Source organism: Anomaloglossus baeobatrachus, chromosome 1, assembly GCF_048569485.1.
Source record: "Anomaloglossus baeobatrachus isolate aAnoBae1 chromosome 1, aAnoBae1.hap1, whole genome shotgun sequence".
Classification (NCBI taxonomy): domain Eukaryota; kingdom Metazoa; phylum Chordata; class Amphibia; order Anura; family Aromobatidae; genus Anomaloglossus; species Anomaloglossus baeobatrachus.
In genome coordinates, this window is record NC_134353.1 from 341,445,952 (window position 1) to 342,599,384 (window position 1,153,433).

The following is a 1,153,433-nucleotide window of genomic DNA, read 5'->3' on the forward strand; positions in this document are numbered from 1 at the left end:
ATCAAGGTGCCTTCCTAAAAGTTGAGTCCTCCCTTGAATCAGTCCCTTCGAGGTGCTCCAGTTGATTAACGAGGTGTCCTACAAGTTGAAGCTACTAGCTTCCCTATGCATCCCCAATTCATCCCATTTGTCTTTTCTCAAACTTGTCATCCTCAGCTGTTACTACAGGGATCCAGGTACCTCACATCTGGTCAGTGATAAAGACACCTTTGAGGTAAAAGCCATCCTTGCTGTTAAAAAGGTCAGCAGTAAAACAGTCTACTTGGTAGACTGGAAAGGGTTCGGTCCTGAGGAGAGGTCATGGGAGCCAAGGATGAATATTAATGCTCCTCTTTTCCTTAAGAGATTCTTGCAAAAAAGGGGAGGTGCGTAAAGGAGGTACTGTAATGCCCATACTGGCATCTCTGTGCTGTCCTGCCCCCCTCGCCCAGCAAGGATGTAATTTCTCTCACCTGCCCAGCTGCCCTGCGGTGGCTGCCCTTTCCTTTATTCATGCTGCTCTCTCCCAGGTCCTGCATACACCACAAAGGACACCTGGAAATACTTGTAGGGTGAATGCATGGTCATGCCCCTTTTCTTAAAGGGCCAGTGTGACCTGACCCAGAAGTGCCTCTCAGGTCAGCTGAGAGAATTGAGGTATTTAAGGCACCTTTACCTTTAGGTAAGTGCCTGGAAAATCAGTGCCTAACATTGCTAGTTCTCAGGTTCCATTGTGCTGCTGCGGTTATTATGCTGTATTCTGCTTCTGATTCGTGTCTGTGTTTCAGTGCATTACCATCTTGCTCCTGATTAGACCATCTACTCTGGCCAGCTATCACAATATCCTCTGCCGCAAATATCCACGCCAGCCACCTTCCACAATACCCGCTATTACAAGTATCCACATTGGCCACTGCTACTGCATCCATCCCTCCATCCTAGTTGAATCAACGACACAGACTGTTGCTGCTATCGCTACAACCACAGTCCATATTGTATCTGTGGCGCCAACTACCAAGGTGCCGCCAATCCCCTGGGGCTGCCCTCTGCCGGCTGCTTACCAGCTCTGGTGGCTTTAGTGAAGACTTGGCGACTGGTACAGTTTGCTCCTCCAGGCAAGTGAATGGTATCGTTGGTGTAGTGGACTCACGAATCCTGTGCTTGCCCAATGAGCATAACAGCTGGTAGAGACAGACCTGAAGAGACTTGCTACAGTAATTTCAGAGAAAAATGGTCTTACAAATTATTGACTAAAGGGGGCTGAAGACAAATGAATGTCACAATTTTCAAATTTAAGTTTTTAAAATATTTAGAAAACCAATCATTCTTTTACATATGAAAAATATTTGCTACATAACATGCCAATAAAATACATTTAATTTGTGGGTTAACCATGGAAAAATGTGGAAAAGGAAAGTTCACAAGATTTGAATACTTTTTCAACATACTGTATTCATATACGAAATTTCTTTATTGTTTTTTTTAAAAAAAGTTACTTAAATTTGTAATTTATCAGGTTGCTGCCAGAGTTACAGTTATTAAGGTTCTGTAATATCTGTGACATTACTTTTAAAGTCAACTAAAGAGATAGAGAGCGCAATAGGGTTTTAACTGATTAAAAAGTAAGGTACATGTGAAGAGAAACTCACCTGGCTGGGTTATGAAAGGCAGAACTCCTCTGTAAGCCTAAAAGATAATGGCGGCTGCCGCAGTCCCACATGGAAATTCTTGGATATTGAAAAAAAGAGAACGAGTATAATACCGCGCTTCCACCAATGTTGATAATTAATGTTGAGTTTATTTATTTCAGGTCGACGCGTTTCTGGGATCAACGTCTCCTTCCTCAGGACCAAAGGATTACAATGTAATTCTTTGGTCCTGAGGAAGGGGACGTTGATCCCAGAAACGCGTCGACCTGAAATAAATAAACTCAACATTAATTTTCAACATTGGTGAAAGTGCGGTATTATACCCGTTCTCTTTTTTTCAATATCCAAGAATTTCTTTTGAAGTGACAGACATTACATACTGAGCATAGTGGGTTACAATGACTATTATCTGAGCTAAGCATATTTCTAATTCTATAGATTTGACGCATACTGGGATTTTTAAGTGGTTAATTTTATTGTAAATTGGTAATTGATCCTACATAAAAGATGTGACTTCGTTGTTTGTTACATTGGTTTATATGTGTTCGGCAGTCACATTTCTAAATTTTAAATTTCTTACAATAAAACATTACAATACATTTACAGGAATAAGAACTCTCTAGCGATTACATTCTGACTACAGAGACCGCCTAATCATATTGACAATGAATGGATTACAGCGTCTATTATTGCTTTCATGGGAATGTTTTGCTCATTGCTTTTTTGATCGCCTTCTTCCAAAGAGCAAATCCTATATTCCATGGCTATTGATTCTTTATAATGTGATCAGTGTTTATTTGTAATGCTAACATTTAATGAAAATCGGCAGAGAAAAGCAGCATTTATTCCCTTCAGTATATTAAATCGTTCTTTACAATATTCTTTACAATGTCATTTCACCCCACCGCATCTCTATTTTACTCTGGCTTTTTAGTGGTTTGGAAACAAATTTTCAGAGCTAGATTACAGTTACAGCTTTAGCTGGGAATGGCAGGAGAACAGGGGAAATCTGACTTCTGCGGTTCCGTCTAAAGTATTGCCAGTGATAAGTACGGGCTCATGGTGTTGATCAATGGGGTATATGGATTAAACAATATGGAAGAATTTTCAAGTCAAAGGAAAGTGAAGAAATCCTCAGAAATATGCTTTATTTAAGATAAAAGTGCAAACAAAACTTTTTTTTTGTTCGAATTTTCTAATTTGGTTTATTAAGCCAGATTTGTGCTTCCTGCTGGAATTTGAAATATCACCCCAGTGTGCATTTCCACAGATAGACCCATGATTCAATGGACAAATGTAAATGAAAAAGCATGTATTTAAGTCCTCTTTATTCAGGGGATTATAAGGCATTTTTTTAATAGAAATTGATTTTGTAAGATTTAAGGTATTATTTTATACAGATGAGATTTATAAGTAAGTAGACGCATTAATTTTTATTAAGGATGGCAATAAGCTTCTATATGATGGCTGTCCAAGATTCCAAGGTAGTTGAATAAAATCATGAATAATGGAGATCACACCAGCCTGCTGTAATGGTACCTGGTTTCTCACCACCCTTATGTTTACTAACAATTTAGTTCCTGTGGAAAACGTATCCTTCATTTGTTTTCCCACCTACTGTGTTTACCTGTAAATAAGACCTTGTCTTACATTAATTTTTGCCCCGAAAAATACGGTAGGTCTTATTTTTGGAGTAGGTCTTATTCTCGGAAAAACACAGATTGGGGGTAAGTTTACCCCACAAAAAAAGCACATATATTAGAAAAAAGCTCCAAAAAGCCCAACGTAAATTTTTGTGGGGACAACAGGACATAAAACCCCACAATTGGCACAAACTCAAAGGCATAATATATAGAGACGAGGACAAAGAGTTTTTGCGTGCAAAAAGTAGACAATTTTTATTAAATACAGTTGGTGAACATCCGTATTAAAAACACATAAAATCAGCAGAGTGACAGGACCATGGACTGGATTCCATATTGCCTCAGTATAAGTGACAATCAGTGTATATATATATAAAGCTACACATTCAAGCAGGTACATGTTTTTCAAGTACATTCTATCTCAATGCCAGCAGTAAAAGGAACCCTTCAGGGTCACAACCACATTTCAGCATATATACAGGGTCACAAAATATCTACCCAGAATGGATGGCAGCAAGGAGCCAGGCCAGGACACAGGAGCAACCTCCAAACGCAGACGTACGTTTCAAAAAAGATTTCTTTATGTCTTCAGCAGGGCAGAGGCGTTCTAACCTTCTATCCCAACAAACCGGATTTTAAATGTTCGCGCCGATCAGCTGTCCGGAGGCTCCGGAACGGCGCATGCGCGGACTCCCAGGCAAGTCCCGCGAGACCACCGCCGTCACGTCAAACCGCGCATGCGCGGGAGCAGGGACGCGTCACCATGGCTCCTGCGCAGGCGCGGGACGGCAAGACGGCAGTGATCCAGCAAGGACGAGCATGAGAGGCAGCGCGCGCGCACGGGAACCACCGGAACTCGCTGAAATTGTGACAGTACATAACAGTACAACAATGCAGGTAACTGATCCTTAATTTTCAAAGAGAGCGACGCTCTATATGGGAGTCGGGGTGTTTTCATGTGATGGGGGAGTCCATTGTATCTTTATTCATCCATGTGGACCACATATCACGCTCCCAATAACGGTGGATAATAACAGTTTAACCTATGAACTCAAAGAGAGTGGATAAGTATCTCCGGTGTCAGGGATAGATGGGTAAACAAAAAGTGCATTATGTTAAGACCATTTAAAAGAGTCACGGATGCAGGTGGTCAAAGAAGAGAGACAGTGCCACAGTCAAATATAGAGAACGAGAGCAAGACATGTGCAACAATTACATCAGTATATGGCTATATTAATACTGCGCGGGTATATATATACATGTGCACGATACATGTATATTATGATGTTATAAAAAAGGTGAATAACTGACGGCCTCGTTGAGACCCCTAGGGACCAGAGTGTCCAAGGTGACAATCCACTTAGTCTCGCATTGTGCTAGTTTTTTTTTTGAGGTCACCACCTCTGATTCCCCCCACTATGGCCTCAATACCCCTAATTCTGAGTTTGGCTGGGTCACAGGAGTGGTGAGATCGAAAATGTCTAGGTAATGTTTTCAAAACATTTGGATCTACTTCCGATTTTGCTGCAGCAATGTCCCTAACATGCTCACTGACCCTAATGTGGAGCTCACGAGAGGTGAGCCCCACATAGGTCAGGGGGCATGTACACGTATGCATGCAGCAGTGCATTTACGGACGTCTCCTTGCAGACCCCCAAGGAGCATCATACTTATCAGACTTCGGACATCTGCTTTGCTCCCAGATTCTCCTGCGATCCTCGGTGGGCGCTCCCAGCTGGTGTGCTCCATACCGGTCCTCCCCTGCTTCCAGCCAGCACTCACATATACATCACATTGCGCACACACACACACACACACACACACACACACATCATATTGCACAGACAATCAAACATCAGATCGCACACACACACACAACATCCGGTGATACTGTGTGTCACAGGTGAAAGGCAGTCCTGTGGTGTTCGTCAATAGAAGGTCACAGAGTTTGGCTGTGCAAAATACTCCCTGACTTTCTATTATTCCTGCTGTTAGCATTCAGTGTACTAGGTATCCCCTCTGCTGGGTTTCTTCATTTTCCCTTTAGGACTCTGGGGAGCTCCTCTTCCCTTCAGCTGCTAATCATGTGTATTTCCCCTTGGGTTTAAATACTTTCATTTTCTCTGGACTTGTGCTGGTGATATTTAGTTCCTTCCCAAGATCTGGTTGCAAGCAGTGACGGCTTTCACTGATCTGTAGGATTGTTGCTGCTCTTTTTTTCAATTTGTCCTTGTATAACAGAAATACAACAGGTACAGAATAAAGGTGAATATAATATACATTTACAGAGTTGTAGCAGATTTCAATGCTAAGGAATTGCATAATCCAGATACCTTGGGTGTCAAGACAAAACTAAACAAAATTCCAAGAACAAGAGGCACAAACCTAACATACATGTCACTGTGACCGTTTCTATTTTAGGCACCAACCTGCAAGAAATTAACTCCGGAGATATGACGATAAATCATGATATTCAAGTTATGTCAGGAAGCCCTCTCCTGGTGTCACCCCCCCTTTCCTTCACACAACTCCTTCAATCAGAAAATTTACCACAGGGATAAACGGTTTGTTTAGCAGATAGGTGTCAAAGGAACTGGTCTGTGTTCCACTTACACCTCCAACAGCCATCTCCTCTGATATGGAGATTAGTGTTCTCTTCGGCCTCTAAAACAAAGAGAGAGAGGAAGAGCCCCTGGGAGCTGTGTCCACTCATCAAAGAAAGTGGACAGTGACCTGGCAAAACCAAAAGGAAGCTAATCACCACAGGAGAGCATACTGCTGGCTCCGTAATATCATACCCAGTTATGATATTACCGTGCGTCTCAGCCATACACCCCCTACATCGTTAGAATCGGGACTTCGAGCCGAATCTGTGCATATCCTCGGAGTGTATATGGCACCCTGGGGCGGCGAGATATAGAGAACTGCTAGTAGGAGTCCGGTAAATGAGTCGTGCTTGGACTCAAAATGCAGAGGGGACCCGGGCGGATCTGATGGCACCAGAACCGTCCCGATCGGACCTCCCAGTCCGGAGTTGCAGGTAATAGCCCCTTCTGGGATATTACTCTGACTCCATGCAGGGGGAGTGGCAGTGCTTCCCTGTGAGGTCACTAAGGTAGGAGGGGACCTGGATTTGCCCAGGTTGATAACCCTACTGCGGCCATTTTCCAGGGTTCTTTCGCCGGGGGTCACGTGTAGGAAACATCTGTGGGAAGGATCCTAGAAACCTGGTCTACAGCGCCCCCCTGTGGCCAGACGCACAAGGTAACTGCTGGAACTGTGTATGCCTGTTTGTAAACCATGCTTTATCTGTAACTGTACTCTGACATATGTATATTCTGTAGATTCCCTATTGTATATATTGTAGTTTCTAGTGTGCTTTAGGCTGATTAAATTATATAATTAATCTTGGGCTGTTCTGTTATCTCGATCTTGAATCCCACGTCTGTGTGTTCGGCTAATAGTTACCGTGAAGCGGTTGGTGGCAGCGAGTTGTGCCAAGGATTATTGTGGGGAGGCCAGTGAGATTCGGGGAGGTTTTATATATTCCGCCCGCGGAGGTCGGGGGAATATATACCCTACTCTCACCGGGGACCCTTCAATAATCGGCATAAGTAGTATAGCGGCCTCCTTGCTTATTGTCGGGCAATTCCATAATTGGCCTGACTATAAGAGGGGCGCTAGAGAGCGCGTCATGTGCTCTGTCTGTCGGTCGGGAGGTATAAAGGAGGGGTGACCCCCACTTGTTACCCCCCGATTGTGACGTACTGGTAGCCAGCGCGGGGGATTTCTGAGTGACCCCCCCGGTGGTTCGTGACATATTGGTGGCAAGCGGTGGGATCGAGATAATAGTGTGTGTGAGTGTGAGACCCATACTCCCAGACACTAAAGACTGCCTGCAGCAGCTGTGGCTGCTGGGGTCTTCAGACTAGCTCAACACTAGAGTGTCAGAGTGCAGATACTGTAAGGTGTGTGGGTGCATCAGGTGTCAGTTCTGTGTCAGTGACCAAAAGTCTGCAAGAATGGCTGATGGCACCAGGAGCAGAGCTATGCAACTGGCCAATGCTAAAGCAGGAGCCGAAGAGAGGGAGGACGGTGCTGTGGACAGTAATGAGGAGGTTGCCCACGAGTCCTCCAGGAGCTCGACGCCAGAAAACCGTTCTGCAGAGGACAGCGCACAACCTGGCAATTATGGACAAGATGAGGAGCAGCTCACCCAAGGGTCCTCAACGAGCCAGATGCCAGCCCTCCGCTCTGCAATGGACAGTGAATCACCAGGCTCCGCAGCGGGCCGCAGATCACCACGTGCCATTCCACCGAGCCTGGGAGGCTCGGATAGCCTTCTTCAAATGGCTATGGCCCTTCTCCAGGCTGGAGACCAGGAGGGCTACAAGGAACTCCTGGCAGAGCGCAGGGCAGAGCGGCAGGCAGCGCGTGAAGAGCGCCAGGCAGAGCGTGAGGCTGCGGAGCGACGGCAACAGGCAGACCGTGACCACCAGCTGCAGCTAGCTCAGCTCCGGCCCTCATCAGCCACACGTGACCTTCAAGACACCAAACTTCCAAAGGTCCGTGTTGAGGACTTCCCAGTGCTGGAGAAGGATGGAGACTTGGACTCTTTCTTGACTGCTTTTGAACGGACTTGCCTGCAGCACCATCTGGACAAGGACCAGTGGGCCAAATACCTGACCCCCCGTTTAAGGGGTAAGGCCCTGGATATCCTTGGGGACTTGCCTGCTGAGGCAGATCAGGGCTACGACACCATCAAGCGGGCCCTGATCCAACAGTACAACCTCACTCCAGAGTCCTACCGCAAGAAGTTCCGGAGCCTACAGAAGGGACCAAAGGACTCCTGGGCTGACCACAGGCGGGCACTTGCCCGAGCTGCCGACCACTGGACCCAAGGCCTGCAGCTTTCCACCGGACCGGAGATCCTGGACTTGTTCATCACGGAGCAACTCTTGTGGAACTGCCCTGAGGATCTCCGCCAGTTCATCCGAGACCAGAAGCCAAAGGGGTCCACGGCTACAGCTGCCCTGGCCGATGACTACACCAACAATCGGGCTCCTGAGGCCAGGAGAGCAGCCACCAGCAGCACCTGGAGAGGGGGTAAGATGAACTCTGCGACTGCCCCACCTGCCCCTAGACTGCAGGGGGTGTCCCCCTCAACTCCCCTCTCCAGGCCCGTGGCAGAACCAAGACGGTGCCACCAGTGCAACCTACCTGGACACTTCAAGGCCATGTGCCCTCAGCGTCCCAAGGCCCCGGCTCCGTCCCCGTCCCAAGGGCCGCCCAAGGTGTATTGTGTGGGTGGGGGTGGTGGTAGGTCCCTGGACAGCTTCCAACCTGTCACCGTCGGCCGGTCTGTGACCATAGGACTGCGAGACAGCGCCTCGGAGGTGACTCTGGTGCGGCCTGAGATGGTGTCCCCCCAAGACTTGATCCCTGGAAAAACCCTCGCTGTCTCCGGGATTGGAGGCATTGACCCGGCGCTGCCTGTTGCTGGCATTTATGTGGACTGGGGCGCAGGGCGAGGGGTGAGAAAGGTGGGGGTAACTGATCGGATCCCTGCAAACGTGCTACTTGGGACAGATTTGGGGCAGATAACCTCCCAGTTTGGGCCCCCCCCAAGGGCTGAACCTTCAGCCAGTACTGACATGCCTCCTGACAATGTTAATGTGTTCTCTATGAATGATGTAAGGGAGGAGGGAGTGAACTCTGATATTTCTGCTTGCACAGACACCATAGACACACACACAGCGGCAGCTGTGACAGGGGAGGGGGTCAGAGAAAGGTGTGACAATGCCTCTACAAGTGATCAGCCAGTGAGCTGGGATCTGTTGCCCTCTGCAGGGATAAGCAGAGAGCAGGGTGCTGCAGGGGGAGAACCAGTGTGTGGGGTGGGGGCTACCACAGCAAATGTGGGGTCCCCAGAGATTTCACAGCGGGGTTCTGTTGCTGCAGGGGGGGAACAGGCAGGTGAGATTGGGGCCGGTCCCGGAGCGGAAGTGCTCCCAGGTAAGATCTCGGTGCAGGGTTCCCCCACAACCGGGGTGTCAGGAAGCCAGGTAGGTCTGCCTGAACCGGCGACTTGGTCAGGAACGGAGGAGGAGCAGGCACGACCCATGGTCGCAGCGGCTGTGGCCGCTGTCACCCGCAGTGGGAGTGCTGGAAGCCAAGGGGCCTCCCGGAGGTCCGATAGCTCTTCCCCTTCTGACCAAGTGGCAGCCGAGTCAGGTGGAGGCCAGGACACAGGTCCCGGGGTACTGACTGAAGATGTGACAGTCTCGTCGATTCTGGCCACATCTAGTCAGGGGTTTCAGGCAGCGTTAGAAGCTGACGACAGCCTGAAAGCTCTAAAGGTGCAGGCGGCACAGCCTCCCTCGGACTCGGACCCGGAGCGAGTGGTCTGGGACCAAGGACGGCTGTACCGGGTCACGGTCCAGCAGGGTTCACCGGAGGCGTGGCCCAGGGACCGACAGTTGGTGGTACCCTATCCGTTCCGGACGGAGTTGTTGCGGATCGCACATGAGATTCCGATGGCCGGACACCTAGGGATCGCTAAGACCAAGGCCAGGTTAAACCAGCATTTCTACTGGCCAAAAATGGGGGCCGATGTGGCTGCCTACTGCCGTTCGTGTGAAACCTGTCAGAGAGTGGGGAAGGCGGGGCCACACCCCAAAGCCCCACTGGTATCTCTGCCCATCATCGATGAGCCTTTCAGGAGGGTGGCTGTGGATCTGGTCGGCCCGCTGGCCATCCCCAGCAGCTCCGGGAAACGCTTCATACTGACGGTAGTGGACTATGCCACCCGGTACCCTGAAGCGGTAGCCTTGTCGTCCATTCGGGCTGACAAGGTGGCCACCGCATTGCTGGAGATTTTCTCCCGAGTGGGTTTTCCCCAGGAAATGCTCACTGACCGGGGGACCCAATTCATGTCCCAGCTGATGGAGGCCCTCTGTAAGCAAGTCCAGGTGCGACATCTGGTGGCCAGCCCGTACCATCCACAGACTAATGGCCTGTGCGAGCGGTTTAATGGCACCTTAAAGCAGATGCTTAAGATGTTGGTCGACTCCCATGGGCGTGACTGGGAGCGGTATCTCCCACACCTGTTATTTGCTTACCGGGAGGTTCCACAGGCCTCAACAGGATTCTCACCGTTTGAGCTCCTGTACGGGCGACGTGTGCGGGGCCCCCTGGCTCTGGTGAAAGAGGCTTGGGAAGGGGATTTGGCCATCCCTGGAGTGTCGGTTATCGAGTATGTCATGCGCTTTCGGGACAAAATGCAGGCCTTGACGCAACTGGTACACGACAATATGGCTCAAGCCCAGGCCGATCAGAAGCGTTGGTACGACCAGAACGCTTGTGAGAGGACCTACCAAGTGGGTCAAAAGGTGTGGGTACTGGTCCCCGTACCACAGGACAAGCTTCAGGCAGCCTGGGAAGGCCCATACCTCGTGTACCAGCAGCTCAACCCTGTAACGTACCTGGTCACCCTGGACCCTGCCCGTGGAAGGCGGAAGCCCTTCCATGTGAACATGATGAAGGCACATCAGGAGCGGGAGGCATGTGCGCTCCCCGTGTGCAACCTGCCCGAGGAGGGAGAAGCGGAAACCCTCTTGGATATGCTAGCCCAGGTTAGGGCAGGCGGATCCATTGAGGATGTGGAGGTTGGCCACCAGCTCTTGGAGGACCAACGGTCCCAGCTGTGGGCCACCCTACACCCCTTCCGGGGGTTGTTTACCAACCAGCCCGGAAGGACTGACTTGGCTGTCCATCACGTGGACACTGGGGATCATCCCCCGATCCGGCGTTCAGCATATCGGGTCTCCCTGGAGGTGCAGCAACACATGCGCCAGGAGATTGACGAGATGCTGAAGCTGGGGGTGATCCAGGCATCCAACAGCGCTTGGGCCTCGCCTGTAGTCCTCGTCCCTAAGAAGGACCGAACCACTCGGTTCTGCGTGGACTACAGGGGGCTCAATGCTGTCACGGTCGCCGATGCGTACCCAATGCCACGCATCGATGACCTGCTCGATCAGTTGGCCGGGGCTCAGTACCTGACCATCATGGATCTGAGCCGGGGATATTGGCAGATCCCCCTGACTCGCAAGGCCAGGGAACGCTCTGCCTTTATTACCCCATTTGGACTGTACGAGTCCACGGTGATGCCATTCGGGATGAGGAATGCCCCTGCCACTTTCCAGCGGATGGTCAACACCCTGCTCAAGGGACTTGAAGGGTACGCGGCCGCGTACCTGGATGACATTGCCGTCTTCAGTCCCACCTGGGAAGATCACCTAGAGCATCTAGCACAGGTGCTCAGGCGGGTCCACCATGCAGGTTTGACCATCAAGCCGGGAAAGTGTCAGCTGGCCATGAGCGAGGTCCAGTACCTCGGTCACCGGGTAGGCGGGAGAACACTGAAGCCCGAGCCTGAGAAAGTGGAGGCCATCGCATCCTGGCCCACCCCCAGGACCAAGAAGCAGGTGATGTCCTTCTTGGGGACCGCTGGGTACTATAGGAGGTTTGTTCCATGCTATAGTAGCCTGGCAAAGCCCTTGACGGACCTCACCAAGAAGAAGCTGCCCTCTGCAGTCGATTGGACAATGGACTGCGAGACAGCCTTCCGGGCCCTAAAGGACGCCCTGTCCAGCCCGCCCGTGCTACAGGCAGCCGACTTCACGCGGCCGTTTGTAGTACAGACCGACGCCAGTGACTTCGGCCTCGGTGCGGTGCTCAGCCAGGTGGACTCTGCGAGCCAAGAGCACCCAGTCTTGTACCTGAGCAGGAAGCTGTTACCAAGGGAAGTGGCCTATTCCACGATGGAAAAGGAGTGCCTGGCCATAGTGTGGGCCCTGCAGCATCTGCAACCCTATCTATACGGGCGCCACTTCATCGTGGAGACGGACCACAATCCCCTCAGCTGGTTGCACACCGTCTCTGGGACGAATGGACGGTTGTTGCGATGGAGCCTTGCGCTCCAGCAATACAACTTCACCATTTGCCACAAAAGGGGCCGGGACCACGGTAACGCAGACGGGCTGTCCCGACAAGGAGAGGTCGCGGACGGGCGCACGGGGGAACACCGGAGTGTGCTGCCCCCTAGCGCCCTCAAAAGGGGGGAGGTGTGAGGTAAATCCGGAGATATGACGATAATTCATGATATTCAAGTTATGTCAGGAAGCCCTCTCCTGGTGTCACCCCCCCTTTCCTTCACACAACTCCTTCAATCAGAAAATTTACCACAGGGATAAACGGTTTGTTTAGCAGATAGGTGTCAAAGGAACTGGTCTGTGTTCCACTTACACCTCCAACAGCCATCTCCTCTGATATGGAGATTAGTGTTCTCTCCGGCCTCTAAAACAAAGTGAGAGAGGAAGAGCCCCTGGGAGCTGTGTCCACTCATCAAAGAAAGTGGACAGTGACCTGGCAAAACCAAAAGGAAGCTAATCACCACAGGAGAGCATACTGCTGGCTCCGTAATATCATACCCAGTTATGATATTACCGTGCGTCTCAGCCATACACCCCCTACATCGTTAGAATCGGGACTTCGAGCCGAATCTGTGCATATCCTCGGAGTGTATATGGCACCCTGGGGCGGCGAGATATAGAGAACTGCTAGTAGGAGTCCGGTAAATGAGTCGTGCTTGGACTCAAAATGCAGAGGGGACCCGGGCGGATCTGATGGCACCAGAACCGTCCCGATCGGACCTCCCAGTCCGGAGTTGCAGGTAATAGCCCCTTCTGGGATATTATTCTGACTCCATGCAGGGGGAGTGGCAGTGCTTCCCTGTGAGGTCACTAAGGTAGGAGGGGACCTGGATTTGCCCAGGTTGATAACCCTACTGCGGCCATTTTCCAGGGTTCTTTCGCCGGGGGTCACGTGTAGGAAACATCTGTGGGAAGGATCCTAGAAACCTGGTCTACAGCGCCCCCCTGTGGCCAGACGCACAAGGTAACTGCTGGAACTGTGTATGCCTGTTTGTAAACCATGCTTTATCTGTAACTGTACTCTGACATATGTATATTCTGTAGATTCCCTATTGTATATATTGTAGTTTCTAGTGTGCTTTAGGCTGATTAAATTATATAATTAATCTTGGGCTGTTCTGTTATCTCAATCTTGAATCCCACGTCTGTGTGTTCGGCTAATAGTTACCGTGAAGCGGTTGGTGGCAGCGAGTTGTGCCAAGGATTATTGTGGGGAGGCCAGTGAGATTCGGGGAGGTTTTATATATTCCGCCCGCGGAGGTCGGGGGAATATATACCCTACTCTCACCGGGGACCCTTCAATAATTGGCATAAGTAGTATAGCGGCCTCCTTGCTTATTGTCGGGCAATTCCATAATTGGCCTGACTATAAGAGGGGCGCTAGAGAGCGCGTCATGTGCTCTGTCTGTCGGTCGGGAGGTATAAAGGAGGGGTGACCCCCACTTGTTACCCCCCGATTGTGACGTACTGGTAGCCAGCGCGGGGGATTTCTGAGTGACCCCCCCGGTGGTTCGTGACAGCTAAGGAATTGCATAATCCAGATACCTTGGGTGTCAAGACAAAACTAAACAAAATTCCAAGAACAAGAGGCACAAACCTAACATACATGTCACTGTGACCGTTTCTATTTTAGGCACCAACCTGCAAGAAATTAACTCGGTAAAGTACCAGTCCTTAATATACTTAACATAATACAACCGAGAATAAATAGCCCTAAAGTGATCACCCTGACGTTGATAATGTCAAGGGTGAAGAGTCCCACATTTCCCAAACTTTGTTATATTTTTCAGGGCAACCTCTATTCTGATACTGTCTGCTCATAGTGAAGCATTGCATTGACTAGTTCTATCCATGTACATATGGTCAAGGGAGAGCTGTCCATCCACTGCAAGTCAATAAGATTTCTGGCCATAAAGAGGGATTCCCGCAAAAAAATTTGATGGTGATGAGACCAAGTTCCCTCATCCAAGACACCAAATAAACAGGGTAGTGGGTCGAGAGGTATAGGGAAGGAGGATAGGAGTGCAACAACCTCACTCCAAAAAGATGCGATTACCGGTCTGCTCCAAATCATGTGGACAAAGTCTACGTCTTCCCCGTAAGAATGCGGGCACTCTGACATCTCCCGGTGCTGTATCTTGAATAATCTCAGTGGGGTAAGATACACCTGGTGTACTATAAATATTTGGATCATTTTATTATTGATTGACGGGGAGACCTTAGTAGGCGATTCCAAAACCGACTTTCCTTTGACTGGCAAAGGTTGGGATCCTTAGATTGTGACCCCCACCTTAGATTGTGAGCCCCAATGGGGACAATGTTCCTGATGTATGTAAAGCGCTGCGGAATATGTTAGCGCTATATAAAAATAAAGATTTGATTTTTTTTTTTTATTTGTTGCCCACAGACAGCAGGTATGTGTACAATGAGGAGATCAGCCCTTTTGGTCCCTGAGACCGAAGTATCCCTATTAAAGGAAAAGCGGAAATTAGAACGGTCCCGTGTGTACATCTCATATGATGTTGGATTGCTGTTCTGAGCTGCAAATATCTAAAGTGTCGTCTAGTCACATTAAACCTGGATTGGACCTGTTCAAAGGATAATAAAACATTATAATCATATATCTTACCAAGCGAGGAACCACCGTGCAAACTCCAGAATGTGGAGGATGGGTGGTTTATCAGGGTGGAAAAATATACATTTTGCAATAGGGGCATTTCAGCTATAATACTGGAAAAGTACACGACTCTTTTAGCTTGTCTCCATACCTGTCGCCCCAGTCTATGAAGGGGCAGCAATCTTCACGGTCCCAGTTCCTCTACTTCAAGGAGGCCAAGCAGACAGCCCCTACTAGCTGCGTGGGCTAAGTGGTTCTCAGAGTTAGGCAATGGAGAGCCAGGCATCCATGAGGATATTGCCTTTAACTGACCTGCTAAATAGTAATATAAAAAATCTGGTAACGCCTTCCCTTCCATTTGTTTGGACCTATGCAGGGTGGTCAGTATTAATTTGGGTTTCGTATTGCCCCACACAAACCTGGTTTATGACGTATTTAGGGACGAGAAGATAGATTTAGGGACTATTACCGCGCTATGTTGGAGAAAATAACTGAATTTGGGAAGTAATATCATCTTTACTAGATTAATACGTCCCAGGACTGATAAGGGAAGCTTGCTCCATAGTAGAAATTTTTTCTTAGTTCCAAGAGAGGATATATAAAATTAACAATGTTTATTCAAAAAAAAAATCAATCAATTGCCCAAATGTTTTTGGGGAAAAACAACCTTTAAAAACCAATAAAGGTTCTGTTCCCATCATCACATCGCTCTTTTATCACATCCTAACAGACATGAACCTTTCTTTTAGTATGTGAAAAGGCATTACATCTTGGGATTATGGCTCCCACTGTCTAACTGCATTCAACTCCCACTGCTAGAAAAAAATATAGCAGAGTTGATTGACTCCCATCAGTTTTCCATCTCCTCAATTAACACCTTACATGATGTGGTCAATAGCGACTGCTACATGTAATGAGTGTGAGAGATGAAATTGCTTCCTATTCTCAGTCTATTAGGTACTTACAGTAGGATTGTAGAGACCAATTGCTGCTATGGGAACTGGAAGCCTAAAAGTCATCTTCAGTAGAGATGAGACAACTTGTTTGTTTCGTGTTCATCAATTTCAAATTTGGTACAAGCATTTCCCTTCCGTTTCTAGGTTGTGTACCCGAGCATTTTTGGGAAAACCAGGTAATGATCGACTATGTTCATTTTCCAAAATGCTTTTCTAATAACATGGGATGTTTTTGGTTAGGATTGTGGTGCTATATGATGAACTGGATGATGTATTTAAAATTTGTCAGTGAACCATCTCAATATGTATTGCTACATTTTAGTGGCTGCTAAAAATTTGCTAATTAGGTCTTGGTACTTCTTTGGGCCATGCCAATATTGCCATCTCAGCCAAGAAATATAGAATTTTACTTTTGTGTCAGGTGTCTGACAGGTGTGGGCCTAGAGTTGTGAATCATCTGTTTCAAAAGGGAAGGGTACATCAAACATGAGTGGTAAATCATGATGTCGTGGTAGAAGGGAGAATAGGCGGGGTGTTCGAGGTGTATGTGGGGGATGTTCTAATGTTAGTCAAAGCTCTACTGAGCAAACACTGGCTCACCCAACCCAAGAGACCTGTGCTCAGATTTAAAAAAAAAAAGAAAAAAAAGAATAATCTGCACATGCGACAATGCCTAACATAATCTTCACCACAGTATTTTCAATAAAATGGCACTGGGAATCGCAGTACCGCAGGGCCAAACTCTGGTGCCATTTAATGGAGAATGAAATACAATGGCAATGCTCATTCAACACCAACAACAGCAATGGCGGCAAAATATTCAACTTGAAAAAAGGGGCAAGCCAGAAGGACACTGGAGGAAGAATAAACGTTGAGGACCCGACTCACAAAGGCCCACCCCCATTAATCAAAGAGCAGTGCATATCTGCAACTTTAATTAAAGATATTTAATCAACCAACAATCCAATCTTTCTACAACAGGTATGCCTGGATTCAGCATCTTAGTGTTGCACTGCTTTTAGTTCATATCGCAAAATACTGGTAGATGGCTCTTTTTAAAGGGAACCTGTCAGGTCCCCTATGCCCTGCAACCCAACAGCATTCACATCGTTATGCCCACATTTTCTGCCTAACCAGCCCTGTATAATACTATTCACTAATATGAATGTTTGAAAAAATACATAAGCTATGCTATCCCTATGCTAATAAGGACCTTGACTAGTCGAAGGGGCGTTAGTTCCCCATACCAGTTGGGCCCTCTTTGCATGTTATCAGATCCCTGGGGGCTTGATAATATGATTTCCATGAGCTGGCATCCCATCTTGTTTGTACTTGCATATAATTGTTTGTACAAATGAACGAGGCACCTTCAGGTGTCTGGAATTTGCACCCAAGGATGAACCAGATTTGTGCAAGTCCACAATTCTTTTTCTGAGATATTGGCTGATTTATTTTGACTTTTCCATGATGTTACACAAATAAGCAGTGTGTTTCAGGTGTGCATTAAAATACATCCACAGGTGTGTCTCTAATTGCCAGTAGACCTATCAGAATCTTCCAAACATATAACATCATCATATGGGATGTCCTGTATTGTTTAAAGGCCTAGTACTCTTAGTGTATGTAAACTATTGACTTTGCAAAAAATAATAAAAATGCCTTAAAACATTCTCTCTCATTATTTTGGCATTTGGCAAATATAAATAATTTTGTTAATCCTAATTGACCTAAAACGGTAAAGGTGTATTCTGATTTCATGTCAGATAGTGAGAAAAACATGCACATGTGTCTTTTTAAATAGCGTCTGTGAACTCCTGGCTTCAACTATATATTGTATATATATATATATATATATATATATATATATATATATATATATATATATATATATATACAGCTCTGCCAAAAATTAAGAGACCACTGAACATTTTTATAAAAATCAGCTTCTCTACATGTCTGACAGCCATTCCATTTCAGTGTCAGTTGCATTTCAACCAGAGTACAGACTGGCAGAAGGCAATAGTGACTCTCCACTGACCAAGATGACCGTCAACTTATTCAAATGTCATTCAGCAACCGCAGGATGACATCAAGGGACCTACAAAAAGAATAGCAAATGGCAGCTGGGGTGAAGTGCATGGCAAGAACAGTTCGTAATAGGCTCCTACAGACAGGGCTCAAGTCGTGTAAAGCTAGACAAAAGCCTTTCATCAATGAGAAACAAAGAAGAGCCAGGCTAAAGTGTGCCAAAGACCATAAGGATTGGACCATAAAGGACTGTAGTAAGGTAATCTTCTTTGATGAGTCTTATTTTCAGCTTCGCCCAAAACCTGGTCGTCTAATGGTTAGACGGAGGCATGAGGAAGCATACATGCCACAGTGTCTTGGACCCACTGTTAAATTTGGTGGAGGATCGGTGATGATCTAGGGATGCTTCAGCAAGGCTGGAATTGGGCAGATTGAACTTTGCAAAGGACGTATGAATCAAGCCGCATACAAGGTTATGCTAACATGCTAAGATGGAGGAATGAGTACAGGAACTAACGCCCTTGTGACTAGTCCCTGCGCTCATTAGCATATCATAAAGGATCTTTTGAAATACTTTTTCTAAAGATCTCTTTATCTATGCTAATGTATACAGGGACAGATAGGCAAGGATTAAAATATGCACCCAGAACTGCTCCTGGTTGTGGGTAAATATTGCACCTGACAGGTTCCCTTTAATATTTTTCCTTTAATGTATATAAATAAAAAGACTCTAAAATTCACATTCAGCATATTTGTTACAGAATTTATTTTGTTGATCCTATTCAACTGAATGGAGCTTTAAGAAATGTGTTTACTGATAAAATATCCCCATTCATATGAATGAATTTTATTTTCAGAGAATTCTCAAGCAAAAAATCCACAGTCCACCTAACTTATCTGCAAGTTTTTGTATGTACCAATTGAAGTCCAATCAGTTCACTTTCCTTTTAGCGCCACAAAAAAATCTAGTCTATCTTTTTCTATTGATTCAAGCTGAGAAGTTTGAGACAGTAAATCTAATTTTAAGTTGTCTGATTTCTATGAATATATAATAACAAGACCTTACCTCTTGAATAAGGTTGTCTTCAGATAGAAGCAAACACAGCTGACAGCGAGGTGTTGTATGAAGAAAATAAATCATCTGGAGTTTTCTATCACAATTCACACGTACCACATCAACAGAATATTAATAAGTTAGCTTTTGAGATTTGTACTAGAATTTGACGGCTAAGAAATACATAGCTGCATATACAACTAAATGACATTTTTTTGGTCTCTTTCTAGCTGTAGAAATAATTTAATGTTTGTTACATAAAAGTCAAAATATTGAGAATTTTGGCCTAAATCGGGAGTTTTAAATTAAAAAAGTTTTCTTTATAAGCAGTTACAAGGCTCATTACATGTAATAAATAGGAATGATCGAATACCTCAATTATTCGGCTTCACGAATATCCGACGAATAGTTCGCCGCTATGTGAATATTCGTTGCGCAATGTAAGTCTATGGGAAGCGCGAATAGTTCCGAAAGGTTGCTAGTCGAATTTCCCATAGACTTACATTGCGCATCGAATATTCACATAGTGGCAACCTATTCGGCAAATATTCGCAAAGCCAAATATTTGAGGTATTCAATCATCCCTAGTAATAAACTGAAGTCTTTTATAAGGCAGAGACACTTTTGTGCCCCCTTAGGTGTGAATATTTGGGTTCAACTGCAACTTATCAACCTTCACAGCTGACCTGCATGCATAGACATTAACTGATCAATGTAATGGTCTTAGTAGCCTAGAACGGCACCAGTATAGCATCATCAAAATATTGCTGAAAACCACTGACAAGTTAAGTAAAAAAAAAAAATTGATCTTATTATGGTACCTGTCAAAGGGTTGTAAGAGCAAGTGATCAATCAGTTCAAGAAGTTCATGTGCTAGAAGCAAAAAACAGGACTCTGAAGAGGGACAAATCTGATGGTAAGATAACTAGGTCAGATTATCTGAAAAATGACAGGTCTGTTCAAGTATTTCCATTATTTGGTGATTAGAGCCAAGGGAGTGCAACTGCTGAAATACCAAAAGGATCATATAAAAACTCAAGGTTCACTGATGCACATGCAGAGGGAAGGTTAACCCTTGAAGTCTATTACCGCTTAAGGGCTCATGCGCATGTAACTGCTGAATATTCTGCAGCGATTTGACAGCACATGTGCGCGTCAAATCGCTGCAGAAACACTGCATAATGGATGCAGTTTTTCTGTACAAAAAAAGCCGTTTTCATGTGCTCGGGATGCTGCTCCCACCATAGACAGAGTGGAAGCTGCATCCAAAGCGCACAAATTAATTGACATGTTTGTTTTATGAACGCATGGATTTGGGTAAAAAATGTAGCACCCAAATCGCTGCTTTCATAAAAGCATCATGCGCACGTGTCATGCACATAGATTGTGCAGGGGATGCAAGACGCATGCATTTCCGCTGCAGTGCAAAATGCAGCGTAAATGCATGTGTCGCGGGCGGGGAGGACGCCGTCGCTGCTGCACTCTCGCTAACACTCGGGTTCGGCGCTGCTGCGGCTGCTCGGTGGCTCGAGCGGTGGGCCGGATCCGGGGACTCGAGCGGCGCTCCTCGCCCGTGAGTGAAAAGGGTGGTTGGTTTGGGGGATTTAGTCTGTGACACCACCCATGGGTCGTGGTGAAGATAGGCACCACCGCTGCTGATGACGGGGATCCCGGGAGCGATGGTAAGGAGCAGCTGGGATGTTGTTTTCCCCCTCCGTGGGTAGGGGTCGGTGGTCCCGGGGCCCGGTGATGTCATGACGGGGAGGCAGGGTCGGTGAGGTGCAGGGTTGCAGGGACAGCGCGGCGCGGTGTCGGATGGCACGGGTGTACTCACTCAGCAAGAAAGGTACAAAGTCCTCGGTAAACCAAACGGCTGGATGGACGGGTCCCGCAGCCGGCTGCAGTGCTTCTCCCCGGACAGGTGATGGCGGCTGTCTTTCCCTGCACCTTGATGTTCTCTTTCAGACTACTATGGATTCCCAGCGGTAGTCCGCTCCCCAGTGTATGGGTAGCGGAGGAGCCCGTTTGCCCGCAGACGCTGGCCCTTGGGTCTCTAGCCTTAGGCGGTAGCTGTATACCCTCACAGTGTGGGCTGTTGCCTTCAATCGGGACTTTTGCTGTTGTGAAACCCCTGGGGTTCCAGTCACATTCGGATCTGACTATTGTCGGCGGCTCCAAGCCTGGTCGGGGTCCGATGGCCCTGCCTGTGTGTGCTGGCTTCACTTCGCTCCCCGGTCGGTACCAGCGGGCCGTCACCCATCCCCGGTCCTACGGTTCCATGTTGCTCCACCACTCCTGCAGACGGCCACCACCGTCTGCCAACCTTGCTGTCAGTGCCTGGGCCACAAACCCAGACACCCAAGTGCTTACTCCTCACTAGAGTTGAGCGCGGTTCGCGGTTCGAGGTTCTCCAGTTCTAAGCTCGAGTGATTTTTGGGGCTGTTCGAGATCGAACTAGAACTCGAGCTTTTTGCAAAAGCTCGATAGTTCTAGATACGTTCGAGAACGGTTCTAGCAGCAAAAAGCAGGGCTTTTTACAGCTACAGTGTGCAGGAGCCATCGCTGGCAGCCTGCCACAAGCTGGTAACCAAGATAAACATCGGGTATCCAAGCAAAGCGCTTTGGTTAGTAACCCGATGTTTATCTTAGTTACGTGCAGGAAGCCCACACTTCCCGCTCAGCTCACTCCGCCCCCTCCTGCCCGCGGCATGTACACATATACACACACACACGTACACATACATACACACACACACACACACATCCCCCCCCCCCGCTCGGCTTACCTGCGGTGATGAAGTCCCGCCATCCCGACCTCAGCGCTGTCACTGTCCTCCATGGCCGCCGCTTGTCACATCACCTTCTCTCGCTTCCGACCCGAGACTGACTAGCGGTGACGTCACGGGCCTCCCGTGATACTTGGCTGTGAAGGCGGCAGTCATTGAAGTCAGTGACAGGTGCTGTCAGTGTGCTGGAGATCAGTGCAGGTAATGTACCTCGCTGACAGCAGCACTTGTCATGCCCTGCAGTGACCTGGGCTGACCCATTGATGTTAGCTCAGGTCACTGCACTGCTCTCCCAGCCAATGGGGAACATCCTGCTCTTCATTGACTGGGACAGTGTGGATCGTCATGGCAACCCCTTGGATTACACCAGACCTGGATTTGTTTTTCTTTCTAATAAATTGGTTAAAGAGGGAATGTTTTGGGGAGTGTTTTTTCAAATAAAAATGTGTTTGTCACCTATTTTTTTTTATTACTGACTGGGTTGGTGATGTCGGGTATCTGATAGACGCCTGACCTCACCAACCCCAGGGCTTGATGCCAGGTGACATTACACATCTGGTATTAACCCCATATATTACCCCATTTGCCACTGCACCAGGGCGCGGGATGAGCTGGGGCGAAGCACCAGGATTGGCCCATCTAATGGATGCGCCACTTCTGGGGCGGCTGCGGCCTGCTATTTTTAGGCTGGGGAGAGTCCAATAACCATGGACCTCCCTAGTCTGAGAATATCAGGCCCCAGCTGTCTGCTTTACCTTGGCTGGTGATCCAATTTTGGGGGACCCCTACGTTTTTTTTTTTTTAAATTATTTATTTAATTTAAAATAACAGCGTGGGGTGCCCTCAGTTTTGGATTACCAGCCAAGGTGAGGTTGCCAGCTGTGGTCTGCAGGCTGCAGCCGTCTGCTTTACCCTAGCTGGCTACAAAACTAGGGGGAACCCTACGTCATTTTTTTTTTCATTTTTTTGGCAAAATACAAAGCTAAGCACCCCTTAGTGCCACATGAAAGGCACCAAAGGGTGCTCCACTTTTTCTCCACTTTTTCTCCATTTTTGCTCCACTTTGTCTCCACTTTTTCTCCACTTTTTCTCCACTTATTCTCCATTTATTCTCCACTTTTTCTCCACTTTTTCTCCATTTTTTTTCTCCACTTTTTCTCCACTTTTTCTCCACTTTTTCTCCACTTATTCTCCACTTTTTCTCCACTTTTTCTCCACTTATTCTCCACTTTTTCTCCACTTTTTCTCCATTTATTCTCCACTTTTTCTTTACTTTTTCTCCATTTTTTTCTCCACTTTTTCTCCACTTTTTCTCCATTTATTCTCCACTTTTTATTCTCCACTTTTTCTCCATTTTTTTCTCCACTTTTTCTCCACTTCTTCTCCACTTTTTCTCCACTTTTTCTCCATTTTTTTCTCCACTTTTTCTCCACTTTTTCTCCACTTTTTCTCCACTTTTTCTCCACTTTTTCTCCATTTTTTTCTCCACTTTTTCTCCACTTTTTCTCCACTTTTTCTCCACTTATTCTCCACTTATTCTCCACTTTTTCTCCACTTATTCTCCACTTTTTCTCCACTTATTCTCCACTTTTTATCCACTTTTTCTCCATTTTTTCTCCACTTATTCTCCACTTTTTCTCCACTTTTTCTCCACTTATTCTCCACATTTTATCCACTTTTTCTCCATTTTTTCTCCACTTATTCTCCACTTTTTCTCCACTTTTTCTCCATTTTTTTCTCCACTTTTTCTCCACTTTTTCTCCACTTTTTCTCCACTTTTTCTCCACTTTTTCTCCATTTTTTTCTCCACTTTTTATCCACTTTTTCTCCATTTTTTCTCCACTTATTCTCCATTTTTTCTCCACTTTTTCTCCATTTTTTTCTTCACTTTTTCTCCACTTTTTCTCCACTTTTTCTCCACTTTTTCTCCACTTTTTCTCCATTTTTTTCTCCACTTTTTCTCCACTTTTTCTCCACTTTTTCTCCACTTTTTCTCCATTTTTTTCTCCACTTTTTCTCCACTTTTTCTCCACTTTTTCTCCACTTTTTCTCCACTTTTTCTCCACTTATTCTCCACTTATTCTCCACTTATTCTCCACTTTTTCTCCACTTTTTCTCCACTTTTTCTCCACTTTTTCTCCACTTTTTCTCCACTTTTTCTCCACTTATTCTCCACTTTTTCTCCACTTTTTCTCCATTTTTTTTCTCCACTTTTTCTCCACTTTTTCTCCACTTTTTCTCCACTTTTTCTCCACTTATTCTCCACTTTTTCTCCACTTTTTCTCCGTTCTTTTTCTATGGTCGGTCTACCCATTAGCTCTGCCATGCATACTGTAGCTCTACACCTACTGCACATGTTACTTTATGATTGACATCTTTTTCGTACCAGAGCTGTCTAAGTCTACTCTGACCCCATATTTGTCATTACTATATTGTCATTGTACTGTATTATGACATTTGTATCATGTGTTTCATTTCTTGCTGTGTTGCAATTTTTTTGCTGCATCCCAATTGTACCTCTACATTGTTCGAGTTTATGTTATTGTTCTCTCACTCTTATGTGATACTGATTATTGTCATTTTTCATGATTACATGCAGATAAGTCCAATCTGACGAAGGCTCAGGCCGAAACGTCATTTGTAACTTGTTTTGGACAAAAACATATATGCTTATGAAAAAAAAAATGTTCTTAATACGGACCAATAAAGAGTGATTTTGCATTACTATCCATTGTGACTTACTGACTTAGTCTGGGAGATTTAGAGTGCCGAGGTTACTCACTAATTTTATCTATTATTACCTCTGAGCACCTATATACCAGTGAGCAGAGCTTCCTCTACAGTAGTTCTCCTGATTAGGCATGCCCTTACCTCATGAGCAGGGCATTGCAGCTTTGGTAGCAACCATTACGACATGGACTCTGCTGCTGTGGACCCGGGGAGAGTGAGTGCAGATTCATTGCACCCACACTCCTCACATGAAGGGTCCGCACTCCTAGAAAATGGGGGATACGTTCCCTGAGTGTTTCCCCCCCATATTCTAGACGGTCCAGAGTCGTCGTGGGACCCCTTTATTTTTTTTCTTACAATAAATTGGTGAAAGAGGAAATGTTTTGGGGACTGTTTTTTCAAATAAATTTCTTTTGTCGATTTTTTGTTTTTGTTAGTACTGACAGTTTATGATGTTGGGTATCTAATAGACGCCATGACATCACAAACTGCTGGGCTTGATCTCAGGTGACTTTACAGCTGGTATCAACCCGATTTATTACCCCGTTTGCCACTGCACCAGGGCACGGGATGAGCTGGGGTGAAGTGCCAGGATTGGCGCATCTAGTGGATGCGCCACGTCTGGGGTGCCTGCGGCCTGCTATTTTTAGGCTGTGAAGGCCCAATAACTATGGACCTTCCCACCCTGAGAATACCAGACCACAGCTGTCCGCTTTACCTTGGCTGGTGATCCAATTTGGAGGGGACCCTACTTTTTTTGTGTAATTATTAATATTTATAAAATAATTATAAAAAAGAGCCTGAGGGGACCTCCACATTGGATCCCCAACCACGGTAAAGCTGCCAGCTGTGGTTTTCAGGCTACAGCCGTCTGCTTTACCCTAGCTGGCTATCAAAAATGGGGGGACCCAACGTCATTTTTTTTTTTTAACTATTTTTTAAATAGAAAAAAATTAATGGGCTTCCCTGTATTTTGATTGCCAACCAAGGTAACGGCAGGCAGATGGGGGTGGCAACCCATAGCTGTCTGCTTTATCTGCGCTGAGAATCAAAAATACCGCGGAGCGCTACGTCATTTTTTTAAAGATTTATTTTTACAGCACTGTGATGTCCAGCAATCAAAATACAGGGAAGCCCATTTTATTTTTAGTTATTTATATAAATAATTAAAAAAAATAAATATGGGCTCCCGCTGCATTGTTTGTATTGCTAGCTAAGGGTAATCCAAGCAGCTACTGGCTGCTAACCCCCACTGCTTGGTGTTACCTTCACTGGCAATGGAAAATCCAGGGAAGCATTTTTTATTTTTTTTTGCCAAAAAACTACAAAAAAAGGACGTGAGTTTCGCCATATTTTTGTATGCTAGCCAGGTATAGCAGAAAGGTGCTGGAAGAGTTGGATACAGCGCCAGAAGATGGCGCTTCTATGAAAATGCCATTTTCTGAGGCGGCTGCAGACTGCAATTCGCAGCAGTGGGGCCCAGAAAGCTCAGGCCAACCTGTGGTGCGGATTCCAATCCCCAGCTGCCTAGTTGTACCTGGCTGGACACAAAAATGGGGCGAAGCCTACGTCATTTGTTTTCTAATTATTTCATGAAATTCATGAAATAATAAAAAAAGGGCTTCCCTTTATTTTTGGTTCCCAGCCGGGTACAAATAGGCAACTGGGGGTTGGGGGCAGCCGTACCTGCCTGCTGTACCTGGCTAGCATACAAAAATATGGTGAAGCCCACATAATTTTTTCAGGGGGCAAAAAACTTCTGCATACAGTCCTGGATGGAGTATGCTGAGTCTTATAGTTCTGCAGCTGCTGTCTGTCTGTATGGAGAAGAGCAGACAGCAGCTGCAGAACTACAAGGCTCAGCATACTCCATCCAGGACTGTATGCAGAATTTTTTTGCCCACCAAAAAAATGATGTGGGCTTCGCCATATTTTTGTATGCTAGCCAGGTACAGCAGGCAGCCACGGGCTGCCTCCAACCCCCAGTTGCCTATTTGTACCCGGCTGGGAACCAAAAATATAGGGAAGCCCGTTTTTTTTTAATTATTTCACTTATTTCATGAAATAATTAAAAAACAAATGACGTGGGATTCGCCCCATTTTTGTGTTTAGCCGGGTACAACTAGGCAGCTGGGGATTGGAATCCGCAGCACAGGTTAGCCCGAGGTTTCTGGGCGCCTCTGCTGCGGATTTCAGTCCGCAGCCGTCCCAGAAAATGGCGCTCTCATAGAAGCGCCATCATCTGGCGCTGTATCCAACTCTTCCAACAGCCCTGGAGCCGGGTGGCTTGTTGGGTAATCATGAGTTAATACTGGCTTTGTTTTACTAGCCAGTATTAAGCCAGAGATTCTTAATGTCAGGCACGTTTGACCCGGCCATTAAGAATCTCCAATAAAGGGTTAAAAAAAAGACACCACACAGAGAAAAAATACTTTAATAGAAATAAATACACAGACACATTAGAGACTCCATCTTTATTACCCCCTGTCAGCCCTCCACGATCCTGCTCTTCTGTCTTCTTTCTTTCTAGTGTAGTAGTAGTGACGATTGTAGTGAGGATTAGATTCACCAGCTCATCACTTGGGGCTGGGGAACCTCATACTCACTACAATCATCACTACAATCGTGAAGCAGCGTGCAGCCTTCACTCCGTGAGTGATCAGTGCTGGCTGCTAGCGGTAACGCTGACAGACGCGTTACCATAGCAACGGTGCTCTCGGAGCCGCGGTTAGCGGTGACGTCACCGCTAACTGCGTTGCTATGGCAACGGTGATCTCCGTTAATGACCGGCTGTGTCAGCCGGTCCCTAACGGAACGGGGAGTCGACCGTGTGCTAGAGCATGTCGCCGGTACACGGCGATACACATATGTGCACCGTGTACCGGAGAGATGCACTCGCAGGTCCTACATGACGTGTCATAGTCATGTGACCAGTCTGTAGCCAATGAGATAATAGCCACGTGACTGGTCACATGGCTATTTTGACGTCACGATAGGTCCTGCATCTCTGCTGGCAGTGCAGGTCACCGGGAGGATTCAGCGATCATCGGATGGAATAGCGGCAGGAGACAGAGTGCAGAAGGGATCGCGAGGACCGGCAAGTGTTATGGCAATGTTTATTAACTGTTTGTGTACATTTATAATGCATTTTTATGTGTTTGTGATTGCCTCCCATTATAGCCTATACATTCGAGTTCGGTTCGTCGAACGTTCGACGAACCGAACTCGAACGGGACCCCCGTTCGGCGAGCCGACCTCGAGCCGAACCGGGACCGGTTCGCTCATCTCTACTCCTCACTGCTCAACACTGAACTGTCACTTTTCCCGCCTCCAGGCCTGTAAACTCCTCGGTGGGTGGGGACAACCGCTTGGCTCCGCCCCACCTGGTGTGGACATCAGACACTGGAGGGAGGCAACAAGGATTTTGTGTTTGGCTGGTGTCCCTGTCTAATGGGGGTGGGGGGTGTTTGTATGTTATCTGTGACGACCTGGCTAGGCCAGGGCGCCACACATGCAATTACACAACGTGCGCATGAGCCCTAAGAGCTATAGTAGAACAAGTGAAACATATGCGCAGGAAAAGAATGTCTGAAAGCATCACCAACCTTGCAACCAACCTAATTTAAAAGGTAATGATTAAGGATGATCGAATACCTCAAATATTCTGCTTTGCGAATATTTTCCGAATAGGTCACCGCTATGCGAATATTCGATGCACAATGTAAGACTATGGGAAGCCTGAATAGTTCCGAATAGTTGTTATTCGGGTTTTCATAGACTTACATTGCACATCGAATATTCACGAATAGTCGAACAGCGGCGACCTATTCGGAAAATATTTGCAAAGCCGAATATTTGAGGTATTCAATCAACCCTGGTAATGATCAGTAAAACAATTATTTATATTTTATAGTGGATGCTACACTACAGTTCAAAAGTTTGGGGTCACCCATACAATTTTGCCTTTTCCATGAAAAATCATACTTTTATTTATGAAATGAGTTGCATAATGAATAGAAAATATAGTCCAGACATTGACTAGGTTAGAAATAATGATTTTTAACATGAAATAATATTTTTCTCCTTCATACTTTGCTTTCATCACAGAATCACAGAATGCTCCACTTGCAGCAATTCCATCTTTGCAGACCTTTGTCATTCTAGCTGTTAATTTGATGAGGTAATCTGCAGATATTTCACCCCATGCTCTCCCCCATCCCACAAGTTGGATTGGCTTGATGGGCACTTTTTGCATACCATACGGTCAAGCTGCTACCACAAGAGCTCAATAGGGTTGAGATCTGGTGACTGGACTGGCCACTCCATTAGAGATAGAATACCAGCTGCCTGCTTCTTCCCTAAATAGTTCATGCATACTTTGGAGGTGTGCTTTGGGTCATTGTCCTGTTGTAGGATGAAATTGGCTCACATTACCTCCACCGACTTGACCGATGGTGTCCGGCACTCTTACAGCATCTTTTCAGTTGTTCTGCATCTCACAATGTTCTTCTGTGTGATACAAACACCTCAAACTTCGATTCATCTGTCCATAACATTTTTTCCAATTTTCCTCTGTCCAATATCTGTGTTCTTTCACCCATAGCAATCTTTTCCTTTTATTATCCAGTCTCAGATATAGCTTTTTCTTTGCCACTCAGCCCTGAAGGCCAGCATCCCGGAGTCGCCTCTTCACTGTAGACGTTGACACTGGCATTTTGTGGGGACTATCTAATGAAGCTGTCAGTGGAGGACCTGTGAGGCGTTGATTTCTCAAACTAGAGACTCTAATGTACTTGTAGACTATCGTGTTTCACATGTTAGTTCTCTTATTCTGGCCATTTTGAGAGCTTATTGGAACCAACAAATGTAATGCCATAGATCCTCAACTAGCGCAAAGGAAGGTCAGTTTTATAGCTTCACTAATCAGCAAAACTGTTTTCAGCTGTGCTCACATACTTGCACAAGGGTTTTCAAGGGATTTCTAAACATCCATTAGCCTTTTAACACAGTTAGCAAACACAATTTACCATTAGGACACTGGAGTGGTGGTTGTTGGAAATGGGCCTCTATACACCTATGTATATATTGCATTAAAACCAGACGTTTGCAGATAAGATAGTAATTTACCACATTAAGAATGTATAGAGTGTATTTCTGTTTAATTTAATGTTAGCTTCATTTAAAAAAATGTGCTTTTCTTTCAAAAATTAGGAATATATCTAAGTGACCCTAAACTTTAGAACTGTAGTGTATGTGCTCCCAATCGATGGCAGTCTGGGACAAAAGAGCTCTACTAATAGGTTGCTGTAAAGTTAGCTGTTCCTGCATGAAATCCCCATACAGATGGGTTTAAAGACTGAAAAGTAATTCTATGTTCACAACGAATACACTACTCTAAATACAAAGTTGGAGCAGCACATTTCATAAAGCAGCACATAGCATTTTCTATTAATGCCGCTTTTAGGTGCATTTAGTGTAAGGCAAGCTAGTGAAGTAGAGATTGTGTATTAGAGGCCTGTAGGCAGTAAGGCTAGCCTTAGATTGCTCTGCTGATACCTCAAAAATGTCATTTATTCTCTAATATTATCACTGTTAGCTGCATATAGTGTAGGACAAGCTTCTCGAGTAGGGGTAGTGTATTGAAGGCATGTAGGCAGGGATTCTAGCCTTAGAAACTATGCTGCTGTAATCTATTCTCTAATAATACCATTGTTAATTGCATTTAGTGTAGGGCAAGCTGATGAAGCAGGGATTATGTATTGCAGGCTGGTAGGCAGTGATTCTAGCCTTACAGACCATGCTGCTGATACTTCAAAAATTTCCATTATGCTTTAATATTGCCGCTCTTAGCTGCATTTATGGGGAGCATGGTGGCTCAGTGGTTAGCACTGCAGCCTTGCAGCGCTGGGGTCTTGGGTTCAATTCCCACCAAGGACAACATCTGCAAGCAGTTTGTATGTTCTCTTCGTGTTTGCTTGGGTTTCCTCCGGGTACTCCGGTTTCCTCCCACATTCCAAAAAACCCCATACAGATAGGGAATAAACTTTGTACTTTGCATTTATATGTTGTGAGCCGCTCTGAGTCTTTGGAGAGGGGCGGCATACAAGTTTGACAAATAAATAAAATAAATAAATTTAGTATAGAGCAAACGTCTGGAGTAGGGTAGCGTATTAGAGGCATGTAGGCAGAGATTCTAGCCGTAAAAGAGAAAATACTCTAACTTCGCACTATAACACATGGACTGAATAACAGAACTCCAGGAGGAACAGAAGATGACAGTTGGTGCTCAGCTGATGATCTCAATCCAGGAGAGCAAACCAATCTTCAAAGGAAAAGAATATCTGTCGCACTCACCTTCTTCTGGTGAAAAGAGCTTATATTGCATTAATCTAAAAACATGTCTTTGAATACAGACTGCAGCAGTGGGATCAGGTACAGAGGTGCAGGAGCTCATCAGATGACGGCTGTTTCACGCACCCTTGCGTTTCTATGGATCTGAATGGGAAATTACATGGATCAAAATGTCTCTTACTTGGTGTTACATGTTGCTCAGTCCCCTGTCAAACTCTCAGGTGCGGATACCTCCCGCCTTGAGCCTGTCTTTGTACATTCACAAACACCTTCAACAATCCACTTCCAGCTGTCTTTACCACAGTCCTTGGAGCACTAGCGTTAATATGCTGCCACCCACCTTCAGGCAAAAACAGTAAACGGCCACATTTCTAGATCGCTTTCCCTACAAATGTCGATGTTTAGGCTTGCCGACAGTGATTATTTCTGCAACCTGACAGCGGAAGCTATCTATTGGTACTTGATCCCCAGCTCTCACTATTTTCCTGGTATGTCGTCCCCGCCTTACTCAAGTATGTGTCACATAACATAACATCATGCGTGCCTCATGGTCATTTTGACTAGGCCTCTCACTGCCTGCATCTCCTTTGGCAGTTTAAGAGTCAATCATTTTGTGTTTCAAAAACTGATCTCAAACTGGGATCACGATGTATTCTGCACGTCTTTTGCTCACTGTATTGCCATTCTTCCTACCCATTTTGACTAGACTTTGCACTGTCTGCATCTCTGTTGCCTGTTTGAGAGTTGAGAATTAAGTGTTTTCAAAATTGATCTCAAACTGGGATCAGAGTGTTTTCTGAACATCTACTGCTGGCTGTATTGCCATTACTCCTGTCCATTTTGGATAGGCCTCACGCTCACTTTAGAGACTTACCAGTTTACCAATTAATACCGCAATTAGTTGTCTGCTTCGGCAAGGCTCGGCAAAATGTTTGCTCCTCTCTGCTAACTAACAATATCTAGAAATGTGGTTCACTGCAAAATTTTGAGCAGGCACTGAAAAGTACCAAGACTTTTTTAGCTAGTTCACTAGCAAATTTACAGCACGCACTACTAACAATACCTAGAGATGTGAGTGAATGCATAATTTGTGCCAGACACTCAAAAGTGCCAATAACTACTTAGCTAGTTCATTTTCAAATTTACAGCAGGCAATACTAACAATACCTAGATATGTGTTTCACTGCCTAATTTGGGGCAGGCAGTAATAAGTAGCTACACGCATTTAGATTGTTCACTAGCAACTCTTTAGCAAGGACTCACAAAAAGAGATGAGTGAACCTTTGGAGGTTTGGTTTGCAGGGTACATTAAAACCTTAGATAAAGTTCGGTTTGTTACCCTGACTTGAACCGAACCTCAAAGGAAGTCAGTAATTGGGCAGTTCATGTCTCCGCCCACATGCAGCCAGCCATAAGCAGATCACTTCTGGGGGCAGGGTTTTTCATTTTTTTTTTGTTTGTGTGCGCACACAACATCAGATCATGCTGATTTTTAATTTTAACCCCAGTGTGAGCTGTTCAAACACTGGACGCAGCTTGCACAGGGCTGAGCATCAATCATACCCAAGCTTCTCAGCTTAGTAGATGATGTTCCGGATCAGTCAAAGGTTCTGGGTTTGTCCCCTCTTCCCCCTCTCTCCTTCTCCAAAGGGGTATAATCCAATTTTTATTCTCCTACCTCACCAGGTAACCTGATTGATGTCTTTCAGGACGCTGTCCTGAAGGACGTTGATGCGTTGCTATACCCCGAGTCCCCTCACAATCTCAGTAAAACTGAGTGGTCAGCGATTCAGACAATGAAACAATGGGGAGACACCATTTTCCGCGAGGCGGACAAAGGGGGCAACGTGGTCCTGCTGAGCCAGGCGTACTATATTGAGGAAGCTAATCGTCAGCTGTGGGATACTACTACGTAAACCCCCCTCCTTGCTAACCCCACACATGGGTTTAAAAAGCAACTTAAGTGGCTTTTGGACAAGTTCTTACAGTTAGAGTTTTTGACTCCCAAACTGGCAGAGAGGCTCTTTCCCATTTTTCCCACGAAACCCCACTGGTACTTTATCCCCAAGGTCCATAAAAACAAGGAGAGACCTCCGGGCCGTCCCACAGTGGTGGGCATAGGTTCCTTAACGGAGCCTCTAGCCCACTATGTTGATTGGTTGTTGCGCCCGGTTTTGACTAGTATACCGTCTTACATCAAGGACACCGGAGAATTTGTTTCCTTTGTAAAGGGTATCACCTGGCAGGAAAGTTTCTCACTCGCGTCAATTGACGTAGAGAGTCTGCATACTCGTATTCCGCAAGCCATGGGGGTAGATGCTGTGAAAAGTGTTTTGAAAAGGTGTGGGAAGAGTTCTCTCTTTTGTCAGTTTATGGGAGAAGCTTTGGACTTCATCCTAAGCAAGAATGCGTTCACGTTTGGGGACAGGTGGTTCTTGCAGTTTGGGGGCACAGCAATGGGTACGCCCGTTGCTTGTGCCCTCGCAAACATTTTTTTGGGCATCTTTGAAAGTAAGTATGTCTTTGCCGCTTCTAATCCTTTCCTCCGGTTCATCAAATTTTATCTGAGATATGTGGACGACATATTCGTTGTGTGGGATGGCTCCCCTGAACAATTTTATGAATTTGTTAGTTACCTCAATACTAGTAACACAATGAATATGTTGTTCACCTCAGATTATGGGGGTCAGTCTTTAAATTTCTTGGATGTTGCTGTCACTATCAAGGAGGGGCGTGTACAAACTAAAGTATACCATAAGCCGACTGCTTCCAATGCCCTGTTGCATTTTGGTAGTGCTCACCCGGTACATACAAAAAATGCACTTCCATATAGTTAGTTTGTGAGACTGAGCCGCATCAATAACAACAATGCGTTTTTTTTTGCAGCAATCGGAGGACTTAAAGGGAAGATTGAGGGCAAGAGGATACCCAGAACATGTTATATGATCTGCTTTTGATAAATGCGTATTAAAACACGCTGAACGTGATGTTTCTGGCACCGCGGACCGGCCCCCAAGAAGAGTGCAGCCACGTAGATTTCTTTTTAATTTTAAATTTGGTCCACTCGAGTCTGTGATAAAAACTACCCTACACAGAAATTGGCACATCTTGGAGCAGGATACTGATCTCAGCGAAATGACTGCTAAAAAAACCCTGGTAACTTACAGAAGGGGCAGTAATCTGAAAGATGTACTGGTTAGAAATAGGCTATCGCAGCCATCTACTTGGTTAGAAAGGGACAGCCCCGTCGGCAATTATAGGTGTGGGAACTGCAGGTTCTGCAGTTCACACATAACAGGTAAATCGATCACTGTTGGATCCTCTGTGCATAACGTCAATCGTTTTATTTCATGAAAAACAAATTTTGTCGTGTACGTGGTCTCTTGTGGCTGCGGATGATTTTACATCGGAAAAACCATCAGGCCGATGTATGTCAGGTTTAAAGAACATTATAATTCTGTGAAATCTGGTAAAGGCTCCCCTCGGCTTATTGAGCATGTGCGCAGTTCACACAATGGAGATCCTAATGTCCTGCGGTTTGCAGGCCTAGAGAGGATCAGTTTACCTCCACAAGGGGGCGACCTGCATAAGATGCTGTTGCAAGCCGAGGCGAGGCTTATTATCAAGTACAGAGCCCAAGGTAATTTGGGTTTAAATGACAAAATGATCTTTCAGTTTTTCTGTAAAAAATGTTTGGACGGTTCTTTTGGATTGTCCACTTGATGTTATTTGCAAGTTGTACTTGCTTGATGTGTTACACTTCTAAGCTGTTTTTAATTGGGCAGTGATGTAGACTGGACGTAATCCCCTCATAAGGCGGCGGTCTATGCCTGTCCCATATGGACCCGAGGAAGCGTGAGTACACGCGAAACGGCTGTCGTCCATGAGGGGGCCCTGCTGTCAACTCTGCTCCTGCTTTTTTACCTGCACCATGAATAAATAAAGTATTTTTTACTGGACGCTGATGAGTGCTGCCCTATCTCTATTGTTGGACTCTATCCAGGAACTTTTTTTTGCTTGGGGGATAAGCACCACTTGCCCAGTGTATGTGGAGGATTACCGTCTGCCGTCTACATAAGCAACACGGCTGATACCCAGGGGTGGGTAGCTGCGGCAATTTCTGTTGATTGATCAATCATACCCAAGCACAGCAGTTTGCACTCGTAACTCACTCGAACTTCAAACCCGATCTTTCTTTATTTGTTTTTTTTTAGAAGTCTGTTTCCTTACCCGAACCTCAAACCTCAGGTTCGCTCATCTCTACTCACAAGTGGTAATCCCTAATTCTATCATGAAATGGTGATTTGTTGCACCCACCTTGCTCTACACTGAACGTCCATATTCTATACTATTGCTCTCCTATCTATCTTAACTACCTATCATTATACCCCTAGTTAAGCTATGTGTCTAGCAGCACCGGCGCTAGCAACTTCCCTCATGTTTAACATTCACAAAGTGGTGCCTACGCCACATGTCCGCATTTTATATGCAAATACTAATATATAAAGACTGACCAACACATCCTTTAGGTGTGTACAGGTGGACGTAGAAAATTCAACAAAATTAAAAAAAATGTACACAGCAGCACTCAGAAAAGCTAAAATATGTAAACATTGAATATAGGAATTTTAGCACTGCATTACTGCTATTGGAAAAAATGAGATTGTTTACAAATTGGCCAATTCGTGTAAGCCAGAGAGCTGACGACAAGGCATACCTCATGTTGCTGGCACCCTATCCTAATTCACCTTTATCTGGGTTAAAAAACCTACATGTAACCCAGATAGAGGTGTATTAACCCCTTCAGCCCCCGGGCACTTTCCGTTTTTGCGTTTTTGTTTTTTGCTCCCCTTCTTCCGAGAGGCGTAACTTTTTTATTTTTCCATCAATCTTGCCATATGAGGGCTTGTTTTTTGCGGGACGAGTTGTACTTTTAAATGAAACCATAAGTTTTACCATATAGTGTACTGGAAAATGGCAAAAAAATTCCAAGTGCGGAAAAATTGCAAAAAAACTGGGATTGTACAATAGTTTTTGGGATATTTTATTCACCGTGTTCACTATATGGTAAAACTGATGTGTGGGTATGATGCCTCAGGTCGGTGCGAGTTTGTAGACACCAAACATGTATAGGTTTACTTGTATCTAAGGGGTTAAAAAAAATTCACAAGCTTGTCCGAAAAACGTGGCGCACGTTTTGCGCCATTTTTCAAAACCCGTAGCGTTCTCATTTTTCAGGATCTGAGGCTCAGTGATGGCTTATTTTTTGCGTCTTGACCTGACGTTCTTAACGGTACCATTTTTGCGCAGATGCTACGTTTTGATCGCCTGTTATTGCATTTTGCGCAAAATTTGCGGCGACCAAAAAACGTAATTTTGACGTTTGGAATTTTTTTGCCGCTACGCCGTTTACTGATCAGATTCATTGATTTTATATTTTGATATATCGGGCATTTCTGAACGTGGCGATACCAAATATGTGTGTATTTTTTATTTTTTTAACCCTTTAATTTTCAATGGGGTGAAAGGGGGGTGATTTGAACTTTTAGGTTTTTTTATTTTTTTTTAATTTTTTAAAACTTTTTTTTTTACTTTTTTTTTTATTTTACTAGTCCCCCTAGGGGGCTATAGCGATCAGCAATCTGATCGCTTTGCACAATCTGCAGATCTCAGCTACAGAGCTGAGAACTGCAGATTTGCTGCTTCACTTTCAATGCCGGCTGTATTCCGGCATTGAGAGGAAGTGACTCATGTTAGCCACAGGCGTCATCACATGACCCTGTGCTACCATGGCAACCGCCGAAAGTCACGTGATCATGTCACGTGACTTCCGGCGGGGGCGGGGTAAGTCACTGTAATGGCGGCGCCCATATACATATCGCTGCCAAGACTTTGGCAGCGAAATGTAAGGGGTTAATGGCCGCGGGTGGAAGCGATTCCACCCGCGGCTAGCAGGCACACATATCAGCTGTTGATAACAGCTGATATGTGCGCCGATCGCCGCCGCCCGCCGGCGGCAGGGGGCGGGGCTTACCGGAAAACGATCCATGACGTATCTAGTACGTCATGGGTCGTTAAGGGGTTAAGATAGGGTCCTGCAATTCTTTCTGACTGAGCACTCCACCCTCCAACCAGAGTGTGTTCATTTAGCTGGATCCTATCTGTCCATTACATGTAGGTTTTTTAACCCAGTTAGAGGCATATTAGGATAGGATCTCGGCAAATAAAGGTACGCCTTGTCATCAGCTGTCGGGCTTACACTAATTGGACAATTTGTAAACTAAATATTTCAATTTTCCAATATCAGTAATGCATTGTCAAATTTTCTATATTCAGTGTTTACATATTTTAGCTTTTCTGAGCGCTGCTGTACATATTTTTTGTAACTTTGTTGAATTTTCAGCTTGCACCTATTCACACCTAGTAGATGTGCTTTTTATATTAGTATTACATTCCTTTCTGACTCAGCACTCCGCCCTCCAGCCAGAACGTGATTATTAGATAGATTCAACCTGCCCATTTCATGTAGGGTTTTTTTTTTAACTCAGATAGAGATGTATTAGGATAGGGTCCCAGCAATTGGCTGTTGGGCTTATAATAATTGACCAATTTGTTAACTAAGTATCTCATTTTTTCCAATAGCAATAATGCAGTGCCAAAACTCCTATATTCAATGTATTTTATATGCCAACGGAATTGTGACTTAGCCAGCCAATGACACAAGGCCTTGTATCTGAATCTTGAGGATGTTTTCTGCACCGTGATTGGCTGCAGGAACATCAACAAATAAAGTTAAAGGGAAAAAAAGTGCGCCTCTCCTCTGGTTTCTCCCGAGTCCCCACCCCCTCCACTCATTAAACACATCCCTCCATTCATCATACAGGACCACAATCCTATCCAAAAGCATATCATGTTATTAGAAAAACATTTTTGGACAACATGATCAGTGATCGAACAAAATTGAACATTGCTGACTTTTAGGGAAAATTCAATGTTACCAAGCCCAAGCCAAACAGGCTAAGGCTCATGCCAAATTTCAGATTGGCGAACCTTTATCAAACAGTTTTGCTCATCTTTATTTATCAATATGTTTATTTAACTTTATATTTTGATAGATCAGACTTATATGCATGTTGAGATACTAAAAATATTTAGGTTAACAATATTATTTAACTGCTTTAATTGTAATGGCTGAAAAGGGCTTTATTTATATGCTTGTTAACTATATATATATATAGTTGCATGGTGGTCTTCATAGGAGTACCATTATGGCAGGCATGGGGGTCTTCATAGGATCCCTGGCTTCCATAAAATTTCATCTGCAGCCCATGACCATACTGTAGGGGTGGTGATGGGCATGTGCATGGTGCCTCTTGGACCCTGCTCTGTATATCCGCTGTCAGAGATTGATAGGGGCTTAACCGCTGTCAGAGATTAATAGGGGCTTATCCGCTGTCAGAGATTGATATGGGCTTTTAAGTAGTTAACAGCAGCAGTTATAGGCTGTTAGAAACAGATGAATAATGCAGCCATCATGTGCTGGCAATCATTTAATCTCAGCTTCTTAGCCTGCTTTAAATATAGGGTCCTGACATGTGACATTTTGGTACATCATATGTTGGGAATGGGTTAATTCAGCTACTTGCCTGGTCATCTTAACCCACTTTTCCAGTTAACAATGTGCTCATCTCAAGATTTTCAATCACTCTCTGTGTTGTACACTGTGTGCAGAATTATTAGGCAAGTTGTATTTTAGAGGATTTTTTTTTATTATTGATCAGCAATTATGTTCTCAATTAACCCAAAAGACATAAATATCAAAGATTAATATTTTTGGAAGTTGGAGTGTTTTTTTTTTAGATTTGGCTATCTTAGGAGGATATCTGTTTGTGCAGGTAACTACTGTGCAGAATTATTAGGCAATTTAATAAAAAACAAATATATTCCCATCTCACTTGTATATTTTCACTAAGTAAACCCATATAACTGCACAAAATTTAGAAATAAACATTTCTGACATGCAAAAACAAAACCCCAAAAAATGAGTGACCAATATAGCCACCTTTCTTTATGATGACACTCAACAACCTACCATCCATAGATGCTGTCAGTTGCTTGATCTGTTTACGATCAATTGCATGCAACAGCCACCACAGCCTCCCAGACACTTCTGAGAGGTGTACTGTTTTCCCTCCCTAAAAACAGGAGAAACACGAGTAAATGCTTGAAAGAATGATTTTATTGATAACAGAGGCAATTAAAAAACCCCCCAGAAGGGGTAGAGGAGTGAGAAAAAGAGTGAGAAGAAAGGACCAGGAAAAATGGTTAACAAGCCAATCAGGGGTATCTGTATGTCCGACCAATACAGGGACAATAAATACAATAAATACAATAAATTGCACAAAGCCCAAGTACAATATTAAAACGGACGGACACACATTGAAATAAATAACATATATAAAGTGCCTGTGTGTAAAGGGAGGTAAACATAGACTGAATGTGCGTGCCGGAGCTAAAGTGCTATTAGTATAACCGGCGCCTCCAAATAAAGGTGCACAATTCAATAGTCAAAAAATCTCACAGGGCACAGGGGACCATCAAAAAAGATCAGCAAACCATAGATCCTGGAACCAAGAGAAAACACCTACGTACGTTTCACAAGAGTGAGGTAACCACCAGCTTCATCAGGGTGAGAAAGAAAAGTGATCCCAGGATGCGGTATGCCCTGTTTTAAACCCTCCTTCAAGTGCCATAATAGTATTCAGCTGTGCATATTACTCTGACACTGCTGGGGCGGCGCGTGCGCACAAGGTCCCCCCTTCCCCATCCACCGAATCCAGCCGCCCGGACACAGTGCGCAGGTGCGGGCGGCACGGCAACAGCCATGACGCCCGCGCATGCGCAGAGGCCCCCAGGAAGCCGAGGACGGAGGGCGGGGGGAGAGGAACATGAACGCACGCCATAGTAGTAGTCAGCTGTGCATATTACTCTGACACTGCTAAGGCGGCGCGTGCGTACAAGGTACCCCCCTCCCCACCCACCGGATCCAGCCGTCCGGACACAGTGCGCACGCGCGGGCGGCACGGCAACAGCCATGACGCCCGCGCATGCGCAGAGGCCCCCAGGACGCCGAAGGCGGAGGGCGGGGGGAGAGGAGCATGAACGCACGCGCACAAGCAATGTGAGGTAATAGGAGCCGGGACATGCAGAGGGAGATATATAGAGATGACTGCGATGCCAAAAGTAACATTATTGATAATAACGGCGCATGTAAAAAGGCAGCAGGTGGTCCAAGGCCATATTGTATAGCATGTCCAATATCTTCGGGCTCTCAAGGACAGCCGATGCCATGACATGATGAGGGTCTAGGCAAAAAAGTCGTCAGGAGAAGTACAGAGGGTAAACTAAATCTGAAAGGAAAATAGAGAAAATATAACCGTGAGAAGCAAATAGTAAAGTCAAAAACACATCCAGGGAGGGAAAATGGAAAAGTGACAAGAGGAAAAAATTAATAAATAGAAAAACACTCCCGGGGGAAAAAAAAAAAAAAAAAAAAAAAAACTGAAGACCAAAACAAAAATATACTCAAAAAGTGGACTCATAAAAAGGATGAGAAACTAATGTTCTCATTAAGACCATTTGGAGTAAGGGTCCCCAGAACAGCAATCCACCTCGCTTCGCAGCGGGCCAAAAGTTTTTTGAGGTTTCCACCTCTGTTGCCGCCGTGGATAACATCAATACCCCTCACCTTCAAAGAACTAGGGTCACAGTTATGGTGGTTCAAAAAGTGACGTGGCAGTGTCTTTAAGAGGGAGACATCTTCCACTGACCTGGCTGCCCCAATGTCCCTCACATGCTCCCTCACCCGTACCCGGAGCTCACGGGACGTGAGACCAACGTAGATGAGGGAGCATGCACAAGTGGCAAAATAAACCACATGAGTTGTGCCACATGAGATATGATGTCTAATCCTGAAGTCACGTCCGCCATCTGCGGAGTGAAACGTGGTACAACGAAGGACATTGGGACACGCCACGCAGTGGCCACATGGAAAACAGCCATGATTAGGTCCCCGACTACCAAAGGGATTCCTAATGGGGGGGATGTAATGGCTATGGACTAATACATCTCGTAGATTCGGTGCTCTTCTAGAGGTCATTGAGGGAGAATCAGTAAGGAGACTAGACAAAATAGGGTCCGTTCTAAGCACCGGCCAATGCCGCTTGAGAACAGAACGCATCGTGTCCCACTGTGCGTTGTAAGTACTGATAAATCTGATCACCGGATCCTGAACAGAGGTTTTCTTTTTGTACCGCAAAAGCTCATTACGAGGAGTGTTTTTAGCTCTTAAATATCCATGTTTGATGTTGCGTTTGCTATAACCTCTCTCCTGGTCTTAATGAGAACATTAGTTTCTCATCCTTTTTATGAGTCCACTTTTTGAGTATATTTTTGTTTTGGTCTTCAGTTTTTTTTTTTTTTTTTTTTTTTTTTTTTTTTTTCCCCCGGGAGTGTTTTTCTATTTATTAATTTTTTCCTCTTGTCACTTTTCCATTTTCCCTCCCTGGATGTGTTTTTGACTTTACTATTTGCTTCTCACGGTTATATTTTCTCTATTTTCCTTTCAGATTTAGTTTACCCTCTGTACTTCTCCTGACGACTTTTTTGCCTAGACCCTCATCATGTCATGGCATCGGCTGTCCTTGAGAGCCCGAAGATATTGGACATGCTATACAATATGGCCTTGGACCACCTGCTGCCTTTTTACATGCGCCGTTATTATCAATAATGTTACTTTTGGCATCGCAGTCATCTCTATATATCTCCCTCTGCATGTCCCGGCTCCTATTACCTCACATTGCTTGTGCGCGTGCGTTCATGCTCCTCTCCCCCCGCCCTCCGCCTTCGGCGTCCTGGGGGCCTCTGCGCATGCGCGGGCGTCATGGCTGTTGCCGTGCCACCCGCGCGTGCGCACTGTGTCCGGACGGCTGGATCCGGTGGGTGGGGAGGGGGGGACCTTGTACGCACGCGCCGCCTTAGCAGTGTCAGAGTAATATGCACAGCTGACTACTACTATGGCGTGCGTTCATGTTCCTCTCCCCCCGCCCTCCGTCCTCGGCTTCCTGGGGGCCTCTGCGCATGCGCGGGCGTCATGGCTGTTGCCGTGCCGCCCGCGCCTGCGCACTGTGTCCGGGCGGCTGGATTCGGTGGATGGGGAAGGGGGGACCTTGTGCGCACGCGCCGCCCCAGCAGTGTCAGAGTAATATGCACAGCTGAATACTATTATGGCACTTGAAGGAGGGTTTAAAACAGGGCATACCGCATCCTGGGATCACTTTTCTTTCTCACCCTGATGAAGCTGGTGGTTACCTCACTCTTGTGAAACGTACGTAGGTGTTTTCTCTTGGTTCCAGGATCTATGGTTTGCTGATCTTTTTTGATGGTCCCCTGTGCCCTGTGAGATTTTTTGACTATTGAATTGTGCACCTTTATTTGGAGGCGCCGGTTATACTAATAGCACTTTAGCTCCGGCACGCACATTCAGTCTATGTTTACCTCCCTTTACACACAGGCACTTTATATATGTTATTTATTTCAATGTGTGTCCGTCCGTTTTAATCTTGTACTTGGGCTTTGTACAATTTATTGTATTTATTGTATTTATTGTCCCTGTATTGGTCGGACATACAGATACCCCTGATTGGCTTGTTAACCATTTTTCCTGGTCCTTTCTTCTCACTCTTTTTCTCACTCCTCTACCCCTTCTGGGGGTTTTTTTAATTGCCTCTGTTATCAATAAAATCATTCTTTCAAGCATTTACTCGTGTTTCTCCTGTTTTTATTGAATTTGAGTATGCTATATGCCCCTTGATTTTAAGGGACATACTATATGTAATCCGTATGGAATTTGTTATTTATTTTTGTTTTCCCTCCCTGTAGATCTCACATTTTATGAGGGTTCACAAGTTCTCTATGGGGTTCAGATCAGACCTTTACTGGCCAGCCACTCTGTGGAGTAGTTGGATGCATGTGATGAAGCATTGTCCTGCATGAAAATCATGTTTTTCTTAAATGATACCGACTTCTTCCTGTACCACTGCTTGGAGAAGTTGTCTTTCAGAAACTGGCAGGAGGTCTGGGAGTTGAGCTTTACTCCATCCTCAACCTGAAAAGGTCCCACAAATTCATCTTTGATGATACCAGCCCATACCAGTACCCCACCTCCACCTTGCTGGCGTCTGAGTCGGAGTGGAGCTCTCTGCCCATTACTGATTCAGCCTCTGGCCCATCCATCTGGCCCATCAAGAGTCACTCTCATTTCATCAGTCCATAAAACCTTTGAAAAATCAGTCTTCGGATATTTCTTGGCCCAGTCTTGATGTTTTATCTTATGTTTCTTGTTTAAAGGTGGTCGGTTTTCAGCCTTCTTTACCTTGGCCATGTCCCTGAGTATGGCACATATTGTGCTTTTTGATACTCCAGTAACGTTGCAGCTCTGAAATATGGCCAAACTGGTGGCAAATGGCATCTTGGCAGCTTCATGCTTGATTGTCCTCAATTCGTGGGCAGTTATTTTGCGCCTTTTTTTGCCCAACACACTTCTTGCAACCCTGTTGGCTATTTGCCATTAAACACTTGATTGTTCAGTGGTCACAATTCAAAAGTTTGGCAATTTCAAGACTGCTGCATCCCTCTGCAAGACGTCTCACAATTTTGGACATTTCAGAGCCCGTCAAATCTCTCTTCTGACCCATTTTGGCAAAGGAAAGGAAGTTGCCTAATAATTAAGCACACCTTATATAGGGTGTAGATGTCATTACACCATACCCCTCCTCATTACAGAGATGCACATCACTTGATTTACTTAACTGGTAGTTGGCTCTCAAGACTATACAGCTTGGAGTAGTACAACATGTATAAAAATTATCATGTGATAAAAAATACTCATTTGACTAATAATTCTGCACACAATGAATTTTGCTCTATAAATATGGTCAAAATACTCACATCTGGTACAACAGTATTCAACTTCATACTCCTGTATATATGTTGAGTATACATATGGCAAACATTAGGAAAACAGGAAAAGAAAACTTCAATTCTACTATTCATTATCCAAACGAAAAAATAGGAAGAAATAATAAAAGTCTGGATGTAAGTACGGTACTTACAGCAGGTCTTGACTCTTTCTTGCATTTCCTGTTTTTTAACAACTCTTGTTTTCTAGCCCCTTATTGATCAAACATGTGACTGAGCAATAGGTCCATGAAGTTCAGTTGCTTTTTTCAAGTTTATAAGCAAATTATCAATACTTTTTAATTCTAAGACAGTGCAAACTTAGGGGGATATTTAATACTGATTTTATTTTATTTTTTTTAGGGGGGAGAGTGTTTTGTCAGCTTTGGACTAATATCTTTCCCTTTTGTCAAATGTGTTACATTAATTTATACATTTTTTTTCTGGTTTTGCCCCTTCCATTATTTTAAAGTTAATATATGCAAATAACTGTTCTGTTTGTTTTATTTTCAGTTGAATGTCTGTTTTTTTTATTTAGACATTTAGAAAGTCTTAAAACAAAGTTGCAAATTCACTATAAGTGACATAAAATAGGTCCCAAAAAACATTGAATATAATATCAGATTTATTATTTAAATTTACCCCGTTTTCAATTTTCAATATTTTTTAATAAACATATTAGAAACTAAAAATAACAGCAATGACTATATTTACAAAAGTGTGATATGCTGTACCCCAGGAAATGTACTTTCTCAACCAGAAATTCACACTTTTCAAGTTTAGCAAATAACGAATTGTTTCTGAGTCTTTGTAGAACAGCACCTACATGTTGGATATGTAACATAAGATCAAGTGAATAAACTAAGATTTAATCCAGATAGACAATCCTACATTGACCACTTATATCTCTGAAGATATCATTAAAATAATTTTGAAAAAAGCATCAAGAGATATTCATAGTGACACACTGGTATGTTAAATCCTGTCTTCCACACATCTCCTTCTCTTTTACGGATCAGGTTTTACGCACCTTTGAGATCATGTTTCGTGAACCAACGACCTCCTAACATTTAGTAATAGGGATTGGGGGTATGTGGCAAAGGGTACTGATTCTTTTCAGTAATTTTGTTAAGATCTCGATAGTCAATACATGGTTTTAAACTACCATCTTTTTATCAACCAAAGAAGGAACCTGTAGCTGCTGATGACGTGGAAGGTCTGATGAACCTTTTTTTTCAGGCTGTCTACTATATAATCTTTCGTGGCCTGATGTTTTGGACCAGAAAATGATATACTTTACTTTTGGGTTGAAAAAAAATCAGAGTAGGTATTGCATGCAGGACCAGATTTTGTATTCAATCCAACAGTGCTTGGATGAAATCTAAAAAATTGTTTAAAAGAACTGAAGTCCTCAGTGGTTGATACCTTTTAATGGCTAACTGAAAAGATGGTAATAATAGCAAGCTTTCGAGACTACTCAGTTCTCTTCATCAGGCATGGTATAACACAAAATCTGAAGAGTCACATATTTATACACAACAGGACATAGAATAGTGCAGTAAAACAAATGTACCTCATCTTTATGGAACTAATTTTTTTTTTTTTACTGCCCCATTCTAAGTCCTGTTGTGTATAAATATGTGACTCTTCAGATTTTGTGTTATACCATGCCTGATGAAGAGACCTGAGTAGTCTCGAAAGCTTGCTAATATTACCATCTTTTCAGTTAGCCATTAAAAGGTATCAACCACTGAGGACTTCAGTTCTTTTAAACAATTTTTTATCTCTACTGGCTAACACGGTACAAAGATATATCTTACCTGGATGGAATCTGTAATTAATTTGTTACGCCTGGTAGTCTGTTAAATATGTCAGAGGAAATAGGCTCAAAATTAATACATTGGACAGATTTGGACGCCATTCCACGTGGGTACCCTGAACCAGTCTCCAAGGTGACCGTTTGTCTCCTAAATAGGTTAAAATACAAATAATTTAATCTATCTGGTGAGCGATTGTCTCCTAAATAGGTTTAGTCATACATTATCCAAACCTGCTGGTGGTTACCTTGTATGTGGCATTTCCATGTTTTTTTTACTGGTGGTTGGTATGGGGCATTGTACACCATATAACATTGGGGGCCACTATACAATTGAATTGATACATTGATTTGCATGTTCCCTGCCTATTATGGCAATGTGTTGGGAATTAATGTAGGTTGTTTGCCCAGCTTTCCATCTTTTGTGACCCCCCCTGTACATGATGTACCCTGGATACCTTGTACTGTGCATTTATATGTTCAAAAAGATTTCCCAAAAAAATATTTTTTTTTTTGGAATGAAAATGTACATCTTGTATTAGGTATTAACTACTTTCTTTCAACAAGGTATGTCATATGATTTTATTATGATATCTTGGGTCTCTCCCTGGAATGTGCGCCCCAATCTTACCTTTTTGTCTTTTTTTTATCTCTAACTGTAAAGGGTTCTTTACAGTTAGAGCAGTCAGACTGTGGAATACACTACCACAAGAGGTAGTAATGGCAGATACTATAACAGCTTTAAAAAAAGTCCTGGATGATTTCCTCAGTACACACAACATTGTTGGTTATAAATGACTTAGTGACCAAATGTAGAACTGGTGGAGGAAGGTTGAACTAGATGGACCTAGGTCTTTTTTCAACCTTAGTAACTATGTAACTATGTAACTATGTGTCAAACGCCATCATCCATTTTTTTCACCTGACTAATAACGTTTTTTCAATTTCATTATTTGGCTATTTGATCGCATTTTTCTTTTCCTTGGTTCATATATGCATAGCGATTTGCCCTGGTCCATCTTTTATCATTATCTGATTGTTAATTTATTGCATTTATTCTGAATGATTGTCATACAATAGGTTGGTTTCAGTTTCCAGAAGAACCCTGGGCCTTTACTATTTAACTCCATATACAGGGATGTGGTCTATCAATGGGGTTCACTGGATTGCTAAATTCCCACATGCTGTCGAAATTGCACAGTAACCGCGATATTAGTGAGACACCATCTAGCAGTCAGGGCCGGGGTTGCAGCAATATATTAAGACATAGATTTCACAAAACTGTTAAGGTCACCTCATCTTGGCCCTTTGCAGATCTATCCCACTTCTGCTACTCTTCTTTCTTCTTCCTATTGGGTCTTCTTCCTTCTTCTACCTTCAGACTCCCGCTAAGCCCAACGTCATAAAGTGGGGAATAAAGCACATCAATGACGTGTGGTATGCCTCATGGGATCACATGGTTAGTGAGTGGTGATGCCAGCAGGGAGACTGGAAAGGGAAAAGGGAAGCAGAAGGTAGAAGAGATAAGCAGAAGAAAACAGGATTCAGGCCTTAGAGAAATTTGTGTATGAGTTTATTATTTTTTTAAACCCTTCCCAGATCCCAAAATGTAGCAAAATGATGACATCACAGAATCTTTTTCTATATTTGTACAAATTGAGTTAGTCATCTATATTTATTATCAATTAAAATATCTAGTACATAACACTCAATGGTAAACTTATTGTACTTGTAATGGTAATTACTTGATCATTTTTTCTGCTAAAGGTGTTTTGTTCTGTTTTTATTTTTTTTACAGCGAGTTGATGATGCTGGTGTAAATACTTTGAAAATTTAGGTAAAATCCAGCGGATATTAGGATTGACCTAAATTTTGTATGAACAGCATTATACAACTATTCTAACCAGCCTCATCATGCCTAAAATCTATCCTGAAAGATACACTTTTAAATGCTCCTGCGATCCAATCTGACAGTGGGCATAGAGGAACACTAGTGTATAGTTGACGGCATAGTTGCCAGAACAAAAATGCAACTCATCACTTTATAATAATGTGGGTTTTTTTATTTTTCATATTCCATAAATCTATATGAAAATTGGCTTTTTATGACCTGTGATGAGCTTTAAAGAAGATGCTTACATTTGAATACATAATCTAAAAGGTTAAAGAGCCCTAGTGCTGTGTAATATGACACAAGGAAGATTGCTGTTCATTGATTTGCAGTGGATAATTTCTGCTGATTCTGTGAAAGTGTCTTTTCAGATAATTCTGCAGAAGATGTGAAAATCAATGCAGGTTCCCAATTTCTGAGAGGACTAGATTATTCTGCTTATATTCTGCCAACATTGATCTACTCATATTAGCTGTCTTCACGCTGATGTTCCACAAAGCGTGTTACACAATGTCTCTTACAGTCTATCAAATCCTGTTTAATAGGTACAGAATTTAAAAAGCAACACTAAAACCCTGAAAAGGTTTTAATTTCAGACATTTTTTCTATGTACATTTTTCTAGAAAAATCTTGCTCAGTAACATATTGGAAATATGTAAAAATAGATATCTGGACATAATTTTATAGTTTGTAACGAAATATACAATATACACACTTTACCCTATTCCCCTTATAAAAAAAACCTGTTAAAGGCAGGGCCACCATCAGTGCATTAGAACCATAACTGGTGTATGGGGCCCAGTGAAGAGGTAATTATTTAGCTTTATTAAGCTCCAGGCCTTGGCCGTTTCCCCCTATTCACTGGGCCCCAGTCACAGCTGCAGCACACAGGCCCAGCTGTGTCACTTCAGTCACTTCACACCCAGCTAAATTGCATGCGAAGCCCTTCTAGGGCATGGCATGCAAATTAGCCATGTGGCCAAAGGCAAGGTGAGTGGAGCAGAGCAGAGTGCAGCAGCGTGATGAGGTTATCACTCTGCGACCTCATCACACTGCCGCTGCTGCAGGCAACGTGGAGGTGACAAGGACGCTGCATCTCATGGAGAAGGTAGGTGCTCCGTGAGCTGGAGATTTCCGGGGATGGTGGGAGGGCCCGCCATCCCCAGCCTCTGCCTTGCTTCAGCTGGATGTGCGTCAGAGGGTGCACATCTAGCTGAAATGCATCGTGGCTCAGAAAGGACGCTGTGCAACATGGGAGCCGGCGAGGGTGAGTAAAAAGACAAATATAAAAAGGAGAGCCTCAGGAAGGTGACAAATATAAGAAGGAGGACATATATATACCAGGAAGGAGACAAAAACGAGGATGGAGACATTATACCAGAATGTGCCCATGAGGGGGGCATATATACAACAGGAAGGGACCTGGAAGGGGACATATATACAAGAAGGAGGACATACAGTATATACCAGGAAGGGGACAAAAACCAGGATTGGACATATATACCAGAATGTGCCCGGGGGGGATATCCTGTACATACCAGGATGGGGCCAGGATGCGGACATATATACCAGGAGGGTCACAGGATGGAGACATATATACCAGGAGGAGGACAGATATACACATGGTCAAAATTGTTGGTACACCTCATTTAATGAAAGAAAAACCCACAATGGTCACTGAAATAACTTGAGTGTGACAAAAGTAATAATAAATAACAGAAATCTATGAAAATGAACAAATGAAAGTCACACATTGTTTTTCAACCATGCTTTCACAGAAATTAAAAAAAAATCTCATGAAATAGGCCTGGACAGAAAAGATGGTATCCTTAACTTAATATTTTGTTGCACAACATTTTGAGGCAATCACTGCATTCAAACAATTACTGTAACTGTCAATGAGACTTCTGCACCTCTCAACAGGTATTTTGGCCCACTCTTCAAGAGCAAACTGCTCCAGTTGTCTCGTGTATGAAGGGTGCCTTTTCCAGATGGCTTGTTTCAGCGGTTGCCAAAGATGCTCAATAGGTTTTAGGTCAGGGCTCATAGAAGGCCACTTCAGAATAGTCCAATGTTTTCCTCTTAGCCATTCTTGGGTGTTTTTAGCAGTGTGTTTTGGGTAATTATCCTGGTGCAAGACCCATGACCTGTGACTGAGACCAAGCTTTCTGACCCTGGGCAGCACAATTCTCTCTAGAATCCCTTGATAGTCTTGAGATTTCGTTTTACCCTGCACAAATTCAAAACACCCTGTGCTAGAAGCAGCAAAGCACCCCAGAACATAATAGAACCTCCTCCATGTTTCACAGCAGATACAGTGTTCTTTTCTTGATATGCTTCATTTTTTCATCTGTGAATAGAGAGCTGATGTGGTTTGCCAAAAAGTTCCATTTTTGTCTCATTTGTCCAAAGGACATTCTCCTAGAAGCTTTGTGGCTTGTCAATATGTAGTTTGGCAAATTCCAGTCTGACTTTATTATGATTCTTTTTCAACAATGGTGTCCTCCTTGGTCGTCTCCGATGAAGTCCACTTTGGCTCAAACAACAATAACAGATGGTGCGATCTGACAGTGATGTTTCTTGAGCTTCAAGTTCACCTTTAATATTTTTAGAAGTTTTTCTGTGCTCTTTTGTTACCATTCGTATTATCCGTCTCTTTGATTTGTCATCAGTTTTCCTCCTGTGGCCACATTCAGGGAGGTTGGCTACAGTCCCATGGATCTTGAATTTCTGAAAAATGTGTAATTGTAGTCACAGGAACATCAATCTGCTCCAAGCAGATTGATGGTCTTATAACATTTACTTTTAACATGCTTGTCCATAATTTTCTTTTTAATCTCCTGAGACAACTCTTTCCTTTGCTTCCTCTGGTCAATGTTGAGTGTGGTACACACTATATCACCAAACAGCACAGTAAGTATCTGTAGCTCAATATACAGGCCCACTGACTGATTACAAAAATGTAGACACCTGTGATGCTAATTAGTGGACACACCTTAATTTAACATGTCCTTTTTGTCACATTATTTTCAGGGGTACCGTCATTTCTGTCCAGGCCTATTTGATGAGTTTTATTTTTTTTTAAATTCTGTGGAAGCATGGTTAAAAAGCAATATTTGACTTTCATTTGTTCATTTTCATAGATATTTTTTATTTATTATTACTTTTGTCAGATTCATGTTATTTCTGTGACAATTGTGGGTTTTTTCCATTAGATGAGGGGTACCAACAATTTTGACCACGTGTGTATGCTAGGAAGGGAACAATAAACCAGGATGGGGACATACATACCAGGAGGGGCCCCCAGTAGGGGGATATATATACCAGGAGGATATTATTACAGTAGGGCAATGTGTGTGTGTGTGTGTGTGTGTGTGTGGTGGAAGGAGATAGTATACAGAGGGGCAGTGTGTGAGGATATATATAGAAAGGGGCAGTTTATGTAAGAGGATAGTATACAAACGGGCAGCATACTTGAGGGATATTATACAGAGGGGCAGTGTGTGTGGGAATATTATACAAAGGAGCAGTTTATGGGGGACATTATAGAAAGGTGCAGTGTGTGTAGGGAGATATTATACAAAGGAGCAGTGCATGTGGGGGGATATTATACAGAAGGGCAGTTTGTGTGGGGCTATTATACATGAGGTATCGTGTGTGGGTATACTATACAGAGTGGCAGTGTGTGTGGGGATATTATGGAGTGTATTAATTTTCTGAGGGAAATGCTTCATTTTCTGAAACAACTTCAAGGGGGCTAGTACTTTTGGCAATTAATGTGAAAATATATATATATATATATATATATATAATATATATATATATATATATATGCACACATAGACAGACACAAACAGTGAGTATATATACAGTGGGTATGGGAAGTATTCAGACCCCTTTACATTTTTCACTCTTTGTTTCTTTGCGCCATTTTGTAAATTCAAAAAAGTTCATTTTTTTCTCATTAATGTACACTGCACCCCATCTTGACAGAAAAAAACCAGAAATGTAGAAATTTGCTCAGATGTTCATATTTAAGTCACAAACTGTCCATTTCCATGTGATCCTCCTGGAGATGGTTCTACTCCTTCATTTGATTCCAGCTGTGTTTAATTAAACTGATAGGACTTGATTTGGAAAGGCGCACACCTGTCTATATAAGACCTCACAGCTCACAGTGCATGTCAGACCAAATGAGAATCATGGGGTCAAAGCAACTGCCCAAGGAAGTCAGAGACAGAATTGTGGCAAGGTATAGATCTGGCTAAGGTTACAAAAGAATTTCTGCAGTACTCAAGGTTCTTAAGAGCACAGTGGCTTCCATAATCCTTAAATGGAAGAAGTTTTTGACCACCAGATTTCTTCCTAGACCTGGCCATCCAGCCAAACTGAGCAATCAAGAGAGAAGAGCCTTGGTGAGAGAAGTAAAGAAGAACCCCAAGATCACTGTGGCTGAGCTCCAGAGATGCAGTAGGGAGATGTGAGAAAGTTCCACAAAGTCAACTATCTCTGCAGCCCTCCACCAGTCGGACCTTTATGGCAGAGTGGCCTGATGGAAGCCTCTCCTCAGTGCAAGACATATGAACGCCTGCATAGAGCTTGCAAAAAACACATGAAGGACTCTCAGACTATGAGAAATAAGATTCTCTGGTCTGATGAGACGTAGATAGAACTTTTTGCTAATAATTCTAGGTAGTATGTGTGGAGAAAACCAAGCACTGCTCATCACCTGCCCAATACAATCCCAACAGTGAAACATGGTAGTGGCAGTGTCGCGGGCGGGGAGGAGGGTGTCAGCACACTACGCTCACCCCCTTCTGCTCGGGTCCGGCGGCCGCTGCTCAGTGGTGGCTCGAGCTGTAGGCCGGATCCCAGGGGTCTCTCGAGCGGCACTCCTCGCCCGTGAGTGAAAGGGGTTGTTTGGGTGTGGGGATTGTTTATAGTCCGTGACGCCACCCACGGTTGTGGTGAGTTCACCACCGCTGCTCACTACGGGGGTCCCGGGGATGGTGATGCGGAGCAGCCAGGTGTTGTGTTGCCCCTCCGTGGGTAGGGGTCGGTGATCCCGGGGCCCGGTGACGGTTTGTGAGGTGCAGGGCCTGGTGGGCGCAGGGACGCGGGGGCAGCACTGTGCCTTGCGGCACTGTGGTACTCACTCAGCCTGAGACGTTGACACAGTTTGTACGGTAAACCAAACGGCTGGTAAGACGGTCCCACGGACGGCTGCAATTGCTCTCCCAGTAGGTGACGGTGATGTCCCTCTTCCTTGCACCTTGTGTACTCGTTGGTTGCGATGGGTCCCCACCGGTAACCCGCTCCCCGGCTTCAAGCTGGACCGGGGGAGCTCTACTCTTTGCCCGCAGGCGCTGGCCCTCAGAAACTGGTGCCCTGGCGGTGGCGGTGTCTCTGTTGTACAGGTTGGGCTGTTGCCTTCACTCGGGTCTTGGTTGTTGGGGGATCTACGTCCCCTTCACTGACGGATTCGGCAATTTACGGCGACTCCAAGCCTTGCCGGGGTCCGAGAGGCCCCTGCCCTGGTGCTGACTGTCCTTCGGAACACTGCTCCAGACCACCGGGCACACAGCCTACGAGGTCCTTCCAGGAACTTCCAAACGGTCCCCCTCCAGACAGTCACCGCCGTTGCTGACCTTTCTGACCTGCCCTGCACTTAGCTGGACTCTTCAGGCTTTTCTCTCTCTCTGTCACCACTCTTGCTTTCCTCCGTTTCTCCTTTACTTTCCTCACTTTCACTTGCTGTTTACTTTAGCCCTGTCTGGGCTACTCCTCCACTCCTTCCACTTCCTCCTCCCTGACTCAACTGCCTGGTACTTCCCATATCCAGAGCTGTGATCTCCTTGGTGGGCGGAGCCAACCGCCTGGCCCACCCCCTGGTGTGAATCATCAGCCTCTGGAGGAAGGCAACAAGGATTTTTGGTTCGGCTTAGATGTGCCTACCTGGGATGTAGGGTGTGGTGGTGTGTGTCCTGTGTCCCCTGGCTTGCCCAGGGCGACACATTCCCCCTTAGCAAAATGCAGACCGTCCGCGGGCTGCCGTCCTACACCGGATTTATTTTTCTGCAAAAGATAACATTTGGAAATTAACATATATACATTTTTAATAACTCTTCCCAAGACGGGAGGCACATTTACTTTAACATTGCAACGGTTTACGGTTACGGTTTCTACTCTCTCCCACCCAAGCAACCTGGCCCTGATGCTACCCCTAAAGCCCAGGCAGCACCCCTTGACCCACAGTCCAGCACACGGTACCCGAGCGGGATCTGTCCTTCCCTCCAGTGGGTAGCCACCGGTTCCTTTGGTGGCTGGGCCCCTGCCTGCTCTGCTGAGGGCCCTCCCTCCAATCTGCCTCTCCGGAGGTGGCATTGCGGAAAACGGTAACGGTAACCAACATATTTACAAGCCACTAACGTCTGTGGTTGCCCTGCAAGTTCACGGGCTTGTCCATGGATAGTTCCCATGCATTTTTAAACGGTCCCCACGGGGACAACGGTGCCGGCTCCAGCCGGTTGCAAATCACACGGTGAATCAGGTGAAACTTCGGTCATCATGTTTTCATCATCTTTCAAAACTTTTCAACTTTTTCAACAACAAAGTGGTGGTCCCAACGGGGACGGTGCTGCGGGCATCCGCTGCCCTACTCCGGACTTCCAGGCTCCAGTGCTCCTTCCAAGGGAGGGGGCGCGGCGCTTGCTGGGGCCTCTGGGCTGCCCTTCAATCTAGCGTCCAGCGCAAACCACCCTCGCTCCCCAAAGAACCGAGTGTACTGGACGATATCACCCGGCATCAGATTACGGCCAGGATGCTCCTCAGGCAGGTGGGCATTCACATCCCGCCGGGCTACAAAAACTTCGGCCTCCAGGCCCGGCTCGTAGATGAACCCGTAGCCCCGGCGGACATCAAACCGCCTCACCTGCCCCACGTACAACGGTCCTCGGGCACGGGAGGTTGCCTGCCGGAGGTGTTCCTTCTCCCGGATCGCTCTGGCCACCAGTTCGGCCTTCTTCCGCTCCCTCTCGGCGATCTCCAGGCCCAGCGGTACCGGCTCCCTATCCCAATACGGCGCTGCTGCCAGCGCCGGCGCACGGGTCCGGCCCCGCGGGACATCCTGGACATTGCCCACTGTCAGGACTATGGGCGGCATGTCCCGCGGTGTCTTGGCCTTGGGCGCTGCCTTGCAACAACAACCCGGCTCTACCTAAGCCGAGGTGTGGGGGATGGGCATAGGGGCTTTCCGCTGCCGGGCCTTCGGCTCGGAACGGGTCATCTGCTCCGGCTCGGGGGATGTTTCATGGGATGCCTCCGGTTCCACTTTCGGCGTCTTCCACGGTAACACCTCCGGTGTGCCGCGGGCTCCGGCTACAGGTCGGCCCGCTTGGGCGGGGACGCTGGGTACTGCTACCGGTTGCGGTGGTAGCAGGCCTAGTGGCGGGGTCACGGCCTCCGGGACGGGTGGCGAGGGAGGCAACGGGGGGAGAGGGCTTGGACCGGGCCCCACAGCCGCGAAGACCGGCCCTTCAAGGGCATCGGGACGTGGGTCACTCACCCTCCCTTTCTCCTCCTCCTCCTCGCCTCTCCGCACGGTGGCTACAACGTCCGCCATGTCGGCCTCCCACTCCTCCATGAGGAGCTGCATCCTGACCTGCAGCCTTTGGTAGAGCTGCGCGGTTCGGATCTCCACCCACGCCGCGGTTCCAGGTGCGGGGGCTACGGTGTCGCGGGACGGCATCCACATGATGGCTTCTTCTTTTGCTTCCAGGAACGGTATGTTTGCAGAGTCCTGGCGTCCCTGCTTTTATAGCCGCAGCTACATGCGGCCAGCCGCCATCGCGTCCCCCTTAGCTCTTTCCGGCCCCTCCTCTCTCGGGGCGGGGTTTTTGCCTTCGCGCCTCTACTGCTCGAGAAGACGCTCGAGCGGGAACTTTTCGCGCCAAAGATGGCGACTTCTGAAATTTTTCTGCCGGATACCTCCGGCGGTAACAAGGCGCACCTCTACCAGACGGCAGAGCGGTAAGATCCTGTTCGTGACGCCAAGTTGTCGCGGGCGGGGAGGAGGGTGTCAGCACACTACGCTCACCCCCTTCTGCTCGGGTCCGGCGGCCGCTGCTCAGTGGTGGCTCGAGCTGTAGGCCGGATCCCGGGGGTCTCTCGAGCGGCACTCCTCGCCCGTGAGTGAAAGGGGTTGTTTGGGTGTGGGGATTGTTTATAGTCCGTGACGCCACCCACGGTTGTGGTGAGTTCACCACCGCTGCTCACTACGGGGGTCCCGGGGATGGTGATGCGGAGCAGCCAGGTGTTGTGTTGCCCCTCCGTGGGTAGGGGTCGGTGATCCCGGGGCCCGGTGACGGTTTGTGAGGTGCAGGGCCTGGTGGGCGCAGGGACGCGGGGGCAGCGCTGTGCCTTGCGGCACTGTGGTACTCACTCAGCCTGAGACGTTGACACAGTTTGTACGGTAAACCAAACGGCTGGTAAGACGGTCCCACGGACGGCTGCAATTGCTCTCCCAGTAGGTGACGGTGATGTCCCTCTTCCTTGCACCTTGTGTACTCGTTGGTTGCGATGGGTCCCCACCGGTAACCCGCTCCCCGGCTTCAAGCTGGACCGGGGGAGCTCTACTCTTTGCCCGCAGGCGCTGGCCCTCAGAAACTGGTGCCCTGACGGTGGCGGTGTCTCTGTTGTACAGGTTGGGCTGTTGCCTTCACTCGGGTCTTGGTTGTTGGGGGATCTACGTCCCCTTCACTGACGGATTCGGCAATTTACGGCGACTCCAAGCCTTGCCGGGGTCCGAGAGGCCCCTGCCCTGGTGCTGACTGTCCTTCGGAACACTGCTCCAGACCACCAGGCACACAGCCTACGGAGTCCTTCCAGGAACTTCCAAACGGTCCCCCTCCAGACAGTCACCGCCGTTGCTGACCTTGCTGACCTGCCCTGCACTTAGCTGGACTCTTCAGGCTTTTCTCTCTCTCTGTCACCACTCTTTCTTTCCTCCGTTTCTCCTTTACTTTCCTCACTTTCACTTGCTGTTTACTTTAGCCCTGTCTGGGCTACTCCTCCACTCCTTCCACTTCCTCCTCCCTGACTCAACTGCCTGGTACTTCCCACCTCCAGAGCTGTGATCTCCTTGGTGGGCGGAGCCAACCGCCTGGCCCACCCCCTGGTGTGAATCATCAGCCTCTGGAGGAAGGCAACAAGGATTTTTGGTTCGGCTTAGATGTGCCTACCTGGGATGTAGGGTGTGGTGGTGTGTGTCCTGTGTCCCCTGGCTTGCCCAGGGCGACACAGCAGCATCATGCTATGGGGGTGTTTTTCAGCTGCAGGGACAGGACGACTGGTTGCAATTGAAGGAAAGATGAATCCGGCCAAGTACAGAGATATCCTGGAAGAAAACCTCTTCAAGAGTGCTCTGGACCCCAGACTTGACTGAAGGTTCACCTTTCAATAAGACAATGACCCTAAGCACACAGCTAAAATAACAAAGGAGTGGCTTCAAACATCTCTGTGACCATTCTTGACTGGCCCAGCGAGAGCCCTGACCTAAGCCCAATTGACCATCTTGGGAGAGACTTGAAAATGGCTGTCCACCAACATTCACCATCCAGCCTGGGACTGGAGAGGATCTGCAAAGAAGAATGACAGAAGATCCGCAAATTAAGGTGTGAAAAACTTGTTGCATCATTCCCAAGAAGACTCATGGCTGTAATAGGTGAAAAGGGTGCTTCTACTCAATACTGAGCAAAGGGTCTGAATACTTATGACTAGTGATGGGCGATTCCAAACTGTAGAGTTCGGGGTTCGTACTGACCACATAGTGATTGTGTACATGATCCCGATCACGAGCTTTCCTGGGAAGTTAGTGTTACAGTTCGGGTCCAGGGGCTGTAAAAAAATAGCACATCATTAAAAAACATTATGATCATACTTACAGGTCCTGCGACACATCCTGCAGACTCTGTGTCCTGTCTGCTTCTGCTTTCACGTCCGATCATTGCTGTGCCGGATCACATACATCAGTTCAGGAAGAGAGACGGCATCTCTCTGTGAGTGACCCGTCGGCAGGACTTGAGGCACACATCAGATGCCATCTTCCACTGCTCCATCCCGCAAGCTGGATGCAAGCTCAGCAGCTCCTTCGGTCAAAACCATGTGCTCTGCCAGGGTGAGCTGCCGGGGACCAAGGTCAGTACATTCTGTGGTAAATGGTGATTAGAGCCTGCCATCTGCTGTAAGCTTGGGATGTCACAGCAGCTCCTCCTGTCAGAGCTGTGTGCTCTGCCAGGAGGAGCTGCTAAAGACCAATGTCAGTACATGCTCCGGCGAGCGGTGATCACAGCCTGCCATCTGCTGTCAGCCTGGGGTGTCTTGGTAGCTCCTCCTGGCAGAGCAAACAGCTATGACAGGAGGAGCTGCAGGGGGCTGAGGTCAGTACATTCTGCGGTGAGCGTAGATCAAAGCCTGCCGTCTGCTGGCAGCCTGGGGTGTCTCAGCAGCTCCTCCTGTCAGAGCTGTGTGCTCTGACAGGAGGAGCTGCCGGAGATCGAGGTCAGTACATGCTATGGTGAATGGTGATCACAGCCTGCCATATTTTGTCAGCCTGGGGTGTCTCGACAGCTCTTCTTGTCAGAACTGTGTGCTCTGACAGGAGGAGCTGCCGAAAGACACCAGGCTGACAGCAGATGCCAGGCTGTGATCACCGCAACATGTACTAACCTCAGTCCCTGGAAGCTCCTCCTGTCATAGCTGTTTTCTCTGCCAGTAGGAGCCGAGAGACACCAGGCTGACAGCAAATGGCAGGCTGTGATCACCACTGGCCGCAGCATTTCCTGACCTCGGTCCCTGTCAGCTCCTCGTGTCAGAGCACATAGCTCTGCCAGGAGGAGCTGTCGAGAGACACCAGGCTGAGAGCAGATGGCAGGCTGTGATCACCGCTCGCCAGAGCATGTACTGACCTCAGTCCCTGGCAGCTCCTCATGTCATAGCTGTTTTCTCTGCCAGGAGGAGCTGCCGAGAGACACCCCAGGCTGACAGCAGATGGCAGGCTGTGATCACTGCAGCATGTACTGACCTCAGTCCTTGGCAGCTCCTCCTGTCAAAGCACAGAGCTCTGACAAGAGGAGTTGCTGAGACACCCCAGGCTGACAGCAGATGGCAGGCTGGGATCACCACTCACCGCAGCATGTATTGACCTCGGTCCCCGGCAGCTCCTACTGTCATAGCTGTTTTCTCTGCCAGGAGGAGATACCAACAGACAACCCAGGTTTACAGCAGATGGCAGGCTGTAATCACTACTCTCTCCGGATGGCATTGTCAGTGTTGAAGGGCTGTCAGGGAGTGGGACACAGCCCCGCAATTTAATACTGATAATGCCATGCGGGGAGTGCGGGGCAGCCCATAACTCCATGCCAGCATTGTCACTGTTAAAATACTGGCAGGGTGCAGGGGACGGCCCCACATTTTAAGCCAGAGTGCTTCAGGTCACCAGAGGTCAAACCGTGGGAATCCGGGTATGACCGCCGATGAACTGAGTGACGTCACTGCTGCCAGACGGAATCCTTCTTGTCAGTGTTTCTCGGAGCCCGGAGAGATCGAACATGTTTTTGGTCTCTCCAGGCGCAGATGTAGCAGAGCCAGGATCGTCGTGGGACCTCATGTGGATTACATCGGACTTTGGTGTTTTGGGGTTAATAAAGTGCTGAAAGAGGGTGGTTTTGTATTTTATTCCAAATAAAGTATATGTGTATTTCTTTTTACTTATAGGATTATTGATAGGGAGGTCTCATAGAAGACCCCCTTCCCATCATTAATTTTGGGCTTGAAGACAGCTGTGTGCTGTTATTAACTTCTCATTACCCCGATTGCCACCACATCAGGGCAATCGAGATGAGCCAGGTAAAGTCCCGAGACTGTCGCATCTAATGGATGCAGGAGACCCACCCACCGGTGACTGTGTTTGGGTGCAGTCAGACAGCTGTCAACCAGCCTGGGGGAAGGTCTGACTGCAACCAATCACAGATACCGCTGGTTGGGAGAAGCAGTGAATATGTATGAGCCTAATAAGTGGGAGCAGTGAATATGTAATGAGCCTAATGAGTTGTGAAGAAGAATGAGAGGAGCGAGAGCACTATGACAGCCATGCCGCAATCGGTGACTATGAAGCACTTGGAGAAAGAGAGAGAGACATAGAGAGACAGAGAGAGAGAGAGAGAGAGAGAGAGAGAGAGAGAGAATGAGTGGTGTAATATTGTGACATCCTCATTCCCAGAATCCATATGTGAGTCAGAAATGTATGCAGGAAAATTCTCCAGGCTCTCCCCATTCAGTTTCATCACTTTCCCATCCATTTCAGCTCTCAACTTTGTTGAGTCCAGCAGAAAATTACTTGCATTTCCCATTGACATGCATTGTACTCGCTATTCGTAACGAATATGTGAATATTACAATGTATTCGTTATGAGTATAATGAATATTACGTTACTTGCTCATCTCTACTTATCCACAATCTGTGTGAAAAGATCCAGTAATACTTTTTATGTGACTTATACTGATGTACAATAAAAAAAAATGTTCTCTGAAGACTTATCAGTAATCTTGACAACTTATTGATAGCTAACTTTGCATACAAACATACTGGAAAGACTGTCAAGAAAGAGACTTGAGGTGCATTGAGCAGCTGCTGCTATATATATATATATATATATATATATATATATATATATATATATGTATATATATATATATATATATATATACATACATGTATGTATATATATATATATATATATATACATACATGTATGTGTGTGTGTCCAGTTGCATATTGCAATGTGAAAAGTAAAGGATTAGCATCATTTACAGTAGCACCACATTCTCTTTAAACAGGTGCAGTCAATGAGATCCCCACAGATTTCATAATAATGGACTATTCTAAAGGGGGCTTTACACGCTATGATATCGTTAATGCTTTATCGTCGGGGTCACGTTGTTAGCGTCATTAACGATATCGCAGCGAGTGACACTTACCAGCGTCCTTAAGCGACCTCAAAAATGGTGAAAATCGTTCACCATGGAGAGGTCATCCCAAACTCAAAAATTGGTAAGGGTTGTTTATCCATGTTGTTCATCGCTCATGCGGCAGCATACATCGCTGTGTGTGACACCGCAGGAGCGAGGAACGTCTCCTTACCTGCCGCCGGCCACAATACGGAAGGAAGGAGGTGAGCGGGATGTTACGTCCCGCTCATCTCCGCCCCTCCACTTTGGCCGGCCGCTTAGTGACGTCGCGGTGACGCCAAACGTCCCTCCCCCTTGAGGGAGGGATTGTTTGGCAGTCACAGCGACGCCGCCGACCAGGTAAGTGCGTGTAACGCTGCCGTAGCGATAATGTTCGCTGCGGCAGCGATCACACGATATAGCATGTGCGACGGGGGCGGGTACTTACACGCTCAATATCGCTAGAAATTGCTAGCAATATCGTAGCGTGTAAAGCCCTCTTAAGGGTAGATCAACAATATTATAGTTCTGCAAACCCTTTATAGTTTCTCTTAGAGTAACGCAATTGATTGTATATTGCACACATTGCCACAAAGTGGTCACTCCTGCTTTGAAAATGATCCAAATAAACTCTATTCAAGCAATACAATTTATTGTACTGACATTAGTAACCTTTGCAAACCTTTCTTTTGTTAAAATGACACAAACCTCAACAGCCATCCAAACAAAGAAACATGCTTAGTTTTTGAAAATTACTTTCCATTTAATCAATTTCCAGCACTTACTCCATCTTCCTGCCAGTTGACCTTTTTATTTTATTCTTCAACAGCATTATCATTTTTTATCTGTTACAAATGTGCATTGCAAGTTCCATTTTAACCTTTATACAACTACATTGAGAAAAGTTTGTTTACTGAAAGAGAACCTGTCACATTTTAGGAAATATCACTAAGTAAAAAAGAAATAACAAAACATAAGCCTTTTTCAAATACATATTAGAAAAAGTTAAAAAAAAAATCTTAAATTTGCACCTTTAAGAGAGGAATACAGAAGTTGTCTTAAGCGAATCTCTTCACTCTCATCTCGATAGCTGTGTGAAACTTTTTGCTTTTGAGCCAGGTAAAGCCACTGATTAGAGGGAGACAGGGAATATACAGCTTTTAAGATAAATTAAATACCAATAGCATCTAGTTCCTTTTCTCGTAGATTAACATTTTAGAAGCAGCTTTGTCCTCCTCTTGCAGCTTAAGGCTATGTGCGCACAGTGCGTTTTTCGCGGCGTTTTTGCGCGTTTTTCGGGTGCGTTTTTGGCCTCAAAACTGCAGGACTTTGCTTCCCCAGCAAAGTCTATGAGTTTTCAATTTTGCTGTCCGCACACAACTGTTTTTTTAAGCTGCGTTTTTGAGCTTGAAAAAAAAAATGGACATGTCAATTCTTTCCTGCGTTTTTCTGCGTTTTCCCCCCATGCAATGCATTGGAAAAACGCAGCAAAACGCAGAGATCAAAAACGCAGCAAAACACAGCCAAAAACGCACCAAATCGCGGTAAAAACGCATGCATTTTTTGACGCGTTTTTTCGACGCAGGTGCGTTTTTTTGCGTTTTTAGCGGCCAAAAACGCACAAAAACGCAGCGTCAAAAAACACAGTGTGCGAACCTAGCCTTACCGTTAATAAGCATCTGTATCCTTGTCCTTTATCTCGGCTGCTTAATAAAGAAAGACAAGTTTTTACATGTCTGTCTTGGATGATAAAAATATTCTCTGTACTTCACTTAGTGATGGGAATAAGGACTTTTTTTCTATGAATTATTTTTACTGATTTGCAAAACATATTGGTATGCAGTAGTGAAATAATTTACAATGTATATACTTACTTTTGATTTGATGAGAAAAATAGGTCAATTGATTTTAATTTAGTATTGCTTGGGACAAATATGTGACAATATGGCAAAACTGAATAATTAATTTATTGACAAAATCAATGTCCCTCTCCTCCCTATTGGTAACTCCCAGAGGAATGAATCTCACCAACTTTTGTGCTCACTTTGACAAAATCTGAATACAAGGGAAATTATTTGATTTTTTGATTACTTGTATTTGAGAACATTCGCGATTTCATCCACGATCTGTCACATTTTGTGTTTTTTTCCTCAGAAGTGATAGGTTCTCTTTAAATACTGTTAACAGGTCTGTCTTTTTTGTTCCTGTATTAGTTCTATTACTGCTTGTACAACATTTGTATTCTTGATAATTTTACTACAATGTAAACCTAGGTCCTTTTCCTCCCACAGTAACCTTTGACAATTTTACTGGGAACTCCGGTGACCTCCTAAACGTCACTGCATACACACTGCTTGCTTTGTGAATACTCACCTGTCCCTGCGATGCTATCCTCAGCAATGCTGTACCCAGCACTGTCACCGCGATGCTCCGGCTTCCAGCTCCTCAGTGCAGTGAATAATCAATGAATATAATGAGTGGCAGTCAGGAGCGGGAGAGAGCAGAGCCAAAGAAAACAACGCTGGATACAGGTGAATATAGAAAATTTGTTTATTTCAGAGACCTGTGTTTTCTCCGGTATGTGTCACACTGATGTCACACGGATCACATCAGTTTGCGATCCGCGTGACACCCTTGCTGCCGGAGAAAAAAACGGACATGTCTCGGGGACATGAAGGGAAGGGGGTGTCACACGGTCCATGTGAAAACACGGCCGTGTGAATAACATGGGAACGTGTGGCATTCGTGTTAAAAACGGATGTGACACGTAACTGAAACATGAACGTCTGAAACTGGCCTAAGGCCTATTCAAATGTCCATGGATCAAAATCACCCATATAAGTCTTTTGGCTCCATGGAAGTTACTGATAGTACAATTGATGGCATCCATGTGCAATGCATGTGCTGTCTATGAATAACATTGTAATAAATGGAAGCTATGCTATTTATTTTTTAGAAGTGGAACACTAATTGTACAAAAAAAATATATAAAATGACGAAACGTTGATGAAAATTGGGTCCACTGTTGAAACTTGAAAAATATTTTGCCATTGGGAAAAATCACAAGTCTAAATGAAGCCTATAGTCAGCTCGGACATTTTCTGCATTCCCTGCCTATAGAGGTTCAGAGCCTAATTGATGCAATCTTCTTCAATATATAAAACAGTGTTGTACATTTTTGGGACGATTCCCTACATCAAAATGTAAATTGTTCCCATTTCTCGGACTCAAAATTTTCTAAAATTTTACATAAATTTGTTTTGCTTTGTTTTAATTTGCTAATTTTTAGAAACTACAAGCGAAAAAGATTCTAAAAAAAAAAAGTCAAAAAGACAAACAATAAACATTGGACTTTGAAAACAAAATATTTTCTTATTGGTCCCGCTTGACCCCAAAAATATTTTATTGGTTGCTGTAAATATTGAGTCAAATGGTTAATTGTAGTTATTGAAGCTATTTACATATTTTTATGTCAAGTTTGAGAAAATCACAAGTGAACATCTTAGTTTGCCAATATATACTCATTAATATGTACATAGCATTAAAAATCTGTGAAGATATTCTCATCAGTACATGACAATGGCATTCAGTGAACCAGATTCTGAAGTGTGCATAATCTTCGCCATCTGCTGCAATCAGATGTTATCTTTTCTTTCATCTATCCCACATCTTTGTCTCCTCTGAATTAGCTGAATCAACAAAGTTAAGTTCTTTGTGTTTTGACTTTGCTCGCCTTTACAATGATCAACTGGGCCTCACTACACCACACAAGTGATCATTTCATTTGAAACAAGTACATGATTATGCACCATATGTTACATTGTATATATTGATGGCGCAGCTTATAGTTTTACAGTATTTAAGAAATGACAGCAATTAACACATCTAATGACAGGAAGACCTTAGAGCACCATCATGTGCCTCGTTCCACATCTGGAACATTCAGGTAGCCATTAATCACACACTTCCAAGTTTTAATTACTATCTCTCAACTTCAGTACATCCATTATTGTCTGTATTGATAAAGCAAGTGTTATGCAAGTATTGTCTTGCAACTGAGACACTTTTTCTTTCTTCTCCCTCTTTTTCTCATGTGCATATAACTATTGTGACGCTGCATTCACTGAATGTATTGGGGGACACTCACTTGGCTGCTATAACTGAGCACACAGGAACACTTTTCCATTTAAAAGTCCATTGGTTTATTTAAAGTCACATAAACCACACTTGCAACTTAAACATAAAAGCCTATTCTGGCTTAAAGGAAAATACATGGTGTTACAGTCCATTTAACTGAGGTATCACACACATTGATTTGGATACAGTCCTTCACATTAGCGCAGTAGTAACTGACCTGGCCAGTATTCACTCATGGCTTTCAAGGCTGTTACCTTTTACAAAGGTTTCCATCAGCATTTAAGAAGCTTGAGCAGGGCTTCTCTGAGATCACCAACCGGTAACTGTAACTTGCTCTCAGCCATGGATGTCTGTTAGTCCAGATCCCCAGGAGGACTCCAGCTTCCTAAGTGCAGACCAACCACAGGTTCAATACACCTGGCCTCCTAGCCGGTGACATCAGGGGAAACTGCAGCCGGCTCTAAAACACATGTACTCCTTCTAGGGCGCCTATAGGAAGTGAAGTCCTTCCAAGCACCCAGAGATCGGACACACCCATGGGTGGAGGTATGTGATTATCCAGACCTGTCCAGCACACAGGCTATTGTTAAAGAGAATCTGACCTTTAAATACAATACCAAGACTTGTGGAACTACAGGTCCATTAGTAACATATGCAGGTTCATTTCGCAGGGGACCTTCTCCACCATACCATTTACAACATCGGTGGTCTCTACCTCACACTATTTTAAGTAAAAATACCTTTAATGTTGGTTTTTTTCTATTTTCTGACAACTGAAAAAATGTTGTAAAGTCGTGATTTAAGTTTTCATCAATTCTCTGATTAGATGAAAAGTAACAAAACAGTCTTTACATCCATAAAGCTTCATTCACACATCTGTGAAATGGTACCAGAGTCAGTGTTTTGGATCAGTGTGTCATCGGTGTAGGGTCCGTGTGTTCATTTTTACCATCAATGTTTTTATGACTGGATAAATAAATAGATGACAAAGATTCTCCTATCCTTTGTAATGTTAAACGGACAGCGCACAAAGGACACATGGATGCTCTCCGTGAGCTCTGCGTGTTTTTCACTGCCCGTTAGACTTGTATTGGTTTATTTAATTCATGATACCAAAAAAAACTGGACATGACTCTTTGTAAAACACACGGACACATGATCCATCAAAAAACACAGATGTCAATGGCACCATGGATTATAATGGGTATGTGACAGCTAATGATTACATCACGGAGGTGTGAATTAGGCCCAATAACAAGTGAATATTTGTAAAATGTATTGTCTGTTAGCTCTCAAACACGTAAGTCAGAATAGTTTGTTAAGAATCTTTAACCTGAGGGATTCAAATGTATTGTATATGATAAAATATGACAGCTCCAAGAAAACAAATATAAACAGTATAGATCAGTTTCATTATAAATGTAAAAATATTAATATATATATATACTAATTATTATATGCACTTGTGAAAAGATGAAATGGAAGTGTGAATAGCACTACTTAGCACCAGTTTAGGATTATCCACTCATATGATGCATGATACAGTCCTATCCAAGTCAGTGTATTTTCATTCTTACATTATTCCCACCTTTGCAGATTTTTATCAATATACAATTTAGCACTGTGTGCTTCCCAAAAAATGTTGATATTCTGTGTTTGCAATTTTTTTTTCCTTCTGTGACAATTAAAGGGAATCTGACAGGTTAAAAATAAACGCTATTAACCGGCAGATATGGGACTAATCTGCAGCTTAATAAAGTTGTGACGCTGCCTGACTTCAGCACTAAGAGCTTCGCTGCTGAGAGGAAATTAACTTAATTCTTCTCGGCAGCCATGATGGTTGGTCATAGGGGTGGCTTGGCTTAGTTTCAGTCAATGTTCATTGCATAATGACCAGTGCCAGTAACCATACCCATGGCACTGACTGACAGCCAGTTGGGAAAAAATGGCCCCCTTTTTTCTATGATCTTTTTAAAATTATATTTCCTTTTTGGTGGGTTACAAAATAAAAACCCATATCTCTGGAACTTTATAATGGATAAAAGATATGACAAAAAATGGCATACCCATGGGAGCAGGAAGAATAAAATATGATTAAAAACTGGCCTCTTTTGACCTGGTGACAAGGCCTTTTTTAGTGCAGTTCTGTGCTTTACAATTGCAATGTTCATGAACATCTTTAATCAATGCCTAAAGGGGTGGTCTGCCATACAAAGCAATTTTCATCCTCAATTTCTATCTATTCAATACAATAAAATAAACTATTCTCCAATATATTTTAATTAAAAATGTCCTCCTTCCTTACCTACACTATCTAACTGGCTTTCTTCTTTTAGTGATGACACTTCATTTGAGAATACCAATGCATACTTGGATAGTCAAAACAAAGCGTCATCAGAAGGCAGAGGCTGCGGTCACTACCACAGCCTATGCCCCCTCCCTGAAACAAAGCATCATCAGTGATACTCAATTAATGCGCTGGGCTAGTCTCAGAACGCTGTGCATAGGGCAATGTGTTCTATGAAAGCAAACTTTGTTGCCAGCTCAGATCAGCACCAGAGTGAAGCCTTGTTTCAAAATCACTAGCATTCTCAGTTTTTGGAAGCTTGGGTTGCGTGAGCTAATTTTTTAGTCCTGAGCTGACTTTTTTATTATACTGTTTTTTGGTAGATGAGATATTTTGATCGCCTCTTACTGCATTTTGTTGAAATTTTGCAGCAATCAAAATAAAATGTAATTCTGGGGGTTTGTGTTTTTCTTTTTCATTACTCCCTTCGTTAATCAGATTAATTTACTTTATAAATTGAAAAAATAGGCATTCCTGAACTCAGTCATACCAAATATGTGTGTATATATATATACATATATATATATATATATATATATATATATATATATATATATATACATATATATATATACAGTACAGACCAAAAGTTGGACACACCTTCTCATTCAAAGAGTTTTCTTTATTTTCATGACTCTGAAAATTGTAGATTCACATTGAAGGCATCAAAACTTTGAATTAACACGTCGAATTAAATACTTAACAAAAAAGTGTGAAACAACTGAAAATATGTCTTATATTCTAGGTTCTTCAAAGTAGCCACATTTTGCTTTGATTACTGCTTTGCATACTCTTGGCATTCTCTTGATGAGCTTCAAGAGGTAGTCACCGGAAATGGTCTTCCAATAGTCTTGAAGGAGTTCCCAGAGATGCTTAGCACTTGTTGGCCCTTTTGCCTTCACTCTGCGGTCCAGCTCACTCCAAACCATCTCAATTGGGTTCAGGTCTGGTGACTGTGGAGGCCAGGTCATCTGGCGTAGCACCCCATCACTCTCCTTCTTAGTCAAATAGCCCTTACACAACCTGGAGGTGTGTTTGGGGTCATTGTCCTGTTGAAAAATAAATGATGGTTCAACTAAACGCAAACCGGATGGAATAGCATGCCGCTGCAAGATGCTGTGGTAGCCATGCTGGTTGTGTGCCTTCAATTTTTAATAAATCCCCAACAGTGTCACCAGTAAAGCACCCCCACACCATCACACCTCCTCCTCCATGCCTCACGGTGGGAACCAGGTATGTAGAGTCCATCCGTTCACCTTTTCTGAGTCGCACAAAGACACGGTGGTTGGATCCAAAGATCTCAAATTTGGACACATCAGACCAAAGCACAGATCTCCACTGGTCTAATGTCCATTCCTTGTGTTCTTTAGCCCAAACAAGTCTCTTCTGCGTGGTGCCTGTCCTTAGCAGTGGTTTCCTAGCAGCTATTTTACCATGAAGGCCTGCTGCACAAAGTCTCCTCTTAACAGTTGTTCTAGTGATGTGTCTGCTGCTAGAACTCTGTGTGGCATTGATCTGGTCTCTAATCGGAGCTGCTGTTAACTTGTGATTTCTGAGGCTGGTCACTCGGATAAACTTATTTATTGGTTGGTGACTGTTCACATTAAGTCATCAGGCTTTGTCCACAGGCTATTTACTTCATGCAGCATTTGCTTGGACCTGTCCCGCCCACAGCCATGACTCAGTCATGGGTACGGGATGGAAATAGACCAGGTGAGTGCTGCTAAGAGCAGTTCTACTATTCATATGTGAGGCCGTATGGCACATTTTATAAAAATATTTTAGTGTAGGACTGCTTCAAATGAGATTTGCCGTGACGTGGCGAAGCAGCTCAAGAAATTGCAATTTTTTGCCAAAAATCTCAAAATTTTTTTAAAATAAGTACAGTTTGGAATGTTTAGTGCCGCAGTGCACATTTGGTGCTGGCTTTTTGTTTTTTCTTCATTGAATTGGTCGGTGGTTGACCTCCACCTTGCTATGCACCCCAATTTGGGATGTATTCCATCTGTCTGGATTTTGGCGGTTGGTGACTGTTCACATTAAGTCATCAGGCTTTGTCCACAGGCTATTTACTTCATGCAGCATTTGCTTGGACCTGTCCCGCCCACAGCCATGACTCAGTCATGGGTACGGGATTGAAATAGACCAGGTGAGTGCTGCTAAGAGCAGTTCTACTATTCATATGTGAGGCCGTATGGCACATTTTATAAAAATATTTTAGTGTAGGACTGCTTCAAATGAGATTTGCCGTGACGTGGCGAAGCAGCTCAAGAAATTGCAATTTTTTGCCAAAAATCTCAAAATTTTTTTAAAATAAGTACAGTTTGGAATGTTTAGTGCCGCAGTGCACATTTGGTGCTGGCTTTTTGTTTTTTCTTCATTGAATTGGTCGGTGGTTGACCTCCACCTTGCTATGCACCCCAATTTGGGATGTATTCCATCTGTCTGGATTTTGGCGGTTGGTGACTGTTCACATTAAGTCATCAGGCTTTGTCCACAGGCTATTTACTTCATGCAGCATTTGCTTGGACCTGTCCCGCCCACAGCCATGACTCAGTCATGGGTACGGGATTGAAATAGACCAGGTGAGTGCTGCTAAGAGCAGTTCTACTATTCATATGTGAGGCCGTATGGCACATTTTATAAAAATATTTTAGTGTAGGACTGCTTCAAATGAGATTTGCCGTGACGTGGCGAAGCAGCTCAAGAAATTGCAATTTTTTGCCAAAAATCTCAAATTTTTTTTAAAATAAGTACAGTTTGGAATGTTTAGTGCCGCAGTGCACATTTGGTGCTGGCTTTTTGTTTTTTCTTCATTGAATTGGTCGGTGGTTGACCTCCACCTTGCTATGCACCCCAATTTGGGATGTATTCCATCTGTTTGGATTTTGGCGGTTGGTGACTGTTCACATTAAGTCATCAGGCTTTGTCCACAGGCTATTTACTTCATGCAGCATTTGCTTGGACCTGTCCCGCCCACAGCCATGACTCAGTCATGGGTACGGGATTGAAATAGACCAGGTGAGTGCTGCTAAGAGCAGTTCTACTATTCATATGTGAGGCCGTATGGCACATTTTATAAAAATATTTTAGTGTAGGACTGCTTCAAATGAGATTTGCCGTGACGTGGCGAAGCAGCTCAAGAAATTGCAATTTTTTGCCAAAAATCTCAAATTTTTTTTAAAATAAGTACAGTTTGGAATGTTTAGTGCCGCAGTGCACATTTGGTGCTGGCTTTTTGTTTTTTCTTCATTGAATTGGTCGGTGGTTGACCTCCACCTTGTTATGCACCCCAATTTGGGATGTATTCCATCTGTCTGGATTTTGGCGGTTGGTGACTGTTCACATTAAGTCATCAGGCTTTGTCCACAGGCTATTTACTTCATGCAGCATTTGCTTGGACCTGTCCCGCCCACAGCCATGACTCAGTCATGGGTACGGGATTGAAATAGACCAGGTGAGTGCTGCTAAGAGCAGTTCTACTATTCATATGTGAGGCCGTATGGCACATTTTATAAAAATATTTTAGTGTAGGACTGCTTCAAATGAGATTTGCCGTGACGTGGCGAAGCAGCTCAAGAAATTGCAATTTTTTGCCAAAAATCTCAAAATTTTTTTAAAATAAGTACAGTTTGGAATGTTTAGTGCCGCAGTGCACATTTGGTGCTGGCTTTTTGTTTTTTCTTCATTGAATTGGTCGGTGGTTGACCTCCACCTTGCTATGCACCCCAATTTGGGATGTATTCCATCTGTCTGGATTTTGGCGGTTGGTGACTGTTCACATTAAGTCATCAGGCTTTGTCCACAGGCTATTTACTTCATGCAGCATTTGCTTGGACCTGTCCCGCCCACAGCCATGACTCAGTCATGGGTACGGGATTGAAATAGACCAGGTGAGTGCTGCTAAGAGCAGTTCTACTATTCATATGTGAGGCCGTATGGCACATTTTATAAAAATATTTTAGTGTAGGACTGCTTCAAATGAGATTTGCCGTGACGTGGCGAAGCAGCTCAAGAAATTGCAATTTTTTGCCAAAAATCTCAAATTTTTTTTAAAATAAGTACAGTTTGGAATGTTTAGTGCCGCAGTGCACATTTGGTGCTGGCTTTTTGTTTTTTTCTTCATTGAATTGGTCGGTGGTTGACCTCCACCTTGCAATGCACCCCAATTTGGGATGTATTCCATCTGTCTGGATTTTGGCGGTTGGTGACTGTTCACATTAAGTCATCAGGCTTTGTCCACAGGCTATTTACTTCATGCAGCATTTGCTTGGACCTGTCCCGCCCACAGCCATGACTCAGTCATGGGTACGGGATTGAAATAGACCAGGTGAGTGCTGCTAAGAGCAGTTCTACTATTCATATGTGAGGCCGTATGGCACATTTTATAAAAATATTTTAGTGTAGGACTGCTTCAAATGAGATTTGCCGTGACGTGGCGAAGCAGCTCAAGAAATTGCAATTTTTTGCCAAAAATCTCAAAATTTTTTTAAAATAAGTACAGTTTGGAATGTTTAGTGCCGCAGTGCACATTTGGTGCTGGCTTTTTGTTTTTTCTTCATTGAATTGGTCGGTGGTTGACCTCCACCTTGCTATGCACCCCAATTTGGGATGTATTCCATCTGTCTGGATTTTGGCGGTTGGTGACTGTTCACATTAAGTCATCAGGCTTTGTCCACAGGCTATTTACTTCATGCAGCATTTGCTTGGACCTGTCCCGCCCACAGCCATGACTCAGTCATGGGTACGGGATTGAAATAGACCAGGTGAGTGCTGCTAAGAGCAGTTCTACTATTCATATGTGAGGCCGTATGGCACATTTTATAAAAATATTTTAGTGTAGGACTGCTTCAAATGAGATTTGCCGTGACGTGGCGAAGCAGCTCAAGAAATTGCAATTTTTTGCCAAAAATCTCAAATTTTTTTTAAAATAAGTACAGTTTGGAATGTTTAGTGCCGCAGTGCACATTTGGTGCTGGCTTTTTGTTTTTTCTTCATTGAATTGGTCGGTGGTTGACCTCCACCTTGCTATGCACCCCAATTTGGGATGTATTCCATCTGTCTGGATTTTGGCGGTTGGTGACTGTTCACATTAAGTCATCAGGCTTTGTCCACAGGCTATTTACTTCATGCAGCATTTGCTTGGACCTGTCCCGCCCACAGCCATGACTCAGTCATGGGTACGGGATTGAAATAGACCAGGTGAGTGCTGCTAAGAGCAGTTCTACTATTCATATGTGAGGCCGTATGGCACATTTTATAAAAATATTTTAGTGTAGGACTGCTTCAAATGAGATTTGCCGTGACGTGGCGAAGCAGCTCAAGAAATTGCAATTTTTTGCCAAAAATCTCAAATTTTTTTTAAAATAAGTACAGTTTGGAATGTTTAGTGCCGCAGTGCACATTTGGTGCTGGCTTTTTGTTTTTTCTTCATTGAATTGGTCGGTGGTTGACCTCCACCTTGTTATGCACCCCAATTTGGGATGTATTCCATCTGTCTGGATTTTGGCGGTTGGTGACTGTTCACATTAAGTCATCAGGCTTTGTCCACAGGCTATTTACTTCATGCAGCATTTGCTTGGACCTGTCCCGCCCACAGCCATGACTCAGTCATGGGTACGGGATTGAAATAGACCAGGTGAGTGCTGCTAAGAGCAGTTCTACTATTCATATGTGAGGCCGTATGGCACATTTTCTAAAAATATTTTAGTGTAGGACTGCTTCAAATGAGATTTGCCGTGACGTGGCGAAGCAGCTCAAGAAATTGCAATTTTTTGCCAAAAATCTCAAAATTTTTTTAAAATAAGTACAGTTTGGAATGTTTAGTGCCGCAGTGCACATTTGGTGCTGGCTTTTTGTTTTTGCTTCATTGAATTGGTCGGTGGTTGACCTCCAGCTTGCTATGCACCCCAATTTGGGATGTATTCCATCTGTCTGGATTTTGGCGGTTGGTGACTGTTCACATTAAGTCATCAGGCTTTGTCCACAGGCTATTTACTTCATGCAGCATTTGCTTGGACCTGTCCCGCCCACAGCCATGACTCAGTCATGGGTACGGGATTGAAATAGACCAGGTGAGTGCTGCTAAGAGCAGTTCTACTATTCATATGTGAGGCCGTATGGCACATTTTATAAAAATATTTTAGTGTAGGACTGCTTCAAATGAGATTTGCCGTGACGTGGCGAAGCAGCTCAAGAAATTGCAATTTTTTGCCAAAAATCTCAAAATTTTTTTAAAATAAGTACAGTTTGGAATGTTTAGTGCCGCAGTGCACATTTGGTGCTGGCTTTTTGTTTTTTCTTCATTGAATTGGTCGGTGGTTGACCTCCACCTTGCTATGCACCCCAATTTGGGATGTATTCCATCTGTCTGGATTTTGGCGGTTGGTGACTGTTCACATTAAGTCATCAGGCTTTGTCCACAGGCTATTTACTTCATGCAGCATTTGCTTGGACCTGTCCCGCCCACAGCCATGACTCAGTCATGGGTACGGGATTGAAATAGACCAGGTGAGTGCTGCTAAGAGCAGTTCTACTATTCATATGTGAGGCCGTATGGCACATTTTATAAAAATATTTTAGTGTAGGACTGCTTCAAATGAGATTTGCCGTGACGTGGCGAAGCAGCTCAAGAAATTGCAATTTTTTGCCAAAAATCTCAAATTTTTTTTAAAATAAGTACAGTTTGGAATGTTTAGTGCCGCAGTGCACATTTGGTGCTGGCTTTTTGTTTTTTCTTCATTGAATTGGTCGGTGGTTGACCTCCACCTTGCTATGCACCCCAATTTGGGATGTATTCCATCTGTCTGGATTTTGGCGGTTGGTGACTGTTCACATTAAGTCATCAGGCTTTGTCCACAGGCTATTTACTTCATGCAGCATTTGCTTGGACCTGTCCCGCCCACAGCCATGACTCAGTCATGGGTACGGGATTGAAATAGACCAGGTGAGTGCTGCTAAGAGCAGTTCTACTATTCATATGTGAGGCCGTATGGCACATTTTATAAAAATATTTTAGTGTAGGACTGCTTCAAATGAGATTTGCCGTGACGTGGCGAAGCAGCTCAAGAAATTGCAATTTTTTGCCAAAAATCTCAAAAATTTTTTAAAATAAGTACAGTTTGGAATGTTTAGTGCCGCAGTGCACATTTGGTGCTGGCTTTTTGTTTTTTCTTCATTGAATTGGTCGGTGGTTGACCTCCACCTTGCTATGCACCCCAATTTGGGATGTATTCCATCTGTCTGGATTTTGGCGGTTGGTGACTGTTCACATTAAGTCATCAGGCTTTGTCCACAGGCTATTTACTTCATGCAGCATTTGCTTGGACCTGTCCCGCCCACAGCCATGACTCAGTCATGGGTACGGGATTGAAATAGACCAGGTGAGTGCTGCTAAGAGCAGTTCTACTATTCATATGTGAGGCCGTATGGCACATTTTATAAAAATATTTTAGTGTAGGACTGCTTCAAATGAGATTTGCCGTGACGTGGCGAAGCAGCTCAAGAAATTGCAATTTTTTGCCAAAAATCTCAAAATTTTTTTAAAATAAGTACAGTTTGGAATGTTTAGTGCCGCAGTGCACATTTGGTGCTGGCTTTTTGTTTTTTCTTCATTGAATTGGTCGGTGGTTGACCTCCACCTTGCTATGCACCCCAATTTGGGATGTATTCCATCTGTCTGGATTTTGGCGGTTGATGACTGTTCACATTAAGAAGTCATCAGGCTTTGTCCACAGGCTATTTACTTCATGCAGCATTTGCTTGGACCTGTCCCGCCCACAGCCATGACTCAATCATGGGTACGGGATTGAAATAGAACAGGTGAGTGCTGCTAAGAGCAGTTCTACTATTCATATGTGAGGCCGTATGGCACATTTTATAAAAATATTTTAGTGTAGGACTGCTTCAAATGAGATTTGCCGTGACGTGGCGAAGCAGCTCAAGAAATTGCAATTTTTTGCCAAAAATCTCAAAATTTTTTTAAAATAAGTACAGTTTGGAATGTTTAGTGCCGCAGTGCACATTTGGTGCTGGCTTTTTGTTTTTTCTTCATTTTACCATGAAGGCCTGCTGCACAAAGTCTCCTCTTAACAGTTGTTCTAGTGATGTGTCTGCTGCTAGAACTCTGTGTGGCATTGATCTGGTCTCTAATCGGAGCTGCTGTTAACTTGTGATTTCTGAGGCTGGTCACTCGGATAAACTTATCCTCCGCAGCAGAGGTGACTCTTGGTCTTCCTTTCCTGGGGCGGTCCTCATGTGAGCCAGTTTATTTGAAGCATTTGATGGTTTTTGCCACTGTACTTGGGGACACTTTCAAAGTTTTCCCAATTTTTTGGACTGACTGACTTTCATTTCTTAAAGTAATGATGGCCACTCATTTTTCTTTACTTAGCTGCTTTTTTCTTGCCATAATCCAAATTCTAACAGTCTATTCAGTAGGACTATTAGCTGTGTATCCACCAGACTTCTGCACAACACAACTGATGGTCCCAACCCCATTTATAAGGCAAGAAATCACACTTATTAAATCTGACCGGGCACACCTGTGAAGTGAAAACCATTTCCGGTGACTACTTCTTGAAGGTAATCAAGAGAATGCCAAGAGTGTGGATAGCAGTAATCAAAGCAAAAGGTGGCTACTTTGAAGGACCTAGAACATAAGACATATTTTCAGTTGTTTCACACTTTTTTTAATAAGTATTTCATTCCACATGTGTTAATTCATAGTTTTGATGGCTTCAGAGTCATGAAAATAAAGAAAACTCTTTGAATGAGAAGGTGTGTTCAAACTTTTGGGTCTGTACTGTATATATATCTATATATCTACATATCTATATCTATACCTATATATATATATATATATATATATATATACATATATACACACACCGTGTTTTTCCAAAATGAGACACTGTCTTATATTTTTTTTGGCCCCCAAAAAAGCACTAGGGCTTATTTTTGGAGGAGGTCTTATTCTTGGAGAAACACAGTTAGGTGTAAGTTTACCCCCCAAAAAAGCAGACCCCCCACTTCCCAGGAGACTCTTACTCACCAGACCCGGACGTCTGCGTGGCTCCCAGGTCCTCCCTGTGATCTCCGGTCGGTGCTGCACGCCGTCCTACCCTGCTGCTGGCTGACACACACAGCCTGATCGCAGCCACAAATAAGGAATAACGTTTGGAACACCATTCTAAGTCTGAACTGGGTGCAAAATCTATATCATATTGCCAATCCATATCATACGCATAAATAGCCTGGGTCTCAGCTTCCCATATACGGTAAGTTTTTTAACTGCATGAGAGGACACACACAAGCTAGGGACCCCAACGTAGAGAAATACTTTGGCGTAGTGTTGGGGCTCTATTGCATTGATCAATTCAGTAGCTAAATTTCTCTTGATTCATATGTTCATGGCAGTAATGCAGATTCCATTTTTCACATTTTCACTCTTACATATAGCTATTGGATTTTTAAAGTCAGTATTCACACAGCAGTTTCTGCTATTTCATGTATTCCCCTTACATAGTCACTGGTGTGCATACCTTATCTCCCCATAGTGATGTTTTTTAGGTTTTTGCACCCAGTTCAGACTTAGAATGGTGTTCCAAACGTTATTCCTTATTTGTTAGTAGTTTTTCGTTTGTGAACCCTCCCCAACCACACCTATTGCCAATCCATATCATACGCATAAATAGCCTGGGTCTCAGCTTCCCATACACGGTAAGTTTTTTAACTGCATGAGAGGACACACACAAGCTTGGGACCCCAACGTAGAGAAATACTTTGGCGTAGTGTTGGGGCTCAATTGCATTGATCAATTCAGTAGCTAAATTTCTTTTGATTCATATGTTCATGGCAGTAATGCAGATTCCATTTTTCACATTTTCACTCTTACATATAGCTATTGGATTTTTCAAGTCAGTATTCACACAGCAGTTTCTGCTATTTCATGTATTCCCCTTACATAGTCACTGGTGTGCATACCTTATCTCCCCATAGTGATGTTTTTTAGGTTTTTGCACCCAGTTCAGACTTAGAATGGTGTTCCAAACGTTATTCCTTATTTGTTAGTAGTTTTTCGTTTGTGAACCCTCCCCAACCACACCTATTGCCAATCCATATCATACGCATAAATAGCCTGGGTCTCAGCTTCCCATACACGGTAAGTTTTTTAACTGCATGAGAGGACACACACAAGCTTGGGACCCCAACGTAGAGAAATACTTTGGCGTAGTGTTGGGGCTCTATTGCATTGATCAATTCAGTAGCTAAATTTCTCTTGATTCATATGTTCATGGCAGTAATGCAGATTCCATTTTTCACATTTTCACTCTTACATATAGCTATTGGATTTTTCAAGTCAGTATTCACACAGCAGTTTCTGCTATTTCATGTATTCCCCTTACATAGTCACTGGTGTGCATACCTCATCTCCCCATAGTGATCACAGCCACACACAGCAAATCACACACACAGCAGATAGCAAGCAGACACACACAGCCAATCACAGGCACACACAGCCGATAGCAGACACACACAGCAAATCACACACACAGCCGATCGCATGCACACACAGCCGATCGCAGGCACACACAGCCGATCACAGATACACACAGCCGATCGCAGGCACACACAGCTGATCACAGATACACACAGCTGATCGCAGGGACACACAGCCGATCACAGATACACACAGCTGAACGCCGACACACACAGCCGATCGCAGAAAAACACAGCCGATCGCAGACACACACACAGCCGATCCCAGACACACACAGCAGATCACTGACACACAGCCGATCGCACATACACACAGCCGATAGCACATACACACAGCCGATCGCACACACACACAGCCGATCGCACACACACACAGCCGATCGCACACATTACATCACATCCAGCGCTTACGGCCGCAGAGAATTATGAGAGCAAGTCACGTGTTCGGCCACAGGTCCTGTTCGTCGCACTGCACTGCACTGCCTCTCAGGATTCTGCCGGCGAGAAGAGATCGGTGTCGCTGGATGAGGTGACTGTGTAGGCGATCCGACGTGTGTGCGATCCGATGTTTGTGTGTGTGATTTAATGTTTGAGTGTGATCCGATGTTTGTGTGTGCGATCTGATTATGTGTGTGATCTAACTGTGTGTGCGATCCGATGTCTGTGTGTGAGATCTGGTGTGTGAGTGAGATCTGATTGTATGTGTGTGTGTGTGTGTCTGTGTGTGTGTGAGAGAGAGAGATCTGATGTGTGCGAGTGTGTGATCACTGCATGTCCTGCCGCTCAGCATCGGGTGAGTGTAATTGCCGGGTACCGCTGTCTATAGTGAAGTGTCCTGCAGTATTTGTAACCTTTTTTAGCTGCACGGACACTTCATTATTGATCCGGGACTAGGGCTCATTTTCGGGGGAGAGCTTATATTTAAGCCTTGCTCCGAAAATGCTGAAGATCCCTGCTAGGGCTTATTTTTGGGGGAGGGCTTATTTTTGGAAAAACACGGTATATATATAAAATTGTTGTTGTATTTTCAATGGCACAAAAAGGAGGTGATTTTAACTTTTGAGGTTTTTTAATTTTTTCATATTTTTTCAAACTTTTTTTACACTCTTTATACCCTGCATGTAGCGACTCATGGAAAAAGACGGTCAAAAGGTCCAAGTAACTGGGCACAGTGGTTATGTACCGGCCTGTCCTGGACCACATGCGGGGTATTTAACCCTTCACTATTGAATTCACTTACTCTTGATGAATCACCCATAGAACTTTATTCTGTGCTGGATATGACTATGTACTGATACTTCATATTGAAGCACTATATTTACATATATAAGACGGTCTCCTTTATTAACCATCTTTATATCCAGTACTGGACACATGGTTACTCCCCCCTCTTTTAGGAGTCCCCTAAAACAATCATTTCTTGTAACATGATAATGTTTGTAAGTGTCATTTTGTTCGTCAATTTTTTGTAATTAATAAAACATTTATATATTTGAATATAGCACTCCTTGTGTGTGTACTTTATTGCACGCATTTTTTCATAAATGTATTAATGTAGTTTATTCTAATTCACCTTATCCACTATATGGTGAGGGAATAATAGATATAGATATGATCTTACTTAATATTTTCCCTGTCTTAAATCTGTGTTTTTTTGCAAGATACAGAAAGTAGTAACTCTGTGGATTGGCAGCAAGTGCTGCAGCCCACTACTCTGTGCTGCAGCACGCACTTGCTACCAATTCACAGCTTCACTACTTTATATTTCTCTACTGCAATCTGCATTACTATTGAAGGTCAAGTGTGGACCGAAACATCTACATGTTTATTTTTGACTGCTTGCACTTAATAAATTGACTCTCTATAGAATTTTGAGTGTCAAGTTCTAATTATGATTCAAGTCTATGGGTCCGTGAAAAAAACTGGACCACAATTGGATGGCATCCGGACAGACAAAATGCAGGAGAACCTTTTTATTTATATTCTCCACCTCTGAGAGAAATGGATCCTATTCTGATCAGTTTCTGGTCAAATTCTGAACAGAATTGGACCATTTTCTCTATGGAGAACATACGGTCCTGTGAACTTGGTCTTTGTGATATTTTCTTATGATATTTAACTTCTAATGAAACCAGATGAGATGTACATTCCTCAACAGAATAGTGGACAATTATCACCAAATTGTTTGAGTAGAAGATGGACGGCTCTGCATGGGTGAGTTAGATTTTAACACTGACTCCTTCTCATCTGTGTTTCTTCTTAGAGAACTAGTACCTATAAATAGTGAGATGGGGTAAGTGATTCGGAACACGACAAGTTATAGTAGGAAAATGAAAGTTCACCTACTGTTTACAAAATTCAGTGGAATTCATTTGAGAAATATTACAGATGCTATTTGAAAATTAAAGATACCTATACACAAATTTTGTGTCCATGTAAAAAAAACTCTACAGTCTTGGAAGCTCTGAAAATCTACTGGGGGCAGTGTGCAAATTGTATAACATTTTGAGAGTGTCCATATGTAGTGATGAGCGAGTATGCTTGTTACTACTCGGTACTCGCACGAGTATCAATGTACTCGGGCTACTCGGCGGGGACCGAGTAATCTCGCGATACTCGTGCTGTACTCGTGGTCTTCATGTTGGCGCTCTTTTTACAGCCATCCCTTATGCAGGGATTGGCTGGCAGACCACTGCAATGCCACAGCCCTGTTGTGGAATTGCAGTGATTGGCCAGCCCGCACAGCGTGACCGTGCCTTTAGCCCGACACTTCCCCGCTCGGCTACGGCCCCTCCCGCACTCCACTCCGCGTGTATATATATATGCACGCTTACACACACACGCACGTTTTTTTTTTTAATTTACAGTTTTCTGGTTTCTACATGCTGCCGGGAGTGATTTCACAAAAATACTCGGGTCTCCCATAGGATAACATTGGGCTCGGTGCTCGGGCCGAGTACACGAGTATCTTGGGATGCTCGGCCCGAGCCTCGAGCACCCGAGCTTTTTGGTACTCGCTCATCACTATCCATATGGTAAACAAACGTTATTTTCTGGATTTAAAAGAACTTACTTACTATAATTTATGTACTTTGAGGCTAATAAAATTTTCCTTCCTGGAATAATTGACAGTTTGGACCAATGGAATAGTCACATTGCTGGTTCGAACTTTTCTCTATTCAATGCTGCATTCACAGACAGCTTTGCTTCTGCACTATTGGAGTAGTACTGGGGCACTTAAGGCTACTTTCACACATCCGGTTTGAGCAGTGCGGCTCAATCCGGCTGTGAAACCTATGCAACGGATGCGACGAAAACACCGCATCCTTTGCATAAGTTTTTACATGCGGCTGGTCCAGTTTTTTCCGGTTGCGGCATGCTACTGAGCATGCGCAGTGGAAGAAACCGCATGCGGCGGCTGGATGCGTTTTTTTCCGCATCGCGCCGCATCTGGCGTCCATAGGCATGCATTGAAAAATGCGCCGCAGCGGCCAGATGCGGCGTGATGCGTTTTTTTTGCCAGAGCAAAAAACGTTGCAGGCAACGTTCCATCCGGCCGCGGCATCGGCTAAATCTGCCGCATGCGGCAAAAACCGGACCGAACGCAAGCCCATGCGGCACAATACGGCACTAATGTAAGTCTATGCAAAAAATACCGCAACCGGCGGCAAAAAAAACGGTTGCGGTTTTTCTGCAGAGCGCCGTATTGTGCCGCAGAGCAAAAACCGGAGGTGTGAAAGTAGCCTAAGCCAGGTGTGAGCTTGGCTGGGGAGAGGAATGCCAATGCCAATGTCAATCAGACGATCCACCATGCTGCTGTTCAGGATTACCTGTTGTCTAGGACCATCACTGTACATTAACTGTGAATGAATGCTGGTTTTGGCCGGCCTCATTACAGTAGTGCAAACATGCTAAAGACGATGCTGTTTGAGGCTGTGTCTGCCGGAGTCATGTAAGGCAGCACACCTGGTGCTGTTTCCACCTGCTGGAGAGGTACTGCAGCGTTTTATCAGGACAGGAGACCAAACATCATTGTATTATTAATTTGGCATGATTCAGGATAGTGCCACAGGCAGGGCCGTATTTGCCACTAGGCACCCGTGGTCCCGTGCCTAGGGCGGGTACGTTGCGGGGGGCGGCACTTTCTGGCAGCAAGAAAAAAAAAAAAAAAAAAAAATATATATAAATTTTTTTTTTTTTTTTTTACATCCCCGCCCCCCGTCCCTCCCTCCGTTACACTCGGCTGTGTTGGGGGGGGGTTGGGGGCGCTTTGGGAGGGAGGAGAGGCGCAGTTCTGTCTATTTAAATACACGGCGGGCGCCAGGCATAGTGAGCTGATTAACCCCGGAAGTTCCATCGCCTGCACTTCCGGGGTCAGAGGCGCGCGGGCGCGACAATCAGCTCACTACCCCGTGCTGCAGCATCCAATGCTGCAGACAACACACGCCGCGGAGGAGGACGCGTCTGAAGCTGGAGCCAGCCGGCAGAAGAGGATAATCACCAGAGCAGAGAAGCCGGCAGCTGAGCAGATAAGGCAGAGCCTAGAATGTATGGGCACCTGACAGGTTAGTTGATGATGGTTGCGATGCCTCTTTTTGTGCACTATAATCATGAAAGGGGAGGCTGGGGGGAGAGAGGCTGGGGGAGGCTGGGAAGAGAGGGAGGCTGGGAAGAGAGAGAGAGGCTGGGGGGAGGCTGGGAAGAGAGAGAGGCTGAGGCTGGGGGGATGCTGGGAAGAGAGAGGCTGGGGGGAGGCTGGGAAGAGAGAGGCTGGGGGGAGGCTGGGAAGAGGGAGGCTGGGGGGAGGCTGGGAAGAGGGAGGCTGAGGCTGGGGGGAGGCTGGGAAGAGGGAGGCTGAGGCTGGGGGGAGGCTGGGAAGAGGGAGGCTGAGGCTGGGGGGAGGCTGGGAAGAGAGAGGCTGAGGCTGGGAAGAGAGAGGCTGAAGCTGGGGGGGAGGCTGGGAAGAGAAAGGCTGAAGCTGGGGGGGAGGTTGGGGGGAGAGAGAGGCTGAGGTTGGGGGGGAGGGTGGGGAGAGAGAGAGGCTGGGGGGAGAGAGAGGCTGAGAGGAGAGAGGCTGATGCTGGGGGAAGAGGGAGGCTGGGGGAGAGAGAGGCTGAGGCTGGGAGGAGAGAGGCTGATTCTGGTGGAGGCTGATTCTGGTGGAGGCTGATTCTGGTGGAGGCTGATTCTGGTGGAGGCTGATGCTGAGGGAGGCTGATGCTGAGGGAGGCTGATGCTGGGGGAGGCTGGGAGGGGGAGGGTGAGGCTTGGAGGAGGGAAGCTGATGCTGAGGGAGGAGTGAGGCTGATGCTGAGGGAGGCTGATGCTGGGGGAGGCTGGGAGGAGGGAGGCTGATGCTGGGGGAGGCTAGGAGGAGGGAGGCTGATGCTGGGGGAGGCTAGGAGGAGGGAGGCTGATGCTGGGGGAGGGTGGGAGAAGGGAGGCTGATGCTGGGGGAGGGTGGGAGAAGGGAGGCTGATGCTGGGGGAGGTTGGGAGGAGGGAGGCTGATGCTGGGGGAGGTTGGGAGGAGGGAGGCTGATGCTGAGGGTTGTTGGGAGGAGGGAGGCTGATGCTGGGGGAGGCTGGGAGGAGGGAGGCTGAGGCTGGGGGAGGCAGAGGCTGAGACTGGAGGGAGGCAGAGGCTGAGACTGGGGGGAGGCTGGAGGGAGGCAGAGGCTGAGACTGGGGGGAGGCAGAGGCTGAGACTGGAGGGAGGCTGGAGGGAGGCTGAGACTGGGGGGAGGCTGGGGGGAGGCTGAGACTTGGGGGAGGCTGGAGGGAGGCAGAGGCTGAGACTGAGGGAGGCTGGGAGGAGGCAGAGGCTGGGACTGGAGGGAGGCTGAGACTGGGGGGAGGCTGGAGGGAGGCTGAGACTGGGGGGAGGCTGGAGGGAGGCTGAGACTGGAGGGAGGCTGAGACTGGGGGGAGGCTGGAGGGAGGCTGAGACTGGGGGGGAGGCTGGAGGGAGGCTGAGACTGGGGGGAGGCTGGAGGGAGGCTGAGGCTGGAGGGAGGCTGGAGGGAGGCAGAGGCTGAGGCTGGAGGGAGGCGGAGGCTGGGACTGGGGTGAGGCTGGAGGGAGGCTGAGACTGGGGTGAGGCTGGAGGGAGGCTGAGGCTGGAGGGAGGCAGAGGCTGAGGCTGGAGGGAGGCTGGAGGGAGGCTGGGACTGGGGTGAGGCTGGAGGGAGGCTGAGACTGGAGGGAGGCTGAGACTGGGGTGAGGCTGGAGGGAGGCTGAGACTGGGGTGAGGCTGGAGGGAGGCTGAGACTTGGGGGAGGCTGGAGGGAGGCAGAGGCTGAGACTGAGGGAGGCTGGGAGGAGGCAGAGGCTGGGACTGGAGGGAGGCTGAGACTGGAGGGAGGCTGAGACGGGGAAGGCTGGAGGGAGGCTGAGACTGGGGGGAGGCTGGAGGGAGGCTGAGACTTGGGGGAGGCTGGAGGGAGGCAGAGACTGAGACTGAGGGAGGCTGGGAGGAGGCAGAGGCTGGGACTGCAGGGAGGCTGAGACTGGGGGGAGGCTGGAGGGAGGCTGGAGGGAGGCTGAGACTGGGGGGAGGCTGGGGGGAGGCTGAGACTGGGGGGAGGCTGGAGGGAGGCTGAGACTGGGGGGAGGCTTGAGGGAGGCAGAGGCTGAGGCTGGAGGGAGGCTGGAGGGAGGCAGAGGCTGGGACTGGGGGGAGGCTGGAGGGAGGCTGAGACTGGGGGGAGGCTGGAGGGAGGCTGAGACTGGGGTGAGGCTGGAGGGAGGCTGAGACTGGGGTGAGGCTGGAGGGAGGCTGAGACTGGGGTGAGGCTGGAGGGAGGCTGAGACTGGGGTGAGGCTGGAGGGAGGCTGAGACTGGGGTGAGGCTGGAGGGAGGCTGAGACTGGGGGGAGGCTGGAGGGAGGCTGAGACTGGTGGGAGGCTGGAGGGAGGCAGAGGCTGAGACTGGGGGGAGGCTGGAGGGAGGCAGAGACTGAGACTGGGGGGAGGCTGGAGGGAGGCAGAGGCTGAGACTGGGGGGAGGCTGGAGGGAAACTGAGGCTGAGACTGGGGGGAGGCTGGAGGGAGGCTGAGACTGGAGGGAGGCTGAGGCGGAGACTGGGGGAGGCTGGAGGGAGGCTGAGACTGGAGGGAGGCTGAGGCGGAGACTGGGGGAGGCTGGAGGGAGGCTGAGGTGGAGACTGGGGGGAGACTGGAAGGAGGCTGAGGCGGAGACTGGGGCAGGCTGAGGCTGGGGGGAGGCTGAGGCGGAGACTGGGGAAGGCTGAGGCTGGGGGGAGGCAAAGGCTGAGACTGGGGGAGAGAGGCTGATGCTGAGGGAAGATAGAGGCTGATGCTGGGGGAGAGAGGCTGATGCTGGGGGGGAGTGGGAGAGAGGGGCTAATGCTAGAGACAGAGGACAAGGGATGAGGGATAGTGCAATGACAAAATCGATTGGGTGGGGGGAGTGTAAGGACTCAGAATAAGAGGGGGGCAGCATTGGGAGCTCATTATGGAGAAGGGGCGGCATGTGTGGGATCAGTTTGGAGTGGAGCAATGTAGGGGAGTCAGTATCAAGAGTGGGGTAGTGTGTGGGGGGGGTCTCAGCATAAGCGTTAGTGTGGTGGTCTTAGCATGAGTGGGGCAACATGAAGGTCTCATTATGGAAAAGAGGAAGGCAGCATGCATGGGACATTGTGAGGAGGGGGCAGCATGCATGGTACACTGTGAGGAGGGAGCAGCATGCATGGGACATTGTGAGGAGGGGGCAGCATGCATGGTACACTGTGAGGAGGGGGCAGCATGCATGGTACACTGTGAGGAGGGGGCAGCATGCATGGTACACTGTGAGGAGGGGGCAGCATGCATGGGACATTGTGAGGAGGGGGCAGCATGCATGGGACATTGTGAGGAGGGAGCAGCATGCATGGGACACTGTGAGGAGGGGGCAGCATGCATGGGACACTGTGAGGAGGGGGCAGCATGCATGGGACACTGTGAGGATGGAGCAGCATGCATGGGACACTGTGAGGAGGGGGCGGCATGCATGGGACACTGTGAGGAGGGGGCGGCATGCATGGGACACTGAGGAGGGGGCAGCATGCATGGGACACTGTGAGGAGGGGGCAGCATGCATGGGACATTGTGAGGAGGGAGCAGCATGCATGGGACATTGTGAGGAGGGAGCAGCATGCATGGGACATTGTGAGGAGGGAGCAGCATGCATGGGACACTGTGAGGAGGGGGCAGCATGCATGGGACACTGTGAGGAGGGGGCAGCATGCATGGGACACTGTGAGGAGGGGACAGCATGCATGGGACATTTTGAGGAGGGGGCAGCATGCATGGGACATTGTGAGGAGGGAGCAGCATGCATGGGACACTGTGAGGAGGGGAGAGCATGCATGGGACACTGTGAGGAGGGGACAGCATGCATGGGACACTGTGAGGAGGGGACAGCATGCATGGGACACTGTGAGGTGGGGACAGCATGCATGGGACACTGTGAGGATGGTACAGCATGCATGGGACACTGTGAGGAGGGGACAGCATGCATGGGACACTGAGGAGGGAGCAGCATGCATGGGACACTGTGAGGAGGGAGCAGCATGCATGGGACATTGTGAGGAGGGGGCAACATGCATGGGACATTGTGAGGAGGGGGCAGCATGCATGGGACATTGTGAGGAGGGGGCAGCATGCATGGGACATTGTGAGGAAGGGGCAGCATGCATGGGACACTGTGAGGAGGGGGCAGCATGCATGGGACATTGTGAGGAGGGGGCAGCATGCATGGGACATTGTGAAGAGGGGGCAGCATGCATGGGACATTGTGAGGAGGTGGCAGCATGCATGGGACATTGTGAGGAGGGGGCAGCATGCATGGGACACTGTGAGGAGGGGGCAGCATGCATGGGACACTGTGAGGAGGGAGCAGCATGCATGGGACACTGTGAGGAGGGAGCAGCATGCATGGGACACTGTGAGGAGGGAGCAGCATGCATAGGACACTGTGAGGAGGGAGCAGCATGCATGGGACATTGTGAGGAAGGGGCAGCATGCATAGGACACTGTGAGGAGGGAGCAGCATGCATGGGACACTGTGAGGAGGGAGCAGCATGCATGGGACACTGTGAGGAGGGAGCAGCATGCATGGGACACTGTGAGGAGGGAGCAGCATGCATGGGACATTGTGAGGAGGGAGCAGCATGCATGGGACATTGTGAGGAGGGAGCAGCATGCATGGGACATTGTGAGGAGGGGGCAGCATGCATGGGACATTGTGAGGAGGGGGCAGCATGCATGGGACATTGTGAGGAGGGGGCAGCATGCATGGGACACTGTGAGGAGGGGGCAGCATGCATGGGACACTGTGAGGAGGGAGCAGCATGCATGGGACACTGTGAGGAGGGAGCAGCATGCATGGGACATTGTGAGGAGGGAGCAGCATGCATGGGACATTGTGAGGAGGGAGCAGCATGCATGGGACATTGTGAGGAGGGAGCAGCATGCATGGGACATTGTGAGGAGGGAGCAGCATGCATGGGACACTTTGAGGAGGGGGCAGCATGCATGGGACACTGAGGAAGGGGCAGCATGCATGGGACACTGTGAGGAGGAGGCAGCATGCATGGAACACTGTGAGGAGGGGGCAGCATGCATGGGACACTGTGAGGAGGGGGCAGCATGCATGGGACACTGTGAGGAGGGGGCAGCATGCATGGGACATTGTGAGGAGGGGGCAGCATGCATGGGACATTGTGAGGAGGGGGCAGCATGCATGGGACATTGTGAGGAGGGGGCAGCATGCATGGGACATTGTGAGGAGGGGGCAGCATGCATGGGACATTGTGAGGAGGGGGAAGCATGCATGGGACATTGTGAGGAGGGGGAAGCATGCATGGGACATTGTGAGGAGGGGGAAGCATGCATGGGACATTGTGAGGAGGGGGCAGCATGCATGGGACATTGTCCTCACATCATGCTGCTCCCTCCTCACAATGTGCAGATCATATTTCATAATTGAGCAAGGTGTGGTGGGTATAATTTATAAGGGAGGGCAGTGTGGTGTTTATTAGGGGCAGTGTGACAGTCACAGTATATAAGTGGGGACGGTGTGGTGGGAGTATTTTATACTCATGCTATGTTTTGATGTGCCCGTGGTGATCCCCATTGGGGGGGGGGTTAGTACCCTTCGTTTCTTGATACTTTTTAAAGTGTGCTACAGAGTAGATCTGCCTTGAACAGATGTCGTGTGCGAAAACTCAGTTTTACGTTGTCTCTAAGGGGCGCGACCACTCAAAGTGCCTAGGGCAGCACGAAGGCAAAATACAGCACTGGCCACAGGGAGAATGTTTCTTCTGCTTATACAAGTAGTGAGAAGAAGTGGTATGGCACTGCACTCTAATAAGATCAGGGACAAATTGGGAAGTGTGTCCATGGACCATGTGATTTATTGCAGCAGTTTGAACTTTGATGCTGATCACGGACACTGTTAGTGTGAGTTCATTGGCATCACAGTCACCCAATCTGCATGAATATGAGCTGAAGCAATAAATTACACCATGCCCTAGATAGAGCAATTGCAGACCTGACTACACAGATTCCTACACTGGACTGATCGTAACTTAAAGGGAATTTGTCACCAATATTTTGCTTTTTGTTATGTAATTAGAGAACAGCATGATGTAGGGGTTAAGACCCTGATTCGAAGAAAAAAAAAAGTGTGTCACTTGCTGGTCTGCTTGCTGTACTTTTGATACAATCACTGTTTCCTCTACTTCAGAATTAGCAGTGCTCAATATGCTGAGGCCTATATAATACAACCCACAATGCTGATTGGCAGCTTTTTGTGCACACTGTACATTGATAGAAAGCTGCTCATCAGTGTTGGGGGCGGAGATACACAGACCAGTAGACTAGAGGCACAAGACAACTAGTCCTGTAGTGAAACTCTCCTGCTGATAAAACACTGCTTGTATGGAAACAGCACCTTATAGCCTAGAAAGTTACACATTACACATATGTGGCTCTCAACACCTATATCATGCTGCTTTCAAGCAATATCCTGGGAACCAAATAAATATAATAAAAAATATTTATTGAACACTTCATATAAAAACAGTACACTACAGATATACGGTAATATACACTGACTAATTAAAATTGGTGAGTGAGCATTAAATTACCCATACACACCAAGCCAGCACATCTGGTCATAAGTCGGCATCTCAATGCAACTGATATTGGTGTCTCCCTGTATATAAAGTTTGCGCTGATGAATTACACTTGTAAATGTTCGTTCCACATCCCCATCAACCACACCTGATGAAGCATTGAGTGTTTGGTTTGGAGAGTATACGACTATTTTTTAAATTCAATAACTTCTTAAATATTTCTAATCAATTGTGGCTTATACTTATTTATACACCTAACAATATTTATAGATATACTATATATGTATATATATAAATATATATATATATATATATATATATATATATATATATATATATATATATATGTATACTAGCTGTACTACCCGGCTTTGCCCGGGTTAATAACTGCTGTTAACAAAATAGAATGTATTAACAAAAATGTATTCTGCACACAAAACCACAAAACAAATAGATAGAAATGTAAATATTAAAAGGCAAAAACTAAGCTAATAGAAGCATTTCACAATATATATTTCAACACCATAGATATTCCACACAGATTTAACTAAATTGACCAAGTAATGTGCTCCGTCTGTCTCTTTCCAGGTCTGTCTCTTTCCAGGTCTGTCTCTTTCCCCGTCTGTCTCTTTCCCCGTCTGTCTCTTTCCCCATCTGTCCATATCTGTCTCATTCCTCATCTGTCTCCTTCCCCGTCTGTCTCTTTCTCCGTCTGTCTCTTTCCCTGTCTGCCTGTCTCTGTCTGTCTCTTTCTTTGTCTGTCTCTATCTCTCTGTGTTCGTTCCCCATCTGTCTCTTTCCCAGGTAGATATATCTAACATATAAAGCTGAATATGTGTGTGTATGTATGTACGTCCGGGATTGGCATCTGCATCGTCGCAGTTACAGCCACAAAATTGTGCACACTCAAACGTCTGGACCCCAAGAGCGTCATAGGCTATGTTGTGAGGCAAAATTTTAACCCTGCATGTTCCAATTTACCTATCAATTTTGCCCCTATCTACATAATGGGGAAAAAGTGAAACGAAAAGTGTATCCGCACCGTTGCATTTACAATCACGAAATTTTGCACAGACACCTCATGTGACCCAGGGAACGTCGTAGACTATGTTTCAACAGGAAAATGTAACCCTGCGCTTTACAGTTACTCTCCAAAAAACATGCCTCCATTAAAGTAAATGGAGCCTGGAACTACAGGTTATTAGTAGGTGCTGTGATTGGTTGCTATAGGAACAAAGGACATTCATAGTATAAGAAGCTTATATGTGAGGTAATAAGATGTTGGTGGGGGGACGGATAGAGAGAAACAGAGAGAGACAGAGAGACAGACAGAGACTGACAGGGAAAGAGACAGACAGACAAACAGTGAAAGAGACAGAAAGAGACAGACCTGGAAAGAGACAGATGGGGAAAGAGACAGATGGGGAAAGAGACAGATGGGAAAAGAGACAGACAGACATGCAGACAGGGACAGAGAAAGGCAGACAGGGATGGAGGAGACAGCCAGAGAGACAGACAAAGATAAATGGCGAAAGACACAGACCTTGATAGAGACAGACGGGGAAAGAGACAGAGAAATAGAGACAGACAAGGAAAGAGACAGACAGAGATAGGCAGACAGGGAAAGAGACAGACAGGAAAAGACACAGACAAAGAGACGGGGAGACAGACGGGGAAAGAGACAGACCTGGGAAAGAGACAGACCTGGAAAGAGACAGATGGAGAAATAAACAGAGAGATAGAGAAAGACAAAGAAAGAGACAGACAGAGACAGGCAGACGGGGAAAGAGACAGATGGAGAAAGAGACAGATGGGGAAAGAGACAGACGGGGTACGAGACAGAAAGAGACAGATGGGGAAAGAGACAGATGGGGAAAGAGACAGACGGGGAAAGAGACAGACCTAGAAAGAGACAGACGGAGCACATTACTTGGCCAATTTAGTTAAATCTGTGTGGAATATCTGTGGTGTTGAAATATATGTTGTGAAATTCTTCTATTAGCTTAGTTTTTGCCTATAATAATTACATTTCTATCTATTTGTTTTGTGTTTTTTGTGTGCAGAATACATTTTTGTTAATACTTTCTATTTTGTTAACAGCAGTTATTAACCCGGGCGAAGCCGGGTAGTACAGCTAGTATATAATATATATATATGTAAGTATATATGTAAATATATATATATATATATACTGTAAGTGTATATATAAATAAATACGGTATATATGTATATATATATATATATATATATATATATATATATATATATATATATATATATACATATAATATCTCTATTTAGAGAAAATAAACACCCATGAGCTAGGACGCAGAACCAGCTTTCTGAAACTAAGGACTATATTGCAACCCAAAATACTTTAGTAATGTTCAGATTTCATGATGCCTTGCACACAGTCTAGGCATCCAGTGCCAGAGATAGCTAAACAACCCCAAAACATCTTTGAACCTGCATCAATTTTGACTGTAGGTATTGTGTTCTTTTCTTTTTAGGTCGCATTCCTTTTTAGCTAAATAGTAGAATGATGTCCTTTAGCAAAAAGCTGTATCTTGGTCTCATCTGTAGACAAGATGCTTTCCTAAAAGTATTTTGGCTTACTCACGTACATTTTGGCAAATTGCAGTCTGTCTTTTTTATGTCTGTGTCAACAGTGGAGTGCTCCTGGTTCTACTGCAGTAGCCTTTCATTTTATTCGAATGTCGATGGATAGTTTGTGCTAACACTGATTTACCCAGAGCCTGCAGGATGGCTTAAATTTCTTTGGAACGTGATTGGGGCTGCTTATCCACCATCGGAACTATCCTGCATTTGAACTATTCATCAATTTTTCTCTGCAGTCCACATCCAGGGTGATTAGTTACAGCTTTATGAGTTGTAAATTTCTTAAATTATGTTGCACACAATAGACAAAGGAACATTAAGATATCTGAAAATGGACTTGTAACCTTGAGATTGTTGATATTTTTCAACAATTTTTGTTCTTAAGTCCTCAGACAGTTCTGTTCTCTTTCTGTTCTCCATGCTTTGTGTGACACACAGCAGACACAAGATGTAACGATTGTGTCAACTTTTCCCCTTTTTATTTGGTGTCAGGTGTGACTTCCATATTGCCCACACCGGTTACTTACCACAAGTGTTAAGCTCACAAGGCAAGCAAGGGATTAGCAGAGCTACTGGGCCACAGCACACAGAAAACCCAGAGGGGCTTGACTATGATACTACACCTGATTTTCCTAAGAGCCCCTAATGGTAAGGGTGTTGTGCTGCAGGTGTGAGACCAAGTGCCGCTCAGCAAGACTAATGCTGCAATGGCTGGCCCCAGTGGTAGGGATACAGACAGCCCCTGAAGATAAGAACAGCAGCAGCAGCTGGGGTTGTGGATTTGGCAGGCATGGATGGATGGATGCAGTAGCAGCGACCAATGAGGATACTTGCAGCAGTGAATATTGTAAGAGCCGGCCAGCGTTGATAATTGCAGCAAAAGTCTGGCGATGCACTGAAAGACAGATATGAATCAGCAGGAAAACACAGCACAAAGACAGTAGCAACACAATGGGACCTGACAACTAGTTGCCCAGGCACCTATCTATAAAATACCTGAAACCTCTCAGCTGACCTGAGAGTCACTTTTGGGTCAGGGTACACTGGCCCCTTAAGAAAAGAGGCGTTGCCACTCTTGCACTCTACGAGCATTCCCAGGAGGCCTGTTTAGTGTGTGCAGGCCCTGGGAGACAGCAGCATGAACCGAGGACGGGGCAGCCACCGTAGGATGGACGGGCAGGTGAGAGAATTTACATCCTCACTGTGGGAGAGCGGCAGGATAGTATGGGGACGCCAGTATGGGCGTTACAACATGCTTAAAACAAGGATGTTTGTTTTGTTTGTTTCTTTTCCACAAGGTACTTTCATATATATTTACAGTATGTACACATTTGCTATACGTTGGTCCATGAATCTATATACTTTTTCATGTCTTTTATTATTCATGTGTGAATTGTGCCTTACACTATAGTGATTCCCTCAGTTGCTCACCCACCTATCTATTTTAATTATTCGTTGTCTGTTATGTCTGTATTGTACTGTTTTCTATGAATTGCTCAACTAAGATAATTTTTTAATTATTATTAGTTTTTGAGGGGCTCTAGAACAATTTTTTGTTTCTGTCAGTTTTCTTATAATGTTTTTCAGGTACATCTAAATCTGCTGGAATATCAATCCTTGTTAGTTATATATTACATAGAGGCATATATTATAATTAGAGATTAACTAACCTCCCGAGTAGAGATGAGCAATCTTGATAGAAAAAGATCAAAAAATTTCAAAATCATAAAATCCTTGGTGGGATTGGGTCGGGATGAGAAAACTGAACATCTCACTAAATAGTCGGAAATGTTTGATTTGAATCGGTACATGTTCGGTTTGCAGAAACAATCCTCTCCTGGCCCCATCACAGCCATGTCAAGTATTGGCAAGGCTGTGATTGGCTAGGGAAATCACTGTAAAAAAAGTAAGTAAAATGGTTAAAGCAGGACATGCTTACCGACTTTCCTCGTGACTGTAACTCTACTTCCAGGGCCGCTCATTATCTCTCATACATATTCACTGTTTACCCTGCCCACCGGCATCTCTGATTTGCTGCAGTCAGACCATGCCCTCACCATCTCTGACAGTGTCTGTGATTCGTTGGAATCACACAATCTGTCCCACGACGATTCCAGCTCTACAATATCTGAACTGACAGCGTGTGGCCATAGAACATGACTGCACACTATAACCTTAGGGAGAGACTAAGGCGGGCTTTGCACGTTGCGACATCGCAAGCCGATGCTGCGATGTCGCACGCGATAGTCCCCGCCCCCGTCGCAGGTACGATATCGTGTGATAGCTGGCGCAGCAAAAATTATCGCTACGCCAGCTTCACACGCACTCACCTGCCCTGCGACCGTTGCTGTGGCCGGTGACCCGCCTCCTTCCTAAGGGGGCGGGTCGTGCGGCATCATAGCGACGTCACACGGCAGGCGGCCAATAGCGGCGGAGGGGCAGAGATGAGCAGGATGTAAACATCCCGCCCACCTCCTTCCTTCCGCATATCTACGGAAGCCGCAGTGACGCCGGTAGGAGATGTTCCTCGCTCCTGCGACTTCACACACAGCGATGTGTGCTGCCGCAGGAGCGAGGAACAACATCGGACCGTCGCGTCAGCATAATTATGGATTACGCCAACGCTGCACCGATGATACGATTACGACGATTTTGCGCTCGTTAATCGTATCATCTAGGCTTTACACAGTACGATGTTGCATGCGATGCCGGATGTGCGTCACTTTCAATTTGATCCCACCGACATTGCACCTGCGATGTTGTAGTGTGCAAAGCCCGCCTAAGCCTCAGCGATCAAATGAATGGAGCAATCCTGGGTTGCTGCAGGCTGCTTTTATTAGGCTGTGGGGCCCAATAAGAATGTGTCTCCTCAGCCTGAAATTACCAGCCCCAAGCTGTAAGGCTTTATCTTGGATTTGTATTAAAAAAAAATTTGGAAAGGGGGACCGCACGCCGTTTTTAAAAATTATTTGTTTATTTAACTTTTTTTTTTGTTTGTTTTTTAAAAAGTCGCATGTGGTTTCTCTTATTTTGATACAGAGTCAAGACAAGTGCTCGGCTGGTGGCTGCATTCTGTAGCTGTGGACTTTATGTGTGCTAGTATCAATATATGGGAGGACCGCACGCATTTTTAAATTTATTTTTTAAATTTATTTTTTTATTTTACGTCTAAGGATGCAGACAGTATGTGTGATTCCAGGTGTTGTCAGAGAGAGTGAGGATGTGGTCTAACTGCAGCCAATCAGAGACGCCATTGGGTACGGACGCAGAGAATATGTATGAGGGATATGAGCGAACCTAGAAGTAGCATTACAGCCATGGGGATACTCAGTAAATATGTCCTGCTTTATTCCTTCATTATTTTTTTTCTTTTGAAGCTCTCCTACACCATTTTGTAGCCTCCCCTATATCATTTTCTTACACATATGTTTTGCCTCCCTTTGAAGTCAATGGGTTTGGCTAGGATTGTCTATCGGCTCGGTGACCTGATCAGTGAACCCAGGCAGGTTTGGCGATCCCAACCTCATCCGATGCTCGGCAGGATCACTTATCTCTACTCCTGAGGTTCGGTTCGTGTTTGACGAATTCACCTGCGTTTTCTGAACGGTTTGACGAACGGTTCGACAAACATATTTGAACCCAATGAAGTCAATGTGAGGCACAAAAAGCATAGATAACACCTTTAGGGAGGCCCAAAAGCTGCCAAAACAGCTGAAACCATTTTACACTGGAGCCACACTGTTGTAGCACAGTCATTAACCTTCTAGACTATTAACATAAGAAATATTAGATGAGTAACTAGAGTAGGCCTGTTGCTCTGAGAACCATGCTACTACAGACAAGATACAACTTGAAAATCCATCTTGAAGTCTCCACATTTCCAAAAATTAGAGGCAGACAGCAGGACAGTGGCAACAATTGGCCCAGAGTACCCATAGTGTCTTAGTGCTTCAGTCAGGTATGTACCATACATGACACAGGGTCTGGCCCATCATTTACAAATTTCAAATCAAGAGGTGGGTGGAAGGATGAGTGACAGGTGTAGGTCTGTTACTCTGAGAACCCCGCCACTAGAGAGAAGATAGAATTTGTAGACTCATCCTGGAGTTTCCGAATTTCCAAAAATTAGAGGCAGACAGCAGAACAATGGCATCCATTGGCCCGGAGTACCAATAGTGTTTTAGTGCTGCAGTCAGGCATGGACCATACATGACACAGGGTCTGATTCAGCATTTACAGCTTTCAAATCAAGAAGTGGGTAGGTGGATGGATGAATGACAGTTGTAGCCTTGTTGCTCTGAGAACCCTGCCACTACAGACAAGTTAAAATTTGGAGACCCATCTTGGAGTCTCCACATTTACAAAAATTAGAGTCAGACAGCAAGACAAGTTCATCAATTGCCCCACAGTACCCATAGTGTCTGGCGGAGGCAAGCTTCTATTATTAGGCTTGGGGTCCCAATAACCATGGGCCTTCCTAGGCTGAGAATAGCAGCCCCCAGCTGTCAGTTTTATCATGACTGGGTATAAAAATTAGGGGACCACATGTCGTTTTTTTAAATTATTTATTTAAATAATTTATTAAAAAAAAGCCGCATGGGGACACTTATTTTCATACACAGCCAAGATAAGGACAAGGCTGGGGGCTGTAGACTGTAGTCGTATGCTTTATCTATGCTGGGCATCATAGAATTTTTTTTAATTACCCAATTTGCCAGATCCGGAGAGGTACTTAGAGTTCCCTGAGAACTCTGTGCCCTGGGTCGGTGCATTTGTAGTTCTTTTACAGTCTGGGTCCACCCATCACTACTGCTGACCAGTGTATAAGTGAGTCATCCATATATATACCCCAGATTTGATTAAATCGATTATGGGATTATGATCTGAATAAACGTATTCCTCTTCCTAAAGGGCTAAGCACAAGTTTTCTATGTCCAGGGCTACATTATTAATCATTAATTGGCAAAACAAAATCCTTTATGTCCCTATACAAAATTTAGAGCTTTTCAGATCTACCCCTTTCTCACTTATTCTAACTTTTTAAGTGTTTGTATACTGTCCACAAAACATATTGTATCCTTAACTAACAGTGTTTTTCTAAATTTTACAGCATCCTGTGGATAGTGCTGGTTAACTTATTCTCCTCTTACATATTACAAGATAAAAATATGTGTCATTCTTTACATTTAGTTATGGCTGGACATATCCTTAGATCTGTGGCTTAAGATGACAATCTTTGAAAAAATGCAATATGTACTGTATGTCATCATGAGCTTCCCAGTGACTATTATTTGGTACCTGTCGAAGTAAATTTATACATTTCACATTGTTATTGGTTCTTTAGATTATATTATCAAACTATTTTGTTAGTTCTTCATGACTGGGCTAATTTGAATAACTCATGGGTACCTGAAATATAAGATTGATAAGATAGGTAATGTAATAGCGAAAACTACAGTGCCGAATTACAAAGACAATATAAGTCCTCTTTGATGTATGAGCTTTGACATGTTATAAGTGAAAGCATTTGAAAACGAATCTTCATTTGCATTACTGTGCTATACACTAATGCCCATTAGTTACTTGATTATGTAAAACACTTTCATAAAGGTCTACTGAAAATTGATATGAGCTACAGATCTTGACAGCTGCTCCTGGTGCCACAATCATTGTTGATTTGCTGTGACTTTCTTAATATGAAAAGTCTAAGTTTCTCAGATACAGACTACTTAGAAGAATTAACATAATGACAACTAGTCCATTTGGTATGTTTCCCCCTGTTAAAGAGCAATTCCTTCCAGGTTTCGCCTTAGTTCCAGCTCCTTCTAAAAGATTCATAGCAATGATAGCCAAGTCACTTTCAGCCCATCTGTGCTGTATAAGACATCTGGACTCCCTTGGCCTCATCCCCTTATCAGTGTAAAGCATTGCAGATTTGTTTTGTCAACTGTTCACACTCCATTGATCCAAGAAATCAGATCCACCACAACATACCTTTTTGAAGACAATTAGGCTAGAATTAACGAACTTCATTGGTATTTTTGTTATCACAAAGAACTTATAAACTTAGTAGTATTTGTCAACTGATAGGTAATACAATTTTTTACTGAAAAGAAGATATGCAATGACCTATAAAATTCACCATATATTAAATTAAATACATGAATTCTGTTAAGAAACTAATGTTCTAATGCAAAGTCTAAATATTGGATAGCAAGATCCTCAGTTGAAACATTTTATGAAATTAAATCCTGACCTTCTTCAAACCCACTGGAGTATTAGAATGATATTTACTGTTAGTGTAAAAGTAATAGAAAGTATTAATATATTGTACGTAAACCTGTATTATAGAAGTTAAATCTTCCTAACTGATATCAAACTACAGATTTTAATTATACAGTGCCTAAAAACTGTACTCATACTATGTGAACTTTGCCACAGCTTTTCATGTTACACCACAAACTTAAAGGGGTGGTTCACCCATATTTTTTAATTTCCAGATCGATATTATATTGAGAAACTATGTTTCTCTCAAATACCTAATGTTGGCAATAATGCCTGTGAGAGGCGCTATTGTAGAACGCTGTTCCCCGCTAAATGACCCCTGGCCTCCATGACCTCGGGGTTCCGGTGACGTCACATCAGGTTGCTGTCACCGCGGCAGGCCGCAGTGTCCGTGAGTGACTGGGTATTGGGTGGCGTGTCACCGCTCGTCACAGCCCATCAGCTCCCTCCACCCTCCACCCTCATAGCAGAGTGCTGCAAGCAGGAGACATGCTGAGCTGTTACAAGCGGTGAAACACCACCCACAGCCCAGTGAGTCAAAAAGGCTGCGGCCAGCCACAGGGATGTGACGTGTTCAGAACTTGACGTGACGTCACCGGATCCCTGAGGTCATGGAGCCCGGGGGTCACGGAGCGGGGAACAGCGGTCTGCAATGGCGCCTCTCACAGGCACTATTGCCAACATAAGGTATTTGAGAGAAACATTTTTTCTCAATATATCGATCTAGAAAATAAAAAATATGGGTGAACCTGACTTTTAAATATACTTTATTTGGATTTTATGTGATATACCAACGCAAAGAAGTATTTCTGAAGCTTAAAAGAAATTATTCAAAGCTTTGTAATTTTGTAAATATTTAAAAAAATTTAAATCTGAAAATTGTGAAGTACCTTTTTGTGTACAGTTCCGAGTAGTGTAAAACCCCTAAATAAAATTGTGAGTGACCAATTGCCTCCACCTAATCAGTTAATTGATTAAGCAGAAAAAACGACCAATGGTCTATATTAATGTCCTAAGCATGTCATGTTGAAAAACCAAACAAAGATGATTAAGACTCATAAAAGACCATAGGACAGGCACTCTCCATCAATTGAATGCAAGGTTCAAGAAGATCAGCAGTAGAGTTATTTGTGTAAAAAATAGATAATCTTTATTAGAACAATACAACAATGAATGCAGGAAAGAAAAAGTATGAATCTAAAGGGGGTGATATTTTTTTTTTATTTTTTTTTTATTGCCCCATTCTATGTCCTGTTGTGTATAAATATGTGACTCTTCAGATTTTGTGTTATACCATGCCTGATGAAGAGACCTGAGTAGTCTCGAAAGCTTGCAATTATTACCATCTTTTCAGTTAGCCATTAAAAGGTATCAACCACTGAGGACTCTCAGTTCTTTTAAACAATTTTTTTTTATCTCAACTGGCTAACACGGTACAAAGATATATTTTACTTATAGCTCACCAAGTAAGGAAGCCCTGTGTAATACAATATGGACTAGTAAGCATATGTTCAGGAAAGAGTCCAGCAGCTGACCAGCAGTACTCAATGTCAAGCAGCAACTGCTAAAGCAAACAGGATTTTAGGGTATATAAAAAGAGAGATTGGATCCCGAGATCCCAATGTATTGTTACCCCTCTATAAATCACTTGTAAGGCCACATCTAGAAAATAGGATCCAGTTTTGGGCTCCACATTTTAAAAAGGACATTGAGAAGTTAGAGTCAGTTCAAAGGCAGGCAACTAGACTACTACAAGGAATGGAAGGCCTCCCATATGATGACAGGTTGAAAAAGTTAGATATGTTTAGCTTAGAAAAAAGACATCTCAGAGGTGATCACTTTTATATGTAGAAATACATGTGTGGTCAATATAAAGGACTGCCACATGACTTATTGCTTCCAAAGACAGTACTAAGGACCAGGGGGCACTCACTGCGAGTGGAAGAAAAGCGATTCAGGCAGCTAAATAGGAAAGGGTTCTTTACAGTTAGAGCAGTCAGACTGTGGAATGCCCTACCACAAGAGGTAGTAATGGCAGATACTATAACAGCTTTTAAAAAAGGGCTGGATGATTTCCTCAGTACACAAAACATTGTTGGTTATAAATGACTTAGGGTCAAAATGTAGAACTGATGGAGGAAGATTGAACTAGATGGACGTAGGTCTTTTTTTCAACCTATGTAACTATGTAGCTGAAACAAAAAGTGCATCAATAGTCTACAGGTGCATAAACCTCACAATAAAACTGCTGCTGAAAACTTACCAACACAATTCAATAGTGGGGTAAAGGCACATAAAGAGACCTTAAAGCCTAGACAACCATTTTGCGAGTATTATGCCCGCTTCTTCATGGAGGAGGATGTCTCCGTTTCACCTGCTTGTGATTCTGAAATAGCTTTTTTTATGACATATTGCACATCATGTTAGTAGTACATTTAGGATGAAATTTCTTGCGAAAAAATTTGTGGAAAAATTGGAAATTTGTGAAAAGTTTGAAAATTTTTCAATTTTCAAACTGAATTTTGATGCCCTAAAACCAGAGTTATCTCACACAAAATAGTTAAAAAAAATAACATTTTGCACATGTCTACTTTACATCAACACAATTTTTTAAACATATTTTTTTGTTAGGAAGTTAGAAGGGTTCAAAATTTATCAGCAATTTTTCCAACAAAATTACAAAAAACATTTTTTTAGGGACCATATCCCATTTCAAGAGACTTTGAGATATGAATGTGACAGAAAATACCCAAAAGTGATAACATTCTAACAACTGCCCCCCTCAAAATGCTCAAAACCCTGTAGGTGCTTCACATGAATGAAAGCGATGCTTTTCCCTCTAGAAATATTACTTTATCCCCAAATTTTGCATTTTCACTAGGTTAGCAAGAGTAAATGCACCATATAATTTATTGTGCAATTTGTCCTGAGTTTACTGATACCAAATATGTGGGGGAAATCTACTGTTTGGTTTGCACGGCAGGGATCAGGAGGGAAGGAGCGCCATTTGAGTTTTTTAACCCAAAATTGTCCGGAACATATGGTTGCCATGTCATGTCTGGAGAGCCCCTGATGTGCCTAAACAGTTAAGCTCCCCCACAAGTGACCCCATTCTTGAATCTAGACCCCTCAAGGTATTTATGTAAGTTTAGTGAGCACCTTTTACCTCCAGGTGCTTTACAGAATTTTATAACTTTGATCTGTGAAAATAAAAAATACTTTTTTACCACAAAACTTTGGTGCTTTATCACCAAATGTTTTATTTTCATAAGGATAAAAGGAAAAATTGCACCATAGAAGTTATGGTGCAATTTCTCCTGACTACGGTTGTACCTTATATGTTGTGGAAATCAACTGTTTCGGTGCACATCAGGACTAGGAAGGGAAGGAGATTTTTTTAAAGCAAAATTGTCTGGATTAGATAGCGGATGCCATGTCTCATTTAGAGAGCACCTGGTGTGCCTAAAGAGTGGAGTTCCACTTCAAGTAGCCCCATTTTGGAAACAAAACACCTCATGAAATTTTTTTAGATATTTGTTGAGCACCTTGAATCTCCAGGTGCTACACAGAATTTTATAATGTTGAGCCGTAAAAATGAAAAAAAAAATTTTTATCACAAAATTATGTTATCACTAAATATTTTATTTTCACAAGGGTAGCAGATGAAAATGCACCATACAAATTTGTTGTCCAATTTTTACATGCAGGGAAAGTAATAATCAGCAACAGCAGCAGTATTGTTCTAGGCCATATGATTGTTAAATTTGTGTCTAGTAAAACAGTTGTAAAATCTTAACCATTTTTTATGAGAGAGAGAGAGAGAGAGAATATGTTTTAAGGCATTTTATTTACTTTCTCCAAAGTAAAAAGTTTACATACATTTTATTAGTATTTGGTACCATTGCCCTTAAACTGTATGACTTGGATCAAACGTTTTGGATACCTTTCCATAAACGTCTCACAATAGTTGGTAGGAATTTGAGCTAATTCCTCCTGACAGAACTTATGTAACTGAGCCATGTTTGTAGGTCGCCTTGCTCACACCTGCCTTTTCAGCTTTGCCCATACATTTTCAATAGAATTGAGATCAAGGATTTGTAATAGCCACTCCAAAATATTGACTTTGTTATACTTAAGCCACTTTGTAACCTGTTTGGCAGTATGCTTTGGGTAATTTTCCACTTGGAAGACTTATTTGCACCCAAGCTTTAAGTTCCTGGCTGATGTCTTGAGATTTTGCTTCAGTAATCTTCTTTCCTCATGATGCCATCTATTTTATGAAGTGCACCAGCCCCTCCTGCAGCAAAACAACCCCACAACATGATGCTGCCACCCCCGTGTTTCACAGTTGGGATAGTCTCCTTAGGCTTCAAAGCTTCTCCCTTTCTCCTCCATACATAACGATGGTCATTATGGCCAAATAGTTCAATTTTAGTTTTTTAGCCCACAGGACATGTCTCCAAAAACTAAGGTCCTTGTTCCTGTGCATTTGTTGTTGTGCATTTGCCAAAATTAAACTGTCTTTTATATGTTTCTTTTAGACTAATGGCTTCTTTCTAGCAGAGTGGCCTTTCAGCCCATGGTGATAAAGTATTCGTTTCACTGTTGATAATAACACAATCTTACCAGCTTCCACCAGCATCTTCACAAGTTCTTTTTCTTTTGTTCTTTGGTTGATATGTACATGTCTAAACAAAGCACGTTCATCTTTGGTGCACAGAACTCGTCTCCTTCCTGATGGACATTGCCGTCTTGTTTGTACTTCCATATAATTGTTTGTCCAGATGAAAAAGGCACTTTTAGGTATCTGGAAATTGCACCCAAGGATAAATGAGACTTGTGTAAGCTCACAATTTTTTCTGAGATCTTGACTGATTTCTTTTGTTTTCCCATGATGCTGCACAAAGAAGCAGTGTGTTTCAGGTGTGCATTAAAATATATCCACAGGTGTGTGTCTATCAGAAGCTTCCAAAGACATGACATCATCATATGGGATGTCCCATATCATTTAAAGGCATAGTACTCTTAGTGTACATAAACTTTTGACTTTGTAGAAAGTAATAAACATGCCATAAAACATTCTCTCTCTCATTATTCTGGCATTTGGCAAATGTAAATAATTTTGGTAATCCTAATTGACCTAAAAAGAGAAAGATATTATTCTGATTTCATAGGGCATTTGGTTAACACAGATCAAAGAGCTTAAAAGACAATCCACTGCAACTTGGTATACCCAATCAGGACAGCCCTACTATTATTAAAACCTTACCTTCAGTAAGTGACATCAATGTGAATAAGGGGAATTAATCCTTTTTTCTTTAAGTATGCGATGCAGACACAACGCACACGCATGGCAGACAGAGTGCTTTTCTTTACTGAGCATGTAGCAATTGCACTTTTTAAATAATTTTACATGATATGTTTGGAGACCACGTTTTGAAAAAGGGAAACTCAATTGAAACCATTAGGATAACATTGCACATCCCATTGACCAAGATTAGTGATGGGCAAACCCAGATTTTAAAAGTCTGGATCCATATGGTTTCAAAAGTATCTCGATCCAGAATTCTTAGGGAACGCCAGATAATGAACACGAGAAATAAGAAAAAAAATAAAGCAAACATGCTTTGGCGTGGCTGTAACTGCTCTTGTGGCCACTCACTCTTCTTCTGGGGCCACTTATTAGCGTCACACATATTCACTGTTTCCCCCGCCCACCGATAGGGTCCCCCCGTATTATGATATCCAGCACAGGTAAGTTGGCTATCTGCAATCTTGTTACCAGATAAAGCATACAGCTACAGGCTGCAGCCCCCAGCCGTGTGCTTATCTTCGCTGTGTATCAAAAGAAGAGGAACTGCATGTAGGTTTTATTTGTTATTATTGAAATAAATAATTTTAAAAAACAGCGTTCTATTTCTCTTATTTTTATACACAGCCAAGATAAGCTGCAGCCTGTACCTGTATGCTTTATCTGTGATGGGTATCATAATACGGGCGGAACCTATGACAATATGCTAATTTTTATACCACGATAGCGACCCGCAGACATGGTCTGTGATTGCAAGCAGTTAAACGCTGTTACACAGAATGGGGGTGTGGGCTGACTGCAGCCAACCACAGATGCCAGGACTGTTTATGGGCAGGAAAAGCAGTGAATAGACATGAAGGTAAATGAGCAGCCCTGGAAAAAAGTAAGTGGCCCGAAAGCAGTTACAGCCACAGACACTCGGTAAGTATAGTTTGCTTGACTCTAATCCCCTATCACTTCTACCACCATTTTTAAGCGCCAGATTCTGGTCCCTACAGTCTTATATGCGGACTGGCGTTCCACCAGATAACAGGGATCAATTCTGGACTGGAACTGAGTTTTCTTCAATGTTCGGTTAGTCCCACCGATCCCAGATTTCTGCGCGTTCTCCCATCACTAACCAAGATCAAATTAGTTAATTTACCCTTTTTTGTACCATGATGTCTCAATACTGTCAGGATAACCTTTGCTAGATCTGTATATTGATGAGCGTAATACCTGTGCTAGAAAGAACCTTTAAGAAGACACAGTCACAGTTTGAATTGATCCAATGTGCTCTAAATCAAGCAACTTCATGAAAACGTAAAACATTTTCCACTACACGAAGAGTATAAACTAAGATACTGCAATGCCCTACAGCACTCACTTTTATAGATATGTTCATTCACAGCTTACAACAGTGGAAATTAATTTTATGTACAGATTCCCCAAGATAACACTTTTCTTGTCCAGAATGCATGAACATTTACAAAAGGCTCACTTGTAATAAAAGCATGTGCCTGGCAGCATGGAGTGTTGGGAGCTCTTTAATATACATCATAAAGAGCATTTACCAGCTAAAATCATAAAAGTATACCTAAAAATATCAGTCGCAGAGTTTTCCTCTTGTGACAAGCCTTTTATTAGTCCATTCAGCTGTTTCTCAGTTCTCTTCTATTGCTAACACATGCTTAGTCCCCATTACTTTGTAATTGATTGGCTGAGTGAAGTGTGCGTTCCCTCGCTTTTTTTGGAGGGAAAATTATTAAACTATTAAATAGTTCTGAAAATAGATGTAATAAACATCTCAGACAGGGGTGCATATATCATTGGTTCAACCTGTGCAGCTGCACAGGGGCCGAAGAGGCAAGGGGTCCAAATCTACCTCCAGAACAGTTGGAATTTTGCATTGTGATTAGGGATGAGCGAGTAGTGAAATACTCGGACTCGCTATACTCATAATGAGTAGGTCCTAATACTCGGATACTCATTATGAGTAGCGAGTCCAATGCAAGTGTGCCGCCCTGTGCTCGGCAGCCGAGCCGCTCGGGTCCGGACCTTCAGTGGGTGGTTTGAGCGTCTCCGGACCTGGGGGTCCTGCGGTCACTGCGATCAAAAAGGGATTTGTGGCTCGGGGATGTAGGTGTACGTTAAGTTCGTGACGCCACCCACGGGATGTGGTGAAGGTGGACACCACCGCTGCAGTTACGGGGTACCCGGAGGAGATGTTGCGCAGCAAGTTATTAACCCCAGGGATGGGCAGGGATGGTGGCCCCAGGACCCGTTGGGGAAGTTGGGCGGTGCAGGGAGATGGGCGGCCGGAGGGCACTGATGTACTCACTATTAGTAAACACACAAGTCTCTGGTAAACCAAGGTGATGGTGGTCGGTGCCCGCAGCCAGCTGCAGTCTGGTCCCCCACCCGGTTGGTGGTCTCCGTCTTTCTCCCGCACCTGCTTTGTGATGGTGGACTACCTGCGCTTGCAACTTTCAGGAGTCCGCTCCCCGGCTTGCGGTTGCCTGAGGAGCCCTTTGCCCGCAGACGCTGGCCCGTAGGATCTCTCTACCGTGGCGGTGGCTTTCTATCCCCCTCGTTGGGCTGTTGCCTTCAGTCGGGACTTTGGGTGGGACAGGACCTATAGTCCTGGCCACAATCAGTTAATTAGCTAGCCCCCAGTAGCTTCTGGACCTAGCTTCAGGGTCTGAGTACCCCCCTTTGTGCTCAGGTTTCCGAGTCGGTTCCCCGGGTCGGTACCGGTGGGCCACTACCCTGCCCCAGTCCACCTTGGTTCCACCGAGCCGTCTTCCCGGCTCCTGCAGACGGAGACTGCCGTCTGCCACCTAGCCAGCAGTACCAGGACTCCTACCCTGGCACTGGTTCAGGTTTTGGTTCTCACCTCTGCTCGAGCTGCGAACAGCTCCAGCCCACACACCTCTCCACCTTGAACTCTAACACTTGTCTCTCCTCTGACTGAACTTTCCCACCCCAGTCCATCTGAACTCCTCGGTGGGCATGCACAAACCGCCTGGCTCCGCCCCCTGGTGTGTCCATCAAGCACTGAGGGAGGTGACTAGGGTTTTAAATGTTTGACTGCTGTCACCTTGTTAGGGGACTAGTGTAGTGCAGGGCCCTATCTGTGACTACCTGGCACGGCCAGGGCGTCACACAAGTCAATGGGAAATGCGAGTAAGTGTTTGCTAGACCCTACAAAGCGGTCTGGGGGCTGAGTAAAAGGCTGAAATGGATGCATGATTGTTTAAAAGCTCGTCGGTAAAAAGCCGCTGGCTTTTTGTAAACAATCAGCTGATGTTCGCTCCCCGCCCGGGTCCTTCGTTCCATAGTGCTGTGCTCCCCGCTGCCCTGTGCTTCGCTTCCCACTGCCCAGTGATTTGCTCCCCGCTACCCTGTGCTTTGCTCCCCTTGCTCTGTGCTTCGCTCCCCACTGCCGCTGCCTTGTGCTTCACTCTCCGTTGCCCCGTGCTTCGCTCCCCGTTGCCCTGTGCTTCGCTCCTTGCTGCCCTTTGCTTCACTCCCCGCTTCCTGGTGCAGCACCCCCGCTGCCCTGTGCTTCACTCCCCGCTGCCCTGTGCTTCGCTCCACATTGCCCTGTGCTTCGCTCCCCGCTGCCCTGTGCTTCGCTCCCCGCTGCCCTGTGCTTCGCTCCCCGTTGCCCTGTGCTTCGCTCCCCGTTTCCATGTGCTTCGCTCCCCGCTGCCCTGTGCTTCGCTCTCCGCTCCCTAGTGCTGCACTCCCTGCCCGGTCCTAACTTAGGATCAGGCGGGGAGGTGGCAGGGGAGCAAAGCACTGAGCAGCGGGGAGGCAACAACAAGGCGGGGGAGCGAGGCAGCGGGGAGTGAAGCATCTGATGGGAAAGCCATCAGTGAAGTCTTAACTGTCTCCCCGCTACTGTCTGCGGTGCTGTTCCTCTACTTAATACACCTAATGTAATATGCACTGCATCGCCCTGCCCATTCCATGTGATAGCTGAGTGTGTAAATAAATAAATAAAAAGAACGGCGTAGGCAGGGGCGTACACAGAAATTATGGGGCCCCATAGCAAAAGTCTGAATGGGACCCCCCCACCCAATAAAAAATATACAATAAAATCTTAACATAAACAGCATAAACGTTACTGGGAGCGGCTTACATGTTACTGGGGGAAATACAAGTTACTGAGGGCCGGCATACAAGTTACTAGGGGCGTACAGTATACAGTGATGTCACAGCACAGAAGTCATATACACAGTAATGTCACAGCACAGAGATAACATAAACAGTAATGTCACAGCACAGGAATCACATACAGAGTAATGTCACAGCACAGGAATCACATACACAGTAATGTCACAGCACAGGAATCACATACACAGTAATGTCAGCACAGGGATGACATACAGAGTGATGTCACAGCACAGAGACCACATACAGAGTAATGTCACAGCACAGGAATCACATACACAGTAATGTCACAGCACAGGAATCACATACAGAGTAATGTCACAGCACAGGAATCACATACACAGTAATGTCACAGCACAGGAATTACATACACAGTAATGTCACAGCACAGGAATCACATACACAGTAATGTCACAGCACAGGAATCACATACACAGTAATGTCACAGCACAGGAATCACATACACAGTAATGTCACAGCACAGGGATAACATACACAGTAATGTCACAGCACAGGAATCACATACACAGTAATGTCACAGCACAGGGATCACATACACAGTAATGTCACAGCACAGGGATCACATACACAGTAATGTCACAGCACAGGGATCACATACACAGTAATGTCACAGCACAGGGATCACATACACAGTAATGTCACAGCACAGGGATAACATACACAGTAATGTCACAGCACAGGGATCACATACACAGTAATGTCACAGCACAGGGATCACATACACAGTAATGTCACAGCACAGGAATCACATACACAGTAATGTCACAGCACAGGGATAACATACACAGTAATGTCACAGCACAGGAATCACATACACAGTAATGTCACAGCACAGGGATCACATACACAGTAATGTCACAGCACAGGGATAACATACACAGTAATGTCAGCACAGGGATGACATACAGAGTGATGTCACAGCACAGAGACCACATACAGAGTAATGTCACAGCACAGGAATCACATACACTGTGATGTCACAGCACAGGGATCACATACAGAGTAATGTCACAGCACAGGGATCACATACAGAGTAATGTCACAGTACAGGGACCACATACAGAGCAATGTCACAGCACAGGAATCACATACAGAGCAATGTAACAGCACAGGGACCACATACAGAGCAATGTCACAGCACAGGGACGACATACACAGTAATGTCACAGCACAGGGACCACATACAGAGCAATGTAACAGCACAGGGACCACATACAGAGCAATGTCACAGCACTGGGACCACATACACAGTAATGTCACAGCGCAGGGACCACATACAGAGCAATGTAACAGCACAGGGACCACATACAGAGCAATGTAACAGCACAGGGACCACATACAGAGCAATGTCACAGCACAGGAACCACATACAGAGCAATGTAACAGCACAGGGATCCCATACAGAGCAATGTAACAGCACAAGGATCACATACAGAGCAATGTAACAGCACAGGGATCACATACAGAGTAATGTCACAGCACAGGGACCACATACACAGTAATGTCACAGCACGGGGACCACATACAGAACAATGTAACAGCACAGGGACCACATACAGAGCAATGTAACAGCACAGGGACCACATACAGCGTAATGTCATAGCACAGGGACCACATACAGAGCAATGTAGCAACACAGGGATCCCATACAGAGCAATGTAACAGCACAGGGATCACATACAGAGCAATGTAACAGCACAGGGATAAAATACAGAGCAATGTAACAGCACAGGGATCACATACAGAGTAATGTCACAGCACAGGAACCACATACACAGTAATGTCACAGCACAGGGACCACATACAGAGCAATGTAACAGCACAGGGACCACATACAGAGCAATGTAACAGCACAGGGACCACATACAGAGTAATGTCACAGCACAGGGACAATATACACAGTAATGTCACAGCACAGGGACCACATACACAGTAATGTCACAGCACAGGGACCACATACAGAGCAATGTCACAGCACAGGGATAATACATAGTGATGTCACAGCACAGGGATAATACATAGTGATGTCACAGCACAGGGATAATACATAGGGATGTCACAGGGCAGGTGCTTTCTATAGTGTTACAGGAAGACATTTACACATTATATTACTCACCTCTTCCTGTGAGAGATCATGTAGCAGCCTCTGGCCTCTCTGCTGCACTTCCTGTTCTGGCTGTGGTCAGATCCTGCCTTCTGCTTTTTCTTCTGGGTCTTTTCTTGATGCTTGCTTAGCTCTCTGTTTCCTCTGCTTATTCTGCTCTGTGGTCTCTGCTTGTCACCAGGTTTCTGCTCCTTCTGCACTGTTTTATTTCAAGAATGTTTTTCTCCAGCGCTTTACTGAAGAAGCCTCGCCCCCTCTCCTGATTGGCTGTTCTCCTTGCATCTCTCTCAGCTTTCTGACTTGAAGAAGAGGCTGCCCGGCCACTCCCTCCTCTTCAGCAGAGGCCGCAGTGTGTGCAGTGTGGGGGTGTCTGCACCACTGTGTTGCGGCCGCCTGCTGCTATTCAAACAATGCAGGATCCCCCTAATCAGCTGCTTGATCACTGTCCTGGGGAAGGCCACCCGTGCTGGGAAAGATGGAAAGGGAAAACGCAAGCAGCTGGCACGGGCCCCCTTACGTCAGAGGCCCCATAGCAGTGGCGTGGCCTGCCTCTATGGACGGTACCCCACTGGGCATAGGGTCCTCCCAATTTTGATAGTCATGCAAGATAAAATAGACAGCTGGGGGTTGGTATTCTCCCTCTGGGGGGGCCATAGTTATTGCCCCCTCCCAGGGTAAGAGTAGCAACCGGCAGCCTCCCCAGATTTGGCGCATCCATTAGATGCGCCATATCTGGCGTTTATCCTGGCTCATCCCAATTACTCTGGTGCAGTGGCAATTGGGGTAATTGAAGGGGTTAATGAAAGGTGATAATTGACACCTGTAATTAAGCACTGGATTGGTAATATTTAGGTTTCGATAAGACCTCCATATTACCAATCCTGTAAATAAATAGTTAATAAAACACACACACACACATAGAAATCCTTTATTTAAAAATAAACACAAAGACGCCCTCTTTAACCTATTTATTAACCCTAAACATACCCAGCTCCAACGTAAATCCCCAACCAAGATCCAATGCCGACTCTGCTGTATCCAGTCCTTGTACTGAACGGTGACATGAAGCTGCCACTTAGAGGGAGAACCAGCACAGAATGACAGCTCTGAAGCCCGCTGTTATTGGAATGATGATGTCAGAGCTGTCATTCTGCGGCTTGGCGTCTCCCTGCTAATGCTAAACTACGTGGGGCACACTGTCAGACCTGCCTAATCCCCACCGCATGAACTCTAGTAACCCAGTCATTCTGTTGTTAGCAGCAGTAGAGAGAGGATTACCCTCACTACCATCACTAACATGGAGCTGAGCTGAAGACTGCGTGGGACCTCGTATTGGACAACTTTAGAGGGATTTTGGGGATTTAATAAAATGGTAAATGAGGGTTTGTCTGAATTTATTTACAATAAAAGTTTGTTGTCTGTGTTTCATTTTGAATAAAGGTGTTTTGAGTGTGTGTTATTTACTTTACTACAAGTGAATTAATAAAGTCCGGTTTCAAGCAAAGCTGAACTTTATTAATTCAGGGCTTAATGTCACCTGGTAAAATTCAGGTGACATTAACCCCTTATTACCCAGTTTACCAACGCACCAGGGCAATTGAGATGAGCCGGGATAAATGCCAGATATCTAATGGATGCACCAAATGTGGGGCGGCTGCCGGTTGCTATTCTTACCTTGGGGGGGGCAACAACTATGTGCCCCCCGAGGGGGAGAATACCAACCCCCAGCTGTATGTTTTATCTTGGCTGGCTATCAAAATTGGGGGGGAGCCTACGTTGTTTTTTTAATTAATTAATTTATTTACTCACTCGGCTGTCACATGGCATGGCATGGCAATGCATATTACATTAGGTGTATTGAGCAGCTCCGTAAGTAGAGAAACAGCACTGTGGAGAGCAGCGGGGAGCCAGATAAGTCTTCACTGACGGCTTTCCCATCCGATGCTTCCCTCCCCGCTGCCTCGCTCCCCCGCCTTGTGTTTCCCTCCCCTCTGCCCGGTGCTTCGCTCCCCCGCTGCCTCCCTGCCCAATCCTAAGCTAGGACTGAGTAGGGAGTGCAGCACCAGGGAGCTGGGGGTGAAGCACAGGGCATCGGGGAGAGAAGGCCCAGGGAGGGGAGCGTGCATTAGCTGATTGTTTAAAAAAGCCGGCGGCTTTTTACTGGCGGGCTTTTGAACAATCATGCATCCATTTCAGCCTTTTAGTCAGCTTCCAGACCACTTTGTTGGGTCCAGCAGACAATTAATCACATTTCCCATTGACTTATATTGGACTCGCTACTCCTAACGAGTAATTAGAAGGATACTTGCGGAGTAACGAGTTGCCAAAATACCGTACTACTCGGCGAGTACAGAGTAGTAACGAGTATACTCGCTCATCCCTAATTGGGATGATCTTCTGGAATTCAAGGTGCCCACATACTCTTCTTGCACAGGTACCCGTTTCTGTCTATGTCCGTTAGTGATCTTAGATGCTGCAGATCTTCTCTGTGAGGATGAGAGAGTTTTCCCATTTTTTTCGGGAGGTTTTCTCTACAGCTGGTTTACAGTGCTTTAAGGAAGTATTTATAACCCCAAACTTTTCCACCTTTTTTCAAATTAGACCCACAAAATGTCTGCATAACCTTAGGTTAGTCAAAGTCCCCCTGATGACCCCAGTCCACCACTGAAAAAAACTTACCATTGGACATGTGAGCATCAGAATTGCACTATAGAATAATGGAAAAAGATTACATGTGATAAATCATATATTATTTAATCTTATGTGGACAGTCATGTACATATTTAGATTTGAATGAATTTGAAAGGCGAGGATTAGAGAATTCTCTAATCAAGGCTGTTAAAGTAGATGTCTGGATTTCAATCACTATGAAACAGATCCAACAAAGTATTACATCCAAACATTGCAATCATGAACTTTACACAAGTGTTTGTAGCTTTTTTAATACTTTTGAATAACATTTATTAATAAAATACTCAGGGGATTTATATTATTAAAAGACCATAGAAACTTAATATAGGGGGTAATCACAAATTTTAGACCAAAAGAAGAAAAAAATCCCTTAAAAATGCAATTTTATTTAGGAACCTTGCCCAAGGTTTTGTCTTTTGGTGACCTCACTTTGTTGTCAGGTCTATAGAAGGGTCCTACCGGACGTTGGCAAATCTGGGATTATTTGTCCTCTTTATGTGTGTTTGTCTGGTGATTGTTTTAATTGGACTAAATAAAATTGCATTTTTAAGGGTTTTTTTTCTTCTTTTGGTCTAAGATTTATATTATTAATATTATTATTATTATTTATTATTATAGCGCCATTTATTCCATGGCGCTTTACAAGTGAAAGAGAGTATACGTACAACAATCATTAACAATACAAAACAGACTGGTAAAGGAGGAGAGAGGACCCTGCCCGCGAGAGCTCACAGTCTACAGGGAATGGGTGATGGTACAATAGGTGAGGACAGATATCCTCGCTTATATCTCGCTGGATTTTCTTTGTATTTTATCTTGACATCAGAACTGCTCTATTCGCCAGTGGAAATTAATAACATTGTCTAATGAATCTCATATTAATTGATATTATGTGGATAGGTATGTACTTAATAGATGTGAAGGGATTTGAATGGCCAAGGTTATAGAATTCGCTAATCCAGGCTGTTAGAGTAGATGTCTGTCTGCTGTAATACACATGAAGTCCAGCTCACCATTATATCTTTGCTGTTGTTGTTTGGAGCACAGGAACATTTCTGTCAGAATTCAATATAAAGGATTACGAGATCCAGCTTCACAAACAAATCTTTAAAGAATAAAAGTGATAAAAACCATGCCTAAAAAATATAAGGACTGTGCATTCTGTCTTCTATACGGTTCAAGTGATAAAGCATCATGCCTAAAAGTGCTTCGTCACTCAAAACACGTGGAAGAAAAGATGCTCATTATTTATATTTTTAGGTATGGTTTTTGTCTGATTTACTCAGTATAGAAGACTGTGATTATGGAGCTGGATATCCTCCTTTATATTACTTCTCAGCATTCAGGCCTTGAACTTTAGACATCTAATTTTATGTCTGTTTCTTGTTTTTTTTTAAATACTTTAGGGTATTATTTAAGAATAAAATACCCTGGGAATTTATATCCCACTGGATCCATTTTTCATTGCATCCGGACTTCCACAAACAGCTGGACCCAAATCTCAGTCTTCAGTTAATTTACTTTTTATTTCTTTCTTCAGCCAGCCCAATCACATGGAAAGTCTAGCTATGTTTCAGCATCATCAACTATATTAATCTGATCCTTCAGTACTAAAGGCTCCAATCTTTCCAATACTGCTTGCTGTTTGGCATTAGTATACATACAGTGCCTTGCGAAAGCATTCGGCCCCCTTGAATTTTTCAACCTTTTCCCACATTTCAGGCTTCAAACATAAAGATAAAAATTTTAATGCTATGGTGAAGAATCATCAACAAGTGGGACACAAATGTGAAGTTGAACGACATTTATTGCTTATTTTAAACTTTTTAAAAAAATAAATAACTGAAAATTGGGGCGTGCAATATTATTCGTCCCCTTTACTTTCAGTGCAGCAAACTCAATCCAGAAGTTCATTGAGGATCTCTGAATTATCTAATGTCCTAAATGAGGTTTTTGCGACCTCATCTGAGAGCAGCATAATGTAGGGAAAGAGACTCTGAATCCAACAATGTATCAGTTTACTGAATGAAGCCATTGGGACACAATTAGAGGTTTTAGATTTAGCAATACATCAGAGCTGAGAAATCTAACCACACCCACACAAGTCTTTATATATACAAGGTATAAAGTCAGAGAGGTGCTAATCAGAGGGGGAGACATTGGTTGGACTAGTGTAGTCTGAACAATGAAAATTCCAGGTGATAAAATCTTTACTATAAGTAAACAACAGAACAGTGAGGTAATAAATGACACATAGGAATGCATAGCATTTGTGCCACAATCAGTTCTGACATTTTTGTAATTCACTTTAAAATAAAGATTTTTCAACACAAACACAACACAAAATAAGATTGTTCAACTATGTCTAGGGGGGGCTATAAAACTGTGTAACCACACTATTTTCCTACCTGAGAAAATATTGGTAAAATTCACAAGGATTCCAATATGTACCGTATTTTTCGGACCATAAGACGCACTTTTTCCCCCCAAATGTTGGGGGAAAGTGGGGAGTGCGTCTTATGGTCTGAATGTGGCTGCGGGGAATGTGGGTGCTGCGGTGGAGCGGGTCATCGGGGGCACGAGCAGGTTGTAGCAGCCTGCCGTGACCACGTGGACCCGCTCATTTAATACGCACGCCCATCCCCTGCCCATCATCCCTCAGCGCTGAAGCAGGCACTGACAGGTGGGCGGGATGATGGGCGGGGGATAAACAGCCGGCCCGCATGATCACCCCTGGCAACTACGGCCTGGAGTGATCATGTGTGGCTGTATTCACTGCTCCACGCACATCATCATCAGCGCGGAGTGCAGTGAATCAGTGTACAGTACTCACTGTTCCCCTGCAGCATCACTCGTCCTCCCGTCTGTGTCAGCGGCAGCGCCGCTGAGTGGAGCCGTCCCCGTTACCCTGCTGCATCGCGATCATCTCCTGTGTCTGTGCCGGCGGCTGGGTGGAGACTAGCGGCGCGCACAGCGATGACATCATCGCTGTGCGCACGTGTCCAAATGCAGCCGCCGGCACAGACACAGGAGATGATCGCGATGCTGCAAGGGAACGGGGACGGCTCCACTCAGCAGCGCTTCCGCTGACACAGACGGGAGGACGAGCGATGCTGCAGGGAGGGAGGTAAGGTGAGGTGAGTATGAACGTTTATTTTTTTATGTGCCACAGGATGCAGCCATACACCAGGATGGGGGTATATTATGAGCAGGATGGGGTCATATGAGCAGGATGGGGTCATATGAGCTGGATGGGGTCATATGAGCAGGATGGGGTCATATGAGCAGGATGGGGTCATATGAGCAGGATGGGGGGTCATATGAGCAGGATGGGGTCATATGAGCAGCATGGGGGTATATGAGCAGGATGGGGTCATATGAGCAGGATGGGGTCATATGACCAGGATGGGGGCATATTAGCAGGATGGGGGCATATGAGCAGGATGGGGTCATATGAGCAGGATGGGGTCATATGAGCAGGATGGGAGTATATGAGCAGGATGGGGTTATATTATGAGCCGGATGGGGTATATTATGAGCAGGATGGGGGTATATGAGCAGGATGGGGGTATATTATGAGCAGGATGGGGGTATATGAGCAGGATGGGAGTATATAGCAGGATGGGGCCATATGCCATGATGGGTTATATAGCAGGATGCGGCCATATGCCAGTATATAGCAGGATACGGCCATATGGCAGGATGATGGTATATAGAAGGATGAGGGACATATACTGTATATACAAGGCAGGAGGATCATTACCAGGATGCGGCACCTTAGTAGAGAATTTGGGGACATTACCCCCATAACAGTGTCAGCAGCAGATCCTTGCCCCATAACAGTGTGTCATGACCACATTTTTTGCTTAAAATTTTATTTTCCTATTTTTCTCCTCTAAAACCAGGGTGCGTCTTATAGTCCGGTGTGTCTTATAGTCCGAAAAATACGGTAACTTTGCTTCATGCAGAGATAAACCTAAGTTCTACAACCATCTCATCACCAAACACTTTTGCTCATTAACACCTCTAATCTATCATTGTTATTTAAATCATAGAATCATAGAACGATAGAGTTGGAAGCGACCTCAAGAGCCATCGGATCCAACCCTCTACGAGTGCAGGCTTTCCTAAATCATCCCGGCTATATGTTTATCCAGTTTCCGCTTGAAGATTTCCATTGATGGAGAGCTCACTACCTCCCGTGGTAGCCTGTTCCACTCCTTGACTGCCCTCACTGTCAGAAAGTTTTTGAGATTTCAGGACCTCTTTAGTCTATGGCCACTTTTATGGCTTGTGAAGAATTTATATTTCAAAATGTCAGACCTCCAAAGATATTCATCCTATTGTAAAGGAGAATTAAATTGAAAGCAGAATGCCCTTGGTATCAACAATTCAAAGTCATCACCGACCCTCAGGAGAACTAACGGAATGTGGTCCTCCCACTGCCGTGTGTGCAAATCTATTAAAATTCCAAAATAGATTGTGGATATTTCTTTATTTTTAGACATCCCTACATTCATCATTTTACTGCTCTAATGGCTTCCCTCAGGAGCTGATACCCAAGCGATCTTGTGGTCTGTGCTAATTAATAGTAATGATCTTTTCAGGAGTTCTAAAATATAAAGTGCAATATGCAAAGCAATGACTAAATCCTACCACAACGCTATGTCTGCCTAACCACTAAAGTCTTATTGAATGGGAAAACAATCAGTGTCTTGATGAAAAAGATGGGAAGAAAGAAAATAAAATAAAACTGGTAATATGCATTTAACATTTCTTAACAATGTAGGCCTCGTCTAGCGTAGGATGTAAATTTTAGCAGCTGAGAGAACTGACATTTACCAAATGAAATTTTGTTATTTGACCTCTCTCTGTAAACATTGACATTGCACTCACATTTATAATAGATTTCTGTCTGTTTTTCCACAGCTGAATGTTTCCAAGGGGAATGTTAGTACTTATTATAGCTAGGAATTCACCTGCGCCAGCTGTGAGGCCAACACATAAAGCACACGCCAGCCCCCAAATCCCGCAGTCTCTTAACAGACCTCTGCTTCATGATTGCCATTAAGTAAACATTCATCCTGGTATGGCAGGCGCAATGTCTTTCATTTGTTTCGCTTGGAAAGGAAAAAAAAAGATTTTTTTATTTTTTATTTTTTACAGGAAAGATCCTGTACACGTGGTTGGAACGGAATACAATTTACTTGGTGCAATGGAATTTCATTATTTTCGTCTATGTTTATTAAAGCCCTTTTTAATCTTCTCATTGTTAAGTTGATATCCAAATTGTTTGCTGAAATTACTTTTATTACATATAGTTTATATTGATTTTTCTATTATGCTTCCACACACAATACATGATAGCTGTGGGTCACATTAATCACAAGGACAGGGGCTTCATTCCCTATTCCTTCTTAATGGGCATGTGATTCGATAGTATGCTTGGGTCATTCATGATTGCCTGTGGCATAAACTGAATATAGTGGGCCCTAAAAGAAAATTTCCAACAGGTGCCCGAAAAATCACTGATTTAAAGCAGTATTGATTTGTCATATAGTCCAAAAGGACCCTTTCGCATCCCTGGGCTTCAGGGCCCCCAATGCAACTGCAAACCCTGCACCCACTATGGTTAAGTCCCTGATAACTGTTGCTGCCTTATTCATGTCTGTCAAATTGATAATGATAGCTGATCATTGACTCAGAAACAAATGCACTCACATGATGCCGCAAAACCCCTTAATAAAGATGGAGGCAACAGGTGCAAACACTGATGGAGTAACCACTCACACACTGACACTCCATGGAGGGGGTGATTTTTAGCATTAAAATTGCACACAAATGGTTTGTATGCTCCAGGCACCATTCACACTTGTAGGTGCACAGTGTCTGGCTTACAGCCCATTGATGACACTCATACTATTAGATTAGGCGGGCTGATCAAAACTATATAAGTGCCCCACACAGAAATGGAGACCCTAGTTTACAAGGCCTACATTAATGGGCCTGGCTGCATTCAGTACAAAGATATGATAAGAACAAAAAAAAATAAAATAAAAATATATATATATACATAAAAGGTATTAGTTAATATTTAATACAGATGCTCACAACCCACATCAAGGGTCCTCATGTTTGTGAGTCCTGGTTAGTCATATAGTCCAAATGGACAATTTTTGCATCCCATGGCTTCAGGGCCCCTGATGCAACTGCAAACCCAGCACCCACTATGGTTAGATTCTTGATAACTGCTGCTGCTTCATTCATGTCTGTCGAATTGATAATGACAGCTGATCATTGACTCTGCTACCTTTGTCAGTCTGTTAAAGCCCTGTTACACGCAACATCGCTAATGAGATATCGCTGTGGTCACGGAATTTGTGAGGCACATCCTGCGTCGTTAGCGATGTCGTTACGTATGACACCTACGAGCGACCGCTAACGATCTGAAATGAGGGATAAATCATTGAATGTTGACACGTCGTTCATTTTAAAAAAATCATTGATCTTTTAGGGCACAGGTTGTTCGTCGTTCCTGAGGCAGCACACATTGCTACGTGTGACACCCCGGGAACGACGAATAACAGGGTTCCTGCGTCCTCCGGCAACGGGGTGGGAGTGACGATAATGCGGCTGCTCTCCGCCTCTCCGCTTCTATTAGTGGCCCGCTTTGCGACGTCACTGTAACGCCACACGAACCTCCCCCTTAAACAAGAGTTTATTCGGCGGCCTGAGCGACGTTGTTTGCGTCACGGGCAGCGATTTTCCAAAGAAGCACGCACGACGGGGGCGGGTGCGATCTCTAGCGACATTACTAGCAATATCGCTGCGTGTAAAGTGGCCTTTAGACTCTGAAGTGTATTAACCCCCTTTTTTTGCATTGATTCTATCAGTGAACTTTCACTGAATTTTAGGAGTGTCTGACAAATTTTGTCTATCTTCAGTGCTGGAGAGGGAGAACGGGGTTAATGCCGCACTGCTGCCAAATTATTAAACTGTTGATATATTAAAATATTCTTCTTTTATTTCATAGGTCTACTCTTTTCAGGGATCAAAGTCCCCTTCTTCAGGACAAAGGAAGAAAATCAAAATGTGAGGTACTTAACGCACAGGCTGGCCAATCCACAACAGCCCAACAGCCAGAGACAAGGTGTACCCATTTCTTGGGACCCTAACTTTACATGACTTTACCCAGGCTGAAAGCATACAATTTTAAGGGCAGTCAGGATCCAGCTCTAATTAATTCCTTAAGAACCACTGATATGCCTTTTCATGATGACCATTGGGGGTCCTTATTTCTCAGTGCTGATTTTTAGTGGAGCTGAGAAATAAGTGTATAACGCAACCCTGAGCATAGAAATCCCACAGGTGTCAGATGTACATGACAGCTGACATTCACGGGCATCGGCCCGAACAGGTGATAAACTAATCGCGACAGTGGTATCTAAGTGTTTAAAAAGGTGCTAAAAGCCCCTTTAAGGCAGGATCGGCCCCCGATGATGATAATTGCCGATGACGTGGGGTCATCTGATGACTCCATGGTACACTGGTCTGTAAGATCCAGCTATGAGCTAGGTCTTACAGGCTGTGAGTCACTGACACTGATCCCGTGCTGCTGTACACGAGTACAGCAGTACATCAGATCAGTGATGAAAGTGAGAAACAATTATGACCCACAGTAGGACTAAGTGAAAAATAAAAAAAAGTTAAAAAAACAACTCTGTGACCATTCTTGACTGGCCAGAGCCCTGACCTAAATCCAATTGAGCATCTCTGGAGAGACCTGAAAATGGCTCTCCACCAATGTTCACCATCCAACCTGATGAAAGTGGAGAGGATCTGCAAAGAAGAATAGTAGAGGATCCCCAAATCCAGGTGTGAAAAACTTGTTGCATCATTCCCAAGAAGACTCATGGCTGTAATAACTCAAAAGGATGCTTCTACTCAATACTGAGTAAAGGGCCTGAATACTTATAAACCATGTGATATTTCAGTTTTTCTTGTTTAATAAATTTGAAAAAATGTCTATATTTCTGTTTTTTTCTGTCAAGATGGGGTGCAGAGTATACATTAATGAGCACAAAACTGAGTGAAAAATATAAAAGGGTCTGAATAATTTCCGTACTGCAAATAGTAGCATACAACCACATATGGGGTACTGACATGTTCGGTAAAAATATAATAAAAAGCAAAAAATAAATAAAATAAAAAATAAATAAAAATAAAAACGTTTAAAAAAAAACATAAAAATTTTAGGCTAGAGTCAAATTTTAGAGGGAAAAACTATATAATTTTCATTTTCACGGCCCGATCTAATAAAATTCTTTGTCATTTGTGGCTTAAAAATACCATTCCACTAGAATAATTTATTATAGGGTTTAGTTTGTCAAATGAGGTTACATGTGGGTGTCTAGATTTTTGCCACCTCAGGGGCTCTACAAATGCAACATGTTTAAATTTGCATTCCAAGAATCAAATAGCGTTGTTGCCATGCCATGTGCCCTAGGCCATGTGCGCACGTTGCGTTTTTTTCTGCGTTTTGGCTGCGTTTACAACTGCACTGTGTCATTGACAAAATGCATGCGTTGTGCTTCCCCAGCAAAGTCTATGAGAATCATGCAAAATCTGTGCGCACAATGCTTTTTGAAACGCAGCGTTTTGATTGTCAAAATCTCTGCGATTAGAAAAGCAGCATGTCAATTGTATTGTCCGTTTTGGCAGCGTTCTACACCCATTCAAATCAATGAGTTGAAGAAAAACGCTGCCAAAATGTTAAGCAGCGCGTTTGCACTGCATTTTTGTTGTGATCCACGTTTTTTTGACATAACAAAGGCAGGTCTTTCGGTCTCTCTCTCTCTGTCAGTCGGTTTGTCCTTCGGTCTCTCTCTCTGTCTCTATCTCTCTCTCTGTTCATGTCGGTCTGTCCCTCACACCCCCTCTCTCATACTCACCGATCCACGATCACCGACATGGCGCTGCACGGTGTTCACACTGTGGCAGCTTCGTCTCTTTTGAAAATGCCGGCTGCTCATTAATCCATCTCATATTACCTGCTTCCCTTGCCCACCGGCGCCTATAATTGTTTGCAGTCAGACACGCCCCCACGCTGACAGCTGTCTCAATGCAACCAATCACAGCCGCTGGTGGGCGTCTATATCGAGCAGTAAAAAAAATTAATAAATAATTTAAAAAAAAAATGATGTGCGGTCCCCCCCAATTTGGATACTAGCCAGGGTAAAGCTACACGGCTGAAGGCTGGTATTCTCAGGATGGGGAGCTCCACGTTATGGGGAGCCCCCAGCCTAACAATATCATCCAGCAGCCGCCCGGAATTTCCGCATCCATTAGATGCGACAGTCCCGGGACTCTACCCGGCTCATCCCGAATTGCCCTGGTGCGGTGGCAAACGGGGTCATAAGGAGTTAATGGCAGCCCATAGCTGCCACTATGTCCTAGGTTAATCATGGCAGGCATCTCCCCGAGATACCTTTCATGATTAACCTGTAAGTTAAAGAAAATAAACACACACATCCAAAAAATCCTTTATTTGTAATGAAAGACAAAAAAAATCCTGTTTCACCACTTTATTAACCCCTCAAAAACACCTCCAGGTCCAACGTAATCCACGCAAGATCCCACGACGATTTCAGCTCTGCTACATCGGAAGCTGAGAGGAGCGGCAGTGGAACACCGCCGCTCCTGTGAGCTCCATGCAGCAACTGAAGTGAGTCGCGCGATCAGCTGTGCTGTCCCTGAGGTTACTCGCGCCCACTGCTCTCAGGTGGATGACTGCAGCTGTGGCCGCGAGTAACCTGAGTGAAAGCACAGCTTATCATGCGTCTCACTGTAGTCACTCAGGGGATTTGCGATCACAGGTGAGTCCTTCACGTGTGACCGCAAATCAAACCGCGGGACACGCACAGAGCTGCGCGATCACAATGAAGTCGGGTGAAGTTCATGCGAGTTCATTCTGATCGCGCGGCTCTGTCTCGCAGCCAGCCATGCTCTTTTTGACAGTGCAGTCCCACTTGGCTCTGCTGCAAGTCTATGGTGATGCTGCAGAGCCGAGTGGGACCGCACTGTCAAAAATGTGCGTTCTGGATGCTTGCTTTATCACAGACAGAGTGGGAAAAGCCATGAATTCTCCAGGAATGTGCGCACCTTGCGTTCTGCTGAATGCGTCTCAGAGCGCAGCTTTTTTGGCTGCATTCTGAGACGCACATGCAGTGACTTACACGCTGTGGAATAGAACGCAACGTGCACACATGGCCTAAACATTTGGTTTTGACCATGTATTGGGTATCACTGTGTTCAGGAGAAATTGTGTAATTATGTGGTCCATTTTTTCCTAATATCCATTGTTAAAATTACAAATCTCGGGCTAAAATAACATTTTAGTGGAAAAAACCTAACCATCATTTTTACATCCACGTTTTAAAAAGATCTGTGAAGCGCCTATGGGTTCAAAATGCTCATCTTACTGCTAAATAAAGTTTTTGATGGGTTTAGCTTCCAAAATGGGGTCATTTTTGATGAGTTTCTGATGTTTTGATACCTCAAGGGCCATGCAAGTGCAAAATGGTGCCCGCAATCTATTTCAGACAAATTTTCTTTCCAAAATTCCAATAATGCTCCTTCTGTTCTCATCCCTCCCATTTGTTCAAACAGAACTTTTTGACTACATGTTGGTTATATCTGCATTCATAACAATCAATCTGTGGGGTCCACTTTTTTGTGTTACTTCTTGTAAAAGTGCAAAATTTGGTGATACAGCAACATATTTGTAAAAAAAATAAAAAATTTCAATATGACGACCTAGTGTAATCAAATATTGTAAAGTACCTTTGGGTTCAAAACGCTCACTATATCACTGGATAAAACCATTGAGGAGTCTAGTTTCCAAAATGGGGCTACTTTTGGGGGGTTTCTGCTGTTTACGTAATTCAGGGGCCCTGCAAATGCAACATGATGCCACACTAGCTTGTCGCAGACAACATCACTCAGTCTTTAAAAATCTGTGTCTGACAGAGTGCATTTCACCGCTGACACCTGGACAATCAAGCATCGCCAGGGGTATTACATTTCCCTGACTGAGCACTGGGTGACTGCTGGTGGCTGCAGGATCAGAGGGGCAAGGAGCTGCTTCACAATTCTTGAAATCCCTAAGTCATTCAGGACAAAACTCTGTATGTACCAATTCCTCCACTGATTCTGCCTCCTCCAACTCTTAGCCAAGGAAGGATGTGTGCGATAACGGTGCGATCTGGTGGCGTCACTATGACGGGGCAATCTCACACACGTGACTTGTATGGCTTATGTACTTAACCTTGTTGTACAGCAATTTATAGACCAATATCCTGGACTGGATGTGCTGCTGCAGATGGTACAGTCACAATGTGCACTCTTCCGTTGTTCAAACACTATGACTAATTGACCTGCATCGCTACAGAGGTCTTTCGGCCTACCAATTAACTGGTTAATATGCAAATTCCTCTGGAAGGGAGGAAGAGGAAGGAACACCCCTCCTTTCCACCAGGACAGACCGAGCACGTGACTCGCTCTCTAGCGCCCCTCTTACAGTCAGGTCAAGTATGAAATTGCCCGACGATAAGCAAGGAGGCCGCTATTCTACTATGCCAATGATTGAAGGGTTCCCGGTGAGGGTAAGGTATATATTCCCCCGACTCCTGCGAGCAGGAAATATCTAAACCTCCCCTGATCTCACTGAATGCCCCACAATGGACCTTGGCATAAACTAGCTGCCACCAATCAATTACGATAACTATTACGCTGAGCTCACAGACGTGGAATTCAGGATCGCGATAACAGAACAGATAACAGAACAGCCCAAGATTAACTGGCAGGTTGCACACGGGGAGTGCACAGGTCTCCCGCTCATGATGTGCATTCATCATGTTCACATGGAAGGCCTTCCGCCTTCCATGGGCGGAGTCCAGGGTGACCAGGTGCGTTACAGAGTTGAGCTGCTGGCACACGAGGTATGGGCCTTCCCAGGCTGCCTGAAGCTTATCCTGTGGTACAGGGACCAGCACCCACACCTTTTGACCCACTTGGTAGGTCCTCTCACAAGCATTCTGGTCGTACCAATCCTTCTGATCCACCTGGGCTTGAGCCATATTGTCGTGCACCAGCTGCAACAAGGCCTGCATTTTGTCCCGGAAGCGCACAACATATTTGATGACCGACAATCCAGGGGTGGCCAAATCCCCTTCCCAAACCTCTTTCACCAGAGCCAGGGGTCCCCGCACACGTCGCCAGTACAGGAGCTCAAAAGGTGAGAATCCCGTTGAGGCCTGGTGAACCTCCCGATAAGCAAATAACAGGTGTGGGAGATACCGCTCAACGTCACGCCCATGGGAGTCGACCAACATCTTAAGCATCTGCTTTAAAATGCCATTGAACCACTCGCACAGACTATTAGTCTGTGGATGGTACAGGCTGGTCACCAGATGTTGCACCTGGATTTGCTTACAGAGGGACTCCATCAGCTGTGACAGGAATTGTGTCCCCCCGGTCAGTGAGCATTTCCTGGGGAAAACCCACTCGGAAGAAAATCTCCAGCAATGCGGTGGCCACCTTGTCGGCCCGAATGGATGACAAGGCTACCGCTTCAGGGTACCGGGTGGAATAATCTACTACCATCAGTATGAAGCGTTTCCCGAAGCTGCTGGGGATGGCCAGCGGGTCGACCAGATCTACAGCCACCTTTCTGAAAGGCTCATCAATGATGGGCAAAGATACCAGTGGGGCTTTAGGGTGTGGCCCCGCCTTCCTCACTCTCTGACAGGTGTCACACAAACGGCAGTAGGCAACCACACCGGCCCCCATTTTTGCCCAGTAGAAATGCTGGGTTAACCTGGCCTTGGTCTTAGCGATCCCTAGGTGTCCGGCCATCGGAATCTCATGTGCAATCCGCAACAACTCTGTCCGGAATGGATAGGGTACCACCAACTGTCGGTCCCTGGGCCACGCCTCTGGTGAACCCTGCTGGACCGTGACTCGGTACAGCCATCCTTGGTCCCAGACCACTCGCTCCGGGTCTGAGTCTGAGGGAGGCTGTGCCGCCTGCTCCCTAAGAGCTTTCAGGCTGTCATCAGCTTCTAACGCTGCCTGAAACCCCTGACTAGATGTGTCCAGAATCGACGAGACTGCCACACCTTCGGTCAGTACCCCGGGACCTGTGTCCTGGCCTCCGCCTGACTCGGCTGCCACTTGGTCAGAACGGGAAGAGCTATCGACCTCTTGGGTTCCAGCACTCCCACTGCTGGTGACAGCGGCCACGGACGCTGTTACTGTGGGTCGTGCCTGCTTCCCCTCCGTTCCTGACCAAGTCGCCAATCCTGGCAGACCTATCTGGCTTCCTGACACCCCGGTTGTGGGGGAACCCTGCACTGAGATCTTACCTGGGAGCATTTCCGCTCCTGGGCCAGCCCCAATCTCACCTGCCTGTTTCCCCCCTGCAGTAGCAGAACCCCGCTGTGAAATCTCCGGGGACCTTGCATTTGCTGTGGTAGCCCCCACCTCACACACTGGCTCTCTCTCTGCAGTATCCTGCTCTCTGCTTATCCCCGCAGAGGGCAGGAGGTCCAAGCACACTGGCTGATCACCTGTAAAGGCAAGTTAACACCTTTCTGCGACCCCCTCCCCTGTCACAGCTGCAGCTGTGTATTCGTCTGTGGTGTCAGTGTAAACAGAAGACTCAGAGCTCACTCCCTCCTCCCCTACCGCAGGTAGAGATAACACATAGACACACAGATAAACATCACCAGGGGGTAGGTCAGCACTGGCTGAAAGATCAGCCCTTGGGGTTTCAGTGGCCACATAGTGGGACACTAGCCGCCCCAAATCGGTCACAAGCAGCACCTTGGCAGGATTATTATCAGTTATTCCCACCTCCCTCACCCCTCATCCTGCACCCCAATCCAAATAAACCTTCGCGACAGGAAGCGCCAGTTCAATGCCTCCAATCCCAGAGACAGCGATGGTTTTTCCAGGTACCAAGTCTTGGGGGGACACCATCTCAGGCCGTACGAGGGTCATCTCAGCAGCTTTGTCTCTCAGTCCCATCGTCATAGACCGGCTTTCGGTGAAAGGTTGGAAGTTGTCCAGGGACCTACCACCACCCCCACGCACACACATCACTATGGACGGCTTTGGGACGGGGATGGGGCCTTGGGACGCTGAGGGCACATGGCCTTGAAGTGTCCAGTTTGGTTGCACTGGTGGCACCGTCTTGGTTCTGCCACTGGCCTGGAGAGGGGAGTCGAGGGGGTCACCCCTTGTAGTCTAGAGGCAGGTGGGGCAGTCACAAGATTCATCTTACCCCCTCTCCAGGTGCTGCTGGAGGCCGCCCTCTTGGCCTCAGGGGCCCGATTGTTGGTGTAGTCATCCGCCAGGGCAGCTGTAGCAGTGGACCCCTTTGGCTTCTGGTCTCGGATGAACTGGTGGAGATCCTCAGGGCAGTTCCACAAGAGTTGTTCTGTGGTAAACAAATCCACGATCTCCGGTCCGGTGGTAAGCTGCAGGCCTTGGGTCCAGTGGTCGGCAGCTCTCACAAGGGCCCGCCGGTGGTCAGCCGGGGTGTCCTTTGGTCCCTTCTGCAGGCTCCGGAACTTCTTGCGGTAGGACTCCAGAGTAAGGTTATACTGTTGGATCAGGGCCCGCTTGAAGGTGTCATAGCCCTGAACCGCCTCAGTAGGCCAGTCCCCAAGGATATCCAGGGCCTTATCCCTTAAACGGGGGGTCAGGTACTTGGCCCACTGGTCCTTGTCCAGATGGTGCTGCAGGCAAGTCCGTTGAAAGGCCATCAGAAAAGAGTCAAAGTATCCATCCTTCTCCAGCACTGGGAAGTCCTCAACACGGACCTTTGGAGGCTTGGTGTCTCGATTGTCCTGGGTGGATGACGAGAGCTGGAGCTGAGCTAGCTGCAGCTAGTGGTCACACTCTGCCTGTCGCTCCACAACCTCACGCTCTGCCTGTCGATGACGTTCCACAGCCTCACGCTCTGCCTGTTGACCTTACTCTGCAGCCTCACGCACTGCCAGATGCCTATGTTCTGCCATGAGCATCTTGTAGGTGTTCTGGTCTTCAGTTGTAAGACTGGCCACAGCAGCTTGAAGGAGGGCCTCTGAACCTCTCGGGCTGGAGGGATTGGCAAGTGGCGATCTGCGGCACGCTGCAGAGCCAGGTGATGAGCGACCGCTGCAGAGACTGGTGATTCACTGTCCACTGCAGAGTGGAGGACTGGCACCTGGCTCCTTGAGGACCCTTGGGTGGGCTCCTCCTCGCCGTGTCCATAATGGCCAGGTTGTGCACTGTCCCCTGCAGAGCGTTTCTCTGGCATCGGGCTCCTGGAGGGCTCATTGATAAGCTCCTCATTGCGGCACACCGCACCGTCCTCCACCTCTTCGGCTCCGGCCATAGCATTGGCCAGTTGCATAGCTATGTGGCCCCTGGTGCCCTCAGCCATTCTTGCAGACTTTGGTCACTGACACAGAACTGCCACCTAATGCCTCCAAACACCTTACAGTATCTGCACTCTGACACTCTAGTGTTGAGCTGATCTTAAGACCCCAGCAGCCACAGCTGCTACTGGCAGTCCTTAGTGTCTGGGAGTATGGTTCTCACACTCACACACACTATTATCTCAATCCCACCGCTACCACCAATATGTCAGGGAAAGGGAGGAGGAAGAGGAAGGAACACCCCCCCTTTCCACCAGGACAGACCGAGCATGTGACTCGCTCTCTAGCGCCCCTCTTACACTCAGGTCAATTATGTAATTGCCCGACGATAAGCAAGGAGTCCACTAATCTACTATGCCGATGATTGAAGGGTTCCCGGTGAGAGTAAGGTATATATTCCCCCGACTTCTGCGAGTGGAATATATCTAAACCTCCCCTGATCTCACTGAATGCCCAACAATGATCCGTGGCATAAACTCGCTGCCACCAATCAATTTCGATAACTATTACGCCGAGCTCACAGACGTGGAATTCAGGATTGAGATAACAGAACAGCCCAAGATTAAATTATATATATTTAATCACCTTAAGGGCACACTAGATACTACAATATATGCAATATGGAATTTACAATATATATATATATATATATATATATATATATATATGTCAGAGTACATTTACTGGTAAGTTATGGATCACAAGCAGATATCAGTTGTATCAATTACCTTATTCTCTAGCGGACACAGGCGGGCACTGTGTGGCTACACGGTTCCTGGATCTTCCCCCACGTTCACCACACAAGACCGCCCGAAGAGTAACATCCAAAAATGTCTGTTCTGTGTTTATCAAACTGGCTACAATCCATGTCCCCTCCCACCTTGTGACCTCACTGGGCTGGTCTTCTACCTAACCAGGGAAAGTATGGATTTCCAATTTTTGTTCATAACTCTGCCCCTGAGCTTCTCACACGGAAGATATGACCCTCATTTTTGTTATTGTGAATTGATCTCCATTTTGATAGGAAATATGAGAGTCATGCGGGCTTCCTGCTACGCACATCATACATTTTTGCCAAAATGAGTGTTACGTGCGTCTGGCCCTCAGAAATATGAAACTGTGCCTATACAATTTGTTTGGGTTGACGCACTGCCCAATAATGAAACTTTTCTAACGGTATCGAAAAGCTGCGGGGTTCTGACTGAAGTTAGGTTATAAATCTGGCAGATCCCCTCCCACTTCCTGTGTAGGGCAATTCACTCTGCAGTGGGTGTGCTTGATCAAGACCTGGCCTAATTGGATTTTGACACCTTGAGTTTACATTTACTGGGTCTCGAAGCAGTAGGAAAGGAGGGGGTGACATCACGGAGTAGCTGACTGACATGAATAACTGTCATAATTCTCATCATCATTTCAGCATAATCCTCACACCTTCTTTCTGCACTACATTATTCCCAAATTGTTAGGATTATAAATATTGCTTACTACTGGGTTGCCACTCTGTTAGATCCATGGTATAAGAGTCAATTTTGCCAGATGTTTCACCCACTGAAAAGGGACACACGAATGCTGGACCATCAAAACCAACTTGTATACATGTGCCGCCCCAGCAGCGGATCGAACTGCTCAAGTCTGAGGTGATTATTCGTGGCTTGAGGGTCTTCAGACCCGGGGGCTAGGGGCCGCAATAAAGAAAGGGGCATTTACAGGGGAGATATAGTTCGTGATGCCACCCGTGGTTTAGGGTAATTGGAAGTACTGCCGCTGCCGTTGGGAGTACCCGGGATGATGGAGTGGGGCAGCTAGATGTCGTCACCCTCCACGGGTAGGAGAAGCCCCCTGGACTCGGTGGAATGCCGTGGGATGCAGGGGTCACTCAGGTACTCACTCAGTCAATAAGCAGACGCTGACAACCAGGTGAACCAAATCTCGGGATATCGCTGCCGCTTGAGGGGAGCTTGTCCAGGTCCCATCCCCTATAGTGTTGCCTGGTGATACATGACCTTCCTCCTAGCACTAAGTTTAACCTATATGTGGTGGCCCAGTAGTCTGAAACTCGCCAGGCCCCGCTCCCCACTGTGGCTAAGGGTGGGAGCCTGCTCTCAGGGCTCACGCTTGGGATTTTCTGGACCGTTTGGAAGGCCCTATCCCCCTCGTTGCACTAGTGCCCTGATTCTGGAGCGGGTGGGAACAGATCATAAAGGCTCCATTCTCCTCAAGTTAATTGCCGGGTTGCCTGAAGCTTCTCCTCGACCTAGGGTCCATTTACCCCGCTGTGCCTTCGGTCCGGGACTAGTGACCATGCCAGGCTGCTGACTGTCCTCCTTGACAGGTACAGTCACCTAGCCGCAATCCCCTGTGACCGGGAGACCGACTCCTCTAGGTCCAGACCACCATCTGCAACCTAGACAGCTTCTCTTTGGAGCCACTACACGCAACCTACTCTGAGCTCCTCACAGCTTGAGGGCTACTCACAGACTGACTACACTCCTCACCTCCCCTCCCTGACCCACCAGGTGGGCGACTCTATTCCACTCAAGCTGTCCACTGGTGTGCCTGGTGGGTGTGGTGCAGTGTGTATCTAGGATTTGATTTGCTGTTGGAGGCAACACCATAAGATAGGGACCCAGAACTATGAGGGACTTGGAATACTGCATGGAAGGGCACTTTGTGCAGTACCCTGTGACGACCTGAAAGTCCACGGGCATCACATTCAATTTTAAGAATGGCTTTCTCAAAGTCAGTAATGAGGCACACAGTGTGCATTGCTGTTTTAGACTTACAAATCTGGTAAAGATTAGTCATTATCACAGAAACAATAGCAGCAGCAGTTTAAGTGGTAAAAGCAATATACAGTTAGGTCCAGAAATATTTGGACAGGGACACAATTTTCGCGAGTTGGGCTCTGCATGCCACCACATTGGATTTGAAATGAAACCTCTACAACAGAATTCAAGTGCAGATTGTAATGTTTAATTTGAAGGTTTGAACAAAAATATCTGATAGAAATTGTAGGAATTGTACACATTTCTTTACAAACACTCCACATTTTAGGAGGTCAAAAGTAATTGGACAAATAAACCAAACCCAAACAAAATATTTTTATTTTCAATATTTTGTTGCGAATCCTTTGGAGGCAATCACTGACTTAAGTCTGGAACCCATGGACATCACCAAACGCTGGGTTTCCTCCTTCTTAATGCTTTGCCAGGCCTTTACAGCCGCAGCCTTCAGGTCTTGCTTGTTTGTGGGTCTTTCCATCTTAAGTCTGGATTTGAGCAAGTGAAATGCATGCTCAATTGGGTTAAGATCTGGTGATTGACTTGGCCATTGCAGAATGTTCCACTTTTTTGCACTCATGAACTCCTGGGTAGCTTTGGCTGTATGCTTGGGGTCATTGTCCATCTATACTATGAAGCGCCGTCCGATCAACTTTGCGGCATTTGGTTGAATCTGGGCTGAAAGTATATCCCGGTACACTTCAGAATTCATCCGGCTACTCTTGTCTGCTGTTATGTCATCAATAAACACAAGTGACCCAGTGCCATTGAAAGCCATGCATGCCCATGCCATCACGTTACCTCCACCATGTTTTACAGAGGATGTGGTGTGCCTTGGATCATGTGCCGTTCCCTTTCTTCTCCAAACTTTTTTCTTCCCATCATTCTGGTACAGGTTGATCTTGGTCTCATCTGTTCATAGAATACTTTTCCAGAACTGAGCTGGCTTCATGAGGTGTTTTTCAGCAAATTTAACTCTGGCCTGTCTATTTTTGGAATTGATGAATGGTTTGCATCTAGATGTGAACCCTTTGTATTTACTTTCATGGAGTCTTCTCTTTACTGTTGACTTAGAGACAGATACACCTACTTCACTGAGAGTGTTCTGGACTTCAGTTGATGTTGTGAACGGGTTCTTCTTCACCAAAGAAAGTATGCGGCGATCATCCACCCCTGTTGTCATCCGTGGACGCCCAGGCCTTTTTGAGTTCCCAAGCTCACCAGTCAATTCCTTTTTTCTCAGAATGTACCCGACTGTTGATTTTGCTACTCCAAGCATGTTTGCTATCTCTCTGATGGATTTTTTCTTTTTTTTCAGCCTCAGGATGTTCTGCTTCACCTCAATTGAGAGTTCCTTAGACCGCATGTTGTCTGGTCACAGCAACAGCTTCCAAATGCAAAACCACACACCTGTAATCAACCCCAGACCTTTTAACTACTTCATTGATTACATGTTAACGAGGGAGATGCCTTCAGAGTTAATTGCAGCCCTTAGAGTCCCTTGTCCAATTACTTTTGGTCCCTTGAAAAAGAGGAGGCTATGCATTACAGAGCTATGATTCCTAAACCCTTTCTCCGATTTGGATGTGAAAACTCTCCTATTGCAGCTGGGAGTGTGCACTTTCAGCCCATATTATATATATAATTGTATTTCTGAACATGTTTTTGTAAACAGCTAAAATAACAAAACTTGTGTCACTGTCCAAATATTTCTGGACCTAACTGTATGTGAGTTGTTGGACACATTTTTTAGACTACAAAATGCACCAGCAAAGCAGAGTACAAGTCTGACACATTGTGAACGACTGGAGAGGATGGTGCAGGGGTATCTGGAGCTCAATATCGATGCCATCAGGGGGAGTTTGCATCCTTTTTCAATTTGGTCTTCAAAAATGGAAGAGTGGTCTGAGCTTGCCAGTCACACCTTGGAAGTTTTGTCATGCCTGGCAGCCAGTGTTCTGTCAGAACGCGTCTTTGGCGCTGTTGGTGGTGTCCTGGCAGATAAGTGCATCCGGCTGTCCCCTGAAAGTGTAGACTGCCTAATATTCACCAAGATGAGGACGTCATGGATCTCCATTGACTTTTCCACCCCTGTTGCAGAATACACAATGTTCTACTTTTCAGTGTACTTCATTGATATTATCTCTGACATCCTTTTCATGGCTTATGTTTCTACTGGTGCTGATGTTAATAACAAGTGCTCTGGTGGTACAACAATGAAGCGGTGTGTCCACCACTGTTACTTTAAGACCTTGATTTTTTGTCCTGTATGAAGCATGCCTCTGTTTTTCCTTCCATTAAATTCAATGCACTTCAGTAAGTTTGTCGTATCATTGTCCATCTGTTCCGCGAACACAGGTGAATTTGGTGAACATGAATCAAATTGAACCTTGGGAGGTTCATTCATCTCTAGTATTTAGCACACAAATTGGCCAATTCATGAGAACTCAATAGCCAGTGACAAGGCGTTCCTCTTTGTTGGGACACTAACCGTATAACCTTATTTTTTGGTATTTATCTACAATATTAGACATTTATAAAGTTGACTTACTAAGCTTTCATGAACTTCATTTTACTTTTGCAATTCCCTGAGGTAAAGGGCTTTCAAATCTCATTGCATTAAAAATATATTTTAATTATGTAAAATTATATTTAAAGAGTATCACAAAAAGTAATAGACTATTAATATAATGTGCCAACACTTTCTGATCAGTACCGTATTTTTCGGATTATAAGACGCACCGGACCATAAGATGCACTCTGGTTTTAGAGGAGGAAAATAGGAAAATAAAATTTTAAGCAAAAAATGTGGTCATGACACACTGTTATGGGGCGAGGATCTGCTGCCTACACTGTTATGGGGGTAATGTCCCCAAACTCTCTGCTAAGGTACCCCATCCTGGTATGATCCTCCTGCCTTGTATATGTACCCCATCCTGGTATATGCCCTTATCCTGCTATATACTGGCATCCTGCTATATACCCCCATCCTGCTATATACCCCCATCCTGCTATATACTGCCATCCTGCTATATGCCCTTATCCTGCTATATACCCCCATCCATCCTGCTATATGGCCCCATCATGCTATATGGCCCAATCCTGCTGTATGGCATGTATCCTGTATCACACAAAAAATAAATGTTTATACTTACCTTTCCTCGCTCCATGCAGCATCGCTCCTCCCCCTGTCTGTGGCAGCAGCAGCACTGCTGACCTATGTGGAGCCGTCACTGTTCCCTGCAGCATCGCTCGTCCTGCTGTCTGTCAGTCAGCTGACCTGCGTGACTAACGGCGCACACAGCGATGACATCATCTCTGTGCTCACCGTTCGCTACATAGATCAGCTGGCCGGCAGACAGGAGGAGATCGCGGTGCTGCAGGGGAACGGTGACGGGTAAGTGTACTGATTCACTGCCCCCGGCGCTGACCTGTGTGGAGCCGTTCCCTTGCAGCATCGCAATGTCCTCCTGTCTGCCGGCTGATGTGTGTGGAGAGCACGCACAGAGATGACGGCATCTCTGTGCTCACCGCTCGCTACACAGATCAGCTGGCCGGCAGACAGGAGGAGATCGTGGTGCTGCAGGGGAATGGTGACGGGTGAGTGTTCCGTACTTATTTACTGCCCCCCGCGCTTATGATGATGCGCGGGGGGTAGTGAATAAAGCTGCACATTATCACTCCAGGTGTAGTTGCCAGGGGTGATCACGGCTGGCTGTTTAATATGTGCGCACCCCCCACCCATCATTCCGCCCACCTGTCAGCGCTGGCTTCAGTGCTGAGAGATGATGGGCGGGACGATGGGCGTGCATATTTAATGAGCGGGCCCACATGGTCACGGCAGGCGCTGCCACAGCCTGCTCGAGCCGCCGACAACCCGCTCCACCGCAGCACCCTCATTCCCGCCCGCAGCCTTATAATCAGACCATAAGACACACCCCCTATTTTCCCCCAACATTTGGGGGAAAAAAAGTGCGTCTTATGGTCCGAAAAATACGGTAAGAGTCTCACTGTTAAACCCCTTGTGATTTTCAAAATGAAGAGGCAAAAGTCCAGTTTAGTGCTTTGATTGTGTGCATTTTTTTATACACAGTGATGCTCGTAACCTCATATGTAAAAAAATGTAGCACTCCCAAATCAATTGAAAAATAAGTATTTTATGAAGACTTTTCTTAAATTGTGCCCGTATAATAATAGTGAGACTATACTTCCATAGGGAAATTCATTAAAAATCAACCTGATAAAACCTTTTGGCTTAATGCCCACTATTCTTTTATAAAAATCATCCAATATTCAGTCCCGACCTTGACACTGAATGCTGGACCTCATCGAAGTGAATGGATACAAAAACTTGTGTGCTGTAAAATGACTGTAAATTGGTCAGAGTAAGGGCTAAGGGGCTACCAAATAAAGCAAGACAGGGATGATTGCCCTGCAAACAAACGCATTTAGGGGATACATGAAAATAAATCAAATGTGCAGTCCCACCTATTTTTGATAATCAGAGCAGGTAAAGTAGCAACCCTCAGCTGGCAGCTTTACCATAGCTGGTTATCAAAAATAGAGGGGATCCCACACTATTTTTAAAATGATTTAAATAAATAATTTAAACTAACGGTATGGGGTCTGACCTATTTTTGATACAAAAACATGGTGAAGCAAACAGCTGGGGGCTACTATTATCGGGGTGGGAAACCCCATGGTTATTTGGCTCCTCCCTGCCTGAAAATAGCAGCCCAGAACTGCTCCAGAAAAGGAGCATCCATTAGATGAGCCAATTCTGGAACTTTTCCTGGCACTTCCTAATTACGGTTTGCAATTGGGGTAATACTTTGGAGCTGCATTCCAAGAACTTTCTCAGAACGAGGTTCCATGGATTACTGCCAGTTAGCGCTAGGTACGGAATTTCTCATGAGCTCTTATGGTCAGCAGGGTCTTCTCTGTCCTTTAGAGTATAAGCTCTTACAGTCAGCAGGGTTATCTCTTCTGTAGAGTATAAGCTCTTATGGTGTATGTAAGATATTATGGTCAGCAGGGTCCTGACTAGAGTTGAGCGTGGTTCGCGGTTCGAGGTTCTCCAGTTCGCGGCTCGAGTGATTTTGGGGGCTGTTCTAGATCGAACTAGAACTCGAGCTTTTTGCTAAAGTTCGATAGTTCTAGTTACGTTCGAGAACGGTTCTAGCAGCAAAAATCAGGGCTTTTTACAGCTACAGTGTGCAGGAGCCATCGCTGGCAGCCTGCCAGAAGCTGGTAACCAAGATAAACATCGGGTATCCAAGCAAAGCGCTTTGGTTAGTAACCCGATGTTTATCCTAGTTACGTGCAGGAAGCCCACACTTCCCCGCTCAGCTCACTCTGCCCCCTCCTGCATGCGGCATGTACACACACACACACACACACTCACACTCACCTGTCCCAAGCCAAGCAGTCCACGACACTGACGTCCTCAGCGCCACTCACTTTGCACTCCGCCGCCAGCACACATGGCTCCGCCCACCTGCACTCTGCACACATGGTCCCTCTAGGCTCCGCCCACCTGACACTCTGCACACATGGTCCCGCTAGGCTCCACCCACCTGGCACGCTGCACACATTACCCCGCTAGGCTCTGCCCACCTGGCACTCTGCACACCTGGCACTCTGCACACATTACCCCGCTAGGCTCCGCCCACCTGGCACTCTGCACACCTGGCACTCTTCACACATTACCCCGCTAGGCTCCACCCACCTGGCACTCTGCACACATGGTCCCGCTCGGCTTACCTGCGGTGATGAAGTCCCGACCTCAGCGCTGTCACTGTCCTCCATGGCCGCCGCTTGTCACATCACCTTTTCTCGCTTCTGACCCGAGACTGACTAGCGGTGACATCACGGGCCGCTCGCGATACTTGGCTATGAAGGCGGCGGTCATTGAACTCAGTGACAGGTGCTGTCAGCAGTGCAGGAGATCAGTGCAGGTAATGTACCTCGCTGACAGCAGCACTTGTCATCCCCTGCAGTGACCTGGGCTGACTCATTGATGTTAGCTCAGGTCACTGCACTGCTCTCCCAGCCAATGGGGAACATCCTGCTCTTCATTGACTGGGACAGTGTGGATCGTCATGGCAACCCCTTGGATTACACCAGACCTGGATTTGTTTTTCTTTCTAATAAATTGGTTAAAGAGGGAATGTATTGGGGAGTGTTTTTTCAAATAAAAATGTGTTTGTCGTCTATTTTTTTTTATTACTGACAGGGTTGGTGATGTCGGGTATCTGATAGACGCCTGACCTCACCAACCCCAGGGCTTGATGCCAGGTGACATTACACATCTGGTATTAACCCCATATATTACCCCGTTTGCCACCGCACCAGGGCGCGGGATGAGCTGGGGCGAAGCACCAGGATTGGCGCATCTAATGGATGCGCCACTTCTGGGGAGGCTGCGGCCTGCTATTTTTAGGCTGGGGAGAGTCCAATAACCATGGACCTCCCTAGTCTGAGAATATAAGACCCCAGCTGTCTGCTTTACCTTGGCTGGTGATCCAATTTTGGGGGGACCCCTACGTGTTTTTTTTTAAATTATTTATTTAATTTAAAATAACAGCGTTGGGTGCCCTCAGTTTTAGATTACCAGCCAAGGTGAGGCTGCCAGCTGTGGTCTGCAGGCTGCAGCCGTCTGCTTCACCCTAGCTGGCTACAAAAATAGGGGGAACCCTACGTCGGTTTTTTTTCCATTTTTTTGGCTAAATCCAAAGCTAAGCACCCCTTAGTGCCACATGAAAGGCACCAAAGGGTGCAAAATTACAAAATGCAGGAGAGTGGGACATTATGTGTCTTTCTGCCATTATAATGACAGAAAAGACTGATATGAAGTGCACAAGCCAAGAAAATCACCTGAGCGCTCTACGCTGTGAAAAGCAGTAGAAAATGGCACTGGAGTGAAGATGTGACCGCCTCATGTAGGATGAAGCTATGGATCCTGGGTAAATTTATGTATTTTCCCTCCTTCAGTTTTTTTGCAGTACACAAAAAAAACTGAAGGCACACGGATGACAAACAGATGACATACGGACCGTCTACGGAACGGAAACGGATGCCACACGGATGCACCTGTGAAAAAAACCAGACTGTTTTTTGCAGACCGCAAAAATGGATCAGTCGTGTTAATGTAGCCTTATTCTGATCTGCCGTTTATAAACAGCAGGCAGGAATAAGTGAATAACGCCCCCCAGGATCTGGCCGTCAGTCCAGACTGACTGACGGCCAGATCCTGGGAAGGTGGCGTGCAGAAGGAAAATATCCACCCCACCAATGTCTTAAACCTCCTCCTCCATATGAGAAAAGTCTGCAGGAGCCTCTATCAGATGGTGTTTATCTACATGTCCTCTTACAACCACCCAAACTTCTATGTGATTCACATGAATATATAAAGATAAAAGCTAGAAATCTCTTCCATTGGAATACATGTACACTAATTCCTTCCAGCCAAAGGAAATCTAACCTGCTTCTAGACTTCATCCTCTGGAAAATCTTGTATCATAAACTGTTCTTGGTGGTACTCCTTCCATCCTGCTCCATTATTTTGTTTTCTTCTGAAACAGCCCTCTTGTGGAGCGACAATATGTGATAAAGGCCGTTGGGCCGAAACGTCCACCATCTTTTGTCGCCATCAAATAAATAATCACTTTTTTGCAAAGAAAAAAACTTTTTGTCTTCATTTTATCAACAAGAGAGTGCAGTGTCTATTATATAATACATCCAGGTACAGCAGGCAGCCACGGGCTGCCTCCAACCCCCAGTTGCCTATTTGTACCCGGCTGGGAACCAAAAATATAGGGAAGCCTGTTTTTTTTTAATTATTTCACTTATTTCATGAAATAATTAAAAAACAAATGACGTGGGCTTCGCCCCATTTTTGTGTCCAGCCAGGTACAACTAGGCAGCTGGGGATTGGAATCCGCAGCACAGGTTAGCCCGAGGTTTCTGGGTGCCTCTGCTGCGAATTGCAGTCCGCAGCCGCCCCAGGAAATGGCGCTTTCATAGAAGCGCCATCATCTGGCGCTGTATTCAACTCTTCCAACAGCCCTGAAGCCGGGTGGCTTGCTGGGTAATAATGAGTTAATACTAGCTTTGTTTTACTAGCTAGTATTAAGCCAGAGATTCTTAATGTCAGGCACGTTTGACCCGGCCATTAAGAATCTCCAATAAAGGGTTAAAAAAAAGACACCACACAGAGAAAAAATACTTTAATAGAAATAAATACACAGACACATTAGAGACTCCATCTTTGTTACCCCCTATTAGCCCTCCACGATCCATGGTCTTCTGTCTTTCTCGTTCAACAAATGCAGCTCTGCTCCATCACTGCTGCATGGGGGAAGACCCTGCTTCCCGTGCAGCCTTCACTCCGTGAGAGATCAGTGCTGCTGGCTGTTAGCGGTAACAGCGGTAACGCTGACAGACGCATTACCATAGCAACGGTGCTCTGATGATGTGATTCCCGGAACCGCGGTTAGCGGTGACATCACTGCTAAATGCGTTGCTATGGCAACGATGATCTCCGTTAATGACCGGCTGTGTCAGCCGGTCCCTAACGGAACGGGGAGTCGACCGTGTGCTAGAGCATGTCGCCGGTACACGGCGATACACAAATGTGCACCGTGTACCGGAGAGTGCAATGACAGGACCTAGGACAGGACATGACATCAAAGCCATGTGACCAGTCTGTAGCCAATGAGATAATAGCCACATGACTGGTCACATGGCTATTTTGACGTCACGATAGATCCTGCATCACTGCTGGCAGTGCTGGTCACCGGGAGGATTCAGCGATCATCGGATGGAATAGTGGCAGGAGACAGAGTGCAGGAGGGATCGCGGGGACCGGTAAGTGTTATGGCAATGTTTATTAACTGTATGTGTACATTTATAATGCGTTTTTATGTGTTTGTGATTGCCTCCCATTATTTCCTATTGGTTCGAGTTCGGTTCGTCGAACGTTCGCCAAACTGAACTCGAACGAGACCTCCGTTCGACGAACCGAACTCGAGCCGAACCACGGCCGGTTCGCTCATCTCTAGTCCTGACCTCTCTCTATCTTTTAGAGTGTAAGTTCTAATAGTCAGTGGGGTTCTCTCTCTCCCTCACGTAAACTGTATAAGTAAATATAAGCTTTCTAGTGCTGAGAATAGAGTGCAAACAATAGATTTTTATTTCTTGTGCAAAAGTGGTAAAATATTTGTATTGCTTTTTATCAATCTTAAACAAGCTTGGGGAATATATACTGAACCAAAATAAAAATGCAACACTTTTATTTTTGCTCCCATTTTTCATAGATGGATGGATGGAGTATCTCAGCAAAGGAGACAAGCTCACAAACTCAGATTTAGATGAATTTGTGAAAAGTATTTGAGAGAAAAAGGCCTTTTTGTGTACATAGAAGAAGTCTTAGTTCTTTGAGTTCAGCTTGTGAAAAATGGGAGCAAAAATAAAAGTGTTATTTTCATATTTTTGTTCAGTATACATAATGGGGGATAAGGAAAGAAGTGAAAAATAGGTTAACAAGGAAACTTTAGGAGGAAGAAGATATTAGTCAAGGCATTTCATATTACTTAACTGTATTTCAACTTAAACATCTTATACTAAGGCTCTTTACATAACTGGTTCTTATAAACATTATATAAAATTGTTAAATTGTAGTTTAAGTAAAAACCTTATACAGTTAGATTCAAAAATATTTGGACAGTGACAAAAATTTTGGCATTTTCCCTGTTTACCAAAACATTTTCAATATACAGGTATGTATTCAATATGTGTTTTTAAGTGCATATTCTCAGCTTTAATTTGAGGGTATTCACATCCTAATTGGAGTAAGGGTTTAGGAATTACAGTTCTTCAACATGCAGCTGCTCTTTTTCAGAGATACCAAAATCTCTTTAATGGGCTGTGTGGGCTATTCCTTCATTAATCTATCATCAATTAAGCAGTTAAAAGGTGTGGAGCTGATTCCAGATGTGGCATGTGCATTTCGGAGCTGTTGTCGTAAATCCACAACATGCAGGCAAAATAGTTCTCAATGGAGGAGAAACAGCACATCATTGCGCTGAAAAAAAGAAGAAATCCATCCAAATGCAGCAAGGATAATTGAATGGCACTTCACAGTAGAGATGGACAATGACCCAATATATGCTGCGAAAGCAACCCAGGATATTTTAAAGGCAAAGAAGTGGAATTATCTTCATTGGTTGTGTCAATCACCAGATCTCAACCCCATCGAGCATGTATTTCACATACTTAACACAAAACTTAAGGAAGACAGACCCACAAACAACTGAAATCAGCTGCAGTAAAGGCCTATAAAAGCATCACACAGGAGGAAATCCAGTATTTGGTGATGTCCATGACTTGCAGACGTCAGGTAGCCATTGCCTGTAAAGGATTCTCTCTGAAGAAATAAAAATGAACATTTTGTTTATGATAAAGTAAATTTGGCCAATAACTAGGGCTGAGCAGATCCGAACTGTAAAAGCCCGGATCCGTGCGGTTTCAAAGATTTCAGGGTGCCGGATCCGGAATTCCGGGTGCACAATCTGGATCCAGCACTAGGGAAAATAATTGAAAAATACAGAAAAAGAGAAACAAAACAGTGTTTCATACTTACCGAGACTCAGACTCATGGCGGCACACTGCTTTCAGGTCGCGCATGCACTTCCTGTACTATGCAATGTATACACACAGCTTTCTGTGTTTTCCCTGCCCACCGGCTGTCCTCTCATCAGCGATTGGCTGTAGGCTGTGACAGTATTTACCTGCCATGCAGTCATCGCGGCTGCCATTGTCTGCACAGCCAGCGGTCGTGCTCTATGGCCACTGACTATGTAGCAGAGCTGAAGCAGCGTGGGACCTCGTGTGGATTATGCCGGACCTGCAAGGTGTTGGGGGTTAATAAAGAGGTAAAGGAAGATGTGTGTTTTGTACTTTATTCCAAATAAAGGATTTTTTTCTGTGTCTGTGTTTATTTACATTCACAGGTTAGTGTGATGCAGGTATCTCATAGATGCCTGTGCTATCACACTAACCCAGGGCTTATTAGCAGCTGCGTTCTCCTATTAACCCCTTATTACCCCAAATGCCACCACTCCAAAGCAATCGAGAAGAGTCGGTATTGCATCGGTATTGTCACATCTAATAGATGTGGCAATAACGGGTGGCTGTGGGCTGAGACTACCAGCCCCCAGCCGGCATTATCATGGCTGAGTATCAAAATTAGGGGGGACTGCATGTCGTTTTTTAAAAATTATTTATTTAAATAATATTTAAAAAAAGCCGCATCACCGACACAGCCGCGCACTTCTGACAGGAGCGTGCATGTGTTTTTCTGTGTACATGCACGCTCATGTTCAGAGAGCGTCAGGCCGTGCCGGCTGATGTCATGTCAGACTTGTACGAGTCTGACATGACACCGTATGACAACGTATCACCGGCCTAGCTGCACACTTCTGACAGGAATATGCATGTGTTTCTGAAACAAGTGCACATTCACCATACTGACTCGCAGACACTTGCACTGCTTTCCTCGCCAACCGGCCGTCCTGCCACCTGTAATTGGTTGCAGTCAGCTGACATGCTGACACTCAAGGTGGGGGCACATCTAGCTGCAACCAATTACATGCACCGGTGGGCGGGCAAAACAATGAATATTGAATTGTCTGCTCCGGAAGGGAAAAGCGTGACCCAGAAGAAGTTTGCTGCTATGACACAGCATTGGGTGAGTACACCGCACACGCTCCTACCCCCGTATTCCTTCAACAAACATTTTTAATTTATGGATTCTGGTCCCCATAGACTTATATGGGCACCAGAATCTGGAGCGGATCCGGATTTTTTTTTCAATCTGGTAGGGATTTACCGGTCCCGGATTTTGGCAGATTTCATCAGCCCTACCAATATCTTTTGAGTCTCTGTAATGAGGAGTTTTGTAGAAAAATGGCTGCAATTCCTAAACGTTTCACAGAATATTTGTGTTCATTAAAGCTGAAACTTCTCACTTCAATTGCATTTCAGTTTCATTTTAAACCAAAAATAGCAGCACGCATAGGCCGAATCAGGAAGATTCAGTCACTGTTAAAATATTTTTGGACCTAAATGTATCATGGCATCCAACTTAGTACATATCTTTTAAAACTCTTTCCTTGAGCTTTAAGGTTTTAGCTGATGGTATGGTATACATGTAAAGTGATGCTTTTAATGGATATTTATTAAAACAGGTCATTCACTAAGGGCCAATTAGTTTTTTTTTATTGTTTGTAAATTTTTACACTAACACATAGCCTGTTAGACACTGGTGTGGCAGACTTCAGCAGGCCACCAAAACTGACAGATACCGATGTCATTATTCATCTTGAGGTTTCCATAACAAGCATCAGGACTCTAAAATTGTATTCTGGGGGTGCCATTGGGGTAAAGGTGAGAGTTCTCTTCCTCTGTTAACCATTTAAACGTTGCTTTTGCTATTGGTCATCGTACCATTCCTAGCTACTGAAGACCACAGAATACAGATGATAAGCTCTCCAACCTTGTATAATGGTGGAGTGCACTACTGCTTTACTTCTCTTCAAGGCTGCTATAATATGGCACATTGTCAGTCATTAACAGGTTAAACAGGTTTGGTAAAAAAAAAAAAAAAATATATATATATATATATATATATATATATATATATATATATATATATATTACACTTTATTAGTAATCATTTTGAAGGGAATTTGTCAGGTCCAATATATCCAATAACCTCGAGCAGTTCTGGGTGCATAGTGCTAATCCCTGCCTAACCGTCCCTGTATACACTGTATACATTTAAAAAGTATTTTTAAAGATTCTTTATGATATACTAATAAGCACAGGTACAAGTAGCAAGGGTGTTAGTTCCTGTGCTCATTCCGCCCTCTTAGCATGCCCACAGGGACGTGCTAACATGCTATTCAATGCCCATGGCCAAGCATCATCATTGATGGTGACGTACGTATCCGTGTCCGATGCACTGCCTCAGATGTTGCGCTTAGGGTCAGTGCACATGGATCAGGAGCCAACGCACTTCTGGTCATGCGCACTAGACCTCTCCAAAGCCCGGACACGTACACTCGGCATCTTAGTGCACATGATCAGAAGTGCAAGGCATTCTGATCCATGCGTATTGCGCAACGACCCTAAGCCTAGTGTTCTGAAGAGGCGTAATGGACACAAGCATGTGCGTCACTGCTGATGATGACGCTGGGCAATGGGCATGAAATAGCAGTGTGAGTGTGCTACGATGCTAAGAGGGCGTAATGAGCACAGGAACTAACGCTCTTGTGACTAGTCCCTGCGCTCATTAGTATATCACAAAAGATCTTTATAAATACTTTTTCTAAAGATCTCTTTATCTATGCTACTGTATAAAGGGACGGTTAGGCAGGGAATAGCAATATACACCCAGAACTGCTCATGGTTCTGGGTGCATTCTTTAATATCACAGCAAAAATGCAGCAGAATATCTCTCATAAAGGTAGAAAAAGTGTTAGTGAATTAATATTAAAAAACGTATGACTAGAGTTGAGCGCGGTTCGCGGTTCGTGGTTCTCCAGTTCTAGGCTCGAGTGATTTTTGGGCTGTTCGAGATCGAACTAGAACTCGAGCTTTTTGCTAAAAGCTCGATAGTTCTAGATACGTTCGAGAACGGTTCTAGCAGCAAAAAGCAGGGCTTTTTACAGCTACAGTGAGCAGGAGCTATCGCTGGCAGCCTGCCACAAGCTGGTAACCAAGATAAACATCGGGTATCCAAGCAAAGCGCTTTGGTTAGTAACCCGATGTTTATCTTAGTTACGTGCAGGAAGCCCACACTTTCCCGCTCAGCTTGCTCCGCCCCCTCCTGCCCGCGGCATGTACACACACACACACACACACACACACACAAACATCCACCACCCCCCCCCCGCCCGCTCGCTCGCTCGGCTTACCTGCGGTGATGAAGTCCCGCCATCCCGACCTCAGCGCTGTCACTGTCCTCCATGGCCGCCGCTTGTCACATCACCTCTCGCTTCCGACCCGAGACTGACACTGGCGGTGACGTCACGGACCTCTCGCGATACTTGGTGTGAAGCCGGTCATTGAGCTCAGTGACAGGGGCTGTCGGCAGTGCTGGAGATCAGCGCAGGTAATGTACCTCGCTGACAGCAGCACTTGTCATCCCCTGCAGTGACCTGGGCTGACCCATTGATGTTAGCTCAGGTCACTGCACTGCTCTCCCAGCCAATGGGGAACATCCTGCTCTTCATTGACTGGGACAGTGTGGATCGTCATGGCAACCCCTTGGATTACACCAGACCTGGATTTGTTTTTCAATCTAATAAATTGGTTAAAGAGGGAATGTTTTGGGGAGTGTTTTTTCAAATAAAAATGTGTTTGTCGTCTATTTTTTTTTATTACTGACTGGGTTGGTGATGTCGGGTATCTGATAGACGCCTGACCTCACCAACCCCAGGGCTTGATGCCAGGTGACATTACACATCTGGTATTAACCCCATATATTACCCCGTTTGCCACCGCACCAGGGCGCGGGATGAGCTGGGGCGAAGCACCAGGATTGGCGCATCTAATGGATGTGCCACTTCTGGGGCGGCTGCGGCCTGCTATTTTTAGGCTGGGGAGATTCCAATAACCATGGACCTCCCTAGTCTGAGAATATCAGGCCCCAGCTGTCTGCTTTACCTTGGCTGGTGATCCAATTTTGGGGGACCCCTACGTGTTTTTTTTTTTAATTATTTATTTAATTTAAAATAACAGCGTGGGGTGCCCTCAGTTTTGGATTACCAGCCAAGGTGAGGTTGCCAGCTGTGGTCTGCAGGCTGCAGCCGTCTGCTTTACCCTAGCTGGCTACAAAACTAGGGGGAACCCTACGTCATTTTTTTTTCATTTTTTTGGCTAAATACAAAGCTAAGCACCCCTTAGTGCCACATGAAAGGTACCAAAGGGTGTTTCACTTTTTCTCCATTTTTTTCTCCACTTTTTCTCCACTTTTTCTCCACTTTTTCTCCTCTTATGCTCCACTTTTTCTCCACTTTTTCTCCTCTTATGCTCCACTTTTTCTCCACTTTTTCTCCACTTTTTCTCCTCTTATGCTCCACTTTTTCTCCACTTTTTCTCCACTTTTTTCTCCACTTTTTTCTCCACTTTTTCTCCACTTTTTCTCCTCTTATGCTCCACTTTTTCTCCACTTTTTCTCCTCTTATGCTCCACTTTTTCTCCACTTTTTCTCCTCTTAATCTCCACTTTTTCTCCTCTTATGCTCCACTTTTTCTCCTCTTATGCTCCACTTTTTCTCCACTTTTTTCTCCACTTTTTTCTCCACTTTTTTCTCCACTTTTTTCTCCACTTTTTTCTCCACTTTTTTCTCCACTTTTTCTCCTCTTATGCTCCACTTTTTCTCCTCTTATGCTCCACTTTTTCTCCACTTTTTCTCCTCTTAATCTCCACTTTTTCTCCTCTTATGCTCCACTTTTTCTCCATTTTTTTCTCCACTTTTTCTCCACTTTTTCTCCACTTTTTCTCCACTTTTTCTCCTCTTATGCTCCACTTTTTCTCCACTTTTTCTCCTCTTATGCTCCACTTTTTCTCCACTTTTTCTCCACTTTTTCTCCTCTTATGCTCCACTTTTTCTCCACTTTTTCTCCACTTTTTTCTCCACTTTTTTCTCCACTTTTTCTCCACTTTTTCTCCTCTTATGCTCCACTTTTTCTCCACTTTTTCTCCTCTTATGCTCCACTTTTTCTCCACTTTTTCTCCTCTTAATCTCCACTTTTTCTCCTCTTATGCTCCACTTTTTCTCCTCTTATGCTCCACTTTTTCTCCACTTTTTTCTCCACTTTTTTCTCCACTTTTTTCTCCACTTTTTTCTCCACTTTTTTCTCCACTTTTTCTCCTCTTATGCTCCACTTTTTCTCCTCTTATGCTCCACTTTTTCTCCACTTTTTCTCCTCTTAATCTCCACTTTTTCTCCTCTTATGCTCCACTTTTTCTCCATTTTTTTCTCCACTTTTTCTCCACTTTTTCTCCACTTTTTCTCCACTTTTTCTCCACTTTTTCTCCACTTTTTCTCCTCTTATGCTCCACTTTTTCTCCTCTTATGCTCCACTTTTTCTCCACTTTTTTCTCCACTTTTTTCTCCACTTTTTTCTCCACTTTTTTCTCCACTTTTTCTCCTCTTATGCTCCACTTTTTCTCCTCTTATGCTCCACTTTTTCTCCACTTTTTCTCCTCTTAATCTCCACTTTTTCTCCTCTTATGCTCCACTTTTTCTCCACTTTTTCTCCTCTTATGCTCCACTTTTTCTCCACTTTTTTCTCCACTTTTTCTCCACTTTTTCTCCTCTTATGCTCCACTTTTTCTCCACTTTTTCTCCACTTTTTCTCCACTTTTTCTCCACTTTTTCTCCGTTCTTTTTCTATGGTCAGTCTACCCATTAGCTCTGCCATGCATACTGTAGCTCTACACCTACTGCACATGTTACTTTATGATTGACATCTCTTTCGTACCAGAGCTGTCTAAGCCTACTCTGACCCCATATTTGTCATTACTATATTGTCCTTGTACTGTATTATGACATTTGTATCATGTGTTTCATTTCTTGCTGTGTTGCAATTTTTTTGCTGCATCCCAATTGTACCTCTACATTGTTCGAGTTTATGTTATTGTTCTCTCACTCTTATGTGATACTGATTATTGTCATTTTTCATGATTACATGCAGATAAGTCCAATCTGACGAAGGCTCAGGCCGAAACGTCATTTGTAACTTGTTTTGGACAAAAACATATATGCTTATGAAAAAATTTTTTTCTTAATACGGACCAATAAAGAGTGATTTTGCATTACTATTCATTGTGACTTACTGACTTAGTCTGGGAGATATAGAGTGCAGAGGTTACTCACTAATTTTATCTATTATTACCTCTGAGCACCTATATACCAGTGAGCAGAGCTTCCTCTACAGTAGTTCTCCTGATTAGGCATGCCCTTACCTCATGAGCAGGGCATTGCAGCTTTGGTAGCAACCATTACGACATGGACTCTGCTGCTGTGGACCCGGGGAGAGTGAGTGCAGATTCATTGCACCCACACTCCTCACATGAAGGGTCCGCACTCCTAGAAAATGGGGGATACGTTCCCTGAGTGTCTCCCCCCCCATATTCTAGACGGTCCAGAGTCGTCATGGGACCCCTTTATTTTTTTTCTTACAATAAATTGGTGAAAGAGGAAATGTTTTGGGGACTGTTTTTTCAAATAAATTTCTTTTGTCGATTTTTTGTTTTTGTTAGTACTGACAGTTTATGATGTTGGGTATCTAATAGACGCCATGACATCACAAACTGCTGGGCTTGATCTCAGGTGACTTTACAGCTAGTATCAACCCGATTTATTACCCCGTTTGCCACTGCACCAGGGCACGGGATGAGCTGGGGTGAAGCGCCAGGATTGGCGCATCTAGTGGATGCGCCACGTCTGGGGTGCCTGCGGCCTGCTATTTTTAGGCTGTGAAGGCCCAATAACTATGGACCTTCCCACCCTGAGAATACCAGACCACAGCTGTCCGCTTTACCTTGGCTGGTGATCCAATTTGGGGGGGACCCTACTTTTATTGTGTAATTATTAATATTTATAAAATAATTATAAAAAAGAGCCTGAGGGGACCTCCACATTGGATCCCCAACCACGGTAAAGCTGCCAGCTGTGGTTTTCAGGCTACAGCCGTCTGCTTTACCCTAGCTGGCTATCAAAAATGGGGGGACCCAACGTAATTTTTTTTTTTTAACTATTTTTTAAATAGAAAAAATTAATGGGCTTCCCTGTATTTTGATTGCCAACCAAGGTAACGGCAGGCAGATGGGGGTGGCAACCCATAGCTGTCTGCTTTATCTGCGCTGAGAATCAAAAATACCGCGGAGCGCTACGTCATTTTTTTAAAGATTTATTTTTACAGCACTGTGATGTCCAGCAATCAAAATACAGGGAAGCCCATTTTATTTTTAGTTATTTAAATAAATAATTAAAAAAAATATATATGGGCTCCCGCTGCATTTTTTGTATTGCTAGCTAAGGGTAATCCAAGCAGCTACTGGCTGCTAACCCCCACTGCTTGGTGTTACCTTCACTGGCAATGGAAAATCCAGGGAAGCATTTTTTATTTTTTTTGCCAAAAAACTACAAAAAAAGGACGTGAGCTTCGCCATATTTTTGTATGCTAGCCAGGTATAGCAGGCAGGTGCTGGAAGAGTTGGATACAGCGCCAGAAGATGGCGCTTCTATGAAAATGCCATTTTCTGAGGCGGCTGCAGACTGCAATTCGCAGCAGTTGGGCCCAGAAAGCTCAGGCCAGCCGGTGGTGCGGATTCCAATCCCCAGCTGCCTAGTTGTACCTGGCTGGACACAAAAATGGGGCAAAGCTGTTACGAGGGGGACCCGGGGAAGCGTGCCAAGATGGGAAATGGACAGCTTCCGCCGGTCAAGGTCCACTGTGCGGTGTAAGGGACCGCTGCTATGGTCAGGAAAGAGTGAGCGGGTTGCTACTAGTGATCGTCTGGAACGTCACAGACGATCTATGTACACCGGTACGCCCTAACCCGTGAGGGTTGTATGGCTCGGGGCTTCTCGTACGGTGTACCTGTTGCACGGGGACGCACAGAGGTGCCTACGCACGTGTGCCAGCGGGAGTCACAGGATATGGCACGAGGGTAGCACATAGGTGCCCACGCACGTGTGCTTTCAATAACCAGGTGAGTCCGGTGGAGACTCGAGGAGCTCACCTGGGACAGGAACACGGCCTGTTGAAGGAGATACTGCCGGAGCAGCAAGGCAGGAACACGGCCTGCAAACCAGGTGCTGCCTGAGCAGCAAGGGCAAAGCCCACGAAAGACAATGACGTCTGTACAGTGGCGTGGCAGCACGCTGCCAGACATCCAAACATAGAAGGACGGTCGCGCGCCGCCATGATGGCAGGAGGGGTTTTTATGGAGATGTAGCTCCAGCCAAGGGCGGGCGCGAGACGGATGTGACCCAATCATGATCTGTGACGTCCTGGCCCGGCCAGTCAGGATTCAGCACATCACCAGCCTCGTTATCTGGCCGTGTGATACCAGTGAGCGAATCAGAAGACGTCACGTGGGGCACATGCTCAACCTCCTGCCTCTGGGTCATAAAGGCGGGATCTTCGGTTTCACAATGTGCAGAGCTAAGGGAAGTCTTGCTGCTTCCCTGAGCATCTATCCTTTGCACACTGTTCAACCACTCCGACCCTCTGCGATGCTGAGCAGGAGGACACGTGGCAGGCAAGGGATGGGAGACCACTCCATTCCTTACAAGGAGTAAACCACTAGGTGTCACCCTTCTGCTGCATCTAGGAGGAGGAAACTCCTGCAGTCTCCCAGGCCTTTGGCGCTGCTGAGCAAGAGGGCTCGCGGCAGGCAAGGAATGGGGGACCACCTCATTCCTTGCAAGAGGAGAGCCACGAGATGTAACATTACCCCCCCGTCTAGGGCCCCCCCACCGCCTGTGCTCAAAGGCTGCTACCAAACCCAGAGCGTGGACATGATCCTCCAATTCCCAGGTCCTATGCTTCGGTCCACGACCGACCCACTCCACGAGGAAGTACCTCTTGCCCTGAACGATTTTTGTTTTAACCAACCTCGCTACTTCAGGGTTGTCGGACGAGGAGTCGGCCGTCAGCCACCAATCATGCCTGGCCTCTAGAACTCTAGTCCTTTTGGACCTGAAGAGGCCCACGACCTTGGAGGTATGGTCCCAGGAAAGTACATCGTTCCGTAACCTAGGGGGAACAAGGGTCTGGCCAGGTAGCACCAGGTCTAGGGGAGTGGGTGACCCGGTGGTCCCGAGGTGTTCTTTACATGACCCTGCCCAGGACGAGATCTCCCCTGTTGTCCAGTTGAGTATCGGAGCATGCCGTTTCAACCAGGGGAGTCCTAGTAGGATCTCATCCGTCCCTTCTGGAAGCACCAGAAAGGACACCTGCTCATGGTGGCCTGGTGGTACATCCATCCTGAGAGGGACGGTGATCTGGGTAATGGGTTTGGCAAGTAGGGACCCGTTGACTACCTGGACACTGATTGGTTTATGCAACAGGACCAGGGGAACAGAGTACCTAGTTGCCAGGGAGGCTGAAATGAAATTGCCGTCAGCGCCAGTGTCTAAGCAAGCCAGGGCAGGGAAGACAGTGGTGCCGAACTGCAACTGGGCGCTGAGGGTTAATTTAGAAGGAGAGGCAGCGTCTAGGGCTCCTCCTCTGATGGAAACCAGACTTTGTCTCTTTTCCGATGGTTTTGAACATCGGGTAGCTACATGTCCCCTCTGCCCACAGGCAAAGCAAACGACCGGCGGCCGAGAGCCTGTGGTAGAGGAGACCACCTTGGAGACTTCCATGGGCTCCACAGAGTCATCAACAGAACTGGCTGGGAGACTGGTCTGGTGGGGAAGTAGAGTCAGAGGCTCTGTAGGCCAGGTAGACGTGGGTGCTGAAGAGACCTCGAGCCTCCGCTCCGCGTGGCGGATGTCTATGCGAGAAGCAAGCCGTATCAAGGCCTCTAAGGTGGTCGGCACATCACGCGTGGCCAGTGCGTCTTTGACGAACCCTGCCAGACCCTCCCAGAACACAGGGACAAGGACTTTATCTCGCCAGTCCAGCTCTGCGGCGAGTGTCCTGAACTGCACCGCAAAGTCCCCGACTGAAGTGGACTTTTGCCGAAGGCGTAGGAGTCGCAGCGCGGAGTCGTGGGTGACTTGAGGCCCGAGGAACACCTTTCTCATGGCCTCAAGATAAACTGGAAGGTGATTCACCACCCGATCTCCGCGCTCCCACAACGGCGTGGACCATTTTAGCGCTCTCCCTGTGAGCAGGGACTGGACGAATGCTACTTTCGCCTTCTCAGTAGCATAAAGAGTGGCGGACATCTCCAAGTAGGTGGTAACCTGGTTTATGAAACCACGGCACTCGGAGCTGTCCCCGTTGAAGCGCTCTGGGAGCGCAAGGCGAGGCGACTTTCCGCTCAATTCCACAGCCTGAGTAGCCGCTTGGGTGGCAATTGTCGCTAGAGCAGCCTTATCGGGGGAAGACCGCTCCACAGCTGCCAATCGTGACTCCAACTGCTGCACATAACGCAGCAACTGCTGCTGCTCTTCTGCCATAGCCAGACCTTTGGCGCGACCGTAATGTTACGAGGGGGACCCGGGGAAGCGTGCCAAGATGGGAAATGGACAGCTTCCGCCGGTCAAGGTCCACTGTGCGGTGTAAGGGACCGCTGCTATGGTCAGGAAAGAGTGAGCGGGTTGCTACTAGTGATCGTCTGGAACGTCACAGACGATCTATGTACACCGGTACGCCCTAACCCGTGAGGGTTGTATGGCTCGGGGCTTCTCGTACGGTGTACCTGTTGCACGGGGACGCACAGAGGTGCCTACGCACGTGTGCCAGCGGGAGTCACAGGATATGGCACGAGGGTAGCACAGAGGTGCCCACGCACGTGTGCTTTCAATAACCAGGTGAGTCCGGTGGAGACTCGAGGAGCTCACCTGGGACAGGAACACGGCCTGTTGAAGGAGATACTGCCGGAGCAGCAAGGCAGGAACACGGCCTGCAAACCAGGTGCTGCCTGAGCAGCAAAGGCAAAGCCCACGAAAGACAATAACGCCTGTACAGTGGCGTGGCAGCACGCTGCCAGACATCCAAACATAGAAGGACGGTCGCGCGCCGCCATGATGGCAGGAGGGGTTTTTATGGAGATGTAGCTCCAGCCAAGGGCGGGCGCGAGACGGATGTGACCCAATCATGATCTGTGACGTCCTGGCCCGGCCAGTCAGGATTCAGCACATCACCAGCCTCGTTATCTGGCCGTGTGATACCAGTGAGCGAATCAGAAGACGTCACGTGGGGCACATGCTCAACCTCCTGCCTCTGGGTCATAAAGGCGGGATCTTCGGTTTCACAATGTGCAGAGCTAAGGGAAGTCTTGCTGCTTCCCTAAGCATCTATCCTTTGCACACTGTGCAACCACTCCGACCCTCTGCGATGCTGAGCAGGAGGACACGTGGCAGGCAAGGGATGGGAGACCACTCCATTCCTTACAAGGAGTAAACCACTAGGTGTCACCCTTCTGCTGCATCTTGGAGGAGGAAACTCCTGCAGTCTCCCAGGCCTTTGGCGCTGCTGAGCAAGAGGGCTCGCGGCAGGCAAGGAATGGGGGACCACCTCATTCCTTGCAAGAGGAGAGCCACGAGATGTAACACAAAGCCTACGTCATTTGTTTTCTAATTATTTCATGAAATTCATGAAATAATAAAAAAAGGGCTTCCCTTTATTTTTGGTTCCCAGCCGGGTACAAATAGGCAACTGGGGGTTGGGGGCAGCCGTACCTGCCTGCTGTACCTGGCTAGCATACAAAAATATGGCGAAGCCCACATAATTTTTTCAGGGGGCAAAAAACTTCTGCATACAGTCCTGGATGGAGTATGCTGAGCCTTGTAGTTCTGCAGCTGCTGTCTGTCTGTATGGAGAAGAGCAGACAGCAGCTGCAGAACTACAAGGCTCAGCATACTCCATCCAGGACTGTATGCAGAAGTTTTTTGCCCACCAAAAAAATGACGTGGGCTTCGCCATATTTTTGTATGCTAGCCAGGTACAGCTGGCAGCCACGGGCTGCCTCCAACCCCCAGTTGCCTATTTGTACCCGGCTGGGAACCAAAAATATAGGGAAGCCCGTTTTTTTTAATTATTTCACTTATTTCATGAAATAATTAAAAAACAAATGACGTGGGCTTCGCCCTATTTTTGTGTCCAGCCGGGTACAACTAGGCAGCTGGGGATTGGAATCCGCAGCACAGGTTAGCCCGAGGTTTGTGGGCGCCTCTGCTGCGGATTTCAGTCCGCAGCCGTCCCAGAAAATGGCGCTCTCATAGAAGCGCCATCATCTGGCGCTGTATCCAACTCTTCCAACAGCCCTGGAGCCGGGTGGCTTGTTGGGTAATCATGAGTTTATACTGGCTTTGTTTTACCAGCCAGTATTAAGCCAGAGATTCTTAATGTCAGGCACGTTTGACCCGGCCATTAAGAATCTCCAATAAAGGGTTAAAAAAAAGACACCACACAGAGAAAAAATACTTTAATAGAAATAAATACACAGACACATTAGAGACTCCATCTTTATTACCCCTGTCAGCCCTCCACGATCCTGCTCTTCTGTCTTCTTTCTTTCTAGTGTAGTAGTAGTGACGATTGTAGTGAGGAAGGATGAGGTTCACCAGCTCATCACTTGGGGCTGGGGAACCTCCATCCTCACTACAATGCTCACTACAATCGGGAAGCAGCGTACAGCCTTCACTCTGTGAGTGATCAGTGCTGGCTGCTAGCGGTAACGCTGACAGACGCGTTACCATAGCAACGGTGCTCTCGGAGCCGCGGTTAGCGGTGACGTCACCGCTAACTGCGTTGCTATGGCAACGGTGATCTCCGTTAATGACCGGCTGTGTCAGCCGGTCCCTAACGGAACAGGGAGTCGACCGTGTGCTAGAGCATGTCGCTGGTACACGGCGATACACATATGTGCACCGTGTACCGGAGAGATGCACTCGCAGGTCCTACATGACGTGTCATAGTCATGTGACCAGTCTGTAGCCAATGAGATAATAGCCACGTGACTGGTCACATGGCTATTTTGACGTCACGATAGGTCCTGCTTCTCTGCTGGCAGTGCAGGTCACCGGGAGGATTCAGCGATCATCGGATGGAATAGCGGCAGGAGACAGAGTGCAGAAGGGATCGCGAGGACCGGTAAGTGTTATGGCAATGTTTATTAACTGTTTGTGTACATTTATAATGCATTTTTATGTGTTTGTGATTGCCTCCCATTATAGCCTATACGTTCGAGTTCGGTTCGTCGAACGTTCGACGAACCGAACTCGAACGGGACCCCCGTTCGTCGAGCCGACCTCGAGCCGAACCGGGACCGGTTCGCTCATCTCTACTTATGACAGAGAAATTGACAGGACTATTGTACAGATAGATTTTTTTTACAAACTTGTTTTTACATTAGTGCTTAATTTATTACGTGCCATTTTTGTAGTTGGCAGAAATCAAGGCCTTATCAACAATTAGAAGAGCAAAAATCAAGATTTTACAGTAATTTAATAGAAAATTTCCTTTCTATGAATTAGGGTCTGGCATTATAATATCCTTACTGTACAATGCTGGCTGCAGAACAAGTTAAGATGTCAGAGATCCCTATACTGAATTTGATATGACAGGTTTTATGAGCAAGAAGCAATAGTTAACATATGAAAACGTTATAAATATACTTAGTCTTCTATTTCTACTAGCCTTAGGAAATAAAGGTGCTAAAGAACGAAAAACATTTGGAGCTTTAAAATGCTAAAGTCTTTCCCGATGTTTTTTGGATGATTGATCTAAATGTAGTTCATCATTGATTTCTCTCAGGGCAGTACCACCCTGTGAGCACTAGATCAGGAACTGCTTCTCTTGATGGATTACACTAATATATCATCCAAACGTAGTCAGGGTCATGATATGTTCGACTAATGCATCTTCCCAGTGAGGACACTATTAAGATTTATTATACGGAAGGTTGCTACATTTGGAACAAGTTGGCCTAATTGGAAATGAAATGTCCGTGAGGTGACATATTTAAAGGTATATGTCTTGATATACAAGTATCATTTAGATTCATGAGGAAAATATGACAACCACCACAAATTTATGGTTTATCTTTCATTTTCATTTGATGATTAACAATAAGTAAACATCTGTATCAAAGAAAGCTGAAGTTGACTGCAACTATTCACAAATAAACTCTATGTTCCTGAGAACTCATACTTTGAAACTTTGAAGGCCCTTAACCACTTTGTGATGGTGTTTAAACTACCCGGTTCCCAATGACATTACTGGACTCCAACGTGTTACTTTGCTGATCAGGTTCATTTTGCACACTTCAAGGTCCAGAGAACCTTTTGGTTGAAAGTGTGTAGACAGTTGGTCAGAACTGGTTGGGGCTCTTTAGTTATATATTTATTTTAGGCCCAACTTGCATCAAAGAAGTTCTTGAAATACAAACAGTGTTGAGAATAAAAAGAATAGTGTTAAGTATAAAGTACAAAGTATGCAGTGCTGGCCAAAAGTATTGGCACCCCTGCAATTCTTTCAGATAATGCTCAGTTTCTTCTTGAAAATGATTGCAATCACAAATTCTTTGGTATTATTAACTTCATTTAATTTGTCTTCAATGAAAAAAAAAAAATTGTCATAAAGCCAAATTGGATATAATTCCACACCAAACATAAAAAAGGGGGTGGACAAAAGTATTGGCACTGTTTGAAAAATCATATGATGCTTCTCTAATTTGTGTAATTAACAGCACCTGTAACTTACCTGTGGCACCTAACAGGTGTTGGAAATAACTAAATCACACTTGCAGCCAGTTGACATGGATTAAAGTTGACTCAACCTCTGTCCTGTGTCCTTGTGTGTAGAGATGAGCCACCTCCCTGGCGTTTGAGTTTGGTTCGGTTCGTCGAACGGAGGCCACGTTCGACGAACATTCAACGAACCACTCAAACCCCATTGAAAATATTGGGAGGCAAACACAAACACATAAAAACACATAGAAAACACCTTCAAAGGTGTCCAAAAGGTGACAACCAACTCCCAAGACACCACAAACACATGGGAAAGTGACAAGGACATATACTCATTCAAAAACAAAAGAGCTGGACGAGTAAAAAGAGGAGGAGACACAGATATAGGCATTATATGGAGAGAAGGTATGCACACCAGTGACTATGCAAAGGGAATACATGTAATAGCAGTAACTGCTGTGTGAATACTAGCCTGAAAAATACAATGCTACATGGAAAAATTACTATGGAATCTCCTTTACTGCCATGAAATATGAATAAACAGAAATATAGCTATTGAATTGATCAATGCAACAGAGCCCCAAAACCTCTTCACGGTATTCTCTTATTTTTGGGGTCCCAAGCTAATGTGTGTCCTCTCATGCAGTTAAAAAACTTACCAAGTATGCGAAGCTGAGATCCAGGCTATATATGTATGATATGGACTGGCAAGGTATGGGTGGGGTCGGGTTCACAAACAAAAAACTACTATCAAATAAAGAATTAACGTTTGGAACACCATTCTAAGTCTGAACTGGGTGCAAAAACCTAAAATAACATCACTATATGGAGAGAAGGTATGCACACCAGTGACTATGCAAGGGGAATACATGTAATAGCAGTAACTGCTGTGTAAATACTGGCCTGAAAAATACAATAGCTACATGGAAAAATGAAAAAATGACTATGGAATCTGTATTACTGCCATGAAATATGAATAAAGAGAAATATAGCTATTGAATTTATCAATGCAACAGAGCCCCAAAACCTTTTCACGGTATTCTCTTATTTTTGTGGTCCCTCGCTAATGTGTGTCCTCTCATGCAGTTAAAAAACTTACCAGGTATGGGAAGCTGAGACCCAGGCTATATATGTATGATGTGGACTGGCAAGGTATGGGTGGGGTCGGGTTCACAAACGAAAAACTACTATCAAATAAAGAAAAAACGTTTGGAACACCATTCTAAGTCTGCTGAACTGGGTGCAAAAACCTAAAAAAAAAAAATCACTATATGGAGAGAAGGTATGCACACCAGTGACTATGCAAGGGGAATACATGTAATAGCAGTAACTGCTGTGTGAATACTGGCCTGAAAAATACATATATAGCCTGGGTCTCAGCTACCCATACCTGGTAAGTTTTTTAACTGCATGAGAGGACACACATTAGCTTGGGACCCCAAAAATAAGAGAATACCGTGAAGAGGTTTTGGGGCTCTGTTGCATTGATCAATTCAATAGCTATATTTCTGTTTATTCATATGTCATGGCAGGAATGCAGATTCCATAGTCATTTTTCCATAATGATGATGATTTTATTCATTTATATAGCGCTATTAATTCCACAGCGCTTTACACACATTTTCCATGTGGCTATTGTATTTTTCAGGCCAGTATTCACACAGCAGTTACTGCTATTATATGTATTCCCCTTGCATATGCACTGGTGTGCATACCTTCTCTCCATATAGTGAGTTTTTTTAGGTTTTTGCACCCAGTTCAGACTTAGAATGGTGTTCCAAACGTTATTTTTTTATTTGATAGTAGTTTTTCGTTTGTGAACCCGACCCCACCCATACCTTGCTGGTCCACATCATACATATATAGCCTGGGTCTCAGCTTCCCATACCTGGTAAGTTTTTTAACTGCATGAGAGGACACACATTAGCTAGGGACCCCAAAAATAAGAGAATACCGTGAAGAGGTTTTGGGGCTCTGTTGCATTGATCAATTCAATAGCTATATTTCTTTTTATTCATTTTTCATGGCAGTAATGCAGATTCCATAGTCATTTTTCCATTTTTCCATGTAGCTATTGTATTTTTCAGGCCAGTATTCACACAGCAGTTACTGCTATTACATGTATTCCCCTTGCATAGTCACTGGTGTGCATACCTTCTCTCCATATAGTGATGTTATTTTAGGTTTTTTAGGTTTTAGGTTATTTTTGCACCCAGTTCAGACTTAGAATGGTGTTCCAAACGTTATTTCTTTATTTGACAGATATAGGCATGTCATGCCCTTCTAAAATCATGTAAAACACAGCAAGGGGACTCCAAGCAGAGTCTCCCTTTTTTCCAAACATTGGGCCACACAAACTACTTCATGCCACTTGTGCCCCAGTTGCAAACTGAACATGTTGATTAGCATCAAGCACATTCAAAAATACACCAGCCTTAACTGTCCCCAGGATGACACCGGGGTAGGTAGCAAAGGCCTTGCTGAACCATGACTTTTTCATTTTGGCTCATTGTTAAAAACACTGCAAGGGGACTCCAAGCAGAGTCTCCCTTTTTTCGAAAAATTGGGCCACACACACCACTTCAGTGGCATCACTTGTGCCCCAGTTGCAAACTGGAAATGTTAATTAGCATCAAGCACATTCAAAAATACTCCAGCCTTAACTGTCCCCAGGATGACACCGGGGTAGGTAGCAAAGTCCTTGCTGAACCATGACTTGTTCATCTTGGCTCATTGTTAAAACACAGCAAGGGGACTCCAAGCAAAGTCTCCCTTTTTTCCAAAAATTGGGCCACACAAACCACTTCAGTGGCATCACTTGTACCCCAGTTGCAAACTTGACAGGTTGATTTGCATCGAGCACATTCCAAAATATGCCAGCCTTTACTCTCCCCAGGATGACACAGGGGTAGTAAAGTCCTTGCGGATCCATGACTTGTTCATCTTGATGAACGTTAGTCTGTCCACATTGTCACTGGACAGAAGCATGCGCTTATCTGTCAGCACACACCCAGCAGCACTGAAGACACATTCAGAGACAACGCTGGCAGCTGGACACGACAAAATCTCCAAGGCGTAAGTGGAGAGCTCTGGCCATTGTTCAAGATTTGAAGCCCAAAATGAGCAAGGCTCCGTTTGCAAAGTCATGGCATCAATGTTCATTTGGAGATACTCCTGTATCATCCTCTCCAGCCGTTGACTATGTGTCAGACTTCTTGTCCCTTGTGGCCTTGCATTGGATGGTCTAAAAAAATTATGAAACGATTCCATAAAATTGCTGTTACCAGCACCAGATACGGTGTTGCTGGTACGGTTTGACTGATGATGACGAGACAGTCCCATGCTTGGCATGTTACAACTGGGAGATTCACTCCGTGCACCACTGGTGTTTGGTGGAAAAGCCGAGCTAAGATTGAGTAACAGCTTCTGCTGATACTCCTGCATACGTGCGTCCCTTTCTATGGCTGGAATTATTTCGCCAAATTTGGACTTGTAGCGGGGATCTAATAATGTGGCAACCCAGTAGTCATCATTACTTCTAATTCGGACAATCCAAGGGTCATGTTTTAGGTAGTGCAGCAAGAAGGCGCTCAGGTGTCTTGCGCATCCATGCGGACCAAGTCCTTGCTGTGTTTGTGGTGGCTAGGTGATAACCGTGCTTCCTTCGTCTGACATCTCCCCCCAACCTCATTCAACCGAAATTAGACCAAGGTCTCCCTCATCTGCTGAGTCTTCCATGCCCATCGACAGTTTGTCCTCCATTTCTTTCTGGTCTCCTGCACCTTCCTCAACAGTTTGGCTGCTACCATGCGCCCTTGTTAATCCCTCTCCCCCACCGTACTATGCCTGCCGCCTTGGTGATGCTGAACGTCTGGACCTTGTAGATGTTGGTATCCCTTCCGCATATGAATCCTCCTGTACTTCCTCCCCTTCCTCTTGTCCCACCCCCTGACTCTGAATAGTGTTTAGAGTCTGTTCCAGCATGTAAATGACTGGAATTGTCATGCTGATAATGGCATTGTCAGCGCTAAACATATTTGTCGCCATGTCAAAACTTTGCAGAAGGGTGCATAGGTCCTTGATCTGAGACCACTCCAGCAGCGTGATCTGCCCCACCTCTGCATCTCGTTGGCCCAGGCTATACGTCATAACGTATCACAGCAGGGGTTGGCGGTGCTGCCACAGTCGCTGCAACATGTGGAGAGTCGAATTCCAGCGTGTCGGCACATAACATTTAAGGCGATGAACCGGCAGGCCAAAAGACTTCTGGAGTGATGCTAGTCGGTCAGCTGCGCCGGTTGAACGGCGGAAGTGAGCAGAGAGTGATCGTGCCCTGTGCAGAAGACCATCTAGGCCAGGATAGTGAGTTAAAAATTGCTGGACAACAAGGTTCAACACGTGATCCATACAAGGCACGTGTGTCCCCTTACCCCGGCGTAGGGCCGCACCCAGGTTTGCAGCATTGTCGCACACGGCCTTTCCTGGCAGTAGGTTGAGTGGAGACAACCATTTACTAAACTCGTTCTCCAGAGCTGACCACAACTCCTCAGCTGTGTGACTCTTATTTCCCAGACATTTCAACGTAAAGACCGCCTGATGCCGTTGAGCTCTGCTGCCAGCATAGTAAGGAGGTGTGCGGGAATCCTTGTGCACAGTTAAAACACGGGTGGCCTGACCAGGCAGGCTTGCGGCGGAGGTGGAGGACCCAGACGAGGTTGAGGAGGCAGAAGCAGTGGAGGAACTTCCACATACAGAGGATTGACGCACAAGTCGTAGGGACTGCAAGACTTGTACAGCAGACACTTCTCCATCTCGCACCATAGTTACCCAGTGCCCAGTCAGCGACATGAACGCCCCTGTCCATGCTTACTTGTCCAAGTATCGGTGGTGAAATGCACCCTGTCACACACAGAGTTTCTCAAGGAAGCGGTGATGTTGTGTGCGACATGCTGGTGTAACGAAGGCACACCTTTCTTGGAGAAGTAGTGGTGACTAGGCATCTGGTACTGGGGCACTGCGACAGACATAAGGTCTCGAAAATCCTCTAGTGTCCACCAGGCGGAAAGGCAGCATTTCTGTAGCCAACAGATTGCAGAGGGTGAAAGTCAACCTCTTAGCTTTGTCATGGCTTGTAGGAAATGGCCTTTTAATTGTCCACATCTGAGGGACCGAGATATGGCTGCTGTGCAGAGACGGTGTTGAGTAGGATGTCCCTGGAAAACTGCTGGTCTGTGAGGAAACTGCAGGCGGAGACATGATATTGCCTTCATCCAAAGTTGGTGCTCTCGATGTCTGAGAGAGCTCTACAACAGCACCTGTTTCCCCTCCCAAAACAACTGATAATGACCTGCCAAGTAAACTGCCTGTTGCGGTTAAAGAGGTGGAAAGTCTGCGTAGAAAAATATGTATGACAGCTGTCCCCACAGTCATAGAGGATGAAGAGCGCGCGGATGCAGTTGAAGGGGCAGACGGTGGTTGGCCCGCTTCGCTAAGCCGCATTGTAGCACAGTGAGATTCCCACTGGGACTTATGCTTGTTATTCATGTGGCGGTTCATGGACGAAGTAGTCAAACTAGTGAGTTTTTGGCCCCTACTTACAGATTGCCGACAAAGCCTACAGATCACATTAGTTGGATGATTCTTTGCGATGTCAAAAAAGGACCAGGCAATGCAACTATTAGAGCCCATGCGACTTGCAGATCCACCCCGAATTGTGCTCAGAGGCAGAGTTGTGGCTGAGGATGCAGTTGTTGACGTGCTTCCAGTACTCCGTCTTTGTCCAGGAAGGCGCAAGCTAACCTCGTTGTCAGTCTCATCCGCCTCTGCTGACCTCCTCGAGTGCCTGACTGTGGGTTGACAATAAGTGGGATCTAGAACTTCATCATCAACCGTTGTGTTTGCACTCCCCTCACCCTCAGACCTAAGCTCTTCCTGCCCTGACTGAATAGTTAAGTTGTCATTCCAATCTGGTATCTGAGTCTCATCGTCATCAGTATGTTCCTCATTATCTCCACCAAGAGGTGTTATAGTTTGTGAATGAGGGTCTACATTATGCTCAGAAACTTGGTCATCAGGGCCTGAATCAGACTCACAAAGCTTCTGGGTATCACTGCAGACCATTTCCTGGTCTGTACTCACTGTAGCTTGGGAGCAGACCTCTGATTCCCAGCCTATAGTGTGACTGAACAGCTCTGCAGAGTCACCCATCTCTGGTACACCATACTCTGCAGGGCGGGTGGAGACTTGAGAGTTGGGAGAAAGCAAGTGCAATTGGGGTGACAACTCAGAGGACTGTTGTTTTTTGGATCTTGAAGTTTAGGTGGAGGAGAGGCCACTTGTTGGAGCACTTGAATTCCATTCAAGCATGTTCTTTTTTTGTGCATCATCTACCTTTGTTACAGTAGTTCGGTTCGGTAAAAAAGGGAGCACATCGGATGGTCCACGGAAAGTAATAGACATCTTACTTTTTGCTTGAAGATGGCCTTTTTTCAGCAGATGTTACTGTAGCTGTACCACCTCCCCCACGGACACAAACTTTTTTTCCCTTTCCAACACGCCTGTTCCCCTTTCCACCAGCATCTGTCCTTTTGCCACTCATTTTGTTTGTGACCAGATTGGACACTTAAAATGTCGTAGCAAAAATGGAGAGGTAGTGTACAATTCAGAGGTGGTCTAGCTTTATTGACAGCTGAAGAACCAACACTGACTATCCCTGACAATGAAACTATGGCCCTAAAACTGGCAGCACTGTTTGCTATAAAAATTGCGTAGTAAGAATGGCCAGGTGTGTACAATGCAGAGGTGGTGTACCTTGCGTGGCACCAGAGGAACACTAAGTTAGTATCCCAGACACTTTTAGTATGCCACTAAGTGTCAGCACTGTTTGCTATAAAAATTGCGTAGCAAAAATGGGCAGGTGTGTAGAATGCAGAGGTGGTGTACTTTACTTGGCTCCAGAGGAACACTAAGTTAGTATCCCAGACACTTTTAGTATGCCACTAAGTGTCAGCACTGTTTGCTATAAAAATTGCGTAGCAAAAATGGGCAGGTGTGTAGAATGCAGAGGTGGTGTACCTTGCTTGGCACCAGAGGCACACTAAGTTAGTATCCCAGACACTTTTAGTATGCCACTAAGTGTCAGCACTGTTTGCTATAAAAAATGCGTAGCAAAAATGGGCAGGTGTGTAGAATGCAGAGGGGGTGTACCTTGCGTGGCACCAGAGGAACACTAGTTAGTATCCCAGACACTTTTAGTATGCTACTAAGTGTCAGCACTGTTTGCTATAAAAAATGCGTAGCAAAAATGGGCAGGTGTGTAGAATGCAGAGGTGGTGTACCTTGCTTGGCACCAGAGGAACACTAAGGTAGTATCCCAGACACTTTTAGTATGCCACTAAGTGTCAGCACTGTTTGCTATACAAATTGCATAGCAAAAATTTGAAGGTGTTTACAATGCAGAGGTGCTGTAGGTAGCAGGACAGCAAAGGTAGCCTCAGTTTCTATCCCTGCAAGTGAAAAAATGCAGCAAGTAATTGCCTGAGCTGATGTAGCCAGACGCTGTTATCTAAAGCCCAGCACAGCGTTGGCACGGACCTGCCTAGCAACAATGCCTATGAACGGCTGTAATGTAGCCCTGAAAATGGCTGAATTTACAAGTAGTCCCTAATCCCTAAAGCGCTGTGTAGATTGCACTGTATGTCTATAGCGCACACAGCAGCAGCAGCAGAAGCAGTGACTGTCACCCACCCACAGCAGAGAGATAATGGCGGCGACGGGGAAAATGGCCGGATCTTATAGGGAAAGAACATGTGATATGCACAGCCTATGACACATACCCTTGCTTGTCTGGCAAAAATCCACTTTGCTGTGTGTGTGTCTGTGATTTGCTGACAGCCTGGACCGCCCCACTGTACGCGCGGTTAGAAAAAAAAAAATGGCATTCTTTTAGCACTCAGCAGCAGCACTGATCTAAACCCTGTCCCCCTCGCACACTATACATTGTGTTTTGATAATATCATCATTCACAGTGACTCACACTTTTACAGTGAGAAGTCAGCTGGTAACTAGCTACGCTTTTTGTTGATTGAACCGTTCTCGAACGTAACTCGAACTATCGAACTTTTACCAAATTGTTCGAGTTCGTCGAACGACTCAAACACCCATCAAAATCACTCGAACATGAAATTGGCGAACCTCAAACATCGCTCATCTCTCTTGTGTGTACCACATTGAGCATGGAGAAAAGAAAGAAGACCAAAGAACTGTCTGAGGACTTGAGAATCCAAATTGTGAGGAAGCATGAGCAATCTCAAGGCTACAATTCCATCTCCAAAGACCTGAAAGTTCCTGTGTCTACGGTGCGCAGTGTCATCAAGAAGTTTAAAGCCCATGGCACTGTGGCTAACCTCCCTAGATGTGGAAGGAAAAGAAAAATTGAAGAGAGATTTCAACGCAAGGTTGTGCGGATGGTGAATAAAGAACCTCGACTAACATCCAAACAAGATCAAGCTGCCCTGCAGTCCGAGGGTACAACAGTGTCAACCTGTACTATCCGTCGGCATCTGAATGAAAAGGTACTGTATGGTAGGATACCCAGGAAGACCCCACTTCTTACCCCGAGACATAAAAAAGCCAGGCTGGAGTTTGCCAAAACTTACCTGAGAAAGCCTAAAATGTTTGGGAAGAATGTTCTCTGGTCATATGAGACAAAAGTAGAGCTTTTTGGGAAAAGCCATCAACATAGAGTTTACAGGAAAAAAAAGAGGCATTCAAAGAAAAGAACACTGTCCCTACAGTCAAACATGGCGGAGGTTCCCTGATGTTTTGGGGTTGCTTTGCTGCCTCTGGCACTGGACTGCTTGACCGTGTGCATGGCATTATGAAGTCTGAAGACTACCAACAAATTTTGCAGCATAATGTAGGGCCCAGTGTGAGAAAGCTGGGTCTCCCTCAGAGGTCATGGGTCTTCCAGCAGGACAATGACCCAAAACACACTTCAAAAAGCATTAGAAAATGGTTTGAGAGAAAGCACTGGAGACAACTAAAGTGGCAAGCAATGAGTCCAGACCTGAATCCCATAGAACACCTGTGGAGAGATCTCAAAATGGCAGTTTGGAGAAGGCACCCTTCAAATCTCAGGGACCCGGAGCAGTTTGCCAAAGAAGAATGGTCTAAAATTCCAGCAGAGCATTGTAAGAAACTCATTGATGGTTACCGGAAGCGCTTGTTCGTAGTTATTTTGGCTAAAGGTTGTGCAACCAAGTATTAGGCTAAGAGTGCCAATACTTTTGTCTGGCCCAGTTTTGTGTGAAATGATCAATGATTTGATTTTTGTTTCATTCAACTAATTGCCCGTGATGCACAAACGACGGGGGCGGGTACGATCGCTTGTGCGATCGCACGATAGATCGTACCGTGTGACGCCAGCATCAGAATTTGGATTACTGAAGCCATATTCTGTCATTTGATGAAACCAAGGGAAAGTTATTTGATTCATTTGGTGCCAAGTGTGTGCAGTGGCAACCAGAGGAGAAGTACAAAGACAAGTGTGTGTTGTCGACAGTCAAGCATGGTGGTGGGAGTGTCATGATTTGTGGCTGCATGAGTGCTTCGCTACTGTGGGGGGCTACAGTTCATTGAGGAAACCATGAATGTCAACATGTTCTGTGACATACTGAAGCAGACCGTGATTTCTTCCCTCCAGAATCTGGGCCACAAGTCAGTAGTCCAACATGATTATGACCCCAAACAGACCTCTAAGAAGACCACTGCCTTGCTAAAGAAACTGAGGGTAAAGGTTCTGGACTGGCCAAACAGGTCTCCAGACACAAACCCTATTGGACAACTGTAGGGCATCCTCAAATTAAAGGATGGAGCAGTGCAAAGTCTCTAACATGCACGAGTTCTGTGATGTTGTAAATCAGTAGTGTAAGAGGAATCCAGTGGCAACCTGTGAAACTGTAATGAACTTCATGCCCAAGAGAGCTAAGTCTGTGCTTAAAAATAATGGTGACCACACAAAATATTAACACTTTGGGCACAATTTGGCTATTTTCACTTAGGGGTGTACTCACTTTTGTTGACAGTGCTTTTGACATTAATGCCTGTGTTTTGAGTTGTTTAGAGGGCACACCAAATTTGTACAAGCTGCACACTGACTACTTTACATTTTATCACAGTGTCATATCTTCATATCTTCAGTGTTGTCCCATAAAAAGACATAATAAAATAAGTAAAAAATATATATATATTCAGATCAACTGATGAACGTCTATGCAGGTTTAGATTTTGTATGAGATTTTTTCATTGTAGGATGTGATTGCAATCAGGGCGGTAGGCGTAAGACTTTTATTCTTGGTCTGATTAGCCTATCTGACTATAAATTTACAAATTCACATATGATTTTACAAAATGTCAAAGGAAAAGGCTGTAGCTGTAGTTCAGCAATTGTCATCAACATTTACACTAAGGATATTTGAACATGTTCTCTTTAAGATGGTGGCATAGTTTTAAAGAAGAAAATGCTTTATGAATAGGGATGAGCAAACACGTTGAAGTCCAGTTTGGGGTGTTAAGCCGAACTTTTGAAAAAGTTCGATTTGGGACCCAGACTTGACCTGATTTTCACTTGAAGTCACTGATTGGCAGTTAGGGTCTCTGCTCACATGCAGAGATCCATGAACAGAACACTTCTTGCGGTGGGTGGGCAGGCTTTTTCCAGTTCCATTTTTTCTTTTTTGGTATCCACTACATCCAATCTCGCTGTTGTTACCCCCTGTGTGCGCCGTTCAAGCACTGCAAGTGTAGCGCCCCTGAATACATCAGGGTGCTACAGGGAACTGCATCCTTTTCCAAGGGTGCAGGATCTACCCCCCCATGGTTATAGGTTCCCAGAAACCGGTGTCACCTCCATCAGCTCTACAAATCCCAACCAACGCGTTACATCATGACCTGTCAGACACACCAGTGGGTTGGTCTAGCTTGAACAGGGCCACCCACCTAGGGGTCAGGCAGACTGGTAAGAGGGACGAAGTGAGTCTAGAGAGAGTCCTTCAAGTAAGAGGAGCTGGATGGTTAGCTCCCGGGGAGCTAGAATGACTGAGGTTGGGTCGCAGACAGTGGTCCGGGACCAGAGGAGTCAGGGACCGGTAGCAGTGACATTGGACAAGGGTGTGACGGACATAGTCTTGGAGGACTGTCGGCACCAGAAAGCCCAAAAGAACTGACCGGTACCAAGCACGACGGGGTACAAGACCCTAGGTCAGGAGCCGATTCAACGCCCTGACAATTGACCTGCAGAGGAAGGGGACCTTCAGGGACCTTCCCAGAGAACTCAGAGACTGAGGGCATCAGCACACCATGGGGGACAGGGTTTTTCAGAAAAAGCAACCCACTGAAGTCCCAAGTGCCAGTCTTTAGGAGCAAGACTTCACTTAAAAACTGAAGAACGGGACCTTGCAGCTTCAAGCTATAGGGACCCACATGGACATGAAACTGTGCACAGAGGCAGGCTCCGGATTACTTTGTGGCACCGTTGGGACCAGGTGCTTGGACGGGCTCCCCCCGCAGTGGCAGCGGCACACAGAGACTTTGGTTTAACTACAGGATGCGTGTCGCCTTTATAAACCTCATCCAGCACCACGACTACCCAAAGTGAGTAACCTGGTTCCCTGCACCCTGTTCTCCCAAATAACTACCAACACACTAAGCCCGGGGCCTTCCCTACCTGTGGAGGGACTAACATCCGATGCTTAACTCCATCTGCCCCGGTACTCCTTACAGCAGCAGCAGTACTCCCATTATCGCAACCCACAGGTGGCGTCGCAAAGTTATCTCCTGTAAATACGTTGACATTAACATATGTTAATGTTTTACCTGAAAATAAAAAAAAGCTGTAACCAGTTTACCTTGCAGCCCGAGGACGTGCTGGAATTAACCAAGGGGGAATGTAGCGCCCCTGAACCCATCAGGGTGCTACAAAGTTCTGCATCCCCACCTGGATGCAGGGCCTACCCCCTTAGGGATGCAGCACCCCAGTGCCGGTAACACAAAAAAACAGGTAATCCCAGTTTTCCCCAACAATCCCCCATACAATGGTATCCAGCTAGGGTGGGACCATGGATGGCCACTTAGAGGTGGAGCCACTCCAGTCCACTAGTTGACCAGGTGGGAGGGGCAGACTGTGGAGAGTAGTCAGTTGAGTAGTGACTGTAGAGGTGTGAAGGTGGAAGTGAAATGACACTTTGACTCGGGTTAACAGTGACCTGGTACCCAGGAGAGGTGGTTGCCGGTGGAGTATGGTGGAGAACTCCCGGCACTACGCACTGACTGTGTACAGGACCCTAGGACAGGAAAGAGCTTCAAACCGACCTGTTAACCCCTGCACAGCAAAGGGGAGCATCAAGTACCTTGCTGACTCTAACAAATCCGAAGACTCAGTAGCAAAGGGAGAACCGGGGACAGGACCAGACACTCCAACCCCACAGGGTTCACGCTACCGTCAGGTGAACAAAAGTGGACAAACCACAGAATAGGGACCCCCAGTGTTCTATACCACAAGGACTCACTTACCAGAGACAGGCGCAGGAGAAAAAGGTACCAGAGAAACCAGACTGGCACTAGGACGAAGGGAACCTGGAGGCAAAACCAGCCAGCCTCGGGGCCCCCCGTTACCAACTCAAAACAAGTGAGTAAACCAGTTGCACTGAATACCTGTGTGGACTCCCTTCTTCCGACGCCCACTACACCATACACCTGCTGGAGAAAATCCCTACTTGTGGAGGGAAAACCATACTAGCTGCCAATACCATCGGTCCCAGTAGAGACATTCTTTAGCGGCGGCTCCCTACACTTAACCGCAACACCGCAAGTGGCATCACATATAGACTTTATTCATCAATCCCCTGTAAATATTCCCACTACAAAAAAAGGCCCAGGGCTCAGAACCGGGCAACAGCCACCACTGTGATATTCCCAAGAGAGACACTGCCCAAAACCGAGTACCCCATATCCCTGGGTGCTACATTATCATAAGGTATTTGTTTTTGTGTACAAGCTTTTTGTCACAATTATCTATTGCCGTGAAGTGATTGGTGACTGTTCTTCTATTTCAGCTTTTCTCTGGAGACATATTAAATGGACTTTGCTTTCTGTTGGCACAGCAAGGGTTAATGTAAGTTTTCCCTTGCTGCAAGCTTGCTGAATTGAAACTCAGCTGCAGCCTTTTGTGGCCACTTCCATCTTCCTTGAAAGGCTCATCAGCCATCTCTTCCTTGCAGTTGATAGAAACCCTTTTAATATAATAATAATAATAATAATAATATATTTATAGTTCTGTCGTGGAGAGAGGGAGTTGCCTTGCAGCTGCTCGTGCAAGTTTTGCTGTATGCTTTTGGTTGTTGTGGAGTTATCCCTTGTGTTGTATTTTCTTCCTTGCTTTGGTTTTCCCTTTTACCATTTGTTGTTTTATACAGTTAGGTCCAGAAATATTTGGACAGTGACACACGACACGACACGAGTTGGGCTCTGCATGCCACCACATTGGATTTGAAATGAAACCTCTACAACAGAATTCAAGTGCAGATTGTAACGTTTAATTTGAAGGTTTGAACAAAAATATCTGATAGAAATTGTAGGAATTGTGCACATTTCTTTACAAACACTCCACATTTTAGGAGGTCAAAAGTAATTGGACAAATAAACCAAACCCAAACAAAATATTTTTATTTTCAATATTTTGTTGCGAATCCTTTGGAGGCAATCACTGCCTTAAATCTGGAACCCATGGACATCACCAAACGCTGGGTTTCCTCCTTCTTAATGCTTTGCCAGTCCTTTACAGCCGCAGCCTTCAGGTCTTGCTTGTTTGTGGGTCTTTCCGTCTTAAGTCTGGATTTGAGCAAGTGAAATGCATGCTCAATTGGGTTAAGATCTGGTGATTGACTTGGCCATTGCAGAATGTTCCACTTTTTTCCACTCATGAACTCCTGGGTAGCTTTGGCTGTATGCTTGGGGTCATTGTCCATCTGTACTATGAAGCGCCGTCTGATCAACTTTGCGGCATTTGGCTGAATCTGGGCTGAAAGTATATCCCGGTACACTTCAGAATTCATCCGGCTACTCTTGTCTGCTGTTATGTCATCAATAAAAACAAGTGACCCAGTGCCATTGAAAGCCATGCATGCCCATGCCATCACGTTGCCTCCACCATGTTTTACAGAGGATGTGGTGTGCCTTGGATCATGTGCCGTTCCCTTTCTTCTCCAAACTTTTTCTTCCCATCATTCTGGTACAGGTTGATCTTTGTCTCATCTGTCCATAGAATACTTTTCCAGAACTGAGCTGGCTTCATGAGGTGTTTTTCAGCAAATTTAACTCTGGCCTGTCTATTTTTGGAATTGATGAATGGTTTGCATCTAGATGTGAACCCTTTGTATTTACTTTCATGGAGTCTTCTCTTTACTGTTGACTTAGAGACAGATACATAGCAATGGAAATTCCTTTCCTAATCCAGCAACAACGTCCAAAAAGTGTAATAATTTTTTTTAAAAAACTCATTTTATTTGAAAAAAATGTTAAAACTAACATGCGTTAGAGGGACATCCAAGGTTAAAAGGCAACGTCTTACGCGTTTCAGGCCAGTGTGGCCCTTAGTCATAGACTATGACTAAGGGCCACACTGGCCTGAAACGCGTAAGACGTTGCCTTTTAACCTTGGATGTCCCTCTAACGCATGTTAGTTTTAACATTTTTTTCAAATAAAATGAGTTTTTAAAAAAAATTATTACACTTTTTGGACGTTGTTGCTGGATTAGGAATGGAATTTCCATTGCTATCTATCCCACTTCTCTGAACACGGAGTTCATGTCCTTGCACCGTCCTGAAGTCTGGAGCCAGATGGAATAATCATGTGGGTGAGCGGAAAAAAAACTTTTTCTACTATTAGAGACAGATACACCTACTTCACTGAGAGTGTTCTGGACTTCAGTTGATGTTGTGAACGGGTTCTTCTTCACCAAAGAAAGTATGCGGCGATCATCCATCACTGTTGTCATCCGTGGACGCCCAGGCCTTTTTGAGTTCCCAAGCTCACCAGTCAATTCCTTTTTTCTCAGAATGTACCCGACTGTTGATTTTGCTACTCCAAGCATGTCTGCTATCTCTCTGATGGATTTTTTCTTTTTTTTCAGCCTCAGGATGTTCTGCTTCACCTCAATTGAGAGTTCCTTAGACCGCATGTTGTCTGGTCACAGCAACAGCTTCCAAATGCAAAACTACACACCTGGAATCAAACCCAGACCTTTTAACTACTTCATTGATTACAGGTTAACGAGGGAGACGCCTTCAGAGTTAATTGCAGCCCTTAGAGTCCCTTGTCCAATTACTTTTGGTCCCTTTAAAAAGAGGAGGCTATGCATTACAGAGCTATGATTCCTAAACCCTTTCTCCGATTTGGATGTGAAAACTCTCATATTGCAGCTGGGAGTGTGCACTTTCAGCCCATATTATATATATAATTGTATTTCTGAACATGTTTTTGTAAACAGCTAAAATAACAAAACTTGTGTCACTGACCAAATATTTCTGGACCTAACTGTATCTCTGTGTTTTGGTGCAGTATGACTGAGTTTTGATTTCTCCACTGTTTGTTTTCTGTGTGGTTATCTCTCTGATCCTGGTCCCCCCTTGGGTGGTGTGGGAGGGGGCACTAGATCAGGGCTGGTTAGAAGCAGGGCCAGGGTGGCGACCCAGACATCCTCATCTTCAGAGGTAATTCTGGGATCAGGGATAACTAGGGCCCCGCAGGATGTCACAGACCTGCAAGCTCAGGTTGTGCAACAGCTGTAACATGTCTCAGGTCTGTGGTGGCAGCCCACGTCCAGCCGGAGCTCAAGATATCTCTCCCTGATAGGTTTTCTGGAGGAAGGTATACATTTCTTACTTTCAGAGAGGCTTGCAAACTGTATTTTAAGCTTTACTCTCGTTCATTAGGAAGCGAGAAACAGCGTGTGGGGATCATTGTCTCTTTGTTGCATGGAGATCCCCAGTCCTGGGCCTTCTTTCTGTGATCGACTCAGTTGTTGCAGTCGGTGGATGATTTCTTTATTGCGTTGGCTCTTGCATATGGCGACTGCCCCCAGATGGGATCTCCCTGGCAGAGTCTAAACTTCATAAGCTTCAAAAGAATTTGCGGCTGGCTGAGGAATACTGCTCAGAGTTTTGTAGATGGGCCATTGACATCCAATGGAATGACCCTGCCCTTAGGTATTATTTCATTCAGGGGTTCTCTGCTAGGCTTCAAAACTGTTTGGTCCAGTATTCCACTCCGGAGTCGTTAGAGGCCGCCATGGCCCTGGTTATATGGGTTGACAGACGCCTCAGGGAGAGACCCGCCATGATCTAATCCCCTATGGTTATCCTAGGGAAGAGATTCTGCAGATGATTGACGATCAACCTGTGCACCTGGGGGGTGCTTTCCTCCATGCAAAGCCTCCTGTGGTTCATCGGGGTACTGGGGCATGCTTCTATTGCGGAAATAAGGGTTCTTACATTGGGGCCTTCCATTGAGACCCAAGCAGATTACATCTTGTGATAAGCGACACACCCCTGGTCTTGTGGAGAGAAACGACCAGAGAGTGTATATTTCCTCCATTTAAACATCTCAGTTCACTATAAAGGCTGATTTGGTGATAGTGCTGAGACAGTTTCTATCCTGGGGGACAGTGGTGCAGGTGCCAACCTGGTGGATTCTCATTTCACTCAGACTCTGGGTCTGACTCATAGTGCGTTAGCGAGATCCATCACTCTTCAGGTCATTGATTTAGTCGCCCTCAACCAGAAGGAGTTTATCCAGCTGTACATGGTATAAACTTGCGAGTAGGCGCTCTTCATAATGAGAGTCTAACCTGTTATCTCTTGGGGGATTTACCCACTCCCATTGTTTTGGGCCTTCCCTGATTGAAAAAACATAACCTGGTGATTGATTGGCAGTCAGGGGAAGTAGTCACTTGGGGCAGTTCTTGTGGAAGAAAGTGCCTGAATGCTACCATTTCAACTGTCCTTATAAAAGGCACACCCCCCTGTCAGCTAGAGGATACTGCAGAAATTCCTAAGAAAAAGGACAATGTGTCATCCCCATTCCAGGGGAAGGTGCGCTACCTGTAGAGGTGGCTGAGGGAGGATGATCGTTTCCACTCCAGGTGTCCAGGTCCGGAGGGGAAGGTGTTGAATAGACGGTGAAATACTTCTATTGTTTGTTTTTTTTCTCTGCTACAAGACACATGCATGGAAATAAACGTCCACGTCCAGACCTGTATCGGAATGAATACATATGGGTGTCCACTAAAAAGCTCAGGTGGAGGAGTGCATCTGGGGCTCCAGGCTTGAGGTTATTAATCCTTTGGCCATTTGGCTGGAGCTACCCTCAGTACTTAATGCTCATAGTGTATTTAACAGGTCATAGTTGAGGCAATTTGTCGCATCTCCTGAACCTAGTTTATTTCGGCCATCTTCAGTTTTTGTTGATAATGATCTGGAGGATCAGGTGACAGCAGTGAAGAACTCTTGTGTGTTGGCTCATATTTCCAATAAGTCACGTCCGGACAAGTCCACTTTTGAGGGTCCAGAGGCCCCTTGTAGAAAGGGGGATACTGTCATGATTATTTCCTGCTGTGGAGTGATTAGTGACAGTTCTACTCATGGCCGCCACTAGGAATTTTAGGGCCCCATACTGGCAAAATTATGGGGTCCCCCTGAGTCTCCACCCAGGCTCCGCCTTCAAATCGCAAACCTTCTACAGTCCGCCACAACTCTTGGAAATATATATATATATATATATATATATATAATTGATACAAAGGACCGGCACTCCAAATCTTCTAAAATATTTTTGTAGTTTATTCCATCATAATATACGCCTGTATATTATGATGGAATAAACTACAAAAATATTTCAGAAGATTTGGAGTGCCGGTCCTTTGTATCAATTATACTGTGGATGCCTTCCTTGGACACGTGCACCTTGAAGGATTGTGTGCCGCCTGGAACTTCTGTTTCTATATATATATATATATGTATATATATTATACACACACACACACTCACGGCCAAAAGTCTTAGCACCCTTGAAGTTGTTCTAGAAAATGAAGTATTTCCCTCAGAAAAGTAATATTACACTGTCTACATCGCCTGCCCCTCTCCATAATACACGCTCTACACCGCCCCGCTCCATAACACCCTCTATAACGCCCCGCTCCATAACACCCTCTACACCGCCCCGCTCCATAACGCCCCTCCACCACCCCCGGCGATCGTCCCGCTCCTGTCTTTGGCTCACAGAGCGATTATCTGTCTCCTTAGGACAGATCACCAATGTCTGATTGGTCGGTTCTGGCAACCCAGCCAATTGCCTGTCCTAAGTGCCGTGCCAGTGGTGGCCAGAAGTGCTCAGTTCCAGATCTGCTCCGTCTTCTGATAGTGGCAGCAGCCTACTATTAAAATCAATGAGGTGGATGGATGTGCAGTACCCGGCCACGGACACTATCAGAGGACAGAGCAGATCCAGAAATAACCATTTCTGGCCACCTGCACCATAATCAGCTGATCAGTTACTATTGCGCTCTCATAAGAAGCAATGCACAAGTGGGACCAAGGCCTAATGATGACACACAGTCAGTATCACAAATAAGCATTTACATTCAGGTACCTTATAGATGACGTTGTCTCTAGTCATTTCTTTCTATTCTTCATCTTGTCCTGACGCCATGATGTCTTTTCACATTCACATCTCGTCTCTGTAGATGTCCATCTTCTCCGGTCTTCTGCAGCACATCCCGACACGATGCCCCTTCATTTTGAACTACTCACTCACGAACTACCCATCACTAATAGAAACCCTATTCTACCAAGTTCTGCCATGGAGAGAGGGAGTTGCTTTGCAGCTGCTCGTGTAGTTTTTGCTGTATATTTGTGGTGGTTGTGGGGATACCCCTTGTCTTGTATTTTTTTCATTGCTTTGGTTTTCTCCTCTACCACTTGTTGTCTTATACCTCTGTCTTTGGGGGCAGAGTGACTGAGTTTTGATTTCCCCCATTTGTCTATTTTCTGTGTGGCCACCGCTCTGATCCCAGTTCCCCCCTTGCGTGGTGGGAGAGGGGGGACTAGATTAGGGCTGCTTAGGAGCAGGGCCAGGGTGGCAGCCAAGACATCCTCACCTACAAGGGAATTCTGGGAAAAGGGTTAATTAGGGCCCCCATAGCTTAAGAGTCAGTCCAGCAGCCCTTATTCCCTGGTTACCTCCATTCCTTCCCATGACACTTTTTTTCTGTAAGACAAACATGGAAATTAGGCAGCACATGGACGCAACTGATATACTAAGATGTCATTTCTACCGTCACATTTTTTCATGGGCCCATAAACTTGCATTGGTGAGTTTGATCTGCGACACAGATCAAAATCGGACATATTTTTAGTCCACAAAAAAGCCCCATAATCACAATGGGTACAAATTCCGTCTTTGAAACACATGAACAGATCACATACAGTAAGTGAAAAATTGATGTCTAATAGAACCCTATTAGTAGAGTAAGATCTGCTGATTAAACATACTTAGAAATTAAATTATAATAGCATATCCTCTCTTTATAACTTTTCTATAAAACTAAATATTAATCTCTTAATCAGCACACAAAAATCATTAAATAGTTAATCTACATTTTTACAGAGATTTGCTTTCCCATCCCACTGCTCCTTCCCAGAGAATTGTTCTATAAAATTATACTAATGAGTTTTTAATGAAGTCTCCAATGTGCCCTAATTTTGGCAAATAGAGTTGTCATGACCTTACCACACTGACAGTGCTGGAATTAAAACAACTCTTTAACATCAGTGGAAAACTGCCAGAATATATTGTTAGAGATAGCCATTTTTTAATAACTTTTATGTAGAAAACCCATAGTAAGTAAACTTTGTTTTAATATATGTTTTGTAAATAGATAAAGTAGCTATCAGATTTCATCAGAAGACTAGTCTGCGAATAAACCTAAATTTATGGAATTAAAGTTAACCCGTTTTTATCCCAAACAATTATTGATTAGAGATGAGCAGTACAGCAGTAGCGACGATGATAACTTTCTGCAACCCCACTCCATGATCTAGGTCAATTTTCTATTGCCATGGACAGGAGATGCACAAATTTCCTTACTTTCTGGGATCTAAGGCTTGGCTTATGATATGCTGGACTGGTGCCTCATAATCTTAAGGGGGCTTTACACGCAGCGACATCGCTAGCGATGTCGCTCGTGAAAGCACCCGCCCTCGTCGTTTGTGCATCACGGGCAAATTACTGCCCATAGCGTACAATATCACTAGTACCCTTCACATATACTTACCTTCCTAGCGATATCGCTGTGGCCGGCGAACAGCCTCTTTTCTAAGGGGGTGGTTTGTGCAGCGTCACAGCGACGTCGCATGGCAGGTGTCCAATATAAGCGGAAGGGCGGAGAGCCGCATGAAAGTCACGCCCACCTTGTTGCCAGAGGACGCAGGTACGGTATTGTTCGTCGTTCCTGGGGTATCACACATAGCGATGTGTGCTACCTCAGGAACGATGAACAATCTGCGCCTTAAACAAGCAACGACATTTGGGAAATGAACAACGTGTCAACAACCAACGATTTGGTAAGTATTTTGCATCGTTAGTGGTCGATGGTACGAGTCACATGTAACGATGTCGCTAACGAGGCCGGATGTGCGTCACGAATTCCGTGACCCCCAACGACATCTCGCTAGCGATGTTGTTGCATGTAACGGGGCCTTTAGTGTCGCACCTATGTCGTCGGCTGGCAAATTTGAGGTCGCGCTATGAATCCCAGAATCTCTTTGAATTTGAGCAGTTCCAATCTATGGCCAAAGAGCATTGGTCTGGACGATGGATAAGGGTACTGCAAACCAATCTGCTTATCACTGCTACTGAGAGTTGAAAAACTACTCTCAGAATTGAAAGTCCTTAGGGTATAAGGAATAAATTACTGGTCTATGGGGGTCTGGCTGTTGGGACTCCAGTGATCCTAAAAATGCAGCTCTGGACCCTGAGATAGGGGTTCTGAGTACTTTCTTTAATAGAACTGCCCTAAAGATAATAAATACACAGGAGGCATGGCATGCATAACCACACTGCATTCACAACAGGACTGTGCAGAGCTCACTTCTTGACATTCAGAGACCAATTCTTACTACCTCTGAATATCCAGAGATCGGCCTCCAGCTATCAGAATTCTTTTAATTCTGGAAACACCTTTTAAATGAGTCTTCTAAAGATATATATAGTCTGATCAGTATATAATTTATCTTGGATCACAGACTTGTCTTTGTAGCTATGTCCAGCACTGCAGCTTGCCCACATTAGTGAAAAAACAAACTGGTGCACCATGGCTTCTTTACTCTGTTAATCAAAAGAGTTCAATGGGTTCAGATCTTCATTAACTATTAGAGATGAGCGAATACCATAATATTCGTATTCACTATACTCGTAACAAGTACTTTGTAATATTCGTGTATTCGTTACAAATAGCAAGTACAATGCAAGTTAATGGAAAATGCAAGTAATTTTCTGCTGGACCCAACAAAGAGGTCTGGGGGCATGAGGAAAAGGCTGAAATGGATGGGAAAGTTATGAAACTTATGAAACTGAATGGGGAGAGTCTGGAGAATATGCCTGCATGCATTTCTGACTCACATATGGTTTCTGGGAATAAGGATGTCACAGTATTACGCCACTTATTCTTTCTCTCTGTCTCTCTCTCTCTCCAAGCGCTTCATACTCACCGATCAATGGCACGGCGTGGCTGTCACACTGCTTTTGCTGCCTTTTATTCTTCTTCCCTACCCACTCATTAGGCTCATATATATATATATATATATATACACTTCAACCATTCATTTAGCTCATACATATTCACTGCTTCTCCTGACCACCGGTGTCTGTGATTGGTTGCAGTCAGACCCGCCCTCACGCTGAGTGACAGCTGTCTGACTGCAACCAATGACAGCCGCTGTTGGGCGGGTCTATATTGTATTGTAAAATATATAAATAATTCTAAAAAACGGCATGCGGTTCCCCCAAATTTTCATACCCAGCCAAGATAAAGCCCTGCAGCTGAGGGCTGGTATTCTCAGGCTTGGGAGACCCACATTATTGGGAGCCCTCAATCTTAAAATATCAGCCAGCAGCCCCCCGGAATTGCCATATTTCAATAGATGTGACAGTCCCAGCACTTTACCGGCTCTTCCCGTTGCCCTGGTGTAGTGGCAATTGGGGCAATGAGGGAGGGAATGGCAGCTCACAGCAGCAAGTCATAGATTAATTATGACAGGCATCTATGAGACACTCCCCATTATTAATCAGTAAGTGAAAGTAAATAAACACAGACACCCAAAAAATCCTATATTTGAAATAAAAGACAAAAAAGCACCCTCTTTCACGACTTTATTAACACCCATACACCCCTGCAGGTCCGAAATCCACACAAGGCGTCACAAAGGTCCTGGCTCTGCTACATCCAAGTGAAAAGCGTACCTCTGGCACACCCAAACAAGAAAGAAACAGATATGGTGGTCCAAAAATTATTTTTATTATTATTTTTATTATTATAATAATTCTTCACTCATTTGCAAAATATCGAGTTGTAACCTTCATTCATTTCATGAATGTTTTCGGCATTAAATAGCCTTTATCAAAAAATTAGATCTCCATAAACAAAATAACAGAATTAACAATCAGTATATATGTATTTTTTAATATCCATATATAGCATCATTTTAATTACAATAACAGTCGCCACTGGATCATAATAATATAATAGAACGAAAAAGTATAGGTGTATCATGAAAAATGACTGTAAGCGCCCATGTACCTAGGTTTACTGGATCACAGAGTGTGGGCACCCATAGAGGTCTGTATAACCGGTAAGGCTGTAAAACAAAAGAAAAAACCATGTGACAGGCCGATTAGGAATGTAAGGAATGAAAAAAAAATAAATAAATAAAACAAAACACAAAAACCAAAGTAAAATCAGGAAAGAGAAAAAAAAAGGAAAAAATGAAAGCAAAAGGGAAAAAAAAGAAAAAAATAAGAAGATAAAAAAGAAACAGAAAGACAACAATAAATGTTAAAAAAGGCTAAGATTGAATAGAATAGACACAAAAGTAAATCAGTGAGAACAAGAGAGAGAGACATGAAGACACAGGAAAAAGCAGGTGTGCAGGAGCCAGATAAAACACCGGTGTAATCTAACAGGTAAAACCATATGAAGAAAAACCTGGTAAAACTGGGAATCGGCATATAAATAGAGGCAAAACACCTATACAAAGAATAAGTGAGTTAGCACTACGTGTCACAAATAGAAACATAAGATCTAAGGCCCTATAAACCATACCTTATGTGATACAAGAAATACAAGCAGGGCCGTGCTCCAGCGTGGTGCAATCAGGACACCATGCTACATCCAAACCTGGAGAGACCGAAACCATGTTCGATCTGACCAGGCTCCTGGATACACTGACAAGAATGACCCAGCTGGCAGCAGTGATGTCACTCAGTTCATCGCAGGTCATACCCGGGTTCTCACGGCATGACCTCTGGTGACCTGAAGCACTCTGGCTTAAAGTGCGGGGCCATGTCCCACTTTCCGTTAGGCCTTCAACACTGACAATGCCATGCAGGGCAGCCTGCACATCCATGCCGGCACTGCCACTGTTAAATTTCGGGGCTGTGTCCTGCTCCCCACCAGGCCTTCAACACTGACAATGCCGTGCGGGGCAGCCCGCACATCCATGCCGGCACTGCCACTATTAAAGTGCAGGTGGGGAGCGGGAGACGGCCCCACATATTAAGAGTGACAGTGTCAGCATAGAGGGGTGGGCTGCCCCGCACTCCCTGTACGGCATTGTCAGTGTTGAAGGGCTGGCAGGGAACAGGACATGGCCCTGCATTTTAACACTAACAATGCCGTCTGTGGAGTGAGGGGCAGCCCGCACCTCCATACCGGAACTGTCACTGGGCCGGCAGGAAGTGGGACACGACCTACATATTAAGAGTGGCAATGCCAGCATGGAGGTGCAGGCTGCCTTGCACTCCCCGGGTGGCATTGTCAGTGTTGAAGGGCAGGTGGGGAGCGGGACGCAACCCCGCACTTTAACACTGAGAATGCTGTCTGGGGAGTGTGGGGCAGCCCACACCTCCATGCCGGCACTGTTACTGTTAAAGTATTGGTAGGGAGTGGGACATGGCCCCGCACTTTCAGAGTGGCAGTGTCGGCATGGAGGTGCGGGCTGCCCCACACTCCCAGGATGGCATTGACAGTGTTGAAGTGCAGGGCCATGTCCCGCTCCCCACCAGCCCTTCAACACTGACAATGCCATCCGGGGAGTGCAAGGCAGCCGCACATCCATGCCGGCACTGCCACTGTTTAAATGCTGGTGGGGAGCGGGACACGGCCCCATACTTTCAGCCAGAGTGCTTGAAGTCACCAGAGTTCATACAGTGGGAAGCCGGGTATGACCTCCGATGAAATGAGTGATGTCACTGCTGCCAGCTGGGTCCTTTATGTCAGTGTTTCCCGGAGCCTGGAGAGATCGGACATGTTTTCAGTATCTCCAGGCTTAGATGTAGCAGAGCCAGGGCTGTCGTGGGACCTCATGTGGATTACATCAGACCTGGGTGTTTTGGGGTTAAAAAGTGGTGAAAGAGGGTGGTTTTGTATTTTTTTCCAAATAAAGGATTTTTCTCAGTGTATGTATATTTCTTTTACTCATTGGATTAGTAATGGATGGGTCTCAAAAAAGACTCCTTCCCATCACTAATTGTTGGCTTGATGACAGCCGTGCACTATTATTAACCCCTCATTACCCCAATTGCCACTGCACCAGGTAAATCGAGAAGAGCTGAATAAAGTGCCAAGACTGTTGCATCTAAAGGATGCAGCAATTCCGGGTGGCTGCTGGTTGATATTTTTAGGCTAAGGAGAGCCTAATAACCATAAGCCTCCCCAGTCTGAGAATACCAGCCCCCAGTTATGCAGGCTTTGTCTTGGCTAGGTATCAAAATTGGAAGAGACTGCACGCCGTTTTTTTTTAAACTATTTATTTATTTATTTATTTAATTTACTGTATGATATAGACCTGCCCATTAGCAGCTGTGATTGGTTGCAGTCAGACAGCAGTAACTCAGCGTGGGGGAGCATCTGACGGCAACCAATCACAGACGGGGGAAGCTGAGAATATGTATGAGCCTAATGAGCGGGTGCAGTGAATATGTATGAGCCTAATGAGCGGGTAAGGAAGAAGAATGAGATGCAGCGGGAGCAGTGTGACAGCAGCGCCGCACCGGTGATCGGTGAGTATGAAGCACTTGGAGAGAGACGCTGGCAATGTAATGTGTGCAAAATGGCGTTGGAAGGGCTTTTATAGATCCTATAACGCTGCGTTGCCAGCCAATCACACTAGTGCCACAACCATGATGTCTGCGGCATTACTATCATACGCTGCTGGCTTCTACACGCCACCATGTCAAAGACCATTTTCTATGTTTACACTATACACATATTGATATAGTTGCCTCTTGTTCACAAATTGTTCCCCATTACCACGTGTCTCTCATAGACTGCTCGTCATGGCTACTTCCCTCTGACACTGCTTACCATGGTTACTCTCTGTTGCAGACAGCTCATATAGTTCCTCCTTTTTCACACATTACACCGTAGTAACTCATATCTTATTAAATTTATTATGTCTGACTTGCTGTCCAGAGTAAACATACAGTAAACAACTTTTAACATTGAAAGAAAGAATAAAAAAAATCATAAAATGCATTTTTCATAATCAGCATGGAGTCCTTCAAGGGTCAAGGGGCATAGCGTGAACTGAATTATATTGGACTGGCTTAAAAATGTATAAAATCCATCCAGTCACTAGAGATGATTTTAAGCCAATCCAGTTTACTACAAATATCCTAAAAAAAAATTGAAATGCAAATAATGCTAATTTTTGAGGCTTTGATTTTCCTGAAATCAGTATAATAATAGCCACTACTTCTTTCCCTATGGGTCATGATACACGTCAACTGCACATGAGCGTGTGGAACAAAGTCAGTGGTGGAACTTTCCAAAAAAACAGATCAAAGAAGGAATATTAAACCCTAAAAGAGAGAAGAGGCTACAATCAGAATTAGGATGTTAAGGTTTTACTTGGTTAGGTGTATTCTTAAGGCCTGAAACACACATCCGTGAAAACCACGTCCGTGTAAAAGGGGCCGTTTTTTGGGTCCGTTTTCCGTTTTTTAGGTCCGTTTTTATGGTATGTGTGGCCTGCGTGTGTATCCCGTATGCTAGCCGTATGTGCGTGTGGAATGTCCGTGTGTGCATGAGTGAAATAACTGACATGTGTGTGTGTTGTCCGTGTGAAATGTACATGTGTGATGCAAAATGTCGTTACTACATGTCGGAAGACAGAGTAGCGGGATGAGAATGAACTCGGGTGAACTTCACCCGACTTCGTTGTCATGCCGCGGCTCTGTCTGTGTGCCGTGTACTGATTAGCGGTCACCTGTGAAGGATTCACCGGTGACCGCTAATCCCCCGAGTGACTGAAGTGTCCCCCCCGTCTCTCATACTCACCGATCCCCGATCACCGGCGCTGCACGGCATTCACACTGCTCCGGCGGCTTTTTCTAATTTGAAAAAGCCGGCCGCTCATTAAACAATCTCATATTCCCTGCTTTCTCTCCCACCGGCGCCTGTTATTGGTTGCAGTGAGACACGCCCACCACGCTGAGTGACAGCTGTATCACTGCACCCAATCACAGCAGCCGGTGGGCGTGTCTATACTGTGCAGTAAAATAAATAAATAAATAATTAAAAAAAACGGCGTGCGGTCCCCCCCCATTTTAATACCAGCCAGATAAAGCCATACGGCTGAAGGCTGGTATTCTCAGGATGGGGAGCTCCACGTTATGGGGAGCCCCCCAGCCTAACAATATCAGTCAGCAGCCGCCCAGAATTGCCGCATACATTATATGCGACAGTTCTGGGACTGTACCCAGCTCTTCCCGATTTGCCCTGGTGCGTTGGCAAATCGGGGTAATAAGGAGTTATTGGCAGCCCATAGCTGCCAATAAGTCCTAGATTAATCATGTCAGGCGTCTCCCCGAGAAACCTTCCATGATTAATCTGTAAATTACAGTAAATAAACACACACACCCGAAAAAATCATTTATTAGAAATAAAAAACACAAACAAATTCCCTCATTACCAATTTATTAACCCTGACAAAGCCCTCCATGTCCGGCGTAATCCACGGACCTCCAGCGTCACTTCCAGCTCTGCTGCATGCAGGTGACAGGAACAGCAGAAGACACCGCCGTTCTTGTCACCTCCACGCAGCTAATGAGGTGAGTAGCGCGATCAGCTGCTGTCACTGAGGTTACCCGCGGCCACCGCTGGATGCAGCGGTGGCCGCGAGTTACCTGACTGACAGCAGCTGATCGCGCTACTTACCTCAGTTGCTGTGTGAAGCTGACAGGAGCGGCGGTGTCTTCTGCTGCTCCTGTCACCTGCATGCAGCAGAGCTGGAAGCGACGCTGGAGGTCCGTGGATTACGCCAGACATGGAGGGCTTTGTCGGGGTTAATAAATTGGTAATGAGGGAATTTGTTTGTGTTTTTTATTTCTAATAAATGATTTTTTCGGGTGTGTGTGTTTATTTACTGTAATTTACAGATTAATCATGGAAGGTTTCTCGGGGAGACGCCTGACATGATTAATCTAGGACTTATTGGCAGCTATGGGCTGCCAATAACTCCTTATTACCCTGATTTGCCAACGCACCAGGGCAAATCGGGAAGAGCCGGGTACAGTCCCAGAACTGTCGCATATAATGTATGCGGCAATTCTGGGCGGCTGCTGACTGATATTGTTAGGCTGGGGGGCTCCCCATAACGTAGAGCTCCCCATCCTGAGAATACCAGCCTTCAGCCATATGGCTTTATCTGGCTGGTATTAAAATGAGGGGGGACCGCACGGCGTTTTTTTTAATTATTTATTTATTTATTTATTTCACTGCACAGTATAGACACGCCCACCGGCTGCTGTGATTGGGTGCAATGAGACAGCTGTCACTCAGCGTGGTGGGCGTGTCTGACTGCAATCAATCACAGGCGCCGGTGGGCGGGTAAAGCAGGGAATACGAGATTGATTAATGGGCGGCCGGCTTTTTCAAAATAGTAAAAGCCGCCGAAGTTTTTATAACAGCCGTGCAGCGCCGCGCCGGAGATCGGGGAACGGTAAGTATGAGAGAGGGGGGGGGAACTGACCGACAGACAGCTAGAGGGACAGATAAGACAGAGAGACCGACCGACAGACATAGAGACCGACCGACGGACTGAGGGAGAGAACGAAGCAGAAAAAGAAAAAAGACCGACATCACATGAAAAAAGCACAAAACGTACAGGGAGCAAACAGAGATGCGTCCATGTCACTTGGACATGCGCACAGACCCATTGACTTTCATTGAGTCCGTGCTGCGTGCAGAAAACGGACATGCTGCCGTGCAAAACGCACACAGGTACGGATCACGGACACGGACAAACGGACATGCATCAAAAACGCACGTGGAGCTTTTATCATACAATAACATTGGTGCACGTTTGGCCGTTTCTCCAGTATACACGGAAACGGACCAAACACGCACGTGTTTCACGGATGTGTGTTTCAGGCCTAAAGTTGTATGTCAGGGTGCACAACACCGGCTAGATGCTATTGTGCAATACGACTAGCAACAAATGACATACGCATTAGTAAGAACCATGATGGTAGGGTACACAGGACAGCAGACAATCAAGCGGAGAAGATAGCACAAATGAAACAGAGCCAGATATGCACAGAAACAATATCTATAGCATAAACTGGTATCTTTCAGCAGAGAAGCAGTTGATCACAAGAATGAAGTAAAAAAATCTTCCAGTCGGGCAAATGTTAAACACAGGAGGTAACTGTGAAGTAAATGAAGACTCGTATCTTCAAGCAAGGCCGTGGTTCATAGCAGCAATGTATGCAAACTGGGACGTGTAGCAAGGAAGTAGTTAACAGCAGTAAAACAGCAAAGTACAGGTACACTAGAGACTCACTTTAAAATATGCATTACCTCGATTACTAAGGTGAGGTGTAAACAGGACAGAAGAACAGTTGTGAGGCGTTGGTAACTTCCATGCAGAGAATTATGTGTGGAAAAAACCTAATTTACTAGAAGTGAGGCAGAAGCAACCTCCTGACAAACTTGAGACCACTTAAATCTATGTCACTTAAAGGGAATCTGTCTCAAGATTTTGCTATTGCATCTGTGAACAACCTGTTGTAGGAGCAGAGACCCTCATTCAAGCAACTGTCATTTTGATGAAATCACTATTTTAACTTCTGCAGATTTAGTAGTTATCTGAATGTTGAGCTCTATTTAACCTCAACCCCACAGGGCACCTTTCTGCCCTTGTACAGTGTACACTGCAAACTGCCAATCAGTAATGGTGGGGCTATAAGAGAGCTCATAAATATGGAGGACTATCTAGCAGCAGGTTTACTAGTTCTTTAGTGATAATCTCCTGCTGATAAAACAATGATTTTATAAAAATAAATACACAAGGCAGCCCAGTAATTGACACATCACTGAAACCATGATATCCTCTACTACATTATGCTGCTCTCAGTTTAGGTGGCAAAAACCTATTGACAGATTCCTTTTAATACCCAAGTATCTGACCTCTGCCTAGGCCAGTCTTAAAAAGCTGTCCTACCTAGAAGCAATGCTTTACTGCTAGAATATCCTCATACTAAGACAAAAGTGAATGCTTTGTACAATTTATTTCAATATTACATATTTTTATAGAATGTCTTAATAATCATATTTCATTATTGCATATGTTATTACTTCTGCTCCAGTGTGCCTGCTCATCTGTATGCTAATATATTATATTAAATATACATGCATTATTAATTCTTTCTAAAGTATCTACAGAAAATATTAGAATAACATGGGATGTTAAAACATGTGGAGGCCCCGTCGTCTTCTTATTGTAAACAGTTATTTAGTAAATTCCAAAAATATAAATAACACGAGAATAATGGGGACAGGTAGCTCCAGTATTTGCACAGCAACTTGCTTGTTAAAATACAAAGAGGATGTTTGGAAACATAGAAGAAGAGAAAACAGTTACTTATTAGGAATGATCGAATACTTCAAATATTCGGCTTTGCAAATATCCGACGAATATGTCGCCGCTATACGAATATTCGATGCGCAATATAAGTCTATGGGAAGACCGAATAGTTCCGAATAACTGTTATTCGGGTTTCCCATAGACTTACATTGCGCATCGAATATTCACGAAGCCAAATATTTGAGGTATTCGATTATCGCTATTACTTATTTGAAAACAGTACACATCATAAAATACTAAATTTTAAGCAACATTTATAGAACTGAAATCAGCTTCATCTAAGATAAAATCTCTTAAGCAGCATTTTACTCTAATAAAGGCGATAATGTGATAATGTGAAAGCAGATCACTAAGAAAATGAGAAACCCAGAGTGCAGAGACAACTGGACTATTTTGCGCAACCCCGGTGTATGGTCAAGGTCAGTGTTCTCTGGCTGGAGTTGCAGAAATTTCTTCTACCTCCAGAATCTTAAGCTTGGTTTATGATTAGACGGGCTGGTGATGTGCCGCCCTGGCAAAACCAGGGTGTCACAAAGGTCTGCATCCATGTTTTTGGTGCAGATCTCACACTCCCTTGGGAAGCTTCCCACACACAGAAACACACCATCCAATTAGGTCCCACTCACCCCCTCCCCAGGAAAAGGGAGGGGCGGGAGGAGCTTAGAAAGAGCAGAGCAGAGTTGAGTTTGCAGTCAGTCTGCAGGAGGAGAGAGTTCTGGTAGCAGCTCCGTTGGGAGCAGAGGAGAAGTGATAGTAAGGGCCTCAAGAGCAGGCCAGCCATTTGTGGGGACCCAGAGTGGATTGAAGGAGGGTAGTGCCCCCCCTCGGTGCCAGCTGTCGGGACCCAGTCCGGACCAGTGTGCAAAGCAGACACAATCCTCGGGCAGGAAAAGATCACCTGAATCAAACACACGGGTGTGGGACCCGTCCTCACAGCAACCGGCCGTGGGTACTCGTTACCAGCAACTTGGTTAAATTCTGGACTCGTGTCAATTATTGCTTATACTGTGAGTACTCCTGCACCACCCGGTCCAAGACGTGCCACCACCTTATCACCACAACCCACGGGTGGCGTCACGGACAATTTCCCCTACTTATTTCCTTTTTATTGTGGAGCCTGGGATCACAGACCAGGTCGCGCTACTGTGATACTTACTGAAGTGACCCTTGGCCTGGATCCGAGTACCCCTGGGCGACACAGTGACATGTCATCTGTGATGATACGCCAAGCCATGGACTCAAATGCTGCTTTGGGAACCTGGAATATCAGAAATTTAGTGTATCTCCTTTCCACAGCCATAGAGCACTGTAGTGAATTGTGAATAGGGGCTTGTGTGAAGCAATTTATTCATCTGTACTGGGGTGTAGTACTGCAAAGGCAGGAGAAGGTAGCAAGGTCTGGAACCAGGGAGGTGGCATAACAGTATCCCCTTTTTAAAGACTCTGTAACAGAAGAAAGATGATGCTTTGCATTTCTTGAGTTATTTTGGAACATTAACATCCTTTTTATTTAGTTAGGACTGCCCATATAATTTAAATGTCCTGGCAGAATTTCTGCACTGACGCTCTAAAATGTCACTGCAGTCTAATTAGCTTTCACAAGATGAAAAAGCTGTGGTGGAGGGAAGGTGACTATTACACACAGCCATACTTCCCAAAGAGAAGGCACGCCAATGTCAGCTGCTGGCCACTACAGCGGCTACAGAGGAGGATGCCATGTGACCTGGGAGCTGGGAAAGGGGCCCAGGATAAGGATATATACCAGGATGGGGACATATACACCAGGATGAGGACATATATACCAGCAAGAGGCCCAAGATAAGGACATATACACTAGGATGGGGCAGACATGCATACCAGGATGGGGATATATATATATATAATATATGGGAACAAATATACTGGGACAAAGGAGGAGGATCCAGCTTCCGGAATATAATAAAGTCTTCAAGCTTTATTTCAAGAATCAATATAAAATATGAACATCAAAAAATGGATAGGGTCTGGGAGCCCAGGTGAGCCTGGCTTGATAAAGAACGCAAGTAGCCACACCTGGGCTTTCTGACCCTATCCATTTTTTGATGTTCATATTTTATATTGATACTTGAAATACAGGTTGAAGATTTTATTATATTCTGGAAGCTGGATCCTCCTCCTTTATCTTCGTACCTCCTGCACTTTTAGAGTGTTTAATCCATGCATGCTGGATCTCACCACAGTTGAGCTGCATTACTCCTCCTTTCCTCCACCACAAATATACTAGTATTGTTCTAGGAGTGAATATACAGTATATACCTGGATCGGGACCTATATACTAGGATGGGGAGGGACATATATAACTGAATGAGGGACATATATACCAGGCTGGGGCCCAAGATGGAGGTGATATATACCAGGATGGAGACATATATATCAGGACGGGGGATATACATACCAGGATGGGCCGAGAATGAAGACATATTTACCAGGATGGGGACATACAGTCCCTGGAAGAAGTTCTGTCACTTATCCATGTTACGTAAATAAAAGCTTATAACCTATCATCCATTGGTTTCATAAATTACTCTTTTGAAAGCTGAAACGCTCCCAAATTTGGTTTAGGTTATGAAAATAAAGTTGCTGCAAAGCTGAGAGCAACAAAAAAGAGGAATAGATAGCATTACTTACAGCAAAGATGGAACTGCAGCTGTACATTACCTAGGCCAAAAACTACTACTTTAGCAGCATACAGTTAAGCCCCAACTAGGTGGAGGCATCACAGGTGCAGGAGGAGCAAATCACACACACCCTTCCAAAACATGGAGGGGGTGATTGCTGGTTGGTAAAACTGTACACAGATGGCTTGCATAGAGCGCTGTTCACACTTGCAGATGCACAGTCACAAACCCGCAGCCTATTAAGCAACGCCCATACTATTAGATCAGGTAGGCTGCCTAGCCGTACTCCATCTTTTTGTTAGGCCTTGCATATTAGAGTTCCTGTCCCTGTATGATGCACAGATGGAGTACGGCTTGGCTGAGATAAAGACATATATACCAGGATGGGGGACATACATATTAGAATGGGCTCAGGATGAGGACATATATACTAGGACGGGGATCATATATATATATATATATATATATATATATATATATATATATATATATATATATAATATATATATATACGGATAGGGACATATATACCAGGATGGGCCCAGTATGAAGACATTTACATCAGGACATGGGTCATACATACCAGGATGTGCCCAGGAGGGCAGACATATTTACCTGAATGGAGCCTAGAATGGGAGCCATATATTCCAGGATGGTGGACATAAATACCAGAAAGGGGAACATATATATTAGGATTAGGGACATACTTACTAGGATGGGGAACATATTTACCAGGAAGGGGCCTAGGATGGGGTACATAAATAATGAATGAGAGACATTACTTCATGATGAAGTGGGAGTGGGGGTCAATTCATATGTCTTGATAGGATTTAGCAAAACAAGAATGCCGCAGAGACACCATCACATGTTTCTCAACGCTGGCAGGAGACTAGCCAGGTCTTTCACTGGGAAGGAACAACCACGGGAAGGGCAGTCTCCAGTCAAGGAAACCGCCTATACCAAAACATGGTATCCATCCACAGACAGCTGTTTCGGGGTATTTGCCCCTCATCCGTGTGGAGTAGGAAACTGGCTAGTGGGAGCAATGCCTAGTAGAAGACTACATAGGTAAGGATGGTTGACCTCGGGGAGATCAACATCCAACACCACAGAGACACCATCACGTGTTTCTCAACGCAGTGACACTAGAACAAGACCCCCTGGGAAAATATGCAAAACAAGTATAGGCGGTTTCCTTGACTGGAAACTGCCCTTCCCGTGGTTGTTCCTTCCCAGTGAAAGACCTGGCTAGTTTCCTGCCAACGTTGAGAAACCTGTGATGGTGTCTCCGCGGCATTCTTGTTTTGCATATTTTCCCAGGGGCCCTTGTTCTAGTTTCACTGAGTTGAGAAACACGTGATGGTGTCTCCGTGGTGTTTGATGTTGATCTCCTCGAGGTCAACCATCCTTACCTTTTATAGGATTTAGAACACTAAAAGGGCCAATACATATGACTAATATGCGGGGGGAGGGAGTGGAGGCTCAGCCTATAGGCATACTGAAGATACCCTGTGTAGATGGTCACTGGATTTCTAGCTATTTCAAATAGATGTCACCATTTCTCCAAGAGTTAGTTTTATGGATAAGAGCTCACGATCACCAGTGGAGTAATTATTTAATGCTAGAGAGAATTTCTTGGAGAAGTAACTGCAGGAAAATGTTTATATTCTGAAGAATTTTGTGAGCTGTTCCTAAATTTATATACCAGCAATGAGCTTCAACAATTAAAATCAGAGAAGCTGCCACTTCAGAGTGTTTTTTGTTTCTTGGGAACATTTGAAAGGTTTTAAAACCAAGGCTTGTGACCAATTAAAAATATCAGAAAATGTCTATTAATCCATACACAGACCTCATGAAAATATGATGTAACCAAAAGATGGCTGCTCGGGATGCTCAAAGAGACATTTTTCCCACATGTCAAAAAGATGGTTTTGTCGGAGACTCTTCAACTCAGAGTAGACATGAAGATGATGTGAGTGCATGTCTCTGGAAATGATTAGGATGTCATCCAGATAGACTAACTGGTACATAAGGAGAGATGTAACTATAACTAACTCAGTTCTGGAATGCAGCCAATGCATTGCATATAATCTGAAAGGCATTAATAGATACACATTATAACCATCACGGATGATGAACACTGTCTTCCGCTCATCCTCTACTTTAAAGTAATTTGGGTTATAAGCTCCATGCATGTTTTACTTTCTGAAGATGGTAGCACCTTTAATCTGATCAAACAGCCCAGAGATGATGAGTAATGGATAATGGTCTTTAAGAGTGATTTTATTCAGAAGCCAACAGTCTCTATTCAGAGATCCATCCTTTTTTTTCTTCTGTATAACGAGGATGCCTGAATCAGTCAGAGATGTAGAATTTCAGAGCAAACCAGATTCTCTTTCATATAAGCAAGACATTTTAGGGAGAGAAATACCATTAACTCTCACTCTGAGTGTCTCAGAGGTTCAGCACCTTGAAGAATATGTATGGTGCTATCAAATGGATGATTGGAAGATATTGTTTCAGCCTACTGTTTGGAAAAGACATTTGCAAAACCCTGGTAAGAAGAAGGCAAATTGGAGGAAATGGAGGTATGCAGAGTATAAGAGATGGAGGTTGAGGTTAAAATTTGAGGCAATTTTGAAAGCAAGGTGATTCTTCCAATGTTAGCTGGTTTGAAGATCAATGAACAACAGGATTGTGTGGTCTTATCCACAGAAGTCTCATAATAACCAGTGCATTTACAGTTAGGTCCAGAAATATTTGGACAGTGACACAATTTTCGCGAGTTGGGCTCTGCATGCCACCACATTGGATTTGAAATGAAACCTCTACAACAGAATTCAAGTGCAGATTGTAACGTTTAATTTGAACGGTTGAACAAAAATATCTGATAGAAATTGTAGGAATTGTACACATTTCTTTACAAACACTCCACATTTTAGGAGGTCAAAAGTAATTGGACAAATAAACCAAACCCAAACAAAATATTTTTATTTTCAATATTTTGTTGCGAATCCTTTGGAGGCAATCACTGCCTTAAGTCTGGAACCCATGGACATCACCAAACGCTGTGTTTCCCCCTTCTTAATGCTTTGCCAGGCCTTTACAGCCACAGCCTTCAGGTCTTGCTTGTTTGTGGGTCTTTCCGTCTTAAGTCTGGATTTGAGCAAATGAAATGCATGCTCAATTGGGTTAAGATCTGGTGATTGACTTGGCCATTGCAGAATGTTCCACTTTTTTGCACTCATGAACTCCTGGGTAGCTTTGGCTGTATGCTTGGGGTCATTGTCCATCTGTACTATGAAGCGCCGTCCGATCAACTTTGCGGCATTTGGCTGAATCTGGGCTGAAAGTATATCCCGGTACACTTCAGAATTCATCCGGCTACTCTTGTCTGCTGTTATGTCATCAATAAACACAAGTGACCCAGTGCCATTGAAAGCCATGCATGCCCATGCCATCACGTTGCCTCCACCATGTTTTACAGAGGATGTGGTGTGCCTTGGATTATGTGCCGTTCCCTTTCTTCTCCAAACTTTTTTCTTCCCATCATTCTAGTACAGGTTGATCTTTGTCTCATCTGTCCATAGAATACTTTTCCAGAACTGAGCTGTTTTCATGAAGTGTTTTTCAGCAAATTTAACTCTGGCCTGTCTATTTTTGGAATTGATGAATGGTTTGCATCTAGATGTGAACCCTTGGTATTTACTTTCATGGAGTCTTCTCTTTACTGTTGACTTAGAGACAAATACACCTACTTCACTGAGAGTGTTCTGGACTTCAGTTGATGTTGTGAACAGGTTCTTCTTCACCAAAGAAAGTATGCAGCGATCATCCACCACTGTTGTCATCCGTGGACGCCCAGGCCTTTTTGAGTTCCCAAGCTCACCAGTCAATTCCTTTTTTCTCAGAATGTACCCGACTGTTGATTTTGCTACTCCAAGCATGTCTGCTATCTCTCTGATGGATTTTTTCTTTTTTTTCAGCCTCAGGATGTTCTGCTTCACCTCAATTGAGAGTTCCTTAGACCGCATGTTGTCTGGTCACAGCAACAGCTTCCAAATGCAAAACCACACACCTGTAATCAACCCCAGACCTTTTAACTACTTCATTGATTACAGGTTAACGAGGGAGACGCCTTCAGAGTTAATTGCAGCCCTTAGAGTCCCTTGTCCAATTACTTTTGGTCCCTTGAAAAAGAGGAGGCTATGCATTACAGAGCTATGATTCCTAAACCATTTCTCCGATTTGGATGTGAAAACTCTCATATTGCAGCTGGGAGTGTGCACTTTCAGCCCATATTATATATATAATTGTATTTCTGAACATGTTTTTGTAAACAACTAAAATAACAAAACTTGTGTCACTGTCCAAATATTTCTGGACTTAACTGTATGTCAAACATAAAAAACAAATATCCTCAATATGAAATGCTCCAAACTGAAGCGTTAACTTCTGTATCCAAAATTGGATATAGTTACCATGAATTGCAGATCCATTTGTGGAGACTAGTTCCAGAGACTTTGGATATAGTCACTGATAGATACAGTAAATCATATACAAGGCACATGTATGAACTTCATTATAATTTAACCTGGAAATATTACGCAACAGGAAGTTACAAAATTCAGATCAAGTGACATGGACTCTTATTGGTGCAGTGACCATGGTAGAGATATGCTGATAATAGAAATGGGATTCAATAGTGATGTGCTATTCTAAACGAAAAGGGGGATTAGCATACGGGAGAACATCTATAATTATTATTATTATTATTTATTATTATAGCACCATTTATTCCATGGCGCTTTACAAGTAAAATAGGGTATGCGTACAACAATCATTAACAGTACAAAACAGACTGGTATACGAGGAGAGAGGACCCTGCCCACGAGGGCTCACAGTCTACAATGACGCCCTTTCATTCCCTCTCATTATTGGTAAGGTTATATGTCTAAAGAGATTCTGACTGGTTGACATAAGAGAGTGCATATGGCCCCCCAAAAAAGGAAACAAGCACTTACTTATCTTTCCCGGTATCCTGATGAACCCATACAAGAGGGGAAACGCGTTAGAGAAATGCAGTGATTGCACATAACCAAATGCTTCTTTTTGTTTTCTAGGTCATATATTATGTACCACAGCAGTCATTATAGTTTAATTTAATATTGACCCTACAATTGTATCTCTGGTGGCTTTAATATAAACTGATCACTACAGATAGGTTTTCCCTCATCCTTGATATCAATATTTTGGCATATTGGGTTCATCCTCTGTGTATATTTATTTGAACAGTCCCAGTTGCAAAATATAATTCTTCACATTAAGTTTGAAATAGCTGTATTTTTATTGGTTAACTGTAGCTGTTTCATTTTTCCATATGTTTATCATTTTTTGTCATATAAGGACATTTTAGAGTTTTAACAGGGTAAGACAACTTGGAGCGGGGGCACCATTTGTGTTTACTACTAGGGCGCCAACCTTCACTGTCAAATAGGGTCAATACAGGGGTATTGAGGACTCAATTGTGAAGTATCATTTTTTCCATACTCATATAACCTTGAACCAATACCTTTCATAAAGTCTACTTTGATTGTGTTGCCTTTGCACCCTAGCTGATATATTTCACTCAATGGTAGCAATTTTATTGCATTACTATATGTTTGGCCTTTTTGATTAAATCATGATTTTAATGCATATTTAATAAAATGTTGAACTTTGGATTGGAATTTATTTACTTGTTAAACTAATTTCTGTATCCATACTGAATGATATTTGGTAGATTGCTATTCTTGTTATCATATATATGGCTGCCCTGATGCCTGCCTGTCCCTAATCAATTTATGAAATAATCTAAAATTTAAAGCATTTAATTTGAATTTTCTTGCTTTTCGGGGAAGTATTATAACAGTGTAATTAGCATGCACAGAAGGCATTACATCAAGCCTATAACCTCCAGTGGTTCTGTTCAATTTCACAGCACAACGCATGACTTTCTGTGGATAGACTAAGAATCAAAGAAATTAATATAGGAGAAATAAAATTGACAGATAAAAAAAATACATTCTGTTTTACAAAATATGTTTATATTAGAGTCTTGCACAACATACTGTCAATTGTAGAAGATAAATACATCAAATGCTGAAATATTCATCAGTTTCCAGCAGATGGTGCTAATGAGAGAACGTGATTAAGATTGAAACCTCAAAGTCTTCCATAGAGAAATTACAGTATTTTATCTCTGGAAATGTGAAGTGCATATTACTTATTAAGTTTAAGGAATTGAGTATTTGTATCGACTTTAGACTCTTTATAATAATCTTCCAAACTTTATACTCCAACACTCTTTTGAATAAACATTGAAAATCAATAGTGAAATCAAGTTCTAGTAGCATCTTGAACGTTACATGAAAGCTAACATTCATAGTAGAAAACATCATGAATTATCTTCTTTAAATTTAATATAAAAAGTAAAATATTTTGCATGTCAAATTTTCCTTAGCTCTTGAGTGGGTACATAACTTGTCATACCCCCAAAGCCATCAGGCTACCCAGAACTGTACTAAATCTAGATCTTCCTGATGAGTAGGTAAAGTCTTTATTAGGCAGGGATGTAACTATAGTATGTACAGATGTTGTAGTCATGTGACACCCTGGCCAGCCAGGTAGTCACAGATAGGGCCCCGCATTACACCTGTCCCTCATATGTAACATACAACCAAACACATAAACCCTAGTCACCCCCTCAGAGCTTGATGGACACACCAGGGGGTGGAACCAGGCGGTTGGAAGACGCCCACCGAGGAGTTCAGACAGCCTGCAGCGGGAAAGTAAACAGTTCAGGTTTCAGAGTCAAGTTGGAGAGGTGTGTGGGCTGGAGTTGTGTGCAGCTCCAGCGGAGGCGAGAAACCAATTTGAGCAGGTGCCAGGGTAGGAGCCCTGGTACCTCAGGCTAGAAGGCAGATGGAGGCCTCTGTCTGCAGGAGCCGGGAAGACGGCTTGGTGGAACTGAGGTGGACCGGGACAGGGTAGTGGCCCGCCGGTACCGACCCGGGGAACCGACTCGGAAACCGGAGCACAAATGGGGGGTACTCAGACCCTGAAGCTAGGTCCAGAAGCTACTGGGGGCTAGCTAATTAACTGATTGCGGCCAGGAGTAGAGGTCCTGTTCCACCCAAAGTCCAGACTGAAGGCAACAGCCCAACAAGGGGGATAGAAAGCCACCGCCACGGCTCAGAGATCCCACGGGCCAGCGTCTGTGGGCAAAGGGCTCCTCAGGCAACCATAAGTCAGGAGCGGACTCCTGAAGTTGCAAGCGCAGGTAGTCCACCATCACAAACAGGTGCGGGAGAAAGACAGAGACCACCAGCCGGGTGGGGGAAAAGATTGCAGCTGGCTGCAAGCACCGACCACCATCACCTTGGTTTACCAGAGACTCGTGTGTTTACTAATAGTGAGTACATCAGTGCCCTCCAGCCGCCCATCTCCCTGCACCGCCAAGCTCTCTCCCAACGGGTCCCGGGGCCACCATCCCTGCCCACGGAGGGGTTAACAACTTGCAGCCAAACATCTACCCCGGGTGCCCCGTAACTGCAGCGGTGGTGTCCACCTTCACCACATCCCGTGGGTGGGGTCTCGAACTTAACACAGCTCTGGCCGTACACCTATGTCCCCAAAACACAAAACCCCTTTTGATTGGAGTGACCGCAGGACCCCCGGGTCCAGAGACTCTCGAGCCACCCACTGAAGGTCCGGATCCGAGTGGCTCGGCTACCAAGCACAGGGAAGTACAGTCACACAATGCACTAGAGTCTTGGGGACGGAGTGGGGGATCAAAAGGTATCTTTGGCCTGTATAAATAGTCAAAATTTTATTAACACCTGTGATGGTACAAGCAGCCTTTTGGGAATTTAGCTCAAACTCTTAAAATGATTGCTCAGTTTTCTCCTACATCATTTCTCATGTCGCTTTCAGTGTCATTTTCTAATAGGAAAACAAAATGATTGAACCTCAGTTTTATTGCTATTGATCTCTAAATGTAGTGTACATGCTTAATTTTCAGATATGCAACCAAAGTACTATATAAAGGGGCATTTCTCAATGCTTACCGGGTTTTCACCAGAGCCTCTGAAAGTGAGGATGGGCTGGGCTGCTGGTAGATTCCAAATATCGTTCCGGCGGTTCCAAGTAATGCAGCAGCTGACCCAATGGACAGGGACACAGGTATGTAGAGCAGGCAGGACAGAGTAGCTACACAAGATTGACTTGATGGCCAAGTTCAGGAACAGGATGCAGGCAGGTCCATTTTTTTTCAGTGGGCATATGGTAGAAAAGATTTTCGGTCTTAATAAGCGCTAATGATAGATTGACAGGCTCCGTCAGTAGATAAATTTTATTAATAAAATATTAGAGAGCTCCTGTTGGTTACATACAACGCGTTTCAGCAAATAGTCTGTTGCTTTCCTCAGGTATAACAGGAGTAGTTGGCATACAATAAATTTATAAGAGCCCCACAGGTGGAATCTGTGGGTGTGCCGTACAATTAAATCATTGGTTCATTGAATGAATGAACCAATGATTTAATTGGTATGGGACACAAGTAAGACTGCAGAAGCAATCAGACAGGAGATGGAAATCATGACAGCCAAAATGGAATACAGACTAGAGTACTGACAGGAACAGCAATGCTAGGAACTTAATTGCTCTGGCACCTCCCTACCATGGAAGATGAAAATACTCTCAGCCTATGTCTCCCAGCCTATGTGTGCATCCTACCCCTAGAGGCAGGTTGCATGTGCTCTCACACCCTGAGGACATTGCCAGGAGCAGGTGAGCGATGAGTCTGGCCCCGGCAGTGAGTTTGGCGGAGTCACTGTCGAGGAGAGAGGGGGACAGTGGGAGGATGCTGGTGTTACAAGTAGCTTAACAGTGGCTGCAGATTGACTCAAATGTATGATATAAAGTCATACAAACGCAGAGACACAGAGTTAGCCATCGGAGGACCGGCACCAGTTTTTATTTTATGATGAACATTGGGATCATTCACAAGTGACCTTCACGCTTAGGTAATTTAATTTTTGAGCTGTTGCTTTTTGCTCCTCTTATTATAAAAGCTATTATGGTGGTTCCGATGATGAATTCATGTACTGATTGTGTTTTTAGTGATGTATTCACATGCAAATAATTTTTCTGCCATTTTATTCATGTACTGGTGATTGTTCTTGTGTTTTATTTATGTACTAATGTGAGTTCTGGTTCTGTATTTATGTACTGATGATGGTTCTGATGCTGTAGTCATATACTGACGTTCTGATGATGTATTCATGTAGTATTAATGGCTTTGGTGTTGTATTCTGGTGATCTAGTTCAGATAAATCAAAATTTGAAACTAATTTTGGAAACTGTGGACACCCTGTACTGCAGACTCAAGCTTGTTTTCAGTGAAAAATTCAAAATCCAGCATATCTGATGGTGTGAGGTTCCAATAATGCCTGTGGCATGAGCAGCTTACACATCTTGAAAGGCACAGTCAATGCTGAGCATTATATAGAGGTGTTAGAGAAACATATGCTCCCGCTCAGACAAGTTTTATTTCAGTAAAGGCCACCAAGACAATGCTAAACCATATACTGCAGGAGAAACTTAGATTTCTGTATATGACACATAGAATACATTGAGTTTTTTTGTATATATTACATAGGATACACAAGACTGCTGTATATACATAACACAGAAGACATGAAGATTGCTGTTCACAGCAAATAGAATACACTGATACTGCAGTCCACACACATAAGATAGTGGGTCTCTGATCAATATATTATGTAGGATAAACTGATGCTGCTGTAAATGCAATACATAGGAGATGCAAGACTACTGTATATTCATCACTTACGAGACACTAAAACTGCTGTATATATGGTGCTCAGGATAAATGCATACATCCCCTTTGAAACCCTTAAAAAATGTCCCAAATTTTGACAAAGTTGAGTGCTAAAAAATATGTTGTAACAAAAAACATTAAAATAAGGTTATCTTCTTAAGGACGAAGCCAGTTTTGTACTGAATGCCCAGGCCATTTTTTTGCAATTCTGACCAGTGTAACTTTATGAGGTCATAACTCTGGAACACTTCAGCGTATTCCGGTGATTCTGAGATTATTTTTTCATGACATATTGTACTTCATGATATTGGTAAATGTAGGACAATATTTGTTGCTTTTATTTGTGAAAAAATCGGAAATTTGATGAAAATTTTAAATATTTTGCAATTTTTAAACTTTTAATTTTTATGCCGTTAAACCAGAGAGTAATGTAAAAAAAATAGTGAATAAATATCAATTTCCATACGGCTACTTAACATCAGCACAATTTTTGAAACAACATTTTTCGGGGTTAGGAAGTTAGATGGGTTCAAAGTTCATCAGCAATTTCTAATTTTTTTCAACAAAATTTACAAAATAATTTTTTTAGGGACCACATTACATTTCAAGTGACTTTAAGAGGCCTAGGTGACAGAAAATACCCAAAAGTGAAACCGTTCTAAAAACTGCACCCCTCAAGGTGCTCAAAACCGCATCCAAGAAGTTTATTAACCCTTCAGGTGCTTCACAGGAACTAAAGAGATGTGGTAGGGAAAAAAAAATTAGCATTTTACCTAAAAATGTTGCTCTAGCCCCAATTTAGAAAAAATAAAACAACAAAATGGACCCTAAAATTTGTTACCCAGTTTCTTCTGAGAATGCTGATACCCCATATTTGGTCAGAAACCTCTGTTTTGACAAATGGGAGGGCCCAGAATAGAAGGAGCAATATTTGAATTTTGGAACACACATTTAGCTGAAATAGACTGTGGGCACCATGTCACATTTGTAGGGCCTCTAAGGTACCTAAACAGCAGAAACCCCCCACAAGTTACCCCATTTTGGAAATTAGACAGTACAAGGAGTTTATCTAGATGTCTGGAAAGCACCTTGAACCCCCGGGTGCCTCACGGAAGTTTATAACATGGAGTCATGAAAATAAAAAAATACATTTTCACCACAAAATTGTTACTTCAACCCGGTAGCTTTTTTTTTCACAAGAGTAACAGGAAAAAATGCACCTAAAATGTATTGTGCAATTTCTCCTGAGTACGCTGATACCTCATATGTGGTGGAAATTAACTGTTTGAGCCCATGGCCAAACTCGGAAGGGAAGGAGCGTCATTTGACTGCAAAATTGGCTGGACTCTTTAGCGGACACCATTTCACATTTGGAGAGCCCCTAAGGGGCCTAAACAGTGGAGCTCCCCCACAAGTGACTCCATTCTGGAAACTAGACACCTGATGGATTTTATCCAGGGGTATGGTGAACATTTTAAATCCACAGGTACTTCACAGAATTTGATAACCTTAGGTTGCCATATTGAAAATTGTCATTTTTTTTTTCTACAAAAATGTTGCTTTATCAACAAATTTCTCACTTTTTCAAGAAGCAACAGCAAAAAGTAGATCCCCAGTTTGCTGTCCAATTTTTTTTATGAGCGCAGGGATACACCACATGGGGCTCATGCGGCAGATATCAGAGAAGAAACATGAATGCGGCTGGTGCGCTGCTGTGCGCGCCACCATCTTGGATTATGGATAGGGGGGTGGGGGTCGGGGGGTACTTTGGTGACACCAGGGGACCGGGGAAGAGATCTATCTCCCATCTGATATGTTTGATCATGCCAGATGGGAAATAAATCATTTTAACAGGTGCTGTCATTTACTGTAACGTGATCATCATTATATGGTGTATACCGGTGATCACATGAGTGGGGACCTGAAAAAACGGCCCGAATTGTGATCTCCAGGGTCTCTGCTACCCCTAGTAGCTGAAACCCCGAAGATATTCCGACGCTGGGGGCGCTATTCACTTTTCTTTTGCTGCCGTTTTAATACGCAAGGCTGTCGTTAAGGAGTTAAGGAAGGTTAGAAGAGTGGATCCAGGCAACTACAGTGTGGAAAGTCTGACATCAGTGGTGTGCAAAGTTTTTGAGGGTATTTTAAAAGGTGACATGCAAAAATATATTGCAGAGAATAATATATAATAACTGACAGACAGCATAGATTTACGAAAGGTAAGTTGTGTCTAACCATCATATTGAGTTTCTATGAGGAGGTAAGTAGATATGAGCAAACTTGCTTGAAAAAAGTTTTCCAATCTCAGATTTGGCATAAGCCTTGCCCATTCATAATTGGGTTCAGAAGTCCGAGCACTTTACTCAAAAATCGGCAATGTTCAGCTTTGTTCGGTAACTGTTCACAGCTGCACTAGTGCTTTTCTTCAACATTGTTATGACTTCAGCTAGGATTGTGGTGCTGTATGATGAGTTGGGGGAGGTGTTTGATGAGGGGAGGGGGTGAGGAGAGGTTAAGAAATTGGCGGACTGCTTTTTGTTTGTTTTTGTTTGTTAACTTAATGTGTAGATATACCGGCTGCCAATCATCCCTCAGAAACCATTCACAAGGTTCAGACACAAGAATTTGTGTCATTGGCTGCCTAAGTTACATGTCCCTCTGCATATAAGAAGCAAACATGCGACGGAAATGCCATTTTGAGACTGCTACAGATTGGGGATAGTGCTGCTACTGCATATAAATGCAGATAAATACAAAATTATAATAACTCTGTGCTTATGTTGCCAATTGATATTTCAGCATCTAAATCCAGATAGCTAATTCTGTGGTCCTCTGAGCAATTTAAATTTCAGCATCTAAATTCTGATTCCTTAATCTGAGGTCTTGTAGCCGACCCAAATCGACATTTGAGCATCTAAATAGTTATTGCTACTTGATGGGTGTACCCCTCTATAAATCACTTGTAAGGCTATGTGCGCACTAGAAAGTGACAATATCTTAAGAAAGAAACGGACTCTCTTAAAGAATCCCGCAACCGCGGTAAAAAAGCGCACGAAAACTGCAGCGAAATCCGCATGCGGATTTACCGTGGATTTTCCGCAGGTTGGTCCCTGCGGATTTTTACCATTTATCTATGGCAAAAACCACAGGTTCCTGCAGAAAAAAAGTGACATGCTTATTAATTCTGCAGCGGAAAATCCGCAGGTAAATCTGAGGGTATATAAAAATGCAGTGTGCACACAGCATTTTTAAAACGCATAGGTTTGCTGGGGAATGACTGCAGCAATGTTAGACACATTTTCTGAAGCAATTCCGCGGTAAATCTGCAGCGTGCGCACAGGGCCTAAGGCCATATCTAGCATATGGGATAAAATTTTGGTCTCGAGATTTTAAAAAGAATATTCAGAAGTTAAAACCAGGGCAACCCAATGATTACAAGTAATGGAAGGCCTCTCTTATGATGAGAGGTTGAAAACGTTGGGCTTGTTTAGCTTGGAAAAAAGATGTGTTAGAGGAGATCACATTTCTATGTATAAATACAAAGGACTGACACATGACTTATTCCTTCCAAAGACAATACTAAGGACCAGGGGGCACTCACTGCGAGTGGAAGAAAAGCGATTCCGGCAGCTAAATAGGAAAGGGTTCTTTACAGTTAGAGCAGTCAGACTGTGGAATGCCCTACCACAAGATTCAGTAATGGCAGAAACCATAATAGCTTTTTAAAAAAGTGCTGTATGATTTCTTCAGTACACATAACCTTGTGAGTTATATATATATTAGTGATAAAATTAGTATAATTGGTGGAAAAAGGTTGATCTTTATTAACCTAGGTATTTTTTCAACCTAAGTAACTATGTGCATATTTCTCCAGGATGACAATTTTAACAGGCAGAAATCATACTTAAATAATTTGAATTGTTGTAATAACTTGTTGGCAAATTTCAGATTGAAGAATATTAAGGCTATGTGCCCACGGGGAGAGTGTCCTGCAGTTATATCCGCAGGAGCTGGCAGAAATTCGCCGCACAACTTTTGTCTGTTTACATGCTGCGGTTGTACAGCGGAATGTCCTGCGGATATGCTGCGGTGTCCTGCATTGAGGATACAGTACCATGGCTTCGGCACTGCATCCTCAATGCAGAACAAGTGCTGAGTGATCGGGGAGTTCATACATACCTCCATCACGTAGCACTTCACTTTCCGGCCGTATCTGTGCACTGTGCAGGAGAAGGTGGGTGGGCCTGCACTAGCTCTGGCTGTCACATGACCAGAGCTTGTGCAGGCCCCACCCACCTCCTCCTTCCTGCTCCTAGCTCCACTGCACTCCAGTCTGTACCGCTGCTATCAAGGCAGATAAGTATGGGACCCTGCGGAGAAATCCGCAGGAATAATTCACATGCTGCAGATTTTTCCGCAGGGAAATTCGCATTATTTCCGCTGCGGAAAAAAATGCAGCATGGGCACAGCACTCCCCAAATGCGATAGAAATGGCTGGGGACTCGCGGTACTGCGGATTTTTGAAAAATCCGCGGAATTTCCGTGAAAAAATCGCGGCATATTCCGCGAATTTTCCGCAGCGTGGGCACATAGCCCAATTCTCCATGACCAAAAATGAGCATAAAAAGCACATTTCAGAAGGTAGGAATAATGCCTAAAAATTCTGTAACAGACAACAGTATAGTTCTGTGGTGTACCGTTGTCAAACTAGACTATTAAAATAGGTAAGCAAATAGTAAAATGTATGTAACTATGCATAGTTTAAAATTATATATTTTTGGGAGGGTTAGATATTTTTTGTTTTAATGTCTCTCCTTCTTAACAAAAATATCTTTACCCTCAAAAACCTTGGTCGCTACATGCAGGGAACATACTGAAAATTAAACTTACTTACGGTAAACTTAAAATTAAACTTAAAATTAAACTTAAAATTAAAATTTTGCCTGATCTGCTCATCTAGTGGGGCTCTTCCTAAATGTCCCAGATAGACTTTTTAGGATTTCAGTGACGTTTTGCAGCTTTCCTTCACTTGCATTATTTTTAATGCATGCTTTATTTTTTCATGATCTATAATTTTGGGTGGAATCCATCTTATCATAACTGTTGATAGCTTTTAGGCTATGTGCACAAGACGTCTTTGTCAGATGGATTCTGCTTTGAAAACTTTGTGAAAAGTGCTAACTAGACACTCAATAAAATGAGAACCATTTCTCTCTAAGCAACTTGCTGTTCATATAGCCATGGCTGAAAGTCTTGGCACCCCAGAAAATGAAGCATTTCTCCAAGTATTGCAATTACACATATTCTGTTATACACATGTTTATTTCCATTGTGTATATTGGAACACCACAAAGAAACAGAGAGAAAAGGCAAATTAGACATAATTTTACATAAACCCTCACAAATGGACCGTACAAGATTGTCACTCTCAACTAAATATTTGGTTGTACACCCTTTGGAATAAATAACTGCAATCGCTTTCCTATAACCATAAACAAGCTTCTTACACCTCTCTACAGGAATTTTGAGCCACTCTTTTATTGTATTTTCCCTGGAAATCTTATTTAAGGAGCTTCTCATACAGCCAGATCAGATCTTATAGTTTGCACTGATGAGGGACAATCATCCCGAAACACTGTGTCTGCAAATTGAGGTTATGATCTGGCATAAATCCTAGATCATATGAAAAGGCTCGTTGGAGAGCTACTTTTGACTCTTAGGATTGCTGCTTCCAATAGGTGGCACTAGAGTTAGTCAACTTCCTCCCTGAAGAGACAATTTGAATATTTAAGAAGTAGTTATTCTACTCCAAGTTAATGTTCCTAATTCTGTTCTAGAGTCTCTCCAGATCCCCGAGCATAATATACATATTGTGTAAAAATTAAAAAAAGTACTTAAACCCACCTCATCACTCACCTCTCCGATCCTTCAACATCATGATGTCATGGTATGCACGCATATGCACAGAACCGTCCCAACTGCCATGCAACCTAACAGTCCAGCACAAAGATTTCATCAGGATTGTTGGTGAATCAGAAGATGCGGCAATGGTCGTACGGGTGGCAGTGAGCAATAGGGGGGTGGAGAGGTGAGCAGTGAGGTGAGTATAACAATTTTTACTTTTTATTATCTTTTGGCCCATTATGGTTCATAAAAATTGTCAGTGCCATTTTCCTGAATCCGCACAGAACAAATGACAGAAAATCTGTATTTTGGCTCATGCATATTTTTGTAAAGTTTGAACAGAATTCAGTTCCACTCAAATTTATTCCCTCATCTATAGGTCCCAAATAAGTTGTCTGCTATTAAAAAATCACATATTTTTCAGAAAATCATTTTTGGCCCCTTTTCTGCTGTCTTATAAAACCTTTTAGAAGTATGTGGCATTTAGTGGAAAGGATGGGACCTAATGAGGCCCAGTAAATAATTTATGGTAGAAATTAGAGTTAATTTGAACTGAAAACTATGTCAACTCATAGCTACAATACATTTTAGCTGGTGACACACGAAAGACATTAATAGATCTGATTATTTTTACTCCAAAAACCCTTCATGTTGCCTTGTTCTTTTTATGCATCATATTTTCAGTAATCAATAAGTAACAATATTAAACTAAAAACTGGAGTGACAGCAGTGTTGTTATTCTTGGCAATAAAGATGAGCGGACCAATGGAACTTCAGGTTCACCGGGTTCATCCAGACTTTAGATAATGTTCACTTCAGGATCTGCACTTGACCTGAACCTGATCTCGGAGCCCGAAACCTATTGGAAGTCACTGGATGGGCAGTTTGGTATCTTCCCCATACAGCCAGCTATAAACAAGGCATTTCTGGTGATCGGATGGTGGTTTTTTTTTGGGAGGGACACACTACATCTGAAAACATTGTTTTTACCCCCAGTGAGAGCCACTCAGAGCCTAAAAGCGGCTCGTATTGGGATGAGCACCAAGTATACCCGAGCACACCAATCCTCAATTAAGTAGTTAGCATACGTACAGCATTCAATTCCTAACTCAGAGACTGAGTTTTTAAAGTCCATGTTCGGTACGAACTCTGAACTTTACAGTTTGGGTTTGCTCATCTTTTCTTGGTAGTAATTATGCCCCATTTTATTAACCCTTTGTCATCAATTTTAATTTTGTAAAATGAAAATAAATAGCAACATCACCTTAAAACATCGCAAATGCTTTTCCTCTTAAAGGGAATCCATTATCAGGCTTTTGCTATGGAGTCTGAGATCAGCATAATGTAGAGGGCAGAGCCTTGGTGCAGGCATGCTAGAATCTTTGATTTCTCTGTTGTAGCTGTAGCAGTGCTTAAATTGCTGAGCTGTTTTCAACCAACTACAATTCTGACTGCCAGGCCCTGTGTACACTGTGCTTTGTGAGCAAACTGCCAATCAGTGGTGGAGGCGGGATTATAGAGATTAGCCTGTCTGCATTACAGACCTAGCCCTGCAGTCATCATCTCATGCTGATAAAACATTGATTGTATTCAAACTACAGCACACAGCCTGGTAAGTGAAATATTCCTGGAATCAGGGTCTTAATGCTTATATTATTCTGTTCTTTGATTAAATAGCAAAAACTTGCTGACAGATTCCTTTTAATTATTAGTCTATTTTAATCTGTTTCTGTAGCCTTTTCTCATGTTTTTTGTGCACTCTTCATCACTAAGCTGTAATATTTAGCTCTATTATTTACAAGAATATAACACCGACAAGCTTATAATTACCGTATACATGATATGAAGCATTGGGGAGGAAACTTCTGGCCTTCAAGACAGATCGAAAAAAGAAAACAAATGTAATTTTTAACTTTGATGTGACCTTTCATCCTGCATTAAATTATTCTTTGTTTGTTTTTGTGTTATTTTAATTATTCCTATTCTCTTCCTCTTAAGAGTCTGATTTCTGGAACATTTATGTTCATTTTGTTCCAATAGGATGTACATTGTTTTAGTTTAATAAACGCCAAGTCGATCTTGGCCGGAAATCAGCTGTACCACCATCCTGATTGATGGACCTTTTCTCAAGGAGACGTTAATATGCACATGAAATGTCAATTCCCTGAAATAATTTGCAGAAGATTAGCTCCATGGTGATTCTATTTGATAAGAATAGGTATTAACATTACCTCAGTGGGCCTATTTGTAGCCTTACCCGCTGTATTGGTCATTTCCATAAAGATCAGTGAAGTGTGAATGATAAAATAGCGGAAGAAAGGACTCTATTGCTAATACCAGCTGTGACTGAATTCTGGATTTCAATGTGTTCTGGTCCCTTAATTTATTTCTCCATTACATTTACGACCTAGGACCTGGCTTTGCAGCTATCATTGTCAGCCTTTTGGCCTCCTAATTATGGTAGGCACAGCACTGGAATATTAATTATATCTACCATATTTCACCTCCACATGTAACAAAGAAACTATCTGATAGCTTATGTCTGCTAAGGGAGGAGTAGATTAACACATCATATCCCTTTTGAGAAGATACAAGCGATTTAAAACTATACTGACTAAATAGTACCTCAATGAAAATCACTGGAAAGCAACCAAATGGCTTGGTGGTTTGTAAAAATATCTTTGATGAAATTTAGTTAACAGGGTTTAACTGCTGAGTAATCTAGCAGAAGATTCCACGTGAACTTCCCTTTCATTCCATTATCTTTTATAAATTAATATAAATTATTGTAAACTGGGTTTTAACCACTGAGTATGTAAAGATAATTGTCACACCCATTACTCACGTGGCTAGTAAGAGCCACTCTGCTCCCCCTAGTGTCAGTGTCACGATCATAACTTACGCGACTAGTATGTGCCATTCTGCTCCCTCTAGTGTCAGTGTCACACTCAGACCCGGGGACTGCCCTGGAGTGGTAGATGGGGACTACCTGTGGCCCAGCCTATCCTCACTGTCAGAGGCCTTAATTAAAACCCTGTAGTTGCATATTTACATCTCTTCAGGGTATCTTCGGCCCGTGGCACAGTGGGTCCACATCCACCAGCTATTACAATAAAAAAAGCTAAATCAACAACTTATAATACTCCTTTGATAAACTTCCTATTTTTATGGCCTGATTCAGATATTCATGATTCTTTATATACATTAAAAATGGTATGCGGGTCATCATCATATTGAGCTTGAGTTTCACTATTGTTTGGACAGTGTGTCAGTTTTTACCATCAATATTAGATTAGTGATTTTTCTATATAACAAAAAAAACAAAAACAAATTGTAGACCTATCTATTGCAGATTTAACCATGAACAGCACATGGATGCCATTGGTGTGATGTTTGTGAATTTCATAGACTTAAGGCCCCGTCACACACAGAGATAAATCTTTGGCAGATCTGTGGTTGCAGTGAAATCATGGACATATTGTTCCATTTGTGCACAGCCACAAACCTGGCACTGATTGTCCACAATTTCACTGCAACCACAGATCTGCCGCAGATTTATCTTTGTGTGTGACAGGGCCTTCATAGATATTCATGATGCTCATAAAAAATGGACATGAATCTGTGATTTATTTTTTGGACACATGGGCCACAAAAAACACAGACATGGTAACAGTCCTATACAATATAAGGGCATGTGTGCACGTTGCGTAATTTCATGCATTTACGCTGCGTTTAGCACTGCAGTAAAATGCATGCATCCTGCGTCCCCTGCACAATCTATGTAGATTGTGCATAATCCGTGCGCACAATGCTTTTTTGAATGCAGCGATTTGGGTGCTAAAATTTTGACCCAAATCGGTGTGTTCAAAAATGCAGCATGTCAATTCTTTTGTGCGCTTTGGATGCAGCTCCCACTCTGTCTATGGGAGAGCCAGCATCCATAGGGCATGAAATCGGCTTCTATTCTGCTGAAACACTGCATCCATTACACAGTGTTTCTGCAGCAATTTGAAGCACACATGTGGTGACAAATCGCTGCAGAAATTTCAGCATGTACGTGCGATCAAGCCCTTATGAGTACTTGATGTATCCATTTATAAGAATGCGTATGTGATAATGAGTCCTAAAGAGTGTTCAATTAGGAAATGCTATTTTATAGCTTGGAAGACTATCACAATTTAGTATTACATTGTTGTTATCATGTTTTTGTTCTTTTTTGCAAAAACACAATGTAAATGCTTTATTTTAGGCCCAAGAGAAAAGAAAACACAGCCTTAGCAATAATGGATACTGTTTTATTTTGAAAAATGTCACAAAGTTAATTCGTAATCAACAATCAGAAATGCAGATGTAACGACTGTGAATAGCAATAAAGTACGGGTATTCACAGGCGCTGGGTAGTGACTTCACCACTCATCAGTATTGTGGGTTGTTACAAGTGCAGCATTGAGCCGGCAGTTCTCATGAGCATTATCGCCCTACCTGGCACCTGAGAATAGCTGTACTTTTCTGCTGTTCACAGTTGCCAAAGCTGCATTGGTGGATCGTGGACTATGAATCAGCATTTTTCATAATAAACAACTTCCTGCATGTGAAAGTACAAAGAAAGTACCCTTTTCTGTAAGAAATATTAGGAGCTTGGTATCTTGCAGAGGAGTTGAGTTCACACAATAATTTACAGAAAATCAGTAGAATCTTACCAGGTGGGAGTTGAGTTGGCAGAAAAGCTGAGGACTGGTTGTATGTTGCTGTTCCCTTGTCAAACATGAAGAGATAATGGAATGAGTCATAGAGAAATAGAAGGAAGAATTGGAGTACGACAAACAGTAGAAGATGATGGAGATGATTAGGTTGACTACATTGACTTGAGGAAGGGGCCAGGCTACCAAAACAACAGAATCGCAAGGAAAAGGAAAAAGGACAGCTTGGGCCTTGCTCAACTTGTTGGCCACTTTCTCAATTAAGAAGGTGATGCTGCTTTATTTGTTCACAGAGAGCAATAGTCCCTAATCAATTTGCTCAACGACATCCACAGCTTATTTTTCTTTTGCTGAGCCTGTACACTTAAAAATAGCTGGCACCTACATGGGCTATAAGGCCTAGGACACACGGCGAGAAAAACAGTGCGAATGGAATGCAATAAAAAATCCCATTCCACTCGGACCAATATCACTCTATTGGCCCGCTCCCATGAGCAATTATTTTCTCAGCCCTAATCGGACAAGAAAACAGTCGCAACATGCTGTGGGTGTAATGAGATCCTGTTCCACTCGCACCCATACAAGTCTATGGGGTGAGAGAAACATCGCGAGAGCAGTGCGATTCTCACATCTGCAATAAAATGCAATAATAGCCAACCAAAACACTGCATCTACACCAAAATGGTATCACTAAAAATGTTAGCATAGGGGCCCAAAGATAAGCCATAACTTAATCTCAAGTCTCAGAAATTGAGGTTGTTACAAGTCTTAGAAAATGACGCAAAAGTGCAATTTTTTAAAAAATTTCAGATTCTTTTCTCCATTACAAATAAAATATATATACATGTTTGGTATACACAATCAAATTTCCAGATCAGTTTTACTAAATAGTGAACATGGTAAATAAAAAAAACCTCAAAAACATTATGGAATTTAACTTTTTTGCAATTTCAACGCACTTGAACTTTTTTTTAAATATTTTCCTGTACACTTTGCGGCTGAATGAATGACCATGGTGACAGAAAAAGAAAAGTTATTGCTCTTGGAAGAAGGGAAGGAAAAACGAAAGTGCAAAAATGTAAAATGATCCCAGCATGAAAGGGTTAATTTTTATTTTTGTATCTTACATACATAAAGTTGCTGTATATTAACTTTGTCTATAAAATACACATTAGTTGGTGAATAGGAATCTCAGTAGAATTACTAATTTCTATACAACAAAAAAAGAATAATATAACCCTATTGGCAAAACTCATCATGTTCATGTGTAGCTTTGTTTGCCCACTGCATCAAAAGGGCACTTACCAATGTTTTATTTTCCCTTACGGGTGCTGCACTGTAATTGAATATTTACAGATGGATTTCACTCAATATTAGGGCTCATTATCACATACAAGAAAAACGGACCAGAGTTTAGTCCGCGTTTGGTCCAAGTATGGTCCGAGTGTCATCCATTTTTCTCCTATGTGGAGCAATAAAAAACAAAAAGTTTCTTCATCTTCTCCATTCTGACAGTCCTTGAAAATCGGACCACACTTGGATGTCATCACAGTGTAGTCCAATTTATTAATCATTAATTTGCATTGCGGATTTTGATCCTCAGATCAAAATGAGATGTCTCTGTGATTTTCGGTAGACTGGATGGTCCACGAAAAATCACAGACATGTGGATGGCCTCATAGACACATTTACAAGTGCTATTCGTGAAACACACGGATATCACTCATCCGCATAATCAGATTTGTGAACGAGCACTAAGAGTTGATTGCAGAGGATCTCAGTGCTGTAGCTAACTGGGATGAACGTATTTTTGGTGAAAGCTACTATTATATTGACATATGGATAAACCCTAAATTATTAAAGGTTAAAAACACATATAGTATTGATCTACAGGGTGGGCGATTTATATGGATACACCAAAATAAAATGGGAATGGTTGGTGATATCAACTTCCTGTTTGTGGCTCATTAGTATATGGGAGGGGGGAAACTTTTCAAGATGTGTTACATGACCCTCTTCCCATTAGAAAAAATAAAGTAAGATCCAAAATGGCAGACTTCAAAATGGCCGCCATGAGCACCACCCATCTTGAAAAGTTTCCCCCCTCCAATATACTAATGAGCCACAAAACAGGAAGTTGATATCACCAATAGGGATGAGCGAATGTATTCGCCACTATTCGGTATTCGACGGATAACAGGCTATTCACACCATTTGGTATCTGACGAATAAAACAACATCCACTCCTATACTTTAATTTTCATTTCTGACTTGCTAGAGCCTGTTTTCCAGCTAATTAACACATCTGATGTTGCTTGCTCTCACAGTAACGCCGCAGCCATCTTTGTTGTGGTGTCACTGTGATTGGCTTGGCCGCACAGCGTCATCTACACACATGTTGCTGCAGCTTCTGGGAACGATACATACGAGTATAGACCCTGCGGCTCTGGCTTACAGCTCCACAGATGAGAGTGAGAGAGAGAGAAGAGAGAAAGAGAGAGAGAGATATTCTGCCTTTTCCCATCCATTTCGACCTTTTCCTAAGGCCCGTTTCACACGTCAGTTAAAAACACAGACGTTTTTCACTGGCGTGTAAAACACGCACATGTCCCTGCGTGTACCGAAAATCACAGCACACGTGGGTTGTCTAAGTGCAATCCGGGCTCCGTTCTCCGTGGCCCGTGATTGCACTTAGAGATTCACTCACCTGTGCCCGCTCCCGCTGTCCATGGTGCTGAATCCTCCCGTGACGCAGCATCCGGCTGGCGGTGACCCCTGCAGGAGCTGCTTCCGGGTCGGCTGTGTCGCGCATAATGAATATGCGCGACAGTAATCAGCCGGCACAGAAGGAGCAGGGAGAATGGGCTGCAGAGGACATCGCTGGACGCCGGGTGAGTTAAAATGTTTTTTTATTTTAAAAGCACGTTTTTTTCTGGCACGTGTTTCACGGACCACACCACTGCGTGGTCCGTGGAACATCAGTGATGCCAGAAAAAAATGGACATGTCTCCATGCAGCAATCACGCACACGCGGGTACGCTGCACGGAGACACGTGCAGTGACAAATCACTGACGTGTGAGCAGACCCATTGATTATAATGGGTCTGTGTATGTCAGTGATTCTGGGACGTTTAAAAAAAAGCACAAACGTCCCAGAATCACTGATGTGTGAAAGGGGCCTAAGTCACCACAGCTCACCGTTAGGTCCAACGTGAAATTATTCGGGTTTCCCATAAACTTACATTGCACGTCGAGTATTCGCGAATAGTCGAATAGCGGCAACCTATTCGTCGGATATCCATCGAAGCGAATATTAGGGTATTTGATCATCCCTAATCACCAACCATTTTCATTTTATTTAGGTGTATCCATATAAATGGCCCACCCTGTAATTATAACAAATATACCACCTATGAAAAAATTCTTTGCATTGAAATACAAAAATTAATAATGTGAACTTAAATTAAATTTATATGAAAGTCATAAAATAACAAATAATGAAAGTTTTAATCAGACTATTACTTTACCCAATGTCATCAAAATGCACAAGATAAAAGTTTCATAATGCAAAGTATCCACATTAAAATGCACTAAGGTGCATTATTGCTGGAGAGTTAATATACTATCTGTAGCTTGTAGACTCATTTCAAAGTTTAATATTTTTTCTTGATGCAAAGCTTTCATCTGAAAGTTACTAAGTAAATAGTTTTTCCTTGTGCACTGCAATTTCTATATTGAAGTTCTATCAAAATTAGTCAGATTACACATTTGTTTTACCTAGCCGTGCCCTGCAGGATGTAATTATGGAAGATTTTATGACAGTTGTGGGAGGTAATTATATTTGTTCCTTAAAATCACTTTTTTCTTAGTGATATCAGATTATATTAGGATTGTATTAGAAAACAAGAGTTTGGAGAAAAGAGAAATAAAAAGATAAATGTATTTATGCCTTTGCATCAGTGAGTATAAGGTACGTCTGATGGCTAATGCTGGTCAATTTAGTTTTTTAGGGTATAATTTGGTGACGGAGATGACCTCCATTTTGCCAGACTGCTTTGACCAGGGATGGTTTTAAACTTCTAGACCAAAGCTCAAGAGAGATGAGTCTGTTAGCGTAGGTTCTCTAATGGAGAAGTCTCTTTGTCTTTGGCAGATGGGCTCAAAAAATGTGATTAAAAGGCACAGTAAGCAATTCAATTTTATAATCATAATCTATAAAGCAGAAAGCAGTTAAAAATTCATGTATTCATAGTTCATAAATACCTGATGACCCCGAATGTGGATGTATTCTTTTGTATGTTTATTATTGTAGAGCACTAAGATGATACATGGCACTTCTGGGGTGGTGCTCAAGTAGGGTCCTAAACCGTCTCAAGTAGATGTAGAAACTTGTCCCTCAAGATAATTGTGAATAGTGGTCTTTTATTGACATTTGAAGGAGGACTTACAGCTTGGGACCATTTCCTACATCCGGCTTTTCGCCGGATTGACGGATTCGGCGCACGCCAGTACATTGTATACAGTACAATGGCAGTGCAAGAAGCGCCGGTCACATGCTGCCATGTGACCCAGAGGTTGCGGCGCTGGCATTGTACTGTATACACTGTACTGGCGTTCGCCGAATCCGGCAAACCGGCGAAAAGCCGGATGTGTGAATCCAGCCTTAATTCTATTAACCCCTTCGCGACCGCGGGCAGTAAAATTACGTCCTATTTTAACGTGACTTAACGACCAGGGACGTAATTTTACGGCTTAAACTTCATTTGATTGCCGTGGCCATAGCAACGGCTTTCAAATGATGTCCCTTGCTGTTTCTTACAGCAGGGGATTTTTGCTTGACCCCAGGGGGGTGGCATCGCCACCCCCTATCGACGATCGATGTGATTGGCTGTTCAAACCTGAACCGCCAACCACATCGCTCGCACTAATTTTGGCAAAAATAATGCCAGAATTACTGCGATACTGTAAGATCCGGCTATGATCTGCTCTAGCAGCTTCAAAAAATCATAGCCGGAGCTCTAAAATGTCGCCCCCAGCCCCTGCAGCACTGATTGGAGCGATCATGCTATGACGCGCAATCGCTCCAATCAGTGTGCAGTGGGGCGGTCTGATCTGCCAGTGGCCGCCCTCCCCAGGCCTGTGCTGGCCTGCAAGCCCTCCCCCAACATGTCTGCAGCGTGCAGTGGCTGGTACTTGTGGTACCACGCCACCGCCGCTGCTGCTGCCGCCGCCGCCGTAGCTGAGGTCACCGCTCCTGCTGCACGTGAGTACTGTGCTCACCTTGCAGCCCGTGCCCGCTCCCGTGGTGTCCCCTGCGTGCTCCCGTGATGGCCCCTGCCCGTGCTCCCCTGCGATCTGCCCCCCCCGACATCCCGATCTGCTCCCCCCACGATCTGACTGCCTCCCCCATTATCTCTATTCTGCTTCTGCATCTCCCTCTCTGGTCTCCCCCTCTGCTCTCCCCCCCTCCACTCCCCCTCTGCTCTCGCAACCCCTTCCCCTCTGCTCTCCCCCTCTGCTCTCTTACCTGTCTTTACCGGGTCGTCCGAGGTCTTAACTGGCCCGATCACATCTGCCTCCATCGCTGGGTCCTTCCTGGGCATTCTGCTGATCTGCCCAACGTCCTGCCTGCTGCTCCTGTAAAGCTGTCCATCTCTCTGCCATCTGTTCCTCCTGCAGCTCTTCTGGTCAGTGATCCTCTGGGTACTGTGAGTATAACTTTTTTTTTTCTGTATCCCCTGTCCATTTTTACACCTCATCCGTCCGTGCGTCCTGCCGAGTGCTGATCAGGGATGCAGATAACGTATCTGCATCCCTGCTCAATTTTTGGCGTGACTTTTTTTTCCGTATCCCCGACGCTTTTTGTATCGCATCCGTCCGTGCGTCCCGCCAAGCGCTGATCAGGGATGCACATAACGTATCTGCATCCCTGCTCAATTTTTGGCGTGACTTTTTTCCGTATCCCCAACCCTTTTTGTATCGCATCCGTCCATGCGTCCCGCCAAGCGCTGATCAGGGATGCACATAACGGATCGGCATCCCTGCTCAATTTTTGGCGTGACTTTTTTCCGTATTCGCGACGCTTTTTGTATTGCATCCGTCCGTGCGTCCCGTCGAGCGCTGATCAGGGATGTACATAACGGATCGGCATCCCTGCTCAATTTTTGGCGTGACTTTTTTCCGTATCTGCGACGCTTTTGGTATCTCATCCGTCCGTGCATCCCGCCAAGTACTGATCAGGGATGCACATAACGTATCTACATCCATGGTCAATTTTTGGCGTGACTTTTTTTCCGCATCGCTGACGCTTTTTGTATCGCATCCGTCCGTGCGTCCTGCAGCGGCCGATCAGTGAACCGCGTCTGTGCGTTTGAAAAGTCAAATGGCGTTCCTTCTCTTCTGAGCCCTGCCATGCGCCCAAACAATTACTTTCCACCACATATGAGGTATCTACGTACTCAGGAAAAATTGCACAATACGTTTTATGGTGCAGTTTTTCCTGATACCGTTTTAAAAAAAAAACTACCTGATTGATGCAAAAAATTTGTTAAAAAAAAAATAATAATTTTCACGGTTCAACGTTATCAACTTCTGTGGAGCCCCTGGGGGTACAAAGGGCTCACCAAATATCTAGATAAATTCCTTGAGGGGGTCTAGTTCCAAAATGGGGTAATTTGTGGCGGAGCTCCACTGTTTAGGCACCATAGGGGGTCTCCAAACGTGACATGGCGTCCACTAATGATTCCAACCAATTTTGCTGTCAAATGGTGCTCCTTCTCTTCTGAGCCCCACCATGCGCCCAAACAATTACTTTCCACCACATATGAGGTATCTGCGTACTCAGGAGAAATTGCACAATACGTTTTATGGTGCATTTTTTCCTGATACCCTTGTGGAAAAAAAAGCTACCTGGTTCAAGTGACAGTTTTGTGGTGAAAAAAAAAATTGTATTCCTGGCTCAACAATATCAACTTATGTGGAGCCTCTTGGGGCTTGCTAAACATCTAGATAAACTCCTTGAGGGGTCTAGTTTCCAAAATGGGGTCACTTGTGGGGGAGCTCCACTGTTTAGGCACCATAGGGGGTCTCCAAACGTGACATGGCGTCCGCTAATGATTCCAACCAATTTTGCTGTCAAATGGCATTCCTTCTCTTCTGAGTCCCGCCATGCACCCAAACAATTACTTTCCACCACATATGAGGTATCGCCGTACTCAGGAAAAATTGCACTATAAATTTCATGGTGCATTTTTTCCTGATACCCTTGTGAAAAGAAAATCTACCTAGTTGAAGCAACCGTTTTGTCGTAAAAAAATTTTTTTTTCTTTTCACGGCTCAACGATATAAACTTCTGTGAAGCCCCCAGGTGTTCAAAGTGCTTACGAAACATCTAGAAAAATTATTTGTGGGCTCTAGTTTCCAAACTGGGGTCACCTGTGGGGGAGCTACATTGTTTAGGCACCTCAGGTGGTCTTCAAACCCGACATGGCGTCCGCTAATGAGTGCAGCTAATTTTGCACTCAAAAATTCAAATGGTGCTCTTTGCCTTCCGAGCCCTGCCGTGTGTCCAAACATTTGATTTCTACCACATATGAGGTATCTGCGTACTCAGGAGAAAATGCTCAATACATTTTATGGTGCAATTTTTCCTGATACCCTTGTGAAAAAAAAATCTACCTAGTTGAAGCAACCGTTTTGTGGTAAAAAAAATGTTTTTTTCTTTTCACGGCTCAACGATATAAAGTTCTGTGAAGCCCCCAGGTGTTCAAAGTGCTCACCAAACAACTAGAAAAATTATTTGAGGGCTCTAGTTTCCAAAATGGGGTCACTTGTGGGGGAGCTCCATTGTTTAGGCACCTCAGGGGGTCTTCAAACCCGACATGGCGTCCACTAATGAGTGCAGCTAATTTTGCGTTCAAAAATTCAAATGGCGCTCCTTCCCTTTTGACCTCTGCCATGCGCCCAAACAATTGATTTTTACCACATATGGGGTATCAGCGTACTCAAGAGAAAATGCACAATAAATTGTAGGGTGCACTTTCTCATTTCTCCCTTGTAAAAATGAAAATTTTATGGCTAAAGTAACATTTTTGTGTTAAAAAGTAAAATTTTCATTTTTTCCTTCCACATTGCTTTGGTTCCTGTGAAGCACCTAAAGGGTTAATAAACTTCTTGGTTGTGGTTTTGAGCAGTGTGAGGGGTGCAGTTTTTAGAATGCGGTCACTTTTGGGTATTTTCTGTCACCTCGGCCTCTCAAAGTCACTTCAAATGTGATGAGGTCCCTAAAAAAAATTCTTTTGTAAATTTTGTTGGAAAAATTAGAAATTGCTGATGACCTTTGACCCCTTCTAACTTCCTAACGAAAAAATTTTTTCATAATTTTCGCAAAATTTCCTAAATTTTCACAAATAAACGCAAAAAATATCGGCCTAAATTTACCACTGACATAAAGTACAATATGTCACGAAAAAACAATGCCGGAATCGCCAGGATACGTTGAAGCGTTCCAGAGTACCTGTCAAAGTGACACTGGTCAGAATTGCAAAAAATGGCCCGGTCATTAGGGTGTTTTAGTGGCCAGGGGTGAAGGGGTTAAAGTAACTGAGTTGTAATATCACACACAACCTGTAGACACGCGTGGCGCTGTTTTGCAATAAATCATGTTTTTCTTACTCTACAAGCACAATGTCATATGGATCACAAGTGATTATTATGATTAATATGTCTAGGGGGTGAAAAAAATCCATATAACAAGAACAGAACAGAAATGTAATTATCAATTTTGTATTGCTTGTAGTAAAATACACATTATAAAAATCTGACCAGAAATAAGAAACCAGAGGTAAAACACTTGACTTTGTCTTTCCTGTCACATATAATGATTTCAAACCATATCTCCTAATAATAACGATGACTTCTGCATTTCACATTTGAAATATGATTTCCTCCTCAAAATCATTAGAACTGAACGTCTCATAGGATATGAGAAGCAATATTTTTCTTGTGGGAAATCTAGGTTTTCTGCAGAAGTGACATAAATATTGAACTGCAGAGAGATTTTTTTTTATCATTTAAATGAAGATGGCTTCCAGTCTGATCAGTAAACTGATACCAATAACATATACAAATAACCATTTTTTCACTGGGATATCCATTTTTTTTCATCTGCCAGGTTGTCTGAAATACATCTATTCCTTGGAATGGTGCAGGTGGTCTTTGTAAAAAGAAAATGAAATCCTATCAATGCAAAGAAAATGTTTTATTTTTATATATAATTGAAGATTGACTTTTTCTATCCTTTTACATTGAAATGTCTATGATTTCAAGGTTATAATTTATATGCAAATAGCGAACTTATTAGTGAACACACAGCTTTCCCCTCTTCACCTCCAGAAGACTTTCAATGTATTATCAGTAAACATAAAACTAGTGACATGACCAAAAATTAGATATCAAACCCTTCTCATCATAATGCGCACGTGGTCAGAATTGTTGGTACCCCTCGTTTAATGAAAGAAAACCCCACAATGGTCACAGAAATACCTTGAATCTGACAAAAGTAATAAAAAATCTATGAAAATGAACAAATGAAAGTCAGATATTGCTTTTCTGCTTCCACAGAATTTAAAAAAAAAAAAATAAACCCATGAAATAGGTCTGGACAGAATTCATGGTTCCCTCCTTAACTTAATATTTTGTTGCACAACCTTTTGAGACAATCAAACGACTCCTGTATCTGATAGGTATTTTGGCCACTACAGCTACAGTGGTCTGTTGAGATTTGCCATAAGCATGGCTTAAATAGCATGTTACCAGTGATACACTGACAGATCCAATGCATTTCAATGCATGTGTATTGCAAAGCATTAGAGCAGTAATCAAGAAAATAAAAGTTAAAATGCCATAGACTGACTGGGTCATAATGTTTAAAAAAATTAAGAAAAAAATATCCCTCACAACTCTGAGAGCCAGGAGATGGAAATATAGGCCTTCTAATATGGTGATTCAAAAACATTTTTGCTTGTTATTAGCAAAACCGAAAAAAATCTGTATAAATTTAGAAACACTGTGATCACAATGATATGTGGAATGAAGTTGTCTTACCACCACAAAATGAACAGTGTAAAAGTAAATGAAAACAATTATTGAAATGTTGCTGATTTGTTTATTCTTCCTCCCAAAGAACAGAGGCCAGATGTAATAAAGAGTAAAGGGGGCTTTACACGCAACTACATCACTAACGAACTACATCACTAACGAGATGTCGTTGGGGGTCACGGAATTCGTGACGCACATCCTGCCTTGATAGCGATGTCGTTGCGTGTGAAACGTATGAACGACTGCTAACGATCAAAATTACTCACCTAATCATTGATCGTTGACACGTCATTCTAATCCCAAATATCATTGCTGTGGCAGGACGCAGGTTGTTCGTCGTTCCTGAGGCAGCACACATCACTACGTGTGACACCCCAGGAATGATGAACAGCACCGTACTTGCGTTCTTCGTCAACGAGGTGGGCGTGTCTTTCTTTCGGCTGCTCTGCACCCCTCCGTTTCTATTGGATGGCTGCCGTGTGACGTCACTGTGATGCCGCACAAACCGTCCCCTTATAAAGGAGGTGGTTTGCCGGCCACAGCGACCTCGCTAGGCAGGTAAGTATGTGTGACAGGGACTAAAGATATTGTGTGCCACGGGCAGCGATTTGCCTGTGACGCAAAACCGACGTGGGCGGGTGCTTTCACCAGCGACATCGCCACATTACCACTATCAGAAGAAATTGTGCAACCCATTATGATGCCATAGTACCTATATCTCATTGTGTAAAGGAAAACCTGGGGCTAAAATAACATTTTAGTTATAAAATATAATTTGTTTTTCTTCATCACCCAATGGTATAAAATTTAGTGAAGCACCTGCGATGTCAATATGCTCACTGCACTCGTAGATGAAATAATTTAAGGGTATAGTTAGTAAAATGCGGTAATGTATATTAAGGTCCTGCTAATATGGCACCTGAGTTTTTATCGCAATGTGGCATGATACCCACAACCCATTCCAGCAAAATATGTGTACATTTTCTCCTTTTAAGAAAAACCTGGTTTGGGCCCGAAATTAATTCAGAGTAGAAAGAAGAAATGGCACTTCCTTGTAGGGATATCAAGAGAAATAGGAGTGCTCTTCAGGTTCCAAAGCTGTACAATGTAATTTAACAAGGCACTTCCGAACTTGAAAGTGATGCAAGTTTATTTAATGTGCATGAAAAAAACAACGGACCTTCCTCAGTTGCACATTAGTGGAGTGAACTGGAGGCACAGGATGGCGTGAAGCTCGGTATCCACCGCTGCATGGGGGCTGAAATTAATTCAGAAATCTGGCTGAATGCTGATCTACATATAAGTCTATGGGGACCCAAATCATGCTCTTTAAAATAACAGTAAAAGGGCTAGATGGATTAGAGAAAGCGCATTATACTTACCAGTTTCCGTGCAGCTGTAACACTACTTCTGGAGCCGTTCATTAACTTTATGCACATGCACTGCTTACTCCGCCAACCGGCAGTCTCGGCGTATGTGATTGGTTGCAGTCAGACCACTACCCCTCCCTGTGTGACAGCGTGTCTGACTGTTTGGAATAGCAGACACTGTCTTTGTCCCTATAGTGGTGTAAAAATAAATAAATAAAAAAATTGGCATAGGGACCCCCCATACAATAATACACAACATAGATAAGGCATTTGGCTACAGGCTGCAGCCTCCAGCCATGTTCTTATCTTAGCTGTGTATCAAAATAAGAGGGACCCCATGCTGCTTTATTTGAAATTATTTAAATAAATAATTAAATAATTAAAAAAATAGCATATTGTCACCACAATTTTAATACTCAGCCATGATAAAGCAGACAGCTGACGGCTGGTGTTCTCAGGCTGGGGAGGCTCATGGTTATTGGACCCCCCAGCCTAAAAATGGCAGCCTGCAGCCACCCAAAATTGTCGCATCAATTAGAAGTGACAATCTCAGCACTTCACATGGCTCATCCCGATTGTCCAAGTGCCACGGCAATCAGGGTAATAAGGGGTTAATGACAGCTCCCAGCTGCCACTAAATACTAGATTAGTAATAGGAGGCATCTATCAACTCCTATTACTAATCTATAAGAGAAAAGAAATAAACACAATCAGCAAAAAAAATCCTTTATTTTAAATAAAATAAAAAAAAAAAACACCTTCTTCCATTCCTTTATTAACCCCAAATGCCCAGTTCCAACGTAATTCACATGAGGTCCCATGATGATTCCAGCTCTGTTACATACTGAAGTCACAGCACGTGGGTACAGAACATATCCATACAATGCTGCTTCAGGCAGAGACTGACTGAGCCTCAGCTGTCAGCGGTGATGTCACTCAGTTTATTTGCGGTCAAAGCTGGAAGATCCCACATTATCCCATCTGTGACCGAAGGTGATCTGACTTCAGGTGACCTAATTTAACTCAGTGATCTCATTTCAGTTCAGGGCACTGAGTTCACAGACCTGGCAGAAAACTACATTTTTTTTACTAAGGCCCCTTTCACACATCAGTTTTTTGCCATCAGTCACAATCTGTTTTCTCGATGGATCGATGGATCCATCGCAGATTGTATCTAAACTAATGCGACTGATAAATTTTCTACAGATCCGACTAGCTGAAGACTACATAATATATTGGAGCATGCCAAGTTAAAAAAACCCGGAATCTGTCGCTGGATTCTGTCATTTGACGAATGACGACGGATCCTGCGCCCATAGGCTTCCATTCTACCTGGCAACGGATTTGTCGCTGTCCTTTTTTTGACGTACACAAAAAACATTACTTTGGCCACGATCATTTTTCTTTTTTTTTTTTTGTGCAGGTTTCTGCCAGGAGATGCAAATTTGGTGGTGCAGAAATTTGGTGCCTACATTTTAACACCAAATTTGCATGTTGTGGCAGAAAACCGCACCAAAACAGCATCAAAACAGGTTTTTTTGCAAGAGATGCCAATTTGGTACTGAAATTTGAACACCAAATTTCGTCACCAAATCTGTATCTCCTATCAAAAAATCGCATCAAAATCGCATCATGCTTTGATGCTTTTTTTAGCCAGAAGATACAGTTTTAGTGCAGGAAAATGGTGTATAAATTTTAGCACGAAAACCTCATCTCTTTGCAAAGAACGCGAACTCAGTGACCTCAACTGAGCTGAGATCATTGAGCTGAATGAGATCACCTGAGGTCAGTTTACCTGCTGTAACAGGTGGGGTACTATGGGAATCTCCAGCTTTGACCGCAAATAAACTGACGTCATCACTCATCGCTGTGGCTACATCAGTTTGTGCCTGAAGCCCACAGCATCTGGACATGTTCTGTGCCCACACTCTGTGACTTCAGTATATACTGTATGTAGCAGAGTCAGAATCGTCATGAGACCTCGTGTGAATTACATCAGAACTAGGTGTTTGGGATTAAAGTATATTTTCATGCAGCCAGGATGTGATTCATGTAACCTGTGGTTTAGGCAGCATTATGTAAAATGCTGTGAAATTATTGACGCTATATAAGTGAATAAATATTATTATTGTTTTTAGGATCATCATTAATTAGTTGAAAAGTTTCCTTTAAATAATGCTTTCCTGCAATAAAAAAAGAACAATGATCATACATCTACACTGTCAAAAGGTACTAGGTAGAAAAGTGGATGGCCGACCAAAGGTTAGAAAGAAAAAAAAACAACTAATCTCTCTGATGACCACCACTGGTCACTGTACACAATGGTCCGGCACATGATACATACTAATTCATTATTATATTTAAATATAATTATATTTAAAAAAAAAATTGATAATACCTATGATTATATTGCTAATTGAATTATTTGACATGTGTGCCTCGCTGATGTGTACTCTGATGTGTTGATGTGACATTCTACAGTCCCCATGTCTTTTTGCATCCAAAGGGGCTTTTTTGTTCACGAACTTTGCACAATTTTCACCTATTTCCATGCGGATCTTCTGTACGCATGCGTGCCTCCTCGCTCGTGGCCTCCTCCCAGCCGCTGTGTTTATATGGACGGGTGCTGCCGGATCATGTGATATGATCTGACGTCACCCACACTTGACGCGACGGTTGGTGGTCATCGCGGGTTGCCGGGGTAACGCATGCGTCACGGGAGGTGATGCCAGATCATGATTGGTGCGTGCCCCCCTTATTAGAGCCTGCTACCTAGCAATACTCCACCCCCTGACGAAGGTGGTTGCCGAAACGGCCGTCGAGTAGAAGGAGTTTCCGGCTGTTCTCTTCACATTACCTCTAATCATCATGCAGTAAGTTTTACCTTGTGGCATTGTGCATATGCATTCCACCATCACCTGGGAGCATGGCGAGGGCCGTTAGCTCTGCTGACACTCACTTAAGTGGCACATATGAGCTTTTACCTGCTCAATTCTATTGTGGTGTGATTAATCTGCACTCCCTGCCCAGTAGACTAAAATAATTACCCCACGTGGCTTATTGTTTGACTTTGCCAGCACTATTGTTGTCTATACTGGTTGTTATCTGTGTCTGGACATTATACGATGAGTGGAATATAACAACTAGTGTGTTCCTGGCTCTCTCATTTTTTATGTGACATCTAATAAGCTATAAATAATATAATGCAGTAGTCCAATATATAATTTGTATAGCAGTTCTTTAATCTTCCACATGATTAGCTTATTATAGCTTTATGTGACCTCTTTTCTCCAAACAGTTATATATACATATATAGTGCTTGTATAAGTCAAATATTATACATCTGTGACTGTTACACTGACGGTTGTTCCTGATTGTTGTCTTTTAATATTTTTATCTTGATATGTCCACCTTTTGCACTGATCAATAAAATTTATATACCTCACATATAAACTGGACGTTTGATCATTTTTTTCTTCTTCCTTTATTTGAGATTCCACCCTGATTCCTGAAACCTGTGACCTTCTTGCTTCCCAAAACCTTGGTCTAGAGTAGTGTTGAGCGAACCCGGATCTGAAAAATTCGAATCCGCACGGTTCGAGGTTCCGATACGAGTCCGACCAGTACCTGGGATCCGGGGTGCACGATCCGGATCCGTTTTTTTTTTTTCGTTTTTTTTTCTCTCTCTCTCTCTCTCGTCCCGGATCTGACTCCCCATTCATTTACATAGCCGCGGATTCCGGATCGGATCTGGACTTCGGCGGCAACCCGATCCGGATCCGTCGGACCCGGATTATAGCCGATCCGCTCAACTCTAGTCTAGAGTGAAAACTGGACTAAAGATGCGGTGCAAAGGATGTATGTTTTCTGTTTCTTGTTTTTATTGTTAGCTCTCATCAGAGTAATATATAGAATGCATGGTTTTATGTTGGAGGAAAAGGGGAGTAATAGCAAAATAGGAAAAACTTGCTGACAGTGACGGCAGTCAGAGAGTGGAACAGGCTACCACGGGAGGTGGTGAGATCTCCATCAATGGAAATCTTCAAGCGGAAACTGGAAAAACATATAGCTGGGATGATTTAGGAATGCCTGCACTCGTAGAGGGTTGGACCCGATGGCCCTTGAGGTCTCTTCCAACTCTACCATTCTATAATTCTATGATTCTATGATTCTATGACATTTGGAAGGTAAAAACAGTAAATAAAGTTGAGTGGATCTCAGTACCCGGTATCTGCAAAAAGACTGCCGTCAGACATCTGTTCACAGGGATTCCAATTGGAAACAAAGCTGCTCCAGCTAGACATTTTTTTTTCTAAGGCTGGAAACACATCTATGCGAGTAAAATCGGTCCGACTGGGCTGAAAAAAACTCGGCTGATTTTATTTCACGTTAGGTGCGAGTGCAACGCAAGTGCGATGCTATTTCTGAATAAATTAATGATTTTACTAGCGTGTGTAATGCGTGTGTAATGCGTGTGTAATGCGTATTTTTTACTATGTCATCTGCCATTCAGCGCTGCTACATGGCCGCTGACAGCAGACACAGACAGCCATGTAGCAGAGCTGAATGGCAGATGACAGCAGACACAGACAGAGCCGCACAATCAGAATGAACTCGGGTGAACTTCACCCGACTTCATTGTCATGCTGCGGCTCTGTCTGTGCCGCGTCCTGATTAGCGGTCACCAGTGAAGGGTTCACCGTTGACCACTAATCCCCCGAGTGACTGAAGTTAGCAGCCCTCTCTCATACTCACCGATCCCCGGCGCCGCGCTGCACGGCATTCACACTGCTCCGGCGGCTTTTACTATTTTGAAAAAGCCGGCCGCCCATTAAACAATCTCGTATTCCCTGCTTTCCCCGCCCACAGGCGCCTATGATTGGTTGCATTGAGACACGCCCCCACGCTGAGTGACAGGTGTCACACTGCACCCAATCACAGCAGCCGGTGGGCGGGTCTATACTGTGCAGTGAAATAAATAATTAAATAATAAAAAAAAATGGCGTGCGGTCCCCCCCAATTTTAATACCAGCCAGATAAAGCCATACGGCTGAAGGCTGGTATTCTCAGGATGGGGAGCTCCACGTTATGGGGAGCCCCCTAGCCTAACAATATCAGCCAGCAGCCGCCCAGAATTGCCACATACATTATATGCGACAATTCTGGGACTGTACCCGGCTTTTCCCGATTTGCCCTGGTGCGTTGGCAAATCTGGGTAATAAGGAGTTAATGGCAGCCCATAGCTGCCACTAAATCCTAGATTAATCATGTCAGGAGTCTATGAGACACCCTCCATGATTAATCTGTAAGTGACAGTAAATAAACACACACACACATGAAAAAATCCTTTATTAGAAATAAAAAACACAAACACATTCCCTCATTACCAATTTAATCAGCCCCAAAAAAGCCCTCCATATCCGGCGTACTCCACGGACCTCCAGCGTCGCTTCCAGCATGAAGGTGACAGGAGCTGCAGAAGACACCGCCGCTCCGGTCACCTCCAAGCAGCAACTGAGGTGAGTAGCGCGATCGGTTGAGCTGTCACTGTTGGAGGATCCAGCGGTGGCCGCGATTAACCTCAGTGACAGGTCAGCTGATCGCGCTACTGACTCGCCCACCCCAGGGCTGTGGGACACCCGGTGCCGGGCCGGACTAGTCCGGTGGTAGTCAGTGGTGGCTGGGCCCGGCTCCGTGGCCCTGGTGGGTGTCAGTAGAATATGTGGCTTGATGAATAAAGTTTGTGTTCGTGACGCCACCTGCGGTCTGCGGCTATTAAGCCGCCGCTGCTGTGTGAGGCCTGTGAATATAGCAACATGTGACATTAAAACTTAACTTTTAATTGGGATCAATAATATCGATTACAAAAGTGAAAAACCGTGATCCAAACACCAATTTAAAAACCTGAAAATGATGAGGCCAATCTAGGATTATAGCGCCATCACCTTCATTCACAAAGGGTAAAATTTTAATTCACCCATACCTTATAACACAGGTGAAAACGGAGAGTGAGATGTCCTCTATATGTGTCCCCTCCAAAGTTAATAGCTGGGGGGATATTGGATATAACTGACCTATACCAATGTAGGAGGTCTATGTCAAAAACCCCAGACAAGGTCTATCATAAATGATTGTATAAATACCTGCACAGCTTAAAGATCACACACTGTGAATTCCCAAACCGGGGGACACCTAACTAGACAAATAACAATACAATTGCGGTATCCAATAAGTGGTAGCTTATGGTGGAAATAATACATGCAGTAACCACTAGATCGATTCATCAACCGGAATTATGGATTATGCAATGATGTTAATAACACATAATTGGAACAATCTCACCCAGATCTTGTATCCCAGCAGGGGTCAAGGTTCTCCTGTGTTGCTGAGATCCATATGTCAGGACGACGGGAGAAGTGGCTTGGTCACTGACCCTGTTAGGGATTAAGCTGACCCTTTTTCCACATAAAAACTCCCGCCCTGACAAGGGCAGTCCACAGCTGGCCCTGTTGTGGCTAGCCCTAAAGTCCAGACCAAGTGCCTCCCGACGCGTTTCACATCATATGCTCATCAGGGGAGACATATGGCACTTAAGAATAGTGGTGATGGCTCGATGTAGAGCTCAACCCTGCGTGGCCTGGTATCATTGAGGATGTACAGAATAATGGGGCTATAAAAAGGAGCCTTCAACCCACCCCCTGTTGTGCGATCCGCCTCTGTCAATTATGCAGATGGTACGGCGGTGACAAGGAAAACCCGGATATTCGGGGTTTAGACCGGAGTTATTACATATAGTATTAAAGAAATTTAAGATACATGTCTCAAAAGCACTGTATGAGGGTGCGCCCCCTTAGCTTAGTACATGAGGTTATTACCGGATAGTCAGAATGTATGTTTAGTTCATAAAACCATAGATGCAAACATACACTTCCTGGTTCCGGGGTCACATGACGCGTCACGTGGTTCGCGGCGCGTCACTGGAAATGAATGAATGTACCACGTCATAGGATGCGACGCGCACACCACCGGATGAGGGAGGACACACCTCCTATTTCCGGGGTCACATGACAAATCACGAGGTGCGCGACGTGTCATGATAGAGGGAGGGGCGTGCTACGTCACAAAACGTGACGTGCACACCCTCCAACAGTGACGGCCTGGTGGAACGCATGATCGACCGGTCAGGTGGCCTATGAGTAATCAGGCACGAGACTTATATGGACGAATAGTAGTTCACTAGAAACGAACATAGTGCAATTCACCAATTGTAAGCCGCAGTAAAATACATAGAGATCATACAAGGATAATAAATAAACATATGATCTGATACTGACAATAAGGGGGCACGAGAACTGCCTGTACTACGCATGTTCCCAGATCATGAAGATATTCATCCCATATAATAGGAGACATGTATACTGATATCAAACCATTTTGTGTTCCAATGAGAACAATTTAAAGAGTAAAATCGCGTTTCAGTTAGGAAACACAATTGTAGCTTATATATATACTATATCAACTCCAAACCAATAGTATATTGAGTCGCTCCGTCAAAACCTGTTAGTCATGTAGAGGCATTAGAGCGATGCATATCAGAGAAAAAGAGAATTATAAGTACAGTTGAGTGCTAATAATGCATCACCAATTGGGTGAGGGGAATTGGAAGGGGGGGGGGAAGGAAGGATCAGGGATCATTAACCTCCTGAGGAGAGGACAATAAATATATGTAATATATCTCGCATGATCAAACCTAGATCCCAATCAAATATCCGGACAAGGTGTCCAGATATATGAGTTCAGGTGGCATGTACCAGAATAGCTAAATGGAAAACAAAAACACAAGACAAGCGGAAAGGAATAGATAGAAACATATCAAGAAGATCGCTATTAGATAAAACACCCATAGTTCAGTTGTTCATTAAGGCCGGAGGGGGAGACCGTATTTAACCGGAAAATCCACCTTGCCTCTTTTTGCAAGATGAGCCGGTCCCAGTCTCCCCCTCTGATGGGTTTAGCTATTTTCTCGATGCCGATAAATTTAACGACATCTTTTCTCCCACCATGGGAGACATTGACATGACGCGCCAAAGAGGTGTCTCTGTCATGCTCAATGTCCCCCATGTGGTCCCCAATCCGCCTTCGAAACTCTCTTCTTGTCTTACCGACATATTCGAGCCTGCAGACGCAGGTTGCCTTATAAACAACGCCTTTTGTGCGACAGTTGATGAAATCATGAATGACAAAAGATTCTTGAGTGACATTTGCCACAAAGGACCTGCCGGGAGAGATAGATGAGCACGACACACAATCCCCGCATCTGTGGCATCCTTTCAGGTTAGATCTAAGCCAGGTTTCTTGTATTGGTGCTATAAAATGACTGTGGACCAACCTATCCCCCAGGGATTTGCCTCTTCGGAAGGTTACCTGGGGATAGGGGCCCACCGATGTTCTCAGGTCATTATCCATTGTAAGAATCGACCAATATTTATTAAGCGTGTTTCTGACTAAGTTGGCCCCATTAGAGAAGGTGGTGATGAATCTTGAAATGGATTCATCAGATTCTTTCTTAGAAGGTTTTAAGAGGTCAGCTCTACTTGTGGACTTAGCCTCTTTGAAAGCCTGACTCAGAACTCTACGGGGGTAACCGCGATCAAGGAACAGTTGTCTCAGGTCATCCGCTTGTGTCAAAAATGACAAATCATCGGAACAATTACGACGAATTCTATAGTATTGTCCCTTAGGGATACCCCTTCTGAGTGGGGCCAGATGGCTACTGTCCCACCTCAGGAAGGAATTCGTGGAAGTTGGTTTCCTGTAAGTGGAGGTATTCAAATTACCTTCCTTGGTTTTGCTGATGAGAACATCAAGAAATGGCAAAGTGGTGGAATCTGCCTCGTAGGTAAATCGAAGACCTATCTCGTTGTCATTTAGGCCCATAACAAATCTGTCCAGATCGGCCCTGGTGCCCCGCCATATGATGAATATGTCGTCAATATAGCGAGCCCATAGGTCGATCTGGTCAGGCAGACGTCCATCACCACCCTCCTCGGAGAAGACAATAGTCTCCTCCCACCAGCCCAGGAGCAAGTTTGCGTACGAGGGAGCACAAGGGCTCCCCATCGCAGTGCCCCTGAGCTGGTGAAAGAACCTACCATTGAAGGTAAAGACATTGTTTCTCAGACAGAATTCTAGAGCTTGTAACACGAATTCATTATGGAGATGATATTGGCAGCCTCTCATAGAGAGATAGTATTTGGCCGCCTTCAGTCCCATGTGATGCGGGATAGAGGAATAGAGCGCCTCAACATCAATGCTGACTAATATATCATCGCCTTGCACTGAAACACCATCTAATTGCAAGAGTAGATCTGTAGTATCTCTCGTGTAAGAGGGAAGTGATTCCACAAATGGTCTTAGGACAACATCCACATATGACCCAAGGTTCTGACATATTCCTCCAATACCGGAGACGATCGGCCTACCCTTCAGTGGACTAAGCCCTTTGTGGACCTTGGGTAGGCCATAAAATGTAGCCATAATGGGGTGGTCCGGCAGTAAGAATTCGTGTTCCTTTTTGTCTATCACTTTATCGGCAAGGCCCTTGTCCAAAAGTTTCTTCAATTCAGACATCAGGGGAGCCATAGGATTCTCTTTCAGGATGGCATATCCTTCCTTATTAAGGAGAAGGTCATGGCACATTGTGATGTACTGCGTCTGGTCCAGGACAACCACGTTGCCACCTTTATCAGATGGTTTGATGACAACGTGGCGGTCCTGTTCCAGAGCGCGAATGGCCATGATCTCCTCCCTGGTACAATTGTATTGTGTAAAGATGTTTTTTTCACTCATCTCTTTCAAATCTCTGGATACCAGGTTGACAAAAATATCTATTGTCGACATATCACTCTGCACAGGTGGCATTTTGGTGCTTTTCTTTTTGAAACAGGAAAAAGGGCCTTGTCCGGCAAGATTAGGGTTCGTGTTAGAAAGGCCTTCTAATAATCTGACATCCGGTAACATATCAGGTGGAATGCCTAATTCATCACTGAGCTTATTGTCCTTTGCTTGGAAGAATTTCCTCCACTTCAATTTGCGTGCGAATAGATTCAAATCTTTTATACATGAAAAAAGATCAAAATCCGTCGTAGGCACGAAGGACAGTCCTTTTTCGAGGACCGTCATTTCAGTACCACTGAGGGGTCGAGATGACAGGTTAATAACCTTAGGGCCTATACCTGCTCTAGGCCCCTGGTTGCACCTATTCGGTTCCTCAGAGGATAGACGTTGTCTAAAAAAGAGGGGCTATGAGTAGGTTGAGCTCTGCCTCTGCCTCTCTGTCCACGGCCTCTCCCCCTGTTCTTATTCTTGCCACGGTAATTGTAACCCCCACCTCCTACTTCACCATCGGATATCTCCGTATCGGTGGAGGAGATATCAATATGTTGTTGGGGTTGCAATGTTTTATTTGTCAAAAAGAGGTACGCCTTATTTTCCCGGAAATCCTGTATATCTCTCATGTACTGTTTATGTTTTCTATCTTTAATTAAGTACTGAAAGTGCTCGATGGTATTTTGAAGGTTCGTCTCTTTCTTGGAGAATTCGACCTCACCGGAGTATTTTTTTATCAAGGTGATCTGCTCTCTCAGATTGTCATTTAAACCTAATAGGTTTTGTTTCTCCTCTTCTAGAAGGAGCCTCATCAATCGGAGAGAGCAGTCAGTTGCCTCTCTCTCCCATTTCTTAATAAACTCGGGCTCTAAACCTGTTTCCCGGATTAAGAGTGATCCGCAGACCTCTGGGTACTATGCCTTCTTTGATGTAATTTTCGAGACTCTGTACCTCCCACCAAGATGCTACCTGATCTTTATATATCTTGGTGAGATCTCGAAAAGCACCGTTTAAGGTGGGTGTGTATTTCTTTGGAATTGTACCCTTATCCGAGAAGACCCCCTTTGCGTCTTCAAGCCACTGATCAGTGTTGAATTCCCCAGATAGAAAACTGGCCATGAACGTGAAATAATAATAGAAATAGCAAGGATATCAAGGATAGCCAGCTGCTCTCCCTCTGAGTCGGACATCTTCCTCCCCCTTAGTGGACCTTACCAGGCTCCGTTCACTTTTCAAATTCACTTCTGGGTCGCGCGGGGTTAACGGCGCTCTGCTCTGATGGCGCGCTCCCTTCGCGCTCTTTGTCAGGCACGCCCCCTTTCCTCCTGCGCTCGGCGAGGCTAATGGCGGCGGCAGTTTGCAAACAGTAAAACACACAGTCTTTTTAAAGGCGCACAGTACCCGGTGGGCGCCGAGCACGAGATCCTGTTCGTGACGCCAAATGTTGACTTGCCCACCCCAGGGCTGTGGGACACCCGGTGCCGGGCCGGACTAGTCCGGTGGTAGTCAGTGGTGGCTGGGCCCGGCTCCGTGGCCCTGGTGGGTGTCAGTAGAATATGTGGCTTGATGAATAAAGTTTGTGTTCGTGACGCCACCTGCGGTCTGCGGCTATTAAGCCGCCGCTGCTGTGTGAGGCCTCCGGGGTGATGTTATGGCAGCAATGGTGGTACTGCTCCCCACAGGTGGAGCGGAGCCCCGGGGACACTGTTAGTGCTCGTGAAAGTCTATGGTGTTGTGTGGCTAACACGGTGCAGGGCCGACAGGCAATGAAAGAACCATGCACAAACAACAGTCTCTTTACCTTTTCCTCTTTTCCTTTGGGAACAGTCCAGTCCTGGGAGACCGTTACAGGTGGTGATGGGGATCCGGTCTTCCTGGAAGTACTTGGGGTGATCTTTCTGGCCAGCTGAGTATGAGGCCTACTCCTGTGCTAGGACCCTGCTTCTCTGAATCCAGCAATGGCCCTCTTTGCTGCTGGGACTGATGGTACGTCCCTTTCCCTCTGTAGCAGGCTGCGCAGGCCCTCTCTGGTGCTTCTCTGCTGGAGTCCACACCGGGCCCTGATGCTGCAGCTGTACCTTTGGGATGTTTATGGGCCAAGTGCTTGCAGCTCTCCTGCCCTTCGGATTCGGCTACCAGGGAGTATTTTAAACCCTGGTGGCCACAGACTCCGATGTCCGAGTCTCTCCGCTGCCTCTCTGCTACTCCTGCTTCCCTGGGCCAAGCTACTCTAGCTCTAGGCCCCAGATCCACAGGACAGCTCATTCTGCGTCTGCTTCCTTCCACTTCTCTCTACAGACTGACCACTACTTCCTCCCTCAGGCCAGACTTGAGGAAAGCTCCCTGGAATTCCAGGTTCAGAGCTCCCCCTGCTGGCCGGAGGGAGAACTGCGTTGGGTGTTAAACTTGCTGGCCAATGGACCTCCCCATTACCTCCAGGCTCAGCATTAACCCTTTGGAAGGGCAATGCTGTTGTGGCGACCAGGTCCTGGGGCGCCACACTCCCCCTTAGTTAAATTCAGTACTCCCGGACTGTAGAAACAAAAACAAAACAGGTTACAACATTTCATCCCATTGTGGGAGGTGCATTACTTAAACATTACAACTTAAACACTACTATAGAGTCCAGTGTGGCTCCCCGCCGGGTGTCCATTACACTGCTCCATGGGGGACCCGCCGCGATCAAACCCCCAACGTAGGCTCTGGGCGTGCGTCAGAGCATTGATGACCCCACTCTATGCACGCCGGACGGGTTTTTCTTCAGGGGTGTTGAGCACACTGGTGCTAACTATGAACAATTTAGGTGTTGGCCACCCATAGTCCAGTGACCCAATTGTCCATTTACTTAATCACCTAAGACAAAAAGCATTTTATACACAACATGACAGACATTTCACATAACTATTTACATTCTGTTAGGTATTTTATTTTCTATGTTCTATACCTTGGAGGGGGCTGTCCCCGAGTGCTACGTTGGGACCGGCGTAGCTCTGGGGTTTGTCCCTGACTACTTGGAGTGTCTGTTCCCCCCGTGTTATTGGTAGGCCTAACCCTGACAGGGATGCATGTTGGTTGCCTACGGGATCTCAGATTCGCCAAGGGTACGGCAGGTTCGCCACTGGCAGGGGGTTGAACCTCCTGTTCCACTGCTGGCGTGTCCTCTTGTGTTGGAGCGGATGGTTCTTTAGGTGGATCTGGAACCTCTTCTGTTTCTGGCTCGACCAACTTCGGGAACGTCAAAACCGGTACCACTATGGCATTGTTTATTCGAGTCCAAGTTTTGGGGAATTTTCCAAGGATTGTTTGGATCATCTCCTCCTCTTTTTCTTGACTTTGGGGACTTTCTTGTACTTCTTCCCCTTCCCTTTGGATCCTGCACCGTTCAGGGCACGCTTTCAGGCGGTCTCGAGAAACTGCTTGATAAGTCTTGCCTTCATCCTTGCTTATGAGGCATACCTTACTATTGTCAAAATTGGAGGGGATAATGGTGTAGGGTTCATTCTCCCACTGATCATCCAATTTATGCGCCCTCCACTTCTTCTTGAGGACTTGTTCTCCAGGTGCTAAGGGAGTTGCTGGGGCTGTTTGATTGTAATGCTGCTCTTGTCTCCTTCTTGCTTGAGATAGGCTCCTTTCTACGCATTCCTGGACCTTACGGTACTGCTGCTGCCGCTCTGTATCCCAATCCTCTATTTCCTGAACCGCCTCAGGTGACACAGTCCCCATCTCAAAGTCTACAGGTAACTTGCCAGGTCTGGCTCGCATCAGGTAAGCAGGGCTGCAGTTGGTCGAATTTACCGGGATATGGTTGTACAAGTCTACCAGATCTGGTAACTTTTCTGGCCATTGGTTTCTTTCTTCCAAAGGTAGAGTCTTGAGCATATCAATAACCACATGGTTCATCTTCTCGCACAATCCATTGGTTTGGGGGTGGTACGGTGTGGTTCTGATTTTCTTACAACCATACATGTTACAGAACTCTTGGAACACTTCTGCCTCGAATGCAGGACCCTGATCAGTCAGTACCCTTTCAGGGTAACCGTGAGGTCGACAAAAGTAGGCCTGAAATGCTCTCGCTGCTGTTCTGGCTGTCTGGTCCTTCACGGACACTACTACCAGGAAACGAGAGTAATGGTCCACAATGGTGAGGGCGTACACATAGCCTGACCGGCTTGGTGTTAACTTCACGTGGTCCAGGGCCACCAACTCCAGGGGCTGCTTCGTGACAATTGGCTGTAGGGGAGACCTCTGGCTGGCATCATCTTTCCGCCTCAGGTTACACGGACCACAGTCTTGGCACCACTTCTCGACTGTCTTTCTCATGTGCACCCAGTAGAACCGATCACAGAGTAGGGTCTCCAACTTCTTCCACCCGAAGTGTCCTGCATTATCATGATAAGCTGCTAGGACCATTGGAGCATCCCTCTGCGGGACCACTATCTGCCAGACGAGTTCATTCGTTCGCCAGTTGACATATCTCTTGCAGAGCTTGCCTTGATAGGTGAACAGTTGTCCCCTCTCCTTCCACAGCTGCTGGGCTTCTTCTGGAGCATCTGGGCCAAGATGGGTCTCAGCTTGTGCTAGCTTTTCTTTGACCAATCGCACGGCCGGGTCACCGTTCTGTGTCTCTTCCCAATTATGGTGGAGTAATGGGTTGACCGAGACCTCGTGCTGGCTCGAGCGCTTCACTCCTACAGCATGCTCACACTGGGAAACACCTTGGTGATGGAAAGCCGGTAACTCTATCTCTTCGAGTTCATCCAGGTCTTCTCCAGACTCGGGTAAGTGAGGCATTCTGGACAGCGCATCAGCATTGTTATTCTTCTTGCCAGCCCGGTACTTGATGGTAAAGTCGAAGTTAGACAGCCGGGCCATCCACCGCTGTTCCAACGCACCTAACTTGGCTGTTGCCAGATGTGTCAACGGATTGTTGTCTGTGAAGATGGTGAACTTGGCCGATGCCAGATAGTGCTTGAAGCGTTCAGTCACCACCCAAACAATAGCGAGGAACTCCAGCTTGAAGGAACTGTAGTTTTCTGGATTCCTTTCTGTGGGCCGCAGCTTCCTACTGGCGTAAGCTATTACCTTCTGTCTGCCTCCCTGCACCTGGGACAGAACTGCTCCCAGTCCCACGTTGCTGGCGTCTGTATACAGTAAAAACGGCTGGCTGTAGTCAGGGTAGGCCAGAATTTCTTCTCCCGTGAGAGCCCCTTTCAGCCGGACAAAGGATGTTTCTATTTGGCTGCTCCATTCAAATGGAGGGCTCTGCTTCTTAGCCTGCTTTGGCTGGCCCACCAGGAGATCTTGAAGGGGCGCTGCTATCTTTGTGAAACCATCAATGAACCTTCGGTAGTAGCCCGCCAGCCCAAGGAACTGCCGCACCTCTTTTACCGTCGTGGGTCTTGGCCAGTCCTTGATCACGGTGACTTTCTCCGGATCAGGTGCCACACCTTCTGCGCTGACCACATGACCCAGGTACTGTACCTTTGGCTTCAAGAGGTGACATTTGGACGGCTTGATCTTCAGGCCATATTTCGACAAAGACTCAAACACTTCTGCTAAGTGCCTCAGGTGGTCTTCATAAGTCTTGGAGTAGACTATGATGTCATCCAGGTACAACAGCACGGTTTCAAAGTTGTGGTGGCCCAAGCAGCACTCCATCAACCTTTGGAATGTCCCTGGGGCGTTGCAGAGCCCGAATGGCATACAGTTGAACTCGCAGAGGCCCATTGGTGTCATGAATGCAGTCTTCTCCTTGTCCGCCTCTGCCACGGGAACCTGCCAATACCCACTGGTGAGATCCAAGGTGGAGAAATAGTTAGCTGACTTTAAGGCTGTTAGTGACTCCTCTATTCTGGGTAGTGGATAAGCATCTTTATGTGTAATGCGGTTAATTTGCCTGCAATCTACGCACATTCTCATGGTACCATCTTTTTTCTTTACGAGCACTAGTGGAGCTGCCCAGGGGCTACAACTATCTCTGATAACCCCAGCCTCCTTCATTTCCCGTAACATCTCTTTGGCACGCTGATACTGTGCGGGGGGTACAGGGCGGTATCTCTCTTTAATGGGATGATGATCACCCGTGGGGATTTGATGTTTAACCCCTTTCACCTGCCCTAAATATAGGGGGTGTTTGCTGAAGACCCGCTCGTACTCCTGTACCACCCGGTAAACCCCATGCTTTTGGTGTGAGGGGGTGGAGTCGGTGCCCACATGTAATTTTTGGCACCAGTCTTCCAGCTGCCCCTTGGAGCCATTGTCTTCCGCCTGGTCGGACGGGATCAAGGGTTCCACTGCTTTGATGGTATTGTTGCTGACAGTGTACAGTTTTGCTACAGTGGCGTACCGGGGCAATTTGGCCTCCTCCTCCCCACAATTCAGGACACGGATGGGCACTCTCCCCTTGCGGAGGTCTGCTACCCCTCGGGCTACCAGGACTCCAGGCCTACTGTCTGAATACACCGGTTCTACCAAGGCATGGTAATCCTGACCCTTGAGGCCTATTGCTGCCCGACACCATATCAACATTTCACTTCTTGGGGGTATTGCAATGGGGACGGGGTCACTTACCCTCACACTGCCAATTTCTCCTCTGGCCAGCTCTACCTGCTGCCTCCTCATCAGGGCTCTGATCTCCCTCTGTAGGGCACGCTGCTGCCCGGAGCTGGCAGTTTCAGACGCCTGTTGCAACAAAATTATCACTTCGGCAATACAATTTTCTATCACATTTGTACCAATGGTTAGCAGCGGGTCAGGTTCTTTGCGATCAATATCTACAATTATCATCCCCTGACATGGCAATTCTACCCGCCCCACTTTAATGGTTACTTCTTTGTACCCAATTTGAGGTAAGGGCTGACCATTACTGGCCACAATTGTTAAATCATCATCTGGGCCATGGTCAATGTCTGAATCAGCCCAATATCTTTTGTACAGTTTGTAAGGGATGGTTGTTACCTGGGACCCCGTATCCAGGAGGGCATTCAAAGGGATCCCATCCAGCACAATAGGAAGGACCGGGCGTCCTCCCACATACTTGCTGCGGCTGGGGGTTGAGCCGGGCTTCCTTACACCTGGGGGTTGGCTCCTGGTCCCAGGCTCGGCCCATTTAAAGGACAGTGTCGTGCAATGTGGCCCGCCTGGCTGCAGCGGCGGCAGATCGGTTGTCCTGTTGAATCATACCGGTCTGTGTCTTTTCCTCGGGTCGGCGGAATCCTCCTCTGTCGCATCCATGGGACGTCATCTGGGCTGGAGGCCAACTCGATTCTTGCAGGCGATGGGGTCACTTGTAGAGACTGCACGGTCTTGGCAAGGGCAGCTACAGTCTTGGTCAGCTCCTGGACCTGCTGTCTGAGCTCTGCAGTGGGATCCTTATCCAGGGACTGCGCCTCAGCCCCTACAGCGGCTCGTGTTGCAGGCACCACCCCGGGGTACGTGATAGCAAGAGGCCGGAGGGGTACTGGGTCGTTCGGTGTAGATTCTCTCAGTATCCGGATGGCCTGGTCCTTAAACTTTGCAAAGTCCAGAGCAGGGTTCTGCAGGACCATGATACGCAGCTGTGTCCTTTGGGCATCTGACAGGAGCCCCTCTATGAACTGCTCAGTTAGGAGTTTGTCTTCTTCACGTACACTCTCTGGGTCCACCTGTTTAACTGCTTTCAGGGCCTCCTGCAAGTTTAAGGCATAGTCCCGTATGCTGTCTGTGGCCCGCTGCTTGCACCCAAAGAATCTCATCTTTATTTCCGCTGCGGTGCGGGTGTCAAAAGTACTCTTTAGCTTGGCCAGTATCTGTGTCGCTGTCCCTTTATCTGTATCAGGCCAGGACTTCACTTCACGCTGGGCCGCGCCGGCTAGCTGCCCCATTAATATGCCCACCTTCTGGCTCTCAGTCAGCGGATACACCCGGAACAAGCTGTGCAGCCTTTCTCTGAAGTCGCTCAAGGTATGTGACTCCCCGAAGTACTGCGGCAGCCATTCTGCTCCCGGGATGTACGGCATTGTGATCGGCATTACCGGCGCTACAGCGGGGGCTGGGGCGGCGGCGACTGGGATTGCTTCGGCCGGTGCTGCGGCGCCTCGGGCTATGGCAGCCAGCTGCTCTCCCTCTGAGTCGGACATCTTCCTCCCCCTTAGTGGACCTTACCAGGCTCCGTTCACTTTTCAAATTCACTTCTGGGTCGCGCGGGGTTAACGGCGCTCTGCTCTGATGGCGCGCTCCCTTCGCGCTCTTTGTCAGGCACGTCCCCTTTCCTCCTGCGCTCAGCGAGGCTAATGGCGGCGGCAGTTTGCAAACAGTAAAACACACAGTCTTTTTAAAGGCGCACAGTACCCAGGTTCAGAGCTCCCCCTGCTGGCCGGAGGGAGAACTGCGTTGGGTGTTAAACTTGCTGGCCAATGGACCTCCCCATTACCTCCAGGCTCAGCATTAACCCTTTGGAAGGGCAATGCTGTTGTGGCGACCAGGTCCTGGGGTGCCACACTACTCACCTCAGTTGCTGCTTGGAGGTGACCGGAGCGGCGGTGTCTTCTGCAGCTCCTGTCACCTTCATGCTGGAAGCGACACTGGAGGTCCGTGGAGTACGCCGGATATGGATGGCTTTTTGGGGCTTATTAAATTGGTAATGAGGGAATGTGTTTGTGTTTTTTATTTCTAATAAAGGATTTTTTCGGGTGTGTGTGTTTATTTACTGTAACTTACAGATTAATCATGGAGGGTGTCTCATAGACGCCTGACATGATTAATCTAGGATATAGTGGCAGCTATGGGCTGCCATTAACTCCTTATTACCCCGATTTGCCAACGCACCAGGGCCAATCGGGAAGAGCCGGGTACAGTCCCAGAACTGTCGCATATAATGTATGCGGCAATTCTGGGCGGCTGCTGACTCATATTGTTAGGCTGGGGGGCTCCCCATAACGTGGAGCTCCCCATCCTGAGAATACCAGCCTTCAGCCGTATGGCTTTATCTGGCTGGTATTAAAATTGGGGGGGACCGCACGCCATTTTTTTTAATTATTTATTTATTTATTTCACTGCACAGTATAGACCCGCCCACCGGCTGCTGTGATTGGGTGCAGTAAGACACCTGTCACTCAGCGTGGGGGCGTGTCTCACTGCAACCAATCATAGGCGCCTGTGGGCGGGGAAAGCAGGGAATACGAGATTGTTTAATGAGCGGCCGGCTTTTTCAAAATAGTAAAAGCCGCCGCAGCAGTGAGAAAGCCCTGCAGCGCGGCGCCGGGGATCGGGGAACGGTGAGTATGAGAGAGGAGGGGAAAATGACCGACAGACTGTGAGAGAGGGACAGAGATAGTGACGGACTGACAGAGAGAGAATAGAGACCGAGAGGGAGAGACCGACTGACAGAGAATAGTGATTGACAAACATTGGGAGACATCGCTCGTTTCCATTGTTTTAGGAAACATGCGAGAAATGTATTTAGAAAATCGGATGTCACTAGGATGGTGTGAGTGCCGTCCCGTGACATCCGATTTTTTACACGCTCCCATAGTCTTGCATTGGAGAAACTCGCAGTAGAAACTCGCAAAAAAGCAGCATGCTGCGATTTTTTTCTCAGTCCGATTTGGACTGAGAAAAAAATCGCAGATGAGAGCTGAATCATTCACTAACATGTGTCCGATTCCAATGCGAGATTTTCTCGCATTGCTCTACTGCGAGAAACTCCCAAGTGAGAAGCAGCCCTAAGTGTAGGTTCCCTACTACTAATATCAAAATGTCTACCTCACACAGGAGAACATCAAAGTGCAAGAAAGTCAGTCTTACAAACTACTTTCATTTATCAAAAGAAAGGGTACAAAATGAGTTTGATTCTTTTAATGTCAAGTTAATGTCACAGCATCTGTAATTCATCTCAGGTGGGTTTGTTGTTCTGTGGTTATTGAGATGAAACCTCAATTCTGCAGCCTTCAAAATTTTAATAGAAACTTACACATTAAATCAGCATTCCAGCAGTCAAAAATGTAAGTATAAATGTTTGTGTGGGATTTTGTAATAGCACTGAAAATACAGCATAGAAAACGGTAATGTTTTAGAGATTTTATTTTACTAATGTAAAAATCTGAAATTAAAGTCTACTCTGAGATAAAAATTAAAATTCAGTTCAGATTTTTTTCCTGTATGAGGACATTGTAGACATCGCCTAGTGTTTCAGCATAATGATTGAGAGAAATATCAAAAAAGCAAAAAGGGAAATTTGAGTCTTAAATGTAAAGCATTAGAATACAAACTATAAGCGTAATCAGAATTTTTAAAATATGTAAAAATTGAAAAATACCATTAGGAATAAAAGAAATGGAAGTATAATGGATTGCTTAAGTCTGTTACATCCCCAGACAATTCTGGCAATGTTATATTAGGAGTAAAATTAATGTTATTTTTAGTTTTTAAAACATTATTTTTTTACCTTAAACTTCACTTAGAAACAAAGATACAATAATCTATATTGATCTGTGACTATTTTGATAAGAAAAGAATGAGTGAGTTTCTGGAAATTCAATTCAGATTTTATTCACCAAGCAAAAAATTGAATTGTAATCTAAAGCCTCCAAATGCTGGAAAGATAGGTATAGTAAGACCAAGGTCTCCTGGCACTGTAACCAACCATTTCAGGATCTTTAGACAGCCTTAGTAGCATCAAAGTGGTGCTCTTTGCGCAGGCGTGGCACTTCAAATGTGGCAATTAACTCATCTCTGACCCTTTGCGCATGCGCGTACCTGTTAATATGGTGCTACCCACGGTTATTGCTTTGCGCATGCACGGGCATTCAATGATGGCGATATGGCCATCCAGGATCTTCCGCGCATGTGCGGACGTTCCAAGATGGTGGCGCGCATCCTGCAATTCTTTGCCACTACAACCCACACTCCTCCATGAGTCTAATTGGTCCGGAGCAATCACCACAACATATACAGGTGATTTATATGTTTTCTGTTCATTGAAGCTTATATATCCACCCTTTGTTGTCAGAACAGCACGCACTCTCCCTGAAGATGTCGCTCACTGCGGTGATATGCATGGGTGTCCTCCACGTGTTCCCTTGTTTCCCCTCCCCTCCTTCTGGCTCTTATCTCCTTGTTTGTCTGGCTGCTTGCTGAAGGAGGTGTTTGTCCTATGGACCCTGGCTGGTATGTTACAGGACAATTTCTGGGTATGGATCCTTTTTGTTAGGATACTTTGGACCTGTGTAGTCCCCTGTAACTGTTACAATCATATTCCCTCTGTGAGTGGTGTTGTCCCTAACGCATATGAAAGTTACTATAATCATGTTTGATTATTATCTATATATATAATTGCCTTATTCTATCTGTCTGTCTGTCTGTCTTGCTCCAAAATTGTGTCGTTACAGTGACAGTGTCGTTACAGTGACAACCGTCGGATTGGCCGCTGGGCTCGGCCAGGCCCTGTCCCCCTCACGCATTGGACGCTCGACCTGGCCCCGCCCCCCCACGCATTCTTAGAACCCCCAAAGAGCCCCGACTCCAAAGTGACTGCTGCAGCCCCGGAAGCCCACACCGGCAGGACAAAGTGGGAAAAAAGGCCGAATGTGTTAAACCACTAGCTTACCCCAGCTCCCGGCACATGTGTGCCAGAGCCGGCGTAGGCTGGTAACTATAGTACACATCGGGTAGCTCTAGAAACCGCTTTCCTTAGTTACTCGATGTAACTAGCTTACCCCGGCACACGTCAGCACTGTCGCTTTTAATACTTACCTTTTCTCCACTTTGTCAGATCCGGCGCGATCCCGTGCACTGTGTACACTACAGTGGCCGCGCAACAACCTTCGATCACGTGTTGTCATGTGACCAGGAAGTTGCGGCGCTGCCAGTGTACTGTACACAGTGTACGGGAGCACGCCGGATGTGTGAAATCACTAGCTTACCCCGGCTCCCAGCACACGTGTGCCAGAGCCGGCGTAGGCTGGTAACCATAGTACACATCGGGTAACTATAGAAACCACTTTCCTTAGTTACCCGATGTAACTAGCTTACCCCGGCTCCCAGCACATGTGTGCCAGAGCCGGCGTAGGCTGGTAACCATAGCACACATCGGGTAACTATAGAAACCACTTTTCTTAGTTACCCGATGTAACTAGCTTACCCCGGCTCCCAGCACACGTGTGCCAGAGCCAGCATAGGCTGGTAACCATAGTACACATCGGGTAGCTATAGAAACCGCTTTCCTTAGTTACCCGATGTAACTAGCTTACCCCGGCTCCCAGCACACATGTGCCAGAGCCGGCGTAGGCTGGTAACCATACTACACATCGGGTAACTATAGAAACCGCTTTCCTTAGCTACCCGATGTGTAACATGGTTAATACCGTGTTTTTCCAAAAATAAGACACTGTCTTATATTTTTTTTGCCCCCCAAAAAAGCACTAGGGCTTATTTTTGGAGGAGGTGTTATTCTTGGAGAAACACGGTTGGGGGTAAGTTTACCCCCCAAAAAAGCAGACCCCCCCACTTCCCAGGAGACTCATACTCACCAGACCAGGACGTCTGCATGGTTCCCAGGTCCTCCTGTGATCCCCGGTCGGTGCTGCATGCCGTCCTAGCCTGCTGCTAGCTGACACGCGGACACACACAGCAGATCGCAGGCACACACAGCAGATCATACACACAGCAGATCGCAGATATACACAGCAGATCACACACAGCAGATCGCAGGCACACACAGCTGATCACAGATACACACAGCCGATCACAGATACACACATCCGATCGCAGGCACACACAGCCGATCACAGATACACACATCCGATCACAGGCACACACAGCCGATCACACGCATACACAGCTGAATGCAGACCTACACAGCTGATCGCAGAGAAACACAGCCGATCGCAGACACACACACAGCAGATCACACACACACAAACACACACACACACATCACATCCAGCACTTACGGCAGCAGGGAATGAGAGCAAGTCACGTGTCCGGCCGCAGGTCCTGTTCCTTGCGGTCCACTGCACTGCCTCTCCGGATTCTCCCGGTGAGAAGACATCGATGTCGCTGGATGAGGTGAGTGTGTATGCGATCCAATGTGTGTGCGATCCGATGTTTGTGTGTGTGATTTGATGTTTGCGTGTGATCCAATGTTTGTGTGTGCGATCTGATTATGTGTGCGATCCGATGTTTGTGTGTGAGATCTGATTGTGTCTTTGTGTGTGTGTGTGTGTGTGATCTGATGTGTGCGGGAGTGTGATCACTGCAGGTCCTGCCGCTCAGTGTCGGGTGAGTGTAATTGCCGGGTGCCGCTGTCTATAATGAAGTGTCCTGCAGTATCTGTAACTTTTTTAGCTGCAGGGACACTTCATTATTGATCCATGACTAGGGCTTATTTTCGGGGGAGGGCTTATATTTAAGCCTTTCACCAAAAATGCTGAAAATCCCTGCTAGAGCTTATTTTTGGGGGAGGTCTTATTTTGGGAGCCGGCGTATGCTGGTAACCATGGTACACATCGGGTAACTATGGAAACCACTTTTCATAGTTACCTGAGCCACGCCCCCGCACAGATTAGCCGCTCGGCCAGGACCCGCCCCCTGCACGCATTGGCCGTTTAGACAGACCCCGCCCCCTGCATGAATTAAATGTTCGGCCTGGTACCACCCCCTCACACATTGGACGCTCGACCTGGCCCCGCCCCCCGCACGCATTCCCAGAAGACTCCCAGGTGACTGCTACACCCCCTGAAGCCCACACCGGCAAGCCAGCCGAGACATACCGTTGCGTTGCTGGGATCGTGTCGGAGCCAGCGTACGCTGGTAAACATGGTACATATCAGGCAACCATGGAAACCACTTTGCTTACTTACCCGATTGTGTACCATGGTTACCAGCGCATGCCGGCTCCCTGCCCATTAAGATCGTTGCTCTCCCGCTGTTAAACACGCCGATGCGTGCTGCACAGCAGAAGACCAACAAACAAAAAATGAACCAGCACTGTCGCTTTGAATAGTTACCCGAGGTGTACCATGGTTACTAGCTTACCCCGACTCCCGGCACACGTGTACCGGAGCTGGCGTACACTCTTAACCAGTGTACACATTAGGTAACCCATCCAATCCATTTATTAATTTATTTATTTATTGTCAAAGGTCTCCAAGGAGATAAAAAAAGTTTTGAAGCACCTGCTTCAATCTTTTTGAAATCTTGGGTCTGTCTGATGCCCTGAGTTGGCACAGGAAGAACTGCACCCACCTTAACTGGAGCAAAATCGGAGTCAGATATCTGAAGGTCCTTGTTGAGCCAGTTGTACCCTGAGTAGTGGCCTCAAATCCAGGACTCCTTGTTGTTGACCACAAAGTCCTACTCCTTCTAAATGTAAATGTTTTCTGAGGCCCCACTCTATGTGTTTTCAAGGGTGTATTGGATTTACTCCTTATACTTTTAGGCAGCCATTACATATAGTGTATAACCGTTAACAGTCTAGGAGTTCCACTCCTTCCAAATGGTTAAAAAAAAAAATTGAGACCCTTCTCTATGTGTATTCCAGGGTGTATTGCAATCCCTCCATTCAATTTTTGATAGGCCTTGCACTTAATGAATAAGCTTCACCAGGGTAGGAGTCCCATTCCTTACAAATGGGAAAAAAATCTGAAATCTCTTGCACATTATTCCTTTTCTTTCATGACTGAAATAGAAAACTGTTGCATTTTTGAAAGATAACAGAGAGAGGTAGTGGAACGGGGCTTTAAAAACCGCGCCAAAGATCCCAGATGTAATCTTGAATTAATGTATTTTTATTTTGGCATAGGTCTACGCATTTCAGGAGGCTCAGCTCCCTTCCTCAGGACCAGCAAGCACAAGATACATCAAATCAGATTTGATGTATCTTGTGCTTGCTGGTCCTGAGGAAGGGAGCTGAGCCTCCTGAAATGCGTAGACCTATGCCAAAATAAAAATACATTAATTCAAGATTACATCTGGGATCTTTGGCGCGGTTTTTAAAGCCCCATTCCACTACCTCTCTCTGTTATCTGCCGCTTGGGGTACTGCTGCCGCGATCCACACACATGCTGCTACAGGAGTTGTGCCTGTCACAACCCTGATTGGTGAGTAGGATTACTCTTCTTTACCCCCTGTTTGTCAGGGTAAGACCCTATGCGCTTTCTTTTCCACAGGTTCTTTTTGCCTTTGCATTTTTGAAAGAAGGAGCATGTCACTTCTTTCATCTTTTGCTGAGTTTTTGTAACGTTTTTGTCATCTTTGAAATCAATGATAAAGTTCAAAAAGCAGCAAATCTAATGTGTAAACATAGCCTAAGGGGTGGAGGAGGTGTTTTTTTTTTCTTTTTTTAAATTTGCCTTATATACAAATCATTTCACAGGGAAGAATGTTTCCTAACATTTTTTCCTGTAAAATCCATGGTATCTTCGGTTTTATATATTTTATTGTCAGTTGGTAATAGTGACGCACTACCCTGGCAACTCTGTTAGCAGTATTGACCTGGAAGTCAGAGATATGTCCAAGCATCCTATGTATGCTATTACCATTCCATTTTAACACTGTTTCCATCCATTTAAGTGATTTTCCTGCCTTCCCAGACCTCCTGGGGGGTCTACTGGAAAAATGTTTGAGTTTCCCTTCACTTCCATTATACTCATTACTTAAATTGAGCAGCAAAGCAGAATGGTGTGCAGACTCTGCTCCACCCTCTCACTTTGACTGCTACAGTGAAGACAGGGAAGACAGTGTGAAATTTTACACCCTTGCTCCCCTGCACACATTCCATGCGCTTATCATCAGGGCCACTCCTGCAAATCGCTTTCTGGGGCTATAGTTATCATATTATCATTTTAATCGCATTGAACTTTGTGCAGTTTCCACTCCTGCACTCCTTTCACCGTGGCTCTTGGAAGGCACAATGTGCACACTGTACTTCCACCATGCTAAGAAATTGCCATTCATACTCAATGTTGGTAGATCTGTACACCAGGCGCACCATAGTTGTATGAATTAAGCAGTTGGTACAGTACAATCAGCATCTGTTTTCTACAGGAAGGTAGCAAAATAGTGTAATTAACCCTATTTCAATAGTTTTGCAAATTAACCATAGCCACACCCATTTGGCAGTACGGGTCATTGAGCAGATGGCCCGGACTGTTCATTCATAGTCATAGTGTCAAGTTGCCACCAGGGGGAGCCAGAGCTCTGCAGCAGAAGACACTAAATGGAGCAATGAGAACCAGGCAGTAGATACAGTGTTCTTGCACATTGCCTCACAACACAGCTGGGGAGTAGAGCTGCGGGGCATGCAAGGAATAGTCGGGCAGTAGGAGGACTGGAAAAAAGAGCACAAGTGGAGTCAAGGTCAGGATAAGGACACTACTAGAGGAAGCAACCGAGTAGGGAGGTAGGAGAGGGGACAGAGGACTGGAGGGATGACCAGGGGATGGAACACAGACAAGGGCACAGGGGCACAGGAACAGACGAATCAGGATATCACTCACAGGACCAGCAATCACAGGCAAAGCAGCACTAAGCTTATAGCCAGCGATGGTTCATTGAAAATGTCAGCTTTTAAGGCATCCAGGTTCCGGAAGTGAGGCCCGGGAGAAGGCTCCGCCCCCTAGCCATGTGGACGGAGAGGCGAATTATGACAGATAGCAGCCAGAATTTTCTTATATTTATATGTGTCACTATATGACATTTTGCCTATAAAGCAGTGTTCACACTTTGCATAAATTCTGTTTCCTTTTGTTTCTGCGGCTATCTGCAATAAACTACACAATCCATTTTTGCTGAATTTTTTCTGCCATTCCTCCATTATTTAATGCGTTTTTGCTTCAGATGTGAATCTGCATTTTAAAGTGTTTTTATTGTACAGAGAAGCTTTTTCCTGTGTTTTTTTAAGCTCAACAAAGAAACCTCTAGAGGAAAAAAAAGCACCAAAACCACAGAGTTCGGCGGCGTCTTTTCATGGAATAACATCCACTTTGCTTGGACAATTAAACAAAGCAGAATAAATGTGCAAAAAAACAGCAGAAATAATGCAGCATTTATACTACATGTGAACACGGACTAAATGTCTAAGCAAAGTGGATGAGACGTCATGAAATCTCCACCCCTTTTGCGTGTAAAGACGCTGCTGAACTGTGCGGTTTTGGTGGGTTTTTTTCTTTATAAGCTTCAGGATTTACATCTGCACCAAACATGTATCAAATAAGGGGGACAATGCATAAAAAATACCGCACACACGCAATAATCAGAAAAGATGGTTATTACGCTCGTGGTGTGGACACCTGCAGAAAAAACGCAGCATTTACGCTACATATGAACACAGCCTCAGGGATACATTTTATTACATTTTTATGGGTTTTAATAAAGAAAAATAATAAATTGTGTCTTTTTTTACGCCATTTACCGATACCCATAAATAATCTGATCGATGTGTTGTTTAGGTCGTTACGATTACAGGGACACCAAATATGTCCATGTTATTTGCTGATTTGTGATGTTTATTATTTTATAAAAAAAAAAGTGTAATAAAATAATATTATTCTATTTTATTATTGTTTTTAGTAATTTTATTAGAAGAAAAGAAACCTCTTTTCCTCTCCCTATAGAACACAGAACACAGAGACGCTGCTCTGTACAATGGAGCTCTGTGTCCTGTGTAATCTGAAGAAGGGAGAACAGGAAGTCAAAGAGCACAAAAACAGTGAATAGCAATTTGTTAGAAAATTACAAAATTGATTTTTATTAATAAAATGCAGATAAAATCAAAACATGATGTATTGATCCATTAATACAAGAAAGAGACAAAGAGTGGCCGGTGTCCACAAAAATGATTACAATTTGATGGTGAAAAATGCACACAATAAAAGTGTACTATTTAATGAAAAGTTAAATCATCAAAAATGGTGAGTGCCAAAAAGTTCAATTGGTCTGATTACTAGTCAGAATTAAACCTAAACCAAAAATATTTTTTACCTAAGCCCAGCAAGAATACAGGGGTCATTAAACTACTTTAGAATGTATACAATCATTGTAACATTGTGACATGTATATGCAGCTTCCTCAGAGGTCATCATAATGTGATCACTGTGTTGTTTGGGTCATTACAATTACAGGGACACCAGATATGTCCATGTGATTTGTGATATTTATTATTTTATAAAAAAAAGTTTAATAAAATTACAATATTCTATTTTTTTATTATTTTTAGTATTTTTATTAGAAGAAAAAAACCTCTTTTCCTCTCCCTGTAGAACACAGGACATAGAGATGCTGCTCTGTACAATGGAGCTCTATGTCCTGTGTAATCTGCTGTGTAATCAGAGCCTGCATTGTAGGTTCATCTATATAAAATCCTCCCTCTGACATTATCATTCCTAGTGGTTTAACAACTAGATAAGTTAGGAGGGCTGCTGGGCACATGTTTGAAAGTTGCTGGTTTGAATCCAAGGTGGGGAAAACATTTTTAATATATGTATTTGTATTTTTTTTCTTATTTCTTTATAGTAGTTTTATGGGAACAAATGAATCTGACTCTTTCCTTCACCTACAAAGAGATGCAATATCTATCTATTATATATATATCCCTCTGTCCATTATCTATCTATCTATCTATCTATCTATCTATCATGTAACTATCCCTCTGTCTATTATCCATCTGTCATGTGTGTATCCATCCATCTATCCATCTATTTATCTATCTCTCTATCCATGTATCTATCTATCTAGCTAGCTATATATCTATCCATCTATCCATCTATCAGTCTATCTGTCCTTCCATCCATCCATCTATCCATCCATCCATCCGAATAATCTGCTTCTGGTTTCTCTACTGCAATATAGAGGTCAAGATTACCAAATCTATGTTTTTCAATACAGGCAGTGGCTCAATGGTAGAGCTGCTCCTTATGGACAATGAGTTCACAAGTTCTAGTCCCAGCCGTTGACAATTTAATTTAATTTATTCACTGCACTGACGGGTGGAACTGGGACAACAGCTGTGAGCCGCGGGACTGTGGGAGAGAGCCCGCAGAATCCGGGATAGTAGGGAGGTATGGGGAAGAAGCCTGGATGCTTTTCTGACTAAAATCTAGTTTCTGGGCATAATGTTGTTAGAGATTAATGGCAATTAAAGCAGAAGTATACTTACAGTTCCCTGCAGCTATCACACTGTTTCCTGGTCCAATCATTAAAGTTCATGAGTAAGCACTGCTTCCCCACCCACCCTCTGTAACACTGTATGTGATTAGTTGTAGTTCTGCTTCCCACACTCATCATCTGTGCTGGAATCTGTGATTGGTTCCCCTTACATTGGCACAACCACTTAGATATCAAAATTCTGGGGCAGCTGCAAGCTGCTATATTTAGGCTGGAAAGGGTCCAATAACCATGGGCCTCCAGCTGTGTGCTTTATGTTGGCTAGGTGTCAAAATTGTGGGGATCTCACAATATTTTTTTTAAATTTTCTATTTAAATAATTTTTTCAAAGATGCATGAGATCCCTTGCATTTTGATACACAGCCAAGAAAATATGCACAGCTGGGGGCTGCAGCCTGTGGCTGTCTGGTTTATCTGTGCTGGGTATCAAAATACGAGGAACCCTGCAACATTTTTTTCAAATTATTTATTTATTTTTACCCTCTACTTCCTGATCCAGACAGCTAGTGTGAGGGCAACCAATCACAGTTGCCAACACAGAAGGTGAGTGGGGGTAAGAGGGGGAAGCAGTGCATATTCATAAACTATAATGATCGGACCAGGAAGCAGTGTGACAGCCGCAGAGAGCTCAGTATCATTTTGTGCTTCCATGGATTAGTTTGTCCTACTTTAAGTCGGCCTACAGGGCATTCGGAGACCTTGCTGGCCGGGACCAGATCACTTTATTTTTAGTCAGTTTAGTGGTTAGGTACTTCACATGGAATGCATAATGTTAGTGTCGATGGGAAGCAAATATCCTTTCTGTAGAAGAGGTCTTTAGTAACTTTCTGGATGACCTGGTGAAGATGTGTTCTTTGGAGTATGAATGGCTGGGCGCACAGAGAGCCTCTCCTTTTTGGTGAGGCTTCTCCTTTTGGGTGCACTAGCCTTGTTATACTCCAATTTCCTGGTGACGGGTTAATCCTTTTCATGATTAGATTTTACTTTTTGTAATAGATGTGGTAAAAAGGCACAAAACGTGCGCAAGGTTTGATGTTATGTTTTACACTCTTTTGTGTCTTCCCTTGGCCAGGAGAAGTGGTATGTTCAGACAAGGTTTCAACTGATAGGTATTGCTTCCCCAAGATCCAATATTGATTATTTTTTCATCAATAAGTTAGTCACCAACAAACACGTCACTTTAAGTTCTGAATAAAAAAATCTGGATTTGATAAGTTTATTTTAATAAATTCATATAAAGATGAAAACATGATGATATCCCAAAAAGTAGCAAAACCTGAGGTTACTAGCTTTCGTTTTTCAAAATTATAGTGCACATAAAAAATTATCATGCTTAATCGGTGTGTTCTAAAGGGATTATCTCAATCAGGAGTATGGCTTATTCAAAATGTTTTGTCTATTTTAAATGATAATGGCCAACAAAACCATTCATAAAACAGTGTGCGAAGCAAGGTAAATGGCATTACTAGAATCCAAATCATTCTACATAAGCCTGTAAATTATCTGAAATTCAATATTCTACCAATCTGGTGTAACAACTAGTGATGGACAAGCACTAAAATGCTTGTGTGCTCGTTACTAGATCCAAGCAATTTCTAATGCTTGGGTGCTCATCTACTGTAATGAACATAAAGGAAGACAATGGGAAACTTTTTCCAGCAGACACCCTGAGAGATCTGAGGTCGACCTGGAAATCACTGAAATGGATGAAAACACCACTGAAATTAAATGGTAACAGCATGGTAAATATACCTGGACACATTTCTGACTCCTAGGTCATAGTAAAACGCCACTTTATGTACTGACAATAAAATATAAAAAAAATGAAGCTAAAATGGATTTAAATAGAAAAAAAAAAAATTAAGAAACATTCTTTTCTGGATAATGACTTGTATGTAAGGCAAAATAAAAAAGAGAAGATAAAAAATACCTACACTCACTGCAAGGCCTATTACAAATTTAATAGAGGGATTGCAATACACCCTGAAATACACGTAGAGGATGGCCTGAGAAATCATTTTTTCCCCATTTAGAAAGAGTGCAATTCCTAGACTGGTAAAGCATAAGTACTATGTGCAAGGGCTGCCATAAATTACAAGGAGGAATACCAAATAATCGTGGAAAACACAGAGAGTAGGGCCTCTAAAACATTTACATTTAGGAGTGGGACTTTTTTCGCCAACAATGAGTCCTGGATTCGAGGCCACTACTCAGAGTACAATTAGCACAACAAGGACCTTCAGTTCAGGCATCCATATCCGATTTTGCTCCAGCTAAAATGGGCATTAGTTGCTCGTAATAGATTAAAGCAGGAGTTTCAAAACTTTTTTTTATCTCCTTGGAAATCTTTGCCATTGAAAATATATGAACCATGTGGGAAGATTTTGTCTAACCCATTCTAGAGGAAAGAGAACAACAAGTCCTTTATTAATTCATTCACACAAATGGTGCATTTATGCCTTTCTCCAATTGTATGAATGCATCTTTATTCTTTTTTTTACATGGAGTTGAGGCAAATCTGAGGCTCATAGACCGCAGTCACTGCTCCCTCCCTGCTTAAGTTCACTCAGTGGGATTTTAGTTCCACAGGGGGCATAATAAAAAATAGGCGCATCCATCTGTCAAATGAAAATGGTGACAGCCTGACTCATCTCAAAATGATCAAGGGCTAGAATGGCACCAAATTCTCAACCCCAGCAGATGACAACAGTGGAACATAAAGCCAATTCAAATGTTTTTTATTTCTACTGTATTGCCATGCACCCCTTCCCAACTCAAAAAAGTATACGTTCACTCGCTCATAACTGTTAGAGGCCAACGGCCGGCCCATGCTCATAATTTTTAGATGGCAAACAGTCTGCCTGTTCCCAAAATTTTTAGAGGACCAGCAGCCAACCCTTTCCCATAATTTTTACAGGATCAGCAGGCAATTATGACACATAATTTTAGAGGGCCAGCAGCTGGCTCGTTCTTATAATTTTTAGATGGCCAACAGCCGACCCTCAGTCATAATTTTTAGAGGACCAGCAGCCAGCCCATTGTCATATTTTTAGAGAGCCAGCAGCTGGCCAATTCTCATAATTTTTAGAGGACCAGCAGTCAGCCCTCACTCATATTTTTTACAGGGCTGGCAGCTGACCAAATTTTAAAATTATTAAAGGGCCATCAGCTGGCGCTCGCTCTTAATTTTTATAGCACCAGCAACCAGCACATACTCATCATTTTGAGAATGCAAAGAGCAGGTCCGTCTCATAATTTTTAGCAGGCCAACAGCTGGCCTTTACACAGTTTTTAGAGGGCCATCTGTCGGCTGTCACTCATACTTGTACTCGTATATGGAATTCAGCTAAGGCTGCATTCACTTCTTCACTTCACTACCTTCATAAGTTGATTCTGTGTGTTTTCAGTGACATGGGGGGGACATCATTTCTAATAGGCTCATCTGCCTACCTGTTCACTGAAAATGCTGATAGGCTGACTGTTCTCAAAATGAACAAGGCCTGAATTGGCTGAGACTTCTCAACCTCACCAGATGACAACAGCACTACATAAAGCCAATTCAAATGTAGCTTTCTTTCTGGTGTATTCCCATGCATCCTTTTCAACCCCAAAAGGTTATACAGTTCATGTTTTTTTTTGTTTTCTTGTTCTCCACCTTCTCCCCCTCAGCAATATAAACATGGTCATCATGTATCACTCGCTTCAACTTTTTATAGGGCAAGCAGGCATCCCTCACTCTTTATTACTAGAGGGCCATAAGACAGGTCCTCAGTCATAATATTTTTTTAGATGACTAGCAGCTGACCCTTAGTCAACTTAAAAAACTTTGAGGAAGCAACCAAGGTGGTGAGCGGCTTTGAACCCATAATGAGCATCACCATCTTGCTTCTGTGAATACTGATACACTCGTTCCTCATAACTAAAGAGGAAGATTTGCATGTGGACTTTGAAGAGATGGAATAAGTACATAGGGTGTTACAAGCTTGCATATTCTGACTGCTTGCCTGGAAATGATGCTGTTTAAGCTTGTGGCCTCTGAAGTGTACCGCAACCTGATGGCGATGGCCGTCCTGCGGTAATCAGTCCCCAGCTGCTCATATATTTCCAGGTGTGCATTCTATGACTTACACCTGCACTTCTCCAAAAAATCCAGATAGGGAATTTAGATTGTGAGCCCCGATGGGGACAGTGTTCCTGATGTATGTAAAAGCGCTGCGGAATATGTTAGTGCTATATAGAAATAAAGATTGATTTATTTTTAATGTACTTCTCCTATGACAACACCCATACCCTGACCAGTGCAGTAAGGTTGCAGCAACAGTATATCTATAGAAGGACTGTAAAACTATATATTCTGACTTTATGCCTCTAAAGTGGGCTTTACACTCAACGACATCACTAATGAGATGTCGTTGGGGTCACGGAATTTGTGACGCACATCCGGCCTCGTTAGCAACGTCATTGCGTGTGAAATGCAGGAATGACCGCTAACGATCAAAATTACTTACCAAATCGTTGATCGTTGGCCAGTCGTTCCTATCCCAATTATCATTGCTGTTGCAGGACGCAGGTTGTTTGTCGTTCCTGTGGCAGCACACAACGCTATGTGTGACACCGCAGGAATGAGTAACAACACCGTACCTGTGGCCACCCGCAATGAGGAAGGAAGGAGGTGGGCGGAATGTCGGGTCCGCTCATCTCCACCCCTCTGCTTCTATTGGGTGGCTGCTTAGTGACGTCGCTGTGACGCCGAACGAACCGCCCCCTTAGAAAGGAGGCGGTTCGCCGGCCACAGCGATGTCGCTACTCAGGTAAGTATGTGTGACAGGTGTAAGCGATGTTGTGCGCGACTGGCAGCGATTAGCCGGTGACGCACAACCGACGGAGGTGGGTGCTTTCACCAGCGACATTGCTAGCGATGTCGCTGTGTGTAAAGCCCGCTAAAGCCAAAACAATCCCTTTTCCAGCAGCTATCCCTACTAGAAATGAGCAATGTTCGAATCGAACCATTCGCCAATTTCAAATTCGAGTTGTTTTGGGCGATGTTTGAGTCATTCGACGAACTCGAACGATTTGCTTCACGTTCGACAGTTCGAGTTAGGCTGCTTTCACACTACGTTTTTTTTAACATGCGTCATGAACATTTTTTGCTGTAAAAGCGGATCCTGCTTTTACAGCAAAAAAAACGCATGCAAAGGCACGTGTTATTTTGCAGGATCCTGTCACTTTAAGTTTATGGGCGGGCAATGGAGTCATGTGATCGGGAGTCAGTGGAACTGAACGTGATAGACTGGGAGCCGGCTCGTAACCAAGGTAAACATCGGGTAACTTGCTTGGATACCCAATATTTATCTTTGTTACGAGCGTCTGCAGCTGCTAGGAGCAGGGCTGCCTGCTCCCTGCACACGTAACCAATGTAAACATCGGGTAACTAAGAGAAGCGCTTTCCTTGGTTACCCGATATTTATCTTGGTTACGAGTGTCTGCAGCTCTCAGGCGGGGGAGAGAGAGGAGAGGGAGAGGGAGGGGAGAGAGGGAGGTGGGGAGAGACAGAGAGGGAGGGGGAGAGAGAGACTGATCACCCGAGGCTGGTTTCTGGCCATCCTCAGTAGAGCAAGCAGGATCCTGTCTATCAGCATGCCAGCGTTCACATGCGTTTGCATGCAATATAGCCAGGATCCAGCAATTTGCAGTATTTGGACGCAGCTCAAAAACGCTACAAGTAGCGTTTTTGAAAAATGTTAAAAAACTGCAACTCGCTGGATCCTCACTACAACGCACGCAAACGCATGTGAACACATGTTGACGCAAGTCCATTGCAAATGCATTGAAATGAAAACGCATGTGCACTGGATCCGTTTTTGCGTTAAAAAAACGTTCATGACGGATGTTAAAAAAACGTAGTGTGAAAGCAGCCTTAACGTTCGATAACGGTTCGATCACCAAAAGCGTGGCTTTTCACAGTAAGGCTATGTGCGCATGTTGCGTATTTGCATGTGTCCTGCATCCCCAGCACAATCCCTCTCTCTTTCCTACTCACCAATCAGCTGCACGGCTGTCACAAAGCTCCGGCGGCTTTTCCTCTTTTGAAAATGGCTGCCGCTCATTATTTAATCTCGTATTCCCTGCTTTCCCCGCCCACCGGCACCCATGATTGCTTACAGTCAGACACGCCCCCACTCTGAGTGACAGCTGTCTCACTGCAACTAATCACAACCGCCGGTGGGCGGGTCTACATCGTGCAGGAAAATAAATAAATAAATAATTAAAAAAAACAATAACCTGCGGTCCCTCCAATTTTGATACCAGCCAAGATAAAGCCACACGGCTGGAGCTGGTATTGTCAGGATGGGAAGCGCCACGTTAGGGGAAGCCCACCACCCTAACAATATCAGCCAGCAGCCGCCCGGAATTGCCGCATACATTAGATGTGACAGTCCCAGGACTCTATCCGGCTCATCCCGAATTGCCCTGGTGCGGTGGCAATCAGGGTAATAAGGAGTTAAATGGCAACTTATAGCTGCCACTAAGTCCTAGATTAATCAAGGCAGGTGTCTCCCCAAGATACCTTCCATGATTAACCTGTAAGTGAAAGTAAATAAACACACACAACGGAAAATCCTTTATTTGGAATAAAAGACAAAAAAAGCCTCTCATTTACCGCGCCATCTTCTGGCGCTGTATCCAACTCTTCCAGCTGACCTGGTGAAGGGTGGTTTGCTGGGTAATAATGGGGTTAGGGCTAGCTGTATATTATCAACTGAAATCATTATTACCCAGCGAGCAACCGGCATCAGGGCAGCTGGAAGAGTTGGATACAGCGCCAGATGATGGCACTTCTATGAGAGCGCCATTTTCTGGGGTGGCTGCGGACTGCAATTCACAGCAGAGGGGCACAAAAAGCTCAGGCTAACCTGTGCTGCGGATCCAATCCCCAGCTGCCTAGTTGTACCCGGCTAGACACAAAAATGGGGCGAAGCCTACATCAGGGTTTTTTTTAATTATTTCATGAAATTCATGAAATAATTAAAAAAAGGGCTTCCCTATATTTGTAGTTCCCAGCCGGGTACAAATAGGCAGCTGAGCTGGGGGTTGGGGGCAGCCGTTCCTGCCTGCTGTACCTGGCTAACATACAAAAATATGGCGAAGCGCACGTCATTTTTTTTGTAGTTTTTTGGCAAAAAAATTAAAAAATGCTTCCCTGGATTTTCCATTGCCAGTGAAGGTAACACTAAGCAGTGGCGGTTAGCAGCCAGTAGCTGCTTGGATTACCCTCAGTTAGCAATGCAAAAATGCAGCGGGAGCCCATATATATTTTTTTTAAATTATTTATTTAAATAACTAAAAACAAAACGGGCTTCCCTGTATTTTGATTGCTGGACATCACAGTGCTGCAAAAATAAATCATTAAAAAAATGACATAGCGCTCCGCGGTATTTTGGATTCTCAATGCAGATAAAGCAGACAGCTATGGGTTGCCACCCCCATCTGCCTGGCGTTACCTTGGCTGGCAATCAAAATACAGGGAAGCCCATTCATTTTTTTTATTTAAAAAAATAGTTAAAAAAAAATGACGTTGGGTCCCCCCATTTTTGATAGCCAGCTAGGGTAAAGCAGATGGCTGTATCCTGAAAACCACAACTGGCAGCTTTACCCTGGTTGGGGATCCAATGTGGAGGTCACCCCAGGCTCTTTTTTTTATAATTATTTTATAAATATTAATAATTACAAAAAAATAGTAGGGTTCCCCCCCAAATTGGATCACCAGCCATGGTAAAGCGGACAGCTGTGGTCTGGTATTCTCAGGGTGGGAAGGTCCATAGTTATTGGGCATTCACAGCCTAAAAATAGCAGGCCGCAGGCGCCCCAGAAGTGGCGCATGCACTAGATGCGCCACTCCTGGCGCTTGACCCCAGCTCATCCCGTGCCCTGGAGCACTGGCAAACGGGGTAATAAATGAGGTTAATACTAGGTGTAAGGTCACCTGACATCAAGCCCAGCAGTTTGTGATGTCAATGAATCTGCACCCACTCTCCCCGGGTCCACAGCAGCAGAGTTCATGTCGTAACTGTTGCTACCAAAGCTGCAATGCCCTGCTCATGAGGTAAGGGCATGCCTAATCAGGAGAACTATTCTACATTTCCAAATGTTGGTATTTGCTGATATTATTGCTATTCCACCTACTATATATTGGGGATAGGATCTTGGAGATGGAATACCCATTTAAGTCCAGTTATCCAGCTGAATGAATACTAAACAATAGAGCTCGCTATTTAGACATGTTTTCTTGTGGCGTATAACGGACTCTCATGGTAGTCGTTCAGCAGGGCAACAGAAATAGCAAATCCCTCCATTTGTAAATGTAGTATAGCTCTCCTGATCAACTATGTTCCTTACCTTATGAGCAGGGCATTCCAGTAGCTTACAGATGCATGGTTACCACCACTCACTGTGTCTGAACACAGGAAGCTGAGGTGACAGCCGCTCTGTGCATTCGGCAGCGTCTATTGTGAAGGAGGGGGCCGCGGGGGATCAATGCTGCACAGGTACCGTGGGACACCGGGGAACACCAGTAGGTTATAGGGGTTGACCTGGCAGGGCCTGGGGAGGAGTTTTCTGTCGCATGTGTCATGGCACATGCAACAGAAATCAGAGGAGTAGGGGGAATGCGGCCTGCGCCATCTTGGATTTCTGGGAGGTGGTCGGGGGGGCACTTTGACGACACTGGGGGACCGGAGGGGACCGGGGAGGAGATTCATCTCCCATCTGACATGTTTGTTCATGCCAGATGGGAGATAAATAATTTTTTACCGGCGCTGTCATTTACTGTAACGTGATCACCGGTATACGGTGTATACCGGTGATCACGTGAGCGGGGATCGGAAAAACTGGCCTGAATCATGATCTCCAGGGTCTCAGCTACCCCTAAAACCCCGGAGATTTTCTGACGCTGGGGGGCACTGTTCACTTATTTCTGCCTGCTGTTTATAAATGGCAGATCAGAATAAGGCTACATTCACACAACCGATCCGTTTTTGCGGTCCACAAAAAACGGTCTGTTTTTTTCACGGGTGCATCCGTGTGGCATCCGTTTCTGTTCCGTATTGTTAGGTCCGGGTGGTGGATCCACTGGGCCGTGCACCCCACTGGAGGCCTCGGTGCACGATAGCCAGAGCACTAGCGTTGCAGGGACTGCGTCCCACAGGGGATGGGTAGAACAGTCACCGGGGCTTCAGAGTTCCTGGAGACAGTGCAGGAATCTGGCACAGGTGCCGGGTAGGAATGTTAGGCAATAGTATTGATCACAGGACACAGCACAAGGGGGACCTGAGCACCTAGCTTTCAAGACAAGGCTTACAAGACAAGTTGATCAGGCCCCGCCCACATGGCAAGGCCAGTCTTATATACCCAGCACAGCCTCATGTCTTATCCTGCTGCAGCAGTGCTGGGCCCATAAGACCAGGTGAGTGGGCACGGCCCGACCCTATACAGAAGCATGAGTCAGACACATGAGACTGGGGACAGGACACAGGAAAGCATGAGCGGGAGCGGCAGCTGTGACCGATGGACACGTGGACCGGATCAGTGGGTAAGGAGCAGTGCTGTGCAGGTGCAACCGGATCAGTGGGTAAGGAGCGGTGCCAAGGCATCGGGAGCGTGAAACGTATACGGTCCATATGTCACCCGTTTGTCATCCGTGCGCCTTCCATTTTTTTGGCGTACTGCCAAAAAACTGAAGGAGGGAAAATACATAAATTTGTACACTTCATATCAGTCTTTTCTGTCATTATAATGGCAGAAAGACACATAATGTCCCACTCTCCTGCATTTTGTAACTTTGCACCCTTTGTGTCCTTTCATGTGGCACTAAGGTGTGCTTAGCCTTGTATTTACCAACAAAAAAAAATAAATTTAAAAAAGAGGTTCCCTCTTTTTTTGTAGCCAGCTAGAGTAAAGCAGATGGCTGCAGCCTGTAGACCACAGGTGGCAGCTTCACCTTGGCTGGTAATCCAAAACTGAGGGCACCCCACGCTGTTATTTTAAATTAAATAAATAATTTAAAAAAAACACGTTGGGGTCCCCCCAAAATTGGATTACCAGCCAAGCTAAAGCGGACAGCTGGGGTCTGATATTCTCAGACTAGGGAGGTCCATGGTTATTGGACTCTCCCCAGCCTAAAAATAGCAGTGCGCAGCCGCCCCAGAAGTGGCGCATCCATTAGATGTGCCAATCCTGGTGCTTCGCCCCAGCTCATCCCGTGCCCTGGTGTGGTGGCAAACGGTGTAATATATGGGGTTAATACCAGATGTGTAATGTCACCTGGCATCAAGCCCTGGGGTTGGTGAGGTCAGGCGTCTATCAGACAACCCGACATCACCAACCCAGTCAGTAATGAAAAAAAAAAATAGACGACAAACACATTTTTATTTGAAAAAACACTCCCCAATACATTCCCTCTTTCACCAATTTATTAGAAAGAAAAACAAATCCAGGTCTGCTGTAATCCAAGGGGTTCCCATGACGATCCAGGCCATAGTCACTGTCCCAGTCCATGAAGAACAGAATGTTCCCCATTGGCTGGGAGAGCAATGCAGTGACCTGAGCTAACATCAATAGGTCATCCCAGGTCACTGCAGGGCATGACAAGTGTTGCTGTCAGGAGCGAGGTACATTACCTGCGGTGACGATCTCCTGCACTGCTGACAGCAGACCTTCACAGCCAAGTATCGCGAGAGCCTGTAACGTCACCGCTAGTGACAGTCTTGGGCCGCAGTGACAGACGTGAAGTGGCAGCCATGGAGGACAGTGACAGCGCTGAGGTCGGGAGGGCGGGACTTCATCACCGCAGGTAAGCCGAGCGGGGTAATGTGTGCGGAGTGCGAGGTGGGCGGACCCTAGCGGGGTAATGTGCGCAGAGTGCCAGGTGGACGTAGCCTAGCGGGGCCATGTGTGCAGAGTGTCAGGTGGGCGGAGCCTAGTGGGGCCATCTGTGCAGAGTTCCAGGTGGGCGGAGCCTAGCCGGGCCATGTGTGCAGAGTGCCAGGTGGGCGGAGACTAGCAGGGTCATGTGTGCAGATTACCAGGTGGGCGGAGCCTAGCGGGGTAATGTGTTCAGAGTGCCAGGTGGGCAGAGCATAGCAGGGCCATGTGTGCAGAGTGCCAGGTGGGCGGAGCCTAGCGGGGCCATGTGCGAAGAGTGCCAGGTGGGTGGAGCCTAGCGGGATCATGTGTGCAGAGTGCCAGGTGGACGGAGCCTAGCGGGGCCATGTGTGCGGGCGGCGGAGTGCGAAGTAGGTGGAGCCTAGCAGGGCCATGTGGCACTAAGGATGTCAGTGTCGTGGACTGCATGGCTGGGGACAGGTGAGTGTGAGTGTGTGTACATGCCGCGTGCAGGAGGGGGGCGGAGCGAGCTGAGCGGGGAAGTATCGGCTTCCTGCACACGTAACTAGGATAAATATTTGGTTACTAAACAAAGCACTTTGCTTGGCTACCCGATGTTTATCTTGGTTACCAGCTTACCGCAGGCTGCCAGCGATGGCTCCCTGCACACTGTTGCTGTAAAAAGCCACGCTTTTGCTGATAGAACCGTTCTCAAACGTAACTCGATCTATCAAGCTTTTAACAAAAAGCTTGAGTTCGAGTTCTAACTAGAACATCCCCCAAAATCACTCGAACCGCGAACTGAAGAACCGCGAACCGCGCTCATCTCTACTCCTAATCACTGATACCGCATGATGAACAATGCAAAAAAAATAACATAAAGCCAAGTCTTCAACTGCTGCTGATTTGTTCATTCTGCCTTTCAAAGATCACAGTATGGCGTGGCTCATAAGTATCACGCAGTCTACACTACATCGGGGATTACATGTCAGGGTGCATGCCCATGATCAGGAATGGCAGTGTTTTGGATGCCACTAGAGTTGAGCGCGGTGCGTGGTTCGTGGTTCTCCAGTTCGCGGTTCTAGTGATTTTGGGGGCTGTTCTAGATCGAACTAGAACTCGAACTTTTTGCTAAAGCTCGATAGTTGTAGTTACGTTCGAGAACGGTTCTAGCAGCAAAAAGCCAAGCTAATTACTAGCTGGCTTTCCTCTGTAATAGTGTAAGTCACTCTGTGACTCACACTATTATGAAATTTTAGCGTATAGTGTGCGGGAACAGCGCATTCAGATCACTGCTGCTGGGATAATGGCGATCGCCATTTTTTTTTTTTTCCTTGTCTTCCTTCCCTAAGCGCGCACGTGTAGTGGGGAGGGCCAGCATGTCAGCCAATCCCAGACACACACACAGCTAAGTGGATTTTTAGCCAGAGAAGCAACGGCATGTGTGATAGGATGTCCATGTCACATATCCCTGCATTATAAAAACGGGTATCTGCCCGTCAGGACGCCATTATCTGCCTTCTGCGTCTGGGTGTCAGTCACCGCTGGCATAGCTCCTGTCTCCGATACTGCTGTGTACGCTCTACACACAGCGCTATACAGAATAGGGATAGAATTATGTATTAGCCCTTGTAAGGGCTAATAACAGCAGGCTCAGAGCCATAGGTGACAGTCAGGTCCGTGGAAACAGATTTTAACAGCTACAGATAAGAGCGTCTGTGTAGCTAAGGTCAGGGACTTCCTCGCTGCATTTCCCCATTAGGAGGGATATAAAGTGAGGCTTCCTTTCCTCTACACAGACCCACAACCCTTCCACTGTATCCTCCTGCCCTTCGCACACTCAAGCTCATTGTTACTAAGCCATTACACTAGCAAACACTGAGGAAACTTAGAGGCATCCTAAAAGTGGCTGTTGTACTCCATTTGAGCCCCACTGGTGCAAATCTATTTGCGGCACCTCTGCATTGCACACTCAAACTCATTTTTACTAAGCCATTATACTAGTAAACACTGAGGAAACTTAGTGGCATCCTGAAAGTGGCTGTTGGACTTCATTATTGTCCCACTGGTGCAAAGATATCTGCAGCACCACTGCATTGCACACTCAAACTCATTGTTACTAAGCCATTATACTAGCAAACACTGAGGAAACTTAGTGGCATCCTAAAAGTGGCTGTTGGACTTCATTATTGTCCCACTGGTGCAAAGCACTTCTGCATTGCACACTCAAACTCATTGTTACTAAGCCATTCTAATAGCAAACTATGCTGCCAGTTTAAGGGCCGTAGTTGCATTGTCAGGGATAGTTATTGTTGTTTATTCTGCTGTTAATAAAGCTAGACCACCGCTGCAATCTACACCACCTTTCAATTTTTACTACCACATTTTAAGTGTACAATCCTATCGCAATCAAAATGAGTAGCAAAATGACAGATGCTGGTGGAAAGGGGAAGAGGCGTGTTGGAAAAGGAAAAAAAGGGTTTGTCCGTGGGGAAGGTGGCAAAGCTCCATTAACATCTGCTGAAGATAGACCATCTTCCAGCAAAAGTAAGATGTCTACTACTTACCGTGGATAATCCGATGTACTCCCTTTTTTACGGACACGAACAACTGGAACAAAGGTAGATGATGGAAAAAAAAAGAAAATGCTTGAATGGAACTCAAGTGGTCCAACAAGTGCCCTCTCCGCCACCTCAACTAACGCATCCAAAAAACACCAGTCCTCTGAGTTGTCATCCCAATCACACTTGCTTTCTCCCAGCTCTGAAGTCTCCATCCGCCCTGCACAGTATGGTGGAACTGAGATGGCTGAGTCTGCAGAGCTGTTCAGTCACACTATAGCCTGGGAATCAGAGGTCTGCTCCCAAGCTACAGTGAGTACAGACCAGGAAATGGTCTGCAGTGATGCCCAGAACCTTTGTGACTCTGATTCAGGCCGTGAGGACCAAGTTTCTGAGCAGAATGTTGACCCTTATTCACAAACTGTATCACCTGTTGTTTTAGACAATGAGGAACATACTGATGACGATGAAACGCAGATACCAGATTGGGATGACAACTTAAATATTTGGTCAGGGCAAGAAGAGGCTCGGTCTGAGGGTGGAGGGAGTGCAAACACAACAATTGATGAGGAGGTTCTAGATCCCACCTACTGTCAACCCACAGTCAGGCCCTCGAGGAGGTCAACAGAGGCGGTGGAGGAGGATGCAACTGATGACGAAGTTACCTTGCGCCTTCCTGGACAGATTCGAAGTACTGGTAGCACGTCTACAACTGTATCCTCAGCCACCACTCTGCCTCTGAGCACTAGTCGGGGTGGATCAGCAGGTCGCATGCCCTCTAAGCCTTGCCTGGTCCTTTTTTGACATAGCAAAAGATCGCCCAAATCATGTCATGTGTAAAATTTGTCTTGATTCTGTTAGTAGAGGGCAAAACCTCAGCAGTTTGACAACTTCTTCCATGAATCGTCACATGAATAAATATCATATGTCCCAGTGGGAAGCTGACCATGCTGCAATGTGGCCGAGAGGAGCGAACCATCCACCGCCTGCCCCTTCCAGTGCATTTGCGCGCTCTTTATCTTCTAGGACTGTGGGGACAGCTGTCACAGCTGGTTTTCCACGCACAACTTCCACCACTGTAACCGCAACAGGCAGTTTGCTTGGTAGGTCGTCAGTTGGTTTGGAAGGGGAAACAAGTGCGTGTGTACAGCTCTCTAAGACATCAATAGCACCAACGTTGGATGAAGGCAACATCATGTCTACGCCTGCACTTTCCTCACAAACCTGCATTTTTCCAGGGACACCCTACTCAACACCGTCTACACACAGCAGCCAGATCTCTGCCCTCAGATATGGACAAATAAAAGGCCATTTCCGGCGACCCATGACAAAGCTAAGAGGTTGACTGTATCCCTCTGTAAGCTCTTGGCTACCGAAATGCTGCCTTTCCGCCTGGTGGACACACAGGATTTTAGAGACCTTATGTCTGTCGCTGTGCCCCAGTACCAGATGCCCAATCGCCACTACTTCTCTAAGAAAGGTGTGCCTATGCTACACCAGCATGTCGCACACAACATCACCGCTTCCTTGAGAAACTCTGTGTGTGAACGGGTGCATTTCACCACCGATACTTGGACCAGTAAGCATGGACAGGGATGTTACATGTCGCTGACTGGGCACTGGGTAACTATGGTGATAGATGGTGAAGGGTCTGCTGCACAAGTCTTGCCATCCCCACGACTTGTGTGTCAATCCTCTGTCTGTCCAAGTTCCGCCACTGCTTCTGCCTCCTCCACCTCGTCTGGGTCCTCCACCTCCACCCCAAGCCTGCCTAGTCAGGCCTCCAGTGTTCTAACTGCGCAGAAGGAATCACGCACCCCTCATTACTATGCTGGCAGCAGAGCGCAACGGCATCAGGTGGTCTTTAGCTTGAAATGTCTTGGAAATAAGAGTCACACAGCGGCTGAGTTGTGGGCAGCTCTGGAGACTGAGTTTGGTAAATGGTTGTCTCCACTCAACCTGCAGCCTGGTAAGGCCATGTGCGACAATGCTGCAAACCTGGGTGCGGCCCTTCGCCTGGGCAATGTGACACACGTGCCTTGCATGGCTCACGTGTTGAACCTTGTTGTCCATCAATTTTTAACAGACTATCCCGGCCTAGATGGCCTTCTGAACAGGGCACGAAAACTGTCTGCTCACTTCTGCCGTTCAACCGCCGCTGCTGAGCGACTTGCATCACTCCAGAAGTCTTTCGGCCTGCCGGTTCATCGCCTGAAATTCGATGTGCCGACACGCTGGAATTCAACTCTCCACATGTTACAGCGACTGTGGCAGCACCGTTGAGCCCTGGTGCAATACGTCATGACGTATAGCCTGGGCCAATGAGATGCAGAGGTGGGGCAGATCACCCTGATGGAGTATTCTCAGATCAAGGACCTATGCACCCTTTTGCACAGTTTCGACATGGCGACGAATATGTTTAGCGCTGACAATGCCATTATCAGCATGACAATTCCAGTCATTTACATGCTGGAGCACATGCTAAACACTATTCAGAGTCAGGGGGTGGGACAACAGGAAGGGGAGGAACTACAGGAGGATTCATATGCGCAAGAGACAACAACATCACCAAGATCCAGACTTTCATCATCACCAACGCGGTAGGCATGGGACCATGGGGGACAGGGATCAACAAGGGCGCATGGTAGCAGGCGAAATGTTGAGGAAGGTGCAGGAGAACATGAAGAAATGGAGGACGAACTGTCCATGGACATGGAAGACTCAGCGGAAATGGGAGACCTTGGTCAAATTTCAGTTAAAAAAGGTTGGGGGGAGATGTCAGAGGAAGAAAGAACGGTTAGCACCTCTATGCCACAAACACAGCGTGGACTTGGTCCGCATGACTGCGCAAGACACATGAGCGCCTTCTTGCTGCACTACCTCCAACATGACCCTCGTATTGTCAAAATTAGAAGTGATGATGACTACTGGCTTGCCACACTATTAGATCCCCGGTACAAGTCCAAATCTGGTGACATAATTCCAGCCATAGAAAGGGACGCACGTATGCAGGAGTATCAGCAAAAGCTGTTACTCGATCTTAGCTCGGCTTTTCCACCAAACAACCGTGCTGCAGGGAGTGAATCTCCCAGTTGTAACTTGACAAACATGGGACGGTCTCGTCATCTTCAACAGTCTACCCGTACCAGCAGCACCGTATCTTGTGCTGGTAACAGCAATTTTATTGAATCTTTTCATAATTTGTTTAGACCATCCTTTGCAAGGCCACCAGAGACAACAAGTCTGACATAAAGTCAACGGCTGGAGAGGATGATACAGGAGTATCTCCAAATGAACATCGATGCCATGACTTTGCAAATGGAGCCTTGCTCATTTTGGGCTTCAAATCTTGAAAAATGGCTAGAGCTCTCCACTTACGCCTTGGAGATTTGGTCGTGTCCAGCTGCCAGCATTGTCTCTGAACGTGTCTTCAGTGCTGCTGGGTGTGTGCTGACAGATAAGCTCACGCGTCTGTCCAGTGACAATGTGGACAGACTAACGTTCATCAAAATGAACAAGTCATGGATCCACAAGGAAATTACTACCCCTGTGTCATCCTGGGGAGAGTAAATGCTTGTAGATTTGGAATGTGCTTGATGCAAATCTACCTGTGAAGTGTACAACTGGGGCACAAGTGCTGCCACTGAAGTGGTGGGTGTGTGTGTGGCCCAATTTTTGGAAAAAAGGGAGACTCCACTTGGAGTAACCCTTGCTTACAGTGCTTTTAAAAATGATCCAAGATGAACAGATCTGGGATCAACAAAGATTTAGCTACTTACCCCGGTGTCATCCTGGGGACGGTTAAGTATGGCGTATTTTTGAGAGTGCTTGATGCAAATCTACCTGTGAAGTGTACAACTGGGGCACAAGTGCTGCCACTGAAGGGGTGGGTGTGTGTGTGGCCCATTTTTTGGAAAAAAGGGAGACTCCGCTTGGAGTAACCCTTGCTTACAGTGTTTTTAAAAATGATCCAAGATGAACAGAGCTGGGATCAGCAAATACTTTGCTACCTACCCCGGTGTCATCCTGGGGACGGTTAAGTATGGCATATTTTTGAATGTGCTTGATGCAAATCTACCTGTGAAGTGTACAACTGGGGCACAAGTGCTGCCACTGAAGAGGTGGGTGTGTGTGTGGCCCAATTTTTGGAAAAAAGGGAGACTCCGCTTGGAGTAACCCTTGCTTGCTGTGTTCTTTAAAAGGAGCCAAGATGAACAAGTCATGGTTCAGCAAAGACTTTGCTACTTACCCCGGGGTCATCCTGGGAACGGTTAAGGATGGCGTAATTTTGAATGTTCTTGATGCAAATCTACCTGTGAAGTGTACAACTGGGGCACAAGTGCTGCCACTGAAGGGGTGGGTGTGTGTGTGGCCCAATTTTTAGAAAAAAGGGAGACTCCGCTTGGAGTAACCCTTGCTTACAGTGTTTTTAAAAATGATGCAAGATGAACATATCTGGGATCAACAAAGACTTAGCTACCTACCCCGGTTTCATCCTGGGACGGTTAAGTATGGCGTATTTTTGAATGTGCTTGATGCAAATCTACCTGTGAAGTGTACAACTGGGGCACAAGTGCTGCCACTGAAGGGGTGGGTGTGTGTGTGGCCCACTTTTTCGAAAAAAGGGAGACTCCGCTTGAAGTAACCCTTGCTTACAGTGTTTTTAAAAATGATCCAAGATGAAAAGAGCTGGGATCAGCAAATACTTTGCTACCTACCCCGGTGTCATCCTGGGGATGGTTAAGTATGGCGTATTTTTGAATGTGCTTGATGCAAATCTACCTGTGAAGTGTACAACTGGGGCACAAGTGCTGCCACTGAAATGGTGGGTGTGTGTGTGGCCCAATTTTTGGAAAAAAGGGAGACTCCACTTGGAGTAACCCTTGCTTACAGTGCTTTTAAAAATGATCCAAGATGAACAGATCTGGGATCAACAAAGACTTAGCTACTTACCCCGGTGTCATCCTGGGGATGGTTAAGTATGGCATATTTTTGAGAGTGCTTGATGCAAATCTACCTGTGAAGTGTACAACTGGGGCACAAGTGCTGCCACTGAAGGGGTGGGTGTGTGTGTGGCCCATTTTTTGGAAAAAAGGGAGACTCCGCTTGGAGTAACCCTTGCTTGCTGTGTTCTTTAAAAGGAGCCAAGATGAACAAGTCATGGTTCAGCAAAGACTTTGCTACTTACCCCGGGGTCATCCTGGGAACGGTTAAGGATGGCGTAATTTTGAATGTTCTTGATGCAAATCTACCTGTGAAGTGTACAACTGGGGCAGAAGTGCTGCCACTGAAGGGGTGGGTGTGTGTGGGGCACAATTTTTGGAAAAAAGGGAGACTCCGCTTGGAGTAACCCTTGTTTGCAGTGTTTTTAAAAATGATCCAAGATGAACAGAGCTGGAATCAACCTACCACGGTGTCATCCTGGGGACGGTTAAGTATGGCGTGTTTTTGAATGTGCTTGATGCAAATCTACCTGTGAATTGTACAACTGGGACACAAGTGCTGCCACTGAAGGGATGAGTGTGTGTGGCCCAATTTTTGGAAAAAAGGGAGACTCCGCTTGGAGTAACCCTTGCTTACAGTGTTTTTAAAAATGATCCAAGATGAACAGAGCTGGGATCAGCAAATACTTTGCTACCTACCCCGGTGTCATCCTGGGGACGGTTAAGTATGGCGTATTTTTGAATGTGCTTGATGCAAATCTACCTGTGAAGTGTACAACTGGGGCACAAGTGCTGCCACTGAAGGGGTGGGTGTGTGTGGCCCAATTTTTGGAAAAAAGGGAGACTTCGCTTGGAGTAACCCTTGCTTGCTGTGTTTTTTAAAAGGAGCCAAGATGAACAAGTCATGGTTCAGCAAAGACTTTGCTACCTACCCCGGGGTCATCCTGGGAACGGTTAAGGATGGCATAATTTTGAATGTTCTTGATGCAAATCTACCTGTGAAGTGTACAACTGGGGCACAAGTGCTGCCACTGAAGGGGTGGGTGTCTGTGGGCCCAATTTTTTGAAAAAAAAGGGAGACTCCGCTTGGAGTAACCCTTGCTTGCTGTGTTTTTTAAAAGGAGCCAAGATGAACAAGTCATGGTTCAGCAAAGACTTTGTTACTTACCCCGGGGTCATCCTGGGAACGGTTAAGTATGGCGTAATTTTGAATGTTCTTGATGCAAATCTACCTGTGAAGTGTACAACTGGGGCACAAGTGCTGCCACTGAAGGGGTGGGTGTGTGTGTAGCCCAATTTTTGGAAAAAATGGAGACTCCGCTTGGAGTAACCCTTGCTTACAGTGTTTTTAAAAATGATCCAAGATGAACAGATCTGGTATCAACAAGGACTTAGCTACCGACCCCGGTGTCATCCTGTGGACGGTTAAGTATGGCGTATTTTTGAATGTGCTTGATGCAAATCTACCTGTGAAGTGTACAACTGGGGCACAAGTGCTGCCACTGAAGGGGTGGGTGTGTGTGGCCCAATTTTTGGAAAAAAAGGGAGACTTCGCTTGGAGTAACCCTTGCTTGCTGTGTTTTTTAAAAGGAGCCAAGATGAACAAGTCATGGTTCAGCAAAGACTTTGCTACCTACCCCGGGGTCATCCTGGGAACGGTTAAGGATGGCATAATTTTGAATGTTCTTGATGCAAATCTACCTGTGAAGTGTACAACTGGGGCACAAGTGCTGCCACTGAAGGGGTGGGTGTCTGTGGGCCCAATTTTTTGAAAAAAAGGGAAACTCCGCTTGGAGTAACCTTGCGGTGTTTTACTGATTTTAGAAGGGCATGCCATGCCTATATCTGTGTCTCATCCTCTTTTCCTTGTAACGCTGTTTTGTTTTCGCATGAGAATTTGTTCTTGTCACTTTCCCATGTGTTTGTGTTGTGTTGTGAGTTGTTTGTCACCTTTTGGACACCTTTGAAGGTGTTTTCTAGGTGTTTTTATGTGTTTGTGATTGCCTCCCATTGTTTCCTATGCGGTTCGAGTGGTTTGCCGAACTGGTTCGTCGAACCGAACTCGAACGAAACCTCCGTTCGGCGAATCGAACTCGAGCCGAACCACGGCCGGTTTGCTGATCTCTAGATGCCACATGTTTTCAGTGCATCCAAAATGCTGGATTGTACATTAGAAGTACAGTGGATGTGATTTCTAGACATCTCATGCCCACTCTTTTTCTTTTCTTTACAGCATAAACTGAAATCTAACACGGCTTCTTGAACTGCAGCATGTCAATTTATAATTGTGGAGATGCAAGTAATGTACACAGGAAGGTCAGAGCGCCCTGAACCCTGATCATTGGCACAGTCAGCTGTGGTCTACTGTGGAGAAGACATGCTGTGTCCAGGACTCAGCATGTTCACATCGTTTGCACTTACCCCAAATCTCTGAAAAATATGATTTAGACAAAATTCCCAACAGAAAATTTACTGTAATAAGGCAGAGGAGGCCACTTTAATCTCCAGTCTGGCCTGTAATGTGGTGGTGTCCTTCTTTATACACATCTTTTTAGGCGTGCACAAAAGTGTGATCAGCAACAGTTTTCTTAACCTTTAGAAAGACATCGCTCAACAGAGGCCAAATAGAGTCCAAAATAACTCTGCTGCCTCAATATAGTGAAACGATGCATCAGGGGTTTCACCGGAATTACGTATTTTAGAGATGTAGATGGAAATGCCAATATTAGTGCTCAATATAGAGCACAGAATAAATGTGAAATAATCCAAAAATTTTCTGTACCAAAATCGTCACCATATAGTATTCACCTTAGGCCACAAAATACTCCTCTCACTCAGGTCTATCATTAATGAAAATAAAAGAAGCTGCCTTGTTACTGGTAACACAAAGGCTCTCAAAAAAAACTATGGCTCTTACCCTCAATTAATAAATCCAACAAAATTTGTGCTTCCAAATCCAAATTCTCCTACCTTCTAAGCACCACAATTTGCCAAAACCACAGTTATCATCCACATGTTTGGCATTATGCTAGTCCGAAAGGCTCACTTAATTCATGGGGTGCAGGTTACCAGTAGTATGAGCTGGACACAATGTATGAGCACTAAAATGTACTGAGCACAACAAGGATTTGCAATTTTTAATTCTGCAACATTCACTGCGTTTGACACCATGGGTGTTTTCCAGAGACTATATAATCACTACACCCATAGATAAATTACCAGAAGGGTGTAATTTCCAAATTTGGCCACAGGAACGGATTATTTCTATTCTGGCACTTTGTGGCTCTGCAAATTGAGTCCACAAACTATACTAGGAAAATCTATGCTCCAAAAATCAAATGGCATTCCTTCCATTCTGGGAAGCACCTGGAGGTTCAAAGTGCTTACCAAACATCTAATTAAATTTCTTGAGGGGTCTAGTTTCTAAAAGGGGTAATTTTTGGGGAAGCTCCACTATTTAGGCACATCAAGTGCTCTCCAAACATGACATCGCGTTCACTCTCTATTTCAGACAATTTTTGCGCTCTAAAATTCAAATGGGGCAACTTTTCTTTCCCAGCCCTGCTGTGCAACCAAACAGTGGATTTCCACCGCAAATTGGGGTATCAGCGTACTCCGGAGAAATTGCACAACAAATTTTATGGTGCATTTTCTCCTATTAGCCTTGTGAAAAGTAAAGATTTGGGGTTAAAGCAATAGTTTTTTTTATTTCATGGCTCAACGTTAGAAAATCTGTGAAGCACCTGAGGGTTCAAGGTGCCCAACAAACATCTAAAATAATTGAGAAGTCTAGTTTCCAAAATGTGTTCACTTGTGGGGAAGCTCCACTGTTTAGGCACATCAGGGGCTCTCCAAACGGAACATGGCGTCCGCTAATGATTCCACACAATTTTGCGTTCTAAAATTCAAATGGCCTTCATCTTCTCCTTCCCTTCTGAGCTCTGCTGTGCACCCAAACGGTTGATTTCCACCACATATGGGGTATCAGCATCCTTAGGAAAAATTGAACAATAAATTGTATGGTGCTTTTTTTCTTGTTACCCTTGAGGAAATGCTAAATTTGGGGCTAAAGTAACATTTTTTTCTGGTGAAAAAGTAAAATTTTCATTTTTTTCCTTCCACGTTGCTTTAGTTCCTTAAAGGGTTAATGAACTTCTTGGATGTGATTTTGAGTACTTTAAAGAGTGCAGTTTTTAAAATGGTGTTACTTTGGGGTATTTTCTATCACCTAGATCTCTTAAAGTCACTTAAAATGTGATGTGATCCCTACAAAATGGTTTTGCACATTTTGTTGGAAAAATTAGAAATTGCTGATAAACTTTGTGCCCTTTGAACTTCCTAACAAAATAAAATTGCATTTCAAACATTGTGCTGATGTAAAGTAGACATGTGGGAAATGTTATTTAATAACTACTTTGTGTGAAATACTCTGGTTTAAGGGCATATAAATTCAAAATTTGAAAAGTTTGATTTTTCCAAAAATAAATGCAAGAAGTATTGTTCTAAATTTACTGCTATCATGAAGTACAATATGTCATGAAAAAAAATCTCAAAATCACTGTGAACTATTGAAGCATTCCAGAGTTATTACCTCATAAAGTGACACTGGTCAGAATTGGGAAAAAATGGCCTGTAATGAAGATGAAAAAGGCTGAGGGGTGAAGTGGTAAAATTAATTAAATTGCATTTTATTGCATAAAATAAGTTTTTTTATTACCTATCAACCAGCAAGAATTCTGGCTCTCACAGACCTGTTATTTTTTTTTTCTTTAAGAAGCCCTCCTACTCTGTACACATTAATTGTATTAATTGCACCTGTCTCAACTTGTTCCCTGTATAAAAGACACCTGTCACCACACAATCAATCTCTCCACCATGGGACACAATTGTAGACCTGCATAAGACTGGGATGAGCTACAGGACAATAGGCAAGTAGCTTGGTGAGAAGGCAACAATTGTTGGCGCATTTATTAGAAAATGGAAGAAGCGCAAGATGACTGTCAATTTTACTCAGTCTGGGTCTCTATGCAAGATCTTGCCTCGTGGTGTATGGATGATTCTGAGAAAGGTCAGAAATAAGCCCAGAACTACATGGGAGGACCTGGTCAATGACCTGAAGAGAGCTAGGACCACACACTCAAAGATTAACATTAGTAAAACACTACGCCATCATTTATTAAAATCCTGCAGGAGATCCAGCATCCCCCTGACCACACCAGCACATGTTCAGGCTCATTTTAAGTTCACCAATGACCAGCTGGATGATCCAGAGGAGACATGGAGAAAGGTCATGTGGTCAGGTGAGACCTAAGTAGAACATTTTTGTATGAACTCCACTCACCGTGTTTGGAGAAAAAAGAAGAAGGATAAGTACAACACCAAGAACACTGTCCAAATCATGGAGCATGGGGTGAAAACATCATACTTTGATTATACTTTTCTGTATAGAGGACATGACTGCACATTATTGAATGGAGGATGTGTGGGGTCATGTGTTTCCAGCATGACAATGACCTGAAACACACAGCTAGGGTAACTAAGAAGTGGCTTCATAAAAAGCCTTTTAAGGTCCTGGAGTGGCCTAGCGAGTCTCCAGACCTGAAACCAATAGAAAAATCTTGGTGGGAGTAGAGACTCAATGCTGCCAAGTGATAGTCTTGAAACCTGAAAGATCTGGAGAAGATCTGTATGGAGGAGTGTGTGCAAACTTTTTCAAGGACTACAGGAAATGTCTAATCTTTATAATTGCAAACAAAGATTTCTGTTACAAATATTAAGTTCTGTTTCTCTGTTGTATCAAATATTTATTTCATGCAATAAAATACAAATTAAATATTTAAATATCATACAATGTGATTTTTTGGATTTTTTTTTTATTCTGTCACAGCTCAACAATTCTTTGAATTCAGAATGAATGCTTCAATGGTATCAGTACACGGAACCAAAGGCCGGCTCTTGAATAGACTGATCCAAAATTTGTAATGAAATCCAGCAGCCACAGTGGGAACTGAGTTAATCATCAATGAAAGCATAAACATCTGGCAGGTCTATGCGTTTCGAGTGAGTACCGCTCTTAATCATGACTAACAGCGGCACTCGCTCGATACACGTAGACTGGTGAGCTGTCTATGTTGTTATCATTCTGTATTAATGAAATAATAAATGTGGTGTTGTAACTCACTTCCCGCTGTGGCTGCTGGATTTTGTAACAAATTGTGTAAGAGTTGAAGTGTACCTATGATAAAAATTACAGATCTCTCTATTTTTTGTAGGTGGGAAAACATTCAAAATCCACATTTTATCAAAATCTTATTTTCCCACTCAGAACAAGAACATTTTTTTAAACACATACAATTGTGGAAATTATTATTATTTCTAGATCTATTGATTAAAATGTAGTTTGCTCATGGGAAAACCTCTTAACAGGCGTATTCCAACAAGAAAAAGTTATTACCTTTTTCAAAAGATTGGTGATAACTATAGACCTAAAGCGCCCCATGCATATTAGAATAATGTATAATGCACATTATATTCTTGTAATAATATAAATAATATAACAACAACAACAACAACAACAATAATAATAATAATAATAAAAAACATTGACAAAGTCTGTTATTGAAAGTTTTTATTTTTTGTAAAAATATAAAATTTCATATCTTACACTACAAAAAAAAATGTTCACAACCGAAATGCACATATAGCATCAGCAGAGGGAAAATTGAAAGGGATATTCACAGCAATGCTAACCTAGTCTATATATGCTAGATGATGACAGTCAACACTTTATCCAGGGGCATCCTATTAAAGGTAACATAGCCTTGTTCATCAATGCAAATGAGGAAATGCTGTTTCTACTATACTCCCAAATACGTGGTTCGTTGCTGGTTGTGCAAGGATAACATACATAATATCATGGTGTCTAGTATTGTAATCATACATTTGTACTTTCCATCAATGATGATCATGGAGTGGTAATGTTATGACCAGTAAAGGTTTTTATCAGAATTTGTCTTCTAATAAGTGGAAGATTTCAACGAAGTTCATAAATTTTACACAATCACTTATGTGTAAGTCAATGCATAAATGTAATACCAAACAATATCGGCACTAAGAACAGAACCCATGAATAGTGGCTCGACAGCATTAATGTAATATCAGACAATATGAGCACTAAGTACAGTACCAATGGATAGTGGCTCAACAGCATTAAGAACAAATGCTTTAACACTAGAAGTCCCAGAAATTTCGAGCTCCCCCCTGAAGTACCGAAAGAGGGTCAAATGACAAATACAATAAACTGAATAGAACTAACTAGAAACTAAATGGCTAAACTCAATGGAAAACAACAACCTCCTGTGGTGCGACAGTAATGGCCTTAATTACAGAACAAAAGACCATGAACAAAAGACCATGATTATAGGATGTTAGCTAAAATCCTTCAGGTCATTCGACCCGTCTCTGGGTTCCAAAGGTAGGAATGTTAAATGACCCCTCTCTGGGACTTCTAGTGTTAAGACTCTATACCAAAATACATCCATTTTGAAGCTGGAAAACAGGAAGAAGGTGGCACTTCATCTTAAGAACCCAGTGCTATAATAGTGATTTTTGGAGAACTTCCATACTGATAGTGTATTTCATGTTACCAAACATATGATAGTATGGAATGAATCTACTGTAACCAGTAGTGTACATCAAAGGAACCTCATAATACTGTATATTGTAGTACAAGCCAAAACATCATGTACATTATGGTGAGGAGCCAATGAACATCTTTATACCATATGCAATGCAGAATAAAGTAAGTAAACTTCATCATACCCTATAACTTGCATTATGATGGGATAGTAACATATATAATGTAAAACTGTCTGCTGTGTTTGTGTTTCTAAACCTTTCATTTTTACATGTTGATAAGAACATAGAGCACAGTACCTGCACAGTAATCAATAGTAAACTGTTTATTCTCCAGCATCATGACAGTGGGATTTCATTTACAGTACGATAAGGTATAAAACATCCGTAATATGGTGTAAATTGGATAAAGAGATTCTAGTCCTACCAATCATTTCCGAACGACATTACCCATGATACTCATCGAAGAGATGCAGCTCACTATTTGTTCATGAACTATGACTAAGGTTACGTTCCCATGATTAGTTTTTGAAGGGTTTTTTATGTTCTATATATTCGCTGCTCAAAAAGCATAGTTCCAGAAAAGTGGTTTGAACTTATAGAAATCTCATACCTATTGTACTTTTTTATGCTGCATAAACTGAACTCCATTGTGTTAATTTCTTTTCCAAAAATAGTAAATGAGCAAACTGGATATAGCTGCAAAAAAAGGAGATGATAGCAGCACTATCTGAGAGTAGTATTATCTGATATTACAAGTAAGGTAAGGCCAGAGTCACACTTGCGAGTGCCTCGTATATAACTCGTGCGAGTCTCTCATTGAATCACCCATCACGGACTCACACTCTCTGGACAGTAGGGTCTCAGCTGCATAGAGATACATGCAACCGACTCACTCCTGTCAAGAGCATGTGAAGCCGTGCCGGGTGATTCAGTGAGAGACTCGTGCAAGTTACACACGAGGCACTCACAAGTGTGACTCCAACCTAAGTGTATTATTTGCACTCACCTATGCTGAAGACAAAGAAGCAGGGAATATCTTCAAATGATCTGCAAGGAATGCTGCTCCTCTGGTGGCTGAAGATGTATCCCGTGGAACCTTGCTAGTAAAGTACAATGATCCAAAGGACCGGATCCGGGCGCTCTACCAGTAGGCATAAGAATCAGATATTACTTTTTTTATTAGTTCAAATAGGAGTGTTTATTTGACTCACAGAATTGTCAGAAACAATTACAAAAAAATAAAATATATTTTAATAAATTAAAAAAATGCATTTTCACTATGGAATATGTCTTCTTCAGGTATACATAGATAAAATAAGATAAAAAGATTATTATCGCATTTGATTTTGATACATTCAAATTGATCATAGTATAAATATTTTTTTATCTAAATTTTTTACCTGTTACTTTCTATTGCAAAAAGATTTATTTGCTCTGAAGGTAATGTGGGATATTGGATTAGAAGTAAGTATCCCAAATACCCCACCTTCATTTCCACACCCTAATATGTTAGATGTTAAAGAGACAAGGTTTATGGTAGCAGCATCTCTGTATACCTGAAGAAGGCTTATTCCAAAGCCAAAACACATTGTATTTTAATGTATTAAAACATTTTTAATTGTTGCTGACACTTCTGTGCTTCAAATAAAAATTCCTATTAGAACATAATTATTTTTTTTTTAATTACTTGCACCTACTGGGAGAGCTTCATGTTCCAGTCCTTTAGATCATTGATTTCTGTTCCAGGTATGTTGGGTTTTGTGCATGGATTTTCTGCATAAAATTGCATTAGATGCAGAAAATCCGCAGGTAAAAAATGCATACATAGTTTTTTGCATTTCTGCTGTTGAAATGCATTAAAAATGCATAAAATCTGCACATGGCTGTATCAGTAAAGTTTTATCGAGACCAAATACCAGAAACTATCAAAAAACAAAAAACTTTATTTTAAATGAGATAAAAACACAAAGTAAACTAATATGCGTAATAGGTGCAGAAAATCTGCAACATTAAAAACTCAGCGAAAGCTCATTGTGGCAACGCAGCCTAAAAGTAGAGGTAATGGAGGTTAGATGAGAGAAATAAAATTCACATAATAAGCTCCAATAGGGGTGATATACATCTTTGAGGTTCCTTGTCAAAGTCAACAGGTAATAGTCACGGTCATATTTTCATTTTACATGGGAATATGTCTGAACCACCGATATCTGGTGCTAGATTTAAAGGGAACCTGTCACCAGGTTTTTACCTTACAAGCTGCGGCCAGCACCAGTAAGCTCTTATATACATCATTCTAGAATACTGTATATAGCAGCCCAGTCCACTCTGTATAAAGTAAGAAACACTTTTATTATACTCATATGGGGTGGACGGTCGGGTCTGATGGGCGTTGCTGCTCTCGATCCGGTCCCACCTCTCTTCCGTCTATCGCTGTCCTTCTTCCCAGCCCCGTGGGGATGATGCTTTCTACGTCATCTACACAGAGGTCTTCATTTCGCTTCTGCACATGTGCACTTTGATCTGCCTTGCTGATGGCAGAGCAAGTACTGTAATGCTCAGTCATGAGGAAATGTAAAAGACTGCCCTTGCAAGCGCGAGGAAAGGTTTAAGATTGCCCGCACATGTGCACTACAATACCTTGATCTGCTCTCGGCAGGGCAGATCAAAGTGTGCAATGGTGGGCTCTGTGTGGTTGATTTAGGACATATCATCCACACTGGGCTGGGAAGGAGGACAGCGACTGCACAAGATGGAGGAGGCACCCGACCCAAGAACAGCATCGCCCAAGGGACGTGACCGCCCCTAGTGTATATAAGGGTTCACTGGTGGTGGCCGCAGCTTATAAGGGAAAATCCTGCTGACAGGTTCCCTTTCATATCAATTCTGGTATTTTTAATATCCTGTTTTAAAGTAGTTACCAATCTTTTGTATTACAAAACATGTCTAACACCATCACCTATGCATTATACTAAACGGAATTTGAAAACTATTAGATATCCACTAGGGGTGCAGATATAGTGCGTGCAACGGTTGCACTCACACCTTGGCCCTGTAAGCTAAATGGACCAAAAAGATTGCTATGGACCATATAGGAAGGTAAAGACCTGTGATAGTTGGGGGCCATATTTGAGATTTTGCATATGGACCCATGAGCTTCACGTTACGCCACTGATGTCCAATAAGTTCAATTCAGTAGAACTGAAATACTGCAACATATTTCTTTATTTGTCATTTTAACTGTTAATTCTACTGCAACATGAACATAAGGCATGACTGGTTGAGAATAGAAATCTGTAAAAAAATAAATATGAGATGAGGGTCTTTGAATAAAAACATATATCATAGTCCATGAAAGTTATTTCTCATGAAATTATTGTCTTCAAATAAAGTCTGAATAAATTGGCAGTAGCGAATATGGGAATATTTCACAAGCATCTTATTGTACATTCATCCATTGTGCATTGTCTTTATATAAAAGGACAATCAGGAAATAACATTATATCTTAAGTAATGCTACCGTTGTAATGGAATACAATACTTTATCCCAGCTTCGCTGTTAATTCCATTTCAGTAAGTTACTATGAGATAAATTGATTATGTTGATAATAAATTGTTGCATTTTCTAACTATACAGAGTACTAAATACTTTAATAAAATAATTAGATCAGTGTGTACTTGTATTTTAGGCATCCTTCACATGTAAGTGATTCCGGTATGACATCATTTTTATACAATCCGGAAACGTGGACATATGCAGATCCAGTAAAATCGATGGGTCTGCGCAAACATCAGTGATTTCTCATGGACCATGTGTCCGTGTGTTCCACGCGGAGACAATTCCCTTTTTCTCCGGAAGCACTAATGTCATATTGACCACACAGTGGTGTGATCCGTGTGACACATACCGGAGAAGACACGTGTCTTTGAAATAAAATTAATTTCTATACTCAGCTGTCTCCAGCCCTGCTGTCTTCGGTGCTGCTGTCTCTTGCTTCAGGGCCGGCTCAATATGCTCATTGCATACTCACTGCATTGCGGACCCGGAAGCAACTGTGACCACAGCGCCAGAGACAGGTGAGTAAAAAGTTCCTGCTCTCCATGTGTTATCACAGACATCACATGGAGAACACATGTGTGCCAAAATTATAGCACATGGAGGGCCATGCGCACCTTCAACACGTCCGTGAAAAACGTTTGTGTTTTTTACTGACATGGGAAAGAGGCCTTAGAGAGATGATGGTTTCTAATATGTTATTTTATATCTATGCTGTCTAGTATATTAAAATATACTGCATATAATTACCATCAATGGCTTCTCTTTGCTTAACCCCTTCACACAAATTTGTATTTTGAGATTTTCAGCTTTTTCTTCCCTTTTCCAAAAGACATAACTTTTTTATTTTTCATTCACATAGGCCTAAGGGAGCGTTTTTGTGGGACGAGTCGTGGTTTTCAATAACTCCATTCATTTTACCCTATAATTTACTTGAAAATGTAAAAAAAATATAAAAACTGTAAAAATTGCAAAAAAAAGTAATTTCTGAAATTGTTTTGGGGTTTGTTTTTATGGTGTTAATCGTGTGGTAACTATAAGCTGACAACATAATTCTCCATAAAGGTACATTGATACCAAACTAGTCCACTTTTTTATTATTATTATTTTAATGATTAAATAAAATTCTGCAATTTGTAAAAATAAAAAAATATTTTTGTTGTTTTCTGAGACCTGTAACCTCTTTTTATTTTTCCATCATTTTGAGCGGTGTGATGACTTATTTGTTTGCAGGGCAAGCTGACGTTTTTACTGATTCCATTTATGGGTACAAGTTAGGTCTGGATTGCCTATATTGCATTTTTTGATGACATACAATGATCAAGAAAATAACAATTCTGGAGTTTTGATTTTTTTGGGGGGGGACATTAATGTATTTACTGTATATGTATTAAATAATTTTAAATTTACGCAGATAAGATGTGATGACACCAAATATATTTTTTTCTTGTATATTTTTTTAAGTATGGAAAAGGAGGGCGTTTTGGATGTTTAGCTTCAATTTTTTAAAAAATATTTAAAAAACATTTTTTTGTTTGATTCACCATAGAGAACTTGAATCTGCTATCCTCTGATTGCTTAATTTGAATACCTTACAGTAGATACAGATATTAACGCCCTCCTATGAAGCCCAGTCACAGGCTAGTCTTCACAGGAACATTGTCATGGTAGGCAAAAGGGCCTTCAGCAGGCCCTCAGCTGCTATGTGAACCTATTGGCATCCTGTTATCAGATCGCAGGGGAACAATGGGAAAGTGGAGTAACACACTTCCAGATCTGAGATTGACAGCATCATCTAAGGGGTGCTTCACACATAGCGAGATCGCTACCGAAATCGCTGCTATGTCACGGTTTTGGTGACGCAACAGTGACCTCATTAGCGATCTCGCTGTGTGTGACACTGAGCAGCGATCTGGCCCCTGCTGTGAGATCGCTGCTCGTTACACACAGCCCTGGTTCGTTTTCTTCAAAGGCGCTCTCCCGCTGTGACGCACACATCGGTGTGTGACAGCGAGAGAGCGACGAAATGAAGCGAGCAGGGAGCAGGAGCCAGCATCTGGCAGCTGCGGTAAGCTGTAACCAAGATAAACATCGGGTAACCAAGGGAAGCCCTTTCCCTAGTTACCCAATATTTACCTTCGTTACCAGCCTCCGCCGCTCTCGCTGCCAGTGCCGGCTCCTTGCTTTCTGCACATGTAGCTGCAGTGCACATCGGGTTAATTAACCCGATGTGTACTGTAGCTAGGAGAGCAAGGAGCCAGCGCTAAGCAGTGTGTGCGGCTCCCTGCTCTCTGCACATGTAGCTGCAGTACACATCGGGTTAATTAACCCGATGTGTACTGTAGCTAGGAGAGCAAGGAGCCAGCGCTAAGCAGTGTGCGCGGCTCCCTGCTCTCTGCACATGTAGCGACGTTATGATCTTTGCTGCGTCGCTGTGTTTGACAGCTAAGCAGCGATCATAACAGCGACTTACAAGGTCGATGTTACGTCACAGAAAATGGTGACGTAACAGCGACGTCGTTATCGCTGTTGCTATGTGTGAACCCAGCCTAAGGGTTTAATAGAAGCAACTGGAGATGAGGTACAATGGCTTCTGCTACAGCCAGAGGCTTCTGGCTATGGTGGGAGCTCAGCTCCTGATTATGCTCCATACATGGGGATACATGGATGACGGAAGTCAAGAAGATGTTGATAGATCTGTTACCAGATTTCACAATACAAACTTCATGCTTTAATGAATACATTTCTTAGACTGATGTACTTAGTCACTTTGAAAATACATTTCACAATTGATGTATATCCCTGACATTAAGATGAGCATTGTAAGTAGTAGTTTGAATGACACCATCCATTTCGCTATATATTGTACTGAGAAAGAGGAAACATTCCAAATACAAAAAATACAATTTTGAAATCTGTTTAGGGGGCTTTGTTATTTTCCAAATTCATTCTGTACTAAAAATGACCTGGAAATAGGATTCTCCAGGTCTGTATACCTACCGTGATACCAAACTTGCATAGTATTTTTTCTTCTCTAAAGTGTTAGAAAAAACTTCTGAAAAAAAAAGTTTAGTTGTGATATCACTTTCCGAGACCAGTAATGTTTTTAGTTTTCATCAATTGAGCTACATAAGGGCTTGTTATTTTATTGATTTATTGACTGACTTTGGTCGTTCTTCCTTTCATCTTTTTAGGTAGGAGTTGTGATTGAAAAATGTTTAGATTTTTTTTTCTCTTTACAATTTTGCACACTGGATTAATTAATTTTATTTCTTTAAAGACTGTACTTTTATGATCGCAACAATACCAAATATATTTATTTTTTAGATTATTTTTTAATGGAAGGTGTATTTTTATATTTTAAAAAAAAAATGTTATCCTTTTTGCTTTGGCTTTAACAGGCCATGGCAACCAATTATATTGTGAAGAGGGTCAATGGGAGCTGGTGCAAATGAGCACCACAATGTGTTAATAGCAGCTCAACTTTGGCCACTGCTGTTAGACACAGATGCCGGCTGTGTAAGGGCAGAGTCACACTGCCGTCGCACGAGTGCAGTTAAAAAATCTCGCATTGCACTCAGCTCCATGTAAGACAATGCTGAAGCTCACATCCCAGAGTTTTTCCTCAGCCCTAATCCGACTGAGGAAAAAAATTGCTGCATGCTGCAATTGTCTGTGAGAGCTGTGTAACTCGCACCCATACAAGTCTATGGATGAAAGAGAAACATCGGACGGCACTCAGATGTCATCCACGTACAGGGCGATATACGCACAGACTGACAATGGAGGACATAGGGGGATTAATCTCGCTCTCTCCTCCGGAGCTGTGATCCTATCTCAAGATCGGGTCACAGTCACATAACACTCGGCACACGCTCACAGCAGAGTCTTAGCTGAGGGTCATTAGCATATCGCATCCGATACTCTCGCATCAAAAGCGATATGCAAGTGTGACTCTGTGTGAATCTATGGTATGTGAAGAGCAAAAGCTGGTTATCGATCCATAATACTTGTCCCAAAATGGAAGCCATCCAGATTCATAATCAAGCTTTTAAAAGATCATTGGGGTGGAATTGACACATACTTGGTAAATAAAACCTATGGTTTTAAAGTGTAAACGGCATTCTTAATTTTATTTCAGAAATCAATAGTATCAATAGTACACATGAAAATAAAAAAAAAATATTTCTTATCATTGAAATCTGCTTCTTTTTCCACCTGGAAAAGAAAAGTCAAAAAAAGTTTCAAAATTATTTACTTAGTGAAGTCATATTTTCCCATTATCGGGATAGGATATGGCAATCACCACTGATAAGATTCCATGTAGGGGGAGGGGAAAGAGGAAGGAGCTCTGCCAGTAGCTCCTCCCCTCTCCATAGAATCTTATCAGTAGTGCCTGCCATCCCCTATCCCAGTAATGTAAAAATGCAAATGTAAGTTTTCAAAGTTTTTCCATCAGAATTCATAAAACCTTTGATGAATTGGGGTCAGAGTGTCTATAATCATAGAGGTCACATGTAGCTCATTTAATGAAATTGTTCTGTAGTACGAGGGTAGACTGGTACCTACCACTGTATGATGGTATTATACAATAGTTCACCACTGTATTTACATGCATAATTTATTATCATAAGCCCACCCAGAAAGAGCAAGACAGAAATCTCCTTTGCCTTCAGCTTTGTTGATACCTCCAATCAAGCTGTCCTAGACCCTTTAACCCTCTCCCCATTTTTGGGGGCAGAAAAATCTGATAGGAAAGAAGTACTTTTTAATTTGGGCCAATATACATTATACAAACACAAATTATTCTGTTGATAATACATCTTGGATTAAAAATAGAATTACATTTTTTCCATTCATTTATTAAATCTACCTTCTACGGAATGTTTATTATCTGTAGGACACAAACATGGAAGATAATGTACATTTTAATTTGTGCTTTACCATACATGATTAGATAAAGAAAATCTATAAACTGCCAGTATCAGTCAATGCATATTTAAATTCTAGTATTTAGGAAGACTCTATAAATATACATTAAGAACATTTTTTCCCAAGAACACATGTATGGAATATCAACAAGATATTCTCAACCAATAAAGATTCCACTGATCGTGAAAATGTGTGGTCATTCTCCATCGAAGTCTATGTAGGTTACTGAAATAGTCAAGTCTTATCAACATTGCAATTGTTACTTTTGGGTTGCTGTATCTAATGTTGTTCTAGCCATTAAGAAAAACTTTGTTGGGTAATGCAAAGAAAGTTGTTTCAGTAAGGTTTCCCTGTAGTCAATCAAATTTCCGTTCTTTTCATCCAGCCCTCATTTGTAGTTATCATTTATGAGTTGCCAAGGGATCATATGTGTTATTTTGTTCTAATTGTTATGCATGAATAAATGGTAAAAATGCAAAAATAATCTTTCTGAAGATCATCGGTGAGTGCTAATTTACAATCAAAAACGTCAGCAGAAAAGAACAGAAGGGGCCTTTTACAGGGCTAAAGCCACACATCAAACAGCTGAATTAAGTCAGACATTAAATCAGTCATTAAATCATTAAATGCTTAAAGCGAATGTATCATCAGAAAATTATAGATTGTTTAAATCAAGTTTTTGTGTTAAATGTATTTTTCAAAAATTATTTAGCAATTTTTTTTTTCATATCACAAGCTGCATTAAAGAAGCACTCCATCAAAGTTTTTATCCTCTGAATATATCGCAATCATGATATTATATAGCCGGGGCCGGTTTTAGACAAAGTCGGGGAACTGAGAAAAATATTACAGTGGGGCCCAAAATGGTAACATATTTCACCATCACACTCAAACATTTAAGTTGCATTTATTTATGCCATTAAACGAGCATGATCGACAATGTTAAAGTTATTCTGGGATTGTTTCCCGGCCACCTTACACAGGTTGACGAAGATTGATAGGCACAGAACGATCACTAGAAGAGCAATCTTTCCCCACACAGTGTCATGTAGTTTGTATAGGGTGATATGCTGTGAGAACAAGGATTTTTGTTCCACTATAAACAATCCAATTACACAATTAATGAACAGGATTTTGGTCATTCGTTGGGTGTATTGTACCATGTTTACACCTATCAGTTCCTATATGTGCATGTGGGATTTATAAATTGATGCTACATACACACAGTATGTGACACAAACTCTGTACTTTTCTTAATAATCCCCTTAAAGGACTTGAAGTTGCAATTGACTGATTGCTTGTGCTATATACAGCAATGCCATAACTTTGCTTCATATAGTGAAAATCACAGTCTCCTTTAAAGCCCGGTAGCAGGCAGGTTTTCAAAGGAGCGCTGCTACGACAAGCACGGAGGTCGTCAGCAGACCCTGTACTGCCATAGCTTACAATTGCACGCCACCATGACGGCACATATTAAATGTGGTGTCAGAGTTTGCCAGAAGGATTGGTTAACTATAACAGGTTTAACAGGTTAAAAGGAATCTGTCAGGTGATTTTGTAGTACAATACTAATGTTATCTTTAAATAGCGCCTAAGGAGTAAAGGTACCGTCACACTAAGCAACGCTCCAGCGATCCTACCAGCAACCCGACCTAGCAGGGATCGCTGGAGCGTCGCTACACGGGTTGCTGTTGAGCTGTCACACAGGCAGATCTCACCAGCAACCAGTGAACAGCCCCCAGCCAGCAGCAACGCGTGGAAGCGATGCTGCGCTTGGTAACTAAGGTAAATATCGGGTAACCAACCCAATATTTACTTTGGTTACCAGCGCACACCGCTTAGCGCTGGCTCCCTGCACTCCTAGCCAGAGTACACATCGGGTTAATTACCCGATGTGTAGTCTGGCTATGTGTGCAGGGAGCAGAAAGCCGGCATTGGCAGCATGAGAGTGGCGGACGCCGGTAACGAAGGTAAATATCGGGTAACCAAGGAAAGGGCTTCTTGGTTACCCGATATTTACATTGGGTACCAGCGTCCGCAGAAGCCGGCTCCCTGCTCACTGCACATTCAGTTGTTGCTCTCTCGCTGTCACACACAGCGATGTGTGCTTCACAGCAGGAGAGCAACAACTAAAAAATGGTCCAGGACATTCAGCAACAACCAGTGACCTCACAGCAGGGGCCAGGTTGTTGCTAGATGTCACACACAGCAACATCACTAGCAAGTCGTGCCTCAGCAGCGATGTTGCTAGCGATGTTGCTTAGTGTGATGTGGCCTTTAGGAGACCTTTCAGGATCAGTAAGTTTTAATGTTTTACGTTATACTGTTATCCAGCTGTATGTATCCTAGAATTCAGTTTCTCCTCCAAACTAGTCAAGTGTATGAAAATACAATTTGCAAATTCACTGCTCCCCCCACCAACCTCCCAGTGCATTTACTATCACTGCTGGGAGGTGAGAGGGAGTATGGGTGTGAACAGCAGTGCATATTCAGTTCATATTAACGTTTACTGATGCTAGCACTGAGAAGTGGAAGGGGGGAGTAGAACATATGCAGTTTGTATTTACATTGGCTTGACTTGTTATTATGTCACACAGAATTCTACAGAGCTTAAGGCCACGTCACACTAAGCAACATCGCTGCTAATGAACAACTTTTGTGACGTAGCAGCGATGTTGCTAGTGATGTTGCTGTGTGTGTGTGAATGTCCTGGGCCATTTTTTAGTTGTTGCTCTCCCGCTGTGAAGCACACATCGCTGTGTGTGACAGCGACAGAGCAACAACTAAATGTGCAGACAGCAGGAGCCGGCTTCTGCGGAGGCTGGTAACCACGGTAAACATCGGGTAACCAAGAAGCCCTTACCTTGGTTACCCGATATTTACCTTCGTTACCAGCGTCTCCGCTCTCACGCTGCCAGTGCCGGCTCCCTGCTCTCTGCACACGTAGCTACAGTACACATCGGGTTAATTACCCGATGTGCTTCTGTGCTTCTTGATTACCCGATGTTTACCGTGGTTACCAGCCTCCGCAGAAGCCGGCTTCTGCTGCCTGCACACATAGCAGAGTACACATCGGGAAAATAACCCAATGTGTACTGTGGCTAGGTGTCCAGGGAGCCAGCGCTAAGCGGTGTGCGCTGGTAACCAAGGTAAATATCAGGTTTGTTACCCGATATTTACCTTAGTTACCAAGCGCAGCATCTTCCACGCGGTGCTGCTGGCTGGGGGCTGGTCACTGGTTGCTGGTGAGCTCACCAGCAACTCCTGTAGCGATGCTCCAGCGATCCCTGCCAGGTCAGGTTGCTGGTGGGATCGCTGGAGTGTCGCTAGTGTGACATCTCACCAGCGACCTCCTAGCAACTTACCAGCGATCCCTATCAGGTTGGATCGTTGTTGGGATCGCTGGTAAGTTGTTTAGTGTGACTGGGCCTTTACAGCAAGTTAACAGGATAAGAAAGAGCAATAAAACTTACTGATCCTGAAAGGTCTCCTTAAGGCCTATTTAAAGATAACATTAGTATTGTACTAGAAAATCATGTGATAGATTCCCTTTAACAATTGTTATAGGCGGGTCCTGGCTGTAATACATAGCCATTACCTGCTGAGTTTGGGGAGAGCTCACCCCTTGAGCCCACTCCATACACTTTTGACTTGTACCATACATATATGGTGGATGTGATGAAGTGGTTCATATATACCACGCTGAGCACATACATTCTAGACATATATACCATTAGGAGCCCATACATTGTAGACATTTATATGATTAGGAGCCCACAGATTCTAGACACTCACAAACAGTTGACATCATAGTCACATGACTAGTCACGTTATCATGATGTCACCAAAAGTCCTGAAGTCCTGCAGAGTACAAGACCTGTGGTGACATCATGATCACCAATTACATGATTGTGATGTTACCAAAGATCCATAAGCAGTCTCTACATCAGAAGCTACACTGATTACACAGGTCTGCAAGAGTAAAAATGTTTGAAAAGTAAGAGGTGATTTTTAGATACTTTATATCGCTGAATTATTCAGTAACAATATAATAAAAAAAATCCATCACATAGTTTTTGCACAGATACTGATGTCATAGGCTTTTTTTGACCCCTTTGTGAGATCTTTGGTGGATGGTTTTGGTGTCTTTAGATTAGTTAATAATTACCTGGTACCTGTTTTTCATCATACAGAAGCAGGGAAAAGATTTTCTTTCCATACTTACCTCAAGACGGTGCTCTAGTGTATTGCAGTGATGTTCCTAGGCTGAAGGAAAAATTTAACCTTGAGTACAATGTGAGCAAGTGGAGACACTTTATTGATTCCTCCAAAACAAAGTCTGAAAGCTGTGCTATGGGACACTAGCAGCAAGTATGCTTTAGTGCCTGTAGAGAATTCTGTGCACTTGAAGGAAAGCTATGAGAATTTAAACTTTATTCTTTAGAAACTTAACTATGAGGATCAAGGATTGTCAATATGGGCTGATCTGAAAGTTTCCTCTTTGCTCCTTGGGCAGCAAGAAGGATACATGAAGCACAGATACTTTTTTGCATGTATGAGACAGCCGGGATAGGACTCATCACTGGAGCCTATTAAGTTGGCCAACGAGAACATCTTTGCAACCTGGTCTAAAGAACATAGTTTAGTTGATCCCACTAAGGTTCTCTTTCCACCAGTCCACATTAAGCTTAGATATAGGAAGTAGTTTATGAAAGCCCTACCAAAAGGAGAGACTTTTAAGTACCTGTGTGCCAAGTTTCAGGGACTAGCCAAAGCAAAACTGAAGGAAGACATTTTTGTGCTTCTGGATATTCAGAACGACATGTTCGAAACAAAAATGAAAGTTGTTGAGAAAAGGGCTGAGATTCTTTTAAAGAAGTTGTGACAAACTTTCTAAGTAACAGCTAAGATGCAAAATTTAAGTCCATTGTGGAGAACATGCTGAAAAGTTTCAAAGCCTTGGGTTGTCTGATGATTTGAAAAGACTTTTTACAATCCCATTTGGACAACTTTCCTGAAAAGCGTGGTGCTGTTAGCAAAGAGAATGGGGAAAGATTTCATCAGGAGAACAAGCAGTTAAAACGACTATACCAAAGTGGATGGAACGTGATCATGATGGAGGACTACTGCTGGATGCTTCACAGAGAACATATGCAGGACTTCTATAAGAGAAAATGTATCAAGAGAAGTGTTGAAGAGAAAAGGGAAAGTCTCAAGAATTACTTTCCAATAAAGTTGCAGAATGAATGTTCGAGGAATTTTTATAAATAATATTGTGTGTATTTTTGGATACAATAAATATTTTTCTTGTTCATCTCACTTGTATGTAATTTCATGCACATTTTGTGCAAAATCCATGCGCAATGGTTAAAATTAGAAGTGTTTTTTATTGTTTGTTTGTTTTTTAAAATCAGGGCATAAGAAAACATAAAAAACAGTAATTAGATTTGAAGCAATTTTCATAAACCAAAATTTTGCATACCTGTAGTATTAGTGTAGCTTCTGCTGTAGATGCGGGGAACCCAAATGGAGTGGGGGCCACATGCATTTGCCCAGTTTGCCCTGCTCTAACACTGCCCTTCTCTAACACTGGCCCTGTCTATAGCACTGTGTACTTACACTTGAATATTTTGCCCTTCTATTCAGTCAATTTTTTTTATTAGGTCTATGACATCACATGATTAAAAACAGACTAGCCAAAATCTTCTAATCTCTGTGTAGAAACAGGGAGTCTCTTTTCCTTGCATGAGTCCTCATTAGAACTGCAAATTGTTTTCAGTGACCTAGATTTATAGATCTAATGGTAACTCATAGAGGGAAAAGAGATTTCCAGTCTCTACATAGAAGGATTCAGCTAGTCTTTTTTTAATCAGGTGATGACATAGACTTAGTAGAAAACAGAACATTTAACTTAGTAGAAAGGCAAAATGAGCAATTGTAAGCATACAGTAATGTTTAATATGATGACTGCAATATATTAAGAGGATAAAAACTTATATTGCGAGTACTTCTTTAATTAAATACAGAAATATTGCAATTTGTACACTGTGCACTAGTGTTATTTTAGGCTAATACTTCTTGTTCATTACAAATAAAAATGGCTTTTCAGAATTCTCATTATCATCGTAGGCAGGATTATAATGACAGGCAACACCATGAACAGATGAAGACACATGATTCACCATTCTCAATTAGTGATGTCATAGCTGACCCTGCTCCCCCTTCCCAATTACCTTTTCTTATACTCAATAGAGGCTTTAATACAATGATATAGAGTCTGAGTCAGTCAATTGCTGTTAATGTACATATTGATTTCTTGAAAGAACAGGAAGTATAAGTCTAGGATAACCATGGTAGCTAGTGTGAATATTGAAATATTTCTATTTTTTTTTTAAAATATAGATGGTGATATAAAAAACAAAAATACCAAAAACATATAAAAAACAAACCATGTAGCATAAAAAGTTGATTTAAACAGCAGGTCATATTATGATGACAATGTTCTTTAAAAGGCCTGGCCTATTGCTCTTAAATGATACAGTCACACGTGATGGCAATCATTCTATAAGCAACTATGACATGACACATCACTATTAGATATGTAATGTATGCAATATAAACAATAGAGATTTTTTGTATCCTGTAGAGACATTTATTGGTTACAAAATTGGTAATTCTTATCGGCCTCATGTACCAAAACCGGGGAGGGAAAAATATCCATGTTGCTCACAACCAATCAGTTTCCCTTTTTCTGCAAAAATTCCAGAATTTCGATTGGCTGCTTGCTATGGGTAATAACTAGGGATGATCGAATACTTCGATTATTCGGCTTCGCGAATATTTTCCGAATACCTCGCCGCTATTCGACTATTCGCGAATATTCGATGCACAATGTAAATCTATGGGATACCCGAATAACAACTATTCAGAACTATTCGGGCTTCCCATAGACTTACATTGCGCATCGAATAGTCGAATAGCGGCAAGGTATTCGGAAAATGATCGCGAAGCCGAATAATCGAAGTATTCGATCATTCCTAGTAATAACTTAATTTTTTCAGGAAAGACTTTACTACATGAGGTCTAAGAACACAATAAGTAATGTTTTACTCCTTGAAAATATTTAAATACAAACCACAAAATGAAGACTTAATGTTATTTTTTGTCTTTATACATTTACCCTGTTGTTATTATAGTTTTTTGTTTTTTTTAATAAAGCACGACGGCCTTAGACATGACAGTATTTAGCTGAAGTTTGCAAAGAAGATATTTTAATATCTTTTTTAAAATTTTGAAACTCATCACGATCGTCATACGAAAAGGACAACAACACTCAGACGTATGTGGCAGCACAATAAATGTACCTGGGAGTGTAGCAAACTGTACAATATATACATATTCATTATTGAATGCATTAACCTTGCCAGAGAGCAAACTAAAACTTATAACACAAAAAATAAATATATTGTATTTGCAGTTGATCAAGCATTTTGTTTGTACACACGCTTTCATACCTTAATACTGTGTAACAGCATTTTTTTTTTCAATTTACAAAAAAAAAGATAACTATCAAGAAAATCTAGACATATTGCTCTTCAATACACCTTTTGTAGACAATTGAGACTTAGTAAACGTCAGTAAACTGCAGCTTTTTTTTTCCTAGGCCATACAGGGCTACAAAAACGTTGTTTTAAATGATCCATTCAAGTAAGTCCTTGGAAGTATTTAGCGTGCTGCTACAATAAAAGCACTATCAAGATGCTATATACAATTCCTGTACAAAGCATCATGGGAAGTCCTTTGTTACAGAAGCCAAAGAACAGGCTAACTTTACTTTACACTTCTACATCCAGCTTTAAGGTCCCATGCATGTTACAATTAATCATGACGGACGATGACACAAACAGAATAAAAAATAAATGGAAGTTTGAGTCAAATACTGATTTTTGAGTTATCTGTTGTATGTTCATTGTGTTGTTTTCAGTTTTCTATAGCAGTATACTTCCCTTTTTCATTTCAGGTTTCTCTGTGTCTATAAATCTCTGGGCAGGTTACAAAGTGCAGACTTGCTTGGTTGTGGAATGGCACAATTACAACGGCACCATTCCGTTCAATAACTGGGCTCTCATTTCTTGGATGCTATTCATTATCTTCTTCTGATGACCAGCCAGAGTCACTCCAAACCTTCTCAGATCGCTGAAGAGTAGAAAATACACAAAGGCATTAAATAACTAGGAAAATAGTAATAATTCTTCACTAGGAACACAATATACACACAATAAAATTGTGACATATGGGTTTTCCAGCACTCTTTCCAGTACTGTATATATAACATATATATATGTATATATATACACATGTGTATATATATATATATATATATATATATATATACATATATATATATATATATATATATATATATATATATATATATATATATATATATGTATATATATATATATATATATATATATATATATATATATATATATATATATATACACAGTGCCTACAAGTAGTATTCAACCCCCTGCAGATTTAGCAGGTTTACACATTCGGAATTAACTTGGCATTGTGACATTTGGACTGTAGATCAGCCTGGAAGTGTGAAATGCACTGCAGCAAAAAAGAATGTTATTTCTTTTTTTTTTTTTTTTAAATTGTGAAAAGTTTATTCAGAGTGTCATTTATTATTCAACCCCTCAATCCACCAGAATTCTGTTTGGTTCCCCTAAAGTATTAAGAAGTATTTCAGGCACAAAGAACAATGAGCTTCACATGTTTGGATTAATTATCTCTTTTTCCAGCCTTTTCTGACTAATTAAGACCCTCCCCAAACTTGTGAACAGCACTCATACTTGGTCAACATGGGAAAGACAAAGGAGCATTCCAAGGCCATCAGAGACAAGATCGTGGAGGGTCACAAGGCTGGCAAGGGGTACAAAACCCTTTCCAAGGAGTTGGGCCTACCTGTCTCCACTGTTGGGAGCATCATCCGGAAGTGGAAGGCTTATGGAACTACTGTTAGCCTTCCACGGCCTGGACAGCCTTTGACAGTTTCCACCCGTGCCAAGGCCAGGCTTGTCCGAAGAGTCAAGGCTAACCCAAGGACAACAAGGAAGGAGCTCCGGGAAGATCTCATGGCAGTGGGGACATTGGTTTCAGTCAATACCATAAGTAACGTACTCCACCACAATGGTCTCCGTTCCAGACGAGCCCGTAAGGTACCTTTACTTTCAAAGCGTCATGTCAAGGCTCATCTACAGTTTGCTCATGATCACTTGGAGGACTCTGAGACAGACTGGTTCAAGGTTCTCTGGTCTGATGAGACCAAGATCGAGATCTTTGGTGCCAACCACACACGTGACGTTTGGAGACTGGATGGCACTGCATACGACCCCAAGAATACCATCCCTACAGTAAAGCATGGTGGTGGCAGCATCATGCTGTGGGGCTGTTTCTCAGCCAAGGGGCCTGGCCATCTGGTCCGCATCCATGGGAAGATGGATAGCACGGCCTACCTGGAGATTTTGGCCAAGAACCTCCGCTCCTCCATCAAGGATCTTAAGATGGGTCATCATTTCATCTTCCAACAAGACAACGACCCAAAGCACACAGCCAAGAAAACCAAGGCCTGGTTCAAGAGGGAAAAAAATCAAGGTGTTGCAGTGGCCTAGTCAGTCTCCTGACCTTAACCCAATTGAAAACTTGTGGAAGGAGCTCAAGATTAAAGTCCACATGAGACACCCATAGAACCTAGATAACTTGGAGAAGATCTGCATGGAGGAGTGGGCCAAGATAACTCCAGAGACCTGTGCCGGCCTGATCAGGTCTTATAAAAAACGATTATTAGCTGTAATTGCAAACAAGGGTTATTCCACAAAATATTAAACCTAGGGGTTGAATAATAATTGACCCACACTTTTATGTTGAAAATTTATTAAAATTTAACTGAGCAACATAACTTGTCGGTTTGTAAGATTTATGCATCTGTTAATGAATCCTGCTCTTGTTTGAAGTTTGCAGGCTCTAACTTATTTGCATCTTATCAAACCTGCTAAATCTGCAGGGGGTTGAATACTACTTATAGGCACTGTATATATATATATATATATATATATATATATATACTATAAATATATATATATATATATATATACACAGTGGGGAAAATACATTTTTGGTACACTGCTAATTTTGCACGTTTTCCCACCTACAAAGAATGGAGAGGTCTGTATTTTTTATCATAAGTATACCTCAACTGTGACAGTCCATATCCCTCCCCAAAATCAAGAAAATCACATTGTATCATTTCCCTTTTATTGCGTGAAATAAAAATTTGAACACCTACCAAACAGCAAGAATTCTGGCTCTCACAGACCTGATATTTTTTTCTTTAAGAAACCCTCCTTCTCTGCACTCATTACCTGTATTAATTTCACCTGTTTGAACCTCTTGCCTGAAGAAATGACACCTGTCCACACACTCAATCACACTCCAATTTTTCCACCAATGCCAAGACCAAAGAGCTGTCTAAAGAAACCAGGCACAAAACTGTAGACGTGCACAAGGCTGGGATGGGATACTCAACATATTTGAGAGATGAAGCATGAGTACAACCCCAAGAACACTGTTCCAACTGTGATGCATGGGGGTGTAAACATCATACTTTGGGAGTGCTTTTATGCAAAGGGGATAGGATGACGGTGCCATATTGAAAGGAGCATGGATGGGGTCATGTATCGCGAGATTTTAGCCAACAACCTCCTTCCCTCAGTAAGTGCATTGAAGATTGGCCGTGACTGGATCTTCCCACATGGCACAGCCATGGCAACTAAGGAGTGGCTCCGTAAGGAGCATTTCAAGGTCCTGGAGTGGCCTAGCCAGTCTCCAGACCTGAGTCAGATAGAAAACCTTTGGAGGGAGCTGAAACTCTTACAGTAGTGTGGTTGTATCTACATATGGGCATTCTATGGCAAAGCAGTCACAATTGCTTAGATATATAATTCATTTACTACTAAAAAGAAAGAAGCAATGATGAGGTCTATGATGTGATTTGGGAAGAACTGAGTCAAAATTTCAGGTGACAAAGAAATATTATCTTTCCAATAGAACTGTGTAAGAAACACTATTAGTTTGTATTGAGATTATATTTGCAATGACACATATTAAACAATAAGTAACTACTCTTTCCCTGTTTAATGTCAAATACTGAATATAATAAGTAGTTGGTTTCTGTATTTTGGTGAAAATATGATGTTAAAGAGGTTGTCCCATAAACAGCATACATGACCTATGCAAAAAACAAGTGATATGATCTTTTTGAATCCAAGTATTAAGACCTCCATTGATCATGAGAATGGGGTTCCCAAAGCCTTCTGTATGAATGAAGCAGTAGGGAGCATGTGCAATCACTGCTCCAATGACTATTTAAAGTATCAGTGACAACACATGCTCACTCTAGCTCCATTCACACAGGACACTTTTAGCTATTCTATTCTCAGAATTGGTGGGGGTCTCAGCAATCATTATTTTAACATCTATGCGGAAATGTTGTTTATGGGACAACCCTATTAATGTAGATATCCGAAGGTTGTAAAATATAAAGTTGACTATTGACCTGCAATCTGTTTATTTTTATAAGTTTGAGTTAGAATAAGAGTGTAATGTGGGCATATATTTTCCAACGGTATTCCATATCATAAAATTCTGTAGAGCAAAGTATGATCTAGTGGCTCACTTTGCTGCAAGGCTCTTAAGCCCTATCCAATTGTCAAGTTTATTTTTTATGTGGAACTTCAATACTAAGGTTCCACCAAATGAAAAGTGGAATCAGGCTCAGGAACACAGGACATAGATGAGTGCCCATGGTAGTTCCTCTACTTTCATATTTAGATGAAAAATATTCAGCATGAAGTTTTAAGTGGAATTAGGAACACTACAGCTAAGAATACATGTTTTTCCATATTGAGACACCTTGTTACTTACTCCAACGTCATTTGGGTTACTGTATCCATTGAAGTGTATCCATTCTCCACAAACGTATCAGCATACCTTCCCATCTTTATGGCCTCTAGCCACTCATTTACTGATCTGTATGCAGCACTTCCAACTGTATTTTGTTCAACCAGTAAATTTGATACCCTGCAATGCATATATATAATAAGTAGAAAAACATACAGTAAAACTATACTATACTAACCCTCTATGAAACACCATAGCTTAATAATTGTATGTATCCAAGCAAACTTCATGCTAAATGTCTTCCATAAGTCATCATTTATAAGGCATGTGGGGATAGCATGGGTTCTTTTATGATTTTATTCACTATATTTTGCTTTCAAGCAGAGAAGCTTAGAATAACTATTTATTCTGTTTAAAGGAAAGCTGCTCCTGTAATTTGCATGTAATAAATGAAGTTTCAGTCAGCACATATTTGTATCTTCCCAGTAATTTACAGGTAGCAAGGCAATTTTTCATAATTAATGTAATTCAATTTCTTGATGTGACCTTGAGTGTCAGCCAAAGCCATCATTATTATCTTATTACAGCTCTTTTCTCATCAAGTCCCCCGTATTTATAATGCTGAGCTATGAGTTATGTGTTTATTTATGGCTTCTTTTTCAGAATGCCATCTTCTAGGTTATGCAGATGGGTCAACTTCTCCCTGTGCTTTGTAATGACCATGTCTCCCCTATGGACTGTTGCGTTAGAGTTAACATAGTATTGGGAATATTATTAAGTTGACTGTTTAACTACCATTTTTATGTCAAGTTTTATTATATTTTATGCTATTATTTTTATTATTATTATTATTATTATTATTATTATTAATAAATTGCCCTATTACTTTGGCAAGATAATATGTGTTCCTCTACAACATTTTCTCTTTGGTCACCAACCTTCTCCCCCAGTCCTCGAAAATCTGGTGGCTTCTTGGATTTTGTTATACTACAGATAATAGGACATGCCATAAATGTGTTATTGCAGGAGAGGTCCACCAAACAGGACAATCTACCATTTCTGAGACTATGGTATTAAGTCTCAGAATATGTTGTTATATATAGATCCTCTATTATAGTTAAAGATTGCACATAACATTGGCGAGGTTCCAAATGTTGGTGCCCAGTCAATCAGACATTTAAAGCATATGTATGCAATATTTCACAAATTTAGAACCACATTAAAATGGGTTTTCCAGGATTAGAAAAGCATGGCCTCCTTCTCTCAAAAGAACTGTGTACAGGTTGTATCTGGTATTGAAGACTCGCTCCATTGAAGAAAATGAAGTGAGGCTGCAATATCACTAACATTTAGAGATGTACAAATTTGAGTAAAATTGAATTTTCCACATATCTTACAAACATTAGTATTCTCCAGAATGTTGATTTTTTTTTGTAATTCGCTTCACACAAGCTTAGCAAAATTCAGGCCAGTTGTGATCACAATTTTTCTCAACAAGGCAAGGTAAACAATCAGCAAAAAATTATACATTAGCTACCGCTCACCTTTCCCACCATCCCCGTAGCCTGCCACCTGGTTCTCAGTGACTCTTCCTTTTTCCTTTTCCTGTTTTATGGATACTCTTCAGCCTCTTCACTCCAAGTCAGGAATTCCAGCATGACCAGACTTGACATTTGCCTGGGCAGTGCACATAGTGATGTAACAATCTTATGATGCACATTGTCCAAATAACAGAACATTGTGCAATACTGTCTTAGTCCTGGTTGTGCCAAAATTCCTGACTTGGAGGAGCAAAATAATTCACGCAACAATGTAAGAAAAATTGAAGAGATGATAGAGAACCAGACAGCGTGGTGCCGAGACGATGGGACAGGTGAAGGATGAGATCTTGAAAGATCCCTAAGCAAAATAATAAGCATTCAATTCACAAAGAATACCTTTGCTGTAACTCAACTTTAGCTATAAAATCTGTGTGATTTGCTGATTTGAAATCATGATAAATTTGTTCATCTCTACCCATAACCTGTAGTTGTTGGTACTGTTGCGAGATGAAGTCCCTTTTTTAATCTTGGACATAAAGATAAAAATAATGTAAAGAAATGGAATGATTGGAATTGAAAACTTTAATGTGACAGGAAGTGAAATGAAAAAAAAAATGTTATGGCTGCACAGTGATATAGCCATCTTATCTGCAATGTAGGGCATTGAGTTCAGTACATGCCATTAGGCATAGACTTGGTATAGTATCAGTCAATTCATGAACATATTGTAGACATGTGGTTTCTTGCTGTAAATTGTACATTCAAGAGTGCACTTTAGTACTATTTATAAGCCATGAGACAGAAATAAAGCAATATTACTATAACTATTGATTATCTCGTTAAACATTTGAATAATAATCATTGCAACCTTTGTATTCATATTGTCAACTGAGCTTAATCTCAAAATATATGTTTACCTGTTAGATGAATTAACAAGTGTCTTCAAGCTGCTTGGGTTACGGATCAACTTGTCCAACATACTGACAATCTCTTCAAACTTGGGCCTGCTGTTGCGATCTTTCTGCCAGCAATCCAGCATGAGCTGATAAAGAGCAGCCGGGCAATCCATGGGACTTGGCAACCGGTAACCTTCCTCAACAGCTTTAATTACCTAACAAAGACAAATTGATTTGTTGTAGCAGTTCACATTTCAAATAGCATATGAACTATTTCAGCCAAATTTGGGATTACTATTGTTTATTTATAGCTACAATGATGGAGTAAAAACGCATTGTTAAATTATTTGCATGTGTAATTGATAGCCTTTTTTAGGATGAAGCTCCTGTTTGGAGCCTCTTTAATTGCTAGTTTGGCAGCCATATGTTTAGTAACTCTCAAATACTTTATGATAAGAAATACATTATATGGAAAGGGAAAATGTGTATAATAGAACAGTGCCACATTAGTGATTATAAATTCCCCTGCCATTGTATTTAGTTGATATTGTGAGAATGCAGATAAGCTTCTACTAAGGTCCAGGGCCAGTCTTAGACAAAGTGAGACCCTCAGCAAAAGTTTAAAGTGGGGCCCTAAATGTTCACATATTGCACCATCACACTCACTCATTTAGGTTGCATTTACAAGCACTGACTTCAGACTGGTAAATGAGTGTAATCAACAATATGTCCTTCCGTGCTTGTTTACGGCCTCTTTTCACAGGAACAGGAAGAATGATGAAGGCATAACAATCACTAAAAGCTCAACCTGTCTCCACACAGTATCATGTTGTGAAGCCAGCATCCTGCACTGTCCGATCTCCCTTTGTCAGCAGGGATGCCGACGTACCAGTCCGCTTGCGTCCCTGCTCCTTCTACAGTCCATACCCTCCAGGGCCTGCGCACATCATACAGGTCTCCTGAAAAATGTCCATAGGTCATTACCAGGCAAGGTCTTCACCTCTTAAAGAGCAGTGCACACACTCAGTAGTGTTCCCCAGCCTATGGCTGGGGGGCACAGAGTGTTTAAGGCACCTTCCCCTGTAGGGTGGTGCCTAGGCAATTAGGTTCTTAGGGTTCCTCTTCCTGTCAGTACTCTAGAAGGTATCCCATCAAGTCAGTCTTTAGTTCCATCTCCTGTGTGATTGCTCTGGTCCTGCCCTGTCAGTCTCACCTATTTTCCATACCTGAAACTGACCCAATGTCTCGTGAACCTGAGCCTGACCCGCCTGCCTCCTGAACTTGAACCAGACCCCCTGCCTTTTGCATCTGAACCTGTCTATCCAGTCAGTTTCCTGTACCTTATCTTTCCTGCCTGCCTTCCATACCTGTTTCCAGACTTTTGGGTCAGCTGCTGCAGTACCAAGGACTTGCCTGGAGTGGTACTTGATGTCTACTGGCAGCCAAGTCCATCCTCACCATCAGAGGATCTTGTGAAAACCCAGTAAGCACTTAAACACGCACATTAAGGGTAAGGTTGGTCCATGGGGCAGTGGATCCACACCCACTATTGTGACACTTTCATCAGCAACATTGCTGCAGTTTGCAATGGGTGATGTGCTGCCGAAAACAATGATTTTTTTCCATTGTAAACAATCTAATAACATGATGAATGAATAGCATTTTTTGCTCATTTGTTGTTTACTCCTATGAACTCTAGTCTGCGCTACTAGAATTTGTAAATGTGGATGCTACATACACATAGTATTTGACACAAACACTGTATGTTATACACATATGTATACACACACATGTATTCCTACCTCCCAACTTTTCAAGAACAGAAAGAGGTAAACACTACACAGCTTGCCCCTATCAACATTCAGTAGATACCCAGGACTGAAGGGCATAGACCTAAATTTAGGACTGTCTCTTTGGATCTTGGATGATTGAGACTAGAAATGAGCTGATCAACTTACAGGACTCTGGTCCAGCATCCATTTCAGAGGTACCTGGCGGCTGGACGAGAGACTCTTCTCCTTTGGTGGCTTTCGATTAGCCAGAAAATGGTGACTTGGTAGTCTCAATTTGCTACAAAACACCTTGAAAAATCTTACAGTATGCCCTATCCTGATCAATGCTGAAAATAGGCAATTATCCGGTAAATATTGGTGTACATTCAAACATCGGCAAAATGAATCATTCAATAACACCTGAATTGTTACATGTACATTCACTGCTGCATTAATACCTTCAAACTTTATTTATTGTCACTCCCCCCTAATAATCTCCATACGCCAATTATTTTTAGTCCCTAACGCTCTCCTCAGGGTCTCCAAATTATTATATCAATGGTTGACACATTATAACTTTATGAAACCTGTATTCCAAAGCAGAATCATAATGGCCAATGATTTCTTCCTCTTTAGAAATAATAAACCATTATCTTGTAAGAATCTTCAATCAGTAATGATAGTTTTACCAACAGTTGCCATGAAGTTAAAGACTCATCCATTGCCCTACATTAATTACTTTTTTTGCCTTAAGTGCTTAAAGACTTAAGGATCCTGCTCCTAGAGATCCCCTTATACTTTTTTTTATACTAAGATTCATTTTCTTTTAAGCATATCTGCGTTTCTTCCTGTTCTGGGTTATTAAATATCCAGAAATTCCAGAACAATCCATAATAATAGGGCATTTTTTTGCTGTGTCTGTAAAAAAAAGTCAGGCGTCCGTGATTTTTTTGAAGCTGGAGCAACTTATACACATTTTTTTGACTGAAATTGTCATCATTGTCCATTACAGTGAATACAACGGATGTCTTCATATCATAATTAAGGGATGTAGGCATGTATCTCTTCTAATCATAAATTCTTAGTATGGTTTTCCAATGTATCCATAAAAAAAATCTTGTCTGGCTGTGAATTTTTGATAAGCCGTTCAGACAAAATAAAAAGGTCAGGTTGGCAAGTGTGTTTCTATTGCCTGGAACCAGCTCTGTTATCATAGTGATCACTTCCTCTACAGGATCCTGTGCTCCCTTACTACATTTCCTTTCATTCCTTGTGCTGGGCTGCAATCAAGCAGTGAGCAAAGACCTGTAACTCCTCCTGATCTCTTCACACTCCTCCCTCAGCATTATACACAGAATCAGCATGATCTCCTGTGCTGGACACTGTTAGGCCCATTTCACACGTCAGTGAAAAACGCTGACATTCTTCACTGACGTGTAAAACACGCACATGTCCCTCCGTGTTCCGTGATTCACGGCACACGTGGGTTGTCCATGTGCAATCCATGATCCGTGATTGCAAATGGACATTAATCACCTGTCCCGTTCCTGATGTCCATGGTGCTGAACTCCTCGGCTCTGCAGCATCCGCCCACCGCTCTCTGCAGCTACTTCCGGGTGGGCTGTTCCTGCTTTCATGAATATTCATGAGGCGGGCAGGAGCTGCAGAGAGTGGAGGCTGCACAGCAAATCGCTGGAAAGGTTAGTTGAAAATGTTTATTATTTAATATGTCAGTGTTTTTCTGGTACGTGTTTCACGGATCACACACGGATCCCACCATAGTGTGGTCCATGGGTCATCAGTGATGTCAGAAAAAAAACAGACTTGTCTCCTTGCAGAATCACGGACACGCGTGTACGCTGCACGGAGACACGTTCAGTGAAAAATCACTGATGTGTTAGCAAACCCATTGATTATAATGGGTCTGCGTATGTCAGTGATTCTGTTTGGTTTAAAAAAAAGCACATACGTACCAGAATCACTGACGTGTGAAGGTGGCCTTACACTGTGAAAGACTATGTCCTATTCCCATGAAGTAGAATAGGGAGATAGATATGAATTTATTCATACAATATAGATTATACAGCAGAGTGTGTATACATTTATGTGGTACACAGCAGTGTGTGTACAAGTACAGTATATACATTCTGCTATATGCATACAGATACAAGGGGGTGCTGGGTCTGCAGGGTGAGCTGTATCTGCAGCAGTATGCACACAGTAATGCAGATAGGCCCACCCACACAGCAAGTCTCACCTACCTACATGTAAGCCACGCTCACCTATCAGTTTCAAGAGCCCAAAACTGAGGGAGATTTTGATGTGCCCCCACAGGAAGCAGGAGATTCTCAGCCAGTAGTGATGGGCAGTCTGGCTCTTTTTGGTGATCTGGTTCCCATAGGTCTTTTCACCAAAAAGAGCCATCTCTTTTGGATCATTCATGGCTCCCTATTAAATATGTATTCACCGACATATTTAAGCTTGTGTTAATGCCACCAAAACATGCCCTCCCAATGCTAAACCCTGCCCACTCACCACTGGCCAATTAATTTGCTGAGTGGTTTTGTTCAGGTGGGTGGGGTTTCGTCCACCAAACACCAAAATTTTATGCCCAGTGAGAGCTGTTAAGAGAATTTAGTGGCTCTCACTGTGGATCCGGCTCCTGTCAGTCACAGCAGATCTTTGTATTGGATTGTTCGCGACCTACACATCACTATCAGCCAGAGATCATGTGACCAGAAGAGCAGCACAGGTTACAGTAGGATTTGATAAAGCAAGATATTTAGTGAAATGATTATCTATGGCAGTTAGTTTACATTCAAGGGACATATAAAGCAGTGGTCAATTCCATTAAATTTACCGTAATTCAATGGTGACAACCAATGTGACTTCACCTTCCAAGGTATGCCACTAAATGAAATCAGAATTTATTAAACTTTGTTTGGAGCGCTATCTTATATTTGCTAACATATTGACATAAATGTGTTTCCAAAGTGAAAGTTGTACTGTAATTGAAATGTAATCACTTATTAAACCTTAGCTGCCCGAACTGCAGGCAGTGTGAATCAGAATCTGGCGTCATCATTTCTGGACATTTATGTTTTATTCTATAGTGTTTCAGAGAAAAAAAAATCAAACATTTTAAGAGAATGTGTCAGCAGGATTTCCCACTCAAAAATATTTATATACAGTGCTGGCCAAAAGTATTGGCACCCCTGCAATTCTGTCAGAGAATACTCAGTTTCTTCCTGAAAATGATTGCAATCACAAATTCTTTGGTATTAACAACTTCATTTATTTTGCTTCCATTGAAAAAACACAAAAGAGAATGAAACAAAAATCAAATCATTGATCATTTCAGACAAAACTCCAAAAATGGGCCAGACAAAAGTATTAGCACCCTTAGCCTAATACTTGGTTGCACAACCTTTAGCCAAAATAACTGCGAACAACCACTTCCGGTAACTATCAATGAGTTTCTTACAATGCTCTGCTGGAATTTTAGACTATTTTTCTTTGGCAAACTGCTCCAGGTCCCTGAGACGTGAAGGGTGCCTTCTCGAAACTGCCATTTTGAGATCTCTCCACAGGTGTTCTATGGGATTCAGGTCTGGACTCATTGCTGGCCACTTTAGTAGTCTCCAGTGCTTTCTCTCAAATCATTTTCTAGCGCTTTTTGAAGTGTATTTTGGGTCATTGTCCTGCTGGAAGACCCATGACCTCTGAGGGAGACCCAGCTTTCTCACACTGGGCCTTACATTATGCTGGAAAATTTGTTGGTAGTCTTCAGACTTCATAATGTCATGCACACAGTTAAGCAGTCCAGTGCCAGAAGCAGCAAAGCAACCCCAAAACATCAGGAAACCTCCGCCATGTTTGACTGTAGGGACCGTGTTCTTTTCTTTGAATGCCTCTTTTTTTTTTCCTGTAAACTCTATGTTGATGGCTTTTCCCAAAAGGCTCTACTTTTGTCTCATCTGACCAGAGAACATTCTTCCAAAACGTTTTAGGCTTTCTCAGGTACAGTCATATGAAAAAGTTTGGGCACCCCTTTTAATGTTAACCTTTTTTCTTTATAACAATTTGGGTTTTTGCAACAGCTATTTCAGTTTCATATATCTAATAACTGATGGACTGAGTAATATTTCTGGATTGAAATGAGGTTTATTGTACTAACAGAAAATGCGCAATCCGCATTTAAACAAAATTTGACCTGTGCAAAAGTATGGGCACCTCAACATAAAAGTGACATTAATATTTTGTAGATCCTCCTTTTGCAAAAATAGCCTCTAGTCGCTTCCTGTAGCTTTTAATGAGTTCCTGGATCCTGGATGAAGGTATATTTGACCATTCCTGTTTACAAAACAATTCCAGTTCAGTTAAGTTCGATGGTCGCCGAGCATGGACAGCACGCTTCAAATCATCCCACAGATTTTCAATGATATTCAGGTCTGGGGACTGCGATGGCCATTCCAGAAAATTGTAATTGTTCCTCTGCATGAATGCCCGAGTAGATTTGGAGCGGAGTTTTGGATCATTGTCTTGCTGAAATATACATCCCCTGCGTAACTTCAACTTCGTCACTGATTCTTGCACATTATTGTCAAGAATCTGCTGATACTGAGTTGAATCCATGCGGCCCTCAACTTTACCAAGATTCCTGATACCGGCATTGGCCACAAAGCCCCAAAGCATGATGGAACTTCCACCAAATTTTACTGTGGGTATCAAGTGCTTTTCTTGGAATGCCGTGTTTTTTTGCCTCCATGCATAGCGCCTTTTTGTATGACCAAACAACTCAATCTTTGCTTCATCAGTCCACAGGACCTTCTTCCAAAATGTAACTGGCTTGTCCAAATGTGCTTTTGCATACCTTAGGCGACTCTGTTTGTGGCGTGCTTGCAGAAACGGCTTCTTTCGCATCACTCTCCCATACAGCTTCTTCTTGTGCAAAGTGCGCTGTATTGTTGACCGATGCACATTGACACCATCTGCAGCAAGATGATGCTGCAGGTCTTTGGAGGTGGTCTATGGATTGTCCTTGACTGTTTTCAGCATTCTTCTTCTCTGCCTTTCTCCTATTTTTCTTGGCCTGCCACTTCTGGGCTTAACAAGAACTGTACCTGTGTTCTTCCATTTTCTTACTATGTTCCTCACAGTGGAAACCGACAGTTTAAATCTCTGAGACAACTTTTTGTATCCTTCCCCTGAATAACTATGTTGAATAATCTTTGTTTTCAGATCATTTGAGAGTTGTTTTGAGGAGCCCATGATGCCACTCTTCATAGGTGATTCAAATAGTTGAACAACTTGCAAGTGGCCACCTTAAATACCTTTTCTCATGATTGGATACCACTGCCTATGAAGTTCAAAGCTCAATGAGGTTACAAAACCAATTTAGTGCTTTAGTAAGTCATTATAAAGTAGTTAGGAGTGTTCAAATCAAGAAATTGATAAGATTGGCCATACTTTTGCACCGGTCAAATTTTGTTTAAATGCGGATTGCACATTTTCTGTTTGTACAATAAACCTCATTTCAATCCAGAAATATCACTCAGTCCATTAGTTATTAGATATATGAAACTGAAATAGCTGTTGCAAAAACCCAATTTGTTATAAAGAAAAAAGGTCAACATTAATAGGGGTGCCCAAACTTTTTCATATGACTGTATGTTTTGGCAAACTTCAGCCTGGCTTTTTTGTGTCTCGGGGTAAGAAGTGGGGTCTTCCTTGGTATCCTACCATACAGACCCTTTTCATTCTGACGCCGACGGATAGTACGGGTTGACGCTGTTGTACCCGCGGACTGAAGGGCAGCTTTAACTTGTTTGGATGTTAGTCGAGGTTCTTTATCCAAGATCCGCACTATCTTGCGTTGAAATCTCTCGTCAATTTTTCTTTTCCTTCCACATCTAGGGAGGTTAGCCACAGTGCCATGGGCTTTAAACTTCTTGATGACACTGCTCACCGTAGACACAGGAACTTTCAGGTCTTTGAAGATGGACTTGTAGCCTTGAGATTGTTCATATTTCCTCACAATTTGGATTTTCAAGTCCTCAGACAGTTCTTTGGTCTTCTTTCTTTTCTCCATGCTCAATGTGGTACACACAAGGACACAGGACAGAGGTTGAGTCAACTTTAATCCATGTCAACTGGCTGCAAGTGTGATTTAGTTATTGCCCACACCTGTTAGGTGCCACAGGTAAGTTACAGGTGCTGTTAATTACACAAATTAGAGAAGCATCACATGATTTTTCAAACAGTGCCAATACTTTTGTCCACCCCCTTTTTTATGTTTGGTGTGGAATTATATCAAATTTGGCTTTATGACTAGAGTTGAGTGCGGTTCGAGGTTCGAGGTTCTCCAGTTCTAGGCTCGAGTGATTTTGGGGGCTGTTCAAGATCGAACTAGAACTCGAGCTTTTTGCAAAAGCTCGATAGTTCTAGATACGTTCGAGAATGGTTCTAGCAGCAAAAAGCAGGGCTTTTTACAGCTACAGTGTGCAGGAGCCATCGCTGGCAGCCTGCCAGAAGCTGGTAACCACGCTAAACATCGGGTATCCAACCAAAGCGCTTTGGTTAGTAACCCGATGTTTATCCTAGTTACGTGCAGGAAGCCCACACTTCCCCGCTCAGCTCGCTCCACCCCCTCCTGCCCGCGGCATGTACACATACATACATACACACACACACACACACACACACACACACACACACACACATGGTCCCGCTCGGCTTACCCGCCATCCCGACCTCAGTGCTGTCACTGTCCTCCATGGCCGCCGCTTGTCACATCACCTTCTCGAGCTTCCGACCGGAGACTGACTAGCGGTGACGTCACGGGCCTCTCGCGATACTTGGCGTGAAGGCGCCGGTCATTGAACTCAGTGACAGGGGCTGTCAGTATGCTGGAGATCAGCGCAGGTAATGTACCTCGCTGACAGCAGCACTTGTCATGCCCTGCAGTGACCTGGGCTGACCCATTGATGTTAGCTCAGGTCACTGCACTGCTCTCCCAGCCAATGGGGAACATCCTGCTCTTCATTGACTGGGACAGTGTGGATCGTCATGGCAACCCCTTGGATTACACCAGACCTGGATTTGTTTTTCATTCTAATAAATTGGTTAAAGAGGGAATGTATTGGGGAGTGTTTTTTCAAATAAAAATGTGGTTGTCGTCTATTTTTTTTTATTACTGACTGGGTTGGTGATGTCGGGTATCTGATAGACGCCTGACCTCACCAACCCCAGGGCTTGATGCCAGGTGACATTACACATCTGGTATTAACCCCATATATTACCCCGTTTGCCACCGCACCAGGGCGCGAGATGAGCTGGGGCGAAGCACCAGGATTGGCGCATCTAATGGATGCGCCACTTCTGGGGCGGCTGCGGCCTGCTATTTTTAGGCTGGGGAGAGTCCAATAACCATGGACCTCCCTAGTCTGAGAATATCAGGCCCCAGCTGTCTGCTTTACCTTGGCTGGTGATCCAATTTTGGGGGACCCCTACGTGTTTTTTTTTTAATTATTTATTTAATGTAAAATAACAGCGTGGGGTGCCCTCAGTTTTGGATTACCAGCCAAGGTGAGGTTGCCAGCTGTGGTCTGCAGGCTGCAGCCGTCTGCTTTACCCTAGCTGGCTGCAAAACTAGGGGGAACCCTACGTCATTTTTTTTTCATTTTTTTGGCTAAATACAAAGCTAAGCACCCCTTAGTGCCACATGAAAGGCACCAAAGGGTGATCCACTTTTTCTCCACTTTTTCTCCACTTTTTCTCCACTTTTTCTCCATTTTTTTCTCCACTTTTTCTCCACTTTTTCTCCACTTTTTCTCCACTTTTTCTCCACTTTTTCTCCATTTTTTTCTCCACTTTTTCTCCACTTTTTCTCCACTTTTTCTCCACTTTTTCTCCACTTTTTCTCCATTTTTTTCTCCACTTTTTCTCCATTTTTTTCTCCATTTTTTCTCCACTTTTTTTCTCCACTTTTTCTCCACCTTTTCTCCATTTTTTCTCCACTTTTTCTCCATTTTTTTCTCCACTTTTTCTCCATTTTTTCTCCACTTATTCTCCATTTTTTTCTCCACTTTTTCTCCACTTTTTCTCCACTTTTTCTCCACTTTTTCTCCACTTTTTCTCCATTTTTTTCTCCATTTTTTCTCCACTTTTTCTCCACTTTTTCTCCACTTTTTCTCCATTTTTTCTCCACTTTTTCTCCACTTTTTCTCCACTTTTTCTCCATTTTTTCTCCATTTTTTTCTCCACTTTTCTCCATTTTTTTCTCCATTTTTTTCTCCACTTTTTCTCCATTTTTTTCTCCACTTTTTCTCCATTTTTTTCTCCACTTTTTCTCCACTTCTCCACTTTTTCTCCGTTCTTTTTTTATGGTCGGTCTACCCATTAGCTCTGCCATGCATACTGTAGCTCTACACCTACTGCACATGTTACTTTATGATTGACATCTCTTTCGTACCAGAGCTGTCTAAGTCTACTCTGACCCCATATTTGTCATTACTATATTGTCCTTGTACTGTATTATGACATTTGTATCATGTGTTTCATTTCTTGCTGTGTTGCAATTTTTTTGCTGCATCCCAATTGTACCTCTACATTGTTCGAGTTTATGTTATTGTTCTCTCACTCTTATGTGATACTGATTATTGTCATTTTTCATGATTACATGCAGATAAGTCCAATCTGACGAAGGCTCAGGCCGAAACGTAATTTGTAACTTGTTTTGGACAAAAACATATATGCTTATGAAAAAATTTTTTTTCTTAATACGGACCAATAAAGAGTGATTTTGCATTAATATCCGTTGTGACTTACTGACTTAGTCTGGGAGATTTAGAGTGCCGAGGTTACTCACTAATTTTATCTATTATTACCTCTGAGCACCTATATACCAGTGAGCAGAGCTTCCTCTACAGTAGTTCTCCTGATTAGGCATGCCCTTACCTCATGAGCAGGGCATTGCAGCTTTGGTAGCAACCATTACGGCATGGACTCTGCTGCTGTGGACCCGAGAAGAGTGAGTGCAGATTCATTGCACCCACACTCCTCACATGAAGGGTCCGCACTCCTAGAAAATGGGGGATACGTTCCCTGAGTGTCTCCCCCCCATATTCTAGACGGTCCAGAGTCGTCGTGGGACCCCTTTATTTTTTTTCTTACAATAAATTGGTGAAAGAGGAAATGTTTTGGGGACTGTTTTTTCAAATAAATTTCTTTTGTCGATTTTTTATTTTTGTTAGTACTGACAGTTTATGATGTTGAGTATTTAATAGACGCCATGACATCACAAACTGCTGGGCTTGATCTCAGGTTACTTTACAGCTAGTATCAACCCGATTTATTACCCCGTTTGCCACTGCACCAGGGCACGGGATGAGCTGGGGTGAAGCGCCAGGATTGGCGCATCTAGTGGATGCGCCACATCTGGGGTGCCTGCGGCCTGCTATTTTTAGGCTGTGAAGGCCCAATAACTATGGACCTTCCCACCCTGAGAATACCAGACCACAGCTGTCCGCTTTACCTTGGCTGGTGATCCAATTTGGGGGGATCCTACTTTTATTGTGTAATTATTAATATTTATAAAATAATTATAAAAAAGAGCCTGAGGGGACCTCCACATTGGATCCCCAACCACGGTAAAGCTGCCAGCTGTGGTTTTCAGGCTACAGCCGTCTGCTTTACCCTAGCTGGCTATCAAAAATGGGGGGACCCAACGTCATTTTTTTTTTAACTATTTTTTAAATAGAAAAAATTATTGGGCTTCCCTGTATTTTGATTGCCAACCAAGGTAACGGCAGGCAGATGGGGGTGGCAACCCATAGCTGTCTGCTTTATCTGCGCTGAGAATCAAAAATACCGCGGAGCGCTACGTCATTTTTTTAAAGATTTATTTTTACAGCACTGTGATGTCCAGCAATGAAAATACAGGGAAGCCCATTTTATTTTTAGTTATTTAAATAAATAATTAAAAAAAATATATATGGGCTCCCGCTGCATTTTTTGTATTGCTAGCTAAGGGTAATCCAAGCAGCTACTGGCTGCTAACCCCCACTGCTTGGTGTTACCTTCACTGGCAATGGAAAATCCAGGGAAGCATTTTTTATTTTTTTTGCCAAAAAACTACAAAAAAAGCACGTGAGCTTCGCCATATTTTTGTATGCTAGCCAGGTATAGCAGGCAGGTGCTGGAAGAGTTGGATACAGCGCCAGAAGATGGCGCTTCTATGAAAATGCCATTTTCTGAGGCGGCTGCAAACTGCAATTCACAGCAGTGGGGCCCAGAAAGCTCAGGCCAACCTGTGCTGCGGATTCCAATCCCCAGCTGCCTAGTTGTACCTGGCTGGACACAAAAATGGGGCGAAGCCTACGTCATTTGTTTTCTAATTATTTCATGAAATTCATGAAATAATAAAAAAAGGGCTTCCCTTTATTTTTGGTTCCCAGCCGGGTACAAATAGGCAACTGGGGGTTGGGGGCAGCCGTACCTGCCTGCTGTACCTGGCTAGCATACAAAAATATGGCGAAGCCCACATAATTTTTTCAGGGGGCAAAAAACTTCTGCATACAGTCCTGGATGGAGTATGCTGAGCCTTGTAGTTCTGCAGCTGCTGTCTGTCTGTATGGAGAAGAGCAGACAGCAGCTGCAGAACTACAAGGCTCAGCATACTCCATCCAGGACTGTATGCAGAATTTTTTTGCCCACCAAAAAAATGACGTGGGCTTCGCCATATTTTTGTATGCTAGCCAGGTACAGCAGGCAGCCACGGGCAGCCTCCAACCCCCAGTTGCCTATTTGTACCCGGCTGGGAACCAAAAATATATGGAAGCCCGTTTTTTTTTAATTATTTCACTTATTTCATGAAATAATTAAAAAACAAATGACGTGGGCTTCGCCCCATTTTTGTGTCCAGCCGGGTACAACTAGGCAGCTGGGGATTGGAATCCGCAGCACAGGTTAGCCCGAGGTTTCTGGGCGCCTCTGCTGCGGATTTCAGTCCGCAGCCGTCCCAGAAAATGGTGCTCTCATAGAAGCGCCATCATCTGGCGCTGTATCCAACTCTTCCAACAGCCCTGGAGCCGGGTGGCTTGTTGGGTAATCATGAGTTAATACTGGCTTTGTTTTACTAGCCAGAATTAAGCCAGAGATTCTTAATGTCAGGCACGCTTGACCCGGCCATTAAGAATCTCCAATAAAGGGTTAAAAAAAACACCACACAGAGAAAAAATACTTTAATAGAAATAAATACACAGACACATTAGAGACTCCATCTCTATTACCCCCTGTCAGCCCTCCATGATCCTGCTCTTCTGTCTTCTTTCTTTCTAGTGTAGTAGTAGTGACGATTGTAGTGAGGATGAGGTTCCCCAGCTCATCACTTGGGGCTGGGGAACCTCATCCTCACTACAATCCTCACTAGTGTAGTAGTAGTGACGATTGTAGTGAGGATGAGGTTCACCAGCTCATCACTTGGGGCTGGGGAACCTCATCCTCACTACAATCCTCACTAGTGTAGTAGTAGTGACGATTGTAGTGAGGATGAGGTGCACCAGCCCATCACTTGATGGGCTGGGGCACCTCATCCTCACTACAGTCCTCACTACAATCGGGAATCAGCGTGCAGCCTTTACTCTGTGAGTGATCAGTGCTGGCTGTCAGCGGTAACAGCGGTAACGCTGACAGACGCGTTGCCATAGCAATGGTGCTCTCTGAGCCGCGGTTAGCGGTGACGTCACCGCTAACTGCGTTGCTATTGCAACGGTGAGCTCCGTTAATGACCGGCTGTGTCAGCCGGTCCCTAACGGAACGGGGAGTCGACCGTGTGCTAGAGCATGTCGCCGGTACACGGCGATACACATATGTGCACCGTGTACCGGAGAGATGCACTCGCAGGTCCTACATGACGCGTCATAGTCATGTGACCAGTCTGTAGCCAATGAGATAATAGCCACGTGACTGGTCACATGGCTATTTTGACGTCACGATAGGTCCTGCATCTCTGCTGGCAGTGCCGTCACCGGGAGGATTCAGCGATCATCGGATGGAATAGCGGCAGGAGACAGAGTGCAGAAGGGATCGCGAGGACCGGTAAGTGTTATTACAATGTTTATTAACTGTTTGTGTACATTTATAATGCATTTTTATGTGTTTGTGATTGCCTCCCATTATAGCCTATTGGTTCTAGTTCGGTTCGTCGAACGTTCGACGAACCGAACTCGAACGGGACCCCTGTTCGGCGAACCGACCTCGAGCCGAACCGCGACCGGTTCGCTCATCTCTATTTATGACAAATTTTTTATTTTTTTTCCATTGAAGACAAATGAAATGAAGATAATAATACCAAAGAATTTGTGATTGCAATCATTTTCATGAAGAAACTGAATATTCTCTGACAGAATTGCAGGGGTGCCAATACTTTTGGCCATCACTGTATGCCTGTAGTTCTTTTTAAGACAAGTCCAGCAATACCTTTACATGGCCAGTCTCCCTTAGTGAGAAATCACGAAGAAGAGCTATAGTAGATATGGACCTTCTGTCACTCCAGCTCTATTCTCCGCCTTCTCTGCCACCTCCTGATTTGCATATAAATTGAAATACTGATATCTCATTAACAGAAGAATGGACTAGCAATATAAAAGTACTGCTGGCTTGTCTTTAATGGAGCTATATGCTGGCTGGGGATAATGCCACTCAATCTCCTACATTTCCTCCCAAACCCAGTCCCTTTGAGTCACAGGTCTCTCACTACATGTAGGCATAAGCTAGAAAAGAGAAGCGCTGATAGGGTTTTACCAGATTAAACACACGGTTAGCAAATGGTAAATGCACTCACCGATTGAGGTTGTGAGAGGTCACAACCACCACAGATAGCATGCGATAATGGTGGCTGCTGCGGCCCCACGTGTTTTAGACTTCAAAGTGGAGAGGGAGAAAGGGTTAAACCCACGCAATCCGCCAGTAATCCAGAAGGAGATGTTGGTAAATTAAACAATCTTTTATTCCATGGGTCTACGCGTTTCAAGGTCTAAGACCTGTGTTGATTTTCTGGTCCTGAAGAAGAGGTCTTAGACCTTGAAACGCGTAGACCCATGGAATAAAAGATTGTTTAATTTATCAACATCTCCTTCTGGATTACTGGCGGATTGCGCGGGTTTAACCCCTTCTCCCTCTCCACTTTGAAGTCTACATATAGGCATAGGGAGTGACCGGACACTTAAGGAAAGCGGGTTAAGAACATCCTGAGGGAACCAGACTGAGCAGCATGGTCCTTACTAGAGATGAGCGATGTTCAAGGCTCGAGGTTTGCCAATTTCATGTTCGAGTGATTTTGATTTTGGTTCGAGCACCAAAAACGTGGCTTTTCACAGTAAGGCTATGTGCACACATTGCTATCTGCATGCGTCCTGTGTCCCCAGCACAATCCCTCTCTCTTTCCTATTCACCGATCATGGGCGTCTCGCTGCACGGCTGTCACAAATCTCCAGCGGCATTTCCTCTTTTGAAAATGGCTGCTGCTTCATTATTCAATTAGTTATTCCGTGCTTTCCCCGCCCACCGGCGCCCATGATTGGTTGCAGTTAGATATGCCCCCACGATGAATGACAGCTGTCTCACTGCAATGAATCACAGCCGCCAGCGGGCGGGTCTATATTGTGCAGTAAAATAAATAAATAAATAATAATAAAAAAAAAAAATGCGGTTCCCCCATATTTCATACCAGCCAGGATAAAGCTGCAGGGCTGGAGGCTGGTATTGTCAGGATGGGGAGCTCCAAGTTATGGGGAGCCCACCACCCTAACAATATCACCCAGCAGCCGCCCGGAATTGCTGCATCTATTAGATGCGACAGTCCCGGGACTCCACCCAGCTCATCCCGAATTGCCCTGGTGCGGTGGCAATCAGGGTAATAATGAGTTAATCATGCCAGGCGTCTCCTGGAGATACCTTCCATGATTAAACTGTAAGTGAAAGTAAATAAACACACACAGCGAAAAATCCTTTATTTGGAAAAAAAGATAAAAAACACCTCATTTACCTCTTTATTAATACCAAAACAACAATCCAGGTTCGAAGTAATCCACACAACACTGTCAGCTCTGCTACATGAAGATGTAGAGAGTGATCTGTGTCCTCTCCATGTAGCACCTGAACTGAACCGTGCTGTAATCTGACTTCAGTCTGCAATGCAGAAGTGAAGATTACCAAATCTGCGTATGTTTTTAATTGGTTAGAGTGCTTGACTCAGAAGCATTAGTTCACGAGTTCTAGTCCCAGTAAAAAATTTAATTTATTTTTAATTGTAAATTAGAATTGTTTATTTATAATTATAATTTGATTTAATTTAATTATGCACTGAGGGGAGGGGCCGGACATCAGCTGTGAGCCACACCTCTAAAATCGGAGCAGTTCACGGAATGAGGCTTCATTGCTCTCTTTCTCTCTTTGTCTCTCAGTCTCAGTCTCTCTCAGTCTCTCTCTCTTTTTCTCTCTCTTTTTCTCAGTCTGTCTTTTTCTCCTCTCTCTCTCCTCTCTCTCTCTCCTCTCTCTTCTCTCTCTCTGTTATCTCTCTCCTCTCTCTCTTCTCTCTCTTCTCTCTCTCTCCCTGTCTCTCTGTCTCAGTCTCTCTCTCTTTTTCTCTCTTTTTCTCAGTCTCTCTTTTTCTCTTTTTCCCTCTCACTCTCTCTCTCTTCTCTCTCTCCTCTCTCTTCTCTCTCTCTCTCCTCTCTCTCTTTTCTCTCTCTCCTCTCTCTCTTCTCTCTCTCCTCTCTCAGTCTCTCAGTCTCTCTCTCACAGTCTCTCGGTCTCTCTCTCTGTCTCTCTCTGTCTCTCTGTCTCTCTCTTTCTCGCTCTCTCTCTTTGTCTCAGTTGCTCGCTCTCTTTTTCTCTCTCTTTTTCTCAGTCTCTCTTTTTCTCTTTTTCCCTCTCTCTCTCCTCTCTCTTCTCTCTCTCTGCTCTCTCTTCTCTTACTCTCTTTCCTCTCTCTCTTTCTCTCTCAGTCTCTCAGTCTCTCTCTCAGTCTCTCAGTCTCTCTCTCTCTCTGGCTCTCTCTCTCTCTTTTTCTCTCTCTCTTTTTCTCAGTCACTCTTTTTCTCTTTTTCCCTCTCTCTCCTCTCTCTCCTCTCTCTCTTTTTCTCCTCTATCTCTCCTCTCTCTCTCCTCTCTCTCTTCTTTCTCTCTCTCTTTTCTCTCTCTTTCTCTTCGCTCTCCTTTCTCTCTTCTCTCTCTTCTCTCCCTGCCTCTCTTTTCTCTCTCTTTGCTCTATCTTTTCTCTCTCTCTTTTTCTCTCTCTTCTCTCTCTTTTTTTCTCTCTTCTTTCTCTCTCTCTCAGACCTGGCGATGATCAGCTGATGCGGTCACCTGACAGAATCAGCTTACACTATAGGTCGAGCGGTGAGGCCGGCTTAAACGATCAGCTGATGCTGTCGGACAAGGAGTCTGCACAGAAGTATGTAGTTTGTTGGGGTTTTTTTCCACCGATGCATCATCTGATTGTATAAAAGCCGTTTATACAATAAGCTGCTGTGTCATGTGATTCAGGCCCTTGAACCTGACACATCATCTGATCGCTTTGCCTTCCAGCAAACTGATCAGATGATATTGGATCCAAATTGGACGGCGCGGGACAATTGACCCAGGATTACTGCGGAGGGGGGTTCTTTATTTCAATAAAGAAGGAGTCACTAATTGTGTTGTGTTTTATTTCTAATAAAAATATTTTTCTGTGTGTTATGTTTTTTTATCTGTACTAGAAATTCATGGTGGCCATGTCTAATATTGGCATGACATCATGAATTTCGGGCTTAGGGCCAGTTGATAATATACAGCTAGCCCTAACCCCATTATTACCCAGCGAGCCCCCCCATCACCAGGGCAGCTGGAAAAGTTGGATACAGCGCCAGAGGATGGCGCTTCTATGAAAGCACCCTTTTCTGGGGCAGCTGCAGACTGCAATTCGCAGCAGGGGTGCCCAGAAAGCTTGGGCACCTTGAGCTGCGGATTCCAATCCCCAGGTGCCTAGTTGTAGCTGGCTGGACACAAAAATTGGGCGAAGCCCACGTCATTTTTTTTTTAATTATTTCATGAAATTCATGAAATAATTAAAAAAAAAAAAAAAAAAAAGGGCTTCCCTATATTTTTGGTTCCCAGCTGGGTACAAATAGGCAGCTGGGGGTTGGGAGCAGCCCATAGCTGCCTGCTGTACCTGGCTAGCATACAAAAACATGGCGAAGCCCACGTAATTTTTTGGGGGGGGGCAAAAAACTCATGCATACAGTCCTGGATGAAGCATGCTGAGCCTTGTAGTTCTGTAGCTGCTGTCTGTCTGTATGGAGGAGAGAAGACAGCAGCTGCAGAACTACAAGGCTCAGCATGCTCCATTCACTAGTGTATGCAGGTGAGCAGACAGCAGCTGCAGAACTACAAGACTCAGCATACTCCATCCAGGACTGTATGCAAGAGTTTTTTGCCCACCAAAAAAATGACGTGGGCTTTGCCATATTTTTGTATGCTAGCCAGGTACAGCAGGCAGGTATGGCTGCCCCCAACCCCCAGCTGCCTATTTGTACCCGGCTGGGAACTAAAAAATAGGAAAGCCTTTTTTTTAATTATTTCATAAATTTCATGAAATAATTAAAAAAAAAAAAATTGAAATGAGCTTTGCCCCATTTTTATGTCCAGCCAGGTACAACTAGGCAGCTGGGGATTGGAATCCGCAGCACAGGTTAGCCCGGGCTTTATGGGCCCCTCTGCTGCGAATTGCAGTCCGCAGCCGCCCCAGAAAATGGCGAGTTCATAGAAACGCCATCATCTGGCGCTGTATCCAACTCTTCCAGCTGCCCTGAAGTGGCTCGCTGGGTAATAATGAGTTAATACTAGCTTTGTTTTACTAGCTAGTATTAAGCCAGAGATTCTTAATGTCAGGCAAGTTTGACCCGGCCATTAAGAATCTCCAATAAAGGGTTAAAAAAAAAAAGACACCACACAGAGAAAAAAATACTTTAATAGAAATAAATACACAGACACACTTAGAGACTCCATGTTTATTACTCCCTCTCACCCCTCCATGATCCATGGTCTTCTGTCCTCTTTCTCCTTCAACCCATGCAGCTCTGCTACATCAGACAGCGCTGCATGGGAGGAAAATGCTGCTGCTCCCCGTGCAGTCTATTCACTCAGTGAGAGTGAGCAGAGGCTGCAGGCTGTAAGCAGTGACGTCACCGCTGACAGACAGGTTACCATAGCAATGGTGCTCCGATCACGTGACTCCCGATGCTGCTATTTACCGGCTGTGACAGCTAGTCCTTGCATGTGGGCTGACTCTGTAAAGAGCGCCCACATGCAGGAACGGGGAGTCAACCATGTGTCAGAGCATTTCGCCAGTACACGGACATGCTGGAACGATCACCGCGTATCGGAGAGATGCACTGACAGGACCTAGCATGACGTCATAGCCATGTGACCAGTCAGTAGCCATTGAGATAATAGACACGTGACTGGTCACATGCTATTTTGACGTCACGATAGGTCCTACCATCAGTGCTGGTTACCGGGAGGACGCAGCGATTATCGAAAGGAAAAGCGGCGGGAGACAGAATGCAGGATGCGTCGCGGCGACCTGTAAGTGTAATAGCAATGTTTATTAACTGTATGTGTACATTTATAATGTGTTTTTATGTGTTTGCCTCCCATAGTTTTCAATGGTGTTCGAGAGGTTCGTCGAATGGTTCATCAAACCGAACTCAAATGGGGCCTCCGTTCAACGAACCAAACTCGAGCCTTCAGAGGCTCGCTCATCTCTAGTCCTTGCCCAGCTATTTAGCGTAAAACATACCTGACTGAAATGACAGATATACACTCTGAATCATGTGCCCATAGCTAGGACAGCATGAATCAGTTGTCAGGTACTCTGTAAGTGTGAATATGATTTTTTGATGATGTTTTTGGAGAAATGTGTGGGTCACACTGAGCTTGTAACTTCCCAAATATGAAAAAATCATGACGGTCAAGCTAATAATTCTAGGCTGAAAGCCTCAACCTAATCAAAAGCTGTGCATATGACTGAGCATAAAGTATTTGAAAGAAAATGTTTAGTAATTTACATATACAGTTCAAAGAAATGCATTGGTGTTACTGGCAAGAAGATGAAATCACCATAAGTATCAGTAAAATCATAATTCAATATTTCTGAGAAGGACTGATTCTGCAGTACTGTGTTCATTCTTGCTCTACAAAGGGGCTTGCTGTTTTCTTTTCCTCTTGTTTTTAATCCCTTAAGACCCATTGAGGTGCATGTCATCTTTCAGCACCTTTGGATACATCCAAATTCATACACAATCTTTGCCTAATACGACCAAAATACTATGTCATGCCCTATCACATATTGATTTAGCAAGCTGTTCTATGCTGAAAGGCATTGTTCCAAGAAGAGAACATCCCGCACATGGCACTCAACAGAGCATGGTAAAACCGCACATTGAGTTCTCTGTGGCTCCGCACCACCAAGCCACAGGGAGCTCAAGATGCCATGTGCATATAGTTATTGCAATAAGTAATATCTTAGCTAAAACGATAAATGGGTGTATGAGATTAGAAACACTTGGGTTCAGCTGCAATAACCAGAGCTCACATATGTAGGAGATATATGAAACATAAACGAAAATGCAGCAACAGGATCCTCTTTATTATATAAATGCAAATCAAGGGCATGTGTTGCCTCCATGAAGAAATTAATTTGAGTAAAAACTAGAAAGTCCAGGTGATCATTGAGAAATGAGCATGAATAATCCTATTGCTACAGGCCACTGAATGTAGCAATCCTTGTAGCAATCAATACAGCAGCTAAATCTCATATTGTACAGTTGCCAAACATCATGAATAGATATTTTATTCCATTCCATAGAGAATGAGAGGAAAACACAATGCATTATCACTGCAGTTTCTGGGAATTCTGCTTTGCGTAAACAGTTTTCTCAATTGATTCCAACATCCACTTGCAATCAGCTTTAGCATCTGATTGGGTGATCAGTTTTGCTATCATTGAAGCATAAAGGTGCGTTCTTTTCTGGATAAGCTAATTATAGTTAGGAACACGTTTCGGCATTTTTAATTGCAGTTTGATTTTTCATTCTGAGTTCACACAGCATGTAATAAAGTGTTGTCCTGATTGATGTGCCGCGTTATAGCCTGCAATAAAATATGATTATGAGATGTTCTGCACCAGCTGTTAACCCAGCTATTGTCCGTAATCATATGTTTAATATATAGTCATTAGGAGAAATATTGGGGTTCAACAATATATATGTGTTATAATATATATATTTAAGATATATTGGCGTTCTATTCTTTGCTTTATAGAGAATGGAACTTGTTACTGTGGAACATCATAGTTACAATTTTGACTTATTAGTATTGAGGTTCTATTCACACCGGCCAATTCCATTGTTTATGGCAGCACAATAGAACAATATAAAATGTTTTTCTAGACCTCAAATATACCAAAGAAATTTGATGGACTCCATTAGAAGTCAAGGGGTTTCTTCATGATTGACACTAGTGTGAACCCAGTCTGATAAGTGAGTGATATCCACATTTGTTTATATTATTGTAGAGATTCCCTTTAACATAATGGTTAACGTAATGATGTATATTGTGTACCCTTGCTTCATATATGGCTTTGCAAAGTTAGGTTATTGAACCTGCCGTAACCCTCAGTCTGATACAGCGCTGCACAATTAGCTTTACCCTAACCTACTGTATCCTCACCTATCCCCTATAGACTGTGAGCTCTCGCGGGCAGGGACCTCTATCCTCCTGTACCTGTCTGTGTCTTGTATTGTTTATGATTATTGTACTCGTCCCTATTATGCATACCCCTTTCACATGTAAAGCGCCATGGAATTGATGGCGCTATAATAATAAATAATAATAATAATAATAATAATAATAATAATAATGTTCCCTTTTTTCATCAAAGCCTCTGTTTCGAGTCTCCATCCTAGATTCCCTCATATTTATGTAGCCCTATTTTTGCCAGTAGGGGATCATGTGGTCTTTCTGATGCCAGTAGTATCGTGCTAAATCCAGCTACCCCTCGCCGTTTCCATTAGTAATATAAACCAAGTGTGAAGAGAACCCAATATTTTTATACTATACTACCATGCAGGAATAAAATGTATTTCTTAGCGGCTTCATTGACTCATGCTAAGGTCATTGTCATCCTAACATCAATATCCAAAATATCTTTGACTCAATCTTCTTTCTCTATTACACTTTTCCAATTATTTGGGAGACTGTGTGTTAGGATCTAGCTGTCTATTGTGCTGTTCTTTTGGGAATCTAAAGTGGCTTGGCACAAGGATATATTAGTGATGAGTGAGCGTGCATGCCAGAGCTCGTTACTCGATAGAGCCTCGAGCATCTGAGTTTGAACATGCTTGAGTTACCCATTGAATTCTATTATACTCAGTACTCGAGTCGGGTTAGAGCACTCGATTGAGTATCAAGCAATGTGGAGAACACTTTCCCATCACTAATATTGATATAAACATTTTTAGGGATTTGCAAATATTGGACTTGTGTGGGTGAGAATTACAGGGTGGAATTCAACCTTTTAGAAAAGTAGCAGAACAGATTTTAGCAGACTTTGTTATTGCTGATGTTATTCTTTTAAAGGTCCTAATACTTTTTGACCACAGAGGTAGCAAAGCTATTATGGCTGTTTTTTGTTGTTGAAATTGAGTTTTGATGAACCACATAAGTCAGTAAAATTCAAAATAATTAATTACATTTTTTCAAAACTTGATCCTTAAAGGGAATCTGTCACCGTTTTTTTGGACTATAAGCTGCGGCCACCACCAGTGGGCTCTTAAATACAGCATTCTAACATGCTGTATGTAAGAGTCCAGGCTGCTGTGTAGAATGTAAAAAACACTTAATAATAATTACCTAATGGTTGCGCTGCAGTGGAGTTGGGCCATATGGGCGTCTCTGTTGTCCGGTGCCGGCGACGCCTCTTTCAGCCATCTTCATCCTCCTTCTGAAGCCTGTGTGCACATGACGCATCCTACATTATACACACTGCTCAGGGCAGATCAAAGTGCGCCTGCACAGGACCTCAATGGCAGCAAGTGTGGATGGCGTTGGATGCGTCATGCACCTCGGCTACAGAAGAAGGAGGACGAAGATGGCTGAAAGAGGCGGCATCGGACAACAGAGACGCCCAACTGTTTCAAATCCACCACGGCACGACCGTTAGGTAAGCATTATAAATTGTTTTTTATATTCTACACAGCGGTCTGGGCTCTTATATACAGCATGTTAGAATGCTGTATATAAGAACCCACTGGTGGTGGCCGCAGCTCATAGGCCAAAAAACTGCTGACAGGTTCCCTTTAATAGCTGATAAGTGTCAATACAACCTTATTTTTTTAAGCATGTTTTTATGGCGGAGAATATGTCATGTCTCATAAACATTGAACATTTTATAAAAATGTTACAAATTTTTATATAAAAACAAAGAATTTGATGATTATTTGTTTTACTACTTACATCTTGGTTTGTCATTTCCCAGTAAGGTCTCTCTCCGTATGACATGACTTCCCACATCACAATTCCATAGCTCCACACATCACTCGCAGAGGTGAACTTACGGAAAGCAATGGCTTCAGGGGCAGTCCATCGGATTGGTATTTTTCCTCCCTGTGAACATCATATCATGTGGTTAAGTGCTAATGTGAATGCCCTTTCTGTTCAAGAAGTGATAAATGAGATGAAGCAAATAAGGTGAAACAAGCCTCACAACCATGAACACACATATCATCGATGCTCAGACAGTGTAATGCAGAAAATAAAATGTTCACTTCCAACAACTGGTAATGATTTTGTCTCTGGAGAAAAATAAAAGTCATGAGTCACATGATGTATTTCTAAACAATGAATTGAACTCCATTTACAGATAATTCAAGAGCAGTGTTGTAATCTTCCTTCCTGAACAGTTATTACAGTCCGGCATGAAAGTAATAAACAGTACAATAGTATCAGAAGAATGGGGCATGGTCCTGAATGTCAAGCACAATACATATCCTGGATGGGAAGATCAAACCTGACCTCTGGAGTCCCAATACTGGCTACAAATGTGCAATGTGTCAACTATACTAGCTCAATAGTAAGCCAAATAATGAAATAGACAAGGTCTGGTGTACAGATGTAAAAGAGTTAGGGAAATGTCCTTTGTTGCAATATGAAAGTTGTAAAACTTGACAGTGAAATAGGAAGAAGTGTGAGGCATACCAGAATTGCTAAAATAACTTACTTCACATTATAAACCATCTGATTTCCCATATGGGTTGGAGAATGAAGTAATTCACATTCACAATACTGGTGAAATGCTATTAAACACCAGTACTGTGTTTCTAGGAGCTGTAGAAAATAAATGACTCTACTGTGGATAATTTAGTTTAATATTCTAAATAATCTGGTATTTTGGTGGCTGCTATTCCCATCTGTAGGATAAAAAAGCAGCAATTGTGTGTTGACAACATTTGTGACCACTGCAGCCAATCACTGATAAAAACAAAGAACTTAGTTGAATTTAAACTTATGGCTACCAATTGGAAGTTGTGGTAACTCACAAGTCCTTCTAACACAGCATCACTAAAATTGAAAGAATAAAGATCAATAATGGATTATTTAATTATTACAGGAGAATCAACTACTAGTGATCAGAAAGCATGCTCGGCACTGCTTGTTACTCAATCAAGCATCAGGCTGCTCGGGTACAATCATCACATGGCCGAGTATAGTGGGTGCACAAGCGCCATGCTCAAGTCCCTCCTCCGCATGTTTTACGGCTGTTAAACAGCCAAGAAACATATGGTGATTGCCTGCCACTCATGTTAATGCTGTAGCCATGTTGGCCACTGGCATTACAGTGATTGACTGGCTGCATCAAATCATCGAATCGTATATGAGATCCCAGGGCGCGACGCTCGGCACACTGTCTTCTGGAAGCAGTTTAGGGAGAGTTGATCTAGGAAGGAGTATAAGGTTTGTACAATTTCCCCCTTTAGTGCCTTTCATGTGGCACTAAAGGATGTTTTTAGCCACGATTAACCTAATAAGTTAAGACATTATTTAAAAACAATGTGGGGTCCCCCTTATTTTTGATAACCATCCAAGGTAAACCAGACAGCTGGGTGCTGGTATTATCAGGCTGTGAAAGCCCAGGTTATTTAGCTTTACCCAGCCTAAAAATATCAGCCCGTTGCCACTCCGAATTGGTGCATTCATTAGATAAGCCAGTTCTGGCTCTTTGCCCTGCTCTTCCTAATTGCACTGGTGCAGTGGCAATTGGGGTATATTTTTGGGCTTAATGTCAGCTGTGTAAAATCAGCTAACAGCAAACCCAGGAGCTAGTAATGGAAAGGCGTCTATCAGACACCCCTACTACTAACCCAGTAACCCCCCAAAAATATACACACTATCCCTCATTCACAAAATAACAATCAAAAATGTTCTAATGAAGTTCCATCATAGTCCTGATTTTACGAATGCAGCTCCTTCAACTGTGAGTAGCAGTAAAGCACAGCTATTCACAAGCACCAAATAATAATGACCACTCTCATAAGAGCCGCCGGCTCAACACTGCGCTCAGGGAGACTCGGCAATGCTGATGAGAGTTGTCATCACTACATGGCATCTGATGAGTTTTTAGCATTACCTGGCACATGTGAATAGCTGTACTTTACTGCTATTCACAGTCACCGCATCTGCATTCGGGGATCGTGGACTACAACAGAGGAGCATTGTGGGAACATTTTTATAATAAATTGGTGAAAGCGGGATAGTGTGAGGGAGTTTTTATTCATTTTATTCAAATAAACTATTTCTTCCTGCATGTGTTTTTTTGAGAGGATTACTGGGTTTGTAATGGGAGTGCCTGATAGATGCCTCTCCATTACCAACACCAGGGTTTGATGCTATCTGACATTAAACAGCTGATATCAACCCCCCAAAATATTACCCCACTTGCCACCACACCAGGGTAAATGGGAAGAGCCGGACAAAGCACCAGCATTGGTGCATCTAATGTGATGCACCAATTCTGGGGCAGCTGCGGGCTGGTATTTTTAGGCTGGGAAGGGCACAATTACTATGAATCTTCCCAGGCTGATAATCTCAGTGCCTAGCTTTCTCATTATCAAAAATAGGGGGAACCCCAAGTAATTTTTAAAATGCATTTATTTATTTAGTTCCCAGCAGTGACCCAGGAGTCAGAGATACATCCAGGTAACTTTCCCATGCTGTTCCTATTGCATTTGAGTATTGATTCCATCCATTTCAGCAATTTCCCAGCCCCCACAGCCTTCCCGTTAGGGTCTTCTGGAAAAATGTTTGCAATTCCAATTAACTTCTATTATACTTTTTAATCGAGTCAAGCCCATCCGAGTGTCCAACCTGCTCGGTTCAAGTACCAAGCACTCGAGCATTTTAGTGCTCGCTCATCCCTAGTGGCAACAGATTAGTAAGGTAAGTATTGCTGTTTTCATTATGTTATAGTATTCTATGCTGTTTTTTCTTGTATTCTTTTATTTGTTTAACTTAAGGTTTGACCCCATAATAGCTGAGCTCTAGTTATGCACATTTTACGAAATGTAGTCTTTACTGTGAAGAATAAGGCCCTGTGCACACACTGCATTTTTATACGAGTTTTTTTTGCGTTTTTGCTGCAGAAATTTCTTGAGAAAATGGTTGTAATCTTCTGCAGACATTTCCCAGAAAGACCTATGGGAAAAAAAATTAGCTGTGCCCACACTGCGTTTTTTTCTCAAGATCATTCTTTCTGCAGAATTTCTTGAGAAGAAGAATGAGCATGTCACTTCTTTTCTGCAGGTACCTGCGTTTTTTGCCATCGATAATGACAAAAATTGCAGGGACCAACCTGCAGGAAATAACGAATCAATAACGCTTAAAAAAAGCATAAAAAAACACACAAAAACGCGGTAAAAACGCAGGTACATTATTGGTACATATTTTTAATGCAAGTTCTCTAATCTTTCAGAGTCAAGAAATTTCTTGAGAAAAATACTTTTTCTAGTGCACACAAGGCCTAATATATAAATGTGATCTCCTTGTATGGCTACATTGTGAAAAAGGAGCTTTCACCAATGTTTTCACGTTGAACTGGAAATAGAATGTAATAGTGGCTGCAGAACTAAATTTTTATTTTGCTTCTCCACTGAAGAGATATTAGTAATATCATAGTATTTTTCCCCTAATGAGTTAATATTTTTTAACCAAGTGGGTATTGTCAGATAGTTTTCACTGGGAGGGTGTCATTTTTGCCCTTGTATGATGCTGACCAATCATAAGCAGGTATCATCACTCAAAAAAAAGAAGAACACGCCCCCTCAATAGCTTGGAGCAAGTTTTTTAGTGTGTGCCATGTAATCACACTAATGTCTGCTGTGCTCAAACACCTTTTACTTGCTCTGCAGTGAGAACAGGCTGTCATTGCATCTAACACAGGAGCAGTCTGTTCTGGGCTACTCCTGTGTGAGATGTAAAGAGACATTGATCTGACTTAAATGCAGCGTGGTCCTCTTTAAGCATGAGCCTGTTGCCAAGTTTGATGATGATGTCAAATTCATGTAGAAGAAATATGCAATTGGTGCTCGAATTATGCAAACATTGGAAACAAATTTGAAAGTAAAGAACATAATATATAATTTTAACATTAACAGTAAAATGTTGCTCTAATCTGATTGATAGCATTTACCAATTCAATGACCACTAGGGATGATCGAATACCTCAAATATTCAGCTTCGCGAATATTTGCCTAATAGGTTGCCGCAATTCGACTATTTGCGAATATTCTATGCGCAATGTAAGTTTTTGGTAAACCTGAAAAACAACTATTCGTAACTATTTGGGCTTCCCATAGACTTACATTGCGCGTTGAATATTCGCATAGCGGCGACCTATTCGTCGGATATTCGCGAAGCCGAATATTTGAGGCATTCGATCATCCCTAATGACCACATCACTAAAGTGGCTGTTAACATACTTTGTATTAAAATTTCCATGCTATAGAAATAGGGTGGTACCGCTCCATGCACTAAATAATAGAGTATCCTGCAGTCAATTGCTTTTACCACGGCTACATCTGTGCTTTACTTCCTAAACTGGGAAAAATTACCAAAAGCTTGGTAAAAGTATATAGAAATAAACAGATTGCCATGTATACTTAAATATATTACAAAATCTCCCCAAAGATACCTATTAATAATAAAAGACTTAAATTACAAATTGTGATTTCCTGAAAAGATAAATGTTTTTAGTGATGTTGAAAGAAAAATGTTTGGAAAGGAGAAAATTAGAAAGTTTACATTGATATAAGCAGTCCAGTTTGGCTTTTTTTCAGGCAAATATATTTGTGAATATATGACGTACTATATTAAATACTGCAGGTACATAGGAAATAGCTCTAAATTGTAACGTGTTCATGTAAGACCTACCTAGTCCTCTTCTCATGTTTTCTGTAATGAATATGCACATTACATGTTCTAGTCAATAAATCTCGTGGCAGCCAATGTAATATCAAAATGACTATTTTCATAGCAGGGAATGTTTAATGCACTGTTTAATACAATCAATAGTTGTAAAGTAGCGCTAGGGATTAATTTTATCCTCGGTGTGGAGAATTTTATTACAGAGTATGTCACACAGAACACAAAGCTTGAGAGATATCCACTTAACTCCTTGACTACCTTCTCAAACCACAAACCAAATGTTCAGCGTTTTACAATGGTTGTAAATTTTTGTTAGCGTAAGAAATGGTTTAATATTTTCAGGTCTGCCAAATTTTACAAGGTGTGGTAGCACTGGTGATAACTGTTTGGAACAACGAAATGTTGAGGGACGTGACTAAACTGGGTGGATATAGGGAGGGTCTTTAACTTATTATGCAGCTATAAATTTCTCTATTTGCTATTATGTATGACCCGCCTAAAATTTATGCACAGAACACTTAAATTCATGCACATCTTATATCTTCACAGAATAGACAATTGCCTTCAGATGACCCCAAAGATAAAAGTTTAAGGGGGTTAGATCAGGAGTTCTGGATGGCCATTCAACTGGCCCATGATGACCAATCCACTGGCCCATGATCACCAATCCACTTTCCAGGACACTGTTCATGTAGGAATGCTCGAACCTGACACCCATAATGTGGTGGTGCACCATCACATTATGGGTGTCAGGTCCGAGCATTCCTACATGAACAGTGTCCTGGAAAGTGGATTGGTCATCGTGGGCCAGTTGAATGGCCACCAAGGTCTGAAAGCAATTGTCTATTTCTTCTGCGGTGTTGCTATCAGTGTGTCAAGAATGGGAGAAGAGGGTTACATTGACAATCCAACACAATGGGCAGCACTTTGAACACATTTTATAAGTGGCCATAAAATTGTAAATAACTAATGAATGAATAAAGTTACATTACAACCAAGAACAAAATTGTATTTCTTGTGAAATTCTTAATAAGTTTGATGTGTTATATGACCCTTTTCCCATTGGAAAAAATAAAGTTGGACCCAAAAAGACGGAGTTCAAAATGGCCGCCATGGTCACCACCCATCTTGAAAAGTTTCCCCCCTACCACATACTAATGAGCCCCAAACAGGAAGTTGATATCACCAACCATTTCCATTTTATTTAGGTGTATCCATATAAATGGCCCACCCTGTACTTTGGAGTTAGGTCAATTATAACACTTTGTATTCAACAATACACAAGACTGTATTATAAGGTATAAAAATGGTCTAATAGTAGGACTTAAACACAATTAGAGATGAGCAGACCTGTGGAAGTTTGGGTTCTGCGGGCTCAGACAGACATTCTGTTCTGGACCCAAGCCTCATTGGAAGTCACTGATTGGGCAGTTCAGCTCTCTGCCCAAATGCAGCCAGTCATAAACAGAGCTCTTCCAGGGGAGAGAGGGCAAGGTTTTTATATGTATTTTTTTTTAACACACTGGATCAGATATCGCTGATTTTACCCCCAATGCAAGCCATTAAAACACTGCAAGCGGTTTGCCCCGGGTCAAGCAGTTTGCATATGTAAAGCGCCTGAACTCCAATACTGATTTTTTCCTAAAGTCTGTGTTCGGTATGAACACCAAACTTTAAAGTTCAGGTTCGCTCATCTCTAAACATAATTTATCTGTATTTATTAGCTAGCTTACTCTTGTGGTATATGCGGCTTCAGGATCATCTTCTAGAACCCGAGAGAGACCAAAGTCTGAAACTTTGCAGACCAGATTGCTGTTAATGAGTATGTTCCTTGCTGCAAGGTCTCTGTGTACATAGCCCATGTCTGAAAGGTACTTCATTCCAGAAGCAATGCCCCTCAGCATACCCACTAGCTGAATGACAGTGAACTGGCCATCATTTTTCTGCAGGAAAAAGGAAAAATGTAATTAATTCATACACAATATTTGTGTCAAGCGTAGATTACCTTATGCTATACAAGTTTCTGCTGTAAATTTTATTACAAAAATCTATTCACAAAAATATATTAGAATGCATCCGAAAAGAAACTCACAGCTGTCTATAAAATGCATAGCATCATACGCAATAGATCAAAGATATATTTATTTATGTGTTTTGTAACATTAAAGAGATGGTGCAAAAGCTAAAGAAATTTTTATCTAAATCCCTATTTATTTAGGGCCATAATATAAGCTAATTTGTAATATGCTTAGATTACAAATTCCCTATCCTTCCCTAATTACACTATCTACCTGCTACTATATTTTTTTCCCTATTTCCTGTATAATGATGCTTTATTTGTGAATCCCAGTGCATCCTAGGATACTCAAATGAAGCATAATCAGGGAGCATAGTCTGCAGTCACAGACTCTGCGCCCTCCCTGAAAGAAAGCATTATCAGTGACGCTCATTTCAGGGGCTGCGCTAGTCCTTGCTCTTTTCCTGTGCTATCATTGGATTATATGTACAATGACAGCAAATTCTGTATGTCTGGCTTAGATCAGTAGTAACGTGGCAGTAACAGAGCAGAGCACAATAAGAGTGCACATTGTTAGGATGCCTGGTGTTTGGAGACCAGTGCCACTTCCGCCAGTGATGTCACTTATGTGGATGGTTCTGGTCTTTGAACGACAGGTAACCTGTCAATGCACACTGACACTGTGCTCTGTTCTGTTACCAGCTTGCTACTACTGATCTGAGCTGGAAACACAGAGTTTGCTGTCATTGTACACATTGCACAAAGATAGTGTGCAGGGATCAGACCAGTCCTTGAAACAAGCTTCACTGATGATGTTTTGTTTGAGTATCCCAGGATGAACTAGGATTCACAGACGCAGTAGGGAAAAATATAATAACAGTTAGGGAATGTTTAATGCAACCACATTACAAATTAGTTTAGATTACGGCACTAAGTAGATAGGGATGTAGATGAAACTTATTTTGGCCTTCAGAACATGCCTTTAAGATTATGAACCATGCACTGAAGGTTTTCTTTTTGTTATTCAAAGCTATACTACCACTCTACTAACGAACTATTAATGCACACTACAGGGCATGACAAGTGCTGCTGTCAGGAGCAAGGTACATTACCTGCGGTGACGATCTCCTGCACTGCTGATAGCAGAGCTGTCACTGACTTCAATGACCGCCGCCTTCATAGCCAAGTATCGCAGGCGCTTGTGACGTCACCGCTACTCACAGTCTCGGGTCGGCAGCGAGAGGAGGAGATGTGACAAGCGGCGGCCATGGAAGACAGTGACAGCGCTGAGGTCCGGAGGGCGGGACTTCATCACCGCAGGTAAGCCGAGCAGGGTAATGTGTGCGGAGTGCGAGGTGGGTGGAACCAAGCGGGGTAATGTGTACAGGCGGCGGAGTGCGAAGTGTGTGAAGGCTAGCGGAACCATGTGGCACTGAGGACGTCAGTGCCGGGGACTGCATGGCTGAGGACAGGTGAATGTGAGTGTGTGTGTGTGTACATGCCGAGTGCAGGAGGGGGCGGAGCCGAGCGGTGAAGTGTCGGCTTCCTGCACACGTAACCAGGGTAAATATCGGGTTACCAAGCAAAGCGCTTTGCTTGGATACCCGATATTTACATTGGTTACCAGCTTACCGCAGGCTGCCAGCGATGGCTCCCTGCACACTGTAGCTGTAAAAAGCACTGCTTTTGGGGATCGAACTGTTCTCGAACGTAACTCGAACTGTCGAGCTTTTAGCAAAAAGCTCGAGTTCGAGTTTGATCTCAAGCACCCCCCAAAAATCAATCGAACATGAAATTGGCAAACCTCGAACATTGCTCAACTCTACTAACTAACATACAGATATTTTTTTCCAAAACTTTTCAAATGTATGGCGTACATTTGTATTTTATTATTCAACAGAGTTGTACAGATTTACAATATTACCATATGGAAAAAGTACTTTTATAAATATGCAAACCAAACTCTACAAGGAAAAAGTGAGTGGAGTTTCAAAGTCACAGTTTTGCTACCTTTACTAATGTGACTCATTTATAAACATTTTCTAGCCCTATTGAAATGTAATGATGTAAAATATAGAATATTATCATTTTAAGCTGAAAAAAAATCTTGCGTTTTAATGTTGCGCATATATTACTCTTAACTACAGTATGTATAAACCTGCAGAAAAAAAATAATAATGCCACCTTTAAAATTCTGTTACATCTGAAAAACGGAGCTCATAATTTTCTTCAATTCTGACAGAAGCAGAATAGCACATAATGGCAATCATTAGGCTACAAGCGATAATACAATATTTACAGTGAACTTTAGCTATGTGATAGCATGAGCCATTAATGAAGGCTTCCTGGGAGACACATCACAGACTTTCCATGCTTGCCACATTGTAACAATTACAGCACAAAGTGTAAAAAAACCATTGATGGAAAAAAAGTGCTGCAAAATTCATATTATGTTATACTAAAGTTGCATTAAACCCTAATTGAAATATAAGCATAAACTCCATTACCTAGAGAATTCATGGCCTCCCACTGAGCAAGACTAAATAGTTAGTAACTGCTAAGAAGAATATTAAATAAAACATGTTTCCCTTCATAAGACTTGTAAGGATTTTAAGGAGAGGTTAATCTGGGACAATGTCTACAGCAATAAATTTAGCACAAGCAATGCTTGCCAGCCACAAACTGGAAGGGAGCCCCACACATTGTTTCTGTGCATGAGATTTGTGCATTGCAATCAAATGTTACAAAATTGCCTTGGAAATAAAGCAAGCTGATTTTATTTTTTCCTGTATACAACTATAGATAAAAAAAGATATGTTGTAACAATCAAAGACTTCAAATGTGATTTGACTAGTCACATTGGCACTATTTTTTATTCAAAGCCATGTGTTTGCTTAGATATGTTGTTGGGTGCTATGCAATAAAGTTGGTGCATACTAATAGCCCACTGCAGTTAAGCAGCTTAAAATTCTCTGCAAACGTTTCCTCTTTTGGAAGACCACCCGTGATCTAGAATAGAACTTTTGTGAAAGATTTTACATTTCCATTTTACTTTATATATCGGACCTTTGAAAGGACTAATCCTCAAAATGACTATTTTTCATGGCAAATTCAGGCGGTCGTTTCAAAGAGGTTTTATTGGACATTATGCGTAATTATAAATGAAATGTATGCTATCTTAGAGAACCAATTTATATACTGTGTAGCAAATCTAAAAAGTAAATTAAAAATCTCCTTAAAGATTGTCTATACATCTTTAAAGTAATATAACCATGTGTAAAATATTCACAAAATAAGGAAATTGCGTAATTTTCCAACCTGGGCTATTCTAGTTCTTGATGCACCATTACAAATTTATGGAGGTGGATAAAAATATATCTGGCATGATTTAGGAAAATCTACACTCGCAAGGGGTTGGACCCGATGGCTCTTGAGGTGCCTTCCAACTCTACATTTCTATGATTCTATAGCGGAAGCTGGATAAACATATAGCTGGGATGATTTAGGAAAACCAGCACTCCTAGGGGTTTGGACCTGATGGCTCTTGAGGTCCCTTCCAACTCTACCTTTCTATGATTCTATAGTAGAAGCTGGATAAACATATAGCTGGGATGATTTAGGAAAACCTGCACTCCCAGGGGGTTGGACCCGATGGCCCTTGAGGTCCCTTCCAACTCTACCATTCTTTGATTCTATAGTGGAAGCTGGATAAAAATATAGCTGGGATGATTTAGGAAAACCTGAAGTCGCAGGGGGTTGGACCCAATAGCCCTTGATTTCCCTTCCAACTCTACTATTCTATGATTTATAAATTCTATGATTCTATATGCAAAATTATTTTTTTTCCTAAATCAAACAGCATCCTATAAAAGTGCCAGACACTCATTCCTGGTAAATGAACATTTATGTAAAATATAACAATTATATAGCATATATTAGTAATTATTTATAGATCTACCTTTAGGAAAGTGTCCAAAGAGCCATTTTCCATGTATTCTGTTACAATCATTACAGGTTTGCCTTCAATACACAATGAATAAATATTAAATAATGATAATACACAAAACAATAAGTGAAGAAATATAAATAATCTATAAACATAACTTACAAAATGATACTGTTCAATAACCTAGGATAATCAATACTACACGATGTAGGCTTTTATATGCACACATATAAAATTGTGCTGAACACATGTAATATTTTCAGATGGATGCCTTTTACTGTCACACACTGATGACAATGTAAGGGTCTACTACACCTATAAAATGCATCACATACCAAACTCATAAACTAGTGGTTTTCTTATTTAATATGTAATTAAAGTTATATTTGAACTATGAGACCCCAGTAATATTACTCATTGTATTTATGTTTCTCACGTGGCAGCAGAACTGGGCAGAAATATTTGGGGTATACAGTAGAAAGCCAATATAAATGACCCATTATATATATATATATATAGTTTGTCAGGTCTCCGTAGGAGGAGAATAGTCTTCCTCCGTGATCTTCACAAAGCTTCTCATGAGCCAGATTACCCACACTTTGTACTGATGAGGGGCAATCACCCCAAAACACAATGTCTGCAAATTGGGATTCGGATGTGGTATATATCCTAGGTCATATGAAAAGGCTTGTTAAAAGGCCACATTTGACTTTTAGGATTGATACGTCTAATAGGTGGCGCTAGAGTTTGTCTCTTTTCCTGGGGAGACAATTATATATATATATATATATATATATATATATACACTGTATGTGCGTATATATATATATATATATATATATATATATATATATATATATGCAAACTTATTGTTTATGAGAAATGAAATATATATATATATATATATATATATATATATATATATATATATACACATACTAGAGATAAAAAAAGGAAAAAAAATGGCGTCCATCTTATAAACCAGAATTGTCTTACCGATGGGGGAACATCAGCGGTGGTGGAGTTGAGTCACTTGAAGCAGGAGAAGTGCTGGTGGGGTCTGTGATGGCCGTGATGGGGTTTGGGCTGGCAGCAGTGGGGTCTGTGCTGGCAGCGGAAGCTGCGGTAGCTGTGTGGAGCAGGTCGGTGCCGTGGGTGTCCCAGATGTCCCAGGGTGTCCATGAGGCGGTCCGGGCTTCAAAGAAATGGTGCTCAGAGTGGCACGTGCGCAGATAGAACTCTCAGCCAAGAGCGCCATTTGTGCACGCGCTGACTCTTGGAACCATCATTTGAACCCAGAGCATCTGGGACACCCACCGCACAAACATTGCAGCTTCTGCTGCCAGCACAGCCACTGTAGCCTGCATAGCCAGCCTGCTGCCTGTACAGAGAGGCAGCCAGCCTGCCGCCTGCACAGAGAGGCAGCCAGCTGGCCGCCGGCACAGAGAGGCAGCCAGGCAGCCACCGGCACAGAGAGGCAGCAAGCTGGCCACCGGCATAGAGGCAGCCAACCGGCCGTACCCACAGAGAGGCAGGCAGCCATCCGGCCGCTCGCACAGAGAGGCAGCCAGCCAGCCACCCACACAGAGAGGCAGCCAGCTGGCTGCTGGCACAAAGAAGCAGGCAGCTGGCCGCCAGCACAGAGAGGCAGCAGGCCGCCCACAGAGAGAGGCACCTGGCCACCTGCACAGACAGCCAGCCGCACAGAGAGCCACCCGCACAGAGAGGCAGCCAGCCACCGCACAGACAGCCCCTACGCCAATTCTCCACCTCCCTGTAAGATATATTCAGATTTTAAGATGCACCCTACATTTTCCTCCCAAATTTTTGGGAAGAAAGGTGCATCTTATAATCCAAAAATATGGTATACACATTACTGTTGATATAGAATGGAATATCTATGTGTGTGTGTGTGTGTATATATATATATATTTCATTCCATTTTTATAGTATGAAAATGATATGATGAATGATGAATAACGTGGAAAATTAGAACTCATATTAGGAAGCCTAGTGGCTGTCTTTATAATATCACAAAGAAAGTAGTGCTATAAAATCAAACTGAATTAATTTAAGATCATGAAAAGAATTGAAAATCATATATAATATGTAACAGAATTGCAGGCATTGAGATTTTATGCTTGAGGATTGCATTTTCATTTATTTATATTATTTTAGATTAAAATAACTCCAAATATAGAGATAGGGGGACATAAGGATATTTTATTCCCTGCAGCAAGTTAGTAGGTTGAAATAAGCTACCCAATGTAATTTCATTAGCATTTCTTCCCTTTCTATTGGGGTCAAGTGTTTGTGATTACCAGTGTAATAATAAGGTGTTACTTGTCGGACTCCTTTAAAGGGAACCTGTCAGCAGAAATTTCGACTAAAACCTAACAGATTCCCCCTCTGCAGCTCCTGGGCTGCATTCTAGAAAGGTCCCTGTTATTATAGTGCCCCCTTTCTGACCCAAAAAAAGAGTTTATATCGAGGTACCTTTTTGGATTCTGATTCTCTAAATGTGTCACGGGGGTGGGCAGCCTGATGGCCGTTATTCTGCCCCCTGTTCCTGTATGCCGCCCCCATCGCCGATTTCTATACTTCTGGACGCCGCCCACTGCTCCAGCCATCCCCGCGCATGCCCAGTGCTCATCTCTCGTGGATGAGCACTGTGCCCAGTGTCACCGGTGGTGACGTGCGCGCAGGGTTTAGATTATGGGCGGTGCTGTGATGTTAATTACCAAGCAACCGCCCATAATCGCGGGACCGCGCATTCCCCCTCGGCCTGCTTCTTTCTGCGCAAGCGCGCTGCAGCTGAACTCCTCCTGATCGGTGTAGTCACTGCTCCGCGCTCCTCCCATCTATTTCCTGCCTCAGGGCAAGATGGGAAGGAGGTGACGTGAGTTCAGCTGCAGCGCGCTTGCGCAGAAAGAAGCAGGCCGAGGGGGAATGCGCGGTCCCGCGATTATGGGCGGTTGCTTGGTAATTAACATCACAGCACCGCCCATAATCTAAACCCTGCGCGCACGTCACCACCGGTGACACTGGGCACAGTGCTCATCCACGAGAGATGAGCACTGGGCATGCGCGGGGATGGCTGGAGCAGTGGGCGGCGTCCAGAAGTATAGAAATCGGCGATGGGGGCGGCATACAGGAACAGGGGGCAGAATAACGGCCATCAGGCAGCCCGCCCCCGTGACACATTTTGAGAATCAGAAGCCAAAAAGGTACCTCGATATAAGCTCTTTTTTTGGGTCAGAAAGGGGGCACTATAATAACAGGGACCTTTCTAGAATGCAGCCCAGGAGCTGCAGAGGGGGAATCTGATAGGTTTTAGTCGAAATTTCTGCTGACAGGTTCCCTTTAAGTGGAGCCTGCAACATTGTGTGGCATGAAAAATGACTTCCTGTGATTTACTTGACTCTGTTTGAGCATAGAAAAAAATGATTTTTTTCCACAAAGAGAAAAACAGTACTAGTGAAGACAATAAAGAGTAGTTTCCTATGGAGATAGGGATAGCTGTAAGGTTAATGCCCTGAGGTTTGATTAATGAGAAATGGGTGAATAGTCCAGCAATCCGGCTGTCTGGTAATCCGGCAATGGGTTCACTGGCGGTCACACATGGTACCGTGTGTACTTCGGGAACCTGACTGACGTCACTGCTTCTCACAGCTGCGTCACTGCTGCTCTCAGTGTGTCCCAGAAGCTGTACTGAGTGGTCGCGTTTTATATCACTGCACCTTCTGGGTGCAACAAAGCTGGGATTGTTGTGGGACGTTGTGTGGATTATGTCGGACCTGCGTAGGTGTTTTTGGGGTTAATAAATTGTCAAAAGGGGTGTGTTATTTTTTCATTTATTTAAAATAAAGGATTTTTATGTGTTTGTGTTTTTTTTTCTTCTTACAGAATTGGTGATAGGGGAGTCTCATAGACTCATAGACACTGCTCCATTACCAATCCAGGGCTTGATGACAGTTGTGATTTTTTTGACAAAGAACAGCTATCATTAACCCATTATATGACCCTGATTGCAACCGGATCAGGACAATCAAGATAAGCCGGAAAAATTGCCATAATTGGTGCTTTTAATGGATGCGCCAATTGTCGTGTAGCTAAGGGCTGCTATTTTTAGGCTAGAGAGGGTCCAATAATCATGGACCACTCCAGCTTCAGAATACCAACCCCTAACTGTCTGCTTTATCTTTGCTGGGTATCAAACATGGAGGGACCACCCGCTTTTTAAAATTATTTAGGTAATTAAAAAAAGCCATATGAGGTTCCTTGTATTTTGATACACAACCAAGATAATGCACACAGCTGGGGGTTGCACCCTGTAGCCATCTGCTTTATTTGCACTAGGAAATACGGGGAATCCTACATCATTTTTTCCATTTACTTATTTCATTTTACATTCCTTTTCAGGACCCACACAGATAGTGCGGAAGCAACCAATTACAGATGTCGGCACAGAGGGAGGGCAGGGAAAGCAGTGCATATTTATAAGGCTTAATGAGCGGACCAGGAAGTAGTGTGACAGCTGCAGGAAATTGGTCAGTGCAATTCTCCTGCTTTTATGATCACAAGTCTTTTCTTTTTCACTGCACCTCCCAATCACAGTAATACTAGTAGCAAAGATGGCTATGGCACTACTGTAAGTAGCAAACAATCCCAATATGTTTAGTGGCTGAAAATCAGACGTGAAACATGATAGGAGGTGACTCGAAACTCATGAGGCGAATACCAAAATACTCGACGAGTAAAGTATCTTGCAAATACATTAATATTTGTGCAAGCAATGAATAGTGCTGCATATATTCGCTCATTGCTAGATAACATGCTATGGTGAAGAATGCCAGAGTACCCATCAAGGAGAGCTAATTTAGTTCTAAGCAAGGTACTTCTATACTAGAGTCTGGGAGTTAGAGAAGAATGCAGTGATAGAGGAAGAGAGCCAAATAAGAGTTCTAAGGCTGATAGGACCTAAATGAGGAGCATGCAAATCCACATAGCAGTTGGATGAGTGCACAATGGGTCAATCCACTCATTCCAATAGAATGAAAATGCCTGTGTATGAGACCATTGACAACTATCTGGTAAAAGTATGGGCCTCACTGAGACTCACAAAGAAAGATACAACAATGTTTGGAAGACTAAATATGATAGTACAAGCCCATGCAACCAATTAGATTAGTAGGAGGCTGCTTAAGTGTTTTTTAGAAGTTCATATACTCAAACATAGTCAAATAGTAATAATATGCGTGTATGTTTGAAAACTGGAACATAAATTAGGCTGTGTATATAAATGCTGCATTGAGAAGTATCTTGTGTGTGATTCCTTTGCTCTACTGAACTAGTTGTTCATGTGCCAGTGTCTCCTTAAACTTTCATTGTACACATTTATTTTTAACAGTGTAGCTGATGGATCACTCATCTGTTCCTTCCCACCCAGGTAGCTTCAACCCATCTACTTCATCTCATACAGGCTAGAATCAAAGACTTCTTCTTTTGTATAGGGAAAGACTAGTCAATCAAACAGAACATGTAAATGTCCCCCACCCCACCAAGTTCATAAATGTCTTCCTCCCTGTCTAAGTTTTCTCTAAAATGCCATCTAAAACATACATGTCTTTAATGAGGGAGACAGTTACTGACTTATGCTGCCTGTGGTTTAAGCAGCATGATTTCCCTGATAAGCTCCATTTTAGAAAACACATCAGTATCTGAAAATTTTTATGATAGGGCAGCATTTTTTTTTAAGATTCAGATACAATTTTGTACTTACTTTTTGTAACAACTCCCTCCAAGTGGATGATATTTGGATGGTCAAACTGTCCCATTATACTGGCTTCACCCAAGAAGTCTCTTCTTTGCTTGTCAGTATATCCAACTTTGAGAGTCTTTATAGCAACTGGAAGCTCCCTTTTCCCTGGAAGCTTATTGCGGCCACTACAAACTTCTCCAAACTCACCTACAAAATGAAGACATATTTAGTCATTTGCTGTTTGGTTCTTTTTCCCTAAAATGTATATAGCCCCTTTAACACTGGGTGATAAAATGCAGTTTCAGGCCATAACATGTATCTGCATGGGAGTTCTATATTTTGTATCAAAAATGGACTCAGGTTCAATCAGAACAAAACAAAAAAAATATTTAAATCTTTGTTGTGATAAATTGTGATCTGGCGATATGCTACATACCTTTCATGTTGAGACACATGACGAGTGTCTGACAGTAGCCATACATATGTTTTATTTAAGGCTGCTTTACACGCAGCGATATCGCTAGCGATGTCGCTCGTGAAAGCACCTGTCCCCGTCGTTTGTGCGTCACAGGCAAATCGCTGCCCGTGGAGCACAATATCGCTAACACCGGTCACACGAACTTACCTTCCTAGCGACGTCGCTGTGGCTGGCAAACAGCCTTTTTTCTTAGGGGGCGGTTTGTGTGGCGTCACAGTGACGTCACACAGCAGGCGGCCAATAGAAGAGGAGGGGCAGAGAGCAGCCGAAGGAAATACACGCCCACCTCGTTGCCGGAGGACGCAGGTACGGTGTTGTTCGTCGTTCCTGGGGTGTCACATGTAGTGATGTGTACTGCCTCAGGAACAACCTGCGTCCTGCACCAGCACCAGCAATGATATTTGGGATTTGAACAATGTGTCAATGATCAGCGATTAGGTGAGTATTTTTGATCGTTAGCGGTCGCTCGTACATGTCACACGCAACGACGTCACTAACGAGGCCAGATGTGCATCACGAATTCCGTGACCTCATCGACATCTCGTTGTGTATAAAGCCCCCTTTAGTGGAAACCAGGAAAGGATCATTAAAGTTGGCAAAGTGAAAATAAAAAACATTTTAAGTCATCTCTACTTTAGATCTTCTTCCAATCACATGAAAAACTAATGCTATAATATTTTTGTTATAAGGCTCTTAGCAAGAAATGACCCTGAAATAAGCATGAACATATAACCATAAGCTTTTTTAAATACAGGCTCTAAAACTACGGTACAAAAGCTAATAAAATATATTATGTAAATGAGATGTTTTCTTATGCTACAAGGCAAAATAAACAGAAATAAGAGATACGAAAACATAAAACCAGATCCTGCAAACACAATATTACGCGGTGGAGCATGCCTACAGTCTAATAGCTGTGATGTTACACTTTAAAGCCGGTACCTAATGCCTTTCTAGGGGAAAGTAATATTTTGCCTTGGACAAAACAATTAATGGCAGCATACAAATCCATTTGGCTGAAGTGTTAGTAGGAGCTCGTGTAGAACAGTTCAGTGCTCCCAGCTCCCCACTAAAAATAACATAACATTCTCCTTGCTGTGACTTTTAGCTGCTCCAAAAATATAGACAGAATCTGTTCAAGAGTCACTAGGAATTTCAGCACCAGAGATTCATGGGGAATTTCTTTGCCGCAAATACAATTTTTGAAAAATTTTACTAAACCTTGCGAACTCGAATCTTAAAAGGATTGATTATCTCTATCTAAAAGTAATGGCTACATTTCTAAGCATTATTTAGTTAAATGAAAACTCTTCAATATCATAGAAACAAGAGATGATTGACATCTTTTATTGTGATATCTGCGCTCAGCACATAAAATCGTTAATAAATGGCATGTGTCACGCTGTGCAAAGGCTAGTAAGATGTAGTACAGCGTATTCCCCACTAGGTGGCAGCAGAGTAGTGAAACACTGTAACAAAAAGGCAGCTGAAGTATAGCAGAGTAACTTCAGCAGGCAGTTAACAGGCAAATCACCAGGGGGCAATAGAGTAGTCAAACAGTCAGGGTCTAGCCAAGAGAGTCAAGTCACTGCAAAGGGAGGATCAATATCAAGTCAGAAAACAGAACCGAGTCGGAAGCCGGGAGATCAGGAATGCAGAGGGAAACACAAACAACAGACAGGAGCGGGAAGTTAGGGACCGGGACAGGCAGACAAACGGGGGAGAGTACAAGTCAGGACACAGTATCAGGGAGGCAGGACAGATCGGGAACACTCACCAGAACTAGTATACAAGCTGCAAGGAAGAAATATCACTGGCACTGAGTCATAGGTAGAAAGGCAATATATAGTGTCCTAGGATCCCGAACGAGGCAAGGGAAGTTAACCCCTGACATGATCAGGCCAGAGCTGAGTATAACCAGCAGCAGGGAAAAGCCAGCCTGGATCATGACAGTTATAGTTCGTTTGTGAACCAGAAATTTTGTAGACCCGTGTTTTACGACAGTGTTATAAGCTTCATGTCACTGTTGACGTATATACTGAGAACAGCATAAAGTAGAGACAGAGATCATGATTCCAGCGATGATTTATTTACTTTAATTAATAATAGAAGATTATTAGTAGAAGACAAGTAAATATACTGCTATGTAGCCATTCATATTTTTGAGCTCTGTATAACCTCCCCCATGCCACTGATTGGCAGCTTTCTGCTCATTGTAGATGGAAAGCTGCCAATCATTGGTGTGGGTAGAGTTATACAGAGCTCAGCATTCAGAAACCTGATAGACCTGCAAAATATAAAACAACAATGTTATCAAAACTTCAGCAAGCAATCCAGCTAAGTGATATATCGCTAGAATCAGAGTCTCTTCCCCTACATTATGCTGCTCTCAGATGGGGTAGCAAAAACCTGGTGACAGATTCCTTTTAATAATATGCCTGGGTTTATACTTAAAATATAAATTTGCTATTAAAAGGTTTAAGACAACCATGCTCATTTGATAACATGATCAAATAGATACTTGTGACGTCCATTCTGGTACCTGTTCCCTCTACTCTTGTTCCCCTTGTCAGCCGAGGCAGACTGTTTAGTAGCCCTATTTTATTTCTGGGACTTGTGGCTCTGGCCAGTATGGAAGCAACAGAGTTAATCCTGTTGGTATGGTTTTCTTTCTTTTGTCAGCACTGGTTGGGGCTGCTCACTATATAAATCCCTTAGAGTCAGTTCCCACATCCAGTCAGTTGTTGTGGTACCTGGCTTACATTTACACTGTGCTTCTGTTGATGCCTCCTGATTTATCCCGTTCCCTGATCTTGGGTAGTTTTTTGACATTTCTCCTATCTTACTATTTTGTACCCCTCATACCTCCTGGTTCTGACCTGGCTGTCTGACTATTCTTCTTGTACCACTGAACAGCAGATGTCTCCATGGCCCAGCCAATGGGCCTCTGTGTAAGTCCATATCCATTTATATGAGTTAAAGAGTGAAGGTCAGGGCAAACCCTAGGATCTGGAAAATGAAGTATCTATCTCCAAGCCTGTTCATGCTAGCCATTTTGAAGCTGCCAGGTGACCACGAACACTTCTCCCATTATAATACTAACCTAAAATAATGTAAAGCACAGATATAGGGATCAATCTTTGTCCGCAGATAATATGGTGTTCTGTGAGATTCATCGCTAAATGCTTCTATATGTCAGGGTGTATATTCTACTGGATAGTGCTTCAGAGTAAGAACATAGAATGTGAAATTCCTCATAATTTTCTGTAAAAAATGTCATTCTCCTGTAAGAGAGTAAAGGGTATTTTACACGCTGCAACATCGTTAGCAATTGCTAGCAATGTTGCGCGCGATAGCACCCACCCCGTCGTGTGTGCGATATTGTGTGATCGCTCGTCACACGCACATACCTGGTCCTTCAAGGGGGAGGTGCTTTCGGCGTCACAGCGTCATCACTGCGGCATCACTAAGCGGCCGGCCAATGGAAGCGGAGGGGCGGAGATGAGCGGGACGTAACATCCCGCCTACCTCCATCCTTCCGCATTGCCGGTGGACGCAGGTAAGGAGATGTTCGTCGCTTCTGCGGTGTCACACATAGCGATGTGTGCTGCCGCAGGATGACGAACAACATCGCTACTAAGCAGAAAATGATTTTTTGTTTCAGAGCGACCTCTCCGTTTCAAATGATTTTTACCACTTTTGTGATTGTTTAAGATCGCTCGTACGTGTCACACACTGCGATGTCGCTAACAGCGCCTGATGTGCATCACAAACACCGTGACCCCGACGATAAATTGTTAGCGATATCGTGTCGGGGGCCAGCTTCCCCGTCGCGGGGGCTGCTCGGGGAGATTGCGCTTGGATCCGGTGCCTTCTCCTCTGTGACTTGAGCGGGCCGGACCCAAGGCTCGAGCAGCGCTCCTCGCCCACGAGTGAAAAGGGGAGGAATTTGGATTTGGGATATATACAGAATTTGTGACACCACCCACGGGTTGTGGTGATGGGGTTCCCGGGAGAGATGGCGGGAAGCAGCTAGGTGTTGACCCCTCCGTGGGTAGGGGCTGTTGGTCCCGGGGCCCGGTAGGAGGTTGGGTTCCTGTAGGATGGGGTTCGCAGGGTGCAGGATTGCGGTGCAGCGCAGTGCGGTGCCAGATGGCACTGGTGTACTCACTCACACACAGATGGACAGAGTCTCTGGTAAACCAAACGGCTGGATGGACGGGGCCCGCAGCCGACTGCGGTGTTCTCCCTGGATGGGTTGATGGTGGCTGTCGTTTCCCTGCACCTGTGTTTTGTGTCTTGACTCCAATGCCTGAGCACCGGGAGTCCGCTCCCCGATGTATACGTGCCGGAGGAGCCCTATTGCCCGCAGACGCTGGCCCCATGGATCTCTGGCCTTTGGCGGTGGCACTTATCCGGAACGGTTGGGCTGTTGCCTTCAATCGGAATTTGGGTGGGAATGAACCCCTGAGGTCCAGACCGCAATCAGAAAATTTGACTAGAGGTTGGCTTTAAGCCTAGTCGGGGTCTGAGTACCCTGCCTGGTGCTTGGCTCCAATCGGCTCCCCGGTTCAGTACCGGTGGGCCACCGCCCGACCCCAGTCCTACGGTTCCGCTGACCTTCACCAACTCCTGCAGACGGTCACCACCATCTGCCGACCTGGCTGGAAGTGCCTGGGCTCCAACCCAGACACCAACAGTTTTCACTCCTCACTCACTACTGCCCACAACTGAACTGACTACTGTGTTTTTCCACCTCCAGCCTGTGAACTCCTCGATGGGCGGGGCCAACCGCTTGGCTCCGCCCCACCTGGTGTGGACATGAGACCCTGGAGGGAGGCAACAAGGGTTTAATGTGTGACTGGTGTGACTTGTCCAGGGAAGGGGGTGTATGATGTTGTGTATTAACCTGTGACCCCTGGGGTCAAGGGCGTCACAATTGCAGTGTATAAAGCACCCTTAACTCTGTCCAATCATCTATTTTGTTTTCAATTTTAAAAAAATAATGGAACTGTTCATTTTATGGTGGCACCAAAACAAATACATTATGATTTACATTAGCACATGCTGAAAAATAGAAATGAATCATGCAATTTTGTTTTAACATTTACAATTAAATAAAAAGGTAAAAAAACCCTCTACAAACACACAGTAAAATACAGAATACTCCTATTATTCATTCCACCCACATGCAGCACAAGTTATACTTAAATATTAAAAAGCCAAATATTCTAAAACTTATGTATTTAAAGTCAGTACAATTAAAAATGGATTTTCCAGTTCATTGTCTGAAAGTAGAGAAATTACAAACCTGCTCCAATAACCCGTTCAATAGTTATACAGGAAGCATCGATTTCTTTGGCAAACTCATGTACTGCTTGGCTAGGGTCCTCGTAGGTATGAGGATCAATGTATGTCTTTATTCCTGGAAGTTTCACTGTAGTGGAACAGAAAACTAACTTCTTATTAGTTGTCACAGTTCTATACAAGCACCATTACAACATTATATATAATAAAAATAAAAAAGACAATAAAAAATAAACCTATAGTACAATCAATTAGAACTTCCATTATTAATATTGTATGAAGAGCAAGTGGAATGTAGCTGTAAGTTGTGCAAATACCAGTTCCGCTATGCTAGAATACTATTGATTATGGCGCTACTCATTTCTGTAGCTACATTTGCAGACGGTGAGTTTAGAAAAATATAACAGTGCCGTACAGTTTTATCCAGCAGGTACAACACTAATGCCAGCAACCCATGTATTATAATTAAGTATGAATTATAAATTATTACAGGGGCAAAGTGTATTTTATAGTTAATTTTTTTGGGCACAGTGCATATTATATTTCATTTACTGGGGCAGAGTATGTGTTACACGGAGTGGGCCATAAGTATAGATACACCCTTGGTGGGCCATAAGTATGGATACACCCTGATAAAAAAAGAGTAAAGTTGAATTCAAAATGGCGGCTTTGCAGATGGCCACCATGGGCGTCACCGGCCTGAAATGTTTTGCCCACACCACTTCCATTTTATCAGGGTGTATCCATACTTATGGCCCACCCAGGGTGTATCCATACTTATGGCACACCCTGTATAATTCAAAATATAGGGCACAGCAAATAACTAATTTAGCCATAAAGGTGTGCACTAGAACATATATTGGGGGCACAGTGCATATTATAAATATTATTAGGCAGCATTTGGAGCATATATTTCTGGGGGCACAGTTGATTAAAGAGAAGCTGTCATTAGGTTCATGCTGCCTAAACTATGAGCATCGTGAACAAGAGTATGGCCTCTTTCACACGTTTGTGTAAAACACACACGTGTTTCACAGTCTGTGGTGAAGGTACGTATCTGTTTATGTGTGTAAGTGTCTATGTTTTACATGTGCTGTCCTTGTGCTATCCGTGTGACATCTGGATAGCACATGGACAGCATGAGCTGGTATACTTACCTGTCTCTGGCTCTGCTGTCTCCCACGCTGCTGTTACTTCTGGGTCAGTGTTGAGTGCAGTGAATATGCAATGAGCACAATGAGCGGGACCCGGAAGTAGCAGCATAGGGAGACACAGCAGCTGTGATGACAGGTATCTATAAAAATACTTTATTTTTATGTGACATATGTTTTCTCTGATACGTGTCACACTGATGTCACATGAATCACATCAGTGTGTGGTCCGTGTGACATCCATGATGCCAGAGAAAAATGTACATGTCGCTGTGTGGAGCACACAAACATGTGTGTGTTTCACACGGACACACAGCCCATGGGCTGTCTCCTGTAGCGTTCCTGCCACGTGTCTGATCAGCTGTCCTGGTATGCTTATCACTATGTTTCCGTTGATTACTTACTATTTCAGTAAGGGCTAACAAGTGGGTGAGTCTTGATTGGGCCCACTGCTACCGCTCAGCTGCGCAGTACATGAGGGATACATATGCACTTCCTATTTAGGGTAACATCATATGCCATATATGTGGCTGTCATTATTACATGGCTTAATTTTCATGGATGAGTCCTTTTTGGGCTCCCTGCTACCGTTCAGCTGCTTAATGTATGTGGGATATATATGTACTTCCTACTAAGAGTAACATCATATGCCGTATGTGTGTTTGCCATTATTAATTGTATTGTTGGTATATGGCCTATTTTTTATAGGGTGAGTCTTTTTTTTGGGCCCCCTGCTACCGTTCAGCGGCTTAGTGCATGTGGGATACATATATATTTCCTATTAAGGGTTACATCATATGCTGTATATGTGTTTACCATTATTAATCACATTTAGTATATGGCCTATTATTCACAGGCAGTTTTGTTGTAATAAGCATAAGATCATATACGACTTCACTGTATCATTCTTGCAATATACTTCTGGCCTATGCAATTTATTGATAAATATATTTGACATTTGTGATTGGTAACATGATCTTTGCGTATAGTCAATCTAACTGTAATTGAAATATGATTCTGGCTTATGCAGTTTTCTGACTGATATATTTGATATCCAGAGTAGAGTTGAGCGCGGTTCGTGGTTCTCCAGTTCGCGGCTCGAGTGATTTTGGGGCATGTTCTAGATCGAACTAGAACTCGAGCTTTTTGCAAAAGCTCGATAGTTCTAGAAACGTTCGAGAACGGTTCTAGCAGCCAAAAAACAGCTAAATCCTAGCTTGGTTTCTGCTGTAATAGTGTAAGTCACTCTGTGAATCAAACTATTATCACATTTCAGTGTATAGTGTGCGTGAACAGCGCCTTCAGATCACTGCTGTTTCTATAATGGCGATCGCCATTTTTTTTTTTTTTTTCTTGTCTTCCTTCCCTAAGCGCGCGCGTCTTGTGGGGCGGGCCAGCATGTCAGCCAATCACAGACACACACACACCTAAGTGGACTTTGAGCCAGAGAAGCAACGGCATGTGTGATAGGATCTGCATGTCACATGTCCCTGCATTATAAAACCGGACATTTTCTTCACGAACGCCATTATCTGCCTTCTGCGTCTTTGGTGTCAGACATCAGTGTCGCAGCTCCGTCCTCCTGAGTCCTATAGCCGATACAGCTGTATGCGCTGCATACACAGCGTTAGACAGCTTAGGGAGAGCACATTCTAGCAGTCCTTTTAAGGGCTCAAAGCGGCAGGGTCAGAGAGCCATAAGTGACAGGTCCTGCAAACAGCAACAGCGTCTGTGTAGCCCAGGTCAGGGATTTCCTCCCTGCATTTCACCATTAGGAGGGAATAGAAAGGCAGGCTTCCATTCCTCTACCCAGAGCACCACAATCCTGCCACTGTACCCTCTTGTCCTCTGCACACTCCAACTCATTCTAAGTAAGCCATTATACTAGCAAACACTCAGTGTACCTAGTGGCATCCTATCTGTGGCTATTGGACTTTGCTATAGTCCCACTACTGCAAAGACATTTGCAGAGCACGTCTGCCTGCATTGCACACTACAACTTTTTTAAACTAAGCAATTTTACTAGCAAACACTCAGTGTACCTAGTGGCATCCTATACGTGGCTATTGGACTTTGCTATAGTCCCACTAGTGCCAAGACATTTGCAGAGCGCATCTGCCTGCGTTGCACACTCCAACGAATTATAACGAAGCCATTATACTAGCACACACTCAGTGTACCTAGTGGCATCCTATACGTGGCTATTGGACTTTGCTATAGTCCCACTAGTGCAAAGACATTAGCAGAGCACATCTGCCTGCATTGCACACTCCAAGTTTTTTAAACTAAGCAATTTTACTAGCAAACACTCAGTGTACCTAGTGGCATCCTATACGTGGCTATTGGACTTTGCTATAGTCCCACTAGTGCAAAGACATTTGCAGAGCACGTCTGCCTGCATTGCACACTACAACTTTTTTAAACTAAGCAATTTTACTAGCAAACACTCAGTGTACCTAGTGGCATCCTATACGTGGCTATTGGACTTTGCTATAGTCCCACTAGTGCCAAGACATTTGCAGAGCGCATCTGCCTGCGTTGCACACTCCAACTAATTATAACTAAGCCATTATACTTGCACACACTAAGTGTTTTTTAGTGGCATCCTATACGTGGCTATTGGACTTTGCTATAGTCCTACTAGTGCCAAGACATTTGCAGAGCGCATCTGCCTGCGTTGCACACTCCAACTAATTATAACTAAGCCATTATACTAGCACACACTCAGTGAACCTAGTGGCATCCTATACGTGGCTATTGGACTTTGCTATAGTCCCACTAGTGCCAAGACATTTGCAGCACGTCTGCCTGCGTTGCACACTCCAACTAATTATAACTAAGCCATTATACTAGCACACACTCAGTGTACCTAGTGGCATCCTATACGTGGCTATTGGACTTTGCTATAGTCCCACTAGTGCCAAGACATTTGCAGCACGTCTGCCTGCGTTGCACACTCCAACTAATTATAACTAAGCCATTATACTAGCACACACTCAGTGTACCTAGTGGCATCCTATACGTGGCTATTGGACTTTGCTATAGTCCCACTAGTGCCAAGACATTTGCAGCACGTCTGCCTGCGTTGCACACTCCAACTAATTATAACTAAGCCATTATACTAGCACACACTCAGTGTACCTAGTGGCATCCTATACGTGGCTATTGGACTTTGCTATAGTCCCACTAGTGCCAAGACATTTGCAGCACGTCTGCCTGCGTTGCACACTCCAACTAATTATAACTAAGCCATTATACTAGCACACACTCAGTGTACCTAGTGGCATCCTATACGTGGCTATTGGACTTTGCTATAGTCCCACTAGTGCCAAGACATTTGCAGCACGTCTGCCTGCGTTGCACACTCCAACTAATTATAACTAAGCCATTATACTAGCACACACTCAGTGTACCTAGTGGCATCCTATACGTGGCTATTGGACTTTGCTATAGTCCTACTAGTGCCAAGACATTTGCAGAGCGCATCTGCCTGCGTTGCACACTCCAACTAATTATAACTAAGTGTCACAAACCACCGGGGGGTCACTCAGAAATCCCCCGCGCTGGCTACCAGTACGTCACAATCGGGGGGTAGCAAGGGGGGGTCACCCCTCCTTTATACCTCCCGACCGACAGACAGAGCACGTGACGCGCTCTCTAGCGCCCCTCTTATAGTCAGGCCAATTATGGAATTGCCCGACAATAAGCAAGGAGGCCGCTATACTACTTATGCCGATTATTGAAGGGTCCCCGGTGAGAGGAGGGTATATATTCCCCCGACCTCCGCGGGCGGAATATATAATATCTTCCCGGATCTCACTGGCCTCCCCACAATAATCCTTGGCACAACTCGCTGCCACCAACCGATTTACGGTAACTATTAGCCGAACACACAGACGTGGGATTCAAGATCGAGATAACAGAACAGCCCAAGATTAATTATATAATTTAATCGCCTAAAGCACACTAGAAACTACAATATATACAATAGGGAATCTACAGAATATACATATGTCAGAGTACAGTTACAGATAAAGCATGGGTTACAAACAGGTATACAATTACATCAGTTACCTTGTGTGTCTGGCCACAGGGGGGCGCTGTAGACCAGGTTTCCAGGAACTCTCTCACAGGTCTGTCCCAACCAGGCCCCCGAGCAGAAGAACACTGGAAAATGGCCGAAGTAGGGTTATCAACCTGGCCAAATCCAGGTCCCCTCCTACCTTCGTGACCTCACAGGGAGCACTGCTCCACCCCTGGCTTGAGTTATGGACAATATCCCAACATGGAATATGGGCCATAACTTTGCCTGGGAGCGTCGTAGGCGGACGCCAATGCTCTCATTGTGACAGTTATGAATTTAGCTACAGAACGAGGGGACTCATGACCTGTCTGCCAGTTCCCCATCGGCTGATATCACGCCTGGGGCATTTCCCGATGTCCTGCTCCCATAAAAAGGGTGTGCCGGCATCGTCTGCATGCGGAGACACCATTTTTATGGTTGCCATATTTATCGGAAATATGGCTTGCGAGATATGAACCATTTTTTACTGGAGTCGTTCTGTCTGGCTATTTCCATAGCCTTGCTAATGAGATACAGCTCTTGTTACAGGGTGACGGCAGGGAGTCATCCTGTGTCCTTTGTCCTAAAGCCACCTAATTTCCATATCACAGGACATGGCCATGGAGTTTGTTGCTCAACCAGTTGTGTGAAGGAAAGGGGGGGGGGGGGGGGGACACCAGGAGAGGGCTTCCTGACATACTTGAATATCATGATTTATCGTCATATCTCCGGATTTACCTCACACCTCCCCCCTTTTGAGGGCGCTAGGGGGCAGCACACTCCGGTGTTCCCCCGTGCGCCCGTCCGCGACCTCTCCTTGTCGGGACAGCCCGTCTGCGTTACCGTGGTCACGGCCCCTTTTGTGGCGAATGGTGAAGTTGTATTGCTGGAGCGCAAGGCTCCATCGCAACAATCGCCCATTCGTCCCAGAGACGGTGTGCAACCAGCTGAGGGGATTGTGGTCCGTCTCCACGATGAAGTGGCGCCCGTATAGATAGGGTTGCAGACGCTGCAGGGCCCACACTATGGCCAGGCACTCCTTCTCCATCGTGGAATAGGCAACTTCCCTTGGTAACAGCTTCCTGCTCAGGTACAAGACTGGGTGCTCTTGGCTCGCAGAGTCCACCTGGCTGAGCACCGCACCGAGGCCGAAGTCACTGGCGTCGGTCTGTACTACAAACGGCCGCGTGAAGTCGGCTGCCTGTAGCACGGGCGGGCTGGACAGGGCGTCCTTTAGGGCCCGGAAGGCTGTCTCGCAGTCCATTGTCCAATCGACTGCAGAGGGCAGCTTCTTCTTGGTGAGGTCCGTCAAGGGCTTTGCCAGGCTACTATAGCATGGAACAAACCTCCTATAGTACCCAGCGGTCCCCAAGAAGGACATCACCTGCTTCTTGGTCCTGGGGGTGGGCCAGGATGCGATGGCCTCCACTTTCTCAGGCTCGGGCTTCAGTGTTCTCCCGCCTACCCGGTGACCGAGGTACTGGACCTCGCTCATGGCCAGCTGACACTTTCCCGGCTTGATGGTCAAACCTGCCCGGTGGATCCGCCTGAGCACCTGTGCTAGATGCTCTAGGTGGTCCTCCCAGGTGGGACTGAAGACGGCAATGTCATCTAGGTACGCGGCCGCGTACCCTTCAAGTCCCTTGAGCAGGGTGTTGACCATCCGCTGGAAAGTGGCAGGGGCATTCCTCATCCCGAATGGCATCACCGTGGACTCGTACAGTCCAAATGGGGTAATAAAGGCAGAGCGTTTCCTGGCCTTGCGAGTCAGGGGGATCTGCCAATATCCCCGGCTCAGATCCATGATGGTCAGGTACTGAGCCCCGGCCAACTGATCGAGCAGGTCATCGATGCGTGGCATTGGGTACGCATCGGCGACCGTGACCGCATTGAGCCCCCTGTAGTCCACGCAGAACCGAGTGGTTCGGTCCTTCTTAGGGACGAGGACTACAGGCGAGGCCCAAGCGCTGTTGGATGCCTGGATCACCCCCAGCTTCAGCATCTCGTCAATCTCCTGGCGCATGTGTTGCTGCACCTCCAGGGAGACCCGATATGCTGAACGCCGGATCGGGGGATGATCCCCAGTGTCCACGTGATGGACAGCCAAGTCAGTCCTTCCGGGCTGGTTGGTAAACAACCCCCGGAAGGGGTGTAGGGTGGCCCACAGCTGGGACCGTTGGTCCTCCAAGAGCTGGTGGCCAACCCCCACATCCTCAATGGATCCGCCTGCCCTAACCTGGGCTAGCATATCCAAGAGGGTTTCCGCTTCTCCCTCCTCGGGCAGGTTGCACACAGGGAGTGCACATGCCTCCCGCTCATGATGTGCCTTCATCATGTTCACATGGAAGGGCTTCCGCCTTCCACGGGCAGGGTCCAGGGTGACCAGGTACGTCACAGGGTTGAGCTGCTGGTACACGAGGTATGGGCCTTCCCAGGCTGCCTGAAGCTTGTCCTGTGGTACGGGGACCAGTACCCACACCTTTTGACCCACTTGGTAGGTCCTCTCACAAGCGTTCTGGTCGTACCAACGCTTCTGATCAGCCTGGGCTTGAGCCATATTGTCATGTACCAGTTGCGTCAAGGCCTGCATTTTGTCCCGGAAGCGCATGACATACTCGATAACCGACACTCCAGGGGTGGCCAAATCCCCTTCCCAAGCCTCTTTCACCAGAGCCAGGGGGCCCCGCACACGTCGCCCGTACAGGAGCTCAAACGGTGAGAATCCTGTTGAGGCCTGTGGAACCTCCCGGTAAGCAAATAACAGGTGTGGGAGATACCGCTCCCAGTCACGCCCATGGGAGTCGACCAACATCTTAAGCATCTGCTTTAAGGTGCCATTGAACCGCTCGCACAGGCCATTAGTCTGTGGATGGTACGGGCTGGCCACCAGATGTCGCACCTGGACTTGCTTACAGAGGGCCTCCATCAGCTGGGACATGAATTGGGTCCCCCGGTCGGTGAGCATTTCCTGGGGAAAACCCACTCGGGAGAAAATCTCCAGCAATGCGGTGGCCACCTTGTCAGCCCGAATGGACGACAAGGCCACTGCTTCTGGGTACCGGGTGGCATAGTCCACTACCGTCAGTATGAAGCGTTTCCCGGAGCTGCTGGGGATGGCCAGCGGGCCGACCAGATCCACAGCCACCCTCCTGAAAGGCTCATCGATGATGGGCAGAGATACCAGTGGGGCTTTGGGGCGTGGCCCCGCCTTCCCCACTCTCTGACAGGTTTCACACGAACGGCAGTAGGCAGCCACATCGGCCCCCATTTTTGGCCAGTAGAAATGCTGGTTTAACCTGGCCTTGGTCTTAGCGATCCCTAGGTGTCCGGCCATCGGAATCTCATGTGCGATCCGCAACAACTCCGTCCGGAACGGATAGGGTACCACCAACTGTCGGTCCCTGGGCCACGCCTCTGGTGAACCCTGCTGGACCGTGGCCCGGTACAGCCGTCCTTGGTCCCAGACCACTCGCTCCGGGTCCGAGTCCGAGGGAGGCTGTGCCGCCTGCTCCTTTAGAGCTTTCAGGCTGTCGTCAGCTTCTAACGCTGCCTGAAACCCCTGACTAGATGTGGCCAGAATCGACGAGACTGTCACATCTTCGGTCAGTACCCCGGGACCTGTGTCCTGGCCTCCACCTGACTCGGCTGCCACTTGGTCAGAAGGGGAAGAGCTATCGGACCTCCGGGAGGCCCCTTGGCTTCCAGCACTCCCACTGCGGGTGACAGCGGCCACAGCCGCTGCGACCGTGGGTCGTGCCTGCTCCTCCTCCGTTCCTGACCAAGTCGCCGGTTCAGGCAGACCTACCTGGCTTCCTGACACCCCGGTTGTGGGGGAACCATGCACCGAGATCTTACCTGGGAGCACTTCCGCTCCTGGACCGGCCCCAATCTCACCTGCCTGTTCCCCTCCTGCAGCAACAGAACCCCGGTGTGAAATCTCTGGGGACCCCACATTTGCTGTGGTAGCCCCCACCCCACACACTGGTCCTCCCCCTGCAGCACCCTGCTCTCTGCTTATCCCTGCAGAGGGCAACAGATCCCAGCTCACAGGCTGGTTACTTGTAGAGGCATTGTCACACCTTTCTCTGACCCCCTCCCCTGTCACAGCTGCAGCTGTGTGTGTGTCTATGGTGTCTGTGCAAGCAGAAATATCAGAGTTCACTCCCTCCTCCCTTACATCATTCATAGATAACACATTAACATTGTCAGGAGTCATGTCAGCACTGGCTGAAGGTTCAGCCTTTGGGGCGGGGCCAAACTGGGAGGTTATTTGCCCCAAATCTGTCCCAAGTAGCACGTTTGCAGGGATCCGATCAGTTACCCCCACCTCCCTCACCCCTCGCCCTGCGCCCCAGTCCACATAAATGTCAGCAACAGGCAGCGCCAGGTCAATGCCTCCAATCCCGGAGACAGCGAGGGTTTTTCCAGGGATCAAGTCTTGGGGGGACACCATCTCAGGCCGCACCAGAGTCACCTCCGAGGCGCTGTCTCGCAGTCCTATGGTCACAGACTGGCCGACGGTGACAGGTTGGAAGCTGTCCAGGGACCTACCACCACCCCCACCCACACAATACACCTTGGGCGGCCCTTGGGACGGGGACGGAGCCGGGGCCTTGGGACGCTGAGGGCACATGGCCTTGAAGTGTCCAGATAGGTTGCACTGGTGGCACCGTCTTGGTTCTGCCACGGGCCTGGAGAGGGGAGTTGAGGGGGACACCCCCTGCAGTCTAGGGGCAGGTGGGGCAGTCGCAGAGTTCATCTTACCCCCTCTCCAGGTGCTGCTGGTGGCTGCTCTCCTGGCTTCAGGAGCCCGATTGTTGGTGTAGTCATCTGCCAGGGCAGCTGTAGCCGTGGATCCCTTTGGCTTCTGGTCTCGGATGAACTGGCGGAGATCCTCAGGGCAGTTCCACAAGAGTTGCTCCGTGATGAACAAGTCCAGGATCTCCGGTCCGGTGGAAAGCTGCAGGCCTTGGGTCCAGTGGTCGGCAGCTCGGGCAAGTGCCCGCCGGTGGTCAGCCCAGGAGTCCTTTGGTCCCTTCTGCAGCGTCCGGAACTTCTTGCGGTAGGACTCCGGGGTGAGGTTGTACTGTTGGATCAGGGCCCGCTTGATGGTGTCGTAGCCCTGATCCGCCTCAGCAGGCAAGTCCCCAAGGATATCCAGGGCCTTACCCCTTAAACGGGGGGTCAGGTATTTGGCCCACTGGTCCTTGTTCAGATGATGCTGCAAGCAAGTCCGTTCAAAAGCAGTCAAGAAAGAGTCCAAGTCTCCATCCTTCTCCAGCACTGGGAAGTCCTCAACACGGACCTTTGGAAGTTTGGTGTCTGGAAGGTCACGGGTGGCTGATGAGGGCCGGAGCTGAGCTAGCTGCAGCTGGTAGTTACGCTCTGCCTGGCGCTCTTCACGCGCTGCTTGCCGCTCACGCTCGGCCATGAGTTCCTTGTAGCCCTCCCGGTCTCCAGCCTGGCGTAGGGCCATAGCCATTTGAAGAAGGCTATCCGAGCCTCCCAGGCTCGGTGGAATGGCACGTGGTGATCTGCGGCCCGCTGCGGAGCCTGGTGATTCACTGTCCATTGCAGAGCGGAGGGCTGGCATCTGGCTCGTTGAGGACCCTTGGGCGAGCTGCTCCTCATCTTGTCCAGCAGTGCCCGGTTGTGCAATGTCCTCTGCAGAGCTGTTTTCTGGCGTCGAGCTCCTGGAGGACTCGTGGGCAACCTCCTCATTGCTGTCCACAGCACCGTCCTCCCTCTCTTCGGCTCCTGCTTTAGCATTGGCCAGTTGCATAGCTCTGCTCCTGGTGCCATCAGCCATTCTTGCAGACTTTTGGTCACTGACACAGAACTGACACCTGATGCCTCCACACACCTTACAGTATCTGCACTCTGACACTCTAGTGTTGAGCTGGTCTGAAGACCCCAGCAGCCACAGCTGCTGCAGGCAGTCTTTAGTGTCTGGGAGTATGGGTCTCACACTCACACACACTATTATCTCGATCCCACCGCTATGCCACCAATATGTCACAAACCACCGGGGGGTCACTCAGAAATCCCCCGCGCTGGCTACCAGTACGTCACAATCGGGGGGTAGCAAGGGGGGGTCACCCCTCCTTTATACCTCCCGACCGACAGACAGAGCACGTGACGCGCTCTCTAGCGCCCCTCTTATAGTCAGGCCAATTATGGAATTGCCCGACAATAAGCAAGGAGGCCGCTATACTACTTATGCCGATTATTGAAGGGTCCCCGGTGAGAGGAGGGTATATATTCCCCCGACCTCCGCGGGCGGAATATATAATATCTTCCCGGATCTCACTGGCCTCCCCACAATAATCCTTGGCACAACTCGCTGCCACCAACCGATTTACGGTAACTATTAGCCGAACACACAGACGTGGGATTCAAGATCGAGATAACAGAACAGCCCAAGATTAATTATATAATTTAATCGCCTAAAGCACACTAGAAACTACAATATATACAATAGGGAATCTACAGAATATACATATGTCAGAGTACAGTTACAGATAAAGCATGGGTTACAAACAGGTATACAATTACATCAGTTACCTTGTGTGTCTGGCCACAGGGGGGCGCTGTAGACCAGGTTTCCAGGAACTCTCTCACAGGTCTGTCCCAACCAGGCCCCCGAGCAGAAGAACACTGGAAAATGGCCGAAGTAGGGTTATCAACCTGGCCAAATCCAGGTCCCCTCCTACCTTCGTGACCTCACAGGGAGCACTGCTCCACCCCTGGCTTGAGTTATGGACAATATCCCAACATGGAATATGGGCCATAACTTTGCCTGGGAGCGTCGTAGGCGGACGCCAATGCTCTCATTGTGACAGTTATGAATTTAGCTACAGAACGAGGGGACTCATGACCTGTCTGCCAGTTCCCCATCGGCTGATATCACGCCTGGGGCATTTCCCGATGTCCTGCTCCCATAAAAAGGGTGTGCCGGCATCGTCTGCATGCGGAGACACCATTTTTATGGTTGCCATATTTATCGGAAATATGGCTTGCGAGATATGAACCATTTTTTACTGGAGTCGTTCTGTCTGGCTATTTCCATAGCCTTGCTAATGAGATACAGCTCTTGTTACAGGGTGACGGCAGGGAGTCATCCTGTGTCCTTTGTCCTAAAGCCACCTAATTTCCATATCACAGGACATGGCCATGGAGTTTGTTGCTCAACCAGTTGTGTGAAGGAAAGGGGGGGGGGGGGTGACACCAGGAGAGGGCTTCCTGACATACTTGAATATCATGATTTATCGTCATATCTCCGGATTTACCTCACACTAAGCCATTATACTAGCACACACTCAGTGAACCTAGTGGCATCCTATACGTGGATATTGGACTTTGCTATAGTCCCACTAGTGCCAAGACATTTGCAGCACGTCTGCCTGCGTTGCACACTCCAACTAATTATAACTAAGCCATTATACTAGCACACACTCAGTGTACCTAGTGGCATCCTATACGTGGCTATTGGACTTTGCTATAGTCCCACTAGTGCCAAGACATTTGCAGCACGTCTGCCTGCGTTGCACACTCCAACTAATTATAACTAAGCCATTATACTAGCACACACTCAGTGTACCTAGTGGCATCCTATACGTGGCTATTGGACTTTGCTATAGTCCCACTAGTGCCAAGACATTTGCAGCACGTCTGCCTGCGTTGCACACTCCAACTAATTATAACTAAGCCATTATACTAGCACACACTCAGTGTACCTAGTGGCATCCTATACGTGGCTATTGGACTTTGCTATAGTCCCACTAGTGCCAAGACATTTGCAGCACGTCTGCCTGCGTTGCACACTCCAACTAATTATAACTAAGCCATTATACTAGCACACACTCAGTGTACCTAGTGGCATCCTATACGTGGCTATTGGACTTTGCTATAGTCCTACTAGTGCCAAGACATTTGCAGAGCGCATCTGCCTGCGTTGCACACTCCAACTAATTATAACTAAGCCATTATACTAGCACACACTCAGTGAACCTAGTGGCATCCTATACGTGGATATTGGACTTTGCTATAGTCCCACTAGTGCCAAGACATTTGCAGCACGTCTGCCTGCGTTGCACACTCCAACTAATTATAACTAAGCCATTATACTAGCACACACTCAGTGTACCTAGTGGCATCCTATACGTGGCTATTGGACTTTGCTATAGTCCCACTAGTGCCAAGACATTTGCAGCACGTCTGCCTGCGTTGCACACTCCAACTAATTATAACTAAGCCATTATACTAGCACACACTCAGTGTACCTAGTGGCATCCTATACGTGGCTATTGGACTTTGCTATAGTCCCACTAGTGCCAAGACATTTGCAGCACGTCTGCCTGCGTTGCACACTCCAACTAATTATAACTAAGCCATTATACTAGCACACACTCAGTGTACCTAGTGGCATCCTATACGTGGCTATTGGACTTTGCTATAGTCCCACTAGTGCCAAGACATTTGCAGCACGTCTGCCTGCGTTGCACACTCCAACTAATTATAACTAAGCCATTATACTAGCACACACTCAGTGTACCTAGTGGCATCCTATACGTGGCTATTGGACTTTGCTATAGTCCCACTAGTGCCAAGACATTTGCAGCACGTCTGCCTGCGTTGCACACTCCAACTAATTATAACTAAGCCATTATACTAGCACACACTCAGTGTACCTAGTGGCATCCTATACGTGGCTATTGGACTTTGCTATAGTCCCACTAGTGCCAAGACATTTGCAGCACGTCTGCCTGCGTTGCACACTCCAACTAATTATAACTAAGCCATTATACTAGCACACACTCAGTGTACCTAGTGGCATCCTATACGTGGCTATTGGACTTTGCTATAGTCCCACTAGTGCCAAGACATTTGCAGCACGTCTGCCTGCGTTGCACACTCCAACTAATTATAACTAAGCCATTATACTAGCACACACTCAGTGTACCTAGTGGCATCCTATACGTGGCTATTGGACTTTGCTATAGTCCCACTAGTGCCAAGACATTTGCAGCACGTCTGCCTGCGTTGCACACTCCAACTAATTATAACTAAGCCATTATACTAGCACACACTCAGTGTACCTAGTGGCATCCTATACGTGGCTATTGGACTTTGCTATAGTCCCACTAGTGCCAAGACATTTGCAGCACGTCTGCCTGCGTTGCACACTCCAACTAATTATAACTAAGCCATTATACTAGCACACACTCAGTGTACCTAGTGGCATCCTATACGTGGCTATTGGACTTTGCTATAGTCCCACTAGTGCCAAGACATTTGCAGCACGTCTGCCTGCGTTGCACACTCCAACTAATTATAACTAAGCCATTATACTAGCACACACTCAGTGTACCTAGTGGCATCCTATACGTGGCTATTGGACTTTGCTATAGTCCCACTAGTGCCAAGACATTTGCAGCACGTCTGCCTGCGTTGCACACTCCAACTAATTATAACTAAGCCATTATACTAGCACACACTCAGTGTACCTAGTGGCATCCTATACGTGGCTATTGGACTTTGCTATAGTCCCACTAGTGCCAAGACATTTGCAGCACGTCTGCCTGCGTTGCACACTCCAACTAATTATAACTAAGCCATTATACTAGCACACACTCAGTGTACCTAGTGGCATCCTATACGTGGCTATTGGACTTTGCTATAGTCCCACTAGTGCCAAGACATTTGCAGCACGTCTGCCTGCGTTGCACACTCCAACTAATTATAACTAAGCCATTATACTAGCACACACTCAGTGTACCTAGTGGCATCCTATACGTGGCTATTGGACTTTGCTATAGTCCCACTAGTGCCAAGACATTTGCAGCACGTCTGCCTGCGTTGCACACTCCAACTAATTATAACTAAGCCATTATACTAGCACACACTCAGTGTACCTAGTGGCATCCTATACGTGGCTATTGGACTTTGCTATAGTCCCACTAGTGCCAAGACATTTGCAGCACGTCTGCCTGCGTTGCACACTCCAACTAATTATAACTAAGCCATTATACTAGCACACACTCAGTGTACCTAGTGGCATCCTATACGTGGCTATTGGACTTTGCTATAGTCCCACTAGTGCCAAGACATTTGCAGCACGTCTGCCTGCGTTGCACACTCCAACTAATTATAACTAAGCCATTATACTAGCACACACTCAGTGTACCTAGTGGCATCCTATACGTGGCTATTGGACTTTGCTATAGTCCCACTAGTGCCAAGACATTTGCAGCACGTCTGCCTGCGTTGCACACTCCAACGAATTATAACTAAGTTACATTGTCAGGGATATTTATTCTTTATTATTCTGCTGTTAATAAAGCTAGACCACCACTGCAATCTTCACCACCTCTCAATTTTTACTACCACATTTTCAGTCCACAATCTTGTCGCAATCAACATGAGTGGCAAAATGACAGATGCTGGTGGAAAGGGGAAGAGGCGTGGTGGAAAAGGCAAAAAAGGTTTTGTCAGTGGGGAAGGTGCCAAAGCTCCATTATCATCTGCTGAAGATAGACCATCTACTAGCAAAAGTAAGATGTCTACTACTTATTGTGGACAATCCGATGTGCTCCCTTTTTTACGGACACGAACAAGAGGAACAAAGGTAGATGATGGGCAAAAAAGGAAAATGCTTGAATGGATCTCAAGTGGTCCAACAAGTGCCCTCTCAGCCACTTCAAGTACCGCATCCAAAAAACACCATTCCTCTGAGTTGTCATCCCAATCACACTTGATTTCTCCCAGCTCTGAAGTCTCCATCAGCCCTGCACAGTATGGTGGAACTGAGATGGCTGAGTCTGCAGAGCTGTTCAGTCACACTATAGCCTGGGAATCAGAGGTCTGCTCCCAAGCTACAGTGAGTACAGAACAGGAAATGGTCTGCAGTGATGCCCAGAACCTTTGTGACTCAGATTCAGGCCGTGAGGACCAAGTTTCTGAGCATAATGTTGACCCTTTGTCACAAACTGTAACACCTGTGGTTATAGACAATGAGGAACATACTGATGAAGATGAGACGCAGATACCCGATTGGGATGACAACTTAAATATTCGGTCAGGGCAAGAAGAGGCTCGGTCTGAGGGGGAGGGGAGTGCGAACACAACAATTGATGATGACGTTCTAGATCCCACCTACTGTCAACCCCCAGTCAGGCACTCGAGGAGGTCAACAGAGGCGGTGGAGGAGGATGCAACCGACGACGAAGTTACCTTGCGCCTTCCTGGACAGAGTCGGAGCACTGGTAGCACGTCTACAACTGCATCCTCAGCCACCACTCTGCCTATGAGCATTATTCGGGGTGGATCAACAGGTCGCATGGCCTCTAAGCCTTGCCTAGCCTGGGCCTTTTTTCACATCGAAAAAGATCGCCCAACTCATGTGATATGTAACATTTGTCATGATTCTGTTAGTAGAGGTCAAAACCTCAGCAGTTTGACAACTTCTTCCATGAATCGTCACATGAATAAATATCATAAGTCCCGGTGGGAAGCTCACCGTGCTGCAATGCCGGCTAGCGGAGCGAACCATCCACCGCCCGCCCCTTCCAGTGCATCCGCGCGCTCTTCATCTTCTAGGACTGTGGGGACAGCTGTCACACCTGTTTTTCCACGCAAAACTTCCACCACTGTAACCGCAACAGGCAGTTTGCTTGTAAGGTCGTCAGTTGGTTTGGAAGGGGAAACAAGTGAGTGTGTACAGCTCTCTCAGACATCGATAGCACCAACGTTGGATGAAGGCAACATCATGTCTCCGCCTGCACTTTCCTCACAAACCTGCATTTTTCCAGGGACACCCTACTCAACACCGTCTACACACAGCAGCCAGATCTCTGTCCCTCAGATGTGGTCAAATAAAAGGCCACTTCCTCCGACCCATGACAAAGCTAAGAGGTTGACTCTATCCCTCTGTAAGCTGTTGGCTACCGAAATGCTGCCTTTCCGCCTAGTGGACACACAGGATTTTAGAGACCTTATGTCTGTCGCTGTGCCCCAGTACCAGATGCCTAGTCGCCACTACTTCTCTAAGAAAGGTGTGCCCGCGCTACACCAGCATGTCGCACACAACATCACCGCTTCCTTGAGAAACTCTGTGTGTGAACGGGTGCATTTCACCACCGATACTTGGACCAGTAAGCATGGACAGGGACGTTACATGTCGCTGACTGGGCACTGGGTAACTATGGTGATAGATGGTGAAGGGTCTGCTGCACAAGTCTTGCCGTCCCCACGACTTGTGTGTCAATCCTCTGTCTGTCCAAGTTCCGCCACAGCTTCTGCATCCTCCACCTCATCTGGGTCCTCCACCTCCGCCCCAAGCCTGCCTGGTCAGGCCACCAGCGTTCTCACTGCGCAGAAGGAATCACGCACGCCTCATTACTATGCTGGCAGCCGAGCGCAACGGCATCAGGCGGTTTTTAGCTTGACATGTCTTGGTAATAAGAGTCACACAGCTGAGGAGTTGTGGTCAGCTCTGCGGTCCGAGTTTAATAAATGGTTGTCTCCACTCAACCTGCAGCCTGGTAAGGCCGTGTGCGACAATGCTGCAAACCTGGGTGCGGCCCTTCGCCTGGGCAAGGTGACACACGTACCTTGTATGGCTCACGTGTTGAACCTTGTCGTGCAGCAATTTTTAACACACTATCCCGGCCTAGATGGCCTTCTGAACAGGGCACGAAAACTGTCTGCTCACTTCCGGCGTTCAAGCGCCGCAGCTGAGCGACTTGCATCGCTACAGAAGTCTTTCGGCCTGCCGGTTCATCGCCTGAAATGCGATGTGGCGACACGCTGGAATTCAACTCTCCACATGTTACAGCGACTGTGGCAGCACCGCAGAGCCCTGGTGCAATACGTCATGACGTATAGCCTGGGCCAACGAGATGCAGAGGTGGGGCAGATCACCCTGATGGAGTGGTCTCAGATCAAGGACCTATGCACCCTTCTGCACAGTTTCGACATGGCGACGAATATGTTTAGCTCTGACAATGCCATTATCAGCATGACGATTCCAGTCATTTACATGCTGGAGCACACGCTAAACACTATTCGGAGTCAGGGGGTGGGACAACATGAAGGGGAGGAACTACAGGAGGATTCATATGTGCAAGGGACAACAACATCACCAAGGTCCAGACGTTCATCATCACCAACGCAGCAGGCATGGGACCATGGGGAACAGGGATCGACAAGGGCGCATAGTAGCAGGCGAAATGTTGAGCAAGGTGCAGGAGAACATGAAGAAATGGAGGACGAACTGTCCATGGACATGGAAGACTCAGCGGATGAGGGAGACCTTGGTCAAATTTCAGTTGAAAGAGGTTGGGGGGAGATGTCAGAGGAAGAAAGAACGGGTAGCACCTCTATGCCACAAACACAGCGTGGACTTGGTCCGCATGGCTGCGCAAGACACATGAGTGCCTTTTTGTTGCACTACCTCCAACATGACAGTCGTATTGTCAAAATTAGAAGTGATGATGACTACTGGATTGCCACACTATTAGATCCCCGGTACAAGTCCAAATTTTGTGACATAATTCCAGCCATAGAAAGGGACGCACGTATGCAGGAGTATCAGCAGAAGCTGTTACTCGATCTTAGCTCGGCTTTTCCACCAAACAACCATGCAGGTGCAGGGAGGGAATCTCCCAGTTGTAACTTGACAAACATGGGACGGTCTCGTCATCTTCACCAGTCTACCCGTACCAGTAGGACCGTATCTGGTGCCGGTAACAGCAATTTTATGGAATCTTTTCATAATTTTTTTAGACCCTCTTTTGCAAGGCCACCAGAGACAACAAGTCTGACACATATTCAACGGCTGGAGAGGATGATACAGGAGTATCTCCAAATGAACATCGATGCCATGACTGTGCAACTGGAGCCTTGCTCCTTTTGGGCTTCAAACATAGAAAAATGGCCAGAGCTCTCCAGTTACGCCTTGGAGATTTTGTCGTGTCCAGCTGCCAGCGTTGTCTCTGAACGTGTATTCAGTGCTGCTGGGTGTGTGCTGACAGATAAGCGCACGCGTCTGTCCAGTGACAATGTGGACAGACTGACGTTCATCAAAATGAACAAGTCATGGATCCAGAAGGAATTTACTACCCCTGTGTCATCCTGGGGAGAGTAAATGCTTGTGGATTTGGAATGTGCTTGATGCAAATCAAAACATCCTGTTTGCAACTAGGGCCCAAGTGCTGCCACTGATGGGGTGGGTGTCTGTGTGGCCCAATTTTTGGAAAAAAGGGAGACTCCGCTTGGAGTAACCCTTGCTTACATTGTTTTTAAAAGAAGCCAAGATGAACAAGTCATGGGTCAGCAAAGACTTTGCTACCTACCCCGGTGTCATCCTGGGGACGGTTAATTATGGGGTATTTTTGAATGTGATTGATGCAAATGTAGCTGTGAAGTGTACAACTAGGGCCCAAGTGCTGCCACTGATGGGGTGGGTGTCTGTGTGGCCCAATTTTTGGAAAAAAAGGGAGACTCCGCTTGGAGTAACCCTTGCTTGATGTGTTTTTAAAAGAAGCCAAGATGAACAGAGCTGGGATCAGGAAAGACTTTGCTACCTACCCCGGTGTCATCCTGGGGACGGATAAGAATGGCGTATTTTTGAATGTGCTTGATGCAAATCAAAACATCCTGTTTGCAACTAGGGCCCAAGTGCTGCCACTGATGGGGTGGGTGTCTGTGTGGCCCAATTTTTGGAAAAAAAGGGAGACTCCGCTTGGAGTAACCCTTGCTTGATGTGTTTTTAAAAGAAGCCAAGATGAACAGAGCTGGGATCAGCAAAGACTTTGCTACCTACCCCGGTGTCATCCTGGGGACGGATAAGAATGGCGTATTTTTGAATGTGCTTGATGCAAATCAAAACATCCTGTTTGCAACTAGGGCCCAAGTGCTGCCACTGATGGGGTGGGTGTCTGTGTGGCCCAATTTTTGGAAAAAAAGGGAGACTCCGCTTGGAGTAACCCTTGCTTGATGTGTTTTTAAAAGAAGCCAAGATGAACAGAGCTGGGATCAGCAAAGACTTTGCTACCTACCCCGGTGTCATCCTGGGGACGGATAAGAATGGCGTATTTTTGAATGTGCTTGATGCAAATCAAAACATCCTGTTTGCAACTAGGGCCCAAGTGCTGCCACTGATGGGGTGGGTGTCTGTGTGGCCCAATTTTTGGAAAAAAAGGGAGACTCCGCTTGGAGTAACCCTTGCTTGATGTGTTTTTAAAAGAAGCCAAGATGAACAGAGCTGGGATCAGCAAAGACTTTGCTACCTACCCCGGTGTCATCCTGGGGACGGATAAGAATGGCGTATTTTTGAATGTGCTTGATGCAAATCAAAACATCCTGTTTGCAACTAGGGCCCAAGTGCTGCCACTGATGGGGTGGGTGTCTGTGTGGCCCAATTTTTGGAAAAAAGGGAGACTCCGCTTGGAGTAACCCTTGCTTGATGTGTTTTTAAAAGAAGCCAAGATGAACAGAGCTGGGATCAGGAAATACTTTGCTACCTACCCCGGTGTCATCCTGGCGACGGATAAGAATGGCGTATTTTTGAATGTGCTTGATGCAAATCAAAACATCCTGTTTGCAACTAGGGCCCAAGTGCTGCCACTGATGGGGTGGGTGTCTGTGTGGCCCAATTTTTGGAAAAAAAGGGAGACTCCGCTTGGAGTAACCCTTGCTTGATGTGTTTTTAAAAGAAGCCAAGATGAACAGAGCTGGGATCAGCAAAGACTTTGCTACCTACCCCGGTGTCATCCTGGGGACGGATAAGAATGGCGTATTTTTGAATGTGCTTGATGCAAATCAAAACATCCTGTTTGCAACTAGGGCCCAAGTGCTGCCACTGATGGGGTGGGTGTCTGTGTGGCCCAATTTTTGGAAAAAAAGGGAGACTCCGCTTGGAGTAACCCTTGCTTGATGTGTTTTTAAAAGAAGCCAAGATGAACAGAGCTGGGATCAGCAAAGACTTTGCTACCTACCCCGGTGTCATCCTGGGGACGGATAAGAATGGCGTATTTTTGAATGTGCTTGATGCAAATCAAAACATCCTGTTTGCAACTAGGGCCCAAGTGCTGCCACTGATGGGGTGGGTGTCTGTGTGGCCCAATTTTTGGAAAAAAGGGAGACTCCGCTTGGAGTAACCCTTGCTTGATGTGTTTTTAAAAGAAGCCAAGATGAACAGAGCTGGGATCAGGAAATACTTTGCTACCTACCCCGGTGTCATCCTGGGGACGGATAAGAATGGCGTATTTTTGAATGTGCTTGATGCAAATCAAAACATCCTGTTTGCAACTAGGGCCCAAGTGCTGCCACTGATGGGGTGGGTGTCTGTGTGGGCCAATTTTTGGAAAAAAAGGGAGACTCCGCTTGGAGTAACCCTTGCTTGATGTGTTTTTAAAAGAAGCCAAGATGAACAGAGCTGGGATCAGCAAAGACTTTGCTACCTACCCCGGTGTCATCCTGGGGACGGATAAGAATGGCGTATTTTTGAATGTGCTTGATGCAAATCAAAACATCCTGTTTGCAACTAGGGCCCAAGTGCTGCCACTGATGGGGTGGGTGTCTGTGTGGCCCAATTTTTGGAAAAAAAGGGAGACTCCGCTTGGAGTAACCCTTGCTTGATGTGTTTTTAAAAGAAGCCAAGATGAACAGAGCTGGGATCAGCAAAGACTTTGCTACCTACCCCGGTGTCATCCTGGGGACGGATAAGAATGGCGTATTTTTGAATGTGCTTGATGCAAATCAAAACATCCTGTTTGCAACTAGGGCCCAAGTGCTGCCACTGATGGGGTGGGTGTCTGTGTGGCCCAATTTTTGGAAAAAAGGGAGACTCCGCTTGGAGTAACCCTTGCTTGATGTGTTTTTAAAAGAAGCCAAGATGAACAGAGCTGGGATCAGGAAATACTTTGCTACCTACCCCGGTGTCATCCTGGGGACGGATAAGAATGGCGTATTTTTGAATGTGCTTGATGCAAATCAAAACATCCTGTTTGCAACTAGGGCCCAAGTGCTGCCACTGATGGGGTGGGTGTCTGTGTGGCCCAATTTTTGGAAAAAAAGGGAGACTCCGCTTGGAGTAACCCTTGCTTGATGTGTTTTTAAAAGAAGCCAAGATGAACAGAGCTGGGATCAGCAAAGACTTTGCTACCTACCCCGGTGTCATCCTGGGGACGGATAAGAATGGCGTATTTTTGAATGTGCTTGATGCAAATCAAAACATCCTGTTTGCAACTAGGGCCCAAGTGCTGCCACTGATGGGGTGGGTGTCTGTGTGGCCCAATTTTTGGAAAAAAGGGAGACTCCGCTTGGAGTAACCCTTGCTTGATGTGTTTTTAAAAGAAGCCAAGATGAACAGAGCTGGGATCAGGAAATACTTTGCTACCTACCCCGGTGTCATCCTGGGGACGGATAAGAATGGCGTATTTTTGAATGTGCTTGATGCAAATCAAAACATCCTGTTTGCAACTAGGGCCCAAGTGCTGCCACTGATGGGGTGGGTGTCTGTGTGGCCCAATTTTTGGAAAAAAAGGGAGACTCCGCTTGGAGTAACCCTTGCTTGATGTGTTTTTAAAAGAAGCCAAGATGAACAGAGCTGGGATCAGGAAAGACTTTGCTACCTACCCCGGTGTCATCCTGGGGACGGATAAGAATGGCGTATTTTTGAATGTGCTTGATGCAAATCAAAACATCCTGTTTGCAACTAGGGCCCAAGTGCTGCCACTGATGGGGTGGGTGTCTGTGTGGCCCAATTTTTGGAAAAAAGGGAGACTCCGCTTGGAGTAACCCTTGCTTACATTGTTTTTAAAAGAAGCCAAGATGAACAAGTCATGGGTCAGCAAAGACTTTGCTACCTACCCCGGTGTCATCCTGGGGATGGATAAGAATGGCGTATTTTTGAATGTGCTTGATGCAAATGTAGCTGTGAAGTGTACAACTGGGGCACAACTGCTGCCACTGAAGGGGTGGGTGTGTGTGTGGCCCAATTTTTGGAAAAAATGGAGACTCCACTTGGAGTCACCTTGCAGTGTTTTACATGATTTTAGAAGGGCGTGCCATGCCTATATCTGTGTGTCCTCCTCTTTTTCCTTGTCCAGCTGTTTTGTTTTCGCATGAGTATATGTCCTTGTCACTTTCCAATGTGTTTGAGTTGTTTGTCACCTTTAGGACACCTTTGAGGGTGTTTTCTAGGTGTTTTTCTGTGTTTGTGATTGCCTGCCATTGTTTCCTATGCAGTTCGAGTTCGGTTCGTCGAACGTTCGACGAACCGAACTCGAACGGGAGGTCCGTTCGGCGAACCAACCTCGAGCCGAACCGCGACCGGTTTGCTCATCTCTAATCCAGAGTGTTTTTTTTCTATCACTATATGTGGCTGGCAATACAAATTTTTGCAATTATATGAGCTCCTATTGGATATTATATTTATATTACAAGCTCTTTTTTGCCCCACATTGGTGTTTCTGCAAAGACTCTTGGGATGCACAATATGACATGCCACTGTTTGTACGGTTATATATGCATATTAGTCCCTATGCTGTATCCTTCTTTTTATTGATTATGATGGGCGTGATACTCTGCAGGTTTTTGCCTATTGGTCACCACTGAATTTTATTAAGTGCTCTCATTCGCTGCTCCTGAATGACTTATTGTTCAGATTGATTTTGTTATAAATAAACACTTTTGCATATAAATATTGGACTTTGTTCGCCTTTTTCTTCCTTTTTCTCTTTATGGCACACCCTGTATAATTCAAAATATAGGGCACAGCAAATAACTAATTTAGCCATAAAGGTGTGCACTAGAACATATATTGGGGGCACAGTGCATATTATAAATATTATTAGGCAGCATTTGGAGCATATATTTCTGGGGGCACAGTTGATTAAAGAGAAGCTGTCATTAGGTTCATGCTGCCTAAACCATGAGCATCGTGAACAAGAGTATGGCCTCTTTCACACGTTTGTGTAAAACACACATGTGTTTCACAGTCTGTGGTGAAGGTACGTATCTGTTTATGTGTGTAAGTGTCTATGTTTTACATGTGCTGTCCTTGTGCTATCTGTGCGACATCTGGATAGCACATGGACAGCATGAGCTGGTATACTTACCTGTCTCTGGCTCTGCTGTCTCCCACGCTGCTGTTACTTCTGGGTCAGCGTTGAGTGCAGTGAATATGCAATGAGCACAATGAGTGGGACCCGGAAGTAACAGCATAGGGAGACACAGCAGCTGTGATGACAGGTATCTATAAAAATACTTTATTTTTATGTGACATATGTTTTCTCTGATACGTGTCACACTGATGTCACATGAATCACATCAGTGTGTGGTCCGTGTGACATCCATGATGCCAGAGAAAAATGTACATGTCGCTGTGTGGAGCACACAAACATGTGTGTGTTTCACACGGACACACAGCCCATGTCAAAACATGGATGTGTGCACAGAAAAAATTGAATTTAATGGGTCTACGTGTGTCCATGTCTCTGGTCTGTTATGTGTGAAAACGAATGTCACATGTACCGGGAACACAAAGTGTGAAAAAGGCCTATAACTGCGTGAGCGTACACAGGTATGGTTTTCTATGAAACTCTCTGGAGTTTCAAAGAAAATATAGTTTAAGGAGAGGGACAGACCTGACTAGTCCTGCCCTTCCCCAGTCAGATTCTCTCTGACCTGCTTCAGCTGACTGTGTGCGATCAACTAGCTGATCAGGGAGAGGCAGGCAGGGGGCAGGGCAGGACTAGTCAGATATTATTCTTATTATTTATTATTATAGCGCCATTTATTCAATGGCGCTTTACAAGTGAGAGAGGGTATACGTACAACAATCAACAGTACAAGACAGACTGGTATAAGAGGAGAGAGGACCCTGCCCGTGAGGGCTCACAGTCTACAGGGAATGGGTGATGGTACAATAGGTGAGGACAGAGCTGGTTGCGCAGTGGTCTACTGGACTGAGGGCTATTGTAGGTTGTAGGCTTGTTGGAAGAGGTGGGTCTTGAGGTTCCTCTTGAAGCTTTCCACGGTAGTGGAGAGTCTGATGTGCTGAGGTAGAGCGTTCCAGAGTATGGGGGATGCACGGGAGAAATCTTGTACGCGATTATGGGAAGAGGAGATAAGAGAGGAGCAGAGAAGGAGATCTTGTAAGGATCTGAGGTTGCGTGCAGGTAGGTACCGGGAGACTAGGTCACAGATGTAGGGAGGAGACAGGTTGTGCATGGCTTTGTATGTCATGGTTAATGTTTTGAACTGGAGTCGTTGGGCGATGGGAAACCAGTGAAGGGATTGGCAGAGTGGCGAAGCTGGGGAGTAGCAAGGGGAGAGGTGGATTAAGCGGGCCGCAGAGTTTAGGATAGATTGGAGGGGTGCAAGAGTGTTGTAAGGGAGGCCAGAGAGCAGGAGGTTGCAGTAGTCGAGGCGGGAGATGATGAGGGCATGCACTAATGTTTTTGCAGATTCTTGGTTAAGGAAAGCACAGATCTGGGAGATATTTTTGAGTTGTAATCGGCATGAGTTGAAGAGGGCTTGGATGTGTGGCTAAGATATCTTCCTATGTAGCCGGCTGGCTCCTCAAACTATGTTTTCCTCTGAAATGGTTCTACATTTCTGGGTCGCAGGTGGGAGCCGTATGTGACTTGTCTGGTCCTCCCCTAAAAACCTTGCCTACTATGCAAACTATGTTTTTCTCTGAAATGCCTCATCATCTCAGCATTAATCTAATGACAAGTTAGTTTAATATTTATTTCGGGTTGGAAAGTTTGTGATGCAAAAGGTGAAGTTGTCTGTGAAGCTATTACAAGGGGGACAATGTGATCTGTAGAGTAGATATGACGTCCGCAGGCATCCCTTCTCACACAAGGTAGAGAACATGTTGGTAAACATTTGTCTCCCACTCCTGACCCTACAACATGGGCTTTGTGGCTGATCCTATAGTGGCAATACTGATGTGACTGCTAAGTGCATGTAACCCTCAGCCCTCCAAAATTTAGTCTATTCCTCATAATTGGGGTATAATTGTTTCAGAATGATAGATTTTGCTTCAAATACTTTTACAAAAGTCTATATTTTAAGGGGCTGAAATCATACAGTCATTACAGTCATTTTCAGATCTACAGGTCCGGGAGCACTTGGGCACCAGCGATCATAATACGGTAAGCTTCGACATAATATTCAATAGAACATTTCAAAGGGGGAATGCTAAAACCTGGAATTTTAGGAAAGCTGATTTCAACAAATTAAGGGAAGAGCTTAAATGTGTAGATTGGGACAGAGTCATGGTAACTGGGGATACCGAACATAAATGGGGTAAGTTTAAGGATATACTACTAGAGTCCTGTAAAAAACGTATACCCTCTGGTAATAAAATGTCCAGGAATAAAAAGAAACCACTATGGATAAATAAGACTGTACAAAGTATAATAAAACAAAAACAAAGGGCGTTTAAAATCTTAAAGGCTGAGAATACAGAAATAGCATTGCAGGAGTATAAAGATATCAATAGGGAATGCAAAAAAGAAATCAAACAAGCAAAACTAGCTACTGAAACAAAAATCGCCAATGACATTAAAATAAATCCCAAAATCTTTTATAAATACATTAATGCCAAAAGGAAAACAAAGGATAGTATCGGACCCTTAAAATATAATAACAAGTTAGTTATAGAGGACAAACAAAAGACTGAGATATAAAATAGGCATTTCTCATCTGTATTCACCAAGGAACTGACTGTACCAGGGATCATTCAACAAGTGAAAAATCAAAGTCCACCACCCGATATAATTAATTTAACACAAGATGAAGTACGCCTACGTCTGAGTAAATTAAACATTGACAAATCCCCAGGGCCAGATGGCATTCATCCACGAATATTGAGGGAATTGAGCTCCGTAATCGACAGACCGCTGTATCTCATCTTTTTAGACTCACTTGTAACAGGGTTGGTGCCTCAGGATTGGAGGATTGCTGATGTGGTACCGATATTTAAGAAAGGTAAGAGGGTAGATCCAGGCAACTACCGTCCAGTAAGCCTGACATCAGTAGTATGCAAAGTTTTTGAGGGCATTTTAAGGGATGACATGCAAAAATATATTGCAGAAAATAATATGATAACTGACAAACAGCATGGATTCATGAAAGATAAGTCGTGTCTAACCAACCTGTTGGGGTTCTATGAGGGGGTAAGTTCAAACCTGGATATTGGTAATGCAGCTGATGTGATTTATTTGGACTTTGCAAAGGCATTTGATACTGTACCACATAATAGCCTTATACTAAAGCTCCAGAAGCAAGGACTAGGGGACACAATATGCAACTGGGTAAGGAATTGGCTAAAAGATAGGAAACAAAGAGTAGTCATAAATGGTACATTCTCTAAATGGGCTATAGTCAGCAGTGGGGTGCCGCAGGGATCTGTGCTTGGACCGATTCTTTTTACTCTCTTTATTAATGACCTTGTGGATGGGATTGATAGTACAGTGTCAGTCTTTGCCGATGACACCAAACTATGTAGGATATTAAAAACTGACCTGGATAGTACAATATTACAAAAAGATCTGGATAAGATGTCAGAATGGGCAGATACTTGGCAAATGAGATTTAATGTTGATAAATGTAAAGTAATGCACCTAGGACGGAGTAATCCTATAGCTGCGTATACATTAAATGGAAGTAAACTCGGGACTACAGAACAGGAGAAGGACTTGGGTATTCTCATTACAAATAAGCTGAGCAGCAGCACTCAATGTCAAGCAGCAGCTGCTAAAGCAAACAAGATTTTAGGGTGTATAAAAAGAGAGATTAGATCCCGTGATCCCAATGTATTGTTACCCCTCTATAAATCACTTGTAAGGCCACATCTGGAATATGGGATCCAGTTTTGGGCTCCACATTTTAAAAAGGACATTCAGAAGTTAGAGTCAGTTCAAAGGCGGGCAACTAGACTATTACAAGGAATGGAAGGCCTCCCATATGATGACAGGTTGAAAAAGTTAGATATGTTTAGCTTAGAAAAAAGACGTCTCAGAGGAGATCTCATTTATATGTATAAATACATGTGTGGTCAATATAAAGGACTGGCACAAGACTTATTTCTTCCGAAAACAATACTAAGGACCAGGGGGCACTCACTGCGAGTGGAAGAAAAGCGATTCCGACACCTAAATAGGAAAGGGTTCTTTACAGTTAGAGCAGTCAGACTGTGGAATGCCCTACCACAAGAGGTAGTAATGGCAGATACTATAACAGCTTTTAAAAAAGGGCTGGATGATTTCCTCAGTACACAAAACATTGTTGGTTATAAATGACTTAGTGACTTAATGTAGAACTGGTGGAGGAAGGTTGAACTAGATGGACCTAGGTCTTTTTTCAACCTAAGTAACTATGTAACTATGTAACTAATTAGTTATTCTACATTTTAAAGCATAAACCACAAAGCCTATAATACTTACTGTGTCCATTGTGAAAATGCATCTTTTCCTCTTCCGGATCTTGTTTAGCTTTACTGTAGCCACATCGTCTACAACAAAGAAAATCTCATGGTTATCATGCTATATATATATGAATTGGTAATATTAAGCATTATATATGCACTTTTACACATATTATTGTACAGAAGCAATTCCATTTTTATTCTTTTGCCTCTTTTGACTAGTGAAAAGTGGTAAGAACACATTTTCACTAATTTTCACTGTAATAACAAAATTACGTCATCAAAATTTAGACATATTGTTTGTTCACATGATCCAATGCAACTGAATACTATACCAGCAACAACGATAAAGCTGTATTTACACAAATACTTTTTAAGCATTTTTCACATGATCCAATACCAGTGAATACTGTAGCAGCAACAATGCTACAGCTTTGTCCACACAAATAGTTTTTTATGCAACAATATTGCATAAAATAGTATTGATAATACTTTTATTTACACTTGTTTGCTGTGAGGACAAGGCCTAATGCGGGATCAGAATTGCATTAAAAAAAAATTTATATATATATATATATATATATATATATTTTGAACGTCACCAATTTTCTAAGAGAAAATGTTTCTAGAGGTGCTATTGACATGAATTTCTCACCAGATGTCAGTAACAACACATCAAATCCACACAGGCAAAGGAATCAAACCATAGATATCCATATATTAAAGACATTTTCTTACAAAGTTAATTTTAAAGTTCACTTTAATCAATAAATCTTGGAATAATAATAAGTTCCACAATTTGATGTGTTTAAAAAAATGTCCCTGTGCTGAGATAATATTACATATGTGCCCGTGCTATGTACTGTATAATGGCTATTTCTGACCATACAGGGACATGGCCTGATCATACATCTCCTGGGTATGTAGTAAAGAAGTATAAAGACATTACAGCACAAGATCACAAATAATTCTGTCTTTGAGGTTAATCATTTTCTAAAGACTGGCAGGGAAATGTTTTACCTCACAAAAAGAATCATCTATGATCCCATGCTATTATGGTCAGACCATGATGTGGTATGGTCAGACACAGAAAATACACAGTACACAGCAGGGGCACATATAAAAAATTATTTCAGCACAGGAATATTTTTTTTTAAACACATCCAATTGTGGAACTTATTACAATTCTAAGATTTATTGATTAAAATGAACTTTGTTCATTGGGAAAACCCTTTTAAGTTATGTGTAATAATGAGAAAAGATACAAGAAAAAAGTATTGAACATGCTTAAATATATTTAATACTTTATACAGAAGCCTTTATTGGTGATGACAGCTTCAAGATGCCTCCTGTATGGACAAATTAGTCGCATGCATTGCTCGGGTGTGATTTTGACCCGTTCTTCCAGACAAACACTCTTCAAATCCTAAAAGTTCTTTGGGCTCCTTCCATAAACTCTGAGCTTTAATTCCTTTCATAAATTTTCTATTGGATTCAGGCCAGATGATTGGCTGGGCCATGTTAGCAGCTTTTTTTTTGTCTGAAAATAATTGAGTTTCCCTAGATGTGTGTTTGGGATCATTGTCTTGTTGAAATGTCCACATTAATTTCTTCTACACAATCCTGGTAGATGGTAGTTGATTTTTATCGAGAATGTATTGGCAATACCGCATGCTGAAAAACAGCCCTACATCATGATGTTCCCACCAACAAACTTCTCTGTTGGATGGTGTTAAAAGCCTAGAAACATGGTGTGTATTATGGCACCCAAATCCATTCTGATGTCATCTGAGCAGACTATATTCTTCCTGTATTTTACAGGCTTGTCGAAATATTTTTGAGCAAAATTTAAACGTGCTTGAATATGCTTTATCTTCAGCAATGGAGATTTGTGTGGTGAGCATGCATACAGGCCATGGAGGTTGAGTGCACTACTTTTTGTTTTCTTTGAAAGAAATGTACCTGCTAATTGCAGGGCTTTCTGTAGCTCTCAGCAGGTGATCTTTGGCTCTTGGACAACTCTAATGATTCTATTTTGACTAAAATTTTACAAGGATCACTGGTTGTGGCTAGGTAATGGTGAAATTATGTTCTTTCCACTTTCGGATTATGGCTCCAGCAGTGCTCACTGGAACCTTCAGCAGCTTACAAATTTGTTAACCAATGTCATCAGTATGTTTTGCCACAATAAGGTTCTGAAGGTCATGAGACAGCTCACTGGTTTTACTCATCGTGGGAAATTTCTTGTGTTCTTGTATGACATTTTGGTAATTAGATGCCATCTTATAAGCCATCAGTTAAACCAGCTGATATTATTTTTCACTAAGTGGCAGGATTTCTTTTTAATTACTGATAGATTTAACTTGGTGTCATGGCTGAAGCACAGTAGCTGCGAAACGCGCAGCAGTGTTTGTGGGGGGCGCCGCACCTATACCTTGGTTGGACATATTATAACTGGTAATAAGATGTGTGGCTTATATACTATATTCAGCTGTCTCTATATATAATTATTTACACCTGATTATATATATATATATATATATATATATATATATATATATATATTACCTATATATATATATATATATATATATATATAAAAACAGTATAGAGACTGTGGATTCTGCTATTAGCCATATACTTGATAATACTATTTTGTCTTCCTTGGTATATAGTGGTGTGACATTTTCACCATAGGTGCCGCGTCCCCATGTGAATTTTTTTCCATCCATCACTTTAGTGGTCCATTTGATTGTCTTTTTTTATATAAATAAACAATTATTGTTAATAAAGAATTTTTGAGGAAAAACCTTTGAAAATGTTCTTGCTTTCGGTGTTGTGTTGGTGTTAACTCATGGCTTTTCATGTCTTTTTTTCCACCTCTTTTACTTCAGCATGTCTTTAATACTTTTTCCCGGTGTAAATTCTCATTATTACACATACCTTAATATATTGACATCTAGATTTGATCTCTTTGTCTGTATGGACTCAATTTTTAGTTACCCACATCTGGTGAGAGACTCATGTTAATAGTACCTTTACAAATATATTTACTCAGAAACTTGGTGATGTCTTCAATACTGATTTAACTGTCTCTCTCTCTCGCTCTCTCTCTCTCTGTGTATATATATATATATATATATATATATATATATATATATATATATATATATATATATATACACTGTATATGCAATATTGTGCAAAAACCCAGGTGGGTAAGGTAAAATGCTACAATTTATTAATGCAAAGATAATCAATAAAGTAGAAATCTAACTCCAATTAGTTTTTGGTGTTACTACACTTTGCCTTCAAAACAGCATGAATTTTTCTACATAAAACCTTTACACATTTTATGAATAAACTCAGCACGAGGGTTGTTCCAAAAATCTTGGAGAACTAACCCCGGATCTTCTGTGGATATAGGCTTGAGCAAATCCTTCTGTTTCTTTATGTAATTACAGACATACTCAATGATGTAGAGATCATGAGCTCTGTTGAAGACATAGTATCACTTGCACGACTCCTCGTTCTTTTTCACATTGATGATAATTCTCAATATCATTGGCTTTAGTTTTGGGTTCGTTGTTCTGCTACAGAATAAATTTGGAGCTACTCAGATGCCTCCCTGATAGGATTGCATAACATAAGTATCTGCATATATTTTCCAACTCCATTTGCGGAAATACAATCTTGACAAGAACTTCCACCATGCTTCATTGTTGCCTGCAATATTCATTATTGTACCTCTTGCTGCCAAATATTTAAATTTCGACTTATCCAGATCAACTGCTGTCATTTTTCATTATCCCAATAAAAAAATTGATTTGATTCAGATTTCTGTTTTAAACGTTCACTTTGCTAACTGATAAAAATAAACTAACACAAACAAATTCTTATTTTGCAGCAGTTTTTCCACAACTGCCTAAATATTTGAACAGTTTTCTGTATTCTTCCAATGATAATATTTTAAATTACAGTAGGACACAATATCTGGAGTATACCTACATGATCCAGCAATTGCCAAGGTTGTAAAAAGGACTGTCATTGCTAAATAGCTCATGGTATATTATCTAAAGTGAGATTAAAAAGCTGATAAAGGCAGCTTATTTTTCATTGTGAATTTCTCTAGAGGTCTATAAATTTATACGGCAGCATGTTGAATTAACATAGAAGATGAAGTCGTGAAAACCCCCCATGTGTCATAAAAATATGTCTCAACATGATGCATTGTATAATACTATAAGGCTATTGCAGGTTTATGTTGGCATCACAGCAATAGTTCAGCTTCACTAATAATGCATGGCAGGAAACCTGTCCATGAAACATTATCTACCATAGAGCTTCCAGATGTACTAAATTTACTGATCAGATAAACAGGCTATAAATTTGTCACTTAGTGAACAAATTATGCCCTGTAACGTCTGGCATGGAAATGCAGGATTGCTGGAAAACAGATGCACTGTGGTTTGAGCTACGGTCGGTGGCTTCAGTCCCAAAATCCAGCCCTTACTAAAGGGAACGGTCAGATAATATTTCTTACTTAAAAACTAGGAAAATAACTATTTCTCATTGAAAGTAGGGATCTTTTTCTAACTACATCCTTATTATTAATTGTAAATATGACCCAAATTATCCTTTTTTGGATTATATTTCCATTATATTTATTTTTGGTAGTACAGGTTCAGAACATCATCCTTTATCTTTCAGCTACGTGTTCAAAAAATATCCAAATGCATATACATACCATATATATATATACACATGCCTATACAGGACACGTACACAGAGATAAAGATGTATATAGTCAAATTTATTTTTAGCTTTTTTTCTGATCCTTTGAGGTAGATGTGAAGAGATATCACAAGGATCTTTAATTACCCAAGCTAAACCATTTGTAATTTTTTTATAATTAACCATCATGCCTGTGTACAGGAGGAATAATATTAATATTGGCCAGTATATGACTCATATCCTTTGCCAGTTTTCTCCTCTGAAAACTCTATCTTTTTATTTGCAATTAACTCTGAGCTGGTGAAGGAAACTGGAGGTCATGATGTCTTCCATACACAGGACAGCTCACAGCAGAGAGGGTTTTTTTCATTCTTAAGTTTGGACATGAACAGAAGCAGAAAAGGCATGGGATAAATTATACAGCAATAATAATCCATGTAAATCCAGCTTTGGGTTGAGGTAAAAGACTTGTTACAAAGCTCAGCACATTTGGTCTGTGTCTCCCTCTGCCTCTTTACTCTAATCCTCACTAGTCTTCCTTCCCTTTCCATAGAGTATAACAGGACGTGTAACCTGACACCACACTGTGCTAGCAGCCTGTCTTGTCTTTTGCAAGGGGTCCTCTAGCGAGTCTGAGACCAGAAGGTCACAACGCCTTATTGTGCACAGGTCTGAAGCTTGTGATTAATTTGCTTTCCTATGTTGCTGTAGGGGTTAAGGACTCTTTCCTATATGGCTATCCTTTGGAACCTTAGTCTCAGGTGCAGCTCTTTGTGACCACTCATCTTTGCTGTAAATAATCACAGGTTTTAACATATGATGTTGGTTAAAGATACTCATATCAAAGCTATCCACTTTGGAAGAAGCCAGTTTCTGGAGGAAACCTAACGTTTTGTGACTATTGCAGCTGTGGGGTTAGCTGCACTGGAGTTGCTTTGAGTGTTTTCCTTTTTGCATATTTTTTTCCCTATCCTTGTGTTGGATTTTTGCACTGGTGAGACTAGTGCTTTTACTAGCTTTCTCACTAGCCAGAATGAATTGAGGTCAAGCGAGGGCCTAGGCATGTGATTAGTGATGGGGTGAAAGAACCCATATACAGGAGTTAGGGAGTGCAAAGATCAGCCTCTGGTGAGTGTAGGTGACCCTGCTCACCTCTCCCTAGCATCAGGGCCCACCATTGTATCGTATACCCTGTTCGTTGCAGCGCTTCCTGGGGGTTCCCTTATTCCTGGAAGAACCTTGGTAGTCACAGCGTGACATGAACTGTTTTTTTCAGAGTGGCTAGTGATCTATTGAGCCAAGGGTAGAGCAAGAAGTTGCTCATAAGTGGAGAAAAGGCAGCATTCTCTGATAAGATATATAATGTATATATCTTATTCTCACATATATTACTGATTTATACAAAGGCTTGTTGAAAGTACAGTTACTTTTTAAAATTTCTAGTTTGTTGTAATCCTAACAATAGCACATTTTGTAAGATTAAGGATATGTGCAGAAAATATTATGTAAACTCACACTGTTGATTGCATTGTATTGTACAACAGATAGGGCATATTGTGGATTTAAAAATGTGCAGCCTACTATGAAATCTGATGCAGATTTTTGCACTATGGGTGCAAAATACTTAAAAAGGAAGGTGTTGTCCAAATAAAAAAAAAATCAGTAACTGAAAAAATGTAAAGTATTAATCTTTTTACGCTGTGGGCTCCACAAAGATGGCGGTGATCTCTTCCCTCTGCTGTGATCTGGACAGCCCAGGGGCGCGTCCATTTCACAGGAAACGCCTTCTCAATGTTACAGTATAGAGTCAGAGTCCGACACTGGTCTTCTATGCCCAGGGGGCTGCCATAAAGGAGGTGAGTAACTGTCTTTACTCACAGCAAATACAAGATGGCAGCCCCCAGTGCTTCAGTAAAACTAGAATTAAATAAAAAATAAATAATGCATTTAATTTTGTATTAAAAATACTTGATTTCAAAATGACTATTATTAATACAAAATGCGGCACCTTACCTTTAAAGTCTTATTCACTAACATTGTACTGCAGTTTGGTGCAACATTTTGATACAGATTCCACAACCGAAATTCCGCAACATGTAGGTCATGCGTGGATCCATCCAATGTTCAGGCATTTTGGATTTGCTTGCAGATTTATAGTACAATGAATGTAGCTATCAAAAATATCTTTATGCAACACAAGGGTTTGCACATGAACAAATGCTGCAAATGTTCATATCTGAAACATGCTTGTTTTCTATATAGTTTTTTCCAATGACTTTAATTACTTTGTAAAACAGGGAAATCTGTGGTCAAATATGGGAGAAAATCTGCAGTTAGAGCATGAGGATTTTACTATTGATTTGTTGTAGATTTCTAAAACATTCCACACATATTGTATTTGCTATGTTGATGGGAGGCAGGAAATCTGAATTTTTGGTAAAAAAAAAATGCATAAAAAATTTATGGAAAATATTAAGTAAAAAACTCCAGCTCGGATGGATAAAGTACTACTAATACTACTACATAATAGTACTGGAAGTGCTGATGTCACATCTGTATGTGAAATCTAAATTATTCATTTGGATTTATAAAAAATCAACCTAAATGCAAATATCAAACAGTATAAGCAGACTACCATGAGGATCTCTGAGCCTGTCCATGACCTGCTCTGGCTATTTTCATAAATTAGCTTTCTTCAGCAATGTGTTCTGCATTTTTATATTGTCTGGTTGCCTAGAAACCACATGTCTTCACGTCTTAGTGTCCATCTTTTAATTACATGCGGCTAAACAATGAAGTCACAAGTTCTTACTGCTGTTCGGAAGAATATCACTTCATGTTACGAAGATTTTCTAAAGAGATGGTCTTCAGAAGTGGTGATAACCTATAGATCTGTGGGGTTCTGGCCACTTGGTTCTGAACCAATCAGTAGATGAGCCAGTCCACTTAGAATAGGATGGCAATGCACATGTCTGCTTTTCCGGACCTCAGCTTTTTCTGGTAGCTCTATAGAGCAATGTTCCTCAACTCTAGTCCTAAAGGCCCAACAATAGATCCGGTTTTCACAATTTCCTCAGTATTTCAGAGGTGATGGGTTTTCAGGATTTTCTCAATATTGCAAAAGGAATAATCTATCACCAGAGCAATACTAAGAAAATCCTGAAACCTGATCTGTTGGTGGGTCTTGATAACACTGCCGTAGAGAATAAATGGAGCAGCAGTCAAGCATGTGTCCAATATAATAGGCATAAAAGTGCCCTTTTAGTTGATCGGTGTGGATCCAAGAAATTGGTCCCTTTCTTATCAATATATTTGCATGTGACCAAACGGGCCGCATGATGGCTCAGTGGTTTGCCTTACAGTGCTGGGGTTCAGGGTTCAATTTCCACCAAAGACATCTACAAAGAGATTGTATGTTCTCCATGTGTTTTTTGGGTTTTCTTTGGATACCCCAATTTCTTCCCAGACGCCAAAACAAATGTGTCTGGAATATACTTTGTGAGTCCCAATGGGGACAGTAATGATGAAGTCTGTAAAGTGCTGCGGAATATGATGACACTATATAAGTGAATACAATAAATAAAAACAGAATGGAGAAGAGGGTCTTTTACAAAGCAAATGGACCAATCTTGAGTGGGACATCTTTCTTCAGGGGTCCCATAAGGACTGCATCAATGCCCATGTTTATTGGATAGATCAGCAAAGTATTAGGGTAAATGTATATATGACAGAATATTTAGAAATACATATTTAGAAATTTTGCTTATTAACAATTAACATTATTTAATTTTCAGCAATTTCAGCATCCCTAAACAAAAAATAAACTGAACAATCAAGAAGAGATATATAAAGTCATTTCCTAACGGTGAACATGCAATTAGATTTCAATCATTAATGTCTGTGATTTCCTGCAAGTCAAGACCTAATAGTTGCAATTTATGCAAATACATTTCTATTTTGTCTTGCTCTGGCCCCAATTATCCAGATAATTACTGGAAACTTTCTGGAAAGACAAATTAACCATCTAGAGAGATTGTCAATACAGCTCGGTTGACTCTTGTAAAGGCAAACTTTGCTAGGACTGGGTTAATAAATAATCCTGTTATTTTGGTCAAAAAACTATGTGACAGCAATTTAATAGGAAACCTCAATGTATTATCCAGTTGATTGTAAAATACAAATATTTTAAGTAATAAAATGGCATAATAATGGGTATTTGTGTTGATGAAATTTAGTTTACTGGAAGTTTCAGACTTTACAATACAATCCAGATAGGAGGTGGAATATGTTCTATTAACAGGTATGCAGGAAATTCTGGAAATCATTAAAATATATCATTTACATCTAAATCTACAAAAACTATTGCTGAAATATACTGTATATAATGTAAATAGCTAATCGTTCCCTATAGTGCGATGCTGCATATTTTCAAGACTTCAAGGCTATGTGCTATGTATTGCTTGTGATAATATACTGTATATGTGTGACGCCCCTGGACTAGTCAGGGCGTCACAGGGTACTGCGTGCTCTTTATCTCTTAGTGCAGGACTCAACCCCCCCATGGTTCTGGGTTCCCAACCTATGGTACTGCCTCCATCCGCATCCAAATCCCAACCACACTTCATACAACACCCTGTCAGACACACCAGTGGGCTGCTGAGCTGGAATAGGGCCGCCCACCTAGTGGTCAGGCAGACTGGTTGGAGGGAGTAGAGGAGAGTAGTCAGCTCCAGGGGAGCAAAGGGAGAGGAAGCAGAGTTGAGGTAGCCCTCGAGTAGTGAGGAGCTAGGGGAGTGTGTGGCTCCTGGGGAGTTACAGGTTGGGTCGCAGACAGTGATCTGAGACTGGAGGAGTCAGAGACCCAGTCACAGGGGATTGAGGCTGGGTGCCTAGACCTGGTCTTGGAGGACGATTAGCAGCTCGAGTCTAATCGCCGGTCTGGGACCGAAAGACGGCGGGGTACTGGACCCTAGGTCGGGTGTAGCTTGAGGCAACTTGGCAATTAACCTGCGGAGGATAGTGACTTTATGGATTGTCCCCAAGAAGCTCAGAGATCTGGGGCACTAGCGCAACAAGGGGGATAGGGATTTCCAACCCAAGCAGCCCACGGAAATCCCAACCGTGAGCCCTAGAGAGCACAGCTTGACTATGAACAGTACAGAGCGGGGCCTGGACAGCTTTACGCCAATGGGCCACCAGGACACAGGGATGGATACCCGGACGGACTCCCCCAAGAGGGCAGGGGCACCCAGAGACTTGGATTACCTTGTTGTAAGAGTCTGCTTTTCATCACCGATGCTGCCTGAGTGAGTACATGGACCTCCCTTTCTTTCCACTAGCCCTGCGCTCCCCTGCACCAGCGTCCCAGCATCTAGAGTCCCGGGGCCTCCTCTACCCATGGAGGAAACGTCATCTGGCTGCCCCACTCCATCTCCCCCGGGTACTCCCATCGGCTGTGGCGGTACTCCCCTTACCGCGAACCACGGGTGGTATCACGGACTCTTATCCCTTGTAAATACCCCCCTTTACATTTGAGTGGCCGCAAGCCCCCGGGTCCGGAGACCCTCGAGCCACAGCAACCCCCGGATCTGAGCGGTTCGACAAATGCAGGGGCGGCACATATGCGATTGTGATCAAAATTATTCAACCCCCCTTTGCAAATTCAGTTTATTAGAAACATTTACAAACTTTCTGCTGTTTGCAATTAACCAATAAAACGAACAATTGAATATCTCAACACAAGTAATATAAGAGGTTTGACCAAATTCATCACAAAATGACAATAATACTGACTACTGCAGTCTCAGAACTATTCACGCCTTCACTATAAACATGTATACTATGGCTGTTATGACCTGCTGCAAACATGATGCATAGCCAAACACAAGCTTCTGGCAACGTTCCGGAGATATTTTAGCCCATTCTTCATGGGCAATGACTTCTAGTTCACTAATATTCTTGGGTTGTCAAGAAAGTGGCTCAAGAGAAAAAATCATTTCCTCCATACATGGAAAAGGATGCAAAGTGATAGCAAAGGCATTGAGTCCTCCTAGAGAAAAGTGCTACATTTTACACCACAGGTCACATTTTAACTAACTGACACTTTCTCACATTTTTCCTCTTATCGTTAATAAAACAGTGCATGCTACTTTTACACAACAGTTTAAAGGTCTTTACTTTGTAAAACATAAATCTGAAAGAAAATGTTAGAATAAATGAATTATTATTCACCCCCCATCTCTCATAACCTGGAATTTCACTTTTTTTTTTTGAGGGTGTGCATCAGTTCATGGAAAGAACATTCCCACAACTATGAACACTTAATTTTCCTTTTATTGAGAAATGAAGAACAAATAGGACAAGATAACTGAAAACTTCAGTGTGGTGAACTATTCACCACCCTAAAGTCAGTACTTTGTAGCACCTCATTTTGTCACAATTACACCTGCAAGTTGCTTTGGATAAGTCTCTATGAGCTTTCCACATCTTGCCCTGGGGTCTTTTGCCCATTCCTGAAGGCAACACTGCTCCAGCTCCTTCAAGTTAGAAGGTTTCCTGGTGAACAGAAATCTTCAAGTCTGACCACGGATTGTCAATTAGACTAAGGTCTGAGCTTTTACTAGGCCATGGCAATGCATTTACATATTTCCACTAAAACCACTTGTGTGTTTAGCAATATGCTTTGGGTCATGTTTGTCTTGTTGGAGGGTTAACCGCCATCCCAGTCTCAAATCACTGACAGACTGAAACAGGTTTTTCTCAAGAATATCCCTGTATTTTGCATCATTCATCTTCTCGATTTGGACCATTTTACCTGTTCCTGCTGCCAAAAATATCCCCACAACATGATGCTGCCACCACCATGTTTCACTGTAGAGATGGTATTCCTGGCGTGATTAGCTGTGTTGGTTTGGTGCCAGACATAGCGTCTACTTTGGTGGGCAAAAAAAATCAATTTTGCTCTCATCTGACCCCAGTACCTTCCTCCATACATTTGGTGAGTCTCCCACATGTCTTTTGGCAAAATCAAAACAAGCCTTCCAATGTTTGGATGTAAGTAAAGGCTTATTACTGGTCACTCTTGCAGAAAGGCCAGCTCAATGGAGTGTACAGCTCAGTGTGGTCATATGGACAGATGCTCCTGTCTTTGCTGGGGAACTCTGCAGCTTCTTCAAGGTTACATTTGGTCTCTGTGCTATGTCTCTGATTAATGCCCTCCTTGCCTGGGCTGAGAGTTTTGGTGGGTGGCCTTATCTTGTCAGGTTTGCTTTTGTACATGTTCTTTCCGTTTGATGATAATGGATTTGATGATGCTCCAGGGTATCATCAGAGATTGGGATATTTTTTTAGATTCCAACCTTGACTTGTACTTCTCATCAACTTTGTCTCTGACTTGTTTGGAGGTCTTCTTGGTCTTCATAGTGTTGTTTTGTTAGTGGTGCCTTTTGCTTTTTAGTGTTGTAGCCTCTGTGACCTCCCAGAGGAGATATGTATATACTGACAGACCACGGGACACTTAGATTGTGCACAGGTGGCCTTCCTTTCACTAAGCATGTGACTTATCAAGGTAATTGCTTGCATCAGAAATTTTTGGTGGCTTCATAGCAAAAGGGGTGACTATATATGCACATGGCAATTTTTAGTTATTTTGTCCCATAAATTTAATGTTTGCCTATATTTTTCTCACTTCCCTTCCCCAACTTAGACTATTTAGTGCTGATACATCACACACAGACATCAAATTACAAAAATATTTAAGCACAAGTTGTAATGTAACAAAATAGGTAAAAAACCAAGGTGTTGAATACTTTTGCAATGGACAAAAATATCAGTTTGTTATTTTTAAAGCTTTAGCACAAGTTCACTCACCTTCCACTGAGGAGAAAACCAACCATTCCAGCCAGAAGAATAATTCCCACAGTGACCGATACAGCTATGAGAGGAATCTGACTCTGGTCCCCGGTTGCTGCAAAGGCTGAGCACATAGATCGAAAACACAGATTATGATTTAGTTATATAAAAATCAGGGAGCCGGCAATTGTTACAATTCAAATGTAAGTCAAATAAAAATCTTTGCTGAATTTTCCTTTTCTCCCTAATCTCCCTTATCTGTGTAGATGAAAACAAACAGTCCTCCAAGTAAAAATGAATCAAATATATATTTTAATCACGACTAGAGATGAGCAAAACTGTGGAAGTTTGGTTCAGCGGGTTCAGCCAGACTTTAGATGAAGTTTAGTTTGGGACCCGGACTTGACCTTAACCCCAATGGAAGTCACTAATTAGGCAGTTTGGGTCTCCACTCACATGGAGCCAGCATAAACAGAACACTTCCGTGGGGGGACGGGTGGACAGGGTTTTAAAATATTTTTGGGGGGGGGGAACACTACATCCGATAATGCTGTTGTTACCCAGAGTGCGAGTCGTTCAAGCACTGCAAGTTGCTCACACTGGGCCGAGCACTGAGAGCACCTGAGCACAGCGATACTCGTGCGAGTGGTCAGCATACCTAAAGCACCTGACTGTGTTTGGTATGAACACAGAACTCCAGACCTCAGGTTTGCTCATATCTACACAAGACGTATTCCTATTAATATTACTATTTCAGTATTACAGCTTTCCATATTTGTGAAAATAAGTAAATCTTTGATAGCAAATTACAGAGATGAGCAAATAATTTCTAGCGGAATTGAATACTACTCAAATTTTACATAAATCCACATTCACCAAAATGTTAATTTTTTTGCAATTTGCTTCTGTTCTGAATGGTTTCTGCTGTCACCATTTTTCTGAACCATAAAAGACCATCAAAATGTTAAAAAACAATTAAAATTCCCTTATACTCACTTCTCCAGCCCCTCCGCTACTCCCCGTCACCCATCTGGTCATTGTCACATCTTCGGATGAGCATAATCAGCACTGAAATCCCCGGAGCCTTGATCGCTACTTCAAGGCTTCCAGGTTTGCAGGCCTGTGAGGGCTTGTGCATGCGCCTGCAAACAGCACAACGCAGGAAAATGTGGCGAGGACTGGACGAATGGCCACGAGGAGTAGAAGGACTAGAAAGGTGAGCAGTGAGGTGAGTATAACGATTTTTAATATTTTTACAGTTATATGTAGAGAATAACTTCTTCATAAATCAAATTTTCCAGGAAAAAAAATGCATGAACAGGCAATTTCAAATTTTTCCTGATCCACTCATCTTTCATTGTCAACCATATAACCTCTCATAACATTGCTTCTTGTTACCAGTATTTTTCTTTAAAGCACCAGTTTTTAATATTTCACTGCTTTAGTGGTGCTTTCATTGTAAATTCCCTGCCCCCTGTCATCTACCCATCATATTCTATTGCTGCCGCTCTGATCGGTCTCCAGCAGTTTCTGACCTGCTGGCAGCTCCAGTGTTTCATGGAGTGCGCTGGAGGTCACAAATCAATATAAATCTATGAGAGCCTCGTTCTGGCTCTCATAGAATTGCATTGGGAGGTTGTAATGTAACTCCTGACTTCCTGCCACTCAGAAGTTACAGTCACAAGATGGCACCATGAGACCATTGCGGCATCAGTAAAAGGTGAGGTCACTGGAAGGTGAGTATATGACAGGGAGCTTACATTTAAAGCGCCACTCCAGCGCTGAAAAAAAAAGCTGTGATGGTGCTGTAGTCTATTTGAATGCTTATCAAAGGATATCACCATCACTTAAAAGTACTAACTACTATATTTTCAAATTTTATATAGAACTTAGCCTTTGATTCCACTAGGGTTTGCTGTGGGCAGGATCACTGATATGAAGAAGTACAGTTCCTTCAATTTCCTACTCAAAGATACTGGCCCATATATATTAAAAATGGGTTGTCTTGAAAGTTAGACATCTTTTTTTAATCTTTTATACAGAAAGGTTTTCTTACTTGATGCCAAAAGGTAACTACACTATTTTTCTCCTTGTTCTTGTTTTTGGGATAGTACTACCAAATGGTATAATATATGGAGTAAAACATTCATGCATTTGATGTATGTATGTACAACATGGCAGTTTGTAAGTTGTGTATGAGTTTGGGTGCAGAAAGCACAATGATAATTACAGTTAGGTCCAGAAATATTTGGACAGTGACACAAGTTTTGTTATTTTAGCTGTTTACAAAAACATGTTCAGAAATACAATTATATATATAATATGGGCTGAAAGTGCACACTCCCAGCTGCAATATGAGAGTTTTCACATCCAAATCGGAGAAAGGGTTTAGGAATCATAGCTCTGTAATGCATAGCCTCCTCTTTTTCAAGGGACCAAAAGTAATTGGACAAGGGACTCTAAGGGCTGCAATTAACTCTGAAGGCGTCTCCCTCGTTAACCTGTAATCAATGAAGTAGTTAAAAGGTCCGGGGTTGATTACAAGTGTGTGGTTTTGCATTTGGAAGCTGTTGCTGTGACCAGACAACATGCGGTCTAAGGAACTCTCAATTGAGGTGAAGCAAAACATCCTGAAGGCTGAAAAAAAAGAAAAAAATCCATCAGAGAGATAGCAGACATGCTTGGAGTAGCAAAATCAACAGTCGGGTACATTCTGAGAAAAAAGGAATTGACTGGTGAGCTTGGGAACTCAAAAAGGCCTGGGCGTCCACGGATGACAACAGTGGTGGATGATCGCCGCATACTTTCTTTGGTGAAGAAGAACCCGTTCACAACATCAACTGAAGTCCAGAACACTCTCAGTGAAGTAGGTGTATCTGTCTCTAAGTCAACTGTAAAGAGAAGACTCCATGAAAGTAAATACAACGGGTTCACATCTAGATGCAAACCATTCATCAATTCCAAAAATAGACAGGCCAGAGTTAAATTTGCTGAAAAACACCTCATGAAGCCAGCTCAGTTCTGGAAAAGTATTCTATGGACAGATGAGACAAAGATCAACCTGTACCAGAATGATGGGAAGAAAAAAGTTTGGAGAAGAAAGGGAACGGCACATGATCCAAAGCACACCACATCCTCTGTAAAACATGGTGGAGGCAATGTGATGGCATGGGCATGCATGGCTTTCAATGGCACTGGGTCACTTGTGTTTATTGATGACATAACAGCAGACAAGAGTAGCCGGATGAATTCTGAAGTGTACCGGGATATACTTTCAGCCCAGATTCAGCCAAATGCCGCAAAGTTGATCGGACGGCGCTTCATAGTACTGATGGACAATGACCCCCATACAGCCATACAGCCATACAGCCAAAGCTACCCAGGAGTTCATGAGTGCAAAAAAGTGGAACATTCTTCAATGGCCAAGTCAATCACCAGATCTTAACCCAATTGAGCATGCATTTCACTTGCTCAAATCCAGACTTAAGAGGGAAAGACCCACAAACAAGCAAGACCTGAAGGCTGCGGCTGTAAAGGCCTGGCAAAGCATTAAGAAGGAGGAAACCCAGCGTTTGGTGATGTCCATGGGTTCCAGACTTAAGGCAGTGATTGCCTCCAAAGGATTCGCAACAAAATATTGAAAATAAAAATATTTTGTTTGGGTTTGGTTTATTTGTCCAATTACTTTTGACCTCCTAAAATGTGGAGTGTTTGTAAAGAAATGTGTACAATTCCTACAATTTCTATCAGATACTTTTGTGCAAACCTTCAAATTAAACGTTACAATCTGCACTTGAATTCTGTTGTAGAGGTTTCATTTCAAATCCAATGTGGTGGCATGCAGAGCCCAACTCGCGAAAATTGTGTCACTGTCCAAATATTTCTGGACCTAACTGTATGTCTCCAATTGCTTACTCTTACTCTTGTAACTTTCTGCCTAAAGAGTAACCATTGTTTTATTTATTTTTTCCATAAATCAGTAATACCTGTGAAAATAAGAAACTTTAGAATAATATATGTTATTATAGAAACCTGTAACTTTCTCTGCAAGGACTGATCATTCATTCTGAAAATTCTCAAATCTGAAATAAAATCTGTATTCAGAGAGACTTTCCCGTTATGGAGATGGCAGTTGGTGCTCAAAGTTTTATGAAGAGCTGAGATGGTCATTCAAGGACAGCTAGCAGCAGAATGTCTGTGTCTTCCTCAACCTCATCTCTTTCTCTTTTTCCATAGAATTTTACAAGCACCAATTGTCATCTCCTATCTCAATAAGGGGAAAACATATCTTCATTGAATACAGACTTATTTTACCTATGAATTGAGAGAGAAAGATAATCCAGGAGGAGGGAAATGCGAACTTGTTGGATAAGATCTGTTCCTAAGTTTTTATAATTTTTTATGTGCACTATTGATTTATGAAATAAAAATTTAAATCAGGGTTACTCTTTAATGTCTTCACACTCATTGTTCTGCAATTCCCCTATTCAGGGACAATAAACACATGACTAGCCTAAAGCGGGCTTTACACGCTACAATATATCTAACGATGTGTCGGCGGGGTCACGTCGTAAGTGACACACATCCGGCATCGTTAGAGATATCGTAGCGTGTGACACCTATGTGCGACCCTGATTGTGCGTTAAAACGTTGATCACATACACGTCGTTCATTTTCTTAAAATTGAACGTCCGATTGTTCAATGTTCCCAAGGCAGCACACATCGCTCCATGTGACACCCCAGGAACGATGAACACAGCTTACTTGCATCCCGACGGCAATGCTGAAGGAACGAGGTGGGCGGGATGTTTACGTCCCGCTCTTCTCCGCCCCTCCGCTTCTATTGGCCGGCCGCTGTGTGACGTCGCTGTGACGCTGAACGTCCCTCCCCCTTCAGGAAGTGGATGTTCGCTGGCCACAGCCAGGTCGTATGGAAGGTAAGTACGTGTGACGAGGTGTATTCGTTTGTGCGACATGGGCAACAAATTGACCGTGCCGCAAATACAATGGGGGCGGGTGCGATCGCATACGAGATCGCATATGAAATTGTAACGTGTAAAGCAGGCTTAAGGCAGAAGGTAATGCAAAGTACAAGACATCTCACAAGCTAGAAATAAATATGGTGCTGTGACTGCAAGGGGAATCGTGTTATATAGGCATTTCAGTTAAAGGCAACCTGTCATGTAAAAAAAAATTTATTACTTGCAGCTATAGGGTTAATCTGTAGGTTAATAGCATTCGGATGCGGCCCGCTTCCTGCACTTAATTGCCTCCCAGCAATGAGGCTTTAACTTCTTTCCTCCAGGCAGCCTTGGACTCTTAGTCATTGGAGTAGTAGTGGTAGAGCATCAGTCACCACTTTGTGTGCATAGTGGGCGACAGCTATAACTGCACCCTCAATACTCACTGAAGCTCTCGCTAATCATGAGGTGGGTGTCAGTCAGTGTTGAGGATGTGGTTACAGCCCCTGCTCACTATGCAGAGAGCAGTGAAGCCACGCCACCATTACCTCTATGACCTGAAACCTGAGGTTGCCAGGAGGACTAAAGTTAATTTCCTCCTGGCAGCGGGGCTCTCAGTGCGGTGGCCACACGTCCCAGAACTATTAACTGATTATTAACAGTATTTGTTTTCATGACAAATTCCCTTTAATACATTAGGATGTAAATGATCTTAGGGGTACTTTGCACATTGCGACATCGCTACTGCGATATCGTCGGGGTCAAATCGAAAGTGACGCACATCCGGCGCCGGTAACGATGTTGCAACGTGTAAAGCCTAGATGCGCCGATAAACGATCGCAAAAGCGTCAAAAATCGGTGATCTGTGTAGTGTCGGACATTTTCATAATGTCGCACCAATAGGAGATACGATGTTGTTCCTCGTTCCTGCGGCAGCACACATCGCTGTGTGTGAAGCCGCAGGAGCAAGGAACATCTCCTTACCTGCCTCCACTGCCCCTCCGCTTCTATTGGCCACCTGCCGTGTGATGTCGCTGTGACACCGCATGACCGGCCCCCTTAGGAAGGAGACGGGTCGCCGGCCAGTGCGACGTCGCAGGGCAGGTAAGTGCGTGTGACACTGCCATAGCAATAATGTTCACTACGGCAGCTATCACAAGATATCGCATGTGCGACGGGGGCGGGTACTATCACGCTGGACATCGCTAGCCGATGCTAGCGATGTCGCAACATGCAAAGTACCCCTTACTGAATGTAAACCCTTTGGTGATAATTTTAAAAATGGTAAACTGTTACGAGGGGGACCCGGGGAAGCGTGCCAAGATGGGAAATGGACTGCTTCCGCCGGTCAAGGTCCACTGTGCGGTGTAAGGGACCGCCGCTATGGTGGGTGAAGAGTGAGCGGGTTGCTGCTAGTGATCGTCTGGAATGTCACAGACGATCTATGTACACCGATCTGCCCTAACCCGTGAGGGTTGTATGGCACAGATCTCACGGCTCGGTGTACCTGTTGCACGGGGAAGCACAGAGGTGCCCACGCACGTGTGCCAGTGGAAGTCACGAGAATATGGCACGAGGGTAGCACAGAGGTGCCCACGCACGTGTGCTTTCAATAACCAGGTGAGTCCAATGGAGACTTGAGGAGCTCACCTGGGACAGGAACACGGCCTGTTGACGGGGGTACTGCCGGAGCAGCAAGGCAGGAACACGGCCTGCAAACGAGGTACTGCCGGAGCAGCAAGGGCCAAGCCCACAAGAGACAGTAATGCCTGAGCAGTGGCGTGGCAGCACGCTGCCAGACATCCAAACATAGAAGGACGGTCGCGCGCCGCCATGATGGCAGGGGGAGCTTTTAAGGAGGTGCAGCTCCACCCGAGGGCGGGCGCGAGGCGGAGATGACGGACTTGACCCAATCAGGGTCCACGACGTCCCAGCCTGGCCAGTCAGGATTCACCACGTCACCAGCCTTGTCATCAAGCCGTGTGACGTCAGTGAGCGAATCAGGACCCACCACTCATTGCACATGTTCACCCTCCTGCCTCTGGGAAATAGAGGCGGGATCCTCGGTCTCACAATGTGGAGAGATAACGGGAATCTCACTGCTTCACTGAGCAGTAAACCTCTGCACATTGCGCAGCCTCGCAGACCTTCGGGGCCGCTGAGCAGGAGAGTCTGCGGCAGGCCAGGAATGGGAGACCGCTTCACTCCTTGTAACAGGAGAACCACTAGGTGTCACCCTTCTGCTGCCTCTCTGAGAAGGTATCTCCTGCACACTGCGCAGTCTGGCAGACCTTCGGCGCTGCTGAGCAGGAGTGCTCGTGGCAGGCAAGGAATGGGAGACTGCCTCAGTCCTTGCCTCAGGAGAGCCACGAGATGTAACATTACCCCCCCGTCTAGGCCCCCCCCTGTCCGTGCTCGAAGGCCGCTATCAAACCCGGGGCGCGGATATGATCCTCCAACTCCCAGGATCTATGCTCCGGACCACGGCTGGCCCACTCCACGAGGTAGTACCTCTTGCCCTGTATGACTTTTGTCTCCACAAGTTTTGCCACCTCAGGGTCGTCGGACGGGGAGTCGGTTTGAGCCGGCAGGGACCCCGAGAATTTATTAAGTCGTACGGGTTTCAGGAGGGACACGTGAAAGGTGTTGGCTATAGCCCAGCGTGGAGGGAGCTGGAGTCGATATGCCACTGGGTTTACCTGCTGTAGTACTTTAAACGGACCCAGAAACCTAGGGGCGAATTTGGCTGCCTGTACCCGTAGGTTAACATTCTTAGAGGACAGCCATACTAGGTCACCAGGGGTGAAGGATGGTGCAGGGCGGCGGCGAACATCAGCCGTTGTCACCATCCGGTCTTTAGCCCTTTTAAGAGCCTCTTGGGTGTCATCCCAGATCTCCCGGGCCTTGATCGCCCAATCCTCCACTCTAGTATCGGGTGACGTAATGGGCATCGGAACCGGGATTCTGGGATGTTGTCCGTTATTGAGTAGGAACGGAGTCTGGCCAGAGGATTCATGGACCAAATTGTTAATGGCAAATTCGGCCCAAGGAAGGAGGTTAGCCCAGTTGTCGTGGTGCGCGGATATAAAATGGCGGAGGTAAGTTACCAAGGTCTGATTAGTCCTCTCCACTAGTCCATTGGTCTCGGGATGGTATGCGGAGGAGATGTTCAGCTCTATCTGCAGGAGCTTACAGAGCTCTCTCCAGAAGCGAGACGCGAACTGGGGACCCCGGTCGCTCACCACCTTGTCAGGCATGCCATGCAACCTAAATACATGCCGAATGAACAAGGTGGCGAGAGCACGTGACGTCGGGAGTCGTGGGAGAGGCACCAAGTGGACCATTTTAGAGAAGTGGTCCGTGATGACCCATACGACCCTGTGCCCTGCTGACTTGGGCAGATCTCCCAGGAAGTCCATCCCCACCACTTCCCAGGAACGATCCGGCACTGGCAGTGGGTGAAGAAGACCTGCCGGTCTCTGCCGGGACGGCTTATTCCGAGCACACGACATACAGGCTCCCACATATTCCTGTATGTCCTGGGGTAGTCTCGGCCACCAATAATGCCTGGTCACCAGGTCTCTGGTCCTTTTGACCCCGAAGTGACCCCCGACCTTGGAGGCATGGGCCCACGATAGCACCTCGTTCCGTAGTTCAGGGGGAACGAGGGTTTTGCCAGGTGGCACCTGGTCCAAAGAAGTGGGAGTGACCATCCTCAAGCTGTCCGGGGGTAGTATAAGACGAGGCTCCTCCTCGTCCTCCTCCAACACAACCATACAACGTGACAAGGCATCGGCCCGTACGTTCTTCTCACCGGCCAGGTGGCGGATAATAAAGCGGAACCGGGAGAAGAATAAAGACCAACGGGCCTGCCTTGGGTTCAGGCGTTGTGCTGTCTGGAGGTATGTGAGGTTTTTGTGGTCAGAAAATACCTCAAATGGATGCTTCGCACCCTCCAGGAGATGCCGCCATTCCTGGAATGCTAGTTTCATCGCCAGTAACTCCTTATCCCCTATGGAGTAGTTCCTCTCGGCCGGAGAAAAGGTCTTGGAGAAAAAGAAACACGGATGTTTCCTTCCTCGTTCGTTTTTCTGGTACAGGACTGCACCTGCACCGACCGAAGAGGCGTCTACCTCCAGTAGGAAGGGTTTGGAGATGTCTGGACGATGAAGGATGGGAGCTCTGGAGAAGTGAGTTTTGAGAGTGTGAAATGCCTCTACCGTTTCCCGTGTCCATGCTTTGGGATTAGCGCCCTTGCGGGTAAGGGCAATGATGGGTGCTGCCACCGTCGAGAAGTTGGGAATGAACTGGCGATAATAATTGATAAACCCCAAGAATCGCTGGATCGCCTTCAGCGAGCGGGGCTCAGGCCAGTTCATCACTGTCTCCAACTTCCCCGGATCCATTGCTAACCCCTGACTGGACACTATGTACCCCAGGAACGGCAAGGATTCCTGTTCAAAAACGCACTTTTCCAGCTTAGCATATAACGAATGGGTGCGGAGCCTCTTAAGTACTCGGATGACATCCCTCCGATGGGTGGTAAGATCGGGGGAGAAGATAAGAATGTCATCCAGGTATGCAACCACGGAAAGATACAAATCCCGGAAAATGTCATTCACAAAGTCTTGAAATACGGCGGGGGCATTGCAGAGTCCGAAGGGCATTACTAGATACTCGTAGTGACTGTCCCTGGTGTTAAAGGCGGTCTTCCACTCATCGCCCTTTCGGACTCGCACTAGATTATACGCCCCGCGTAGATCCAGCTTTGTGAAGACCTTTGCCCCGCGGAATCGATCAAATAGCTCAGTAATGAGGGGCAAAGGGTATTTGTTCTTGATTGTGATTGCATTTAATCCCCTGTAATCGATACAGGGGCGCAGATCCCCTTCCTTCTTCTGCACAAAAAAGAACCCTGCACCAGCCGGTGAGATAGACTTGCGAATGAACCCCTTCGCCAGGCTGTCCTGAATATATTTGGACATAGCCTCTGTCTCTGGAGCAGAGAGTGGATACACTCTGCCCCTAGGGGGCTCGGAGCCTGGCTTCAGGTCTATTCGGCAATCATATGGCCGGTGGGCAGGAAGAGTATCTGCGGCCCTTTTGGAAAAGACATCCCTGTAGGCCTCATAAGGTGTCGGTAAACCCGGCCCCTCAGTATTCCCTGAGGACCCAACCGACCTAATGGTAGCGGGTGGTTCGGTAGTCACGAGGTGCTCTCTACAGGATCCTGCCCAGGATGAGATCTCCCCTGTTGCCCAGTTGAGTATAGGAGCATGCTGTCTCAACCAGGGAAGGCCCAGTAGAATCTCATCCGTCCCCCCTGGAAGCACCAGGAAGGACACCTGCTCATGGTGTCCCGGTGGTACATCCATCCTGAGAGGGATGGTGATCTGGGTGATAGGATCGAGTAGTATGGACCCGTCGACTACCCGGACCCTGAGTGGCTTGGGCAACAGAACCAGGGGAACTGAGTATCGGGTTGCCAGGGAGGTCGAGATGAAATTGCCTTCAGCGCCTGAGTCCAAGCAAGCCAGAGCAGAGAAGAGAGTAGTGCCGAACTGCAACTGGGCGCTGATAGTCAACCTAGAGGGAGAACCTGGGGCAGAGGAGACCACCTTGGACACCTCCATTGACTCCACGGAGTCGCCTACAGGACTGGCTGGGGGACCTGTCTGATGGAAGACGGGAGTCAGATGCTTTTTAGGCCGAGAAGACGTGGGTGCTGAAGAGACCTCGAGCCTTCGCTCCGCCTGGCGGATGTCTATGCGAGAGGCAACCTGAATCAAGGACTCTAAAGTGGCAGGCACCTCACGTGTGGCCAGTGCGTCTTTGACAAACCCTGCCAGGCCCTCCCAAAACACAGGGACAAGGACCTTATCCGGCCAGTCCAGCTCTGCGGCCAGTGTCCTAAAGTGTACAGCAAAGTCCCCGACTGAAGCAGACGCTTGCCGAAGTCGTAGGAGGCGCAGCGTGGAATCGTGGGTGACTTGAGGCCCGAGGAACACCATTCTCATGGCCCCAAGATAAGCTACTAAGTTATTCACCACACGATCTCCGCGCTCCCACAACGGCGTGGACCACTTCAGCGCTCTCCCTGTGAGCAGGGACTGGACGAAGGCTACCTTCGCCTTCTCGGTAGCGTAAAGAGTCGCGGACAGCTCTAAGTAGGTGGTAACCTGGTTTATAAAACCACGGCACTCAGAGCTGTTGCCGCTAAAGCGCTCTGGAAGCGCAAGGCGAGGAGACCTTCCGCCCAATAGCACAGCCTGGGTAGCCGCCTGGGTGGCGACTGTCGTCAGAGTAGTCTTATCGGAGGAAGACTGCTCCACTGCTGCCAATCGTGACTCCAACTGCTGCACATAACGCAGCAACTGCTGCTGCTCTTCAGCCATAGCCAGACCTTTGGCGTGACCGTAATGTTACGAGGGGGACCCGGGGAAGCGTGCCAAGATGGGAAATGGACTGCTTCCGCCGGTCAAGGTCCACTGTGCGGTGTAAGGGACCGCCGCTATGGTGGGTGAAGAGTGAGCGGGTTGCTGCTAGCGATCGTCTGGAATGTCACAGACGATCTATGTACACCGATCTGCCCTAACCCGTGAGGGTTGTATGGCACAGATCTCACGGCTCGGTGTACCTGTTGCACGGGGAAGCACAGAGGTGCCCACGCACGTGTGCCAGTGGAAGTCACGAGAATATGACACGAGGGTAGCACAGAGGTGCCCACGCACGTGTGCTTTCAATAACCAGGTGAGTCCAATGGAGACTTGAGGAGCTCACCTGGGACAGGAACACGGCCTGTTGACGGGGGTACTGCCGGAGCAGCAAGGCAGGAACACGGCCTGCAAACGAGGTACTGCCGGAGCAGCAAGGGCCAAGCCCACAAGAGACAGTAATGCCTGAGCAGTGGCGTGGCAGCACGCTGCCAGACATCCAAACATAGAAGGACGGTCGCGCGCCGCCATGATGGCAGGGGGAGCTTTTAAGGAGGTGCAGCTCCACCCGAGGGCGGGCGCGAGGCGGAGATGACGGACTTGACCCAATCAGGGTCCACGACGTCCCAGCCTGGCCAGTCAGGATTCACCACGTCACCAGCCTTGTCATCAAGCCGTGTGACGTCAGTGAGCGAATCAGGACCCACCACTCATTGCACATGTTCACCCTCCTGCCTCTGGGAAATAGAGGCGGGATCCTCGGTCTCACAATGTGGAGAGATAACGAGAATCTCACTGCTTCCCTGAGCAGTAAACCTCTGCACATTGCGCAGCCTCGCAGACCTTCGGGGCCGCTGAGCAGGAGAGTCTGCGGCAGGCCAGGAATGGGAGACCGCTTCACTCCTTGTAACAGGAGAACCACTAGGTGTCACCCTTCTGCTGCCTCTCTGAGAAGGTATCTCCTGCACACTGCGCAGTCTGGCAGACCTTCGGCGCTGCTGAGCAGGAGTGCTCGTGGCAGGCAAGGAATGGGAGACTGCCTCAGTCCTTGCCTCAGGAGAGCCACGAGATGTAACAGTAAACACTATATAGTTTTGCCTGAAATCAATTTGCTAATATACAAGGTCTTAAAATTTCAAAGGGCACCTTATGTAAAGGGTCATTACAAACACTCTACATACAAGCAATGAAATGTACATCGGAGTTTTCTATAAATATTCCCCATAAAGACCAGCCTGAAATGTACACCCCATAGCCCCAGATGAAACAAGCAGAGAAAGCAAGATCCAACATGTTAACTTATCCAAGTGAGTGACACGAATGAGGCCTCTCCACTTAATGCATGGAGCCTGGGAGAGGAAATCTGGAGCAGTCTAAGAATGACAGTTCACTGTTATGGTATTGATCCGCTGACTCTTTCCACTAACTATTACATGGACATGAGCTGACAGTAATTAAAATGACTTACACACTGGGCTGGTTTCAAACTCAAATCTGCGACTGAAGGCACCGTACCCTGCGGCCGTGCGTGCCCGAATCTGGAATATGTAGGACGACGCAGCCTTTAGACTTTCTGATGTGATTTCTGTTTCCTTGGACTTGATAATTGTGTAGCTAGTTTCCTGGTCCTTGGTTTATATACAGAGACAAAAACAAAAATATGGTATTTCTTACTACAACAGAACGGAATAGAGAAAGGGTTAATTGCACAGCAACATTTCCCTCCTTATTACTAAATCCCATCCAGAAACTAGCTGTAATGCTTTAATTATAACCATAATATCCAGAATTTAGTATGCTTGTACCATGTAGATTAATTTCAGACAGCTTTATTGTGAGCCCATTTTAGCTCATATTGGGCTGGGCTCTGGGGGGATCTAGGTTGACCTGCAGGGTGTCTGGGTCTTGCTGTCAAAATTAGACTTCTAACATTTGAAAGATTATATTAAAAAATGTGAATTATATTTAAAAGATTACCCCTCCGAACGCCCATCATAATGCATACTAATTATTTACTAATTACTACATATTTATAAATATTAATCCAGGTGGAATTTGTTAAAAGAAAACTGAATTTTCAAAGTCCCATTCATAAGGTTTTTTTAACAGTCCTGTAAAAAAAATAAACTCCATATCTGGCAATAAAATAGATCATAAATAGATAACAAATGCACAAAAGGCGTCACTTTTTAAAGTATTTTTTTCTGGTTTCCTATTACTTCTCTGTAAAAATCCAATAATCTGATAATTAGCAATTGACAGTTCACAGGCACTTGCTGATTACCTTTGAGCAGAATTGCTCAAAATGTGACCAATGTAAGCTGTTTATTTGTAGAGATGTATTATGGACTCATGTTAAACAGTTCTGTAATATATCAATCATGGCTGACTCTTTGCCATCGCAGGCAAACCATTTTTGGTTCATTTTATGCCGTATATCAATTCTTCCTGGGTAAAACACTGTACCACACAGCACAGAGTCTAAAGGCCCCATTACACGCAGTGACATTGCTAACGAGATATCGTTGGGGTCACGGAATTCGTGACGCACATCCGGCCTCGTTAGCGACGTCGTTGCGTGTGACACCTAGGAACAAGTGTTAACAATCAAAAATACTCCCCTAATTGTTGATCGTTGACACGTCGTTCATTTCCCAAATATCGTTGCTGGTGCTGGACGCAGGTTGTTTGTCGTTCCTAAGGCAGCACACATCGCTACGTGTGACACCCCGGGAACGACGAACAACAATGTACCTGCGTCCTGCCGGCAATGAGGTGGGCGTGTTGTTAATGCGGCTTGTCTCCTCCCCTCCACTTCTTTTGGTGGGCTGCTGTGTGACATCACTGTGACGGCGCACGAATCTCCCCCTTAAAAAAGAGGTTGTTCGCCGCCCACAGCGACGTCGCTACGAAGGTAAGTATGTGTGACGCGTAATAGCGATATTGTGTGCCACGGGCAGCGATTAGCCCTTGACGCACAAACAACGGGGGCGGGTGCTTTCACGAGCAACATAGCTAGCGAAAACTTTTCTCCTTGCGGAGACTGACAAACCAATCTGGCTGCCAGTGAGGAGACTTATAGCTGCAATGTCCTCTGGGAAATATGTAAGTTGTCTCTTCAGGGAGGAAGGAGACAAACTCTAGCGCCACCTATTGCTATGTCCAATAGGTTGTGCTAGAGTTCATCTCCTTCCTCCATGAAGAGACAATTTACACAGTATAGAAGAACATGCTATGCTTATTGGTCCATAATAGGACTTTATTATGTTCGGAAGCCCTTAATGTTTTTACTCTTGTCTTTTTGCATGATTGATGTCATACAATATATTAAGACACCGTAACGATCTGTATTTTTCGAATTCGCCATGTATTAAGCCTAATGCCAATTTCTATTTATTTATTTTCCTTTGCTCACTTCTAACGTAACAGTTTATATCACTTCTTTGTTAGTAAGACTCTGTCTTATCACATCACATAATTGCTTTTGCCTGTGGCACAGTACAGGACTAGGAGAGAAAAATTACAGCCGCACGTGCTGTTAGGAAGTGGAAGATTTCAGACGTGCTTTCATTTCCTGGGCTTTGTTTCCATCTTTATCCAAGTAATCAATGACTTACAGTCGGCATTTTAAGTCAATTATGTACATGCAAAATGATTTCCAGCACTTGCTGGATGAGCTGGTATCACAATGTGTTATACCAACTTATAATGCATATACGCAGTACTATATATTCTATACTAATTCATTGGGGTGACCTTTCTTCAGATGAGCAATGTCTGCCAGCCTGAACTTTTAATGTGTTTTCCCAAGCCGACCTGCCACACTAATGAAAAACACACACTGGAAGTCACCCTGCTAATTTACTGCAGACACAATCAATTAGTAATCAATTTCCCTACGTAGTTGACGGAGGCTCCCCAACCAAGAAGAGTGCGTGAGAGCAAATAACACAAAGATATAATTGTACATTACAGAAGGTCAGACCTTTTCAAAGTATTTGATCTCATATTCCAGGATGATGCCGTTGGGTCGCTCTGGTTCCTGCCAAGACAAGGAAATGCTATTTCTGGAGATTTTTCCTTTCTTCACATGAGTGACTGGAGATGGAGCTGCAGATACAAAGGGAAAAATCATTAGCAGCTGAGAGAGTTTCCTTTCTTGCTTTTAGATATAGCTAAAAGATGAAAGCTTAATATCATCTATCCCCTATTCTCTCCATCTATATGTGTATATCTACCCATATGTCTGTCAATCTAATTCTATCTCTGCCGCAACTAACTGTTTATCTATAGAACAAAAATGGAGGCAGAACTCCAATTAAGAAGAGCGTAAAAAGACTGCATTTAATAGCCCATAAGGGCCATGTTTCAGTTCATAGTGTGAACCTTTCTTGACAAAGGATAGCACGATGTACCGACATGCCCCCATTATGGGCTATAAAAAGGCCGTTTTTTTACTTTCTTCTTATTTGGTGTTCTGTCTCCATTTTTTATATATATTTGGAGAATTTGTCTCAGGTTGGGAGGCTTGGCATCCTATATTTATATATTTGCTGTTGCAGTATCCGTTTTCATTTTTCCATCCTCCATCCATCCATCTATCATCTGTTTATTATCTCTCATCTATTTGTTTATAAATCTATCATCTATCTATTTATCTATTGATCTACAGTATCTTTATCTATCTATTTATCTATCTGTTTATAATCTATTTATTTATAATTTATTATCTATCTATCTATTTCATATCTAGCCATCTATTATTTATCCATCATCAATTATCTCTCTATATCTAGCTATTTCATATTCATCTATCTATATCTATCTATCTATCTATTATTTATCCATCATCTATCTATCTGTATCTATCTATTTCATAGCCATCTATCTATCTATCTATCTATCTATCTATCTATCTATCTATCTATCTATCTACAGTCATATGAAAACGTTTGGGCACCCCTATTAATGTTAACCTTTTTTCTTTATAACAATTTGGGTTTTTGCAACAACTATTTCAGTTTCATATATCTAATAACTCATGGACTGAGTAATATTTCTGGATTGAAATGAGGTTTATTGTATTAACAGAAAATGTGCAATCCGCAACTAAACTAAATAAAATTTAAACTAAATTTGACCGGTGCAAAAGTATGGGCACCCTTCTCAATTTCTTGATTTGAACACTCCTAACTACTTTTTACTGACTTACTAAAGCACTAAATTGATTTTGTAACCTCATTGAGCTTTGAACTTCATAGGCAGGTGTATCCAATCATGAGAAAAGGTATTTAAGGTGGCCACTTGCAAGTTGTTCTCCTATTTGAATTTCCTATGAAGAGTGGCATCATGGGCTCCTCAAAACAACTCTCAAATGATCTGAAAACAAAGATTATTCAACATAGTTGTTCAGGGGAAGGATACAAAAAGTTGCCTCAGAGATTTAAACTGTCAGTTTCCACAGTGAGGAACATAGTAAGGAAATGGAAAAACACAGGTACAGTTCTTGTTAAGCCCAGAAGTGGCAGGTCAAGAAAAATATCAGAAAGGCAGAGAAGAAGAATGGTGAGAACAGTCAAGGACAATCCACAGACCACCTCCAAAGACCTGCAGCATCATCTTGCTGCAGATGGTGTCAATGTGCATTGGTCAACAATACAGCGCACGTTGCAGGAGAAGCTGTATGGGAGAGTGATGCGAAAGAAGCCGTTTCTGCAAGCACGCCACAAACAGAGTCGCCTGAGGTATGCAAAAGCACATTTGGGCAAGCCAGTTACATTTTGGAAGAAGGTCCTGTGGACTGATGAAACAAAGATTGAGTTGTTTGGTCATACAAAAAGGCGTTATGCATGGTGGCAAAAAAACATGGCATTCCAAGAAAAGCACTTGCTACCCACAGTAAAATTTGGTGGAGGTTCCATCATGCTTTGGGGCTGTGTGGCCCATGCCGGCACCGGGATTCTTATTAAAGTTGAGGGTCGCATGGATTCAACTCACTATCAGCAGATTCTTGACAATAATGTGCAAGAATCAGTGACGAAGTTGAAGTTATGCAGGGGATGGATATTTCAGCAAGACAATGATCCAAAACACTGCTCCAAATCTACTCAGGCATTCATGCAGAGGAACAATTCCAATGTTCTGGAATGGCCATCCCAGTTCCCAGACCTGAATATCATTGAAAATCTGTGGGATGATTTGAAGCATGCTGTCCATACTCGGTGACTATCAAACTTAACTGAACTGGAATTGTTTTGTAAACCGGAATGGTCAAATATACCTTCATCGAGGATCCAGGAACTCATTAAAAGCTACAGGAAGCGACTAGAGGCTGTTATTTTTGCAAAAGGAGGATCTACAAAATATTAATGTCACTTTTATGTTGAGGTGCCCATACTTTTCACCGGTCAAATTTTGTTTAAATGCGGATTGCACATTTTCTGTTAGTACAATAAACCTCATTTCAATCCAGAAATATTACTCAGTGCATCAGTTATTAGATATATGAAACTGAAATAGCTGATGCAAAAACCCAAATTGTTACAAAGAAAAAAGGTTAACATTAATAGGGGTGCCCAAACTTTTTCATATGACTGTATCTATAAGTCTATATATTATCTATTTATCTATCTATCTTTCTAGTATCTATCTATCTATAAGTCTGTCTAGTATCTCTCTATCTAGTCTATTGTCCTTTTGAGGTAATTGAATTGCTACTTATTTGAGAAGTCTTCATCTCCTATCTCTACTGGCCACTGTTATGAGCACTGTCAATCACAGTTATCATCTTGGACTTAAGGACTCTTCAGTAGGCGCTGTACATGACTTTATTGTTAAATTGTCAATGATGTCTTTCAGTTACAGCTGGCCTAGTAATCAGCCAATCACTGGGAGTGGAGCTACAGGAACCCACAGAAATCAAGTGTTAATGCCAATGGAACATCCACTAGTCATACATTTGTATTATTACATAATAATCATTCAAATAAACAGTGAATTAAGAAATATATGGTCCAGTCTGTCAGAGGAAAAGCCACACTCTACAGTGGTTTAAGTTTAAGAGGGTGCTGAGTAATGGGCCTCTCCATATAAAGCCTAAAGCAGTGTTTCTCAACTTCAGTCCTCAAGGCCCACCAACACATCATGTTTTTAGGTTTTCCTCAATGTTAGACAGGGAATAATTCCATCACCTGTGCAACATTAAGTAAATCCTGAAAACCTGATTGAGGAAAACCTGAATACATGATCTGTTGGTTGGTCTTGAGGACTGGAGTTGAGAAACACTGGCCTAAAGGCTTATGGCAAGAGGTTTTTTAGAAAAGACAAACCCTTTAAAATGAAATATTTTTCACATTATTTGCAAGATATAAGTGTGATATGATGGTGTCCATTCTAATCCTCAAACGATGTATGTTATACACTATAGTACAGTATATTTATAAAATATATTGTAGGGGTTTTCTGGGACTTTACCATTGATGACCTATCCTTAGCATGGATCACCAATGTCTGATTGATTGAGGTGTGACATCCGGCACATCCGCCGATCAGCTGTTTCCGGTGTGTAGCAGAACAGCTCTGTTGATGGAATAGTTGCGGCTGTCAGGTACTGCACATGCGCCAACTAATGATTTGAATAGAGGCGGATATGCAGTATTCAGCCATGGCCACTATACAGCTCATGGAGCTGTGAATAGCTCTGGCCAGCAACAACGTGAACAGCCAATCACCGGGGGTGTTGGTTGTTGCACCCCCACTGATCAGACATTGATGACCTAGGCTAAGTACAGATTATCAATGTCTAAGTCCCGGACAACCCCTTCAAGATATGTTTATTATACTGTAAGTTATTTCTTGCTAATATTTAGGTCTGCATACACATTATCACACATGAAACAAATACACAAAAAATTTAGACCATATTTTTAGCCAAACTGAATTAAATTTGGACTAATAACCAAAATCATCATTACTGTGCAGGTGCAGAGAAAATGTCCAAAAAATAAATTTATCATTTTCAATTCAGTTACAGTTAATATCTACTTGGTATGTTATTTTACTTAGGAGTACCTAAAAAACCCTATGAATGAAGACATCCCATAACCAGTTCTAATAAATCGTGGAAAATAAACACCATATGGCTAGATAAACAGCAGAACTATCCTCCATATTCCTGCAGACCAGCTCTGAATAAAGCAGAGATAAAAAGAAGAAATAGAATACGCAGAGTAGATGATAAAGCCGGTAATTTTACCCCTTTGAGCTTTCTTTAATAGAAGTGTTAAAGTGTAACTGTGCGATAAAGACCAATTAAGTATATCAAATCGATCCCCAAGGTATTCAGATGATAGTGTCTTTGTATCCGGAGCACATCTGCGTTACAATGCACTGCGCTGGAGCAGAAAGGTGGAAGTATTCTGGAGTTTTCTTTCTCAAACAAAACGTAATTTAATCTCAGCATCTACACAAAGCCTGCAATCATTCCATCCTAAAAGTCTGCAACTAGATACTGCACTGTATGATTTAAAAGGAAAAGTGCAATTGCACAGGAACCTGTTTTTAGAGGTCACTATTAATGCAAGGGCAGCTCTCTCAGAATACCGGAGGGTTGCGCCACAGTGACACTAAACTGTGCTCTAACGCATTTCGGAAAACAAAACAACATAAACCGTCCCTTTCTGTCTGAAAGATATGTTATTATTATGACACGGACATCATACTAGGCTTTTTCTGCAAGCACAGGCTACGCTTAACTTCAGATTTATTTTTCTATATAGTATAATAGAGTGGAATAAATAGATTGTAGAAACATATAGGGCTGGCATCAACACCCAGCGAACCCCGGTAAGTGTTGGGACCACTGTACTTGAGTAGGCATCTTGGCCCAGATTTTCATCAGCGACATCTACTGTACATGCTCCAACCAAATCAGGCATTGCCTGTGTGAGGGTGACCCAGGTCGAGGCTTGGACCCCAGGTGCCCCATTCTCCAGCAGCTAAACACAGCTGATAGTATTATTTGAGAATAGAATAGATTTTATACATTGCAGCAGCAAGGTCTATAAGGCAATAATCACTATCACTTCTACAGCAGCTCTCCTTACACTGTCTCCGAGGTAGAGTTGGTGATTGTCACATCTAAAGGTCTTAAGGCCCTGTTACACATAGCGATGTTGCTAGCGAGATCGCTGAAACATCACAGGTTTTGTGACGCAACAGCGACCTCGCTAGCGCTCTTGCTATGTGTGGCACATAGCAGCGACCGGCCCCCCGCTGTGCTATCGCCGATCGTACCTGAATGTCCTGGTTCATGTTTTGATTGTTGGTGCCCCACTGGGCAGCACGCATCGCTGTGTTTAATGCCATAACAACGACAAGCGACCTCATTGGCATGCCTGGGTGGAAACACTATGCCTCTATCGAGGTCTGAGTTGTCAGAATAGCTGCTGTGTGATAGGGTCCCAATGACCACTGAGGTCGTTATACGGATCGCCGTATCATTGCTGCGTCGTTAATTAGATGTCTGTTTGCCAGCTCACTAGCGACCATGTAGCGATGTACCAGCGGTCCTGACCAAGTCGTATCGTTGTCAGGATCGCTGGAACATCGCTACGTGTAACGGGACCCTTATACAGACCTGATGATGTGATATGGCCGGCTAATCACAGTATACCAGTAGCCAACATGGCTACAGCATAACTGTGATTGGCAGGCAATCCCCACTTGTTTAGTGGCTGAAAAACAGCAACAAAAAATGTAGGGCAGAGATTTGAGCATAGCGCTCAAGAACCAGGGATACTCGATTGAGTATCAAGAGTGCCCAAGCATCCCGATGCTCGATCGAGTATCAAGCAGTGGCGAGCATACTCACCCATCGCTAATCATGAACTAAATAATATATAATAAAGCGAAAAGAGCTAAAAAATGAGTTATGAAAAAGTGTTATCGTGCTCTACCTGAACAAGTAATCTAAGTTAAGATACAACTTAAGTATAGATACGCATATAAGAAAAAAATAGTCAATGTAGATTAGAGGTTCAAGTCCCTTAGAAGGAACATTGTCCAAACGTGCGTTTCGCCTTAGCTTTGACAAGGTATATAGTGTCCCTATAGTAGATCTAGCACATCTTTATGTGCTAGTCATCCATTACATATTATGGCATTGTTATTATGCTTGTGGTACATTACCTTACCCACAAATTACTTTTTCTAACTTACTTATACATCTAAAATCACACTATGTATTTTATTTTTTGTATATATACAGTCATGGCCAAAAGTATTGTCTCCCTTGAAATTGTTCCAGAAAATTAAGTGTTTCTCCCAGAAAAGTATTGCAATTACACATGTTTTGTTATACACATTTATTTCCTTTGTGTGTATTGGAATAACACACAGACAAACTGACAATAAGGGCAGATTAGACATAATTTCACTGATAGCTACAAAAATAGTCTGAACAAAATTGTTGGTACCCTCAACTAAATAATTGGTTGCGCACCCTTTGAAATAAATAATTGCTATCAATCATTTCCTATAACCATCAACAAGCTTCTTACACCATGTAGCTGGAATTTTGGACCACTCTTCTTTTGCAAACTGCTCCAGGTCTCTCAAATTTGAAGGGTGCCTTCTCCCAACAGCAATTTTAAGATCTCATTATAGGTGTTCAATGGGATTTAGATTCTGACTCATTGCTGCCACTTCATTACTCTCTAGAGCACTTATTTTTTCCATCCATTTCTGGATGTTTCTTGAAATACATTTGGGGTCATTGTTCTGCTGGAAGACCCATGACCTAGAATGCAAATCCAGCTTTCTGACACTGGGCATTACATTGCAACACAAAATCATTTGGTAATCTTCAGATTTTATGATGTCTTCCACACAGTCAAGGCACCCAGTATCAGAGGCAGCAAATCAACCCAAAACATCTTTGAACCTCCACCATCTCTGACTGTAGGTACATTGTTACTTACTTTGTAAGTCTCATTTCATTTTTCATAAACAGTAGAATGATGTGAAAAACGTCCAGCTCCCCCACATCTGGTCTCACCGTGCCTCAGTCTCGGATATTGGCCCTGCCCTGGCCGCACAGCAATAGAAAGGAAGATTAATCCAGCTGAGTGTTCACGGTGATTTATTAGTGCAATACAGACTGTGCACAGAAGACGTTAACGTGTAAATGGCTTGACGCTCTTAATCATCACCATGTTATGATTAAGAGCGTCAAGCCAGAAACGCGTTAACGTCTTCTGTGCACTGTCTGTATTGCACTAAGAAATCACCGTGAACACTCAGCTGGATTACTCTTCCTTTCTAGTAGAATGATGTACTTTACCAAAAAGCTCTTTCTTGGTCTCATCTGTCCACAGGATGCTTTCCTAGAAAGATTTTGGCTTACTCACGTGCATTTTGGTAATCTGCCGTCTAGATTTTTTATGTCTGTGTCATCAGCAGTGGGATCCTCCTGGGTCTCCTGTCTTAGCATTTCATTTCATTCAAATTTCTATTGATAGTTCACACTGACACTGATGCACCCTGAGCCTGCAGGACAGTTTGAATTTCTTTGGAACTTGATTGGGACTGCTTATCCACCAGCTGGACTATTCTGTATTGCAACCTGTCATCAATTTTTCTCCCCTGTCCATGCCCAGGCAGATTAGCTACAGTGCTTGCGCTATGGGTTGTAAACTTCTTGAATATGTTGAATACCATGGACAAAATAACTTTACATCAGGACTTGTAACCTTGAGATTGTTGATATTTTTCAAGAATTTTGGTTCTCTACTAATCAGACAGTTCTCTTCTCTTTGTGTTCTCCATGTTTTGAGTGAACATCTTCCCTTATTATCTGATTTAATCCCTTAACGACCGCCGATATGCCTTTTAACGCCTTTTTCCGATCCACCGCTTTTTAACGGCGGTCGGAAAAAAGGGTATAGCGTCCCCCAGAGTCAGAAAATCTCCGGGATTTCAGCTGCCGGGGTTAACTGAGACCCTGAAGATCATGATCAGGGTCAGTTTTTACGGTCCCAATTAATGTGATCACCGTTACAAACCGTGAAACAGCGACGACGTGAAAGTTAATGTCACGCTGGAAAAAAAATGATTCTTCTCCCATCTGGCATGATCAAACATGTCAGATGGGAGATGAATGTCCTCCCTTGGTCCCCGGTGTGGCCAATATCTCACCCCCACCCGGTCCCCGTCCACGTCCCTATCCCCCTTCCGATGATCTAAAATGGCCGCCACCGCACGAGTCATGTCCCGCCGCATTGATCCTTCTTCTTTGATTTCTGTGCCATCTGACATCTCAGATGGCACAGAAAGATCCTCCCAGGTCACCCCCTGTTAGGCTATCACCCTAGTCTCCCCCAGTCTTCCTCGGTCTCCCTAGTTACCTCCTGAAGTGTCGTTTCCCCGCGCCCCTCCTTCTCCTTGTCTTCAGGGAAATGCTGGCCGCATGTGCAGAGCGCCTGTCAGCCGGCTCTCTGCACGCAGGGACACAGCTTACTGCAGGTTCACACTGCTGAGCTGTGGCCCCGTGGAGCGTGTTGGGGAGCGTGAGTGCAGTTCACTGCACTCACACTCCTTACATGGAGTGCCTGCATTTCCAGAAAATGGTGAATACGTTCCCTTAGCTTATCCCCATATCCTGGAACATAGAGTCGTCGTGGCACCTCCAAAATGGATTACGGCGGACCAGATTTTTTTTTTTCAATAAATTGGTGAAAGAGGGAATGGGTTGGGGAGTGTTTTTTCAAATACATTTTTTTGTCTTTTTTTTATTATTGACTGGGTGTGTGATGTCGGGGTATCTGATAGACACCGTGACATCACACACCCCAGGGCTTGATACAGGGTGACATTAAACAGCTGGTATGAACCTCATATATTACCTTTCTTGCCACAGTACCAGGACAATGGGATGAGCTGGGGAAAAGCACCAGGATTTGCGCATCTAATGGATGCGCCACTTCCTGGGGCAGCTGCAGCCTGCTATTTTTAGGCTGGGAAGGGCCAATAACTATGGACCTTCCCATCCAGAGAATACCAGACCACAGCTGTCCGCTTTACTTTAGCTGGTGATCCAATTTGGGGGGCACCCCATGGGGTTTTTTTGTATTATTTATTTATAAATAATTATAAAAAAGAACCTGGGGACCCTCCAAATTGGATCAGCAACCAAGGTGAAGCTGCCAGCTGTGGTTTGCAGGCTGCAGCCGTCTGCTTTACCTGAGCTGGCTATCAAAAATGGAGGGACCCCATATTTTTTTTTTTTTTAATTATTTATTTTTTGGCTAAATACACGTCAAGGCACCCTTTAGTGCCACATGAAAGTCACTAAAGGGTGCCAGCTTAGAATATGTAGGGGGGTGGGACATTATATATGTGATTGACATCTGTCTGTCCATCCATCCATCCTAGCTTTTTAGGCTGCGTGACCGCAATTAGGGTTTCAATCGTTTTTGAAGCTGAGTTTTTGCTGTGTCCATAATGCTGCGTTGTACAGTAGATGTGCATTGGGAGGATTTTTAGAAATCTACTGCTCACGGTGCTTATTTTCTCCACAGCATACACTGACATTTGGTGCTGCAACATGTCAATTTATGCCGTGGAGACTAGAGTTCTCTGCGAAGAGAATAGAGCTAAAGTCAGCAGCAGCCCGAACCTGGACCATGATCATGGACATTACTCACATCTCCGCAGACTCAGTATCGCTGGATCGTGAGCACATAGCCAAAAAGTGAGAAATTTGCTGGTAAAGCAACATTTTTGTGATGCCCCCGAGTGGTCAATGCTCACTATACTCCTGAATAAAACCCTTGGGGGGTTTAGCTTCCAAATTGGGGTCACTTGTGGAGGGTTTCTGCTGTATAGGTACCCTAGGGGCCTGAAAATGCAACATAGTGCTCACAATCTATTTCATCTTTATCAAATTCAAATGGTGCTCCGTCCATTCCAAGCCCTCCTGTTTGTCCAAACAGAGGTTTTTGTCCACATGTGGCGTATCCCTGCACTCATAAGAAATTGGATAACAAACTGTGTGGTCCACTTTTGGTGTTTCTTCTTGAAAAAGTGATAAATTTGATGCTAAAGCAAGATTTTTGTGAAAATAGTGTAGATTTTCGATATGATGACCAAAGGTTATCAAAATCTGTGAAGTACCTGTGGGTTTAAAATGCTCACTATACCACTAGATTAAATCCTTAAGGGGTCTAGTTTCCAGAATGGGGTAACTTGTGGGGGAGCTCCACTGTTTAGGCCCCTCAGGAGCTCTCCAAATGCGACATGGCGCCCACTAATGATTCCAGCCAATTTTGCAGTCTAATGGCGCACCTTCCCATCCGAGCCCTGCTGTGCACCCAAGCATTTGATTTCCAGCACATATGAGGTATTCGCATACTCAGGAGAAATTGCACAATACATTTTTGCTGCATTTTTCCTGATACTCTTGTAAAAAAAAAAAGCTACTTGGTTGAACTAACAATTTTGTGGTAAAATGTATTTGTTTTATTTTCACAGCTCAACGTTATAAAATTCTGTGATGCCCCCAGGGGTTAAAAGTTCTCACCCAACATCTAGATAAATTCCTTGAGGGGTCTAGTTTCCAAAATGGGGTCACTTATGGGAGGTTTCTGCTGTTTAGGTACCTCAGGGACCCTACAAATTCAACATGGTACCCGCAATCTTTTTTAGCCAAATTTGCTTTCCAAAATTCAAATATTGCTCCTTCTGTTCTGAGCCCTCCCTTGTGTCCAAACAGAGGTTTCTGACCACATGTGGGGTATCAGCATGCTTACAAGAAATTGTGTAACAAATTTTGAGTTCCATTTTGTTGTGTTACTTTTTAAAAAAGTGTATAAATTGGCGCAAGAGCAACATTTTTAGGTTGCTTTTGTTCTGGTGAGGCAAATGAAGGGTTAATATACTTCTTGAATGTGGTTTTGAGTACTTTGAGGGGTGCAGTTTTTAGAATGGGGTCACTTTTGGGTATTTTCTGTCACCTAGGCCTATCAAAGTCACTTCAAATGTGATGTAGTCCCTATAAAAATGGTTTTGTTAATTTTGTTGAAAAAATGGGAAATTGCTGGTGAACTATGAACCCTTCTAACTTCCTAACCCCAAAAAAATTTGTTTCAGAAATTGCGCTGATGTAAAGTAGAGATGTGGGAATTGTTATTTATTATCTATTTTATGTGACATAACTCTCTGGTTTAAGGGCATAAAAATTAAAAGTTTGAAAATTGCTAAATTTTCAAAATTTTCACCAAATTTCCAATTTTTTCACAAATAAAAGCAAAAAATATCGTTCTAAATTTATAACTATCATGAAGTACAATATGTCATGAAAAAACGAATTCAGAATCACGGGGATCCGTTGAAGCGTTCCAGAGTATAACCTCATAAAGTGACACTGGTCAAAATTGCAAAAAATGGCCTGGTCATTAAGTACAAAACAGGCTTCGTCCTTAAGGGGTTAAGGTGGGATTTTCATATTGCCAACACTTGTTACTTGAAACAAAATAGTTTACCCACAATTTTGTAAAGGTGTCAGCAATTTTGTCAGGGCCATTTTTGTTGTTTTGTGTAAAATTATGTGTTTTGTTTGTGTTGATCCAAAAGTGTAATTGCTATAATTTTCTTGGAGAAATACTTTATTTTCAGGGACTATTTCAAGGGTGCTAACACTTTCAAAAAGGTATCACCCTCACACACCCTCGTTCTGGTGCTCCAGGAAGGTTACTGAATTGACGATTGACCTCCTGGACCTGTCTCCTGATGATTCCCTGATATTCTTGGGAGGAAACGCGTCGGGAGCCTCTTTCAGATAAGTCTCCATCTTATCTTCATGGGGCTTTCTTGCTAACTGTATGGTGTTAGTATTGACCTGTGCAGGGTTTATTAGGGTCAATTAGGGTCTCCCGTCAGTGAATGGGGGCGCCACAACCCTAGGGCGTCATACCCTCCATTGCTAGGTAGGGAGAGCCTGATTAAGGCAACTTAGGGATAGTTTATCCTTCTCCCTCCTAGCATTTGTTACTAAAACATACCCTGCATTGTCATGTTTTGTGTTTGTTATTGTGGTTTTTGACCTCTTAATGATATTAGATTCAAAGTTATTTTTTAATGGGCTATGGTATTTCTGCAAACACTTTCGGCCATGACTGTGTATATCCTATATACTGTACATGTAAATATATATATATATATATATATATATATATACACAGTCATATGAAAAAGTTTGGGCACCCCTAATAATGTTAACCTTTTTTCTTTATAACAATTTGGGTTTTTGCAACAGCTATTTCAGTTTCATATATCTAATAACTGATGGACTGAGTAATATTTCTGGATTGAAATGAGGTTTATTGTACTAACAGAAAATGTGCAATCCGCATTTAAACAAAATTTGACCGGTGCAAAAGTATGGGCACCTCAACATAAAAGTGACATTAATATTTTGTAGTTCCTCCTTTTGCAAAAATAACAGCCTATAGTCGCTTCCTGTAGCTTTTAATGAGATCCTGGATGAAGGTATATTTGACCATTCCTGTTTATAAAACAATTCCAGTTCAGTTGAGTTGGATGGTCGCCGAGTATGGACAGCACGCTTCAAATCATCCCACCGATTTTCAATGATATTCAGGTCTGGGGACTGGGATGGCCATTCCAGAACATTGTAATTGTTCCTCTGCATGAATGCCTGAGTAGATTTGGAGCGGTGTTTTGGATCATTGTCTTGCTGAAATATCCATGCCCTGCATAACTTCAACTTCATCACTGATTCTTGCACATTATTGTCAAGAATCTGCTGATACTGAGTTGAATTCATGCAACCCTCAACTTTAACAAGAATCCCGGTGCCGGCATTGGCCACACAGCCCCAAAGCATGATGGAACCTCCACCAAATTTTACTGTGGGTAGCAAGTACGTTTCTTGGAATGCCGTGTTTTTTTGCCTCCATGCATAACGCCTTTTTGCATGACCAAACAACTCAATCTTTGTTTCATCAGTCCACAGGACCTTCTTCCAAAATGTAACTGGCTTGTCCAAATGTGCTTTTGCATACCTCAGGCGACTCTGTTTGTGGCGTGCTTGCAGAAACTGCTTCTTTCGCATCACTCTCCCATACAGCTTCTCCTTGTGCAACGTGCGCTGTATTGTTGACCGATGCACATTGACACCATCTGCAGCAAGATGAAGCTGCAGGTCTTTGGAGGTGGTCTGTGGATTGTCCTTGACTGTTCTCACCATTCTTCTCTGCCTTTCTGATATTTTTCTTGGCCTGCCACTTCTGGGCTTAACAAGAACTGTACCTGTGTTCTTCCATTTCCTTACTATGTTCCTCACAGTGGAAACTGACCGTTTAAATCTCTGAGACAACGTTTTGTATCCTTCCCCTGAACAACTATGGTGAATAATCTTTGTTTTCAGATCATTTGAGAGTTGTTTTGAGGAGCCCATGATGCCACTCTTCATAGGAGATTCAAATAGGAGAACAACTTGCAAGTGGCCACCTTAAATACCTTTTCTCGTGATTGGATACACCTGCCTATGAAGTTCAAAGCTCAATGAGGTTACTAAACCAATTTAGTGCTTTAGTAAGTCAGTAAAAAGTAGTTAGGAGTGTTCAAATCAAGAAATTGATAAGGGTGCCCATACTTTTGCACCGGTCAAATTTTGTTTAAATGCGGATTGCACATTTTCTGTTAGTACAATAAACCTCATTTCAATCTAGAAATATTACGCAATCCATCAGTTATTAGATATATGAAACTGAAATAGCTGTTGCAAAAACCCAAATTGTTATAAAGAAAAAAGGTTAACATTAATAGGGGTGCCCAAACTTTTTCATATGACTGTAGCACTATTAATTCCACCACACTTTATGGAAGTGGTCATCACTGTCTCCATTGGGGCTCACAATCTAAATTCCCTATCAGTATGTCTTTGGAGAGTGGGAGGAAACCAGAGAAAACCCACGCAAACAAGGAGAGAACATACAAACTTCTTGCAGAAGGTGTATTTGTTGGGTTTTTAACACAGGACCCCGACATTGCAAGACTTCAGTGCTAAACACTGAGCCACCATGCTGCCCAGATTCACATGTGCATTTAAAAAATTGGTCCGATTTTTATTAAGCAAAGTAAGATGATTTTATTTCTCACTTGTCATCCATGAGCAACATTTTTTTTCCAGTAGCATAATTTACAAGACCCTTTACAGTTTCCATGCTATGGCCTCCATTTTTTTTTCGCACCCATGGAGGAAGATCAAGCATGTCCCAATTTTTTCCCATTTTTTTTATTTTCTCAGTATTTTCATCTACATTTTTTCATTTAATAACATTTGTCTGAGTGAGATCCGTTTTTTTTCACAGATAGCACTTAGACTGAGAATACAGTTGTGAGAACGATCCCTTATTGGCAATATGGAATACATTAAACCTTCCTAATCAGTAAGTTAATCGACACTGCAACAGAGGTACAATCTGCAACCACAATATACTGTATATTATAGCAGAATCTTTTTATTCAACTAGTTTTAGACTATTTTTTGCCTTATTGTCATTTTTAAAGCTTTGTTTAGAGGAACTAGGAATGAATATTTACTATTTCTGAAATTCAATTCATTTATTACTCTTAAGCCTCCTGCTCACAATAATCCCACATTAAATTACACATAGCAATCTATCATATATTATAGATTTTGAGCTTGTATACACGTTCAGATTTACATTAAAATGTTTAGCCCAGCATATAAAATATCTTCTTAAAATAACTTCAATTTATCAAAATTCAAAGATTATTAAAGTATAAATATTGAAATCTATTTTCCAAGCTATTTTTTCTTTAAGTAAGTGAAAGCCATTTATTCTGTAGGCCATGATTCAGCTACTATGTTAAAAATTGGCTGCGGTATTAGGGCATTCATCAAGAAGACTGATTGCTGTATCATGTAGACTGGCAGGCTTGGCACCAAAGGACATTTCCCACACAGCCCAAACAGGTCTGGGTGATTGGTGTACTTATTTTTCTATGAATTTAATAGTAGCCCAGGGAAGGATGCTGTGGTTCCTGTTGAAGGAAAATACTGAATTGGAGATTAGAAAAGAAAACATGTGGGCTGTTTCCTTTAACACTGTACAAATTCTATTTTTTTTAACTTATATGAAAAGGTTTAGCAAAACAGGTAGGCTTTGTGTCACAACCTAGCTGACATGATCAGTTGTTATACAGAGGTAGGACACTTTCTGATGGTTGTGATGATATGCGTATATACCGTATTTTTTATGTCCACAGCATCCGTGACACACCGCAGTTTTACTGAATCAGACATAGACCAACATAGGCTGTGGTGTAACTAGAGTTCATTGGGCCCCGATGGAAAATTTAAACCTGGGCCTCTCCCCTGTCACAACTCACCTACCCCCTCAGAGTACAGGAAAATTAAGCTGATGCTTGGCTCTTTCCTTCATCACCCAGCTTTCCATGCTCTGATATCCCTCTTCGACTCAGCTCCCAGCTTTCCTATGTACTGATATTCATCTTGCCTTCCCCACCCAGCTTTCCCCTGCTCTGCTATACATCATTCCCTCAGCACCCAGCTTGCCCTTGATATCAGAGCATGGGAAAGCTGGGTGCTAAGGGAAAGATGTATAGCAGAGCATGGGAAAGCTGTTATACATCTAACTCTTTTCTAGATCAGGTGCTAATGCAACCAGCTGGCAAGCAGCCGCAAGCCAAACATCATGGGCCCACAAACCACATGTGGCTTCCAAGCCGTAGGCTGGAGACCCCTGCCTTAGACCAATGTTCCACAACCCCAGTCATCATGAGCCTCCAACACTGTATGTTTTCAGGTTTCGCCTATTCCTGATGAAGCTGGAGCCACTGTGATTCTGTTATCAAGAGAAACGTACATTGAAGGATGGCTTTAGGGCAGGTTGGGTGGTACAATACCTCTGGGAGCTCTCCTTGTCCTTGATGACACTTATCCTACCAGGGCAATTGCCCTATTACCACTTTCATGATATCTACGATTATTGTGATTTATCACATGCACTTTAACCCCTTCAGCCCCCGGGCACTTTCCGTTTTTGCGTTTTTGTTTTTTGCTCCTTTTCTTCCAAGAGCTGTAACTTTTTTATTATTCCGTCAATCTTGCCATATGAGGGCTTGTTTTTTGCGGGACGAATTGTACTTTTAAATGAAATCATAAGTTTTACCATATAGTGTACTGGAAAACGGCAAAAAAATTCCAAGTGCGGAAAAATTGCAAAAAAAGTGGGATCGTACAATAGTTTTTGGGATATTTTATTCACGGTGTTCACTATATGGTAAAACTGATGTCTGGGTGTGATGCCTCAGGTCGGTGCGAGTTTGTAGACACCAAACATGTATAGGTTTACTTGTATCTAAGGGGTTAAAAAAAATTCACAAGTTTGTCCAATAAAAGTGGCGCACGTTTTGCGCCATTTTCCGAAACACGTAGAGTTCTTATTTTTTGGGATCAATGGCTCAGTGATGGCTTATTTTTTGCGTCTCGAGCTGACGTTTATAATGGTACCATTTTTGCGCAGATGCTACGTTTTGATCGCCTGTTATTGCATTTTGCGCAAAACTTGCGGCGACCAAAAAACGTAATTTTGGCGTTTGGAATTTTTTTGCCACTACGCCGTTTACCAATCAGAATAATTGATTTTATATTTTGATAGATCGGGCATTTCTGAACGCGGCGATACCAAATATGTGTATATTTATTTATTTTTTAACCCTTTAATTTTCAATGGGGGGAAAGGGGGGTGATTTGAACTTTTAGGTTTTTTGTTTTTTTTTTTATTTTTTAAAACTTTTTTTTTTACTTTTTTTTTATTTTACTAGTCCCCCTAGGGGGCTATAGCAATCAGCAATCCGATCGCTGATCGCTATCTGCTGATCACAGCAATACCGCTGTAATCAGCAGATTCACTCACTTTGGTTTTCCCTCTGCTCTCGGCCGAGGGAAAATGAAAGTGAAAGATCATAGCAGCAGGCGTCATCACATGACCCTGTGCTACGATGGCAACCACCGATAGTCACGTGATAACACACGTGACTTCCGGTGGGGGCGGCGGTGAGTAACAAACATGGCCGCGCGCATTTAAATCTTGCTGCCAGACTTTGGCAGCAAGATTTAAGGGGTTAATGGCCGCGGGTGGAAGCGATTCCACCCGCGGCTAGCAGGCACACATGTCAGCTGTTGAAAACAGCTGATATGTGTGCCGATCCACGCCGCCTGCCCGCGGCAGGGGGCGGGGCTTAACGGGACACGATCTATGACGGATAGATCCGTCCAAGGTCGTGAAGGGGTTAAATAGTTATTAATGTTGGGTCACCATTTATAATATTTACTTCTGGTGTATCTTAATGAACTACGACCGTTTTGTATTGAATATTATCATACCTCATGAGTTACTCCATGCTCTCCATGATCCCATAATTAGTGTTTGTTCAAGGCACCTTGAGCCCCATAGAACATTTACCCTTCCATGTGGTCTTAATCTTGTTTTTTAATCATGGCCCTGATTGTTTGTGTATCATTTTATCATGTACCTTAATAAACTTTGTTATATCCCTGCACCATATATACTCCGTTCCTCCTGTCATTTCATGTATTCTAAGGAGTAGGTGTTTTCCACAGAGCAGAGCAGAGCAGGTTGTCTCTGATGGTTATACAGCATTTTATTGGTTATGAGGTCTCTTGTTTTTCTCATGTTTTCAGGATTTCCTTATCATTGCCAAGGTGAAAATATTAGGGAAAATCTGAAACCATGCAATGTTGGTAACTCTTGAAGACTAAAGCTGGGAAACACTATCTTAGACTTTAAAGGGAACATGTCAGGTCCAATATGCACCCAGCACCACGAGCAGTTCTGGGTGCATATTGCTTATCCCTGCCTAACTGTCCTGTATACACTAGCATAGATAAAGAGATCTTTAGAAAAAGTATTTCTAAAGATCTTATATCTTATGCTAATAAGCGAGGGGACTAGTCCACTGGGCGTTAGTTCCCCGGCCAGTCTGTTCCATTACCATGTTAGTATGCCCCTGTGGGTGTGCTAACATGCTAATGAATATGCAGTGTCACAAGATGATCTCAATCACCTCTCCGCTGCCATTGCATCTGACACTGCATTTCGGCTCAGTGCGCATGACCGTGGAGTTTGGGCATGCGCACTACTTCTGATTGAAGCCAGAACGCGTACACCTCGCTTCATAGTACGCATGACCCAAACTCCGGGGTCATGCACACTGAGCCAAAATCCCCCGTCGGACGTGATGGTGGCAGAGAGTTGAATGAGATCATCCCTTAACTCTACGCATTCATTAGAATGGTAGCATGCCCATAGGGGTGTGCTAACATGCTAATGGGGGCGACTGGCCGGGGAACTAACACCCAGGGTGCCAGTGCTCTCGCTCATTAGCATATGGTAAAAGATCTTTAGAAATACTTTTTCTAAACATCTGTGTTTCTATGTTAGTGTGTACAGGGATGGTTAGGCAGGGATTAGCAATATGCACCCAGGACTGCTCGTGGTCCTGGATGTATATTGCACCTGTCAGGTTCATTTTAAAATACCAAACATAATCCCACATAGCTCCCGTTCCTACTCTCGACTGCTCCCGTCTTGTCTTTTTCCTAGCCCCATCCTCAGTACAACAAAAATAGGTAAAAATGGGCTAGTGACTGAATAGGCAAGCATGTCCAGCCATTTCCAGTGTGTGGAGGATGGTACTAGGAAGTAGAGTGCAGTGAGGATCAGGCGAGTGTCGTAATGGGAGATGTGGGGGATTAGAGAAAGGTGAATAAATAACGTTGATTTTATTATTTTTAAACAGTCCGATATTTTAACAAAACATTAACCCTAGAATGTCTGTTAAAGGATGTTAAAGGAACAGTATAAACATTCTAGCAGTAATTGCACACATTCAACATGTGCTAAAATACGAAGTCTACTAATAGGTTTCAATGGGTACAATTCTTGATAAATATTTTTATTACATTGTTAATCGTAATTAATATTCCTACTGGACACAGGAAAGGCGAGTACCAATTGTTTCTATTATTTTTAATATGAGCATGCTGATGACATGCAGAATGCTGAAAAGGGAAAACCACTAGAAGTGTTAAAAATACCTTTTAGCTACGCAGCAGCACTCAGCGCCAAGCAGAAGCTGCAAAAGCAAATATTTTAGTTTATTAAAAATAAAGATAAAACTTAACTAAACCATAATTAATTTAATGAAGGTAATGGATGAAATTTAATGAAGGTAACCTGTTAAGTAGTTCATCATGTAGAAGGCATCTCAAATGAGACTTTATGGACTTCCATTAGTAGAACTGATTAGAAATGTAGATACTGTATATAAAGATACTAAATACTATACAGTAGATAAATAGTGAAAGAAAGATAAATATACACACAGCACTTCTGCACGCACAGTAGGTGCATATACGCAGATTTGTGAACACTATACTTGACACTGCTGCACACTTAGAACTCTACTGCATTCAAAAATTAACCCCTTCATGATTAGGCAATTTTCCGTTTTTAGTTTTTGTTTTTTGCTCCCCATCTTCCAAGAGCCATAACTTTTTTACTTTTCCGTTAATCTTGTCATATGAGGGCTTATTTTTTGCATGATGATTCATACTTTTAAATGAAATCATGAGTTTTACCGAGCTCTACCATACTGTAGAACAGTAAAAAAAATTCCAAGTGCGGAAAAATTGCAAAAGTGCAATTGCACGATAGTTTTTAGGGTATTTTATTCACCATGTTCAAGATATAGTAAATCTGATGTATGAGTGTGATGCCTCACATTAATACGAGTTCGTAGATACCAAATATGTATAAGTTTACTTTTATGTAAGGAGTTAAAAAAAAAATCAGAAGTTTGTCCCAAAAAAGTGGCACCATATTCTGCAACCCGTAGCGTCCTCATTTTTCAGGAAATGGGGCTCAATGATTGCTTATTTTTTGCATCTCTAGCTGATGTTTTTAATGGTATCCATTTTGCGCAGATGCTATGTTTTTTATTGCCTGTTATTGCATTTTGCACAAAATTTGTGACGAACTAAAAATTTAATTTTAGCACTTGGAATTTTTTTTGCTGCTATACCGTTTACCGATCAGATTAATTAATTTTATATTTTTATAGATTGGACATTTCTGATTGCAACATTACCAAATGGACCACATCTACACCCTGCACAGTCTCATTCAGAGCCACGTCCATAATACAAAGCATGGGAAGATATACGCCTGCTTTGTAGACTTTAAAAAGGCCTTTGACTCAGTGTGGCACCCGGGCTTGTTCTTGAAACTGCTGGAAAGGGGAATAGGAGGAAAGACCTACGATGTCATCAAAAGCTCCTACACCGAGAACCTCTGCAGTGTGAGTGTGAATGGTAGAAGAACGGCTTATTTCCAGCAGAGCCGAGGAGTCAGACAGGGCTGCAGCCTAAGTCCAATGCTCTTCAATATTTATATCAATGAGCTGGCTACTGCTCTAGAATCTTCAACTACTCCATGTCTCACACTCCATGATGCCCAGGTGAAGTTCTTGCTCTATGCAGATGACCTACTGCTGGTGTCACCAACCGAGAAAGGTCTCCAAGACAACCTACAAATTTTGGAGAAATTCAGCTCCACATGGGCACTACCGATCAATCTAAAGAAAACCAACATCATGGTGTTCCAGAAGAGAAAAAGAAGATTTGACCAGCATCCTTCATTTGTCCTAAACGGCTGCACTCTAACAGGAACAGACAAATACACCTACTTGGGCCTGAAAATTCACCAGTCAGGGAGCTTCAGACAAGCCATAGAGATCCTGAAAAACAAGTCCTGCAAAACCTTTTATGCCATCCGAAGGAAATTGTATCATCTGAAGCCACCAGTGAGGGTCTGGCTAAAAATCTTCAATTCCATCATTGCCCCAATCCTCCTGTATTGCAGCGAAGTCTGGGGCCCTCACACTTACCCAGATTGGTCAAGATGGGATTCCAGCCCAACAGAAATATTCCACCTGGAATTCTGTAAGCACCTTCTCCAGGTCCATCGAAGCACCTCCAACAGTGCCTGTCGAGCTGAGCTGGGCAGATTCCCTCTACACCTAGCAGCTCTGAAGAGGTCACTATCATTTCAGGCTCACCTACAGAATAGCAATCTAAGCTCCCATCACCACAAAGCTCTGATATATATACGTGGGCCAGATGAACCAAGACCCCTGGCACAGCTCTCCCAAACCCAACTGGACAAAATAACCAATCACAGCAGCCTGACAAGAACTAGAATCAGGAAGATGGTAGACGAGGGCCAGGAGAGGTATGTCAATGACTGGGGGACCGACATCAACACCTCACAGAAACTGACCACGTGCCAGAGACTACAGAGAGACTATAGACTGGCCCCATATCTGGAAAAACTCCCGGATCCCAGAGACTGCAGGACCCTGAGCCAATATAGACTCAGTGCCCACAGTCCAGCCATCGAATCTGGCCGACACAAGCAGAGCTACAAGCCCAGGGAGGACAGACTGTGCCAACACTGTGACCTGGAGGCCCTGGAGGATGAAACCCACTTCCTGCTACACTGCACCAAGTACTCAGCAGTGAGGGACACTCACTTCAGGAGACTCTCCCATCTCTTCCCGGATTTCAGCTCCATGAAGGAGGAAGAGAAAAAAAATATATCCTGCTGGGGGAAGAAGAGAGCGCAGTGGAGATAGCAGCGCGGTATGTGAGCGAATGTCATAGACTTCGAGAAAGAGAACTATGATAAGTCATGGACTTCCATAGCCCCCCATCCCAGATGTGGCCCCCCAATCACCTTCCTGGATATGCCCAATCCACCATTACTACAGTCCCCACCCTGGATATGCCCCATCATAAGCCATGTACTTCCATAGCCCCCATCCTAGAAGTGCCCCCCACAGTCCCCACCCTGGATGTGCCCCATCCATCCTTCCTACAGTCCCCACCCACCATCCCCACAGCCCCAGTCCCTAATGTACACTTGCTTTGGCAAAACTAATTTGTATTTGGTCCTGCCAATAAAGCTTATTTGATTTGATTGATTTGATAGATAGATAGATTAGATAGAGGGATAGATAGATAGAGGGATAGATGGATAGATAGATAGCTGGATAGATAGATAGATAGATAGATAGATAGATAGATAGATAGATAGATAGATAGATAGATAGATAGATAGATGAATAGGTAGATATGTGTCAGTGCCAAGACAGATTCAGAATACATTGCAAATCCAGCAAATGTAAACAGTGTCCTAATTTGGTACAGGGTAAAAAAGCTTAATTGCTCAAGAGGTCATTTTTGCACATAAGTATTTCTATTTACAAAGCCCAAGCTTAACTAGCTGAGTACTAGTATGCCTAAACATACTTATTAGGTAAATACTATGCACAGGTCTCCAGATTCACAGAACTTCACTGTGTTTTCTGGTCCAATGTTTGACAACTCCAATATATCACAGAATAACTTGTACATATTGGGTTTATTAAAGCAAGACACGTTTTTAAAATAGAGGGCTATATAATAATATTGCACACTGTAAAAAAAAACAAAAAAACATGCGCCAAATTAATTCCAAATATAATATAACTATGGGTAAAGGCAATCAGTGCTTCTCAATGGCACATGCTCAGTGCAAATTTCAAATATATAGCCCTTTCATAAATCTTATGCATCAGCATAGTTTGTTTTAAAAAAAATATCAAACTACTTTACAAATTTTTTCCTGAGTCCAATGCAGAGTCTCTGCCACTTTTCCAAGAGTCTATTATCATCGTCAGCACTGTTGTTATTTCAACAGCACTGTTGTCAATCAGTGAACTCAGCGTCTCTAACTTTTTCTTGCTGGGTACTGAGGTAAAGCTGCTGAAGTCATTTATTTGCTGCAGAAGTGTCGATGTGATGTCAGTGCCAAAGACAACAGCAGACACATGGAGCCGAGTTGGACACTCAGTGCTGGACCCAAGGAGGGTAAGTAAAGCACAATATGTTTGTTTTTCAAACAAACTATGCCTGGAGGTGCGTTTTCTGAAACCAGATAATCCACTCTGAGGGCTGGTTCTCTACATGAATAATATATTGCAATGCATGCATTGAGCAGAATTGAAAGATGGCTGAAAATGGCTATGGGGTGTAAGAAAAGATTTTAAAACTTTGGGTATGGTGACATGAACTTGCAAAGTAGCATTAATTTATCCTAGATTAGAACAGAAATCATTTTACGGACTACACATCAGAGCATCAGGATGTAGCACTGTGTGGACAAATGTGCAGAAAAAGAAAAGGTGAAAATGGCAATGGACAGGATAATGCAGAAGAAAAAAAAACAGGTACCAGCATCTGGCAATAAAAATGTTGGAGCCGCAAGCATCAGCACATTATGGACTGCATGGCTCACTACTCATCTCAGTCACAGTAGGATAACGTTACCTCTGACATTGACATAGTCAGTTTCAGTGTACTGCACATTTCTTCTTTACCTCTGTAAGGAGGTGAACTATCTGTCTTTGTTCTGTGTTCTGGAGAAGAACAGATGAAGATATTGGGTTAATTAATATTATATCGTGTATTTCATTGTGTATTTGTATCTTCCAGATATCCTCATGGTTGAGGATGACCATCATTAAAAAGGGGTGGAATATAAGTAGGTGGATGTTGGCTGTTATGTTCCCCCTGAAGACATCAATTATATTGAAGTAATGTGTTTTTGCATAATGTATGCTGTAATAGAGTTATGTATAGCAGTGATAGGAATATATAATATAGTATATAGTAATGTATAAGATCTAGCAGTGTTGGTAACGTAATATTTGCGTATCAGGCTAAGGTGTAAAGCATAGCAGTGTTGGTAAGTTATTATAATATTTGATTAGAACTGGGTGAAAGGTTAAGTCTGGCCAACAACAGACTGCAGGGACAGAGACAGTTAACAATTGGGGTTAGCCCACAGCCCAGTCACTTACAAAGACTGGGTCCCACCTTGGTAATGCCAGGTCAACTTCAAATTCCGGAAGTTGATGTAACATCACCGGACATAAGAGGTCAATACAGCCCAGGTCACGTGATGGGGATGAATGGACCATTTTACATAGATGTGGCCACTTTGCTTTGTAGTGTACCACCTCTTCAAAGCTATTGCTGATCCAAAAAAGGATATTTTTATTTTTTAACTCTTACTGAGAAGCCATTGCTTCTTAATTTATTTCTGATCTCTGAAAAAAGGAATAATTTCTGCACAACTAGAATACACATTTGTTTCTTCATTTTGTAAATAGAAAACCTCTGATGAATCCCAAACTAAGGGTAATTTTTATATGGCTTGTTAACATTTGCCATGGCACAGCTAACATGTTGCTGTCTGCTACTCCCAAAACAGAGATTATTTTTGGACAGCATGTGGAAAAAGCTTTTGTCTATTCATTTAGTGATTGGTGAATAACAAACCTCTTGACAATACAAACAGGGATACTCGCCAGTATATATAGACATGCAAGTCAAGCATCAGCCTCCAAAAAGGGCCATTACAATTAAAAAAGACTAAACTGTTCATAAGTTACCAAATTGTCTCTCGAGGAAAGAAGACAAATTCTAGCGCCACCTATTGGAAGTAGCAAGCCTAAAAGTCAAAAGTAGCCTTTTAACAAGCCTTTTCATGTGACCATATGACATTAGTTACCATCAATTTATATGGTAAGGTCACTCTGAGATTTCTAAGGCTGTTTTTGTATTAAAGAGCGCAAAAGTGTTCAATACAGTCCTATATGACTTCTGAGTGTTACACATCTTTCCTGGACAATTAAAGCCTTAGCACTAGTGAAATTGTGTGCAAATTGATTTGTTAATAATTGAATTTTCTTTAAAAATGTGTAAAACCTGGCGATTTTGAATTTCAAAAGATATGATCATCTTTAACATTAACTGAATTTTATATATTCTTTCTGTTAACAGCAGAATAAAAGTTTACATTGCTTAACTTGCTACAAAGCTAAAATATATAGACTACAAAGCTAAAATGCCATCCAAATTCTAACTTAATGGACCACAGTAAAGATTGTAGGGACATCTATAAGTTCCTTTGTGAATAAACTCCCTTTTATAACCAAATGCTGCAAAAATGTAATTCATAAGTCAATGGTGGTTTCAAACGACAGCTAAAATTCCAACCTCTGCAGTATGAATCATTACTTTTTAGATTGGCTCGCTGTTTAAAATTAATAGGTAATAGAATTTTCCCGAATACACACTAGGGACCTTATAGAAGCAAATAATGAGCGAAGAGTGAAAACACATATTTCTGTGTTCAAAACCCAATTGCTTGATATGATTTATTTCTCTAACAACGCTTTTATATGTTTCTGGTTGTAAAGCAAGCTGAATGTAATGCTGCGAGCAGACAGTTTAGGTGGGTACAAAGGGCGAGCCGTACAATGTGTCTACACATTCCAGGTTATCTGATACAGAATGTGTGTAAGTCATTCTTACTACGTCTGACAGATAAAGAAATAAACATTATTTCCTTTTGTAGGACCTGTCTCAAGCCTGTTGAAGCAGATAACAGTATAATGGGACAGTTCAATAAATAAGTATTTTTTTTTATCCCTATGCCTTCTCCCTATGCCATTATGTGGAATGCTCCACATGTATGTAACAACAGATAGATAAAAAATAAACCTTGCTGTAACAAGATTTTATGCAACGTGGAAGAAGGTAGAATAGTAAAATTTAACTTGTAACCGTTGTTTTAATTTTTATTTCCTAAATCAATAGTACACATGAAAATAAGCGACTATGTAAAATGTCTTATCAGGGAAATCTGCTTCTTTCTCTTCCTGGATTGATCAGTCATTGCCATCATTTTCATTTCATCGGTAAAATCTGTATTCAGTGAATAGAAGCATTCCCATTACTAAGATAGGATATGACAGTTGTTACTGATGAGAGTCTATGTAGATGGGGGGAGCTAGATATAAAAGGAGGAGCTAGAGACAGAGCTCCTCCCTTCTTCCCCCTCCCATCTACATATAATCTATATATGTAATGGTTTGAAATAAACACAGAAATTTGTATCCCATGGTGAGTGCCATTTCTTTCTTCTTTGATTTTGGAAAAAAGAGACTATTTCTCAGATAACCATTACTAACCTCACTGATAGCAGACCAAGCAAGTCAAAGTATTTCATTCTGACTCGATACAAAGTAAATCAAGATGTTTTGAAACTTTGTTTCCATTGTTTCATCATTTAAATATCATTACCAGCTTTATCTATCTTATGATTTCCATGACTCAACAACTTTTCCTTCTTGATGTTGCAATTTCTATACTGAAGAGTGTATTTCTTCATGGCTACAAGAGCAATCTGATCCTGCTTTGATGTGTTAAGTCCCTCCCTCTTCCCTTTCTTCCTTCTTCATAGAAATAGGACTAGAGTGCAGGCCTGAAAGGTTATATGTGAAGGAACTAAATAAAAACAATTGTTAGAAGGGACAGGGAGAGGAGAAAAATGAGGAGATGGGAGGTTTTGAGTCATGGCAGTGATCAAGACCAACATTGCTGCTTAGTGAACAGCAGGTAAAATCCCACCCTACCACTCCTAAATCTATGGTGCATGGTCTGAGTCCACTTGTCATTTTCTAAAATTGGAAGTTTTTTTTACAGTGGGTTATGATTTACTATGTAATTAACTTAGTGTTTAATGGGTCAATATGACTGTTGGTGGTTGGGGATCTTTGGAGTTGGAGGTAAATTGATGGAGATGGATTTATCATGGGTATGATTCATAGAATCATGGAATTGTAGAGTTGAAGAGACCTCAAGGGCCATCGGGTCCAATCCCCTGCGAGTGCAGGCTTTCCTAAATTATCCCTAAGTCTTTGAGGAACAATTTGTAGTAATTGAAAAAATTGGGGCTCTTGATAGGTTGGTGTCCCTCAGAGTTAGTAAAAATAGTTAATGTTCCTCTATGCTTGCTTCCAAAGGGTTCCTTTGGCAACCAAACACATCTGACATCTTTATCCAAGACCTTTTAAGGCTAACCCAGGCAATTTGCTGTTGAGAACTAAGAAATTATAACAACTTGACACCGTGTGCTATTGCAGGAGCAGCTCTTATCTTCAAGTAGTTTCTGCTATATTCATGTGGCTATTGCCTACCCTGCAACTTAAGTCAGGAGGTAGGGTGTGGAATAAAAATGTCAACAGACTTTATCAAGGTGTGGAAAATTATTAGGCAACTTGTTTTCCTTAGGTAAAATAGGCCCCAAAAAAACAGATTTGACTGACAGAAAAGTAAAAAAATATTTAAATTATTAAAAAAGGATGCTGCTGAGAACATATATGTCAGGGCCGGGAGTACTGGTGGGCCCAGGAGGTGGATCCACTGGACCTTGCACCCCACCGGAGGGCAGTGCACATGGCAGCCGGAGCACTGACGTGGCAGGGACAAGTATAAGCAGGTCACCAGAGTCACAGAGTTCTTTAGGACAATAATGTAAACAGGCACAGGTACCAGAGTGCAAGGACAAGAAGTCAGTAGGACACGGTACCAGGGGACCTGAGCACCTAGCTCATAAGACTAGCTACAAGACACGTTGATCAGGCCCCGCCCACATGGAAAGGCAAGTCTTATACACCCAGCACAGCCTCATGTCATTTCCTGCTGCAGGTGTGCTGGGCCTATAAGACCAGGAGAGTGGGCGCGGCCCGGTCCTATACAGAACCATGAGGGCAAGACTCAGTCAGACTCCTAAGACCAGGACTCAGGGGAGCAAGAGCGGGAGCGGCAGCCATGACTGGTGAACACATGGACTGGAACAGTGGGTAAGAAGCGGTGCTGGGACACGGGGAGCGTGACAGTACCCCCCCTTGAAGCCCCCCTCCCCGCGGCCGGGACATGTAGGCGTGCCGAAGAGGAGCAGCAACGTACTTCCGGGACAACCAGGACCGGGCCTCAGGACCACAATCCACCCAATCGACCAGGAAGGATTGCTTACCCTGGACTGTTTTCATGGCCACTATGTCCCGTATCGGAGAACCCAAGTCAGCAGCAACGGAGGCAACGGAAAGGGGAAGACAGTCAGAAGCAGGACTGGAGTCTTGGACGACCAGATCGGGCGTCTCGGACCGGGTACAGGACAATGTCTCTTCCTCAGTAGCCGGTGGCAACACAGTCTCAATTGTCAGGGACGGTGGAACGTCGCTGGAGTGCGTCGTCTACTCTGGTTCCGGTGGCACCACAGTCTCAATTGTCAGGGACGGTGGAACGTCGCTGGAGTGCGTCGTCTACTCTGGTTCCGGTGGCACCACAGTCTCAATTGTCAGGGACGGTGGAACGTCGCTGGAGTGTGTCGTCTCCTCTGGTTCTGATGGCACCACAGGTACAAGTGACAAGAGTTGTGGCACGGCACTGGACTGCGTCGTCACCTCTTCCTCTTCCTGCGGCATAACAGGTTCAGGTGACAGGGGCCGAGGAACGGGCTGTAGGCAGTGGTCATGACACAAGGGCCCCCAGCGAGTAATAGCGCCAGAGCGCCAACTAATGGCATGGTCATGGAGTTGAAGCCAGGGCAGACCCAGCAGGAGCTCAGGAGCCATTCTTGGGATGACATAGAAGGCAATGGTCTCAGTATGCAAAGTGCCAACCTGGAGTCTCACGGGTTCAGTGGTATACCGGACAGGTTCGTATAGTGGTTTACCATCCACGGAGGCGAACCAGAGGGGCTTGGCAAGCAGGATCACAGGTACCTGGTATCGATTCACTGCAGACTGGTGTATGAAATTACCCGCTGCCCCAGAATCAATGTGGACCTCTGCTGTGAACCTGATCTTCTCCGTCGTCACCTGGACAGTCTGCGTAACTGGAACGGAGGGGATTCCGGTGCCAAGGGTGGCGGTTCCCACCTCCCCTTGGACCTGGGGTCTACCAGGTTTCTCCGGGCAAGAACGTAGCATATGTGACCCGTCTCCGCAATAGAAGCACAGGCCCCGGGCGAGCCGTTCTGCACGGCGTTGCTTGGCCTGGGTCAGACGGTCCACCTGCATGGGTTCTGGCGATAAGTCACGGAAAGGCAGGGACGAGGGAACGGTAGGTCTCTGCGAGGGCAAGGCATGGCAAGGTGGTCGCTTCTCCCGGACTCTCTCTTTGGTACGCTCCTGAAAGCGAAGATCAATCCGGGTGGCCAGGGAAATCAAAGCGTCCAGGGTGTGAGGGACATCACGGCCGGTTAGTTCGTCTTTAATACGACCAGAGAGACCCTCCCAAAAGGCCGCTGTTAAGGCCTCATTATTCCAACCCAGCTCCGAAGCGAGCGTGCGGAACTGGATGGCGTATTGGCCGACTGTTTGGGTCCCTTGGCGTAGCCGGAGAAGCGTAGAGGTCACTGCGGTAGTTCGTCCGGGTTCGTCGAAGGTGCCTCTGAAGGCTCGCAGGAACTCCTGGATGTCGGTGATCATTGGATCCTCGTTTTCCCACAGGGGGTTAATCCAGGCCAGGGCTTCGCCTTCCAGGTGTTACATCAGGAACGCCACCTTGGCCTGGTCTGAGGCAAACAAGTGCGGGAGCAACTGGAAGTGCAGAGAGCACTGGTTCAGGAAACCGCGGCAGGACTTGGGATCCCCTGCATAGCGAGGCGGAGCAGCGAGGCGAAGTTGCGAGGCCGTGGAAGAAACTGGTTCGGACCTGGAGAGTGGTTGCTGCGTGGACGAGACGGCAGTCTGCAGCGTATACAACCGGTGGTTCACGGACATCATGAATTTCAGCATCCGGGTCAGGGTTTCACGCTGTTGTGCCAGCTCCTGGCGCAGCTCAGCCAGCTCTGATGTTTGTGCTCCAGCGGGATCCATGGCCTGATCAATCTGTCAAGGCCGGGAGTACTGGTGGGCCCAGGAGGTGGATCCACTGGACCTTGCACCCCACCGGAGGGCAGGGCACACGGCAGCCGGAGCACTGACGTGGCAGGGACAAGTATAAGCAGGTCACCAGAGTCACAGAGTTCTTTAGGACAATAATGTAAACAGGCACAGGTACCAGAGTGCAAGGACAAGAAGTCAGTAGGACACGGTACCAGGGGACCTGAGCACCTAGCTCATAAGACTAGCTACAAGACACGTTGATCAGGCCCCGCCCACATGGAAAGGCAAGTCTTATATACCCAGCACAGCCTCATGTCATTTCCTGCTGCAGGTGTGCTGGGCCTATAAGACCAGGAGAGTGGGCGCGGCCCAGTCCTATACAGAACCATGAGGCCAAGACTCAGTCAGACTCCTGAGACCAGGACTCAGGGGAGCAAGAGCGGGAGCGGCAGCCATGACTGGTGAACACATGGACTGGAACAGTGGGTAAGGAGCGGTGCTGGGACACGGGGAGCGTGACAATATAGTATTGAACTTTGACTGCCTCTCCATTTAGCTAATGGTGCAGCCAATAGGACCACCACCAATTAAACATTGATAGCTTATTTTAAATATATGTTGCCAATATCGCAGTACCAAAAAAACCTTTATGCTAACAAGCCATCAATATTTTATTTTTATAGAAAACATTTTTGGCATTGAAGAAATATTTTAGCAGTAATGAGCTTTCTACAGACTAGATTCACTAATTCCACCTCTTTCTTCATAGTAGTATAACATATTGCTAATTTATAGATTTTTTTTTCCAAAATATTGTTCCTGTCTGTTGAACACATAGTCATAACACATATAGCTTGTGATACAATATCCAATCTGCCAGTCTAATATGCTAGAACAAATGTAACATTTGAGCCAACAGCTTGTTCAAAAGAAGAAAAATACACAATAGAGTTTCTGAAAATGATGCCATTCTCCAAGGGCACTGGTATAATGTGGGGCACATTTATTTGTAGAAAACAAGGAATATAAAATTTTGTTATTCCATCAAATATTAAAGTTTTAGGTATAGTCTTATTATTATATATAATATTATAAGTATCTTTAGAACAATTGTATGATTTCATTAGATTGCACCCTCTTTTAGGCCACAAATAAATCCTTGTGAATTTTTGGTTTGTTGTCTGATATTTTATTGTCCTATTCTGATAGTCAAAATCATATAATAATATGATATTCTCTTAGACTCACAAACTTATATTTAGATCTGTGATTTTCATGGACATATGAATGTCTATGAAACGCTATGGGGCCATTTCATATGGTTGTGTAAATGTAGCCTAAAGGGTACTTTACACGCTGCGACATCGCTAATGATATATCGTTGAGGTCATGTCGTTAGTGACATCGCAGTGTGTGACACCAAGGAGTGACGATCAACAAGCGCAAAAACGTGAAAAATCGTTGCTCGTTGAGACGTCGCTCCTTTTCCAAATATCGTTGCTGCTGCAGGTACGATGTTGTTAGTCGTTCCTGTGGCAGCACACATCGCTATGTGTGACACCATAGCAATGATGAACATCTCCTTACCTGCGTCCTCCGGCAATGAGGAAGGAAGGAGGTGGGCGGTATGTTCCGGCTGTTGATCTCCGCCCCTCCTCTGCTATTGGACGGCTGCCGTGTGACGTCGCTGTGACGCCGCACGAACCGCCCCCTTAGGAAGGAGGCGGATCACCAGCTAGAGCGACTTTGCAGGGAAGGGTTGTCCATGTGACGGGTGTTAGCGATGTTGTGCGCCACGGGCAGCGATTTGCCCGTGACGCACAACCGATGGGGGCGGGTACGTTCGCTAGCGATATTGGTACCGATATCGCAGCATGTAACGTACCCTTTAGTCTGTTAGCAAATTTATTATTTGTGCAGAGAGCTTTTTACGGGATCTCTCCAGAGATAACACCTTTATTATCAGAGCTGGTATGGTGATCAACTGATGGTCCAGCTACCGAGACCCTCAAAAAACAGCTGATTTTGCTACATAGACAGCTTTCATCTATAAGAGCCACAGTTGGCCAGAGGCTATACTCTCTTACTCAATCCTTATCTTAAGAAAAGATTAAACTTTGATTTTAGCAATCTCATATTTTACTATTCTTCCATTAGGGTCTAGCCTTAAGCTTTCTACATTACAGTGGTAGGTAAAATTAGCCTCTAAGCCTAGTTCAACAAGAGCTGAAGTAAGAGGTGGGACTACTTTCTTTGGTGCCCAGCAGCAAAAGGTGCAACTAAACACAATTATATGAATGCCATACATTTCAACCAAACATTGCTTTGTTTTTTATATTCCTTTTCAATGATGCTCTAGGCAACTGCCCATCCAACCATACTTGTCCTGTACCTTGTTGAGTTATAGTTCCATTCATTTTTGCACAAATTGGGATTAAATCCTTTCCTTCCACATTCAGAGTAGCCAAAGATATCAGATGTTCTTAATTATATTATAAAAGTTATTGATGAACAAATTTTCTGATATTTAAATTTTCCAGCTTTGCCAGATTTGTCGAGGAAATTTGTTTCACAGAGAATCAAATTGCAATGAATCAAAATTACTCCAAACCCTTAAATTGCTTAGAAAAGGCATGTATGACATTTCTAAGACTTCATCTAACCTCTTTCAAGTTCTTTAACACAAATACAGCCTTAGGCCTCAAACACACATCCATGAAACACGTGCGTGTGTGGTCCTTTTCCGTATATACCGGAGACACGGACAAACGTGCACCAATGTTATGCTATGTTTGAGGTCACACGTGCGTTATTCCATACGGTCTGTGTGTTCGCGTCCGTGATACGTATGTGTACCCATTTTGCACGGAAGCATGTCCGTTTTTTGCACGGATGGAGGATCGCTGGTAACCTGAGTGACAGCAGCGCTAATCGCGCTGCTCACTTCAGTCACTCAGGGGATTAGAAGGAAGGACTCACTGGTGACCGCTAATCAGTACGCGACACAGACAGAGCCGCGGTATGACAATGAAGTCGAGTGAAGTTCACCCAAATTCATTCTCATCGCGCGTCACTGTCTGCTGTCAGCCGACATGTATCAACGTCATTGTGCATCACACACGGAACATTTCACACGGGCAACACACGGACATGTCACTTATGTATCTCACTCACACATGGACATTCAACACGCACACACGGCTAGCATACGCAATTCACACGGATGCCACACGTACCATAAAAACGGACTTAAAAACGGAAAACGGACTTGAAAAACGGAACGTAACACACGTGCGTGTTTTTCACGGATGTGTGTCGGAGGCCTTAGAAATATCCTCTCAACATAGGTTTCTATTAGTAAATGAATGTTAACTGGTAAACTGGTATTTATTAACAGCCTGTTTAATAATACTAGATAAACACCCAAATAATATGTACATTTTGTAAGCCAGTCTCAGAGTTAAATTACTATATTATTTTTTTCTTTTTTGCACTTTTTAAAAAGGAGCGACAAAAAAATGCTAGGTAAATGCCAAAATGATATCGGTGGCAACAGAATACAAGCAACGTTATTACTGTGGAGTGTTTGCATGTCAAATTATACTAATAAAAGGTCTTCAAACAAATCAGCACTTTATGTGACACGCACACTTTGAGAAACAGTCACCAAGTTAAATGTTTTCTTCTTTCTTTCTTTTTTGAGCAATATTTTTGGCTTGCTTCAAATAATGTGTGATTGAATTGCTGCCACAATATAACTAGATAATTATAGAAAATAGTGTTATTCTCTTTTCTTAACACATTTCTGTTCTTTACTGTTGTACTGTGGCACTCTCACAGCAAAGACATATTTGCTACTATGCACTTAAAGGACGATAGCTAAGTAGACATTGTTTAGAGGGTGGTACTTTAGAGAATTTATTATCTGTATACATTTTTTCCATCCAGATACAGATAAGTGGCAACAACATCGACCAGAAATGGTCACTATACGCATGAATGAATAAGGTGAATACCTTAGTAGCATCCAAAGCACTGTCATGATTTTATTAAATTTTGTCAAGGTTTTGCAAATTGTTAATGCCCCTATTGTACCTTTTTTCAGTTGCAAGGTGCAGTCTCCCTCTTATAGTACATAAACCAATGTAAAGTATTTGAAATGTGTTGTTCTTTATTGAAATGTGATGCTTAAACACATCTTAAATGAATTGGCCACTTTTTAAAAGGAAGGTGCCATGATTGTACTTTTGTATTAATAATTAGGGATGAGCAAATGTATTCGCCGCTATTCGGTATCTGACGGATAACAGGCTATTCACATCATTTGTTATCCGATGGAAAAAACATCAGCTCCGATACTTTCATTTTCATTTCTGACTTCCTGGTGCCTGTTTTCCAGCCAATGAACTCATCTGATGTTGCTTGCCATCACAGTAACGCCACAGCCATCTTTGTTGTGGTGTTTACTGAGATTGACTTGGCCGCACAGCGTCATAGGGGCTATATAAGCCAGCGACCATTTTGTGAACATGCAGCCATATGGAGCTGGCAGTGTACATAGACTGTATTGTGTGTGGCAGAGCGTAGCAATTTGTAGAAAACAAGGAATATAAAATTTTGTTATTCCATCAAATATTAAAGTTATAGGTATAGTCTTATTATTATATATAATATTATAGGTATCTTTAGAACAATTGTGTGATTTCATTAGATTGCACCCTCTTTTAGGCCACAAAAAAATCCTTGTGAATTTTTGGTTTGCTGTCTGATATTTTATTGTCCTATTCTGATAGTCAAAATCATATAATAATATGATATTCTCTTAGACTCAGGAATTTATATTTAGATCTGTGATTTTCATGGACATGTGAATGTCTATGAAACGCTATGGGACCATTTCATATGGTTGTGTAAATGTAGCCAAAAGGGTGCTTTACACGCTGCAACATCGCCAACGATATATCGTCGGGGTCACGTCGTTAGTGACGCACATCCGGCACCATTAGCGACATCACAGCATGTGACACCAAGGAGCAACGATCAATGAGCGCAAAAATGTGAAAAATCGTTGCTCATTGACACGTCGCTCCTTTTCCAAATATCGTTGCTGCTGCAGGTACGATGTTGTTCGTCGTTCCTGCGGAAACACACATCGCTATGTGTGACATCGCAGGAATAATGAACATCTCCTTACCTGCGTCCACCGGCAATGAGGAAGGAAGGAGGTGGGCGGCATGTTCCGGCCATTGATCTCCGCCTCTCCTCTGCTATTGGACGGCTGCCGTGTGACGTCGCTGTGACGCCGCATGAACCGCCCCCTTAGAAAGGAGGCAGATCGCCGGCCAGAGTGGCGTTGCAGGGAAGGGTTGTCCATGTGACGGGTGTTAGCGATGTTGTGCGCCACAGGCAGCGATTTGCCCGTGACGCACAACCATCGGGGGCGGTTACACTCGCTAGCGATATTGGTACCGATATCACAGCGTGTAACGTACCCTTTAGTCTGTTAGCAAATTTATTATTTGTGCAGAGAGCTTTTTACGGGAGCTCTCCAGAGATAACACCTATATTATCAGAGCTGGTATGGTGATCAATTGATGGTCCAGCTACCGAGACCCTCAAAAAACAGCTGATTTTGCTACATATACAGCTTTCATCTATAAGAGCCACAGCTGGTCAGAGGTTAGACTCTCTTACTCAATCCTTATCTTAAGAAAAGATTAAACTTTGTTTAGCAATCCCATATTTTACTATTCTTCCATTGGGGTCTAGCCTTAAGCTTTCTACATTACAGTGGTAGGTAAAATTAGCCTCTAAGCCAAGTTCAACAAGAGCTGAAGTAAGAGGTGGGACTACTTTCTTTGGTGCCCAGCAGCAAAAGGTGCAACTAAACACAATTATATGAATGCCATACATTTCAACCAAACATTGCTTTGTTTTTTATATTCCTTTTCAATGATGCTCTAGGCAACTGCCCATCCAACCATACTTGTCCTGTACCTTGTTGAGTTATAGCTCCATTCATTTTTGCACAAATTGGGATTAAATCCTTTCCTTCCACATTCAGATTAGCCAAAGATATCAGATGTTCTTAATTATATTATAAAAGCTATTGATGAACAAATTTTCTGATATTTAAATTTTCCAGCTTTGCCAGATTTGTCGAGGAAATTTGTTTCACACAGAATCCAATTGCAATGAATCAAAATTACTCCAAACCCTCAAATTGCTTAGAAAAGGCGTGTATGACACTGACATTTCTAAGGCGGGCTTTACACGTTGCGACATCGCAAGCCGATGCTGTGATGTTGCACACGATAGTCCCCGCCCCCGTCGCAGGTACGATATCTTGTGATAGCTGGCGTAGCAAAAATTATCGCTACGCCAGCTTCACATGCACTCACCTGCCCTGCGACTGTCGCTGTGGCCGGCGACACACCTCCTTATTAAGGGGGCGGGTAGTGTGGCGTCATAACGACGTCACATGGCAGGTGGCCAATAGTGGCGGAGGGGCGGAGATGAGCATAATGTAAACATCCCGCCCACCTCCTTACTTCCGTATAGTCGACGGCAGCAGGTAAGGAGATGTTCCTCGCTCCTGCGGCTTTACACTCAGCGATGTGTGCTGCCGCAGGAGCGAGGAATAACATCGTACCTGTCGCAGCAGCGTAATTATGAAAAAGCCGGAGCCTACACCGATGATACGATAACGACGCTTTTGCGCTCGTTAATCGTATCATCTAGGATTTACACACAACGATGTCGAAAGTGACGCCGGATGTGCGTCACTTTCGATTTGACCCCACCGACATCGCACGTGCGATGTTGCAACGTGCAAAGCCGCCCTAACCTCTTTCAAGTTCTTTAACACAAATACAGCCTTAGGCCTCAAACACACATGCGTGTTTGGTCCGTTTCCGTATATACCGGAGACACGGACAAACGTGCACCAATGTTATGCTATGTTTGAGGTCACAGGTGCGTTATTCCATATGGTCCTTGTGTCCGTGTCCGTGTTACGTATGTGTACCCGTTTTGCATGGAAGCATGTCCGTTTTTTGCACGGATGGAGGATGCAGGTAGTCGCGGGTAATCTGAGTGATGACAGCGCTAATCGCGCTGCTCACTTTAGTCACTCAGGGGATTAGCGGTCACCGGTGAGTCCTTCATGGGTGACTGCTAATCAGTACGTTACACAGACAGAGCTGCGGTATGACAATGAAGTCGGGTGAAGTTCACCCGAGTTCATTCTCATCGTGCGTCGCTGTCTGCTGTCAGCCGACATGTATCAACGTCATTGTGCATCACACACGGAACATTTCACACGGGCAACACACGGACATGTCACTTACGTATCTCACGCACGCATGGACATTCAACACGCACACACGGCTAGCATACGCAATTCACACGGATGCCACACGTACCATAAAAACGGACATAGAAATGGAAAACGGACCCAAAAAACAGAACGTAACACATCGCGCTGCTCACTTTAGTCACTCAGGGGATTAGCGGTCACCGGTGAGTCCTTCATGGGTGACTGCTAATCAGTACGTTACACAGACAGAGCTGCGGTATGACAATGAAGTCGGGTGAAGTTCACCCGAGTTCATTCTCATCGTGCGTCGCTGTCTGCTGTCAGCCGACATGTATCAACGTCATTGTGCATCACACACGGAACATTTCACACGGGCAACACACGGACATGTCACTTACGTATCTCACGCACGCATGGACATTCAACACGCACACACGGCTAGCATACGCAATTCACACGGATGCCACACGTACCATAAAAACGGACATAGAAATGGAAAACGGACCCAAAAAACAGAACGTAACACATGTGCGTGTTTTTCACGGATGTGTGTCGGAGGCCTTAGAAATATCCACTCAACATAGGTTTCTATTAGTAAATTAATGTTAACTGGTAAACTGGTAGTTATTAACAGCCTGTTTAATAATACTAGATAAACACCCAAATAATATGTACATTTTGTAAGCCAGTCTCAGAGTTAAATTACTATATTATTTTTTTCTTTTTTGCACTTTTTAAAAAGGAGCGACAAAAAAATGCTAGGTAAATGCCAAAATGATATCGGTGGCAACAGAATACAAGCAACGTTATTACTGTGGAGTGTTTGCATGTCAAATTATACTAATAAAAGGTCTTCAAACAAATCAGCACTTTATGTGACACGCACACTTTGAGAAACAGTCACCAAGTTAAATGTTTTCTTCTTTCTTTCTTTTTTGAGCAATATTTTTGGCTTGCTTCAAATAATGTGTGATTGAATTGCTGCCACAATATAACTAGATAATTATAGAAAATAGTGTTATTCTCTTTTCTTAATACATTTCTCTTCTTTACTGTTGTACTGTGGCACTCTCACAGCAAAGACATATTTGCTACTATGCACTTAAAGGACGATAGCTAAGTAGACATTGTTTAGAGGGTGGTACTTTAGAGAATTAATTATCTGTATACATTTTTTCCATCCAGATACAGATAAGTGGCAACAACATCGACCAGAAATGGTCACTATACGCATGAATGAATAAGGTGAATACCTTAGTAGCATCCAAAGCACTGTCATGATTTTATTAAATTTTGTCAAGGTTTTGCAAATTGTTAATGCCCCTATTGTACCTTTTTTCAGTTGCAAGGTGCAGTCTCCCTCTTATAGCACATAAACCAATGTAAAGTATTTGAAATGTGTTGTTCTTTATTGAAATGTGATGCTTAAACACATCTTAAATGAATTGGCCACTTTTTAAAAGGAAGGTGCCATGATTGTACTTTTGTATTAATAATTAGGGATGAGCAAATGTATTCGCCGCTATTCGGTATCTGACGGATAACAGGATATTCACATCATTCGTTATCCGATGGAAAAAACATCAGCTCCGATACTTTCATTTTCATTTCTGACTTCCTGGCACCTGTTTTCCAGCCAATGAACTCATCTGATGTTGCTTGCCCTCACAGTAACGCCGCAGCCATCTTTGTTGTGGTGTTTACTGAGATTGACTTGGCCGCACAGCGTCATAGGGGCTATATAAGCCAGCGACCATTTTGTGAACATGCAGCCATATGGAGCTGGCAGTGTACATAGACTGTATTGTGTGTGGCAGAGCGTAGCAATTTGTAGAAAACAAGGAATATAAAATTTTGTTATTCCATCAAATATTAAAGTTATAGGTATAGTCTTATTATTATATATAATATTATAGGTATCTTTAGAACAATTGTGTGATTTCATTAGATTGCACCCTCTTTTAGGCCACAAAAAAATCCTTGTGAATTTTTGGTTTGCTGTCTGATATTTTATTGTCCTATTCTGATAGTCAAAATCATATAATAATATGATATTCTCTTAGACTCACGAATTTATATTTAGATCTGTGATTTTCATGGACATGTGAATGTCTATGAAACGCTATGGGACCATTTCATATGGTTGTGTAAATGTAGCCAAAAGGGTGCTTTACACGCTGCAACATCGCCAACGATATATCGTCGGGGTCACGTCGTTAGTGACGCACATCCGGCACCATTAGCGACATCACAGCATGTGACACCAAGGAGCAACGATCAATGAGCGCAAAAATGTGAAAAATCGTTGCTCATTGACACGTCGCTCCTTTTCCAAATATCGTTGCTGCTGCAGGTACGATGTTGTTCGTCGTTCCTGCGGAAACACACATCGCTATGTGTGACATCGCAGGAATAATGAACATCTCCTTACCTGCGTCCACCGGCAATGAGGAAGGAAGGAGGTGGGCGGCATGTTCCGGCCATTGATCTCCGCCTCTCCTCTGCTATTGGACGGCTGCCGTGTGACGTTGCTGTGACGCCGCATGAACCGCCCCCTTAGAAAGGAGGCAGATCGCCGGCCAGAGTGGCGTTGCAGGGAAGGGTTGTCCATGTGACGGGTGTTAGCGATGTTGTGCGCCACGGGCAGCGATTTGCCCGTGACGCACAACCATCGGGGGCGGTTACACTCGCTAGCGATATTGGTACCGATATCACAGCGTGTAACATACCCTTTAGTCTGTTAGCAAATTTATTATTTGTGCAGAGAGCTTTTTACGGGAGCTCTCCAGAGATAACACCTATATTATCAAAGCTGGTATGGTGATCAACTGATGGTCCAGCTACCGAGACCCTCAAAAAACAGCTGATTTTGCTACATATACAGCTTTCATCTATAAGAGCCACAGCTGGTCAGAGGTTAGACTCTCTTACTCAATCCTTATCTTAAGAAAAGATTAAACTTTGTTTAGCAATCCCATATTTTACTATTCTTCCATTGGGGTCTAGCCTTAAGCTTTCTACATTACAGTGGTAGGTAAAATTAGCCTCTAAGCCAAGTTCAACAAGAGCTGAAGTAAGAGGTGGGACTGCTTTCTTTGGTGCCCAGCAGCAAAAGGTGCAACTAAACACAATTATATGAATGCCATACATTTCAACCAAACATTGCTTTGTTTTTTATATTCCTTTTCAATGATGCTCTAGGCAACTGCCCATCCAACCATACTTGTCCTGTACCTTGTTGAGTTATAGCTCCATTCATTTTTGCACAAATTGGGATTAAATCCTTTCCTTCCACATTCAGATTAGCCAAAGATATGAGATGTTCTTAATTATATTATAAAAGCTATTGATGAACAAATTTTCTGATATTTAAATTTTCCAGCTTTGCCAGATTTGTCGAGGAAATTTGTTTCACACAGAATCCAATTGCAATGAATCAAAATTACTCCAAACCCTCAAATTGCTTAGAAAAGGCGTGTATGACACTGACATTTCTAAGGCGGGCTTTACACGTTGCGACATCGCAAGCCGATGCTGCGATGTTGCACACGATAGTCCCCGCCCCCGTCGCAGGTACGATATCTTGTGATAGCTGGCGTAGCAAAAATTATCGCTACGCCAGCTTCACATGCACTCACCTGCCCTGCGACTGTCGCTGTGGCCGGCGACACACCTCCTTATTAAGGGGGCGGGTCGTGTGGCGTCATAACGACGTCACATGGCAGGTGGCCAATAGTGGCGGAGGGGCGGAGATGAGCATGATGTAAACATCCCGCCCACCTCCTTACTTCCGTATAGTCGACGGCGGCAGGTAAGGAGATGTTCCTCGCTCCTGCGGCTTTACACTCAGCGATGTGTGCTGCCGCAGGAGCGAGGAATAACATCGTACCTGTCGCGGCAGCGTAATTATGAAAAAGCCGGAGCCTGCACCGATGATACGATAACGACGCTTTTGCGCTCGTTAATCGTATCATCTAGGATTTACACACAACGATGTCGAAAGTGACGCCGGATGTGCGTCACTTTCGATTTGACCCCACCGACATCGCACGTGCGATGTTGCAACGTGCAAAGCCGCCCTAACCTCTTTCAAGTTCTTTAACACAAATACAGCCTTAGGCCTCAAACACACATGCGTGTTTGGTCCGTTTCCGTATATACCGGAGACACGGACAAACGTGCACCAATGTTATGCTATGTTTGAGGTCACACGTGCGTTATTCCATATGGTCCTTGTGTCCGTGTCCGTGTTACGTATGTGTACCCGTTTTGCATGGAAGCATGTCCGTTTTTTGCACGGATGGAGGATGCAGGTAGTCGCGGGTAATCTGAGTGATGACAGCGCTAATCGCGCTGCTCACTTTAGTCACTCAGGGGATTAGCGGTCACCGGTGAGTCCTTCATGGGTGACTGCTAATCAGTACGTTACACAGACAGAGCTGCGGTATGACAATGAAGTCGGGTGAAGTTCACCCGAGTTCATTCTCATCGTGCGTCGCTGTCTGCTGTCAGCCGACATGTATCAACGTCATTGTGCATCACACACGGAACATTTCACACGGGCAACACACGGACATGTCACTTACGTATCTCACGCACGCATGGACATTCAACACGCACACACGGCTAGCATACGCAATTCACACGGATGCCACACGTACCATAAAAACGGACTTAAAAACGGAAAACAGACTTGAAAAATGGAACGTAACACACGTGCGTGTTTTTCACGGATGTGTGTCGGAGGCCTTAGAAATATCCTCTCAACATAGGTTTCTATTAGTAAATGAATGTTAACTGGTAAACTGGTAGTTATTAACAGCCTGTTTAATAATACTAGATAAACACCCAAATAATATGTACATTTTGTAAGCCAGTCTCAGAGTTAAATTACTATATTATTTTTTTCTTTTTTGCACTTTTTAAAAAGGAGCGACAAAAAAATGCTAGGTAAATGCCAAAATGATATCGGTGGCAACAGAATACAAGCAACGTTATTACTGTGGAGTGTTTGCATGTCAAATTATACTAATAAAAGGTCTTCAAACAAATCAGCACTTTATGTGACACGAACACTTTGAGAAACAGTCACCAAGTTAAATGTTTTCTTCTTTCTTTCTTTTTTGAGCAATATTTTTGGCTTGCTTCAAATAATGTGTGATTGAATTGCTGCCACAATATAACTAGATAATTATAGAAAATAGTGTTATTCTCTTTTCTTAATACATTTCTCTTCTTTACTGTTGTACTGTGGCACTCTCACAGCAAAGACATATTTGCTACTATGCACTTAAAGGACGATAGCTAAGTAGACATTGTTTAGAGGGTGGTACTTTAGAGAATTAATTATCTGTATACATTTTTTCCATCCAGATACAGATAAGTGGCAACAACATCGACCAGAAATGGTCACTATACGCATGAATGAATAAGGTGAATACCTTAGTAGCATCCAAAGCACTGTCATGATTTTATTAAATTTTGTCAAGGTTTTGCAAATTGTTAATGCCCCTATGGTACATTTTTTCAGTTGCAAGGTGCAGTCTCCCTCTTATAGTACATATACCAATGTAATGTATTTGAAATGTGTTGTTCTTTATTGAAATGTGATGCTTAAACACGTCTTAAATGAATTGCCCACTTTTTAAAAGGCAGGTGCCATGATTGTACTTTTGTATTAATAATTAGGGATGAGCGAATGTATTCGCCACTATTCGGTATCTGACGGATAACAGGCTATTCGCATCATTCAGTATCCGATGGAAAAAACAACTGCCTTGATACTTTCATTTTCATTTCTGACTTCCTGGCTCCTGTTTTCCAGCCAATTAACTCATCTGATGTTGCTTTCCATCACAGTAACGCCACAGCCATCTTTGTTGTGGTGTTTACTGTGATTGACTTGGCCGCACAGCGTCATAGGGGCTATATAAGCCAGCGACCATTTTGTGAACATGCAGCCATATGGAGCTGGCAGTGTACATAGACTGTATTGTGTGTGGCAGAGCGTTCTTAGATCCAACTAATAAATAGTCCTTGTAAGGGCTGAACACAGTGTCCAGTAGCTGCTAGCAGCTCCATAAATCGATTTTTTGGCAAACAGAAGGCAGGTCTATTGGTTTCTCTGTCTGCTGGTCTCTCCCCCCCTTCTCATACTCACCGATCACTGACCGATCACCGGCGTGGCACTGCACAGCTGTCACACTGCTCCGGCAGCTTCTCCAGCTTTTGAAAATGCCGGTCGCTCATTATTCCATCTCGTATTCCCTGCTTCCCCCGCCCACCGGCACCTATGATTGATTGCATTCAGACGCGCCCCCACGCTCTGAGTGACAGCTGTCTCACTGCATCCAATCACAGCCACCGGTGGTGGGTCCATGTAGTGCAGTAAAATAAATAAATAAATAAATAATTACAAAAAAAACGGTGTGCGGTCCCCCCAAATTTTGATACTAGCCAAGGTAAAGCCACACGGCTGAAGGCTGGTATTCTCAGGATGGAGAGCCCACCAGCCTAAAAATATCAGCCAACAGCCGCCTGGAATTGCAGCATCCAGTAGATGCGACAGTCCCGGGACTCTACCCGACTCATCCCGAATTGCTCTGGTGCGTTGGCAATCGGGATAATAAGGAGTTAATGGCAGCCCTAGGTAATCATGGCAGGTGTCTATGAGACACCCCCAATGATTAACCTGTAAGTGAAAGTAAATAAACACACCCGAAAAAATCCTTTATTTGGAATAAAAGACAAAAAAACCCCACCCTCTTTCACCACTTTATTAAAATCCCCAAATACCCCTCCAGGTCAAGCGTAATTCTCACGAGGTCCCGCGACGCATCCAGCTCTGCTACATAAAGCTGACAGGAGCAGCCGTGGAACCACGCTGCTCCTGTGAGCTCCACGCAGCAACTGAAGTGAGATGCGCGATCAGCGGTGACGTCACTCAGGTTACCCACGGCCACAGCTCTCAGGTGGAGGACTGCAGCTGGCCGTGGGTAACCTGAGTGACGGCACTGCTGATCCCGCTGATCGCACGGCTCACTTCAGTCACTCAGGGGATTTGCGGTCACCGGTTAGTCCCATAGACTTACATTGCGCATCGAATATTCGCGAATAATCGAATAGTGCCGACCTATTCGTTAGATATTCGTCGAAGCAGATATTTTGGCATTTGATCATCCCTATTAATAACTACTGATTATGCAATTTTAATGCAAAATTAAATTCATTGTTTATTTAGTTTTTATTTCATTTTATTTTTACTCAAACACTGGGGGCTGACATTTTTGTTTTGCAATGTGTAACAACAGTTACTGTCCTCAAATACTGCAGACCCTGTGCATAAGGGCTGGTAGTTGGGCTCCGACCCTATCTCTAGCACTGTGGCTGCTCCCTGCTGTGACCAGGGCACGCCCCCTGGGCCGTCCTATTAACCTTTACGTTTAACTTTACATTTTTTCAGTTATTGCAAAAAATAAATAAATAATGGCACCTCTACTTTAATTCTCACAATACAGTGCTCTGTTCCAAGAACATTTGACCAATCTTATCCATCAGTAACCAGACTGTACATGGCATTAGAAACAATTGCTGGCACAGTGCCATAAGCAATGCTATTGAAAGTAGGCCACTGTTGGACGATGATTTGATTGTGTGTTAATGGACCATAGGACCATACTGTAAAGGGATGTAACTTTTCTAAAGAGTACTTTGTAAAATGAATTAAAAAGTGTCCAGCCCCATTAAGGTACCAATTATAAATCTTTCTACAAGGTTTTTTACTGCACAATTGAGGTTGTGCAAATGAGGGAAGGGACAGGTACGTATTGGAGACTGCAAGATTCCTGATTAAGGTGATAAAGTTTTCAAAGCTGTTTTCCAGGTTTATGATATTAATGACCTTTCCTTAGCACCAGACAGGGGACAGTGAGGTGTGGAGAGGCTGGAAAGGTGAACAGTAAGGTGAGTATAAGTATTTTTTTTACATATCACATATATAATACAGAGTATAATAAGGCTCATTTAATTTTCAGAGAACGTCACTGCAATCGATTTTCCCAGGAAAATGCACACGATCTGGCAAACTAGAATTCTGACAGATCTGATCATCTCCACTAAATAGCAATACAGCCATAGTAATGTCATGAAGTGAAGCTGGACACAGCTGTGGCACAGTGAGAGAGTGGTTAAGAAGCAGAAGCTGTACATACAGCCCTGATTAGGAGTTTAACTAGTGCTAAATGGCTTTATCTCCTCATCTGTATGGCTAAGCTGGAAGCTGTGACATCCCTTCACTATCTAAAATTACAACAAAAGGGCTGCTGCATTTCCTTCTTTTGCTTTTATACAGGCTGTGATAGACCTGATTGGCTATTTAATAATACGTGATGTGATAGCTGAAAGGCATTATGCGCAATCCCACCTGGCTGAGTCCAATGTCACATTAGCCTTCTTTTAAAGATGCTATCTTCTGCAATGTGTAACATGTAGTTTGCCATGTTAGACTAATGGTGCAAAGCAAATCACATATTGTGTTATATCACACGCTTCAGTAAATTCTAAAAAAATCAATACAGATTGGATTTAATTAGAAATGATAGGCTCATCCCTAAGAAATGTCTGTCTGTGACACTGGCTTATCACACATCATTAATACAACTTGGATATTAATAATAATAGTAATAAAAGGCCACCGAATTCTATCATAAAACTTGATAAAAAGAATGATCAGGAAAAGCAAATGGCAAGATGGGTTACAGCAGCTCTCTTTCAGGTCTTGCCAGATCTGATTCAGCTTTAATTACTACGCCATGCATTGGAGACAATCTCAGGATAACGACAGCGCACATTGCTAGCTTGTGATCCGTGGATACTAACATTCTTGATTCAAGCATTAATCACCAGGCAGTTGAGAGACATTTATGGTCTTTGTATTCCTCTGCTATCAGGTGATCATGCTATTGCTTGGATTAACTAATCATCCAGGCCGGTCTGTGAGCTTTGTGAGGCAGATTAATCTCTGTCTACAGCAGACAGAACAGCATTGTTCGATTTTCTGCTAACAATAACCTGTGATTCTCCGAACCTGCACACACTTTACATTAGTCAACAAGCCATGATTGACAGTGTAAGTGTTGACTAAGCCAACTGCGATAACGCAACCGGTGATTAAACTACAATGGTCAATTCCCAGAATGCTGTGGCTTTTTTAACCCAATAATTTGCAGAAATATTAAATATTTTGAAATTCCAAGTAGCCTCTTCAAGATAAGAAGACAAGCCATAAACTCCAATTGCAGACACGTCTTTCTGTGTGAGCACTGGAGTTTCTGTCCTTTTGTTTTCTGAAGAGGCTACTTGCATATTCAAACTCATAGAGGAGCACTGTATGTCTTATTGGTCTCCCAACACCAGTTTGGTGCTCTCCACAATCTTTACCACTTACACCCTTTTAGAGGCCCCTCCTTGAGCCATACCAAATCTCCTGCTTTGCACTGATGAGGTGTAATCACCCCAAAATGAGCGTCTACAAAAATGGAGAGTCTGGTTTTGGTTCTTATACGAAGCCATGTAGAAAGGCACTTTATAGATTTAATATTGACTTTTACGATTGTTACCTCCAATAGGATTTCTTCCTATAATATCTTTTTTACTATTAGTCTGGACCACCCCTTATTATATGAGACTGACTTTGTAGTTTGGTTGGTCAATCAAAATGGCTTTAATATACTATATGGTTAGATGGAGTACAGTTATCTCTCTCAATATTATTGACCACCATCAATGACAACAGTATAGCTACACACATGGTCAAAATTGTTGGCACCCCTTGTTTAATGAAAGAAGAACCCATAATGGGCACAGAAATAACTTGAAAGTAATAATAAATAAACAAATCTATGAAAATGAACAAATGAAAGTCAGACATTGCTTTTCTGCTTCCACAGAATTTAAAAAAAAAATGAAAAAAATAAAACTCATGAAATAGGCTTGGACAGAAATGATGGCACCCTCCTTAACTTAATATATTGTTGCCCAACCTTTTGAGACATTTACTGCAGTCAAATGATTCCTGTAACTGTCAATGAGACGTCAGCACCTCTTGACAGGTATTTTGGCCACTCCTCAAGAGCAAACTGCTCCAGTTATCTCGAGTTTGAAGGTTGCCTTTTCCAGACTGCATGTTTCAGCTCTTTCCAAAGATGCTCAATAGGATTTAGGTCAGGGTTCATAGAAGGCCACTTCAGAATAGTCCAATGTTTTCCTGTTAGCCATTCTTGGGTGTTTTTAGCTGTGTATTTTGTGTCATTATCCTGTTGCAAGACCCATGACCTGTGACTGAGACCAAGCTTTCTGACACTAGGCAGCACATTTCTCTCTATAATCCTTTGATAGTCTTGATATTTCATTGTACCATGCACAGATTCAAGACACCCTGTGCCAGATACAGCAAAGTAGCCCCATAACATAACAGAGCTTTCTCCATGTTTTACAGTAGGGACAGTGTTCTTTTCTTGATATGTTTCATTTTTCCGTCTGTGAACATAGAGCTGATATGCCTTGCCAAAAAATTCCATTTTTGTCTCATCTGTCCATAGGACATTCCCCTAGAAGCTTTGTGGCTTGTCAACATGTAGTTTGGCAAATTTAAGTCTGGCTTTTTGATTTTTTTTCAACAATGGTGTTCTCCTTGGTCATCTCCCATGAAGTCCACTTTGGCTCAAACAACGACGGAAGGTGCAATCTGACACTGATGTTTTTGAGCTTGAAGTTCACCTCTATTCTCTTTAGAAGTTTTTCTGGGCTCTTTTGTTACCATTCGTATTATCTGTCTCTTTGATTTGACATTCATTTTCCTCCTGCGACCATGTCCAGGGAGGTTGGCTACAGTCCCATGGATCTTAAATGTCTGAATAGTATGTGCAGCTGTAGTCACAGGAACATCAAGCTGCTTGTAGATGGTCTTTTAACCTTTACCTTTAACATGCTTGTCTATAATTTTCTTTCTAATCTCCTGAGATAACTTTTTCCTTTGCTTCCTCTGGTCCATGTTGAGTGTGGTACACACCATGTCAACAAACAGCACAGTTAGTATCTGTAGCCCTTAATACAGGCCCACGCCTGATTACAAGATTGTAGTCACCTGTGATGCTAATAAGTGGATGTTCCTTGATTTAACATGTTCCTTTTGTCACATTATTTTCAAGAGAGCCATCATGTCTGCCAGGCCTGTTTATTAAGTTTTAATTTTTTTAAAATTCTGTGGACGCATGGTTGAAAAGCAATCTCTGACTTTCATTCGTTCATTTTCATAGATTTGGTTTTTTTTATTTATTATTACTTTTGTAACATTCAAGTTATTTCTGTGACCATTGAGGGTTTTTCTTTCATCAAACGAAGGGTACCAACAATTTTGACCACGTGTATATGCAGTCTGAATCTCCGCCTTCAACAGCATGGTAGCTGTTTCGTCACATTTTCATAACAAACACTGTATCATGACATAGCACATGATATGATAATGTGCTATTGGCATACAGTCAACCCTGATCCTCACCCATTTAATCACCATGGAGCCCTACCATTTAACTGTGGTGACCAAGCGAACTCCGTAATGTGTTACTCTCTAATCACATGTTTATTTTTTTGGTCTATTTTATATACAATTGTTTTATTGAAATGTCCCTGTAATTTCCATAAAATCATGCTGGAAGAGATGTTTTTTTTCATTTAGCGTAAATAATACTAGAGCATTCCAAAGTTCTCTATTACACAATGCTATTCTGTCTAGATAATGCATGCTGCTCATTTTAGATTGAAATCATTATTACCAGAAATTAAAAACATCAATAAAATGTGCTCTACTTTTCCACAGTTTAAGAGGAAATGAAAAAATGCTAAAAACAAAGCAAAATGTTAAATCTAGGCAGCAATATCCACTGAAAAGTTACTGAGTAGTAATCTGCATAATACAGAAGGTTATTTCAACTTATACAATGTTATAACTTACATTGATTAATGCATATTTTTATTTTCCAGATATATTACAATACTTGTGCCTTGGACACAAACCTGGTCATATACAAACTCCCAATACATTTTATAAGGTGGCAAAAATAAAGTCAGTTACATTATAAATTGTTTTGTTTTTTTAAATAAAAAAAATGATTTGTTTAATGAAAAACTATTTTATGTTTTGGAATTGTATACTTATATTAAATTGGTTGGTTGTAAGCTTCCGTATTCTGGCCATAATACCAACTAAAGCCTCATATTTTTTGTACAGGATACAGCCAGGCCCCCTTCTGTTAGGCCTTGCATTTTAGAGTTTCTGTCACTGCATGATGCACAAATGGAGTACGGCTTGGCAGCCCACCTGATCTAATAGTATGGGCGTCACTTAACAGGCTGCGGGTTTGTGACTGTGTTATCTGCACGTGTTAACAGCGCTCTATGCAAGCCACTAGTGTGCAGTTTTATCATCCAGCAATCGCCCCCTCCATTTCATGGAAGTGTGTGTGTGATTTGCTTCTCCTGCACTTGTGATGCCTCTTCTTAGTGGGGACTTGGCTGTATTCTTCTAGTTTTTAGCCTGGGCGATGTACACACTGCAGTGCATCTTGCTGTAAGTAATGTTTAATTTTTGGAGGATATTTATTCCTCTTTTTGTTGCTATTCTTATATTAAATTTCCGTTGGATTTTTCTTGTATTTTATTGACTATTTTGTTCCAAATTTGTTAAAAAAGAACACATTGTTGCTTTATACATTTTAGTGTTTTACATGTGATATTTTTTAATTATTTTTATAACAAAAGCAAACAAAAGAAAATACAAAGATAGTTTTACAGAGTAAATATTACTTCCGTCCAGTATCAGTAGAAATTGGGAAATAATGTGCATGTTTGATGACACACTGAAAACCTCTCTGGGGACAAATAGCACAAAAAAGTCATCCTTTTAGCATGCTAGATTCACAAACATATTTCAACAGTATGGTCTAAGTTTTTTTACAACCCCCTACACACACACACACACACACACACACATAGTTTCATAGTTTCATAGTTTTTAAGGTTGAAGGGAGACTCTAAGTCCATCTAGTTCAACCCGTAGCCTAACATGTTGATCCAGAGGAAGGCAAAAAAACCCCAATGTGTCAAATAAGCTCCAATGGGGAAAAAAAATCCTTCCTGACTCCACATCCGGCAATCAGACTAGTTCCCTGGATCAACACCCTGTCATAAAATCCAATATACATAACTGGTAATATTATATTTTTCAATTAATGCGATCAGGCTCTGCTTAAATTTTACTTGTGAATCCCTCAATACAACATCATGCGGCAGAGAGCTCCATAGTCTCACTGCTCGTACAGTAAAGAGTCCTCATCTGTGATTATGATTAAACATTCTTTCCTCAAGACGTAGCGGATGCCCCCGTGTTCCAGTCGCAGGCCTAGGTGTAAAGAGATCTTTGGAAAGGTCTCTGTACTGTCCCCTCATATATTTATACATTGTGATTAGATCCCCCTAAGCCTTTGTTTTTCCTAACTAACTAACCCCAAGTTTAATAACCTGTCTTGGTATTGCAGCCCACCCATTCCTCTAATAATCTTGGTCGCTCTTCTATCTACCTGTAAGATTATGCTATTTATAACCTTCTATACTTTTGCTAACAAGAAATGCATCCATTCCTCTCTTAAATTCATTCAGTGAGTTGGCCATCACCACTTCCTCAGGAAGAGAGTTCCAGAGCCTCACTGCTCTTACCGTGAAGAACCCTCTTCTATGCTGATGTAGGAATTTTCTTTCCTCCAATCGAAAAGAATGCCCCCTTGTTCTTGTCATAGTCCTTGGTACAAACAGATCATGGGAGAGATCTCTATATGGCCCTCTGATATATTTGTACATATTTATTAGGTCTCCCCTAAGTCTTCTCTTTTCTAGAGTAAATAGACCTAATTTTGATAACCTTTCCGTGTATTGTAATGCACCCATTCCATTTATTATTTTAGTAGCCCGCCTCTGAACCCTTTCAAGTTCAGTAATGTCTTTCTTCAGCACACACACACCTAAAAAGAAAAAAAGAGCAAAAATGACAGCTACGGCTGTGTATCAAGGGGAATGCGTAATTAGAAAATATGTTTAAATTAGATTTTTGTGTTACATACATATTTATATATTTTCGTATCTTTTATTAATAGGGATGGTCGAATACCTCAAATATTCGGCTTCGCGAATATCTGACGAATAGGTAGCCTCTATGTGAATATTCGATGCACAATGTAAGTCTATGGGAAGCCTGAATAGTTCTGAATAGTTGTTTTTTGGGTTTCCCATAGACTTACATCGCGCATTGAATATTCACGGATAGTCGAATAGTGGTGACCTATTCCGCAAATATTCGTGAAGCCGAAAATTTGAGGTATTCGATCATCCCTATTCATTAAGCATCATAAAATCATACGTCCTGTGTTGTACAGATGTTTTCCAGCAGTCACATTATCATTAGAGGCAGAATTTCAATCACAGATAACACCTACATTTACAATAAATAAGACCCAATATTCACAATACTAGGTGATCACCGCTCATTTTCTCTCCCTAACTTAACAATGATCTTTGCGCAGAATATAAAGCTTGCCATGTTAGTAAAAGACAATGGGCCCAGGTACTTAAAGCTTTAATGGCAGGAAAAAAAAACATGCAAAAAAAGCTTTGAAAAATCGCAAAGTTTTGGCGTAATACAAAGCTCTGCTAAAATTTTGTATCTTTTGCCACCCTCTTCCTAGCTCCAAAAAAGTGGGTGTAACTTGGGTGAAACAATGTTTGGTGACTGCTGCTCATCAAAGTAATAACTAGCGGCAGAGTTAATTATTAGGGATGATAGAATACCTCAAATATTTGGCTTCGCGAATATTTTACGAATAGGTTGCCGCTATACGAATATTCGATGCGCAATGTAAGTCTATGGGAAGCCTGAATAGTTCCGAATAGTTGTTATTCTGGTTTCCCATAGACTTACATTGCGCATCGAATATTCGCGAATAGTCGAAAAGCGATGAACTTTTCAGAAAATATTCACAAGGCCGAATATTTGAGGTATTCGATCATCCCTATTAATTATGCCATAAATCTTACTCTAGTCCCTGACTGGAGTAAGATTTAAGGTAAGGCAGACGCGTATGTGCATATAATTTCTCTGATGATACTGATTCATGAAGAGGCTTCTCATTTCAGCACACCACTTCATCAATGCCATTTTTAATGAACTGGGGTGAGTGAGACAGTATTTCTGCCTATATACAAGTGTTTGCTGAAAAAAACATGAAGTAGGAAAATTGAAGGATTTTTTTCATTTATGTTAGTAAGTATAGTAATATTTCCAAGAAGATAAGGGAGAGTCCAGCTCACCAAGGACTGACCTGCTGGCTGCAATCAGGGATCCTGCGCAAGGAATGAGGCTCGGCAGCCATCCAATTGAAAATAGAAAGAAGGGTTTCCAGCGCCAGGAATAGATTAAAAATCCTTTTTTATTGAAAATAAGGTAATAAAAATCCAGCAGATACCATAATAGATGCCAGAAAGATGGCAGAACAACGCGTTTCGACGCTTCAGGTCTTAGTCATGTTCTAAGACCTGAAGCGTCGAAACGCGTTGTTCTGCCATCTTTCTGACATCTATTATGGTATCTGCTGGATTTTTATTACCTTATTTTCAATAAAAAAGGATTTTTAATCTATTCCTGGCGCTGGAAACCCTTCTTTCTATAGTAATATTTCATTATATAATAGATAGTAGATAGTATATAATATGGAAAGTCACAAGAAAAACATTATTAAAATGTTTTAAAAAATTCTATTACCATAAAAATTAGTTTTAAACTAATCTATTTAATAGGTAAATATTTTTAGCAACTAAAGTAGTGATTCATTTAATTTCAATCTTTCATATTGTCTTCTAAAATACTGTACATACGTAATATACAAATGTTTGTTTGAAAAACACCAACCATGTATTGTTTGAGTGGTTTACAGATATAGTATTAGAGATGGTATCTTGTTACATTTTGAGCTAATAGTACAAGGTATCGAGTGCTATAATATTCCACTGAGTGCTCTCTGATGGGCACCCTACAGCTTGTTCAGTGCTTTATTCACAGAAAAACTCTGCTCGGAGAGACAAGTATTGGATCACTTCAGGATTGTAAATATAAATACACTGCTGAGCAGATCTTAGTTCTGAAATATAACATCTGATATACCTAGTTTATTAATATAAACCCTTCCTAAATGAGAAATAATAACCAAACTGAAATGAACTCAGTTTGTTTTATTGTTTTCAAATATAGTCTTAACCCCTTCACGACCATGGACGGATCTTTTCGTCATGGATCGTGTCCCGGTAAGCCCCACCCCCTGGCGCGGGCAGGCGGCGTGGATCGGCACACATATCAGCTGTTTTCAACAGCTGACATGTGTGCCTACATGTTCCGAGTGGAATCGCATTCCACCCGGAACATTAACCCCTTAGATCTCGCTGCCAAAATCTGGCAGCGAGATCTATATGTGCGCGGCCATGTTTTCTACTTACCGCCGCCCCCTCCGGACGTCACGTGAGTGATCACGTGACGTTCGGTGGTTGCCATCGTAGCACAGGGTCATGTGATGACGCCTGCTGCTATGAAGTTTCACTTTCATTCTTCCTCGGCACGGAGCAGAGGAAAAAAGAAAGTGACTATTTCTGCTGTTTACAGCGGTATAGCTGTGATCAGCAGATAGCGATCAGCAATCGGATTGCTGATCGCTATAGCCCCCTAGGGGGACTAGTAAAATAAAATAAAGTAAAAAAAAAGTTTTAAAAAATTTAAAAAAAACAAAAAACCTAAAAGTTCAAATCACCCCCCTTTCCCCCCATTGAAAATTAAAGGGTTAAAAAATAAATAAATATACACATATTTGGTATCGCCGCGTTCAGAAATGCCCGATCTATCAAAATATAAAATCAATTAATCTCATTGGTAAACGGCGTAGTGGCAAAAAAATTCCAAACGCCAAAATTACGTTTATTGGTCGCCGCAAGTTTTACGCAAAATGCAATAACAGACGATCAAAACGTAGCATCTGCGCAAAAATAATGCCATTAGAAACATCAGCTCGAGACGCAAAAAATAAGCCATCACTGAGCCATAGATCCCAAAAAATAAGAACGCTACGTGTTTCGGAAAATGGCGCAAAACGTGCGCCACTTTTATTGGACAAACTTGTGAATTTTTTTAACCCCTTAGATACAAGTATATCTATACATGTTTGGTGTCTACAAACTCGCACTGACCTCAGGCATCATACCTACACATCAGTTTTACCATATAGTGAACACCGTGAATAAAACATCCCAAAAACTATTGTGCCATCACACTTTTTTTGCAATTTTTCGACACTTGGAATTATTTTGCTGCTTTCCAGTACACCATATATATGTAAAACTTATGGTTTCATTTAAAAGTACAACTTGTCCCGCAAAAAACAAGCTCTCATATGGCAAGATTGACGGAAAAATAAAAAAGTTACGGCTCTCGGAAGAAGGGGAGCAAAAAACAAAAACGCAAAAACGGAAAGTGCCCCGGGGCTGAAGGGGTTAAAGATTCCTTCACAATCACTTTTCAGCATCTTCCATAGCTTTTGTCACAAGCATTTTTTGTTACATTTGTGAATTCATTTTTCAAAAAGTTGATGAGTAAACTCCAAAAAAAAAGCATTACCCATAATACTTTGTGCTTTGGAAAAAAAACATCACAGATCCTAAAAACGCAAATAAATCATAAGAAAGGTATACAACCCATGTCTAAGCCATTTCATATTGCACTATTGACTTTAGAAGGACTCAGTCAGTAGTAGTCAGTACAGAATGACTGTTCAAACCAAGTACAGGTGCAAGGCATGGCTAATCATTTAAAAGGAATCCGTCAGCAGGTTATTGACATGTAATCTGAAGACAGAATGCTGTAAGAGTTAACACAGAGAATTCAGTGATGCCTCTCTTGTCAATGTCTGTGGTATTGTTTGTTTGCAATGTTTGTTTTAAGGTCCAGTCACACTAAGCAACTTACCAGCGATCCCAACAACGATAGGGATCGCTGGTAAGTTGCTAGGAGGTTGCTGGTGAGCTGTCACACTGCGACGCTCCAGCGATCCCACCAGCAACCTGACCTGGCAGGGATCGCTGGAGCGTGGCTACACGAGTTGCTGGTGAGCTCACCAGCAACCAGTGACCAGCCCCCAGTCTCCTAGTTACAGCACACATCAGGTTAATTAACCCGATGTGTGCTGCAGCTAAATGTGCACAGAGCAGGGAGCAGCGCACAATGCTTAGCGCTGGCTCCTTGCTCTCCTAGTTACAGCACACATCGGGTTAATTACCTGATGTGTGCTGCAGCTACATGTGCACAGAGCAGGAGCCGGCACTGACAGTGAGAGCGGAGGAGGCTAGTATCAAAGGTAAATATCGGGTAACCAAGGACAGGGCTTCTTGGTTACCCGATGTTTACATTGGTTACCAGCCTCAGCAGAAGCTGGCTCCCTGCTCACTGCACATTAGTTGTTGCTGTCTCGCTGTCACACACAGCGATCTGTGCTTCACAGCGGGACAGCAACAACTAAAAAATGGCCCAGGACATTCAGCAACAACCAACGACCTCACAGCAGGGGCCAGGTTGTTGCTGGATGTCACACACAGCAACATCGCTAGCAACGTCACAAAAGTTGTTCGTTACCAGCGATGTTGCTAGCGATGTTGCTTAGTGTGACGGGGCCTTTAGTCTCAAGACCTTATCATTGCTGGCTCATGCTGTGTTGTCCAACATAAGACCTCCTCTGATTGCACATCACTGTCAATGTCCAATTATAGAGAGCCTCATGGAGGTGGCGGCAGCTCTCTTAGCTCTGCTGCATTGTGAAATCTAAAAACTTCGATGTCTCAGAACGGCTGCATCCAGTAATCTAAGTGATAAACCATTGGATTCAGCGTCTTTTTGCCTACATTATACTGCTCTCACCTTTATAAAATTGTTAGGGAAAAAAACCTTTGAAACCAGATATAAAGGGGAGAAGTTGATTAAATCTTTGCATTTTGTGTCTGTGTGTGCCACAAAAAGAATGGAGAAGAGAAAGAGAAGAGAGCTGTCTGAGGACTTGAGAGCTAAAATTGTTGAAAAATATCAACAATTTCAAGGTTACAAGTCCATCTCCAGAGATCTTGATGTTCTTTTATCTATGGTGCACAACATAATTAAGAAGTTTACAACCCATAACACTGTAGCTACTCTCCCTAGACTCGGACAGCAGAGAAAAGTTGATAAAAGGTTGCAACACAGGATAGTCTAGAAGGATAAGCAGCTCCAATCAAGTTGAAAGAAATTCAAGCTATCCTGCAGGTAAAGGGTGCATCAGTGTCAGCGTGAACTATCTGTTGACATTTGAATGAAATGAAACACTATGGCAGGAGACCCAGGAGGACCCCACTGCTGACACAGAGACCTAAAAAATCTAGACTGCAGTTTGTCAAAATGTACTGTACATGAGTAAGCCAAAATCATTCTGGGAAAGTGTTTCGTGGACAGATGAAACCAAGATAGAGTTTTTTGGTAAAGCACATTATTCTACTCTTTGCCAAAAATGAAATGAGGCCTACAAAGAAAGTAATACAGTACCTACAGTTAATTATGGTGGTGTAATGCCTGCCTGGATCAACAGACTCAGGTGGGATGTAATGGACAAACTAGAGGGAAGCCACTCACCAAGCAGGACTCCCAGAACCCTGAAACCCTTTAACCCTTATACAGGGATTTGGAATTACACAGGGCCTTGGAGATCACTACCTGTGGAAGGCTGCAGTCCGATGAGAGTAGTCGTCAGGCAGGGTCAAACCAGGAATAGCAGAACAGGGACAGAATCGGCAGGCAAAGACGTCAGCACACAGGAATCACAAAACAGAATAGGGCGGACCAGGAGCCAGGAAATCAGAACTATCTCTGACAGAGGTCAGCAGACAGGAGGGGAACTAAGAAGGGTATTGTGTCTTCCCATTGGCTGTAGCTGAACGCTGGCAACTTCAGCTGGAAGACACGCGCCACCCACAGTCAGCCAGTGGTACTGCAGATCCCAAGATAACCCAGCCCAGTGGATGATCGGAGCCTGCGCCCACTGGTGCCGCTGGCATCGACTCCTCTCCCATCAACAGCACCATCCATGGCAGGAACATGGCATCGCCTGGCGATCGGAGCAGAAGTCGCTGGAGCGGACTCCGGTGGTGACGTAACAGGTGGATGTTCAAACATATTTTGGGGTTACTTTTCTTCCTTTGGCATTGAATGTCTTGACTATCTCCAAGGCATCATAAAATCTGAAGATTACCAAAGGATTTTGGGTCGCAATGTAGTGCCCAGTGTCAAAAAGCTGGGATTGAATATTAGGTCATGGGTCTTCCAGCAGGACAATAACCCCAAATATTTTTCAAGAAGAACCCAGAAATGGTTGGAAACAAAGTGCTTGAGAGGCCGGATCTAAATCCAATTGAACACCATTGGAAAGATTTTAAAATTGCTGTTGGGAGAAGGCACCCTTCAAATATGGGAGACCTGGAGAATTTTGCAAAAGAAGAGTGGTCCTAAATTCCAGTTGAGAGGTGTAAGAAGCTTAATGATCGTTATAGGAAGTGATTGATTGCAGTTATTTATTCCAAAGGGTGTGCAACAAAATATTAAGTTGAGGGCGCCAACAATTCTGTCCTGGCCATTTTTGGAATTGTCTTTTTTCTGTTTTTTATGTGCGTGTTTCTAATACACACCACAAAGGAAATGCATATATTTATATATATATATATATATATATATATATATATATATATATATATATAAAACAAAACATGTAATTGCAAGAATTTTCTGGGAAAAATACTTCCTAGCCGATCCGATCGTCAATCGTAGCCGATCCCATTAAATTCAATGGGAGGCAAAAGTGATGTGTTGAAAAATGGTGTAAAGGGACTGTAAAAGAAAGAAAATAAAAAAGGGTTAAAGCAGTGCATACTTAATGAGTCTGCAGCTGCAGCATTATTTCCGGGGCTGAAAATTATCCTTCATACATATTCACTGCTTTCCTCTTTCACCGTATCTGATTGGCTACCGTTGGACCACGCCCCCACCCTCTGAGACAGCATCTGTGATTAGTTGAAACACTGCCTGTGACCTTATACTGGTGATAAATAAATAGATAAAAATATTGTAGGGTCCTCCCTGTATTGATATCAGCACACAAGCTGCAGGTCCAGGCATGCGCTTATCGTGGCTGTGTTTCAAGATAAGAGGAACCATTATTATTATTATAACCACATGTGGCTTTTTAAAAAAAAAAATATATTTAAATGAATTAAAAAACCAACATGCGAATCCCCCCAATTTTAATACCCAGATAAGATAAAGCCTGACAGCTGGGGACTGGTATTCTCAGGCTGGGGAGACCCATGCTTATTGGCCCCCAGTAAAAAATAGCAGCCTGCAGCCACCCAGGATTGTTGCATACATTAGATGTGAGGATCCCGGCACTTTACCCAGCTCTTCCCGATTGACCTGCTGTGTGGCATTTTGCGGTAAATGTTCAGATGTCCCATCTGACCAAAGATCGTATGAATTTAACATTGTCCAATCTTTGTTGATAAGAATTGCTCATATCTAGTGGCAAAACTTTGAGCCATGACTGTATTTGTGTGCTCCCAAGTGAGGAAGTGTGCATGTTTTAGTAGAGAAGCTAGTTAGCAGGTTTAATTACCTCTCCCCTGTTAAATTTGAGTGGGTTCGCACAATATTTAAACTTCTACATGTTGACTCTCCAGTAGCTATGCTTAGATACTGATTGCTAGATTCCGGCTGGTGACCTGGACTGTTTTAAGTCCAGATACCTGTATAAGGGTTAAAAGGAATTTAATCGGAACGCTCCAAGCCTCCACAAACTGTTTGTATGATCATGTTTATCTCTATTAGATAATGTTAAAGTGAACTAATCATCAGGATTTTCCTATATAAACTAAAGCCAGCAGCTGCCGAATAGCATGACCCTATAAACAACATGAGGGAGGGGATCATGCTGACTGGTTCCCATTGAAGGCTAAAGGAAAATGTTCCCCTGGAACTTTTTAAGCAGAGTTACTTGTGCAAAGTTTATTCAGTGAAGTCCTATTAATAACGGTGATGTTTACAGAAACAGTTCAATATTACCCAACTCACACAGTGCGAATTTGTATTCTTTGCTTTACAACTACCCACCGAATCTCAATATCATGCTCCACATTGATAGTGCTTTTCAAGATGTGTAAGCTGCACATGCCATAGGCACTAATAAGACCCTACAACAGAGATGCGGGCTTTTGAACTGTGTACTGATAAGCTGTATGGTACCTTTCCTCTTGAGTCCAAAGGACAAGGTGTCTGTGATTTCCATAAAGAAATTTTCATTCATCTGACCACAGAACAGCTTTCTATTCTGCCTCAGTATATTTTAAATTACCTTTGGCCCAAAGAAGAAGGCGGTGTTTCTGATATATGTTAATATATTATCTTCTTCATTGCATGATAGATCTTTATCTTACTTTATGCATTTTGCACAATGTTCACAGACAATAGCCCATGCACTGATTTGCTTGACCGAATCAGGCCTGTTTTTAATGCACTGACACCTGGGGGTCAATAGTTAGAATTCAATATTGACTGTCGGCCTTATCCCTTGTTCCCTTGCATACATGGGTTTCTCCATAATCTCTGAATCTCTTGATGATATTATATTTTGCAAATAGTGGATATTCAAAGTCCTTGTTATTTTAAATTGAAAAACATAATTTTTAAATTGTTCCACAATTTTTAGATGCTGTTGTTCACAGACTGGTGAACCTCTGACCATCTTTGCTTTGGAGAGACTCCGCCTCATAAATATGCTCTATACAGACAGTCATGTAACTTGATTAAAAATGCATCCTGCATCTGTTTTCATTAGTACTACTTAATTTTCCAACCTTTTGTTAAGTTGTCTGTCTTAACTTTTTCAAGATGTGTTACTGCCATCAATTTCTAAATTAGTTAATTATTTCCAAAAACAATGAAAAAATGTCTATCTTTCAACTTCCGATTGTGGATTTATGTTCTGCTGCGACTAAAATATGGTTATATATCATTGCATTTTTGTTTTCTTTATATTTTACACAGTGCCCCAACTTTTTTATAATTGGGGTTGTACTTTGCAAAGTACAAACAAATAGCATAATGAGATATTTTTAGGAAGTTATGCATGAACAATGAATCACTACCATTTTTGTAAGAAATAAATAGCTAGTCCATAACTTGTGTATCTTGTAATAAATTTAGTGGTGGACCATATCTTGTAAGGGCTGAATGATTGGACCACATTTTGTAAGGAATCAGTAGATGGATCACACTAAAGCGGGCTTTACACGCAATAACATCGCTAACGAGACGTCGTTGGGGTCACGGAATTCGTGACGCACATCCAGCCTCGTTAGCGATGTTGTTGCGTGTGACACCGCAGGAACGACCGGTAATGATCAAAAATACTCACCATATCGTTGATCGTTGTCCAGTCATTCCTATCCCAATTATCGTTGCTGCTGCAGGTATGATGTTGTTCGTCGTTCCTGCGGCAGCACACATAGCTATGGAGATGAGTGGGACGAACATCCAGCCCACCTCCTTCCTTCCTTATTGTGTGCGGCCGCAGGTACGATGTTGTTCCTCGTTCCTGCGGCCGCACACAATAAGGAAGGAAGGAGGTGGGCTGGATGTTCGTCCCACTCATCTCCGCCCCTCCGCTTCTGTTGGGCGGCCGCTTAGTGACACTGCTGTGACGCCGCACGAACCGCCCCCTTAGAAAGGAGGCGGTTTGCCGGCCACAGTGACGTTGCTAGGCAGGTAAGTATGTGTGACGGGTGTAAGGAATGTTGTGCGCCATGGGCAGCGATTTGCCCATGACGCACAACTGACGGGGGCGGGTACGCTCACTAGCGATATCGATAGCGATATTGCTGCGTGTAAAGCCCACTTTATTAAGATATTAACGGATACATCAATTCTAGTTTAAATTGCAAATCAATGATTTACTTATAACTTCATATCTTATAAGCAAATCAACTGGCATGGAAAAAGGGAGTTTAGAGAAGTGATTTTTGTGAAATACTACTATACATTCAGCAGATTAGTTGTAAACATTTCTGGAAATAAAAATCTTTTTTATTTATCTGAATGAGGCTGTTTCTGTGGCAAGCACATGGAATTCTACAACTCTCAATCAGATGAATGGAATCAGCCCAGAAAGTTCTGCAATACTGTTATTGGGTTCAAAAAAGTTCTCCATAGGGTCTGATCTATGAATGGCATGCCAATATCCTCATTAATAAAAATTACATTTAAATGGACCATACAGACAGGATTAAGGAAAAGAAAAAGGAAAATGCAAAGTCTAGTTTTCTATGAGACCTTAGTAAAAGTCACACAAGGTGCAATGGACTTAAATATAAATAAGATAAACCTAGCAGCCCTCATTATTTCAAGGATTTTAGTTCTATGAAAACTTTTTATTTGCTGCTAGGGTATTATCGAGTACCTACTCATAGGTCTAAAATAATGAGGAAGAGGTTGTTGTTGTATGAGACATAAACCTACAGAGGGCTTAATTACTAATTTAGGGAGTATTCGCTTGCAGTGCCTAGGGCTATGAATGGCTCCAATGGTAAATAGATGGTGTTCTCAGTTAATAAAAGTATTTGCTGGGTAAAAAGAGCTCCGGATATTGCATTATGACATTCGGTGTGACTGTAAGACTTTGGATATGCAGAAGCACCTCATCACATTTCATCACTGTGAGCTGATTTCTCTATGGAACTCATTTTACGAAAAGTAATTACAGGTCTCATAAATATTGCAACCACCTGCATGCCATCCCAAATTAACCAATAAATCTGTTAAGAACACCTTTCCAGTCTTGATGGAGAGATAATGTGATATTCATGTTACTAAATTTTAACCACTTAACATAAATAATTACGTCTATGTACAAAACTCAGATTTGTAGAACAAGAAACACGCCTGACACATTGTAAAAAAAAGTCAAAGTATTAGAACTCATTTACATCTCATATAGCTTGTTGTTGACTAAGAAACTTCACGAGATGCCTCACTGCAGAGCTATTAGGACGGTAGTGCAGTGGATTAATTGACTGGGTACCTTACACCTAAGCATCTGGATAGGGACTACCATCCTATTTTGTAACCTACTATTGATTTTCATACATAACTAGTATCTCGTAGTACAATTTTCTCTAAATGGTTATGCTCTATGATTGGCTAATAGCCTCTATTCCAGACTATTCATCTTATTACCTTTATCTGAAATATTTCATTTGTTCCCAGCTATTTGTCTTTTTAGGTCTAAACGCATTTTAGTCATGGAACAAAGAGGTTCACACCAGGATGCATGATGCCTCAGTGCTTAGCACTGTTGTTTTACAGTGCTTGAGTCCCATGTTCATATCCCACCAAGGATAACATCTTCTACCTATGTTTCTCCTTAAAGGACATACTGATAAGGAGTTTAGATTGTGAGCCCCGGTAAGGACAGCTATGATAATGTCTCTGGAATATGATAGCAATATCAAAGCAATGCATAATAAATGACACTTATAATGTAAGTATTTGCAGCCATCTTTAGGGATATGTCTGTCTTACTTATTCTACACTTTAGCTTCATATTTCCTATTTGTTTTATTATTTTGATTTATTAAATTCTTCATTTTTTTTTTACTTTATCTCTACAACTGCCAAATAACTCATCCATGGTCCCACCCTCCCTCCCTCGTAATTACAATTACTCTATATCCATACCAATCCACTCCCTCCTCACTTGCTTTGACTCACTTTGTACTACTACCAATTCTGCTGCTCCTTCTTACATTTGATTACATCTCTTCTTTATCTTTCTTGACTATTTTTACCCTCCTGCTAGTACTAACAGCAAGGCCTCACCATCCAATATACCCTGCTCATCCCACAACTGTGCCCATCCCCCTCCTACATCTTTCTTATTTAATTGCTTTTCTCATTCTCTTTGCCTCCTCACAACTATGGTCTCCATACAAGATGATTCCTCTGACTCCCTTTGTATGTGTATTTACATTTTTTTTGCTTACCGTGTACCTCCTTCAAGATGCCTCCATTCTATTTAATAGCACAGGGCATGTTTAAAAGCTATTTGCATATTTAAATTCCCAGAAGAGCACTGAATGGCCTATATGATTCATTTTTTATATTTGTTTTTATTAAAATAATTTGAAACAAGTACAGAAAAAAAAAGAATAAAATATAGATAGAGAATATTAGAAGAACAGAGTTTCTCTACTCTCACCTACACGTCCACATTTTTATTTTTTTTTGACTAAAATAAATTTGTCCAAAAATTAGTTATATAACTAGATCATCCCTCCAATTAGTTAATAGAGTGGTATTAAAGCTTTTGTCTTTTCAAATAACGACTCATAGTTGCAGACCATATTGGAACATACAGTTGAAAACAGAAGTTTACATCCACTATCTAAAAAGACACATATGCTTCTTTTTCTCACTATCTGACATGAAATCAGAACAAACCTTTCTAATTTTAGGTCCAATTGGAATCAAAATTATTTATATTTGCCAAATGCCAGAATAATAAGAGAAAGAGAATGTTTTAAGGCATTTTTATTACTTTCTGCATAGTAAAAAGTTTACATATATTTCACGAGTATTTGGTACCATTGCTCTTATACTGTATGACTTGGGTCAAACATTTTGGATATCCTTTCACAAGATTCTCACAATAGTTGGTAGGAATTTGGGCCCATTCCTCCTGACAGAACTGGTGTAATTGAGCCATGTTTGTAGGTCGCCTTGCTCGCACCTGCCTTTTCAGCTTTGCCCATAAATTTTCAATAGGATTGAGATCCGGGTTTTGTGATGGCCACTCCAAAACATTGACTTTGTTATCATGAAGCCACTTTATAAGCAGCTTAGCAGTATGCTTTCTGTGAATGTCCATTTGGAAGACACATTTCAGCCCAAACTTTAAGTTCCTGGCTGATGTCTTGAGATGTCGCTTCAATATTGCCACATAATCTTCTTTCCTCATGATGCCATCTATTTTTTGAAGTGCACCAGTCCCTCCTGCAGCAAAACAACCCCACAACATGATACTGCCACCCCCGTGTTTCACAGTTTGCATGGTGTTCTTAGGCGTCAAAACTTCTTTTTTTTTCCTCCTGATTGGTCATTATGGCCAAATAGTTCAAATTTAGTTTCATCAGACTACAGGACATGTCTCCTAAAATTAAGGTCTTTGTTCCTGTGTGCATTGCAAACATTAATATGGCTTTTTATGTTTCCTTTAGAGTACTGGCTTCTTCCTGGCAGAGTGGCCTTTCAGCCCATGTTGATACAGTACTCGTTTCACTGTGGATAATGACAATCTTATTAGCTTCGGCCAGCATCTCCACAAGGTTTTTTTATTTTGTTCTTGGGTTGATATGCACATTTCTGACCAATGTATGTTCATCTCTGGAACACAGAACCCGTCTCCTTCCTAAGTGTCATGATGGATGGACATTCCCACCTTGTTTGTAAATTTGCCTATTTAAATTCCCATAGGAGCAGAGGAGCATTGTATGGCCTATAAGTCTCCTAACACAGCTTAGGCACTTTCGACAAAGAGAAAAGTTTCCCCTTAAACATCTAAGTATACTCACATAAAATATAGCTTTTCTTTGGTAATTTTTTCATCTGTTGTGAATTTTCAGATGATGTGTTGCATGCAGAAATCCTCAAAATAGTCGTTGGAATATAGAAATCATCAGATAAACCTGACTATAATTTAATAGAACTAACTCATAACTTTTCCTCAATATTGATCAAGCTGTAGACTTTAAATTCTATTTTACACAGTTATTTCCTGAGCACGGAAGGTGCTGAAGCTTGTGAGGACGCCAACTGATCACTATCACTATCCTGTAAGGTAATGTTTTCTTGCTGCTCTAGTGACATTGTGTATGCCTATTATGTAGTCAGGGAGATGGATGTCATAGTCCAAAATGTTGAAGAACACTAGTGGCCAAAAAAGTCAACTTTTTATTCCAAAACTAATGACTTGTGAGTAATTTAAACCTCCTAAGTGTCCACTTCCTAAATATCAATTTTTAACTAGTGGGATAGTTTTAGTATTTTATGGTTTAAACAATAGGTGAAAAAGGAATGGAACCTATATATTAAATGCCGACAACTAGATTCAGACTTATCACAGCAGTTAAGAAATATGAGTATATGAGAATTCATTATTTTCTTATATCCTCTTCCTTCCCCCTTTTCAGCTCATTATCTACTCCCTATGCTTTTTTTTCCATTTGTGGATTTTTTTCTGGGTTGTTTTTTTTCCTATCCTGTTGTTTTTGAATATGTAAGTTTTCAGTTTTTTTAGAATATGAAAAAAAACAGACTATCATTTTTTTTGTTTCTTTTTGTTAGGTGATTCAAATATTCAGACTCGCAGAAGGAAAAATTATTGGTTGAATTCTTGCAACTGTTCTGTAACACATTTCAACCAATTTAATGAAAAGATGTAACAAAACTTTTCCTATCTAAAAGATAGGCACCTTATTGCACTATACATATGTCATTGGGGTCCACCAAGCAATGGTGGTATCCAATTGTACAATGTCTAGGACTATAGTTTTTATGATTAAAGATGAGCGGACCCATGGAAGTTCAGTTCGGCAGGTTCAGCGAGACTTTAGAAAAAGTTCAGATCAGTACATGGACTTGAGCTTAACCTCATTGGAAATCATTAAGTGGACAGTTCAGCTCTTTGCCCACATACAGCCAGCCATAAATAGATCACTTCCAGAGGAGGTAGGGTGTTTTTTTAATTTTTTATTTTATTTTATTTGCACACACTATATTTGATAATTTTTAACCCCAGTGTGAGCAATTCAAACACTAAAGGGGCTTTACATGGTAGCAATATCGCTAGCAATTTGTAGCGATAGCGAGCGTGTAAGTACATGCGATTGTTTGTGATCGCGCACCTGCATCGACCCCGTCGCGCATGCGATTGTTTGTGATCGCTGCCGTAGCGAACATTATCACTACGGCAGCGTCACACATACTTACCTGGTCGGCGTTGTCGCTGTGACTGCCAAACAATCCCTCCTTCAAGGGGAGGGACGTTCGGCATCACAGCGACGTCACCGCAACGTCACTAAGCGGCCGGCCAATCAAAGCGGAGGGGCGGAGATGAGCAGGACGTAACATCCCGCCCACCTCCTTCCTTCCGCATTGTGGCCAGCGGCAGGTAAGGAGGCGTTCCTCACTCCTGCGGTGTCACACATAGCGATGTGTGCTGCCGCATGAGCGATGAACCACCTGGATAAACAACCCTTACCGATTTTTGAGTTTGGGACGACCTCTCCATGGTGAGCGATTTTCACCATTTTTGAGGTCGCTTAAGGACGCTGGTCAGTGTCACACGCTGCGATATCGTTAATGACGCCGGATGTGCGTCACTAACAACTTGACCCCGACGACAAAACATTAACGATATCGTAGCGTGTAAAGCCCCCTTAAGCGGCTCACACTGGGTGCTGAGCACCAAGTATACTTGAGCACAGCGATTCTTGATTGAGTGGTTTGTATAGGTAAAGCACCCGAACTTCAAATTTGAACAATAAACAATGATTTCTTTGTAAAGTCCATGTTCGGTATGAACACAAATTTTACTGTTCGGGTTCAGTCATCTCTAATTATGATCTAAAACCACATTATACTGTAATATAATAAGACACATTTGGTATATTCTTCCAAATAAGACACACCACTTTGTAAGCTCTGTGCATTATTCTTGAAAACATTTCTATTCAATTTTTGAAAAAGTAAATAATATTTCAAGCTTGTTCAGGTCGACTATTAACCTGAGCGTGTAAGCATATATTTCTTTCTGCATGTAAAAAATGTGAGGGAGTTTAATGGAGGCTTAGGGAATGTCTTCATTTGCTCATAAAATGTTATTATCAGAAATACTCCCATTAGTGGCCAGAGAGTTCAGATAACAAGCCTAATGGCTGCAATGAATTTTGAACTCTCATATTGTTGCCCTAAAGGCAACCACTCAGACTACAGCCTGTGTCTGTAGGGAAGTCGCAGAAAATTCGGATTTTCTCATTGCCCTGCATGTTAATATTATAACTGTGCCCTAGCTTCAGGGAACATTTCTGATAATAGCATTTTATTAAAAGATTGCATATTACATAATATATTCTCTAACGTGACTGCAAGGTGGAGTTAACCTTGGGTTCGAATAGACTATCAATGTGTAATTGATAGATGTCCAACTTGCTTTTCAGTACAATGATAGTAAATATTTTTCGGTTGGGTAAGCTGCCAATCGACATTTGAAATCTCAGAAATATCTCAATGTTTTATTTTAAATAGAAAGAAATGCATGGTAGGACATACAATCAAGTTACAAATTCATTGTTACTAATATTATATATTTTCAGACACTTTCAATATCAAATTGAATTGATGTTACTTATAGATGTCTATGTTAGATCCCTAATGAATAAAGAGATAGCACAAATCTACAATCAAATGATCTTTTCTGGTATGAATATCTGTTTTCCAATTTACCAACTATTTTGAATGGTTAAACATGGTATGTTGCGACCTTCTCTCTACGAGGTCCACAGAAGCCACAACTATGTTACAGTTTTAAAACAAAGATATAGATTAAATACTACACTTTTAAGGTACAACTATTCTATCAAGAGTGAAAAAAAAACAAAGAAAGACAATCACTCCTGTAAATAAAAAATATAATAAAATAACTGCACTTTCTGAACTCTTTCAAAAAGGAAATATCAATTACCAAGATCAAAAATCAACAGTCAAGTCAAACTATTTCTTAAATTCTAAAATGTTTTTTGGTCTACCGTATACCTAATTTTTATTATTAATACAATAAGGTACTGATAACCTTATTTAATTCCATTTCACGTCTTACCATATGTATTTATTGTTTTATAGTCTGGCTTCGCTTCAAAGTATACTTTGCAAAAAGATTAACTAGAGAAGGACTAACATGGATAGAGATGGACTAAAGAAATGGCCAAAATCAATGAGGTAATAATGTAATAAAATAAATACACTTCTCAATATTGATGTTATAACACCAAGAAGGAATAATTATTGAGCTTACAGGATCTATAAAAAATAGATCCATTCTGTTCTGCATTTGAAATTGGTCTCATAGCAAGTATAAGATGTCAAACATTGTCTACACAAACCACCAGAAAGTGTGTGTAGGACATTGCACTGTGTGCTAGACGTCCACCTACAGGTGTTATATTGACTTCAAGCCACCACTCTCAAAGGATATTTTGGCTCAGAGCAAGATATCAATATAAGCTGGAATTGAGGTCTATCCTCTTCAGCAATGAGTGCCTCTTTTTTCATAGATAAAATGATAGCTGGAGATAAGTCTGGAGATCATGTGGGCAAGGCCATGAAGAGGCCTTCATAAAGGAATGTCACACTGGTCCTACTGCTGGGATTATGGTGTGGGCTGTCAAAATGTATGGTAGCTGAATCCCTTCACTCTATTCTTCATTCCAGGTACACTAAAAGCTCAGGGTTTCATCGATATGGTTGTGGAACTTATGGTATTGAATTTGCTCCACAATGTGAATGAGCTGTTGTTAATCCTGACAATGCCAGGCTATATGTTGCTCATTCTACTGTGAGTAGCTTGTGTGGCTTAGACATGCTATCATGGTTTGCAGTGCCTCCATACTTGTCTCCCATAACCAACATCAAGGACGTCATTGGTCGCAAAAGGATCTGCTTTAAGTGAATCTCAATGATTTCCATGCCAAAGCGCATTCAGACTGGTATTGGATTCCTCAGACAACCAATAATAACCTTATTGATAACATGTCAAGGTTAGTGCATGAATTTCTCCATACGGCGCTCATTCTTCAGATGTGTTGAAAATGTACATTCCATTTTTTCATCATTTACATGTCATTAACATGTCGATCCACCCAGTGTTTCCCATAGCTCCATGTCTTTTCGTTCATTGAGCTGCAATTTCAGTGTTTGGGAATACATTTCCCAATAAATGATTAAATGAAAAGCTAAAACGTATCAATCAGATTTGGCTAAATGTTAATATTTTAAGTTTACCATGTTGCTTTCATCCTTTCCTAACAGCTAATTGCTGCAATATATTCAAAGTAATTATATTAACACATGCCATCATGGAGGAGTTCAAGCTGGTAATATTATTACTGCACATACATTTAGTCATTAGAAAAAATGTTTTTATACCTCAGAACATACAGTGAAGGAAATAATTATTTGATCCCTTGCTGATTTGTAAGCTTGCCCACTGACAAAGACATGAACAGTCTATAATTATAAGGGGAGGTTAATTTTAACAGAGATAGAATATCCAAACTAAAATCCAGAAAATCACATTGTATAAATTATATAACTTTATTTGCATTTTGCAGAGAGAAATAAGTATTTGATCCCTTTGGCAAACAAGATTTAATAGTTGGCAAAACCCTTGTTGGTAAGCACAGCAGTCAGACATTTATTGTAGTTGATGATGAGGTTTGGGCACAAGTCAGGAAGAATTTTGGTCCACTCCTCTTTGGAGATCATCTCTAAATTATTAAGATTTTGAGGCTGTCACTTGTCAACTTGGAGTTTCAGCTCCCTCCATAAGTTTTCTATGAGATTAAGGTCTGGAGACTGGCTAGGCCACTCCATGACCTTAATGTGCTTCTTTTTGAGCCACTTCTCAGTTGTCTTGGCTGTATGTTTTGGGACATTGTCATGCTGGAAGACCCAGCCATGACCTATTTTTAATGTCCTGCCGGAGGGAAGGAAGTTGTCACTCAGGATTTTATGGTACATGGCTCCATCCATTGTCCCTTTAATGTAGTGAAGTAGTCCTGTGCCCTTAACAGAGAAACACCCCAAAACATAATGTGCCTTCTTGAGCAGGGGGACTTTGTGGGCACTGCAGGATTATAATCCATTATAGCGTAATGTGTTACCAATGGTTTTCATGGTGACAAATGCCTTGTGATCATTTACAAGTTCCCCTAAGTAGTTTTAAGCTGATCTCTCACCTTTCCCATGATCCTGGATACCCCACGAGGTGAAATTTTGCATGTAGCCCCAGATCGATGTCCATTGACACTCATTTTGTATTTCTTCCATTTTCTTACTATTGTACCAACAGTTGTCTCTTTCTCACCCAGCATCTTACTTATGGTTTTGTAGCCCATTCCAGCCTTGTGCAGGTCTATGATCTTGTCCCTGACAACCTTAGAAAGTTCTTTGGTCTTGCCCATGTTGTAGAGGTTAGAGTCTGACTGATTAATTCAGTCTGTGGACAGTAGTCTTTTATACAGGTGACAATTTAAGACAGCTGTCTAATGCAGGTAACGAGTTGATTAGGAGCGTCTAACTGGTCTGTAGGAGCCAGAACGCTCAATGGTTGGTAGGGGATCAAATACTGATTTCTCTATGCAAAATGCAAATAAATCAGAAGACACGTTGAAGATGGAAAAAGATGCATATTTAAATATAAATGTAAGGATATAAATACGAAAAATACATATTAAATAGTGCACCATAAATCTGAGGCTAAAAATAATGAGGACAAATCGCAAAAATATGAGAAAAAAAGAAAAAATGATTAGACGTCCAACTATAATGTGAAATTTTTATTAGATCAAAGAAAGGGAAAAGGAGGTGAATGGAGACAAAGTATGGCGGATATAGCAAAAACACCTGGGTTAAAGAGGTACAAACAGGCATATAAGATACAGAAATAGGCAAATATTAGAATAACACTAGCATATTACTAGAAAAATATTATAAATAAATAGAATATGCCTACATTTGCAAAAAAACACAAAAGTCATAAATGTGACCAAAAAACCTAACGACAACCCACAAGCAAAAAAGGGAAATGCAGTATCGGAAGCTATTGAGGCAAAAATACTACAAATACTACGCCCAATGCATGCATATTTTTCTAAAATTAAGGAGTCTTTGGTCTGTGAGTTGGTTTTAGCTCTCCTTTCATCAGTTTTTTGTGAGATTTTTTTAGAACTTTAAACTTACATCTAAAAATGTGATACATTTCTTAAACATTATGTAATATTTGTATACGTTTAGCAGGTATTAAAACAGCACAGACAGAAACAAAACTGACTAGTTATGCCTCTTATGATGAATTCAACCTAATTGTTTACTTTAAAGGAAACCAGTTATTTGGAATAATGCTATTAACCTGCAGATATGGAGTGAATCTACAGGTTAATACCATTCTAAACCTGTCCAAAGCCTGCACATTGAACTCCGCTAATGGGAGGAAATGAACTTTAATCCTTCCAGCAGTGTTCCAGTTTCAGTTATGGAAAGGGCGTTGGCGTCAGTTCGAGGGGTGTTGTTAGAGCCATGTGATATCTGCCCAGGACCACAGACTCAGGATGGCTGCCACGGACAGACTAAAGGTTAAGTGCCCACTCAGCTGGATCCCGAGAGCCTCGAAACCCTTTAACCCCTATACAGGTATCTGGAATTACTCATAGGGCCTAGGAGGTCACTGGCTATGGAAGACTGCAATCCAGAGAAGCTTAGTCGCGAGGCAGGGTCAAACCAGGAGATGCAAATGGGACAAAATTGACAGGCAAGAGAGTGGTCAGGTAATTAGGTTGAGGTCAAACCGGAGATGGCAGCGAAGTACAAAATCGTCAGGCAGGAGAGTGGTCAGCGAACAGGCAGAGGTCAAAACACAAGAATCAATAGTACAAAGCAGGATGTGAACCAGGTAGCAGTAAACTACAAGACTATATGTATCAGCTTACAACAGACTGGAGGAGGAATAAGACGGGTGTCGTACCTTCCCCTTGGCCCTGGAAGAAAGGTGGTGACTTCAGATGGAAGCCAAATGCCACCACAGTCAGTCAGTGGTACTGCAGGTTCTAGTGAAACCCAGCTTAATGGATGAATGGAGCCTGTGACCAACAAAGCCACTAAAGACCTGTCACACACAGAGACAAATCTGCGGCAGATCTGTGGTTGCAGTGAAATTGTGGACAATCAGTGCCAGGTTTGTGGCTGTGTACAAATGGAACAATATGTCCATGATTTCACTGCAACCACAGATCTGCCAAAGATTTATCTCTGTGTGTGACGGGGTCTTTACTCCTTCCCCATCATCAGCACTCCCACGGTGGGAATATGGTGGTGTCTGGTGATCAAAGCAGAAGTTGCAGGAGCGGACTCAGGGGTAAACGTGACAAGCTGCCACTCTACTTGCACAGAGCTCTGACTGAACCCGTGATGGGGCTGCCCCGTGACTAAAACCAGAACACTGCTGGGAGGATTAAAGTTAATTTCCTCCTGGCAGCGGGTTTCAATTTGCAGGCGTCGGACAGGTTCACAATGCTAGTAACCTGTAGCTTAATCCCTTATTTGCAGGTTTATAGCATTTTCCATAAGACAGGTTCCCTTTAAGATTGAGTTGGGTCAAGCTGGACAACAGGCACAGATGGCTGGGATGAAGCTGTTCTGGGGCTTTAGAAAAGCATTAATTACAAGCCCCCAACCCAACATGCATCATATGAGAGGATATGGTGCAAATACATTGTGTTTCCAGGTCATAAAGAAACAGCTGTCAGATGACAGTCAACTTAGTCTGTCCTTCTTGTGCTGACCAATGATACAGGACATATCCTGTTACTCAAGGAACAAGAAGGTAACAATCTATTTGACACCAATGCGGTAAAACTAATGGATACAAACAGTAAAATTCTGATCTCTGCTGAGTCACAACCAACTATTATTCAAGGCACAATATGATGAATAGCAACTGCTGGTATGACAGTCCTTCATACAGAACAGCTATTGGCTTGTCCTCTAAATGTAATGAAAAGATGTTAGTGTGCAAAGAAAGGATTGCAAGCTGCCCTAAAGCTAGGTGTAGCTAACATTACTTCAGCATATTATTTTCAATTTCTTTCAAAAATAATTCAACCTTTACTAACTCGATAATACATATGGGAGACAATTTATTCTTTCTGTAAACCATATAATGTTTCCCAAACGAATATGAATGATGTATACCATAAAAATGCTTATTTAAAAAAAAATATTTATATTTATTAATAAATTATGTTCAAGATTATTACAAATACATTTATGTTTACCAAATTTCTAAGCTTAATGAAATAGCCTAAAGGAGTCTAAGGTAACACCTGTAGAGTCTCCAATGAATTTCGACTAAAAATCAACAGTTTGAAGGCAACCAAATGAGAAGAGGGAATGAGAACTGGTGTACGTTCCAAGAGAAAGCACCAAAGCTAACATAACCATTTGAAACACGTAAACAAAATGTCTTCACGATACCTATTAACCAGCAAAGAAATAAAGCTTCCTAACCATTGTCCAAATATAGCACACAGTATAATGACACTCTAAAATGTAAAATCTTAATCTAAAATGTCTATTTCCAACTTTAGAAAGCTATGTACAATATAGCTGCTTAATTACGCAGTTTCAAGTATTAAAGGGAACCAATCACCAGGATTTTCCTATATAAGCTAAAGCCAATGCTATACTGGCATTATCAGGCTGCTTTTCTACCTACCTGTAGTGGTCAGCTCAGATGTATAGGTCTTGAAATCCAAGAAAGTAAAATTTATAAAATCGGCAGCTTCTTGACTGACAACAGCTGAGGATCAGATAATATCTGGGAGGTATTCATAGTTATCCCCTCCCCCTGTTAGAATTAGCATAAGTATTATACAATCGATTTAATTTTTCACTACCAGGACCTATGTGAAGTCATATCCATGTGACTAGAAGGGGCGGGGCTCCAACCAACAAAGCTGATGCTAGGAAGCAACATATTTCTGTTGGCTGAGGCCCCGCCCATTCTGGTAACATGGGTATGATATCAGCACAGCTCCTGCTAGTGAAAAATCAATTGTATAATATCATGATAATTCTAACAGGGGGAGGGGACAACTATGAATACCCCCCCAGATATTATCTGATCCTCAGCTGCTGTCACTCAACAATTTGCCGATTTTATAAACTTTACTTTTTTGGATTTCAAAACCTAATCATCTGAGCTGACCACTAAAGGTATGTAGAGAATCAGCTTGATAGTGCCAGTATAGCACTGGCTTTAGCTTATATAGCGAAATCCTGGTGATTGGTTCCCTTTAAAGACTAAAGGCCCTGTCACGCACAGAGATAAATCTGCAGCAAATCTGTGGTTGCAGTGAAATTGTGGATAATCAGTGCCAGGTTTGTGGCTGTGTACAAATGGAACAATATGTCCATGATTTCACTGCAACCACAGATCTGCCAAAGATTTATCTCTGTGTGTGACAGGGCCTTTAGTACATAAGAACTTTACATAATTTACAATGAGTTTCCCACCACAGAGATAGCAACATTTTCAACCATTTTTTTATTATTTGTTTAATCGAAATGTTTATTTTATGAACTTTATTAAATTGTTTAACGTGTTTGTCCAATGGACAGCTGATATTTTACTCACAAGGTTGATCATCAGAATGAAGACCTGTTGTGGTACTTTTATTCTCATTACAAAAAAAAGTCTGTATCAGGTCAAATGCCCAATCACTATTCCATTCATTCTCTATGGGACTGCCGAGAAAAGTCAAGCGACGCATTCAGCAGCTTGGCAAGGAATAAATAGAGTGGTAGGTAGAACACAGGCAATCATTCAATTCTAACATGGATTAGAGTTCCCCATTGTGCTCATCGATGTTGAACCCTGACTGATGAAGTTATTCCCTATTCTACGGAACAATGCCTTTAGGAATTATGACTGCTTATTCCATAAAGATAGTTATTGAAATTTGATTAAAAAAATCCTATAGTGGGTCTCATTATGTGCAATGATACAAGAAATACTATTCACATTTTAACAGTCCACTCATTCTCTTAATAACCTTGTTCTCTGCTCCTTGAGTAATTTAGCTATGTCGTTGTCATACAGTGGAGTCCAAAATTGTATAATAACATTTGCTGTTAGGATAGCCACCTAGAGTTGACGGCACAAGAAAACCGGTTACTTTTACCATGTGCATGATTTAATCAATAATTTCTCTATGTAACGTGAGCTATTTAATTGATAAGGGGCTTATTGTGATTGAGTGCAGCAGAGGATTAGGAGACAAAGGGGCCGATTCAACAAACCTTTTACACCACAAAAGTTGCATAACCTAAAACCTTTGCACATTGCAGAGTTGCACAAAAATGTAGCAAGTTTTGATGTTTTAGCACCACTTTGGATAAGCTAGGAAGGAGCCTTGGTGGGATGGAATGTTGCCATTCCCACCCAGCTAACTCTTCATATCTGCTGACATTTTTTATACCAGAAATGCTACACTAGTCCCTCCATGTGCATCTTAATGAATTCAGTGCCATGTACTGTTATGCGCTGTCCAGTTCTACACATGCGTATTACTACTATGGTGTAAGACTCTGTTCACATTGCAGAGTCCGACATGTAGCCTGGTCTCTCTTAAATGCTCAGCTAGGCTTGGCGTCGGCTGAGTTGTTTCACTGCTCCCAGCCATGCAGGAGTTAATCCTTTATGAGCAGTACGCAACTCTTCTGAGAGCCAGGGTGCTAATTACCATCTCCAGCTGGTCTCATCCTATTTTAGGCTGGGGAGTGTAGTAGGAGACCGCCGAAAATAGCAGCAGCGGTCCTGGCCTCAGTGGTTCTCACTATATGGTGAGCAACAGTTGCTTTGTTGCGTGGTGTGAATGTTCCCCTGTTGTTTTTCCCTTCCCATTTCTTTATTCCCCAAGTACACATATTGTCTCCTTTGTGTGTGAGTGCAGTGTGTACAAGGTTTTATTCTCCCTTTTCCGTGTCTTTTCTGTGGGGTTTTGTTGCTTGGTTTCCGGCCCGCTCCCACGGTTGGGAGGAGTAGGATCAGGGCTGGACAGGAGACAGGGCCAGGTCAGGGATCTGAGCCTCCCTACCTTCAATGGTACCCCTGGGGTGAGAGAGAGCATAGGGGCCCCAGTCTTAGGGCCAGCTCAGGAACCCCTGGTCTGTCAGTACCACCACCCTGACCTATGCTCTGTCACAGTAGGCATAATGCGAGCTTGTTTTACGCCAGTCTTGATGAATCGGCCCCAAAGTTTTTTTCGCAATGACTCAGTGACAAAGAAGTTAGCTCCGTAAGAGCCAATAATGCTGAAATAGTACTAGCCAGTTTTTTCATGTCCCAGGGACTTAAAGACTGCAGTTATTTCAAATCAAGGTTCATGACCACAGTCAAGATAATATTTCTGCTGAAGCTATCCTTCACAACATTAAGGTAAACTATACTAAATCTATAATCTTGTCAGGAATTATCTTGAAGCAGTATGATTATTTTAGATATTATTAAGAATAAATATGACCAAGTTCAATATACATGAAATGTCTGTACTAAATCGAAATATCTTTCATACATTTCTAAGTCAATTGTGTATGTTTTCACTGCACTGATTTATGTTACTTAATGATTCAACATTTAAGCAATGGAATATTTGTTTATCAGCCAAGTAAAAATAAATGGAAAAAGCCCAGAATTTATTATAATTTTATTCACTTTGTTCTCTCTTTGTGTCTTTACAACCTTTCAGTAAATCTAGGTAGTGCACACGCTATTCAGGTTGTGCATTATTTAGAGCATCTTACAAGCTATTTTGTTACAGTTTAACACTAGGGTGCATCTGCTACTACATTATGAAATATATTGCTATCACTTTTCATTGCAGCACAATAAACTCTTTTTACATACGAAATGTACATCTCCTTTATGTTGCTGATTTATTGTGCGTTTGCTTCCATAGATAAAGAAATCTAGCACGGGCCTGTGTGATCAAAGCAAAAGACTAAACAGCCATTGAGAAAATTCTCAGGATGTTTTCACAATAGATTACACCCTTGCATTAATCTAACCATTTTCCAAAAGGCCAATAAACTGCGGCTAAGTGCAATTACTAACTGGGGAGTTATAAATAAAGCTATAAAATATTCAACTAATTCATAACTCATTCAGCAACAGAAACTTCGCCATATGTTGTGATGTCATTACTCAGATTATTTCTCCCTCGTACTAAAAATATATTGGTCAAGCAATTCAATTGTGTAAAATCCAATATTAATGAAGAATGTATACTGTCCAAAAAATTAGTTTTATTAATGCTGCTAAGTATTAGTACATACTGTATTTCATTTTAAAATCAACCATAGAGACAGGAGATACCTTTGGTGCTACTCCATTTCATTGTGTTTCAGTACCTTCCTTAAGCCTCCATGACCTGAAGAAGGCACTTCTTTAGTGCTGAAACAAGAAGCTTTCTGTTTTTCCAATTAAATCTAGTTTGTACTACTCACATCCTAGGCAATATGTCTTCCGGTTCTGACGATTAATTTTGAGAACACCTGCATCGCCGAAGGTGTTTCCTGTCTACAAGGTCAATTCTCTATCTTATCCTATTTGAAAGGACAGCCCTGACTTGAAGCAGGCTCCTATATCTCATACAAATTAATACTGCTATTGTACCCATTGTCAGCTTCTTCACTTACCTCTACCTCATTCTTTCTCCCACCTCACTTTTTTAGAAGGGTCATCTCCAACTATTCATATTCTATTAAAAGACTCAAGTATTTTAACAGAAAGAAAAATGAAAAATATGGAGCCAAATAAAACAATATATTTCACCAACTTTCCCCATAATTCTTACTCATAACCATTATATATATACTAGCTGTAGTACCCGGCGTTGTTAACTAAGTGTCTCTCTGTCTCTCCCCCACTCTCACTCTCTCCCTGTCTGTCTGTCTCTATAACTGTTTGTCTCCCTCTCTGTCTGTTTCCCTCTCTGTCTGTCTGTTTCCTCTCTGTCTGTCTCCCTCGCTGTCTGTCTGTTTTGCTCTCTGTCCCTCTCTCTCTGTGTTTGTGTGTGTCCATGTGTCTGTGTGTCTCTGTCTCTGTGTGTGTCTCTGTGTCTATCTGTGTCTCTGTGTGTCTCTATCTCGTGTGTCTGCGTGTTTGTGTGTGTCTGTATGTGTGTGTCTCTGTGTATGTCTCTATGTGTCTGTGTCTCTATATGTCTCTGTGTGTGGCTCTATCTCTGTGTGTCTCTGTCTCTGTGCCTGTCTGTGTCTCTGATTCTACATCTATCTCAGTGTGTCTCTGTGTCTGTTACGGGGGGCTGTCTGATAATAACCGAAAGGAGTATCAGACAGTCAGGGTCCACCGTGCAAAGACTTTGCTGCAGACTATGGCAGAGTGCAATACCTCTGTTAACTCACAGAAGGATATAATAAGTAAAGCAATTCCTCCCTTACTTGGAGGGTGTGTGGAATGATCTCTGTTAATAATCACAGAGACAAAGGCAATGTGTGCGAAATGGCACCTACCTAGGTCCGCTCTTCTAGTGGTGCAAAAGAGACGAACAGCAGCGTAAGCCGCACAAAGCTCCTACCTGCGTTCGCTCCACTAGTGTGCGAGGACACGAACCACTAAATATGGCACCTGCCTAGGTCCGCTCTTCTAGTGGTGCAAAAGAGACGAACAGCAGCATAAGCCGCACAAAGCTCCTACCTCTGTTCGCTCCCCTAGTGTGCGAGGATACGAACAACTGCCAGACGCAGTATAAGGAACGTTACCCTAGCGGCAACGTCCACCTACGAGTAGAATCACAAGGCCCAGCCAGACCATGTGCCTCAGGCACCTGCCTATGTCCGCTCCCCTAAGAGGTAAGGATACGGACAGCAGCCGAAGCTGTAAGGTATAAGAACGCTACCCTGCCGGTAGCGCTCACCTAGCATAGACAGAGGAATGCCTAGAGGAACGCGCACAGAGCGTCTACTCATATGCATGAACCAAGAGGACTGAGCACCATGCGGCGTGTGTCAGGGTCTTATATAGACTCTGTGCCCCATCCAAGATGGAGGACACCAGAGCCAATCCGCTGCCAGAACGACAGGAGTGACGTCATGCTGGCCTATCACCGAGCAAGACGTCACAAGCACATGACCAGCGACCAATCGGCATAGAAGGTGTCAGAGACATGTGACCTCGTGTCAGCGATGATGTCACCCGCACATGTGCAATGGCTCCAAGATTGGACTTAGTCTCCGGCGCTCGCACATGTGCAGTAGCAAGAAATCTGGACTTAGTCTCCAGCGCTCGCACATGTGCAGTAGCAAGAAATCTGGACATAGTCTCCAGTGCTCGCAGCAACCGTAACAGTACCTCCCCCTCAAGGGCCCCCCTCCCGGCGACGCAGGTAATCGGCAACTAAGTCGGGAGCATGGACAGCCTCCTCGGGCTCCCAAGAGCGATGTTCCGGGCCATAGCCCTCCCAATCTATCAAGAAGAACCTGCGCCCTCTAACCATCTTAGAACCTACTATGGCTCGTACCTCATAGCTAGAGCGAGAGGAATCAGAGGCAGGAGAGTGCGCTTCACGAGCGTGAGGTAAAATAGCCGGCTTTAGCAGTGAGACATGGAATTTGTCATGAATCCTAAGATGGACAGGTAACTTCAATTGATAGACTACAGGATTTACCTGTCGAAGAACCTCATAAGGACCCAGGAAGCGAGGAGCAAATTTGACAGAGCTCACTCTAAGTCTCACGTGTTTTGCAGAGAGCCACACAAAGTCCCCTGGAGAAAAGACAGGAGCCGGGCGACGAAACCGATCGGACACCGTCTTCATATGGTCCTTAGCTGCTTGGATCGACTCTTGAGTCCGATCCCAAACCTCTCTGGCATTAGTTGCCCAGTCGGCCACAAGAGGAGGAGGTGCAGCAGCGGGAAATGGTACCGGTACCCTAGGGTGTTGCCCATTATTGAGTACGAACGGTGTCTGCCCAGTGGCCTCAGCCAGCGAATTGTTAAGGGCAAATTCTGCCCAGGGTAGGAGGGAGGACCAGTTATCGTGGTTCTCAGCAACAAAGTGTTGAAGGTATATAATCATAGATTGATTGGTACGTTCAACCAAACCATTAGTCTCCGGATGGTATGCCGAAGAGAGATTCAACTCAATTTGCAGAAGGCTACAAAGATCTCGCCAGAAACGGGAAGTAAATTGCGGGCCTCTATCACAAATGATACGATCTGGCATCCCGTGAAGCCTAAAGACATGCTTGAGGAATAGTTTGGCTAGTACCCTGGAAGATGGGATTCTCGATAACGGTACGAGATGAACCATCCGGGAGAAATGGTCCGTAATGACCCACACAAATCTATGTCCCTGTGAACTTGGAAGATCACCCACAAAGTCCATGCCTACCACCTCCCATGGTCTATCTGGCACTGGTAAAGGATGCAAGAGCCCAGCCGGTCTCTGCCGTAATGGACGGTTGCGAGCACACGAGTAGCAGGAACCGACATATCTCTTGACGTGGCTGGCTAAGTGTGGCCACCAATACCACCTCTCCAGTAACTCTCGTGTCCGCCTAATACCAAAATGCCCACCCACCTTTGAGGTGTGGGCCCATGACAGTATATCATTCTGTCGATCAGGCGGAACAAAGGTCTTGCCCGGTGGGATTTGGTCTAACGTCACAGGGGAGAGCGTATGAAAAACCCTGGAGGGAAGGATAAGACGAGGTTCGTCAATCTCTTCCTCGGTAGAAAGCATAGAGCGAGACAGGGCGTCTGCCTTGTTATTCTTACTCCCAGACAGATAGTTGATGGAGAAGTGAAAGCGGGAGAAAAACAAGGACCAGCGGGCTTGGCGAGGATTCAGACGCTGGGCGGTTTGTAAGTACGTCAGATTCTTATGGTCTGTATAGACCTGGAAAGGATGTTTCGCTCCTTCCAGCAAGTGACGCCACTCCTCCAAGGCTAATCTCAAGGCGAGCAGTTCCCTATCCCCAATGGTATAGTTTCTCTCTGCTGGTGAAAAGGTTTTAGCAAAGAAGAAACACGGCCTTTTTCTACCTGCACCGTTCTTTTGATACAAGACCGCACCAGCACCCACTGAAGAGGCATCAACCTCTAAGAGGAAGGGCTTACTCTCATCGGGTCTTTGAAGAACGGGAGCAGTTGAAAAGTGTCTTTTTACTGCCTCAAAAGCCTGAGATGTCTCAGTAGACCAGGCTTTGGGATTAGCACCTTTCTTAGTCAAGGCCACCAAAGGGGCCACCAAAGTAGAAAAATGGGGTATGAACTGCCTGTAATAATTTATGAATCCTAAGAAGCGTTGCACCGCCTTCAAGGAATGAGGTTCGGACCATTGCAGGACAGCAGAGAGCTTCGCAGGATCCATAGCCAGACCCTCTTGTGAGATAATGTAACCCAAAAAAGGCAATGAGGATTGCTCGAATACACATTTCTCGAGTTTAGCAAACAATGAGTGCTCCCTTAAACGGGAAAGGACACGAACGACATCCTGACGATGAGTCTCCAGATCAGGAGAAAAAATCAGGATGTCGTCCAGATACACCACTACTGAGGATAACAGTAAATCCCTGAACACATCGTTTACGAAATCCTGAAATACTGCGGGTGCATTACATAACCCAAAAGGCATGACGAGGTATTCATAGTGACCGTCTCGGGTGTTAAAAGCGGTCTTCCATTCGTCACCCTTTCGAATTCGTACCAAGTTATACGCACCCCGCAGATCCAACTTCGTAAAAACTTGAGCTCCTCTCAGTCTGTCAAAGAGCTCCGAAATTAAAGGTAATGGGTATTTGTTCTTTATTGTGATTGCGTTGAGACCCCGGTAATCTATGCAGGGACGCAAATCACCCTCTTTCTTCCGAACAAAGAAAAACCCAGCTCCCGCGGGAGAGACAGACTTACGAATGAACCCCTTCTTTAAACTCTCTCTTATATAGGTCGACATGGCCTCCGACTCAGGTATCGACAGGGGGTAAACCCTGCCTTTAGGTGGAACCGAACCTGGGATAAGGTCTATGGCACAGTCATACGGCCTATGGGGTGGAAGAACCTCAGCACCCTGTTTGGAGAACACGTCAGCGAAATCCAAATATGGTGTAGGTATGGGAGAGAGATCAGTGGATGCAACCGCAACGACCTTAGGTGGTAAGGGAAGACATCGGGACTGACATTTCGAACCCCAACTAATAATGCTGTCAGACTCCCAGTCAATGTGAGGAGCATGAGTCCGAAGCCATGGAAGACCCAGAAGGACGTCGTCTATACCCTCAGGCAAAACAAGAAAAGAAATCTCCTCTATGTGACCCTGAGACAGGGAAAGGCGCAAGGGAACTGTCCTCAATGTAATGGAGTCAGACAACATAGTTCCATTAACAACACGGACAGGAATAGGCGCCTCTAACATGATAGAGGGAATATTGTGTCCCTTTACAAATCCTGAGGACACAAAAATCCCGTCAGCTCCGGAATCCACAAAAGCCATAATAGGCCATGTATTCTCAGATAACGAGAGCTGACCTGGGATACAACACTTAGAGGGTGCAGAAGACGTCTCTAGTAACCCCCCTCTAATGGTTACTAGGCCAGGGAGTTTCCCTGACGACTAGGACACTTGTTGGCATAGTGCCCAGCCTGACGACATACGTAACATATAGGAGGACCAGACTTGCGTAGTCTGGAGAACGTATGACCTAACTCCATAGGAGTGGGAGATGTTTCAGATGCTGAGGAAGATGATAGTGGACCCTCAACAACTGGAATAGCCCGATGCTTAGGGCGTGAGGAAGAGACCTCGAGTCTACGTTCCTTATGGCGTACATCGATTCTCGTTGCTACTGTGATCAAGTCCTCCAGAGAAGCAGGGACCTCACGAGTAGCAAGAGCATCCTTGACATAGCCTGCCAACCCTCTCCAGAAGATAGGAATCAACACCTTCTCTGGCCAATCTAGTTCTGCCACCAGAGTTCTAAAAGCAATGGCATAAGAACTAGTGGATAACGAACCCTGAGATAGATCTAACAGTCTCAGGGCCGCATCATGGGTAACCTGCGGACCCATGAATACCGCCTTAAGAGCATCAAGAAAGTCTTGATGTCTCAGAGTAACCACATCAGAGCGCTCCCATAGGGGAGTCGCCCATTCTAAGGCTTTGTCCTGAAGTAAGGAGATGATAAAGCCTACTCTGGACCTCTCCGTAGAGAAGCGAGAAGAGTTGACCTCTAGGTGTATCTGACACTGACTAATGAAACCACGACATGATCTGGCATCGCCAGAATATCTGTTTGGCAGAGCAAGTCGAGGATCATGTGCAGATGTCACCATGGTCTGAGGTTTATCCTCTATACTCTTGAGCCGTGACTCAAGTACTTGTATGTAACGGTGTAACTGCTGATATTCTGCCATAACTGCCAGACCCTTGGCTCAGTCCTAATGTTACGGGGGGCTGTCTGATAATAACCGAAAGGAGTATCAGACAGTCAGGGTCCACCGTGCAAAGACTTTGCTGCAGACTATGGCAGAGTGCAATACCTCTGTTAACTCACAGAAGGATATAATAAGTAAAGCAATTCCTCCCTTACTTGGAGGGTGTGTGGAATGATCTCTGTTAATAATCACAGAGACAAAGGCAATGTGTGCGAAATGGCACCTACCTAGGTCCGCTCTTCTAGTGGTGCAAAAGAGACGAACAGCAGCGTAAGCCGCACAAAGCTCCTACCTGCGTTCGCTCCACTAGTGTGCGAGGACACGAACCACTAAATATGGCACCTGCCTAGGTCCGCTCTTCTAGTGGTGCAAAAGAGACGAACAGCAGCGTAAGCCGCACAAAGCTCCTACCTCTGTTCGCTCCCCTAGTGTGCGAGGATACGAACAACTGCCAGACGCAGTATAAGGAACGTTACCCTAGCGGCAACGTCCACCTACGAGTAGAATCACAAGGCCCAGCCAGACCATGTGCCTCAGGCACCTGCCTATGTCCGCTCCCCTAAGAGGTAAGGATACGGACAGCAGCCGAAGCTGTAAGGTATAAGAACGCTACCCTGCCGGTAGCGCTCACCTAGCATAGACAGAGGAATGCCTAGAGGAACGCGCACAGAGCGTCTACTCATATGCATGAACCAAGAGGACTGAGCACCATGCGGCGTGTGTCAGGGTCTTATATAGACTCTGTGCCCCATCCAAGATGGAGGACACCAGAGCCAATCCGCTGCCAGAACGACAGGAGTGACGTCATGCTGGCCTATCACCGAGCAAGACGTCACAAGCACATGACCAGCGACCAATCGGCATAGAAGGTGTCAGAGACATGTGACCTCGTGTCAGCGATGATGTCACCCGCACATGTGCAATGGCTCCAAGATTGGACTTAGTCTCCGGCGCTCGCACATGTGCAGTAGCAAGAAATCTGGACTTAGTCTCCAGCGCTCGCACATGTGCAGTAGCAAGAAATCTGGACATAGTCTCCAGTGCTCGCAGCAACCGTAACGGTGTCTTTGTTTCTGTACGTCTGTGTTTCTCTCTCTCTGTCTCTGTGTGTGTCTCTATCTCCTTGTGTCTCTGTGTCTGTGTCTCTGTGTGTCTATGTTTCTGTGTGTATTTGTCGCTGTGTGTGTGTCTCTGTGTCTGTCTGTGTCTCTCTGTCTCTGTGTCTCTGTATATTTATCTGTGTGTCTCTGTCTGCGTGTCTCTGTGTGCCTCTGTGTCTCTGTGTGTGTCTCTGTGTGTCTCTATGTCTTTCTCTGTTTGTCTCTGTCTCTGTGTATCCCTTTCTCTATGTCAGTATCTGTGCGACTCTGTGTGTCTCTACCTCTGTGTGTCTGTTTCTATGTGTCTGTGTCTCTGTCTGTGTGTTTCTGTTTGTCTGTGTCTGATTGTCTGTGTGCTTCTGTCTCTGTGTGTCTCTGTGTGTCTCTATCTTTGTGTGTGTCTCTTTCTCTGTATGTCTCTGTCTCTGTATCAGTCTATGTGTGTCTCTATGTATATGTCTGTGTGTATGTCTCTGCTTCTGTGTGTGTATGTCTGTGTGTCTCTATATCAGTTTCTGTGTGTCTCTGTGTGTGTCTGTCTTTGTGTATCTCTGTCTTTGTGTCAGTCTGTGTGTCTGTCTCTGTGTGGGTCTTTGTGTGAGTCTCTGTGTGGGTCTCTGTGTGTGTGTTGGTCTCTGTGTGTCTCTCTGTGTGTCTGTCTCTGTGTACCTCTGTCTCTGTGTCTTTGTCTCTGTGTGTTTCAGTGTGTGTCTGTGTCTCTGTCTCTATGTGTGTCTGTGTGCTTCTGTTTCTGTGTCTCTCCCTGCATGTCTTTGTGCTTGTCTGTCTGTGCATCTCTGAGTCTCTGTCTCTGTGTGTGTCTGTCTCTGTGTGTTTCTGTGTGTATTTCTCTGGCTCTGTGTTTCTCTGTGTCTGTGTGTGTGTGTCTGTGTGTGTGTGTGTCTGTCTCTGTGTGTGTTTGTGTCTGTGTCTCTGTCTCTGTGTCTCTGTCTGTGTGTGTGTGTGCCTCTGTCTCTGTGTGTGTCTGTCTCTGTGTGTGTATGTCTCTGTCTGTGTCTCTCTGTCTTATGCATGTGTGTCTCTACCAATATCATACTACCTCACACATAAGCTGTCTTATACTAAGAATGTCCTTCGTTGCCTATAGCAACCAATCAGAGCTGCTATTAATGACCTCTAGCTTCCAGCGCCATTTAATTTAATGTAAGCAGTTTTTTTGGTGAATAACTGTAAAACGCAGGGTTAAATTTTCCCCTCAAAACAGTCTGACGTTCCCTGAGTCAAGTGAGTCATCTGTGCAAAATTTCGTGATTGTAATTACGACAGTGCAGGTTCCTTTAGCAGACACACACACATTTACACACACACACACATACATACGCTCAGCTTTATATTATATATGTAAATATATATACACCGTGTGCAGAATTATTAGGCAAATGAGTATTTTGATCACATGATACTGTTTATACATCTTGTCCTACTCCAAGATGTATAGGCTTGAGAGCCAACTACCAATTAAGTAAATCAGGTGATGTGCATCTCTGTAATGAGGAGGGGTGTGGTGTAATGACATCAACACCCTATATAAGGTGTGCTTAATTATTAGGCAACTTCCTTCCTTTGGCAAAATGGGTCAGAAGAGAGATTTGACGGGCTCTGAAAAGTCCAAAATTGTGAGATGTCTTGCAGAGGCATGCAGCAGTCTTGAAATTGCCAACCTTTTGAAGCGTGATCACCGAACAATCAAGCGTTTCATGGCAAATAGCCAACAGGGTCGCAAGAAGCATGTTGGGCAAAAAAGCCGCAAAATAACTGCCCATGAATTGAGGAAAATCAAGCGTGAAGGTGCCAAGATGCCATTTGCCACCAGTTTGGCCATATTTCAGAGCTGCAACATTACTGAAGCATCAAAAAGCACAAGGTGTGCCATACTCAGGGACATGGCCAAGTAAGGAAGGCAGAAAAACGACCACCTTTGAACAAGAAACATAAGGTAAAATGTCAAGACTGGGCCAAGAAATATCTTAAGACTGATTTTTCAAAGGTTCTATGGACTGATGAAATGAGAGTGAGTCTAGATGGGCCAGATGGATGGGCCAGAGGCGGATCAGTAAAGGGCAGAGAGCTCCACTCTGACTCAGATGCCAGCAAGGTGGAGGTGGGGTACTGGTATGGGCTGGTATCATCAAATATGAACTTGTGGGTCCTTTTTGGGTTGAGGATGGCGTGAACCTCAACTCCCAGACCTACTGCCAGTTTCTGGAAGACAACTTCTTCAAGCAGTGTTACAGGAAGAAGTGGGTATCGTTCAAGAAAAACATGATTTTCATGCAGGACAATGCTCCATCACATGCATCTAACTACTCCACAGTGTAGCTAGCCAGCAAAGGTCTAAGAGATGAAAAAATAATGACATGGCCCCCTTGTTCACCTGATCTGAACCCCATAGAGAACCTGTGGTCCTTCATAAAATGTGAGATCTAAAGGGAGAGAAAACAGTACACCTCTTGGAACAGTGTCTGGGAGGTTGTGGTGGCTGCTGCACGCAATGTTGATTGTAAACAGATCAAGCAACTGATAGAATCTATGGATGGTAGGTTGTTGAGTGTCATCATAAAGAAAGATGGCTATATTGGTCACTAATATTTTGAGATTTTGTTTTTGCATGTCAGAAATGTTTATTTCTAAATTTTGTGCAGTTATATTAGTTTACCTGGGGAAAATAAACAAGTGAGATGGAAATATATTTGGTTTTTATTAAGTTGCCTAATAATTCTGCACAGTAATAGTTACCTGCACAAACAGATATCCTCCTAAAATAGCCAAATCTAAAAAACAAACACTCCAACTTCCAAAAATATTAAGCTTTGATATTTATGAGTCTTTTGGGTTGATTGAGAACATAGTTGTTGATCAATAATAAAAAAATCCTCTAAAATACAACTTGCCTAATAATTCTGCACATGGTGTATTTATTTCCAAAATGGGTTAATGACAAAAAGCAGCATATAGGAATACATCTATTCTATAATTAGGGAAGGATTACGTGGATTACAGTAACTGCTCTAAAGGCCGCTTTACATGCTGCGATATCTTGAACGATATCGCATGGGTGCGTACCCACCCCCATCGGTTGTGTGACATGGGCAAATCGCTGCCCGTGGTGCACAACATCGCGCTGACCCGTCACACTACTTACCTGCCTAGCAACGTTGCTGTGACCGGCAAACTGCCTCCTTTCTAAGGGGGCGGTTCGTTCAGCATCACAGCGACGTCACAGCAGCGTCACCGAACCGCCGCCCAATAGAAGCAGAGGGGCGGAGATGAGCGGGACGTAACATCCCACCCAACTCCTTCCTTCCTCATTGCGGAGACTTCTATAGGAAATCGGGGATCATCGCCGCGCTAGTCACCATTCAATCCAAAGAATTATTATTCCAAGTCATTTATTTGGGAACATTAACAAAGTCTACGCGTTTTAGGGGTCTCTGCCCTCTTCCTCAGGACAATGTAAAGATAATGACATAGGAGATATATGTGATTGAATGGTGACTAGCGCGGCGATGATCCCCGATTTCCTATAAAAGTCTCTGCATCCATTTTACGGGTCCGCAGCTGTCTCCTCTAGCGTTTATGCTTCAATAGGTGTTGTGACTTCTCACAACATCTATAGGTTAGTGCACCCTATTAATCCTTTCACTGTTTTTATCAGTTAAGACCCTATGCGCCTTTTCTTTTCTCCACAGTCCTTGATTTCCTTCCTCATTGCGGGCGGCCGCCGGTAAGGTGAGGTTCCTCATTCCTGCTGTGTCACACATAGCGATGTGTGCTGCCGCAGGAGCGACAAACTACTTCATACACCGAGCAGCAGCGATATTCGAGAGGGGCATATCCCCGATGAGCGATTTTGAACGTTTTTGCGATGATTCAAAATCGCTCATAGGTGTCACACGCAAAGACATCGCTAAAGCGACCGGATGTACACTATGACATCGCAAGCCGATGCTGCGATGCCGAGCGCGATAGTCCCCGCCCCCGTCGCAACTGCGATATCCTTGTGATAACTGCCGTAGCGAACATTATCGCTACTTCAGCTTCACATGCACTCACCTGTCCTGCGACTGTCGCTCTGGCCGGCGACCCACCTCCTTTTTAAGGGGGGGGTTGCACGGCGTCACTGCGACGTCACACGGCAGGCAGCCAATAGGAGCGGAGGGGCGGAGATGAGCGGGACGTAAACATCCCGCCCACCTCCTTCCTTCCGCATATCCTACGGAAGCCGCAGTGACGCCGGTAGGAGATGTTCCTCGCTCCTGTGGCTTCACACACAGCGATGTGTGCTGCCGCAGGAGCGAGGAACAACATCGGACCGTCGCGTCAGCGTAATCATGGATTACGCCGACGCTGCACCGATGATACGATTACGACGCTTTTGCGCTCGTTAATCGTATCATCGAGCCTTTACACACTACGATGTCGCATGCGATGCCGGAAGTACTTCATTTTCAATTTGACCCCACCAACATCACACCTGCGATGTCGTAGTGTGCAAAGCCCGCCTAAGTCTCAATTTTTACCTCTATAATAAAATTATTTTGAATTTTCAAAGTACTTTGCAAAATGCAAAATCAGAAAAATATAACATTTTATATTATCAGAAATGACAGTATTTGAGTTCAGCTCTATGCGTGATCCAGCTAAACTATATCTAAAATGATCTCACTACCTTAAAGGTCTGAGAAACAGGACAGTCTTATGGAATGTAAAATCTTCAGTATTGTGTGTCTGGCCTACATTTAAATACTGATTTTGAAAAAGTTAAAATTAGAGATCATTATATGGTCTGTATAGGAACAGGATCGGCAGTATGAAAAAAAAACCAATGTGTAAATCTGATACACTGTATTTCAGCGAAATGGAGTAAGTGACCCATGGATTTTTTCAATTAGTGTTCTTTGGTGTAGGTTTAATAATAGGCATATCATTATATTAGTGTATTAGTTTAGTCCAGAGAGTTCATTTAAGGGAACGGGAAATTACTAATTTCATTAAAATGTTTTAGGAGTAGTTTAAAGGGGTTGTCTTTTAAAGCGCAGCCAGGGTCAACAGCTAATTTCCCCTGAACCTACGCCTTGTACCCAAGAAACAACTAATTTGCAGTGGGACATAGCAGCGAACCATGCATTTTCCCTGAAATGACTAGTGCTAGAAAAATGAAATATCACATTCCATTTGAATAGGAGCTAGTCTTCAATAGCTTTTTTCCATTCTGGCCCACAAAGGTGGTTCGGGGCATATGGATTGGGGTTGTTTTATTAGTTGTTTTTTTTCTTATTTGATTTGAAACCACTAAACAGGACATCATTGAAAATCACATGAAAAAGCAACAAAACAATATATATATATATATATATATATATATATATATATATATATATATATAGAGAGAGATATATATATATATATATATATATATATATATATATATATATATATATATAATATATATATATATCTATATATATATATATATATATATATACAGTAGAGACCAAAAGTTTGGACACACCTTCTCATTCAAAGAGTTTTCTTTGTTTTCATGACTCTAAAAATTGTAGATTCACATTGAAGGCATCAAAACTATGAATTAAAACATGTGGAATGAATACTTAAAGTATGAAATAACTGAAAATATGTCTAATATTCTAGGTTCTTCAAAGTAGCCACCTTTTGCTTTCCTAACTGCTTTGCACACTCTTGGCTTTCTCTTGATGAGCTTCAAGAGGTAGTCACTGGAAATTGTTTTCCAACAGTCTTGAAGGAGTTCCCAGAGATGCTTAGCACTTGTTGGCCCTTTTGCCTTCACTCTGCGGTCCAGCTCACTCCAAACCATCTCGATTGGGTTCAGCTCTGGTGACTGTGGAGGCAAGGTTATCTGGCGTAGCACCCCATTACTCTCCTTCTTAGTCAATTAGCCCTTATACAGCCTGGAGGTGTGTTTGGGGTCATTGTACTGTTGAAAAATAAATGATGGTCCAACTAAACGCAAACCGCATGGAATAGCACGTCGATGCAAGATGCTGTGGTAGGGCATGCTGGTTCTGTATGCCTTCAATTTTGAATAAATCCCCAACAGTGTCACCAGCAGAGCACCCCCCCACCATCACACCTCCTCCTCCATGCTTCACGGTGGGAACCAGCCATGTAGAGTTAATCCGTTCACCTTTTCTACAAAGACATGGTGGTTGGATCCAAAGATCTCAAATTTGGACTCATCAGACCAAAGCACAGATTTCCACTGGTCTAATGTCCATTCCTTATGTTCTTTAGCCCAAACAAGTCTCTTCTGCTTGTTGCCTGTCCTTAGCAGTGGTTTCCTAGCAGCTATTTTACCATGAAGGCCTGCTGCACAAAGTCTCCTCTTAACAGTTGTTCTAGAGATGAGAAGGTGTGTCCAAACATTTGGTCTGTACAGTATATATATATATATATATATATATATATATATATATATATATATATATATTGTTGAAGGGAACCAACCATCAGGATATTCATGCATATAATAAACCCAGTGCTATACTGGCACTAGAATGCTGACTGTAACCATACCCTTTGTTTTGATATTGGATATTTTATTTCAGAAATATGTGCAAGTAAAGTTCCAGCAATGCACTGCTATGTCATCGACAGGTGCAATAGTAAGGGAATATGTGGGTCAGGTCTTACTATCTATTCCCACCCCTATTTGTCTGCCTGTGCCGGAATCAACGTTTATGATGGTGACAGAGGGAAAAAGGCTAGGCAGCAGATATGGGCGGGATTTGATAGCAAGACCCACAAATTCCCTTACTGTTGCACCTGTCAATCAAATAGCAGTGCATTGCTGGAACTTTACTTGCACATATTTTTGAAATAAAACATCCAATCTCTGAACAAATGGTAGGATTACATTCAGCATCCAAGGGCTAGTATAGCACTGCCTTTACTTTTTATGTGAAAATCCTGATGGTTTGTTCCCTTTAACAAGGAACAGTTCTAGAAAAATTTAGCATGAAAAGAGTAAACCACATAGGAATAAGATGGACATGTAAAGGTGGATAATGTTGCAGAAGAATATTCTCCAGGTTTTATGAAAAATAAGTAAATGTAGTTGTTCTTGTTCCAGATTTAGATTCATTTCGGTAATAAAGTTAAACAAGTCTTTAAGGACCATGTGGCCAGAAACCAAATGTATCCCATACTCAATTCTTATACAGCGTATGGTCCAAAAAAAAGTTAATTCTCAGAAAATTCTAAGAAAATGAAATTCGAGCACAAATTGAAAAAAAAGGAGTAACTGTATTATTATGAGAAAAATGTACTTCAAAAACAAAACCTATTTCCAAATGCATTTACCTAAGCCAAAAACTTTCATATCCAAAACAGGAAAGCTGGCAAAGGATTGAGCTGGCAGTGAACTTCAGAGCAGAACTCACATTCAGAACATCTTGTAGCAACACAAAAACAAACTAAAACTTGGCTCAACTCTATACTTCAATACTAAAAGGTTTTTCGGATATTCTTAGGCACATAGAAACTATTAGAACTGCCATGAAATAGCATGTAACTGATTAATACCTACATGATTATGATGACATATATTAATATATTATCTGTATGCAGCAGAATTGAATAAGCGATATAATTCTATTACTTTTACAATGATCACAGCCCTATAAGAAAGTAAAGTCAAGAGATGATTTTAGTCAGTGACAAATTTGGAATCATGTATATTTAACCTTTTTTTTATCATAAGTCAATAGTCAAGATGAGAATAAGAAACTTTGCAATACATCTTACTAGACAAATCCACTAATTTCTCCTCCTGGACTGATCTTTCATTCTTCAAACTCTCAATTCATGTGTAAAATCTGTTTTAGTGAGTGATGTACATATTTTCCCATTACTGAGATAGGCTGTGAGATTGGTGCTCATAGTACTATGGAACTAGCAGCAAAATGTCTGCCCCTAGCTTCACCCCCTTTCCTCCACATAGAATTGTAAAAAGCACCAACAGTCCTCTCCTATTCGCCAGATTGTGAAAATCTGTCTTCACTGACTGAATAAAGATTTCACAGATTTTAACCATGAATTGAGAGTAAAAGTTCAATCCAGGAAGAGAAAGAAGCAGATTACTCAGATAAGATATATTACAAAGTTGCTTTTTATATTTCAAGATTGATTAATTGTAATTAATTGTAATATCCTCTTAAAGCTACTTTACACACTGCGATATTGGTCCCGATATCGCTAGTGTGGGTACCCACCCCCATCTGTTGCGTGACACGGGCAAATCGCTGCCCGTGGCGCACAACATCGCCCAGAGCCGTCACACATACCTGTCCGGCGACGTCGTTGTGACCGGCGAACCGCCTCCTTTCTAAGGGGGCGGTCCGTGCGGCGTCACAGCGACGTCACTGAAGCGTCACTGAACCGCCGCGCAATAGCAGCAGAGGGGCGGAGATGAGCGGGACGTAACATCCCGCCCACCTCCTTCCTTCTGCATAGCGGCCGGGAGGCAGGTAAGGGGGGCTTCCTCGTTCCTGCGGCGTCACACGGAGCGATGTGGGCTGCCGCAGGAACGAGGAACAACTTCGTTACTGCTGTAGTAACGATTTTTAAGAATGGACCCCCATGTCGCCGATTAGCGATTTTGCACGTTTTTGCAACGATGCAAAATCGCTCATAGGTGTCACACGTAACGGCATCGCTAATGCGGCCGGATGTGCGTCACAAATTCCGTGACCCCAACGACTCCGCATTAGCGATGTCGTAGTGTGTAAAGCCCCCTTTAGCTCCTCTTTACAGTCTGATGTCCCCACAGCTCCCTCCTATATGCAGTATGATAGCCCTCAAGATCCCACTTAAACACAGTATAATGCACACAATGCCATCCTGTAAACAGCATAATGCCCCCACACTGTATGATGTATACTGTGCATAGGGAAGCAATGGGGACATCATGATGGCTGAAAACTTTGTGACTGTCTTACTCTTTTGGAAATAAAAGTCTAACGATTGATATCTGTAGGCGTCCTGGACATGCTGGGAGTTGAAGTTCCCGTCACCAGAAATTCCAATGATATTATTACACAGCGATGGTTTATATTCAGGACCTGTGCATGCACAATCCACTTGCTGGCAATTCCTTCGATAATGGCTGATTAATCCGTTAGATGCCACATTCAACTTTGGCCAATGTCACCGGAACTGGCATCACTATGGCGCTAGCATGAAAACACATAAACGGCGCAATGCTTTGAAAAAACCTTTTTGGCACACCAGTGGTGCTGTATGATGTAACCGATGAAATTATGAACAGGCACAATATACTGCCTGCAGAGATACATTTCTTATATACATATAAAAAAGAAAACAAGTTAAAGGGAACCTGTCAGGTGATTTGTGTTGCCCAAACCATGGTTGCCATTATTCAAAGAGTGTCTCCATCATTACAAATATCTTTGTTTCACCTTGAAATGCCGCAAGCTATTAGTGAAAACATACTTTGGACATGGAATAGGAGACTGAGGTGACTAGTCATGGAGGCTTCCTCACAGACATATCCCTGCCTGACTCTGCTGGACTGACACCTCTGTGCCTGTGCACACATTGGCCCTGATTCATCAGATTTAGCAAAAATTCTTGAGTACAATTGCTTCAACTGTTGCTAATTTATTTTGATTTCTGGCAATTTTACAACAGTCCTTGGACAGCCCTGGAAACTTTTTGAAAAGTGAGTGAAGTTGCACGGAAAAGGGGTAAATGCTAGCAAGTAATACAACACAATATGGTGAAACTACCTCAGCTATGTATGCTAGTCCCTTACTGCAGTACATTTCTTTTGGTGCCCCATCGAGGGTGAAAAGTATACGAAATATACCGTACATTGTAATGTATACATGCACAAAAGGTGTGAAAGTAGATAGGTAAAATTAAAATTTAATTGTACAACAGTCCCTTTGGAATCAATTCCAGTTATGGGCTATGGGCACCCAGTCCGGCACTGATTACCATAATCCACAGATCATGTAGAGATCTTCTGTGGGTTTTGATATTATCATTATTCACACAGAACACACAGACCATTATTGTGCCAGAATTTGGGATTATTGAAAGATACTTAACACCCCATTGTATCAGTTTGACTTTACATATAGCCATTTACCCATGATCTCCATCCCCAAACTCTCCCAACTGTTGTTATGCAACAAGGTTGCAGCTGAGATAACCTGTCAATCACTTATGTCGTGGGCGGGGAGGATGCCGCCGCTGCTGATCGCTCACCAACGCTCGGGTCCGACGCTGCTGCGGCTGCTCGGTGGCTCGAGCGGTGGGCCGGATCCGGGGGCTCGAGCGGCGCTCCTCGCTCGTGAGTGAAAGGGGGTGGTTGGTTTGGGGGATTTAGTCCGTGACACCACCCACGGGTTGTGGTGAAGATGGGCACCACCGCTGCTGGTGACGGGGATCCCGGGAGCGATGGTAGGGAGCAGCTGGGATGTTGTTTTCCCCCTCCGTGGGTAGGGGTCGGTGGTCCCGGGGCCCGGTGGTGTGACAGGGAGGACAGGGTTGGTGAGGTGCAGGGTTGCAGGGACAGCGCGGCATGGTGCCGGATGGCACGGGTGTACTCACTCAGCAAGAGATGCACAAAGTCCTTGGTAAACCAAACGGCTGGATGGACGGGTCCCGCAGCCGGCTGCAGTGTCTCTCCCCGGACAGGTCATGGCAGCTGTCTTTCCCTGCACCTTTATGTACTTGTTTGACTACTATGGATCCCCAACGGTAGTCCGCTCCCCAGTGTATGGATGCCGGAGGAGCCCGTTTGCCCGCAGGCGCTGGCCCTTGGGTCTCTAGCCTTAGGCGGTAGCTGTATACCCTCACGGTGTGGGCGGTTGCCTTCTCTCAGGTCTTTGGCTGTTAGAAAACCCCTGGGGTTTCGGTCACACTCGGATTTGACTATTGACGGCAGCTCCAAGCCTGGTCGGGGTCCAATGGCCCTGCCTGTGTGTGCTGGCTTCACTTCGCTCCCCGGTCGGTACCAGCGGGCCAACGCCCGACCTCATTCCTACGGTTCCGCGTTGTTTCACCACTGCTGCAGACGGCCACCACCGTCTGCCAACCTTGCTGTCAGTGCCTGGGCCACAAACCCAGACACCCAAGTGTTTACTCCTCACTCCTCAAACTCCAACACTCAACTGTCACTTTTCTCACCTCAAGCCTTTGAACTCCTCGGTGGGTGGGGCCAACCGCTTGGCTCCGCCCCACCAGGTGTGGACATCAGACCCTGGAGGGAGGCAACAAGGGTTTTGTTTGGCTAATGTTACTGTCCAGTGGGGGTGGGGGTGTTTTAGTGTTATCTGTGATGACCTGGCTAGTCCATGGCGCCACACTTACATGAAAAAGAGGATGGATCATGGGTCTCTGCTGTGCAAGGAAAACTGTGGAGCACTCACTACGGAAAACTGGAACAGCATGCCCTTTTTTTCAGAATAACTTTCTCAGAAACTTTTTTTATCTAAAATACTCTTTAAATCTTTAGAGTAGTTGTCCAGTTCAAACAGTTTAAAGCCCGCTTTACACGCTGCAATATATCTTACGATGTGTCGGCGGGGTCACGTCGTAAGTGACGCACATCCGGCATCGTAAGGTACATTGCAGTGTGTAACAGCTACGTGCGATTGCGATTGAACGGTAAAACATTCATCGCACGCACTTCATTCATTCCTCATGAATTGAACGTCAGGTTGTTCATTGTACCCGGGGTAGCAAACATCGCAGTGTGTGACACCCCTGGAACAATGAACAGATCTTACCTGCGTCCTGCGGCTCCCGGCCAGCAATGCAGAAGGAAGGAGGTGGGCGGGATGTTTACGTCCCGCTCATCTCCGCCCCTCTGTTTCTATTGGCCGGCTGCCACGTGACGTCGATGTGACGCCGAACGTCCCTCCCACTCCAGAAAGTGGACGTTCGCCACCCACATCGAGGTCGTATGGATGGGTAAGTATGTGTGATGGGGGTGAATCGTCTGTGCGGCACATTCAACAAATTGAACGTGCCGCACGTACGATGGGGGCGGTTATGATCGCATACGATATCGTATGCAGAATCGTAACGTGTAAAGCAGGCTTAAGGCCTATTACCACAAGATAGATGATAACTGACCAATTGTTGAGTGTCCAACCACTGGCACCAGCTCTGATTAGATGATCTGGGAATTTTTATCTCTCGTTACATTACATGGCAGGCTGGATAACCAACAAGCCCCTCCATTCATTTTCTATGGGGCAGCCAGAAAAACCTAAGAAAACCTAAATGAGGCCCGATATATGAGGGCTCTTACTCAAACACTGAGAAAAAACCTATATAGTGAAACGAGTAAATAGAGCCAGAAAGAGTATTTCATATATAAAATTAGAAATCTTTATTGGAAAAATTAAAAAATATTTTTTAAAAAAGAGGACACTGACAAAGGTTCAAGGTTGCCAAAATTTTGTACATGCAAATATATAGACATAGATACAGTAATTGTTACTGAATGAGACACACAATTATCTAAATAGGTGCTGCCGAGCAAATGTGGAAGAAAAGAATCTCCTCAAGAAATTTGAGAAATACAAGAGGAATTGACCCCACCAAACTAGGGCTAGTTGCTCTTGTGAATTTCCATAGAGATATCCCAAAAAGAGGGGAGAAAAAAACCCTGAACAAAAGGGGGGTCAACAGTATATAACTGTGTATAGAGATATTGTCAAATCACAATATTCACCGTACTCATATCTCTGCCATAATGGCATATTCACCGTACTCATATCTCTGCCATAATGGCATATAATGGGGCCAACAGACCAACAGTGAGTATGATAAATAAAAGGAAAAAGAAAAAAATCAAGTGAAGAAAGCCCAAAAACGAGCAATGATGAAAGAGACTGCAAAATTTGCTTATGTTAGAATAAGACCAGAAGAGATTCAATATGAAAACCCCATAAGTATAATACTTGCTGCCATACCTGGTTTACACATCAATATATTCGCCATAGTGGCAAGTAATAAAAATTGGTGGAACAGCTGTAAGGGTTGTTTAAAAACAAACCCAAAGTGAAGCAACAGCAGAGAGAAGTATGGAAAAAGTCCAAGAGGCAGCAGGAGATTTACCTAAGTTGTAGCGTGTGCTCAAATATGACAGCGCGCGTTTCACGTCTAGCTTCTTCCAGGGGGGCCCCCTGGAAGAAGCTAGACGCGAAACGCGCGCGTAGGGGTATTCCTTTTGGTTCCTTGGCTGTCATATTTGAGCACACGCTACAACTTAGGTAAATCTCCTGCTGCCTCTTGGACTTTTTCCATACTTCTCTCTGCTGTTGCTTCACTTTGGGTTTGTTTTTAAACAACCCTTACAGCTGTTCCACCAATTTTTATTACTTGCCACTATGGCGAATATATTGATGTGTAAACCAGGTATGGCAGCAAGTATTATACTTATGGGGTTTTCATATTGAATCTCTTCTGGTCTTATTCTAACATAAGCAAATTTTGCAGTCTCTTTCATCATTGCTCGTTTTTGGGCTTTCTTCACTTGATTTTTTTATTTTTCCTTTTATTTATCATACTCACTGTTGGTCTGTTGGCCCCATTATATGCCATTATGGCAGAGATATGAGTACGGTGAATATGCCATTATGGCAGAGATATGAGTACGGTGAATATTGTGATTTGACAATATCTCTATACACAGTTATATACTGTTGACCCCACTTTTGTTCAGGGTTTTTTTCTCCCCTCTTTTTGGGATATCTCTATGGAAATTCACAAGAGCAACTAGCCCTAGTTTGGTGGGGTCAATTCCTCTTGTATTTCTCAAATTTCTTGAGGAGATTCTTTGCTTCCACATTTGCTCGGCAGCACCTATTTAGATAATTGTGTGTCTCATTCAGTAACAATTACTTTATCTATGTCTATATATTTGCATGTACAAAATTTTGGCAACCTTGAACCTTTGTCAGAAAAACCTAAGTATAGCAGTCGGACGTCCTATAAGGTATAGAGTACCGGTCGAGCATGCACACTGCCACACCATTCTAATGGGGATCAAAGTTGCCCATTCAATGGTCATCCCACTGATTAACAAATTATCACCTATCCTGGGTTTAGACGATAACTTGTTTTCATCAGAACACCTATTTCAGGATACAGTCTATTTTATTGACAATATTTTGTTTTTGTTTTTTCATCACAGCACATATTTATTGAAAAACTTGAAGGCTATTTTCTTGCATAATGATTTTACATTTTTATTAATACTATTTTTGGTTACCACATACCAATGCTTTTAAATTGTTTTTCTTTTTGTGGAGGGCAGGATTGTGACAATTTTCCGTTTTGAAACCTAGCATCTATGACTAAAGGCCGCTTTACATGCTGCGACATCACTAGCGATCGCACCTGCCCCCGTCGTTTGTGTGTCACGGGCAAATCGCTGCCCATGGCGAACAATATCGCAGGTACACATCACATGAACTTACCTTCCTAACCAAGTCGCTGTTGCCGGCGAACAACCTCTTTTTTAAGGGGGCGGTTTGTTTGGCTTCACAGCGACGTCACACAGCAGGCGTCCAATAGAATTGTAGGGGCGGAAAGCAGCCGCATTAACGTCACTCCCACCTTGGTGCTGGAGGACGCAGGAGCGCTGTTTGTCGTTCCCGGGGTGTCTCACGTAGCGATGTGTGCTGCCTCAGGAACGACGAACAACCTGCGTCCAGAACGAGCAACGATATTTTGAAAATGAACGACGTGTCAACAATCAACGAGTTAGGGTGGCTTTACACGCTACGAGATCGCTACAGTGATCTCGTTGGGGTCACGGATTTTGTGATGCACATCCGGCCGCTGTAGCGATCTCGTTATGTGTGACTCCTAGGAGCGATTTTGGATCATTGCAAAAACGTCCAAAATCGCTCCTCGTTGACATGGGGGTCCATTCCCAATTATCGCTGCCGTCGCTGGGGCAAAGTTCATCCTCGTCCCTGTGGCAGCACACATGGCTACGTGTGACACCGCAGGAACGAGGTACCTCTCCTTACCTGCTACACGCCAGCAATGAGGAAGGAAGGAGGTGGGCGGTATGTTCGTCCCGCTCATCTCCGCCCCTCCACTTTGATTGGGCGGCCGCTTAGTGACGTCGCTGTGACGTCGAGCGAACCGCCCCCATAGAAAGGAGGCGGATCGCCGGTCACAGCGATGTCGCCGAGCAGGTAAGTCCGTTGGATGCTGCCGTAGCGATATTGTTCGCTACGGCAGCGATCTCCACATATCGGCATAACGATAGGGGCGGGTGCTATCACGCTCGCCATCGCTAGCATTGGCTAGCGATGTCGCAGCGTGTAAAGCCTGCTTAAGTGAGTATTTGGGATCGTTAGCGGTTTAGAGCCTTTAGAGATACAAATATAGCAGACATGAGAGCCTTCATTAGGCCCTGATTGTCACAATAACCCATTATTACCCTGTGATTAGTGTTAGCTGTTACCTACTATGAAGGCTCAGTCTGGGTTCCTGAAGATCTACTCTCATACATAGCATAAATTTACATTTCAACCAATATTTATCCTTTATCCTTTGTTACCAAGTCACCTACCCAAGTCAGTATAACAAACATACAGTAATTCCAAATCCAACTTACCAGCCTGGTTGGTGGTGACATTCACTGATACATACTGCCTAGATCCAAGGCTCAGCTCAGACACACCATTTTCAGCCTCAATCTCAAAGGTATAATTTGTATGGGCCTGAAGATCTATTACCATGACGGATGTGTTTCTGAGGCCAATTTGCTGAGGTACATAACGAACGTGAATTCCACACTCCTCACACAATCTGGCAATGGAGTTACATTTCTTGCATACAATATTATAGAAGACATCTTTTCGTCCTCCAGTGTCTGCAGGAAACATCCATTCCAGGAAGACACTAGTTTCATTGATATTGGAAATTGCATTGCGTGGAGCTGATGGCGGCCCTTAGAAAAAAAGAAAAGAAAAATACATTGTTAATAATTCAAAACACGACAATTGAATCATAGAATAATAAAATAACAGCAAGAATAGAAATGTAAAATCAAATCCATGACATGCTGTATCCAGGAAAAAAACACCAGTAAATATGATTAGTTTTAGCTTAGTGAAACTTAAAGAGCTATTCCTATTTCCAAGATCCTATCCCAATATGTGGTAGGTGTAATAATAATATTAGCAAACACCTTCAATTAGAAATGTAGTATAGTTTTGATCTAGTCATGTCTCTAACCTCATGTGCAGGGCATTGCAGCTTAGGTATCCATGGTTACAACCATGTGCAACTAACTGTCACTATGTGAGTGGTAATAACCATGGTTACCTAAGCTGCAATGCCCTGCACATGAGGTCAGAGACATGACTATTTCAGGAGAACTGTACTACATTTCTAATTTGATGTATTTGCTATTATAATTATTATTATTATTATTCCTACTACATATTGGGAGAGGATTTTAGAAATGGAAATATCCCTTTAAGGCATTTATTAACATCAATATCTATGAAGTGGTCATCTTATCTGCTATTCCTGTATACTTGCTCACTAGAGTGGACATTCATGGACATTAGAATAACCAACTAGGAACAAGGTTGACGTTGATGGACCTAGGTCCTTATTTAGGATATATGACTGTAATGTTCCAAAGCTGGGGATTACATTCATGTTTTTAGAATGTGATTTGTTCTTGATATATGCTTTCAAATACTCAGTAATTGCACTGTATTATTGCGTAGTATTCAGCATAGACTAAAGGGTTAATCTCATCACTTAGCTAACAGATAGGAAATAGTTATGTGAGTGGAGTTTATCATAAAATACAGAACCATGGTTGCTAATAGAGTAGGCTATGTGCCCACGGTGCTTTTTTTTCAGCACAAAAAAAGCTGCTTTTTTCTGTGCTTCTTTTCATGCTTTCATGCTTTTTTTCATGCTTCTTTTCATGCTTTCATGCTTTTTTTCTTGCTTCTTTTCATGCTTTTTTTTCTTGCTTTTTTTCATGCTTCTTTTCATGCTTCTTTTAATGCTTTTTTTCCTGCTTTTTTTCATGCTTTCATGCTTTTTTTCCTGCTTTTTTTCATGCTTCTTTTCATGCTTTTTTTGTTACTATTGAATGCTTTTTTCAGCTCATTAACGTTGGATGTGAAAAAAAGGTGTTCTGATGTCATTTCCTTGTTCAGCCCATTTTTTTCAATCTCCATTTTGGAATAAAAGTGACAGGAAAATGATGATCTATTAGATCGTTTACCAGCACCGCTATTTACCGGCTCATGTAGGTGAATAGCGGCGCTGGGAATCAGGTGCTCGGAGATCACCGTTGCTATAGCAACCTGCTCATTAGGTTACTTTGGCAACAGTGGTAGCGGTGATGTCACCGCTTACCAACCTGCAGTCTCTGCTAACTCATTGAGTGATTAGACAGCACGGGGATTTGAAGCGTTTTTCCTCCCCCGTGCTTTCTGATATAGCAGAGCTAGATCGGTGACAGAAGACCAGGATTGAGGAGGGGTGAGAGGGAGTAATAAAGATGGCGTCCCTAAGTGTGTCTGTGTATTTATTTTTAATAAAGTATTTTTTGTGTGGTGTCTTTTTTTAACCCTTAATTGGAGATTCTTAATTTCCGGGTCAAACTTGGCTTCACATTAAGAATCTCGAGCTTAATACCAGCTGGTAAAACAAAGCTGGTATTAACCCCTTATTACCCAGCGTGCCACCTGGCACCATGTCCACTGGAAGAGTTGGATACAGCGCCAAAAGATGGCGCTTCTATGAAAGCACCATTTTCTGGGGCAGCTGCGGACTGCAATACACAGCGGGTGGCCCAGAAAGCTTGGGCCACTCAGCGTTGCGGTTTCTAGTCCCCAGCTCTCTGGTTGTACCTGGCTGGACACAAAAATTGGGCTAAGCCCATGGAATTTTTTTTTTAATTTTTTGGCAAAAAAACTCAAGAAAAAAGGGCTTAACTGGATTTTTCATTGCCAGTGAAGGTAACACCAAGCAGGAGGGGTTAGCAGCCAGTAGCTGTTTAAGTTACCCTAGCAATAGAAAATGCAGCGAGAGCCTAAGCATTTTTTTTTACCCCTAACCCTTTTGGGTTATGTGTTTGTTTTTTTTTGTTTTTTTTAATGAATTAAAAAAAAAAACGACATGGGCTTCGCCCAATTTATGTGTCCAGCCAGGTACAACTAGGCAGCTGGGGACTGGAATCCGCAGTACAGGGTGGCCCAAGCTTTCTGGGCCCCCCCACTGCGAATTGCAGTCCGCAGCTGCCCCAGAAAATGGCGCATTCATAGGAAGCGCCATCTTCTGGTGCTGTATCCAACTCTTCCAGTGGCCCTGGTATCGGGTGGCTCACTGGGTAATAATGGGGTTAGGGCCAGCTTTGTATTATCAGCTGGCCCTAAGCCTGAAATTCATGGTGTCACGCCAATATTAGACATAGCCGCCATGAATTTCTAGTAAAAATAAAAAAAAACACAACACAGAGAAAAATATTTTTTATTAGAAATAAAACACAACACAATTAGTGACTCCATCTTTATTGAACTAAAGAACCCCCCTCCGCCGTAGTCCTGGGTCGAGGGTCCTGTGATGTCCAATCCGGATCCAATATCATCTGATTGAAAGGCAAACTGATCAGATGATGACACATCACCTGATCAGTTTGCCTTTCAATCAGATGATATTGGATTCAGGTCTTTGAACCTGACACAGGTTCAAGGACCTGAAACAGATTACACATCAGCTGATTGTCTAAAAGTCCCATGGGCTCCAGGACCCGCTGGTAAGCAGCTGATGCTATCACCTGATAGCATCATCCGATCGTTTACGTCCAGGGAAGATCAGCTGATTCATCATCTGCTTGTTAAAATGTCGGCAGGCTGTTCACCGCTGGACGTAAACAATCAGCTGCTTACCGGCAGGTTCTGGAGCCCATCGGACGTGACCCAGGAGACTGCAGAGAGGTGAGTAAGGTGAAGAGTTCATTCCAGCGGCGGATCTCCTACATAAACTGTATTCACCTTGTGACATCCCCGGACCTCCCTGTAGAGTGGGGTCGGTAAAACACTGCAAGAATACTGAATGTCTGGTGCAAGGCACAAGGTGAACACAGTTCATGCAGGAGGATCACCGGGGTTTTTCAGGGTTCACCTTGACGTCAGCGGGGGTTGCCTGCATTTATGTGGCATAGGCTGTGCACCAGGCATTCAGTATTCTTGCGGTGTTTTACCGCGACATCTCTTTGCAGTGAAGTCCGGGGATGTCAGGAGGTGAATACAATTCATGCTAGAGAATTACCCGGGGCTTTCCTGGAGATCCCCCGCTGGGATTAACTATTCACTTTGTGACGTCAGCGGGGGTCCCTGCATTATTTACTGCCACACCTTGCTGCAGAGAAGTTCGGGATGTCACAAGGTGAATACAATTCATTCAGGGGGATTACGGAGCAATGCCCCCCCGCATTCCTGGAGATCCCAGCTGGGATGAACTCTTTACCTTGTGACATCAGCAGAGGTCCCTGCATTGTTTACCTTGACACCTCGCTGTATAAGTTCCCAGATATCAGGAGGTGAATACAATTCATACAGGGGGATTACTGTGGGATTTCCTGGAGATCCCCCGCTGTGATGAACTCTTTACCTTGTGACGTCAGCGGGGGGGGGGGGGGGGTCCCTGCAGAGGTGTCGCGGTAAACAATGGGAGATAAGATAACAGCTGCAGACGCTGGCTATGTGGCTTTCTTCTATGAAGGAATCTACATAGCCATAGCTTTCTTTTCTCCCTAAAAACGCCCAAACGCATAAAATATAAAGCAACGTGGGCATTATACATGCGTTTTTTCTTGCTTTTTTCCCTGACTCCATTGAAGTCAATTGGGGAAAAAAGCAGGAAAAAATGCTAAAACAATTGACATGTTGCTTCTATTTTCAGCAAGAAAAAAAGCAACTGAAAAAGAAGCAACGTGGGCACAGCAAGTCCTGATTCTCATAGACTTTGCTGGGATGCTTTTTCCTTGCTTTTATTGATTAAAAAAAGCAATGAAAAATGCTAGAAAAAACGCTGTAAAAACGCCCTGTGGGCACAAGGCCTTAGAGTACCAGTGAAGAAGCCACAGCAAAGATGTAGGAGAGCAGCTCTCTCCGAATACTATGGTCCACAGATGCACCCAGCTGTGCTAGAATTTCAGAGAAGCCCATGTGGCGAGGTCCCAAAAGGCCAAGAAGTAGAGGATGAAACTGTTCACCAACCTACCATGTAATGAATAATAGAAGCTACTGGGATTTGGAGGCTCACTAGGGTGTAGTAACCCCATATAGAGTGGAGATATTCATTTAGTTTAGTCTTTTGGGTTAACAAGCAGCTCCTACAGACATTAGTGCATTCCCATTTATTCCCTGTGTACTGTTTTCTGCTAATGTACTTGGAACCAGTCTTAAGAAACATTCCTCTGGGATAATCAGACATGTAACCACAGTGACATAGCAACTGCTTTTGCCACCTGGGGTGGTCGTCAAATTTTCCACTCCCCTCCGTTGGTCATCGATAAGGCTACTTTCACACTTGCATTGTTTGGCATCCGTCACATTACGTTGTGTGGCGCATGTGACGGATGCGTTGTAAATAGTGTGAAAATAAAGGCAACGGATTCCTGTGAAATAACGCGTTGCATTAGTTTTCTTTAGCTGAGAGAGAGAGAGAGAGACACCGCCCCTATCATCAACAAACACCTCGACACTACCGCCCCTATAATCACCGCACACACCGGCACTACCGCCCCCATCATCACCGCACACACCGGCACTACCGCCCCCATCATCACTGCACACACCCCGTCACTACCGCCCCCATCATCACTGCACACACCCCGTCACTACCGCCCCCATCATCACCGCACACACCGGCACTACCTCCCCCATCATCACCGCACACACCGGCACTACCTCCCCCATCATCACCGCACACACCCCAGCACTACCGCCCCCATCATCACCGCACATCCTGGCACTACCGCCCACATCATCACCGCACACATAGGCACTACCGCCCCCATCATCACCACACACACAGGCACTACAGCCCCCATCATCACCTCACACACAGGCACTACCACCCCCATTATCACCGCACACAACGGCACTACAGTGCCAATCATCACCGCACACCCCGGCACTACCGCCCCATCATCATCGCACACCCCGGCACTACCGCCCCATCATCACAGCACACCCCAGCACTACTGCCCCATCATCACCGCACACACCTCGGCACTACCGCCCCCATCATCACTGCACACCCCGGCACTACCGCACCCATCATCACCGCACAGCCCGGCACTACCGTCCCATCATCACTGCACACCCCGACACTACCGCCCCCATCATTATCGCACACACAGGCACTACCGCCCCCATCATCACCGCACACCCCAGCACTACCGCCCCCATAATCACTGCACACACCGGTTCTACCGCAACCATCATCAACGCACACACTGGCACTACCGCCCCCATCATCACCACACACACCCCGACACTACCGCACCCATCATCACCGCACACATGCAGGCACTACTGCCCCCATCATCACCGCACACACCCTGGCACTACTGAATTCATCATCACTGCACACACCCCGGCACTACCGCCTCCCATCATCACCGCACACACCAGCACTACCATCCCAATCATCACCGCACACATCCCGGTACTACCGCCCCCATCATCACCGCCCACATCATCACTGCACACACCCCAGCACTACCACCCCCCTCATCACCGCACACACCAGCACTACTGCCCCCCTCATCACCGCACACACGCAGGCACTACCGCACTCATCATCACTGAACTCACACCGGCACTACTGCACCTATCATCACCGTACACACCCCAGCACTACCGCACCCATCATCCCCACACACACAGGCACGACCGCACTCATCATCACCTCACACATCAGCATTACCTCAGTGATGTCCCCGCTAACAGCACGATTCACTTCAGTTGCTGCATGGAGTTGACAGGAGCAGTGGTGTTCTACGGTCGTTCCTGTCAGCGTCATGTAGCAGAGCTGGATGCATCGCGGGACCTCATGAGGATTACGCTGGACCTGGAGGGGTATTTGGGGATTAATAAAGTGGTGAAAGAGGGTGTTTTTTTGTCTTTTATTCCAAATAAAGTATTTTTTTCGGGTGTATGTGTTTATTTACTTTCACTTACAGGTTAATCATTGGGGGTGTCTCATAGACACCTGCCATGGTTAACCTAGAACTTAGTGGCAGCTATGGACTGCCATTAACTCCTTATTACCCCGATTGCCACCATACCAGGGCAATTTGGGATGAGTTGGATAGAGTCCGGGGACTGTTGCATCTAATGGATGCGGCAATTCCGGGCGGCTGCTTGCTGATATTTTTAGGCAGGGGGGCTCCCCATAACATTGGGCTCCCCATCCTGAGAATACCAGCCTTCAGCCGTGTGGCTTTACTTTGGCTGGTATCAAAATTGGGGGGACTGCACGCCATTTTTTAATTATTTTTTTATTTATTGTACTGCACGATATAGACCCGCCCACCCCCAGAGGCTGTGATTGGTTGCAGTGAGACAGCTGTCACTCAGCGTGGGGGCGTGTCTGACTGCAACCAATCATAGGTGCTGGAGGGTGGGGGAAATAGGGAATAGGAGATGGAATAATGAGCGGCCAGCATTTTCAAAAGAGGAGATGCCGTCGGAGCAGTGTGACAGCCGTGCAGTTCCGCGACGGTGATCAGTCAGTGATTGGTGAGTATGAGAGGGGGGGAGAGGGAGAGACCGACCGACAGAGAGAGAAAGAGACCGAGAGAGAGAGAGAGACCAACCAACAGACCGACCGACAGAGAGAGAGAGAGAGAGAAACCAACCGACAGAGAGAGAGAGAGCAATGATGGGGGCGGCATTTTTTACCCCAAAATGCCGCCCCCCTGACACGTGCTGCCCAGGGTGGACCGCCCCCTCTGCCCCCCCTTTTCTAAGCCACTGTGTAACCATCAACTTTGGGTATCACCATCTGCTAACAACTTGTTCTTTAAGCAAAGTTTACTTTTATTTTACAACACCACTGATGCCTTTCCAGTTTCCTCCCTACATCACTATCATGGGCTATGACGCTGAGCATCCAGCCATGAGGGAACAGTAATGACACCCACGCACATTTATCACCATATGCCCTCCACTGCTTCTGGGCACAGCCACCACCAATGATACTAGGGATCCAACCCATGCCCGATGTACAGGTTGCCCTCCTTGGGCATTCAGAATCATGCAGAAGCCTTACAAAGGTGCTTTAGAAGTGGCTTTAGTTAGTTTCACTAGAAATATTTGTTCCAAATCATTTTTCCGTGTAAACATTCCATTAACCACTCAACTAGACTTTTTATGTTGGTATCAAAATTATCGCCATTAATGTGCTGTCTACAATACACATGATGTTTGGGGCAGAATTATCACATTAGTAAAATGCTCATTTTTTATTATATGATATTCAGTAAATTTAGGTTTGACAGTTTCAGGTTATTTCAGTCTTCCATTTTGGGCTTTTCTTACTGTAATAGAACCGTTTTAACTATTTTGTCCGAGTGTACATAGAGTTGTACTAGATTTCTACTGCCTCAGGAGTTTCCACCAAGTCAAAAAAGCACCGAAGTGACTGTTGGTTTCACACCCTGTCCCACCATGCTTTTATACATCTCTGACAAAATACCTTAGGCAGAACTATTAAAAACTGGTCCTCACATCCGTTAGTAAGAGATCTAGTCCTAGTAACAGGGTAACACCTCTGTAACAACCACTTATTTATAATTGCAGTTTCAATACAAACAATGATAACTTGCAGGTGATAAATCCTTGCAAGACTACATAATCCAACTCTTTACATCCTGCTCATATTGTTGAGGAGGAGAAATTATTCTGGGAAATACCTGGGCACCAATAGGCTCAGTAGGATAAGTATTTCAATCAGATGACCGAACAGATATCTTCTCTGTCCGCACATTTCAGTTAGTTCAATGAACATTTATCCATTGTGTTAACACTTTTCTGATTAACAGTCTGACCTGCCCAAAGACCTGTACAGAACATTTGTAATAATAGCAGGTCCCTATGGCAGTAGTGAGGTCATTGATGCACTCAACCCCTCTTCCTGCTTTCGTCCTTATAACATTTTCCTCCCTTTGGTGGTGCCACAATGTAGCACTTAGTAGACTAATGTTGACTCTCCATCACTGGGGTCCACCTCCTATTGACTATGTGACTTTTGTGGCATTACTTACATACTTTAAACTAACAAGGGGCAATCACCTCGAAACACTGTGTCTGCAAATTGAGGTTCTGATCTGACATAAATCCTAAGTCTTATAAAAAGGCTTGTTAAAGGGCCACTTTTGACTTTTAGGATTGCTACTTTCAATAGGTGGCACTAGAGTTTGTCTCCTTCCTCCCTGAAGAGACAATTTACAAAACAGACTAACACAAACACCAAAAAGGAAAAGTAGAGGGGAAGCAACAAAGACAAACAGAAAAAAGAAAAATGAAGAGCAAGAGAAGCAGCACTCACCACATGCAGTTTTGGTTAAATGCACTTTATTTCAGTCACAAGATTGCAGAGATGTCAGTAAAATGAGTTTAATTCACTGATGTCTCTGTCCGTAACCCTGTGATTGAAATAAAGTGTTTTTTACTGAAATAGTCGGCGGTGAGTGCCGCTTCCCTTGGTCTCTGAATTTTCATGATCTTTTACAAGTATGAAGTTGAGCACCGCAAGACATGGCTATTATATTCTGGATATTTCTTGTTTGATCCTATTTTTTCTGTAACTTGGTGTAGTGACAATCCCAGCATTGTTTCATTTTGTCTTTGTACTGAAAAGTAAAACGCAAAACTATTATTACTGTGACTACTAAAAAAAAGAATGTTAATTGAAAATCAATCCAAAAAATGAAAACATTGACTCTATTAATTAAAGAAAATGGCCACTTTTCTAAAAGTTTATGCCATATCAAGCAAATGTTATAAAAAAACCAACCTGATTATTACATATCTTCCCTGGATCCATTGCTGGCTCTGCGCCACTGCCCCAGTCTCGGTTGGTTAGCTGCAGTGGTAATGTCACGTTGACAGCACTGTAGCCAATCACTAAGCTCCCTAGGTAGATGGCAAGAGCCATTGACTGCAACACTGTCAATTTGACGTCACTGCTGCAGCCAAATATCATAACAATGACAATGTGATAGAGATAGCGCTGGGCCTAAGTAAGTAGTTTCAGCATATTTACTAACATTTTCTAAGAAAAGGAGATTTCCTTCAAGATCACTATTGAAAATAAATTGAAAATAAAAAATGAAAAACTAACGAGCAAAAGAAATGAAGTGTGAAGCTACTATGACTGCATAATATACAAATAACAAAACTACTACAGCACTCTATATGCACTAAGGTGAATGCAAACATTAACCTTATGAAATTCAAGCTGCATCACTGCTATATTGAATGTAATGATAAAATTAAGGTACCCAGAGCACAAATTGGCCAATCCATATGTGCCAACCAGCCACAACCAGGCACTCTAAACCTAATATTTATCAAGCATGTCTCTTCTTGGCTACAGCCTGCAAATCTAAATTTAAGGTTAGGCATGAGCGGACCCATGGAAGTTTGGGTTCGTCAGGTTCGGCCTGACTTTACGCCTGTTTCAGACATCAGTGATTCTGGTACGTATGTGCTTTTTTTTTTATACGTACCAGAATCACAAACATACGAAGACCCATTATAATCAATGGTCTGCGCACACATCAGTGATTTTTCACTGACTGTGTCTCCGTGCGATGTACATGCGTGTCCGTGTGCTCTGCACGGAGATATGTTTGTTTTTTCTGGCATCACTGATGTCCCACGGACCACACTATGGTGTGATCCGTGAAACACGTACCAGAAAAAAACGTATATTGAAAATAAAAAACATTTTCAACTCACCCGGCTCCAGAGACGCTCTGTGCAGCCTCTGCAGCTTCCTGGCCGGCTTATGGCATGCATATTCATGTATGCAGTCAGAGCCGACCTGGAAGTAGCTGCAGAGGGGAGAGACAGCAGTGGCTGGATGCTGCAGAGCCAGAGATTTCAGCACCATGGACAGCAGGAACAGGACAGGTGAGTATATCTCCATGGGCAATCACGGAGTACGGATCACATATCACGGATTGCACATGGAGAACACCCATGTGCCGTGAATCACAGCACATGGAGAGACATAGGCGTTTTTAACACGTCAGTGAAAAATGTCTGTGTTTTTCCCTGACGTGTGAAACAGGCTTTACTTAAAAGTTTGGTTTAGGATCCAGACTTGACCTGAACCTCATATAAGTGAATGGGAACCTGAATTTTGGGTCTGTAAAATGACTGTAAAATGGTCGTAGCAAGGGCTAGGGGGTTGCAAAAGCAAGCAAAATTTGGGTAAGAGCAGCACAGATGCTGAAAAAAAATGTGAATAGGGAATAAAAAATTAAAAAATGATGTGGAATTTTTCATAACCAGCACAGGCAAAGCAGACCCCTAGATTCCAGCAATCAAGTCACAGGTGACATCAACCCAGCACTAGGGCAAAGTGCCAGAATTGGCATATCTAATGGATGTGCCACTTTTGGGATGGCTGCAGGCTGCTATTTTTAGGCTAGGAAAAGCCAAATAACCATGAGCCTTCCCAACCTGATAATACCAGCCTTAACCTTGGCTGGTTATGAAAAATATGGGGTACCTCATGCCGTTTTTGAACCTATGTTAAATAAATAATAAAAGAAAACCCAGTGTAGGGTTCCCTCTACTTTTTATAACTAGCGAACGTAAAGCAGACAGCTGAGAGCTGTTCACAGCAGCGTACAGGTATCTTTCCCATGACAAAAATCTTTTTGAGTGGATGCACTGCAGCATTTCAACAAACTTTATTAGCATATGAGTGGCACCAAAACTCGGACATGGACTTGCATGTATATGTCGCACCCAAGGATATGGGGTACTCGGTCCCGGGCAGTGTGTCTCTTGGGAATGTCACGTGGTGGCCGTTGCCCGATTCCGTGCCCTGGGCCCTTTTTGTAAGGGGGTTTATTTACAGGGGATTTAGGTTAGTGTTAATATGTGACGCCACTTGCGGTGTTGCTGCTATATATATATATGGAGCCGCTGCAGCAGAATGTCACTACTGGGGCTGGTGGTAATTGCAGCCTGGATGGTAGGCCTTCCGTAAGCAGAGCTGAGCCCCAGAGGATGGGTGTTGTGAGGGGCATCGGAAGAAGGTAGTCCACACAGAGGTATAGTGCAACTGGTTTTTACTCACTGCTGGTAGGTGGTAACAGGTTACCCAAGGCCAGCTGGTTTCGCCTTCAGGTCCCCTTCATCCCAGTGCCAGATCAGTACTCTGGTACCTTCTTCCCCGGAATCTGTCTCTGGTAAATGGGTCCCCGTGGCGTAGAGCAACTGGGGGTCCCCGACCGGCGTTTTGTCCACTTCTGTCCGCCTGACGGTAGGATGAACCCTGTGGGGTTGGAGTCTCTGGTCCTGTCCCCAGTTCTCCCTTTGCTACTGAGTCTTCGTATTCTAAGGCGGGCTTTGCACACTACGACATCGCAGGTGCGATGTCGGTGGGGTCAAATTGAAAATGACGTACTTCCGGCATCGCATGCGACATCGTAGTGTGTAAAGGCTCGATGATACGATTAACGAGCGCAAAAGCATCGTAATCGTAACATCGGTGCAGCGTCGACGTAATCCATAATTACGCTGATGCGACGGTCCGATCTTGTTCCTCGCTCCTGCGGCAGCACACATCGCTGTGTGTGAAGTCGCAGGAGCGAGGAACATCTCCTACCGGCGTCACCGCGGCTTCTGTAGGATACGCGGAAGGAAGGAGGTGGGCGGGATGTTTACATCCCGCTCATCTCCGCCCCTCCACTCCTATTGGCTGCCTGCCGTGTGACGTCGCTGTGACGCCGCACGACCCGCCCCCTTAATAAGGAGGCGGGTCGCCGGCCAGAGCGACATCCCAGGACAGGTGAGTCCATGTGAAGCTGCCATAGTGATAATGTTCGCTACGGCAGCTATCACAAGGATATCGCAGCTATGACGGGGGCGGGGACTATCGCGCTCGGCATCGCAGCATCGACTTGCGATGTCGCAGCGTGCAAAGTACCCCTTAGGGTCAGCGAGGTCCTTGATGGTCCCCTTGCTGTGCAGGTGTTAACAGGTTATCTTGAAGCTCTTTTCTGTCCCAGGTTCCTGTACCCCGTTGGTGGTTAGTTCCGGGAGTACTCCACCGGCAACTACTCTCCTGGGTACCAGGTTACCGTTAACCTGAGACAGGATGTTGCTTCATTTTTACCTTCACTCCTCTACTGCTGTTAACTCACTAACTACTCTCCACAGTCTGCCCCTTCCAGCTGGTCAACTAGTGGACTGCTTTGGCTCCACCGCTAGGTGGTCATCAATTGGTCCGACCATAGCAAAGTACCATTGTATGGGGGATTGTTTGGGAAAATCTGGGATTACCTGGGTTTTTGGTGTTACCGGCACTGGTCTCCCGGGGACCTAGGGGGTAGGCCCTGCAACCTTGTAGGGATGCAGAACCTTGTAGCACCCTGATGACTTCAGAGGAACTACATATATGTATAGCAGAAATCATTATTTCCTATGGCCGTTGTTCACTGGATAATCATAATAATCGGCAAAGGGGTCAGCAGCAGACCCCCCAGCTGTTATGGCAACACATTGGCTCAGGAGTTAAGACACGTCCCCCTTTCAACACATGTTAAATGCACTGTCAGAGATTGACAGAGGCATATAACAGGTTAACAGCTGTGGGCAAAACTAAGACCCACCTGCGGTTGTTAGAGACACATGATGACAGATTAAATCAGCCGTCATGGAGGGAAAGATGCGGGGTCAGAGGGTAAGCCCATATCAAAATCAGGGAGCCGCCATATGACTTACGAGTACGTCATATGTCGGTAAGGGGTTAAAAGTAGCATTTTGTTGTTCTTTTGGTTACCTTTATATAATATTAAAAGTACTTTGATGATCAGGACCATTTAACTTTGACAGATATACAACATTATAAATGCTAAGGAATTAGAAAAGGTCAAATACTTTCACACCACTGTGTATTTCTATAAAAGCTAGAATATAAATTTTAGGAGCATTCACTTTATTGCATTTGGGTTCTGCTAAAGTATATACATAAAAAATATATAAATTGTGCATTCTTATGAGTGTATGAACATTATTTGTACAGTTATACTTGTGTTTGAAATGATCAGAGGCGTTTTCATAAAGCAAAGGTTTTAGTTGCTTATTATCCTTTAGTGTATTTGTGTTAGAAATGCCTTGCTGGGAAGAAATTAAGACTAATGAATGAGGGTAATAAATGTGTATTGGGCAATAAACTTCTTTATAGTTAAATTAAAAGAGGAATCACAGACTACAATTCAGGACTAATTAGCTCACAGAAATTCGAGGTACTATGATAGGTTACTGTTTGGTTTAATCATAAGGTATAGAATAAAGGCATTAACTATTTGTGTTACCCAAACCCTTGATCCCCTATTTTCTTGCTAGTTAATCATATATGCTAGCTGATATATTCTATTCTATTAATAATGCTGGGTTCACAAGAAAGTATTTTCTCCATCTTGAAAAATAGTACTATTATGCTAATCAAACTTTGATTAGACTCTGATCGGAGTTTGATCAGAGTGAGAGGTTTTTTTTTTAGGCCTCTTTCACACATCCGTGCAAACACACACATTTTGCACAGTCCATGGTGTAGGTGCGTATGTGTGTACTTAGCCTCTTTTCTAAGGGGGCGGTTCGTGCGGCGTCACAGCGACATCACACGGCAGGCGTCCAATAGAAGCGAAGAGGCGGAGAGCAGCCGCATGGAAGTCCCGCGCACCTCGTTGCCGGAGGACGCAGGTACGGTGTTGTTCGTCGCTCCTGGGGTGTCACACGTAGCGATGTGTGCTGCCTCAAGAATGACCAACAACCTGCATCCACAACGACCAACGAGATTTTTAAAACGAACGACGTGTCAACGATCAACGATTAGGTGAGTATTTTTGATCGTTAACACTCGCTCGTAGGTGTTAAACGCAACAACGTCGCTAACGAGGCTGGATGTGCGTCACGAATTCCGTGACCCGAACGTCATCTCGTTAGCGATGTCATTGCGTGTAAATGGGCCTTTATTCTTGTATATACATGTGTTGCCTTACTTCATAGGTCTTTCATATGTAGTTGCACTGTCAGCACCTTATCATTATATGTAGGTTGTAGCAATAGGGGAACTTTTAACCCTGTATGCACTGTGGCACTTTATATATGTGTGGGTTGAGTTTACAACCCCTTGTCTGCTTCCTATGTAATGTTACAGATTTTGTTAAACAGTGCTTAATGTGAATACACTGGACCTTTTGGAGGAAAAAAATTGTATTTTTATACTCATTAGTGTCTTTGAGATCCCTCTGTAAAACTTGACATGATAACCTCAGGAGAAAAAATTGTTTTATATTTTTATGTGAAACCCTTGACAACCCCTCCCTTGTGTGTTTAATAAACGATTTTTGCACTTTCTATACTCCTTGGTTCTCCTGTATTTATGTTTAATATGGAGTATGTGCTTGCATCTGGAGAACCCTTTGGTGGCCACCACTCGCTATTATAATTAATCATGGTGCTATGGAGATTTTTCTGTTTGATCATAGCACACGGACAGCAGGAACTTCTATACTTACCTGTCCATGGTGCTGCTATGTTCGGCGCTGCTGCTGCTTCCAGGTCCTCGGTGCAGTGCATATGCGATGAGCATAATGAGCGGGGTCAGAAGCAAGTGACAGCAGCAGCAGAGACTGCAGCACTGGAGAAGGGGAGTATAGAAATTAATTTTATTTCACAGACACATGTTTTCTCCGGTGCGTGTTACACTGATGTCACACAGATCACATCAGTGTGCGGGTGTGTGTGACATCCATTCTACCGGAGAAAAATGGACATGTCTATGTGCTCCACACAGACACACAGTCTATGTACGTACGTGTGCTCAAAGCCACGATCTATGTACGTACGTGCGTCAGTGTCCTCGGTACGTGTGAAAATGGACCTCACATGTACCGGACACACGGATGTGTGAAAAAGGCCTTAAATGTGAAGAACAAAAAAAGTTTCTCCATCTTCTCCATTTTTTCAGTCTGTGAAAGCATCATCCTAGTGCGGAGCGATTGTTTTTTCACGGACCTATGTGCACTCTCTCAATGAAGAACATTGGTTTGAGTGTGATCTGGTGTTTTGTCGGATGGCACTCGACCAAAAATTCGGTTGTCAAATGTGATTAATTAAATTAAATGTATTCATTAGTTTATCTTTTAACTGATAATAAGACCACATATAGACTAGTTTAGAGTTTACATGAAAAAATAACTTCCAAAGAAATATGGCAATTTTAAATGCTTTAAGTTATGTATTTGTCATTATCCTGCATTACATTGTGTGTTTAATCCAGAGCTGCATTTAAACTTCTGCGGGTTGTCACTTGTCATCCTTAACACCTTCGCAGAGTTCATATGGTGCGGATTTTTACCTAATCAGATTCAGTATAATGCCTAGTGAATCAATTACACTTCTAATTCCCCAGAGAAAGCTTGGTGCACTGCTAAGAGATTCCACATTTTTAGACTGCAGAATGGTTAATGCAGCTCCAAATTCAAACACAGACTGTTAACCAGGGTGAATACAAGATAAACAATGTATTTTGTTTGAAGTCAACTTTACTAGAAGATTAATTCTCCAATTTAAAAGTAGATAATATTTTTTACCCTTTTAGAAGCAAAATTATGTCTTGATCACTTTGAGAGTTATGATTAAATTAGAGATAAGTGAATCAGGTAAAATTCGAATTTGCGTTTGCCGGATTTTCCTTGGAAATTTGATTTGCATAAAAGTTATTCTTCACAAATTTAAAGTCTCATATTATGCTATTGGATCTCACTGTCCAGACCCCAGAACATAATAAAAGCTGTAAAAAATAAATAATATCCTTATACTCAACTCACCACTCTCCTATCTGGCTCCTCTGCTCCTCATCATCACCCTTTGTGTCCTTGTTGCACCTTCTAATCATAGCCGCTTGAGATTTCTGGCCCTAGTGAGGTAATAAGGCCTGGTAGAGCTGTACGTAAGAGCATGAAAAGTCAAGTCGTCATGACATCACGATATGTGCCGTGAGAATCGTCCAGGTCCTCATCAGAGCTGATGTCCTGGTCTTGGGTAAGCCAGGTATTAGAACCTTCCACGGGTAGGGGGAATGCCCCGAGACTCAGTGATGGGTGTTAGGGGAGTGCCGTTGGGTGCGAAGGGGGTCACTTTCGTACTCACTCAGTCCATTAAGCTGACACTGACAACTGGATAAACCAAAGTTCTGGATACCGCTGCCGCTGAGTGGAGCTAGTTTGGCTCCCATCCCCAATGGTGCTGCCTGGTGATCCGTCACCTTCCTCCTGGCACTAAGTTTACTTCTTTGGTGGTCCCGGTAGTGTGAAACTTGCCGGGTTCCGCTCCCCACTATGGCTAAGTGTGGGAGTTTGCTCTCAGGGTTCACGCTTGGGATTTTCAGGACCGTTTTAGTGGAAAATCCTATTACCCTCGTTGCGCTAGTACCCCGATTTTGGAGCAGGTGGAGAGCAGATCTTGAAGGCTCTGTTCTCGTCAGGTAAATTGTCAGGTTGCCTGAAGCTACTCCCTGACCTAGGGTCCATGTACCCCGTCGTGCCCTGGTCCCAGCCCGGTGATGATGCAAGGCTGCTGGCTGTCCTCTTCGACAGTTCCGTGCCCCTTTGCATGATCTCCTGAGACCGGGGGTCCAGCTTCTCTAGGCCCTGACCACCGTCTGCTACCTAGATGACCTCCTCTCTCCTTCACCTCCAACACTTCACTTTCGACTGACTCTCCTGACACTCCTTTCCTCCCCTTACCAACCCCCCAAGTGGGCAAACCTATTCCACTCAGGCCATCCACTGGTGTGTCTGGTGGGTGTGGTGCAGAGTGTACCTAAGATTTTAACTAGCTGTTGTAGGCAACACCATGTAGTTGGGGACCCGTAACCAAGAAGGATGTGGATATTGCACGGGAGGGCAGATTGTACAATACCCTGTGATGACCTGATACTCCAGGGGCATCACACCAGTGATCGGAAGATTTGACAAGGACGTGATGGGTAATGATGACGAGCGGAGTGGTTGGAGATGTGAGTGGTGAGGAGAGTATAAGGATTGGCAGCGAGGCTTGTTGATGACAACGTGAGGAAGCGAATTCCGAAAAAAAAAAATCGTCATTTTAGCAAATACGGATTTTCATGAAATTCTAATAGAAAGCAATTTCATTCAAATTTATTCACTCATCTTTAATTGACTCCTTCACCACCAGGCAATTTTCTGTTTTTCGTTTTTATTTTTTCTCCCTGTCTTCCAAGAGCCATAACTTTTTTATTTTTCTGTCAACATAGACATATGAGGGCTTGTTTCTGTGAGATGAGTTGTACTTTTGAATGACTACACTCAATCTGCTACTGGAAAATGGGAAAACAAATCTAATTGTGGTGAAATTGCAAAAAAAGGTGCAATTCCACGAATGCTTTTTGCTTTTTCATTTACCATGTTCACTACATGGTAAAACTAACTTGGCAGGACAATTCCCATTGTCAGTACAAATTTGTCGGTACGAAACATCTATACTTTTTTTTATTTAAATGATGAAAAAAATCTGAAATTTGTCAAAAAAAAAAAGATTGTGCTTTTGTCGTTATTTTCTGAGACCTGTAACGTTCTCATTTTTTTACATCTGGGGCTGTGTGAGGGCTCAATTTTTGCGGCCTGATCTGACATTTTGAAATATTCCCTTAGTGGGTAGATACAATGTTTTGATTGCTTCTTATTGCATTTTATTGCAAAGTTGTGGGGATCAAAAATCCATTATTCTGGCATTTTGATGGGTTTTTTTTCTCATTATGCCCTTTACAGATCAGATTAATTTATTTTATATTTTGATTGATCGGGCATTTCTGAAATTGGCGATACCAATGTGTGTTTTTATATTTTTGTTTTATTTTCAGTGGGGCAAAAGGGGGTGATTTGAACTTTTGTGGGCTTTTTTATTGTTTCATATTTTAACTTTTTTTTTACACTTTTTATTGTTTTTACTAGTCCGCTTGAAGCTGTGATCTACTAATCACTTGTGCTGTACAGAGAAGAAATGGGGACAATGAAAGAGGGATAAGTCAGCTCACTGATGTACCCGATGGATCCACAAGCGTATAGAGAAAGTGAATGAACCTCTTAAGCGGGCTTTACACGCTACGATATATCAAACGATATGTCATCAGCATCACGTCATAAGTGACGCATATCTGGCATCGTTTGACATATCGTAGCGTGTCACAGCTACGAGCGAGTGTCAACGAGCAAAAATACTCACCTTATCGTTGCTCGTTGTCACGTCGCTCGTTTTCTAAAAATCGAACGTCCAGTTGTTCATCGTTCCCGTGGCAGCACACATCGCTCTGTGTGACCCCCCGGGAACGATGAACACAGTTTACCTGCATCCCGCCGGCAATGCAGAAGGATGAAGTGGGCGGGATGTTTACGTCCCGCTCATCTCCGCCCTTCCTCTTCTATTGGCCGGCCACTGTGTGACGTCGATGTGATGCCGAACGTCCCTCCCCCTTCAGGAAGAGGATTTTTGCCGCCCACAGTGAGGTCGTTTGGAAAGTAAGTACGTGTGACGGGGGGTTACGACTTTGTGCGATACCGGCAAGAAATTGCCCGTGCCGCACAAACGATGGGGGCGGGTGCGATCGTACATTCGATCGCACGAGAAATTGCAGCATGTAAAGCAGGCTTTAGAGGTGGTAATTGGGAGAGTTTGCTTCTCAATTGGATTTTGACACTCAATGCATGGTTCCCAGAGCGGCTGAATTATTGTAGGGATGTATTGTATTTTTATTGAAAGATATGAATTTTTAACTATCCTGCTTTCTTTTGGTGGCATCTGGAGAACAACAGCATTATAAATGTGCATGTAGTACGTTATATTTAATTTGTCATTCTTTCAAAAAATGATGTCATCAAATTTAAAAATACTATATCATTGAACTTTATAAAGTTTAGTGTATTGATATATGTATATATAATTGTATTGTGATTTTCATCAATGACATAATTTGGAATGAGTGAATATATATTCTCATATGCTTTTTTATCTGTTTTTTTTCTTTGGCCGTAGGGAGGTTCTTCCAAATCTCATGTGTAATATAATTAATTAATTAGTTATTGCTTGTTTGCACATATTAATATAAATTAATTTGTTATATATGTTCACCACATGTTTCTTAGGCCTATGAGTAAAAGACATGGTCCGAAACGCGCAAAGCGGGGCTATGCTCTCCTAAGAGCATGACGTTTTTAACGTGTATTTCTATGAATTCAGAATAAAGTTACTTTTTAAAGAAGGACAAAGTGCTGGATTCATCTTTTATTTTGTGCTGTACAGAGCAATGCTTCAGCACCACTCTCTACAGCACAAATGCTGCTCTTCTGTGAATGCCAGAGCTCAACCAGTGATCGCCAGAACTACGTTATGATAGTGACAGGGGTCATCAGCTGAAAACTCATCGGCATCCCGTGATCATATCACAGGGCCACTGATGGGGGGGTGCACATTAAATTCCGCTGTCAGAGATTGACAGCGGGATTTAACTGGTTAACAGGTGTGAATAAATTTACAATCCACCTGCGCCTGTTAGATGCTTCGGTAATTAGATCAGCTGGCATGTGCATGGAAACATGGTATTCGCCGAACGAGCCCTTTTTAAAGGGACTGACACGATTCGATGCCCAATGTAAGTCTTTGGGAAACCCGAATAGTTTCCGAATAGCAACTATTCGAGCTTCCCATAGACTTACATTGCGCCTTGAATATTCGCATAGCGGTGACGTATTCGTCGGATATTTACGAAGCCGAATATTGCCGAATATTTATGATATTTGATCATCCCTAGTACCTATATCTAGTAGCAGCATACAGTGACTGTAGCAGTCTCACAAAAAGGAGCTCAAAACACTATAGATATAAATTTATTTTTTTTCCACTGTTTCTAAAATTAAGATTGGTAAACTTTGCAAATAATCTATATATCACCTTATTCTTTTGCATATACAGCTCTTATCCAAACCTATGTATCTCTATAGCAACTGACAACAAACAAATCATGCAGTAATATATTACTTTAATCCCCCCACCCACCATTATTCTTGATAACCTATAGACAGCAGAAAGGAAGATACATTGACGGTTGTAGAATATGACTGAGGGATCAAATTACACACAGTTTGTTTCCTGTCTATAACAATGGTCTGCAAAAAAAACTGCAGTAAAAAAAACCCGATATTAAATTATTATTAAATCTTTCATCAGTGCTTCATTTTTTTTATAAAAAAAGAAATTATTGCAAAGGCCAAGTAGCATTTAGAAACCTAAAATTTCCAAAAAAGGTATGTCTTCTAATTGATAGACATTGACCAAATTGTTAATATAGAAATGAAAAACCCACAAAGATCACTGAAAAAACTCAAAATGAAAAAAAAGTAATTTTTAGTTTAAATTTACTGAATATTAACTAATAAAAATCAGACATTGCTTTTGAATTGTAGTTTCACAGAAGACTAAAAAGGAAAAAAAATAATAAAATGGCCTGGACAAAAATGATAGTATCCTTAACTTAATATTTTTTTTCTCAACCTTTTGAGGCAATCAACAGTGGGGCTCAGTGAGGCTTCAGCACGTGACCACAGATATTTTGGCCCACTCCTCATGAGCAAACTCTTTCAGCTGTATCAGGTATGAAGTGTACCTTCTCCAGATCACATGTTTCAGCTCTTTCTACAGATGTTCAATAGGACTTAGATCAGGGTTCATAGAAGGCCACGTCAGAATAGTCTAATGTTTTGCTCCTAGCCATTCTTACATGTTTTAGAATAAACCATCACCATTGGTTTTATTATTTGGAGTGATTCGTTGTACAGCAGCGTGGAGTATACCACAATTATCCTGGTTTTGTATTGCTTCTGCCTTTGGCACGTGGGATCGGCTGCAGCTGTTATATGTCTCTATACTGGTTGTGAGTTTCACAACCTTTCCAGGTGAGTGGTTTTCCTATTAAAAAGTCACCATATTTTACACTGGTATGACCCTATTGCGCTCCTCATATCCACAGCTTTTTCCCATTTGTCTACAGGACATTCTCCCAAACATTTTGAGACTTTTCAATATGTATTGTGGCAAATTCAAGTCTTACTTATTTCTGATTTGCTTTCAACAGCGGTTTCTACTTTGGTCATCTTCCATGAAGTCTACTTTGGCCAAGACAGTGGTGGATGGTGTGATCTGACACTAATGTACCTGGACTTCAAAGTTCTTCTCTAATCTCTTTTGAGGTGTTCCTGGTTCTTTGGTTACCATTTGTATTATCTGTCTCTTCCAAATTGTCATCATTTTTCCCTCTTGTAATAACGTCCAGGGAGTTAGCTACATTCCCATAAACCTTAAACGTTTGAATATATCTATCACCTTTCCCTTTAAAATGTTTTTCTCTATTTTTTTTTTTCGAATTTCCTGAAACAACTTTGTCCTTAGCTTTCTTTGTTCCATGTGTTACACACAAAAGCAGACTGACTGATTACATGTTTGTAGACACCAGTTATGCTAATTACAGGACACATTTTAATATCCCTATGTTGAAAGTATTTTCAATCTTTTCGAGGATACTCTCATTTTGGTCCTGGAGAGTTTCATTAGACTTTTTTATTCTGTTGAATAAAAACTCAAAACCAATATCTGGTTTTCATTAGTGTTCATTTTCACATCTAGCAGAAATTGGATAAACATATAGCTGGGATGATTTAGGAAAACCTGCACTTGCAGGGGGTTGGACCCGATGGCTCTTGGAGGTCCCTTCCAACTCTACCATTCTATGATTCTATGGTTCTATGATCAAATTAGCAGACATGTAGGGGGAATAGTGCAAGCTCGCCATGCAAGCCCGTATTAAAGGGACAAAGACAGCCAAGGACCTACCAGTACGTCCTTGGTTGTGAAGGAGTTAATACATCTTTAACTAATGCTGGAGAATAGTTACTATATGAATGTGTCCCAGGGATGCACAGGGGGCATTTGACACTCATATTGACACTGAGGTCAAATAGGTAATAAAAACCCATCTCTATAGCATTCAATGTTCAAAAAATTCAAGCAAAAGCATAAGCAAAAATGCTACAAAAAGGCAGCACATCCGGAATTGATTTCATACCTGGATTTTTTTTAGCAATTTTGATATCATTGAAGTGAGTGGGTGAAAAACTACTGCAAAAACGCTGAAAGAATTGGCATTTATGCAGATCATTTTCTGCACCAAATATGCAATGAGAAAATACTCAACGTGTACGCAAAACTTCAAGATTCTCATTGACTTTGCTGGTATCAGGATTCCCTTCAGGTCTTGTGACAAATCTGCTCTGAAAAACACGTACAAAATCGCAACAGAAACGCAATGTGTACTCATGGCCTAAGAGTAAAGTGAACAAAACAGCTTGAAATGTAACTTCAACTAAGTGACAAATGTAGAAGAAAATCAATACATCATTACTGAATTGGCAAAAGTGTGCCACTGCCATGTTCATAATGATTGGAAACATGCCAAACAAAATAGAGTTGACCTCTACAATGAAATATTTAAAGATGCTTGCCGATTTTTCCTTGTATTAGTGGACAAACAAGTATTTCTAATGTGTCTTTGCTGCACAATATAGCATATTCAGATTATCATGTAATACGTTTATAAATTGCATTCATAGATAAAATTGAGTGTTACATTTCAGTATGTTGCCTTATTTCAATACATGGAGAAATGGAAGTCCTTAGAACATGCTTACTTGTACATGCCATCGTGTGTGGGTCAGACTCTCTTCTATAATAACGCTCTTCGCAGATACAAGATGTTGATGCTTCCTCATGGGCATAGCTATGTGGTGGGCATTTACTGCATGTCTGACTCTGAGGGGAAGACTTGAAAAATCCTGGACGACATGCTGGAAAACAAGACAAAACGCAACATATTATTAGGACTTATCTGATTTTACCGTATCTTGTATGGTCTGAAAAGAATAATAGTGTCCAACCATGGGCAGATATAACATTTAGGCAGCCCCTATAAGTGGAAAGGGATCTATACTGGTGCTGGGCGGATCCAAACTGTAAAAGCCCAGACCTGCGTGGTTTCAAAGATACCTGAGTGCCGGGCCCTGAGGTGAAGTCACTGAGTTTAATGAAGTCACCTGAGGTCAGGTTACCTGTGGTCACAGGTGGAGGATAATGGGAACCTCTAGGTGTGTCCACAAGTAACCTGAGTGACATTGCTGCTCATCGCGCCTCAGTCTCTTCCTGAAGTCTACAGTGGACGGTCGTGTTCCATGATTGCTCGCTGTGACTTCAGATGGAGCAGAGCAAAATGATGTGCAAAATCTTTAATAGGGCACCCTTTTATTACAGGTATTTAATCTAATTGTTTTCAGGTAGCCCTAATGAATCTTTGGGCACCCCTAGGCTCCATAATTGGTGTGCAACTAAAATCCCGACACTCATGATACTACACCCCGGTAGACATTTACATGTATCTGACCTTTAAAAACTGGCAAGAATTATTGATTAAATTTGACAATAATTGATTTTCCCTATAATAATGACTTTGGAATGTCAGATATAGTATGGCACATTTATCAATCCTTGCAAATTCTTAGACAGTGCCTCTAAGTGCAGGATTTGCACACTACGATATCGACTGCGACGCCGGATGTGCGTCACTTTTGATTTGACCCCCACCGACATCGCACCTGCGATGTCGTAGTGTGCAAAGCCAGCCTTAGAATTTTTCATCTTCAGGACTTAAATTATCCTGAGTATTTGGAATGTTGTGACTACTCTTCTGAGAAGTGCCCTGTCATTACTATGCAACATCTTTATATCCCCCAGATGATTAATTGTGGTGATGTTTTGTCTGTCTTTTAACAATTGTTTATTGTGGTTTTTTCATAATAAAAATTTTACATTTTTTGCACATATACTCTTTGTCCTCTTGTTTGTCTATATGTCTCTATGAGTAGTGCTGCTTGAGCGGTTGGCCCATGGTGACCACCTCTCAGCAAACCTAAATTGGTTTCAATGTTGAGCATTTTGTTTCTGAAATTCTTAGACAATGCAGACTGCGAGTACAGCCTTAAACTACTCAGTCATATCAAAGTGGTTGTGTTTGAAAATGTAGCAAATTTTAAGACTATTTAGTCTAAGTTTATATCACCTTTTAGTTGGCTTAATTTGGGCCAAAATTGTGCTCAGAAAACTCATAAAAACATGGTGAAAGTCATGTAAGTCTTTTTGGCACAAACTAAGTCAGAAGTATCCTGCTTTTAAATTGATGAATCTCTTCCAGCATTTTCGAATACAGGGCATTTTTTGGTGCAGCTTTTCACATTTAGAAGCCTAGTTCCAGCCACTATTGGTCCCAGACCCAGCGTTGAATCCAGTGATTTGGTGTTGTAGTACAGCGCTGAACAGGCTCCATGCACTGCCATTTAGGCTCAGTCAACCTCTGTGTGTACAGAGATATTGACTTCTAGAAGCTTGGTTGTGAATATCTCCATACGTACGCAGTCCGATAGAACCTGACAATATATTCTGTAAGGGTTGCATAGAATCTGATAAAAAAAACCTGTGTACACTTTGATTTCAAAATGGAACCCGACTCAATGCTGTTTTTATTCTACTCCCTTCACTGAGAACCACTGGGCCAGATTGAGTCTTCAAATACTAACGTTGGGTAAAGTTAGGGAAATGGCTTAAGGTTAAAAAAACTATTCTAATTTGTAAAAGTCAGGAGCTATGATTTACATATCATCATCATCATCACTGTCCCCATTGAAGCATAGATTCAAAATTCCATATCAGTGTGTCTTTGGAGTATCGGAGGAAACTTGAGAATCCAGAGGAAACCAAAGAAACACAGGGAGAACATAAAAACTCCTTACAGATGTTATCCTTGGTGGAATTTTGAACCCAGGACCCCTGCGCTGCAAAACAACAGTGCTTCCACTGGGCCACCATGCTGCCCACTCTCGAAAGTTTGCTGGAGTTTTACAGTGCTTGGGTTTAATTTTTAGGTGAATTTTACAATAATTGCCAATCATTCACATCAGACCAAGTCTCCGAGGGAGATGACAATCTAATTTTTCTATCTCATACACGCATATAAATTCCAGCTTCATAGTAATTACGTTAATCAATATGTTTTTACAATGTGGAGGGAAACTAGTGAACCCATGGAAAACCTACACAAGGGATACACAAACTCCATAGATTTCTCGAAGAGTAAAAACAAAAGCTCTCCTCTTGTAGAAACTTGGCAGTATTATTAGTGTGTCAATGTATTATTTCATAAGATATTGCAACCCAAAACTATTATCCAGGAAGCTGATATTTATTACATGACTTAAAATGCTTATAAAGGGAATATGCACATATTGTTTCCAAAATCCTGAATCTTACAGTGATTCTTCTACATATGAAGATAAAATATATTTATAAGCGGCTCTATATCTGTAAATAGAAATACCTACTAGCGGAAACACATCAATAACAGAAAATGCTGCAGGACTGAAATCAGAGAGCTGAGGATCTTTGCCAAAAATCTGTACATTAAATTATATTAGTGCGTGGTTCTATAAATCAGCTCTCGGTGCTGCATGCCACAATCACCGCACAAGCCTATAGCCGTAACCAGGACTTCCATTAACCCCTTCTAACCAGCACAGATTTTCTCCGACTGTTCAGAGGACTTACTGCTGCATTTTATAAAAGAAACATGAGCCCGCTATCAAACAGCTTTGCAAATTGGAAAGATTTTGCCATAGATTTACTACGGATTTCATTCATAGAAATGATAAAATCTGCAGTGAGCATTTCCAATGTTATTTCAACCGAAAAAGCCTCTTTACTGAATCTCAGGTGAACTTTTTTCTGATAAGTGTATGGCATTGATATTCATATTGATGTGTATTGTATGTTAAATTGCCACTTTTCAGTTTCGTTGACTTAAATGAAACTAGTCATGCAAATGCTCTTAACTTGTGGATAAGGGGTTTTCCTGCAGATTAATAGCATTCTGATGCTATGCAGTCCCCACACTGAGAGCCCAGCTGCTGAGAGGAAATGATCTTTATTCCTCCTGCCACCTGGGGCTTTCAGTCAAATGGGCACGGGCAGAGAAGGTTTCAATCACCGCTCAATACATAGTGAGCAGTGACAGTAACAACACCTCGACACAAATTGACAGGAGGCCCTGTACTGATACACTGAGGAGCTGGCTGTCAGTGCCAGCGGTGCAGTTACATTCACAAATCAGTACATAGTGTGCAGTGACTGTAACCCCACCCCAACACTGCAGCAAGCTCTGTACTGATACACCGAGTAGCCAGCTCTCAGTCAGTGTCATAGGGCTAGTTACAGTCACCACTAAGTACATAGTGAGCAGTGACTGTAACCACACCCTGACAATGACTGACAGGAGGCTCTGTACTGATACACGGAAGAGCTGGCTGTCAATCAGTGCCAGGGGTCTGGTTAGAGTCGCCTCTCACTAGAGTCGCCACTCACCACAAAAGTCCCCTTCAGCTGGTTATCAAGGTGTAAGGCTGTGGAAAAGAGTCCTCCTCTCCTGTCAGATGTCCATGACCATGCTTGACATCTCACAGGAGAGGAGGACTCTTTTCCACAGCCTTACACCTTGATAACCAGCGGAAGGGAACTTTTGTGGTTATTTAAACCCTCCATCCCCCCTTTTATCTCTTCTTGTCAACATAAGAAGTAGATTTACATCTAATGAAAAATGCAGTCACAGGAGCAACATTTTTTTTTAAATATAAAAAAAGAACTGTCTGACTATTGATAAATTCCCAGACCTGCTGTAGGCTGAGAGCCTCCTGATGTGATATATTTAACCAGAGTGAGGCTATATTCATGGAAAAGAGGTTCCACTGATGAATTTCATCTCATTGTAAAAATATCTTTATTGGAGGAATGAGAATCTAATCCGATATATTTTATCGTGTGGTGTACTATGGAACATATGTAATATTTATACCCCTGATGAACCTCCACCCAAGGAGGCGAAACGCGTTGGGTAACATTTCTTGTGGCTAAATTGTATATGTTTTTTTTTACATCAAAAAGAATGTATGTTTAATTCATACCACTACAGTACCCTATATATAGTTTTCATATGGTCTTATAAATAACACATATAGTTCTAATCTTTTGTATTTGGGAGATACGGTATATGTCAAATTCATCTATAGATCTTCAAGCAATATATATCTCTTTTTCAATGCATGGATGGATCTAGATAAAATAAATGTGTAGTGAAAATGTTTCTATAATGAATGTTAAATAATTGATCTACCACCATTTGTAAAGTTGACCAGCGGAGCGATATAAGTATTCCCCACTATTTGTATATATGACACATTCTGTTTTAAGGAAAGGGAATATCCCCTTGAATAAAAATACATTTAGAAGTGTTTAAAACATAACACAACTTGGTAATTTAATTGTGCCCATATCAGAAAATATCCTTGGTCCTGAAAGCTCCACTTATGACTGCCGTTCTAAACGTGTGAGAGCATCTTCTGTCAGCCCGTGGACTGTGGTGAGTGAAGGACATTTACTTAAGTACTTCATTTAACCCCATTATTTGCACAGATAATGCATAGCCAAAGAAGAGGGCATGCTTAGGCCCTGTGCGCACTAGAAAAAGTATTTTTCTCAAGAAATTTCTTGAGAGTCTGAAAGCTTAGCACACTTGCGTTCAAAAAACGCACCAATAACGCACCTATATTTTTCTGCATTTTTGTGAGTTTTTTATGCGTTTTTGGTGCCTGCGTTTTATTACTATTATCTATGTCAAAAAACGCAGGCTCTTGCAGATAAGAAGTGACATGCTCATTCTTTTTCTCAAGAAATTCTGCTGGAAGAATGTTCTTGAGAAAAAAACGCAGTGTGCGCACAGCTATTTTTTTTCCATTGGTTTTGCCAGGGAATGTCTGCAGAAAGCTTACAACTATTTTCTCAAGAAATTTCTGCATCAAAAATGCCAAAAAAAACCCGCAGTGTGCGCACAGGGCCTTAGGTATAGAAAGGATAAAGTCACACAACCCCCTTCATACACAGCACTATGTCACACAGAAGCCAAAATGGAGCTGCTGGAACCTGGGACATCTGGAGATGGGGCACCTTATTAAATACAAGTGAAAAAATGTAATTATTTAAAAACATCTAAGGAAATATTTTTTTTCAATTGGACAAATCCTTTAAGAGTTTTGTCCCAGCACAATAAATATTTATGGTTGATCTGGTTCATGATAACTTGGAGCTGCGCTGGCATTAACCTGGGCATGTCCCATGGGCCCTTTGCACCAGGGGGGGCACATTTAACCCAGATTTCCATTGGAAACATCCACTGTACATATAAAACATATGTGTGAATTCTATGTATTGAGCAAGATCAGGAGCTAAAGCCTGCTTTACACGTTGCAATTTCGCATACAATATCGTATGCGATTTGCAACGCCCCATCATATGTGCGGCACGTTGAATTTGTTGAACGTGCCGCAAAAACGATTAACCCCCGTCACACGTACTTACCCGTCCATACGACCTGAATGTGGGCGGCGAACGTCCACTTCCTGGAGTGGGAGGGATGTTCGACGTCACATCGACATCACGCGGCAGCCGGCTAATAGAAGCGGAGGGGAGAAGATGAGCGGGAAGTAAACATCCCACCCACCTCCTTCCTTCCGCATTGTCGGCGGGAGCCGCGGACGGAGGTAAGCTGTCGTTCAATGTTCCCAGGGTGTTACACACTGCGATGTGTGCTGCCTCGGGAACATTGCACAACCACACGTTCAATCTTTGAGGAATGAACGACGTGTATGCGATGAACGGATTTTCGTTCAATCGCAATTGCACGGAGGTTTCACATGCTACAATCATACTTACGATGCCGGATGTGCGTCACTTACGACCTGACCCCGTCGACACATCGCAAGATTTATTGTAGCATGTAAAGCGCCCTTAAGTCTGCTCCATGCACAGCAGGTGCAAGCTGTGTTATACAACCGATACCCAAGTCTACCTGCTGCAATCATTTAGCAATCAGTTTAGTTCTTTAGATGCTGCTGTCAGGTTTTAAATATAATGGAGGTCCACTTCGATCCTCCTTCCACCGAAACACTAGTGCTGAGTTCTGATGACATTGTTATGGCAGGCAAAGGACTACTGAAGTCTCGGTGTCTGCCATGTGTGAACACCTATGCAGCCAGCTTGGGCTTCATAGATTAATAATTATGCAGTAGACTGCAATATTACATTAAGCGCTTGTGAGTTTAAATCCCCCTAATGCACGGTATTAAAAACATGTAAAAATGAAACAAAAAATGATAGAAAACATATATATATAAAAAACATAGCTTAAACCACACCTTTTTCTCAGACAGAAAAAAATATATAAAAAATTAAAGAGATGACTGAAAACATAAATTAATAGTATGTATCCCGTGAATGCAAGAATAATAATGAAAAAAGTCTGAAATGAAAGAAGATTAACTGTTTTTCTGGTCATTTTCCGTCCCAAAAAAATGGAGTAACAAGAGATTAAAAAGTCATAATGGTAATAAAAACTACAGATTGTAAAACCATATTGACAAAAAAAAAGTTATACTGTAGCATTTAGAAGGTGAGGAGAAAAAACTTGCAAGTAAAGAGATTGTCAACCAAGGGCCCGCATATACCTGAGCTGACTATGACTTGGAGTTTGTGTATTTGTTAGGCTATGTGCCCACGTTGCATCGAGGTAGTTGCAGTTCTAATCGCATCCTCTGGCAGAAATGGTTTTTGCCAAAGTTGGTTTTGATCACAAAAACGCGATAAATACGCTTGCATTTTTACCGCGTTTTAGCCACGTTTTAGCGTGATTTACATGCTTTTTCATTGCTTAAACTCAGATGCGTTTTGAACATAAAGACACTGATAAATAAAGTTTATACATACAAACACTTTGAAAAAGGGAAAAAAAAAAAGAAAACAAATATAATTATTTATATTAAAACGAAAATAGTTATATTTTATATAATTATAGCGGTTTTATACTATTTATGGCAAAAACAACATTAAATTAATATTTTTAATTATTTTAATTGTTGGACTATGTGTGTGTGTAAAGGGACATATCATTCCATTATTTTGATGTCATAAACGCATGCGTTTATGTAGTCCAAAATGCCTTGTTTCTGCACCTAAAAAGCAGGTGAAACGCTGGAATTTTGATGTTTGTTGCTTTTTGCTACTTCTCATTGACTTCAATGTTAGCAAAACGCAGCGCAAATGGCAATAACAATTGGCTTGCTGCTTCTTTGAACGCTGAGTTTTTGCCCAAAATTATGCAAATTAAACGCAGCATTTAAAACAGCAAAGTGTGGACTAGAAATCCCCATTTCCCATAGACTTTGCTTGGAAATCAAAACGCATGCATTTTGGCATTAAAAAGGTGTAGTTGAAAATGCTGCTGAAAAGCAGGTGAAAACGCATCTTGGCCACATAGCCTTAAGACGGAATCTTAGCACACTCTCACAGGGATTGCAAAATCAGGATGATGGAAAAGCAGAAATTCACAGGTCCCAAAACAGGCTAGTACTTTCTCTAGACCTGATCCTAAGTTGTCCCTGCCTGAGAGTGGAGGTTCTCACCCTAAGATCATGTAATAGTGCCACCACTAGTTGACAGCTGACCCCGAGTGTCCTTAACTGCATACTAAGCTATAAACCAAGTGTTACACAAAAACAACAATAAACATAAATGAAGTCCACGCAAGCAGAGGGTGAGACACAAGGCTTAGGAATGTGAAAACATAGTTGTAGAGGAATGATGGGATACAAGAACCAAAAAAATAACAATTTTAATAACTTTTCCTGGACCCCAATGGAAGTTACTAATTGGGCAGTTTGGATCTCCACCCACATGCAGCCAGCCATAAACAGATCACTTCTGGATAGGTGGGCAGGGTTTTTCTTTTTTTAGTTTAGTGCACACTGCATCTGATCATTCCATTGTTACCCACAGTGCGAGGCATTCAGAGACTGCAAGTTGCTTGCACTGGAATAAGCACCAAGCATACCCAAGCACGGCGATGCTCGCGCGAGTGTTTTACATATGTAAAGTACCCAAACTCCAAACCTAAACTCTTTCTGTTTTGTAATGTCTGAGTTTGGTACGTACACTGAACCCTGGGTTCGCTCATCTCTAAAGACAACCCTCCATTCACAAATAAAGCTGTAAGTGGGGTATGTGAGTAGTAAGTATTAAGCTCCTCTCTAGAGATGAGCGAACCGGTCGCGGTTCGGCTCGAGGTTGGTTCGCCGAACGGACCTCCCGTTCGAGTTCGGTTCGTCGAACGTTCGACGAACCGAACTCGAACTGCATAGGAAACAATGGCAGGCAATCACAAACACAGAAAAACACCTAGAAAACACCCTCAAAGGTGTCCAAAAGGTCACAAACAACTCACAACACATGGGAAAGTGACAAGGACATATACTCATGCGAAAACAAAAGAGCTGGACAAGGAAAAAGAGGAGGACACACAGATATATGAGTATATGCAAGGAAACATCGATTCCATTAATGTGCAACTTGAGCCCTGCTCATTCTTGGCTTCCAATCTTGATAAATTGCCTGAGCTCGCCACGTATGTCTTGGGGATCTTGTCGTGTCCTGCAGCCAGCGTTCTCTCGGAACCTGTCTTCAGTGCTGCTGTGGGTCTGCTGGCAGATAAGCACACGTGTCTGTCCACTGACAATGTGGACATGGCTCTCAGAGGACTTTTCTTCCCCTGGGTCAGCCAGGGGACGGGAAAGGCACGCGTATTTTTGAGAGTGCTTCATGCAAAGCATCTTTTTCTTTTTCAAAAGGGAGCTCAACCGATGCCAGTCAAGTGGGGTGTGTGTGGCCCAGTGAGTGGCAACCAGGGAGACTGTGGTTGGAGTCCCCTCGCTGTGTCTCTAAAAGAACCAAGATGAACAAGTCATGGCTCTCAGAGGACTTTTCTTCCCCTGGGTCAGCCAGGGGACGGGAAAGGCACGCGTATTTTTGAGAGTGCTTCATGCAAAGCATCTTTTTCTTTTTCAAAAGGGAGCTCAACCGATGCCAGTCAAGTGGGGTGTGTGTGGCCCAGTGAGTGGAAACGAGGGAGACTGTGGTTGGAGTCCCCTCGCTGTGTCTCTAAAAGAACCAAGATGAACAAGTCATGGCTCTCAGAGGACTTTTCTTCCCCTGGGTCAGCCAGGGGACGGGAAAGGCACGCGTATTTTTGAGAGTGCTTCATGCAAAGCATCTTTTTCTTTTTCAAAAGGGAGCTCAACCGATGCCAGTCAAGTGGGGTGTGTGTGGCCCAGTGAGTGGAAACGAGGGAGACTGTGGTTGGAGTCCCCTCGCTGTGTCTCTAAAAGAACCAAGATGAACAAGTCATGGCTCTCAGAGGACTTTTCTTCCCCTGGGTCAGCCAGGGGACGGGAAAGGCACGCGTATTTTTGAGAGTGCTTCATGCAAAGCATCTTTTTCTTTTTCAAAAGGGAGATCAACCGATGCCAGTCAAGTGGGGTGTGTGTGGCCCAGTGAGTGGCAACCAGGGAGACTGTGGTTGGAGTCCCCTCGCTGTGTCTCTAAAAGAACCAAGATGAACAAGTCATGGCTCTCAGAGGACTTTTCTTCCCCTGGGTCAGCCAGGGGACGGGAAAGGCACGCGTATTTTTGAGAGTGCTTCATGCAAAGCATCTTTTTCTTTTTCAAAAGGGAGCTCAACCGATGCCAGTCAAGTGGGGTGTGTGTGGCCCAGTGAGTGGCAACGAGGGAGACTGTGGTTGGAGTCCCCTCGCTGTGTCTCTAAAAGAACCAAGATGAACAAGTCATGGCTCTCAGAGGACTTTTCTTCCCCTGGGTCAGCCAGGGGACGGGAAAGGCACGCGTATTTTTGAGAGTGCTTCATGCAAAGCATCTTTTTCTTTTTCAAAAGGGAGCTCAACCGATGCCAGTCAAGTGGGGTGTGTGTGGCCCAGTGAGTGGAAACGAGGGAGACTGTGGTTGGAGTCCCCTCGCTGTGTCTCTAAAAGAACCAAGATGAACAAGTCATGGCTCTCAGAGGACTTTTCTTCCCCTGGGTCAGCCAGGGGACGGGAAAGGCACGCGTATTTTTGAGAGTGCTTCATGCAAAGCATCTTTTTCTTTTTCAAAAGGGAGCTCAACCGATGCCAGTCAAGTGGGGTGTGTGTGGCCCAGTGAGTGGCAACCAAGGAGACTGTGGTTGGAGTCCCCTCGCTGTGTCTCTAAAAGAACCAAGATGAACAAGTCATGGCTCTCAGAGGACTTTTCTTCCCCTGGGTCAGCCAGGGGACGGGAAAGGCACGCGTATTTTTGAGAGTGCTTCATGCAAAGCATCTTTTTCTTTTTCAAAAGGGAGCTCAACCGATGCCAGTCAAGTGGGGTGTGTGTGGCCCAGTGAGTGGCAACGAAGGAGACTGTGGTTGGAGTCCCCTCGCTGTGTTTCTAAAAGACCCAAAATGAACAAATCATGGCTCTCAGAGGACTTTTCTTCCCCTGGGTCAGCCAGGGGACGGAAAAGGCACGCGTATTTTTGAGAGTGCTTCATGCAAAGCATCTTTTTCTTTTTCAAAAGGGGGCTCAACCGATGCCAGTCAAGTGGGGTGTGTGTGGCCCAGTTAGTGGAAAAGAGGGAGACTGTGGTTGGAGTCCCCTCGCTGTGTCTCTAAAAGAACCAAGATGAACAAGTCATGGCTCTCAGAGGACTTTTCTTCCCCTGGGTCAGCCAGGGGACGGGAAAGGCACGCGTATTTTTGAGAGTGCTTCATGCAAAGCATCTTTTTCTTTTTCAAAAGGGGGCTCAACCGATGCCAGTCAAGTGGGGTGTGTGTGGCCCAGTTAGTGGAAACGAGGGAGACTGTGGTTGGAGTCCCCTCGCTGTGTCTCTAAAAGAACCAAGATGAACAAGTCATGGCTCTCAGAGGACTTTTCTTCCCCTGGGTCAGCCAGGGGACGGGAAAGGCACGCGTATTTTTGAGAGTGCTTCATGCAAAGCATCTTTTTCTTTTTCAAAAGGGAGCTCAACCGATGCCAGTCAAGTGGGGTGTGTGTGGCCCAGTGAGTGGAAACGAGGGAGACTGTGGTTGGAGTCCCCTCGCTGTGTTATACATGCTTTTAGAAGGGCATGACATGGCTTGGAGGTTGACTTTCATAAAATGCAAACTGTTGGCTACCAAAATGCTGCCTTTCCAACAACTGTGGTTATAGGCAATGAGGAACATACTGATGAAGATGAGACGCAGATACCCGATTGGGATGACAACTTAAATATTCGGTCAGGGCAAGAAGAGGCTCGGTCTGAGGGGGAGGGGAGTGCAAACACAACAATTGATGATGAAGTTCTAGATCCCACCTACTGTCAACCCCCAGTCAGGCACTCGAGGAGGTCAACAGAGGCGGTGGAGGAGGATGCAACCGACGACGAAATTACCTTGCGCCTTCCTGGACAGAGTCGGAGCACTGGTAGCACGTCTACAACTGCATCCTCAGCCACCACTCTGCCTATGAGCATTATTCGGGGTGCATCAACAGGTCGCATGGCCTCTAAGCCTTGCCTAGCCTGTTCCTTTTTTGACATAGAAAAAGATCGCCCAAATCATGTGATATGTAAAATTTGTCATGATTCTCTTAGTAGAGGTCAAAACCTCAGCAGTTTGACAACTTCTTCCATGAATCGTCACATGAATAAATATCATAGGTCCCGGTGGGAAGCTCACTGTGCTGCAATGCGGCCTAGCGGAGCGAACCATCCACCGCCCGCCCCTTCCAGTGCATCCGCGCGCTCTTCATCTTCTAGGACTGTGGGGACAGCTGTCACACCTGTTTTTCCACGCAAAACTTCCACCACTGTAACCGCAACAGGCAGTTTGCTTGGTAGGTCGTCAGTTGGTTTGGAAGGGGAAACAAGTGAGTGTGTACAGCTCTCTCAGACATCGATAGCACCTACGTTGGATGAAGGCAACATCATGTCTCCGCCTGCACTTTCCTCACAAACCTGCATTTTTCCAGGGACACCCTACTCAACACCGTCTACACACAGCAGCCAGATCTCTGTCCCTCAGATGTGGTCAAATAAAAGGCCACTTCCTCCGACCCATGACAAAGCTAAGAGGTTGACTCTATCCCTCTGTAAGCTGTTGGCTACCGAAATGCTGCCTTTCCGCCTAGTGGACACACAGGATTTTAGAGACCTTATGTCTGTCGCTGTGCCCCAGTACCAGATGCCTAGTCGCCACTACTTCTCTAAGAAAGGTGTGCCCGCGCTACACCAGCATGTCGCACACAACATCACCGCTTCCTTGAGAAACTCTGTGTGTGAACGGGTGCATTTCACCACCGATACTTGGACCAGTAAGCATGGACAGGGACGTTACATGTCGCTGACTGGGCACTGGGTAACTATGTTGATAGATGGTGAAGGGTCTGCTGCACAAGTCTTGCCGTCCCCACGACTTGTGTGTCAATCCTCTGTCTGTCCAAGTTCCGCCACTGCTTCTGCATCCTCCACCTCATCTGAGTCCTCCACCTCCGCCCCAAGCCTGCCTGGTCAGGCCACCAGCGTTCTCACTGCGCAGAAGGAATCACGCACCCCTCATTACTATGCTGGCAGCAGAGCGCAACGGCATCAGGCGGTCTTTAGCTTGACATGTCTTGGGAATAAGAGTCACACAGCTGAGGAGTTGTGGTCAGCTCTGCGGTCCGAGTTTAATAAATGGTTGTCTCCACTCAACCTGCAGCCTGGTAAGGCCGTGTGCGACAATGCTGCAAACCTGGGTGCGGCCCTTCGCCTGGGCAAGGTGACACACGTGCCTTGTATGGCTCACGTGTTGAACCTTGTTGTCCAGCAATTTTTAACACACTATCCCGGCCTAGATGGCCTTCTGACCAGGGCACGTAAACTGTCTGCAGTGCTCACTTCCGCCGTTCAACCGCCGCAGCTGAGCGACTTGCATCGCTCCAGAAGTCTTTCGGCCTGCCGGTTCATCGCCTGAAATGCGATGTGGCGACACGCTGGAATTCAACTCTCCACATGTTACAGCGACTGTGGCAGCACCGGCGAGCCCTGGTGCAATACGTCATGATGTATAGCCTGGGCCAACGAGATGCAGAAGTGGGGCAGATCACCCTGATGGAGTGATCTCAGATCAAGGACCTATGCACCGTTCTGCACAGTTTCGACATGGCGACGAATATGTTTAGCGCTGACAATGCCATTATCAGCATGACGATTACAGTCATTTACATGCTGGAGCACACGCTAAACACTATTCGGAGTCAGGGGGTGGGACAACAGGAAGGGGAGGAACTACAGGAGGATTCATATGCGCAAGACACAACAACATCACCAAGGTCCAGACGTTCATCATCACCAACGCGGCAGGCATGGGACCATGGGGGACAGGGATCAACAAGGGCGCATGGTAGCAGGCGAGATGTTGAGGAAGGTGCAGGAGGACATGAAGATATGGAGGACGAACTGTCCATGGACATGGAAGACTCAGCGGATGAGGGAGACCTTGGTCAAAATTCAGTTGAAAGAGGTTGGGGGGAGATGTCAGAGGAAGAAAGAACGGTTAGCACCTCTATGCCACAAACACAGCGTGGACTTGGTCCGCATGGCTGCGCAAGACACATGAGTGCCTTCTTGTTGCACTACCTCCAACATGACCCTCGGATTGTCAAAATTAGAAGTGATGATGACTACTGGCTTGCCACACTATTAGATCCCCGGGACAAGTCCAAATTTTGTGACATAATTCCACCCATAGAAAGGGACGCACGTATGCTGGAGTATCAGCATAAGCTGTTACTCGATCTTAGCTCGGCTTTTACACCAAACAACCGTGCAGGTGAAGGGAGTGATTCTCCCAGTTGTAACTTGACAAACATGGGACGGCATCGTCATCTTCAACAGTCTACCCGTACCAGTAGGACCGTATCTGGTGCTGGTAACAGCAATTTTATGGAATATTTTCATAATTTTTTTAGACCCTCCTTTGCAAGGCCACCAGAGACAACAAGTCTGACACATAGTCAACGGATGGAGAGGATGATACAGGAGTATCTCCAAATGAACATCGATGCAATGACTTTGCAAATGGAGCCTTGCTCCTTTTGGGCTTCAAATCTAGAAAAATTGACAGAGCTCTCCAGTTACGCCTTGGAGATTTTGTCGTGTGCAGCTGCCAGCGTTGTCTCTGAACGTGTCTTCTTCAGTGCTGCTGGGTGTGTGCTGACAGATAAGCGCACGCGTCTGTCCAGTGACAATGTGGACACACTGACGTTCATCAAAATGAACAAGTCATGGATCCAGAAGGAATTTACTACCCCTGTGTCATCCTGGGGAGAGTAAATGCTTGTGGATTTGGAATGTGCTTGATGCAAATCAAAACATCCTGTTTGCAACTAGGGCACAAGTGCTGCCACTGATGGGGTGTCTGTGTGCCCAATGTTGAGAAAAAAGGTAGACTCCGCTTGGAGTAACCCTTGCTTGATGTGTTTTTTAAAAATGATACAAGATGAACAGATCTGAAGGCAAGATGAAGGCAACATCATGTCTCCGCCTGCACTTTTCTCACAAACCTGCATTTTTCCAGGGACACCCTACTCAACACCGTCTACAGACAGCAGCCAGATCTCTTTCCCTCAGATGTGGTCAAATAAAAGGCCACTTACTGCGACCCATGACAAAGCTAAGTGGTTGACTCTATCCCTCTGTAAGCTGTTGGCTACCGAAATGCTGCCTTTACGCGTAGTGGACACACAGGATTTTACACACCTTATGTCTGTCGCTGTGCCCCAGTACCACATGCCCAATCACCACTGCTTCTCCAAGAAAAGCATGCCCGCGCTACACCAGCATGTCGCACACAACATCACCACTTCCTTGAGAAAATCTGTGTGCGACAGGGTGCATTTCAACAGAGATACTTGGACCAGTAAGCATAGACAGGGTCATTACATGTCACTGACTGGGCACTGGCAAACTATGGTGAGAGATGGAGAAGGGTCTGCTGTACAAGTCTTGCCGTCCCCACGAGTTGTTTCAATCCTTGTTCTGTATGTAGAAGTTAATACACTGCTTCTGCCTCTTCAACCTCGTGTGGGTCCTCTACCTTGGCGCAAACCCTGTGTGGTCAGGCCACCCTTCCTTGCAACTGCGCACAAGGACTACTACACACCTCCTTACTATGCTGGCAGCAGAGCTCAATGCCATCAGGCGGTCAAAGCTTTACTTTGAAATGTATGGGAAATGTGAGTCACACCGCTATTACAGAGAATAGTAGTCAGGCAGGGTCAAAACATTAATTGAGGAACAGGAACAGAATGGGACGGCCAGGAAAGAATCAGAAAACAAGCAGAGTTGAAATGCGTATCGGCCAACAAGGTACATAAACAGCAAGCAGGAAAAGTAGTCAGGTAACAAGCACACAAAATCATAAAACTGAACTGGGGGTAAAATTAACCAGAGGTTCATAGCTATGTCTGGCAGTGGTCTGCAGACAGGATGGGCATAAAAAAGGGTGTGGTGTCTTCCCATTGGTTGTAGCTGAATGATGGTATTTCATCTGTGAGATACCCACCAGCTACATTCAGCCAGAGATTCTGCATCTGTCAAGGTAATGCAGCCCAGTGGGTGAGCATAACCTGCGTCCACCTGCGCCGCTGGCATCGACTACTCTCACATCATCAGCACTATTCATGAAAGGAACACGTTGTCACCTGGCAACCGGAGTACAAATTGACGGAGCGGACTACGTTGGTGACTTAACAGCCGTGTGCGGCAATGATGCAAACCTGGCTGCGGGCCATCCTCAGGGCAATGTGACACACGTGCCTTTTAGGGCTCACGTGTTGAACCGAATTCGCCAGCAATTTTTAAAACACCATCACGGCCTACATGGCCTTGTGCAGTGGGCACGCTCGCTATGTGCTCACTTCCATCGTGCGCACACAGCAGCTCAACAACTTTCATCACTCCGGAAGTCTTAGGGTCTGGCAGTTAAACGCCGTAAATGCGATGTTTCGACACGCAGGAATTGGAATCTGCACATGTTGCAGCGTGTGTGGCAGCACCGCAGAGCCCTGCTGAAATACGGTAAGACATATAGCCTGGGATAACTTGATCCAGAGGTGGTGCAGATCACGCTGCTGGAGTGGTGTCAGATCAAGGACCTATGCACCCTGCTACACAGTTTTGAAATGTCGACGAAGATGTTTAGCACTGGCAATGTCATTCTCAGCGTGACAATTCTGGTCATCTACATGATGGAGCACACTGTAATTATTATTCGGAGTCAGGTGTTGGGACAAGAGGAAGGGGAGGAAGTACAGGAGGAGTCATATGCGGAAGGGATAACAAGATCTACGAGGTCCAGATGGTCAGCGGCACCTATGCGGCATTCATGGTGAGGGAGAGGGATTAACAAGGGCGCATAGTATCAGCAAAAAGTGTTGATGAAAGTGCAGGAGCCCATGAAGAAATGGAGGACGAACTGGCGATGGGCATGGAAGACTCAGCAGATGAGTGAGAGCTTGCTCACATTTCGGTTGTGCGAGGTTGTGGGTAGAGGGCAGAGGAAGGATGCACGATTCTCACCTCTCTGCCACCAACACACCAAGGACTTGGTCCTCCTGGATGCACAAGACACATGAGCGCCTTCTTGCTGCACTACCTACATGACCCTCGGATTGTATGAATTTGAACTAATCCTGAATACTGGGTTGCCACACTGTTAGATCCCCGGTACAAGACAAAATTTGGCGAACTAATTCCTGCCATAGAAATAGACGCACGTATACAGGAGTATCTGCAGAATGTGGTACGCAATCTTAGATCTACTTGTCCACTAAACACCAGTGCTGCACAGAGTGAATCTCAACGCTTTGTCATGGATAGGAGGAAATGGTCTTTTACTTGTCCACATCGGAGGGACCGAGGGATGGCTGCTGTGCTGAGATGGCGTTGAGTACGGTGTCCCTGCACAGTTGCACTTTTGGTCATATCCCAAAATGAGTTGAAAAAGGACAGATGCTGTTGGAAAGGGGAACAGGTGTGTTGGAAAGGGGAAAAAAGTTTTGGTCCGTGGATTTGGTGGTTAAGCAACTGTAACATTTGCTGAAGAAACAACATCTGTTACAGTGGGACTGGCAGATTTGGATAAAGTGGTATATAATCTGTGACCGCTATATAACGAAAATTAATAAGAAAAGAAAGAGAAAGGTATATATCCCCATCAGCAGTCAGTGTCCACCGTGCTCCCAGTTGGAAAAGGAGAGGTTGGCAACTTGAAGGTTTGGTGGAGGATACAGAGCTGTGTGGCTATGAAACTAATAGTAGCCTGAACCGAGTTAGACGCCATTCGGATCTGGAGACTGTGAGCCCTGTTAGCGTCACAGGGTCCACATGCCCACCCAGCCCAGGAACTCCCTGTTAACAACACAGGGGCCATTGAGTACGCTGACCGTGTGCGTAGGGGCCACACCTGTGGACAGCAGGCGCATCAGCAGCAGCAGGCCTGTTAATGCCACTGGGCTGCACAAGCAGGACTGTTAGGACAGGAGCTGGTCTTAACCGTTCTGCGTTACCAACTGTGGTGGTGGCCTGCATCCACCACCCGATCCCTGCCTACCTCTGGCCTAAAGCCGCAATGGGTTCAACACATGGAGGTGTGCTCTTTCGGAGCATAATAGAAGACTGCGCACCTCCTTGTTGGCTCCAGCCCCTTTTATAACCTGGGTCCGCCCCAAACCAGGGTGAACCACAATGCACCTCCTGGAGACAAAAGTAGAGTGACACGTCATGAGTGGCATAACTAGCGTCCTATTTGGAAACGCAACTTCAATGATGACCTCATGGCTGCCATGACCCAAACACCTCACCAGTCATCGTCTGAGCATCAATAATGCGGTGACAAGTCATAGGTGTGGGCCTCTGCAAGCCATTTGGGAGGACACCTGATGCCCTGTGGTCTATATGGGACCCCCACATCAGGGCCAGGGCCAAAGAGTTCATTACCGGACCTAGTCTCTGATGCAGGAAGTGCCTGAGCATGCTCAGTAGCATGAAATACAGTCTCTGAAAAAAGACTATCAGCTTTAGCATGGTGTCTATGCCCAAAACAGGACTTAGACCCGGCACGGAATGCAAGCACCTGTGCAAAGAGGCTTTTCACACTTAGTGTGGGAGCATGCGCTGTATCCCGAAATGAAAACTTAGCGTCAGGAATGGCACAGTCAGGCTGAGCATACTCACTAGGCGAAACACTGTAATTATGCTGCAGCTGGGGTACATCGGCACACGCATGCGCACTAGCTGCCTCTCCACACTTAGACGTGGAGGGGAAATTTGTCTTGGAGATGCTGTCTATGAACAGAAGGAAAAGCTAAAGGAAGCCTGACTTTCTATCCCTCCGAATTATGAAATGCAGCAATGAATTCCATGAGTTTGCTATAACATTAGCGTAGCAAAATGTGCATGAGGGTGTGATGTAGAGGTGCTAGAAATAGCTTGTCACCAGTGGGGCACTAATGGAATACAACAGCCAGTTCTATGATGCCACAAAATGGCAGTATTTTGTGCTATCATTATAGCTTATTAAAAACAGAGCACGAGGTTGTCATGCAGAGGTGCTGCACATAGATTTGCAGTAGTGTGAATTGACAAAAGTACAATAGCCACGTTTAGGATACAACTAGGTACAGTGAGTGTTTGCTAGTAAAATTGCTTAGTTTTAAAAAGTTGTAGTGTGCAATGCAGGCAGACGTGCTATGCAAATGTCTTTGCACTAGTGGGACTATAGCAAAGTCCAATAGCCACGTATAGGATGCCACTAGGTACACTGAGTGTGTGCTAGTATAATGGCTTCGTTATAATTTGTTGGAGTGTGCAACGCAGGCAGATGCGCTCTGCAAATGTCTTGGCACTAGTGGGACTATAGCAAAGTCCAATAGCCACGTATAGGATGCCACTAGGTACACTGTGTGTTTGCTAGTATAATGGATGAGTTTAAAAAAGATAGAGTGTGCAATGCAGGCAGACGTGCTGCAAATAACGTTCCAATACTGTGAATTGACAAAAGTACAATAGCCACGTTTAGGATACAACTAGGTACAGTGAGTGTTTGCTAGTATAATGGCTTCGTTATAATTAGTTGGAGTGTGCAACGCAGGCAGATGCGCTCTGCAAATGTCTTGGCACTAGTGGGACTATAGCAAAGTCCAATAGCCACGTATAGGATGCCACTAGGTACACTGACTGTTTGGTAGTATAATGGCTGAGTTTAAAAAAGTTAGAGTGTGCAATGCAGGCAGACGTGCTGCAAATAACGTTCCAATACTGTGAATTGACAAAAGTACAATAGCCACGTATAGGATGCCACTAGGTACACTGACTGTTTGCTAGTATAATGGCTGAGTTTAAAAAAGTTAGAGTGTGCAATGCAGGCAGACGTGCTGCAAATAACGTTCCAATACTGTGAATTGACAAAAGTACAATAGCCACGTTTAGGATGCCACTAGGTACACTGACTGTTTGCTAGTATAATGGCTGAGTTTAAAAAAGTTAGAGTGTGCAATGCAGGCAGACGTGCTGCAAATAACGTTCCAATACTGTGAATTGACAAAAGTACAATAGCCACGTATAGGATGCCACTAGGTACACTGACTGTTTGCTAGTATAATGGCTGAGTTTAAAAAAGTTAGAGTGTGCAATGCAGGCAGACGTGCTGCAAATAACGTTCCAATACTGTGAATTGACAAAAGTACAATAGCCACGTATAGGATGCCACTAGGTACACTGACTGTTTGCTAGTATAATGGCTGAGTTTAAAAAAGTTAGAGTGTGCAATGCAGGCAGACGTGCTGCAAATAACGTTCCAATACTGTGAATTGACAAAAGTACAATAGCCACGTTTAGGATGCCACTAGGTACACTGACTGTTTGCTAGTATAATGGCTGAGTTTAAAAAAGTTAGAGTGTGCAATGCAGGCAGACGTGCTGCAAATAACGTTCCAATACTGTGAATTGACAAAAGTACAATAGCCACGTTTAGGATGCCACTAGGTACACTGACTGTTTGGTAGTATAATGGCTGAGTTTAAAAAAGTTAGAGTGTGCAATGCAGGCAGACGTGCTGCAAATAACGTTCCAATACTGTGAATTGACAAAAGTACAATAGCCACGTTTAGGATGCCACTAGGTACACTGACTGTTTGGTAGTATAATGGCTGAGTTTAAAAAAGTTAGAGTGTGCAATGCAGGCAGACGTGCTGCAAATAACGTTCCAATACTGTGACTTGACAAAAGTGCAATAGCCACGTTTAAAATACAACTAGGTACAGTGAGTGTTTGCTAGTATAATGGCTGAGTTTAAAAAAGTTAGAGTGTGCAATGCAGGCAGACGTGCTGCAAATAACGTTCCAATACTGTGAATTGACAAAAGTACAATAGCCACGTATAGGATGCCACTAGGTACACTGACTGTTTGCTAGTATAATGGCTGAGTTTAAAAAAGTTAGAGTGTGCAATGCAGGCAGACGTGCTGCAAATAACGTTCCAATACTGTGAATTGACAAAAGTACAATAGCCACGTTTAGGATGCCACTAGGTACACTGACTGTTTGCTAGTATAATGGCTGAGTTTAAAAAAGTTAGAGTGTGCAATGCAGGCAGACGTGCTGCAAATAACGTTCCAATACTGTGAATTGACAAAAGTACAATAGCCACGTTTAGGATGCCACTAGGTACACTGACTGTTTGGTAGTATAATGGCTGAGTTTAAAAAAGTTAGAGTGTGCAATGCAGGCAGACGTGCTGCAAATAACGTTCCAATACTGTGAATTGACAAAAGTACAATAGCCACGTTTAGGATGCCACTAGGTACACTGACTGTTTGGTAGTATAATGGCTGAGTTTAAAAAAGTTAGAGTGTGCAATGCAGGCAGACGTGCTGCAAATAACGTTCCAATACTGTGAATTGACAAAAGTACAATAGCCACGTATAGGATGCCACTAGGTACACTGACTGTTTGCTAGTATAATGGCTGAGTTTAAAAAAGTTAGAGTGTGCAATGCAGGCAGACGTGCTGCAAATAACGTTCCAATACTGTGAATTGACAAAAGTACAATAGCCACGTTTAGGATGCCACTAGGTACACTGACTGTTTGCTAGTATAATGGCTGAGTTTAAAAAAGTTAGAGTGTGCAATGCAGGCAGACGTGCTGCAAATAACGTTCCAATACTGTGAATTGACAAAAGTACAATAGCCACGTTTAGGATGCCACTAGGTACACTGACTGTTTGGTAGTATAATGGCTGAGTTTAAAAAAGTTAGAGTGTGCAATGCAGGCAGACGTGCTGCAAATAACGTTCCAATACTGTGAATTGACAAAAGTACAATAGCCACGTTTAGGATGCCACTAGGTACACTGACTGTTTGGTAGTATAATGGCTGAGTTTAAAAAAGTTAGAGTGTGCAATGCAGGCAGACGTGCTGCAAATAATGTTCCAATACTGTGAATTGACAAAAGTACAATAGCCACGTTTAGGATACAACTAGGTACAGTGAGTGTTTGCTAGTATAATGGCTGAGTTTAAAAAAGTTAGAGTGTGCAATGCAGGCAGACGTGCTGCAAATAACGTTCCAATACTGTGAATTGACAAAAGTACAATAGCCACGTTTAGGATGCCACTAGGTACAGTGAGTGTTTGCTAGTATAATGGCTGAGTTTAAAAAAGTTAGAGTGTGCAATGCAGGCAGACGTGCTGCAAATAACGTTCCAATACTGTGAATTGACAAAAGTACAATAGCCACGTTTAGGATGCCACTAGGTACACTGACTGTTTGCTAGTATAATGGCTGAGTTTAAAAAAGTTAGAGTGTGCAATGCAGGCAGACGTGCTGCAAATAACGTTCCAATACTGTGAATTGACAAAAGTACAATAGCCACGTTTAGGATGCCACTAGGTACACTGACTGTTTGCTAGTATAATGGCTGAGTTTAAAAAACTTGGAGTGTGCAATGCAGGCAGATGTGCTCTGCAAATGTCTTGGCACTAGTGGGACTATAGCAAAGTCCAATAGCCACGTATAGGATGCCACTAGGTACACTGAGTGTGTGCTAGTATAATGGCTTCGTTATAATTAGTTGGAGTGTGCAACGCAGGCAGATGCGCTCTGCAAATGTCTTGGCACTAGTGGGACTATAGCAAAGTCCAATAGCCACGTATAGGATGCCACTAGGTACACTGAGTGTTTGCTAGTATAATGGCTTCGTTATAATTAGTTGGAGTGTGCAACGCAGGCAGATGCGCTCTGCAAATGTCTTGGCCCTAGTGGGACTATAGCAAAGTCCAATAGCCACGTATAGGATGCCACTAGGTACACTGAGTGTTTGCTAGTATAATAGCTTAGTTATAATGAGTTGGAGTGTGCAACGCAGGCAGATGCGCTCTGCAAATGTCTTGGCACTAGTGGGACTATAGCAAAGTCCAATAGCCACGTATAGGATGCCACTAGGTACACTGAGTGTTTGCTAGTATAATGGCTTAGTTATAATGAGTTGGAGTGTGCAACGCAGGCAGATGCGCTCTGCAAATGTCTTGGCACTAGTGGGACTATAGCAAAGTCCAATAGCCACGTATAGGATGCCACTAGGTACACTGAGTGTTTGCTAGTAAAATTGCTTAGTTTAAAAAACTTGGAGTGTGCAATGCAGGCAGATGTGCTCTGCAAATGTCTTTGCACTAGTGGGACTATAGCAAAGTCCAATAGCCACAGATAGGATGCCACTAGGTACACTGAGTGTTTGCTAGTATAATGGCTTACTTAGAATGAGTTGGAGTGTGCAGAGGACAAGAGGGTACAGTGGCAGGATTGTGGTGCTCTGGGTAGAGGAATGGAAGCCTGCCTTTCTATTCCCTCCTAATGGTGAAATGCAGGGAGGAAATCCCTGACCTGGGCTACACAGACGCTGTTGCTGTTTGCAGGACCTGTCACCTATGGCTCTCTGACCCAGCCGGTACGAGCCCTTAAAAGGACTGCTAGAATGTGCTCTCCCTAAGCTGTCTAACGCTGTGTATGCAGCGCATACAGCTGTATCGGCGATAGGACAAAGGACGGAACTGCGACAGTGATGTCTGACACCAAAGACGCAGAAGGCAGATAATGGCGATCGTGAAGAAAATGTCCGGTTTTATAATGCAGGGACATGTGACATGCAGATCCTATCACACATGCCGTTGCTTCTCTGCCTCAAAGTCCACTTAGGTGTGTGTGTCTGTGATTGGCTGACATGCTGGCCCGCCCCACAAGACGCGCGCGCTTAGGGAAGGAAGACAAGAAAAAAAAAAAAAAATGGCGATCGCCATTATAGAAACAGCAGTGATCTGAAGGCGCTGTTCACGCACACTATACACTGAAATGTGATAATAGTTTGATTCACAGAGTGACTTACACTATTACAGCAGAAACCAAGCTAAGATTTAGCTGTTTTTTGGCTGCTAGAACCGTTCTCGAACGTTTCTAGAACTATCGAGCTTTTGCAAAAAGCTCGAGTTCTAGTTCGATCTAGAACATGCCCCAAAATCACTCGAGCCTAGAACTGGAGAACCACGAACCACGAACCGCGCTCAACTCTACTCCTCTCAAAATGTGAAAGGGCACACACCTAAATAGAAGTGAAACAGGGAGGGAGAGAATAAGAAAGAAATACAAGAGATCCTTCAGCAGATAGACCAACACAAAACAGGCTGTGGTCCAACCCAGAGATCACTAGTTTGAACCCCAGAGTTGAGTCATCACAGTATGCTTTCAATAGTACTCTAGATTCTCTAATGCAGAAAATCACTTTGTAGAGTTTCTGATCACCACATCCAGCACTCCAGTTGAGCTGCTTTTTACTTCCTATGACAATGCCACGATCCTTTATTAAAACATTAGATTTGTCTCCTACCATGAACCGCTTTTCAATGTTTTTCTTTGGCTTTGTGTGTTCTTAGCCGAGGGGTAGATACAAAACATGTTCAACAGTCCTGTGCTTTACTGACAGTTCACCTTCAATCCGGATTATGAAGGCAGTGGTGCTAAAGATTACGGCAAGAAAGCAATCAGTAGCTTTATGAGTTGAAACAAGCGCACAAAAGAGACTTCTTGCAGAGACAATTTTGGTAGTTTAATAAAGTACTGGAGGGCAGGAACCATGGTAAGAATATTGATGGGGCGCAGAATGAGCACTTTCAGCTCCAGATAAAGAATATCAATACGGCAGCTAACAAGCATCCTCGTCTTTCATGACCCCTGCATCTTACACAGCACAGAATAAACATTATATACATGCCTCATACACAGGAACTGTTTGGGAATGCTATATTCTCCTACGTGTACTTCATATTCCATCAAATTACAATATTAATATTGGGAATTTCAGTCGAAAGCCTCTAGCAATACTGGTGACTATTATTTCCCATAGGCCTTTTGTAGAAAAACCTGCGGAGAGTATGAGATAGCTGACAGCTCTCTCAATGTACATTGTGAACCAGACATGCCCTCTATTCAATACGTTTCCTCCAGCTGTAATTTATATGTATGATAGCTTTGACAGATTCCAGCTAAGAACTCTACCTTGTGATTTCTTTTGTTCCGGACCAGACAAAGCTTTCTCTGTGATCTGAATAAGATCCTCGCTCATCTCCCAATTAAGATTTTTACATTAATCCAGATGGCCTCTCCATTGCACGCCGTATCTGTATATTTAATTGGCCCAATTAAGTGCACAAGGAGCCTAATTCATGATCGTTGCATGCTGTAATTACTCGCACCCCTGATTAGAAAAGGGTTCATCACATTATTTGCACATGGACAGTGTAGGTCTAAAGGTTTTACTAAGAGAAATGAGACTTGAGGAACCTACATTAGAAAGTTCACTCACAGCATAGGTAATATGCAGAGGAGGAGTATCTTTAGATGCACAATGTGTCTTCACAGCATGGATTATTATTACCAATGTTATATAGGAAAGGAAGAAAATGGAGGACACAGGAAAATTAATTAGAGGATGTTAAAAATGACAAAACGTACAGAACTTTTCCCATCTCTTAGGTCTCATCGGTTTTGCTAAACTTCTTTTGTAGAAAACTGTAGGCTCCTTTGAGTTTCCTTACAGTTTACAATTTGAGATTCACAGGAATTTTATAAACTGCTAAATTAATAGAGCACCTACATGTCCAACCAAGGTGTGCTGATGCTTAACCAAACAACGAACACTAGCCATAATTTTATGAGATTGGTTTTATTTTCACATGTATGTAAATTTATTGTGAGGGATTAAAGCAGCTGCAATTTAACATGAGCAGGTCTGGTCTTCAGCTTCCAGACATAACTAGGAGACATTGTGGAAAAAGCAGAAGGGGCTTATTTCTTGTACCTGCTAGAAAGCACTCAGTAGAACTTGAGGATGTCATTATCGCTGGGTGTTTGCCCAACATAACAGCACTGATGGGTCCTATCAGAACCTGATCATAAATGCAAGTGATGTATGTTGCTGAAGTGTGCTGTTTTCCCTGTAACTGGGGCTCTTATGGAGCCTCAGTTACAGTGAAAATAATGTAAAACAAAGCTTAAAAAAATATTTTAAATAGATAGATAAATAGATAGAAAATTTAAAATGTCTGAAAAAAAATTAAAAGGAAATAAAAAGAAAAAGTCCCCATCCACTGCTTTTCTTGCAGTCTTGTTGTCTGGGTGTGGGGGTGTGTGAGAGCGGTGTTGTTTGTGTGTTGCATTGTGTGTGTTGCGTTGTTTGTGGAGCGCTGTGTGTCTGCAGCGTTCTGTGTGTGTTGTGCGGTGTGTGTGTGTGTGTGTGTGCGGTGCGTGTGTGTGTTTTGGGGGGAGGTATGTTTTGTGCAGTGTGTGTGTTGGAGGAGTAGTCCTGGGGAGAGAGGAGTATAATAGGAGGAGTAGTCCTGGGGGGAGAGGAGTATAATAGGAGGAGTAAGTCCTGGGCGGAGAGGAGTCTAATAGGAGGAGTAGTCCTGGGGGGATCGGAGTATAATAGGAGGAGTAGACCTGGTGGGAGAGGAGTAAATAGGAGGAGCAGCGCTGGGGGGTAGAGGAGTATAATAGGAGTAGTAGTCCTGGGGGGAGAGGAGGGTAATAGGAGGAGTAATCCTGGGAAGAGAGGAGGATAATAGGAGGAGTAGTCCTGGGGGTAGAGGAGGATAATAGGTGGAGTAGTCCTGGGGGAGAGGAGTCTAATAGGAGGAGTAGTCCTGGGGAGAGGAGTCTAATAGGAGGAGAAGTCTTGGGGGTAGAGGAGTCTAATAGGTGGAGTAGTCCTGGGGGGAGGTGTCTAATAGGTGGAGTAGTCCTGGGGGGAGGTGTCTAATAGGTGGAGTAGTCCTGTGGGGGAGGTGTCTGATAGGTGGAGTAGTCCTGAGGGGAGAGGAGTATAATAGGTGGAGTAGTCCTTGGGGGAGAGGAGTTTAATAGGAGCAGTAGTCCCGGGGGAGGAGTCTAGTAGGAGGAGTAGTCCTGGGGGAGAGGAGTCTAATATGAGGAGTAGTTCTGGGGGAGAGGAGTCTAATAGGTGGAGTAGTCCTGGGGGGAGGTGTCTAATAGGTGGAGTAGTCCTTGGGGGAGAGGAGTCTAAGAAGAGGAGTAGTCCTGGAGGGAGATGTATAGGTGGCCAACGTGTGCGGGGGGCATGGCCGAGTAGGCAAAGTGTGCGGGGGGTGTGGCCGAGCGGGCAAAGTGTGCGGGGGGCATGGCCGAGCAGTAAAAGTGTGTGGGGGTCATGGCCGGGCCGAGCCGAGCGGGCAAAGTGTGCGGGGGCGTGGCCGTGCCGTGCCGAACGGCCATGGCGTGTGGGGAGTGGGGCCAGGCCGAGCCAAGCGGCCAATGCGACGGTTGTCACTGTAACGACGTCATTTTGGAGCAAGACAGACAGACAGACAGAATAAGGCAATTATATATATAAATATACACTATATATATATATATATATATATATATATATATATATATATACATATATGTATATATCAGTGTAAAGTACAAAAAATTGGCCTGTCAATAAGGTCATTTCAGACTGGTTATTAAGGGGTTGACTATGTTACTTAACTATGTTACTTCTTAATATGACATATACATACTCTAAACTTAGTTCAGGATGGACTCAGTTTTTGTAAGGGCTGCCAATTTCTCATTATACAAATCCAATCCATTTTCAGTTTCAACAAGCTGCAGTTCACATCACAACCACTAGATGGTCACACATGTAGCATAAATATTGGGGTATTGCAAAATCAGTTGTATTTATTTTTAATGCTGGTCATCTCTCATTTCAGGATGTCAAGTCAAGATGAGAAATTAGAAAAGAAACATCATGATGTCTTAATATGGAACCAGAAAATAGTAGTGTCCATAACCATAAGCCTTTAATGTCACTTCCTTACAAGTTGTTCATGACATAGTTGCAGTCTGTATCACTGGTTTGGCAGCTACAGCTAAACTGACAAGGACTATGGAGGCACAGTGTATACCTATCTAAAAATGGAAGCTGCATTGTAATAGAAAATATTAATATTTTTGGAAGCCATCTTTAACCCTAGAACGTGCAACCATAGAAATCAACTATAGAAAACAAGTAACCTAGCAGGCCTGCATGGGCTCAGGTATGCGTTCTAGGGCTAAAAAGAGTCACCTTCATTTTCAATTTTTTGTGAAAACTCAATTGTACACATAGAAATTAGCAGCTTGTTTAGATATCTTATGAGATAAATTTTGTTTGGCCACCTCTTGGATTGATATTTCAATCTCATCAGTGAAGAGTCTGAAGACAGATTTTCCCAATACTGAAATATGGGATGACAATTGGTGTTTTTAAAGTTCTATGAAGATGGAAAGGGAAGGAGTAGGAAGGAGCTAGAGGAAGACACAGACATTCTTCTGCTGCATGTTTTCCTCAAACAACATTTACAGTTCTCCAATACTTTATAAAACATCGACTGTCATCTCTTATCTCAGAATTGTGAAAATTTCTATTTACTGAATAATTTTACCAATGAATTTAGAATTTTGAGAATAAATTATCAGTCCAGGTGGAAAAATAAGAAGGGCATAGCAAGAAAAAAGTGAAAATGTCAGAATTATGTTTTTTTGGTCAATGCAACATTGCAATAAAATGCAATTATAGGCAATCAAAGCATTGCATCTACCAAAAAGTGGTATAATTTAAAACACCAGCTCAAGATGCAAAAAATATGCTGTTACTGATCCCCAAATACTGAAAAGTGAGAGCACTACAGGTCTCAGAAAATGGTGTTAAAGGCAAAATTATATTTATTGACAATTTTTTGACTTTTTTTCACCACTTAACCTTCGTCTGCCTGAGTAGGTACAATTTTAACTATTTTGTTTTAAAATTGCAATAATTTTTTTTTCCAAAAGCCGTAGAGGGTGAAATTTCGTGACATCTCTGCAGTTTTAGTCCAGAATATATTGGCCAAATTTCAATAAAATATCTCCACCCCCTTCCGAGATAAGGGGTCGCTATTAACGTTGTAAAATTATGCAGCCTGACGAAGGTTAAAGAAAAAATAAAACTATACATGTTTGGTATCTACGAACTCTACTGACCTGAGGCATCATATAGTGAACATAGTAAAGTAAAAAAAAAAACACATTTGGAATTTGTTTCCTGTTTTCCAATACAATATGGGGCAGAATAAATAGTATAATTCAAAAGTACAACTCGTCCCACAAAAGGCAAGCCCTCCTACAGCCCTACTTACAGAAAAATAAAAGCGTTATGGCTCTTGGAAGAAGGGGAGGAAAAAATAAAAACGAAAAACGGAAAATCGCAAGGTGGTGAAGGGGTTAATAATGTATCCAAAGTAGATTGAGTCATGTTACTGTACAAATGGGTAAGTAGAAATGCTAAATATGGATCATGGAGAAGTCCTGAAGATTCAAGTTAGATCTCTGATACTTGTTTCTTCTTCTTTGTATACATCTTATAAAATCCTTTACAATACTAGTGAGATGACAGTTTTATTGGAATAATTCTTAAGGTGGATCAAATCATCCCCCCATAAAAATCACCTTTCAGTTGAAAAATGGCCATTTTTACTTGGGAGAGGCAGACGTTCAGTGTCTCACATATATATACAGCTCTGCCATGAAGAATTTATTACATATTCATATTGGAATAGAGCCGAACAAACATGCAGTAAATTTTTCCCAGTAAGGCCGAACAGAAAGCAGCTCTGTGGGCTGAAACAAGCAGATTGAGTTTTGACTATATGCACCTGAACCTTTCCTCATCCCCTCGAATTCTTATGTCAGCTGTCACAGACATAGATGGAAACTGTCTAAACCAGTGGTTCCCAAACTCCAGTCCTCACGACCCCAACAGGTCATGTTTTCAGGATTTCCTTAATATAGCATAGGTGATGACTTGATAATGATTCCATCACCTGTTCAATAGAAAGGAAATCCAAAAAACATGACTTGTTGGGGGCCATGAGGACTGGAGCTTGGGAAACACTGGTCTAAATGATTAAAAAAAACTAAGTGGCAGATTGTCCATTCATAAAGTAGTATAAAATAATTACTATATGTATATATTATATGTTACCATCACATGGACAGCGCTGCAGCCAACCACTGCCAATGTAGATTGTGCTACAGCACTTCAGAGACTAGGATGGCCATGAAGACTCGGTGCTGAAGCCGGTACAGGGGTAATATATGAGAGCATGCTGTTTTAGTGCCGAGTAGTTTCTAACAATCCTATCCTTGCACAAACTAAATCTCAATGTGTTTAGAAAGTTCATTTCAGTTGTTGATGGTATGATGAAAATATTATGGGTCCAAGTGTGAGCTAGCAACATATTGGATCGCACTGGGACCAATATTAAATTATGTGGCTGTGTCGCGGGCGGGGAGGAGGGTGTCGGCACACTACGCTCACCCCTTCTGCTCGGGTCCGGCAGCTGCTCAGTGGTGGCTCGAGCTGTGGGCCGGATCCCGGGGTTCCTCGAGCTACACTCCTCGCCCGTGAGTGAAAGGGGATTTGTGGTTGGGTGTGGGGGATTGTTATAGTTCGTGACGCCACCCACGGTTGTGGTGATTGCACCACCGCTGCTCTGGGTGGGGATCCCGGGGATGGTGATGGGGAGCAGCCAGGTGTTGTGTTGCCCCTCCGTGGGTAGGGGTTGGTGATCCCGGGGCCCGGTGATGGGTGGTGAGGTGCGGGGCCTGGTGGGCGCAGGGACGCGGGGGCAGCGCTGTGCCTTGCGGCACTGTGGTACTCACTCAGCCTGAGACATGGACACAGTTTGTACGGTAAACCAAACGGCTGGTAGGACGGTCCCACAGACGGCTGCACCTGCACTCCCGGTAGGTGACGGTGATGTCCCTCTTCCTTGCACCTAAGTTTGACTGATGGTAGCGGTGGATTCCCTCCGGTTACCCGCTCCCCGACTGCAATCTGGGCCGGAGGAGCTCTACACTTTGCCCGCAGGCGCTGGCCCTGAGAAACTGGTGCCTTGGCGGTGGCGGTGTCTCTCTGCTTCAGGTTGGGCTGTTGCCGTCAATCGGGACTTGGTTGCTGGGGGATCTACGTCCCCTTCACTGACGGATTCGGCAAATTTGGCGACTCCTAGCCTTGCCGGGGTCCGAGAGGCCCCTGCCCTGGTGCTGACTGTCCTTCGGAACACTGCTCCAGACCACCGGGCACACAGCCAACGGGGTCCTTCCAGGAACTTCCAAACGGTCCCCCTCCAGACAGTCACCGCCGTCGCTGACCTTGCTGTTCTGGCCCTCCACAAAGCTGGACCCTTCAGGCTTTGCACACTCTCTGCTCTGTCACCACTTCTTGCTTTCCTCCTTTTCCACTTTCACTTAGTTGTTTACTCCTTTCTAGCCCTCAGCTAGACTTCACTCTTGCCCTGCCCGGGGCTACTCTGTTGTTTACTCAAGCTCGTCCCTGAGCTGACTGCCTGGTACTTCCTGCCTCCAGAGCTGTGATCTCCTTGGTGGGCGGAGCCAACCGCCTGGCCCACCCCCTGGTGTGAATCATCAGCCTCTGGAGGAAGGCAACAAGGATTTTTGGTTAGCTGTGATGTGCCTACCTGGAGTGTGGGGTGTGGTGGTGTTGTGACCTGTGACCCCTGGCTTGTCCAGGGCGACACAGCTGCGCACATGTTCAATTTTTTTCTTCGAAGTGTCATTAGCATAACTGGCCCGATTCTTACGGATAAGAGAGTTTACGATTGTCTGTTTTCTTGCAGGACAAATTGTACCATTTTGTGGTACACTATAACTTTTGGTATGCTTTTTGGGAGGCAAGATCAACAAAAATCAACAATTTATTTATTGTTCCAAACTAAGGGAAAATAATAGCATTTTAGAGGTTTTATGTAATCTTTTATTATATACAACACTTAAGGGTACTTTACACACAACGATATCGCTAACGATATATCGTCAGGGTTAGGCGGGCTTTGCACACTACGACATCGCAGGTGCGATGTCAGTGGGGTCAAATCGAAAGTGACGCACATCCGGAGTCGCAGTCGATATCATAGTGTGCAAATCCTTTTTGATACAATTAACGAGCGCAAAAGCGTCATTATTGTATCATCGGTGTAGTCTCCGACATTTCCATAACGCCGGTGCAGCGACAGGTACGATGTAGTTCCTCGTTCCTGCGGCACCACACATCGCTGTGTGTGAAGCCGCAGGAGCGAGGAACATCTACCTGCGTCCCAGCTGCTATGCCGAAGGAAGGAGGTGTGCGGGATGTTACGTCCTGCTCATCTCCGCCCCTCTGCTGCTATTGGCCGCCTGCCGTGTGATGTCGCTGTGATGCCGCATGACTCGCCCCCTTAGGAAGGAGGCGGATCGCCGGCCAGAGCGACGTGACAGGATAGGTGAGTGCATGTGAAGCTGGCGTAGCAATAATGTTCGCTACGGCTGCTATCACAAGATATTGCTGCTACAACGGGGGACGAGGACTATCGCTCTCGACAACGCAGCATCGGCTTGCGATGTCACAGCGTGCAAAGTACCCCTTTCGGTATTCGTGACGCACATCCGGCGCCGTTAGCGATATCGTTGTGTGTGACTAAAAGGAGCGACGATCGACAATCGCAAAAACATCAAAAATCGTTGATTGCTGACACGTCGCTCCTTTTCATAATATCGTTGGTGGTGCATGCTGCTGGTTGTTCGTCATTCCTGTGGCATCACACATCGCTATGTGTGACACCGCAGGAACGACGAACATCTCCTTACCTGCGTCCACCGGCAATGAGGAAGGAAGAAGGTGGGTGGCATCTCTCGGCCGCTCATCTCCGCCCCTCCTCTGCTATTGGGCGGCCGCTTAGTGATGCCGCTGTGACGCCGAACGAACCGCCCCCTTAAAGGAGAAATTGTTCGGTGTCTCCAGCGACGTCGCTAAGCAGGAATGTGTGTGTGACACTGCCGTAGCGATATTGTTTGCTACGGCAGTGATCACCACCATGACGAAACAGCGATGTGGGCGGGTACTATCGCTAGTGATGTCGCAGCGTGTAAAGCACCCTTTACTTTAAGGTTTCACTTACACAAGTGTATAAAATCGGTTGAGTGCAATCTGATAAAAAAGGGATGGCACATGGACCAATGTTATTCAGTCAAACAGTGCAGATTTGTATTTTTTTCTCAGCTGTATTCAGCAAGAGGAAATATTTGCAGCAAGCTGTGATTTTACTACAAATTAAGTACAGTCGAGAAAAAAAATGGATGCCAAATGGATCATCAGTGAAGAATCCGATTTTTACAGATACATTACATTTCTGCCGGATGAGAAACTGTAAAAAATTAATAGCTGCTGAGTTAAAAAATGGATTGTGCACGGATGACAAGTAAGAAAAAATCATCCCCTTTTTGGATAAGATTTTTTTATACACTGTGACCTCAGCATTAGATCTTTTTAGTGCTATTAGGAGACTTGAACATGTGATCCTCTAATTGCTTCTATAACACATTCAAATATTTTGACAGTTACAGTGGAAAAAATAATAATAAGTGAAAAAAAATGTTTTTCGGAGTTATTTGATTTGCTCTTGGGGAACATAAAATAAAAAAAAATAAAAAAAATCTAGGTACAGTTAGGTCCAGAAATATTTGGACAGTGACACAATTTTCGCGAGTTGGGCTCTGCATGCCACCACATTGGATTTGAAATGAAACCTCTACAACAGAATTCAAGTGCAGATTGTAACGTTTAATTTGAAGGTTTGAACAAAAATATCTGATAGAAATTGTAGGAATTGTACACATTTCTTTACAAACACTCCACATTTTAGGAGGTCAAAAGTAATTGGACAAATAAACCAAACCCAAACAAAATATTTTTATTTTCAATATTTTGTTGCGTATCCTTTGGAGGCAATCACTGCCTTAAGTCTGGAACCCATGGACATCACCAAACGCTGGGTTTCCTCCTTCTTAATGCTTTGCCAGGCCTTTACAGCCGCAGCCTTCAGGTCTTGCTTATTTGTGGGTCTTTCCGTCTTAAGTCTGGATTTGAGCAAGTGAAATGCATGCTCAATTGGGTTAAGATCTGGTGATTGACTTGGCCATTGCAGAATGTTCCACTTTTTTGCACTCATGAACTCCTGGGTAGCTTTGGCTGTATGCTTGGGGTCATTGTCCATCTGTACTATGAAGCACCGTCCGATCAACTTTGCGGCATTTGGCTGAATCTGGGCTGAAAGTATATCCCGGTACACTTCAGAATTCATCCGGCTACTCTTGTCTGCTGTTATGTCATCAATAAACACAAGTGACCCAGTGCCATTGAAAGCCATGCATGCCCATGCCATCACGTTGCCTCCACCATGTTTTACAGAGGATGTGGTGTGCCTTGGATTATGTGCCGTTCCCTTTCTTCTCCAAACTTTTTTCTTCCCATCATTCTGGTACAGGTTGATCTTTGTCTCATCTGTCCATAGAATACTTTTCCAGAACTGAGCTGGCTTCATGAGGTGTTTTTCAGCAAATTTAACTCTGGCCTGTCTATTTTTGGAATTGATGAATGGTTTGCATCTAGATGTGAACCCTTTGTATTTACTTTCATGGAGTCTTCTCTTTACTGTTGACTTAGAGACAGATACACCTACTTCACTGAGAGTGTTCTGGACTTCAGTTGATGTTGTGAACGGGTTCTTCTTCCCCAAAGAAAGTATGCGGCGATCATCCACCACTGTTGTCATCCGTGGACGCCCAGGCCTTTTTGAGTTCCCAAGCTCACCAGTCAATTCCTTTTTTCTCAGAATGTACCCGACTGTTGATTTTGCTACTCCAAGCATGTCTGCTATCTCTCTGATGGTTTTTTTCTTTTTTTTCAGCCTCAGGATGTTCTGCTTCACCTCAATTGAGAGTTCCTTAGACCGCATGTTGTCTGTTCATAGCAACAGCTTCCAAATGCAAAACCACACACCTGTAATCAACCCCAGACCTTTTAACTACTTCATTGATTACAGGTTAACGAGGGAGACGCCTTCAGAGTTAATTGCAGCCCTTAGAGTCCCTTGTCCAATTACTTTTGGTCCCTTGAAAAAGAGGAGGCTATGCATTACAGAGCTATGATTCCTAATCCCTTTCTCCGATTTGGATGTGAAAACTCTCATATTGCAGCTGGGAGTGTGCACTTTCAGCCCATATTATATATATAATTGTATTTCTGAACATGTTTTTGTAAACAGCTAAAATAACAAAACTTGTGTCACTGTCCAAATATTTCTGGACCTAACTGTATGTATTTTCTTTTTATATTTATAAAACATTTTCAAAAAAATTAATACAAAAGTGGAAAGAGTCTCCATTGCAAAAAAAAAAATCTGTTTTTCTCATATAAAGTACAATGCTGTACATGTTATTGCATAGAAGAAAAAAACAAAAAACCCAAATATATTAGGTCAGGGATCAACAAGACTGTACTAACGTTGCATTTATTCACCGGATTATTCGGTGGAAAACATGAACTGTAAAAAGTTTAATTATTTTTTTAGATATTTGTGTTACAAAAAAAATTATATAATCTTCATTGTAATTTACATTATATGTATTCCAACACAATAATAATACAATTTGTCCCTCATACAAAAGAGTTTAATGTAGCCACTTAAGTGAAAAAAATAAAAGTTGTGGCTGCACCCCAAAAATTTAAAATTAGTAGGTCATTAACACCCTTTTTGGCCTGGGGCTAATGAAATATGACTAGTGATCAGAGAATCTGTGGATTCTAAAAAAAACAAGCAACTGCATCTTTTGGCAAAAACAATGCATTTTTTCAGCCAGGAGATTCAGGTCTGATTGAACTCAAAGAGTTTACCTGAGGTGAGTTTACCTGTGGTCACAGGTGGTGTACCGTCGGATCCTCCAGCTGTAACCGCTGGTAAAGTCAGTGATGTCACCGCTCACAGCTGCAGCTCAGTCACTGTGTGCCTGAAGCTGCAGCAGGCGGTCATGTTCTCTAATGTGCCAGCAAACTGCGACTTTAGTATGTAATAGAGTTGGGGTCATCATGGAACGTCGTGGTGTAGATTATGTTGTACCTGGGTGTTTTGGGGTTAATAAATAGAAAAAAAGAGGGTGTTTGTTTTCTTAATAAAGGATTTTTGTATATTTGTGCTTATTTCTTCTTCCTTACAGGATTAGTAATGGAGGCCTCATAGACCCCCTACTCATTACTAATCCAGGGTTTAGTGGCAGCTGTGATTTTTGACAAATCACAGCTGTGATTAACTCCCTATATTACCCCAATTGCTACCCCCGCCAGGGCAATCATTATGAGCTGGGTCAAGTGCCAGAATTGTCGCATGTAATGGATGAGACAATTCTCGGTGGCTGTGGACTGCTATTTTTAGGCTGGGGGGCCCAATAGCCATAGCCCTCCCCAGTCTGAGAATACCAGTCCCCAGCTGTCGGCTATGTCTTGGCTCAGTATAAAAATTGTGCTGGACAGCATGCTTTTTTTAAAATTATTTATTTAAATAGTAAAAAAAAGCTACCTGTAGTCCCTTGTATTTTGATACACAGCCAAGGTAACACACACAGCTAGGGGCTGCAGCCTGTAGTCATCTGCTTTATCTGCACTGGGTATCAAAATATGGTTGACCCAACATCATATTTATTTATTTTTTAACTCCATTAGAGGACCCAAACAGCCTCTGTGAGGGAAACCAATCAGAGACGCTGGTGTGCCGGCAGTCTTACTGCAGTCAATCAAAGATACTGACACAGCCAGTGGGTGGGAGAAGCAATCCATATGTATGAGATGTAATGAGCGGACCCGGAAGCAGTGTGACATCCGCGTGCGCTGAGACTGGTAAGTATGTCCTGCTTTTACCATTTTCTTCCTTTTTTCCATTATCCAAGTGACCAAATTTGAAGAAAAACCAGACACACAGGTAAACGTTTATTTTTCGGTCGGGGACCCGGACACATAGTGTTCGGTACGAACCCCAAACATTAGATTTTGGGTTCGCTCATCCCTAGATATGACTAAACAGAAATTGTCAAGGCAATGAAGACACTATGAGATATTGTTTTTCATCTGGGAATTCTTCTACTTTGAACACATTTTCACAAATTCTAATGTAATTGCAATTCTACAGCAGAAATCATGTTTTATATTGAGCTGTAAATGACTGTACGAAACACAATCTCACCTGATAGGATATACTATATATGTTCATTATATGCAGTAGGAATGTAATTTGGGAAACTCAGGTGTTTCGCTTTTAGGTCTGCTTTTCATGTGAAGTAGGTCAGCCTCAGTAAATTGGATCTCATCTGTTGTATTGAAAATTGCACATAATAATGTAATACAATGTTGGCAGCTGTGGCAAAATGGAAAGCAGAAGTTCACATAGAAACCATACTGAATATGATCACACTTGTGACATGCAAACCTCTGTCTCCTATTCTCCAGTTCATTCAACAAAAAACGTAAATATTCTCAATAGACATAATGAGTGGTGTAAACAATGAATTTGTCTTCTAGACTATGTTCACAGAAAGTGTTTGATTCATCAAGATTGTCATATCATGCACACTCACTCTACACAAGTCTTGCCTGGATAGAAGATGCAAAATTCATTAAGAGGTGCATATGTGGAGCCCCTGAGGCTTCAGGCGCCACAGGGTACTGCACCTCCATTAGGGTGTAGTACTTATCCCGGATCCAGGGAAGGTCAGTACCGGTTTCCACTTACACATACATGTAGTAACACTGGGTTGCCCTCCCCAATGGGGACTGGGCCAGGGTCAGATCACAGTAGGGGGTTACTACAGCGGTGGGTTTACAGGATGCCACCGCACCAGGGGCTCCCCAATCCACTGGAACTGGGGACTCAGGGTCAGTGAGAAGCAATCACCAGGGGGAGTCAGGAGCACACAGTGTGAAGAGCAGGTTGACCTAGTGAGAGTAGTGAACCGGCCAGTGACTGTGGCTGGGGGCAACAGCTAAGAACACACAACACAACTACAACAAGGGAGAACAGCTTCAGACACAAAGCAGAGCGGACGTGCCATGAGCAGCTCTGTGGGCCAGGGTGTTCAACATGGTCGCTGGGCAGAAGCAGGCGGCTGCTTCCACAGGACCGACGCTGTCGGGATACAGAATCATAGGGCAGACAAGGATTATCCAGCAACTCATCTGGTGTTTTTCTTTAAAATTCGTAGAAATTTATTGAAACTTAACAAGGGCAAACAAGGATTATCCAGCAACTTATCCGGTGTTTTTCTTTAAAATTACAATCTTAGGGCAATATACTTCACGTTTGCTACCAACTCTACAAGGGTAGTGGGGAATGGCTAGAACAGTCACCGGACCTTTCCCAATGAGTCTGCAGCCAAATAGCATATAGGATCCAGGGTTGAGGACCGGCCCCACAACGGAACAGCGCTAGCAGCATACAGAATGGGACACTTTACTGACCCCGGGATCCCCAAGTGCTTCACACCACAGGGGTCTGATACTTAGCGCATCAAAGAAAGAAAGGACTCACAGGCTGACACACACACCGGACTTGACCTTTCACGGATCTGGGATCGGCTGGAGCCCATGGTGGCAGAGATCGGTACTCTGGAGCAGCGCTTGAACTACCTGTGAGTAAAAAGACCTGGAACCGCAGCCCCTGTCTCTGCCTCTCCTTTACCGGCATCGCCGTCCAGCGCTGTGGTGACAACAGGGACTACCACCACCCACGTCCGTCCTCCATCATCCTCCCCGAGGTAATCCTGCTCTGCCTGTGTGGAGCGACACCTTCCCTGCTGCACCTAACATCTGCCCCAGTGAGAGACCTTGCAGCAGTGGCCCCCATCCCTGGCCATGTACCACATGGTTTCGTCACAATTATCTAATAGAATTTTCTAACCATCACTACCACCCCCATCCTCCATCCTGTCTCCCATCCACCGCCTTTCCTCCCATCCTGTATGCCTCGGGGTAATGGAACTGGGCCAGGCCACCCCGTGAAATCGCAGAGAATCTGCATCCCCCGGCCCGGAAACAAGTAGGTTAAAACACCTGCCCTGTGGGGGCGCTATACATATTACTTGAGTTTCGGGCCTCAGTGCCTGGAGTAGCATTTTTGGAGTACAAAACATTAGCCTTTTTGATGAATTTGACATGCTAGAGTGGCTACATCCCTGTCGTGCCTGGTTACTCCCCAGCTCACCTATTTTGGCAATGCTGATTCAAACTGGAATCGAAACACCAAAAGTCTCAAACTCCCCATTTTGCAAAAAAATGGTGACTTTTCGGAGTTTTGATGCCAGTTTTTTTATGTAAAAACTTTACTGAACTGGCCACAGAATTGTTTTCTGAAGGTCAAAAACCTCCATTTTCAAGCAGCAGATACTTCATGAATTGTTCCTATTATCTTGAGTGTGGTAAATCTAAAGCATCTTAATTTTTTTTTAGCATTCTCTAGCCATTTCCTGAGTGCTTTTACCAAAAATGTTTCCACTTGTGTTTTTTATGTTGTTTATTTTTCATTTTTGAAGCATTTTTCTTTTATTGGTGTGGTGTGGAGGAGAGTCCCAGACGGAAAACTCTTTCCTCCAGTGATGCGCGCAGGGGAAGCTGGGTGATGTCACTCGCTAAGGGCTATGGAAGCCCTTATGGGACAGAAAAGAAGTGCCAAACCCCTTTCTTTTCTTAGACCATTAAGACCGCGAGGCACAGTAGAATCCGTTCTTTTTCAAATCAGTTATCCATCTCAAGTTTCACCCAATCACGTGTTTCTCTACATACCACTTCAAGTCTGGACGGCCACCTCAAACATGTGGCTTATTACCAAACATTAAAACCAGGTACCTAACACCATCACTTCATCTTGCCATACATAATATACCAATTTTATGAAATAATCAAATACACCAAGCACTCTAAACTCTCTCACCCCTTCCCCCCCTCACCCTCATCTTATTTCCCAACAGGCCATCATCAATCATCCACACACCTTGCTGCTCCTCCTGTACCTACTATTACACCCTGCATCTCGTAGGTACTCAAAGGCAAGGTCAGCATCAAACCCCAGCATCAAATATTATTATTCTTATTATTACTATTATTATTATCATTATTTTGTTTTTCCTCATTTCTCCCATTTCAGTATCTAAATGACTATTCCATTTACACTCGTATAGCTTCAACCTCAACTCTCCACGAACAAGTGTAAATTGGACTCCAAATAAAGACCATACCAACAACCTAATAATCACAAGTATTCTCAATTTTCAATCATCCTTTTATTATTGTAACATTTAATTTACCCATAGCCCTATAGTTTTCCACCTTTTGCCACCCCCATACAACTATATTAAGCGCAGCAGTCGCTAATAATACTTTTTTCATCTTTTTTGGCAGGATACGCGGACCCTGCCCACTGCTTCCAGCTATGAGACATAATACCTTCTTATTAAACTTACTTTGTTTTGAAGCTATTATTGTCTTCTCCTTTTCTTTGAGCGCCAGTGATTCCCTATTTAAGCATATAAAGAACCCTTATAGGTATAAAGTTATGTACACCTGCGGCATGCATTATCACTGCACTATTCTGAATGAGGGTTTGCGCACATCTACATACAAAAATATCAGTCCAAAATTCATCCAGAAAAGTTTGATGAGTGAAATCCGTTTGGTATTCCATATGTCTCGCCTAGCATCCATATGCATGCATTTTTCTTAGTAGTTATTATTCTACAGTCATTTACAGAAACATTTACAGTGTCCTATGCTAGAGCATGGTATCCGGACAGCATACGGATGGTCCGTGTTACCTCTGTTTTTGTCTCACACCCATTGACTTGCATTGGCAAGCCTTCTCTGATAAACAAGAGCATAAGCAGCTAACTGATATTTTTTCCTCATGCCGAACACAGCTAAGGAAAAACTTGCAGATCAGCATTACGATTATTTCTTGGATTGCATTTTGCGTATTTATATGCAAAAATAAGCGAACCATGAATGTGGGGATCCTAGCCTAACTTATGGCATTTTTCTATATGCAGTGCAGTTTGTTTATTCAAATGTATTTAAATGTACAAACTTGTGTAACTAATCCTAAAGTTACTCCTGGCATGTCTTACTAACAACAAAACAACATTTTTTAATGAGTGATGACGTACTATACCTGTCATGGGGCATTTCCCTGCCTTTGATGCGGGCTCAGACGCCGAGCCCGCATCTTTCCCTGCATAGTTCAGCTGATTTAATCAGCCAACATTGGTGGAGCGGGGCTCCGCCAAAGGCTGTTAACCTGATAAATGCCGCTGTCAATTTAAAGAGTGCCAACAGGGGGCGTGCTTTTCTGACCCTTCATTGGTGTGACCGTGACACGATCGTGTGACGCGTATGGGTTGTCATGACATCCAGGGCTCAGCTTATGACCCCTGTGTCGTTCATCTCAGTACTTCTATAACATCCAGTCTGCCATAGGAGACTGTGATTTTTGCTATTTACAGAAAGGCTTTGACTTTGCCGAATAGAGAACAAGTGATATGACTATTGCAGATTCAAGTACCCTTAAGGGAACTATTAAACACAGTACAAAGTAGAAAAAAATGTTTTAAAAAAAATATTAACGTTCAAATCATCCACCTTTTACCACAGACAAAATTAAGAAATACAAAAATATACATATTTGGTATCACTGTGTTCGTAAAAGTGGGATCTATCAAAAAATAAAATAAATTAATACAATTGGTAAACAGCGTGACAAGAAAAAAATAAAATTGCCAGAATTTTAGGTTTTTGGCCTCCACAACCAGAGTAAAAATGTAATAACAGATAATCAAAAACATCATACAGTTAGGTCCAGAAATATTTGGACAGTGACACAATTTTCGCGAGTTGGGCTCTGCATGCCACCACATTGGATTTGAAATGCAACCTCTACAACAGAATTCAAGTGCAGATTGTAACGTTTAATTTGAAGGTTTGAACAAAAATATCTGATAGAAATTGTAGGAATTGTACACATTTCTTTACAAACACTCCACATTTTAGGAGGTCAAAAGTAATTGGACAAAAAACCAAACCCAAACAAAATATTTTTATTTTCAATATTTTGTTGAGAATCCTTTGGAGGCAATCACTGCCTTAAGTCTGGAACCCATGGACATTACCAAGCGCTGGATTTCCTCCTTCTTAATGCTTTGCCAGGCCTTTACAGCCGCAGCCTTCAGGTCTTGCTTGTTTGTGGGTCTTTCCGTCTTAAGTCTGGATTTGAACAAGTGAAATGCATGCTCAATTGGGTTAAGATCTGGTGATTGACTTGGCCATTGCAGAATGTTCCACTTTTTTGCACTCATGAACTCCTGGGTAGCTTTGGCTGTATGCTTGGGGTCATTGTCCATCTGTACTATGAAGCGCCGTCCGATCAACTTTGCGGCATTTGGCTGAATCTGGGCTGAAAGTATATCCCTGTACACTTCAGAATTAATCCGGCTACTCTTGTCTGCTGTTATGTCATCAATAAACACAAGTGACCCAGTGCCATTGAAAGCCATGCATGCCCATGCCATCACTTTGCCTCCACCATGTTTTACAGAGGATGTGGTGTGCCTTGGATCATGTGCCGTTCCCTTTGTTCTCCAAACTTTTTTCTTCCCATCATTCTGGTACAGGTTGATCTTTGTCTCATCTGTCCATAGAATACTTTTCCAGAACTGAGCTGGCTTCATGAGGTGTTTTTCAGCAAATTTAACTCTGGCCTGTCTATTTTTGGAATTGATGAATGGTTTGCATCTAGATGTGAACCCTTTGTATTTACTTTCATGGAGTCTTCTCTTTACTGTTGACTTAGTGACAGATACACCTACTTCACTGAGAGTGTTCTGGACTTCAGTTGATGTTGTGAACGGGTTCTTCTTCACCAAAGAAAGTATGCGGCGATCATCCACCACTGTTGTCATCCGTGGACGCCCAGGCCTTTTTGAGTTCCCAAGCTCACCAGTCAATTCCTTTTTTCTCAGAATGTACCTGACTGTTGATTTTGCTACTCCAAGCATGTCTGCTATCTCTCTGATGGATTTTTTCTTTTTTTTCAGCCTCAGGATGTTCTGCTTCACCTCAATTGAGAGTTCCTTAGACCGCATGTTGTCTGGTCACAGCAACAGCTTCCAAATGCAAAACCACACACCTGTAATCAACTCCAGACCTTTTAACTACTTCATTGATTACAGGTTAACGAGGGAGATGCCTTCAAAATTAATTGCAGCCCTTATAGTCCCTTGTCCAATTACTTTTGGTCCCTTGAAAAAGAGGAGGCTATGCATTACAGAGCTATGGTTCTTAAACCCTTTCTCCGATTTGGATGTGAAAACTCTCATATTGCAGCTGGGAGTGTGCACTTTCAGCCCATATTATATATATAATTGTATTTCTGAACATGTTTTTGTAAACAGCTAAAATAACAAAACTTGTGTCACTGTCCAAATATTTCTGGCCCTGACTGTATATATATCCCAAAATAATACAAATAAAAACATCAGCTCGAGGCGCAAAAAACAAGCCCTTTCACAGCCCCACATCTCAAATTTCTGAATTTTTCTCACTACTTAAATAAAACAAAAACTATACATGTTTGGTATCTACCTAATTGTACTGACCTGGAAAATCATACTGCCAGGTCACTTTTATGGTAAAATGAATTCTGGAAATAAATACTCAAAAAAAATTGCAGAATTTTCCTTTTTTTTCTGCTACTTTGCCACAATTGGAATTTTCTTCCCTGCTTCCAATGACATCATATGATAAAATGAATGGTGTCATTCAAATGTACAACTTATTCCGCAAAACAACAAATCCTCATGTGGCTATATAGATGGGAAAATTAAAAAGTTATTGCTCATGGAATAAGAGGAGCAAAAAAACTAAGCACAAAAATTAAAACTTGCCTGGTCCTTAAAGGGAACCTGTCACCAGATTTGGTGGCTATAAACTGTGGCACCACCAGTGGGCTCTTATATACAACATTCTAACATGATATATATAAGCACCCAGGCCGCTGTGTAGAACGTAAAAATCACTTTATATTACTTATCTAAATGGTCGGTATGGTGCATACGGGTCAGATGGGTGGCTCCGTTCTCCGGGTGCGGCACCTCCTCTTTCTGCCATCTTTTTCCTCCTTCTTCTGAAGACGGGGTGCATGACGCATCCTACGTCATGCACACAGGGCAGATCAAAGTATTGCTGTGCACCTGCATAGGACCTCGAAGCCGGCACGTACATATGACGTACGTTCTACACAGCAGCCTGGGCTCTTATATACAGCATGTATATAAGGGGTTATTATTATTATTATTATTATTATTATTAATAATAATAATAATAATAATAGTTATTAATCTTTTTTAGATCTGTCCACTTTGCGTTCTGTGACACATGTTGTACATATCAATGGTGACCCTAGAAATGGATAAAATTAGTTTCCCTTTGGCATAGTTTTCTTTTAATTGCATCATCAAAAAGTATAGTCTGCTGGATGCTTTTTAATTACAAGGGAAATAAATAGCACTCATAGGTCACTGTATGCTAATACATAAGTATAAATAAATATACATGACTGGGAACATTCTGAATATATAACTCAATCGTAGGTTTCAAATGGTATGCGACAGCCTTAGTCATATCATTAATATTATACCTCTATGTCAAGTAATTTAAAATATTACAAAAGAACTGGAATGGATGTATGTCCAACGAATTGTGTATTTTGAAAAAAATAAAGATTTCAATCCACTTAATTACACTGAAAATAGAAACTAATTAGGAGTAGGGGGTACTTTACATGCTGCACATCGCTAGCCGATGATAGCGATTCCGAGCGCGATAGTACCCGCCACCGTCGCACATGTGATATCTTGTGATAGCTGCCGTAGCGAACATTATCACTACGGCAGCTTCACATGCACTTACCTGCACAGTGACGTCACACGGCAGGCGGCCAATAGAAGCGGAGGGGCTAAACATCCCGCCCACCTCCTTACTTCCGCATAGCTGGTGGAGGCAGGTAGGAGATGTTCCTTGCTCCTGCGGCTTCACAAACGGCGATGTGTGCTGCCGCAGGAACGAGGAACAACATCGTGTCTGCTATTGGTGCGACATTATGGAAATGTCCGACACTACACAGATCACCGATTTTTGATGCTTTTGCAATCGTTTATCGGTGCATCTAGGCTTTACACGTTGCGACGTCGTTACTGGCGCCGGATGTGCGTCACTTTCAATTTGACCCCGACGATATCGCAGTAGCGATGTCGCAACGTGCAAAGTACCCCTAAGTGTACGTGGCAGACTTCCATTGCAGACAATTGGCTGGGACTGGGAGGGATTGGGGTAGAAGCAAAAAAAGTTGCAAAATATTAGCGACTTTTCAAACAAGTTTACACCAAAATTCTGTTGAAAACACTTGAATTAATTAATCCTGCTTTATTAACTTATATTAATTGACAACATATACTAGTAAAGACCTCTGTTTTATTTTTTCAGCTAAACCATTGCCTTTGCTATGTTGCCATTAAATCCAGAGCAGTGAGAGAATCCTTACTAAATTTTACTATACAAGGAGTTTCAATAATGCACCTACCATTCATTGGCCAATAAATAAAAACGTATGCCTAGTGTTTAGTATTAAGAGAACATGTGCAGGTCCATACATATATACCGGAAATAACCACTTCAAAGGAAACTTTAGTCTTATTGTACAATCTTTAAAGCAGATTGTTAAACTCCATTGTGTATATCCTCCCTACTGTCTTTGAACAACACAATTCAAGTGGACTAGGTGCCAAGACTATAGAATCCTAGGAAATTACTTCAGATTCTACTATTAATTCTTGAGTTCCTCCTTCTTTTTTGAACAAGGGTCTTTGTTTATTTTAGAAATCTATGCCTATTCTTATAATTATGATTTTAGGATTCACTTACAAGACCAGACAAGTCTAATTTCTTTATATTTTTATTACTAAACATATTTATTATTAGTAATTCAATTTGTGCATATTGCCAAAAGATTATATCAACAATATATAATTCAATTTACTCAAATTGCCGAAAGACTAGATCAGCCAGAGAAGGCTTAGATGACCTTAGGAGCGGTAGAGCGGTTTTCCCAATAATGATTTGCAACTTACATATCTCATAGTAAAAATACAAAAAATGGCAAATCAAGTGATGTCTACTCCTTAATAGTGTCTGAAGCAATATTATCTTCTGATAGACTTTCAAGTTAATGTCAAACCTTAAATCTACTATACGTTGAGTTTAGCTAGCCTCTAAACCTGAAGCAAATTTGACTAGAATATAAAACCAACTCCAAACAACTTGGTCCTATTACTACAGTTGTACATATTATTCAGAAGTTTAAGGTCTACGGGACTTAAGCTAACCTCTGAAGATGTGGCCACAAGAGATAAATTAATGATAAATCAAAGAGATGGAGAATACACATGGTAACCAAAGATCTCAAAACAAATTCCAAAGTGATTAGAGGTGAACTCCAAGGTCAAGGTAAATCACTTTTAGATCACACCACCCCTCTCTGTCTTGGTCAAAGTGGACTTCTTAGAAGACAACTGAGGAGGAAACCACTGTTGAAAGAAAATCATAAAAAAGCGAGACTGTAATTTGCCAACATGCATATTGACAAGCCACAAAGCTTAATTTGGACAAAGGAGACAAAACTGGAACTTTTTGGCAAGTCACATCAGTTTTAGCTCACAGACACAAAACTGAAGCATAAAAAGAAAAAAACATAATATCTACTGTGATACATGGAGGAGGCTCTGTTATATTTTGGGGCTGGATCTGGCATAAGTTGTCTTGAATCTGTGAAAGGTACAATGAAATCTCAAGCATATCAAGACATTTTGAATTAAAAGTGCTTCCCAGTGTCAGAGAACTTGGTCTGAGTTGCAGGTTATGGATCCTCCAACAAGAAAATGACCTAATAGCTAAAAACATCCAAGAATGACTAAGGGCAAAATATTGGACTATTCTGAAGTATCCTTCTATGTGCCCTAATCTTACTCCCATTGAACATCTGTGAACATCTGTGCAGAAGCCCCAGTGAGAGATATAGATGTGATTGCCTCTAAAGATTGTGTGAAAAGGAAAACCAAAATTGCTACACCCCACCAGATTCATATTGACATTCCTGTGTGTAGGCTATGGTTAAAAGAATGTTATCACTCAAAGCACATAGGCCATAGGCCACGTGTTTCTATTGTATTTTATCCATCAACTTTTTTTAAGACGTATCAATAAGCATAATGTATTTCTAAAAGAAAAATATTGTTGGGGGAGATGATTTTTCTAAACATTGTCTCAAAGGATTGTACAACAAAATATTGAGTTAAGGATACCATCACTTCTTCCAGGCCATTTTAATTATTTTTTTAACCACAATTCAAAAGTAGTGATCCTCGGACTCGCAAATATCCAGGACCGTCAGGTCTAACCGGGTTTAAATAAACTGGGTTCCAGCCCAGGATTGGTTCTGGATATCTGGCCGGATGCCAGGTCCCATATAAGTATATGGGGACCAGAATCCGGTAATTAAAAATGGTGGTAGAAGGGATAGATAGAGTGATAGGAACAAGCAGGCTGTACTCACAGAGTCTCCTGCATGGCTGTAACTGTTTCTAGGCAGCTTATTCACTTCTGGTGTTGCTTATTACCCTCACTGCATATGCAGTGCTTTCTCCGCCTACTGGCTACTGTGATTGGTTGCACGAATGAAATACATACCCATCAGAAACTGTGGAGTTGTTTAGGTCTGTTTCTTTTGCAGATCACATGTCTACAAAAAATCATGAAGACATGTCAATTATTTAAACAAATCACCCATTTCAAGTCTATGGGGTACTTTGCACACTACGACATCGCAGCTGCGATGTCGGTGGGGTCAAATTAAAAGTGACGCACTTCCGGCATCACATGCGACATCGTAGTGTGTAAAGGCTCGATGATACGATAAACGAGCGCAAAAGCGTCGTAATCGTATCATCGCTGCAGTGTCGGCATAATCCATAATTACGCTGACGCGACAGTCCAATGTTGTTCCTCGCTCCTGCGGCAGCACACATTGCTGTGTGTGAAGCCGCAGGAGCGAGGAACATCTCCTACCGGCGTCACTGCGGCTTCTGTAGAATATGCGGAAGGAAGGAGATGGGCGGGATGTTTAGATCCCACTCATCTCCGCCCCTCCGCTCCGATTGGCCGCCTGGTGTGTGACATCGCTATGACGCCGCACGACCCGCCCCCTTAACAAGGAGGCGGGTCGCCGGCCAGAGCGACGGTCGCAGGACAGGTGAGTCCATGTGAAGCTGTCGTAGTGATAATGTTCGCTACGGCAGCTATCATAAGGATATCGCTGCTGCAACGGGGGCGGGTACTATCGCGCTCGGCATCGCAGCATCGGCCTGCGATGTCGCAGCGTGCAAAGTACCCCTATGAGTCTATGCACAATGATAACATGTGCACACCAAATTTAGAGATAAAAAAGGTAAAAAAAATATGGGGTCTGTCTTATACTCTGCTGGTGTCTTACTGGAGGAGGGCCAAGCCGAAAGCTCCATCTGTGCATGCGCTGAGTCCGGGCGCCATTGTTTGAAGCCCTCACTACCCGCAGACCCAGCTGCAGCTGCCACTTGTTTTATTATTTTTTTCTTTATTTTTCCTTTATATTTTATAGATCTAGATCTATACCCAGAGTTTCCTGAGAATTCTGGGCTCGGTCATGGCACTTGGGTACTTTTGAACCCAAGAAGGTCCAGACTTAAGGCCGCTTTACACTCAATGACATCGCTAACGAGATATTGCTGGGGTCACGGAATTTGTGACGCACATCCGGCCTCATTAGCGACGTCGTTGTGTGACACCTACGAGCGACCGCTAACGATCAGAAATACTCACCAAATTATTGATAGTTGACACGTCGTTCCTTTCCCAAATATCGTTGCTCATTTTTGGATGCAGGTTGTTCGTCGTTCCTGAGGCAGCGCCCATCGCTACGTGTGACACCCCGGGAACGACGAACAACAGAGTTCCTGTGTACTCCGGTAACGAAGTGGGAGTGACGTGAATGCGGCTGCTCTCCACCCCTCCGCTTCTATTGGTGGCCCGCTGATTGACGTCGCTGTGATGCCGCACGAACTGCCCCCTTAAAAAAGAGGTTGTTCACCGCCCACAGCGACATCGCTAGGAAGGTAAGTCCATTTGACGCGTCCTAGCGATATTGTTCGCCACGGGCAACGATTTGACACACGTGTGATTGCTAGTGACATCGCTAGCGACGTTGCAGCATGTAAAGCACCCTTTACAGTCCAGGTCTGCCCATCCCTGTTTAAAAGCAATGTCTGATCTTCATTAGTTGACATTCAGTAAGTTTAAATTGAAATGATGTGATAAAACGCTAAAGTCTAGTGGTTAGTACAGATTTACTGACACTGTACATAGCTATGAACTGTGTTGCACAGTCTTGAGGCTCTTGCCAGAACCATCTGCATTCTCTCCAAGCTGCAGGTAAACAATTACCTATAAATTGTTGCTGAAAGCTGCAGTTTAGCAAGCTCCATTGAGAGTGCAATGTTATCCACAAATTAATGCTGGCGTCTGTTTTTTGTTTGCATATTCTTGTCTTGGCTGATATTTCCTCTGGTCTTGTGAATTGCTGAAAAAATTCATTTTATTTTACATTACCTTTCTTCCATTCTGTCTTTTAAGAATTTAGATTTATGTCCATAGTTGTCCTTAGTTACTTATTGGCTAATAGTTTACTTGGTTAAATAGCTACTAATATTATTATTTGTATAGCAGGGCAGCAAAACATTCTAGAACATTTTATATCAGAGGGAACAATATCGGACACTATCTACATTGTGACAGAGTTTAACGGAATCTTCCAATCTTAGGGGTACTTCACACACAGCGAGATTGCTACTGAGATCGCTGCTGAGTCACGGTTTTTGTGACGCAGCAGTGACCTCATTAGCGATCTTGCTGTGTGTGACACTGAGCAGCGATCTGGCCCCTGCTGTGAGATCGCTGCTCGTTACACACAGCCCTGGTTCGTTTTTTTATTGTTGCTCTCCCGCTGATAAGCACACATCGCTGTGTGTGACAGCGAGAGAGCAACAATCCTGAATGTGCAGGGAGCAGGAGCCGGCATCTGACAGCCTGCGGTAAGCTGTAACCAAGGTAAACATCGGGTAACCAAGGTGGTTACCCAATATTTACCTTCGTTACCAGCCTCCGCAGCTCTCACGCTGCCAGTGCTGGCTCCTGCTCCCTGCACACGCTAAGCTAAGCGGTGTGCGCTGGTAACTAAGGTAAACATCGGGTAACCATACCCGATGCTTACCTTAGTTACCAGTGTCTGCAGCTTCCAGACGCCGGCTCCGTGCAAGCGCAGCGTCGCTTGCACATCGCTGCTGGCTGGGGGCTGGTCACTGGTCGCTGGTGAGATCTGCCTGTTTGACAGCTCACCAGCGACCATGTAGCGATGCAGCAGCGATCCTGACCAGGTCAGATCGCTGGTGGGATCGCTGCTGCGTTGCTAAAGTGTGACGGTACCCTTAGGGTCAGGATCGCTGCTGCATCGCTACATGGTCGCTGGTGAGCTGTCAAACAGGCAGATGTCACCAGCGACCAGTGACCAGCCCTCAGCCAGCAGCGACGTGCAAGCGACGCCGCGCTTGCACGGAGCCGGCGTCTGGAAGCTGCGGACACTGGTAACTAAGGTAAACATCGGGTATGGTTACCCGATGTTTACCTTAGTTACCAGCGCACACCGCTTAGCTTAGCGTGTGCAGGGAGCAGGAGCCGGCTCTGGCAGCGTGAGAGCTGCGGAGGCTGGTAACAAAGGTAAATATCGGGTAACCACCTTGGTTACCCGATGTTTACCTTGGTTACAGCTTATTGCAGGCTGTCAGATGCCGGCTCCTGCTCCCTGCACATTCAGGATTGTTGCTCTCTCGCTGTCACACACAGCGATGTGTGCTTATCAGCGGGAGAGCAACAACAAAAAAATGAACCAGGGCTGTGTGTAACGAGAAGCGATCTCACAGCAGGGGCCAGATCGCTGCTCAGTGTCACACACAGCGAGATCGCTAATGAGGTCACTGCTGCGTCACAAAAACCGTGACTCAGCAGCGATCTCAGTAGCGATCTCGCTGTGTGTGAAGTACCCCTTAGCCTGTTCACTGCTGTTTTTACAACCCCACGCAAATGCACTTATCATTGTCTAAGCCATAAAAGGCTGCAATCGGATTAACCTATTAAAGAGACACTGGTTTACTGCATTATGCCCCATGTAGAGTAAAAGATGACACACAGATTTTCTAATTTACGTTATATGAGTCTACTTGGGGAGTCACACTTCCTCCAGTCTTAGCAATTGCATCCTTCCACTGATCTGCATCTCCTCAGCAGAGTCGGCAACTCACTCAATGCCATGGCCTGCCTGCACTGCCCTGCCTTGCTTCCCCATGGTCCTCCATGTGTGAGCCTCCTTTCTCCTCCTCCAAGGGCCTGTGCATGTCACACAGGTCTCCTGGGATTGTGTCTAGGGTGCACGTACATGTGCATGTCCTGCTCTTAAAGGACCAGCTCGTCATTTTCCAGAAAGTGACTTGCAGCCTGTCACTGAGATACTAGGTACTTAAGGCACCCTCCCATTAGGAGAGGTACTTGAGCAACTTGGTCAGTTAGTTAGTGTTGTCCCTCTAGCCAGCTAGTTGTCATTCCCTTTTTCCACTGTTCTTTTCCTGTACTACTGTCCAATGACCCATACCTGTCAAGCTATCTCGGCCATGCCCTTGGTACTCACCTTCCCTGGCCATACTGTCTGCCTCAGCTATCATGGCTGCACCTGTCAGTTATTGGTTCAATAGATAAATCTATTTATTATAAACTTTTTATCTGAGCTTTATAGAGTCTCATGTTAATTTCAGGAATCATCATTGGAAAATACATGAAAAGACTTTGACAATCCATCTTAAATATCTGTAGAAACCTGAAAAGTTTAATATCAGATATGGAAACTTTCAAAATGGATTATTCAAACATCTTTACTTTATTGTTTTTAAGGTAAGTACACCAATAGTAAGATACCAATTTAATAATATTATTTGAATTTATAAATCATTGGACAAGTCTTAAATAGTATGATGTTCTTACACTAAAGCGGGCTTTACACGCTGCAATCTCGCTAGCGAGATCGCAAGCGATCGTACCCGTCGATTGTGCGACACTGGCAAATCGCTGCCCGTGCCACACAACCTCGCTTAACCCTGTCACACACACATACTGCTCTGCGATGTTGCTCTGGCTGGCAAACCGCCTCCTTTCTAAGGGGGCGGTTCGTGCGGCGTCACAGCGACGTCACAGCGATGTCCCATGGCAAGCATCCAATAGAAGCAGAGGGGCGGAGATGAGCAGGACGTAACATCTCGCCCACCTTCTTCCTTCCGCATTGCCGGTGGAGGCAGGTAAGGAGATGTTCTTCGCTCCTGCGGAGTCACACACAGATGTGTGCTGCCGCAGGAACGACGAACAACATCGCTAATAAGCAGAAAACGATTTTTTGTTTCAGGACGACCTCTCCACGACAAACGATTTTGACCGCTCTTGTGATCATTTCAGGTCGCTCATAAGTGTCACACGCTGCGATATCGTTAATGACGCCGGATCTGCGTCACAAACACCGTGACCCCGACGATAATTCATTAACGATATCGTAGCATGTAAAGCCCGCTTTAGTGCAAATTTTGATCTCTTGTTAGGCCCATCTGCCAACAACAAACCATCCTCTTCTGATGGGACTCTGCCTTACCTGAATAAAAGAACGTAGGGTTTCATCTCAAGATATCACCTTGTTGTTAGCAGATGTTATCATGTAAATACTGAATATATGAGGTTCATTAATTTGCTGTTTGTAAGAAGGATACCACAGCATACTTATATACTTTAGCGTGTACTTGCTTGTATGTACAGTAGTGATTGAAAGTTTGTGAAACCTTCAGAATATTGAACTAAAATGGCATCAGACACAAGTCCTAAAAATAGCAAAAAGCTAAATAAATAAATGAGCTGCATAGACTTCTCATATATTATTTCATTTAGGAAACTGATTAATATAATGTTTATGAACGACAAAAGTATGTGAACCTTTATGATTTGCAAATAATATGCATGTAAAATTAGAGTCTGATGTTTTCAATAAATGGAAGGACAATCAGGTATGAATGGGTGATGTGTTTTAATTTAAACTACTCTGACAACCCCTTTTCAATTAGCATATTTTCCCCCATTAAAATGACAACATCTATATGCATCTCTGGTGCCGGCAACATTCTAGCAGTGTCTTCACTTGCCCAAATGGAGCTCAGTTGATGTCTCACTAGCCCTGTGACCAATCAGCCCACACATAATCCTGATGTATCCCTTGATGAAAATTAGTTTGACTCCTCTGATTTGGTAGTGTCATGATATGACTGCAGGATAGCGAGGGCCAGGGGGATCTCTACTCTCCCTCATGCTTTTAGACCCTGGGCTTTCCCTAACCTCAGGTTTACCTCTGAAGGTAGAGATGCTGGAAGCCCATGCCTGGCTATTCTTCCAGAAATAATCTGGCTGCCCCCCCCCAGGGAAGGATGGGGCAGTATTGTGATGGCAACACAGATAGACAGACAGGCAAAAAACAAAACTCAGACACACTGAAAACTCCCAGGATCCAACAGTAAGAGACTAAGGAGAAAAGCAAGAGAAGAAAGGCAGCAACAAAAGGACAACAAGGGCCAACGTCAAAACAGCTCCCAGCAATAAATTACTGCACGCACCAGAAAGTCTGGATCACACCACCAGACCAGTATAGACTAGCTATAGCTTGCATTAATGGAACTCTCAAGCCAGTATATATAGGAAAGAAGCAAATGTGACTGGCTGCCTCACAGCATGTAATTAAAGGAGACTAACAAGCAGTCGAGTAGGAATTAAACTTTGCATAGCCTGTGTATGAACTACAAGTCTGTGGGTTGACACCTGAGTCTCCCTGCGCTGATCACAGGCATCAGAGAAGTTAGCAGGCAGTGTCAGAATATGTAGTCTCCACAGACACTGATGTCATCATAACAGTTGGCGATGCCTGAAAAACTATTCTTGTGACAAGTAGGTATGTATCTATTTATCAGATATCAATTTACCTTTTCGACATTTATCTGCTTATCTATCTACTCAGTTATCTAATAGCTATAAAACAGCTATATATCTAAAATTACCAAAAATCACTTGAAATGTTACTAGTTAGTTTTTTTTATACTGCATGAAATAGGAGGTGTCAAACCATCACTAATTATTGGAACCCAGATATTACTAATATATGTACCTATTCTTGTCAAATATAGAGGAAAGAGTGTCTATATTAGTATAGTAAATATAATCTAGAAATGTAATGAATGCAGAATATGGGGTCGGGGGAAATATGTTCCTTATATTCCTAGTAGTAGACATTCATGTATATGCAAATACACAAATGTAGTATATATCATGGTTCTTCAGCACAATGCAGTTGATGATAAATGTTTTCTGTTTTCATTTACCTCTAAATAAAGCTCTCATGTGATTTTCGCTGGCTAATGCATTTAACAGCTGCTAATTGTCTCGTCTCATGTTTTCTTCACAGGTCATTGGAGGAAGAGCAGAAAATAACAGATGCTCAAAAATACTTTATACGTGAGTCTGCGGGAACGGAGATTTAGTGTCAGGAACTGTGGAATATTGTGATGCTATAGACATTTGCTTTTTCTCTATTTCATATATAGGGCAGGTTTAACACCTTATAAAATCACTTTATAGACCAATATAGTCACCAAATCCCTCCATGTTCTGTGTAATCATCTTGTTGAAGGAAAGTTCTCTTGTTTCCACTGGGAAATCATTTTATTACCGAAAGACTTTGAGAAAGAATGTCAGTGGTAAGAGCCTATGATTACTCTTCTGTACACAAAGACGTGAAGAGAGAGAGGATATCCTGGTATATGTATGCTGAACAATCCATGAACTTTCCTCAGGGTTTACAGGACACCTTTAACTGTCATATTGGCCGTTGAGAGTAATGTATGGAAATGAATATTGGCCGAGGGAACTAACACCGTCATGGAAAATGCAGCCACCACTAAAAAATTACTTGTCTTGACCCAACACATAATCAATACACATTGTAATGCATCATATTAAAAGGAAATACAAGGCCTGAAATTACGTTATGCACAGGTTTTATGTTTTACTAGTGTGTAAATTGCATTCTTTATTGTTCTGCATCACTTACTACTCTGCTGGGTAAAGCTCAAGAGCAGCAGATGTTTCCTGATGGCATCTTACCTCCAAATGGGAAAATGCGGTCAGAAAGGGCAGCAGAATCTCGGCAACAAGATGACTGCATATTTATTGGTGTTAATTTTGTTTTCTGCAAGTCATCTTAAAAAAAAAGAAAATCTCAAAAGTACAGTAAAATATGATATAATGTGAAATTGAATAAGAAGCAATCTTAGTTGTTTAGTAAACTTTTTAATAGCAAATATATGTTTTTAAGTTTTACACATTTGCTATAATTTCTGCACTGAGATGCTGCACACATCGGGGAACCCTATTATTTAGCCATGTTTATGAACCAGTGTATAGTATACACTATATATATATATACAGTACCATATTTTTTGGACTATAAGACGCACCCTGGTTTTAGAGGCGGAAAATAGGAAAATAAAATATTAAGCAAAAAATGTGGTCATGACACACTTATGGGTCAAGGATCTGCTGCTGACACTGTTGGGGGGGTAATGTCCCCAAATTCTCTACTAAGGTACCCCATCCTGGCAATGATCCTCCTGCCTTGTATATGATCCCCATCTTTGTATATATGTCCCCCATCCTGGTATATATTTCCCATCCTGCTATATACCGCCATCATGGTATATATTCCCATCCTGCTATATACCGCCATCATGATATATGCCCTTATCCTGCTATATACCCCATCTATCCTGCTATATACCCCATCTATCCTGCTATATACCCCAATCCATCCTGCTATATACCCCCATCCTTCTATATAGCCCATCCATCCTGCTATATACCCCATCCATCCTGCTATATACCCCATCCATCCTGCTATATACCCCCATCCAGCCTGCTATATACCCCCATCAATCCTGATATATACCCCCATGCTGCTATATACCCCCATCTTGATAAATACCCCCATCCTGCTATATACCCCCATCCATCCTGGTATATGGCCTGTATCCTGTGGCACACAAAAAAAATAAATGTTTATACTCACCTTTCTTCACTCCATGCAGCATTTCTCCTTCTCCTGTCAGTGCCGGCAGCAGCACTGCTGACCTGTGTGGAGCCGTCACCGTTGTCTGCAGCATTGCCCGTCCTCCTGTCTGCCTGTCAGCTGACCTGTGTGGAGACTAGCGCTGCACACAGCAATAACGTCATCGCTGTGCTCACCGCTCTCTACAGAGCCGCGGCCGGCAAACAGGATGAGATTGCGATGCTGCAGACAACGGTGAAGGGTGAGTATACTTATTCACTGCCCCCCGTGCTGATAATGATGCGAAGGGGGGCAGTGAATATAGCCGCACATGATCACTCCAGGCTGTAGTTGCCAGGGGTGATCATCCGGGCTGGCTGTTAATTATGCGTGCACCCCCCCGCCCATCATCCCGCCCACCTGTCAGCGCTGGCTTCAGCGCTGAGAGATGATGGGTGGGAGGATGCGCGTGCATATGAAATAAGCGGGCCCCCGTGGTCACAGCAGGCTGCTACAGCCTGCTCATGCCACTGATGACCCGCTCCACAGCAGCCCCCTCATTCCCCGCAGCCACATTCAGACTATTCCCCCACTTTCCCTCAACATTTGGGGGAAAAAAAATTGCATCTTATATTCTGAAAAATACGGTATATAGTGTATAGTGAAAAAAGGGCACACAAAAATATTAATATGCCATCTGTAATATGTTTCTACTCTCTTTACACATGCTTGAAACTAGATTCCTATCGTGCTTGTTATCAGTGTTTTTGTACACAGAACAAGGTTTTGCCCCTTACAGGTGGCCTGTTACTTGCCATAAATGTGTTATGCTGGTGACTAGGATGTGACTGGATAAGGACCCTTAAGTTTGCACTCAGACTAGGTAGCACCCTGAGCTAACCCTTACCCCATATGTACACTCAATGATAGGGAGGTCTGAGCAACCAGCGTGTCCATATCTCCAATCGAAGGCCATGATGTAACACTTTCCACACCCACCATGCAGTGATCAGGTCAAGACATAGTTACTAGTGATGAGCGAGTATGCTTGTTACTACTCGGTACTCGCACGAGTATCACTGTACTCGGGCTACTCGGCGGGTACCGAGTAATTTTGCAATACTCGTGCTTTACTCGTGGTCTTCATCCCTGCATGTTGGCGCTCTTTTGAGAGCCAGCCCTCATGCAGGGATTGGCTGGCAGACCACTGCAATGCCACAGCCCTGTTATTTGTGGAATTGCAGTGATTGGCCGGCCTGCACAGCGTGACCGAGCCTTTATACTGGCCGGCGCGCTGTGCTCTGTACACAGCCATCTCATATTCCCTGCTTTCCACGCCCACAAGCGCCTATGATTGGTTGCAGTGAGACACGCCCCCACACTGAGTGACAGGTGTCACACTGCACCCAATCACAGCAGCCGGTGGGCGGGTCTATACTGTGCAGTAAAATAAATAAATAAATAATTAAAAAAAACGGCGTGCGGTCCCCCCAATTTTAATACCAGCCAGATAAAGCCATACAGCTGAAGGCTGGTATTCTCAGGATGGGGAGCTCCACGTTATGGGGAGCCCCCCACCCTAACAATATCAGTCAGCAGCTGCCCAGAATTGCCGCATACATTATATGCGACAGTTCTGGGGCTGTACCCGGCTGTTCCCGATTTACCCTAGTGCGTTGGCAAATCGGGGTAATAAGGAGTTAATGGCAGCCCATAGCTGCCACTAAATCCTAGATTAATCATGTCAGGCGTCTCCCCGAGATTCCTTCCATGATTAATCTGTAAATTACAGTTAAAAAACACACACACCTGAAAAATCCTTTATTAGAAATAAAAAACACTAACAAAGTCCCTCATTACCAATTTATTAACCCCGACAAACCCTCCATGTCCGGCGTACTCCACGGACTCCGGCGTCGCGTCCAGCTCTGCTGCATGGAAGTGACAGGAGCTGCAGAAGACACCGCCGCTCCGGTCACCTCCACGCAGCTAATGAAGACAGCCGTGCGATCAGCTGAGCTGTCACTGAGGTTACCCGCTGTCACTGGATCCAGTGACGGCGGGTAACCTCAGTGACAGCTCAGCTGATCGCGCTACTCACCTCATTTGCTGCGTGGAAGTGACCGGAGCGGCGGTGTCTTCTGCAGCTCCGGTCACCTCTATGCAGCAGCGCAGGATGCGACGCTGGAGCATCCTGGATTCCGGCGGACATGGAGGGCTTTTTGGGGCTGATTAAAGTGGTAAACCAGGGTATATGTGTGTGTTTTTTATTTCTAATAAAGGATTTTTCGGGTGTGTGTGTTTATTTACTGTAATTTACAGATTAATCATGGAGGGTGTCTCATAGACGCCTGACATGATTAATCTAGGATTTAGTGGCAGCTATGGGCTGCCATTAACTCCTTATTACCCCGATTTGCCAAAGCACCAGGGCAAATCGGGAAGAGCCGGGTACAGCCCCAGAACTGTCGCATATAATGTATGCGGCAATTCTGGGCGGCTGCTGACTGATATTGTTAGGCTGGGGGGCTCCCCATAACGTGGAGCTCCCCATCCTGAGAATACCAGCCTTCAGCCGTATGGCTTTATCTGGCTGGCATTAAAATGGGGGGAGACTGCACGCCGTTTTTTTTTAATTATTTATTAATTTATTTTACTGCACAGTATAGACACGCCCACCGGCTGCTGTGATTGGGTGCAGTGTGACACCTGTCACTCAGCGTGGGGGCGTGTCTCACTGCAACCAATCATAGGCACCGGTGGGCGGGGAAAGCAGGGAATAGGAGATTGTTTAATGAGCGGCCGGCTTTTTCAAAATAGTAAAAGCCGCCGGTCACCTCCACGCAGCTAATGAAGGGAATAGCGCGATCAGCTGCTGTCAGTCAGGTAACTCCCGGCCACCGCTGGATCCAGCGGTGGCCGCGATTAACCTCAGTGACAGCAGCTGATCGCTATACTCACCTCAGTTGGTGCATGGAGCTGACTGGAGCGGCGGTGAGTAGCGCGATCAGCTGAGCTGTCACTGAGGTTACCCGCGGCCACCGCTGCATCCACCGCTGGATCCAGGTAACCTCAGTGACAGCTCAGCTGATCGCTATACTCATCTCATTAGCTGCGTGGAGGTGACCGGAGCGGCGGTGTATTCTGCAGCTCCTGTCACTTCCATGCAGCAGAGCTGGACGCGACGCTGGAGGACTGTGGAGTACGCCGGACATGGAGGGTTTGTCGGGGTTAATAAATTGGTAATGAGGGACTTTGTTAGTGTTTTTTATTTCTAATAAAGGATTTTTCGGGTGTGTGTGTGTTTTTTAACTGTAACTTACAGATTAATCATGGAAGGAATCTCGGGGAGACGCCTGACATGATTAATCTAGGATTTAGTGGCAGCTATGGGCTGCCATTAACTCCTTATTACCCCGATTTGCGAACGCACCAGGGTAAATCGGGAAGAGCCGGGTACAGCCCCAGAACTGTCGCATCTAATGTATGCGGCAATTCTGGGCGGCTGCTGACTGATATTGTTAGGGTGGGGGGCTCCCCATAACGTGGAGCTCCCCATCCTGAGAATACCAGCCTTCAGCCGTATGGCTTTATCTGGCTGGTATTAAAATTGGGGGGACCGCACGCCGTTTTTTTTAATTATTTAATTATTTATTTTACTGCACAGTATACACACACCGGCTGCTGTGATTGGTTGCAGTGAGACAGCTGTCACTCAGTGTGGGAGCGTGTCTCACTGCAACCAATCATAGGCGCCGAAAAGCAGGAAAGCAGGGAATAGGAGATTGTTTAATGAGCGGCCGGCTTTTTCAAAAGAGGAAAAGCCACCGGAGTTTGAACAGCTGTGCAGCGCCGCGGCAGTGATCGGGGAACGGTAAGTAAGAGAGAGGGGGGGGAACTGACCGACAGACTGTGAGAGGGGGACAGACAAGACAGAGAGAGACAGACCGACGGACTGAGGGAGATAGAATAAAAAAAAAAAAATGACTGACATCGCTAGTAAAAAGCACAAAACGTGCGTTTTGGACATCGGAGTGCCACACAAGGTTTTCATGTAAAATCTTTCATGTATTAATCTCAAAAAGTAACATACACCAGCTCTATCTCACTATTGGGTATGTGCCCTTAACATTTCCGCCATGAAAATTCATTTTGGTGTCATTTTGGAAGGTTTTCTGGTGAGTCCGTAAAAATGGCGTAAAACTCGGACAAAATTGTTCACATCTGTGACTTTTGAGTGATAAATGCTTCAAGGGGTCTTCCCCATGCTGATGCCATGTCATTTGAGCACTCTTCTGAGACTTTTGTGACATTTTTAGGGTTTCTACATGCTGCCGGGGGGTCATTTCACAAATATACTCGGGTCTCCCATAGGATAACATTGGGCTCGGTGCTCGGGCCGAGTACACGAGTATCTTGGGAGGCTCGGCCCGAGCTTCGAGCACCCGAGCTTTTTAGTACTCGCTCATCACTAATAGTTACAAAACTCCACTGACAAATAACACAGACTGGGGGACAACAAAACTCATGCCCTTCAAGAAGGTGCACAGGGGGTAAATAAGGTAAGGAAAGGAGACGGTAAATAAACAACAGGAAGACTTCCACACCAAATTACAGAAGACATAAGCAGCAAACACCTCCTTCACTCTACAAACTAAGATCCAGAATGAATTCTGAATAATCAGCGCTCTCTGTTGTGAGCACAGGGTATTTATCCAGGTTGTACAGTAGGTGGTTATCAGTGGAAACACCTGAGCAGGGGTAATGAGATTGCTGCTAACAGAAAACTGACTTAACACCATGTATGCCAAAAGTATAAAACATATTTAATGTGTATAGTCTCAGATGGTATAGCAGAAACTCCAAACCTGAGCCTGTCACTAATCTCCAAGTGAGACAACCATGACAATATGTAATTGTTTAATCTGGTCGTTTAGAACCAAACGTCATTACTTTTTATTTTATGTGCCTTTTCATTCCTTAGACGTGGCCACCTTTTTCCCTGTATATACTTGTTAGCTGGATGTGATTTTCAAGAATATATAAATTAACAATTTTTAGACCTCTGCTACAAATCGGGGACATATGTGGCGGAGGTGTACCGGCCCGGGCGCGGCAGCTGAGCCGCTCGGATCCGGACCTTCAGTGGGTGGCTCGAGGGTCTCCAGACCCGGGGGTTCTGCGTTCACGTTGAATAAAAAGGGATTTGTGGTTTGGGGACGTATGTGTACGGCCGGAGCCATGTTTAAGTTCGTGACGCTACCCACGGGATGGGGTGAAGGTAGACACCACCGCTGCAGTTACGGGGCACCCGGGGGAGATGTTGCGCAGCAAGTTGTTAACCCCTCCATGGGCAGGGATGGTGGCCCTGGGACCTGTTGGGGGTATTTGGCAGTGCAGGGAGATGGGCGGCCGGAGGGCACTGATGTACTCACGATTAGTAAACACATAAGTCACTGGTAAACCAAGGTGATGTTGGTCGGTGCCCACAGCCGGCTGCAGTCTGGTCCCCCACCCAGTTGGTGGTCTCTGCCTTTCTCCTGCACCTGTTTGTGATGGTGGACTACCTGTGATTGCAACTTCAGGAGCCCGCTCCCTGGCTTGTGGTTGCCTGAGGATCCCTTTGCTGACAGACGCTGGCCCGTGGGATCTCTCTGCCGTGGCGGTGGCTTTCTATCCCCCTCGTTGGGCTGTTGCCTTCAGTCGGGACTTTGAGTGGGACAGGACCTATAGTCTTGGCCTCAATCAGTTAATTAGCTAGCCCCAAGTAGCTTCTGGACCTAGCTTCAGGGTCTGAGTACCCCCCTTTGTGCTCCGGTTTCCGAGTCGGTTCCCCGGGTTGGTACCAGCGGGCCACTACCCTGTCCCGGTCCACCTCAGTTCCACCGAGCCGTCTTCCCGGCTCCTGCAGACAGAGGCCTCCGTCTGCCTCCTAGCCAGCAGAACCAAGGCTCCTAGCCTGGCATCGGTTCAATTTGGGTCTTTCCTTTGCTGGCGCTGCACACAGCTCCAGCCCACACCTCTCCTCTTGACCTCTAGACTTGAACTTTTTAGCTCTACTAAACTTTCCCGCCCCAAGACGTCTGAGACTCCTAGATGGAACCGCCTGGTTTCACCCCCTGGTGTGTCCATCAAGCTCTGAGGGGGGTGACTAGGATTTTAAATGTTTGGCTGCTGTCACCTTGTTAGGGGACTGGTGTAGTGCGGGGCCCTATCTGTGACTTCCTGGCTCGGCCAGGGTGTCACACATGCATGCGTGGTCACTGACATCAGTGTGCAATGAAGGCTCCATTCTGAGCATAGATGCATGCCCCAGCAGTGGATAATGCTATAAATATCCTAGATGGGACAAAACCTTTATGTTATCCATAGGGTAGCACTGCAGAGAAATTAAACACTTGCTGCGTAATTCCTAGTAGATCACAGCTGAGCACTGGGGCTCCAATCATTAAGCTATCTGTTGATCATATAATTTTCAAGCAAACCCATCTAAAATACTGTGATTGTCAAACATGGACAACACTTTTAAAGGTATTTTTCTGTAAAAAATCCTTTGAAACCCCAAACCTTCATGAGAACTGGGATTCAAAATGTTATTTACATTAATTTAATAGAAGTGCAAAAAAGCAATGGTCACACATGGGTTTTGAGTTACTTCCCAATTCACAGAGGAAAATTTGAGAACCCTCTAGTGTAATTGCTTGGGATCTACACTGTTTATTCCACAATAATCATACATTTATCATCCATCTTTGGATGTTAGTGATTACTAATGAGTGAACCCAAACAATAAAGTTCAGAGTTTGTACCGGACACCTGGGGTCCGGGGCTCGAACTCCAACATGGACTTTTCACAGAAGTCCGTGTCCGATATTGGAGTTCATATGGTGTTTGGATGCTGAATAAAGCTTGCTGAAAGACAGCAGTGCAGTCAATCAACAAGCTTTAAGCATGAGGAAGATGCCTGGGCTCTGCTGGGAACAAAATAAAATATAAAAGCTAAAAAATGACGAGGAGTCATTTTTGATATCCAGCCAACGTAAAGCAGACAACTGTGGGTTGTACCCTTCAGCTATCTGTTTTATCTTGGCTAGTTATCAAACATATCCCTCGCCTTTTTTAAAATACTTATAAATAAATCATTTTAAAAAACGGCATGTGGTGACTCCAATTTTTGATAACTAGCCAAGATAAAGCAGACAGCTGCAGGCTGATATTATCAGGCTTTGAAGGCCCAGGGTGTTTGGGCTCTTCTCAGCCTGAAAATTCCAGTCCACAGCTGCCACAGAAATGGTGTACCTATTAGATGCCCAATTGCCCTGGTGCGATGACAATCAGGGTAATATTTTTTGGGTTGGTGTCAGCTGTGAATTGACAGCTGGCATCAAGTTCAGTGGTTAGCAATAGCTGGGCGTCTATCAGACACTACCTTTGCTAACCTGGTAAATATACATTTAAAAAACACACACACACTGTAAAAAATTGTTTACTTGAATAAACACTCCCCCACACTCCCACTCCTTCTTTCACCAATTTATTAATTTAAAAAAATTCCTTGACGTTCCGATGTAATCCAATGGTGTAAGAGAACATTCTCTGAACTTGGTTACATAGGTCACTCGCAATCAGCGGCAGATCCGAAATTTTTCACAAGCGTGAAAAAATATGTGCCTGCCGTTGGCCAGGGAGCGACTTATGAAGTCTTGTTCCCAGAAATTTCTCAATATATCCAGTGGCAAAACCCATTTAGTTCTCATTCAGATGTCTATGAATCATACATGTGCCCCATACACGTTTCTCACAAATGGAACACATACCCATCAGAATCTGTGGAGTTGTTTATGTTTGTGATTTTTGTAGACCACATGTCGGCAAAAAAATCATGAAGATATGTCAATTATGTAACCAAATCACCCAATACAAGTCTATGGGTCCATGAAATTCAAAACTAGGGCATGAATGGGATCAGTGCACAATGAGATGTCCATGATTAACTAAAAGCTCAAATTTTAGTTTTTTATTTTTTCCCCTATGCAAAAATTACTGATAAAACATAGTAAATACGGACCGTGGCACATCCAAAACATTGATCAAGGTCAGATGGATTTTTGCATACTAGAAAAATCCCTAATGCCTGAATGAGCCTCAAAGGGAATCTGTGAGCAGGTTTTTACTATTTAACCTGAGCATAATATGGAGCACACGTCCCTGACTCCAAGGCTGTCACTTATTAGGGCTCGTTCAGACAACCATTCCATTTGTCCTGGCCAGTTCCTTCTTTTTTGCAGACCTACTGACAGGACCATCTTTTCAATGTCTTTTGTGTAAGATCGGATGGCACACGGAAGCACTTCCGTATGTATCAGTTCCTACAAAAAAAACACATCGGATGCCATATATCCTTTCCGTTATTATGGAACATGTCCTATTCTGTTCCATAATAACGGACTACGACTATCCATTGTACATGGATTGTATAGTCATGTCCATGGATAGACATAACTATACAAGTCAATGGGTCCACAAAATCCCTGGAAGATGCATCGAAGCACTTCCGTGTGACTTCTGTCAGGTGCCCCTGCAGTCTGTGTCCCGCTCCACTGCCAGCATCGCAGTTGCTCACACTGCAGTGTGTCAGCATCTGCCTGCAATGCAGTGTGTCAGCATGTGACCGCACAGCAGTATCAGCAGTCGTGGGGATGATGAACGTTGCCATCAGGAGGTTAGTAAAGTTCATTACCTGGTGTCATGAGGTCCTGCACTCCTGACGTCAGCGCTTGTCACTGACTTCTATGCCCGCCTCATTATCACATCCACTCTCGCGGATGGCCCGAGACTGTGACTAGTGGTGACATCATGGGCAGCTTGCGATACTTTGCTTGTGGCCGCAACGGTCATTGAACTCAGTGACGAACGCTGATGTCAGGAGTGCAGCGGAGTTCATCACTACAGGTAATGTATCTAGCTAACCTCCTGACATCGGCGCTCGTCATGCCCTGTGGTGACCTGTGCGACCTAATGATGGTAGCTCAGATCACTGCACTGTTCTCCCAGCCAATGGGGACATTCTGTTCTTCATTGACTGGGGCAGTGAGTATGGATCGTCGTGGGACCCTCATATTGAATTATGCCAGACCCGGATTTGATTTTTCTTTCCAATAAATTGGTGAAAGAGAAAATGTTTTGGGGAGTGTTTTTTAAAATAAAAATTTGTTTGTCATCTTTTTTTTTTTTTATTACTGACTGAATTGTGATGTCCGGTATCTGATAGACAGCGTGACATCACAAACTCTAGGGCTTGATGCCAGGTGACATTACACAGCTGGTTTCAACCTCATAAATTACTCCGTTTGCCATCGCATCAGGGCAATGGAATGAGCCGGGGCAAAGCACCAAGATTGGCGCATCTAATGGATGCGCCACTTCTGGGACGGCTGCAGCCTACTATTTTTAGGCAAAGGGAGGGTCCAGTAACTGTGGACCTCCCCAGTCTCAAAATACCAGTACACAGCTGTCTGCTTTACCTTGGCTGGTGATTGAATTTGGGGACACCCCACATTTTTTGTTTTAAATTATTTATTTAATTTAAAATAACAGTGTGGGGTGCTCTCTGTTTTGGATTACCAGCCATGGTGACGCTACCAGCTGTGGACTGCAGGCTGCAGCCGTCTGCTTTCCCCTAGCTGGTTTCAAAAGATAGAGGGGACCCCACGTCGTTTTTTAAAATTATTTATTTTTTGGCTAAATACAATGCTAAGCACCCTTTAGTGCCACATGAAAGGCACCAAAGGGTGCAAGATTACAAAATGCCGGGGAGTGGGACATTCAGGGCTGTATTTGCCACTAGGCACCCGTGGTCCCGTGCCTAGGACGGCATGTTGCGGGGGGCGGCACTTTTTGGCAGCAAAAAAAAAAAAAATATATAATTTTTTTTTCTTTTTTACATCCCCGCCCCCCGTCCCTCCCTCCGTGACACTCGGCTGTGTTCGGGGGGGGGGGGGGGGGGTTGAGAGGGAGGAGAGGCGCACTTCTGTCTATTTAAATACATGGCGGGCGCCAGGCATAGTGAGCTGATTAACCCCGGAAGTTCCATCGCCTGCACTTCCGGGCTCAGAGGCGCGCGGGCGCGACAATCAGCTCCCTGCCCCGTGCTGCAGCGTCCAATGCTGCAGACGACACACGCCGCGGAGGAGGACGCGTCTGAAGCTGGAGCCAGCCAGAAGAGGAGCCAGCCAGAGCAAGGCGGTGGGCACCGGAGCAGGTAAGGCAGAGGCAGAGCCTAGAATGTATGGGCTCCTTACAGGTTAGTTGATGATCGTTGCGATGCCTCTTTTTGTCCTCTATAATCATGCAAGGGGAGGCTGGGGGGAGAGAGGCTGAGGCTGGGGGAGGCTGGGAAGAGAGAGAGGCTGGGAAGAGAAAGAGGCTGAGGCTGGGGGGAGGCTGGGAAGAGAGAGAGGCTGAGGCTGGGGGGAGGCTGGGAAGAGAGGCTGAGGCTGGGGGGAGAGAGGCTGAGGCTGGGGGAGAGGGAGGCTGGGGGGAAAGAGACGCTGAGGCTGGGGGAGAGAGGCTGAGGCTGGGGGGAGAGAGGCTGAGGCTGGGGGGGGGACTGGGGGGAGAGAGAGGCTGGGGGGAGAGAGGCTGAGGCTGGGGGGAGAGAGAGGCTGAAGCTGGGGGGAGAGAGAGGCTGAAGCTGGGGGGGAGGCTGGGGGGAGAGAGAGGCTGAGAGGAGAGAGGCTGATGCTGGGGGAGGCTGGGGGGAGAGGGAGGCTGGGGGGAGAGAGAGGCTGAGGCTGGGGGGGAGGCTGGGGAGAAAGAGAGGCTGAGGCTGGGGGGAGGCTGGGGGGAAGAGAGAGAGGCTGAGAGGCTGAGGCTTGGAGGAGAGAGGCAGATGCTGGGGGAGGCTGGGAGGAGAGAGGCTGATACTGGTGGAGGCTGATGCTGAGGGAGGCTGATGCTGGGGGAGGCTAGGAGGGGGAGGGGGAGGGTTGGAGGAGGGAAGCTGATGCTGAGGGAGACTTGGAGGAGGGAGGCTGAGGGAGGAGGGAGGCTGATGCTGGGGGAGGCTGGGAGGAGGGAGGCTAATGCTGGGGGAGGCTAGGAGGAGGGAGGATGATGCTGAGGGAGGCTGATGCTGGGGGAGGCTGGGTGGGGGAGGGGAAGGCTTGGAGGAGGGAAGCTGATGCTGAGGGAGGCTGGGAGGAGGGAGGCTGATGCTGGGGGAGGCTGATGCTGAGGGAGGCTGATGCTGAGGGAGGCTGATGCTGGGGGTGGCTGGGAGGGGGAGGGTGAGGCTTGGAGGAGGGAAGCTGATGCTGAGGGAGACTTGGAGGAGGGAGGCTGATGCTGGGAGGAGGGAGGCTGATGCTGGGGGAGGCTGGGAAGAGGGAGGCTGATGTTGGGGGAGGCTGGGAAGAGGGAGGCTAATGCTGGGGGAGGCTGGGAGGAGGGAGGCTGATACTGGGGGAAGCTGGGAGCAGGGAGGCTGATGCTGGGGGAGGCTGGGAGGAGAGAGGCTGATGCTGGGGGAGGCTCATGCTGGGGGAGGATGGGAGGAGAGAGGCTGATGCTGGGGTAAGCTGGGAGCAGGGAGGCCGATGCTGGGGGAGGCTAGGGGGAGAGAGGCTGATGCTGGGGGAGGCTGGGGGGAGAGAGGCTGATGCTGGGGGAGAGGCTGCTGCTGGAGGCGGGGGGAGAGAGGCTGCTGCTGGGGGAATGGAAGAGAGGGGCCAATGCTAGAGACAGAGGACAAGGGTTGAGGGATAGAGCAATGACAATATCGATGGGGGGGAGTGTAAGGACTCAGAATAAGAGGGGGGCAGCATTGGGAGCTCATTATGGAGAAGGGGCAGCATGTATGGGCTCAGTATGGAGTAGATAAATGTAGGGGAGTCAATATCAAGAGTGGGGTAGTGTGTGTGTGTGTGTGTGTGTGTGTGTGTCTCAGCATAAGCGCTAGTGTGGTGGTCTTAGTATGATGAGTGGGGCAGCATGGAGATGTCATTATGGAAAAGAGGAAGGCAGCATTAGGAGCTCATGGAGAGGGGCAGCATGCACGGGACACTCTGAGGAGGGGGCAGCATGCACGGGACACTGTGAGGAGGGGGCAGCATGCACGGGACACTGTGAGGAGGGGGCAGCATGCACGGGACACTGTGAGGAGGGGGCAGCATGCATGGGACATTGTGAGGAGGGGGCAGCATGCATGGGACATTGTGAGGAGGGGGCAGCATGCATGGGACACTGTGAGGAGGGGGCAGCATGCATGGGACATTGTGAGGAGGGGGCAGCATGCATGGGACATTGTGAGGAGGGGGCAGCATGCATGGGACACTGTCAGGAGGGGGCAGCATGCATGGGACACTGTCAGGAGGGGGCAGCATGCATGGGACACTGTCAGGAGGGGGCAGCATGCATGGGACACTGTGAGGAGGGGGCAGCATGCATGGGACACTGTCAGGAGGGGGCAGCATGCATGGGACACTGTCAGGAGGGGGCAGCATGCATGGGACACTGTCAGGAGGGGGCAGCATGCATGGGACACTGTCAGGAGGGGGCAGCATGCATGGGACATTGTGAGGAGGGGGCAGCATGCATGGGACATTGTGAGGAGGGGGCAGCATGAATGGGACATTGTGAGGAGGGGGCAGCATGCATGGGACACTGTCAGGAGGGGGCAGCATGCATGGGACACTGTCAAGAGGGGGCAGCATGCATGGGACACTGTGAGGAGGGGGCAGCATGCATGGGACACTGTCAGGAGGGGGCAGCATGCATGGGACATTGTGAGGAGGGGGCAGCATGCATGGGACATTGTGAGGAGGGGGCAGCATGCATGAGACACTGTGATGAGGGGGCAGCATGCATGGGACACTGTGAGGAGGGGGCAGCATGCATGGGACATTGTGAGGAGGGGGCAGCATGCATGGGACATTGTGAGGAGGGGGCAGCATGATGTGAGGACAATGTGGCAGATCATATTTCATAATTGAGGAAGGTGTGGTGGATATAATTTATAAGGGAGGGCAGTGTGTAGTTTATTAGGGGCAGTGTGACAGTCACAGTATATAAGGGGGGACGGTGTGGTGGGAATATTTTATACTCATGCTATGTTTTGATGTGCCTGTGGTGATCCCCATGGGGGGGGGGGGGTTAGTGCCCTTCGTTTCTCATTGATACTTTTTCAAATGTTTTACAAAGTAGATCTGCCTTAAACAGATGTCGTGTGCGAAAACTCAGTTTTATGTTGTCACTAAGGGGCGCGACCACTTAAAGTGCCTAGGGCAGCACGAAGGCAAAATACAGCCCTGGGGATATTATATATGTCTTTCTCATCTATCCATCTATCATCTATCTAGGTATACATTTATCCATCCAATCCATCTATCCATCTATCCATCTATCCATCTATCTATCCATCTATCTATCTATCCCATCTATCCCATCTATCCATCTATCCATCTATCCATCTATCCATCTATCTATCTATCCCATCTATCCATCTATCCCATCTATCCATCTATCCATCTATCTATCTATCCCATCTATCCCATCTATCCATCTATCCATCAATCCATCTATCCATCAATCCATCTATCCATCTATCCATCTATCTATCCCATCTATCCATCTATCCATCTATCCATCAATCCATCTATCCATCTTTCCATCTATCCATCTATCTATCTATCCATCTATCCCATCTATCCCATCTATCTATCCATCTATCCATCTATCCATCTATCTATCTATCCCATCTATCCCATCTATCCCATCTATCCATCTATCCATCTATCCCATCTATCCCATCTATCCCATCTATCCCATCTATCCCATCTATCCCATCTATCCATCTATCCATCTATCCATCTATCCATCTATCCATCTATCCATCTATCCATCTATCCATCTATCCATCTATCCATCTATCCATCTATCCATCTATCCATCCCTCTATCTATCTATTTCATATATGTTATTTCCCTCCTTCCATTTTTTTTGTGGTCCACAACAAAACGAAAGACACATGGATGACACACAGATGACACACGGACAGTATATGGAATGGAACGGAAACGGAAACGAATGACACACGGATGCATCCGTGGAAAAACAGGACCATTTTTTGCGGACCGCAAAAACAGAACAGTTGTATGAATGTACCCTTAACTCTGCTACATCTACATCAGACAAACAAGGAATATATCAAAACAACACCAAGCAGTCCGGTACGTGATACATCCTAGAATCAGGCTTTCTTGCCCTATGTTATGCTGCTTTCAGATTATATAGAAAAAACCTGCTGACAGATTTCCTTTAAGTACATTGTCTTATGCATATCTGTTATCTATAAAGGCATCAAAGTACATTAATGTACCATATTAAATATGCATTTTGTAGTAAGCATAAATTGTATACAAATTGGTAATCATTTCTTGTTTTATATTCCATATTGGTTAACAACTTTCAAAAAGGAAAGCAAATTAAAAGAGAGAAAATACATAATTCTCTTCTTTTTGGTAATAAATGCCTTGTCTCTTCGGACTGTCATATGAAAATGAATCTGTGCTCTGCTGACATGGCAAACATCCTATCTCCTCATGGGATTTTGGAAGAGGAATTAACTGTACTTTACCATACAGCATGGCTTTCTGCAAGCAGTTACATTTCAGGGGGGAATTCATTAACATGTCAAAAAGTGCAACCGGTGATAAGTTTCTGTTAGTCGGGTTGCCTATTTAGGGTATTAAATTCATTTGTGAACACACTGATATGCCATTAGTAAGGGAAAAGCAAGAACGTGATTATATTTGAGATGCTGAAAACTCTATCTATGGTGACTAGAAAGAAAATCTCCACATGAAAACATCAGACGAGCCATGTCAAAGCTTCGTGGAATTAGAGAATGTAGTGATATGACTCCTGTGATATTGACTGCATCAAGTATATATGAAAAAAAAGCAAAGCATGTGGTTTTTTACCAAAAAGGTATTTTTAAAATCTATAGAATATAGATCTATAAAAGGCATTATATACATGCAGTCAATCTCACAGTGTCCATATCATCATGAAATTATCTCTCTCTGTACAGCATGCCGGATGGTGCACGATGGGGAGTGCGCAGTATGGCGGATGGAGCACGTTTGGGAGTGCGCAGTATGGCGGATGGAGCACGTTTGGGAGTGCGCAGCATGGCGGATGGACCACGTTTGGGAGTGCGCAGCATGGCGGATGGACCACGTTTGGGAGTGCGCAGCATGGCGGATGGACCACGTTTGGGAGTGCGCAGCATGGCGGATGGAGCACGTTTGGGAGGGCGCAGCATGGCGGATGGAGCACGTTTGGGAGTGCGCAGCATGGCGGATGGAGCATGATGGGGGGTGCGCAGCACGGCGGATGGAGCACGTTTGGGAGTGCGCAGCATGGCGGATGGAGCACTTTTGGGAGTGTGCAGCATGGCGGATAGAGCACGATGGGGAGTGCGCAGCATGGCAGATGAAGCACGTTTGGGAGTGCGCAGCATGGGGGATGGAGCACGTTTGGGAGTGTGCAGCATGGCGGATAGAGCACGATGGGGAGTGCGCAGTATGGCGGATGGAGCACGTTTGGGAGTGCGCAGCATGGCGGATGGAGCACGTTTGGGAGTGTGCAGCATGGCGGATAGAGCACGATGGGGAGTGCGCAGCATGGCGGATGGAGCACGTTTGGGAGTGCGCAGCATGGGGGATGCAGCACGATGGGGAGTGCGCAGTATGGCGGATGGAGCACGTTTGCTCAGCCTCTCTCCTTCCAGCCTCCCTCAGCATCAGCCTCCCCCTCCCAGCCTTCCCCAAGATCAGCCTCTCTGCTCCCAGCCTCCTCCAGCACGCCGTGCTCCTCTGCCGACACTCACCCACACCCGATCGCATCCACTCACCCACACAACCGATCGCATCCACTCACCCACACAACCGATCGCATCCACTCACCCACACAACCGATCGCATCCACTCACACACACAACCGATCGCATCCACTCACACACACCCGATCGCATCCACTCACACACACAGACACTGACGATATTGCACATACGCGCTGATACTCACAACATCCGGGGATATCACATGCTTCTGGCCATGTGATCCTCCGTCAGGTCCTGGAAGCTCACAGCACAATATCGCCGCCGAGAAGCAAGCGATATCCCAGGATGTTGTGAGTATTTGGATGCGATGTGATGTGTGAGGTATGTGTGAGTGTGATCTGATTTGTGTGTGTGTGTGTGCTGTTATGTTATGTATGTTCCGCAGCTGCAGGACCTTGATGTGTGGATGCGATGTGATGTGTGTGTGAGGTGTGTGTGAGAGTGAGTGTGAGCCGGTGTACACTGGTAACTATGATACACATCGGGTAACTAAGGGACCTTAGTTACCCGATGTGTATAATGGTTACCAGCTTTCACGGCCTCCGTTAAGATCCCAGCATCGCAAGGTTATGTCTGGCGCTGCCGGGATCCTGACGGAGCCGGTGTAGAAGCAAGCGATATCCCAGCATGTTGTGATGTGTGAGGTGTGTGTGAGAGTGAGTGTGAGAGTGAGTGTGATCTGATGTGTGTGTACTCACCTGGGAATCGGAGCCCCGTGTCAGTTGGGCGGCCAGAGCGAGCGTGCATTGCGTGAGGGGGGCGGGGCCTGCAGAGAGCCGGGGCGAGAGGCCAATCCGTGTGGGGGGGCGGGTCCATGGCGAGCCCAGCGGCCAATCAGCTTTGTGTCACCGTAAGGACACAATTTCGGAGCATGACAGACAGACAGACAGACAGAATAAGGCAATTATATATATAGATATATATATGTATATATATATATATATATATATATATATATATATGAGCCGTTGTGATTACTCGCTAATCCCGCCCACCCGCCTATTACCACACGCGGCTCCGCGCCCCCCGCACATTACACACGAGGCTCCGCCCCCACACATTGCAAACGGGGCCTTCCTAGCAGCAACTCATCCTGAGGAGGAGAAAAGAAACCATGATATATGACTGTTACCTTTCCAGCAAGGTGAGTGCAGAAGATTGCATCAGTGCACTTCCCTGGGTATTAATCACTACGATGGCATCTGGCAGGTATTCTCTTCATGGATGAATCCAAGCTTTCACTGCACAGGGCAGATGGCATACTGCATGTATGGCATAGTGTGGCTCATCGGTTTGCTGATGACAGAGTTGTGGATCAAGTGGCCCTTGGGGGTGACGGGGTTATCATATGAGTAGGAGTATGTTATGGACAATGAACACAGGTACATTTTATTGATGCCAATTTGAACGCACAGACATACTGTGATGAGATCCCAAGGCCCATTGTTGTGCCAGTCATCCATGACCATTACCTCATGTTGCAGCCTGATAGTGCATGGTCCCATATTACAAGGATCTGTACACAATTCCTGGAAGTTGAAAACATCCCAGTTCTTGCATAGCAGCATAATCATCAGAGATGTCACACATTGAGCATGTCTGGACTGCTCTGGATAGGCGCATATGACAACGTTTTCAAGTTCCTGCCAATACACAGCAACTTTGCACAGCCATTGAAGAGGAGTGGGCCAACATTTCACAAGCCACAATGAACAACCTGATGAACTCTATGCAAAGGAGATGTGTTGCACTGTGTAAGGTAAAAATGGTAGTCAAACCAGATAATGACTGGTTTTCTAACCCTCAAGGATCCCTCCAAGACTGGAAAACTGCACATTTTAGAGATTTTAGAGTGGCCTTTTATTGTAGCCAGCCAAAGGCACACCTGTGCAATAATCATGTTGACTAATCAACATCTTGACATACCAAACCTGTGAGGTGGATGAATTATCTCAGAAAAGGAGAAGTGCTCACTAACACAGAATTAGACAAATTTGAGAACAATATTTGAGAGAAAAAGGCATTTTGTAAGTACATCGTAAAAGCACTTAGATCTGAGTACAGCTCTTGAAAAATCAGACAAACAACGAAAGTGTTGCATTTATATTTTTGGTCAGTGTATCACAGCATCAAAAAGCATAAAAGAACACACATTACGATATTATATTCTCTTCTTCTTTTCATTAGTTTGATACAAGCTTATGCCTAGAAGATGTAAAGGCTAAGACCATCAGTTCTATGGTGATAATTAGATATGAGCAAATCGACTTGCAAGGTTCTGCTCCAGTGCTAATGTCAGTGTTCTGTGGGTTTCAGAGCTCTGTGAATAACTTCATACCTGTCAGATTCCTTGGTGCATCTAATGATTTTGTGTTCCTCACGCTATGAAATTGTTGCAGTGTTATTCACATAAAATGCCTACTAATCAGAAAAGGCAACGAGGATGCTGGTAGGTAGGAGGTGGTTTGCAGAGTTTTGGTGGCCACAGACATGGCCACTGGTCAAGGGTTCTGCAAATTGATTCGCTCATCCCTAGAAGCTATGCTAAAGTACAAAGATTTCCTTACCTCTCTATACCAAGATATAGATATTTTTTATATGGTCTATTTATGCCACTATGTGAAAACTTATTGCTAAATTTTCCCCATATAATAGTTTGGGAACACACGCTGAGACATCATGAAGCATGCCCCATGACCTTTGTGGGCACATGAGCAGATCCCTTCCGAACCTATCAAACTAGGAATCTCAGGCCTAGCATTAGAAGTTCAGGGATTTCAGAATGTCTGATGGCAATCCATGGATCATTCAAGGTCCAGATTATTAGCAGTGAGGAACAGAGGGGTTGGTAAGGTCAGTATTAGGATTTTTTTTAAAGGAATGATTTCTCTGTGAATCGAGTTTCTAGGGAAAATTTGCATGACCAATCATCTCTTATAGTTCTCATTTAAATATAATTTTATCATTGACTCCCCTCCTTCCCTGACTGAAATCTTTCACACCTCTTCCCACCATTAGTCAGAAGCCACTCCGTGGACACAACCAACAGGCTCCAAGTCAGATCCCTTGATAGAGGTGAGAGCGTGAACACAACACCACAGACCCTTAGGACCTGCTAAGCAGAGTGGCTAATGCCAATGCAGTTCATGTTAGCCTTTTTTCAGTTGATAGATTTATTGTAATACTGTAGGTTTGCCTGATATGTTCCTCTACACACAGTATTATGAGGAAATGGTTAATAATTTCTAAGACAAGTACCGTATATTCATTTTACAGTGCTATTTAGAGGTTAGAAACTCCATGTAAGAATAATAATAAACCTTATATAGTGCCAGCATGTTTCACAGCACTTCACATTTCAGAAGATACATGTCCCACAAATATCAGACATTACAGAATAATAAAGTGTTGATCTCTGGTGACACCTTACATTTCCAAACGGTCAATATTATGGGGTGGTTTTTATTTAATACCTATTACAATGCCAGAAACATTTATCGGGCTGTACCGGATTGAGCATACTGGTGTAAGAACAGAATTTCCGTGGATCCCGATTGACTAATAGAGGAATATACTATGCCTGATATATCTGCTAAATATAGAGGTAAGTTCCACATTAAACAAATTTGCAATGCTTACAGCTCTAAATTTCTGACTTAATGTAATTGCAAACTAGGTTACCTCCAGCTGAGATCTGGCATAAAATATGCAAGGGAAATATAGTTATAATGAATATCAGATGCTGCTCAGAATTCTTGTGATGATCCCATATTAAATATATAAATGTAAAAGTAATGCAAACATTACCTAATGTCTTGACAGCTGGACTATGTGTACGTCATGAAAACATTGACAATACTTTTTTAATCTATTATGTCATCAGCTCTCCATTTAGTAATATCAATAATTTACCTAGCATTTGCTTATTTCTTCATAAGTGACCAACTTTTAAATATTAGATTGAATTTAATTTCCATATTTTAATAGCTTACAAGTGTGAGGGTTTTAAAGTTAAAGAGGTTATCCACTACTTTTACATCAATGGCCTATCTGTAGGATAGGTCATCAATGTCTAATCATCCGGGGTCTGACACCCCACCACCGATCAGCTGATCTTGGTGTCAGCGGCAGCAGCAGGTGGCCTGAAATTCTCAATTCCGCAGCTTCCCTGTCTTCTGATAGCGGACATGGCTGGGTACTGCACATCTGTTTCCTATTGATTTGAATGGGAGGCAGATGTACAGTACCCGGATGCGGCCACTATTAATTGCCGGGATGGGGCACCTCCGGAACTGAGGATTTCTGGCTGCCTGCTGCTGCCATCAGAACTGCTCATTGGCCGGGGTTCCAGCTGATAAGACATTTATGACCTATCCTAAGGATAGACTAAAAATGTAAAAGTGGTTAACTTATTTATATGGAATATCTCATGAGAGTTATACCCAAACTATGTATGCCATGAATGAGACAAAAAAACTTGAAGTGCTGACTGGGGACTAAGGGGTACTTTGCACGTTGCGACATCGCTACTGCGATCTCGTCGGGGTGAAATCGAAAGTGAACCACATCCGGCGCCGGTAATGACGTCGCAACGTGTAAAGCCTAGGAGAGAAGATGAACGAGCGTGAAACAGTCAAAAATCGGTGATCTGTGTCCCGTCGTTCATTTCCATAATTTCGCTGCAGCGACAGGTATGATGTTGTTCCTCGTTCCCGTGGCAGCACACATCGCTGTGTATGAAGCCGCAGGAGCGAGGAACATCTCCTTACCTGCGTCCCGCCTGCAATGAGGAAGGAAGGAGGTGGGCGGGATGTTTACGTCCCGCTCATCTCCGCCCCTCCGCTTCTATTGTCCACCTGCTGTGTGATGTCGCTGTGACGCCGCATGACCCGCACCCTTAGGAAGGAGGCGGGTCGCCGGCCAGAGCGACGTCGCAGGGCAGGTAAGTGCATGTGAAGCTGCCGTAGCGATAATGTTCGCTATGGCAGCTATCACAAGAGATCGCATCTGCGACGGGGGCGGGTACTATCGCGCTCGGCATCGCTACAATCGGCTAGCGATGTCGCAGCGTGCAAAGTACCCCTAAGTGTCTTTGATGACTAGACAAGGCAGGTCCCTGGTGGCTTCTCCCTGCCTTACTCCCCACTGGCAGGTCTCTCCTTATAAACACAGTGTGACGCTGTACAAAGGCTAGTAAGATGCAGTACAGCGTAATTCGCACTAGGTGGCAGCAGAGTAGTGAAGGAGACACAAATAAACACTGTAATGGAAAGTCAGCTGAAGTACAGCAGAGTAACTTCAGCAGGCAGTTAAGTGGCAAACCACCAAGGGGCAATAGAGTAGTCAAACAGTCAGGGTCTAGCCAGGAAAGTCAAGTCACTGCAAAGGGAGGATCAATATCAAAGTCAGACAGCAGAACTGAGTAAGAAGCCAGGAGATCAGGTATGCAGAGGGAAACACAAACAACAGACAGGAGCGGGAAGTCAGGGACTGTTCAGGCAGACAAACAGGGGAGGGTCAAAGTCAGGACACAGTAGCAGGGAGGCAGAACAGATGAGGAACACTCACCAGAGCCAGTATACAACCTGCAAGGCAGAATTATCACTGGCACTGAGCCATAGGTAGAAAGGCAATATACAGTATAGCGTCCTGGTATCCAGAACGAGGCAAGGGAAGTTAACTCATGACATGATCAGGCCAGAGCTGGGTGTAACCAGCAGCAGGGAAAAGCCGGCCTGGATCATGACACACAGATAGAGAACTTTCAGTCTGGGAGAACACAGTGTTGAAAGTCACCACTGACCAGGCTTGTATTAGTCATATTAAATGTATGTGAGACCCTGATGACCTTTTAAAAATATGTTCTCTTTAAAAGAGTGCAGTTTTTCAGAGTAGAACATAAGCATCTATAATAATGAAACATGGTTGCAGCAGCATGAAACTCATGATAGGTTCCTTTAATATAGAGGGACCCTATAGGTATAAGTATGGGCATAAATACAAACTTAACTTTACTACCCATCCTAGTTATAACTCTGCCTTTCTGCCACTGATCCGGTCTTTGTTGTTTTGGCTGCAGCAGTGATATCACATCGACAGGACTGCAGCCAATCAGTGAGATCAGCAGCTTTGCCGATGTTGAGAGCATGTATTACTGAGCTCACTGATTGGCTGAAATGCTGTTTACATTCTGTCAAGTTTGCAGCAGTTGAACAGAGACCAGTACAGTAAGGGTAAGGCAGGGTAAGTAAGACTCAGTTTGATATTTCACACATCACTGAGCCTATGGGCAAACATTTGAGGAAAGAGGTCTGAAATGCTCAGTACTTTCATATATACAGTGTTGCAGACTATGTTTATAAGTATGGAAATACTTTTATGTTCCCATATTATGGTACTCAATTGGACGACTGAGTTCTATATTCTTTTTGATTAACAGGTGCAGATATTTGAACTTTAAAGAAAGATCTGAAACAAAGTTTTGTCTTTCCCCGTTCCCAGTGAGCGGACTACTGTCTGCAGCCTGACATTGTTTTCATATAAACTTGACTTGTACACGTCTCGGAGTACAGGCCAGGAGCAGGTTTAGCAGCAGCTGTTCTGGCCACCCTCTGTGCTACTCAGATTTAAAGCTGTCAACAATTGATTCATGGAGGTTTGTGAGACTGCTTTGTGGCTATAACACTGCTCAGCCAAGGTCTAACAGCTCTAGAAAAAAGAAAGGGAAAAACAATCCCCCATCAAGCTGTGAATCCTACACTTGCTCACTAATAGCAGGCAATTAATTACCTGTCATTATTTTCAGTCTATAAAATATGACCTCTAGATTCCCTAAGTTCTTGTTGAGCAAACTACTGTGTACTATTGAAAAGAATGTGCATATTCCCATTATGTATAACACCGGAGTAGTTTGAGATGTATTTTACATATTGCACTCTAAGGGGAAAACTTTACTCTTTGAAGAGTTTGACAAACCAATCTGGCTGCCAGTGAGGAGACTTATAGCTGCAATGCTGCTCACTGGCTGCATTGCAGCTATAAGTTTCCTCACTGGTAGCCAGTTTGGTTTGTCAGTCTCTGCAAGGAGAAAAGTTTTTCCCTTAGACCCCACTATAGCTTCTCATACAACCAGATCAGATCTCATGCTTTGCACGGACGAGGGACAATCAACCGAAACATTGTGTCTGCAAATTGATGTTCTGATCTGGAATAAATCCTAATTCTTATGAAAAGACTCATTAAATGGTCACTTTTGACTTTTAGGAATGCTACTTCCAATAGATGGCACTAGCGTTAAAGCCCCGTTACACGCAACGACGTATCTAACGATATATTGCCGGGGTCACGGATTCCGTGACGCACATCCGACATCGTTAGCGACGTCGTTGCGTGTGACACCAACGAACGGCCGTTAACGATCCAAAATACTCACCTTATCGTTGATCGTTGACACATCGTTCATTTTCAAAAAATCGTTGATTGTTGAGGACGCAGGTTGTTCGTCATTCCCGAGACAGCACACATCGCTGTGTGACACCACGGGAATGACTACCTCCAGCTTTCCTGTGGCCGCCGGCAATGAGGAAGGAAGGAGGTGGGCGGGATGCTACGGTCGCTCATCTCCGCCCCTCCGCTTCTATTGGGTGGCCGCTTAGTGACGCCGCTGTCACGCCGCATGAACCGCCCCCTTAAAAAGGAGGCAGTTTACCGGCAACAGCGATGTCGCTAGGCAGGTAAGTTCGTGTGACGGCTCCTAACGATTTTGTGCGCCACGGGCAGCGATTTGCACGGGCAGCGATTTGCCCGTGATGCACAAACGACGGGGGCGAGTGCTTTTACCAGCAATATCGCTAGCGATATCGCTGCGTGTAAAGCCCGCCTTTAGTCTCCTTTCTCCTTGAATTTACATATTGCAAGCTCGCATAAGAGCTGACCATAAGAGCTTACATGCTAAAGAGATAGAGGACCCCATTGTTGTTCAGAGCCCACATTCTATAGGAGGGAGAGAGATAGGACCTCACTGATCATAAGAGCTTATACTCTAGTCAATAGAGAGAGAGAAGAACCTGCTGATCATAAGGGCTTAGGGCTTCTTTGCACGTTGCAACATCGCTACTGTGATGTCGAAAGTGCGAAAGTGATGCACATCCGGCGCCAGTAACAACGTCGCCACGTGTAAAGCCTAGATGCACTGATAAACGATCGCAAAAGCGTCGTAAATCGTTGATCTGTGTAGTGTCGGTCATTTTCATAATTTCGCTGCAGCGACAGGTACGATGTTCCTCGTTCCTGCGGCAGCACACATTGCTGTACATGAAGCCGCAGGAGCGAGGAACATTTCCTTACCTGTGTCCCGCCTGCAATGAGGAAGGAAGGAGGTGGGCAGGATGTTTACATCCCGCTCATCTCCGCCCCTCCACTTCTATTGGCCGCCTGCTGTGTGATGTCGCTGTGACACCGCACAACCCGCCACCTCAGGAAGGAGGCGGGTTACCGGCCAGAGCGACGTTGCAGGGCAGGTAAGTGCATGTGAAGCTGCCGTATCGATAATATTTGCTACGGCAGCTATCACAAGAGATCGCATCTGTGACGGGGGCGGGGACTATCGCGATCGGCATCGCTACAATTGGCTAGCAATGTCGCAGCGTGCAAAGTACCCCTTACACTTTACAGGACAGAGAGAGAGGATCCTATTGACCATAAGAGCTTAAACTCTACAAGAGAGAAACAGAACCCCATTGACAATAAGAGCTTATACTCTACATGAGAGAGAGGACCCTGCTAACCATAAGAGCTTTATGCTCTACAGGAGAAAGTGATGACCCCAGTGACAACAAGACCTTACACTCTAAAGGAGACAGAGTGGACTCCATTGACCATAAGAAATTACACTCTACATGAGACAGAAAAAGAGGACCCTGCTGACCAAAAGAGCTTACATTTTAAAGGAAAGAGAGAGAACCCCGCTGATCAAACAAGCGTACACTCTATTGTTAAGAGAGATAGAGAGAAACCTGCTGATCATAAGAACTTAGATTCTACAGGAGAGAGGACCCGACTGATCAAACAATCTTACAGTCAAGAGAGAGAGAGCAAAAGAGCCCCGCTGGCAATAAGAGCTTGGAGAGAGAGAGGAAACCCTGCTTGTCAAAAGAGCTTACACTTTTTAGTCAAGACGGAGAGAAACCTGCTGATCATAAGAGCTTGCAGTCTACAGGAGAGAGAGAGGACCCCACTAACCATAAGAGTTTACTTACAGGATAGAGAAGACCCTGCCGAACATAAGCACTTACACTGTATATAAGTGAGAAAAAGAGGACCCTGTGATCATAAGAGCTTACAATCTGCAGGAGAGATGGAGAACCCCATTGATAATATGAGCTTACACTCTACACAGGAGACAGAGGTCCCTGTTGACCATAAGAGCTTACATTCTACAGGAGAGAGAAAGAACCCTGCTGATCATACTAGCTTACACTCTTTAGACAAGACAGAGAAAAAACCTGCTGATCATAAGAGCTTGCACTGTATAGGAGAGAGAACTAGAGAGAGGGAGGACCTCGTTGACCATAGGAGCTTACACTTTACAGGAGAGAGAGAGGACCCTACTGACCATAAAAGCTTACAGTCTACAGGAGAGAGTACCCTGCTGACAATAAGAGCTTACACTCTACAGAAGAGAGAGGACCCCTCTGATCATAAAAACTTACACTCTGTAGTCAGGAGAGAGTAACCTGCTGATCATAAGAGCTTACACTCTATAGGACAGAGAGAAACAGAGAATGTGGACTGTGTTGATCATAAGAGCTTACACTCTACAGTAGAGAGAGAGAGTACCCCACTGACCATAGAACTAACACTCTATCGGAGAGAGTAGCATGCTGACCATAGAGCTTACACTCTACAGTAGAGAAAGAGGACCCAGCCGACCATAGAACTAACACTTTATCGGAGAGTACCCTGCTGAGCATTGAGCTTATACTTTACAGGAGTGAGAGAGAACCTCACTGCCCATAGAGTTACACATTACAGAAGAGAAAGACTTAAGTGACTCTGGAGATGGAAAATGACTCTGCTGTATAAACTTTCGCACTGGGAGCCACTGATTTCTGATGGTCCATGTACTGACTACCACTGTACAAGGTATGATAATCCATAAGTTGTTACAGTTGCAGAGCATTGTGGGGAGGCCCACACAGCAACACATGACGATACAGACCTGGTATTTGATGCTTCAGTAGTGTAAGAAATGGTGTTGGGCAAGTTTTTTGTCTTGCTCTAATGGGTCGCCTCCCGTTCACATGGCTAGGGGGAGGAGCCTTCTCCAGGGCCTCACTTCTGGAGCCTCGATGCCTTAAAAGCTGACATTACCAGTGAACCAGCGCCGGCTATAAGCTTAGCGCTGCTTTGCCTGTGATTCTTGGTCCTGTGAGTGATATCCTAATCCGTCTGTTCCTGAGCCCCCGTGCCCTTGTCTGTGTTCCGTCCCCTAGTCGTTCCCCCATTCCTCTTTCCCTTCTCCTACCTCCCCACTTGGTTGCTTCCTCTGGTACTGACCTCGGCCTGACCTTGACTCCGCTTCTGCTCTTTTCTCCGGTCCTCCTTCTGCCTGTACTGTGTTTGACCCGACTCGCCTGACTATTCCTCGCACGCCCCGTAGCTCTGCTCCCCAGCTGTGCTGTGAGGCAGTGTATGAGAACACTGTGTATTTACTTCCTGGTTCTTGTTGCTCTGTGTGGTGTCTTCTGTTGAAGAGGTCCGGCTCCCCCTGGTGGCAGCTTGACACTTGCAAAGTGCAAATCAAATCTCTAAATGTTCAAATTTGTGAAAAATTGTGAATGTCAGTAAGTTTGTCTCAAACTCGGTTTTCCGCGGTTTGATTGGTTCATCTCTCTCTGCGTGTAAAACATTGAACACATATTGTTCAGAAAAGGATTACATTTGTTGCATTTCAGTGACCGATCCTTTCATTCTCCAAGTCAACCAGCCATAATGATACATTACTGCTAGTACAACTACTATATTACTGAAATCTTTTTATAGTACTGTTTCCAACTCTCTCTAGAAATAACTCCATTGTAAAGCCGATAGTTGGGCTTTTTTATATAAAAAAAAATCTTGTCATTTAGTGCACAATATATCGGTACATGATTTTTAGTAAGCGATGTGATATGCTAAGGAAGATAGATAAAAATAGCAGAGAGCTGAGTCTATTAAAGATACCCACTGAAGCGAGATATCCTTACAGTTATACCATACAGTTTCTGGTAGGGTTTTTTTGTATGTTTGGAACATTTGTCAAATACTCTACGTGTAATTATAAAAAAAGATGACAAAAACCAGGTTCTAGTAAAGTAATATAGTTTTATGAAGAAATCTATGGACTCACTTTTAACTGCCAAGGAAATGTTAAAAAGTAACACGGATTGGATTGAAGAGAAGTAAATTAAAACCTTCAGTTTAGAGATGATTGTTCTGCATGTCTGTAATGTACTTATCATTTTACTTTATTCCAGAGATATTTAAGAGACATAAACCTTGGAATGATCTCTTTCTGGAAGATGTTCTTCAAAACGGTGTCAACTGAGCAGCCACATATCTTCTCCTTAATGATGTGCACTCGAACTAAAGAACATTATTCCTCATCTAAATGTATATGTATGAATGGCTTACACTATGTGTATGGCTTACTTTTCATTCTTGCTCTTTATACTTTGTGGAAAAGCACATAAAGAATTTAAAATATGGACAACTGTAATAATCCAATATTGCTGATTTATTGGTAAATGTAACTCAACATTGCTGGAATAATAAATGTAGATCTTCCCTGAAACTTCTTTCCTTTATTCATGCTTAAAAGGAATCTGTCAGCAGGATTTCTCCTCCAAAACTACTTATAGTGATGGCCAAAAGTGTTGGCACCCTTGAAATTGTATGATAAAATGAAGTATTTCTCCAAGAAAATGATTGCAATTACACCTGTTTTCTTATACACATTCTTATATCCTTTTTGTATATTGGAACAACACAAGAAAAACTGAGAAAAAAAGCAAATTGGACATAATTTCACGCAAAACCCCAAACATGGGCCAGGCAATATTATTGGAACATTTCAAATTGTGGGTTAACAAATTAGTTTCAAGCATGTGATACTTGCTCAAACTCACCTGTGGCAAGTAAAAGATGTGGGCAATATGAAAATCCCACCTAAAACCAGATAAAAAGGGAGACGTTGACACAATTTGTGCATTGTGTGTCTGTGTGTGCCACACTAAGCATGGATAACAGAAAGAGGAGAGAACTGTCTGAGGATTTGAGAACCAAAATTGTTGAAAAATATGAACAATCTCAAGGTTAGAAGTCCATCTCAAGTGATGTTGATGTTCTTTTGCCCACAGCATGGAATATAATCAAGATGTTTACAACCCATGGCACTATAGCTAATCTCCCTGGACATAGGTGTCAGAGAAAAATTGATGAAAAGTTGCAGTGTAGGATAGTTTGGATGGTGGATAAGCAGCCCCAATCAAGTTCCAAAGAAATTCACACTATTTTGCAGGCTCAGGTTGCATCAATGTCAGTACGAAACATCCTTCAACATTTGAATGAAATTAAATGCTATGGCCCAGGAGGACCCCACGGTTAACACAGAGACATAAAAAAGCTAGGCTGTAATTTGCCAAAATGTACATGAGTGAACCAAAACCCTTCTGGAAAGCCTTTTGTTGACAGATGAGACCAAGATAGAGTCCTACAAAGAAACAAACACACTACCTACAGTCAAATATGGTGGCGGTTCAAAGATGTTTTGGGGTTTGTACAGATTCATTCTCTGCCTCTGTGCCATTAAAGCTTAATTTGCAAATTTGTGCCATGGTATTCTCCATTATATATTAACTCTGTACAAGACACCTTGAAATCTGAAAACTACACAAAGGATTTTGAGTCGCAATGTAGTCCCCAGTGTCAGAAAGATGGGTTTGCTTCCTAGATCATGGGTCTTCAAGCAGAACAATGTCCCCAGACATACTTTAGCACTTTGTTTCCCCAAAAAATGGATGGAATTAATGCGCTGGAGAGTTTAGAAGTGATACTCCTTTATGCAATATGTGACTTCGTTATACCTACTGTTCCTATTATATCATATATAAAATATAATATAAAAAATAATGTGTTTTCACTCCTTTGTTTTAAAAATCCCATAACAAATAGCATGGACATGAATATCATATCACTGATAATATGACCTGTAAGCAATAAAGCTTATGCTACTAATAGCTGTAGTATAATAAATGGATATATTTCACATATTATGCTACAATTTATAGCACAACTAAACAGTATTTCCTGATCATTATCTAAATATTAAACCTCGTACTTTTCTTTTTTATACTTATTAATGATTGTGACTGCATTTATATAGAGCGATGCCAAATGTGCTGCTATATTTTGCTAACTAAAATACATTATTAAATCATCCTCATTTCTCGTTTTTTGTTATCATTGTTGATCCAAGTTTGCATCTAAACTTGGCGATAAAAACTTGGACGCATTACACATAAAGTTTTACTGTGTACATCATAGCGCTGATTATCTGGCACAGCGGCAGATCGCTGGCTGGACTATTGATTATTCCCTCATAAGTGTAAAGCTTAGCAATAATATTTTGATGCAAGTACATTGAGATCAATTCAAGAAAAACAGAAGATAGTGTATTCATTTCTGCCAAAACAAAAGGGCAGATTTATCATAACTATCTACTCCTTAGGCAGTGCACACGTAAACTAGACAACTTACACTGTGTCAAATTAATCAATATGGTTAATGCTATTTGATAAAAACTAATTTTAACCCCTTCACATACTCTGCTTCACATATCATGATGAATCTTTATACACCTCATTACATTATACAGTGCCTTGCGAAAGTATTCAGCCCCCTTGAATTTTTCAACCTTTTCCCACATTTCAGGCTTCAAACATAAAGATAAAAATTTTAAATGTTATGGTGAAGAATCAACAACAAGTGGGACACAATTGTGAAGGTGAATGATAGTTATTGCTTATTTTAGATTTTTGTAAAAACTAAAAAACTGGATAGTGGGACGTGCAATATTATTCGGCCCCTTTACTTTCAGTGCAGCAAACTCACTCCAGATGTTCATTGAGGATCTCTGAATGATCCAATGTTGTCCTAAATGACTGATGATGATAAATATAAGCCACCTGTGTGTAATCTAGTCTCCGTATAAATGCACCTGCTCTGTGATAGTCTCAATGTTCTGAGCACAGATAGCATCATGAAGACCAAGGAACACAACAGGCAGGCCTGTGATACTGTTGTGAAGAAGTTTAAAGCCGAATTTTGTTAAGATTTCCAAAACTTTAAACATCCCAAGGAGCACTGGGAAGCGATCATGTTGAAATGTAAGGCGTATCATACCACTGCAAATCTACCAAGACCCGGCCGCCCATCCAAACTTTCATCTCAAACAAGGAGAAGACTGATCAGAGATGCAGGCAAGAGGCCCATGATCACTCTGGATGAACTGCAGCGATCTACAGCTGAGGTAGGAGAGTCTGTCCATAGGACAACAATCAGTCATACACTGCACAAATCTGGCCTTTATCGAAGAGTGGCAAGAAGAAAGCCGTTTTTCAAAGATATCCATAAAAAGTGTCGTTTAAAATCTGCCACAAGCCACCTGTTTTGTTATTCTTGCCTCCTAAAAAGAGGTAGAAAAAGAGGCAAGGTATCTCTGTTATTAATTTTCTCTGTTTTTTCCCCCCTCTACATGTACTGGTATATTGGAGGCTATGTGTGGGCTAATACTGTCTATGGAGACTATGTGGAGCTCATACTGTATATTGGATGCTAGGTGGGGGTTAATACAGTCTACAGGGGACTATTTGGGTTCTCATACTCTATATTCTGGGCTATGTGGGGGCTCATACTGTATGTAGGAAGCTGTGTGGGGGCTCAAACTATATATAGGAGTCTATCTGTGGGCTCATAGTGAATATAGGGGCTGTGTATGGGCTCATACTGTACGTAGGGGCTATATGAGGGCTCATACTATACATAGGGTGCTAAGTGTGGGCTCATGCTATATATAGTGGTGAACATGCTGTATATAGTGGGACAGTGTGTGGAACCATTCTGTAAACAGTGGTGATCATATTGCATACAGTGGGGCTGTACGTGAGCTCATACTGTATGTAAAGGGGTGTGTGTAAGATCATGCTGTATATAGGGGGTTGTCTCTGGGCTCATGCTCTATATCGGGGGTTCTGTGTGGGCTCATGCAATATATAATGGGGTTGTGTTTGGGCTCAAGGTGTATATAATGCAGTTGTATATAGGTTTATGTGAAATCCAGGTGAAAAGATGAAAAAAGCGGCACTCACTAAGACATAAAAATCTGGTCTTTATTAAAGAAGATGCATAATAAGACAATCTAATGCCGGGTGCTGCCACTCAGGAGGACGATGGCCAGCACCCGGCCTTACACCACTCCAAGACACTTCAGGAGCAACAACAAAGCTATGCTTGATCCACCAGTGACTGACCACCAAACAGTCAAGAAATAGTAAAGAGATGAGCATAGGGATTAAAACTATAGATGATACATTCCGTTTAAGAATTGAGAATGAACGTTTTTTGATAGCATGTAACCAGAAAAATTTGTGAAATATATCAAATGATTAATATCTGAAAATATACAACAGCAAAAAATATTAACCATGACATCCTGAATAATTTAAAATACATTTTTTAATATTTATTTGTCAAATCGTATAGGCAACAAGGTATCTGCCACAACATTTTTTTATTCAATAATTAAATAAGATACTTTAAAATAATAAAATGACCAATAATAGCAAAATTGAACAGACAAATGATGCCCCCTGTATGAGGTTCTTGGAGTGCAAAATTTGGGTACATTCTAAACCTATATATTACAAATGCCACACTAACATGGGAGTACATATCAGCTCTAAGCAACTGTCAGGTTTGCCAGCCATCCAGAAATGACAGTGATGAGAGGTGACATTCCTGACGTCACTGCTTATTGGAATCCTGGGTCGTGTGGAGCTCAGCGGGAGCCTTGTTCCGAGGTTCCATAGCCTTTGAGCCACCTAATCGAGGAACGTCATGAAGCGCTGGACTATGTTGGACCTGGGACCTTCAATTTATAACAAATCAATTAATGAGGGATAGTCTCTTGTTTTTCTTTCTTTTTATGTGTTTCAGGTTTCTATTTATGGACTACTTCAAAATCCCTGGACTACATTGGACCTTCATGGGATTTATTTTTAAATAAAATGGTTAACCAGGCAAGGTGTGGGGGAGTGTTTATTTAAAATAAGTATTTTTTTTTTTCTCTTTACACTTAGTGGGCTAGTAATGGGAGTGTCTGATAGACACCTCTCCATTACTAACACCAGGGCTAAGTGCCAGCTGACACTGCACAGCTGACATGAACCCCAACTACCATTACCCTAAGTGCCAACACACCAGGGCAATCTGGAAGAGCCAAGGCAAAGCGCCAGAATTGGTTAATCTGATGTGTTGCTGTCAGTCTACCTGTCGCTTTTTCTGATAGTCTGTCACTCTGCCACTCTGTCACTCTCTCTGTCGTTCCGTGATTTCCTTTCTGTTGCTCTGATGGCCGCTCTATTTTTTGCTTTTTCTGTCACTTTCTCTGTTGATGTCTGTCGCTCTGTCAGTTGCACTGACTTTCGCTCTCTCTGTCACTCTGTCTGTTACTTTGTCTGTCTCTCTCTTACTTTTTGTCACTTTCCCTGTCACTATGTCTGTCACTCTGTTGTACTATATGTCCTTCTCTCTGTCACTCTGTTTGCCACTCTCTCTGTTGCTTTCTGTCGCTTTGTCTGTCAGTATGTCTGTCAATCTGTTGCACTATATGTCCTTATATCTGTTGCTTTATCTATCACTCTGTCTGTTGCTCAGTATGTCGCTCTGTCTGATTCTCTCTCTGTTGCTCTCTGTATGTCACTTTCTCAGTCGCTCTGTCTGTCACTCTGTCAGTCACTCCCTTTGTCGCTCTATCGGTCATTCTATTTGTTGTTCTTTCTGTGGCTCTCCCTGTTGCTCTGTCTGTCACTCTGTCTAGCGTTCTGTCATTCTGTATACTGCTCTGTCACTCTGTCTTTCACACTCTGTCACTCTGTCTGTCGCTCTGTATATCGCTCTCTCTCTCACACTCTTGCTCTGTCTGTCGCTCTGTCACTCTGTATATCACTCTTTCTGTCACACTCTGTCACTCTGTATATCGCTCTCTCTGTCCCACTCTGTCGCTCTGTCTGCCGCTTTGTCTTTCGCTCTGTATATCGCTCTCTTTGTCACACTCTGTTGCTCTGTCTGTGGCTCTGTCTGTCGCTTTGTTTATTGCTTTCTCTGTCACTCCTTTTCTCTGTCTTTTGCTCAGTATGTCGCTCTCTCTGTCACTCTGTTGCTCTGTATGTTGCTCTCTCTGGCACTCAAAATCACATAACAACTTCACATAATTATTATAATATATTTAATACACCTGTAACTAATGCAGGAGCATACTTACCATATGAATGTGCCACAGGGAGGCCCAGGGGGTATTTGACACTCATATTGACACTGAGGTCAAATAGATAATAAAAACCCATTTCTATAGCATTCACTGCTATTTAAAAACACATGCAAAAAAAGCAAGCAAAAACACATTGAATCATAAGAAATATGCAGTAAATCTGCAATCATTTTATCAGTGCGTTTTTGACTGACTTCATTGAACTCAATTGGTGAAAAAATGCTACAAAAATGCTGACAGATTGACATACTGCAGATTATTTTCTGCACCAAATCTGCAAGGAGCTCAATGTGTGCATGACAGTTCAGGATTCTCATTGAGTTTGGTGGATTCCCTTCAGGTTTAGTGACAAATCTGCCCTTAACAACGCACCACAAACACGATAAAAATGCAATGTGTGCACACAGCCTTATACAGAAAAATCTCGCCCATGTTGTGTCAGGACATTTATAGATTGGCTCTAGCAATCAATGAACCATTATACTGAGCTAAGCTACATCCGCACACAACACTGATATAGATATAAAGATGACATACAATAGAGTAGATGATAAAAGACAGTGCAAAGTTGTTTCTGGAAAAAAAAATGGTAGGCAGTGATGAAAGCATCAAACGTTTCAGTAAAGGATTAGATAAAAGCGAAAAGAAATAAAAAGCCTGAACTGTGTATATGAGACCATCATAGTAAGATATGAAGGAGAAATGTAAAAGGAATTTCTAAGTACTACGCGGGTCATGAAAGGTGAAACACCACGAATGCCGTGTTAGATACATTCCTTATTGAACAGCATTGAGTTTAAAGAAAGAAAAAAGATAGTTGACCTTAAAAAGTATTCGGTAGATGGGTTTGAACTGAATTCATACATTGATATACATGAAATGTGCAAATTAGTCTTTAAAAGCATTCTCGTGTGGATATATAAGTTGTGTGAACTTAGTGCTGCAGTCTTAAGACATGACATTCTGAGTTTATCTGGCAATATGATATGAGTAAAGGTAAAGTGCACCATGCATAAATTATATACAGTACCATAAGGTTCTTTTTCATACTCTTATTAAAGCTTTGTCATCTGTCAACATTATTTGTCATATGTAATGGAGTCTTTTTGGTGCTTTAAATTAGAGTTGAGCGAGTACCTAACTATTTGTACTCACTATACTCATAATGAGTACTGGCTAATACTCGCGTATTCATTTCAAATAGCGTTTGCAATACAAGTCAATTGGGAATACTCGCAATGTAACGAGAAACCCGAATGCTGTACTATTCGTGCGAGTAGTGAATAGTGCGGAATTTGGGTGACTTGTTACATTGCAAGTATTCCCCATTGAATTGCATTGCAAAGGCTATTCGGAACGAATGCATGAGTATTAGACAATACTCGTTATCTGTATGGCGTGTACGAATAGTTGGGTACTCACTCATCTCTACTTTAAATGTAAATCTCAGCCCTCTGTCTTTTACTCGCCTGCTACTACTTCATCTTTTCATAGCATCACTCCGGTTGGTCTCTTGTGATTTGTGACCTGGAGGCAGCTTCAGTGTCTATTGGAGCGCATCAAAGGTTGCAACACAATACAACTCTATGAAAGCCTCGTTCTTGCTTTCATAGACTTGCACTGAGACCTTGTGACATAACTTATAATTTCCGGCCAGTCAGAAGTTACAGGCACAAGATGGCACAAAGGGACCAGAGCAACGCCAAAAAATGAAGAAACCACAGGCAGGTCAGTATAATACAGGGGCCAGGGGACTTATGTTTTAAGCATCACTCCAGCACCTGGAAAAAATGCGGAAGTGGTGCCTTAAAGAGATTTATCCCCAACCAATTATGTATTCTAGTGCCCAAAGTTTGAAAAAAAATGGTGTTCACACATGTGAACTACCAAATCATCTAAAGTCTTTGGGACTAACAGATATTAATGTGGCCCCCAGAAGTGGAAGCTCTAGAGATCAGCAATCCAGAACCTATCCTGCGGAAAAGTGATACACATTGTAATTGGGGATAACCTGTTGAAAGTTTTCTTCAATGCTTGATTTTGTTCAAAGGGATTCTGGTGCTCTTCAGTAGAAGAGACTAAGGGGTACTTTGCACACTACGACATCGCAGGTGCGATGTCAGTGGGGTCAAATCGAAAGTGACGCACATCCGGCGTCGCAGTCGATATCGTAGTGTGCAAATCCTTCTTGATACGATTAATGAGTGCAAAAGTATTATTATCGTATCATCGGTGTAGGGTCCGACATATCCATAATGCTGGTGCAGCAACAGGTACGATGTTGTTTCTCGTTCCTGCGGCCGCACACATCGCTGTGTATGAAACCGCAGGAGCGAGGAACATCTCCTACCTGCGTCCCGGCTGCAATGCAGAAGGAAGGAGGTGGGCGGGATGTTTACATCCTCACTTCCGGCCCCTGGATGCCTTAAAAGCTGACACTTCCAGTGAACCAGCGCCGCCTATAAGCTTAGCTCTGCTTTGCCTGTAATTGCTGGTCCTGTGAGTGATATCCTGATCTGTCTGTTCCTGTGCCCCCATGCCCTTGTCTGTGTTCTGGTCGTCCCTCCTGTCCTGTGTCCCCCCTCCTATTCCCCACTCGGTTGCTTCCTCCGGTACTGACCTTAGCCTGACTTTGACTTTGCTTTTGCTCGCTCCTCCAATCCTGCTTCTGCCCGTACGGTGTTTGACCCAGCCTGTATGACTATTCCTCACATACCCTGCAGTTCTGCCTCTCAGCTGTGCTGATTAGGCAGTGCATGAGAACGCTGTGCATTTCCTTCCTGGTTCTCATTGCTCTGTGTAGTGTCGTCTGCTGCAGAGCTCTGGCTCCCCCTGGTGGCAGCATTACAACCTCATTTTGAAACATTCCTATAAAGGGGTCTGGTACAGCTTAAAGGGGTGGAATTTAATCCTTAATCATTTTAATGTAATTATTAGGGATGAGCGTATGCATTTGTCACTATTCGGTATCCGACAGAATTCTCACATCACACGCAACATGTAGTCGGATTCTAGGTGGGCCGTATGCATATCAAATACTCTTGGTCACATGACTGCTGTTCCCGGCTCTGACACCGAAGAATCCTCACAGTGCGTGTGATGTGAGGATTCATAAGTCTGAAGCCATACAGACTGACTGCAGTAATTTTAGACTGGGCAAGCCCTTTAAAGATCCCATTCTTAGATTTGAATTACTCTAACCCTATGGCCTTGATTCATCAATGCTTTCGGGCTAGAATTCTGGTGCAAAAGCTCTAAAAAATCATATTTGGAACCTTTTTGGTTTTCATGCCAGTTTTGAAATTAGTCTTAGTCCCTAAGGTCAACCATCCTTGCTCACATCGAAATTAGTAGAACTGGGGCAGGACAAAAGCATGTTTCCACAGCTCATCTAATTTTTAGCTGTGACATTCTGTACACAAGAAACCTTACTCATGTCCCTGATTGGAGTAATACCACTTATGAGTCACCACAGATTCATGAAAAGGTAGACACTAGGAATGATCGAATATGACAAATATTCGGCATTATTCGGCTTCGCGAATATCCGACAAATAGGTCACCGCTACGCGAATATTCGAAGCACAATGTAAGTCTATGGGAAGCCTGAATAGTTGCTATTCGGCAACTATTCAGGTTTCCCATAGACTTACATTGCGCATCGAATATTCGCAAATAGTCGAATAGAGGCGACCTATTCGGGGAATATGGGCGTTGCTGAATATTTGAGGTATTCGATCATCCCTAGTAGACACTTCCTTATATTTCAGCAGCACCTGACTCCCCCATGCCCCCTTATCAAGACCAGAGAAAAAAAATCGCAAGTCTAGATGAATCGGGGGGATTAGTGTTTATTACTAAAGATGAGCGAGTACTAAAAAGCTCGGGTGCTCGAGGCTCGGGCCGAGCATCCCAAGATACTCGTGTACTCGGCCCGAGCACCAAGCCCAATGTTATCCTATGGGAGACCCGAGTATTTTTGTGAAATGACCCCCGGCAGCATGTAGAAACCCTAAAAATGGCACAAAAGTCTCAAAAGAGTGCTCAAATGACATGGCAACAGCATGGGGAAGACCCCTTGAAGCATTTATCACTCAAAAGTCACAGCTGTGAACAATTTTGTCCGCGTTTTACACCATTTTTACGGACTCACCAGAAAACCTTCCAAAATGACACCAAAATGAATTTTCATGGCGGAAATGTTAAGGGCACATACCCAATAGTGAGATAGAGCTGGTGTATGTTACTTTTTGAGATTAATACATGAAAGATTTTACGTAAAACATTGTGTGGCACTCCGATGTCCAAAACGCACGTTTTGTGCTTTTTACTAGCGATGTCGGTCATTTTTTTTTTCATTCTATCTCCCATCGGTCGGTCTCGCTCTGCCGGTCTCTCTCTGTCTTGTCTGTCCCCCTCTCACAGTCTGTCGGTCATTCTCCCCCCTCTCTCTTACTTACCGTTCCCCGATCACTGCCGCGGCGCTGCACAGCTGTGTTCACTAAACTCCGGTGGCTTTTCCTCTTTTGAAAAAGCCGGAGATTAAACAATCTCGTATTCCCTGCTTTCCTGCTTTTCGGCGCCTATGATTGGTTGCAGTGAGACACGCCCCCACGCTGAGTGACAGGTGTCTCACTGCACCCAAACAGAGCAGCCGGTGTGTGTGTGTATACTGTGCAGTGAAATAAATAATTAAATAATTAAAAAAAACGGCGTGTGGTCCCCCCAATTTTAATACCAGCCAGATAAAGCCATACGGCTGAAGGCTGGTATTCTCAGGATGGGGAGCTCCACGTTATGGGCAGCCCCCCAGCCTAACAATATCAGTCAGCAGCCGCCCAGAATTGCTGCATACATTAGATGCGACAGTTCTGGGACTGTACCCGGCTCTTCCCGATTTACCCTAGTGCGTTGGCAAATCGGGGTAATAAGGAGTTAATGGCAGCCCATAGCTGCCACTAAATCCTAGATTAATCATGTCAGGCGTCTCCCCGAGATTCCTTCCATGATTAATCTGTAAATTACAGTTAAAAAACACACACACCCGAAAAATCCTTTATTAGAAATAAAAAACACTAACAAAGTCCCTCATCACCAATTTATTAACCCCGACAAACCCTCCATGTCCGGCGTAATCCACGGACCTCCAGCGTCGCGTCCAGCTGTGCTGCATGAAGGTGACAGGAGCTGCAGAATACACCGCCGCTCCGGTCAGCTTCACACAGCAACTGAGGTGAGTATAGCGATCAGCTGAACTGTCACTGAGGTTACCTGGATCCAGCGGTGGATGCAGCGGTGGCCGCGGGTAACCTCAGTGACAGCTCAGCTGATCGCGCTACTCACCGCCGCTCCGGTCAGCTCCATGCAGCAATTGAGGTGAGTATAGCGATCAGCTGCTGTCACTGAGGTTAATCGCGGCACCGCTGGATGCAGCGGTGGCCGTGAGTTACCTGACTGACAGCAGCTGATCGCGCTACTCACCTCAGTTGCTGTGTGAAGCTGACCGGAGCGGCGGTGTATTCTGCAGCTCCTGTCACCTGAATGTAGCAGAGCTGGATGCGACGCTGGAGGACTGTGGAGTACGCCGGACATGGAGGGTTTGTCGGGGTTAATAAATTGGTGATGAGGGACTTTGTTAGTGTTTTTTATTTCTAATAAAGGATTTTTCGTGTGTGTGTGTTTTTTAACTGTAATTTACAGATTAATCATGGAAGGAATCTCGGGGAGACGCCTGACATGATTAATCTAGGATTTAGTGGCAGCTATGGGCTGCCATTAACTCCTTATTACCCCGATTTGCCAACACACTAGGATAAATCGGGAAGAGCCGGGTACAGTCCCAGAACTGTCGCATCTAATGTATGTGGCAATTCTGGGCGGCTGCTGACTGATATTGTTAGGGTTGGGGGCTCCCCATAACGTGGGGCTCCCCATCCTGAGAATACCAGCCTTCAGCTGTATGGCTTTATCTGGCTGGTATTAAAATTGGGGGGACCGCACGCCGTTTTTTTAAATTATTTATTTATTTATTTTACTGCACAGTATAGACACGCCCACCGGCTGCTGTGATTGGGTGCAGTGAGACACCTGTCACTCAGCATGGGGGCGTGTCTCACTGCAACCAATCATAGGCGCCTGTGGGCGTGGAAAGCATGGAATATGAGATGGCTGTGTGCAGAGCAAAGCGCGCCCGCCGGTATAAAGGCTCGGTCACGCTGTGCAGGCCGGCCAATCACTGCAATTCCACAACTAACAGGGCTGTGGCATTGCAGTGGTCTGCCAGCCAATCCCTGCATGAGGGCTGGCTCTCAAAAGAGCGCCAACATGCAGGGATGAAGACCACGAGTACAGCACGAGTATCGCGAAATTACTCGGTACCCGCCGAGTAGCCCGAGTACAGTGATACTCGTGCGAGTACCGAGTAGTAACAAGCATACTCGCTCATCACTATTTATTACTTCTTTACTTCCCGTTGTAATGATCTTCCATATTACACCCAATAATTGTTGGGAAGTCATTATTTTATTTATATTGCTTGATTTCTATGGACATTTCTCATTTCTATCAGTTAAGTCCTTCTTAGGTTTTACACCAATAAAATTGTCCTACTTTGACTTTTTCCATTGTTTACCGTAAGTTTATGAAACATTTTCGGCAAAAATAAAAATGTAAGCTACTCCTGCTGCTTTCTAAATCAACATAATTGGCTGATTCAGTAGTTTTTATCTGGGAATGTATTACTTGGGAGATCCTGTCATTTATTTACATATCTGTATTTAATAAATTATTAAGATTTTTCAAATTTCCGAAAATGATTTCACATGTTTCACACGATGTAAACTTTAATTCTTGCTACTAATTTGTTTCTAGTTATTGCAATATGTTTACTATTAGAGTCTCATCCGCATAGGTAATGCTGGAGAAACGAGGATTAATGGAGGTCACTTGAATGGAGGCACTAGGCAAATTGAAGTTATGAGTAATGCCTTGTGAAACTATAAATTTCATGGGTATTTCTGAAATAAAAAAGAGCATAATCATTTTATTTAAAAGTTTAATGACTATGAGAAAAAAAATAGCTATCACTTGGCAGGACCTGCATTAAATATGTATCATTCTTTTAGGTTCTTCCGCTTTGCAGGTTTTATATGTTATATTTACAGAACGGGTATAGACTTCCTATTAACCTGAAAAGCTAGCCCCATTCCTACTGCAAATAACCAAAGAAATAAACCTCGAAAGCTATGTTTCTCTAAGCAACAGTCATTACGTCAACTACACCAAATGTGTTTTATAGTTTGTGTCATTTGTTTTAGTTACTATTACTAGTTATATCCTGAAAAAAAGTCTGACAGGTGAATATGCATGCAAAATATTTACCAAAATATTGCTTATGGCATATCCTAATTGAAAACAGGCTTAAAGTAAAATGGAAATTGTAGAGTGAGTCTTTTTTGCTTCCAAACTTCCCATGAAATTCAACCTTATTCAAATGGTCCCATTGACCTCATTTTGAAACATTCCTTTAAAGGGGTCTGATACAGCTTAAGGCCCCCTTCACATGCACATGTCTCCGGTACGTGTTAGGTCCATTCTTGCACGTACCGGAGACATGGGCACACGTAGACCCATTAAAATCAATGGGTCTGCGCACAAGTGCGTGTTTAGCCATGGAACGTGTGTACGTGTGGAGCATATACGTGTCCATGTGTTCCACATGTAGACATGTCCACATTTTCTCCGGCATTATGGATGTCATACGACCCGCATATGGACCACACGGATGTAGTGTGGATGCGGTCCCGTGTGATATGTGCCGGAGAAAACTCACGTGTCAGAGAAAAAAAATAACAAATCTTTATTCACCTTCTCCAACCCTGCTGTCTCTGCCGCTACTGTCACTTGCTTCCGACCTCCGCACATTATGCTCATTTAACATTCACTTCACTGTGGCCGGAAGCTGCAGCAGCGGGGAGTCGGCATTGCTGGAGACAGAAGTTCAGCACCACGGACAGCGACACCAGGGACAGGTGAGTTGAAAGTTCTCGTTCTCTGTGTGTTATCACGGATAACACACGGAAAACACACGTAGTGCCATAAACATGGCTCACGGAGGGGAAAACACACCTTTGACACATCCGTGAAACCCTTACAGGGTTAATTCTGGTCTTTGCTATACTCTCTCTGTCCATGTGATCACATGTCCGGGTCTCAGCCCTTTTTAATCAGTCCTGTGACCAGAAGGGTTAGAGACAGACTAAGAACACTACGCTCGAAACGCGTCCTCTTTTGCATGGGCTCTCATTGACCCTAATATGGACTTTTGAATATGTATTTAAAATAAAGATTTTTTAATTTTAAGAAATATTTTTGCTTGGACAAGTTTGCTGGAAATTTCTCTTCTTACCGTTGTTGCAAGGACTTGCCGACCTTCCTCCTTCCCTGCACGGTCCACAGCATATGGGTCTCCATTTGAGCAGGTGAGCCAGATAAAAACCTTTTTTCTTCTTAATGCAAACATTGTATGTACTGTTTTCTTACATGATATCCCTCAGTACGTCTTGATCTGATCCATGGAGTTGACAGTGTATCATGTTCATGTCTGATTTTAAATGATTTTAATTATGTATGTGTTTTTTGCCACTTTGTTTAAATAAATATCATATATATTTGCACAGTTCAAGGTCCGCCCTAGATATCATTTGTTATTAGTAAGTCTGGTGCCTGATATTGATATGTATTTTGTTTGCTGTTAAAGGTATTCGCTCATCCCTAGTAATTATATAATCACTTTTCTACTATACTTTAACTAAAAAATAAATCGCTACCATTCCCTAGCTTAACTATTTTCCTGCTATTTTTTTTTTTACATCTGTTCTGATTAAGTTTTATTAGATAATTCCCAGTGCATGCTGGAATACTCAAAAAAGATGTCATCTTGGGGTCTTGGCTGTGGTTGCTACTGCAGCTGCTTTCACCACCCTTAACAAAGCACCATCAGGGATATCATTTTGAGAGTCTGGGCTAGTTCATGCGCTATTAAACATACACCATTTACCAATTCCAATTAACGCTAGTATACACTCCATGCTTACAGTGCTATTAAATGCACAATGACAGTGTGCTCCCTTGCCGAGTCTAAGGCGGGCTTTGCACATTACGACATCGCAGGTGCGATGTCAGTGGGGTCAAATTGAAAGTGACGCACATCCGGCATCGCATGCGACATCGTAGTGTGTAAAGCCTAGATGATACGATTAACGAGTGCAAAATCGTCGTAATCGTATCATCGGTGCAGCGTCGGCGTAATCCATAATTATGCTGACGCGACGGTCCGATGTTGTTCCTCGCTCCTGCGGCAGCACACATGGACATTACTGATGACTGTTAACTAGTTTTGTCCAACTCAAGTGCAATGTAAAAATGTGGAGTCAAATATTTTACATAGCAATTACAAACTAATAAGTGTAGATGGTATTATATACGAAGTTCAGTAATAGAAGATTTTTCTGCAATTCAATACTACCATCATTTATAACAAAATAATATATTATGGTGACAATATCTTGACTTTACAAAACAAGTCTCTCTTAAGGATCACAGAAATTGATGCCTTTCCAATGGCTGATATTTTCAGGCAGATGGAACAATTTTATATTACATTATCTAATCTTGTACCTGCTGTTTTTGCTATCAGGGCTAAAGCTGTTAATATAACTTCTGGACTGTGTGGTTACCCATCCACCACACTCATAAATCATCTGCTCTGGAGGAGTATTGAAATGCCCTGCAAGGCATGAGTACCGCCAAGAAATGTATCAATAAACGACCGGTTCAACAGCCTTTTCCAGGGCCTAATCAGTGGAATAATGGTAGGGTGGGCTCGGCAACCAATTGGTAAACTTGCCTATTTGGTGTCCTATTTAAAGCCCCTGAAGTGCTGTAAATATATAAAACAGCTGTACAAGTTAAAACCTCAACTACATTTATAAATGTAATCCATTCATCTGAATAAATGAACAGATCAATAGTTACTAGTGATATCTGGTCTATCAGGTCTAATATTAACCTCATAACGACGGCCGTACGACTTAAAGCGGCGGCAAAACAGGGTACTTATTCTGTTCCGCCGCTTTAAAGCGGCGGCCCGAAAAAACCCTGTAGCGCCCCCTCAGCGACCGAAAATCTCGGGGGTTTCAGCTACTGGGGGTAGCTGAGACCCCCCAGATTATGAATCGGGGTGTTTTTTTTGGACCCCGATAATGTGATCGGCGGTATACACCATATACTGACGGTCACATAAAAAAAAAAAGAAATGGCCGGTAAAACTGATTTCTTTTTCATCTGACATGATCAAACATGTCAGATGAGAAAGAAATCTAAACCCCTAGTGCCCCCAAAGCCCCCGGTACCGGAGAGTCCCCCCACCACCACTCCGGAGAAGTCAAAATGGCACCGAAGCGCACAGAAAACTGCAGCCGCCGTCGGCTCTGCATTAATTTCCCTCCGATCTGAAATGATCAAACATTTCAGATCGGAGGGAAATGTCCTCACCCTGTCCTCTCCTCCGGTCCACCGGAGCTCTCTGGTCACCGGAGCCCCCTCCGGTTCTCCAGAGCCGCCCCCCCTCCCACCTCCGGAGCGTGGAAGATGGCGGCGCGCAGCGCACAGTAGCGCGCGGCCGCATTCATCCTAATCTTTCTGCCGCATGTGACACATCACATGCGACAGAAAGTTGTCCACAGGTCCTGCTAGGTCTCCCGCCGTCCCCCCGCGTCCGCCCCCGATCTTACGTTACCTGGCTGGTGATCCGTCCCGCGATCACGCCGCCTCCTTCTTGAATGCTGGCGGCGCATGCGCAGACAGCGGCTGTCAGCTGGATCCCTGCAAGCAGGGACGCTGACGTCGCTGCTGCACAGGCTGCTCCACTGTGGACAGGGGGAGAGTGAGTGCAGTAATCTGCAGCCACACTCCTCACATGGAGAGACTGCTGTTCCAGAAAATGGGGGGTACGTTCTGTGAGCGTGCCCCTCATATTCTGGAATGAGGTTACTGCAGGTCACTCTGCCCTAAGTTGGACCGGGGCAGTGTGAGTGCAGTATTCTCAGATTACTGCACCCACACTGCTCATGGAGAGCTTGCTCTTCCAGAAAATGGGGGATACGTTCCCTGAACGTGCCCCCCATATTCTAGAAGGTCCAGAGTCGGCGTGGGACCTCCAAAATGGATTACAGCGACCAGAATTTCTTTATTTTCAATAAATTGGTGAAAGAGGAATGTTTCGGGGAGTGTTTTCTCAAATAAATTTTTTTTTGTCTTTATTTTTTTCTATTACTGACTGGGTTAGTGATGGTGGGTATCTGTTCAGATGCCGTGACATCACTAACCCCAGGGCTTGATGCCAGGTGAGATTACAGCTGGCATCAACCCCATATATTACCCCGTCTGCCACCGCACCAGGGCGCGGGATGAGCTGGGCCGAAGCGCCAGGATTGGCGCATCTAATGGATGCGCCACTTCTGGGGCGGCTGCGGCCTGCTATTTTTAGGTTGGGAAGAGTCCAATAACCATGGCTCTTCCCACCCTGAGAATACCAAATAAGGAATAACGTTTAAAACACCATTCTAAGTCTGAACTGGGTGCAAAAACCTAAAAAACCTAAAAAACCTAAAAAAAACCCTAAAAACCCTGAGAATACCAGACCCCAGCTGTCCGCTTCACCTTGGCTGGTGATCTAATTTGGGGGGGACCCCACGTTTGTTTTTTTTTTTTTTTTTTAAAAAACGCCTGGGGAGCCCTCCAAATTGATCACCAGACAAGGTGAAGCTGTCAGCTGTGGTTTGCAGGCTACAGCTGTCTGCTTTACCCTAGCTGGCTATCAAAAATAGGGGGGACCCCACGTCGTTTATTTTAATTATTAATTTTTTGGGGGGCTAAATACAAGGCTAGGCACCCTTTAGTGCCACATGAAAGGCACTAAAGGGCGCCAGCTTAGAATATGCAGGGGGTGGGACGTTATATATGTTTGACATCTATCCATTCATCCATTGTAGCATTTTAGGCTGTGCGCCCACAATCGGGATTTGCAGCGTTTTGGGCGCAGAGTGTTTTCCCTGCGTCCATAGCACTGCGTTGTGCAGTAGAAGCACAGTGGAAGGATTTTTAGAAATCCCATGCCCAATGTGCTTGCCCAATGTGCTTCTTTCCTCCACAGCATAAACCGACCTGTGGTGCAGCTTCCCAAGCCTCAGCATGTCAATTTATGCTGCGGAGACAAGAGTGTTCTCTGCAGGTAGCATAGAGCTCCACAGCGGCCTGAACCCAAATCGTGGGCATGGGCAGCTGCTTTCTCCTGTGGACAACACTCACATCTCTGCAGGAGGCTGACACTGTGTACTAGACGCCGTGTCGCTGGATCATGGCCACATAGCCTAAAAGTGAGACATTTGTTGCTACAGCAACATTTTTGTGAAGTACCTGTGGATTCAAAATGCTTACTATACTCCTGAATAAAATCCAGTTTACAAAATAGGGTCACTTGTGGGGGGTTTCTGCTGTATAGGTACCCAAGGGGCCCTGCTAATGTGACATGGTGCCCGCAATTTATTTCAACTTTTCCAGAATTCAAATGGTGCTCCTTCCATTCCAAGCCCTCCCATTTATCCAAACAGAGGTTTTTGGCCACATGTGGGGTATCCCTGTGCTCATAAGACATTGGATAACAACCTGTTGGGTCCACGGTTTGTTGTTGTCTCTTGAAAAAGTAAGAAATTTGATGCTGAAGCAACATTTTTGTGAAAAAAATGAACATTTTCAATATGGCAACCTAAGCTTATCAAATTCTGTGAAGTACTCGTGGATTCAAACTGCTCACTATACACCTAGATAAAAGCCTTGAGGTGTCTTGTTTTCAGAATGGAGTCACTTGTGGGGAACCATTACTGTTTAGGCACCTCAGGGGCTCTCCAAATGCAACCTGGCGTCCGCTATTGATTCCAGCCAATTTTGCAGTCAAATGGCACTCCTTCCCTTCCGAGCCCTGCCATGCGCCCAAACAGTTGATTTCCACCACATATAAGGTATTGCCAAACTCAGGAGAAATTGAACAATAAATGTTATGCTGAATTTTTTCCTTTTACTCTTGTAAAAAAAAAGCTACCTGGTTGAAATAACAATTTTGTGGTAAAAATTTTTTCTTTTTTTCATGGCTCAACGTTATAAAATTCTGTGAAGCACCTGGGGGTTCAGGGTACTCACCAAACATCTAGTAGATAAATTCCTTGAGGGGCCTAGTTTCCAAAATGGGGTCACTTGTGCGGGGTTTCTGCTGTTTAGGTACCTTAGGGGTCCTCCAAATGTGACATGGTGCCCGCAATCTTTTTCAGCCAAATTTCCTTTCCAAAATTCAAATATTGCTCCTTTAGTTCCAAGCCCTCCCATTTGTCCAAACAAAGGTTTCAGACCACATGTGAGGTATCACCGCGCTCATAAAAAAGTGGTTAACAAACCTTGAGGTCAAATTTTTGGAATTACCTCTTGAAAAAGTGAGAAAATTGATGCTAAAGCAACATTTTTGAGAAAATTATTAAAATTTTCAATATGACAACGTAACGTTAACAAAATCTGTGAAGTACCTGTGGATCTAAAATGCTCACTATACCCCTAGATAGAAGCCTTGAGGGGTCTAGTTTCCAAAATGGTGTCACTTGTGAGGAGTTTCTTCTGTTTAGGTACCTTAGCGGACCTGTAAATGCAACATGGTGCCCGCAATCTATTTCAGCCAAATTTCCTTTCCAAAATTCAAATATTGCTCCTTCTGTTCCGAGCCCTCCCATTTGTCCAAACAGAGGTTTCTGACCACATGGGGGGTATCGGTGCGCTCATAAGAAAGTGGGGAACAAGTTGTGGGGTCCATTTTGTTGTGTTATTTCTTCTAAAAGTGAATAAATTTGGGTTAGAGCAACATTTTTAGGTAAAATTTAATTTTTGCTTTTTTTCATTCCACATTGCTTTTGTTCATGTGAAGCACCTGAAGGGTTAATAAACTTCTTGAATGTGGTTTTGAGTACTTTGGGCAGTTTTTAGAATGGTGTCACTTTTGGGTATTTTCTGTCATCTAGGCCCCTCAAAGTCACTTCAAATGTGATGTGGTCCCTAAAAAAATGGTTTTGTAAATTTTGATGTAAAAATGAGAAATCGCTGATAAACTTTGAACCCCTCTAACTTCCTAACAAAAAAAAATGTTGTTTCCAAAATTGTGCTGATGTAAAGTAGACATGTGGGAAATGTTATTTATTAACTATTTTGTGTCACAGAAATCTCTGGTTTAACGGTATAAAAATTCAAAAGTTGAAAATTGCTAAATTTTCAAAATTTTTGCCAATATTCAATTTTTTCATAAATAAACGCAAAAAATATTGTCCTAAATTTGGTACTAACATGAAGTCCAATATGTGACGAAAAAACAATCTCAGAATCACCGGGATCCGTTGAAGTGTTCCAGAGTTATAACCTCATTAAGTGACACTGGTCAGAATTGCAAAATTTGGTCTGGTCATTAAGGTGAAAATTAGCTCCTTCACTAAGGGGTTAATGTTCTTTTAATGTTCCTACAGTGAAAATGTGCTGTTTTATTGATAACTGAGCACCTCACTCAAGTAGTGTTAGAGCTGATAATAATTATTAAAAATACTAAAAAAAATACAAATTCAGAAAACTTACATCACTATTTGGCTAAAAATAAACCCTGTGTATGATCGACATTTAATGTTTATTAGATGGACCGGACTTTGTTGAAAAATCTGTCTGGAATAATATAGTGTTAAAATTCCATAAATTGCCCTGACATTGCAAGATAATAAGAAAATAACAGAAGACAAAACAATTTGCTCACATCTAATAAAAATAAATGGTAAAATCCTTGTACTGATCAATGTGTTTTCTAAAGAATCCGTCTCAACTGCAATTTTCACACTTTGCAGCTGTAAAATTGTAAAAACGATATCTTTGTATGCAATTGAGGTGTTATTAGTGTTTTGTTTGGCACACCACCTTAGTTACAGAGCCTAAACGCTTCTTTTGTAACTTCCCAAGGTATCGCTGGCCATGAAATTGGAAAATCTGATCATTTTCTGCTGTGTTTTCCCCTTGTGTTAGTTGATGAGATTAGATTTTTCAATGCTTGAGAGACAAACCACATTTGGTGTTACACTATGGGACGCTGCACTGACCTTTTAACACAATATAATGGAATTATTTTAGCATTGGTTGTATAACACAAATGAAACTATTTGCTAAAACAAATAAAGGGGAACTGTCCTGTCTAGTGGTGATGGAGAAGGATGTTATCAATATCATGGATGGCAACAAGAACAAACAAGTCAATTCTGGAACAAATCAAGTCAGACATGTCACTCGAAGCAAGGATCACCAAGCTACGACTTGCCAACTTTGGGCACAATATGCGTAGAGAGCAAATACTGTAGAAGGACATAATCATCTGAACGATAGATGGAACAACGCAAAGAGGAACACCAGCAACCTGATGGCTTGAAATAATCAAGATAACGACAGAGAAGACCCTTGTGGACCTACGTTTGCACAAGATTGATCTTCATATACAGCATTCAACCATCAACTCAATATGGCTCGAGATTGAGCTGAAGGCCATTATCTCCTTCACCACTGGCCAATTTTCCATTTTTCGTTTTTTGGGTTTTTTTTGCTCCCCTTCTTCCAAGAGCTGTAACTTTTTTATTTTTCCACCAATCTTGCCATATGATGGCTCATTTGTTGTGGGATGAGTTGTACTTTTAAACTAAAGCATAAGTTTTACCATATAGTGTACTGGAAAACAAAAAAAAATTCCAAGTGTGGAAAAATTGCAAAAAAAAAAGTGCCATTGCATGATAGTTTCCGAGACCTCAGAGTATCTGCAAGAGAAATTAACATCTTGTGGATTTCAAACACACACCGCAAGTAAGTTTATAATGAGCAATAAAGTAGAGAGGGCAGCAGATACCTATAAGTTACATCCACTTTGCGGAACCCATAGGATGCTGCATTATTGACTTAGCAAAAATATACAGAGTCAAAATCTCATCAAAATCTCATCATAGGAATGTAGCTATATTCCACCAGTGGCGGCTCACTTCCAGTCATTGCTGCGGTACAGAGTGGTTATATTCACTGCTCACTATACAATAAATGCATCTATAATTACTCGTTACTTTGCGAAGCATGTGTTTTCAGAGCAGGCTGTCAATAAAAGTTTCGGGGAGTGATAACAGTGCTTTCATAATTTACTGAGCAGTGACCTTAATCACTCCCCAATGACTGTGGCTACAGGGAGGATAAAATTACATTTTCTCTCTGTAACCACACTTTCATTAAGGCAGGCGGGTATGCTTTTAATGTTGATTAACTATATTTAACTGCAATTCAATCATATACCTGCATATAGATCACATTTCTGGATCTGATAGGTTCCTTTTAAAGCACAACTAAAGGTTTTTTTATTTCAACAAAAGAGTGGTGCTTTAAATGTAACTCCCCTGCCCAATGTCTTACACCCATCCTCCAGTGTCTTCATATTTATTTCACTGTCGGTCTGGTCGGTCTCCAACACTTTGTGACCTGTCAGCTGCTCCAGTGTTTCATGGAGTGTACCGAAGGTCACAAACTAATACAAGTCTATGAGAGCTTTGTTTTGGCTCTCACAGACTTGTATTGAGAGCTTATGATGTAACTTCTGATTTCTAGCCAGGCAGAAAAACAAGTTGTCACTGCAGGACTGGAGCGACATTGAAAAAACATGAAGATAACAGAGGGTAAAGGGTGCTTCACACATAGCGGGATCGCTACTGAAATCGCTGCTACGTCACGGTTTTGGTGACGCAACAGTGACCTCATTAGCGATCTCGCTGTGTGTGACACTGAGCAGCGATCTGGCCCCTGCTGTGAGATCGCTGCTCGTTACACACAGCCCTGGTTCGTTTTCTTCAAAGGCGCTCTCCCACTGTGACGCACACATCGCTGTGTGTGACAGCGAGAGAGCGACGAAATGAAGCGAGCAGAGAGCAGGAGCCGGCATCTGGCAGCTGCTGTAAGCTGTAACCAAGATAAACATCGGGTAACCAAGGGAAGCCCTTTCCCTGGTTACCCGATATTTACCTTCGTTACCAGCCTCCGCCGCTCTCGCTGCCAGTGCCGGCTCCTGCTCTCTGCACATGTAGCTGCAGTACACATCGGGTTAATTAACCTGATGTGTACTGTAGCTAGGAGAGCAAGGAGCCAGCGCTAAGCAGTGTGCGCGGCTCCCTGCTCTCTGCACATGTAGCGACGTTATGATCGCTGCTGCGTCGCTGTGTTTGACAGCTAAGCAGCGATCATAACAGCGACTTACAAGGTCGCTGTTAGGTCACAGAAAATGGTGACGTAACAGCGACGGCGTTGTCGCTGTCGCTATGTGTGAACCTAGCCTTAGTATAACACAGGTGATATGGGACTTGGGTTTAAAGCACCACCCCAGCACTGAAGAAAACCCCACTGGAGTGGTGCTTTAAAGAATATTTTTTTTTTCATTAAATGTGTGTATATCGGTATTGTGAGTGTAGAAGAGTGTTTCTTAAGTTGAAATTTATGGGAACACTTGCTAAACTACCTGGAAATGGAAGCTATTACAGGCTACCACCTGATTCCTGTGAAAGCAGGGGGTAATCTGTGTGACTGTAAATGACCTGCAGCAATATATGTAGGCAGCAGAAAATGAATTTTCAGTTTCTACAGTAGTTTACATACCAAAGCCCCAAACTCCAAAATGTGTGCCTATTCTCACCCAAAAGCAAACAAAGTCAGCTTCAATATGTTCAAAACCATGTTATTAAGGCACTGAAGTTTTGGGATTATGCTCTGTGGTACAACAAAACAAAACTGGAACATTTTAGGACTATGGATCAGCCGTATATCTAGAGAAGAAATAATTAAGAAAACTTAAAAAAGAACATCCTGCCTACAGTGAGACATGCCGGTTGCTTTGTAATGTTCTGGAGTTGCACTACTGCTTCTGGAACTGGAAGTGTGTGGAGATATGTTGACTTAATCAAGAATCAGTGAATATACTGATGTCTGTAAGGAAACTAAAGCTTAGGCATTATTAGACTTTCAACAGGACAATGGTTCAATATATGCCTCAAAATCCCCAAAAACTTAGGTTCAGAAGAAGCCCTTGAAGATTTTGGAGTGGTTGTCACAGTCACTTTACCTGAACCCCACATGGCATTTAAAGAAGGAGGGTACAGCACATTAATTCAACAAATGGAGACTATCACTCATTAGAAATGAGCTAAGATTCTTCAGAAACACTGCCAGAAGCTGGGCTCTATGAACCATGTTTGTTGCAGGTCATAACAGTCAAAGGTGCTCTAATTAGTACTTAAGATGCTTGTCATAAAGGGGTTGAACAATTCTGTGACTGCAGTAGTCATTAAAACTGGCATTTGGTATTGAATTTGGAGAACTCACTTGTTTTATTAGTTGTGTTTTTTACAATTTTTTACAATTTCACTTGTTTTTGTTTGATTGATTTCCTGAGAACAGCAGAAAGTTTGTAAAGGTTACCATTACCCTAATCTGCAATGGGGGTTGAATGATATTGATTGTAACTTTTATTCACTGAATCTGAAAACAATCATAATATTATAGTGTACAGCCACTTAATAGAAAGCAATAAAAAGTGAGAGATAACTTATCGAATGGAGGAAGTTCACATGGTTCATTTACAATGCATATTAATTATCCTTTCTAAGCAATTATAAAAAAAAATCTTTTAAATAATAATTTGCACCAATTGTGCTGAAAAAGCACTAAAATTAGTTATCCAGCTGAACATATGTAAAACTGACAAAGATTTCCAAAACCTCAAAACAAGGTCTGTACAGCATCGAACAGTACTTGACATTTTGATGAACTGTCTGCTGCAAGAAAGCAACAGGTTATTAAGAACAGATGCTGTGATAAGTGATACTCGAAATTGTCCAACGCAAAGGAAAATAGTAAATTGTTCTATCACCATTAATAGATCTATCCTACAAAAAATATATGAGGAGGAAGTCAGAGCGTCAGGGGATGGAATGTAGCAGATACAAAAAATACTTGGTCAATGGAAGGGAAGTTGATAAAGTAGAATAAAGTTAAATAAAATGTACTGAATCTCATTATAGTGATTGGACATCTATAAGAATTTAGAAATACAGTACTTTAATAGATTTTCAAAATTAATTCCAAAGAATTAATAATTTATGTCCTTTTGTACACTAGTTTCCTCTGAATGCTTAGTCCCTACTCCTAATATCTGTTAAGGAGCTAAACAGCCTATGAGCTGAAATATTTCTCTCTATAATATTTTGACCATTGGGGTATATTTTACCTATTTTACTTCTGTTAGCAGTAAAATAATGACAGGACTAAAGACAGAGAAGCTGGCACAAAGTGCTGGCAGTAGAATTATACACTGATGAGTAAACAATGTGTTGAACTTTTGAATTTCAGTCTCCATTTCTAACCATTAACTACAGCTTTGAGCGTGAGACTACCTTAATTTTAAAGACAATCATCTTGGCTTTATCATACAAAAATATGACTTGTAATTATTTAAAAAAAAAAATGAAATGCAGTGGCAAATCTTAAAAGAGCTATATATGAAACCATTAATACAATAAATAATGTAGTATACACTGATAAGCACAAGGGTAACAATGTTTTGAACTTTTGACTTTCAGGCTCCCTATCTCACCATCCACTAGAGCTTCAAATGTGAGACTACCACTATTTTAAAGAAAAAACATCATGACTATCTCATACATATATTTGGCTTGCAACTATTTAGCATATGATTAATTATGCAGATTGTTGTCATGTAACTGCATTGTTACTGTTTTGTTCTGAAAAATCTAAGTTTTAATTTTAAATATTTTGATAGAATTATGTAAATATACCTTTGGCTTTCAACACTGCCTGAATCTTTATGGACATGCTCTCAATCAGATTCAAGCATGTCTCAACTGAAATCTGATTTGAGGCCTCTTCTACACATTCCCAACTGATTGACTTAGTTCGGTATGTATACAGCTTTTTCTTCAACTCTACCCATAAGTGTTCAATTAGATTGAGGTCTGATGACTGTGGAGGCCAATCCATCACCTCTACTTCATTGTCATTGAGCCATTTCTTCTTTTATCTCAACATATGCTTCGGGTCGTTGTCCTGCAGGTGCACTATATTGTCCTTTTCTTTCCTATAATACTCAAGTGTACAAAGTAACTAATCTTGTAGGATGCTCACATATAGCTCAGCATTGAGACCACCATCAATCCTGGTCAAGTATCCAATGCCTATTGCTGTGAAAAAACTTCATAGCATCAGGCTTCCTCCACCAAACTTGACAGTTTATTCAATTTCTCAATCTGTTAGCCTTTTATCCTTCTTTCTTCCCGACCCATTGGCACCTGTGAGAGCCTAGTCAATTAACTTTCATCTCACCGCTCTAAATCACCCATTTCAAACTTTCTACTGTCCACTTTTCATAGTTTTTTGCAAACTCGAGCCCATGCTTTTTATGACAATTTAAGGCCTAGTCACCTTTTTTTGGACCACCATTCCAGACTTGTGTAACACACACTGCACGGTGCTTGCATGGACATCTGTGATCTCACTATTACAAACCATATGAGCCACCTCCACTGCCATGTTTGTTGCACCAGAAGTGATAGACTTTATGATGAGCCAACTTGTTGACTCTGAAATTTTGCCTGGACAGCCAGCTCTTGGCTTTTGAATGGTTAGACGGGCTTTATTTCGTATTCTTCCAACTATTACGACACTCAAATGATGCAGTTTGTAATTTTTTGGGGGCCGAGAGAGCTTTATCGATGAGCTGGATGATGCTGTTTCTCTTTTCTTAGGAAATCTTCATGGCTGCTTTCTAAATTTGAACCAGTGACCTTTTGCTTGGAAATCAATCAAGTAACACAGTGAACTGTTAGAACTTGTAAGAACAGGTTGTAATTTGTAGCATACAGGAAGAAACAGGAACAATTCAGTGGCATGACAAGAATCTGCAGAATAAATCATACTCTAAATAACTACGAGACACATTTATGTATGAGATAGCCAAGATAATTGTCTATAAAATAAAGGTAGTCTTATTTTCAAAGCTGTGGTGGATGGTGGGATATCGAGTTTGAAGGTAAAAAGTTCAAAATATTGTTACCCTTTTGCTTGTCAGTGTATAATACAGTCATTTATTACTTCTAGAACATTTCCAAATCTTCTGTTTCTAGTTGCGCAACATCTCAGAGTTCCCACCGTACTTGACAAATACAAATTACTACACTTTCAGTCTACATCTTTGTTTTGTTCTATAACTTAAGTATCAAACATTCTTGACTTTTCAATAATTACAAACTAAAGATACTCATACACATTTAAGAGATGTTGGATGAACACTCCATGGGCCAGCAGCTATTGCACTTGTTCTAAATTTGAAGAGGGGGGTAACCACCTGAGGTGGTAGATTATCACCCTTGAGAATAAAAGTACAGTATATGCATGTTGAAATTCCTCAATACAGTCTGAATGACCGCTAGATTAAATTTAACTACACATTACATGATGGCCACTCTTGTCAAAATTGGATACTGCAGCCAAAGTTTGCCTAATGTATATGATCACCGTAACTTTTATTATCTACCAAGAATTCATTAATAATTCTTATCTACTGCTCTTTCTAACTCTTCTTTAGTTTTAAATCATGATATCACTCCTTATGCCCTTACCCAGATTATCATACCACTTCTGGCTGTCCGAGCCATCCTTCATGCTCCTTCTGATGTACCTTTTATCTATATTCTTATAGTGGATTCTCATACTTGTCTTCAAAACTTCTTTCCAATTGCCCTTATTCTCACAAATTCTATTACAGCCCAGCCCACTCCAAAATTTCCACCTTTCATAACATCTCAAATATAATTAACCCACTCTCATGAAGGCAACCTAATTTCATAACATCCAATTGTAGTGATCAGGGAAAAATATGGCGCCAATACTGTAAGTAGGTCAATGTTTCCCAACTCAATATCTAAGTGTCCCAAACATCAAGCTGGACTGGCCCATTTTTTTTACTTTTAGCAAATAGTGTTTTTTATTTTTTCACTATCTACGCTGACATAGAAGGCCTTGTTTATGTTGAAGAAACTGTATATTTTTTAGGGGGATGTAAGCACCGACATGGCCACTGAATGTTGGCAAGAACTCAGTGTGAACGCAGCTTAAGGATAAGATCCCATGTCCATCCACTGAAATGCATCTAGCAAGAATCCATTGACAAAAAAAGTAGCATAGACACAACCTTTTTGTCTGGCAAAAAATATTTTAACTGAATTCCTTTTTTTACATTGAAGTCTATATAAAACAGATCCATTAAATAGACATCTGTTTTTTTCCATGTGAAACTGATCCAGTAAGCAAAAAAATGGATTCTTCTCAAATGGAAGAAACATAGAAAGCTACATAATGGATCCATTTTCCATAGTCTTTAATGCTAAAGGGAACCTGTCACCAGTTTTGGGGCCTATAAGCTGCGGCCACCACCACTGGGCTCTTATATACAGCATTCTAAAATGCAGTATATAAGAGCCCAGGCCGCTGTGTAGAATGTAAAAATCACTTTATAATACTTACTTAAATGGTCGCTGCGGTGGAGTTGTGTCATATGGGCGTCTCCATTTTCCAGTGTTGGCGCCTCCTCTTTTGGACATCTTTGTCATCCTTCTTCTAAAGCAGAGGCGCATGACGCATCCTACATCATCCACACTCACAGGCATTGGAGTCCTGCGCAGGCGCACTTTGATCTGCCCTGAGCAGGGCAGAACAAAGTATTGTAGTGCGCCTGCGTAGGACCGGCGAGTGTGTATGACGTAGGACGCGTCATGCACACAGACATCAAAAGGAGGGCAAAGATGGCCGAAACAGGAGGCGCCGACACCGGAAAACGGAGACGCCCATATGACGCAATTCCACCGCAGCGACTGTTTAGCTAAGTATTATAAAGTGATTTTTACATTCTACACAGTGGCCTGGGATCTTATATACAGCATGTTAGAATGCTGTATATAAGAGCCCACTGGTGGTGGCCGCAGCTTATAGGTCTTAAATCTGCTGACAGGTTCCCTTTAAAAAGATGGATCCAGCTGAAATCAGTTTAGTTTTAGCCAGACAAAAAAGTTGTTTTTGCACAAATTTCTGGTTAACGGATTGCTGCTGGATCAGTTTCAATGGATGATTACAGGGCATGTGAACTTGGCCTTAGAAAGCCAACAGCCATTGACTGGAATGAAGATCTGGTGAACAATGCAGTGGCTGGTTTAATGATTAGGACAAATTTGGTTCAGTAAATAATAGTCTTGTTTGTACATATTTTAGTCAGTAGCCTGTCACACAAATGTCAATGTTAGGTTAAAAGGAAATGTAATATTTATTTTACTGCTGAACTATAGGGCAAAACTATTTCTGCTTTCTGTTCAAATAGTTTTAATAATTGTAAAATTCAAATGCAGCCATACACTCAATTCTTTGGAAACATCCAAACAGAGCACATACTAATATACTTAAGGTTAATATGAACAGATACACTCCATTGGATCAAAAAATTGAGTTTTGAGCTGTAATAGAGAATGGTTTTGTAAAAATGGCACAGTTGTAGATACCTACCTACCAAAGATCGTAACTGTAGTTTATTTTAAACAGTTGATAATATAATATAATGATTAGAGATGAGCGGTGTTCGAATCGAACTGTTCGCCAATCTCAAATTCGACCTGTTTTAGGTGATGTTCGAGTCATTCGACGAACGGGAACAATTAGCTTCAAGTTCGACAGTTCGAGGTTATGTTCGATAACGGTTCGATCACCAAAAGTGTAATTGACTTTTCACAGTAATACTGTGATTCAATGTTAATACAGTGGAACCTTGGTTAACGAGAACAATCCGTTCTGGGAGTGTGCTTGTTAACCAAGTTACTCTTTTAGCAAAGCAAGATTTCCCATAGGAAATCATTGCAATGCAGACAATTCCTTCCACAACTTGTTAAATGTCCTGTCCTGGTCCCCTATTGTGCCATTCCACACATGTACAAACACACACAAACACACACAAACATACACGCACACACATATGTTATGCTCACTTTACCTTGCGTTCCATCGCCGGCCTCCTGGGACTTGCAGTTCGCCGGGACAAGATGTGTATCGGGTAACCATCGCGACCAATGCCGGAACTTCCGCTGCCAGAGCGCTGACGTCAAAGGCAGGAGCCGCTTGCCTCTGATTGCCCAGCAAGTTGCCTTTGAGTAGCGTCTGACAGAGGAAGTTCCGGCATCGGTCGCTATGGTTACCCAATACACATCCTGTAGCGGCAAACTACGTGTATTGAGTAACCATGGCGATGAGGGAGGAACGTCCTCTGTCAGACGCTACGCAAAGTCAGCGCGCTGGCCAATCAGAGGTAAGAAGCTCCTGCCTTTGATGTCAGCGCTCTGGCAGTGGACGTTCCGGCATCGGTCGCGATGGTTACCCGATATACATCTTATACCGGAGAACTGCAAGTCCCAGGAGGCCGGCGATGGAGCGGAAGGTAAGGTGAGCATAATATGTGTGTGTGCGTTCATGTTTGTGCAGGTTTGTATGTGTTTCTGTTTGCCTGGCTTTGTTTTCGATGGTGTTCAAAGGTGTTCAAAAGTGTTCGATGAACGTTCGTCGAACGTTCGACGAACACACCCGCCGTTCAACGAACTGAACTCGAACACTAGGGTGGTGGCTCATCTCTAATAATGATATAATAATATCTAGGCACTATGATTCCATAATAATAAAAAATCATATTTTGTTTGTCCATTATCTCTTTTAACCCTCCTGGAAGTAATGTAATAAATAAACAATGGGGTATTACATTTGGGGACTAGTCCTTGCACTGTCCACTCTGGCACCGCCACTGTCTGATAAAGGCTGACAGTATCTGACTCTACATTCTATTGACGAGATGACGTTTACATCTATGACATATACATACAATACTCTGGAAAAAAAACCCTAATATAAAATACTTAGACACCCTTAACATATATTTTAGCTTTACATCTTTTACCTGCAGGAATAACTTTCATTCCATTGCATTAGATTAAGATAGAGTAGTGTTTAGGATCTCAATCATTAATTATATAGCATTAAATAATTATTAAATTATAATTTTAAAACAATTATATACTGTATTTTAAATAAGGGAACTGTGAGACACAAGGGACATTACTACTATAAAAATAAAGAGGGAAGACATCAAGCTCCTAACACTTGAAAACGATCACAGCTTTTGCCATTTTTTTTGTCCGGAAAACTGTTGAAAAAGTCGCAAAATAAATAGAAATGATAGTAAAATAATACTGCGGTCTATGACTATAATAATATTTATTTAGCACTATTAATTCCACAACGGTTTACATACATCAGCAACACTGTCCCCATTGGGGCTCACAATCTAAATTCCCTATCAATATGTTTTCGCAGCATGGGAGGAAACCCACGCAAACACGGGAAGAACATACAAACTCCGGGCAGATGGTGTCCTTGGTGGGATTTGAACCCAGCACCCCAAGGCTGCAGTGCTAACCACTGAGCCAACAGGACACTTGCACAAAACCTGCCAATCATGCATATATCTTGGATATAGTGTCTGGAGTGATGACACCTCCAATTAGATAGTGAATGGTGATGAACAACACCTTTTATGGGGTGTTGTGAACTTTGAAGGTTATCTCCTATCCAAATATAGGGAATACCTTTCCAATTACTGGGAGTCCAAGTCCCATGCTACTACAGATCCCAATAAGTGGGGCTCTGAAGACATATGCTCTATTCTAGTGTTCCCTAACTCCAATCCTCAAGGCCGACCAACAGTGCATATTTTCAGGAATTCTTTAGCAATGCACAAGTGTTGGAATCATCGCCTGTGTAGGTAAATGATCATCTATGCATTGCTACGGAAATCCTGAAAACATGCACGGTTGGTGGGCCTTGAGGACTGGAGTTGGGGACCACTACCGTCACGCTGTAGAAAGGGCTAGTAAGGCGTAGTACAGCTTGTTCCCCACAAGGTGGCAGCAGAGTAGTGAAGGAAAGACAAAGTCACACTATAACAGAAAGGCAGCTGAAGTACAGCAGAGTAACTTCAGCAGGCAGTTCACAGGAGAACCACAAGGGGGCAATAGAGTAGTCAAACAGTCAGGGTCTAGCCAGGAAAGTCGAGTCACTGCAAGGGGAGGATCAAAATCAGGTTAGAAACAAAACCGAGTTGGAAGCCAGGAGATCAGGGATGCAGAGGGAAACACAAACAACAGACAGGAGCAGGAAGTTAGGGACCTGGACAGGCAGACGAACGGGGAAGAATACAAGTCAGGACACAGTATTAGGGAGGCAGGACAGATCGGGAACACTCACCAGAGCCACTATACATGCTGTGAGGCAGAAATATCACTGGCACTGAGTCATAGGTAGAGAGGCAAGATATAGTGTCCTGGGAACCAGAACGAAGCAAGAGAGTTAACCCCTGACATGACCAGGCTAGAGCTGGGTGTAACAACAGCAGCGGAAAGCCAGCCTGGATCATGCCAACTACTCTATTCAGCCAGGGCTCTGCCTAGTTCTTGGGGTCAGTAGGGGCCATGGCAGTCAGACCCCCAGCAATTGGAAAGAAATTCTCTATCCCGTAAATAGAGGATAACTTTTAAACTTGAGACCACCCCTTTAGTCCTGCTTTGATTGCAGTCTATTTGTGACTATATCAGAAATGCACTTAATGATCTTTTTTTTTGCATACAGCTCTTATTGAATATTAAAAGATTGTGCTTTTAACAGGCAAATAAAAAGTAACAGGGTACCTTATTAATAAGATTGCTAAAATATTCATCTTGTAATTTGCAGTGTATGTCATTTTTTTTTTAATAACACAAAATATTTCAAGAGCCTAAAACCATATTTTAATTTAGAATACATTATTTTTTTTCAAGATTTCAGCTTTTTTTGCACAAAATATTGCCAATTATTATGCTCTTTTGTAGCATGTACACAAGAATATACTACAGCAACAAAAATAATTTGAGGTAGTTTTAATAATTTTATATCTCTATACTCCAATAACAATTCATTGTCATTGAGCGATTTCTTTGCTAATCTAGGCATATGCTTCGGGTCATTGTCCTACTGGAACGTTATGTCGTCCTTTTCATACCCATAATACTGGAGTGTACGGAGTTACTCGTCTTGTAGAATACTTACCTATAGCTCAGCATTGACACCACCATAGTTTCTGGTCAAGTATTCAACCCCTTTGTCTGTGAAACAACCCAAAATCATCAGGTTAACGCCATCAAACTTGGCAGTACCTTCAATTTCTTGATTTGATAGCCCCCTTTTCCCTTGTTTCTTCCAGATCCATTTGCACCCAAGTCACCTTCTACTGTCCACTTTCCGTTATATTTTCCATTTGCAAACTCAAGCCACCTCCACTGCTGTATTTGTTTCTCCACGACTGATAGATTTCGTGATGAGCCGACTAGAATGGATAAACTAACTTTATTTTATATTTTTCCAACTGTCATTGCACTCATATATTGCAGTTCAGCAATTTTATAGGCCAAGACCGACATCGATGAGCTGGATGATGCTGTTTCTCTTTCCTTGGAGAATCTTCTTCATGGCTGCTCCTCGATTTGAATCAGTGACCTTTTGCTTGGTAATCACACTAAGCTATTATGGAATTTGAGAACAGGTTGTAAGTTGCAGTATACAGGAAGAAGTACATTTTTCAAACACCAGGAGCAAAACAGTAACAATTCAGTGATATGACAAGATCTGCCTGAAAGTAAAAAGTTCAAAACATTGTTCCCCTCTTGCTCGTTAGTGCATATATCTTGGTACAGTCACTGACAAACTCCATAATAAATATATAAAAAAAACTATTAAGCTGCAATTACCAATCGCTTTACAGGCCGATTAGACACCCATTAAAGATAGCAAAAGGCTTTGGTGATGTGGTTTATAGAGTAAGAGGAACAAAGCTATGACATTTTAGATATTTAATCCAGAAAAGTAGGCAGTGTTTATAAAAGTATTTAAAAGTTGTTACAAAGGGCAACAAAACAATACAATATATACAGTTATGAAAAATGAAAAATATAAAATTACTAAACTTGAGGTCACTGCAATTGCTTCAGAGCTTTGAGGAGTGAGGTACTCCTTAGGAAAAACAGCCAGAACCTACAGCAAACTGAATCTTCCAAGGACTGACAAAGGACCAAATGCAATTTCTGCTTTTAATTAGATCAAACTTACGCCTACATACCTCCTCTTGATGAGCTCATGTGGAGGGTGTTTTTGGGCTCTGTTTAACCCTTCAGTATTTTATGAGATTAACCCCTTCACGACCCTTGACGGATCTATCCGTCATGGAGCGTGTGACAGTAAGCCCCGCCCCCCGCCGCAGGCAGGTTGTGGCGATCCGCGCACATATCAGCTGTTTTCAACAGCTGACATGTGTGCCTGCATGTTACGAGTGGAATCGCTTCCAATTGCAACATTTAACCCCTTATATCTCACTCCCAAAGTCTGGCAGCGAGATGTATATGAGCGCGGCCATGATTTTCACTTACCGCAGCCCCCACCGGAAGTCACGTGCGTGATCACGTGACTTTCGATGGTTGCCATGGTAGCACAGTGTCATGTGATGACGCTTATAGCTATGACAAATCACTTTCGGTTTCACTTGCCCCGGAGCCAAATGAATTCGGAAGTGATCATATCTGCTGTTTACAGCTGTATAGCTGTGATCAGCAGATAGTGCAGAGCGATCACATTGTTGATCCATATAGCCCCCTAGGAGGACTATTAAATAAAAAAAAAAGTAAAAAAAAGTTTTAAAAAATAATAAAAAAACCCCTAAAAGTTCAAATCACCGCCCTTTCACCCCATTGAAAATTAAAGGGTTAAAAAAAAAAAATATACACATATTTGGTATTGCTGTGTTCAGAAATGCCCAATCTATCAAAATATAAAATCAATTAATCTGATTGGTAAACGGCGTAGTGGCAAAAAAATTCCAAACGCCAAAATTACATTTTTTGGTCGCCGCAAGTTTTACGCAAAATGCAATAAGAGGCGATCAAAATGTAGCATCTACGCAAAAATGGTACCATTAAAAATTTCAGCTCGAGACACAAAAAATAAGTCATCACTGAGCCATAGATCCCAAAAAATGAGAACGCTATGTGTTTCGGAAAATGGCGCAAAACGTACACCACTTTTATTGGACAAGCTTGTGAATTTTTTTTAATTTGTTGGCTTTTCCCAAACATTTCTCTGCTGTAATTACCTGTCCACTCCAGGGGGTCCCAGCTGAAGAGGGGGTCAGATTTTAGATTGCAAGCTTTCTTTCCTTCTCAGTTATAATTTGTTTCTTACTTTCTAATGAACTACTGCACTACTGAAGTTACTGAAGCCACGGGTAATATAGCTTCAGAGTGCAGTTTAGCAAGCAATTACTAGGGGTCAGTAATCTGAGTCAGCAGCAAGAGGTCCTTAAGACGAAGCACAGGGAGAGACAAATCATGGTCTGGAGCTCGCAAAGAGTCAGGAACCGAAAAGTAACAAACAAGCCAAAATGAAGAGATGAATGCCAGAGTCAGGAGCGAGTATACAGGTCAGCAGCTGGGAAGTCCAAATACAGATAAGGGTGGAGGACAAACAGGTTAGGACAGGGAAAAACAGCAGACAGGATCGGTAGTCAGGGACCAGGACAGGCAGATGAAAGGGGGAGGGTACAAGTCAGGACACGGTAGCAGGGAGGGAGGACAGATCGGGAACACTCATCAGAGCCAGTATACAACCTGCAAGGCAAAAATATCACTGCCACTAAACCATAGGTACAGCGGCAAGATATAGCGTCCTGGGATCTGGAACAAGGCAGGGGAAATTAACCCCTGACATTACCAGGCCGGTGCTGGATGTAACCCCAGCAGGGAAAAGCCGGCCTGGATCATGACACTAGCTACACTTAATCCCATATGTTCAGTGTGGGCTTCGATATGTCCTCTTTAGAGAGATGTCTTATGAATTTTACAATTTCTCTATGACATGGCTATCCTTTCAGGGGGTTTCATCTCATAATTATCTTCCCCCAAACTGCAAGATGGCTTTAAATGATGAGGATCCCCAAGTTATTAATGTATCTTAATACACACCAGTAATGCCTAACTAATGGCTCTCATTTATCTAAGATTCTACAGGCCATTATGTTTGGTGCAGCTCTTTTCCCAGTATAATCGGACATAAATGTTATGTGATGCGCTGAAAAAATCAGGTTGTCACAGAAGACTACATCGATCTTCCAGATGCAGGATTCCCTCCTCCTTGGCCCTCCATCACAACCCACACAGGTACATACACCAGCCACAAAGCTTAGTCAACCCCCCAAGGACAATAGGGACACACCAGTGGGTGGGGCCAGGCAGATGGTGATGCCCAGCTAGGGGTTATGAGGTGTCAGGGGAGGGAACAAGACAGTTTAGTTTGGACAGTGGAAGTGAGAGGAGTAGAATTCTGTTGTCGGGGGTTGTACCTCCCGGACTACCGGTCTAGTTGAGCTGACTAGGTGGCAGAGCAGGGACACAGGCGACGGAGATCCAATCACGGGAGACCTTATGTGGACCGGGGCAGGGATGTAGCCCATCGGTGCTGACAGCGGGAATCCGGTCTAGAGGACGTGCACAGTCGGGGTATCTGGACTCTAGGGCGACGACCGCTTCATGCACCTTTCCAATTGACCAGTGGGGACAAGATTCCAAGTCTTGTCCCACCAGCAGCCCAGATAGAGCGAGAAGGAAGCCCAACGTGGGGGATAGGGCATTTGTAAGTGCCTGCAAAGATCCCAAGGGTCAGATCTCGCGGGCCACAGCTCCCACAGCAAAGATATCGGGAGTGGACTTTTGTCGTTTTATGTGGACTAGTCAACACACAAGACAACACAAAAGTGCAGGAGGAAGGGCCCCTGTACTGTCTACCGGTGTGTGGGACCCGAGCACACCCCTCCGAAGGCTACCGGTATCCGGCACTTGGTTTACTATCTGGACTCTGTGTGGTTTATTCAGAAAACAGTGAGTACACCGGTACCATCCGGTCCAGCCCTGCAGACTGCGCCTCAGCATTCTACTCCACCTGCACCTGGGCGAGTGTGGTACTCACTTTCCACGTTCTGGCTTACTACAGATATATGGATGTTCTGGATGTGTGTTCTATGGTGATGCAGTGGAAGATACTTCTATGGTCAGTTCAGCCATGCTTTGCATGGCGCCGGCTCCAATGGTTATAGACAACAAAACAGTTATTTCTAGGAATATGATAGGGGTGACAACAATTGTGACTTTTTACTTAAGAAACTAATGTAAGGGAGCTCTTGCTAGCTACCACCCTAGTAGATGTACTACCAGTCTGGTCAAATCAACCTTCTTTTCAAGGCTGTACTCAGAGTCCAGCACACTAATACTGTGTTAAAACTTTTTTAGTCCCGGAGTACCCTCCACTCGTCTTCTTCAGATAAACTGCCGCCACCGAAAATTCTTCGTTGTCACTTGCTCCATAATTCTCTTCACATACACCAAAGGTTCTTCTTACTCTGATAGTGTCCTCATTACTTCATGGCTCACCAACTACTCCCTAACTTAAGGTACCGTCACACTAAGCAACTTACCAGCGATCCCAACAACGATAGGGATCGCTGGTAAGTTGCTAGGAGGTTGCTGGTGAGATGTCACACTGCGACGCTCCAGCGATCCCACCAGCAACCTGACCTGGCAGGGATCACTGGAGCGTGGCTACACGAGTTGCTGGTGAGCTCACCAGCAACCAGTGACAAGCCCCCAGCGCCGCGTGGAAGATGCTGCGCTTGGTAACTAAGGTAAATATCGGGTAACCAACCCGATATTTACCTTGGTTACCACCGCACGGAGCTACACGTGCAGAGAGCAGGGAGCAGCGCACACTGAGCGCTGGCTCCTTGCTCTCCTAGCTACAGCACACATCGGGTTAATTACCCGATGTATGCTGCAGCTAAATGTGCACAGAGCAGGGAGCAGCGCACACCGCTTAGCGCTGGCTCCTTGCTCTCCTAGTTACAGCACACATCGGGTTAATTACCCGATGTGTACTGCAGCTAAATGTGCACAGAGCAGGGAGCAGTGCACACTGCTTAGCGCTGGCTCCCTGCTCTCCTAGCTACAGCACACATCGGGTTAATTACCCGATGTGTACTGCAGCTAAATGTGCACAGAGCAGGGAGCAGTGCACACTGCTTAGCGCTGGCTCCCTGCTCTCCTAGCTACAGCACACATCAGGTTAATTAACCCGATGTGTCCTGCAGCTAGCTACATGTGCACAGAGCAGGAGCCAGCACTGACAGTGAGAGCGGCGGAGGCTGGTAACAAAGGTAAATATCGGGTAACCAAGGACAGGGCTTCTTGGTTACCCGATGTTTACTGTGGTTACCAGCCTCCGCAGAAGCCGGCTCCTGCTGCCTGCACAATTAGTTGTTGCTGTCTCGCTGTCACACACAGCGATCTGTGCTTCACAGCAGGACAGCAACAACTAAAAAATGGCCCAGGACATTCAGCAACAACCAACGACCTCACAGCAGGGGCCAGGTTGTTGCTGGATGTCACACACAGCAACATCGCTAGCAACGTCACAAAAGTTGTTCGTTAGCAGCGATGCTGCTAGCGATGTTGCTTAGTGTGACGGGGCCTTTACTTTAAAACAGGAACTGACTCATCCTGGTCTCTATCACTCCTCTCTCTCCTGTACTAACTGGGTATTAACTCTGTTCTTTGCAAACAAGAGTCTATATAAAAATAAAGATGAAGACCATGACTACTTGTGGCCAGTGGTTAGTACGGCAGTCCATGTAACAGTTGCTACATGGAAATGTAACTGTGATTACCACAGGAAAACATTGCAGAAATACAAACATTACACAAATATGATTGATGTCCAGGAGGCAATGTGACAGCCTGTCCACCTCCTTATATCCTCAAACACCTCATCAGAGCCAGCTCTCACAGTGGTGATCAGAAGATAGAATGGTGACCAGGTAATGCTGAGGAGGACGAGATGGACCGGATAAGTGAGCGATAAAGGTAAGTATAAGGATTTTTCTATTTTTTTTTCCATCTTACATTTATTATGATCTTGGGTCTCTCCAGGCCCCAGAGCACAATAAGAAGCATGGAATTTGCAAAAAATAGCTTCTCTTTGAATTGAATTTCCCGAGAAAATCTGTGTGAGCAGGCAAATTCTGCCTGAGCTGCTCATCTCTAAACAAAATATATGTCTTGTTAATGTATTTGTTTATTGGTTTTTCTAATCTCCTGTGGTCTGTTTTTCCATTATATGTATTTCAAATAAAACAAGACTAGATCTCAGTGGATTCACTTAAAGCGCATCAGTCATTATATTTTTTATATACTCTCTAGTCCCTTCATAAAATGTTTTGCGGCCTCCACAGATTGCTCAAAATGCCTCACTACAGAGAACTGTTTAGCAGTAAGAAATACTGAGCTTCTTCATGAGTGCTCACAAAACGGTGTATGGCCTTCAAAAATTTAGGAGCCTAAACTCCACTGTGTGTACAGGATCATGGACGTTACATAGAAAAATAAAATCACAGGTACACTTTCTGCTCTACAGATGTCAAAAACTTCATGTAAGTCACAAAAAAACAAAGTAAATGATGTTGGATACTAATATAGATATTTCTATGTGATCTAAAACTAAACATTTTTTCACATTAATTTCAGTTGTGAGGAAAGAAAGAAAGAAAGAAAAAAAGAAAGAAAGAAATAGAATGAACGAAAGAAAGCGAGAGAAAGAAAGAAAGAAAGAAATAGAAAGAGAGAAATAGAAAGAGAGAAATAGAAAGAGAGAAAGAAAGAAAGAAAGAAAGAAGGAACGAAAGAAAGAAAGAGAGAAAAAAAGAAAGAAAGAAAGAAAGAAAGAAAGAAATAGAGAGAAAGAAAGCAAAAATTGTACTGTATATGCTTTTGGTTAATTTTGACTTCTTGAAAAATGTTTTAAAAACTTGTTTAAAAAATTACTAATAAAAAGATTTTGAATAAAAACTGCAAAAAAAACCCAAAAAACATAAGCTCTCGCAAAGCTTGGTCTACAAAAAGAAAAAAGCTTATTCATGTCAAAATAAAGTGACAAAAAATATTTTTTTTCTTTTTTTGGAAAGTTTTTTTGATGTTTAAAATTCTTAAAATATAAAACAATGACTATATACATGTTGTGCCCAAGAATATCATCCTGGCAAGAAACCAAATGAAGAACCAGAAATGTTTGCCTTTCTGGACCTAATGGAAAATATGGTAGACAGACAGACAGATAGATGGATGGATAGATAGATAATGGATAGATAGATAGATAGATAGATAGAGTGATAGATAGATAATAGATAGAGGGATAGATAGATAGATAGAAAGATAGATAGATAATGGAGAGATAGATAGATAGATAGTTAGATAGATAGAGGGATAGATAGATAATAGATAGAAGGATAGATAGATAGATAGATAGATAGAAAGATAGATAGATAATGGAGAGATAGATAGATAGTTAGATAGAGGGATTGATAGATAATAGATAGAAGGATAGATAGATAGATAGATAGATAGATAGAAAGATAGATAATGGAGAGATAGATAGATAGATAGATAGAGGGATAGAGGGATAGATAGATAGATAGATAGAGGGATAGAGGGATAGATAGATAGATAATAGAGAGATAGACAGAGAGATAGATGGATAGATATATAGATAATGGATAGTTGGATAGATAGACAGATAGCTAGATAATAGATAGATGGATAACTAGGTAGATTGATAGATAGATGGATAGATAGAGTGATTGATAGATTGATATAGATAGATAGATTGATTGCTTGATAGATAGATATAGATGGATAGATTGATAGATAGATAGAGGGATAGATAGATAGATAGATAGATAGATAGATAGATAGAGGGATAGATAGATAGATATAGACAGACCGTATGTCATAAATCTAAGCACTTGTGAACCTCCTATACTTTAGGCTTTGCTGTTGAACAATATATTTTGAGCATCTCCTTGAGCCTTAAATAAGAAGACATTGTCAGTTTCATATTTTTTACTGTTGATCTATTCGGCTAACGTGCTGTTACCTTAGCAACGTACAGGCCACATGACAAAATATCTAAGCAAGGGATGTAGGGAATCCAAAGCAATCTAGAGACACTTGCTGCATTGTTCTCTATGCTTGATTGGAAATCCCACATACTGCATTCTTATAACAGAATAACAACATGCCTGGAAACATTGTAAATACTGCTCGTTTGCCTAAGGTTGGAAAGCAAACTGACCATCAATGCATTTACATGTAAGGCTAGGCTTTATACCAGGCAGGGAGGAGAGGATGGCGCTCATATTAGGATTTTGTGCCCCATGATATCATACCGGACAACCAACCCATCACTACTTAACAGAGCACAACCGATGCTGGTGGGTGCTTATTTATTAGTGACAGAGTGTGGATAGGGCATATGTATGCGGTACACAGAGTTGAGAGGGCCAATGTTAAGGGTGGGGGACCTATGTTATTATATAGAGCAACTAACCTATCACTATTAAAAGTAGCACCACTAACCCTAATGAGCTGCTTGTCCGGGGCTTGCACTCCCAATCTAAAACTTGATGCCTAAGTCTTTGGGAAAGCACCTGCACAGGACCCACTTACACTACAGTTCAAAAGAGTCACTTAGATATTTCCTTATTTTTTAAAGAAAAGCAGATTTTTTTCAATGAAACTAACATTAAGTTAATACACTCTATACTTTGTTAATGTGGTAAATGATTATTCTAGCTGCAAACATCTGGTTTTGAATGCAACATCTGCATAGGTGTATAGAGGCCCATTTCCCATAACCACCACTCCAGTGTTCTAATGGTACATTGTGTTTGCTAACTGTGTTAGAAGGCTAATGGATGTTTAGAAATCCCTTGAAAACCCTTGTGCAAGTATGTTACCACAGCTGAAAACACTTTTGCTGATTAGAGAAGTTATAAAACTGACCTTCCGTTGAGCTAGTTGAGAACCTGGAGCATTACATTTGTTGGTTCCATTAAACTCTTAAAATGGCCAGAAAAAGAGAACTTTCATGTGAAACTCAACAGTCTATCCTTGTTCTTAGAAATAAAGGATATTCCATCTGAGAAATTGCCAAGAAACTGAAGATTTTCTACAACCGTGTGTACTACTCCCTTCAGAGGAGAGCACACACAGACTCTAACTAGAGTAGAAAGAGAAGTTGGAGGCTTCGCTGTACAACGGAGCAACAAGTATGCAAAAAGTGCCCAATAAGCCAATCCAACTTGTGGGGGGGGCTCCTGGAAGCATGGGGTAAAATATCTCCAGATTACCTCAGCAAATTAACAACTAGAATGCCAAAGGTCTGCAAAGCTGGAATTGCTGCAAAGGGAGCATTCTTTGATGAAATCAAAGTTTGAAGGTGAAAATTATTTTTTCAGGTAAAAATCATTATTTCTAACCTAATCAATGTCTGGACTATATTTTCTATTCATTATGCAACTCATTTGATAAATAAAAGTATGATTTTTTATGAAAAAGACAAAATTTTCTGGGTGACCCCAAACTTTTGAACTGTAGTGTATATCACCTAGTGTATACAATAGCGTCAATCAGGCAGATGCCTGGCAGCGTCTTCCAGAAGTGAAGCTCCTCAATTATATTGTCTTGCCTAATACTTTTCTTTTTAATTATTATCCACTTCATCCATTCAGGTATTTGACACTTCCTTGTGGACATTTCTTATTTGTAGCAATTTGTTAGGGCAGGCAATTATTTGGTCCATTGCTCCTCTCCTGTATTCAGTGTTACCTTTACATGTTGTAGTTCTTCTAACATGGAGGTAATTATAACATGAATTAGTGCTGTAGTTACCACATTAAAAACATATTTACTTTTTTAATCTTGCAACCTATCTACCATGTGACTGATATAATAAAGCCTGACACTGATTTTTATATGTCACATGACACAAAGGAGGGAAATAGTTAATTGGGCACAATGTGTCCATTTTCACTTAGGGGTGTACTCACTTTTGTTGCCAGAGGTGTAGACATTAATAGCTGTGAGTTATTTAGAGGGAACACCAAATTTACACTGTTAAACAAGCTGGACACTGACTACTTTACATTGTATCAAAGGGTCGGATCTTCAGAAACAATAAAATATTTACAAAAATGTGAAAGGTGTACTCACTTTTGTGATATACTGTATACAGTCATGAGTGAAAGTGTTGGCACCCTTGAAATATTTCCAGAAAATGAAGTATTTCTCCCAGAAATGTATTGCAGATACACATGTTTTGTCATACTCATGTTGTTTTCATTTGTTTGCATTAGAACAACTTAAAAAAACTGAAAAAAGGGGCAAATTAGGTATAATTTTACATAAAAATGTTAAAATGGGCCCACAAAATTGTTGCCACCTTTGACAATCAGGTGGACAATGAAGAACTTAGAATGGGCAACTTCCAACAGAATAGTGCAATGTGTCATACGTCGGTTGTCAGTGATTGAAGCATTCTTTGATGATAGAGAAATCTCCGAGGTACTGTGATTTACCAACACCTTGTTTTGCCATTTGAAAGGTCACATGTACAGTAACAAGCCATGAACATTACAGCCACTACGAGACAATATACAGCTAGAAATTCAGGCTATGACCCCAGATGTGCTGTGAAATACATTCAACAATATGGAACAGTGCACGCAAGCATGCGTGGAGGCAAAAGGTGGACAATTTCAAAACCTGCTCTAAAACATCTTTCTCAAATGAACCAAATTATGTACACTCCAAATTTCAGTACAGTAGATGATCTCTTTTAGACGTTACAGCAATTTTTACGGGGGTAAAGAAGCAAGTGAAGAATCAATCTGTACAAAGTTCTGGATTTAATTACCAGCAGAGACCTACTAATAGGCCAGAGTCACACTTGCGAGTGCCTCGCGTGTAACTCGCGCGAGTCTCTCATTGAATCATCCGGCACGGACTCACACTCTCCTGACAGAAGCAGGGTCGGTTGCATGTATGTCTATGCAGCTGTCCTGAGAATGTGAGTCCATGCCGGGAGATTCAATGAGAGACTCGCGCGAGTTACACGCGAGGCACTCGCAAGTGTGACTCTGGCCATAGAGAAACTCTAGCTGCACCAGCTCCTCCACTGTGCAGAGATACTACAGAGAGAGATACTACGGAGATACTACAGACCAGGGAGCGGCAATGGACCCTATGTCACTTGGAAAGAAAAAATGGGAAAGAATAGTATAGTTACATCATGATGCATTTTAAACTTTTTATATAGTATTACAACAATTTTAATAAATAATTGTATATGCATAATATATGACCTGAAATGATGAAACCTTAGTAGATGTCAGGTGCAGACTTTTAGGTCAAGAGAGATATATGTATGAAGGATCCGATATTATTATTAAAATCCATATAGTTCTCCATGAAGACATCAATCATTTTGAGTATAAGGCTCACTGAATCTTTATGGTACCAATACAATTACATGGTAAAGCATCCAGTTATCTAAGTATAAAAGCCTTTTCTGAGCAATTAATAAATGTGTCTTTCCTTATCTTTTTGTCCAGATAAAAATAATCCAAGAAATGGTATGTAGCATGCAATAAACAGCTTTAAAAAAAAACCAAATATCATATCATAACACTGTACTGGGAGATGTCGATGCTATATATATGCATACGCGATCATTAGGGATCAGCGAGCAGGCTCGGCACTTCTCGCTAACCTAGCATGGGTGCTTAAGACTCTCGGTACTCAATCTAGCTCAGGTGCTCGACATGTTCGAGTTACCGTATATATATATATATATATATATATATATATATATGTTCTAGTCTTCTCTCTTCAGACTTCCTGTCCATCCTGTTAAGGGCTTCCGGAAAGGCGCTCAAGTCCCCCATTGACTTCAATTATTCTCGTTACTCGAGTTGACCATGTCCGAGCATCCAACCTATTCGATTCAAATACCGAGCACTCAAGCAGTTTAGTACTTTCTCATCATTAGTGGTCACCCAGTGGTTTTGATGTAGATCAGAACTTGTCAACTATTTTGCAAGTTTGTTGCAATAATGTTTTGAATTTGTATCATGAAAAGTTGGGTAAAATTAAGGGTGAACATATCTGTACTCTTTTATAACTTGATGGATATGTCAAAGTATCATGGCTTCAAATACATACATAAGAAGAAGCCATGTCAATACTTTGAAGATATCTAAATGAGTTTATTCTTCTTTAAATATCTGAGATATCAGTTGGCATAATATCAGGTAATCATCATGTGTTATTGTAATTCTAACTTTACATGTTATCTTTCTTCATTCAATTCTGGCATTATTACCATTACTTGTTTACAGGCGATAACACAAGAATCTTTTTATATTATTGCTTTATGGATCATTTGTATAACAGAACAATAAAACGAGAGAGTATCACAACTAATAAAAACAAATCTCGGAGATTATAGATGCAAGGAAATGAAAAACAGAAAGTTATTCAACCAGAGTTTTCTACAATACAGGATATTAATATATATAATCCTCCAACCATCGCAAGATCTTTTCATCATTAAATTTACTTTGCCGCTCAGGCAGAATCTCAAATTACCAAGATGGTCTTGTCATGAAGGAAAAAAAAGTTGTTACTATCATTTTACAATTTCTACCGCATAAAAAAAATAATGGTTGAAAGATTTCAAATGAATGGCTTATAGGACTGAGCTCTTAATCTCTGTATATCATAGAACAAGAAAAAGACTACAGATGAGAATTCTCCATGCTGGGCAACTGGAGAATTGTTCCTTGCTTCATTCATTCGTCTTTCCTTTTCTCCAAGCCCTAACAGATAGTGTAACTATCATGCTGACATCCCACAACTAGAAGAGACAATAGGAAATCCAACAATACATCCTACCTCAAGTAGGCGCCGAGCTAAAGAACCTTTCTTCCTCTGGTCTTTTATTTTCGGATGAAATACATTTCTAAAGGTCAAGCTCCGGGCCATTGGAAACTATTCAAAGTTTAATGCCTTGTATATAAATGTTGACTTACGCACTAGATTTTTCCACATCTCAATTTTATTATTTACTGAAAGCAACCATTGCAGGGTTCACAGCTTGTAGCAGTCTTACCGACTTAAAGCTAAGATGCAATAAAAGGAAACTTGAGTCTGCTAATTTACTGGGATAGCACAGATGATACTTCTCCATTTCCTTATAGGATATCTTTTAGCGCGTAAAGAGATCAAGGTAAAACCAATCTTAACAAAATTATATATATTCAATATATAAATACATCAATATTTACCCATTAGTAACACAAAAAAGGCCAAAACAGCACCACCCTTATAAATTATTATGGTCCTTTTTATGGGAGTTCAAACTCATTCAAGTATTTTCACAAATGTCTACAGCATGTACTTAATAGAGATGAGCGAACAAATGTTTTAAAATTCTGATTCACTGACTTTACCAAATTTTCCAAAAGAATTAAATTAATTTGCGTGAATTTAAATACTGAAAAGCTTCAAATTGCTTGTAAAATACACTTGTGACAGAGAGAACCTTGCTGACCATAAAAGCTTACAATTTACAGGTGAGAAAGAGAATAAGAAGAGCCCTCTGAACATAAGAGCTTATACTCTACAGGAGAGATAGGGCCACACTGACTGTAAGAGCTTATACTCTACAGGACAGAGAGGGTAACACTGACCATAAGAGCTTATACTCTACAGAAGAGAGAGGGCCACACTGACCATAAGAGCTTACATTGTACAGGAGAGAGGACCCCGCTGACCGTAATAACTTACATTCTACAGGAGAGAGAGGACTTCACTGAACATCAGTGCTTACATTGTGCAGGAGAGAATACCCTGCTGACCATAAGAACTTATATTCTTCAGAGGAGAGAGGACCCCACTGAACACAAGATTTTACACTCTAAAAGAGTAAGAGAACCCTGCCGATCATAAGCGTTTAAACTGTACAGGAGAAAGAAGACCCTTCTGAACATAAGAGCTTAAACTCTACAGGAGAGAGATGATCCACTGACCATAATATTTTATACTCTACAGGATAAAGAGGAACCCCCTGACCATAAGAGCTTACATGCTACAGGAGAAAAGGACCCTGATGACCATAAGAGCTGACATGCTACAGGAGAAACAGAGGACCTGACTGACCATTAGAATTTCCACGCTATAGGAAAGAGAGGATCCCATTGACAATAAGAGCTTACACTCTACAGAGGAGAGAGACAGCAAGCGGCTTACCTTAATAATTACACTCTACAGGAGAGAGAAGATTCTACTGACCATAAGAGCTTACAGTCTACAGAAATGAGAGACGTATCCAGTGACTCTAGAAATGTAAAATGTTCTTGACTCAGTGACTCAGTTGATGCAAAACTGTGCTCCAGTGGGAACTTCTGATCTGTGAGCCCAAGCACTGACCACCACTTTACAAGGTATGATAATTATAATCTTTCATAGCCAAATGGGAATTGCAAAATGACATTTGTGTGATTCTCCCGCTGTGTGGCAAGTTGTTTATTTTAATTTTTTTTTGCAATCTGTGAATCAAATCTCTAAGTGTTCAAATCCACATGAAATTGTAAGTATCTAAACATTTGTCCTATTCCATTTCCATCTCCATAATAAACCCAATGGAGATTTTTATTTTGTCAGGAGTCAACCTGACATTGATGTTATATATAGGGAATAAACCACAATGTGACTATAACCATAGATCATTGAGTTTACTTTGAGCGATCCTGTATTCATAGCTAAAGCATTCTTCCAGTGCTCACTTTCAATACTCTTGGCTGTAAGAAGAAATTTATAGGAGTCATTTCATAAAGACTTGCTTTGTGGCAATAAACTGCCATAGCTGAAAACAGGTCTCCTGATTTCACATCGTATCAGCCAGGGATTTATTCAGTTTATTTTATTACTTTGTCCCTCTTCCCACACAACTGTATATGGGCTCATTTGCTTTCAATTAAGGGAATAAATGTTGAATGTGAATCCTCCCCTCTTTTTGCATAAAAATGTAATTGGTAACACAACAACCTTTACCTAAAGAACTACAGTACAAATATGGCTTAAATATTATTAGCTAATTACATTTAGGAGTAACATTGCTGTCAAGGTGTTTGTTTTTTCATAAAATATTTTATTGGACACCTACTGTGAAGGTCTAGTGCTTTTTCATGAATTAGAATTCTCTTCCAAAACATGAAAGAATTATACCTCAAAAGTGCTATAGGTGACACTGTATGGTGCCTCCTGACATGGCCATATAGTAAAAATATTTTTTTTCTGACATAAAGCGGGCTTTACACGAGACGATAGATTGTGCGATATGTCTTTGGGGTCACGGTTTTCGTGACGCACATCCGGCATACCGCACGACGTGGTTTCGTGTGACACCTCCTAGCGACGCAGTATCGCTCACAAATCATGAGTCGTGTACTCGTCGTTAGGTTTCATAAAATTGTTTCATTAAAATGGCGGCGGTAGTTCATCGTTTCCGTGGCACCACACGTTGCTCTGTGTGACACCACGGGAACGATGAACAACAGCTTTACCTGCCTCTCGCGGCACCCGATGGCTTAATGGAAGGAAGGAGGTGGGCGGGATGTTTACATCCCGCTCATCTCCGCCCTTCCGCTTCTATTGGCCGCCTGCCGTGTGACGTCACTGTGACGCCAAACGTCCCGCCCACTCCAGGAAGTGGACGTTCGTCGCCCACAGCGAGGTCGTCCGGAAGTTAAGTGCGTGTGACGGGGGTTAAACGAGTTTGTGTGCCATGGGCAACTAATTGCCCGTGACGCAAAAACGACGGGGGCGGGTACGATCGATTATGCTATCGCACAATCTATCATCTCATGTAAAGCAGGCTTTAGGGTTAAAAGGGTCCACCCAGCCATACCCTTGATGTATAGATGGTCCTAGCCTGTAGAAAGAGGCACAAAACAAAGTCATGCAGACAACAGGTACCTGTACATGGTATAAAAGGTTCTCATCAAAAACGTACAATACATGTACTAGTTTACAAAGGCACAGATTCTTGGCATTCTGAAATTAGGTAGTGATAACTCAGCCAAGGTGATTTTTACTGTTGTGATTTAGGTATGGAAAACACGCTCTCGGCACAGAATGAAACAAATATCTTATCAGATAGAGTTGGGCTGATTGATTTGTGGGACTCCAGTCTATAAGCCAGTTCATTAGTCTCTAGCCACTGAGAGGGAGGTCCGTGGATCTCTTTTGATTAGCTGGGCTGGTGCGACGTCATCACTGCGGTCATCAAAAGCCAAGCTGGGGATCCTGAGAGGGTAAAAGATTCACAGAGCTCCCATCCAGAAGTTATCAACCACTAACCTGACCAATGGACTAGAGCTGTACAAATCAATCCACCCATCTCTACTCCCAGGTAACAAAGTTTCCCTTCCAACTCCAAGACGGATATGGCGATCAACATTAATGAGTTTACTCAGCAGCACTTATCCAAAAATCACATTAATATTGACAACGCAGGAAAATTACCTTTCTTTATGTAGTCCCCGTGTCATATGAGATGTGTAGTCCTTGACAGCTGAGGGATAAAAAGGTTTATCCCCAACACCATGAATAAGGCGATATTGCACCTACATATGACAGTACATCCCCTGGTTTGAGGACTATAACCAATTTAAAGGCAAATTAACATTTGTTCACATTAACATACCAGCAAAAAAAATATTATCACCCAATAAAGTAATAAACTGGTAAGGGTGTTGGTTGGAAGCAATTGTCACTTGCACTCGTTTCTCAAGTATCCAGTGATTTCCTGTGTAATATTGGGGCTACTCAGTCAAGTGGAATCCTACAGACTAAAACTTTGTACATATCTGTATTTAGCGGAAAACCCACTGATCTACAGTCATAACATTACGATAAGTTCTGCTACATTGAGAAAATGCAGCTCAGCTAATTCTAAATATCTGCCTAAATTATGATACCATCCATAAAAATAGTCAAAAGTTGTGAGTTTTTTAACATCATAGTCTATTAAACTTCTTTGTTCTAACACCAACAGACATCTGCTTAGTTGGCGATTACAAAGTTCACCTTAACAGGTCATTGGGGAAGGGCATCAGAGATGAATAAACCACAGTCAGAGATGTCCATCTAATCCAGTGCACCGCATCATGCAGCTACCCAGAAGCCCATAGCCAGATCTAATTTTATGCTTGAGTAAAGGGAATCTGCTCTTGCACACACAGCTTTATCTGATCCACATGCTCATTATACTAATGTCAAGAATGACATGGGAAACAATGACATATAGCCCACTCTGGAATTCTTCACCAAAAGCCAGTTATTTTTAGTTTAGTCATCAGATTAAGGGATGCAACGGTTGAGTAGGGTTTTGAAATGTGCAATTTGTGTCACAACAGAAAAAAGACTAGCTCCATAATAAAGAATATAATGTAATAATTTAGAATAATCTGGTCATTAAATATATAAAAAAAAATCTCCAGGTCAGTCTATCTGACATATGATTTACTATTTTTTTTATGAAGCAATCGGACACGTCAAAATATACCAAGAGGGCCACCTTCCTCCACTTCGTTGGCATGGTCAAATGCCCAGATCACATAAACTTTAGAAATTCACGCACATATATATTAATAGGATAGAGCCTTCCAACACTTCCAAATCTATGGTGTTGACCTCTCTGATAAGAAATATGTATTTAAGTAAGAAATGGACTCATACAATAATGATTCTCCATACACTTGTATGCTCAACTCTGTTGTAACTGTATGTGTTCACAGTGGTAAGAAGGGAGTAAGCAGCTGCCAGACACATCTCATCAACCGAAGAACAAAAGGAATGTGCATGTTGAAACCCAATTGCGTAATCCTTTTCTTCACTGAGCATCTGCCATTGTAAGAGCACCAGAAGGCACCATCATACACATTAAATGGTTGTTAGGCCCTTTTAAAATTATGTCATATCATCTAAGTATTGTGATTCTAATAGGAATAAGAACCCCCGAAGTGGAGCTTTTTCAGGTATAAAAAGTCAGTACTCATGTACTCATGTTTTTACACCTGAAGAAGACTATGTTATTAGCCGAAACATGTTGTGTTTTAACAATATATATACACTTTTGATTCTGCTCTTTATCTTGGAAATCCATGTGGGAGTGCCACTTCGGAGGTCCTTCTCCTACCAGTATTTTTATGCCTGTGTCTATCCGTGCCTGGATACTCACCACAGCAAGTCCCCTATGAGCAGCAAACCACCTCTTGGTTTATCATAAAGTATATTACGTGCCCATATGCATTTACCACAAGGTGAGTGCATCTTGATTTCAGACAGAATTCATACTGTAACTAATACTGCACTCAGATCAGCGCTGCATTGTCTCCCTTTCTCTCCTTATAGGAAAAGTTCTTAGTGGTGCTAAAAAAGTAACAATTTTTTAATCTAATTGGTTGATTTATCACTATATTCTATTTTCAACAAGTTTTTATAGTGCATGTAAATTTCATAAATGGCGCCATCCAATTTGGATCCCCTATTATACAATAAAGCTTCTGGCCTGATAGAATAGACACAACTATAGAGAAGATCCAAAAACAAGCTAAAAGCCATCATTTTACTAAATTTGCATTAGAAATGATGGGGAACACACTCCAATCAATTAATATCAATGAATGCCCTGTGATCAAACCCAGGTTATGAGAGTGAGACAAAAATAATTCCCATATTTGTTAAAAATGGATATTTTCATTGAAAATACGTAAAATATTAATAGTATAAAAAGACAAGGTAGTACAAGGAATGGGATATACGGTACAATAATCCAGAAAAAATATAGCAGCAGCTATTAGTGACAATGAACAAATAAATATTGAAATTCACATATAGGCACAAATAGTATATAGTTCACATAAAGATAGATGAATAATAAATACTGGCATTATTATTCATAGTAGCCTCTGAAGATGAGCATACAAAATGAAGAGTTTAACCAGCTCCCTAATAACAGAATAGCCTCAAATACTCAAAAAAGCACAATATGCATGAAGAGTAACATACTTAGCAGCTGTCTGACCTCAGTGCATCACACACTGTGACTGAACAGGCCAAAGATGTGACAGTGGAATAGAAAAGGGTTGGATAGCAGGCAACACTGGTCTCTTTTTTCTACCATCATGGCATTAGCTTGTTCATTCTAAGCCACAACCAAGAAGTAAACTCTGAGGCCAGTTCGCGGCAGGAAGTCCTGGCCTACAGTGAGCAGGCTGGGAGATGTGATGCGCTGATGAGGAAAGTAGAGGTGGCCCTGAGGAGCTGATGGTGAGAATCAGGATTGGACAAGTGAGTGGTAAGATGAATATAAGTATTTTTTTGCTTCTTACGTTTATTATACTTAGGGATTTAAAAAGATACCAAACCATAATATATGACATTCAATTAATGGAGAATAAATTTGCTGTGAATTGAACTTGGGAAAATCTACATGATTTATCATATTCAAATTTTGTGATATCCACTCATCTCTAAACACAATCAAAATGAAATGGTCACTAATTTATTCCTAGGCATCTCTTTTAGTTTTGAGACTTCAAAACATGAAAAGACAACTATTGGACACAAATCATCTGATACATCCAAAAAAGGTGCAAAAAGCTATGGAAAATCTGGCCACCAGTTGAAATCTATCAGTTATTAGAAAGCAATCCTGCTACCTAGTGTAGAATAATATTAGCTTTTTCAACTGATGCCCTATACAAAGGTGTCTCATCTCATTACCAAGGTGGTACACAAGATACGTCTCATGATGGGTAAAACCAGTGAGCTGTCTCAGACCTATATAAGCTCATCATGGCAAAACATATTTGATGATATTTGTTATAAAAGGATTTCTAAAATACTGAAGGTTGCAGTGAGCACTATTAGGTCCATAATGTGAAAGTGGAAAGAACATAATTTTATCATAAATCGGTCACAACCAGGTGCTCCCCACAAGACAGAGGAGTGAAATGAGTTATCAGAAGAGTTGTCAAAAAACCAAGAACCACCTGTGGAGAGCTACAGAAAGACCTGGAATAAACAGGTACAATTGTTTCAAAGAAAACAATAAATAATACATTTAGCCTCCATGCCCTGTATAAACACTCCTTTCCTGAAGAAAAAGCATACTCAAGTACATTTGAGGTTTGCTCAACAACATTTAGACAAGTCTGGGACATACTGGGACAATATAGTCTTTAAAATTTAACTCTTTGGATGCCATAATTCAATTCATGTTTGAAGGCCTAACGGCACTGCATATCACTCCAAACACACTATACCAACAGTGATGTTTGCAAGTTGGAAGATCAGTGTGGGACTATTTTTCAACATAAGACACTGGCAAACTTCATGTCATTAAAGGAATGATGAACAGATAAATAAACCGAGACCCTCTTGATAAAAATCAGCTGCCATCTATCAGGATGATGAAGATGAAACAAGGGTGGACTTTCATCAAGACAATGATCTCAAACACATAGCTATGAAAACGTTCAATTGGTTTCAGAGAAAGAAAATATAGCTGTTAGAATCTCCCAGCCAATCACCTGACCTGAATCCAATAGAAAAGTTTATGGTAAAAACTAAAGCTCAAAATTCATAGAAGGAGCCCATGTAACATTCAGGATTTGAAGAATGTTTTTGAGGAAGAATGGACCAAAATCACACCTGAGCAATACATGCAACTATTTTCTCCACACAGACGGCATCTTGAAGCTGGAATCACTAACAAAGGCTTGTGTACAAACTATGAAATACATTTCAGTAAGCGTGTTCAATGCTTTTTCCCTCTATAATTTCTCAATATTAGACATCACTGAATTTATGGACATCTGTGGTTTAGCTTATTTGCCTGTGTAAATTTAGGTTAATATTATTTGCGTTTATTTGTAAAAAATATCATAATTTTAGCAAAAAATGTTTAAAATTTAGCAATTTCCAAACTTTTAAATTAGCTAGTCATGCAGTATAAAATAATAAATAACATTTTGTCTATTTTACATCTGTACCATTTTTCAAACCTCATTTTATTTTGTTAAAAAAAGTTTGTTTAAAACAAAGTTTAAAGTTTAAAACAAACTTTTTTTTATCTCTACTGGCTAACACGGTACAAAGATATATTTTATTTTGTTAGGATGTTACAAGGGTTAAAGTTTTTGCAGCAATGATTGAAGCACCATGTCACATTTGCAGGGCCCCTAACTTGCCAAAATAGCAGAAACCCCTCACAAATGTCCCCATTTGGGAAACTAGACCATTCGAGAAATTAATCTTTCAGCAGTTTTGAAAGTACGGGGGCTGCACAAAACTTTTTATAATGTAAATGTGAAAATGAATATTGAGTTTTTTTAGTTAAAATGATGTTTAAGCTCCAAATTTGTAATTTTCACCATGTATAATAAGAGAAAATGGACCTCAAAATTTGTTAGGTAATTTCTCTCGAGTGCAATGATATCCCATATCTGCAATGCAAATTTGGACACCGTGTTGGATTTGCCGAGCCTCTGAGATGCCAAAAAAACAGAAAAGTCTCAAAAATGACTCCATCGTACAAATGTCACCTCTCATTAAATTAATGAGTGCAGTGACTATTTTGCAACATTCATGTCATGCCTTTTTTTTCCTGGAGAATTGCAAATATGTCAGCCCAGTGCCAAACTGCCTAGGTTCTACTTCTGAAGACAAACACCTCAAAATTGTTAATTTGACTGTCCCCACCACAACAATGCTGCTTTCTGCAGTTTAGGCACAGGAGGCTCAGAAGGAGGGGCAATTTGGATTTGAGAGCACAGATTTCACTGTATATTATTTGGAGGGGGGAGAAGGTGGAAGCTATTGCTTTTCCAGACTCTTGTTCTACCAGGAATCCCCTATATTTCCAGACACAGATGGCAGAGCTGAATGGGAGATATTTTTTTTTAGATAAATTAGGGGTTTTATTGGCAAAAATTTGGGGCACAGAACAATTTTTCATCACTTTTAATGTAAGGCTGGGATCAAATTCTTATGTTCTGCGCTGAGCACTTACATTGGCGGGGTTTTCATGTAAATCCCCCAAAAATGTGATTCAGATGAAACCTGTGACAGAACCATACCTTATAATGAGGCAGATGGAACATGGCCTCTGTTCCAGTGGTATCCACCATTTTTAAATGAGCACAGAACTGTAGGTGTCCACACTTATAAGCTGAAAAGACGCATAAAATAGATCTAAAGTGACTCCATCTGCCTCAATAAAGCGAGTGGCTTTTGGGATCTACACAGAAACCCTGATGTACGAGTTCAACAAAGAGCACAGGATAAATATGACCCAACATTTTTTCCTATTTTTTGGGAGGTAGAATGAACAAATAGATAGCAGTACAAGAATAGTTCTTATTTTTGCATGGTTCACTGTAGGGTATAAGTGATAAGATGACTTCATTCTTTGGTCGGTGCAAATATTTTATTTTTTCTACTATCACACAGTAAAATTAATTTTTTATAATAAATATTTTTTTGTCGCCATATTCTAAAAGCTATTACTTTTTTTTATTTTGGAGCGAAAAGAGCTGCATGAGGTCTTATTTTTTGAATGATAAGTTGAATATTTTTTGGGTACTATCTTGGTATGTGCAACATTCTTTGATAAATTTTTAGTCAGATTTTTTTTTTTTTTCTTTGCACTGTTCTCCATGCAGTAAAAGTGATAACAGCATTGTATTCTTCAGGTAAGTACAAGCACAGCTATATCAGATTAACAGATTTTTTTTAATGCTTTGCTTTTTTTATACATTAAAAACAATATTTTACATAAATTAGTTTTTGCATTGCCATATTCTGAGAGCTGCAACTTTTTTTTTTATCTGAATGAGCCATATTAGGGCTTGTTTTTTTTGTGAGGTTTTACTTTTTTCATTTATACTATTTCTTATATATGAATTTTTTATCTCTTTTTGAACAATGTTTTGCATGTTAAAATGATGAAAATGACATTTTTGGTGTGTATTATTTTTATTATTATTGTTGGTTTTTTTTAGTTTTTTTTATGCTTTTGGCCATTTGGAATAATCAGCATAACAGTTTTATAGTTTGGTTTTGTTCCGGACATGGCTATACCAATTATATATACTTTTTTTGTTAATTTTTCTGTTAATACCAAGGCTGAGTTTTTAGGGGCCAACGAGTTTTTCTGATTTGTGTGCGCTTTTTTCTCTGTTTTTTTTCTTACACATTTTATTAAACTTTTTTTTTTACTTTTTCACTGAGTGCCACTGTGGGACATGAATAATTTTTAATCTTATTACTGGTCTCATGCACTGCTGTACTCGTGAGACTTGTCAGTTATTGACGGGCTGAACCTGTATGACCCTGCTCAAAGAGGGATCTTACAGGTCACTGTACCTTGGAGGTCATCAGATGACCTCAGGGTACCATGGCAATGATCGGCACCCATAATTTCTAGGGAGCCGCACCAGTCAAAGAGGGTCTTTTAACCCCTTTTTAACCACTTGGATACCTCTGTCACCATTACAGCAGTAAGAGGTTAAAACCAGTTTGAGCCGATGTCCACATGTGTCAGCTGTCGTGTACAGTTGAGGGGGTGCTATACACTTATTCTGGATTGCTGTTTTAAAACATTGATGGGGTAATAAGGCCCGTTAAGATTTGCCATTTTTATGCATATCGGCTGTTGTTAAGGGGTTAATAAAATATTAGTGTAACATATGCATTACATAAACAGCAATGACATTATTCTTATAAAAAAAGAAAACATTGTTATTCTTAGATGTCACCTTTACACCCGTGACCTGGATCTTTGCATTGTATTTATCAAAGTGTGAATGTGAATTATACTGGATCTGGCACAGCAACTTAAAGCATAACCCTCTTTCTAAATTTTATTTCTAAAATCAATAGTACATGTGAAAATAAGCAACTTTGTAATATATCTTGTCCCACAAATTTGCTTTTTTCACTGTTAGAATTGATCAGTCATTGTCAAAATGCTCAATCCGGAGATAAAATCTGTATTCAGTGACGACTTTCCCATTACTGAGATCGGAGATGGCAGTTGTTACTGATGAGATTATATGTAGTAAGAAAAGGGAGGAGGGGCGGAGCTTTATCTCTAGCCCCTCCCTCTGCTTCTAGCTCCTCCCTCTATCTCTAGCTCCTCCCTCCTTCCATCATCTCATCAGTAACAATTGCCATCTTCTACCTCAGGAATGGGAAGACTGTGAAAAGAGGAGAAAAAGAGGTACCAAGGACCAGACAGCGATCTGAAGGTGAGGCATAGGTAAGTGGTGAGTTAAGTAGGTTTTTTTTTTCTGTCAATGCAAAATTCCATAGTGGAGTGTTGATTGATATGGGGCTTGGGAATACTGCATGATACACTTTCTATTCCAAAATGGCACACTATTAGCTTCTTTTTTGTGATCATTATCTTACAGACATCCATCATATGCGCTGAGTTCTCCCACACATACTTCAAATATACCCTGCAATCACAGGGTCAATTCTCCCTTTCACACATACAGTATATCACAAAAGTGAGTACACCCCTCAATTTTTTGTAAATATATTATATTTTTTCATGCTTTACCACTGAAGATATGACCGTTTGGTACAAAGTAAAGTAGTCAGTGCACAGCTTGTGCCCTCTAAATAATTCAACATACAGCCATTATCATCTAAATCACTGGCAACAAAAGTGAGTACACCTCTAAGTGAAAATGGCCAAAATATGCCATTTTCCTTCCCCAGTATCATGTGACTCATTAGTGTTACAAGGTATCTGGTATGAATGGGGAGCATCTGTGTTAAATTTGGTGTTATCGGTCACACACTCTTACTACAAGGGCAACATGGCACCTCATGGTGAAGAATTCTCTGAGGATCTGAAAAAAAAATGTTGCTCTACATAAAGATGGTCTAGGCTATAAGAAGATTGTCAGCACCCTGAAAATGAGCTGCAGCATGTGGCCCAGACTGTACATTGGTTTAACAAGACAGGTTCCACTCAGAACAGGCCTCGACATGGTTGACCAAAGAAGTTGAGTTCCCATGCTCAGCGTCATATCCAGAGGTTGTCTTTTCAAAATACACGTATAAGTGCTGCTAGAATTGCTGCACAAGTTACAGAGATGGGGGTCAGCCTGTCAGTGCTCACATTATACGTCGCACACTGCATCAAACTGGTCTGCATGGCTGTCGTCCCAGAAGGAACCCTCTTCTAAAGATGATGCACAAGAAAGCCTGCAAACAATATGTTGAAGACAAGAAGACTAAGGACATGGATTAGTGGAACCATGTCCTGTAGTCTGATAAGATAAAGATAAACGTATTTGATTTAAATGGTGTCAAGGGTTTGTGGCAGCAACCAGGTGAGGAGTACAAAGACAAGTGTGTTTTGCCTATAGTCAAGCATGGTGGTGTTAGTGTCATGGTTTGGGGCTGCATGAGTGCTGCCGACTGTGGGAGCAACAGTTTATTGAGGGAACCATGAATGCCAACATGTACTGTGACATACTGGAGCATGATCCTCTCCTTTCGTATTACAATATGATAGCCCCAAGCACACCTCCAAGATAACCACTGCCTTCCTAAAGAAACTGAGGGTAAAGGTACTGAACTGGCCAAGCTTATTAACCATCTATAGGGCATCCTGAAATGGAAGGTGGAGGAGTTTCCAGCATCCACAAGCTCCATGATGTCCTCATGGAGGATGGAAGAGGACTACAGTGGCTCCTGTGAAGATCTAGTGAACTCAATGCAAAAGAGAGTGAAGGCAGTGCTTGAAAATAATGGTGGCCACAAAATATTGAAACTTCGGGAACAATTTGTCCATTTTTCACTTATGGGTGTACTCACTTGTGTTTTCAGCGGCTTAGACATTAATAGCTGTGTGTTGAGTTAATTAGAGGGACACCAAATTTATATTGTTATATAAGCTGCATGTTGAATACTTTACTTTGTATCACAGTGTCATAAATTCAGTGTTGTCCCATTAAAAGATATAATAAAATATTTCTAAAAATATTTGGGATGTAGTCACTTTTGTTTATTACTAACAAATTTGTTACTGCGTACACATGCCTGTTTTATGCCCTTTTCCATCTAATGCTCTGTGTGGTGTCTTAACACCAAGCTCAAGTTTGTCTCTATTATGAGCGTCACCTACAAAAAATACTATTAAAGTGTTATTCCAGTCTCCAAGATCCTATCCCATTATGTAGTAGGTGCGATAATAATAAAATTAACAAACACCTCCAATTAGAAATCTAGTATAGTTCTCCTGATATAGCCATGTCTTTTACCTCATGTGCAGGGTATTGCAGCTTAGGTATCCATAGTTTTAACCTTAGCAACTATATAAGTGAACGTAACCATGGATGCTGAAGCTGCAATGCCCTGCACATGAGGTAAGAGACATGTTTATATTAGAAGAACTATACTACATTTCTAATTGGAGGTATTTGCTAATATTATTATTATATCTACTACATATTGGGATAGGATCTTGGAGATCGGAATAGCTCTTTAACCCTCGTCCACAGATCATGCCCTTTTTCAACGTATCATCTGCTGATTGCTCCAATAAATAAATCTGGTAACGTGCAAGTCCCAGTTTCCTTGCGTGTGAAGGTGCTCTTCTTACATGGCAGATTGCTCGTAAGTGCAGATAAGATGATGTTTAATAAATTGTACATTTCTCCTAAGTTGCAGTTCACATAATGAGGGGTTTTAGCTCATCTCTGAATAGCGGATGATTGCTTGAAATGTGATTAATATGCAAGTGAGTCCTTGGTAATCTGCACCTATTGTGTGATGTGCCAGGGAGATGAGGCACTGGTGATTGAGACCATCTGCCTTCTGTGACATGACTTCCTTTCATTTTCAGGGTTCTGGACAGTGGGAGCGCTCATTACGTCCCATTATAATGCTATACCGCTGTAATTGGGAAAATCCATATTTTGCTTTAATTGCTTTAATTTCTTAATAATGTAGTACTGTTATCTCTATCAAATTCTGTAGTGACTTCACGGCCCATTAATTTCTACAAAATATTATTGCCAACATTCTACTTTGTAGCGGGGAGCTTAGATATGCTTTGATCAATGGTTACAGTTTTTCTCGTAAATGACGCTATCATTTGTACACACTTGTCCCAGGTAATAGCTGACTTTCCTTTTCTAGTGTGCCCATCATTTAAGGTTTTTTTTAGTCAAAAATTCCTCTGTGATAAATTTCATATCATATCTTAACTGAGGTTAAGGGTTTTTATTGTTTGTTTGTTTTTTTAATTTTTCTGTGCTTTTTTATTACTATATTTGAGCTTTGTATACTTTCCATAGCAATACAATTATATGGACACTGTACATTAAGGCTATTTATCTCAATTAATAGTTAAAGGGAATCTGTCAGCAGATTTGGGGCCTATAAGCTGCGGCCACCACCAGTGGGCTCTTATATACAGCATTCTAACATGCCGCTGTATATAAGAGCCCAGGCCACTGTGTACAACATAAAAAACACTTTATAATACTTACCTAGAAGGTCGCTCCGGTGCAGACTAGTCAAATGGGTGTCTCCGTTCTCCGAGACCGAAGCCTTCTCTTTCGGCCATCTTGGTCCTCCTTCTTCTGAAGCCTGTGCGCATGACTCGTCCTACGTCATCCACACTCACCAGCATTGGGCTGATCAAGGTATTGTAGTACACCTGCATAGGACCTCAATACCAGCCTGTGTCAGCATGATGTAGGATGCGTCATTAACACCGGCTTCAGAAGAAGGAGGACCAAGATGGCCAAAAGAAGAGGTACCGGTCCCGGAGAACAGAGACACCCATTTGATCAGTCTGCAGTAGAGCTACCTTCTAGGTGAGTATTATAAAGTGTTTTTTTTATGTTCTACACAGCGGCCTGGGCTCTAAAACAGTGTGTCCACCCATATCCAGTCCACTGTCATTAACTTGAGAACGGCGGCAGCTATAGGCATAGAAGTGGTGTCTAGGTATAGTAAAGTAGCAATGCACTACACAATGAAACCACCTATGCTGTCCAGAGTCCAGATGTGCATTGCAGCTGACGGTGGCAACTTTGAGCATCAAAGTTAAATGAGCGCCATATGCGTGACCAGCATTCAGTGTTTTGGGGGGGTCATGGGTTTCATGTCATAGCATTTCTGTATGCAAGGTGTCGGTTCGTATTGAATTGAAGATGCCCTACAATTTTTTAATTCACTTTTTTTCTCTATCTTTTTCTGTTTTCGAGATGAAAATGCTAACTCCATTGTTTCCACCAGGTGGCACTATAGGTGGTTTCATTGCGTAGCGCATGACTACTTTACTATACCTAGACACCACTTCTATGCCTATAGCTGTTGTCGTTCTCAAGTTAATGGTGGAGGACAGGATATGGGTGGACACACTGTATTTAAGAGCCCACTGGTGGTGGCCACAGCTTATAGTCCCCAAATCTGGTCACAGGTTCCCTTTAAAGGAAATTTGTCACTAACTTGTTAATATCCCATTAAAGGCAGCCTGATGTAGTGTCAGAGATCTTAATTCCACCAATATGTCACCTACTGGGTTGCTTTCTTTAGTTTTCAGTAATCACTGTTTTGTTTTCTGCAGATCTGCCAATTCTCTGAATCCTGAGCTCTGTGTAACCCCCATCCACACCACTGATTGGCAGCTTTTTTTTACACACTATGCATAGGCAGAAAACTGCCATTTAGTGGTGGGGAAAAGGTCATATACAACTCATGAATATGGGAGACTACATAGCAGCAGGGTTTTTAGTCCTCTAGTTCTCTTGTTAATAAGCCAATGATTATATATAAACTACTGCAAGCAGTCCAGGAAGTGATACATATAATGAATGTTGTCATATATCCAAAAAATAACTTAAAAATGCCCTCCTGTAGATCTCTCCCTTTAAGGCCCGTTTCACACGTCAGTGAAAAACAGTGACGTTTTTCACTGGCGTGTAAAACACGCACATGTCCCTGCGTGTGCCGTGAATCACGGCACACGTGAGTTGTCTAAGTGCAATCCGGGCTCCGTTCTCCGTGGCCCGTGATTGCACTTAGAAAACAACTCACCTGCGCCCGCTCCCGCTGTCCATGGTGCTGATCGCTCCCGCGGTGCAGCATCCGGCCGGCGGTGACCCCCGCAGCAGCTGCTTCTGGGTCGGCTGTGTCGTGCATCATGAATATGCGCGACAATAATGAGCCGGCTCAGAAGCAGCAAGCTGCACGGGCTGCAGAGGACATCGCTGGACGCCGGGTGAGTTAAAATGATTTTTATTTTAAAAGCACGTTTTTTTCTGGCACGTGTTTCACGGACCACACCACTGCGTGGTCCGTGGGACATCAGTGATGCCATAAAAAAATGGACATGTCTCCGTGCGGCAATCACACACACGCGGGTACGCTGCACGGAGACACGTGCAGTGAAAAATCACTGATGTGTGCGCAGACCCATTCATTATAATGGCTCTGCGTATGTCAGTGATTCTGGTACGTTTAAAAAAAAGCACAAATGTACCAGAATCACTGACGTGTGAAAGGTGCCTTACTTAAAGAGTTATTCCATCTCCAAGATCCTATCTTAACACTGTATGTAGTGGGTGTAATACTAACAATAATAATATTATTAGCAAATGACTCTAATTATAAATGTGGAATAGTTCTCCTGATTCACTGTCGATTACCTCATGTGCAGGGCATTGCAGGACCTCAGATATCCATGGTTACATCCACGCATATAGTGATAGTTACTTGCTAGTGGACATAACCATGGATACTTAAGCTGCAATGCCCTGCATATGAGGTAAGCGGCATAGTGAATCAGGAGACCTATACTACATTTCTAATTGGAGATTTTTGCTAATATTATTATTATTATTATTACACCTACTACATATTGGGATAGGATCTTGGAGACGGGAATACCCATTTAACTTAACACTCACTGCCTGTTTTCAAGTGTGATGTTGCTCTGAGATCAGAGACAACAAAAGGGACTATGGGAAGTAGAGATTTCTCTAAAGGAAGTGGGTTTGGGTTGCTGTCACTATGGGGACAGGTCTTAATGATTCTCTTTATGTGTGTGCGTGTGTGTGTGTGTGCGCGCGCGCGCGTGCGTGCGTGCGTGTGTGTGTGTGTGTGTGTGTGTGAAATCACATATTGGCATAAAAGAAAAGTGGGCTTCCGGTTTGGGAAAGACAAGCTATTGGACCATCACATGACCACTGCAGTCGAGTGAGATAAAGGAAGTTCCAGCATCTATTGTGCTGGCAGAATGCTGATGAAGTGGAATTATGCACAGAAAAAGAATGGATGACAAGATACAGAGAATGGACATTAGGAGACTTCCTAGCAGATCAGCAGGAATCTGTTACCAGGGTTTTGCTCCCCCATCTGAGAGCAGCATATTGTAGGGGAATAGACTCTGATTCCAGTAATTTGTCACTTATTGAGCTGTTTGCTCTCATTTTGATAAAATCACTGTTTTTTTCTGCTGCAGATATAACAGTCATACAGAGCTCATGAATACACTGGACAACCTGCAGCACGCTAAGTAGTCCTCTATTGATAATCTACTGCTGATTAAACAGTGATTTTATCAAAACTACACTAAGCAGCCCAGTAAGGGACACATCACTGGAATCAGGATCTCTGCTTCTACGGTGTGCTGCTCTTAGATTAGGTGGTAACAATCTGGTGACAGATTCCCTTTATCTGGTTCTGGGTGATAGAAGTGTGAAGCCCCGCAGGTGTTGTGTCGGTGCATTACCTTCAGGGACTCCACTCTGCTGGATCCTGTCACAGGTAGGAAATCTTCTATTTGTCGTGACGCCACTCTCAGAATTGCGGTCAGTGGGGACCGCCACTGCAGATTAAGGGATGCCTGGGGCTGATGGTGGGTGCAGTAGGGTGTAGTAGCCTCCTGAGAGTGAGGCAAGCCCCAGGGCCCTGTGTAGGTGTGTAGAACCACAAGGCGCAGAATAACTCCACACAAGCAGGATGTCTTTCAGGGGTTTTACTCACAGTTGATGGCAGGGTGAGTAACCCGGGCGTAGCTGGGATGAACCAGGCTGGAACCAGGTATCCTTCAGGCTGACTTATGATGGTGACTACCAACTCGCCTTCCTTAGCCCTTGGTGGTTTGGGGTAACCCCGACTTTTAGTCCCTATGGGGGTCACCCAGGGAAGTTGCTGAAGCCTCTATCCCCTTCGTTTGCCGTTTGCTTGTTGCCTGGGCCAGATCACTCCAGCTGCTTGCCTCCTGTGAACTATGGGCCCTAACTGTGGCTACGTGGCTGCGGCTTTTAGGTGTTGTGGTGTGGGCTTTGAGGGCCCCACACCGGCAGGTTTAGCAAGGAAAGGTGGATCTATCCCCGCTCCGGGATCTGCCGCCCGTTTGGGCCTGGTACTCCCTAGCAGTCTCCTTACTTCCCACTCTGTGCTCTCTCTTTAGCTGGAGACGGGTTTCGTGTAGCACTCCTAGGTGACCGTTCTCCCCCGTCGGTAGCCACTGCGCGGGCGCTGTCAGACTGCAACAGCCCCAGGGGTAGGGGTCAGCTCCTCTCGGAGCTCCCTGGACTCTGCACTGAACCGGCTCACTGCTCCTCCTCTCCTGTTCTTGCCTACGCCACCTAGCAACCAGGCTCTCTTACCACACCCCTTGAGAGGAGATGGAGGCTTTTGGCCCCCTCCACTATTCCAGTGGAGGTGAAGGCTTTTCCCCCTCCTGGGATCCCCAGGGGTCCTCTCATAGGTACATGTGTGAGACCTGATCACTATGCGCCTGTGTAGTCACACCTCGGTCAGCCTTCTGGATTACCTGTATTGTACTGTCCCCAGCATGGGTGCAGTACTCAGTGGTGCCTGACCAGGTCAGGGGCGCCACATTCCCCCTTAGTTATCACCAGCACATCCTCGGGCTGCAAGACAACATTTTAAAATACATAAAACAGTAAAAACATGGTAAAACATTTAAAATCACCAGGTACCATACATCACCACCCTCCACCCACAAGTCCGTTAACCCACCCAAACCCTTTCACGTTGGCCGCGCCTTCAGCCACTTCTGGCAGGATGTAGAGGCGGCTTTCATGGTCTGGTGGTCTTCAGGGTATACCTGGCCTGGTGGATCCGCGCCTTCAGCCTCTTCTGGCAGGATGTAGAGGCGGCCTCCACAGTTGGTGCTGACCAGGTACCCTCTTTGTGGTGGAGAGCCAGGCCCCATAAACAGGCATGCTCTCTGGTCGCAGGTGAGCCAAGGCCCTATATACGGACGTGCTCCCTGGTTGCAGACGAGCCAAGCCCCTAAACAGGCTGACTCTGGTGGTGGTGGTGCCCTCTGGTGTAACTATTTACACTGCGAGAGTTTGTGGCTATAGCCAGTTCATAGCCTTAAGGTTCATTTCTCACATTAGTTTATGTGGGCACATACTTAAACATCAACGTTGCAAACTTGTCAAACTTGTCAAACTGGGAACTTCTATGCTTCTTTCTGTACTTTATGTGGATTCCTCCTCACCAGGGCTTGGGCCTGTAGGGCTGTGGCACCTGTTGGTTTCTCGATCTCTTTCTTCATCCGTGGGTTCTTTGTATTTTCTTTCTTCTTCTTCAGTGTCTGTTTCTCTTTCTTTAGGACATGGCGTGACATCTAGGGCATACCAGCCTCTTTCTCCTTGATGCATGGTAAATTGCACTGTGTCTCCCATTCTTAGGTTTCTTCCAGGATGTCCTCTGGGCAAATGAGCTCTCACGTCTCTTCTGTTGACAAAAATGCCTTCTTTCATACCAGGTGCTACGATGAAGCCGTATCCTGATTTTAGGCTAAAATCTTCCACTACTCCTCGACAAAGGGGTCCTCTGACCTGGGCTTTGGCTCTTCTCAGGAACCGTTTCTCCTCTAGGTCTCTGGCCGTTATTTCATCTCTTTGCTCTGGGGACTGCGGTGCAGGGAAAGACTGGGTTCTGTTACGGCGCCGTGTCTTGCGGACTGGATTCTGCGAGGTACAGCTTACAAGCTCCCAGGTGAGGCTTTTGGGTAGATCTTCTTCAGCAGACGGTGTTAGGTCTTCCTCATCCCAGCGGGAATATGGCAACATCTCCGGCTCTGGGTATGGATCCACTGCTGGTGGCTCTGGAGTCAGCTCCTCAGCTTCCTGGCCTCCCCTCCCCCTTAGTTCTTCTGAGCACTCCTTTGGTGGCAGTGCTGGGGATGGACTTTCATCAGCAGGCCCAGGCGGGGGACTCTTTGGCGTGGTTGCTGCAGGGGTTGCCGGAATCCTCTTGGGGGTATGCGGAGGTAGCATGTACCGGTCCACCATCTCCTGTGGGAACTTGGCCTCCAGGTCAGCCTTCAGCTGCCAGTATGCAGGGTCCTCACCTACCAGGGACTTCCTAGCAGGGACCTCCTTGGGCTGGGGAGCGGTGTCTGCTCTGGCCTTGCAGGCCGGGGTAAATAATGGTACGTCTGTCTTTTCTTGGCGGGCCGCGCCCGATATGGCGGCGGCCTGGTCTTGGCGGGCCGCGCCTGGCATGGTGGCGGCCTGGATGGGCGTTTCTGGCGCAGCTTGGATCGGCGTCGCAGCTGCGATGGGGTCTTTGCAGGCTGGGCTGGGCGTCGCTGCAGCGATCTGGGCTTGGCGGGCCGCACCTGACGGGGCTGCGGCCTGGTTCAGCACCTCACTTGCGGCGCGGACGAGCGTTGCGGCTGCGGTAGGGTCTCGGCGGGCCGGGCCTAGCATGGCGGCGGCCTGGGTCAGCGTCACACCTGCGGCGCGGATGAGGGTCGCGGTGGCAGCCGGTTCTCTGCGGGCCGGACTGGGCGTTGCTGCAGGGACCGGGTCTTGGTGGGCCGAGCAGGGCATCGCAGCGGCGGCCTGAGCTTGGCGGGCTGCACCTGGCGTGGCTGCGGCCTGCTTCAGCGTCGCCGCGCCGGACGCCTCTTCAGGGACCGCGGACATGGCAGCAGGGGTCGGGGCACTCGCGCTGGCAGGGGCATCACTGGACTCACCCATCGGTGGCAGCATCGGGGTCTGAGTCGTCACCGCCCGGTCTGGCACTCGGCGCGCGGCTCTCTCTTCATAGGCCTGAACCGCCGCGGTCATTCCCAGGAACTCCGCACGTCCCTCTCTGATCAGCCTTCCGACCCTGGCCTCCAGTTGATCGCAGAACTCGGCGAGCTCCCGACACCACCAGGCAGCGGAGCCTGGCTCTGGGTCTCTGCATTCAGACGCCATTTTCTCTAACAACAAGCTGCTGGCTTCTTTTCCGTTCCGCCGTCTCTGGACGCTTCCGCTCTCTTCACAAGCGAGGTCAGAACTCTGCAGGGGATCTCTGGGTAGCCACACCTCTTCGTGGGCGGTAACTTCTTCCAGCGCGGGCTGCTGTTGTTTTTCAGCGCGCTTTTCATGGTGGCAATATGGCGGCGCTTCCAATTTTCCAAGCGGACCGCCCAGGCACATGGTCACCTGTCTGGACAGGTCTAGTCCTTATCCTGTTCGTGACGCCAGATGTGAAGCCCCACAGGTGTTGTGTCGGTGTATTACCTTCAGGGACTCCACTCGGCTGGATCCTGTCACAGGTAGGAAATCTTCTATTTGTCGTGACGCCACTCTCAGAATTGCGGTCAGTGGGGACCGCCACTGCAGATTAAGGGATGCCTGGGGCTGATGGTGGGTGCAGTAGGGTGTAGTAGCCTCCTGAGAGTGAGGCAAGCCCCAGGGCCCTGTGTAGGTGTGTAGAACCACAAGGCGCAGAATAACTCCACACAAGCAGGATGTCTTTCAGGGGTTTTACTCACAGTTGATGGCAGGGTGAGTAACCCGGGCGTAGCTGGGATGAACCAGGCTGGAACCAGGTATCCTTCAGGCTGACTTATGATGGTGACTACCAACTCGCCTTCCTTAGCCCTTGGTGGTTTGGGGTAACCCCGACTTTTAGTCCCTATGGGGGTCACCCAGGGAAGTTGCTGAAGCCTCTCTCCCCTTCGTTTGCCGTTTGCTTGTTGCCTGGGCCAGATCACTCCAGCTGCTTGCCTCCTGTGAACTATGGGCCCTAACTGTGGCTACGTGGCTGCGGCTTTTAGGTGTTGTGGTGTGGGCTTTGAGGGCCCCACACCGGCAGGTTTAGCAAGGAAAGGTGGATCTATCCCCGCTCCGGGATCTGCCGCCCGTTTGGGCCTGGTACTCCCTAGCAGTCTCCTTACTTCCCACTCTGTGCTCTCTCTTTAGCTGGAGACGGGTTTCGGGTAGCACTCCTAGGTGACCGTTCTCCCCCGTCGGTAGCCACTGCGCGGGCGCTGTCAGACTGCAACAGCCCCAGGGGTAGGGGTCAGCTCCTCTCGGAGCTCCCTGGACTCTGCACTGAACCGGCTCACTGCTCCTCCTCTCCTGTTCTTGCCTACGCCACCTAGCAACCAGGCTCTCTTACCACACCCCTTGAGAGGAGATGGAGGCTTTTGGCCCCCTCCACTATTCCAGTGGAGGTGAAGGCTTTTCCCCCTCCTGGGATCCCCAGGGGTCCTCTCATAGGTACATGTGTGAGACCTGATCACTATGCGCCTGTGTAGTCACACCTCGGTCAGCCTTCTGGATTACCTGTATTGTACTGTCCCCAGCATGGGTGCAGTACTCAGTGGTGCCTGACCAGGTCAGGGGCGCCACAGAAGCGGCAAGACCACGCTGTTTTTTTGTGAAAGGAGAGGTGAACTTTAAAGGGGAGAATTTTCTGAAGAGAGATTTATACAGCTTCCATGGAAAACAAAAACATTTATACGTAAGCCGCAAAGATTCCCGGAATTGTGGCCAGCTGTCAAGAATACATTAGGCTGCCCTGGTTATGTAAAGTCTTGTAAGGAGATTAGGAGTTCTGTTTTAAAATACAGAGTTCATATTTAATATTAAGGATATTAAGACATTAATCAGTGCTAAATTGTGGGCCCATCACATACATTATATCAATGAGCTGATTGATACAGCCTTCCAATGTAATCATAGGAATACCTTCTCTATTGAATTCTGTGTAATACAGGCTTAATTAAGGAGTGGATTAAATACTGTAACATTAACCTGATAGGTTTCACCTCAAGACCTTCTACGCAACCGTGCAAAAGTCACGACACCACGATGTCCTGACATACCCCCTTACCCGGGCCATCCATAGCTGAACTCATAAAAAGTTCATTTTAATTTAAGGCTTATATAGTGTCATTCTGTCATGGATTTTCACAGTAAGTACACCAGTCACACCAGGCCTAGGAAATCTATTTACTAATGTATGCAGCTTGAATTTTGACATTGGATGGCAGATCTGCCTTAATATAGTATTGTTTGTATTGGGCAGCATGGTGGCTCAGTGGTTAGCACTGCAGTCTTGCAGCGCTGGGGTCCTGGGTTCAAATCCCACCAATGGACACCATCTGCAAGTAGTTTGTATGTTCTCCCCGTGTTTGCATGGGTTTCCTCTGGGTACTCCGGTTTCTTCCCACACTCCAAAGGCATACAGATAGGGACTCTAGATTGTGAGCCCCCGATGGGGACGGCGGTGCCAATGTATGTAAAGCGCTGTGGAATTAATAGCGCTATATATCTGGATAAATATTATTATTATTTTATAAAGTAAACTATTTTTAGTAAGTTCTCTAAGGACTTTGAGGGGTGACGTCAACTTTTGACTGACATAAATCTGTATATAAGCCACTGCGCATTTGTAGCATGAAGCTGTTATTAAATGCATTCATTATGGCGTCCTCCGCATCCCTTTGTGCAATAACACTAAAGTTAGATAAATGACCTAATAAATAACTGTTAATGGCGCAATATACCTGAGAGGCCTCACAGCAAGCGCAGTCAGAATAATTTATAGCAAAGTGATTCACATTATTAATAACTGATGATAAAGGTATCCATTTTCTTCCCCTATGTTCATCTGTTATCCCTTCTTTTCACTGCATACAGAGCATATATATATATATATATATATATATATATATATATATATATATATACACACATATAATATCTCTCTCTCTGTCTCTCTCTCTAGATATATATGTATTGTAAGGTTGCACCCCGCACACCCCGCAACCCGGGGGTTTTACTCGCTTGCAGCGGTGCAGGTTAGCTTAGGCATACACAGGCAACACAGTCTTTCTCAAAAATACAGCAGTTTATTAGTAACCAACATAAACTGCCCTTCCAAAACACAATGAAGCCTCTCCTGGCTTAAAGGAAAAGGTAAACTAAACACCTTCACATACCGTGGGCTTCAAGTCCATTTAAATGTCCATAGTGAAGGTATGGCTGTCTCCCCAGGAGACACAGATTTCTGGTCAGTCTTTATAGCGGACCGCCCGCTTAGGTTTGGACACTACAAGTGTCAGAGTGGAGCTCCCTCAGCTTCCACACACTCAGTTCCAGATGGTTAAAGTCAACCCACGCTTCCTTAGGCAGGTTCCTTCCAGAGGCTCCAACCTCTCTGAGAATAGCAGCCTCTTTACCTGCCTGAGGCTGCTCCTCATGCAGTGCTGCTCCACACACTGCTTCACACTCACGGTGGTTGCTTCCTGCAGCCTCCAGCCCTCTCCAGCCAGGCTGCAGTCTTTTCCCCAGTCCTCACCTGGACTGATTTCCAAAAGTCTGTCTCCAGTCTTCACACAGACTGAGACCTCCAGCACACATCCTCCATGTGCAGCACTCTCAGACCTCTCCCTGTCTCTAAAACCAAACAGTCTCTTAAACCCCACTGGATACACACACGGATGGAGGTATGTGATTCTCCAGCCCTGTCCATCACACCGGTCATAGTTTAAAGGGAACCTAACCCTTAATTACATCCCAAATTCTGAGGAACTACAGGTCCCACAGTCACACCTTAAGTTCAATATCGCAGGGGATCCTTCACTGCGACACACAACGGCCATCCACAACATTGGTGGTCGCTACCTCACAGTATATGTATATATATATATATATATATATATATATATACACTGTGTGCAGAATTATTAGACAAATGAGTATTTTGATCCCATGATGCTTTTTATACATGTTGTCCTACTCCAAGCTGTATGGTCTTGAGAGCCAACTGCCAATTAAGTAAATCAGGTGATGTGCATCTCTGTAGTGAGGAGGGGTGTGGTGTAATGACATCAACACCCTATATAAGGGGGCAATACTTAATAGGCAACTAACGTTCCTTTGGCAAAAAAGGTCAGAAGAGAGATTTGACGGGCTCTGAAAAGTCCAAAATTGTGAGATGTCTTGCAGAGGGATGCAGTAGTCTTGAAATTGCCACATTTTTGAAGCGTCATCACCGAACAATCAAGCGTTTCATGGCAAATAGACAACAGGGTCGCAAGAAGCATGTTGGGCAAAAAAGGCGCAAAATAACTGCCCATGAATTGAGGAAAATGAAGCTGCCAAGATGCCATTTGCCACCAGTTTGGCCATATTTCAGAGCTGCAACATTACTGGAGTATCAAAAAGCACAAGGTGTGCCATACTCAGGGACATGGCCAAGGTAAGGAAGGCTGAAAAACGACCACCTTTGAACAAGAAACATAAAATAAAACATCAAGACTGGGCCAACAAATATCTTAAGACTGATTTTTCAAAGGTTTTATAGACTGATAAAATGAGAGTGACTCTTGATGGGTCAGATGGATGGGCCAGAGGATGGATCAGTAAAGGCCAGAGAGCTCCACTCCAACTCAGATGCCAGCAAGGTGGAGGTGGGGTACTGGTATGGGCTGGTATCATCAAAGATGAACTTGTGGGATCTTTTCAGGTTGAGGATGGAGTGAAGCTCAACTCCCAGACCTACTGCCAGTTTCTGGAAGACAACTTCTTCAAGCAGTGGTACTGGAAGAAGTCGGTATCGTTCAGGAAAAGCATGCTTTTCATGCAGGACAATGCTCCATCACATGCATCCAACTACTCCACAGAATGGCTGGCCAGTAAAGGTCTAAAAGATGAAAAATAATGACATGGTCCCCTTGTTCACCTGATCTGAACCCCATAGAGAACCTGTGGTACCTCATAAAATGTAAGATCTACAGGGAGAGTAAACACTACACCTCTCGGAACAGTGTCTGGGAGGCTGTGGTGGCTACTGCACGCAATGTTGATCGCAAACAGATCAAGCAACTGACAGAATCTATAGAATTTTGTGCAGTTATATTGTTTTACCTGGTGAAAATAAACAAGTGAGATGGGAATATATTTGGCTTTTATTAAGTTGCTTAATAATTCTGCACAATAATAGTTACCGGCACAAACATATATCCTCCTAAGATAGCCAAATCTAAAAAAAAACCACTCCAGCCTCCTTAAGTTTTGATAATTATGAGTCTTTTGGGTTGATTGAGAACATAGTTGTTGATCAAAAATAAAAAAAATCCTCTAAAATACAACTTGCATAATAATTCTGCACATGGTGTATATATATATATATATATATATATATATATATATATATATATATATATATATTCAGCCGGTTCTGTCTGGTTCGGGAAAACCGGTTGTTAAAATAACAGCTGGTTCATCGAACCAGCAAGAATTGGCGCTGCGACACGGTGCCCTATATTCATTTGTATCGGCGTCTTTAAGACGCCGATACAAATGAATCACCGTATTTCCGTGCACACCACACTTCCGGGTTCAGTGGAGCCAGTTTGCTCTCTGACCCGACTTCTGGCGGCGTGATGACGCTGTAGAGATCATGGCAGCTTGGTGAGATTACCTCACCATGCTGCCACCTTTCAGTGTCAGTATGCAGAGTTCCACTGAGGAGTTCGGAGGAGCAGGTAAGCGCTCTGTGAGCCGAAGATGTGACTCTGCAAAGGAGAGGAGGTCACATGGAATGGGAGCCTGCAGAGGAGAGGAGGCCGCATGGGATGGGAGTCTGCAGGGGAGAGGAGGCCACATGGGATGGGAGCTTTCAGGGGAGAGGAGGCCACATGGGACAGGAGCCTGCAGGGGAGAGGAGGCCACATGGGACGGGAGCTTGAAGGGGAGGGGAGGCCACATGGGATGGGAGGTGGAGAGGAGGCCACATGGGATGGGAGCCTGCAGGGGAGAGGAGGCCACATGGGATAGGAGCCTGCAGGGGAGAGGAGGCTTCATGGGACGGGAGTCTGCAGGGGAGAGGATCTGTATAGGAAAGTTGTACGTTCCAATTTGAGCAGGGTTTCTTAAGTAATAATTTTCAAACATTGTAGAACAACTCTTTCATGCAATATGCCAAGTAAATAAGTGACTGACACTGACTGAAACAACTGGTACTTGATAGGAAAGTGAAGGTATAGGAAGAGCAAGAAGGGGAAAGTACTTATTATTAATCACTTGTATTTTGTTGCTGAGGAAAGTGTGCAAAAATGGGTGTGGCTAACAAAATGGGTGTGGTTACAGAATGGGGCGGGGTTTTCAAATGGGCAGGGTTTACAAAGAACCTGTTGTTAAAAATTTAAATCCCTTCTGTATATATATATATACACTTTATATATATACAGAGAGATCTATCTATCTATATATATATATATATATATATATATATATATATATATATATGATGATCATCTGGAGTGCGACTTTCTTTCTCCTTTGGATATATAGATATATATATACATAGTACACTGACACTGTATGTATTGCATATGCACCATACACACGCATATATGACTGTACAAGAAGAAGAATTGAGATATCTTTGCATATACAAAAAAAAACAAAATTGAATAGATTCAGTCTACTCTAGAGTCTAGACTCAATTTATTCATACCTTGCAGCTACAAAATACTAATTATGAACCAATTTTCTAACTGCTGACAATTTTTCTTCTCAGTCTGAGACCCTAGAAGTTGAATCACAGCTAGAACATATCTAACCTTGAGACTGGATGCCTTAGGCAGATGTGAGAAATATGAATGGAAACACAAACTTCAACGCCACAATTTACTTTTATCGCAGAATTTGGACTATTGCAAGTTTTAGAATCGAGAAACTTCATTTTTGTTAAAGCACCTCTGAAGCATTTTTTTCCTTCAGTGCTGGAGTGGTGCTTTAAACTTAAAGCCCTACATCCCCTGCAACTGGTCTTATAATCCACTCTGGTTCAGCAGTGCTATCTTGTACCAGCAATTTCTGACTGGCTGTAAATCAGATGTTATGTCACAAGTGCGTAGTGCAACTCTATGAGAGCAAGAATGAGGCGAGAACAAGGTTCTCATAGAGTTGTATTGAGTAGTGACCTCCAGCGCACTCCATGAAACACTGTAGCTGAGGATAGGTCAGAATTCACAGAAGACTGACCGGAGTGATGCTGGAAAAATATGAAGACACCAGAGGGAGAGTATAATACAGGGACAGGGGACTTAGCTTTAAAGTATCACTCTAGCGCTCACATAGAAAATAAACTCTGAAGTGGTGCTTTAAATACACTGGAAAAAACTGTAATCTGTAATACTAAAAAGCAGTCATAGAGCAAAATTAGGAAAGGGCCTTGTATTAAGAAGATGTACATTTTCCTTTAGATAAAGTAACCGTCAAAACAGGGGTGAGAGTTTAAGCCAGTCGTATAAGACAACACACTGGAAGGGGGAATGAATGCCTTATAGCTAGGGAAAGGTGGGAAGTGTTTACCCCTGACAGCAACCTGCAGCTCACCCTTACTGCCCTCACCAACCCTATACAGGTTTCACGCCTGTTGCTGAGCAGGTATACCTGGGGCCTTATTTCACCCTGGCAAATGGGCCCTTTGTAAGGATGGAGGGTATGATCTCTTTGTCAACACCACTAACACTAAAGGAAGATACAAGGAAAGAATACAAGGGAAACACAACTGCAATCACCAGAGCCCTGGCAGATAGCAAAGACAAACACTTATCTGAGCTGCAGCAACCACAGGAGTCTACAGCAACAAAAGACAACTTGTCCACAGCTCAGTCAGGAACAAACTATAAACTGCACCCAAATATCCCCAGAGGGAGGTGTCTAAAGGAAGTCAGAGGCTGGCAACTGAGAGGAAAAACTGACAGTCTCCCAGGGTCCTAAAGTCTGCTGCTGCAGAAACAGGGAACTGTCAGATAACAACACATGCTGCCAATCTATGGGATTTTCTAACACTCCCTGCCACTGGATTGTCAGCAAGCCATGAGACGTGCGTAACAGGCCGTGATACATCCATGACAGTAACACATGCACTGCTTTGTGTAGGCAACTAAATCAGTTGCTTTGTACATTTACATTTGCAGATGTCACATCTAAAAACTTTAACAACTCACTGGGTCTGAAATTCCCAGTGACAGAACACTGATGTACAGCACACTGTCAGAGGTCTCTCCTGACTCTAAACTAACACCTATGCTCTCTATTTTGCATTCATTGTTGAATGATCTATATACCTGAGGCTTCTTGGTAGATGTCATTAGACACACACCCTTACATTATGTGGGAAATTTGAATACTCAGTTTTTAGCATGAACATGAGCAGGGGTGTAACTATAATAGATGTTCTTTGAGCAGTGCAGATCAAAGTACTGTAGTGCGCCTGCACGTGACCGGCAAGTGTGCATGACCTAGGAATGCGTCATGCACACTGGCTTCAGAAGGAGGATGAAGATGGCCAAAAGAGCAGGCGCCGGCACCGGAGAACGGAGATGCCCATATGGCCCAACTCCACTGCAGTGACCATTAGGTAAGTATTATAAAGTGTTTATGTTCTACACAGCGACCTGAGCCCTTATATACAGCATGTTAGAATTCTGTATATAAGAGCCTGGTGGTGGTGGCCGTAGCTTATAGGCCAAAAAACTGGTGACAGGTTCCCTTTAAGCTTAGATGGCCCAAAATGTCCCTACAGCCCATATGAAAAGACTATCACTGTGATACTTGGGGACCTTGTAGGAGGTTTTGCACTGGGGCCCATGAGCTCCAAGTTACGCAATTGACCATGGGCATCATCTGCATGAAGTTTGTATATTCATCTCATGCTTGACTAGATTTCCTCTAGAATATAATTTTCTCCAAAAGACATACTGCAAATGAATTTAAGCTGTGAACCATAATAAGAACAGTGAATGATGACAGTAATACTGAAGACAATATATAAACAAGAGAAAAATAAAATACGACCAGATTCTGACATGTTCTTACAAGAGCTATTTCTTATTGAAGGAAATGTGTCTTCAAAAAATTACCTAATGTATAAATCAAGTATTTATGTTAAATGTATTTATTATAAATATTCTGCTTTTTCATTTTTCCATGTCACTACCTTTCAATTGTCACTTGCTACTCTACATAATGTTAAACTCGCACTTCCTTTTCTGTACAGATGACTTCTCTGCAGTCTCATTATCATCACAGTCAGGGTTACAGTGAAAGGTAACAACTATATAGAGTAGATAATACAAGGTCCAGCTCTGGGTCTCAGGGGTACAGAAACAAAAACTGTAGCTTAAATTGCGAGAAAGATTTAATGCATTGGCTAAAACTTTTAACTAATATACAGTAAAGCAATTTATTGCGCTGGGGTCCACTATTCAAATAAATGATAACTATATATTATCTTAACATTGCTATAAAACATGTCAGAATGATTTTAGTCATTTCCAAGCACAAATAAAACTTTCTTTTAAATGACAGATACGTAATTACTCTGCAATTGTATAATTGTTTTGTAATTGTGCTAACAGCAGTAATTGCATGCAGTTTAATATATATTGTCTAGGATTTCACATCCTATGATACAATTAAATTGCTATCCCCTAATATCCATTACCTACCTTGAAGGTGCTATACTAAGGCACAATGGACTGCACATTGTATAATTTGCACACACAGTTTTCATAAATGTGTAGTCAATTGCTGAAATTACATAGCAATTTGTTACTTATTTTCTACAGGAGGAGGTAACACTTTGAGATATGTTTTTCCTAATTGCATACAATTGTTTCTATTATTTTAATAATAATTACAAATAATTTATGAGTGATCACTAAAATGCTCGAGAGCTAGATGGAGAGAGGGATGGTGATGGAGAGAGGAAGAGAGGGAGAAAGAGATAGATAGGGAGAGAGGGAGGAAAAGAGACAGAAAGAGGGAGAAGGGAGAAAGTGGGAGAGAGAGGGAAGGAGAGAGAGGCAGCAAAAGAGAGGAAGAAAGGGAAATAGGGAGAGAGAGGGAGACAAGAAGAGAGGGAGAGAGGGATGGTGATGGAGAGAGGAAGAGAGGGAGAAATGGAGAAAGGGAGAGGTAGGGAGAGAGAAAGAGGGAGAGATAGGGAGAGAGGGAGAGAAAGAGAAAGAGGGAGAAGGAGGGAGAAAGTGAGAGAGAGGGAAGGAGAAAGAGAGGAAGAAAAGGAAAGAGGGAGAGTGAGGGAGAGAAGAAGAGAGGGAGAGAGGAAGAGAAGGAAAGAGCGAGAGAGAGGGAAAGGGAGAGTTGGAGCTGGATAAATGAAGAGAGGGATAGATGGAGTGAGAGTGGGTGAAAAGGAGGGAGAGAGGGAGAGGGTGAGAGGCAGGATAATAAGGACAAAGAGAGGGAGAGAGGGCGAATGAAATAGGTTTTGGGTGAAAGGGAGAAAGGGATGAAGAGAGGGAGGGAGAGGGGGAGAGTGTGAGAGGAAGAGAGGGAAAGAAGGAGATGGAGAGAGGAAGGAAGTGAGAGAATTAGGGAGAGAGGTAGGAAGAGAGGTTGTTAGGGAGGAAAATAGGGAGAAAGAGAGGGAGGGAGAGAGAGAAGGAGGGATAAAGGCTAAGAGAGAAGGAGAGCGAGAGAGGAAGGGAGACAGAGAGAGGAAGAGGGTGACTGGAGAGAGAGAAAAAGGGAGAGAGGGAGGGAGAGAGAAGAAGACGGAAAGGGTGAGAGGGAGGGAAGAAGGGAGAAAAGGATATATGAAGAAAGAGAGGAAGAGTATGGGAGGTAGAGAGGGAGGGAGGCAGAGAGGGAGATAGGGTGAAAGGGAGGAGGAAAGGGAGGAAGAGAGACAGAGAGGGAGAGAGAGAGAAAGGGAAAGAGAGAGGTAAAGAGGGAGAGTGGGATGGAGATAACAAAAGCGAGAGAATGAGAAGGAGTGAGGAATAGAGGAAAGGAGAGAGGGACAGAGAGATAGGGGGGAGGTAGATAGGGAGGGGGAGAGGGAGGGAGAGGAAGAGAGAAAGAGAGAGAGGAAGGTAGAGGGGGAGTGAGGGAGAGAGAGAAAAGGAGGTTGAGAGGGAGAGAGGAAGAATGAGAGGGCGCGAGGAAGGGTGAAAGGGAGGGAGCAATAGAGGGAGAGGGAGAGAGGATGAGAAGGAGTGAGAGACTGGGTGTGGAGTTGAGCATGTTGAACACTTGCAAGATACTCGATTGAATACTGAGTGCCTCAAGCACTTTGAGGCTCAATTGAGTATTGAGCAGTGTAGAGCATGCTCGCTCATCAATACAAATAATGAAAAGCAAACTAAAATAACATACTTCTCTATCAGCAATGACCACAGCCATTGATGGAAACTAACTTCTGTACAGCATGGTTTGCAATCTCATAGGTTGTTCACATCATTGATGAATAAGACAACAGGCCAAATTCCTCAATGGGCTTGCCCTATGAAAGGTTTTGCTAATGATGGTATAAAAAGTCTTTACTGAATATACTGTGAAAGGTGACTAAATACCCTGTGGGACTGGGGTGTAGTCATCTTCTAATCTAATGCAAGCTTTGCAGTGGTGTTATTGAGTTGTCTGGCTAATTGAATTCAATAAAATTTCAAAATAACATTAAAAAAATAGTGATCCTATAAAGAAAAAGGCCAAAACTTTAGCAAAAAAGTCAATTTCAACATTTTCATTATCTGTAGTACATGTTTAGGCATGGCTCACTAGTTAGCAGTGCTGTAGGGCTTGGATTCTGGTTTCCAACCAAGGATGACATCTGTATGAAATTTGTATGTTTTCTTTGTGTTTTTGAGGGCTTCGTCCAACAAAATACAACATTTAAATGACGGTACCCTGTGGAAATGGCTACAAAGCACCGATGTATATTTTGAAGGTTTAAAAGGAACCCAAAGAAATAAATACATGTCACCTTCCTAAATCTCGGTTTCAATACGATTAAAAAGTATAAGGGAGATGGGATTTAGCCTGTAATATTGATGTTTTTGTTCAAAAATAGCTATACATACATATATAGCATAAACATAATTTACACTGACTATTAAACAATCTCAGATACTATTGTAAATAATGGGACTCATTTATCAAAATTGTCAAGGATGAATAGGTTTCCTGTGGATATTATGGGCAACAAAGATAGATAGTCTTTCTGATAAATGTGCCCCAATGTGTTTACCAAATGTATATTTATGCCACACTTTAGTGCAAGAAAAATGTATACCATATCTATATATATAATTTCCTTATTCTGTCTGTCTGTCTGTCTGTCTGTCTGTCTATCTGTCTGTCTGTCTGTCTGTCTGTCTTGCTCCAAAATTGTGTCCTTACGGTGACACAAAGCTGATTGGCCGCTGGGCTCGCCATGGCCCCGCCCCCCCACACGGATTGGCCGCTCGCCCAGGCTGCGCCCCCACACGGATTGGCCGGCTGCTCGCCCAGGCTCCGCCCCCCCCACAGATTGGCCTCTCGCCCCGGCACCCTGCAGGCATTGGCAACTCGGCCACACCCCGCCCCCCTCACGCAATGCACGCTAGCTCTGGCCCCGCCCCCCACGCATTCCCAGAACCGACACGGTCACGGACCCACGACTCCCAGGTGAGTACTGTACCCCCGGGAGCCCACATCAGCGTACGCCGCCAAACCAGCCGACACATACCCTCGCATTGCTGGGGCTGGCCGGCGTATGCTGGTGTGTGCTCCTGTGCGAGCGGGGGACGAGATACGCTGGTAACCATGGTAGCATAGTTACCAGCGCATCAAGGTCCTGCAGCGGCGGAACATACACACACGCACACACATAACAGCACACATACACACACACATCAGATCACACTCACTCTCACACACACCTCACACACACATCACATCGCATCCACACACTCACAACATCCTGGGATATCGCTTGCTTCTCGGCGGCGATACTGTGCTGGGAGCTTCCAGGACCTGCCGGAGGATCACATGGCCAGAAGCATGTGGTATCTCCGGATGTTGTGAGTGTGAGCGCGTATGTGCAATATCGTCAATGTGTGTGTGCGTGAGTGTATACGATCGGATGTGTGTGAGTGTATGCGATCGGGTGTGTGTGAGTGTATGCGATCGGGTGTGTGTGAGTGTATGCGATCGGGTGTGTGTGTGTGTGTGCGTGTGAGTGTATGCGATCGGATCTGTGAGTGTCGGCAGAGGAGCACGGCGTGCTGGAGGAGGCTGGGAGGAGAGAGGCTGATCCTGGGGAAGGCTGGGATGGGGAGGCTGAGAGAAGAGAGGCTGATGCTGGGGGAGGCTGAGGCTGGGGTAGGCTGGGAGGAGAGAGGCTGATGCTGGGGACCGAAAAGGCTGATGCTGGGAGGAGAGAGGCTGATGCTGGGGGAGGCTGAGGCTGGGGTAGGCTGGGAGGAGAGAGGCTGATGTTGGGAGGAGAGAGGCTGATGCTGGGAGGAGAGAGGTTGATGCTGGGGGAGGCTGAGGCTGGGGTAGGCTGATGCTGGGGGAGGATGAGGCTGGGGTAGGCTGGGAGGAGAGAGGCTGATGCTGGGGACAGAAAAGGCTGATGCTGGGAGGAGAGAGGCTGATGCTGGGAGGAGAGAGGCTGATGCTGGGAGGAGAGAGGCTGATGCTGGGGGAGGCTGAGGCTGGGGTAGGCTGGGAGGAGAGAAGATGATGCTAGGGACAGAAAAGGCTGATGCTGGGAGGAGAGAGGCTGATGCTGGGATGAGACAGGCTAATGCTGGGGACAGAGAGGCTGCTGCTGGGGACAGAGAGGCTGATACTGGGAGGAGAGAGGCTGATGCTGGGGACAGAGAGGCTGATGCTGGGGACAGAGAGGCTGATGCTGCGGGTAGAGAGGCTGATGCTGGGAGGAGAGAGGCTGATGCTGGGAAGAGAGAGGCTGATGCTGGGAGGAGAGAGGCTGATGCTGGGGGAGGCTGATGCTGGGGGAGGATGAGGCTGGGGTAGGCTGGGAGGAGAGAGGCTGATGCTGGGGACAGAAAAGGCTGATGCTGGGAGGAGAGAGGCTGATGCTGGGAGGAGAGAGGCTGATGCTGGGAGGAGAGAGGCTGATGCTGGGGGAGGCTGAGGCTGGGGTAGGCTGGGAGGAGAGAGGATGATGCTAGGGACAGAAAAGGCTGATGCTGGGAGGAGAGAGGCTGATGCTGGGATGAGACAGGCTAATGCTGGGGACAGAGAGGCTGATGCTGGGGACAGAGAGGCTGATGCTGGGGACAGAGAGGCTGATGCTGCGGGTAGAGAGGCTGATGCTGGGAGGAGAGAGGCTGATGCTGCGGGCATAGAGGCTGATGCTGCGGGTAGAAAGGCGGATGCTGGTGCAGCATGGGGGATGGAGCACGATGGGGGGTACGCAGCATGGGGGATGGAGCACATTTGGGAGTGCGCAGCATCGCGGATGGAGCACGTTTGGGAGTGCGCAGCATGGCGGATGGAGCACGTTTGGGAGTGCGCAGCATGGCGGATGGACCACGTTTGGGAGTGCGCAGCATGGCGGATGGAGCATGTTTGGGAGTGCGCAGCATGGCGGATGGAGCACGTTTGGGAGTGCGCAGCATGGCGGATGGACCACGTTTGGGAGTGCGCAGCATGGCGGATGGAGCATGTTTGGGAGTGTGCAGCATGGCGGATGGAGCACGTTTGGGAGTGCGCAGCATGGCGGATGGACCACGTTTGGGAGTGCGTAGAATGGCGGATGGAGCACGTTTGGGAGTGCGCAGCATGGTGGATGGAGCACGTTTGGGAGTGCGCAGCATGGTGGATGGAGCCGGTTTGGGAGTGCACAGCATGGGAGATGCAGCACGATGGGGAGTGCGGAGTATGGCGGATGGAGCACGTTTGGGAGTGCGCAGCATGGCGGATGGACCACGTTTGGGAGTGCGCAGCATGGCGGATGGAGCACGTTTGGGAGTGCGCAGCATGGCGAATGGAGCACGTTTGGGAGTGCGCAGCATGGGAGATGGAGCACGATGGGGGGTGCGCAGCATAGGGGATGGAGCACGATGGGGAGTGTGCTGCATGGGGGATGGAGCACGATGGGGAGTGCGCTGCATGGGGGATGGAGCACGATGGGGAGTGCGCCGCATGGGGGATGGAGCACGATGGGAAGTGCGGAGTATGGCGGATGAAGCACGTTTGGGAGTGCGCAGCATGGGAGATGGAGCATGATGGGGGGTACGCAGCATAGGGGATGGAGCACGATGGGGAGTGCGCTGCATGGGGGATGGAGCACGATGGGGAGTGCGCTGCATGGGGGATGGAGCACGATGGGAAGTGCACACCTCCCCCCAACACACACACACGCGCGCGCACTGCACAATACACCACACACACACACTGGGAACCACAAACAACTGCCCTACACAGACACCCACACACACAGACAACGCTGCACACACACAACACCCAACACACAAACACCGCGGCACACACAAATATACGCACATACCGCACAACACACACATTGCACAAAACATACCTCCTCCCAAAACACACCACACACACACAAACAACGCAACACACACACACACACACACATCGCTACAGACACACAGTGCTCCACAAACAACTCAACACACATACAACACCGCTCTCACCCCCCGCCACACCCAGACAACACCCAGAACATGTACAGCGCCCTACACAAACACTTGGTAACTACACACAACAACATCTATATATATATATATAAATATATATATATATATATATATATAACAAAAATCATACATGAACTACACAATACGTAAATTCTAGAATACCCGATGCGTAGAATCGGGCCATCTTCTAGTAATCACATAAATGGCTATCTTTTGTGAATTTTAATTTGCACATCGTCCATGTCTAAAGCTGGATACTAATATCACCATTTAATCGCTGTTTCATCTCAGCAATCTCTCTAATTTTCCCCCTTCCTTTTATTTTTTGTTAAAAACCTTAATAAATACATTTTAAAACATGTCTAAAGCTGGATATGCACCCAGGGTACCTGTAAAATGGATTGCTATTATTTGACAGCTGATTTAATTTGATGTAACAGACCCACAAAATCAGCACTAAGGGCCAGATTTATCATTGACACGTTCATTAACAAGGCCCAAATGCTTCATGAATTCTGCCTAAAGTAGAAAATGTTGTTTTTCAGTGTTTAATTGTTTTTGCATTTCTTTAGCACAGGAAGATACATACTTTGCAAAATGTAGCTATAATTGCACAAAAACTTTACACATAAAATCACTCCAGGACTACAGTATATTTGCAACAAAATTTGCAACTTTTTGAAAAGTCGTAAATGATAAATAAGGTGCTAATATCTGGAAACCATTAACACGGTCTATGGTGGGAAACTAATAAAAAAAAAATAGGAGAACACATAAAATATACTCAAAATATGAAAAATTGATTTTGATGCAAACAAAAAGGAGCAAAACACCAAAAGCTAGACTAAAAAACACTGTATGGCTATGTGCACACACTATAGTTTTTTTCTTCAGCAAAAATCGCACCTCTGGCAGAAAAATGCAACAAATGCATTTTTGACGCAATTTTGGTGCGTTTTTGCCTTGTTTTGGTGTGTTTTGCCCATAGGCTTTTGTACATGCGGTTTTTCACTACAGTCAATGGAAAAATGCAGGGAAAAACAAAGAAAAGAAGAGACGTGCTATTTTTTTTTTCTCAACAAAAACTGCAGGCTAAGAAGAAGCAACGTGCGCACAGCCTTTCTGAATTCTCATAGACTTTGCTGGGGATGGAAATGCATGCAGTTTAGGGCGACAAACTGCAGCCAAAAATGCAGCAAAAACTATAGTGTGCGCACAGGGTCTATTAATGAATGGGGTCTAATATAAATCAGTCAATAACATCTGGAAACCCTTAACACGGCCTATGGTCACAAACTAATAAAAAAATAGAACACATTTAAAATATACTCGAAATATGGAAAACTGATTTTGACTGGATTTGACCAGACCTTGTGGATGTTTGAGTTTGCTCAGTTCAGCTGGTCTTTACTTGAAACTTTGTTTCAGGACCCACATTTGATCTGAACTTGCTCTTGGACCCTCAACCTCATATAAGTCAATGGGGAGTGGAACTTACTAGAGTAACGAGTATAGAGGAAGTTACTGATTGGGCAATTTGTCTCTCTGCCCACATACTGCCAGGCATAAACAGGGCACTGAGGGAGGGTTTTTTTATATTACACAGCATCTGAAAATGTTCTTACCAGCAGCGAGAGCCATTCAAAGACTGCAAGTTTCTCTCACTGGCCTGAGAACCGAGCATACACAAGCACCACAATGCTCGATCGAGTGGTTAGCATCCAAACAGCACTCGAATTCAGACGTCGATTTTTTTAAAAAGACTGTGTTCAAGTTTGAGTCCCGGATTGTTCTCTATGAAGACCCAAACTTTACAGGTTGGGTTCACTCATCACTATTTTTGAAGTAAAAGGGTCAAAACACCAAAAACTAGACAATAAACAGTTCAATAATGAGTAAGGTCCTATACGAGTGAGTGAGGTCAATAATGAGTGAGGTCCTATGTGAGTGAGTGAGGTCAATAATGAGTGAGGTCCTATGTGAGTGAGTGAGGTCAATAATGAATGAGGTTCTATACGAGTGAGTGAGGTCAATAATGAGTGAGGTCCTATACGAGTGAGTGAAGTCAATAATGAGTGATGAAGAAAAAACAAAAAGCCAGCACCAAATGTGCACTACAGCACTAAACATTCCAAACTGTACTTATTATAAAAAATGTTTTGAGATTTTTGGCAAAAAATTGCAATTTCTTGAGCTGCTTCGCCACGTCACGGCAAATCTCATTTGAAGCAGTCCTACACTAAAATATTTTTATAAAATGTGCCATACGGCCTCACATATGAATAGTAGAACTGCTCTTAGCAGCACTCACCTGGTCTATTTCAATCCCGTACCCATGACTGAGTCATGGCTGTGGGCGGGACAGGTCCAAGCAAATGCTGCATGAAGTAAATAGCCTGTGGACAAAGCCTGATGACTTAATGTGAACAGTCACCAACCGCCAAAATCCAGACAGATGGAATACATCCCAAATTGGGGTGCACAGCAAGGTGGAGGTCAACCACCGACCAATTCAATGAAGAAAAAACAAAAAGCCAGCACCAAATGTGCACTACAGCACTAAACATTCCAAACTGTACTTATTATAAAAAATGTTTTGAGATTTTTGGCAAAAATTTGCAATTTCTTGAGCTGCTTCGCCACGTCACGGCAAATCTCATTTGAAGCAGTCCTACACTAAAATATTTTTATAAAATGTGCCATACGGCCTCACATATGAATAGTAGAACTGCTCTTAGCAGCACTCACCTGGTCTATTTCAATCCCGTACCCATGACTGAGTCATGGCTGTGGGCGGGACCTGTCTACTATTCATATGTGAGGCCGTATGGCACATTTTATAAAAATATTTTAGTGTAGGACTGCTTCAAATGAGATTTGCCGTGACGTGGCGAAGCAGCTCAAGAAATTGCAATTTTTTGCCAAAAATCTCAAAAAAAAATTTTTTATAATAAGTACAGTTTGGAATGTTTAGTGCTGTAGTGCACATTTGGTGCTGGCTTTTTGTTTTTCTTCATTGAATTGGTCGGTGGTTGACCTCCACCTTGCTATGCACCCCAATTTGGGATGTATTCCATCTGTCTGGATTTTGGCGGTTGGTGACTGTTCACATTAAGTCATCAGGCTTTGTCCACGGGCTATTTACTTCATGCAGCATTTGCTTGGACCTGTCCCGCCCACAGCCATGACTCAGTCATGGGTACGGGATTGAAATAGACCAGGTGAGTGCTGCTAAGAGCAGTTCTACTATTCATATGTGAGGCCGTATGGCACATTTTATAAAAATATTTTAGTGTAGGACTGCTTCAAATGAGATTTGCCGTGACGTGGCGAAGCAGCTCAAGAAATTGCAATTTTTTGCCAAAAATCTCAAAAAATTTTTTTTTATAATAAGTACAGTTTGGAATGTTTAGTGCTGTAGTGCACATTTGGTGCTGGCTTTTTGTTTTTTCTTCATTGAATTGGTCGGTGGTTGACCTCCACCTTGCTATGCACCCCAATTTGGGATGTATTCCATCTGTCTGGATTTTGGCGGTTGGTGACTGTTCACATTAAGTCATCAGGCTTTGTCCACGGGCTATTTACTTCATGCAGCATTTGCTTGGACCTGTCCCGCCCACAGCCATGACTCAGTCATGGGTACGGGATTGAAATAGACCAGGTGAGTGCTGATAAGAGCAGTTCTACTATTCATATGTGAGGCCGTATGGCACATTTTATAAAAATATTTTAGTGTAGGACTGCTTCAAATGAGATTTGCCTTGACATGGCGAAGCAGCTCAAGAAATTGCAATTTTTTGCCAAAAATCTCAAAAAATTTTTTTTTATAATAAGTACAGTTTGGAATGTTTAGTGCTGTAGTGCACATTTGGTGCTGGCTTTTTGTTTTTTCAATAATGAGTGATGTCCTATACGAGTGAGAGAGGTCAATAATAAGTGAGGTCATATACGAGTGAGTGAGGTCAATAATGAGTGAGGTCCTATACGAGTGAGGTCAATAATGAGTCAGGTCCTATACGAGTGAGTGAGGTCAATAATGAGTGAGGTCCTATACAAATGAGTGAGGTCAATAATGAGTCAGGTCCTATACGAGTGAGTGAGGTTAATAATGAGTGAGGTCCTATACGAGTGAGGTCAATAATGAGTGAGGTCCTATACGAATGAGTGAGGTCAATAATGAGTGAGCTCCTATACGAGTGAGGTCAATAATGAGTGAGGTCCTATATGAATGAGTGAGGTCAATAATGAGCGAGGTCCTATACAAGTGAGGTCAATAATGAGTGAGGTCCTATATGACTGAATGAGGTCAATAATGAGTGAGGTCCTATACAAGTGAGTGAGGTCAATAATGAGTGAGGTCCTCTGTGGCAAACTAATAAAAAAGTAGAAACAAAGAAAATAGACTCAAAATATGGAAAGTGATTTTGGTGCAAATAAAATTAAAAGGAACAAAACAATAAAAAACAAACAACAAACAGTGCAATAATGAATGTGTTAATTGGCATTTCCTTTAGTAACCAGTGGAGAGACATTGAGATCTTATTATGTGTGTTTTAATCATATCAATCGAAATGCTCAGGTGAATTTTTGAATTAGCAGAAACATGTTTTGGGCTTCACTTCAGAAACAATTAAAAGGCCTTACAAAGACAGGGAATGACAATGAGTCTGCGATTGCTGAAGTATTCACTGAGTGTTAAAAATTGTCTTTGAGCGAAATCCCAAGAGACGGCTCAGCGCTACACCAATTTAATTCACAGCGGTAAAGCTGGGTGTCCGTAACCCTGCAGCACTTCAGTGGCTGGAAACATCTGCCAGTTAGTAATGCCAAGTCCTGTCAGTTGTGTGAACATTGGACTCTCAGTACTGCACATGAAAGATGCATTCAACAGGAGGCAGCCACTGTGACAGAGCGCTAATTATTAGGCATGAGGAGCTACTCCACACATATTTGTATTCCTTTTCAGCTTGAAAACTGAACCCAGACGTTCTAAATTGACAAACACTTCACTGATGGCTTCAGCCGAGAGAGGAAGGAAACACCTAGTGAGAGATTGTTCCCATGTAATTGCTATAAAACATCATCAAAATACCTGAATGACTTTTCAATACCTCGACATCTGAATTCTCTTGTCATATCAGAACGATAAGAGTGAATTTATTTAGACTTCTCATTTATCATTTTTTTAAATTTCATTTTAGACAGTAGTGTTTAAAGGGAACCTGTGATCCACGAGCAGTTCTGGGTGCATATTGCTAATCCATGCCTAACCGTTCCTGTATACACCAACACAGATAAAGGGATCTTTAGAAAAAGTATTTCTAAAGATCTTATATCGTATGCTAATGAGCTCAGGGACTAGTCCCCTGGGCGTTAGTTCCCTGGCCAGTCACCTCCATTAGTATGTTAGTACACCCCTGTGGGTGTGCTAACATGCTTATGAATGTGCAGCGTCAGAGGATGATGTCACTCACCTCTCCGCCACCATCGTGTCCGACGGGGGATTTCGGCTCAGTGCGCATGACCCCGGAATATTGGTTATGCGCACTATGTAGTCGGGTGTACGTGTCCTGGCTTCAAACTGAGGTAGTGCGCATGACCCAAACTCCGGACTCGTGCACTGAGCCGAAATCCATCATCGCGCGGCGATGGCAGCAGAGAGGTGAGTGAGATCATCCTGTGACGCTGCACATTCATTACCATGTTAGCACACCCACAGGGGCGTACTAACATGCTAATGAAGGTGACTAGCAAGGGAAGCAACGCCCAGGGGACTAGTCCCTGCGCTCATTAGCATACAATAAAGGATCTTTAGAAATACTCTTTCTATAGATCTCATTATCTATGTTAGTGTATACAGGGACAGTTAGGCAGGGATTAGCAATATACACCCAGAGCTGCTCGGGGTTCTGGGTGCATATTGCACCTGACAGGTTCCCTTTAATAAATGTATTGACAGCTCTCATTGTGCTACTTCTTTTCTTAATTTCCCATAATGAATTTACTCAGACAATTACATTTAAGCCAAGCTATGTTCTCAGTTATACAATGCATGCAGTATACTGTATAGCTTTAGCTAAGAATACTTTGTTTATGAACAAAACTTAGTCCTGATTGATTTAAAATAATAAAATAATTCATCTAATAATTCATCATTTACATTACTTTTTCTTTTTTTTTTTTTTGTTCTTCATTGTGTTATTAACGTTTGTCCACACCACATTCTTTAAAGTCATAATAATACTTTAAAGTCATAAAGTCATGAAAAGATTTTTCATTTTTTTCCTTTAGCTTTTTTTGCACCATTTTAGAGCAAAAATGTGCCTCTTATACTAATAAGTTGAAAAAATTGCACCAAAATGCATAAAAAAAAATGGAGAAGGACCCTTGATTTACATTTGTGCAGGAAAGATGAAACTTTTTGAAACATCACAATTGATGAATCAGTCAAAAACAACTAGAAACTCCAAACTCAGACCACAATGGGAAACATTAAAGAAATCAGCCGGAGAAAATATTTAAAATAGACTTTAAAAAAAGGCAACAATTAAAAGAATAAAGCACAAATTAAAAAAATAGGTTAAAAACACCCAAAACTAGACAAAAAGGGCATTCATTATTGCATGTGCATTGATTTATATCCATTAATGAATTGGCACTATATTTTTTATGGCAAAAAGAGCTTTAATTTTATGTTACAGAATCCCTTGGATGATCTAGATAGGAAAATGATAAAACAGCCTAATAATGAGGTTAACAATCCCAATTACAGCTATACCTCTCTGCAGAGTCTAATATTATCTCCAGCAGTCCCATAAACAGTGACTGTTAAGCAGGCTCTACACACAGCGGCATCGCTAGCGATGTCGCTGCTGATCGTACCCGCCCCCGTCGGTTGTGCGTCACGGGCAAATTGCTGCCCGTAGCGCACAACATCGCTAACACCCGTCACACGTACTTACCTGCCTAGCGACGTCACTGTGACCAGCGAACCACCTCCTTTCTAAGGGGGAGGTTCGTGCGGCGTCACAGCGGCGTCACTAAGGACCGCCCAATAGAAGCGGAGGGGCGGAGATGAGCGGCCGTAACATCCCGTCCACCTCCTTCCTTCCTCATTGCCGGCAGCTGCAGGTACAATTTAGTTCCTCGTTCCTGTGGTGTCACACATAGCGATGTGTGCTGCCGCAGGAACGAAGAACAACCTGCGTCCTGCAACAGCAACGATAATCGGGATTAGAACGACGTGTCAATGATCAATGATAAGGTGAGTAATTTTTATCGTTTAACGGTCGTTCGTGGTTTCACACGCAACGGCATTGCTAACGAGGCCGGAAGTGCGTCACGAATTCCGTGACCCCAACAACATCTCGTTAGTGATGTCGTTGCATGTAAAGCCCGCTTAACTCTGTTCATGAATGAGCACAAAAGCTCTGTTCACACATGAGACTCAGGCCTGTCTGTTCTCCATATGTTTTCACTGACATCTCTGACACTTTGTGAAGTGCCGGCTCCAATGTTTCATGGCGCATGCTGGAGATCACAGATCAATTCAACTCTATGAGAGCTCTGTTCTGGCTCTCATAGACTTGCATTAAGATCTTGTGATGTAACTTCTGACTTCCACATAGTCAGAAGTTATGAGCAGAAGATGGTGCGATGAGACTATAGTGGTGCCGAAAAACAATGAAAATGCTGGAGTGAGGTCCTGCGCCAGCACACTTTGAGCTGCCCTGAGCAGGGCAGATCAAAATATTGTAGTGTGCCTGCGCAGTACATCAATGTCAGCTAATGTAGATGACGTAGAACGCCTCATCCACACTAGCTTCAGAAGGAGGACAAAGCTGGCTGAAAGAGGAGGCGAGGGACCCGGAGACGCCCATCTGACCAGTCTGCTCTGTACCGACCGTTAGGTAAGTATTATAAACATCTGGTGACAGGTTCCCTTTAACAAACAAAAAAGGGAAATGCACCCTCCACTTATGAGTCCACTCTGAAAAAAACACAGCTAAAAATCATCTTTGGGATTGGGAAGAGTAATGAGGTGCATTCTGCACAGTGATAACCAGGCCTATGCATGTAGAGTGAGCAAGCATCTGTTTGGCTTGATTCAAGTTTTGGATTCACAGTCGCACAGCTCAGTACCCCATTACAAAGTCTCCCATGCTGCTGCCTCTGTATTACATAGATAAAGAAAGAGAATCTCCCTCTCTGTGTGTAATATGTATGGGAAACATCATGGCAGCTAGTCTCCATGCACCAGCCCAATGGGAAATAAAAATTAGAGAAAGGGGAATACTGGTGAGAAATAGAGGATAGAATATAAGTCATAAAATGGCTAGAAATTGTATTTCTTATGTTCACTATCATCTCATGACAACATATTTTGAAAAACTACCTGAAACAAGTACGCTTTAACATTACCCCTGTGTAAGGTGAAGAGAATCCCAAAGATTGTGAGCTTTCGAGCAGGGCCCTCATTCCTACTGTAGCTGTTTAATTATGTACTATTTTGTTTTGCATTTGTCTATACAACCCCCCACTGGATTGTAAAGTGCTGCGGAATATGTTGGCGGTATATAAATAAACTTTATTTTATTATTATTATTATTATTATTATTATTATTATTATTATTATTAAGAGAGGTTAAAAATTTACCTTTGAGCCCTAAAAAGATGTGGTAAAAAATGCATATGCTGAAAGTGTTATATTTTCAATAAAAACACCAAATCCTAATTGTGTGTCAAATAAATATATCATATTTAGAGGAATTTATTATAGAAATATTAATATAATATTCTACATATCTTTTTCTAATATTGAAAAGTATAAAGAATAAAAATATATTAAAAAATTGTAGGTTGGTTAAAAAAACCTGATGGAAAATGTCTTGGATGAAATTTAGGCCCATCACGCAACGACTACTATTCTACGTGATCATTCATAGGTATTGTGTAGTATGAGTGCCATTCATACTGTATAGACAGGCTTCTGTGATTGCCCCTTCAGAGCTGTCATCAGTCTTTTACCATTTAATTATTGTGGAGTGTGTTTGTAGACAGGCTCAAGGAGTGCATTAAAAAGTGCTGACACTCTCCCAGCATGAACAGCGCAGATTACTCATTCTGTTAAGCCCATTATGCCCCGCTATCAGACAGTATGGGCAGACAGTATGGGAGGGAATTGTATTATACAGGTTAAAGTTCCTGAAAACAGTGACAAATTGGTTTTATCACGTCTCACAAGTTATTGGCAGCTATGAATCACTACATTTACAGCTAAGAATGAGCCAAATGCTTATATATTGCTTTTTGTTTTGTTTTTTTTACACCTATTTTTGTGTTGCTTTTTTTTCTGTTGAATGCATAAAAGTGTATTGGGTGTTCTCTATTTAACAGGGTCAATGGGAGCTTTGCAGTGGCATCTGCTTTCTAATATGCATGTTGTTAGATCACCGCCTGGACATCATTTGAGATTTCATATTTTAATCCCTTAGCCATTGAGCAATTTGTGGCTTTCAGGTCCACAATTTTTTTTTTTAAGGTTACATAGCGATTTGAGACTGTATTTTTTGTAGAGAATCAGAGTCTTCAAGGTGTAGGTTTTGGGTAAATATACGGCAGCATTTAATTTACATTAATTTAATATATTTTTATATACAATAACGTAATATATTAATTTAATATATTACTACGGTATATAAGGTAGCCTGTAATTTATGTATATATTACTATATATGGTAGCATATAATTTTAATTTAATGTATTACTATACCCGACAGCATTTAATATATATTAATTTATTGCTAAACATGGTAGCATGTAATTTATAAAAATGTCATGTATTACTATATATACTGTAGCATGTAATTTATAGAAAAATGTAATATATTACTATATATACTGTAGCATGTATTTATATTTTAATATATTACTATATAAAATAGCATGTGATATGTATATATTTAATATTTACTATATATGATAGTATGTATTATATATTAATTTAATATATTACTATATGTGATAACATGTACCTTATAATAATTTAATATATTTCTATATGTGGTAGCATGTAACTTATAATTTAATATATTACTATATATAATAGCATATAATATATATTAATTTAATATATTAGTAAATATGGTAGCTTGCAATTTATATTAATTTAATATATTAATATTACTATATATGGTAGTATGTATTATATATTAATTTTTTATTACTATATATGGTAGCATGTAATTTATAATAATTTTATATATTAATATTATTATATATTGCAGCATCTATTATATATTAATCTATATTACTCTATATGGTAGCATGTAAATTATATTAATTTAATATATTAATATTACTATAAACGGTATCATGTATACATGTGTACAGAATACATTTTTGTTAATAAATTCTATTTTGTTAAGGCAGTTATGAACCCGGGCGAAGCCGGGTAGTACAGCTAGTATATATATATATATATATATATATATATATATATATATATACATATACATATATATATATATATATATAAATATATATATATACAGCACAGACCAAAAGTTTGGACACACCTTCTCATTCAAAGTGTTTTCTTTATTTTCCTGACTCTAAAAATTGTAGATTCGCATTGAAGACATCAAAACTATGAATGAAAACATGTGGAATGAAATACTTAAAAAAGTGTGAAACTACTGAAAATATGTCTTATATTCTAGGTTCTTCAAAGTAGCCACCTTTTGCTTTGATTACTGCTTTGCACACTCTTGGTATTCTCTTGATGAGCTTTAAGAGATAGTCACCGGAAACAGTCTTCCAACAGTCTTGAAGGAGTTCCCTGAGATGCTTAGCACTTGTTGGCCCTTTTGCCTTCACTTTGCGGTCCAGCTCACCTCAAACCATCTCGATTGGGTTCAGGTCTGGTGACTGTGGAGACCAGGTTATATGGCGTAGCATCCCATCACTCTCCTTCTTAGTGAAATAGCCCTTACACAGCCTGGAGGTGTGTTTGGGGTCAATGTCCTGTTGAAAAATAAATTATGGTCCAACTAAGCACAAACCGGATGGAATAGCATGCCGCTGCAAGATGCTGCGGTAGCCATGCTGGTTCAGTATGCCTTCAATTTTGAATAAATCCTGAACAGTGTCACCAGCAAAGCACCCCCACACCATCACACCTCCTCCTCCATGCTTCACAGTGGGAACCAGGCATGTAGAGTCCATATATTCACCTTTTCTACAAAGACATGGTGGTTGGATCCAAAGATTTCAAATTTGGACTCATCAGACCAAAGCACAGATTTCCACTGGTCTAATGTCCATTCCTTGTGTTCTTTAGCCCAAACAAGTCTCTTCTGCTTGTTGCCTGTCCTTAGCAGTGGTTTCCTAGCAGCTATTTTACCATGAAGGCCTGCTGCACAAAGTCTCCTCTTAACAGTTGTTCTAGAGATGAGAAGGTGCATCCAAACTTTTGGTCTGTACTGTATATATATATATTAGTGTTGAGCGAGTATGCTTGTCACTACTTGGTACTCGCACGAGTATCACTGTACTCGGGCTACTCGGCGGGGACCGAGTAATTTCGCGATACTCGTGCTGTACTCGTGGTCTTCATGTTGGCGCTCTTTTTAGAGCCAGCCCTTATGCAGGGATTGGCTGGCAGACCACTGCAATGCCACAGCCCTGTTACTTGTGGAATTGCAGTGATTGGCCGGCCCTCACAGCATGACCGTGCCTTTAGCCCGACACTTCCCCGCTCGGCTACGGCCCCTCCCGCACTCCACTCCGCGTGTATATATATATGCACGCTTACACCCACACGCACGTTTTTTTTTTAATTTACAGTTTTATGGTTTCTACATGCTGCCGGGGGTCATTTCAGAATAATACTCGGGTCTCCCATAGGATAACATTGGGCTCGGTGCTCGGGCCGAGTACACGAGTATTTTGGGATGCTCGGCCCGAGCCTCGAGCACCCGAGCATTTTAGTACTCGCTCATCACTAATATATATATATATATATATATATATATAAAATGTATTTATTTTTTATTTATTTATTTTTTTTAGTAATTTGAGGTGTCTTCTACTTTTAAATATAAGTCTGTATCACACCACAATACTTCCTATGCATGTAAAACTAAGTACAGGTGATTGTGAGGTTACATTGGAATAAGGGAAGGGCATTCTGACAAGTACTAAATCGCATACCCTCAATGTTCGTGATAATGAAGGGAGGGGGTCAACCAATATCTAACATACATATTAAAATTAAGATAGGATTTTCATAGATACAGAACATTGTAAAACCAAAGTTTTGGATTCATGGGGAATGAGTCCATTTAAGATAACAGTGGGATTCACAAGCTGCCATATGGGGTGGAGGCCATTTCTAATGCGAAGATGTCCCAAAGAGGAGAATTATTAAATGAGCACTCAGAATAAAGCACCAGTTGTTGAATACATTATCTCCATAATAACTGAGAGTTACATTTATCAACAAATGTCAGGATCATCTGTTTGCTCAAGTTCTCAGCTTCTAGAATCCCTCTCCCGTGGCTCCATGTGCCTGCAAATGGAGATTAAAACAATACTGGTATAATCTTCTGCCAGCATGTTCCGCAGGCTGATAAGCATCTGTGCACGGCACCAAAAACTCACAAAGGTTTGGAATCTAATAAAATAAAACTAGATTTTATATAAAAAAGCACAAACTTGGATGCACCTATATATTTTGTGGCGTCTAATTTCTCAATATTAATCCAATAAAATATAGCCAAGTTTCATTTTGTAACAGGTGCGGCTAGTCATATAATACTTTACATTTTAGCCATGAATTATCCTACATATTGCAGAACTACGCTCAGACTAATTGGCAACATATGCAAGGAAGATAAGATTACAGGCCCCATGAAGAAGAGCATAGACATAAATCAAGGTCTGTCTTGATTCAGCTGGAGAAATATCTCGTTAAAAGGAACATGTCACTATATGTGACATTTCTATACTATTAATATGGGCATATAGGTTAGAGAGTGCTGAAAAAAGCCTTACTTGTATGCCTTGTTGTGGATAAATCATCCTTTATCACTTTATGTAAATGAGCGCGTCCAGGTTATGAGGAGGATGTGGCCTGGAAGATAACGCCACCTCCAGAGGAAATGTTACGTGGAAGGGGGCATTACTAGTGTGACGTAACTAACACAGAACGGAGACTTTAAATTTGTCTTCCTGCAAACATTTTGCTAGAGCTCTCACAGCTCTGCCGTATTGCAACACATATGGCAACCCAGTCTGCCTGTGAGCTGGATGCTGAAGCTGAGAGGAACCTGCAAAAGTGTCAGTTATAATCACATACAGCTCTGCAGTGAGCAAAGAGAGCAACCATCACACTGGCTGCCTGAGAGATGGAGGCTGAAACTGAGAGGAACCTGCAAAAGTGTCAGTTATAATCACATACAGCTTTGCAGTGAGCACAGAGAGCAACCATCACACTGGCTGCCTGAGAGATGGAGGTTGAAACTGAGTGGAACCTGCACATGTGTCAGTTATAATCATACACAGGTCTGCAGTGAGAGCAGAGAGTGACCATCACACATCAACAGTGACTGCCTGAGAGATGGAGGCTGAAACTGAGAGGAACCTGCAGATGTGTCAGTTATAATCATATACAGCTCTGCAGTGAGATCAGGAGAACAGAGCGCTGACATTACATATCACAGTGGTAACTCTTCCTTCTATGTAAAATAAGCTCAGGAGGTAAAATCATCTTCCAGGCAATATCATCTCATAGCCAAGAACAGTCATTTACATAAAGTAACGTATCCACAACAAGGCATCTGATATGAGGCACACAGGTAGGACCTTTTTCAGCAGTCTATAGCCTGTACGCCCATATTAATAGTTCATAGGTTAAATGTGGTAACAGATTACCCTTAATGACCTTAGTGAGGCATGAAGCCACCAGTATACAAATAATATAGTATAGCCCAGCCTTCTTTAACCATCCAGAACAAAGCTAACAGATCTATTCATCAAGCTCCAATGTGGATCATTAGCTAATTCCCACTGTTAAATTGCTATTACATTCAAGGACAGTTAATGCCAGAAGCCTAGGAAATTAATATCAGCTCTTGACAAGTAATATTTAAAGGAAAAGTCATTTATGAAACTAAATAAAAATCAAGGTATACAAAGACTTTACTGCTGATAAAACACAATTAGTTTTAAGTGGTAATTTTGATAACATTTGCATGCATTTATAGCTAAATCATGAATTAGAGATTAGCAAATCCATCAAGTTTTACAACATTTGCAGGTCAAATGCCACAATCATTTTACACATTGTATAACAATAATTCCGTGCAGCTATATTACTTGGAATAACATTGGATATCCTGACAGTCTCTATAAAAGCCTAGACAGAGAATGCAGCAGCAATTTTAGGCAGATTTTAGGATAGTGAAGCTATGTCTGAGCTCACAGCTTAGCAATAAAATGAGGTTAGTCACTGGAAGAAGGGACCATCCTTATTGGGTACACCTCATTGCGGTAGAATGGCTTTTACACTTTTGAACAAAGAAATGTCAACAAAGTACCCTGCATTTCTTACATTTGTTTTTATTTTATTTCTGCAGTGTGTTTTTATTTTATATTATAGCAGAAGAAGGTGAAGGTAATAGACTATTAATAATACAGATATGCAATGGATTGAGGGAGAGAAACATAAGAGAGTTACCCGCAGCAGTGTCAGACCCAGTGACATTCTAGAGTGATGATCAAGAGAAGTGGAAAAAGCCAGCAACCATCTTGGAAAAACTCTGAAGCTTTATTGCAAAAAATCCATAAAAAACATACAGTGGATAAAAAGCTCAGTGTGTAAACAATGGTCTACGCATTTCAGGCCTAACATAGAACTGGCCCTTAAATCATGATATGACATGTTCTACCTTAGACCTGAAACGCGTAGATCCTTGTCTACATGCTGAGCTTTTTATCCACTGTATGTTTTTTTATGGATTTTTCACAATAAAGCTACAGAGTTTTTCCAAGATGGTTTCTGGCTTTTTCCACTTCTCTTGATCATTGCTGTTACATCAGAATCTGGCCTGATGTGCCTGACACCATCCACCATTTGGGATACATATAGGTCTAGGTGAGCTGTGATTACATTATTCTTTTTGTTTAGACATTCAACAGTGTTAAGATTTAAATGGTCCTGTTGCATTTGAATTCTAATTAATTTTTTTTTAAAAGCACTAGAAAGCAAAAGCAAAAAAAACACAATATATTTTTAAGGAAAACAAATCTGATACCAGTGACACAAGCAAATGTATGTAGTTTATGAATCTATTTTTTGGGAAGTGTTGATTTTTTAAAAAAATACAAAATTCTACAAAGTCAAGTCAATTACCTGTGACTATCTACATCACAAAGTATTTGTTTTTCAAACTATTTTTTAGCACATCTGCTTTACAAGTCAAATTTTACATCTGTACATGCTATACCAATAAAGTGCCATGTTGCGGGTGATGGCTTTTTGGATGTTTGTCTAGCATTTTTTGGTTTGTCAATTTTAGGAAAAATGTTGAATTTAGCTAAAAAAACCTAACTTAATAAATGTAATTAATAGTGCATGTCTGTTTTTTTGCACATTAGATGTACTAGTTCAATTTGACAACTATACACACCACACCTTTACTGTGGCCTGCTGCCACATTTTGCAAGGGTTGAATAATTGGGGTTGAAAAATTGTCGAAAGTAAATTATAGTGTTATAAAACATGTATAGTAAAAAAAAGAGTAGTATAAAATAAAAAAAAACTTTATTAAAAATGTGAGAGCTTTTAGCAGCAGCAGAAGGACTACTACCAAAACTATGAACATAATGCAGGTCACAATTGGCCTTTGTTGCTTTAAGCAAGCATAATAGTGGTAAGTATGTGGAAGTGATTATGGAAGATACAGTGCATCATTCATCTAAGTCACAGTTGGATGATGTTACCTCTGACAGCAACACCGTCATTTTGCGTCAGCATTCTGCACATAACAGACTGACTAAAAAAAGTTGCTTATAGAGCACTCAGACTGTGGAATGCCCTACCGCAAGAGGTAGTAATGGTAGATAATATAACAGCTATTAAAAACCGCTGGATGATTTCCTCAGTACACAAAGCATTGTTGGTTATAAGTGACTTAGTGACAAAAGGTAGAATTGGTGGAGGAAGGTTGAACTAGATGGAACTAGGCCATTTTTCAACTTATGTAACTATGTACAGTTAGGTCCAGAAATATTTGGACAGTGACACAAGTTTTGTTATTTTAGCTGTTTACAAAAACATGTTCAGAAATACAATTATATATATAATATGGGCTGAAAGTGCACACTCCCAGCTGCAATATGAGAGTTTTCACATCCAAATCGGAGAAAGGGTTTAGGAATCATAGCTCTGTAATGCATAGCCTCCTTTTTTTCAAGGGACCAAAAGTAATTGGACAAGGGACTCTAAGGGCTGCAATTAACTCTAAAGGCGTCTCCCTCGTTAACCTGTAATCAATGAAGTAGTTAAAAGGTCTGGGGTTGATTACAGGTGTGTGGTTTTGCATTTGGAAGCTGTTGCTGTGACCAGACAACATGCGGTCTAAGGAACTCTCAATTGAGGTGAAGCAGAACATCCTGAGGCTGAAAAAAAAGAAAAAATCCATCAGAGAGATAGCAGACATGCTTGGAGTAGCAAAATCAACAGTCGGGTACATTCTGAGAAAAAAGGAATTGACTGGTGAGCTTGGGAACTCAAAAAGGCCTGGGCGTCCACGGATGACAACAGTGGTGGATGATCGCCGCATACTTTCTTTGGTGAAGAAGAACCTGTTCACAACATCAACTGAAGTCCAGAACACTCTCAGTGAAGTAGGTGTATCTGTCTCTAAGTCAACTGTAAAGAGAAGACTCCATGAAAGTAAATACAAAGGGTTCACATCTAGATGCAAACCATTCATCAATTCCAAAAATAGACAGGCCAGAGTTAAATTTGCTGAAAAACACCTCATGAAGCCAGCTCAGTTCTGTAAAAGTATTATATGGACAGATAAGACAAAGATCAACCTGTACCAGAATGATGGGAAGAAAAAAGTTTGGAGAAGAAAGGGAACGGCACATGATCCAAGGCACACCACATCCTCTGTAAAACATGGTGGAGGCAACGTGATGGCATGGGCATGCATGGCTTTCAATGGCACTGGGTCACTTGTGTTTATTGATGACATAACAGCAGACAAGAGTAGCCGGATGAATTCTGAAGTGTACCGGGATATACTTTCAGCCCAGATTCAGCCAAATGCCGCAAAGTTGATCGGACGGCGCTTCATAGTACAGATGGACAATGACCTCAAGCATACAGCCCAAGCTACCCAGGAGTTCATGAGTGCAAAAAAGTGGAACATTCTGCAATGGCCAAGTCAACCACCAGATCTTAACCCAATTGAGCATGCATTTCACTTGCTCAAATCCAGACTTAAGACGGAAAGACCCACAAACAAGCAAGACCTGAAGGCTGCGGCTGTAAAGGCCTGGCAAAGCATTAAGAAGGAGGAAACCCAGCGTTTGGTGATGTCCATGGGTTCCAGACTTAAGGCAGTGATTGCCTCCAAAGGATTCGCAACAAAATATTGAAAATAAAAATATTTTGTTTGGGTTTGGTTTATTTGTCCAATTACTTTTGACCTCCTAAAATGTGGAGTGTTTGTAAAGAAATGTGTACAATTCCTACAATTTCTATCAGATATTTTTTTTCAAACCTTCAAATTAAACGTTACAATCTGCACTTGAATTCTGTTGTAGAGATTTCATTTCAAATCCAATGTGGTGGCATGCAGAGCCCAACTCGCGAAAATTGTGTCACTGTCCAAATATTTCTGGACCTAACTGTAACTAAGTGGGATAATTTTTGAACATTTTTTTATTTCAAAATATTTGAAACGTCAATCATTGGGCTTTCTATTAAATTAGCTGTTGGTAATTACCCAGTTACCAACCATTACTATAGTAAGGCTATTCTGAAATTACTCAGGCTGTGCTTATGTTAAAGAAGAACTCTTGTGAAAATTGTTTTAATTAAATCTGCACATATAGTCATGGCCGAAAGTGTTGGCACCCTTGTAATTGTTCTAGAAAATTAAGTATTTCTCCCAGAAAGTTATTGTAATTGCACTTATGTTCTTTGTTTGCATTTTAAAAACACACAAAAAAGTGGAAAAACGGCAAGTTGGACATAAATTCACACAAAACCCCCAAAATTATCAGGACAAAATTGCTGGCACCTTCAACTAAATATTTAGTTTCGCAACCTTTGGAATAAACAACTGCAATCAATCACTTCCTATAACCATCAAAAAGCTTCTTATAGCCCTCAACTGGAATATTGGACCAATCTTCTTTTGCAAACTGCTTCTGGTCTCTCATATTTGAAGGGCGCCTTCTCCCAACAGCAATTTTAATTTCTCTCCTCAGATGTTCAATGGGATTTAGGTCTGGACTCATTGCTGCAACTTGAAAACTCTCAAGCGCTTTGCTTCCATACATTTCTGGCTGCTTCTTGAAGTATACTTGGGGTCATTGTTCTAATGGAAGACCCAAGACATGGGACGCAAACCCAGATTTCTGACACAGAGCACTACATTGCAACCCAAAATCCTTTAGTAATCTTAAGATTTGATGATGCCTTGCACATAGTCATGGCACCAAGTGTCAGAGGCAGCAAATCAACCGAAAACATCTTTGAGCCTTAACCATATTTGATGGTAGGTACTGTATTCTTTTCTTTGCAGGCCATATTCTGCTTTCAGGAAACAGCAAAATCATGTGCTTTACTAAAAAGCTTTATCTTGGTCTAATTTGTCCTCAAGACAAATAATTTTGACTTAAGGGTGCTTTACATGCTGTGATATTGCTAGCGATAGCTAGCGATGTTATGCACGATAGCACCCGCCCTCGTCGTTTGTGCGACATTTGGTGATCGCTGCCATAGCAAACAGTATCGCTACAGCAGCGTCACACACACACCTTTTCAGCGACATCGCTGTGACCGCCGAACAATCCTTCCTTCAAGGGGGAGGTGCGTTAGGTGTCATAGCGACGTCACTGCAGCGTCACTAAGCGGCGGCAGAGGAGGGGCGGAGATGAGCGGCCGGAACATGCCGCCCACCTCCTTCCTTCCTCATTGCTGGTGGACATCGCTATGTGTGACGCCGCAGGAACGACGAACAACCAGCGGCATGCACCACCAACAATATTATGAAAAGGAGCGACGTGTCAACGATCAACGATTTTAGACGTTTTTGCGATCGTTGCTCGTCGCTCCTTGGTGTCACACGCTGCGATGTCGCTAACGGTGCCGGATGTGCGTGACCCCGATGATATATCGTTAGCGATGTCACAGCATGTAAATCACTCTTAAATCTTGTACATTTTGGCACACTGCAGTCCAGCTTTTTTTATGTCTCTATGTCAGCAGTGGGGTCCTCCTAGGTCTTTTTCCATAGTGTTTCATTTCATTCAAATGTGGACAGATAGTTTATGCTGACACTAATGCATCCTGAGCCTGTAGGACAGCTTGAATTTCTTTGGGACTTGATTGGGGCTGCTTATCCATAATCTGGACTATCCTTCATTAAAATCTTTTATCAACTTTTCTCTGTCATCCATGTACAGGCAAAATAGCTAAAGTGCCATGGGTTGTAAACTTCTTGATTATTTTGTGCACTGTGGACACCTAAACATCAAAATCTCTGACGATAGACTTGTAACCCTGAGATTGTTGATATTTTTCAACTATTTTGGTTTTCAAGTCCTCAGACAGTTCTCTTCTCCTCTTTCTGTTCTCCGTTAGAGATGAGCAAACCCAAGGTTTGTTGTTCAGTGTTCATACCAAACAGAGACATTACAAAAAAAACAGAATTCAGGTGCTTTACATATGAAAACCACTCCTGTGAGCATCGCAGTGCTCGGATACGCTCGGTGCTCTACCCAGTGCGAGCTGTTTGCAGTGTTAGAATGGCTCAAACTAAGGGCAACAACAGCATCACGACATGTAGTGTGCATCAAACAAATAGAAATGGAAAAACTGTGTCTACCCGCCTCCAGAAGTGATCTGTTTATGGCTGGCTACATGTCGGCTGAGTCCCGAACTGTCCAATTAGTGACGTCCATTGAGGTTCAGAGTATTACACACATCTTTTCATGACAATTGTAGGCATTGTGATTCTAAGTGATTCTATAATTTCTATTAGTAATGGTTTGAAATAGAAGAGAACCATGAAGGAAAGCTTGTTTTTGTATCCAATATGTGGCTTGGCTATAAGCAATAAAAACAGAATAAGGCTATGTGCCCACGGGACAACGTACCCACGGATTTTGCCGTGGAAAACCTGCAGATTTATCTGGATTTTCTAGATAAATCCACAGGTGTTAGCAAGTACAGACACTCCCTATGTTATCCTATGGGATTTGGGGAATGCTGTATCAATGCTGCGATATGTGTGGCTGTGGAATATGCTGCAGATGTAGAATATGCTGCAGATGTCCCACAGCCACACGTAACTGCATGTCAATTATTCATGCGGAAATATCTGCGGAATTCCCGGTCCTCCACTATAGAGATAGAGGGCAGGACTTCTGCAGGTTTTTCCGCTCTTGTCCCGCAGGTTTGCCGCAACAAAAATGCTTGAATGGATAGCTGTGGATTCCGGGCAGCAGCTGTGATAAACCTGCAGACAAACTTGCAGAAATATCCGAGGGTACGTTGTCCCGTGGATACATAGCCTAAGACCTAGCATCTTTATTTACATTTATTGATTTGTAGTTATTTACTATTATAGTTCTTTTATTGCAAAAAATTACTTAGTAAGTGATGAGCGAACACCACCATGCTACCATGCTCAAGTACTTGGTACTTGTAATGAGCAGTTGGATGCTCGTGTGCTAGAGTGTAATGGGAGTCAATGGAAACCCAAGGATTTTTCTGGAAAATCTTATGGTAAAATGCTCCAGTTTCCTTTTTCCTTCCGTTATATTCAGGTACTCGAATCATGACCATCCGAGCATTCAACTGCTCATTACGAGTACCAAGCACCCAAGCAATGGTAATGCTCACTCATCACTACTTAGTACTAACATAGCAGAGCAGCTGCAGAGAAATCAAATTCCCTGCAGGATTCCTGGAGCTCAATTGTAGTGTTAGTGGTAGAATTAAGGTTTTTGTATTCTAGTGACATCTTGAAGAGAAATGTCAAAAGAAGCTTAGGCATTATTGGTTAACTTAGGCTCTATTTACACTGAAGATCCCTTCCATTTATTGTAGGAGTTCTTGTAATAGCTTTGTATTCAATAAGGGGATGTATTGAAATATTGTCAAGGAAATTTGGACAGAATTTATTTAGAAATGAAGGTGCTGGGTTCTGCTTTAGCTGAAATTATTAAAATATTCTTTGTATAACTACTTGATCTTTATGGAGATGTTTTAATGGCAACAAAAGAATATTTTTGGATTACATTCAAATTATGCATCTATATGTCAGTTTTAGTCAACTATATTTTCAATATTTATAATATTCAGTATGTCTTTTTTATTTATGTGCTAATTTTTTACTTAGTTATCTATTGGTGACAGCTGCATGTTCTGTAGGCTGTCAGTCATTGAGTGACACCTCCCACTGATCTCCTAAGCCCAGAATGAGCTCACTCAACTCTTAACTTATAACATGATGTCCATAGATAGGACAGCATCTGGACAGCATTTTAAAGTCTTTCCCACCATTTTAGCTGAAATACATAATTACCATATATACTCGAGCACAAGTCAATCCAAATATAGGCCAAAGCACCTAATTTTACCTAAAAAAAAGTGGGAAAACTTATTAACTCGAGTATAAGCCTAGGATTATAAGACACACCCCAAAGGAAAATTAAAAAAAAATAATTATGTTAATATGTGATCCCCCTTATAATCCTTATGTGTCTTATATTACAGTAGCTCACCAGGGCATTACGGCGGTGGTGGTAGAGCAGCTTAAGAGGCTGGGTTGGCGATGCTGTGGGGTCGGAGAACAGGGGTGTCTGCTGCTCAGGAAGATCACATGGTTGAAGGATGACAATACTTCGGGTTTGGGGGTGTCACAGCTCCGGAGGGTCAGCAATACTGAGGGCTCAGGGGTGTCACAGTGGGCACCATTCAGCCTGCCGGGGAGGATCCATTCAGCCTGCCACTGGTTGATGTGATAGACTTGAAGAAAATGGCTGCAGATTTGGCACGTGCACAGATTGAGATAATTTTGTCATTATATTATTTATAACTGACAATGCTATACATACTGAGGAAATCATCCAGCCCTTTTTTAAAAGTTTTTATAGCATCTGCCATTACTACCTCTTGTGGTAGGGCATTCCACAGTCTGACTACTCTAACTCTCTAACTGTAAAGAACCCTTTCCTATTTCGCTGCCGGATTTTCTTTTCTTCCACTCGCAGTGAATGCCTCCTTGTCCTCAGTATTTTTTGGGGAATAAATAAGTCAAGTGCCAGTCCTTAATATTGACCACACATGTATTTATACATATAAATGAGATCTCCTCTGAGACGTCATTTTTCAAAGTTAAACAAATTCAACTTTTTCAACCTGTCATCATATGGGAGGCCTTCCATTCCTTGTAGTAGTCTAGTTAGCCGCCTTTGAACTGACTCTAACTTCTGATGTCCTTTTGAAAATGTGGAGCCCAAAACTGGATCCCATATTCCAGATGTGGCCTTACAAGTGATTTATAGAGGGGTAACAATACGTTGGGATCACGGGATCTAATCTCTCTTTTTATACACCCTAGAATCTTGTTTGCTTTAGCAGTTGCTGCTTGACATTGAGTGCTGCTGCTCAGCTTACTTGTAGTGAGAATACCCAAGTCTTTCTCCTGCTCTGTAGTCCCGAGTTTACTTCCATTTAATGTATACGGAATTATAGGATTACTCCGTCCTAGGTGCATTACATTAAATTTATCAACATTAAATCTCATTTCCAAGTATCTGCCCATTCAGACATCTTATCCAGATCATTTTGTAATATTGCACTATCAAGACCATTTTTTAATATCCTACATAGTTTGGTGTTGTCAGCAAAGACTGACACTTTACACTGTAAATTCAATGGATCTGATTTTCTTCATACTAGTTCTTGTTGATAATCCTTGTGACTAGAGGTTTTTCAGTAGGTTTGTTGGTATTTCACATACCTTTATCTTTTATATACAAAGAAGAAAAATACAGAACATGAATAAATGGTGGAAAATTTATTTGAATCTTGCTCAGTCAAATTTCGCAATACCATCTTCTAAAAACATTTCAAAGCGTCTGAGTCAAACAAAAGTAGCCCTGCTTGTCCTGCCATTCATTTTTCTAATATTATGACTGTTGAGGAATAAAAGAAGTTTGACAATAAACTGTCTGTTTTCTTGAAGATGCTAATGCTTGTCCTCGTGGTCTTGACAACTGTCTACTGAAAATGTGAAAAAATGCATGAAACAAAACATTTAACTAAAATTAAAATAATACAAAATTGATGACTACTTCTGTATCTATATAACAAAAAAAATGAAAATCTGTAATAAAATTCCCATCTACCAAATGCCATTTATAACACATATGTATCAAAATTATCTTCGGGCTCCCTAATACTGTAAAACTGGGTGTAATGTTTTACGTTGGTCCAACAAAAAGGAAAGTACTCTATAACCTGCTTGGAAGGGCTGAGGATCAAAGAATTTAGTCAAATGTGGCTCATAGCAGGTTAACTTTGCTTAATAAGAATCAGTCAGCACAACTTTGTAATGGAAAGTAAAGTATAGCTGTAATGGTGCTGTAATACTGAGTACATTGATACCTTTGGTGAAGAAATCTGTTTTTTTGTTATTAATCACCATTTGTAGTTCTCTGATAATTGGTTTTCAGTGCACAGAGGCCGGACTGTGCACGGAGACTTCTCCTCCCTGTCTGTGACTGTAAGAGCGCTGTAAGGCCCCATGCACACGCTGCAGTTTTTGATACATTTTTGGTACATTTGTGGTACCTTTTAGTCACCACAAACTGTATGCTTTTCTTTCCCCATGAGATTTTAGACAAAACACACCAAAAACGCATGGTCAAAAAATGGACCAAAAACACATCAAATACGCACCAAAAACACATGCATTTTTTGGTGCATGTTTGGGCACAAGATGCGTTTTTGACCACAGGTAGCATTTTTGTGGTTACGATAGAACTGCAGCGTGCAGACATACCCTAGTACTAATTACATTGATACTTTTGGTGAAAAAAAAATCTTCTGTAATCAGCATATGAAGTTTTCTGCTAATTACATTTTTGTACACAGAGGTTGGACTGTAAACTGGGTCTTCTCCTCCCTGCCTGTGACTGTAATAGTGCTGTTATACTGATTGCATTCATACAAAATCTTATGTAATCAGCATTTGAAGTTTTTTGCTAATTAAATAAATTTTGGTGCACAAGTGCTCCAGTGTACACTGGATCTTCTCCTCCCTGTCTGTGATCCCCAGCCCCTCCACCTGCCTCCAATCTTTGAATGTCAGTTCACTGCTGACATCAATAACAGAGGAGGCAGGTTATTCACAGACTAAAGGCGGGCGGAGGGGCTGGGAAATCACAGACAGGGAGGAAAAGATCCAGTGTATACTCCCTGGAGGCAGGAGGAGGGGCTAGGGAATCACAGACAGGGAGGAAAAGATCCAGTGTACACTCCAATCCCTGTGCACTAAAATTTAATTAGCAGAAACTTCAAATGCTGATTACAGAAGATTTTTTTTTTTCACCAAAAGTATCAATGTAATCAGAATTACAGCGCTGTTACAGTTATGGCTTTACTTTACATGATAAAACTGTGCTGACAGGTTCTCTTTAATCTTCTGCTTCTTGTCTTGTAACAGTTAAGTGTTAAGATGATTTTGCAGTTCTCTGCAGGAAATAAAAGTCACTCAAGAATTTCTAGTCTGCCGAGTGAAAGAATGAAGAATGTTTTCATGCCGTCAGCATAATACAGTCACCATTCTTACCAGTTAGTAAATGGCAGTTGTATACAGGTTGTGAAAATATACTGCCAAGCACAATGATATTATTATACATGCTGTCTATAAATATATGATTTACAGAAAGACTGAGTCAAGGCTAACATGCACATTGCTAGAGGATAGGGACAATTTATTGAAGCCAACATATCTTTTGGCTGACAATGTTCTATAGGATATGGACAGCTCTAGCCATTATCTTGTGATTCATATTGGTGAATGATTCTTATCTCACTACGTGAACCCGTCTTTAGAAGTCATTGTCATGCACCTAGCATGTATAAATGCTTTGTCATTTGACGCTATTCCTGAATCCCCCTCCACTACCTCATTCTATATTAGACATATTCTTGTGAGACGTCTTCTATTTTCCAAGCACTGCAGCACGGCTTACGGGATGGGTCTTCCCATTTCACCAATACCCCTTCCGGACCCCCCCGATAATTTTCACATGAATGATCAATGAGTCCTTTCAAGTTTTGCCGTGTGTGGCCTTAGTCCACAATGACCTATGATGTGTCTGTTGGTATTACTACTGTCTAAATTCCCTGCTTCTGGCTTTGTCAGAGGAAGCTACTGCTGTCACAATACAAGAACAAGTTCTAACTGTTGTGACACTTCATTTGTCTGGGCAGCAGCATGCTTGAAAGGACGGCTGCCCTGTTTTAGTGGAAGTATGTCAGACAATCAAACCCAGTTAGGTAAACGAGTTGCGACATATTAAATCATGCTTGAACTCTGAGAGCAAAAATAATGTAGAAACAAGTCTGAAAGACCAGGAAAATAAATAAATAATGTGCTCTATAGAAACCTGCTCATGGCGCGTAGTGAAAGCTTTGTTTTAGTAACATACTATATAATGCACTAGTAGGTTGTACTTACAGTGACATACAATATTCATGATTTGATATAATATTCAGATTTTTATTAAATTATAAATCTGTACATTTTATTTAATACAGACACCATTCTAAAACTGCTGAATTACTCTATCTTATGGTTTTTATGTATATTGTCCACGTAACAAGCTTTTTTTATATAACTCATGAATGATTACTGCATTTTCTATGGTATTGTATTTCTTTTACATCTTACGTTATAGCATAGCAATGCTAATGTTATAATTTTTTACTATTTATTAAGTATTTTTGTTTTCATCTGTTATTGTCCTTCTCGAATATATGTATGTATATATATATATATATATATATAGATATATTTTATTTTTTATTGCTTATATATATATATATATATATATATATATATATATATATACTGTATACATGAATATATTATATATATATATATATATGCATATATATATATATATATATATATATATATATATATATATAGTGTATGTATATATATAAAATTTCTACATATATATATATATATATATATATATATATATGTATATATATATATATATACACTGTATATGTAAATATATATATATATATATATAATTTATATATATACATATACAGTATATATATATATATATATATATATTTACATATATATATATATATATATATATATATATGTGTATGTGTGTATATATGTATGTATATATATTTACACCGTTTATTAAATATATACAATATATATAAATATATATATATATATATATATACTTTTGTATATTTTTTATTTCTATATTAAAGTTCAATTTATGCTTTAACATATACTATCTTCTGTGTGAGATGCGCTATACGCTTATGTGTTTCTTGGGTTTTCATATTACATTATTGCATTATAGAGTTTATTATGCGTTTTACTATGGGCTATGTTACTATTTGTGTTTTACTCTTTATACCAACATAATTGGGTCTTTCTCATCTATTGAGCATTGAATGTATAGAAGTGTTCGACAATTAACACCATGCCACCTTTACTGGCGTTATCCACATGACTATTTTTAGCACAGTGCACAAAGGATATAGCCTATAGAAGAATACAGACAAAGTTAGCTCTGTATAGCTCAAAAACAATAACTAAAGGAGGCCCTATGCAGGTGGAAGGACAATGCACTTCCACCTGCAGTCATCACGTTTCGTAGGGTACTGAAGCTGATATTCAAGCATCAAGTTTGCCAAAAAGTATCTTGAGGCCCCAACACAGACAATATCATTGTTTAAAATCTACATGGGAGTTCAATTTGAGTGTTTCTCGAAAACAGTCCAATGCTAAATTAGTGTATAAATTACTGTACTTTATAGTTTGACATTGGATTAGATTCTAAACCGACAAAAAAATGAACTAGATAAATAGTTAGATTCACAATAAATTACTTCTTTAGATTAAAAAATATTTTTTTTTAAAAGGAATTTCATACAGTCATAATCATAAATTTGGAGAGCATATAGAGGTGAAAAAAGATTTCCCTGGGTTAGTCCCGTACGCATTGATTGTAATAAATGGTATAAAACACCAGGTAAAAATTCATAAATTATCAGTACAATCCCCACAAACAACTGGTACTATAACAATCACAATATACAAGTAAAAATTTCTTGTAATTATAGTAATAAAAATTGCAAAAAAATGTTAAATATTTAATTATCATTATGAATGGGCACCATTGTGCCATAAGGTTGTCTTATACTTGTCATATACCTTTATTTATAAGGATTGTACAAGAAAATATTAAGGTATCTGCAATTATTCCAAGTAAACCATGCCTAAGGTAAAACTCGTGCTATAGTAAAGTGCAAAGTGCAAGAGCTCATGATAAGCTGTTTACACATGAAAACAATAGCGCCTATGTGATGGAAATATATACTCTGCACATAATAATGCTGAAGTGATATAGTTCTCAGAGAATGCTAGGCAAAATTAACAATAATTATGAAGCTAAAGTACATACCAGGGACCCCAGGGATGCTCCCAACGCGTGTTTCGCCGTCTTTCTCAAGGGAAACAACATTATTATTATTATTAGATTAGATTCTGAGACATAATCAGGGATGTCAAATTATTTTTTTTATTCTTTATGGACAGTTTATTAATCACCGGCAGACATCAATTGTTACATATTAGAGAACTATAACAAATCGTTAAGATGTTAAGTGATATAAAATATGTCTATAATCCATAATACAAAGACATCAGCAGCATTCCCTGTGAACTCTAAAATGATGATAATTACAGTCATAATAATCTGCACAAATTTCTCCAAAAGTCCAAAAAGTCATGTACACATCCATTTTTTTGCTGATAGGGGTAAAAGTGCCTTATTTTTACAGACTGTATGAGAATCTCTGGATATTTGTTAACCTTGTCCCTAATGCAGAAAACTGTTTGTTACATATTCATCTGTTAGCACCAACCTTTGCAGGACATTGCTGGCAAACTATGAACGCACTCTAAACTGTTTGCAAAATAATCCCTTTTACGTGAGAAGCAATATAGACTTGGGCTGATAGGTAGTTGATGCCCATCATCCTAATGGTGTTTTTGAAGGTTCTGCAAAACACTGACAGAAAGTATTGTATAGATAATATAAAATGTATGAACTGCAGCATTAGGTGATATTAGAATTCAATCACCCTATGAATAAAGAGAAAGAGTGTACAATATTGGGAATAATAAACTAAATTTTGGGCCCAGGAAACTTAAGACAACAGATGAAAGACATATCAAGCTTATATTATTTTCAAATCGGAAGATGTCAACTCTGTCACAAAGTCAGAAGGGGCAGCAACCAGTGGGACCCCGCTACATACATCTACTATTCAGAATAATCTGTCGAGAAGACGTTTTCATGGAATAATTGGGGCAGGAGACCCAGGAGGACCCCACTGCTGATACATAGACATATGTATGTTTTCCAAAATGTATGTGAGTGAGTTAAATTCCATCTAGGAAAGTATCTTGTGGACAAATGAGACCAAGATAGAGCTTTTTGGTAAAGCACATCATTCTACTGTTTACTAAAATCAGAATGAGGCTTTCAAAGAAAAGAACACAGTTCGTACAGTCAAATATGGTGGAGGCCCAAAGTTGTTTTTGAGTTGTTTTGCTGCCTCTGGCACTGGATGCCTTGACTGTGTGCAAGGCATCATGAAATCTGAAGATTAGCAAAGGATTTTGGGTAGCAATATAGGCCTCAGTGTCAGAAAGCTGGGTTTGCATCCCAGGTCATGAGTCATCCGACAGGACAAAGACCCTAAAGCTGCCCCCAGAATGTATGGAAACAAAGCACTGGAGAGTTCTGAAGTGGCCAGCAATGAGCCCAGATCTTAATCCCATTGAAAACCTGTGGATAGATCTTAAAATTGCTATTGGGAGAAGGCGCCCTTCAAATATGAAAGACCTGCAGCAGTTTGCAAAAGAAAAATGGTTTAAAATTCTAGTTGAGAGGTGTAAGAAGCTTTTTGATGGTTATAAGAAGTGATTGATCGCAGTTATTTATTCTAAAGAGTGTGCAGCAAATACTAAGTTGAGGGTGAAAACAATTTTGTCCTGCCCGTTTTTTGAGTTTTGTGTAAAATTATGTTGAATTTTACTTTTTTTTCTCTGTTTTGGTTGTGTTGTTCCAATACACACAAATGAAATAAACATGTGTGTAAGAAAATATGTGTAACTGCAATACTTTTCTGGAAGAAATACTTCATTTTCCGGGACAACTTCAAGCATGCCAATACATAAATATGATATTGAGTTTTCTGTTATTAAAGAGAATTTGTCACAAAGTCAAACATAGCCAATTTTTTAGCTTATTTAATAATGTTACTACAAGAAGTATAACTTTTTTTGGTTTTAATTTAAATCCGCCATAAGGTTCAAGAGACTTGGGCCTTTTTATTTAGAATTAATGAGAAAAGGGAAGTGTTGCATAACAAAATAATATAACCCTTTAAAAGTCAATCTTTAATATCAATATACGCTAAAAATTCCAAAAACCCAGTGCAAATGACACAATAGAAGATGAAAAAGAAAAGGGAGGAGGGTAAGATTCTCACCCTAATATAGATATATCTCCCTCCTGTCCTCTACCTACCGTGGGGGTCGGCACCCTAAATGATACGATTGTGGCGCCCCCACTCGGCGGTGGCTGTCCCTGTGGAAGCCCTAATATGCCCTCACAAAAGTCATAAATCAAAAGACATATAGGCAGGGTAGGCTTAATGTAGTGGACAGGATACAAAACGCACATGTATCCCACTGTCCGTCAAAATGTCAAACAATAAATATGTGTACAAAGGTCCGGTTGCCCTACTATGTCACCTCAATCAAGAGGCATACTCAAAAAGATTCACCACAATCATTAGCAGAACTTGCACCTGTTGTATAAAGTGCAGAGTGCATATGACTCACAGAGTGAGGTAATGGTGCAGCAAGATGTGCACAGAACCCACTTCGCATTTCATACAAATAGAATGCGGTACACGTTAACAGAAAGAGTGCCAATGCATGTCATGCCATAGATGCTGGGCAATCATTTGATAAGAACACCTCTTATCCAGAGGTCACAGGTGCGTCTCAATACTGGTAAGAAATCTTCTTGTACAGAAGTCACAGGTGCGTCTCAATAATACCTCTAAATCACCTCAAAAAATAATAAAATGAAAAAAGGGAGGAGGGTAAAGTTCTCACCCTAAAATGATGAACCTCCCTCCTGTCCTCTACCTACCGCGGAGGTCGGCACCCTACAATGGTACGGATATGGTGCCCCCACTGTGCGATGGCTGTTCCTGTAGAAGCCCTATTCAGCCCTCACAAAAGTCATGAAAATTAAGGACATATAGGCAGGGTATGCCTAAAGGAGAGAACAGGATAAATAGACACTCATATAAACCTCTATCCAGCCGGATATCAGATACTAGATATATGTGAAGGGGTCCGCAGTAATACTGTGATATCCAGGACCTCAATTGTAACTCCAAACAACAAAGAGGTCAGACCTTATTCAAAACTGGTACCAGTAATAGACTCACCTCTGGTTGCTCTCTTATATACTCTCAATTGCGAGACGCAAAAACCAGAACCACAATGATGATCGGCAAATCAATACACTTGTTAAATAAAGTGCAACGTGCATATGACTCATATGGTAAAGTGCTAATGCAATAACATACATAGAAAGTGCATATGCTAACAAAGTGTAAAGTGCAATAAGGTTCTGAGCAGCCAATCAATGTATGATGAGGAAGTCAAATAAACACTTATCGTGCGGAGGTCACATGTGCATCTTGGTGATGCCTCTAAATTGCCTCAACGAGTTTCTCCATCAGCGGATCATCAGGAGGCTTGATAGATAGTCTGCCAGGCGTCAGCAAGATAGCGTGATGTCATGATCATTTTTCATCTTCTATTGTGTCATTTGCACTGGGTTTTTGGAATTTTTAGCGTATATTGATATTAAAGATTGACTTTTTAAAGGGTTACCTTTTTATTTAGAACTAACTTTTATGATCTTTATCAAAGGGGCATTGCTCATGTTGTAATAATGCAGAGAAGGTAAGCAATGACCTAATGGAAGCAGGTAACCAATGACACCTTGACAAAGGCCATAGAAACATAGCTCCAAATGGAAAGTCACATTACTTGGTGGATGCAAAAAAAAATAAGGAGAGCTTGAGGAATAAAATAAGACTAAAAACTGGCAACGTTGACCTGGTGGCAGGTCCTTTTTAAAAGCTATCTGACATTTTGTGACCTAGCCAAAAATGAAATCATTTGTCAGAAGTGAAACCATAATTATACCGCACTAATTGCACATTTCCATCTGATTACCGTGGAAAGTGTTCCCACATTCTATTAGAATAACCCTGCTTTGTAGGACTCATCAAGTTAATTTCTGTGATCTCTGATCTCTTTATGAAAAGCATATGGATAGGATATTTTGACTATGAACACGGCAGGTTGAAAGGGTACAACAAATCAGTAAATCAGAATATAAAGTGAAAAATAAAATACGCAGGCTCTTGAAATACTACACTGAGGTCTATGCCGGCTCAATCGAGTGACTTGTAAAACAGTAAATGACCTTTTAATCATTTCTCTAAATATACTCCAGCTCAGGGAAAGAAAGCGTTATTATTACTTGATGGTTTTTGAGAAACTTGTCAAAGTCTACGTCCCCAAGGAAAGGTATGGACACCACAAAGTGAACTAAACTCAGAGCTAGTAACCTAATGTGAAAAGAGCAGTGATTTAATCAGCAAGAAACGTAAAGCAATATAGGTAGGTATAGCTTTGGTTAGGAATTGTATACTTTTTTATATTTTCTTTTATACTGTACTTTGACTGCCATTTACTTATTTTTCAATCAATTTAATGGATAAAGTGAATTAAACTTAATATATTGTTTTGTAGTAGTGGAATTAGTATTACACTATTTTTGTGTCCATGTGCACAGGTCTCTATTAAAGGTTGGCAAATATATTTGAGAGTAAGTGAACTTTACTCCAATTTTCCAACAAAGCTGAGTCTCCAGAATACAATTTGGTTGTAATTTAATTGTTACAATTTCAGCAAAATGACTGTCAACTGCAGCGTCCATTTTGCAAAACAGTAGAGATCTGGAAAAAGATTAAAAAATCCCCCATAATACTCAACTCTCCACTCATCTGTCCCAAAAACCCTGCTGCCTCTGATGAAGGATGCTTGCTGTTCAGTCCTCAGGGTCACTTCTTTTCATAGTCATGCCCTGGTGTCTTCACTTTAGAACAGGAGTTCTAGATGTGACCAAGCGATGGAGGCCACGGTGCATAAAAACATGGTGATGTCATCATATGCTGTGACTTCCGCATCCTGGTTGTGGATGGAAGTCCTGTTGAAGAGAGATGATACACAACTTGGCAGTTCATTGTAGCATTGTGAGGTCACCACTCTCCATGACCTTTGAAGCCTGGTTGCAGCCAAAAGTCCTTTTCAAATTTGGAATCACACGCTCTTGGCGTTCCCTGCTCATCCTAATATTGTGACATCAGGGTGCACCCTGAGCTGCATGACCTGGTAACAGGTCCTGTTCTAGAGTGAAAAACTGGCGTGGAAAGAGGAAAGAAGAGGCTTTCAGGATTAGACAGCTAGCAGTAGGCACCGGAGTCAGTGGGAGAGTTTGGATAGTTCAGTCTTTTCATTTTTTATTATTTTATTTTTTTAACTCATTAAATTTTTTATGCTCTCAGGTCTGAAGAGCTTAATAGGGAACACTGAATTTATAGAACACTAGCTGTATGACCCGGCTTCACCCGGGTTAATAACTGCTGTTAACAAAATAGAATGTATTAACAAAAATGTATTCTGCACACAAAAACCACAAAACAAATAGATATAAATGTAATTATGTCTGTCTCCCCCCTCTGTATATATCTCTCTGTCTCTCTCTCTATCTCTTTGTCTGTCTGTCTCTTTCCATGTCTGTCTCTGACTGTCTCTGTCTCTTTCTCCATCTGTCTCAATCTCTTTCCCTGTCTGTCTATCTATCTCTGTCACTTTCCCTGACTGTCTCTTTCCCTGTCTGTCTCTTTCCCTCTCTTTCCCTGTCTTTCTCTTTCCCTATCTGTCTATTTCCCTCTCTTTCCCTGTCTGTCTCTTTCCCTCTCTTTCCCTGTCTGTCTCTTTCCCTTTTTCCCTCTGTCTCTTTCCCTGTGTCTGTCTCTTTGTCTGTCTCTTTACCTGTCTTTGCCTGTCTCTTACCCTGTCTGTCTCTTTCCCTCTCTTTCCCTGTCTGTCTGTTTCCCTGTGTCTGTCTCTGTCTCTTTGTCTGTGTCTGTCTCTTTACATGTCTGTGTCTGTCTCTTAACCTGTCTCTCTCTTTCCCTTTTTTTCCCTGTCTGTCTCTTTCTCTGTCAGTCTGTCCCTTTGTCTGTGTCTGTCTCTTTGTGTCTGTCTCTTACCATGTCTATGTCTGTTTCTTACCCTGTCTGTGTCTGCCTCTTTCCCTGTCTGTGTCTGTCTCTTTCCCTGGCTGCATTGTGACACGCCAACATTCCATTTTAGGGCGTGGCTGCGCATTCTTCTGAAGTTCTGGCTGCACTGTGGCTCCCAGCTTCATTTGCTTTAATGGAGGCAGGATTTTTGGTGAATAACTATAAAGCGCGGGGTTAAAATTTCCCCTCAAAACATAGCCTATGACGCTCTCGGGTCCAGAAGTGTGAGTTTGCAAAATTTTGTGGCTGCAGCTGCGACAGTGCAGATGCCAATCCCGGACATACATACATACATACACACACACACACACACACACACACATACATACACACACACATTCAGCTTTATATACTAGATAACTTCACTGAAAATTGAATTTTTCAGGAAAATCCACATGGAAAAAGAGAATCTCACCAGATCCGCCCATCTCTAGTCTCTACAATTTAATATTTACACCAGCCTTTTTTTAAATAAAATATATCACATTTTTTAAATAAGTTCTTTTTCTATTTTTGATTTTTTCTTTTAACTGCATAATATTATAACTTATGCACTGTGCAATGGTGAAATTCAGGTAAAACACTACACACATAAAATATGGTGCAGCTAAGATTTCGAATTAGGCCCTTATTGACAAATAATGGAGTAATTCACTGTAAGACCTTCAAGGATTGAACATTACCGTGACACAGCTGCACAGAATGCGAGTGTCCTATGTAATAGACCTCACTGGTAAATTTCACTCTAATGGAGCAATTCAACTTTATGAGCTGGTAAGTGAACTGGGAAATCCAAGCCGACAAAAATAATGCTGTCTCAGACAATCACATTCTGTGATCCAAAAGGAGGTTTCTCTGATCACTGTTTTCCACTCTAAAACATTTTTATATATTCAGCATTGTATGCCCCACATTCATCTAATGATTCATTATATCACAGTTTAGGAAGATACCAAAGATTCTACATTATTTTGAACTTTATCTAGTGCCCCTTAGAACAGCCATGTTGACCCCATGGGTATATATCGGAACTTTATCCCATGATGATCTAAAGGTTAACAGCATCAATCCTAATCCTAGAGCAAAGAACTCATTAAAAAATATTATATACTATTAGAGTCAAATGGGATTGAAGAGGTTTTCTTATATTTTCCTGATTAGTTAAGTTTTATTTTTACAGAAGCAAATTATTTCTTTCTATTACCCCTTTATGGATTATTTATGTCCCTCAAAAAAATAGCAATTACCATATATACTCGAGTATAAGCTGACCTGAGTATAAGCCAAGACCCCTAATTTTACCACAAAAAACTGGGAAAACTTATTGACTTGATTATAAACTTAGGGTGGGAAATTCAGCAGCAACTGGTAAATTTAAAAAATAATAATAGATACCAATAAATTGTAATATGCCCCATCCTTGTCTCATGTAGTAATGTGCCCCATCCTGTAGTTATGTGCCCATATTCTCATCCATCCTCCGTTCCTTCGGTGTCCTCTTACCTGCTTCTTGCAGACCTCACATACAACCCTCCATGATCGCATCCGATACACGGGGCCGCCACTACTGTCATCGCTTTACTTCAGTTGAATGCTATGCAGCTCCGGCAGGTAAGAGGACAACGCTGGAGCGGAGGACAGGTGAGAAAAATGTTTTATTGGAACCTCATTCAAGTATAAACCGAGGGGGGAATTTTCAGCATGAAAAAATGGCCGGAAAAACTCGGCTTATACTCGAGTATATACGGAAAATTGTAAAGCATATTTTCTTTTGGGTATATTATATGTCATATTTTGACTTTTTGGTATATGTTTTTGTTCCAAAATGTTAGGCATACCCTTTTTTTGGAGTAAAGGGGTGGCCCAATATTAGTTTTTTATTTCAGGCATGAATTGATTTAAAATAATGAATGGAGGCATACTCAACTTCTAGTGCCCCCCCTTTCCTTCCTGGGTCCAATGTCTTCACTGGTTATGGAAACATTGGTTGGCAAATTTGTAAGTCATGACACCACTGCAGCCTCTATTTTCAAGTGGCAATTTAGCAAAATCCCATAATTAACTCTTCTAGTCACCTGACCACTGCAGCCGATTACAAGCTGCAGTGGTGCTGTGACTTATTTAGGTTCCAGAAGTGTTGCAGAGAAGGCTGCAACAGATCTGTAGGGACGCTGTAAGGTGAGCATGACTCCGTTTGCTATTTTTAATTACTGCATGCTTAAAATATAAAAAATTGTTACTTTAAGACAAGAAATAGTGTATGATAACATGCTTATGTCTAATATATTAATAACATTAAGTCTTACCCTTTTTCTGTAATAGAAGGCAATAGCTTAATTATTTAATCCTAAGGGTATATATTTGTATACCTTTGCTCAGTGCATGTTTGGATTCATTTAGATACATTATCAGAAGCTTTTATGATCATTATCGGGTCATTTCTAACTCTACATTCTTATATAGTCTTACATCTATTATTATCACAGACCTTTCTTTTAAATAAGGGTTATTACCATACTCTAAATGAATAAAAGAAAAGGGCACTCATCTTCAAAACGCGGAAAATTCAAGAGGTTTTTTTTATTTCATTGACTTCATTTTTTTTTTTTTTTTTTTACAGAATGTACTCACAGAATGGAAATAACCTTTACTGCTATCTTTTCCCTTAACCCTTCCCCTGTCTTTTCATACAGCTGCAGTAATAGCTTAACATTTCAGATATACTTGAATTCGAGAATGTGAAAAATCTGGAATTCATGATATAGCAAATAATAAGGATAATCTATTCAATACAAATGAATAAAATGAATGGATTTCCCAAACAATGGTACAATATTTAATCATTTAATAAACACATTGATATTCCTTAATTCTATATATTGATGACAATGTTATTAATGTATATTGTAGCTGTATGTATGTAAAAAAGCATTATAATGAAAAACAAAAACATTTTTAAATAATAATACTCCCTTGACATTGACTGTGATAGATCAAAAGACACTGCTAGTCAGGAATAGTTTTAACCATACACGTGTTCAGGAGCAAAATCATATACAGTCATGGCCGAAAGTGTTGGCAATCTTGAAATTGTTCCAGAAAATGAAGTATTTCTCCTAGAAAATTATTGAAATTACACATATTTTCACTCAAACACCCAAAAATGGGCCAGCAAAATTGTTTGAACCCTCAAAGTAATATTTGGCTGCAAATCCTTCGGAATAAATAACTGCAATCAATTGTTTCCTATAACCATCAACAAGCTTGTTACACCTCTCATCTAGAAAATAGATCACTCTTCTTTTGCAAACTGCTCCAGGTCTTTCATATTTGAAGGGTGCATTCGTCTAATAGTAATTTTAAGGTCTCTCCACAGGTGATCAATGGGATTTAGATCCGGAGTCATTGCTGCCACTTCAGAACTCTCTTGGGATTTGTTTCCATCCATTGCTGGGTGTTTCTTGATGTATGATTTGGGGTCATTGTCCTGGTGGAAGACCAATGATCTAGAATGCAAACACAGCTTTCTGACACTAGGCACTTGCGACCCAATATCCTTTGGTAATTCTCAGATTTGATGATGCCTTGCACACAGTCAAGACACCCAGTGCCAGAGGCAACAGACCAACCCCAAAACATCTTTGAATCCAGTAAGGAAGAAAAAAAAGCAGGTGGCACTCACACTTTATAAAAAACCTTCTTTGCTTCATCCAAAAATTAAAATCACAAGGGAGGGATGAGGGAGACAACTCAGATGATGGTGACTGTTTCACACACAGCAGCACCTCATCGGATCCTGACACCAGGTGTCAGGACCCAACAAGGCGCCACTGTGCGCAAAACGGTCACCGTCATCCGAGACATCTCCCTTATCCCTCCCTTAATTTTAATTTTTATATGAAATAAAGAAGGTTTATATAAAGGTTGAGTGCCATCTGCTTTCTTTTCTTCCTTACTATATATGGATTTGTGGGCTCACTGTTAGGTTAAGCACCGCTCGCTATTGATGTTGATACAATATGGACTTTACTTTTTAAGTGGAGCTAGGTATGTGTTTGGTCTCTGGTGTCAGACAACTTCTTGCTTTGTGGATTCAAAACATATTTGAACCTCCACCATATTTGACTGCAGATACTATGTTCTTTACTTTGTAGGTCTCATTCCATTTTCGGTAAAGAGTAGAATAATTTGCTTAACCAAAAACCTCTATCTTGGCTTTTCTGTCCACAGGATGCTTTAACAGAAGAATTTTGGCTTACATTTTGATAAACTGCAGTCCAGCTTTTTTATGTCTTTTTGTCAGCAGTGGGTCCTCCTGGGTTTGCTGCCATAGTGCTTCTTTTCATTCAAATGTCAACAAATAGTTTGTGCTGACACTATATGGGACTGCTTATCTACTGTCCGAACTATCCAGAACTGCATCCTTTAATTAATTGTTATCTGCAGTCCTCGTCCATAGAGATTAGCTACAGTGCCATGGGTTTTAAACTTTTTGGTTGTGTTGCGCATCATGGAGAACATCAAGATCTCTGGATGGACTTTTAACCTTGAGATTGTTGATATTTTTCAAACATTTTGGTGCTCAAGTCCTCAGACAGTTCTCTTCTTCTCTTTCTGTTTGCCTAGCTTAATATGGCGCAGTTTGGACCTTACAATGCATTTCTAATTGCTTTGGTTAATCAGGGCCTAAATCTTGAAACCTAAAGTCAGATTATTACTGACACACATACAGCGCCAAGGTTCTATAAGCTTCCTATGATTGTTACAATGGAAACAGTAGGTAAATTCCAGCACCAAATAGGATACCATCCAAAAAATTATGTAAAAATAGAAAAATCTTCAGGTTAAAAATAGAATATACAGTTAAAAGTCCATGAATAACGGCTGACGCATTTCAGATCTATAGATAAGATCCTTACTCATACTTTTAACTGTATGTTCTATTTTTAACATGAAGATCCAATGAAGATTTTTCTATTTTTACATAAATTTTTGGATGGTATCGTATTTGGTGCAGGAATATACCTACTATTTCCATTGTTGCTCTATCCTGGGAACCCCAATCCTGGTGTCATCCGTGCATCATATTGGACTTACATCACAGGCATTACGGTAGGCTGAAATTCTTTTTCTGTTTTTTCTTTAATCCTATCATTATTAGTAGTTCCCTGTTGCATTATTTTCCCTGTGTCCATTTTTTTTAGTTTTCAGTAAGTAAACATTAAAGAAATGTTCAATGAAATGAAATGGATACTATGAGGATTATATAATATGCCAATTCACTTAGTCCTCCACTGCATAAGACACTTTTAAGGCAAATAAATGAAAGTCAGCAAATCAGCCATTTTTGGCAGGATCAGCATGTTATGTAATGTGTATGAGGCCCGTCGACTCTCCCCTGACAGATGAGGTCAGTGGTAATATGGATCGGGTGATTTTAATTGTTTGATCTTTTGGTTCTTCGAGCATATGTGTTCCTGCCAGGTGAACATAGATCATCCTCATGTCTACGATGTCTGTAGGGTTTGTTAAGTGTATGATCACCATAGAACATTGTCAGGCAGTCAATAAAACAAAGGCTTGACCTGAGCACAATTACTGATTTACACGAAACCTAAGACAATGTCAAAGATGAATTGAACTTGCCAATATATTGGAAGTCCTTTTCAGCTGTTTTTCATCTATTATGTAGGTATTTGTCATTCACATTTTTTTCCCAAATTCTTACTGACTTTTAATATTTTCGTGACATTACAGATCTGTGTAAGAAGATCATACTACAAAAAAGGTAGATTTAGGTGAAAAAGGTTTCATATGGTTTCTAAATATATAAAACCGGCAGTAATTCAGACAAACAACACTACTTGTCTTTTGTTTCCCCTGACAGTTAAGAGCTGATGTTCTGGCTGTTCTCCTTCTGTTTGCAAACAAGCCACCAGCACATAACCATTATCACCAATCACTGATTGCAGTGGCTAGTGCTGTACTACAGACATCATGGCTCAATGGTCAGCATTGATACCAATAAATTATGGCATCTGACCAATGACTGAAAGGGTTTATTTTTTCATTTATGGCACTTATTTTCCATAGGTTGAAAAAGACCATCAAGTTCAACCTTTCTCCCTCACTTATACATTGTCTATTGGTAGATTATTTATAACCCACAATGCTATTTCTTGTATGTAAACCATCCAGTCCTATTTTAAATGCTTTTATAGTATCTACCAATTACTACCTCTTGCAGGAGGGCATTCCAGAGACTGATTGCTCTAACTGTAAAAAAACCTTTTCCTACTCAGCTGCCAAAAAAAACATTTCACCCATAGTGAAAGAAGGAATAAGTGATGTTCCAGGCATTTGCATTGACCACCCATGTATTTGCACTTATAAATGATATATCCCCTGTTCATCTTTATTCCATGCTAAACAAGCCTAACTTTTTCAAACTCTCAGCATATGGGAGATCTTCCATCCCATGTAATAATCTAGTTGCTTCCTTTGAACTAACTTTAGCTGTCCAATATCCTTTCTAAAACGTGGAGCACAAAACTGGATCCAATATTCAAGATGTGGCCTTACATGTGATTTATCGAGGGGTAACAATACGTTGGGATCACGGGATCTAAGCTCTCTTTTTATACATCCTAATTAGGGATGATCGAATACCTCAAATATTTGGCTTTGCAAATATCCGATGAATAGGTTGCTGCGAATATTCGATGCACAATGTAATTTTATGGGAAGCCCGAATAGTTCAGAATAGTTGTTATTCGGGTTTTCCATAGACTTACATTGCGCATCGAATATTCGCGAATAGTGGAATAGCGGCGACCTATTGGGAAAATATTCGCAAAGCCAAATATTTGAGGTATTCGATCACCCCTAATCCTAATATCTTGATTGCTTTTGCAGCTGCTGCCTGACATTGAGTGCTGCTGCTCAGCTTATTTCTAACCAGAATACTCAAGTCCTCCTGTTTTATAAACTGGATAACCCCTTTAATCTTATGAGTTGGCAATGTTATTGCAAGATAACGGCTGTAACTTTTTTTTTAAACATAAGGTGCACAGATAAGTCAACATGTCATGCATACAATAGTAGTAGATGACGAAGTCCCAAATGGCAAGGTGAGTTTTTAGAGACAAGTTATTATTTTATACCATTTCTAGGTTACTTTCAGTAATACTCAAATCAGTAGGTGAATTATCATTACTAGTTTCATGAAGATAATTATATCAGTCAACATTGAAGAGGCTAAATTTGTCAGATCTCTCCACTCAATCCTGTTACACTGTATTACCGAGCTGGACTTATTTTATTAGCAATACTAAATGAAAATAAATTCAAAATCAACAAGTGGATAGCGGAATCTGTCACCCTGATTAACCGGCTTCTGCTGGAGCAGATATAATTAAAATCTGACCTGTTTACAAAGAGTAAAGGCGAGAATCATTGATCTGGAAGCAAATGTAATAAGCTTTTTAATTCCATCAAAATGTGATGTTACAGCAAAATGCATAACTAAATTGAGATGCACAGTATTTTGTATTTTTTTGTCTCTTTTCAGAAATCCCAACCCATGGCTGCAAATTGTTATTAACCCCACCCACCCCAGTTTTAGTCCTCATCCCCAAGTTCAACGCTGAATATCCATCCCTGCTCAATGATGTCTGATATTGACTGCAAAACGGATGTCACGTCAATACAGCGGCAGCCCATGGCTGAGCTCTGTCCGTGTGGAGGGAGCGCCCTGCTCAGAGCCGCTGACCTCAATGATTAGCTGCCGTGCTGTCAGTGTGACATTAGCGCTACGTCCATACGGAGAATCCAGCAATGAAGGGTACAGCATTGTTTATCTGTTTTTATTACAAACTATGGGACCAAGATTTTCTAAAAAGGGACCACTTCTTTAATGCAACAATTTGAAGATTTGGTAATTACTATTGATCTAGACTGAAAATGTGAAATTACATTCTCATGCATTGTCTAGTATATGCATTTTTAAAGGGGAAATCCAAAGTAATTTTAATTCTAAATCTCTATCTATTTAGTGCCATAATCTAAAATATTTTCTAATATACTTGCATTCAAAATTTCCTATCCTTCCCTAACTACACTAAATCCTATTCTATATATTTTTCTCACTACTATCTTTTTGATGATGCTTTGTTTGAGATTTGCAGTGCATGCTGGGAAAGACACACAAAGTGTCATTAGTAGGCAGAAGCTGGGGTTATTGCCTTGTCCCTAAAACAAAGTATCAATAGTGACGCTCATTGTAGGGGCTGGGCTAGTCCCTGTGCGATATGCACAATGACAGTGCGCTCTGTTGCCAGTAATCAGATCAGCAATAACAAGCCGGTAATACAGCAGTATCAAAATAACCAGAGTGCGTAGATCAGTGACGTCACCTGCGGGGGTGGCATTGGTGACTGCACACCGGGTATTCTCACACCGCTCTGGTGCCAGCTCATTACTGCTTATGTGAGTTGGCAACAGAGCATACTCTGTCAATGTGCACATCAAACAGTGCACAATGTGCAAGAACTAGCCCAGTCCCTGAAAAGAGCATCACTGATGACACTTCATTTCAAAGAAGTCGTAGAGGCTGAAGCAGAAACTACAACTTCAGCTCCAATCATGCTTCATTTGAGTATCCCAGCATGCCCTGGGATTCTCAAATGAAGAATCATCAACAAGTAAGTGGGAAAAAAATAGAAAAGCAGTTAGATTTTGTAGATAGGGAAGGATAGGGGATATAATGCATGTCTATTCGAAAATATTTTCGATTAGAGCACTAGATAGAGATTTAGAATGAATATCACTTTACCCTTTTGACCACCACTTTAACAATAAAGGTTATTCCATATAGAGTGTAATCACATGATATGACCTCTTTGACAAAACTGTCCCTTATTTACACCAAAAATTGTATAACAGATTTCAATTCTCTATGCAAATCTTTCCTCTTCTTTTAGAGGACCATATAACTGTAAAACTATTTTTACCATCAAATTTTGAGCATTTTTGATATTTTGAGCTTGTTGTATATTCATTTTAGAATAAACTCTTACCTTGACAAGTATTGTTCTTTTCCTCATAGCCCTCTTTACACATACATTTTCCAATTGGAACCAGCCATTCCCCTTCAGCACTACAGTGCATTTTTGGAGCTTCTTCTGTCACTGAATTGTTGACACACATTCCAGATACTTCCAAAAGTTGGGATGAGTCTGCTCCTGTTATTGTATCTTCGAAAAGTGCTAAGTTACGGACCACTGAGGGGCATTTCTTGTAATACACACGGACAGAAACTAGGGCAATACATGCTCCCACATCTTGGAAGGCCAGATAAAAGCCTTTCTTGGTCAATGGTCCAACATCCCTTACCTCTGTATTTAGCTTCATGACTCTATCACCCAAGTCCAATTCTGTGAAGCTTTCATCAGCTGCTATAGTATCAATTTTATTATACTGATTTTCCCTTATATTCCTGCTGTCTTCTTCACTTGATTCAAAGTAATATACATTAAAAGTTTCTTTACAAGTACCAAGTCCTCCTGGAAGACTGTTACAATCCCGAAGTGTAAATTTAAGCTCAATGAAGATTCTTGATGCTCCTTCATTTGAGATCCAACTCGTCAGGAGCCAGTTGTTCTGATTCTGTTCCATGACTTTGCACACTTGATATGTATGTATTGGAGCATAGTTCTCATCAACCTCACCAATTTCTTCCCACTGTAGAAAAAAAAATAGACCTTATATCACAAATAAGTACAAAAGTATTTAGTAGTGTAATAATAACTAATTACATAAGAAACCAGTAAACATCTGCCCATATATAACACAATAAAATGTATAGGGTTTATATTTGAAGATTTATAATAGCTATGTGCAATTGGCATTAAGCTTGATATACACAAGACAATGCTCTTTCAGCTGACAACTTTTCCCTTTCAATTCCACCATAATTATGAATGTTGGGTCAAGCATGCATACTTATTTCACCCACTTGAGGTTAATAAGTAACTGCGATACCCTTCTGGTTGCAGATTATCTCCAATTGCAACAAAATATTGGGCATAGTGACATCCATCATGCTTTACTCTTATATTTTTAATTCCAGGGAGAGTGGGGAAGTTACCTTTGACATACAATTTTTGAAAGATTCCACCAAGAATTTAGAGAGAGCTTAAGACAAAGCTATTCTCATAATAATAATAATGGATCATTGGAGATAAATTTACAATATTATCTTGGCAAGACCCTAGAAAAAAAAGAGCCTGAATGTGTAAATAATACATTGTTATCGACAGGCACACTTTGGTTAGACATCCAAAATGTATCAATATTGGGAGCATATTTAGGCATAAAAGGACCTATACTTGAAACCTTTTATACCAGTATTCTGCTGTAAAAGGCTTTGAAAATTCACATCATTTTGGTGCAACTGTAGGCTGTAATAAAATCATGCAACTTGTCATTTTCGCCCAGTTCGGGGCAGGGCAGGACAGGGTTGTGGTGGCTGCCGCTCGACAAATTTATGATGATCACTGGCATTTGCTGCACCACAAATTTCCCTCCACCAGGGACTGGAGAAGGATTAGTAGGTGGCGCATGCAGAGGTGCACGTCACTCTTAGGACAATGTTGATTCATAAAGATGCCTAGCCACATCAAGTTCGCGTAAACAATGCCAGTCTATTTACTATTAGAAATAGATAAGTACACGAAGCCTGGTTAAATGGCCAACACAGTACTCAGACATTACCCAGATGGACTTTTTCTTTTGAGGATTTTTCCAAGATATTCAAGAAAACCATGCAACAATTAAGAACATGATTATGATTCAATTTATTCAAACTATTAGCTAAATTGCACACCTACGTCTTCAACAGCATGTATATATACACAAATCAGAAAGGTGTTGGTACAATCCAATCCTGCATTTACTAAATGTTTATATATATATATATATATATATATATATATATATATATATATATATATGTATGTATATATCACTCTCCGTATCTCTCTGTCTGTCTCCTTCACTGTCTGTCTGTCTCACTCTCTGTCTGGCTGTCTGTCTCTGTCTGTCTATTTCCCTCTCTGTCCGTATGTCTCTGTCTGTCTGTCTGTGTCTCTGCCTGTTTATGTCTCTGCCTGTCTGTGTCTCTGTCTGTCTCTCTGTCTGTCGGCTTCTTTCTGTTTTGTTGATCTCTGTCTGCTTTTCTCTGTGTGTCTGTCTGTCTCTGTCTGTCTTGCACTATCTCTGTCTGTGTCTCTGCCTGTCTGTGTATCTGTCTGTGTCTGTCTGTGTCTCTGTCTGTCTGTGTTTCTGTCTGTGTTTGTCATTGTCTCTGTCTGTCGCTCTCTGTCTGTCACTCTCTCTCTGTCTATTTATGTCTCTGTCTGTCTGTATCTCTGTCTGTCCCTGACTGTCTCTCTCTTTGCCTGACTGTGTCTCTCTTGGTCTGTCTGTATCTCTGTCTGTTTGTGTCTCTGTCTATCTATCTGTCCCCTTCCGTCCCTGTCTCTGTCTGTCTCTCTCTGTCTGACTGTGTCTCTGTCTGTATGTCTCTGTCTCTTTCTATTTGTCTGTGTCCCTGCCTGACTGTGTTTCTGCATGTTTGAGTCTCTGTCTGTCTGTTCCTGTCACTGTCTGTCTGTCTCTGTCTGTCTGTCTCTGTGTCTCTGTCTTTCTGTCTCTGTCTGTCTCTGTCTGCCTGTCTCTGTTTCTCTGTCTGTCAGTCTCTCTGTCTATCTGTCTGTAATTGTCTGTCTGTCTCTGTGTCTCTGCCTGTCTGTGTCTCTGTCTGTCCATGTCTGTCTGTCAATCTCTGTCTGTATGTGTCTCTGTCTGTATCTGCCTTTCTGTTTCTGTTTCTGTCTGTCTATCTCTGTCTACCTGTGTCTGTTTGTGTCTGTCTTCCTCGCTGTCTGTCTGTGTCTCTCGCTGCCTGTCTCTCTGTCTGTTGGTCTCACTCTGTCTGTCTCCCTGTCTGTCTGTCTGTCTCCCTGTCTGTCTCCCTCTCTATCTGTCTGCCTTTCTGTCTGTCTTTCGTGTCTGTCTCCCTGTCTGTGTCTCTCTGTATGTCTCTCTCTGTCTCTCTGTCTGTCTTTCTGTCTCTCTCTGTCTGTCTCTCTCTGTCTTTCTCTGTCTGTCTGTCTATCTCTCGCTGTCTGTCATTCTCTGTCTCTTTCTATCCGTTTCTCCACTGAAATCATATTAGCTGACACATAAGCTGTCTGATACTAAGAATGTCCTTTGTTGCCTATAGCAACTAATCAGAGCTCCTATTAATAACTTGTAGCTCCTAGCTCCATTGATTTTAATGTAGGCAGTTTTTTTGGTGAATAACTGTAAAGCACAGGGTTACATTTTCTCCTCATAGCATAGTCTATGACGTTGCCTGAGTCAAATGAGTTGGCAATGCAGAATTTCGTGATCGTAAATGCAACGGTGCAGAATCCTTTGGCAAACATACACACACACACTCAACTTATATATAATATATATATATATATATATATATATATATATATATATATATATATATATATATATAATGTTTATCAAGCATAATAATGCAGTATTAAATAATATTTGAGTTTAGAGCCAAGTCTTTTAAGTAATTATAGCAGAAATCTCATGGAGTAGCAGAGTTTATTCCTGCAGCCTGCATTTGGAGATAAAAAGATATTATTCTTTGTTACTTTTGAATATTAGTTCTTACTCAATTATTCTTGATAGGTAAAGTAGCTGACCACCACTCATGATTTCCGAAGAAATTTGAGAGGTACCAGCTATGGTAATGCCAGTTCTGGCACGTTATAAATTTAGTTTTATATACAAAATGATGGGTCACTTTTCCTGAAAAGAAAATTCATGAAAAACCTTCTCAGAAATCTTGAAGGAAACCTTGTAAGTTAAATAAATATTGAATAGCGATTTTGTGGTTCCAGTGAGGCATGAATGGACCCTCCATTTTTTGTGAAAAGCAAACTCATATGTCAGATTGCAAAGCCCCATAACAGTACTGGACAGGTGGATTCTATAGAAAGTCTGTTTATAGAGCAATTAATCTTCACAGTGGGACACGAAAATTCTTGAAAAGGTGCCACAGAAAACAGAAAGGAGCTCACTTCACTTGAGAATGGAAATGTAGCAAAATGGAAAATGATGGTTAGTGGAGCAGATGCTATCAGTCATTTCTAATATGACTTATCAATCCCCATTTGTCCCACTACAATAAGCCAATTATAATTTCTAAACCAACAATGTACCTTTAATGGGTTTGGGTAATTAGAGTGTTCTTTTATTCGCACTCATTAAATTATACTTTCAGTTGGTGAGAAAAGTGCTGTACTGGGGGACATTAAAACAGTAGGAAAGTCTTTGAGAAATCAAAACATCTAAATAATTCACAGAGAATTCTAGTATTGCATCTTTTGGTATTAAAATTGTTTTTTTCTATGTTCTACTTGGGATCATTACTTCTTGTTGGAGGAAGGTCTTATGCATATTATAGCCCCAGTAAACTGCTGTACAGGCTTTATACTGCAGATCACTGCTGAAAATGTTTTCTCAAGCTCCATAGCCCTGTTTCATAGTTGCATCAGTGCCTGTTTTTGGTGTCTTTCTCCTTTTTTTTGTTTGCGCCTAATTCAGCTTTCCAGTTGCATGTGCATTTGCATGTAACAGTTGTTTTTTGTTTTTTTTTAGTTTGCCTCTATTGATGCAGTTTGGGGTTTCCAGACATTTCCACCTAAGGCCCGTTTCACACATCCGGCATTTCGCCGAATGCCGCATCCAGCACGCATGCAGTACAGTACATTAATTTATAGTAGAAGCGTGACACCATGCGGACAAATGCGGTTGTTCATGAAGCACACAATCGCATGGTGTCGCGCTTCCACTGTAAATGATTGTACTATACTGCATGCGTGCCGGATCCGACATCCTGCGAAATGCCGGATGTGTGAAATAGGCCTTATTCATCATTTGCAACTTTTCAAAAAGTTGCCAATTTTTGTCACAAATGTACTCCAACCTCCTTCTTTTTGCAACATTTTAGCACTAAATATTAGCAAAGCACATTAAAGACTAAAACAAAAAAGTATTTCTTATTTTGCCCAAAATACCTGAAATGCGTGAGCCATTTTTATAAAAAAAGTCAATAAAGTCCACAAGACAAAAAAAAGAAAAATGACTTAAAAATCGCAAATAATGATATGGGCCCCATATGGACATAGATATTCCCCAATAAACTATTTCTAAGAGAAAAAATTGAAATGCCACATTATTTTTAACCTTCAAATCCATGTGTTTCTACTTTTATATCAAGGGCATACTGAGGTGAGCAGAAACCCCATGTACCTTTATGGAATTTTCATTATGGATATATAAAAATACTAGGCATTTTACCAATGCTCTAAAATGCAAAAAAAAATGGGTTGCTGCTAAAATGGTCTCTGATTTTGTGTCCTTAGTAGAAATAAGCAAATTAATCTATAAGGAATCATATTTGTTAGGAATTTCTCACAAACATCAAATTCTTTAAAATCTAAAATATTCAGGATTCGATTCTCAGGAATCAAGCAAAATGGCAGCTAGACCACGGCCATGTTGCAGGGTTCTTTTGATCACAAGGTGCTAGAATGATTGTAATACTAACTAAAGAATGTATGTCTGGAACACCAATGGTGTGAACAAGGTGCAAGACTCAAAAAACATAACTATACAATAGGATAAAGAGTTGCACACAAGTCACAATGTATATGGGAATGATGAAAAGCAAAATTGCTATGGGAATACTAGACTGAAAAATACAATGAACTATCTGAAAAAGTGAAAAACATGAAATAGGAATATGCATAAGTGCTATGAATAATAGGAATATAAGAGATGTTTAGCCATTGTATTGATCAATGCAAAAGATCCCCAAACCAACGCCAAGGTAATCTCTATTTTATGGGTCCCTAGCCTATATCTAACCTCACCTGCAGTTAAAAAACTTGCTCTGTATGGGAAGCAAGGGACCAAGCTACTGTATATATGTGAAATGAAACACATGGCTATGGGTGGGGCAGGGTTCTCATACAAAAAGTGCATACTAACTAAAGAATGTATGTCTGGAACACTAATAGACTAATGGTGTGAACATGGTGCAAGACTCAAAAAACATACCCATACAATAGGATATAGAGACACACAAGTCACAATGTTTTTTCACTTTTTCACTTTTTCAGATAGTCCATTGTCTTTTTCAGTCTAGTATTTCCATAGCAGTTTTGCTTTTCATCATTCCCATATACATTGTGACTTGTGTGCAACTCTTTATTCTATTGTATAGAATGATTGTAATGGCATGAAGTATGAAAATATTTCTTTAATCCTGGAGATTTCTTTATAAAGTAGATTAAAGCAAACATGTAGGCTTGATTCACACTAAAGTTAGGAGTTTCATTTTTCTGTATGGTTATAGGAAGAAATGGATCCATCCTGTGGTGAGCAGAAACAGAAACCAATGGACCCCATGAACCATAGTTGGGTCAGTTAGGTTTCCGTTCACACTAAAGTTAGGAGTTTCATTTTTCTGTATGGTTATAGGAAGAAATGGATCCATCCTTTGGTGAACAGAAACAGAAACCAATGGACCCCATGAACCATAGTTGGGTCAGTTAGGTTTCCGTTCACACTAAAGTTAGGAGTTTCATTTTTCTGTTTGGTTATAGGAAGAAATGCATCCATCCTTTGGTGAACAGAAACAGAAACAAAAGGACTCCATAAACCATAGTTGGGTCAGTTAGATTTTCATTCAGATGGTTGTCATTTTAACAGAAAAACTAACTGAGCATGTTGCATTCTTTTGCAGTAAAACTAAAGGGAACTTGCCTTGCAGCCTCCTAACTTAGCCTTGGTTTCTTTAATATGCCTGTTCTTGTAATTATTGTATAACCTAAGAGATAATATTGTTATATATTTTGTTAAAACTCTACATTGTGTGCCATCTCTCTTTTTGATTAGGTGAATCTTAAAAACAGGATTATTAAGCTGTCCGTAGACAATTGTCAGCGCTTGACCTAATAACCCTTAAAATCTTGCAGCTAGGTTAAATGACAAAAAAGACCCCTTCAATTTGCCTGATAACAATAGAAAAATAGGTGGGATTTTTAATAAATCCTCAATAACCAGCGCTAGAAAGGGGTCATAACCTTTTAGAATTTTTATATTTTTATTATTAAATATATTGCTATCCTTGTTCTGGATGTAGGATAGAAATTAATAAAACACTGTACATAGATAAACAAGAACAATGATGGTGAGTAACCAAAAATATAAATATGAAAAATATATATAGAACTATAACAATTAAAAAACAAATTATCACAGCAGGCTCTAATTGGTCTGTTATAATGCCCCGGCTGGTAGCACAAACAGCCGACTAATATAGTATGGTATAAAGATAGTGTATGAAATATACCATATAGATCGGATCAAGCTAACGCTATAATCTGAAGAGGGTCCAGACTATTTAATAAGCGTTTATAGTATATGCACAAAGCTTACAACGTTCCAGGTGCCTCCAGATATATTAAAGAGGCCGCCCTCCGGTTAGTCTTAACCAACAATAAGGTAGGGCACCGATTCAAATAATTATTCCAGCAAGGTTTAATATCTGTGGCTTATTTTAGGCAAGAATCCCCGTGGATTTAATAGCTGTACACACCTCCTTTGTATCTGGAGCCGTTGCAGTGCAGGACACCCCTGTCAAAGGCTTCCAGAGTGAGCGATGCAGCGCCGGTAAATCGCACAATCGAGCTAACAGCTGCGGTTTGATTTAAACAGGATTCCCCGTTGATCTAGTTGCTACACACTCCTCCCTTGTATTTGACACCGTTTCAATGCAGGAAAATCCCTGTCAAAAGTCGCCAAAGTGACCGGTGCAGAGCCGATGGATCACAATATAGCACCGGTTCCAAGGAGGGATACAGTTAGTGCAGGAGTCCCGTTACCGCTATCAGCATCACTTGAGCAGAGCCGGCAAGGCTGTAAAGGGCTGGCTTTAATAATAGGTAAAGAATAGGTATAGAATAGGCAGTCCAGGAATCTCCTATTAACGCTTACAAAGCGGGCGGAGCAGAGCCAACAGAACACTAAATAGTGCTGGCTCCAAGGAGGATCACAATTTAAGCACAAAATACGGCTTCTCCCACTCTTCAAGTGGCAGCCTGGGCGGCCACCCCAACAAGGCTGATTTGGTCCACACGAGGGAGAATTCACTAGAGAAAGTGTTGCCACACAGAATGAGCTGAGCAAGGTCCAAATCCGACGCGCGTTTCGGACACCCTTCAGACCCGTTACCGGTCCCCTTCCTCAAGAATCTTAAAAACAATGTCCAATTGGTAATAACAATTTTATACTATTTAGAGACAAATCAAGTTATGACAAGGGCATTGCTAACCCAAAGACAGGTTTTCACTTTCCAATTCATGATTGTGGCTCCATTGGGCTTCCATCTGAGGCCCTAGAAGAAGGCAAATGGAGTCACTATGTATTCTGTCTAACAGTTGCATGAATTAAAACTTGTGGGTCCCCCTGCAAAATCTATAACAATATCCTGCTATGAGTAACATTTTTGGTCTTCTCATGTGAGCCCAATGGACCTTTTCGGTCTCGCTATCCCTTTTGGGCAACTTATGCACCCACTGTTATTACAACTCACCTATAAGTTCTCCTTTCCAACTGTGTCTGTCTTTTTAAGTGTGCACAAAAGCATAGTAGATTGAGGGTTTGTGCCTGCCTAAAAAGAAGGACACTCCTAGAATGAAGGTTAAACAGAGTTCGAATTGGCTCTCTCAGCCTCATTATTGTCTATGACTCCATGGGGAGTTCCATCCAAATCCTGTTTTCAAGGAGTTCAGACAGAATTCTTGTTGGAGGCACAACTATGTGGCAGAAACGTAATGTATACATAGACTAAGTTATTACTTTATTTTTGCATTTCCATGAAAAGTAACAGAAATGTAGTCAAATAAAGAATTCTCAAAAAATATGTTGCAGAATTATTTCAAAAGATATTTATGGTTTGCTAACAGATCCTAATCAAGGTGGATCGGGTTGGATAGAATCAGATTGCATGCAAGATCATACATATAAACCCAAACAACTAAGATGAATTGCCTAGTGCCGCAATACAATAAAACCTTGGAAATAGAAGGCAACACTTGATGTAGCAACAAGGATATAAAAATATTGTACTGCTTTTGTGTATTTCATAGAATGTGACCTAGCCGTTATCTGCTCCTGTACATGCTTCACTTCTATTCCTGATGTAATAGACTCTGTGTATCAATACTTATTTGTGATGGAATTACGCCATCACGCTTCAACCGTTCCTCACAATGGAAGAAGCAAACAAAAGAACTAGAAAAGTAGCCAGCTAATCCAATACAAATCATGAGATAGACTTTCATTAAAATTAATGCAGGCGCTGAAAGAGCTGGAGAAAAAAAAGTGCTAAATAGTAATTTGCTAAGGCTGCTTATCTCAAGAAATTCGCTAGGGAAGGACGGGACAATCATATCTTGGCACATGCTTAATGGTTTCTATACAAACCACTGTCCTGCCTCCTAATCTTATCTTTGTGATCTGTATCAGAAATTGTATAACAACGTCTTATTTATTTTGTGATTAAGACAACCCGACTTAGAAGGCCTTGGAGGTTATTTTAATTCTCAAGGGTCCCGTAGACTTTAGGCCAAGACTCATTTGTTCATCTGACAATAAATAGAACCATTCAATACACACATATGAACAGTTCAGAAAACAATATGTATTACTTAAAAATAGTAATGCAGGAGTTCATAAAAAAAAATAATCAAACATAAAATAAGATTTACATGTGTTCATAGATCACATCCTAGTGAAAAAACATTTCTAGGACAGCACGCTGACCCATAGAGTTTTATTGAACCAAAAACACATCAGCTTTAAAAACGTGTCCGAATCTCTGATCACGAGACTCAGAGTATGTCGTTTTTGATCAAATTTTGCTAACCAGACTCGACCATTAACCCTAGAACGCGCAACCATAGAAATCTACCATAGAAAACAAGTGACCTAGCATGCCTGCGAGGCCCCAGGTATGCGTTATAGGGTTAATGTCTACAGCGATGATTGAGACACTGATGAAACTAGGAAAACAGACTTTGTTCTACAGAGTTCCATCCTAATTTCTTCCATTTTCAACAGATTCATTGTTAAGAGTCTATCATAGAAAAGTTCCGGCACGCTACCTGCTTCAATTAAAAAAAAAGAGCTAAAAAAAACGGAAGCAACTAAGATTTAGTTAAGGAACAACTAGGATGATACCTAAGAAAAAAATTGTCCGAGGCTAACCCTCAAACGGATATATGAATGTAGCCTAATTGCTTATTTTCATTACTGGCATCCAGCAACGAAAATTAATTTTTGTCTTATGTCGAAGCTCAATTTAATTGAATAATTGTTTTATTTGAGATTGGTGACTGTCTTCAGTTGAACCTCAAGTTGGTTGCTAGATATTAATTAATTTTAGTCCACATTTGTGCCATATATACATAATACATCAAGCATCATATTTTTGTGTTTTCTTAGAGCAAAATTACACTTTTCTCTTTTTTATACATTTATTTTAACAGTTTTATCTAGAATCTATAAGGAAAATGCTCAAAAAAGTAGAAAAATAATCCCCTTTACTATATGCATTCTATATATACAAAAAAAAAGAGAATGGAAATAATCTCTTTGCCATTGTTTGTCAGTTTGATAAAGTTGATGCATCTGTAGAGAATTAATCATTGTGTAAAGCCAATACATCATAGACAGAAAAGAGGCATGTGATATGAATAGCCGTCATTGGTGGTTCTGTTGTGCCAAACCTATTCACTGTAGAACCTTACAATGATCTAATTTTGGTTCAGATAGAAATACGGCAGTTCATGGTGTTTTGCTTTTTTGTATTGTGATTATTATTATTGCACAAATTGGTGATAAATTGGTTCAATCTATATAGTAATGCAGTCAATAAACTTCTACATCAGTCTCCAGACATATGCAAAAATAAATGACATACTGTAGCTTCGGCCAGTATGAAGACATGGTCAGGTCTGCAGTGTTCTGATACCCCTGTATATGTAGGTTATAATGATAAATAGGTTTTCCATTACTAATTTGACCCCCTTTCATTTGTCCTAACTATTCCTAACACTTTCACAAAATTGTTAGGACATATGAAAAGGGGTTACAGTAATGGAAAACTCATTTAACTGAAGGAAAGCATAGAGAAGGTAACAGTACTATTTTCCAATGAATACTGGCTTCCCTTTCATAAACAGCACCTTATCCAGATCCTGTTATTCCACTGGCCTTCTTTTGCCCAACCTAAGCCTTCATAAAACAAAATGCAGTGCAATGACCAGTGGAAAGCTACTATTGGTGCAATTGCACAACCATATTCCCATTTCCCAACAAAATTCCAGCATTTTTTTAACATTAGGAAATTATTTCACAGAGGTCTCAAATGGTTTCCTGGCTTTACCTGTTTTTTATAAGTGCATGGCATTGCTTTCATCACTCTCAGTAAAAAAAAATAGACTCTCTGTTAGACAAAGTTGTATGAATTGTCAATTCAGCAATGGTTGGGGTACTCTTTGACAGATAATTTACAGTAGACATAAAGATGTTGACTAGAGCACAGTTGTTTAACCAGTCTAAGACTAGTCCGTTTTCTTTACCTTTTTCTTCCTTCCCTTACTTCCCCCTTACCTCCCCCTTACTTCCCTTCCTTCCCCTTTACCACACCCTTCCTTCACTTACTTCCCCTTTACCACCCCCTTACTTCCCAACCTTCCTATTTACCTCCCCATTCTTTTTCTTACTTTCCCTTTACCTCCCCCTTCCTTCACTTACTTTCCTTTTACCTCCCCCTTCCTTCCCTTCCTTCCACTTTGACTCTCCCTTCCTTCCATTTCTTCCCCTTTACCTCCCAATTTCTTCCCTTACTTCCACTTTACCTCCCCTTTCCTTCCTTTACCTCTTTTTTGTCTCTCCCTTCCTTCCCCTTTTCCTCCCCCTTCCTTCCCTTTTACCTCCCCCTCCCCTTCCTTAACCTACTTTCCCTTTAGCTCCCTCTTTCTTCCCTTCCTTCCCCTTTACCTCCCCCTTCCTTTCCTTACTTCCCCATAACCTCCCCGTCCCTTTCCTTCCTTCCCCTTTACCACACCCTCCACTTACTTCCCCTTTAACTCCCCCTTCCTTCCCTTACTTTCCGTTTACCTCCCTCTTCCTTCCCTTATTTACCCTTTATCTCCCCCTTACTTCCCCTTTGTCTTTCCCCTTCCCTTCCTTTCTTGCTCTCTTTTTTTCTTCTCTCTTTCTATCTTTCCTATGTTTTTTTTTTTCATTTGGGCCTCTATGTGCAGAGCATACACCAGGGCATACAACAGAGTTTTCCGAGTTAATAAGCAAGTAATAATAGATAAAGCACACCTCTACAAGAAAAATAACATTTTACTGGGATGACAAATCTGAAACAATTAGAGTAATACAGTATCTGCTGAAAACGATCCTTCAGAGCTATATATTGCTCCATTTTGCAGGGCCTCAGATGGAAATTTGTGCTATATTTCACATCTAACGCTACACTGGAATTTGCTGGTCTGCATTTACTGCGTGAGCTAAAAATTCCTCTGAGCTTCTGTTAGCCACACCAAGCAAAACACAAATGTGATTCGACTTTGTGGTACTCAATCATTTATGAAAGCATTATTTTTAAGCCAGTGCATTTCCACTAAAGCAGAAGTGTAAAGCTATGTAGGAGTAGAAGGAAGAGATTAATAATAGTTGTATTAGTCTTGTGAGGCAATATACTCTGGGAGAAAATAAGCTTTTCTGTTTATGCTCACTAGGATATAGATATTTCTACATTAACGATCTTTGTAATCTTATTAAACAGGCTTATTACAATTACGATTCCTAACACTAGCTTATTATGCAATACAATGAAATGACACATTACTGCAGAATCCCAGCAAGGCGTTCCATCATCCGGGTGCATGAGTTCGGAATGTTCCCCTAGACTTGTGTCCAAACACCTTGCCCAAGACTTAATGGTGCCCCTACCCTGTCACCCAGCATGAGAGCCACAGGATTCATTAACCCCTTCCAGGTATGTCTGTGTGATTACAGCGAGCTTATCCGTTTTTGTGATGATCTACATCGCATTTACTAAATTTGAGGCTGTCAGCACACATTACGTTTAACTTGCGTGAACCCATCTGACACAACATGACAACTTCACACAAAGTCAGCCGCTCTAAGGCTGTTATAATTAGCAGAGAAAAAAAAGCTGTTTCTTTCCTACTTTTAAGTAGGATAATTTGGTAGGCTTTGACCCAAGACAGAGATGAAAGTTTCCTGTTGAACATGTACAGTACACTGTCTATGGGAAAACTCAATTTGAGTTGCCTTGTCATGGCAGGTGAACTCAAACAGATAGAGCACCTTTGATGAATTTTGATCAATGAACCTATAGGTTATAGGTAAATACAGGAGTAACGAAATTTAGGATAAAAATATAAAATGCTTGCTTAACCCCTTCAGCCCCCGGGCACTTTCCGTTTTTGCGTTTTTGTTTTTTGCTCCCCTTCTTCCGAGAGGCGTAACTTTTTTATTTTTCCATCAATCTTGCCATATGAGGGCTTGTTTTTTGCGGGACGAGTTGTACTTTTAAATGAAACCATAAGTTTTACCATATAGTGTACTGGAAAATGGCAAAAAAATTCCAAGTGCGGAAAAATTGCAAAAAAACTGGGATTGTACAATAGTTTTTGGGATATTTTATTCACCGTGTTCACTATATGGTAAAACTGATGTGTGGGTATGATGCCTCAGGTCGGTGCGAGTTTGTAGACACCAAACATGTATAGGTTTACTTGTATCTAAGGGGTTAAAAAAAATTCACAAGCTTGTCCGAAAAACGTGGCGCACATTTTGCGCCATTTTCCAAAACCCGTAGCGTTCTCATTTTTCAGGATCTGAGGCTCAGTGATGGCTTATTTTTTGCGTCTTGACCTGACGTTCTTAACGGTACCATTTTTGCGCAGATGCTACGTTTTGATCGCCTGTTATTGCATTTTGCGCAAAATTTGCGGCGACCAAAAAACGTAATTTTGGCGTTTGGAATTTTTTTGCCGCTACGCCGTTTACTGATCAGATTCATTGATTTTATATTTTGATAGATCGGGCATTTCTGAACGTGGCGATACCAAATATGTGTGTATTTTTTATTTTTTTAACCCTTTAATTTTCAATGGGGTGAAAGGGGGGTGATTTGAACTTTTAGGTTTTTTTATTTTTTTTTAATTTTTTAAAACTTTTTTTTTTACTTTTTTTTTTTAATTTTACTAGTCCCCCTAGGGGGCTATAGCGATCAGCAATCTGATCGCTTTGCACAATCTGCAGATCTCAGCTACAGAGCTGAGAACTGCAGATTTGCTGCTTCACTTTCAATGCCGGCTGTATTCCGGCATTGAGAGGAAGTGACTCATGTTAGCCACAGGCGTCATCACATGACCCTGTGCTACCATGGCAACCGCCGAAAGTCACGTGATCATGTCACGTGACTTCCGGCGGGGGCGGGGTAAGTCACTGTAATGGCGGCGCCCATATACATATCGCTGCCAAGACTTTGGCAGCGAAATGTAAGGGGTTAATGGCCGCGGGTGGAAGCGATTCCACCCGCGGCTAGCAGGCACACATATCAGCTGTTGATAACAGCTGATATGTGCGCCGATCGCCGCCGCCCGCCGGCGGCAGGGGGCGGGGCTTACCGGAAAACGATCCATGACGTATCTAGTACGTCATGGGTCGTTAAGGGGTTAAATCATAAGCCCCCCATATACACTAGTGACTAAAGGTTTTGCATATACTATTTATTGATCACAACATAGAGAGTAATCCATTGTTTACAATGCCATAACTTAGTATTTTGTAGCATAACCTCTTGCTTTAATTACTGTACCACACCAATGGGGCATTGAAGCCACTAGGGTATTCAAGATATCTTGAGGGATCTTGCTCCATTCCATTTCCAAATCTGCAAACAATTGTTTTTTTATTCCTATGGTTACAGGCCCCAACTTGTCCCTCTAACTCATCCCAAAAGGTGGGTGTAAATCAGATGACTGGCTCTGCAATTGCAGCAGGTAACCATTTTTCTTTGAAAGTACAAAGGTATCCAGATCACCTGTTCCTCCAAGTGCACAGCATCTGTCCAAGACAATCCAAGAAAATCTTTGTTCCAGCACATACGGAATATGAACTTCTTTTATCATAACCACCAGTTATGATTAAGAGGCGCATGCCTCGAAACACGCAAACAGGTGTTTCTGGGGCCAGTTTGCTGTTTTTTCACCTACCATCCGTGTGTGTTTTTTACTATATTTTTCCAATAAAAGAAGTTTATACTCCGTATGTGCTGGAACAAAGTTTTTCTTAGGCCTCTGCCAGATGGTACGTGCGGGTGACGTGTGTTTTACGTGTGCCATCCGCGATAGCACACGTAGAATCGGTAATTAACATACTCACCTGCTCCTTCCTGCTGTCCGTGCTGCTGTCCGTGGTGCTGATCTTCGGTCTCCAGCCCTCCCGTCTCCCCGCTGCTGCTGCCAGGCAGTGAAGTGAATATTAAATGAGAATAATGAGCGGCGGTCGGCAGCAAGAGGCAGCAGCGGCAGAGGTAGGAGGGCTGGAGAAGGTGAGTAAATGTTTGTTTTTTTTTCCACTGACACGTGTGTTTTCTCCGGCGCGTGTCACACAGGACCGCATCCACACTACACCCATGTGGTACGGGTGCGGGCCGTGTGACACCCGTGCTGCCGGAGAAAACACTGACATGTCAGCGTTTAGAAAAACGCGTACACGTACAAACGCACACGGACACACGTTCCGTGTGGTTTTACGTGTGTGTGCCTGCTACAATAGGGTAGCATTGCTGAACGTGCCTCTGTGCCGCCGGTACATGCAAAAAATGACAAACATGTGCCGGCGGCACGGATGTGTGTCACAGGCCTTAAACATTTTTCTTAGTTAACAACTTTTTGAAAAGAATTGCATATGTACTTAGGATCATTGTTCAGCCCCCCCATACTTTGGTGTTACTATGTGGCAGCATTACATTCTCCAGTATGTCCTTCTACATGGTGGCATTGATATTTTTATCAATGCTATGCACAGGACTACTGGTAAATGCAAAAGAGCAGCCTCAAACAATGACATTGCCACCATAATGCTTCACTGTAGGTGTTTGGTACCTTACAGCACTACGTTTTCCCATTGGGCGGTATATATAGTGCTTGTCATCACTACCAAACAGATTGCTTGGATTAATCTGACCACCACACTTTAGACCAATCTGTCTCTTTCCATTGGCTGTGTTCTTTGGAAAACTCAAGTTGTACCTTCCGGTTCTTTCCAGAGATGAAAGACTTCTTCACTGGAACTCATGCATTCAAGCCTACTGCTCTTAACCGACGCACCACAGTTTGATAACTCACTTTGACCCATATTCTTTTTTCATTTTGTCTGAAATCTGAACAGCACTTTTATGGACATCAGATACAGACTTTTTCTTAATAATGTAATCAAATTTGGAGGAAGCTTTCTGTGGTCGTCCTCTTCTAGGTTTGTTAGCTGTTCCATAACCTTCTTTTTCTTTCTTTATTATACGTGACACTTGACTCTGACAACAGTTGAATTCTATAGCTTCCTCTTTTTGGCTTTTGCCTGACCTCTCTCTAGGAATAATAAGCTTCCTGACAAACATGGCTTTGGCTTTGCCATGTTTTATCCAAAATACACCCGCAAAAATATTTTGGGGCAAAATTAGACTACCCATAACAAAGTATGCAAAACATTTGGCCCAGCAAATATGAAAAAATAACACATAAAAGGATAAAATGATGTAAAACACAATTTTCATCCTTAGAGCTGACAAACATTTGCTTCTGGTTTACTAAAATAACCAGGAAAAGAACCAGACAGAAGTAATCACACATTTAAAAAAAAATGCAAAACGTTTTGTCGCTACTGTACATTAGATAACTGTTGGAAAACAGGCATCTTCTTACATCTCCCATACACAGTAGTGCTTGCTCTGTTGAGTGCTCATGTGTTCACTATGAGAGAGCTATTGACTGCCAACTCTGTTGGAAGCAGTTTATTCCTCACAGAATAAAAGGATCGGCAGTACGAAATTGGACATACCCCACCAGATGATATTGGGAACAATCAGGATGCCCCCATGCCCATTAGACTGGTAGGTGAACACATTGATATTGGAGAGTTCAGCCAACAAATGGTTTAATATTAGTGTTGAGTAGTACTACTCGTATTCGCTATGCTGTTAGCGAGTACTGTCCACTACTCGCATATTTGCTACAAGTAGCGGGCACAATGTAAATCAATGGGAAATACTCATTACTAGAGTTGAGCGCGGTTCGCGGTTCGAGGTTCTCCAGTTCGCGGCTCGAGTGATTTTGGGGGCTGTTCTAGATCGAACTAGAACTCGAGCTTTTTTGCTAAAGCTCGATAGTTCTAGATACGTTCGATAACGGATCTAGCAGCAAAAAAAACAGCTAATTCCTAGCTGGCTTTCCGCTGTAATAGTGTAAGTCACTCTGTGACTCACACTATTATGACATTTCAGTGTATAGTGTGCGGGAACAGCGCATTGAGATCACTGCTGTATGTATAATGGCAATCGCCATTTTTTTTTTTTTTTCCTTGTCTTCCTTCCCTAAGTGCGCGGGTGTAGTGGGGCGGGCCAGCATGTCAGCCAATCCCAGACACACACACAGCTAAGTGGACTTTTAGCCAGAGAAGCAACGGCATGTGTGAAAGGATGTCCATGTCACATGTCCCTGCATTATAAAACCGGACATTTTCCTCCAGCACGCCATTATCTGCCTTCTGCGTCCTTGGTGTCAGACATCACTGGCGCAGCTCCTATCGCCGATACTGCTGTATATGCTCCATACACAGCGCTGGACAGCTTAGGGATAGCACTTTCTATCAGTCCTTTTAAGGGCTCATACCGGCAGGGTCAGAGCCATAGGTGACAGGTCCTGAAAACAGAGTTTAACAGCTACAGAAGATGACAGCGTCTGTGTAGCTAAGGTCAGGGATTTCCTCGCTGCATTTCCCCATTAGGAGGGATAGAAAAGCAGGCTTCCTTTCCTCTACCCAGAGACCCACAACCCTGCCACTGTACCCTCCTGCCCTTTGCACACTCCAACTCATTGTTACTAAGCCATTATACTAGCAAACACTGAGTGAACTTAGTGGCATCCTAAACGTGGCTATTGGACTGCTGTATTGCCCCAGTAGTACAAAGATATTTGCAGCACGTCTGCCTGCATTGCACACTCAAACTCATTGTTACTAAGCCATTATACTAGCAAACACTCAGTGAACTTAGTGTCATCCTAAACGTGGCTGTTGGACTTCTGTATTGTCCCACTAGTGCAAAGATATTTGCAGCACGTCTGCCTGCATTGCACACTAAAACTCATTGTTACTAAGCCATTATACTAGGAATTTATGCTGCCAGTTTAAGGGCCATAGTTGCATTGTCAGGGATATTTATTCTTTATTATTCTGCTGTTAATAAAGCTAGACCACTGCTGCAATCTACACCACCTCTCAATTTTTACTACCATTTTAAGTGCACAATCTTGTCGCAATCAACATGAGTGGCAAAATGACAGATGCTGGTGGAAAGGGGAAGAGGCGTGTTGGAAAAGGAAAAAAAGGGTTTGTCCGTGGGGAAGGTGGCAAAGCTCCATTAACATCTGCTGAAGATAGACCATCTACCAGCAAAAGTAAGATGTCTACTACTTACCGTGGACAATCCGATGTGCTCCCTTTTTTACGGACACGAACAACAGGAACAAAGGTAGATGATGGCAAAAAAAAGGAAAATGCTTGAATGGATCTCAAGTGGTCCAACAAGTGCCCTCTCAGCCACCTCAACTACCGCATCCAAAAAACACCAGTCCTCTGAGTTGTCATCCCAATCAAACTTGCTTTCTCCCAGCTCTGAAGTCTCCATCAGCTCTGCACAGTATGGTGGAACTGAGATGGCTGAGTCTGCAGAGCTGTTCAGTCACACTATAGCCTGAGAATCAGAGGTCTGCTCCCAAGCTACAGTGAGTACAGACCAGGAAATGGTCTGCAGTGATGCCCAGAACCTTTGTGACTCTGATTCAGGCTGTGAGGACCAAGTTTCTGAGCATAATGTTGACCCTTTGTCACAAACTGTAACCCCTGTGGTTATAGACAATGAGGAACATACTGATGACGATGAGACGCAGATACCAGATTGTGATGGCAACTTAAATATTCGGTCAGGGCAAGAAGAGGCTCGGTCTGAGGGTGAGGGGAGTGCAAACACAACAATTGATGAGGAAGTTCTTGATCCCACCTACTGTCAACCCACAGTCAGGCACTCGAGGAGGTCAACAGAGGCGGTGGAGGAGGATGCAACCGACGACGAAGTTACCTTGCGCATTCCTGGACAGAGTCGGAGCACTGGTAGCACGTCTACAACTGCATCATCAGCCACCACTCTGCCTCTGAGCACTAGTCGGGGGGCTCAGCAGGTCGCATGCCCTCTAAGCCTTGCCTAGCCTGGTCCTTTTTTGACATAGAAAAAGATCGCCCAAATTATGTGATGTGTAAAATTTGTCATGATTCTGTAAGTAGAGGTCAAAACCTCAGCAGTTTGACAACTTCTTCCATGAATCTTCACATGAATAAATATCATATGTCCCAGTGGGAAGCTCACTGTGCTGCAATGCGGCCTAGCGGAGTGAACCATCCACCGCCTGCCCCTTCCAGTGCATCCGCACGCTCTTCATCTTCTCGGACTGTGGGGACAGCTGTCACACCTGGTTTTCCACGCACAACTTCCACCACTGTAACCGCAACAGGCAGTTTGCTTGGTAGGTCGTCAGTTGGTTTGGAAGGGGAAACAAGTGCGTGTGTACAGCTCTCTCAGACATCGATAGCACCAACGTTGGATGAAGGCAACATCATGTTTTCGACTGCACTTTCCTCACAAACCTGCATTTTTCCAGGGACATTCTACTCAACACCGTCTACACACAGCAGCCAGATCTCTGTCCCTCAGATGTGGACAAATAAAAGGCCATTTCCTGCGACCCATGACAAAGCTAAGAGGTTGACTTTATCCCTCTGTAAGCTCTTGGCTACCGAAATGCTGCCTTTCCGCCTGGTGGACACACAGGATTTTAGAGACCTTATGTCTGTCGCTGTGTCCCAGTACCAGATCCCAGTCGCCACTACTTCTCTAAGAAAGGTGTGCCCGCGCTACACCAGCATGTCGCACACAACATCACCGCTTCCTTGAGAAACTCTGTGTGTGAATGGGTGCATTTTACCACCGATACTTGGACCAGTAAGCATGGACAGGGACGTTACATGTCGCTGACTGGACACTGGGTAACTATGGTGATAGATGGTGAAGGGTCTGCTGCACAAGTCTTGCCGTTCCCCTGACTTGTGTGTCAATCCTCTGTCTGTCCAAGTTCCGCCACTGCTTCTACCTCCTCCACCTCATCTGTGTCCTCCACCTCCGCCCCAAGCCTGCCTGGTCAGGCCACCAGCGTTCTCACTGCGCAGAAGGAATCACGCACTCCTCATTACTATGCTTGCAGCAGAGCGCAACGTCATCAGGCGGTCTTTAGCTTGACATGTCTTGGGAATAAGAGTCACACAGCTGAGGAGTTGTGGTCAGCTCTGCGGTCCGAGTTTAATAAATGGTTGTCTCCACTCAACCTGCAGCCTGGTAAGGCCGTGTGCGACAATGCTGCAAACCTGGGTGCGGCCCTTCGCCTGGGCAAGGTGACACACGTACCTTGTATGGCTCACGTCACGTGTTGAACCTTGTGGTCCAGCAATTTTTAATACACTATCCCGGCCTAGATGGCCTTCTGAACAGGGCACGAAAACTGTCTGCTCACTTTCGCCGTTCAAGCGCCGCAGCTGAGCGACTTGCATCGCTCCAGAAGTCTTTCGGCCTGCCGGTTCATCGCCTGAAATGCGATGTGCCGACACACTGGAATTCGACTCTCCACATGTTACAGCGACTGTGGCAGCACCGCCGAGCCCTGGTGCAATACGTCATGACGTATAGCCTGGGCCAACGAGATGCAGAGGTGGGGCAGATCACCCTGATGGAGTGGTCTCAGATCAAGGACCTATGCACCTTCTGCACAGTTTCGACATGGCGACGAATATGTTTAGCGCTGACAATGCCATTATCAGCATGACAATTCCAGTCATTTACATGCTGGAGCACACGCTAAACACTATTCGGAGTCAGGGGGTGGGACAACAGGAAGGGGAGGAACTACAGGAGGATTCATATGCGCAAGACATAACAACATCTCCAAGGTCCAGACGTTCATCATCACCAACGCGGCAGGCATGGGACCATGGGGGACAGGGATCAACAAGGGCGCATGGTAGCAGGCGAAATGTTGAGGAAGGTGCAGGAGAACATGAAGAAATGGAGGACGAACTGTCCATGGACATGGAAGACTCAGCGGATGAGGGAGACCTTGGTCAAATTTCAGTTGAAAGAGGTTGGGGGGAGATGTCAGAGGAAGAAAGAACGGTTAGCACCTCTATGCCACAAACACAGTGTGGACTTGGTCCGCATGGCTGCGCAAGACACATGAGTGCTTTCTTGCTGCACTACCTCCAACATGACCCTCGTATTGTCAAAATTAGAAGTGATGATGACTACTGGCTTGCCACACTATTAGATCCCCGGTACAAGTCCAAATTTTGTGACATAATTCCAGCCATAGAAAGGGACGCTCGTATGCAGGAGTATCAGCAGAAGCTGTTACTCGATCTTAGCTCGGCTTTTCCACCAAACAACCGTGCAGGTGCAGGGAGTGAATCTCCCAGTTGTAACTTGACAAACATGGGACGGTCTCGTCATCTTCAACAGTCTACCCGTACCAGTAGAACTGTAACTGGTGCTGGTAACAGCAATTTTATGGAATCTTTTCATAATTTTTTTAGACCCTCCTTTGCAAGGCCAACAGAGACAACAAGTCTAACACATAGTCAACGGCTGGAGAGGATGATACAGGAGTATCTCCAAATGAACATCGATGCCATGACTTTGCAAATGGAGCCTTGCTCATTTTGGGCTTCAAATCTTGAAAAATGGCCAGAGCTCTCCACTTACGCCTTGGAGATTTTGTCGTGTCCAGCTGCCAGCGTTGTCTCTGAACGTGTCTTCAGTGCTGCTGGGTGTGTGCTGACAGATAAGCGCACGCGTCTGTCCAGTGACAATGTGGACAGACTAACGTTCATCAAAATGAACAAGTCATGGATACACAAGGAATTTACTACCCCTGTGTCATCCTGGGGAGAGTAAATGCTTGTGGATTTGGAATGTGCTTGATGCAAATCAAAACATTCTGTTTGCAACTAGGGCACAAGTGTTGCCACTGAATGGGTGAGTGTGTGTGGGGCACAATTTTTGGAAAAAAAGGGAGACTCCGCTTGGAGTAACCCTTGCTTGCTGTGTTTTTTAAAAATGATCCAAGATGAACAGAGCTGGAATCAGGAAATACTTTGCTACCTACCCCGGTGTCATCCTGGGGACAGTTAATTATGGCGTATTTTTGAATGTGCTTGATGCAAATCAAAACATCCTGTTTGCAACTAGGGCACAAGTGCTGCCACTGATGGGGTGTTTGTGTGGCCCAATTTTTTGAAAAAAGGGAGACTTCGCTTGGAGTAACCCTTGCTTACATTGTTTTTAGAAGGAGCTAAGATGAACAAGTCATGGTTCAGCAAAGACTTTGCTACCTACCCCAGTGTCATCCTGGGGACGGTTAAGAATGGCGTATTTTTGAATGTGCTTGATGCAAATCTAGCTGTGAAGTGTACAACTAGGGCACAAGTGCTGCCACTGAATGGGTGGGTGTGTGGGGCACAATTTTTGGAAAAAAAAGGGAGACTCCGCTTGGAGTAACCTTTGCTTGCTGTGTTTTTTAAAAATGATCCAAGATGAACAGAGCTGGGATCAGGAAAGATTTTGCTACCTACCCCGGAGTCATCCTGGGGACGGTTAAGAATGGCGTATTTTTGAATGTGCTTGATGCAAATCTAGCTGTGAAGTGTACAACTAGGGCACAAGTGCTTCCACTGAATGGGTGGGTGTGTGTGGGGCCCAATTTTTGGAAAAAAGGGAGACTCCGCTTGGACTCACCTTGCGGTGTTTTACATGATTTTAGAAGGGCGTGCCATGCCTATATCTGTGTCTCGTCCTCTTTTTCCTCGTTACGCTCTTTTGTTTTCGCATGAGAATTTGTTCTTGTCACTTTCCCATGTGTTTGTGTTGTGTTGTGAGTTGTTTGTCACCTTTTGGACACCTTTGAGGGTGTTTTCAATGTGTTTTTATGTGTTTGTGAATGCCTGTCATTGTTTCCTATGCGGTTCGAGTTCGGTTCGTCAAACGTTCGACAAACCGAACTCGAACGGGACCCGAACCGACCTCGAGCCGAACCGCGACCGGTTCGCTCATCTCTACTCATTACGTAAGTAGCGAGTAACCCGAATGCCAAACGTTTCGTGCGAGTAGCAGACAGTACTCGCTAACAGCATAGCTAGTACGAATAGTTAGCTACTCATGCAATATTATTTAACATGTATGAGGGGCTTTATTGTGTACATCTTAAGCCCGTTTCACACGTCAGTGAAAAACACAGACGTTCTTCACTGACGTGTAAAACACACACATGTCCCTCCGTGTTCCGTGATTCATGCCACACATGGGTTGTCCATGTGCAATCCGGGCTCCGTTCTCCGTGGTCCGTAATTGCATATGGACATTACTCACCTGCCTTCACTGCTGCTGTCCATGGTGCTGATCTCCTCGGCTCTCCAGCATCTGCCCACCACTCTCAGCAGCTACTTCCTGGTCGGGTTTTCCTGCTCTCATGAATATTCATGAGCCAGGCAAAAGCTGCCGAGAGCAGAGGCTCCAGAGCGAATCGCAGGCAAGGTAAGTTGAAAATATTTAATATTTAATATGTCTGTGATTTTCTGGTACGTGTTTCACTGATCACACATGGATCCCACCATAGTGTGGTCCGTGGGTCATCAGTGATGCCAGAAAAAAACTGACTTGTCTCCGTGCAGAATCACGGCCACACGTGCACGCTGCACGGAGACATGTTCAGTGAAAAATCACTGATGTGTGAGCAGACCCATTGATTATAATTGGTCTGCATATGTCAGTGATTCTGGTACGTTTTAAAAAAAGCACAAACGTACCAGAATCACTGACGTGTGAAACAGGCCTAAAGGCCGCTTTACACACTGCGATATCGGTACCGATATCGCTAGCGTGGGTACCCACCCCAATCTGTTGTGCGACATGGGCAAATCGCTGCCCGTGCCGCACAACATTGCCCAGACCCGTAACATTACTTACCTGCCCAGGCGATGTCGCTGTGACCGGCGAACCGCCTCCTTTCTAAGGGGGCGGTTCGTTCAGCGTCACAGCGACGTCACAGCTGCGTCACTGAACTGCCACCCAATAGAAGCGGAGGGGAGGAGATGAGCGGGACGAACATCCCGCCCACCTCCTTCCTTCCTCATAGCGGCCGGGAGGCAGGTAAGGAGAGCTTCCTCGTTCCTGCGGTGTCACACTGAGCGATGTTTGCTGCCGCAGGAACAAGGAACAACTTCGTTACTGCTGCAGTAACGATTTTTGAGAATGGACCCCCATGTCACCGATGAGCAATTTTGCATGTTTTTGCGACGATGCAAAATCGCTCATAGGTGTCACACGCAATGGCATCACTAATGCGGACGGATGTGCGTCACCAATTCCGTGACCCCAACGAGTTCGCATTAGCGATGTCGTAGCGTGTAAAGCCCCCTTTAGTGTTAGTTTCCATTAGCATGGCTGTAAGAGCAGATTTGCACCTGTGTATTTACTTTTATTTGTTGGAGCCGCTAACTAACCTTATATTTTGCATTCCTTCTTTATGTGAATTTAATGTGACAAGAACTGTATGGGTGGAAGCGAGGAGCAGAGCGGCATAAAAGGTAAGTATAAGGCTATGTGCGCACTAGAAAATGGACTTTTCTTAAGAAAAATCCACACCCTCTGACAGAATATCGCACCCGCGGGAAAAACTGCGGTAAAATCACACCCGCGTTTTTGCCGCGGTTTGCCACGTTTTTGCAGCGGTTTGGCTGCGCTTTTTCCGCGGGTTGGTCCCTGCATTTTATTACCATTATCTATGGCAAAAAACGCAGGTACCTGCAGAAAAGAAGTGATATGCTCATTCTTTTTGCTTCAGAAATTCTGCAGCAAAACCTGTAGGGAAAAAAAACGCTGTGTGTGCACACCATTTTTTTTTACCATAGGTTTTGCTGGGGAATGACTGCAGAAAGGTTATGAACATTTTCTGAACAATTCATGCAGCAAATCCGCGAAAAAAAAAGCAGCGTGCGCACAGGGCCTAAGGGTTTTGTTAAATCCATGTATATGTAAAAAAAAAAAAATCCACATTTTTGCAAAAGTATATTTTTGTAAAATTTGAGTAGAATTCAATCCCACTCAAATGTATTTGTGCAACTCAATTTAGAAAGTTTCACGTTGTCTCAATGAAGTAAAAAAAATAAATATAGATTGCCAAAAGTGGAGTCTCCCCATATACTGAGGAGTGGAGACGTTTATTATGCTCTATCATCTCTTTTGATAATAAGGGACACTTAAGGGGGCTTTACACGGTAGCGATATCGGTACCGATATCGCTAGCGTGCGCACCCGCCCCCATCATTTGTGCGACACGGGCATATCGCTGCCCGTCACTCACAAAATCGTGCTCCCCCGTCACACGGCTTACTTGCCCTGTGACGTCGCTCTGGTCGGCTATCCGCCTCCTTTCTAAGGGGGTGGGTCGTGCGGCGTCACAACGACGTCATATGGCAGGCGGCCAATAGAAGTGGAGGGGTGGAGATGAGCGGGATGTAAACATCCCGCCCACCTCCTCCTTCCGCATAGCCAGTGGAGGCAGGTAAGGAGATGTTCCTCGCCCCTGCGGTGTCACACACAGCGATGTGTGCTGCTGCAGAAACGAGGAACAACATCGCTAATGAGAGGTAAACGATTTTTTGTTTTAGGACGACCTCTCCGCGGCAAACGATTTTGGCCGCTTTTCGATCGTTTAAGGTCGCACATAAGTGTCACATGCTGCGATATCGTTAATGACGCCGGATGTGCGTCACTAACGACATGACCCCGACGATAAAACATTAATGATATCATAGCGTGTAAAGCCCCCTTTAGGGTATGTGCACACGCTGCAGATTTGGAAAAGAAATTTGCTGCTTATGGCAAAAAAACGCACCAAAAAACATATGGGTTTTGCTGCATTTTTGTGCCATGTGTTTTTTAATTAAGTAAGTGAGTACAAGGGTTAAAAAACGCAGGAAAAACGCACCAACAATTGCCATGCAGTTTATTTTCTGCACCAAACCTGCAGTGCGCACACACTCTAGATCTGCAAGTAAAAAATAAGCAACGTGCACACAGCACTTCATGATTCTTATTGAGTTTGCTGCCATGAAGAGAGACATGCACATTTGGGCCACAAACTGCAACAAAAGTGCACCAAAAAATGGATCAAAACTGCACCGTGTGCACATAGACTAAGGCTATGTGCCCACGTGGCGCATTTTCATGCAGTTACGTTACAATCTGCACTGCACTGTAACTGTATGTGTCCTGCGTCCCAGCACAATCTATGAAGATTGTGCCTAACCCATGCCCACATGGCGTATTAGAACGCAGCGATTCGGCATGCTGCCAAATATCTGCGTTCTAAGAAGTGATATGTCACTTTTTTTGTGCGCTTTGCATGCTGTCTATAGGGAGAGGCAGCATGCAGAGTGCATGAATTCTGCAGGCACCAGGCACTTCAGAACGGAGCTTTTCACCTGCACTCTTAGTAGAAGTCATTTCACACCTTCAGGAACCCTAAAGGGGCCTACCAGATGTCTCCCCATGATTCCGGTCCAAAACATGACTCCTTTACCTTCATGCTGACGTCACAGGCTTGTTGGGACACGGTGGCCATCCACCAACCATCCACTACTCCATCCATCTGGATCATCCAGGGTTGCTCGACACTCATCAGTAAACAAGACTGTTTGAAAATTAGTCTTCATGTATATCTGGGCCCACTGCAACCATTTCTGCTTGTGGGCACTGGTTAGGAGTGGCCGAATAATAGATTTATGTACCATAACAAGCCTTTAAAGGATCTTACACCTTCAGGTTCGAGTGACTCCACAGGCACCAGCATCTTCAAGTATCTATTTGCTGGTTTGTAATGGCTTTTTAGCAGCTCCTCTCTTAATCCGATGGACTTGCCTGTCAGAAACCTTCCCCATTCTGCCTTTATCAGCACAAACATGTATGTGCTCTGAATCAGCCACAAATCTCTTCACAGTACGATGATCACGCTTAAGTTTTTGTGAAATATCTAATGTTTTCATCCCTTGTCCAAGACATTGCACTGACTGCTGAGACCCCACCACTGAACCAATCTCCCATGCCCGAACAAAACACACAATTGTAGTAAACCAAATCAACTTTATTGGAGAGATAATCAAATATTTATACAAACTCTCATCTTTTGTTGGGTTGGGGTCGGTCACAGCTTAAAATTAACCGTTATAATTATCCAACCGGATATACCATTTCAAACGAGGCGTAATGCCAGGCTGGACACCTGGCGCAATCAGCCTTTGCTTAACATCCACCATTATCAACCACTGACCACTAAAACCACTAAAACAATATAACATACAATAAAGGGGGGGGAGGGTGGGACAGCAGCAGACTGTGTCCGGGTTGCCAGCAGCAAAGCAGCGTCCGGGTCTCAGGATGAGGAAAGGCCGAATCCAGGAAGTAAGGGGAATTATATAGGGGAACCAATAGTGAGGAAAATAGTGGGATTGGACACCATAAAGGGGGCAGGGTTTGGGCATGGGAGTGGAATTTTAACCCCTTACATACCGGGCTCAGAACTCAGGGTGCATTCAGTGCAGCCTCACTGACCTTCCCTGCAATTTTCATGCTTTTCGGCAGCAGAGAGATCCTTTTTCTTTCCCATGTTACTTGAAAACTGTGGCCTGCTTAATATTGTGGAACATCCAGTTTTCCTTTTATTGGGCTCACCGGGCAAACTAATTATTACAGGTATCTGAGATTGATTTCAGTGATCCATAGAACCCTGAGACACAATACCATCAATGAGTTTCATTTAAAAAAAAATAATTGCTATGACACTTAAATCCAATTTGCATAGTAATTTGGAACATGGTGTAATTGCAGTGGGGCAGATGCCAGATACAATTATTGCTGAAAACTTTCAATCTCTTTCTTCCCCTATCAATTGAATCTCTGTATTAGGTCCCTTTCACACGCCTTTGTGCCCAGTACTTGTGACGTCCATTTTCACACATACCGGAGACATGGACACATGTAGACCCATTAAAATCAATGGGACTACGCACGCCTGCGTGTTTTCACATGGACCGTGTGTCCATGTAGACCAGACGTATGTCTGTGTGCTCCACACGTAGACATGCCTGTTTTCCTCTGGCAGCATGGGTGTCACATGGACCACACTCGGATGTGCTCCATGTGACATAAGTGTGACACGTACCAGAGAAAACCACGTATCTGTGAAATAAAATGATTCTCTATACTCGCCTGCTCCACCGCCGTCTCCAGCACTGCTTTCACTTGCTTCCAACCCCCACTCATTATGCTTATTGCATATGCACTGCACAGAGGACCGGAAGCAGCAGCAGCGCCGGACACAGCAACACCATGGACAGGTAAGTATAGACGTTGATGCTGTCCATGTTCTATGTGGATGTCACACTGATAGCACAGAGACAGCACACGCTGAACACACACATTGACACACGAACACACATATGCACCTACACCATGGACCATATCTTAGGCCTCCTTCACACATCCATGTCTCTGGTATATGTGACGTTCATTTTCACATGTCGCGGAGACATGGACTCAAGTAAACCCATTAAAATCAATGGGCTTGGTCATACAACCATGTTTTCACACGGACTGTATGTCCGTGGGGAGCACACGTGTGTCTGTGTGCTCCACACGGAAACATGTCCGTTTTCTGCCGGCAGCATGGGTGTCACACACACTGCACACTAATATGATCCGTGTGAGGCCTGCGACACACATCTGTGCCCCCGGTACGTGTTTGGTACGTTTTTGCACGTACCAGCGGCACGGAAACACGTAGACAAATGTTACCCTATGGTAGAAGGCACACACGCGTAAAACCACACGGAACGAACGTGTGTCCGTGTGGCTAGTACGTATGTGCGTTTTTTCACACGGTCGACATGTCCGTTTTTGGCCGTCAACACGCAGGCACGAACTCGCTATAGTCAATGGGTCCGTGTCTGCACGGATGGCACACGTAGCATTTCCGTGTGCAGCACGTACCGTCCGTGTGCATTTTTAATCCAAACACCAGCAACACTTGTTTCCAAACTATCAGGTCGATTGTCAAATTGCCAAAAGTCCTAATGTTTCAATTGGTGATGCACAAGGCCAAGGATGTTGTCAAAGGACGTTATGGTTATATGGCAGTATGCTTGAAATTTTGGCGGAAATTTGCGCATGTCACCATCAAGAATGGTAAAATGTCCATGCGTTTTCCTTAGCTTGGCAAGGGGGTGGATTCACATCCTTTTTCCAACAGGTGGATCATAATCAATCATATGTCACCTAACACCAAATCTCCTAGATATCAACCATAGCAAATATATTGTTGCTTCATTTGATAGAGACATTTTGGAGTCTGTATAATGAATGGAAGAGCCCAGAAACAATGAATTTAAATGATGTTTAACCTAATAAAGAGATGAAGGACGGAAATTGACCAATTAAACCCACCAGAATCGCATGATAAAGCATTAACAACGTAATTTGGGTATGAAAGCGGATCTCAAAAACGGAAGTCACACGGACAACACACGTACGTATTTAATGCCAACACGGACGTTACACACATACACACGGCGAGCATACGCCATCACACGGATGTCATACATACCGGAGAAACGCCCATAAACAACAGAACACGGACCAGAAAAACGTAAGACACGTACGTTTTTTATGCGGAAGTGTGTTTTAGGCCTGACACATATTGGAGGAAACACAGGTCACATAAAAATAAAGAATTTTTATATATGCCTGTCTCAAGCAATGCTCATTAGGCTCATGCATATTCACTGCACTGACCGCGGACACCAAAATAACAGCAGCATTGGAGACATGTAAGTATACCAGCATATGCTGTTGGTGTGATATCCGGATGTCACACGGATATCATGTGGACATCACATGGAACACACACCCACACAAGCACATATATATGCACCTTCACCACGGACTGTGCAAAACATTTGTGTTTTGCACGGATGTGTGAAGGAGGCCTTAGGCAGGGGTCACAAGAGCATGTAAAAAATGAGTCCCATTCTCATCCAGAAAAATTGGATGATTTTTTCCTCACTTGTCATCCATGTGCTGTTCCGTAAGCAATCTGTTGGTCCTTATGGCATCCAAATTTTTTCTCGCACTGTACTGAATTTGGAGACAAATTACTGCATGGCGAATACAGATGAGAAAAAAAACCTTCAGCAGCACTGCCCCATTGAATAACATTGATCCGAGTTCAATACCTTCTTGTAACTGATTGCACTCATCCGATTTATACGCTGCTGTAAAGCGGGCTTTACACGCTACGATATCGTTATTGAATTATCGTCGGGGGTCACGGTGTTTGTGATGCACATCTGGCGTCATTAACGAGATCGCAGTGTGTGACATTTATGAGCTACCTTAAACGATCGCAGAAGCGGTCAAAATCGTTTACCGCGGAGAGGTCGTCCTGAAACAAAAAAATCGTTTTTTGCTAATTAGCTATGTTGTTCCTCGTTCCTGCGGCAGCACACTTCGCTGTGTGTGACACCGCAGGAGCGACGAACATCTCCTTACCTGTCTCCACCGGCAATGCGGAAGGAAGGAGGTGGGCGGGATGTTACGTCCTGCTCATCTCCGCCCCTCCGTTTCTATTGGACGCCTGCCGTGTGACGATGCTGTGACGCCACACGAACCATCCCCTTAGAAAGGAGGCGGTTTGCCGGCCAGAGCGATATCGCAGAACAGGTATGTGCGTGTGACGCTGCCGTAGTGATAATGTTCGCTATGGCAGCGATCACCACATATCGGCCGTACGACTAGGGGCGGGTGCTCTCGGGCTCGACATCGCCAGCAAATACTAGTGATGTTGCAGCATGTAAAGCCCACTTAAGTCCTTATTTCTAAACTAATCTAATTTTCTTCAATGCTGCAGTTATCTAACATTTTATTGTCTGAAGTACTTGTATAATATTTTAGGGCTTACTCTTCCTTTCTGTATTGCTGAGCTGTGAGCTCTGATGTTCACTTGCTGTCTTAAAATCACCCTAAAATAGATGCTGCATACCCTGCCTAGGCTTTCATACAAGCTATGATGGCTACACTATACCATGTGATGTAGTAGCTGCAAGGCACCATGGGGAAGCATTTGTGGTCATGGCTGATGTCATGTTAGCCTTCTTTGGCTGATGCAAGGTTCTGCAATGTGTAGAAATATGGCACCCTTTTTTTGGTGATTAGTACAAACTGAATCACAAATTGTTCAAATTACCTGCAAATTTCATAAAATTTGACTGTAAATATCATATTTTTCATTTTATAAGATACATCGGATTATAAAACGCACACAAAAAAAATGGGGTCCGTTTTCATAATCCGGTGGTGTCCTACAGGGGATTTGGGCAGCAGCGGAGGTGCAGCGGGAGTCACAGGAGGCAGGGGTGGTGCAAGAGTATGACAATGCTGTAGTACTGTGCTGGGGTAGTCGGCGCTGAGGTGCTGTGTAGGCGGTGCTGTTCTGTGGAGGGGCAGCCAGCGCTTCTCTGTCCTGGTGCTCACTGCGGGTGGTGAGGCACTGGTCATTCTGAAGTTATTGGCGGTGCGGGCTTCAAAGAAATAGCGGCGTGTGCGCAGATGAGAGCTTCAGCCAAGAGCTCCATCTGCGCATGCGCTAATTCTGGGCACCAATTTTTTAAATCCCTTACCGCTGACATCTTCAGAATGGTCCGTGCCTCATTGCCTGCCGCACGGATCCTTGATGCCTGCCGCACAGAGCCTTGTTGCCCATCGCACAGAGCCTCACAGAGCAGGGCCGCCTGCTGTGCCTTCTCCACCACTCCTGGTAAGATACATTCAGATTTTATGACACACACCTCCTTTTCCTCCAAACTTTTTGGGAGGAAAAGTATGTCCGAAAAATACGGTACTTTTTTGCCCAAGAATGACAAAAAGTATTCTAGGAGTGATACGTTTTTCTGGCTATCACAGTTCCATAATATCATTTTACATTGTACATTATTTAATTTGACTCAAATTTGAATCAATTTTATCATCACTACTAGATATATCCTAATTAGAGTTGAGCGGACTGCAAATAATCCGATCCGGCGGATCCGCGGCGGGTTGACAAAGAAGTCGGGATCCAATCCGGAATCCGGCCCCATATATGTCGATTGGGATCGGAATCCGGGATGAGAGAGAGAGAGAGAGAGTGAGAAAAAAAAAACAACCGCGAATCCGGATCGTGCAGCCGGATTCCCGGGTTCGGGTCAGACCCGGATCGGACGCTGAAACCGCGCGGATCCGGATTTTTACAGTTCGGGTCTGCTCAACACTAATCCTAATCTTTAGATGATTCAAATTGATTTAATTTCATTAGCATACAGAATCACTGTGCAAAGGCTCTTGGAACAATTATGTCTCTTTAGTTGGAAACCGTAGGACCTATCGGGGCACTGTGTGCCACCATGCATAATTACCAAACTCTTGAAGAGCATTTACCACAAATATTAAAAAATACAGTGGAAATATATATCCCTACATTTTTTATACTGTATATATACTTTCCTTAACTTTTCCCTTGACATATTCTTTTGCTTGCTAACAAATGTGCAATGGAAACCTAATGAGGAAAGGCTAATTTTTTTCAATAAAGTATGAATCACTTTGGTTGAGTCATATCTCTTGGGATGCTTGAATCCAAAACCATAATCCTATTATTGTTTGCTAACTTTGTATTTCATTTGCAGCAAATACAAACTTAAGTCAATATTATCTAGTGAGACTCTGGGGGATGGTGAATGTAAGGTATTTAGGAGAGAGGTGATTGGAATAGAAATACTGCATTTGCAATGAGCCAGGAGAGTACAGAGCATAGGGCCAAAGTCAATGGCAGCTTTACGCAACGAGCTGTGCTTTCTGGACTGTAATTAACCAGTGTTTTATCTGACCTCTGGATATTAACACATTGTATTTCTAGTTGTTCCCTCTCCATACTCAAGGTGTGGTCATTTTTCAAAAAAAAAAAAAAAAATAGAGAATTCATGTAAATGAAATGAAGAATAAACAAATATCTGCCTTCTTGCAAGAATGATTTAGCAAAAAAGGTGGATTTTCTTTATTATGCATCAAGACATAAATCCACATTTCCTAATTTCATTCTATAAAGTCACCATACTATTCCTACAGTGAACAACATGTGTAAATGCTGCCCAAGCAACGGCTATATGATTACAGACATGTAAATATCATTCTCCAAATAGCTCCAGTGTTTCAGAAAAAGTGTAGCTTGAAGATGTAGCCGAGACCCATATCCAGAGACGAGAGTAATCTTTTCCAATGTATACGCATGGGAGAGGAATACAATTTGATGCCCCAAAAAAATGTAACATGCAATTTACATATTTACCTCAATTTGATATTACAGTGTTTCATCATTGGTATATTCACCACAGTAGTAATGTCCTTTCCTGGTAATTAGGGATGATCGAATACCTCAAATATTTGGCAATGCCCATATTCGCCAAATAGGTTGCCGCTATTAGACTATTTGCGAATACTCGATATGCAATGTAAGTCTATGGGAAACGCGAATAATTGCCGAATAGCAACTATTCGAGCTTCCCATAGACTTACATTGTGCATCAAATATTTGCATAGCGGAGACCTATTCGTCGGATATTCGCAAAGCCCAATATTGCCGAATATTTGTGATATTCGATCATCCCTACTAGTCATAGAGTTGAAACTGATGAAATAGACAAACAATGGTTTTCTCAATATTCATAAGAAAATGGCATTTGCTATGTTTTAGGGAAATGCCCCATTTCTGTCACAGTCGGGAAAGTTGCAGCCGCTAGTCTCCAACCACTCTCTGTCCCTGCCGACTTGCACGTCCCGCCCTAAGCAGCAGTCTGTAACTGGGTGATGATCCCTGCTCTTACTAAGTGCTTTATTGTACAGGAACAGATAGTAGGAAAAAACTAACCATGACAAAACAGACACAAACACTAGGAACCTGATAGTAGAAAACACCAGCGCTGGAAGGAAGAAACAACAGCAAGGAAATCAACGTGAGAAGCTTAGTTAAAAAAAGCCGAGCTTACTGAACTAGGTGGAAAATCAAACCTAATACCAGAGAGTAGTAAAGCTTAAGTCAGGTAAGGGCACTGATCACAGCCAAAATTAATATTGAACTACAAACTAAAATAGTCAGCCCAGCAGATCACATGATTCCTCCCAGAACACATGATCCAAAGGTAAGGGGATTAATAATGCCAGAGCACCACACCACACCCACTAGAAAGGAGGCAAACCTGCATCTCAGTCAGGAGCCTTACCAAGTGAGCTCCTGATCAATCAAGAAGACGATGTGCAGACACAGACATCGCATGAGTTTTAGGCCTCTCTCACACATCTGTGAAAAACTACGCACGTTTTTCACGGACATGTCAGAGGTGCGTTTTGCCCTCCGTGACCCGTGTTTATGGGCTACATGTGTTCTCCGTGTGTTATCTGTGATAACTCACGGAGAACGAGAACTTTCTACTCACCTGTCCCTGGCGTCAATGTCCATGGTGCTGATCTTCGGTCTCCAGTCTTGCCGCCTTCCCACTGCTGCTGCTTCCGGCCACAGTGAAGTGAATATTCAATAAGCATAATGAGCAGCGGTCGGCAGCAAGTGACAGCAGTGGCAGAGACAGGAGGGCAGGAGAAGGTGAGTAATGTTTTGGGGTTTTTTCACACAGACACATGTTTTTTCTCCGGTGCGTGTCACACGGAACACATCCGTGTGGTCCGTGTGCATTACGTGTGACACGTTTGCTCTCCGTGTGACACCCTTGATGCCGGAGAGAAAACGGACATGTCGGCGTGTGGAGCGCACGGACACACGTAAGTATGGAACGGACACACGTTCCATGGAAAAATACTTACGTGTGTCCAAATCCATAGGAATACATAGGTCTACGTGTGTACGTGTCTCCGGTACATGAGAAAACTGCCAAACACGTACCGGAGGCACGTACGTATGAAAGAGGCCTTACCAAGTGAGCTCCTGATCAATCACGCAGACGATGTCCAGACGCAGACATTGCATGAGTTTTAATACTTTCTCAAACATTATATGAAATATAAGCAAAAGACACCCTATATTTAATATCATCTAATTTTTAAATAAACTTTATAGATGTATAGGCGTGTGATTGGACAATGATGGCGGGACCATCGGAACAAAACCATTCAAGATATTTACAAAGAAAAAACGACAAATGGTCAAATATAGAAAATTCTTTACTGAATTAATTAAAATTGTTAAAACCAGGCTGTGAAATCACATAAACATGTAGAAAAAAATGAGGGCAGTGTGTGATATATACAGAAATTATTAACTGGTTATAAAAAAAAAAAATTGTCCAGTATCAAAATCACATATATACATGTACACCTAGTGGATATGTATTAATCAAGTGGTATACATAAAAAATTATAATAATGGGGCAATATAGATATAACAGATGATAAAAGATAATAAATAATTTACTATCATCTGTTATATCTATATTGCCCCAGTATTATATTTGTTTTTGCATATACCACTTGATTAATACATATTTACTAGGTGTACATGTATATATGTAATTTTGATATTAGACAAAAAATATATTTTTTTTTAAGCAGTAAATAACTTTTGTACATACCACCCTCATTTTTTCTACATGTTTATGCGATTTCACTTCCTAGCCTGGTTTTAACAATTTTAATTAATTCAATAAAGAATTTTCTATATTCCTTTTGTCGGTTTTTGTTTGTGAATATCTTGAATGATTTCTCAAACATTAGTATGAAGGGATGACAAAAGTCTAAATACGAAAATAGTGTAGTGATAATAGAAACAACATGAAATGGTACTTTACAACAATTATTTTTTTAGAACTGGATAAAATTGATATAATTCATACAGATATGGCAGAGGCACGGTAAACCCTAGGTAGTCAGGAAACGTATAGCCAAGCTAAATACCCAAAACCTGGAAGCCGCAAGCAGACAAGAGACCAGTAGCAGAGGTACTAGAAGCCACAGGCAGAGAGGAGAGCGGTAGCAGAAGTACTGGAAGCTGCAGGCAAACAGGTGGCCGGTAACAGAGGTACTGGAGGTCACAAGCAGACAAGAGACTGGTAGTAGAGGTACTGGAATCTACAAGCAGACAATAGACAGGTATCATAGGTTCTGAAAGTCTATAAATCACAGGCAAACATGAAACTGGTAGCAGAGTTATTGAAGTCGCAGGAAGACAGAACTCAGGAACACTAACGTTTTAATTTTAAGACACAAGTGCGTGTTTTGGTGAGCTTTATTTAAGTACAGGCAAATGATTACTTGGGAGCATGCAAGGTCACCTGCAAAACCCGACATGGAGCACAACAGTGTCCAGCGGCCCAGGGTGAAGAGAGCAAAGCCTGGATCAGGGACAGGTGTGTGACAACCTGACAACACAATTTTGTAATGTAAAGACAAGGCTTTATTGGTGTTGTAATACATGTTAAATTGATACCTTTTATGAAGAAGTCTGGTTTGTGGCTATTAATTTAATCATTATTTGAAATGTTGAAATTTTCTGCTAATTAGATTTTGGTGCACAGGGGGCAGACTATACACTGTGTCTTTTCCTCCCCGTCTGTGATTCCCCAGCCTCTCCATCTACCTCCAGTGTGTGAATGATCCGCCTCCTCTGCTTGAAATCCCAGCAGTGACCTGTCATTCCCAGAGCATAGGTAGGTTGAGGGGCTGGGGAATCACAGACTGAGAGAAGACCTAGTGTACAGTCTGGCCACAGTGCACCAAAATCTAATTTGCAGAAAATGTCACTTTTGACAGGAATATTATTTAGAGCTGTAGAATACCTTGGAAAATAATTACAATTTTCCTTACATTACAATCCTGTAAATATAATTTTGGCAAATGAAAGACTGAAGATTAAACTAATAAACCAATTGCCTGGTCAAGATGGTACTGTACTGTAAATGGATGCGGTATTGTAGTCTGCCATCATTCTTGTTCCCTAGGCTGTAATCTGTCCAAAGCACTTCCTGAAGATAGCATTACCATCCTGAATTATGCCTTGACAACTGCACCCATAAATCAATTTAGAATCTTGCATTAATCATTTTTCTGTAATCAGGGGCTATTCACCGCAAATTTACATCTCATTTCTGTTGACCAAACTGCCACATTAGGCCTCTGAAGCTTATTTAGGCTTAAACGATTATATTCCCCTAATAAACACTGAAGCCTTTTCAGTCTGGATGTCGTGAGCTGCATTAATGTGATTCGGGAACAGGGGCTGAGCAAAGTCAGCATTGTTTGCAGTTGGTGGCAGGGACAGTGAATAGGAGAACTGTTCTGCTTTTTCAATGCCGGCTTCAGCCATCACTGGTGTTCGTTGGTCACAAAGCAGAAGGGTCAGAAGATTTTGTAAAGAGAAACCCTTTAAAGTTTTGTCTCAATTATCATTCTTGTGACTGTCTCCAATTACTTTGTAACTCTTGTTGGAAGTTCTCCCTGCTTGAAAGCCAGCAATGGTTGGCAAAGCATTACAAGATTTACAAATCAATATTGTGAAATGCTATATGGAAAAAATGTATGCATTGAAATCCCTATAGTCGGATAGTCTCACCTTTGGTTCCACGACAGACCTTTCTGACATTTTGGAAACTTATCAAGCTGTATGATTTGGAAAGGGGTCTTAAACTAATACAAATAAAGAAAAATATAAAATTATCACATTAACATTTTCTGTCTCTTGTTTTCCCAAAAACTCATCCATTTTTTCGCATATGTGAAAAAAGGTCAGATTTTCTTATGTATTTTTGAAAAATGTCATCAGTGTTTGGTCTTTGAGTCATTTTTTACCATCAATGTTTCACCAGTAATTTTATCGTATGCAAAATAAACTGATCGATGTCTCTATCAATTCTCCTAAGTAGTTTGTCACCATTAGAGTTGTAGACTAGCACAGGTGAGTTTCATCTGAGACTAACATTATCAATGAATATTTGTTGTTTTTACAGACACTCTTTAATTAAAAAAAACCTGTATTTTAAACAGCTCCATTAACTATAATTAGGAGGACGAGAAAACCAGATAAGTGACAAGGGCTGCACAATGAATCTTCTCCTCCCTGTCTGTGATTCCCCGGTCCTTATGCCTGCCTCCTCTACTTGAAGAGTAAATTTCAAACAGAGGAGGCAGGTCACTGAAAAAAACAATGAACTTGTATTCAAAGACTGGATGCAGGCAGAGGGGCTGGGGAATCACAGACAGGGAGGAAAAGACGCAATGTACAGTCTAGTGCCTGTGCACCACAGAAAACTTAAAATGGTGATTGTTGAAGAACAGCAAAGTGGATTTCTTTACCAAAGGTATCAATGTAGTCAGCATTACATTATTTTTACAGCCATGTCTTACATTACAAAATCCTGCACTCAATGCGTTGTTTGTGTAATGTAGAACAGGACATACTAAACAAAGTGAGAATACATTGTTAGAGATGAAGAGTTTACAACTATGTACATATTTTATATGAAATACCAAAAATGTAACTCCTACAAGAAGGGCTTCACTACATTTAATGTAGGAGACTGAACATAAATTTGCTGAGCACACATTTTTATGTGTGAGAGAAATGATAACATTACAGGTGTTGTCTGGGATAAATAAAACGTGACCAGGGACTTGGATTCTATAAAAATAACAAAACATGTCATACTTTCATGGATTCAACATGTCTTCAGATATTTCTGTGATGATATACTGGTCTTCCAGAGCTTTTACAAATCATGGAGTGGAGTGCATTGGGTACACTTTGGCAAGAGAAGGTATGTCAGATATTGCTAGTTTTAATCATTCCAAATTCCAAACCCACAGTGGTTTATATTTAACATAAACAGTCCCTAATTCTTTTTTTTTTTTGTGGGGTAGATGACTCAGAGTAATTATTACTCTGTAGTAGAGAACCCTACATACGTAATCTGAAACCAGTTAGCAAAAATAAATGTGGACACATCTATAGCCCCATAGACTATGATGGTTACATAGTTTTGGTGTGAAATAAAGGATAAAGCATGTATGTGAAAAATGGACTTCTGAATGAGGCATAAAAGTCAATAACAGTGACAGATTATTTCCCCCTTCTTGGTGTGCAATTACAGTATATCCTTGCTGTAAACATATTCTTCTACTAGTGGTGCTTCAAAGTTTGTGAATCAATCAGAATTTTCCAAATTTCTGAATAAATTTGGCCTAAAATTACCTGAGATTTTCACACAAATCCAAAAAGTATATACAAAGAAACAAATAAGGGAGTTAGAAAATTAGAATTGGGGTTTGTATTTTTTTAAAATGAGGTAAATGAGCTAATATAAAATATCTGTGAATTGTAAAAGATTGCACCAATATAATAGCCTTAAGCCAGCTTTACACCTTACAATTAGGTGTGCGATCTCGTATGCGATGTGACACGCCCAGGTCGCATATGCGATTGAATGAGATTGCACGTAGGTCGTTCATTTGCTGTCACACGAGCGTTAGTAGTCTATGTTAAATTGATCAATTTTGTGTGCGATCCTTTAGATCATGTGTTCTGTGACTTATGCATTGGGCACCTTTTTTTTTTTTATTTATTGACTTGCCAAGCGTGTGTAATGTGTAGGGATGCGTTTTTACTATGTCATCTGCCATTCAGCTCTGCTACATGGCCGCTGACAGCAGACACGCCATGTAGCAGCGGTGAATGGTAGTTCACAGCAGACACAGACAGAGCCGCACTGTCAGAATGAACTCGGGTGAACCTCACCCGACTTCACGGTCATGCTGTGGCTCTGTCTGTGTCGCGTCCCGATTAGCGGTCACCTGTGAAGGACTCACCGGTGACCGCTAATCTCCTGAGTAACTGAATTGAGCAGCCCTCTCTCATATACTCACCGATCCCCGGCGCTGCACGGCGTTCACACTGCTCCGGCGGCTTTTACTATTTTGAAAAAGCCGGCCGCCCATTAAACAATCTCGTATTCCCTGCTTTCCCCGCCCACCGGCGCCTATGATTGGTTACAGTGAGACACGCCCCCTTCAGCCATATGGCTTTATCTGGCTGGTTTTAAAATTGGGGGGAACCGCAAGCCGTTTTTTTTTAATTATTTAATTATTTATTTCACTACACAGTATAGACACGCCCACCGGCTGCTGTGATTGGGTGCAGTGTGACACCTGTCACTCAGCGTGGGGGCGTGTCTCACTGTAACCAATCATAGGCACCAGTGGGCGGGGAAAGCAGGGAATACGAGATTGTTTAATGGGCGGCCGGCTTTTTCAAAACAGTAAAAGCCGCCGGAGCAGTGTGAATGCCGTGCAGAGCCGGGCCGGGGATCGGGGATCGGTGAGTATGAGAGAGGGGGTAAGAAGGATAGACTGACATGGACAGAGAGAGAGGGACAGAGATAGTGACGGACTGACAGAGATTAGTGCATGACAGACATTGTGAGGCGCTTCAGAACGCAGCTTTTCAGCTGCGCTCTGAAGCAGACCTTTTTTAAGCTGCGGTGCAGAGCGCACACCTGCGCACATAGCATCAGACACCAAAATCGTATGAAGGATGTCACACGTTACAATTGACTAGGTTCATACAACAAAACGTCCAATGTATGAGGAATAAACGACGTGTATGCGATCACCGTATTTTCGTTCAATCTTGATCGCACGTAGATGTCACACGCAAATACGTCACGAACGATGCAGGATGTGCGTCACTTACAACTTGACCCCGACGACGGATTGAAAGATTTATTGAAGCGTGTAAAGCAGGCATTAGAGATCACAAAGGAACCAAAGGTAATTTTAAGCAACTAAAGGCCATATTCATATTAGCTAATGTTCATGAGTTTTCCTTCCGTGGGACACTGAATAGCAATGGATTGCAAATAGAAATCCCCTGCTCTCCAAAAAGAACATTGCTGCCCATCTACAGCTTGCTAAAGACCAACAAAAGAGAAAGGACAGTTAGAGGTTTTGCAATATTGAGATTCAAGGGAAAACTGGCAGATACTGAATGAATTTTGAAAGATTCGCTCATCTTTATTTTTCACTATAAAAAAAGTTGCAAATTATGGTGCATGCCACATTTGTGCAATAATTCGGGACTTTTTGCAGAGTTCTCTTTCCCAGGACAATTTTTTTAAAGTATCTCTCATTGGCAGATAGATTTACTATTATTTTTGCCAATAATTAGCATAATATATACCAGACTATGCCACCTGAGCTAGAGTAAATTTCATTCTCTGGCACAAACATGTGACTTCAGAAATTTGGCGCAGCTTAATTCAGTAAATTGCTGCGGTAAGTAATATGCTAGTCTTAGCAATTTCTCCCTATGTGCTTTAAATACATATGTTCCTGGTCACCGGTTGAGCAATACGACTGGACATATTATTTATTTAGAAATGAGATATTTTTTTCAAAAACTGACATGACTGATGGCCCTTTAAGGTCATTACTTATCCTGATTCTTAATATTGAGCATTGTGGTAAGTGTTAATTAGCACAAATAAGGCTGGGAATTGCAAGCTCATGAAGCGCAAAGCGTAAATACAATACATGAAGAGCACAGCAGAATTTCACTCACAGTGACCTTCAGGAAGCTTTGCTTTACTGATCAGGCTGCTTGGTGGGTGCCCCTGATGATAGCAGACATTTTAAACTTGCAGGCAGTAACATTTACTGGTATTGGCTTCACAGAGCTGAAATCCTCAGTCCTAAACTAAGAGGTGTGAAAAGGTTAGTTCACAATTACACAAAGTTCAGAATGAATATTTATAGTATGTTGAGGAAAATAAGCAGTTTTAGCTTAATTCTGCAGCAACCTTAAAATCTAGAAACAGAGATCTTATATTCAAATCCTCTATGACACAGACCATAAGAAGTATTGACTGTTTATATTTATTAAATTAAATTAGTTCAGTGTAACTAATACAATACTGAACATGACTCAGAAATCTGCTAATCTCAGTGAGTATGACTCTTAGGCCAGTTTCACATCTCCGGTATTTCGCTGGAAGCCGGATCCGGCACACATGCAGTACAGTTACATTAATTTACAATGGAAGCGCGACACCATGCATACACATGCTTCATACATAACCGCATGTGTCCACATGGTGTTGCGCTTCCATTGTAACTGAATGTAACTGTACTGCATGTGTGCCGGATCCGGCTTCCGGTGAAATATCGAAGATGTGAAACTGGCCTTAAAGGCCCTCATGATTTTCTGTTATTGCAATACCCATTCATTAAAAAGACCCTTAAGTATCATGTATCAATGGTGCTGTAATACGGATTAATTTTATACATTTGGTGAAGAAATCTGCTTCTTTAATCAGAATTTGAAATTTTCTACTAATTACTAGTGATGAGCGAGCATGCTTGTAACTACTCGGTACTCGCACGAGTATCGCTGTACTCGGGCTGCTCGGCGGGGACCGAGTAATCTCGCGATACTCGTGCTGTACTCGTGGTCTTCATTTCTGCATGTTGGCGCTCTTTTGAGAGCCAGCCCTCATGCAGGGATTGGCTGGCAGACCACTGCAATGCCACAGCCCTGTTAGTTGTGGAATTGCAGTGATTGGCCGGCCTGCACAGCGTGACCGAGCCTTTATACCGGCCGGCGCGCTGTGCTCTGCTCACAGCTATCCAGACAGTCAGTGCAGGGAGAGTGTCGCTGATTCAGGGAAAGCTTTGCGGCCCTTTATAGCTTTTTCAGTTGCAGGGCTGCAAACAGTGTGACCAAAAGTCCTTCTCAGGACTATTCTAGTTGTATACAGGCAGGCAGGGTATAGCCAGGTCGGAGTACAGTAGCAGAGTCCTTCTCAGGACTATTGTTGCTATATACAGGCAGGGTATAGCCAGGTCTGAATACAGGCTAGTGACCAGAAGAGTCCTTGTCAGGACTATTGTACCAGTATACAGGCAGGCAGGCAGGCAGGGTAGTGGTGACCGTATACCAGCCTTCATCATATCTGGGGCTGGTGTACACAGTGTAAAACAGTCCAGATAGTGTCTGACTTGTCTGTAATTGTCGCTCCCCAAAAAAACCTGTTAGGTTCTTATTGCGTCCGTGCTTGGTTTTTAAAACCGCACGTGTGTGCCTGTTGGTGGCAGCGTACAGGTGCACTTGTGTGCAATTTCCACAAACTTTGATATAACGCACAAGTAGTGAATATACACGTCAGCAGTGCACAGCATTGCAAAATGCGCAAGGGCATTGGCAAGGAACAAGGAAGTGGACGTGATGGTGGTGCAGGCAGAGGCCGAGGTCGTGGGCAAGCTCTAATTTCGCCACAACAAAGGGCCACATCTAGTCGCTCGCACGTCCTGTCCCAAATTCTTGGGGACCGCAGCAGTACACCGCTCTTGGACCAAGACCAGTGTCAACAGGTTGTTAGTTGGATAGCAGATAATGCTTCCAGTCAGATTGGCACCACCACAAACACTCTGTCTTCCACACGGTCAATTGTCAGTAGCCGTGATACTGCACCGCACATTTCTGAACCTGATCCTCCTTCCTACCACAAGGCTGAGTACACGTCCTCCTCGGACATTAATGATCCCACACTTGGACACTCGGAAGAGCTGTTCACGTTTCCATTCACACATTCTGGCCTCTCGCCAGCTCATATTGAAGTGGGTCATGAGGAGATCGTCTGTACAGATGGCCAAATATTTGAGCAGCCACGTTCTCACGAAGTTGGCAACGTGTCTCAACAAGTGGTGGACGATGATGAGACACAATTGTCAGGAAGTCAGGAGGAGGAGCAAAGTGCGGAAGAGGAAGACGACGTGGTGGATGATCCAGTAACTGACCCAACCTGGCAGGAGGATATGCAGAGCGAGGACAGCAGTGCACAGGGGGAGGGAGGCGTAGCATCACAACAGGCAGTAAGAAGCAGGGTGGTGGCCCCAGGCAGAAGTCAGGCAACCGTTCCCCGGAACAACACGACGACACAAGGTGCCTGTACAAATGTTAGGTCTTCCCGAGTCTGGCAGTTTTTTAAGTTGGATCCAGATGATTCAAAAAAGGCCATTTGCAACACCTGCCGTGCCAGCATCAGCAGGGGTACCAAAACTAGCAGCCTGACCACCACCAGCATGATCAGGCACATGTCAGCCAAGCACCCGACTTTGTGGGAAGTACAACAGAGTCGAGGAGCAGTGCTTGCTGATGTCACTGCTACGTCTTCGCTGGTTGTGCATGCGAGCCAATCCCCTGTCCATGCTGCCTGCGAACAAGCCTCCTCCACTCCTGCACCTGCAGTTGCCTACGCAGAAAGAACACCATCATCAAGCACGTCCTTGTCCCAGCGCAGCGTTCAGTTATCCATTCAGCAAACCTTTGAACGCAGGCGCAAATACACTGCCAACACCCCACATGCCACAGTTCTAAATGCTAACATTTCGCGACTGCTTGCGCTGGAAATGTTGCCTTTTAGGCTGGTGGAGACAGAAGCATTCCGTGACCTGATGGCGGCAGCTGTCCCACGTTACTCGGTCCCCAGCCGCCACTATTTCTCCCGGTGCCGTCCCCGCGTTGCATAACCACGTGTCACAAAACATCACACGTGCCCTGAACAACGCTGTTTCACCCAAGGTCCACCTAACCACAGACACGTGGACAAGTGCTTGTGGGCAAGGCCGCTACATCTCGTTGACGGCACACTGGGTTAATATTGTGGAAGCTGGGACCCAGTCTGAGCGAGGGACGGAACACGTCCTTCCCACACCAAGGTTTGCAGGCCCTACCTCAGTCAGTGTTTCACCCACACTCTACAGCTCCAGAATGTCATGCACTTCAGCCTCCTCCTCCTCCTGCGCATCCTCATCCACTGTACCCTCCACACCAGTCACAAGCTGGAAGCACTGCAGCACTGCCTCGGCGAAGCGGCAACAGGCTGTGCTGAAGCTAATCTGCATAGGTGACAAACCCCACAATGCAGAAGAGCTGTGGACAGCTCTGAAACAGCAGGCAGATCACTGGCTCACACCTCTGAACCTAAAGCCAGGAAAGGTCGTGTGTGACAATGGCCGGAACCTGGTGGCGGCTTTGAGGCGAGGCCAGCTGACACATGTTCCATGCGTGGCCCATGTGCTCAACATCGTGGTTCAGCGGTTTCTAAAGTCATACCCAGAGCTGTCTGATCTGCTGGTAAAAGTTCGCCGCCTGTCTGCACATTTTCGAAAGTCACCTACTGCTTCAGCCGGCCTTGCCGGCTTTCAGCGCAGTTTGCATCTTCCGGCTCACAGACTGGTGTGTGATGTCCCCACGCGTTGGAATTCAACTCTGCACATGTTGGTCAGGATATGTGAGCAGAAGAGGGCAGTTGTTGAGTACCTGCATCACCTAAGCCGTCGGGAAATGGGTCAAACTCCACACATAACACCTGAGGAGTGGAGATGGATGTCAGACCTATGTACCATCCTCCAAAACTTTGAGGACTCCACCAAGATGGTGAGTGGTGATGACGCCATTATTAGCGTCACCATACCGCTACTCTGCCTTCTAAAACGGTCTCTGCTGAAAAACAAACATGATGCATTGCAGGCGGAGCGCGATGAGTTGCAGCAAGAAACAGTAGTGGGTGTGGGTGATGATAACACACAGCCCAGCCTCGTCTCATCACAACGTGCAGTGGAGGACTATGACGAGGAGGAGGATGAAGACATGGAGCAACTCTCCGGCCAAATTGAGGATATGACATGCACACCAGTCATATCCTCGGTTCAGCGTGGCTGGCCAGAGGACAGGGTAGATGAGGAGGAGGAGGAGGAGGAGGAGGAGGACAGCATGTTCAGTCATCTTGTTGGTCAGGCTACTGAAGTCCTGGCTGTTAAGAGTCTGGCGCACATGGCTGACTTTATGGTAAGCTGCCTGTCTCGTGACCCTCGCGTTAAGAACATCTTGGCCGACAATCATTACTGGTTGGTAACACTGTTAGACCCACGCTACAAGGAGAACTTTTTGTCTCTTATTCCCGTGGAGGAGAGGTCAACCAAAATGCAGCAGTTCCGGAAGGCCATAGTGACGGAAGTAGGCAAAGCATTCCCCTCACAAAACGCTAGCGGCATAGGTCATGAATCAGTGGACAACCGAGGCGTACAGCCGAGAGAGGCACAAGTCCAATCCGCCAGAGGTAGGGGAACAGTCTTTAAGATGTGGGACAGTTTTCTCAGCCCCTCACGTACCACAGCCCCTGAGGTGCGGGGTAGTGCCACAAGAAATCCTAAGTTTGCCCAGATGCTGAAGGAGTACCTTGCAGATCGAACAACTGTACTCCGACATTCCTCTGTGCCTTACAATTATTGGGTATCCAAGCTGGACACGTGGCATGAATTGGCTCTCTACGCCTTGGAAGTCCTGGCCTTCCCTGCTGCTAGCGTTTTGTCAGAGCGTGTTTTTAGTGCCGCAGGTGGAATCATTACAGATAAACGCACCCGCCTGTCAACTGAAAATGCTGACAGGCTGACTCTGATCAAGATGAACAAGGGTTGGATTGGGCCAGACTTCACCACACCACCAGCAAATGAGAGCGGAATTTAAAGTTTGCCATGTACCTCCACTCACCCATGGGTACACACTTCTGGACTTTGGATAATCGCTGGACTGCTCCTCCTTCTCCTCATGCGCCACCATGATGATGACCGTTACAAATTGCAATACTTAGGCCTTTGTTTCAGGTATACCCCCAGTGGTAAATTTTTTCGCCCATTCTTTGCAGAATGGACATTACAACGACAGGAGACCCGATCCTTTGCAATGGGAACAATGTTTTGAGGCCCTCATGCACGTCTCTACCCAGGGACAACGTGGAGCCTCCCAATTTTTGGCTGCCCTGCCTAAGGGCTATACTACAATAGACCCACTTCCTTACAATGGGCACTTCAGGTTTACAGGCCATCATGCACGTCTCTATCCAGGGACAATGTGGAGCCTCCCAATTTTTGGCTGCCCTGCCTAAGGGCTATACTACAATAGACCCACTTCCTTCCAATGGGCACTTCAGGTTTACAGGCCCTCATGCACGTCTCTACCCAGGGACAACGTGGAGCCTCCCAATTTTTGGCTGCCCTGCCTAAGGGCTATACTACAATAGACCCACTTCCTTACAATGGGCACTTCAGGTTTACAGGCCCTCATGCACGTCTCTATCCAGGGACAACGTGGAGCCTCCCAATTTTTGGCTGCCCTGCCTAAGGGCTATACTACAATAGACCCACTTCCTTACAATGGGCACTTCAGGTTTACAGGCCATCATGCACGTCTCTATCCAGGGACAATGTGGAGCCTCCCAATTTTTGGCTGTCCTGCCTAAGGGCTATACTATAATACACCCACTTCCTGACAATGGACACTTAATGTTTTGAGGCCCTCATGCACGTCTCTACCCAGGGACAACGTGGAGCCTCCCAATTTTTGGCTGCCCTGCCTAAGGGCTATACTACAATAGACCCACTTCCTTCCAATGGGCACTTCAGGTTTACAGGCCCTCATGCACGTCTCTACCCAGGGACAACGTGGAGCCTCCCAATTTTTGGCTGCCCTGCCTAAGGGCTATACTATAATACACCCACTTCCTGACAATGGACACTTAATGTTTTGAGGCCCTCATGCACGTCTCTACCCAGGGACAACGTGGAGCCTCCCAATTTTTGGCTGCCCTGCCTAAGGGCTATACTACAATAGACCCACTTCCTTACAATGGGCACTTCAGGTTTACAGGCCCTCATGCACGTCTCTACCCAGGGACAACGTGGAGCCTCCCAATTTTTGGCTGCCCTGCCTAAGGGCTATACTATAATACACCCACTTCCTGACAATGGACACTTAATGTTTTGAGGCCCTCATGCACGTCTCTACCCAGGGACAATGTGGAGCCTCCCAATTTTTGGCTGCCCTGCCTAAGGGCTATACTACAATAGACCCACTTCCTTACAATGGGCACTTCAGGTTTACAGGCCATCATGCACGTCTGTATGCAGGGGCATTGGTGAACCTCACAATTTTGGACTGCCCTGGCAAAGGAAAATACTACAAAGACTCACTTCCTCAAAATGGGCACATTAGACTCAAGAGGCCTTCATGTACGTCTCTTCTCAGGGACATCGGAGTGCCACACAATGTTTTCACGTAAAATCTTTCATGTATTAATCTCAAAAAGTAACATACACCAGCTCTATCTCACTATTGGGTATGTGCCCTTAACATTTCCGCCATGAAAAATCATTTTGGGGTCATTTTGGAAGGTTTTCTGGTGAGTCCGTAAAAATGGCGTAAAACGCGGACAAAATTGTTCACAGCTGTGACTTTTCAGTGATAAATGCTTCAAGGGGTCTTCCCCATGCTGTTGCCATGTCATTTGAGCACTCTTCTGAGACTTTTGTGACATTTTTAGGGTTTCTCCATGCTGCCGGGGGGTCATTTTAACATTGGGCTCGTTGCTCGGGCCGAGTACACGAGTATCTTGGGAGGCTCGGCCCGAGCTTCGAGCACCCGAGCTTTTTAGTACTCGCTCATCACTACTAATTACATTTTGGTGCACTGGACCAGGACTGTAGACTAGGTCTTATGCTCCCTGTCTGCGATTCCCCAGACCCTCCACTTGCCTCCGATGTGTGAATGAGCTGCACCCTCTGTTTGAAGTCTCAGTAGTGACCTGTAATTCACTGGTTTGAGGCCAGCAGAGGGGCCGGGAATCACAAACAGGGAGGAGAACACCAAGTGTACAGTGCATCACAATCTAATTAGCAGATAGTGAAACAGTGAATAATAGTGATAGGCAGACTTGAAGATAACGGGACCAGCAGACCTAACCAGATTAAAAAACATCCTGTAATGGCCCGCGATTGATCCCAGATATCAGACTGGATGCTGGTCCTCATACAAATGGGTTCCAAATCCGGTGATTAAAAACGGTGGTAGAAGGGATAGAGAGATAGGAGCAAGCGCACTATACTTACCGAGGCTCCGACACATCTGTAACTGCTCCTGCGGCAGCTCATTCACTTCTGGGGCCTTGCATTAACCTTCATGCATATGCACTGTCTATGATTGGTTGCAGTCAGATATTCCCCACCCTGAGTGACAGCATCTGACTGCTTCTAATCACAGGTGCTGTCTGTGCATCTATCACTGAGTTTCATGAAGTACACTGAGGTCAGGTTAGCTGCGGTCACAGGTGTAGGACCATGGGAACCTCCAGCTGTGACCGCAACTAACTTGAGTGACATCACCACTGATCGCGGCTCATTCTCTGCTTGCAATTACAGCATGCGTACATGTTCCACGAGTGTGTGCTGTAATTTCAAATGTAGCAAAGCTGAATCGTCATGGAACTTCGTGTTGATTATGGTGGACCTCCAGGAGCACATGGCAGTCAATAATGTGGTGAAAGAGGGTGTTATTTTTGTCTTTCTTTAGAAATAACAGAGTTAAATAGATGGGTAGAGTGCTCAAAGGGACTAACATGTAATCTCAACCCTATTTTAAAATGTGCAATTTTTATTAATATTCATTAAAATGTACCCACACACAGACACACAAACATGTAAATGAGAATGGATCACGTTATCCTTGTAAATAACCAAGGAGTTTTATATACACACTCACTTTAGGAAAGGGAAGGGAAACTAATATAGCCCTATAAGGGTAGTGTATCCCTACCTAACAACAGAGGGTATGATACCATAAGTTACCGGGCGCCCCCATTCCATGTCGGCTCTCCCTCTCCCTGACCCTGATATAGGGATGGGATGGAAAGCCCTATAGTGGTGCTTGCACAGTACAATATATATGAGTTCCCAAATGGTAATGCTCCTCCCTATATTGTTTTTCTTAGATCAAGAAGGTATCAATTTACTGATCTATAACCAGGAATTCCTATTCATGATACTAGCACTGTACAAGAGGTATAGACTTCTATTCCTAATAGATTATCTTTATGCAAGGTAGTGATCCATAAGAGTTATTTACAACCACATACCTTACAGAGTGGTATACCCCAAAAGTATATTACAGTCATCTAGAGTCATATCACAAGGGGCTCAGATAATTTCCCCATTATACCCCAGGAGCTGAAAGAAAAATGGGATACAAACACCCCTGCAAATTACTGCAAAATAGAAAAGGTTGCTCCAATCATATTCTATATAATATAGTATAACAGGGAGAAAAGATGAATTACTTCCCTGAGATTCAGGAATCCAGGCCTGCCAGGCCTCAACGCGTTTCTCCTCTCCCTTCAGAGGTTCATCAGGAGGCTATGGGAAGATAGCAGCAGGTCCTGTTCAGTAACAATCTTACAGCTTACAGCCATGGATTGTTACAGAACAGGACCTGCTGCCGTCTCCCCTTAGCCTCCTGATGAACCTCTGAACCAGCTGTGCTGGAGCCTTGGTAAGTATAGTGCCACTTGCTTTATTTTTTTAATAATTTTTCCTTTATTTTTTTGTATCACACGAGTGCTGGATTCAGATCAATACCTGAAATTCCCTAAGTACGTTTGAAACTTTTACAGTCTGGGTCCGCCCATCACTAGTGAATAAATAAGAACCACAAAATGGATTTTTTTTCAACAAAGGAATCAATGTAATCAGTATTACAGTGCCATTACAGCCATGGCTTTACTTTACTTTACAAAATTGTGCTTACAGGTTCTCTTTAAATCAGGGATATGTTTTAATCAAATCTCTGGCACTAATTGTAAGGCTCCTGTATTAAATCATAATACCAGGAATACAGAGCCTACTGATGACTCTGACTTTACCCTTACCATGCTATATACATATTTACCTTTAAAACCCCAACTCATTTGGCGATACTCTGTGTGGAGACGATTATGATGCTATGTGTGCCTATATGAAATGATTCACAGGTGGTGATGTGAATTAGAGAGGATTTTGCTATTTAATTTGTACAGTAAGATATAAAGAGATTCGTGAAAAGGTAAGGGTACACATATAAGTTAATTCTGAGTCAGGTCTTTGCAATACGAGAGGGTAGAAAACAAAATAAATGTCTTGTACCAAGCTGTCGCCAAGAGAAAACTGTCTGAAAGTACCGTAGCAGATATTTCTATTTTTCAGGTTTCTCTATAAGGAAATATTCTTTAATGCAATGATGTTGAACAATCCTCTCTTCAAGGCACGCTTCAGGTTCCTAGGAGGTCTCCTGTCTACCCCACCCTCATAGATACACCAAATATTAGGCACTCACCTATAAATGAAATAGTATGTCCAAACTAAGCTCTGTGCTTAGAGCCCTGTTTTTGTACTTGCATTTGACGTGGTTAATGGTAGTGGAGCACTTTGGCACATTGTAGAGACAGTCACAGCAAATAAGTCACACTGAGTCTGTATGCTTTGCTGACTGCTACCAGGCCTAACCATGCCCATCAGATTAATTTTCTGAACAACATTTTGGCTTAACAAGTTGTGAACATCTTCACCCGAGCATACCACCAATCCCTAGCTTTTCATGCTGACTCTGATGCCGGCGTCACACGGTACGATCTATCATGCGATCGCACGAGCGATCATACCCGCCCCCATCGTTTGTGCGTCATGGGCAAATAGTTGCCCATGTTGCACAAAGTCGTTAACCCCCAGTCACACGCACTTACCTCTCGGACGACGTCGCTGTGGGCGGCGAACATCCACTTCCTGAAGGCGGAGGGACGTTCGGCGTCACAGCGATGTCACACAACGATTGGCCAATAGAAGTGGAGGGGCAGAGATGAGCGGGACGTAAACATCCTGCCCACCTCCTTCCTTCTGCATAGCCGGCGAGATGCAGGTAAGCTGTGTTCGTCGTTCCCTGGGTGTACCACGGAGCGATGTGTGCTGCCTCGGGAACGATGAATAACCGGCGCAGAGAAGAAGAAACGACTTTTTGAAAATGAGTGACGTGTCAACGAGCAACGATAAGGTGAGTATTTTTGCTCGTTCACAGTCGCACGTAGCTGTCACATGCTACGATATATCAAACGATGCCGGATGTGCGTCACTAACGACGTGACCCCGCAGACATATCACCCGATATATCGTACCGTGTGACGCCAGCATTATCCTAATCTTTTCAGTGGCTGAAACATCCACTATATCCATTGGCTTGAAATACGGTGAAATGTTAAGTGCAACTTCCTATGTATTAAGCTCTGACTACCAAGATAAAGCTTGAATATTTTGGTAGGTTTTTTTTACTTTTGTCGTTAAAAGACTGCTCAACCCTCCCAATGATTGCTTTTTATTTTTTTATCCACAAAATAAGTCAAATAACAGTTTGTATGCTCCTGCTACATGCCCACATATTATCTACTAGAAATAGGAACTTTCAGTATTACTATTATTAAGCAGATATAAAAACATAATGTAATAAAAGAATCAAGAGCTTGATTTGAAGTCTAGAAACTGCTCACGCTTCAGGAGGGAAGACACAGCAAGATTATTTGTTGTGTTCTCAAGTAGAACAACCTTTCGCTCTATTGAACTACATCATTGCACCTCATTCACTGTCTATCCCCAGACGCTATGATAGCAGTATATATTTCTACGTCCTGCTATAGTTTGGCTAAGAACTGTATCTCCTTCCACGTCATTAATTTAGACAGACTTGATTTTTTTTACTAATATGGCATGTAACTTTTTAAGCTACCAAAGAAATCCATTGCAATATTTATCACCAGAAAATGCATTTAAGTCATTAGTACGACACATACTGTGCACAAATGCCAAACAATGTTCTGCAGCCAAGGTGTCCAGAGACAATGCCATGCTGTCTACAGCTGGTACAGCCACATACTTTACTTACAAAGCAGCCCTGCTCTCACTACGTAACAGATGTCATCTTCTCTCTTCAATGGTTGCTTGAGGAATGCCAGATATTCAATGCTTTACCCATTGCCGGCTGAGTGGCAATATCATCATAAAATCTGCAGTCTGGTTTCAAGTGCAGGAGTGCATTTAAAGCATTTGCCAAGTGTAGAATAAAAAATATTTCTGCATTGTATAAAGGGAACCTAACAGCTGATACATGCTGCACATACTGTACATCGGATCAAGGATGTCTAATTTCAGCCACATATTTTTAACTTTATGCTTAACTCTGCAGTATATCAGAGAAAAACAATTTAAAAACTACTGAGAACTGAGCAGCACAGAAGACTAGTCAGACAGGTGGGTCACTAGCGGCCTTTCTCCACCCCTCTACGCAGGAGTGACAGCAATCTCCTCATGTGCGGGTATAGGGAGTGAGCAGGCGGGAAGAAGCTGGAAGGGACCCGCTTGTCTGAATAGTCTTTCTTATAACTTGGACCCCAGCAGCTATTAAATTATGTTTTCTTCGAAACACTGCAGAATTTGAGAGTTAAACTTATTTGGCTAAAATCAGACAGCCACATTCTGTAAAATCCAGCTGTCAAGTTCCCTTCAAATACACAGTACATATATATGCATACCTTTCCATCTAGAACAACATAGCCTGACAGGGGGTGCAGTGATCACAGTCACAAAGAGTGCCAACTCAACCGGGCTCATGGAAGAAGTGACTTTATTGACACCAGTGCCTATTTAAACTGGATGGACATCTGAGGAGTGAGGACTCACAGTCCACTGAAATTTATTGTGACGCAAAGAACTGTTGGGTCCCTGAACTGCAATAAAAGCATTCAGCCTATTAAAGGCTGGCAGCTGACATCAGCAAGCTAGTCACAGGCTGTGCATGGTAGTGATGTCATACACTGCCAGTGGGTGGGATGCTGAAGTAAGCTGCCAGCGTCTCTGCTAGTTATGGACGAAGCATTGTGGGAGCAAATGAAGGTAAGAAGAATAATTTATATGTTTTTTTTTAATTTGTTCGCAAAGAGCATCAGAAAGGTAGACATTATAATAAGCAGTGACCCAGGATTGGCCAAAGATGAAGACATTATTATAAGAAGGAGTCTAGGATGGGGGACATTTCTTACAGGTTGCAGCCCAGGATTGATGGGGACATAATTATAAGAAAGAATGTAGGATATTTCTTACAGGATTATGCCCACCCAGTATAGGGACATTAATATAGGAAGGGGCCCAGGATGCGGGATCTGTCCCAGAATGGGGAATTATTACTGTAAATATCTTGATTATTGTATCATAAAAATGATTAAATATCTGATGTTCACATTGCACTAAAATCAATTTTTCACTTAAATATAAGCAATATACTAAATGTTATTATTTAGTATGTTTTTGTTGAAAACTGTTTTTTGCCACTTGCATAGTGTATTACATAGTGTTATATATAACACTATGTAATACACTATGGAAATGGCAAAAAACAGTTTTCAACAAAAGCATACTAAATAATATTTGTGCAGTCTATGACTTTGTTGTAAGAAATAGAATTGCTTCCATCAGATCCTCCTTCGCAGATGACCTCAAATGTGACCTAATAATTTTAAGGCTAGAGAACAACTCTACACTAACTTAGGTTGGGGGCAAAGCCGTAACTACATGGGCAACATCTCTAACAATTTCCAGGTATAAAGGAACTGCCTCATGCACAGTCAGTTTTGATGAATGGTTGAATTTTTCTATTTCTTTGAGAGCAAGTGAAAAATTTTACTGAAATCTGGTCAATCTGCTTGCTATAGGAGACAGAGTGAAATCCTTTTCCTTGCAGCAACACTTTGCCTGCACCATGTCATCCAAATACTTGTCAAAGTTAAACTCCTCATCTGATGAGGATGAGGATATGGCAGCAGTAGCACTGTCAGACCCCAAGTCCTCTTCCTCTTCCTGGCAGTCCTGTAGCCGCTCATCCTAACTGCTAACTCACTCAAAGCTTCTTTTTCTTTAGTAAGCTGTTGATCATCAAGCAGTATACGATGACTTGGGTCCACATAAACAGCTGCCAGAAGAATTTTATTTTCCAATAGCTGTGTCTCTCTCCATTTCATTGAAGCAGAAATGCCATCTGTGATTAAACCTTCTCTTTGGGACAGGCAAAATAGCAAGTTCTTCCACTCCCTTATGAAAATGCCAGGAGTTAAATCATCAGCTTGTAATTTTTTAGTCACAGTAAATGGGTGATTAAGCAATTCCTTCCATTCAGCCACCTGTGTCCATTTACCGTCATTTAAGGTTAATTGAGGGTTCACCATATCTATAAGACATGATTTTAGTTCAAGCAATCGCTCAGTCATTAAATAAGTGCTGCCTCATCGAGTGGCTTGATCAACAATTGCCCCTTTCCCAGCACGTCTCTTCAAGATGGAATCAATTTTAGGGGTTCTAGCGGCAATAACCAATTTACTCACTTTTTTCCAATCAGATTTCCAGCAAATCTCTCTTGCAGACTATCTCTTATTGCCAGCTGCAGCGTGTGCAGAACACAGCGCATGTGATGGATATGAAAGTGTTTTGAAGCAGCTTCAACAAGATCATCTAATTCTAAAGTATCATTTTGCTGTTCTTCTGTTGTAATATCTGCTTGTTCCTCAGTTACATGAGCAGCACTGTGGCTCCATCTCAAACATACTGAATCCTAAATTTACTTCTAGATATTGTTCATTACTCTCATTCATCAGTTTAATTGTACTTATGTTTGAAGCATTGTCCATTACAATAGCAAGAACCTGTTCTTTTTTGAGTTTGTAATCTTGCAGAACTTTTTCCACTAAGGCTTGGAGAAACTGGCTGGTGTGATGAGCTTTAGTATCTTTTGCTGCCAGTGTCCTGGTAACAATTTCTTTCTTGTCACAAAAATATCGAACATTGATGGCAAAATAATTCAGTGAAATGCAGTGACTCTGGGCATCCCAGCAAAGGCAATGGGTGAAAAGACCTATCTTTTCACCCATTGAATTACACCCATGTCCTAACATTCAGACACATCGTTTTGTGAGGATCCATTTTTGTGCTCAAAAACAGATCCTCACAAAGAGTGAGAATGTCAGTTTGTGGCGGTTTTCTAATCTGCTTTTGCTATTGAAAGCATTATTTTCAGGTGATGCGGTTTTTTAAAAAGCTGATCTGCTTTTGCAGCTGACAAATGTATCCTAAAAAATGCAGCAAAAACGCTGTGTGAATGTAGCCTTAGATCAGGAATAGAGCAGCCATTTATAGGACATTTCATAACTTTCCCAAATCCCTATGAAAAAATATTCAGTACATTCTGCATTGCACTACTGTCCCCAATTTATTATATATTTTAGGAGTAGGAGTTGGTCCATTTTATACTGACTCCAACTCCGACTCCGACTCCACCAAAATGAGCTCCGACTCCGACTCCAAGACTCCGACTCCGACTCCACAGCCCTGGTAGCCAAGATGGGGACAATATTACAGTAAGGGGGCCAGGAGGAAGGACATTATTACAGTAACATAGCGGTAAACACATATGTATTTATAAGAACTGAAATGCTACAAGAGTCTGTACATCTGAAAAGCATTCAGGTGGAGACCCATGTTTAAATTTTGCACCTCGGCCCATTGGATTTTTGTAACGCCATTGTTTCCTGACATGAATGGCACAAGATGACTATTAAAAAAAAAAAAAGATAAAATGATAAATATAATCCACCTGTGTGTAATCAAGTCTCCATATAAATGCACCTGCTCTGTGACAGTCTCAGTGTTCTGTTTAAAGCACAGAGAGCATCATGAAGACCAAGGAACACAACATGCAGGTCCGTGATACTGTTGTGGAGAAGTTTAAAGCCGGATTTGGTTACAAAAAGATTTCCAAAATTTTAAACATCTCAAGGAGCACTGTGCAAGCAATCATATTGAAATGGAAGGAGTATCATACCACTGCAAATCTACCAAGACCCGGCCGTCCCTCAAAAATGTAATCGCAAACAAGGAGAAGAGGCCCATGATCACTCTGGATGAACTGCAGAGATCTACAGCTGAGGTGGGAGAGTCTGTCCATAGGACAACAATCAGTCGTACACTGCACAAATCTGGCCTTTATGGAAGAGTGATAAGAAGAAAGCCATTTCTCAAAGATATCCATAAAAAGTGTTGTTTAAAGTTTGCAACAAGCCACCTGGGAGACACACCAAACATGGGGAAGAAGGTGCTCTGGTCAGATGAAACCAAAACAGAACTATTTAAGCACAATGCCAAACAATATGTTTGACGTAAAAGCAACACAACTCATCACCCTGAACACACCATCCCCAGTGTCAAACATGGTGGTGGCAGCATCATGGTTTGGGCCTGCTTTTCTTCAGCGGGGACAGGGAAGATGGTTAAATTTGATGGGAAGATGGATGCAGCCAAATACAGGACCATTCTTGAAGAAAACCTGCAAAAGACCTGAGACTGGAATGGAGATTTGTCTTTCAACAAGAAAATAATCCAAAACATAAAGCAAAATCTACAATGGAATGGTTCACAAATAAACGTATCCATGTGTTAGAATGACCAAGTCAAAGTCCAGACCTGAATCCAATCGAGAATCTGTGGAAAGAGCTGAAAACTGCTGTTCACAAATGTTCTCCATCCTACCTCACTGAGCTTGAGCTGTTTGCAAAGGAAGAATGGGCAAGAATTTCAGTCTCTCGATGTGCAAAACTGATAGACACATACCCTAAGCGACTTGCAGCTGTAATCACAGCAAAAGATGGCGCTACAGAGTATTAAATTAAAGGGGCCAAGTAATATTGCACTCCCCAATTTTCAGTTATTTATTTTTTATAAAAGTTTCTAAATTTTGTTCAACTTCACAATTGTGTCCCACTTGTTGTTGATTCTTCACCATTAATTTACACTTTTTATCTTTGTGTTTGAAGCCTGAAATGTGGGAAAAGGTTCCCACATATATATATATATATATATATATATATATATATATATATATATATATATATATATATATATATATATATATATATGTGTATGTATGTATATATACAGTGCCTACAAGTAGTATTCAACCCCCTGCAGATTTAGCAGGTTTACACATTCGGAATTAACTTGGCATTGTGACATTTGGACTGTAGATCAGCCTGGAAGTGTGAAATGCACTGCAGCAAAAAAGAATGTTATTTATTTATTTTTTAAATTGTGAAAAGTTTATTCAGAGTGTCATTTATTATTCAACCCCTCAACCCACCAGAATTCTGTTTGGTTCCCCTAAAGTATTAAGAAGTATTTCAGGCACAAAGAACAATGAGCTTCACATGTTTGGATTAATTATCTCTTTTTCCAGCCTTTTCTGACTAATTAAGACCATCCCCAAACTTGTGAACAGCACTCATACTTGGTCAACATGGGAAAGACAAAGGAGCATTCCAAGGCCATCAGAGACAAGATCGTGGAGGGTCACAAAGCTGGCAAGGGGTACAAAACCCTTTCCAAGGAGTTGGGGGTACCTGTCTCCACTGTTGGGAGCATCATCCGGAAGTGAAAGGCTTATGGAACTACTGTTAGCCTTACACGGCCTGGACAGCCTTTGAAGGTTTCCACCCGTGCCGAGGCCAGGCTTGTCAGAAGAGTCAAGGCTAACCCAAGGACAACAAGGAAGGAGCTCCGGGAAGATCTCATGGCAGTGGGGACATTGGTTTCAGTCAATACCATAAGTAACGTACTCCACCGCAATGGTCTCCGTTCCAGATGAGCCCGTAAGGTACCTTTACTTTCAAAGCGTCATGTCAAGGCTCATCTACAGTTTGCTCATGATCACTTGGAGGACTCTGAAACAGACTGGTTCAAGGTTCTCTGGTCTGATGAGACCAAGATCGAGATCTTTGGTGCCAACTACACACGTGACGTTTGGAGACTGGATGGCACTGCATACGACCCCAAGAATACCATCCCTACAGTCAAGCATGGTGGTGGCAGCATCATGCTGTGGGGCTGTTTCTCAGCCAAGGGGACTGGCCATCTGGTCCGCATCCATGGGAAGATGGATAGCACGGCCTACCTGGAGATTTTGGCCAAGAACCTCCGCTCCTCCATCAAGGATCTTAAGATGGGTCATCATTTCATCTTCCAACAAGACGATGACCCAAAGCACTCAGCCAAGAAAACCAAGGCCTGGTTCAAGAGGGAGAAAATCAAGGTGTTGCAGTGGCCTAGTCAGTCTCCTGACCTTAACCCAATTGAAAACTTGTGGAAGGAGCTCAAGATTAAAGTGCACATGAGACACCCAAAGAACCTAGATTACTTGGAGAAGATCTGCATGGAGGAGTGGGCCAAGATAACTCCAGAGACCTGTGCCGGCCTGATCAGGTCTTATAAAAGACAATTATTAGCTGTAATTGCAAACAAGGGTTATTCCCCAAAATATTAAACCTAGGGGTTGAATAATATTTGACCCACACTTTTATGTTGAAAATGTATTAAAATTTAACTGAGCAACATAACTTGTTGGTTTGTAAGATTTATGCATCTGTTAATAAATCCTGCTCTTGCTTGAAGTTTGCAGGCTCTAACTTATTTGCATCTTATCAAACCTGCTAAATCTGCAGGGGGTTGAATACTACTTGTAGGCACTGTATATATATATACTGTGTATATATATATATATATATATATATATATATATATATATATATATATACTTTTAACTAGAAATCAAATGAGAGGATGATTTTAAATTCAAAGTCACTCGCTATGCTAATTTTTCACCAAATATTTGATCAGCAGCAAGTTCACTGCAATTTTCAATACTAAACAGCAGTTAAGTACCCTGAGAAATGTGTCTAACTGAACCCGTTTTGACCTCTGCAATACAAACATAGCTTTATTTATGTCCGAGTTACCGCAATCTATCTAGCAGGGTGAAGACGGATAGTAAACAGTGGTAACCAACAGCCAATTTAACTACATATTATAATTTAAGACATTTTAGTCGCATTAAATTGCATATATAAACATCATCTTGTAAACATATTGGGTAGAACATAAATATATTACTTAAAGTCATGTCGTCTGTATTTACACAAAGCACTACAACAATTACATAAAGGCTTTTCTTAACATAGACATTAATATAGGCAACACCATAAAGCTCTGACAGGTTAGGTACCATCTCCGAGATCCACATCTCTTGGGATAAATGAAGTCCTGTGACTCATTGATTTTAGAATGTGGGTGACATCAGTAATTGCTTTTTCAATTATTCGCTGAGATTTATAGAAGCCACCATTAAAGTGTTGTGGTATTGTTAGTGATTGTATTTTTGTGGTAGCAAAAGAGAGCATTTAGCATTCCTTAATGATCATTCTTTGGACAGGGATATGCATCTGTTTGCTATGACCGGCATCACTCTTTATAGTTATATTGAGGAGGGAATACATCAGGAATATGGTGTCCCTAAATACAACCTTTTCAATGTATTTTTAAAAGCTCAACATGAATTGATTGTGAGATTTAATCCCACTTCAGATTACAATTTTCGCAACAACAAAAATAATTCCAGGGAGGAAAATAAATTCAAGAAAAAATATTTTAAAAACTAGTGTTCTTACTTTATATTAGTTTCATTTGGCAAATACAATTATAATATTCAATTATTTCCAACCTGATCCTGTACTTATTGGCCATATAACATTAATTAAAGGAGTGATTTTCCATGAGTATAGTACAGACAAAAATAAATACATTTTCCTTGGTAATATACTTGTGTTTCGGTCAAATCTACTTTGGTAGATGTATGTTTGCTGAACCAAGCAATTTTCTTTGAAAGGTGGATTATTGTGCATTTTTCACTTAAATATTGATAAATTTAAAGGAAAACTAATTCTAGAAATGGAAGTGTAACAATAAATACAGTTGGCCTCACTATATGTTACACTGCAGCGTTTTCTGCATGATTGTGAAACAGTCTTCTAATAATGCTGCATAGACTACAGGCGTTAATCTACTGATAATAAGTTCCATCTTGGCCTGGAAGCTGATTGAAGCCCAACCCTTTAGTTGGTAGAAGGGGTTTAGAAATCTTTTATCTTACTGCAGACAGTGCACTGCAAGCAAGATTCAGCTGCAGTCAGTTGTCCTACAGCCAAACACAAGACAGGAAGGAAGAGGAAAATGGTAGTGAATAAAGATGAGCAAACCTTTGGAGGTTTTTTTTCTGACAGCAAAAGAACTTGAACCTACACTGGTCCAAAATTGGCCCGAGGAGGTTCGTAAACACCAATTGGCAGTTTGCGTCTCCGCCTACATACAGTAAGCCATAAGCAGATCACTTCCAGGGGAAGGTGGGCGGACTTTTTCAAACTTATTTTGTTGCAAATTAGAAGAAGCAAAATGACTACGTTTTGTCGAAACATGTTGCATGAATTTTGTATCTCTGTGGATACCGTCTGTCCATTTTTAATATGAAAATAAAGAGGATATTTTAATCTACTTATTGCCTGTGATCCACTGGACTTTTCTGCTTCTAATTTGGATCTCTATACCTGGGATGTCCATGCAGGATCAGGTGGTCTACTCCTTTAAAGCTGTGCATAAAAAGCGGTGAGCTGGAAATACGTTTTTTTTTTCTTGCACACTACATCTGATCACGGTGTTGTCACCCCCAGTGTGCGCCATTCAAATACTGTATGCGCCCGCACTGGGCTGAGCACAAAGTGTACCCGAGCACAGCTCTTCTCACGCGAGTTAAGTTCGCACGTAAAGCATCCGAATTCCGATCCCGAGCCCTGTTTTTTTAACCTGGTGTTCGGTTCGAAAACCAAACTTTGGGTCTGGCCATCTTTAGTAATGAAGACACGGCTAGGTTCCCAAGGCACCCAAAAATTTAATTATATATTTATGAGTTTTATTTGTGATGTAAATAAAAACAAAATCCTTAGAACATTTTTGAGCATTTTCCGGATTTAGTGTTCCTTTACAACAACAATGAGGATCTCAATAGAGATGGAAATCAAATGCTTAAATCTGCACCGGAATGGAAATGTTCTTGATTCCAAAATCTACTCCTGCCCTGATTTACATGCTGTTTTTAAAAAAACCATACTCAAGTATTGTATTAAAAATCTGCAAAGTCGACTAAACCTACACTTCACTTTACGTTACAATCAACCACTCAGAATAACTATACGTTTGATTAGTGTTGCATTATTCACATTAGCGGAAATAGAAACCTACATTCTGTACAACAAAATAACCTCCACATATATTTTATATGGAATACATTAATACATAATTAAAAATAATAAATACTATATATTGTGAGCAATTTCTAAACAATATTTAATAATTATCCGAGTGAAAAATAGATCATTAGTGTAAACTGCTTTCTATTCATAATAACTCATTTTAATTAATTTGCATTCTAAAAAGATGAAGGATTGGATTCGCAGAGAAATGTCACTCAAAGAATAAATAATTGCCGGCATGGCATACAATGCGTTACGCTCTCTAATAATGTGTGCACTCATCCTTAAATTATTAAGCACAAAAAAGAACTAAAAGTGCTAAGCTGCGGAAGAAATGTCATACTAAATATAACAATGAGCTGCCACAGAGAAAGCAGCAAAATGGAAAATTCTGTTAACGCATCTGGCGAGCTATGCCTTGATAGGCATTATTATAGTGTGGAATGTTTTGGTTTGGAAAAAAGCAGAAGGGGTAGAATGATATATCAGGGACGGACGTGCGTAAAATATTGGCATTGGCCACATGGCACATTCTTTCGTTATATGCAATATTACATGGACAGAAAATAAAAGGGTTACGGATATTACAATGAGTTAAGGATCCACCGGCCGGTAGTAGCCTATGTCACTGTATTCTATATTTCAGGTCACCGATGGATTTAGTTTTCAGGCAGAGACTGGCACCTCTATAAACCATTTAGTGATGGGGATTTATTTATATTTTTAAACCTTGTCTCATGTTATGACCTGTTTTCATACTAATACTGAATAGTATAGAAATATAGACAGTTAGGTCTTATAATAAGCTGTTTTTACTGTAAAGCAGATGATAATGGCGTAATCTATCACAATATTAAAATATCTGTCATGGCTTTATGCTTCATTCAGATGTCAATAAGTCACGTGCGTGTCCTATCATTTTTTTTACAGTCGAAATATGTATCCATTATATTCTAGAGGACTGTTTACATGTCTGTGTTCTTTTACAGACTGAGTAAACTAAAAAACATCATGCCAACCTGTCCATTTATGATCCAAATCATGGATCAAATTATCCTTACTGTCTATGGGTCCCTGAAAATCACAGACAGCGGACGGATGGTATCCATGTGTAATCTATATGGTCACCGTGAGTAGCTGTCACGCTCCCCGGGTCCCCTGCTCTGCTCCCCGGCTCACCTGCCACGCTCCCCGCTCTCCAGCCTCCATTGCCCGCGCTTCCCAGGCCTCCTGGTCCCCGCTCCCGGCGCCCGTCGGCTTCCCAGCCCCAGCCCGGCTCTGCTGCTTCCTCCTCACAGCTTCCTGCTCTGGCTTCTGGCACCCGGGCCGCGCGCATGCGCATTAGGGCGCGCGCGCGGTCACTGACCCTTTCTTAAAGGGCCAGCGTCCACTGACAGGAAATGAAGCACACAGGTACAGGGTATAAAGGGGTTTAAAGTCCAAGTGGGCGGGGCCTGTTCTTCGTGTTTCCCAAGCTAGGAGTCAGGTCTCCTTGTGTTCCTGTGAGATACTTACCTCTCTCTCTTCTAGAGCCGATCCTGCCTTGCCATCCGGTCCTGCTGAACCCCGAACACTGCCTATCTGCCATCCTGACAGTCCGTACCATCTCTGTTCCCTGCGGTGACCCGTCATCTCGCTCCAACGGTTCCGGACCCCGCCTGACATCATCCCGGCTTCCGAACCTGAGCTCCGTCACCCGGACTACCATCAGTGACTCCGTGGTCCCAGGGACTTCTCCATTGTACTCTTGTGCACGGACTGTCCTGCTACCTATAGTGCTCCGGCTACCGGACCCCTTGCCATCATCGGGGAGTTCGGCCCAGTGGATCCACCTCCTGGGTCTGCCCGTCCACCTGGCCCTAACAGTAACATTGTAATGGATTAGAATAAAGTTGTAATTTATTTATTTTTTCATGATGTTAAAGCTGACACATTGACCAAACATTGATGAAATTTGGATGCAAAACACTGATGAACAATGGAGGAGTTTTTACGTAAGAGAAAAGTTATGACTGTTTGAATGAGGTCTTAGCTGGAAATCCTATGAATGCAAAAATAACCTTAAGGCTAGGTTCACACGTTGCATATTTGGTGCCGGTTTTCCATACCTATGTACAAACAGAAATCACTGTATTTCGGCATTGAAAATCCATGTATATTTTTTGCATTAATTCATGTGGTCTTATGTACATAAGTGCACAAAAAAACCTACTAATCAATGTCAGTTGAGTAGTTTAACCCAGGGACAAATGTACACATTTCTACGTCCTAGGCCAAAGGCCATAATTCTGTGCCCCTTCCACCTGGCGCTTGTGTCATTCACTGCTACCAACTCTGCCCCCTTATGATGTCTCTTGTCAGAATTTACGGCAGCGGAGATAGAAGCAGAGAGCCGGCGCTGCACTCACATCTTCCACTCCCACAGTGTCTATTACCCAGGATCCATGATATTTTCAGAGGAGGCAGTGATGCTAGAAATTGTGGTAAGTAACTGCAGCGCTGTCCCTTGTAACAGTGCAAGCAACATAAATGTACAGCTCAATTTTTTTAATGTATATTTAAAAAACAGCTTTTTATATGGCCTGTTTCAAAATCATACTGAGAAATTTGTAAATATTTGGTTATTTCTTCTGTATATACAACCCCCTGACTGCTGTGACCTAAGCCATAGTCTAGGTTGGCCTTATGGGAAATCTGGCCCTGGATTTATTTAGGCTAAAATCTGAACCAAAAAAGGTGCATTTCTGAGGCAGAAAAAAAGTAAAAAAAAAAAAATAATAAGAGCCAATATCCTTGGAGATTCCGCACTAAAAAAATGCAGTATGTCGATAAGATTAAGCTTCAACTCATACATTTTGCTGACAAAGTCAATTGCTACTGATTTTATATGCATAATATATGCACAAATACACAATGTATGAATCTAGTCAAAAAGGAACGTATTTCCCAGATTTTTTGTGCTGATTAAGATCAGATAGTGAAACATATTTCTAATCTATTTTTCATAGTATAGATTTTTTGAGGATTATTTTTGTTGTGGATGAGTATAGGGGCTTTCATCATCCCTGATCCTTTGCTCCACTCTTTGACCAGCAGTTCATTCCCAGGGACTACAGAAACTTGTATTCTAGCGATTCTGCACTGACTTCTATTGGATTGTTGTCTACAATGCCTTTGACTTGTGCAGAGGTAACTGTGCAATGAGTGGGAAGAGGTGAGCTGTGAATGGTGGATTCTGTGCTATCTGCCTCCTGGTATATAACAAAAATGGAAAAAAGGAAGTGTAAGCAAATTATGTGGCTTATCAACCAGGTTGAAAAATGCAAGTTTTCCGAATTTCATATGTGTCCCATAGAATTCCTTACTGAATTTTATTACGTCCAGGTTGTCCAAGGTTAATAGTCAAAAAGATAAAAAAAAAAAACCTGAGGCCCAAATTGCCCCTTTTTATTCTACTACAATATTGACCAACCTTATTGAGCCCTATCTACAACTACAGTAAATATTGTTATTTAGTTAAATAATTTTTGATACCATGTTGTGCCTTTCTTTACTTTTTAAAAAATTGACAATAATCGGAATGAATGACTTTAACTTACTGAATAATACATAGTGATATAAAGATGAGCTATATATCCTTATGGTCACACATACAATTTCCTAATCAAATGATTTAGAATTCTATTTTGAGTACAAAATAAAATTGTTCAAAATTTAATATTTGTCTCATAAATTACGTGAATACAAATTAAAAGGAATAAGATGTGATTTTTGATATTTCAGTTTTCACATTTTTTGGTTGCACAGATCTCTATAGCTTGGACAAGGTATGCATACACTGATGAGCAAAAGGGTAACAATGTTTAGAACTTTTGACTTTTAGGCTCCTCTGTATCTCACCATCCACTACAGCTTTCACTGTCAACTTTCCTACTCTTTTGCAAACTCGAGCCAATGCTTCTTATGACGATATTGAAGTTGAAGCTTCTTCACCTTTTTTGGGGCCACCATCCAGACTTGTGTAATGTGCATTGCATGGTGCTTGCATGGACATCGCTTTTGAAGTCACATCCACTGCCATGTTTGTTGTGTCAGACCCTGTGATAAGCTGACTTGCTGACTCTGATATTTTGCCTGGATGTCCACCTCTTGGCTTATGAATGGATGGACAGAATTCATTTTGTATTCTTCCAAAGGTCATGGCACTCACATAATGCAGTTTGAAATCTCTCTTGGCCAAGAGACTGTTATCGATGAGCTAGATGAAGCTGTTTATTTTTTCTTGGGAAATCTTCTTTATGGTTGCTCCGTGATTCGAACCAGTGATATTTCACTTAGAAATCAACCTAATAAAACATCTAGTTATTAGGGAATGTGAGAACAGATTGCAGTTTGTAGTATACAGGAAGAAAAAGATTTTTCCACCACCAGAAGCAAAATAGTAACAAAGCATTGACATGGCAATAATTTGCATAACTAATCATATGCTAAATAGCTGTAAGGCAAATTTATGTATGAGATAGCCAAGATGATTGTCTATAATATGATGGTAGTCTCACTTTTAAACCTTGTAGTGTATGTGAGATATGAAGCCTGAACGTCAAAAGCACAAAACATTTAAACTCTTTTCTTCTTTAGTGTAAATACATATATTTTTATGGGGTTTTTGTACTTTAGTTAGTTATTTTTTTAATAAACAAAACTATTGGGTGTCAATAATTATCTAAGGTTTATCAAATATATTTCCTTCCAAACATAGGGAATAAAAATGTTCATGAAAATCTTAAAGATTTTTTACAAAATTAAAAAAATATTTAAAATCAAACTGACCAAATCATTTGGTTAATTTGTGTAGTTATATGTGCGCTTATTGATACGTAACATAAGTCTGGGATTGTTCTAGACATTTTCTTTCCTCATTAGCTATTCATTATATTTCATCCATTATTATTCCTCTCGCTCTCCATAGTGCTAATGACACATTAAAAGCCCTTGTATGAGAATTATGCAGTGTAATTCCCCAGATTTAACTTTCATCTCCGAATTGTGTGTTTTGATTACATGCCATTCAGGTAAATTCATCTAACTGACAGAACTAATATACCATAATTTGGATATAAAATGTAACTTGGCAGAGAGAATCCCCAATCTGACTACATGACTTTAATGGTGATTTGATTGGCTTCTGTTTGGGAAGCTTCTTCCCAAATGTTATGTTTTGAGAGAGTAAAATGTACTCTGAAATCAGCCAGGAGGCACAGAGCAGACACAACACCAATGAAGTTAATCACACAAGGAGTGCCAGTTGTTCTGCTTGGCATCCGCGTCGAGCTGATAGCACACCAGAAGGAGCGCGCACTGTACAATGAATCGAATCCAACTTAGAGGATTATTTGTGTGCTTATGACTTTAATTGTGTCATCCAGGAGGATTAGTGACACAAAATGTTAATATCCCATTATAGTGATGATTCGCAATCAAATAGGATACTTTCTGGCCTAATGGATATTTGCTAGTTAAATAGAATAATACAGTATATGACCATAAAGCTCATTCCGAGTCCCAGGCTCGATTCTAAGCTTATATTGTCATTCTCTTCAATATAGCATTATAGATCACTATTCATGCCAATCGTGTCTGTTCTCTGCTACATCAATGCCAGTCATCTGCCCTAATAGACCAGGTGTTCAGGATATCCCTGATTGAGCATGTATGTCATAGAAGATGAATGTGCTGTTGATTGAGCCACCTGTGCTCAAGAGCGGGTATACCGTACTTATAGGGAATTTATCACTTCTAAGGAACAATCATCAATGGATCCTCATCATTATTTTAATTGTTCTGACACTTTTTGATAGTACCTTACATCTTATAGATTACAAGATCTGAAGGATGTGACACTCCTTATTTTCTTTGAAATTTACCATTTACGTTGTAGAGTGTTTGGTGTATTCTTCGGTTTAATTATTTGATATATTCTATTTGTATGCAACTGTATATTTCTATATGTATATCTATATGTATATCTGTATATTTCTATATGTATGCAACTTTCATTGTTTACATCCTTTTGTTAAAAGTTGCTTCCCCATGATTTACTGGTAAGCCGTAAATGGATAGTCTACGGCATGGATTCCAAGGACCATGTCAGTGCCAACTAGGGCCACAATCCTCTGTGGCCTATCATTTAGTGCATCTATTTTACCATGTACTCTTAGCTACTCTGCAACTCTGTGAAAGTTCAACTGATAACTTTAAAGCCATTAAATGGGTTGCTCACTGTGGGATAACCCTTTCTTAAAGGAAACCTGATATATAAAAAGACAATTAACCTGCAGATTTGTGGTTAATCTGTATGTTAATAGAGAGCGTTGACGCTGGGAGATTAATTTTATCCCTTCAGTATTAGATCTGGCTGTCAGTCAGTGCCGAGGCATCCGCTCACTATGCACAAAGCGATGACTGAAGCCACACTGGTATATCAAAAAGACTGACCCGCACATCCAACAGGTGTGAACAGGTGCTAGCTGAAAACGCATTATACTACAAAACACATACAGCTGCACTCTAAAATGCTAACAATGAATAAGGGAACTCTGGTATAGCATTACTGCTATAAGAATATTTGAAATAAAAAGATACTTAGCTTATGTATTGGCTAAAGCATGTCAGCCCGGTAACCAGTGGAAAGGTATATCTCTATCTACTGGGAACCTAACTCAAATGCCCCAATCATACATGTCTGGGCAGCTAGGATACAGCTCTAAAAAGGAATCAACACAGCCTGGTTATAGGGTGGAGTGCTCAATCAGAAAAAAAAGCACTACAAATATATCAAAAAGACTGACCCGCACATCCAACAGCTGTGAACAGGTGCTAGCTGAAAACACAATATAACTACACAACATATACAGCTGCATGCTAAATATCTCTTTTTTCAAATATTCCTATAGCAGTAATGCAATACCAGAGTAACTTTATTCATTGTTAGCATTTTAGTGTGCAGCCGTATCTGTTTTGAAGGCACACTGGTGCCACCCCTCAACTGAAAGCTCAAGGCTCCCAAGAGGAATAAATTTAAGTTCCTCCAGGCAGCAGGCTTTCAATGCAAGCACCAGCTTCAGAAAGCTAATAACTTGTACAATATCCCAATATCTGCAGCTTAATAGCATTTTTTTCACATGAACTATATGATATGTATATGTCTCCCTCATCCTGCAATTAGCACATGACTTCTACCTCTGACTCCTAACACACCACCTTTACTACAATTGAGTGACATATTGTGGCTATAACATCTTTCACACAAGGCTGATATCTATCCAAACAATATCTCATATTGGATGATTGAAGCAGGTAGGGAGGGGGCAGTGCACAAGCACAATGAAGCACCCTCCCCCATTGGAGGACCCAAGAAAGAGAATTATTATTGTGCAATCCATATCCTAATGCTGGACTATATATATAAGCAATGGACTATTCCTCTCATTGTGACTCAAGTTGTTGACCCGACTGTATTTGTGTACACTTTCTACCCTTGTCCCCAAGAGCTGAAAAGGACATTTCTACATACGCATAATACATACATTATTTTTCTGATTTTACTCTTCTTTATAAGTATTATACAATCGACCTAAACATCTACAGGTATACAGAGAATCAGACTGATAGTGCCAGTATAGCACTGGCTTTGGGTTATATAGGAAAATCCTGGTGATTGGTTCCCTTTAAAGCAACCACAGTTATTGAAATGAGTTAGAAAATGATAAATATATATGGGAAATTACTAAAGTCCTACTGATTGGATTGTATCACTTGCCCTGGAGCAGCTATATTGAGCACTTACTGTATCTAATGTGCTCCTCATAAAATGGATTGAGTTGATCTTTCTTTTTTAATTTCATTGTTTTTCATTATTATGGATTTCCGTTGTTTACAGCCTTGTAAATCCTTCTGACTTAGACTCTTGTGTTCAGTAGCTAATAATATTTCTTTACAGAGTACATAAAAATGACTCATTATTCTTAGCAAAAATCAGTTAACTGGCGACTGATATCTAAGAAGAGAAGATGTCTCTGCATTTGTCCGGTGCCCTACCAGTTGTACCCATGCAGAAATGATGAAAACAAAACCAGTCCCACCAGACTGACTGGGGCCATGAATCAGACCGCTTCTCCCTCAATAAACATGCTTTAAATACTTTTCTGACATTTACTATTCATTTCAATGAATGCATGGCTATCACTCCATTGAATATCAGGATCCAGACTATCTCATGCTGAGGATCTACGGACGTGGTTTAGCATTCCTAACTAACAAATCATAGTATTTTAGGAGAAACCCATTTTTCCACCAGGCTATTGAAAACTCACATAATCTAGGCAGTGGGTGTTTATTGGCGCAATGTCTTACTAATGTCATCCTGACTTTATAACTCAGAGGTTTTTTGCAGTGACAGTATGTTTCCATAATTTGGGCTCACAATGTACTTTACACAGTGCCATAATAATTAATATTTTGGGTTTTTCTTTGGGGGGGATGTACAAATTGATTTAGTTTAGACAGAGAAAGAAGCATTATATTCATTCCAGCATTCTTACCACACTGATGTAGCACTGTTAAAATAATGCATAAGATACTCCATGCAAAGGTCAATATCTCAATCAATAATGTAATAGGCAAAAAAAGAGCCAAGCGTGTCAACCCATAAACAGTTATGAGATTTGCTCAAGGTGATTCAATAAAGCATTATCATTTACCTTTAATTATAAATCAGCAACATGTTCCTTAGACATAAGCAAATAAATAAAATAAAGTCAAGTTTGGATGTGCTTGAAAGGGCTACCTAAGGAAAGAAAGAAAGAAAGAAAGAGAAAAAGAAAGAAAGAAAGAAAGAGAAAAAGAAAGAAAGAAAGAGAAAGAAAGAAAGAGAAAGACAGAAAGAAAGAAAGAAAGAAAGAAAGAAAGAAAGAAAGAAAGAAAGAAAGGAAAAGGACAAAAGAAGGAAGAAAATAAGGAAAAGAAGAAAGAAATAAGGAAAAGGAGAAAAGAAGGAAGAAACAAAGAAGTAAAAAAATAAGAAAGAAAATAAGAACGAAAGTTAGGAAGGAAAAGAAGGAAAGAGAGAAGGGAGAAAAAGGGAAGAAGAAAAAAAAGACAGAAAGAAAGGAAAGAAAGAAACAAAAGAGAAAGTAAGAAAGAAAGAAAAAACTACAAAAGAAGGAAGAAAATAAGGAAAAGAAGGAAAAGAAGGAAAAGAAGAAAAGAAGGAAGAAAGAAAGAAAAAAATAAGAAAGAAAAAAAGAAAGGAAGGAAAAGAAAGAAAAGAGAGAAGGGAAAAGGGTAGAAGAAAAGAAAGACAAAGAAAAAATGAAAGAAAGAAGAAAAAAGGAAGGAGGAAAAGAAGAAAAGAAGAAAGAAAGAAGTAAAAAGTAATAAAGAAAATAAAGAAAGTTAGGAAGGAAAAGTTGGAAAGAGAGAAGGGAGAAAGAAAGAAAGAAAGGAAACAAAGAAAGACAAAGATGAAAGAAAGAAAGAAAGAAAAAAAGAGAGAGAAAGAAAGAAAGAAAGAGAAAGAAAGAAAGTAAAAGAAGGAATGAGAATGGAGAAAAAAGAAAGAAGGAAAAAAGACAGAAAGAAAGGATGGTAAAGAAGTAAAGAGAAGGGAGAAAAAGAAAGAAAGAAAGAAAGAATTAATGAGATTCCTCTGTTTTCTGTCTCAGGCCTCCAAGATACATACCCAAATTAGTTCTTGTAATGTTTTAAATACAAAAAGAAGAGGGGCAGCATACAAAAAAATAAAAAAATAATCTTTTTAATGAACAAGTGAGTGTATAATTAAAGTAATTATAGATATATCAATTAGATAATTACATATTTGTTAGGATTTTAGTGCAATTGATGTGAATCAAAAATACAGTCTGAATTCATAATAGATATATTACAGAAAAATGTTACAATGTATAATATTAAACGCCTTCACAACCTAGGACATATATGTACATCCTAGGACGCCTCCCCCAGCTACCACAGTCATCTCCACACATGTCTGCTGATCTGATCAGCAGACATGTGCGGCTATCAGGCACCGGTGGATCTTAGATCCACCTGCACCTGTTAACCCCCTAGATTGTGCAGTCAAATTTTGTCAGTGCTATCTAAAGTGTTCCACCAGGGATCGTGATGCTCCCCCGCCGCCATCAGTGTTCCATGACTTGTGAATTTATTGTGCAGTCAATGCGTTCCTGAGAAATACTGTCTCCTTTATCAGAGCTAAATCACATCATTGAGAAAGTATTTCTCTGAAACGCATTGACTGTAAAATAAAATCACAAGCAATGGTTCCTATCCATTAACCCCTTTTCTCTACACATATCCAAAGGATCATTATATGGGCAGCATTGTAGCTCAGTGGTTAGCACTGTTGCTTTGTAGTAATGGGGTCTTGTGTTCAAATGTTCTACATGTATATGCGTGAGTTATCTTCCACATTCCAATGACATACTGATAGGGGATTAGTATTGTGAGCCTCGATGGGGACAGTGATTATGTCTGTAAAGTATTGCAGAATATATACTGCTGAATGCAATAGGTAGAAGAGAAGAAACAAGTTGTGCTTTTATGTGGTTACAAAAATGGACAATTGCATGAGCGCTAACCAACTAGCCTGCAATCAGATATCGCTCCAGCCTGTAAATTGACAGAAATGTCTATAGGGACAACATGATGTTATTCTTTGAAGAACATATATACATGTATACTCTAAAGATTCCCATGCACGCTCAACACACATAAAACAAATCTCACATTTTGTACAGAGTTCGTTTGTCGTCAGTTGTTTTGACAGAAAACACTTGAGAAATCTTTCATCAAAGGACACTTATCCAGCACTGCCATTTTTCTCACAGAAGGGAATAAGCAAGCTGAACACTCACTTCAAAATATATCATAGCATAGTGCAGACCGCAGAGAATTGTACAATTACTTTTAAGTCACTGGACAGCAGCCACTACTTGACTCTCTTATCCTTTTTTTCATACTGTACTGTGTTTTCCATGCATTTTATAAAGAGCTACAGATGTAGTCTGGTCTAGAGTCACAAATCTGAAATATGCAGCTACAGAATATAGCTAATGTATATGTGATCCCCAGTATCCATGAAATGTTACTTCAAATTGTGATGAACCCTAAAATAATGTTAAAACATTGGTCTATGTAAGTGTGATCAATATACATATTAATACAGAATAGCTGTGTGTCATTATAGTATTTGTATATGCTTTTAGTATATAGTATATCACAAAAGTGAGTACACATCTCACATTTTATAAATATTTTATTATAACACTGAAGATACGATACTTTGATACAATGTAGGGACTCTTTCACACATCCATGCAAAACACTGATGTTTTGAACGGCCATGTTGAAGGTGCCTACAGGCCATCCGTGTGCCGTGATTTTGGCATACTAGTGTTCACCGTGTGCTATCCATGATAGCACATGAAGAGCAGGAAATTTATACTCACCTGTACCTGTGTCGCCCGGGGATAGGAGGCACTCAGATCCGGGCCAAGGGGTCGCTTCTAAAGGTATCATGGTGGCGTGACCTGGTCAGTGATCCCATGCACCACAACAAAAGGGGCATTACATACAGGGGAGATTTGGTAGTCTATATTCCGTGACGCCACCCGTGGTGTGCGGTGAGGTAATGGAGCACCGCCGCTGCCGGTCACAGGATCCCGGGGATGGTAATGGGCAGCAAGGTGGGGATTTTCCCTCCACGGGTAGGGTGTTGATGTCCCGGGACCCCGGTGTGATGGATTGGGGAGTAACGGGTGCAGTCCACGGCTTGGACCGGGTGGTGCAGGAGTACTCACAGTATAAGGCAATGACTGACACAAGTCCAAGAATTAACCAAGTTGCTGGTAGCCGGTGCCCACGGCTGCTGTGAGGATGGGTCCCACACCCGTGTGTGTAATTCGGGTGTTTTTCTCCTGCCTGGTGTCTGTGTCTGTGTCTGCTCTGTACACAGGAAGCGGCTGGCCTATTCCTGAGGCCCTCCCTGCCACCTCTCCTAGCCCCACACAGGGGCTGCTTCCAACCCTCTCTCCTCCTGCAGACTGACTGAAACTACAGTTTTGTTATTTTAGCTGTTTACAAAAACATGTTCAGAAATACAATTATATATATAATATGGGCTGAAAGTACACACTCCCAGCTGCAATATGAGAGTTTTCACATCCAAATCGGAGAAAGGGTTTAGGAATCATAGCTCTATAATGCATAGCCTCCTCTTTCTCAAGGGACCAAAAGTAATTGGACAAGGGACTCTAAGGGCTGCAATTAACTCTGAAGGCGTCTCCCTCGTTAACCTGTAATCAATGAAGTAGTTAAAAGGTCTGGGGTTGATTACAGGTGTGTGGTTTTGCATTTGGTAGCTGTTGCTGTGACCAGACAACATGCGGTCTAAGGAACTCTCAATTGAGGTGAAGCAGAACATCCTGAGGCTGAAAAAAAAGAAAAAATCCATCAGAGAGATAGCAGACATGCTTGGAGTAGCAAAATCAACAGTCGGGTACATTCTGAGAAAAAAGGAATTGACTGGTGAGCTTGGGAACTCAAAAAGGCCTGGGCGTCCACGGATGACAACAGTGGTGGATGATCGCCGCATACTTTCTTTGGTGAAGAAGAACCCGTTCACGACTTCAACTGAAGTCCAGAACACTCTCAGTGAAGTAGGTGTATCTGTCTCTAAGTCAACAGTAAAGAGAAGACTCCATGAAAGTAAATACAAAGGGTTCACATCTAGATGCAAACCATTCATCAATTCCAAAAATAGACAGGCCAGAGTTAAATTTGCTGAAAAACACCTCATGAAGCCAGCTCAGTTCTGGAAAAGTATTCTATGGACAGATGAGACAAAGATCAACCTGTACCAGAATGATGGGAAGAAAAAAGTTTGGAGAAGAAAGGAAACGGCACATGATCCAAGGTACACCACATCCTCTGTAAAACATGGTGGAGGCAACGTGATGGCATGGGCATGCATGGCTTTCAATGGCACTGGGTCACTTGTGTTTATTGATGACATAACAGCAGACAAGAGTAGCCGGATGAATTCTGAAGTGTACCGGGATATACTTTCAGCCCAGATTCAGCCAAATGCCGCAAAGTTGATCGGACGGCGCTTCATAGTACAGATGGACAATGACCCCAAGCATACAGCCCAAGCTACCCAGGAGATCATGAGTGCAAAAAAGTGGAACATTCTGCAATGGCCAAGTCAATCACCAGATCTTAACCCAATTGAGCATGCATTTCACTTGCTCAAATCCAGACTTAAGACGGAAAGACCCACAAACAAGCAAGACCTAAAGGCTGCGGCTGTAAAGGCCTGGCAAAGCATTAAGAACGAGGAAACCCAGCGTTTGGTGATGTCCATGGGTTCCAGACTTAAGGCAGTGATTGCCTCCAAAGGATTCGCAACAAAATATTGAAAATAAAAATATTTTTTTTGGGTTTGGTTTACTTGTCCAATTACTTTTGACCTCCTAAAATGTGGAGTGTTTGTAAAGAAATGTGTACAATTCCTACAATTTCTATCAGATATTTTTGTTCAAACCTTCAAATTAAACGTTACAATCTGCACTTGAATTCTGTTGTAGAGGTTTCATTTCAAATCCAATGTGGTGGCATGCAGAGCCCAACTCGCGAAAATTGTGTCACTGTCCAAATATTTCTGGACCTAACTGTACACTCTGCTCCCTCCAAGCTCCTCTCTCCCCCTCCCGTTTTCCTGAGGAGGGGGCGAGTGGGGCCTGATTGGCTGGTGTGTATTGGTGTGGGAAACTCCCCAAGAGAGAGGGAGATCTGCACCAAAAAGATGGGTGCAGACCTCTGTGACACCCTGGTTTTGCCAGGTCGGCACATACCCATCGCTGCTATGCCTGGTGCTGATGTCTCCGGCTCTGCTGCTTCCAGGTCCGCTGTGCAGTGAATATTCATGAGCACAATGAGCGGGCCTGGAAGCAAGTGATTGCAGCGCTGAAGACAGCAGCGCTGAAGACAGCAGCACTGGAGACAGATGAGTATAGAAAATCATTTTATTTGAGACACGTGTTTTCTCCGGTACATCAATGTTTGGTCTGTGTGACATCAGTGCTGCTGGAGTAAAATGTACTTGACTCTGTGTGGACCACACAGACACACATGTGCTTCATACGGACACACGGTCCTTGTGAAATCACTGATGTGTGCACAGACCCATTGATTTTAATGGGTCTGCGTATGCTTGTGTCTCTGGTAAGTATGAAAACGGACACCATACATACCAGAATCACTGACGTGTGAAAGGGGCCTAGAAGCAACACCAAATGTCACTGTTATACAAGTTGTACACTGACTGCTTTATATTCTATCAAAGTGTCATATCTTCAGTGTTGTTCCATGGAAAGATATAAAATATTTTCAAAAAGGTGAAGGGGTGTACTCACTTTGTGATATGCTGTATGTATTATTAAAAATCAAATGAGGTGTTTTTGAACTATGTTCAGTACTAAGAAACATCTTAATTTTTTTTTCATATTAATATGTTTATTTTATGCTGACATTTAAAGGTAACATGATTGTCAACATGATCCCCCCTTTAAAAAAAAAACTAAATATGCATAAAAAACTTTCAAGTCCAGCAAACACCATTACATACCAAGTCCACTCCTCTATTACTGTCAAATCAGTGTTTGGAATTGATATGCAAATGAGTCTAAAGATCTGAAACATGAGAAGGCAGGGCTGAGCTGGGAATAGAGCTGGAGTGACAGAGGCTTTACATGTTCTAATAGCTCTTCAGTCACATTTGCATAGCAATTCACAAGCTGATTTCTCAGTAATAGAGGAACAAATTGGCAAAATAAAGGTATTGCTGGACTAATCTTTGAAAGAGCTAGGTGCACATATTGTATAAGTAGTTTGGGCGGTGAAATCCAGTACGGATTCCCTTTAATGTAAAATTTACTGAGTTATTTCACAGCAATGAACTAATTGTTCAAATACAATGGACTTTTATAGTAGTCAAGTCTTTAAAACTGCCTAATTCTTTTTTTAACAATGGTATTTCTTGAAGTATTCAGTATTTTTAATACTATATATTGACTTTATAATGCTGAATGCATCCTTCTGTCCAAAGCCGGGATCCAACCATTTGAATGGCTAAGGCCGGGATTGAACCGTTTTATTAGCAGAAGTAACTGTGGCCTCATTTTTGAGAATTGCCTCCCAGTAACATCGTTCTGGTTGTCTATAGTCACTGCACAGGTATTTGGGGCCCCATTTATGAGAATTGCCTACTAATAGGATGATTCTGGTTGCCTATAGCCACTGCAGAAGTAACTGGGGCCTCTCCTGTGAGAATTGCCTCACAGTAAGATCATTCTTGTTGCCTATAGCCACTGCAGAAGTAACTGGGGCTCATTTATGAGAATTGTCTCCTAGTAAGATCGTTCTGGTTGCCTATAGCAACCAGAATGCAGCTTTCAGTATTAACCCCTTCAGCCCCCAGCCTATTTTGACCTTACTGACCTCGCCATTTTGCGCAATTCTGACCAGTGTCCCTTTATGAGGTTATAACTCTGGAATGCTTCTACGGATCCTGGCGATTCTGACAATGTTTTTTCATGACATATTGTACTTCATGAAAGTGGTAAATTTAGGCCGATATTTTTTGCATTTATTTGTGAAAATTTCGGAAATTTGGCGAACATTTTGAAAATTGCGCAATTTTCAAAATTTGAAATTTTATGCCCATAAATCTGAGAAATATGTAACATAAAATAGTTACTAAATAAAATTTCCCACGTGTCTACTTTACACCAGCGCAATTTTTCAAAACAATTTTTTTTTGTTAGGCAGTTAGAAGGGGTCAAAGTTCATCAGCAATTTCTCATTCTTCCAACAAAATTTACAAAAAATGTTTTTTAGGGACCACATCATATTTGAAGTGATTTTGAGAGGCCTCGGTGACAGAAAATACCCAAAAGTGACCCCATTCTAAAAATTGCACTCCTCAGGCTACTCAAAACCATATCCAGGAAGTTTATTACCCTTTTAGGTGCTTTACAAGAATCAAAGCAATGTGGAAGGAAAAAATGAAAATTTTATTTTTTTAAACAAAAATGTTACTTTAGCCATAAAATTTAGCATTTTCACAAGGGTTCAGGAAAAATTACACCATAAAATTTATCGTGCAATTTCTCCCGAGTACACCGATACCTCATATGTGGTGGAAATCACTTGTTTGGGTGCACGGCAAGGCTCGGAAGGCAAGAAGCGCCATTTAACTTTTCAAACACAAAATTGTCTGGAATAGTTAGTGGATGCCATGTTGCGTTTGGAGACCCCTGAGGTGCCTAAACAATGGAGCTCCCCCACAAGTGACCCCATTTTAGAAATTAGACCCCTCATGGAATTTTTTTAGCTGTTTAGTGAGCCCTTCAAACCCCTGGGGGCTTCACAGAAGTTTATAACGTTGAGCCGTTAAAATATATATATATTTTTTTTACCACAAAATTGTTACTTCAACCAGATAGCTTTTTTCACAAGAGTATCAGGAAAAATTACACCATAAAATGTATTATGCAATTTCTCCTGAGTACACAGATACCTCATATGTGGTGGAAATCAAGTGTTTGAGTGCACAACAGAGCTCGGAAGGCAAGGAGCGCCATTTGACATTTGGAGCTAATTTTCCATTCAAAAAGTCAAATGGCGCTGCTTCCCTTCCGAGCCCTGCTGTGCGCCCAAACAGTGGTTTATGACCACATATGAGGTATCTGTGTACTCAGGAGAAATTGTCCAACAAATTTTAGGATTATTTTTATCCTGTTACCCATGTGAAAATGAAAAAAATTGAGGCTAATAGAAAATTTGTGAAAAAAAAGTAGTTTTTCATTTTTATGAATCAATTTGTGAAGCACCTGGAGGTTCAAAGTACACACTATGCATCTAGATAAGTTCCTTAGGAGGTCTAGTTTCCAAAATGGGGTCACTTGTGGGGGAGCACCAATGTTTAGGCACACAGGGGCTCTCCATACGCGATATGGTGTCTTGTTAACAATTTGAATGGAAAATTAGCTGCAATTATTTACGGACACCATGTGGCGTATGGAGAGTATGTAGTGTATGTCAGGTTGGTGTGTGTGTGTGTGTGTGTGTGTGTAGTGTAGTATACGTCAAGTTGGTGTGTGTGGTGTTTACCACACACACAACCTGACGTACACTACACCCCATACCAAACTAACATACAATACACCACACACACCAACCTGACTTAGTGTATGTTAGGTTGGTGTGTGGTGTATGTCAGGATGGTGTGTGTGTGGTGTATACTACACCACACATACCAACCTGACGTACACTACACCAAACACACATCAACCTGACCTACACTACAATACATACCAACCTGGCGTAGTGTATGTCAAGTTGGTATGTGGTGTAGTGTAGGTCAGGTTGATGTGTGTGTGGTGTAGTGTACGTCAGGTTGGTATGTGTGGTGTAGCATACACCACACACACCATCCTGACATACACCACACACCAACCTAACATACACTAAGTCAGATCGCTGGGGCGCAGGGGCGATAGTGATCGCAGGGGCGCAGGTGAGGGATGGTTGCAGGGGATGATCGCATGGGCGAAGGTGAGCGATGATCGCAGGGGATGATCGTAGGGGCGCAGGTGAGCGATGATCACAGGGGATGATCACAGGGGCGCAGGTGAGGGATGATCGCAGGAGATGGATGATCGCAGGGGATGGATGATTGCAGGTGATGATCGCAGGGGATGATCGCAGGGGATGATCGCAGGGGGCGCAGGTGATGATCACAGGGGGCGCAGGTGATGATCGCAGGGGGCGCAGGTGATGATCGCAGGGGCGCAGGTGATGATCACAGGGGCGCAGGTGATGATCGCAGGGGTGCAGGTGATGATCGCAGGTGATTATCGCAGGGGCAGTGGTGATCACTGGGGCGGTGGTGATCACTGGGGCGCAGGGACGGTGGTGATTGTGGGTCAATGGTGATCGCAGGGTGATCACTGGGGCGCAGGGGTGATCGCTGGGGCACAGGAGCGATCACAGGGGCACTCGCAGGAGCAATTGCTGGGGTGCAGGTGATCGCTGGGTCACTGGGGTAGAGGGCTGATCACTGCGGTGGGGGGGCTGATCACTGCGGTGGGGGGACTGAGCACTGGGGCAGGGGAGTTATCACTGGGGCAGGGGGGGTTTGGGGTGATCACTGGGGCCGGGGGGGTTTGAGGTGATCACTGGGGCAGGTGATCACTAGCAGCAGTCACTCACACCAGCCAGCTGGCAGAAGACAGGACACCGGCGGTGAGTGATTACAGGGAGCGGAGGTCGGGGAAGGCAGTGGAGGTCTGTGTGGGGGTGGTGGAATCGGACGGCGGGGGGGTGAGGGGAGGTCCGGAGGATGGCGGGTGGTGCGGAGGACAGTGGGGGTACGGAGGATGGTGGGGGGGCGCGTGACACAGCAGAGTAAAGCGGGGAACAGCACAGAGGTAAGGGGAAGAAAGCACAGAGGAGAGTGAATCTTACCTGATGGCGATCGGTGGTGGCAGATGGCAATCGGTGGCGGCACATCACGTTGACAGCACCAGCAGGGGACCCTCACTTTTAGCGTCACCGTCTACGGCCAAAATGCAGCTGAAGAGGGTGGGTACCCCCCGGTAACACCGCCTCTCCACATCTGATTGGAGGGATAGCGTCACATGGACGCTAACTCCAATCAGATCGGGGGGGTGAGGACGACACAGAGGTCACCCTGCTCCAGCTAATGGCAGATGATATTGCACCATCAGCCATGGCTGGATTGTAGTATTTCACCAAGTTTCATTGGTGAAATATTACAATCGTTCTGATTGAAAGTGAAAGTGAAAATGACACTTTCAACTGCCAATCAGTGCGCTCGTAGCCACGGGGGGGGCAAAGCCACCCCCCCTGGGCTCAACTACAGGTCTTCATGTAGCTGCAGCACTGGTGACATTTCAGTAAACCCGGTCACCAGCGCTGCAGGAACGGAAACCCGCCATGAAGCATAAGGTGCGTCAAAGGTCCGGAAGGCGCAAGGTTTCATGACGCATACGGTGCGTCAAGGGTCGGGCCTGCTGAGGTAAAGTGAAAGCTGAGCTCTCATTGGTTGCTATAGACAACTAGACCATTATCAAGTGTAACTAATAATCCTCTCCATTCACTATATAATGCTGAACGTGTCCTTCTGTTGGGAGCCAAGCTGGCGAGTGCACAGTGCTATGTTCACATCAACATAGCACTGCACAAGCGCCACCTATAACCTCTGGCCACCCCCCACAGTAGCGTCATGGTGAGGGAGGGGAGAGGTGAGGAACTAACCTCCCACACCACACGTCATAGTGAGGGAGGTCAGCAGCATGTGGAAATCACATGACCTGAAGATGGCTGCACCTATATGGAGGCTGCTGGCCAACACGCTGTGGTGCAGGTCATGGGCTGTGTGGCGTTGTGGGATGCAGGGTTTTGGCTGCTGCACCGGGGAGTATGGGGTTGTGCATTTAAAGTGCTTCGCAGTGGAGCCTCAGAGCAAGACGCGCATGCACCAGGAGATGAAGGGTCTTCCACAGCAGGTATAGCAGTGTGGGAACTGGCAGAGGTCACTGACATCACTGTACCGACCACAAGAGTGTTATCTGTCAATACACACACACATATGGCAAATTCACTGATGTCACCTACACGAACCACCACGTGCTGTTGCTCTCTGTTATCTGCTAATATACACATGCTGATACAAGTAAAATATATCTTTGTACCGTGTTAGCCAGTAGAGATAAAAAAATTGTTTAAAAGAACAGAGAGTCCTCAGTGGTTGATACCTTTTAATGGCTAACTGAAAAGATGGTAATAATTGCAAGCTTTCGAGACTACTCAGGTCTCTTCATCAGGCATGGTATAACACAAAATCTGAAGAGTCACGTATTTATACACAACAGGACTTAGAATAGTGCAGTAAAAAAAAAAAAAGAACAAGTTATATGAAACAGAACTATCTCTATGGCAGGGGGACAAGCTGTTCTAGCCATAAATACTGCTGCAGTTCAGTGTGAAAGTTTTATTGTCCTTTGATAAGGGTCTGGTCCAGGGCTGTGACACGCTCGGATGGTCTGAGGAGCACATCTTTTAACTGATGTAAAAAGACATGAATCCATGAGACACATTCATTCCTGCTCTGAATGTGTCAAAGGTCATCATAAGTTTGTACTCCCATAGTCTCCTGTCTCTCTGGGACTTGAAGTTTCCTTTCAATACCAGCAATTTCATGTCCATGATGCTGTGGTCTGGGTTACAAAAATGTTTGGCCACAGGTAGATCCATCCTTTTTTCTCTAATTGTGTGGCGGTGAGAATTCATCCTTGTCCTGAGCTGTTGTCCTGTCTCCCCTACATACAGACCCCCAGTTGGACATTTGGTACATATAATTAAGTACACCACATTGGTTGTGGTGCAGCTGAACGTACCTGGGATCTTGTAGTCCTGATGTGATCTGGGAATCTTTATCTTGTCCGTTGTCAATATTAATGGACAGGTCTTGCATTTTTTCTGGTTGCAGGGAAATGTTCCTGTTGGTGTTGGAGAGGACAGGGAGCTTCTGACAATGATGCTTCTTAGATTTGGGGGCTGTCTAAAACACAGAAGTGGGGGGTCTGGAAAAATAGATTTTAACCGGGCATCTTTTTGCAGTAATGGTTGTAGTTTCCGTGCAGCTCCTCTAAACACCTCCAGATGTGGATTGTAGGTGACTACAAGAGGGACCCGGTTGTTCTCTTCTTTGGTTTTATAATGTAGAAGATAGTTTCTTGATATTCTGGTGGCTCTTATAATCTGGTTTTCAATTGTTCTTGGGTGGTAGCCTTGATTCAAAAAGGTTTTTCTGAGGCCCTCAAGGTGATTGTCTCTATCTGTACTGTTGGAACATATCCGATTGTACCTGATAGCCTGGCTGTATACAATAGAGTTTTTTATGTGTTTTGGATGAAAACTGTCCCATTTCAGGTATGTTGGACGGTCAATTGGCTTCTTGTACAGGGATGTCTGTATTTCATTGTTCCGTAGTTTAATGATGGTGTCCAAGAAGTTGATTTCCGTGCAGGAGTAGTTGAGTGTTAGGTTGATGGTGGGATGAAACTGATTAAATTGTTCATGGAAGGTCTTCAGCTGCTCCTCAGACTCTGTCCAGATGATTAAAATATCATCAATGTAACGGTAGTAGGCCAGAGGCCTGATAGGACAAGAGGATAAAAAGTCACTCTCAAGCTTGGCCATGAAAAGATTTGCATATTGTGGTGCCATTTTGCTTCCCATTGCAGTCCCAGTCTCCTGTAGATATATGTCATTGTCAAATTCAAAGTAATTATGGGTGAGGATAAATTTTGTAAGCTTCACCACAGAATTGGCATCAGTTCCTGTATTTTCCAGGAAAATTTTGCAAGCATTTAATCCATCCTGGTGTGGAATATTCGAGTACAAGGATTCCACATCCATGGTGGCAAGGATGGTTCCCTCTGGAAGAGGACCTATTGCTGATAGTTTTTTCAATAGGTCAGTAGTGTCCTGGATGTAGCTGGTTGTATCCCTTACCAAGGGTTTAAGGATACCCTCTACCCATCCAGAGACTTGTTCAGTGAGGGTGCCCACACATGAAATGATGGGTCTTCCTGGGTTTCCAGATTTGTGAATTTTGGGAAGCATGTAGAATGTGCCTATTCTTGGACTCACCGGTATCAGTTCATCAGTTCTTATGGATATGTCAGGCAGACAAGAGGCCAACTTGTTAAGTTCCTTGTAATAGTCCTGTGTAGGGTCAGACTCCAATTTCTTATAGTAGCGTGTGTCCATCAGTTGTCTGTGTGCTTCCTTCATGTAGTCTGATTTGTTCATCATGACTATTGCACCCCCCTTGTCTGCAGGTTTAATGATGATTTCTTTGTTGGTTTTCAAAGATTTTATGGCCCTTCTCTCCTGGGCACTGATGTTGGATGGTTGCCTCCTGTGTGTGTCTAGGAAAGTGGATTTTACCAAATGTCTGAAAGTGTCTATATAGTTATCCAGATGAGGGTTGCGTCCTGGTGGAGGTGTCCAATCTGATCTTTTCCTGGTTGTCAAGATCCGTCTTCTTTCAGTCTGGGAGGATTCTGAAACATCTGCATCGCTAAAATATTCCCTCAGACGTAGTCTCCTGAAGTAATCTTCCATGTCGCTGCAGAGTTCAATTTTGTCTAGAGCTTTAGTCGGACAAAATGAGAGTCCTCTAGAAAGCACAGCAACTTCCATTTTGTTTGGTTTGTAATCCGAGAGATTGATAACACAGTTAGATGCTTTTGTGCCTTGAATAGACTTGGTTTCCAAGTTGTCAGGTTTTGGCTTTGTTCTCCACCTGTTTGTATTAAGTCCTGAATTGAGGCGCAGTCTGTGTAGCTTCTTTTCCTTGTTGTGGATCAGAAGGGTTCGTAGTCTGTAGTAGTATTGTTGTACTTCTTGTTCTGTGCTTTCTGGAAGTGTCTTCCTTTGTGTTTCAAATTCCCTCTGGATTTTACTCTTGATGCTGTAGAAGACATGCAAAAGGTGATTCCTTAGTCTCTCAGAAGTCCTGTGGAGACAGGACAACAGCTCAGGACAAGGATGAATTCTCACCGCCACACAATTAGAGAAAAAAGGATGGATCTACCTGTGGCCAAACATTTTTGTAACCCAGACCACAGCATCATGGACATGAAATTGCTGGTATTGAAAGGAAACTTCAAGTCCCAGAGAGACAGGAGACTATGGGAGTACAAACTTATGATGACCTTTGACACATTCAGAGCAGGAATGAATGTGTCTCATGGATTCATGTCTTTTTACATCAGTTAAAAGATGTGCTCCTCAGACCATCCGAGCGTGTCACAGCCCTGGACCAGACCCTTATCAAAGGACAATAAAACTTTCACACTGAACTGCAGCAGTATTTATGGCTAGAACAGCTTGTCCCCCTGCCATAGAGATAGTTCTGTTTCATATAACTTGTTCTTTTTTTTTTTTTTTACTGCACTATTCTAAGTCCTGTTGTGTATAAATACGTGACTCTTCAGATTTTGTGTTATACCATGCCTGATGAAGAGACCTGAGTAGTCTCGAAAGCTTGCAATTATTACCATCTTTTCAGTTAGCCATTAAAAGGTATCAACCACTGAGGACTCTCTGTTCTTTTAAACAATTTTTTTATCTCTACTGGCTAACACGGTACAAAGATATATTTTACTTGTATCAAAATGGAGGATACCAGAATGTACCGCATCTTTATGGAACTAAAGACACTTCTGAAGAAACGCGCACAACTGGACAGCGACATATTTTTCTTATCCAAATGCAAAAAGGAGAATCTGATCCCCAAAGGACTCTGGATTACAAACCCAATTCTACATACCTACAATACCCATTATGCACAAAACCTTTGTCACAGGACTTCTGAGAGACTAAGGAATCACCTTTTGCATGTCTTCTACAGCATCAAGAGTAAAATCCAGAGGGAATTTGAAACACAAAGGAAGACACTTCCAGAAAGCACAGAACAAGAAGTACAACAATACTACTACAGACTACGAACCCTTCTGATCCACAACAAGGAAAAGAAGCTACACAGACTGCGCCTCAATTCAGGACTTAATACAAACAGGTGGAGAACAAAGCCAAAACCTGACAACTTGGAAACCAAGTCCATTCAAGGCACAAAAGCATCTAACTGTGTTATCAATCTCTCGGATTACAAACCAAACAAAATGGAAGTTGCTGTGCTTTCTAGAGGACTCTCATTTTGTCCGACTAAAGCTCTAGACAAAATTGAACTCTGCAGCGACATGGAAGATTACTTCAGGAGACTACGTCTGAGGGAATATTTTAGCGATGCAGATGTTTCAGAATCCTCCCAGACTGAAAGAAGACGGATCTTGACAACCAGGAAAAGATCAGATTGGACACCTCCACCAGGACGCAACCCTCATCTGGATAACTATATAGACACTTTCAGACATTTGGTAAAATCCACTTTCCTAGACACACACAGGAGGCAACCATCCAACATCAGTGCCCAGGAGAGAAGGGCCATAAAATCTTTGAAAACCAACAAAGAAATCATCATTAAACCTGCAGACAAGGGGGGTGCAATAGTCATGATGAACAAATCAGACTACATGAAGGAAGCACACAGACAACTGATGGACACACGCTACTATAAGAAATTGGAGTCTGACCCTACACAGGACTATTACAAGGAACTTAACAAGTTGGCCTCTTGTCTGCCTGACATATCCATAAGAACTGATGAACTGATACCGGTGAGTCCAAGAATAGGCACATTCTACATGCTTCCCAAAATTCACAAATCTGGAAACCCAGGAAGACCCATCATTTCATGTGTGGGCACCCTCACTGAACAAGTCTCTGGATGGGTAGAGGGTATCCTTAAACCCTTGGTAAGGGATACAACCAGCTACATCCAGGACACTACTGACCTATTGAAAAAACTATCAGCAATAGGTCCTCTTCCAGAGGGAACCATCCTTGCCACCATGGATGTGGAATCCTTGTACTCGAATATTCCACACCAGGATGGATTAAATGCTTGCAAAATTTTCCTGGAAAATACAGGAACTGATGCCAATTCTGTGGTGAAGCTTACAAAATTTATCCTCACCCATAATTACTTTGAATTTGACAATGACATATATCTACAGGAGACTGGGACTGCAATGGGAAGCAAAATGGCACCACAATATGCAAATCTTTTCATGGCCAAGCTTGAGAGTGACTTTTTATCCTCTTGTCCTATCAGGCCTCTGGCCTACTACCGTTACATTGATGATATTTTAATCATCTGGACAGAGTCTGAGGAGCAGCTGAAGACCTTCCATGAACAATTTAATCAGTTTCATCCCACCATCAACCTAACACTCAACTACTCCTGCACGGAAATCAACTTCTTGGACACCATCATTAAACTACGGAACAATGAAATACAGACATCCCTGTACAAGAAGCCAATTGACCGTCCAACATACCTGAAATGGGACAGTTTTCATCCAAAACACATAAAAAACTCTATTGTATACAGCCAGGCTATCAGGTACAATCGGATATGTTCCAACAGTACAGATAGAGACAATCACCTTGAGGGCCTCAGAAAAACCTTTTTGAATCAAGGCTACCACCCAAGAACAATTGAAAACCAGATTATAAGAGCCACCAGAATATCAAGAAACTATCTTCTACATTATAAAACCAAAGAAGAGAACAACCGGGTCCCTCTTGTAGTCACCTACAATCCACATCTGGAGGTGTTTAGAGGAGCTGCACGGAAACTACAACCATTACTGCAAAAAGATGCCCGGTTAAAATCTATTTTTCCAGACCCCCCACTTCTGTGTTTTAGACAGCCCCCAAATCTAAGAAGCATCATTGTCAGAAGCTCCCTGTCCTCTCCAACACCAACAGGAACATTTCCCTGCAACCAGAAAAAATGCAAGACCTGTCCATTAATATTGACAACGGACAAGATAAAGATTCCCAGATCACATCAGGACTACAAGATCCCAGGTACGTTCAGCTGCACCACAACCAATGTGGTGTACTTAATTATATGTACCAAATGTCCAACTGGGGGTCTGTATGTAGGGGAGACAGGACAACAGCTCAGGACAAGGATGAATTCTCACCGCCACACAATTAGAGAAAAAAGGATGGATCTACCTGTGGCCAAACATTTTTGTAACCCAGACCACAGCATCATGGACATGAAATTGCTGGTATTGAAAGGAAACTTCAAGTCCCAGAGAGACAGGAGACTATGGGAGTACAAACTTATGATGACCTTTGACACATTCAGAGCAGGAATGAATGTGTCTCATGGATTCATGTCTTTTTACATCAGTTAAAAGATGTGCTCCTCAGACCATCCGAGCGTGTCACAGCCCTGGACCAGACCCTTATCAAAGGACAATAAAACTTTCACACTGAACTGCAGCAGTATTTATGGCTAGAACAGCTTGTCCCCCTGCCATAGAGATAGTTCTGTTTCATATAACTTGTTCTTTTTTTTTTTTTACTGCACTATTCTAAGTCCTGTTGTGTATAAATACGTGACTCTTCAGATTTTGTGTTATACCATGCCTGATGAAGAGACCTGAGTAGTCTCGAAAGCTTGCAATTATTACCATCTTTTCAGTTAGCCATTAAAAGGTATCAACCACTGAGGACTCTCTGTTCTTTTAAACAATTTTTTTATCTCTACTGGCTAACACGGTACAAAGATATATTTTACTTGTATCAAAATGGAGGATACCAGAATGTACCGCATCTTTATGGAACTAAAGACACTTCTGAAGAAACGCGCACAACTGGACAGCGACATATTTTTCTTATCCAAATGCAAAAAGGAGAATCTGATCCCCAAAGGACTCTGGATTACAAACCCAATTCTACATACCTACAATACCCATTATGCACAAAACCTTTGTCACAGGACTTCTGAGAGACTAAGGAATCACCTTTTGCATGTCTTCTACAGCATCAAGAGTAAAATCCAGAGGGAATTTGAAACACAAAGGAAGACACTTCCAGAAAGCACAGAACAAGAAGTACAACAATACTACTACAGACTACGAACCCTTCTGATCCACAACAAGGAAAAGAAGCTACACAGACTGCGCCTCAATTCAGGACTTAATACAAACAGGTGGAGAACAAAGCCAAAACCTGACAACTTGGAAACCAAGTCCATTCAAGGCACAAAAGCATCTAACTGTGTTATCAATCTCTCGGATTACAAACCAAACAAAATGGAAGTTGCTGTGCTTTCTAGAGGACTCTCATTTTGTCCGACTAAAGCTCTAGACAAAATTGAACTCTGCAGCGACATGGAAGATTACTTCAGGAGACTACATCTGAGGGAATATTTTAGCGATGCAGATGTTTCAGAATCCTCCCAGACTGAAAGAAGACGGATCTTGACAACCAGGAAAAGATCAGATTGGACACCTCCACCAGGACGCAACCCTCATCTGGATAACTATATAGACACTTTCAGACATTTGGTAAAATCCACTTTCCTAGACACACACAGGAGGCAACCATCCAACATCAGTGCCCAGGAGAGAAGGGCCATAAAATCTTTGAAAACCAACAAAGAAATCATCATTAAACCTGCAGACAAGGGGGGTGCAATAGTCATGATGAACAAATCAGACTACATGAAGGAAGCACACAGACAACTGATGGACACACGCTACTATAAGAAATTGGAGTCTGACCCTACACAGGACTATTACAAGGAACTTAACAAGTTGGCCTCTTGTCTGCCTGACATATCCATAAGAACTGATGAACTGATACCGGTGAGTCCAAGAATAGGCACATTCTACATGCTTCCCAAAATTCACAAATCTGGAAACCCAGGAAGACCCATCATTTCATGTGTGGGCACCCTCACTGAACAAGTCTCTGGATGGGTAGAGGGTATCCTTAAACCCTTGGTAAGGGATACAACCAGCTACATCCAGGACACTACTGACCTATTGAAAAAACTATCAGCAATAGGTCCTCTTCCAGAGGGAACCATCCTTGCCACCATGGATGTGGAATCCTTGTACTCGAATATTCCACACCAGGATGGATTAAATGCTTGCAAAATTTTCCTGGAAAATACAGGAACTGATGCCAATTCTGTGGTGAAGCTTACAAAATTTATCCTCACCCATAATTACTTTGAATTTGACAATGACATATATCTACAGGAGACTGGGACTGCAATGGGAAGCAAAATGGCACCACAATATGCAAATCTTTTCATGGCCAAGCTTGAGAGTGACTTTTTATCCTCTTGTCCTATCAGGCCTCTGGCCTACTACCGTTACATTGATGATATTTTAATCATCTGGACAGAGTCTGAGGAGCAGCTGAAGACCTTCCATGAACAATTTAATCAGTTTCATCCCACCATCAACCTAACACTCAACTACTCCTGCACGGAAATCAACTTCTTGGACACCATCATTAAACTACGGAACAATGAAATACAGACATCCCTGTACAAGAAGCCAATTGACCGTCCAACATACCTGAAATGGGACAGTTTTCATCCAAAACACATAAAAAACTCTATTGTATACAGCCAGGCTATCAGGTACAATCGGATATGTTCCAACAGTACAGATAGAGACAATCACCTTGAGGGCCTCAGAAAAACCTTTTTGAATCAAGGCTACCACCCAAGAACAATTGAAAACCAGATTATAAGAGCCACCAGAATATCAAGAAACTATCTTCTACATTATAAAACCAAAGAAGAGAACAACCGGGTCCCTCTTGTAGTCACCTACAATCCACATCTGGAGGTGTTTAGAGGAGCTGCACGGAAACTACAACCATTACTGCAAAAAGATGCCCGGTTAAAATCTATTTTTCCAGACCCCCCACTTCTGTGTTTTAGACAGCCCCCAAATCTAAGAAGCATCATTGTCAGAAGCTCCCTGTCCTCTCCAACACCAACAGGAATATTTCCCTGCAACCAGAAAAAATGCAAGACCTGTCCATTAATATTGACAACGGACAAGATAAAGATTCCCAGATCACATCAGGACTACAAGATCCCAGGTACGTTCAGCTGCACCACAACCAATGTGGTGTACTTAATTATATGTACCAAATGTCCAACTGGGGGTCTGTATGTAGGGGAGACAGGACAACAGCTCAGGACAAGGATGAATTCTCACCGCCACACAATTAGAGAAAAAAGGATGGATCTACCTGTGGCCAAACATTTTTGTAACCCAGACCACAGCATCATGGACATGAAATTGCTGGTATTGAAAGGAAACTTCAAGTCCCAGAGAGACAGGAGACTATGGGAGTACAAACTTATGATGACCTTTGACACATTCAGAGCAGGAATGAATGTGTCTCATGGATTCATGTCTTTTTACATCAGTTAAAAGATGTGCTCCTCAGACCATCCGAGCGTGTCACAGCCCTGGACCAGACCCTTATCAAAGGACAATAAAACTTTCACACTGAACTGCAGCAGTATTTATGGCTAGAACAGCTTGTCCCCCTGCCATAGAGATAGTTCTGTTTCATATAACTTGTTCTTTTTTTTTTTTTACTGCACTATTCTAAGTCCTGTTGTGTATAAATACGTGACTCTTCAGATTTTGTGTTATACCATGCCTGATGAAGAGACCTGAGTAGTCTCGAAAGCTTGCAATTATTACCATCTTTTCAGTTAGCCATTAAAAGGTATCAACCACTGAGGACTCTCTGTTCTTTTAAACAATTTTTTTAATATACACATGTTCATTCATTCATTTATTCATTCACTATATTTATTTGTTACAAATGCTGAATGTGTCATTTTGTCCCAAGCCGGGATCGAGCTATTTGACCGGAGTGTGCGCAGTGCTATGTTCATGTTGTTGAATTTTTTAATATAATGTCACGGGAGTCAGTGCGTGCACATACCATCAACTCCAGCGCCATTTTATTAAAGCCACTGTCTGTGTGAATAGCCCTCACCACCAGTTTGTTTCAGATGATATTCGCAGACAGAGTGTCTTCAATAAAATGGTGCCAGAGTTAGTGGTATACACATATACTAACTCTGGCGCCATTTTATTGAAGAATTCAACCACAATGTGAACATGGCACTACACGCACGCCGGCCATAGGGATGATGGCAGCCGTGGTGTAGAATTTAAATAAAGGGGAGGAAAAAAGCCGGGTGAGGAATAGATTAAAAAAACCTCACCCACAAAGTCCCGCCCCAATGCTAAATCGACACCGGGACATAAAGCGGGTTTAATAGCTAGTTAATAATATATTAGTAATAGTGCAGTCCGGTCACTGCAGACAGTTATAAAGAATAAAGACACACATATTTGCCAAGAAAATAACTTCCATGTAGAAACCTTTTGTAACATTGAAAACATACAGCTTAAATAGCTATTAAATTAAGGAACACAAGGTAGCATAAAATATGTTGCCCTAACAGCTACACTTATTAAAAATGAATCCAGGTTTAAAAAAGTCACATCACATCTGTCAGATGCTGCAATAATAATAAACTAGTCGGGGCTATAGAAAACATTCTACAGGTCCCTTAAAGGGGTCTTGAAAAAAATTAAGTAAAAAAAAAAATATTTCTCAATACTTTTAATTAGAAAATCACAATAATTTTGACTGGTGAGGTAATCTTATATAATTAAAATGCCTGTCACTTTCTTATACTGACAGAAACTGGAGGTGTAGTAGGAAGTGTGACCTGTAGGCAACCTACACCACATATGGTCAACTATATCCAACTCACACAAGTTACTGAGCATTCAGCGAAGGTGGACAGCAGTGATAGCAGTCTCTTCTTCCCTCAGTACCCCTGATATCTCCAGGATGAGATAAGATAGGGTGGACAGCAATGAGAGTGGCCACCAATTACCTCAATAACCATGGTATCTCCAATATTAAATTAGAAAGAAAAGAGTGGGCAGCAGTGTGAGCAGCTTCTTCTTACCACAGCAACTCTGGTATCTAAAGCATTAAACTGAAAAGACAGGGTGGATAGAAGATTATGCAATTTATTTTTACCACTATGCCCTTGGAATCGAATAAAAAGTACAATTGTGGAGTTTTACTTTTTTTGCAATTCACCAGAAATTGGATTTTTTTTCTACTTACATCACATGAAGTAGAATAATGAATAATGTCATTCAAAAGTACAACTTTTCTCATAAAAACTACGCCTTCATATGGCTCTGTTGAATGAAAAATAAAAAGTTCTGGCTCTCGCAAGGAGAGGAATAAAGCAAAAATGCGAAAACAAAAAATAGCCATGTCGGAAAGTGGTTAATTACTTGGAGCTAGGGCTGAAGGGAAGTGTGCTCTATATTTGGGACATATTTTACAGTACTCAGTAACAGGGGCGTACATAGAAATCATGGGTCCCCATAGCAAAAATTTGTATGCCCCTCAAAAAATAAATAAATAAATAAATAAATGATATTTGGCTTGACCACATTAGAACATATCTGACAACTTTAAACTCCCTACAAAGTAATTTTCCTCCTATTGAAGCCCCTATATTCCCCTTTCATTGCACCTTTAAAGTATGATGCCAACCAAAGTGCCCCACAGACATTGTATGATACCCCTACAGTGAATTGCTCCACAGTACACTGGAAAGTATGCCAACTCCAATACAGTATGATCCCCATCTATGACCCCCCCATACAGACTTCCATGCAGTATAATGGGCTTACATGCAGTACAATGGCCCCCTCTTCACACTGTACAATCTGTCATGGTCGTCTCCCTGTTTTTGGAGACTAGTGACAGTTTTCGGACTAGAGCTTCTCATCTCCATCTGGCTATATGCATTTAAATGTGGTTTTATTTTTTTTTGTACTGAAATAGGTAATTTCAGTTTTGCTGTTAGCAGCTTTTCGAGCAGTCCCTAGCTGAGTGCTTCAGATGCAGTAGCTTTGTAGTCACACGCTTCAGGTTTAAATAGAGGTGTTACCCAGCAATCCTTGCTGAAGATACAACTCCATTTGTATACTGGCCCCATATTGGTGGAAGGAGCATAGTAGGAGTGTTCCAGAAGCCAATCTTTATCCTTTTGTGTTGTGGTTTTTCTCATTTGTCTTCCCTAACCTCTTGTCTTATTAGTGCAGCAGTGGGTTTAGTGAACCTCATCTATAGGGTTTCCCAAGGTCTCAGGATGCTGCTCAGTGACAGCTGCGGAGATTGTATAGGGACTGGCTAGGAGAGTAGGAATAGTCTCAGGTGACCATAGGAGGTATCCCATCAATCCTCTCACTAGCATCAGGGCTCACAATTGTTACTGTGCCCTCGGTGTCCCCCTTGTTTGTGGTGTGGTTTTGGTGTTTTTTTTTGTTTTGCATCAGACTCCTTTTGGTCTGAATGCACTTGCCACACTTGAAGTAAAATATAAAAGCTCTCTTTTAGACCTCCAAATTTTAGAATGACCCACACATAGCCCACCAAATAGTATAATGGCCTCCACATAGCCTTCCATATAATTTAATGCACCCCCCATAGTACTCCATTTAATATAATAAGCCAAACACTGCCTTCCATATAGTATAATGCACCTTCCATAGTCCTCCATGTAGTAAAATGGGCCCTACATAGTTCTGCATATAGTAAAATGCACCCTATGGTCCTTCATATAGCATAGTGGACCCCACATAGTCCTCCATATAGCATAATGCAACCCATAGTCCTCCATATATTATAATGCGCCCACATAGACCTCCATATATTATAATACACCATACATAGTCCCCCATATATTATAATGCATCCCCACAGTCCTCCACGTATTATAATATACCCCATAGTCTTCCAAATATTAATATACATCCCCCATAGCCCTCCATATATTATAATGCACCCACTATAGTCTCCTATATATTATAATGCACTCATCATAGTCCTCCATATATTATTTCACACCCCCATATATTGAAATGCATCTCCCTTATCCTTAAATGGTATAAAGCACCTCCTATAGTCCTCTATATTGTATAATGAATCCTCATAGTCTTTCAAAATGTATAATACACCCCCATTGTCCTCAATATACTATAATGCACACATCATAGATCTCCACCAGTTTAATCATGTCTCCCTTTTCTCCTGCTGCTGCAATCTCCTCAGATTGTATTCTGCAGCTCTGCATATCTCAGCACAGCAGGTGCGCAGCAGTGATGTCATCGTGCCCGCTTGTCTGAGATATCAGAGTGTAGGTGTAGCGGCAGAATGATGACGGAGGGAGCATCAGAAAACTATCTCCTCTTTTATCATTACTTTCAACTGTATTGGCATCTGTGATGCTGATAAACTTGAAAGTGTGATTCAGGGTGGATGGGCCCATTTTCGGCTCTTTCACCGGGCCCCCACGACTCACAGGCCCCATAGCGGCTGTGTAGTCAGCCGCTATTGGTGGAAGACCACTGCTCAGGAATTTTTTTTAGAGTACTTGGTAAATCCTCATTTTAACATATCTTTGACTTCATGAAAGTTTTGTTTTTCAATCACATACTGGCTTTTACGAGAAGCTGAAATATACTCTATGACACAAATCATATACACGCTCATTAACAAACCATACAAGTATTTTTCAACATAATATTTAATTGGCTTCATTATTTTTCAATCATTAACAATTCATGTATAATATATGAAGGTTAAAATACAGAAGATATTCAAGTGTGATATTCTACATGTACACGCTATCAGCTGCATGGTACATATTCTTTCACCGGTGCCCTGGATATGCCAGTTATAAAGACAGCGATGTGACATGACTTTGGGGTTTCCAAAAAAAATCCTCTTTTTCTTTTTCTTTCTGTCTCCCTAGGGTCCCATACTCCATAAAGCCCAAGATACAATGGCTGAGTGGTTGTGCCAACTCTCCAACACTAATGTGCTCATGAAGCATGCTGACGAATCTAAACTGTACATATTTTTACCCACCAAAGAAACTTCCAGATAAGAAAATGTAATACAACATTCCACAAAACCCTCAATGAAAAATGTTAGCTACAAACTGATGAAGAAATAATATTTTCGCAATGAATAAAATAACCGTGGTGGTAGACAGCTGGTTCTGAAGTGGTTAAAAAGAGATGAATGGCTACCAGATGCTATCCTTACAGTAATTGTGTTTTTCAGTCCTTTTTCTCCATATATGTCTATTATAAATATAGCATTTATGGTATCCATTCGATCTGTATAGATACTGAAGAACTCAATCAGATAACGTAATGCGGTAAAGATTATATAGGTCATCTCCCGGCCATTTGTTCAGCTTCTCATTTAAAAGCGATCTCCTCTCGTTGACATTATGCCAATAACACAGCATTCAGCGCTCCCCTCCATCTTTTATCTTTTTAAATCATGTAGCTTAATTTATCCAGTTAGATATGGCTCTGACAGCATTAGACGTCCCATTGCACCGCTGTTGAAAGGAATGCTTATAATGCTGTTTGAGTAGAGACAGAAACGGAACATGTTGTGCAGCCAGCCACACCACACACTCAATATTCTCCGCGGACTAAGCAGGGTTATCTTCCATACTGTGCACAAAACTCCCAGAATCCTTCAAAGGGATCCGACTGCCTACAGTAAGCAGATGTGTATTTTCCTAAAGAAAGCAATTGTACTCTAGAAAATGTAAAGAGTGGAAAATAAAATCAGCATGATAAGCACAGTAAATGGGTCATAAGGATGGGAGCTCGCTGTAGAATGATTAAATCAGCGTATACTCATGGGTGGAACGTTATGCACCCTCTGTAGCGTCACGGAGATTTAGAAAGAAGGGAACTGCTTGATAACTCCATTATTCCAGACGACTTAATTAAAAGTTGTGCCACACAATAGCAATTGGAGGTTCATAAAGCAAAGTGTGCATCTGAGACTACACTATTCCTGAAGGCCATATGTGGAAAGTAAATATATACTATTATTTTTATGTGCATTTCTGTCATTAATTATTTAATTCTCAATACAGCATTGAAATCACTATCTGGAAGACTTCAAATGTGTCTACTGAAATATCTGCCTATACAGTTAGGTGCAGAAATATTTGGACAGTGACACAAGTTTTGTTATTTTAGCTGTTTACAAAAACATGTTCAGAAATACAATTATATATATAATATGGGCTGAAGGTGCACACTCCCAGCTGCAATATGAGAGCTTTCACATCCAAATCGGAGAAAGGGTTTAGGAATCATAGCTCTGTAATGCATAGCCTCCTCTTTTTCAAGGGACCAAAAGTAATTGGACAAGGGACTCTAAGGGGTGCAATTAACTCTGAAGGCATCTCCCTCGTTAACCTGTAATCAATGAAGTAGTTAAAAGGTCTGGGGTTGATTACAGGTGTGTGGTTTTGCATTTGGAAGCTGTTGCTGTGACCAGACAACATGCAGTCTAAGGAACTCTCAATTGAGGTGAAGCAGAACATCCTGAGGCTGAAAAAAAAGAAAAAATCCATCAGAGAGATAGAAGACATGCTTGGAGTAGCAAAGTCAACAGTCGGATACATTCTGAGAAAAAAGGAATTGACTGGTGAGCTTGGGAACTCAAAAAGGCCTGGGCGTCCACGGATGACAAAAGTGGTGGATGATTGCCGCATACTTTCTTTGGTGAAGAAGAACCCGTTCACAACATCAACTGAAGTCCAGAACACTCTCAGTGAAGTAGGTGTATCTGTCTCTAAGTCAACAGTAAAGAGAAGACTCCATTAAAGTAAATACAAAGGGTTCACATCGAGATGCAAACCATTCATCAATTCCAAAAATAGACAGGCCAGAGTTAAATTTGCTGAAAAACACCTCATGAAGCCAGCTCAGTTCTGGAAAAGTATTCTATGGACAGATGAGACAAAGATCAACCTGTACCAGAATGATGGGAAGAAAAAAGTTTGGAGAAGAAAGGGAACGGCACATGATCCAAGGCACACCACATCCTCTGTAAAACATGGTGGAGGCAACGTGATGGCATGGGCATGCATGGCTTTCAATGGCACTGGGTCACTTGTGTTTATTGATGACATAACAGCAGACAAGAGTAGCCGGATGAATTCTGAAGTGTACCGGGATATACTTTCAGCCCAGATTCAGCCAAATGCCGCAAAGTTGATCGGACGGCACTTCATAGTACAGATGGACAATGACCCCAAGCATACAGCCAAAGCTACCCAGGAGTTCATGAGTGCAAAAAAGTGGAACATTCTGCAATGGCCAAGTCAATCACCAGATCTTAACCCAATTGAGCATGCATTTCACTTGCTCAAATCCAGACTTAAGACGGAAAGACCCACAAACAAGCAAGACCTGAAGGCTGCGGCTGTAAAGGCCTGGCAAAGCATTAAGAAGGAGGAAACCCAGCGTTTGGTGATGTCCATGGGTTCCAGACTTAAGGCAGTGATTGCCTCCAAAGGATTCGCAACAAAATATTGAAAATAAAAATATTTTGTTTGGGTTTGGTTTATTTGTCCAATTACTTTTGACCTCCTAAAATGTGGAGTGCTTGTAAAGAAATGTGTACAATTCCTACAATTTCTATCAGATATTTTTGTTCAAACCTTCAAATTAAACGTTACAATCTGCACTTGAATTCTGTTGTAGAGGTTTCATTTCAAATCCAATGTGGTGGCATGCAGAGCCCAACTCGCGAAAATTGTGTCACTGTCCAAATATTTCTGGACCTAACTGTATGTATCTATGTATCTATCTATCCCTCTATCTGTCTATCTATCTATCTATCCATTATCTATCTATCTATTAACTATCTATCTCTATCTATTTCTATTTATATCTATCTATGTATTTATCTATCTATCTATCTATCTACAGTCGTATGAAAAAGTTTGGGCACCCCTACTAATGTTAACCTTTTTTCTTTATAACAATTTGGGTTTTTGCAACAGCTATTTCAGTTTCATATATCTAATAACTGATGGACTCAGTAATATTTCTGGAATGAAATGAGGTTTATTGTACAAACAGAAAATGTGCAATCCGCATTTAAACAAAATTTGACCGGTGCAAAAGTATGGGCACCCTTATCAATTTCTTGATTTCAACACTCCTAACTACTTTTTACTGACTTACTAAAGCACTAAATTGGTTTTGTAACCTCATTGAGCTTTGAACGTCATAGGCAGGTGTATCCACTCATGAGAAAAGGTATTTAAGGTGGCCACTTGCAAGTTGTTCTCCTATTTGAATCTCCTATGAAAAGTGGCATCATGGGCTCCTCAAAACAACTCTCAAGTGATCTGAAAACAAAGATTATTCAACATAGTTGTTCAGGGGAAGGATACAAAAAATTGTCTCAGAGATTTAAACTGTCAGTTTCCACTGTGAGGAACATAGTAAGGAAATGGAAGAACACAGGTACAGTTCTTGTTAAGCCCAGAAGTGGCAGGCCAAGAAAAATATCAGAAAGGCAGAGAAGAAGAATGGTGAGAACAGTCAAGGACAATCCACAGACCACCTCCAAAGACCTGCAGCTTCATCTTGCTGCAGATGGTGTCACTGTGCATTGGTAAACAATACAGCGCACATTGCACAAGGAGAAGCTGTATGGGAGAGTGATGCAAAAGAAGCTGTTTCTGTAAGCACGCCACAAACAGAGTCGCCTGAGGTATGCAAAAGAACATTTGGACAAGCCAGTTACATTTTGGAAGAAGGTCCTGTGGACTGATGAAACAAAGATTGAGTTGTTTGGTCATACAAAAAGGCGTTATGCATGGAGGCAAAAAAACACGGCATTCCAAGAAAAGCACTTGATACCCACAGTAAAATTTGGTGGAGGTTCCATCATGCTTTGGGGCTGTGTGGCCAATGCCGGCACCGGGAATCTTGTTGAAGTTGAGGGTCGCATGGATTCAACTCAGTATCAGCAGATTGTTGACAATAATGTGCAAGAATCAGTGACGAAGTTGATGTTACGCAGGGGATGGATATTTAAGCAAGACAATGATCCAAAACACCGCTCCAAATCTACTCAGGCATTCATGCAGAGGAACAATTACAATGTTCTGGAATGGCCATCCCAGTCCCCAGACCTGAATATCATTGAACATCTGTGGGATGATTTGAAGCGTGCTGTCCATGCTCGGCGACCATCAAACTTAACTGAACTGGAATTGTTTTGTAAACAGGAATGGTCAAAGATACCTTCATCCAGGATCCAGAAACTTATTAAAAGCTACAGGAAGCGACTAGAGGCTGTTATTTTTGCAAAAGGAGGCTCTAAAAAATATTAATGTCCCTTTTATGTTGAGGTGCCCATACTTTTGCACCGGTCAAATTTTGTTTAAATGCGGATTGCACATTTTCTGTTAGTACAATAAACCTCATTTCAATCCAGAAATATTACTCAGTCCATCAGTTATTAGATATATGAAACTGAAATAGCTGTTGCAAAAACCCAAATTGTTATAAAGAAAAAAGGTTAAAGGGAACCTCTCATCAGAAATTTAGCTTTCAACCTAAATGTTTCCCCCTCTGCAGCTCCTGGGCTGCATTCTAGTAAGGTTTCTATACTTTTTGTGCCCCCTTTTAAACCAAAATAAATACTTTATAAAACTGTACCTTTCGGTTTGAAAATCTTGTAAATGATCCATGGGGGCGGGCCGTGTGGCATTCGTTGCTGTAGCTTACGCCGTCCCCCATGCTCCAAATCATCCCTCAGGACGCCGCCCATTGCGCCAGAGGTCCCGTGCACGCCGGGACACCTAGTGACGTGGTCGCAGGCAGGAGAGTATGGGCGGCGCTGTGATTGCATCGCAAGTGCCAGCCCATACTCTCGTGCCCGCCCTTTCCCCACTGCCTCCAGCGTTCTGCGCCGGCCCGACGTCACCTCCTTCCCATCGTACCCTGCAGCAGGAAATAGATGGGAGGAGCGGAGCAGGCCACTACAGGAGAAGCGGAGGATCTGAGCGACGTACAGAGGGGAGAGCGCGCCCACAAGAGTATGGGCAGGCACTTGCGATGCAATCACAGCGCTGCCCATACTCTCATGCCTGTGACCACGTCACTAGGTGTCCCGGCGTGCACGGGACCTCGGGCGCAGTGGGCGGCGTCCTGAGGGATGATTTGGAGCATGGGGGATGGCGTAAGCTACAGCAACGGACGCCACATGGCCCGCCCCCATGGATAATTTACAAGATTTTCAAACCGAAAGGTACAGTTTTATAAAGTATTTATTTTGGTTTAAAAGGGGGAACAAAAAGTATAGAAACCTTACTAGAATGCAGCCCAGGAGCTGCAGAGGGGGAAACATTTAGGTTGAAAGCCACATTTCTGATGACAGGTTCCCTTTAACATTAATAGGGGTGCCCAAACATTTTCATATGACTGTATCTATCTATTTCTTTCTATCTATCTATCTATCTATCTATCTCTTTCTTTCTATCCCTCTATCTATCTATGCCTCTATCTATCTCTTTCTTTCTTTCTATCTATCTCTATCTATCTATCTATCTGTTTTTTTCTATGTATCTATCTATCTATTTATCTATCTATCCATCTCTCTCTCTATCTATCTATCCCTCTATCCATCTATCTATCCCTCTATCTATCTGTCTATCTATCCCTCTATCTATCATCTATCTATTATCTATCTATCTCTATCTATCTATTATCTATCCCTCTATCTATCATCTATCTATCTATCCCTCTATCTATCTATCTATCTATCTATCTATTATCTATCTATTTATCCATCTATCATCTATCCATCAATTATATATCTATCCATCCAACTATCCATCTATCTATCCGTTTTTCTATCCATCCATCTATCCCTTTATCTATCATCTATCTATCTATCTATATCTATCTATCAATTTATCTATCTATCTATCCTTCCCTCAATCTATCTATCTATCTCTCTATCTATCCATCTATCCCTCTATCCCTCTATCTATCTATCTATCTATCCCTCTATCTATCCCTCTATCTATCTATCCATCTATCTATCTAAAAATAGAAAAATAAAGGGAGCACTCTATCTTTTTAGTGAGAAAAGGCGTTAATGAGCCTGTGGCAACGTTTTAGTTGCAGGTAAACTTTTTTCAAGCCTTGAAAAAAGCTTAAAAAGTTCACCTTTAAGTGAAATATCACCACAGGCTCATTAACACCTTTAGGGGTGCTTCACACATAGCGAGATCGCTACTGATATCGCTGCTGAGTCACGTTTTTTTGTGACGCAGCAGTGACCTCATTAGCGATCTCGCTGTGTGTGACACTGAGCAGCGATCTGGCCCCTGCTGTGAGATCGCTGCTCGTTACACACAGCCCTGGTTCGTTTTTTTATTGCTGCTCTCCCGCTGATAAGCACACATCGCTGTGACAGCGAGAGAGCAACAATCCTGAATGTGCAGGGAGCAGGAGCCGGCGTCTGACAGCCTGCGGTAAGCTGTAACCAAGGTAAACATCGGGTAACCAAGGTGGTTACCCGATATTTACCTTCGTTACCAGCCTCCGTAGCTCTCACGCTGCCAGTGCCGGCTCCTGCTGCCTGCACACACGTTAAGCTAAGCGGTGTGCGCTGGTAACTAAGGTAAACATTGGGTAACCATACCCAATATTTACCTTAGTTACCAGTGTCCGCAGCTTCCAGACGCTGGCTCCGTGCAAGCGACGCTGCTGGCTGGGGGCTGGTCACTGGTCGCTGGTGAGATCTGCCTGTTTGGCAGCTCACCAGCGACCATGTAGCGACGCAGCAGCGATCCAGACCAGGTCAGATCGCTGGTGGGATCGCTGCTGCATCGCTAAAGTGTGATGGTACCCTTAGTTTCTAAAAAGCTGCAGTGCTCCCTTTATTTTTCTATTTTTGAATAGATAATACAACTTGTGGAAGGTTGAGGTAAAGCCTGGCACCCAGTATCTGCAATAGGGGTGTTTTTCTATTACTATATTTTATCTTTCTATCTATCTATCTATCTTTCTATCTATCTATCTATCTATCTATCTATCTATCTGTCTGTCTGTCTGTCTGTCTGTCTGTCTGTCTGTCAGTCTGTCTGTCTGACTATCTATGTCTATTTATGATCTGTCATACAACAAAAATAAAAAATAAAACTGTCCAGCACCTTTGAACAGAATAAAGCAAGTGCAAACAGGTGCAAGCTGCTATGACTGTATAATACAGAAACAAAAGAATACAGCAGTACACATCGAATATATGAAATTTTAACTGCATTACAGCTATATGGATTATACTTATAAAAATGAAGGTACTTAATTCACAAATTGACCAAATCATTAATGCCTACCAGCTACGACAAAGAAGACTTTTTAATATAGTATTGGAGGTTTTGACTGTCTTCTTGTCTGATTGGATCACTCTTGTCATCAACCTGGAGCTGTTTTAAATTAGTTCTGCATCCTACCTGCCCTTTAAATTTGTAGACTTTTAACACAGGAAAGGCATGATATTTGATTAGGGTCTCATAAAAGAAAGATTAGCCTTGTAGTGGTAGGTGAGCTCTCATGAATTGGCCAAATTATACACTAATTACCTTCATATTAAAAGTGTATTCCATATAGCTATAAAGCAGTTAAAATTTCCTATAGTCAATGTTTGCATGCATCTTAGCGCATATAGAATGCTACTGTATTCTTTTGTTTGTGTTTCATTTGTCAAATCTATCTATCTATCAATCTATCCTTCTATCTATCCCTCTATCTATTTATCTATCCATCTATCTATACCTCTATCTATCTATCCGTCTATCTATCTATCTGTCTATCTATTATCTATCTATCTATCTATCCATCTATCTATCCCTCTATCCATCTATCTATCTATCATCTATCCCTCTATCTATCTATCCCTCTATCCCTCTATCCCTCTATCTATCTATCCATCTATCTATCCCTCTATCTATCTATCTATCTATCTATCTATCTATCTCTATCTATCGATCTCTATCTATCTATCTAAATCAAATCAAATCAAATAGGCTTTATTGGCAGGACCAAAAAACTATTAGCATTTGTGGCGCCCTGGACAAGCCAGGGGCCACAGGTAATTACACCACCACACCCTACACCCCGGTTAGGCACATCAAAGCCAGAACACAAAACCCTTGCTGCCTTCCTTCAGGGGCTGATGTACACAACAGGGGGTGGAGCCAGGTGGTTGGTCTCCACCCACCGAGGAGTTCACAGTCCTGGAGACGGGAACAACAGTCAGATTAGGTGTGGAGGAGCAAGTGTGAGGAGCAAAAGTGGTAGTTGAGCGATCTGAAGTTAGTCCGGGTGTGTGGCCCGGACGGAGCAGCAAGGTTGGCAGACGGTGGTGACCGTCTGCAGGAGTGGCCTATCGGAGTTTACCGTAAGGACCGTGGCGGTGGCCCGGCGGTACCGGATCGGTACACAAGGAGAAGCCAGCACCATTGGCAGGGGCTTTTCGGACCCCGGCAAGGCTAGGAGTCGCCGTGAATTTGCCGAATCCGTTAGTGAACGGGACCTCCTGGGTTTCCAAACAGTCAAGTCCTGACAGAAGGCAACAGTCCAACCCAGTGAGAGAGACACCGCCACCGCCAAGGCAACCGTTTCTCAGGGCCAGCGCCTGCGGGTAAAAGGGGCTCCTCCAGCCCATATCCAAGCCGGGGAGCGAGTTACCGGTGGGAACCCATTGGAACCATCAGAAGTACATAGGTGCAGGGAAAGGCAGTCACCGTTAACCTGCCGGGGAAAAGCAACAGCAGCCGTCCGTGGGACCCGTCTTTCCAGCCGTGTGTTTTACCGAGAACTGTGTCATCGTCTCAGGCTGAGTGAGTACCACCGTGCCGTGCGGCACAGCGCTGCCCCCGCGACCCTGCACCTCACCAGGCCCCGCAACCCGCCTGCCATCATCCATCCCTACCCCCATCACCGGGCCCCGGGACAACCAACCCCCTACCAACGGAGGGGAGAAATAACAACCAAGCTGCTCCCTGTCACCGCTCCCGGGATCCCCGTCTAGAGCAGCGGTGGTGTCACCAATATCACCACAACCGTGGGTGGCGTCATGGACAATAAATTCCCACAATCAAATCTCCTTTTCACTCACGGGCGATGAACGCCGCTCGAGTCCCCGGGATCTGGCCCACCGCTCGAGCCACCACCGAGCAGCAACAACAGCAGCAGCCGGACCCGAGCAGTGGGAGAGCGCAGCGTCCCCTCCTCCGCCCGCGACACATTGCCAAAGCAAAAAAAGAAGTGTGAAAGGGGAGTGGGTTAGGGTTGTGGGGATGGGGTGTTGGGGCCACAATTTAGGGAGTGATGGCCCATCTGGAGGTCTTTAGTACCCCTCATCTTATGATAAGTGGAGACATATTGGGCGGCGATCTCCACCATTGAGTCCTCTTCCCCCAGCAGGATGCGGAGTTTCCTCTCCTCGTCCATGGATGGAAAGTCCGGGGTATGAGCGGTAAGTTTCTGGAAGTGGGAGTCCCTCACTGCTGAGTATTTGTCACAGTGCAGCAGGAAGTGCGCCTCGTCCTCCAGAGCCCCCTGCTGGCAGTGCTGGCACAGTCTTTTCTCCCGCGGCTTGTATGTCTGTCGGTGCCGCCCTGTTTCCACCTCTAGGCTGTGGGCACTCAGTCTGTACAGGCTAAGTTTCTGCCTGTCTTTGGGGTGGCGTAACTTTTGCAGATATGGGGCCAGAGTGTAGTCCCTCCGCAGTGACCGGTAGATGGTGAGTTTCTGGGCGTTCTCTAATTCTCTATCTATCTATCTACTGTGTTTCCCTAAAATTAACACAGGGTCTTATACTATTTTTTGGCTCCGAAAGATATCCTGGGGCTTATTTTCAGGGGATGTCTTATATTTTCCCAATCCACATTTATTTTTGAACTAAAAAAAAAAGCAACATTTGTAAATACTAGAAGGCGGCCCGATTCTAACGCATCGGGTATTCTAGAATTTATTGTGTAGTTAATGTATGATTTCTGTTATATATATATATATATATATATATATATATATATATATGTTGTTGTGTGTAGTTGCCAAGTGTTTGTGTAGGGCGCTGTAAATTTTCTGGGTGCTGTCTGGGTGTGGGGGTGTGTGAGAGCTGTGTTGTTTGTGTGTTGTGTTGTGTGTTGTGTTGTTTGTGGAGTGTTGTGTGTGGTGCTGTGTGTGTTGTGCGGTTTGTGTGGGTGTGTGTGTGTAGGGTGTGTGTGTTTTGGGGGGAGGTATGTTTTGTGCAGTGTGTGTGTGTTGGAGGAGTAGTCCTGGGGGGAGAGAAGTATAATAAGAGGAGTAGTCCTGGGGAGAGAGGAGTATAATAGGAGGAGTAGTCCTGGAGGGAGGGGAGTATATTACCAGGAGTAGTCCTGGGGGGAGAGGAGTATAAAAGGAGTAGTCCTGGGGGGAGAGGAGTATAATAGGAGGAGTAGTCCAGGAGGTGAGGAGTATAATAGGAGGAGTAGTCCTGGGGAGAGAGGAGTATAATAGGAGGAGTAGTCCTGGAGGTGAGGAGGATAATAGGAGGAGTAGTCCTGGGGAGAGAGGAGGATAATAGGAGGAGTAATCCTGGGGGGAGAGAAGTATAATAGAAGGAGTAGTCCTGGAGGTGAGGAGTATAATAGGAGGAGTAATCCTGGGAGGAGAGGAGGATAATAGGAGGAGTAGTCCTGGGGGGAGAGGAGGATAATAGGAGGAGTAGACCTGGGGGGAGAGGAGTATAATAGAAGGAGTAGTCCTGGGGGGAGAGGAGTATAATAGGAGGAGTAGTCCTGGGAGGAGAGGAGGATAACAGGAGGAGTAGTCCTGGGGGGAGAGGAGGATAATAGGAGGAGTAGACCTGGGGGGAAAGGAGTATAATAGAAGGAGTAGTCCTGGGGGGAGAGCAGTCTAATAGGAGGAGTAGTCCTGGGGGGAGGGGAGTATAATAGGAGGAGTAGTCCTGGAGGTGAGGAGTATAATAGGAGGAGTAGTCCTGAGAGGAGAGGAGGAAATTAGGAGGAGTAGTCCTGGGAATAGAGGAGGATAATAGGAGGAGTAGACCTGGGGGGAAAGGAGTATAATAGAAGGAGTAGTCCTGGGGGAGAGGAGTATAATAGGAGGAGTAGTCCTGGGAGGAGAGGAGGATAATAGGAGGAGTAGTCCTTGGGGGAGAGAAGGATAATAGGAGGAGTAGACCTGGGGGGAGAGGAGTATAATAGAAGGAGTAGTCCTGGGGGGAGAGGAGTATAATAGGAGGAGTAGTCCTGGGAGGAGAGGAGGATAATAGGAGGAGTAGTCCTGGGGGGAGAGGAGGATAATAGGAGGAGAAGACCTGGGGGGAGAGGAGTATAATAGAAGGAGTAGTCCTGGGGGGAGAAGAGTATAATAGGAGGAGTAGTCCTGGGGGGAGGGGAGTATAATAGGAGGAGTAGTTTTGGGGAGAGAGGAGTATAATAGGAGGAGTAGTCCTGGGGAGAGAGGAGGATAATAGGAGGAGTATTCCTAGGGAGAGAGGAGTATAATAGGAGGAGTAGTCCTGGGGGGAAGGTGTCTAATAGGTGGAGTAGTTCTGGGTGGGAGGTGTCTAATAGGTGGAGTAGTCCTGGGGGGAGGTGTATAGGTGCCCAATGTGTGCGGGGGAGTGGCCAAGCAAGCAAAGTGTGTGGGGGCGTGGCCAAGCGGGCACAGTGTGTGGGGGCGTGGCCGAGTGGGCACAGTGTGCGGGGGCGTGACCGAGCGGGCAGTGTGTGTGGGGGCGTGGCCGAGTGGGCACATTTGTGCGGGGGGCGTGGCTGAGTGGGCACAGTGTGCGGGGGGCGTGGCTGAGCAGGCACAGTGTGCGGGGGGCATGACCGAGCAGGCACAGGGTTCGGTGGGCGTAGCCAAGTGGGCACAGTGTGTGGGGGGCGTGGCCGAGCCGAGCAGGCACAGTGTGCGGGGGGCATGGCCGAGCGGACAAAGTGTGGGAGGCGTGGCCGGGCCGAGCCGAGCAGCCAATGCATGCAGGGCGGGCGTGGCCGAGCCAAGCAGCTAATGCGTGCGGGAGGCGGGGCCGAGCCGAGCGGCCAATGCGTTTTCACTGTAATGACATCATTTTGGAGCAAGACAGACAGACAGAATAAGGCAATTATATATATAGATAACCTTGTCATCACATTCTGGAACATCAACATTTTGTGTTAATCCTATTACTGGTTCTGTTGCACATTTTCTTATCTGATCTGCTATTTTCACGATACAGACCAGTCCTATAGTGGTGGGGACATATATTTACAAAGGTTTAAATTACCAGCTTACATTTATTATTCTCTATCTACCACTAAGTTTATCCCCAAAAGAAAGCAGAGACCCCTAAAAGAATTGCACTTACCAGACCCCAAACAATTAAGAGTTTGCAAGTGAATGAACTCTCACATGCAAATATAAATCGCAGACAGGTGAGTGCAATTTTTTTTTGAGAATGGGTGTCTGCTTTCTTTTGAGGCTTTCTGCTTTCTTTTGCGGATATCTCCTACCTTTGATGTCCTGCTCTATTATTTAACTTTTTAGCTGCTTGGACACTTTCTAATGGAACCACAACTAGGGTTTACTTTTTGAGTAGGGCTGACATTTTTAACAGTACCATTTTTGTGCAGATGCTACATTTTGATCGCTTGTTATTGCATTTTGCGCAAAATTTACGACGAACATAAAAATGTAATTTTGGTGATTGGAATTTTCTTGCCGCTATACCGTTTACTCATCAGGTTAATTGATTTTATATTTTGATAGATTGGGCATTTCTGAACTCGGAGATACCAAATGTGTGTATATTTTTTATGTTTTTATTGTTTTATTTTTAATGGGGCTAATGAGGAGGGATTTGAACTTTTAGGGTTTTTTATTTTTTTTATTTTTTTTTACTTTTTATTTTACTTCTTTTTTTATTTTTCTAATCCCCCTAGGGAATTATAAGGATCAGCAGTCTGATCGCTCATTTATTTCCTTTGATCAGAGCTGCACAGCTCTGATCAGCAAAAATGCTGCTCTCCTGTTACAGCTGCTGCTTTGTCGGCTCTAAAGGGGGCTTTACACGGTAGCGATATCGCTAGCAATTTGTAGCGATAGCAAGCGTGTAAGTACCCGCCCCCGTCGCGCATGCGATTGTTTGTGATCGCTGCCGTAGCAAACATTATCACTACGGCAGCGTCACACATACTTACCTGGTCGGCGGCGTCGCTGTGACTGCCGAACAATCCCTCCTTCAAGGAGGAGGGACGTTCGGCATCACAGCGACGTCACCGCAACGTCACTAAGCGGCCGGACAATCAAAGTGGAGGGGCGGAGATGAGCAGGACGTGACATCCCGCCCACCTCCTTCCTTCCGCATTGTGGCCGGCGGCAGGTAAGGAAACGTTCCTCGCTCCTGCGGTGTCACACATAGCGATGTGTGCTGCCGCATGAGCGATGAACCACCTGGATAAACAACCCTTACCGATTTTTGAGTTTGGGACGACCTCTCCATGGTGAACGATTTTCACCATTTTTGAGGTCGCTTAAGGTCGCTGGTTAGTGTCACACGCTGCGATATCGTTAATGACACCGGATGTGCGTCACTAACAACTTGACCCCGACGACAAAACATTAACGATATCGTAGCGTGTAAAGCCCCCATAACACTGCGAGTGGAAGAAAAGTGATTCCGGCAGCTAAATAGGAAAGGGTTCTTTAGTTAGAGCAGTCAGACTGTGGAATGCCCTACCACAAGAGGTAGTAATTAGAGATGAGCAAACTGGCCATGGTTCGGCTCGAGTTCGGTTCGCCGAACGGAGGCCTCGTTCGAGTTCGGTTCGGCGAACGTTCGACGAACCGAACTCGAACCAATAGGATATAATGGGAGGCAATCACAAACACATAAAAACGCATTATAAATGTACACATACAGTTAATAAACATTGCCATAACACTTACCGGTCCCTGCGATTCCACCTGCACTCTGTCTCCTGCCGCTATTCCATCCGATGATCGCTGAATCCTCCCGGTGACCAGCACTGCCAGCAGTGATGCAGGACCTATTGTGATGTCAAAATAGCCATGTGACCAGTCACGTGGCTATTATCTCATTGGCTACAGACTGGTCACATGACTATGACGCATCATGTAGGACCTGCGAGTGCATCTCTCCGGTACATGGTGCAAATTTGTGTATGGCCGTGTACCGGCGACATGCTCTAGCACACGGTCGACTCCCCGTTCCGTTAGGGACCAGCTGACACAGCCGGTCATTAACAGAGATCACCGTTGTCATAGCAACGCAGTTAGCGGTGACGTCACCGCTAACCGAGGCTCCGGGAATCACATGATCGGAGCCCTGTTGTTATGGTAACGCGTCTGTCACCGCCAGCAGCCAGCAGCACTGATCTCTCACTGAGTGAAGGCTGCACGGGAAGCAGCGTCTTCCCCCATTCAGCAGCGATGGAGCAGAGCTGCATTTGTTGAATGAGAAAGACAGAAGACCATGGATCGTGGAGGGCTGACAGGGGGTAATAAAGATGGAGTCTCTAATGTGTCTATGCATTTATTTCTATTAAAGTATTTTTTCTCTGTGTGGTGTCTTTTTTTTTAACCCTTTATTGGAGATTCTTAATGTCTTGGTCAAACGTGCCTGACATTAAGAATCTCTGGCTTAATACTAGCTAGTAAAACAAAGCCAGTATTAACTCATGATTACCCAACAAGCCACTCGGCTCCAGGGCTGTTGGAAGAGTTGGATACAGCGCCAGATGATGGCGCTTCTATGAGAGCGCCATTTTCTGGGGCGGCTGCGGACTGCAATTCGCAGCAGAGGCGCCCAGAAACCTCGGGCTAACCTGTGCTGCGGATTCAAATCCCCAGCTGCCTAGTTGTACCTGGCTGGACACAAAAATGGGGCGAAGCCCACGTCATTTGTTTTTTAATTATTTCATGAAATAAGTGAAATAATTAAAAAAAACGGGCTTCCCTATATTTTTGGTTCCCAGCCGGGTACAAATAGGCAACTGGGGGTTGGAGGCAGCACGTAGCTGCCTGCTGTACCTGGCTAGCATACAAAAATATGGCGAAGCCCACGTCATTTTTTTGGTGGGCAAAAAAATTCTGCATACAGTCCTGGATGGAGTATGCTGAGCCTTGTAGTTCTGCAGCTGCTGTCTGCTCTTCTCCATACAGACAGACAGCAGCTGCAGAACTACAAGGCTCAGCATACTCCATCCAGGACTGTATGCAGGAGTTTTTTGCCCCCTAAAAAAATTATGTGGGCTTCGCCATATTTTTGTATGCTAGCCAGGTACAGCAGGCAGGTACGGCTGCCCCCAACCCCCAGTTGCCTATTTGTACCCGGCTGGGAACCAAAAATAAAGGGAAGCCCTTTTTTTATTATTTCATGAATTTCATGAAATAATTAGAAAACAAATGACGTAGGCTTCGCCCCATTTTTGTGTCCAGCCAGGTACAACTAGGCAGCTGGGGATTGGAATCCGCAGCACAGGTTGGCCTGAGCTTTCTGGGCCCCACTGCTGCGAATTGCAGTCTGCAGCCGCCTCAGAAAATGGCACTTTCATAGAAGCGCCATCTTCTGGCGCTGTATCCAACTCTTCCAGCACCTGCCTGCTATACCTGGCTAGCATACAAAAATATGGCGAAGCTCACGTCCTTTTTTTGTAGTTTTTTGGCAAAAAAAATAAAAAATGCTTCCCTGGATTTTCCATTGCCAGTGAAGGTAACACCAAGCAGTGGGGGTTAGCAGCCAGTAGCTGCTTGGATTACCCTTAGCTAGCAATGCAAAAAATGTAGCGGGAGCCCATATATATTTTTTTTAATTATTTATTTAAATAACTAAGAACAAAATGGGCTTCCCTGTATTTTGATTGCTGGAGATCACAGTGCTGTAAAAATAAATCTTTAAAAAAAATGACGTAGCGCTCCGCGGTATTTTTGATTCTCAGCGCAGATAAAGCAGACAGCTATGGGTTGCCACCCCCATCTGCCTGCCGTTACCTTGGTTGGCAATCAAAATACAGGGAAGCCCATTAATTTTTTCTATTTAAAAAATAGTTAAAAAAAATGACGTCGGGTCCCCCCATTTTTGATAGCCAGCTAAGGTAAAGCAGATGGCTGTAGCCTGAAAACCACAGCTGGCAGCTTTACCGTGGTTGGGGATCCAATGTGGAGGTCCCCTCAGGCTCTTTTTTTATAATTATTTTATAAATATTAATAATTACACAAAAAAAGTAGGGTCCCCCCCAAATTGGATCACCAGCCAAGGTAAAGCGGACAGCTGTGGTCTGGTATTCTCAGGGTGGGAAGGTCCATAGTTATTGGGCATTCACAGCCTAAAAATAGCAGGCCGCAGGCACCCCAGACATGGCGCATCGACTAGATGCGCCAATCCTGGCGCTTCACCCCAGCTCATCTCGTGCTCTGATGCAGTGGCAAACGGGGTAATAAATCGGGTTGATACTAGCTGTAAAGTCGCCTGAGATCAAGCCCAGCAGTTTGTGATGTCATGGCGTCTATTAGATGCCCGACATCATAAACTGTCAGTACTAACAAAAAAAAAATCGACAAAAGAAATTTATTTGAAAAAACAGTCCCCAAAACATTTCCTTTTTCACCAATTTATTGTAAGAAAAAAAATAAAGGGGTCCCACGACGACTCTGGATCGTCTAGAATATGGGGGGAGACACTCAGGGAATGTATCCCCCATTTTCTAGGAGTGCAGACCCTTCATGTGAGGAGTGTGGGTGCAATGAATCTGCACTCACTCTCCCCGGGTCCACAGCAGCAGAGTCCATGTCGTAATGGTTGCTACCAAAGCTGCAATGCCCTGCTCATGAGGTAAGGGCATGCCTAATCAGGAGAACTATTCTACATTTCCAAATATTGGTATTTGCTGATATTATTGCTATTCCACCTACTATATATTGGGGATAGGATCTTGGAGATGGAATACCCCTTTAAGTCCAGTTATCCAGCTGAATGAATACTTAACAACAGAGCTCGCTATTTAGATGTGTTTTCTTGTGACGTATAACGGACTCTCATGTTTGGTAGTCGTTCAGCAGGGAAACTATAAAAGCAAATCCCTCCATTTGGAAATGTAGTATATAGCTCTCCTGATCAATTATGTTCCTTACCTCATGAGCAGGGCATTGCAGTAATAATAATAATTTATTCATTTATATAGCGTTATTAATTCCATAGCGCTGTATGTCTTTGGAGTGTGGGAGGAAACCGGAGTATCTGGAGGAAACCCACGCAAACTCCTTGCAGATGGTGCCCTTGGTGAGAATTGAACTCAGGACCTCAGCGCTGCAAGACTGCAGTGCTAACCACTGAGCCACCGTGCCGCCCATTTAGCTTACAGATGCATAACCACCACTCACTGTGTCTGAACAAAGGAAGCTGAGCTGACAGCAGCTCTGTGCATGCGGCAGCATCTATTGTGAAGGAGAGGGCTGTGGGGGGATCAACGCTGCACAGGTACCGTGTGACACCGGGGAACACCGGTGGGGTTAAAGGGGGTGACCTGGACGGGCCTGGGGAGGAGGCGTAGGGTGAATGCGGCCGGCGCGCTGCTGTGCGCGCGGCCATCTTGGATTTCTGGGAGGGCATCAGGGGGGGCACTTTGGCGACACCGGGGGACCGGAGGGGACCAGGGAGGAGATTTATCATGTTTGTTCATGCCAGATGGGAGATAAATAATTTTTTACCGGCGCTGTCATTTACTGTAACGTGATCATCGGTATACGGTGTATACCTGTGATCACGTGAGCGGGGACCGGAAAAATCGTCCTGAATCATGATCTCTAGGGTCTCAGCTAGCCCTGAAACCCCGGAGATTTTCTGACGCTGGGGGGCGTTATTCACTTATTTCTGCCTGCTGTTTATAAACGGCAGATCAGAATAAGGCTACCTTCACACGACCGATCCATTTTTGTGGTCGGCAAAAAACAGTCCGTTTTTTTTCACGGGTGCATCCGTGTGGCATCCGTTTCCGTTCCGTAGACGGTCTGTATGTCATCTGTTTGTCATCCGTGTGCCTTCCGTTTTTTTGTGTACTGCAAAAAAACTGAAGGAGGGAAAATACATAAATTTACCCAGGATCCTTAGCTTCAACCTACATGAGGCGGTCACATGTTCACTCCAGTGCCATTTTCTACTGCTTTTCACAGCGTAAAGCGCTCTGCTGATTTTCCTGTGCTTGTACACTTCATATCAGTCTTTTCTGTCATGATAATGGCAGAAAGACACATAATGTCCCACTCTCCTGCATTTTGTAATTTTGCACCCTTTGGTGCCTTTCATGTGGCACTAAGGGGTGCTTAGCATTGTATTTAGCCAAAAAAATGAAAGAAAAAAAAATGACGTAGGGTTCCCCCTATTTTTGTAGCCAGCTAGGGTAAAGCAGACGGCTGCAGCCTGCAGACCACAGCTGGCAGCCTCACCTTGGCTGGTAATCCAAAACTGAGGGCACCCCACGCTGTTATTTTAAATTAAATAAATAATTAAAAAAAAAAAACACGTAGGGGTCCCCCCAAAATCGGATCACCAGCCAAGGTCAAGCAGACAGCTGGGGTCTGATATTCTCAAACTAGGGAGGTCCATGGTTATTGGACTCTCCCCAGCCTAAAAATAGCAGGCCGCAGCTGCCCCAGAAGTGGCGCATCCATTAGATGCGCCAATCCTGGTGCTTCGCCCCAGCTCATCCCGTGCCCTAGTGCGGTGGCAAACGGGGTAATATATGGGGTTAATACCAGATGTGTAATGTCACCTGGCATCAAGCCCTGGGGTTTGTGAGGTCAGGCGTCTATCAGATACCCGACATCACCAACCCAGTCAGTATTAAAAAAAAATAGACGACAAACACAATTTTATTTGAAAAAACATTCCCCAATACATTCCCTTTTTAACCAATTTATTAGAAGGAAAAACAAATCCAGGTCTGGTGTAATCCAAGGGGTTGCCATGACGATCCACACTGTCCCAGTCAATGAAGAGCAGGATTTTCCCCATTGGCTGGGAGAGCAGTGCAGTGACCTGGGCTAACATCAATGGGTCAGCCCAGGTCACTGCAGGGGATGACAAGTGCTGCTGTCAGCGAGGTACATTACATGCGCTGATCTCCTGCACACTGACAGCACCTGTCACTGAGTTCAATGACCGCCGCCTTCACAGCCAAGTATCGCGAGAGGCCCGTGACGTCCCCGTAGTCAGTCTAGGGTCGGAAGCGAGAGAAGGTGATGTGACAAGCGGCGGCCATGAAGGACAGTGACAGCACTGAGGTCGGGACTTCATCACCGCAGGTAAGCCGAGCGGGACCATGTGTGCAGAGTGCCAGGAGAACGTCAGTGTCGTGGACTGCATGGCTGGGGATGTGTGTGTGTGTGTGTGTGAGAGAGTGTGTGTGTACATGCCGCGTGCATGAGGGGGCGGAGTGAGCTGAGCGGGGAAGTGTGGGCTTCCTGCACGTAACTAGGATAAACATCGGGTTACTAACCAAAGCGCTTTGCTTGGATACCCAATGTTTATCTTGGTTACCAGCTTCTGGCAGGCTGCCAGCGATGGCTCCTGCACACTGTAGCTGTAAAAAGCCCTGCTTTTTGCTGCTAGAACCGTTCTCAAACATATCTAGAACTATCGAGCTTTAGCAAAAAGCTCGAGTTCTAGTTCTATCTAGAACAGCCCCCAAAAATCACTCGGGCCGCGAACTGGAGAACCTCGAACCGCGAACCGCGCTCAACTCTAGTAGTAATGGCAGATACTATAACAGCTTTCAAAAAAGGGCTGGATGATTTCCAAGTACACAAAACATTGTTGGTTATAAGTGACTTAGGGACAAAATGTAGAACTGGTGGAGGAAGGTTGAACTAGATGGACCTAGGTCTTTTTTCAACCTAAGTAACTATGTAACTATGTAACAGGAACTACAACATGATAGCCACAGGAGTCACTATCATGGCAACCATCTGCTCCCCATGATCACATCTCAGGGCCTCCGATGGCAGCAGGAAAAGGCAATTTCCCTGCTGCGGCCATTTAAATTGTGCTGTCACATTTTGACAGCACAATCTAAGGCGTTAAGATAGATCATTAAAGTCCTATAATTTGCAGTATTTTTGGAGTGCTGCTTCCATTTTTGTCTTTAGATATTTAGATTAGGCTTATGTCTGAGAGCTTTGCATCCCCATTTGCTCCTTTTTATATATAACAGGTGCAGTTCTATTCCTCTATCTATCTATCTATCTATCTACATTAATTACAATGCCTTTGGAAAGTATTCACCCCCTTGTCATTTTTTGTGTTTTAATACCGCACAACCTGGAATTTCACACATTTTTTTAAAGGTTTATATTAGTTCATGTACAGCACATGTCTACCACTTTCAAGATTTGGTTTTCATTTTATTGGGAAGCAAACAACAATGGCAACATAACTGAAAACGTCAGTGTGTATAACTATTCATCCCCCTAAAGTCAGTACTTATTAAAGTCTCCTTTAGCTGAAATTACAGCCAGACGTCACTTTGGATAAGTCTATTTGAGATTTCCACAACTTGCCACTGAGATTTTTGCCCATTCCTCAAGGTAAACTGTTCCAGCTCCTTCAAGTTAGATGGTTTCCTTTGGTGAACAGCAATTTTCAAATCTGGCCACAGATTCTCAAGTGGATTAAGGCCTGGACTTTCACTAGGCCACTTTAGTACATTTACACATTTCCCCTTAAACCACTCGAGTGTTGCTTTGGCAGTATGCCTTGGGTCATTGTATTTTTGGAAGATAAACCTCCATCCCAGTATCCAATCACTGACAGACTGAAATAGGTTTTGCTCAAGAATATCCCTGCATTTTGCACCATTTAGCTTCCCCTTGACTCAGAGAAATAGGTTTTGCTCAAGAATATCCCTGTATTTTGCACCATTCAGCTTCCCCTTGACTCAGACCATTTTCCCTGTCCCTGCTGCTGAAAAACATCTCAAAAGCATGATACTGCCACCACCATGTTTCACTGTGGGAATGGTGTTCTTGGAGTGATGAGCTGTTGGTTTGGTGCCAGACATAGGGTTTATATTGGTGGTAAAAAAGTTCGGTTTTGGTCTCATCTGACCACAGCACCTTTCTCCATACATTTGGGGAGCATTCCACGTGTCTTTTGGCAAAATCAAAATGAGCCTTTCAATATTTGGCTGTAATTAAAGGCTTTTTTTCTGCCATCTCTTCCACAAAGACCAGCTATATTGAGTGTTTGGCTGACCGTGGTCGTATTGCCTTATCTTGACAGTTGTGTTGTAGTACCATGTTCTTTCAATTTGATAATAATAGATGTTATGGTGCTCGGGGGATAATCAGAGATTTGGATATTTTTTTAGAACCCAACCCTGACTTCTACTTCTCAACAACTTTGTCCCTAACTTATTTGGCAATCTCCTTGGTCTTCATAGTTTTGCTTGGTTAGTGCTGCCTCTTTTTTAATGGTGTTGGAGCCTCTGCGGCCTTTCAGAAAAGGTGTGTATATACTGAGCGACCATGTGGCACTTAAATTGAACACAGGAGGACTTCCTGTAACTAAGCATGTGACTGATAAAGGTAATTGCTTGCACCATAACTTTTTAGGGGCTTTGTAGCAAAAGGGGTAAATACATACGCACATGACAATTTCTATTTATTTTATCCCATAAATTAATTGTTTGCTTAGATTTTTCTAACTCCACTTCCCCAACTTTGAATATTTAATGCTGATAAATCACATACAAACTGGATTGATTAGAAAAATATCTAAACACTTATTGTAACGTAACAAAATAGGTAAAAAGCCAAGGGGGTGAATACTTTTGCAAGGCACTGTATATCTCTCTCTCTCTCTATATATATATATATATATATATATATATATATATATATATATATATATATATAGATATATCTATATATCTATATATATATATATATATATAAATAATATGTATATATATATACACATATTTATATATATATATAAAGCTGAATGTGTGTATGTGTGTGTGCGTGTGTGTGCGTGTGTGTGTGTGTGTGTGTGTGTGTGTGTGTGTATGTGTGTATGTATGTATGTCCGGGATTGGCATCCACACGTCGCAGCTACAGCCACAAAATTATGCACACTCACACTTCTGGACCCCGAGAGCGTCATAGGTTATGTTTTGAGGGGAAATTTTAACCCCGCTCTTTACAGTCATTCAACAAAAAACCTGCCTCCATTAAAGCGAATGGAGCTGGGAGCCACAGTGCAGCCAGAACTTCAGAAGAATGCGCGACCACGCCCTTATATGGAATGTTGGCGTGTCACAATGCAGCCAGGGAAAGAGACAGACACAGAGCCACGCCCTTATATGGAATGTTGGCGTGTCACAATGCAGCCAGGGAAAGAGAGACACAGACAGGGAAAGAGGCAGACACAGACAGGGTAAGAAACAGACATAGACAGGGTAAGAGACAGACACAAAGAGACAGACACAGACAAAGAAACAGATTGACAGGGAAAGAGACAGACAGGGAAAGAGAGGGAAAGAGACAGACAGGGAAAGAGACAGACAGGGAAAGTGACAGAGATAGATAGACAGACAGGGAAAGAGAGGGAAAGAGACAGACAGGGAAAGAGACAGACAGGGAAAGTGACAGAGATAGATAAACAGACAGGGAAAGAGATAGATAGACAGACAGGGAAAGAGATTGAGACAGATGGAGAAAGAGACAGACAGTCAGGGAAAGAGACAGACAAAGAGAGAGACAGAGATATATATATATAGAGGGGGAGACAGACAGAGAATGGGAGAGAAACAGAGACTGTTACTATCCCGGGCAGCGCCGGGTGCTATGTTGTGAGGCGAAATTTTAACCCCGCGCGTTCCAATTTACCAATCATTTTTGACCTTATCTACATAATGGGGAAAAAGTGAAACGAAAAGTGTTGGGGGCAAATTGACAGCTGCCAGATGTGAACAAGGAGGATTTAAAGAATGAGAGCGATGGCGCCAAAGAGTATATACCGTACAGTTGCTAAGGTGGGGCCCCGACATGGGATACTCACCACACTCGAGGATATGAACACACACACACAAAATGCACCACACAGTACCAAGCACTTGAACACATATACCACCCTCAGCACTCATTTCACCACTCATACACCAACTTCGCCACATAATCGCCCTAAACACACACAAGTCTGGTATTATCCTTCAAAAATAAAAATCTGATTAATATGCAGCCAAACTACAAGAACAACAAATGCACCATATAGGAAATACGCCAGCTGTCAGTCACATGACCTGTCTATATGTGTATGTGTAAGCTAATATATACTGTCAGGGGGAGGGCTTTCTGTTGCCTGGAGATTTATCAGGCTGCCAATAGCAACCAATCACAGCTTACCTTCTATTTTGCTACAGTTAATTAATCTGAGCTCTGATTGGTTAATATAGGCAACAATTTAATAATTACATTTCTATCTATTTGTTTTGTGGTTTTTGTGTGCAGAATACATTTTTGTTAATACATTCTATTTTGTTAACAGCAGTTATTAACCCGGGAGAAGCCGGGTAGTACAGCTAGTATATATATATAAATATATAATATATAAAGCTGAATGTGTGTATGTGTGTGTGTATGTATGTATGTCCGGGATTGGCATCTGCACCGTCGCACCGTCTGGACCCCGAGAGCGTCATAGGCTATGTATTGAGGGGAAATTTTAACCCGCACTTTACAGTTATTCACCAAAAAACCTGCCTCCATTAAAGCAAATGGAGCTGGGAGCCTCAGTGCAGCCAGAACTTCAGAAGAATATGCAGCCACGCCCTTAAATGGAATGTTGGCATGTCACAATGCAGCCAGGGAAAAAGACAGACCAGACACAGACAGGGAAAGAGGCAGACACAGACAGGGTAAGAAACAGACATAGACAGGGTAAGAGACAGACACAAAGAGACAGACACAGACAAAGAGACAGACTGACAGGGAAAGAGACAGACAGGGAAAGAGAGGGAAATAGAGAGACAGGGTAAGAAACAGACACAGACAGGTAAAGAGACAGACACAGACAAAGAGATAGACAGACACAGGGAAACAGACAGACAGGGAAAGAAAGGGTAAGAGACAGACAAAGACAGGTAAAGAGACAGACAAAGAGACAGACAAGGAAAGTGACAGAGATAGATAGACAGACAGGGAAAGAGATAGACAGACAGGGAAAGAGATTGAGACAGACGGAGAACGACAGAGACAGTCAGAGACAGACAGGGAAAGAGATAGACAGACAAAGAGATAGAGAGAGACAGAGAGGTATATACAGAGGGGGAGACAGACATTATAATTACATTTATATCTATTTGTTTTGGGTTTTTTGTGTGCAGAATACAGTTTTGTTAATACACTCTATTTTGTTAACAGCAGTTATTAACCTGGGCGAAGCCGTGTAGTACAGCTAGTATATATATATATATATATGCTTACATTAAACTACTGTTCGTGATGTGAGATCTATCTATATTAGATCTATAGATCTACAAATTCCTTGTTCATCAATAGCTATTTTCACCTCAGTCCCTGGACTTGTCCCTGTTGCATATTTTTCACAATACATGATTTCTGATATTTTAATAAAATAACAGATTAGACATAAGACACATAAATGTAAATTTGGGGATTTACTTTCATTAGCTAAATTTATTTTAAAAGAAAATTATGGATTAATTACAGTCAAGAATCCTTATTTGTTTTTTTGTTTTTTTTTCTAAAAGACAATTAAATCCTTGAGATAAATATCTCTAAATTTGGACGTAGAAAGGTTGCTAATAATGTAGCAATTTAAAGGCTGTTGTATTTAATTGTATCCATAGCAACCAGTCTGTCAAAATCTGTGTTTAAAGAGGACCAGTCACTTGCTCGAAAAATTACCGTAACTTGCATACCTTGGAAAAATCTCTGAGGTCTCCTGATTCTGACAATCTGTCCATTTTGTGCTGTGTTGCTCCATTATAGAGATTATCACATTTCATTCTTCTGGAGTTCACTATTGAATATGTCTTCCTGCAGTCTAACTGGGCTTTTCTTCAGAGTCTTCTCTGTGGGCGTGTACTTTCTCCACTCCTTTATAGATGCTACCAATCACAGCTCTGAGTTGATCTTGTAGTGAAACAGTCTCAAGCTTTGCTGAGCTGTGATTGGCAGCACCTGTGAGGGAGGAGTGAAAGTGAACGCCCCCAGAGAAGACTGTGGAGGAGCGCCAAGCTGAACTGCAAACAGAGATTTCACAAATGAAACTTTAGAAGATATCTCTACAATAGAATGACATAGAACAAAATGGAAAAGAGTATCATAGTGAGCGGACCCCATGGATTGTTAACTTATATTTTAATCTTTATTTTTCTATCTGGAATTTTTTGTTAAGCACCTTGTTGACCATATGATCTTCCCTACTTCTGTGAGTCTTCCAGGGGTCCTAATACATTTGGCAACCTTAATTATTCCTGCAATATTCAGGAATTAACACTTGTTTGAAGATGAAGAGCAGTATGAAAAGTTTTACTTTCTTATTCTTTCCATGTATAAAGGACGGGTGGATAGGGCGAAGCTACAAATTACATCAGAAAGGAAGATCACAGCCCATTACTGTAATTTATTTCCCTATACAGTCTCCAGGGACTGGGAGTGTAGGAAGTTTTCTTTACCAATGTAATCTCTGGGACCATTATGTGCACTGGATGCTGCAGCTATTGCCAAGCAAACTCACAATAGCAGGTATTAGCCCTTCTTATACTGGAGTGTCCTGGACTACAGTCCCAAGAAGCAAGTGTTTCTATTTGTAACCTAGAAAAAAAGGAGTACCAGATAAAAACTGATTGAGTGAGCAAGAAAGGAGAGAAGGGGGGAATAACATGGCCAGAAGAAGGTGACAGTGAGTCTCCATTATACAATTCAAAGAGCCTTATATTGGAGGCACAGAGGACATAAACTCACTCAGATAGAAGGTACTCCTGGAGCATCATTGCATTTTTAGATTAACCAGATTTTTAAAAGTCACCCCCTGTATCCAGGCCCATCTCAGAAAAGCATCCTGCCTACACTCCTCCTGAGCCCATTCACCTGAACAAGTGATGGGCAGTATGGTTTTTTTGGGCTCCTTACTAAACAGATCCTTATAAAACATGTATTCTTGCACAGATGAACACATATCTATATATATAATTGCCTTATTCTGTCTGTCTGTCTGTCTTGCTCCAAAATTGTGTCACCGTGACAGTGTCGTTACAGTGACAACTGTCGGATTGGCCGCTGGGCTCAGCCTGGCCCCGCCCCCCCATGGATTGGCCGCTCGCCTCGGCCTGGCCCCGCCCCCCGCATGGATTAGCGCTCGCCCCGGCCCTCCTCACGCATCGCCAGCTCCAGCGTACACCGGCTCACGGTACACATGTGCATGGAGCCGGCATACGCTGAGCCTCGCCCGGTCGCCCCCGCCACACATTGGCACACTCGGCCCCGCCCCCGGCGGACATAACCTTGTGATGCTGGGATCGTGAAGGAGCCGTTGTACGCTGGTAACCATGATACACATCGCGTAACTATAGGAAGCGCTTCCCTTAGTTACCCGATGTGTATCATAGTTACCAGCGTACACCGGCTCCCGATACACATGTGCAGGGAGCTGGCATACGCTGAAGCCGTGCCCGCTCAGCCCCGCCCCTGGCAAACGTTGCCACGCTCGGACCCGCCCCCGGCGGCCCCAGCATGGGGGATGGAGCACGATAGCGGGTGTGCAGCATGGAGGATGGAGCACGATTGGGGGTGTGCAGCATGGAGGATGGAGCACTATGGGGGGTGTGAAGAATGGAGGATGGAGCACAATGGGGGGTGCGCAGCATGGGAGATGTAGCACGATGGGGGGTGCGCAGCATGGGAGATGGAGTACGATGGAAGGGGTGTGCAGCATGGAGGATGGAGCACGATGGGGGTGCGCAGCATGGGCGATGTAGCATGATGGGGGGTGCGCAGCATGGGGGATGGAGCACGATGGGGGGTGCGTAGCATGGGAGATGGAGCACGATGGGGGGTGCGCAGCATGGGAGATGGAGCACGATGAGGGGTGTGCAGCATGGGGGATGGAGCACGATGAGGGGTGTGCAGCATGGTGGATGTAGCATGATGGGGGGTGTGCAGCATGGAGGATGGAGCACGATGGGGGGTGCGCAGCATGGGAGATGTAGCACGATGGGAGGTGCGCAGAATGGGGGATGGAGCACAATGGGGGTTGTGCAGCATGGGAGATGGAGCACGATGGGGAGTGCGCAGCATGGGGGATGGAGCACGATGAGGGGTGCTCAGCATGGAGGATGGAGCACGATGAGGGGTGCGCAGCATGGGGGATGGAGCTCGATGGGGGGTGCGCAGCATGGGTGATGGAGTACAATAGGGGGTGCGCAGCATGGGGGATGGAGCATGATGGGGGGTGCGCAGCATGGGGGATGGAGCACGATGAGGGGTGCGCAGCATGGGGGATGGAGCACGATGGGGGGTGCGCAGCATGGGGGATGGAGCACGATGGGGGTGCGCAGCATGGAGGATGGAACGCGATGGGGGATGCGCAGCATGGGGGATGGAGCACGATGAGGGGTGCGCAGCATGGGGGATGGATCACGATGAGGGGTGCACACCTCCCCACAAAACACACACACACACCACCACATGCACACCACACAACACACCACACACACACTGGGAACCACAAACACTTTCCTACACAGACACCCACACACACACAGACAACGCCGCACACACACAACACCCAACACACAAACACCGCGGCATACATAAATATACGCACATACCGCGTAACACACACACTGCACAAAACATACCTCCCCCCAAAACACACACACGCACTCCACACCCACACAAACTGCGCAACACACACAGCATCACACACACAGAATGCTGCAGACACACAGCGCTCCACAAACAACGCAACACACACAACGCAACACACATACAACACCACTCTCACACACCCCCACACCCAGACAACACCCAGAACATTAAGGGGTACTTTGCACGCTGCGACATCGCAGGCCGATGCTGTGATGCCTAACGCGATAGTCCCCGCCCCCGTCGCAGCAGCGATATCCTAGTGATAGCTGCCGTAGCGAACATTATCGCTACGGCAGCTTCACATGGAGTCACCTGTCCTGCGACCGTCGCTCTGGCCGGCGACCCGCCTCCTTGTTAAGGGGGCGGGTCGTGCGGCGTCATAGCGACGTCACACGGCAGGCGGCCAATCGGAGCGGAGGGGCGGAGATGAGTGGGATGTAAACATCCCACCCACCTCCTTCCTTCCGCATATCCTATGGAAGCCGCAGTGACGCCGGTAGGAGATGTTCCTCGCTCCTGCGGCTTCACACACAGCGATGTGTGCTGCCGCAGGAGCGAGGAACAACATCGGACTGTCACGTCAGCGTAATTATGGATTACGCCGACGCTGCACCGATGATACGATTACGACGCTTTTGCGCTCGTTAATCGTATCATTGAGCCTTTACACACTACGATGTCGCATGCGATGCCGGAAGTGCGTCATTTTCAATTTGACCCCACCGACATCGCACCTGCGATGTCGTAGTGTGCAAAGCCCGCCTTACAGTGCCCTACACAAACACTTGGCAACTACACACAACAACATCTATATATATAACAAAAATCATACATTAACTACACAATATGTAAATTCTAGAATACCCGATGCGTTAGAATCGGGCCACCTTCTAGTATAATACAAAATCACAGCATTGCAATGCGGTTGAAACCCTACCCATCTGTAGCCAGTCCATGTCTGGGGTTTGAGCTCCATCGGCAGGTGAACACCGCCATTATCATTAAATGGTTCTCATTGGTGTGCCAGATCCCATCAATCACAGAAAGTAGGCTTTTTGTACCAGTTGATGCCTAACAACCCATTACCAATATGAAAGCTCCCCAAGCTGGATCTTGATGTTAACCATAGATTTCCTACAACAAGGAATAATCAATGCTTGGACTTGTTTTTTTTTATGGAGTTATTGAGAAAACTGTGAGTGTGTACTAAGCTCTGAAATGAGATATATACAAAGTGTACTCTGGTCTGGGGTCAGTTAAATGGAGGGGGGTTGCTATATCTTAAATGATTCTAGTCTAGGTGCTTTTATACATTGACTGAGGGCTGTTTTCTTTCAGTGTCTTAACTTACATTGGGGTCTGGGTCAATATTTTAGGGACGTGTAAGGGTCTATATTTATTTTGAAGGTCTGGGTTTTATATTTACTTAGGGTATCTAGTAGGTGCGGTCCATATTTGTTTATGGGGTCTAGCACATAGAGACCTTTTTTGGTGATGAACATTTTTATACTCTTGTTTCATCAAGAGTCAACCTACAACAAAAAGCCTTAAAGTATGTCATCACATGACATATAGTTCTTCCTCCGAATCCTTGGCAATAACGTACATATCAATACATTCACTTATTTTTACCTATCCCAGTTTACAGACAATGCTACCCCTGCTACAAATCTTTACACCTTTACTCATTTATACCCATCCCGGTCTATACACAACTTAAATATTTAATATTAATCAGGACCTTCTATAGACTTAAACTATGGCCGTATTCCCTGTATGGTAAAAAGAGAAAAAATGTAACGTGCTCGCTAATACTGTTTTCTGTCTCACAGCAAGAAGTAAATTCCATCATGGAACGAACTCAGTAAAAGCTTATTTTTTTTTCTACCAAGGAAACAAACCAGTAATTTGTCTCAGAACGTAGAGGAAAAAAAATCAAAGAAAAAGCATTTGACACTCTCTGACAGATGCATCATGTACAACATAACTGCGGCAAATTATGGGAATCGCACAAAAGAACATTTAAATAAAAATTTTAGCTCTCAGCTAGTACAAAAAACAATAAATGTACATATTTTTACAATTTTTAAACAACCTTTTTACATGTACAGTACATTGTTATATTTTTGCATTATGAAATGCCTTACCCCATTTTTAGGATATGCTACCCATCCAAGGTCACCCATGACAGAGCGAGAATCCAGTAAATTCACTGCAAAGAAAAATAAATAAATTAATTTTGTGTTTCATATTCAGTTTTTAAGATAATCATAATCATAATAATAATAATAATAATAATAATACCTATTTATTGGTCATCATTTAATTATCTATGGCCTGTTTAATAACAGTAAGATTAAACTGTATTGTCAACTTAATCTCTTATGACCATTGTAAGGTTAAAACCAATATATTCAGCAGTTTAGTAGGATGAATCATCTAATAAAGTCACCAAAACTGTTTCACGCATAATTTTATATAATATGATATCCCAACTTGATGTCTATGCAAGTCAATTTAATTGGAAAAGGCTTCTTCTTGCCTGGAGTCATCATTCACATTTTTCTGTGCAATATCAGCCATTTCCATGTAAGTGACCTTAGGAGAAGGTTAGTTTAGGGCAATTGAGTTGACAGTTATCGCCACTTGACATCCCTACTATCTAGTATGTTTAGCTCAGACAGACATTTTAGACAGTAACTTGTCTAATCTCTCTGGCTTTAGAGCGTCTGGACAAAAGACCGCTGAGATGTGATAGATCTCCATCTGCTCCAGTGTCTATGGTCACCTTTCTAATTCCTAATGGGATGTTAATAAAATTTGATGCTATCGACACTTCACTGCCTTAGGCTATGTGCACACGCTGCGTTTTTTTGACGCTGCGTTTTTGTGCGTTTTTGGCCGCTAAAAACGCACAAAAACGCACCTGCGTCGAAAAAACGCACGCGTTTTGCCGCGATTTGGTGCGTTTTTTTGCTGCGTTTTGCTGCGTTTTTGCTCACTGCGTCCTTATGCGTTTTTTATCAGTGAACAAAAAAAAAAAAAGGTCTGATGTCATTTCCTTCTTCAATGTGTTCTTCATTCTCCACTAGTGTATGCAGAAGAGCAGACAGCTGCAGAACTACAAGGCTCAGCATCCTCGATCCAATAGTGTATGCAGGACAGCAGACAGCAGCTGTCGAACTACAAGGCTCAGCATCCTCCATCCAATAGTGTATGCAGGAGAGCAGACAGCAGCTGTCGAACTACAAGGCTCAGCATCCTCCTTCCAGGACTGTATGCAGGATTTCTCTGCCCCCCCAAAAAAAAAAAATGACGTGGGCTTCGCCATATTTTTGTATGCTAGCCGGGTACAGCAGGCAGGTACGGGCTGCCCCCAACCCCCAGCTGCCTATTTGTACCCGGCTGGGAACCAAAAATATAGGGAAGCCCTTTTTTTTTAAATTATTTCATGAATTTCATGAAATAATTTAAAAAAAAAAATGACGTGAGCTTCGCCCCATTTTTGAGTCCAGCCGGGTACAACTAGGCAGCTGGGGATTGGAATCCACAGTGCAGGGTGCCCATGCTTTCTGGGCACCCCCGCTGTGAATTGCAGTCCCGCAGCCACCCCAGAAAATGGCGCTTTCATAGAAGCGCCATCTTCTGGCGCTGTATCCAACTCTTCCGGCTGCCCTGATGCCGGGTGGCTAGCCAGGTAATAATGGAGTTAGGGCTAGCTGTATATTATCAGCTAGCCCTAAGCCCGAAATTCATGGTGTCACGCCAATATTAGACATGGCCACCATGAATTTCTAGTAAAGATAAAAAAAAAACACAACACAGAAAAATATTTTTATTAGAAATAAAACACAACACAATTAGTGACTCCATCTTTATTGAAATAAACCCCCCTCCGCAGTAATCCTGGGTCAGGGTCCCGCGCCGTCCAATCAGGATCCAATATCATCTGATCGGTTTGCTGGAAGGCAAAGCGATCAGATGATGTGTCAGGTTAAAGGATGTGAATCCCATCACACATCAGCTGATTGTATAAAAGCCGATTATACAATCAGCAGATGCATCAGTAGAAAAAAAAAAAAATAATACTCACTTATGTGCTGAATTACCGGCAGCTCCTGCAGCGATGGGGCGGGAGTCTGATCCTGTCCGATCGCTGCAGCAGCTGCCGGTAATCAGGGATGAAGTCTCCTGACGCATCCGCTGATACCGGCCGGGCGCCCGCGTCAGCCCGAGACTCGATCAGCTGATGCGTCAGGTGACTGCATCAGGTGATCCATCGCCAGGTCCTGCAAGCAAGGTCCTGCCCCGGGGAGACTGCACACAGCCGGAGCGGGAGCGGCGATACCGTGACAGGAGCTGGGAGCGGGCATGGCACCGGGAGGCTGCAGACAGGTGAGTATAACTTTTTTTTTTTTTATTCTACTGTTAACTTTTGTTTTCGCAGCCGCTTCCACCTCCTGCCTGTACATGGCGCCGCACGGCAGCATACATGCACAGGACGGGAGATGGACGCGGCGGTGACGGTACCGGGAGGATTCATGCTTCTGTCTATACTGACAGAAGGAATCCTCTTCCTGTACACGTCACTTTACTACCCACCTCCTGTGCTTATAGCTGCGTTTTTGGTCTTAGAAACGCACCAAAACGCAGCTATTTGCGTTTCTCATTGCGTCTTTCAACATCCCATTGAACTCAATGGATGAAAAGCGCAGTGAAAAACGCGGGAATAATTAACATGCTGTGTTTTTGTGGTCACCACAAAAACGCAGCTGAAAAAAAACGCTGTGTGGGGACAGCAAAAATGAAAACTCATAGACTTTGCTGGGGAAGCAAAGTCATGCAGTTTTGAGGCCAAAAACGCACCCGAAAAACGCGCAAAAACGCCGAGAAAAACGCACCGTGTGCACATAGCCTTAAGGCCCAGTCACACACAACGACTTATCAGCGATCCTGAAAATGATGCGATCTGTTAAGGATCGCAGGTAAGTCGCTGGGAGGTCGCTGGTGAGATGTCACACAGTCAGATCTTACCAGCGATGCAGGAACGATACAGGTCGCAGTAGCGACCTGTATAACGATCTCAGCAGTCACTGTGGCCCTGTCACACAGTGTCAAACACAGCGACGTGTCCTGCCCAGCAGGACATCACCTTTGAAGAAAATGGCCTGGACCATTCTGCAACGACTAGCGATCTCACAGCAGGGGCCTGATCGCTGGTAGCTGTCACACATAATAAGATCGCTAACGGGATCGCTACTGCATCACGGAAACCGTGACTCAGCAGCGATCTCGCTAGCGATTTCGTTATGTGTGAGGGTACCTTTACTTTTGACTCTCCATTAGACCCTGGCCCAATCTAAACACAAGTTTATTAAACACATTATAAAATTGCTTTGATTTGTTGAATACCCAAGCCTCCATCATGAATAGCCATTTTATAACTTGTTTGCAAGCCATTTTCTCAAAGGCTTGTCTATTTATACCAATGATGGATGTGATGCTCAATCAAGGTCATACCATAATTTAGCCCTTCAGGTCAAATTTCTAGTGGTTTCCCCCCTGCACTGACTCACTACAATTGCTTTCCATGGTCTTAGGGGTGCTTCACACACAGCGAGCTCACTGCCGAGATCGCTGCTGAGTCACGCTTTTTGTGACGCAGCAGTGACCTCATTAGCGATCTCGCTGTGTGTGACAATGAGCAGCGATCTGGCCCCTGCTGCGAGATCGCTGCTCGTTACACACAGCCCTGGTTCGTTTTCTTCAAAGCCGCTCTCCTGCTGTGACACACAGATCTCTGTGTGTGACAGCAAGAGAGCGACAAATGAAGCGAGCAGGGAGCAGGAGCCGGCGTCTGACAGCTGAGGTAAGCTGTATCCAAGATAAACATCGGGTAACCAAGGTGGTTACCCGATATTTACCTTAGTTACCAGCCTCTGCAGCTCTCACGCTGCCTGTGCTGCCGGCTCCGGCTCTCTGCACATATAGCTGCTGTACACATCGGGTTAATTAACCCGATGTGTACAGCAGCTAGGAGAGCAAGGAGCCAGCGCTAAGCAGTGTGCGCGGCTCCCTGCTCTCTGCACATGTAGCTGCATTACACATCGGGTTAATTAACCCGATGTGTACTGTAGCTAGGAGAGCAAGGAGCCAGCGCTCAGTGTGCGCGGCTCCCTGCTCCCTGCTCACACTGGTAACTAATGTAAACATCGGGTAACCATACCCGATGTTTACCTTAGTTACCAGTCTCCGCAGCTTCCAGACGGCGGCTCCGTGCAATCTCAGCGTCGCTTGCACGTCGCTGCTGGCTGGGGGCTGTTCACTGGTCGCTGGTGAGATCTGCCTGTTTGACAGCTCACCAGCGACCATGTAGCGATGCAGCAGCGATCCTGACCAGGTCAGATCGCTGGTCGGATCGCTGCTGCATCGCTAAGTGTGAAGGTACCCTTATTCCACAACTTGTATGGAACATGTAATCGGAATGTGTGTAGGAGTCGTAAATTACTCATGAATTGATAAGGGAAAAGCTTGTTGTTTGTTACACTTGACAAATGGCATGTATTACACATGAAAGATAACACTTTTAGGTCACCAGGACAAAAGAAAAGGTTTATTTCAGCACGCCTGAGAAATTAGCTGTATTACTGTAATTCATTCACAGAATACTATTGAGGCTGTAACAGGAATTAGCATTTCACCTATTGACGCAATAATGGGATAGTACTTTTTTTTTTTCAAATTTCTCTCAACTCTATTTTGTACTATTTCAAGGTTTTCCCATGATTTTTAGTTCTGCCATATAATGCAAATATATATATATATATATATATATATATATATACACATATATATATATATATATATATGTATATATATATATATATATATATATATATATATTTTTCTGATTGGTTATACATTGACTATTTAGCTTACTACAAATGAATTACTCTTTATTGGCAATGTGGAAAGTTGGACGTGGCTATTTCTTTGTTTTTACAGTTCCTTCAAAGGATTGTCTCAATTTCTTTTGTACCGTACTCAAAATTGCTAATTTCTTGTAGAGCTTCTTATTTAAAATACCCTCCATTCTTAAATTTCTATTGTACAGCTCAATTCCTATTCCACTGAACTCCTTGTGTCTTATAGTGATCAGTTATGTGGGTATTGAGTGATTGAGTGCGCGGGCTCCATACTTTAGTGTGGGATCATGCTGCTCAGAAGCTGGCTAAATTGGTGGATCTGATGAACCTAAGTGCCCTTGCGCCTCTCCAACACTACAAAAGCCAAGCTGCATCCACTAGCATGGGAGAGTGCACATTGTAGACCAGTGGTGTGACCATGCACTGGACCAAACTGTCTTCAGAAGCACACCAACCCCAGCAAAGTCGGGAGGGGTGCTCTCTGAAAAAAATAAGTTGAGATAACTCTTTTTAAGGAAGAGTGAGAGAACTTGAGAAGTCACTTTACCAATGCAAAGATCATGAAGTGTAATAAATTACCCTCAAATTAAGTCACATGCTACATATGAAGCTCGTTTATATGGTAGGGTGACAAATCACTGATCCAGGTAAGGATTTATTAAATATGGGCTTATGAGAACTCATCTTAGAGAATCTGCAGCTGCCAGAATATGGAAGATTGTTTAATGTTACTGTGACGCCCTGGGCAAGCCAGGGGTCACAGGTCATGCACCAACACACCCTACATCCCAGCTAGGAACACCTAAGCTAAACTAAAATCCTTGTTGCCTTCCTCCAGAGGCTGATGTTCACACCAGGGGATGGGCCAGGCGGTTGGCTCCGCCCACCGAGGAGTTCACAGCTCTGGAGGCGGGAAGAACCAGGCAGATAGAGTTTGGAGGAGGAAGTGGAAGGAGTGGAAGATTAGCCCAGGCAGGGCTCGAGTGAGAGAAAGCTCAGGGAAGAGCTAGAGTGTGGAGTGAAGAAAAGGAAGGAAAGTGGTAAAGGAGGAAAGCAAGAGTGGTGACAGGAAATAAAGAGAGTGGAAAGCCTGAAGTTGGTCCAGCTGTGTGCAGGACCGGGTCAGCAAGGTCAGCAACGACGGTGACTGTCCAGAGGGGTGACTGTTCGGGAGTTCCTGGAAGGACCGCGGACGGGGAGTGACCCGGCGGTCTGGAGCAGCGTGCAAAGGACAGTCAGCACCAGGGCAGGGGCCTCTCGGACCCCGGTAAGGCTAGGAGTCGCCATAATTTGCCGAATCCGTCAGTGAAGGGGACGTCGATCCCCCAACAACCAAGTCCCGATTGAAGGCAACAGTCCAACCATTAAGGAGGAACACCGCCACCGCCAAGGCACCAGTTCCTCAGGGCCAGCGTCTGCGGGCAAAGTAGAGCTCCTCCGGTCCAGCTTGAAGCCGGGAAGCGGGTTACCGGTGGGGACCCATCGCTATCAACTAAGAAAGATCAGGTGCAGGTCAGAGGGACATCACCGTTACCTACTGGGAGAGCAAGTGCAGCCGTCCGTGGGAACCGTCTTTCCAGCCGTGTGGTTTACCGTAAAGCTGTGTCAACGTCTCAGGCTGAGTGAGTACCACAGTGCCGCAAGGCACAGCGCTGCTCCCGCGTCCCTGCGCCCACCAGGCTCTGCATCTCCCATCTCATCACCGGGCCCCGGGATCACCAACCCCTACCCACGGAGGGGCAACGCAACACCTGGCTGCTCCACATCACCATCCCCGGGATCCCCATATTGAGCAGCGGTGGTGAAATCACCACAACCGTGGGTGGTGTCACGGACAATAAACTATCCCCACACCCAACAACCCCCCTTTCACTCACGGGCGAGGAGTGCCGCTCGAGAACCCCCGGGATTCGGCCCACAGCTCGAGCCACCACTGAGCAGCAGCCGCCGGACCCAAGCAGAAGGGGTGAGCGTAGTGTGCTGACACCCTCCTCCCCGCCCGCGACATTACCAAATTATCATCTGACTTGTTTTATGCCATTTTCTTTTAATTTTATGTATTTTAAGTGTTAGACAATGTAACTGGTCTATGTGTTCATCAGAATAAATATTCCAATGTTAGGCCAATAATTATGGTTTCTGAATCTAACAAGTCTAAAATGTTGGGTTTAATATTTTAATTACCAATTATTAGATGCTAAAAATACTACTAGAGAAAATTAGAGCATCTAGAAACAAATATATAATGTCCTATATTTTTGAACATTGTCAACAGTGTTAGCAGGATCCCATTGTATTGAAAGAATAAAGGGATCGGGGTTTAAGTACATCTATAATGCAGATTACAGTCTGCCCTAATGAGAAAGTTTTCCCTAGTGATCCTGAGTGTCGATCGACTGGATCAATATTCAGAATAAGATTTTTCTCATTCACATAAGTATTTATGTTTTTTCTTCTAACAAAAGCATCAAAGCCTTATATTTGAACCATGGTCTGTTCCGTCTGTGACCAGCTCCTAGGGTAAGCTGTTCCACAGATTAATACTTCTTATGGTAAAAAAGCCTTGTCTCCCATAGAGAGTGAACTTTGCCTGAAGACACACAGCACAAAGGCTGTCAGTCAAGCAGGATAGTGCAACACTGGGTGGGGAATAGAGCTGGAATGACGGAGACTTCAGATCCTTCTATGTCCATCATTCTTCCTCAGCTTGTGTAAAGAGAAGATAAACAAGCACTGAATGACTTGAATATTGTCAGTCGAGCTCATTTAATGACCTGAACTCATCCCGTGTAAATGCAACCTAAAGGTTTGTAAATGTTTGAGTGTAATGGAGCAATATGTTAGCATTTAGGGCTCCATTTTGAACTTTTTCTCTGGGCCAAACAGAACAATATATTCTAAATGTCATTTTTTTCATTAATGGCCTTCCTAAGAGTAGATATAAGCAATATAAGGTTTAATTTTTGTCATTTATACTTGTTACTTATAGCAATACATTTTGCAGTTGATTGACCAGTATAGATGAGAAGCTCTCCCATTTATCATTTCCATCACTATCATTATCTGACAGTAGTTGCTTCCAGTTGTTGTCCTGAATCAAAGTGCAGAAACAGGCCTTTTAAAATATATTTTCCCTCCCTGTCTGAGTATGTTTTTCACAGTTTAAGAGAAATTAAATAATATTGTAATCAATGGTATTAAGGTTTCTGAAAATAGTGACACTTCCTACAGTCTCTACATTGTAGGAAATGACCAAATTCAACAGAATATCACTTTTTTGGGGGTCTCTCAAAAACTGACCGATAAAATTATCCTGCAACAAGCTGAGAAAATGTTCTCCTACATACAGATGAACAAGAACCATCACCAAGTCATTGTCTGGGTAGTTAAAAATCTTGCATAATGAATACTGTAATAGCCTATGCAGTTCACACCATCATATTATGCTATCGACCTTCCAACTCCTCAGTGATGTTGGGGGGCGTGTAGATTGCACCAAAAATTAGATTTGCAATGTTTATCTCGCTTTGTTATTCCACCCACAAGGTTTCACAATCATCCTCCCACATTGCCTCTGTGTTACTCACTTTCATATCACTCCTAACATGTAGACACGTTCCTCCTCATTTCGTATTTGACCTGTCTTTCTGAAAGAAGCATATATCCGGGAAGATTTACAGCCTAATCATGTGAAGAAAAATATACAGTGTTCTGCCTTCGAAATCTTAACTACATCAATCTGTTCCTTCAGTACCATAGACTCAAGATCTTTTCTTGCTAGACTCCAGGCTTTTGTATACATACACTTTAGACTTATATCCAGTTTACCACATTCACTTTAAGAAATGCAAATTCCTGAAATTTTGTGGGCTGTTTTGTCTTCATTGTTCAATTACAACATATGGATGTCTATAGAGCCCTAGTCATTCCCCCATATTGCAATTCTCCACACTTCTCCACAGCTAAATCTGACCCCTCTCTAACCTATGTATCCCTTCTCTACTTTGTCTTCCCTCTTTGTCCTTAGTTTAAACACTTCACCACCCTACTAGAATGCTATCCTCTAATAGAGTAGACCCCCTTACATTCAGGTGCAATATATCTGTGGAATACAGAATTTACAGATGGCACCAAACATAAGACATGCATTTAACTACCTAAGCTTCTGCTGTTTCACCTATGTTATGAATGGTACTACCTTGAAGGTTTTTTCCTTCATTTTGCAGTTTAATTCTTTAAAATTAAATATATTTTTTAACCCAAGGACCTATCATATATTCTGTCATTGGCTCCCATGTGGATTTTGACAGTTGGACCAGCCTCCCTCGGGAGTTTATATATGTGTATGGGTATGGAGGCCTAAGTTTTGTTATCAGAGATCTATTTAAAAAAGGAGACTCAGCATTTTTGTCTATAAACCCTCTCACTACCTTTGACGTACCTATACGTCCAAGGCCGTGTCTGTCCCTTTAATGCGGGCTCATGCAGCTAGACCTCATATTTTCCAGCGCATGTCGGCTGATTTGATCTGCCGACATGTGCAGGTAACAGCAGTGGGTGGATGGGAGATGCACCCACACCTGCTAACTAGTTAAAACCCACTGTGACTGGGTGTCGATGGGTATTCATAACAGCATAGGTCATCTGATGACCCCTGTCACTGTTATGATGGAACTCCTGGGAATGCCGACAGAGCGCTAGCATTTACTGGAGATCAGCATTTTTGCTGTTCAGAGGGATGCTGAAGCATCGCTCTGAACAGCAGAAGCGATCAGACAGTATCAACTTCAAGTGTCCTAAGGGGATTAGTGAAATCAATAAAAAGTTTTAAAAATAAGGGAAAAAAAAGTAAAAAGGTAAAAACAAAATTTTAGAAAATCTCAAAAAAGAAAAAAGAAACTAAAAGTTTAGTTCACCCCCAATTTGCCCCATGGAAAATAAAACAATTACAAATTTTTAAAAAATACATATATTTAGAATAACCAGGTTCAGAAATGCTCAATCTATGAAAATATAAAATTAATCTGATCGGTAAAAAGGGCGTAGTGAGAAAAAAAACAAAACGCCAGAATTGAAGTTTTTTTAACACCATAACATTGCAATAAAATGCAATAAGAGGTGACGAAAACATCACATCTATCCCAAAATTGGTATAATTAAAAATGGCAGCTCAACAGGCAAAAAATAAGCTCTCACACAGCCCGAGATCCCAAAAAATGAGAACGCTACAGGTCTCGGAAAAAGGCGACAAAAGCGCAATTCTTTTTTTTTTTGCATATTTCTGATATTTTTTTGCACCATTAAGTAAAAATTAAACTATACATGTTTGGTATCTGCGAACTTGTAGTGACATAGGAAATCATACTGTCTGGTAAGGTTTACCATATAGTAAATGAAAACACCAAAAGAGAATTGTAGAATTGAACATTTTCTACTGCAGTTTTTAATTTTTTTCCACATTTTTCAGTGCAATGTGAGGCAGAATGAAAGGTGTCATTCAAAAGTACAACTCATCCCACAAAAAAGCAAACCCTCATATGGCTATATTGAAGGAAAATTAAAGTTTATAGCTCTTGGAAGAAGTGTAGAAAAAACAAAAAATGGAAAACGCCAGGTGGTGAAGGGGTTAAACCCACTAAACTATACATGTGATGTATTGCAAGTGCATTAAAACTTATGGATTTAACAGTTACCACAATTGTTCAGGTCCTCTTCAGTCCCCTGTGACTTGAACATTGACTTGCTAGCTCACACAGGAGTCTATGCTTGGGGCAGAAGTCACTTTATTAATAAAATTCCATGGGACTGTGGATATTTGTTTTTGGATCTCATGGACTTGCACTGGAAAAGAAACACTTTCCACAAACATCGTAAGAAATCAAAGATGAGGACCAGTCACATGAGCTAGAAGAGGACCGTAGCTGCTCCATAAACTAAAGAAGATGGCAATGGGAAGGGGTGTTGCTAGAAATTTAAAAAAATCCATGGTCTAACCTCTAAGGGCTATATCTCCTCATACACCCCCACCATTTTATTTATATGTATACAGTGAAGGAAATAATTATTTGATCCCTTGCTGATTTTGTAAGTTTGCCCACTGACACAGACATGAACAGTCTATAATTTTAAGGGTAGGTTAATTTTAAAAAAGTGAGAGTGTGAGTAAAATATCCAAAATAAAATCCAGACAATCACATTATATAAACTATTTGAATTTATTTGCATTTTGCAGAGAGAAATAAGTATTTGATCCCTTTGGCAAACAAGACTTAATACTTGGTGGCAAAACCCTTGTTGGTAAACACAGCAGTCAGATATTTTTTGTAGTTGATGATGAGGTTTGCGCACATGTCTAAAGGAATTTTGGTCCACTCCTCTTTGCAGATCATCTCTAAATAATTAAAATTTTGAGGTTGTCGCTTGTCAACTCGGAGGTTCAGCTCCCTTCCTAGGATTTCTATGGGATTAATGTCTGGAGACTGGCTAGGCCATTCCATGACCTTAATGGGCTTCTTTTTGAGCCACTCCTTTGCTGCTTTTTCTGTATGTTTTGGGTCATTATCATGCTGGAAGACCCAGCCACGACTCATTTTTAATGTCCTGGCGGAGGGAAAGAGGTTGTCACTCAGCATTTTATGGTACATGGCTTCTTCCATTGTCCCATTGAAGTAGTCTTGTGCCCTTAGCAGAGTGATACCCCCAAAACATAATGTTTCCACCACCATGCTTGACAGTTGGGACAGTGTTCTTTGGGTCATAAGCAGCATTTCTCTTCCTCCAAACACGGCGAGTTGAGTTAAGGCCAAACTGCTCAAGTTTTGTGTCATCTGACCACAGCACCTTCTCCCAATCACTCTCAGAATCAACCAGGTGTTAATTAGCAAACTTCAGACGGGCCTGCACATGTGCCTTCTTGAGTAGTGGGACTTTGCGGGCACTGCAGAATTTTAAGCCATTACGGCGTAATGTATTACCAATGGTTTTCTTAGTGACAGTGGTCCCAGCTGCCTTGATATCATTAACAAGTTCTAAGTGTAATTTTAGGCTGATCACTTACCTTCCTCATGATCCTGGATACCCCACAAGGTGAAATTTTGCATGGTGCCTAGACAGATGTCGATTAACACTCATTTTGAATTCTTCCATTTTCTTCTTATTGCACCAGTTGTCTTCTTCTCACCCAGCGTCTTACTTATGGTTTTGTAGCCCATTCCACCCTTGTGCAGGTCTCTGATCTTGTCCCTGACATACATAGAAAGCTCTTTGGTCTTGTCCATGTTCTAGAGGTTAGAGTCTGACTGATTGTGTCTGTGGACCGGAGTCTTTTATACAGGTGACAATTTAAGACACCTGTCTTGTATGCAGGTAACGAGTTGATTAGGAGAGTCTAACTGGTCTGTAGGAGCCAGAACTCTTAATGGTTGGTAAGGGATCAAATACTTATTTCTCTTTGCAAAATGCAAACAAATTTAAATAATTTATACAATGTGATTTTCTGTATTTTATTTTGGATACTCTATTTCTCACGGTTAAAATTAACCTACCCTTAAAATTATAGATTGTTCATGTCAATGTAAAGTAATCAGTGTAAAGCTTGAATAACAGTGTAGTTTTGGTGTGCCCTCTAAATAACTGAACACGTGGCCATTAATGTCTAAACTGCTGGCAACAAAAGTTATCATACCTCCTAAGGGAAAATGGACAAATTTTGCCCAAAGTAGCAATATTTTGTGTGGCCACCATTAATTTCAAGCACTGCCTTAACTCTCTTGGGCATGGAGTTCACTAGAGCTTCAAAGGTTGTCGCTAGATTCCTCTTCCACTCCTCCATGTCAATATAATGGCACTAGTTGAAGTTAGAGACTCTGCACTCCTCCAGTCTCCACTTGAGGATCCCTACAGATGTTCAATAGGGTTTTAGTCTGAAGACATACTTAGTCAGTCCAGCACCTTTAGCCTTAGTTTGCTTAGCAAATCAATTGTTACTTGGAGATGTGTTTGGGGTTGTTAACATGTTGTAATACTGTCCTTTGACCCAGTATCCGATGGAAGAGAATCATGCACTGTTTCATTATGTCACAGTACATGTTGGCATTCATGGTTCCCTTGATGAACTGTAGCTTTTCACACTCTGCAACACTCATGCAGCCCCAAACCATGACACTCCCACCTTAAATGCTTGACTGTAGGTAAGACTTACTTGTCTTTGTACTCCTCACCTGATTGCCGCCACACATGCTTTAAACCATCTGAACCAAATAAGTTTGTATTGGTCTCATCAGACCACAGGACATGATTCCAGTAATCCATGTTCTTAGTCTGCTTGCCTTAAGCAATGTGTTTTCGGGCTTTCTTTTGGATCATCTTTAGAAGAGGTTTCCTTTTGGTATGACAGTCATGCAGAAAAATTTGATGCTGTGTGTGGTATATGGTCAGAGCATTGACAGGCTGATCCCCCACCCCTGTAACCTCTGCAGCAATGCTGGCAGCACTTATACACCTATTTTGAAAGACAATCTCTGGATTTGATGCTGAGCATATGCACTCAACTTCTTTTGTTGACTATGGTGAGGTTTGTTCTGAGTGGAATCTGTCTTGTTAAGCTGCTGTATATTCTTGGCCACCGGGCCAAAGCTCAGTTTAAGGGTGTTGGCAATCTTCATACAGCTTAGGCCATCTTTATGTACAGCAACAATTCTTTTTTCCATATCCTCAGAGAATTCTTTTCCATGAGGTGCAATGTTGAACTTCCAGTGACTAGTGTGCTCTTTTGTCTCCAGCTGTTTAGATATTAATGGCTTTGCGTTGAGTTATTTAGAGGGCACACCAAATTTACACTGTTACACAAGATGACTATTACACTGATTACTCTATATTGTATCAAAGTGTTATATATTCAGTGTTCGGCCATGAATGGAATTATTTACAAAAATGTGAGGGGTGTACTCGCTTTTGTGATATATTTCTCTCTTCCTATATCTCTCGCTATCTCTCTCTCTCTCTGTATATATATATATATATATATATATATATATATATATATATATATACTTCTTCCTTGAAAAAGTATTCATACCCTGTGAACTTTTCCACATTTTTTCATGTTAGACCCATAAATGTATATGTATTTTATTGAGATCTTATGTGATAAATCAACACTAAGTGGCAACTTAGCAAGTATTTGTTAAAAGTAAATTCAATGATAAATGGTTTTCTACATATTTAAAAAAATAAATCTGAAAATTGTGACGCTCATTTGTATTTAGCCCCCCATGAGTCAATACTTTATAAGACCAATTTTTGCTGCAGTTAGTGCTGGAAGACTTTTGGTATATGTCTCTACCAACTTTGCACATCTGGAGGCTGAATTTTTTGTTTTTCTACATTGGTTTTATCTGACCAATGCACCTTCTTTCGCATACATTAGGCAAGATATACACTGGCGAGTGAAAGGGTAACATTTTTTTGAACTTGTAACTTTCATGCACTATATGTCATCATCCACTACAGATTTGAGTGTGAAACTACCTTTGTATTATGCACAATCATCTTAGCTATTTTACAAAGAAATTTGACTCGTAACTACAGTATTTAGCACATGATTAGTCATGCAAATTTTTGTCATGTAACTGCATTGTTACAATTTTGCTCCTAAAGATCTAAATTTTATTTTTCATTATTTTGCTTGTATTTTGTAAATCCACCTTTGGCTTTCAACACTGCCTGAATCCTTCTGGACATGCACTCGCTCAGATTCAAGCATGTCTCAATCAAAATCTGATCCTAGGTTTCTGCGAAATGTTCCCAAGATTGGTGCATACTGGACGACTCACTTGGATGTGTATAATGTGTGTTCAATTGGGTTGAGGTCTGAGACAGTGAGGGCCAATCCAGCTCCTCTACTTCATTGTCACTGAACCATTTCTTCACCAATATCGACGTATGCTTTTGGTCAGTGTCCTGCTGGAATGATATGTCGTCCTTTCCATACCGATAGTACTTGAGCGTATGAAGTAACTCGTCTTGTAGGATACTCACACATAGCTCAGCATTGTGACCACAATCAATCCTAGTCAAGTATTCAGCACCTTTGGCTATGAACAACCCCACTTCATCAAGCTTCCTTCAATATCTCAGTCTGTTAGCTTATTTTTCCTTTACAAACCCATTTGAACCCATTAGAGCCTAGTCAACTTTTGTCTCATTGCTCCAAAGGTCTCATTTCCAATCTTCTACTGTAAACTAATCGTATTTCTTTGGAAACTCGAGCCGACACTTATGATGATATTGAAGTTGAGACTTCTTTTCCTTTTTTATGGCAACCATTCCAGACTTGAGTGACATGCATCGCATGGCTGTCTGAGATCTCACTATTGCAAAGTATACAAGCCACCTCACTTTATCGTGCAAAAACTGATAAACCTTGTAATAAACTGACTTTTTGACTCCAATACCTAAACCTCCATTTTTTGGATTTTAAATGGAAGGACAAACTTCATTTCATATTCTTCCAAATCTCAGGGTACTCACGTTATGCAGTTTGGCAATTTTTTTGGCCGAGAGACCACTATCAATGAGTTGGATGATACTGTTTCTGTTTGTCGTCACTACTCAGCGGGTCATAATAGCTGTACTTAATTGCTATTCACAGTTGCCAGACCTGCCAGCAGGGGATGGGTACTTATATGGAACATCGAGGGAACAGTTTTGATAACAAATTGGTGAATGAGGGATAGTGTGGTAGAGTCTTTATTCAAATATTCTATTTTTCTTATGTCTTTTGTCTAGGGTTTTTTTTTTATTACTGAGTTACTAATAGGGGTGTCTCATAGATAAAAATGCTGTAACAAGCAATCAAAACATCATATCGATACAAAAATGGTATCAATATAAATATTATATTGCCCTTTGCAAAAAATATGCCATCACAAAGCTCCATTGACCAAACATTGAAAACATTATGGGTCTCGGAAAATACAGAGAACCAAAATGTTTTTTACAAACTTCTGATTTTTGTTTCAATACTAAAATAAAAAAACTTGATATGTTTGGTATCACTGTAATCACACTGATGAGGAAAATCATATTATCAGGTCATTTTTTAAGAACAATGTATGCCGTAAGAGCAATTCTCAAAAAACAATGTCAGAATTGCATTCTTTTCCCAATTTCTTTCCACTTGGATTTTTTTCTCTTTTTCCAGTACACTATATGGTAAAATAAATGGTGACATTCAAAAGTACTATTTATCCAGAAAAAATGAAAAAAAACAAGCCCTCATATGTCATTGGGAAGAGAAAAAAATTATGGCTCTGGGTAGAGGGCGGAGTTTAGAGCAAAAGCACAAAAACAGAAATTGTCCGCATCGTGAAGGGGTTAACACACAATCGCATGCATAATTAAGAAAGTTTAGGGGGAAAAATTACTGAGATTTCTTTAAACTTAGAAGAAAGAGAAATTATAACTTTTGAAACATAGTACAGAACAAAATGATTCACAATTAAAAAGTTAAGCACAGCAAAAATATCTATTGATGTTACAGTCCCGTACTGCAGCTTTAACAGATGTGGAAATATCATTTTTGCTTGGTATTAAATCCTGGATTTTATATTTCAGAGAGAAAATCCTCTAATTGATTACAGGCCTTTATTTCAATCTCACAGAAACATGAGAGATAAGGAATTAATCACAAATGGATGAAAGTCTGAATGTTCCTTGACCCCGTCTAAAAAGTAGATTCAAAGGGAATGAAGGGGTCAATAAATTCAGCGTGAGACTATTTTTTCATTTATATTTCTCTCACATACTGCAGATTTAAAATGTTATTTAATATACTACCTTAGGACACAAAAAACTTTTGCCTTCAGAATTAGTCGTCAATCACCTTCTCAATAATATTATGTAGGGTTGTTTTAAAAAGGTTGTCCAACCACAACAAATTAATGGCATATTCGTAGGCAGGGTGATAAATATCAGATCAGTGGGGGTCCAACACCCAGTACTCTTACCAATGGACGTTTCTTTGTTCTTTGGTCCATCGACCGCCATATGTAATTGAGTGGCAAGCACAGTACTTTTAAGATAAAGAACTGCCAAAAGACTACTACTCAAAAGCATAGGAGCTGCTATGCAATACCTGGCAGTGGCCTTACTTGGAAGTTAAATTCCATTTTTTTTACCTACAACACCTAATGGAGAATATAACAGCTTGCCGGAGGGGGTGCCAGTTGTTGGACCTTCATCAATCCCATATTGATAATTTATATCAAGAATAGTTCATGAATTAGTTGTGGCCAGACAACCCTTTTAATGTAGAACCAAATGTAAAAACAATATTCAAAGCTTTGAAATACATCTAATGGAAATACTTGTGTTATGTTCAAGTCTATAGAGAGTTTTTTGAGCACTGTTCACAAAGCTCCGAACACTCCAAAAGAATACTAAGAAATTAAGCCAAGCAGAATTTCAGACCTATTTAGATACAATGTTTGTAGTTGAGCCTTGGTGTAAAGTGAGATTTAGATTGTATTTAGAAAAAGAACTCCAAGGCTTTTAGAAACTTTTTGAAATAAAATGAATGGTAGCTATGGATCTCTTACAATGGAAAAGTAACAATAGTAGACAATAATTGTTTTCTAGTTGGCAAGAAGTACTTGTGGGAAACCAGCAATGATTAGCTGTCACTCATGTTGACAGTGAAGATCCTGCAATTCAAGTAGTGATGTGGTAAGTGGAGCTGAAATTGTTAATAACAGAAAAGACAAATTGACAAGAAATGGTCAAAATAAGCAATGGACAGGCAACAAAGTTATTCTACTTCAACGTCCAACAAACTAGGGGAAGAATAAATCCTCATTAATGGCTGAAAGATTGTTCCAACTGGTAAACGTGACTCATCAATTCCATCAATGATAAACAGTATTTGTATTGATCATAGTGGATTTTTTATATCTTGAAAATCCACTGTTACAACTAATAGGATATATCCTTGGAAAGAAAACAATGGAATGAAACTGAAGAGGAAACAGAAAAAGTACACTTTACACTTTTATATGGTATTGCCTAGATATAATTCTGAGTAACTTCTTTCCATAATTTTGAGTTTACCTTAATAATAGAAATGAACAGATCTTTTCAAATTTGTATTCGCTGACTTTCCCCAAAAATTTGATTTGCGGCAAATACATTTGCATGAATTTCAATACTGGAAATCTTGCAATTGCTCAGAAAATACACATGGGGTAGAACAGAGAAAACCCTTCTGTTCATAAGAGTTTACACTATACAAAAGAATGAAAGGAACCTGGCTACACTCTACAGTAGAGAGAGAGAGAGAGAACCATGCTGACAAAAAGAACATACTCTACAGTAGAGAGAGAGGACCATGCTGACAAAAAGAGCTTATACTCTACAGTAGAGAGAGAGGACCATGCTGACAAAAAGAGCTTATACTCTACGGTAGAGAGAGAAGACTATGCTGACAAAAATAACAAAGAACTTTTACTCTACAGAAGAGAGTGAGAGGATCCTGCTTATCATAAGACCTTACCCTCTACACGAGAGAGGACTGCGCTGACCATAAGAGCTTACACTCTACACGAGAGAGGACTGCGCTGACCATAAAAGCTTACACACTACAGGAGAGTGACAGGACTCTACTGACCATAAGAGCTTACACTTTACAAGAACAGGACCACGAGGACCATAAGAGTAATGTCTCACTGTACATGAGAGTAAGAGGACTCTGCTGATCATAAGAGTTTACACTCTACAGGAAAGAGATGACCTCATTGACCATAAAAGCTTACACTCTACAGGAGAGAAAGGATCCCACTGACCATAAGAACTTACACTCTACAAGATAGAGGACACTACTGATCATAAGAACTTACACTATACAGGAGAGTTAAAGAGGACCCTATACGTTTAGACTTTATAGGAGAGAGAGAGCGAGAGAGAGAGAGAGAGAGGACTCTGATGATCAAAGGACATTGCACTTTATAGGAGAGAGAGGACCCCGCTTACCATAAAAGCTTACATTCTGTAGGTGTGAGAGAGAGAAGACTCTGCTGACCATAGCAGCTTAAACTCAACAGGAGAGAGGACCTTACTGATTATAAGAGCTTACACTTTACAGGAGCATGAGGGGACCCTGCTAACCATATGAGAATACACTGTGGAAGAGAGAGAGGACCACACTGACCATAAGAGCTTACACTCTACAAGAGAGAGAGGAACCTGCTAACCACAAGAAAGTCATTTACATGAGAAAGACACTTTCCCAGTGTTTCTGGAGGTGGACAATTACTTGAGTAAACTGTGTTACCCTGGGATTTGCTGATATCTGATGGCCAACCACTGTACAAGATATAATAATCCTCTAAATGTCATAGCTTTCAAAGATATTTGAGTAATATTGCGAACTTCAATAAATTCTACACAAACTAGATCCTCTGCCAATCCATCCGTTGATCTCCATTTGGTAGTATCATTATTTTCACTTCATCATGGAGAGTCATGAAAATTAAATACAAATAACTAATGACAAATGTAGATAAATAAAAAAAGCAGTGATGCAACCACTAAATTAAATGATTAGAGTAGACAACGATCAAAAACAACCATAAATAAGGGAAGCTTAGCATTTTTGGCAGGTGGTCAACATTCACTATCAATTGCCCGACTTCCAAAATCAAAAAAGAGAAGCATCTGTTCAAGTTAGGAGCAAAGAAACTAAATGTATAACATGTCAGTGAAAAATTAAGAAAAAAATATATATATTTTTGGGACAACAATAAGTTGAAAAGAAAGTAATACAATGCTACAACCTTTTTAGTAATTGACTTAAACAGAACACAAATGATGAGGAAAGATTCTATAAATATACAATTACACAGATGCTACTTTCAACTAATCCCCAAGAAATAACTTTAAGTATTCATACCCTTTGAAATATAGAAAGCCAGAAAAATACAAAGCAAGAGGAGATTAAAAAAAAGGAAGGAATATAATGATTTATAAAAACAAGGGCAAAGAATAGTAAAGCAATTGAGAGCCAAACAGTAAAATTATACCTTATAAAATTCTGGTAAATTAAAACCATATGGGCTAATAAATTTTACTTAAAACATCATATTAAAAAATATATATTGTTAAACAACTACTTTTCCAAACAACAGCATATCTATAGTTGAACCAACACAATCAGTTAAACCAACAAACTTTATATTATTATTATTTTTTATTTTTTTTAATACCAATTCCGGCAAAAACTAATAATTTTTTAAAAAAATTCTTACATAAAGGAAGAATAATTAAAGTAGTCTGTAGGTTTCCATAAACTTTGAGAAAGTATCTATTGATGATGTTGCTCACTTAGTTATTGGGGACCTTATTATGAGATCAACAATAGGGCCTCTGCTAGTACAGACACTAGGCCATCTAAGCAATGATATTGGCCTCATATAATGGATCATTAAAATAGCGTATGTTGCTGATGTTATACTCTATGCTGTACTATGCTAGAATATATCTATATGTCCTAATTGTAGCATTGACTGTATATGACTTATGCACCATAACCCTGTACGCCCTTGGTTGTAGTGCGACATTTCCCTTATCCTATGCAGTTGTAGTCTTAGTATGAAATAATTTTATCTTTATTGTGAATTGCATTTTATAATATATTTTTCACTTTTTCATTAAATAGTGACCCGAGCAGTTTTTTTTAGGTTCTATTAAGAAACATAAATTGACTCTGAAAATAACTTAAAAACATTTTTTCAAACTTTCCACTAGCATTTATAGAGAAAATTAATTTTCCTTTACTTAATAGTTATGACCTATTATTTTGTGGGAAAAAAATCTGAGATTTAAAGTATATACTTCCACCCAAACTTCAAGAATTTGACACATTTCATTGATTGAAACTTGTAATATAGACATTCTTGGCAAGGAGTTGGCATTCGCACTCAGAATTCTCTTAGTGCCAATTACTGTAATTAAGTGCTTCAGAGCAGTATATTTTTCTTGTAAGTCGTAATGGATGTACAATGTGTATTGATCTACATTGTATCCCATCATTTAAAATAAAATCATATCTTTTAGACACCACTAGTGAATCAAATTAGAGGATGTATGTTCTATCTTCGTCACTCTTTAGCCTTTCATATTTTTTTTTAGTTCTGTACTTGTGCAGAGTTTTATATTCTGAGAAAACAGAATGAAGATATTTTATCATGTTTAGATGAAATGGATGAAAGGTTTGATTTGTGTCATACAGTGTATTGTTTTCGAATATCAATTTCCTAATATAGCTTTATTATTGGATTTGCTTCCCTTAGCCAGGGGTGCATTCTAGAAATAACATGAAAGCCTGGAAGGCATTATAATTCCCTGCGGTTGCCCTGTAGGAACTGTCACGAGAATACAAAGTGTAGAAGATACATCAATGGATGGTATATAATAATTAAAATTTACTTAAAAGTTATTTTTTAGGTTCTCATTATAGGATTATTAAAGGGGATCTTCACCATTGAGAACTAATTGCAACTTTATAAATAAGTAGTCTAGAAAGAAAATGAAAAAGGTTGTTGTCCCAATTATTCCCGGTATAGGAGATAAATATCTGATTGCTGGAATTCTCACTGATTTGGAGCAACCCTTTTTTAAATGGATGGAAAAACCCCATCCAAAAACAGGAAAATACATTGCATGTCTGCTGCCAAGCCACTTCCGTCTTTACAGCTCTTCATGCATAGTGCCAGTCTTCACTGAAAAAACTCACCAGAAATAAAGCCACCAGCCAAAAACAATGGTCAAATAATGGCAAAAGCACATGCAAGATGCATACGGCCCCCCATGATAAAGGTTAGAATTTCACAGGTGCAGAATGCCTATAAAACAACCACCCACAGCCTAATATGTCAGGAGGGGGGGTTGCCAGCATAAAACTGCACGCTAATAACATCTAATATAAGGCGTCACTCACACAGATACGTGCAATGCACAGTGTCCAGGCAAAGACTATTGATCACGCCCTTCTATTAGATCAGGCGGGCTGCCCAGCACCTAAAAGGTGCACTGGCACAATGGACAGACATCCCAGGGGACCGGATGCATCCTGCGGAATTGTGCGATAATAAAATAATAAAAATTATGATAATAAATGTGAGGTATTGGTCATATTTTGGTCATTTTGGCCATTTTTTTGGCTGGTGGCTTTATTTCTGGTGAGTTTTTTCTGTGAACTTATTTTGATTATGTCCTTTGGTGAGCTTTTTTGATGTGGTTAGGGACTCGTAAGTGTGGGGACCCTTGACGTGTGGGTTACGAGCTTATATATTCTGGCCAAAATATGACTAATACCTCACATTTATTATCATCATTTTTAGCATTTTATTATCGCACAATTCCGCAGGATGCAGCCGACAACCCCCCCTCCTGACATATATAAGGCTGTGGGTGGATGTTTTATAGACATTCTGCACCTGTGAAATTCCAACCTTTATCATGGGGGGGCGTATGCATCTTGTATGTGCTTTTGCCATTATTTGACCATTTTTTTGGCTGGTGGCTTTATTTATAGTGCCAGTCTTCCACTAAGAAGCTGAAACTTAGTCTTGTGGGAAAATACTGCTTATCAGCAAAAATATATTCAATAAGCAGGACATTATAAGCAACTAGACTAACTCAAATTATTCAGGTCTTCATGAAAAGGCAAACGAGCACTGAATTAAGGGCATATGGGGGACAAGACAGTTCACTGAGGCTTATAGTATGTTCTATCATATTTTCTTAAAATAAGTTTAACAGTTCTATACCACCCTCCATCTCCTCTCTCATCTCTGTCTACTATCTTACATGTCCTCTCCAATTCTCTAATGAGCTAAAGCTGACAGCTTCTATAATCTGAATCTGCAAGACTTCTCTTGTGCTGCAACAGTGCTTTGTAATGCTCTACCCCAGACAATCCACTTAATTTCCTGTATCCACAGTTTGAAGACTAGAAAGACATTTCTTTACAGAGTCATATTACCTCACCCAATTAATCTAACTACTCCCTGTTTTCCTTTTCTAACTTTTCTTCAGAATCTCATCCCTCCTATGATCTGTTTCCACACACTTCATGCACTGAATAACATTTTTATCCATACTTATACATATAGTGGCTTGACTGCTTGAATGAAGCATTATTTGAATGCCCCTATTTATTATATTGATGGCTGGACCATACGATATAAGCGCTTTTTGTCTCCACTCCTCTAATTCTTCATGTATTGTAAGCTTGTGAGTAGAGCACTCACTTCTTGGTATCTGTTGAATTGAGTTACTCTGTAATGTCTGATATTTTCTGTATATGTCCCCTGCTACGTTCACATGCACGCTTGACTACGGGGGTTATGCTACCTATGATTAAGGACACACCATGGTCTGAAACGAGAAATGGCTATGCATCTTATAGAAAATAATTTATAAACATGTTTATTTTTAAAAGATATTTTTGAATAAATGTTAGTTTTTTAATCTGCTTTTAGAGCCGGTGCTGGATCTTCATTGAATTGTAAAGTGCTGCGGAATGTATTGGCGCTATATAAATAAAATTATTATTATTAGAGGCAAAAATTAATCTTATTTGTTGTCTGTAATAGAAGCTACATCCATGAGAATATAAGTACAGGTATTTACTAAATGACAACTGAGTTGGATGTTCTGAGTCATGGGAATCTAAGAAGTGACGAAAGCGTCCTGACACTTTAATGAGGCCATAGACTCGCTTCATTAGCAAAATCAATGAGATTTCCCCCCCCCCACTGATGTATTCTAGTAATATATTCAAAACACACATTTTATTTGATCAAAGTGATTGCCCCATTCACAAAGTAGAGATAGGGCTATTAAAATCACTATTATATTTGCATATAACTGTAAGTTCTATACAGAAATGTCCCTTCTCCAGCGTGGTCAATTAACTAGGTAGAAGAAAAGTGAAAATTTAGGCAGCAGTAGAAAGAATGGCTTTAATTACAATAATTCTAAAACAAATCAACTTTTTTAATATCCTAAATCCTTGTGTTTGGTTTTAACCCAGCAACAACAGATTTCTATTAAGCAAATGAATAAATGCAATGATCCAAATAAAGTCAATTAGAATGTATCCAATATTTTAGACTAATAGAACTAATAGAACTGGCAAAAACCCAAACTCGAATGTAACACAACAACTTCATTACTTTATTTTCAGATGAATATAATGTTACACTTTCTGTTATCTATCTTCATCCTAGGTTTGTAAAGTGAGGTGGGGCCAAGAAGGAATCATGATTGACTAATGGCTTTTAGTCTTTGGATTATTAGAGGAGACCCTAAATCACAAAATTATAAATTTTAAGCTCCCCTTGCCCTCTCCCTAGTTGGCCGATGTCAGGGGGTGTACACACTGATCTAAATGATATATACCTGATAATGTTACATTTACTGGACTTTTAGCCTGAAATGATGTGTATTTTGTAAAATATATTAAATTCTACAAGCATATCTCTTTCGAGATTTTGTCTGTAAAAACTCCTTTTAACAGAGAGGAGGCAGCGATCCTGAGCAGCGAGCTCTCAGTCTATTGGCTTTAATAGACTTGTTACAACAGTAGTACAAAGGGCATAATACACGGTATACTAACTCTTTCTTTCTATTCTTGACTACTGGCCCAGAAGGCTGCCTTGGGCCAATGTTCATTGTATAGCTACATCTTTATCTAGTAGGTCTTATTAGCTAAAAAGACAGTCATGTAACTGTGAACATAACTGAGTATGCTGAGTCCAATCAAATCATTCATGCATTCAGTATGAGCAGGGAAAAATACTAATGATCGCCAGGTAGCATATAACACAGTGTATATCAGGCAATAAAGCTACAATTTATTACACACTGCTAGGACACTGCTTCATATTACATTCTAATATCCTTGAAATACAGTAACACATAATGTATCAATTAAAGGGAACCTGAAAGAAGAATTTACCTCTATTAACTTATTACATACATACGGTCAAGTACAGACTAGACATACGTGGCCTTACTTAAAACAGGTCAATTGAGTCAGGCGATACACTTCTGGTCGGAATGTGGCCTGAAGTATGCAAATCACACACTGGCAGTCATGATTGTGAGCTACTGTCACTGGCATCGTAGAATCTTGACAGTGAGCGCACTATGCACAATATGAGGATTCACAAGTCTGCAGTAATCTAGAGTGACTGCAGACTTGATCCCCAAGCCTGGACAACCCCTTTAAATGCTGATTTCTTGCAACCCCAATGTTAAAGAATAGTTGCCTGCAGAATCGCAAAATCAGCATTTTAATCTTGATTAATCCTACCAATTAATCCACCCATCCAATATCATGCCCAATGTGATGTGGTTATAGTCTGTAGTACCTCTTTCCCTCCTACCTGCTTGCTAAATCACATACATATTTAGAGGCCACTGTGATTTTGAGTATGCACAGTGATCTGCTCATAAGCCACTGCCCTGACAGTACGTTATACAGACCCAAAGTCTGACTAAGCCGGTGCTTTCTTCTGCAATCTTCAGCATATACCTAGTGCAGTGGTGTCATTCAGCCTCTGCCTCTAACACTCGAGGGTGGAGCAGAGGTGTTAACCTGTTAAATTTCACTGTCATTCTCTAAGATGAGGGTACACTATTTTTACTACAAATTGGCGACCCTGCAATGCATTTGCAAAGCACTGATTGCACACCATGACAGTCGGGGTCTGCTGAAGACTTCTATGCCTGTTGATATGAATGCAAGCCGCAGACTGTAATTTGTACAATATACAGCAGGACTGTGGTACTGCTGTGTATGGAACAATTGATCAACCAATTTCAGGATGAAGTCCACTAACGTGACACCAAATTACGCTAAAAAGTAAAAAAAAAGTTTTAAAGAATATTTAAAAATAAAAAATCATAAAAATTTGAATCACCCGCTTTTCTCTCATTGAAAATAAAGATCTTATAAATATCAATAATGTAAACATTTGGTAACGCCACGTTCACAAATGTCTGATCTATCAAAATCTAAAATAACTTTTAACAATTAGGCTAGGTTCACATTTCCGTTGTTTTGCATCAGTCACATGTGTTGCTTGACGCATGTGACTGATGCGTTGTACAACGGATGACAAAGAATAGAAATCATTGTCGGACTCGTGCAGGGGGCAGAGCGCGTGGGGGGCGGAGCATAAGGGGGCGGAGCCAAGCGGGGCCATGGTGCTGAGGATGTCAGTGCCGCGGGGACTGCAGGGCTGGGGACAAGTGAGTGTGTGTGTGAGTGTGTGTGAGTGTGTACACATGCGGAGTGCGGGAGGGGGCGGAACCGAGCAGGAAAGTGTTGGCCTCCTTGCACACGTATCGAGGGTAAATATCGGGTAACTAAAAGCAAAGCACCTTTTGCTTGGTTACCCGATATTTATCTTGGATACCAGCGTACACCGCTTAGCGTGGCTCTCTGCACACGTAACCACGGTAAATATCGGGTAACTAACCAAAGCGCATTGCTTGGTTACCCGATGTGTATCCTGGTTACGGGTGCAAGGAGCCAGAGAGAGCATGCACAGCAAAATCCTAATGATTGCGCTGCTCAAAAAACATTACAGGCTGCGTTGCTCCTGTCCGGCGGTCAGTTAAAAAACGACTGACTGTGACGCAGCGGATGGAACGCAGCATCATCAGTCGCAATCCGTCACTAATAGAAGGCTATGGGGAAAAACTGGATTCCTGCAAAATATTTTGCAGGATACTGTAATTCCTCAAGGCGATGGATTGTGACTGATGCAAAAAAACGAAAGTGTGAACCTAGCCTTAGTAAAAACTATAAAGCAAAACCAAGTCAAAGAGCCAATTTTGAGTATTTTCTTTCACTGTAATGCTGCAATATGAAGCAACCAAAATGATGTATCTTTCCCAAATGGTATAAAAAAAAAATCACACAGCACCATTGACTGGAAAATCAACTGTTACAGGTCTTGAAACAATATTTGGCGTCATTGTTTAATGGTCCAAACTGTAAAAAGCATCATATTATTATGGAGGACATTGTTTGACTGTTTCTATTTGCTGCCTAAATCCTGACAAAATTTACAATGTGTTAACATGGTAATACAGATAAATAAACATGTATTCAATTACATATTTTTTGTTAAGTTGTGGGAACCTGCATTAGTGGTTTTGCATCAGTTCTTCAATAATGACTCCACTGGTATTAATGTAATGCAAAACAAAATTTACAGATCAAAGTGCGAGAAGATGGACAGAAAAGCATAAAACATTACACTATTCTGTTATCTATTTCATTACTCTACGTAGTGACTGTCACAAGGTGGCGCTAGACACTACTTGTATGAAGTAAATGGAGCGGTAGTCAGACAGGCCGAGATCATAAACCAAGAGGGCATGACAGTACGTGGGGGAGGGGGCAGACAGAGACGAGGACAAGATACAAGCAGGAAGGTCAGGGTTCCAGGAGAGTATGTACGAAATACAGGGAGCAGGCGGACGTGGTCAGGAGGAAGTTCGAAGTCAGAAGCCGAGAAGTCACAACAGAAACAGGGGAGGACAGGCAGAGATGGGTAAACAACAGTCCGGAGTCGATAGACCAAGATCTGAACACTAAGCACCATGGGAGCCAACAGCACAACTGTAAACAGGAAGTACGACTGGCAGAGTCCTGCGCTAACACGCTCTCTAATGAAGCAGAGAAATCACCAGGAACGAAAAGCATCTGTGAGAGCACCTCCCAGGACTAGAGTGAAACCCAGTACTGTGAAACAGTCAGCAGAGCATTCATCCTGCAAAACGCTCTGCACCATAGGCAATATATTTGAGAAAAATCCAGCTCACCTTCTTGATTATAGGCAATATCTACCAGCTCTGCAGGAGAGCATAGCAGAACAATATAGAATGTTCTGCACATAGGAATAGTGACACTACTGTTTATAGTTTTCTTTATGTTGACGCCAGTGGAGTATGGATTTAACGATTGTCAATTGGCACAAAAAACAACATCACAAAGCATATTTAAAATTAATGGCCAATCCTTAGAGTAAGCGGTCAATATTTGATGGGCATAAAAATAGTGTCACATAAGAAAAAGGTTCGGTATGTCCAGCACTCGCAAAAAGGGAAATCGAAAATGTAAAACATCATGTGTATTAGCGATGGTTAAACGTAGATATAAAAAACAGATGTAGAACCGGTCTACGCGTTTCAAGCTGTATAACCTCTTAATCATCATGACTTTTGAACAATCTCTAATAAACAAGATGTTTTATATTTTAGATTTCCCTTTTAGCGAGTGCTGGACATATCTACCCTTTTTCTTACATGGCATTTCCCATCCAGGAGGTCGGACTGGAGTTCTGTGCACCGATTTTCACCATGGCATCTCCTAAGCTGGTGAGCTGATGTATTTTCCTATTACCTTACACATAAAGGAATGTGCAGGCTTTTTGGTACTTTACTGTGCCATAACAAGACACCAATATTATATATTCTATATGATAGGTGGTGGGGTAACATAACACATTTTGGGGCCATTGTATTCTACAGTCATCTTTATTAATATTCCATATCAGTTACCTAAGAGTGCTTTGAAGGGTTATATTACTTTTTTTTTTGGGTTGTTATAGAAATGAAGAAAATTTGCACTTCTCCTCTCTAGGTCATTTCCATTGTTTAACAGTCAAGCAAATCGGCCCCTTCCAAACGCTTAACAAACATTCCTTATTGCCTAGAAATGGTACGTAACCAAGGAAACCCGCTTCCCGTTCATTGTATCAAACTTATCTTTTACCTGCAGCCAATATGAGATCTCACAGCACATGAATGTCAATGCATTCCCAATAGTATTGGTGTTACACATTCAGTATCTCAATATACTCTCAGCTGCCCTGAAGTTTTATTTCCCAGAAGCAATGATTCATAGGCAGATTTAGTAAAAACAGAAATGGATCACCATCTGCAGATGTCATCGCATGGAGATGACAGCTTTTATTTTTCACCTCTAAAGCATACAAAGGCAATCATTTTTTAGGGGGCAAAAGGGTCGGCAACTGCCAAAGGTGTCACAATCCTGCTGCATAAATCAAGGAAAGGGTTCAATCTGGAAAAGTGTTGCTGATTTTGGAATAAAAATATCGGCAAATAGAGAGCAATGTCATGAGACATAAACTCGCAAAGTGTCCCAATGCATAGCTTACATTGCCTGGATATATCAGGAGCTGGTCTGTAGGATGGTAGACGCACAGGACAGATTCAGAAGTAATGGTTATAGCTTAAGATTATGTATATGGCTACCAGTTTTCTGCAACATATAAATATACAATTCATAGGTAACACTGAGTTTACAAAGACTCCTCAACATATTGTATACTGCTTGCAAACACAGCTGGTTTAAAGCAGGCAGCAGGGACCACTAACCATCCACAATGACATTTCCAGATATGAGCATTGGAGATAAAATAAATTGCTTAATTTTATACTGACATTTTTCTGCAGTCCTGTTAGAAGCGTTACCCTCCCCACCACAGGCCTCACGGGACTATGCAAAATCTGAGTCAGGAATGCAGCCTGTGACTGGTTAACAATCAATGACCCATTCTCTATGAGAGCCCAACATTCATACAGAGGGTTTGGAGAGTATCTGTCATGGGAGGACACTAATGAAGTATACACATTACAATATGTTCACAAAACTATTTGCATATGATCTACAGATTCATTATTATATATTTATTGATCTGGAGACTTATTTAATCTTCAATTTTGAGCTTAAGAACTTTTCTTATGTAGCAAGCAGAAGACTGATATCAAGAGCACCCCCAAACATAGCTAGGCTGGACTACTGAACATACTGGTCATCCACATTGTACTGTACATAAAGAACAAAATCAGGGGCATAAATCACTATTTAGTATTATGTTTGCATCTACAATATAATGTCTGTTAGAGGAAAAAATGGTTCAAATCTATGGAGCCACCCTAAGTATGGCATGCCCCATTATCAACTGCAGTAGCTCTTTTTGATGAAAACAATTCTAAGAGACAAAGGATGCTAATTGGCACCAATACTACAAAGCACCTGTCAACTAATGCTCCACTCACCTCACATTTATGAGCTAGAGCACAAGTTTATATTTAGACAAAATAATCCAGACTTGTACGAGGATGTACATGGCTGGAAACATCCACTGATAATCCTTTATTAAAGTTCCATTAAAGCATGTTCCTTTGGAGTGTAACATCCATCTCCAGAGATGGATTTTACAAGCCAACAGAACATGTTTTAATGCTACTTTAATAAAGGATTTCCATATTTTACGGATTATAAGACACACTCCCCCTCCCCCAAAAATTGGAGGAAAAATGGGAGTGCATCTTATAATCCGGATATGCCTTACCGGGGTGGTGGTAGTGGCACAGGGTCGCTTACGACTCAGGGCTCAGGGGGGAGTGTTAGTACAGTGGTGAGACTCAGGAGGGCACAGGACAGAGGGTTGGTGATAACTGCGAGCCCGCGGAGTATTGCAGTTTGTACTATCGAACTGCCGGAATTTAACGCGATAGACTTCACGAAAAAGGCCACAGAGGCCAATCTGTGCATGTGCCGCCTCCGCGGCCATTTTCTTGAAGTCCATCATGTCAACCGCCGGTAGATCAATGGAGCCTGCAGCACGCTGGCCGATCAATGGAGCCCGACGCCACCACGATACCCTTGAGCCTGTAGTATCACTGACCTTCCTGAGCTGCGACATTCCCTCCTCCGAGCCCGCAGCAACGCTGACCCTTCGTCCACTGACCCACCTGAGTCACGACACCCACTCTTCCATGGCCGTAGCATCACCAACCATTTCTTCTTTCTTATCACCAACCATGCCTCCTGTGACCCTCCTGAGCCGATCCACCACCGCCGCTCACCCTTGGTGAGCTATTATAAGACACACTAAGATTATAAGACGGACCCCCATTTTAACAATGACATTTTTTAACTATTTTCCTCCTGTATACTTAGGGTATGTACTTATAAACCAGCGTATCTTATAAAACAAAAAATACAGTATTTTTGTTTTATAAGTGGATGTACCCAATTTTTTTTTCCCAAATTTTTTATTACACTGTTGGGTAACAGTCAGAGTGGGTCCTGCACAGAAAAAGAAACCTAACTGATATGCTAACATGATAAGTTCATATAAAACCACTTTTGGTTCTCTAGAGATAGAGGTAGTCATTTCATTGAGATAATGTATACATTACAAAAACTTTTTTTTTTTGAACAATAAAATGCCATAAAGTCTCGTAAAGAGACAACTAATGAACAGTCAGTTCTGGAAGCTGTTGAGTTAGAGGCAGAAAAATGGACAAGCAGATGAGACTCTGCAATGATAAAATTACAGGTTTAGAGCATTTTCTCAGTATGTAATTACCAAGAGTGATGACCAACAACAGTGTCACAGGTCTCCAAGGTTCATTGATGTGTGTGGGGAAAGAAGGTTAGACTATCTAGTAAAATTCTACAGAAGAGCTAGTAAAGCACACATTTCTGAATAGTGAATGCTGGCCATTCTAGAAAGGTGTCAGAACAAATAATGCATGGCAGCTTGTTGTAAAAAGGTCTGCATTAGCACTAGAAGTCCCAGAAATTTTGATCTCCCCCATGAAGTCCTGAAAGAGGGTCAAATGACCCTTAGGGGTACTTTGCACATTGCGACATCGCTACTGTGAAATAGTCGGGGTCAAATCGAAAGTGACACACATCCGGCGCTAGTAACGATGTCGCAATGTGTAAAGCCTAGATGCACCGATAAACGATCGCAAAAGCATCGTAAATTGGTGATCTGTGTAGTGTCGGTCATTTTCATAATTTTGCTGTAGCGACAGGTACGCAAAAGATACAGTTAGGTCCAGAAATATTTGTACAGTGACACAAGTTTTGTTATTTTAGCTGTTTACAAAAACATGTTCAGAAATACAATTATATATATAATATGGGCTGAAAGTGCACACTCCCAGCTGCAATATGAGAGTTTTCACATCCAAATCGGAGAAAGGGTTTAGGAATCATAGCTCTGTAATGCATAGCCTCCTCTTTTTCAAGGGACCAAAAGTAATTGGACAAGGGACTCTAAGGGCTGCAATTAACTCTGAAGGCGTCTCCCTCATTAACCTGTAATCAATGAAGTAGTTAAAAGGTCTGGAGTTGATTACAGGTGTGTGGTTTTGCATTTGGAAGCTGTTGCTGTGACCAGACAACATGCGGTCTAAGGAACTCTCAATTGAGGTGAAGCAGAACATCCTGAGGCTGAAAAAAAAGAAAAAATCCATCAGAGAGATAGCAGACATGCTTGGAGTAGCAAAATCAACAGTCGGGTACATTCTGAGAAAAAAGGAATTGACTGGTGAGCTTGGGAACTCAAAAAGGCCTGGGCGTCCACGGATGACAACAGTGGTGGATGATCGCCGCATACTTTCTTTGGTGAAGAAGAACCCGTTCACAACATCAACTGAAGTCCAGAACACTCTCAGTGAAGTAGGTGTATCTGTCTCTAAGTCAACAGTAAAGAGAAGACTCCATGAAAGTAAATACAAAGGGTTCACATCTAGATGCAAACCATTCATCAATTCCAAAAATAGACAGGCCACAGTTAAATTTGCTGAAAAACACCTCATGAAGCCAGCTCAGTTCTGGAAAAGTATTCTATGGACAGATGAGACAAAGATCAACCTGTACCAGAATGATGGGAAGAAAAAAGTTTGGAGAAGAAAGGGAACGGCACATGATCCAAGGCACACCACATCCTCTGTAAAACATGGTGGAGGCAACGTGATGGCATGGGCATGCATGGCTTTCAATGGCACTGGGTCACTTGTGTTTATTGATGACTAGTGATGAGCGAGTACTAAAAAGCTCGGGTGCTCGAAGCTCGGGCCGAGCCTCCCAAGATACTCGTGTACTCGGGCCGAGCAACGAGCCCAATGTTATCCTATGGGAGACCCGAGTATTTTTGTGAAATGACCCCCCGGCAGCATGGAGAAACCCTAAAAATGGCACAAAAGTCTCAGAAGAGTGCTCAAATGACATGGCAACAGCATGGGGAAGACCCCTTGAAGCATTTATCACTGAAAAGTCACAGCTGTGAACAATTTTGTCCGCGTTTTACGCCATTTTTACGGACTCACCAGAAAACCTTCCAAAATGACCCCAAAATGATTTTTCATGGCGGAAATGTTAAGGGCACATACCCAATAGTGAGATAGAGCTGGTGTATGTTACTTTTTGAGATTAATACATGAAAGATTTTACGTGAAAACATTGTGTGGCACTCCGATGTCCCTGAGAAGAGACGTACATGAAGGCCTCTTGAGTCTAATGTGCCCATTTTGAGGAAGTGAGTCTTTGTAGTATTTTCCTTTGCCAGGGCAGTCCAAAATTGTGAGGTTCACCAATGCCCCTGCATACAGACGTGCATGAGGGCCTCAAAACATTAAGTGTCCATTGTCAGGAAGTGGGTGTATTATAGTATAGCCCTTAGGCAGGGCAGCCAAAAATTGGGAGGCTCCACATTGTCCCTGGATAGAGACGTGCATGATGGCCTGTAAACCTGAAGTGCCCATTGTAAGGAAGTGGGTCTATTGTAGTATAGCCCTTAGGCAGGGCAGCCCAAAATTGGGAGGCTCCACGTTGTCCCTGGATAGAGACGTGCATGAGGGCCTGTAAACCTGAAGTGCCCATTGTAAGGAAGTGGGTGTATTATAGTATAGCCCTTAGGCAGGGCAGCCAAAAATTGGGAGGCTCCACATTGTCCCTGGATAGAGACGTGCATGATGGCCTGTAAACCTGAAGTGCCCATTGTAAGGAAGTGGGTCTATTGTAGTATAGCCCTTAGGCAGGGCAGCCAAAAATTGGGAGGCTCCACGTTGTCCCTGGATAGAGACGTGCATGAGGGCCTGTAAACCTGAAGTGCCCATTGTAAGGAAGTGGGTCTATTGTAGTATAGCACTTAGGCAGGGCAGCCAAAAATTGGGAGGCTCCACGTTGTCCCTGGATAGAGACGTGCATGAGGGCCTGTAAACCTGAAGTGCCCATTGTAAGGAAGTGGGTGTATTATAGTATAGCCCTTAGGCAGGGCAGCCAAAAATTGGGAGGCTCCACATTGTCCCTGGATAGAGGCGTGCATGAGGGCCTGTAAACCTGAAGTGCCCATTGTAAGGAAGTGGGTGTATTATAGTATAGCCCTTAGGCAGGGCAGCCAAAAATTGGGAGGCTCCACATTGTCCCTGGATAGAGACGTGCATGATGGCCTGTAAACCTGAAGTGCCCATTGTAAGGAAGTGGGTCTATTGTAGTATAGCCCTTAGGCAGGGCAGCCCAAAATTGGGAGGCTCCACGTTGTCCCTGGATAGAGACGTGCATGAGGGCCTGTAAACCTGAAGTGCCCATTGTAAGGAAGTGGGTGTATTATAGTATAGCCCTTAGGCAGGGCAGCCAAAAATTGGGAGGCTCCACATTGTCCCTGGATAGAGACGTGCATGATGGCCTGTAAACCTGAAGTGCCCATTGTAAGGAAGTGGGTCTATTGTAGTATAGCCCTTAGGTAGGGCAGCCCAAAATTGGGAGGCTCCACGTTGTCCCTGGATAGAGACGTGCATGAGGGCCTGTAAACCTGAAGTGCCCATTGTAAGGAAGTGGGTGTATTATAGTATAGCCCTTAGGCAGGGCAGCCAAAAATTGGGAGGCTCCACATTGTCCCTGGATAGAGACGTGCATGATGGCCTGTAAACCTGAAGTGCCCATTGTAAGGAAGTGGGTCTATTGTAGTATAGCCCTTAGGCAGGGCAGCCAAAAATTGGGAGGCTCCACGTTGTCCCTGGATAGAGACCTGTTAGGTTCTTAGTGCCTCCGTGCTTGCATTTAAAAACCGCACGTGTGTGCCTGTTGGTGGCAGCTTTCTGCTGCATTTGTGTGAGTTTTGCAAAAACTTGGATATAACGCACAAGTCTAGTGAATACACATCAGCACAGCATTGCAAAATGCGCAAGGGCGTTGTCAACGAACAAGGAAGTGGACGTGATGGTGGTGCAGGCAGAGACCGAGGTTGTGTGCAAGCTCTAATTTCGCCACAACAAAGGGCCACATCTAGTCGCTCGCACGTCCTGTCCCAAATTCTTGGGGACCGCAGCAGTACACCGCTCTTGAACCAAGACCAGTGTCAACAGGTTGTTAGTTGGATAGCGGATAATGCTTCCAGTCAGATTGGCACCACCACAAACACTCTGTCTTCCACACGGTCAAGTGTCAGTAGCCGTGATACTGCACCGCACATTTCAGAACCTGATCCTCCTTCCTACCACCAGGCCGAGTACACGTCCACGGACATTACTGATCCCACACTTGGACACTCGGAAGAGCTGTTCGTTCACGTTTCCATTCACAAATTCTGGCCTCTCGCCAGCTCCTGTTGAAGTGGGCCATGACGAGATTGTATGTACAGATGCCCAAATATTTGAGCAGCCACGTTCTCACGAAGTTGGCAACGTGTCTCAACAAGGGGTGGACGATGATGAGACACAATTGTCAGGAAGTCAGGAGGAGGAGCAGGGTGCGGAAGAGGAAGACGACGTGGTGGATGATCCAGTAACTGACCCAACCTGGCAGGAGGATATGCAGAGCGAGGACAGCAGTGCACAGGGGGAGGGAGGCGTAGCATCACAACAGGCAGTAAGAAGCAGAGTGGTGGCCCCAGGCAGACGTCAGGCAACTGTTCCCCGGAACAACACGACACAAGGTGCCTGTACAAATGTTAGGTCTTCCCGAGTCTGGCTGTAATACTATTGTATGTATTGAGGATTTCGATTGCGTTAGGGCAATGACAACCAGAGACGAGTTCTTGGTGCAAGACGTTTATAATATGCAACCAGCAAATATGTACATAAACAGAACAAAATCACAGTAGAACATAAATACAGGAAATACCTTCCAGGGACGGAGCGAAAGGGAATTCCCGGGACCGCGCACCGGACTCCCCCAGGGAGACCACCAAGAGCGAACCCCTATACAGGGACTGTCTGGCAATCACCCCAGAAGCCCTAAATGCGCAGCAGCCAGGACACAAAAGGGCAATAGGTAAGTCCAAAAATGTCCGTACGTGATGTGAGTCCAGAGTGGTATTAAACGGAAGGAACCGGGCAGAAGTGCCGACCAAAGACGGCAAACGGAGTCCGGGACAGCTAGATGATACCAGATGAAGTCCAGAGTCGGTGTCGGTTGTTTTCCAAGAGGATCCGAATAACAATCAGGAACCAAAAGCAGCAGGGCAGGAGCACACAGGAAGCAGTATACTCAGGCACTGGACTAAGCTTTAGGGGCAGCTTTTAAACAGATGGACAGGAAGTAGGGCAACAGAACAGAAAACTCCATGTTAACAAAGGGCAAGCTCTTTCAAAAGAAAACTGGAAAACCCGGTATTCTGACACTGGCAGTTTTTTAAGTTGGCTCCAGATGATTCTAAAAAGGCCATTTGCAACACCTGCCATGCCAGCATCAGCAGGGGTACCAAAACTAGCAGCCTGACCACCACCAGCATGATCAGGCACATGTCAGCCAAGCACCCGACTTTGTGGGAAGTACAACAGAGTCCAGGAGCAGTGCTTGCTGATGTCACTGCTACGTCTTCGCTGGTTGTGCATGCGAGCCAATCCCCTGTCCATGCTGCCTGCGAACAAGCCTCCTCCACTCCTGCACCTGCAGTTGCCTACGCAGAAAGAACACCATCATCAAGCACGTCCTTGTCCCAGCGCAACGTTCAGTTATCCATTCAGCAAACCTTTGAACGCAGGCGCAAATACACTGCCAACACCCCACATGCCACAGTTCTAAATGCTAACATTTCGCGACTGCTTGCGCTGGAAATGTTGCCTTTTAGGCTGGTTGAGACAGAAGCATTCCGCGACCTGATGGTGGCAGCTGTCCCACGTTACTCGGTCCACAGCCGCCACTATTTCTCCCGGTGTGCCGTCCCCGCATTGCATAACCACGTGTCACAAAACATCACACGTGCCCTGAACAACGCTGTTTCAGCCAAAGTCCACCTAACCACAGACACGTGGACAAGTGCATGTGGGCAAGGCCGCTACATCTCGTTGACGTCACACTGGGTTAATATTGTGCAAGCTGGGACCCAGTCTGAGCGAGGGACGGAACACGTCCTTCACACACCAAGTTTTGCAGGCCCTACCTCAGTCAGGGTTTCACACACACTCTACAGCTCCGGAATGTCATGCTCCTCAGCCTCCTCCTCCTCCTGCGCATCCTGATCCACTTTACCCTCCACACCAGTCCCAAGCTGGAAGTGTCGCGGGCGGAGGAGGGGACGGTGCGCTCTCCCACTGCTCGGGTCCGGCTGACGCTGCTCTACGGCTGCTGCTGCTCGTTGGCTCGAGCGATGGCCGGATCCCGGGGACTCGAGCGGCGCTACTCGCCCGTGAGTGAAAAGGGGTGGTTTGGGTTTTGGGGATATTGTCCGTGACGCCACCCACGGTTGTGGTGATTGTGTGGACACCACCGCTGCTCTGGACGGGGATCCCGGGAGCCTGTGACAGGGAGCAGCTTTGTTGTTATTTCTCCCCTCCGTGGGTAGGGGGGTTGGTTGTCCCGGGGCCTGGTGATGGGGTAGACATGGATGACAGGCGGGTTGCGGGGCCTGATGAGGTGCAGGGTCGCAGGGGCAGCGCTGTGCCGCACGGCACGGAGGTACTCACTCAGCCCAATGATGATGACACAGTTCACGGTTAAACAAGTGGCTGGATGGACGGGTCACTCGGACGGCTGCGGTTGTTCCTCCCTGCAGGTTAGTGATGACTGTCTCTCCCTGCACCTAAGTTAAGTGTTGGTAGTGATGGTTTCCCAACGGTAACCCGCTCCCCGACCTGGATATGGGCCGGAGGAGCCCCTTTTGCCCACAGGCGCTGGCCCTGGGAGACGGTTGCCCTTGGCGGTGGCTGTGTCTCCCCTTCACGGTTGTACGGTTGCCTTCTATCTGGACTTGGCTGTTTGGAAACCCTGAGGTTCCCTTCACTAACGGATTTTCCAAATTCACGGCGACACCAAGCCTTGCCGGGATCCGAAAGTCCTCTGCCAATGGTGCTGGCTTCTCTTTGTATACCGGTCCGGTACGGCCGGGTCACCACCCGTCCACGGTCCTTACGGCAGACTCCAATCGGCCTCCACTGCAGACGGTCACCACATCCTGCCAACCTTGCTGTCCTGTCCGGGCCACACACCCGGACCAACTTCAGGCTCTTTGCTGTCACTTTTCTCCTCTCTACTACTTTCCTCCTTCCACTTCCTTAGCTTAACTCTCACTGCCTGTGTTTTCCCTCCTCCTCGGTGGGTGGAGACCAACCGCCTGGCTCCACACCCTGGTGTGGACAACAGCCCCTGGGGAAGGCAACAAGGATTTTGTGTTTTGACTATGATATGCCTGCAGGGAGTGTGGGGTGTTTAAGTGTTGTGCTCTGTGGCCCCTGGCTTGTCCAGGGCGACACAGAAGCACTGCAGCACTGCCTCGGCGAAGCGGCAACAGGCAGTGCTGAAGCTAATCTGCATAGGTGACAAACCCCACAATGCAGAAGAGGTGTGGACAGCTCTGAAACAGCAGGCAGATCACTGGCTCACAACTCTGAACCTAAAGCCAGGAAAGGTCGTGTGTGACAATGGCCGGAACCTGGTGGCGGCTTTGAGGCGAGGCCAGCTGACACATGTTCCATGCGTGGCCCATGTGCTCAACCTCGTGGTTCAGCGGTTTCTAAAGTCATACTCAGAGCTGTCTGATCTGCTGGTAAAAGTTCGCCGCCTGTCTGCACATTTTCGAAAGTCACCTACTGCTTCAGCCGGCCTTGCCGGCTTAAGACGCCGTTTGCATCTTCCGGCACACAGACTGGTGTGTGATGTCCCCACGCATTGGAATTCAACTCTGCACAAGTTGGTCAGGATATGTGAGCAGAAGAGGGCAGTTGTTGAGTACCTGCATCACCTAAGCCGTCGGGAAATGGGTCAAACTCCACACATAACACCTGAGGAGTGGAGATGGATGTCCGACCTATGCACCATCCGCCAAAACTTTGAGGACTCCACCAAGATGGTGAGCGGCGATGACGACATTATTAGCGTCACCATACCGCTTCTCTGCCTTCTAAAATGGTCTCTGCTCAAAAAACAACCATGATGCATTGCAGGCGGAGCGCGATGAGTTTGAGCAAGAAACAGTAGTGGGTGTGGGTGATGATAACACACAGCCCAGCCTCGTCTCATCACAACGTGCAGTGGAGGACTATGACGAGGAGGAGGATGAAGACATGGAGCAACTCTCTGGCCAAATTGAGGATATGACATGCAGTCATATCCTCGGTTCAGCGTGGCTGGCCAGAAGACAGGGTAGATGATGAGGAGGAGGAGGAGGAGGACAGCATGTTCAGTCATCGTGTTGGTCAGGATACTGAAGTGATGGCTGTTAAGAGTCTGGCACACATGGCTGACTTTATGGTAAGCTGCCTGTCTCGTGACCCTCGCGTTAAGAACATCTTGGCCGACAATCATTACTGGTTGGTAACACTGTTAGACCCACGCTAAAAGGAGAACTTTATGTCTCTTATTCCCGAGGCGGAGAGGTCAGGCAAAATGCAGCAGTTCCAGAAGGCCATAGTCACGGAAGTAGGCAAAGCATTCCCCTCACAAAACGCTAGCGGCATAGGTCATGAATCAGTGGACAACCGAGGCGTACAGCCGAGAGAGGCACAAGTCCAATCCGCCAGAGGTAGGGGAACAGTCTTTAAGATGTGGGACAGTTTTCTCAGCCCCTCACGTACCACAGCCCCTGAGGGCAAGAAATCCTAAGTTTGCCCAGATGCTGAAGGAGTACCTTGCAGATCGAACAACTGTACTCCGACATTCCTCTGTGACTTACAATTATTGGGTATCCAAGCTGGACACGTGGCATGAATTGGCTCTCTACGCCTTGGAAGTCCTGGCCTGCCCTGCTGCTAGCGTTTTGTCAGAGCGTGTTTTTAGTGCCGCAGGTGGAATCATTACAGATAAACGCACCCGCCTGTCAACTGAAAATGCTGACAGGCTGACTCTGATCAAGATGAACAAGGGTTGGATTGGGCCAGACTTCACCACACCACCAGCAAATGAGAGCGGAATTTAAAGTTTGCCATGTACCTCCACTCACCCATGGGTACACACTTCTGGACTTTGGATAATCGCTGGACTGCTCCTCCTTCTCCTCATGCGCCACCATGATGATGACCGTTACAAATTGCAATACTTAGGCCTTTGTTTCAGGTATACCCCCAGTGGTAAATTTTTTCGCCCATTCTTTGCAGAATGGACATTACAACGACAGGAGACCCGCTCCTTTGCAATGGGAACAATGTTTTGAGGCCCTCATGCACGTCTCTACCCAGGGACAACGTGGAGCCTCCCAATTTTTGGCTGCCCTTCCTAAGGGCTATACTACAATAGACCCACTTCCTTCCAATGGGCACTTCAGGTTTACAGGCCCTCATGCACGTCTCTACCCAGGGACAACGTGGAGCCTCCCAATTTTTGGCTGCCCTGCCTAAGGGCTATACTACAATAGACCCACTTCCTTCCAATGGGCACTTCAGGTTTACAGGCCCTCATGCACGTCTCTATCCAGGGACAACGTGGAGCCTCCCAATTTTTGGCTGCCCTGCCTAAGGGCTATACTACAATAGACCCACTTCCTTACAATGGGCACTTCATGTTTACAGGCCATCATGCACGTCTCTATCCAGGGACAATATGGAGCCTGACGCTGCCACCGACTGCCACACACATGCTGTTTTTAAATGCAAGCACGGACGCAATAAGAACCTAACTGGTTTTTAGGAGCGACAATTACTGAGAAGTCTGACACTATCAGACACTGCTGACTGACGTGTATTATACACTAGACTTGTGCGTTATATAATAGTTTGTGCAAAACGCGCACCTGTACGCTGCCACTGACTGCCACACACGTGCTGTTTTTAAATGCAAGCACGGACGCAATAAGAACCTAACTGGTTTTTAGGAGCGACAATTACTGAGAAGTCTGACACTATCAGACACTGCTGACTGACGTGTATTATACACTAGACTTGTGCGTTATATAATAGTTTGTGCAAAACGCGCACCTGTACGCTGCCACCGACTGCCACACACGTGCTGTTTTTAAATGCAAGCACGGACGCAATAAGAACCTAACTGGTTTTTAGGAGCGACAATTACTGAGAAGTCTGACACTATCAGACACTGCTGACTGACGTGTATTATACACTAGACTTGTGCGTTATATAATAGTTTGTGCAAAACGCGCACCTGTACGCTGCCACCGACTGCCACACACGTGCTGTTTTTAAATGCAAGCACGGACGCAATAAGAACCTAACTGGTTTTTAGGAGCGACAATTACGGAGAAGTCTGACACTATCAGACACTGCTGACTGACGTGTATTATACACTAGACTTGTGCGTTATATAATAGTTTGTGCAAAACGCGCACCTGTACCCTGCCACCGACTGCCACACACGTGCTGTTTTTAAATGCAAGCACGGACGCAATAAGAACCTAACTGGTTTTTAGGAGCGACAATTACTGAGAAGTCTGACACTATCAGACACTGCTGACTGACGTGTATTATACACTAGACTTGTGCGTTATATAATAGTTTGTGCAAAACGCGCACCTGTACGCTGCCACCGACTGCCACACACGTGCTGTTTTTAAATGCAAGCACGGACGCAATAAGAACCTAACTGGTTTTTAGGAGCGACAATTACGGAGAAGTCTGACACTATCAGACACTGCTGACTGACGTGTATTATACACTAGACTTGTGCGTTATATAATAGTTTGTGCAAAACGCGCACCTGTACGCTGCCACCGACTGCCACACACGTGCTGTTTTTAAATGCAAGCACGGACGCAATAAGAACCTAACTGGTTTTTAGGAGCGACAATTACGGAGAAGTCTGACACTATCTGGACTGTTTTACACTGTGTACACCAGCCCCAGATATGATGAAGGCTGGTATACGGTCACCACTACCCTGCCTGCCTGCCTGTATACTGCTACAATAGTCCTGACAAGGACTCTTCTGGTCACTAGCCTGTATTCCGACCTGGCTATACCCTGCCTGTATATAGCAACAATAGTCCTGAGAAGGACTCTGCTACTGTACTCCGACCTGGCTATACCCTGCCTGCCTGTATACAACTAGAATAGTCCTGAGAAGGACTTCTGGTCACACTGTTTGCAGCCCTGCTCCGGAACTAACTATAAAGGGCCGCAAAGCTTTCCCTGAATCAGCGACACTCTCCCTGCACTGACTGTCTGGATAGTTGTGAGCAGAGCACAGCGCGCCGGCCGATATAAAGGCTCGGTCACGCTGTGCAGGCCGGCCAATCACTGCAATTCCACAACTAACAGGGCTATGGCATTGCAGTGGTCTGCCAGCCAATCCCTGCATGAGGGCTGGCTCTCAAAAGAGCGCCAACATGCAGAAATGAAGACCACGAGTACAGCACGAGTATCGCGAGATTACTCGGTCCCCGCCGAGCAGCCCGAGTACAGCGATACTCGTGCGAGTACCGAGTAGTGACAAGCATGCTCGCTCATCACTATTGATGACATAAAAGCAGACAAGAGTAGCCGGATGAATTCTGAAGTGTACTGGGATATCCTTTCCGCCCAGATTCAGCCAAATGCCGCAAAGTTGATCGGACGGCACTTCATAGTACAGATGGACAATGACCCCAAGCATACAGCCAAAGCTACCCAGGAGTTCATGAGTGCAAAAAAGTGTAACATTCTGCAATGGCCAAGTCAATCACCAGCTCTTAACCCAATTGAGCATGCATTTCACTTGCTCAAATCCAGACTTAAGACGGAAAGACCCACAAACAAGCAAGACATGAAGGCTGCGGCTGTAAAGGCCTAGCAAAGCATTAAGAAGGAGGAAACCCAGCATTTGGTGATGTCCATGGGTTCCAGACTTAAGGCAGTGATTGCCTCCAAAGGATTCGCAACAAAATATTGAAAATAAAAATATTTTGTTTGGGTTTGGTTTATTTGTCCAATTACTTTTGACCTCCTAAAATGGGGAGTGTTTGTAAAGAAATGTGTACAATTCCTACAATTTCTATCAGATATTTTTGTTCAAACCTTCAAATAAACGTTACAATCTGCACTTGAATTCTGTTGTAGAGATTTCATTTCAATGTGGTGGCATGCAGAGCCCAACTCGCGAAAATTGTGTCACTGTCCAAATATTTCTGGACCTAACTGTAGCACAGTGTGGCCTGAAGTACAAGTAGGGAAAGGTCTCCATTTCACCCCAATAGAACCGTACCCTACAGATAGAGAGCCAAGTGCTAAGGCCAGACAAAGTGTCCAGAGTCGCCTTCAGAGCTTCCTTTGTTTTATCACTCTTGACTACTCAACATGCACGTCACACGGAGCAGGTGGATTGGTTCATGGGTCTTCCGGAACTAATGGCATTTATTTCAGACATTATCTTGCGGGGGGTGACCAAGGTTCCATCATTACTAGTGATGAGCGAGTACTAAAAAGCTCGGGTGCTCGAAGCTCGGGCCGAGCCTCCCAAGATACTCGTGTACTCGGCCCGAGCAACGAGCCCAATGTTATCCTATGGGAGACCCGAGTATTTTTGTGAAATGACCCCCCGACAGCATGGAGAAACCCTAAAAATGTCACAAAAGTCTCAGAAGAGTGCTCAAATGACATGGCAACAGCATGGGGAAGACCCCTTGAAGCATTTATCACTGAAAAGTCACAGCTGTGAACAATTTTGTCCGCGTTTTACGCCATTTTTACGGACTCACCAGAAAACCTTCCAAAATGACCCCAAAATGATTTTTCATGGCGGAAATGTTAAGGGCACATACCCAATAGTGAGATAGAGCTGGTGTATGTTACTTTTTGAGATTAATACATGAAAGATTTTACGTGAAAACATTGTGTGGCACTCCGATGTCCCTGAGAAGAGACGTACATGAAGGCCTCTTGAGTCTAATGTGCCCATTTTGAGGAAGTGAGTCTTTGTAGTATTTTCCTTTGCCAGGGCAGTCCAAAATTGTGAGGTTCACCAATGCCCCTGCATACAGACGTGCATGAGGGCCTGTAAACCTGAAGTGCCCATTGTAAGGAAGTGGGTCTATTGTAGTATAGCCCTTAGGCAGGGCAGCCAAAAATTGGGAGGCTCCACGTTGTCCCTGGGTAGAGACGTGCATGAGGGCCTCAAAACATTAAGTGTCCATTGTCAGGAAGTGGGTGTATTATAGTATAGCCCTTAGGCAGGGCAGCCAAAAATTGGGAGGCTCCACATTGTCCCTGGATAGAGACGTGCATGATGGCCTGTAAACCTGAAGTGCCCATTGTAAGGAAGTGGGTCTATTGTAGTATAGCCCTTAGGCAGGGCAGCCAAAAATTGGGAGGCTCCACATTGTCCCTGGATAGAGACGTGCATGATGGCCTGTAAACCTGAAGTGCCCATTGTAAGGAAGTGGGTCTATTTTAGTATAGCCCTTTGCCAGGGCAGCCAAAAATTGGGAGGCTCCACGTTGTCCCTGGGTAGAGACGTGCATGAGGGCCTCAAAACATTAAGTGTCCATTGTCAGGAAGTGGGTGTATTATAGTATAGCCCTTAGGCAGGGCAGCCAAAAATTGGGAGGCTCCACATTGTCCCTGGATAGAGACGTGCATGATGGCCTGTAAACCTGAAGTGCCCATTGTAAGGAAGTGGGTCTATTGTAGTATAGCCCTTAGGCAGGGCAGCCAAAAATTGGGAGGCTCCACATTGTCCCTGGATAGAGACGTGCATGATGGCCTGTAAACCTGAAGTGCCCATTGTAAGGAAGTGGGTCAATTTTAGTATAGCCCTTTGCCAGGGCAGCCAAAAATTGGGAGGCTCCACGTTGTCCCTGGATAGAGACGTGCATGATGGCCTGTAAACCTGAAGTGCCCATTGTAAGGAAGTGGGTCTATTGTAGTATAGCCCTTAGGCAGGGCAGCCAAAAATTGGGAGGCTCCACATTGTCCCTGGATAGAGACGTGCATGATGGCCTGTAAACCTGAAGTGCCCATTGTCAGGAAGTGGGTGTATTATAGTATAGCCCTTAGGCAGGGCAGCCAAAAATTGGGAGGCTCCACATTGTCCCTGGATAGAGACGTGCATGATGGCCTGTAAACCTGAAGTGCCCATTGTAAGGAAGTGGGTCTATTGTAGTATAGCCCTTAGGCAGGGCAGCCAAGAATTGGGAGGCTCCACGTTGTCCCTGGGTAGAGACGTGCATGAGGGCCTCAAAACATTGTTCCCATTGCAAAGGAGCGGGTCTCCTGTCGTTGTAATGTCCATTTTGCAAAGAATGGGCGAAAAAATTTACCACTGGGGGTATACCTGAAACAAAGGCCTAAGTATTGCAATTTGTAACGGTCATCATCATGGTGGCACATGAGGAGAAGGAGGAGCAGTCCAGCGATTATCCAAAGTCCAGAAGTGTGTACCCATGGGTGAGTGGAGGTACATGGCAAACTTTAAATTCCGCTCTCATTTGCTGGTGGTGTGGTGAAGTCTGGCCCAATCCAACCCTTGTTCATCTTGATCAGAGTCAGCCTGTCAGCATTTTCAGTTGACAGGCGGGTGCGTTTATCTGTAATGATTCCACCTGCGGCACTAAAAACACGCTCTGACAAAACGCTAGCAGCAGGGCAGGCCAGGACTTCCAAGGCGTAGAGAGACAATTCATGCCACGTGTCCAGCTTGGATACCCAATAATTGTAAGGCACAGAGGAATGTCGGAGTACAGTTGTTCGATCTGCAAGGTACTCCTTCAGCATCTGGGCAAACTTAGGATTTCTTGTGGCACTACCCCGCACCTCAGGGGCTGTGGTACGTGAGGGGCTGAGAAAACTGTCCCACATCTTAAAGACTGTTCCCCTACCTCTGGCGGATTGGACTTGTGCCTCTCTCGGCTGTACGCCTCGGTTGCCCACTGATTCCTGACCTATGCCGCTAGCGTTTTGTGAGGGGAATGCTTTGCCTACTTCCGTGACTATGGCCTTCTGGAACTGCTGCATTTTGGTTGACCTCTCCTCCACGGGAATAAGAGACAAAAAGTTCTCCTTGTAGCGTGGGTCTAACAGTGTTACCAACCAGTAATGATTGTCGGCCAAGATGTTCTTAACGCGAGGGTCACGAGACAGGCAGCTTACCATAAAGTCAGCCATGTGCGTCAGACTCTTAACAGCCAGGACTTCAGTAGCCTGACCAACAAGATGACTGAACATGCTGTCCTCCTCCTCCTCCTCCTCCTCCTCATCTACCCTGTCCTCTGGACAGCCACGCTGAACCGAGGATATGACTGGTGTGCATGTCATATCCTCAATTTGGCCGGAGAGTTGCTCCATGTCTTCATCCTCCTCCTCGTCATAGTCCTCCACTGCACGTTGTGATGAGACGAGGCTGGGCTGTGTGTTATCACCCACACCCACTACTGTTTCTTGCTGCAACTCATCGCGCTCCGCCTGCAATGCATCATGTTTGTTTTTCAGCAGAGACCGTTTTAGAAGGCAAAGTAGCGGTATGGTGACGCTAATAATGGCGTCATCACCACCCACCATCTTGGTGGAGTCCTCAAAGTTTTGGAGGATGGTACATAGGTCTGACATCCATCTCCACTCCTCAGGTGTTATGTGTGGAGTTTGACCCATTTCCCGACGGCTTAGGTGATGCAGGTACTCAACAACTGCCCTCTTCTGCTCACATATCCTGACCAACATGTGCAGAGTTGAATTCCAACGCGTGGGGACATCACACATCAGTCTGTGAGCCGGAAGATGCAAACTGCGCTGAAAGCCGGTAAGGCCGGCTGAAGCAGTAGGTGACTTTCGAAAATGTGCAGACAGGCGGCGAACTTTTACCAGCAGATCAGACAGCTCTGGGTATGACTTTAGAAACCGCTGAACCACGAGGTTGAGCACATGGGCCACGCATGGAACATGTGTCAGCTGGCCTCGCCTCAAAGCCGCCACCAGGTTCCGGCCATTGTCACACACGACCTTTCCTGGCTTTAGGTTCAGAGGTGTGAGCCAGTGATCTGCCTGCTGTTTCAGAGCTGTCCACAGCTCTTCTGCATTGTGGGGTTTGTCACCTATGCAGATTAGCTTCAGCACAGCCTGTTGCCGCTTCGCCGAGGCAGTGCTGCAGTGCTTCCAGCTTGTGACTGGTGTGGAGGGTACAGTGGATGAGGATGCGCAGGAGGAGGAGGAGGCTGAAGAGCATGACATTCTGGAGCTGTAGAGTGTGGGTGAAACACTGACTGAGGTAGGGCCTGCAAACCTTGGTGTGGGAAGGACGTGTTCCGTCCCTCGCTCAGACTGGGTCCCAGCTTCCACAATAGTAACCCAGTGTGCCGTCAACGAGATGTAGCGGCCTTGCCCACAAGCACTTGTCCACGTGTCTGTGGTTAGGTGGACCTTGGGTGAAACAGCGTTGTTCAGGGCACGTGTGATGTTTTGTGACACGTGGTTATGCAACGCGGGGACGGCACACCAGGAGAAATAGTGGCGGCTGGGGACCGAGTAACGTGGGACAGCTGCCGCCATCAGGTCACGGAATGCTTCTGTCTCCACCAGCCTAAAAGGCAACATTTCCAGCGCAAGCAGTCGCGAAATGTTAGCATTTAGAACTGTGGCATGTGGGGTGTTGGCAGTGTATTTGCGCCTGCGTTCAAAGGTTTGCTGAATGGATAACTGAACGCTGCGCTGGGACAAGGACGTGCTTGATGATGGTGTTCTTTCTGCGTAGGCAACTGCAGGTGCAGGAGTGGAGGAGGCTTGTTCGCAGGCAGCATGGACAGGGGATTGGCTCGCATGCACAACCAGCGAAGACGTAGCAGTGACATCAGCAAGCACTGCTCCTCGACTCTGTTGTACTTCCCACAAAGTCGGGTGCTTGGCTGACATGTGCCTGATCATGCTGGTGGTGGTCAGGCTGCTAGTTTTGGTACCCCTGCTGATGCTGGCACGGCAGGTGTTGCAAATGGCCTTTTTTGAATCATCTGGATCCAACTTAAAAAACTGCCAGACTCGGGAAGACCTAACATTTGTACAGGCACCTTGTGTCGTCGTGTTGTTCCGGGGAACGGTTGCCTGACTTCTGCCTGGGGCCACCACCCTGCTTCTTACTGCCTGTTGTGATGCTACGCCTCCCTCCCCCTGTGCACTGCTGTCCTCGCTCTGCATATCCTCCTGCCAGGTTGGGTCAGTTACTGGATCATCCACCACGTCGTCTTCCTCTTCCGCACCCTGCTCCTCCTCCTGACTTCCTGACAATTGTGTCTCATCATCGTCCACCACTTGTTGAGACACGTTGCCAACTTCGTGAGAACGTGGCTGCTCAAATATTTGGCCATCTGTACAGACGATCTCCTCATGACCCACTTCAATATGAGCTGGCGAGAGGCCAGAATGTGTGAATGGAAACGTGAACAGCTCTTCCGAGTGTCCAAGTGTGGGATCATTAATGTCCGAGGAGGACGTGTACTCAGCCTGGTGGTAGGAAGGAGGATCAGGTTCAGAAATGTGCGGTGCAGTATCACGGCTACTGACACTTGACCGTGTGGAAGACAGAGTGTTTGTGGTGGTGCCAATCTGACTGGAAGCATTATCTGCTATCCAACTAACAACCTGTTGACACTGGTCTTGGTTCAAGAGCGGTGTACTGCTGCGGTCCCCAAGAATTTGGGACAGGACGTGCGAGCGACTAGATGTGGCCATTTGTTGTGGCGAAATTAGAGCTTGCCCACGACCTCGGCCTCTGCCTGCACCACCATCACGTCCACTTCCTTGTTCCTTGCCAATGCCCTTGCGCATTTTGCAATGCTGTGCACTGCTGACGTGTATATTCACTACTTGTGCGTTATATCAAAGTTTGTGGAAATTGCACACAAGTGCACCTGTACGCTGCCACCAACAGGCACACACGTGCGGTTTTAAAAACCAAGCACGGACGCAATAAGAACCTAACAGGTTTTTTTGGGTAGCGACAATTACAGACAAGTCAGACACTATCTGGACTGTTTTACACTGTGTACACCAGCCCCAGATATGATGAAGGCTGGTATACGGTCACCACTACCCTGCCTGCCTGCCTGCCTGTATACTGGTACAATAGTCCTGACAAGGACTCTTCTGGTCACTAGCCTGTATTCAGACCTGGCTATACCCTGCCTGTATATAGCAACAATAGTCCTGAGAAGGACTCTGCTACTGTACTCCGACCTGGCTATACCCTGCCTGCCTGTATACAACTAGAATAGTCCTGAGAAGGACTTTTGGTCACACTGTTTGCAGCCCTGCAACTGAAAAAGCTATAAAGGGCCGCAAAGTTTTCCCTGAATCAGCGACACTCTCCCTGCACTGACTGTCTGGATAGCTGTGAGCAGAGCACAGTGCGCCGGCCGGTATAAAGGCTCGGTCACGCTGTGCAGGCCGGCCAATCACTGCAATTCCACAACTAACAGGGCTGTGGCATTGCAGTGGTCTGCCAGCCAATCCCTGCATGAGGGCTGGCTCTCAAAAGAGCGCCAACATGCAGAAATGAAGACCACGAGTACAGCACGAGTATCGCGAGATTACTCGGTCCCCGCCGAGCAGCCCGAGTACAGCGATACTCGTGCGAGTACCGAGTAGTTACAAGCATGCTCGCTCATCACTAATCATTACGTGACAGCTGGTCAGCAAACCTGGCAAACCCAAGGATCATTGCAACTATGACCCAAAACCACTCCCAAGACATCATGCAACACCTACGCTTTGATGACATGTTCACACGCAGTAAGCGATTGGAGACCGATAAGTTTGCTGCAATCTCCGATGTGTGGAGATCGTTTGTCACCAACTGCATTGCATCCTACAACTCTGGTCGACACATCACTATTGATGAACAGCTTTTCCCGTCAAAGACTCGCTGCTGTTTTCTGCAATACATTGCAACAAAACCAGACAAGTTTGGCATCAAGTTTTGGGTGGCTTGTGACTTGAAATCAAAGTACATCTGTAATGTCCTCCCCTTTTCTTGGCAAGGACCCCAGTCGTCCCAGCGGGGAGAGACTGTCCGAAACTGTAGTGATGAGGCTAATGGAACCATTCATGGACAAGGGCAGAACTGTAACCACGGACAATTTCTTTACATCATTGTCATCAGCCATTGTCATCAGCCATTGTATTGCCAGCTTTCTTATCTGTGAGCAGCATGATCCCTGATCGGTAAAATTATCTCATTGGAGGACCGTTCTTTTTCTGTGGATGACTTTGACAGAATTGTGTCATCTGGATGTGGTCTAATTGTGGACAGCCCCTGATGAACCTCCAAATAATCGCCCGCTATGGGGGAGAAACGCGTCGGGCAAGGGCAATGAGCTGCTGAATGTGGCTCAGTACTGGCCATTTGGCCTTTTCTATCATCGATTGTGATGGACATTTGTTGCTGCATACACATATGGAGAATGGTGATGTTGCCATAACCCTAAAACTGACTATTTAGTCCTATTATTATCCATACTCCTTGTCCTTTATCTTAATCATTGTTTGATCATTGTGGTCTACAACGAATATCAATATAAAAAAAAGTGTATGATATACTGGGTATGAGGAGTAAAGAATACTATTCTGGATGAATGTGATGATATCACTGTGGATTTTGTAAGGCCCTTAACTAGACCAGCAGCATCTACAGGTTGAGTGTAGGGTCATAAGGACCAGTCCTCGGTGAGCGGGGGCGCCAATCCGTCATCTACAAGGGTGCCAACCTCCGCGGTCAGGAAGAGTGATACTAGGGAATTTGGCCCGGGGCCCCATCTCCTAAAGTGTATGCTATGAATAGCCTGTTTTTACTTGCACCTTTTTGAAATTTATATAATAAAGTATTAAATTTTATGGGGGTTTCTTTTTGGGTTTTTTTGGCGTTAATACCCCTTGGTGTATCTATATAAGGTTGTCTTGGTAGAAATGTTAAATGACCCCTCTCTGGGACTTCTAGTGTTAGTGATGAGAAAACACTAATATGCTCAAGTGCTCGGTGCTCAAATTGAGCAGGTTGGATACTTGGACAGGCTTGACTCAAGCACAAGAATTTTTCTGGAAGTACCTAAAAGCAGACCTGGGGGGAGAGAAAGAGAATATGTGGGGTGGGGACTCAAGCATCAAGTATTGAGTGTCTCGAGTATCCCGATGCTCGATCATGTAATAAGCATCTCAAGCTCCCCGATGCTTAATCAAGTAAAGAGCGTCTCGAGCTCCCCGATGCTTGATTGAGTAAATAGTGTCTCAAGCTACCCGATGCTCGATAGAGTAAAGCGCTTCTTGAACTTCCTGATGCTCGACTGAGTAACGAGCATCTCGAGCACTCCAATGCTTGATCAAGTAACAGCATCTCGTGCTTCCTGAGGCTCGATTGAGTAAAAAGTATCTTTAGCTCCCCAATGGTTGATCTAGTAATGAGCGTCTCGAGCACCCAATGTTCAAATGAGTAACGAGCATCTTGAGCTCCCTGAAGCTCGATTGAATAATGAGCATCTCGAGCATCTCAATGCTTGATCACGTAACTAGCATCTTGAGCACCCCGTTGCCCAAGTACCAAGCAGTGGCAAGTACATTTGCTCATCACTAGTCTGCATAGCTGAAGATGGGTTAGAGTGCCCATGCTGACCTCACTTATGAAAGGCTTGTAAGCCTCAGAAGTGAACCTTAGAGCAAGGAAGCAAGGTTATGCTCTGATAAATAATGATTTTTATTACATCATGTTAGTACGGCTGGCATCATTTTTCCTGTGAAATAAATGTCACAGATTACAGAATAAAAAGTAAGACATCATCAGAGAACAGTACATTATAGGATCTAGAAGGGCAGTCACTAGTATGCTATGTCACGTCAGACATTAGAGCGGAGGTAAACTGCTGGCAGTCTGTGCACCTGGTTTTAACATATAATTGTTGATTCAGGTAAACTTGCAGCAGAATACCTGTGTGTGCTCAAGCTTCCTTACTCTCCCATCTCCATAGACTTCCATGAGCAGTACCAGCTATCTAATCCTTCAGCAAGCTGAAATCTCTATTCACAGAATGACCAGTGCAGGAGAAAAAAAAACATCTTATTTCTCTGATTTGATGTTACAAAGACTTGTCAAATAAATGGCAGTTACATTTAAAAAAATGCTAAGTGCATCATATGGGAAAATGACATAAAGTATTTTTCATTTTTAGACAAACGTCTAGGAAAATTCATGCAATCTTGCAACACTTTCCTAACATTAATTATAATTATGGCTTCACGTGCTTTACTTTTCATGACAATGACAAAAAGAATAATTTTCCTTTCCTTAAGAAATTTTGGAAACTATGGTGCATGTAAAACAAATTGCACAAAGTAAGTATGCAAATAGCTGTGTTATGGCTAAGGGGACAGAGTAAGCTGAAATCTAAAGGGTGCTTTACACGCTACGACATCGCTAGCGATAGCACCCGCCCCGTCGTTCGTGCGACATTTGGTGATCGCTGCCGTAGCGAACATTATCTTGATCCACTTGATAATACTCACCTAAACTGGTCGCTGCGGTGCTGGTTGGCCCCGTGGGCGGTGCTGTTCTCCGGGACCGCCGCCTCCTCTCTCGGCCATCTTGTTCCTCCGTCTTCTGAAGCCTGTGTGCATGACGCGTCCACGTCATACACACTCGCCGGCACTGAGGTCCTGCACAGGCGCACTACAATACTTTGATCTGCCCTGAGCAGGGAAGATCAAAGTGCGCCTGCGCAGGACCTCAGTGCCGGCGAGTGTGTATTACGTGGACGCGTCATGCACACAGGCTTCAGAAGACGGAGGAACAAGATGGCCGAGAGCGGAGGCGGCGGTCCCGGAGAACAGCACCGCCCAAGGGGCCAACCAGCACCGCAGCGACCGGTTTAGGTGAGTATTATAAAGTGTTTTTTATGTTCTCACAGCAGCCTGGGCTCTTATATACAGTATGTTAGAATGCTGTATATAAGAGCCCACTGGTGGTAGCCGCAGCTTATAGGCCATAAAACTGGTGACTGGTTCCCTTTAAGAGTATTGTTATATGAAGGTTTGCTTTATTGTTTGCCACATTATGTGTAATGTTACCCTAGCTTTATTGAAGCATCTCTGTTAATAATATCTAAGTATATTGGAAGCATCACATGGAGGCATACCATTTTCAGATTTTTTTTAATAACACATGCCATGGTGAATGTAGCCAAACACAGAACAGAGCACATATGCATCACATTTGCATAAACGTAGAACACTGAACTAAAGAAAATAAAATTCCCTCGCTCATTAAAATTCAATCCCGCTGTAGTAATAATATCAGTGGCCACACTTCGTTTTTCATAGCGCTGTTTTTATTAAATGTATTATTCGATTTTAAAATCAACACAAGATTACATAATACACAAGATGAATGACTGGATTTATAAGAAATAATGTATGAAACATTGGAAATAGTAAAATGCCCCAATAGCTGTGATCAAGAGCAAAATCAGCGTTTTCACGAGGGATTCATCTTATTTTATCATGTGTAATAAATAGTAAAGCGATACCAAACCTTCAGAATATGATGCACATTTCTTTATCGGAATAGATTTATTCTTAGAAACCCCTGCACATGTCCCATTCATCTAAATATGGCTGACATAATCTTGCCTTCAAAATAACGCCGTTCTGATGGATCCAACAAATTTAATCTTCCCAAAATTTTCATGGACCAGGTTGTCGTATAGCTGTTTGTAATAAAGTCAGGCCACATCACACTAGAGCATCAATCAGATGATCAACACAGATCTTCATCCCAGGGGGGACACGTTATTGGTGACACCTGCGCAGCCTTATTGGGGCCCAAGACATGAAGGGGCCCACATCCAGCTCCAAAACAGGTGGCATTTTGCTTTATGATGAATTTTTGGACAGCAAAGAGCCCATTCCTGTTCTTGTACAGGCGCCTCTTCTGTGTCAGCCAATGCTTCACCTGTCAATCCTAACACTTCCCACATACATCTGATTTTTGCTGAAGAAGAGGCTACATCCTTCCTGAAATCTCTCTTGCCGATGCCACTGCATGAGGAATATAATCCTACATGCTGGATATTTAGATGAATGACAGACATACTAATACATGGATGACTTGAGTCTGACAGAACAAGCCTTCAGAAAAGAAAACACCTTATAAGACACGCAATGTGCTCCCATACAGCAAACGGTCAGGGGTTGTCACGATGAGACAACACATTCAATAAAAGATTTCCACTTACAACACTTTGAGTGGAATACTATAAAAAATTCCCAGTCAAAACTTTGAATTCAATTTTCACTCACCCCATAAAGTTTTTGTCTTCTACAGATTGATGGGTAATAGAGAGCTACAATACTTTATAAGCATGGAGTTACAGAAGATAGAATGACCTGTGACATCCTCATTATTTGTCACTTTCACACTTATCTCAAAATGTTTGTGTAGAGAGAAGAAGCAAGGGACTGCATATTTCTGTGAACGGACACTTTGTTTCTTTTACAAACTGTCTAAACGATTGTCCTGTTATGTTTTTTTTTACACGTTCATGCTGAATTGTCCTCCATAAATATTTTATTTTAATGCAGTATTTTCATGGAGTTGAAAAGCCACAAGACTTCCCTACTTTGGCTGACAGTGGGGGCAATTGTTATTTTTTCCTGATGATGAAGTTTGTTCAACTCTGAAACGTGATAATAATAATTTTTATTTCTATAGCGCCAACATATTCCGCAGCGCTTTACAATTCAATTAATAATTAATAATAAAGATTAATAATACTACACTTTTGTTCAACACCATCTCCATTGGATATCTTTCCTGAGCAGCTGGGCAGTAGATATGTCCGTATATCCCTACTATTGCCGAGGGGATGATTCATCACTTAGCCGTCAGCTGGTTGGAGGATATATTGCTATGTATGGCATTGGTCCTCCATAAGTCTAGAGAGGCTTTGGTTGTGATGCTGGTGAACTGTATCACAATACCAAGAGGAGGAGTTGGTAGATTGCGTAAAAGCTTGTGTTCTTGGCAACATTGAGTGAGCATAACTTACTCAGGGTGTGGAGACATATAACCTGAGGCGGTATAGATTGAGTAGAACATCAGCCTTTCGGGAGCTACTTCATGGGGGTGTTTGGCTGAAGGGCATCAAGTCTGGGTAGTTGGAAATTAGACCCATCTAGAGTTTGTCCTTGCTTGTCCCCTAAGCGTAGAAGAGATTTTTTTTCTTGGTGTCTAATAATCTCATTAGTGTAAAAATTATACCGTAGGATTAAACTATAGTTGAAGTTACTAGTATATTAGTAGTATTGGTAGTAGTAATAATAATAATAATAATAAAAATCTATATATTGAAATACTGCTAATACAGCTTGCTGTTGTGATACAATAATAATAATAACAATAATAATAATAAAAATAATAATAATATACATTGAAGTAGCAATAATAGTCATCGAGGTTTTTGTAAAAGTAATTATAAAAGAGGTAATATTGGTAATACTAATGCGTATTTTGAAATCCTAGTAATAGTGCTTGTGATAGAATTAGCGAAAATAATAATAATAATTATTATAATAATAAAATTAATAATAATAATAATAATAATAATAATAATAACAATGTAGACATCGAAGTAGTAACAATAGTTATTGTGGCTTTTGTATTAGTAATTCTAATACAGGTAATAAAGATAATAGCAAAGTATATTTTGTCCTAGTAATAGTGCCTGTGGCTGTTGTGATAGAATTAGAGGAAATAGTAATAATAATAATAATATATATATTGAAGTAGTAATACCAGTCATTGTGGTGTTTGTAATAGTAGTTCTAATTCAAGTAATATTAGTAATAATAATATATATTTTGAAGTCTTAGTAATCGTGCTTGTGGCTGTTTTAATAGAATCAGCAGAAATAATAATAATATATATATACATTGAAGTAGTAATACCGGTCATTGCGGTGTTTGTATTAGTAGTTCAAATGATAATAATAGTAATAATAATAATGTATATTTTTAAGTCTTGGTAATCGTCTTTGTGGCTGTTGTGCTGGGAAGAAGAAGAAGAAGAAGAAGAAGAAGAAGAAGAAGAAGAAGAAGAAGAAGAAGAAGAAGAAGAAGAAGAAGAAGAAGGAGAAGGAGAAGGAGAAGAAGAAGAAATACCTCGAAGAACTAATTATTAATAAATTAAATAATTAAATAGTAGTAGTACTAATAATCACAATTGACAATGATATTATAGCACTGTGTTGGCGGTAAAATTATATACTAAGAATTTACAATAACAACTACATATACTGCATCGTTCTCCAATTATTTTAGACTTTCTATATATTGTCTACTAGATAAAGCCTTACTGTTTAATTGTGATTATCATATAATTACATTTCACAGAAAAATAGGTATTTCTCCACAAAGACAACCCAAGTGACAGCAATGGAAGTTTTTTATGCTATTCACAGGCCATGAATATGCTCCCATACTGCACTGTATTATTGAGAGTAAAATGCAGTTAATAATGACTTCATCAGGGGCAATACATGCATCTGCTTACATTGAATTACTATTTTATATATTTACTTAGTTTATTATATTATTTACATATTTTTATAATTTGCTCTGCTTTTCATGTGGTAAAAATAGTAATAAAAAAAGAAATAAAAATATAGTGCATTGTGACACTTTTTCTTGAAGTTTATTTTGTTTACTTTATTTTAATAATAACGATGAAGCTTTTTCTCGATGGCGTTGCCACTATGGAGGCTCGATACCACACACATATGCACTTTTGGAGGTTTAATAATACATCTCACTGACAATACATCTTATATAAAAAAGGGAAATCCAAGGCTTTTATTATAAGTGACTCCATCGCAGAGGAAGTCGTCAAATGATAGCAGGCCCATTTCTTTCATTAGTATGTATGAACTATTTACCATAACAAAGATTTCACATATTGGTTCCTGAAAACAGCTGAAAAACCTCAAACAATATCTGAATTTCCTAGCCTCATGTGCTTACCCTCTTCTCTTTGTGATGTTCCCCTGATTTTAGCAGGAAAGGGTCAGAGAGGGCAGAGACGTTGGCAGTAAAAAGGACAGCCTTTGTGTTGTGTGGTTTAGGGAAGAAAGAATAGGCTTAGAGGGGAGTTTTGTAACACAGGGATTTTACTTAACCTCATTAGTTCCAGATGGGCCCCAGTACAGTGACAATCCCCTCCATAGTAAGTACTGTTAATATCACAGAATATCTGGCACAATATCAGGAGACCATTGCTGGGTGTTTATTTATGTGCACGCTGAAATCCTGACTGACGAAGAAACCTGAAATGTGTTCCACCCAGTAATTCTATACTGCTCCTCTTCCTCCAGCTCACACATATGTTGTGACTTCTAGTCTATCACCCATTGTTTGTCTATCTGAATCTTGTCAAACAGTTTCTAAGGTGGCTCATCAAAGTGACGCTCTAAAGCCACCACTGGTCCAGCTGCAGTATGAATACTTCCAGGTAGCCTACAGGATTTACCTGGCCATCTGTTTGTGGAAAAGTGATCACTAGTTATCTGTGAAGAGTATTATATGTCTATATTCACTATATGGCGCTACTGTTTTCATGTCTCATCCCCTCTAAACTAAAACTTTAATATCTGTGAAATAAATACAATGGCAGGAGGCGTATTTTACAAAGATCAAAGCTAACAAAGCATCTAAACATTTAGTATACAGTATATACTATGGCTATTAGCCCTGAAGATTACTATTCTGATGCACAAAAGTCATTATTACTTACATTCTCAAATAGCTGAACAGTAGTTATCTATCTATTATTTATCTATTATCTATCTATTATCTATCTATCTATCTATCTATTATCAATCTATCTTCTATTTGTCTTCTATCTCCTATCTATCTATCTATCTATCTATATATCTATCTATCCATCCATCTATTATCAATCTAACATCTATCTGTCTTCTATCTATCTATCTATCTATCTATCTATCCATCTATCTATCCCTCTATCTATTTATCTATCTATCAAATCAAATCAAATCAAATAAGCTTTATTGGCAGGACCAACTACAAATTAGTTTTGCCAAAGCAAGTGTACATTAGGGACTGGGGCTGTGGGGATGGTGGGTGGGGACTGTAGGAAGGATGGATGGGGCACATCCAGGGTGGGGACTGTGGGGGCACTTCTAGGATGGGGGCTATGGAAGTCCATGGCTTATGATGGGGCATATCCAGGGTGGGGACTGTAGTAACGGTGGTTGGGGCATATCCAGGGTGGGGATTGGGGGGGGCTATCTATCTATTATCTATCTATCCATCTATTATCAATCTATCTATCTATTATCTATCTATTATTTATCTATTATCTATCTATTATCTATCTACCTATCTATTATCAATCTATCATCTATCTTTCTTCTATCTATCTACCTATCTATCTATCCATCTATCTATCCCTCTATCTATTTATCTATCTATCTATCTATTATCTATCTATATCTATCTACCTATCTATCTATCCATCTATCTACCTACCTATCTATCTATCTATCTATCTATCCCTCTATTATCAAGCTATCATCTATCTGTCTTCTATCTCCTACCTATCTATCCCTCTATCTATCTCTCTATCTATCAATCTACCTCTCTATCTATCTATCTATCCATCTATCTCTCTATCTACGGTATCTATCTATCTATTCCTCTATCTATCCATCTATCTATCTATCTCTCTATCTACGGTATCTATCTATCTATCCCTCTATCTATCCATCTATATATCCATCTATCTATCTATCTATCCCTCTAATATCAATCTATCATCTATCTGTCATCTATCTATCTATCGATTCCTATCCATCTATCTATCTATCTATCTATCTATCTATCCCTATCTACCTATCTATCTATCTATCCCTCTATCTATCTATCTATCTATCTATCCCTCTATTATCAATCTATCATCTATCTGTCATCTATCTATCTATTGATTCCTATCTATCCCTCTATCTATCTATCCCTATCTACCTATCTATCTATCTATCCCTATCTATCTATCTATCTATCTATCTATCTATCTATCTATCCCTCTATTATCAATCTATCATCTATCAGTCATCTATCTATCTATCTATTGATTCCTATCCATCTATCTATCTATCTATCCCTATCTATCTATCTATCCCTCTATCTATCTATCTATCTATCTATCATTTATCTGTCATCTATCTCCTATCTCATCTATCTATCTATCAATCTATCCATCTACCTATCAATCCCTATATCTATTATCTATCTATTCATCTATCCTATCTATGTAGCCATCTACCTATTTCTCTATCCCTCTATTATCTATCTATTTATCTATCCATCTATCTGACCATCTCTTTATCTAGTATTTTTCTATATTTCTCCTATCTATATTTGTATTTATCTATCCCTCTTTCTATCCATTTATCTATCTATCTATCTATCCACCTATGTATGTATCTATCCATCTATCTATCTATCTATCTATATCTAGCTGTCTATCTAATTCATTCTATCTTTCTAACTAATTAATTCTATCTTTCTTTCTATCAATCTATCTAATTGTTTGATCTAATTCTATCTATTTTTTATCTATCTATCTATCTATCAATTTTCTATCTAGCTATTTATTTATCAATCCATCTATCATCTATCTAATATAATTATGGTAAGAGCACCTCCTTTATGGGATTGTTAGTGAAATGGTGGCTATTATGCAGACAAATCTCCACAAAAGTCTCCATATTCAATCATGGCTACATCCATTCAATTTGATATCTAAATATCTTATGTAATATTTGTAGAAATAATAAGGTTTCTGATTCTACGGACAAATTAAATGAAATTATTTTTTTATTATGGTTACTGTTAGTGTGGTTACTATTTCAACTCCTGACGATAGAAAATCTGAATTAATGGTGGGCCTAATACTTATCTATAAGCATTTAAAAAGAAGACAAGCAAACATGGAATAGAGCTTTGCATATTGTCACGCTCCCCGGGTCCTCGGCTCCCCTCCCCGGGTCCTCAGCTCCGCTCCCCGGCTCACCTGCCACGCTCTCCTCGTCCCAGCCTCCGGTGCCCGTCCTCCATAGGTCCTCTGGTCGCCGATCCCGGCGTCCGACATCTTCCCAGGCCCTGGCCGGCTCTCCTGCGTCCTCCTCGCAGCCTCCTTCCCTGGCTTCTGGCACCCGGGCCGCGCGCATGCGCATTAGGGCACGCGCGCGGTCACTGACCCTTTCTTAAAGGGCCAGCGTCCAGTAACAGGAAATGAGGTTAGTCAGGTTCAGGGTATAAAGGGGGTTCTTGTCCAAGGGGGCGGGGCCTGATCTTCGTGTTCCCTGAGCTAGGAGTCAGGTCTCCTGGTGTTTATGTGCCTGTACTCACCTATCTCTCTTTGTAGAGCCGTACCTGCCTCGCCATCCAGTCTGCCGTATCCCGAACCCCGCACGCTGTCCGTCTGCCATCCGACAGCACCTGCCATCTCGGATCCCTGCGGTGACCCGTCATCTTGCTCCAGAGGTTCCGGACTCCGCCTGATATCATCTCGGCCTCCGAACCTGAGCTACGTCACCAAGACTACCTTCTGTGTCTCCGTGGTCCCAGGGACTCCTCCGCTGTCTTCACTTGCACGGACTATCCTGCTGCCCTTCAGTGCTTCAGCTGCCGGACTCCCTACCTCCATCTTAGAGTTCGGTCCAGTGGATCCACCTCCTGGGTCTGCCCGACCGCCCGGCCGTGACAGTAAGATCAGGCCATGGATCCCGCTGCTGCACTAATGGCCCTGCAAGAGGAACTCCAACGCCAGCGTGAAGTCCAGACCCGCATGCTGCAATTCATGACCTCCGTGGACACCCGCCTGTACACATTACAAGCATCAATGACGCCTGCGGCACCCAGGTCCCCCGCCAGGCAAGCCATGGCTCCCGTACCAGTGGCAGCCTCTTCAGATGCTTCCCGACTCCGTTTGGCGTCACCTCCTCGGTATGCTGGAGATCCCAAGACCTGCAGGGGCTTCATAAATCAATGTTCCCTTCACTTCACGCAGCTGCCACATCTGTTCGCCTCCGACCAAGCCAAGGTCGCCTTTATAATGTCCCACCTAGAGGGCGAGGCGCTGGCGTGGATGAACCCCTTGTGGGAGAAGGAGGACCCCATGACCAAGGATCTTCAACAGTTCCTACAGGCCTTCCGCAGTACCTTTGACGAGCCAGGACGCGCCTCTGCCTCTGCTTCATCACTCCTCCGCCTACGTCAAGGGACACTGACGGTGGGTCAATACGCCATCCGTTTCCGCACTTTGGCTTCAGAACTCGGGTGGAATAATGAGGCCCTAACAGCCGCCTTCTGGGAAGGACTCTCGAGTCGCATCAAGGATGAGTTGGCGGGTCGGGACGTGCCCTCCACCCTAGATGCACTGATCGCCCTAGCAACTCGTGTGGACATACGTTTTCAGGAGCGCTCCAAAGAGCTATCTCGGGAGAGACGCCCGGTACGGCATTCTCCTCCTCCGCAGAAGTCCTCCGTTCCTCAGTCCTCAACAGCTGGGATTCCCGTCCACGAGCCCATGCAGATCGACCGAGTGCGGCAGTCTGAACGACGTCGAGCAGAGCGGCTCGCCCAGGGCCTCTGCTTTTACTGTGGTGAGGACACCCACCTGCTACGCTCCTGTCCAGAGAGGCCGGGAAACTCCAAAGCCTAGGGTTGGTAGGAGAGGCCACCCTAGGTGCTGGGACCCTCTCTGACCCAGTTACATGGACAGTGCAAGTGACCACGGGAGAGACGCGGTTCACGGCTGATGCCTACCTCGATTCCGGGGCAGCAGGCAATTTCATCCAGCAGGCCACGGTGGACAAGTACCGGGTGCCTGTCATGCCACTCGACAAACCCCTAGTGATTGCCTCGGTGGATGGGAGGCCTCTCTCTGATACCATCTCCTTGATCACCAGGCCTGTCGAACTACGCATCGGTGCTCTTCACACCGAGAACATCGCTCTCTACGTTCTCCCACACATGTCCCACCAGATCCTGTTGGGACTCCCATGGTTGCGGACACATGAACCATCGGTTAGCTGGGGTACTGGCGAAGTCACCCGTTGGGGCTCTTCGTGTCATGAGAGGTGCCTAAAGTCCATACCACCCCTCCGACGACCTCCGGTTCCTGAGACCCTAACGGGGCTGCCTTCGGCCTATTGGTCCTTTGCCGATGTCTTTGACAAAAAGGAATCCGAGGTACTGCCGCCACATCGTCCATACGATTGTGCCATTGACCTGCTTCCAGGGACAACCCCACCTAGAGGACGGATATATCCTTTATCTCCAGCCGAAACCAGGGCCATGTCAGATTACATCTCAGAGAGCCTAGCAAGAGGGTTCATTCGGAGATCCTCCTCTCCTGCTGGAGCAGGTTTCTTCTTTGTCAAGAAGAAAGAGGGAGACTTACGCCCATGCATAGACTACCGGGGTCTCAATCAAATCACCGTGAAAAACAAATACCCCCTGCCGCTCATTCCCGAATTATTTGACCGGCTTAGAGGAGCTCGTGTGTTCACCAAGCTGGATCTTCGGGGTGCTTACAATCTGGTACGCATCCGCTCTGGTGACGAATGGAAAACCGCGTTTAATACGCGCGATGGACATTATGAGTACTGCGTGATGCCCTTCGGTCTGTGTAACGCTCCTGCCGTCTTCCAAGAACTGGTGAACGACGTGTTTCGGGACCTTCTCTACATCTGTGTGGTTGTTTATCTAGATGACATCCTCGTCTTCTCTCCGGACCTCCAAACCCACAGAGAAAACGTACAGCTGGTCTTACAAAGACTGAGAGAGAATCGCCTGTACGCAAAGTATGAGAAGTGTGTCTTTGAGCAGTCTTCCCTCCCCTTTCTGGGGTACATCATCTCTGATACTGGACTGCAGATGGACCCCAAGAAGGTCTCCGCCATCATCAACTGGCCTCCGCCTTCTGGACTGAAGGCAATCCAACGCTTCCTGGGATTCGCCAACTACTACCGCCAGTTTATCCCGCACTTCTCTGCCTTGACCGCTCCTCTCTCCGCTTTGACCAAAAAGGAGGCTAATCCTAAGGACTGGTCACCTGCGGCAGACGCCGCATTTTGTTCTTTGAAGCGAGCATTCGCCTCCGCCCCTGTACTCCACCGACCGGAGTTAAACCGCCAGTTCACCTTGGAGGTGGATGCCTCCTCCTCAGGAGCCGGAGCAGTGCTCATGCAAAAATCCTCCTCCGGGAAGATGGTGACCTGCGGTTTCTTCTCTAAGAGCTTCTCAGCACCCGAACGTAATTACACCATCGGTGACCGAGAACTACTGGCGGTCAAACTGGCTCTGGAGGAGTGGCGCTACCTCCTGGAAGGAGCAGTGTACCCCGTGATTATCTACACGGACCACAAAAACCTGGAATACCTGCGGTCCGCTCAGCGACTGAACCCACGGCAAGCCAGGTGGTCCTTATTCTTTGCCAGGTTTGACTTCCAGCTCCACTTCCGACCAGCGGACAAGAATGTACGCGCTGATGCCTTGTCTAGGTCTCTCATGCCCATGGAACAGGAGGAAGAGACCATCCAGCCTATCATCTCTCCTAGCAAGATTGTTCCGGTGGCTCCTGTCACTCTGGCCCAGATACCACCGGGGAAGACCTATGTCTCGGAGACCGACAGGCTAACGGTCTTACACTGGGGTCATACCTCAAAAACAGCCGGCCATGCAGGCCAGAAGAGAACATGGGGTGCGATTGTACGCCATTACTGGTGGCCATCTCTTCGCACGGACGTCGCCGCCTTTGTCTCTGCCTGCTCCTCTTGTGCCAGAAACAAGACGCCCAAACACCTCCCACATGGCCGCCTTCTGCCTCTGCCGATACCTTCGATGCCGTGGCAACACATAGCAATGGACTTTATTACGGACTTGCCATTGTCATCCGGGCACACAGTCATATGGGTCGTGGTGGACCGGTTCTCAAAAATGGCCCATTTCGTTCCTATGGCTGGACTGCCCTCTGCTCAGGAACTCGCGGACGCTTTTATACAACACATCTTCCGCTTGCATGGCTTTCCATTACACATCGTATCAGACAGAGGAACTCAGTTCACCTCCCGCTTCTGGAGGGCTCTCTGTAACCATCTGGGAGTGACTCTGGACTTTTCATCTGCATACCATCCTCAGTCTAATGGCCAAGTAGAGAGGGTCAATCAAATCTTGACCTCATTTCTACGTCACTATGTTAACGCCCATCACGACGACTGGTCCGCTCTTCTACCTTGGGCTGAATTCTCCCACAACCACCACATCAGTGAGTCGTCCTCCAGCTCTCCCTTCCATGTTGTTTACGGACTTCAGCCTTCCATCCCATTGCCTGTATCCCCCTCTTCGGATGTCCCTGCTGCAGATACAGTAGCCCGTGACTTTGCCACCATTTGGGACTCTGTCAAGGTGTCTCTAGGACGTGCTTCCCTGCGGATGAAGAGACACGCAGACAAGAAACGCCTGGATCCTCCGTGTTTCTCTCCTGGAGACCTCGTCTGGCTTTCTTCCCAGTACGTCCGCCTGAAGATACCTTCATACAAGCTGGGTCCTCGCTACATTGGGCCGTTTAAAGTCCTCACCAGGATCAATGAGGTCTCCTACAAGCTGCAGCTCCCGGCCACGATGAGGATACCCAACTCGTTCCACGTCTCCCTGCTCAAGCCGGTGGTCCTTGGTCCCTTCTCCGCTGCTGCCAGTCCAGCTCCTCCACCTATTGCCGATGATGACATCTATGCGGTAAGGGATATCGTGGCCATGAAGACCGTACGAGGTCGGCAGTTCTTCCTGGTGGACTGGGCAGGGTATGGTCCTGAGGATAGGTCCTGGGAGCCCAGGGAGAACGTAGGCACTCCTCTTATCCGTGCCTTCATGTCCCGGTTGCGGGGAGGGGGGGCGTGGGGGGGGGGGGTACTGTCACGCTCCCCGGGTCCTCGGCTCCCCTCCCCGGGTCCTCAGCTCCGCTCCCCGGCTCACCTGCCACGCTCTCCTCGTCCCAGCCTCCGGTGCCCGTCCTCCATAGGTCCTCTGGTCGCCGATCCCGGCGTCCGACATCTTCCCAGGCCCTGGCCGGCTCTCCTGCGTCCTCCTCGCAGCCTCCTTCCCTGGCTTCTGGCACCCGGGCCGCGCGCATGCGCATTAGGGCACGCGCGCGGTCACTGACCCTTTCTTAAAGGGCCAGCGTCCAGTAACAGGAAATGAGGTTAGTCAGGTTCAGGGTATAAAGGGGGTTCTTGTCCAAGGGGGCGGGGCCTGATCTTCGTGTTCCCTGAGCTAGGAGTCAGGTCTCCTGGTGTTTATGTGCCTGTACTCACCTATCTCTCTTTGTAGAGCCGTACCTGCCTCGCCATCCAGTCTGCCGTATCCCGAACCCCGCACGCTGTCCGTCTGCCATCCGACAGCACCTGCCATCTCGGATCCCTGCGGTGACCCGTCATCTTGCTCCAGAGGTTCCGGACTCCGCCTGATATCATCTCGGCCTCCGAACCTGAGCTACGTCACCAAGACTACCTTCTGTGTCTCCGTGGTCCCAGGGACTCCTCCGCTGTCTTCACTTGCACGGACTATCCTGCTGCCCTTCAGTGCTTCAGCTGCCGGACTCCCTACCTCCATCTTAGAGTTCGGTCCAGTGGATCCACCTCCTGGGTCTGCCCGACCGCCCGGCCGTGACACATATAAACATTACACTTGCTTTTTTATGTTGACACTACTCCGCTGATAACGTTCGGAAACCATAAAATAATTGATAGATCTTCAGTGGAGGATGTGTCTTGACAACTATTAGGGAACTAAATAGCAAAACTGCATGGACAATATTATAGTCATAGAAAAATAAACTACAACAGTAAATCATCATTCTACAATAATAAAACAAACAATTTCTGAAGAGGTTTAACAGGCCGCCTCCACCAGATGTGAATTTGTAAGTCACTTACAGTTTTCCACATGGATAAGGGATAATAAAGGCTTGTTAGGACCCAGGGTAAGAGGATCTATTCTTACTTGGTCTAATACAGAGGTAACCTTACTTTAGACTACCATCATCAGTAGAAGTCTTAATAGTGGGCAATACCAGCACCTGAAACCTTGCCTTCCCAAAGTAAAATGTTCCCAAGGAGCCTAGGACAAAGATATATTAGATCCTTGGATCTATGAATTGTAAATCTAGTTTTATATTTTATAGATATGGACAGTGTGGAGTAATTTTTTTGATTAACGTTTGATGTATAGATGTGATAAGCAGATGTACTTCTTCTCTAGAACCTCAAGCTTTCACCCATAGAGAGAAGGTTATTGTGATTTACAGTAATAACCCATCACAAAGAGAAATATGTGACTTTATAAAGCTTAGTGATAACTATTTCTTTATGTCTAAGTAGTATATACTGATATAGAGGATGTACTTATCCTGTAGTTAACTTTTAGTATCAGTCAACTTGACCTTACACCCATAAAGAATCTCCCAACTTGACCCTACATAGATGAAGGTTCTTCCAATTTGACCCTACACCCATGTAGGTTCTCACAACTTGACCCTGCACCCATAAAGGTTTTTCCAATTTGACCCTACACCCATTAAAAGTCGACCAACTTGACCCTACACCAATGAAGGTTCTCCCAACTTAACCCTATACCCATGAAATTTCTCCCACTTGACCCTACACCAATGAACGTTTTCCCAACTTGAACCTACACCCTTGAAGGTTTTACCAACTTGACCCTACACCAATGAATGTTCTCCCAACTTGACCATACACCCATGAAGGTTCTCCTAACCTGAATATTCAGCAATGAAGGTTCTCCTAACCTGAATATTCAGCAATGAAGGTTCTCCCCACTTGACCATACACAAATGAATGTTCTCCCAACTTGACCCTACACCTATGATGCCTTTCCCAACTTGACCCTATATGCGTGAAGGTTCTCACAACTTGACCCTACACTCATGAAGGTTCTCCCAAGTTGACCCTACACCCAACTATGGCTGAAGCAGTTTTACCACTGTGAGACAAGCAAAGGGCTAAATGTTCTCCCAACACATTCTGGTGCTTACAAAGTACTGGAACAAAAATTCTGAATTTATATGTGACTGGTGATAATTCAAAATAACTGATACTGACATGTAAATTATTACTAGCCTCTATTACCTGCACTGCTTACTAACACTAGCCTGAAGGCATTGCTGCTAAGGTTCGTCAGTATCATAGTTACACGAGCAAGGAAACTTTTCATTCAAGACAATTACCTGTTTCATGATGGAACAGTAGACAGTTATTTCACTTGTCTAAAATGACAAATTGTCTCTCCATACAAGTCATGCTACAGCAATCGTGGTTATTTCCAAACCTTACGGAATAGATGGGAAATTCCCAAATTGGATATAGATATACTGGAAATTAATGTGAAGGTACCACCATTATATTACAGTTATCAGATTTTTTTTTACCAATATAACGCGTTGGACTTGAGAATTAAATTTTCAGTACTACTCCTAGTATTATGATTGCTAATCTTACTACAACAGTATAATCAAAGAAATAGGTCTGGAAGCCATTATACAATGAACAGAGAAAAATACATATGGGTTGGTGTAAGTTTCTTACATCTGATGGATTCAAATAAACTACAAAATTCCTACTAAGTAGAACCCTCCTATGAAAATTATTCATTTTTAGAAAAGTGATTACAAAAGTATTGACAAAATATCCAATATGTCAATTTTATGGAATTTTAGGTTTGGCTATAGTCACACTTCCAGGCTGTAATAAGTGAATATTAAATTTCCCATTTTTTTTAATTATTATTTATTCACCAAAGCAGATTTTTCATTAATTTGTATTTTTGGTCATGTAAAATTGGAAAGGTCACATGGCATTTAGTATCGGCAGGAAACAAATTTTAATAATAGAGTGAAACAGGGACAAAAGTCACCACGAAAAATATATCTGTATACTGGAGCACCAATGTTGTAAATACTACATCACAACGGTAAAATCATACCTATATACGGGAAAATCATGCATATTACACTTATACCTCAAAGGTTGCTATATCTCCTTAGTCCATCCTACTTTTTTAATATGCGGGACCAAGACTTTCAATGATAAAAAGCTACAAATCATTATTTTACCAATTTCTTTGAACACGGGAATTTCTCAATATACCAACCATTCTCAGTGATAACCATGTGCAATGTCTCTTATGTTTTAGGCCTACAGATCCTGAATACTAAACATAATATACTGCATGGAGTACTCTTCACTAGCCAATGATCAAAATACAATTGCCATCACACGTTTTCCATTACCAACACTCCACCGTGCATGGTGAAAGACAAATGAAGGTAGTATCATGTACACTATCAATAGTCATCTAATAAAGTCAGGGACTTCTATAGCTCTTGACTCATTTCCAAGGCTCAAAGAGCAACTTCCTAACAAGACATCAGCATAAACCCTGCAGCACTGCTGTGACCCAAGAGTCAACTCCAGTCTCATCTCCTCTACAATATTATCAGGACTCCACAGCATGAGATTGCTTTGGTGTTCTTCACTACTGACAGTGGCTGGACCAGGAAGGCTAGACATACATAGAGGGGTTGTTTGATGATGCATCATTCCCCTCAAACAAGATGCTGGTATGTGTGTGTGTGTGTGTGTGTGTATATATATATATATATATATATATATATATATATTTATTTATATTTGCTTGCGCATATATATTTTTCATATATATATATATATATATATATATATATATATATATATATATATATATATATATATATATATATATATATATATATAGGTGTATATATATATATATATATATATATATATATATGGGTATATATATATATATATATATATATATATATATATATACCTATATATATATACCCATATATATATATATATATATATATATATATATATATATATATGTATATATATACACCTATATATATGCTATATATATATATATTTAAATATATTTATTTACAGAAGATAGCCTACCCGTCATCCCTACAGTCCCTATTCCTATTCCCTATTGTACACTTGCTTGGACAAAATTAATGTGTATTCAGTCCTGCCAGTAAAGCTTTTTGACTTTGAGATATATATGTATATGTATATATATACAGTATATAGTATTATGTATGTATATATATATATATATATATATATATAGTGTTTAGACGGATAGATAATAGTGAGATAGGTGATGATAGATGATAGATGACATATAGATGGATAGGTAGATAAATGCATAGATGATAGATATTGACGGCTGATAGATAGATAGTTAGACAGATAGATAGATAGATAGATAGATAGAGGGATAGATAGATAGATAGTTAGACAGATAGATAGATAGATAGATAGATACATAGGTAGATCCAGCCCAAGAGCTAAATGATGGGATAAGTTAGTGCTGATGGGCAATATGTGGGCTGAACTCTCAACCCCAATGGATAGAGATTCGCAGCATAAATCAGAATTTTATATATTATACATATATATATATGTGTATATATATATATATATATATATATATATATATATGTATATATACATAATACTATATCCTGTATATATATATATATCTCAAAGTCAAAAAGCTTTACTGGCAGGACTAAATACACATTAATTTTGTCCAAGCAAGCGTAAAAGTGTATAAAGTACATGACATTCCAATATAAAATGAAGTTTTTGTGTTTTCCACAATAGCTGGGTAATTGAAAAGCAACACAAGGGGGTAAAGCATTTCTACATTTTAGGTCAGATTATTCCTGAGAGGAGATGATAAATATTGGTGAGACCTGCATGGACACATGCCCCACACTTTGTCATTTCCCTGAGGGGGGAGATGCTATAAGTTTGTGAATTGAAAATGAGTAGATGTTTAGATACAATATATGTATATACAACAAATGATCACATCAATAAATACATAAATATGCATATGTATAAAGTATGTTCTCTGGACGCTCCTTTCTACATCTGATGAGCAGTAACACTGAATGTCTTCATCCATCCAGCATAAACAGCAATCCATGAAGCTGATCAGCAGTGGTCACTGGATGCTGGGCAGTAGGCGACCACTGACTTACACCAGGCATGGTCAGAATTAGGGTCCTACGTGCCTATGTTCTAGCATCCCCATAACTAAGTGATGGGTGCGACTAATGTCAGGGATGTCGCACTTAGCTTGTACTGTGATATTGTGGGGAACATGAAGGAGAGGCTTTATTTACCTTCATTGCTTGGACTACTGGAGGTCCCCGAGATGTAGCTGCAGGTAATAAACCATATCCAAATGGTGAAATAGGAGGCAAATCCAGACCCCAGAGTCCGGGAACCTCCAGTGTTAGAGCAGGGCAGTCCAGCAGACCTGGGGCGCAGCATCTTCTCAGCAGTAATCCTTCAGTAGAGGACCTCTTCCCTAGATGTCCACTCACACAATCCTTCTGAATCCAGGAGCTGGTGAAGAACTTGTCCTTTCCTCTTAGTGCTCGTGTCTTCCTGGGATGTGATCAGGTGTAAGGCTTGCTCTCCTTCCTCCTCCTCTCCTACAAATAACCCTGATGTGCCTCCTTCTTCTCTCCTCCTCTTCTCCACTTTGATGTGGACGCGTGTGTGATGATGATGATGATGATGATGAGGAAGACTTGCAGGAGACAGATGATGGGGGTGGTGTGATGAGAGATGTGACAAGGACAGCCCCACACACACTTTTCGTCTCCCCAAGCAAAAGTCAGACGTTAGTAGGATGGAAAAGAAAAAGAGGAGGTGAATGAGGGGGAGGCAGATCTCCCAGGGCTGGGGGACAGCAGGCAGCAATGATGTCTACAGTAATGCTGGCACATAGGGAATAGGACAGTGAGTGACAAGGGGTGATAGAGGGCAGCCTTGGATGGGAAATAGCTGGATGTGCTGGAGAAGGAGCAAGGGATGACAGGCAGTAACAGCTCAGTGCCAGCAGCCTCCACTGCCCTCACTGCTGCTGCCAGGGACACTGTGCAGACATCCTGCTCTGGAGGACACGAAGGGATGGAGTCAGTGTGAAGTTCAGAAGAAGCTCTGTCCTCAGCAGCACCACAGGATGGAGAATGCCATGCTGCCTGTCTGCTGCCAGCAGGGCACACGGCTCCTGGTGCTCTGCTGCTGGATGCAGACACTGCTCTGCTAGACACACACTACTATAGCCTACAGGAAATACTGTATCCACCACTATGTATTCACACCCTGCCACTAACAAAGGAGGAGAGGGGCTGCCTTATAAATCACCGCTGCCAGCCTCAATGAAAGCCAAGATTTCCTTTTGAGCTGCTGATACCTGATCCTCAGCATTCATCAAGACATCTTCCCTGCAAGTGCACTGTTACAATGCAATGTGACTTACAGTGCTATGGGGGTGGGATTACTCTGTACAAAATTAAAATGGGGGTCATCCCTATCTAACCCTTCTAGGGGTATTTTTAAATGACCACAAAAAAATCATAATAAAACTGTAATAATGTGATGGATAATTCTCACCTAGTAAGGATCTTCCTAAGATTATATGTGTAGATATACACATATATATATATATATATATATACATAAATATATATATATATATATATATATTATAAATCTCTCTCTCTCTCTCTCTCTCTCTCTCTCTCTCTCTATATATATATAAATAAATCTCTCTCTCTCTATCTCTCTCTCTCTCTCTCTCTCTCTCTCTCTATATATATATATATACACTACAGTTCAAAAGTTTGGGGTCACCTAGACACCTAGATTTTGTTGTTTCCATGAAAAATCATGCTTTTAATTATCAAATGATTTGCATAATCAGTAGAAAATATAGCCCAGGCATTGACGAGGTTAGAAATAATGATTTTTACTTGAAAGATTAATTTTCTCCTTCAAACTTTGCTTTCATCACAGAATGCTCCTTTGCAGCAATTCCATCTTTGCAGACCTTTAGTATTCTAGCTGTTAATTTGCGGAGGTAATCTGGAGATATTTCACCCCATGCTTTCCCCTCCCACAAGTTGAATTGGCTTGATGGACACTTTTTGCGTACCATACGGTCAAGCTGCTACCACAACAGCTCAATAGGGTTGAGACCTGGTGACTGGGCTGGCCACTCCATTACAGATAGAATACCAGCTGCCTGCTTCTTCGTTAGTTTGTGACACCCCTGGACTATCAGGTCATCACAGGGTATTGTACAATCTGCCCTCCCGTGCAATATCCACCTCCTTCTTGGTTATGGGTCCCCAACTACATGGTGTTGCCTACATCAGCTAATTAAGGTCCTAGGTACACTCTGCACCACACCCACCAGTGAGTGGAACAGGGTCGCCCACTTGGAAGGGTTGGTTAGGGAATGTCAGAAGTGTCAGTAGTAGTGAGGAGAAGTAGTTTGGAAGTGAAGGAGAGAGGAGGTCAGGAGCCAGGTTCCTAGGAAGCCATCTAGGTAGCCGATGGTAGTCTGGGCCTAGAGGAGCTGGACCCCTGGTCGCAGGGGATCGTAGCAAGGGGCATGGAACTGTCGAGGAGGATAGCCGGCGGCCTTGCACCATCACCGGGCTGGGACCAGGGCATGACGGGGTACGAGGACCCTAGGTCAGGGAGTAGCTACAGGCCACTTGACAATTTACCCAACGAGAACGGAGCCTTCAAGATCCGCTCTCCCCCTGCTCCAAAATCGGGGTACTAGTGCAACGAGGGAATAGGACTTTCCACTTAAAATGGTCCAGAAAATCCCAAGCGTGAACCCTGAGAGCAAGCTCCCACACTTAGCCATAGTGGGGAGCGGGACCCGGCAAGTTCCAAACTACCGGGACCAACACAGAAGTAAAGTTAGTGCCAGGAGGCATGTCACGGATCACCAGGCAGCACCATTGGGGACGGGACCCGAACTAGCTTCCCTCAGTGGCAGGGGTATCCAGAACTTTGGTTTATCCAGTTGTCAGTGTCAGTTTAATGGACTGAGTGAGTACACAAGTGACCCCCTCTGCACCCAACGGCACCCCCCCCTCACCATCACCGAGTCTCGGGGAATCCCCCATACCTGTGGAGGGTTCTAACACCTGGCTGCCCCATTCCATCACACCGGGTACTCCCAACTGCAACGGTGGTACTCCAAATTACCACGTACCACGGGTGGCGTCACAAACTTTAACACAATCCCCTGTAAATACCCCCTTCATTTGAGTGGCCGCATGACCCCCGGGTCCGGAGACCCCTCGAGCCACCGCGGATCGAGATCCAAGCAGCCCGGCTGCAGGCACGAGGGCAGCAGACCTCAAATTCCTGGCGTCACGAACAGGATGATCAATGGGAAAATGAGCCATATGTGGTACAACCATCCAACTTTGACAACCAGAAGACCTGCCTAATCAGCAAGGATCAGGGAAGGACCACGGCTACTGTCTCCCGAGACCATCTAAAAAAACGTCCAGAGCCCTTACGAGTAGCAGATGAGCCTCAGCCCCAACCTCAAGTGGTGGAAGGAAGGAAGAGAATGATCCGTACTATTCTAGGTGACTTTCCGGAAGATTGGCCTATGCAGAATGGAGCACTAATAGTCCCTGTGTTAACATTCCCACAACCCGTGGAAGAACCATAACAGGAAAGGCTTACTGATACTGCACCCACTTCAGCATCTAGAGTAGCATCTGTACCCTTGCCACGCACACATAGAGTCCTACCAGCTACACCTAGCACTGAGGGCAAGGAACCTGTAGACAATGTTGTCATGTCACAAGAGGGGGATGAGGGGCTGGAATTGAGAAGGTCGACCCGGGTTAACTTTGGTCAGCCCCCACAGAGGTATAGGGAAGAATGTTAATGGTACCTGTAATGTCTAACTGTATGATGTTAGGCATCTGTGTTTCTTTTATTATTTCACAAAGTTAGTTGTTTTTCATATAGAGAAAATGTTAGAAGATAGGTGTCAATCAACAAGGTTTGAATGAACAAAGAAAAGTTACCTGATTGGAAAATAGATTATTTCATGTGTGCACCAGGTGCATGGACTTCATTGTATTTATGTACTAATGTTTATAGTAGTAAAAATGGACCATGGTCATAGGACTGGTTGTGACCAACGCAGACTTGTGTATTGTAAATAGTTGCACCTCCTGTGCCCACTAGAGTCGTGTTTTGCAACACCCGAGACCTTAACCTGGTCATGAACCCACAATAGGTATGCAGCCAGTCAGATTGTTTGGGTGGTGGGTTAATGGGATCCGGGACATTGGAACTGGACTGTCACAGGAAGAGGCTGCAACGGAGCAGGTTGAGCCTCCACTACTAACCTAACTACTGACCTAGCATTCCACCGTTGGTTTGATGAACTCATGTTATAGTAATGTTTAAGTGCCAAGATGAATCTTGTAAATAAAAATGTTCTTATTTTCTACTTTTGCAGTTTTGTTTCTAATGTACTTGTCTTGTTGCTCAGTTCTGCAGCGGGGCCTCCCACTTTTCTTTCTACTTTGGTTAGAGCCTGTTTGTGCTCTCCTCTGAAGGGAGTAGTACACAGTGTTATAGGAAATCTTCAGTTTCTTGGCAATTTCTTGTATGGAATATCCTTAATTTCTAAGAACAAAAATAGACTGTCGAGTTTCACATGAGAGTGCCTTTTTTTAAAAATAAGAAAATATCTAAGTGACCCCAAACTTTTGAACTGTAGTGTATTTATATAGCAGGAGTGGACGACATACTATTTGTGCAATTTGGCAAACATGGACAGAAGAGGGCCCCTGTGCAAGAACAATGTATGAGCCCTTTGCAGTGCAATAACTCAAAATAATGCATACTTCCACCTACTTTTGAGTTGGAAATGGGCCGCTCATTTCTTAGGCCCCTGTGCGGTTGTACCAGTAATACCTGAGGATGCTCCTTTTCCACCTACAATGTAGCAAACAGCTTCTGTCACAGAGGCAATTATAGAACTGCTATAGGCCCAGGTGTTGTTCTTGGGCCCTCTTCTGTCTGTGTGCACCCCTGATACTGTATATCGGACTGCAGTGACGGACATGTAGAGGGTCCCAGTGTATTGATAGAATATGGGTCCCTCTTTGTCTCTGACAGGGCCTGCTTGCTTATACAAATGTACAAAAGTGGCCCCCTTACATCCCCTGTGTGGCTGCACACAGTGCATCAATGATATGTCCGCCCCTGTGAGAATGGAAATAGCTTTCTATCAAAACAATCTACCTTGTATTAGGAACATTCCTTCATCCTAAATATGCGTTTTAATATCTAAATAATAAAACTACTCCTTTAACCCCTACATCACCTGGTGATTTTCCGTTTTTCGTTTTTTCCTCCCCTTCTTCCAAGAGTCCTATCTTTTTTATTTATTCATCAATATAGCCATATGAGGGCTTGTTTTTTGCAAGACGAGTTATACTTTTGAATGACACCATTCATTCTGCCATTAACCCCTTAACGACCGCGGGCCGTAAAATTACGTCCTAAATGACATAATCTTACTGCCCGCGGTCCTCCGGCGGCAGCATGCCGCGATCGGCACACATCTCAGCTGATTTTCACAGCTGAGATGTGTGCCTGCTAGGCACGAGCAGAATCGTTATCTGCTCGTGCCGATTAACCCCTTATATGGCGCTGTCAATACATGACAGCGCCATTATAAGCGCGATTGCGGTAAGCATTTACTTACCGCCCGAAACCGGAAGTCACGTGACGCGATCACGTGACTCCCGATAGTTGTCAGGGTAGCACAGGGTCATGTGATGACTCCTGTACTACACATGACTTGGTTTCACTTTCGCTGTGCCCGGGGCACAGCAAAAGAGAAAGACAGCGTATCTGCTGTTTACAGCCTTCCAGCTGTGATCAGCAGATACTGCAGAGCGATCGGAATGCTGATCGCAATAGCCCCCTAGGGGGACTAGTAAAATAAAAAAAAAAGTTAAAAAATAAGTTTTAAAAAATTAAAAAAAAACAAAAAAACCTAAAAGTTCAAATCACCCCCCATTCGCCCCATTGAAAATTAAAGGGTTAAAAAAATAAAAAATATACACACATTTGGTATCGCCGCGTTCAGAAACGCCCGATCTATCAAAATATAAAATCAATTAATCTGATCAGTAAACGGCATAGCGGCAAAAAAATTCCAAACGCCAAAACGACGTTTTTTTGTCGCCACAACTTTTGCGCAAAATGCAATAAGAGGTGATCAAAACGTAGCATCTGCGCAAAAATGGTACCGTTAAAAACGTCAGCTCGAGACGCAAAAAATAAGCCGTCATTGAGCCTAAGATCCCGAAAAATGAGAACGCTACGGGTCACGGAATATGGCGTAAAACGTGCGCCACTTTTTTCGGACAAACTTCCGATTTTTTTTTAACCCCTTATATAAAAGTAAACCTATACATGTTTGGTGTCTACGAACTCGCACTGACCTGAGGCATCACACCCACACATCAGTTTTACCATATAGTGAACACAGTGAATAAAATATCTCAAAAACCATAGTGCTATCGCACTTTTTTTGCAATTTTTCAGCATTTGGAATTTTTTTGCCATTTTCTAGTACACAATATGGTAAAACTGATGGTTTCATTTAAAAGTACAGCTCGTTCCGCAAAAAATGAGCCCTCACATGACCATATTGACTGAAAAATAAAAAAGTTACGTCTCTCAGAAAAAGAATGGCGAAAAAAAAAACGGAAAGCGAAAAATCGGCCGGTCGTGAAGGGGTTAATTTGAATTGAAAAATGGGAAACAAATTCAAGTGTGTTGAAATTGCAAAAAAAAGTGCAATTGCATGATTTTTTTTGGAGGTTTTATTCACCATGTTCACTGTATGGTAAAAATGACCTGGTAATATAATTCCCCAAGTCAGTATGAGTTCATATATACCAAATTTGAATAGTTTAACTTTTATGTAAGTGGTGAAAAAAAAATCAGAAGTTTGTAAAAAAGAATAATGCTTAATTTCCGAGACCCGTAGTGTTCTCATTTTTCGGGATCTGGGGCTCACTGACGGCTTTTCTTTGCATCTCTAGCTGATGTTTTTAGTTATACCATTTTTAGGTAGATGCGCTGTTTTGATTGCCTATTGTTGCATTTTGACCCAAAAAAAAACATAATTCTGTCATTTTAGATTTTTTTTCCCTACCCCCTTTAACAATCAGATGAATTGATTTTATATTTTGATAGATCGGGCATTTCTAAACTCGGCAATAGCAAATATGTTTTTTTTTAGTTGCTTTACTTTTAGTGGGGCAAAAGGGGGGTCCTTTGAACTTTTAAGTTGTTTTATTTTTTTCATAATTTTTAAAACTTTTTATTGATTTTAGTAGTGCCCTTAGAGGTCTTAAAGCTGATACTGTCTGATTGCTTCTACTATTGAGAGCAATGCTTTAGCATCACTCTGATCAGCAGAAATACAGCTCTCCTGTGAGTGCCAACGCTCTGCGGGCATTCACAGAAGCACATCATGACAGTGACAAGGGTCATCAGCTGACCGAATGCTGTCATGAAAACCCATCAGCGCTCCGTGATCATGTCACGGGAACACCCATGATGGTGGGGATTGGCACTATCCCCACCGGAGCGTGTTAGATCATGCTGTCAGATTTTGAAAGTGCAATCTAATTGGTTAACAGGCACGGGTGGATCTCTGACCAACCTGCGCCTGTAAAGCCCGCTTTACACGCTTCAATATATCTCACAATCCGTCGTTGGGGTCAAGTTATAAGTGACACACATCCGGCATCGTTCGTGACGTATTTGCATGTGACACCTACGTGAGATCAAGATTGAACGCAAATACGGTGATCGCATACACGTCGTTTATTCCTCATACATTGGACGTTTTGTTGTACGAACCTAGTCAATTGAAACATGTGACATCCCTCATACAATTTTGATGTCTGAGGCTATGTGCGCAGGTGTGCGCTCTGCACCGCAGCTTAAAAAAGGTCCGCTTCAGAGCGCAGCTGAAAAGCTGCGTTCTGAAGCGCCTCACAATGTCTGTCATTCACTACTCTCTGTCAGTCGGTCACTATCTCTGTCCCTCTCTCTTTCTGTCCATGTCAGTCTATCCCTCTTACCCCCTCTCTCATACTTACCGATACCCGATCACCGGCGCGACGCTGCACGGCATTCACACTGCTGCGGCGGCTTTTACTATTTTTAAAAAGCCGGCCGCTCATTAAACAATCTCGTATTCCCTGCTTTCCACGCCCACCGGCGCCTATGATTGGTTGCAATGAGACACGCCCCCACGCTGAGTGACAGGTGTCTCACTGCAACCAATCACAGCAGCCGGTGGGTGTGTCTATAGTGTGCAGTGAAATAAATAATTAAATAATTTAAAAAAACGGCGTGCAGCCCCCCCAATTTTAAAACCAGCCAGATAAAGCCATACGGCTGAAGGCTGGTATTCTCAGGATGGGAAGCTGCACGTTATAGGGAGCCCCCCAGCCTAACAATATCAGCCAGCAGCCGCCCAGAATTGCCGCATACATTAGATGCGACAGTTCTGGGACTGTACCCGGCTCTTCCCGATTTGCCCTGGTGCATTGACAAATCGGGGTAATAAGGAGTTAATGGCAGCCCATAGCTAACAATAACTCCTAGATTAATCATGTCAGGCGTCTCCCCGAGATACCTTCCATGATTAATCTGTAAATGACAGTAAATAAACACACACACGAAAAAATCCTTTATTAGAAATAAAAAACACAAACATATACCCTGGTTCACCACTTTAATAAGCCCGAAAAAGCCCATCATGTCCGGCATAATCCAGGATGGTCCAGCGTTGCTTCCAGCTCTGCTGCATGGAGGTGACCGGAGCTGCAGAAGACACCGTCGCTCCTGTCAGCTCCACGCAGCTAATGAAGGGAGTAGCGCGATCAGCTGAGCTGTCACTGAGGTTACCCGCTGTCACTGGATCCAGCGGTGGCCGCGGGTTACCTCACTAACAGCTCAGCTGATCGCGCTACTCACCTCATTTGCTGTATGGAGCTGACAGGAGCGGCAGTGTATTCTGCTGCTCCTGTCACCTTCATGCAGCAGAGCTGGATGCGACGCTGGAGGTCCGTGGATTATGCCAGACATGGAGGGCTTTGTTGGGGTTAATAAATTGGTAATGAGGGAATTTGTTATTGTTTTTTATTTCTAATAAAGGATTTTTCGGGTGTGTGTGTTTATTTACTGTCACTTACAGATTAATCATGGAAGGTATCTCGGGGAGATGCCTGACATGATTAATCTAGGATTTAGTGGCAGCTATGGGCTGCCAATAACTCCTTATTACCCCGATTTGCCAATGCACCAGGGCAAATCGGGAAGAGCCGGGTACAGTCCCAGAACTGTCGCATCTAATGTATGTGGCAATTCTGGGCGGCTGCTGGATGATATTGTTAGGCTGGGGGGCTCCCCATAACGTGGAGCTCCCCATCCTGAGAATACCAGACTTCAGCCGTATGGCTTTATCTGGCTGGTTTTAAAATTGGGGGGGGGAACGCACGCCGGTTTTTTAATTATTTAATTATTTATTTCACTGCACAGTATAGACACGCCCACCGGCTGCTGTGATTGGTTGCAGTGCGACACCTGTCATTCAGCGTGGGGGCGTGTTTCACTGCAACCAATCATAGGCGCCTGTGGGCGTGGAAAGCAAGGAATACGAGATTGTTTAATGAGCGGACGGCTTTTTCAAAATAGTAAAAGCCGCCAGAGCAGTGTAAATGCTGTGCAGCGCCGGGGATCGGTGAGTATATGAGAGAGGGCTGCTCAATTCAGTTACTCACGAGTTTAGCGGTCACCGGTGAGTCCTTCATGGGTGACCGCTAATCAGGACGCGACACAGACAGAGCCGCAGCATGACAATGAAGTCGGGTGAAGTTCACCCGAGTTCATTCTGACAGTGCGGCTCTGTCTGTGTCTGCTGTCATCTGCCATTCAGCTCTGCTACATGGCTGTCTGTGTCTGCTGTTAGCGGCCATGTAGCAGAGTTGAATGGCAGATGACATAGTAAAAACGCATCCCTACACATTACACACGCTTGGCAAGTCAATAAATAAAAAAAAAAATAAAAGGGTGCCCAACGCATACGTCACAGAACACATGATCTAAAGGATCGCACATAAAATTGATCAATTTAACATAGACTACTAACGCACGTGTGACAGCAAATGAACGACCTACGTGCGATCTCATTCAATCGCATATGTGACCTGGGCGTGTCACATCGCATACGAGATCGCACACCTAATTGTAAGGTGTAAAGCTGGCTTTAGCTGCACATGTCTGCTGATCAGATCAGCAAATACGTGCAAGCAATAATGCGGGCTCGCCACGCAAGCCCACATTAAAGGGACAGATAGGACCTTGGTCATATATATGCGTCCAAGGTCGTAAAGGGATTAACCAAAATAGGGACAGCCACTACAGGACAGTAAACAAAACAAGCTTTCCTTCCCAAAGTGGATAAAATATATGATAAATAAAAGTTTAATAACATATGAAAATGTGAAATCCTTCAGTCTGTCCCAATAATCATCGAGGTTATAAAGTGACGGCATATCACATGAGGAATCATTCATGGTGGTGAATGCTGTATATGGAGCGGTCAGCATTCTCTGCCTATGCAGTTCATGGAATTTATATTTGTCACCAGGTATCATGAGGAAGAAGAGACCTGATGAGGGTTTTTTCAATAGGTAACAGGTATTACAGGGTCCTCTCATTATTAATGAAGAAGAAGGCTAGAAAATAAAGTGCAGACAACAACTTTAAGTTTACTAGGACTGTAGAAAAGTTTAGGATAAATGAGACATTTGAGTCACATACGATATATTAGGTATCTAGCATACCATTACCTAGAATGATTTCCTAAATTGAAATAAGACTTCACAGGTTTTCACCCTTCATATGTGACAAAAATGATTCATCTTCCAGGAGGAAACAAAAATTAGAAAAATGGTGAGAAATAGAACCAGATGGCAAGTGCAAGATTTATCATATATACTCTAAAGAAGGAGTAAAGGAATACAGTCTGTAGTAACCAATCTAATTTCAGCCCCTAGTTTTCAAGGGAGTAAAAAAGGACTAGCCTGATTGTTGTGGAAAACACCTTTAATTTTCATTAGTTTAGTTTTCATAAGTTTGATATATGTGATAATTGGTGACTGTAGCCAACCCCATAGTATTCAATATATTGCATGACAGCAGTGGACATTTGCTGATAAGACTAGCAATTTAAGGGGAACTGTCATGCTCCCAGTCGCTACTAAAGGGAATCTGTCAGCAAGTTATTGCTACCCCCTTTGAGAGCAGCATAATGTAGAGACAGAGACCCTGTTTGCTGTCATTTTGAGAAAATTTCCAATTTCTCTGCTGTAGATCTAGCATCTATTTGAATGTGGAGCTCTAAAAGCCTTCCCACATCTCTGATTGGCAGCTTTCAGCCCATTTGCAGTATACACGGAAAGCTGCCAATCAGTGGTGGGGCGGGGTTATACAGAACTCATTAATATGCTGGACTACCTAACAGTAGGCCAAGTAGTCCTCTAATGATAATCTACTGCTGAGTAAATAGTGATTTTATCAAAATGACAGCAAACAGCTCAGTAAGTGACACATGTCTGGAATCAGGGTCTCTCTCTACATTATGCTGCTCTCAGATTAGGTGGCAAAAACCTGGTGTCAGATTCACTTTAACCTACAAATATAGGAGTAATCTGCAGGTTAATAGCATTAAAAAGTCCATCCATATCACTATAAATTAGCTTTATTCCTTCCGGCATCTGCCGGCTTTCAGTTGTAGAGGCGTACACAGAGCGTCTACAGTCACTGTTCAGCATGCAGTAAGAGGCAGATCTAAGTCTGTCCTGCACTTTGATGGATAGCATAGATCTGCTGCAGAGTGAGCTGTCAATCAAAGGACCGGTGCGTGCTTACATGCACCACTTGTAGTGCTTTGAGTGGTCACTGTAGCTGCTCTGGCCGTGCCTCTATGACTGAAAGTCGGAGGAACCCGGAAAAAAATAAAGTTAATTTTCTGCCAATAGCCAACATTTTACTACTGTGGTTGGGAAGCTTTGATATGCTATTACCCTGTAAATTGATAATATATCTTCAGGATAATCTCATGTGAGGCTATGACAAGTTGCCTTAAAGGCTTAAGGTACTAATAGGATGCCTCAGTTAAGCTTGAATGTGCCAATGTCCCTAGCAAAATGTTGTGCAGAATAAGCAGCAAATATTGTGGCATGATATCTGAGCTCCAACTCCTCAAAATTAATGCGCCAAGATAGAAAGTTATCATCAATACATGGGATAGGAGATAAAGTGCTAATCACTGTTTAAATGCCCAGTGAATCTGCAGATAAACGTCTATATACTGTGGTGGTGGAGCATACAGAACACCGCTCTGTACAATTGTCTATGGGAATTCTGGAGGTAGCAGACTGCAGTACTTGGCTGTCACACAACTGAAGGGTCACTGTAACTCTGCAGCCCACTTAATCCCCCTCTCCCCTCGCTATTTCCAGCCTCGTGACTCTGCCAATCCCTTCACTGGCTTCCCATTGCCCAAAGACTCCAGTTCAAAACATTAACCATGACATACAAAGCCATCCACAACCTGTCTCCTCCTCACATCTGTGACCTAGTCTCCCGGTACCTACCCGCACGCAACCTCAGATCCTCACAAGATCTCCTACTTTACTCTCTTATCTCCTCTTCTCACAATCCTATACAAGATTTCTCCCGTGCCTCCCCATACTCTGGAACACTCTACGACAGCATATCAGACTCTCTCCTATCGTGTAAAGCTTCAAGAGGAACCTGAAGACCCACCTCTTCTAACAAGTCTTCAACCTACAATAACCCTCAGCCCAGTAGACCACTGCGCAACCAGCTCTGTCCTCACCTATTGTACCATCACCCATTCCCTGTAGACTGTGAGCCCTCGCGGGCAGGGTCCTCTCTCCTCCTATACCAGTCTGTTTTGTACTGTTAATGATTGTTGTACTAGTTTTTATGTATACCCTTTTCACTTGTAAAGCGCCATAGAATAAATGGCGCTATAATAATAAATAATAATATTAATAATTGTAATAAATACAGTATATAGGCTAGGTCCACCATAGTATGAACCAGGACATTCAGGGGTTAAATTGTTCTCCTATTTGATTCTCTGAGAAACTAAAATTGACTGCTAATTTGGAGTCTGTGGTCATAGAGATCCATAGGGGGTCATCATATCAAAGTCAGAACTACATATTGCATTTCTGTTCCTATTACTTTGTGTGCCTAGGCTCCTCTTATACAGTATATGTATCTGAGCATGAGACTCCAGCTTTAGATAACAGACCATTTCATAAAGTGTTCTCCATAGCATGATAAAAGGAATAATATAGGTTATGTATTCATAAGCAATGAAACGTTAGCAGAACTAATAGAAGTGGCCGGTGCCATTTATGAGATAAATCATGTGCCTTATCACACCCCGGGGAAAGATGTCTTTCATTTGTAACAGATATCTTAGTAAAAAGCATTCAGGAAAGGATCCACTTGTGCTCCAAAGAAAATCGTCACTTGTCCTACTACTCTTGTCCTAGCTACTGGAAAATCGTCATTTGTCCTAGTTACTGGAAAACATGTTTTATCCTATTCTTGCATTGCACAGTGCTTTCTAGATGTTTATATGAGTACAACAGGGTAAGGTGCCATCTACACCATTAGCTGCAGACATGAAATATAGATTTTGTACTCAGTATAGAGAAAATCCAAATGAAATATCACCTTTTCGATGACTGTTCATTTCAGCACAGTTCTTTAATAATGGGTCTGGGGAGGTGAGAAAATGAAAATACAAATTGATGCCCACCTCCTGGACCATTACCACTCTACTAGACTGTTGGGGCATGACATGAGTGCTGCAGCTAGTCAGCAGCTGAGAAAAGGAACCCTGTTTAAGATACTGTTAGTGCATATGAGTGTTTGCAAGCAATTCATGCCATTACTTAGAATTGAGTTAGCAGTATTTATATTTTATATTTAGGTACTGTCAGGAACCATTTTTGATATGGGTAGTGATGGGCAGACCCAGACTGTAAAATTCCGGAGCCGCTCGGTTTCAAAGGTAACCAAGTACCAAACCTGAGCCCCGGATACCATATTGATCTGGATCTGGAGCTAAGGAAATAATAAAAAAATTAATAGAAAAATAATGAATATGATAATGAAGCAAGCACGTCATACTTACGGAGGCTCCAGCGTGGATATACACTGCTTCCACGGTCTCTTATTCACTTCCTGGGCCACTCATCATTGCTCATTCATATGCATATTATGATACCCAGCATAGATAAAGCCTACAGCTACAGGCTGCAGCCACCAGCCATGCGCCTCTTTTGGCTTTTTACCAAAATAAGAGAAACCACATGTGGCTTTTTTTTCATAATTATTTAAATAAATAATTTAAAAAAACGGCGTGCAGTTCCCCTCAATTTTGAAACCCAGCCATGGTAAAGCCCAACAGCTGGTAAAGCCCAACAGTTGGGGGCTGGTATTCTCAGGCTGGGGAGGTCCATGATTATTGGGCTGCCCCAGCCTAAAAATAGCAACCTACAGCAGCCCAGGATTCTTTCATCCATTGTGCTTTAGCCGGCTCTTCCTAACTGCCCTGGTGGGGTCACTAGATGTGGGTACTTTCTCATAAGCACCCCACTTGTCTGGTACTTTGTACTCTCTGATACCAACACTGTTTATGGGAAACTCTTTAGCTGGCACTGTGAAAATGTATTCACTGTACCATTAATGAAGCCTCTCTTTGCAGACAATATATATATATATATATATATATATATATATATATATATATATATACAGTTAGGTCCAGAAATATTTGGACAGTGACACAAGTTTTGTTATTTTAGCTGTTTACAAAAACATGTTCAGAAATACAATTATATATATAATATGGGCTGAAAGTGCACACTCCCAGCTGCAATATGAGAGTTTTCACATCCAAATCGGAGAAAGGGTTTAGGAATCATAGCTCTGTAATGCATAGCCTCCTCTTTTTCAAGGGACCAAAAGTAATTGGACAAGGGACTCTAAGGGCTGCAATTAACTCTGAAGGCGTCTCCATCGTTAACCTGTAATCAATGAAGTAGTTAAAAGGTCTGGGGTTGATTACAGGTGTGTGGTTTTGCATTTGGAAGCTGTTGCTGTGACCAGACAACATGCGGTCTAAGGAACTCTCAATTGAGGTGAAGCAGAACATCCTGAGGCTGAAAAAAAAGAAAAAATCCATCAGAGAGATAGCAGACATGCTTGGAGTAGCAAAATCAACAGTCGGGTACATTCTGAGAAAAAAGGAATTGACTGGTGAGCTTGGGAACTCAAAAAGGCCTGGGCGTCCACGGATGACAACAGTGGTGGATGATCGCCGCATACTTTCTTTGGTGAAGAAGAACCCGTTCACAACATCAACTGAAGTCCAGAACACTCTCAGTGAAGTAGGTGTATCTGTCTCTAAGTCAACAGTAAAGAGAAGACTCCATGAAAGTAAATACAAAGGGTTCACATCTAGATGCAAACCATTCATCAATTCCAAAAATAGACAGGCCAGAGTTAAATTTGCTGAAAAACACCTCATGAAGCCAGCTCAGTTCTGGAAAAGTTTTCTATGGACAGATGAGACCAAGATCAACCTGTACCAGAATGAGATGGGAAGAAAAAAGTTTGGAGTAGAAAGGGAATGGCACATGATCCAAGGCACACCACATCCTCTGTAAAACATGGTGGAGGCAACGTGATGGCATGGGCATGCATGGCTTTCAATGGCACTGGGTCACTTGTGTTTATTGATGACATAACAGCAGACAAGAGTAGCCGGATGAATTCTGAAGTGTACCGGGATATACTTTCAGCCCAGATTCAGCCAAATGCCGCAAAGTTGATCGGACGGCGCTTCATAGTACAGATGGACAATGACCCCAAGCATACAGCCAAAGCTATCCATCAGTTCATGAGTGCAAAAAAGGGGAACATTCTGCAATGGCCAAGTCAATCACCAGATCTTAACCCAATTGAGCATGCATTTCACTTGATCAAATCCAGACTTAAGACGGAAAGACCCACAAACAAGCAAGACCTGAAGGCTGCGGCTGTAAAGGCCTGGCAAAGCATTAAGAAGGAGGAAACCCAGCGTTTGGTGATGTCCATGGGTTCCAGACTTAAGGCAGTGATTGCCTCAAAAGGATTCGCAACAAAATATTGAAAATAAAATTTTTTTTTGGGTTTGGTTTATTTGTCCAATTACTTTTGACCTCCTAAAATGTGGAGTGTTTGTAAAGAAATGTGTACAATTCCTACAATTTCTATCAGATATTTTTATTCAAATCTTCAAATTAAACGTTACAATCTGCACTTGAATTCTGTTGTAGAGGTTTCATTTCAAATCCAATGTGGTGGCATGCAGAGCCCAACTCGCGAAAATTGTGTCACTGTCCAAATATTTCTGGACCTAACTGTATATATATATATATATATATTGGGGTACTCTTTAGGATACATAATTTACAATAATTTACCTCTGAGTGGAACAGTGTATCATCCCTTTCTTACCTGCACTTTTGATGACACCCAGTATTAACATTGGTACAGTGTTGGTAAGGCACTTTCTGGATTCATTTTATTCTAAAATACTGGTGACAGCATCTGAGTACATGGCAGCTATGTGCATTTTTGACACTGAGGCTCTAAAAAGGGTGCACTTCTTTAGCTTGGATATATTGTGAAGGAAACTAAATGATAAGGCCTCGTTCAGACATCAGGGATTTTGTCTTGGGCATGTGAACACGTAATTCATAGTCATCTGAATGAGGCCATAAAGCATAATATTCCCCTGGATAATGTCACTTTGTTATCCAGCAATGTTAGGGTGCACTCACACTGGCGTATAGCTAGTGTACAACACGGCTGAATGCTACTTGATTTGTTAGCAAATAGCACTCGGCCCAGTGTTATACTATGGGGCAGTGCCGATCAACAGTTTTTTTCTCCTGCCAATTCTGCATGGGAAAAAAAATTACAGGATGCTGTGATTGGAAACGTATCTTGGATCGCACACACCCAAACAAGTCTATGGGTGCAAGTGAAACTTCGGACTGCACTTGGATGACATCCGTTTGATATATGCAGATATAGACATTGAAGATGATTGAGAGATTAATCTCTCCTTCACACCTGTGCTCCGATTCTCAGATGTGAGAGAATCAGTGCACAGTGAGTGACTCTTGTCTCACGCTCACAGCAATGTTTGAGCCAAGTGTCATTAGTATATAGTATCTGATGCTCTTGCACTCCTCTCTCCCTCATTTTTCCACTTCAGCTCACCTTTTCTTTAATAAGTTATCAAAATGTTCTTATGTTTGTTTGGGGGAATTCCAAGTTCATAAAAAATCAAATACCTTCCGCGATGAATCTCACAAGAAGAAAATTAAGAAAAAGGCCAAGAACAAAATGGTCTTACATTTATACCCTTTTTATAATATATATTGTGATATTGCAATCACTATATGTTATGGCGTTACTCTCTTTGCTTGGTCCAGAAGGTAGCGAAAGGAAAACACTTTATGGATGGTTTAGTGTGTTGTCTGCCGGGTGCTCGGGTTCGGCATATTGTGGATCGGATAGACAGATTGCTGGGTGGGGCTGGGGAAAACCCAGCGGTCATGGTGCACATTGGTACTAATGACAAAGTTAGAGGCAGGTGGAAGGTCCTTAAAAATGATTACAGGGAACTAGGAGAGAAGCTGAAGTCCAGGACCTCCAAGGTGGTGTTTTCAGAAATACTACCGGGGCCACGAGCGTCACTAGAAAGACAGCGGGAGCTTAGGGAGATAAATATGTGGCTTAGAAATTGGTGCAGGAAGGAAGGGTTCGGGTTCATGGAGAACTGGGCCGACTTCTCAGTCGGCTACAGGTTCTACGGTAGGGACGGGCTGCACCTCAATGGGGAAGGTGAAGCTGTGCTGGGGGAGAAAATGGTCAGACGGATGGAGGAGCTTTTAAACTAGGATCGGGGGGGAGGGAGGGTAGTGGAGCAAATAAGGGGATAGATAGAGCAGATAGAGACAGGGAGACGGTAGGGGTCAATGAAGGATTAGGGGGGGATGGGACATACAAGGAATGTAGGGAGGCTAGGAGTAATAAAGGTGTTAATAGGATTAAATGTCTACTGGCAAATGCAAGAAGTCTTGCAAACAAAATGAATGAATTGGAGACTCTTATGTCAGCCATGGATTATGATGTGGTGGGCATTACGGAAACCTGGCTGGATGAAAGCCATGACTGGGTGACATACAGGGTTATAGTACATTTAGGAAGGACAGGAAAGGCCAAAAAGGTGGTGGGGTGTGTATATTTATTAAATCTAACCTAAAACCTGTGTTGTATGATGACATTGAGGGGAACAGCAACAATGTAGAGTCAGTATGGGTAAATGTACATGGGGAGGGGAATAATGAAAAATGCTAATTGGAGTTTGCTATAAGCCTCCTAACATACCTGAACCAATAGAGGGTGAAATGCTGGAACAAATTGAAAAGGCAGCTAATAATAATAATCGGGTTCTTATTATGGGGGATTTCAACTATCCAGACATTCAGTGGGTCATAGAATCTTCTGGTTCTGCTAAAAGCTGTAAGTTCTTATCTACCATTCAAGACCATTTCCTCTCTCAGATGGTAGGTGAACCGACCAGAGGAGATAATTTGCTAGATCTGGTCCTGTCAAATAGACCGGATACAATTTCAGATCTACAGGTCCGGGAGCACTTGGGCACCAGCGATCATAATATGGTAAGCTTCAACATAATATTCAATAGAACATTTCAAAGGGGAAATGCTAAAACCTGGAATTTTAGGAAAGCTGATTTCAACAAATTAAGTGAAGAGCTTAAATGTGTAGATTGGGACAAAGTCATGGTAACTGGGGATACCGAACATAAATGGGGTAAGTTTAAGGATATACTACTAGAGTCCTGTAAAAAACGTATACCCTCTGGTAATAAAATGTCCAGGAATAAAAAGAAACCACTATGGATTAATAAGACTGTACAAAGTATAATAAAACAAAAACAAAGGGCATTTAAAATCTTAAAGGCTGAGAATACAGAAATAGCATTGCAGGAGTATAAAGATAACAATAGGAAATGTAAAAAAGAAATCAAACAAGCAAAATTAGATACTGAAACAAAAATCGCTAATGACATTAAAATAAATCCCAAAATCTTTTATAAATACATTAATGCCAAAAGGAAAACAAAGGATAGTATCGGCCCCTTAAAATATAATAACAAGTTAGTTATAGAGGACAAACAAAAGACTGAGATATTAAATAGGCATTTCTCATCTGTATTCACCAAGGAACTGACTGTACCAGGGATCATTCAACAAGTGAAAAATCAAAGTTCACCACCCGATATAATTAATTTAACACAAGAAGAAGTACACCTACGTCTGAGTAAATTAAACATTGACAAATCCCCAGGGCCAGATGGCATTCATCCACGAATATTGAGGGAATTGAGCTCCGTAATTGACAGACCGCTGTGTCTCATCTTTTTAGACTCACTTGTAACAGGGTTGGTGCCTCAGGATTGGAGGATTGCTGATGTGGTACCGATATTTAAGAAAGGTAAGAGGGTAGATCCAGGCAACTACCGTCCAGTAAGCCTGACATCAGTAGTATGCAAAGTTTTTGAGGGCATTTTAAGGGATGACATGCAAAAATATATTGCAGAAAATAATATGATAACTGACAAACAGCATGGATTCATGAAAGATAAGTCATGTCTAACCAACCTGTTGGGGTTCTATGAGGGGGTAAGTTCAAACCTGGATATTGGTAATGCAGCTGATGTGATTTATTTGGACTTTGCAAAGGCATTTGATACTGTACCACATAATAGCCTTATACTAAAGCTCCAGAAGCAAGGACTAGGGGACACAATATGCAACTGGGTAAGGAATTGGCTAAAAGATAGGAAACAAAGAGTAGTCATAAATGGTACACTCTCTAAATGGGCTATAGTCAGCAGTGGGGTGCCGCAGGGATCTGTGCTAGGACCGATTCTTTTTACTCTCTTTATTAATGACCTTGTGGATGGGATTGATAGTACAGTGTCAGTCTTTGCCGATGACACCAAACTATGTAGGATATTAAAAACTGACCTGGGTAGTACAATATTACAAAAAGATCTGGATAAGATGTCAGAATGGGCAGATACTTGGCAAATGAGATTTAGTGTTGATAAATGTAAAGTAATGCACCTAGGACGGAGTAATCCTATAACTGCGTATACATTAAATGGAAGTAAACTCGGGACTACAGAACAGGAGAAGGACTTGGGTATTCTCATTACAAATAAGCTGAGCAGCAGCACTCAATGTCAAGCAGCAGCTGCTAAAGCAAACAAGATTTTAGGGTGTATAAAAAGAGAGATTAGATCCCGTGATCCCAACGTATTGTTACCCCTCTATAAATCACTTGTAAGGCCACATCTGGAATACGGGATCCAGTTTTGGGCTCCACATTTTAAAAAGGACATTCAGAAGTTAGAGTCAGTTCAAAGGCGGGCAACTAGACTACTACAAGGAATGGAAGGCCTCCCATATGATGTAAGGTTGAAAAAGTTAGATATGTTTAGCTTAGAAAAAAGACGTCTCAGAGGAGATCTCATTTATATGTATAAATACATGTGTGGTCAATATAAAGGACTGGCACATGACTTATTTCTTCCAAAGACAGTACTAAGGACCAGGGGGCACTCACTGCGAGTGGAAGAAAAGCGATTCCGACACCTAAATAGGAAAGGGTTCTTTACAGTTAGAGCGGTCAGACTGTGGAATACACTACCACAAGAGGTAGTAATGGCAGATACTATAACAGCTTTTAAAAAAGGGCTGGATGATTTCCTCAGCACACACAACATTGTTGGTTATAAATGACTTAGTGACTAAATGTAGAACTGGTGGAGGAAGGTTGAACTAGATGGACCTAGGTCTTTTTTCAACCTAAGTAACTATATGTAACTATGTAACTATGTAATTAAACCCTTCAGACACCAGCACAGGTTAAAAAAAACAGGAGCCTTCCTTCAGCTTTACAAGAGCAACAATACACAGTATACAGTCCATTTTCCCCAATCAAAGTACACCCACTGAGGTTCGGATACACTCTTTCACAGTTAGGAGATTACTTTCCAACAAATACACCACCATGATAAACCCAATTGCACCACAATTTATATCAGTGACATGGTGTATGAGATCATAGGACCATGGAAAAATCGCCAGCCGACAACATACACAAAGAAAAGAAGCGATCAAACTTCCAATACCAATAATGAATATTTATTGTGAGCATATATATAAGGCACAGTGACAAGCATACAAAGGTGCACAATCCGGTGAAACCATGAATAGATTATTGGGAAGGAAAGGATAGACAATGGCAAACCCCCCAATCTATATCACAATGGTTACTCAGAACCTAATGTGGTAGTTTATACTCCTGGAGTGCTCAATAAACAGACATCCATATCGCACTGGTTACTATGAACCTAATATGCCAGTTAGGACTCCAGGAGTATACCATTATCAAACCTCCCCTGTGAGATATTACCAAAATTGAACACAAAGGTAGTGTACAGCGTAGTCTTAACTTACCAGGGAATATCTCACAGGTCACACCGGATGGCACCCCACCCAAAGGGAGGGGTGTCTGTTTATTGAGCACTCCAGGAGTATAAACTACCACATTAGGTTCTGAGTAACCATTGTGATATAGATTGGGGGGTTTGCCATTGTCTATCCTTTCCTTCCCAATAATCTATTCATGGTTTCACCGGATTGTGCACCTTTGTATGCTTGTCACTGTGCCTTATATATATGCTCACAATAAATATTCATTATTGGTATTGGAAGTTTGATCGCTTCTTTTCTTTGTGTACTCTTTCACAGTTGTATGGGGGAGCCAATAGAAACCTTTTGCAATTTGAGGTGATTTTCATCCTCATCCTTTATATTTATTCTTAGTCTTAATGGATATAAATGTGTTATATAATTCAGCTTATTATTGTTGTCTCCAGGGATTTCCCATGTGTTTCCATTTAGGATAGTACATCAAGCACTTTATTATGAGTACTTGTTTGATGCATTTTAGCATTTGGCTTTTTAAGTGTTTTTAATATTTTTTTTCTCTTGTTGATTATTAAAGTACAGTGGACCCTTGGTTTACGAGATTAATTCGATCTGGGAGTGTGCTTGTAAACCAAGTTACTCATAGAGCAAAACACATTTTCCCATAGGAAATCATTGGAACTCAGACAATTTGTTTCACAACTTGTATTAATGTCCCATCCTGGTCCCCTATTGTGCCAACACACACGCACATATTATTCTCACCTATCCTCCGTTCCCTCGCTGGTTTCTTCCTTGGCTCTTGCAGTCCGCAGGCATGTGGACCTGGTAATGATCGCGCCGATGCAGGGGCTGCTGCTGTCAGTGCTTCAGCGCAGCTAACTATATACACATGAGCCGCTTGCCTCTGATTGGCCAGCGCGCTGACGTCATAGGCATGAGCCACCTGCCTCTGATTGGCCAGCATGCTGCCTGTGGGAGGTGTGCAGAGACAGCTCAGCACCAGCCAACATGGAGCAAAGATGGCAGCAGCCCCTGCATGGGCTGCCATTATTACCGCAGCCAGAGCAGGTCGGACCGCGGTGAAAGTACGGTACTGGAAGTCTGTGCGGTGAGTATTTCCTCATACAGCAAAGCTTTCTCGCAAACCGAGTTAAAAATTTGCTGCAAGCTTTGCTCGTTTAGCGAAATACTCACAAACCAAGTTACTCGTAAGCCGAGGATCCACTGTATATATATTTTTATGGTGATCTTTTGTTATTAACATCTTTCTTTTCTCCCTTCTATAAGTTCATCTTCTGATGTGTTATAGGTGATCCCATTTAGGGTGGTATCCTCGTTCCCAAACTTTTCTCATGTATACGTTAGTATGAGCGCACTCTTAGGGAACACTCACACTGGCATATAATATGGACGAGTGCAATGAGAGAAATATTTGTATTGCACTCTTACCAATGTTTTTCAATGAGGCAGTGCACAGCTGGGATTTTTTTTCGCATGCTGGATCGGCACAAGAGAGAACAATTGCAGTGGGCTGAGATTGGCCGCTTATCTTGCCTCATGAGCTCCCATACAAGTCTATGGGTGCATGGGAAACATCGGAGTGCAATCCGATATATGCAGAGTCAGACAATGGAGAAGATAAAGAAATTAATCACTCCATTTTCTCCGGACATGTTCTTGTGCCGTCCCCACGCCCTTAGCAGCCGAGCTGATTTGGACCCACTGTGTGGTTCGAGGGATCCTCCGGACCTGGGGGTCACGCGGACACACCAAATAAAAAGGGGGACGTAGTTGTACGGCCTCGGCCGTATTCAGTTCGTGATGCTACCCACGGTGTGTGGTGAAGTGGGACACCACCGCTGCTGTTGTGGGACACCCGGGGGAGATGTAATGGCAGCTGGATGTTAATCCCTCCGTGGGTAGGGATGGTTGTCCCAGGACCCAGTGTCTCTGTGCAGGGGATGGCAATGGCAGGGGCCTGCTCGCCCGGACGTACCAGGGGGTGTTTGGTTACTCACAATCGAATGAATCATACGAGTCTTTTGGTAAACCAAGGTGCTGGTGGCCAGCCGCCGCAGCCGGTTGTACTCTGGTCCCCCCCCGAGGCTGGTGGTCGCCGTCTTGTTGTTGTTGGTTTTATGGACTTGCCTGTTGAACACGGGAGTCCGCTCCCGGCCTTTTGTGTACCTGAGCCGTGCCCGTCTGACGCTGCCCCGTGGGATCTACAGGCCCTGGCAGTGGCCCTATCCCTCTCTGTGAGTGGTTGTCTACTTTTTGGGACTTAGGTTGGGACAGGACCTAAAATCCTGCCTTCAATTGGTTGATTAGCTAGGCCGTTGGTTCCAGTCCTGGCTTCAGGGTCCGAGTACCCCCTCTGTGCACGGTTTTCGGGTCGGGTCTCTGGTGTCAGTACCGGTGGGCTCCAACCCTGTCCCGGTCTACCTTGGATCTCCGGCTACCGTCTTCCCGTCGCCTGCCGACGGAACCCACCGTCTACTACCTAGCCAGGGCACTAGGGCTCCAACACTGGCATCTGTCAGATTGGGACCTCCACTCCCAACTTGAACTTGAATAGAACTAAAACTCTTTGTTTTCCCGCCCCGGGCTTTCTAGACGCCTAGGTGGGCATTCCCTAACCACCTAGTCCCGCCCACTGGTGTGCCTCTCTTGCCCTGAGGGGGGTGACTAGGGTTTCAGGCTGTATGTTTCCTAGGTGAGGGAAGGTGTTATGCGAGGGCCTAGTGTGTGACTACCTGGTTTTGCCAAGGCATCACATTCCCCCTTGGTTTAATACAGACCGTCCGCGGGCTGTCCAACCAACAACATTTATTTAACAGGAACTTAAATAGAAAAAAGGAACATTTGACAAGTATAATAACAGTGGTACATTTGTTTTTCTTCCCTTACGGGAGGCACTTCACTTAAACGTTGCACATTTAAACCGGGATGGGACTGACCGGGTCCTTCTCACCTCACCCCCACTAAAAACAACCTGCCCCCTGGTGCCACCACTAAGCAATGGTGTGCACCCCTTGCCCAAGTCCAGGACAGGTCCGGGTGTTGCCCTTACAGGCCGGGTAAAAAGTTCCTTACCCGGCAGTCTTTGATCATGGGCCCCCCAGTCCGGGACCCTTGGTCTGGAGAGTAGTCACCGGTCTCTATGGTGACTGGGCCTTGACCTACTCTACCGCAGGCCCTTCCTCCAATCTGCCTCTCCAGAGACTGCAGCACGGTGATAAGGGTGGTCAGGGATTGTTTACAAAGCCCAATAGTTTTTGGGTTGGCCTGCCAGTTAACGGCCGTGGCCCATTTTTAAAACATTACAACATTCAGCAACAGTGCGCAGTCCCAACGGGGTCTCACATTACTGGGGTAGCCGGGGTTTCCGCTACCTTAACTTTAATCAGGTGATGATGACGGAGAGAGGCGGGTGTGCTTTAGGGCACCCATCTTCACCCAATTCCTCATGTCGAGGGCAAACCACCCCCTCTCTCCGCAGTGCCGGGTGTACAAGACCATTTCTCTGGGCTCCAGGTCTCGGTCTGGGTGGCCAACAGGCAGGTGAGGGGTCACATCCCTCCAAGATACAAAGATATCGTCCTCCAGACCCGGCTCATATATGAAGCCCCAACCTCTCTGGGCATTGAAGTGCCGGACCTGCCCTTGATATGTTGGGCCCCGCACCCGGAAGGTGGCGTTCCGGAGGTGGTCTTTCTCGGTGTATGTCCGGGACAGCACCTCCGCCTTTCTCTTCTCCCGGGCTGCAATCTCCTTCTTCAACTGGCGCTACTGCCGCTCCCAATACGGGGCACCGGTTTTGGGCTCCGTTTCCGCCTGCGCAAGGGCCGAGCCCAGCCGGACACCCTCCATGCCGGCTACGACTGGCACCACTTGCAATGGAGGGCTCCGCTGTGTCATGGCTCGCTCTGTTGCCCCACAGGTGCATCCCGGCTGCACCTCAGCCAGGACCGGGAACTGGGGAGCGGTGAACGTCTTTGCCGCTACTGACTTCCGGTCGGGCGCCGCCTCTGCTGCAGCCAGGCGGACTGCCGGGACCGTCGTCATCGAGTGCGCTGCCTTTTCCAGGACTGGGAGTGATGTCATCGGGGCTGTGGCCTGGCTCGGGACCGGAAGGGATATCTTCCAGGCTTCAGTCTGGCTGGGAGCTGGTGCGGGTGCCGAAGCGGTGGCGTGCTCGTGGCCTGAGTATTCCGGTAGCGTGTCCTCACAGGCAGATGGGACGGGTACCGCTGTCTACCACCTAGCCTAGCCAGGGCACCAGGGCTCCAACCCTGGCGCCAGTCAGATTGGGACCTCCACTCCCAACTTGAACTTGAACAGAACTAAACCTACTTATTTTCCCGCCCCGGGCTGTCTAGACCCCTAGGTGGGCGTTCCCTAACCACCTGGTCTCGCCTACTGGTGTGCCTGTCTTGACCTGAGGGGGGTGACTAGGGTTTCAGGTTGGCTCTATGTTTCTTAGCTGAGGGAAGGTGTTATGTGGGGGCCTAGTGTGTGACTACCTGGTTTTGCCAGGGCGACACATTCTCCCATTCTCACATGCAAGAGAATCAAAGTACTGAAGAATTACACTTAGCTCATGCAAGCAGAAAAGCTTGAGGCAAGTGTTATTAGCATGAGAAAGCTATACCTCATGACCGTCATTTATCACAATATAAGGCACAAATGCCCACAATGGCGCAGAACATGTGCCTAGCAAATACTCCTATACAATATCAAAAAACAGAGAGAACATGGAGTAATAAATAGTGCAAAACAGTGCACTTGGCACTTTACAATCTCTGTATGCTGCTATTTTTTGCACTGTATCCACTTATGCACTCAGCAGCACTTTATGACTATCTATTTATTACATGCTGTCATGTTGGTATTTTGTTTGTAATAGCTGCCAGTTAGGTTAATATACTGACATTTTTTGATTGTCTCCATACATGCTGCTGCCTTTTCCCCTGGGGTTACCATCTACTCCCATCCCCCCATTCTGTGTATTTTATGGTGTTTTATATGGCCATTCCCCTTTTTTGTGTCTTGTCTATTTCACACATTTGAATAAAATTTGTCATTGTTTTGCACTATTTATTACTCCATGTTCTCTCTGTTTTTTAACCCATTTCTACTTATGCAAGTTTTAGGGGTTTTTTTGAGTTCTTGCTTTCTTTTATGCCTTTCCTCCAAGAGCCAGAACTTTTTATTTTTCCGTCAACATCACTATACGAGGGTCTGTGTTCTTTTAATGTCTTCTTCGCAAAGCGTCACTCCAGCAATTTTTTTCTATCAGCCCTGGAATGGTGTTTTTAATCTAAGTCTCCTGCGAAAAAAGATGAAACCGCCGGATGGTGGGTATAACACAGGGGGACATTTACTCACCCTCTGGCGGTTTAATCTTTTTTTTGCATTACACCAGTCCCCCAGCAGTTGTGATCGTAAGTTCTGACTGTCCAATGTCAGAACTTACATCACAAGCTTTTAATACAAGTCTATGAGAGCCAGACAGTCCCTGTATAGAGGTTCGCTCTTGGTGGTCTCCCTGGGGGAGTCCAGTGCGTGGCCCCGGGAATTCCCCTTCGCTCCGATCCTGGAAGGTATTTCCTGTGTTTATGTTCTACTGTGTTTTTGTTCTGTTTATGTACATATTGTCGGTTGCATATTATAAACGTTCTTGCACCAAGAACTCGTCTCTGGTTGTCATTGCCCTAACGCAATCGAAATCCTCAGTACATACAATAGTATTACACTCCCATGGCAACCAAAAGCACCCTGCAATTACTTTACAGAGGGGTTACTAGGCACCCACAAATGTGCCCACCTGTGGTCACGTGGCTTAAATGCCGCTGTCCGAGACTGACAACATTAATTTGAGCTTAGCTCCAATCACTACCATTTCATATAGATTCTTGCTATGCTAGATATGGTGAGGGTTCATTTCCTGTCAGCTAGAAGTGAGGGTGATGAAGTACTTACTTATAAAGGGAAAAATACTAGTGCTTAGATAGCACCACAGAAAAGCCCACAAGAAGCTTAAACCTGAGGTGGAAAAGACTGGGTCATGTTTCCAAGAATGCCACCATTAGAGATGCTAGGATTGCTGTAGTATAGGAGAGCATATTGACTTAATCCTGCCTCTGCCAATGTAGGCAAACAGTCACCCGAAGCAGACAGAAATATACTTCCAAGGAGTCTGTAAGCTGTTGACTGTGTGTGAAGAGTGTCAGAGATGGCTAGGAGGCTTAAATATGTGTGTAAGGTACTGTGACACAGTAACTGAGAAGGATGGCATAACTACCATCCTATAGGCCCCGTACAAAATTTAGACCTTGGCCCCCACCAGACTGTTGGTCAGATGGACAATGATACTGTAATGTCCTCCATCTTGGCGCCTTAATTGTAATAATATTTTACATCTTGGATTAATGCCTTAATGACCAATGATTGACATAGCATTTCATAAGCGGGGGGTGTCATGCTGGCCCTGGCTGGGTAACCCTACAGATGCTGCGATCGATAGCGATTGCGGCATTTAGAAGATTATGGGGGGTAGTGCGCTCCATTTCTGACCTCCATTGTCCCCCTATGACGAAATTATGGGGAACCGATAGTTGCCATGGCAGGAGGTCAAAAGACTTCTTTTGCTGGGCCAGGTATGGTTGCCTGTGAGGTCAGATTACACTGATAGGCATTCTGTCAGTGTGGTCTGACAGGTCTCAGGACAGGACCAGTGATCAGAGTAACAAAAGTTACATTTATGTAGTATACGTCCGGAACAACCTGATCTATAAAACTGTCTCGCTATTTAACCCCTACAATGGATAATGTAAAAAAAGAAAAAAAAAGTAGCAAGAAACAAAGCTTGGTCATCATACTGTCGAAATAAAAGTGAAATGAAATGCAATAAAAAAGACAAATGTAAATAAAAATGATACATCTGGAAACAACATCTTGCCCCACAAAAAACAAGCCACCACACAGCTTTATCAGTGAAAAAATAAAAAATCTACAGCTCTCAGAATACAGCAATGCAAAAAGAATACTTTTTCTATAAAATAGTTTTTATTGTGTAAAAGTAACAAAATATAAAAAAGTAATATAAAATGTGCTATCGCTGTAACCATACTAACTTGCATAATAAAGACATTTCATAACTTTTTTTCAATGGCTTAAAAAACTATTTCTGAATTGCTGGATTTGTTGATTCTGCATCCCCAAAATTGGAAAAGGCAATCAAAAAAAATATGTGCCAAAAATGGTACCAATAAAAATGTCAACTCACTCTGCAAACAACAAGCACTCACATGAATCTGTTAGCATAAATACAGAAAAATGACACTGGTCAACACAAAAAAATCATCAGCAAAGGTCTGTCTGTTTTATGGAGTATGATGTGCTGATTCCAAAAATATGCTTACTTTTGCTATATCACATAAAGTTTCTGAGATATAAATATTTTTGTTATTATCTTATTTCTGCATTTTCAATGTATGCTGGGCCTCTCATGTGATATGCTGAAGTTGTTCAAATGATCTTCGTGTCTGGTTGAATATGAGGAAAGTGGCTATGCCATTTGCTGTTCCCAGGATTTGGAGAGAACCCAAAAATCATAGTGATGACTGCTACTTTTGTTTTGTCAAACTGAAGGGCTTTTCTACAAAGAACAAATATAAGATTAATTACCCTGAACTTGAATCTGCAACTAGGCCAGTTCCACATGATGGTATCTTGCCAGTCCCTGTACCACCATTGTCTGGATTGGATGAAAATGAAGTACAATATAAAGACTATGGAGCTGAAGCTACTGGCGAAGACACGGAGACCTCAAGTCAAGATGAGTATGTACCTGATGGAGCAGCTGAGCAGCCAGAACGCTTTACTCAACATGAATTAAATTATCACATCAGAGACCTTTCATTGTTAAAAGATAAAGCTGAACTTCTTGCATCTAGGTTGAAACAGAAAAACCTTCTTCATGATGATGTCAGTGTGTTATTACCGAAACAGAAGTAACACTTTAACACAATTTTTCACAGTTGATGGACAATGGTGTATTGTAACAATGTGAATGGCCTCTTTGAAGAACTGAATTAAGAGTATTTTGTTGCAGATTTGCGATTGTTAATTGACTCATCCCAGAGAAGTTTCAAAGTAGTGCTGTTTCACAATGGAAATATGAAACCATTAATCCCTATTGCCCACTCATGTCATCTAAAGAAAAGTTATGAAAATCTGTCAGTTGTTTTGGATGCTATACAATATAAGCATCATCAGCATCATCAATGGAATATCTGTGGAGATTTGAAAGTGATTGTTCTGCTAATGGGAATGCAAGGAGGTTTCACAAAATATTGTTGCTTCTTGTGTTTATGGGAAAGTAGAAATACAGTAGAGCATTATGTTAATCGTGATTGTGGATAGAGAAACATCTATGCTCCAGGTAGAGACAATGTTCAGCATAATCCTTTAGCTGCTCCAACAAAAATCTTTCTTCCTCCACTACATATAAAGTTGGGATTGATTAAAAACTTTGTGAAAGCCACAGCAAAGACAAATTCACAAGGCTACCAGTACATTTCACAGACATTCTTATGAGAGATGATGCATTTGAAGGAACTCTAAATGATAAGGAATTGAGATCTTAGAAAAAACTTCAAGTGGATCTGTGAAAATTTCTTAGGAAAAAATAAATCTCCAGAATATGTTAAAGGTGTTGAGGAACTGCTAAATGCATACCAGTGTCTTGGATGTCGCATGTCTCTGAAAATACACTTTTTGCATTCATATTTAGATTTCTTCCCTAAAAATCTTGGGGATATAAGCAATGAAAGAGGCGAGCGGTTTCACCAGGACATTAAAGTAATGGAACACCGCTACCAGGGTTTTTTGAATGACTCAATGATGGCAGATTATTGTTGGATGTTATATAGGGACAACCCTGAAAAATCGTATCAACGACAGTCTAATGTCAAGCACTTTTCATTTCTGCTCTTAGTTTGGTTTCTATTTTGAATGTGAAATTATTTTGGTTCAATAAAAACTGTTTTATAAGGTAAAGTATTTTTTTCTGATATGTAGATCACTGTTTTCTTAATGTCGCCAGTATATTTCCTATACTTTATAACAATGATGCTGCGCAAAGGAAACTACACGTGCTACAGAAAAATGATATACATTTGTTAAATCAGGACAAAAAGATGATTCAGAAAAGTACAAAGTCACCTGCGATGATTACAAAAAATATTTTTTGTAGACCTGTGTTATAGCTCTGAAAATATGGGCAAACACTTTCTAAAAAAAAAATAAATAAATAAAAAAAATAAAGAAATCTGGTATCACTGAAATTGCACTGACCTGCAGAATAAAGCCATATATTCACTTATACTGCAGAGTGAACCTCGTAAAAAATAAAAGAGAAATTCTTCACTTCTTCACCTGCTGTTGATTTATTAATTTTTCCTCCAAAAGATGTCAGTATGGCTCAGCTTACATTTATCTTGTGCTCTATACTGAGCGCTTACAACGGGGTATACATATAAATCTCTGAAATACGCAATTCAGACTGAACCCCTGATGGAAGAGTCCCTATAATAAGGAAGATGGAGTCACTTTAGACACTCTTTGTCTTATGATCCTGCCATTCAAGTCTTTTTAGGAGTATGTAAAAATGCGGTTGCTCACCTCTTTTGTGCACATCTTAAAGGCCGGACATCACCAAACAGAAGTAACTTTGCTACCACATTAGGGAATTAATCAGTAGGGGATTTCACCTGAATCACGTATTTTGTAGATTTAGATGAAAATGCTCAGAGTAGAGCACGTGATAACGTCAACTAGTCCAAAATGTTCTATACTCCAAAATGCCACCAATAAAAGCATTTACTCAACCCCCCAAAAAACAAGTCATCATCTGTTAACAGATATATAGGGGGCTTCCAAGCTACTGGAAGCATAAACACTCTGGAAAAACGCTATGGCTCCTCGACCCCCAAAAGAAATCCAGCAAACTTAGAATTCCCCTATCTAAATGCCCCTCCCCCTCACTTTTGAGCCCCACATTGTACCTAAACCACAGTTAGCGTCCACATGCCTGACATTTCTATAGCGAGGCGAGACCGCTAATTTACGGGGTGCAGGTCTACTGATGCGATGCTGCAGCACTGCTCTTATCAGAAGAAATGCTCATCTCCTGTGAGAGTCAGTGCTCTGTTGGCTCTCACGGGAAGTGAGTCATGAGAGCATCAGGGATCATCAGCTAACCACTTGCTACCATGTCAACACCATGGCGCTCTGTGATCGCGTCATGGCGCCGGCAATCGTGGCAGGGAATGGTGCGATCACCATCATGGCCAATTTAAATTATTGTTTGACAATGTGATCCATGGGGTTAACAGGTGCACATGTCTGCTAGTCAGATCAGCAAAAATTTGCAGGGAATACCATGGGCTCACCACCGGAACCTGAGGTAAGTGGAACTAGGTGACCAACGATGTACCAGTACGTGCTTGGTCATTAAAGGGGTTAAAAATAAAGAATTATTTTTACTTTTCCCCACTCCCACAATGTGTTGCATCCTCCTCTATAGCCGATATGAAAGCCAGCAGCTGACTTGTGCATGCTGGCATAGGCATTGCATGATATCAGTGACATATGCTGCCAGTCACTGGCAAGTCGACATCAACCTCTGATTATCCATCAACATTTATTTCAATGTCCGAGGATACACATCTAGGTCAAATCGGCATTGATGGACTTAGTTGGAGTTGTACCCTCTATGACCACAATCGTTACATCCCCGACTTAAAGCCCCCTTCACATGTCCATGACTCTGGTACGTATGACGTCTCTCTGTATTGTCATTTGTGTGCATTTTTTTTTACTTTTGTACCAAGAAGAATTACTTTGTTCAGCTCCTTTTTTGATCCTTGATTAAATTCTGGTGTGCATGTGCCGCCTTCCGCAGCTGTCAAACTGCTCGGATCCGGGGGTTGCTGTGGCTTGAGGGTATCCGGATCCGGGGGCTTGTGGCCACTTCAAATGTAAGGGGATATTTACAGGAGATGAATGTTCATGATGCCACCTGTGGGTTGCGGTAAAGGTGAGTAGCGCCGCTGCCGATGGGAGTACCGGGCAGATGGTGTGGGGCAGCCAGGTGTCAGTCCTTACGCAGGTAGGGAAGGTCCCGCATAGTGGGGATTTGGCAAATGGGTAGCTTGCTTTGCCTTGGGAAGCAGGGTGAAGGGGTCAGATTACTCACTGTGGTAGTCATGGTGGTGGATTAAGCAGACACTCACACAGATGGTAAACCAAAGTCTCTAGGCACCGCAGTCTTTTCAGTGGGAGCCCATCCAGGTCCCGCTCCCACCTGTGTCACTTGATAAGTCTGGAGCCCTGCCTCAGTGCACAAATTGTTTTACTGTTGTGGCCCCTTGGCTTGAAGCTTTTGGGGCCCCTCTACCCATATTTTTGGCAGCTGTGCTCTTGGTGGATGGCACTTGGGATTTCCGTGGGTTGCGTGCTTTGGAGAACCCTACTGTGTTGATGCCTCCAATCTCTGAGCGCTTGGGGAAAGTTCGTAAAGACACTATCCTTCACAGGTTAATTATTAGGTTGCTTGAAGCTACTCCCCGATCTAGGGTCCTGTACCCCGCCGTGCTTGGTACTGTTAAGGTGGCTGGGGTGCCAACAGTCCTCCTAGACTGCATCTGTTACACTCCTGTCCAGTGTTTCTAATACCAGTCCCTGACTCCTGTGGTCATGGACCACCATTTGTGACCCAACCTGCCACCTCCCTGGGAGCTCCAACTCCCCTGTTCCTCACTTTCTGAGGGCTAACTCTCTCTCCTCACTCCCCAGGAGCTGCCACTTCAGCTCCTCTCACACTGAGAGCTGATTCTCTACTCTACGTCTCCCCTCCAACCAGTCTGCCTGACCCCTAGGTGGGAGGCCGTACTCCAACTTGACCAACCCACTGGTGTGTCTGTCAAGCCTTGGTTTGAGTTGTGGTTGGGATTTGTAGTGCGGATGTCAGTGACACTGTTGATGGGAACCTGGAACCACGAGGGGGTAGGCCCTGCACCCTGGGGGACAGGATGCAGTTCCCTGTAGCACCCTGATGTATTCAGGGGTGCTACATGCACTTTCTGTGTGGAGTGTTGGAGTTTGGTAGAGAAGGTGTTTGTATGTGCACTGATTTTGCAGGAAAGAATGGGCCCCCTCTTGGACACAGGTCTTTAAACACTAATTCCTCATTTACGCACATTTTCAACATAAAAACCCTTAATTACATCATCTGTTTGTTTTTTTCCAGCATCGATCACACGGATGTCACCAGGACATAAAAATCAGAGACATGGACAGCACACAGACAACACACAGACGACACACAGATGACACACACGGACACACGGATCGTCACATGGATGTACAAAATGGACCATGAAAAATGTGCGTTTTTATCACGGACGTGTAAAGGGGGTTTTAGGCTTTTGGCACACGTCAGTGATTCCGATATGTATGACGCCATTTATATACGTACCGAAATCACAGACATATTCAGACCCATTAAAATCAATGGGTCTGCACACACATCAGTGATTTCTCATGGACTGTGTGTCCATATGGCGCACACGTGTGTCTGTGTGTTAGGCCTTTTTCACATGTGAGGGATTCTGGTACGTATGTGATAGTTTTTATATGTACCAGAATCATGGACATACACAGACCCATTAAAATGAATGGGTCTGTGCACATATCAGTGATTTTTCATTGACCATGTCTCCGTGTGGTGTACACATGTGTCCTTGTTTCCACACGGAGACATGTCCATTTTTTTCTGGCATCACTGATGTCCCACGGACCACACTATGGTGTGATCCATGAAACACGTACCAGAAAAACTTGTATATTGAAAATAAAAAGCTTTTCAAGCTCACCTGTCACCAGCGACTCTGCCTCTGGCTGCTGCTGCCTGTTGCCTGCAGCCTGGCTAATTATTCTCCAGAATATGCAGTTATGCACTGCACAGCCGACCCGGAAGTAGCTGCAGCAGTGAGAGACACAGCGGCCGGACACAGCATCCAGGAGACTTCAGCACCATGGACAGCAGAAGCGGGGACAGGGGAGTTTATCTCCATGTGTTATCACGGATAGCACATGTAGAACATACACATGGAGGGACATATGCGTTTTTAACACGACAGTGAAAAATATCTGTGTTTTTCACTGACGTGTGAAACAGGCCCTCGGCACAGAGACAAGTCCATTTTTCTCCGGCAGCACTGTTATTTCACGGACCACACAGTGGTGTGATCCATGTGACATGTACCAAACAAAACACGTGTCTTTGAAAAAAAATGCATTTCTATACTCACCTGTCTCCAGCGATGCTGTCTTCAGCGCTGCTGTTTTCAGCGCTGCTGTTATTTGCTTTAGGGCTGACTCATTATGTTCATTGCATATTCTCTGCACCGCGGACCCAGAAGCAAGTGTGACTGCAGGGTCGGAGACATCAGCACCACGGACAGCAGCGTTGGATCGCACACGGAAAACACACGTGTACCAAAATCACGCACACGGAGGGCCATATGCACCTTCAACACGTCCGGGAAAAACATGTGTGTTTTTCACTGATGTGTGAAAGAGGCCTCAGAGAGTGTATGAGTAACTGTTATGGAGCGATGGAGGTGCTGCTGAAGAAAAGTTCCAGCAGATGACTACACCTGTCAGCAAAGTGTCACAACTTTAAATTAATCAGTTATTAATCTCTGGTTAAGTACACCTACTTCCTCATGCTAGGTTGTTGAAACTGTCACGCTTATTGCCACATATAAAACTGTGTGCCACCAAGCCAGTTTCCTCCTTGAGAATGATGTTTTTCAACTGACTGCATTGTACACTTGCATCATTCCGCTTTCCTTACATCATTATTATGCTTGTCTTACACATTAGAAACATGAAAATCATTTGTTACATTTGATTGTTGTGTACCTGTAGGTAACAATTACTGTAAGATTTTTTTATATGGCTGCACAATACTCTTTATTAAGTTTTGTTAAAAAAAATCCACTGCAGTTATTTCCCCATGAAAAATTGATACCTATCATTTGATTTGTAAGTTTATACTTCAAAACATAAATCTGTAAAGAAGCAGTCCAGAAGAGCGGTCCATAGGACAGTTAGTGGTGAATGAGATAATCATTATATTGTCTGCAAGGAAAAGTTAGTAAAAATATACTCCATACAAACACTGGTTTATTTTTTATGACTGTTTACCAATATATGGAATATAAATTTCTGAACTGTAAAGGTCACTTATTTGCATCCAACCTTTATCGTCATCATTAACATGACACAAGCTACAAAATCAATGTCCAACAATGATGAAACCAACTACAACCAACACGGAAAAACATTATTTCATGGTAATAGCAGTGTATAATTCTTTTTGTACTGTGCACATGCATTTTGATTAATTTGTTTAACTGATTACTTCTCACTGGTTTTTGCACACAAATGGATCCAATAGCAAGTCTCCCTGTCTATGTGACAATTACAAGTGCTTCTCTATAAATTAGAATATCATCAAAAAGATAATTTAGTTCAGTAATTCAATACAAAAAGGGAAACACATACAGCTCTGGCAAAAATTTAGAGACCACTGCAAAATTGTCAGTTTTTCAGATTTTTCTCTTTATGGGTATACTAGGTGTAGTACCCGGCGTTACCCGGGATAGTAACTGTCTCTCTCCCTCTCTCCCTCTCTCTCAGTCTCTGTCTGTCTTTCTCTCTGTCTGTCTGTCTCTGTCTGTCCATGTCTATCTGTCTCTTTCTGGGTGTCGCTGTCTGTCTTTTTGCCTGTCTGTCTCTGCATCTCGTTGTCTGTCTCGGCCTGTCTCTCTGTCTGTCTCTGTCTGTCTCCTTCCCTATCTGTCTCTGTATTTTTTTGTCTGTCTGTCTCTATCTATCTATCTGTCTCTCTCTGTCTGTCTCTCTGTCTGTTTCTTTACCGGGCTGTCTCTGTGTGTCTTTCTAAGTGTCTATCTCTGTCTCTCTCTCTCTATCTCTCTGTCTGTCTGTGTGTCGGTCTGTCTCTGTGTGTCTGTCTGTCTCTGTCTTTCTCTGTTTGTCTCTGTCTGTGTCTCTCTATCTTACTGTCTGTCTGTGTGTCTGTCTGTCTCTGTGTGTCTGTATGTCTCTGTCTCTGTGTGTCTGTCTGTCTTTGTATGTCTGTCTGTCTTTTTTCCTGTCTGTCTGTTTCTTTCCATGTCTGTCTGTGTCTTTCCCTGTCTGTCTATGTCTCTATCTCTCTGTCTCTTTGTCTGTATTTTGGTCTGTCTGTTTCTTTGTCTGTATCTTTCCCTCTTTCTCTGTCTATGTCTTTTCCTGTCTATCTGTCTGTATATTTGCCTATCTGTCTCTTTCCCTGTCTGTCTGTATCTTTCCCTATCTGTCTCTTTCCCTGTCTGCCTCTGTCTGTTTGCCTCCGTCTGTATATTTCCCTGTCTGTCTCTGTCTGTCTGCATTTTTCCCTCTCTGTCTGCATGCCTCTTTCCCTGTCTGTCTCTTTCCCTGTCTAGCTCTTTCCCTGTCTGTCTCTTTCCCTGTATGCTTAAGGCCATCTCTTTCCCTGTCTGCCTCTTTACCTGTCTGTCTCTTTCGCTGTCTGCCTCTGTCTGCTTCTTTCTCTGTCTGTCTCTTTCCTTGTCTGTCTATGTCTTTATCACTCTGTCTATTTGTCTGTCTTTTAGTCTATCTGTCTCTTTGTCTGTATCTGTACCTCTTTCCCTGTCTGTCTCTTTCCCTGTATCTTTTACTGTCTGTCGATTTCTCTGTCTGTCTCTTTCCCTGTCTGTCTCTTTCCTAGTCTGTGTGTATCTTTCCCTATCTGTCTCTTTCCCTGTCTGCCTCTGTCTGTCTCTTTCCCTGTCTGCTTCTTTCCCTGTCTGCCTGTTTACCTCTCTGTCTCTTTCCCTGTCTGCCTCTGTCTGCCTCATTCTCTGTCTGTCTCTTTCCCTGTCTGTCTACATATCTATCTCTCTGTCTCTTTGTCTGTCTTTTTGTCTGTCTCTTTGTCTGTATCTTTCCCTCTTTCCCTGTCTGTCTCTTTGTCTGTATCTTTTACTGTCTGTCTATCTCTCTGTCTGTCTCTTTCCCTGTTTGTCTTTATCTTACCCCATCTGTCTCTTTCCCTGTCTGTATCTTTCCCTATCTGTCTCTTTCCCTGTCTGCCTCTATCTGCCGGCCTCTGTATGTCTCTTTCTCTGTCTGTCTCTGTCTTTGTGCCTTTTCTTTTGCTGTCTGCTTCTTTCCCTATCTGTCTCTTACCCAGTCTGCCTCAGTCTGTTTTTTTCCCTATCTGTCTCTTTCCCTGTCTTTCTCTTTCCCTGTCTGTCTCTTTCACTGTCTGTCTCTTTCCCTGTCTGTCTCTTTCCCTGTCTGTCTCTTTCCCTGTCTGTCTCTATCCATCTCTCCACAGAAATCATATCACCTCACACATAAGCTCCTTATACTAAGAATATCCTTCATTCCTATAGCAACCAATCAGAGCTGCTATTAATGACCTGCCCTTAGTCACATGGGGTGTCTGTGCAAAATTTTGTAATTGTAAATGTGACAGTGCAGATTCCTTTAGCGGACAAACACACACACACACACACACACACACACACACACACACACATACACACACACACACAGCTTTGTGTATTAGATTTTTGAGCAACATGTAAATTGTTTTTTTATTCTATAAACTACTGACAACAAGCCATGTCATATGCTGGTGTAGGTCTACTGTGTTTTATCAAGATCAAAGTCAGCACAGTTGTCTACCAGGGAATTTTAGATCAGTGTGTGCTTCCCTCTACTGACAAACTTTTTGGAGATGGAAATTTCATTTTCCAGCAGGACTTGGCACCTGTGCATACTGCCAAAAGTACCAATACCTGATTTAATAACCACAGTATCACTGTGCTTGATTAGCCAGCAAACTCGCCTTACCTAAACCCTATAGAGAATATATAGGGTATTGTCAAAAGGAATATGAGAAACACCAGACCTAACAATGCAGACGAGCTGAATGTTGCTATAAAAGCAACTTAGGCTTCCATAACACTTCAGCAGTGCCACAGTCTGATCGCCTCCATGCCACGCCGCATTGATGCAGTAATTCATGCAAAAGGAGACCTGACTAAGTATTGAGTGTATTTACTGTACATATTTTTCAGTAGCCCAACATTTCTGAGCTTAAAATCATTTTTTCAGTTGGTCTTATATAATATTCTAATTTTCTAAGATAATGACTTTTGGGTTTTCATTGGCTGTAAGGCGGGCTTTGCACGTTGCGACATCGCAAGCAGATGCTGCGATGCCGCACGCGATAGTCCCCGCCCCCGTCGCAGATACGATATCTTGTGATAGCTAGCGTAGCGAAAATTATCGCTACGCCAGCTTCACATGCACTCACCTGCCCTGCGACCGTCGCTCTGGCCGGCAACCCGCCTCCTTCCTAAGGGGGCGGGTCGTGCGGCGTCATAGCGACGTCACACGGCAGGCGGCCAATAGCGGCGGAGGGGCGGAGATGAGCAGGATGTAAAGATCCCGCCCACCTCCTTCCTTCCGCATAGCCGGCGTGAGCCGCAGGATGCAGGTAGGAGATTTTCCTCGCTCCTGCGGCTTCACACACAGCGATGTGTGCTGCCGCAGGAACGAGGAACAACATCGTAACATCGGTCCTTCCGAAATTATGAAAATGACCGACGCCACACTGATGATACGATTTCGACGCTTTTGCGCTCGTTAATCGTATCAAAAACGATTTACACACTCCGATATCGACAGCGACGCCGGATGTGGGTCACTTTCGATTTGACCCCACCGACATCGCAGCTGCGATGTCATAGTGTGCAAAGTACCCCTTAGCTTCTTCCTGTTAAGATGGATAGGATAGGAAACCAAAGGCCCGATTCATCATTTGTGTTTATTTTTTAACTTACTTTCTTTTTTTTCTTTGATATTCGTAATTTGGTAATTCTTCAAATTAGGGCATGAATTCTGTGCAAAATAAAAAATTATCTTTATTTTTGTTACCTTGTTACAACGAAAAGTTGCACAATGCGTTAATTTATTGCAAGCAACTGTTACCAAAACTTTCTGGCATACAAAACCAATCCAGGAGTAGATTTGTGACAAATTTTGTAACTTCGAAAGAAAAATCGCAAATAAAAAATTCTCTGCAAACATTCTGATTAAAAATACTTGCCTACAATGGCTAACTGAAAAACAAAAACAAATGAACCAATAGAAAATTGGATTCATTGCAGTTACCAAACGTATAAATGAAAACCACAAAACTAATAAGGGGCATGTAGTTTATTACTTTTAACAAAAGATTAAAAGAAATAAAATTAGTCTTTAGAAAAGATATCTAACAGGGGACATGTTTAAATTGTACAAGTACTTAAATGACCTGTAGAAAGAGAATGGTCAAAACCTGTTTCATGTAAAAACCCCCTCAAGAGACAAGGGTTCAATTTCCTGAGCAGAAAAGGCTACTTTACGACAAGCGCTATTAATCTGTGGAACATTTTACCCTCAGAGCTGGACACAACAGGAACCTTTGAAACCTCTAAGAAGGCTTGAATGTTTCTTTAAAAGAAAATAACATAAATGATTATGTAAATGTGGAAAATTCTATTGTGAATGTTTGGTCCAGTAGATCGGCAAATGGGATCAGGCAGGAAAGATCAGTTTTGGGATTAACTAGATCATGAATTGTGGTTGTGCATGTGTCCTTTCCCTTTGTCCTTTCCCATCCTTCGGTTAAGCTTAATGGTCATTTGTCTTTCTTCAACCATATAAACTACGTTAACTATTTAAAATAGACTTCAAAAATAGATGCAATATGTGCTGTGAGGATTCACTGGCATCAGAGCAATAAATGGCGTGGACTTGGCCATGTACAGTGCCTAGTATTCAACCCCCTGCAGATTTAGCAGGATTACACATTCAGAATTAACTTGGCATTGTGACATTTGGACTGTAGATCAGCCTGTGTGAAATGCACTGCAGCAAAAAAGAATGTTATTTCTTTTTTTTCTTTTTTTTAAATTGTGAAAAGTTTATTCAGAGGGTCATTTATTATTCAACCTGTCAAACCACCAGAATTCTGTTTGGTTCCCCTAAAGAATTAAGAAGTATTTCAGGCACAAAGAACAATGAGCTTCACATGTTTGGATTAATTATCTCTTTTTCCAGCCTTTTCTGACTAATTAAGACCCTCCCCAAACTTGTGAACAGCACTCATACTTGGTCAACATGGGAAAGACAAAGGAGCATTCTAAGGCCATCAGAGACAAGATCGTGGAGGGTCCCAAGGCTGGCAAGGGGTACAAAACCCTTTCCAAGGAGTTGGGCCTACCTGTCTCCACTGTTGGGAGCATCATCCGGAAGTGGAAGGCTTATGGAACTACTGTTAGCCTTCCACGGCCTGGACAGCCTTTGAAAGTTTCCACCCGTGCCGAGGCCAGGCTTGTCCAAAGAGTCAAGGCTAACCCAAGGACAACAAGGAAGGAGCTCCGGGAAGATCTCATGGCAGTGGGGACATTGGTTTCAGTCAATACCATAAGTAACGTACTCCACCGCAATGGTCTCCGTTCCAGACGAGCCCGTAAGGTACCTTTACTTTCAAAGCGTCATGTCAAGGCTCGTCTACAGTTTGCTCATGATCACTTGGAGGACTCTGAGACAGACTGGTTCAAGGTTCTCTGGTCTGATGAGACCAAGATCGAGATCTTTGGTGCCAACCACACACGTGACGTTTGGAGACTGGATGGCACTGCATATGACCCCAAGAATACCATCCCTACAGTCAAGCATGGTGGTGGAAGCATCATGCCGTGGGGTTGTTTCTCAGCCAAGGGGCCTGGCCATTTGGTCCGTATCCATGAGAAGATGGATAGCACGGCCTACCTTGAGATTTTGGCCAAGAACCTCCGCTCCTCCATCAAGGATCTTAAGATGGGTCGTCATTTCATCTTCCAACAAGACAACGACCCAAAGCACACAGCCAAGAAAACTAAGGCCTGGTTCAAGAGGGAAAAAATCAAGGTGTTGCAGTGGCCTAGTCAGTCTCCTGACCTTAACCCAATTGAAAACTTGTGGAAGGAGCTCAAGATTAAAGTCCACATGAGACACCCAAAGAACCTAGATATCTTGGAGAAGATCTGCATGTAGGAGTGGGCCAAGATAACTCCAGAGACCTGTGCCGGCCTGATCAGGTCTTATAAAAGATGATTATTAGCTGTAATTGCAAACAAGGGTTATTCTACAAAATATTAAACCTAGGGGTTGAATAATAATTGACCCACACTTTTATGTTGAAAATTTATTAAAATTTAACTGAGCAACATAACTTGTTGGTTTGTAAGATTTATGCATCTGTTAATAAATCCTGCTCTTGTTTGAAGTTTGCAGGCTCTAACTTATTTGCATCTTATCAAACCTGCTAAATCTGCAGGGGGTTGAATACTACTTGTAGGCACTGTATATGCCATATGCATACTCCCAGCCAAAATCCAACTAGATGGGCTCATCATTGCTCAATGTAAGTTTATTGAGCTAGGCCACGCCAATCTACTCGAAATGTGGCCGGGAGTATGCATATCATATACTCAAGGCCATGTGACTGCTGTTCCCAACTCAGACTTTGGAGAATCCTTACAGCACACAGTGCATGCAATGTGAGGATTCATGTCTGCAGTCACCTAGAGTCACTGCAGACTTGTGGATTCAGACCTGACATATCTTTTAATGTTTCTAAGCTATCTATATCAGAATATAGGTCATAGGAAGTTAAATAAAATGATACGTTGATATCTCTGATCCAATAGCTTATTCTAGAGAAATCCATGTTTGTCTTATATGTGAATGAGCTGTTCCACGCTATGGGTTGGACATAGATCTACATGAGAATCTGCCTCCAGAGATAATTTTTAATAAAAGTATATTACCAGTATGAGGCATGTAAGTAACAGAGTAGAGTAGAAAAGAACTATGACTTGTTACAAATATATTTGCTGCAGCTTTCACAGCTCTGCTGTATTACAACAATATTGCAAAACTGGCTGCCTGTGGGTGGAAAACTGAATATGACATCTGTTGTCTGAGGTCACATGCTCAAAAAGGCTACCTCGGACAGATTTGGCACAACACACTCCATTTACCATAAACCAGAGAAATCCTGACACCCTTTAACCTGTATATGGGGATCTGGATTTACAACTGAGGTCCAGTGGATTGCCACGGAAGGGCTGCCGTCAAGAGGTGTGAACCGTAGGCAGAAAAGAGCAGTCAGGGACCAATAGGCCAGAAAGGTACAAAATTACCAGGCAGGAAAAGCATGAAACAGCAAGTTGAGGTGAAATGGGAAAAACACCAATACTAAAAAGAAATGAAAACACAGAGCTATTTAGGGAAGCACAAGCTATATGTGGCAGCTTCCAACAGTAATCTGACAAGTTCCCTTTAACCCTTTACATCAGGAGTGGACAGAGACAGAAAAGAGAAGAGGGCTACTGTGCAGTCCAATAATCTCATCATAATGAACAATTCTACCTGCTTTGGAGATAGAAGTGCCCACCATTACCTCTTGGACCTCTAGGTTGCACTAATGGTATGTCCATTCTTGCTTTATATTGCGCAGTCAATAGCTTCCGAAGCATCTATATCATTAATCGGAGGCATCCTTTCTCACCCAGCAGACTCAAACAACATGATTGCAGGCTCCGATAGTTTGCTATGGCAGCCACAAACCTAACAATGGCTTACATGGCTGCCATATCCTTACTCCTACTCATATTAGACCCTGTCTGAGGGATGGTCTAATAGAATGCCTGTCAGCATTATGATGACAGATATAATTCACTGCAATACAAAGAGGTATTGCAGTGTATTATATGAGTGATCTAACTCAACAACGTTTAAGTCCACGAGTCTTCCCAAATTTCCTGCCTTTCCATTCCTCTTAGTCAATAATGCACTGTAAGTCAGTTTACACAGTATTAAAGAAAGCACAGTGGGCATGAGATTTCTATTAATTTTACTCTTTCCTGAAAGTATAATATCCTACATTTTTTGCATAGCGAAAATACTTAGCATCAGAAATGGACCATAAACTCATCTTAGGAACCAAAGGTTAAAAAGTCACAAGCAATGAGTGCATCTAAGAACATATTGGTGCTAATTAATGAATATTTAGGCATTTTCCAATACTTTTCTGTGCGCAATACACATATCTGTTGAGAGATAAGTGTTAAATCAGTGTTATATATGTGTTATTCATCTGAAAACTAAAATTATTATGTTACTCAAAAGATTCACTTGGACTAAAAGAGTATAGAATACTGAGGGCACTACAGATGGTACTAATATAAAGCAAACATTCATGGCAAATATTAGTTGAGATAATTATCAAAGGAAATGGCTGATGGAAAATGTGCTTATTATAAATGCAGGTGTTTGGTTCCATAGAAAAGTTATTAGAGCAGAGCACCCGCTAATTCCTGATGAACTGGTTCTGTCTCGTCTCACAGAAGCATTGAATTGTTTCCTATATTACAACATACAGTGTTTTACCTTAATTTCCAGTCACATTTCCAATAATAATTTATGTTGATAAATAAGTCTTGAAATAAATATTGCTGTGCTTGTGGCTGAGCCAAACTATAGTACCAATCCATCTATGATTAACTTTTATATTTTGCTATCTTATTTAGTACTAGCTGTACTACCCGGCTTCGCCCGGGTTAATAACTGCTGTAAACAAAATAGAATGTATTAACAAAAATGTATTCTGCATACAAAAACCACAAAACAAATAGAAATGTAATTATTAAAAGTCAAAAACTAAGCTAATAGAATCATTTCACAACATATATTTCATCACCACAGATATTCCACACAGATTTAACTAAATTGGCCAAGTAATGTGCTCCATCTGTCTCTTTCTAGATCTGTCTCTTTCCCCGTCCGTCTGTCTCTTTCCCCGTCCGTCTGTCTCTTGCCCCGTCTGTCTCTTTCCCCGTCTGCCTGTCTGTCTGTCTTTCTTTGTCTGTGTCTATCTCTCTGTTTCTTTCCCCATCTGTCTCTTTCCAGGTCTGTCTCTTTCCCAGGTCTGTCTCTTTCCCCGTCTGTCTCCCCGTCTCTGTCTGTGTCTTTTCCTGTCTGTCTCTTTCCCTGTCAGCCTGTCTTTGTCTGTCTCTATTTCTCTGTCTATTTCCCCGTCTGTCTCTATCAAGGTCTGTGTCTTTCCCCATCTATCTTTGTCTCTCTGGCTGTCTCCTCCTTCCCTGTCTGCCTGTCTCTGTCCCTGTCTGCATGTATGTCTGTCTCTTTCCGTATCTGTCTCTTTCCAGGTCTGTCTTTTTCACCGTCTGTCTCTGTCTGTCTCTTTCACTGTTTGTCTTTGTCTGTCTCTTTCCCTGTCTGTCTCTATCTCTCTGTCTTTTTCCCGGTCTGTCTGTCTGTCTCTCTCTGTCTGTCTCTATCTGTCTCTCTCTGTCTCTCTCTATCCATCTCCCCACCGACATCTTATTACCTCACATATAAGCTAATTATACTATGAATGTCTTTTGTTTCTATAGCAGCCACTCACAGCTCCTACTAATAACCTATAGTTCCAGGCTCCATTTACTTTAATGATGGCATGTTTTTTGGAGAGTAACTGTAAAGCGCGGGGTTAAATTTTCCTGTCAAAACATAGTCTACGACGTTCCCTGGGTCACATGAAGTGTCTGTGCAAAATTTTGTGATTGTAAATGCGACGGTGCGGATACCCTTTTCGTTTCCCTTTTTCCCCATTATGTAGAAAGGGGCAAAATTGATTAGTAAATTGGAATGCGCAGGGTTAAAATTTCACCTCACAACATAGCCTATGACGCTCTCGGGGTCCAGATGTGTGAGTGTGCAAAATTTTGTGATTGTAAATGCGACGGTGCGGATACTCTTTTCGTTTCACTTTTTCCCCATTATGTAGATAGGGGCAAAGTTGATTGGTAAATTGGAATGCGCGGGGTTAAAATTTTACCTCACAACATAGCCTATGACGCTCTCGGGGTCCAGACGTATGAGTGTGCAAAATTTTGTGGCTGTAGCTGCGACGGTGCAGATGCCAATCCCGGACACACACACACACACATACACACACACACACACACACACACACACATACACACACACACACACACACACACACACACATACATACATACACACATTCAGATTTAGATATAATCTAATGTGATGATGATAGAATGCATTATGCACATTCACAGCAATGTGCAGCAGAAATCCGAGAATCGGAGAAATACTCTGCATTCTCTATGTATGTAGCCTATGACGCTCTCGGGGTCCAGACGTATGAGTGTGCAAAATTTTGTGGCTGTAGCTGCGACGGTGCAGATGCCAATCCCGGACGCACACACACACACACACACACACACACATACACACACACACACACATACACACACACACACACACATACATACATACACACATTCAGATTTAGATATAATCTAATGTGATGATGATAGAATGCATTATGCACATTCACAGCAATGTGCAGTAGAAATCCGAGAATCGGAGAAATACTCTGCATTCTCTATGTATGTAGGTTTTCTCATGGCTTTATGTATGCTATTTGCTTGCCTCAATGTGCTATTGTTTGAAGTGATTAAAAGTCTAGTTTGTAATGACTAAAACTAAGCAAATCACATACATGTGCTCATGTGACCGTCCACTAGCTCAGAAAATACAGGGGAATTGTGACAGTGTGGGCCTTACACACTGTCAGGATTTAGCCGTCTGAAGTAACAGGTTAACTTATTTACTACCACAATTCACATACATGTGCTCATGTGACCGTCCACTAGCTCAGAAAATACAGGGAAATTGTGACAGTGTGGGCCTTACACACTGTCAGGATTTAGCCGTCTCAAGTAACAGGTTAACCTATTTACTACCAAATAACCTAGGGATAGAAATGAGCAAACCTGAAAAGAAAAGTTCGGTGTTAGTACGGAACACAGAGTTTACTAACAAAAAATAAAATTGGGTGCTTTGCGTATGCTGACCCCTCGTGCGCTTATCACTGTGCTTGGGTACACTCAGTGCTCAACCCATTGTGAGTCACTTGCAGTGTTTGAATGGCTCAGACTGGGGGTAACAACAGCATTATTGAATGCAGTGAGCACCACCAAAAAAATGGAAAAAGCCTGTCCACACTCTGCCAGAAGTGAGCTGTTTATGGCTGGCTGAATGTGGGTGGACACCCAAACTACCCAATCAGTGACTTCCATTGGAGTTCTCGTCAAGTCCGAGTACCGAACTGAACTTTATCTAAAGTCCAGCTGAACCCGCCGAACTGAACTTTCCTGGGTCCGCTCATCTCTACCTATGGATGCATAATTTAGGGAAGTATGAAGAAGTCTCATAAACATTTACACAGCCAGCATTTTCCTATACTGGCAGCCGCTAGCGCTAACTCTTGCTGCTGTTGACTATTTAAATGATGCTATGAGCAAATGGCTAACTTATTGTCTCACTCAATCTCCGGTATCTATAACGATTGAGGTGCCGATGGGTGACCATGGCAGCTCAAAATGTGTGGACATCTCCCATGATGGGCATGTATATACTCCTATGAAGTCCAAACTGCAACTGGGTTTCACACAATGGCAATTTAGCTACAGTATATACTGAAATAAATTTAAATTATAGTATATAGTATAAATAAAAAAAGTGATTGCAAGGTCAAGTCCTCTGATGGTGCGTAAAATAAATTGAATAATTATTAAAAAAAAATTGCTTTAAAAAATCTGAAAGTTTAAATTACTCCCCTATTTAATGAGTAATTAAAAAAAAAAAAAAGATTTGGTGTCTTCACGGCCATAAAAGTACGATCTATCAAAATATATTTTTAAAAAATATGTAAAAGTCTGAAAAAAAAAAGAAATATCCAAAACTTCAGAATTACACCCCTTTCAAAAATCCAATAAAAAAAACCATTGTATATACTCTAAAATGGTAAACATAAAACAATCAACTCAGAACGCAAAAAAACATGCTTTCAAGCAGCTCTACCAATAGAAAAATAAAAAAGCTATGGGGCTCAGAAAATAGCTTCACAAACATCACCTTTTTGTTTCTTTTTTAACCCATACCCTCAACTTTTTAAAGGACCTCTTTTTGACCAAATCGTCCGCTTCTCTTCTGTATGTCCCTAGCGCCATTTCTCTTTGCATATTGTGCCATCTTAACAGGAAGAAGCTAAGGGGTACTTTGCACACTATGACATCGCAGCTGCGATGTCGGTGGGGTCAAATCGAAAGTGACCCACATCCGGCGTCGCTGTCGATATCGGAGTGTGTAAATCGTTTTTGATACGATTAACGAGCGCAAAAGCGTCGAAATCGTATCATCAGTGTGGCGTCGGTCATTTCCATAATTTCGGAAGGACCGATGTTACGATGTTGTTCCTCGTTCCTGCGGCAGCACACATCGCTGTGTGTGAAGCCGCAGGAGCGAGGAACATCTCCTACCTGCATCCTGCGGCTCACGCCGGCTATGCGGAAGGAAGGAGGTGGGCGGGATGTTTACGTCCCGCTCATCTCCGCCCCTCCGCTTCTATTGGCCGCCTGCCTGTGACGTCGCTTTGACACCGCACGACCCGCCCCCTTAGTAAAGAGGCGGTTCGCCGGCCAGAGCGATGTCGCAGGGCAGGTACAGTGCCTACAAGTAGTATTCAACCCCCTGCAGATTTAGCAGGTTTACACATTCGGAATTAACTTGGCATTGTGACATTTGGACTGTAGATCAGCCTGGAAGTGTGAAATGCACTGCAGCAAAAAAGAATGTTATTTCTTTCTTTTTTTTTTTTTTTAAATTGTGAAAAGTTTATTCTGAGGGTCATTTATTATTCAACCCCTCAAACCACCAGAATTCTGTTTGGTTCCCCTAAAGTATTAAGAAGTATTTCAGGCGCAAAGAACAATGAGCTTAACATGTTTGGATTAATTATCTCTTTTTCCAGCCTTTTCTGACTAATTAAGACCATCCCCAAACTTGTGAACAGCACTCATACTTGGTCAACATGGGAAAGACAAAGGAGCATTTTAAGGCCATCAGAGACAAGATCGTGGAGGGTCACAAGGCTGGCAAGGGGTACAAAACCCTTTCCAAGGAGTTGGGCCTACCTGTCTCCACTGTTGGGAGCATCATCCGGAAGTGGAAGGCTTATGGAACTACTGTTAGCCTTCCACGGCCTGGACAGTCTTTGAAAGTTTCCACCCGTGCCGAGGCCAGGCTTGTCCGAAGAGTCAAGGGTAACCCAAGGACAACAAGGAAGAAGTTCCGGGAAGCTCTCATGGCAGTGGGGACATTGGTTTCAGTCAATACCATAAGTAACGTACTCCACCGCAATGGTCTCCGTTCCAGACGAGCCCGTAAGGTACCTTTACTTTCAAAGCGCCATGTCAAGGCTCGTCTACAGTTTGCTCATGATCACTTGGAAGTTTCTGAGACAGACTGGTTCAAGGTTTTCTGGTCTGATGAGACCAAGATCGAGATCTTTGGTGCCAACCACACACGTGACGTTTGGAGACTGGATGGCACTGCATACGACCCCAAGAATACCATCCCTACAGTCAAGCATGGTGGTGGCAGCATCATGCTGTGGGGCTGTTTCTCAGCCAAGGGGCCTGGCCATCAGGTCCGCATCCATGGGAAGATGGATAGCACGGCCTACCTGGAGATTTTGGCCAAGAACCTCCGCTCCTCCATCAAGGATCTTAAAATGGGTCGTCATTTCATCTTCCAACAAGACAACGACCCAAAGCACACAGCCAAGAAAACCAAGGCCTGGTTCAAGAGGGAAAAAATCAAGGTGTTGCAGTGGCCTAGTCAGTCTCCTGACCTTAACCCAATTGAAAACTTGTGGAAGGAGCTCAAGATTAAAGTCCACATGAGACACCCAAAGAACCTAGATAATTTCGAGAAGATCTGCATGGAGGAGTGGGCTAAGATACCTCCAGAGACCTGTGCCGGCCTGATCAGGTCTTATTAAAGACGATTATTAGCTGTAATTGCAAACAAGGGTTATTCCACAAAATATTAAACCTAGGGGTTGAATAATAATTGACCCACACTTTTATGTTGAAAATTTATTAAAATTTAACTGAGCAACATAACTTGTTGGTTTGTAAGATTTATGCATCTGTTCATAAATCCTGCTCTTGTTTGAAGTTTGCAGGCTCTAACTTATTTGCATCTTATCAAACCTGCTAAATCTGCAGGGGGTTGAATACTACTTGTAGGCACTGTAAAGCTGGGTTCACACTAAACGACAGCGACAACGACGTCGCTGTTACGTCACCATTTTCGGTGACGTAACAGCGACCTTGTAAGTCGCTGTTATGATCGCTGCTTAGCTGTCAAACACAGCAGAAGCAGCGATCATAAGGTCGCTGTGCTACATGTTCAGAGAGCAGGGAGCCGCGCTTAGCGCTGGCTCCTTGCTCTCCTGCAGCACACATCGGGTTAATTAACCCGATGTGTGCTGCAGCTACATGTCACAGTTCAGAGAGCAGGGAGCCGCGCTTAGCGCTGGCTCCTTGCTCTCCTGCAGCACACATCGGGTTAATTAACCCGATGTGTGCTGCAGCTACATGTCACAGTTCAGAGAGCAGGGAGCCGCGCGCACTGCTTAGCGCTGGCTCCTTGCTCTCCTTGCTACAGTATACATCGGGTTAATTACCCGATGCATACTGCAGCCACATGTCACAGTGCAGGAGCCGGCACTGGCAGCAAGGGCGGCGGAGGCTGGTAACCAGCGTAAACATCGGGTAACCAGGGAAAGGTCTTCCCTTGGTTACCCGATGTTTACGCTGGTTACAGCTTACCGCAGCTGCCAGTGCCGGCTCCTGCTCGCTTCATTTCGTCGCTCTCTCGCTGTCACACACAGCGATGTGTGTGTCACAGCGGGAGAGTGACGACCAAAAAATGAAGCTGGACATTCAGCAACGACCGGCGACCTCACAGCAGGGGCCAGGTCGTTGCTGGATGTCACACACAGCGACAGCGACGGGACGTCGCTGCAACGTCACAGAAAATGGTGACGTAGCAGCGACGTCGTTGTCGTTGTCGCTGTGTGTGACACCAGCTTAAGTCTGTGTGAAGCTGCCGTAGCGATAATGTTCGCTACGGCAGCTATAACACAATATTGTATGTGCGATGGGGGCGGGGACTATTGCGCTCGGCATCGCAAGCATCGTCTTGCGATGTCGTAGTGTGCAAAGTACCCCTCTGTCCAAGCTAAAAGATAATACCTTAATTAAAATATTTCATAAGACATGATCTATTTATTTATGACATAGAAGTACATGATAGAAAATGATGGCAAGAGCATACTGTATGTAAATCACATGCTAATTAAATGGAGCTAATAAAAGAAAAAAATATGCCCCTGAGTTTTAGAAACTCAACTTTACTATATAAATTCACGATGGTTAACATCTATGTAAAATAGCTTGGGCTGCAGAGCATTATGCCAAGTCTAAGAATGTCAAAGTGCCAAGTCTGGTGGCAATTAATAATAGTGATGTATAATGCCAGAAGAAGAATTGTGTCGGTCTCAAGAGAGGTGTAAGACTAGATCGCAATGTACAAACAAGCATATTTATGTAGGATGAAGCTCACTGCATGTCTGCATATAGTGCAGATATTAAATGATCATTTGTGCCTCATTCATTTGTGAAGCCACAGAGGGAATATAATGTTAAGTTATGGTAATGATCTGGTTCCCTGATGTTTAAACACAACAGAGCAGTAGAAGAATAAACCAAAAGTCATTTTGTGCAAATGTTTCCTATTTCTTTTTCTGCCATCCTATGCTGTCATAGAGATACAAAACAGTTTGTCTCAGAGTTGAGACATACAGCTCCTCCTTAACACTAGAAGTCCCAGAGAGGGGTCATTTAACATTTCTACCATTGGAACCCTATGGAGCTCGAAATTCCTGGGACTTCTAGTGTTAAAGGGGTGGTCTGAAACAGAAAATATTTTTAGTCCTAAATGCCCATCTAGCTGATGCCATAATCTAATTTTCCCTATCCTTATCTTGTTAAAATTGCAGGAGCGGCACTGGTCACTGCACGTCAATACTTCTTACAATGTGCACACTGACAGTGCACTGTTCTGACAGCTTGTTACTTTTGATCAAAGTCAGCACAGAGTGCACTGTCATTGTGAAAATATTCTGCTAAGCATCCATTGCAAATGACAACCGACACATGCTCAGTAGAGCAGGGACAAGCCCAGCCACTGAAATGGAGGTCACTGATGATGCGTTGTTTCAGAGAGGTGTAGGGGCTGCAGCAGTGACCGCACTGGAATTCTCAAACAAAGCATCATCAAAGAGAAAGTAGACAAAACAAAGCAGTTAGATGGTGTAGTGAGGGAAGGATAGATCATTTTTAATTAAATTGTATTACAAAAAAGATTAGGTTAGATATCAGGTTTATAGGCATATAGGATTAACCCCGTCATGACATTTGATGTACTTATAGACCATATCTCATATGTAAATAAAGATGGTACCATGAAAAACAACATCTCGTCCAACAAAAAACAAGCTGCCATACAGCTCCATCAGTAAAAAAAATATGAAAGCTAGAGCTCTCAGAATATAGCAATGCAAAATCAATTTATTTTGTGTAAGGCTAGTTTCACACCTGCGTTCAGCGCATTCTGTCACTATGGAGAATAGCGCAGTCCGTTAACGCACTGCACTATTCTCCATAGACTTGTATTGACGACGCACTGTAACGCAAGTGTCTGCGTTGCATCCGCTGGACGACGCAGCGTCGTTATTTTGACGCTGCGTCGGGCGGATGGAACGCAGCATGTAACATTTTTCTGCGCTTGGCGGAGTGTCAAAAAAACGCAACCTGCAGGAATCCGTTAGGCATCCGTTGTTTTTATAATGGACGCCTATGGTGGCGGATTCCGTTAGAATGCGTCATTTGACGGATTCCGTTAATGCAGCTGTCACTGCGCATGCTCAGATGTGTAAAGTCAAGGAAAAAAAACTATAACGGATTGCGTTATTTTGTACGATCTGTAGCATGCGTTGTGCCACTATATGCAACGCATCCGTTGCATGCGTCATACAACGCAATGCTACGGATCCCGTCCAACGCAAGTGTGAAACTAGCCTAAAATAGTTTAAATGGTGTAAAAGTAGCAAAACATGAAAAAAACCCATAAAAGTACATTATTGATTTTTGTTCCTGAAGAAGGGCTTATACAGCTCTGAAACGCTTAGAACAATAAAATCCGGTGTCTTAATCCCCATTGATCCTCAGTGATCTTCTTCTAGCAGCGCAGGTTAACCCTTTTCTTCCATCTCCTCCAACGTTATCTTCCTGGGTTCTTCAGCAGCCTTCCTCAACACGTGGTTATAGTGCTTGTGTCTATACCAGGTTAGTGCACCTAATTAAAATATTTCTGGTACCACCGGATAAGACACCATTTGCGCCTCCTATCTGTGTCATTTCAGCTTCACAACAAATATTCATATGATAAAATGGATGGAGCCCGTCAAAAGTACGTCTCAGCTTGGGAAAAATAAGCCCTCACATGGCTATATTAATGGAAAAATGAAAAAGTTATGGTTCTTGGATTAAGGGAAATAAAAAACAAAAGTGCAAAAATGAAAAATTGCCTAGCCCTTAAGGGATTAGGAGAATTTTTTTGTTTGCACCAAATATTCTATAACATATATTTATATGGAACAGTCAGGTTTGATATAACTGGACTGAGGAACTCTCATCCTTGTCATGCTAGGTTGTAAACTGACTTTTCCATTGTATCATGCTGGACTTTTCATATCAGTTGCTCATGTCCAGACTTAAGATTTTATTTAACATCACACGACAAGAAGAAGTTGATAGAAGTCTAACCAAACCTAAGCCCTGAATTACAAATCCTCAACACAGAAAATAACATATTATAAAGTAAGTGCAAGTATTGATCTTGTTTAATGCTTCAATGGCTCGGTGAGGTTGTTGGTCATGGTTGGTTGAATAGATTTTTTAACTGCTTACTGTGTAGTTGAATTTACTTCTTCAATTTCTGAAAACAGTAGAATACCTTTCTTGACAAGGACCATCAATGACTTGGAAATAACTCACTGCAGCCTGTATGGAAAGCAAGGAAGAGCTACTAGTTTCTAGCCATTCTGGCACAGTCACGTAAACCATTAAGGGTATTGAGCTTCTTGTTTATGATACATGGATACATCAGAATTTGATCTTCATTCATTTGATCATTATTTTTGTATACAAATATAAAGATTATGGAATTGAGGCAAAGCTCGGTAAAAAATACAATTCACTTTCTATATATTGTCCCCATTTGGCAGAAATAAGTAGAAAATGTTAAGTACTTGTTTATTGTAACTTTCTGTATCTGACACTGATATCTGAAAAAAATGTTTTTTGCTTCCTTATGGAGATTTTTTTTCACATATATGGTACAGACCAAATGTTTGGACACACCTTCTCATTCAAAGAGGTTTCTTTATTTTCATGACACTGAAAATTGTAGATTCACATTGAAGGCATCATAACTATGAATTAACACATGTGGAATGAAATACTTAACAAAAAAGTTGTAAAACAACTGAAAATATGTCTTATATTCTAGGTTCTTCAAAGTAGCCACCTTTTGCTGTGATTACTGCTTTGCACACTCTTGGCATTCTCTTGATGAGCTTCAAGAGGTAGTCACCGTAAATGGTTTTCACTTCAAAGGTGTTTCCTGTCAGGTTTAATAAGTGGGATTTCTTGCCTTATAAATGGGGTTGGGACCATCAGTTGTGTTGTGCAGACGTCTGGTGGATACACAGCTGATAGTCCTACTGAATTGACTGTTAGAAGTTGTATTATGCCAAGAAAAAAGCAGCTAAATAAAGAAAAACAAGTTGCCATCATTACTTTAAGAAATGAAGGTCAGTCAGTCCGAAAAATTGGGAAAACTTTGAAAGTGTCCCCAAGTGCAGTAGCAAAAACCATCAAACACTACAAAGAAACTGGCTCACATGAGGACTGCCCCAGGAAAGAAAGACCAAGAGTCACCTCTGCTGCAGAGGATAAGTTTATCCGAGTCACCAGCCTCAGAAATCGCAGGTTAACAGCAGCTCAGATTAGAGACAAGGTTAATGCCAAACAGAGTTCTAGCAGCAGACACATCTCTAGATCACTGAGGCAGGCAAATCACTGCCCGTGGCGCACAACATCGCTAACAGCCGTTACACATACTTACCTTCCTAGCGACGTCGATGTTGCCGGCGAACCGCCTCCTTTCTAAGGTGGCGGTCCGTGTAGCGTCACAGCGGCGTCACTGAGCGGCCGCCCAATTGAAGCAGAGGGGCGGAGATGAGCGTCCGTAACATCCCGCCCACCTCCTTCCTCATTGCCAGAGAATGCAGGTAAGGTGATGTTCCTCGTTCCTGCGGTGTCACACATAGCGATGTGTGCTGCCGCAGGAACGACGAACAACATTGTACCTGCAGCAGCAATGATATTTGTGATTAGAAAGACGTGTCAACGATCAACTATATGGTGAGTATTTTTGATCGTTAACGGTCGTTCCTGCGTTTCACACACAACAACGTCACTAACGAGACCGGATGTGCGTCACGAATTCCGTGACCCCAACGACATCTCGTTAGCGATGTCGTTGCATGTAAAGTGGCCTTAAGACATATTTTCAGTTGTTTCACACTTTTTTGTTAAGTATTTCATTCCACATGTGTTAATTCATAGTTTTGATGCCTTCAATGTGAATCTACAATTTTCAGAGTCATGAAAATAAAGAAAACTCTTTGAATGAGAAGGTGTATCCAAACTTTTGGTCTGTACTGTACAGTATGACGTTTCTTATATGCATTCTCTGTTTGAAATCTCCATGCATCATGTGGATTTAGATTCAGAAATGAACTTGTCTACTTAAGAACATTCCAACACTTTGTTATTACCAAATTATGTATTTAAAGAAAATTGTGACCAGAGGAAATGTCATCCTATGGCATAGACCTGGGAGTGATACCAGAACTAATGGGCTATATAAATAACTTATTTAGCTATATATTAACCATTTATCCATATTGTTATGGGACGTAAAACCAAATTATGTAATCATAAATATTGACAATAGATGCTATATTTGATATACGCTTTAATTGAAGGACATTTGTTAACTGTGAAGGCAAACAGTATATGAGTGGCTGTTTAGCTGTTCAGATGGCATGCTACTTTTTGGCACTGATAGTACCCTAACAGCATTGTCTCCTTAAGTTCTAACTTAAAAAACTTGAGACGTCATATATCAGACTACCCTGGTAAAATGTATCCGTATAATCACTTAGCCATAATATTAACGTTGACAATAGGTATTATATTTGAATCACATTTCAGGGCTTATATAAGTGGCTGCTTAATAAATATACTATTGGTTCTGGCACCAGATATTTACCCTATCAGCATATCATGGACTCCTTAAGACATGTCATATACTTGAATATAATGGCAATTTCAGCATTTTAACATGTAGTAACTAAAAAGTGATATACTACATATGTAATTGTTTTGGCTCACCTTGTGAGCTGGATCCTCCAAGTCCAAGGTCCAGGGGAGTACATGGGCTTTGGTGCATCAGGCAGGTGAGAAAAGTGTGAAACAGGTGGTAGATGCACTGGAGACCATTGGCATAAAGAAGACTGGGAAAAAGATAGCAGAAGCACTGGAGACAGCAGGCAGGCAGGAGACCGAGAAGCAGGCAGTAGAAGCACTGGAGACCATAGGCATAAAGAAAACTGGGAAGCAGATAGCAGAAGCACTGGAGGATGCAGGCAGGCAGGAGACTGAGAAGCAGTTAGTAGAAGCACTGGAGACCATAGGTAAAAAGAAGACTGGGAAGCAGATAGCAGAAGCACTGGAGACAGCAGGCAGGCAGGAGACTGGGGAGCAGGTAGTAGAAGCACTGGAGACCATAGGCATAAAGAAAACTGGGAAGCAGATAATAGAAGCACTGGAGGATGCAGGCAGGCAGGAGACTGAGAAGCAGGTAGTAGAAACACTGGAGACCATAGGCAGAACACAAAAACACTAAAAGTCTTACATAGGCCAAAGCAGACTTTTACATTGGAACACACTGCAGCATCTGTGAGGGGAGCAAAGCCCAGACCCTGGACAGGGTTAGACAATAATATGTATTAAGTTGCAGATGTTTATCTGATTAGTGACTAGTGACACTAAACCTAATAACATTGAGGGCTTCCAGTGAAGGTGAACAGAAATCATCTGTGGCATGAAATACACTTCCAAACATTCGCTTATCTTATAATGGCAGTAATTAAATTCCTGTATTCAGGACTAAAAAGCATTGATGTTATCTGGAAAAGAGCACATAATAGGGGAAATTAAGAGAAAGGCTTATTGCCCAGCTTATAAATACAGTAGTTTTTAGCAGTTAATATACTGTAAACTGAAAATGTATTTATTGAGCAGACTGAATTCTAAAAATTCAGTGACGACTTTTTGGCCACCAACCATATTATAAATGTTGATTATTCATTGGAAAATAAATATGATCATGTAAAATATTAATAATAATGATAAAGATAGGAAAATAATGCAGACTATACTTTATAAATGTGACTAGTATAAAGGAATACAGAATGCAATCAATAAAATACTTTTCTGTTCTATTCACGGTGACACCACTTAATACCATTTAACACTGGAGAACACAGTTCAATGTGGCCCCCATCTTTAGATTGAAACTTAGCTTTCTCTCCATTACAATTCTCCATATTATCCCTTTGATGAGAGTAGTTTTGACATCGAGAAGTCGCCCTGTAAGATTTTTTTATCTCCTAATACCTGCAGAATGCATAGACCTTTGAACTAAATAAAATATATTTTTTTTAATACAGAAGGTCTTCTTTAATTGGATAGTTAAAGTACAGCCTTGACATGGGCTTTCCATACAGTATGATCCCCCATAGTCCCCTACATACAGTATGAATCTCAAATAGGCTCTCTATATACATCATCCCTCACATAGCCCTCTATATACAGTATGAGCTCACAAATGACCCATATATACAATATGGGCCACCACATAGCCGATATATACAGTATCAGTCTTCACACAGACCCTATATATAGTATGAGCCGCCACATAGCCCTCCTATATACAGTGTAAGCCACCATACAGCCCCCAACATACAGTATAATCCCCCTCATAGATCTCCTTCATACAGTATCAACCTTCACATAGCTGTTATATACAGTATGAGTCCACACCTTGCCCCAATAAACAGTATGAGCTCCCACATAGCTCCCTATATACAATTTGAGCTCACACATAACTTTCCTATATACAGTATGAATCCCCACATAGTCCTCATATGTATGCACTCATACACACACACAGCTCCCAATACAGTTAGGTCCAGAAATATTTGGACAGTGACACAAGTTTTGTTATTTTAGCTGTTTACAAAAACATGTTCAGAAATACAATTATATATATAATATGGGCAGAAAGTGCACACTCCCAGCTGCAATATGAGAGTTTTCACATCCAAATCGGAGAAAGGGTTTAGGAATCATAGCTCTGTAATGCATAGCCTCCTCTTTTTCAAGGGACCAAAAGTAATTGGACAAGGGACTCTAAGGGCTGCAATTAACTCTGAAGGCATCACCCTCATTAACCTGTAATCAATGAAGTAGTTAAAAGGTCTGGGGTTGATTACAGGTGTGTGGTTTTGCATTTGGAAGCTGTTGCTGTGACCAGACAACATGCGGTCTAAGGAACTCTCAATTGAGGTGAAGCAGAACATCCTGAGGCTGAAAAAAAAGAAAAAATCCATCAGAGAGATAGCAGACATGCTTGGAGTAGCAAAATCAACAGTCGGGTACATTCTGAGAAAAAAGGAATTGACTGGTGAGCTTGGGAACTCAAAAAGGCCTGGGCGTCCACGGATGACAACAGTGGTGGATGATCGCCGCATACTTTCTTTGGTGAAGAAGAACCCGTTCACAACATCAACTGAAGTCCAGAACACTCTCAGTGAAGTAGGTGTATCTGTCTCTAAGTCAACAGTAAAGAGAAGACTCCATGAAAGTAAATACAAAGGGTTCACATCTAGATGCAAACCATTCAATTCCAAAAATAAACAGGCCAGAGTTAAATTTGCTGAAAAACACCTCATGAAGCCAGCTCAGTTCTGGAAAAGTATTCTATGGACAGATGAGACCAAGATCAACCTGTACCAGAATGATGGGAAGAAAAAAGTTTGGAGAAGAAAGGGAACGGCACATGATCCAAGGCACACCACATCCTCTGTAAAACATGGTGGAGGCAACGTGATGGCATGGGCATGCATGGCTTTCAATGGCACTGGGTCACTTGTGTTTATTGATGACATAACAGCAGACAAGAGTAGCCGGATGAATTCTGAAGTGTACCGGGATATACTTTCAGCCCAGATTCAGCCAAATGCCGCAAAGTTGATCGGACGGCGCTTCATAGTGCAGATGGACAATGACCCCAAGCATACAGCCAAAGCTACCCAGGAGTTCATGAGTGCAAAAAAGTTCTGAACATTCTGCAATGGCCAAGTCAATCACCAGATCTTAACCCAATTGAGCATGCATTTCACTTGCTCAAATCCAGACTTAAGACGGAAAGACCCACAAACAAGCAAGACCTGAAGGCTGCGGCTGTAAAGGCCTGGCAAAGCATTGAGAAGGAGGAAACCCAGCGTTTGGTGATGTCCATGGGTTCCAGACTTAAGGCAGTGATTGCCTCCAAAGGATTCGCAACAAAATATTGAAAATAAATTTTTTTTTTTGGGTTTGGTTTATTTGTCCAATTACTTTTGACCTCCTAAAATGTGGAGTGTTTGTAAAGAAATGTGTACAATTCCTACAATTTCTATCAGATATTTTTGTTCAAACCTTCAAATTAAACGTTACAATCTGCAATTGAATTCTGTTGTAGAGGTTTCATTTCAAATCCAATGTGGTGGCATGCAGAGCCCAACTCGCAAAAATTGTGTCACTGTCCAAATATTTCTGGACCTAACTGTATATAGCATGAGCCCCAACATAATCTCCTATATATAGTGTAGGCCCCCACATGACCTTCCAATATACTGTATGAACCCTCACATAGTCGTCTAGATACAGTATGAGCCCTCACATAGCCTCCTATATACAGCTGCACAACTCACAGAAAAAAAAACACATTCTCACCTCACTCTCGTTCCCCCGGTGCTGCACTCTGCTACGGTCTCAGGTGCACTGACTCTTTGCACAGCAGATGTGATGAAGCGATATCCTTACGTCTGCTGTATCTGTTGAACATGGTCATTGGTGGAAGAGAAAGCTGTTGGCTTCGTCCTCCACCAGTGTTTTCACTGCTTTCTGCAGCCTAGAGTCTGAACTTCTGGTCATGGGCAGAGCATATCTGAAGCCAGGAAGCATATATCCAGCTTCAAAGGCACAATGATGTAAGTGAATAAAGCACGTGTGCGAGATTTCAAAAAGTTGGCAATGACTGAGAGGGACTACTAGTCTGAGAAAACAAACACCCAATCGACTAGTCTAAAGCCTGCTTTACACGTTGCAATTAGTTTGCGATGTGACACGCCCAGGTTGCATACGGGATCTTATGAGATCACACATAGGTCGTTCCTTTGCTGTCACACGTGCGTTAGTAGTCTATGTTAAATTGATCAATTTTGTGTGCGATCCTTTAGATCATGTGTTCTGTGACGTATGCATTGGGCACCCTTTTTTTTTTTTTTATTGACTTGCCAAGCGTGTGTAATGTGTAGGGATGCGTTTTTACTATGTCATCTGCCATTCAGCTCTGCTACATGGCCGCTAACAGCAGACACAGACAGCCATGTAGCAGAGCTGAATGGCAGATGACAGCAGACACAGAAAGAGCCGCACTGTCAGAATGAACTCGGGTGAACTTCACCCGACTTCATTGTCATGCTGCGGCTCTGTCTGTGTCGCGTCCTGATTAGCAGTCACCCGTGAAGGACTCACCGGTGACCGCTAAACTCCTGAGTAACTGAATTGAGCAGCCCTCTCTCATATACTCACCGATCCCCGATCCCCGGCGCGGCGCTGCACGGCATTCACACTGCTCTGGCGGCTTTTCCTCTTTTGAAAAAGCCGGCCGCCCATTAAACAATCTCGTATTCCCTGCTTACCCCGCCCACAGGCGCCTATGATTGGTTGCAGAGAGACACGCCCCCACGCTGAGTGACAGGTGTCACACTGCACCCAATCACAGAAGCCGGTGGGCGTGTCTATACTGTGCAGTGAAATAAATAATTAAATAATTAAAAAAAACGGCGTGCGGTCCCCCCCTATTTTAAAACCAGCCAGATAAAGCCATACGGCTGAAGGCTGGTATTCTCAGGATGGGGAGCTCCACGTTATGGGGAGCCCCCCACCCTAACAATATCAGCCAACAGCCGCCCAGAATTGCCGCATACATTAGATGCGACAGTTCTGGGACTGTACCCGGCTCTTCCCGATTTGCCCTGGTGCGTTGGCAAATCAGGGTAATAAGGAGTTATTGGCAGCCCATAGCTGCCACTAAATCCTAGATTAATCATGTTAAGCGTCTATGAGACACCTTCCATGATTAATCTGTAAGTGACAGTAAATAAACACACACACCCGAAAAAATCCTTTATTAGAAATAAAAAACACAAACATATACCCTGGTTAACCACTTTAATCAGCCCCAAAAAGCCCTCCATGTCCGGTTTAATCCAGGATGCTCCAGCGTCGCTTCCAGCGCTGCTGCATGGAGGTGACCGGAGCTGCAGCAGACACAGCCGCTCTTGTCACCTCCACACAGCAACTGAAGACAGCCGCGCGATCAGCTGAGCTGTCACTGAGGTTACCTGGATCCAGCGGTGGATGCAGCGGTGGCCACGGGCAACCTCAGTGACAGCTCAGCTGATCGCGCTACTCACCGCCGCTCCTCTCACCTCCACGCAGCAACTGAGGTGAGTAGCGCGATCAGCTGAGCTGTCACTGAGGTTACCCGCGGCCACCGCTGTATCCAGTGACAGCGGGTAACCTCAGTGACAGCTCAGCTGATCTTCAGTTGCTGTGTGGAGGTGACAAGAGCGGCTGTGTCTGCTGCAGCTCCGGTCACCTCCATGCAGCAGCGCTGGAAGCGACGCTGGAGCATCCTGGATTACGCCGGACATGGAGGGCTTTTTGGGGCTGATTAAAGTGGTTAACCAGGTTTTTCGGGTGTGTGTGTTTATTTACTGTAATTTACAGATTAATCATGGAAGGTGTCTCATAGACGCTTGACATGATTAATCTAGGACTTATTGGCAGCTATGGGCTGCCAATAACTCCTTATTACCCCGATTTGCCAATGCACCAGGGCAAATCGGGAAGAGTCGGGTACTGTCCCAGAACTGTCGCATATTATGTATGCGGCAATTCTGGGTGGCTGTTGGCTGATATTGTTAGGTTGGGGGGCTCCCCATAACGTGGGGCTCCCCATCCTGAGAATACCAGCCTTCAGCCGTATGGCTTTATCTGGCTGGTTTTAAAATTGGAGGGGACCGCACGCCGGTTTTTTTAATTATTTAATTATTTATTTCACTGCACAGTATAGACACGCCCACCGGCTTCTGTGATTGGGTGCAGTGTGACACCAGTCACTCAGCGTGGGGGCGTGTCTCACTGTAACCAATCATAGGCGCCGGTGGGCAGGGAAAGCAGGGAATACGAGATTGTTTAATGGGCGGCCGGCTTTTTCAAAGCAGTAAAAGCCGCCGGAGCAGTGTGAATGCCGTGCAGCGCCGCGCCGGAGATCGGGGATCGGTGAGTATGAGAGAGGGGGATAGACTGACATGGACAGAGAGTGAGGGACAGAGATAGTGACCGACTGACAGAGATTACTGAATGACAGACATTGTGAGGCGCTTCAGAACGCAGCTTTTCAGCTGCGCTCTGAAGCGGACCTTTTTTAAGCTGCGGTGCAGAGCGCACACCTGCGCACATAGCATCAGACACCAAAATCGTATGAGGGATGTCACACGTTTCAATTGACTACGTTCGTGCAACAAAACGCTCAATTCTAGACAAAGATACGATGTGTTTGCGATCAACGGTTTTGCGTTCAATCCTGATCGCATGTAGCTGTCACACGCAGATACCTCACAAACGATGCCGGATGTGCGTCACTTACAACTTGACCCCAACGACGGATTGTGAGATATATTGAAGCGTGTGTAGGGGGCTTAAGGGTCCATTTGTATGTGATAAATGGACTTTAGAAATACTTTTTCTAAAGATCTGTTTATGTGTCCAGCATAGTGAAGGACTGTTAGGCAGGAAATTAAGACAGGAACATTCAACTGTTGGTTGTTTCGGGGTCATGGGGAATCTGTCAGATTCTCTTTAAACTACTTTCATTTCACTTTTGCTAACCCTTATTAAGATCATTCCTGTAGTATAGTTTTCCTTTAGTTGTTGAGGAAAAACTGCTTTATTTCTTATGTAGGTGAGGTTGCTTGGTGCATCCTTAGCATAACCTTGTTTTGCAACAAACATTTCACAAAAGTTTTCATTTAACAGTATATCACGAGAAAGAGTACCATACTACATAATAATTAGCTACTGTTCTAACATAATATTATTTGCAATCAATAACTTGCCAATTTACATGAATGTGAGCTGAGCTATAATATGGTAAAGTGACATGAACCACATTTTTAGCTACTTTCCAATCTTTTCTGCAGTCTGCTAACACTTAATTTGACAGTTTTCTTACTGGAATGAATTCAGAGTCTTCACCCTTGCAGGTTGTGACACCTCTCAACAGTTCAGGGGAAACTCATTGGCATAGATGTTACAAAGTATTGAATTACAGAAATCACATTTCTGATCTATTTTTCATGAAATGAGGTAATTTCATATTTTTTTTTCTATTTCTTCCTTTTTAAAATATGAACACTTTGAAAACTGTAGAACACATTCCGTTCCTCATAATAGGAGAAACAAGTAGGGATATGTATTAATATATGTGAATTCCCCATCCTCCTCCCATCCAGATTCATGAAAAACGATATCTGTTTTGATAATGAATGTGACATATCTTAAAAGTAATAGACAATGTAGTCAGAATTGCACAGTAAAGAGGATCTCATTGAGTTAATCCTCATCTCATATCAAATCAATGCTAGAGCCAGAATCGGTGAGTTACCATTAGACACCAGGTAGGAATTGTTTCATTTCCAATTCTAAAATCAATTCTAAATCCAAATAAAAGTTTCTGGGATTCACTTTATGACCAGTGAGAATGGGACCTACACAGACCTGTCATTTTCAACAATCTGGTGCCATGCCTGATGTAGAGACCTGAATAGCCTCAAAAGCTTGCTATGTATTACTATCTTTTCGGGTAGCCATTAAAAGTTATCAAACACTGAAGACTCTCAACTTTTCATTCCTTTCTAGAAAAATTCAAGATTTTCCAGTCAATCTAGTAATTTGGTAAATTTGAATTTTGGGAAAATAACTCTAATAGCAATCCTATCAAAAATGTGCTTTAATCCTATTATTTGTATAATGGTAGATACTAAAGATGAGAAAATCAATTCAATGTATATCAAATTTGAGTCAGATTTTTTTTTTAATTCTCAGGTCACAGCGAGTTCAAAGAATTTGTGATTTGATTTCCATAAAATGCAGAAAAAATAGCTGACTGCCCTTTTACACATTGTAGAAGACTGCATTAGCTACCGAAGACTCTCATGACCCCAGGCATGCCCATGTAGGCATTCTCATAAGGCATTGCAGCTATTATATCACATGGTATAGCAAAGCCAATCAGGAGGGACTATTATAGCTTTTATAAAAGCCAAGGCAGGAATCCATTTTAGGGTAATTTAGGATAGAAAGGCTTTTAGATTCCATAACTCATCAATAGTGATAGAGGGAAAGTTAGACAACAATTAGACAACGTTCATTATAAGTCTAGAAAGGAGCAAATCAGCACAATAGTTTGTGCAGAAATAAAAGAAATTGGAATCAATGTCAGAAGGTGTGCTAGCTTGTCACAAGCAACTGTTTACTATGCAATCCTTTTTGTGAAGATGAAAAAATTGTTTTCTAAATGATTGTTTTCTAAATCTACTAAATAAAATTCCTCAAAATCCAGACATATATCTGTGACTGTCTACCTAACAATTTTTGTGGCAATTTTTATTTTTGCATATCTAGTTTACTTTTCACATTTTTCATCCGTATATGCCACTCCAATATAGCACCCTATTACACATAATAGCTCTTTGTAGCTAGTAGTAATTTTTATTTCATCATTATTCAGAAGATAATTGAATTTTGTTAAAAAGAAAATAGCAAAATAAATGCAAAAGTAAGGTAAGCATTTAACTGCCCATGTCTGTTTTTGCACAGGCTTTTCTAGTCTAAAGGTACCGTCACACGCGCCGATATCTCGTGCGATCGCATGAGTGATCTCACCCGCCCCCATCGTTTGTGCGTCATGGGCAATTTGTTGCCCGTGGCGCACAAAGTCGTTAACCCCCGTCACACATACTTACCTCCCTAACGACGTCGCTGTGGGCGGCAAATATCCTCTTCCTGAAGGGGGACGGATGTTCGGTGTCACAGCGACGTCAAACAGCGGCCACACAATAGAAGCGGAGGGGCGGAGATGAGCGGCCGGAACATCTCGCCCACCTCCTTTCTACCGCATTGCCGGCAGCCGCAGGTAAGCTGCAGTTCGTCATTCCCGAGGTGTCACATGTAGCGACGTGTGCTGCCTCGGGAACGATGAATAACTGGTGCACAGAAGGAGGAACGACGTTTTGAAAATGAACGACGTGTCAACAAGCAACAATAAGGTGAGTATGTTTGCTCGTTCACAGTCATTTGGAGATGTCACATGCTACGACATCTCTAGCGATGCCGGATGTGCTGAAATACAGCAATAATACCTAAAATATAACTTTTAATAATTCCTCTAAAAATAGGGAAGGATCACCTTGCCTATGCATAAAAAATCAATTCAGGGAGTAAATCAATTGCTAAAATTCTCCAAATTACTAGGAGAGACCAGCAAACCCTGTGAAGTTGCAAACACACCTCGATAACGATTGGTGTTGGCAGATATATACATACATTCAACCGAGATGGACAAAATTATTCACACAACCGCTTATTCAAACTCTGTTCACAATGATGGCAGTGGTGTTATTCACAACAAAATAGTATCCTCTAGTTGCTATTAAGAGGCAGTTTTTAAATGACCTTATTCTCCAACAAACATTAGGTCACATCACATCCGGTTGAAACTGAAAAACAATATCCAGGGATGCAGAAATTCAATTTGTTAACCTGATATTGTCTAACAGGGAACAATCTCACACAATTCCTGGTGTCTTGTTTCCCAGAAGGTCAGTGCGTCCTCATATTCGGCGTAGTCCAAAAGACCCTCATCAAACAGGTCTAGGACCCCTTATGAATGGACTCACTGTCCTCTCCCAGAGTCTCCTTCTCCCTTCTCCCGACGCGTTTCTTGTACACCATTCATCAGGGGAGCATTGAGGAGTAAACCTACACTGGGTTAATCTATAATAAATGAGAACATGGGATGAAAAAGAGGGGGTCTCAATTGCAGCCCCCAAACATGGACCTCACTCTACATAGAGGAAACATAGAGATAAACAGAGAGACTTACCAGGCGGTGACAGCGCCAGTCCTATATGCTGTACACCACCGCTCAGTAACAGCACCTTTTTAAATGATCGCCACTCTGCCGCCGGCGTCTGACGTCACTTCCGTGACCGCGCCCACCACTTCTGCCCGGTGGAGCGCATCTGTGGAATGCGCGTCCCACAGGAAGTGACGTCAGACACCATCCGGCGCGCTCCTCGTACCACCATAGTGATGCAGGAGTGGGGCGTAACAACGCCCAGCGGCCCGCCCCCTCACCTGATCGGAACGGCGCAGCCGATACTATACTACCGCGCATGCGCTTAGTCCGTGATCCGGACTTACCAAACCATAGGAGGATAAATGTATTGACAAAACCGCGCAATACTTAAGAAAATAAATGTATTGGCAAAACCGCAACAATACCTAAATCGGGCGATAACCGCTAAGGATACCAGATGACATGGCCATGTTTCAAGAATACATGCAAACAAAAAATAAGATTAGATGTCAGAGCAGAGGCAAAAACACAGAATTAGAAAAAACACAGAATTATAAAAAACACTGAATTAGAAAAAAACACTGATTTAGAAAAAAGCGGATTAAAGGACATTAGATAATACAATTATTTTCTGAAAGTTATCAGAGGACAAAAAAAGCCCTGAGAGAAGCACTGGAGAATGGCATAAGCTATAGTACTGCAGGGATAAGGGGTGGAAAGATATAGGTTGGAATTACAGGGGGTGGAAAGACAGTGGAGAAAGAGCTAACAACTCCTTCACCAACTAAGCTAATCTAATGGTTCTGGCCCTACCTTACTGCGGGGGTTGGAACCCTAAAGAGTCGGTGATTGGCGCCCCTACTCGTCCGATGGCTTTCCCTCCTATCTGTCACTACAGACTCAACTTACAAAAAGGGTGCATAAGAAATACATTCATTAAGACCAAGAGGATGGACTGTTTTTAGTCGGAAAATCCACCTACACTTCTTCTGGAGGATTTTTTTTATCCCAATCACTTCCCCGCTTCAGCGGAACAACCACATCAATGCCTTGGAAGGTGATTTGATCAATATCACCCCCATGAAAAGTGTTCAGATGTTTTGCCAATGGGGTATCATTCCCAATTCTTATGTCTCTCAGGTGTTCTCCCACCCTTCTTCTAAATTCCCTCCTGGTCTTCCCTATGTATTCTAGTCCACAAGAACATGTGACCTTGTATATGACACCCTTGGTGCGACAATTGACAAAGCAACGAATGTCATATTCCTTCCCTGTGTTGGTACTCCAAAATTTCTTTCCTACCTTTACCATACTGCATGCCACACACCCACTACAACGAAAGCATCCATTAGGACCATTTCTGAGCCAGTCACACCCCGTGCCCCTATTGTCTACAAAATGACTGTGGGTCAACCTGTCTTGTAGTGACCTGGCTCGTCTAAAGGTAATCTGTGGTTTTTCTGATATAAATTTACCAACATCAAGGTCCATCTTCAAGATGGACCAATGTCTCTCCAGTACCTCTCTCATGGCCCTCAATCCATTGTTGAATGTTGTGATGAAGCGGACTAGCCCAGCGACATCTTCTTGTTTAGGTGGTGGATACAACAGGGTCGGCCTGCTGATCCCATTGACTTTTTCACGTGCCCTTTTTATGACCGTGTTTGGATACCCTCTATCGCGAAATCGTTTCTCAAGGTCATCGAACTGTAGCACACACTTCTCTTTATTGGAGCAGTTTCTCTTTAGTCTGGAGAACTGCCCTTTTGGGATGCCCTTCTTTTGAGACATAGGATGACTACTTTCCCACCTTAGCATTGTGCTCTTTATACTGTCTACCTCGGCCGTTCAAAAAGTGTGCTACAGCTCTCAAGCCCACATCATGTCTTATTGAAGAATACAACGATTCCACGTCAATACTGGCTAGAATGACATCTTCATCAAGTATAATTCCCTCTAGTTTTTTTAGCAGGATGTGCTTCACAAATTCTGTGACCCAGCCGACGTATCGTTAGATATATCGTAGCGTGTGACGGGGCCTTAAAGGCCACTTTACACACAGAGATAAATCTGCGGCAGATCTGTGGTTGCAGTGAAATTGTGGACAATCAGTGCCAGGTTTGTGGCTGTGTACAAATGGAACAATATGTCCATGATTTCACTGCAACCACAGATCTGCCAAAGATTTATCTCTGTGTGTAAAGTTGCCTTAACTTTGTAACCATACACACCTATGCTGTAGCATGCTGCAACAATTTCATGTCTGTATACGTTCTTACCTACTTCTATCATTTTTGTTTTGTTACAACAGGATAAAGTTACCTCTGACAGTGACACCTTTTAGTTATAGTCAGTGTTCTGAATAGAACAATCTGCCTAACCATAATTGAATAGATGAGATCATTTTGTGACTTTTATTTTGATATTGGAAAGAAAAAAAGAACTGAAAAAAAATTGTCAATTTGCTGTGTTAATTGACCTGCTTGTTACTACAGGGTTACCATCCATTTCTATGATGAGGTCACTTTGATATTACTAATTGTGATTCTAGTCACTTCTCATGGGCTAGCCGTGAGGTTGGGTAGTCTAGAGCAGAGTTCCCCAATTTCTTGAGGTCCACCAACAGTACATGTTTTCAGTGTTTCCTTAGTATTGTACAGATGTTGGAATCCTCATCTATGCAGACGATTATGAGTGAGACTGTAAAATGCCCTACTGCAAGATGTAGTAATGGCAGATACTACAACAGCTTTTAAAAAAGGGCTGAATGATCTCCTCAGTACACAATACGTTGTTGTGGGTATAAGTGACTTAGTGACAAAATGTAGAATTGGTGGAGGAAGGTTGAACTAGATGGACCTATGTATTTTTTCAACCTATGTAACTATGTAGCTATGTAATTAAATTAATACTAAGGAAATCCCAAAAACATGCACTGTTGGTGGTCTCCAAGGACTGGAATTGGGGAACTCTGGTCTAGAGATCTAGGATCAAATACAAAAAGGTTTTGTATTAAACAAAAAGGTAAAGAAAAAGGTGTAGTCAGGTCATGGTCCAAGGTCAAAATTCCAGGAAAGTAGAGGATCAAGACAAAGGGGTTAGGCAAAGAGATACCTAGAAGAAAAGTCCAAGGTCGGATAACTATAGACCAAATACTGAGCACAGTAACCAAATGCACACAGATACCACCAAGCATAAGCTACAGCTGGCAGTAATTTGGAGGAAGAGAGCCAGATAAATAGCCAGGTAATCACTTTGAAAAGCAGACACATGGAGGAAACCCAACAGGCCTCATACTCCTATTGGATGGCTGAACTGTCACTGCGTCCAAAAACACTGATAGGAGGAAACGTAAAATTAATGTAGTGTATGTGTTAAGGAACTTGAAATGTGCTCTCCTTAATCCTAAGAGACCTCAGAGTTTTTCAGGCATCTTTCCAGGGCAATTGGAGGCTTTGCACTATTGTAAGTCACAAAGAATCAATTTACTACAAATCAAATTATTTGGAAAAATATGTCAAACAAATTATTCTTATCCCTTATACCTGGTTATCTAAATGTTAAAACCCAATATAACTTAGCAAATTTATCATCTTTAAACTTAATGCATAAGAAAGGACATATTCCACTTTTCAACATTAGGTTGGGTTTTTATTTTGCATCTTTAGTAGCTGTTTAATGTGTTAACCCTATAGAGTCATACAGTAGCACCATAGTTAGGTTAGTAAAGAGGTATTTTGTACCTTTCACAAGTGGCTGGAATCTTTTACAGCCAAATAACCTCACATAATTTCTTCTATTTGATGTATTCCCTCAATGCAATGTAATTTAGCGAGTATCATATGATATATATATATATATATATATATATATATATATATATATATATATATATATATATATATATATCATATTTCTTCTTGCAGCTTTGAAAATGTTTTCTTTTCTCAATGTACATCATAGTATGTGTTCGGTGTTCATCCGTGATTTACAATTGCACATTTCCTATTTCAATCTGCTCAGTTGAATATTAATTATTTTGTTTGTTATTATTCATCGACAAGGATATACTGCCAAAATTAACATTGCATAATGTAATAAATTACTCAAGAATCCTTTCAGGTTTTTCTAATTAAAATTTTAGATTTATTTGTAAGCTGTATATCCAAGTACAATTCTATTGGAGAGATTTCATTCAGCAATTGTGGCAATTTGGAGAGTCATTATTTTGGTTTGATAAACATATGTTAATTATATTTTTCATTATTTTTAATCTAAAAGGTTTGTTTGTAGTATCTGGTGTGCTGAACATGTTGTAATATACAATACAATTCTTTAATGCAACATTCTATATTCTAGAAATTCTGATAAATCTGTTTTAAATTAAACATCATAAATATTCCAAAAACCTCAGCCTAGAAACCCTTTTCAGAAATTCCTCTGGTTAGTGGCATATCCTATATTTACTGTATATGACCTGACCCCCCCGAAAAACAAATCCACTAAAAACAAAGAGTCGGAACAAGAATATTTTGGGGTTATTCGGTACATCATAGCTGGTGATCATTGCGAATAATTTAGCATTCGGTACAATATGTTACCTAGTACTGAGTGGAATGGAAAAGGATAGACATCTTTTCTGGCATAATAGGGTGTGATAATTCAAATTCATTGTTCTCTTGTGGGAAGAAATCTGAAATAAAGCATGAAAGAATTAGATTCTATGTCCTGAATGTTAAGACAATGTGTGACTTCTAGTTAAATATAGAAAAGAGTGAATATTTTGAAATCTTGAAATCTTTACCAAATTTTCCCAAAAAATGTGATTGGTACTTAATACATTTATGAGAATTTCAATGCTAGAAAGCCTGTAATTGCTCATAAAATTGATGTAGGGTAGAGGAAAGAACCTTACTGACCATGAGAGCTTACACTTTAAAAGTGAAAAAGAGAGACCCATAAGAACTTACAATTTACAGGTGAGAAAGAAGACCCTGCTGACCATAAGGGCTTACACTCTACTGGAGAAAGAGGGCCCTACTAAACATAAGAGCTTACACCATACAGGAAAGAGAGAGGGTCCTGATAATTTCAAGAGCTTACACTCTACAGGAGGAAGAGGACTCTGCTGACCATAAGAGCTTACACTGTACTATAGAGAGAAGGAGAATCCAACTGATGATAAGAGCTTACACTCTACAGGAGAAAAAGGACCCTGTTGACCATAAGAGCTTAGAGTCTGCAGAAGGAACAGAACCCTGCTGACCCTAAGACCTTTCAATCTAAAGGAAAGAGAGACAGGACCCCACTTATTATAAGAGATTGCATTCTACAGAAAAGAGAGAGGACCATACTGACCATAAGATTTAAACTCTAAAGGAAAAAGAGGATCCCGCTGATCATAAGATCTTACACTCTAAAGGAGAGAGAGAGAGAGAGAGAGAGAGAGAGAGAACCCTGCTGGCCATAAGTGATAAATGTATGGTCTCTGAAGGTCAAGCTGATCAAATGGGATTTCAAGGTAAACAGAAAGGGGTTTTAAAGTTTCCTAGTCATAAGTGCTAATGCTCTAAAGAAGAGAGATAGGACCCTGCTGGCCACAAGAGCTTACATTCTACAGGAGAGACAGGACCCTGCTGAACAAAAGAGCTTACACTCTACAGGAGACAGAGGACCCTGCTGACCACAAGAGCTTACACTTTACAGGTGAGAGAGAGAGGACTCTGCTGGACATAACTATGGGGAGATAAGGTATGCACACCAGTGACTATGTAAGGGGAATACATGAAATAGCAGAAACTGCTGTGTGAATACTGACTTGAAAAATCCAATAGCTATATGTAAGAGTGAAAATGTGAAAAATGGAATCTGCATTACTGCCATGAACATATGAATCAAGAGAAATTTAGCTACTGAATTGATCAATGCAATAGAGCCCCAACACTACGCCAAAGTATTTCTCTACGTTGGGGTCCCTAGCTTGTGTGTGTCCTCTCATGCAGTTAAAAAACTTACCGTGTATGGGAAGCTGAGACCCAGGCTATTTATGCGTATGATATGGATTGGCAATAGGTGTGGTTGGGGAGGGTTCACAAACGAAAAACTACTAACAATAAGGAATAACGTTTGGAACACCATTCTAAGTCTGAACTGGGTGCAAAAACCTAAAAAAACATCACTATGGGGAGATAAGGTATGCACACCAGTGACTATGTAAGGGGAATACATGAAATAGCAGAAACTGCTGTGTGAATACTGACTTGAAAAATCCAATAGCTATATGTAAGAGTGAAAATGTGAAAAATGGAATTTGCATTACTGCCATGAACATATGAATCAAGAGAAATTTAGCTACTGAATTGATCAATGCAATAGAGCCCCAACACTACGCCAAAGTATTTCTCTACGTTGGGGTCCCTAGCTTGTGTGTGTCCTCTCATGCAGTTAAAAAACTTACCGTGTATGGGAAGCTGAGACCCAGGCTATTTATGCGTATGATATGGATTGGCAATAGGTGTGGTTGGGGAGGGTTCACAAACGAAAAACTACTAACAATAAGGAATAACGTTTGGAACACCATTCTAAGTCTGAACTGGGTGCAAAAACCTAAAAAAACATCACTATGGAGAGATAAGGTATGCACACCAGTGACTATGTAAGTGGAATACATGAAATAGCAGAAACTGCTGTGTGAATACTGACTTGAAAAATCCAATAGCTATATGTAAGAGTAAAAATGTGACAAATGGAATCTGTATTACTGCCATGAACATATGAATCAAGAGAAATTCAGTATTCACACAGCAGTTTCTGCTATTTCATGTATTCCCCTTACATAGTCACTGGTGTGCATACCTTATCTCCCCATAGTGATGTTTTTTTAGGTTTTTGCACCCAGTTCAGACTTAGAATGGTGTTCCAAACATTATTCCTTATTGTTAGTAGTTTTTCGTTTGTGAACCCTCCCCAACCACACCTATTGCCAATCCATATCATACGCATAAATAGCCTGGGTCTCAGCTTCCCATACACGGTAAGTTTTTTAACTGCATGAGAGGACACACACAAGCTAGGGACCCCAACGTAGAGAAATACTTTGGCGTAGTGTTGGGGCTCTATTGCATTGATCAATTCAGCAGCTAAATTTCTCTTGATTCATATGTTCATGGCAGTAATGCAGATTCCATTTTTCACATTTTCACTCTTACATATAGCTATTGGATTTTTCAAGTCAGTATTCACACAGCAGTTTCTGCTATGTCATGTATTCCCCTTACATAGTCACTGGTGTGCATACCTTATCTCCCCATAGTGATGTTTTTTTAGGTTTTTGCACCCAGTTCAGACTTAGAATGGTGTTCCAAATGTTATTCCTTATTGTTAGTAGTTTTTCATTTGTGAACCCTCCCCAACCACACCTATTGCCAATCCATATCATACGCATAAATAGCCTGGGTCTCAGCTTCCCATACACGGTAAGTTTTTTAACTGCATGAGAGGACACACACAAGCTAGGGACCCCAACGTAGAGAAATACTTTGGCGTAGTGTTGGGGCTCTATTGCATTGATCAATTCAGTAGCTAAATTTCTCTTGATTCATATGTTCATGGCAGTAATGCAGATTCCATTTTTCACATTTTCACTCTTACATATAGCTATTGGATTTTTCAAGTCAGTATTCACACAGCAGCCTCTGCTATTTCATGTATTCCCCTTACATAGTCACTGGTGTGCATACCTTATCTCCCCATAGTGATGTTTTTTTAGGTTTTTGCACCCAGTTCAGACTTAGAATGGTGTTCCAAACGTTATTCCTTATTGTCTGCTGGACATAAGTGATAAATGTATAGTCTCTGAGGGTCCAACTGATGGAAGGGGATTTCAATAAAAACCAGAAAGAGATTTCAAAATTCCCTACATGAATGGAGTGATGGTATACAATATTTATGTTTATGGGACCAAAAGAGTTTGTACCAAGTAAACAAGTTATTTTATTCTATAACAATACCCTAAGGGAACACTTATTGCTGAGCTCCCCCACAAAACCGGAGGAGAGGACCCATTTGATAGAGTGGAATTAAGTATACACATCTTCATTTTCTTCAATCTCTATTGGTCTGCCAGAGTTAGTTGAGTACTTGTTAACTTGTTAAAACTCCTTTAAGACTCAGCTATCTCTGTCAATCCCATATATGAGTGATGGAAATCTGAGCAGTCAGACCCCGGCAAGCAATCATAAATGTATCACCTATCCTGTGAATAGGCAATACATGAATTTAGTGAGAAACCGCATGTAATGGCAAATGTTTTTCTATATTTTGTCCCAATCAAGATGAATTCTAACATGAAACCAGAAAGCAGTGGGGTTCTCTACAAGTTGGGTCAAAATCACAAGGTTACCAAGGAAAAATCTCTGCTAGTTGCCATCACCCTGCAATAGATCTGTCTATTGCAGTGATTGACCAATTAGCATGACCTAATTTACATGAATTAAGATACTAAAATGAGCTAGGCCAGCAATCATGTTATTTAGCAGAAGAAGAGACCTTTTCTTTATCAGAATGACAGGCTGGGTGGCACGTGCACATTCCAATAATGGCCTCTGCACCAGCCCTTCTGCCATGATCACCACTTGTCAATTCAAGCTAATGGCTCCTGCCAGCAGTAGGATATAAATATAACAATACCATTACAAGAGGATAACATATTGGTAAACCAAGGAAGATAGCAAAGTTTCTGAATTAAAAAAATCAAATACACAAAAATGATTAAAAGAGAGAAAATTATGCAATTAAATTAGATTTACAAAAAAAAGAAAGAAAAAAGCATTGAGGAAAATTAGATTACAGAGGACTTAAAGAAGTAATGAAGTGTAGTTGATTGAATGAAAGTAATATTCAGTGATTTTACTGGGCAGCGAAGTACAAATAGCATTTTTCCATTATCTTTCTCTTTCCCCTGCTTGATATGGAAAGACATACCAAATAATATAAAGTAAGTTACTTTCATTAGTTTGAGATTAGAGATGAGTGTATCCATGGAAGTTTGGTATCTGTTGGTTCAGCTGAACTTTTTTAAAGCTTGATTTTGAACCCAGACTTGACCTGAACTTCATTTCAGTTCTGGTCTCCACCCACATGCAGCCAGCCATAAACAGAAAACTTCAAAGGGAGGGTGTGCGAGATTTTTTTGGTGCACGGTACATCTCATCATGCTGTTGTTACCCCCAGTATGTGCCGTCCAAACATTGCAATTGGCTCACACTGGGCCAAACACTGAGCAGCCCCAGCACAGCGTTGCATTCACAAAGCACCCAAAATCCGAACCCAAACTTCGTTTTCTTGGAAAAGTCTGAGTTTGTACAGAACACTGAAAATCGAACTTCAGATTCGGCAATCTCTATTTGAGATATGTTTCATGATGTCAAAACTTGATATTTGTGATTTGTGCAAAGTTTAAAGCTGGGTGAGCATCCTCTAAGTATGGTGGTTCCATAATTTTCCTGAAGCCACTTTGCCATATTATAATGCTGTCTATCCTACTGACTATTATTCACTCTACTGCATCATGTTGGTCGTATGTAGATTGCTCCTTGATGAAAATTATCAATTACTGGAGGTTACAGATGCAGAATTCATACATATTAGATGATCACAAGGGACAGGGCTGCACAAAAAGAATTTCAGGGCCCCTGACTGGCATAATTTTGGGGCCCCCTTGAGACTCCACCCCAGTTTCGCCTCCATCCCTTCTCCGCCTCCACACCTCACACACAAGACAAAAAATGAAGCGTGAAGGGGCTGCCCTTCTGTTGGGGCCCCGGACTAGAGTCCTGTTTGTCCCCAACTGGTGGTGGCCCTGCCAGGGAATATTCATTCTTCAGCTGGGGTACCCCCTTTACTGTCAGGTACTGGTCATGCAGTCATGTAGAAGAATTTTGTCCTGAATCAATGTAAAAAGAAAGGAATCTGTAACAGAGCAGTATGTATGTATTTTGCGCAGCCTTCAAAGTATGACAGATCGACGGTAATTTTGACTACTAGGAATGTGTAATATTTTTGTTAAATAATCTGTGTGCAATTACATAGACTTTAATGTAAGCTCCCGTCTCATGAAAGATTTGCTATATTTCATTTATGATGCTTATCTTTGATGTGTAGGCCACCTCAGGGGACACATCCAGATCACTCACAAAACATAACTATTTATAGTAAAAGTATCAAAGTCATGCTGTTTTGTGCACTGTTTGTTCGGTACCTGTCTATGTAGACATGCAAATACACATTAAATAAACTGATGTTCCCACAGCTTTTTGATAACAGATGTAATAAAAAAAACGAAGGACATTTAGGATGTAAAAAAAAAATGCTTGTTCATGCACCGCTAGTAATAAAGATACCAAACAATCAACAAGATGCCATAATATATACAGTTCCTAAAAGTATACATCATCAGGGGCTGCCGGTGATTTAAAAGACATCTCGCTTAGAGGCTCATAGACCTATACATCTTTCCTGCTAGCTGTGATCTCCGCACTATTTCACAGCATTTATATTCATTTCAGGATCTGTATGCACACGCTCGTCGTATTCATGAACATAAATTCCTAGTTGTTAGGATGGAAGGTATGTGCAGATTGATATGCACATTTAGAAATACCAAGAGCAGTGTTTGAATTTTCATGATTTTTCTTTACTTTCCAAGTTTGAATGCAAAATGAAAATATGGTAATTCACCTAAGCTAATGTTCATGTGGGGGCATAGCTAAACGCCTCCGGGCAAGGGAGCAAGCGATCATTGAAGCCGCCTTTACCCCTTTCCTCCATTTTAACCTTAAGGGCATGTTTCCAGGCTGTCATTTTAAATCCATTTTACAAGCACATACAGCATGAAATAGCTATAATGATTTTTGCCATTAAACTATACTGTATAAATTGTTGCTTTAGCATTTTTTACTGAATGTACTCTAATTACTCTAATTGTTATCTATCCATTATAGATCAATATTGATAATAATGTCTTATTGGAGTTAATTAAAAAACATTGGCTCCGACTGTTTTCATCGGCATTCAAGACCCAAATTTCAACATTTTTATATATACAGCAGAAAAATATTTGTTAAGACATCATTTCATCATTTTCTGTTTTGTAATTCTGTTGAATCTGAGGACAAAGACAACAGAGTGCCATAAAGGGACATCTGGTGGCCTTTTGTCATCTCCTCACCCACTCTTTCTTTAGATTCCTCTTTTTAAAAAATGATGAAATTTGATTAGTAAACATTTAGAGTGTCTTTTGGCTGAAATTCACAACTATCTCATTTTTATTTAATCCGACTTAAATGGTTATTCTCAATTATGGAATTGCTTTAATTTGTTAGACAGCATGAAAATAAACATGTTTTCAATTGACTATTTGCTGTCAGTCACATGAAATGAGAGTTTATATCTTTCATAGTGTAAAGCTTGTTTCCATGGAGCCGACCAATAATGCTTCTCCAGACCATGGTTGAGTGTACACACTAGTTACATTCCAGGATGTCCTAATATTCCAGTCTGATCTCTACAGAACATTGATTCCTATACAGCAGCTAGCTGTTTACCTCCCTTCCCCTCTGGTCCAGACCATGGTTGAGTATACACAATAGTTACATTCCAGGATGTCTTAATATTCCAGTCCGCTCTCTACAGAACATTGATTCCTATACAACAGCTAGCTGCTTACCTCCTTTCCCCTCCGGTCCAGACCATGGTTGAGTGTACACACTATATACATCCCAGGATGTCTTAATATTCCAGTACGCTCTCTACAGAACATTGATTCCTATAGAGCAGTTAGCTGCTTACCTCCCTTCCCCTCCAGTCCAGACCATGGTTGATTGTGCAAACTAGTTACATTCCAAGATGTCTTAATATTACAGTCCGCTCTCTACAGAATATTGATTCCTATACAGCAGTTAGCTGTTACCTCCTTTCCACTCCCTCTGCCTGAATACATCCTGCAGAAACATAATCCCTCGAAACTCAATTTCATGGTACTCACTGCCTGAGCTGTGTGCTTGTTCTAATACACTATTATCTATATGTAAATACAGTGATAACAGTGTAGACTTCAAACAAACCACAGATAGCTGAATGTGTTAAGGCCCCTTTACACACTGTAACATCGCTAGTGATATCGCTGTAACGTCACCAGTTTAGTGACGTAATAGCGACCTCTCCAGCAACATTGCAAACTGTGAAACGCATCAGCGATCTGGCCCCCGCTGTGAGGTTGCTGATCGCTACAAATCTTTCACGACCATTTTTTGGTCCTTTGTTTCTAGCTGCGCAGCATGCATCGGTGTGTTTGACACCTTTACAATGACTTTGCTAGTGACTTACCTTTCAAATAGCTGCTTTGACATGTCCCCAACGACCAGCTAGGTCGTTCTGCAGGTCTGTATCACTGCTGCGTCGTTGGCCAGGTCTGCCTGATTGACAGCTACCCAGCGACTCACCAGAGACTTTCCAGCGATCCCGGCTAGGTCGGGATCGCTGGTGGGATTGCGAGAAAGTCTCAGTGTGTAAAGGGCAGCAGAACTTATGCAGAGTTATCGATTTCTACTAATACAACAACCGTTCTACTCAACAGAACTGTCATTCAATGAGTAGTGACCGCCCTACCAGAAATTAAGAAGAAAGCAGACTTTAAAAAGACTTAGGGGTGCTTCACACACAGCGAGCTCACTGCCGAGATCGCTGCTGAGTCACGCTTTTTGTGACGCAGCAGTGACCTCATTAGCGATCTCGCTGTGTGTGACACTGAGCAGCGATCTGGCCCCTGCTGCGAGATCGCTGCTCGTTACACACAGCCCTGGTTCGTTTTCTTCAAAGCCGCTCTCCTGCTGTGACACACAGATCGCTGTGTGTGACAGCAAGAGAGCGACAAATGAAGCGAGCAGAGAGCAGGAGCCGGCGTCTGACAGCTGAGGTAAGCTGTATCCAAGATAAACATCGGGTAACCAAGGTGGTTACCCGATATTTACCTTAGTTACCAGCCTCCGCAGCTCTCACGCTGCCTGTGCTGCCGGCTCCGGCTCTCTGCACATGTAGCTGCTGTACACATCGGGTTAATTAACCCGATGTGTACAGCAGCTAGGAGAGCAAGGAGCCAGCGCTAAGCAGTGTGCGCGGCTCCGGCTCTCTGCACATGTAGCTGCATTACACATCGGGTTAATTAATAATAATAATAATAATAATAATAATTTTATTCATTTATATAGCGCTATTAATTCCACAGCACTTTACATACATTTGCAATACTGTCCCCATTGGGGCTCACAATCTAAAGTCCCTATCTGTATGTCTTTGGAGTGTGGGAGGAAACCGGAGTACCCGGAGGAAACCCACGCAAACACGGGGAGAACATACAAACTCCTTGCAGATGGTGTCCTTGGGGGGATTTGAACCCAGGACCCCAGCGCTGCAAGACTGCAGTGCTAACCACTGAGCCACCGTGCCGATGTGTACAGCAGCTAGGAGAGCAAGGAGCCAGCGCTCAGTGTGCGCGGCTCCCTGCTCTCTGCACACAGCGCTGGTAACTAATGTAAACATCGGGTAACCATACCCGATGTTTACCTTAGTTACCAGTCTCCGCAGCTTCCAGTCGGCGGCTCCGTGCAAGCGCAGCGTCGCTTGCACGTCGCTGCTGGCTGGGGGCTGTTCAGTGGTCGCTGGTGAGATCTGCCTGTTTGACAGCTCACCAGCGACCATGTAGCGATGCAGCAGCGATCCTGACCAGGTCAGATCGCTGGTCGGATCGCTGCTGCATCGCTAAGTGTGAAGGTACCCTAAGAAAGTTGTGAGCTGTTCAAGAGACAGCCTGAGTGTACCCCCTTAAGCTGGTCATACACTTTAGATGTGTTTCCCAAATCAGAAAACTTGAATAGCAGAAGACGACCATATAATGAGCTCATGACTGTTCGTAAATGACAAATATTAAGAGATTAGGATCAGACAGTTGGATTTCAACAGACCAATCATTTTGTTTTCATGGAGATAAGCTGCCCTTAAAGTCATCTGGCAGTGGCTAATTCCATTGTTTCTCTGTGTATGTAGCAAATAAGGAACCATTTTAATGCATCATGTTAGTGTCCATTTATAAACTTATAGATGAAAAAAATTGAAATGAGAAAAGTGTACGTTTTATTAGATGGTCCTATTAGACCATTTAGATATTATAAACTGAATTCAAAATGGTGAGCCCTTCTGTAAAATGTTCAACCTTGTAGGCCAAGCTAAAAAATGAAAAGAAAAAGGAAAAATAATACTGTCATCACCACTCATCTGTCCCACCATCACAGTAAGTATGTTCAATGAGGATGGTCGAAGAAGACATTGCATGCCATGAAGAGGTCAAGAAAAGGCTGAGAAAAGAAATGTGCAAGACCAAATGCAGAGGAAGGGGATGTGCCACAGAGGGAAAAGTAAGAGCCAAGTTAGTATTATTTATCTAAGTTTTTAACCATATGTTTGATATGCTGTGTAGTCTTTGAAGGCCCTAAAGCATAATAAGGCAAATTTGAATTACTGACCAAATTCCTGTGAACTGCTTAATTTCGGCAAATTTGATCATCGCTAAATGAGATGTTTCATATAAGTTTAGATTTACAGATGTGTTATTGGCCATTATTATACCAAAAGACAATCAATTTCCACTTTTTATAATTTGCGCATGATAATTTTTAAATAATAAAGGAAATAATCTACCCATTACATTTTATGAACTGGTAAATATCTTAATGAGGAAAACTGAGGATTTAGTCAAACTGATTTATTTATACTGGGTAGCTCATATCTAAACCGAGTATTGAGATTTACATTATTAATCAAATTGTGTAGGGGAAACGCTGTGTTCACATATACACATATACTGTAGGATTATCATTAAACTAAATATATCTTTACATATATTAAAAATTATAATTTTGTTCAGTCTTTTCCCCAGTCCCTTCCATGGAATGTCCAAAATCGATTAGAAAATGTCACTTTTATGCAAGCATCAATGTAAGTGAAGGTGAAGAGAGATATTTGAACTGGGTTCATATTGCTAATTCCTGCCTAACTGTCCCTGTATACATTAGCATAGATAAAGAGATCTTTAGAAAAAGTATTTCAAAACATTCTTTATAATATGCTAATGAGGCCAAGGACTAGTTGTGAGGGCATTATGTCCCCCAACTAGTCACCTTCTTATCATGTTAGTACGCCCACAAGGGCGTGATAACATGCTATTCAATGCAGTGTCCCCAGCAGTGATGCACGTACCTGTGTCCACGGTGAACGCTGAACTGAATTTCCTGCACTTCTGGTCATGCGCACTAGACCTCTCTGAAGCTGGGACGCGTACACTCGACTTCATACTGTGCATTATCGGAAGTGCAGGGCATTCAGCTCAACATTCACCGCGGGCACAGGTACGAGCATCACCGCTGGAGAGGCTGCATTGAATAACATGTTAGCACGCCCCTGTGGGCGTACTAACTTGCTAAGAGGGCGGCTAGTCGGGGGATGCATATTATAAGGAATCTTTAGAAATACATTTTCTAAAGATCTCTTTTTTGATGCTACTAGTTACAGGGACGGTTAGGTAGGGATTAGCAATATGCACCCAGAACTGGTCATGGTTCTGGGTGCATATTTCACCTGACAGGTTCCCTTTAAATAAGGTGACCATGATTATATATTGTGCTGTACCAAAGTAAAGGACAAAAGCACTGGACATAGACAAAGCATAGACAAAGCAGACTACAAGACCCAATCCAATTGTACATTAGTCAAATCAAAAAATATCAATTGGGCGCAGAATTAAAAATGAAATCCCTGAATTAATAAAAAAATGGTACTGTACCAATCATTTTATTACATATCTATCTAGCTACTATCACTTGTATTATTCAAAGGTGACTTGACTGCTACCCTGAATGCTATGGTTCTTTCTTTATGATAATTGTATGTCTTGTAATTAGTTAGCACTAGGTAGTGGTACCATAGTCTGCACTCACTCTGATTACATGTACTGATAGCAAGACGAATGACTGTCACAACTTTATAATAAGGCCGAAGGTCACCATTATGGTTGCAGCGCAGACAGAAAGCAACCCTTAATGAAACCATCGGTTTCATAAATCTAATAGTGTATTAATTGAAACTTGGATAAAAGCAATTGCCTTGATGACAAGTAATGGAGATGGAAAAAACACTTACTCGAAATGATGACTCTCTTTAGCTAGTTCATAAGACTAGTGGGGTTTAGGAATTTACTTTGATTTATTTATAATTGGTTTGGTTCTCGGCTAATAACATTTCATTATTTTCTTGAATTGAAGAGTAAAGTTATAGATCACAAGATTCCCTGTTTTCTACTGAAAGAACAAGGTTTAGATACTACAGTACTAATGTTACGCATACACAACAGAAAGACTCAGTCCCGCGATGTGTGTGATGTATGTTTTGTCTGTATGTTGGGAAACGTGCCCATAATTTGTGATCCTTCACCGCCAACTGTATCCAAAAATCACATACACTGCTGGGCACGTGTGATGGAGCTTCTGTAGGGCACAATCCTGGCACTTTTTTGGCAGCCACAGCAAGGTTTAGCACTATGAAAGGAAGAAAGTTAATATTGTTGCTGACAGGTGCCATTGCAGCTAAAAGCCCATTGTTGGCCTTTTTTCAATGAGCTAATGACTACCTATGTATATTACAAAGCCTACAAATGGACAAAGGTATGGACATTTGGCAATTATGATGTGGATGGCAGACTGATGCTCCATATGGTTATCTGAAAAACTTACTTCAGCCAGTTTCTCATCTTTATTAAGATAACAGGGACAAAAACTGAGCTGGGAAATTATAGGCCGGTAAGTTTAACCTCTACGGTTGGTAAAATCCTTGAGGGTTTCTTGAGAGATGCTATACTGGAGTATCTCAAGAAAAATAACCTTATGACAGAGTATCAACATGGGTTTATGAGGGATCGATCCTGTCAAACTAATTTGATCAGCTTCTATGAAGAGGTAAGTTCAAGCCTGGACCAGGGAAATGCAGTGGATGTTGTGTATATGGACTTTTCAAAAGCTTTTGATACGGTGCCACACAAAAGGTTGGTACATAAAATGAGAATAATGGGGATAGGGGAAAATATGTGTAACTGGGTTAAAAACTGGCTCAGTGATAGGAAACAAAGGGTGGTTATTAATGGTACGTACTCGGACTGGGTCTCAGTTCATAGTGGGGTACCACAGGGGTCAGTATTGGGCCCGCTTCTTTTCAACATATTTATAAATGACCTTGTTGGGGGCATGCGGAGTAGAATTTCAATATTTGCAGATGATACTAAACTCTGCAGGGTAATCAATACAGAGGAGGATAATTTTATATTACAGGGAGATTTATGTAAATTGGAGGATTGGGCTGAGAAGTGGCAATTGAAGTTTAATGTAGATAAATGTAAGGTCATGCACTTGGGTAGAGGAAATAACATTTATGATTATGTACTTAATTGTAGAACACTGGGTAAAACAGACACAGAAAAAGACTTGGGTGTATGGGTGGATGGTAAACTTCACTTTAGTGGACAGTGTCAGGCAGCTGCTGCCAGGGCTAATAAAATAATGGGATGTATTAAAAGAGGTATAAGTGTTCATGAAAAAAATATAGTTCTACCTCTGTACAAGTCACTAGTGCGACCGCACTTAGAATACTGTGTACAATTCTGGTCACCGATATATAAGAAGGACATAGCTGAACTGGAGAGGGTGCAGAGAAGAGCGACCAAGATTATTAGAGGAATGGGTGGGCTGCAATACCAAGACAGGTTATTAAACTTGGGGTTATTTAGTTTGGAAAAACGAAGGCTTAGGGGGGATCTAATCACAATGTATAAATATATGAGGGGACAGTACAGAGACCTTTCCAAAGATCTTTTTACACCTAGGCCTGCGACTGGAACACGGGGGCATCCGCTACGTCTTGAGGAAAGAAGGTTTAATCATAATCACAGACGAGGATTCTTTACTGTACGAGCAGTGAGACTATGGAACTCTCTGCCGCATGATGTTGTAATGAGTGATTCACTACTAACATTTAAGCAGAGCCTGGATGCCTTTCTTGAAAAATTTAATATTACCAGTTATGTATATTAGATTTTATGACAGGGTATTGATCCAGGGAACTAGTCTGATTGCCGGATGTGGAGTCAGGAAGGAAATTTTTTCCCCAATGGAACTTGTTTGCCACATTGGGGTTTTTTTGCCTTCCTCTGGATCAACATGTTAGGCTACGGGTTGAACTAGATGGACTTAGAGTCTCCCTTCAACCTTAAAAACTATGATACTATGATACTATGAACAGGTGCCAATGTCGAGTGGATTAAATCAGACAAGTGCAATATTTGCCTTGTGAAGAGCTGAGTATGCACTCTGTTAAATTACCAAGGCAATAAGTATTTTAACAATTTGATAAATTATCTTGACATTTTGATTACCAATTTATGACAAACTCAGAATGTATAGAAGCTTATGTTCATTGGGCTTTCTCAGGTCCATCTTTATATTATGTGGCCCTTTCGATTCATTGATGCTGACAGGGAAGACTATCTCTACTGTCATAACCCCTATAAGGTGCAGGAAGGGTAAAACATATGTGACTAGTTTAATAAGTTTTAGACTTTTGGCTCCCGCTGTGCTGCAAGTGTAAGCCAAATGTTATGCTACTATGATCCAATTCTGCGATGTGTGTAAACGTCTTGATTTTGTTGTGCACTGTTGACAAAGGAACATTAAGATCTCTGGAAATTGACTTGTTTACCTTGTGATTGTTAATATTTTCAACAATTTTGGTTCTAAAGTCTTCAGACATTTCTCTTATTTTTATGTTCTCCATGTTTAGTGTTGCACACACAGACGCATAATGCAAAGATTGAGTTAACTTCTCTTCTTTTTATGTGGTTTCAGGTGTGATTTTCATGTTGCCCACACCTGTTATTTGCCACAGGTGAGTTTGAATGAGTATCAACTGGTTGAAACAAAGTTGTTTACCCATAATTTTGGAAAAGTGGTGTCACTCAGTGTTTGGCTCTGAACTTACCAAGTGTCATGGTGTCTTTGGACTCTTCACACTGCAGAGTTTGACACACTATGTGATGCTCTTTGAGTTTCTCAGTTTCTCAGTTAAAACTAGGCGTTGACCAGCTGTGAGTTTTTCTGGTGGTTGATATAGCAGGAGTTAATTCCTGGTGGCATGTGAATTGCTGCTTGGATCACGGGTTTCTGGAAGCCTGTCATGGCTTTAAAAGATAGTGGAATATGCTCTTTAACTTCAATAATAGCTTATGCAGAGCACATTTTGTTCATAACTTTGTGAGTGTTTGCTGTGAGTGTGAGTTTTGGTTTCTCCAAGTCTGTCTTTTGTGTGGGATTAACCACTCCAGTCCTGGCCCTCTCCTAGGTGGGGGTGAGGGGGGATTAAACCAGGGCTATTTAGTAGTTAGGGCTACGCTGGCGGTCTAGATCTCACCATCAGTGGACGCGCCTCTGGGATGAGGCACAGTTAGGGGCCCTTTCTAGCCTGAGGACCAGATTAGGAGTCCTATTTCCAGTTCTATGACATCCATCATGACAGGTAGCAAAATGTTTGTCTGTTTTTGTGTGAAATTATGTCTAACATGTGCATGACACAACATGTGTGACGCTCTGGCCTATCAGGTCATCACAGGGTATTGTGCAATCTGCCCTTCTGTACAATATCCACCTCCTCCATGGTTACGGGTCCCGGAACTTTGGTGTTGCCAAGAACAAGCTAATCAAAATCCTCAAAACACTCTGCACCACACCCACCAGAGACACCAGTGGCTAGCCTGAAGGGAATAGGCTTGGCCACTTGGGGGATTAGTTGAAGGGGAGGTCAGGAGTCAGTCAGTGGAGTGGTGACTCTCGAGAGGAAATGTCAGGAGCTGGGCTCCTTGAGACTACTAGGTGGCAGACGTTGGTCTGGGCCTGGTAGGAGGTAGACCCCGGTCACAGGGGATCGTGACAAAGGGCACGAACTGTCAAGGAGGACAGCTGGCAGCCTAGTGCCATCACCGGGCAGGGGCCAGGGCACGACGGGGTACGTGGACCCTTGGTGAGGAAGAAGCTTCAGGTATCCTGAGAATTTACCCGACGAGGACGGAGCCTTCAAGATCCATTCTACACCCGCTCCAAAATCGGGGTACTAGCGCAAAGAGGGGGATAGGACTTTCCCACTACATAGTCCAGAAAATCGTAAGCATGAACCCTGAGAGCAAGCTCACCCAGTTAGCCATACTGGTGAGCGGGACCCGACTAGTTTTATGCTAAAGGGACCAGTAGAAAAAAAGGTGCCAAGGAAAAGTTCACAGACTAACAGGCAACACCATTGGGCACGGGATCCAGGCGTGCTCCCTCTAAGCGGCAGCGGTGTCAAGAACTTTGGTTTACCTCAGTTGTCAGTGTCAGCATTATTGGACTGAGTGAGTACATAAGTGATCCTTACCGTCCCAACGGCACCTCCCTGTCACCATCACCAAGTCCCGGGGCATTCCCCCTACCCGTGGAAGGGTTAAACACCTGGCTGCCCACCAAATCACCACCGGGTACTCCCAATCGCAGCAGTGGTACTCCCTCTTACCATGCACCACGGGTGGCATCTCGAACTTTCCACACCATCCCCTGTAAATACTCCCCTTTATTTCCGAGTGGCCTCGTGACCCCGACCCTTGGGTCTGGAGACCCCTCGAGCCACCGCGGATCTGGATATGAGAAGCCTGACTGCTGACGCGGGGGCGGCACACATGTGTAATTCCAATAATTTTCTGTGACAAATACTTCCTTTCTGAAACAATTTCTAGGGTGCTAACACTTTCAACCATGAATATATGATCGTTTTACAGGATATATTATAACTGCGGATAAATGAAATATTTTCTTAAGGCCCTTTTCACACGTCAGTGATTCTGGTACGTATGTGCTTTTTTTAAAACGTACCAAAATCACTGACATACGCAGACCCATTATAATCAATGGGTCTACTCACACATCAGTGATTTTTCACTGAACATGTCTCTGTGCAGCGTGCACCCTTGGCCGTGATTCTGCACGGAGACATGTCAGTTTTTGTCTGGCATCACTGATGACCCACGGACCACACTATGGTGTGATCCGTGTGTGATCAGTGAAACACGTACAAGAAAATCACGGACATATTAAATATTAAAAATTATCAACTTACCTTGCCTGCGATTCGCTCTGCAGCCTCTGCTTTCGGCAGCTCCTGCCTGGCTCATGAATATTCATGAAAGCAGAAACTGCCGACCAGGAAGTAAGTGCTGAGAGTGGTGGGCGTACGCTGCAGAGCTGGAGACTTCAGCACCATGGACAGCAGTAGTGAAGGCAGGTGAGTAATGTCCATATGCAATCACTGATCATGGATCACGGATCACGGATTGCACATGGATGACCCACGTGTGCCGTGAATCACGGAACACGGAGGGACATGTGCGTGTTTTACACGTCAGTGAAGAACGTCAGTGTTTTTCACTGACATGTGAAACGGGCCTTAATGAGTTTACCAGTAGATTTGAATTGTACACATCAGACTAATATCAAGAATTACTGAAGAAATACCGATTAGTTGATATTTTTCCCTCAAGAAGGAGGCGTACATGCCTCTAAAACGCGTAGGAATGTTTCAATAAAAGAATATCTATTCTTAACACCAGCTCGTGGTTTATAGCGCGGCATTAAACCTGTTTTTCCACCCTGAACCTTTTATAGCATTTTCCCTTCAACGGGGCCGCTGCTTAACCACTCCAGCACTCACATATGTCTGCACAGGGGTTGTGACTGGCACAACCTGATCAGGTGAGTGTATTCATTCTTTTCACTTTCCTAAACCCATATACCGGGTAAGACCCTATTTTGCGCCTTTCTTTCCCTACCTACATGCACCATTTTATGGCATATATGCCTAGTGTAGGCGGACACCCAGTCTACTATCTACTATCTGCACATCCGCCTCCAGTAGGCTTATACGCCGGTAAATGGTGCAGAACAGAGCACACGGTGAATACATTTGCACCATTTTAGTTATTTGCCCAGTCGGCGCTTACATTCGAATACCATTTTATGGGGTGTTCGTACGTAAGCCCTCTCTGGACCATTGAACGGGGACAAAATGTAGAGTGGAAAAACCCTAAAGGCGGCTTTTCACATTGTGACATCACAAGCCGATGCTGCGATGTCGCACGCGATAGTCCTCGCCCCCGTCGCAAGTATGATATCGTGTGATAGCTGGCGTAGCGAACATTATCGCTACGCCAGCTTCACATGCACTCACCTGCCCTGCGACCGTCGCTCTGGCCGGCGACCTGCCTCCTTCCTAAGGGGGCGGGTCGTGTGGCGTCATAGCGACGTCACACGGCAGGCGGCCAATAGCGGCGGAGGGGCGGAGATGAGCAGGATGTAAACATCCCGCCCACCTCCTTCCTTCCGCATATCCTACAGAAGCCGCGGTGATGCCGGTAGGAGATGTTCCTCGCTCCTGCGACATCACACACAGCGATGTGTGCTGCCGCAGGAGCAAGGAACAACATGGGACCGTCACGTCAGCGTAATTATGGATTACGCCGACGCTGCAGCGATGATACGATTACGACGATTTTGCGCTCGTTAATCGTATCATCTAGGCTTTACACACTACGATGTCGCATGCGATGCCGGATGTGCGTCACTTTCAATTTGACCCCACCGACATCGCACCTGCGATGTCGTAGTGTGCAAAGCCCGCCTAAGTCTCTTGTTTTGCTTCAGGCTCTCACTATCATGTCTTAGTATACACACAGGACATTACTTCCACCTACACTTATTTGTTTCATTAAAATTTGCAGATTGCTTTTTGCTTTATTTCCCTTAGTACTTTGACTTATGTCCATAGCTATATATCTTTTGTAGGTAATTGACACAGGCTTTAGTGAGGGGTCCTGGCCTTTCTTCTGTTCCAACTCTGCAATTTCTTTAATTGGACTGTAAGAAAAAGATATTTTGCGTCCTTGCAAAAGTGCTTTTTTGGAAATCTATGTCTTTCTTTAACTCTTTAACATTATTTGTATTTGTGTACCCTGCATTCTTTGCAGTGAAATATGCAGCTTCTGCAGGGACAGCCAGCAAAACCATCTTCATGTGTTTGTAAGTAACTTTTATTGTTTTCATGGTTCCCTGGCCATTGATAGGTAACTTTATCCTTTTTAACAAGTTTTGCAATGGTTGTTAAAACTGTGCTAGGTCATAATGCCAGTTACAAGCAATTTGTCATGTTGAATATTTGGTGATCCAAGAGGTATAGATTTTCAAATCTTAGTTATGTTATGTAATTTGAAACTGTCTTGAGTATCTTCCGTCATTAGGAGACTTGTGACTGCTCTGGGATCAGAGCTGCTCATCAACCTGTGTCACTCTGGATTTTAAATGTGATTGGTTTTCCTTTTGGTGCAGCAAGGGTTAATGATATTTTCCATGTTGGTAGCTCCTGGTTAGTTCATCTCAACTGCAGCCAGTTAGAGACAAGTCCCTGTCCCTTTAAGTAGTCACATGACATGATCCATTACCTAATGTCGGTAATAGATTCTGTTCTAACCATCTTGGAGAGAGGAAGTCTCTAGTATCTGCAAGAGTTCTGTGCTGGAGTGCTGCTTCTGAAGTTCTGCTATTGGAGTTCTGCTGTTGGAGCCATGTCGACTGCAGACCTTGGATTTGGCCGCAGCAGTAAAGTTGGTTGCATATTTTTTGGCTGTCCCCCTGTCTGTTCGCTTTCCCCTGTGTACTATTACAGTAGTAGTGATTTATAAAACACTCCCCAGCGTTGACATTATACAGAGTGAATGGAGGGACAGATAATGACTAGGCCCGTGATGGCAATGAGATGAAGGAATCGTATAAGGGGAGCTGAGGGGCCAGACACAAGTAAGTGTAAGGAGAAGTCCTATCTCTGGCTCCCTATTGTCAGGGTCTTCCTCTCTCTTTCCACCCCCATTGAAAAATACCCTGGAGACAGGGAAAGATAGAAACAAACGCAGCGCCAATCTGAGTGTAGTGAGTTTTTTATATCTAAAGGTATCGAAATAGTGGAACTCTTTCCTGGTTCAGAGGTTAGAAAGCCTGAAATAATAATCCAAGAGGAGTTGGTCCACTTTCCAATAGGATTATGGTGCAGTACACAGCAATCACACTGGATACATCTTTTTCTCTCAATTAAACCTGAAGAAGGCTGAAGGATAAAACATCCGAGCCGAAACGCATTGTATAATTAACCATATTTTAATCAGGAAAGCGACAACACTTGTAATTGTCTTTGGAACTTCTTTCCACCCCCACTGAAACCCGTGTGTGACTCTGTGCACAGGACATCTCCTATTCATGTATGACAGAAACTTTGTCTATTTTATTGACAACATATAAACATTCCATTATAGTCAACTTGTTAGTTAAGCATCTTATTAAAAAGAAATTGTGATACTTAATGAATGTTGTCTTTTTGTCTTTTGCCCTTAAATAGATTAATAACTTAATACTTCCGTGCAAAACAGCTAAATGATTATATTCTTAGTCAATGATATTTGAATGGCCACATACAACTGACTATTTATAGGGATGAGCGAATCCAAACGGGTGTCTGGGGCTTGGACTCGAACACAAACTTTTTTTTTAAAAAAGAAAGTCTGTGTCCAAATTTGGTATTTGGGTCCTGTTTAGAGATGAGCGAACCGGTCGCGGTTCGGCTCGAGGTGGGTTCGCCGAACGGAGCTCCCGTTCGAGTTCGGTTCGTCGAACGTTCGACGAACCGAACTCGAACCATTAGGCTATAATGGGAGGCAATCACAAACACATAAAAACGCATTATAAATGTACACATACAGTTAATAAACATTGCCATAACACTTACCGGTCCCCGCGATCCCTCCTGCACTCTGTCTCCTGCCGCTATTCCATCCGATGATCGCTGAATCCTCCCGGTGACCGGCACTGCCAGCAGAGATGCAGGACCTATCGTGACGTCAAAATAGCCATGTGACCAGTCACGTGGCTATTATCTCACTGGCTACAGACTGGTCACATGACTATGACGCGTCATGTAGGACCTGCGAGTGCATCTCTCCGGTACACGGTGCACATTTGTGTATCGCCGTGTACCGGCGACATGCTCTAGCACACGGTCGACTCCCCGTTCCGTTAGGGATCGGCTGACACAGCCGGTCATTAACGGAGATCACCGTTGCCATAGCAACGCAGTTAGCGGTGACGTCACCGCTAACCGCGGCTCCGAGAGCACTGTTGCTATGGTAACGCGTCTGTCAGCGTTACCGCTGTTACTGCTGACAGCCAGCAGCACTGATCTCTCACGGAGTGAAGGCTGCAGCTGCTTCCCGATTGTAGTGAGGATCGTAGTGATGAGCTGGGGAACCTCATCCTCATTACAATCCTCACTACAATCCTGAAGTGCAGTTTCTTCAAATTCATTTAAAGGCACTTGGAACGCTGAAATTGCTGCTTATAATTTAAGCCTCTATTAAAAACCTTTTTGCTTATGGATTGAAAAAAACTCTCCAGGTATCTGAAAAATCATATTGCAGTGATAGTTTCAATTGGCATTAAATATCATATGCCTTGAAGCATCACTTAATATACTATACTAGATTTAATAATTGCTCTACTACCGGCCGGGGTACTGCAACCAGACACCTGGTATCTGTTTGCTGCACTATCAATTACTTATTCTTTATTTTTACTTTTATTTTTATTTCTACCATATGTGGTTTATTCTTCTTTCTTTTTCCTTGTTCTATTGTGTGAATTGTTTTGAATAAATTTGTGTCTAAAACAAGGATAGCAATAAAAAGTATAAAATATTAATAAAAAAAACCTCTTATCAGCGCTGGTTTATTGGGGATTTATTGGGCTGAAAGGGGGTAATAAAGATGGAGTCTCTAATGTCTCTGTGTATTTATTTCTATTAAAGTATTTTTTCTCTGTGTGGTGTCTTTTTTTTAACCCTTTATTGGAGATTCTTAATGGCCGGGTCAAACGTGCATGACATTAAGAATCTCAGGCTTAATACTGACTAGTAAAACAAAGCCAGTATTAACTCATGATTACCCAACAAGCCACCCGGCTCCAGGGCTGTTGGAAGAGTTGGATACAGCGCCAGATGATGGCGCTTCTATGAGAGCGCCATTTTCTGGGGCGGCTGCGGACTGAAATTCGCAGCAGAGGCGCCCAGAAACCTCGGGCTAACCTGTGCCACGGATTCCAATCCCCAGCTGCCTAGTTGTACCTGGCTGGTCACAAAAATGGGGCGAAGCCCACGTCATTTGTTTTTTAATTATTTCATGAAATAAGTGAAATAATTAAAAAAAACGGCCTTCCCTATATTTTTGGTTCCCAGCCGGGTACAAATAGACAACTGGGGGTTGGAGGCAGCCCGTGGCTGCCTGCTGTACCTGGCTAGCATACAAAAATATGGCGAAGCCCACGTCATTTTTTTGGTGGGCAAAAAACTTCTGCATACAATCCTGGATGGCACCCCAGACGTGGCGCATCCACTAGATGCGCCAATCCTGGCACTTCACCCCAGCTCATCCCGTGCCCTGGTGCAGTGGCAAACGGGGTAATAAATCGGGTTGATACTAGCTGTAAAGTCACCTGAGATCAAGCCCAGCAGTTTGTGATGTCATGGCATCTATTAGATACCCAACATCATAAACTGTCAGTACTAACAAAAAAAAAATCGACAAAGAAATTTATTTGAAAAAACAGTCCCCAAAACATTTCCTCTTTCACCAATTTATTGTAAGAAAAAAAATAAAGGGGTCCCACGACGACTCTGGACCGTCTAGAATATGGGGGGGAGACACTCAGGGAACGTATCCCCCATTTTCTAGGAGTGCGGACCCTTCATGTGAGGAGTGTGGGTGCAATGAATCTGCACTCACTCTCCCTGGGTCCACAGCAGCAAAGTCCATGTCGTAATGGTTGCTACCAAAGCTGCAATGCCCTGCTCATGAGGTAAGGGCATGCCTAATCAGGAGAACTACTGTAGAGGAAGCTCTGCTCACTGGTATGTAGGTGCTCAGAGGTAATAATAGATAAAATTAGTGAGTAACCTCGGCACTCTAAATCTCCCAGACTAAGGCAGTAAGTCACAACGGATAGTAATGCAAAATCACTCTTTATTGGTCCGTATTAAGAAAATTTTTTTTTTCATAAGCATATATGTTTTTGTCCAAAACAAGTTACAAATGACGTTTCGGCCTGAGCCTTCGTCAGATTGGACTTATCTGCATGTAATCATGAAAAATGACAATAATCAGTATCACATAAGAGTGAGAGAACAATAATATAAACTCAAACAATGTAGAGGTACAATTGGGATGCAGCAAAAAAATTGCAACACAGCAAGAAATGAAACACATGATACAAATGTCATAATACAGTACAAGGACAATATAGTAATGACAAATATGGGGTCAGAGTAGGCTTAGACAGCTCTGGTATGAAAGAGATGTCAATCATAAAGTAACATGTGCAGTAGGTGTAGAGCTACACTATGCATGGCAGAGCTAATGGGTAGACCGACCATAGTAAAAGAACAGAGAAAAAGTGGAGAAAAAATGTAGAAAAAGGGGAGAAAAAATGGAGAAAAAGTGGAGAAAAGGTGGAGAAAAAGTGGAGAAGAAGTGGATAAAAAGTGGATAAAAAGTGGAGAAAAAGTGGAGAAAAAGTGGAGAAAAAATGGAGAAGAAGTGGAGAAAAAGTGGAGAAGAAGTGGAGAAAAAGTGGAGAAAAAGTGGAGAAAAAGTGGAGAAAAAGTAGAGAAAAAGTGGAGAAAAAATGGAGAAAAAGTGGAGAAAAAATGTAGAAAAAGTGGAGAAAAAATGGAGAAAAATTGGAGAAAAGGTGGAGAAAAAGTGGAGAAGAAGTGGAGAAAAAATGGAGAAGAAGTGGAGAAAAAGTGGAGAAAAAATGGAGAAAAAGTGGAGAAAAAGTGGAGAAAAAGTGGAGAAAAAGTGGAGAAAAAATGGAGAAAAAGTGGAGAAAAAGTGGAGAAGTGGAGAAGTGTAGAAGAAGTGTAGAAGAAGTGGAGAAGTGTTTGTTCATGCCAGATGGGAGAAAAATAATTTTTTACCGGCGCTGTCATTTACTGTAACGTGATCATCGGTGTACGGTGTATACCTGTGATCACGTGAGCGGGGACCGGAAAAAACGTCCTGAATCATGATCTCCAGGGTCTCAGCTAGCCCTGAAACCCCGGAGATTTTCTGACGCTGGGGGGCGTTATTCACTTATTTCTGCCTGCTGTTTATAAACGGCAGATCAGAATAAGGCTACAATAACACGACCGATCCATTTTTGCGGTCTGCAAAAAACAGTCCGTTTTTTTTCACGGATGTATCCATGTGGCATCCGTTTCCGTTCCGTATGTCATCTGTTTGTCATCCGTGTGCCTTACGTTTTTTTTGTGTACTGCAAAAAAACTGAAGGAGGGTAAATGCATAAATTTACCCAGGATCCATAGCTTCATCCTACATGAGGCGGTCACATGTTCACTCCAGTGCCATTTTCTACTGCTTTTCACAGCGTAGAGCGCTCTGGTGATTTTCTTGTGCTTGTGCACTTCATATCAGTCTTTTCTGTCATTATAATGGCAGAAAGACACATAATGTCCCACTCTCCTGCATTTTGTAATTTTGCACCCTTTGGTGCCTTTCATGTGGCACTAAGGAGTGCTTAGCTTTGTAATTAGCCAAAAAAAATGAAAAAAAAAAAAAATGACGTAGGGTTCCCCCTAGTTTTGTAGCCAGCTAGGGTAAAGCAGACGGCTGCAGCCTGCAGACCACAGCTGGCAACCTCACCTTGGCTGGTAATCCAAAACTGAGGGCACCCCACGCTGTTATTTTAAATTAAATAAATAATTAAAAAAAAAAAACACGTAGGGTTCCCCCCAAAATTGGATCACCAGCCAAGGTAAAGCAGACAGCTGGGGTCTGATATTCTCAGACTAGGGAGGTCCATGGTTATTGGACTCTCCCCAGCCTAAAAATATCAGGCCGCAGCCGCCCCAGAAGTGGCGCATCAATTAGATGCGCCAATCCTGGTGCTTCACCCCAGCTCATCCCGCGCCCTGGTGCGGTGGCAAATGGGGTAATATACGGGGTTAATACCAGATGTGTAATGTCACCTGGCATCAAGCCCTGGGGTTGGTGAGGTCAGGCGTCTATCAGATACCTGACATCACCAACCCAGTCAGTAATAAAAAAAATAGACGACAAACACATTTTTATTTGAAAAAACACTCCCCAATACATTCCCTCTTTAACCAATTTATTAGAAAGAAAAACAAATGCAGGTCTGGTGTAATCCAAGGGGTTGCCATGACGAGCCACACTGTCCCAGTCAATGAAGAGCAGAATGTTCCCCATTGGCTGGGAGAGCAATGCAGTGACCTGAGCTAACATCAATGGGTCAGCCCAGGTGACTGCAGGTTATGACAAGTGCTGCTGTCAGCGAGGTACATTACCTGCGCTGATCTCCAGCACACTGACAGCACCTGTCACTGAGTTAAATGACCGCCGCCTTCACAGTCAAGTATCGCGAGAGGCCCGTGACGTCACCGCTAGTCAGTCTTGGGTCGGAAGTGAGAGAAGGTGATGTGACAAGCGGCGGTCATGGAGGACAGTGACAGCGCTGAGGTCGGGACTTCATCACCGCAGGTAAGCCGAGCGGGACCATGTGTGCAGAGTGTGTGTGCAGAGTGTGTGTGTGTGCGTGTGTGTGTGTGTGTGTGTACGTGTGTACATGGCGCGGGCAGGAGGGGGCGGCGGAGCGAGCTGAGCGAGGAAGTGTGGGCTTCCTGCACGTAACCAGGATTAAACATCTGGTTACTAACCAAAGCGCTTTGGTTGGATGCCCGATGTTTATCTTGGTTACCAGCTTGTGGCAGGCTGCCAGCGATGGCTCCTGCACACTGTAGCTGTAAAAAGCCCTGCTTTTTGCTGCTAGAACCGTTCTCGAACGTATCTAAAACTATCGAGCTTTAGCAAAAAGCTCGAGTTCTAGTTCGATCTAGAACAGCCCCACAAAATCACTCGAGCCGCGAACTGGAGAACCTCGATCCGCGAACCGCGCTCAACTCTAGTCCTGTTCATATGTTAATAAAGTTTGTTTAAAGGCTGCAGAACAGCTAATCAACTAGCTTTATTGTATGCAGATAATGACGGTACGCTGCTGTGAACTATAAATATATTAAAAAATAATTATGTGGGCTACCGCCTATTTTTGATAACCAGTGCAGGTAAAACACATAGTTACAGGCTGCAACCTTCAGCTGTCTGCTTTATCTTGGCTTGTTATAAAAAATGGAGAGGATCCCATTTTTTAAATTATTTATTTAAATTATTTTTAAATAACTATGTGGGCTCCCCCTATTTTTGATAACCAGCCAAGGTTAAACAGACAGCTAGGGGCTGGTATTATCAGAGTGGGAAGACCTGTGGTTATTTGGTAGTTCCCAGCCTAAAAATAGCTGCTCATAGCCACCCCAGAAGTGGTGCACCAATTCTGGCGCTTTCTTCGTCTCTTCCCAATTGCTCTAGTGTGCTGGCAATCAGAGTCAGCTGGGGTTGAGTCAGCTGTGAATTGATAGCTCACATCAATATCAGGGGATAGTAATGGAGAGGCATCTATCAGACACCACCATTACTAAACCGGCAAGTAGAGAATTAAAAAACACAGACCACTGGAAAAATAAAATTGCATAAACACTTCCCCACACACCCTTGTTCACCAATTGATTGCTTTAAAAAAATCCTGGAACTTCTGACATAATCCAAAGAGTAATTTTCCATGTAGCCCATCGATTCCTATGGAGCCTCATTCTCAGAACTTTCTCAAAATAAAGCTCCATAGGTCTCAGCTGATCAGTGGCAGGCCCGGCATTTCTCAGTAGAGTGAAAATTCTGTACATACCACTGATCACCAGTGACATCTGAAGCCTTGTTCTCAGAAAGTTTTCAGAACGAGGCTCCAGAGGTCACTGCCAGTCAATGGCAGGCCTGGAATTTCTCATGCTCGTAAGAAATTCTGGGCCTGTCGCTGACTGGCGGTGAGCTATGAAGTGTCGATTTGAGAAAGTTCTCAGAACGAAGCTCCATAGGAATTGATGGGCATCGTGGGACATTACTCTTTGGATTACATTGTAACTTCCAGGATTTATTTTGAAGTAATAAATTAGTGAATGAGATTATGTAAGGGAGACTTTATCCATGATTGGATTATGCCAGAACTTCCAGGATTTATTTTGAAGTAATAAATTGATGAACAAGGGCGTGTCGGAGAGTTATTATTCAAATAACTTTTTTTTTTCTTGACAGGTTAGTAAAGGTGGTGTCTGATAGACGCCTCTCCATTACTAACCCATAGACTTCATGTCAGCTGTCAATTCACAGCTGACATCAAGCCCAAAAGTATTACTCCAGAGCCGGTTAAAGCGCCACAATTGGCACATCTAATGAATGTCCCACTACTGGGGCGGCTGCAGACTGTTATTTTTAGGCTGGAAAGAATCAAATAACCATGGCCCTTTACATCATGATAATACCAGCCCCCAGCGATCTGAGCCCACACTGTTTTTTACATTTTTTATTTAAATAATTTTTAAAAAATATTGTGGGATTCCCTCTATTGTTAATAATCAATCAAGTTAAAGCATAAAGCTAATGATTTCAGCCAACAGCTGTCAATTTTACCAGTGCTTGTTATCAAAAATAGGCAGGAGCCCACGCCTTTTTTAATTGCATAATCACATGTTTGCAGGGCAATCGTTGCCATTTTGCTTCCTTTTGCAGCCCCCTAGTCTTTACTACGACCATTTTACAGCACAGAAGTTCAGGTCCACATTAACGTATATAGGTTTCGGGGTCCAGGATCAATTTTGGGTCAAGTCCTGGTCCTAACCGAATCTTTTACTAAACTTTTTACTAGTCCAAACAAACCCGAACTTTCACGGGTCCATTCATTTTAAACATATATATTAATTATATATTAATTTTAGTTAATTTTTGGCCAATCGTGCATTTTCTATCAAATGGCTTTTACTTTTGATAAAGTTACAGTAATAAATTTAACCATTCATGATAGTTCAGTGTGCTAGGCACGTCTTCGTACTTGATTGAGCATCAGGGTGCTAGAGATGCGCAACACTTGAACTAGTATCCTGAAACTTGGATGCCATGTTCGAGTCACTGTCATGCATGTTTTTTGGCTGATTATCAGCCACTAAGAATTTGGGGATTGCCTGGCAATAACAGTCATTTTGGCTACTGGGATAATGTGATTTGATGGCCACATTTCATTATCGGGACGATATAAGACCCCATGATGCCATGCTTGGCGCACTGTACCCAGAGATATTGTAGGGAGAGTTTCTGCTGGAAAAAGGACAGTGTGTTATAACATTACAATTAGTGATAGGCAAACTCACAGATTTCTAGGACCGGCGAATCTAATAAGGTTAAAAAAAACAAACAGTTTTGGCTCGGGATTGGTCCCGGTTATATGGCCAAACGCTGTTTCAAATATGAGTCTATGGGGACCAGAATCAGGTTATTAAAAATGGTGGTAAAAGGGATTGGGGGATAGTAGAAAGCAGGCTGTAATTACTGAGGCACCAGCATAGCTGTAACTGTTCCCGCGGCCACTCATTCACTTCCGGGGCCGCTTATTATATTCATTGCATATGAACTGCTTTCCGCGCCCACTGGTGTCTGTGATTGGTTGCAGATAGGAACATCAAAGGAGACCGGTTGTCATCGCTGCGCTTTTTCACCACTCAGAAGACAAAAATTAAATCATCCAAGTTTTTAATGAAAAAGCTAATGCAAGTCGACGCGTTTCTGGGGTCACAGCCCCCTTCTTCAGGACAAAATAGCAAGGACAAGGATAGTGGGGTAACATGAGAACCAAGCTAGTTATACACACGAGTAAATGCGTCATAGATCCGGTCTCCTTTGGTGTTCCTATCTGCCTGATTCTCCGGTGCTGCAGCTATCTCCACCAATAAATGCTCTTCTAGGTGTTGTGACCCCTTCACAACCCCTATAGGTAAGTACATTCATCACCTTCTCTCTCCCCCTGTCTACCTGGTAATGGTAAGACCCTATTGCGCCCTTTCTTCCACAGGCTTTCTTTTTATTTTGTGATTGGTTGGAATCAGACGTGCCACCACCCTGAGTGTCAGCGTGTCAACTGACTGTTTCCAATAACAGACGCTACATGCATCTATGGTATAAAAATAAATAAATAAATAAAATATTTTGTGTAGGGTCCCCGCATACCCAGCACAGGTAACGCATATGGCTACGGGCTATACGGTCCCCCCAATTTTTATACCCAGTCATGAAAAAACCCGACAGCTGAGGGCTGTCAAAATGGAAAGCGTTGGCAATCTTCTTAGAGCCTAGGTTATCTTTGTGTAGAGGGAATTTTTTTTTATACCCTCAGATAATTCATTGCCATGAGGTGCCATGTTGAACTTCCAGTGAGTACTGTGAGGCAGCGTGTGAGCGATAATACAACATTTAACACACCTGCTCCCCATTCACACCTGAAAACTTGTAACACTAAAAAGTCTTATGACATCAGGGAGTGAAAATAGCAAATTGGACACATATTGGCGATTTTCACTAAGGGGTGTATTCACTTTTGTTGCCAGCGGTTTAGACATTATTAGGCTGCTTTCACACATCAGTTTTTTGGCATCAGTCACAATTTGGCAAAGAACAGATAAAACAGATCCGTTTTATTCCCCATAGACTTGTATTAGCGCCGGATTGTGCCGGATGGCCTTGCGTTGCATGCGGCGTTCGCCAGATGTGGCAAAATTTCTTTGTCTGGCTGCCGGAAAGGACTCTGCATGGCACGTTTTTTGTCTCCGGCACCGGTGCCGTGCAGTTTGTTTTATAATGGAAGCCTATGGGTGCCGGATCCGTCGTCATCCGTCATATGCTGGAATCCGGCACTGGTTTCCGTTTTTCTCAAACTAAGCATGCTCAGTATCAAAACGGATCCATCAAAAAGGAAGAAACGGATGGAAAAACTGATGCAAGGGATACGTTTTTTTCGACAGATCCGTCGCATCATTTTTTTCGCCGGAATGTGCCTGATGGCAAAAAACTGATGTGTGAAAGCAGCCTTAGGCTAGTTTCACACTTGCGCTATTTTGACGCAAACGGAATCTGTCACTAATGTAGTACAGTTCATTTATTTACAGTGGAAGCGCGTTACTATGGCGCGTGTGTGTGTCATGCAGTACCCGCTTGTGTCCACATGATGTCGCGCTTCCACTGTAAATAAATGAACTGTACTACATTAGTGACGGATTCCGTTTGCGTCAAAATAGCGCAAGTGTGAGTGAGCCCTTAGCTGTGTGCTGCATTATTTAGAGGGCACACCAAATTTACACTGTTATACAAGCTGTACACTGACTACTGTATATTGTAGAAAAAATATTAGATCTTTAGTGTTGTCCCATGACATCTATATAATAGTTAATAAATTGTGAGGGTTAAATTCACTTTTGTTATATACTATAAGTGGCACATTACTGAAATCAGGTATCAGGGTCTCTGCTTCTACATGATACTGCTCTCAGATTACACAGCAAAAAAACAGTGACAGATTCCTTTTAATTGAAATGGAAAATTTTCCAACCTACAAATTATTGTATTGATCACTCGTGTAGATCTAAAATGCTTTACAGAGTTTTCTTTTGCGAACATAAAGTTTGATTTTAAAAGTCTACCAATTAGCAACTTTTGGATTCTTCGTGATTAACAAAGTGGTATTTGTGTATGTGTTTATATTTAAGAGAGGGTGTGATAGTGAGAAAATCTTAAGACGCATCCGCTCCATGTATATACATACCACTCATCATTTCATTTTCGTACTTTGATATGACACAGCCCACTGAGTGACACAAGTGTAAGAAAATTAGTAAGTTCTCCTTAATAAAAGCTGACGCACAATTAATTTTCACATCTAGATAAACTGTGAAATCATATATGTGACAGAATTAGTACCTCTGATGAAGCGTATTAACATGAAGCTTTTTATAGATGTGTTGTTATGAGTAGACTGCCATAAGTCCTAAGGTAATCATTACACTGAACAAAAATATAAATGCAACACTTGTTTTTGCTCCCATTTTTTGTGAGCTGAACGCTAAGATCTAAGACTTTTTCTATGCACACAAAAGGACTTTTGTTCTCAAATATTGTTCACAAATTTGTCTAGATCTATGTTAGTGATCACATTTCCTGTGCTGAGATAATCCATCCCCTTCACAGGTGTGGAATATCAAGATGCTGATTAGACACCATGATTATTGCACAGGTGTGCCTTTGGGTGGCCACAATAACAGGCAGTTTGTATGCAGTATTAGGGGATTGCAAAGGTGTTAGAAAACCAGTCAGTATCTGGTGTGACCATGATTTGCTTCACACAGTGCAACACAACTCCTTCACGTAGCATTGATCAGGTTGTTGATTGTGGCCTGGACAATATTGGCCCACTCCTCTTCAATGGCTTTGTGAAGTATCTGGATATTGGCAGAAACTTCAACACGTCACATACACTGATTCAGAACATTCCAAACATGCAAATCGGGGACATGTCCAACGAGCATGCTGGCCATGCAAAAACTGGGATGTTTTCATGTTACAGGAATTGTGTACAGATCCTTGCAACATGGGGATGTGCATGATCATGCTGTAACATGAGGTGATGGTTGTGGATGAATGGAACAACAATGGGCCTAAGGTTCTCATCACAGTGTCTCTGTGCATTCAAAATGGCATAAACAAAAATACACCTATGCCACCATGGGCCACTCGTTTCCCAATGTTGATATCAGCAAACTGCTCACCCACATAATGCCATACATGCAGTCTGCCATCTTTCCTGTACAGTTAAAATCATGATTTATCCATGAAGAGCACCTCTCTAACATGCCAGATACCATTGAATGTGAGCATTTGCACACTCAAATCAATTATGATGGCGAAATGCAGTTGTAGAGCTCCTGAAGCCATCAGGAAGCTTCTAGGTCCCCCTTGGGACCTAGAAGACCAGTGCTGGTAACAACACAAACATTCCAGGATCCCTGTTTTTCCCCAAAATCCCCCATAGACTGCTACCAGGCTAGGGTCGGACCAATGGATGGTCACCTAGAGGTGCAGCCAATCCAGTCCACTAGACGACCAGATGGGTAGTGCAGAAAGAGGGCAGACAGTAGTAAGTCGTGTGACAGTGAAAGAGAGAGGAAGGACTGTCAAGAGTTTAACAGTGACCTGAGGGCCCAGGTGGTTAGTTGCCTGTGGAGTACTCCCGGAACTACACACCAATGAGGTACAGAATCCTAGGTCAGGCGAACGCTCCAGGCAGACCTGATAAAATCTGCACAGTGAGGGGACCATCAAGGACCTCACTGACCTTGAAGTTCGGGACACAGTAGCAATGTGAGAACCAGTGACAGGACCAGAGACTCCAACCCCACAGGGTTCACGCTACCGTCATACGGACTGCGGTAAGAAAAAAACAGGGGGAACCCCCAGCCGCTCCAAGCCACAGGGACCCACCAACCAAGGACAAGTGCAGGGGAAAGAAGCCACCAGGTCACTAAACCAGCACTCGGACTAAGGGTACCTGCAGTTGAGACCAGCCGGCCTAGGGTGACCAGCTTCCAGCTTACTGTGAGTAAAAGAACCAGTAACACTGCAACCCCTTCTGTCGCCTATCTTTTTTCAACACCCATCTGCATCACTTATCCTCTGGGGCCTTGCCCTGCTTGTGGAGGGCCTAACATCCTTGCTGCTCCTAACACCAGCCCCAGTAGTGAAAACTGTGCAGCGGCGGCTCCATCCCCATAGCCGCAAAACCACAAGTGGCGTCACGTGTGAACTTTATTCAAAAATCCCCTGTAAATATTCCCCTTTTAAAAAGCACCCAAGGCACGGGACTGGGCAACAGCCACCAAAGTGACATTCACCAGTTATACACCGCCCGGGACCAAGTACCCAATAACCATGGGCGACACACAGTCAGGTGGAGAACTCAGTGAGGACAATGAGCTTGCAGATGGTTTCTCACAGTTTGTCCACAAATTCTTTGTTTATGCAAAACTGATTAACACAAGGGAGGAGTAGTGCAGCACAAACCATCTGATATGATGAACAAAATTTACTGGTATTTCATTAAAAACTAAAATACGAAGATAGTGGGTGCCAACATGTTTCTGGCATGCTTGAGCCCTTATACATAGCATACTTAAAACCAAACTGATCATAAATTAATAACAACATCAATCCAACCAACAAGTTTATTGTGGAGTTTCACATACCCCATGCCCCACCATAAGGTAACATCAATACATGCTTCTGACAGAGAGGATGGGCCATAACATGATACCCCAGGTATTAGTAGTCGGATGTATTGCCTAACCACATGATTTTCCAGGCTAGAGAACCAACAGTGAGGTTCCATAAATTAGGTAATATCTGACCGTATTCCTTCTGGAGTGAATTTTATCAGTTCAAAATACTCCTGATTTAAACACCCAAATTGTTCTTATATGTCCATAACTGTGGTTATTTTTGCACAGGTGAAAAATAGGACCTGGAGTCATTTTTAATATATATAATTAAAAGTTATTTTTTATTGCTAATTGCTACATACACCAATCATGTGGAAGGACAAATCAGAGAGCAGGACTTAAACAGCAAATCACATGTGATGACTAGGGATGAGCAAACCCAAACTGTAAAGTTTGATGTTCAAACTAGACACCAGGTGTACAGGTCCAGAACTCAAACTCAGACTCAAGTTTGTCATCTGAATAAAGCTTGAAAGTTGAAAGGGTACAGAGCAGCCAATCAGCAAACTTTTCCGATGTGTTCACCTCTATCACAGCCATATGAAGTATTGGCATGGCTGTGACTGGCCGGGGAAATGACTGTAAAAGGAAAATAAAAATGATGTATTCTTCCATGCTTTTTCTATAGCCAGTGTGGGTTAAACAACAGCTACAGGCTGCAGCCTCCACCTATGAGCTTTACCATGGCTAGATATAAAAAATAGTGTGGATCCTACACCCCTTTTTTAATCATCTAAATAAATTAGAATAATAAAAAAAGGCATAAGGTCCCCCCCATTTTTGATAACCAGTCACAGTAAAGCAGACAGGTGGGGGCTGGTTTTATCAGGATTGGTGAAGCCATGGATATTGGCCCCCACAGCCTAAAAGTACCAACCAACAGCTGCCCAGAGTGACACATCACATTAGATGTGCCAGTCCTGGTGAGTTACCCAGCTCATCCTGATTGCTCTGGTGCGGTGGCAATCGAGGTAATATAGGGGGTGACAGCTGGGATTTGTCAAAAAATCCCAGCTGCAATCAAGCCCTGGATTATTAATGGGAGGCATCTATGAGACACCCCGATTACTAATCCTGTGAATGAAAAGAAAAAAAACTCAAACAGAGAGAAAAATCCTTTATTTGAAATAAAATGCACACACCCTCTTTCACAGCTTTATTAACTCTCAAAATACCCTTGCAGATCCTACGTAATCTATGCAAAGTGCCATGACAATCCCAGCTCTGCTACATTCGAAGCCTGCAGATAGAGAAAACATGTCAGCTCTCTACAGGGATCACTGACAGCCAACGGGGACCCGTTTGTGAGCAGGTAACGTCACTCAGTTCACCATCACACCTGGGTTTCCCCCACTGTTCTGAGTGAAAGTGATGAAGGATTGTCCGGGAATCACTTTTACTTTCCGACAGTCTGACAGCCAGGTCACACTGGGGGCTTCCCTAATGTCCTCAGTGAAAGTTGAAGCTGTTGCCGGACTGCCGGAAAGTGAAAGTGAAAGTGCTGCTGGATTGTCCCGCAGTCTGGCAATCTGGCAGCACTTTTACTGAGGGCAGCAGGGAGGTCCCAAGTGTGACCTGACTGCTGGATTGTCGGAAAGTGAAAGTAAAAGTGCTACCGTGTCCCACAGTCAGACAGTCTGGCAGCACTTTCACTTACCGGCAGTCCGGAAGCAACCTAAACTTTCACTGAGAGCAGTGGGGGAGCCCCCACTGTGACACAGAGTGCACTCCTCCTTCCTATTTATCTGTTTCTGCTGCATCACAACATCCTAGGCCTAGCACCGTCCAGACTCTGATCTTTCCAGCTCAATAGCTATTTGCTATGGCCTGGTGAGTTCCTCTCTCCTATGTCTCTCATATGCAAACCGATTAATGCAGCAACTGTCCGAGTGGCTTGTTTCAGACAATCTTGGAGGTGAAAATGCTGTATGCTGAGGTCCTGGGCTTGTGTGGTTACACGTGGTCTGAGTTTCTGAGGCCTGTTGGATGTTCTAAAAATTTCTCTAAAACGCCTTTGGAGATGGCTTATGTTAATTTACAGGCAACAGCTCTGGTGGACATTCCTGCAGTCAACATGCCAACTGTACGCTCCCTTAAAATTTGTGACATTTGTGGCACTGTGCTGTGTGATAAAACTGTACATATTAGTGGCCTTTTATTGTGGCCAGCCTACTGCACACCAGTGCAATAATCATGATGTCTAACCAGCATCTTGATAAGTCATGCATGTAAGGTGGATGGATTATCTCAGCAAAGGAGAAGTTACTAACAAAAATGTAGACACGTGTGAACAATATTTGAAAGAAAAAGGCCTTTTAGTGTACATAGGAAAGATCTTAGCGTTCAGGTCATGAAAAATGGGAGCAAAAAGAAAAGTGTTGCGTTTATATTTGTTCACTGTACATCCACATAATAGAAGTAATTTTACAGAGCACTGTGCCATTGAAAGGATAATAGTTCTCGGTGCCTTAAGGATGAATTAATACATATAATTTTGTGGTACTTTTTTGTAATTATTGGAGGGGTTTTAACTGCATTTTTTATAGTGAAAAATGCTGTGACCATTAATAATGAGTGAGCACTAAAATGCATGAGTCTTTATTACTAGTGATGAGCGAGCATGCTTGTCACTACTCGGTACTCGCACGAGTATCGCTGTACTCGGGCTGCTCGGCGGGGACCGAGTAATCTCGCGATACTCGTGCTTTACTCGTGGTCTTCATTTCTGCATGTTGGCGCTCTTTTGAGAGCCAGCCCTCATGCAGGGATTGGCTGGCAGACCACTGCAATGCCACAGCCCTGTTAGTTGTGGAATTGCAGTGATTGGCCGGCCTGCACAGCGTCACCGAGCCTTTATATAGGCCGGCGCGCTGTGCTCTGCTCACAGCTATTCTGACAGTGAGTGTAGGGAGAGTGTCGCTGATTCAGGGAAAGCTTTGCGGCCCTTTATAGCTTTTTCAGTTGCAGGGCTGCAAACAGTGTGACCAAAAGTCCTTCTCAGGACTATTCTAGTTGTATACAGGCAGGCAGGGTATAGCCAGGTCGGCGTACAGTAGCAGAGTCCTTCTCAGGACTATTGTTGCTATATACAGGCAGGGTATAGCCAGGTCTGAATACAGGCTAGTGACCAAAAGAGTCCTTGTCAGGACTATTGTAGCAGTATACAGGCAGGCAGGCAGGCAGGGTAGTGGTGACCGTATACCAGCCTTCATATCTGGGGCTGGTGTACACAGTGTAAAACAGTCCAGATAGTGTCTGACTTGTCTGTACTGTAATTGTCGCTCCCCAAAAAAACCTGTTAGGTTATTATTGCGTCCGTGCTTGGTTTTTAAAACCGCACGTGTGTGCCTGTTGGTGGCAGCGTACAGGTGCACTGGTGTGCGTTTACCAAACTATTATATAACGCACAAGTGTAGTGTATAATACACGTCAGTCAGCAGTGGCTGATAGTGTCAGAGTTCTTAATTTTTGCTCCTAAAACCTGTGTTAGGTTATTATTGCGTCCGTGCTTGGTTTTTAAAACCGCACGTGTGTGCCTGTTGGTGGCAGCGTACAGGTGCACTGGTGTGCGTTTACCAAACTATTATATAACGCACAAGTGTAGTGTATAATACACGTCAGTCAGCAGTGGCTGATAGTGTCAGAGTTCTTAATTTTTGCTCCTAAAACCTGTGTTAGGTTATTATTGCGTCCGTGCTTGGTTTTTAAAACCGCACGTGTGTGCCTGTTGGTGGCAGCGTACAGGTGCACTGGTGTGCGTTTACCAAACTATTATATAACGCACAAGTGTAGTGTATAATACACGTCAGTCAGCAGTGGCTGATAGTGTCAGAGTTCTTAATTTTTGCTCCTAAAACCTGTGTTAGGTTATTATTGCGTCCGTGCTTGGTTTTTAAAACCGCACGTGTGTGCCTGTTGGTGGCAGCGTACAGGTGCACTGGTGTGCGTTTACCAAACTATTATATAACGCACAAGTGTAGTGTATAATACACGTCAGTCAGCAGTGGCTGATAGTGTCAGAGTTCTTAATTTTTGCTCCTAAAACCTGTGTTAGGTTATTATTGCGTCCGTGCTTGGTTTTTAAAACCGCACGTGTGTGCCTGTTGGTGGCAGCGTACAGGTGCACTGGTGTGCGTTTACCAAACTATTATATAACGCACAAGTGTAGTGTATAATACACGTCAGTCAGCAGTGGCTGATAGTGTCAGAGTTCTTAATTTTTGCTCCTAAAACCTGTGTTAGGTTATTATTGCGTCCGTGCTTGGTTTTTAAAACCGCACGTGTGTGCCTGTTGGTGGCAGCGTACAGGTGCACTGGTGTGCGTTTACCAAACTATTATATAACGCACAAGTGTAGTGTATAATACACGTCAGTCAGCAGTGGCTGATAGTGTCAGAGTTCTTAATTTTTGCTCCTAAAACCTGTGTTAGGTTATTATTGCGTCCGTGCTTGGTTTTTAAAACCGCACGTGTGTGCCTGTTGGTGGCAGCGTACAGGTGCACTGGTGTGCGTTTACCAAACTATTATATAACGCACAAGTGTAGTGTATAATACACGTCAGTCAGCAGTGGCTGATAGTGTCAGAGTTCTTAATTTTTGCTCCTAAAACCTGTGTTAGGTTATTATTGCGTCCGTGCTTGGTTTTTAAAACCGCACGTGTGTGCCTGTTGGTGGCAGCGTACAGGTGCACTGGTGTGCGTTTACCAAACTATTATATAACGCACAAGTGTAGTGTATAATACACGTCAGTCAGCAGTGGCTGATAGTGTCAGAGTTCTTAATTTTTGCTCCTAAAACCTGTGTTAGGTTATTATTGCGTCCGTGCTTGGTTTTTAAAACCGCACGTGTGTGCCTGTTGGTGGCAGCGTACAGGTGCACTGGTGTGCGTTTACCAAACTATTATATAACGCACAAGTGTAGTGTATAATACACGTCAGTCAGCAGTGGCTGATAGTGTCAGAGTTCTTAATTTTTGCTCCTAAAACCTGTGTTAGGTTATTATTGCGTCCGTGCTTGGTTTTTAAAACCGCACGTGTGTGCCTGTTGGTGGCAGCGTACAGGTGCACTGGTGTGCGTTTACCAAACTATTATATAACGCACAAGTGTAGTGTATAATACACGTCAGTCAGCAGTGGCTGATAGTGTCAGAGTTCTTAATTTTTGCTCCTAAAACCTGTGTTAGGTTATTATTGCGTCCGTGCTTGGTTTTTAAAACCGCACGTGTGTGCCTGTTGGTGGCAGCGTACAGGTGCACTGGTGTGCGTTTACCAAACTATTATATAACGCACAAGTGTAGTGTATAATACACGTCAGTCAGCAGTGGCTGATAGTGTCAGAGTTCTTAATTTTTGCTCCTAAAACCTGTGTTAGGTTATTATTGCGTCCGTGCTTGCATTTAAAAACCGCACGTGTGTGCCTGTCGGTGGCAGCGTACAGGTGCACTTGTGTGCAATTTCCAGAAACTTTGATATAACGCACAAGTAGTGAATATACACGTCAGCAGTGCACAGCATTGCAAAATGCGCAAGGGCATTGGCAAGGAACAAGGAAGTGGACGTGATGGTGGTGCAGGCAGAGGCCGAGGTCGTGGGCAAGCTCTAATTTCGCCACAACAAAGGGCCACATCTAGTCGCTCGCACGTCCTGTCCCAAATTCTTGGGGACCGCAGCAGTACACCGCTCTTGAACCAAGACCAGTGTCAACAGGTTGTTAGTTGGATAGCGGATAATGCTTCCAGTCAGATTGGCACCACCACAAACACTCTGTCTTCCACACGGTCAAGTGTCAGTAGCCGTGATACTGCACCGCACATTTCTGAACCTGATCCTCCTTCCTACCACCAGGCTGAGTACACGTCCTCCTCGGACATTAATGATCCCACACTTGGACACTCGGAAGAGCTGTTCACGTTTCCATTCACACATTCTGGCCTCTCGCCAGCTCATATTGAAGTGGGTCATGAGGAGATCGTCTGTACAGATGGCCAAATATTTGAGCAGCCACGTTCTCACGAAGTTGGCAACGTGTCTCAACAAGTGGTGGACGATGATGAGACACAATTGTCAGCAAGTCAGGAGGAGGAGCAGGGTGCGGAAGAGGAAGACGACGTGGTGGATGATCCAGTAACTGACCCAACCTGGCAGGAGGATATGCAGAGCGAGGACAGCAGTGCACAGGGGGAGGGAGGCGTAGCATCACAACAGGCAGTAAGAAGCAGGGTGGTGGCCCCAGGCAGAAGTCAGGCAACCGTTCCCCGGAACAACACGACGACACAAGGTGCCTGTACAAATGTTAGGTCTTCACGAGTCTGGCAGTTTTTTAAGTTGGATCCAGATGATTCAAAAAAGGCCATTTGCAACACCTGCCGTGCCAGCATCAGCAGGGGTACCAAAACTAGCAGCCTGACCACCACCAGCATGATCAGGCACATGTCAGCCAAGCACCCGACTTTGTGGGAAGTACAACAGAGTCGAGGAGCAGTGCTTGCTGATGTCACTGCTACGTCTTCGCTGGTTGTGCATGCGAGCCAATCCTCTGTCCATGCTGCCTGCGAACAAGCCTCCTCCACTCCTGCACCTGCAGTTGCCTACGCAGAAAGAACACCATCATCAAGCACGTCCTTGTCCCAGCGCAGCGTTCAGTTATCCATTCAGCAAACCTTTGAACGCAGGCGCAAATACACTGCCAACACCCCACATGCCACAGTTCTAAATGCTAACATTTCGCGACTGCTTGCGCTGGAAATGTTGCCTTTTAGGCTGGTGGAGACAGAAGCATTCCGTGACCTGATGGCGGCAGCTGTCCCACGTTACTCGGTCCCCAGCCGCCACTATTTCTCCCGGTGTGCCGTCCCCGCGTTGCATAACCACGTGTCACAAAACATCACACGTGCCCTGAACAACGCTGTTTCACCCAAGGTCCACCTAACCACAGACACGTGGACAAGTGCTTGTGGGCAAGGCCGCTACATCTCGTTGACGGCACACTGGGTTAATATTGTGGAAGCTGGGACCCAGTCTGAGCGAGGGACGCAACACGTCCTTCCCACACCAAGGTTTGCAGGCCCTACCTCAGTCAGTGTTTCACCCACACTCTACAGCTCCGGAATGTCATGCTCTTCAGCCTCCTCCTCCTCCTGCGCATCCTCATCCACTGTGCCCTCCACACCAGTCACAAGCTGGAAGCACTGCAGCACTGCCTCGGCGAAGCGGCAACAGGCTGTGCTGAAGCTAATCTGCATAGGTGACAAACCCCACAATGCAGAAGAGCTGTGGACAGCTCTGAAACAGCAGGCAGATCACTGGCTCACACCTCTGAACCTAAAGCCAGGAAAGGTCGTTTGTGACAATGGCCAGAACCTGGTGGCGGCTTTGAGGCGAGGCCAGCTGACACATGTTCCATGCGTGGCCCATGTGCTCAACCTCGTGGTTCAGCGGTTTATAAAGTCATACCCAGAGCTGTCTGATCTGCTGGTAAAAGTTCGCCGCCTGTCTGCACATTTTCGAAAGTCACCTACTGCTTCAGCCGGCCTTGCCGGCTTTCAGCGCCGTTTGCATCTTCCGGCTCACAGACTGGTGTGTGATGTCCCCACGCGTTGGAATTCAACTCTGCACATGTTGGTCAGGATATGTGAGCAGAAGAGGGCAGTTGTTGAGTACCTGCATCACCTAAGCCGTCGGGAAATGGGTCAAACTCCACACATAACACCTGAGGAGTGGAGATGGATGTCAGACCTATGTACCATCCTCCAAAACTTTGAGGACTCCACCAAGATGGTGAGTGGTGATGACGCCATTATTAGCGTCACCATACCGCTACTCTGCCTTCTAAAACGGTCCCTGCTGAAAAACAAACATGATGCATTGCAGGCGGAGCGCGATGAGTTGCAGCAAGAAACAGTAGTGGGTGTGGGTGATAACACACAGCCCAGCCTCGTCTCATCACAACGTGCAGTGGAGGACTATGACGAGGAGGAGGATGAAGACATGGAGCAACTCTCCGGCCAAATTGAGGATATGACATGCACACCAGTCATATCCTCGATTCAGCGTGGCTGGCCAGAGGACAGGGTAGATGAGGAGGAGGAGGAGGAGGAGGAGGAGGAGGAGGAGGACAGCATGTTCAGTCATCTTGTTGGTCAGGCTACTGAAGTCCTGGCTGTTAAGAGTCTGGCGCACATGGCTGACTTTATGGTAAGCTGCCTGTCTCGTGACCCTCGCGTTAAGAACATCTTGGCCGACAATCATTACTGGTTGGTAACACTGTTAGACCCACGCTACAAGGAGAACTTTTTGTCTCTTATTCCCGTGGAGGAGAGGTCAACCAAAATGCAGCAGTTTCGGAAGGCCATACTCACGGAAGTAGGCAAAGCATTCCCCTCACAAAACGCTAGCGGCATAGGTCAGGAATCAGTGGACAACCGAGGCGTACAGCCGAGAGAGGCACAAGTCCAATCCGCCAGAGGTAGGGGAACAGTCTTTAAGATGTGGGACAGTTTTCTCAGCCCCTCACGTACCACAGCCCCTGAGGTGCGGGGTAGTGCCACAAGAAATCCTAAGTTTGCCCAGATGCTGAAGGAGTACCTTGCAGATCGAACAACTGTACTCCGACATTCCTCTGTGCCTTACAATTATTGGGTATCCAAGCTGGACACGTGGCATGAATTGGCTCTCTACGCCTTGGAAGTCCTGGCCTGCCCTGCTGCTAGCGTTTTGTCAGAGCGTGTTTTTAGTGCCGCAGGTGGAATCATTACAGATAAACGCACCCGCCTGTCAACTGAAAATGCTGACAGGCTGACTCTGATAAAGATGAACAAGGGTTGGATTGGGCCAGACTTCACCACACCACCAGCAAATGAGAGCGGAGTTTAAAGTTTGCCATGTACCTCCACTCACCCATGGGTACACTTCTCGACTTTGGATAATCGCTGGACTGCTCCTCCTTCTCCTCATGCGCCATCATGATGACCGTTACAATAGTTAGGTCTTTGTTTCAGGTATACCCCCAGTGGTAAATTTTTTCGCCCATTCTTTGCAGAATGGACATTACAACGACAGGAGACCCGCTCCTTTGCAATGGGAACAATGTTTTGAGGCCCTCATGCACGTCTCTACCCAGGGACAACGTGGAGCCTCCCAATTTTTGGCTGCCCTGCCTAAGGGCTATACTGAAATACACCCACTTCCTTACAATGGGCACTTCAGGTTTACAGGCCATCATGCACGTCTCTATCCAGGGACAATGTGGAGCCTCCCAATTTTTGGCTGCCCTGGCAAAGGGCTATACTAAAATAGACCCACTTCCTTACAATGGGCACTTCAGGTTTACAGGCCATCATGCACGTCTCTATCCAGGGACAATGTGGAGCCTCCCAATTTTTGGCTGCCCTGGCAAAGGGCTATACTGAAATAGACCCACTTCCTTACAATGGGCACTTCAGGTTTACAGGCCATCATGCACGTCTCTATCCAGGGACAATGTGGAGCCTCCCAATTTTTGGCTGCCCTGGCAAAGGGCTATACTGAAATAGACCCACTTCCTTACAATGGGCACTTCAGGTTTACAGGCCATCATGCACGTCTCTATCCAGGGACAATGTGGAGCCTCCCAATTTTTGGCTGCCCTGGCAAAGGGCTATACTGAAATAGACCCACTTCCTTACAATGGGCACTTCAGGTTTACAGGCCATCATGCACGTCTCTATCCAGGGACAATGTGGAGCCTCCCAATTTTTGGCTGCCCTGGCAAAGGGCTATACTAAAATAGACCCACTTCCTTACAATGGGCACTTCAGGTTTACAGGCCATCATGCACGTCTCTATCCAGGGACATTGGTGAACCTCACAATTTTGGACTGCCCTGGCAAAGGAAAATACTACAAAGACTCACTTCCTCTAAATGGGCACATTAGACTCAAGAGGCCTTCATGTACGTCTCTTCTCAGGGACATCGGAGTGCCACACAATGTTTTCACGTAAAATCTTTCATGTATTAATCTCAAAAAGTAACATACACCAGCTCTATCTCACTATTGGGTATGTGCCCTTAACATTTCTGCCATGAAAAATCATTTTGGGGTCATTTTGGAAGGTTTTCTGGTGAGTCCGTAAAAATGGCGTAAAACGCGGACAAAATTGTTCACAGCTGTGACTTTTGAGTGATAAATGCTTCAAGGGGTCTTCCCCATGCTGTTGCCATGTCATTTGAGCACTCTTCTGAGACTTTTGTGCCATTTTTAGGGTTTCTCCATGCTGCCGGGAGGTCATTTCACAAAAATACTCGGGTCTCCCATAGGATAACATTGGGCTCGTTGCTCGGGCCGAGTACACGAGTATCTTGGGAGGCTCGGCCCGAGCTTCGAGCACCCGAGCTTTTTAGTACTCGCTCATCACTATTTATTACTCAAATTGAGCAGATCAGACACAGACGGGCTCGATTCGAGTATTGAGTGCAATGGAAGTCAATAGGGAGCTCATTCATTTTTCCAGAAGACCCTACCACGAGGGCTGGGCTGCAGGAAAATCGCTGAAAAGGATACAAACAGCATGAGGAAGACGCCTGGACTTCCCGGTTGCCCTATTTTGATAATCAGCAAAGATAAAACAGACAGATTGGGGCTGATATTATCAGACTGGGAAGGTCCATGGATATTAACCCCTTCCCAGCCTAAAACTGCCAGCCTACGTCCACCCTAGAATTGAAGCATCTCAATTAAGGTTCTTTCCATGGCTCTTCCTTATTGACCTGGTGTGATGGCAATCTGGATAATATTTTGGGGGGGTTGATGTCAGCTAAGTAATGTCAGCTGGCATTAAGCCCAGGGATAGTAATGGAGATGTGGCCATCATACACGCTCATTGCAGTAAGTAAAAAGAAAAGGTGACAAACACACAAAAATAGTTTATTTGAAAAAACACTCCCCAACTCTTTCCCTGATACACCAATTTATTATCAAAAATGTTCCCCCGAAGTTCCATTGTAGTCCATGATCCATGAATGCAGCTCCTGCAACTGTGAATAGCAGTAATGTAAAGCTTTCTCAAGCACCTGGTAGTAACTCCAATGCTCATCAGTGTCACCATTTCTCACTGAGCACAGCTACTTTATTGCTATTCATAGTCGCCGAAGCTGCATTTGTGGATTGTGGACTACAACAGAGCTTCGAGCATATACTTTTTGATCAACAATTGGTGAATGAGCAATAGTTTAGGGGAGCCATTATTCAAATAAACTATTTTTCCCTTTATGTATCTCTTTTTCTTTTTACTTACTGGGTTAGTAATGGGGGTGTCTGATAAATTAATCTCCATTACTGACCCCTGGACTTGATGCCAACTGAAATTACACAGCTGACATCAACCCCTAAAAATATTAATGCCACTGCCACGGCACCAGGTCAGTCGGAAAGAGTCAGGTAAAGAACCAAAGTCGGCGCATCTAATGGATGCACCAATTTTGGAGCGACTGCAGGCTGGTATATTTAAGGGCACTTTACACGCTGCGATCTCACTAGTGAGATCGCTAGCGAGTGTACCCGTTCCCCGTCGGTTGTGCGTCACGTGCAAATCGCTGCCCGTGGCGCACAACATCACTAACACCCGTCACACGGACTTACCTTCCCTGCGATGTCGCTATTGCCGGCGAACCGCCTCCTTTCTAAGGGGGGCGGTTCGTGCAGGCGTCACAGCGATGTCACACGGCAGCTGTCCAATTGAAGCGGATGGGCGGAGAATATCCTGCCCACCTCCTTCCTTCCTAATTGCGGGCGGCCGCAGGTACGATGTAGTTCCTCATTCCTGCGGTGTCACACATAGCGATGTGTGCTGCCACAGGAACAATGAAAAACTTGCGTCCAGCACCAGCAATGATATTTTGGAAATGGACGGCGTGTCAACGATCAATGATAAGGTAAGTAAATTTGATCGTTAACGGTCGTTCGTGCATTTCACACGCAACGACGTTGCTAACGAGGCCGGATGCATGTCAAGAATTCCGTGACCCCTAACGACATCTCGTTAGCGATGTCGTTGCATGTAAGGTGGCCCTTAGGCTGGAAAGGGGCCAATATTCATGGATCTTTCAGTCTAATAATATCATCCCCAGCTGTCTGCTTTAACTTTGCGGGTTATCAAAAATAGGGGGACCACATGCCGTTTTTTAAAATTGTTTATAAATTTATTAAGTTAAACAAGGCTATAAACACCCTTTACTGCTACATGTTAATACTTAACTATAATTTGGAACAATATAGCATTACATGTTTCAGTGTACAAACTTAAACGTTTATTTCTAGAGATGAACTAATGTTTGGAAATTCAATTTTGTTTCTCTTAAATTTGCGCAAATCTCAATACTGAAAAGTTTGTAATTACTCAGAAAATACACATTGCAGAGAGGAAATAGAGATAATAAAACCTAGCTGACCATATGAATTTACATAGTTACAAATAGTTGCAAACAGTTACATAGGTTGAAAAAAGACCTAGGTCCATTTAATTTAATCTCTGTCCACCATATATACATTGTTGTCACTAACTTATTTACAACTGACAATGTTGCGTGAACTGAGGAAATCATCCAGCCCTTTTTTAAAAAAGCTGTTAGGCTATGTTCGCACGTTGCGTTTTTTACCGCGTTTCTGCAGCGTTTTTGGCAGCAGCGTTTTTGGGCAAAAATGCATGCATTTTTGATTTCCAGCAAAGTCTATGGGAAAAGCAGAAATCCTGTCTGCACTTTGCTTTTTGTTCAGCAGCGTTTAATTTGCATATTTGTGGTCAAAAACCATGCTGAAAAAGAAGCAGCATGTCAGTTGTTTTTGCCATTTCTGCAGCGTTTCCTTAACATTGGAGTCAATGAGAAATGGCAAAAAGCAACCAAAATCACAATTCCTGCGTTTTTCATGCTTTTTACCTGCTTTTCAACTGCGTTTTTGGCTCCAAAAACGCATGCTTTTCTGGGATAAAATTAATGGGTTCTAATGTTCCTTTACACACACACAATAACCGAAAATTTAAATGCTAAAAAATAATAAACTTTAGCTATTTTTCTGTTAAAATGTGCATAACCGCTATTATTACATTTAAATTGATAATTTCCCATTTAATTTTATTAAAAGTTAATTTTATAATTTTTTTCTCTTTTTTCAATCTTTTTGACTATTTCAACTTTATTTCTCAGTGTCTTGATCTCAAAAACGCATCTGCAGAAACGCAGGTGAAAACGCAGGTAAAAAGCGCTAAAAACGCACTAAAAACGCGGTAAAAATGCATGCGTTTTTAGCGCTAAAAAATGGTCAAAAGCCATTTGGTCAAAAACCAAGGGAAGGAAAACGTGCAGAATAAACTGCAGGTACTCCGACGCAACGTGCGAACATAGCCTTATAGTGTCTTACATTACTACCTCTTGTGGTAGGGCATTCCACACTCTGACTGCTCTAACTGTAAAGAACCATTTCCTAGGTAGATGCCGTAATCGTTTTTTTCTTCCACCTGTAATGAGTGCCTCTGGTTCTTCGAATGGTCTTTGGAAGGAATAAGTCATGTGCCAGTCCTTTATATTGACCACACATGTATTTATACATATAAATGAGATCTCCTCTGAGACGTCTTTTTTTATAAGCTAAACAAATCTAACTTTTTCAATCTCTCATCACATGGGAGGCCTTCCATTACTTGCAATAATCTAGTTGCTCACCTTTGAATGGACTCTAACTTCAAGCCCAAAACTGGATCCCATATTCTACATGTGGCCTTACACGGGATTTATAGAACGGCAACAATATGTTGGAATCTGCCTGTTTTTGAACAGCCTAAATTATTGTTTGCTTTGGAAGCTGCTGCTTGACATTGAGTGCTGCTGCTCAGCTTACTTGTATTCAGGAATACTTACGTCCTTCTTCTCTTCTGTAGTCTCAAGTTTACTTCCATTTACTCTTTCCTATGTGCATTACTCTAAAATTATGAACATTAAATCTCATTTACAAAGTGTTTGCCCATTCAGACAAGTTATCCAAATCATTTTGTAATATTGTACTATCAAGTTCAGTTTTTAACCCCTTCATGACCGGCCGATTTTTCGCTTTCCGGTTTTTTTTTTCGCCATTCTTTTTCTAAGAGACGTAACTTTTTTATTTTTTAGTCAATATGGTCATGTGAGGGCTCATTTTTTGCAGAACAAGCTGTACTTTTCAATGAAACCATAGGTTTTACCATATAGTATACTGGAAAATGGCAAAAAAATTCCAAATGCAGAAAAATTGCAAAAAAGTGCGATAGCACTATTGTTTTTGAGATATTTTATTCACTGTGTTCACTGTATGGTAAAACTGATGTGTGGGTGTGATGCCACAGGTCAGTGTGAGTTCGTAGACACCAAACATGTATAGGTTTACTTTTATATAAGGGGTTAAAAAAATTCGGAAGTTTGTCTGAAAAAAGTGGCGCACGTTTTACGCCATATTCCGTGACCCGTAGCACTCTCATTTTTCGGGATCTATGGCTCAGTGATGGTTTATTTTTTGCGACTCGAGCTGACATTTTTAACGGTACCATTTTTGCGCAGATGCTACGTTTTGATCGCCTGTTATTGCATTTTGCGCAAAAGTTGTGGTGCCGAAAAAACGTCATTTTGGCGTTTGGAATTTTTTTGCCGCTACGCCGTTTACTGATCACATTAATTGATTTTATATTTTGATAGATCGGGGGTCTCTTTAATAAAGAGATTAAAAAGAATCGGTCCTAGCACAGATCCCACTGCTGACTATAGCCCAATTAGAGAATGTATCATTGATGACTACTCTTTGTTTCCATTCTTTTAGCCAATTCCTTACTTATCTGCTGATTGTTTCCCTTAGTTTTTGCTTCTGAAGCTTCAGTATAAAGCTGTTATGTGGTACAGTATCAAATATCTTTGCAAAGAGCAAAAAAATCACATCAGCTGTATCACCAAGATCCAGATTTGCACTTACCTAATCATTGAAACCCAATATGTGAGTTAGCCACGACTTATCTTTCTTGAATACATGCTGGTTGTCAGTTATTATATTATTCTATGCAATATACTGTATTTTTGCATGTCATCTCTTAAAATGCCATAAAAGAAATTGCACACCAGTGATGTCAGTCTTCCCGGACTGTAGTTGCCTGGATCCACCCTTCTTGATCCAAGGCAACTACAAGAGACTCTAAAAAGATGAGATGCAGTGGTCTATCAATTACTGAGCTTAATTCCCTCAATATCTGTGGATGAATGTCATCTGGCCCAGGGGATTTGTCAATGTTTAACTTACTCAGACGCAGAAGTACTTCTTGTGTAAACTAGAAGAAACAAGTGTTCCAGGTGGCACACACTCCAAAGTGCACATGTCCGAGGAAGGCCTGTATACTTAGGTGGAATAAATTATAAAAAAAATTCCAGAAGATTTGGAGTGCTTTGTTCTTGTGTAAACTAGTTATATCAGGTGGTGACAATTGTTTTTTTTTTTTTTTTTTTTTGTTGAATGATCCCTGGAACCGTCAGTTCCTTGGTGAATATGGATGAAAGTTGCCTGTTTAATATCTCAGCCTTTTCTTTGTACTCTATATTTATCATGTTATTATCTTTTAAGGGACCTATGCCATCCTTTGGTTTCATTTTGACATTGATGTACTTATAGCAGTTTTGGGAATTTATGATATTGTCATTTGCAATTTGTGTTTTAATAGCTAATTTTGCTAGCTTGATTTCTTTTGTATATTTCCTATTGAGAACTTTATACTCCTGAAATGCTATTTCTGTATTCTAAAGCGTACTTTACACGCTGTGATATCAGTATCGATATTGCTAGTGAGCGTACCTGCCCCCGTCGGTTGTGCGTCACGGGCAAATCGCACAACGACGTCGCTCTGTCCGGCAAACCGAACTTTCTAAGGGGGCGGTTTGTGCGGCGTCACAGCGACTTCACACGGCAGCCATCCAATAGCAGAGGAGGGGAGGAGATGAGCGGCCGGAACATGCCGCCCACCTCCTTTCTTCCTCATTGCTGGTGGATGCAGGTAAGGAGATGTTCGTTGCTCCTGCGGTGTCACACATAGCAATGTGTGGTGCCGCAGAAACGAGGAACAACCAGCGGCAAGCCCCACAAATGATATTTGGTAAAGGAGTGATGTTTCAACGATCCACGATTTTTGATGTTTTTGCGATTGTTGAACGTCGCTCCTTGGTGTCACACGCTGCAATGTCGCTAACGGCGCCGGATATGCATCACTAATGGCGTGACCCCGACGATATATCGTTAGCGATGTCGCAGCGTGTAAATGGCCCTTTAGCCTTCAAGATTTTGACTGCCCTCTGCTTTTGTTTTATTATACTTTTGACTGCCTTAATTATCAATAGTGATTTCTTTGTATTTCTGGACATTTTATTACCAAAGGATAAAGGTTTTCCACAAGATTCTAGTAGTGCAATCTACAGGGTTAAGCTCTTCCCATATATTGTTGAAATAAGCTTTCCTAAGATTCCAGGTTTTTGCATTTCAACTTTGAAATGTTATAATGAATATTACATTGAAACGTACCATATTACAGTCGCTGCTGCCTTAGTGCCCACTCTAACCTGGGCCTGCATCCCTAATATCAGCTAAACAGGCATATTTGCTAGGTTTTTCAAGATCAATAGTAGGTTTCTTGACACTTTTCCCCTTACCCTTTCTTTTAATTGTTACCCAGTTACCTACCTCTGCGTCCTGACCTTTCCCACCTCCACTCTCCTCCATAGCACTGGCCCCAGCCAGAGCATGCTCAGTGAGCTCTCAACTCCTCTCCAGGTTTGCAATGCTCCTGAGTGTTGCAAGCTGCATACTTAGATCCATTACTTGGGTTTCCAAATACATAACACGCTAACATTGAGCGCAGACATATTCAACCTTGTACAGCTATTCAAGCCATACATACATCCCACATGAGAAATGTTTGAATTTGCTGTGTGGCTCAATTCACACATATCTAGTTATCTCAGATTATAAAACAGTTAACTTTGACACTGGAAAAATGGTGCTTGTGTCTATAGATTATATTTGATCAGTTCCATAATATACATTGATCAACTATAACGTTAAGATCAATTACCTAATATTGTGTACTTGCCCCTCTTGCTGGAAAAACTGCTCTGACCTCATTGACTCCACAAGACCTATTAAGGTGCCCTTTGATTTCTGGAGACATTAGCAGTGAAATTCTTTCTCTACTTGGCCTACGTGGAGTGGATACCGCGAACAACAACTTCAATTGGCCATGTTATTAAAAACTTCCTTTAACACTTTCTACAGTATAGTAGGGTGAATCATTCTGATAAAGGGGATACTGTTTTAATGGAATACAATAACCATGAAGGCTTATGCTAAATCTGCAATGGTGTTTAGAAAGCAGGTACATGACAAATTAACAACTCCATGACTGCCAAGACCAACGTTTTACCAACAAAACATTATTTATGAGAACTCACTCCTTCACTAACTTGCCACCGTGCACCCTGTTGCCATTTTCTATCTTGGTAAACATTGTACACACAGAGGTTATATGATTCATAAAACTAAACAATATTCATCAGACCAGGTTACCTAGTTCCCTTACTCAGTGGTCCAATTCTGCTGATTGTAGGTGCTTTTGGTGCTGGAAAAGGGTCAGGAGGGGCACTCAGACTGGTTTGCTGATACACTGTCACATAAACAGCAAGCTATGATATGAGATGTGCTCTTACACCATTTCAGCATAGCCAACATTAAGTTATTTTATCAATTTGTGCTAAGATAGCTATTCTGTGGAGTAAAACCAGATCCTCTTGCTAGTTAACTAGTTGCATACTAGGAAAATCCGTAAAATTGTATATTTGGTTCACTAACTACTTCAAAGGTAATATGTCAGCAGATTTTTGATGTGTACTCTGAGGATAGCATGATGTAGTGGTTAAAACACTTAATTCAGGGATGTGTCACTTAGCACAGTGAAGATTTTATTTTATCACCAGGAGATAATCAGTGCCCTGATCACACCCCGTCCTGTGATAACTAGCTTACTGTCCATAGACAATGTAAACACAAAGCTGTCATGTGGGCGGGTTTAGCAGTCTGAAATCTGCTAGATCATGCTACATCTAAGAACTCTGATTGTGTCACAATGGATGCACCCAGTAAACTAAATGATACATTGTTGGAATCAGGGTCTCTTTTCCTACATGATGATGTTCCCAGAAGAGGTAGCAACAACCTGGTCACAGATTCAATTTAAGATGATGATCTTGTTTGGATTGTATACTTTCTAATTTTTTAACTGTTTTTATAAAATATGCAAAATAAAATGTATTTTGATACATCATGGTAGCGGCTGCTATTTGTAAGATTACCAAGAAAAAAATGCTATCATTTCGCAAATACACTTTAGTCCTAATCAAAGGTACTACTGAGATGTTTACACATGACCATTTTGCCAGCTTCCAACACATCAATTACAAGACCTGACTGTTCTTTTGCTGAAAAATTTATCCTATCACATTACAGTTGCCATTTTCAAAAGATATTTAATGGTATTCACTTACCAGTAGTTGTAATGTTCTGCAGGACTGGCATATACATCTGTTTTTTGGATTGATCCCTTTATAAGCAGAATTGTAATTTTACATCAAGATATGGTGCAAAATGTAAATTGCTTGGTGTTTTCCTTCTATATATTACTTAAATCTGTTGTTCTCAGTAATGTAGCTAGAATAACAAACAAGGGACCCACTCTCGAGGTCTTTTGACTACTGTCCTAAAACTACTGCAAGCAGGGATTGATCGTAATTAGAGATGAGCGAAAATGGAAAGTAGAGTTCAATGTTTGTACCGAACATGGACTTTACTAAAATATCAGTGTTCGAGTTCGAGTGCTTTACTTATGCTGACCAAGCATTGCTGTGCACGGGTACATGCAGTGTTTGAATGGCTCTCACTGTGGGTAACAACAGCGTTATCAGATATAGAGTGCACCCCCCAGAAAAATGGTAAGACTCAGCCACACCGTACCCCAAAATTGTTCTGTTTATGGCTGCCTGCATGTGGGTGGAAACCTGAAATGCCCAATTAGTGACCCCCATTGGGGTTCAGGTCAAGTCCAGGTTCCAAACTGAGCTTTATCTAAAGTCCAGCTGAACCCGCTGAACAAAACTTCCACGGGCCCGCTTATCTCTAATCTCAATGTATCTGCATCCCTAAATGAAACTAGAATATAAATGCAACTCTTGCAGTTCTATGAGTTGGAACTGTATTTCAACATTGAATGGGGTCAAAAAGTTGCCAAAGTTTAAAGTTGATATTACAAAATGTGTATGTATCCCCAGCCAGAAATAATTATAATTTACCTGATATCCATGTTACAAATTAGACTTCTGAAACTATAGCACTTTTCATTGATGCAGAATTTTAGTATTTTACATCAATAGATTTCATTTTATCCTCACAAGATCTCCTTCTCTACTCCTCTCTTATCTCCTCTTCCCACAATCGCTCACAAGATTTCTCCCGTGCCTCCCCCATACTCTGGAACACTCTACCTCAGCATATCAGACTGTTCCCTACTGTGGAAAGGTTCAAGAGGAACCTGAAAACCCATCTCTTCCAACAAGCCTATAACCTACAATAACCCTCAGTCCTGTACACCACTGCGCAACCAGCTCTGTCCTCACCTATTGTACCCTCACCCATCCCCTGTAGACTGTGAGCCCTCGCGGGCAGGGTCCTCTCTCCTCCTATATCAGTCTGTTTTGTATTGTTAATGATTGTTGTACTAGTTTTTATGTATACCCTTTTCACTTGTAAAGCGCCATGAAATAAATGACGCTATAATAATAAATAATTGTAATAAATATATGGGCCATGGAATAAATGGCGCTATAATAAAAAATAATAATAATTTGATAGATATTTGTGACAAAAAACACTATGAAAAGGTGAATTCATATCTATGAGCGAACATTGCATCAATAGTAGTATAAGTTTTGCAGTTTGCAATTCTTTGCATAGTTTTCCTGTCCTACATTTCAGTAAAATATGCCTAGATAACAAAATGTGCCGTACGGGAACCAGAAACGTGTAGCTATTAAACAGAGGCAAGTATCCTGCTGAGAGACAGTATTGCTGCTCCTGTGGTGAAAAGTCCTCTAGTCCACTATGAAGTGCTCGACTAAACCATGACCATGCTTTCAGGTTACCTCTGACTTTTCTCTCACCCTTATCTTCAGGGAAAAAGAGCACATTTAGATCATCTTTCATGGTAATTGCATTTGTAATTACAAATTCTGCGTTCTTGATCATTTTCACAAGCCAAGCGTGTGCCAAAGTTCACATTTTAGCATTCTTCAGCACTTAACGTTAACAATTTAAGCCATTCATGTGACTTATTGAGAAACAGCAAGACTTCTCGATTCAGCTTTGAAATGTCAGTGTGTTTCAGGTGAATGAAATATGTATAAGATATCCAGTCCAGCAATGTCCTTCAGAAGATCTGATTGTTGAGTAATAATTGCCAGAATGTGTATGGTCCAAAAGTTCTTAGATAGCACCATTATATAAAACATATTTTGAGATTTGAGCATAAAATTTTCAGGGTATATACCTCAGAATTTACATTAAAAATATCTAAGGAAAAAAATATTAAAAATCTCATTCATTATGTCTCAAACTGTGTTCTTCCTTAATTATTTTCATAAACGCTACTGATGGGCATAATCTAAAAATATACAGGCATCAACACAATCGCAAACACAAAAATCAGTAGAAACCCAAAAAGAGAAAGAAATGTGTAAAGCAAGAAAAATCCAAAAACACTATGACATTTATTCAAATAACCAAAAACATACAAAACTAATTTTAAAATCATTAAAAAATGTACACTTGGATATCTTTTTATTCAAGCATGCATCTGTAATCAGTCTCCTCTCCTACCACCCACATCGGATATTGAATAATTTGCAACAGTCAATCAATGTACCCACTATGTGGGAAAACTAGCGATCTTCTTAGGCGATTAGTAAAATAAAAACACGGGAATACCAAACTATTGCATGACATTGTGGATAGAGAAGAGCGAACCGGAGGTTCAGTTTTCGAACCGAACACCAAATTTAAAAATCAAGGTTCGGGTTTGGGTTTGGATGCTTTATAGTTACATAGTTAAATAGGTTGAAAAAAGACCTAGGTCCATCTAGTTTATCATTCCTCCACCAATTTTATGTGTGAACAAAACTCGCGCAAGCAAAGTTGTGCTCAGGTACACTATGTGGCCCTGTGTGAGCCTCTTGCAGTGTTTGAATGGCACACACTGGGGCTAACAACAACATGATCACATATAGTGTGAAAAAAAAAAAAAGTTTGAAAAAGACCACCCTCCCCCAAAAGTGATCTGCTTATGGCTGGCTGTATCTGGGCGGAGACTCAAACTGCCAATCAGTGACTTGATCCAAGGTTCGGGTCAAGCACGAGCCTGTGGAGCTAGACTCGTTTGCTGCCTGCCAACCGAACCTCCAAAGGTTTGCTCATCTCTAATTGTAGAAGCCATTAAGTGATTTTAAGTATAGTAATAGGAGATCCTTTAGAGACTAAAAAATATAGTTGAAAAATGCTAAAAAAATAAAAAAACATTATTGCAATTCTACCCTTCTATTATTCATAATCAAATAAAAGTAAAATATATTTGATATAGCAAGTTCATAAAAGGGAATCTGTCACCAGATTTTTGCTACACCACTGATTGACAGGAAGTTTAGTAGTCCTCCAGTGATCATCTCCTGCTGATAAAACCATGCTTTTATCAGTGGTTATTACTGGTGCTTTCCAGCGGTGGGGTTCTGGGTTGACCCCACACAAAGGGCAACATCTGCAAAGAGTTTGTATGTTCCTCTTGTGTTTGGTGGTTTTCTTCTGAGTTCTCCAGTTTCTTCCCACACTTCAAAGGCATACTGATAGGGGATTTAGATAATGATCCAGAATGTGGATGGTTGTAAGGGAGTCCATAAAGCAGAAATCACATTCTGCAAAGTAGACAATACATAAAACTAACCTCTCATAGTGTCTGCAAGGAAACATCGCCATCTGCTGGTCAAAGGTAATAAGAGCTGATAGGAACTAAAAGAGTTAAGTGTGTCTTTTCTGGAGGGAAGGTTTTAGAAGACATGCCAGGTCAAATATAAATATAAAAGGCCTCGCCATGCAAGAGGAGCCAGATTCAGCACATAGATTTGAAAGAGAGCAGTTGCATGAGAAGCGGAGCTGGCTTGCATCTGATCATCCATGATCTGATCTGAGAGAAAGATCTGTGACCAAAGGTGAGTGGAAGATCAGTGACCTGAGCTTGGTAGATGAACCGTTATCAGAGCTAGTGAAAGTACATGTCTCATGCCAGCAGAAGTACCTGAGCAAGTCTACACTACACTTTTCAAGGTCCAGAGCTCTGACTTTGTGGTCAAGCAGCAGGCTACGGTGGTCAAGATCATGAGGCCCAACTTTGAGGTCAAGCCGCAGAATACATGAGTCAAGATCCAGAGGCCCAACCTTTTTGTCATGCTGTATACTATGCTTTTCAAGATCCAGAGCCCCGACTTTGTGGTCAAGCTGCAGAATACTTCGGTCAAAATCCAGAGCTGGGTCGTTGCATCCTGCTGAGAGATATTAAGTGGGGACTTAGGCCATGCTTCAGAGCATGAAAGCAGCCATCCAGTGGAGGGTATGCAGAGATCCCCTAATTTTGAAAAAAGGAAAAAATCCAACTCCATAAAATGAAATAATTTTCATGGCTTTAATGCAAAACAAACAAACAAACAAAATAAAATCCAAACATGAAAAATTATTTGTACATTGAGAGGAATTATCCAGAGCCCCAGAGGGTAAAAGTCAATGTGACTAGAGACAAGTAGCACCAAAAGCAGTTCCTTTGTTTCTGATAGGACGATGTATTAGTCTGGGATGTGTCCAAGTCCTCCTTATTGTTATCGAAGGATTCAGCTTCCATGGAACTGAAACTGACTTGATCTTGTACTCCATTCATACACCTGTGAAGTGGTGTAATCATTCAAGTCCCTTTGAAATTTGTTTTGTTTAACTACTGTTACTTGTGATGTATCAATGTGTCGCATTTAAAGTGCTAATGCTTGATTTGTATATAGCTAATAAACCGTTGTTGGTTCAGTCACCAGTGCCTGCTCATTTTCTGCGACGTTGCATCCGATCACCTGCTTTACACACTAACAATATAGGCTATAAAGCCCTGCAGAATATGATGGAGCTATATAAGCAATGCATAATAAATAATCAAAAATACAGCAAGCAGACCAGTAAGTGACAAATTGCTGGAATCAGGGTCTCTCTTACTACATTATATCGTTCTCAGATAAGGTGACATTCCCCTTAAGAGACAAATAAGTAAAAAGATAACATTTTTTCAAAGTGAACACTGTTAAATTAAAGAAAAATAAAAAAAAAGAATAAGAATTTATGCTTTCTTTATTTCACCTCCTATCCAAATGTAGAGTAAAAATGAATGAAAATATTGTATGTAGCCCAATACAATATCAAAACAAATTACAGTGGATCCTTGGTTTACGAGAACAATCCATTTTGGGAGTGTGCTAGTAAGCCAACTTACTTGTCTAGCAAAGCAAAATTTCCCATAGGAAATAATGCAAGCTCAGACAATTAGTTCCACAACTTGTTCAATGTCCTATCCCGGTCCCCTATTGTGCCATTCAACACACGCACAAACATGCACAAACACACATATTATGTTCACCTTACCTTCCGTTCCTTTGCCGGCCTCCTGGTTCTTGTAGTTTGCCGGTACAGGATGTGTATCGGGTAACCATTAGAACTTCATTAGAATGTTCCTCGTGCCATGCTTTAACAATTGTAGCTGTATGAATTGGTGCATTATCATCCTAAAAGATGGTGTTGCCCTCCAGGAATAGTGCTTGCCCCATGGGATGCACTTGGTTGCCCAAAATGCCTAAATAATCTCAGCCGTTAATTCTTTCATTCAGGGATATCATTGGCCCGGCGAATCTCCACGAAATAGCACCCCAGATCATCACAGAATGTCTGCCATGTTTTACGGTTGGGAGAAGGCAGTCTGGATGGAATGCTTCTTTCGGCTGTCTCCAAACTTACACTTGACCGGAGGTCGGAAAAATGGTATACGATGATTCGTCTGAGAATATCACATGTTTCCACTGCTCAGGGGACCAATTCTGGAGGTTTCTACACCACTCTAAATGCTTGAACACATTTGTCATTGAGAGCAGCGGTTTTCTAATTGCAGCTCTTCCGTGGAATCCAGATTTGTGCAGCTCCCGATGAACAGTTTTCGTGGAAACTGGGTTCTGTAGGTGTTCATTGAGCTCAACAGTGATTTTCAGAGCCGTGATCTTGTGATGCTCTCTCACAATTCGCTTTAGAGTCCAACGGTCTCTGTCAGTCAACTTCGACTTCCGGCCAGACCTGTGCTTTGCTGTGGCAGTGTTTCCTTCTCTTTCAAACGCAGTCATTACTTTGGAGACAGTACCTCTTTACACGCTTTAGCATTCGGGAACTTTCTGTTACACTAGTGCCTGCTATATGAGCACAAACAATTTGGCCTCTTTGAAAATCTGAGAGGTCTCCCATTGGTATCAGGTTCTCATCAATGTTCTTACAATTCTGCAAAACAAACAGTTAATTTACATACGCATATCACATAACACAAATAATCAACAACAACACATTAACATATGTCACGGTTTGCATGTTTATACCATGTTCGAAAATCATGATGCCAAAACGTTAGGTGTTTCCATTATTTGGTCAAACCCCTGTATATACTGTATATATATATATATATATATATATATATATATATATATATATATATATATACAGTGCCTACAAGTAGTCTTCAACCCCCTGCAGATATTTAGCAGGTTTGATAAGATGCAAATAAGTTAGAGCCTGCAAACTTCAAACAAGAGCAGGATTTATTAACAGATGCATAAATCTTACAAACCAACAAGTTATGTTGCTCAGTTAAATTTTAATAAATTTTCAACATAAAACTGTGGGTCAATAATTATTCAACCCCTAGGTTTAATATTTTGTGGAATAACCCTTGTTTGCAATTACAGCTAATAATCGTCTTTTATAAGACCTGATCAGGCCGGCACAGGTCTCTGGAGTTATCTTGGCCCACTCCTCCATGCAGATCTTCTCCAAGTTATCTAGGTTCTTTGGGTGTCTCATGTGGACTTTAATCTTGAGCTCCTTCCACAAGTTTTCAATTGGGTTAAGGTCAGGAGACTGACTAGGCCACTGCAACACCTTGATTTTTTCCCTCTTGAACCAGGCCTTGGTTTTCTTGGCTGTGTGCTTTGGGTCGTTGTCTTGTTAGAAGATGAAATGACGACCCATCTTAAGATCCTTGATGGAGGAGCGGAGGTTCTTGGCCAAAATCTCCAGGTAGACCGTGCTATCCATCTTCCCATGGATGCGGACCAGATGGCCAGGCCCCTTGGCTGAGAAACAGTCCCACAGCATGATGCTGCCACCACCATGCTTGACTGTAGGGATGGTATTCTTGGGGTCGTATGCAGTGCCATCCAGTCTCCAAACGTCACGTGTATGGTTGGCACCAAAGATCTCGATCTTGGTCTCATCAGACCAGAGAACCTTGAACCAGTCTGTCTCAGAGTCCTCCATGTGATCATGAGCAAACTGTAGACGAGCCTTGACATGACGCTTTGAAAGTAAAGGTACCTTACGGGCTCGTCTGGAACGGAGACCATTGCGGTGGAGTACGTTACTTATGGTATTGACTGAACCCAATGTCCCCACTGCCATGAGATCTTCCCGGAGCTCCTTCCTTGTTGTCCTTGGGTTAGCCTTGACTCTTCGGACAAGCCTGGCCTCGGCACGGGTGGAAACTTTCAAAGGCTGTCCAGGCCGTGGAAGGCTAACAGTAGTTCCATAAGCCTTCCACTTCCGGATGATGCTCCCAACAGTAGAGACAGGCAGGCCCAACTCCTTGGAAAGGGTTTTGTACCCCTTGCCAGCCTTGTGACCCTCCACGACCTTGTCTCTGATGGCCTTGGAATGCTCCTTTGTCTTTCCCATGTTGACCAAGTATGAGTGCTGTTCACAAGTTTGGGGAGGGTCTTAATTAGTCAGAAAAGGCTGGAAAAAGAGATAATTAATCCAAACATGTGAAGCTCATTGTTCTTTGTGCCTGAAATACTTCTTAATACTTTAGGGGAACCAAACAGAATTTTGGTGGTTTGAGGGGTTGAATAATAAATGACACTCTGAATAAACTTTTCACAATTTAAAAAAAAAAATAAAAAAAAAAATAACATTCTTTTTTGCTGCAGTGCATTTCACACTTCCAGGCTAATCTACAGTCCAAATGTCACAATGCAAAGTTAATTCCGAATGTGTAAACCTGCTAAATCTGCAGGGGGTTGAATACTACTTATAGGCACTGTATATATACAGTTAGGTCCAGAAATATTTGGACAGTGACACAATTTTCGCGAGTTGGGCTCTGCATGCCACCACATTGGATTTGAAATGAAACCTCTACAACAGAATTCAAGTGCAGATTCTAACGTTTAATTTGAAGGTTTGAACAAAAATATCTGATAGAAATTGTAGGAATTGTACACATTTCTTTACAAACACTCCACATTTTAGGAGGTCAAAAGTAATTGGACAAATAAACCAAACCCAAACAAAATATTTTTATTTTCAATATTTTGTTGCGAATCCTTTGGAGGCAATCACTGCCTTAAGTCTGCAACCCATGGACATCACCAAACGCTGGGTTTCCTCCTTCTTAATGCTTTGCCAGGCCTTTACAGCCGCAGCCTTCAGGTCTTGCTTGTTTGTGGGTCTTTCCGTCTTAAGTCTGGAATTGAGCAAGTGAAATGCATGCTCAATTGGGTTAAGATCTGGTGATTGACTTGGCCATTGCAGAATGTTCCACTTTTTTGCACTCATGAACTCCTGGGTAGCTTTGGCTGTATGCTTGGGGTCTTTGTCCATCTGTACTATGAAGCGCCGTCCGATCAACTTTGCGGCATTTGGCTGAATCTGGGCTGAAAGTATATCCCGGTACACTTCAGAATTCATCCGGCTACTCTTGTCTGCTGTTATGTCATCAATAAACACAAGTGACCCAGTGCCATTGAAAGCCATGCATGCCCATGCCATCACGTTGCCTCCACCATGTTTTACAGAGGATGTGGTGTGCCTTGGATCATGTGCCGTTCCCTTTCTTCTCCAAACTTTTTTCTTCCCATCATTCTGGTACAGGTTGATCTTTGTCTCATCTGTCCATAGAATACTTTTCCAGAACTGAGCTGGCTTCATGAGGTGTTTTTCAGCAAATTTAACTCTGACCTGTCTATTTTTGGAATTGATGAATGGTTTGCACCTAGATGTGAACCCTTTGTATTTACTTTCATGGAGTCTTCTCTTTACAGTTGACTTAGAGACAGATACACCTACTTCACTGAGAGTGTTCTGGACTTCAGTTGATGTTGTGAACGGGTTCTTCTTCACCAAAGAAAGTATGCGGCGATCATCCACCACTGTTGTCATCCGTGGACGCCCAGGCCTTTTTGAGTTCCCAAGCTCACCAGTCAATTCCTTTTTTCTCAGAATGTACCCGACTGTTGATTTTGCTACTCCAAGCATGTCTGCTATCTCTCTGATGGATTTTTTCTTTTTTTTCAGCCTCAGGATGTTCTGCTTCCCCTCAATTGAGAGTTCCTTAGACCGCATGTTGTCTGGTCACAGCAACAGCTTCCAAATGCAAAACCACACACCTGTAATCAACCCCAGACCTTTTAACTACTTCATTGATTACAGGTTAACGAGGGAGACACCTTCAGAGTTAATTGCAGCCCTTAGAGTCCCTTGTCCAATTACTTTTGGTCCCTTGAAAAAGAGGAGGCTATGCATTACAGAGCTATGATTCCTAAACCCTTTCTCCGATTTGGATGTGAAGACTCTCATATTGCAGCTGGGAGTGTGCACTTTCAGCCCATATTATATATATAATTGTATTTCTGAACATGTTTTTGTAAACAGCTAAAAAAACAAAACTTGCGTCACTGTCCAAATATTTCTGGACCTAATTGTATATATATATATATATATATATATATATATATACACACAGAGTGGTCCAAAAGTAGGTGGACAGTATGTGTAATAGGGTTATGAAGGGGGAGATTTATCAAACATGCTGTAAAGTGAAACTGACTCAGTTGCCCTTAGCAACCAATCAGATTCCACTTTACATTCTTCGCAGACTCTTTGGAAAATGAAAGGTGGAATCTGATTGGTTACTAAGGGCAACTGAGTCAGTTTCACAGATCCAGTTTTCACAGATAAATCTCCGCCAAATCTGTTTTCTTTTCAGATAATTCAGATTACCCATAACGGCAAATAATTTCAATGCAGATCAAAGAAAATGGATTTGAAAAGAGTACTGGAAATCTCAAAATGCTGAAACCGTTGCAGCAAATTGGATTAAAACATTTGGTACTCAAGCCCTAAAGAGACAAACCATTTACCGCTTTCGTGACAAAGTGATGCCACTGGCTCAATCCTTAACCCCTTCACGACCGCGGGCCTTAAAATTACGTCCTATTTTAACGTGACTTAACGACCAGGGACGTAATTTTACGGCCTAAACTTCATTTGATTGCCGTGGCCATAGCAACGGCTTTCAAATGATGTCCCTTGCTGTTTCTTACAGCAGGGGACCTTTGCTTGACCCCAGGGGGGGCGGCATCGCCACCCCCTATCGACGATCGATGTGATTGGCTGTTCAAATCTGAACCGCCAACCACATCGATCGCACTAATTTCGGCAAAAATAATGCCCGAATTAGTGCGATCCTGTGAGATCCAGCTATGAGATGCCGCAGCTGCTGCATAGGTGGACCTCAAACATGTCGCCCCCAGCCCCTGCAGCACTGATTGGAGCGATCGTGCTATGACGCGCAATCGCTCCAATCAGTGTGCAGTGGGGCGGTCTGATCTGCCGGTGGCCGCCCTCCCCAGGCCTGTGCTGGCCTGCGAACCCTCCCCCAACATGTTTGCAGCGTGCAGTGGCTGGTACTTGTGGTACCACGCCACCGCTGCTGCCGCCGCCGATGTCACCGCCGCTCCGGCTCCACGTGAGTATTGCGCGCTTCCCGTGATGGCCCCTGCATGCTCCCTGATGTTCCGCCCTGCTGCGATCTGCCCCCTGCTGCGATCTGCCCCCTGCTATGTGCTTCCCTGCTGTGATCTGCCCCCTGCCATGTGCTTCCCTGCCGCGATCTGCCCCCTGCCAATGTGCTTCCCTGTTGCGATCTGCGATCTGCTGCACGTGAGTACTGTGCTCACTTTGCAGCCCGTGCGCGCTCCCGTGGTGCCCCTGCGCGCTGCCGTGATAGCCCCCCCCCGCGATCTGCTCCCCCCAACCCCCCCCCGACATCCCGATCTGCTCCCCCCGCGATCTGACTGCCTCCCCCATTATCTCTATTCTGCTTCTGCAGCTCCCTCTCCGGTCTCCCCCTCTGCTCTCCTCCCTCCCCCTCTGCTCTCCCCCCCCTCTGCTCTCAACCCCCCCTCTGCTCCCCCCCCCCTCTGCTCTCAACCCCCCCCCCCCCTCTGCTCTCACCCCCCCTCTACCCCTCTGCTCTCCCCCGACGTCCTCTTACCTGTCTTCACCGGCCTGATCACATCTGCGTCCATCGCTGGGTCCTTCCTGGGCATTCTGCTGATCTGCCTGCTGTTCCTGTAAAGCTGTCCATCTCTCTACCATCTGTTCCTCTGCAGCTCTTCTGGTCAGTGATCCTCCTGCTAGTCCTCTGGGTACTGTGAGTATAACTTTTTTTTTTTTTCCGTATCCCCTGTCCATTTTTACACCTCATCCGTCCGTGCGTCCCGCCAAGCGCTGATCAGGGATGCAGATAACGGATCGGCATCCCTGCTCAATTTTTGGCGTGACTTTTTTTTCCGTATCCCCGACGCTTTTTGTATCGCATCCGTCCGTGCGTCCCGCCGAGCGCTGATCAGGGATGCAGATAACGGATCTGCATCCGTGGTCAGTTTTTGGCGTGACTTTTTTCCGTATTCACGACGCTTTTTGTATCGCATCCGTCCGTGCGTCCCGCCGAGCGCTGATCAGGGATGCAGATAACGGATCGGCATCCCTGCTCAATTTTTGGCGTGACTTTTTTCCGTATCCCCGACGCTTTTTGTATCGCATCCGTCCGTGCGTCCCGCCAAGCACTGATCAGGGATGCAGATAACGGATCGGCATCCCTGCTCAATTTTTGGCGTGACTTTTTTCCGTATCCCCGACGCTTTTTGTATCGCATCCGTCCGTGCGTCCCGCCAAGCGCTGATCAGGGATGCAGATAACGGATCGGCATCCCTGCTCAATTTTTGGCGTGACTTTTTTTTCCGTATCCCCGACGCTTTTTGTATCGCATTCGTCCGTGCGTCCCGCCGAGCGCTGATCAGGGATGCAGATAACGGATCTGCATCCGTGGTCAGTTTTTGGCGTGACTTTTTTCCGTATTCACGACGCTTTTTGTATCGCATCCGTCCGTGCGTCCCGCCGAGCGCTGATCAGGGATGCAGATAACGGATCTGCATCCGTGGTCAGTTTTTGGCGTGACTTTTTTCCGTATTCACGACGCTTTTTGTATCACATCCGTCCGTGCGTCCCGCCGAGCGCTGATTAGGGATGCAGATAACGGATCGGCATCCCTGCTCAATTTTTGGCGTGACTTTTTTCCGTATTTGCGACGCTTTTTGTATCGCATCCGTCCGTGCATCCCGCCAAGCGCTGATCAGGGATGCACATAACGTATCTGCATCCATGGTCAATTTTTGGCGTGACTTTTTTTTTTACGTATCCCCAACGCTTTTTTTTATCGCATCCGACCGTGCGTCCTGCAGCGGCCGATCAGTGCACTGCGTCTGTGCGTTTGAAAAGTCAAATGGCGCTCCTTCTCTTCTGAGCCCCGCCATGCCATGCGCTCAAACAATTACTTTCTACCACATGTGAGGTATCTGCGTACTCAGGAGAAAATGCACAATACGTTTTATGGTGCATTTTTTCCTGTTACCCTTGTGAAAAAAAAAGCTACCTAGTTGAAGCAACCGTTTTGTGGTAAAAAAAAAAAATTTTCTTTTCACGGCTCAACGCTATAAACTTCTGTGAAGCCCCCAGGTGTTCAAAGTGCTCACTAAACATCTAGAAAAATTATTTGAGGCCTCTAGTTTCCAAAATGGTGTCACTTGTGGGGGATCTCCACTGTTTAGGCACCATAGGGGGTCTCCAAACGTGACATGGCGTCCGCTAATGATTCCAACCAATTTTGCTGTCAAATGGCGCTCCTTCTCTTCTGAGCCCCGCCATGCGCCCAAACAATTACTTTCCACCACATATGAGGTATCTGCGTACTCAGGAGAAAATGCACAATACATTTTATGGTGCATTTTTTCCTGATAGCCTTGTGAAAAAAAAAGCTACCTAGTTGAAGCAACCGTTTTGTGGTAAAAAAAAAAAAAATTATTTTCACGGCTCAACGCTATAAACTTCTGTGAAGCCCCCAGGTGTTCAAAGTGCTCACTAAACATCTAGAAAAATTATTTGAGGGCTCTAGTTTCCAAAATGGTGTCACTTGTGGGGGAGTTCCACTGTTTAGGCACCATAGGGTGTCTCCAAACGTGACATGGCGTCCGCTAATGATTCCAACCAATTTTGCTGTCAAATGGCGCTCCTTCTCTTCTGAGCCCCGCCATGCGCCCAAACAATTACTTTCCACCACATATGAGGTATCTGCGTACTCAGGAGAAAATGCACAATACATTTTATGGTGCATTTTTTCCTGATAGCCTTGTGAAAAAAAAGCTACCTAGTTGAAGCAACCGTTTTGTGGTAAAAAAAAAAAATTTCTTTTCACGGCTCAACGCTATAAACTTCTGTGAAGCCCCCAGGTGTTCAAAGTGCTCACTAAACATCTAGAAAAATTATTTGAGGGCTCTAGTTTCCAAAATGGTGTCACTTGTGGGGGAGCTCCACTGTTTAGGCACCATAGGGGGTCTCCAAACGTGACATGGCGTCCGCTAATGATTCCAACCAATTTTGCTGTCAAATGGCGCTCCTTCTCTTCTGAGCCCCGCCATGCGCCCAAACAATTACTTTCCACCACATATGAGGTATCTGCATACTCAGGAGAAAATGCACAATACATTTTATGGTGCATTTTTTCCTGATAGCCTTGTGAAAAAAAAGCTACCTAGTTGAAGCAACCATTTTGTGGTAAAAAAAATTTTTTTTCTTTTCACGGCTCAACGCTATAAACTTCTGTGAAGCCCCCAGGTGTTCAAAGTGCTCACCAAACATCTAGAACAATTATTTGAGGGCTCTAGTTTCCAAAATGGGGTCACTTGTAGGGGAGCTCCATTGTTTAGGCACCTCAGGGGGTCTTCAAACCCGACATGGCGTCCGCTAACAGGTGCAGCTAATTTTGCGTTCAAAAATTCAAATGGCGCTCCTTCCCTTCCGAGCTCTGCCGTGCGCCCAAACAATTGATTTTTACCACATATGGGGTATCGGCGTACTCAGGAGAACATGCACAATAAATTGTATGGTGCACTTTCTCTTTTCTCCCTTGTAAAAATGAAAATTTTATGGCTAAAGTAACATTTTTGTGTTAAAAAGTAAAATTTTCATTTTTTCCTTCCACATTGCTTTGGTTCCTGTGAAGCACCTAAAGGGTTAATACACTTATTGGATGTGGTTTTGAGCAGTGTGAGGGGTGTAGTTTTTAGAATGGGGTCACTTTTGGTTTGGGTATTTTCTGTCACCTAGGCCTCTCAAAGTCACCTCAAATGTGATGTGGTCCCTAAAAAAAATTATTTTGTAAATTTTATTGGAAAAATGAGAATTTGCTGATGACCTTTGACCCCTTCTAACTTCCTAACGGAAAAAAAATTTGTTTCGAAAATTGCGCTGATGTAAAGTTGACAAGTGGGAAATCTTATTTAGTAACTATTTTGTGTGACATATCTCTCAGATTTATGGGCATAAATTTTCAAAGTTTGAAAATTGCGAAATTTTCAAAATTTTCGCCAAATTTCCTAAATTTTCACAAATAAACGCAAAAAATATCGGCCTAAATTTACCACTGACATGAAGTACAATATGTCACGAAAAAACAATCTCACAATCGCCAGGATCCGTTGAAGCGTTCCAGAGTTATAACCTGTCAAAGTGACACTGGTCAGAATTGCAAAAAATGGCCCGGTCATTAGGGTGTTTTAGTGGCCGGGGGTGAAGGGGTTAATGCTCCAAAAACTGGTCGACCCAGAACAGCCTGTACAGAAAATAAACAATTTGTTGCTGAAACATTTGTTCAGAGTCCAAAAAAGTCTACCAGAAGAGTCTCTTTAGAATTGGGAATTTCACAAGCTTCTATCATGCGAATCCTGAAATCTATTGGATGGAAAGCTTATCGTACATGTCTAATTCATGGTTTATTGGAGGATGATCCAGACAGGCGGCTGCAATTTAGTGAGATTATGCTTAACAAAATTGAAGAAAATTCAGTAATTTTAGATAACATTATGTGGTGTGATGAAGCTTCTTTCAAATTATCTGGCCATATTAACAGACATCATTGTATTTACTGGTATAATGAGAACATGCATTTAACATTAGAGCAAAACTAAATGAGCCTGGTGTCAATGTTTGGGGTGGTATTTCAAGTTTTGGTGTTTTTAGGCCCCCTTAAGCCCACTTTACACGTTGCAATTAGTTGTACAATCGCATTTGCGATGTGACACGCCCAGGTTGCATACGGGATCTTATGAGATCACACATAGGTCGTTCATTTGCTGTCACACGTGCGTTAGTAGTCTATGTTAAATTGATCAATTTTGTGTGCGATCCTTTAGATCATGTGTTCCGTGATGTATGCATTGGGCACCTTTTTTTTTTTTTTTTTAATTGACTTGCCAAGCGTGTGTAATGTGTAGGGATGCGTTTTTACTATGTCATCTGCCGTTCAGCTCTGCTACATGGCCGCTAACAGCAGACACAGACAGCCATGTAGCAGAGCTGAATGGCAGATGACAGCAGACACAGACAGAGCCGCACTGTCAGAATGAACTCGGGTGAACTTCACCCGACTTCATGGTCATGCTGCGGCTCTGTCTGTGTTGCGTCCTGATTAGCGGTCACCTGTGAAGGGCTCACCGGTGACCGCTAAACTCCTAAGTGACTGAAGTTAGCAGCCCTCTCTCATATACTCACCAATCTCCGATCCCCGATCCCCGGCACTGCACGGCATTCACACTGCTCCGGCGGCTTTTACTGTTTTGAAAAAGCCGGCCGCCCATTAAACAATCTCGTATTCCCTGCTTTCCCCGCCCACCGGCGCCTATGATTGGTTACAGTGAGACACGCCCCCACGCTGAGTGACAGGTGCCTCACTGCACCCAATCACAGCAGCCGGTGGGCGTGTCTATACTGTGTAGTGAAATAAATAATTAAATAATTAAAAAAAACGGCGTGCGGTCCCCCTCAATTTTAAAACCAGCCAGATAAAGCCATACGGCTAAAGGCTGGTATTCTCAGGATGGGGAGCTCCACGTTATGGGGAGCCCCCCAGCCTAACAATATCAGCCAACAGCCGCCCAGAATTGCCGCATACATTATATGCGACAGTTCTGGGACTGTACCCGGCTCTTCCCGATTTGCCCTGGTGCGTTGGCAAATCGGGGTAATAAGGAGTTATTGGCAGCCCATAGCTGCCAATAAGTCCTAGATTAATCATGTCAGGCGTCTATGAGACACCTTCCATGATTAATCTGTAAATTACAGAGGCAATATTTTCAACTGTTATGAGATGGGCCGATAATGATATAGTCGACCATGAGCATTTCATATTGTTCAGATGTCTATATCACTTGAGTGGACACCCTCAGTTCTGGAGGCTTAGTAAGCTCACATTGCCCTCACTTTTGACAGATGTCTTCCACCTCCTGAAGTAGTTTAGGCCAATACATGAGAGCTGTAACCACTAGAAGGTCCTTTCTTCCCCAAAGTGTGCACCTCTCTAATGAGCGTCCTTTGCCAGGTTTGACACCATCCCTTCTAGAATCACTACTTGCCACATAGTCTCATATTCTCTGGGAAACTATATCCACCTGTATAACAGGCCATTCTTTATACAGAGCTGTTGTTCCATTGGCCTAGTGTCTGTAAGACACTGAAGCGAACAATAGGTCTGGCCTAGGGTCACCCACAATCACAGCTGTGCCATTTCCAGATCAGTATGTTGCAATTGCACCCATTCCTCTCTTGGGTGCCCCAGCACTTGTATTGGTTGATATTTTCCCCCTGACTATTGAGAGGCCACAAGAGCAGACACAAAATGTTGAAAATCCGAGTCTCAACCCCCTCCAGATCTTCATTTACATCCTGAGTCGGTCACACTGGATATTGCATCGGCATGCATGCTATCAGCTTTCTTCGACTGGTAAGATAACTTATACTGGTACTTGGACATCCTTGTGACCCAATGTTGTTCCCATGCTTCCAACGTCACAATTTCCAGGTGTGCAAGCGTATTGTTGTCCGCACATAGACATCTGCAAGAACAACAGGTACTCTGCAAACTTCTCAGTCATGACCCACAGCAGGGCTAGCCACACCAGCATGAACGACTTGTAATTCTTGGGATTTCTCTCTGAGTCCCATAGTGAACTAATTTTAGGCAATCACCCTTTCATGTCCCTCCTGGACCTGGGTCAGAGCCACACCAAGACCATAGAAACTCCCTTCTGTGTGTAACACAAAGGGTTGAAGGACGTCTGCATAGACTAGAATATGAGGTTTTGTCAATGTGAGCTTCAAGGGCCTTGAAGGCTTCTTCTTGTCTTGACCCCCACTGGATTGGCCAACTCTTGGAACTTCCTGCTGTTTCCCTAAATAGCTCATGCAGTCGAGTCTGTGTTTTTTGCAAAGTCCTTTAATACATTTTTATAATACCCTGACAGGCCCAGAAATGCTCAGAATTCCCTCAATGTTGCAGGTGTATGCCATTTTTGCCTATGCTGTGCCATTTATGCACAACAGCCTCTTTCTCTTTGACCTGGAACACACCCTTACTGGAGACTGTATGTTCTAAGCACTCAATTTCCTTCTGGAACAGATTTCACTGCAAGGCTATATCTTCAGCTCATGCTTCTGAAGCCTCTCTAGCACCTACCCAATTGTAGCAAGGTGCTCCTCAAATGTTGAGGATTAGATTATGATGTCATCAAGTTATATTAGCATCACGCAAAGTTTAATTCTCCAAGGGATTTGCCCATGGCAGTTAACCAGTTAATTCTTGATGTCAATATCTCTCAGTGGGATTTAACACATGCACATATCAGTGGCCCCATGATGTAATTTGGGGCGCGAATGGCTGTTCATATCAGACAGGAGTCAGCTGATGACCCCTGTATCTGTCATAATGAACATCATAAGATGATGATTTCTACTGTTCAGAGCATTGTGTACAACACAAACGATTGGATGATCGCAGCTTCAAGACCACTAATATGACTAGTAAATACAATAGAAAAATTAGAAAGAAAAGTTTTAAAAAATATGCAAAAAAATAAAAAAACACAAAAAGTTATTTTGCCCCATTAAAAATGAAACAATAGGATAAAAAGAATACACATATTTGGTATCAGAATTGTTTGCTCAATCTAAGGGGCACTTTGCACGCTGCGACATCGCAGGCCGATGCTGCGATGCCGAGCGCGATAGTCCCCGCCTCCGTCGCAGCGGCGATATCCTTGTGATAACTGCCGTAGCGAACATTATCGCTACGGCAGCTTCACATGGACTCACCTGTCCTGCGACCGTCGGTCTGGCTGGCGACCCGCCTCCTTAATAAGGGGGCGGGTCGTATGGCGTCACTGCGACGTCACACGGCAGGCGGCCAATAGGAGCGGAGGGGCGGAGATGAGTGGGATGTAAACATCCCGCCCACCTCCTTCCTTCCGCATATCCTACGGAAGCCGCAGTGACGCCGGTAGGAGATGTTCCTCGCTCCTGCGGCTTCACACACAGCGATGTGTGCTGCCGCAGGAACGAGGAACAACATCGGACCGTCGCGTCAGCGTAATCATGAATTACGCCGACGCTGCACCGATGATATGATTACGACGCTTTTGCGCTCGTTAATCGTATCATCTAGGCTTTATACACTACGGTGTCGCATGCGATGCCGGAAGTACGTCATTTTCAATTTGACCCCACCGACGTCGCACCTGCGATGTCGTAGTGTGCAAAGCCCGCCTAAGTATGAAATAAATTAATCCAATTGGTAAACAGTGTAGTGGAAAAAAATGCAAAACTCCAGAATTACTTTTTTTTTTCCACCGCAACATTACAATAAAAGCAATAAGAGGCGATCAAAACATTGCATCTACCCAAAAATTGTATCAGCAAAAACATCAGGTTAAGGTGCAAAAAATAAGCCATCACACAGCCGCAGATCTGAAAAATGAGAACATTACAAATGTCGGAAAATAGCAAAAAAAAGAACCATTTTTTTTTTACAAACATTTTTTTTCATGAATTAAATAAAAGAAAAAAAAATACATGATTGGTATCTACTTAGTTGTACTGACCTGGGGAATCATATAACCATGTCAGTTTTACCACAAAGTAAACGAGATAAAAGAAAAACCCAAATATCAATATTGCACTTTTTTTGCAATTTCACCACAGTTGGAATTTTTTTCCCATTTGCTAGTACATTATATGGTAAAATTAATTGTTTCATTCAAAAGTAAAAATCGTTCCGCAAAAAAAAAAAGCATAAAGGGGGCTTTACATGCAATGACATCGCTAACGAGATGTCGTTGGGGTCACGGAATTCGTGACGCACATCCGGCCTCGTTAGCGACGTCGTTGCGTGTGAAACATACGAACGACCGCTAATGATCAAAATAAATTACTCACCTAATCGTTGATCGTTGACACGTCGTTCTAATCCGAAATATAGTTGCTGTTGCAGGATGCAGCTTGTTCATCGTTCCTGAGGCAGCACACATCGCTACGTGTGACACCCCAGGAACGAGGAACAACACCGTTCCTGCGTCCTCCAGTAATGAGGTGGGCGTGTCTTTCTTTCGGCTGCTCTCCGCCCTTCCGCTTCTATTGGACGGCTGCCATGTGACATCGCTGTGATACCGCACGAACCGCCCCCTTAGAAAGGAGGTGGTTTGCCGGCCACAGCGACGTCGCTAGGCAGGTAAGTATGTTTGACGGGGACTAACGATATTGTGCGCCACGGGCAGCGATTTGCCCGTGAAGCACAACCGACGAGGGCGGGTGCGATCAGCAGCGACATCGCTAGCGATGTCGCTGCGTGTAAAGTGGCCTTAAGGCTATGTCGACAGAAACATTAAGAAGTTATGGCTGTTGGAAGAAGGGGAAGAAAAAACTAAAATGGAAAATTACCAGGTGGTGAAGGGGTTAAAGTGAATTTTCTGGTTAAAACATGCAAACAGAAGAAATTGAATCTTGCCTAATCTGTTTATTTCTAGCCTTGAGTATTTTGCCCAGTGCTTCTGGGTGTTTTGTGGTTTTTATGGTGGTAGCTTTCAAGTATGGCGCCAACTAATGGTGTTACAGTTGCTGCATTACAAGGCCAATTTTCTTTCCCTTTAAAGTATAATGTCATTCCCCCATTGGCAACCAGTGTCCCATTAATTTACAGATAAAGTTCTACATAATGCACGTTTTTTATTAATACTCTTTTGGAATATTTACACTGCTTCAAAGCCATACTTCAATATAACTCTGCATATATTTTCAGAATATTTTCCTGTGTTCTATAATTCATCCATAAGTCATGAACTCTGTACAAGCTGCAAAGAATTAAAAGCATCCTGTTTAAAACCTTCTCAAATGCTATAGATCATTAGATTGAGATAATCCAATTTTAACTGTAGTTAATGTAAGTAGGGCACACAACCACATTAACTACACAGATTATTTTTAACACAACAAGCTACTCTTTGAGAACGTAGACTTATAACACTCCCGGGAGACTAATGATATCCAGTGGTGTTTTCTCAAAATAAAGAGACAGTGACTTGCTTCATGGATGGTGGCATTAAAGAGGTTGTCCACTTAAAAAAAGATTTGTTTAGCTGTGTTTTTATTTAAAAAATACAAAACATACTGTATAGTTTTATTTCCAAAAATCTATCGGTACTTGTCTTCCCATAAAAGCCTTGGTAGCCAGTTACTGTAACTCTACTTCTGACTAGTACTCAAAGCACTCTGCTTCCTGTCAAGTGAATTGTCTGTTCCCCACTGCATTGGCTGAATATGTGTTCTGGTATATAACTCTGCTTCCTGTGATGTATGCTCTGTCATTTTCATAATCTATGTAATACTCACTGATGTATGACTGTATATTCCTCTTTGTAAATGTTATCTGATGGTGGATGGTGTAAATCTGTGTAGACTGGAAGTCCGGGTGGGTGTCAAATGTCCTGTTCCCTTTGATTCCTTAATCATCCCCTGGTGTGATCAGCATTTGTTGATTTCCCTTAACAAGCTGAGCTCCCATAATCCCCCTCACCTACCCCTCTAGTCAGCCCTATATATTTGTGTCTTTCTTAAGGGGTGCATGCATGCGGGGTGTTGCATGCATGCCATCTCTTGCTAAGTGCCATCATTGCGAAGTGCTGGGCAGTTACCTCAATGGCAGTTAGTCAGGGCAGGAGTCTGCAGGTAAATTACTCTTTGACGCCATCTGTTTTAACCTTAACTATTATCTTACTCTCTATCATCCTATGTGCTTTTTCTGTTCACTTTCACCGCCCTGTCCCCCCTCCATCACCACTCATCCACATCAGCCCCTCTCTCCTCCCCTCTCCTATGTACAGCTCCCAGGCTCTTTTCACCTATCTTAATAATCTGACTCAATCAAGCTCCAGGGACTTCCAAAAAAAGCCATGCCACAAGTCCAAAAACCATCTGACCTTTCTCCTTCTACTCCTACTTCTTTCAGGTGATATCTCTCCTAATCCCGGTCCACCCCAGGCTAACTTTACCCCCTCCCCCACCTCCCATAGAAACCCTGATAATATTATTAACATTCCCTGTACACCCTCGCTTCCCTCTTTTAATTGTGCTCTATGGAATCCACGGTCCGTATGTAACAAGCTTCCTTACATCCACAACCTCTTTCTCAATAACTCTCTTAACTTACTAGGCCTAACTGAAACCTGGATTCAGGATTCTGATACTACTTCCCCTGCTGCCATCTCTCATGGTGGTTTACACTTTTCTCATTCACCAAGACCTGGAAACAGACATGGTGGTGGAGTAGGCTTACTACTGTCCCCACAGTGCACTTTCCAGGTCATCCCCCCAGCTCCATCACTCTCATTCCCATCCTTTGAGGTCCACACCATCAGGCTCTTCCATCCCCTCTCCCTCAGAGTAGCTGTCATATACCGTCCACCAGGCTCACCCACCCAGTTCCTTGACCACTTTTCAGCCTGGCTGTCACACTTCATGTCCTCAGAGTTACCAACCCTGATCCTAGGAGACTTTAACATCCCCATGAACAGCCCCTCCTCCCCTTCTGCATCCCAGCTTCTATCTCTCACCACCTCCCTTGGCCTCTCACAGCTCTCATCCTCTGAGACACATGAAGATGGTAACACCCTTGACCTGGTCTTTATCCGCCTCTGCTCAATCTCTGACTTTGACAACTCACCTCTTCCCCTCTCTGACCACAACATCCTCTCCTTCAAGCTCACAAACCCTCGTCCGCCCCAGCACACTCCCACCAATCACACATTCAGAAACCTACAGGCCATCGATTCTCAGACACTTTCAGACTCTTTACACACATCACTGTCCCCTATATCCTCACTTTCCTGTCCTGATCTGGCTGTAAAGCACTACAATGACACACTCAGGACTACGCTAGACCAAGTAGCGCCCCTCACCCTCAGAAAGACCAAACACAGAGTAAAACAGCCCTGGCTCACATCACAAACTCGATTTCTCCAGCGATGCTCCAGGAGCGCCGAACGCCTATGGAGGAAAACCCGCACACCAGAAAACTTCATCCACTACAAGTTCATGTTAAGGACCTATAACTATTCCCTTCACCTCGCCAAACAGACCTACTTCACCAACCTTGTTTCCTCACTTGCCAACAGTCCAAAAAAACTCTTTGACACCTTTCACTCCCTCCTCAGTCCCAAAGTACAGACCCCTGTCACAGCCCTTCATGCTGATGACCTGGCCTCGTATTTCACAGAGAAAATAGAAAACATCCGCCAAGAGATCCGCTCCCAGCCACCAAGCCCTGTGAATCCCATCCCTCCCCATATTCCATCCAGCTCACTTTCCACATTTGACCCAGTCACAGAGGAGGAAGTCTCCAGGCTCCTATCCTCCTCTCGTCCTACAACTTGCCCTACTGATCCCTTCCCCACACCTCTACTCCAGTCCCTCTCTCCGGTTGTCGCCACTCACCTAACTAAAATCTTCAATCTCTCTCTCTCTTCGGGTATCTTCCCCTCCTCCCTCAAACACTCTATCATTACTCCATTATTAAAAAAAACCTTCTCTCGATCCGTCCTGCACAAGCAACTACAGACCAGTCTCCAATCTCTCCTTCATCTCTAAGCTCTTGAAGCGCCTGGTCTACTCTCGCCTCACCCGCTACCTCTCCTCTCACTCTCTTCTAGATCCTTTACAGTCTGGCTTCCGCCCTTTACACTCAACAGAAACTGCCCTTGTCAAAGTGACCAATGACCTATTGACAGCAAAACGTAACGGTGACCACTCTCTGCTTATTCTTCTTGACCTTTCTGCTGCCTTTGACACTGTTGACCACCATCTCCTTCTCTCTATGCTCCACTCTATCGGCCTAAAGGACACTGTTCTTTCCTGGTTCTCTTCCTATCTTTCTGGCCGCTCATTCAGTGTATCATTTGCTGGCTCCACATCTTCTCCTCTTCCTCTCACTGTTGGGGTCCCTCAAGGTTCAGTCCTTGGCCCTCTTCTTTTCTCCCTCTACACTGCCCCAATTGGTCAGACCATCAGCAGATTTGGCTTTCAGTACCATCTTTATGCTGATGACACACAGCTATACACCTCCTCCCCTGAGCTCACCCCCGCTGTACTACAGAACACCAGTGACTGCCTGACTGCAGTTTGCAATGTCATGTCTGCTCTCTATCTGAAACTTAACCTTTCCAAAACTGAACTTCTTCTTTTCCCTCCATCTTCCAACTTTCCTCAACCTGACATCTCCCTCTCTGTGTGTGGCACAACGATAAGTCCTAGGCCGCAAGCCCGCTGCCTGGGGGTTATACTTGACACTGATCTCTCCTTCACCTCCCACATACAATCTCTTGCCCGCACCTGCCGCTTGCACCTCAAGAACATCTCTAGAATCCGCCCCTTTCTCACAATGGAAACGACAAAAACCCTCACCGTGGCCCTGATCCACTCTCGCTTGGACTACTGTAACTCTCTATTAATTGGTCTCCCCCTAACTAGACTCTCTCCTCTACAGTCAATCCTTAATGCAGCAGCCAGGGTCACCTATCTGGCTAACCGCTACTCGGATGCCTCTGCTCTGTGCCAGTCATTGCACTGGCTGCCCATATATCATAGGATCCAATTCAAACTGCTTGTTCTCGCCCACAAAGCTCTCCACAGTGCGGCACCCCCCTACATCTCCACCCTCCTCTCTGTCTATCAGTCCACCCGTTCTCTACGCTCTGCAAGCGACTTTCGACTAACATCCACACTAATTCGAACCTCCCACTCCCGGATCCAAGACTTCTTCCGAGCTGCACCAACCCTCTGGAACGCTCTACCCCAAGAAGTTAGGACAAATCACAACTTACTCAGCTTCAGACGCACCCTAAAGACGCATCTTTTTAGGGCGGCCTATCACACTCCCTAATCAGATTCGATTCACATAGTCCCTCTACAACCTCTCACAACATAGCTCCACATCAAACTCCATGGCACCCAAAGGCATCTCAAGGCTCGGGCCCACTGGTCCAGGAAACCATTATCCAGCCCCATTTCCGTGAGATGGTTGGATTGTCATTGTAAATAAGCACTTGAACCTTGCCTCTCCCCCCATCTCATTGTAGATTGTAAGCTCTCACGAGCAGGGTTGTATTTTTTTTCCCCTCTAAATATTGTATTTCTATAACTGTTACTTGTTTGTATATGATCCTCCTGAATTGTAAAGCGCTACGGAATATGTTGGCGCTATAGAAATAAAGATTATTATTATTATTATTACAACAGCCTTTCCTGCGTCAGTATGTGCCGAGCATGCTATCCCCTTCAGTGTATTGGCCATAATTAGAGATGAACGATGTTCGAGGTTCGCCAATTTCATGTTTGAGTGATTTTGGGGGGTGCTCGAACTCGAGCTTTTTGCTAAACGCTCGACAGTTCGAGTTACGTTCGAGAACGGTTCGATCACCATAAACGTGGCTTTTCACAGTAAGGCTATGTGCACATGTTGCTATCTGCATGCGTCCTGCGTCCCCAGCACAATCCCTCTCCCTTTCCTACTCACCGATCACGTGCGTCTCTCTCCACGTCTGTCACAAATCTGTGGCTTCTTTTCCTCTTTAGAAAATGGCTGCCATTTCATTAGTCAATCAGATATTCCGTGCTTTCCATGCCCACCGGCGCCCATGATTGGTTGCAGTCAGACACGTCCCCAAGCTGAGTGACAGCTGTCTCACTGCAACCAATCACAGCCGCCGGTGGGCGGGTCTATATCGTGCAGTAAAATAAATAAATAAATTAAAAAAAAATGCGGGTTCCCCCATATTTGATACCAGCCAGGATAAAGCTGCATGGCTGGAGGCTGGTATTGTCAGGATGGGGAGTGCCACGGTATGGGGAGCCCTCCAGCCCAACAATATCACACAGCAGCCGGCCGGAATAGCCGCATGCATTAGGTGTGACAGTCCCGGGACTCCACCCAGCTCATCCCGAATTGCCCTGGTGCGGTGGCAGTCGGGGTAATAATGAGTTTAATCATGCCAGGCGTCTCCCCAAGATACCTTTCATGATTAAACTGAAAGTTAAAGTAAAGAAACACACCGCGAAAAATCCTTTTTTTGGAATAAAAGGCAAAAAAAAACCTGGTTCACCCCTTTATTAATCCCAAAAATACCCCTCCAGGTCCGACGTAATCCACACGACACTGTCATCTTTGCTACATAACACGAGTGCTCTGTCAGCTCCACGTAGCAATCAAGTGAATCGCGTGGTCAGCTGAGACTTCAGTAATCCAGAGTTCAAGATTACCAAATTACTGCTTCTCTTTCACATTAGAGGCAATTGCTGAGTGGATAGAGCGCTCACCTAAGAAGCATAAGTTCGCGAGTTCTAGAATCGGTAAAGAATTTTTTTTTATATTTTTAATTTTAAATTATGTTTATAATATAATTATAATTAAGATGTAATTATGCACTGAGGGGAGGAGCTGGACATCAGTTGTAAGCTCTCTCTCTCTCTCTCTATCTCTCTCCTTTCTCTCTCTCCTTTCTTTCGCTCTTTCCTTTCTCTCTCTCTCCTTTCAAGAGTCGGACATCAGCTGTGAGCTCTCTCTCTCTATCTCTCTCCTTTCTCTCTCTCTCCTTTCTTTTTCTCACTCTCTTTCTCTCCTTTGTCTCTCCTTTCTCTCTCTCTTTTCTCTCTCTTTTCTTTCTCTCCTTTGTCTCTCTCCTTTCTTTCTCTCCTTTCTCTCTCTCCTTTCTCTCTCTCTTTTCTTTCTCTCCTTTGTCTCTCTCCTTTCTTTCTCTCCTTTCTTTCTCTCCTTTCTCTCTTTCTCTCTCCTTTCTCTCTCTCCTTTATTTCTCTCCTTTCTCTCTCTCCTTTCATTCTCTTCTTTCTCTACTCTCTCCTCTTTCTCTTCTCTCTCTTCTTTCTCTCTTTGTCTCTCTTCTTTCTCGCTCTCTTCTTTCTCTCTTTCTCTCTCTGTTCCTTCTCTCTTTCTCTTCTTTCTCTTCTTTCTCCTCTTTCGCTTCTTTCTCTCTTCTTTCTCTTTCTCTCTCTCTTCTTTCTCTCTCTTCTTTCTCTCTTTCTCTCTCTCTCTTCTTTCTCTCTTTCTCTCTCTCTCTCTCCTTTTTTTCTTTTTCTCTTCTTTCTCTCTCTCTCTTCTTTCTCTCTCTCTCTCTCTCAGACCTGGCGATGATCAGCTGATGCGGTCACCTGACGAAATTAGTTGACACTATAAGTCGAGCGGTGAGGCCGGCTTTTTACCGCCCGGCCGGCTAAACTATCAGCTGATGCTGTCGGACAGGAGTCTGCATTGAAGTGTGTAGTTTGTTTTTGTTTTTTTGCACTGATGCATCAACTGATTGTATAAAAGCCGTTTATACAATCAGTTGCCGTGTCATGTGATTCAGGCCCTTGAACCTGACACATCATCTGATCGCTTTGCCTTTCAGCAAACCGATCAGATGATATTGGATCCGGATTGGACGGCGCGGGACCCTTGACCCAGGATTACTGCGGAGGGGGGTTCTTTATTTCAATTAAGATGGATTCACTAATTGTGTTGTGTTTTATTTATAATAAAAATATTTTTCTGGTGTTGTGGTTCTTTTTATCGGTACTAGAAATTCATGGTGGCCATGTCTAATATTGGCGTGACACCATGAATTTCGGGCTTAGGGCCAGTTGATAATATACAGCTAGACCTAACCCCATTATTACCCAGTGAGCCACCCGTCACCAGGGCAGCTGGAAGAGTTGGATACAGTGTCAGAAGATGGCGCTTCTATGAAAGTGCCATTTTCTGGGGTGGCTGCAATTCGCAGCAGAGGGGCCCAGAAAGCTCAGGCTAACCTGTGCTGTGGATTCCAATCCCCAGGTGCCTAGTTGTACCTGGCTGGATACAAAAATATGGCGAAGCCCACGTCATTTGTTTTTTAATTATTTCATGAAATTCATGAAATAATAAAAAAATGGCTTCCCTATATTTTTGGTTCCCAGCCGGGTACAAATAGGCAGCTGGGGGTTGGGGGCATCTCGTAGGTGCCTGCTGTACCTGGCTAGCATACAAAAATAGGGCAAAGTCCATGTCATTTGTTTGTTAATAATTTCATGAAATTCATGAAATAATTAATAAAAAAAGGGCTTCCCTATATTTTTGGTTCTCAGCCGGGTACAAATAGGCAGCTGAAGGTTGGGGGCAGCCCATAGCTGCCTGCTGTACTTGGCTAGCATACAAAAATATGGCGAAGCCCACATAATTTTTTTGGGGGGGCAAAAAACTCCTGCATACAGTCCTGGATGGAGTATGCTGAGCCCTGTAGTTCTGCAGCTGCTGTCTGATTATCTGTTGACTTTGAATTGGTACGACCACACTTTCAGACTGTTTGTACTGTATTTGATCCAACAGTTCCTTCATTGCTGACCCCATCCCTTTTGACCATTCCTTAATATCCAATTCTTATAAATTTATAACAAAGTTGTCTATTTTTCTAATTGCCACCAGCAGCCCCTTAGTTTAATGAGTTTAGGCTAGCAGAGCTCATGGCTTATGCCAACATAATGGCTTTTCCAGTGATTCCAGCGACATCTTCTTTTGAACAGGCACTGTATACTAAACATTATGAGCACATGTACAGATACAGACACCATTATCTCTTGTAATTCCTCATTTTACAGAATATATTCAGATACTCTTCATACACTATTAAGTGAGTGCAAAAAAATCATGTCAATTGCTACCATCTTGCATGCTGTGGATGCAAAAAGCAAAGTTCTATAGTATATACCCAGAGCACATATGGTAAACTTAGAGCCTTCTGCTTTGTAGTTGGGCTATAGTATTTGGACATTTATAGGAGCTATGCCTTAGCAAAGTTAGAAACATTAAAGGGCATATCCGGATCTTAAAAAAAAAAATGTGTTCAATCACTAACAGGAGGGTAGTTCCTACCTACTTGCCAGTTGTGCCCTGCGACACTCTTTACACAGAGTGGTCACGACCCGCTCCTACCGGCAATACAATGGCTTTGTCAACATATTGGTGGTTTGTTTTCCACTCTGTGGGACCACCACCATCATGCTGATTGAGAGCTGGGTTCCTTAGTTAGGCAGCGAGGAGCCGATTCTCAATCAGCCTGACGTCGGCTGTCCTGCCCCATCTACAGAGCAGAGCGGATGAGAAGCCGTTGCTCTGTTGACTTGATGCCAGTAAAAGCAGCTGAATCGCCTGAACATTTTGTTTTTTTTTGTTTTTTTAAGTCCCGGATATACCTTTTAGGGTACTCTCACACTGGCGTATAAAATGGATAAGTGCAATGTGAGAAAAAAATCACATTGCACTAGGAGCAATGTAAGTCAATAAGGCAGAGAAGATCTGAGAGATTTTACTCAGTTCAAAACAGACTGAGCAAAAAATCACAGCATGCTGCAGTCATCTATCGGACACAACTCATCAATAGAGATGAATAAGCCTCTAGAGGCTCGAGTTCGGTTCGTCGAACGGAGGCCGCATTCGAGTTCGGTTTGGCGAACGGCTCGATGAACCTCTCAAGCCCCATTGAAACCAATGGCAGGCAAACACAAACACATAAAAACAGATTATAAATGTACACATACAATTAATAAACATTGCCATAACACTTAACTGTCCCCACGACGCGTCCTGCACTCTGTCTCCCGCTGCTTTTCCTTCCGATAATCACAGCGTCCTACTGGTAACCAGCACTTATGATACGACATCAAAAAAGCATGGGACCAGTCATGTGTCTATTATCTCATTGGCTACAGACTGGTCACATGGCTAGACGTCATTGCTAGGTCCTGTCAGTGCATCTCTCCGGTACGCCGTGCTCGTTTGTGCATCCCCGTGTACCGGCGAGATGCTCTGGCACATGGTCGGCTCCCCATTCTGCTTCCCCGTTCCGAAATTCACTGGCTGCCACAGCCGGTCAATAACGGAGATCACCGTTGCTATAGCAACGCGCCTGTCAGTGGTGACGTCACCACTTACAGCACGCATGAATTTCTAGTACAGATAAAAAAACACAACACACAGAAAAATATTTTTTATTAGAAATAAAACACAACACAATTAGTGACTCCATCTTTATTGAAATAAAGAACCCCCCTCCTCAGTAATCCTGGGTCAAGGGTCCCGCGCCGTCCAATCTGGATCCAATATCATCTGATTGGTTTGCTGGAAGGCAAAGCGATCAGATGATGTGTCAGGTTCAAGGGCCTGAATCACATGACACAGCAGCTGATTGTATAAACGGCTTTTATACAATCAGCTGATGCATCAGTGCAAAAAAAACCCAAAAAAACTACACACTTCAGTGCAGACTCCTGTCCGACAGCATCAGCTGATAGTTTAGCTGGCCGGGCGGTAAAAAACCGGCCTCACCGCTCGACTTATAGTGTCAGCTGATTCCGTCAGGTGACCGCATCAGCTGATCATCGCCAGGTCTGAAAGAGAGAGAGAGAAGAAAGAGAGGAGAGAGAGAGGAGAGAGAGAGAGAGAGAAGAGAGAGCGAAAAGAGAGAGAGAGAAGAGAGAGAAGAGAGAGAAGAGAGATAGAATAGAGGAGAGAGGAGAGAGAAGAGAGAGGAGAGAGAAGAGAGAGAGAAGAGAGAGAGAAAGAGAGAGGAGAGAGAGGAGAGAGAGAGAGAAAGAGAGAGAAGAGAGAAGAGAGAGAGGAGAGAGCAATGCAGCCTCATTCCGTGAACTGCTCCGATTTTAGAGGTGTGTCCCGCGGCTCACAGCTGATGTCCGGCTCCTCCCCTTAGTGCAAATTAAATTAAATTATAATTATAATTTAAGATTAAAAAAAAAAAATGTAAAAAAAATAGATTCTTTACCGGGATTAGAACTCCTGAAGTTATGCTTCTTAAGCGAGCACTCTATCCACTAGTCTCTGCTGCCAGCGCAATTCACTTTATTGCTACATTGAGCTCATACAACGCGATCATATTCTACGGTGCTGCTGCAGCTTCGTGTAGGCGAGCTGACAGTGTTGTGTGGATTACGTCGGACCTGGAGGGGTATTTGGGGATTAATAAAGAGGTAAATGAGGTGTTTTTTTGTCTTTTATTCCAAATAAAGGATTTCTCGCTGTGTGTGTTTCTTTACTTTCACTCTATAAATAAATAATAATTATAATTTAAAATTAAAAAAAAAAAAGTATTTACCAGGACAAGAACTCCTGAAGTTATGCTTCTTAGGCGAGCACTCTATACACTAGTCTACTGCCTTTAATGGAAAAGATAGGCAGATTTGGTACTCTTGACTTCTGCATTGCTGAAGTCTCTGCTGACAGCGTGATTTACTTCATTGCTACGTGGAACTGATACAGCGTGATAGTGTTCTACGGTGCTGCTGCAGCTTCCTGTAGCTGAGCTGCCAGTGTCGTGTGGATTGCATCGGACCTGGAGGGGTATTTGGGGATTAATAAAGAGGTAAATGAGGGTGTTTTTCGTCTTTTATTCCAAATAAAGGATTTTTCGCTGTATGTGTTTCTTTACTTTCACTTTCAGTTTAATTATAGAAGGTGTCTCAGGGAGACGCTTGGCATGATTAAACTCATTATTACCCCGATTGCCACTGCACCAGGGCAATTCAGGATGAGCTGGGTGGAGTCCCGGGACTGTCGCATTTAATAGATGCGGCGATTCCGGGCGGCTGCCTGCTGATATTGTTAGGGTAGTGGGCTCCCGATAATGTGGTGCTCTCCATCCTGACAATACCAGCTTCCAGCCATGTGGCTTTATCCTGGCTAGTATCAAATATGGGGATAACCGCATTTTTTTTATTATTATTTATTTATTTATTTTACTACACGATATAGACCCGCCCGCCGGCGGCTGTGATTGGTTGCAGTGAGACAGCTGTCACTCATCTTGGGGACGTGATTGACTGTAACCAATCATGGGTGCCGGTGGGCAGGGAAAGCACAGAATAACTGATTGACTAATGAAGCGGCAGCCATTTTCTAAAGAGGAAAAGACACCGCAGATTTGTGACAGACGTGGAGCGAGACGCCCGTGATCGGTGAGTAGGAAAGGGAGAGGGATTGTGCTGGGGACGCAGGACGCATGCAGATAGCAACGTGTGCACATAGCCTTACTGTGAAAAGCCACGTTTTTGGTGCTCGAACCGTTCTCGAACATAACTCGAACTGTCGAGCGTTTAGCAAAAAGCTTGAGTTCGAGCTGGAGCTCGAACGCCCCCCCAAAATCACTTGAACATGAAATTGGCGAACCTCGAACCTCGAACATTGCTCAACTCTACTCATCAATGCAAGTCAATAGGTGCGAGAAAAAAATTCGGACACCACATGTCTGTGTGATGTCCATGTGACATCCGTTTTTTTATGGATATATTATCATTCTGTAACATAGAACACTGAAATCAGGGATATCAAAGTCAGCTGGGTATATAGGCCACACATAGAAAAAAATGTAATTTGGGGGCCCGCATTCCTTGCTTGGCAAAGTGACATTTTTAGTGGTACCCTTTTTTTTCTATACACCTTTGGATCACTTTTTTTGAACATTGTTCACTTGTTTTTTTTTTTTTGTTTTTTTAAATAGCAGTCATTTAAGAGGTATGGTACAGTTTTAAAGCTTGGGTTGCTAAGGATGTGGCAATAACAAACATGCACTTTTTTGTTTATTTTAGGTGATATAGAAAAAAACATTTTTAATATTAAAAAACTACCATGCTTTAATTATATATTTCTTTACATTTCATCCCTTTCTTATAAGTAATTTTATTTTGCAATTAGCACAATATAGTAATAGTAGTCAACAACTTGTAGTAATGTTCCCATCCTGCTCGTCATCTAGTAGTAATGTGCCAAACCTTGTCCCCATCTTGTAGTAATGTGCCCATCCTTGTCCCTATTCTGTAGTCATATGCCCATCCTGGTCCCCATTTTGTAGAAATGTGCCCATCCTTGTCCCTACCCTGTAATAATGTGCCCAGTCTTGTCCCCATCTTGTAGTAATCTGCCCATCCTTGTCCTCATCCTGTAGTAATGTTCCCCAAACTTGTCCCCATCCTGTAGTAATGTGCCCACCTCTTCCCATCCTGTAGTAATGTGACCACCTTGTCCCCATCCTGTACTAATGTGCCCATCCTGGTCCCTATCTTGTAATAATGCAAATCGTTTTCCTCTTGTAGTAATATGCCCATCCTTGCCCCCTTCTCGTAATGTACCCTTTTCCTAATCCCTTTCTTGTAGCAATGTCTAATCCTCTAGTAATTTCCCCTGATATGCAATTCTTCACACACACACGCAAACACGCACACACATGTGAAAAAAACCACAAAAATTCTTTTCATCTGTCCTTAGTATAGATGAGCGAACCGGCCGTGGTTCGGCTCGAGTTCGGTTCGCCGAACGGAGGTCTCGTTCGAGTTCGGTTCGGCGAACCACTCGAACCGCATTGGAAACAATGGGAGGCAATCACAAACACATAAAAACACCTAGAAAACACCCTCAAAGGTGTCCAAAAGGTGACAAACAACTCACAACACAACACAAACACATGGGAAAGTGACAAGAACAAATTCTCTTGAGAAAACAAAACAGCGTTACAAGGAAAAGAGGATGAGACACAGATATAGGCATGGCATGCCCTTCTAAAATCATGTAAAACACCGCAAGGTTACTCCAAGCGGAGTCTCCCTTTTTTTCAAAAAATTGGGCCACACACACACCCACCCCTTCAGTGGCAGCACTTGTGCCCCAAATGTACACTTCACAGCTAGATTTGCATCAAGCACATTCAAAAATACGCCATACTTAACCATACCCAGGATGACACCGGGGTAGGTAGCTAAGTCTTTCCTGATCCAAGCTCTGTTCATCTTGGATCATTTTTATAAACAATGTAAGCAAGGGTTACTCCAAGTGGAGTCTCCCTTTTTTCCAAAAATTGGGCCACACACACACCCACCCCTTTAGTGGCAGCACTTGTGCCCCAGTTGTACACTTCACAGGAAGATTTGCATTAAGCACATTCAAAAATACGCCATACTTAACCGCCCCCAGGATGACACCAGGGTAGGTAGCAAAGTCTTTGCTGAACCATGAATTGTTCATCTTGGCTAATTTTTAAAAAACACAGCAAGCAAGTACTCCAAGCGGAGTCTCCCTTTTTTCCAAAAATTGGGCCACACACACACCCACCCCTTCAGTGGCAGCACTTGTGCCCCAGTTGTACACTTCACAGGTAGATTTGCATCAAGCAAATTCAAAAATATGCCATACTTAACCGTCCCCAGGATGACACCGGGGTAGGTAGCTAAGTCTTTACTGGTCCCAGCTCTGTTCATCTTTGATCATTTTTAAAAACAATGTAAGCAAGGGTTACTCCAAGCGGAGTCTCCCTTTTTTCCAAAAATTGGGCCACACACACACCCACCCCTGCAGTGGCAGCATTTGTGCCCCAGTTGTACACTTCATAGGTAGATTTACATCAAGCACATTCAAAAATACGCTAAACTTAACCGTCCCCAGGATGACACCGGGGTAGGTAGCAAAGTATTTGCTGAACCATGAATTGTTCATCTTGGATCATTTTTAAAAACACTGTAAGCAAGGGTTACTCCAAGCGGAGTCTCCCTTTTTTCCAAAAATTGGGCCACACAGACACCCACCCCTTCAGTGGCAGCACTTGTCCCCCAGTTGTACACTTCACAGGTAGATTTGCATCAAGCACATTCAAAAATACGCCATCCTTAACCGTCCCCAGGATGACACCGGGGTAGGTAGCAAAGTCTTTGCTGAACCATGAATTGTTCATCTTGGCTCCTTTTAAAACAACAGAGCAAGCAAGGGTTACTCCAAGCGGAGTCTCCCTTTTTTCCAAAAATTGGGGCACACAGACACCCCATCAGTGGCAGCACTTGTGCCCTAGTTGCAAACAGGATGTTTTGATTTGCATCAAGCACATTCCAAATCCACAAGCATTTACTCTCCCCAGGATGACACAGGGGTAGTAAATTCCTTGTGGATCTATGACTTGTACATTTTGATGAACGTTAGTCTGTCCACATTGTCACTGGACAGACGCGTGCGCTTATCTGTCAGCACACACGCAGCAGCACTGAAGACACGTTCAGAGACAACGCTGGCAGCTGGACATGACAAAATGTCCAAGGCGTAAGTGGAGAGCTCTGGCCATTTTACAAGATTTTAAGCCCAAAATGAGCAAGGCTCCATTTGCAAAGTCATGGCATCAATGTTCATTTGGAGATACTCCTGTATCATCCTCTCCAGCCGTTGACTTTGTGTCAGACATGTTGTCTCTGGTGGCCTTGCAAAGGATGGTCTAAAAAAATTATGAAAAGATTCAATAAAATTGCTGTTACCAGCACCATATACGGTGCTGCTGGTACGGGTAGACTGTTGAAGATGACGAGATTGTCCCATGTTTGTCAAGTTACAACTCGGAGATTCACTCCCTGCACCACCAGCTTTTGCTGATACTCCTGCATATGTGCGACCGTTTCTATGGCTGGAATTATGTCACAAAATTTGGACTTGTACCGGGGATCTAATAGTGTGGCAAGCCAGTAGTCATTATCACTTCTAATTTTGACAATACGAGGGTTATGTTGGAGGTAGTGCAGCAAGAAGGTGCTCATGTGTCTTGCGCAGCCATGCGGACCAAGTCCACGCTGTGTTTGTGGCATAGAGGTGCTAACCGTTCTTTCTTCCTCTGAAATCCCCCCCAACCTCTTTCAACCGAAATTTGACCAAGGTCTCCCTCATCCGCTGAGCCTTCCATGTCCATGGACAGTTCGTCCTCCATTTCTTCATGTTCTCCTGCACCTTCCTCAACATTTCGCCTGCTACCATGCGCCCTTGTTGATCCCTGTCCCCCATGGTCCCATGCCTGCCGCGTTGGTGATAATGAACGTCTGGATCTTGGTGATGTTGTTGTCTCTTGCGCATATGAATCCTCCCGTAGTTCCTCCCCTTCCTGTTGTCCCACCCCCTGACTCTGAATAGTGTTTAGCGTGTGCTCCAGCATGTAAATGACTGGAATTGTCATACTAATAATGGCATTGTCAGCGCTAAACATATTCGTCGCCATGTCGAAACTGTGCAGAAGGGTGCATAGGTCCTTGATCTGAGACCACTCCATCAGCGTGATCTGCCCCACCTCTGCATCTCGTTGGCCCAGGCTATACGTCATGACTTATTGCACCAGGGCTCGACGGTGCTGCCACAGTCGCTGTAACTTGTGGAGAGTCGAATTCCAGCGTGTCGACACATCTCATTTCAGGCGATAAACCGGCAGGCCGAAAGACTTCTGGAGCAATGCAAGTCGCTCAGCAGCGGTGGTTGAACGGCGGAAGTGAGCAGACAGTTTTCGTGCACTGTTCAGAAGGCCATCTAGGCCGGGATAGTGTGTTAAAAATTGCTGGACAACAAGGTTCAACACATGAGACATACAAGGCTTGTGTGTCACCTTGTCCAGGTGAAGGGCCGCACCCAGGTTTGCAGCATTGACGCACACGGCCTTACCAGGCTGCAGGTTGAGTGGAGACAACCATTTACCAAACTCAGTCTCCAGAGCTGCCCACAACTCAGCCGCTGTGTGATTCTTAGTTCCAATAAATTTCAAGCTAAAGATCGCCTGATGCCATTGCGCTCTGCTGCCAGCATAGTAATGAGGGGTGCGTGATTCCTTCTGCGCAGTTAGAACGCTGGTGGCCTGACCAGGCAGGCTTGGGGCAGAGGTGGAGGACCCAGACGAGGTGAAGGAGGCAGAAGCGGTGGCGTAACTTGGACAAACAGAGGATTTACACACATGTCGTGGGGACGGCAAGACTTGTGCAGCAGACCCTTCACCATCTATCACCATAGTTACCCAGTGCCCAGTCAGCGACATTTAACTTCCCTGTCCATGCTTACTGGTCCAAGTATCGGTGGTGAAATGCACCCGTTCACACACAGAGTTTCTCAAGGAAGAGGTGATGTTGTGTGCGACATGCTGGTGTAGCGCAGGCACACCTTTCTTAGAGAAGTAGTGGCGACTGGGCATCTGGTACTGGGGCACAGCGACAGACATAAGGTCTCTAAAATCCTGTGTGTCCATCAGGCGGAAAGGCAGCATTTTGGTAGCCAAGAGCTTACAGAGGGATAAAGTCAACCTCTTAGCTTTGTTATGGGTCGCAGGAAATGGCCTTTTATTTGTCCACATCTGAGGGACAGAGATCTGGCTGTTGTGTGTAGACGGTGGTAAGTAGGGTGTCCCTGGAAAAATGCAGGTTTGTGAGGAAAGTGCAGGTGTAGACATGATGTTGCCTTCATCCAACGTTGGTGCTATCGATGTCTGAGAGAGCTGTACACACGCACTTGTTTCCCCTTCCAAACAAACTGACGACCTACCAAGCAAACTGCCAGTTGCGGTTACAGCGGTGGAAGTTGTGCATGGAAAACCAGGTGTGCCAGCTGTCCCCACAGTCCTAGAAGATGAAGAGCGTGCGGATGCATTGGAAGGGGCAGGCGGTGGATGGTTCACTCCGCTAGGCCGCATTGCAGCACGGTGAGCTTCCCACAGGGACATATGATATTTATTCATGTGACGATTCATGGAAGAAGTTGTCAAACTGGTGAGGTTTTGCCCTCTACTAACTGAATCATGACAAATTTTACATATCACATGATTTGGGCGATCTTTTGCTATGTCAAAAAAGGACCAGGCTAGGCAAAGCTTAGAGGGCATGCGACCGGCTGATCCACCCAGACTAGTGTTCAGAGGCACAGTGGTGGCTGAGGATACAGTTGTAGACATGCTGCCAGTACTCCGACTCTGTCCAGGAAGGCGCAAGGTAACTTCGTCGTCAGTTGCATCCTCCTCCACCGCCTCTGTTGACCTCCTCGAGTGCCTGACTGTGGGTTGGCAGTAGGTGGGATCTAGAACTTCCTCATCAGTTGTTGTGTTTGCACTCCCCTCACCCTCAGACCGAGCCTCTTCTTGCCCTGACCGAATATTTAAGTTGTCCTCCCAATCTGGTATCTGCGTCTCATCGTCATCAGTATGTTCCTCATTGTCTATTACAACAGGTGTTTCAGTTTGTGAATAAGGGTCAACATTATGCTCAGAAACCTGTTCATCATGGCCTGAATCTGAGTCACAAACGTTCTTGGCATCACTGCAGACCATTTCCTGGTCTGTACTCACTGTAGCTTGGGAGCAGACCTCTGATTTCCAGGCTATAGTGTGACTGAACAGCTCTGCAGACTCAGCCATCTCAGTTCCACCATACTGTGCAGGGCGGATGGAGACTTCAGAGGACTGGTGTTTTTTGGATGCGGTAGTTGAGGTGGCGGGGAGGGCACTTGTTGGACCACTTGAGATCCATTCAAGCATTTTCTTTTTTTGGCCATCATCTACCTTTGTTCCAGATGTTCGTGTCCGTAAAAAAGGGAGCACATCTGATTGTCCACGGTAAGTAGTAGACATCTTACTTTTGCTGGAAGATGGTCTATCTTCAGCAGATGTTAATGGAGCTTTGCCACCTTCCCCACGGACAAACCCTTTTTTTCCTTTTACAACACGCCTCTTACCCTTTCCACCAGCATCTGTCATTTTGCCACTCATTTTGATTGCGACAAGATTGTGCAATTAAAATGTGGTAGTAAAAATTGAGAGGTGGTGTAGATTGCAGCGGTGGTCTAGCTTTATTAACAGCAAAATAAACAACAATAACTATCCCTGACAATGCAACTACGGCCCTTAAACTGGCAGCATAGTTTGCTATTAGAATGGCTTAGTAACAATGAGTTTCAGTGTGCAATGTAGAGGTGCCGCAATATCTTTGCACCAGTGGGACACTAATGAATTCCAACAGCCACTTTTAGGATGCCACTAAGTTTCCTCAGTGTTTACTAGTATAATAGCTTAGTAAAAATGAGTTTGAGTGTGCAATGCAGCGGTGATGCAAATAGCTTTGCACCAGTGGGACAATAATGAAGTCCAACAGCCACTTTTAGGATGCCACTAAGTTTCCTCAGTGTTTTCTAGTATAATGGCTTAGTAAAAATGAGTTTGAGTGTGCAATGCAGTGGTGCTGCAAATAACATGGCACTAGTGGGGCCTAAATGGAGTACAACAGCCACTTTTAGGATGCCACTAAGTTTCCTCAGTGTTTGCTAGTATAATGGCTTAGTAAAAATTAGTTTGAGTGTGCAATGCAGTGGTGCTGCAAATAGCATGGCACCAGTGGGGCACAAATGGAGTACAACAGTCACTTTTAGGATGCCACTAAGTTTCCTCAGTGTTTGCTAGTATAATGGCTTAGTAAAAATGGGTTTGAGTGTGCAATGCAAAGGTGCTGCAAATATCTTTGCACCAGTGGGACAATAATGAAGTCCAACAGCCACTTTTAGGATGCCACTAAGTTTCCTCAGTGTTTGCTAGTATAATGGCTTAGTAAAAATGAGTTTGAGTGTGCAATGCAGTGGTGCTGCAAATAGCTTGGCACCAGTGGGGCACAAATGGAGTACAACAGTCACTTTTAGGATGCCACTAAGTTTCCTCAGTGTTTGCTAGTATAATTTCTTAGTAAAAATGGGTTTGAGTGTGCAATGCAAAGGTGCTGCAAATATCTTTGCACCATTGGGACAATAATGAAGTCCAACAGCCACTTTTAGGCTGCCACTAAGTTTCCTCAGTGTTTGCTAGTATAATGGCTTAGTAAAAATGAGTTTGAGTGTGCAATGCAGTGGTGCTGCAAATAGCTTGGCACCAGTGGGGCACAAATGGAGTACAACAGTCACTTTTAGGATGCCACTAAGTTTCCTCAGTGTTTGCTAGTATAATGGCTTAGTAAAAATGGGTTTGAGTGTGCAATGAAAAGGTGCTGCAAATATCTTTGCACCAGTGGCACAATAATGAAGTTCAACAGCCACTTTTAGGGTGCCACTAAGTTTCCTCAGTGTTTGCTAGTATAATGGCTTAGTAAAAATGAGTTTGAGTGTGCAATGCAGTGGTGCTGCAAATAGATTGGCACCAGTGGGGCACAAATGGAGACAACTGTCACTTTTAGGATGCCACTAAGTTTCCTCAGTGTTTGCTAGTATAATGGCTTAGTAAAAATGGGTTTGAGTGTGCAATGCAAAGGTGCTGCAAATATATTTGCACCAGTGGGACAATAATGAAGTCCAACAGCCACTTTTAGGATGCCACTAAGTTTCCTCAGTGTTTGCTAGTATAATAGCTTAGTAAAAATGAGTTTCAGTGTGCAATGCAGTGGTGCCGCAAATAGCTTTGCACCAGTGGGACAATAAGGAAGTCCAACAGCCACTTTTAGGATGCCACTAAGTTTCCTCAGGGTTTGCTAGTATAATGGTTTAGTAAAAATGAGTTTGAGTGTGCAATGCAGTGGTGCTGCAAATAGCTTGGCACCAGTGGGACACTAATGGAGTACAACAGCCACTTTTAGGATGCCACTAAGTTTCCTCAGTGATTGCTAGTATAATGGCTTAGTAACAATGAGCTTGAGTGTGCAAAAGGCTGGAGGGTACAGTGGCAGGGTTGTGGTTCTATGTAGAGGAAAGGAAGCCTCACTTTATATCACTGCTAATGGGGAAATGCAGCGAGGAAGTCCCTGACCTTAGCTACACAGACGCTCTTATCTGTAGCTGTTAAAATCTGTTTCCACGAACCTGACTGTCACCTATGGCTCTGAGCCTGCTGTTATTAGCCCTTAAAAGGGCTAAAAGAAACTTCTATCCCTATTCTGTATAGCGCTGTGTGTAGACCGTACACAGCAGTATCGGAGACAGGAGCTACACCAGCGGTGACTGACAGACGCAGAAGGCAGAAAAAGGCGTCCTGACGGGCAGATACCCGTTTTTATAATGCAGGGACATGTGACATGGACATCCTATCACTAGTGATGAGCGAGTATGCTTGTTACTACTCGGTACTCGCACGAGTATCACTGTACTCGGGCTACTCGGCGGGTACCGAGTAATTTTGCAATACTCGTGCTTTACTCGTGGTCTTCATTTCTGCATGTTGGCGCTCTTTTGAGAGCCAGCCCTCATGCAGGGATTGGCTGGCAGACCACTGCAATGCCACAGCCCTGTTAGTTGTGGAATTGCAGTGATTGGCCGGCCTGTACAGCGTGACCGAGCCTTTATACCGGCCGGCGCGCTGTGCTCTGTACACAGCCATCTCATATTCCCTGCTTTCCACGCCTACAGGCGCCTATGATTGGTTGCAGTGAGACACGCCCCCACGCTGAGTGACAGGTGTCTCACTGCACCCAATCACAGCAGCCGGTGGGCGTGTCTATACTGTGCAGTAAAATAAATAAATAAATAATTAAAAAAAACGGCGTGCGGTCCCCCCAATTTTAATACCAGCCAGATAAAGCCATACGGCTGAAGGCTGGTATTCTCAGGATGGGGAGCTCCACGTTATGGGGAGCCCCCCACCCTAACAATATCAGTCAGCAGCCGCCCAGAATTGCCGCATACATTATATGCGACGGTTCTGGGACTGTACCCGGCTCTTCCCGATTTACCCTGGTGCGTTGGCAAATCGGGGTAATAAGGAGTTATTGGCAGCCCATAGCTGCCAATAAGTCCTAGATTAATCATGTCAGGCGTCTATGAGACACCCTCCATGGTTAATCTGTAAATTACAGTAAATAAACACACACACCCGAAAATATCCTTTATTAGAAATAAAAAACAATAACAAAGTCCCTCATCACCAATTTATTACCCACAACAAAGCCCTCCATGTCCGGTGTAATCCACGGTCCTCCAGCGTCGCGTCCAGCTCTGCTGCATGCAGGTGACAGGAGCTGCAGAATACACCGCCTCTCCGGTCACCTCCACGCAGCTAATGAGGTGAGTATAGCGATCAGCTGAGCTGTCACTGAGGTTACCTGGATGCAGCGGTGGCCGCGGGTAACCTCAGTGACAGTGTGGCGCCCCTGACCTGGTCAGGCACCACTGAGTACTGCACCCATGCTGGGGACAGTACAATACAGGTAATCCAGAAGGCTGACCGGGGTGTGGTACACAGGCGCATAGTCACCAGGTCTCACACATGTACCTTTGAGAGGACCCCTGGGGATCCCAGGAGGGGGCAAAGCCTATACCTCCACTGGAATAGTGGCAGGGGGTCAAAAGCCTCCATCTCCTCTCAAGGGGTGTGGTGGAGAGTCTGGTTGCTAGGTGGCGTAGGCAAGAACAGGAGAGGAGGAGCAGTGAGTCAGTTAGAGGAGAACTCCAGAGGGCTCAGTGAGGAGCAGACCTGTGGGGTTGCTGCTGTCTAACAGCGCCCGCGCAGTGGCTACTGACGGGGGAGAACGGTCAACTAGGAGTGCTGCCTGAAAGCCAGCTTCAGCTAGAGAGAAAGCACGGAGTGGGAAGTAAGGAGACTGCTAGAGAGCACCAGGCCCAACCGGGCGGCAGATCCCGAAGCGAAGATAGATCCAGCTTTCTTCTGCTAAACCTGCCGGTGTGGGGCTCTCAAAGCCCACACCACAACACCACAAAAGCCGCAGCCACGTAACCGCAGTGAGGGCCCATAGGTCACAGGAGGCAAGCAGCTGGAGTGGCCTGGTCCGGGGAACAAGCAAACGGCAAACAAAAGGGGGAGAGAGGCTGCAGCATCTTCCCTGGGTGACCCCCATAGGGACTCAAAGTCGGGGTCACCCCAAACCACCAAGGGCTAAGGAAGGCGAGTCAGTAGTCACCCTCATAAAGTCAGCCTGAAGGATACCTGGTTCCCACCTGGTTCATCTCAGCTACGCCCGGGCTACTCACTCTGCCATCAAATGTGAGTAAAGCCCTTGAAAGACAGTTCTGCCTGTGTGAGTCATTCTGCGACTTGTGGTACTACAAACCTACACAGGGCCCTGGGGCTTGCCTCACTCTCAGGAGGCTACTACATCCGACTGCACCCACCATCAGCCCCAGGCGTCCCCTAACCTGCAGTGGCGGTCCCCACTGACCGCAATACTGAGAGTGGCGTCACGATCAAAACCGAAGATTCCCTACCTGTGACCAGCACCAGCTACGTGGAGTCCCTGAAGGTATGCACCGATACAACACCCGAGGGGCTTCACATCTGGCGTCACGAACAGGATAAGGACTAGACCTGTTCAGACAGGTGACCATGTGCCTGGGCGGTCCGCTTGAAAAATTGGAAGCGCCGCCATATTGCCACCATGAAAAGCGCGCTGAAAAACAACAGCAGCCCGCGCTGGAAGAAGTTACCGCCCACGAAGAGGTGTGGCTACCCAGAGATCCTCTGCAGAGTTCTGACCTTGCCAGCTATGAGAGTGGAAGCGTCCAGAGACGGCGGAAAGGAAAGGGAGCCACAAGCCTGCTGCTGGGAGAGGAGCTGCTGAAAGAGGCAGAGCAGAAACTGAACAGCTTGCTACTAGAGGCGACGGCGAGTCCACAGCTGGAGAGTCGTGCAGGAGAGGGCGCAGAGGAAATGGCGTCTGACCGCAGAAATCCAGAACCGGGCTCCGCTGCCTGGTGGTATCGGGAGCTGGCCCAGTTCTGCGACCGACTGGAGACCCGGGTTGTGGAGCAGATCCGGCAAGAACGAATGGAAATGCTGGAGATGACCGCGGCGGTTCGGGCCTATGAAAGGAGAGCCGCGCGCCGAGTGCCAGACAGGACGGCGATGACGCAGACCCCGATGCTGCCACCGGTGGGTGAGTCAAGTGATGCCCCGGCCAGCGCAAGTGCCCCGACCCCTGCTGCCACGCCCGCGGTCCCCGAAGAGGCGTCCGGTGCGGCGACGCTGAAGCAGGCCGCAGCCACGCCAGGTGCGGCCTTCCAAGCCCCAGCGGCCGCAGCGATGCCCTGCTCGGCCCACCAAGACCCGGTCCCTGCAGCAACGCCCAGTCCGGCCCGCAAAGAACCGGCTGCCACCGCGACCCTCATCCGTGTCGCAGGCGTAACGCTGACCCAGGCCGCCGCCCTGCTAGGCCCGGCCCGCCGAGACCCCACCGCCGCAGCAACGCTCGTCCGCGCCGCAAGTGAGGTGCTGAACCAGGCCGCAGCCACGCCAGGCGCGGCCCGCCAAGCCCCGGCCGCCGCAGCGATGCCCTGCTCGGCCCACCAAGACCCGGTCCCTGCAGCGACGCCCAGCCCAGCCTGCACCGATTCCATCGCGACAGCAACGCCAATCCAGGCCGCCGCCAAACAGGGCGCGGCCCGCCAAGACCAGGCCGCCGCCATGCCGGGCGCGGCCCGCCAAGACCAGGCCGCCGCCATGCCGGGCGCGGCCCGCCAAGACCAGGCCGCCGCCATGCAGGGCGCGGCCCGCCAAGACCAGGCCGCCGCCATACAGGGCGCGGCCCGCAAAGAGATTGCATCACCGTTTACCCCGGCCTGCAAGGCCAGAGCAGACACCGCTCCCCAGTCCAGAGAGGTCCCTGCTAGGAAGACCCTGATAGGAGAGGACCCCGAATACTGGAAGCTGAAGGCTGACCTAGAGGCCCAGTTCCCACAGGAGATGGTGGATCGGTATCTGCTCCCTCCGCATACCCCCAAGGAGATTCAGGCAACCCCTGCAGCCGCGCCAGAGAGTCCACCGCCCAGACCAGCTGAAGAAAGCCCATCCCCAGCACTGCCACCAAAGGAGTGCCAAGAAGAACTAAGGGGGAGAGGAGGCCAGGAAGCTGAGGAGCTGACTCAGGAGCCACCGGCAGTGGAGCAATACTCAGAGCCGGAGATGTTACCCTATTCACGTTGGGATGAGGAGGACTTGACACCGTCTGCTGACGAAGATCAGCCCAGAAACCTCACCTGGGGCCCTGCAGGCATTGAAGTACCAGCCCGGCAAAACCACCAGCCCATGTAAGCCGCCTCTACATCCTGCCAGAAGTGGCTGAAGCCGCGGCCAACGTGAAAGGGTTTTGGGTGGGTTAACGGACTTGTGGGTGGAGGGTGGTGATGTATGGTACCTGGTGCTTTTAAATGTTTTACATGTTTTAATGTTTTATGCATTTTAAAATGTTGTCTTGCAGCCCGAGGACGTGCTGGTGATAACTAAGGGGGAATGTGGCGCCCCTGACCTGGTCAGGCACCACTGAGTACTGCACCCATGCTGGGGACAGTACAATACAGGTAATCCAGAAGGCTGACCGGGGTGTGGTACACAGGCGCATAGTGACCAGGTCTCACACATGTACCTTTGAGAGGACCCCTGGGGATCCCAGGAGGGGGCAAAGCCTATACCTCCACTGGAATAGTGGCAGGGGGTCAAAAGCCTCCATCTCCTCTCAAGGGGTGTGGTGGAGAGTCTGGTTGCTAGGTGGCGTAGGCAAGAACAGGAGAGGAGGAGCAGTGAGTCAGTTAGAGGAGAACTCCAGAGGGCTCAGTGAGGAGCAGACCTGTGGGGTTGCTGCTGTCTAACAGCGCCCGCGCAGTGGCTACTGACGGGGGAGAACGGTCAACTAGGAGTGCTGCCTGAAAGCCAGCTTCAGCTAGAGAGAAAGCACGGAGTGGGAAGTAAGGAGACTGCTAGAGAGCACCAGGCCCAACCGGGCGGCAGATCCCGAAGCGAAGATAGATCCAGCTTTCTTCTGCTAAACCTGCCGGTGTGGGGCTCTCAAAGCCCACACCACAACACCACAAAAGCCGCAGCCACGTAACCGCAGTGAGGGCCCATAGGTCACAGGAGGCAAGCAGCTGGAGTGGCCTGGTCCGGGGAACAAGCAAACGGCAAACAAAAGGGGGAGAGAGGCTGCAGCATCTTCCCTGGGTGACCCCCATAGGGACTCAAAGTCGGGGTCACCCCAAACCACCAAGGGCTAAGGAAGGCGAGTCAGTAGTCACCCTCATAAAGTCAGCCTGAAGGATACCTGGTTCCCACCTGGTTCATCTCAGCTACGCCCGGGCTACTCACTCTGCCATCAAATGTGAGTAAAGCCCTTGAAAGACAGTTCTGCCTGTGTGAGTCATTCTGCGACTTGTGGTACTACAAACCTACACAGGGCCCTGGGGCTTGCCTCACTCTCAGGAGGCTACTACATCCGACTGCACCCACCTTCAGCCCCAGGCGTCCCCTAACCTGCAGTGGCGGTCCCCACTGACCGCAATACTGAGAGTGGCGTCACGATCAAAACCGAAGATTCCCTACCTGTGACCAGCACCAGCTACGTGGAGTCCCTGAAGGTATGCACCGATACAACACCCGAGGGGCTTCACAACAGCAGCTGATCGCGCTACTCACCGCCGCTCCGGTCAGCTTCACACAGCAACTGAGGTGAGAAGCGCGATCAGCTGCTGTCAGTCAGGTAACTCGCGGCAACCGCTGGATCCAGCGGTGGCCGCGATTAACCTCAGTGACAGCAGCTGATCGCTATACTCTCCTCAGTTGGTGCATGGAGCTGACCGGAGCGGCGGTGAGTAGCGCGATCAGCTGAGCTGTCACTGAGGTTACCCGCGGCCACCGCTGCATCCACCGCTGGATCCAGGTAACCTCAGTGACAGCAGCTGATCGCTATACTCACCTCATTAGCTGCGTGGAGGTGACCGGAGCGGCGGTGTATTCTGCAGCTCCTGTCACCTGCATGCAGCAGAGCTGGACGCGACGCTGGAGGACCGTGGATTACACCGGACATGGAGGGCTTTGTTGTGGGTAATAAATTGGTGATGAGGGACTTTGTTATTGTTTTTTATTTCTAATAAAGGATTTTTCGGGTGTGTGTTTTTTAACTGTAATTTACAGATTAATCATGGAAGGAATCTCGGGGAGACGCCTGACATGATTAATCTAGGACTTATTGGCAGCTATGGGCTGCCAATAACTCCTTATTACCCCGATTTGCCAACGCACCAGGGTAAATCGGGAAGAGCAGGGTACAGTCCCAGAACTGTCGCATATAATGTATGCGGCAATTCTGGGCGGCTGCTGACTGTTATTGTTAGGGTGGGGGGCTCCCCATAACTTGGAGCTCCCCATCCTGAGAATACCAGCCTTCAGCCGTATGGCTTTATCTGGCTGGTATTAAAATTGGGGGGGACCGCACGCCGTTTTTTTTAATTATTTAATTATTTATTTCACTGCACAGTATACACACACACACCGGCTGCTGTGATTGGGTGCAGTGTGACACCTGTCACTCAGAGTGGGGGCGTGTCTCACTGCAACCAATCATAGGCGCCGAAAAGCAGGAAAGCAGAGAATACGAGATTGATTAATGAGCGGCCGGCTTTTTCAAAAGAGGAAAAGCCGCAGGAGCAGTGTGAATGCCGTGCAGTGCCGCAGCAGTGATCGGGGAACGGTGAGTAAGAGAGAGGGGGGAGAATGACCGACAGACTGTGAGAGGGGGACAGACAAGACAGAGAGAGACCGACAGAGCGAGACCGACCGACGGGAGATAGAATGAAAAAAAAAATGACCGACATCGCTAGTAAAAAGCACAAAACGTGCGTTTTGGACATCGGAGTGCCACACAATGTTTATGTAAAATCTTTCATGTATTAATCTCAAAAAGTAACATACACCAGCTCTATCTCACTATTGTGTATGTGCCCTTAACATTTCCGCCATGAAAATTCATTTTGGGGTCATTTTGCAAGGTTTTCTGGTGAGTCCGTAAAAATGGCGTAAAACGCGGACAAAATTGTTCACAGCTGTGACTTTTGAGTGATAAATGCTTCAAGGGGTCTTCCCCATGCTGTTGCCCTGTCATTTGAGCACTCTTCTGAGACTTTTGTGACATTTTTAGGGTTTCTACATGCTGCCGGGGGGTCATTTCACAAAAATACTCGGGTCTCCCATAGGATAACATTGGGCTCGTTGCTCGGCCCGAGTACACGAGTATCTTGGGAGGCTCGGCCCGAGCTTCGAGCACCCGAGCTTTTTAGTACTCGCTCATCACTACCTATCACACATGCCTTTGCTTCTCTGGCTAAAAGTCCACTTAGCTCTGTGTGTGTCTGGGATTGGCTGACATCCTGGCCTGCCCCACTACACGCGCGCGCTTAGGGAAGGAAGACAAGGGAAAAAAAAAATGGCGATCACCATTATCCCAGCAACAGTGATCTGAATGCGCTGTTCCCGCACACTATGCACTGAAATTTCATAATAGTGTGAGTCACAGAGTGACTTACACTATTACAGCGGAAAGCCAGCTAGTAATTAGCTTGGCTTTTTGCTGCTAGAACCGTTCTCGAACGTAACTAGAACTATCGAGCTTTAGCAAAAAGCTCAAGTTCTAGTTCGATCTAGAACATCCCCCAAAATCACTCGAACTGCGAACTGGAGAACCACGAACCACGAACCGCGAACCGCGCTCAACTCTAGTCCTTAGTTTCCTCGGTCTCCTTTTTCCTGCTTCTTGCAACCCACAGACACATAGACCCCCTTGACGATCGCACTGGGGTACGGTTACTGCAGTCAACACTTTATTCCAAATGAATAAATTGCAATCACAGTGAAGAGACACTCTCTGCAGCTTCATCAATGCCTCTGATTGGCAAACAGCTGCTATTGGTATAGCTGTGCAGAGAGCTTCTCTGTGTGGCACTGGCAATTCATTCAACTGAGATAAAGCACTGAATGGGGTGACCCCTGTACTGGACATAATCATCAGGGGGGGCTATGTGCCTGCAGACTGCAAGAAGCAGTGTGAGGGGCCACATGCAGCTTAGGGGTTGCTGTAAATGGTCTTGTAAGTGACTGTCAACTGATAGTTGCTGAGAAAAAAACGCATTGCATACGGATAGCATCTAGATGGTAGGTGTGAATAAACCTTACACACAAATGGCACTCGCATGAAATATGGAATACTAAATGGATTTCATTTGTCACAATTTTCTATATGACAATGGGACCAATTTTTATATGCCAGTGTGAGAGTACCCTTAAGGAGATATTTTTAAAAAGTAAAAAACACCTTTAAGGCTGCGTTTCTCATAATGAGTTTTTGATGTTGCAGAATTTCTGCACTTAATATGTAAATTAGGCTACTTGCTTTTTGTGTGTTTTTTTTACATGTTTTTATTACATTTTTGACTCTGCATTTTTTGTGTCTTCTTGGTATGTCATGTTTTAAACACAGGTGCTTTGTTATATACAATTCCTGGTATTTGACTTTGACAAAATGTTAATGATATATGTGGATTACTTGTGTTTTTGATGCGTTTCCGTGGCAGAAATGCTCTTATATTTACCTACAGATTTTGTGCATTAAATAAAAATCTAGGAAAATAATCTGCACATAAAACAGTGTAATCACAAGAGAAATTGACATGTTGTGAACTTGAAACACGCACCGCAGGTCAGTTTATGCTGAGTAAAAAAAAAAGCACAGTGGGCATGAAGTTTCTATAAATCCCATTCACTTTGCTGGATCTGTAAGACACTGCTTTTTTGAAGAATCAAAACTGTTTGGGGGTACAAAGCCTTAATGTCCACACAAAGTACTACAACATACAAATGACTTAACTGTTAAATGTGTTCAATAAGAATAGTAACTAAAAAATACAGTTGCATTCTTAAATGCTAAACCATGCAAACCATGAATGTAAGAATATAGGAATATGCATTACTGCTTAATGAAATCTAGGAAAATTGAGATATTTAAAATTGTCTCAATTATGGAGTCATGCCCTCTGACTGTGCACCCCTCCCCCATTAGCAAAAGGGGATTTTTATCTCTAGTAGCAGGTTCCTACTTGCGAATACACATAGAGGTTTTTAACACAGAGACAGGCATTAGACTAGGTACCCAGTATATGAGATATGCCTTGACATGGCTATTGGGCAGATATAGAAATGGTCATTTTTGTATGCTAAATATCTCAATTTTCCTACATTTCCTTAAACAATAATGTATATTCTTATATGCTTACATTCATGGTTTGCATGGTTTAGCATTTCAGAGTGCAACTGTCTTTTTTGTTATTATATATTATGTTCAGTTTTGCACCTATTCAGACTGTGTGTTGGGAGTGCCGTCAGTTTTTTTATCTAGATTATGGAGCCATGCTCTCTGACTGTGCACCCCCTCATTAGTCACAGGGAATTTTATTCTCTACAGTAGGTTCCTACTTGCCCATACACATGGAGGTTTCTAACCCAGAAAGAAGCGTTAGATTAAGTATCCAGTATGCGAGATATGCCTTGATGTGGCTACTGGGCAGATAAAGAAATGGTCATTTTTGTATGCTAAATATCTCAATTTTCCTAGATTTCCTTAAGCAGTAACGCATATTCTTATGCAGGCTTTACACGAAACGAGCAATCGTGCGATGCATCGTCGGGGTCACGGTTTTCGTGACGCATATCCGGCATCGTTCACGACTTCGTCTCGTGTGACACCTCCGAGACACACAGTATCGCTCACAAATCGTGAGTCGTGTACTCGTCGCTCAGTTTTAAAAAATTGTTTAATTAAAATGGCGCCGGTTGTTCATCGTACCCGGGGCAGCACACATCACTCTGTGTGACACCTCGGGAACGATAAACACAGCTTACCTGCGTCCCGCGGCTCCCGGCGGCTATGTGGGAGGAAGGAGGTGGGCAGGATGTTTACGTCCCGCTCATCTCCGCCCCTCCGCTTCTATTGGCCGGCTACTGTTTGATGTCGCTGTGACGCCAAACGTTCCTCCCCCTTCAGGAAGTGGATGTTCGCTGCCCACAGCGAGGTCGCTCAGCAGGTAAGTATGTGTGACGGGGGTTTCATGACTTTGTGCGACACGGGCAGCGATTTGTCCGTGACGCACAAACAATGGGGGAGGGTACGATCGATCGTGAAATCGCACGAACGGTCGACTCGTCTAAAGCAGGCATTACAGTCATGGTTTGCATGGTTTAGCATTTCAGAGTGCAACTGTGTTTTTTTTTTTATATGTTATGTGCAGTTTTGCACCTTTTTGTAACCAAAATTGTCTTCATGCAGCATACTAAAAAATTCAGCATGTTACAGAACATCTATGAATTATGAAACTATTGAGAATATTGTGTTTGATATAGACCAGTATGACATTTTTCACACATGCAGTCATTAACCTTTCCCTTAAAAAACAATTTGTCCAGTATATTATATTCCAGACCAGATTGTCCACCATGAAGACAACTTTTCTCTTAGGACAGCTGTGGGTCCTGCTCCACTAGCAGTGGTGGCTTCATGATAAGTATTATATTATAAAAGATCATTAAAGGGAATTTGTCAGCAGATTTGAAGCCTATAAGCTGCGGCCACCAGCACCACCTGGCTCTTCTAAACCACATTCTAACATTCTGTATATAAGAGCCCAGGCTGCTGTGTAGAACGTAAAAAAATCACTTTATAATGCCAGTGCCTCCTCTTTTGACCATCTTCGTCCTCTTTCTGAAGCCTGTGTGCGTGACGCGTCCTACATCATACACACTCGCCAGTCCTGCGCACGCACACTACAATACTTTGAGCCTGCTCAGGGCAGATCAAAGTGCGCCTGCACATGACCTCAATGCCGGCGAGTGTGGATGACGTAGGATGCGTCATGTACCCCAGCTTCAGAAGAAGGATGACAAAGATGGCCAAAAGAGGAGGCGCCGGACCCGGAGAACGGAAACACCCATTTGACCCAACTCCACCGCAGTGACCGTTAGATGGGTATTATAAAGTCTTTTTTTTACGTTCTACATAGTGGCCTGAGCTCTTATATACAGCATGTTAGAATGCTGTATATAAGAGCCCACTGGTGGTGGCCGCAGCTTATAGTAACCAAATCTGGTGACAGGTTCCCTGTCCCAGATCATGGGACACATTACAAAATTTTAATGAGTGACCCCATTATCACTTGACTTTAACAGCATTGGTATTCTCATATGGACCCCATTAACATCAAGAACCTGGTGGCTTTCTGCAACCCCTTCAACTATTTTAGTTTCACCCCTGCTCCTAAAGTTTGATTGACCTCATTTGAGTTTCTTTTTTTCCTGTCATACCTGAGGGAAATTGCATAAAGGGCTCCAAAGCAAAGTCTGTACACTGCAATTAAGTGATTAATATCTAATAAGAGGCCCCAAAACTGGTGACAGGTTCCCTTTAAAATAAATGGTCAGCCATATAATACATGGACACATAAAGGCCACAATGATTCTCCCTTCTAGATCCCATATGGAAATGCAAATCCTAAGCAGGGGAACCATCTATTTCATCTATTATTAATGTTCATACACAATAGGAGGCAAATGGATTGGAGTTTTCTTTAAATTTTTATTTTCTGCAGTTAATAGATAGAAGCTACATCCAAACTATTTCTAAAATAATTCTGTCTGATTTGTGTAGAAATACCTCTATGATGAAAGGAAAGAGTTAAACCATTTGGAAAGAAATCTAGCGCCAAAACAGGATTGTTTGTTATTTCGCTAACATGATTCAGCCTCAAAGTTGATGCAGTTTGGCATTGAATATGGAGAATCACCCACATATATGACACACTGTCATGATGCCTTGGCTTCCTTATTGTATTTCCATCTGTTTTCTTTAGTGTTATGATTGCACAAAAGTTGGTTGGGATCCTAGCGCCTGGGAGCCAATAAACCTAAATAGAAATAATCAGCCTTTCCAAAACTGGAAGTCATGTTTCACTTGCTTTGTTGATCTGTTTTTTTCTTCAACTTTTGTTACAACATGTGTTTTATTTTACAGTTTGGAATTTTGATTTCCTCTTTGTGATTTCATTGTGATTTGCACTGTAAACATTGGAGATACATGAAATTGTTAAAAAAAAGTCACCACCGTCTGTGCAGTCAAAGATAAATCATTTTATACACAACTAAAGGATGGTAATGTTGGAGATGACACATATTGTAGGGCATAAAAATAAGCTGTCCCCGTGAATTAAAACATCAAGTATTTAGTGGCCTATTGGAGGCAGCTACCTTGTCAAACCTTTTAAAGATTTTGTCTGCTACTATAATATTGATGACTTATTCAATATTGCATTGGTGGGGTCCTAAACCCAGCACTAGAGTTGAGCAAATGTCTTGAAACTCGATTTTGACGACTTTGGCAAATTTTCCCTCAAAATTTGATTTACTGAAAATAAATTTGAATGAGTCTCAATACTGGAAAGTTTACTAAAAAAAAAAAGTACACATAATATATTTCATTATAAGTATGCAAATATATATAACTTTATTAAATCATTAAAAAAATGATTCTAAAAAGTGATATACCCATATATATGGAGGTACAGGTGTGGTACAGAAGAGATGAAATACATGACAGGATACAAAAATGTATACAGTATATATCATGGGAAGTGGTAAGCAAACGGCCACACGGTCAGTGCGTGTTAAGTATAATACCAATTCTGCTACCTATTCCAATGATCCTAATATGGCTACAAAAGCTCAATGAATCAAAAATCTATCTCCTATTTCTTAGGGATAGAATAAAAGAGCCAGTAAAACAATAATACATAGTATCTCAACATTTTTTTCATGCTTAACCATAGTATTCCCTGTACCGGTCAGTAAGTCATCGACCCCAACGCGCATGAGGGAGAGGAATAAGGCAACCCCACTGACCATAAGAGTAAATTTTCTAAGAGACAGAAAGAAGACCCCTCTAATCATATGTGATAACACTCTAAAGAGAAGAGAGAGGATCTTGCTGACTATTAGAGCTTACACTCTACAAAAGAGTGACTTTATTACTATGAACTACTGATCTGTGATTGCCCAGGTACTGACCACCACTGTTCAAGGTGTGATAAGATAGAAAAAAACACACATCTACCAAAGGCATAGAGTGAAGGTAGCATCTTCTCTTTCAGTACAGAGCAGTACATCTGATTTACTTAAGTACACTGCTGTCACACCACCAGCCCAGGGGCATCAGCAGTGCTCATCACTCTCCGTCCCAACCTCCAAGCCACCTTTCCCGGACCGCTGCCCTCAGATCTCTCCATCGGTGCCACCAGTGCTCTCTGTCCAGGGGCACTAGCGTCACTCACCGCTCACCACTCGGGTCCCCTCCGCACTCCTGCCGGCATCCCAGCAGATCCCTGCTGCTGCGCGTCTTTGGTCTGCTCCAACCTCATCTACTGTGCTTTCTGCCCTGGCATCCGGGTCTTGGGGCTCGCGCACGCGCACTAGAGTGCCAGGCTCACCCGACCCAAATGTTCCTCTACTGACCTTTGACAGGTGCTAGGTACTTAAGGCATCCTCCCCCTCTCTCGTGCTTGTTTTTCATGTCCCTCCATGCCCCATACTGGTATTAACTTTGCTTCTGCCTACAGAGCCTATGTGCCAGTCTGAGGGCGTCCATCTTCCCATCCCTCCTGTGAGCCTCCTCTGCCAACCAGCTACCACCCGCACCAGCCAGCTTCAGTCTGCACCTGACTCTGCCTGCCTGTTCCTGTTCTGGACCTACTTCCACCTCGCCAGTAAACCCGAAATGGATGCTATCCAATCTGCAGGGTCTATTCTGCTGGTCCCAGCTGCCGTGCATTTGGGCCCTCTGGGATGGCACCTGGCAGTCCCTGTATAGGGGTTAGCTCGTGGTCAGCTTCTCCAGGGGAGTCCGGTGCATGACCCATGGTGCTCTCCTGGACGCTCACCGCTCCTCGACAGTTGTAACAGCTGCCACCATATTTCATTGTGGGTACCATGATTTTTTCTAAATAAATTCTTCCAAATCCATGGAGCCTAAAGAAAAACATGGTGATGGCAATGTCCTTGGGCGGGGTTGCATGAGTGCTGCTGGTGTCAGGGAGTTACATTTCATTGATGGTGTCATGACTTCACAGATGTACTACTCTATATAGAGTCATAGGTTGTGAAGGGATTAAATTTGATGTTACTGCTCACAAACTCTCATACTGGTGTCTTGAAGTTCAATATAGCACCTCATGGGAAATATTCTCTTAGTGTAGAGCGCTGCCACACCCCAGGCCCTTGGGATACTCAGTTCCGGGTGGTGGATAATGGGGATCACCGTCACAGGTGGCCGTGCCTGGTTCCATTACCTGGGGGGGCGTTCGGTAACAAGGTTATTTTGTATGTCACTTGTGACGCCACTGGCGCTAATAAGATGTCCCGCCGCCGCTGTGGTTTTAGGGACAGATGGTATAGCAGCAAGTGTGTTTGCACCCTCTGCCAGTAGGGGCTTAAGTCCCATGTAGGTGTGCTGCGCCTTGTGGTGCACCAGTAATAAACACGACACAGTTATTGCAGATTAACTGGTAATTTACTCACTGGATGTTGCAAGTGTAGTTTGGTACAGCTGGTCAACCGACTTTCCTTTGTCCCAGTGCTGACGTGAGTCCCAGTTGAGCCCTCCGTGCACATGCAGAGCTGATGGTCCCATTGCCTGAAGCTGTTGGTGACCTGCGATTCACCGCTCCTTTGTTTTTCTGGGCCCAGTATGACAGGCCTCGCGGTCCCTTGTGGGGTAAGCTACTTCTCTGTGCCCTCTCCCGGGTCCTATATATGAGGCTGTGTCCCTGAGCCTATGGGTGATGTGGTACCCTGGAAGTCACCACACATGGCTGAATCAGCAGACCGCCTGCAGCTGTCGTCTACTCTGGGGTCCAGTACCCCCTCGTGCGTAGTGCCTGGGATCTCTCTACCCTCAGGCTACTACCTCCTAGTCGCCTTTTGGGGGTCTCCTCACAATCCTTACACACCTCTCACTCTCTGGCTCCTTTCAACTGTCACTCCTTCAACTGTCGTTTTTCCTCTCTGCCAACTCTGCCTAGCAACACCTGTTGCTTCCCACAAGCCACACCCCTTTCCCAGGCTAACAGCTAAGGGATTGGTTCTCACATCTGACCACTGTTAACCCTCTACATGCTGCGCCCAGGTCTCAGGGAATGTGCCCCTACCTGTGTGTGAGGTGTGGGTTGTCAGCAGAGGGTGTTCCAGAAAGCCTTAGGATCCTGCAGATCACTGGCGTAGCATATCCCAGGGTGCTGCATTCCCCCTTGGTTAAGACCAGCACATCCGCGGGCTGCAAAACAAGAAAATCTGCAAAATATATATTATTTTTAAAATGGCAATAAATAACAAATCTACATTTGTAACAGGTTAGTACTCCGTACACTTTTCTTCCCACCACCCACAGTCTCTGAGGCCACTATTCGGTGGACCTCTCCGAACGTCCTGGTGACTGTTCCCTGTGGGGACTGTCCTAGGGAGCACATCACCGGTTATGATGGTGATGGGGGTCTCAGCCTGCTCCACTGCAGACCCTCCCTGCGACTTCCGGCTCTCCTTTTAGGGTGTTGGGAACAAAAGTTCAGTTCCTGGGTAATCCCAATGAAAAGCACAATGTGTGCAACTATATACAAATGTTTTTGTGCCACACCAGTCCTGTGGCTAAGGTCCATTAAAAACAAAGGATGGGGAAAAACCTGGATTCTTCCCAAAGGGAGGCACAGTTCTTAAACAAACATTACAAACAGTTGTTAGTGACCCAAAAGTCCACACAGGTCAGTCTCTGTAGGGTCAACATGCTTAATAGACATTATTTACATTTTACATACAGTAAATATGTATTTAATGACCATCTTTAGTAGTATTCCCACTCTCCTAGTCTGGATGGGGGATGACCAATGTTGCTTCTGTTTGACCTACGCAACTCTGGTTTGTCAATGTTGTTTGTGTTTTGTACTACACTTGGTATGGTAGGTTGACTTGGTAAGTATCTACGTGTTCTTACCCTTACTGTAGGATTGACAAGGTCAATGTTTGCAGAACGTTCTGGTTCAACTTCCCCTGAGATTTCTTCTGGTTCTTGTACTGGTACAAGTTCTTCTTGTCTTGATACAGGTTCTTCTGGTACTTGTGGAAAGGTGATACAAGGTATGACTATGGCTCCATTGTATTGCGGCCAATCTCCTGGGAAATCTCCTAATACAGTATGGATCATTTTCTTCTTTGGCTCAGGTTGAGGTAGATTTACAATTCTTTCTGTACTTTCTTTTGGTGCTAACTGTTCTGGGCATTTCTTTAAATGGTCTCTAGAAACAGCTGTTGATGTTTTTTCTTCATCTTTGCTAATAATACAGACTTTTTTGTTGTCAAAGTTAGATGTTTGGACAATGTAAGGTTCTTCTTCCCATTGATCATCAAGTTTGTGAAGTCTTCTTTTTCTTTTTAGCACCCTTTCTCCAGGTGTCAATGGTACAGCTTTTGCATTTTTGTTTTAATCTCTTTCTTGTTTTTCCCTACTTTGGTCTAAATTCCTTTCAACACATTCTTGAACCTTCTTGTATTGAGCTTGACGAGCTGTATTCCAATCACATTGTGGATAGTCTTCAGGGTTTAGGACTCCCATGTCTATGTCGACGGGTAATTTTCCTGGTCTTGCTCGCATAAGATAAGCTGTGGTGAAGTTTGTAGACCCTACGGGGATGTTGTTATACATATCCACTAGGTCATGCAATTTTTCTCGCCATTTGCTCCTATCTTCCAGTGGTAGGGTCTTTAGCATATCAATGACGATCTGATTCATTTTCTCACACATTCCATTTCCTTGAGGTTGATAGGATGTTGTACGAATCTTTTTACAACCATACATATTACAGAACTCTTGAAAAACTTCTGCTTCAAACGCTGGTCCTTGATCTGCAATTACTTGCTCTGGATAACCATGAGGTCTGCAAAAGTAGGCTTGAAACGCTATTGCTATTGCTATTGCTGCTGTTTGTGCTGTTAGGTCCTTGACTGGTACTACTACAATGAATCTTGAATAGTGGTCTACAATGGTAAGGGCATAAGTATAACCTTTGGTACTCGGTGTTAACTTCACATGGTCTAAGGCGACTAGTTCTAGAGGTTGTTTGGTAACAGGCTGCAGTGGTGCTCTTTGACTATCTTTGTCTTTTCTTCTCAAAGCACATGGACCACAATATCTACACCAGTTTTCGATAGACGATCTCATTCCAACCCAGTAGAATCTTTCACGAAGTAATATCTCAAGTTTCTTCCAACCGAAGTGTCCGGCGTCGTTGTGGTACGCTTCTAACACTATTGGGATGTCTCTTTTTGGTATTATCACTTGCTACCTCATCTCGTGAGTTTTTGGATTGATGAATCATCTACAGAATGTTCCCCGGTGGATAAACAACTTATTTCTGTTCTTCCACAGATGTTGGGCTTCTTGTGGAGCCTCTGGTGCAAGACGAGAAGAATCAGTTTGGCTTACCAGTCTCTTGATTAAGCTGACAGCGGGATCACTCTCCTGTGTCTCTTTCCAACTAAAATGTGATAAGGGTTTCAAGGTTGCCTCTTTTGGTCTAGAACCAGTTTGTTGACATTGGCATGTTCTCTTGCGATGGAAGGCAGGTAACTCTATCTCTTCTAGCTCATCTATGTCTTCTCCCTCTTCTTGCAAATGGGACATTCTTGACAGCGCATCTGCATTTGCGTTCTTAAGTCCAGCTCTGTACTTGATGGTAAAGTCATAGTTGGATAACCGAGCTGCCCAGCGTTGTTCTAATGCACCCAACTTTGCTGTATCTAGATGGGTAAGAGGATTATTGTCAGTGAAGACTGTAAACTTAGTGGCTGCTAGATAGTGCTTGAACCTCTCAGTGATAGCCCAGACCATGGCCAGCAACTCCAACTTGAAGGAGCTGTAATTTTCCGGATTTCTCTCAGTAGGCCGAAGCTTCCTGCTAGCGTAGGAAATTACTCGCTCTCTCCCATTCTGGACCTGTGACAACACTGCTCCTAATCCCACATTGCTGGCGTCTCTGTACAGCACAAAGGGTAAGTTGTAGTCTGGGTAAGCAAGAATTTCTTCCCCGTCAGAGCCCACTTCATTTGTTTGAAGGAACTTTCTTCTTTTTCGCCCCATTCGAATGGAGGATCAGACTTCTTGCCTTTCTTGGGTTGACCAAACAGGAGGTCTTGCAAGGGGGCAGCCATCTTGGTGTAACCTTTGATAAATCTTCGGTAGTATCCTACCAGGCCCAGGAACTGACGTACCTCTTTGATAGTAGTTGGTCTTGGCCAGCTCTTGATGACTGTTATCTTGTGACTCTCTCAGCACTGACTACGTGTCCCAGATACTGAACCTTGGGTTTAAGTAGATGGCACTTGGATGGTTTCAGCTTCATGCCATACTTGGATAGTGCTTCAAACACCGCTGCCAGATTTTCCAGATGGTCTTCGTAGGACTTAGAGAACACAATGACGTCATCTAAATAAAGCAGTACAGTTTCAAAGTTCAGATGCCCCAGACAACAGTCCATCAGGCGCTGGAAGGTTCCAGGTGCGTTACAGAGTCCAAACGGCATACTGTTGAACTCGCACAGGCCCATCGGGGTGGCAAACGCAGTCTTCTCCCGGTCTTCCTCTGCTACAGAGACCTCCCAATACCCACTAGTAAGGTCTAAGGTGGAAAAGTAGTTAGCAGTCTTGAGTGCAGCTAGTGACTCTTCTATGCGGGTTAATGGGTAAGCATCCTTATGTGTAATGCGATTTATCTGCCTGTAATCTACACACATCCGAATGGTGCCATCTTTTTTTCTCACTGAGACTAGTGGAGCTGCCCAAGGGCTACAACTATCTCAGATAACCCCAGCCTCCTTCATGTCATGTAACATTTCTTTGGCCCTCTGATAGTGTTTTGGTGGTACAGGTCTGTATCGCTCTCTGATGGCAGGATGGTTCCCAGTGGGGATATGGTGTTGTACCCCTTTAATTCTCCCGAAATCCAATGGATGCTTACTGAAGATTGGTTCATATTCCTGCACAACCCGGTATACTCCTTGCTTCTGGTAAGAAGGCGTGGAGTCGGTACCAACATGGAGTTCCTGGCACCAATTTGCTAATTGCTCATCTTCCAGGTCTGTTGGGGCAAGTGGTTCTGCTGCTTGAATGGCATTTTCAGTGACGGTAAACAATTTACCAATGGTAGCGTACCTGGGCAATTTGGCTTCCTCGTCCCCACAATTTAATATACGTACAGGAACTCTCCCTTTGTGTACATTGACTACCCCCCTGGCTGTAAGGATTGTGGACCAGTCCCCTGAGTACATGGGCTCTACCACTGCCTGGTAATCTCGCCCTCTAGGACCTATGGATGCCCGACACCACACCATCATTTCACTTCTTGTAGGTAACACAATGGGGTTAGAATCCATTACCCGCACACTACCCAGTTCTACACCAGACTAGTTTACCTGTTGTTTTAGCAAGAGGGCTTTAATCTCCTTCTGCAGGATCCTTTGCTGCCTGCCATCGGCAGTCTTGGCGATCTGTTGGAGCAAGAACAATACTTCTCCCAAACAATTTTCGATTACATTGGTACCTAGGATCACATGGGGATTTCTATAATTTGCATCAGTTTTAACAACAATCAATCCCTGACCCCTAAGCTCCACCCTCCCCACCTTTATGGTTACTTCTTTAAATCCTATCTGCTCTACCGGTAACCCGTTTACAGCATATATGGTGAGGCTTGGATCAGGTCGGGTGAGTTCTTCATCACACCAGAATCGGCAGTACAGCTCATAGGGAATGGTGGTTACCGGTGTCCAACAATGCAGAAGTGGGGATCCCGTCCAAGGTAATGGACAGAATCGGACGTCCTCCCACATACCGGTCACGCCATTCCATTGGGCCTTGTCGACTTACACCTGGGGATTGGCCCCTGGCCCCATGGGTTGCATATTTAAAGGACACCTTCTTGCAAGATGGCCTGTTTTACCGCAATGCAGATGGGTTGTCCTGAAGAACAATAGCGATCGGTGGGTCTTCCTCGCAGTGGGGGATTCCTCCGGTTCCTCATCCATGGGACGTCCTCATGGCAGTCAGAAAGCAGGATACAGTCTGGTGGCTTGGGCTCTGGACCAAGCTGCATGGCATTGAGGATCTTTGCTATGTCCTCGCTGAGTCGCTGCACTTGGGAACGCAGGTCCTCTGGTGCACTAGGGGTCGCAACCTGCCCGTTGGCCTTTGCTGGAGTAGAGGAGGCAGGTTCCACTTCCAAGGAAGGGACACTGGCAGGTAGCACCGTCAGGGTAGAGTCTGAGGTTGACGGGAGCTGCAACGCCTTGATAGCCTGGTCTTTTAGAGTTGCAAAGTCCGCATCAGCATGTTCAAGGGACCACAGGCGCAATTGCTTGCGGTCCTCTGATGACAACAAGCCCTGTATGAACTGCTCCATTAGCATCTGGTTTTCCTCTCTGGCACTGAGAGGATCGACATGTTTTAATGTCCTTATTGCTGCTTTGAGTCTCAGGGCATAGTCCCTGATGTTATCCTGCGGTTTCTGCCTGCAGTTGTAGAACTCCATCTGCAGTTCTGCCTCAGTGCGGGTCTCAAATGCAAGTTTCAATTTGTCAAAGATGGTGGTTACTGATTCGCGTTCAGCATCTGACCAAGTTTCTGCTTCTAGCTCCGCTGCCCCTTTATGCTGACCCAGTATAATGGACGCCCTTTGCTTGCCAGTTAAGGGATACATGTCCATTGAAGTAGTTATTTTCTTTTTGAATCCGGCTAAGGTATCCGATTTGCCATTGTACTGGGGCATCCAGGTCGCGCCTGGGAGGTAGGGTAGCATGAGCGGCATGATCGGTGCCACCGCCACAGCGTCTGCACTCCAACTCGGTCCGGCAGCGTCTCTGTTCTCTTGCGCTTCCATTTTAGTCCCCCTTGGTTAACTTCAGCAACCTTCTCTATGGGGATCCCGAGCGGCTCAGGAGCTCCTGATGTCAGGCTACTGCTCGGTTTTTGGCTTCTCTGCAGATTCCCTGTGGGGGGACAGAGCCAGGTTTTCCTGCGCACTTTTTCAAACTGTGCGCTCTTTTACAGCCAGAGTGATGGCGCAGTAGTTTTTACTGAGGCAAAATGGCGACAAAGTTTATATACAATTTTAAACGGTTTAAGGCACACTGCACCCAGGGTTGCTGGGCCTAGTTTGTATCCTGTTTGTGATGCCAATTTGTAGAGCGCTGCCACACCCAAGGCCCTTGGGATACTCGGTTCCGAGTGGTGGATAATGGGGATCACCGTCACAGGTGGCCGTGCCCGGTTCCGTTACCTGGGGGGCGCTCGGTAACAAGGTTATTTTGTATGTCACTTGTGACGCCACTGGCGGGTTGCGGTAATAAGATGTCCCGCCGCTGCTGTGGTTTTAGGGACAGATGGTATAGCAGCAAGTGTGTTCGCACCCTCCGCCAGTAGGGGCTTAAGTCCCATGTAGGTATGCTGCGCCTTGTGGTGCACCAGTAATAAACACGACACAGTTCTTGCAGATTAACTGGTAATTTACTCACTGGATGTTGCAAGTGCAGTTTGGCACGGCTGATCAACTGACTTTCCTTTGTCCCAGTGCTGATGTGAGTCCCAGTTGAACCCGCCGTGCACATGCAGAGCTGATGGTCCCCTTGCCTGAAGCTGTTGGTGACCTGCGGCGCTCCGCTCCTTTGTTTTCCGGGCCAGTATGACAGGCCTTGCGGTCCCTTGTGGGGTAGGCTACTTCTCTGTGCCCTCTCCCGGGTACTATATATGAGGCTGTGTCCCTGAGCCCATGGGTGGTGTGGTACCCTGGAAGTCACCACACGCGGCTGGATCAGCAGACCGCCTGCAGCTGTCGTCTACTCTGGGATCCAGTACCCCCTCGTGCGTAGTGCCTGGGATCTCTCTACCCTCAGGCTACTACCTCCTAGTCGCCTTTTGGGGGTCTCCTCACAATCCTCACACACCTCTCACTCTCTGGCTCCTTTCAACTGTCACTCCTTCAACTGTCGTTTTTCCTCTCTGCCAACTCTGCCTAGCAACACCTGTTGCTTTCCACAAGCCACACCCCTTTCCCAGGCTAACAGCTAAGGGATTGGTTCTCACATCTGACCACTATTAACCCTTTACATGCTGTGCCCAGGTCTCAGGGAATGTGCCCCTACCTGTGTGTGAGGTGTGGGTTGTCAGCAGAGGCAGTTCCAGAAAGCCTTAGGATCTTGCAGATCACTGGGGTAGCATATCCCAGGGTGCTGCATTAGCACCTGAAATAAAGAGTTTTTGCTCTATATGAAGATGGCCTAGGCTATAAGAAGATTGCCAACACCCTGAAACTAAACTGCAGTAGGATGGCCAAGACAATACAGTGGTTTAACAAGGCAGGATCCACTAAGAACTGGCCTCACCATGGTTGACAAGGAAGTTGAGTGCACGTGCTCTGCGTCATATCCAGAGGTTGTCTTTTCGTATGCTAGCTAGCATTGCTGCAGAGGTAAAAGGGGTGAAGGGTCAGCCTCTCAGTGCTCAGACCATACACAGTACCAAATTTACACTGTTATACAAGCTGCACACTGACTACCTTACACTTTATCAAAGAGTCATATTTTTAGTGTTATCCCATGAAAAGATATAATAAAATATTTACAAAAATGTGAGGAGTGTACTATACAGAGATACATATATATATATATATATATATATATATATATACACATACACACATATATATTATAATGCTCTGTTTCCATATCCAATTGCACATTTATTTGTCAATTCTGTGTTAGGAAGCAGCACAGAGAATCAGTTAAATAAATAGAAGCAAAGAGGCCCCATTAATTATTAGGGGATCCATCTGAATTCCATTTGATGTCCTTTACTTAGATTAGAAAAAAAATACTTAAATGCAAAACTTTTGCTTACATTACAAAAAACGGAACCCAGGTTAACCAATGGAATGTACAAATGGACTTAGCCGAAAGGGGGCTTTACACACAACGACATCGCTAACGAGATGTCGTTAGGGTCACGGAATTCATGACGCACATCCGGCCTTGTTAGCGACATCGTTGCATGTGAAATGCACAAACGACCGCTAACGATCAAAATTACTCACCTATTCGTTGATGGTTGACACATCGTTCTAATCCTAATTATCGTTGCTGTTGCAGGACGCAGGTTGTTCGTCATTCCTGAGGCAGCACATATCGTTATGTGTGACACCGCAGGAACGAGGAACAACATCATACCTGCGGCCACTGGCAATGAGGAAGGAAGGAGGTGGGCGGGATGTTACGGCCGCTCATCTCTGCCCCTCCGCTTCTATTGGGTGGTCGCTTAGTGACTCCGCTGTGACGCCGCACAAACTGCCCCCTTAGAAAGGAGGCGGTTCGCCAGCCACAGCGACATCGCTAGGAAGGTAAGTATGTGTGACGGGTGTTAGCGATGTTGTGCGCCACAGCGCCGCAGCGATTTGCCCATGACGCACAACCGGCGGGGCGGGTCACTAGCGATGTTGCAGCGTGTAAAGCCCGCTTAACTATGTGCAAATAGAGTTGTAGTAAAGAATATGATCCCCATACAGTTATAAGCAAGTAGGAAAAACAATGAATATTATTAATTGGTAGATTAATAAAGAACAAATAAGGATCTGATTTTCTGTATTTCCAGAAACAGGACCACTTGTACCTATTGGTAGGGCCTAGCATTGTAGCTCACCCCTGTTAATTGAATTTAAATGGAGATGAGCTGCAAATTCCAAACACCTATCACCAAAAAAGGTATTGATCCTAAAGAAAGTAAGTACATCTTTATGGTCTATCAAAGTAAAAAAAAATATCAGTGACCTCAAGTAGAGCTTTCAAACTCAGGACACATGATATAATGGAAACGTTGTCTGACATCATCGGAGTCTCATTCATTCTTCATTGAAGAACCAACATTGTCTCTTCAACCTTATCCGGGGCATCTTTGAAAGCTAAGATAAATAGCTTTTGTGTTTACAAGGACATTCATATCAGGTCATAACACATTTCCATATTTTTTTCATTTCTGGGTAAAATCATTAACTACTGAACTAACTAATTCAATTTCCATGATTACTTTGCTTTATATACTTTACACTGCACGTTCCTGTTCTCAATAATGTTTGGAAGTCACACAACAACCATTTAATTAAGTCTGAGATAAAGCAAAATTAATAAATCTGAAAATAAATAATCACTTGACCTGAGGATGGACACACTCTATCCAAGCACCTTAATACAAAGAAATAAATTATTCCACACTCTCAAAACGAATGTACTCTTGCTTACATCAAACTGAAACAATTCAATTAGTCTTCGATTTATGGGTGAAGAATTGTTATGTTATGTAGATGTTCTAGTTTTTTCATTTAGCGCTGTACCATTATTATTATTATAAAATGCCTACAAGATACATTTATTACAGGCTGGTGAGGACAAGTTTATGTATGTGTTCCCTGAAGGCTAGCTATACATAAGGATGTGTCCAGCTGAAAGACATTCATTTGAAATTAATTATGGAAATGTTAACTAAGTTGATTTGTTTAGACCATTATTTTTTTTTAGACCAAAAGCTTAAGATAGTATAAAATAGCAGAGTAGTACACACATTACCAATCCACCACTTCTCATACACCACTACTTCTTCTGTCCTTCAGTCTGTCATTCTTAAAATTCTGGGTTATATCCATGTTGAATATCAAAAAGGTCTCTGCAGACAGTGATTGGCTGCAGTGGTCAAGATTGGTAAGGTGAGTGTATCTTAATTTTTTTTGTACCATTCTAAGCGCTAAGTTAAAAAAAATCTTAAAGGACAAGCTTTTTAAGATTTTAACTATATTTATAGTTGGTGTATAAAAAGCTCTGTTGCATGTCATTTGTAGATAGTTTTTTGGGGATATTTTTATTTTCCAACGCCCAGTGTGAAAAAAGTTTCACACTGTAGAGTGCATAGGTTATTCTGACCCCATAACTTGGTGGCCAGTGTAGGGGGCTTGAGACACCCTTTCTATGGCTGTCTCTACGTACCACTACTCATAAGAAGAACTTCATCAGCTAGATTAAGTCGACTGCAGGAAGCACATATGAAAATTCCAGAAGGTTTTCCAGCTTAATTATTGTAGCTATGCGCAGTTACAGTAGGTAAAAAATACAATTATGATCCAAAGCTGTATATAGATGATGCTTAGCCAAAGATGGCTGACAAACACTGACACAGGAGGAATCAGGGAGGGGTTACTTACATCAGTGCAGGACTACAGGGAGACATAAAGGACACACTTTAAGGCTAGCGCCACACATCCGTGCCTCCGGTACGTGTTTGGCATTTTTTACACGTACCGGAGACACGTGCTTATGTTGACACAGTCATTTTAATCTAAATAGCCTCACGTCAGTGTTTTGGCACGGAGCGTGTGTCCGTTCCGTGCCTACGTTTGACCGTGCCGAAAAAGCGCTGACATGTCCGTTTTCCACCGGCATAACGTCCTCACGGATCCATTAAATCCTATGGGTCCGTGTTGACACGTACGTGATACGGATGGCCTCCGTATGCTATCCGTGTGGTCCGTGTCCGTGTTTTAATTTTGAAGATTGTTACAATTTCAAATACTTTCAGGTGGCGTAGCTAACATATTTGTTTTGCACAAAACTTACTTGGCATTTGCAGAAGGAGTGTGCAAGCAAGCAGTTGTATTTCTGTGTCGTGAAAGACCTATTTTGAGCACAATTTCTGCTTCAAAATATAATAATGGCTCCACGGGTGGACACGGAGAAACTGATAACAGCTGTCGAGACTCACCCACCATTATGGGATACACGTGTTGATGGTTACCATGACAGACTGACAGTTGACCGCCATTGGCTTCAAGTTGCTGAGGAAGTGTACCCCAATAATGCATGGGATAGATGTTCGCCTTCAAAGCGTGCTAAATATGGTAAGTTTTTATATTATTTTTATCTTTGTTTTTGTGTTTTTTTTTTTTTTTTAAATTATTTCAAACTGTGAATGTTTTGTTATTGTAATGTTGTTTTTACTTAAAATTAACTTTATGAAGAATTGTTATATGTATTAATCTATTTATTCAGTTAATGTTAAATTTTATAAAAGGTTACCTAACATTTCCAAAGTTCAATAATTCAAAGTAAACTTTAATTTGTAATATGATTCTTAATTCTTCATGAAGTTAATTATTTAACAGATAAAACTGTCATGTGATTTTCAATTCCATGTGTTGTGATTCAATATTTTTTTAAAAACAATTTCTAATCTTTTTTTTTAAATTTTGTCAAAATTTTTGTAAAATAACATTTCTATATCATGTCATAAAATAATAAAATAATATTTCTCTTTTTTTTCAATTAATTATATTGCAAATAAAAAAAAAACCTTTTTAATATCTATATCACAATTACTTCAAAGTTTATTTCTGAGAAATATTATTTTGTTATGTGTGAATATAGCAAAATGTTTTTAAGTGAACAATATATAAAACTTTTAATTTTCCTCTAATGTATTTGGCCACCTTTATTTTTTATAATTGTATATTACATTTTACAAACATTATTGTCATTAATGTGTGCACAATAATGCTGAATGTTGCAAGTGACATATTTTGTTATATTCAACAGTTGACTTGGTCAAAAGACGTTGGCGTTCAGCACGTGATCAGTACCGAAGGGAGTACAACCCTATACCATCCTCATCCAGCCAAGGCCGCAAACGCAGATATGTTTATTATGAACAAATAAGCTTCCTAGCACCCATCTTAGAAGTAACACAGTAAGTTTTTTTTTAAAAATGTTTATTTGGTTCAAAACAATATTTTTTAATATTAATCACTTTTTTTCAGAAGTTATTTTTAAAAATATAAATGTTAAGATTGTAATATGTTATCTATTTGATTATAGAACGGAGGATAATCTCGACGATTCTGATGAACAACCAACAGCTGGTCCCTCTGCTACAGCCACCTCAGCATCAGAACAAGAACCTGGCAGAGAAGACAGTGAAAATCAAGAGATCCAACAAGATGCAGCAGCAGCAACTGATTCACATGAGGGTGGGACAGAGAGTGCACAAACCAACACCCAAGGCTCATCCACACAACAAACAACAACACCAGCAACACAATCAACACAAACAAATGTACTTCCACGTTTTGCACCACAACCTCTCCGTGCAAGAAGAATCCGCAGACCTGAGGAAATGAGATCCTTACCGGAAATAATTGACACACGCATTATTCACATAATGAACACTTTAATTCCAGAAACAGATGCCGAGCGTTTTTGTCGGTCTTTATCTACTAGCTTAACCAAAATTCCATCCGATAGGCAGGAACGTGTACGAGCTGCTATGCTTACCCTACTGTCAGCTAGTCAGGCAGAACAGGAACCAGTGAGAGTGTATGAGGCCATAGAAAATTGGCGTACCATTATGCAACAACATACAGTCCCAAACACAACAGACAATCCAAATACCATTGCAACACAAACAACAATGGCAACAGTAGTTGTCACTAATCCAGTATTACAACAATCTGGTCAACCTTCTATTGCTTCAAGTACGGTATTCCCAACACCAATTAGGCAAGGGTATGTTGCAACCAATACTGGCGCCTTAAGCACTGTACAAAGTGCTACCTCACAGCAACCCATAAACTATATTAATTTACAACCCACTCCAAGTACTAGTGACTTTACTCAACCCACAAATATTGGTGGTTTACCTAACATGTTTCCTGGTTCAACATACCCACAATCATTCATGATGCCTCATTATCCAATCTCAACTATGTTACCTACACCACACTTACAAACATCAGTCAACTATCCTCAAGGTCAACAACATACACACACACAATACCCACTTACCCATGTAGACCCACAGGTGTACTCAACATCAGGCAATGTGTTGGGACAAACCAGCATGCAACAGACTGTTCCACACACTACTGTAGTTAGTAATAGGAATGTTGTTCAGCAATCAACTGCTTCCATTCCTGAAAATACTATTTCTGAGGCCACCCAAAACAACATACTCAGCAACACTCAGGTTACTTCCCTAGAAGATCTTGTTGACTTATGATACACATTTTTGGTAATCTTTACATTCAACAAACAATGAATGTGACCAAAAAAAAAAAAAGGATTGCCAAAAATGTTTAAAATCAGAGTCTTAAAAAAACAATGGCATGTGTGATTATATTTGGTGCCGGATGACATATATGTTTTATGCCATGGATATGTTTTTTTTTTTATGAACACAATTGTACCCAACTAATTTGATGGGTAGATGAGTTCATATCTTCTCAAAAACAAGTTTCAAATTATTATGTCTATGTCAATGTCCAACATGAGACAAACATAATTGGTTGACAATTTACCAACATTACAAGCAATGTAAAAATTTTGACAAGTTTATTATTTTAAGTAAAGTGTCTTAAAATTTTGTAAAGAAAATAATTAAAATTTTTACCTTTGTAAAAGTTAAGAGAAGATGAGCACGATTTTCATTTGTTAGTGGGAAAATAACAAAAAACCATCATTACTTTATGTAATAATAGGCATATTATTAATAAAAAAATATGTTTTCAAAATAAAGATTATGTTTCTTTTTTATATTTATATATAATATTGCATTTTTACCATAGACGATTAACATTATTATTTTTGTAAGTTTCAACAAACAACAAAACAGGATACTAACACAGAAATGTACAAACACATACATACAACATTCAGAAATCCATGTTGTTAACAGAAATGTCAGTTGGTGATTAACGCCGTTTCACTTTAATACAAGTACGCTTTTAGCTCTTAGATTGTTTCAACTAATTAAACATTTTCATCTAAGTGCAAATAAGACGTTTTAACAAAAAAAACACATAACAATGTTAACAAACATCAATATTATTATTTGCATCAAAAAAATTAAAGTAATCAGTAAATAATTTTCTAATTTGCAAGCCAGATGTCACGGAATTATGAGACATAGGTTCACCTGTTGGATTAACAACATGGTTTATCTCAGATTCATCATCAACATAAGTTCCTCCTTCATGTATCCGACAGAAATTGTGAAGCACTATGGTAGCCTTGATGACAGATTTGACAGAGTTTGGCTGCAACTGAATAGTTGTGTGATAAATGCGCCATTTGTTAGCTAAAATACCAAATGCACACTCCACATAACGTCTTGCTTTAGTTAGCCGATTATTAAAGTACTGTTTCCTGTCATCAATTGATCTCCTTGGATATGGTCGCATAACATGTTTTGATAATGCAAATCCTGCATCTGCTACCATCACATATGGTGCCAACGGTCCAGATGTACCAGGTAGGGCAACTGGGGGTGGGATCAATAATGAATTTTCTTGCAGGCGTTGGGCTAATCTTGATGAACGGAAAATACGGGCATCTGAGGCACTACCATAGGCCCCAATGTCAGCATAAATAAAACGGTATTCTGTGTCAACCAATGCCAAAATAACAACCGAAAAAAACTTATGAAAATTGAAATAACGTGAACCAGAGTTTGGTGGTTTTTTAACTCTGAAATGCTTGCCATCCAAAGCTCCTATGCAGTTAGGAAAGTCCACAGAGTCCTTGAAGCCCTTAGAGATTTTCAACCAATCTTCTCTGTTTGGCTGAGGCATCATTTGGTCTTTTAAATGTTGCCATATCATGTCGCATGTGTGACGTACTATAACGGCAATGGTTGATCTCCCCAACAAAAAATCAAAATGTAAAGCACTAAAAGATTGACCAGTCGCCAAGAATCTATGAACACAAGACAAACAATGATTTTCAATTAGCAATATGTTTTTTTAAAGAAAACCAAAAAAAACAAAACACAAACATTGATTAAAAACTGAGATGAGATCAAGAAATATCAATTACACATTTCAATGTGAAACATAACACATTTGAAAAAGAATGAAAAAACAACAAATACCTCAGAGTCACCATAAATCTCTCCTCTGGGGAAATGGAAAGCCGCATCCAAGTGTCCTGATGTTGCAAATGAGTTCGTAAAATATTTAGTAAGTAATCAAAACTCTCAACTGACAAACGGCAGTATGAAAAAAACTTATCTGGGAAATTCCGTAACTCAAAAAATAAAGTATGGAAATGACCATGCATAGGCCGCATCATGATTAGTGGATGCTCCCACAATCTGTTTCTTCTTACATTATCATATTGCAACATGTGCCGTCTAACGCCAAAACGACGAGATATAATCCAACATAAAAACACTAAGGCCTCCGTGGATAATGGCATTGCGAAAAATTTGTCAAAACACATAGGTGCTCCAAGGCAGAATACAAGCAGGAAACAGTTTATAGGTAACTTATATTTATGTCCTAATCACATACACCTATGTGTCATTTAATTCCAACTGATCACCATTATCTCAATGTGTGAAACATGTGAAACACGCACAAAAAAACGGACTGCACACGGAACACACACTGACGTATGTCACGCACAGGAAAACGCACACACGTACACACGTATCACACACGATATGCATACGGACACTACACAGAGGTGAAAAACGGACAGAAAATACGGAACACGGACACAAAAAACGGACTACAGCACACATACGTTTTTTACACGTGAGTGTGGCAGAAGCCTAAAAAGGCAAACTGATTACATAGTAGTGTAAAAGAATCACTACAATGACAATACAATACTGTATTATTTCCAAGTTGTGGGACATGACTTGGAAAAGTCTGGAAATATGTTACTCGAAAACTTATTTTACATTGCATCTTTTCCCACTTCTAGAAAGAGTGCCCGATATGCTATAAAATTAATGCTACTTGACTGTAGTGTCAGTTAAAGGGAACCTATCACCCAGTTTGGGGTCTATAAGCTGCGGTCATCACCAGTGGGCTCTTGAATACAGCATTCTAACATGCTGTATATAAGAGCCCAGGCCGCTGTGCAGAATGTAAAAAACACTTTATAATACTCAACTAACAGTCGCTGCGGTGGAGTTGGGCCATATGGGCGTCTTCGTTCTCCGGTGCCGGCGCCTCCTCTTTCGGCCATCTTTATCGTCAGTCTTTCTTCTGAAGCCGGGGTGCATGATGCGTCCTATGTCATCCACACTCATCGGCAATGAGGTCCTGCGCAGGACCGGCGAGTGTGTATGACGTAGACGCGTCATGCACACAGGCTTCAGACGGAGGGCAAAGATGGCCGAAAGAGGAGGCGCCGGCACCGGAGAGCGGAGACGCACATTCGACCCAGCTGCTCCGCAGCGACCATTTAGGTAAGTATTATAAAGTGATTTTTACATTCTACACAGCGGCCTGGGCTCTTATATACAGCTTGTTAAAATGCAGTATACAAGAGCCCACTGGTGGTGGCCACAGCTTATAGTCACCAAATCTGGTGACAGGTTCCTTTTAAAGCTCATGGGACACATGACAAAATTTTAATGAGTGACCCCATTATCACTTGACTTTAACAGCATTGGTACTCTCATATGGACCCCATTAAGATCAAGGGCCTGGATGCTTTCTGCAATCCCTTCAAGTATTTCACCCCTGCTCCTAAAGTTTGATTGACCTCATTGTTTTTCTTTTTTCCTGTCATACCTGAGGGAAATTGCATAATGGGCTCCAAAGCAAAGTCTGTACATTGCAATACTTGTACTTGATTAAACTATCTATTTGAACAACCACCGACAAGGCTCCATTTTCTCACGTTGCTAAAGATCCACTCAGATCACTCCCAATGGCAGTGGCTTGAAGTTGATATCTGTAGGTCCCAGATAACCAGTTTAATGTCACATTATCTGTTGCACCCCAGTACTACTCAAAGTGTTTCTTTTTTTATTCACTGACTAAGCTACAGTACTAAGCATTTACAAAGTGTAGATCTATTATAAATTATTTCCATTGGAATAATATTTAAAAAGTGGTTCAACTTTTAAAGGGAACCTGTCGCCTCATTTTTCGATATTAAACTGTCAGAATGTGTAAATGCATCACTAACAAGGTTTGAAACCCCCCAACTATGTAGTTATCTTTAAAAAATGCTTTATTTGGTTAGGTGAATATCTCTCATACCTTGGGTTTCAGTCATAGAGGTTGTGCCATTGATGTCTTCAGTCATTGTCAATCAACATTAGTCATACATTCACCTCTCCCCAGTGATGCTGTCCCCGGCGATGCTGTCCCCAGTGATGCTGTCCCCAGTGATGCTGTACTCGGCGATGCTGTCCTCAATGCTGTCCCTGGCAATGCTGTTCCCAGTGATGCTGTGCTCTGAGATGTTATTCCCAGCAATGCTTCTGCTTCCAGGTTCTGAGGTGCAGTGAATATTCATTGAGCATAATTAGTGGAGGTCACAAGCAGGAGGCAGCAGAGCTGAAGAAAATAGCTCAGGATACAGGTGAATATAGAATATCTTTTTATTTCACAGACAAGTGTTTTCTTCGGTATGTGTCACACTGATGTCACATGGAAAACATCGGTGTGCAATCCGTGTGACACCCGTGATGCCGGAGAAAAAATGGACATGTCTCCATGTGTATGTGCGGGGCCACGCGAGGTCATACAGTCCATGTGAAAACATGGACGTTTGTGCATCTCTAGAGCAGGGGTGGGCAATTAAATTTCTCATGGGGCCGCATGAGAACTTTTGATCCTTTTAGAGGGCCGGACTAATATAATTAACTCAATTGTACCCAATACTGTGTGTGTATATAAATAAATATATACTACATCACTGCACCTGTAATAAATTACATCACTATATACCGTACTACACCTGTAATAAACGACATCACTATACACTGCACCTGTAATACATTACATCACTATACACTGCATTACATCACTATACACTGCACCTGTAATACATTACATCACTATACACTGCACCTGTAATACATTACATCACTATACACTGCATTACATCACTATACACTGCACCTGTAATACATTACATCACTATACACTGCACCTGTAATACATTGCATCACTATACACTGCACCTGTAATACATTACATCACTATACACTGCATTACATCACTATACACTGCACCTGTAATACATTACATCACTATACACTGCACCTGTAATACATTACATCACTATACACTGCATTACATCACTATACACTGCACCTGTAATACATTACATCACTATACACTGCACCTGTAATACATTACATCACTATACACTGCATTACATCACTATACACTGCACCTGTAATACATTACATCACTATACACTGCACCTGTAAAACTACATCATTACATTCCCATATACTACATTACTACACCCAAATATTACACCAGTTACCCCCGCAATTGCTCCCCCCCCTCAGGTTATTAGTGACCACTCACCTCTCCCTCCTCAGGCACCTCCGTGCGGGTTCCCCGCTGAGCTGCTTCATCCCTGGTAGGGCCCTGGCTGCACCGCTGCTTCTCTCTGTCCAGGCACCGGCTGGTGCCACTTCTCTTGCCGGGCGGGAACTTTTCAAATGACACACACGCGATGTACTGCCGACATCAGGGCGCGTGTGTGTCAGAGAGAAAGCTGCGGGGCAGGGAACAGAGGACCGATCCTGAAGCTCCGCACAGTGTAGCAGCGGAATGCAGGAATCTGTCCTCTGTTCCCTGCACGGCAGCTTTCTCAGTGACACACGCGCACCCTGATGTCATCAGTATGGCGCGGGTGTGTAATTTGAAAAGTTCCTGCCGGCAGGAAAAGCAGCACCACGTCTCCAACTTTGATCTAATGGGCGGGCCAGTCACAGACAGTAGGCGGGCCGGATGTGGCCCGCGGGCCGCCCCTTGCCCAAGTCTGCTCTAGAGAATCACAGGGGTACATGTTTCATCCGTGTTAAAAATGGATGTCACACGTACCTAAAACAAGAACGTCTGAAACCGGCCTAAGGCTAATTTCACATGTCCTGTAGTAATCCGTTAGAATGGATTAGCTGGAAAACGGATTTTTGCTGTATCCATTTCTTTAACATTGTAGTCTATAGACAACGGATCTGTTGTTAACGGATTGCTATTTAGCCATCTGTTGTACTTGCATTTGTAATGGATCCGCTGTTTTCTTAATGGATCCATTACAAATGAACGATAAATAGCAATCTGTTAATAGATCCGTTGTCCATAGACTCCACATGGTAAAATCGGATCCGGCAAACATCTGTTATTTAACAATGGTCAAAAAGTTGTGTTTGCAGAACTTTTTTGCAAACGGATCTCTAATGGATAACAAATAACTACAGGACATGTGAACCCAGCCTAATAGGTCTGTATAAAATTTAGATCACTTCTAGACTGAAGTTTACACTGGCACATAGAAAGTATATGAATTTGAATTTGTACCTAGCTCTGCTCATATCTCTGAGGAAAGCTAAGCAGAGAATAAGACAGCTGAAGATGCAAGATGCTCTGCTAAGAGCCACTGTCCCTGTGTTTCCTCAATCAATGGGGTTCTCAGGAACTATACATACAAGTATAAAGTCTCTAGCTTTAGGTACAGTGAAAAAAATAAGTATTTGATCCCTTGCTGATTTTGTAAGTTTGTCCACTGTCAAAGACATGAACAGTCTATAATTTTAAGGGTAGGTTAATTTTAACAGTGAGAGATACAATATCCAAAATAAAATCCAGAAAATCGCATTGTATAAATATGATGATATAAATTTATTTGCATTTTGCAGAGAGAAATAAGTATTTGATCCCCTACCAACCATTAGAAGTTGTTACTCCTACAGACCATTAAGCTCCTTATCAACTCTTTACCTGCATTAAAGACAGCTGTCTTAAATGGTCACCTATAAAATAGACTCCTGTCTATAGACTGAATTAATCAATCTTTCTAAGGATGTCAGGAACAAGATCATAGACCTGCACAAGACTGGAATGGTCTACTAAACCATAAGTAAGACACTGGGTTAGGAGACAACAGTTGGTGCAATAGTAAGAAAGTGAAAGAAATACAAAATGAGTGTCAATCGATCTGGGAGACATCGATCTGGGAGACCATGCAAAATCTCACCTCATGGGGTATCAGGATCACAAGGAAGGTGAGAAATCGGCCTAAGGCTATGTGCGCACTTACCGGATTTTGCCGCGGATTTGCTGCATGTTTCGCTGCAGAAAATGTTCATAACATCTCTGCAGTGAATCACCAGCAAATCCTATGGAGAAAAAAATCCTGTGCGCACTGGGCGGAATTTGACAGCTGCATGTTTTGCTGCGGGAATCCCGCAGCAAAAACAAGTGCATGTCACTTCTTTTCCGCACATCGCTGCGGGATTTCACTCCATTGACTCAATGTTAATCATGAAATCCCGCAGGGAATAACGCAGGCAGCAAATTCTGTGCGGTTCACTGCGTTTTCCTGCGTTATTCCCTGCGGTATTTCGCGGTTTACCTCCGGTAATGTGCATTGCTTGTCTGCGGTTTTGCAGGGAAGTGATGTCATTACAGGAAGAGGAAGCCGTGCAGAGAGTAAACACAAACACATCACAGACATAGAACACATCACAGACACAGAACACATAGACACAGACACATAGAACACACATAGAAAGAAAACGGAAATATAGAAAAAAAAGAACGTGGGCTCCGCTGCATATTTACCTTCCAGCCGAGGTAAGCACACAGCGGCGGCCCGGTATTCTCAGGCTGGGGAGGGAGAGGGGCAGGGATAATGTCCCCCGCCTCACTCCCCCTCCGGCAGCCGAGAATATCAGCCGCAGCTGCCCCGGCACTGTTGCATGCAATATGCGGCACTACCGGAGTGTCCTCGGCTCTTCTTGCCACCGTGTAGCAGTGGTGGCAAGGTAATACAAGGGGTTAATGGTGGTGGGGGACCACCGCCATTAACTCCAGGCTTGATCATGGCAGCGTCTATGTGACAGCTGACATGATCAACCCGTAAGTAAAGTGAAAAAAACACAGACACCGAAAAATCCTTTATTTTAAATAAAACCAACAAGCCTCGTTCATCATTTTATTAACCCCCCCCAAACAAAGCTCCGGCGTAATCCACAGGTCCGACGTCCTGCGCTGCTTCCATCCAGCCGCGACTAACACACAGCGCTGAATGAAAGCAGCAGACAGCAGAGGTAATTACCAGTCATTTCCCACGGCCGGTAATGTGAACTCACTGCCGACCGTGGGAAATGCAGCGATCTGTCCTCTATCTATCCCTCTATCTATCTGTCTGTCTATCTAGCTATCCCTCTATCTATTCTTCTGTCTATCTACTATCAGAATTAAATGTTTTTTTTTTTTTTTCTTCAATGTGCTTTATTGCATTGAATGCAATAAAGCACATCCCAACCCGCACGCGGCAAAACCGCGGCAATACCGCGAACAATACCGCGGTAAAACCGCAGCAAACCGCGGCAAACCGCATGCGGTTTTCGGGTGTGGCTTCCCGCGGTTTTTTACCGCGGGTGCGGTAATCTTTGAGAGCATGCGGAATTTACGCAAGGAAATTTCATTTCCCAGTGCGCACATAGCCTAAAACTACAACGAGGGGACTTGTTATTGATCTCAAGGCAGCTGGGACCACTGTCACCAAGAAATCCATTGGTAACACATTACACTGTAATGGCTTAAAATCCTGCTGTGCCCGCAAAGTCCCACATCTCAAGAAGGCACATGTGCAGGCCCATCTGAAGTTTGCCAATGAACACCTGGATGATTCTGAGAGTGACTGGGAGAAGATGCTGTGGTCAGATGAGACAAAAATTGAGCTCTTTGGCCTTAACTCAACTCGCCGTGTTTGGAAGAAGAGAAATGCTGCCTATGACCCAAAGAACACCGTCCCCACTGGAGGTGGAAACATTATTTTTTGGGGGTGTTTCTCTGCTAAGGCACAAGACTACTTCACCGCATCAATGGGACAATTGATGGAGCCATCTCCCATACAATCCCGAGTAACAACCTCATTTCCTCCACCAGGAGATTAAAAATGGGTCATGGCTGGGTCTTCCAGCACAAGAATGACCCAAAATATACAGCCAAGGCAACAAAGCAGTGGCTCAAAAAGAAAAATATTAAGGTCATGAAGTGGCCTAACCAGTCTCCAGACCTTAATCCCATAGAAAACTTATGGGGGGAGCTGAAGCTCCGAGTTGCCAAGCAACAGCCTCAAAATCTTAATGATTTAGAGATGATCTGCAAAGAGGAGTGGAGCAAAATTCCTCCTGACATGTGCGCAAACCTCATCATCAACAACAATAAATGTCTGACTACTGTGTTTGGCAACAAGGGTTTTACCACCAAGTATTAAGTCTTGTTTGCCAGAGGGATCAAATACTTATTTATCTCTGCAAAATGCAAATAAATTTATATATGTTATGCAATGTGATTTTCTGGATTTTATTTTGGATATTCTATCTTTCACTGTTAAAATTAACCTACCCTTAAAATTATAGACTGTTCATGTCTTTGTCAGTGGGCAAACCTAGAAAATCAGCAAGGGATCAAATAATTATTTCCTTCACTATAAGTGCTTATTTTTTTCTGACCAGTGTATTTCCTATCACATAGGCCGGGTACACATATCCGGCTTTTCGCCGGTTTGACGGATGCGGCGCACACCAGTACAGTATGATACAGTACAGTGGCAGCGCCGCAACCTCCAGGTCACATGCTCCGGACAGCATGTGACCGGCGCTTGCTGCGCTGCCAGTGTACTGTATACACTGTACTGGCGTACGCCGCAGCCGTCAAACAGGCGAAAATCCGGATATGTGTACCCGGCCTTAGCCACTCATCAGACAACTGACACTTCCAAGCAGATTTCATTATATCATGATATACAATCAGGTTATAAGAACAGTGTCTAGTTAACAGACCTTAAAGAGAATCTGTGGCAAGGTTTTTGCTACCCCAGCTTAGAGCAGCATAATGTACTAGAGACTGAGACCCTGATTTCAGCGATATGTCACTTACTGGGCTGTTTCCTGTCATTGTAATAAAACCAATGTTTTCTCTGCTGCAGATCTAGCAGTTAGGCTATGTGCCCACGTGTGCGCTCTGCACCGCAGCTAAAAGGTGCGCTTCAGAACGCAGCTGAACAGCTATGTTCTGAAGCGCATGGTGCCTGCAGAGAACATGCGCTCTGCATGCAGCCTCTCCCTATAGACAGCATGCAAACCGCACGGAAGAAGTGACATGTCACTTCTTAGAACGCACGCTTCGGGCAGCAGCCAAAGCGCTGCGCTCTAATACTCCACGTAGATTGTGCAAGGGACGCAGGACGCATGCAGTTATGCTGCGGTGCAGATCGCAGCGTAACTGCATGTAAACACGCAACGTGGGCACATAGCCTTATACAGAGCTCATGAATATGCTGGACTACCTGGAAGCCCACCAAGTAGTCCTCTAGTGATAATCTACTGCTGATCAATCAGTGATTTTATCAAAACTACACTAAGCAGCCCAGTAAGGGACACATCACCGGAAACATGAATTCTACCCCTACATTATGCTGTTCTCAGGTTAGGTGTTAAAAACTGGGTGACAGATTCCCTTTAAATGTTCTGCAGATTATTGATGTACTCGGCCAACCCTCCCAGCTTCAGCAACAGCAGCTACCAACAACTACTACAAACAACTCAGGTGAGGGGGCTCAGGCTCCCTATATTCCCCAGGGTTGAGCCCACCCTTGTGTAACCTCACTAGAAGTAGTTTGAGATGAGATCACACCTTCAGCGGAAATTACAGTTTTGGTGTTTCAGGGATATTTCAACAAGGGAACAACTTGCATTTAAAATATCCCCGCCATATTCCATCTCTTGAATTATGGAGCGAATTGACATCAAACAAGGTGTACCTGCGTCCCCTGATAAATGAGATGTCAGTTTTTGGCCCTCCTTCATCTGGCACAGATATGAAAGTGGTAATTCTAGATCCTGTAGTTCATCCTGATTCTGGAAATGCCAATCCCATACATTTGCAGTGATTGGTTCTCAACAACTCCACGCACAAAGCACTACAATCACCAGCAGGACTGGGATACAACAGCATACAAACCCTATACTTGGCATGGGAAGACATGCCCTTCCATCTTGAAAAGGCAGAAAGTGACTGTGATATGTCTGTGTCGCCCTGGGCAAGCCAGGGGACACAGGTCACACACCACCACACCCTACATCCCAGGTAGGAACATCTAAGCTAACCAAAAATCCTTGTTGCCTTCCTCCAGAGGCTGATGATTCACACCAGGGGGTGGGCCAGGCGGTTGGCTCCGCCCACCGAGGAGGACACAGCTCTGGAGGCGGGAAGAACCAGGCAGTCCGGTGAGGGACATGAGAGAGCAAACAACGATATAAGCTCAGGGAGTGAAGGAGTAAACAGCTAAGATGAGCTAAGGAAGTGAAAGTAGAAGTGAAGTGAAGTGGTAAAGGAGGAAAGCAAGAGTGGTGACAGAGAGAAAGCCTGAAGTAGTCCAGCTGTGTGCAGGACAGGTCAGCAAGGCCAGCAACGGCGGTGACTGTCTGGAGGGGGACCGTTTGGAAGTTCCTGGAAGGACCCCGTAGGCTGTGTGCCCGGTGGTCTGGAGCAGTGTTCCGAAGGACAGTCAGCACCAGGGCAGGGGCCTCTCGGACCCCGGAAAGGCTTGGAGTCGCCATAATTTGCCGAATCCGTCAGTGAAGGGGACGTAGATCCCCCAACAACCAAGTCCCGATTGAAGGCAACAGCCCAGCCAGTGTAGAAGAGACACCGCCACCGCCAAGGCACCAGTTTCTTAGGGCCAGCGCCTGCGGGCAAAGAGTAGAGCTCCCCCGGTCCAGCTTGAAGCCAGGGAGCGGGTTACCGGTGGGGACCCATCGCAACCAACAAGTAAACAAAGGTGCTAGGAAAAGGGACATCACCGTCACCTACCGGGAGTGCAAGTGCAGCCGTCCGTGGGACCGTCTTACCAGCCGTTTGGTTTACCGTAAAAACTGTGTCAACGTCTCAGGCTGAGTGAGTACCACAGTGCCGCAAGGCACAGCGCTGCCCCCGCGTCCCTGCGCCCACCAGGCCCTGCACCTCCCAAGCCATCACCGAGCCCCGGGATCACCAACCCCTACCCACGGAGGGGCAACACAACACCTGGCTGCTCCGCATCACCATCCCCGGGACCCCCGTATTGAGCAGCGGTGGTGAAATCACCACAACCGTGGGTGGCATCACGGACAATAACCAATTCCCACACCCAACAAACCCCTTTCACTCACGGGCGAGGAGTGCCGCTCGAGAAACCCCCAGGATCCGGCTCACAGCTCGAGCCACCACTGAGCAGCAGCCGCCGGACCCGAGCAGAAGGGGTGAGCGTAGTGTGCTGACACCCTCCTCCCCGCCCGCGACAACTTGGCGTCACGAACAGGATCTTACCGCTCTGCCGTCTGGTAGAGGTGCGCCTTGTTACCGCCGGAGGTGTCCGGCAGAAAAATTTCAAAAGCCGCCATCTTTGGCGCGAAAAGTTCCCGCTCGAGCGTCTTCTCGAGTAGTAGAGGCGCGAAGGCCAAAACCCCGCCCCGAGAGAGGAGGGGCCGGAAAGAGCTAAGGGGGACGGAAACAAGATGTCTGCGCCCGACGGAGCCGCTGGAGGAGCGGTGGTCGCAGCCGCAGCGGCACCCGCGGATGGGAATGGGCCTGCCCAGGCCCCGGTTGCGCTAGCGGGAGGTGCCGCGGCCCCCGCGCTCGCTCAGGTCATGCCGTTCTCCTTGCCCTATGCGCCCGGAGCTGCCTGGCTACCACAGTATGACGGGAAACCGGATGCCCTACAGGCCTTCCAGAAAAAGCTTAACCCGTTGCTAGAGCTGTACCCCCTGACTGATAAGCAACGTGCAGCGATAGTGCTAGGCCAGTTAACCGGTGCGGCTGAGCAGGAAGCGGTGACCTGGGCCGAGGGGGACCGGCTCTCTGTAGCCACCATCTTCGAGAAGCTACAGACTGCCTTCGAGACCCGGACCGAAGCTGAGCTGAGGATGCAGTTTTACCAGTGCCGGCAACGAGCTGGGGATAGCATTCGGGACTATGCTCTATGTCTGCAGACTGCCCTCCGCACGCTGAAGCGGGTGAACCCTATTAATGAGGCGGATAGCAACAAGATGTTAGTGGAGCAATTTGCGCAGGGGATGAGGTCCCCTGAGGATCGTAAACAACTCCGGCTGTGGGCCCTGGAACACCCTGATGTGGACTTTGCTGTGTTAAAGGAACGGGCCATTAAAGCACTACAGCCCCCAGCTGCCGAAGTTCTGGAACCCGCCCCGTGGCCCGTCGAGACGGCTCCCATTGTGGCGGCCTCAGCCAAACCAACCTCTCCAATACCTGCAGCCCCGAGCAGCACAGTGGAAGAACTGGCAGCCCAGGTCCGTCGCATGGACGGAGACCTGGCCAAAATCCTTGCTGCACTACAACCTCTGACCAGATCTCAGCCTCCAGCACAGATACAGCTTGCTGACAGTCCTGAGGATGTTCCCTGGATGCAGCGGAGAAGTGCTAACAATCCGCGGAGCAGACCCCCAATCTGCTACAAGTGCCGTAAGCCGGGTCATTACTTCCGACAGTGCCCGTTAAACGAGCAACCCCTGGGGCCCCGGGCCAATCCTCAGGAGTAGAACATCGTGGCCCCCCGGACTGGCGGGACCGATACATCGGGGCCCGCCCCATCATCCCCGTGGCTGTGGACGGCATACCAGTGATGGCTCTCTTGGACACTGGATCACAGGTAACTACCATACCGTACATGTTGTACCAGCGGTATTGGGTCATAGACGAGCTGGCGCCCCCAGACAATAGTATAACGTTGATTGCCGCTAATGGACTTCCATTGACCCAGGTGGGATATAAACAAGTGGCTATGACAGTGGGGCAAGCTGAACTGCAACACCAGGGTATGATTGTGATCATGAATGAACCCAGTGATCATAACCCGAAAATAGTGCTGGGAACCAATGTGATGGAGCACTGCATGGCTGATGTGTTAACCCTATTACAACAGCTAGCCGCCACAGCGGCAGAGAGCCGGCAGAGGGCTGTGCAGCGTGAGATCCGAGCCCTGATGTACCGCCAACATGTCAGCTCAAGAGGAGGGGAGATTGGTGGAGTGAGAGTGATGGATGTTGCCCCATTGACTGTGCCCCCTAGGAGTGAGATGATGATCTGGTGTAGGCCAGCAGTAGGGCCTCAGGGGCGTGACTACCCTGCAATGATGGAGCCCATGCCTTCCGAGCACTGGCCAACTGTAATGGCTGCCCGAGGGGTGGTGGATGTGAAGAAAGGGAGAGTGCCTGTGAGAGTGTTGAACTGTGGAGAGGAAGAAGTCAGGCTTCCCCGGTATGCCACCATTGCCAAGCTGCTCACCCTGGACCCTCACACTATCCATGAAGCCAGTCCATCCACACTCCCACCTACCACCAGCACTTCCCCACCCCAGGGGGAAACAAAGGAGTGGCATCAACAGCTACATGTAGGCACTGATGATACCCCTACACATCACAGGGCAGGGGTATACAGGGTGGTGCAGGAGTACGAACAGGTTTTTAGTAAGCACCCCCTAGACTTTGGGCAGATCAAGGGGGTCCAACACCACATCCCCACCGGTGAACATCCCCCTATCAAAGAGAGGTATAGACCTATTCCCCCTGCACATTACCAGTGTGCCAAAGACATGTTGAGGAATATGAAGGAGGCAGGGGTTATTCGGGACAGCTGTAGTCCCTGGGCCGCTCCGTTGGTACTGGTCAAGAAGAAGGATGGTACCATGCGGATGTGTGTGGACTACCGGAAGATCAACCAGATAACCCATAAAGATGCCTATCCATTACCTCGTATTGAAGAGTCTTTGGCTGCACTGAGAACTGCAAACTACTTCTCGACCCTTGACCTCACCAGCGGATACTGGCAAGTGGCCGTGGCCCCAGAGGACCGGGAGAAGACCGCCTTCACCACCCCGATGGGGCTCTGCGAATTCAATAGCATGCCGTTTGGGCTGTGCAATGCCCCCGGAACCTTGCAACGGCTGATGGAGTGCTGTCTGGGACATTTAAACTTCGAGACCGTCCTGTTGTACTTGGATGATGTGATTGTTTATTCCCAGACGTATCTGGAGCACCTGACCGAGGTGTTCGCGTCCCTTGCCAAGTACGGGATGAAATTGAAGCCCTCTAAATGCCACCTGCTGAAACCCAGGGTGCAGTATCTAGGGCATGTGGTGAGTGCGGATGGTGTCGCCCCCGACCCTGAGAAGATTACTGCCATCCAGAGCTGGCCGAGACCAACTACAGTGAGGGAAGTAAGGCAGTTTCTGGGTCTGGTGGAGTACTATCGGCGCTTTATAAAGGGGTACACGAAGATGGCTGCCCCCATGCAAGACCTCCTCGTGGGACAGACCAAAGGTGGTAGACCCATTGGAGCCCCACTGTCGTGGGAGAACAAGCATGAGGAGTCCTTTTGCCAGTTGAAGGCGGCCTTGACCGGAGAAGAGGTCCTGGCGTACCCTGATTATGGGAGCCCGTTCATCCTCCACACGGACGCCAGTAACGTGGGGCTAGGAGCGGTCCTATCCCAGGTCCAGGACGGAAAGGAGAAGGTGATTGCCTACGCTAGCCGAAAACTCCGGACGACCGAAAGGAACCCTGAGAACTACAGCTCCTTCAAGCTCGAGCTATTGGCGTTGGTGTGGGCTATCACGGAGCGATTCTGCCACTACTTGGCGGCAGCAACATTCACCGCGTTTACGGACAACAATCCGCTGACTCACCTGAACACGGCCAAGTTGGGCGCACTGGAGCAGCGGTGGGTAGCCCGGCTAGCCAACTATGATTTCACCATAAAGTACCGAGCCGGTCGTGTCAACATAAACGCTGATGCACTCTCCCGAATGCCCCATTTGTCAGAAGAGGGGTGCGAGGATGACGACCTCGAGGAGATTGAGTTGCCTGCGTTTCACCAGCCGCCTACTGAGAGGGTACAAGTACATCAGCAACGAGTGGATCTGGACCCACGGCCCAGTCAAGAGTGGCAGGAAGCTCAGGACCAAGCGCCGGCTGTTCGCCTTGTCAAGACTCTGGTGGAACAAGGTGCTACGGGAATAGACCCTGCCGCTCCAGCCGAAGCCCAACGCTTGTGGAAAGAACGGAAACGGCTTTACCTACACCAAGGGAGGCTGTACCATGAGCTGATCAACCCGAAGACCCATGAGAAAATATGCCAGTTGGTCATTCCTCAAGCTGACGTCGCTACTGTCCTGCGGGCATACCATGATGGTGCTGGCCACTTCGGATGGAAGAAGCTGGAGATGCTGTTGAGGGAGCGGTTCTATTGGAGTGGGATGCGTGAATCGGTGGAAGCCTGGTGCCGAGAGTGCGGTCCTTGTACGCTGAGGAGAAAGGACGAGACTAGCCAGAGGGCACCCTTACATCCAATAGTCACCCATCAGCCGCTGGAGTTGGTCGCCCTAGACCATGTCAAGCTCACCCCTAGCCGAAGTGGGTACACCTACGCATTGACCATTGTAGACCACTACTCAAGATTTATGGTGGTAGTCCCCGTTAAGGACCTGACTGGTCGAACTGCTGCTCGGGCGTTCCAGGCTTATTTTTGCCGACCCCATGGGTACCCCGAAAAGGTGCTGACTGACCAAGGCCCGGCCTTTGAAGCAGAGGTGTTCCACGAATTCTGCCAGTTGTACGGCTGCAAGAAAATCCGGACCACTCCGTACCACGCCCAAACCTACAGCATGTGCGAGAAAATGAACCACTTGGTCCTGGGGCTTCTCAAGACGCTACCGCTGGAAGAACGGAACCTGTGGCCGGAAAAGTTACCCGACTTGGTCGACATGTACAATAATATTCCCTCTAGCTCGACGAAGTGCACCCCAGCGTATCTGATGAGGGCTCGGCCTGGCCGCCTGCCGGTAGATCTGGAGATGGGGTTGGAGGCCCCAGAAGCCCTCCCTTCGACGGCGGAGTGGGAAAGTCGGAGGAGAGTACAATACCGGCAAATCCAGGAGTATGTGGAGAAAAACCTCAGTCGAAGTCGAGAACAGCAGGAGCACCGGTTCAATCAGAAGGCGTCCGCGGGTCCTTTCCAGCCAGGAGATGTAGTGCTGAAACGGAAGAGGAAGGCCCACAAGCTGGATGATCAGTGGGAGCAAGTCCCTTACGTCATACAACCCACAGAATGGGGAGATGGGAAGGCCTACCAGATCAGTCGTGACCAAGGGGGCACCCTGGCCACAGTTTCCCGGGACCATCTAAAAAGGTGCCCCCCAGCGTTGGAGGCAGAGGCTGAAGTACCGGTTCCTCCACCAGCAGAGAAGGCAGCAGAGGTAATCCACACTTTAATGGGTGACTTCCCAGCAAACTGGCCTACACAGAATGGCGCGGTGATTCTTCCAGTGATACTGTTCCCACAACCCGTGGATGAAGAAGTAGTAGAAGCGGTTAACCGTGAGCCAGAACCAGTGCCAGTGCCCAGGGATGAACCTGTACTCAGCTCCCCTGCACCTCCGCCTGCTCCACACTATAGCAGGGAGGAGGAACCGATTGTTTCCTCTACCCCACTGTCTAGCACCACTGACACCGGGCCCCGAAGGTCCACCCGTTCCAACCTAGGTAGACCTCCACTTAGGTACAGGGAGACCGTTCTGTGAGAAAAAGGGGTCAGGGAATGTAAAGAGTGTTTGTTGTTTGAAAAGTTTTGAAAAAGTTGAAAGAATGATGAAAATGATACCGAGTACCTCACCTGATTTGCTGTGTGATTTGCAACTGGCTGGAGCCGGCACCGTTGTCCCCGTAGGGACCATTTAAAAAGTTTTGCATGGGAACTATCTATGGACAAGCCCGTGAACTTGCAGGGCAACCACAAACGTTAGTGGCTTGTAAATATGTTGTTTACCGTTACCGTTTTCCGCAATGCCGCCTCCGGAGAGGCAGGTTGGAGGGAGGGCCCTGAGCAGAGCAGGCTGGGGCCCAGCCACCAAAGGAACCGGTGGCTACCCTCTGGAGGGAAGGACAGATCCCGCTCGGGTACCGTGTGCTGGACTGTGGGTCAAGGGGTGCTGCCTAGGCTTTAGGGGCAGCATCAGGGCCAGGTTGCTTGGGTGGGAGAGAGCGGAAAACCGTAACCGTAAACCGTTATGCAACGTTAAAGAAATGTGCCTCCCGTCTTGGGAAGAGTTATTAAAAATGTACATATGTTATTATTTTATTATGTTATCTTTTACAGAAAAATAAAACCGGTGTTGGACGGCAGCCCGCGGACGGTCTGCATTTTGCTAAGGGGGAATGTGTCGCCCTGGGCAAGCCAGGGGACACAGGTCACACACCACCACACCCTACATCCCAGGTAGGAACATCTAAGCTAACCAAAAATCCTTGTTGCCTTCCTCCAGAGGCTGATGATTCACACCAGGGGGTGGGCCAGGCAGTTGGCTCCGCCCACCGAGGAGGACACAGCTCTGGAGGCGGGAAGAACCAGGCAGTCCGGTGAGGGACATGAGAGAGCAAACAACGATATAAGCTCAGGGAGTGAAGGAGTAAACAGCTAAGATGAGCTAAGGAAGTGAAAGTAGAAGTGAAGTGAAGTGGTAAAGGAGGAAAGCAAGAGTGGTGACAGAGAGAAAGCCTGAAGTAGTCCAGCTGTGTGCAGGACAGGTCAGCAAGGTCAGCAACGGCGGTGACTGTCTGGAGGGGGACCGTTTGGAAGTTCCTGGAAGGACCCCGTAGGCTGTGTGCCCGGTGGTCTGGAGCAGTGTTCCGAAGGACAGTCAGCACCAGGGCAGGCGCCTCTCGGACCCCGGCAAGGCTTGGAGTCGCCATAATTTTCCGAATCCGTCAGTGAAGGGGACGTAGATCCCCCAACAACCAAGTCCCGATTGAAGGCAACAGCCCAGCCAGTGTAGAAGAGACACCGCCACCGCCAAGGCACCAGTTTCTTAGGGCCAGCGCCTGCGGGCAAAGAGTAGAGCTCCCCCGGTCCAGCTTGAAGCCGGGGAGCGGGTTACCGGTGGGGACCCATCGCAACCAACAAGTACACAAAGGTGCTAGGAAAAGGGACATCACCGTCACCTACCGGGAGAGCAAGTGCAGCCGTCCGTGGGACCGTCTTACCAGCCGTTTGGTTTACCGTAAAAACTGTGTCAACGTCTCAGGCTGAGTGAGTACCACAGTGCCGCAAGGCACAGCGCTGCCCCCACGTCCCTGCGCCCACCAGGCCCTGCACCTCCCAAGCCATCACCGGGCCCCGGGATCACCAACCCCTACCCACGGAGGGGCAACACAACACCTGGCTGCTCCGCATCACCATCCCCGGGACCCCCGTATTGAGCAGCGGTGGTGAAATCACCACAACCGTGGGTGGCGTCACGGACAATAACCAATTCCCACACCCAACAAACCCCTTTCACTCACGGGCGAGGAGTGCCGCTCGAGAAACCCCCGGGATCCGGCTCACAGCTCGAGCCACCACTGAGCAGCAGCCGCCGGACCCGAGCAGAAGGGGTGAGCGTAGTGTGCTGACACCCTCCTCCCCGCCCGCGACATGTCTCCTACATCATGTGATCCAAGAGGTCACCTGAAATTAAATCCTGCAAGCCCGATCACTAATGAGAACACAGCTGGTCAATGCCTGAGCCTTACTATCTTACTCAGAAGCACCAAAAAGAGGTGTAGTGAGGAGTGTCAGACTCTGCAGTGTGAATAGCAAAAGATGCCATCATGACACACAGTGAGTTTAGAGCCAAACATCATTTGATAAAGACTCTAGGTACACTATAGGCATTTTTTTCTCAAATATTGTTCATAATTTTTTTCTAAACTGTGTTAGTGAGAACTGCTCTTTTGCCAAGATAATTCATCCACCTCACAGGTGAGGTATATCAATATGCTAATTAGACTGCATGATTATTGCACAGGGGTGCCTTAGGTTGGTCACAATAAAAGGCCACTCTAATATGTGCAGTTTTAAAAAGGATATTCAGAAATTAGAGTCAGTTCAAAGGCGGGCAACTAGATTATTACAAGGATTGGAAGCCCTCCCATATGATGAGAGGTTGAAAAAGTTAGACTTGTTTAGCTTAGAAAAAATATGTCTCAGAGGAGAGCTCATTTATATATATAAACTAGCTGTAATACCCGGCATTGCCTGGGATAGTGACTGTCTCTCTCCCTCTCTCCCAGTCTGTCTGTCTGTCTCTCTCTATGTCTCTGTCTGTCTCCATCTGTCTGTCTCTCTCTGTCTGCATCTTTCCCTGGCTGTCTCTTTATCCCTCTGTTTGTCTGTCTCTATCTGATTCTCTTTATCTCTCTGTCTGTCTGTCTCTCTCTGTCTCTCTGTCTCTTGGCCTATCTATCTCTGTCTGTCTCTCTGTCTGTCTATTTCCCTGTATGTTTCTGTATCTCTTTGTTTGTATCTCTCTGTCTGTCTGTCTCTGTCTGTCTGTTTCTTGGCCTATCTGTCTCTGTCTGTCTCTCTCTGTCTCTTTGTCTGTCTGTTTGTTTGTCTGTCTCTTTCCCTTTATATATTTTTACCTGTTTGTCTCTTTCCCTGTCTGTCTCTGTTTGTCTCTGTCTCTTTCCCTGTCTGCCTCTGTCTATCTGTCTCTGTCTGTCTGTAGCCTTCCTTGTCTGTCTCATTCTCTATCTGTTTTTTTCCCTGTCTGCCTCTGTCTGTCTTTTTGTCTGTCTGTATCTTTCCTTGTCTGTCTCATTCCCTGTTTGTCTATTTCCCTGTCTGCCTCTTTCTGTTTGTCTCTGTCTTTTTTCTCTCTGTGTCTTTCGCTGTCTGTCTCTTTCCCTTTCTGTCTGTCTCTTTCCTGGTCTACCTCTTTCTGTCTTTTTTTGTCTGCCTATGTCTGTCTCTGTCTGCATCTTTCCCTATCTGTCTGTCTCTATCTTTCCCTTTCTTTCTCTCTCTCTCCCTGTCTTTCTGTCTCTTTCCCTGTCTCTTTGTCTATTTCTTTCCCTGTCTGTCTATTTCCCTCTCTCTCTGTCTGCCTATTTCCCTGTCTGTCTCTGTCTGTCTCTGTTTGTCTGTCTCTTTTCCTGTCTGTCTCTTTACCTGTCTGTCTCTTTACCTGTCTCTCTGTCTGTCTATTTCCCTGTCTGCCTCTGTCTTTGTCTGACTCTTTCCCTGTCTGCCTCTTTCTATTTGTCTCTTTTCCTGTCTGTCTGCCTCTGTCTGTCTTTGTCTGCCTCTGTCTGTCTGTCTCTGTCTCTATCTTTCCCTGTCTGTCTCTCTCCCTGTCTGTCTCTTTCCCTTTCTGTCTCTTTCCCTGTCTCTCTTTGTCTGCCCTCTTTCCCTGTCTGTCTCTGTCTGTCTGTCTCTGTTTGTATGTCTCTTTACCTGTCTCTTTGTCTGTCTCTTTCCCTGTCTGCCTCTGTCTTTGTCTGTCTCTTTCACTGTCTGCCTCTTTCTGCCTGTATCTTTTACTGGCTGTCTCTATCTGTCTGTTTCTTTCCGTCCGACTCTGTCTGCCTCTTTCCGTTTGTCTGCTTTGTCTGTCTCTTTCCCAGTCTGCCTCTGTCTGTCTCTTTCCATGTGTGTCTTTCCCTGTCTGTCTCTATCTCTCCGTCTCTTTACCTGTCTGTCTGTCACTCTCTCTTTGTCTGTCTGTGTCCGTCTCTCCACAGGAATCATATTACCTCAAACATAAGCTTCTTATACTAAGAATGTCTTTTGTTCCTATGGCAACCAATCACAGCTCCTATTAATGACCTGTAGCTCCCAGCTCCATTGACTTTACTGGAGCCAGTTTTTTTGGAGAGTAACTATAAAATGTGGGGTTAAATTTTCCCATCAAAACATAGTCTATGACGTTCCCTAAGTCAAATGGGGTGTCTGTGCAAAAGTTTGTGTTTGTAAATGCAACAGTACGGATTCCATTTAGCGGACATACACACACACATACATACATTCATACTTACACTCAGCTTTATATATTAGATATACTGTATGTATGGTCAATACAAAGGACTGGCAAATTACTTATTGCTTCCAAAGATAATACTAAGGACCAGGGGGCACTCACTGCGAGTGGAAGAAAGGTGATTCCGGCAGCTAAATAGGAAAGGGTTCTTTACAGTTATAGCACTCAGACTATGGAATGCCCAACTCCAAGAGTTAGTAATGGCTGACACCAAAACATCTTTTAAACAAGAGCTGGATGATTTGCTCAGTACACATAACATTTTCAATTATAGGTGATTTAGTGACGAATTGTGTAATTGGTGGAGGAAGGTTAAACTTGATGGAACATAGCTGGAGAAAGAGACATGAACCGCACATCCAAAAATCATGTGATCTAATGCCGCTATGCAAAAATTTATATACCTGAACATGAGGTTCTCGGTTTAACATTCTGTCCAGATTGTATGAAGCTCACTGCCACGTCACGGCAAACCTCAACTCAATTTGGTGGACTTAAGGGTTTTTTTTTAACCTATGTAACTATGTAATTACTGTAGCTAAGATTGTTGATTGTGGCCGGTGCAATGTTGGTCCACTCCTCTTCAAATTGCTAGATATTGACAACAATGTGAACACGCTGTCGTGTACTGCGATCCAAAGCATCACAAACATTCTAGAATGCCATAGATAAGGGCTACATGGTGGTGGCCATAGTTTACAGGGGACAAATCTGGGGACAGGTTCCCTGTAACTGCTGTCCAGGGTTTGTGTGATTATTTAGGTTACAATGCCAAGTGCCTATTAAGCACACATAGTATGACCTTAATCTGTATATGCTTCCAGCAGGTTATTTGTGTCTAGTTTTTGTTTCAACAAGACAGAGAAGTTATGGATAGTCTCAATTCATTAGACCAGGCAAAACAAGCAAGTAGTTTAGCACTTCTTCCCAGATAAATACACAGGGTATAAATGCATCCGCACATATTTTGTTTGCACTGTGCATGTCCCTCGAGGGATGTGACTAATTCTGGAAGATGCACATTTGTTTTGCCGCTGTGAAACAATATTTGTTGCATTTCCACTGCTAATACCAACATCCTTTTAGCACCTGTTTATATGCATACAGTGTAATGTGAACCAGAAAAGATTTGCTAATGTGCTCTACAGAAGAAAATCAACAGGAGCAGTTGTTGACTTTATAATAGTTAGTAGTAATGGTGGGCTGAATAATTAATAGCATGCTGTATTATTTAGGCACAGATGTACAGTATTCTGCAAAAGTTTTAGGCAGGTGCGGAAAAAATGCTGCAGAGGAAGAAGACTTTTAAAGTTTTAGCAGTTTATTTTTAACAATTAAAAAAATATAAAGCGAATAAACAAAAGAAAAATATATCTGGGGTGGACACCATTTAACTTTGAAAGAACATCAAAGCATCAACTCTACTCGAGACACTTGCACGTAGCTTTTGAAGGAATTTGGCAGGGAGCTTGTTCGAAAAAACATCTTGGAGAACTAACCAAGAAAACTTAATGCAGCATGTGAAATAGGAAGATGTCCAGGAACACTATCAGCTCGGAACTGGCAGCAACCAGTGGGCCCCGGGCAAAAGAGTCTCAGTGGGCCCCATCCACACGTAGACACGCACATACAAAGATATATATGCATACAGGCATACGTACACATACATATTTAAAGACAAATTTAGAAAAACACATATAAATAGACATAAATCTAGACACAGTCATATACACTGACATACATACACACACATCATACATGCACACACAGACACATTAGAGATATTTTTAATATGGGGAATCTGGCAGCAGCCTAACTCACCTCCCCGCTTGTCTCCATCAAGCTCCTCCTGGGCATGTGGCTGTCCCGCCCTGATTGGTCGTCACTAACAGACAAGACCTCACACAGAGCACACTGACACTGCTGTATATACATCACAAGAGAGGCGGGGGACATACAGATTACTGGGGGGCATACACATTACTGAGGAGGATAATATACAGCAATAGGGCATACAGCTCCAGAGGGAGGCATACAGCTCTAGAGGGAAAATTAGGCTCTGGGGTGGTAGGACCATACAGCTTTGGAGGGCATAGAGCTCAGGGGGTATACAGCACTGGGGTGAGGGGAAAACAGCTCTGCGGTGTATACAGCACTTGGGTGCAGGGGTGACATGCAGCACTGGGGGGTAAAAAAATCACTGGGGTGGAGGTACATCCATTCTGTGGGTATACAGCACTGGGGTTGAGGAACATTCAACTCTGGGGGGTATACAGCACTGGAGTGGGGGAAATACAGCTCTTGAGGATATACAGCACTGGGGTGATGGGACATACAGCTCTGGGGCTAAAGTAGTATGCAGCCCCCATATTTCTCCATATAGTGTTATGCAGCCACCATATTCCTCCATAAAGCAGAGTGCACCCAATATTCCTCCATATATTATAATGCACCCCATAACTCTCTACATAATATAATGCAGCCTCATATTACTCCATATAGTAAAATGCAGCCCGCATATTACTTCATATAGTAAAATGCACTCCATATTGCTCCACATAATATATTGCAGCCTCATAGTCCTCTATATTGTGGTATGAAGTCCCCATAGTCCTCCATATAGTATTATGCAGCCCCCTATATAGCATTATGCAGCCCCCATACAGTTTTATGCTGTCAGCGCAGACACAGTGGGAGAATGGTGAGAGAGGGAGTGTGATGCTCCCTCTCTCATCATTGCTTTCAATTGTATTGGCAACTGCGATAATGATACAATTGAAAGTGCAATTCTCGACAGGGGGCCTTGACTCACGGGCCCCATAGTGGTCATGTGGCCTGCCCCCATTTGCAGTGCGCCACTGGCTGCCGACTTCGAGTGGGCCCCCCGGCTGTCCAGGACTCGGCTTCACAAAGCTATTGTTCAAAGAAGCTTAGCCAGTGGTGGTCTTCATTGAAGAATAAATTAAGCCAAAATCATACCTTATATTGGAAACAACTCCCTTTGATGACACTATGCATGAAAATAAGAATATAGGAACTGGAATACAGAAAAAGGTAACAGTTGCTTTGGACTGGTGACGAGTAGTAATGAGCGAACCCAAACTGTAGTGTTCGGGGTCTGGTTCCCGGACCTGAACACAGACTTTTACTTGTATGTCTGGTATCTGTTTGGGTTTGTCATCTGAATAATCAGCAAGTTTTTCTGGTGTGACCACTTCCGGTCAGTCTTTTACAAAAAAAAAAATGAAGCAGGGTCACACCCTATTGTGATAGCCAACACTAGTAAAGCAACAGCGTCGGGCTACAGCCTCCACCTGTGTGCTTGATATCAAAATAGGAGGGATCCTACAGCATTTAAAAATAATTAATTAATTAATTAATTAAAAAATTAATTAAAAAAAGCCTTAGGATCCCCCAATTATTAAAAACCAGCCAGGCTAAAGCAGACAGGTGGGGGCTTGTATTATCAGGATGGGATGAGCCATGGATATTGGCCCAGAAGAGGCATATTACATTAGATGTGCTAATCCTGGTATTTTTCCCAGCTCATCCCAATTGACCTTGTGCTGTGACAATCTGGGTGCAATAAGGGGTTAATGACAGTCCATGAGACACCCCAATTACTAATCCTGTAAGTGAAAAAAAATGATCCACAAACACAAATAAAAAATCTTTTATTTGAAATAAAATACACACACCCTCTTTCACCCATTTATTAACCTCCAAAACACCCTTTCAGATCCAGTGTAATCTATATGAAGTCCCATGACGATCCTTAGCTCTATGACATCAAAACGATGTAAAGAAGGAAAACATGCCCGCTGTCTGTATGCTCCAGAAATTACTGACAGCCAAGGGGTACTGGCTCTGAGCAGGTGACATCACTAAGTTCAGCCAAGGTCCCACCCGAGTTCCCATGGAGGGAACTCAGGTGACCTAACTGCTGGATTGTCGGACTGCGAGTCACCTGAGGTCACTATCAGAGCTGTATGCCCCCCCAGAGCTGTATGTCCCTTAAGAGGTCTATGTCCCTCTATCTCAGTGCTGCATAGGCCCATGAGCTTTATGCCCCCCAAGAGCTATATGCCTCCCACAGAGCTGTACGGCCCCTAGAGCTGTATCCACTCAGAGCAGTATGCCCTATCAGAGGTGTTGGTTGCCCCCATAGCTGTTTGCCTTCCCAGAGCTGTATGTTGCTCCACCCCATAGCATATGCCCTCCCAGAGCTGAATGCCTCTCTCTGTATGCCCCTAATTGTTGTATGCCCCCCAGTGCTGTATGCCCCCCACCCCAGTAATGTGTTTGACCCCAGCCTCTCCTGTGATGTATTTACCCCATCCCCTCCAGTAATGTATATACAGCAATCTTATTGTGCATTGTGAGACCATGTCCATTAAAGTGATGGTCATCATGCAGCACGGCCTGCACAACCAAATGCCTCAGAGGAGCTGGATGGGAGATAACTGGGTGAAGTGAGTGAGGTTGCTGCCAGCTTCCTCATATTAAAAATATTTCTAATGTGTCTGTATGTGCATGTATGATGTGTATCTATGTATGTCAATGTATATGACTGTGTATATAGTTATGTCTGTTTATATGTATTTTTGTGACTTTGTGTTCAAATGTATATGTACGTATGCCTGCATGTGTACATATCTGTGTATGTGCATGTCCGTGTGTGTGTATGGGGCCGACTGAGACTCTATCTCCAGGGACCCATGGAAACATAGAGCCGGTCTTGTCCAGATATGGTCCAGTTGGGGCAAATCAACTGGCAGTGATCAGCTAAATGTCAGGATTACATATTTGGTGAAAATACTGACCGTTTTTGACAAACTCTCAATGATCCTCTGATTATCAGAGTGTTTACATTTGTGAAGATGTGGTTTGGACAAAAGGACTATAGCATAAACTCCCAAAATAATGCTGGTATTGGAAACATTCCATTTACAGCCCTGAAAATGACATGCAGATCTGTCGGAAATAATACATTTCCCATAGTTACCCGTAGGCAAGAACAGTCTGGAGCCTACTGACAATAATGACAGCTCCAAATATGTTGTTAAGCGTCCCTAAATCATAGTCTACAGGCTTTGCTTTTACTGTTGTTTTTCCATCAGATATAAAGAAAAGTAGACTATTCCTTCTTTTTTGGCCACCTTTATTATTTTAATATGTTGTGCAGGCTGCTAGGTGACACTCTGAAATGACGCACATCTGTAAATCTTTGTCGGTAGAAGATTTGTGTGAAATGTAAAATAGCAGACAAGTTTATTTCTTTCAAGGCAGACAAAGGTAAATGAAATAGTAAATCACTGACACCACTTGCCACTAGCAGTCAGCTTGATATGTATGTACAGCATTTTTATGGCCTTATATTCACAAATGTAAAGTGATGCACTTAAATAAAATAAAACTCAAGATCCCGCATCTAACTTTTAGCCATGCAGTCTATGCAGCACAGGTCATTCATTAGATGTAATGGCTTTACAGTACATTGTATACCAGTTTTCCATCTGGAGAGTAAAAATATTTCATAATGCACATCCATTTTACTGTAATTTTCCTAGGGCAGTGACCCGTTTAGGTGTAATTTCATAGCTCTCAAAGTTTCAGATGGAGGCTATGCAGCCGACTGCTATAATGAAGCTTATAGTCAGCTGGAATTACGGACATAACATGTTTCCTGCTAAAGAAATATAAACTAGAAGACCTTAAAGTTGTCCCTCCCTTGGTAATTCGCAAAAGGGTTTTCAGGTCTTTTCAAAAGTCAGCCATAGGAATGGATGCTGATAAAAGGAACAGAAAAGGCATTCTTACCCTCACAATCTGTCCTCTTTCATTGTCTTTGCCTGACTGCAAAAGATGTCATAATGACAATCTGTCAGCTGACACTTGAGGCCACTGATCGGTGGTACGGTTAATTGACTAGTTTTTGTAACGCTATCTCTTCCAAACCTGCGTAGACATTTGGAGCAGCAAAGCTGGCCTGAAGGGCAAACTTCGCTAGTAAACATGCATTATTGTTTCATTTATCAACCTCCTTTGATATGGTTGACTTTTAGAAAAGACCTGAAAACGTCTCTAAGTAAACTATAGACATTGAAGGTAAGGACTGGAGTCACACACACTGAGTTTTATTAAGGGTTCCTTAATTTTAATTCAAAGCCAGAAGTGGAACCAGCTGGAAAGAACAGTATAAGTCTACTGTGACAGTTCTATTAAAGGATGACCTCTCAGTCACAGACATTGATTGGACAGTCTTAGGTTTATTTAAAGCACCACTCCAACTTTATTTTTTTTTACCACTGGAGAGGTGCTTTCAACCTAAGTTCTCTGACCCTACTCTTCAGACATGGTAGCAGTAAAGTGACATCACACTGTAACTTTACGATGCAAAAAAATCACACAGAAAAAGAGACAGCCTTTTTGACCCCAGGTCACATTATCAATGGATTAGCAAAATGTGGCAGACCCCATGGATAAGGCAGGGGCAGTACAGGTGTAAAATACTGATGAAACAGCCACTCACAAACATACCAATTCATGGAGGGGGTGGTTTCCTAGTATTAGAAATGCACACGGATGAAGCTTGCATAGGGGGCCTGTTAAACAGATAATTGTGTTACACAGTGTCTGGCTTACAGCTTATTGATAATGCAAATACTATTAGACCAGGCAGGCTGTCCGGCATTATAAAAATGGACCCCAAAGGACAGACACACCAATTCTCCCAACCGCTACTAATGGGCCTGACTGCATCCGCGATAAAACTGGAAAAATGTCCAATAAAAATATGAAAAACTGATGTATAAAATACATGATGCATTGGTCAATATTTTGGCCAAAATACATAAGCTCGCAACCCATGTCAAGGGTCCTCATACATATCAGTCACCACCTTTATGATGCTATCAAAGCTACAAGAAAAACTACATTTAAAAACCAAGAAGTTTCTCATGCTATCAAGTTCTCAGAAATCCAAATAATAATGAGCAATAATTTAGTTTTACAATGGCAGCCACTGGTGCTGTCATACAAAACCAGGAAAAGCATTAGAAAATGTTAAAACCGAATGCCTATACTTTCTCCACAAGCGAATAACTGGAGGACATACTGTAGATTACATCTTTCTCAGTCTTACAGTGTTTTCTCAATTTATAATCCATACCTTTAGTTTTAATTTTTTTAGTTTGCAAGTGAAGCCAAGACCCAATAATACAGAAACAAAAAAATAGAAAAAATATTATTTGTATATTTAAATGGTTGTTTATTTGATATTTGTTTCATTTAATCGTTATCGTATTTATTGATGATATTTTGTAAAAATTATTGGAGTCCATTGTCTACAGTAATTTAGTAAGGTTTTAATTTTCCAACTACACAGCAGTCAAGCATTCTTGAGAGTTGGACTGAAATCTTGGCAGAAGAGTTTATACTCTGCTTCTTACCAAACACATTATGACATAACACTCCAGGCAAGCATTGCCGTTATATTTTCGGTATTACAGGCTATAACTGATTTGAAAGATAACTCATTAACAGACTACATTCTCAGTAAAGCACAGAGTATGCTCATTATAGTTTGCATCTAAGCACATCAATAGCATGGGGTGTAATACAGGGCGATGAAATGTATGTATATAATGTGTACATCTCATGCAGGGCTTTAGGCAAATGAAAAGAGGGTTAATTAGCATATGTGCAAAACAGAATGTGCAAATGTTTAGTTCTAAAGTGAGCAGTTGGCTGCATATCTGTCTTTTTTGCATTGTAGCAGTCAGAAGATCAGAGTGTTATGTGAGCTTAAATTTGGCTCTTCACGGTGAACCATCTGTTTTTTATGAAAGCTGACTGATAGAAAACATTTCATGTTATCACACGTAAAAATTCAAAGAAGATAGTTGATCTAACCTTTTGTTATAAATCAGAAAATATTATACAGAACGCATACTATAAAGTGAATGCTGTGAGCTTGTTGTATATATGTATACATTTATTGCCGAATGTTTATTCTCTGTCATGAATTGGATGAGGATGAAAAGTCAAGTGTAAGAAAATGTCATACATAAATACAAATGTTCAGAGGCATTTGCTTAGAAAAAATCTTAGACATTTTTTATTTCCATTCATAAAACCAAATCTGTGTTGCTTTCTATTGGGCCAGTTGTCAATATGTAGCAAAGGTCAAGCTAAGTATCATTTTTCCGGGATAGACATTATAAGACTTTAATTGCCTATCCCAAATTGGTAAAATGATTTTCTCGTTATAAGAAAATATGGCACGTCTCTTGTGGTCAAACTGCTGGGACCACTAAAATCCTCTGCGTGAAGTTGTTGCAGCACTGTTTCTTGGCTCTTTTCCCAGAGTGGATGGGGACTAGTAAAGAAAATGCAGAAGGGACTTCTGTCACTTAATTGATGTGATCAGGGAAAGTTTCAGAGTCCCTGTCATAAAGTGATATGCAACATTGGGATAGGCATACTCATATCTAGAGATGAGTACAAAAATTGCTGCATATCAAACTTTAGAAAAATTTTATAAAAATTCATGTGTCCTCATAAAATTAGCGGCAATTTAGATTTAATATGAATGATCAGTCATATGGTCTAGCTGGCTTATCTGGGATCTGTACTTTTGCATTATAATAACACTAGAATTAAAGCTGCAGCAAGACAGCGCAATATTTTATCATAAAAAAAAAATTCTAAAATTGATGTCAGTGAGAGATGATGTGAATGCTTGTCACATATGAAGGTACTGAGTGTGACATCTAGCCTCTTGTCTGTGGGGTGTAAACCATTCTTAATTAGGCCAGATATATGAGTCCTTTGTTAGGTCAAGAAAGTTAGGAATTGTCTCATGTCGGACTGATGCAAGCCTTATTGTTTGTAAATGGGGATTACATCGCCCCTTCTGACTATATAATTCAAAGGAAAATTATGCAGTCAGATTGAACTAGCAAACAATAAGAGAGAATCCATCACCAATCAGTCATGGAATACCCAATACCCTGAATTTTAAGCTGAGTGGTATAAAAGGGCCTTGCTCCCGTCACCAGAGGAATATTCCACATGACTTCAGCCTAGGAGCTATAGTTCCAACTGGAGGATTACAGAGCTACTTCATTGCTTAATGCTGAGCCCACAAATTTGCTTGAAGAAGTGAGGTTGTTACAATTCGGTCACTTGGCTACATACTTTGCTGTGCTCGGTAAGCTTACTAAGCTTCCTAAGTCTTACCAATGTGTGGTTACCTCATCTGTTCAAC

At 43.4% G+C, this 1,153,433-nt stretch overlaps 1 protein-coding gene across 5 annotated transcripts; it reads right to left on the reverse strand.

The window, feature by feature from the left end:
• Positions 1-290,941: 290,941 nt before the first annotated feature.
• EPHA5 (EPH receptor A5) lies at positions 290,942-932,517 on the reverse strand. Of its 5 annotated transcripts, none has more exons than XM_075352357.1 (17): positions 931,515-932,516; positions 861,170-861,234; positions 734,736-735,399; positions 524,815-524,970; positions 501,376-501,711; positions 400,781-400,905; positions 398,264-398,423; positions 385,419-385,524; positions 372,835-372,902; positions 344,160-344,285; positions 338,392-338,577; positions 332,622-332,683; positions 328,380-328,589; positions 321,685-321,834; positions 298,376-298,569; positions 295,942-296,097; positions 290,942-292,146 (listed from the first exon to the last, which is right to left on the reverse strand). In XM_075352357.1, exons 1-17 carry the CDS (start codon positions 931,663-931,665, stop codon positions 292,041-292,043), a joined length of 3,021 nt encoding a protein of 1,006 aa, XP_075208472.1. In that variant the 5' UTR covers positions 931,666-932,516; the 3' UTR covers positions 290,942-292,040. The 5 variants fall into 5 exon arrangements, with proteins under 5 accessions (XP_075208472.1, XP_075208463.1, XP_075208495.1 ...); XM_075352348.1 differs by having other exon boundaries at positions 344,160-344,303; XM_075352374.1 differs by having other exon boundaries at positions 292,060-292,146; positions 295,930-296,097; positions 931,515-932,517.
• Positions 932,518-1,153,433: the final 220,916 nt, after the last annotated feature.

Bases quoted from the DNA above. Each gene is read 5' to 3' on its own strand.
- EPHA5 (XM_075352348.1), bottom strand. From the start codon at position 931,665: ATGCTGCGCCCCAGGTCTGCTGGACTGCCCTGCTCTAACACTGGAGGT. The intron at 338,578-344,159 runs GTTTGTAATTTC...TTCATTTTGTAG, and splicing joins TGAACGGGTTATTGGAGCAG to GTGAGTTTGGAGAAGTTTGT. The intron at 296,098-298,375 runs GTAAACATATAT...TATGCATTGCAG, and splicing joins CTTGTTAATTCATCTAACAG to GGTATCAAATTTACTGGTTG.